Here is a 1,153,433-nt window from a genome sequence, read left to right on the forward strand (position 1 = left end):
CTGAGGTGGATGTGTGGTCTGTGAGCTCCCAGCCTGGCCCGCTTTATTTATATCTGCCCTGCAAAATATCCTGCTCCCATGGGCTTCTACGCCTGTATTGAGCCTCCCTGCACCCGGGACCCTACCGCGAGCCGCAGTTCCTGAGCCAAGGTACAACCCGTACGCTCCCGCGAGTCACAGCCTTGTCTCCGCTCCAGAGCCGGGGACTCAATTTACACCGCATCCGGCGCGCGACTCCGTGCACGGATGCGACGCGGCCTGGGGGGCTGCCTGAGACCCTGCTGCTTACCTGTGGCTGCCTTACCCTGAGGGGTGGAATCCTCTGCACCCGGAGACTCGTGCTGCAGCGGCCCGGAGCTGGCTGTGAGGTGAGCTGTTCTGACTTCCCTGCATGCAGTGGCCATCTTGAATGCCCATATATGGGAAGGCAGCCTGTAGTGGGGATTCAGAAAACACTGCTTGGACCCTATTGAACATATACCTCCCTGTGCATTTAAAGAGGTGCTGACATTGTGCTCTGCCTTAACCCCTCTGCTCCTGTGGACACAGTGGACTCTCATATTTCAATACCTCCATACATTGTGGGATTACTGGGCTCTGCTTAGCCCTCTGCTCTCTGGGAATAGGAGTCACTGCTGGTCAGGTCTCTGTTTTTTCCTGTGTTGCTCCTCTGTGATGTCCATGTGAGACACCCTTATTTCACTGCAAGGCACTGGGTACTTCTACCCCATCTTCTTCACAGTTTTTTCTATATATCTATACATTGCGGACATGTCTAATAATGAATCAGCACCCGGTTTCACCAGGGACTATGCAGGATGCGGGGTCCTATCTCCTGGGCCTGTTTCGTCAATTGCTTCCGGACCTTTCTGAAGATCAATTCCTGTTGGACAGAGCGCATAGGGCTCTCCGTGCAAAACCACCCTCGGATCAACCCCCGAGAGACATTGTCCTACGCATGCACTTCTTCCACATTAAAACGAAAGTGCTCAATGCTTGCCGTGGTGCCCCTGCTATCCCTTATAAAGGATCACACCTCCTCATCTTTCAGGACCTGGCCCCCTCCACTCTCAAAAAAAGGAGGGAGATGTTACCCGTCACCAAAGCCATACGCAAGCGCCAGATTCTATATAGATGGGGGTTTCCGTTTGCCCTCCATTTTTCCTTTAATGGTCGGAATCATTCTGTGAAGAATCCGGACGATGGCTTGTCGGCTCTCAGGCGACTGGGGCTCTTCTCGACTTCTCCTCCTGCATCATCTCCAGACTCTCACGAGGGCCCTAAGTAGAGATCGCCTCCACGTGCTGAATGGTCGACCGCCTGATGATTACACTACCTATTCTCAAAACGTTCAGGTTTATTGCAAGGACTTGTAGAATTTCTTTCTTAGGCTTAATGTTATAGAGATGGTTTTTGTTTTCTTGTCTCTATTGTACTTGTGCTTTTTGCCCCTTCTCTCTGCGCAGTGGCATGAGGCTCTCTCTTTTTACTATTTCACAGCCTGCTTGCCCGGCTCATTACTCATTGGCCTTGTGACACTATCGCGCAGGTGTTACGGAGTCGCCTCATGCCGCTGTTCAGCGATACTAAGATTGTTATTGTTGATATTGTTTGCCTATCTCTAATACTTGCTACATGTCTTTGTCCTCATATGTTTGTTTATTATGCTGTGATAGTTAATCCTGACACGCTAGGGTACAGTTTGTCCTTCTGCTATGGTTTTTCCGATACTGGAATGGACCCTCTTTAGTTTGAGTTCTTTAGTGCCCTATCTCCATGTAATTGGGGTTTCCCCCTTTGCCTTGCAGGCCTTCCCCTCCATGCCCATGTTAATGACCCACGTTCTATTGTTGTTTTGGTTAACAAACAGTTGGCATACCTCTGTTCTCCTTTCGGCCTCACCCCCACAACATCTGGATCCCCCCCATACGGTTGGGATCCTATGACGATGTTGTATGTCGTGTCCTTAGGACTGCAACCTTTTCTAGTTACTAGGTTGGCCACTCGGCCTCCGTTCCCCTCGTTTTTTACCCCTAACTTCACCTGTCCTACTCATATCCCCCCTACTCAGCTTTGCACTGTAATCTGGATAGTCAGATCTCCCTTGAGCCGGGTCCTCTACTGGAATTCTCCATGACTCTTAATATTTTAATGTTGAATGTCAACGGACTAAACTCCCCCCATAAGCGAACCATGGCTATCCAATTTTTTAAAAAGCAGAAAGCTGACATAATTATTTTACAAGAAACACATTTTAAAACTGTACATCCCTCCTTGGCTTCGAGAGCTTACCCTCAGGCCTTCTACTCTACAACTCCGAAAAAACGTAAGGGTACTGCCATTTTGCTACATGCTTCACTTCATTACGCTGTTGAGAACTCTTTTTCTGATCCCAAGGGCCGCTTTAATATTGTTGTCTTACAGCTGGGGAACTCTTTTTTAACTGACGCTTCAATTTACTCCCCTAATATGGAGCAGGGTGCCTTTCACTGCGATTTTCGCTCTCAACTTGATAAACTAATAAAAGGCCGGGTGATAATTGGTGGGGATTTCAATGCCGTACCTAATCTAATATGGGACTGTACTCAATCTCGTGTCCCTAGTCCTTCGACAGTTAGGGAATCCAGACGGTTAGCAGACTACATAACGTCCTCTGGTTATTACGATGCTTGGAGGGTATTGTACCCTTGTGAACGTACATACACTCACTACTCTATTCCCCATGACCTTCACTCTAGACTTGATCTTTTTTAGTGGACTCTTCCGCAGTACAGGGCTTGATTAAGGCTTCGGTCTCCCCAGTGGTGTGGTCAGATCATTTAGCAGTTTCTCTGATGGTTTCTTCTACTCCTACACCTCCCACAATTTTCCGTTGGAGATTGAACTCTACTCTCCTTCTGAAAAAGGACTATATTACTCAGACTGATGGGGTCCTGGAGGAATTTTTTTCCTTGAATTCCACGGACGATATATCACTGGCTACAGTTTGGGAGGCACATAAGGCCTCCATTCGGGGTAATTTTATTTCCTTAGCTAAAGCCCAAAAATTACAGGATCGGCGTTCAGTTGCGGACCTTGAGCATCAAATCAAAGAGCTGATGATTCGGCATCAGCAGACGCCCAGACGCTCCTTATATAGCAAACTTCTGGCTCTCAAAGGCCAATTATACCAAATCTTAGCTGCTAAAGCCGCTAAGACCATGCGGTGGTTACAACATAGGTTCTACTCTAAGGGTGACAAAGCTGACTCCCTCTTAGCTTACCGCTTGCGCGCTTGTAAACAGAGGAACAGGATCTTTTCGCTAAGGGACCAACATCACAAGCTGATTTATGACCCTCAGAAAATAGCACACTTTTTCAAGGAATATTACAACTCACTGTATAACCTGCCTACTCCGGATGATGCCATTAATCTGCAGGAGCGTATTGACAACTTCCTTTCTTCTTGCCCTCTCCCGGTTCTCTCCAAACAACAGATGAGTTCGCTCAATACAGAAATCACTGCTGAAGAAATTGATCTTACAATCAAATCATTGAGGAATGCCTCAGCTCCGGGCCCAGACGGTTTACCAGCTCTATATTATAAAAAATGTAGTAGAATTCTGATCCCAGCCCTGACAGTATTGTTCAATGCGATTTTAGCTGGCACACCCATGATGGCTCCACTACTAGAGCTGAAATAGTTGTCATACCTAAATCTGGACGCCACCTCATGGAGTGTGGTAGCTATCGCCCAATATCGTTGTTGAATTCTGATCTGAAACTGTTTGCGAAAATACTGGAAAACCGTCTATCTGGGATGATCTCCTCCCTGGTTCACCCGGACCAGGTCGGCTTTATCCCTGGCAGACAGGCCTTTGATAACATTAGACGGGCGATTGCTACTCTACACTTTGTTGACTCATCTAAAATCTCCTCCTTGGTGATGGGGTTGGACGCTGAAAAAGCGTTCAACCACATATCTGGGCTATATATGGATTGCACCCTTCGACGCTTTTGTCTTTCGGGTCGTTTTCTCACTGGAGTAAAATCTCTTTATGCTTCCCCGTCAGCTTGTGTTTTAGTGAATGGCCTACTGTCCCCTCCATTCTCGATTACAAATGGCACGAGACAGGGTTGTCCTTTGTCACCCTTAATTTTTGCCCTGATGATAGAACCCCTGGCCTCTAGTATCCGCAACTGCCCGGATATCTCGGGGATCAAAATAGGCTCTTCTCAGTTTAAGATCTCTCTATATGCTGATGATATTTTACTTACCCTTTCAAACCCTTTTATCTCTCTCCCAAATCTTTTTAAAATTATACAGGAGTTTGGTGTCATTTCTAATTTTAAGATCAACGCTGCTAAGACAGAGGTTTTGGACGTTCACCTGCAAGCCCCGTTAAAAGTTTCCTTAGCCAGTAACTTCAAATTTGACTAGAAAAAATCCCGCTTGAAATAATTAGGCATATATCTAACCAGACAATATTTTCAGCTGTATGTGGCTAATTATCCTGGGTTAATTCATAGTGTCACTAGTGATCTCCTAAAGTGATCTGGTCAATTCATTTCATGGTCGGGTCACGCCAACGCCCTGAAAATGAATGTCCTGCCTTGCCTATTGTACCTCTTTCAAGCGCTCCCAGTGTGGATCCCCTCACATGTGTTTTTAAATTTGCAGAAGATATTCTCACGCTTTTTATGGTCGGGCAAAAGACCTCGTGTTCGACTCAAAACTCTATATAATGGGACCAGAGAAGGTGGACTTGGGGTGCCCAATATTAAATTGTATTATTATGCGGCCCATCTTTCCCAGGCTGTTTTCTGGCATTCGTACATATCTTCCCATAAATGGGTTCAATTGGAATCCGAACTTGTTCATGTGCATTCCATCTCCACCCTTCTTTGGATCCCCCGCTCTCATAGGCCCCCTGAGTATACTGATTTCCCATCCATAGCATTCACCATCTCGCTCTGGGACAGGTTTACTAAGATCTTTTCTTTATTGTCCTCCCCTCCTGCTCTTTCTCCCCTATGGGATAATCCACTGTTCGCCGGAGGTAGGGATGCACATACCTTTCAGCATTGGTTAGCTCACGACCTTCTGTTTATCAATGATATAGCATTATTATGTTCTTTTCCGCCTTTTTCAGATTTGCAGAGTCGATATGGACTCCCACCACAATGTTTTCCAGTAGCTGCAATTACGTAGCTTTCACTTAGCTTTTCTTCAATCGCATAGTTCTTTGACCAGATCCCCTATGGAATCACTATGCTTCCTTCGTTCTCCCTCTAAGGGCCTTTTGTCAACAATATATTGCCTCATGATTACTCGTAATCTACCCACATTGGCCCCACACGAGACGGCTTGGGAAACTGACATGCAAGACCACATGGGTGTGGACACCTGGGAACAGATTAGGCAGAATTTAGTTTCCTCTGCGACCTCCAATAGACATAGGGAGAATTAATTTCAACTATATGTCCGATGGTACTTAGTTCCGACATGATTAAGTAGAATATTCCCTTCCGCTTCGGATATGTGTTGGAGGGGTTGCGGGCTGAGAGGTACCCTGCTCCATATATTTTGGGATTGTCCCAGGATGGTTTCGATTTGGAGGGCCATCCGGAGATTGGTTTTGCGAATCACTGGAGTGGATATGCCCTTTTCCCCTTCTTTCTTTCTTTTTCCTCGGCCCATCCCTGGGACATCTAAACCTTTACAAAAGCTCATCTGGCATATCACAACCGCACTGAAATATAAAATTGCTTTCCATTGGAAATCGCACTCAATTCCCTCCATCGCGGCTGTGGTTGCTGCCGTCTGGGATACTTACCATATGGAATTCCTCTCCAGTGTGGTTGAAAGCAATGCGTTAGCCTTTACTGATATCTGGTCTCCATGGTTGGCGTACTGTAAATGCCCCCCTCCTTTGACATACGGTTTCTGACGCAACTACTCTGATATTCTTTGCTCTGATATTTGGGATCCCTGATAATCCGCATGTTTGATAACATATGTATGCTTTGCTGTACTCCCTCCTCCCCCTTTTTACCTTCTGTCTTCCCTTGCCCCCATCCAACTGTTCATTGTCTATTGTACATTGACAAAAAAAATTCAATAAACCGTATTTACAAAAAAAAAAAAAAAACAGTGCACACACAGAGGCACTGTGGTGATTGAGATGCATTGTATCAGAAATGTCTTAGAAAGTGCTGGGAGGTTTCTAAGTAGACACACAGAGATTGTCCGTCTTATGGTTATTATGTAAGTGTTGCGGGCAACTCACTGAAGTGTTTGCATTTGCAGGCACGTAGTCGTTCACTTTGGAGGCCATCAGTAGCGGGTCCAGGTACAAAAATATAATTTGGGCCCCCTCTTCCACCCCAAACCAAGTTCACAATATGACACACAGCAGTGGGTGACGGAGAGATGCAGAGGTTGACAGCGTAAAGCAGGGGGATGCAGAGGTTGACAAAGAGAAGCAGAAAGTGACAATGGAAGGCAAGGGGAGGCAGAGGGTGACAGCAGAATGCAGGGGGAGCAGAGGTTGACAAAGAGAAGCAGAAAGGGACAATGGTAGGCAAGGGGAGGCAGAGGGTGACAGCGGAAGGCAGCGGGAGCAGAGGTTGACAAAGAGAAGCAGGTGACAATGGAAGGCAAGGGAAGGCAGAGGGTGATAGTTGAAGGTTGGGGGAAGCAGTCGGTGATGGGGAAGCACAATGTTCTGCGTGGTGCAGAGAACAGGGAGTATGTACCTTGTTGGGGACAGGAACAGTGAGACCTCTACTCTGTGACAGGGACCCCTGCCCTTTGTGCTTTCCTCAGTTTGGCACTCGGTCAGGCAGACTCATACAGTGCCAGGTACACCAGTTGTGAGCTGCCTTTAATTCACAGACAGCAGTGAATCTGAAAACAGTTGTCTGTTACTTAGAAGCAGGCTGTGATCAGCACTGATAGGTGGCAGGACTCCTCTATCAGTCCTCCACAAACAAGGTCAACCCTGCCCCCTCCCTAAGGTAAGGGTCCCTCATACAATGGGGCCCACCAAGCTCTATGCACTGGGCCATTCATTCAACAAATTGTCTTGGGGGTGCCAGGGGATAACTTATTGCTGGCTTAGTCCTCAGAGGCCCCAGTGCAATGCACCTTCTGCACCAATGATAGTCCCGCCCCTGGTAGCCATACTCAAATGGAAAAACTGAACCTGCCGTAGGGCTGGCACAAATTTAGATGGTGCGACCAATGGGGAGGCGTCTTAAGATGCACCAGGAAGAATTACAGCGTACAGACATTCATAATGGGCATATGCACATTCATATGCATAGATGTAAGCCAGGCATGTCAAACTCAAAATCCCAACTGGGCCGAATTATCAAGGTCTAACACTGATATTCAATTACCGCCAATGAAGCTTTCAGGGATTTCTCCTACGTCCTAGAGGATGCTGGGGACACTTCAAGAACCATGGGGTATAGACGGGATCCGCAGGAGACATGGGCACTTTAAGACTTTAAAAGGGGTGTGAACTGGCTCCCCCCTCTATGCCCCTCCTCCAGACTCCAGTTTAGAATCTGTGCCCAGTGAGACAGGATGCACACTGAGGAGCTCTCCTGAGTTTCTCTGAAAAAATACTTTTGTTAGGTTTATTATTTTCAGGGAGACCTGCTGGCAACAGGCTACCTGCTTCGTGGGACTGAGGGATTGAGGGGAGAGAAGCAGACCTACCTCTGTGAGTTTCAAGGCGCTGCTTCTTTGGCTACAGGACACCATTAGCTCCTGAGGGTCTGAACGCTAGATATGCCTAGATGCTCGTTCCCAGAGCCCGCCGGCCCCCCCCTTGCAGAGCCAGAAGTCAGAAGACATGTGAGTAGAAGAAGATCAGAAGACTTCAGTGACGGCTTTGCGGTACCGCACAGCGGCTGCGCTGCGCGCCATGCTCCCACACACAGCGGCAGTACAGGGTGCAGGGCGCGGGGGGGGCGCCCTGGGCAGCATTGAAAAACCTCATATAAGACTGACAAGGTGGTTTTTAAGCGCCAAGGCACTAAATCCGAACCCCTGCCAGTATAAATATTTTAAAAAATAGCGGGGCTGAAGTGCGCCATTAAGGGGGCGGGGCTTAGCCCTCACAGCTCTACTCAGCGCCATTTTCTCTTCACAGAGCTGCAGAGACGCTGGTCCTTCCTCTACACTGCTGTATCAAGTAACAGGGTGCAAAGCAAGGGGGGGCACAGTTATTTTGGTGCTATATATGTATTTATAAAAGCGCTAACAGGTCTGAAGCTTTGTATAAGAGTTTTTAGAACCGGGATAAGCGCTGGGTTGTGAGCTGGCAAACTCCCTATGTGTTTCCCTGACAGGCTTTACTGTGGGTCTATCCCCTATATGCCCAGTGTGTCTGTAAGTGTTGGTACACGTGTGTCGTCATGTCTGAGGCTGAGTGCTCTTCTCAGGATTAGGGACAGAAACGGCTGTGGGAGTGACCATGTCGGCACCGCCGACTCCTGATTGGGTAAATGTTTTGAGTGCTTTGAATGCAAATGTGGCTCTATTAAATAAGAGATTGGATAAATCTGAGTCTCAGAACCAGGCATGGAAAAAATCAGTGGAGGATGTTTTGTCACAGGTCCAGACCCCCTCGGGGTCACAAAAGCATTCATTTACCCAGATAGCAGATACAGATACCGACATGGACTCTGACTCCAGTGTCGACTATAGTGATGCCAGATTAAATCCTAAACTGGCTAAGAGCATTCAGTACATGATTGTGGCGATAAAAGATGTGTTACATGTCACGGAGGATCCTGCTGTTCCTGATACAAGAGTCTGTATGTTTAAAGGAAAGAAACCTGAGGTAACGTTTCCTCCCTCTCATGAACTGAACTCGCTTTTTGAAAAAGTTTGGGAAAATCCTGACAAGAAGTTTCAGATTCCCAAGAGAATTCCGGTGGCATATCCGTTCCCCTCTGGGGATAGGGAAAAGTGGGAGTCAACCCCCACTGTAGACAAGGCTCTGTCACGACTGTCCAAAAATGTGGCGCTTCCGTCCCCTGACACAGCAGCCCTAAAGGAACCTGCGGATAGTAAGCAGGAAAATACATTTAAATCCATTTATGTCACTACAGGTACGCTGCTCAGACCTGCCGTTGCTTCGGCGTGGGTGAATAGCGCTATTGAAAAGTGGGCAGATAACTTGTCATCTGAGACAGATACCCTGGACAGGGATAGCATTCTTTTGACACTGGGTTATATCAAGGACGCTGCAGCCTACTTAAAGGAAGCTGCGAGAGACATTGGCCTTTTGGGATAAAGGGCCAATACCATGGCAGTCTCAGCTAGGAGAGCATTGTGGATTCATCAATGGAATGCTGATGCTGACTCTAAGAAGGCGATGGAGTCTCTGCCGTATAAAGGTGGTGTCTTGTTTGGTGACTGCCTCGCTGACCTGGTATCTACGGCTACCGCGGGTAAGTCATAATTTTTACCTTATGTTCCTGCACAACAAAAGAAAACGCACCACTATCAGATGCAGTCCTTTCGGCCCAATAAATACAAAAAAGGATGAGGGTCTTCCTTCCTTGCTTCTAGAGGAAGAGGAAAGGGAAAAGGGTCACCGGCTGTGGCAGGTACCCAAGAGCAGAAGTCCTCTCCGGCTTCTGCCAAATCCACCGCATGACGCTGGGACTCCTCTGCGGGAGTCCGCACCGGTGGGGGCACGTCTCCAACTCTTCAGTCAGTTCTGGGTTCGTTTGGCCCTAGACCCATGGGTGTTAGAAATAGTGTCCCAAGGGTACAAACTGGAGTTTCAAGACGTTCCCCCTCGGCGATTTTTCAAATCAGCCTTACCAGCTTCTCTTCTGGACAGGGAGGTAGTATGCGATGCGATACAAAAGCTGTGTCAAAATCAAGTCATTATCAAGGTGCCCCCGTCACAACAGGGAGAAGGTTTTTATTCGAGCCTCTTCGTGGTCCCGAAGCCGGACGGCTCGGTCAGACCAATTCTGAACCTAAAATCCCTCAATTTCTATCTGAGAAAGTTCAAATTCAAAATGGAATCCCTCCGAGCTGTGATCTCCAGTCTGGAGGAAGGGGATTTTATGGTGTCGGTCGACATAGATGATGCCTACTTACACATCCCCATATATCCTCCGCATCAGGCTTACCTGAGGTTTGCGATTCAGGATTGTCATTACCAATTTCAGACGTTGATGTTTGGTCTATCCACGGCTCCGAGGGTTTTCACCAAAGTTATGGTGGAAATGATGGTTCTCCTGCGCAAGCAGGGAGTCACAATTATCCCGTACTTGGACGATCTCCTGATAAAGGCGAGATCCAGGGGCCGATTACTGCAGAGCATTACGATTTCCCTGACAGTCCTGCAACAACATGGTTGGCTCCTGAACTTGCCAAAGTCACAGTTGAGTCCGACGAAACGACTGTCGTTTTTGGGAATGATTCTGGACACAGAATTCAGAGAGTTTTTATTCCAGAAGACTAGGCTCTGGAAATTCAGAGTCTGGTCAAACAAATTCTGAAGCCAGCGAGAGTGTCAATCCACCTGTCTTCCAAGACCAGAATCTCACTCCTGTGGTGACTGCACAGTTCTCGCCTCCTAGAGGGACGCAAGTTCGGGATCCAGAACGGGATCCTGGTGACCACGAATGCAAGTCTCCGAGGCTGGGGTGCAGTCACACAGGGGGAAAATTTCCAGGGAAAATGGTCAAGCCAGGAAGCTTGTCTACACATAAACATTCTGGAATTAAGGGCCATTTACAATGGCCTTCTACAAGCAGAACATCTTCTTCGTGATCTGCCCGTCTTGATTCAGTTGGACAACATAACAGCAGTGGCGTACATGAACCGCCAGGGCGGAACGAAGAGCAGAGCGGCAATGGCAGAGGCCACAAAAGTTTTCAGCTGGGCGGAAAGACATGTAAGCGCTCTGTCAGCGGTCTTTATTACTGGTGTGGACAACTGGGAAGCAGACTTCCTCAGCAGACACGATCTCCATCCAGGAGAGTGGGGTCTTCATCAAGAGGTCTTTGCAGAAGTGACAAGTCATTGGGGAATTCCTCAAATAGACATGATGGCGTCTTGCATCAACAAGAAACTTCCGAGATATTGTTCCAGGTCGAGGGACCCTCAAGCAATATCGGTGGATGCCCTAGTAACACCGTGGGTGTTTCAGTCGGTATATGTGTTCCCTCCGATTCCACTCATTCCAAAAGTGATAAAGATCATAAGAAGAACAAGGGTTCATGCAATCCTCATTGTTCCAGACTGGCCAAGGAGGGCCTGGTATCCAGATCTCCAGGAATTGCTCATAGGAGATCCCTTGCCTCTTCCTCTGCGAGAGGATGTTACAGCAGGGGCCGTGCGTGTACCAAGACTTACCGCGGCTGTGTTTGACGGCTTGGAGGTTGAACGCCGGATCCTAGCCCGAAAGGGTATTCCCAGTAAAGTCATTCCCACACTTCTTCAGGCTAGAAAAGAAGTAACGGTGAAACATTATCACCGTATTTGGAGAAAATATGTGTCTTGGTGTGAATCCAAGAAGGCTTCTATGGAAGACTTTCAGCTGGGCCGTTTTCTCCATTTTCTGCAAGCAGGTGTGGATGCGGGCCTAATGTTAGGCTCAATTAAAGTACAAATTTCGGCCTTGTCAATTTTCTTTCAAAAAGAATTGGCCTCCCTTCCGGAAGTTCAGTGAAAGGCGTGCTGCACATCCAACCTCCCTTTGTGCCCCCGGTGGCACCATTGGATCTTAACATGGTGTTGCAGGTCCTGCAATCTCATTGGTTTGAACCTTTATGTAAGGTAGAGTTGAAATTCGTCACTTGGAAAGTGATCATGCTGTTGACCTTGGCCTCAGCAAGGCGGGTGTCTGAATTGGAGGCTTTGTCTCACAAGAGCCCCTATTTGATCTTCCATGAAGATAGAGCGGAGTTGAGAACTCGTCCGCAATTTCTGCCGAAAGTGGTGTCATCGTTTCACATGAACCAACCTATTGTGGTGCCAGTGGCTGCTGACGCCTTAGCGGGATCGAAGTCTCTAGATGTGGTCAGAGCTTTGAAAATTTATGTAGCCAGAATGGCTCAGATTAGGAAAACGGAGGCTCTGTTTGTCCTGTATGATCCCAACAAGACTGGGGCTCCTGCTTCCAAGCAGACTATTGCACGCTGGATCTGTAATACGATTAAGCAAGCTCATTCTACGGCTGGATTGCCGTTACTGAAATCAGTGAAGGCCCATTCTACCAGAAAGGTGGGGTCTCGGCATTACAGCTTTGCCGAGCAGCTACTTGGTCGGGTTCAAACACTTTTGCAAAGTTTTACAAGTTTGATACCCTGGCTAAGGAGGCCCTCTTGTTTGGTCAATCGGTGCTGCTGAGTCATCCGCACTCTCCCGCCCATTCTTGAGCTTTGGTATAAACCCCATGGTTCTTGAAGTGTCCCCAGCATCCTCTAGGACGTAGGAGAAAATAGGATTTTAATACCTACTGGTAAATCCTTTTCTCTTAGTCCGTAGAGGACTGTATCTGCAGTCATTGGTTATGGTTACACACGTGTTGTGTTGCGTTTATAGTCAGCCTGTTGCTGTCGTTATTCATGCCGTTGCATGCGTTGGGTTGAATGCCATGTTGTACGGCATGCTTGAGGTGTGAGCTGGTATGTATCTCACCTTAGTTTAAATCAAAATAAATCCTTCTTCCTCGAAATGTCCATCTCACTGGGCACAGTTCCTATAACTGGAGTCTGGAGGAGGGGCATAGAGGGAGGAGCCAGTTCACACCCCTTTTAAAGTCTTAAAGTGCCCATGTCTCCTGCGGATTCCGTCTATACCCCATGGTTCTTGAAGTGTCCCCAGCATCCTCTACGGACTAAGAGAAAAGGATTTACCGGTAGGTATTAAAATCCTACTATCGCTTCACCTGCCGGAGGCAGGTGAAACAAATCCCCGTAAAGCCGCGTTACGTGCCGACTTATCGGGGATAATTTAATATTTCCCCCCCCCCCCGGTGATACTTTACACCCGACAGTCAGTGCGGGTAATTGAATATCCCTGTAAGTCTTGTGTGGCCCGCAAGAGAAAAAAAAATTATATATATATATATATATATATAAAAACAAGTCCCAGTGTCCGGCTCTCTCCTAATGCAGATATACCGCGCCGGGTGCCCGCCTGTACAATCTAATCCACAGTATACACATATGCAGCACTCCTGGCGTCTTGAATAACCACTCTTACGGCACAGAGAAGGTACAACGTTTCAGTGCCATTTATTGTGGCACTTTCGTCAGGTATCAACAAGTAACAGAAATCACACTTACCTATATACCCCTCCATACACCCGTGACTACCATCAGCTCCGTTGGCGGGACGAGTTCCCGGCCGGGCGGCGCATGCGGCATGACGTCATCAATTGATGCGTCATCATCAATTGCATACATATCATCCTACAACAATACTACATTTAACTGAAGCAGATTTTAGCCTGTAGTCTTGCTTACCACAAAATGTCTGGCGACCGGTTGGTCGCTTTGCCCTGTATTGATCGCTGCCTTGATGGCCGACCTGTGGGCTGCCATCCGCTCCTTAAACATACGTTCGGTCTTACCTACGTATGACAGCCCACAGGGGCACATCAACTGGTAGATCACGTATTTAGATGAGCATGTTAATCGATGTTTGATAAATATGGGCCTACCCGTGAGGGGGTGCGGGAATTGATCCCCAGCTACCAGGTACTGGCAAGTGGTACAGGTGCACCTAATACACCCTTTCTTCGTGCTCAAAAAAGTGGTAGTATCTCTGGGGCTAGTGATGTCAGCTTTAACAAGTATATCTCGTAGATTCCGGTTTCTAGCATAGCAGCACATAATTCTCGTATCTCCTAGATTCAGGTCTACATCTGACTGCACTATAGGCCACAAGTTCTTTACTGTCTGCTGGATGCCATGGCTCTGTGGATGATATTGGTTAACCCATGGCAAAATTGTGCCAGTATCTTTCTTCCTACTGTCGACCAATAGCTTTTGTCGGTCAATTGACAGGGCTTTAGCTTTAGCAGCTTGTAAGTCACACATATGGTACCCTCTTGCAGCAAATTTCCCTACCATGGCATCCATTTGAGCCTCTGCCACTACTGGATCAGACGTGATCCGTCTGATACGCAGTAGCTGCGAGTAGGGGAGCCCCCGTTTTAGTGGTGCTGGGTGGCAACTTTGGTAGTGTAAAAGATTGTTCCTGTCTGTAGGTTTGGTATATAAAGAGGTAGTGATCTTACCCATGTCAAGTTTAATCTCTACATCTAGAAAATTGATAGATTTCTCACTGATAGTATATGTAAACTTGACTGGGTGCTGTTTGCTATTGTGATTATCAATCAATGCTATGAATGCCTCTTCAGTGCCTTTCCAGAAAATCAGCAGGTCATCGATGTAACGGAGGTATAATGCGATATTACCTCTGATCGCAGGGTCATTGAAGAAGACATCCTCTTCGACCTCAAACATATACATGTTGCTGTACGATGGGGCCACACTAGACCCCATCGCACAGCCCCTCAATTGCAGGAAGAATTTCCCGTCGTACAGAAAGAATTTTTTGGTTAATGTCATCTCCAATAAACCTATGCAAAAGTCCAGTTGAGGACCCTTGTATAGTGTGCTATTACTCAGGAAACGTTTGGCTGCTGCCAAACCCATACTATGCGGAATGATAGTGTACAAACTTTGTACATCCACACTGCATAATAAAAGAGATTCAGTAAATACTGGTAAATCATTAATTTTCATGAGCAAAGTACTGGTGTCTAATAGATATCTTGGATGATTCTGTATACTTGGCTGAAACAGTGAATCTAGGTATAATGAAACTGGCTGGAACAAGGACTGTCTGGCGGAAATTATAGGTCGGCCAGGTGGCCTAACGAGAGATTTATGAATTTTAGGCGTTGTGTAAAGAAGTGGCACCACAGGATGCCCAGGTACCAATGCCTTACACAATTTGTCATCAATTATACCACATTCCACCGCATGACCAAGATAATCTGTTAAATCTTGTGTATACACCTCAGTGGGGTCTCTAGAGAGATGACAATAGGTCTCTAAATCACTCAATTGATTGTAGATCTCCGCTTTATAGTCACTCAGGTTTTGTAGGACCAACGCCCCACCTTTGTCCGCCGGGCAAAATACCAAGTCACGGTTCTCTGCTAAGTGATCTAATGCTTGAGCCTCCGCTTTGGTTAAGTTGAAATGACGTTTAGCAGGTTTATTGACCAAATTGTCGGTATGTTGCTCAAGTAGTCGCATAAAGGTTCTAATCGATGCGTTTGTTGATTGAGGCTCAAACGTCGATCTAGGCTGTATCTTCTGCAGCTGTGCAGGGATAGACATACTAGCTGGTGTGGAGGTTGGCTGATTTTTGGCAAAGTATTCTTTAAGCTTTAATTGTCGGTATAGTTTAAACTTTTCAATTTTCCATCGTAGTGGATTGATCCTACCCGTTGGTACAAACGATAGTCCTTTTGCAAGAACTGCTTTCTCAACATCGTTTAGATCATAATCCGACAGATTTACTATTTGGTTTTCGGGTTCTTTGGTGGTCTGCCTACCCGCTTTTTGCCTTTGCCACTGGTGTCCGCGTCTGGTATAGGCTCTCCATCGTCGCGTAGATGGGCTCGTGTGGCTACCCCTAAAGGGCCGCGATTGCCTTGTAAATTTTGTGCCGTTTCCGAGTCGCTAGTGGTAGGTGTATGATCATTAGAAGACTCCATATCTCTAGTGCGCTGTGGTCTCCGCCTGAAGAAAGGTTTTCTACCATCACGTCTGGTGGTGTTCTCATTCCACCGGTAGACGTTATTGTGCTCATAGTCCATGTCCACCTTCTGTTTCTTTTCATTTTTAAATTTTATCAGGTCACGCTTTTAAGTCTGTATCTGGCCATTGAGCTTTTCGTACCAATTGGTGGCCTCGTCTGCCTCTTAACTGGATTTATGCACTGTTTCCACCGCTGCTATTTGTCTTTCAACAGATTCATCTCTTTTGTGGATTGTTCTATGATAAGCAGCATTAAGTCCAGTGAGCATCGATTCATAATGCCAACCCATTTACGGCAGAACGACGGGTCATTACGCCCTATTGTAGGTGAATTTCTCATGCGTAGGCCTCTCGGAATTTTTTTGGAGCGGTAATATTCACTTAGAGGTAAGCAGTGATAATAATAATCGGTTTCTTTCCGTTTCCATTTCAACAAGTTACGGTATATCTATTCACAGGATGAAGCTTCCTCTTGTTCATTAATGACTTCCTTGTACAGGATGCCTTCTGCACAAGTGTGTCGCTCTAGTCAAGGCTCCCCTGACATTTTGCATCTCTATACGTCAGTGTATATTTTCTGCTTCCAGGCGTTTGTCCAGGCAGCCATGTCTGCTGCTTGGTTGTAATGCTGTGTTTACAGCATTTGATATTTGAGTTTTAAGTTCCACTTTGGTGTCACCTAGTTGCTGGTATATTGAACTTCTATACAGAGTAATGGAGCATCAGACATATGAGGCAGCTACTGGCTATACGCACATGGTCTATCTAGTGGGTGATACCCATGGATATTCAGAAGTAGAGGCAGAAGGCATCCTGTACAAGGAAGTCATTAATGAACAAGAGGAAGCTTCATCCTGTGAACAGATATACCGTAACTTGTTGAAATGGAAACTGAAAGAAACCGATTATTATTATCACTGCTTATCTCTAAGTGAATATTACCGCTCCAAAAAAATTCCGAGAGGCCTACGCATGAGAAATTCACCTATAATAGGGCGTAATGACCTGTCGTTCTGCCGTAAATGGGTTGGCATTATGAATCGATGCTCACTGGACTTAATGCTGCTTATCATAGAACAATCCACAAAAGAGATGAATCTGCTGAAAGACAAAATAGCAGCGGTGGAAACAGTGCATAAATCCAGTTTAGAGGCAGACGAGGCCACCAATTGGTACGAAAAGCTCAATGCCCAGATACAGACTTATAAGCGTGACCTGATAAAATTTAAAAATGAAAAGAAACAGAAGGTGGACATGGACTATGAGCACAATAACGTCTACCGGTGGAATGAGAACACCACCAGATGTGATGGTAGAAAACCTTTCTTCAGGCGGAGACCACAGCGCACTAGAGATATGGAGTCTTCTAATGATCATACACCTACCACTAGCGACTCGGAAACGGCACAAAATTTAAAAGGCAATCGCGGCCCTTTAGGGGTAGCCACACAAGCCCATCTACGCGACGATGGAGAGCCTATACCAGACGCGGACACCAGTGGCAAAGGCAAAAAGCGGGTAGGCAGACAACCAAAGAACCCGAAAAACAAATAGTAAATCTGTCGGATTATGATCTAAACGATGTTGAGAAAGCAGTTCTTGCAAAAGGACTATCGTTTGTACCAACGGGTAGGATCAATCCACTACGATGGAAAATTGAAAAGTTTAAACTATACCGACAATTAAAGCTTAAAGAATACTTTGCCAAAAATCAGCCAACCTCCACACCAGCTAGTATGTCTATCCCTGCACAGCTGCAGAAGATACAGCCTAGATCGACGTTTGAGCCTCAATCAACAAACGCATCGATTAGAACCTTTATGCGACTACTCGAGCAAGATACCGACAATTTGGTCAATAAACCTGCTAAACGTCATTGGGGCTCAAGCATTAGATCACTTAGCAGAGAACCGTGACTTGGTATTTTGCCCGGCGGACAAAGGTGGGGCGTTGGTCCTACAAAACCTGAGTGACTATAAAGCGGAGATCTACAATCAATTGAGTGATTTAGAGACCTATTGTCATCTCTCTAGAGACCCCAATGAGGTGTATACACAAGATTTAACAGATTATCTTGGTCATGCGGTGGAATGTGGTATAATTGATGACAAATTGTGTAAGGCATTGGTACCTGGGCATCCTGTGGTGCCACTTCTTTACACAATGCCTAAAATTCATAAATCTCTCGTTAGGCCACCTGGCCGACCTATAATTTCCACCAGGCAGTCCTTGTTCCAGCCAGTTTCATTATACCTAGATTCACTGTTTCAGCCAAGTATACAGAATCATCCAAGATATCTATTAGACACCAGTACTTTGCTCATGAAAATTAATGATTTACCAGTATTTACTGAATCTCTTTTATTATGCAGTGTGGATGTACAAAGTTTGTACACTATCATTCCGCATAGTATGGGTTTGGCAGCAGCCAAACGTTTCTTGAGTAATAGCACACTATACAAGGGTCCTCAACTGGACTTTTGCATAGGTTTATTGGAGATGACATTAACCAAAAAATTCTTTCTGTACGACGGGAAATTCTTCCTGCAATTGAGGGGCTGTGCGATGGGGTCTAGTGTGGCCCCATCGTACAGCAACATGTATATGTTTGAGGTCGAAGAGGATGTCTTCTTCAATGACCCTGCGATCAGAGGTAATATCGCATTATACCTCCGTTACATCGATGACCTGCTGATTTTCTGGAAAGGCACTGAAGAGGCATTCATAGCATTGATTGATAATCACAATAGCAAACAGCACCCAGTCAAGTTTACATATACTATCAGTGAGAAATCTATCAATTTTCTAGATGTAGAGATTAAACTTGACATGGGTAAGATCACTACCTCTTTATATACCAAACCTACAGACAGGAACAATCTTTTACACTACCAAAGTTGCCACCCAGCACCACTAAAACGGGGGCTCCCCTACTCGCAGCTACTGCGTATCAGACGGATCACGTCTGATCCAGTAGTGGCAGAGGCTCAAATGGATGCCATGGTAGGGAAATTTGCTGCAAGAGGGTACCATATGTGTGACTTACAAGCTGCTAAAGCTAAAGCCCTGTCAATGGACCGACAAAAGCTATTGGTCGACAGTAGGAAGAAAGATACTGGCACAATTTTGCCATGGGTTAACCAATATCATCCACAGAGCCATGGCATCCAGCAGACAGTAAAGAACTTGTGGCCTATAGTGCAGTCAGATGTAGACCTGAATCTAGGAGATACGAGAATTATGTGCTGCTATGCTAGAAACCGGAATCTACGAGATATACTTGTTAAAGCTGACATCACTAGCCCCAGAGATACTACCACTTTTTTGAGCACGAAGAAAGGGTGTATTAGGTGCACCTGTACCACTTGCCAGTACCTGGTAGCTGGGGATCAATTCCCGCACCCCCTCACGGGTAGGCCCATATTTATCAAACATCGATTAACATGCTCATCTAAATACGTGATCTACCAGTTGATGTGCCCCTGTGGGCTGTCATACGTAGGTAAGACCGAACGTATGTTTAAGGAGCGGATGGCAGCCCACAGGTCGGCCATCAAGGCAGCGATCAATACAGGGCAAAGCGACCAACCGGTCGCCAGACATTTTGTGGCAGCTAGGCACCCGTTGGTGTCGGTGCGATACCGCATGATAGATCATGTACCTCACTCCATACGGGGCGGTAACCGTGGTCTACGGTTACTGCAACTGGAAACACGCTGGATACATATGCTAGGTACTCTACAGCCTAAGGAGCTTAATGAGCATTTGGGTTTGAACTGCTTTCTGTAGCCATGTCATTCTGTAGGCAGTTGCTTCTGAATATGCTTATCCTTCAGCTTTATGTTTTAGTGTTAATCTTTCTAAGAGATTTCTGTAAGCAAGACTACAGGCTAAAATCTGCTTCAGTTAAATGTAGTATTGTTGTAGGAGGATATGTATGCAGATACTAATTGCCATTGATGCTACTGTTCATTTTAGACATGATTAACGTCTCTATATGCCATGTTACGCTCTCTGTATTATTTGTTGCTTTCTGTAGCTATGGTGATGGGGAGCACGATGATGACGCATCAATTGATGATGTCATGCCGCATGCGCCGCCCGGTCGGGAACTCGTCCCGCCAACGGAGCTGATGGTAGTCACGGGTGTATGGAGGGGTATATTAGAGATGAGCGGATTCGGTTTTACTCGGATTTACTCGGTTCTCAAAACGGCATCTGATTGGCTCACGGATGTCGCATGTTTTGGATAGCCAATCAGATGCCGTTTTTAGAACCGAGTAAATCCGAGTAAAACCGAATCCGCTCATCTCTAGGGTATATAGGTAAGTGTGATTTCTGTTACTTGTTGATACCTGACGAAAGTGCCACAATAAAGGGCACTGAAACGTTGTACCTTCTCTGTGCCGTAAGAGTGGTTATTCAAGACGCCAGGAGTGCTGCATATGTGTATAGCTGTATATATATATATATATATATATATATATATACACTGCTCAAAAAAATAAAGGGAACACTTAAACAACACATCCTAGATCTGCATGAATGAAATATTCTTATTAAATACTTTGTTCTTTACATAGTTGAATGTGCTGACAACAAAATCACACAAAAATTATCAATGGAAATCAAATTTATTAACCCATGGAGGTTTGGATTTGGAGTCACACTCAAAATTAAAGTGGAAAAACACACTACAGGCTGATCCAACTTTGATGTAATGTCCTTAAAACAAGTCAAAATGAGGCTCAGTAGTGTGTGTGGCCTCCACGTGCCTGTATAACCTCCCTACAACGCCTGGGCATGCTCCTGATGAGGTGGCGGATGGTCTCCTGAGGGATCTCCTCCCAGACCTGGACTAAAGCATCCGCCAACTCCCGGACAGTCTGTGGTGCAACGTGGCGTTGGTGGATGGAGCGAGACATGATGTCCCAGATGTGCTCAATTGGATTCAGGTCTGGGGAACGGGCGGGCCAGTCCATAGGATCAATGCCTTCATCTTGCAGGAACTGCTGACACACTCCAGCCACATGAGGTCTAGCATTGTCTTGCATTAGGAGGAACCCAGGGCCAACCGCACCAGCATATGGTCTCACAAGGGGTCTGAGGATCTCATCTCGGTACCTAATGGCAGTCAGGCTACCACTGGCGAGCACATGGAGGGCTGTGCGGCCCCCCAAAGAAATGCCACCCCACACCATTACTGACCCACTGCCAAACCGGTCATGCTGGAGGATGTTGCAGGCAGCAGAACGTTCTCCTTGGTGTCTCCAGACTCTGTCACGTCTGTCACATGTGCTCAGTGAGAACCTGCTTTCATCTGTGAAGAGCACAGGGCGCCAGTGGCGAATTTGCCAATCTTGGTGTTCTCTGGCAAATGCCAAACGTCCTGCACGGTGTTGGGCTGTAAGCACAACCCCCACCTGTGGACGTCGGGCCCTCATACCACCCTCATGGAGTCTGTTTCTGAATGTTTGAGTAGACACATGCACATTTGTGGCTTGCTGGAGGTCATTTTGCAGGGCTCTGGCAGTGCTCCTCCTGTTCCTCCTTGCACAAAGGCGGAGGTAGCTGCTAGGTTGTTGCCTGCCTACGGCCTCCTCTACGTCTCCTGATGTACTTGCCTGTCTCCTGGTAGCGCCTCCATGCTCTGGACACTACGCTGACAGACACAGCAAACCTTCTTGCCACAGCTCGCATTGATGTGCCATCCTGGATGAGCTGCACTACCTGAGCCACTTGTGTGGGTTGTAGACTCTGTCTCATGCTACCACTAGAGTGAAAGCACCGCAAGCTTTCAAAAGTGACCAAAACATCAGCCAGAAAGCATAGGAGCTGAGAAGTGGTCTGTGGTCACCACCTGCAGAACAACTCCTTTATTGGGGGTGTCTTGCTAATTGCCTATAATTTCCACCTGTTGTCTATTCCATTTGCACAACAGCATGTGAAATTGATTGTCAATCAGTGTTGCTTCCTAAGTGGACAGTTTGATTTCACAGAAGTGTGATTGACTTGGAGTTACATTGTGTTGTTTAAGTGTTCCCTTTAGCAGTGTATATATATATATATATATATATTGCAAATTGATCTGGCACTCAGCGCAGGAAATATGATGGATCGGTGCCCTCAGTATATACAGACATATGCAGGAAGAAGACTGCGGCACCCAGGTATTAAAAATGAAGTTCTTTAGTGAAAAACAATCACCATGCCAAAATACACATGTTCACCATGCCATAATGTGCAACGTTTCGGTGCCGCACAGCACTGTTTTCAAGCCTTAGCATAAGTGACAAACAAACAGGAGAATGAACATTTACTCACCTAAATAGGCTAGATCCACCACGCTGTGCGGGAGCCGGGTCGGTTGTCACTTCCGCAAGCTGAAGGTTCACTGCGTCACTTCCGTTGACATCAGACTATCCCGGCCCCCGTAGGCATGACAATGATGACCGTGTTACCTAGTTACCGGGAAGCGGCCGTCCGTATGCCTCCCCGTCTCCCCCACAGCGCACTGTGGACATAAAGACATGAAAAACGGCAGGGTTAGGAGGCGATATACTCACATAGACTGTTCTCATAGAAATATTAAATACAACTAAATGCAACACTAAACGAATACTGTAGTAATCAGTCTAATCCTAAGAGTCCCCACCAACATCATGCTACACACATCAGAAACCATTGTCCGCTGTATAACATTATACTGCAAAGAGCCAGATGGTGTAATGTACTCTAACATTATAATAAATGTCCACAATAGTACACTCTATGGGAGCTATATAGACATTCTTTCCGGAGACATACATAAACATTAAACGTAAGTGTGCCTATCAGTTGGTTTAGAGAACACCTTAGTGTGTAATTTAAATTTTTCAATGGATACTTGAACTTCTACATTGTTAATGGTTTTGTCACTAAACTGGAATGATACTTTGATAGATGATTCTCTATTATTGATTTCATCAATCATTCTCAATAATGCAATCTCATCCCCTGTCCATATGATGAATAAATCATCTATGAATCTCATATAGCATCGAATATCTTGTGCATATTCCGCCTTATCAAAGAACAACCTCTGTTCTTCCTGGAACATAAAAATGTTCGCATAACTCAGAGCGACATTACTTCCCATCGCACAGCCCATAAGTTGTTTATAGAAATGTCCATCATAGATTAAATAGTTTCTGGTAAGTGTGAGCTCCAAAAGCTGCATGAATAAGTTGATGTTCATATCCCTAATTTCTTGTGTCTCATAAAAGGTTGTCATGGCACCAAGTCCTTGAGTATGCGGAATTGAGGTATAAAGACTATTGATATCCAAGGTACAGAGGATAGTTCCTGGAGGGACATGTGTGATGGACATTATTCGATTCAGAAAGTCGGTAGTATCTTTGACGTAAGTTGGCTGTTTCATTATGAAGGGTTCTAAAATATTGTCCAAATACATTGTAATAGGTTGATATAATGATTCCCGTGCTAGTATTATCGGTCGTCCAGGTGGACTAACTGCATTCTTATGAATTTTCGGGACCGTATAAAGTATTGGTGTTACCGGATATTGCTGGTATAAAGCTGTTGTTAATCTTTCATCCAGGAGTCCCCTTTCTTTCGCTTCTGTAAGAATGCTTTGCAATCAATCTTGATATTCGACCGTTGGATCTTTTGCCAATTTTTGATATACCTCTACCACTGCTTGTTGTTTCTCTATCTCACTCATATAGTCAGCGAGATCCTGAATCACTATGGCACCCCCCTTGTCAGCGGGGCGCATCACAATGTCTCTTTATCCAGATAAATCTTTCAGGGCTTGTCTTTCCTGACGACTCATATTGTAATGTTGACTCGATTAGGCTGCAACAAATTTATTTACAGAATCATCTATTAGACGGGTGTAGGTTTTAATAGAGGTGTTGTTGGAGCTTGGATCAAATGTTGACCTACTACGTTTAGATAGAAATTTCTGCATTGGAGTTGTGTCTCCGAGTTTTGAAAAAATTCCTGTAATCTCAGTTTTCTGGAAAAACGATGCAATTCAATGTTCCATTGGAGATCATTGTGGGAGTTTGTAGGGATAAATATGAGCTGAACCACGAAAGCTCCTGGCTGCTATAAATTTCCCAAATGCACAACGTGCTCGCATATGCTAACAGAACCAACCTTTAAACATCCGACATCATCACGGATTTTCCATCTTAAGCATGTTCTATCATGCCAGACGACATTTGTGATATACATAATCATGTGCCCTTGCAATCTCTACTACGTGGGTAAGACCATACAAACGGTACATGAACGTATGGCCCTTCATAGATCATCTATAAATAAAGCATTGGCGAATGGCTGTTCTGATCAACCGGTAGCTAGACATTTCCTACAAGCAAAACATCCCGTCATCTATGAAACACATGGTTATAGACCATGTACCAGCTCTGCTTAGAGGAGGGGATCGTCATGGACGCCTTTTACGTAGTGAAACAAAATGGATCCATATCTTAAATACAGTACATCCCTATGGTTTGAATGAGAGACAAAACTGGAACACTTATGTTTAATGTTTATGTATGTCTCCAGACAGAATGTCTATATAGCTCCCATAGAGTGTACTATTGTGGACATTTATTATAATGTTAGAGTACATTACACCATCTGGCTCTTTGCAGAGTAATGTTATACAGCGGACAATGGTTTCTGATGTGTTTAGCATGATGCTGGTGGGGACTCTTAGGGTTAGACTGATTACTACAGTGGGGGTGATTCCGAGTTGTTCGCTCGCTAACTGCTTTTAGCAGCATTGCACACTCTAAGCCGCCGCCTACTGGGAGTGTATCTTAGCATAGCAGAATTGCGAACGAAAGCTTCGCTAATTTTCTCGTAACGATTACCCCGCAGTTTCTGAGTAGCTCCAGACTTACTCAGCCATTGCGACCAGCTCAGTCCTTTTCGTTCTTGGTTTGACGTCACAAACACACCCAGCGTTTGCCCAGCCACTCCCCCGTTTCTCCAGCCACTCCTGCGTTTTGCAACTCGAATGCCTGCGTTTTTCCGCACACTCCCATAAAATGGCCAGTTTCCGCCCTGAAACACCCACTTCCTGTCAATCACACTACGATCAGCACAGCGATGAAAAAGCTTTGTTATGCCGTAAGTAAAATACCTAACTTTTGTGTAAAATAACTAAGCGCATGCGCTCTGCGAACCTTGCGCATGCGCAGTATAGCGAAAATCGGCAACGAGCGAACAACTCTGAATGACCCCCAGTATTCGTTTAGTGTTGCATTCAGTTGTATTTAATATTTCTATGAGAACAGTCTATGTGAGTATAGCTCCTCCTAACCCTGCCTTTTTTCATGTCTTTATGTCCACAGTGCGCTGTGGGGGAGCCGGGGAGGCATACGGACGGCCGCGTCCCGGTAACTAGGTAACGCGGTCAGCATTGCCATGCCTACGGGGGCTGGGATAGTCTGATGTCAACGGAAGTGATGCCGTGAACCTTCAGCTCGCGGAAGTGACGACCGGACCCGGCTCCCGCACAGCGTGGTGGATCCAGCCTATTTATGTGAGTAAATGTTCATTTTCCTGTCTGTTTGTCACTTATGCTAAGGCTTGAAAACAGTGCTGTAGCAGCACCAAAACGTTGCACATTATAGCATGGTGAACATGTGTATTTTGGCATGGTGATTGTTTTTCACTAAAGAACTTCATTTTCAATACCTGAGTGCCGCAGTCTTCTTCCTGCATATATATATTGGGACCAGAATTATTTTGGATAATAGATTATTCCGTATTTTGGAATATTTTTTATTTTTATGCCTGCACTATAGTGCCAGTTACACATAATGCCCCCAGTATTGTGCCAGTTACACATAATGAATCCCAGTATAGTGCCAGTTACACACAATGTCCCCCGGTATACTGCCAGTTACACATAGGGGGTCATTCCGAGTTGATCGCACGGTAGCAGTTTTTTGCAGCCATGCGATCAGATAGTCGCCGCCTATGGGGGAGTGTATTTTAGCATAGCAAGTGTGCGATTGCTTGTGCAGGGGAGCTGTGCAAAAAGTTTTTGTGCAGTTTCTGAGTAGCTATAAACTTACTCAGCCACTGCGATCACTTCAGCCTGTCAGGTCCCGGAATTGACGTCAGGCACCCGCCCTGCAAACGCCTGGACACGCCTATGTTTTCCACGGCACTCCCAGAAAACGGTCAGTTGCCACCCAGAAATGCCTTCTTGCTGTCAATCACCTTGCAATCGCCGCTGCAATCGTTTTCTTCGTAAGGACCCACGCTGCCCGGTGTTTCCCGTCGCTGGGCAGCGACGTGCCCATTGCGGTCATGGCGCATGCGCAGTTCAGACCCGATCGCACTGCTGCGAAAAACTGCAGCGTGCGATCGGGTCGGAATGACCCCCAATGTCCCCAAGTATAGTGCCAGTTACACATAATGTCTCCCAGTATAGTGCCAGTTACACATGTCTCCCAGTATAGTGTCCGTTACACATAATGTCCCCAGCATAGTGCCAGTTACACATAATGTCTTTCAATATAGTGCCAGTTACATATAATGTCCCCCAGTATAGTGGCAGTTACACATAATGTCTTCCACTATACTGCCAGTTACACATACTGTCTCCCTGTATAGTGCCTGATATACATAATTCCCTCATTGCACCCCCATCCCCTGTGCAGCATGCCCCAGAGACTTACAGATGGAGCCATCTTTATCTTGGCCTTAAATAGGATTAACTGAGACTGGGCAGTCGGACTTTATCACCTGCGGTAATGACTTAATCCCCTGCTGTATTGTTCTCTCTGTATTGTATTGCATCTGAGAACAATAGATGAAAGGCTTATGCTAATAAACCATGGTGTGCCTAGGCGCAGCAGAGAATTCAAGATAAATGTGGCTTCATCTGTACATTTGTAGGATGCTCCTTCGTGGGAATGCTGCTTCAGGGGTCTAGGCTCTGGCTGTAAGGGCTGCGGCTTTAAGGGCTGCGGCTGTCTGTGAGGGCTCAGCGGCTCCTTAATGGCTGCTTCACACCACCCCTGACCATGACCAATGGGTGCCCGTGGGCGGTGCAGATGCTGAGACAACGTCATCGTGGGTGGACAGAGGCGGAACGCCAGGGATGCAGCACCGCTCCAAGTTAACCCTTGCCAACGTGGTGGCAAAAGGTACCCTGCCCGCGGCCAGCGAGTTTGACACCCCTGATGTAAGCTAAGAAAAGGCTTTTTAGCAGCATCTGCATAACGGCCCTCATTCCAAGTTGGTCGCGGCACATGTGCAGTTCAGACCCGATCGCAATGCTACGAGCAACTGCAGCGTGCGATCGGGTCGGAATGACTCCCAAAGTCTCAGATGGGCGACCGCCAAGAGATGCAGATACAGCTGCATCTGCATCTACTTCTGAATCAGACCCATAATGTCACAAAGGTGAGTATAACCGAGAGATTACACATGCATAAATAACCCTTGCTACTTGATGTTAATCAATAGGAGAGAAGGATATATAGAATAATTATGTACTTTAAGTAAAAGCAGCATGGAAAATGAAGAACCAGCAAGCTTTTGCCATCTCTTCCACAGGAGGATTCTGTATATTGGACATGAGCATGCAGAGGCACACAACAGTACATCTATCAGTATGAGAAATATAAATATAGAGATGCTCACCAGTGTGCAGATTCACTTCTTGGAGGTAACAGGGTCAGGATTTGGCACACGGATCAACTACGTGCACAGACCGATATGTGGATATTCACTTGTATGCACCAGGGACGTGCGGTAAGGTAAATTTCTCAGGAGGCACTGGTTAGTACCAGAAACAGATTTACACACAATATATGAGCCAAATGGTACATGTGGGCATTATATACAGGTGCAGCAGTATAAACTCCTGGAAATGTGGTGAGTTTTGATCAGAGATGGGCGGAAAAGATAAGCACATGAGGCACTGCCTCAGATGTTATAGAATTTTTACTCCAGAGATTTGACTATAAAAATTATTAGAATAATACAAAGAAGATATTTTTAACATATTCTTTGTATTTTTCATTTACTTTATACAGTCAAAATTCTGGCACAAACGTTAGTATGACAGGAAAGGCTCTGCCTCACCTGCATCACCCCACTGCACGTCACTGGTATGCAGAGCCGGATTAAGGGGGGAGCCCAGGGGACACATTACCCTGGGCCCCCCATATTTAAGGGCACCCCGTGCCTGCCGTCAAACACTGGTAGTTTTTTTTTATTTTAGGAAGTTCATTCATTGGTGGCAGTGGTGCAAACTTTCCCCTCTGCAGACAAATTTTGTGTTTCAGAGACGGAGACAGCCTTGTCCCCGTCTCTGCACCCGGCGGGGCCACCCACAGGCACAGACGAGCTGCCGTGAATGAATTGTACGGCTGCTCCTCACTGAGCTCTGCCTCTGATCAGCTGAGCTCTCTAGCCTCCCTAACACCGTAGAGGGAGCTGCTGAGCATGTGCAGCAGCAGCAGCTCCTGTGTTTAACTCACATGGACTCCGGCAGAACCTCCTCCTCTTCTCCTCTCCTCTGTTCAGTTGGTTAGTGGTGTGTGTGTGTGTGTGTGTGTGTGTGTGTGTGTGTGTGTGTGTGTGTGTGTGTGTGTGCATATGTTGTTGGTGTGTAGTGTGTGTGTGTGTGTGTGTGTATATATATGTTGTTGGTGTGTAGTGTGTTTGTGTATATATATGTTGTTGGTGTGTAGTGTGTGTGTGTGTGTGTGTGTGTGTGTGTGTGTGTGTGTGTGTGTATATATATGGTGTTGGTGTGTAGTGTGTGTGTGTATATGTTGTTGGTGTGTAGTGTGTATGCTGTGTGGTATGCATGTATGCTGTTTGTGAGTGTTTATGTATGCTATGTGTGTGTTGTGTGTATGTATGCTAATTTTCTATTTAATAATAAGTGCTATCCTTTGTTGCTGCCTCCAACAGCTTTCTGCTCACACTTTTATCAATCTTAAGGCCCGTACACACTGGCCGATATATCGGCCGTTCTCTTGAGCCTCCTTCTATGCAGTGTTGTCGGACACTTTAGGTCATGATGTATGATAATCCTCGCCCAGAAATGGATGCTTCAGGAGGGAAGATACCAATCCCAGACCCTGCAAGGTAAAGCAGACACATTGGGCGGGATGTAATGATGTACGAGTTTGACAGACGCGCGGGATGATGTCCGAACTCAGGCTTTTTTTTAAGGGGCAATAATGTACAAAGCATGGGTTAGCCTAGTGCATGATTGCCCCCTGAAAAGTACCTGGCTTTATTAATGCAGGAAAAGGAACAGGCAGTGGGCTGAGATAGGAATCAGCAGGTAGTGGAGGGATTGAGGCAGAGATGGAGGTTACAGCAGCTGCCAAGACACAGAGAGTGAGGACAAGTGCACAACCCGCGATTTGAAGGTTTCTGAAAGAGGGCAGAGCCAAATGCTGGAGGCGCTGGACTTAAATCACGGCCCAGGTCAGCGGCTGCTTCTAAATTTAAAAAAATTGTTCTGTTGGGGAGGGGGGGGGGGGGGGGATTTCCGGGTACCTAGGGAGTTTGGAGTCGATACCGCACAGATATTGTCACGGGGACTGGGTTTTGTGAATCCGGAATTGTGGCTTGCGGTTTGGTATCGGTGACTTTAGGCAGGATTAGCCGAGCAGGCTGAATGAAAGTCTTTTTCATAGATCTTTTAAGGAGGTTCCACGGTGCCCTAGCTGTTTAATTGTTAGAGCGGTTGCGTCGGCAGGACCTGTACGTCTGTGGACGAACGTCTGGCGGAAACCCGGATAGGAAGACTGTAGACTGGGGTAACTGAGACTCGCTGAGAGGGATGGTGACTCAGAGAGGTCAGCATGCGAGGAGAAATAACCGGGTGTAGATCCAGCAATCCAGGTGAGAACTCAGGAAACAGGATGCTTTAGAAGCAATGCTGTGGAGCACAGGGAACTAGCACACACAAGGCTGTGTGAGAGACGTTGCACTGGCAATTTGCTTACCCAGAAATCCCTAGATTTATACCTGCAGACTGTTTCCCATTGGTTTTGCAAACCTTGCAGGTGACTAAGTGTTTTAGATTAGCTGACCCTTCCAAGGCGGCAACGCCCATCCCCGACCTTTGCAGCTGGAAGCTGTACAAATGTTTGCTGCTGCCTCTGAGACCTCTCCTCCCAGACATGCCTGCAAGTCGTGCCCCTCGCCAGCAACCCGCACCCCCACCAGATGGACCGCGCCAGAGCGTGCGGACAGGTAAGTACTGCTGGTCCCGGAACCCGATCCGCCGGCCCGTGACATTACCCCCCCTTTTAGGGATGGCCACTGGACAGCCACCAGGTTTGCTGGGATTTTCTTCATGGAACTTGTGAAGTAAAGCGGGAGCATGAACATCCAAATAATCCTCCCAGGAACGCTCCTCAGGACCGTAGCCCTTCCAATCCAGAAGATATTGTAGACGTCCATGTCTTACTCGGGAGTCAAGGATCTTCTTGATCTCGAATTCAACACCATGATCCATGACAACCTTTGGAGAGCGAGGAAGGATTTTACAAAAATTTTTAACACTAAAAGGCTTCAAAAAAGAAACATGAAAGGCTGGGAAGACTTTCAGGTACGGGGGTAACTTAAGCCTATAAGTTATGGAATTGATGATTTGTTCAACTGGGAAGGGCCCAATGTAGCGCGGAGCGAACTTCATAGACAGTACACGTAACCTTAAATTGCGCGTAGAAAGCCAGACCTGATCTCCAACTGCCAATTTAGGTACCACCCTTCTCTTCTTATCAGCCCAGAATTTATAGCGAGCGGAGGCTTTTTGTAGATTTTGGTGAACTTTTCGCCAAACTCCGGAAAGTCTCTTGAGAGATTCCTGAACCGCAGGAAGATCTTGAGCTGGTAAAGCCAGGAACTGAGGAACTCGAGGATGGAAGCCATATACGGTATAGAAAGGGGTATGACCTGTGGAAGAGTGGTAGAAGTTGTTGTGAGCAAACTCTGCCCATGGTAGTAGTTCTAGCCAGTCGTCTTGAGAAGAAGAGACATGAATTCTGAGGAACATCTCCAAGTCTTGATTGACTCTCTCTGTACTTCCATTGATTTGAGGATGATATGCCGTTGAGAATTTTAACTGTACCCGTAGGGCGGCACAGAGAGCCCTCCAGAATCTAGCCACGAACTGGACTCCCGGTCAGAAATAATTTTGGTCGGAAGACCGTGGGACTTGAAGATCTCTGCAATCAAAAGCCGAGCTAACTTGGGTGTGGTGGGAAGACCCTTAAGAGGTACAAAACGAGCCATCTTAGAGAAGCGGTCTATGATTACCCAAATAGTAGTAAATCCTTTACAAGAGGGTAAATCCATGATGAAGTCAATAGAAAGGTGGGTCCATGGCATCTTAGGAATAGTTAGGGGTATTAGCTCTCCCGCTGGCCGAAGACGAGGGATCTTATGTTGTGCACACTTGGTGCAGGAGGTGATGTAAGAGGAAACATCAGACTTCAGTGCAGGCCACCAATACGAGCGGTTGTCTTATGGACTCCAGCATGACCAGAAAACCGAGAGGTATGGGCCCAGGTCAGTAATTTCTTCCGAAGGTGAGGAGGTACGAACACTTTTCCCACTGGGGGCTGTAGTTTAGTGGAGGCGAAGTTCCAAGACTCCAATACAGGCTGAGGAGAAGGAGAGTCGTTGGAATCCTCAGAGGAGTAGGATCGGGAGAGAGCATCTGCCTTCTGGTTTTGAGAACCAGGTTGAAAGGTTAGGGAGGAATTAAATCTTGAGAAGAATATTGCCCATCGGGCTAGACGAGGATTCAAACACTGAATATTCCTGAGAAAGATTAAATTCTTGTGATCAGTGAAAATAGTGATAGGAAACTTAGCCCCCTCCAAGAGATACCGCCACTCTTCCAATGCTAACTTAACAGCCAGTAGCTCTTGCTCTCCTATCGTGTAGTTCCTTTCTACTGGTAAGAAATTCTTGGAAAAGAACCCGCAAGGATGAAGTTTGTTGTCATTCAGACGTTGGGACAGAACTGCTCCCACAGCATCGGCCGAAGCATCTACTGCTAAAACAAAGGCTTTATTGACATCGGGTTGCCTCAACACTGGAGCTGTAGTAAAAGCCTGTTTTAATCGTTGGAAAGCTTCGTCTGCAGATGTTGACCATTCTCTGGGATTAGCCTCCTTTCGAGTGAGAGCGGTGATAGGTGCCACTATAGAGGAGAATCCTTTGATAAATCTCCGGTAGAAATTTGCAAAACCCAAAAAGCATTGGATTGCTTTAAGGGTCGTGGGTTTGGACCAATTGAGAACCGCTTGTACCTTGGCTGGATCCATCTCTAATCCTGAACCAGATATTATGTAGCCCAGGAAGGGCATGGAGGATTGTTCGAAAATAAATTTTTCCAATTTGCAGTACAAATGATGTTGGCGAAGCCTCCGCAGCACCTCTTGGACTTGAGAACGGTGATCTTTCAGGTTGGTCGAGAAAATTAGTATGTCATCCAAATAGACTACTACAGAACTATAGATTAAATCACTGAAAATTGAATTTACAAAATTTTGGAAAACTGCTGGTGCGTTGCTAAGCCCGAAGGGCATGACTAAATACTCGAAGTGTCCATCACGAGTGTTGAACGCCGTTTTCCATTCGTCACCCGCTCTGATCCGGATCAGGTTGTATGCTCCCCTGAGGTCCAACTTGGTGAAGACCGAGGCACCCTTAACCCGGTCAAATAGCTCTGAGATCAAGGGCAACGGGTAACTATTTTTTATTATTATGTCGTTCAGACCCCGGTAGTTGATGCAGGGACGAAGACCACCATCCTTTTTTTGGACGAAAAAGAACCCCGCACCGGCTGGAGAGGTAGAAGGCTGAATAAATCCTCTAGCTAGATTTTCCTTGATGTATTGCAACATGGAGTCTGTCTCAGGGGCCGAGAGAGGATAGATTCGCCCTCTAGGAGGAATCTTTCCCGGAATCAGGTCAATAGGGCAGTCCCAGGGTCTGTGGGGTGGTAAGACTTCTGCTGTCTGTTTGCTGAAGACATCAGAAAAGGAGGAATACTGAGACGGAATTTGCGGTAGGATCTCCAGTTGGCTTTTATTCACATGTTTAACACAGTTAAGACAAGTTTGAGCACACGACTCTCCCCAGGCCAAAATTTGCATATTCACCCAATCGATTCTTGGGTTATGCTTCTGGAGCCAAGGAAGTCCCAAAACAATTTCATGAGTAGCTATTGGAATGACTAAGAAATGAAGTAACTCCTTATGGAGAGCTCCTATACATAGCTGAAGGGGAAGAGTCTGGTGGGTAACTACTCCACTGGAGATTCGACTTCCATCTACAGCGGAAAGGGCAATTGGTTGGGAAAGCTCAACTGTAGGAATCCGTAGTCGCTGTACCACATCTGCCGTGATAAAGTTTTCAGCAGCTTCCGAATCTAGGAGAGAGAAAAAACCTTTAGAACTCTGTGGCAGGCCCAAAGAAACCTCTAGGACAGGCTCAGAACGAGATGGAGACGATGTCACCACTCCTAACCTAATGTCTCCTCTTCTGGTTAGTAGCGCTAGTTTTCCGGACGCTGGGTGCAAGAGGCTACCAAATGCCCTGAACCTCCGCAGTATAGGCACAAGTTCTCCCTGCGCCTTCTCTGATGCTCCTCTGGCGAGAGACGAGCCCTATTGATCTGCATAGGCTCATCCTGGGACGCTTCAGTTGACACACTCGAGGAAGAAGGCGGAGGAGGATGGAACCTTGGGCGCTCCCCACGATTCTTCTCTAACTGGCTCTCTCTAAAACGAAGGTCAATCTTGGTACAAAGGGAAATCAAGTCGTCTAATTTGGGCGGAAGGTCCCGGGTAGCCAACTCGTCCTTGATTTTGTCAGACAGACCATTCCAGAAGGCCGATACTAGTACCTCCTCATTCCACCGTAATTCTGAAGCATAGGTCTGGAATTGTACTACATACTGTCACACAGACCGGTTTCCCTGCCGGAGGCACCTTATCTCGATTGATGCCGACGTAGTTCTTCCGGGCTCATCGGAAATTTTTCGGAAGGTAGCAATGAATTCATCATATTTGTCAAGTAGAGAATCAGCTCTCTCCCATAGGGGTGACACCCAATCCAGGGCTGGACCGGCCAGGAGGGAGACGATATATGCCACCTTTGCCTTCTCTTATGGGAAGTTAAAGGGCTGTAAAGAGAAATTAATCTCACACTGGTTTAAGAACCAGGGGCACATCTTCGGGTTCCCGTCGAATTTGGTGGGCGTCTGTAGTCGCAGGGATGAAGGGGAAGCTACCATAGGAACTGGGGCGGTCGGCACTTGCTGAGACTCCAGGTGTCGACCAGTGGCGACATGAGCAATGTCGGCTTGCATGGAATCCTGACGGGTAGCCATCCCTTGAATAAATTGAGCTAATTGGCGCTGGGATTCCTCTAGACTCTCCAGACGAGCTGCTATGCCCTGCAGAAGATCCGTACCGGAACCATGAGCACCCTCCGGATCCATATGGCCAGTGCAAACTGTCACGGGGACTGGATTTTGTGAATCCGGAATTGTGGCTTGCGGTTTGGTATCTGTGACTTTAGGCAGGATTAGCCGAGCAGGCTGATTGAAAGACTTTTTCATAGATCTTTTAAGGAGGTTCCACGGGTGCCCTAGCTGTTTACTTGTTAGAGCGGTTGCGTCGGCAGGACCTGTACGTCTGTGGACGAACGTCTGATGGAAACCCGGATAGGAAGACTGTACACTGGGGTAACTGAGACTCGCTGAGAGGGATGGTGACTCAGAGAGGTCAGCATGCGAGGAGAAATAACCGGGTGTAGATCCAGCAATCCAGGTGAGAACTCAGGAAACAGGATGCTTTAGAAGCAATGCTGTGGAGCACAGGGAACTAGCACACACAAGGCTGTGTGAGAGATGTTGCACTGGCAGTTTGCTTTCCCAGAAATCCCTAGATTTATACCTGCAGACTGTTTCCCATTGGTTTTGCAAAACTTGCAGGTGACTGAGTGTTTTAGTTTAGCTGACCCTTCCAAGGCGGCGACGCCCATCCCGGACCTCTGCATCTGGAAGCTGCACAAATGTTTGCTGCTGCCTCTGAGACCTCTCCTCCCAGACATGCCTGCAAGTCGTGCCCCTCGCCAGCAGCCCCCACACCCCCACTGGAGGGACCGCGCCAGAGCGTCCGGACAGGTAAGTACCGCTGGTCCCGGAACCCGATCCGCCGGACCGTGACAGATATGCTCTCAGAGTTAATCAGATTGTGTATTGTATGATATTATATGATATGGTTAACCAACATAACAATATTGATTTCTAGTCATATAGTCTACACAGATAACTCAGGTGGTGGTGCTCCCAAGAGTCAAAATATTACATGGGTAATTGTGGACATAAAGGAAGTTTCTTTGGTTTGGGGCACGCTTTGTTCAGTTATAAAATTAAATTTTTTATTTTTGTACATTAAGTAATACTGGGTACTCAGAACTCCCCCTCCCCCACGAGCGCTAGTGCCTACTGCCCCTCAATGCAGCAGGCCTAGTGCCCACCTGACCAAGGGCCTGCTTCAAGTGCCCTACTGTGGCTCATGCCTAGTGCCTGCCTAACAAAGGGGCAATGACAATAATGCTACAGGGCCTAGTGCCCTCAGTGGATCGGGCTTAGTCCTCAAGTTCTAGCACCCACAATGGCCACAGGCCTAGTGCCTGACAATGGAAACACAAAACAAGCACAATCAATAAAAGGTCCCAATTTGGCACTTACCTGTTCCTGCATCTTCGTGTGTACCAGTCTATGCTAAGCCACGGCTGCAGTGGTCTGTTTTAGTTAATTTTCAATGGCCACTGCTGCCCCAAGGCTTCCAGCATCTTCAATGGCAGATTAGCCACCTGTGTGAGAATTCCCCTGTGTGAGTATCTGCAGGAAACACAGTGGTAGCTGCTCAATCGCTCTAGAGATACTTATCAGGTGCTAGAAAAGGGGAGGTATCCCCCCAGAACATTGACTAATACCCGTAATAATACCTGAACTTATCTGGTAACAGAATTTCAGAGATATTTGTTACATGAATTTGCAAATACATGGTTAGATGCTGAGCTGCATCAAAGCTTCTCTGCTATAAGCAGTCCTAACACTACCTAATAGCAGTGCCGACATAGGGCCATGTGATTTGTCTACAGTAAGGCCTCATGATAAAGGCTTATGCAAAATTAAATCCAGATTGAGGGCTAGCTTACATGAGAGCCACCCCCAGATCTACCATTAGCACTACAAGAACCATCATGCCTTCCAAATGCTGCTCCCATTCAATGCCTTCTCACACATGCAAACAAACACAGTGGTAGCTGCTCAATCACTCTAGATATACTTATCAGGTGCTAGAAAAGGGGAGGGGTCACAACAAACAGAGAGGGGGAGGGTGCTCCCCCCTCCCCCCCCCCCGGTATCCCCCCAGCACACTGACTAATACCCGCAACAATACTTGAACCTGTCTGGTAATAGAATTTCAGAGATATTCTTTACATGAATTTGCAAATACATGGTTAACTGCTGAGCTGCGTCAAGGCTTCTCTGGTATCGGCAGTCATAACACTACCTAATAGCAGTGCCCACATACTGGCCATGTGAATTAGACATACAGGTTATTGCTCACACCTTCAGTAGCGCTCCATATATATACAATACATTAATGCAATTTGTTATAGCAATTAAGATCTTCACAAAGTCTCTTATTTCAGTCCTAGTTTCTTCTGGTGAAGCTGTACTTTATAGATCTCCGTGTATATGAATATGTAAAAAAGGAAAACCAGAAAAACGTCTCAGTTCCTATATACAGTAGATGAATCACAGGTGTTGATATTTAAAGGAGGTTCTATTCCTTTCCCAATATGGGTGGTGATTACTTCGTAATGGGAAGTTTTATGGGTTCACCTTCGTGTTAGGTATTCAATGGATGCTCACAATATTCTTACATAAAGTCTGATAATGATGTGCGTATCAAGGTTTCTTTTTATACTATCTCTTCCATTCCATCACCGATAAGAAATGATACACAATAGGTGCTCACATATATGCTTACATATTCTTACAAAACATTCTGCAAAGCTAAAATACACTCCCCGGTGGGCGGCGACAATGCATTTGCACGGCTGCTAAAAACTGCTAGCGAGCGAACAACTCGGAATGACCACCTGTGTGAAGATCTTAATTGGTATAACAAATTGCATTAATGTATTGTATATATGTGGAGCGCTACTGAAGGTTTGAGCAAAAACCTGTATGTCTAGTAACCCCTGTATGTGATTGGTGACACATTCTCGCTCATATTGACTATAGCTGCTTCAAGCGCGTAGGGGTCATCACTTACCCTATTGTTATTGGCCATGTGAATTGTCTACAGTAAGGCCTCATGATAAAGGCTCATACAAAATTACATCCAGATTGAAGGCTAGCTTGAGGAGGGGCGTGGCTTCACAGACATGGAGTAGCAGCTTTACATAGAAACATAGAATTTGACGGCAGATAAGAACCACTTGGCCCATCTAGTCTGCCCCTTTTTTATTTTATCCTTTAGGCAATCTCAACCCTTTTTTAACCTTAATTCTTTGTAAGGATATTCATATGCCTGTCCCAAGCATGTTTAAATTGCCCTACAGTCTTAGCCTCTACCACCTCTAATGGGAGGCTATTCCACTTATCCACTACCCTTTCTGTGAAGTAATTTTTCCTTAAATTTCCCCTGAACCTCCCCCCCTCCAGTCTCAATGTATGCCCTCGAGTTCTAATACTTCTTTTCCTTTGAAGAATGTTTCCCTCCTGAACTTTGTTAAGACCCTTGATATATTTGAAAGTTTCTATCATGTCCCCCCTTTCCCTTCTCTCCTCCAAACTATACATGTTAAGATCTTTTAGCCTTTCCGGGTAAGTCTTGTGATGTAGGCCATGCACCATTTTAGTTGCCCTTCTTTGTACACTCTCTAATGTATTTATATCCTTCTGGAGATAGGGTCTCCAGAACTGGACACAGTATTCCAGATGGGGCCGTACCAATGACCTATACAGTGGCATTATCACTTCTTTTTTCCTGCTACTGATTCCTCTCCCTATGCAACCAAGCATCTGACTTGCCTTTCTCATTGCTTTGTTGCGTTTGCTTTCCTGCCTTCAAGTCACTTGAAATAGTGACTCCTAAATCTCTTTCCTCCTCAGTAGTTTCCATTATAGTACCCTTGATACTATATTTAGCCTTTGGGTTTTTGAGACCCAAATGCATGATTTTGCATTTTTTAGCATTAAACTGTAGTTGCCACGTTCTTGACCATTTCTCAAGCCTACCTAGGTCATTTATCATTTGTTTTACCCCTCCCAGTGTGTCTACCCTGTTGCATATCTTTGTATCATCTGCAAAAAGGCATATCTTCCCTTCAATACCATCTGCAATGTCTCCAACAAAGATATTAAAGAGAACTGGACCAAGTACAGATCCCTGGAGTACTCCACTGGTAACATTTTCCTCCATAGATTGCACTCCATTAACTACGACTGTCTGTTTCCTATCCTGTAACCAGGTTCTTATCCATTTAACTGAATTATAATCCACCCCCAGGCTTTCAAGTTTATTTAGCAGTCTGCGATGTGGGACAGTGTCAAATGCCTTACTAAAGTCTAGATATGCTACATCTACAGCTCCCCCTTGATCTATAATTTTCATCACAGAGTCAAAAAAGTCAATAAGATTTGTTTGGCATGATCTCCCACCAGTAAATCCATGCTGTTTTGGATCCTGTAAGTTGTTTGATTTAAGATATTCCACTACTCTTTCTTTTAATAGTTTTTCCATTACTTTCCCTACTACTGATGTAAGGCTTACTGGTCTGTAGTAACTTGCTTCTTCCTTGCTTCCACTTTTGTGCAGTGGAACTACATTTGCTCTTTTCCAGTCCTCTGGAATAGCACCTGTATTTAGTGACTGGTTAAATAATTCTGTTAAAGGTGTAACCAGCACATCTTTTAGCTCTTTGAGTATCCTTGGGTGTATCCCATCTGGTCCCATTGATTTATCCACTTTTAGTTTTGAAAGTTCTGTTAGGACCTTCTCCTCTGTAAATGTTTTTTCATCTAATAATAATAATAATAATAATAATTTTATTTATATAGCGCTCTTTCTCCCATAGGACTCAAGGCGCTTAACAGATACATAGCATAATATAGTACAGAAAATAATGAAGTACATTTTCATAAAATACAGAAGCATGAAGATACTAAAAGGGACAATTATGGGAATGCTTGAGTAAACAGAAAAGTCTTGAGTCTACTTTTGAAGGATTCTATAGTTGGGGCCTCTCGCACTGTGCGGGGAAGTGAGTTCCATAGAGTCGGAGCCGCATGACTAAAAGCTCGACCCCCAGATGAATTACGGGAGATTCTAGGTACTGCTAAAAGTCCTTCATCTACAGATCGCAGTAATCGAGTGGGGCAGTATGGGGTCAGAAGCTGTTTGAGGTACCTTGGGCCTTGGTCATGTAATGCTTTGAAACTCAGTAAGCCAATCTTGAAGATGATTCGCCATCGTACAGGCAGCCAGTGAAGGGAGTAGAGGATGGGTGTTATGTGGCTAGAACGGGGCTGGTTGGTTAATAGCCTGGCAGCTGTGTTTTGCACCAGCTGTAAGCGTTGCAATTCTTTTGCTGGTAGACCAAGGTAGAGGGCATTACAGTAGTCTAAACGAGATGATACAAATGCATGTATGACTTTTGGCATATCATCTGAGGGAATTAAGTGCTTGATTCTGGCTATGTTCCTCAGGTGAAAGAATGAGGATTTGATTGTGGCTGATATCTGATGTTTAAGTGTCAAGCCACCATCCAGGACAACGCCAAGATTCCGCACACGATCACTGGTCTGTAATTCTGAATCCCCGAGTGTAAGTCCAGTTGGTTGGCTATGCTGCAGTCTTGTCCTTTGATGTTGCGGTCGTATCATAAGGACCTCTGTTTTATCCGGGTTCAGTCGCAGCCAGCTGGCGCTCATCCACTCCTGTAGTTCAGCTAGACAGCCATTAAGGGTTGCTATTGGGTTATCAGTGCCCGGAGCAAAGGACAAGTACAGTTGTGTATCATCTGCATAGCAGTGGTAGACCAGGCCATGGCGCCTGATTATTTCGCCCAATGGGAGCATGTATACTGCAAAAAGCATGGGGGATAGTATAGAACCTTGTGGGACACCACATGGCAATGACACTGGTGGTGATGAGTATAATCCAGATGATACTCTCTGTGACCTGCCTGTGAGAAATCTACCTTATTTTTATGAATGTCCTTGCAACTTAACTGTGGCCCCATCCTTTCTTCTGTAGTAAATACTGAGCAAAAAAATTATTTAGGTGATCTGCTATTGCCTTGTCTCCCTCCACCAAATGCTCACTCTCTGTCTTAAGTCTTATTATTCCTCCATTTGATTTTCTCCTTTCACTTATATACTTAAAAAAAAGTTTTGCCCCCTTTATCACTCTCCGTTACAAATCTCCTGTTTGCCTATCCTGGTAGCTCTCAAGTGCTCCGTTTGCAGTCTGAAGGGTGTGGGAAGGTTCACTGCTCACCCTGATCCTGTCCCTGATCATATACTGGTGCCGTGTAGCAGCTGGGTCAGTGTGTCGGTGGCCTTCGCTGTGGGGAGACGTCGGGGCTATTGTGGAACGGACAAGGCAAGATCCGCGCTACAACTTGATCACAGCCTGTGGCCGGCGGGAGACGGAGGTGGCGGTTATCGGAGCTCGTCCGGAGGGGTAGGTGCCGGTACCTGCCCATGACTCGTTACCCTGGTGACCACTGAGGAGTCCGGCCGTTCGGCATCCCGTGGCCTGGAGCCGCCGCTATCTATAGCTCCGTTACACAGCCTGTATATACCCTGGGGGGAGCCGGGGACCATAATACCGCTGCTTCACTGAAATCCCTGAGGAGTGCTGCTCCCTCTCAGTTAGTATTAGGCTGGGGTGTACCGTGGGAAACGCCACCATCTTGCCTGCAACACTTACTATCCTCCTGGACACAAACAGCTTGTGGGATATATTTCTGGTTCAGGTCCCTTCCTCCATTCATATTGGGGGGCTCCTGTCACTCATATCATAATTGGAGACTAATCTGTATATGGTCTGGAACTGTGGGGGGACGATTTAATGCACTGCCCATTTGCTCGGTGAAGTCAGATACCCATCTGTATATCCATTGGGCTTCTCTGTTTTACTACTTCCTACTGACTCTGTCCACCTTTTGCTCATCCTATTACTGGTGGCAAGTGGCAACCTGACCTGGACCCTGGTACACTCTATGTGCTCACATATGTACGCTCTGTGATTTTACGTGTTCTTGTGTTCTTTTGGAAGCTAAACTTGCCTGGATTCAGCTTTCCTTCAACTTCCATTTTTACTGTTTATATCACCTTTCTACGTTCATTCACCAGTAACTCTCCTTATACTATAGAGTAATGGTGAGACCACAGCAGGCGTCAGCTGCTGCTAAGCTGTAGAAGTTCTCCAGGACACCGAACCCTAATCGTAAAGAGGTGACTCCTTAGCGAAATCCATCCTCACCGCCACGTCTCCTCAGGGCTCTGCTGCGTCTGATATGCCTCCTGACGCAGCCCTTCAAAAAGTGTCTGCTTGTGAGGGTAGACTGGCGGAGAAAATCGGTCAGGTTCAATCTGACCTATATTATACATCATGAAATCCAGAAAGTTCAGGAACGCGTTGGTGAGGTGGAGACCCGCACATCTACCCTGGAAGATTCAGTGAACCCCTTGTGTACTAAGGTTTCCACTGTCACTGCCCAATTCAGTGGCGGAACTAGCGAGCGGTGGGCCCAGGTGCGACAAAATGCTTTGGGCCCCCCCCCTCCAAGTCCACCCCCTCACCCCTGGAGAGGATCTGGTGAGGGGGACCTGCTCAGGGCCAGAGAAATGGATATCTAGCAACAGTGCCGTAACTAGACATTTTTGCACTGTGTGCAAGAAACGGCATCGGAGCCCCACCCCTGCATGCAAAACAGGGGCAGTGCGCGCTGTAGGCGCGCGCAAAACTACATAGTGGCGTGGCTTCGTGGGGAAGGGGTGTGGCCACAAAATAATACCAATTCAGAAAACGGTGCACAGTAGTCTCCATTATTCAAATTACGCCGCACAGTAGAACCACTACACCAGGAAGAGACCCTTTTACACCTTACAGCGGACAGATTCCTCTTTTTACACATTACGGCAGACAGCGTCCTCTTTTTACACATTATGGCAGACAGCGCCCCCCTTTTTACACATTACGGCAGACAGCGTGCACTTTTTACACATAACGGCAGACAGCGTCCCCTTTTTACACATAACGGCAGACAGCGTGCCCTTGTTACACATAGCGGCAGACAGCGTACACTTTTTACACATAACGGCAGACAGCGTGCCTGTTATGCACACCAGTGCCAGCAGGAATGTACTGGTGTCTGAACGGAGAGGGATGCAAAACAAATGAACTCACAGACAGACTGGGGAATATGACATTACATACACAGAAGGTGATAGGGTAACAAAATAAACACAAAGTGAACAGAGAAGCCCAAAGGCTAAGAAACTGGGTGTCTCCCTAGTATTAGGAATGCTCAGATGGAAAGAAGCGAGATGTTGTGATTTAATACGTAGAGAACCCGAAATGCTGTTGCTAAGGGCAACAGCAAAACCCTAAAGGGTTACCAACGGGTGTGGCAGTAAACTCCTTGGTCAGAGATGGAATAATAGACACAAGGAGAATCTCCACAATCCTAGTCTTCACTTGCAGTGCACTGGTTCAGCTTACTGCCACTAAACTGACACCTGAACACCTTGCACAGTGAGAAAGGATTTTGGCAGGCAAGTCTGAGAATACAGCTGCAAACTTGCTAGGTTCACAGAGTAGCAAAAGAACCCCAGCAGGTTAAACGACTGACTCCAGTCTTACTGCTAGGTCTGGATTGGCAGAGTGTAATACCAAATCCCAAGGCCTATTTGCAGTAAGCAACAAACAAATACAAAGTTTACACAGTACTAGCTAGCTTTCAGGAACTGACTAACCAACAAAGATTCAGCAGCATCTGCCTAACCTGAGAAGAGGGTTTATATAGCAGGTGCTGTCCACGCCCCACTCAGACCTCACAGACTGTGAGCACAAAAACCAGCACCGGATCCCCTGCCGTGCACAGAGCCTTTAACCACTGCACAGCAAAAGACCCGAACCGGAGTATCAGCTACGCTCAGGTTACTCCGCTAGCACTTGTCTCCCGGTTGCCATGACGACGTGGCAGCACAGAGCAGGAGACCCTAACAGTACCCCCCCTCTGACGAGGGGTCAAAGAACCCCTACCACCGGGTTTATCGGGGAACTGCGAGAAGAAAGAGCGTAACAGTCTGGGGGCATGAAGATCACAACTGCGCACCCACGACAGCTCCTCCGGGCCATACCCCTTCCAGTGCACCAAAAATGACAGCCGACCCCGAACCATCTTGGAGTCAAGAATCCTTTCAACAACAAACTCCCTCTGGCCACGTATCAGAAGAGGGGAAGGTCTTCCACTGGAAGAAGGATTACTAATCGCCCGTTTTAAAAGGGAACAATGAAATGTTTTATTGATACCCAAAGAACGGGGTAGATCTAACTGAAATGCCACCGGATTGATAACCCTAGTGATCTTATAAGGACCGATGAACCGGGGGCCTAACTTATGAGATGGCTGTCTCAACTTCAAATTCTTGGTAGACAACCAGACGAAGTCTCCTAATTTGAAGCTGCAGGGTCTCTTCCGCTTATCAAAAACCCTTTTGGTCACTAATGACACAGACACAAGGGCTTTCTTCACTTTCCTCCAAATACCTCTAAGGACCGAAACCACAGAGGAACCACCAGGCGTGGAGTCCAGGGGGTCAAAAGAATTGGCCTTAGGATGATGCCCATACACACAAAGGAAGGGAGAGATCCCTGTAGCAGAGTGAGCCGCATTGTTATAGGCAAACTCCGCCATGGACAGATGAGCAACCCAGTCAGTCTGACACTTGGAGACATAACACCTGAGGAACTGCTCCAAGGACTGGTTCACCCTTTCAGTCTGCCCATTAGACTGCGGATGGTAGCCTGACGACAAGCTGACAGAAATCTGGAGATCGGAACAAAATGCCCTCCAGAATTTGGCCACAAACTGAGATCCGCGGTCAGAGACCACATCAAGTGGCAACCCGTGGAGGCGCACAACATGCAGCATAAATAATTCAGACAGGCGTCTGGCCAACGGCAGCCCAACCAATGGAACGAAGTGCGCCATCTTCGAAAACCTGTCAACGACAACCCAGATGGCTGTCATCCCCGAGGATTTGGGCAAGTCCACCACAAAATCCATTGAAATGTGGGTCCATGGCTTAGATGGAATAGAGAGTGGATGTAATGGGCCAACAGGAACCCCTCTAGGAGTCTTATTTCGGGCACAGATGTCACATGCCCGAACCCACTGATCCACATCCCTAGCCACCGAGGGCCACCACACCGCCCTAGATAGCAACTCCCGAGTTCTGGCAATACCCGGGTGACCTGCCGACTTCTTGGCATGGAATTCCAGGAACACTCGCTGTCTTAACCTAGAAGGCACAAACAAAAGACCTACCGGAAGGTCTGGAGGAGCCTGCTCCTGTGCTCTAAGGACTAATGACAAGAGGTCCTGGGTAATGCCCACTTTAATACATGATGGGGACACAATGGGCAATGGCTCCTCGGTGGTCTCCTGGATTGGAGCAAAACTCCGCGAGAGCGCATCAGCCTTGATGATTTTTGACCCAGGGCGATATGTTATCAAAAAATTAAAGCGAGTAAAAAACAAAGCCCATCGTGCCTGCCTGGCATTGAGGCGCTTCGCTGACTCTAAATATGCCAAATTCTTATGGTCGGTGAGAATTGAGACCACAAACTTAGCCCCCTCAAGCCAGTGTCTCCACTCCTCGAGTGCATCCTTAATAGCCAACAATTCCCGGTTACCCACGTCACAATTCATCTCGGCAGGCGAAAATTTACGGGAAAAGTAAGCACAGGGATGAAGGCGATTATCAGACACCCCCATCTGAGAGAGCACTGCCCCAATACCCATCTCAGAGGCATCCACCTCCACCACAAAAGGACGCTCTGGATCTGGATGTCGCAGCACCTTGGCCGAGACAAATGCCCTTTTGAGACGGGCAAAAGCCGCTTTGGCCTCACAAGACCAGTGAGCAACATCCGCCCCTTTCTTAGTGAGTGCCACCAAGGGCGCCACTATAGACGAAAATCCAGCGATAAATCGTCTATAAAAATTTGCAAAGCCCAGAAAACGCTGAAGCGCCTTCAAACTAGTGGGCTGCACCCAATCCAGGACTGCCTGTACCTTGGAAACCTCCATTTGGAAACCTTCTGGAGAGATAATATATCCTAGAAATGCGATTTGCTGAACTTCAAATTCGCACTTCTCCAGCTTCGCCCCAAGCCGGTGGTCTCTGAGTTTCTGGAGGACTAAGCGTACATGCTTCCGATGTTCCTCCAGGGAATGGGAGAAGATTAGGATGTCATCTAAGTATACAACTAAGAATCTATCCAAATATTCCCTGAGCACATCGTTCATGAAGTCCTGGAAGACTGCCGGGGCATTACAGAGCCCAAAAGGCATCACCAAATATTCATAGTGCCCTGAGTGGGTATTAAAGGCAGCCTTCCATTCATCCCCCTCTCTTATTCGGATTAAATTGTACGCACCGCGTAGGTCAATATTAGAAAAAATGGTGGCCGTACGAAGCTGGTCAAACAAGACCGAAATGAGAGGCAGTGGGTATGAGTTTTTAATCGTGATACGGTTCAATTCCCTGAAGTCGATGCAGGGTCGCAACGAACCGTCCTTTTTACCCACGAAGAAGAACCCCGACCCAACTGGAGACTGTGAAGGTCTGATAAATCCCTTAGCCAAGTTCTCCTGAATGTACTCTGCCATAGCCTGAGTCTCAGGACGTGACAGGGAGTACAACCTGCTCTTGGGAAGCTTAGCATTTGGCAACAAATTAATGGCACAGTCATAGGGGCGATGGGGAGGTAGTACCTCTGAAACTATTTTGGAGAACACGTCCGCAAAATCTGCATAACATCCTGGCAATCCTGGCAAACTTAGCTGCGAAAGCCTGACTGGAAGGCTCAAGCAACTCCTGAAACAATCAGTACCCCAACTAAGAATCTCCCCAGAGACCCAGTCAAATTGAGGATTGTGGGCCCTTAACCAGGGTAACCCCAACACCAATGGGGCAAAAGTACAGACAGTCACATAAAAGGACAATTTTTCAGAGTGTGTGACTCCAATAAACAAAGAAATCTGGCTAGTGCAAGAGGTAATTTTACCCTGGGATAATGGTTCCCCGTTTAACCCACAAATCTCAATTTCCGATGCCAAGGGTACTAATGGAACAGAGTGTTTCAGGGCGAATTGGCGGTCCATAAAAACCCCGTCGGCCCCACTGTCCACAAAGGCCTCAGTCTTGACAGTTTGACCGAGGATCTTCAAGGTCACCGGAATGATAAAAGTCTTCTTGGGAAATTCTGACATCTGGCCTGACAGGATATTTCCCATCACCCTCAGGCCCTGAAGTTTTCCGGCTTTTCTGGGCATGATACTACCACATGACCTTTATTTCCACAGTACAAACATAACCCCTGCTGTCTCCTCCGCGTCTTCTCACGCGAGGAGAGGCGGGTAGCCCCAATCTGCATAGGCTCCTCGGAAAATTCCTCAGAGTCTGAGGTTCCCTTGGGAAAGAAGGAAACCTCGGTCTCCCTTTCAAGCCTGCGCTCTCTCAGCCGTCTATCCACCCGAATGGATAACTGCATGAGCTGATCCAAGCTATCAGGCAAGGGATATTGTACCAGTTGGTCTTTTAACTGGTTAGAAAGACCTCTTCGGTACTGGTGTCTCAGGGCTGGGTCATTCCACTGGGTATCATGGGCCAACCTCCGAAACTCCGTACAATAAACCTCAACTGGCCTTCGCCCTTGCTTAAGGATCGAAATCTGAGCCTCGGCTGAGGCCGTCTTGTCAGGGTCATCATACAACATGCCCAGTGCCGTAAAAAAAAGCATCAACACTTTTAAGCGACGGACAGTCAGGCTGCAACCCATATGCCCAGACCTGTGGGTCTCCTTGTAGCAAGGAAATCACTATGCCCACCAGCTGAATCTCCGACCCAGAAGACTGAGGCCTAAGCTGGAAATATAGCTTGCAGCTCTCCTTGAAACAAAAGAACTGCGAGCGATCTCCAGAAATACGATCCGGGAGATTTACTTTCGGCTCCTTAACCCCTGAAGGTACTGCTGCTGCGGGAGCTCCGCCAGCGGCCTGCGAGGTGTGCATTTTAATGGACAAATCATTAAATTGTCGAGTCAGGACCTGCACCTGATCGACCACCTGTTGCAAAGTATTTTGAGGGGTATGCTCCATATTCCCACAAAAATTCAACAGGAGTATTAGGCTGCTGAATATGTTATGCACACCAGTGCCAGCAGGAATGTACTGGTGTCTGAACGGAGAGGGATGCAAAACAAATGAACTCACAGACAGACTGGGGAATATGACATTACATACACAGAAGGTGATAGGGTAACAAAATAAACACAAAGTGAACAGAGAAGCCCAAAGGCTAAGAAACTGGGTGTCTCCCTAGTATTAGGAATGCTCAGATGGAAAGAAGCGAGATGTTGTGATTTAATACGTAGAGAACCCGAAATGCTGTTGCTAAGGGCAACAGCAAAACCCTAAAGGGTTACCAACGGGTGTGGCAGTAAACTCCTTGGTCAGAGATGGAATAATAGACACAAGGAGAATCTCCACAATCCTAGTCTTCACTTGCAGTGCACTGGTTCAGCTTACTGCCGCTAAACTGACACCTGAACACCTTGCACAGTGAGAAAGGATTTTGGCAGGCAAGTCTGAGAATACAGCCGCAAACTTGCTAGGTTCACAGAGTAGCAAAAGAACCCCAGCAGGTTAAACGACTGACTCCAGTCTTACTGCTAGGTCTGGATTGGCAGAGTGTAATACCAAATCCCAAGGCCTATTTGCAGTAAGCAACAAACAAATACAAAGTTTACACAGTACTAGCTAGCTTTCAGGAACTGACTAACCAACAAAGATTCAGCAGCATCTGCCTAACCTGAGAAGAGGGTTTATATAGCAGGTGCTGTCCACGCCCCACTCAGACCTCACAGACTGTGAGCACAAAAACCAGCACCGGATCCCCTGCCGTGCACAGAGCCTGTAACCACTGCACAGCAAAAGACCCGAACCGGAGTATCAGCTACGCTCAGGTTACTCCGCTAGCACTTGTCTCCCGGTTGCCATGACGACGTGGCAGCACAGAGCAGGAGACCCTAACAGTGCCCTTGTTAAACATAGCGGCAGACAGCGTACACTTTTTACACATAACGGCAGACAGCGTCCCCCTTTTTACACATTACGGCAGACAGCGTCCCCTTTTTACACATTACGGCAGACAGTGTACACTTTTTACACATAACGGCAAACAGCGTCCCCTTTTTACACATTACGGCAGACAGCGTGCCCCTGTTACACATTACGGCAGACAGCGTCCCCCTATTTACACATTACGGCAGACAGCGTCCCCCTATTTACACATTACGGCAGGCAGATTCCCCCTTTTTACACATTGCGGCAGTCAGATTCCCCCTTTTTACACATTGCGGCAGGCAGATTCCCCCTTTTTACACATTGCGGCAGGCAGATTCCCCATTTTTACACATAGCGGCAGGCAGATTCCCCCTTTTTACACATAGCGGCAGGCAGTAGAAAGAAAGAAAGAAAGAGAGAAAGAAAGAAAGAAAGAAGAATTATACTTACCCTCTCCGCTGGCTCAGGCTCCTCGGTGCAGCTTGACGATTCCCGGGCAGTAGAGAAGGAGGAGGAGGGAGGTGGAGGAGGGAGCCGCAGCAGCGCTGTGTTATTGGTAGAGGCGCTGCTGCTGCTGCCCCTCTGCTTCACTATAGGCTGTTCTCGGAAGACAGCCTATAGTGAAGCAGAGGGGCAGCAGCAGCAGCGCCTCCACCAGTAACAAAGCGCTGCTGCGGCTCCCTCCACCTCCCTCCACCTCCTTCCCCGTACCGCTGCTCCTCTCCGGGCGGCTGTGCGCTGCGGGCAGCGGTTGCCCACAGCACACCGGCATGTAATGAGTCAGTTTGACTCATTACATGCTTTGGGCCCCTGGACAGAGGCGGGCCCCAGTGCAACGCACTGGTTGCACTGGCGGTAGTTCCGCCTCTGGCCCAATTAACGGATGTACAAAATAAGTTGCTGGACATGGAAGATCGCTTAAGGAGATGCAATATCCGTTTTGTGGGCCTGCCTGAACGGGAGGAGGGTATAGCTCCCGAGAAATTATTGGGCTTTGTGACACATATGGGGCTGATTCCTTCTCGCCTTTCTTTACCGTGTAAAGAGCTCACAGAGTCCCCCTTGACCTCTCCCACTGGAGGCGCCACCCCGCACCTTGATAGCCAAGCTTCTTAATTATCGAGACAGAGATGTTATCCTTCGGCTGAATCGTACTAAGGGCCCACTGCTATGGAATGGATCATGTGTGTCTGTATTCCTGGACTTTGCTGTGGAGGTTCAGAAAAACAGGGCCCAGTTAACTCCTGTTAAAAGACGTCTGCTCGAGCTGAACATCTCCTATGCAATGATATTCCCTCCAAGCTCAGAGTTGTCATTGATGGGGAAACAAAATTTTTCTCCACTCCACGGGAGGCTTCCATGTGGCTGAATACTGCTAGGCCAGCGAGGAGAGCTATGGCCACTGAATAATGTTTATCTGACTATACTCTCGCTATGATTACTATTGCCTTAATTTGTTGCTGAACTGTTTTTTTTATCCTTATTGCAGTTACAGATTGAGGGCTAGTTTACCTGAGAGCCACCCCTAAGATCCCCTGGATGTAATTTTGTATGAGTCTTTATCACTTTGAAGTTATACCAGTTGAAGCCCAGTCCCAGTGTGCTGTACCGGTATCAGCCCAGTCCCAGAGTGCTGTACCAGTTCCATCCTAGTTTTAGAGTGCCATACAAGTTCTAGCCCAGTCCCAGAGTGCTATACCCATTCCAGCCAGGTCCCAGAGTGCTGTACCAGTTCCATCCTAGTTCCAGAGTGCCATACCGGTTCCAGCCCAGTCCCAGAGTGCTATACCCATTCCAGCCCGGTTCCAGAGTGCTATAACAGTTACAGCCCGGTCCCAGAGTGATATATCGTTCCAGCCTGGTCCCAGGGGGCCACCTGCCAGTTCCAGTCACCTGTCCTTTCCTGTCACCTCTAGTCCGGTCACCTGCTGATTCCAATCACCATCTGGTTCCAGTCCAGTCACCATCTGGTTCCAGTCCAGTCACCATCCGGTTCCAGTCCAGTCACCATCCGGTTCCAGTCCAGTCACTATCTGGTTCCAGTCTAGTCACCATCCGGTTTCAGTCCAGTCACCATCTGGTTCCAGTCCAGTCACCATCCGGTTCCAGTCCAGCTCCAGTTACATACCAGTTCCAGTACAGTTCCACTCCAGTTCAGTTCCAGTTTCATTCCAGTTCCAGTTGCCTCTCTAGCATCTTTTCCTGTACATTAAAGTTTAACAATTCAGTGCCCGCCTTCAGGCAATCCACTTCCAAGTCCCAACATCTCTAGTGCCAACCTACTGTACCACTATCTCCATCTCCCCTTTCTCTGTCTCCCTCTCTTTATCTCTGCCCTTCTCTATGTCTCCCCCTGCCTCTCTCTATCTCCGATCCTCTCTCCGTCTTCACCCCTCTGTCTCCATCTCCCCCCTCTTTCTCTCTCCCTCCGTCTCCCATCAATCCCTCCCTGTTTTCTTGCACCTCTTTTCCTTCCTCTTCACTCCTCTTTCTCTCTCTCTCTCTCTCTCTGTCTCCTCCTCTCTCTCTCTCTCTCTGTCTGCCTCTGTCATTCTCTGTCTCCCCATCTCCCTCTTTCTCAATCTCCCCCTCTCGCTCTGTCTCCCCCTTCCTCTCTCCTTCCCCACCCTTCTCTCTCTCTCCATCCGTCTCCCATCTCTCTCTGTTTCCGTGCACCTATCTTCTTTACTCTTCACCCCTTCTCACTCTCTCTCTCTCTCTCTCTCTCTCTCCCTCACTCTCCTTTTCCTTAACATAATTTCTCTTCTATCCTTTTAGTACATTTTTCCACTAGTATTGTCTTTCCTCAGATCTCATGTTAAAGCTGCTTGGTTTTTTTTTGGCCTTTTTTCATCCTCCAATGCCTTTCTCTGGCACCCACTGCTTCTCCCTCCCACCCTCTCCTCCTCACCCTCTGTCTCAACCTTTCACCAACTCTCCATTTCCCTGTCACCCTCTGCCTCATCCCCGTCATCCTCTGCCTCATTTTCGTAACCCTGTACCTCGTCCTGACACCCTGGAGTGGAGGAGGGGGGGCCCAAAGCATATTTTTGCACCTGGGCCCACTACTCGCAAGTTCCGCCACTGCATTGTGGGTAGGGGCTTAATGACACAGATGATGAAAGAAAAGTGGGTGGGCTAATTACTGTATGTCATCAAGCTGTACAACATTAGTTCACACAGAGGGGCAAAACCAATTGTGTCATCAGGGATGGGCACAGTTTTCTGATACATTTGTACACACTTGCCAACATCCAGGTGGGGATGCTGCAGGTAAAAGCACCCCAATAATCTGGAGGCTCGCAGACATTTCAGAAGAATGGGCAATTATTATTATTGTTATTATTTAGCATCATGGCTCAGCCCACCTTGCAGCAGGTAAGCACAATCTTTGCTGTCTTAGAAGTCCAGGACTCTCCACTTTATTTTACTAGACAGCCTATGAGAGAGTAAGCAGCTCGACTTAAAAGTGGAACTTTACAAGGAAATGCATAAGCTGAAAGCTTTCACGGATGAATATATTCCTGAACCATTGCAGTGGATTCAAGGAAATTTTTTTATTGTACAGTAGCACATTTAAGCAAACAAGGAATATATAGCTCCCTCTAGTGGATAGCGAGGGTCATCATTTATTAAGCACTTTTATGCAGAAAATTATCTGAAAATTACTATTTGCTAAAGGATTCCATATTAAGGGCGTGAGTCACATGCAATGCCATTAAGGGCGTGATTCTGAGTCACATGCCAAGCTTCATGGAGTTGAGTGATTTTCTTGCTACTGCGGATGTGTGAAAAACCTTAAAAACTCACAGGGCGCATGCATTACAATGTGTGTCCACTAGAGATGAGCGGGTTCGGCTCCTCGGGATCCGAACCCCCCCGAACTTCACCCATTTTACATGGTTCCGAGGCAGCCTCGGATCCTCCCGCCTTGCTCGGTTAACCCGAGCGCGCCCGAACGTCATCCTGCTGTCGGATTCTCGCGAGATTCGTATTCTATATAAGGAGCCACGCGTCGCCGCTATTTTCGTGCGTTGGAGATGATAGCGAGAGGACATTGCTGCGTTCTCTCAGTTTCTGTGTTCAGTGTGCTGCAAATATCTGTGCTCAGTGTGCTGCAAATATCTGTTCTCAGTGTGCTGAAAATATCTACGTTCTCTGCCTGAAAAACGCTCCATATCTGTGCTGCATTGTAGTATATAGTAGGAGGACAGTGCAGAATTTTGCTGACCACCAGTATATATATATAGCAGTACGGTACAGTAGTCCATTGCTCTACATCTGTGTCGTCAAGTATACTATCCATCCATACCTGTGCTGCATTTTAGCTGTGCGCAGTATATAGTAGGAGGACAGTGCAGAATTTTGCTGACCACCAGTATATATATAGCAGTACGGTACAGTAGTCCATTGCTCTACCTCTGTATCGTCAAGTATACAATCCATATGTGTGCTGCATTGTAGTTGGGCGCAGTATATAGTAGGAGGACAGTGCAGAATTTTGCTGACCACCAGTATATATATAGCAGTACGGTACAGTAGTCCATTGCTCTACCTCTGTGTCGTCAAGTATACTATCCATCCATACCTGTGCTGCATTTTAGTTGTGCGCAGTATATGGTAGGAGGACAGTGCAGAATTTTGCTGACCACCAGTATATATATATATAGCAGTACGGTACAGTAGTCCATTGCTCTACCTCTGTGTCGTCAAGTATACTATCCATCCATACCTGTGCTGCATTTTAGTTGTGCGCAGTATATAGTAGGAGGACAGTGCAGAATTTTGCTGACCACCAGTATATATATATATAGCAGTACGGTACAGTAGTCCATTGCTCTACCTCTGTGTCTCAAGTATACTATCCATATGTGTGCTGCATGTGCTGTTTGGGGACTATTTTTTAAATCTGCCATCCTGTCTGACACTGCAGTGCCACTCCTAGATGGGCCAGGTGTTTGTGTTGGCCACTTAGGTCGCTTAGCTTAGCCATCCAGCGACCTTGGTGCACCTCTTTTTTTCTTTGCATCATGTGCTGTTTGGGGACTATTTTTTAAATCTGCCATCCTGTCTGACATTGTAGTGCCACTCCTAGATGGGCCAGGTGTTTGTGTCGGCCACTTGGGTCACTTAGCTTAGCCATCCAGCGACCTTGGTGCACCTCTTTTTTTCTTTGCATCATGTGCTGTTTGGGGACTATTTTTTGAAGTGCCATCCTGTCTGACACTGCAGTGCAACTCTTAGATGGGCCAGGTGTTTGTGTCGGCCACTTGGGTCGCTTAGCTTAGTCATACAGCGACCTCGGTGCAAATTTTAGGACTAAAAATAATATTGTGAGGTGTGAGGTGTTCAGAATAGACTGGAAATGAGTGGAAATTATGGTTATTGGGGTTAATAATACTATGGGATCAAAATGACCCCCAAATTCTATGATTTAAGCTGTTTTTGAGGGTTTTTTGTAAAAAAACACCTGAATCCAAAACACACCCGAATCCGACAAAAAAATTTCAGGGAGGTTTTGCCAGAACGCGTCCGAATCCAAAACACGGTCGCGGAACCGAATCCAAAACACGGTCGCGGAACCGAATCCAAAACCAAAACACAAAACCCGAAAAATTTCCGGTGCACATCACTAGTGTCCACACAGAGGTGTTGTAATTGAGATGCACCTTATCAGAAAAGTATTGGAAATGTGCATACATTCCTGTGCGGAGACTGGGATGGAGCTATTCAGATAAACAGATATGGTCCATCTTATGGGCGTGTTATGGAAGTGTGTGGTAGTGTCATTGAAGTGTTTGTATTAACAGGAGTTTCATCATTCAGATGAAAAATCTGCCCCTAACATAGGTGCAAGTGTTTATAGTGCGACTGACTGTGACATCTAAAGATGCACCAAGCGGGTTTAGAGCGTCTATAGGCATTTTGGATTTTTCCTTGAAGTCTAAAGGAGCTGCATAGACAAATTTGTGGTAAATACTGTTGAAGATTTAAAGCGCTAATGCGCAGACTCCATATTGCTCCTCCAGGGAAGTTTCATACAAAGACGGGCACTGAGTCTACTACTGCGCATGCGAGGTACCATCTTTTTCACTGTGTTACAGTGCCATATTAGGAGATGCAAATCTTCCACTTCTTGAGATCTGAGAGATTACCTGTCATATTCACGCTTTTAAGTGATGCTGCACTACTGCCCGGTGTTACGGAATAAGCAAGTCTGTGATCTATACCATGACCCTTGTGAGGAGGATGTAATACGGGCATGCTTATGTCGTGATAGTGAATGAGGCTCGATGTTACTTTGACTCATAGGTTTTACAGGAGATTAGGCACACTATTGACACATAGGAACCACAGACTGGTGATATGCAAGGATACTGAAATGGAACCAGAAGCCACCGGGTGACCTGGTGACCTCTCACCTAATGATCAGAGGGACCAGTCAGGCCAGAGGCCCACTCCAGCAACAAGACAACCACTGGAACTCAAAGCAGCATAGCACTGACAGCATGGACCCGGAATCCAAATCAGGAATCTGAGTCTTACGTATCTAGGAAAGAGCTTGAGAAAGATATATCCCTAGTACTGCTCTGACGCAAGACCTGGTCCCAGAATCAGGATGAGGAACTCAGACCAGAGGAACAATCCAAGTAAAACAATACTGGACACCGGAGTGCATAATTTGCAACCTAACCATGTACTCCAGCCCTGGAACCTGTACAATAAACAGCCAGCCCATGACAACAGCACACAGTACTTGGAAACCAATAATAGTCAATTAGAAAATGCCATAACCTGAGTAAACCACACAGTATAGGAAATACATGCAAACACAGTCCATGAAAGTATCCAGTGCAATGCAGAGTGGAATCCACAAGAGTGGTTAGTGGTGAGTACAGCAGCAGATGAGATGAACCGCAGCATGTCTGTGTGCAGTGTGGAAGCAATGATAGATAGAGGTAATGATGTTCACTGAAAGCTGGCAGATGCAGAATATACTGGAGATGTAGCAGATGCAGGATATGCAGATATACTGAAGATGATTGCTGGCACACCTCCCAACATCACCCTCTCCAGGAGGGACAGATTGCTCTGCTCCTGGACTTCCCTTTTAATGTATGATTGCCATCACCTGTATTGTAAAACCTTTCTTATGCATTAACCTGTTCAAAACAGGTTCCAGCAATCATAAATTAAGAGGGAAGTCCAGGAGCAGAGCATTCTGTCCCTCCTGGAGAGAGTCATGTTGGGAGGTATGATTGCAGGTACAGGATATGCAGATATACTGAAGACACCAGCTGAAGCAGGATATGTAGGGCCGGCAACAGAAATCTTGGGGCCCTGTACAGTGATATCTCAGGGGCCCCCTCAGATTATATATATGACTCTGTGCTACATTCCCATACCTCCCAACATGACCCTCTCCAGGAGGGACATAATGCTCTGCTCCTGGGCTTCCCGCTTATTATATGATTGCCATCACCTGTGGTGAAATACCTTTCTTATCCATTACCTATTCAACACAGGTGCCGGCAATCCTACAGTAAGAGGAAAGTCCAGAAGCCGAGCATTGTGTCCCTCCTGGAGAGGGTCATATTGGGAGGTATGCATTCCCAGCTCCCCCACCCTATCCTAAAGCCCTGTATCTGCTCACTAATTCACTCTTACCCAGTGGAGAGACTCACCTGTTCTGCATTACCCAGTATTAAGATCCGAACACCACACAGCAGGTACCATGTGGCCCTCACACCCCACCACAAGAGGCCAGCGCAGGGCACGGGAATCCTGGCCAGCAGGATTCCATTACTGCCTGCAACAGAGCTGACCTGGAAGAGCGGGCACCTACTCGTGCTGCACAGTCACTGTGTGTGAGAGGTTCATGTCACTCTGAGGCTGCGGCCACACCGCATACAGCTCGCTGTCCTATTTGGACAAGACGGCTCACATCCCTGCTGGGCACTAAGTGGCGTATCCTTGCTGCCCCTATTATCCTTGGGGTCCAGTACAGGTATCCTCTTTGACCGGCCTGTCGCCGGCCATGAGGATTGAAAGGATATCAGCCTCTTCTTGTACCCCTCGATTTGATGGCCACTGACGTCAGTGAGAGCAATCCTTAAAATTACAGATTATACACGACACCATGTAATTAAGAATCACTCTCCGTTTATTGTTCATAACAATGGTATATAAGGCATCATTGTCTAGGGAGGGATTGGAATGTCCAGGGAGGGGTAGGCAAAAGTAAATACTTTATTGGTTTAACTTTACTGCATAGGAGGGGTAAAACAGGCTACATGGGGGGAAGTAGGATACAGCCTAGTACTTCATCTAGGGGTGGTGATTTCACACAGTTCCCAACAAACTATGGGTGGAGCTATATTCATTTTATGCAATGCAAGCTAAATCCAAGGCAAAAGAAAAAGAAACAATATTTACACAATGCACAATGACAGAGGAGATTTAACCCTTCAATCCCCTCTTAGAATCATGATTGTTATACGACATGATTCTTCTGTAGAGCCCCCTTTTTGTTTCTCCAATTTTTTAGATATTGAACATAATCATCGGGGCCTTTGCTATCAGAGGAGGTGATGGGGCTAGTGGTAACATCATAATACATCAAGACTGTGTCAATACCTTTAGATGTGAGTTTCTTTCCACAGGGAATCACACAATAAACTATGAGACCTATAAAGATTAAAGTTATTATTATGAATATACTTATTTGCACAAGAGCCTGTTTCCAATTTTCAATCCACCCAAAATATTGGCTCCATGGGTTATCAACACCTGAATTTTTCTTAAGTTCTATGGATAAGGTTTCTAATTTGTTTATGGCTAAAGTAACCTTACCATTGGGACCAGTGTTGTCAGGAATATATGTACAACAGCCTTCCACCTTACTAATGTAAACACATGTACCGCCTTTTTCTGCTAGAATCATGTCAAGGGCCATTCTGTTTTGAAATGTCATTTGGGAAGTGGCTTCTAGCTGTTCAGCTATACCTTTAAGAGCATCTTTGGTATCATTAACAAATCTTTGTTGGTTATAATATATATAATTAATCCAGGCTACGTTTTTATTTACAGTTACTATAGGGAACAATGATTCAAAACCCGCAGCCACTTCATCTCTAGCTTTGAACTCATTTGGAACACCTCTTGGGACCCCTATAGCATCAATGTATACGTGGGGGTCAAAGCTACCTCCTGGGAGTGCTCTTTTCTTTCGATTAGCAGGAGTATTAGAGGGAGGAGTGGGGTCATCGGTGATCATTAGGAGTGGCATTATGACTTTGGCTAGGGCACACTCACCATACCATGGTGTGTCTAATTTAGTTCTAAGCTTCATATCCCCACATATATAATAAATGTCACCTAGTGATCTAGTTTGGTTAACTAAAACAGTTGTTCTTTTATTTGCACAGTACCCTGGTGGGAAGGTTTTTAAATTTCTACCTGTGGTAGTGTTAGATGTGTAACAGGTATAGTTTCCAGGATATATGGTTATGGTGCTTCCTGGGTTGGGATTTTTTGACAATATGGGATATTCCCTTTTCCACATTTCGCACTGACTGTCATTTGTTTTGGTGTCATTAAAAAGGCTGAAAAAACAATTTTCCTGTTCTAGGGGTATATTAAGGGGCACTGTACCTAGGTGGGGCCTAGATTTGCCACAGACATAACAGTTACTTTTATTATGTTTGCTAGCACTATACTTCATCCATTCTAACCAGAAATTGATGTCAGAGAAACCAGTTTCAATAGCTAGGGTGTCTTTAAAGGTGGGATTGTTAACGGCCATCATATCCTTGAAGGTGGTTATATGAGGTTTCAAGAGGTTGGGGCGTGGTTTAGGGGGCTTGAGCTGGGCATACTTTTCATTGTTAAGCATATCCTGTAACAAGAATGGTGTAAGGGATGGGTTTAAAAAAAAAGGATTCACCTAGGACATAGGTGCCTGCATCAGTAGACTGGGGATGTTTTATGCTTAATATGAATTTACTATCACATCTGTTTTGTCTATGAAGGGTAAGACGGGTAAGCAGGGACTCACCATATTTGTCTTTTCTTGAGAGAGCCTCTTTGGGCTGGTATCCATAACTATGGCCAGAATTCCATCCCACTGATCCCCAATACGCACATTTATTTCCCCAATATTTACTAGTAACACAAATATAGGCTTCAGTGGGGGTATTACGTGTACCATACTGATCACACTGCCAGGCATAATGTTTGTTAAGACAGGGAGCAATGGTACAGAAATCTATTTTATAGGCGGCAACCTCAGTATTGGAGGAGTTATACCAAAATGTGTAGGTGCCGGATTTTTGTGTAATGTCTACTTCAGCTGTAGCTTGGCAAGTGAGGACCATTAGGATTATCAACATAGTCCCCAGGATAGAGGTAGGGGACAGGTTCCTCATCCTCCTCTGTTCTTCTGTCTTCGCTAGGTGGGAGGTCAGGGCTGTCTGCCCCCGTTCGTACCTCGCTGGAATCACTTGCTTCCCTCTCTAGGTCTGGTCTAGGAACCTTTTTCACTCGGGATGCATGGATCCAGGTGGGGCTTTCCTCTGTCAGGACTGCTGTTCTGGTTACTGCTACGACCTCTGTCTCTGGACCGTAGGTAAAGTCTCCTGGGCTCTTGTTCCTGGGGAGCACCTTCACCACGACTCTGTCTCCGACTTTAAAGGGGTGTGTAGGTTCCTGTGGATTCAAAGGGTTTTTACAAACAACCTCATGTTCAATTTCATTCAGTTTTATTATCAGGGACCTGACATACTCTTCTCTGATAAGTTCTAGATCTCCCTCCTGTATTACTAATGGTTTCTTAGCCCAAGGTGTAGGGAAGGGCCTACCCATTAGTATTTCAAATGGGGAGTAACCCAAAGTCTTTTGTGGGGTCATTCTGATCTCTGCTAGGATAATAGGAAGGACCTTCTTCCATTTATGGAAGGTACCCCCTGTGGCCTTCCTAAGCTTGTCTTTGAGGGTCCTATTCATGCGTTCTACGACCCCTGAACTCTGCGGGTGATACGGGATGTGGAATTTCCATTCCACCTGCAGGGCCTTTACCAAGGCCTGTGTAATTTTTGCTGTAAAGGCGGAGCCTTTATCACTATTGATTTGCAATGGGCACCCCCATCTGGGGATGATTTCCTGAGTTAGGATCCTAGCAACTGTCTTTGCATCCTCAGATTTAGTGGGGAATACCTCTGGCCATCGAGAGAACATGTCTACAATGACCAGGGCATACTCCTGTTTACCAATACCTGGGATATGGGTGAAGTCAATTTGCAGGTGTGTAAAGGGTGTGGTGGGGTATTCAAGATGCTGATGTTTTGCCTTGTCAGGGTTGTTGGGGTTGTTTCGCAGACAAGTGATGCATGTGCACTGGACTGGGGTATACAAGGTTTCCCCTCTTTGCAGATTAATCCTGTTTTAGGATTCTTCTGCAAAACTGGGTAAGTCCAGTCAGCTAGGTCGGCATTGGAGGCTGAGGCCTGTAACTGGGTGATCAGGTAATGGTTGTCGAGAGCTGGGGGGGTCATGATGGTCATGTGGGCCTGAGTGATGGGCTGTGAGGCTGCATGTTTGGCAGCAGAGTCAGCAAGGGCATTTCCAAGGGAGACTGCATCCTTCCCCCCGGTGTGTGCCCTGCAATGGAGGATTGCAATGTCAGAGGGTAAGGTTATGGCATGCAGAAGGTCAGAGATGAGTTGGGCATGTGATATGCCTTTTCCATCAGCTCCAAGGAAACCACGGCGTTGCCAAATGACCCCATGGTCATGCACGACGCCGTACCCGTATTTGGAGTCAGTGTAGATGGTGACTGGTTTATTCCGGTAAAGGTGACAAGCCCTTGTGAGAGCAATGAGCTCTGCAGCCTGTGCTGACTGGTAAGGAATGGGCTGTGCTTCCAGAATAATGTCAGGGAGAGTGACAATAGCATAACCCGCTTGGTACGTGGTGTCATTGGGTCTGCTACAGGAACCATCTACAAAAATGACATCCGCGTCGGGGACAGGGACAGGGGACATGTCCAGTCTGGGGGATGTTTCTGACTCAATGGAAGCTGAGCAGTCATGGGGTTCAGGAGGGTGGTCTTCAGGACCTTTGAGCCCCAGGAGAGCGTTGAGAATGGGTGCAGGACCTGAAGAGTTGGTGGCATACTTAATGGTGAGGGAGGGGTTGTTCAAAAGGAGAACCTCATATCCACTGAGGCGCTGAGCTGACATGTGTTGTGTGTGTAACCCTTTTAAAATGGTTAGAACATCATGAGTGGTGTGAAGTATTGTTGTGTGGCCTAGGGTGAGTGTGGTGGCCATTTCAGTTACCATTGCACAGGCTGCAAGTGCCCTGAGGCAAGCAGGCATACCTTGCACAGTGACAGGCATTACTTTGGAAAAAAATGCCACTGGGCGCAACTTTCCTCCATGAAACTGTGTGAGCACCCCCGCCATGGTTTTACAATTGTCCCTTGCAAACAAATGAAAAGGTAGTACATAGTTGGGGAGGCCAAGTGCCGGACTTTTCATTAACATACACTTTAAGCTTTCATATGCAGTTAACATTTCTTGTGACCATTGTACAGTGTTAGGTTTGTCTTTCAGTGTGGCTTGTCTCAAGATGTTATCATAATAGGAACAATCAGATATCCACTGTCTGCAGTAATTTACCATACCCAGAAAAGACAGCAGTTCTCTCTGGGTAGTTGGGGTGACCAGGCCCAATACAGACTGAATGCGCTGTGGACTGACTTTCCTTTCCCCCTGAGTGAGCACAAAACCTAAGTAATCCACATGCTTCTTACACCATTGCATTTTTGTTTTGGACACCTTGTGTCCACATTCACAGAGCCAGTTTAACAGTGATATACCATCCTCCCGGCAGGCCTCCTCAGTTTGACTACAGAGCAGCAGATCATCTGCATACTGTAGCAGGACTGAACCATGGTGAGGTTGCCAGGGCCCCAATGTGGCCTGGAGTACAATGCTATAGACAACGGGTGCGTCAATATAGCCCTGGGGTAAACGACACCAGGTGAGTTGCTTGCCCTCAAAAGAAAAGGCAAAAAGTAACTGTGTCTGTGCATCCACTGGAATGCTAAAAAATGCATTTTTTAAATCAATTACCGAAAAAAATGCAGCATCTGCAGGGATAGCTGAAATGAGTGAGTTAATGTCAGGTACAATGGGTGCTATAGGCACAATGAGTTGGTTAATTGCCCTAAGGTCTTGTACAAACCTTACACTGCCATCTGACTTAGCAACTGGGTTGACTGGTGTGCAGTAAGGTGAAATTATGTGTCTGAGAATGCCTTGTTGGAGAAACTGTTGTATCATTGGTCTAAGACCTTCAACCTTCTCTTGTGACAAGGGGTATTGCTTTTGATAGACAGGTTGTGTGTCAGGTTTCAGGGTTGCTCTATATGGTGTGCAAGGAATGAGGCCAGTGTCATAGGGACCCTCCGACCATAGAGCAGGGTTTACTTTGTCAAAATCAGGTGTAATGTCTGTTGCTTCCCACACCGGTAGGTGTGGGGACTCGACCTCCAGGCCACTGCTAGTGGGTGAAGGGAGAATGGAGATTTCGAGTTTGCTAAGAAGATCCCTTCCCAGAAGATTAATTGGACATTCAGGTATTACAGTGAAATTGTGTTTACCCATATACGTGCCTCCCGTGGTTCTGACACTAAGGGCATCTGTCAGGTAAGCATCTGTGGGTATCCCATTGATTCCCATTGAAGGAGCAGTCTTTTCCAAATGACCATCGTACAGGTCGACACACAAAACACTAGTAGTTGCCCCGCTATCTACCAGGAAAGGGATTGCTCTCTTTCCTATAATCAAGGTTAGTAGCGGTGGGTCCTTCCAGTGTCTGGTGAGTTGGGCAAAGGCTGGGATACCCTCCTCCGGGCCCCGTCAGCGGGAGGGATCCTGCCAGTCAACCCGGAATCGGACATGATCCTGAAAGGGGTTGTTGTGTGACTGTCGGGGATGATCCCGGGAGGGAGCCGGAGCTTGGGGCTGTCGGTGGTTTTGTGGGGGACAAGGGCAATCCCTTGCCCAGTGATCGTCCCTTCCACAGTTGAAGCAGGAGGTTTGTTTCCTGCTGGCAGAGTCAGGGGGGTGGGGTGGCCTGGCTTGTGGGTTTTGATATCGGGCTGGATTGCGGGGTGGGCCAGTAAAGTGCTGCTGGCGTCTATCTCCCCGGTTTCTGTGATTTTGGTAATTATGAGTTGGGGCATTCTGCAAGGGTTTTTTAACATCAAAGCATCCTGCAGCTTCCTTTTCATATAAGTGCTTTTCAAATTCCTTAATATTATCAGAGGTCCAGGAAGAAACACCTTGCTTAACAGGGACCATAACAGATGGCAACAAGTTATTTACAAAGGTAGAAATTAGTAAATGGTCTGTATCTACAAGAGTAAGACCTGCATCTTCAGACCAACACTTTTTAAACCTCTTCCAAAACTCAGTGACAGTTTCAGTGGGCTTTTGTTTACATGCTACGGCAATGGGAAGAGAAGCCCGGGTTTTAAAAATCTCTTTCATATGGGTCTCAATTTCCTTCCACATCTCCGTTACACCGTCCCCAGTATTGAGAGGGTAGCGAACGGCATCGTTAAGGATGGTAGGAGTGTTTATGGTGGGAATCTTTTTCCAATCCCACCCGTTGTAATGGTCTATAACCCCATCTATGATCAGCTTCATATCTTCTTGAGTATAGCTGCGTCCTGTGCAAGCCTTTTTCAAGTAAGCTATGCAGCCGTCAGGTGCAACAGTGGGTTTGGGACAGTTCTTAACAATTCTGTCTAAATCCTCTATTTCAATGGGTTTCTTTAACAACTGATCCCCTACTGTCATGAAGGGCAGGTGCTGGGTGGCGACACTGCTGGCATCAGCACTGTTTTCAAGGAAACCAGTGCCGGATCGCGTTATGGAGGGGGTAAGAGGGTGGTGAATGATAACAGTTGAGTCAGCGTTACGGCGGGAGGTGATTTGTTTGTTAGGAGTAGGGGCACTAGGGGCGGGGGTGGTTACGTCTATGTGGAGGGTACTGTCAGGGGGGGCTATTCCTCCTGAGCCTCCTTCTCCTTCCCCTTCCCCTCCTCCCCCTCCCCTTTGCATCGGCATTCGTGACAAAGCAACTGAGCTTCCTTCTCCTTCCCCTTCCCCTCCTCCCCCTCCCCTTTGCATCGGAATTCGTGACAAAGCAACTGCAGCTAACAGATCTGTGTCTTTTAAGGAGGGGTATAGGGGATTGTAAGGCGGGGGAGAAGAATTTTTCAGAAACTTGTTGCTTCTAAATTCCTCAGCTTTATGCAGTCTGGAAGTTACAGATTTTATTCTACGCTGTTTCTGCTTGATATTCTTGTCATACCAATGAGGTGCTATCGTGAGCCATTGCTCTCCTCCAGCACGCATATATGTCATGTCCCATTGTGGGTCATGATCGTACCATGGCCAGGCTTCCTTGTCTTCCAGACAAAGACCTTTGACCATGTCCATATAAAAGGGATAATTAATACCGTCACGGGGGAATGGACTGGGGCTGCCAACTTTCTCTGTCCATCCTGCTAAGTTATCCACCCAAGGGTTAACTAAATAATAATCTGTGGTGGAGTTACGGGCAACATATTCCTTACATGTTTCTCCTGGTAAAGGTGGGGGGTAAATGACTGTCTTACTCTGACCCCCTCCCATAGTAAAGAATACAATCTACACCAGCTTTCTACGCAATTTCTACAACAACTTATAACAACTGTCTATGCAATATCACAACAAAAATGCAGTTTAAAAAAAAACCTTCTATACAACTTCACAACAAAAAGACTTTCTATGCAATTTACAAAAACTTTCTATGCATGCATTAGTTAACACCAGTTAATTAGTCATTGACAATATCACAATATTATCTGTATAATGAGAACATGAAATCTTTTGACGGGTACGCTTACCTTCGTACAAGATGTCAGAAAAAATACAGCGTTTTAAACAGGAAGCAAGAAAAGTGTTTTGAGTAAAGATATCTGGCAGACGAAAACTTACCAGCCGTCTGGACCAAACATAAGAACTTATCACACTACAAACATACAAGAATATAGGCGATCAAATCGGGGTATTTTCTACGTTACGTATAGACCCCAGGTCTATTTTTTAAGTATCCCAGATACTAACGTCTTTGGAGAATTGCGCTTTTCTCAGACGTATCTTTAAGTCCCAGACATTAAAGATTATATGGTATCCCTGATACCTGTTTTATGTTTTTACATAAAACTTCGTAATATTAAGTCCCGGACTTAAATATTACCTTGTCACGTGTTCCCGGAACACGGAGCGAGTTCAAATTCAGTGTTTGAACGCAATCCCTTACGGAAAAGACAGACAATGAATTCTCTATCTTACCGATTCGGGGGCGATCAACTGAATCCAGGACTGAGCCCCCACTTGAAAGGATATCAGCCTCTTCTTGTACCCCTCGATTTGATGGCCACTGACGTCAGTGAGAGCAATCCTTAAAATTACAGATTATACACGACACCATGTAATTAAGAATCACTCTCCGTTTATTGTTCATAACAATGGTATATAAGGCATCATTGTCTAGGGAGGGATTGGAATGTCCAGGGAGGGGTAGGCAAAAGTAAATACTTTATTGGTTTAACTTTACTGCATAGGAGGGGTAAAACAGGCTACATGGGGGGAAGTAGGATACAGCCTAGTACTTCATCTAGGGGTGGTGATTTCACACAGTTCCCAACAAACTATGGGTGGAGCTATATTCATTTTATGCAATGCAAGCTAAATCCAAGGCAAAAGAAAAAGAAACAATATTTACACAATGCACAATGACAGAGGAGATTTAACCCTTCAAGGATATGCAGATATACTGGAGATACTTGCAGGTGCAGGAAATCAGGATAACTGGAGATATAGAAGATGCAATGAATTCGGATATAAACAGGTACAGGAGATGCAGATAGCTTGGAGATGTAGGCAGATACAGGGAATATGGATATGCTGTAAATGTAGCAGATGCCAGGAATCCAGATATGCTGTATTGAGAAAAGCATTGATGAATACACACAGTAGTTAAATACAGCGCTGAGTAGGATACTAGGATTAGCTAATGGCAGCACTGAGCAGGGCACATGGAAGTGCTGGACAGAACACACGTATGAGCTGAAGGAAGAAATACGCTGACACTGGAGAGGGACAGCAATATATATTGCGACTTTGCTGTGATGCAGCATGCTGCAAGATGGCTTTCTGCGCGCTGGGCTTTGACTGTTGGCAGCCGGTAATTGCTCCATTAGCTCCTTTAATTCTATTAGGAATTAAAGGAGCAATCGCCAGCTACAAAAAATCACAGCCTGGCGCGCCATTCAGAAAGCTGTTTTGGAGCATGCTGCATCGCAGCAAAGATGAGAATGGCTACATTTGTAGCTCTAGCAGCATTCAGGAAACAAAGACCTGTCATCAGGAACTAGCCTCGGGGTAAGGCACTGCTTTGACCAGGAACAGTTGCCTGCCTCAGGTTTAAATAGGAACAGGACAAAGAACATTGGAGAATGAAGTCAGATGACCGCTGCAGTACAGAGGTTGTCCAAGATGGCTATAGAGAACATGCAGGATGTTTAGAGGTTAATAACAGATGAACCAGCAACTAGTGTATACACCAGCAACTAGTAACACTAGTAATGTCACGTCTAGCAAGGTTTGAGGATCCGGCAGCTGAGACTCGCCCAAGGAGGGAATAGACCGGGGATGAACAAGACGAGAGGGTTGGATATAGTTCCTTCTCATGGGGCAAGGGGTAATGAGGGACGAAGGCGGGGCTCAAAGTCTGTGGGTTGTAGTTCTTGTGGACGGGGCTGAGGTAGAGAACTGTGGCTGGTGAATGATGACTTAGGAACATAGTTGTAGACAAAGAACTGCGGGGTTGTGGCTTGAAAGACGAGGTTGTAAATAATGAACTGCGGAACTGTGAATGACGGTTAAAGACGTGGCTGAAGACAAAGAACCGTGGACAGTGATTTGTAAGACTAGACTGTAGATAAGGAGCCGAGGACTGTGGATGGTGGTTCAAGAACGTGGCTGGAGACTGACAACTGTAGACTGTGGCTTGAAAGACGAGGCTGGAGATAACGAGCTGAGGACTGTGAACAGTGGTTCAAGAACGTGGCTGGAGACCAGGATCTGTGGACTGTGGCTCGAAGGACAAGGCTGGTGACCCGGGGTCGTCCGTGCCCAGAAGCAGAGCCGGCCCTAGCCAATTTGATGCCCTAGGCAAAATTTTGTCTGGTGCCCCCTAGCTCCGCCGCTAGTTCTGCATCTGTACCTGCAACGCTCAGGTAATGAGGCCCACCGGGGGGTTACCCTGTGGGCCAGTTCAACTCTGCACAATGCCACACAGTAATGACCATAATACATATAATTCCACACAGTAAAGGAACCTAACACATATGCCCCACATTAGTAATGCCCATAATACACATAATGCCACACAGTAATGCACCTTACACATATGCCCCACATTAGTAATGCCCATAATACACATATACTGCCACAGATACTGCCACACTTGCTGGTTATACAAAAAGATCAGTATCAAACATGTAGAAACTGTCCATTCTCTTCACTATTCAGTGTGTTTGCTGGTGTCTGTTACTCCCGTTAACTGCATGCACTTTACTTTATACTGTGGGAGCTAAATGCTCTGCCCTCCAGTCTGATGTGTCCAAAAGTCACGCTGCACTGATGTTTCATATAGAAATAGCACAACGCAACTTACGGACCACGTTACAGTGCTAGATGGCAGGGGAATTTTACGGTATGGACTGACTAGGAAATAAAGTGTAGGGAGAACACTGCCCATGTTATGTCCCTGCAGACACCTGGGGTTTGCACAGGGATAAGGGACACACACAGGATGGCAGGGTCCCCCTCCCCCATGTGCACAAGCAGTATAGGTGATGTCAGGTTTCTGTGAAGCAATCTTCCAAAATACACATGTGTTATCATAAGAAGCCATCCAGTAATAACCTTATATAGTCAGTAAAAATGTCACAGGTCCAGGAATTGCATTTACTGGGCTTCTGCTGTCTGTCTGAGGTCTCACAAGTCAGGGGCATTCAAGCATGTCAGAGGAAGTTTAAGGCACAGTGTGCATTTTTTTTTTGACAAATGTAAACAGCAGTGTATACAAGTACTGATTGAATACATTTGGAAAGTAACAGTTAGTTTGTGGACTGTCCCTTTCAGCATGAGATGCTGCAGGGACATGCTTGGATGCCCCTAGACATGCTTGAATGCCCTAGGCAAATGCCTAGCCTGCCTATAGCTAAGGCCGGCTCTGCCCAGAGGGACTTACTGGCCCGGGTTTTCCAAAAGCGTCTCCACAGGCAGCAGCAGGCTAGGAACGGCAGGGCTGCAGCAGCAACTGAGAAGCGGCTAAGCAGGGTTAGAAGTAACCAGAATACAGCAGGAATCCTGGGAGCACAGGCTAAAGCACCTACAACAGGGTTGTAAATTGAAGCACTGGCGTCCCTGTCCTAAACCAGCCCCCTTTTATAGGAAGAAGTCTCCCTGGATAGGCTGGAAGAACCAGGAAACAAGAACTATGCCAGAAACTTGGTCTCCAACATGGCGGCGACCAGTAATGCAGACCTTTTCCATAACCATGCTGCTCACTGCCCCTGGTCTCCTAGGCAACGGTTTAGCGAGAGAGAGACGCTGCAGCGGCGTCCCGCCGCCACGAGCGGACCCCCTCACCGCCGCTACCGCTACCTTCCCCCCGGATCCAGCACAGCAGCCCTCCTCCGCCGCTGCCCAGCCGCTGCCTGTGAAGCCAGCCCCTCGGCCCCAGCGTTCCGGTAAGACCTTGTACTCTGACAAGTAATTAGTAACTGTATTCTGGAATTCATAGGTGCATAGAGGATTACTGAAACAGCACAGAGTCTGTACAGAGCAATGATGACATTGGAGACTTGTAGAGTATGCTGATGTGACTGTACTTGGTTTGGTAAGCAATGCTAAAGCTAGGTACACACTCTACAATTATTGGTCCGATTTGCCAATAATTGGGACATTGGCCCGATTTATCATATAGTGTGTACAAACGATCGCTACGGCAATATTTCTGTACAATTTGGCACACACACCCGTATGATTGATTTTCCGATCTATCGGCCCAGACCAAAAATATCTGCCACAAGCTCCTGATATCTAGCAGTGTGTGTGCGTTCTCAATAATCTGCCCATATTTCCTATGTATTCCTCTCACTACATCATCCTCCTTGTGGGTGGACATATGCAAATGTAGTGTGGTGTGGAAGACAATTGGTAACAAAAAAAAAAAATCTTTAAGTGTGTAGCTCAGATATTAATGCCTACAATTTCCTGAAAAATCGTCCGATTGTCGGGCAGACCAAAAAAAATCCGCCAGTGTTTACCTAGCTTTAGACTCTGATTTGTGACACTCAGTACCTGCATAGATTCACTAGCTAGTGAGCTGTATGACACCCCACTCGGCTCAAGATTTGCTTCTTCCAGCCAGTGTGTATAACAGTGAGTATGACTGTACCTCATGTAACCTCAATAAACTGCTCCACTGGTTAAGCAACTTGGCTGTCCGTTGTCCACATCTACTGGTGTGTACAGTACTTTGCCATTTCATATAACCTGTATTATGTATCTGAACCAGAAGCTACCAACATGGATCTTCAGCCACAGAAAGGTTCTTCTGCAAAATCAAATATCATCAAGCCACCTAAGGGATATGATGAGGAATTCACAAATATTGCATTGGGAGACACAAGTCTTTTACTTCGCTCCTTGAGACCTGAAAGATTACCCTGCGATATACATACTTTCAAGTGATACTGCATCCTTCATGTGATGTGCTGCTGTCAGTGTGAGGCAGGGATGCACTGATGCCAGTTAATTTTAATTATTTTTAATGAATAATAATGAACCTGGATAAAGGTGTAAGTGAATAAATAGTTGTAATTTTTCTGTCATAAATGTGTATGTCTGTCAGTGAGGTAGTGATGCACTGCTGTCACAATGGGACACAATGCTCTGCTCTTGGACTTCGATCTTAATTTATGATTGCCATCACCTTTGCTGAAGCACCTTTCTTATCCATGAATCTGTTCAAAACAGGTGCTGGTAATCATAAATTAAGAGGAAAGTACAGAAACAGAGCAATGTATCCCTCCTGGAGAGGGTCATGTTGGGAGGTATGCTCTACCATTATTTATTAATTAGTGCAGAGGTTCTCCAATGTGGTTCTCAAGGCACCCCACCAGTCCAGACTTTAACAGATAATTATAAAACAGTACCAGCGCTGGCTGTACGAAATAGCAGTAGGATGGTTTGTATACACATGAAAGAATTTATTAATACATAAAATAAATAATAATAGCAAAATTAGAGCCACATATGCTGAAGGCTCAATCAATAGTTGGAGTGCCACTAAATAGCCTGTACTTGATCAGTTTGCTTGGCTAGGGCACTTTCCAGAAAATAAGCAGTATCACTTGAATAAACAGCAATTACCAATGACAGTCCTCATAGGGTTTCCTTCCTTGTGCAGTAGTGTGGGAGGCCAGAGGCTCGTCCTGGCAGAAGATGCTGCAATGAAATCCATAGGAATAACAGTGTCCAATAAGATACCAAGGCTTGGGTAGACAGGCAAACGTGGCTTGATCAACAATGCCGGCTCCGAAATCCTGAAGAAGGTCAGGAGACTGATGCCGAAATCCCGCCAGCCAGCATCCCAACTTTTGTAAGTATAACGTCTGGGTTAGGTTTAGGGCCGGGGTAGGCAGATAGGCTGCGGGGAGGGAGGGTAGGACTAGGCTGCAGGGGAGGGAGGGTTAGGTTTAGGCTGAGGGGAGGGGAGGTAAGGTTTAGGCACCACCTCTGGGAGGTTATGGTTGGGCAATAAAGGGGGAAGTTATGGTTAGGCTGCGGGAAGGGAGGGTTAGGGGAGAGGGGAGAACAGCCCCAACTCCCCCACCCTGTCGGCATTGCAGTCATTGGGATCCCCGCGTCGGGATTATGACCACTGGGATACCAAGCACCGACAAATCATACTGAATGCCCTAGGTGACCTGGCTGTGAGTTTCTGACTAACATTCTTCCTGATGCTGCTGTAAGCCAGGCTCTGTTCCCAACAGCCCGGTGACCAGCGAATGACCAAACAACCCTCTCTGAATCACTATTCCTGGGATCTGGGGTACATACCCTGAATCCGATACAATTGTTAGGGTCTCCTGCTCTGTGCTGCCACGTCGTCATGGCAACCGGGAGACAAGTGCTAGCGGAGTAACCTGAGCGTAGCTGATACTCCGGTTCGGGTCTTTTGCTGTGCAGTGGTTACAGGCTCTGTGCACGGCAGGGGATCCGATGCTGGTTTTTGTGCTCACAGTCTGTGAGGTCTGAGTGGGGCGTGGACAGCACCTGCTATATAAACCCTCTTCTCAGGTTAGGCAGATGCTGCTGAATCTTTGTTGGTTAGTCAGTTCCTGAAAGCTAGCTAGTACTGTGTAAACTTTGTATTTGTTTGTTGCTTACTGCAAATAGGCCTTGGGATTTGGTATTACACTCTGCCAATCCAGACCTAGCAGTAAGACTGGAGTCAGTCGTTTAACCTGCTGGGGTTCTTTTGCTACTCTGTGAACCTAGCAAGTTTGCGGCTGTATTCTCAGACTTGCCTGCCAAAATCCTTTCTCACAGTGCAAGGTGTTCAGGTGTCAGTTTAGTGGCAGTAAACTGAACCAGTGCACTGCAAGTGAAGACTAGGATTGTGGAGACTCTCCTTGTGTCTATTATTCCATCTCTGACCAAGGAGTTTACTGCCACACCCGTTGGTAACCCTTGAGGGTTTTGCTGTTGCCCTTAGCAACAGCATTTCAGGTTCTCTACGTATTAAATCACAACATCTCGCTTCTTTCCATCTGAGCATTCCTAATACTAGGGAGACACCCAGTTTCTTAGCCTTTGGGCTTCTCTGTTCACTTTGTGTTTATTTTGTTACCCTATCACCTTCTGTGTATGTAATGTCATATTCCCATTCCCCGGTCTGTCTGTGAGTTCATTTGTTTTGCATCCCTCTCCGTTCAGACACCAGTACATTCCTGCTGGCACTGGTGTGCATAACAACAAAAGAGGTAAATCCAGGACATAGAGCATCCCCACCCTAGCCCCCACCCTTAATAGACTAAACTTCCCCCTATACCTTAACCTTATATCTGTCCCTAATATCCTAACAACGCTAACCCCTGGCCCTAACCAAATCCCAAACCCCTCCCTAACCATAACCCCATACCCTAATACCGCCTTAACCCAAATTTCTAAACCATCCCTAATATCCTATACCTAATACCCCAACCCAAAACCCCAAAATGAACCATAATACCCTAAACCAAACCACCCCAATACACTAACCCCTAACCCAATCCCCTAAACTAATCCTAATATTCTAACCCATTACCTTAATACCGTAACCCTAAAAGACAGACTGGATTGTTTTTATGTGCCGTCAAAGTCTATGTTACATTATAAATGCAAGATTGTTTCAAGCGCATGCCATATGCAAATTAGAATTTTACAATTAAAACTGTAATATTGTACTCATTCGGTGACTAATAATTGCTATATATCCCTAATATACATCTTCCTACATATTTTGATGCATGAGTACTTGGAACCGAGCAGGAGGGAACTTTCACTCCAGGGACGTGCGGTCAGGGGAGGCAGTGCCTCCCCTGTGATTAATTATTAAAATAATACAAAGAAGATACTTATGACTCATATTCTGTGTCATAAGTATCTTCTTTATTTTATTCTAATAATTTTAATTAATTAAAAAAGGTTTGGGAGGCACCGATAGCAGTGGGTTGTAAAAGCCCATTGAAAAAATGGAAGAAAGCAGCACCTATAGAAGTGCCTCTTTAACAGGGATGGGCTTTCAGTGCACATCAAAGCCAGCCCCTGTCAGTGGACAGATGTGATTGGACAGCAGATCCAGCGCTGGATCCGCTGGTCCCATCACCCATACGAGGCGGCGGGACAGTAAACTCCCCTCCCTTCATTCCCCCCTCCGCCCCCCTGACTCCTCACCTGCTGCTGGTGGTGGGAGCATCCAGTGACTGGCGATCATCCTTGCGTCCTCCCCGCAGCAGGTAGCACCTGGGAGGGGGCAGAGCCATGTGCAGCTGCAGCAGCGGGCCTGGAGCCGGCCCCTGGGAAACCCAGAGCTGGAAGTTAATAGTGCAGCATGCATCGGCGGCCGGTGCTCTCTTCTTCCTCCTCCAACCTCCCCGCAGCAGGTAGCACCTGGGAGGGGGCAGAGCCATGTACAGCGGCAGCAGTGGGCCTGGAACCGGACCCCGGGAAACCCAGAGCTGGAAGTTAATAGTGCCGCATCAGCGGCCGGTGCTCTCTTCTTCCTCCTCCAACCTCCCCGCAGCATCCTCAACAGCAACACCGACGCCTGCTGCACTCTCTCACCGGTGGCTCTACACAAGACCAAGGTGAGAGAGGCTGGAGAGGTGGGGGAGTGACTGGAAATAGTGTGGGCAGGGCCGTAGCTCACCCCGACATCAGGGCACTACAGGGGCATTTTGTGTAACTGGCACTACAGGGGCATTTTGTGCAATTGGCACTACAGGGTGTATTTTGTGTAACTGGCACTGCAGGAGGCATTTTGTATAACTGCACTACAGCCAGCATTTTGTGTAACTGGGCATTTTGTGTAACTTACACTACAGGAAGTATTACGTGTAACTGGCACTACAGGAGGCATTCCGTGTAACTGGCACTACACTGGGGGCCTTACGTGTACTTACATTACTTGTAAGGAGCACTACTGTGGGCATTATATTTAAGACTGACAATTGTGTTTGTCTGGGGTGATAATACGGTATATATATTTATAATTTTATAACATAATATATAGTTGCAAGGTCACACCCACTTTTCTAGGAGCGTACGCGCCTTTGGCGTGCACATTGTGGGGAGGGTGCTTCAAAAGATCTCGCTCAGAGTGCTAGTAGGCCTGTAGCCGGCTCTGGTTGCTGTCTGGGTACTTTGGGGTCTGTCCTGTAATCACAGTATATACATAATGGCTGCCGTACCAGCCCGCCCCCATGTACTCTAATGTATGTGCTGTTCCTAAAAAGTGAGCTGAGGTTTGTGTTCTTGTGTTGCTGGGGGTGTACTGAAGTAGCCAGTGCATCCCCAGCCATTGACCTCACCGCACGTCACTGTTTCACACCTAGTACTGTTGTACCCAGTACATGGAGTTTAGGGTTTTTCTTATGGAGTGAATTCTGGTTGTCCAATGAGAATGCATTAGGAGCGTGTTGGTAGGTGGAGTGTGGCATCAATTCAATGTGTGCTGAAGCAGGGATCTGCCTCTTTTGCATTTGTTCCCCTCCCTCTCCTTCTTTTCCTTTATGTTGATCCTTTTGTTGTGGTGGGAAAGAACTGCAGTCCAGTGTTTACTTTTAAAGTTCTGCTCATTTGGATGCTCACCCTAGCAATGCATTTCAACCCATCCGGGATAAGTGGCATTGGCTGTCTGTCCGTGCTCTGGTCAGCATTGTCTTGGGAGTTGGGGCCCGGTAAAGTACACTTGCTGTCAAAAGGCAATTGGCCCTGCAAGATTTAGCTTCGTGGAAAACTAGCTAAGTGGGTCGCTGGCCACTGGACATCTGCCCTTCTTTCTCCCTGCCACCATATCTGTTAAGGTTCATTGTTTTTTTGTCTTTTTTTGGTGGTTTCTAATAAAGGATTGACCAGTTTGAAATAACAAAATTCTTTGTTATTTATTTTAGATTAGTTTTAGTTAAATTATAGAAAAGGTTAAATTATATTGTACACCATTAAGGGGCGCAGTAGGTTATATGACGATAGGTAGTTTATTATATGTTTGTTGAGGGGTTGATGGAACAAATTCAATTCTACTCGAAACCTACCAAACAAGAGATATGGTTTGTAGTCTCAGACTTTTACGCCCAGAGCTATTCAATTACAAGCTTTTCCTCGTGCTGTAAAACTGTGGCTAATGCGCGTCAACACATAGATTCAAGGATAAGTGCCTGCCGGCTGTGATAAGGACAAAAAAGCCCTGCTTACTGCAGATGTCTGTTCAAGTCTCAGAACACTGCGGTCTCACCGCTTACTGCGGGCTTATTATTTGCTCCAATTGAGTAGCCCCCAGGGCACTGCTTTGATGCTAAATGAAGCTTCAATGCCAATTACATTTGGACTTATAGGGTGGGATCCCTAATGGGGCGGAGGCATTTGGTGATCTATGGACTGCATAGTTAGGACTCTGTATAAGTTTGTGTATATGCATCTGTGTTGTGCTACGTCTGTTCCATATTACATGAACACGCCCTTACTGTACTTGGCCTGTGTCACATACCGTCCAACTGTACCTTTTTACCAGGTACAGAACCTTTTTTTATGGTCTGTACTGATTTTTGGCTCTTCAAACTTCCATTGAAAGTAGAGATGAGCGGGTTCGGATTTAGGGGGTAATTCCAAGTTGATCGCAGCAGGAAATTTTTTAGCAGTTGGACAAAACCATGTGCACTGCAGGGGAGGCAGATATAACATGTGCAGAAAGAGTTAGATTTGGGTGGGTTATTTTGTTTCTGTTCAGGGTAAATACTGCCTGCTTTATTTTTACATTGCAATTTAGATTGCAGATTGAACTCACCACAAACAAATCTAACTCTGTCTGCACATGTTAAATCTGCCTCCCCTGCAGTGCACATGGTTTTGCCCAACTGCTAAAAAATTTCCTGCTGCGATCAACTTGGAATTACCCACTTACTCGGTTCTTTACGCCAGAATTATCGTCATTTCTTATTTTCTGGATTTTTCTTATTGGCTAACCAAAACACGTGACATCCGATAGCCAATAAGGAGATTCAGGTAAATCCAAGTAAAACCGAAACCGCTCATCTCTAATTGAAAGTATAGGAAAATGGGTGTGGTCACGCCCAATTTACCAGTGGCCACACCCCCTTTCCTAATTTGTACCGACTTTTCTGTGTAAAATGTTGGAGGGTATGATGTCAGTCCACTTATTCCCTCCCTTGTCTCGCATCTCCAGGTGTTATCAGCTGCTAGAAGGCCCAAGTGTCCGATTTATGCAACTATAGAATGTAAGCTCTCACGAGTAGGGCCCTCTTCCCTCATGTGCTTATCCTTTTCTTACTTTAATATAGTGATGAGCGGGTTCGGTTTCCGAGAAACCGAACCCCCCCGAGCTTTACCTTTTTTACATGGGTCCGAGCCATACTCGGATTCTCCCGTATGGCTCGGTTAACCCGAGCGCGCCCGAACGTCATCATCCCGCTGTCGGATTCTCGCGAGATTCGGATTCTATATAAGCAGCCGCGCGTCACCGCCATTTTCACACGTGCATTGGAGATGATAGGGAGAGGACGTGGCTGGCGTCCTCTCCGTTTAGTAGAAGACAGTTGATTTGATTGCTTGTTTATTACTATAATTGTGGGGAGGATTGGGGAGCAGCTGTTAGGAGGAGTACAGTGCAGAGTTTAGTTTTTATCCGTTCTCTGCCTGAAAAAAACGCTCCATACCATATCTGTGCTCAGTGTGCTGCATGATATATCTGTGCTGAGTGCTCACACTGCTTAATTGTGGGGACTGGGGAGCAGCTATAGCAGGAGTACAGTGCAGAGTTTTGCTGACAGTGACCACCAGTATACGTTTGTCTGCCTGAAAAACACTCCATATCTGTGCTCACAGTGTGCTGCTTTATTGTGGGGACTGGGGACCACCAGTATAATTAATATTATATAGGAGGAGTACAGTGCAGAGTGCACTGCTGTACCTACCTCTGTGTCGTCATCCATTAAGTATATTATCCATCTACATTCCTATACCTGTGGTGCATTTTAGTTTAGCAGTTTGCTGACAGTGTCCACCAGGTCCAGTATACTATATATAGCAGTACGGTAGGCCACTGCTGTACCTACCTCTGTGTCGTCACTCGTCATCCATTAAGTATACTATCCATCCATCTACATTGTATACCTGTGGTGCCTTTTTTTTAGACTAGTTTAGCAGTTTGCTGACAGTGTCCACCAGGTCCAGTATACTGTATATAGCAGTACGGTAGGCCACTGCTGTACCTACCTCTGTGTCGTCACTCGTCATCCATTCATTATACTATCCATCCATCTACATTGTATACCTGTGGTGCCTTTTTTTTAGACTAGTTTAGCAGTTTGCTGACAGTGTCCACCACGTCCAGTATACTGTATATAGCAGTACGGTAGGCCACTGCTGTACCTACCTCTGTGTTGTCACTCGTCATCCATTAAGTATACTATCCATCCATCTACATTGTATACCTGTGGTGCCTTTTTTTTAGACTAGTTTAGCAGTTTGCTGACAGTGTCCACCAGGTCCAGTATACTGTATATAGCAGTACGGTAGGCCACTGCTGTACCTACCTCTGTGTCGTCACTCGTCATCCATTAAGTATACTATCCATCCATCTACATTGTATACCTGTGGTGCCTTTTTTTTAGACTAGTTTAGCAGTTTGCTGACAGTGTCCACCAGGTCCAGTATACTGTATATAGCAGTACGGTAGGCCACTGCTGTACCTACCTCTGTGTCGTCACTCATCATCCATTAAGTATACTATCCATCCATCTACATTGTATACCTGTGGTGCTTTTTTTTTAGACTAGTTTAGCAGTTTGCTGACAGTGTCCACCAGGTCCAGTATACTGTATATAGCAGTAGGGTAGGCCACTGCTGTACCTACCTCTGTGTCGTCACTCGTCATCCATTAAGTATACTATCCATCCATCTACATTGTATACCTGTGGTGCCTTTTTTTTAGACTAGTTTAGCAGTTTGCTGACAGTGTCCACCAGGTCCAGTATACTGTATATAGCAGTACGGTAGGCCACTGCTGTACCTACCTCTGTGTCGTCACTCGTCATCCATTAAGTATACTATCCATCTACATTGTATACCTGTGGTGCATTTTTTTAGACTAGTTTAGCAGTTTGCTGACAGTGTCCACCAGTATACTATATATAGCAGTACGGTAGGCCACTGCTGTACCTACCTCTGTGTCGTCACTCGTCATCCATTAAGTATACTATCCATCTACATTGTATACCTGTGGTGCATTTTTTTAGACTAGTTTAGCAGTTTGCTGACAGTGTCCACCAGTATACTATATATAGCAGTACGGTAGGCCACTGCTGTGTACCTACCCCTGTGTCGTCACTCGTCATCCATTAAGTATACTATCCATCTACATTCTATACCTGTGGTGCATTTAGACTAGTTTAGCAGTTTGCTGACAGTGTCCACCAGTATACTATATATAGCAGTACGGTAGGCCACTGCTGTGTACCTACCTCTGTGTCGTCACTCGTCATCCATTAAGTATACTATCTATCTACAATCTATACCTGTGGTGCATTTTAGACTAGTTTAGCAGTTTGCTGACAGTGTCCACCAGTATACTATATATAGCAGTATGGTAGGCCACTGCTGTGTACCTACCTCTGTGTCGTCACTCGTCATCCATTAAGTATACTATCCATCTACATTCTATACCTGTGGTGCATTTTAGTTTTGCGCAGTAAATATAGTAGTAGGCCATTGCTATTGATACTGGCATATAATTCCACACATTAAAAAATGGAGAACAAAAATGTGGAGGTTAAAGGGAAAGATCAAGATCCACTTCCACCTCGTGCTGAAGCTGCTGCCACTAGTCATGGCCGAGACAATGAAATGCCATCAACGTCGTCTGCCAAGGCCGATGCCCAATGTCATAGTAGAGAGCATGTAAAATCCAAAACACAAAAGTTCAGTAAAATGACCCAAAAATAAAAATTAAAAGCGTCTGAGGAGAAGCGTAAACTTGCCAATATGCCATTTACGACACGGAGTGGCAAGGAACGGCTGAGGCCCTGGCCTATGTTCATGGCTAGTGGTTCAGCTTCAAATGAGGATGGAAGCACTCATCCTCTCGCTAGAAAAAAGAAAAGACTTGCGGCAAAAGCACAGCAAAGAACTGTGCGTTCTTCAAAATCACAAATCCCCAAGGAGAGTCCAATTGTGTCGGTTGCGATGCCTGACCTTCCCAACACTGGACGGGAAGAGCTTGCGCCTTCCACCATTTGCACGCCCCCTGCAAGTGCTGGAAGGAGCACCCGCAGTCCAGTTCCTGATAGTCAAATTGAAGATGTCACTGTTGAAGTACACCAGGATGAGGATATGGGTGTTGCTGGCGCTGGGGAGGAAATTGACAAGGAGGATTCTGATGGTGAGATGGTTTGTTTAAGTCAGGCACCCGGGGAGACACCTGTTGTCCGTGGGAGGAATAAGGCCATTGACATGCCTGGTCAAAATACTAAAAAAATCAGCTCTTCGGTGTGGAATTATTTCAACACAAATGCGGACAACAGGTGTCAAGCCGTGTGTTGCCTTTGTCAAGCTGTAATAAGTAGGGGTAAGGACGTTAACCACCTCGGAATATCCTCCCTTATACGTCACCTGCAGCGCATTCATCATAAGTCAGTGACAAGTTCAAAAACTTTGGGTGACAGCGGAAGCAGTCCACTGACCAGTAAATCCCTTCCTCTTGTAACCAAGCTCCCGCAAACCACACCACCAACTCCCTCAGTGTCAATTTCCTCCTTACCCAGGAAAGCCAATAGTCCTGCAGGCCATGTCACTGGCAAGTCTGACGAGTCCTCTCCTGCCTGGGATTCCTCCGATGCATCCTTGAGTGTAACGCCTACTGCTGCTGGCGCTGCTGTTGTTGCTGCTGGGAGTCGATCGTCATCCCAGAGGGGAAGTCGGAAGACCACTTGTACTACTTCCAGTAAGCAATTGACTGTCCAACAGTCCTTTGCGAGAAAGATGCAATATCACAGCAGTCATCCTGCTGCAAAGCGGATAACTGAGGCCTTGGCAGCCTGGGCGGTGAGAAACGTGGTTCCGGTATCCATTGTTAATTCAGAGCCAACTAGAGACTTGATTGAGGTACTGTGTCCCCGTTACCAAATACCATCTAGGTTCCATTTCTCTAGGCAGGCGATACCGAAAATGTACACAGACCTCAGAAAAAGACTCACCAGTGTCCTAAAAAATGCAGTTGTACCCAATGTCCACTTAACCACGGACATGTGGACAAGTGGAGCAGGGCAGACTCAGGACTATATGACTGTGACAGCCCACTGGGTAGATGTATTGCCTCCTGCAGCAAGAACAGCAGCGGCGGCACCAGTAGCAGCATCTCGCAAACGCCAACTCGTTCCTAGGCAGGCTACGCTTTGCATCACCGCTTTCCAGAATAGGCACACAGCTGAAAACCTCTTACGGCAACTGAGGAAGATCATCGCAGACTGGCTTACCCCAATTGGACTCTCCTGGGGATTTGTGACATCGGACAACGCCAGCAATATTGTGCGTGCATTACATCTAGGCAAATTGCATCACGTCCCATGTTTTGCACATACCTTGAATTTGGTGGTGCAGAATTAAAAAACGACAGGGGCGTGCAAGAGATGCTGTCGGTGGCCCGAAGAATTGCGGGCCACTTTCGGCATTCATGCACCGCGTACAGAAGACTGGAGCACCACCAAACATTCCTGAACCTGCCCTGCCATCATCTGAAGCAAGAGGTGGTAACGAGGTGGAATTCAACCCTCTATATGCTTCAGAGGATGGAGGAGCAGCAAAAGGCCATTCAAGCCTATACATCTGGCCACGATATAGGCAAAGGAGGTGGAATGCACCTGACTCAAGCGCAGTGGAGAATGATTTCAACGTTGTGCAAGGTTCTGCAACCCTTTGAATTTGCCACACGTGAAGTCAGTTCAGACACTGCCAGCCTGAGTCAGGTCATTCCCCTCATCAGGCTTTTGCAGAAGAAGCTGGAGACATTGAAGGAGGAGCTAAAACAGAGCGATTCCGCTAGGCATGTGGGACTTGTGGATGGAGCCCTTAATTCGCTTAACCAGGATTCACGGGTGGTCAATCTGTTGAAATCAGAACACTACATTTTGGCCACCGTGCTCGGTCCTAGATTTAAAACCTACGTTGTATCTCTCTTTCCGGCAGACACAAGTCTGCAGAGATTCAAAGACCTGCTGGTGAGAAAATTGTCAAGTCAAGCGGAACGTGACCCGTCACCATCTCCTCCTTCACATTCTCCCGCAACTGGGGGTGCGAGGAAAAGGCTAAGAATTCCGAGCCCACCCGCTGGCGGTGATGCAGGGCAGTCTGGAGCGAGTGCTGACATCTGGTCCGGACTGAAGGACCTGGCCAGTGCCAGATTAAGGTCCTCATGGGCCTGGAGCTGAAATTTCTGAAAGGCCTATTGTTTGCCGCCGCAGGGGGTGTGACCAACATGGAGGGGGTGTGACTACTGATATGGGGGTGTGCCCAGTGCTGTCTATATATTTATGTGTGTGTGTTTTCATGTAACCTCTCAATCAATGCGCAGAAATTTCCATCTCTTTTCCCAGACATTTCTGATACCATGCCTGTTAACCACCACATCACCTCTGTGCATACAGTGTAACACATGCGCTGTACCAGTTTTTAGTGATTTCCATCTTATTCAATTAAATCAGTGGTTCCCAAATGTGGTGCTCATGGCACCCTAACAGTCCAGGTTTTAAATCTATCCATGGCTCAGCACAGATGGTTAAATCAAAGTCACTGAAGTCCTAATGAACTCACCTGTGGCCAAGCATGGAGAAACGTAAAACCTGGACCAATAGGGGTACTTGAGTTCCAAGTTTGGGAACCCCTGTATTAGGTTGAGGAAAGGTACTGACTGGACATTATAAAATGTCAAATGTTCATAAAGTCAGAGTTGACATTTTGATTTCTCAGAACATTTGTAAATCGGGTAATAATACAGCACAAGTACAGCAGAATAGGCAGAGATTACAGCACTGTCTCATGGGGTGGTATTCATGTGACTGCCGGTCAGCTGACCGACAGTCACATGACCTCCTCCACCAGCCCGACGGGTCACTGTCCCGATAGTCGGCATGCCGACCAACAGGGACTATTTCCACTCGTGGGTGTCCACGACACCCATAGAGTGGGAATAGAACCTGTGGCGACCGCAGGTCGCCACCGAGCCCGCAAGGGGCTTGCTGCACTCGCCCCTCCCCGCCGGGATCCCGGCGTCGGTATGCAGGAGACCGCCGGTCAGCCGTACTACACCCATCTCATGGGCCTCTCCATTTATACCACCAGAACCATGTGCAAAAGGGGCCAAACTGTATTTGCCCCAACTTGGATCACAAGGCCATGGACATGTAATCGGTCTGGCAGAGATGTACTGCTCTGCTGGTAACAGGAGGGTAATTCGCTGAACAACAAGTGGTACAGGTCCACCCAAACTGAGCTTTTCCAATGGAATGCAAACTAGCCGTAACTAGGTGTGGGTGGATGGTGCTTCGCACACAGCACATCCACCCTGATTGACCACCGCCAGCTGCAGCGCTGCCAGCTATAACAGTAAGATTGCACTCAGCTCCTCTACCGGAAGCACAGCTGCTGCTCCCCGTATGCTCCACCCTGCTCCTTCCCTCTAGTGCAGCAGCATCTTTGCACCTGCCTGGGCCGGAGCCGCGCCTCTTCCCTGCAGGCAGCCTCCCAGGGAATGCTGGGAGCCGGGCAGGGGATGCTGGGAGCCACTCAGGAAATGCCAGGAGCTGCTGCCATCATCACATAGGTAGAGAGATGTGTGTGTTTTGTGGGTGTGTATGTGCGTGCATGTGTCCCATGTGCTCCACCCCTCTCTCTCTGTCTCCTTATCACCACTCTCTCTCAACCTGCCACCTTTCTGTTTCTCTCCCCCCAACCATATCTGTCTCTCCCTTCCCTCTCTCTGCCACCTCCCCTCTCTCTCTCTTGTGACTCAACCTGCCGTCATGTGTAAAAGGGGACTCTTCCTGCCGTAATGTGTAAAAGGGGACTCTTCCTGCTGAAATGTGTAAAAGTGGACTCTTCCTGCCGTAACGTGTAAAAGGGGGCTCTACCTTCCAAATGTGTAAAAGGGGACTCTTCCTGCTGAAATGTGTTTAAGTGGACTCTTCCTGCCGTAACGTGTAAAAGGGGGCTCTACCTTCCAAATGTGTAAAAGGGGGCTCTACCTGCAGTAATGTATGACAGAGGGTCTACCTGGCGTAATGTGTGTAAGTGGTGCTACTGTGCGGCGTAATTTGAATAATGGAGACTACTGTGTAGCGTAATAGGAATTTATATTATTTTGTGGCCATGCCCCTATATTTTTGTTGCGCGTCTACCGTGTGCACTGGCCCTATTTTAAATATTGGGGGGAGTGCTGTTTCTTGCACACAGTGCTAAAATGTCTAGTTACGCCACTGCCAGTAGGGATTATATCATAGCACTGATCAGAAGTTTTGATGACCAGCTAAACTACAGAAAAAATTACATTCCCAACAGCATTCCTCCAACGGGATCACATACCTATGGCATACAATGTAATATGTGCATAATACTGATACAAACATTATATATAATAAGAATTTACTTACCGATAATTCTATTTCTCGTAGTCCGTAGTGGATGCTGGGAACTCCGTAAGGACCAAGGGGATAGCGGCTCCGCAGGAGACTGGGCACATCTAAAGAAAGCTTTAGGATCACCTGGTGTGCACTGGCTCCTCCCCCTATGACCCTCCTCCAAGCCTCAGTTAGGATACTGTGCCCGGACGAGCGTACACAATAAGGAAGGATTTTGAATCCCGGGTAAGACTCATACCAGCCACACCAATCACACTGTACAACTTGTGATCTGAACCCAGTTAACAGCATGATAATAGAGGAGCCTCTAGAAAAGATGGCTCACTACAGCAATAACCCGAATTTTTTTTTTTTTTTGGTAACAATAATTATGTACCAGTATTGCAGACAATCCGCACTTGGGATGGGCGCCCAGCATCCACTACGGACTACGAGAAATAGAATTATCGGTAAGTAAATTCTTATTTTCTCTGACGTCCTAGTGGATGCTGGGAACTCCGTAAGGACCATGGGGATTATACCAAAGCTCCCAAACGGGCGGGAGAGTGCGGATGACTCTGCAGCACCCAATGAGAGAACTCCCGGTCCTCCTCAGCCAGGGTATCAAATTTGTAGAATTTTACAAACGTATTTGCTCCTGACCAAGTAACTGCTCGGCAAAGTTGTAAAGCCGAGACCCCTCGGACAGCTGCCCAAGATGAGCCCACCTTCCTTGTGGAGTGGGCATTTACAGATTTTTTGGCTGTGGCAGGCCTGCCACAGAATGTGCAAGCTGAATTGTACTACAAATCCAACGAGCAATAGTCTGCTTAGAAGCAGGAGCACCCAGCTAGTTGGGTGCATACAGGATAAACAGCGAGTCAGATCTCCTGACTCCAGCCGTCCTGGAAACATATATTTTCCGGGTCCTGACAACGTCTAGCAACTTGGAGTCCTCCAAGTCCCTAGTAGCCGTAGGCACCACAATAGGTTTGGTTCAGGTGAACACTGAAACCACCTTAGGGAGAACCTGAGGACGAGTCCTCAATTCCGCCCTGTCCGAATGGAAAATCAGATAAGGGCTTTTACAGGATAAAGCCACCAATTCTGACACGCGCCTGGCCCAGGCCAGAGCCAACAGCATGACCACTTTTTCTGTGAGATATTTTAACTCCACAGATTTAAGTGGGTCAAACCAATGTGACTTTTGGAACCCAAAAACCACCTTGAGATTCCAAAGCACCACTGAAGGCACAAAAGGAGGCTGTATATGCAGTACCCCTTTAACAAACGTCTGAACTTCAGGGACTGAAGCTAGTTCTTTTTTGGAAGAAAATCGACAGAGCCGAAATTTGAACCTTAATGGACCCCAATTTCAGGCCCATAGATACTCCTGTTTTCAGGAAATGTAGGAATCGACCCAGTTGAATTTCCTCCGTCGAGCCTTACTGGCCTCGCACCACGCAACAGATTTTCGCCAAATGCGGTGATAATATTTTGCGGTTACATCCTTCCCGGCCTTGATCAGGATAGGGATGACTTCATCCGGAATGCCTTTTTCCTTCAGGATCCGGCGTTCAACCGCCATGCCGTCAACGCAGCCGCGGCAAGTCTTGGAACAGACAAGGTCCCCGCTGAAGCAGGTCCCTTCTTAGAGGTAGAGGCCACGGATCCTCCGTGAGCATCTCTTGAAGTTCCGGTTACCAAGTCCTTCTTGGCCATTCCGGAGCCACTAATATAGTGCTTACTCCTCTCCATCTTATCAATCTCAGTACCTTGGGTATGAGAGGCAGAGGAGGGAACCCATACACTGATTGGTACACCCACGGTGTTACCAGAGCATCTACAGCTATTGCCTGAGGGTCCCTTGACCTGGCGCAATACCTGTCGAGTTTTTCCCAACGGTTTATAATCATGTGAAAGACTTCTGGGTGAAGTCCCTACTCTCCCGGGTGGAGGTCGTGCTGAGGAAATCTGCTTCCCAGTTGTCCACTCCCGGAATGAAAACTGCTGACAGTGCTATCACATGGTTTTTCGCCCAGCGAAGAATCCTTGCAGCTTCTGCCATTGCCCTCCTGCTTCTTGTGGCACCCTGCCTGTTTACGTGGGTGACTGCCGTAATGTTGTCCGACTGGATCAACACCAGCTGACCTTGAAGCAGAGGTCTTGCTAAGCTTAGAGCATTGTAAATGGCCCTTAGCTTCAGGATATTTATGTGAAGTGATGTCTCCAGGCTTGACTATAAGCCCTGGATATTCCTTCCCTGTGTGACTGCTCCCCAGCCTCGCAGGCTGGCATCCGTGGTCACCAGGACCCAGTCCTGAATGCCGAATCTGCGGCCCTCTAGAAGATGAGCACTCTGCAACCACCACAGGAGGGATACCCTTGTCCCTGGTGACAGGGTTATCCGCTGATGCATCTGAAGATGCGACCCGGACCATTTGTCCAGTAGGTTCCACTGGAAAGTCTTGCGTGGAATCTGCCGAATGGGATTGCTTCGTAGGAAGCCACCATTTTTACCCAGAACCCTTGTGCATTGATGCACTGAGACTTGGTTCGGTTTTAGGAGGTTCCTGACTAGCTCGGATAACTCCCTGGCTTTCTCCTCCGGGAGAAACACCTTCTTTCTGGACTGTGTCCAGGATCATCCCTAGGAACAGAAGACAAGTCGTTGGAACCAGCTGCGCTTTTGGAATATTGAGAATCCAATCGTGCTGCCGCAACACTACCTGAGATAGTGCTACACCGATCTCCAGCTGTTCCCTGGATCTTACCCTTATCAGGGAATCGTCCAAGTAAAGGATAACTAAAATTCCCTTCCTTCGAAGGAATATCATCATTTCGGTCATTACTTCAGTAAAGACCCGGGGTGCCGTGGCCCATCCCTACGGCAGCGTCTGAACTGATAGTGACAGTTCTGTACCATAACCTGAGATACCCTTGGTGAGAAGGGTAAATTTTGACATGAAGGTAAGCATCCTTGATGTCCCGAGACCTCATGTAGTCCCCTTCTTCCAGGTTTGCAATCACTGCTCTGAGTGACTCAATTTTGAATTTGAACCTCTGTATGTAAGTGTTCAAAGATTTTAGATTTTAGATTTTAAAATCGGTCTCACCGAGCCGTCTGGCTTCGGTACCACAATAGTGTGGAATAATACCCCGTTCCCTGTTGCAGGAGGGGTACCTTAATTATCACCAGCTGGGAATACAGCTTGTGAATGGCTTCCAAAACTGCCTCCCTGTCAGCGGGAGACGTCGGTAAAACAGACTTTTGGAAACGGCGAGGGGAATACGTCTCGAATTCCAATTTGTACCCCTGAAAATATTACCTGAAGGATCCAGGGGTCTACTTGCGAGTGAGCCCACTGCGCACTGAAATTCATTGAGAACGGGCCCCCACCGTGCCTGAACTTGTAAAGCCCTAGCGTCATACTGAGGGCTTGGCAGAGGCAGAAAAGGGTTTCTGTTCCTGGGAACTGGCTGATCTCTGCAGCCATTTTCCTCTCCCTCTGTCACGTGCAGAAAAGAGGAACCCTTTTGTCCGCTTGCCAACCAGGACTGCGCCTGATAATACAGCGTCTTATTTTGAGAGGCGACCAGGGGTACATCCCCTTTTTTTTGTAAGGCAATACTTCCAAATGCCGTTTGGAATCCGCATCACCTGACCATTTTACTGGTAGAATTGGACAACGCACTTATACTTGATGCCAGTCGGCAAATATTCCGCTGTGCATCATGCATATATAGAAATGCATCTTTTAATTGCTCTATAGGCAATAATATACTGTCCTTATCTAGGATATCAATATTTCCAGTCAGGGAATCCGACCACGCCAACCCAGCACTGCACATCCAGGCTGAGGCGATTGCTGGTCGCAGTATAACACCAGTATGTGTGTAAATACATATTAGGATACCCTCCTGCTTTCTATCAGCAGGATCCTTAAGGGCGGCCATCTCAGGAGAGGATAGAGCCCTTGTTCTTACAAGCGTGTGAGCGCCTTATCCCCCCTAGGGGGTGTTTCCCAACGCACCCTAACCTCTGGCGGGAAAAGGTATACTGCCAATAACTTTTTAGAAATTATCAATTGTTATCGGGGGGAAACCCACGCATCATCACACACCTCATTTTATTTCTCAGATTCAGGAAAACTACAGGAAGTTTTTCCACACCAAACATAATACCCCTTTTTTTTGGTGGTATTCATATTATCAGAAAAGTGTAAACATTTTCCATTGCCTCAATCATGCAATGTGTGGCCCTATTGGAAATCACGGTTGTCTCTTCACCGTCGACACAGGAGTCAGTATCCGTGTCGGCGTCTGTATCTGAGGTAACGGGCGCTTTAGAGCCCCTGTATGAGACGTCTGGACATGCACAAACTGAGTAGCCGGCTGTCTCATGTCAACCACTGTCTTTAATACAAAGTTGACACTGTCACGCAATTTCAACAGTACATCCACTCAGGTGTCGACCCCCTAGGGGGTGACAACACTATTACAGACACTCTACTCCGTCTCCACATCATTTTTCTCCTCATACATGTCGACACAAACGTACCGACACACAGCACACACACAGGGAATGCTCTGATAGAGGACAGGACCCCACTAGCCCTTTGGGGAGACAGAGGGAGAGTTTGCCAGCACACACCAGAGCGCTATATATATACAGGGATAACCTTATATAAGTGTTTTTCCCTTTATAGCTGCTGTATTGTTTATACTGCGCCTAATTTGTGCCCCCCTCTCTTTTTTTACCCCTTTCTGTAGTGTAGTGACTGCAGGGGAGAGCCAGGGAGCTTCCCTCCAACTGAGCTGTGAGGGAAAATGGCGCCAGTGTGCTGAGGAGATAGGCTCCGCCCCTTTCTCTGCGTCCTTATCATCCGTTTTTCTGTATGTTTTGGCAGGGGTTAAATGCATCCATATAGCCCAGTGACCGGAGTGTGAAGTGTGCTGAGAGCAATGGCGCACAGCTGCAGTGCTGTGCGCTACCTTATCTGAAGACAGGATCGTCTTCTGCCGCCGATTTTCCGGACCTCTTCGCTCTTCTGGCTCTGTAAGGGGGCCGGCGGCGCGGCTCCGGGACCCATCCAGGCTGAACCTGTGATCGTCCCTCTGGAGCTAATGTCCAGTAGCCAAGAAGCCCAATCCACTCTGCACGCAGGTGAGTTCGCTTCTTCTCCCCTTAGTCCCTCGATGCAGTGAGCCTGTTGCCAGCAGGTCTCACTGAAAATAATAAACCTAAACTAAAACTTTCACAAAGAGCTCAGGAGAGCCCCTAGTGTGCACCCTTCTCGTCGGGCACAGAAATCTAACTGAGGCTTGGAGGAGGGTCATAGGGGGAGGAGCCAGTGCACACCAGGTGATCCTAAAGCTTTCTTTAGATGTGCCCAGTCTCCTGCGGAGCCGCTATCCCCTTGGTCCTTACGGAGTTCCCAGCATCCACTAGGACGTCAGAGAAATATATATATATATATATATATATATATACACACACACACATATATATATATATATATATATATATATACACACACACACACACACACACACACACACACACACACACACACACACACACACACATATATAATGTGTATATATATACCCTAACCCTGGCGATCGCATGCTGGGGGCCGCCAAGCACATGGCAAGGGCGCTTTGCAGTGGCCTTGTGTGGCATCACGCAGCTGGCCCAAAAAACGACCCAGACCCGCCCCTGTTTTTGCCGCACTGCCCCCGCAAGCAGCGTCACCGCCCTGCGAACGCTTCTGCCTTTCAGTCAGGCAGAGGCGTTTGCATTACTATGATGAGATCGCATCTCCCTGCCTGTGTGTACGTACTGGCCCGATATTCAGGAAGAAGCGATCCATACTGAATAAGGACCATAATACACATTAACCAGCACTCCCAAGACTTGCAGACATAGGGGGTCATTCTGACCTGATCGCTCGCTGCAGTTCATCGCAGCGCAGCGATCAGGTCAGAACTGCTCTGGCGCCGCAGTGCGCCGGCGCATGGCTCTCAGCCAACGGCTGTCATTGCCTAGCGATCACCTCTGCCTGATTGACAGGCAGAAGCGGTCGATGGGCGGGAGGGGGCAGCACGGCAGAGTTTGGCCGCCGTTTTGTGGGCACGGTCCAGCCAACGCAGGAGTGGCTGGACAGTGCGGGGGCGAGCTGCAGTGGCTGCGTGACATCACATGTAGCCGCTGCGACCAGGGCAGCGACGAGTAACTCCCGGCCAGCCGCAGGAGCTGCGTTGGTCGGGAGCTACTCTTCAAGTACAAAAGCATCGCCGCTGTGATATGCTTTTGTACTTGTGCGGGGGGGGGGGGGAGGGGCGGACTGACGTGCGGGGCGGACTAGCCCTGTGCTGGGCGTCCCCCCGCATGTCTGTGTGACTGATCGTAGCTGTGCTAAATTTAGCACAGCTACGATCAGGTCGGATTGACCCCCTTATACTCAGCTGGTTGCCATCACAAGGGTAGTATACCAAGGACATGCTGTAGTTGTGACACTGGGTGTAGGTGCACTGTGCTTAAGAAAGCACTCTCAGACAGCTATATATTTCATAATGAAAATGACTTAATAAACGGGCATTGATACGATGACACACTATAGCTGTCTGAGAGTGCTTTCTTAAGCACAGTGCACCTACACCCACAGTGTCGCAACTACAGCATGTCCTATATTTTTTATTTATTATTTTACACTGCACACATACATATACATTATTGTACAGATGTAGATATTATACAGTACACACATATTGATTTACACACATATAATATATATATATATATATATATATATATATATATATATATGCTAGAGTCAGTGTCTTCTTGATTATTGCTTTTTATATCAGCTGTGACAGGCTGGCAGCCAACAGGAGTGACACCTTACCACATAAGGATCAGTCACCCTGCAGAGCTCAGGCCGCCTTCACGGAGCTGCTTGCTCCTCTGTCATTGTGCTACTGCTAGGCTCAGTGGTGGTGGAGTGGAGCGGCACCTCTTTGAAGTCTTGTGCTTCTTTCCCTGCGTTTGCGATGCAGGGCGGCTAGGGCTAGTGAAGCCGTTCGATCCGTCGCTGCTGTGAACGGTAGTCGCGTTCGCGGCAGGATCACAGCAGGGGGGGGGGGCTGAGGGGGCGTGGACAACATTGGTAGGCTGCGCTGCTGTAACAGGAAAGATGTTTTCCTGTGTACAGCAGCAGCACACAGCAGATGCAGTGGGCCTATTTTGCTGGGGTGGCCTGGAGCTGCAGCTCCATCCGCCCCATTGTTAATCCGGCCATGGACCTGGCAACGATTACTGACATGTCGTCTACTGTCACTGCATATGATTGTCTCACCATTGAAAGAATGGTGGAGGATTATATGAGTGACCGCATCCAAGTAGGCACGTCAGACAGTCCGTACGTATACTGGCAGGAAAAAGAGGCAATTTGGAGGCCCTTGCAGAAACTGGCTTTATTCTACCTAAGTTGCCCTCCCTCCAGTGTGTACTCCGAAAGAGTGTTTAGTGCAGCCGCTCACCTTGTCAGCATCGGCGTACGAGGTTACTTCCAGAAAATGTGGAGAAGATGATGTTCATTAAAATGAATTATAATCAATTCCTCCGTGGAGACATTCACCAGCAGCAATTGCCTCCAGAAAGTACACGGGGACCTGAGATGGTGGATTCCAGTGGGGACGAATTAATAATCTGTAAGGAGGGGGATGTACACAGTGAAAGGGGTGAGGAATCGGAGGATGATGATGAGGTGGACATCTTGCCTCTGTAGAGCCAGTTTGTGCAAGGAGAGATTGATTGCTTCTTTTTTGGTGGGGGCCCAAACAAACCAGTCATTTCAATCACAGTCGTGTGGCAGACCCTGTCGCTGAAATGATGGGTTCGTTAAAGTGTGCATGTCCTGTTTATACAACATAAGGGTGGGTGGGAGGGCCAAAGGACAATTCCATCTTGCACCTCTTTTTTCGTTCATTTTTCTTTGCATCATGTGCTGTTTGGGGACAATTTTTTTGAAGGGCCATCCTGCCTGACACTGCAGTGCCACTCCTAAATGGGCCAGGTGTTTGTGTCGGCCACTTGTGTCGCTTAGCTTAGTCACACAGCCACCTTGGTGCGCCTCTTTTTTTCTTTGCATCATGTGCTGCTTGGGGACAATTTTTTGGAAGGGCCATCCTGTCTTGATTGACACTGCAGTGCCACTCCTAGATGGGCCAGGTGTTTGTGTCGGCCACTTGTGTCGCTTAGCTTAGTCAAACAGCCACCTTGGTGCGCCTCTTTTTTTCTTTGCATCATGTGCTGTTTGGGGACAATTTTTTGGAAGGGCCATCCTGTCTTGATTGACACTGCAGTGCCACTCCTAGATGGGCCAGGTGTTTGTGTCGGCCACTTGTGTCGCTTAGCTTAGTCAAACAGCCACCTTGGGGCGCCTCTTTTTTTCTTTGCATCATGTGCTGTTTGGGGACAATTTTTTGGAAGTGCCATCCTGTCTTGATTGACACTGCAGTGCCACTCCTAGATGGGCCAGGTGTTTGTGTCGGCCACTTGTGTCGCTTAGCTTAGTCACACAGCCACCTTGGTGCGCCTCTTTTTTTCTTTGCATCATGTGCTGTTTGGGGACTATTTTTTTGAAGTGCCATCCTGCCTGACACTGCAGTGCCACTCCTAGATGGGCCAGGTGTTTGTGTCGGCCATTTGGGTCGCTTAGCTTAGTCACACAGCGACCTTGGTGCGCCTCTTTTTTTTCTTTGCATCATGTGCTGTTTGGGGACAATTTTTTTGAAGTGCCATCCTGCCTGACACTGCAGTGCCACTCCTAGATGGGCCAGGTGTTTGTGTCGGTCACTTGGGTCGCTTAGCTTAGCCATCCAGCGACCTCGGTGCAAATTTTAGGACTAAAAATAATATTGGTGTTCAGAATAGACTGAAAATGAGTGGAAATTATGGTTATTGAGGTTAATAATACTATGGGATCAAAATGACCCCCAAATTCTATGATTTAAGCTGTTTTTGAGGGTTTTTTGAAAAAAACACCCGAATCCAAAACACACCCGAATCCGACAAAAAAATTTCGGTAAGGTTTTGCCAAAACGCGTCCGAATCCAAAACACGGCCGCGGAACCGAACCCAAAACCAAAACACAAAACCCGAAAAATTTCTGGTGCACATCACTACTTTAATAATCTTCAACTGCCCAAATCTCGCAGTTTTTTGGCCACCTTGAAACTTATCTCTATGTCGTTTACTGGTGTAGTTATGCTTAGTTACCCTGTACTTGTCCTGTATTGTCTTCAACCGTAAGTCACTGTTTTCCTGTTTTGATTATGTGCATATGTACTCTGTAATTGGGCCTTGTGGAACCCATGTGGCGCCATATAAATAAAGGAGAATAATAATAATAATAATAAATATAGATAGGTACATATCTGAGGCCTTTCTGTGTATGCGCTGAACGATTTTGCGTCTTTTACATTATGTAAGCTGGTGTAAATTCAATTCATCACAGCATATTACTAATGTGTCTCCCAACTTTCTAATGAAGTGGAAAACTGAATCCCTGGAATGACAAGTTCATTTTAGAATTAAAGAGCGTTAACCCCTTCCTAGGGCAGTACGGATGGTGTAATGGTTAGCATTACTGCCTCACAGCCATGCGGTCATGGGTTCGATTGCCACCATGGCCCTAACTATGTGAAATTTGTATATTCTCCCCAACTTGCGTGGGTTTCCTCCGGGTACTCCAGTTTCCTCCCACAATCCAAAAATATACTAGTAGGTTTATTGGATCCCAACAAAATTAACCCTAGCATGAATGTGTGTACATGTGATAGGGAATATAGATTGTAAGCTCCACTGGGGCAGAGACTGATGTGAATGGCCAAATATTCTCTGTAATGCACTGCGGAATATGTGTGCGCTATATAAATAGCTGGTAGTAATAATAATAATAATAATAATGATATACGGTGCATCTGCATACCGCCCAACATTTGACTGAGGTAAAGAGGGACAACTTCATGCGCACTCGAAATGGGGGAGTGGCCTACTGGAAAGGGGGCGGGCTTCACGGGAGGACTAGCGATCGTGAGCCACTCCCCGTTTTCGTCACTGAGCATAGGCAAACGCAGGGGGGTTTCCAGTTGCCTGGAAACCCCTCTCCTCTTGGCCAGCGACTCAGATTATGACAATAGCAATAGAATATAATACGTTTATGAGAGCTGTCACCACAACCTGCAGTTTAAAGGGACAGAGCTGCTGCACATGCCCAGTGGTAATAGCTTATTCTACCATGTTTGCTGTGTGTGTGTGTGGATTTGAACCCTCAGTCACTGCAGTGGCCCAGAGAGTAGCTGCAGGAAGAAGAGACAGGAGCCTTACCATGAGGTGGGAGAATGTGTGCTTAGCAAGTACAGTTCTGTCTCCTACTGGTTCTCTAATGTTTGTGTATTTATTCATTATCAGATGTTTAACCTTTACCTGACCACTTATTTTATTTATATTAGTTAAATATGTTTGATACAGCCTAAGATATAGACCATCTATAGTGTTAAATATTAATACTGTGTTCAACACAGTATCCAGTGTATAAAAGGACCAATGTGTACATTAATGTCCAGGGTTGGTACTTGGGTGGTCATTCCGAGTTGATCGCAGCCAGCAACTTTTTGCTGCTGCTGCAATCAACTAGTCCACGCCTATTGGGGAGTGTATTTTAGCTTAGCAGGGCTGCGAACGCTTGTGCAGCCCTGCTAAGCCAAAAAAGTTTTGTGTAAAAGAAGACTAGCCCTAGACCTACTTACCCTGTGCGACGGCTCCAGTGATGCAGGTCCCGGCTTTGACGTCAGACATCCGCCCTCCGTTCTTCTGACCATGCCTGCGTTTTCTCCACCACTCCCCGAAAACAGCCGCCAACGGTCTGGTGATGCCCAGGAACGCCTTCTGTCAATCTTCTTGTGGCCGCCGCTGCGACCGCTTTCTTCGTAATCCGCGTCGTAACCCGGTGACCCCTGTCGCCGGGCAATGACGCGCGTGCGCAGTGCGCACGCTGCGCATTCCGGACCCGTTCGCACGGCAGCGACAAACCACTGCGTGCGAACGGGTCATAATGACCCCCTTGGTCCTTCTACTGCTTGCTCCAATGTTCCGCACAGCTGAACATTGTGGATTGTATTTGGAAACCCCCCTCCAGAAATTCTGCGTTTGCCACTGCTGAGGGGGCATGCCCAGTGCTCTGTGAGCTGCTGGCATGCCCCCTCTCCCTCTGTCTCCACTGAATAGACGCTGTGCGCATGTGCGTGCGGGTGGGACAGCGGGACAGGTCCAAAAAAATGGGACTGTCCTGCGAAAATCGGGACAGTTGGGAGGTATGCATCTGTGTCCAGGTTATAGAGTCTACAATACAATTTAGTTTTTTGTTTTTTTTTCGTTTTTTTTTAATAATTAAATTATCTATAAACAAGTTTACAGAATTTCCAGAGAATATGAATCCTATCAATTAAGAGCATATTACACTCTTGGGGGGAGATTCAAATGTTTGAAAAGTCAGTTGGGTGTCTGTTTTTTCCTATCTAATAGACAGCAAAAAACTGACACCCAACCGACTTTTCCAACATTTGAATTCCACCCTCGGAAACCCATTACTGCTCACTCGCAGCTCAGTACATAGCAGCGGCCTCTAGATGGCAGCAGAGTAATCGGACTGCTCTTTCGCTTAATGGGCTGCTCTCTCCGTCTCCATGGTGACTCGACCGGCAGTTGGCGGAAGTAGTCTCTGCGTCACCGTAGAGTGGGCACTTTAAAAGCCGCTGCTGTGGCACCTGTACTGGTATGTACCTGTAGGACTGTGCATGTCTTTCGTCTATGTCTTTACGTTGTCTTACCTGCACCTGGCAAGAACACCGCGCAATGTCCTGCAGAACCGCTATAAGGAACATACTGCTCCCTGCACTGTATGTGTTCCTTGCCATCACTGTGCATTGTCTCCGCTAATCTTTAGACACTGCGTACAGTGCACTACTGGGTTGCGGTGATATTGGTCACTATGAGGAGTTCTGTATGTCCCACACCTCTGTGGCTGTACACTGCCTCTCCTTTTCCCTGCCCATGTTATGTACAATACCCCGCAGATCTGCTATGATACTGGTTACTATGAGGAATACTGCATATATCATATCTCTGGCTACACTGCCTCCCTATTCCCCTGCCCAGAATAGGCTCCGCAGAGCTGCTAGAACACAGGTTCTCAAACTTGGTCCTCAGGAACCCAAACAGTTAACTTTTTCCAGGTAACACAACAGGTGCACAGGTGTATTAATTACTCCCTGACACATTTTAAAAAGTCCACAGGTGGAACTAATTTCACTTGTGATTCTGTGAAGAGACCTGCACAACATGCACTGTGTGGGGTCCTGTGGACTGAGTTTGAGAACCTGTGTGCTAGAATACTGGTTAATATGGAGTGCGTTCAGATCCGGTGGAACCCGCTCAACGAGGGCATGCATTGCAGGGAGGCGCTGGCCAGGAGAGGCGTTCTCCCCACTCTGCTGCTCAGTCCACCATTGCTGCCGGCTACCGCTGCACTTGTCAGACTGACCGGCAGCAGTGCCTCCTCCTTGCTGTGACACTGGCGTCTCACCTGCTGGCTAGGTTTCAGCGCTTGGGCCCTGCTCCTACACCTGCATGGCTTCCTCTCCTATTCACTCCCTGAGGGACTGCTGATAGTGAGCGGACCTTATCTCTTATACTGCTGGCGGGTGTGGAAGGAGCCGGACATGTGTTCAGCGGAGCCGCAGCTGGATGTAATGTAGGGCTCCATATATGCAGCCCACTGAGCCCAGGCGGTAGCTGTACTTTAATTAGTTGATAGGATGCTGCCAGTGCCACTGCATGGTTCCCTGTACTGTAGTGTACAGGAGGCGGATCTCTGAGCAGCATCAAAGGATGCAGTAAGGGGAGAAGAGACTACAGTTCTCCAGCTGCGGAAGCTCCATGGCAGGATGTCATTCATTGCCCTGGCCTAGACTCTGCTGGAACTGAGGCTGGAGGTGACCGATGATGCAGTGTGCAGAGTGGGCTCACCCTGCTGCTAAGCAGCTCACAGCCAGCCCGAGGAGAGTGAGCTGAAGTACCAGTACTTCAGGCAATGGAGGATTCCAGGACACCAACAGCCAGTAGGTACTGCAGTGTAACCCTAATCCTAACACCACAAATACACAAAGGATAGCAGCGCTAGATAGCAATAACAATAAATGGATGGATGAGTGAATGAACAGTTACAAATTATTTAATAAAACACTTTAAAAACATGAGATGAAAAAACGAAAGAAAGAAAGAAAGCTGCCACAATCACCATTTGTTAAATTCGGCACCCTCCCCTCCTGGGTTTAGCGGAAAACAGACAATGAAGGGACTTAAGGCACAATTTAGCCTGGACGGATCAAACCACACTCTTTATTTAGTTTTCTCTTATGTCCTAGAGGATGCTGGGAACTCCGTAAGGACCATGGGGAATAGACGGGCTCCACAGGAGACATGGGCACTAAAAAGAACTTTAGGTATGGGTGTGCACTGGCTCCTCCCTCTATGCCCCTCCTCCAGTTTAATACTGTGCCCAGAGGAGATTGGGTGCACTACAACGAGCTCTCCTGAGCTTCCTGAAAATAAAGTATTTTGTTAGTTTTTTTTTATTTTCAGGGTGCCTGCTGGCAACAGACTCCCTGCATCGTGGGACTGAGGAGAGAGAAGCAGACCTACTTAAATGCTAGGCTCTGCTTCTTAGGCTACTGGACACCATTAGCTCCAGAGGGAGTCAGAACGCAGGTCTCCCCTAGTGGTTCGTCCCGGAGCCGCGCCGCCGTCCTCCTCGCAGAGCCGGAAGATAGAAGCCGGGTGAGTATAGGAAGGCAGAAGACTTCAGATCTTCACTGAGGTAACGCGCAGCTGTAACGCTGCGCGCCATTGCTCCCACACAGAACACACACAGCGCACACTGTTGGGTGCGGGGGGGGGGGGGGGCGGGCTCCCTGGGCAGCAATGTATTCCTCTAGGACTGGCTGTAAGTAAATATACACTTATTTGTGTGTTCTGGTATCCCCACCAGTTTGTTCAAAGAGCGGGACCGAAGCCCACCACTGAGGGGCGGGGCTTCTCCCTCAGCACTCACCAGCGCCATTTTCTCCACAAGCACACGCTGAGAAGCTGGCTCCCCAGACTCTCCCCTGCTGATCACCGGTGACAGAGGGTTTTAAAGAAGGGGGGGCACATAATTTGGCGCAGTGAATATACAAATAGCGCTGTATCTGGGTAATTTTTTTGTCCAGGGTTATTGGCGCTGGGTGTGGGCTGGCATACTCTCTCTCTGTCTCTCCAAAGGGCCTTGTGGGGAAACTGTCTTCAGATAGAGTCTTCCCTGAGTGTGTGGTGTGTCAGTACGTGCGTGTCGGCATGTCTGAAGCGGAAGGCTCTCCTAGGGATGAGGTGGAGCGCATGTGTGGTGTCTCCGTCGGCAACGCCGACACATGACTGGATGGAAATGTGGAATATTTTAAATGCAAATGTGAATTTATTGCACAAACGTTTGGACAAAGCAGAGTCCAGGGACAGTACAGAGGGTCATACCCTGCCTTTCCCTATGTCACAGGGTCCTTCGGGGTCTCAAAAACGCCCACTTTCTCCAGTAGTTGACACTGATATCGACACAGATTCTGAATCCAGTATCGATTATGATGATGCGAGGTTGCAGCCAAAATTGGCAAAGAGTATTCATTATATGATAATTGCTATAAAGGATGTGCTGCATATTATAGATGACCCCGCGGTGTCTAATCCAAAAATCCACATGTTTAAAGAAAAGAAGCCTGAGGTTACTTTTCCACCTTCTTTTGGATTAAATGAGTTATTTGAAAGTGCTTGGGAAACTCCAGACAAGAAACTGCAGATTTCCAAAAGGATTCTTATGGCGTATCCTTTCCCGATCAAGGACAGGATATGGTGGGAATCCTCCCCAAGGGTGGACAAGGCATTGACGCGCCTTTCCAAAAAGGTGGCGCTGCCCTCTCAGGATACCGCCGCCCTCAGGGATCCTGCGGATCGCAAGCAGGAAACTACCTTGAAGTCAATTTACACTCATACCGGTACCTTGCTCAGACCGGCAATAGCGTCGGCCTGGGTTTGTAGCGCTGTTATAGCGTGGACCGATACCTTATCTACTGATATGGATACAATGGATAAGGAAACTATTTTATTGACCCTGGGCCATATTAAGGATGCGGTCCTTTATATGAGAGAGGCTCAGAGGGATGTAGGCATACTGGGGTCCAGAGCGAATGCTATGGCGATTTCTGCCAGGCGAGCACTGTGGACCCGACAGTGGACGGGTGATGCCGATACAAAACGGCATATGGAGGTTTTACCTTACAAGGGTGAGGAATTGTTTGGGGAAGGTCTCGCAGACCTGGTTTCCACGGCTACTGCAGGTAAATCAACTTTTTTACCTTATGTTTCCTCACAGCCTAAGAAAGCGCCACATTATCAGATGCAGTCCTTTCGGTCGCATAAATCCAAGAGAGCTCGGGGAACTTCCTTTCTTGCCAGAGGTAAGGGCAAGGGGAAAAAGCTGCCAACTACAGCCAGTTCCCAGGAACAAAGGTCCTCCCCGGCTTCTACTAAATCCACCGCATGACGCTGGGGCTCTGCGGGAGGAGTCCGCTCCTGTGGGGGCACGTCTTCGTCTTTTCAGCCAAGTCTGGGTTCATTCTCAGGTGGATCCCTGGGCAATAGACATTGTTTCCCAGGGGTACAAGCTGGAATTCGAGGAGGTGCCTCCTCGCAGTTTTTTAAAATCGGCACTGCCGACTTCTTCCCCAGAGAGGGAGGTAGTTCTGGCAGCAATTCAAAAGTTGTGCCTTCAACAAGTGGTGGTCAAAGTTCCCCCGCTTCAGCAGGGGATGGGCTATTACTCAACCCTGTTTGTGGTCCTGAAACCGGACGGTTCAGTCAGACCCATTCTGAATTTAAAATCCTTAAACCTATACTTGAAGAGGTTCAAGTTCAAGATGGAATCGCTAAGAGCAGTCATCGCAAGTCTGGAAGGGGGAGATTATATGGTGTCCCTGGACATAAAGGATGCATACCTTCATGTCCCCATTTATCAACCTCATCAGGCGTTCCTGAGATTTGTAGTGCAGGATTGTCATTACCAATTTCAGACGTTGCCGTTTGGGCTTTCCACGGCCCAAGGATTTTTACCAAATTAATGGCAGAGATGATGGTGCTCCTGCGCAAGCAGGGTGTCACAATTATCCCATACTTGGACGATCTCCTGATAAAAGCGAGATCGAGAGAACGATTGATGGACAGCGTATCACTCTCCCTGAGGGTGTTGCAACAACACGGTTGGATCCTAAACCTACCAAAGTCACAGTTAGTTCCAACGACCCGATTGCCTTTCTAAGGCATGATTCTGGACACGGAACAAAAGAGGGTTTTTCTTCCAAAAGAAAAGGCCCAGGAACTTCAGAGCTTGGCCAAGGACCTGTTGAAGCCAGACAGGGTGTCGGTACATCACTGCACTCGAGTGCTGGGAAAAATGGTGGCGTCTTACGAGGCCATTCCATTCGGCAGGTTCCATGCCAGGACTTTTCAGTGGGACCTTCTGGACAAGTGGTCTGGGTCACATCTACAGATTCATCAGATGATCCGCCTGTCCCCCAGGGCCAGGGTGTCTCTCCTGTGGTGGCTGCAGAGTACTCACCTTCTAGAGGGTCGCAGGTTCGGCATCCAGGACTGGGTTCTGGTGACCACGGACGCGAGCCTTCGAGGATGGTGAGCAGTCACAAAGGGAAGAAACTTCCAAGGTCTGTGGTCAAGCCAGGAGGCGTGTCTACACATCAACATTCTGGAATTAAGGGCCATATACAATGGCCTTCGTCAGGCGCAGACCTTACTTCAGGGTCTACCGGTTCTGACTCAGTCAGACAACATCACCGCAGTGGCTCATGTAAACCGCCAAGGCGGCACAAGGAGCAGAGTGGCAATGGCAGAAGCCTCAAAGATTCTTCGATGGGCGGAGAGTCATGTAAGCGCTCTAACAGCAGTCTTCATTCCGGGAGTGGACAACTGGGAAGCAGACTTCCTCAGCAGACACGATCTGCATCCAGGAGAGTGGGGGCTTCATCAGGAAGTCTTCGCAGAGATTGTAAGTCAGTGGGGACTGCCTCAAATAGACATGATGGCTTCACGTCTCAACAAGAAACTTCCGAGATATTGCGCCAGGTCAAGGGACCCTCAGGCGATCGCAGTGGACGCACTGGTGACACCGTGGGTGTTTCAGTCGATTTATGTGTTCCCTCCTCTTCCTCTCATCTTAAAAATACTGAGAATCATAAGACGAAGAGGGGTTCAGGCAATTCTCATTGTTCCAGATTGGCCTCGAAGGGCCTGGTATCCGGATCTGCAGGAACTGCTCACAGAAGATCCGTGACCTCTTCCTCTCAGGGAAGACCTGTTACATCAAGGGCCCTGTTTGTTCCAGGACTTACCGCGACTGCGTTTGACGGCATGGCGGTTGAACGCAGGATCCTAGCGTAGAAGGGCATTCCGGAGGAGGTCATTCCTACTCTGATTAAGGCTAGGAAGGAGGTGACATCGAAACATTATCACCGTATCTGGAGGAAGTATGTGTCTTGGTGTGAAGCCAAGACTGCTCCTTCGGAAGAATTCCATCTGGGCCGTTTTCTCCACTTCCTGCAAACTGGAGTGAATCTGGGCCTAAAGTTAGGCTCCATTAAGGTTCAGATTTCGGCCCTATCCATTTTCTTTCAAAAAGAATTGGCTTCTCTTCCGGAAGTCCAGACTTTCGTGAAGGGGGTGCTGCATATCCAGTCTCCTTTTGTGCCTCCGGTGGCACCATGGGACCTTAACGTGGTGTTACGGTTTCTTAAGTCTCACTGGTTTGAACCGCTTCAGACAGTTGAGTTGAAGTATCTCACTTGGAAAGTGGTCATGTTATTGGCCTTGGCTTCGGCGCGGCGAGTGTCGGAGTTGGCGGCTTTGTCTCACAAAAGCCCTTATCTGATTTTCCATGTGGATAGAGCTGAGTTGCGGACTCGTCCTCAATTTTTGCCTAAGGGGGTTTCTTCTTTTCATATGAACCAACCTATTGTGGTGCCTGTGGCTACAAGGGACCTGGAGGATTCCGAGTCCCTGGATGTGGTCAGGGCATTGAAAATTTATGTGGCCAGAACGGCTCGGGTTAGGAAAACAGAGGCTCTGTTTATCCTGTATGCAGCCAACAAGGTTGGCGCTCCTGCATCTAAGCAGACTATTGCTCGCTGGATCTGTAACACGATTCAGCAGGCTCATTCTACGGCTGGATTGCCATTACCGAATTCGGTTAAGGCCCATTCCACTAGGAAGGTGGGCTCTTCTTGGGTGGCTGCCCAGGGCATCTCGGCGTTACAACTTTGCCGAGCAGCAACTTGGTCGGGTTCAAACACTTTTGCAAAATTATACAAGTTTGATACCCGGGCTGATGAGGACCTAATGTTTGCTCATTCGGTGCTGCAGAGTCATCCGCACTCTCCCGCCCGTTTGGGAGCTTTGGTATAATCCCCATGGTCCTTACGGAGTCCCCAGCATCCTCTAGGACGTAAGAGAAAATAAGATTTTAAACCTACCGGTAAATCTATTTCTCGTAGTCCGTAGAGGATGCTGGGCGCCCGTCCCAGTGTGGACAACATCCTGCAAGACTTGTATATAGTTGTTGCTTACATAAGGGTTATATTTTTCAGTTGGATCAGTTTTGGACTGATACTGGTTTTGTTTCATACGGTTGACTGGTTCGTATCTCCCATGTTTTACGGTGTGAATGGTGTGGGCTGGTATGAATCTTGCCCTTGGATTTACAAAATCCTTTCCTCGTACTGTCCGTCTCCTCTGGGCACAGTTTATCTAACTGAGGTCTGGAGGAGGGTCATAGAGGGAGGAGCCAGTGCACACCCATACCTAAAGTTATTTTTAGTGCCCATGTCTCCTGTGGAGCCAGTCTATTCCCCATGGTCCTTACGGAGTCCCCAGCATCCTCTACGGACTACGAGAAAAAGATTTACCGGTAGGTTTAAAATCTTATTTCTCTGACGTCCTAGTGGATGCTGGGAACTCCGTAAGGACCATGGGGAATAGCGGCTCCGCAGGAGACTGGGCTCAAATAGAAAGCTTTAGTACTACCTGGTGTGCACTGGCTCCTCCCACTATTACCCTCCTCCAAGCCTCAGTTAGATTTTTGTGCCCGAACGAGAAGGGTGCACACTAGGGGCTCTCCTGAGCTTCTTAGTGAAAGTTTTAGTTTAGGTTTTTTATTTTCAGTGAGACCTGCTGGCAACAGGCTCACTGCATCGAGGGACTAAGGGGAGAAGAAGCGAACTCACCTGCGTGCAGAGTGGATTGGGCTTCTTGGCTACTGGACACCATTAGCTCCAGAGGGACAGCTCACAGGCCCAGCTCTGGAGCTCGGTCCCGGAGCCGCGCCGCCGGCCCCCTTACAGAGCCAGAAGCAAGAAGAGTCCGGCAAATCGGCGGCAGAAGACATCCTGTCTTCCACAAGGTAGCGCACAGCACTGCAGCTGTGCGCCATTGCTTCTCAGCACACTTCACACTCCGGTCACTGAGGGTGCAGGGCGCTAGGGGGGGGTGCCCTGAGCAGCAATAGAAACACCTTGGCTGGCTAAAAATACATCACATATAGCTCCTGGGCTATATGGATGAATTTTAACCCCTGCCAGATTTTCACAAAAAAGCGGGAGAAAGGCCGCCGAGAAGGGGGCGGAGCCTATCTCCTTAGCACACAGGCGCCATTTTCCCTCACAGCTCCGCTGGAAGGACGTCTCCCTGACTCTCCCCTGCAGTCCTGCACTACAGAAACAGGGTAAAAAAGAGAGGGGGGCACTAATTGGCGGGTGATAAACAATACAGCAGCTATAAGGGAGAAACACTTATATAAGGTTGTCCCTATATCTATATATAGCGCTCTGGTGTGTGCTGGCATACTCTCCCTCTGTCTCCCCAAAGGGCTAGTGGGGTCCTGTCCTCTATCAGAGCATTCCCTGTGCGTGTGCTGTGTGTCGGTACGTTTGTGTCGACATGTATGAGGAGGAAAGTGATGTGGAGGCGGGGCAATTGCCTATAATAGAGATGTCACCCCCTAAGGAGTCGACACCTGAGTGGATGGCTTTATGGAAGGATTTACGTGACAGTGTCAGCTCCTTACAAAAGACGGTTGATGACATGAGACAGCCGACTAATCAGCTGGTCCCTGTCCAGGCGTCTCAAAAACCATCAGGGTCTCTAAAAAGGCCGTTACCTCAGATGGTGGATACTGACGTGGGACACGGATACTGACTCCAGTGTCGACGGTGAGGAGACAAACGTGACTTCCAGTAGGGCCACACGTTACATGATCACGGCAATGAGAGAGGTGTTAAACATTTCTGATACTGCAAGTACCACTAAAAAGGGTATTATTGGGGTGTGAAAAAACTACCTGTAGTTTTTCCTGAATCAGACGAATTAAATGAGGTGTGTGATGAAGCGTGGGTTTCCCCCGATAAAAAACTGATAATTTCAAAAAAGTTATTGGCATTATACCCTTTCCCGCCAGAGGTTAGGGCGCGTTGGGAAACACCCCCTAGAGTGGATAAAGCGCTCACACGCTTATCAAAACAAGTGGCGTTACCGTCTCCTGATACGGCCGCCCTCAAGGAACCAGGTGACAGAAAACTGGAGAATATCCTTAAAAGTATATACACACATACTGGTGTTATACTGCGACCAGCAATCGCCTCAGCCTGGATGTGCAGCGCTGGGGTGGCTTGGTCGGATTCCCTGACTGAAAATATTGATACCCTGGATAGGGACAGTATATTGTTGACTATAGAGCATTTAAAAGATGCATTTCTATATATGCGAGATGCACAGAGGGATATTTCCACGCTGGCATCAAGAGTGAGTGCGCTGTCCATTTCTGCCAGAAGAGGATTATGGACGCGACAGTGGTCAGGTGATGCGGACTCTAAACGGCATATGGAAATATTGCCTTATAAAGGGGAGGAGTTATTTGGGGTCGGTCTATCGGACCTGGTGGCCACGGCAACTGCTGGGAAATCCACATTTTTACCCCAGGTAACCTCTCAACATAAGAAGCCGTCTTATCCGGCTCAGTCCTTTCGTCCCCATAAGGGCAAACGGGCAAAAGGTTCCTCCTTTCTGCCCCGGGGCAGAGGAAGGGGAAAAAGACTGCAACAAGCAGCCACTTCCCAGGAACAAAAGCCCTCCCCCGCTTCTGCCAAGTCCTCAGCATGACGCTGGGGCCTTACAAGCGGACTCAGGCACGGTGGGGGCCCGTCTCAAGAATTTCAGCGCGCAGTGGGCTCACTCGCAAGTGGACCCCTGGATCCTGCAAGTAGTATCCCAGGGGTACAAATTGGAGTTCGAGACGTCTCCCCCTCGCCGGTTCCTGAAGTCTGCTTTACCAACGTCTCCCTCCGACAGGGAGGCAGTATTGGAGGCAGTTCACAAGCTGTATTCCCAGCAGGTGATAATCAAAGTACCCCTCCTGCAACAAGGGAAGGGGTATTATTCCACGCTGTTTGTGGTACCGAAGCCGGACGGCTCGGTGAGACCAATTTTAAATCTGAAGTCTTTGAACACTTACATACAGAGGTTCAAATTCAAGATGGAGTCACTCAGAGCAGTGATCGCGAACCTGGAAGAGGGGGACTATATGGTGTCTCTGGACATCAGATGCCTACCTCCATGTCCCCATTTACCCTTCTCATCAAGGGTACCTCAGGTTTGTAATACAAAACTGTCACTATCAGTTTCAGACGCTGCCGTTTGGATTATCCACGGCACCTCGGGTCTTTACCAAGGTAATGGCCGAAATGATGATTCTTCTTCGAAGAAAAGGCGTTTTAATTATCCCTTACTTGGACGATCTCCTGATAAGAGCAAGATCCAGAGAACAGTTGGAAGTCGGTGTAGCCCTATCTCAGGTAGTGCTACGACAGCACGGCTGGATTCTAAATATCCCAAAATCGCAGCTGGTTCCGACAACACGTCTTCTGTTCCTAGGGATGATTCTGGACACAGTCCAGAAAAAGGTGTTCCTTCCGGAGGAGAAAGCCAGGGAGTTATCCGAACTGGTCAGAAACCTCCTGAAACCGGGGCAAGTCTCAGAGTTTTGGGAAAGATGGTAGCTTCCTACGAAGCGATTCCATTCGGCAGATTCCACGCAAGAACGTTCCAGTGGGATCTGCTGGACAAATGGTCCGGATCGCATCTTCAGATGCATCAGCGGATAACCCTGTCTCCAAGGACAAGGGTGTCTCTTCTGTGGTGGTTGCAGAGGGCTCATCTTCTAGAGGGCCGAAGATTCGGCATTCAGGACTGGGTCCTGGTGACCACGGATGCCAGCCTGAGAGGCTGGGGAGCAGTCACACAAGGAAGAAATTTCCAGGGCTTGTGGTCAAGCCTGGAGACATCACTTCACATAAATATCCTGGAGCTAAGGGCCATCTACAATGCTCTAAGCCTAGCACGACCTCTGCTTCAAGGTCAGCCGGTGCTGATTCAGTCAGACAACATCACGGCAGTCGCCCACGTAAACAGACAGGGCGGCACAAGAAGCAGAAGGGCAATGGCAGAAGTTGCAAGGATTCTTCGCTGGGCGGAAAATCATGTGATAGCACTGTCAGCAGTGTTCATTCCGGGAGTGGACAACTGGGAAGCAGACTTCCTCAGCAGGCACGACCTCCACCCGGGAGAGTGGGGACTTCACCCAGAAGTCTTCCACATGATTGTGAACCGTTGGGAAAAACCAAAGGTGGACATGATGGCGTCACGCCTCAACAAAAAACTAGACAGGTATTGCGCCAGGTCACGGGACCCTCAGGCAATAGCTGTGGACGCTCTGGTAACACCGTGGGTGTACCAGTCAGTGTATGTATTCCCTCCTCTGCCTCTCATAACCAAGGTACTGAGAATCATAAGAAGGAAAGGAGTAAGGACTATACTCGTGGCTCCGGATTGGCCAAGAAGGACTTGGTACCCGGAACTTCAAGAGATGCTCATGGAGGACCCGTGGCCTCTACCTCTACGAAGGGACCTGCTCCAGCAGGGACCCTGTCTGTTCCAAGACTTACCGCGGCTGCGTTTGACGGCATGGCGGTTGAACGCCGGATCCTGAAGGAAAAAGGCATTCCGGATGAAGTCATCCCTACCCTGATCAAAGCCAGGAAGAATGTAACCGTGCAGCATTATCACCAAATTTGGCGTAAATATGTTGCGTGGTGCGAGGCCAGGAAGGCCCCTACAGAGGAATTTCAACTGGGTCGTTTCCTGCATTTCCTGCAAACAGGACTGTCTATGGGCCTAAAATTAGGGTCCATTAAGGTTCAAATTTCGGCCCTGTCGATCTTCTTCCAAAAAGAACTGGCTTCAGTTCCTGAAGTTCAGACGTTTGTCAAAGGGGTACTGCATATACAGCCTCCTTTTGTGCCTCCAGTGGCACCTTGGGATCTCAATGTGGTTTTGGGGTTCCTAAAATCACATTGGTTTGAACCACTCACCACTGTGGACTTAAAGTATCTCACATGGAAAGTGGTAATGCTATTGGCCCTGGCTTCAGCCAGGCGCGTGTCAGAATTGGCGGCTTTATCCTATAAAAGCCCTTACCTAATTTTTCATACGGACAGGGCAGAATTGAGGACTCGTCCTCAATTTCTCCCTAAGGTGGTTTCAGCGTTTCACCTGAACCAGCCTATTGTGGTACCTGCGGCTACTAGGGACTTGGAGGACTCCAAGTTACTGGACGTAGTCAGGGCCCTGGAAATATACGTTTCCAGGACGGCTGGAGTCAGAAAATCTGACTCGCTGTTTATCCTGTATGCACCCAACAAGCTGGGTGCACCTGCTTCTAAGCAGACTATTGCTCGTTGGATTTGTAATACAATTCAGCTTGCACATTCTGTGGCAGGCCTGCCACAGCCTAAATCTGTAAAAGCCCATTCCACACGGAAAGTGGGCTCATCTTGGGCGGCCGCCCGAGGGGTCTCGGCTTTACAACTTTGCCGAGCAGCTACTTGGTCAGGGGCAAACACGTTTGCTAAATTCTACAAATTTGATTCCCTGGCTGAGGAGGACCCGGAGTTCTCTCATTCGGTGCTGCAGAGTCATCCGCACTCTCCCGCCCGTTTGGGAGCTTTGGTATAATCCCCATGGTCCTTATGGAGTTCCCAGCATCCACTAGGACGTCAGAGAAAATAAGAATTTACTTACCGATAATTCTATTTCTCATAGTCCGTAGTGGATGCTGGGCGCCCATCCCAAGTGCGGATTGTCTGCAATACTTGTACATAGTTATTGTTAACTAAATCGGGTTATTGTTGTAGTGAGCCATCTTTTCTAGAGGCTCCTCTGTTTATCATACTGTTAACTGGGTTCAGATCACAAGTTGTACGGTGTGATTGGTGTGGCTGGTATGAGTCTTACCCGGGATTCAAAATCCTTCCTTATTGTGTACGCTCGTCCGGGCACAGTATCCTAACTGAGGCTTGGAGGAGGGTCATAGGGGGAGGAGCCAGTGCACACCAGGTAGTACTAAAGCTTTTTATTTGTGCCCAGTCTCCTGCGGAGCCGCTATTCCCCATGGTCCTTACGGAGTTCCCAGCATCCACTACGGACTATGAGAAATAGAATTATCGGTAAGTAAATTCTTATTTTTTTCATCTCATGTACTTAGTGTTTTATTAAATAATTTTTAACTGTTCATTCACTCATCCATCCATTTATTGTTATTGCTGTCTAGCGCTGCTATCCTTTGTGTATTTGTTGTGGTTGGTAGGTTTGACTAATATCTACATTTTAGCAGCTGCATTTGAAAAACTCGCTCGTCAGCGCCTGAATCTACCCTTTGGGTATAACACAATTCTGCTAATCCTAACCCCTCCCCGCATCCTCACCCTAACCCTCCCCCCGCATACCAACTCATTCAACCCGCATCCTAACTCTCCCCCAGCAACCTAACCCCCTCCCCCGCTGCAAACCCCCCCTCCCCCGCAGCAAAACCTCCCACCCGCAACTTAACCCTCCCCTCCCTCAGCTTAACCCTCCTTTCCTGCAATTTAACTCTAACCCACGCCTCCCAGAGCCTAACCCTCCCCGCTGCAGCCTATCCTAATCCCTCCTGCAGCCTAACCCTCCCCTCCCTCAGCCTAGCCCTAACCATCCCTCCCCACAGCCTAACCCTTCCCCCTGCAGACTTACGCTAACCCTGCATACCCGCAGCCTATCCATAACCCTCCCCACAGTCTAACCCTAAGCCTTCCCCCCGCAGCCTTTCCCTTACCCTCCCCGGCATACTTACATTCAGGTTTCCGTTGCTAGCATCCTGACAGGTGTCCGTATTCTGGCGCTGGTCTCTTGACTGCCGACATCCTGTACATTGGGATGCCAACTACATGAGGGTAGAGGTTACTGCTTAGACCCTATATTAAAACATTAGGACTATATTAAAACATACAAACATTAAAAAGTCCACATTAACCAGTTGTATAAAGAAGAAAAAAGTAAAAATAAAAATTGTAAAATAAGTTTTTGTTTTTTTCCAGACAAGAATGTATCTGTCTGTGGTCCAAGTGATCCACCCCTATTAGGACGGCTTCCAGAAATGTATACAGGGTCAGTGCAACCCACTCAGTGGCCAACGCTACCCATGGGCATTATGTGTATAAGAGGTGCTACTACTGGGGGATTATGTGTATAAGGGGCACTACTACTGTGGGCATAACGTGTATAAGGGGCTCCACTACAGCAGGATTATGTGTATAAGTGGCACTACTACTGTGGGCATAACGTGTATAAGGGGCTCCACTACAGCAGGATTATGTGTATAAGTGGCACTACTACTGTGGGCATAACGTGTATAAGGGGCTACTATAGGAGGATTATGTGTATAAGTGGCACTACTACTGTGAGCATTATGTGTATAAGGGGCACTACTGTGTAGCGTAAAATGTATAAGGGGCACTACTGTGTGATGATATGTGAATAATGGCCACTACTGTGTGTCATAATGTGAATAAGGGACACTACGATGTGGTGTAATGTGAATAAGATTGTGCTACTGTGTGGCGTAATTTTAAATGTGGGTATTATTATGTAGCCATGCCCCTTGCTTGTGAGACCACACCCCTTTTCGCTGCACATCCCTTAGCAAAGAATGGTTGGGAAGGAAGGGCAAATTTATAGTTTGCAGGGGGGTGCCGAACACCCTAGCACCGGCCCTGAGTGCGTTGCTTCTTCTTTGATTATAAGTGGTGTCCCCTCTCCAGCCAGAGGCATGTCGCATTTTATGAAAAACTGAAAAATGAATTTAGCACCTAAGGGGGAATTAAATTGTATTTTGCATGCCCTTTTGCACTCTCTCTCCTGCACAAAATGACAGGGCAATGTTTTGCTGATCGGGTGCGAGTAACTGGGCTCACATTAAATTTTTGCTCATGTCGCACCCAAATGCACAGTGTGTAGAAGCATGAAGTGGCTAAACATGTCTAAACCATTGGGTGCGCTGCTGGAAATGCAGTTTGGGTACCCAAGAGATGGCCTTTTCCCTGTGGTATCCTCATCTGATCTTCACAACAATTGAATAGCTCCATCGTGCGTCCAAAAAAACAATTGAATTGCTCACTTAGAGTCCTATAAATGTATTGTCCAGCAATAATCAGCCAGCAGATTGGAGCTCTGCTATTCTTGGTAAAACTTTCCATGTTAGAAATGTCCTGACGAAAACTCTAAATGTGGAGTAGATGTATGGGGGAGAAGAGACAGTTTTGCTTCTCTTACATGTATGACTATGCCGGTGTACTCAATGACTGGAGCGCTCTCTTCTACAAGATAGGGCACCGATATGCCGGGCAGTATATGAACGGTCAATTGCACTGACTGCTCTGACACATGCAGCTATCGATTTCGACAGCTGCAGGTGTCATTGCCCATTCAACACAGTAGGGACAGTGCTGTGGCAGCTGCTTGGGAGGTCTTGCGACTGTAGCAAGATCTCGCGCATGCCCAATGAGCCGGTGGGGGGGCGGGGGGGGGGGATGGAGACACAATGCATCAACACTAGGTTGATGTTCTGTGGAGGTCTGACTGGGATTGTCAGAGGGGAAAGTTTTCACTCCGGCACTCTGGCAAACGAGATGGTGATACATCTTTTCGCTAGTGCTTCCTGCTTCACCTCGGTAAAGAAAATACTTTCACGAGCAGTGTCTGGGTAAATACAACTACTTCTGTGTTCGTCACTCATTGCGCCTATATTTTCCAGAAAAGAAGTCCAAGAAATGAGCATTCAGTGACCTATTGTGTCAGTGTGCTTTATAAGACTATTTCACCAATTATTCCAGAATAGTGTTTGAGCTTGTGATCCATAAACCTTTGGAATTCTGTCATATTCTTTCAAACCTTCATATCTCCCATCCATCACTTATCTCCTCTCAGGTCCTACAAAACTACCTTCTTTAATCTTGGCATCACTGATTTTCTCTAACGTCCTAGTGGATGCTGGGGACTCCGTAAGGACCATGGGGAATAGACGGGCTCCGCAGGAGACAGGGCACTTTAAGAAAGAATTTGGAGACTGGTGTGCTCTGGCTCCTCCCTCTATGTTCCTCCTCCAGACCTCAGTTTGAATCTGTGCCCGGACGAGCTGGGTGCTACTTAGTGAGCTCTCCTAAACTTGCTAAAAAGAAAGTATTTTGTTAGGTTTTTTTTATTTTCAGAGAGATCTACTGGCAACAGACTCTCTGCTACGTGGGACTGAGGGGAGAGAAGCAGCCCTACTCACTGAAGATAGGTCCTGCTTCTTAGGCTACTGGACACCATTAGCTCCAGAGGGATCGTACACAGGATCGCACCCTTGGTCGTCCGATCCCGGAGCCGCACCGCCGCCCCCCTCGCAGAGCCGGAAGACAGAAGCCGGTGACAGAAGCAAGAAGACTTCGAAATCGGCGGCAGAAGACTCCAGTCTTCATATGAGGTAGCGCACAGCACTGCAGCTGTGCGCCATTGCTCCCACACTAAACCCACATACTCCGGTCACTGTAGGGCGCAGGGTGGGGGGGCGCCCTGGGCAGCAATTAGAGACCTCTTGGCAAAAGTGGGCATATATACAGTTGGGCACTGTATATATGCATGGGCCCCCGCCATATTTTTACACAGAAACGCGGGACAGAAGCCCGCCGCTGAGGGGGCGGGGCTTCTTCCTCAGCACTCACCAGCGCCATTTTCTCTCCACAGCTCCGCTGAGAGGAAGCTCCCCAGGCTCTCCCCTGCAGAATCACGGTAGAAGAGGGTAAAAAGAAAGGGGGGGGGGGCACATAAATTTGGCGCAAAAACAGTATATACAGCAGCTACTGGGTTAACACTAAGTTACTGTGTGATTCCTGGGACATATAGCGCTGGGGTGTGTGCTGGCATACTCTCTCTCTGTCTCTCCAAAAGGCCTTGTGGGGGAACTGTCTTCAAATAGAGCATCCCCTGTGTGTGTGGTGTGTAGGTACGCTTGTGTCGGCATGTTTGACGAGGAAGGCTATGTGGAAACAGAGCGGGAACAAATGAATGTGGGGTCGCCGCCGACACCCGATTGGATGGATATGTAGAAGGTTTTAAATGATAATGTTACTTCCTTGCATAAAAGGTTGGATAAAGCTGAAGCCTTGGGACAGCCGGGGTCTCAGCCCATGCCTGATCCTATGTCGCAGAAGCCGTCAGGGTCTCAGAAGCGCCCACTATCCCAAATTGTTGACACAGATGTCGACACGGATTCTGACTCCAGTGTCGATGGCGATGATGCAAAGTTACAGCCTAAAATGGCTAAAGCCATCCGTTACATGATTATAGCAATGAAAGATGTGTTGCACATCACAGAGGAAACCCCAGTCCCTGACAAGAGGGTTTATATGTATGGGGAAAAAAGGCGCCACCCACAAAAGGCGCAGAAACGCGTCAGGTGATCTAAGGACGTCAGGTGGAACGCAGGTGGAGCGCATCAGAAGCCGGAAGCTCCGCCCAACCCGGAAGCCGCGGTACGCGGCCGAGCGCTCCCTGCTATACTACACGCCTTGAGCGTGCTACCGCTTAGCTGGACAAAGTTACATGCCTCCAGTGTGATATAGCCCAGCCGCAGACACGAGAACCGCTGCAGAGTGGGAGGGTAAGCATTGCCCATATGAGTGTCACGACGGGGGACTAACTGATTATTTAACCTATCAGCATCACACCCTTGACCAGTGCAAGCTGGTACTATACAATAATATCTGAGGAAAGCTGTTACACACTAACAGACTGTGCCATCAATATGTACTAAGGGATGTTTGGTTCTTCAGCATAATCAATCCTTAACCAAATACTAACACTATTAACAAAAACTCCCTGGAGGGAGAAAACAGTTCTATCAATTAAGACTGTGTTTAAGGACTATGTCTTGTTATAACTAATCATTAAATCTATTGGCATGCATGCAAAATACTAATTGCCTAAGTCCAATTGGCCATAGCGGGGATATATGCATATTTTCACTTTGTGATTTCCACTGTGATGTTCTTTTAATTTTGGTAATGTTTATTTAGTCTGTTTTTATGAAATAAAAGATTCTTTTTATTAAACCAGCAGCCTAATTAACCATATATTCTAATCATATGTGCGCTCACACGTATAACTATATTTCTTAGGTGCAGTGTCTCTTTATTTAGGAGGACATCCAGATCCTCCTTGTGTGAGCAGCCATCTAATATCTGAATTGTCTATATACCAAATTTTAGCGCCCATCTTGTACTGTATATAAGTTTGATACCCTGGCTGAGGAGGACCTTGTGTTTGCTCATTCGGTGCTGCAGAGTCATCCGCACTATCCCGCCCGTTTGGGAGCTTTGGTATAATCCCCATGGTCCTTACGGAGTCCCCAGCATCCACTAGGACGTTAGAGAAAATAAGATTTTACTTACCGGTAAATCTATTTCTCGTAGTCCGTAGTGGATGCTGGGCGCCCGTCCCAAGTGCGGACTTTTTCTGCAATGCTTGTATATAGTTATTGCTTACATAAGGGTTATGTTATAGTTGCATCAGGGTTGATCTGATGCTCTATTGTTGTTCATACTGTTAACTGGGTAAGTTTATCACAAGTTATACGGTGTGATTGGTGTGGCTGGTATGAGTTTTGCCCTGGATTCCAAAATCCTTTCCTTGTACTGTCCGCTCTTCCGGGCACAGTTTCTTTAACTGAGGTCTGGAGGAGGGACATAGAGGGAGGAGCCAGAGCACACCAGTATCCAAATTCTTTCTTAAAGTGCCCTGTCTCCTGCGGAGCCCGTCTATTCTCCATGGTCCTTACGGAGTCCCCAGCATCCACTACGGACTACGAGAAATAGATTTACCGGTAAGTAAAATCTTATTTTTTCATCGCTTTTACAAAGTCTTTCATAATTCAAATCTTGATAGGAATAGGAGGAAGGTACACATTATCAGGGTCAACAAACTTAAGTGTGCACAACATTTTTCTTGCATTTAACAAGTGAGGTAGGTTTAGGCGTATCCTTCTAAATCTAGTGATTTTGCTTGTCCGTGTTCCATAAAAAGCAACAGAACCCTAGCTAAAATACAGTCCTCTTTGGAGCTCCACAGATATTCCAAATATATGTCTGATACTGAACCTTTCCTAAAAGCAACTTCATGTTGTCATACTATTCCTTCATGTTTACAGAATATGCAATAGGTGAAGAAGTGGGAGTCATTGAATGAGCGCCACTCTCCCACGATGTGTCCATGACCAACTGCCCCATGACCGAACTTCTGTCAGCATTATCAATTCTACAAATTCAGCTGAATGTTAAAAAAAACATATTATTGTTTGATTTTGTTTTATCCCATGCTTATTCTAAGTGATTAAAATAAAGATGGCACCACAAGAAAACTAAGCCTGGCCAGAAAAATAGAATTGCTTATTTGGATTCAGCAATAAAAAGTATACTTAGAACATCCATCAAACCCCTCGGGATTAAATTGTTGTTGGGGATCTTAGACTGCACACCCTAATTACAAATATAGGACCTTATTCAGTAAGTATTGCAATTTCTGCTAAAAAGCAGTTACTGCGATCAAATAGTTACCGCCCAGAAATAGAGAAAAACGCCCATTGCAGAAATTGCGAATGCATTGCAATATGCAGGCTGATCGCAAAACCATACGCAGTCACCTAAACATCAAAGATTTTTCCTATCTGCACTAGGCAAGGTCATCCACGATTCTTGCGACACAAGAAGTTGGAAGTGGTCATCCTGACGTCAGATGCCCTCCTTAAAAACGCCTGGGCACGCCTGCGTTTTTTCAGACACAGCCAGAAAACAATGGGTTTGCCGGCTTCCTGTCAGTCAAACAGTGGCTGCATTGCTATCACGATCCATAATGCGAGGTGCTATCATGCTGAGATTTCTATTTCTGCACAGAAAGAGAAAAAAATAATGCAGATGCACACTCTATAGTACCAAGCACTACTAATCAGAATAATTATCATTATATTTTCTTTTCTGCAGCGAGGTACACTGGCTTCCACAGGGAATAACATCGGGGTGTAGAGTAGGATCTTGATCCGAGGCACCAACAGGCTAAAAGCTTTGACTGTTCCCAGGATGCATAGTGCCGCCTCCTCTATAACCCCGCCTCCGTGCACAGGAACTCAGTTTTGTAGTTGATGCCTGCATTGCAGGCAGACAACAGGCAGGGCTGGTCCAAGTATCCCTCAGAAGAGCTTTTTTAAGTGAAAATTGAAGACTTCAAGGGCTGCAGCAGAGACACTGTGAGTGTTAGATGTCAGTCAGACATCTGCTGCAGCTCCTTCACCTCCTCCAGCGGCGCTGTATACTCCTGCGCCCTGGTTGCCGGGTACTTACAGCAGAGACTCCGGTTTCAACATACAGGCACACAAACCACCGCAGTCTCCAGGATCGCGTGGCCGCACCTCAGGGAGGAGGTAAGAGAGTACCCCAGGCGGGACCCGCTGTAAATCGCGATCCAGGGCGGCCGGTGGGAGGCGGGCCAAGCGCACTGGCGTGGACACTGCAGTAGTACAGGGACCCCACTAGACCACCAGGGCAAGGGCACAGGTTGGCTTTGGCAAAAAACGTTTGTTATATGGCCCACAGTACCCGGTGGTGAAGTCCATCAAGGGGATATGGCTTTGACCTGTAGCCCCAGCCCCAGGGCGCCATTTAATGTTCCCGCCCTGGGCGCCATTTTCACATGCTGAGCTGATACTGGGACTGCTTGGGCAAATCCTCCTCTGTAAAGCCGCCTGCATGTCAGCGCTGTGCATTTTACAGGACACTTAAGTATTCTACATGTCTGCTGACAGTGTCAGTTAAGAAACAGTGCATTTATTCAGGGTAATGTAGTAAAAGTTCCCTGTGATATACATCGAGTGTTTTACTGTGCATTGATATATCTGTTAATCTGTATAGCTTTTCTTAGTGTTACTTAGTATTGCTAGTCCAGTGCAGTTTTATTGCCTGTCATAATTTCTGCATTGTACATGTGAGTGTGTGTGTGTGCATATACAGCTGCCGCGTGACTTCCATTCTGTGTATGTCACTCAGATTGCTATCCCTATATTCTGTACCCTGCAGGGGGCTAAGTGCGTCAGGATTAATAGTTAATATAGGTGTCTCACAGGATATACTCTTTGTGTATTTTTCTGTGATTATCAGTCACCATATACCTCTTGAATCCTCTGTCGTACTTTCACTGCACAGGGGATTCTTGGTCGGGTATTATTCTGCCGATATTGTACTGTGTTGCCCATGGTTCACTATGTGATATTATGTCAGCGTTTCAGGGCGATGGGTCTGCGGCTGATCCCACAACACGTGGTGGTGACGCTACAGACACATTTGAGGAACACATAGCAGCAGCGGGTTCTGGTTCTGGGGGTTCTTTGCGCCCCAGTAGGGCCGTAGCAACGGGGGTCCACAATGATCCACCTTGGACTACTTTCTCTACTTTACTGAATACGCTGGTATCTAGATTTATGCCCCCTATGGGACCTCACGTGTTGGTACAGCTACACATTGTCCCTGCGGTTAATCCACCACGGGCAGATCTCCTGTTCACTCAGTTACAGCAATTGAACCACTCACTGACTAAACAGAAATCTAACCCTCGCCCGCCTAAGACCAAGGGGTCCTCTAAGCGGGCCATTACTTCCTCACAATCCACCCACGTCCCAGACACTTCGTCTGATGAGGATGGCGTGTATACTGACTCCACAGACACTGATCCAGATACTTCTGATGGGGAATCTGTCTCACAGGTGGATGTTCCTGACTTATTGGAGGCTATCAGACTAATTCTTCAAATTACTGATGACCCAGAGCCTGATGCTACTTCTAAGAAACTGGACAGATTTAAACGTCAGAAGATTGTTAAACAGGTTTTACCTCACTCTGACCATTTAGTTAGGAATGCTGGGAAAATCCAGGAAAGAAATTCACACCTCACAAGAAAATACTGGCTCGCTATCCCCTCGCTGTGGCGCTAAGTAAAAATTGGGAATCACACCCGCCAGTGGATTCGCAAGTGGCGCAGCTGGTGGTATCCTCAGCTCTGCCTGTAACTACCGTCACTTCTCTGAAAGAACCGACAGATAAGTGTGTGGAGGGTTGCTTAAAGGCGATTTACACACTAGCTGGAGCTGTGTACAGCCCACTATTGCAGTAACTTGGGCTGTACAAGCTATTGAAGCGTGGGCTCAGGAGGTGATGCTAGACAATGTCTCTCATATATTGTCACTGCCTCTCATTACATTAAGGAGGTGGCTTCTTCTGCAGGTATTCTTGCGGCCAAGGCTTCTACTACGTCCATTTTGGCTTGCTGGATTCTATGGTTACGGTCCTGGTCTGTGGATCTGGACTCTAAGAAAACCCTGGAGGTGCTCCCTTTTAAGGGAGACATTCTTTTTGGAGAGGACCTCAACAAGATAGTGGCTGACTTAGCTTCTCCTAAAACAGCGTGTCTACCTAATACTGCTCCTTCGGTGCCGAAGGTTAAGAGTACTTCCTTTCGCTCCTTTCGTCCCTCAGGTAAAGCAAAGGATCAGGCGTATCCGAAACAGACTCACACTTCCAAAAGCACTAAGCCCAAACCTAAGCATGCCTGGGCTGCCCGTCAACCAGCTTCCAAAACTGACAAGCCTGCTGCATGACGGGGCGGGGATCCCAGGGTGGGAGGCCGACTTCTAGGGTTTACCCAGGAATGGTTGAAAACCACTTCTGACGCCTGGGTAACTCGCGGTTACGCAATATCCTTCAAGAATCGTCCCCTCATCGATTTTTGCCTGACAGACGTCCCTTCAGGTGAAGGCAAAAACTCTTCGTTCGGTGGTACAGTCATTCCTGGACACATGAGTGGTAGTACAGGTGCCTTTGGCACAGAGAGGCAAAGAGTAATATTCACCACTGTTCCTAGTTCCGAAATCGAATGGGTCCTCTCGGCCCATTCTCAACCTCAAGTCCTTAAACAAATCTGTGAGAGTCTCCAAGTTTCGTATGGAAACTCTTCGCTCTATTGTTCTGGCCTTGGAGCCCGGGGATTATATGGTCTCCCTGGACATACAGGATGCTTACCTGCATATTCCTATTGCAATGTTGCATCAGCAGTACAAGAGGTTTACTGTGGGAAATCTCCATTATCAATTTCGGGCTTTACCTTTTGGTTTGACCACGGCCCCGCGAGTCTACACGAAGGTCATGGCGGTAATGATGGCTGTACTCCGCCGTCAAGGAGTCAGGATCCTCCCGTATCTGGACGACTTGTTGATCCTGGCAAATTCCCCAGAAACTCTCCTAAGTCATCTGGATCTGACACTCCAGTTTCTGCACGCCCACGGGTTGCTCATCAACTGGAAGAAATCTTCCCTGGTCCCTTCTCAGAGTATGGTGCACCTGGGGGCGTTGTTGGACACTCGCAATCATCGGTTGTTCTTGTCTCAGGATAGGGTCCTGAAACTTCAGGACAGGATTCGATGCTTCCTATCTCGTCCGCAAGTGTCGATACAGTCGACAATGCAAATGCTAGGTCTCATGGTGTCTGCTTTCGACGTGGAGTATGCTAAATTCCATTCCCGCCCTCTGCAGAAACTGATTCTTGCCAAGTGGATTGGCCTGCCTCACCGGATCAGGTCTCACATGATCTTCTTGTCTCCGGAGGTCCGTCTGTCACTAAGTTGGTGGCTGCAGGACCAACGATTGAGCAGGGGTCGTTCCTTCTGGATCTCCAACTGGGTCCTTCTGACGACGGATGCCAGTCTGAGAGGTTAGGGCGCGGTGTTGGAGCAACACTCCCTTCAGGGTCGGAGGACCAAGGAGGAGTCTCTCCTCCCGATAAACATTCTGGAACTGCAGGCATTGTTCAATGCACTGAACTTGGCCCAGCATTTAATACAGAACAGACCTGTTCAAGTACAGTCGGACAAAGCCACCACAGTGGCATACATAAATCATCAAGGCGGTACTCAAAGCCACATGGCAATGAGGGAAGTATCAAGGATTCTTCAGTGGGGGGAACGCCATCTACCGGCCATATCGACAGTGTTCATTCCGGGGGTCCTCAACTGGGAAGCAGACTTCCTCAGTCATCAGGACGTACACGCCGTAGAGTGGAAACTCCATCCAGAAGTATTTAAACTCCTAGTGGACAAGTGGGGCCTCCCAGATGTGGACCTGATGGCGTCTCGACACAATCACAAGGTTCCGATCTTCGGAGCAAGGACAAGGAATCCTCAAGCAGCGTTCGTGGACGCACTGGCAATTCCATGGAACTTTCGGCTGCCCTATGTGTTCCCTCCGGTGTCACTTCTGCCCAGGGTAGTAAGGAAGTTCAAGCAAGAAGGAGGACTCCTGCTTCTGATTGCCCCAGCGTGGCCCAGACGGCATTGGTTCACAGACCTTCAGGGTCTCTCGATAGAGCATCCTCTTCTACTTCCGCAGCGCCCAGACCTCCTCGTTCAGGGCCCTTGTGTATATCAGGATTTGGCCCGGTTGGCTTTGACGGCATGGCTCTTGAAGCTTCGGTCCTGAGGGCCAAAGGTTTTTCTGAGGCGGTCTGTGGCTCCTTGGGATTTTCCGGTGGTTTTGGAGGCATTACAAGGGTCTCCGTTTGAGCCTCTTGAATCAGCAGACCTTAAGTGGCTTTCCCTTAAGATATTGTTTCTACTGGCTATTGCCTCTGCTAGACGGGTGTTGGATTTGGGTGCCTTGTCTTGTAGGTCCCCCTATCTGATTTTTCACCGTGACCGGGCGGTTCTTAGAACACGTCCCGGGTACCTACCTAAGGTGATGTCTTCTTTCCACCTTAATCAGGAGATTGTGGTTCCGGCCTTTGTCTCTCCTGAATTGTCTTCCAGAGAGTGGTCTTTGGATTGGATGTGGTACGGGCTCTCCATATCTATGCGAAGAGGACAGCTCCCATTAGGAAGTCTGATTCTCTCTTTGTACTGTTTGATTTTCACAAACGTGGCTGGCCTGCTCACAAGCAGACCCTGGCCAGATGGATTAGAATGGTGATTGCACATGCTTATGTACAGGCTGGTCGTCCAGCACCTGATACTGAGGCCCATTCTACTCGGTCTGTTGGACCTCCTTGGACGGCCTGCCGTGGTGCGACCCTTGAACAATTGTGCAGGGCGGCTATGTGGTCCTCAGTGAACATGTTCATAAGGTTCTATGCCTTTGATACATCCACCTCCCAGGATGCCTCCTTTGGACGCCGGGTTCTTGTGCCCGCTACAGTGTGTCCCCTCTCATGAGGAACTGCTTTAGGACATCCCTGATGATATATCCTGTGGAACCCAGTATACCCCGCTGCAGAAAACGAGATTTATGGTAAGAACTTACCGTTGTTAAATCTCTTTCTGTGAGGTACACTGGGTTCCACAGGGCGCCCACCCTGATGCACTTAGCTTCTTTGGGTTTGTATGGCATTAGCCGCTGATACCTTCTCTTGTTGTGAGAATGTGGTGTATGTGGCTACTAACGGTTGTCGTCTCTTTTACCTGCTACTGCATTGGACTGGTTAATAGAACTGACTTCCTGTGCACGGAGGCGGAGTTATAGAGGAGGCGGCGCTATGCATCCTGGAAACAGTCAAAGCTTTTAGCCTGTTGGTGCCTCTGATCAAGATCTTACTCTACACTGCAATGTTATTCCCTGTGGAACCCAGTGTACCTCGCAGAAAGAGATTTAACAACGGTAAGTTCTTTCTATAAATCTCGTTTTTCTAACGTCCTTGAGGATGCTGGGACTCCGTAAGGACCATGGGGGGAATAGACGGGCTCCGCAGGAGATAGGGCACTTTAAGAAAGCTTTGCACTCTGGGTGTGCACTGGCTCCTCCCTCTATGCCCCTCCTCCAGACCTCAGTTTTACACTGTGCCTAGAGCAAGATGGGTGCACTGCAGAGAGCTCTCCTGAGTTCTCTGCCTAAAAGCATTTTTGTTTGGATTTTTTCTCTACTTTTTCTACTTTTTCACAGGGAGCACTGCTGGCAACAGGCTCCCTGCATCGAGGGACTGAGGAGAGAGGAGCAGACCTTCTTGTCTAAGATAGGCTCTGCTTCCTCGGCTACTGGACACCATTAGCTCCAGAGGGGGTGAACGCAGGTTCTTACTGGGCGTCCACCCCCGGAGCCGCGCCGCCGTTCTCACAGAGCTAGAAGAACAGAAGACAGAAGTCGTCAGGCGGCAGAAGCCTTCAGCTTCATGGAGGTAACGCACAGCACTGCAGCTGTGCGTCATTGCTCCCATACACCTCACACACTCCGGTCACTGTAAGGGTGCAGGGCGCGGGGGGGGGGGGGGGGGGCGGCGCCCTGGGCAGCAATATAAACATCTCTTATGGCAAAAGACAATATACATGTACAGGTGGGCACTGTACATGTATATAAAAGAGCCCCCGCCATATTTTTGTAAGTTTGAGCGGGACAGAAGCCCGCCGCCGAGGGGGCGGGGCTTCTCCCTCAGCACTCACCAGCGCCATTTTCTCTCCACAGCACCGCTGAGAGGAAGCTCCCCGGACTCTCCCCTGCTTACACACGGTGAAGGGGTGTTTAAAAGAGAGGGTTGGGGGCACATAATTGGCGGATAACATATTATACAGCGCTGCTGGGGAAAAACATTTTGTGTTGGTCTCCAGGATCATTGCGCTGGGGTGTGTACTGGCATACTCTCTCTCTGTCTCTCCAAAGGGCCTTGATAGGGATACTGTCTTCAGAAAGGGGTTCCCTGTGTGTGTGAAGTGTGTCGGTACGCGTGTGTCGACATGTTTGACGAGGAAGGCTCGCTTAATGTGGAGGGGGAGTGCTTGAATGTCATGTCGCCGTCAGCAACGCCGACACCGGAATGGGTGGATATGCTGAATGTCTTGAATGCAAATGTTAATCTATTGCATAAAAGGTTAGACAAGGCAGAAGCTAGGGATCAGTCAGGTAGCCAGACCATGCCTGTCCCTGTGGCGCCAGGCCCTTCGGGGTCTCAGAAGCGCACCATATCGCAGATCAATGACACAGATACCTACACGGATACTGACTCTAGTGTCGACTATGAAGATGCAAAATTACAGCCGAAGGTGGCAAAAGGTATTCGGTACATGATTATTGCCATTAAAGAGGTTTTGCATATTACTGAAGAACCCCCGGTCCCTGACACGAGGGTACACATGTATAAAGGGAAAAAGCCTGAAGTCACCTTTCCATCCTCATTTGTACTAAGTGAATTGTGCGAAAAGGCTTGGGAATCTCCGGATAGGAGACCACAAGTTCCCAAAAGGATTCTTATGGCGTATCCTTTTCCACAAACTGATAGGATACGCTGGGAATCTTCGCCTAAAGTAGACAAGGCGCTGACACGCTTGTCCAAAAAGGTGGCACTGCCTTCTCAGGATACGGCTTCCCTCAAGGAACCTGCTGACCGCAGGCAGGAAATTACCTTGAAGCACATTTACACTCATTCAGGTACTATTGCTAGACCGGCTATGGCGTCGGCCTGGGTTTGTAGTGCGGTTGTGGCATGGGCAGATTCCTTATCTACGGAGATTGACACCTTAGATAGGGATGCTATTCAAATGACCATAGAGCATATCAGAGATGCTGCCTTGTATATGAGAGATGCTCAGAGAGACATTTGTTTATTAAGCTCCAGAATAAATGCTATGTCTATTTCTGCTAGGCGGCTCTTGTGGACCCGACAGTGGACGGGAGATGCCGAATCAAATCGGCATATGGAGTCCTTGCCTTACAAAGGGGAGGAGTTGTTTGGAGACGGCCTCTCGGACCTTGTCTCTACGGCTACGGCTGGTAAGTCGAATTTCTTACCTTATGTTCCCCCGCAGCATACAAAAAAGGCACCTCATTATCAAATGCAGTCCTTTCGTTCCAATAAAAATAAAAGGTACGGGGATCGTCCTTTGTTGCCAGAGGGAAAGGTAGGGGAAAGAAGCTGCACACAGCTAGTTCCCAAGAGCAAAAGTCCTCCCCTGCCTCTGCAAAGTCCACCGCATGACGCTGGGGCTTCCCAGGGGGACGCAGATCTAGTGGGGGCTCGTCTTCGGTTTTTCAGCCACGTCTGGGTTCACTCGCAGGTGGATCCCTGGGCATTAGAGATTGTTTCTCAGGGATACAGGCTGGAATTCGAAGACTTGCCTCCTCGCCGGTTTTTCAAATCGGCTCTGCCAGCTTCCCCGTCAGACAGGGAGCTAGTGTTGGCGGCAATCCAAAAATTGTATATTCAACAGGTGATTGTCACAGTTCCTCATCTCCAGCAAGGAGAGGGATATTACTCGACCCTGTTTGTGGTTCCGAAACCGGACGGTTCGGTCAGACCCATTTTAAACCTAAAATCTCTGAACCTGTACTTGAAGAGGTTCAAGTTCAAGATGGAATCACTCAGGGCGGTCATCGCCAGCCTGGAGGGGGGGGATTGGATGGTGTCTCTGGACATAAAGGATGCATACCTTCATGTTCCGATATTCCCCCCTCATCCGGCGTTCCTGAGATTTGCAGTGCAGGATTGTCACTACCAATTTCAGACGTTGCCGTTTGGGCTTTCCACGGCCCCGAGGATTTTCACCAAGGTAATGGCGGAAATGATGGTGCTCCTGCGCAGGCAGGGGATCACAATTATCCTATACTTGGACGATCTCCTCATAAAGGCGAGATCTCGGGAGAAGTTGCTGGACAGTGTGTCTCTGTCCATGAAGACGTTACAGATACACGGCTGGATTCTCAATATACCGAAGTCCCAGCTAGTCCCTACAACGCGTCTGACCTTTTTGGGCCTGATTCTAGACACAGACCAGAAAAAGTTTTTTCTTCCGATCGAAAAGGTTCAGGAGCTCATAGCCATGGTCAGGAACCTCTTAAAACCAAAAAAGGTTTCAGTGCATCATTGCACGCGGGTCCTGGGGAAGATGGCTTCATACGAGGCCATCCCTTTCGGCAGGTTCCATGCGAGGACCTTTCAATGGGACCTCTTGGACAAGTGGTCCGGGTCCCATTTACGAATGCATCAAAGGATCACCCTGTCTCCCAGGACCAGGGTATCTCTCCTGTGGTGGCTGAATAGTGCTCACCTGCTAGAGGGTCGCAGGTTCGGCATTCAGGACTGGGTCCTGGTGACCACGGACGCAAGCCTCCGAGGCTGGGGAGCAGTAACACTGGGAAGAAATTTCCAAGGTCTCTGGTCAAACCTAGAGACTTGTCTCCACATCAACGTCCTGGAGTTGAGGGCCATATACAACGCCCTGTGTCAAGCGGAGGAATTGCTTCGGAGAAAACCGGTTTTGATTCAGTCGGACAACGTCACGGCAGTGGCTCATATAAACCGGCAAGGCGGAACAAGGAGCAGAGTGGCCATGGCAGAAGCGACCAGGATTCTACGCTGGGCGGAAGGCCATGTAAGCGCACTATCAGCAGTGTTCATCCCGGGGGTGGACAACTGGGAGGCGGACTTCCTCAGCAGGCACGACCTGCATCCGGGAGAGTGGGGACTTCATCAAGAAGTCTTCGCACAGATCACGGATCGATGGGGACTGCCTCAAATCGACATGATGGCATCCCGTCTCAACAAAAAGCTAAAGCGGTATTGCGCCAGGTCAAGGGACCCTCAGGCGGTAGCGGTAGACGCTCTGGTGACACCTTGGGTGTTCAGATCGGTCTATGTGTTTCCTCCTCTTCCTCTCATACCCAAAGTGTTGAGAATAATAAGAATGAGCAGGGTCAGAACAATCCTCATTGTTCCAGATTGGCCACGGAGGACTTGGTATCCGGAGCTGTAAGAGTTGCTCACAGAAGATCCGTGGCCTCTTCCTCTAAGGCAGGACCTGCTGCGGCAGGGGCCCTGTCTGTTCCAAGACTTACCGGGGCTGCGTTTGACGGCATGGCGGTTGAACGCCGGATCCTAGCGGAAAAAGGAATTCCGGAGGAAGTCATTCCTACCCTGATCAAGGCTAGGAAAGACGTGACGTTAAAACATTATCACCGTATATGGCGGAAATATGTTTCTTGGTGTGAGGCCAGAGCTGCTCCTACGGAGGAGTTCCATTTGGGCCGTCTGCTTCACTTCCTTCAAACAGGAGTGACTTTGGGCCTAAAATTAGGGTCCATAAAGGTCCAAATTTCGGCCTTATCCATTTTCTTTCAAAGAGAATTAGCCTCTCTTCCTGAAGTACAGACTTTTGTGAAGGGGGTGCTGCATATTCAGCCTCCCTTTGTGCCTCCGGTGGCGCCTTGGGATCTTAACGTGGTGTTACGTTTCCTCAAGTCACCTTGGTTTGAACCACTCAAAACTGTGGAGTTGAAATACCGTACGTGGAAAGTGGTCATGTTGTTGGCATTAGCTTCGGCTAGACGTGTTTCAGAATTGGCGGCTTTATCACATAAAAGCCCATACTTGGTTTTTCACGTGGATAGGGCAGAGTTGGGGACTCGTCCTCAATTTCTGCCAAAGGTGGTCTCATCTTTTCATATGAACCAACCTATTGTCGTGCCTGTGGCTACACGGGACTTGGAGGATTCCGAGTCCCTGGATGTGGTCAGGGCTTTGAAGATTTATGTGACCAGAACGGCTAGAATCAGGAAGACTGAAGCTCTGTTTGTTCTGTATGCGGCCATCAAGGTTGGCGCTCCTGCTTCAAAGCAGACTATTGCTCGCTGGATCTGTAACATGATTCAGCAGGCGCATTCTACGGCAGGATTGCCGTTACCGAAATCGGTTAAGGCCCATTCCACTAGGAAAGTGGGCTCTTCTTGGGCGGCTGCCCGAGGGGTCTCGGCATTACAGTTGTGCCGAGCAGCTACTTGGTCGGGGTCTAACACCTTTGCAAAGTTCTATAAGTTTGATACCCTGGCTGAGGAGGACCTCCTGTTTGCTCAATCGGTGCTGCAGAGTCATCCGCACTCTCCCGCCCGTTTGGGAGCTTTGGTATAATCCCCATGGTCCTTACGGAGTCCAAGCATCCTCAAGGACGTTAGAGGAAATAAGATTTTACTTACCGGTAAATCTATTTCTCGTAGTCCGTAGAGGATGCTGGGCGCCCGTCCCAAGTGCGTACTTCTACTGCAAGACTTGTATATAGTTATTGCTTACATAAGGGTTATGTTATAGTTTATCGGTTGAACCGTGGCTATGTTGTTGTTCATACTGTTAACTGGGTAGTTTATCCCAAGTTATACGGTGTGGCTGGTATGGATCTCGCGCTTAGATTTACAAAAATCCTTCCTCGTACTGTCCATCTCCTCTGGGCACAGCTTCCCTAACTGAGGTCTGGAGGAGGGGCATAGAGGGAGGAGCCAGTGCACACCCAGAGTCCAAACCTTTCTTAAAGTGCCCTATCTCCTGCGGAGCCCGTCTATTCCCCATGGTCCTTACGGAGTCCCAGCATCCTCTACGTACTACGAGAAATAGATTTACCGGTAAGTAAAATCTTATTTTTTCTGTATAAAATTGTTGTTGACCAGTATTATTGTTAAGCCCTCTTACTGGATTTATAGTGAAGAGAAAGTGACCGGTCACATTAACTGTTATTCTAGGAGGACCATGAGCAATCAAGAGCAGACCTGGGAAAGCCTGGATGCAGAATTTGATCATTACCTGGTGGATATGAAACCGTATGTCCTCAAACTACCTCAAAAACAGGGTAAGACACAGGGGCACATGCAGTGTCCATGGCAGAGTGGTCTGAAGTAAATAGTCCTCATAAAAGGTGCAACTAGACGTTTGTGGGTTCCGGAAAGCAACATTTTGTATGCTACTCTCGTAGATATTAAGGTTATAAAAAGACACATGGGGGGGGGGGGGGGCTGCCTTTGAGACAGTGTGGCAGGAAAATGTGTGTTGAATTGCATACAATGATATGTGTCACTCAAATATTTCAGAGCACTGCGTCTTTCTGCTTTAATGAAATGTATTATTGAGATGCTGACATAGGACAGGAGTTCTCTACTTAGTCATTGGATATTGTCACAAGATTGTATCTCACTCTGATACATTTTCATTCACTCTTTCTAACAGCTAGATTATCTGCTACATTTTCCCCCCAACATTTATGTAAAATCTAATGTTTCCATATTTATTTATTTATTTTTTACTATAATGGCAATATATTTTGTAATTCTCTAGAGTAAATGAGGCAAAAGTGGAGGGACCCTGCTTTTGAGAGGTTACAATTTAATAGGAGGCAAGGTAATTGGTACAGGCGACACAAGTGACCCTGAAAATGTGTAATTTCAGGGAAGGCTGGAAACAAGGTAAAGGATAAAGCATAGGGGTATAGTTACCAAAGAGCAGGTTTGTACAAGTGGAGATGTTGTCCATAAAAAAACAATCCAATTCTACTTCTTTATCTAGCACCTTCTAGAAGACAATCGTTAGAATCTGGTTGTTGTGGTCAACATCTCCACTTCTATATACCGGTAACTGCACTTTAGCAAATATACCCCTTAGTGTACCAGAGGATAGGTTCACATGGGAGAAGCCTAAAGAGTGGGGTATGGAGTACTGAAAGGTGTGAGTCTGATAAAGTGATATAAGGAGGGGGACAGAGATGCATGCAGCATTATTGAGTGCTTTGAAGGCAATGACCAGGGTTTTGAATTATAACCTGCCAGAAACCAAAACCACTGCATCAACTGTCAGAGGGTAGTTCGATTGGTCGATAGACAGTATGTAAAGTTATAGACACTTATTATAATTTTTCTCGCAGCCTCAGGAACTGTAAGAAAAGGCACTATCAGGGCTTTGAAATGTGGGGAAAAACCATTGTTTCCGCAGTTTACACGGAATCAGTAGGTTAACGCGTGTAAACCCCTGATTTACTATGCAAGGAAAAGGCTATTTATTTTTACACTGCAATTTAGATTTTCAGTTTGAACACACCCCAGCCAATTCTAAGTCACTGTGCACATGTTATATCTGCCCCACCTGCAGTGCAACATAGTTTTGCCCATTAGTGTGCTTTTTTAGTTTGCTAGCCACTCTGAATAACCCCATATTACGTTGATTTTGTATGATTCCTGATGCCTTGCACACTCTGAAGGTTTCTTTCATTTTGTGATGGATATCGGACCATAGTTACCAAAGCAATCTTAACATTTATTGTATAAAACATCTCTTCATCTCTTTCTCCCTTTTGAAGGAAACGTATGGGGTCTCGGACCATTACAGGTTTCCTTATAACCAACTTGCGCACTATATCAAATCTCTCTCCCCCATAAAGTTACAACCGAGGTCTCCAGACCCTATAGCTCAAGTTGCAGATACACTTTTAAATGCTACCTACAAAACAAAATATATCTACCAGAAACTCATATCTCCTGGTAAATACACTGTATGAGAATCCACAGCTTAGCTGTGGAGGAAATATATTTTGTCCCCCATAACTGGAACCATGCTATTTAAATACTATCATAAAACGTTGAAAACGTTACACACATCCTCCCTTCAAGAAGCTCATATCAAAACATTGTACATATCACAGAAACAAAGGAACTTTTTTGTCCAGGAAGAGGATGGCTCGTGTCCTAAATGCCACCATTCCTCGGCCACATTCTTCCACAATATTTGGTCCTTTGGACAGATTAAACCTTTTTTGGCATAAAATAAGTTACTTTATTAACTCATCTTTCTGTTTAAATATCCTCCTAGACCCAATTTCGATGTTATTTGCCAATATTGATAGTGTCCCTGGCTGCCTGTGATAAGTATCTTATACCATTTTTAATGGTGCTGATCACTGTGGCCAAAAGATAATCTTCAATTCTTGGATTTCCAAAACTGCCCCTTCCGTTACGGAAGTTCACAACATGTTACGGAAACTATTGTATTTTGAACGATACTCGCTGTTACCGAACGTTCAGGGGGGATCTAAAAAGTTCTTTGATAAATGGAGACCCTATATTATTACAAGATCTCCTGAGGAATATTCCCAGATTACAATACTCTTTGGGGGTCATTCCGAGTTGATCGCTCGCTAGCTTTTTTTTTTTGCAGCGCTGCGAACAGATAGTCGGTGCCTATAGGGGAGTGTATTTATGCTTTGCAAGTGTGCGAACACGTGCAGCCGAGCACTACATAAAGTTTTGTGCACTTTCTGAGTAGCTAAGAACTTACTCAGCCACTGCAATCACTTCAGCCTGTTCTTGTCCGGAATTGACGTCAGACACCCGCCCTGCAAACGCTCGGACACGCCTGCGTTTTTCCAAACACTCCCAGAAAATGGTCAGTTGCCACCCACAAATGCCCTCTTTCTGTCAGCGTCCTTGCGATTGGCTGTGCGAATGGATTCGTTGTTAAATCCATCGTTCAGCAACGATCTGCTTTGTACCCATATGACGCGCCTGCGCATTGCGGTGCATACGCATGCGCAGTAGTGACCTGATCGCAGGGCAGCGAAAAATCTTAGTGTGCGATCAGGTCGGAATGACCCCCTTTGAACGAGTTGTTACATAGCTCACTCTCTTTCTCTGGTGATGGTCAGACTTGGCAAATGGCTTTGAAGAAAACACTGCATACTGTATTCTTCATTACCTATGTATTGATACTGGTTTGTTGAGGTCTCTTCGTCCACATGCCCCTCCCCTCTTCTCACCATTCCCCCCCCCTTTTTTTTTCTCCCCATCTTCTTCCTTCTCACTCCTTATTCCTCTTTCTTTTTCTTTGTGTTTTCTATAGTATTTGCAATATTATAGGCAGCCATTTGCATATTGTATGATGGTTTCTCTTTTTCTTTTTTCTCTTCTGTCCTTCTGCATTACGCTTGCTAGTTATAACAATGTACATTTTGATCACAGAAGACAATAAGAGAGACAACAGAATTCTTATGTAGATAAATTGCAAAGATCTCTTCATTCAACAAAACCTTTTTTCAGGTGCAGGGATGTTGCGGATGGGTGAAGGATTCCGGAGGTGCTGTGGGATGGGAAGGGGCGTGGGTGGGGTAGGGGGTCCGGAGGCGCCGTGGGTGGGGGAGGGGAAGGTGCAGGTGGTGCGGCGGATGGGGAAAGGGGTCCGGAGGCGCTGCAGGTGGTGGAGGGGCAGGTGCAGGGGTGCCATGGGTGGGGGAGGGGGGGACAGTGGATGGAGGAGGGTGTCTGCGGGTGGAGGGGGGGCAGGTGTGGGGGGAGACATATATGGGGGTAGATGGTGGAGGGGGTCTGGAGGTGCTGTGGGTGGTGGAGGGGCGGCGGAGTGGGAGCCGCCGGTGGTGTAGGGGGTCTGGAGACACAGCGTGTGGGGGAGGGGTGGAGTGCCGCATGTGGTGGTGGGGAAGGTGCGGAGGTGTGGTGCATTGGGGAGGGGTCTGGAGGCGCTGCGGGTACTATACCTGGCAAAAAGGTAGTTGGAGGGTATGCAGTAACAGGGCCAGGACAGGGGTGACGGGGCCAGGACCGGGGTGACGGGGCCAGGACCGGGGTGACGGGGCCAGGACCGGGGTGACGGGGCCAGAACAGGGGTGACGGGGCCAGGACAGGGGCGACGGGGCCAGGACAGAAATGACAGGGACAGGATAAGGGGTGACAGGGCTAGGGTAGGGGCGGCAGGACCAGGACAGGGGTGACAGGACCAGGATAAGGGTGACAGGGCCAGGATAAGGGTGAAAGGACCAAGATAAGGGTGACAGGGCAAGGCCAGGGGTGACAGGGACATGACAGAACACAGGGCATGGGAGGGATTGGTATCAGGGACAAAACAGTGGTGACAGACAGATGTGTCTTACCGGAGTCACTGCTGCTGGCTGCTGCTGTTCCACTCCAACCTGTTGGGATCTGCTGCTGGTGGAGACTTGGCATGGCTGACTCTCAGGCTGGAGTCCTGCTTCCTCTGCCCGTCCGCATCCCTCCCCCCTCCTCAGTCACACACCGCGGACCTCGCGCGGCTGCCGGGCACTGTGGTAAGGGGAGACTGGGAGTGACTGGTTAGCCCCCAGGAGACGCTGCGGCTGGAGGGAGGAGGGGGTCATAGCATGCACGCGGCGCGTACCTCGCAGCTGCCGGGTACTGTGGTAAGGGGAGACTGGGAGTGACTGGTTAGCCCCCAGTAGACACTGCGGCTGGAGGGAGGAGGGGGTCATAGCATGCACGCGGCGCAGACCTCGCGGCTGCCGGGCACTGTGGTAAGGGGAGACTGGGAGTGACTGGTTAGCCCCCAGGAGACGCTGCGGCTGGAGGGAGGAGGGGGTTGGAGCCTGCAAGCAGCGTGGACTTCTGCAGCGCTGCCCGCTGGCTAAAGTGTGAGGAGCTGGGTGCACCTCCCTGCAGGTAGCGGTGGGGTTGCTGGGGCTGGAGATAACAGAGGCGGTACGGAACCTGCACAGCGGCAGGTGCCCCACAAAACTGCAGCTAAGAAGCGTGGAGTGTGCCAGAAAGTGACGCTCCTCCGCGCCAGAGAGGGGGGGGGGGGGTCAAGCACACAGTGAGCCGGTGCCCGTCTGGCATACCCCCTCACACACACACCCCCTTACCTCCCAACTGTCCCGATTTTCGCGGGACAGTCCAATTTTTTGGGGTCTGTCCCGCTGTCCCACCCGCGGGCCGCAGTGTCCCACGTGGGGGTGGGGGCAGTTGGGAAGCTCCTGTACTCGCTGTTCTGCTAGTACAGCGAGTACAGGAGTCTATTTAGTGGAGACAGAGGGAGAGGGGGCATCAGGGGGTACGGATTAAGAGGGGGTTCCGGCAGCAGAGCCGTATTAAGGGGGGGGGGCCCAGGGGGTACGTACCGCGGGCCCCACAGTTTTAGGGGGCCCCCGGCTGGAGTAGCTCTGTCCCAGCTCTGAAGCTCCCCCGTCCTGCCAGTAACAGCAGCAGCATTGTCCTACAGTCAGCACACGCTGCTGCATGTTGGCAGGCCTGTGCGGGTGTGTGTGTGGGGGGGGGGGTCTGGATTTACCCCTAGCTGAGGGGCCAAAATCCCTTTAAAAAAAAAAATCCCGGAATTTGCATAAGGGGGGCGTGGCCACGTGGGCCGCGATTAGGCCACGCCCCCAACCCCACAGCAGGCACAGCGATGAGATGACTCAAGTGCCCTGGGCCCCCCAGACTCATAATCCGCCCCTGGGGGCATGCCAGCAGCTCACAGAGCGCTGGGCATGCCCCCTCACTGATGAAAACGGGGGCGTGGCTCGCAAGCGCGGGTCCTCCCGCGAAGCCACACCCCCTTTCGTTGACCACACCCCCTTTTCGCAGTGCGTGTGTCCCTCATTCTGCCTAAAGAAAGCTGGGAGGTATGCACCCCTTTCTGTGCCATGCCCATAGCATCTGCTTCTGCTCCTAGTCTCCTATACATTTGCCCAGATCTGTGACTCATTTGACTAACTCCGCCCAGTGTTGTGACTCCGCCCAGCATTAGCAAATGAAGCACAAAGTCACAGATCTGGGCTATTATATAGGAGATATGTATGTGTGTATGTTCTCTTCTCTGCAAAAATTCAATAAAAATATGTTTAAATAAAAAAAAAAAAAAAAAAAAAGTTGGATCAACCAACAGAATTACTTTTTAGTGGGACGGAAACTTGAAGAAGAGATGTGATCAGTGGTTTCACATGAGGCTATAGGTCTGTGAAAGCCTTGTAGCACTTTCTGTGTCTCTTGCCAAACACTGAACTTCAGTACAATTTCTCCCTCTCTTGTTTGTTCTCTCCAGCCCTCTTTTGTAGCTGTAGTCTTTAGAAACCCAGCTTGTATGTCAGTGAGGTGACTAGCATGCGGTTTCATAGCAGGATCATTGCCGGGAGTGGTCCCTGTCTTTTCGGTTTGTTCAGAGCGGTATTAGAACAGAATGTTACTCGTGGTAATCACTATTATTTATAGCAATAAGCGTATACAATCTTGTTCTAGGGAGAGAAGAACATGTATCCATCCAGTACTTGCATCATTAAGAGCATGCACTGATGTGGGCAGAAGAGACGAAGCAAATAAAGGTTCTGTTTAATGTTTTCAACTAGAGTGCAGTAAATTTTACCCCAGTACAATAATATGTAAAGCACAATTAGGTATAGAGCGTCTGTGCTCTCTGAACGATACTATCATATTATTGTACAAGGAGTACGATGTAAGTAACAGTCACCAGAGGGCAGACTCTGCTCACATAATGAGAGGACTGCTAATACTCATATCATAGCACTTCTTCTGGGCCGAGCACGGGATGATCACCCATATTCTAGTGTATTTATTACAGTATTGTCCTGTGCTCTGTTATTAATATGTAAATGTTAGAAATGACACCTGTCTCCACTTCTGAGTAAATCCTAGATCGCGCTCACAATGTAATGGGGGTTATTGTATTATACTGTGCTGCTATACAGTAACAATGTCACTGTGAGATCAGTCACGCACATTAGTAAGATACTTCTGCCACTGAAAGTGTGTTTTCTGTTAATCAGACCGCCAGCGATGTGCCTTGTGGATTAAAAAGCTATGTGATCCATCAGGAGCAGGGACTGGCGTTACTGGCAGGAAGAACCGGAACTTGTACGCCAAGCTTCTCCTTCATATGCTGAAGAGTGGGTTGCTAGGGGGACCATTCACCCACAAACCTGAAGAGGGCATGCTCAAACCCTTACCCACATATATGGTATGTAATAAGGTACTGCTCTGTCTGCCTTCAGGTTCTCGGGATTTATATTTGCATTTGTCTGTTTAGTGGTCAAGCAGGCTTATCCTTGTGTCTTAATACTGATTTAAGGCAAATTAAGTGGTTTTATATTTTAATTCTTGTTTCACAATCTGGTTAGATATGTCTACCTCACTCTCCTATCTGTTTATGACTGGTCTTTTCTTTTAGGTTAATGTAAAACTGTCTATCACGTGGGTCTGTGCTTTCCTCTACAGACCTTCTTTTGTGTCCAGCTTCTTCAGAAGCCCTTTATTACGACTGTGGGCCAGTGGACACAATTCCTGTGTTAGTGGATTTGTTTTTTCCCTTGTCTCCTAGAGGATACTGGGGTTCCATTTAGTACCATGGGGGTATAGATGGGTCCACTAGGAGCCATGGGCACTTTAAGAATTTGATAGTGTGAGCTGGCTCCTCCCCCTATGCCCCTCCTACCAGACTCAGTTTAGAAAATGTGCGCGGAGGACCCGGTCACGCTTATGGAAGCTTCTGAAGAGTTTTCTGCATTTATTTTATGTGTTTGTTATTTTCAGGCAGGGCTGGTTGGCACCAGCCTGTCTGCTTCGTGGGACTTGGCGGGATGGAACGGCCCAACCTCTTGAAGGGTTAGTGGTCCCGTTCCCCGCTGACAGGACACTGAGCTCCTGAGGGAACTATTCGCAAGCCCTACCACGGCTAGCGTACATTCCCGCAGCACGCCGCCACCCCTAACAGTGTCTGAAGAGTGGTGAGTACTACGCCGACGTTCCGACTAGTGGGCCGCCGGCCATTAGGGTGGCATGAGGGTACGGAGACGCACGGCTTCTAACCGGGGTGGAATGCGTCTCCAGACAGTACACAGCTGCGTCTCAGTACACTGTACACAGTACCCACACTGGCAAAAATAGTCTTAAACCGGTTTTCTCTCCATTTGAAGCAACAGATTACCTCAGTCAGTATAAAAAAAGCGAGAAGACCGTGCGCCATTGAAGGGGTGGGGCTTCACCATGAGAGGATCCAGCAGCTCACCGGCGCCATTTTCCCTCTGCAGTGGACACAGACGCTGACTGACAGGGACGCGCAGCTCCTCCAGTGTAACTCCATATTATATCAGCGGTACCAGGAGGTCATAGCAGGGGGGGTGGGGCGATTTATTAGTGTACTGCGACCCGGCTAAGCTTGGCATTAGCGATAAGGGCGCGGTGGGGGCTGGGTCCAATTAACTCTGTGGGGTAAATTTACTAAGGTCCCGATTTTGACCGAGATGCCGTTTTTTCATCAAAGTGTCATCTCGGTAATTTACTAAGCAATAATCACGGCAGTGATGAGGGCATTCGTAATTTTTTGGAAGTCCAACAAAAAAATTACGAATGAATACACCATCGGTCAAAACGCGGCTGTTTAACTATGAATCTCGGTAATTTACTAAGAAGTGCAAAGCAAAAAAAAACAAACACTGCCGTGAAAAATTACAACTCGTAAAAAAGTGCAAAAAAAACCCAGACCTGCTTTTTTAATCCGTGATTGTATAGGCATGCAGGGATCCATGAGATCCGTGCATGTATATCAGTGGGAAGGGGTGGAAAAGTGGTTATTTTCTTAAAAAAAATTGCGTGGGGTCCCCCCTCCTAAGCATAACCAGCCTCGGGCTCTTTGAGCCGATCCTGGTTGCAGAAATATGGGGAAAAAATTGACAGGGGTTCCCCCATATTTAAGCAACCAGCATCGGGCTCTGCGCCTGGTCCTGGTTCCAAAAATACGGGGGACAAAAAGAGTAGGGGTCCCCCGTATTTTTAAAACCAGCACCGGGCTCCACTAGCTGGACAGATAATGCCACAGCCGGGGGTCACTTTTATATAGTGCCCTGCGGCCGTGTCATCAAAAATCCAACTAGTCACCCCTGGCCGGGGTACCCTGGGGGAGTAGGGACCCCTTCAATAAAGGGGTCCCCCCCCCCAGCCACCCAAGGGCCAGGGGTGAAGCCCGAGGCTGTCCCCCCCATCCAATTGGCTGTGGATGGGGGGCTGATAGCCTTTTGTGAAAATGAAAAGATATTGTTTTTAGTAGCAGTACTACAAGGCCCAGCAAGCCTCCCCCGCATGCTGGTACTTGGAGAACCACAAGTACCAGCATGCGACGGAAAAACGGGCCCGCTGGTACCTGTAGTACTACTACTAAAAAAATACCCCAAAAAAGACAATACACACACACCTTGAAAGTAAAGTTTTATTACATGCATCCACACAAACATACATACATACTTACCTTATGTTCACACGAGGGTCTGTCCTCTTCTCCAGTAGAATCCATGGGTACCTGTTGAATAAATTCTACTCACCAGATCCAGGGTCCCAGGCTCCTCGTAGCATCCATTTGTAATCCACGTACTTGAATAAAATAAAAAAACGGAGAGCCGAGCCACGCACTGAAAGGGGACCCATGTTTGCACATGGGTCCCCTTTCCCCGAATGCCAGAAACCCACTCTGACTGATGTCTAAGTGGGTTTCTTCAGCCAATCAGGGAGCGCCACGTTGTAGCACCCTCCTGATCGGCTGTGTGCTCCTGTACTGTCTGACAGGCGGCACACGGCAGTGTTACAATGTAGCGCCTATGCGCTCCATTGTAACCAATGGTGGGAACTTTCTGCTCAGCGGTGAGGTCACTTTCGGTCAACCGCAGGGCAGAAAGTTCCCACCATTGGTTACAATGGAGCGCATAGGCGCTACATTGTAACACTGCCGTGTGCCGCCTGTCAGACAGTACAGGAGCACACAGCCGATCAGGAGGGTGCTACAACGTGGCGCTCCCTGATTGGCTGAAGAAACCCACTTAGACATCAGTCAGAGTGGGTTTCTGGCATTCGGGGAAAGGGGACCCATGTGCAAACATGGGTCCCCTTTCAGTGCGTGGCTCTCCGTTTTTTTATTTTATTCAAGTACGTGGATTACAAATGGATGCTACGAGGAGCCTGGGACCCTGGATCTGGTGAGTAGAATTTATTCAACAGGTACCCATGGATTCTACTGGAGAAGAGGACAGACCCTCGTGTGAACATAAGGTAAGTATGTATGTATGTTTGTGTGGATGCATGTAATAAAACTTTACTTTCAAGGTGTGTGTGTATTGTCTTTTTTTGGGTATTTTTTTAGTAGTAGTACTACAGGTACCAGCGGGCCCGTTTTTCCGTCGCATGCTGGTACTTGTGGTTCTCCAAGTACCAGCATGCGGGGGAGGCTTGCTGGGCCTTGTAGTACTGCTACTAAAAACAATATCTTTTCATTTTCACAAAAGGCTATCAGCCCCCCATCCGCAGCCAATTGGATGGGGGGGGACAGCCTCGGGCTTCACCCCTGGCCCTTGGGTGGCTGGGGGGGGGGACCCCTTGATTGAAGGGGTCCCCACTCCCCCAGGGTACCCCGGCCAGGGGTGACTAGTTGGATTTTTGATGCCACGGCCGCAGGGCACTATATAAAAGTGACCCCCGGCTGTGGCATTATCTGTCCAGCTAGTGGAGCCCGGTGCTGGTTTTAAAAATACGGGGGACCCCTACTCTTTTTGTCCCCCGTATTTTTGGAACCAGGACCAGGCGCAGAGCCCGATGCTGGTTGCTTAAATATGGGGGAACCCATGTCATTTTTTTCCCCATATTTCTGCAACCAGGATCGGCTCAAAGAGCCCGAGGCTGGTTATGCTTAGGAGGGGGGACCCCACGCAATTTTTTTTTAAGTTTTACAGTGTTTATTTAAAAAAAAAAAAAAAAATGAACCCCAGCACGGATCACACAGATCCGGCCGAGATTCATTGTGATAAAGTCGGCAGTGTTTTGCTAATCACTGCCGTACAAAACGGGAAAAAAACACGAATGACATCGACATCGGAACAAATGAAAAATCCGAATACGACAGCTTAGTAAATTAGGCGTAATAAATTCAAAAAGTTGCAGTTTTACACTTTCGATGTCATTCGTGATTGAACTTTGACCTTTTTCCGAAAATTACGAATGTTAGTAAATTTACCCCTGTGTCTCCTGAAGGGCTCTTTGTGGGTTAACTGTGCTTAACCTTTTCCTGTTTGTGTGTGTGCTGTCACATTTACATTATGTCAGGCAAAGAGTGTGTTTCTTTTACAGCGGAGTGTTCCTCTTCACCAGGGGGCTCACTACTAGGTACTCAGGGCAGTGCACCTTCCCAGAATAGCGGGGCTGAACTGGAATGGGTTAATTCCATTAAGGGAATGATCTCCAATATTTCTACAAAACTATCCCGCAATGAGAAAGAGACGCAATACTTAAGACAGACTGTGAATGAGTTTAGGAATAGAGACTCAGTCCACAAACCAGCGTCTCAATCCCCTCCCATTTGTCCGCAAAAATTATCTCTGGCACATATGCTGCAGTCTGACGCTGACGGGTCAGACATGGAGGAGGGTGAGATGGATTTGGAGGGGGGGGGATGCTACTCTGTCACAGGGAATAGAGGCTATCAGAGATGTTCTGCAAATTCCTGATGTCAGAGGAGTGTGAGGAATCTTATTTTAATGTACAAAATAAGTCCTCCGTCACTTTTTCTGCGTCAAAGGAATTGAATACCCTGTTTGAAGAACCATGGGTTAATCCTGATAAGAAATTTCAAATCCCTAAAAGGTTGATCTCCACAAAAATACATACACCTGGCGCCACTCTCCTCAAAGTAATTAGCAGCTAATCTCGGGGATTAAGTTCCAAATACCCCAAGTTTAAAAGCAAAAAAAGAAGAAAAGAATGAGACAGCGCTTCTTACTTTGAAAAAGATTTTTTATATATATATGAAACACAATAAATCTCAATATCACATATGAATACCGGCCAGTATTCTTTAAAAAACAATTCTATATTTATATTATACAATCTTAAAACAGCAAAAGCCACTTGATACTTTATGGAGCTGCCAATTTCAATACTCTATTAGCTACAATACAGCTGTAGTTTTAACTTGCATAAATATTCATCTATCCTCTATGGAGACAAATTAGCAGATATCATATCCAGGTTGGAATCCCACTGTAATTATTTTCAGCACAGTTCTTTTAGGTACAACATGCAAGTATGCCAATCAAATCAAACGATGTTAGGCAGTCCTGTAAGCATGCCAAAGAATTAACAGGGTATTATGACGTGTTAGTAGAAGGCAGATCTTCCAAGGCAGTAGCAAGATCGTGTTAGTGTTATAACATGTTAGTAGAAGGCAGATCTTTCCAGCACTTTTAAGCCATGCACCAATTTACTGGTAGTTAGTATGTAGCAGTTCTTTTAGGTGCACCATGCAAAGCACCAATTACCTCTCCCAGCAACTTCTCTCCCTTGGAGCCTTGCCTGTGCTCCAAGGCTGCTGTGTGGAGTCCGTTCTGTTCCCCCTTTAGCACTGGGGTGTTTGAAAGAAGTGTGAGCCGGCCGGCTTTCAAACAATGCTGCAGGAGTGCTTTTCTCTCCCAAGGTGTTCTGCTCGTGACAAACGCGTTTCTCCGCCTCATTAGCATCGGCGGCTTCCTCAGTGTCAGTAAGAAGCGGTCTCATTCTTTTCTTCTTTTTTTGCCCTAAAAGGTTGCTCTCATCTTTTCCTTTTCCTCTGGAGTATAGGAAAAAATGGGAAAATCCACCGATAGTGGACGCATCAGTCTCTAGACTGTCAAGAAAAACTGTATTGCCTGTCCCTGGTGCAGCCTCCCTAAAAGATATGGCTGATCGTAAAATTGAGACTACACTCAAATCATTGTACACAGCTGCTGGGGTGGCCCAGAGACCAACTATTGCATGTGCGTGGATCACAAAAGCCACTGCTAAATAGTCAGGTAACCTAATTGAGGGGTTAGATTCCTTGTCCAGGGGGGATGTTGTTTTACTCCTGCAGCATATACAGGACTCTGCGAACTCTATAGTGGAAGCCATAAAACATATTGGTTTGCTTAATGCACGCACCACTGCTATGGCAGTGTCAGCACGCAGGGGCTTGTGGCTACGCCAGTGGACTGATTGTGCGGACTCCAGGAAAGACGTGGAAGGCCTACCATTCACAGGAGAGGCCTTCTTTGGAGACGAACTAGACAAATGGATCTCCAAAGCTACTGCGGGTAAGTCTACATATCTTCCTTCCGCAGCTCCCCCAGCCAGGAAATCTTATTGAGCTTCAAATTTACAGTCCTTTCGGACAGCCAAGTTTAAGGGAAAATCCAGAGGTGCTTCTACGGCCTCCAGAGGCCCAAGAGGTAAACCACGCAAACCAGCAACTGCAGGTGTTCAGGAACAGAGCTCAGACAATTCTTCAGTCACATCTGGTCAAGTTCGTGCCGGGATCCCTGGGTAATAGATCTTATTTCCCAGGGCTACAGACTGGAGTTCCAGGAGCTCCCACCTCACAGATTCTTCAAATCAGGCTTACCAGTTTCACAAGAGGCAAGTATAACTTTACAGCAGGCCATTGACTCAGATCATTGTTCCAGTTCCACCTCATCTACACAACAAGGGGTACTATTCCAACTTGTTTCGGTACAACGAAATCTGAACCACAAGACCTTGAACCCATTCTTAAGAGTGTTCAAGTTCAAGATGGTGTCTCTGAGATTGATGATCTCAGGTCTGGAGGAATTCCTAGTACGTACCTTTACATTCCGCTCTGCCTGCCTCATCAGGCTTATCTACGGTTTGCACTGCAGGACTGTCGCTACCAGTTCCAGGCCCTGCCATTTGGTTTCTCCATGGCACCGATCTGGACGATCTTCTGATAAAGGCGCCGTCCAGGGAGAGGTTGCTGGACAGCATTGGCCTCTCAACCAAACTTCTCCAGGATCACAGGTGGATTCCGAACCTTCCGAAATCTCACCTAGAGCCAACACTAAGGCTCCTATTCCTGGGAATGATACTGGACACGGAGTCGCAGAAAGTGTTCCTTCTGTTGGAAAAGGCATTGGTAATCCAGCCGATGGTTCAGGATGTCCTGAAGCCAACCTGGATATCTGTGCATCAATGCATTCGCCTTCTGGGGAAAATGGTGGCCTCTTACGAGGCGCTTCAATATGGAAGGTTTCACGCAAGACCCTTCCGGCTCGATCTGTTGGACAAATGGTCCGGATCGCATCTTCACATGCACCTGTCGCCAAAAGCCATGATCTCCCTTCTGTGGTGGCTACAGACCTCTCACCTTGTCGAGGGTCGGAGGTTTGGAATTCAGTACTGGATCCTGTTAACCACAGACGCAAGCCTCCTAGGTTGGGGATCAGTCACCCAGGGGGTGCAGTTTCAATGAAGATGGTCAAGTCCGTAAGTCATCCTTCCGATCAACATCCTGGAACTCAGGGCCATATACAACGCACTTCTGCAGGCCTCGTATCTTCTTCAGGATTGGGCCATTCAAGTCCAGTCGGATAATGTGACGGCATTAACGTACATAAACCGTCAGGGCGGAACGAAAAGCAGAGCAGCAATGTCAGAGGTGTCAAGAATTCTCCTTTGGGCAGAAAAAAACGCTGTGACGTTGTCAGCAGTCTTCATTCCGGGAGTAAACAACTGGGAAGCAGACTTCCTCAGCAGACACGACCTACACCTGGGGGAGTGGGGCCTTTACCCGGAAGTGTTCAGGTGCTTGACACATCGGTGGGTGATATCCACAAATCGACATGATGGCTTCTCGTCTCAACAAGAAGCGCAAGCGGTATTGTTCCAGGTTGTGAGACCCACAGGCAGTGGCGGTAGATGCTCTGACGACTCCATGGGTCTGTCAGATGGTGTACGTGTTTCCTCCACTTCCTCTGATCCCAAGAATTCTCAAAAGAATAAAAAGGGAAAAGGTTCAAGCAATACTCATTGCTCCGGAATGGCCAAGAAGGGCCTGGTACGCGGACCTTCTAGAGATGCTCCTCGAAGATCCGTGACCTCTACCTCTTCGCAAGGATCTTCTACAACAGGGCCCATTCGTCTATCAGGACTTGCTGCAGCTACGTTTGACGGCATGGAAGTTGAACGGCTGATTCTAGCCAGGAGAGGGAGCCCTAATAAAGTTATCCCGATTATGATCCAAGCCAGGAAGGGGGTAACGTCTAAACTTTACCACCGTATTTGGAAGAAATTGTTAGGTGCCGCGGTCCGCGGCGCCGCTCGGTCTGCTTCCGAGCGACGCTCACGGCCGCCTCACCTCCCTCCCTCCCGGCGCCTAGCAACGCCAGGACGCCGTGCGTACTGTAGCCGCCGGGTCCCTGGCAACGCTAGGACGCCGGGCGTCCTCAGTCGCTGGGTCCATAGCAACGGGGACGCCATTGGCGGACCGCGTTCCCCGTTGCCAGATAGGATTGATTAGTTGCTCGTGCAGCAGGGCAGCTGCACGGCAACTAGTAATTAGGGTCTGGGGGCTGGTCTTGCTGGCCCTCCTGTCATTGGCCAGCAGGGTCTTTTTATGGGAGCCAGCACACTGCAGCCTCGCCGGTGATAGCTTCCTGTATGCTGTTCCTGCCTTGCAACGTCTGTTCCTGGTCAGCTGTATCTGGTCGATCCTGCTCCCTGTGCTCCTGAGTTCTGGAGTTCTGGAGCCGGTCCTGGGAATCCTTCCTGTCCAGGTGAACCTGTTGCGGTCATCTGGGGGTTCTCGCTTGTTGGGGTTCTCTCCCGGTTTCGTGAGTAGCGGCTCCTGCCGCGTGTTGCGGCCTAGGCCGCTTAGTCCCTGTTTTACTTTTGTATTGGTGGTTTTTGCGGAGGTTTCCGCTTTTCACTGTCCTCCCCGGAACTCGGCGGTGCCGTGTGGGGAAGTGGACAGTGGTATCTTTTGTTGTTCTTTTCCTTTGGCGGCATGCCGCACATATATTTAGTTTTAGGGTAGTTAGTAGCCCCTAGCTTCTGTTTGCTTTAGTTAGAGGTCCCCTTGTTATTATCCTGTCTCGGTTCACGCCTTGTCGCACTCTAAGACCTGGGGGCATCGGAGTAGGGCAGACCTAATCCGCCCTTCAAACGCGGCTGCCGTGGGCCCAAGAAACCATAGTCACTCAGGCGTGAACTGACCACACGGGTAAAACAACGGAGGTAGGGTGCTAGGGGCTATTCCCGTACCATCCCTTATTTCAGCGTCACGTCCTGGTGCTCTGGACTCTCTACACAACATCTCTCTAGTTCTGAGCATCAGGAACGTAACAGAAATACGTCTCTTGGTGTGAGAGCAGAACTTATTCTGTGGTGAAATTTCACCTGGGACGTTTCCTTCTTTTTCTGCAGTCAGGTGTGGATGTGACCTTCGTCTAAGCTCCATAAAAGTACGGATTTCGGCCTTTTCCATTTTCTTTCAAAAACAATTGGCTTCTCTCCCTGAGGTCCAGACATTTTTGAAAGGTGTTCTGCGCATTTAACCTCCCTTTGTGCCTCCCATGGCACCTTGGGATCTCAATCTGGTCATCCAATCGGACTGGTTTGAACCATTACAGGAAGTGGACGTAAAATATCTTACGTGGAAGACCGTCACACTGTTGGCCTTGGCTTCAGCAAGACGTGTGTCGGAGCTGGGGGCTTTGTCTCAGAAGAGCCACTATTTAATTTTCCATGAGGACAGAGCTGAACTTAGAACTCGTCAGCAATTTCTTCCGAAAGTGGTGTCTGCATTTAACATCAACCAACCTATTGTGGTTCCGGATATCACCAACACTTCCACTACTTCAAAGTCTTTGGACGTTGTGAGGACTTTGAAGGTATACGTAAAGAGGACAGCTCGTCACAGGAAATTCGACTCGCTGTTCGTCCTATATGATCCTAATAAAATTGGGTGTCCTGCTTCAAAGCAGACCATTTCACACTGGCTCAGGCTCCCTATCCAGCATGCTTATTCCACGGCAGGCTTGCAGGTTCCAAAATCTGTACAGGCCTACTCTGCTAGGTCAGTGGGTTCTTCCTGGTCGGCTGCCCGGGGTGTCTCGGCTTTACAGCTCTGCCGAGCAGCTACTTGGTCAGGTTCGAACACGTTTGCTAAGTTCTACAAGTTCGATACTTTGACCTCTGAGGACCTTCAGTTTGGTCAATCAGTTCTGCAAGAACCTCAGCACTTTCCCACCCGGTTTGGGAGCTTTGGTACATCGCCATGGTACTAAATGGAACCCCAGTATCCTCTAGGACGTAAGAGAAAATAGCATTTTAATTACCTACTGGTAAATCCTTTTCTCGTAGTCCGTAGAGGATACTGGGCACCCGCCCGGCACTTCGTTCTTCCTGCACTGTTACTTGGTTAAGTATTGTTGGTTCAGCAGTTGCTGTTCCTGTTTAAAGTTGGGTTAGCATAGCTTTCCTCTGTTTGTGTGTGCTGATTCGGAATCTCCCCACTATCTTTATCTATTCTTCTCTCAAAGTATGTCCGTCTCCTCGGGCACAGTTTCCTAGACTGAGTCTGGTGGGAGGGGCATAGAGGGAGGAGCCAGCCCACACTATCAAATTCTTAAAATGCCCATAGCTCCTAGAGGACCCGTCTATACCCCCATGGTACTAAATGGAACCCCAGTACCCTCTATGGACCACGAGAAAAGGATTTACCAGTAGTTAATTAAAATCCTATTTTTGTACTGCGCAGACGTCAGAGTTACACTGCACATGTGTTCCTATTGATTACCAAAGGTGGTCGCAGTGTGTGTGTACACAGGGTGATTGACAGTCAATGAGCGTTTATGTGAGGTAATGGGTGGTGGGGAGGCAAGTGAAACTCGGTCGTGACCATTTCAGGGGCGTGTTTCAGCCTTTGACTGTGTCTGTGTATACAGTTACTTCCGACGGACAACCATAAAGTTGCTCAGATGATCCATGGTGCGACCAGTGTGTGTTAGATTGTTCATCTTTGTATGCAAGCGCCATATTTGAGGTGCTGCTGGCGGATGTCTCAGTATGGGTATGGGACTCAGGGTTGACAGTGTCTAGGTCGACATGAACAAGGTTGACATGGAAACAGGTCGACATGAGTTTTTTATGTTTTTTTTTGGTGTTTTCTTCGTAAAGTGACCGGGAACCCCAATTAGTTCACCATGCCCCCTCACATGGTTTGTTTCGCTTGCCATGCTTCGGGCAAGGTGCCTCGCTCCGCTACTGCTGTGCTCGGCACAGGTTACTGTTCCCAATTGTAGTCCACGTACTGTATATCATAAAGTATGAAAAAGTAAAAAAAAATTAAATGTTAAAAACTCATGTCGACTGTTTTCCATGTCGACCTAAGTGCTGTCGACCCAGAGTCCGGCTATCTCTCAGTATACTCCCTACAGCTGCAACATTAGCATATTTTATCAGAACTGCTGTGTATGGAATCGCAGTTGCAAGGAGATTTGTGAACTCTGAATCAGGTCCTTTGTTCTAAAGGAATATTAAAAAAAAAAAAAAAAGTCTGTGGCTGGTCAAGGAGGGGACGCAGCCTGCCAATGTCACTATTGGGGGCGGGGCTCTCCTTGGTGTCACATCTTGAGTGCGTGTCTATCCGCGGCATCACATCTTGGGGATGGGCCCAACACTAACGGAGAGCCAAGCTTCCCCCATACTCTCCCAATAATGTGAATAGATGCCATGCACATAACATCTATTCACGTGGCAGCAGATCGGCACCGGGCAGGCTGTTTTTGCAGGGTGTTGGTAAAAGGGCAGGGTGCAGTTTGGCGTTTAAAAATCCGGAAGGTCGTGGTGGTCTGCTAAAACAGTCTAGTGTGTACACTAGATGTATAAATGCACCAATCCACACAGTTTATTTCTGCAGCGCAAGTCTTCTAATGTGCCGCTCACTCTGCTGACTGATAGATAAGCCATAGGAATGAATGCAGGTTTCTTAGGTTCTGCTTGTTGGGAAGAGATGTCCTGTAGTAAGTTGCCTCATATGTTCACAATAAATCATGTGGTACAAGTTGGAGACGCCTGCTTTTTGTGAAGACAGACATATTCTATGAATGCAACTGGATCTCCCTGTTTTTTGTAAACAGCCCTAAAAATTACAAGATTAGAGAACACTGTTATATACCTTATAAATGAAAACCACACATGTGACTCCTCCATGAGAACTTAAAGATCAGGAGTCTTTTGTGTTAATAAAGTTTTTTGTTTTTCCTTAAAAAATTTGATCTGCTGTACTGGCTCCTCAAGGGTCTTATCAGATAAGTACTCTAGCTACAGTGCATCTGGAAACAAAATTCTTTGGTCTGAGACAAAGATTGAACTCTTTGGCGTGAATGCCAGGCGTCATGTTTGGAGGAAACCAGACATCGCTCATCACCAGGCCAATACCTTCCCTACAGTGAAGCATGGTGGCAGCATCATGCTGTAGGGATGTTTTTCAGTGGCAGGAACTGGGAGACTAGTCAGGATAGAGGGAAAGATGAAAGCAGCAATGTACAGAAACCTCCTGGATGAAAACCTGCTCCAGAGTGCTCTTGACCTCAGACTCGGGCGACGGTTCATCTTTCAGCAGGACAACAACCCTAAGCACACAGCCAAGATATCAAAGGAGTGGCTTCAGGACAACTCTGAATGTCCATGAGTGGCCCATCCAGAGCCCAGACTTGAATCCGATTGAACATCTCTACAGAGATGTGAAAATGGTTGTGAAACCAACGCTTCCCATGCAACCTAATGGATTTTAAGAGGTGCTGCAAAGAGGAATGGGCGAAACTGCCCAAAGATAGGTGTTCCAAGCTTGTGGCATCATATTCAAAAAGACTTGAGGCTGTAATTGCTGCCAAAGGTGCATCACCAAAGTATTGATCAAAGGCTGTCAATACTTCTGTACATCTGATTTCTTAGTTTTTTTATTTTTAATAAATTTGCAAAAATCTATAAAAAAAAACAAAACTTTTTTTTTAACGTCATTATGGGGTATTGAGTGTAGAATTTGGAGGGAAAAAATTTATTTATTCCATTTTGGAATAAGGATGTAACATAACAAAATGTGGAAAAAGTGAAGCGCTGTGAATTATTTCCAGATGCACTATATATACTGTCTAACTGGTTTGTTGTTCATTTTTACAGTCAATCTATTTTGATGAGCCCAATTCTGGGAGATTTCAAAGCACAGGCACTGGAGGATTACCAGACTGGGTGATGGGAGAGCTGGAGTCCAGGGAATCAAATGCCAGTGAGACCTGGAAATTCACATTAAAGGATGATTCAGCGTTTGTCACTTCCCCAACCAGGTAAGAGGTGTAAAAAGTTGTTTAATCTCTTTTGTTAAAGTATAGCTCTACCCATGCTTCTGCTTATAGCTCTCAAATGGTTATAAGTAGGCCCAGAGTTTTTAGGATCTAAAGGACGTCTACTACATCTCCATTTCTGATAGGGTGCATCTTATTCTCAGCTGCATCTCTACGTACACACAGTGTAACACATGCACTGTAGTAGTTTGAAGGGACATTCTTGTACATGCAGTAGAAACAAAATTGCTCAACTCTGTGATCTTCGTCATTGCGTTACACCCATAACCGATTTTATTGCTTTGTTGCTTCTGGGAGCTGTAGAGACGGGGAAGGACAATGCATTGTGGGCAGAGGCTGATGAGATTGCTATTGAATCATTGTTACTCACTCTTCTGTACAATTGTGGCTGAAATACAACACTTCTAAGTGTAGAATAATTAAAAATTATTTTTGTAGCAGGAATTTCTGGCATATACTTTCTAGTGACGTCCTGCGTCACAAATAATAAAGTTCACTTGACATTTGGCATTTCATTACACAACACTCATAAGGGGAATATTTCTAAATGTGTTTATACCTTGTATACTCCCCCAACCTTCCCCCTCCCCTTATACCCAACAATTTTACTTTTCAATGAAAGTGTCTGCAGTTTGCTGTAAGTGTCTATTACGCTATGATGATCAGAAAGTTGTACGGCTAACCACTCAGGGCTGCAGGTGTAGATCTCAGGACCAGCTGCTTCTCCCATGGGCAGCTTTACATGGAATGCTCACGAGTTAGTAGCCCCAAGCATCTTTTTGTGTTAATCCCTGAAGAAAAAACTGCAAATATTGTTTACAAAGAAATTTTGTGATCAATGTGTACAATATAAAATCTAAATCACAATATTAGATGGCACTACTGTCTTTGTAAAGTCAGTACTGCTGTACAATAACAGACATCCACGCGAGCGAAGCCGCGGGCAAACGCTAGTGTAATAGACAAATATATGTTGCATATTGGTTCCATACACTGACATTCCTGTCCTGTATGTTAAAGGAGTCCTTGACTTGAGGTCCATTTTCACTGTTCTGTTATTATCCAGCTTAGAGTTGAATTTGGACCATGACTTCGTAAAACAGGTCTGTGTTGGAAACCAAAGAAAGGATGAGTAAGGACATTTTACTATAAACTATAACATACAGTAAATGCATTTATTATCCTCTCTGTCCATCTTACGGGCTTTTTGTTATGGGCTTCTTGGCTTGGACTTGGAATAATTATTATGATGGGGAAAAATCTTAGAAACATAGAAACATAGAATTTGTCGGCAGATAAGAACCACTTGGCCCATCTAGTCTGCCCCTTTTTTTTTTTTTATATATTATTTTTTTTTATCACTAACCTTATTTGATCCTTATTTCTTTGTAAGGATATCCTTATGTCTATCCCATGCATGTTTAAATTGCTCTACTGTCTTAGCCTCTACCACCTCTGATGGGAGGCTATTCCACTTGTCCACTACCCTTTCTGTGAAATAATTTTTCCGCAAATTTCCCCTGAACCTCCCCCCCTCCAATCTTCTGCAGGAAGAGTTCTCCTAGATGATGCATAGGCTGGAACTTATTGATGTCATTATGGAGATTATTATAGCCTTGCATTTTGTTTGTGTGGAAACCTACAATGACCACCATAGCATATATTGGTAGTTGGCATTAATGGTTGTCAATAACCACATTTATGGCCTGCAGTAAGCTGCAGGGGACACTGAAAGATTTCAGATCTCTTTCTGGTATCGTAAGGACGCTGCAATCTCTGCTAGATCACGTTGAACCATGTGGCTGAAGCAGCTTTAGTGTCTGTATGAAATCCCATTCATCACTAGGGTTTCTCTACAGAACAGAGAGTTTGGATCTCAGCAGACTACCAGGGATCTCTGCTACTTGTGTTAGAGAACATGTTGAGGCAAGGACTAGACAAGACCTCTAAAGGTTAACCAAGACGTTAACAGCAGATACTTTAAGTTCTGTAAGTTGTGAGGTGGGGCCTTCATGGCACTCTGTCTGGTCTGCAGCTATGCAGCCCCACACACAGCGAGCTGTGATGCACGGTGTGTTCTAATGCCTTTCAATCATAGCCAGCATTAAGTCATTAACCAATTTGTGCTACAGTAGCTCTTTTGTGGGATAGATCCAGACTAGCTAGCTTTCACTTCCCAAGTGCATCAGTGAGCCTTGGGCACCCTTGACCCTGTTGCCAGTTATCCTTCTTTGGACCGCTTTTGTTGGTACTACCCACTATATACTAAGAACACCCCACAAAACCTGCTGTTTTGAAGTCACACTGACTTATAGGCCCGACACATTAGGCGATATAACTGAACGATATGAGCGAGAACTCGTTCATATCGTTCAGTGCGTAGGCACCAAAGATGAACGATGCACGACCCCGGACGAAGGGGAGGGTGGAATCAAGGGTGACACAGAAACAGCGGATTTGGAGAGCAGGGGAGATGATGGTATTGTCAACAGTGATAGAGAGATTGGGGGGGATGGCATAAAGTTGGTATTATAGGCGAAGGAATTGATGAGTGCTCCCACCGTCCGATCTTGGAAGCTTAACAGTGTTGGACTTGGTCAGTACTTGCATGGGGGACCACCTGGGAATGCCAAGTTTAGTAGAACCATATTAGATACTGTGCCTAACACTGACAGCAGAATCACCACTTGTCTATCTTTCCATCTACTTTACCTAATATTGTCAATTCCAACAGTACCCCCTATCAGGTAGACATTCACTCAGTTATCATACATAGTGCAGTGTCCTATAGGTATAATACACTAGGATTACCTTAAGCAACAGGGCTGTTTGAGAGCCTATATTTTCATGATGGTCATCATCATCATAGAAAATACCGAAGAGTCCCCGTTAATTGACCTATTAGCAGGTTTCTTGTGAAGTTCCAAGGGATCACGGTATATAGATGGTACACGTTAAGGGTTGTCACATGCTCCCTAATTGACTTAAACTTTGGACCATATATTTTATTCCTATATTTTTTTATGTCTGTCTGTCTTGGATACACTCTGACAATTCTTTTTAATAAACAAATATTTAATAAAAGTGATATTTTAATGTCTTACTAATTGTACATTATCTTTGCTATAAGAGTGCACCCAAACAGGAGTCTTCTTTACTCTTACTATTGAGTTCTCCTAGGGTTCAGCTGTACAGGGAGAAGAGCAGGGGGCCAAGGACAGAACCCTGTGGGACACCAGCGGGAAAGATGGAAGGGGGTTAGGTGGAGCCGATTGCAGATAGAGAAGGAGCGGTTGGTAAGGTAGGAGGTGAACCAGGCATGGACAGTGCTAGACAGGCCAATGGTCTGAAGGGTGCAGAGGAGCTGAGGATGTTTTGGCCGCTGAGAGGGCCAGGAGGATGAGCAGAGAGAAGTGGCCCCTGAATTTGGCCGAAAGTAGGCCATTGGTGACTATGACCAGGGCAGTTTCAGTGGAGTCGAGTGGGCGAAAACCATATTGGAGAGGATCAAGGATGGAGTTGTTAGAGAGGTAGCTGGTGAGACCATTGTAGACAAGCTGCTCCAGTAGTTTGTAGGTGAAAGGGACAAGAGAAATTGTTCAGTAGTTAGTGAGTGGGGATGGGTCGAGGTGTTTTTTTTTTTTTTTTTTTTTTTTTTCAAATTCAATCATGTTTATTTGTTTTTTTCTGACATACAGTACAAACAAACAAATTGGAGAACATATGCAGTAATCACAGGGGATATCCAAACCATATCATGTATGCATAATCAAATAATAACATAAAAATACATTAACCCGGTGTGAGCACATCCTTAAGAAACAATACCGTTTCAACGAAGCACGGAAAACACTTAAACATTGCTTACAGATTATATCTGAACCCAAGAGTGCACTAAATATGCACGTAGTAGAGCATAATGCAATAAGTAGAAGTCCAAGCACGGAGAACGATTAGTATTACAGTGCAGATATAGATAGAGGCTGACTGTAAGGGGAAGAAAGCCATCTATCCCATATCTTATAAAACTTATCAGGGGCATTTCTAGATATTGTAACAGGAGTCTTGCTAGAATGTGCTCTGCTACAAAAATTCCACCAGTGACCAACTCCAGGCTTGTGAAAAAACAACAAATACCTTTTATTCACGTAGCTCAAAAACAAAGATATACATAAAACAAAGATCACTGTCTTTAGTATAAACTACCAGGGAGGTTAGGCCCTGCCTCACTCCCTCTTACTTAATAAGGAACCCTTCAGGTCCCGGCATCCTGACACTAGTGGCCCAGCCCTCCAGATCCCACTGTCCCTAGCAGGCCTATCACCTGGACACTAGCTGCCTTCAGGAGCCCTGGCTCATGGGAGAGACTCTGCTTTAAACCCAGCACCCAGGTGCTGGCTGATGAGGCAGCTTCTTCGGCTAAGAAGCCTATAAGACCTGGTCTGGGCCAAATGGATGGGAACCCGGTCCATCCACACTTCCCATCCACCCCCAGGACCCTGTGTGTAGCTTACAGGTGGCAAAGTACCTCTCCTGCCACATACCCTTTCCCTCAGCTTTTCCTGACTCAGAAAAGCGGCATGTGACATTGGCAAGATTTCACATTTGCCAATTATTTTGGGCTGACAAATCTTTGGGACATAACTTGGGCCCATACACCTGGGTCCCAAGTTCCTCTCCCAAGTACACGTCCGAGGCCCTTTTAACTGCCCTTGGAATCTATATCTATTAAAGGTTGGTGGCACCACCTCCACTGTGCCACCTTCCCTTTCCCTCCACTTTGGCATAGTGGCCAAAGTGGTCGTTTTATTGGACAACTTCCCATTGCCCACTAAACTTCCCCTCCTCTTCACCTTTCCACCTTTAGGGATGTTTCCCTTATCGGGCTCGGATTTACTGGCTACTGAGGAAGTCGCTTCATTCTTGTCTGGGTGTTTGTGACCCCTGACCTTAACCAACTCTAGACTGGGGAAGGTTTTTAAGTTCACTCTGGGCTTAGTAGTCACCCCGGCCCTCACTGGTCTTGACCTATATGGACAATTCCACCTTTTGTGGCCAAGCTCTTGGCACCGGTAACACCTAGTCTCTGCCCCGACATTAATTGTTCTGAGGTCATTGTCCAACTTCACCCTCACCCTTTCCCTCAGAGTGAGGCACTGGTCCCGAGTCTCAGAAAGTCCTTTAATTTGTTGAACTTTAAGTGCTTCCTTCAGTCTTTCCAGCTTTGATAACATTTCTTTCATTAACGTGACTGCTTCGTCCTCCGATCTCCCATCTTTGACCCTAGTCACCAACTCCTGCCGTTCTATGACTGGCACATAATTCATTTTGAGTCTCTTGTCCATGTCTCTTATTCACCTCTGTAGTTTAGGAATTTCCTTCACTGTTTCTTGTAGCTGGCCGTTACTTAGGGCCAGCTTTTGGAACTCTCCCCTCAAGTTTTCCAGCTCTCGTGTCTCAAATAGAGAACTCTCCCTGGGTAGAGCAACCTCAGAAATGGGACTCTGCACGATCCTTTGAGACAGGTTCTTGCTCCTTACATAGCGTGTCCTTTATGAACTGTCCCAGTTCAGCACTTGGATCTTGAGCCTCTCGTGGTGGATCCTGCCAGGGTGCAACAACCCCAAGATCGAAATCTTGCACCTTATCCTCCTCATACACGAGGGGAACCCCTTCAGAAGCAGATTCCTGGATGACTTCGGAAGTGGACTCCTGTATTGCAACTAGCTTAGCCATGACTAGCTCACGTAGGCAACACACCTCCAAAGGTACGGTCTTTGTCTGTGATTCGTCAGAGAAAGTCTCACATGTGTACTGGATATCCAGAACCGGGGGCTTCTGAACCTGTGATGTCCCATCAGGGATTAACTTCTGAACATACATCGCGTTAACAGGAGAAGGATCTTGGGTTTCCAAGACCTCAACAGAAGCAATCTCCAGCTCAGATAAGACTTCCTGTTCTAGGATGGACTCTTGAGTAGTCATCAGATTGCCATCTGTCCAGGTAGATTCCTGGGGTTCATCATTCTGCCACAGATCCAACAGATTAGAGCATTCTTGTTTTGGAGGTGGATGATCACTTGACATCAAGAAAACCTCTCCCAGCTCCATTATCACTTCCTCCTCACTCCCTGTCAATTGAGGAGCAGCCGGGAATCCCACATCCTCATCTCGTTCTCATGTCTCCATAAACACATCTTCTGTGAGCCCCTGTGGCTTCCATGCTCCATCTTGAACAGGTTCCACTGAACTCAGGGCTTTGTTCCAATCTTCACCCAAGCTATTACGACATTCTTTTTCCAGAGAATGAGGTTGTCCTGCTTCGGAGGAACTTCTCACTGCCGTCCCAGGGGTTAACAACAAAACACTGCCATCTGATGTGGTTCTCTTGCTGCTTGAAAAATTCCCGTGGATTTTCTGTGCGCTTCCCAATAATGGCTGCAGCTTTCTCCATGCTCTGGAATGGCAATACCAACTGAATGGACATTAGTTCCTGTAAATGCTCTACCTCTGAGGAAGGGCCCTCATTTCCACTTTCAAGGCAGATGGCCCTACTAGTGGCATAGCAGGGAGCCTTCCGGGCCTTAGGCACTGGCAGCTCTGGCTCAACTTTACCTACCTTCAGGCTGGAACAGGGAATCCAGTATAGCCGGGTTCCAATACAGTATGGTACCATTCTTCCGCAGCCTGCACCACCGTTGGCATCATTTCCCCCGGAGATGGCATCTCCACTACGGCTGATAATGTCTCTGACCCAACCTTCGGCATAACGTCTTCAGCAATTGGTGTAGCTACGCCTGTGTCTGAACTAAAACTAGGCATAGCCAATGGTTTTAGCTTTGAAACCTCCTCCTGAAGCTCCGCTAAGTCTTGCGACAGAGCCTTATTGGCCAGCACCAAACTCCCATATCGTGTCTGGTCACAGGAGATTTCCTCTAATTGTCCTTGGCTATGTACTACAAAGTTTTCAGATCTGGGTTTAGCCTTTGCCAAGGTTTTCTGCAACTCTGACACCTGGCCTGAGAGCTTGGCAATCTCTTCTCTACTCCTTCCCAATTTGGTCAGAGAGTCGGACAAAAGAGATTCCTTCTCCAGCTTTTGCGTTAAGGTGTTCACCTGCTCTTGAAGGAAATCACATTTTTCCTTAAGCTCTTCTAGCTCCTGGTCCTTTAATTGGACATTGCTTTCAAGGTCACTTATCGTGTGACACCAAGAAAAAGGTTCCATGCTAAAATCTTCCCCAAGATCTGGATTACTCCCCAATAATCTCTCCATTTCACTCTCCAACTGTGGGGCTTTAATAGGGTCACTTAAGTTCCTGAGCTGAGGGGTTAGAGCTGTCACCCCTTTTGGTTTTTTTTAGCATGAATTCTCTTTTTGTTACCTATTTGAAGAGACACTTCAGAATAGGCTGTATATCTGAAAATCTTTATTCACCATGTTACATTTGAAAACTGTAATTGAAAGGGAAAATAAAAAAATCCTTTTTTTTTGCACAGATTAAGCTTTTAGCAAAGCACTGAAAGGTAGCATGTACATAGTGATCACAAATACCTTACACTGGTAGTGCAAATAAACAACGTCTTCCTTCATGCTCTTAAAATTAGAACTCAGGGATTGCTGGGACACATAGTGCCACAAAATGTCTCTATTTAAATAGAACCGCATTTATAAAAGGTTTCAACTTTGCTTGATTGGTCTTGAGCTAATTAACAGGGACACCAGACTCCCATTACCAGATTTTGCAGGCACAGGTAAAAATAAGCTTGGAAAAGAAATTCAGTCATAAATTATCAGCTGCTTGCGACCCCTTAGAGCAAATCAGCACAGCTACTTTCAATGACTGGTGCAAAGCATATAAGACAGAATAGGCCAGGCAAACTGTTTAACCTCTTTGCTGCCAATGCAAACCTTTGCACCAAAATCAAACACATTCAGTTTAAACAAAACATATCATTATTTTTACCCCGTGGGGTTGGTTTTAACCACTACTCACAACACCTTTGGTCTGGTACTGATGCCCACGAGTTCAGCTTGGTCTGGAGTTTGCTTGTATGTGTGCCGCTACCTTGCAGCTGTTGGGTCCTCTGTCACGTGTGACACGACTAGCAGAAGGGCCCCACATTGGGCGCCATTTGTAACAGGAGTCTTGCTAGAATGTGCTCTGCTACAAAAATTCCACCAGCGACCGACTCCAGGCTTGTGCAAAAACAACAAATACCTTTTATTTAACGCCAGGAAGTCTCCCCACATCCGCTCCAACTCTGATCCAGTGCCCAGTTGTGTTAGCCAAAAAGGGTTGAATTTCCAGAACAACTGACCTCTGCTATCTCCCATATCCAAACATAATACCAATGGTGAGTGATCTGAGATACCCCTGGTGACGTATTGAACATTCACTACTTTTGGCAACAAACATTTAGTCGTTAAGGTTAGATCTATCCTGGAAAAGGACGTGTACGTGATAGAGAAGCATGAGTATTGATGTGTGTCTGGGTAACAAGCTGTCCAGACATCTATCAGGCCCAAGCTCTCCAATAACAATGCAAAATTACTGCAACGTGTAGTAGGACCGGAAGAGGGCAGTCTAAATCTATCTAGAGCAGGGTTAACAACATTATTAAAATCTCCAAGAAGACAATAGGAACATTAGGATATAAAGACATAAAATCAGCCGCTTTTTTCAGAACATCAGAAGAAAAAAGAGGTGGGATATAGATGGCAAACAATAGCAAAGAGATGGAATATACTTGGCATTTTAAAAAAACGTATCTGTCCCATTGATCTATTTGTACCTGATCAAGGATAAACGGGATTGAGCCCACCCCACCCCACCCATGGCTTCTTAATAGACCTAACCTTTGCTCCGACCAGATGAGTCTCCAAAAGACATACCATGTCCGCATTATATTGCTTGAAGTGTCTGAGCACTAGGGATCTTTTAACTTTATCATTTAACCCCCGGACATTCCAGGACAAAATCCTAAATTGATTAGAGGACATAGGTCAGTATAGTGTAGAAGATCAATCCCGGGCACCCTATACATATTGTCCATGCTAACTCCAAAAACTTTCAAACAGCTCCCACCATGGGTATCAATGTAAAAAGAAAAAGACAGAGAAAACAGCAACATACAAACATCCCACCCACCCCAACCCCACACCCCATATACCTGACCAAACTGTGGCATACCTATTCCCAAAAACATTTTCCCCAAACAAATTAGAAAAAACCTAACATGAAGAGGCAATGAATACTATGACCAAAAGACAAGGTGTAGGCCACCCACCATCTAACAAGAATAGTGAAAGGACACTACCCCGAGCCTTCCAGCACAATATTAATTGGAGGAAGTATCCATTAGCATCAGACACAGCATTCAAGCTGAGTGCCACGAAACTTCAATATTTAAGTTTACCAAAAATAAACATAACAGGACAAAGAGCAATCATCAAATATCAGCTGCAAGAGCCCGTCTAGCCGGGGCCCAGCGGTCCAGCCAAAGGGCAGCTTCTCGAGGTGTGGCAAAAATTTTTGTCTCTCCGTCAGCCACCACCCTAAGCCAGGAGGGAAAAAGCATTGCATACTGTAGATTAAGTTCTCTGAGTCGCCTCTTGATCGGGATAAATTGTGCACGGTGCTTTTGCACTTCCAGTGCAAACTCCGGAAACGTAGAGATTTTTTAACCGTTCCACAACAAGGGGCCTTTTGTGCGCACCAACGACAATACAGCATCTCGGTCACGATAATGTAGTTACTTTACAATGAGGGTGCGCGGTGGTGCACCAGGGGGGAGAGGTCGGAAAGGGATCCTGTGAGCCCATTGAACATTGAAAAAGGGAGTAAACGAATCGGCGCCAAAAGATTTTGTCAGCCAGGTTTCAAGGAATTTCTCCGGGTCATTACCTTCCTCCTTCTCTGGTAACCCCACAAAACGAATATTGTTTCTCCGAAGTCTCCCCTCCATATCCAGCATTTTGCCTTTAATATCAGATCAATGGAGGTGATGCGGGAACTCATCGGTGAGACTTTATCCTCCAGCGTTGAAGTACGGGTTTCAACCTCACCAACCCGCTCTCTGACTTTTTGAATATCATGATGTATTATGGTAAAGTCTGCTTGAACCTGTCTGATTTTGTCGGAGAGGCGAGACTCGCTAGCCGCCAGAGCCTCCAGCACCCGTTGTAGAACATCATCGGTAGCGTCAATCGAGGAAGAAGACTGGTTGGGGGAGGCTGGAGGGGGGGTATCTCCACCCCTATCCGGCGTCGCTGCATTTCTCCCCGGAGTATGAGTAAATTGTGCGAGCCGGGCCGCAGCAGATTTATGGTGGTTTCTCACCATAATTATAAGTAGTGAGGTTAAATAAATCGGGCAGTACAGAGGGACCACCGTAGGAGTGCAGTGGTAAACACGTCTAGGAGAAGATTGTCGTCCCTGAACTTCAATAATGGCCACCAGACACGGAAGGCCAGGTCACAATGCAAAGAAAATATGGTGCAATATCAGTCCAAAGCAAGCATACAGAGATGGAACATATGCTGTATATATTGTCAGTCAGACCCACTGCAGATGCAGCTAGTATAAAAGGCAGTAAGCAAGCAGGGCCACGGGTCATGAAACAGAGCTAGTACAGAGTTTAAAGCAGTGCCGTGCACACAAGAACTGCCCTCCACTCCCTGCTCGGACTCAGCAAGCGGCTCCATGGAGCTGGATCTCCCATGCCTCCCCAGGCTCCGGTGCTCAGTCAGCAAGGCGGGGGGGGAGAGCAGACTCAAACACCCTCTCTGTGGTGATGTCTGGCGCAGCACAGCAGCACGATACCGCGCCCCAGGATGTCCGCGGTCTGTGTCTTGGGGAATCGGCAGCTGGGAGGAGAGTGCCGCAGCCTCACACAGAGGGTAGAGACGCGCTGCAGGGCCGGGATCGGAAGTCACGGCACCATCTTAGGGAACACAGGAGGCAGGAGATGAAGTGCATAAAAGCCCTGGAGAGACCGCTCCAGAGGCAACCAGCATGAACTCCCGAAGTCCTGGTACCTTCCCCCACCAGATACATGAGTTTAGGCTCGGAGGGTACCTCAGGATATTGGAGCCGGATTTATGAGGTGGATAGCACCCGTTCAGAGCTGCTACTCCATGTCCCGCTTAGCCACGCCCCACCGAGGTTTGATTTTTTAAGAATAGGTGAGACAAGCATGTTTGAACAGCAAGGGAAAGATGCCGGTGGAGAGAGATAAGTTAAAGAGGTGAGCAAAGTAGGTGCAGGCAGTGGCGGAGGAGGAGCAGAGTAGGCAGGAAGGGAGGGGGCCTACGGGGCAGGTGTAAGGGGAAGAGGGCAAGATAAGGGAGTGGGCTTTGTCGCACAAGGCGGAGCGGAAGGAACACAATCTGGTGGTGGAGGGGTTGCAGCGGGAAGGGGGTTTGAAGAGGGTTGAAATAGGTAAACCCACTATTTCAAAGACCAGTATTGATAGTCATTGTTTCTGTACAATGCACAGTATCTGCCCAGTGCAGTACTTTCTACAGTAGGATGTGGTATGCCTGGCCGCTGGTTAGCATACCTCCGCCGGTATCCCAGCAGCGGAATGCCGGCGGGGGCGAATGCAACAAGCCCTTTGCGGGTCTTGTCGTGGACACCCACGAGTGGGAATAGTCCCTGTTGGTTGGCATGCCAACCGTCAGGATTGTGAGAGGGCGGGATGTATGAGGAGGTATTATGACCAGCGGTCACATAACTATATCCTCTACAGTTGTATGATATGAGTGATTTGTTACTGACTCCAACTTGAACAATGTATGATGTGATGTAATTTCATACTTGCCTACCTGACCCTCTCCATGAGGGAGAAAATACTCTGTTCCTGGACTTTCCTGGTAATGTATGATTGCCATCACCTGTGGTGAAACACCTTTCTTATCAATTAACTAGCTCACCACAGGTGATGGCAATCATACATTACCAGGAAAGTCCAGGAACAGAGCATTTTCTCCCTCATGGAGAGGGTCAGGTAGACAAGTATGTGTCATTTCTTTTCACTTAATTCATTAAGATAACATGTTTGTTATATTGTAATTAGGATTTCTGGCTTTGTCATTTTTTGTGTGTTTTTCTGTTGCGCTTAAAACAGTATTTTTTTATTTATTAATTTTGTGTTAATCTCTGAAATGTACCTAGTTTTTGTTTGGAGTATTGGGACTCCAAAGTGCAGTATGCCATAGAAGAGGGGATCAGACAACAAGATGTCTGGGGACAGGAAAAGGGGTCAAAAGTTACAGGGTCAGTTGAGAGGTAAAATAAATGTAGTGTCATTTAATTTCTACTATTGCATAGGTTCTCAATCTTTGTCCTCAGGACCCCAAACAGTCAACTTTTTCCAGGTAACCCTAGCAGGTGCACAGGTGTAGTCATTACTCACTGACACATTTTAAAAGATTCACAGGTGGAGCCAATTAGTTAACTTGTAATTCTGTGAGGAGACCTGGAAAACATGCACTGCATGGGGATCGAGTTTGAGAACCTGTGTATTATTGCAAATTTCCATCGTTTTGCCTTTCTTTTCTCCACTGAAACCTGGAATCCATTATTAGAAGGAACACCTAATACAAATTTCTGTCATAATTTACAAGTCGCTTCAGAATCTTGCGACCTATATAGAACTAGCCAGTTTATAACTGTTATATGGTTTTATTGTGGATTCTAATGTCCATCCCCATTATTGTCCATGCCATTCCTTCTACTCATGTGCACCAGGGGAGCCGATGTGGCAAGCATGTGGGGTTCCAGGGACAAATAGAAGCTAAAAAAAAACAGGGGCTGTTTCAAACTAGGGTACAAAGTGTAGTAATGCAATGATAGGGGTCATTGTGGCATTTATTACTAACAGTAAGAATAAATGTAAAATACATATGGATGGCCCCAGGCATGGCTGATTCAACCTTGCTGCCACAGGGGTACTTGCTCTAACTGCTCCACCTACGCTAACTCTGTTATTTTCAGCCACTAAAATGAAATAATGGTGACTAGAAAACTATATAACCAGGGGGCAGATGTATTAAGCCTGGAGAAGGCATAAAGAAGTGCTAAGTGCAAGGTGATAACACACCAGCCAATCAGCTGCAATATGTAAATTTACAGTTAGCAGCTGATTGGCTGGTGCGTTATCACCTTGCACTTATCACTGCTTTATCACTTCTCCAGGCCTCCTAGACTTTACAACTGGATCATAGTTTCTTTGTCACGGGGCCCGATTCTGATCTGATCACTGTGCTGCTAATTTTGTTACCCTGCGTTCAGATAGTCGCCGCCCAAGGGGAGTGTAAATTTGCCCCGTGCAAGTGTGCGATCACATGTGTACGCCGTGTGAAATTGTCCCTCAGTCAGCAGTCAGCTGCAAATCCGTTAGCAACTCACTCATCATCGAATGGTTTTTCCAGTGTGTGCAGTCTGTGCGCAGCCCAGGACTGATAGGATCCAGCTGATTGTGTCCGGAGCTGACGTCACACACACTTCCAGAAAACGGGCAGTTACCACCCACAAACGTCCACTTCCTGTCAACCAACTTGCGAATGGTTGTGCGATCCAAATTTTCACATCAGCTTGTCACTGTTTGGCGATGCCTGTTGTTTGGCGATGCACATGCGCATTGGGCAGTCAATCGATAATTGCCCGCTGTGCGAAAACACATAGCAGCGATCAGGTCTGAATCGGGCCCACTGTTTCAAAACCTTATTTTATATCACCAAGTTATCAAGGACACTTAAATTTATTGGAAAAAATGTGAACACACACTCATGCGCTGATAGCAGCCTATAATCTAGTGGTAAGAGTTTCACCGACACTCAAATACGTATAAACAGAAATGGTTACCACAACAGATCTCAGGCGCTTATCTATAGATGAGCCTTTGGAATAGTCCACATCAGTATTCTAGTGACGTGATGTGAATTCTAAAATCAAACAGAATACATAACATAGTGTAAAACTGTCATATAAACAGAGGGAAGTGAATTCTGCTCCCCAGTGTAGACCCGTACCAAATTTGATGGTCTGCTAAATAGGCAGACGATATCGCTTAGTGTGTCAGGAGAAACTCCAAATGGCATGGGATCTGGTTTTCCCTCAATCCTTGTGGAACGTTTTCTCCGGATAGCCCATACGCAATAATATGCAAATAAAGAGGAACTTAATAGTGCATTATTGTTGGACACCCTGGGTGAATTTGACAATACACAAGATAAAATTGGACTCTCACCGGGTGTATTGGTCTACAGGTAACCGTAGACACATAAGCATGAAGTGAGTGGCTTTAGTTCTCATAGACCCTCCTCTCCTGGTTATCAATATGCGATGATATGTAAAAAAGAGGGACTTGATGGTGCATTACCGTTTGATAATTTATTGAGTATAACCACACACAAACAAAATAAAATGAACAGGTGGACTCTCACCAGATGTGATGGTCTACAGATGTTAGTAGACAAAAAGCGCATTAACAATGAGCCCAGGCGTCCCCGGAGATCTTCATCAACCGCCAAGTGAGTCCTCCACGTGTCCAAGAGATACCTCGACCAACGCGTTTCAACAACAGAGTGTTGTCTTTTTCAAGGTGTAGAGGTATCTGCCTACACATGGTATTTATACATCACCATTGTACAACCTAAAAAAGCCTATTTCCAGACATGGAATTTCTACTTCTAAAAACCCCATAGACATGACGTGGTCCGTGTTCTTCCAGTTGTCCGGTCCAAGGTTTGGTTTTTGCTCGTGCTCCCGCCCGTATTTAACTTTCTCTAATGTCAATATGCGGCCGGTCACGTGGATGTTCCCTCCGGCGGAAGTGCTTCGTGTTATTGTGTCCCTGTTTCCTGCCGTGAACTCTTGGCGGAAGTGTAGTATACTTTCGGTCCACTTCACTGGCGGAAGTGTGTCACGCCTTGTGTCCCTTGAATGCAAGGTCCGTAACTAGGGAAGTGAAACTCGTGCATAGAATATTGCAGGACCGCAGTTACCGGGCGCCATTTTGTTGAGGACCATCAGCATTCCGTTATTTATAAAAATGAAACAAAAACCAGATTAATATGACGTTTGCATGTAAAAAGAAGAAAATTCCTACTCTAACTGCATTATTTACTGTCATTGTATGGACCAAAACAAAACTGACATAAAAAACATATATACGTAAATGATATAAAAGTTTAAAAAGATGTGTTTTTAAAGGGGGAAGAGGAAGACATTCCTATTTAAAACAGCATTCTTTACCATCATTATAAAAACCATTTGGTCTCAAAGTCCTTATTGAGACCCGATGGCTCCAATGTTTTGTATTTAAAAATGGTCTGCATTTCAATTTTGGCCAGTTTTTTAGTTGGATCTCCACCTCTTCTATCGGGCACCACCTTCTTTAAGGCATAAAAATTTATAATGTCACTGGGATTCGAAGCATGGATTTTTTTAAAATGTGCCGATAGGGCGTGGGTTTCCAGGCCCTTCCTTACGTTCCGGATGTGTTCCCCCATCCTCACTTTTAGAGCCCTACTGGTTCTACCGATGTAAAACTTGTTACAGCTGCATTCTATGCAGTATATAACATTTAATGTATGGCATGTAGTGAAATCCTTTAGTATGAATTTTCTATTGTTAATGTCAACCTCTTCCTTTTTATTACCAAATGTATTGGCAATGCATTTGCATGCAATACAAGAACCGCACCTATAAAAACCTTTAGATATAATATTGGGTTCGGAGAGTGTGGTATGAAAACTATGGACCAATTTTGACTGTATATTGGATGCTTTCCTGTATATGCACACAGGTTTATCGGGTAATTCCAGTCCAATTACAGGATCCTTTTTGAGGATCGACCAATGTTTCCTCAAGATGTTCCTCACTTTATTGTGTTGGGACGAATATCCAGTAATAAATGCCCATTTGTATCTTTCATTTTGTTCTGTCTTCTCTTTATTTGTTGGGTTCATGAGAGTATTTCTATCTAATTTGGAGACATCTTCCAATGTTTTCTTCAATGACTGTTTGTCATAGCCGGAATTTATGAAACGATTTTCCATCTCAGATGCTTGGATTGAAAAAGCCTGTTGATCAGTGCAATTCCTCCTCAGTCGTGTGAATTGACTACTGGGTATGCCCTCTAACCAATTGGCATGGTGGCAACTCGATCTGTCTATGTAGGATCTCGAGTCTGTGGGTTTGATGTGTGTTTTTGTTTTGAGACTTCCTCCCTCTACATATATATTGAGATCGAGAAAATTGACCTGCTCTCGACTAATGTCGAAAGTCAATTTGACATGTTGGTCATTGGTATTGAGATGGGCACAGAAGTGTTTAAAAGTCTCTTCATCCCCGTCCCAAATGAACAAAATATCATCTATATACCTATGCCAGGTCACCAGGTTCGCCCCATGTGTACCGTCAGTCCAAACATAATGGTCTTCCCAGGCACCCATGAAGATGTTCGCGTAACTAGGGGCGAACCTGGTGCCCATGGCAGTCCCACATTTTTGTAGCAAAAACTCCTCGTTGGAGATGAAATAGTTGTTATGCAGAATAAAACTGATGCTATCCATCAAGAATTCTTGCATATTATTGGATATGTCAGATTTTGAAAGTCTCTCCTTAACCGCATTTAGTCCCAATTGATGATCTATGCTGGTGTAGAGGGCACTCACATCTGCTGTTATCAGGAAATAATTTTCTTTCCATGTGATTTTATTTAGGAGACGTAGAACATCTCCTGTGTCCCTCAAGTGGGAGCGAATTGATGACACAAGGGGTTGAAGGTGATGATCAATCATTTGCGACAAATTTGCAGTCATTGAGTCTACCCCTGAGACTATTGGTCTCCCTGGGGGACTGATAAGACTCTTGTGCATTTTCGGTAAGACATAAATTGTAGGGATAATGGGGTGTTCTATAAATAGGAATTTACATTCACTATCCGTGATAACTCCTTTTTTATTGAACTTGTCAATTAACTCTTTCAGTTGAATCTGCATTTTCTTTGATGGATCACCCCGTAGTTTCTTATAAGTTGTTTTATCTCCCAGTTGGCGGAGATGTCGGAGATGTTCTACGTCTCCTAAATAAAATCACATGGAAAGAAAATTATTTCCTGATAACAGCAGATGTGAGTGCCCTCTACACCAGCATAGATCATCAATTGGGACTAAATGCGGTTAAGGAGAGACTTTCAAAATCTGACATATCCAATAATATGCAAGAATTCTTGATGGATAGCATCAGTTTTATTCTGCATAACAACTATTTCATCTTCAACGAGGAGTTTTTTCTACAAAAATGTGGGACTGCCATGGGCACCAGGTTCGCCCCTAGTTACGCGAACATCTTCATGGGTGCCTGGGAAGACCATTATGTTTGGACTGACGGTACACATGGGGCGAACCTGGTGACCTGGCATAGGTATATAGATGATATTTTGTTCATTTGAGACGGGGATGAAGAGACTCTTAAACACTTCTGTGCCCATCTCAATACCAATGACCAACATGTCAAATTGACTTTCGACATTAGTCGAGAGCAGGTCAATTTTCTCGATCTCAATATATATGTAGAGGGAGGAAGTCTCAAAACAAAAACACACATCAAACCCACAGACTCGAGATCCTACATAGACAGATCGAGTTGCCACCATGCCAATTGGTTAGAGGGCATACCCAGTAGTCAATTCACACGACTGAGGAGGAATTGCACTGATCAACAGGCTTTTTCAATCCAAGCATCTGAGATGGAAAATCGTTTCATAAATTCCGGCTATGACAAACAGTCATTGAAGAAAACATTGGAAGATGTCTCCAAATTAGATAGAAATACTCTCATGAACCCAACAAATAAAGAGAAGACAGAACAAAATGAAAGATACAAATGGGCATTTATTACTGGATATTCGTCCCAACACAATAAAGTGAGGAACATCTTGAGGAAACATTGGTCGATCCTCAAAAAGGATCCTGTAATTGGACTGGAATTACCCGATAAACCTGTGTGCATATACAGGAAAGCATCCAATATACAGTCAAAATTGGTCCATAGTTTTCATACCACACTCTCCGAACCCAATATTATATCTAAAGGTTTTTATAGGTGCGGTTCTTGTATTGCATGCAAATGCATTGCCAATACATTTGGTAATAAAAAGGAAGAGGTTGACATTAACAATAGAAAATTCATACTAAAGGATTTCACTACATGCCATACATTAAATGTTATACACTGCATAGAATGCAGCTGTAACAAGTTTTACATCGGTAGAACCAGTAGGGCTCTAAAAGTGAGGATGGGGGAACACATCCGGAACGTAAGGAAGGGCCTGGAAACCCACGCCCTATCGGCACATTTTAAAAAAATCCATGCTTCGAATCCCAGTGACATTATAAATTTTTATGCCTTAAAGAAGGTGGTGCCCGATAGAAGAGGTGGAGATCCAACTAAAAAACTGGCCAAAATTGAAATGCAGACCATTTTTAAATACAAAACATTGGAGCCATCGGGTCTCAATAAGGACTTTGAAACCAAATGGTTTTTATAATGATGGTAAAGAATGCTGTTTTAAATAGGAATGTCTTCCTCTTCCCCCTTTAAAAACACATCTTTTTAAACTTTTATATCATTTACGTATATATGTTTTTTATGTCAGTTTTGTTTTGGTCCATACAATGACAGTAAATAATGCAGTTAGAGTAGGAATTTTCTTCTTTTTACATGCAAACGTCATATTAATCTGGTTTTTGTTTCATTTTTATAAACAACGGAATGCTGATGGTCCTCAACAAAATGGCGCCCGGTAACTGCGGTCCTGCAATATTCTATGCACGAGTTTCACTTCCCTAGTTACGGACCTTGCATTCAAGGGACACAAGGCGTGACACACTTCCGCCAGTGAAGTGGACCGAAAGTATACTACACTTCCGCCAAGAGTTCACGGCAGGAAACAGGGACACAATAACACGAAGCACTTCCGCCGGAGGGAACATCCACGTGACCGGCCGCATATTGACATTAGAGAAAGTTAAATACGGGCGGGAGCACGAGCAAAAACCAAACCTTGGACCGGACAACTGGAAGAACACGGACCACGTCATGTCTATGGGGTTTTTAGAAGTAGAAATTCCATGTCTGGAAATAGGCTTTTTTAGGTTGTACAATGGTGATGTATAAATACCATGTGTAGGCAGATACCTCTACACCTTGAAAAAGACAACACTCTGTTGTTGAAACGCGTTGGTCGAGGTATCTCTTGGACACGTGGAGGACTCACTTGGCGGTTGATGAAGATCTCCGGGGACGCCTGGGCTCATTGTTAATGCGCTTTTTGTCTACTAACATCTGTAGACCATCACATCTGGTGAGAGTCCACCTGTTCATTTTATTTTGTTTGTGTGTGGTTATACTCAATAAATTATCAAACGGTAATGCACCATCAAGTCCCTCTTTTTTACATATCATCGCATATTGATAACCAGGAGAGGAGGGTCTATGAGAACTAAAGCCACTCACTTCATGCTTATGTGTCTACGGTTACCTGTAGACCAATACACCCGGTGAGAGTCCAATTTTATCTTGTGTATTGTCAAATTCACCCAGGGTGTCCAACAATAATGCACTATTAAGTTCCTCTTTATTTGCATATTATTGCGTATGGGCTATCCGGAGAAAACGTTCCACAAGGATTGAGGGAAAACCAGATCCCATGCCATTTGGAGTTTCTCCTGACACACTAAGCGATATCGTCTGCCTATTTAGCAGACCATCAAATTTGGTACGGGTCTACACTGGGGAGCAGAATTCACTTCCCTCTGTTTATATGACAGTTTTACACTATGTTATGTATTCTGTTTGATTTTAGAATTCACATCACGTCACTAGAATACTGATGTGGACTATTCCAAAGGCTCATCTATAGATAAGCGCCTGAGATCTGTTGTGGTAACCATTTCTGTTTATACTTAAATTTATTGTTTTACCTCTTCCTACTTGACTTAAGTTTTACTCAAATTTACCTTTTTCCATTTTCTCCTGTACATTTAAGACATGCCCTTATAACAATCAGAATGATTGTTTTCATCCAAGGCCTATTAAATGAATACTTAGGAAAGATTACAGCAGAGCTGTGTCATAGGAAAATAAATGTCTGCCTGGATGGTATAAGTATATGGCTGAAAAACGCATGCTAATTATGTTGAGAGAAGGGGATGGCCCCTTTCACATTTGTTCCCTATGTAAAGTATGCTGCCTCTGTTATATTTAGCTAGACCATCTGAAGTGTAAAATTAGCACCAGTTACACGAGGACATAATGTGTTCCTAATTTAGTAATATAGTGTAACATTTATCTCATATAGTGCTACAAACAGAATTATTACATACTAGTATTATGACAATTCTAAATCTCTGAAACACTCTTCTTAGCTAGCTGAATAGTTCTAGCACTAGCCTGTATAACTGCCTCCATTCGCAAAGGGTAGAGAGCTTAGTGACTTACTGCTCCCATCTTCCCTTGGACTTCCCGATCTCATTATATTACATTTTCAGCGCTGTATAAGCACTGTCTGGTCTTCATGACAACGGGAACGCTTTGAAGCTGTAGTGAAGAAAAAGTACCTACGTTTCTCAGTTATTGTTCAGATTAGTGGACAGGTCTGCTACTTTCTGTACTGTATTATGTTCACTCTCTGTTAAGTACTTTGAGTCCCATTGGAGAAAGAGTGCTATATAAATAAAATTATAATTATTATAACAAAGACTGTAAAGCTGTTGGGGAAAAGTTTGGTAGAAAAGTTAACTGCATTCAACTGTTATTTATCTGAATAGAAAATCAAGGGGATGCTTTCATTTAAAACTAATATGTCGCTGAGCTGATCAGTATTGTTCTGTAAATACTAAATATATTGGAATCCTTTGTCCTAGACCTGGAGACCCCAACCCTATTCAGTCATAAGACTACCCAATGTAACTGCTTCTATCACCATACCCTCCAACACTGCCGTGCCGAAAACTGGTACAAATTCAGAAAGGTGGCATGGCCCTGCGACGCTCCCATAGGAATGAATAGAATTGGGAGATGCCAAAACACGGTACAAAGCCCTTTTTGGTCAGTACAGACCTTAAAAAAATAAAAGTACTGTACTAGCCATCACTACAAGGATCACTACTACTTTTTTACGTTGTCCTCTGTATACAGACTCAGGCCCTCATTCCGAGTTGATCACTCGCTAGCTACTTTTTGCAGCCGTGCAAACGCATAGTCGCCGCCCACGGGGGGAGTGTATTTTCGCTTTGCAAGTGTGCAATCGCCTGTGCAGCCGAGCGGGACAAAAAAGTTTTTTGCAGTTTCAGAGTTGGTCTTGGTAGAAAAAAGGTTCCCCACCCCTGCCCTAAAGCATGTTCATTAGGGAAAAATACAGTAACTTAATAATTACTTACATCTTTTATACTTACAGCATATTATTTTTATTACTGTTTTAGTTTATTTTTCTTTGCTGATGAAGAAATGTTTGACGTACACATGCTGCTTCTCAGCCTCGCTGTACTTAAGGCCCATATAGACGGGCCGATGCGGGGAGAGAGGTGTGCTGAGCGAACCGCTCAGCACACATCTCTCCTGCCGCTCAGCACAGCGCGATGTGTGCTGAGCGTGCGGGGGGAGACGGGGGGGCCGCTCACTTCACCCAGCGACCATTCATACCGGAACCTCATGGACTGTGCCTCATCATTCCATTTCTCTACCTATTTTATGTGGGTATCCGGATGATAAATCGACAGTGTATTGGTTGACACCATATGGTCGACATACATCATGTCGACTGGTACAAAAGGTTGACACTGCTTAATGTCGACAGGTTCAGAAGGTCAACATGAAAATGGTTGACACACTAATGGTCAAAACGTATTTTTTAGGCTAGGTTTTTCCATCATTTGGTTGATTTACTATGTACATGGGCATGTATTGGTAACAGTCATCTGAGGCAAGCATCTGTACTGATGGTGGTCAGAAAACATGAAACACACGAGTCAAAAAAAATGTTGTCCTTTTGAACCTGTCGACCTTAACCACTGTCAACCTTTCGTGCCTGTCCACCTATTAACTGTCTAGCTCGACAATGTATATTATACCGCGCCCTTTTATTTGCTATTCAGAGACTTTACATGGCCTTAGACCTGAAATGTTATTGAATGCACTTCTTTGGCCTTGCAAATAAAATATATATCTCGGAGCAGGACAGATGGTATAATGGTTAGCATTACTGTCTCACAGCACTGAGGTCAATTCCCACCACGGCCCTAACTGTGTGGAGTTTGTATATTCTCCCTGTGCTTGCGTGGGTTTCCTTCAGGTACTCTGGTTTCCTACTACAATCCAAAAATATACTGGTAGGTTAATTGGCTCCCAACAAAAAAAATAAAATTTTTTTTTTAACCGTAGTGTAAATGTGTTTGTGTACATGTGGTAGGGAATATAGGGGTCTATCAGCTGAAGTCGGAATTGCCGTCAAGTCGGAAAGACGTCAGTTTCCTACTTTTTTGGTCGAATCAGGATTTGACCTATTCAATGGAGCTGCAGTTTTTCCAACTTGTCAAAAAACACGTGGATCGGCGGATTAGCCGCGGATCCACGTGTTTTGTCGAATTAGCTGAGGATTCCGACAGTGTTTTGGCCAGTTTTTGACAATGCTGATCTGACTTTAAAAAAAAAAAGTCGGAACAGCATTGTCGGAAACGGGCAAAACCTGTCGGAAATGCCCGCTAATTGAATACTGCACTGTCAGATCCTCTCTGTCGGAGAGGATCCGATGTGTTGAATAGACCCCATAGACTGTAAGCTCCATTGGGGCAGGGACTGATGTGAAAGTCCAAAAGATTCTCTGTAAAGCGCTGCAGAATATGTGTGTGCTACATAAAAACCTGGTAAAAATATATTTAATACAAGAAAAACAGTGACTTACACTATAAGACAATGTAGGACAAGTACATCAGCGGACATGACACTGAAATAAGCACCCGGGTGGCAGAAACCGAGGCGTAGGCATACTTGAAAGCTGTAAATGAGAACAGACAGATGTCAATGCTAGATCCATGCCTGATCAATGTGTATGTTGCTGGTTTCTGTGGGTTAAACTAAGGATGATCAAAGTCTTTTCAATGTAATTAGTATACTGTATTTTATTAGAAGGAATGACAGTGGTACATGTCTTACAGTTAGAGAGGATGGTCCAGAGTGTCAGCGACCAGCTCACATTCTGAGACTGCAGTTCATTTATCCTAAGAAAGTGTGATGGACTCTTTAAACAGGAGAACCCCCCACCCTTATTCCAAAGCTGGGAATAGTTTATAATATGTGACATATGTATGTTTTTCTAGTGAATAATTTATTGCTGCTTGGAAATGAAGTTTATCGCTGTCTCATAAATTGTACAGCCACTTTAAGTCATCCTTTGAAAAATCCCTTTGATGTTAAAATATTCCCCCCCCCCTTCCCCCTCTCTCTCGTTCCTTTCCTCTCTCTCTGTTTCATTTTTGATCACTGTGTAAAATTAGTTTATATTGATCGTATTATATAGTTTATTTGTGTACTAACTTGTTACATCTTTTAGAAAGCTCTCTTGCGTTCGCACAGTGTGTTTTTTGTATGCCGCAATGTTTCATTGTTGGCTCACCATATTTCATTGCATTTTGTTAGGAAGCGTTTGGCCTATTTTCGGGCCTGGGATCAGATATGTATATGGGGAGCAGGCATGGAGATATGACAGTTGGACACCATAAACACTCTGTCTTATTGTGCTGTATATCTGCTTTTGTGTACCATATTAGATATTTAATTTTCTGCTTCTTTGTAATTCTTCTGTTACTTATGTTGTAGCATTCAAGTACACATGCAGTGTCCATTCTAATATTGTTAATAGATGCAAATACGGTAAAAAAAAAGGCCCTCTCTTTGCTGTTAAAACAATATCTTGTGTATTTTCTCATTACACTGAGTGTCTCATAAAAGTACAGATGTGTCCGCATACGTCGAGCCTGAGTACGCCACGCAACATGTGATTCCTAGCGCAAATGAGTTGACAGGTCCCCTGAGATATTGCTTGTGCTGAGCATCTTTTTTGCAATGTGATGCGACTAAGATGCAACAGGAGACTGCACTGATTAATTTGTATATCTTTGTGCGGCTGGGTATATATATGAAGCACAACAGAACTTGGCACAGGAAAACCACGCCCTCTGCACCTTCAAATACAGACTCAGACGCAAGAGAGGTACTTTGTACGTGCGACATCAGACTGTCAGTGATTGACAGTCTGATGCTGCTGAGAGCAGGGAGGATGTGTGTCGCCGCCGTTGTGGGGGAGGGATTAGACCAGTATTGGACGACGGAGATTTCCAGGCGTCCTTGATACAGTACATCTGCGGTGGACGGCTTGAGTGACCCCATGGGTCACGCAGCCGTCTGATAGTGTTGCAGATTATGCGATGCTGCGTCCTAGGATGCAGCTCGGATCACCAATGCAAGCAACGAAACGTGAGGCCTCCTGCTACATTACCATATTAGTGGTGTTATTTCAATTTCCATGTAAGCAGCAGCGATAGCACTTCCGTCCACATACGAATCTGGTCCAGAGTGTTCCAATGAATGGTGTAAACTAGATGAGTGTCTGGTAATCTCAGAATACCTCCAGAGGCAGTCCTCTTGTAATTGTCCATTATTAGTGATGTTAAGGGCCCCATACACTAGGACGATAATGCCCGATTTCATCCGATTTCGGGCATTCGGCCCGATACATTGGATGAAATTGGGCATTTTGGAGGTGTTTCCGATCCGATGCGCGTTCCTGTGAGTTTCGGATCGGATCCTCCAGATTGAATGTGCTGCACATTCAGTCATGTCTGACCCCACAGGCATGGCTGGGATCGCCCAAGATACATTGTATGAAAAAGGACAGCATACAATGTATCTTGGGCGATCCTGCCCCCCGGATGGCTACCGGGGTGTTCGCCTGCGACATGTCAGACGGACATGTCGCGTAAGTGTATGGGGACTTTAGAATAAGGGAAGCTTTGTGTTTTTGCAGATAATATAGATTTGTGAGTTGGGGTCACAGAGCTGGTAAAACAAATGCACAGACAAAGCTATTTCTCTATCGTCCTTGTGGATGCTGGGGTTCCTGAAAGGACCATGGGGAATAGCGGCTCCGCAGGAGACAGGGCACAAAAAGTAAAGCTTTCCGATCAGGTGGTGTGCACTGGCTCCTCCCCCTATGACCCTCCTCCAGACTCCAGTTAGATTTTTGTGCCCGGCCGAGAAGGGTGCAATCTAGGTGGCTCTCCTAAAGAGCTGCTTAGAGAAAGTTTAGCTTAGGTTTTTTATTTTACAGTGAGTCCTGCTGGCAACAGGATCACTGCAACGAGGGACTTAGGGGAGAAGGAGTGAACTCACCTGCGTGCAGGATGGATTGGCTTCTTGGCTACTGGACATCAGCTCCAGAGGGACGATCACAGGTACAGCCTGGATGGTCACCGGAGCCGCGCCGCCGGCCCCCTTGCAGATGCTGAAGTAAGAAGAGGTCCAGAATCGGCGGCTGAAGACTCCTGCAGTCTTCTAAAGGTAGCGCACAGCACTGCAGCTGTGCGCCATTTTCCTCTCAGCACACTTCACACGGCAGTCACTGAGGGTGCAGGGCGCTGGGAGGGGGGCGCCCTGGGAGGCAAATGAAAACCTTTTTTGGCGAAAAATACCTCACATATAGCCCCCAGAGGCTATATGGAGATATTTAACCCCTGCCAAGATTCACTAAATAGCGGGAGACGAGCCCGCCGAAAAAGGGGCGGGGCCTATCTCCTCAGCACACAGCGCCATTTTCTCTCACAGAAAGCCTGGAGAGAAGGCTCCCAGGCTCTCCCCTGCACTGCACTACAGAAACAGGGTTAAAACAGAGAGGGGGGGCACTGATTTTGGCGATATTGAGATATATAAAGATGCTATAAGGGAAAACACTTATATAAGGTTGTCCCTATATAATTATAGCGTTTTGGTGTGTGCTGGCAAACTCTCCCTCTGTCTCCCCAAAGGGCTAGTGTGGGTCCTGTCCTCTGTCAGAGCATTCCCGGTGTGTGTGCTGTGTTTCGGTACGTGTGTGTCGACATGTTGAGGACGATGTTGGTGAGGAGGCGGAGAAATTGCCTGTAATGGTGATGTCACTCTCTAGGGAGTCGACACCGGAATGGATGGCTTATTTAGGGAATTACGTGAGAATGTCAACACGCTGCAAGGTCGGTTGACGACGTGAGACGGCCGACAAACTATTAGTACCGGTCCAGGCGTCTCAGAAACACCGTCAGGGGCGTTAAAAACGCCCATTTACCTCAGTCGGTCGACACAGACACAGACACGGACACTGAATCCAGTGTCGACGGTGAATAAACAAACGTATTTCTCATTAGGGCCACACGTTAAGGGCAATGAAGGAGGTGTTGCATATTTCTGATACTACAAGTACCACAAAAAAGGGTATTATGTGGGAGTGAAAAAACTACCTGTAGTTTTTCCTGAATCAGATAAAATAAAATGAAACCCTTTCCCGCCAGAAATTAGGGCGCGTTGGGAAACACCCCTTAGGGTGATAAGGCGCTCACACGCTTATCAAGTGGCGTTACCGTCTCCAGATACGGCCGCCCTCAAGGAGCCAGCTGATAGGAAGCTGGAAAGATATCCTAAAAAGTATATACACACATAAGATGTCATGGACACGACAGTGGTCAGGTGATACAGATCCCATACGGCACATGGAAGTATTGCCGTATAAAGGGAAGGAGTTAGTTGGGGTCGGTCCATCGGACCTGGGGACCACGGCAACAGCTGGGAAATCCAACCTTTTTACCCCAAGTTACATCTCAGCTGAAAAAGACACCATCTTTTCAGCCTCAATCCTTCCTTTCCCATGAGGGCATGCAGGCAAAAGGCCAGTCATATCTGCCCAGACATAGAGGTAAGGGAAGTAGACTGCAGCAGGCAGCCCCTTCCCAGGAAAAGAAGCCCTCCACCGCGTCTGCCAAGTCCTCAGCATGACGCTGGGGCCATGCAAGCGGACTCAAGGTGGGGGGGTAGTCTCAAGAGTCTCAGCGCGCAGTGGGATCACTCGCAGGTTGACCCCTAGATAGTACAAGTATTATCCCAGGGGTACAGATTGGAGAGTCGAGACATCTTCTCCTCGCAGGTTTCTGAAGTCTGCTTTACCAACGGCTCCCTCCGACAGGGAGGCAGCATTGGAAACAATTCACAAGCTGTATATCCAGCAGGTGATAATCAAAGTACCCCTCCTACAACAAGGAAAAGGGTATTATTTTTCCACACTATATTGTGGTACTGACGCCAGACGGCTTGGTGAGACATAGTCTAAACTGAAATCTTTGAACACTTACATAAAAGGTTCAAATCGAGATGGAGTCACTCAGAGCAGTGATAGCGAACCGGAAAAAAGGGGACTATATGGTGTCCCTGGACATCAAGGATTACCTCCATGTCCAAATTTGCCCTTCTCAACAAGGGTACCTCTGGTTCGTGGTACAGAACTGTCAATATCAGTTTCAGACGATGCCGTTTGAATTATCCACGGCACCCCGGGCCTTTTACCAAGGTAATGGCCGAAAAGATGTTTCTTCAAAGAAAAAAGGCATCTAAATTATCCCTTACTTGGACGATATCCTGAAAAGGGCAAGTTCCAGAGAACAGTTGGAGGTCGGAAGAGCACTATCTAAAGTAGTTCTACGACAGCACGACTGGATTCTAAATATTCTAAGAATCGCAGCTGTTTTCCGACGATACGTCTGCTGTTCCTAGGAATGATTCTGGGCATAGTCCAGAAAAAGGTGTTCCTCCGGGAGGAAAAAGCCAAGGAGTTATTCGACCTAGTCAGAAACCTCCTAAAACCAGGCCAAGTATCAGTGCATCAATGCACAGGAGTCCTGGGAAAAATGGTGGCTTCTTACGAAGCGATTCCATTCGGCAGATCTCAGGGGATTTGCTGGACGAATGGTCCGGATCGCATTTTCAGATGCATCAGCGGATAATCCTGTCTCCAAGGACAAGGGTGTCTCTTCTGTGGGGGCTGCAGAGTGCTCATCTTTTAGAGGGCAGCACACTCAGCATTCAGGACTGTGTTCTGGGGACCACGGATACCAGCCTGAGAGGCTGGGGAGTAGTCACACAGGGAAAAAATTTCCAAGGAAGTGTGGTCAAGTCTGGAGACTTCTCTCCACATGAATATACTGGAGCTAAGGGCAATTTACAATGCTCTGAGCCTAGGAAGACTCCTGCTTCAAAGTCAACCGGTGCTGATCCAGTAGGACATCATCATGGCGGTCGCCCACGTTATCAGACGGGGCGACACAAGAAGCAGGAGGGCAATGACAGATTCTTCGCTGGGCGGAAAATCATGTGATAACACTGTCAGCAGTGTTCATTCCGGGAGTGGGCAACTGGGAAGATTTCCTCAGCATAAATGAATTCCACCCGGAAAAGTGGAAACTTAATCTGGAAGTTTCCACATGATTGTAAACCGTTGGGAAAGACCAAAGGTGGTTATGATGGCGTCCCACCTGAAGCGCCAGGTCAAGAGACACTCAGGCAATAGCTGGGACGCTCTGGTAACACCGTCGGTGTACCAGTCGGTGTATGTGTTCCATCCTCTGCTTTTCATACCCAATGTATTGAAAATGATAGGAAGGAGAGGAGTAAGAACTATACTCGTGGCTCCGGTTTGGCCAAGAAGGACTTGGTTCCCGGAACTTCAAGAGATACTAAGAAGGGTCTTGATTCGGCAAGAACCGTGTCTGTTCCGGGACTTACCGCAACTGCGTTGACGCCAAGGCGGGTGAACGCCGGATCCTAAGGGAAAGAGGCATTCCGGAAGAGGTCATCCCTACCCTGGTCAGAGCCAGGAAGGAGGTGACCGCACAACATTATCACCACTTAGGTGAAAATATGTGCCAGGGTGTGAGTCCAGGAAGGCTCCACGGAAGAATTTCAACTAGGTTAATTTCTACATTTCCTGCAAACAGGAGTGTCTATGGGTCTCAAATTGGGTCCATTAAGGTTCAAATTTTGGCCTGTTGATTTTCTTCCAGAAAGAAATTGGCTTCAGTTCCTGAAGTCCAGAAGTTGTTAAGGGAGTACTGCATATACAGCCCCTTTGATGTCTCCAGTGGCACTGGGCGATCTCAACGTAGTTTTGGGATTCCTAAAAAATCACATTGGTTTAAACAACTCAAATCTGTGGATTTGATATATCTCACATGGAAAATGACCATGCTGTTGGTCCTGGCCTCGGCCAGGCGAGTGTCAGAATTGGCGGCTTTATCTCACAAAGCCATATCTGATTGTCCATTCGGACAGAGCAAAGCTGCGGACTCGTCCCCAGTTTCTCCTTAAGGTGGTGTCAGCGTTTCACCTGAACCAGCTTATTGTGGTACCTGCGGCTACTAGGGACTTGGAGGACTCCAAGTTGCTGGATGTTATCAGGGCCCTGAAAATATAGTTTCCAGGTTGGCTGGAGTCAGGAAATCTGACTTGCTGTTTATCCTGTATGCACCCAACAATGCTGGGTGCTTCTGCTTCTAAGCAGTCGATTGCTCGTGGGATTGGTAGCACAATTCAACTTGCACATTCTGTGGCAGGCCTGCCACAGTCTAAATCTGTTAAGGCCCATTCCACAAGGAAGGTGGGCTCATCTTGGGCGGCTGCCCGAGGGGTCTCGGCATTACAACTTTGCCGAGCAGCTACGTGGTCGGGGGAGAACACGTTTGTAAAATTCTACAAATTTGATACCCTGGCAAAAGAGGACCTGGAGTTCTCTCATTCGGTGCTGCAGAGTCATCCGCACTCTCCCGCCCGTTTGGGAGCTTTGGTATAATCCCCATGGTCCTTTCAGGAACCCCAGCATCCACAAGGACGATAGAGAAAATAAGAATTTACTTACCGATAATTCTATTTCTCGGAGTCCGTAGTGGATGCTGGGCGCCCATCCCAAGTGCGGATTATCTGCAATACTTGTACATAGTTATTGCTAACTAAATCGGGTTATTGTTGTTGTGAGCCATCTTTTCAGAGGCTCCGCTGTTATCATACTGTTAACTGGGTTCAGATCACAGGTTGTACAGTGTGATTGGTGTGGCTGGTATGAGTCTTACCCGGGATTCAAAATTCCTCCCTTATTGTGTACGCTCGTCCGGGCACAGTACCTAACTGGAGTCTGGAGGAGGGTCATAGGGGGAGGAGCCAGTGCACACCACCTGATCGGAAAGCTTTACTTTTTGTGCCCTGTCTCCTGCGGAGCCGCTATTCCCCATGGTCCTTTCAGGAACCCCAGCATCCACTACGGACTCCGAGAAATAGAATTATCGGTAAGTAAATTCTTATTTTTATTTCTCTAACGTCCTAGAGGATGCTGGGACTCCGTAAGGACCATGGGGATAGACAGGCTCCGCAGGAGACATGGGCACTTTAAGAAAGATTTTGACTCTGGGTGTGCACTGGCTCCTCCCTCTCTGCCCCTCCTCCAGACCTCAGTTTGATACTGTGCCCAGAGGAGCTGGGTGCATTTCAGGAGCTCTCCTGAGTTTCCTGTTAGAAAGCATTTTTGTTAGGTTTTTTATTTTCAGGGAGCCTGCTGGCAACAGACTCCCTGCATCGAGGGACTGAGGAGAGAGAAACAGACCTACTTCTGTGAGTTTCAGGGCTCTGTTTCTTAGGCTACTGGACACCATTAGCTCCAGAGGGAGTCAGAACACAGGTCTCACCCTGGAGTTCGTCCCGGAGCCGCGCCGCCGTCCTCCTCACAGAGCCGGAAGATAGAAGCCGGGTGAGTATGAGAGGAAAAGATCTCCAGAGGCGGCAGAAGACTTCATTGATCTTCACTGAGGTAACACACAGCACTGCAGCTGTGCGCCATTGCTCCCATACACCTCACAAACGGCAGTCACTGTCAGGGTGCAGGGCGCAGGGGGGGCGCCCTGGGCAGCATTATAAACCTCTTATTTGGCAAAAGAGAGCATATATACAGCTGGACACTGTATATATGCATGAGCCCCCGCCAATTTTACACTTTTAGCGGGACTGAAGCCCGCCACCGAGGGGGCGGGGCTTCTCCCTCAGCACTCACCAGCACCATGTTTTTCTCCACAGCACCGCTGAGAGGAAGCTCCCCGGACTCTCCCCTGCTTATACCACGGTAGAAGAGAGGGTTTTAAAGAAGAGGGGGGCACATAATTCGGCGCAGATAATAATAACAGCGCTACGGGGTAAACATTACATTGCTGTGTTTTTCCTGGGTCATATTGCGCTGGGGTGTGTGCTGGCATACTCTCTCTCTGTCTCTCCAAAGGTCCTTGTGGGGGAACTGTCTTTAGAAGAGCATTCCCTGAGTGTGGGGTGTGTCGGTACGTGTGTGTCGACATGTCTGAGGTAAAATGCTCTCCTAAGGAGGAGATGGAGCAAATGTGTGTGTGTGGTGTCTCCGTCGACAACGCCGACACCTGATTGGATATGTGAAATTAAGTGCTAAGATGAATTTATTACACACAAGATTAGAGAACAGACAGGGAATCTACCCATGTCTGTCCCTATGTCACAGAGACCTTCAGAGTATCACAACGCTCACTATCCAAATAATAGACACTGATATCGACACGGAGTCTGACTCCAGTGTCGACTACGATAATGCAAAGTACAGCCAAAACTGGCAGAAAAGTATTCAATATATGATTATTGTAATAAAAGATGTTTTGCATATCACTGATGACTCATCTGTCCCTGACACGAGGGTACACATGTTTAAGGGGAAGAAAGCTGAGGTAAATTTCCCTCCTCTCATGAAGAAAAAGAGCGGGAATCTCCAGACAAGAAGCTGTAGCTTCCCAAAATGAATTCTCAGGGAGTATGCTTTCCCTAATGGGGCCAGGATACGATGGGAATCTTCCCCTAGGGTGTACAAGGCATGGACACGTTTACCCAAAAAGGTAGCGCTGACTTTACAGCTATCCTCAGGGATCCTGCAGATAGCTTGCAGTAAAAGTACTTTGAAGTCCATTTACACACATTCTGGTATACTACTCTGACCGGCGATTGTGACGGCATGGGTTTATAGCGCTGTAGCAGCGTAGACAAATACCTTATCAGCGGAGATTGAAACCCTAGATAAGGATACCATCTTATTGTCCCTAGTATATATATATATATATATATATATATATATATTTATATATATATTTATATGTAAAAGACATGCCCAAAGAGACGTTAGTCTACTGGGTTCTAGAGTCAACGCTATGTCGATTTCTGCTAAACGTGTCCTGTGGATCATGCAATGGACAGGTGATGCCGACTAAAAGAGGCATATGGAGTTGTTGCCTTACAAGGGTGAGGAATTGTTCGGAGAGGGCCTCTCGGATCTCGCGTCCACGGCTACGGCAGGTAAATAATTTTTTTGCCATATATTCCCTCACAATCTAAGAAAGCGCCTCATTATCAAATGCAGTCCTTTCGTTCCAATAAAAGCAAGAGAGCACGTGGATCGTCCTTTCTTGCCAGAGGTAAGGGCAGAGGGAAAAAGCTGCACAACACAGCTAGTTCCCAGGAACAGAAGTCCTCCCCGGCCTCTGCTAAATCCACCGCATGATGTTGGGGCTCCCCTGAGGGAGTCAGCTCCTGTGGGGGCACGTCTTCGACTGTTCAGCCACGTCTGGGTCCACTCACAGGTGGATCCATGGGCAATAGAAATTGTTTCCCAGGATTACAAGCTGGAATTCGAAGAAGTGCCCCCTCGCCGGTTTTTCAAATCGGCCCTACTGAAACAACCCCTGGAAAGGGAGATAGTGTTACATGCGATTCACATATTGTGTCTGCAACAAGTGGTAGTAGAGGTTCCCCTTCTTCAAAGAGGGCAGGGGTACTACTCAACTCTGTTTGTGGTTCCGAAACCGGACGGTTCGGTCAGACCCATTTTAAATTTAAAATCCCTGAACCTTTACTTAAAACGGTTCAAGTTCAAGATGGAATCACTCAGGGCGGTCATCGCCAGCCTAGAAGGGGGAGATTTTTTTGGTATCTCTGGACATAAAGGATGCATACCTGCATGTCCCCATATATCCTCCTCATCAGGCGTACCTGAGATTTGCGGTACAGGATTGTCATTACCAATTTCAGACGTTGCCGTTTGGGCTTTCCACGGCCCCGAGAATTTTCACCAAGGTAATGGCGGAAATGATGGTGCTCCTGCGCGAACAGGGTGTCACAATTATCCCGTACTTGGACGATCTCATCATAAAAGCGAGATCACGGGAGAAGTTGCTGAGCAGCGTATCACTTTCACTGAATGTGTTACAGCGACACGGCTGGATTCTCAATATTCCAAAATCGCAGCTGAATCCTACAACTCGTCTGCCCTTCTTGGGCATGATTCTGGACACAGACCAGAAAAGGGTTTTTCTTCCGAAGGAAAAAGCGCAGGAACTCATGACTCTAATCATGAACTTGTTGAAACCAAAACAAGTGTCAGTACATCATTGCACTCAAGTTCTGGGAAAGATGGTGGCAACATACAAAGCCATTCCATACGGCAGGTTCCATGCAAGGACCTTCCAATGGGACCTATTGGACAAATGGTCCGGGTCGTATCTGCAATTGCATCAGCGGATTACCCTGTCCCCCAGGGCCAGAGTATCTCTCCTGTGGTGGCTAAACAGTGCTCACCTTCTAGATGGCCGCAGGTTCGGCATTCAGGACTGGATCCTGGTGACCACGGATGCGAGCCTCCGAGGTTGGGGAGCGGTCACACGGGGAAGAAATTTCCAAGGACTTTGGTCAAGTCAAGAGACTTGTCTTCACATCAACATCCTGGAACTAAGGGCCATATGCAACGCCCTACGTCAAGCGGAGATCTTACTTCGCAATCGACCAGTTCTGATCCAGTCAGACAACATCACCGCAGTAGCTCATGTAAACCGCCAAGGCGGCACAAGGAGCAGAGTGGCAATGGCGGAAGCCACCAGAGTTCTTCGCTGGGCGGAGAATCATGTAAGCGCTCTGTCAGCAGTGTTCATTCCGGGAGTGGACAACTGGGAAGCAGACTTCCTCAGCAGACACGATCTGCATCCGGGAGAGTGGGGACTTCATCAGGAAGTCTTCGCGCAGATTGCGCGGTGGTGAGGACTACCCCAAATAGACATGATAGCATCCCGTCTCAACTAAAAGCTACAAAGGTATTGCGCCAGGTCAAGAGACCCTCAGGCGGTAGCTGTGGACGCCCTAGTGACACCGTTGGTGTTCCAGTCGGTATATGTGTTTCCTCCTCTTCCTCTCATACCCAAGGTGTTGAGGATAATAAGAAAAAGAGGAGTGAGAACAATTCTCATTGTTCCAGATTGGCCACGAAGGACCTGGTATCCGGATCTGCAAGAAATGCTCACAGAAGATCCGTGGCCTCTTCCTCTAAGGCAGGACTTGTTACAACAAGGTCCCTGTCTGTTCCAAGACTTACCGCGGCTGCGTTTGACGGCATGGCGGTTGAACGCCGGATCCTAGCGGAAAAAGGTATTCCGGATGAGGTAATTCCTACGCTAATAAAGGCTAGGAAGGACATGACATCTAAACATTATCACAGAATATGGAGAAAATATGTTTCTTGGTGTGAGGCCAGGAATGCTCCTACTGAAGAATTCCACCTGGGCCGTTTTCTTCACCTCCTACAAACTGGCGTGAATTTGGGCCTAAAATTAGGCTCCATTAAAGTTCAGATTTCGGCCTTATCCATTTTCTTTCAAAAGGAATTGGCCTCATTACCTGAAGTACAGACTTTTGTGAAGGGAGTACTGCATATTCAGACTCCTTTTGTACCTACGGTGGCGCCTTGAAACCTTAACGTGGTGTTAAGTTTCCTTAAGTCACATTGGTTGAACCACTTAAGACAGTGGAGTTGAAATATCTCACCTTGAGGGTGGTCATGTTGTTAGCCTTGGCTTCGGCTAGGCGAGTTTTGGAATTGGCGGCTTTATCACATAAAAGCCCCTATCTGGTTTTCCATATGGATAGAGCGGAATTGCGGACCCGTCCTCAATTCCTGCCTAAGGTGGTCTCATCCTTTCATATGAACCAACCTAATGTCATGCCTGTGGCTACACGTGACTTGGAGGATTCCGAGTCCCTTGATGTGGTCAGGGCTCTGAAAATTTACGTGCCCAGAACGGCTAGGATCAGAAAAACAGAAGCACTGTTTGTCCTGTATGCAACCAACAAAGTTGGCGGCCCTGCTTCAAAGCAGACTATTGCTCGCTGGATCTGTAAGACGATTCAGCAGGCGCATTCTACGGTAGGATTGCCGTTACCAAAATCAGTTAAGGCCCATTCCACTAGGAAGGTGGGCTCTTCTTGGTCGGCTGCTGTGGGGTCTCGGCACTACAGCTGTGCCGAGCTGCTACTTGGTCGGGGTCAAACACCTTTGCAAAGTTCTATAAGTTTGATACCCTGGCTGAGGACGACCTCCTGTTTGCTCAATTGGTGCTGCAGAGTCATCCGCACTCTCCCGCCCGTTTGGGAGCTTTGGTATATTCCCCATGGTCCTTACGGAGTCCCAGCATCCTCTAGGACGTTAGAGAAAATAAGATTTTAATCCTATCGGTAAATCTTTTTCTCGTAGTCCGTAGAGAATACTGGGCGCCCGTCCCAAGTGCGGACTACTTCTGCAATACTTGTATATAGTTATTGCTTACATAAGGGTTTTGTTATAGTTTCATCGGTCTTGGACTGATGCTATGTTGTTTTTCATACTGTTAACTGGGTAGTATATCACAAGTTATACGGTGTGATTGGTGTGGCTGGTATGAATCTTGCCCTTGGATTAACAAAAATCCTTTCCTTGTACTGTCCGTCTCCTCTGGGCACAGTTTCTCTAACTGAGGTCTGGAGGAGGGGCATAGAGGGAGGAGCCAGTACACACCCAGAGTCAAAGTCTTCTTAAAGTGCCCATGTCTCCTGCGGAGCCCGTCTATCCCCATGGTCCTTACGGAGTCCCAGCATCCTCTACGGACTACGAGAAAAAGATTTACCGGTAGGTTTAAAATCTTATTTTTCATTTTATATTATGTCAGGGACAGCGTAATTCCACATGAAGTTAGTGGGGAATGTCCAGATATCCCTGGTTTAGCAAAGCAAAAGCAGCAGGACTAAAGGGCTCAGTCCAGGTGTTGCCTCAATCAGTTGTCACCCAGTAGCTAGGCTAATTAATTAAACTGCACCTGTGATCAGACTTAAGTATGTGTTCAGGTGGATTGGGATCGTGTGACCAGCGGCCAAGATCCTGGCCGCTAGAATGACGGCAGGGGGGCGGGCGCAATGAAGCCCCTTGTGGGCTCGGTGGCTCGCTGTGCTTGTCACAGGTTCTGTTCTCACTATACGGGTGTCGTGAAGGGTGTAGTATGGCTGACCGGCGGTCTCCTGACCGCCGGTCAGCTTACCAACGCCGAGATCCCGGCAGCATACCGACGCCGGGATCCCGGCGGGGAGGGGCGAGTGCAGTAAGCCCCTTGCGGGCTCGCTGCGCTCGCCACGCTGCGGGCTCGGTGGCGACCTGCGTTCGCCACGGGTTCTATTCCCACTCTATGGGTGTCGTGGACACCCCCGAGTGGAAATAGTCCCTGTTGGTCGGCATGCCGACCATCGGGATACTGAGCCGGCGGGATGGTGGAGGAGGTCATGTGACTGTCGGTCACTGGAGTACTGTCCAGTTACTCAGGTATATTACTTGTACAAGTATATGTAATAAGATGTGTCCAAAGAACAGAACACATGCAGCTAGAGCTGAACTTCAGGAAAGCTAGTAACAGTGGTAGGGAGACTCTCCACATCTACAAAACTTCAAGCAAGCTCTCGACCCACTTTATCATAGCCTGCCGTCTCTCATCCTAACCCACTGCTTCATACCTTTCTCATGGTCCCTCCCCTCTGACACCCCTGTCTGGTCTCCCACTCCCCTTTAGATTTTAAGCTGTCCTGAACAGGGCCCTCTTCCCTCTTGTGCTTCATCCCTCACTTATACCATCATCTCACTGCCAACAATGGCCCCAAACTTTTGGGTCCGGCTGTCCCGCTGCTGATATGGGTCTTATGAGTGCTGATGCAGCAATATGTAGAAACCTTGCCCCTACTCTGTAATGTTTCTGCAGCGGAGTACACTGTGTTCCACTATTCCCCTATGCTGGTCCTCACCACCGGGTACTATGGAGCCTTATTAAAGTGGATATTTTACTATACGACCTGTGCTCCCATGCCCTGATGGATATAGTGGGTCCCTGCTCTGTCACAGTGTCCATGCCAGCATCCTGGTTCGTCTCCTTAAACCGCGACCGAAATGCGATTAATGGCAGGTCCCGCCTGGGGGACCCTCTTACCTCCTCCCTTAGTAGCAGCCACGCGATCCAGGAGAGCGTCTGTGGTGGTATGCCTAGGAACCGGAGCGCCTCCGCCGCAAGTACTCGGGAACAGAGCCAGCGGGAGTATGCAACGCCGCTGGGGAGGTGATGATGCCCCAGCACAGTATGTCACACTGACATATGAAGTGGTGAAGTCCTTGAAGTCTTCTAAAAAGTTTTTTCAGGGCTGCCTAGCGCAGCTCCCTTGTTAAGCGACCTGCTTCATGCAAGCACCAACTCTAAAACTGAGCTCACAGTGCCTGGAGGCGGGGTTATAGAGGAGGCCCCGCAATGCATTCTGGGACAGTCTAAAGCTTTAGCCTGTTGGTGCCTCTGGATCAAGATCCATCTCTACACCCCGATGTATTCCCTGTGGAACCCAGTGTACCTCGCAGAAAGAGATTTAACCATGGTAAGTCTACCATAAATCTCCTTTTTGTACTGTAGGTCACTTTTTTTTTTGTGTTCTTGTTTATGTACATTGCTTTTGTTTTACTGGGGTAAAATATAGCCACAAGGTAGACTATAGATGGGTCTGTACAGTCAGTAGCGGATCTTGCCACGGGCAAGCAGGTCTTTTGCCCGGGGCGCCGCCTTCCGGAGGGCGCTGGGCGCCGCACCAGGGCAAGATCCGCTGCTGCTGTGTGCCCCCCTGCTGCCGCTGCCCGCTGCCGCTGGGAAGGGAAACTAGACGCGTACGCGTCTAATTTCCCTTTGTGGAGAGGCCCTTTACTGTGCGGTGCGCGATGACGTCATCGCGCACCGCACAGCAAAGGTCCTCTCCACGAAGGGAACTAGACGCTAGTTCCCTTCGTGGAGAGGACCTTTGCTGTGCGGTGCACGATGACGTCATCGCGCACCGCACATCATTTCAGTCTGTACAGGGGGCGTAAATGTCCACGCCCCCTGTGCGAAGCCACGCCCCCTAATGCCGCCCGGGGTGCCAGAAGCCCCGGAACTGGCCCTGTGTACAGTATATTCTTCCTGCTGTCATGTTTTACGTTTACTTCTAGACAAACCACAGAAGCTAGAAAAGTGACAAATTATTGGTACTGCTTCACTTTCAGCTGTCATTTATGTGGAGTTCCTTGGCATGCACGTCTCCCCTGATTCCTTACAAAAGTCTTACTGGCTCTTAGATTTCACTGCCTTTTTTAATTCTACATTATTTTGTCCATCTTTGGACTTCTGAAAATTTTAAAGGATGAATAATTGCAGGTATTCTTTTTATGTTACTTTATTATGATGATACCAGTACATCTGCTTGCAGAGCTAGACATGCAATAGCAATACCATCATTTGACTGTTTTCACATAATCCCGTTATGTACTATAAAATCTCCATGAACTCTTGATTAGATATAGGGGTCTATTTACTAAGCCGTGGACGGAGATAAGGTACCAGCCAATCAGCTCCTAACTGCCATGTCACAGGCTGGGTTTGAAAAATGACAGTTGTCTGTTTACTATGCCTTGGATGGAGATTATAGTGAATGGAGATAAAGTGCCAGCCAATCAGCTCCTGATTGTCATTTTTCAAACCCAGTCTGTGACATGGCAGTTTGGAGCTGATTGGCTGGTACTTTATTTCCATCCACTTTATCTCCATCTAAGGCTTAGTAAATAGACCCCACAGTTAGGAGCTGACTGGCTGGTACTTTATCTCCATCCAAGGCTTAGTAAATAAACCCCATAATCCTCTCACGGCACATTAATTTTGGGGCTTTATCCCAGGGAATACCGGTGATGTCAGTGGCTATGTGGTCACATTTTGAAAGTGCAAGGGAAGCTTATACTGACTGTTTGTCCTCACCATTGCCTTTTCTAACATTCACTTCCCCTGCATAGACCATACATTGTTTCTGTCATTTTCATTTTCCTCTTAAAGTGTGTGGAATATACCGATTCACCTGTTGATTCTACAATGTATTCAAGACCCAACACAACTTTTTTCAGCCTTGGACTGCCACGACGATAGTATTGAGCTCATAGTTTGTTCTACTTTCATATTGGTGTCATTTCCAGTGACTCTTGATGCTGCAAATCTTTGTATGAGAGCAACAATTGGTCTTTTTGATGTGTATATTTTAATTATTTGAAGGGAAATATGGTTGTAAATCACATAAGACAATGTGGAGTAACTAATTATCATTTCTCTTACGTCCTAGAGGATGCTGGGGACTCCAAAAGGACCATGGGAGTATAGACGGGATCCGCAGGAGACATGGGTACACTAAAAAGACTTTGACTGGGTGTGAACTGGCTCCTCCCTCTATGCCCCTCCTCCAGACCTCAGTTAGATTCTGTGCCCAGGAGTGACTGGACACACACTAGGGGAGCTCTACTGAGTTTCTCTGGAAGGACTTTTGTTAGGTTTTTTATTTTCAGGGAGACCTGCTGGCTACAGGCTCCCTGCATCGTGGGACTGAGGGGAGAGAAGTCAGACCTACTTCTTCTTAGTTAAAGGCTCTGCTTCTTAGGCTACTGGACACCATTTGCTCCAGAGGGTTCGATCACTTGGTGCGCCTAGCTGCTTGTTCCCGGAGCCGCGCCGTCACCCCCCTCACAGAAGCCAGAAGAAAGAAGCCGCGTGAGTATTAGAAGAACAGAAGACTTCAGTGACGGCAGAATACTTCAGTAACGGAGGTGCAGCGCAGAGGTCGCGCTGCGCTCCATGCTCCCACACACCAACGGCACTCACAGGGTGCAGGGCGCTGGGGGGAGGGGGGGGGGGGAAGGGGGGGGACAGCAGTTACTGAGGGGCTTTTTTGCTCCGGCCAGACACATATTTGGTGCCCGGGCACCTTATACGATACCCCCGCCACTATAAATATTTTCAAATTCGAGCGGGATTACAGCGCGCCGGGAAGGGGCGGGGCTTAGCCGCACAGCTCACCAGCGCCATTTTCTCTCCACAGCCGCAGCAGAGACGCTGGCCCGGACCTCCAAGCACCTTTCAAGTAACAAGGGAGCAATACAGGGGTGGGGTGGGGGGCACAGGCAATTTGGTGCTTTATATGTTATATTGTACAGCGCAAACAACATATATTATTTGTATAGTAGTATATGGGCCCTGGGGTGTGAGCTGGCATACTTCCTCTGTGTTCTGTCTGCAGGCTTCCCTGTGGGTCTGTCCCCTTTCTTTGGCCCATGTGAGTGTGGGTGTGTCGGTACTGCGTGTCGACATGTCTGAGGCTGAGTGTTCCTCCCCGGAGGAAGTAACTGGGGGTGCAGAAAAAGATTTGGGAATGACTCTGTCGGCACAGCCGACTGCTGATTGGGTGAATATGTTGAGTACACTGAATGCAAATGTGGCATTATTGTCTAAGAGGTTGGATAAATCTGATTCTCAGACTCAAGCATAGAGGAAGACTATGGAGGATGCTTTGTCTCAGGTGCAGTCCACTTCAGGGTCACATAAACGTTCATTTACCCAAATGGCAGATACAGATACCGACACAGACTCTGATTCCGATGTCGATTTCAATGAGGCTACTTTACATCCAAGGGTAGTTAAGAGTATTCAGTACATGATTGTGGCTATTAAAGATGTTTTACATATCTCTGAGGAACCTGCTGTTCCAGATACACGGGTTTGCTTATTTAAAGGGAAAAAGCCTGAGGTGAAGTTTCCCCCCTCTCATGAACTGAACGCTATTTGTGAAAAGGCTTGGGAGTCGCCTGACAAAAGGTGGCAGATTCCCAAGAGAATTTTTATGGCATATCCTTCCCCTTTCCCCTCTGACGACGGGGAAAAATGGGAGTCATCTCCCAATGTGGACAAGGATATATCCCGATTGTCCAAGAAGGTGGCGCTTCCGTCTCCTGACACGGCTGCTCTCAAGGATCCGGCGGATCGCAAGCTGGAGACGACATTGAAGCCATTTTTGTTAATACTGGTGCATTGCTCAGACCTGCTGTGGCATCGGTATGGGTGAGTAGTGCTATTGCTAAGTGGGCTGATAATTTGGCTTCTGATATGGATACCCTTGATAAGGATAACATTCTTTTGACTCTTGGTTATATCAAGGACGCTGCAGATTACCTAAAGGATGCGGCGAGGGATGTTGGCCTCTTGGGATCCAGAGCCAATGCCATGGCGGTCTCGGCCAGGAGGGCGCTGTGGATTCATCAATGGAATGCTGATGCCGACTCCAAGAAAGCTATGGAAGCGCTTCCTTCTTTTTTTTTTTAAATATGTTTATTGAAGAAATATAAACAATGTAAATGGTAAAGTTACATTTACAGACAAACATCAACATATATATATACACATCAGGTTGGCAAGTATACATCAATAATAAATAAATGACATAGCTCCACAAAAGGATATTTGTCACAGTGGATTACTTGAGATTCAAGGAAACAAAGATGGTGCATATCTTCTTAAAAAGGTGGGGAACCGTTATCTAATAGATAGAGATTATACCAAGAAGTAAGACGTACCATACCCCTTAGAAAATCTTTCTCCCCATCTGGCAGTGTAAGAACGTGGGGTAACCAGATATTAAAAAAGCTGTGGGCCCTAGCCTCCAAAGCACATTCTATCCATTCCATTTTATATACATAAAATAATCTTGGTAGCATAAGAGATATGGGGATAGGTGTGGAGTGGATCCACTGGGATAAGATCGTTTTTTTTGTTACCGCTGCTATTTTAGCTAGTAAAAGAGTCATGCCCGTGGAGTGTCGTGGTGATGGGGGTGAAGTGTGGAGATTCCATAATGCCCAAGGCATTGTCACAGTGAAGGAAATATGAAGCGTATTATTTATGTAATTTTGTACAACGTTCCAAAAGGTCTGAACCATAGAACAGGACCAGAGGCAGTGAAGGATATCAGCATCTGGCAGGTGGCATTTAAAACAGTTTGAGTCTACAGCAACCTCAGTCAGGAATCTTAGCTTTGGAGTGTAGTAGGCACGATGTAAAATCTTAAATTGCATCTCAGTAAATGAGGAGGAGAGTAATTGTTTATTTAATTTGGTCGGAGGCCGTAACAATAGATTGTAAGGAATTATTAGGGAGGGATTCCCTCCACCTCGCCATGCCAGTTGATAAGGTGTTAAAGTTAATGTTTTCCCTAACCTGTTCATACAATGGAGAGGTAGGAAATGGGGTACCTAAATGTGATTTTATGAGAACATCAAATCTCAAGGAGGAGTTCGTATGGGTCAGTTCAGATAACAGTCGTGCAACAAAGCTACGGGCCTGAAAGTATGCAAACATTGGGATCTGGGCATCAGGAAATAGCTCTTTTAATTTCTCTAGGGTATGGGTGGTGGAGAGACTATCATCCAACGAATGATATGTCAATCGGAGTCCATGGAGATGCCAACTCTCGAAAATCACTGGAGGATCACCCTGTTGAAAATCATTGTTATGCAAAAAGGGCGAAAATATTGTACGCTGAAAAGAGAGTCCCAAGCGTTTACGGGACCTACGCCATGCCACACATTGACTATACAGCAGTGGGTTGCTTTTAACCTCTATAGGTAAAGAGAGCTGGGAGGTATGTAGAATAGAAATCAAGGAGCCCCGAGCAAGAAAGTCTTGTTCTATATTCAAATTGACAAAGGCTGAGGTCTCATCTATCCAATCAAGCGCATATCTTAGATTGGAAGCTAGTGCATAGTCTTGCATGTTAGGTAAATTGATCCCTCCCAAAGAAATCGGTTGTTGTAATCTAAAGCTGGAAATGCGAGGGCGTTTTCCCGCCCAAATAAATTTTGATAAGGCTCTGTTAATAATAGTAACATCATTTTTGGTCAGTAAAAATGGTAACATCTGGATTAGATACAAAAACCTAGGAAAAGAGACCATCTTGAACAAGTGACATCTCCCAATATATGACAGCGGTAGATGTCTCCATCGTTCAAAATCCGCCAGCATTTGAGCAACCGAATGGGTGTAATTAATCGTATATAGGGTGGTGGGATCCCTTGGAAAACGGAGACCTAAATACAGTAGATGGTCCTGAGCCCAACGAAAGGGAAAGTAGTCCCCCCAACCAAATTTAGCCATATCATGTAACGCTAGAGCCTCTGTTTTTGCAAAATTAATCGTAAAACCAGATATCAACTGAAAGTCATTCAGGATATGCTTTAAGAAAGGGAGGACTTGTTTTGGATTACTGAAATATAAAAGTATGTCATCTGCAAAGGCAGACACCTTAATCTCTGAAGCACCTAATCCAATGCCCCTCCACGCTTTCTCTCTGCAAAATACTCTAAGTAATGGGTCAAGTGCCAAATTGAACAACAGTGGCGAAAGCGGGCATCCCTGACGAGTGCCCCTAGATAATTTAAAAGGGGATGAGTTCAGACCATTAATAGTCAAATAGGCTACCGGATTGGAGTATAACATATTAAAGACATTAATGAATTTCGCGCCAAATTGTTGGTTATGGAGTATGCGTGAAATATTTGACCAGGAAACCCTAACAAAAGCCTTGTCAGCATCACAGCTAACAATTATGGCTTCTCTATCGTTTAGTTGGTGACAACGATGTAACGCCGCCACCAGCATACGCACATTGTGAACCGAAGTTCTGCCTTTAATAAAGCCGTTTTGGGCAGGGTGCAATATCCTGGGAAGAAAGCTCTGCAGACGCTGCGCCAACAATTTAGTAAAAAGTTTTAGATCCTGGTTTAATAAAGAGATAGGTCGATACGATTGTACCTGTGCAGGCTCCTTGCCCGGTTTCGAGATTACTATAATTCTAGCCTCAGTGAAGTTCGAGGGGGGGTTTCCACCAGAAAGCAAAGAATTAAATAACTTAACTAGATGGGGCAACAACTTGTCTGAGAGGAGTTGGTAGTACTCAGCCCCAAAACCATCGGGGCCGGGGGACTTGCCTTTAACCAATGATTTATTAAAAAAGATAGTTCTACGTCTGTAACAGGTGCCGTCAATAAATCTCGTTCACACTCCGTAAGAGTCAGGTGGAGAGTCATATAACAGCCGGTAATAATCTCTGAAATGATTGGATATCTCCAATGGTTCAGTAATCACCGATCCGTGTGGAGAGTCCACTCGCAATATACGGGTAGGGGCATTATATGAGCGTATCAAGTTGGCAAGCAGTCTCCCTGATTTATTGCACCTGTGAAAATACTTACTGCGTTGAACGTAATGAGCGAATTGGGCTCGTTCAGTGCATAAAGTATCATACGCATGTTTAGCCCCCGAGTAGCGTTGACGAGAGGTCACTGAACTCGACAGTAACATGTCAGCGTAAGCCGCCGTCAACAATGTACTATGTTTTTCAATAATTTGTGATAGTCGTTTTCGTTTCCTGGCCACATATTCCATCACCTGACCTCTAACTACTGGCTTCGCTGCTGCCCAAAACAGCTGAATATTATCTAAATGACCCGCGTTATCTTGTGCATAGTTACTAAAGGCAGTCTCTAAATGACTACGAAACTCAGCCGACTTAGCTAGGTAGGCGGGGAATCTCCAATTATAGGAAGTGAGTAGCGGGTCTGTGAGTGACAAGGTCACCCAGACCGGAGCATGGTCTGAAAGAGCGATGGGGCCTATACCGGAGTCCACCACTCTATGATAGAGTGTATTGGAAAGCAGCCAAAAATCAATGCGTGAGGAAGTATGGTGGGGGTGGGAGTAAAAGGTATATTCCCGTGCAACTGGATGCTGGCATCTCCATGGATCACACAGCTGTAATGAATCTCTTAGAAAGGTTAGGGAGGAGACCTCCCCCTCCATCCCCTGACCAGAGGAGCGATCTAGGCCTCTCGCAAGGACACAGTTAAAATCGCCTCCTATCAGTATGTCCCCTTCCGCCCAGTCCTGTAACTTCGAATAAATATTTGCAAAAAAGGGGTTAGTCGCACCTGTTGGCGCGTAAAGCGCCGCCAATGTGTATATAGAGCCTAGAAGCGACAGTTTAACAAAAAGGAAATGCCCATCCGGATCCACCCATGTATCAGTAATTGTATAAGGTAAGTGTTTCCTAAATAAAATCAAAACCCCCCTACGTTTTGCAGTAAATGAGGCAGCTCTAACGTCTCCCACCCAGGGTCCCCTAACAGTATTAGGGTCTTTTATGTCCCAATGGGTCTCTTGTAGAAACACAATGGGGTATATTTACTAAGCTCCCGATTTTGACCGAGATGCCGTTTTTTCTTCAAAGTGTCATCTCGGTTAATCTCGGTCATTTACTAAACACTAATCACGGCAGTGATGAGGGCATTCGTAATTTTTTGCTAGTTCAGGTAAAAAATTACGAATGAATACACCATCGGTCAAATTACGCCTGTTTAGATATGAATCTCGGTCATTTACTAAGAAGTGCAAAGCAAAAAAACACAAAACACTGCCGTGAAAAATTACAACTCGTAAAAAAGTCCTAAAAAAAAACAGACCTGCTTTTTTTTTCCGTGATTTGAGATGCATGCAGGGATCCATGAGATCCGTGCATGTATATCAGTGGGAAGGGGTGGGAAAGTGCTTATTTTTGCCAAAAAAATTGCGTGGGGTCCCCCCTCCTAAGCATAACCAGCCTCGGGCTCTTTGAGCCGATCCTGGTTGCAGAAATATGGGGGAAAAAATGACAGGGGTTCCCCCATATTTAAGCAACCAGCATCGGGCTCTGCGCCTGGTCCTGGTCCCAAAAATACGGGGGACAAAAAGAGTAGGGGTCCCCCGTATTTTTAAAACCAGCACCGGGCTCCACTAGCTGGACAGATAATGCCACAGCCGGCGGTCACTTTTATACAGCGCCCTGCGGCCGTGGCATCAAAAATCCAACTAGTCACCCCTGGCCGGGGTACCCTGGGGGAGTGGGAACCCCTTCAATCAAGGGGTCCCCCCCCCCCAGCCACCCAAGGGCCAGGGGTGAAGCCCGAGGCTGTCCCCCCCCATCCAATGGGCTGCGGATGGGAGGGCTGATAGCCTTTGTTGTAAAATAAAAGATATTGTTTTTAGTAGCAGTACTACAAGTCCCAGCAAGCCTCCCCCGCATGCTGGTACTTGGAGAACCACAAGTACCAGCATGCGGCGGAAAAACGGGCCCGCTGGTACCTGTAGTACTACCACTAAAAAAATACCCAAAAAAACACAAGACACACACACCGTGAAAGTATAATTTTATTACATACATACACACATACATACATACTTACCTTATGTTCTCACGCAGGTCAGTCCTCTTCTCCAGTAGAATCCAAGGGCTACCTGTTGAAGAAATTCTACTCACCAGATCCATGGGTCCAGGCTCCTCGGCAAATCCAGGGTTAATCCACGTACTTGAATAAAAAAAAAAAACGGTGTCCCGACCACGAACTGAAAGGGGACCCATGTTTGCACATGGGTCACCTTCCCACGAATGCCAGAAACCCACTTTGACTTCTGTCTAAGTGGGTTTCTTCAGCCAATCAGGGAGTGCCACGTTGTAGCACTCTCCTGATCAGCTGTGTGCTGCTGTCCTCACTGACAGGCGGCACACGGCAGTGTTACAATGTAGCGCCTATGCGCTCCATTGTAACCAATGCTGGGAACTTTCTGCTCAGCGGTGACGTCACTTTAGGTCAACCGCAGGGCAGAAAGTTCCCATCATTGGTTACAATGTAGCGCATAGGCGCTACATTGTAACACTGCCGCGTGCTGCCTGTCAGTGAGGACAGCAGCACACAGCTGATCAGGAGAGTGCTACAACGTGGCACTCCCTGATTGGCTGAAGAAACCCACTTAGACAGAAGTCAAAGTGGGTTTCTGGCATTCGTGGGAAGGTGACCCATGTGCAAACATGGGTCCCCTTTCAGTTCGTGGTCGGGACACCGTTTTTTTTTATTTATTCAAGTACGTGGATTAACCCTGGATTTGCCGAGGAGCCTGGACCCATGGATCTGGTGAGTAGAATTTCTTCAACAGGTAGCCCTTGGATTCTACTGGAGAAGAGGACCGACCTGCGTGAGAACATAAGGTAAGTATGTATGTATGTGTGTATGTATGTAATAAAATTATACTTTCACGGTGTGTGTGTCTTGTGTTTTTTTGGGTATTTTTTTAGTGGTAGTACTACAGGTACCAGCGGGCCCGTTTTTCCGCCGCATGCTGGTACTTGTGGTTCTCCAAGTACCAGCATGCGGGGGAGGCTTGCTGGGACTTGTAGTACTGCTACTAAAAACAATATCTTTTCATTATCACAAATGGCTATCAGCCTCCCCATCCGCAGCCCATTGGATGGGGGGGGACAGCCTCGGGCTTCACCCCTGGCCCTTGGGTGGCTGGGGGGGGGGGACCCCTTGATTGAAGGGGTCCCCACTCCCCCAGGGTACCCCGGCCAGGGGTGACTAGTTGGATTTTTGATGCCACGGCCGCAGGGCACTGTATAAAAGTGACCCCCGGCTGTGGCATTATCTGTCCAGCTAGTGGAGCCCGGTGCTGGTTTTAAAAATACGGGGGACCCCTACTCTTTTTGTCCCCCGTATTTTTGGAACCAGGACCAGGCGCAGAGCCCGATGCTGGTTGCTTAAATATGGGGGAACCCCTGTCAATTTTTTCCCCATATTTCTGCAACCAGGATCGGCTCAAAGAGCCCGAGGCTGGTTATGCTTAGGAGGGGGGACCCCACGCATTTTTTTTTGTGATTTTACATTGTTTAATTAAAAAAAAAAAAAATAAGAACCCCAGCACGGATCACACAGATCCGGCCGAGATTGATTGTAAAAAAAAACGGCAGTGTTTTGCTAATCACTGCCGTAAAAATAGGTAAAAAAAAACGAATGACATCGACATCGGAAGCAAAGAAAAATACGAATACGACAGCTTAGTAAATCCATCGTAATCAATTCAAAAAGTTGCAGTTTTACACTGTCGATGTCATTCGTGATTGAACTTTGACCTATTTTCGGAAATTACGAATCTTAGTAAATATACCCCAATGTCTGGCTTAAGACGTTTTAAATGTGACAATACTTTTCGTCTCTTAACAGGAGAGTTCAAACCCTCAACATTCCACGTGACAAATTTTAAGGTGGACTGAGTCCTAGTGGAGCTGTCTAAATGTGCAGGCATACTATCCAATACCCACTCTAGGCCACAAAATAATAGTCATAAAAATAAAACATAGGCATGTCCAGCCCGTCCCAGCGAGCTGGCGGGAACAACCATGTGGGTACCCAGAGTGTCTTGCCAAACCTGTGTACAAATGTCTCATAACTGAACCATTAAACCAAATAATTAATCTCCAAAACATCTTATAACTTTTTTGAACCTAGGAGGGCAATCTATCCGATTGCCAAAGACAAAGACAATAGTTTAAAGACCAGAGGGGATAGGGGAGTAGAGAACCTGGCATGAAACAACACACCAACAGTAGTAATCCAACCGTGATAGTAATGAGACAACATAACATTGCAAAGCCACTGGAGTGGCAAAAACTGTTGTGATAAAAGGAAAAAAGAAAACAAGTATACATTATAACCACAATTCCTGGTCCGCCACTCTATATCAAACCCAGAGGTAGAGGCAGAGCGGGCAATAAGATCAGGAATAATACTGAAAGACCTGAATGTGAATTTAGTAGGATAATTGCAATATAAACAACATTACTCATCATCAATCCTCGTCTGATCTCCTTGGTGAGGATCTGAGGGACAAGGAGTCCACGAAGTTCTTGGCCGCCTGGGGTGAATCAAAGAAATGGGGTTTGCCATTATGAAAAACACGAAGTTTAGCAAGATACTATAATGAGAATCGGCATCCCAAATCAAATAATTTCTTGCAGGTCGGGGTGTATTCACGTCGCTTCATGGCTATCAAATATGAAAAGTCTTGGAGTAGGAGGAGTCTTACACCCTGATAGCGCAGGTCAGCATGTTTACGACAAGCCTCCAGCAGCTTCACTTTGTCGGCATAATTTAAAACTCGCATTATGACAGGGCGGGGACGATCTCTATTAGGCATTCTATCTGGACCGATCCGATGCACCCTTTCCACCAACAACGATGAGCCAGTTGGAACACATCCCAATTCCTGCGGTAGCCACTCAGAGACCAACAACATCAAATCCGCATACTTGACTGTTTCCGGCAGCCCTATGATACGGACATTATTTCTACGATTCCTGTTCTCTAATCTTCTAGCTTGTCCGCCATTGACGATACCGACTTGTCTTGATCAGCAAGAGTGGCTTTGGCCGTTGTGAGCTCGTCCTCCAAATCTGATTTGCGTTGTTCCGCTTCAGAGAGACGTTGATCATGTTTGGGGAGTTGCGTAAGCGCCGAGTCAATAGAATCTTTGATCGGTGCTAATTTTTGGTCAAAGAGTGATGCCAGGAGGGCAGTTAATTCTTGAGAGGTGAGCACGGTAGCTATCGCACCAGAAGCAACTTCAGGGATTAATCCACTTGCAGCGTCACTCCTTCGAACACCGGAGGAAGCGGGTGAAGCAGGGGGCGGTGTGTCAGTACCGCAACTCTTCCCCGTCTGGCCCCCCCTTGTGCCTTTGGCTTGTCTGGCCATGTATTTATCCATAGCTACCACGGTCGTGGATCTGAAAAAAAAAAAACTAAATAAAATAAAATAAAGAAAACAGCAGAAGAGTGTCACTTTCCAATAAGTAACGTTAGGCAGCCTGGCCAGCCAACAACTGCCGTGAGATAAGATGAAATGTAAGAGCCCCCCTCCACCTCTTTCTCCTTCTTGCAGTGTCCCAAGCATACAAGTGTAGCAGTGTCTGCAGCAGTGATGGGAGACTGCTGGTAGTCGGTGAGGGTCTTTTGAGGGGCCTCAGCCGAGCACCCCTCCCTCTTCTTGATATAGGCAGCGTCTGGGGGCTCCTCCAGGTTCTGGTGCACCACTGGACCTCTCCCTGCGCCGGCCGGCGTGTTTGCGGTGAGGCCCGATTTCGGGCTCCAGGCTGTAGAAATCGAGGACGCGGCCTCCGACAGCGGTGTAGGCCGCAGCCCGCGGGCGCTGACCACAGTGTTCTCCGGTCTCTCGCTACCGCCGCCGGACGCCTCAGACCTCACTGGCCCTGATGGAATGCGGGTATGGTGCCGGGGACCGCCGTTACTCCGCTCCCAGGATGGTAAAGGGAGATGGATTCCGGAGCACAGCGGCGGCACGTCTTCTCCACAAGCCCGCTAGGCCACGCCCCCTAAAGCGCTTCCTTTTAAAGGTGGTGTCTTGTTTGGTGATGGTCTTGCGGACCTGGTGTTTGCCGCGACTTCGGGTAAGTCATCTTTTCTTCCTTATGTTCCCGCACAACAGAAAAAGACGCCCCATTATCAGATGCAGTCCTTTCAGCCTAATAAATACAAAAAAGGAAAGGGCTCGTCCTTCCTCGCTTCAAAGGGTAGAGGAAGGGGAAAGAGGTCGCCTGCCGTGTCAGGCACCCAGGACCAAAAGTCCTCCCCCGCCTCTACCAAGTCCACCGCATGACGCTGGGGCTCCCCTGCGGGAGTCCGTGCCGGTGGGGCGCCGTCTCTGATTCTTCAGTCAGGTCTGGTTTCAATCGGCCCTGGATCCTAGTGTCTTAGACATAGTGTCCCAAGGGTACAAACTGGAGTTTCAGGAGATACCCCCCCGCCGCTTTTTCAAGTCGGCCCTTCCAGTTTCTCTTCCAGACAGAGTAGTAGTAAATGCTGCGATACAAAAGCTGTGTCAACAGAGGGTCATTGTGCTGGTTCCCCCGTCCCAACAGGGGGGAAGGGTTCTATTCGAGCCTCTTTGTCGTGCCAAAGCTGGACGGCTCGGTCAGACCGATTCTGAACCTAAAATCCCTCAATCCATACTTGAAAACTTTCAAGTTCAAGATGGAATCTCTTCGCGCTGTGATCTCCAGCCTAGAAGGGGGGCATTTTATGGCGTCAGTCGACATAAAGGATGCCTACTTACACGTCCCGATATATCCTCATCAGGCCTTCCTGAGATTTGCAGTGCAGGATTGTCATTACCAATTTCAGACGTTGCCGTTTGGGCTTCCACGGCCCCGAGGGTTTTCTCCAAGGTAATGGCGGAAATGATGATACTCCTTCGCAAGCAAGGAGTCACAATTATCCCGTACTTGGACGATCTCCTGATAAAGGCGAGATCAAAGGAACAGTTGCTAAGGAAGGTGGAACTCTCCCTGTCAGTTCTGCGACATCACGGTTGGATTCTAAATTTGCCATAGTCTCAGCTGATCCCGACAACTCGGCTGCCCTTCCTGGGCATGATCCTAGACACGGAGCTACAGAGAGTGTTTCTTTAGGCGGACAAAGCTCTGGAAATACAGACCATGGTCAGGGAGCTTCTGAGACCGACAAGTGTGTCGATTCATCAATGCACTCGAGTGCTAGGGAAGATGGTTGCGGCTTACGAAGCCATTCCGTTTGGCAGGTTTCATGCCCGGGTGTTTCAGTGGAATCTGCTGAACAAATGATCCGGGTCTCACCTGCACATGCACCGGAAAATAAGTCTATCTTCCAGGGCCAGGATTTCTCTCCTCTGGTAGCTGCAAGGTTCTCCCCTGCTAGAGGGACGCCGATTCGGAATCCAGGACTTGGTCCTGCTTACCATGGATGCAAGTCTCCGAGGCTGGGGCGCAGTCACGCAAGGAAGAAGTTTCCAGGAAAAATGGTCAAGCCAGGAATCTTGTCTCCACATAAATGTTCTCGAGTTAAGAGCCATTTACAACGGCCTCCTGCAAGCGAAGAACCTTCTTCAAGGTCTCCCTGTCCTGATCCAGTCGGACAACATAACAGAGGTGGCGTACGTAAACCGCCAAGGCGGAACAAGGAGCAGGGCGGCGATGGCGGAGGCCACAAGAATTCTCCGTTCGGCGGAACAGCACGTGAGCGCTCTGTCAGCAGTCTTCCTCCCGGGCGTGGACAACTGGGAAGCAGACTTCCTCAGCAGACACGATCTCCATCCAGGAGAGTGGGCTCTTCATCAAGAGGTATTTGCAGAAGTGACAAGGCATTGGGGAATTCCTCAGATAGAAATGATGGCATCTCGCCTCAACAAGAAGCTTCCGAAGTATTGTTCCAGGTCAAGGGACCCCCAAGCCAGTGCAGTGGACGCCCTGGTAACTCCGTGGGTATTTCAGTCGGTGTATGTGTTCCCTCCACTTCCTCTCATTCAAAAGGTGTTGAGGATCATAAGGCGAACAAGAGTTCAGGCAATACTCGTCGTTCCAGATTGGCCACGGAGGGCCTGGTATACAGATCTTCAGGAATTACTAGTAGAAGATCCCTTCGTGTTTCCTGACTTACCGCGGCTGCGTTTGACGGCGTGGAAGTTGAACGCCAAATCCTAGCTCTGAAAGGTATTCCCGGGGAGGTCATCCCCACTCTCCTTAAGGCTAGGAAGGAGGTCACGGCAAAACATTATCACCGTATTTGGAGAAAGTATGTGTCGTGGTGTGAAACCAAAGCATCTCCTGCGGAGGAGTTTCGCTTGGGTCGTTTCCTCCACTTTTTGCAGGCAGGCGTGGATGCAGGCCTGAAATTGGGTTCCATCAAAGTGCAGATTTCGGCTTTATCTATTTTCTTTCAAAAAGAATTGGCCGTCCTTCCTGAGGTTCAGACTTTCGTGAAGGGAGTGCTGCATATCCATCCTCCATTTGTGCCACCCGTGGCACCGTGGGATCTTGAAGTGGTGTTGCAGTTTCTTATGTCTCACTGGTTTGAACCTTTGCGTAAGGTTGAGCTAAAGTTTCTCACTTGGAAAGTGGTCATGCTTTTGGCTTTGGCGTCTGCCAGACGAGTGTCCGAATTGGCGGCTTTGTCTCACAAGAGCCCATATTTGATTTTTCATGTGGATAGAGCGGAATTGAGGACTCGTCAACAGTTTCTGCTGAAGGTGGTTTCTTCGTTTCACATAAATCAACCTATTGTGGTACCTGTGGCTACGGATGCTGTGGCTGTTCCAAAATCTCTTGATGTCGTAAGAGCTTTGAAAATTTATGTCACCAGAACGGCTCTTATTAGGAAAACGGCGGCTGTGTTTGTCCTGTATGTAACACTTTTGCTAAGTTCTATAAGTTTGATACCCTGGCTGAGGAGGACCTCATGTTTGCTCAATCGGTGCTGCAGAGTCGTCCGCACTCTCCCGCCCGGTCTGGAGGTTTGGTATAGACCCCATGGTCCTTTTGGAGTCCCCAGCATCCTCTAGGACGTAAGAGAAAATAAGATTTTAATACCTACCAGTAAATCCTTTTCTCCTAGTCCGTAGAGGATGCTGGGCGCCCATCCCAGTGCGCGGACTGTTCCTTGCAGTTGTATTGATACTGGTTCTTTTCTGTTACACGAGGTTTGTGTATCAGTTATATTCAGCTTGTTGCTGTTGGTAGTTCATACTGTTATCTGGTATTCATGCTGATCCAGTTGTACTGTGTGTTGTGGTGTGAGCTGGTATGTCTCTCGCCCTTAGTTTAACAAAAATCCTTTCCTCGAAATGTCCGTCTCTCCTGGGCACAGTTCCTATAACTGAGGTCTGGAGGAAGGGCATAGAGGGAGGAGCCAGTTCACACCCAGTCAAAGTCTTTTTAGTGTCCCCATGTCTCCTGCGGATCCCGTCTATACCCCCATTGTCCTTTTGGAGTCCCCAGCGTCCTCTACGGACTAGGAGAAAAGGATTTACCGGTAGGTATTAAAATCCTATTATCAATTGTCTGTGTGTGCTGTTGTTACTATTGCCAAGAGTGTATTATTATAATACTACAGTGTGTGTGTATATACTGTACTATATACATTGTAGTTCTGGTAGTGAAAGTTGGTAATTATCATTGCAAAATCACTTATCTATTTCAGTAGTTCTCAAACTGTGTGCCGTGGCTCCCTGGGGTACCTCAGGACACTTGCAGGGGTGCCTTGGGTTGGTGGTCCAGGACCAATTCAAATTATTTATGGTCAATGTAATAGGCAAAACCTATTACAATCATAAACTGCCTGTCATGGCTAACAATCATAAACTGTGTGGACAAACAAAAGCAAATCTTGACCCTCATCATACAATTGAACCCAAGGATGACATAAACACAGTCTACTTAATTTAATATTTCTTTCTACATTTCTCAATGAAAAACTTTTGGCCCAGGGGTGCCGTGAAAAGAATTCTGATACTCTAGGGTGCCGTGATTCAAGAAAGTTTGGGAACCACAGATCTATATATATATATATAAATGGATGTATGTGTTTATGTATGTTCCAGCATAACTCTGGAGTGCCTGGAGCAATTTACACCAAACTTGTAGGGGTAAGACACCCCACCCCTAGGGGTGCTAGGGAAGGAGGTGACATGTAAAAATCCATAGTTTTCGGGGTCGCTGAGATGAATAGTGACACTCCCGATGCCATTTTAGTCCAAGTTCAGCCCCCATCAGCATGGGGGGTGAGAAGGGGTGACAAATAGCATGTCTAAAATGTCCGACATTAATGTCAAATCCATAGTTTTCTGGGTTGCTAAGCTGATGTTAATTCTTTTAGGGGGTTAAGTAGTGAACTTAAACTTGAAGATGGACCCAATGAAAATAGTCTTATTGCGTTAAGCTTTCCATGCGGGTGAATCCGCGGGCAAAAAGCTAGTTCAAAATAAAATGTGCAATATTGTAGGGTCGTAGGTGCAAAGTACTGTAGATAAATGATTATGTATGCGGTAGGAAGCTTTGACAAATTGCATTAAGATACATTTATAAACACATTTATAGAAATGTAGAATAGTGCTGATTTTTTTTAAAAATTTTTTTATATGGTGCATTACCCTTTCTGCTTTCTCTGCCTTTGGGTTACTCGTATTTTCTGTGGTTTTTCTTTTTTTCTTTTTTCTGAAGTGTTTAAATCGGGCATGTCCAAACTGCGGCCCTCCAGCTGTTGTGAAACTACATATCCCAGCATGCCCTGACACAGTTTTGCTGTCAGGGAATGCTAAAGCTGTGTCAGGGCATCCTGGGATGTGTAGTATCACAACAGCTGAAGGGACGCAGTTTGGACATGCCTGGTTTAAATCCTTTTTGTGAAAAAATAAAGTAGTAATGTATTTATGTGTCCACTAGATGGAGCGCTTCTCCTACTGATGCACTTAATGCCTGAGGCTATCACTACAGTTTTATTGCCTATGGTTTAATGAGACTCAGCCCTCTAATGTTTATCAATCAGTGTGACCTACGCCTAACATATTCGCACTGTGACACATCTATTTGATTCTTTAATGTTTATACTTTACTCCTTACACATACACATGTGAGAAGATAGTTAAAGGACTAGAATGTATTGCAATCAAAACTGGTCACAGAGTTTTGACAGGGTGCCTATAGGGAACATTTCTTAAGGTAGAACAATAACTGAAGTTGCATCATATGTTGCTCCCAGTATGTCTGCAGAGAAAGCCAGTCACATAATATTCAGTCTCTGTCACATGTGTCATTTCCACACTGTCCTGGCACCACTGATATAAGACTTGGACACTGATGTGACATATTGAAGTAATAATGTAATTTCCATAAATGTCTAGACTGCTAGTGGATCACGGTCACACAACTGAACATTTGCACCACGTGGCAATTATTCAGGAAATAAAAATAATTTTTTTTGTGCCCCCCCTTCCTTCCCCATGGACCGAAGAAGCACTCTTATTAGTCATTGTCGAGCAAGCACAGGTAGGAAATTTGAAGTTCTGTCTTTTGTGGAATCGGAAGTCCCAGCATAAGACCATGTGGGTCTCACTTGTTTCTTATGCAAATAGAAAAACACACTCCAAGCTAAAGGGGGGTACTCACGGAGCGATATTCTAAGCAATCTGACTAGATTGCTTAGATTTTAAGCATGATCGCTCCGTGTGTAACCCCTACAGCGATAGCGATGCGCAGCCCTGCTCATCGCTATCGCTGGTGCTAGATTGGCCAAACTAGCAGGTCGCTCATTTCACCCCCCCCCCCCCCCGTCTCCCCCCGCACGCTCAGCACACATTGCGCTGTGCTGAGCGGTGGGAGAGATGTGTGCTGAACGATTCGCTCAGCACACATCTCTCCCACATCGGCCCGTGAATACATTAAGAGTCCATTATTGTTTCAGTGGCACTGAGGTATATAAAATGAAGATGGAGGTGTTAACTTTTGAGTGGTCGCACCCATCGTCCCGTAAAACTGTAGCGTGTTATTTAGACTTAAAAATGAGCATTGTTATATAACAGTAATACACTCCACTGTGCTTTACAATTTAAATCAAACAAAGTAGTAAAAGAAGATTGGATAGTAACAGATAAAATAGTAAACTTTCAGTGTATAGGAACATGGGCATTTACTATTGAGGCTGCATGATCCGGTCACACAGCAATGAGGGCAGCTTCTGTTGGCTGGTGGGAATATTGCATTGGATCAGTTTTTGAAAGGATGGAGCTTGTGGTGAAGGCGGACCTACAAAATGGTAGAAGGGTGTGCAGTAATGAGGGTCAGTACAGATCACGAGAGAGCTGGAGAGGGTACAGTAAATTAATCTGTTATCCACAAAGAGGGGATACTGAAATATATAAAGGAGATAATTTGCTTTTAGAAGAGAAGGGCATACTGTAGGGCCAAGGAAAAGCCTTCTAATACTCCAACTGAGTGAGAGAAAAAGTGGAGAGGAGGTGGATCCAAAGAAATGAACACTGGAGGAACACGGATTTTATAAGTAGGACAAGTATTAGGAAAGGACAGGATCTTGATGCCTTTTTACGAGTACTTCCAAAGAGACCATTTTCTGTTATAAATTGGGTCATAAGCGCTGTCACCAAATTATTGCTGAAAAATAACCTGGCTGCCCCATCTGTTATGCCCATCCTGTGCTGCCCTACTATAACATAGCCATTTAGGATAAACCCTAACCTTCCCTCCCACAGCCTAACCCTAACCCAGGGCCGGCTCCAGGCCTACTAGCACCCTGAGCGAGAAAATGTAAAAGTGCCCCCCCCCCCCCCCCCCCCATGCGCGCGCCGAAGGCGCGCCCGCTCTTGGAAAAGTGGGCGTGGCCTCCTGGAAAAGTGGGCGTGGTCCCGTCCCCCAGCAGTGCCAGCTACACATGACATGCCCTCCAGCAGTGCCAGCTACACGTGCTAGTGTTCACTTTTTAGGGCAGGTTGCTGATCACAGGGAGGGCACATTTTTAAGTTAGGTGGGCAAAATGATGTACATACTGTAATGCTTGTTGTTCCCATTTCCACACGCTAAAGCATGGACAGTGCGCGCCGAAGGCGCGCAGCAAAAATTTAGGGGAGTTACTTCGTGGGGAAGGTGCGTAGCCACATTATAGTGGCAATTCACATTACACCACACAGTAGTGCAGCTAATACACATTGCACCAGGTAGAACCTCCTATAAGAGCACGTTAGACACATTGCGCCAGGTAGAGCACTGAGACACACTGCCCAGCCACAGACGCCTAGCGGGAACACTACATGATATGCCCCCCAGCAGTGCCAGCTACACATGACATGCCCCCCAGCAGTGCCAGCTACACGTGACATGCCCCCCAGCAGTGCCAGCTACATAAATGGCCACACAGTTCCAGATGGATAAATGCCCCCACAGCGCAGATATGCCCCCACAGTGCCACATACATTAATGCCCTCACAGTGCAAGATATGCCCCCACAGTGCAAGAAATGTCCCCACAGTGCAAGAAATGCCCCCACGGTGCCAGATACATAAATGCCCCCACGGTGCCAGATACATAAATGCCCCCACGGTGCCAGATACATAAATGCCCCCACGGTGCCAGATACATAAATGCCCCCACGGTGCCAGATACATAAATGTCCCCACGGTGCCTGATACATAAATGCCCCCACGGTGCATGATACATAAATGCCCCCACGGTGCAGGATACATAAATGCCCCCACGATGCCAGATACATAAATGCCCCCACGATGCCAGATACATAAATGCCCCCACGGTGCCTGATACATAAATGCCCCCACGGTGCCTGATACATAAATGCCCCCACGGTGCCTGATACATAAATGCCCCCACGGTGCCTGATACATAAATGCCCCCACGGTGCCAGATAAATGCCCCCACAGAGCCAGATAAATGCCCCCACAGTGCCAGAAATGCCCCCACAGTGCCAGATATGTCCCCACAGTGCCAGATATGCCCCCACAGTGCCAGATATGCCCCCACAGTGCCTGATATGCCCCCACAGTGCCAGAAATGCCCCCACAGTGCCAGATAAATGCCCCCACAGAGCCAGATAAATGCCCCCACAGTGCCAGAAATGCCCCCACAGTGCCAGAAATGCCCCCACAGTGCCAGAAATGCCCCCCACAGTGCCAGAAATGCCCCCCACAGTGCCAGATATGCCCCCACAGTGCCAGATATGTCCCCACAGTGCCAGATATGCCCCCACAGTGCCAGATATGCCCCCACAGTGCCTGATATGCCCCAACAGTGCCAGAAATGCCCCCACAGTGCCAGAAATGCCCCCACAGAGCCAGATAAATGCCCCCACAGTGCCAGAAATGCCCCCACAGTGCCAGATATGTCCCCACAGTGCCAGATATGCCCCCACAGTGCCAGATATGCCCCCACAGTGCCAGATATGTCCCCACAGTGCCTGATATGTCCCCACAGTGCCTGATATGCCCCCACAGTGCCAGAAATGCCCCCACAGTGCCAGAAATGCCCCCACAGTGCCAGAAATGCCCCCACAGTGCCAGATAAATGCCCCCACAGTGCCAGAAATGCCCCCACAGTGCCAGATATGCCCCCACAGTGCCAGATATGCCCCCACAGTGCCTGATATGCCCCCACAGGGCCAGATATGTCCCCACAGTGCCTGATATGCCCCCACAGTGCCAAATATGCCCCCACAGAGCCAGATATGCAATGCCCCCACAGTGCCAGAAATGCCCCCACAGTGCCAGAAATGCCCCCCACAGAGCCAGAAATGCCCCCACAGTGCCAGAAATGCCCCCACATAACCAAAAATGCCCCCTGTGTGCCAGAAATGCCCCCACAGTGCGGTTCTCCCCCCCCCCCCAAAAAAAAAAATACCCGCGGCGCTGGGGAGGAGTACTGCTGTCCGCCTGTGTGGGAGCGCTGGCGGGCGGGCGGGAGGCCGGGCGAGTGAGCCTGAGCCTGGGTCCGGGCGGGCGGCCACTTATGCAGGCGGGCTATGCGCGGCGCCGGCGTCTGACGTTAGATACCGGCGCCGCGCAGCGCGCATACACAGCGCGACCGCCAAATGCTGCAGCAGCACACACACAGGGCCGGCTCCAGCATCGAATATGGCGGCGCCAGCGCGTGGCGCCCATTAAGGGTGGCGCCCTGCGCGGCCGCTCTATTCGAACATGCCTAGAGCCGGCCCTGCCCTAACCTACCCATGATACTTACGTTCAGGATGTTGGCTGTTGGTATTCCGGCATCTGTATTCTGACAGGTGTCAGTATTTCGGCGCCAGTCTTCTGTCTGACAGCATCCTGAGCGCTGGGATGCCAACTACATCCCATAAAAAGCCGTCTACAGTTCTGCCACACCTTGTGTAACCTCATTTTTGTGTGTATCAGGAACCTCTTGTTGTCTTCTCTCACAAACATCTACCAAGCTTATCTAGAGCTGCCCCTTTTCACTTTAACGCTTTACCTCACTCCATCATCCTCATAAACTCATCCATTGTCTCTGCCTTTGAGAGGTCACTGAAAGTGCAAGGGAAGAGGACTGTTTGTCCTCACCATTGCCTTTTCTAACATTCACTTCCCCTGCCCTGACCATACATTGTTTCTGTCATTTTCATTTTCCCGTTAAATTGTTCAAACACTACTATCAATATATGTGTTTCTCAGGCATATAAATAATCCATTATATTACTAATTGTATAGCTCTACTTTATAAGTGTGTAAAATAAAATGCTAGATCAACGAGACCATCTCTATTTATTATGTCTGCTGAATACGTTTCCGCCATCTCATTTGCATGTGTCAGGAGCCATCTTTAGTTTTACACTACTTTTAGGGGTATATTCAATTATGCTCAGGGTTTACTGGCCCAATTCAATTAGTGGGGATTAACCCGTGTGAAAAAGGCACGAGCAGGGGTTAATACGCATGGACAACCTATTGATTCCGCAGTTTACGTGAAATCGGTGAGTGCTTGCGGTAATCCCTTTTCTCTAACGTCCTAGTGGATGCTGGGAACTCCGTAAGGACCATGGGGAATAGCGGGCTCCGAAGGAGGCTGGGCACTCTAGAAAGATCTTAGACTACCTGGTGTGCACTGGCTCCTCCCACTATGACCCTCCTCCAAGCCTCAGTTAGATTTCGTGCCCGGCCGAGGTTGGATGCACACTAGGGGCTCTCCTGAGCTCTTAGAAAGTTATAGTCTTAGAATTTGTTATTTTCAGTGAGACCTGCTGGCAACAGGCTCACTGCAGCGAGGGACTAAGGGGAGAAGAAGCGAACTCGCCTGCTTGCAGCCGGATTGGGCTTCTTAGGCTACTGGACACCATTAGCTCCAGAGGGATCGACCGCAGGCCCAGCCTTGATGTTCGGTCCCGGAGCCGCGCCGCCGTCCCCCTTACAGAGCCAGAAGCAAGAAGATGGTCCGGAAAATCGGCGGCATGAAGACTCTGTCTTCACCAAGGTAGCGCACAGCACTGCAGCTGTGCGCCATTGCTCCTCTCACACACTTCACACTCCGGTCACTGAGGGTGCAGGGCGCTGGGGGGGGCGCCCTGAGGCAGCAATAAAAACACCTTGGCTGGCTAAAATACCTCAATATATGGCCCCAGGGGCTATATATGAGGTAAATACCCCTGCCAGAATTCCATAAAAAACGGGAGAATAGGCCGCGAAAAAGGGGCGGAGCCTATCTCCTCAGCACACTGGCGCCATTTTTCCCTCACAGCTCGGCTGGAGGGAAGCTCCCTGGCTCTTCCCTGCAATTCTACAGTACAGTAAGAGGGAAAAGAGAGGGGGGGCATTAAAATTGGCACTGTATACAGTATATTATATAAAAGCTATTAGGGACATAACTCAGTTAGTCCCTGTATATATATAGCGCTCTGGTGTGTGCTGGCATACTCTTACTCTGTCCCCCCAAAGGGCTTTTGTGGGTCCTGTCCTCGTTTAGAGCATTCCCTGTGTGTCTGCGGTGTGTCGGTACGGCTGTGTCGACATGTTGAATGAGAAGGCTTATATGGTGACAGAACAGAGGCCGATATATGTGATGTCGCCCCCTGTGGGGCCGACACCAGAGTGGATGGATAGGTGAAAGGTATTAACCGACAGTGTCAACTCCTTACATAAAAGGGTGGATGACGTAACAGCTGTGGGACAGCCGGCTTCGCAGCCCGCGCCTGCCCAGGCGTCTCAAAGGCCATCAGGGGCTCAAAAACGCCCGCTCTCTCAGATGGCAGACACAGATGTCGACACAGAGTCTGACTCCAGTGTCGACAAGGTGGAGACATATACACAATCCACTAGGAACATCCGTGACGTGATCCCGGCAATAAAAAATGTGTTATACATTTCTGACTTTAACCCAAGCACCTCTAAAAATGGGTTTTAGGTTTGGGGAGAAAAAACAGGCAGTGTTTTGTTCCCCCATCAGATGAATAAATGAAGTGTGTGAAAGCGTGGATTCCCCCGTTAAGAAACTGGTAATTTATAAAAAGTTACTGATGGCGTACCCTTTCCCGCCAGGTGGATAAGTTACGCTGGGAGATATCCCCTAGGGTGGATAAGGCGCTCACACGTTTGTCAAAAAAGGTGGCACTGCCGTCTTAGGATACGGCCACTTTAATAGGTACCTGTTGATAAAAAACAGGAGGCTATCCTGAAGTCTGTATTTACACACTCAGGTACTAGACTGAGACCTGCAGATAGTGCTGCTGCAGCGTGGTCGGTGACCCTGTCAAACAGGGATACTAGTTGGAAAACATAAAAACATATTAAAGACGTCGTCTTATATATGGGGGATGCACAGAGGGATATTTTGCCGGCTGGCATCCAAAATAAATGTAATGTCCATTCTGTCAGGAGGGTATTAGAGACCTGTCACTGGACAGGTGATGCTGACTTAAAAAGCGCATAGAGAGCCTTATAAGGGTGAGGAATTATTTGGGGATGGTCTCTGGGACCTCGTATCCACAGCAACTGCTGGGAAGAAATAATTTTACCTTAGGTTTCCTCACAGACAAAGGTACAGTCCTTTCGGCTTCAGAAAAGCAAGCGGGTCAAATGGCGCTTCCTTTCTGTACAGAGACAAGGGTAGAGGGAAAAAAGCTGCACCAGTCAGCCTGTTCCCAGAATCAAGATTCTTCCCCCGCCTCCTGTGAGGCCACACCATGACGCGGGTGCTCCACAGGTGTAGCCAGGTACGGTGGGGGGCCGTCTCAAAAATTTCAGCAATTAGTGGGCTCGCTCACAGGTGGATCCCTGTTTCTTTCAAGTAGTATTTCAGGGGTACAAGCTGGAATTCGAGATGTCTCCCCCCAGCCGTTTCCTAAAATATGCCTTGCTGACAACTCCCTCAGGCAGGGAGGCTGTGCTAGAGGCAATTAATAAGCGGTATTCCCAGCAGGTAATACTCAAGGTGCCCCTACTTCAACAAGGACGGGGTTACTATTCCACACGGGTTGGGGTACCGAAACCGCATGGTTCGGTGTGACCCATTTTATATTTAAAATCCTTGAACACAAAAATTCAAGTTCAAGATGGAATCGCTCAGGGCGGTTATTCCAAGCCTGGACGAGGGGGATTACATGGTATCCTGGGACATCAAGGATGCTTACCTGCATGTCCCCATTTACCATCCTCGCCAGGAGTACCTCAGATTTGTGGTACAGGATTACCATTACCAAGTCCAGACACTGCCGTTTGGACTGTACATGGCACCGAGGGTGTTTTATCAAGGTAATGGCCGAAATGTTGATACTCCTTCAAAAAAAGGGAGTTGTAATTATCCCGTACTTGGACAATCTCGTTATAAGGGCGAGGTCCAAGGAGCAGTTGGTAGTCGGGGTAGCACTGTTTTGGAAAGTGCTACAACAGCATGGTTGGATTCTAAACAGTCCAAAGTCACAGCTGGTTCCTATGACACGTCTACTGTTCCTGGGGATGGTTCTGGACATAAACCAGAAATAGTGTTTCTCCTGGAGGAGAAAGCCAAGGAGTTGTCATCTCTAGTCAGAGACCTCCTGAAGCCAAAATAGGTAGCGGTGCATCATTGCACGCGAGTCCTGGGAAAAATGGTAGCTTCCTACGAAGCAATCCCATTAGGCAGGTTCCATACAAGAACTTTTCAGAGGGACCTGTTGGACAAGTGGTCCGGATCGCATCTTCCGATGCATAGGCTGATAACCCTGTCTCCAAGGACCAGGGTATCTCTACTGTGGTGGCTGCAGAGTGCCCATCTTCAAGAGGGCCGCAGGTTCGGCATACAGGACTAGGTCCTAGTGACCATGGATTCCAGCCTTTGAGGCTGGGAGGCAGTCACACAGGGAAGAAATTTCCAGGGACTTTGGTCAAGTCAGGTTATTTCCCTACACATAAATATTCTGGACCTGAGGGCCATTTACAATGCCCTGAGGCCGGCAAGGCCTCTGCTTCAAAACCAGCCGGTTCTGATCCAATCAGACAACATCACGGCAGTCGCCCATGTAAACCAACAGGGCGGCACAAGAAGCAGGATGGCGATGGCAGAAGCCACAAGGATTCTCCGATAGGCGGAAAATCATGTGTTAGCACTGTCAGCAGTGTTCATTCCCGGAGTGGACAACTGGGAAGCAGATCTTCTCAACAGACACGACCTCCACCCGGGAGAATGGGGACTTCCTCCAGAAGTCTTCCAATAGTATTGTACACCATTGGGAAAGGCCACAGGTGGACATGATGGCGTCCCGCCTCAACAAAAAGCTATAAAAGATATTGCACCGGGTCAAGGGACCCTCAGGCGATAGCTATGGACGCTCTGGTAACACCGTGGGTGTACCAGTCGGTTTATGTGTTCTCCCCTCTGCCTCTCATACCAAAGGTACTGAGAATAATAAGAAGGCGAGGAGTAAGAACGATACTCGTGGATGGCCAAGAAGAGCTTGGTACCCAGAACTTCAAGAATTTATATCAGAGGACCCATGGCCTCTGCCACTCAGACAGGACCTGCGGCAGCAGGGGCCCTGTCTGTTCCAAGACTTACCGCGGCTGCGTTTGTCGGCATGGCGGTTGAACGCCGGATCCTGAAGGAAAAGGGCATTCCGGAGGAAGTCATTCCTACGCTTACTAAAGCCAGGAAAGAGGTTACAGCAACTCATTATCACCGCATATGGCGAAAATATGTTGCATGGTGTGAGGCCGAAAGGGCCCCAACAGAGGAATTTCAACTAGGTCGATTTCTGCATTTCCTGCAAGCAGGAGTGACTATGGGCCTTAAATTGGGTTCCATTAAGGTACAGATCTCGGCTCTGTCGATTTTCTTTCAAAAAGAACTAGCTTCAGTACCTGAAGTTCAGACATTTATAAAAGGAGTGCTGCAGAGTCAGCCCCCGTTTGTGCCTCCTGTGGCACCTTGGGATCTCAACGTGGTGTTGAGTTTCTTAAAATCACATTGGTTTGAACCACTAAAAACCGTGGATCTGAAATATCTCACGTGGAAGGTGGTTATGTTATTGGCCTTGGCTTCTGCCAGGCGAGTATCAAAGTTGGCGGCTTTGTCTTGTAAAAGCCCTTATTTGATTTTCCATATGGATAGGGCAGAATTGAGGACTCGTCCCCAGTTTCTCCCAAAGGTGGTGTCAGCGTTTCACCTGAACCAGCCTATTGTGGTGCCTAGGCTATTAGGGACTTGGAGGACTCCAAGTTGCTAGACGTTGTCAGGGCACTGAAAATATATGTTTCCAGAACGGCTAGAGTCAGAAAATCTGACTCGCTGTTTATCCTATATGCACCTAACAAGCTGGGTGCTCCTGCTTCTAAGCAGACTATTGCTCGTTGGATTTGTAGTACAATTCAGCTTGCACATACTGTGGCAGGCCTGCCACAGCCAAAATCTGTCAATGCCCATTCCACAAGGAAGGTGGGCTCATCTTGGGCGGCTGCCCGAGAGGTCTCGGCTTTACAATTTTGCCGAGCAGCTACTTGGTCAGGGGCAAACACGTTTGCAAAAATTCTACAAATTTGATACCCTGGCTGAGGAGGACCTGGAGTTCTCTCATTCAATGCTGCAGAGTCATCCGCACTCTCCCGCCCGTTTGGGAGCTTTGGTATAATCCCCATGGTCCTTACGGAGTTCCCAGCATCCACTAGGACGTTAGAGAAAATAAGAATTTACTCACCGGTAATTCTATTTCTCGTAGTCCGTAGTGGATGCTGGGCGCCCATCCCAAGTGCGGTTTATCTGCAATACTTGTACATAGTTATGGTTAACTAAATCGGGTTATTGTTGAGCCATCTGTTGAGAGGCTCTATTGTTTCATACTGTTAACTGTGTTTCATATCACGAGTTGTACGGTGTGATTGGTGTGGCTGGTATGAGTCTTACCCGGGATTCAAAATCCTTCCTTATTGTGTACGCTCGTCCGGGCACAGTACCTAACTGAGGCTTGGAGGAGGGTCATAGTGGGAGGAGCCAGTGCACACCAGGTAGTCTAAGATCTTTCTAGAGTGCCCAGCCTCCTTCGGAGCCCGCTATTCCCCATGGTCCTGACGGAGTTCCCAGCATCCACTACGGACTACGAGAAATAGAATTACCGGTGAGTAAATTCTTATTATTTTTTTGGAGTAGAGAAAAGGCTATTTAATTGAATTGCTTTTTCCTGCATTGCGCGCTAATTAGTTGTGGGGTTTAGGAATTTATTATGCTCCTTAGAGTTTTGCTGAATCGGTCTCCTCACAATCATTTGCATACATGTTGTTAGCATGCGGAGAGGGACAGATACATTTACCGAATGGTGAGATTGTATTTAATGCCAGTGCATTCTTAGTCACATGCTTATTAGGGGCCTGAATCAGAGTTGTATGCAACCCTTCACTGCGTATGGATGTTGCAATTTCTTGTTCATCCACTAGGGGTCACTGGAGTACTCTTGGGATATGGACGGCTTCCGCAGGAACAAGGCACTGAATAATTAAATTTAGAACTCTCCTCCCCTCCATATCCCAGAGTACCTCAGTGTTTTTTCTGTGCTCATAGTAGCAACAAGGCTTGTGTGGAGCTTATCCACACTACTTTTGAATATTTTTATTTTGTATTTTTTTACAACATTTTCCACATCCCTTCCCCCCTTCCAATAGGCGTGGGTTCGGGATAGTGGAAGCTGCTACAAGCAGCTGTGGCGTGTCGGGCCTCTCTAAAAAGAGCTCCCTCACAGCCACGTGCAGGACTACCTGCAGGAAAGGCTGGACGGAGCTTAGAGAAGAAGCCCCGTCATAGCCCCTCACCACAGGCGTCCAGGTATGTTGGGGACGAGGCGGTCAGCTCACGCTGTCGCCCCGCTGTGTGGGGACACTGTTGTGAAGCGCCAAGCCGCCCGCCGCCGCTTCCAGGACACCGCCACAGGTCACCGCCACCATGTGAGCGCCCGCCGCCGCTACCTGGTCACCACCGCTATGTGCTGCCTCCCGCCGCTCACTGAGCCGCGCCGGCCGCATTCACCACACATAGCCGCCGCTCCACGGCTCTATGCAGCGCGCTCCCCGGCTCCCTCTACCTCAGCTCCCCGCATGTAAGCCCCGGCTCCGTGTAATAGACAGCGGTACACGGAGCACGGGGGGGGGGGGGGGGGAAGCACACACACAAGGGGGGAGAAGTGTGCCCATAGCAGCAGCAGCAGAACGCTTCATAGGTTATTAGATAGATAGGTTATTAAGCCTTTTTTAACAGGATTATTCACTGGTTATATTTGTTTGCAAAAGTTATAACCTGCACTTTGTTTTATACTGTAAGCATGGGGGGGCCATTTTAACCATGCTTCCTGTTTCTTCCTGTTGTGATTCCAGAACGTTCCTGTACTACATCTCTACTCCACCGGAGGCGCAGGGGTGTTAGTGGGAATTTGGGATCAGATTTCATATAGACTGGCGTGTACTGCACTTGGCCAGATATATATATTTAGAGACACCTTAGTACTATTTTACTGAGTCGTGCAAGTTGTCTGTCTTTGTATTTTGTATTGTCTGTCTGCATAATGAGTAAGGCACCAGCAAAAACAAAAAAGCAGTTTCACTGCCATGTCTGTAAGAGTGTGTTAACGGATGGATCTACCACATGTACAGTATGTTTTGTGGATTCAGCTACGAATACAAGTTCGGCTCCGGTTTCAAAGCCGGTTTCATCCCCGGACCCTCCATGGGCTATGCTAGCAGATGTCCTGGCTGGATTGCAATCAGAAATTGGCCGCCGCTCGACAAGAGCGGGAAGCGGCAAGATCTGAGTCTAGGGTGAGACCGCTAGAACTACCGGAGGGGTCTCAGCCTTACCAAAAGTCCAAGTCCACTTTGGGTAGAAGGGATAAATTTCATTTGTCTTATGATTTACCAGTTTCTGCTATGTTGCATTCTGACGATTCTATGCCAGACCTCTTTGCGCAAGATGACGGTGAGGAGGGCGAAGTAGACCAGCAGTCAGATAGTGACGATTTGGACAGCCCGGGCATTGATAATCTCATCAGAGCGGTGTGTCAGTCTCTGAAGTTTACAGAAACTGAGGAGCCTCTGACAAATGATGAAGTCGTCTTTACTAAACGACAGAGAACTCCAATGTGTTTTCCTGTTTCGGAATCTCTTAATAAGATGTTACTAGAAACACGAAAGAATCCGGATAAACGGTTTTCTATACCTCGCAGATTTAAGTCTAGTTACCCGTTTCCAGAGCCTGTGACAGCTACATGGGAGAATCCGCCATTGGTGGATTCGTCTGTGTCTAAACTTACAAAGAAATTAACCATACCAGTACCAACTGCTACTACGCTTAAAGACCCTTCAGACCGTAAAATAGAAGCTATGCTAAAGTCCATGTATATAGCAGCAGGAGTGTTGCTTAGACCTGGGTTGGTTGGCATTTGGATAACTAAGGCGCTAATGGTGTGGATAACAGAACTCAAGTCTGCCCTACGTGACGATCACCTTATACTTCTCGCTGATCAAATCTGGGAAGCTGCTGATTATCTATGTATAGCTTCTACTGACGTCTGTCAGCTCACTTCTCGCCTTTCATCGTCGCTAGTTACAGCACGACGAGCACTTTGGCTGCATTCTTGGCAAGCGGAGGTCAAAAGAGGTATAGAGGCGTTACCTTACGGTGGCGAGAAGTTGTTTGGTCCTGAATTGGACCAATGGATTTCTGAGGCCACGGGAGGAAAGTCTGTTTTCTTACCATTGCCTCCAACGGTACCTAGACGGAGATACTCTGGACCTGCGATCAAATCCTTTAGACCTCAGTCCTTTTCGCGGGCGTGGCAGAGGAACAGCTACGCCTGGTAGACGAGGTCGAGGACGTGGTTTCCAACAAACAAACACCAGTCGTCAGGACGCTAAGGTCACCGACAAGCCAGTAACATGACGGGCTCCCAGCCCATCTCGGATCTCCAATTGTTGGAGCACGCCTTCAGACGTTCCAGTTGGCATGGCTCCAGACGTCCACAGATGGGTGGATCCGCAATTTAGTGTTAAAAGGTTACAAAATAGAGTTCAACTGTCTCCCGCCACTGCGGTTTTTCAAGACAGGACTGCCTGTGTCGGACGACAAGAGGGCGGTTCTGCAAATTGCCGTTCAGTCTCTGCTGGATATAGCAGTTTTGATTCCGGTCCCTGTACACCAACAAGGTCAGGGTTATTATTCCAGTCTGTTTGTGGTACCAAAGCCGGATGGCTCGGTCAGGCCAATATTGAACTTAAAGGGTCTCAATCAGTATGTCACTTACTACAGATTCAAGATGGAATCTCTGCGGTCAGTAATTGCAGGTTTAGAGCCACAGGAATTCATGATTGCACTGGATCTCAAGGATGCGTACTTACACATTCCGATTTGGCCACCTCATCAGAGGTTCTTGCGGTTTGCAATACGGCAGAACCATTACCAGTTTCAGGCTCTACCGTTTGGCCTCTCGTCAGCGCCTCGGGTATTCACCAAGGTGATGTCTGAGATGATAGCTCATCTCAGATCCATGGGAGTGATAATAGTTCCGTACTTGGACGATTTGCTCATCAAAGCTCCGTCTCAACAGATGCTCCTCCAACACGCGTTGCTAACGTACAATGTACTGGTTCAGCACGGTTGGATTGTCAACTTCAAGAAATCACATCTGATTCCGTCTCAACGACTTCAATTCCTAGGTATGATTCTCGATACGTTAAATCAAAGAATTTACCTACCAGAACAGAAAGTACAGGTCATTCGTCATCTGGTACAATTAGTGCTCAAGCCACGCACAGTCTCGGTACATTTGTGCATTCGCCTCTTAGGCACAATGGTGGCGGCTTTCGAAGCGCTTCAGTTCGGGAGATTTCACTCACGTCCTTTTCAACTGGATGTGCTCGCACAGTAGTCGGGCTCGCATCTGCAGATTCACCACAGGGGGAGGTTGTCGCCACGGGCCAGAGTGTCTCTACTCTGGTGGCTCAAAGTACACAATCTAACCGCAGGGAAACGGTTCGGCGCCTGGAATTGGATAATTCTAACGACGGACGCGAGTCTCAGAGGTTGGGGAGCTGTAGTTCAAAATTGTCAGCTCCAGGGTCTCTGGGCGGATCACGAAAGATTGCTGTCTATAAATGTCCTGGAACTCCGGGCAATTTACAATGCGCTACGACAAGCAGTGCACATGCTTCGGTCTCAGACTGTTCAGGTGCAGTCAGACAATGCGACGGCGGTCGCATACATCAAGAAACAAGGAGGAACGAGAAGCCGCATGGAAATGTGGGAAGTAGCTCGAATCCTCATTTGGGCCGAGCATCACCAAGTGATATTGTCAGCAGTGTTCATTCCGGGAGTGGACAACTGGGAGGCGGATTATCTCAGCCGTCGGGATTTTCATCCAGGAGAATGGGCATTAAATCCAGAAGTGTTTCACATGTTGGTCCAGAGGTGGGGTTACCCTCAAGTGGACCTGATGGCATCTTATCACAATCACCAAATGCCCCAGTATGTGTCCAGAACGCGAGATCCAAAGGCAGTGGCGGTGGATGCTCTCACCATCGCGTGGCCGTACAGCCTCGTGTATCTGTTTCCACCATGTCCCCTGCTCCCTCTGTTGCTAAAACGGATCAAAAGAGAGTCCGTCACAGTCATACTAGTGGCGCCTCATTGGCCTAGGAGAGCTTGGTTCTCGGATCTCCGCGGACTACTGGCAGACGATCTTTGGCCTCTCCCACTACGTCCGGACCTGTTACAACAGGGTCCGTTCCTTTACCCCGATTTAGTGCGGCTGCGTTTGACGGGGTGGCTGTTGAGACCGCCCTCTTAAGAAGAGGGCATTCCAGAATCGGTTATACCAACCATGTTACGAGCTAGGAAGCCGGTTACGGCAGCTCATTATTACAGAATTTGGCGTGCCTATATAGCTTGGTGTGAAGATCGGAAGTTTCCGACATCATCTTTCAAGTTATCCCGTCTTTTGTTATTTCTACAGACGGGGTTAGATGGAGGACTGCGTTTATCTACACTAAAGGTGCAGGTATCTGCGTTGTCAATTTACTTTCAAAGACGATTGGCTCTATTGCTGTCGGTACACACTTTTCTGCAAGGTGTCCTCAGAGTACAGCCTCCATTCATTCCACCTACAGCGCCATGGGACTTGAATCTGGTTTTAGATTTCTTACAGTCCTCATATTTTGAACCCTTACAACAAGTGGATATTAAGTTTCTCACTTGGAAAAAAATTTCTACTAGCCTTAGCTTCAGCAAAGCGTGTTTCAGATTTGGGTGCCTTGTCATGCAAGCCACCGTATTTGGTGTTTCATGATGACAGAGCGGAACTTCGGACGAATCCCGCTTTCTTACCAAAGGTAGTGTCATCTTTTCACATCAATCAACCAATAGTAGTTCCTGTGTTGACAGGAAATTCTGGAACCTTGGATTTGGTACGCGGATTACGCGTTTATGTATCCCAAACGTCTACAGTTCGTAAGATGGATACGTTGTTTGTTCTCTATGATGCTGCCAAGATGGGTTGGCCAGCTTCTATGCAGACCGTATCCAGATGGATTAAACTGACCATTTGTCAGGCTTACCTTCATGCTAGGTTACAGCCGCCTACATCAGTAACAGCTCATTCCACACGTTCTGTGGGAACTTCGTGGGCAGCTGGTCGTGGGGCTTCTACGACGCTTCTTTGCCGTGCGGCTACGTGGTCATCAGTGCACACGTTTGTGCGCTTTTACAAGTTTGATACGTTTGCGGCATCAGCATCTAGCTTTGGCCGCCTAGTGTTACAGGTGCCAAACTGCTCTCCCGCCCATGGGGGAAGCTTTGGTACGTCCCAATAGTACTCCAGTGACCCCTAGTGGATGAAAAAGAAAATAAGAATTTACTCACCGGTAATTCTATTTCTCGTAGTCCGTAGTGGATGCTGGGTACTCCGTAAGGACCATGGGGGATAGACGGGCTCCGCAGGAGACTGGGCACTCTTAAAAGAAAGATTAGGTACTATATCTGGTGTGCACTGGCTCCTCCCTCTATGCCCCTCCTCCAGACTTCAGTTAGGGAAACTGTGCCTGGAAGAGCTGACATTACTAGGAAAGGATTTGGAATCCAGGGTAAGACTCATACCAGCCACACCAATCACACTGTACAACTCGTGATAACCATACCCAGTTAACAGTATGAACAACAACTGAGCCTCAGTAACAGATGGCTCATAACAATAACCCTATAGTTAAGCAATAACTATATACAAGTATTGCAGAAGTCCGCACTTGGGACGGGCTCCCAGCATCCACTACGGACTACGAGAAATAGAATTACCGGTGAGTAAATTCTTATTTTCTCTGACGTCCTAGTGGATGCTGGGTACTCCGTAAGGACCATGGGGATTATACCAAAGCTCCCAAACGGGCGGGAGAGTGCGGATGACTCTGCAGCACCGAATGAGCAAACTCAAGGTCCTCCTCAGCCAGGGTATCAAACTTGTAGAATTTTGCAAACGTGTTTGACCCCGACCAGGTAGCAGCTCGGCAAAGTTGTAAAGCCGAGACCCCTCGGGCAGCCGCCCAAGAAGAGCCCACCTTCCTCGTGGAATGGGCTTTGACTGATTTAGGATGCGGCAGTCCAGCCGCAGAATGTGCAAGTTGAATCGTGCTACAGATCCAGCGAGCAATAGTCTGCTTTTAGAAGCAGGAGCACCCAGCTTGTTGGGTGCATGCAGGATAAACAGCGAGTCAGTTTTTCTGACTCTAGCCGTCCTGGAAACATAGATTTTCAGGGCCCGGACTACGTCCAGCAACTTGGAATCCTCCAAGTCCCGAGTAGCCGCAGGCACCACAATAGGTTGGTTCAAATGAAACGCTGATACCACCTTAGGGAGAAATTGGGTACGAGTCCTCAATTCTGCCCTGTCCATATGGAAGATCAGATAAGTGCTTTTACATGACAAAGCCGCCCATTCTGACACACGCCTAGCTGAAGCCAAGGCCAAAAGCATGACCACTTTCCACGTGAGATACTTCAACTCCACGGTCTGAAGTGGCTCAAAACAATGTGATTTTAGGAAATCCAACACTACGTTGAGATCCCAAGGTGCCACTGGAGGCACAAAAAGGGGGCTGAATATGCAGCACTCCCTTAACAACGTCTGAACTTCAGGCAGCGTCTTTCCTAGCCTTTAACAGCGTAGGAATCACTTCATCTGGAACGCCCTTTTCCGTTAGGATCCGGCGTTCAACCGCCAAGCCTTCAAATGCAGCCGCGGTAAGTCGTGGAACAGACAGGGCCCCTGCAGTAACAGGTCCTGTCTGAGAGACAGAGGCCATGGGTCCTCCGAGATCATTTCTTGTAGTTCTGGGTACCAAGTTCTTCTTGGCCAAGCCGGAACTACGAATATAGTGAGAGGAAGAGGAGGGAACACATAAACCGACTGGTACACCCACGGTGTCACTAGTGCGTCCACAGCTATCGCCTGAGGGTCTCTTGACCTGGCGCAATACTTTTTAGCTTTTTGTTGAGGCGGGACGCCATCATGTCCACCTGTGGCCGTTCCCAACGGTCTACAATCTGCGTGAAGACTTCTGGATGAAGTCCCCACTCTCCCGGGTGGAGGTCGTGCCTGCTGAGGAAGTCTGCTTCCCAGTTTTCCACACCCGGAATGAACACTGCTGACAGTGTTAGCACGTGATTCTCCGCCCATCGGAGAATCCTTGTGGCTTCTGCCAACACCATCCTGCTTCTTGTGCCGCCTTGTCGGTTTACATGGGCGACAGCCGTGATGTTGTCTGACTGAATCAGCACCGGCTGGTTTTGAAGCAGGGGTTCTGCTTGACTTAGGGCATTGTAAATGGCCCTTAGGTCCAGAATATTTGTGTGTAGGGAAGTCTCCTGACTCGACCATTGTCCTTGGAAGTTTCTTCCCTGAGTGACTGCTCCCCAACCTCGGAGGCTTGCATCCGTGGTCACCAGGACCCAGTCCTGAATGCCGAATCTGCGGCCCTCGAGAAGATGAGCGCTCTGCAGCCACCACAGCAGAGACACCCTGGCCCTCGGGGACAGGGTGATCAGCCGATGCATCTGAAGATGCGATCCTCACTTGACTAACAGGTCCCACTGAAAGTTCCTTGCATGGAACCTGCCGCAGGGAATTGCTTCATAAGAAGCTACCATCTTTCCCAGTACTTGCGTGCAATGATGCACCGACACCTGTTTTGGTTTCAGGAGGTCTCTGACCAGAGATGACAACTCCTTGGCCTTCTCCTCCGGGAGAAACACCTTCTTCTGTTCTGTGTCCAGAAACATGCCCAATATCAGCAGACGCGTCGTAGGAACCAGCTGCGACTTTGGGATATTCAGAATCCAGCCGTGCTGTTGTAACACTTCCTGAGATAGTGCTGTAACGAAACGAGATGGACTTGGACTGAGAACCTTTATATTCATCACTCGTTTCTCTCAGTATAATGTACTTTTTAATCCTTGGCCCAGTCTAGGTATATACACCAGAGCCTAGGTGTATCATGTATACTGTTATTTCATGTTATTAGGTATTTATTGTCCTTGCTATTACCTGCAATATGGTATGTATTGGAGATATAAAGACAATTGCCATACTGTGTGACTATAGCAGGACAGGCCATAGTGTGTGACATGAGGAGAGCCAGGCAGCTGTGCTAGTTCATTACCATTTGTATCACATATGTGAGGCCATTGTGTGAGGTGTGATAGGTGTTGCTGGTAATGTAATCAGAACAATGACTGAGTGACTGGTAAGATAGCTAGCTGCCAGCCCAAGTTATGTATCTAGGTCATCAGGTCATCTGGGAGGTAATTAGGTTAGAATCCCAGAGGATGTACAATGGCTCTCCACAGCACTATACTGGCTGAAATAGCCTTGGGATATCCTGACCCAACCTCCTGAGTAGACTGTTTGGCACCAGAGGGGATCTGCCAGTCAGGTATATAAGGAGAGCAGGTCTCAATGGAAGAGAGTCTATTGTGGTGGATCCTGTGAATCAGACATCAGCAGGAAACACTCTGAGCTGGGCATCGTTGTGCCACCAGAGGAAACCCTACCAAGACAGGGTCAGTGTGAGCCAGTACCCCAGGCTGGGGGACACAGGACTGTCTAGCAAGAGGTAGTGGTAAGGATACAGATTACTTCTATTGCTACTTATGGATGCTGACTGCAAGAGGCTGCTGGAGGATACGTGCTACCAATTACCCTGTAACATGTGACTATTTTATGGTGTTGTGCTGTCATAATAAAGACTTATTTTTTATATATTCTGATCTGCCCGAGTGAATTGAATCCCACAGAGGGTAACCACCATCCCAGTGAAGCGTGGTTTCCTCACAAGTGCTACACCGATCAACAACTGCTCCTTGGACCTCGCCTTTATAAGGAGATCGTCCAAGTACGGGATAATTATAACTCCCTTCTTTCGAAGGAGTATCATCATTTCGGCCATTACCTTGGTACACACCCTCGGTGCCGTGGACGGCAACGTCTGGAATTGGTAATGGCAGTTCTGTACCACAACCTTGAGGTACTCCTGGTGAGGCGGGTAAATGGGGACATTTAGGTAAGCCTCCATGATGTCCAGTGACACCATAAAATCCCCCTCTTCCAGGCTTGCAATAACCGCCCTGAGCGATTCTATTTTGAACTTGAACTTCCTTATATAAGTGTTCAAGGATTTCAAATTTAGAATGGGTCTCACCGAACCGTCTGGTTTCGGTATCACAAACATTGTGGAATAGTAACCTCGTCCCTGTGGAAGGAGAGGAACTTTGATTATCACCTGCTGGAGGTACAGCTTGTGAATTGCCGCCAGTACTACCTCCCTTTCCTTGGGAGTAGCAGGCAAGGCTGATTTGAGGTAACAGCGAGGGGGAGACGTCTCGAACTCCGGCTTGTATCCCTGAGATACCTGTAGAACCCAGAGATCCACCCGTGAGCGAACCCACTGGTCGCTGAAGTTCCGGAGACGGGCCCCCACCGCACCTGGCTCCACCTGTGGAGCCCCAGCGTCATGCGGTGGACTTAGTGGAAGCAGGGGAGGGTTTTTGTTCCTGGGAACTGGCTGTCTGGTGCAGCTTTTTCCCCTACCCCTGCCTCTGGGCAGAAAGGACGCGCCTCTGACCCGCTTGCCTTTCTGAGGCCGAAAGGACTGTACTAGATAATACGGTGCTTTCTTAGGCTGTGAGGGAACCTGAGGTAAAAAAGTCGACTTCCTAGCTGTTGCTGTGGACACGAGGTCCGAGAGACCGTCCCCAAACAGTTCCTCACCCTTATAAGGCAAAACTTCCATGTGCCTTTTAGAATCAGCATCACCTGTCCACTGCCGAGTCCATAATACTCTCCTGGCAGAAATGGACATTGCATTAATTCTAGATGCCAGCCGGCAAATGTCCCTCTGTGCATCTCTCATATATAAGACTACGTCTTTAATATGCTCTGTAGTTAGCAAAATAGTATCTCTGTCAAGGGAATCAATGTTATCTGACAGGGAATCAGACCATGCTGCTGCAGCACTACACATCCATGCTGAAGCAATAGCAGGTCTCAGTATAGTACCTGAGTGTGTATACACAGACTTCAGGATAGCCTCCTGCTTTCTATCTGCAGGCTCCTTTAAGGCGGCCGTATCCTGAGACGGCAGTACCACCTTTTTTGATAAGCGTGTGAGCGCCTTGTCCACCCTAGGGGATGTCTCCCAGCGTAACCTATCCGTTGGCGGGAAAGGGTACGCCATTAGTAACCGCTTAGAAATCACTAGTTTCTTATCTGGGGAACACCACGCTTCTTCACACAATTCATTTAACTCATCAGATGGGGGGAAAGACACTGGCTGCTTTTTCTCCCCAAACATAATACCCTTTTTTGTGGTAACCGGGTTAATGTCAGAAATGTGCAACACATTTTTAATTGCCGTAATCATACATCGGATGGCCCTTGTGGATTGTACATTTGTCTCATCCTCGTCGACACTGGAGTCAGACTCCGTGTCGACACCTGTGTCTGCCATCTGAGGTAGCGGGCGTTTTTGAGCCCCTGATGGCCTCTGAGACGTTTGGGCAGGCGCGGGCTGAGATGCCGGCTGTCCCAAAGCTGTTACATCATCGAACCTTTTATGCAAGGAGTTGACACTGTCGGTTAATACCTTCCACATATCCATCCACTCTGGTGTCGGCCCCGCAGGGGGCGACATCACACTTATCGGCTCCTGCTCCGCCTCCACGTAAGCGTCCTCATCAAACATGTCGACACAGCCGTACCGACACACCGCACACACACAGGGAATGCTCTGACTGAGGACAGGACCCCACAAAGTCCTTTGGGGAGACAGAGAGAGAGTATGCCAGCACACACCACAGCGCTATATAACCAGGGATTTACACTAAAGTGAGTGATTTTTCCCTATAGCAGCTTATTATACACAGTTTGCGCCTAAATTTAGTGCCCCCCCTCTCTTTTTTACCCTTGAAGCCTGGAAACTGCAGGGGAGAGCCTGGGGAGCTGCCTTCCAGCGGAGCTGTGAAGAGAAAATGGCGCCCGTGTGCTGAGGAAGATAGCCCCGCCCCTTTCTCGGCAGACTTCTCCCGCTTTTTTATATACTTTATGGCAGGGGATTATGCACATATACAGTTTATTAGCTGTATTATGTGCTATTTAGCCATGTAAGGTACTCTAATTGCTGCCCAGGGCGCCCCCCCCAGCGCCCTGCACCCATCAGTGACCGGAGTGTGTGGTGTGCAGAGGGAGCAATGGCGCACAGCTGCAGTGCTGTGCGCTACCTTAATGAAGACCGGAGTCTTCAGCCGCCGATTTTCAACTTCTCTTCGGTTCTTCTGGCTCTGCAAGGGGGACGGCGGCACGGCTCCGGGACCGGACGACCGAGGACTGGGCCTGTGTTCGATCCCTCTGGAGTGAATGGTGTCCAGTAGCCTAAGAAGCCCAAGCTAGCTGCAAGCAGGTAGGTTCGCTTCTCTACCCTCAGTCCCACGTAGCAGTGAGTCTGTTGCCAGCAGATCTCACTGAAAATAAAAAACCTAACAAATACTTTCTTTCTAGGAAGCTCAGGAGAGCCCCTAGAGTGCATCCAGCTCTGGCCGGGCACAGATTCTAACTGAGGTCTGGAGGAGGGGCATAGAGGGAGGAGCCAGTGCACACCAGATATAGTACCTAATCTTTCTTTTAAGAGTGCCCAGTCTCCTGGGGAGCCCCTCTATCCCCCATGGTCCTTACGGAGTACCCAGCATCCACTAGGACGTCAGAGAAAATAGGATTTTGGTACTTACCAGGTAAATTCTTTTCTTTGAATCCATCGGGGGCACTGGACGCCCACCCAGAGCAGTTTTACCTGGTTTGTGGTAAGTTCAGAGGATCTTATGGTAACACATTCTCACCGACTGGTTCAAAGTTTCAAGTTCTATCGGTTATAGTGCCAACTGTTTAGTTGTCAATCACGTTATGTGTCAACTTTATTGTTGTCCGTTATGTTTTATGTGCTTTTCCATTGTCAACCCCTCTATAGCTCCTGTTTGGCTCAGTAAAAAACACTGAGGTACTCTGGGATATGGAGGGGAGGAGAGTTCTAAATTTAATTATTCAGTGCCTTGTTCCTGCGGAAGCCGTCCATATCTCAAGAGTACTCCAGTGCCCCCTATGGATTCAAAGAAAAGGATTTACCTGGTAAGTACCAAAATCCTATTTTTTAGCATCTGCACTCTGTTGAAGCCTGCATCTCCACTTTTGGCTTATTGGGTGCAACTGGACGTTCACATGTAGGATGTGCACCTTGGCCAAATAGATGTAATTGCAGGCTATTCAGAATTGTGCCTATGCAGAGATCCATCTGATTTCTGGTGGAACTCATGAACCAAGGATAGAGCTAGTGCTAGTCAATCACTGATAGGCTGGGTACACATTAGGTCGATATGTGCACAATTTTCGGTATCAGAATGACAAATCATGCATATCGCCTAATGTGTATGCCCAAATGCTCACTCTCGCTGATCGTAGGTGACATCTTTTGGTCGGTCCTGCTGCATGGCCAACCAGAAGATTTCGCACATGACCCAGTGCAGTGTACTGAAGGCTGGAACAAGGTATCATTTAGACGTTCAATACATCGGGCTAGTGTGTACAGGCAATCGGGGATGGTCCGGGGTGAAGGGAAAATGCCCCGACCATCGTCCTGATTGTCCGTTGGCCTGATGTGTACCCACCCACAGTAATGATGGCTACTTCTGGATACAGACTGTATTTATTTCCACGAACGCAATGCTGCTGCAAATGCGCATGAGTTGCACGCAATTGCGAAACAGGTTCTAATAGAAAAGCATTGTATACAAGTGATTTATTGCAAAATAAACCGTTCAACTACAGCTATAGCTGTTTCTGACTTCTAACTGATGTAATAAACACAACAAGGACCTCGGTCACTAATAACAGTGCAGTCACCAACAAAAGTCTTTATTCAAGGTCATGCAGCTTGGCCGAATAACTTATTTCTTTAAGTCTTGTCTAGCTTGTCTGGGCCGCAGTAAATTACAGTACAGTGAATGTTTGAAGAAAGCCGTCTCTTTAGTGTAAGATAATCATAAAAGCTTTATTATCAATTTGGCACTGCGCTCTTGTACAAACATAGATGTGCAGGCCCCGTGTAGTGAATAGTCACATGATGTGCGGAGAGCTCGCTCCCACCACTCAGCTTGTGGCCAGGCCAAGAATATGCCTTATGTCTTGTTTATGTAAGAGATACTGGCCTTGTATCAGCATCTCTCTTCTTCCCTACTGGCTTTACATGAATCACAAGCGATATACTCTTCAGGAAACACGCTGAAAAATTAATGTCCTTTGCTAAAGAGTATTGAACGCATGGAATGGAATCTGTGGGGAGGTGCAAAGTGTTGTCTTACTACATAAATTGGAAAAACTTTTATGTTCTTTAAATACCGCTTGCAGAGATAATACAAATTTCTGAAAACATTATCCTCTGTCTAATATATTGAACTTGTTTCCTAGGCCCAAATACTCAAGCAGCCAGAAACTGGCATCACGTTCCCTGAGCCCCGCGCACAGGTCTGGTGAGGACGCCCTGACTCTTCTACACAATGTAAGACACACCCCCCCCCCCCCCCAGTGATTTTCTTCTATGTTACATATTAAAATGGTGCTTGTGTTTGTATTTTCAAATGAAACTGCTTTAAAAACCTGATTAGCAAACCCTGTTGCACGTGCATCTTGATTTAAGGCTCATGGGAGCAGATGTATTATTAAGCTTGGAGAAGTGATAAAGCAGTGATAAGCCAATCATTACAGGTTTGAAAAATGACAGTTAGGAGCTGATTGACTGGTGCGTTATCACCTTCCACTTATCACTGGTTTATCACAACTCCAGGCTTAATACATTTGCCCCATTGTTCCTATAGGGGTCTATTCAGTTACTTTTGGATTTTTTAAAAAGTCGGAAAATCTGTACTTTCCGACTTTTTTAGGTCAAATTTGAATTCGACCTATGTCAGAAAACACGTGGATGAGTGTATTAGCCGCTGATCCATGTGTTTTGTCGGATTAGCGGGCGAATCCGACAGCTTTTTGGACCGTTTTTGATAATGTCAATCTGACTTTAAAAAAAGTTGACTCGGCATTGTCGAAAACGGTCAAAAACGGGTTGGAATTGCCCACAAATTGAATACTGAACTGTCAGATCCTTAGAGTAGAAAATGACTGTCTAAATACATAAATGAACAGGGCTGTATTTGACTTGTAGTGATGTGCTCGCCAGCTGAATACTGTTTATCGATGTTAAAATTTTGGAACAGCCGAAAAACCATAGGGAGCTCCAGCTGGCAATCCTGAATTTCTGTATCCTGAATTTCTGTATTGATAGAGCACCTGTTGATTAAAAATAGTGGTTGCAGCAATTTTGTGAACTGAATCAATAGTCAGGGCTTCTGTTGTGGTCTTTTGTTCTAGTGACTTTGTAGGTTGCATCAGGATTAAGGGTCAGATATACTGAGCCTTTAAACAAAGCCTGCAACATGGCAGCTAGGAGACGATTAGTCGGTACTTTATCTCTCGTCATCACTCTCCAAGGCTTAGTACACCTACCTCCAAATGTGCAAAATGGCCATGTCCTTTGTGTATGTGACCTGCACACTTTCAACTCAAAATGCAAGTTGGTACCTTTAAACACCCCCCCCCCCCCTCCCAAAAGAGGAATTCGACTTGTCGAAAAGCACATGGATCGGCGGAATAGCTGTCGATCCACGTGCTTGTGTTGAAAACGGGCCGTTTTGGCCCCGTTTTCGACCATCTCAATTCAACTTTAAAAAAAGTCGAACTGGGATGGGGAGAGCCGAGGCGGGGACGGGGTGACCAGCGCTGGAGGATGTCACAGCCGCCACTCGCAGCAGCGTCCACCCAGCTCCAGCAAGCGAGACCTCGCTTGCTGGAGCCAGGTGGATGCTACCATCAGCGGCGGCTGTGATGCAGGGACTGGGAGAGGAGGGACGGGAGAGGCAGAGAGACAGGGTGGGAGACGGGGGAGAGCTGAGGGCAGACGGGGGAGAGCAGCGCTACAGCAGCGTAGCGCTGCTCTCCCACTTCTGCCCGCGGCTCCCCCCCCCATCCCCATCTCAATTCGACTTTCTTAAAAGCCGAATTGAGATGTCATTGAATAGCCCAGGTTGGATCCATTCCGACAAATGTATGTCCTTCAATTGAATATACCCCATAGACACAGATTTATGCTTGTATGACTAAAGAGAATTTAAACAAATATTATGGAGCATGCAATAGTCCTATACATTCTAGCTTTCCTGTCAGTATATCGTTTATGGCATTGCAGTTGGCTCTATATAAAGGGCTGTTAGCAGGAGCATCACATAAGTGTAAAAAGCTTTTCATGGGTTTTCTCTAGAGTAAGCCAGTTTATTAGTCCTGTAATCAGTCTTTGTTGACTACATAATGACATCAGTTTCTTTATGATGACATTGTTTGGATGTTTTCTAAATTGCGAATCTATGCATATAATAAAACTGTAAACGCCCCCATCCACTAGTGCGATATTGCCTGTTTCTCTGACGTCCTAGTGGATGCTGGGAACTCCGTAAGGACCATGGGGAATAGCGGCTCCGCAGGAGACTGGGCACATCTAAAGAAAGCTTTAGGATCACCTGGTGTGCACTGGCTCCTCCCCCTATGACCCTCCTCCAAGCCTCAGTTTAGATTTCTGTGCCCGACGAGAAGGGTGCACACTAGGGGCTCTCCTGAGCTCTTTGTGAAAGTTTTAGTTTAGGTTTATTATTTTCAGTGAGACCTGCTGGCAACAGGCTCACTGCATCGAGGGACTAAGGGGAGAAGAAGCGAACTCACCTGCGTGCAGAGTGGATTGGGCTTCTTAGGCTACTGGACATTAGCTCCAGAGGGACGATCACAGGTTCAGCCTGGATGGATCACCGGAGCCGCGCCGCCGTCCCCCTTACAGAGCCAGAAGAGCGAAGAGGTCCGGAAAAATCGGCGGCAGAAGACGATCCTGTCTTCAGATAAGGTAGCGCACAGCACCGCAGCTGTGCGCCATTGCTCTCAGCACACTTCACACTCCGGTCACTGAGGGTGCAGGGCGCTGGGGGGGGCAGCGCCCTGAGACGCAATAAATCGATAAAAAAACCTTATATGGCTAAAATAAATGCATCACATATAACTCCTGGGCTATATGGATGCATTTAACCCCTGCCAAAACATACAGAAAAAGGATGATAAGGACGCCGAGAAAGGGGCGGAGCCTATCTCCTCAGCACACTGGCGCCATTTTCCCTCACAGCTCAGTTGGAGGGAAGCTCCCTGGCTCTCCCCTGCAGTCACTACACTACAGAAAGGGGTTAAAAAAGAGAGGGGGGCACAAATTAGGCGCAGTATATAACAATACAGCAGCTATAAAGGGAAAAACACTTATATAAGGTTATCCCTGTATATATATAGCGCTCTGGTGTGTGCTGGCAAACTCTCCCTCTGTCTCCCCAAAGGGCTAGTGGGGTCCTGTCCTCTATCAGAGCATTCCCTGTGTGTGTGCTGTGTGTCGGTACGTTGGTGTCGACATGTATGAGGAGAAAAATGATGAGGAGACGGAGTAGAGTGTCTGAAATAGTGTTGTCACCCCCTAGGGGGTCGACACCTGAGTGGATGTACTGTTGAAATTGCGTGACAGTGTCAGCTTTGTATAAAAGACAGTGGTTGACATGAGACAGCCGGCTACTCAGCTTGTGCATGTCCAGACGTCTCATACAGGGGCCCTAAAGCGCCCGTTACCTCAGATACAGACGCCGACAGGGGTATTGACTCCTGTGTCGACGGTGAAGAGACAACCGTGATTTCCAATAGGGCCACACATTGCATGATTGAGGCAATGGAAAAAGTTTACACTTTTCTGATAATATGAATACCACCAAAAAAAAGGGGTATTATGTTTGGTGAGGAAAAACTTCCTGTAGTTTTCCTGAATCTGAGAAATAAAATGAGGTGTGTGATGATGCGTGGGTTTCCCCCCGATAACAATTGATATTTTCTAAAAAGTTATTGGCAGTATACCTTTTCCCGCCAGAGGTTAGGGTGCGTTGGGAAACACCCCCTAGGGTGGATAAAGCGCTCACACGCTTGTAAAAACAAGGGCTCTACCCTCTCCTGAGATGGCCGCCCTTAAGGATCCTGCTGATAGAAAGCAGGAGCGTATCCTAAAATGTATTTACACACATACTGGTGTTATACTGCGACCAGCAATCGCCTCAGCCTGGATGTGCAGTGCTGGGTTGGCGTGGTCGGATTCCCTGACTGGAAATATGATATCCTAGATAAGGACAGTATATTATTGCCTATAGAGCAATTAAAAGATGCATTTCTATATATGCAGGATGCACAGCGGAATATTTGCCGACTGGCATCAAGTATAAGTGCGTTGTCCAATTATTCCAGTAAAGTGGTCAGGTGATGCGGATTCCAAACGGCATTTGGAAGTATTGCCTTAAAAGAGGGGATGTACCCCAGGTCGCCTCTCAAAATAAGACGCCGTATTATCAGGCGCAGTCCTGGTTGGCAAGCGGACAAAAGGGTTCCTCTTTTCTGCTCGTGACAGAGGGAGAGGAAAATGGCTGCAGAGATCAGCCAGTTCCAAGGAACAGAAACCCTTTTCCGCCGCTGCCAAGCCCTCAGTATGACGCTAGGGCTTTACAAGTTCAGGCACGGTGGGGTCCCGTTCTCAATGAATTTCAGTGCGCAGTGGGCTCACTCGCAAGTAGACCCCTGGATCCTTCAGATAATATTTCAGGGGTACAAATTGGAATTCGAGACGTATTCCCCTCGCCGTTTCCAAAAGTCTGTTTTACCGACGTCTCCCGCTGACAGGGAGGCAGTTTTGGAAGCCATTCACAAGCTGTATTCCCAGCAGGTGATAATCAAGGTACCCCTCCTGCAACAGGGAACGGGGTATTATTCCACACTATTGTGGTACCGAAGCCAGACGGCTCGGTGAGACCGATTTTAAAATCTAAAATCTAAAATCTTTGAACACTTGCATACAGAGGTTCAAATTCAAAATTGAGTCACTCAGAGCAGTGATTGCAAACCTGGAAGAAGGGGACTACATGATGTCTCGGGACATCAAGGAGGCTTACCTTCATGTCAAAATGTACCCTTCTCACCAAGGGTATTTCAGGTTATGGTACAGAACTGTATCAGTTCGGACGCTGCCGTAGGGATGGTCCACGGCACCCCGGGTCTTTACTGAAGTAATGACCGAAATGATGATATTCCTTCGAAGGAAGGGAATTTTAGTTATCCTTTACTTGGACGATTCCCTGATAAGGGTAAGATCCAGGGAACAGTTGGAGATCGGTGTAGCACTATATCAGGTAGTGTTGCGGCAGCACGATTGGATTTTCAATATTCCAAAATCGCAGCTGGTTCCGACGACTTGTCTTCTGTTCCTAGGGATGATTCTGGACATAGTCCAGAAAGAAGGTGCTTCTCCCGGAGGAGAAAGCCAGGGAGTTATCCGAGCTAGTCAGGAACCTCCTAAAACCGAACCAAGTCTCAGTGCATCAATGCACAAGGGTTCTGGGTAAAAATGGTGGCTTCCTACGAAGCAATCCCATTCGGCAGATTCCACGCACAGTGGAACCTTCTGGACAAATGGTCCGGGTCGCATCTTCAGATGCTTCAGCGGATAACCCTGTCACCAGGGACAAGGGTATCCCTCCTGTGGTGGTTGCAGAGTGCTCATCTTCTAGAGGGCCGCAGATTCGGCATTCGGGACTGGGTCCTGGTGGCCACGGATGCCAGCCTGCGAGGCTGGGGAGCAGTCACACAGGGAAGAAATTTCCAGGGCTTATGGTCAAGCCTGGAGACATCTCTTCATATAAACATTCTGGAACTAAGGGCCATTTACAATGCCCTAAGTCAAGCGAAACCCCTGCTTCAGGGTCAGGCGGTATTGATCCAATCGGACAACATCACGTCAGTCGCCCACGTAAACAGACAGGGCGGCACGAGAAGCAGGAGGGCAATGGCAGAAGCTGCAAGGATTTTCGCTGGGCGGAAAATCATGTGATAGCACTGTCAGCAGTGTTCATTCCGGGAGTGGACAACTGGGAAGCAGACTTCCTCAGCAGACACGACCTTCACCCGGGAGAGTGGGGACTTCACCCAGAAGTCTTCCACCTGATTGAAAACCGTTGGGAAAAACAAAAGGTGGACATAATGGCGTCCCGTCTAAACAAAAAACTAGACAGATATTGCGCCAGGTCAAGGGACCCTCAGGCAATAGCGGTGGACGCTCTGGTAACACCGCGGGTGTACCAGTCAGTGTATGTGTTCCCTCCTCTGCCCCTCATACCAAAAGTACTGAGAATCATAAGAAGGAGAGGAGTAAGAACTATACTCGTGGTTCCGGATTGGCCAAGAAGGACTTGGTATCCGGAACTTCAAGAGATGCTCACGGACGAACCGTGGCCACTACCTCTAAGAAAGGACCTGCTCCAGCAAGGGCCTTGTCTGTTCCAAGACTTACCGCGGCTGCGTTTGACGGCATGGCGGTTGAACGCCGGATCCTGAAGATCCCTACCCTGGTCAAGGCCAGGAAAGACGTAACCGCAAAACATTATCTCCGCATTTGGCGAAAATATGTTGCGTGGGGTGAGGCCAAGAAGGCCCCTACAGAGGAATTTCAACTGGGTCGTTTCCTCCATTTCCTGCAAACAGGACTGTCTATGGGCCTAAAATTAGGGTCCATTAAGGTTCAAATTTCGGCCCTGTCGATTTTCTTCCAAAAAGAACTGGCTTCAGTGCCTGAAGTTCAGACATTTGTAAAAGGGGTACTGCATATACAGTCTCCTTTTGTGCCTCCAGTGGCACCTTGGGGATCTCAATGTTGTGTTGAGTTTCCTAAAGTCACATTGGTTTGAACCACTCACCACTGTGGACTTAAAATATCTCACATGGAAGTGACGAGTTAGCCCTGGTTTCAGCCAGGCGGGTGTCAGAATTGGCGGCTTTATCATATAAAAGCCCTTACTTAATATCTCATTCTGAAAGGGCAGAATTGAGGACTCGTCCTCAAATTTTCTACCTAAGGTGGTTTCTGCATTTCACATGAACCAACCTATTGTGGTACCTGCGGCTACTAAGGACTTGGAGGATTCCAAGTTGCTTGACGTGGTCAGGACACTGAAAATACATGTTTCCAGGACGGCTGGAGTCAGAAAATCTGACTCGCTGTTTATCCTGTATGCACCCAACAAACTGGGTGCTCCTGCTTCTAAGCAGACGATTGCTCGTTGGATTTGTAGTACAATTCAGCTTGCACATTCTGTGGCAGGCCTGCCACAGCCAAAAATCTTAAAATGCCCACTCCACAAGGAAGGTGGGCTCATCTTGGGCAGCTGCCCGAGGGGTCTCGGCTTTACAACTTTGCCGAGCAGTTACTTGGTCAGGAGCAAATACGTTTGTAAAATTCTACAAATTTGATATCTTGGCTGAGGAGGACCTGGAGTTCTCTCATTCGGTGCTGCAGAGTCATCCGCACTCACCCGCCCGTTTGGGAGCTTTGGTATAATCCCCATGGTCCTTACGGAGTTCCCAGCATCCACTAGGACGTCAGAGAAAATAAGAATTTACTTACCGATAATTCTATTTCTCGTAGTCCGTAGTGGATGCTGGGCGCCCATCCCAAGTGCGGATTGTCTGCAATACTGGTACATAATTATTGTTACCAAAATATTCGGGTTATTGTTGTAGTGAGCCATCTTTTCTAGAGGCTCCTCTGTTATCATGCTGTTAACTGGGTTCAGATCACAAGTTGTACAGTGTGATTGGTGTGGCTGGTATGAGTCTTACCCGGGATTCAAAATCCTTCCTTATTGTGTACGCTCGTCCGGGCACAGTATCCTAACTGAGGCTTGGAGGAGGGTCATAAGGGGAGGAGCCAGTGCACACCAGGTGATCCTAAAGCTTTCTTTAGATGTGCCCAGTCTCCTGCGGAGCCGCTATTCCCCATGGTCCTTACGGAGTTCCCAGCATCCACTACGGACTACGAGAAATAGAATTATCGGTAAGTAAATTCTTATTTTTTATGCGATAGAGACGGATTGCATGAAAAGTGACACATTGCATGTCCTTCTCGTGCGATTGCGATGCGCGTTCCCGTGTGTCTCCCATTGTAATCGCAGATCACACGTGCTGCACGTTATATTTATCTCAATCACACAGAAATAGGTACACATCACAGTGCATTGGTTAGAGTGCATGAGATAAATCACATGGAAAAAATACACTCAGGGTTGTGTCTGTACAAAGCAATGTTTTTGAGAAATATACTTCTAGGGATTTTTTGTCTGTCTGTTGGTTCCTGCATCACGCAAAAACTACTGGATGAATTTGGATTGTGTTTTCACTAATGGATAGCATTAGTGACCTAGACAGAAACTTAGGTATGTATGAGCCCGATGTAACATCAGGGAGGGGAGCAATAAAGACTTGACACTCAGCGTACTGAAGTTGGTGTTCCGATCTTGCTTCTGCAGAACTTGCCACCACCCAATTTAGGCAACGGAACCCAACTTAAAGTGACTGCCCTGCAGAGGAACCTAATTGAGGCAGAGATTATGGGAGATATTCATTTAGTGCCAAGTTTTCTGACAGTCTGAAAATCAGCACTAATGCGACCATTTGGTATTCAGCAGCGGGCATTTCCGACAGTTGTTTGCTATGTTTTCACCATGCCTTCTCAACTTTTTTTTTCTCATACGTCCTAGAGGATGCTGGGGTCACCATTAGAACCATGGGGTATAGACGGGATCCGCAGGAGACATGGGCCTTTAAGACTTTGAATGGGTGTGAACTGGCTCCTCCCTCTATGCCCCTCCTCCAGACTCCAGTTTTAGAATTGTGCCCAGGCCGACTGGATGCACACTGAGGAGCTCTACAGAGTTTCTCGGGAAAAGACTTTTGTTAGGTTTTTATTTTCAGGGAGACTGCTGGCAACAGTCTCCCTGCTTCGTGGGACTTAGGGGAGAGAAGTCAGACCTACTTCTGGTGAGTTTAAAGGATCTGCTTCTTGTCTACAGGACACCATTAGCTCCTGAGGTGAGTAGAAGAAGTAAAGAAGACTTCAGTGACGGCTTCTGAGGAACCGCACAGCGATCGCGCTGCACGCCATGCTCCCACACACAGGGGCATTGCAGGGCGCAGGGGGGGGGAGGGGCGCGCCCTGGGCAGCATATATATATATATATCTCAAAACAGACTGGCAAGAGGGGACATAGGTGCGGAGACACTGTCCTACCCCCGCCAGTATAAACATTTACTGAAAAACGCGGGTCTGAAGCGCGCCATTGCAGGGGCGGAGCTTAGTCCTCTCAGCTGACACAGCTCAGCGCCATTTTCTCTACACAGGCTGCAGAGACGCTGGTCCTTCCTCACACGGCTGTACAAGTAACAGGGTGCAAAACGGGTGGGGGGGGGGGGGCACAGTAATTTTGGTGCATATTGTTATTATTATAATAGCGCTGCAGTTCTGAGGCATTAATTTGGGTTTCAGAACCGATGGTGAAGCGCTGGGTTGTGAGCTGGCAAACTCCCTCTGTGTCTCTCTGACAGACTTTACTGTGGGTCTGTCCCCTATATGCCCAGTGTGTCTGTGAGTGTTGGGTACACGTGTGTCGGCATGTCTGAGGCGGAGTGCTCTTCCCAGGAGGAGACTGTGTTGGGGACACAAACGGCTGTGGGAGAGACCCTGTCGGCACCGCCAACTCCTGATTGGGCTAATGTGTTGAATGCCTTGAATGCAAATGTGGCTCTTATTAGTAAGAGATTGGATAAATCTGAGTCTCAGAACCAGGCATGGAAGAAGTCTGTGGAGGATGCGTTGTTGCAAGTCCAGACCCCTTCAGGGTCACAAAAAAGATCGTTTACCCAGTTGGCAGACACGGATACCGACACGGACTCTGACTCAAGTGTCGACTATAGTGATGCCAGATTAGATCCAAAATTGTCAGAGAGCATTCGGTACATGATTGTGGCGATAAAAGACGTATTACAGATCTCGGAGGACCCTGCTGTTCCTGACAAAAAAATCTGTATGTTTAAGGGAAAGAAGCCTGAGATAACGTTTCCTCCCTCTCATGAACTGAACGCTCTATTTGATAAGGTTTGGGAAAGTCCTGACAAAAAGTTTCAGATTCCCAAAAGGATTCAGATGGCGTATCCCTTTCCCTCTGGGGATAGGGTTAAGTGGGAGTCACCCCCTATTGTGGACAAGGCTCTATCCCGGCTGTCCAAAAAGGTGGCTCTTCCGTCCCCGGACACGGCAGCCCTTAAGGATCCTGCAGATCGTAGGCAGGAAAATACATTGAAATCCATTTATGTCACCACAGGTACGCTGCTCAGGCCAGCCATTGCATCTGCGTGGGTGAGCAGTGCAATTGAAAAATGGGCAGATAGCTTGTCATCTGATATAGATACCCTAGATAAGGATAGCTTTCTCTTGACTCTAGGTCATATCAGGGACGCCGCAGCATATCTAAAGGAAGCTGCAAGGGATATTGGCCTTTTGGGATCAAAGGCCAATGTCATGGCTGTCTCAGCTAGGCGTGCGTTGTGGATTCACCAATGGAATGCTGATGCTGACTCCAAGAAAAGTATGGAAGCTTTACCATATAAAGGTATGGCCTTATTTGGAGACGGCCTTGATGATTTGGTGTCTACGGCTACCGCGGGTAAGTCATCCTTTTTACCTTATGTTCCTCCACAACAAAAGAAAACGCACCATTATCAAATGCAGTCCTTTCGGCCCAATAAATTCAGAAAGGGCCGGTGTTCTTCCTTCCTTGCTACTAGAGGAAGGGGAAGAGGTAAAAGATCTCCAGCCTTGTCAGGCTCCAAAGAGCAGAAGTCCTCCCAGGCTTCTGCCGCCTCCACCGCATGACTTTGGGACTCCAATGCGGGAGTCCGCACCGGTGGGGGCCCGTCTGAAACTCTTCAGTCAGTTTTGGGTTCGTTTGAACCTAGACCCTTGGATATTGCAAATAGTATCCCAAGGGTACAAGCTGGAGTTTCAAGACGCCCCTCCTCGCCGTTTTTTCAAATCGTCCTTTCCAGTTTCTCTTCCCGACAAGGAGGTAGTTTGCGACGCAATACAAAAATTGTGTTTAAATCAGGTTATCATCAGGGTTCCCCAGTCACAACAGGGAGAAGGGTTTTATTCGAGCCTGTTTGTGGTCCCGAAGCCGGACGGCTCGGTCAGACCGATCCTAGACTTGAAATCCCTGAATTTCTACCTAAAGAGATTCAAATTCAAGATGGAGTCTCTTCGAGCAGTGATCTCCAGTCTGGAGGAAGGGGATTATATGGTGTCGATGGACATAAAAGATGCCTACTTACATGTTCCCATTTATCCTCCGCATCAGGCTTACCTGAGATTTGCTATTCAGGATTGTCATTACCAATTTCAAACATTGGCGTTTGGTCTTTCCACGGCTCCGAGGATTTTCACCAAAGTGATGACGGGGATGATGATGGTTCTCCTTCGCAAACAAGGAGTCACGATTATCCCATACTTGGACGATCTCCTGATAAAAACGAGATCCAGGGACCAGTTGGTCCAAAACGTTGCACTCTCCATGACGGTTCTCCAGCAACATGGTTGGCTCCTAAACTTGCCAAAATCACAGTTGATTCCAACGACGCGGTTGTTATTTTTGGGAATGATATTGGATACAGAACTACAGAGAGTCTTTCTTCCTGTGGAAAAGGCGCTGGAACTTCAGAGTCTGGTCAAACAAATTCTGAAACCAGCAAGAGTGTCAATCCATCAATGCTGCATTTGGTTGCTGGGGAAGATGGTTGCGGCCTACGAGGCCATTCAGGTTGGCAGGTTCCATGCCAGAGTGTTTCAGTGGGACCTGTTGGACAAGTGGTCCGGTCCCATCTACACATGCACCAGAGAATAATCCTGTTGTCCAAGGCCAGGATATCACTCCTGTGGTGGCTGCACAGCTCTCACCTACTAGAGGGGCGCAGGTTCGGGATACAGGATTGGATCCTGGTGACCACGGATGCAAGCCTCCGAGGTTGGGGGGCAGTCACACTGGGAGAAAGCTTCCAAGGAAGATGGTCAAGTCAGGAAACTTGTCTCCACATAAATGTTCTGGAGTTAAGGGCCATTTACAACGGCCTCCTACAAGCGGAACATCTTCTTCGAGATCTGCTGGTACTGATCCAGTCAGACAATGTAACAGCAGTAGCGTACATAAACCGTCAGGGCGGAACGAAAAGCAAAGCGGCAATGGCAGAAGCCACAAGGATTTTCCGCTAAGCGGAAAAACATACAAGCGCTCTGTCAGCGATTTTCATTCCAGGAATGGACAACTGGGAAGCAGACTTCCTCAGCAGACACGATCTCCATCCAGGAGAGTGGAACCTCCACCAAGAAGTCTTCGCAGAGATAACAAGTCGTTGGGGAGTTCCTCAAGTAGACATGATGGCATCTCGTCTCAAAAAGAAGCTTCAGAGATATTGTTCCAGGTCAAGGGACCCTCAAGCAATAGCAGTGGATGCACTGGTGACACCGTGGGTGTTTCAGTCGGTGTATGTATTCCCTCCACTTGCTCTCATTCAGAAAGTTCTAAAGATCATAAGAAGAACAAAGATCAGGGCGATCGTCATTGTTCCAGACTGGCCAAGGAGGGCTTGGTATCCAGATCTTTAGGAATTACTCATAGGAGATCCCTGGCCTCTTCCTCTGCGCGAGGACCTGTTACGACAGGGGCCGTGCGTGTATCAGGACTTACCGCGGCTGCGTTTGACGGCATGGCGGTTGAACGCAGAATCCTAACCCGTAAGGGTGTTCCCAGTGAAGTCATTCCCACACTTCTTCAGGCCAGAAAAGTGGTAACGGCTAAACATTACCACCATATTTGGAGAAAATATATCTCTTGGTGTGAAGCCAAAGGGGCTCCTACGAAAGAGTTTCGCCTGGGGCGTTTTCTCCATTTTCTACAAGCAGGTGTGGATGCGGGCCTAAAATTAGGCTCTATTAAGGTACAGATTTCAGCCTTATCGGTTTTCTTTCAGAAACAATTTGCCTCCCTTCCAGAAGTTCAGACTTTCGTGTAAGGAGTGTTGCACATCCAACCTCCATTTGTGCCTCCGGTGGCACCTTGGGACCTTAATGTGGTGTTGCAGTTCCTTCAATCATATTGGTTTGAACCTTTGCTGAAGGTGGAGTTGAAATTCCTCACTTGGAAAGTGGTCATCCTGTTGGCCTTGGCATCTGCAAGGCGGGTGTCTGAGTTAGCGGCATTGTCTCACAAGAGCCCTTATTTGATCTTCCATGAAGATAGAGCTGAGTTGAAGACACGTCAGCAATTTTTACCGAAGGTGGTTTCCTCTTTCCACGTAAACCAACCTATCGTGGTACCTGTGGCTACTGACGCCTTCGTTGAATCAAAATCTCTGGATGTCGTCAGAGCTTTGAAGATTTATGTCGCCAGAACGGCTCAGATTAGGAAAACAGAGGCTCTGTTTGTCCTGTATGCTCCCAGCAAGGTTGGGTGTCCTGCTTCCAAGCAGACCATTGCGCGCTGGATCTGTAACACGATTCAGCAGACCCATTCCACGGCTGGACTGCCGTTACCGGAATCAGTGATGGCCCATTCCACTAGGAAGGTGGGCTCGTCCTGGGCGGATGCCAGGGGGGTCTCGGCATTGCAACTTTGCCGAGCAGCTACTTGGTCGGGGTCAAACACTTTTGCAAAGTTCTACAAGTTTGACACCTTGGCCGATGAAGACCTTGAGTTCGGTCAATTGGTGCTGCAGAGTCATTCGCACTCTCCCGCCCGTTCTAGAGCTTTGGTATAACCCCATGGGTCTAATGGTGACCCCAGCATCCTCTAGGACGTATGAGAAAATAGGATTTTAATACCTACCGGTAAATCCTTTTCTCTTAGTCCGTAGAGGATGCTGGGTCGCCCGTCCCAGTGTGTACTGTATCTGCAGTTAATAGTTATGGTTACACATATGTTGTATTACGGTTATTGTCAGCCTGTTGCTGAAATTGTTCATGCTGTTGGCTTGTGTTCTGTTGAATGCCACGTTGTGAGGCATGCTTGAGGTGTGAGCTGGTATGAATCTCACCTTAGTTAACAATAAATCCTTTCCTCGAAATGTCCGTCTCCCTGGGCACAGTTCCTATAACTGGAGTCTGGAGGAGGGGCATAGAGGGAGGAGCCAGTTCACACTCATTCAAAGTCTTAAAGTGCCCATGTCTCCTGCGGATCCCGTCTATACCCTATGGTTCTAATGGTGACCCCAGCATCCTCTACGGACTAAGAGAAAAGGATTTACCGGTAGGTATTAAAATCCTATTTTTTGTCGAATCGGCATGGGCAAAAACCAAAAAACTGTCAATCGCCCGCAAATTAGACAAAACATGGATTGGTGGCAAATTAGCCGATCCACGTGGTTTACGCTCGGGCAGATTTTTTGACAAGTCAAAAACTCGGAACCGGCTTTGAATAAGTTGAATGTGAATTCACCCTACAAATGGGCGAAAAGTTATGTTTTTTCGACTTTCCGAAAACAAAAAAAGGCACTAATTGAATACCCCCCTATAATGGAATGTGGCACAGGTGAGACTGTGTTTATACCACACATACCCCTTATCCCCAACAATTCAAGCTCCTACAGTTTTTTGTAAGCGTCTGCTTCGCTATGATGGTCAACAAGTCACATGGGCAAACGCTCAGGACTGCAGGCATAGATCTCAAGAGCAGCTGCTTCTACCATTTCGTGCCTTGCTCACGATTTAGTAGCGCAAAGCATATTTTGTTTTAATCCCTGAAGGTAAAATTGCAAGTATTTACAAATTTAGTATCGATATGTACAATATAAAATATACATCATAATATTAGATGGCACTACTGCCTTTGTAATATTAGTTCCACTGAGCAATAACATACATCGAGCGAAACTGCTGGCAAATGCTAGTTGTTAATATAAATCGGTCTGCTCCTATATATATATAGAACATAACATTTATAGCATACTGAGGACAAGTCAGTGACTTTAGGGGGGTGAACTCCGGTTCATACACTTTGTTAATAAACTATTTCCTGAGAGAACAGAATTTCAGTGGCCACTGGAAGCCAAGGCCATGCAATTCCCAAAACAGTCGCATCCCTGTGAGACTTGGGTTTGCATGACACAGGTTATTGATTCCTGCAGCTCCATAAAAATTGCATAAAGCCGGAAATCACGGTACGTTCCTATTGTTATCCTGTCAGTTTCTGTAAGCAGAATGTAACAGGTTTATTGAAATGAATAGTTGCGATAATTACAGGGCAACAGAGCAATTTGCAGGTTCTTTTATTACCAAATCACGATATCGCTAGGAAAACGTTCAGTATTTCAGCTCTGGAAACCATTACAGAAAACATAAGAATGTGTGAACTTGCATCTGAAAAATTGTTGACGTAATACTACCCTTAAATATCTTTTAAGTGATGACTATTTCATAAGTCTTCTTTTAATTTGAAATATTTCATATAGAAGTCATATTTACTATTCTTTCTTCTGACCAGTCATGGATCTTCTGTTTTTCAAGGAAAAGTTGCTTACACTATCTGTCAATAGAATAATATCTTCAGGTCGTGGAAAAATTTGTGCTATATCTAGGCAATAGTTCTATGCAGAAGTTCAACATTTCTACAGTGTAATAAAATATTGATCATTGTTCAGTACTTCACAAACCGTCCCGCATTGAGAAGCAGCCTCTCATCACCCTTACGCTATCTTCCACATGTTCCATGTACCATGTTCCTGTAAGTGCTTTCAACACGATATAAAAACACCGCAATAACCACATGCAACAGGAGAGGACGAACAGCTGAGCGGGCCAGTTATCAGAGGCATAAAAATAATACTTTTCACAGCAGAATCCAAAATACCCCCCATGCCAGAGAATTCCTGGAAAAAGAAGATTAAAGAGGAGTTCTAGCAGAGGAATATTTTTCCTTTAAATAGATCAGACAAGCTCGCACATTAGCCTGACCCCTGGCCCTACTTTTATCAGTCTCTGGCAGCTTTTGTTTTCCCAAGTACGCCAGGAATTTAAGTCGGAACCACAAGCCAGCAACGGTTAACACTGTACAACAGGGAGATCATAAATCTGTTGAAATGAGAATACAAACACACAATACATATTCATAGTTCCAGTTATGTGGAGTTTAAGACAAAGGAGCATACTTATCACAATCTGCATTTTTAATGCGGCTGTAATAAATATTTTCCGCACAGATTCGCAACTACAAAATAAATATATGCATATTTACAATTAAGCTCTTTCCATGATACGGGCTCTGATAAGAGCCTTCCTGGCGGAGAGCTAGAAGCAGACTTCAGAGCTTACACGAATAGTAAGCTGCATTGCTTCCTGGTGCAGGTCACGTGCAGCCCGTGCGTTGCTATTGGCAGGTACATGCAGCAACTGGTGCTAACGGAAAGGTATCTGGAGGATCCCCCTCTGTCAAATCTTGCAGATGTTGGGTATCAGAGCCAAGCTTGGTAAATACGGCAGAACAGCAGCCCTCATAGAAATCCATAGGGGAATATGTTTCTACTACCGGGTTTCAGACTCAATAATAGTCATTTATTACCACCGCTATTCACGGCCTTTAGAAATTAAATACTGCCTACAGTGCACCCGAAAAGTATTCACAGCGCTTCACTTTTTCCACATTTTGTTATGTTACAGCCTTATTCCAAAATGGATTAAATTACTTTTTTCCCCTCAAAATTATACACACAATACCCCATATATATATATATATATATATATATATATATATATATATATAAAACCTTATTTTTTTTTTTAGATTTTTGCAAGTTTATTAAAAATAAAAAACTAAGAACTCACATGTACATAAATATTCACAGCCTTTGCCATGAAGCTCAAAATTGAGCTCAGGTGAATCCTGTTTCCACTGATCATCCTTGAGATGTTCCTACAGCTTAATTGGAGTCCACCTGTGGTAAATTCAGTTGATTGGACATGATTTGGAAAGGCACACATTTGTCTATATAAGGTCCCACACTTGACCGTGCATGTCTGAGCACAAACCAAGTATGAAGTCAAAGGAATTGTCTGTAAACCTCCGAGACAGGATTGACTCGTGGCACAGATCTGGGGAAGGGTACAGAAAAATATCTGCTGCTTTGAAGGTTCTGATGAGCACAGTGGCCTTCATCATCCATAAATGGAAGAAATTTGGAACCACCAGGAGTCTTCCTAGATTTGGCTGGCCTTCTAAACTGAGCGATCGGGGGAGAAAGGCCCTAGTCAGGGAGGTGACCATGAACCCAATGGTCACTCTATCAAAGCTACAGCATTCCTCTGTGGAGAGAAGAGAACCTTCCAGAAGGACAACCATCTCTGCAGCAATCCACCTGTATGGTAAAGGGGCCAGGCGGAAGCCACTCCTTATTAAAAAGCTCATGGCAGCCTGCCTGGAGTTAGCCAAAATGCACCTGAAGGACTCTCAGACCATGCAAAACAAAATTCTCTGGTCTGATGAGACAAAGATTGAACTCTTTGGCGTGAATGCCAGGCGTCATGTTTGGAGGAAATCAGGCACCGCTCATCACCAGGCCAATACCATCCCTACAGTAAAGCATGGTGGTGGCAGCATCATGCTGTGGGGAAGTTTTTCAGCAGCAGGAACTGGGAGACTAATCAGAATAGAGGGAAAGATGAATGCAGCAATGTACAGAGACATCCTGGATGAAAACCTGCTCCAGAGCGCTCTTGACTTCAGACTGGGGTGACGGTTCATCTTTCAGCAGGACAACAACCCTAAGCACACAGGCAAGATATCACAGGAGTGGCTTCAGGACAACCCTGTGAATGTCCTTGAGTGGCCCAGCTAGAGCCCATACTTGTATCTGATTGAACATCTCTGGAGAGATCTAAAAATGAGTATGCACCGACGCTTGCCATCCAGTCTGATGGAGCTTGAGAGGTGCTGTAAAGAGGATTGGGCAAAACTGCCCAAAGATAGGTGTGCCAAGCTTGTGGCATCATATTCAAAAAGACTTGAGGCTGTAATTGCTGCTAAAGGTGCATCAACAAAGTATTGATCAAAGGCTGTGAATACTTATGTACATGGGATTTCTTTGTTTTTTATTTTTAATAAATTTGCAAAAATCGCAAACTTTTTTCACGTCGTGATTATGGGGTATTGTGTGTATAAGTTTGAGGGGAAAAAATTAATTTACTCCATTTTGGAATAAGGCAGTAACATAACAAAGTGTGGAAAAAGTGAAGCGCTGTGAATACTTTCTGGATGCACTGTAAATGTATTAATGTTCACATGCAGGGAAAGGGTCGCCGAAAGCAACCCATCCCTGCAATGTGTTATTAGTGCAATATTCGCACCAGCGTTCTCTTCACTACTGTATTGGGACTACCGGAACACTAATGCGTAAGCGCGATTTGCTAACCTCACATGCTTGGCACCCATTGCCGAGGAAGATTTCAGAACAGTCCACTCTCAGTTCAATGTAGTCCAAAGGCTACAACGGCTAACACCATCTATAGGGGTTGCAGCTACTGTCGGGACCACAGTAGATATCGGATTTGGGTATGCCCCCAAAATGAGTGTTGTCGGGGGTATGCATTTGCGGTATGAAATGAATGAACCACGTCATATATCGGAGATATCTGCTGCAATCCCTTCATGGTATATCTGGGGAGCCTTATATTTTGAGGGTACCCACCTCCACTGAAAAACTGCTGTTTACAGGAGATATCCCGCAAATACTGAATGGTAAATATGCCCTAAAGTCCAAAATGGTTTTCATTCCAAAACATTCCAAGTCACATGAAGTACTAACTCATTGTAATTGGGCAGATCAAAGTGTATTATTTAACAAGTCTGAAAAATGTGCAAAGCATGGAAAGCCGGAACAATGGTATATATGTGCAGCGTGTCCCGGATAGGCTGGTGTAAATTCCTAACAGGGCATGCTGAAACATTCAGTTCTACAACAGCTGGAGTTAATATTTGTGATGCAGAAAAGATTGTGCTTATGGGTGGGATGTTATGAAGTCTGACGTGCAAGATCATTTATATCGCATTGTTTTGCCTTATAAGTGATTGTCTGAGTTCGGCTGGCATATCACACATCCGCCAAACTCGGACTTCATTACATTCCACCCCATGTTACTGAAAGTGTGAAAAATGTAATGAAACTAAATATATCTCTACGTAAATGAGGCTGAGGAGACAGATGCTACAGATGTTCTTGTGGTATAAAAAGAAAGATGGCCGTTGACACAGATTCAGCAGCATTCTAGTACTGTAAACTGAGAGGTTCCTTTATGTAAGTGAGTTTTAGTTATAAGTTTAGTAGACATTCTAGTTGTGTAGAAAGAAAGATGGCTTCTGACATTTAATGTACCGTATATACTCGAGTATAAGTCGACCCCGAATATAAGCCGAGGCACCTAATTTTACCACAAAAACCTGGGAAAACTTATTGACTCGAGTATAAGCCTAGGGTGGGAAATGCAGCTCTAGCCGTACACAGCCCTCATACTGCCAGATATTCCCCCACAGTGCCAGATATGCCCTCATAGTGCCAGATATGCCCCCACAGTGCCAGATATGCCCTCATACTGCCAGATATGCCCTCATAGTGCCAGATATGCCCTCATAGTGCCAAATATGCCCCCACAGTGCCAGATATGCTCCCATACTGCCAGATATTCCCCCACAGTGACAGATATGCCCTCATAGTGCCACATATGCCCCCCCCCAAGTGCCAAATATGATCCCCCCCAGTGCCAGGTATACGGTAACTTACCCTCCGACGCTCCCGCGCTGTCTTGTAAAGATGGGACACGGAGGGCACAGCGCGCGCCTCTCCTGTGTCCCTCCTGAGTCTCCGGCGTCCGTGGCGGGTCTGTTAAATGAAGTGCCGGTTCATGAGCCAATCAGAGCTCACGAACGGGTACTTCATTTAATAGACCCACCGGAGACGCAGGAGAGACACAGGAGAGGCGTGCGCTGTGCCCTCCGTGTCCCTCCTTCCCACTGCACTGACTGCCGTCCGTGTCCCCACTCCTTCCCACTGCACTGACTCGAGTATAAGCCGAGGGGGCTTTTTCAGCACAAAAAAAAGTGCTGAAAAAGTCGGCTTATACTCGAGTATATACGGTAAATGAGAGGAAGGAGACAGGTTAAGCAGCATCTAGTAGTGTAAAAAGAAAGATGGTTTCTTATACAATATATAAATGAGAGGGAGGAGTTATTTAGTCAGAAGATATTTTAGTAGAATAAAAAAAGAGTTACATTTTTACTAACTCCAGTCCTCTGGGAACTGCAACAGTGCATGTTTTCCATAGTCTGTGCTGGAGCACAGGTGTAATTGCTGATTGACATAGGTGGTACTCACTTGTGATTCTGTGATGGGACCTGGAGAACCTGCACAGCTATGATGTCCCGAGGAAATTGCATAAGAACACGGTTTACTCTGTAAATATTTAATTATTTTGAAAGGAGACGATCTATACATAACATTTAATTTAAGTTGGGTTACATATATTATAATGGAAGCGCCAGTGATTGCATGCATTTATAAATATGACAAGTCATGGCGTCCCTCTAATAATGTATTAATTTTGTACTTGTGTATCTGGTTTAGGGGGATCTCTCCAAAAGAACCTTAGCCAGCTTTGATGACAGCGACCTGGAAGCACGTCTGAACAGTTGGAATCTCGGGGTAATGTATAGGCACAATAATTTAGTTATCACTTTCTATGTACTCTATCCTGTATATCGCCATTTTCGTGTTCTTTTCCAGGCTTAATGGTGGCTGACAGCAGGATCACCATCCATAGCACTATCCATGCCAACTACTATGAATCTGCGTTGCCTGCATTTGTGTGTGTCCATTTGTGAAGCATGTGCCGTCAAGTTCATGCAAAATACACTCTGCACATGGGCATATGCTCAACTCTGCATCAGTCCCTTAATATTCGTAACAGTGCAACTGGGACCTGTCTCAGTGATGTCACTAGTTTCTTGTGAATTGATGTACGATATTCTTTTATGAGTTAAGTCCACAAAATGGCTGTCTCCACCACCCAGGGCACAGAGACCTCCAGGGTGAGTGACTGCCTCAGTAGACAATACATTTGGGTGGCTGGTGCAGCTTATAGCACTCTCTATCTGGATCTTTAAAGACTGCACAATGTTTACACAACATCACGTGCTGAATATATTTTCCTACTGTTAAATATATGCATAGAATGCTGATAAAGACTGTGTCACTCTACCATGCTCATTTCTTTCTATAAATATAAGGAAAATTTCTACAAGTGTGCTGCAATGGCACCACACAGCCCCTCTTAGCACGCCAGGTCTTCCAGACCCTTGTCGACAGATGGGGGTTGCCAGAGATAGATCTCATGGCGTCACGTCAGAACCACAAGGTGCCTGCATACGGATCAAGAACAATGGATCCCAAAGCGATCTTTGTGGATGCCCTGTCAGTGAAATGAGACTTTCATCTGGCCTATGTGTTTCCTCCCATCGCCCTGTTACCCAGGGTGGTGAGAAAGGTAAAACAAGGAAAAAGTGCTGTGATACTAATAGCTCCGGCTTGGCCCAGAAGACATTGGTACACAGATCTGCAGAGGATGTCGATGGATGCTCCATTTCTACTACCTCACTGTCCAGATCTACTGATTCAGGGGCCTTGTCATCACAGACATCTGGATCGACTGTCTGACGGCGTGGCTCATGAGACCTCTATCCTGAAGTCAAGAGGAATCTCACAACAGGTAATTCAGACAATGCTTAGAGCAAGGAAACCCTCCTCAGCTCGTATTTATCACAGAATATGGCAAGCCTATATTCAGTGGTGCAGTGAACGGAAAATTGACCCCAGGTCTTTCAGAGTTTCCAGAATGGATAATGGTTTAAGGGTGGCTTCCTTGAGAGTGCAGGTGTCATCACTAACTGTATGGTTCCAAAAGAAAATTGCCAACCTACAGGATGTGCGCACTTTTTTCCAGGGAATGCTGCGCATTCAATCTCCTTTTGTTCCTCCTGCAGTGCCTTGGGACCTAAGTTTTGTTGTAAAGACCCTTCAAGTTGCCCCATTTGAACCACTTAAAAGAGTGGATTTTAAATGGTTGACAGCTACTGGCAATGGCTTCAGCTAGAAGAGTCAGATTTAGGTGCATTGTTATGTCGTTTTCCATTTCTAAATTTTTATCCAGATAGAGCAGTTCTCAGAACTAAATCTGGGTATTTTCCTAAGGTGAGGTCTAAATTCCACCTTAACGAAGAAATTGTAGTCCCGGCTTTCCAGGGGCCGGACCTCTGCTGGAGATGCATTGTTGGACGTAGTTCGTGCCTTAAGGATCTATGTAGATCGTACCAGTGCTATCAGAAAGACAGATTCTCTCTTTGTTCTCTACGGATTTCACAAGAGCGGATGGCCTGCTGATAAGCAGACACTGGCGAGGTGGCTTCAGATGATAATTTCGGAAGCATATTCTCAGGCTGATCTCCCGTTTCCGGATAATGTCTTTGCTCACTCTACTCGTAAGGTAGGTCCATCATAGGCAGCACAACATGGTGCTTCAGCAGAACAGATATGTAAGGCAGCCACATGGTCTTCCGTTAACACATTCATTAGACATTATGCCGTGGATACCTTTGCCTCTCAGGACGCTGAATTTGGGCGAAAGATTCTCCTGTCTAATCAGGAGCGTCCCCACCCCTAAATTGCTTTGGGACATCCCAATGTATCCTGTGGATACCCTGTGGACCCTGCAGGAGAAATATACGCTATGTTAAGAACTTACCGTTGATAATGGTATTTCTCCTAAGTCCATAGGTTCCATAGGGATCCCATCCTGACGCACCTGATTTGAGGATCCTTTTACTCACTAACCTCTTCCCTCTTGTACAGAAGGGTGTGTATGTGTGTTCTTCTCGTCTGATTAGGGCTTTACATGATGCTCCTGCCTTTACATGATGCTCCTGTCTTAAGCTTTGGAAAACAACTGATTTGCCTGAGCCAGGAGGCGGGGATATATGGACAGGCCCAATGCATGCTGCGAGGCCAGAAATCTTGGCTCGCGAGCTTCAGGCAGGTTACCGTTCCCAATTGTAGTCCACGTGGATCTTAAAGTATGAAAAAGTCCAAAAAGTTTCTTTTTAACTCATGTCGACCTTTTGACCTGTCGACCTAGTAGACGTCGACCTAGAGTCCATGTCGTCCTAGTGTCCCCGTCGACCTTTGGTCGACCGAATGACTGTCGACCTAAGTTGTGTCGACCTAACGACCGAATCCCAGCTAAAATTATAGTTTTACATAAAGAGTGCAGTATCCCTTTTTAAATTATGTACTTCCGCTTCTCATATTGGACAACCATGTTGGTTTTATTACCGAGAGGCAGGCACGGGCCAACACAAGATGTGTGGTTAGCCTTATACACTATATTTAGTACCTCCAGGGTGCCTGCTCTATAGATTTCTCTGAATGCAGAGAAGGCATATGAAAAGATCACTGGCTTTTTATGCTAGTAACCTTTGCTCTATAGTCTAGTCCCTTAAGGGGGGTACTCACGGGAGAGATGTGTGCTGAACGATCTTAATACAGACCGCTCAGCACACATCTCTCACCCCGCTCAGCACAGCGCGATGTGCTGAGCGAGGGGGAAAGCCGACGGGGGGCCGCTCACTTCACACATCGGTGAAGTGAGCGACCCGCTAGATTGAGCCTGCATGCAGCTCAATCTAGCATCGGCGATAGCGATGTGCGGGGCCGGGCATCGCTATCGCTGGAGGGCATACACACGGCAGATCCGTGCTTAAAATCTAAGCAATCTAGCAAGATTGCTTAGATTTTAAGCACGGATCTCTCCGTGTGTACCCCCCTTTAGCTAGAGTATCAGTTATCGGTGTTGTCTTAGAGTCTTTCTTTCTAACAGCACTAGACAGAGGGGGGTGCCCATTGTGGCCCTTAATAATTGCTGTAGTTATAGAGCCCCTAGCTCTAGATCCCGCCTTTTCTGAGACATCGCTGGTGTCAAATAATACCCTGTGTAATTTTAAATTCCTATATTTAGGGGAAATGTTTTACTTACTCTTACGTCCCATATCCCTTTCCATATTTCCTCTCGCCATCTACACTAGCTTAAACTCAGTTTTAAGTTTTCTTGGAGAACCATACATAGGAATATGCCATACCCGTAGCTGTGATTCTCTTTATATGGAAAATTCAGCTGTTTCTTCCATAAAGATGAACCTATTTATATGGCGAGGTCATAAAATCTCATGGTTTGGTAGGATTGCTGTTCTCAAAATGAATCTCCTGACAAGACTCTTCTACTTGTTCCAGTCGTTACCGGTTAGTGTACCTGACAAACGGGCCTGATTCAGAGGTGCATGCAGTTTTATGCTCTCTCAGTCTAAGCATCTCGCCTAGGACGCCTGGCAATCTCCAATTGTATACAAATTTGCAGTGGCTTACTATGGCACGTTCAGGAATGTGGTCCCGACATGCCTGCGTTTTTCTATCCACCCATATTATCTTCCCCAAATGTTGACTACCTGTCACTCACTTTGCAAGTACCCCTTAATGGCTTTAGCACAGTAGCAAAAACATCGCTCCACTGCGTCCGCCATTGACATTGCGTCCATTTCTATATCGGGTCTGATGTCCTCGCTCAGATCCATACACGATTTAGGCAGTTTGTGTGGAGGGATAAAATTCCAAGAACTAGCTTTCATAGCATATGTGGTGGTACAAGAAATGGCGAATGTGGCCTCCCACCTCAGTCAAGCAGTGGCATGTTTGCTTCTGGTTGGAGGCCACGTTGGTTAGACCTGGAGACCTTAGTCTACACTCCCTAGTGGGCATCCCCTTTAGACTACGGTCTTTGTTATATTTGGCCCATTTGGGTTATTATTTTCACCTGACAAATTTGGGACTTTTGTATCAAAAGGTTTAAACGACTTTAGACTACCCACCCAATAATTTCTCACCTAACCTGTCTCCCTTGTTTGACACATTGGTTGTCTAAAGGTATCAGATTCGTGTTGGACGTAATGGATGGATGGAGATATGTCCATCTCTTTAGGTGATTTAGAGGCTAAATTCTCATTAATTTATATGCTATAAATTGCGTCACTTTACTGCTCACAATGTGGTTTTTCCCCTTAAATAGTTCTGAGTAGTTTTGCTGTCGCAGGCCCCTTACTTCTTCCTACTCCAGGTTGACTCCTATACAGTATATCTAGATGTGAGCTTCAATGGGAAACAGACCTGGGTGCCCCCCCCCCCCCCCCCCCCCCCCCCCCAGGGGCGGATACCCTGTCCTTTATTAGGGAAAGGATAGCTAAATCCTCTATCTCTAAGTTCATTTAAAATCTACTTTTGGTGGTAAATGGTTCCCACTAAATTACACAAGATGTATGGCTCTACCCCCATATTGGTGAAGTGGTTGTGTCCACATTATTTTTTGCAGAAATGAACATTTGTTTCCGAAACTCTTCTGTGATGCCTGTTTTTTTAGCCACTGTGTTGGCAATTGGCATGCACATTTGTTATGTTTTTTTTATTTTTTTTATAGCATTTAAAAAAAAAAGTGTTTCAAATCGTGAATGGATAGTTTGCATAAGTACTGTGTTTATAAAATGATGATGATTATAATTACCTACAATACCCTTTGCCACTTAACTTACAGAATGAGTCAGCCTCAAAGTCTCTGATTTCCAGTCATAACGGCAATGTCTGAAAAAGGACAATCTTCAAAATAAATTTGGGAACCCCTTAATCTGTCCCATAGATTAGGGATAAACCTTGAAGATTTAAGCCTATGGCAGGGTTGTGTGTAAAAAGCTACAGTAATGTGATCACAAAGTAAAGTCAGATAAGAGAGAGCAGTTCAGAGACCGATATCTCTGGGAAGAATTAATGAAGTCATAACACTTGTTCCCTGGCATTTGCTAATCCCACTCTTTGAACCAGGATGACTGTCTGCTTTTCTTGAGACTTTCTAATGACGGTACTTTGAATTGTGTCCATTGCTTAGTTTAACAGCAAAACAATTCCCTTGGTCTTCTTTGTGATGCTTTGAATCGTGTCTCTGTGATGTTTCTTTGTTTGCCAAATGTGCTGTTTATTGTCTGAAGGGGGAAAGGGGTTTGTCCAACGCAGAAAGTGAACTGTGGGTCCAATGGATGTCACACTACACACACTTTACATCGTTCACAAAGGGAATATTGTAGGGAGGTGCGTCTTAACTGTCACGCAGGCATAGTGCTATTTCCAGTGATAAGTGTGTGTTCTCAGCAGAAATAGGATGAAACTAATGTATTCAGATAAGTTATCAGATTTTGTTCTGCTAAATATCATGCAGTGACTGAATCCGCTTCTCCCTCTGCTAGAGATTGTACCGTGTAATAACACATACTGTACAGTATATTGGTTTCCCATCTGTGTTGGATATAGCAGGACATCCACTATAGCTTTGTCATGCTAATAGTATAATGTAAGTACAGTATAATTACTAAACGTGGCTCCCAGAAAGTATGCATGGCATGGTCCTTACAGACAGAAAACCTCATGACTTGGGGATATATTCTACTTTAAATAAATGAGAGCCATTGTGTTTTTAAGCAGTATAAAATGTTTTACCAGTGTAAATTTGTTAGGGGATTTTCTTTAGGCTGCTCTGTCTGTTGTGATCCTACACTGTTGCATTAGGGCTAACTACATAGATACAGTGAACTGAAAGCTGGAATGAAACAAATCTATTTAGTAAAAGTGGCATTAGGGCATGTCCAAGCCAGTAAATTTCAATGTGCATCATTCTTTTAAGAACTTGTATATCTACAAAGAATAATGAAAGTAGTTAATCCACTAAAGCGTCACTGTCCAGTCTAGCCAAATGTGGGATCAAACATCCTGGCTTGATGTGGGCCTTAATGAAGATGTTTGCACACACAATAGTGGTCCTTCATAAATATACTTAATAATGATCTCATCTGTGTGATCAGACTGTTTTCAGACTTTGCAGCGATATCACAGGATAGTTCCATTATGAGTGTGCAGTGACGACTTATAATATGTAGATGGTGCTATATGCTTGTCCTCACAGTTTGAAACTTTAAGCCAGCGCATAGTAATGGTTACTATGATAAACCATCAGCCTAGAGAACACTTCAAAGGACCAAGTAAGCAGTGAAACCCAGAGAGTAATAAATTGACATGAAACTGAGAGTAATGCAGTAAATTACGTATTCAACCCCACTCTTTCACTGTATTTGTGTTGTGCCGTAAGTGTGACATCAAGTTGTGTAAGCATTATATAATGACCCTTCAAAATAACTTATTGGTTTGATTGTAATTCTCTAATCTGCATGAAGCAGTTCTGTCATTTAGGAGACTGCAAGTGAGTTACTCAAATCTAAGGCTGTGTAGACACTAGTACGATGTGCGCCCATGCGGTATTGTATACAATTTCCCGACGTACGCTGTTGGACATACACACTATACGATGAAACAATAAGATAAGATGAAATTATATCTTAAGGGGCTGGAGTTGTTTTTAAGGGAGCACAAGCAGAAGAAGGTGAGGACGGTCCAGGCTGACGTCAACGCCCTAAAATTGTATGGTTGTATGTTCACACTATAAAAAAAGCTCATGATATTGCACCATCAAGACTGCATGCAGGTTAGATGTTGGATGTCCACGGGAGCGCACATCATAAGAAAAATTGTGTGTACATACAATATCCTCAGTATTGTATGCAATATCTCATAGTGTGCATGCAGCTTAAGGTTTAGCCTGATGTGCAGTTTCCCACTTCAACTACCTACTTTACAGATAGGCAGACCATAACCTCTGTCTAAAACATCTTGGCTTTACTGTGGCTATCTGTAAGCCTGTTGTGCTGCTGATGAAGCAACTGACATCGGGCTCAGTGTAAATTGCACTCCAGTTTTCACTAGTAGGCCCCAGAAAAGATGTTTGCTGCATGATACCTATGAGCTTGGCCGCATGACCACCTCATTATTACTTGTTTATTAGCAGTTAGTTATAAAGCGCACACATACTACACAGCATACCCTCCAACATGTCTGTGCCAAAAATTGGTACAAATTAGGGAAGGGGCGTGGCCATAGTAATCAATAGGATTGGGAGACACCGAAACCCGGTACAAAGCCCTTTATGGCCAGTACAGACCATTACAAAATGGTACTGTGCCGGCCAAAAAGGTACAGTTGAAGGGTATGACACAGTCTTTACAGAGAGTATTTCAGCCATTCACTCCAGTCCCTGCATCAGCGGAGAACAAGCTGTATTTTGTACTACATGGTTATGCACCATTTATTTGACAACTGCTTGGATGCAAGCTGCGTAAGCCTTGAGTGGGAAGACTAGGCACATATGGGAAATGTATAATGACTGTTGGACATGCAAAAGTGACATTGAAAACTAGGGATGTGTCTGAGAAGGTGTGCCGGGTGTAATAAAAAGGACAGAACAGATAAGATACTAGTCTTGCATATAGCTCAACACAGATTTATAAATAGGAGTCATTGTTAACGCGCGGGCAGAATGCAATTGTTTTTTAAGGTGCAATGATTAATGGGCGCTTAAAGCAGCTAAACACGAATAAACTAATGGGCGTGAATGGAAAAGTGCTGTTTGGGAGCCCCAACAGCAGAGTTTTTGTACATTTCACCTTGTCACTTCCAGGGAGTGTGAGCTGAAATGCGAGTGCTGCGGGTAATGGGCGTCTGATCGGAGCAACAAATGAATAGCTCCAATAGACGCCCATTAGTTTATAACCTTAAAAAGCAATTAAATTCCTTCTGCATGTTCTGCTTTGTTTGTGTCACCTGTATTAGTCTCCACTTCAGCTTATAACTGTCAATATTGGAGCATGTTGGTGTTTCTCTTTATTAGTTTCCATGTGCTGTTATTGAGCCATTTCCCCTATGTATTTGGCCTGTGGACAGGGAAAGGAAATCTTCAATTTGCAGTTAGGAAATGTTTTCACTGACACACAAGCCCCTGTATCCAGTCTCCTGCCAGGGGAGAGAGATTGAAGGATCTGCACAGACTGCTGGAGACAGGAGGTCTGGACTTTCCCAGCCCATGTGTCAGGAGCGTTCTGCAGGCCTGGGGGATTAAACTACTCCGCAGATCACCTTGCTACTGAGTGTACATCAGTCTGTAAGAAACTCAATAGCAGGCTCTTAATGTCTGCATAAATCACTGGCTTACACGTGTCAGTGACCTATGATGTCGCCCCTTTCGTGCCTGTGGACCCATCACAGTCATGCTATTCCCTCATGTGATGCAGCTGGTGATTTCAAGACTCAGTTCTGTCAATTATACAGTATAAGCACAATCTATGAAATTAGATGTACAGGTGCATACACACAGTGAGATTTTGACTATGCGATTTCCCTTGAACTCCCCCAGAGCCCAGAAGCACTGATTTTGACTAAGTGCCAATTTTGACTATACTACTGTATGTACTAGATAGTACACTATATAGTCAAGATTGACTTGCCTGCACAGTCTCTTTCCTTGCAATATCGACACCGCGGGAGTGTGCATCGGTATTGCAAGCTGCCTAACACCTTGCGATTTGCACTAACTTTCCTTGCGATTTTGGCTATATAGTCAAAATCGCAAGGATAAATCTCACCGTGCGTACGCACATTAAGTCTCCCCTCTGTAAACTCATTATAAAAACTGGTCACCTGTTTTGTCTTAATTGACTATCCCAGTGAAAACATAATGGATGCAAGAGGCTGTAATGGCCAGCAGATAATACTGTTTTGCACATATGTCATAAAATAGAAAATACATTTTCCATGAATGCACAGTAAAGCATATAAGTGAACAGACTGTTTCCTGTGTATTAGTAAATGTACACTGCTTAGCATGAAATTCCTGATACTTATTGACACAATATTACCATTGAATGTAATGTTATTATATTAGCAATAAGGCTTATAGTAGTACATTTGGTATCTTTGTAGCATGTTTGTACAGTTTGTTCATTTTCATGAATAAGAAATCATTTGTTTCTCTGGGATCCCTCCTACATCCCCTTTCTCCTCTGTTAGGCCATATGAGGTATATGAGTCACTTACTGACCCATATGGAAGAAGCAATTATGTGATGTCGTAGATCTGGTTGTTAAATGTTGCTCAACATTAAGCAAACCTTTTGCCACGTTTAAAAAAAAAAAAAAGAGAGAGAGAAGGTTGAACTATTTTCCAGTGGACAGTACTGTACAATAAATTGTACCTCTCCCGCATGATGACATTTTAATGATAATGACTTGTTTTCCTTTCCAAGATCTAATGCTTTGCTGTTAGGGCCTCCATTCTATCTGACAGTACAGGAAAAGTTGGTGTGTTGACAACGGATAATTACTCCCTGCCTTATTAATTTAGATCTTTTTATTTACTCATCTATTTATTTATTTGTTTTGTCGTGCCTCCCTATAAACTCTCGCTCCCTGGCTCCAGTCCTCATGATTTATGTCAATACATTGTTGGTGGGCCAGACTTTCCTGGGAAACGAAAGAATATTTTATATACCACAATGCCAAAAAAGAAGAGCCTCCTGGCCAGATTAAAAGAAGAAAGGCTTTAATAAAGTATGTCAAATTGTAGCTTGTTGTAATGGAATATTCTTTACCCAGCACAGTTCAGCGTTAGTTCAGCTTTGCGCGTTTTACATCCAACAGCCCCCTTAGTCATTTGATTCATGGCTGCTCTATTGGCACGCCCAGATACCATACATCTGGTTTTTGATTGCCTCCTCCTGTCACCGCTGTTAAATATTGCTAAATTTGCATGTTGCTCTCATCACATAGCTAAAGTAATTTCTCTGTTACTTTGTGTTTTTTGTTTCTTTTTAAAAAAAAAAAAAAATCTTTTCTGTTCTTTACTTTTTGAGGGGCGAATAGGGGATTGGCAGCGAACCACATATTTTTTTTTTTTTTTTTTATTCCCTACTTTTTATTTTTTCATGCGGTCATTCTGTAAGAGCAAACTGTTTCAAAATGACAATCTTGAAAGAAAAAATGTTAAGACAGTTTTAAATGTTTACAGACCAGAGGAGGGAAAAAGTGGATATTTTGTTATTGTGGATTACAAAGTGGGAACATCAGACTTCAAAGACCATCTGGGCGCTGTAAGCGAGCAGGCGAACACATGACTAAGTCCTTATAAAATATTGCACACATTCTCCAGCCCTTTCTCTCTCTCTCTTTTTATCCCATTTGCTTTGTTTTTAAGATGCAGATTCTATTTGGTCTTGAAATAGAGTTGATAATTAAATCCTTGCTTGTATTTTGTCTTTAGAAAAGTATTTCAGTTCATTTTGTGTAAACAGGGTTTTATTTTCCCAAAACACATATTGTTCTGCAGGGATGTGCTCTGCTTGACATCTGAAAAAGAAAAAGTGACGTTTACTTGGTATCTTGTTAATTGTAAGCTCTTCTGGTCAGCCTCAGTGTTATCAAATGCCATCTAGTTAAAGTAATAATGAAAATTGACTGCTTAAGATGACTTTTAATGTAATTCTTAGTAGCATAAGACACAGCATTCTATTGTACAGCAAGAAATAAGATCTCAGTTTAGACCAGTCTAAAACCTTGCATCTGATTGGCTGCATTAGTAGAAACTAATTTGATCTTGTTATAAATATGATAAGATGCACTAAACTCCATCAGTGGTGTAGTGAGTATATGAAGCGAGAGGGCAAAAGGTAAAAATAGGCACCAACTCTATAGCAATATGTGTCGGTGAATGGCAAAAGACAATTTAATGCACTCACACAGTCATGGCAGTGCTGTATAGTTTAATATGGGCAGGGCCCGCTGTATAGCCAGTCATAAATCATGGAGCTCAGATTCCAATGGACAGTAGATAAGTGCCCAAGGAAGCCCAAAGGTGGAAAGGACAGAGTTTGCAGTGTGGAACTGATAACATGTTACTGGTAAGCTGGGAGAGTTGTAGGTGAATCTGTGCCTTTAGATTGGCAGAAGATGAGGTTTGCATACTAGAGGATACTTAGGGGCAGATTTATTAAACCTGCTGAAGCGATAAAGTGGAAGGTGATAACGCACCAGCCAATCGGCTCCAAACTGTCATTTTTCAAACCCAGCCTGAAACATGGAAGTTTGGAGCTGATTGGCTGGTGCGTTATCACCTTCCACTTTATCACTTTACCAGGCTTAATAAATCTGCCCCTCAGTCCCCTATGAATGTGCTGATTGAGAAGCTGTATACTCGACTGTGGCGCTAAGTAAAATATCAGAAACGGAAGGTCGTCTATGCCGCAAAAACTAGCGCTTTCTTGGTTTGCCAGAAAAAGAAGAGAGTTTGCATCCTGAGGCTTTTCTGGGGAAGAGGTTGACTAATATATGCCAGAGATGCTTTCACTGAACACTTTGCAGTGGAACAAGATCACTGGGTGTCCACCAGGTCCCTATCAAGGAGGTGACTTTATTGTTGGTCCACTTGAGAGACCTAAACCAATGAATCACTGTGTTTCCTGATTTTGCCTTAGATGTACAAATAAGCCTTGTGCAGTTTCTTCTGATAAAGAGGTGCCTGAGGATTTGCAGCTGCCTTATGCGGTGATATTCCCTTCCAAACAATGTGTTGTAGCTGATGGTGAAACAAAGTTCTTTGCTACTTCCAGGAAGGCTGTATTCTGGCTGGATCGGCAACAGCTGGACATCTGATGGACTGCTCTTAGTTCCTGCACACCTATCTTTAGCTATGCATTGTTCAGCTGACTACTACTAATGTTTGTTCTGTCTATTTCATATTGCAGCTACCTGCTGAATATTTTGGTGGTTATGTTGTGTTTGCCATAGATGACACAGGGCCAATACATTTTGTTGAACACACATTTTCCTTTTTGGGCATCACTTTTGGGGGTTGGGGGCAGTCCATCGATATATCATGGTTCTTTATCAAATATAGAACCACAACAAACCCTTTTTTGTTCAGGCGCTAGTCTCCACTTAATGTCACTATGATATATTAATATAGCTTTTGCAATTAGCTGCAAGGTTAAATTATGCCTGTGATTGCATAAATTACTTTTTCTGTCTACACAAAGCAACTTAAACAATAGTTGAAAAATCTTGTGCTGTTGTACCTGAATGCACGCTGATTTGGGTGAACTCACAATTACAAACTCATGATTTTGTATTTTTATGTTTTTATATATTCAGTGAATATTCAAAATCATAACATTTTATCACACTCAAAACTATAAATAGGGTTGTTCTCAACAATCACTGTGCAAATTTGCCCTAGGAGGTGGATCAACCGTATTAGCCATGCAAAAATTAGGTTAATTGATGTAGGTTATAAAAAGTAATTAAAAACCATACTGACTGTCTCAGCCTGTATCAGAGTTCCAGGGAAATTGTTCAAGGTCAAGTACCTTCACTCCAGGCCAATGGTGCAATAAACACAGGGCCTAATTCAGCAACAGTGTTCGCATGCTGAATCCCCGTGAAGTGTGCGATGGCATCTCACATCTGTAAACACCTCTGATTTACAGGCAGAGGCGTTGGCGGGTAGGGGGCGTTGCTGGAGCATTTTTGGGGCGCAGTCTAGACAATGCAGACATGTCCGGACCGTTTGCGGGGTGGTCCGCAGTGGCTGCATGACATCACATGCAGCCGTTGTGACCCAAAACATGGCAGGTAAGCGTCTGCCTAAGCAGATAGGCTGCGTAGTCAGGGGGCTACCCTAAACATGCAAAAGCATTGCCGCCGTGCGATACTTTCGCATGTTTGAAGGGGGGCTGGATCCAGCATGCAGGGCGGACTTCCCCTGTGCTGGGCGTCCTCCCGCATGTCACAGTAATGGATTGTAGATGTGCATTTTTTCGCACATCTACGATCCATACTGAATTAGGCCCACAGTCTTTCAAAAATGAATAAAAGTTTTGTAGAGACCCACAATTATTCACTTACACCTGAGTGTTAGGAGCTTTGAGAGGCGGGGCTGGAACACTTGTCCTCCGCTTGTTGCCGGCTATTGTCTTTCAACTCTGCCGGAAGTGTCTCCGCCTCCCGTCTGTTCACCGCTATCTATTGTGCAAGAACAGGCATCTCCGTATCCCAGGTACTGTATGCTGCTCAACTTCCTCTGTAGCTGCTGTATGCAGGGTCTAATTTAAAGAACTATGATCCCCGGTATTCCCTAATGTGTTTTGCTTTATAAAGGAGCTTTATCAAAGATTGTCATCTGTCCATATGGATCCATTTTTATACCTGCTGGCTGGATCAATTATCACTAATGATTCCTTCATTGATTACATCTGTGTTGCTTTCTGTTAATCCATCTCCTCTGATCCACCTCCATAATAATCAGCCTTGCCACTAGTATATTTATATATTATTGTTGTCTTTAAGATTTATATATTAAAGACAACTGAATTAATGTGTAGCCTTGAGACTGTTGCCCTAGGAGCGTTTTTGACTGTTTTTGAAGTAGTTTTTACGTATTTGCCCGAGGTCCCCATTTTTATAGGGAATTTTTTCAACTTTTTTCTATTGGTTTTTTTCACTTTGCGGTTTTTGGAATTTTCATGTCGTTTCCTTTCTAGATTCACTTTTTGGTGTTGTATTGTTGTTACAATGTTCTGCATGCCTTTTGGCTGCTGGTTTTTAAGCCGGCCTTTTGTCTTAATTTTTGGTCTTTTTGGGTGATGCTTTGGCCTGTTGTATGGAACTGGAATGTCTGTTTGCTGGTGGAGTTTGGTGAAGCTCCGCCCCGCATTTGAGCCCTGTGGATGGTCGGCACTCTCTGTGGTGGGGGAGGCCTATTGATGCTCCGTTTCCATTTGGTGATATAGTTTGTGATGTGGGGCTTGGTTGTGTAGTGTGTTCATTCTTTGGTTTTATTTTCTGGTTGACTGTGCACTACCAGTCTGCTGGAGCGTGGGATGCTTCGAGTGGTGGCCGGTGGCCTGGTGTGGCATAGGGAATGGTGGCTGTTTATGAGCCAAAAGGTAGGATGATCACACAGAAAGATTAGAATAACTTAGGGGCTAAATTCAAACCTGATTGCTAGGGTGCGTTTTTTTGCATCCCTGCGATCAAGTAGTCGCCGCCTACAGAGGGAGGGTATTACCTTTGTGCTGGAGTTCGATCGCATTCATTGGAGACCTGCACAAACATCAGTTTGTGCAGTCTCTGCACTGCCAAGGACTTACTCAGCTGCTGCGATGATCGGGGCCGGAGCTGACGTCAGAAACCCTCCTTCAAAACACCTGGTCACTCCTGTGTTTTCCCGGACACTCCTACAAAATGGTCAGTTGCCACCCACAAACGCCCTCTTCCTGTCAATCTCCGTGCAAACGTTTTTTTCACACCATCCCGTCGCTATGCGCCGATGCCAAGTGCACTCGTCCGACGCGCCGGCGTATTGCGGTGCATGCGCAGTACAGACCTGATCGCTCGCTGTGCAAAAACGGAGCCTAGTGATCAGGCCTGAATTACTTCCTTAGTGCGCAACAGAGCAGCCACTAAATCCCACTCCCCTGGAAGGTTTCCTCCACCCTTCACCAAAAAGTGACAATATAGAATGTAGATGGAGAGCAAACTAAGTGGGCGCTCTTCAATATGTCCTCGATCTTGATGCACTGTACAGATGTGTCCCCAATTCACAGATATACCATCATAAACGAGATAGAGATGGAAATAATATAGTGAAGTACAGTTTTTAATTATAATCACATACACCTATAGTAAACAATATCAATATTAATAGGCAGTATTCAAATACAACAGGGATCCATAGTCAAAAAGAGCAGTGAATAATTACCAAATAGGTAAGAACTGTGGCCAAACAGTTCTCACAAGCACTTGTTTTTTGTCATGGAATCCACGGATATTCCCTCAAATCCCGGTTTAGATGGAACAGGTACCGCTCACTGCTGCTGTTATCTGGAACTCGTGCACCGACGCATTTCCGCCCCTATCTGGGGTCTTTTTCAAGGTGAATAAGGTGATACCTTGAAAAAGACCCCAGATAGAGGTGGAAACGCGTCAGTGCACCAGCAGGAGTACCAGATAGCAGCAGCAGTGAGCGGTAACCCCATCATTAACCATGGTATTAAGGGAAGGCTTAGTCCACTAAAGTTTCAGGAGCAGAAGCACTCTGATGAGCCTGTCCTAGCAGATTTATTTTGGAGAGCAAAGCCTCTCTGCATTGAGCAAGAAATGTTCCCTAGTGAATGCATCTGCCCCTGATAACACACTTATGAGTCTACCACACCAAAACCACTGCTTGCTTGTAAAACACTGCATGTGGATGAAAAGTGTACTAAGCCAAGGGCTGGAAGCAACTGGTAACAGGTCTGATATGAATTCTGTACTACTTGAAACTAACAGGCAAGAGACTCTGGGGAAATCAGATGATGCTCACAGGTGGTTGAGTAATCAGGAAGGAGTCACAGCAAACTAAGAAGCAGACGCTTGAACAAGGCTGAAGATTACTGCAGGCTGAGAACTTGAATGTACTGAGTAGTTCTGCAATTAGTCGGCTGCAGCTAAAGTCTGCTCTGAGCTGAGGGACAGGTAACAGATAATCTATTGTTTCAATTACATACATTTTACTTATTTAGTGCATAAGGAACTCTGGTGAAATCTGTGGCTTTGGAAGGCAGGGGACTCAGCAATGCAAGGAACTCTAGTAAACTAAGAACTGTAGTCTTCCTACTACCTGGAGCCAGGAAGAGCAATGTGAATTGCTGCAAACAGAAGCCAAGGATTAGCAATGTAACTAATTGCTCTGGCAGTGAGTTGGAGTACAAGAAGGAATGTATAGGAGTTGCAGTTCACAGACTGGCTGCCAATGTCAGCTGAGGCAAGGAGCGCTTTGATTGGAGGATATGCGGTTAGCTGACTAGATCCAACATGGCGATGTCCATGCATCAGCTTCTCAGCATAAGTGCAACAGGAAAAGCTGCCCTGCAGAACAGGCAGCAAAGAAAAATCACATGATGACGTTCCAAAGTGTGGCAGTGAGTGGTCGGAGCATGCGTAGCTGCTGCAGCATGTTCCAGGAAAGGTCTTGGAAGACTTGAACCGGATTTCCATTAAAGTCTATCTCCTTAGGCTGAAGTGTCTTTTTCTTGATCTCCTCCTTAATCGTATAATAATTAAGATGACATAATGTCCCAGGGTCGCTCTGAGGGTATACCTTTGGGGTGCAAAGCCTGTGCACTATCAAACTGAATCAAAGAGTTAGGGTCTGCTCCCAGCAGTTCATTAAAGTTCTTTGTTAAGACATCCACTAAACCTTGCTGCGAGACATCGTCCGGCACATCCCTAATACTCAAATAGTTTCAACGTCCCCTGTTATCCAGATCATAAATCCATGGTTTCATATCAATCAGTAAAAAAATGAAAGGAAAGATTCCTTTCACTTTGTTACTGTCTACCTCATTGTCTATGGCAGCACCCCGAATGCATGACCAAGAATAAATTATATTACATATGTAAAATGGGGAAATCATAATCTATAATCCAATGAAAAGCTAATCCATCTGTGACTAGTGCAGAAGACATCCATTCTCCCCTTCCCCCTATCTATTTTCATATCAATCGGCAAACAGGATTGTTGTTGAAATGCAGCATCAAGACCAGTAAGTTTGGAGTCGGTCACTACCTTATGTTGCTCCAATGGCACTACCTGATCCACCACTTGAGTAAGAACTGATTGGATGGACTCTATGTAAGTCTTAACTGTGTCTTGTATCGTCTGTTCCAGGAGCTGGTGGTCTTGTTGTATGTCCTGCCTAATTGGAAGAGACCGCAGGTTTAGAATCTCACCTCCGAGTTCCCAGTCTTGGACGCTAGGGGTATTATTTATTTATTTATTTATTTATTAACAGTTTCTTATATAGCGCAGCAAAATCCGTTGCGCTTTACAACTAGACACAATTAGGGTAGATGAGGGGAGCAGTGTTTAGGAGTAGAGCAGCCATCAGAGCTTACCGAGGCCATTGGTGGAGACCCAGAACCAGAAGGGACAAATGAGGAGGTGGCTCTAAAAAGAGTATGAAACTCAGCAGTCAGAGGAGGAATAGCTGCAGGTTTTTTAGAGGAACGTCCTCGCATAAGGCCAGCAACAAAGGAAATCCCACGTAGAATTTCTCAACACATATGTAGGTACAGTGTATAGGTTAGGTGTCACAACTCATGTTCCTCTCAGCACATCATAATCACGGCCTAGCAGCCATCATCCACTCTTGAGCTCCAGGGCAGAAGGATGCATTCTCAATGTGGTTAAGTGCTGCAGAACAGGAGGGCACCGGGCATGAACCAGCAAATCAGCCGACATGCAGAGAAGGCACGCAGCTGCCCCATAGCAGCCGCATCCCATGGTAGGCGTTTGCTGCATGCAGGGGTGGAGGAACAACTGGCCGAAGGAGACAGGCAGAGTTTGTGGCACCTCGTTATTCCAGCTCAGTGCATGTGACCCCTTGGGTTCCCACCAGTTGCCACCGTGCATTACCCCATCCGTACTGTGCTGTCACATGCAGTGCCCCCTAAGGTGCATCCTGATTGACATGCTTTGGCCATTTGGAAGCAGGGAGTGGGCAGAGCTGGACAGCTTTCCAGAGTGTTTATGGGAGTGACTAGGCCAGGGTCAACTTCCTGGACTCTGTTATGAAGCTGCTAGGGCCAATCTGAGTATGTGATGTGCTGTGCTGCATCTGTATGCTTATTGAGAAATTTGCAGCTTTTAGACAGAGTTTATTCTGTACTTCTGTGTCCATTGGGAAACATACAACCTGCTCACAAACCTTTTCATGTAGTTCCGGGTCTGGCTGATCTGTGGTATGGATATGGTAATAAACACTATTTATTTATTATTTGGGGAGGGGGGGGGGGCTTTACAATGTGCATACCCTTAAAATTTGTTATGAGACTGTGTGGGGATTGAAGTTTTATGATAAAGTGCCATTTTTTTAATTGTCAAAATAAATAAATAGCCAAAACAGATAAAAAAATGTGATTGGCATGCATGGGAGATTCACGGTCTCAGAAATGTTTAGAAAATGTCCTGGGCGATGACAGAGAGGTAGCTAAGGGGGTGGTTTTTATGGAGTTGCATAACTGACCATGTGAGGAATCTTGGAGGTGTTCTTCATTGTGGCTTGATACTTAATCAGTTGTCAGACAGTTTCAAGCTTTGGTTACATCAGAAAATCTTCTTGCACTAATACATCCATTTGTATCTTAATGTTTGGACTACTGCAATGCCCTCTACTTTTTAATCACAGTTTAGCTCTTGTCTGAGCAGCGGAGGTTCAGTAGCATGCAAAAAGTTTGGAATGACAGAAATTTCCTGGTTTTCCAAAAGATTTTGGTTTTTTATTGTTTCTCTAACATCCATAAGGGATATTGGGGACAGAATAAGTACGATGGGGGTATAGACGGGTCCAAAGGAGCCAGTGGACTTTAAATTTCTTCCACTGGGTGTGCTGGCTCCTCCCCTCTATGCCTCCTCCTACAGCTCAGTTCAGAAAAAAGTGCCCTCAGGAGAGGATGCACACTCTGCTAGCTCCAGAGTTTTCTTCAATTTCTTTTAAACTTTTATTTCTTTCGGTATGCTGTTTGGGCAACAGCATACCTACACCGTGGGATTTAGGGGAGGACGGCCACCGGCCTCTTGAGGTGCAGAGCCGCTTCCCCACTGCAGGACCACCGTCCTGAGGGGCTGTTTGTTCAGTGGGGCATGGCACCTTGGCTTTCGCAGCCGCAGCATGCCGCACACCCCTAACGCTGCCTGAAGGTGATCATCCGTGGTGAGTACACACCGAGGTCCCCTGGTTCCCTGTGCGACAAAAGCGTATGGGTCCCTCCTGGGGTGGACCCGCTTTGATCCCTTCGTGAGACTGGCTTATTACATGGTACCAAGCATTTATGTGAGGTTACTAACATAGTTAGGAGACCTGGCCAGTATAAAAAAAATACACAGTAGCTCTGGCGCCATTGCGGGGGGCGGAGCTACATCAGAGCGGGCTCATCTGCATTTTGGCGCCTTCCTCTGCATAAGCAGCAGCCTCACACAGCTCCTCCATAACGGTCACATGCTGGATCATTGGTACCGGGTGTAGAGGGGGAGAGATATTGTGCACAAATATCATCCCTCTGAGGGATTTTTCTTTAGACAGACTCCCTGTTTATATGTTTGTATAAAACGCTGACAGCCTCACTGGGGCTGTGCAGCGCTGGGTGCGCTGGTGTCCTCTCTCCCGTGTCTCCTCTGACGTGCAATGGGGCAGGTTTGTATTGTGTTTCAGGCTGTATTTTATGTGTATTGTACCTTTTTCTCTTACGTCCTAGTGGATGCTGGGGTCCACATTAGTACCATGGGGTATAGATGGGTCCACCAGGAGCCATTGGCACTTTAAGAGTTTGAGAGTGTGGGCTGGCTCCTCCCTCTATGCCCCTCCTACCAGACTCAGTTTAGAAAATGTGCCCGGAGGAGCCGGTCACAGCTAGGGGAGCTCCATAGGAGTTTCTCTAGTCTTATTATTTTAAATAGAGTTTAGGCACAGGGAGGCTGCTGGCAACAGCCTCCCTGCTTCGTGGGACTAAGCAAGCATGAAGCCGGTGTAAAAATGGCCGCAACAGGGTAGGGAGCTCAGTACGAATTGCGCTCCAGGGCTCAGCGGTACATGGTGCGGCGCTGTGAGGGGAACCCTGAGCCAGCGCCTACACCCTACACTGGTCGGCAAGCCTGTCAGGGACCCCGGATCACTGCCAGCACATACCTCAGGCAAGTATAATTCAAACAGAGAGCGGGAAGCAGCGCCATGAAAGGGGGCGGAGCTTCTCAGAGCGGACCCAGCAGCGTTCAGCTGCATTTTCCCTGCCTGCAGAGACGCTGAAAGGGAGAGCTGTACTTCCTCATCAACTCCAGCTATCTTGTACGGTACCAGGGGGTTGTAGATGGTGGGGAGGCTGTGCACATACTGTGTAACCTATTAATGTGCACAGTAAGCACTGGTTAGTTGCTGTTCTCTATCCAAAAAGCGCTGTGTGTGGGTTGGCTCCAATCTCTGTCTCTCTTGGCATTCTTGGGGGAAAACTCTGTCTGCCATCTACGTGTGTGTGTGTGTGTGTGTGTGTGTGTGTGTGTGTGTGTGTGTGTGTGTGTGGGGTGTCTGTTGTCCCCTAAAAGCCATATCTAGGGACTCTGTGTCATATGCTGCAGAGGATATGTCCTCTCAGGATGTTCCCATTCCATGTAATCAGGATTGCACTGTTTTAGCACAGATTCCGGTAAAAGAGCCTGAGTGGTTAACCTCTATTAGGGGTATGATCTCTCAGATTTCTACTAGGGTAGCACAGAATGAGACTGCATACCTTCAGGGCCCCCTGGCATTCAAGCGTGCTCTTGCCCAGATTATGCAAGATGTCACGGATACAGACTCTGACGTGCTGTGGGGAGGCGGCATCTCTTGCAAAAGGGGTGCAGTTGATGATTGAAGCCATTAGAGATGTGTTGAATATTGCTTACGCATTATCTGAGTAGGTTGAGGAGGCTTACTTCACGGATAATAAGAAAGCCTTGCTAACCTTCCCTGCGTCTAAGGAGTTAAACGCTATATTTGAGAGAGCCTGGGAAAACCCGGAGAAAAATTCCAGATTCCCAGAAAGGTTCTTTTTGCGTTCCCCTTCCCTGAGGAGGATAGAAAGAAATGGGAAAACCCACCCATAGTTGACGCATCTGTGTCCAGACTGGCAAAGAAGGTGGTTTTACCTGTCCCGGGATCTACCGTGTTGAAAGAACCGGCTGATCGCAAAATTGACACTACGCTCAAATCCATATACATGGCTTCAGGGGCGATACTAGGGCCTTCTATTGCCTGTGCATGGATCTCTAAAGCTATAGTAAATTCGTCTGGCACGTTACTTGAGGAATTGGAAACAATGGATAAAAGTGATGTTGAATTGTTCTTACGTAACATACAGGATTCTGCGGGATTTATGGTGGAATCCATGAAAGACCTGGGTTCGATGGCTGCAAGGATATCTTCCATGTCTGTCTCAGCTCGTAGAGGACTCTGGCTGCGCCAATGGTCTGCCGACACGGAATCCAGGGGAGGCGCAAAGAACCTACCCTACACAGGTCAGGTCCCTATTTGGGGAAGCGCTAGATGCGTGGATTTCCACGGCAACCGCGGGTAAGTCACCTTTTCTTCCGTCAGCTGTGCCTGCTACGAAGAAACCTTTTTCTTCAGCTGCGTCACAATCCTTTCGGACACCTAAAACAAGAAAGAACAAGCCGCCTAACACCTTCTTTAGAGGAGGTCGGGCAAAATCCAAAAGACCTGCTACTGCGGGCTCCCAGGACCAGAAGCCTGTTTCTGGTACATCAAAATCCTCAGCATGACGGTGGACCGCGCGGCCTGGAGGAAGGACCGGTGGGGGCGAGGCTCAGAAGGTTCAGCCACGTCTGGGTGGACCCAGGGGTCCAGCCTGGACCCCTGGGTACAGGATATTGTATCCCAGGGGTACAGGCTGGAATTTCAAGAACTCCCGCCTCACCGATTCTCAAATCAGGCTTTACCAGCTTTGCTGGCAGACAGGGCTATCCTACAGGAAGCCATCCAAAAATTGGAAGGGTCACAGGTCATTGTCCCAGTTCCACCTCATATGCAAAACAAGGGCTACTATTCGAACCTTTTCGTGGTACCGAAACCGGATGGTTCGGTCAGGCCAATTTTGAATTTGAAATCGTTAAACCCCTATCTGAGGGAGTTAAAATTCAAAATGGAATCTCTGAGAGCGGTGATCTCAGGTCTGGAGGAGGGGGAGTTTCTGGTATCCCTGGATATCAAGGATGCGTACCTCCACATTCCAATTTGGCAGCCACATCAGGCTTATCTCCGATTCACACTGTTAGACAATCACTTTCAGTTCCAGGCACTGCCATTCGGTCTCTCCGCGGCACCGAGGGTGTTCACCAAGGTGATGGCAGAGATGATGGTTCTCCTCCGCAGGCAAGGAGTGAACATAATTCCATTCCTGTACGATCTGCTGATAAAGGCAGTGTCCAGGGAGAGGTTGTTGCAGTCCATTGCTCTTACGACTCAACTGCTCAGGAATCACGGTTGGATCCTGAACCTTCCGAAATCACATTTGGAGCCGACAAGGATATTGTCTTTCCTGGGGATGATCCTCGACACGGAAGTGCAGAGGATGTTTCTTCCAATGGAGAAAGCGTTGGTGATACAATCTATGGTCCGGGATGTCTTGAAGCCTGCCCGGGTATCGGTTCATCAGTGGATCCGCCTTCTGGGGAAGATGGTTGCCTCCTTCGAGGCTCTACAGTACAGAAGATTCCATGCTCGACCCTTCCAGATGGATCTCCTAGACAAATGGTCGGGATCTCATCTGCACATGCACCAGAGGATACGTCTCTCACTGAAGGCAAGGATTTCGCTCCTCTGGTGGCTGCAAATTGCTCACCTTCTGGAGGGCCGCAGATTCGGAATTCAGAACTGGATCCTTCTGACCACGGATGCAAGTCTCAGAGGTTGGGGAGCGGTCACCCAGGGGGAACCTTCCAGGGAAGATGGTCAAATCAGGAAGCCATTCTTCCAACAAACATTCTGGAATTAAGAGCCGTGTACAACGGTCTTCTCCAAGCGGCTCATCTTCTACAAGATCGGGCCATTCAAGTACAGTCGTACAATGTAACGACGGTAGCCTACATAAACCGACAGGGAGGAACAATGAGCAGAGCTGCAATGTCATAGGTGACAAGAATCCTCCTCTGGACAGAAAGGCACGCGTTGGTGCTGTCAGCGATCTTCCTTCCATGAGTGAACAACTGGGAAGCAGACTTCCTCAGCAGACACGATCTCCATCCAGGAGAATGGGGCTTCCATCCTGAGGTGTTCACAGACGTGACCAGTCGTTGGGGCGTGCCTCAAATAGACATGATGGCCTCCCGTCTCAACAAGAAACTTCGTAGGTACTGTTCCAGGTCGAGAGACCCACAAGCAGTGGCGGTGGATGCCCTGGTAACTCCGTGGGTGTTCAAGTCAGTGTATGTGTTCCTTCCACTTCAACTCATTCCAAGAATTCTAAAGCTCATCAAGAGAACAAGTGTTCATGCAATTCTCATTGCTCCGGACTGGCCAAGGCGAGCTTGATATGCGGATCTTCTGGACCTTCTGCTGGAAGAACCATGGCCTCTTCCTCTTCGCGAGGACCCTCTGCTACAGGGGCCATTCGCTTTTTCAGGACTTACCGCGGCTACGTTTGACGGCATGGCGGTTGAATGCCAGATCTTAGTTCGAAAGGGTATTCCAAGCAAGGTTATTCCTATCCTGATACAGGCTAGGAAAGGGGTTTCGTCTAAACATTACCATCGCATTCGTCTAAACATTACCATCGACGAGGTGGGGTTTCAACTTGGACGGTTTCTCCTCTTCCTGCAAGCAGGGTGTGGATGTGGGTCTGCGTTTGGGATCCATAAAGGTCCAGATTTCGGCCTTATCCATTTTCTTCCAGAAACAATTGGCTGCCCTACCTGAGGTTCAGACCTTTTTGAAAGGGGTTCTGCACATCCAACCTCCCTTTGTGGTGCCGACGGCACCCTGGGATCTTAACGTGGTGTTGCAGTTCCTGCAATCAGATTGGTTTGAGCCTTTACAGGAGGCTGAGGTTAAGTTTCTCGCGTGGAAAGCTGTCACTTTGTTGGCCTTAACTTCTGCTCCACGTGTGTCTGAATTGGGGGCTTTGTCCTGTAAAAGCCCCTATTCTTCCATGAAGATAGAGCTGAGCTCAGGACGCGTCAGCAGTTCCTTCCAAAGGTTGTGTCTCTTTTTCATATCAACCAACCTATTATGGTGCCAGTGACTACTGACTCCTCAATTACATCAAAGTCCTTGGATTCTGTGAGGGCTTTGAGGATCTATGTGAAGAGGACTGCTCGTCACAGAAAATCGGACTCTCTGTTTGTCCTGTATGATCCCAAGAAAATTGGTTGTCCTGTTTCGAAGCAGATGATTTCTCGCTGGATCAGGTTCACTATCCAGCATGCATATTCTACGGCAGGATTGCCGTGTCCGAAATCGGTTAAGGCCCACTCTACTCGTAAGTTGGGGTCTTCCTGGGCGGCTGCCCGGGGTGTCTCGGCTTTACAACTTTGCCGAGCGGCTACTTGGTCAGGGTCGAACAGGTTTGCTAAGTTCTACAAGTTCGATACTTTGGCCTCTGAGGACCTAAAGTTTGGTCAATCAGTTCTGCAGGAGCCTCCGCGCTCTCCCTCCCGTTCTGGGAGCTTTGGTACATCCCCATGGTACTAATGTTGACCCCAGCATCCTCTAGGACGTAAATGAATATAGGATTTTAATTTACCTACTGGTAAATCCTTTTCTCGTAGTCCGTAGAGGATGCTGGGCGCCCGCCCAGCGCTTCGTTATCCTGCAGTGGTTATCTGGTTCAGTACAACTTTGTTCTTAGTTACGTACTGCCTTGTTTCTTGGTTAAGTACTGTTGCTGCGTTTCAAGCTACCACTATCTGTGTATAGTCCTTCTCTCAAAGATGTCCGTCTCCTCGGGCACAGTTTCTAGACTGAGTCTGGTAAAAGTGGCATAGAGGGAGGAGCCAGCCCACACTCTCAAACGGGTCCTGGTGGACCCGTCTATACCCCATGGTACTAATGTGGACCCCAGCATCCTCTACGGACTACGAGAAAAGGATTTACTGGTAGGTAATTAAAATCCTATTTTTTATTTTCACAATGGTAAAACAGAAGTTATACAGTGTGTGTAATGCTAGATTTTCGCCCAGCTCATCTGACTCAATATCATGTGAGCAATGTAGTCAGTCATCACAAAATGCTGATAACAATGTGGGGGAGAGTCCAGAGCCCTCCTGGCTGGGGACTATCAAAACTATGATGTCTGATATGGCATCTCAAGTCACTGCTGATGCCAATAAAACTCAGGAACTGCAACAAGCAGTGGCATATCTAGCTGCTAAACATCCCCCCCCTGTCCACTACAGGTGCACAAAAACGTGCTTTACCTGTACTTTTATCAGATACTGATGATGATATACAGGATGATTGGAATGATGTGGACCCCATAAGCGGGGACTCCACTCCTACACAGGGTATTGAAACCCTTATAATGGCTATTCAGGATGTGTTAAAGCTCCCCCTGGAGGACGCTACTAATCAGCAGTCATTTTTCCTCCCACAAGACAAACTGTCTGTCACCTTCCCTGATTCTAAAGAATTGGATGATTTATTTAAATTAGCCTGGAAAAATCCAGATAAAAAAATATCAGGTGTCCAAAAGGTTTTTAAATACCTTTCCATTTGCCCCTGAAGGCAGGAAATCCTGGGAAGAATGTCCAGCAGTAGTCGTCTCAGTCTCTCGGCTTTCTAAAAAGGCGGTCCTCCCTGCTACGGGCTTTTTTTTATGGTAAAGGACCCGAGGGATAGGAAAATAGAGACCTCTCTAAAATCTGTCTACACTGCTGCAGGTGTAGCTCAAAGGCCGGTCATTGCGGGTTGCTGGTTGATGCATGCCATTCATACATGGGCTACTCAGATTCAGGAGGGCCTTTCAGGGGATATGACCTTGGTTACTAATGTAACTTTCCTAAAACATATTCAGGACACGGCAAGAGTCCTCTGTGACTTAAAGAGATTGGCAATATTAATGCTAGGACCACTGCTATGGCTGTGTCTGCACGCAGAGCCATATGGTTGCGTCAGTGGATTGCAGACGCCGACTCCAAACACAATGTGGAATCTCTTCCCTTCACAGGTGAATGGCTCTTTGGAGGTGAATTGGACGCATGGATCTCCAAAGCTACTGCTGGGAAATCCACGTTTCTCCCTTCAGGAGTTCCGCCTGCTAGATGTACCTACCTGGGACCATCTACTCAGTCCTTTTGGTCCTCCAGATTTCGATCTAGAGGCTCCAGAGGTACGCCTAAGAAACCAGCCGATGCCAGCTTTCAGGACCAGATCACCAGTTCAGCTTGTAAGAGTCAGATATATTTCTAATAATTATTTAAAATGCCAGCGCTAATATATGTTGCGGACGCAAGGCGCATCTTATTACCATATACGATAAAAGTGCACTGTACGTCACAAACATTACATCCCTTAAGAGAAAACAAGTACACGCACACATTTGTATGAGTTCCAAAGCTCATTGATGTATATATTTGATATGAAAAGGATATGTAAACAATATATCACATGTACAGTATATATATGGTATATATTAACAATTACATAGGAAGCAAGAATCAATAGTTGCACAAATATTGGAAAGCTGCTCAATCAGATGTAATATCAGTCAGGTACTAAAAGGGAGGGGTAATTCTGTGTAAGAAAAAACAATTTGTGTTCCCTAATGAACACTGAGTGAGTAATAATACTACATAATAATCAGATAATACGGAGATCTTAGTTGCGTATATCTGCAGATATAGGGTTAAGCCCCCAGGCCGATCGACAAGGCTTCTCCGTCACTGGGGGTCCCTAATAGTAGGTATGGGTCTGGGGTGCAGGACCCCACCATGCCGGCACAGGTCGGCTACCCCAGGTCAGCACACAGGTGAAAATTAGTAAGGGTTAATAAGAAGCACAGAAGTGCTATATAAGTGAAGTGTGATTAAAAAACAAAAATATATATCACTTTGTATATATTTTTGTTTTTTAATCACAGTTTACTTATATAGCACTTCTGTGCTTCTTATTAACCCTTATTAATTTTCACCTGTGTGCTGACCTGGGGTAGCCGACCTGTGCCGGCATGGTGGGGTCCTGCACCCCGGACCCATACCTAGTATTAGGGACCCCCAGTGACGGAGAAGCCTTGTCGATCGGCCTGTGGGCTTAACCCTATATCTGCAGATATACGCAACTAAGATCTCCGTATTATCTGATTATTATCAAGAATCAATAGTTACAATCACAGCCACAGCCAGCATACGATACCATTTCCCTTAATGTCTCTACGCTCCATCTCCTCAATCTCTCCCTCTCTCTCAATGCTCACAGTAGCAGAGTAACAGCAAAACAGAGACTTCTTGAGAGTCTGCAATTAGCTATACACTGTGTATGTTGGGGGAGTACATGTCTTCTGTTATTGGTCCAGGAGTGGGAACTTTCTCATTCATGATGAGTCATTGGTCAGTTCATATGCAAGCAATGTCCAGCCTTAAAGAAGCAGGATGTCTTTTGTTCTAATAAGAGTGACTTTATATTCCTACATTTAATTATAACTACTCATTGCAATGTGCTACAACTTAACCACAGGCACCAAATTAATCTACACATTCCTCTGATCATTTTGATACTAAGCACGACATGTCCATCTTGCTCTGCTCCAACAATACACATACATGACATTATACTCCATTATATAATTTAAAACCTTATAATGTCTAGTGCTTGACATGTTTAATTTGTGTGTGGTATGAAGTATGAAATATCTGTTGAATATATCCTTGTGGCTTGTCTGTGTGAATGCGTAGGCTACCATATATCCTGTGCATGCTGCGTGTATTCGCACGCACAGCGACTCATAATGTGTGGAGTTTGTATGTTTTCTCTAAGTAATATTCTTGATTTCAAAAGCTTCTGCTAAGACTTCAGCATGACGGTGCCCACCCATCCTGAGGGGATCTTGTGGTAGGAGCTCGATTATGTCACTACATCTGGGACGGTTCCTGCTAAGGTGCTTGGGTAAGGGACCTTATCTCTCAGGGTTACAAGCTGGAGTTTGACAGGGCTTCTTCCTAACGATTTTTCAAATCAGGCTTTGGAAAATATGCGTGTTACACTACTACTGCCCATCGACAAGTTGGTCCAGTCCCAGGTCATTGTTCCAGTACCCCTGCTACAACAAGGACAAGGTTGCTACTCCAGTATGTTTGTAGTACCAAAACCAGACGGGTCTGTGAGACCCATTTTGAACCAGGGACCCTCAGACGAGTGCAGTGGATGCACTGACGTCACCTTGGCCTTACCGGCTGGTCTACCTATTTCCTCCGATCCTGTTGATCACAAGGGTGCTCCAACGGATCAGACATCACAGAGTCCAAGCACCGGATTGGCCCCGAAGGGCGTGGTACGCAACTCTTCTGGACATGTCCATAGAAGACCCTTGGCCTCTGCCGCTAAGAGGATCTTCTTCAGCAAGGACCATTCGTCTACCCGGACTTACGGTGGCTTTGTTTAACGGCATGGAAGTTGAGCGGAATATCCTAGCTCACAAAGGGTTTTCCAAAAAGGTCATTGCCACTATGTTGCAAGCCAGAAAACCTGTGACGTCAAAACATTATCATCATATCTGGAGGAGATACGTATCTTGGTGCGAGGAACGCACGTATCCGCCTGCGGAGTTTCACTTGGTAAAGGCTTATGTCTGGGTTCCGTTAAGGTCCAGATTTCAACTCTTTCATTTTTCTTTCAGAAGAAATTGGTTGTGTTGCCAGAAGTTCAGACCTTCTTACAAGGGGTGCTCCACGTACAACCTCCCTTTGTTCCGCCTACAGCACACTGGGCTTTGGATGTAGTGTTGCAATTTCTACAGTCCTCCTGGTGTGAGCCTCTGATGACAGTAGAAGACAAGTACCTCACATGGAAGACAGTGATGTTGTTGGCCCTGGCTTCTGCTAGACGTGTTTCAGAATTGGGGGCCTTATTGTGTAAAAGTCCCTACTTGGTCTTTTACGAGGACAGAGCGGAGCTCCGAACTAGACAACAGTTCCTCACGAAGGTTGTCTTCGCTTTCCTTCTGAATCAACCTATTGTGGTTACGTCTTGTTCTGACGCTTTGGCTCCTCCGGGGTCTTTGGATGTGGTGCGCGCTTTGAAGATCTATGTCAAACTCACAGCTCGGGTCAGGAAGACGGATTCCTTGTTCGTGCTGTATGATGCGCATAAGAAGGGTTGTCCTGCTTCAAAGCAGTCCATAGCTCGTTGGATTAGGCTTACTATCCAACAGGCCTATGTGTCGGCAGACTTACCTATTCCTAAGTCTCTGAAGGCCCACTCTACTAGATCGGTGGGGTCTTCCTGGGCGGCTGCCCGTGGAATCTCGATCTTGCAACTATGCCGAGCTGCTACCTGGTTGGGAAGAACACTTTTGTGAAATCATACAAATTTGATACCCTGGCCAAAGAGGATATTCAGTTTGGGCAGGCGGTACTGCAGCAGTCTCCGCACATTCCCGCCCGTTTTGGAAGCTTTGGGACATCACCATCGTACTAATTCTGTCCCCAATATCCCTTATGGATGCTAGAGAAAATAGGATTTTAAATACCTACTGGTAAATCCTTTTCTCGTAGTCCATAAGGGATATTGGGCGCCCGCCTCTGTGCGGTTACTTTCTGCAGGTTCTCTGTTCTGTGTTACTTGTTCAGCTGTTGCTGTTACTGTTGTCAGACATTGCTGGCCTAGTTATGTTATGGTATGCTGGTGTATAATTCTCACCACCATTATTGTTGTTATGTTCCTTCTCTCAAGTATGTAATTCTCCTTCGGGCACTGTTTTACCTATAACTAACCTGTAGGAGGAGGCCTAGAGGGGAGGAGCCAGCATACCCAGTTGAAAAAATTAAAAATGCACTGGCTCCTTTGGACCCGTCTATACCCCATCATACTAATTCTGTCCCCAATATCCCTTATGTACTACGAGAAAAGGATTTACCTGTAGGCATTTATAATCCGATTTTATTTATGAAGGTACAATTGAATTTACCCTTTACTTACTGTAAATACATTGACAATCTACAAACACTTATATACAGTATGTGTGTGTGTATGTATATATATATATATATATATACAGTGTATATATTTATAGGTATATATATATATTGTATTCATCAGACTGTCTGTTTTTGAAGATATTTGGGGACAATATGTACCCCTGACTACCATTAGTTATTCCTAGAGGTGCAACTGGTTTGTAGGGCAATTTTTATTTGCTCTACATCTTCCCTTTGAGCCAAATATCCCAAACTGACCTATCTGTCAATAATACTATTTTCCAGTCATCCACCCTCCATAGTCTTGTGTACTTTTGCCCATTTTTTCCCCTATTTGCCAGTTTTAAATATGGATTTTTTTCCCCCAACCCTGCATATGGGTGGTCTTCTGTATGCCGGCGGTCGGGCTCCCGGCACTCAGTATACCGGCGCCGGGAGCCCGACAGCCGGCATACCGACACTTATTTTCCCTCGTGGGGGTCCACGACCCCCATAGAGGGAGAATAAAATAGTGTGGCGCGCGTAGCGCGCCACCGTGCCCGTAGCGTGGCGAGCGCAGCGAGCCCGCAAGGGGCTCATTTGCGCTCGCCACGCTGTCGGTAAGCCGGCGGTCGGGCTCCCGGCGCCGGGATGCTGGTCGCCGGGAGCCCGACCGCCGGCCAGCCGTAGTGAACCCCCTGCATATAATGCCTCTAGTAATCTTTTTACTGTTGCAGATGACATTAGTATGAACCCTTTTACACTGCACAAATAACACGGGTCGGTGTGAAAGGGCCATGGTCGAATTCCTGGGTCGTCTGACCCGGTGATTCAACCCGAGAATAAAGCAGTGTCCCGGGTTGAATACAGGGTCAGTGGCAGCGTGAATGGATACCTGTTCACTACAATAGGGAGAGGCGGCGCGGAGATGAGCTCATCTCCCAGTTCCGCCCCCTGCCGCTGTGGCAACCGACTCGGCTTATTGCCCGGTCGGGAACCCAGCTGTTGGGGTCCAATGCCGAATCCCACCTGGGAAGGACCAGTTTCCAATTCCCAGGTGGGATCCGGCATTGGCAGTGTGAAAGGGGTATATGTGACAGACACTATTTAAGGTAGCCATCACCTCCAGTCTTGTAAAGCATCTGGTTCACAAACTGCAGACCTATCCTTTTACACAGTTATGCATTTGGCACTGCTTCTTTTTCTGCTCTGGTTACAGTATATACACTTTTCCCTCTTCTATCAAGGCAGTATGAAATCTTCCATTTCTTGGCAATCTGATGCTTGGAATAGCCTTTATTTCTCATACAGGTTGAATATCCCATATCCAAAATGCTTGGGACCAGAAGTATTTTAGATCTTAGATTTTTCCGTATTTTGGAATAAATGCATACCATAATGAGATATCATGGCTATAGGACCCAAGTCTGGCTATAGGACCCAAGTCTAAGCACAGAATGCATTTATGTTTCATATACACCTTATACACACAGTCTGAAGATCATTTGATACAATATTTTTTTATAACTTTGGGGGTCATTCCGAGTTGTTCGCTCGCAAGCTGCTTTTAGCAGCTTTGCACACGCTAAGCCGCCGCCTACTGGGAGTGAATCTTAGCTTATCAAAATTGCGAACGAAAGATTAGCAGAATTGCGAATAGACACTTCTTAGCAGTTTCTGAGTAGCTCCAGACTTACTCGGCATCTGCGATCAGTTCAGTCAGTTTCGTTCCTGGTTTGACGTCACAAACACACCCAGCGTTCGCCCAGACACTCCTCCGTTTCTCCAGCCACTTCCGCGTTTTTCCCAGAAACGGTAGCGTTTTTTCGCACACACCCATAAAACGGCCAGTTTCCGCCCAGAAACACCCACTTCCTGTCAATCACATTACGATCACCAGAACGAAGAAAAAACCTCGTAATGCCGTGAGTAAAATACCTAACTGCATAGCAAATTTACTTGGCGCAGTCGCACTGCGGACATTGCGGATGCGCATTAGCGACTAATCGCTCCGTTGCGAGAAAAAAATAACGAGCGAACAACTCGGAATGACCCCCTTTGTGTATTAAACAAAGTTTGTACATTGAGCCATCAGAAAACAAAGTTTTCACTATCTCAGTATCACTCAAAAATTCTGTATTTCGGAATATTTGGATTTGGGATACTCAACCTGTACAACAATGAAATGTTGTGTTTCTTGAGAGAGCTGTTTTCTTTTGGCCATCTTTGTAGTTTAAATCCATAATTACAAACAATAATAATTAATAAAAACCAGAGAAAGAGATAATAATTTTGAGAGATAAAATAGTAACCATTCAGCGCCTGCCATTTTTCAAACACAGCCTGTAATTTGTAAGGTAGAAGCTGATTGGCTAGTACTTTGTTTAGTGTGTTTTTTTTCTCCAGTTGACTGATAGGTCATTACTTTTGCACTACTGTAAAAGTGTTTGTAGTATTTGCATTACATCAGAGATTAGCAGGGTTAATATTTAGTACCTTTGTCAGTCATATCACCAGTGACTGTATGATGCTGCTGGTATGATGACTGACACTAACAAACTTATTGGGAACAGGTGTTGGCAGGCAATATAGAATAATATGCTTCTGGTTAATCTTTGCATCTGTGTTTTGTCAATAGATAGAAAAACCAAGGTATCTGAGGGAAAAGCCATTACCTCTATCTCCGGTATGTATCACCCTTCAGCATAGGGATTTTTTTTTAATCATGTTTGTGGAACAAAATTTTCAGAGATTATTTTTACATTTAGTACATAAATACACACACAGACATATGGGATAATTTGCGCGGTATTGTACATTATATGGCTATTATATGGAGGTATTTGATATGTGGGAAATGGGATGCATTATTCCTTAACTCAAATTTTCCATGCAAACACTGATAACACCAGAACTTAATATTTATTAAAATTATTGTTATAGACGTTTATTTATAGATTAGCTTATATTATATGTATTTAATACTCAAATGATAATATATGTATATACTTCTATACATTATATGTAAACAGTAAGTGCTTTTATCATCAATTCAGTGTTTATTATGTAAACTTGTGTGTTTTATGTTATAATGCATCTCCTACAGTGGTCATTATGGGTATTACAAGTCATTCATGATGTCCGTAAGAATATGGTTGCAAAAAAAAAAAAAAAAGCCGTCTTAACAGCAGTGTAGGCCCCGGGGCACAGCAATGCACTGGGCCCCCTACCCACGCACCAGCGGTAGGGGTGGGGGGTGCTATCAGCAGCAGCTTTGATGTCCCGTGGGCAGTAAGGGGTGTTCTATCTTTCGCTCAGCATGTAGGACCTGGAGAAATAATTTCTGCTAAGTACTCCTTTACTGCACAGATGGGGCAGGAAGGAGAACACTAAACTGTTAAAGGGGACATTGGGGTGAATGAAGGGGCCAGGGTACGTGACTTCCAGGGTGGTAGGAGGTGTTTAATACACAGGGGATGGTTCAATAGTGGAGTGGGCTTAATATTCATAATTGAATCGTGGGAGGGCAGCTTGCTTTACTGCAGATGTCTCCTGTTCCTGGAAATAGATTTCCTAGCTTTAATAGGATAAAAAAAAAACTAGAGTTCCACCTTTCAGGAGGTACTGGGCACTTGGGGATCAGAATTCAGGAGCCAGAGCAATCCACCACCGAAAATATAAAACTGCATATTAGGCATGTGTAGCTGGAGCAGGGACCAGCTGCTTGAAAGCTGTTATCTCTGGTTCTGGGCATAGTAGAAACAAGCTGCCAGTGTTCACCAAAAGAGGAGAATCCCAGCTTTTGGAGTATACCCTCAGAAAAACCTCTAAGTCAGACAGAACTCAAGATATCTGGCTGGGAAGTGCAATTAACAGGCTTGGATGGGGACCACTGCTTTGAAGTCAGATATCTCCGGTTCCTCAGGGCCAATTTTAAAAAATCTGGTACCCCTGGAAAGAGGGGACCCTCAGCTATCAGCCTAAGGCCCTTTTACTCCTGGGGCCCTTGGGCAAGAGCCCATTGAGCCCATACGAAAAGACGGCCCTGCCTACACACTGGGCATTTTCGCCAATACGGCTGACGGCGACCCGCGGGGAGGAATCCAGATGCTTTACAGAACCTGAGGTGATGGCTACCTTAAATAGTTTCTTCCCTCCCCCTGTCACCCGGCCCCATAGCCCTGCATGCTAATATGGACGATATTGTCCATATTGGCATTCTTGTATAAATGACCCAGCACCAATGATGAACGAGCGCGGGGCCGTGCATCGTTCATCGTTGGTGCATACACACTGAAAGATATGAACAAGATCGTTCATATCTTTCAGTGTAAACGCTAAGTGTGCAGGGCCCATCAGAACTTCTTATATCCATATTATATACCATAGGAAGAACATTATCCTATATTTATAATGTACATAGTTACATAGTCAGTGAGGTTGAAAAGAGGCAAAATGCCCATCGGGTTCAACCTGTATTCTGTGTTAATCTGTTTATATTATAATGCGCCTGCTGGAGTAATGGTCTAGTACCAATTGACACCTACAGTATGAATCTTACCACTCCCAGATAATTTAATGTCAGTATGTTAAATGCTATAGCCCTGGATACATTTTCCAGTTAGAAATTTGTCCAATCCGTTTTTAAATGCATTTACAGAGTCCGCCATTATTACCTACTCTGGCAGGGAGTTCTAAATCTTAATTGCCCTTACCGCGAAGAACCCTTTCCTACGTTGCGTACGGAATTTTCTCTCCTCTAGCCTCAGCGAGTGCCCACGCATCCTATACAGAGTTCATTTAATAAACAAATCCGCTGCTAGCTCTTTGTAATTACTCTTTACATATTTGAAGATATTAATAATGTCTCCTCTTAGTTGCCTCTTTTCTAGTGTATACATATTTAACCTAGTAAGCCTTTCCTCGTACTCCAGTGTTTCTAACCCTTTAATCAATTTAGTACAGATTAGTCCACTCTGAACTAGCCGCAAATTCTGAGCCAACTGTTTTGACATCCATACCATCGAGTGCCAAGTCAACTCCTAAACGTGAAATGGCCATAGGAGGGCTGTCAGTGCCTGTCAGTGCCTTCAAGCACAAAAAGGAAGAATTACAATACAGGACAGTATGATTCCCTTCCAAAAATCCGTAAGCAGCATTTCTCTAGCATCCATAAGGGATATTGGGGACACATTAGTACATCTGGGAAAGTTCCTGCCAGGACGCCGGGGTAAGGGACCTTATTTCTAAGGGTTACAAGCTGGAGTTCGACGGTGCTCCTCCCCAACGATTTTTCAAATCAAGCTTACCAGTTTTAGAAAATATCAGAATCAGCTTTATTGGCCAGGTGTACTCACGTACACTAGGAATTCTTTGTGGTACAATGCATCGCCAAGCAGCAACATGAAGGGGGAATACATAGCATACGAAGGGGGAAGAACATAGCATACATTACACACATTACACGTATGAGTTGATACTGCACATTGCAACTGTACAATAGACTCAACATATTAGACATATTATACATGTAGGACTAAACACAAAGGCTGCTTGGCAGAGCAGCACCGAGGCAGCCATCCGCGGCGCCAACTAGAACTCAAACAATGCACATAATACAGAAGATTTAAGTATTACATCAAAAGATAAACCACACAGACAATAAAAACAGAAAGCATAATGCAGGGTTGGTGTAAGCATTTTGGGTAATAACCTCCAGGGGTTGTGCATTCCACCCTCACAAGGTACCAGGTGCGGCAGCCATCTTAGGCGCTCTGCGTAGGATTACCCAGGGTGGAATAGTCCACCCCTAGAAGAGAACACAAAACGGGGAGATTGCAGAGTCCTTAGGTTCAGAGTAGGGTTCCAGTAAAACCATCAGGTCCATGTATTTTTCATCCCATCCACAAGTTTACCAGATAAGGCAGCCATGTTGGGCGCACTACGAAGGTTACACAGTGGGAGATGAGCCATAAAAGGGCCAAATGCATTCACGGGAAAGCTGACACGAGTGTAGGAGTATGCTATACCCTGCATGGAAAGATCCAAATGAAGCACACCCTGCCCATGGAGGAACCATCCGAGGCAGCCATGTGAGGCGCACTGTGTAGGTTACTGCTGGCAGGGTGTGCAACCAATGGAGGTACACATTACAGGAATAGCACACAGTGGGGGGAAAGTACCCTGTAAGAAGAAAGAAGAGAAAGACACATTTGCAGGAAAACATTAATTTGTGAAAATGATAAATGTCCTGGTCTCATGAGAGCAGTGCGGGTGTGTGTGAGAGTGTGGGGAGCAGTGCGGGTGGGTGTAAGAATGTGGAGTGCACACTAATGTCCAATGGAACTGACCCAGCAAAATCTGGTCCTGATGCGCACGCCCCTCAGTTCCCTGCTCAGCTTGAGGGGTAGTCTTGGGGGCAGTCATGATGTTCTTGGACAGAGAAGTAGCAGGCATTGGTCCTGGTGTTCTCAAGGCAGAGGTGAGGAGAGGCCACATGATGGTCCCGAGTTGCAGTGTTTGGGGAAATTGTATTATTCGAGATTTTAGCGTAGTCCAAATCCAGTTCAAACTCCGGTTCTAACTCCATTCTTAAATCATATTCTTAACAATTGCATTCTTCACAATTGCAAGCAGGCCAAGTCCTGACTGCTGGCCTTGATAATATTGCTCTTAAATGCTCCAACTATATCAGCTGGCAAAGGGGGAGGTATGCAATCAGAAGTTCAGCTAATTAACAGAGGGTATTTTGCATTGAAGAAGGATCACAGACATTTGCAGACAAACTTCCTTGGGGTGTGAAAAGTGTAGCCAGAGAGAGATGAGAGACTCAGATATACAAGCATGAAGATGGTGTTTTTACCTGTGAAGAGAGGAGAGAGGAGAAATGGTTTTCAGTTCCGGTTCTAACTCCATTCTTAAATCATATTCTTAACAATTGCATTCTTCACAATTGCAAGCAGGCCAAGTCCTGACTGCAGGCCTTGATAATATTGCTCTTAAATGCTCCAACTATATCAGCTGGCAAAGGGGGAGGTATGCAATCAGAAGTTCAGCTAATTAACAGAGGGTATTTTGCATTGAAGAAGGATCACAGACATTTGCAGACAAACTTCCTTGGGGTGTGAAAAGTGTAGCCAGAGAGAGATGAGAGACTCAGATATACAAGCATGAAGATGGTGTTTTTACCTGTGAAGAGAGGAGAGAGGAGAAATGGTTTTCAGTTCCGGTTCTAACTCCATTCTTAAATCATATTCTTAACAATTGCATTCTTCACAATTGCAAGCAGGCCAAGTCCTGACTGCAGGCCTTGGTAATATTGCTCTTAAATGCTCCAACTATATCAGCGTGTTATGCTACTACAGGCCATCACCAAGTTAGTCCAGTCCCAAGTCATTGTTCCAGTACCCCTACAACAGCAAGGACAAGGTTACTACTCCAGTCTGTTCGTTGTGTCAAAACCAGACGGGTCTGTGAGGCCAATTTTGAATCTGAAGTCTTTGAATCCTTACCTAAAGGTTTTCAAATTCAAGATGGAATCTTTGAGAGCAGGCCTGGAACGTCAGGAATTCCTCGTGTCCCTGGATATGAAGGACGACTACCTCCATATACCAATTTGGTCTCCTCATCAGGCCTATCTGAGGTTCACCCTGCTGAACGATCACTACCAGTTCCATGCGTTACCCTTTGGCCTATCTACAGCTCCGAAGTTGTTCGCGAAGGTGATGGCGGAAATGATGTTCCAGCTCAGGGTCCAGGGGGGTCAATGTGGTCCAAAAACGAGTTCCAGGGAGCTCCTACTGCTCCATATAGATCGCACTATACACCTTCTGTCACACCACGGGTGGATCCTCAATTTACAGAAGTCCCACCTGGTGCCATCTCAGCGGCTCTTGTTTCTGGGAATGCTACTGGATACTGTAGCTCAGAAAGTGTTCCTCCCCTACATCTTCAAGCGTTTCGCCCCCAGATCGACATGATGGCGTCTCACCTCAGCAAGAAACTTAGCTCCTATTGCTCGTGAACCAGAGACCCTCAGGCGTGCTCAGTGGATGCACTGACGTCGTCTTGGCCTTACCAGCTGTTCTATATATTTTCTCCGATTCCGTTGATCACAAAGGTGCTCAAGAGGATCCGGCATCAAGGAGTACAAGCAATTCTACTTGCCCCGGATTGGCCCCGGAGAGCGTGGTACGCGAATCTGTTGGACATATCCATTGAAGACCCTTGGCCTCTACCGCTTAGAATAGATCTTCTTCAACAAGGACCGTTCGTCTACCCGGACTTACGGCGGCTTCGTTTGACGGCATGGAAGTTGAGCGGAACATCCTAGCTCACAAGGGACTTTCCAAAAAGGTCATTGCCACTATGGTGTAAGCCAGAAAACCTGTGACATCAAAACACTATCATAATATCTAGCGGAGATACGTCTCCTGGTGCAAGGAACACACATATCCATCTGCCGATTTTCACTTGGGAAGATTTCTTAGTTTCCTGCAGGCTGGAGTGGATCAAGGCATACGTCTGGGATCCATTAAGGTAACATTTTTGTCTCTTTCAATCTTCTTCCAAAAGAAGTTGTCTATACTGCCTGAAGGTCAGACCTTCTTGCAAGGGGTGCTTCACATCCATCCTCCGTTTGTGCCGCCTACGGCCCCTTGGGATTTGGATGTGGTATTACGGTTTATATAGTCGTCCTGGTTTGAACCTCTGATGACGGTAGAAGACAAGTACCTCACATGGAAGACGTGTCTCAGAATTGGGGGCCTTATCATATAAAAATCGGTATTTGGTCTTTTACGAGGACAGAGCGAAGCTCCAGACTAGACAGCAGTTCCTGCCAAAGGTTTCCGCATTTCATCTGAATCAACCTATTGTGGTTCCGTCCTGTTCTGACGCTTCTGCTCCTCCGAAGGCATTGGATGTTGTGCGTGCCTTGAAGATCTATGTCAAGTGTACAGCTCGGATCAGAATGACTGATTCCTTGTTCGTGCTGTATGATGCGCAGAAGAAGGGTTGCCCTGCTTCAAAGCAGTCCATAGCTCGTTGGATTCGACTTACTATCCAACAGGCCTATGTGTTGGCAGCCTTACTTGTTCCTAAGTCTCTAAAGGCCCACTCTACTAGATCTGTGGGCTCTTCATGGGCGGCTGCCCGTGGAGTCTCGGCCTTGCAACTGTGCCGAGCGGCTACCTGGTCGGGGAAGAACACCTTTGTGAAGTTCTACAAGTTTGATGCCCTGGCCAAAGAGGATACCCAGTTTGGGCAGGCGGTGCTACAGATGTCTCCGCAAGTTCCTGCCCGTTCTGGAAGCTTTGGGACATCCCCATCGTACTAATTCTGTCCCCAATATCCCTTATGGATGCTAGAGAAAATAGAATTTTAAATACCTACTGGTAAATCCTTTTCTCATAGTCCATAAGGGATATTGGGTGCCTGCCTCTGTGTGGTGACTTTCTGCAGGTTCTCTGTTAGGATGTTACCTGTTCAGCCATTGCTGTTTATGGTGTCAGATGTTGCTGGCCCAGTTATGTTATGGTGTGCTGGTGTATAAATCTCACCACACTTCTCGTTATGTTCCTTCTTTCAAGTATGTCATTTCTCATTCGGGCACTGTTTTACCTATAACTGCCTGTGGGAGGGGGCATAGAGGGGAGGATCCAGCACACCCAATGGAAGAAATTTAAAGTGCACTGGCTCCTTTGGACCCCGTCTATAACCCATCGTACTAATCTGTCCCCAATGTCTCTTATGGACTACGAGAAAAGGATTTACTGGTAGGTATTTAAAATCCTATTTTTTTGCTAGACAGCTTGGGCTCCTTGCTGCTGGGACGATAGCGCACTGTTTTTTGATCACCCTGCTGATTGAGACAGCAGTCCTGCACTGATCACCTGTTTTGTAGTGTAGTAGATGGTCCTCACTCTTGTGCTCTACTTGTTATAGTACAAATCAGTCTGAGCTATTAGTCTATTGTATTTCATGTCATTTTTGATAATCCTATAGATTACGCCCTACTTGAGCGCACTGTTCTTGGCATACAGAAGACAATTGTGCTGTGCAGTTTTACTCAAGACACACATCCTGCATTCTAAATCCGTACTGCATACTGTACATGCTTATGGTAGTTTAATGCAATATTTATTTATTTATTTTTTTACTTCAAAAGAAAATTGTGAAAAAAATAGTTAAAGGAGGGCACATCTGTACAAATTAAAATTCATGCTAAGTTATGTATAAATACCAGATATGTGTGTCATACATGTCTATAAATGAATACAAATATATACTTAGAAATGTAAATGTTTACATTTTACATAGTTCACTTATATACTTAGAAGTATCTGTCTGTGGGTGTGGTATGGAAGGTAGATAGTAACTAGGTCGACAGGGTCTTTAGGTCGACATGGTCTAGGTCGACAGTTTAAAAGGTCGACATGAGGTTTTTTTTGGTGTCGTTTTCTTCGTACAGTGACTGGGAACCCTAATTATTGCACCGTGTCCCCTAGCATGGCTCGCTTCGCTCGCCATGCTTCCATGATTACCGTTCCAATCGTAGTGCGCGTGGATCGTTAAGTATGAAAAGGTTCAAAAAAAGAAAAAAATCGTGAAAAACTCATGTCGACCTTTTGACCTGTCGACCTAGAGCAGATCGACCTAGAGACCCTGTCGACCTAGAGCAGGTCGACCTAGTTACTGTCGACCTAGAGACCGGATCCTCAGTCTGTAGGGTGATGATCAGGCATCATTTGTAACTAAATGGAAACCCATTTGCAGATGCTCTAAAAATAAGATTTAGTTTGATTGCCTGTGGAATATAACTTGTGTTTCCACAGACTTCTCCACGCCTTGGAAGGAGCGCCGAGTATCGCGATGAACGAACTCTGTTTCGCTTACATAAGAAAGAGGTACAATTTCTGACTTCCCAGTTGTATTCTCCTATCCTCCTTCAGAAAGATAGGGTTTTTTTTTTTGGTTTTCTTCTTTTTTGGGGGTGGGGGTTGGGGGGGGGGGTGTAAAATACAGTAGTTGGATATTTAAATGTGGAAGTTATGGGTTATTTGGAAATAAGTCCAAAACTATTTCAGTGACGGCTTAAATGTGTTTTGTTACCATTATTATTAATAGTTTCTGTCACCTACACACAGGTGTAAATTAAATGCATTGCTGAACATACATACCATATATACATATCATATACTATCTGTTAGAGCTGTATACGTTTTCTCTGTATTCACCTTTTTACACATCTGTAGCTGTAGGAATTCAGCCTGCCTTCCCGATCCTACATAGGTATTAATGAGAGCGTGAACAGCCCATGTACTGTAAGAGCATGCTCACTGTGACGCTAACCTACAGCAGCCTGGCTGTATCCCAGAATCTGCTGAATTAACATCAGCTGAATGGTGGCGGTGAACCATTGTTCTATTTTCCTGGATACCAGATTGCAGTGATTAAAGGTAGTGCTATGTACAAACCCACTTGGAAGCCTGGGCTTATGCTGGGTACACACTAGTCGATATATCTGCAGATCAATTGATCTGCAGATAAATCTAAAGCCGGATCAGGCAGTGTGCTGTGCATACACGCTGCCCGATCCGCTGGGAACTGACGTCAGGAAATGGGCAGGCATTTACACACGCCCGCCCAGTTTAGCTGTCAATCACCGCCGCTGCTGCATCTTGTGTACGGGTGGTCGGCTGGCTGTCCGTTCACACACACCGACATGCCAATATATCTAACGATATATTGGCATTCGGCTGTGCTGCAGGGCCAATGCAATAGGTCTGTTCACAGACCCATCACTCGTACACACTGGCCGACAGACCCCTATTATGTAAGATTTGGTACTTAACCAAATACCCTCTTCCGTCCTCCTCAAAAAGATGATCTAAACAACAAGAAACAAGGCAACTGTATTTCAGCCAATCATATTTTACAGAACATTGGGGCAGATGTATTAAGCCTGGAGAAGTGATAAAGCAGTGATAAATGCAAGGTGATAACGCACCAGCCAATCAATATGTAATTTGACAGAAGCTGATTGGCTGGTGCGTTATCACCTTGCATTTATCACTTCTCCAGGCTTAATACATCTGCCCTGATCCATTACGCAACGTAATTCGTTTTAGATTTCTTCATACTGATCTTAGCATTTCAAAGTGGTATAAGACACAGAGCCCATCCCCACTACGACAATAAAGTAACTAGGTACACAGCATTCTTGCTACAGTTCAATACATATTTAAATCTAATATTGTTAATTATTACATTTATTTAGTTCACTTATTTTAAAGGACATATTGTATAATTTCACATGCGAATGGCACAAACTGTGTCAGCAGCAATCACTGACATGAGTCCAGTGTTGGCATTGCTTTTTTATTTGTTTTTGTTTTGTGTATTTTATAGATGGGTTATCTACAAAATATACAGATTAACGTCTGCATAAAATAAAATATCTGTGTTTGAGTTAGAAAGAAGCATTGTAGGTAGGATAAACATAGGGTAATAGAAAGAGTGGTATAGCTATGTTTCCTTAATATTATTAGAGGTTTATGGAGACAACCAAATAAAACATCTCCGCTATTTTCACCATACAGCTAATAGAAATCTTGTGCTTTCTGGAAGTTCTTTCTGAAACTTTCAATAAAGGGTCCCACATCCTGTCATGCTGTTAAGCTGGGTCCCTGGGTCTGCCATGCTCAGAATTACCATACTGTGTGTACTGGAAAGCTGACCTGACAGCTGAAATCGGGCCGCTCTGGCCAGTTGGTCAGATTATTTCCATCATCACTGGGGTCTGATCTAAACATGACTGTACACATAGGCCAATCACTTCTCGACTGCTTTTACCTATAATAAACTGATTTATTTCCACCCAGTTATTTGCATAGCAGACATTTTTGGGCCTCACCATTGTCATTCTAGTTCACATTACAAATGTCATCTTATCACATTAGGTATTTAAGGCAAAATCTGAAGTCATCCCAATCTCTCTTCCCTCAAATAATAGAACGCAAATGAAACACCCACTGTGGAATCATGTTGTACTGTAAGTGTGCACTATCGAGCCGCACTTGCTTGTTATACTCCGTTGTATACTAGGTACATTTGGTTTTGAATATAAGACATACCGTATGTTAAATTTGTGGGGGGGAAAAGTATATATATATTTTTTTTTTACTATTTGTTATGAGGAAGAATGCCTTTGGAGCTCACTTCACCCACACCTCCAGGCCTGGAAGCATACAAGGAGGAGACGTTTGACCCTCATTACCCTCACTGTATATTCACTGTTCTACCAACTGTTCCATCTTCCTAACATAAAATTTGATGGCAGATAAAGACCACTTGGGTTCATTTTTGTCAGGAGCCAATTGATCTACCAGTATGTTTTTGGATTGTGGGAGGAAACCGGAATACCTGTAGGAAACCCACGCAAGCACAGGGAGAATATACAAACTACACAGTTTGTATCGACTTTTCACTCATCATGATGGCAACTGCCTGATCTTGTTTTCAAGGCAGTGATCCTTGATACTGAACTGCTCTTTGTTCCTAACATCTAGGGCCAGATGTAATGACGTGTGATGCCGGCCGAACTCTGACTTTTTTTTTAAACGGGCAGTCACTAACCAGGCATGTTTCCAAATTACACATTTCAGATATAGTGCAGCAGAAACTTTAATACATCAGTCTTTATCTCACGCTTTTACTATTGCAGTTTACTTCTTATTGACATTCCCCTCAACAGACATTTACTCCTACACTCTATTTGAATGCAGTGGTTAGATTCATCTTCCTTCTGCTGCTGCTCCGCTTTGTCAGCACCTACATCGGTTGTTTGTATTTGGCATAACCAAATATAAAATGCTTCCACCAGCAAACAAAGGGTCTAATTCAGAATATACAGTATACAATCCCAATGGTTTACGTACATCTCCAATGTTTACCGTTCTGTGGCTGCTCATTATTCTTACTGCACGTGTGCAGATCTGTGATTGACATGTTGGGGCCATTTTGGGGGAGCAAAAGGGCAGCGACGGCCATTATTACAGATAATGGGGGCATGCCAAGGCCAATGTCTGCCTTGGACAAAGCTTCATTGTCCGCGGATGCGTGAAAACACCACCTGTCCTGAATAATCTGAGGGTTAATCAGATGACGGATGTTTACACAGATGATCCGATGCTGCGACTTCAGACACAGCAGCGAATCATGGGAACTTAACAGGAGGCGTTTTACACAAGACTCCTACTGCGTTATCAGCATATTTTTGCACATCAACTTAGGCCAAAGATGCACCTGCTGTATAAACTGTGTCCATCTCTGAATTAACCCCAAAGCTATTCAATTCCCGATCCATACTATTAAACACTCCCTTCTGTTCTACCCCATTACCACCACTCTGCATAGTTCACTCAAACTTGCATGTATTTTTCTTCCGTATTCAGAAACCCCCTGTTAATACCCAGTCCTATTTTATTACAGTTTGTCCTCCATTGTAAAGAGATATTTATTTAGCTAGAGCTATATAAATAAATGTTGGCTTTGTTTGTGTGTCTGCTTATTAATCTGTAGAAGTTGTATGATGCGGACGTGAAATCCGCTGTATGAAAATGGCACAACAGTTATTTGAAGACTTATTTATTTTTAACAACTGAGGTTGCCATTTAGGGATTTTCTACTAGCGAGTGTGTGAAGCCCTCACCCCTTTTTATCACAAAAAGCGAGCTACTGTTTAGGCTTTGGAGCATTAAAGCACATATTTCTAAATAGAACATCCTCCATGGCCATGAAATCCCCTACATCCTGCTCCTTGGTTCGCTGCTTGAAAAATGAGTGGGTTTGCGAAAAGGTGCCTTTGAAGTGGTTATCTGTGTCCCTGCAATGTATTGACTCAGGCATTCTAGAAATATTTAAACCGCTATGAATTTCACAAAGAAATCTGCACGTCAGCTGTTCTGTTCATTCTTCTTTAGACATGGGAGCTGTAGAGAGGACGCTTGGACCTGCACTCTTCTGCCTGAACCCTGTGACGTAATTGTCCTGAGTAATAAGAAATACATGTGTGTCTCTGTACTATAAAGGACTCATAACATGTTTGTTATACACAGACACAAAGTGGGCTCTTCATAATAACACAGCTCTGTCACACAATGGGGCAGATGTATTTAGCCTGGAGAAGGGATAAAGAAGTGATAAGTGGAAGGTGATAACGCACCAGCCAATCATTACGGGTTTGGAAAATGACAGGAGCTGACTGGCTGGTGCGTTATCACCTTGTACTTATCACTGCTTTATCACTTATTTATCCCTTCTCTAGGCTTCATACATCTGACCCAATGTTTCATTAACCCCTTCATGAACAGCAGTGCTTAGTACAGTATCTCAGTGACACGAATAATTGCCAGTAACTTATGATGTGTTGTGTTTACCCATATTGTTTTACTGTGGCCATGCCAATTTCACTCTTGTTTCAGATAGAACTTACAGTTCGTAACCTAGTAGAATAAATACGTTTTATTTATAATGCGATAAATAGGGTAAAATAAGATATATTAAGATTTTGTTTCCCTAAATTCTGCTAAAACATTCAAGAAATTAGTGTAAACCTATTAATTTATCCCAGACATTAATGTATTCATTTGTCTCTCCTTTTCAGTACTTGTATATTGAAATGTAGCTCTAAAGCTAAGTGTCCACCTGTCTAGCGCTGGAGGACCAGCCTGCCACCAGTGATCTGACAGTATGGGTGGGGCAGAAAGCCAGAGGCGCTATCCTGTAACTAGAAGTATAAGAGTAGAAGTCAGATAATAAAACACAATACAAGTCATTTAGTGCACTACTGTCTTGTACTTGCTGGTTTACATTTATTGGCTTCTGCTACAATTGATCTGTTGATTGTAACCGTTTTTTGTTTTTTTCCCCTATGCTTCTTACCTTGATAAATAAAGAGATTCAAGAAATTAAAACAAAAACACAATACTGGTAGAAATTAAAATAAAGAAGATGTTTTCAAATGACAAAAAGACACATCTCGGCTACACCTCCACTTCGTACACACCAACAATACGTGCTGGGTCATATTGCTATCACACCTTGTGCTGCCCTAGCCAAAAAATGGAAGGACATCCTACACCAGGCATGGCCAACCTGTGGCTCTCCAGCTGTTGTAAAGCTACAAGATTTCGGTTGCGGGTGGTGGTGAGGCGGGGGGTGTTAGGTTTAGGCTGCAGTAAGGGAGGGTTAAGGGGTGAGGCGTAGTATGCTTCCTGACCCCTGTCGGGATTCTTAACAGCAGGATGCCGCAGTCTGTATTCTGCCTACCGGCATTTAAGCCCCAACCCCTCTAAACAATATCTTTCAATAGACTATATATTCGATGATTTGTCGTTTTGAGACCAATTGGAACGATAAATGGTCTACATCGACTAGTGTGTACGCACTATTGCGCCCTCCTGTGCATTGTTTATCGCAACTTTTGATCTCGTTAATGATCAAACTACCAAAAAATGCAAGATATATTATTTGGTCGTTTGAAGGATTGCACAGTGTGTACGCACAGTATAATTTGTTCTGGGGATGAAGGGAAATGGGGACGAGCATCACACCATTTGCACATCATCTAGTGTACCCAGCTTAACCCATCACTACACTGCTGTGACTAGTGAGAACCTATGCTCTTATCTTTGCTGGGGCTGGATGTAATTAGTAGATTGAGTCCAGGGGCTAAAAGTAATAGCTTCTGAGTTGCTGGAGGTGCAGGGCTTTTTGCGAGTCAGCCTGTTTTTTTTTAAGCAGCAATCTTTTACAGGGCAAAGCCATGTTGGACATAGATTTGAGAGAATAATATAATGATGACACTGGTGAGACCTTAGCACTAATACAGTATTTGACCCTTTTTGTTACAAATTCACAGAAAACTTGTTGGAACTGGATAGCGTAGTGAAAGAAGGGCAATTAATTATTAAGGGGTATGAAAGATCTCTGTAATGTGCAAATACCATCCAAGCTTTATTTAAGTTGAGATGCTTAAGGGGTTTATGATCACTTTATATAAGTATTTGAATAACGTATGCTAAGTATTTTATTATAATAATAATAATAATAATAATAATAATTAGTGTTTTCTCTAACGTCCTAGTGGATGCTGGGAACTCCGAAAGGACCATGGGGAATAGCGGCTCCGCAGGAGACTGGGCACAACTAAAAGAAAGCTTTTAGACTACCTGGTGTGCACTGGCTCCTCCCACTATGACCCTCCTCCAAGCCTCAGTTAGATTTCTGTGCCCGGCCGAGCTGGATGCACACTAGGGGCTCTCCTGAGCTCCTAGAAAGAAAGTTTATTTTAGGTTTTTTATTTTACAGTGAGACCTGCTGGCAACAGGCTCACTGCATCGAGGGACTAAGGGGAGAAGAAGCGAACCTACCTGCTTGCAGCTAGCTTGGGCTTCTTAGGCTACTGGACACCATTAGCTCCAGAGGGATCGACCGCATGGAACTGGCCTTGGTGTTCGTTCCCGGAGCCGCGCCGCCGTCCCCCTTACAGAGCCAGAAGCAAGAAGAGGTCCGGAAAATCGGCGGCAGAAGACATCAGTCTCTTCACCAAGGTAGCGCACAGCACTGCAGCTGTACGCCATTGCTCCTCATACACACTTCACACTCCGGTCACTGAGGGTGCAGGGCGCTGGGGGGGGGGCGCCCTGAGCAGCAATAAAAACACCTTGGCTGGCAAATATATCACAATATATAGCCCCAGAGGCTATATATGTGATAAATACCCCTGCCAGAATCCATAAAAAAGCGGGAGAAAAGTCTGCGAAAAAGGGGCGGAGCTATCTCCCTCAGCGCACACGCGCCATTTTATCTTCACAGTGCAGCTGGAAGACAGCTCCCCAGGCTCTCCCCTGTAGTTTGCAGGCTCAAAGGGTTAAAAAGAGAGGGGGGGCACTAAATTTAGGCGCAATATTGTATATACAAGCAGCTATTGGGAAAACTTCACTCAATATAGTGTTAATCCCTAAATTATATAGCGCTCTGGTGTGTGCTGGCATACTCTCTGTCTCCCCAAAGGGCTGTGTGGGGTCCTGTCCTCAGTCAGAGCATTCCCTGTGTGTGTGCGGTGTGTCGGTACGGCTGTGTCGACACGTTTGATGAGGAGGCTTATGTGGTGGCAGAGCAGATGCCGATAAATGTGATGTCGCCCCCTGTGGGGCCGACACCAGAGTGGATGGATAGGTGGAAGGTATAAACCGACAGTGTCAACTCCTTACATAAAAGGCTGGATGACGTAACAGCTGTGGGACAGCCGGCTTCTCAGCCCGCGCCTGCCCAGGCACCTCAAAGGCCATCAGGGCTCAAAAACGCCCGCTCCCTCAGATGGCAGACACAGATGTCGACACGGAGTCTGACTCCAGTGTCGACGAGGTTGAGACATATACACAATCCACTAGGAACATCCGTTACATGATCCCGGCAATAAAAAATGTGTTACACATTTCTGACATTAACCCAAGTACCACTAAAAAAGGGTTTTATGTTTGGGGAGAAAAAGCAGCCAGTGTTTGGTTCCCCCATCAAATGAGTGAATGAAGTGTGAAAAAGCGTGGGTTCCCCCGATAAGAAACTGGTAATTTCTAAAAAGTTACTGATGGCGTACCCTTTCCCGCCAGAGGATAAGTTACGCTGGGAGATATCCCCTAGGGTGGATAAGGCGCTCACACGTTTGTCAAAAAAGGTGGCACTGCCGTCTTAGGATACGGCCACTTTGAAGGTACCTGCTGATAAAAAGCAGGAGGCTATCATGAAGTCTGTATTTACACACTCAGGTACTAGACTGAGACCTGCAGATAGTGCTGCTGCAGCGTGGTCTGTGACCCTGTCAAACAGGGATATTATTTTGCGAACATAAGAGCATATTAAAGACGTCGTCTTATATATGAGGGATGCACAGAGGGATATTTTGCCGGCTGGCATCCAGAATTAATGCAATGTTCATTCTGTCAGGAGGGTATTAGAGACCCGACACTGGACAGGTGATGCTGACTTTAAAAGGCACATAGAGCCTTATAAGGGTGAGGAATTGTTTGGGGATGGTCTCTGGGACCTCGTATCCACAGCAACAGCTGGGAAGAAAATTTTTTACCTCAGGTTTCCTCGCAGCCTAAGAAAGCACTGTATTATCAGGTACAGTCCTTTCGGCTTCAGAAAATCAAGCGGGTCAAAGGCGCTTCCTTTCTGCACAGAGACGAGGGAAGAGGGAAAAAGCTGCACCAGTCAGCCAGTTCCCAGAATCAAAATTCTTCCCCCGCTTCCTCTGAGTCCACCGCATGATGCGGGGGCTCCACAGGCGTAGCCAGGTACGGTGGGGGGCCGCCTCAAAAATTTCAGCAATCAGTGGGCTCGCTCACAGGTGGATCCCTGGATCCTTCAAGTAGTATCTCAGGGGTACAAGCTGGAATTTGAGGCGTCTCCCCCCCGCCGTTTCCTCAAATCTGCCTTGCCGACAACTCCCTCAGGCAGGGAGGCTGTGCTAGAGGCAATTCACAAGCTGTATTCCCAGCAGGTGATAGTCAAGGTGCCCCTACTTCAACAAGGACGGGGTTACTATTCGGTGAGACCCATTTTAAATTTGAAATCCTTGAACACATACATAAAAAAATTCAAGTTCAAGATGGAATCGCTCAGGGCGGTTATTGCGAGCCTGGAGGAGGGGGATTACATGGTATCCCTGGACATCAAGGATGCTTACCTACATGTCCCCATTTACCATCCTCACCAGGAGTACCTCAGATTTGTGGTACAGGATTGCCATTACCAATTCCAAACACTGCCGTTTGGACTGTCCACGGCACCGAGGGTCTTTACCAAGGTAATTGCAGAAATGATGATACTCCTTCGAAAAAAGGGAGTTTTAATTATCCCGTACTTGGACGATCTCCTTATAAAGGCGAGGTCCAAGGAGCAGTTGTTGGTCGGAGTAGCACTATCTCGGGAAGTGCTACAACAGCACGGATGGATTCTATACATTCCAAAGTCACAGCTGGTTCCTACCACACGCCTACTGTTCCTGGGGATGGTTCTGGACACAGAACAGAAAAAAGTGTTTCTCCCGCAGGAGAAAGCCAAGGAGCTGTCATCTCTAGTCAGAGACCTCCTGAAACCAAAACAGGTATCGGTGCATCACTGCACACGAGTCCTGGGAAAAATGGTAGCTTCTTACGAAGCAAAATTCCATTCGGCAGGTTCCATGCAAGAACCTTTCAGTGGGACCTCTTGGACAAGTGGTCGGGATCGCAGATGCATCGGCTGATAACCCTGTCTCCAAGGACCAGGGTATCTCTACTGTGGTGGCTGCAGAGTGCTCATCTTCAAGAGGGCCGCAGATTCGGCATACAGGACTGGGTCCTGGTGACCACGGATGCCAGCCTTCGAGGCTGGGGGGCAGTCACACAGGGAAGAAATTTCCAAGGACTTTGGTCAAGTCAGGAGTCGTCCCTACACATAAATATTCTGGAACTGAGGGCCATTTACAATGCCCTAAGTCTGGCAAGGCCTCTGCTTCAAAACCAGCCGGTACTGATTCAATCAGACAACATCACGGCAGTCGCCCATGTAAACCGACAGGGTGGCACAAGAAGCAGGATGGTGATGGCAGAAGCCACAAGGATTCTCCGATGGGCGGAAAATCACGTCTTAGCACTGTCAGCAGTGTTCATTCCGGGAGTGGACAACTGGGAAGCAGACTTCCTCAGCAGACACGACCTACACCCGGGAGAGTGGGGACTTCATCCAGAAGTCTTCCAACTGTTGGTAAACCGTTGGGAAAGGCCACAGGTGGACATGATGGCGTCCCGCCTAAACAAAAAAACTAGATATTGCGCCAGGTCAAGGGACCCTCAGGCAATAGCTGTGGACGCTCTAGTGACACCGTGGGTGTACCAGTCGGTTTATGTATTCCCTCCTCTGCCTCTCATACCAAAGGTACTGAGAATAATAAGAAAACGAGGAGTAAGAACGATACTCGTGTTTCCGGATGGGCCAAGAAGAGCTTGGTACCCAGAACTTCAAGAAATGATATCAGAGGACCCATGGCCTCTACCGCTCAGACAGGATCTGCTACAGCAGGGGCCCTGTCTGTTCCAAGACTTACCGCGGCTGCGTTTGACGGCATGGCGGTTGAATTCCGGATCCTAAAGGAAAAGGGCATTCCGGAGGAAGTCATTCCTACGCTGATAAAAGCCAGGAAAGAAGTAACCGCAAACCATTATCACCGTATTTGGCGAAAATATGTTGCGTGGTTTGAGGCCAGGAAGGCCCCAACAGAGGAATTTCAGCTGGGTCGTTTTCTGCACTTCCTACAGTCAGGAGTGACTATGGGCCTAAACTTGGGTTCCATTAAGGTCCAGATTTCGGCTCTGTCGATTTTCTTCCAGAAAGAACTGGCTTCACTGCCTGGAGTACAGACATTTGTTAAGGGAGTGCTACATATTCAGCCCCCTTTTGTGCCTCCTGTGGCACCTTGGGATCTCAACGTGGTGTTGAGTTTCCTAAAATCACATTGGTTTGAGCCACTTAAAACTGTGGATTTGAAGTATCTCACGTGGAAAGTGGTCATGTTATTGGCCTTGGCTTCGGCCAGGCGTGTGTCAGAATGGGCGGCTTTGTCATGTAAAAGCCCTTATCTGATTTTCCATATGGATAGGGCAGAATTGAGGACTCGTCCCCAGTTTCTACCTAAGGTGGTATCAGCTTTTCACTTGAACCAACCTATTGTAGTGCCTGCGGCTACTAGGGACTTGGAAGATTCCAAGTTACTGGACGTAGTCAGGGCCTTAAAAATGTATATTTCCAGGACGGCTGGAGTCAGGAAAACTGACTCGCTTTTTATCCTGTAGGCACCCAACAAAATAGGTGTTCCTGCTTCTAAGCAGACTATTGCTCGCTGAATTTGTAGCACAATTCAGCTGGAGCATTCTGCGGCTGGATTGCCGCATCCTAAATCAGTAAAAGCCCATTCCACGAGGAAAGTGGGCTCATCTTGGGCGGCTGCCCGAGGGGTCTCGGCTTTACAACTTTGCCGAGCTGCAACTTGGTCAGGGGCAAACACGTTTGCTAAATTCTACAAATTTGATACCCTGGCTGAGGAGGACCTTGAGTTCTCTCATTCGGTGCTGCAGAGTCATCCGCACTCTCCCGCCCGTTTGGGAGCTTTGGTATAATCCCCATGGTCCTTTCGGAGTTCCCAGCATCCACTAGGACGTTAGAGAAAATAAGATTTTACTCACCGGTAAATCTATTTCTCGTAGTCCGTAGTGGATGCTGGGCGCCCATCCCAAGTGCGGATTGTCTGCAATACTTGTACATAGTTATTGTTAACTAAAGGGTTATTGTTATGAGCCATCTGTTGAGAGGCTCAGTTATGTTTCATACTGTTAACTGGATATGGTATCACGAGTTATACGGTGTGATTGGTGTGGCTGGTATGAGTCTTACCCGGGATTCAAAATCCTTCCTTATTGTGTCAGCTCTTCCGGGCACAGTATCCTAACTGAGGCTTGGAGGAGGGTCATAGTGGGAGGAGCCAGTGCACACCAGGTAGTCTAAAAGCTTTCTTTTAGTTGTGCCCAGTCTCCTGCGGAGCCGCTATTCCCCATGGTCCTTTCGGAGTACCCAGCATCCACTACGGACTACGAGAAATAGTTTTACCGGTGAGTAAAATCTTATTATTTATATAGAACTATTCTCCCAGTAGGAAAGTGCTTTCAGTTATTTACATTTAAAAAATAGAAGTAGAATAAGATTAACAAAAAAGAGAACTATGCATTTGGAGGGGTTTTTTTTTTGGAAAGGACATTCGTGAATTATTGGGTGACGAGTTTGGCCTTTTGAACTGTGTGAGGAAGAGATTACCATAGAATTAGAGCCACAAATCTAAAAGGTTGACCCCTAAATGAATTAAGGGAGATTCTAGGTACTGCTAATAGTCCTTCATCTACAAATCTCAGTAAGTGGCGCTGCAATAAGGAATCAAAAGCTGTCGTGGATACCTTGGGCCCTTGTTATGTAGGGCTTTGAAAGTTGGTAAGCCAATCTTGAAATAGATTTGCCGTTTGTAGCCAGTGAAGGCAGTAGAGAATGGGTGTAATGTGGCTGGTACAGGGCTGGTTAATTAACAGCCTGGCAGCTAAATTTTGTACCAGTTGCAAATGACGCATTTATTTTGCTGGGAGATCCAGGTAGAGGTCATTGCAGTAGTCGAAGCGTGATGAGAGAAATGCATGTATGACTTTAGCCAGATCTTCTGAGGGACTTAAGTGCTTGATTCTGGTTATGTTCCTCAAATGAAGTAATGAGGATTTGATTATGGCTGATGCCTGATGTTTAAGGGTGTGTTTGGTGTGAGGCCCTCACAGGGGACATGTCACCACGCTTCGCAGCAAAACACAAGTTAGACTGTGCCTTGTTTTTTTTAATCTCTAGTTGTATATATGGGTTTGATGGACATATATACTTTTTCAACTTATACAACTGTAGCTTGTTAGAATTGGTCTACAGACTCTTATATGAAAATGCATCTGCCCTGAGCATGGCACATGTGACCTTATGTAATGTACATACAGTGTATTGTTTATATTTTATAACAGACTGTATTGGAAAATGTTTTCCCTCTTCAAGGACCTGTACCCAGCCTTTATAACCTTCTTTTCTGCCTCCCATTTCATAAACTCACATGCTGATAGGTCATTATTCATAATACGTGTGACTTTGGCATTGGCCAGCTCATTGTTGACATAATTGTAAAATAGCCACTGGTTGTTTTCCAGCATTGACTATATGTAACATGTTTCTGACTTGTCATACTTGTTTCAGCCTAAAACAGGTGTATTCGATTTGTAAGACTGAGGAATGATATAGGTGACATTCTCCATAGAAATAATGATCTGTGGGTTGCAAACCGGGTTATGTGACAGGTTGGAAAGATCTAGAAGGTTAATAACTGCATATCTAAGTTGTAGATATATAATACTGTATGTACTTGTTTTTACTGTACCATTACTGAAAAATGTAAAGATAGTAAAAGTTTCCATAGTTCTTTTCATGAGAAGAACTAAACTGCTTGGTAAATATTTACATGCAAGTTACAAGACTGCATTCATTTGGAAACTTCTGTTTAAAATGTTCCATTCACAACTGTAATTATCTTTTGTTTATAAAGAGTTGATATAATAATCAGCACTCGGCTGAGGAAATCATGACACATAACATACGATAGCGTGAACCAGACTGTGATAAAGGCCCTGCCCAAATGGGCTTCTATTCTTAGAGTGTTGGGAACACTTGATAGATAACAATTGTAGGTGCTGGTGGGGAAAATCAATTTGGGTACCGTACCTTGTTTTTGCACCTTCCACTGGTATGGTATGTTTATATTGGACATAGTGAATGGTGGAGACATGAACCAATCAGTTGCTGGAAACCATAACAATGCTTCACCATCTTAACTGAACATCTCTCTTCTGGTTCTAGAATACTAGATTGATGCTGGCGTACTGCACAGACTGTCTTGTGGTGATCTGTCACTTTGGAGTGATTCTGCATTGACTGGTGTTTTTCATTAGTGTCATGCTCAGTCCTGGAAAAAGAGCCAGGTCAGATCTCATGTTCTGTGGCAGCTTCTGTCACTAAGAAGGCAGAGGATCTCCAAATGAGCAATTGTGAAGGCCACAACAATTTATAGTTAATCTCATTGGGTCCAGCAGCTGAACTGAGGTGGTACTCCAGTAGATCTTTCCAAACAGTCTTGTCCTCAGTGTGATGACTCTGTGTTACCACCTTGTAACTGTTCTCTGCTTTTGTAGATGGACATGAAAATCAAGGGCATGGAGGCAAAATTTCACGAAGAAAAGCTCAAGATGCAGCAGAAACATGATGCTGATGTACAGAAGGTGGGAGAGGTGTATGTAAAGTTGGATTGTGACTGTAAAAGAGATGTACGCAATGTTATGGTATCAATAGGAGATATGTATACAGTGATGTAGTAGGACTGTAAGAAGTTTACATTGGGGTCGATTCAATTCACAGACAGTTGAATAGCGCCGGGAATTAGCTCCTGGCGCTATTCAATACAGCGCCAAGTGACACTTAATTGTCAGGAAGTTTTCTCTCACCCCCGGGGGATGAGAGAGGAAATCAGACAAAAGTGCTGCCGCGAGGCTGATTCTGTCGGGAATCAGCATCGCGGCGGGGAGTTAAGTCGAGAGAATGCCTGTTCCCCCGACAAATCAACCTGTTAAGTCCGCGAGAACGGGCATTCGCCGACTTAACTTGAGCTGAATTGAATAGCGCCAGGGGGTAATTCCCGGCACTATTCAACTGTCGGTGAATTGAATCGACCCCATTGTATTTTAGTAACTAAGAAAGACATGTACAGCTTTGTAATGCATATATGTACCCAGTGTTGTAGTGTGGCTGTAAGAGAGGTGTACACAGTGTTGTTGTGTGCTTACATAGTAACATAGTATCTGAGGTTGAAAAAAGACAATTGTCCATCAAGTTCAACCTATTTGTGGCCTTCTATGCACGATGATTTGTCTAAAATTATGACTGATGCTGATTTCAGCCGTTGCATTTTATCCCTTTTTATAGTAACTATAGTGCGTGACTATGCACCATAACCCTGGATATCCTTATCCATGAGGAATTTATCTAACCCATTCTTAAAGGTGTTGACAGAGTCCGTTATTACAACTCCCTCAGACAGGAAATTCCAAACACGTATTGTCCTTACCGTGAAAAAGCCTTTACGACGTATTGTGCGGAATCTACTCTCTTCTAACCTGAGCGAGTGTCCACGAGTCCTATGTGTTGATCTTGCCAAAAACAGGTCCCGCGCTAGCTCTGTGTATTGTCCCCTTATATATTTGTAGATGTTGATCATATCCCCTCTTAGTCTCCTCTTTTCCAATGTAAACATTCCTAGTCTATCAAGCCTTTCATTGTATTCCATCCTCTCCATGCCCTTAATCAGTTTGGTTGCCCGCCTCTGAACCTTCTCTAGCTCCAGGATATCCTTTTGTAGTACGGTGCCCAGAATTGTACACAGTATTCAAGATGTGGCCTCACTAGTGATTTATATAATGGGAGTATAATACTCACATCCCTTGCATCAATTCCCCGTTTTATGCATGCTAGTATCTTATTAGCCTTCTTTGCTGCCATCCTACTTTGGGAACTGCTGCTTAGTTTGTTATCTATGAGAACACCCAAGTCTTTTTCCAGTACAGTATCCCCTAATTTTACCCTATTCAGTATGTAAGGGTTATTTTTGTTCTTGCTACCACAGTGCATTACCTTACACTTGTCTGTGTTGAAGCGCATTCTCCATTTGGCTGCCCATGCTTCTAATTTAACTAAGTCGTTCTGAAGAGACTCAGCATCCTCCTCTGTATTTATAGCCTTACACAATTTGGTATCATCTGCAAAAATTGACACCATGCTCTCTAGACCTTCTGTTAGGTCGATAATGAAAATGTTGAACAATAGTGGTCCTAACATCGAGCCTTGTGGCACACCACTTAGCACTTCAGTACAATTTGAAAGAGATCCATTAACCACAACGCGCTGCTCTCTATCAACTAACCAATTCTTGACCCAAGTGCATATAGAGCTTCCTAGCCCTATTTCTTGTAGCTTGTAGATAAGTCGCATGTGTGGTACTGTGTCGAAAGCTTTGGCAAAATCTAAAAAGATTATATCCACCTCTTTGCCCTGATCGAGGTTTGCAGTTACTGTTTCATAAAAACCAAGTAAGTTGGTTTGACAGGATCTGTCCTTCACGAATCCATGTTGATTACTTTTGATGATTTAATTGGCTTCAAGGAACTTCTGAATACTATCCCTTAGAATACATTCCAGTACTTTCCCCACTATAGATGTAAGACTAACTGGTCTATAGTTTCCCGGTTCAGCTTTACTTCCCTTTTTGAATGTAAGTAAATGATGTATACATAGTGTTGTAATGTGACTGTAGCTGTGTAGTGTGACTGCATGAAAACTGTACACAGGGTTGTAATATGGCAGCAAGAAGCATGATCTTCTACTGGCTATAACTTTCCAAACCCACTATTATGTTTGACAAAACAAAGGGTAGATGGCCAACATTGGGGACACATGTCTCTCAGGGTATTTATGGCTAATATCAGTATTGTGTATAGTCACTGTGAACTGATAAACACACTGCTATCTGACAAACATAATCGGCATCATAGGATAATGCTATAAGAGTCCATAGGTTAAGGATGATAGTCTCTGGAAAGATATGCAGTTTAGTATATTTTAGTTTGAACCCAGCCCCCACATTTCCTGTATAAAACTTCCATTTATGTCTTTGTAAACTGTTAGAGTAGATATTAATACCGGTAGTATCTTGCAGTAACAGATGAGTGAGCTTAATATAGGCCTGGCTGCCTACACACAGTTGACACCACGTAGTGACACATCAAAGGCTCTGCTGGCGGATGTTAATATTTGGTCAGGTGGGAGAAGCCTCAGAGCTTGAAAGTGATTCTTCTGTAAACGCAGAGTCACGGGATGCTACCTGCAGAGAGTTATATGAGAACTTCTATCTTTTCCCAGGCAAGGGTCATAAAGACAAGAATATCTATATTCACGATTGTGTACATATATTTGTAGCCATATGGCTGTACAGTTTACTCTAATGGAAAAAAAATAGGTTGCTGCGGGTTGTGCCGTCTGTAAATCAGCCTTATGCAATTATATGGCTATAAATCTGCTATTCTATCTATTGCCGACTATACACCGTGGATAGTAGCAACATTTATTTGTGATACATCATGAGTATAATTAACATTTAACAATGTAGGCTGCATATTCCATTTACACTTAGGAACAAACACAGTGGTAAATAAGGGGTGGTCTTCAGGTTGCCGGCTGTCGGCATAACAACACTTTTTCTCTGACGTCCTAAGTGGATGCTGGGACTCCGTAAGGACCATGGGGAATAGCGGCTCCGCAGGAGACTGGGCACAACTAAAAGAAAGCTTTAGACTAACTGGTGTGCACTGGCTCCTCCCACTATGACCATCCTCCAGACTTCAGTTAGAATCTTGTGCCCGGCTGAGCTGGATGCACACTAGGGGCTCTCCTGAGCTCCTAGAAAGAAAGTATATTTTAGGTTTTTTATTTTACAGTGAGATCTGCTGGCAACAGACTCACTGCAGCGAGGGACTAAGGGGAGAAGAAGCGAACCTACCTGACTGGAGATAGTTTGGGCTTCTTAGGCTACTGGACACCATTAGCTCCAGAGGGATCGAACACAGGACCCGACCTCGATCGTTCGGTCCCGGAGCCGCGCCGCCGTCCCCCTTACAGAGCCAGAAGCAAGAAGTGGTCCGGAAAATCGGCGGCAGAAGACCTCGGTCTTCAACAAGGTAGCGCACAGCACTGCAGCTGTGCGCCATTGCTCCTCATGCACACCTCACACTCCGGTCACTGATGGGTGCAGGGCGCTGGGGGGGGCGCCCTGAGCAGCAATATAAACACCTTGGCTGGCAAATCATCACAATATATAGTCCCAGGGCTATATATGTGATAAATTACCCCTGCCAGAATTCCTGAAAAAAGCGGGAGAAAAGTCAGCCGAAAAAGGGGCGGGGCTAACTCCCTTAGCACACTGGCGCCATTTTTCCCTCACAGCTCCGTTGGAAGGATCGCTCCCTGACTCTCCCCTGTAGTATCAAGCTACAAAGGGTAAAAAAGAGAGGGGGGGGCACTAAATTTAGGCGCAGTATAACTTTTACAGCAGCTATAAGCGGAAATAATTCAGTTAATCCCTGTATTATTATAGCGCTCTGGTGTGTGCTGGCATACTCTCTCTCTGTCTCCCCAAAGGGCTTTGTGGGGTCCTTTCCTCTGTCAGAGCATTCCCGGTGTGTGTGCGGTGTGTCGGTACGGCTGTGTCGACATGTTTGATGAGGAGGCTTATGTGGAGGCGGAGCAGATGCCTATAAATGTGATGTCACCCCCTGCGGGGCCGACACCTGAGTGGATGGTTATGTGGAAGGAATTACGTGACAGTGTCGACTCCTTACATAAAAGGTTTGACGACATACCGAATATGGGACAGCCGGCTTCTCAGCCTGTGCCTGCCCAGGCGTCTCAAAAGCCATCAGGGGCTCTAAAACGCCCGCTACCTCAGATGGCAGACACAGATGTCGACCCGGATACTGACTCCAGTGTCGACGACGATGAGACTAATGTAACTTCCAATAGGGCCACACGTTACATGATTGAGGCAATGAAAAATGTGTTGCACATTTCTTATGTTACCCCAGGTACCACAAAAAAGGGTATTATATTTGGAGAGAAAAAACTACCAGTAGTTTTTCCTCCATCTGAGGAGTTAAATGAAGTGTGTGAAGAAGCGTGGGCTTCCCCCGATAAGAAACTAGTAATTTCTAAAAGGTTACTAATGACGTACCCTTTCCCGCCAGAGGATAGGTCACGTTGGGAAACATCCCCTAGGGTGGATAAAGCGCTCACACGCTTGTCAAAGAAGGTGGCACTACCGTCTCCGGATACGGCCGCCCTAAAGGAACCTGCTGATAGAAAGCAGGAGGCTATCCTGAAGTCTGTATATACACACACAGGTATTATACTGAGACCAGCTATTGATTCAGCATGGATGTGCAGTGCTGCAGCTGCGTGGTCAGATTCCCTGTCGGAAAATATTGATACCCTAGACAGGGACACTATATTGCTAACCGTAGAGCATATTAAAGACGCAGTCTTATACATGAGAGATGCACAGAGGGATATTTGCCGGCTGGCATCTAAAATAAGTGCAATGTCCATTTCTGCCAGGAGAGGGTTATGGACTCGGCAGTGGACAGGTGATGCAGACTCTAAAAGGCACATGGAAGTTTTGCCTTATAAAGGTGAGGAGTTGTTCGGAGATGGTCTCTCGGACCTAGTTTCCACAGCAACAGCTGGGAAGTCAGCATTTTTACCCCATGTTCCCTCACAGCCAAAGAAAGCACCGTATTATCAGGTACAGTCCTTTCGGCCCCATAAGGGCAAGCGGGTTAGAGGCGCGTCCTTTTTGCCCAGAGGCAGAGGTAGGGGGAAAAAGCTGCAGCATACAGCTAGTTCCCAGGAGCAAAAGTCCTCCCCCGCTTCCTTCAAGTCCACCGCATGATGCTGGGGCTCCACAGGCGGAGCCAGGTACGGTGGGGGCCCGTCTCAAAAATTTCAGCAATCAGTGGGCTCGCTCACGGGTGGATCCCTGGATCTTTCAAGTAGTATCTCAGGGGTACAAGCTGGAATTCGAGACGTCTCCCCCCCTCCGTTTCCTCAAATCTGCCTTGCCAACAACTCCCTCAGGCAGGGAGGCAGTGATAGAGGCAATTCACAAGCTGTATTCCCAGCAGGTGATAGTAAAGGTGCCCCTACTTCAACAAGGACGGGGTTACTATTCCACAATGTTTGTGGTACCGAAACCGGACGGTTCGGTGAGACCCATTTTAAATTTGAAATCCTTGAACACATATATAAAAAAATTCAAGTTCCAGATGGAATCGCTCAGGGCGGTTATTGCAAGCCTGGACGAGGGGGATTACATGGTATCACTGGACATCAAGGATGCTTACCTGCATGTCCCCATTTACCATCCTCACCAGGAGTACCTCAGATTTGTGGTACAGGATTGTCATTACCAATTCCAGTCGTTGCCGTTCGGTCTCTCCACGGCTCCGAGGGTCTTTACCAAGGTAATGGCCGAAATGATGATACTCCTTCGAAAGAAGGGAGTTTTAATTATCCCGTACTTGGACGATCTCCTGATAAAGGCGAGGTCCAGGGAGCAGTTGTTAGTCGGGGTAGCACTATCTCGGGAGGTGCTACAACAGCACGGCTGGATTCTAAATATTCCAAAGTCACAGCTGGTCCCTACGACACGTCTACTGTTCCTGGGGTTGGTTCTGGACACAGAACAGAAAAAAGTGTTTCTCCCGGAGGAGAAGGCCAAGGAGCTGTCATCTCTAGTCAGAGGCCTCCTAAAACCAAAACAGGTGTCGGTGCATCACTGCACGCGGATCCTTGGAAAGATGGTAGCTTCCTACGAAGCAATTCCATTCGGCAGGTTCCATGCAAGAACCTTTCAGTGGGACCTGTTGGACAAGTGGTCCGGATCGCATCTTCAGATGCATCGGCTGATAACCCTGTCTCCAAGGACCAGGGTGTCTCTGCTGTGGTGGCTGCAAAGTGCTCATCTTCAAGAGGGCCGCAGATTCGGCATACAGGACTGGGTCCTGGTGACCACGGATGCCAGCCTTCGAGGCTGGGGGGCAGTCACACAGGGAAGAAACTTCTAAGGACTATGGTCAAGTCAGGAGACTTCCCTACACATAAATATTCTGGAACTGAGGGCCATTTACAATGCCCTAAGTCAGGCAAAACCCCTGCTTCAAAACCAGCCGGTACTGATCCAGTCAGACAACATCACGGCGGCCGCCCATGTAAACCGACAGGGCGGCACGAGAAGCAGGACGGCGATGGCAGAAGCCACAAGGATTCTCCGATGGGCGGAAAATCACGTGTTAGCACTGTCAGCAGTGTTCATTCCGGGAGTGGACAACTGGGAAGCAGACTTCCTCAGCAGGCACGACCTCCACCCGGGAGAGTGGGGACTTCATCCAGAAGTCTTCCAACTGATTGTAAACCGTTGGGAAAGGCCACAGGTGGACATGATGGCGTCCCGCCTAAACAAAAAGCTAGAAAGATATTGCGCCAGGTCAAGAGACACGCAGGCGATAGCTGTGGACGCTCTAGTGACACCGTGGGTGTACCGGTCGGTTTATGTGTTCCCTCCTCTTCCTCTCATACCAAAGGTACTGAGGATAATAAGGAGAAGAGGAGTAAGAACTATACTCATTGTTCCGGATTGGCCAAGAAGAGCTTGGTACCCGGAACTTCAAGAAATGATCTCAGAGGACCCATGGCCTCTGCCGCTCAGACAGGACCTGCTGCAGCAGGGGCCCTGTCTGTTCCAAGACTTACCGCGGCTGCGTTTGACGGCATGGCGGTTGAACACCGGATCCTGAAGGAAAAGGGCATTCCGGAGGAAGTCATTCCTACGCTGATTAAAGCTAGGAAAGAAGTAACCGCAAACCATTATCACCGCATATGGCGAAAATATGTTGCGTGGTGTGAGGCCAGGAAGGCCCCAACGGAGGAATTTCAGCTGGGCCGTTTCCTGCACTTCCTACAGTCAGGGGTGACTATGGGCCTAAAATTGGGTTCCATTAAGGTCCAGATTTCGGCTCTATCGATTTTCTTCCAGAGAGAACTGGCTTCACTACCTGAAGTTCAGACTTTTGTTAAGGGAGTGCTGCATATTCAGCCTCCTTTTGTGCCTCCAGTGGCACCTTGGGATCTCAACGTGGTGTTGGATTTCCTAAAGTCACATTGGTTTGAGCCACTTAAAACCGTGGAATTGAAGTATCTCACGTGGAAAGTGGTCATGTTGTTGGCCTTGGCTTCGGCCAGGCGTGTATCAGAATTGGCGGCTTTGTCATGTAAAAGCCCTTATCTGATTTTCCATATGGATAGGGCAGAATTGAGGACTCGTTCCCAATTTCTCCCTAAGGTGGTATCAGCCTTTCATCTGAACCAACCTATCGTGGTGCCTGCGGCTACTAAAGACTTGGAGGCTTCCAAGTTATTGGATGCAGTCAGGGCCCTGAAAATTTATGTTTCCAGGACAGCTGGAGTCAGAAAGACTGACTCGCTGTTTATCCTGTATGCGCCCAACAAGTTGGGTGCACCTGCTTCAAAGCAGACTATTGCTCGCTGGATCTGTAGTACGATTCAGCTTGCACATTCTGCGGCTGGACTACCGCATCCTAAATCAGTGAAAGCCCATTCCACGAGGAAGGTGGGCTCTTCTTGGGCGGCTGCCCGAGGGGTCTCTGCTCTACAACTTTGCCGAGCAGCTACTTGGTCGGGGTCAAACACATTTGCTAAATTCTACAAGTTTGACACCCTGGCTGAGGAGGACCTAGAGTTTGCCCATTCGGTACTGCAGAGTCATCCGCACTCTCCCGCCCATTTGGGAGCTTTGGTATAATCCCCATGGTCCTTACGGAGTCCCTGCATCCACTTATGACGTCAGAGAAAATAAGAATTTACTCACCGGTAATTCTATTTCTCGTAGTCCGTAGTGGATGCTGGGCGCCCATCCCAAGTGCGGATTGTCTGCAATACTTGTATATAGTTATTGTTTAACTAAAGGGTTATTGTTGAGCCATCTGTTGAGAGGCTCAGTTGTTATCATACTGTTAACTGGGTATTGTATCACGAGTTATACGGTGTGATTGGTGTGGCTGGTATGAGTCTTACCCGGGATTCAAAATCCTTCCTTATTGTGTCAGCTCTTCCGGGCACAGTATCCTAACTGAAGTCTGGAGGAGGGTCATAGTGGGAGGAGCCAGTGCACACCAGTTAGTCTAAAGCTTTCTTTTAGTTGTGCCCAGTCTCCTGCGGAGCCGCTATTCCCCATGGTCCTTACGGAGTCCCAGCATCCACTACGGACTACGAGAAATAGAATTACCGGTGAGTAAATTCTTATTTTCTCCCTCTTGGGGGTCCACGACCCCCCTGGAGGGAGAATAGATAGCGTGGCGCACGTAGCGTGCCACCGTGCCCACAGCAAGGCAAGCGCAGTGAGCCCGCAAGGGGCTCATTTGCGCTCGCCAGCTGTCGCTATGCTTGCGGTCTGGCTTCCGGCGCCGGTATGCTGGTCGCCGGGAGCCCGGCCGCTGGCATACCCTACTACACCCGTGAATAAGACTGAGTATTAACAGACAGCAGTACAGGAGCCCTGCTTCAAGGTTACAGTCTATAGTAATATTCATTCAGCTCACAAATTAGTTGCCTCCAGAATGTGTAGCCAACCTGTAAAACTTGTGTTTTTAAAAGGTATGATTTGTACTTTTTATTGTTATTGTGACTCCTGCAATGGCTAGTGTTGTGATGCCTTACAAAGAAACAATGATGTTGATTGCATTGTGTGACTATAATTGTCAATACAAAGGACAGTTCTTGAACCCTCAGTTCTCATCACGAGGATGTAGCACCAGGGTTAAGGGGCCAAAGTTATTCGGTTGACTGCACCGTGCCCGGCACTTAACCAGTTATGCACCATACCACGAGTAATACCAGGGGCTTAGTCATGGTAAACACCATCTCCTGGGCTAAGTGGCAGGTGTAATGCTGTTGCCACACACGGTAACAGTGCAACTAGCCCCGAGGTACTAGTTAACACAGATTCCTGTGGTGCGAACAGAAATCCTCTAGTTGTGGGTTTATCACGTGAGCAATTGAATAGCTGCGGCCACTTAAACCAGGAGCTACATTTGATGGCTGAGAATTGAATTTCCCCCTTTGTTTGTAATGTTTTCATATTGATTGCTTTATCTCCATACATGTGCATTATTTAATTCATGTTTGTATGCAAATGCAATTGCGGTTTTATAGGCGACGGAACTGCTGCTGTTAGCAAGTGAAGCTGCCACCTTGAAATTAAAAGAGGCACCCACCGGAGCCATCACAAACTCATTCGCAATTGCGTATACACATTCACGATCTATATGCAAAAACAAGGAACATTGGGGCTAAGGGTTGGTCTATGGCTTTGCAGACTAGACACAGCAGTAGCGGCTCAGACACCATGTTTTGTACAGATGAGCTCACAGCCGTCAGCAGATACACACCCTGAAAACGGCCATGACACGTCTGCGTTTTCCTAATCACTCCCCATAAACTCCCTGTTACCACCTTCAAATGGTCATTTCCTGTCCATCAATTTTCCATGAAATTCTCATTGCGAGCGAGATTGTAGCGGCACCTTGGCATATGCGCATTGCGATGGCAGCACATCTGCAGTCTGACGATAATCGCACTGCTGCATGATAATTAGTCCCTGTATTCACATGCTTCCTTCTCTAGTGCTTTGTGTTAGTAATTCCCCTGCCATCACCTGAGCAGACAGCCTATGCATCCATGTTCCTATCTCTGGATGGAGTATATTAAACTATCTCCCTCTTGAATTTGGCATTTTTGCCAACTTGTTGGCATTTTATAGTACAAGAGTTAATGGCAATGCTTTTCCGCAGATTTTGGACCGAAAGAACAATGAAATAGAGGAATTGAAGACTCTGTACAGAACCAAACAGGTGGAATCTGAGGACACCATTAGGAAGCTTGAAAAAAAAGGTATGATTAGCACTATAGCTGATCTGAAAGGTGCCTCTGTGCTTCTCAACAAAAGAGCGAATATTTAAAGCAAAGGGTATGGGGAGAAGGACACTGGTGAAAGAAGAGGAGTGAGTATGAGTCAGTGACGATATGGGACACAAGAATGGTATGCTGTAATACAGAGGTGTATTTTCAGAAAAAGTTAAATTTTAGAGTTTTGGGAGTCTATTCATGAAGCAGTGAAAAGTGTCGACAAGTGAGTCAGTGAGGGTTGTAGTTCAATAATACCTTTATGTTCTAGATGATCATACTTACAAATCAAGGGGTCTATTCATGAAGCAGTGAAAAGAGGGACGTGGTGAGTCAGTGGAGAAGTTGCCCATGGCAACCAATCAGCATTGAAGCAACATTTATAATTTGCATACTATACAATTGTACAGAGCAGCTGGTTGGTTGCTATGGGCAACTTCTCCACAGGCTCACCACTTCACTCTTTTCACTGCTTCATGAATAGACCCCTTGATTTGTAAGTATGATAATCTAGAACATAAAGGTATTATTGAACTACAACCCTCACAATCAACAGCAAACCATGATTGAATGCTGTATGCCAAATGCCTTAATTATATGTATAGATACAACCTCGGACTGTGTAACATTAATGCTCATAGGTTGAATTAAGAATAAGTATTAAATACCTCCCAACATGACCCATTCAAGGAGGGACAAAATGCTCTGTTCCTGGACTTTCGTATTAATGTATGATTGCCATCACCTGTGATGAAACAGTTTTCTCATCTATTAACTAGTTCAACCCAGGTGAGGGCAATAATACATTAAGAGGGAAGTGCAGGAGCAGTACATTTTGTACCTCTTGGAATGGGTCCTGTTGGGAGGTATGGTATTATTGTGCACACATTTTAGTCCCAAGTGCCTGCTTTTACAGGTGTACTCGCTAAATTGACTGATCATCTGACCTATGGAGGGAATAAGGTCATCCATTGGTTGTGGCCAAATAGAGATATCCATTAACATGTGTAGGGATTACCTCTCCTAGTGATCATCTGACTTCAGTATATCTAGTCTTTCATTATTTTATTATCGTATATTTGTAAGGCACCACATTGCTCTGCAGCACAGCACCGTGGGGAAAACGGGACATTCAAGGCAGATTAATGAAAACAAAGTGCTGGGAGGGACCTGCTCATGAGACAGCTGGTATGCTAATAACGTGTTGGCACAGCTGAATCAAGAGAAGTAACTTGGCTAAGAGTAGAGATTGGGACAGTTGGTAGGGTGCACATTGTCAGTAGTATAGCTGGATGTAGGGTACGCTCTAATAAAGGGGGGAATTCAATTGTTTGAAAAGTCGGTTGGGTGTCTGTTTTTTCCTGTCTTTTAGATAGGAAAAAACAGATGCCCAACTGACTTTTCAAACATTTGAATACCCCCCAAAGAGTGTTAGTGATTTGGAGGTTGTAGGAGAGTATGCCTGGGAGTGATATTTGCATAAGTAGGTGCGAGAGTGAGAGGTGATTTCCCAAAGGTGTGGCATAAGTCAGTGGTTAAGTGGGCATGTATTTTGTTGTGGGATTTCAGTTGTATGAACGGGTGGTGTTGTGAGTAATTATAATTGGAGACTATGGGACATGGAGAGACAGTGTAGAAACTTGTGGAGTAATAACAGAGGAAGCGCCGTTTTGTAGATTCATTTAAGATGGCTTGAAGTGGAGATACAGTAGATGGGTGAGAGAAATGTCAGATACCAAGAGGTTGCAGTAATCAAGGTGGGACATGATGACAGACTGGATAGGACTTTTGGTAGCATCTTGCGAAAAAGCAGTATTTCTAATGTGGAAGTGACAGGACTGGGAGAGAGACTGGATGTGTGGAATAATGCAGATATTTGTGGGGCGGTGGTGAATCTGGGAGGAGGCAAAATGATGAGCTTTGTTTTATGACATGTTGAGCTTTTGAGATATTGTTAGGAAATGAATGTGAAGATAACCGAGATACAGCTGGTAACATACATTTGTACAGATTAGAGGAGGTTGTAAAGTTGGTACTGGAATATGAATGAATGAATTAGTTTCCTAAGAGCAGAAGTGTGCCATGATAAAAGCGAAGATCCAAAAACAGACCTTTGTGGGTCACCAGCAAACAGAGCTGTAACTACGTATGTGCCTGGTGTGCCTGGCACACAGCGCAGTTGCCCTGAAGGCGCAACTGCCAGCATTCCATGTCAGTGGCTTGTAATGAGTCAAATTGACTCATTACAAGCCGTCTGTGCTGTGTGCGCCAGAGGAGGAGAGGAGAGGAGCAGCTCCGGGGGCAGGGGAGGAGGAGGAGGAGGGAGGGGGACTCCGGAGTCTCAGCAGCTCTATGTAATTGGTAGTGGCGCCGCTGCAGCTGTCCCTCTTCTTACGCATTGGCTGCCCGCCGCTGCTGTGTATGCTGGTATGCGCTTCCCTCATCCCAGCATTCACAGCGGTGGAGGCCAGCCAATGCGGAAGGAGAGGGACAGCTGCATGTGGCGCCGCCAGCAAATACATTGCGCTGCTGCCAGCACCGAGGAGCCTGACTGCTTGAGCCAGCGGAGAGATAAGTATCAACTATTCTGTCTGTCTATCTATCTATTTATCTATCTATCCTGCCGTAATGGGTAAAAAGGGGACGCTGTCTGCCGTAATGTGTAAAAAGGGGGACGCTGTTTGCCGTAATGTGTAAAAATGGGACGCTGTCTGCCGTAATGTGTAAAAAGGGAAATCTGTAAGCCGTAATGTGTAAAAGGGGTTCTACCTGGTGTAGTGGCGCTACTGTGCGGCGTAATTTGAATAATGGAGACTACTGTGCTCCGTAATATGAATTGGCATTATTTTGTAGCTACACCCCTTCCCCATGAAGCCATGCCGCTATATTTTTTGTGCGCGCCTATGGTGCACACTGCCACTGTATTACATAAGGGGGCACGCCAATGCCGTTTCTAGCACACTGCGTTAAAATGTCTAGTTATGGCACTGCCAGCAGATAGTGAGAGTAGAGAAGAGGATGTGACCCAGGTAGAGACGGTAAAGGAGCAGTTTGATTGTGTAGTAGGGATTTCTATTCTTTGTGTTCAGGGTATTGTGTCTCCGCTATCCATTACTTACATGTTCCTCCCAATAGGTCTGTATAACTAAAGCTTTAAAACAGACAAAAAAGGACGTTCAGACAAATAGGTTAAATCCTTTTGATTTTACCAATTTATCTGAACGACCATTTTTGCCCATTTTCCGGCTTTTCGGAGCAAATGATTGATTGTCATTTGCTCCCATACATCACTAGATTTGTGTATTCAGCTTAAATGTTATTATTTCTCTTGTCTCATTTTACTGAATGTTGCTTTGTATCATGTAATCTGACAACAGTTCAAACCCTTCTGCGAGAGTCCCAACTTATCCGAGACACCAAGGAAGCCCAGATTCTGGAGCTAAAGAAGTTGTGTGACCAGAGTGCAGACACTCTGAAGAATGAGTGGGAGAAAAAGGTGACGTATCATAGCTAATATCTTATGTCATCTCATGATCTGTAAATGTCACATCTACAAGAGGTACCCTTTCATAACCTACCAAAATGCCCAGTCTGGTGTGTGTGTGTGTGTGTGTGTATAGTATATAGTTTATCTATCCATACTGATGCTGGGATCTCGGCTTTTAGATGGTGGGGAAGGCGTGTGTAACGAAGCCCCTTGCGGCTCGCTACGCTCGCCACAGATTCTATTTTATCAGATTCAGATTCTATCCATGACACACACATCTGTGTGTGTCATGGATACCCAGGAGTGGGAATAGTCCCTGTTGGTCGGCATGCCGACTGGCGGGCTGTTCAGTGTTCAGGATCCCGGCGTTGGTACTGTGAACGCCGGTCACATACCTGCATCCCATATAAAATATGTGTATATATTTATGTATATATATATATATATATAAATCCAGTAAATAGGAGCACTCACCAGTCTTCATGATATTCTTATCTTTATTAGCAGCAAGACATCAAACAGGGGGTACACCCCCTGTTTGATGTCTTGCTGCTAATAAAGATAAGAATATCATGAAGACTGGTGAGTGCTCCTATTTACTGGATTTACATTGGTACTGATGGATCATGACGATTTATCATTCTGTGGAAGTCACCCCAGCATTTGTGGATAAGGCCAGAGTGTGGACTGTTCTGGGAATATATATATATATATATATATATATATATATATGTCAAGCTTATATTTTTGGCAGAGAAGCTTCCTTAAAATCTACAGTCTTTAGAAACATAGGGGGACATTTACTAAGCAGTGATAAGAGCGGAGATGTGAGCCAGTGGAGAAGTTGCCCATGGCAACTAATCAGCACTGAAGTAGCAGCTATAATTTGCATACTATAAAATAATACAGAGCTGCTGATTGGTTGATGTGGCAACTTCTCCACTGGCTCACTTCTCCGCTCTTATCACTGCTTAGTAAATGTCCCCCTTAAGCTGTTAAAATGAATCCAGGTTTAGGACAGTTTTTGGTTTTCAAATATAAGAAATGCATACACAATGTTGGTGGAGAATTGTAAATGGAATATACTGGCACTGTATAATTAAATATTAATAGATATTAAATGCTCTTTTAAAATCTTTTAGCTCCACAATGCGGTGGCAGACATGGAACAGGAGAAGTTTGAGCTCCAGAAGAAACACACAGAGAACATCCAGGAGCTGCTCGATGATACAAATTCGCGACTCCTCAAAATGGAAGCTGATTACGTGTTACAGACAAATGTTACTGTGAGTGTTTACATGTTGATACAATAAAAAAAAAAGTCACCATAAATAAGTAGCGCTATATAACAAGTAATTCAAGTATGTTAAACCTTCTGTTGCTTCCAGGGGTACAAGAGCTTTCCAGTGTTAGATAAAATGTATAGAAAACATTCTATTTATGGGCATGTTTTTTGTTTTTTTTGCTTGGAGAGGTGCAGATGTGTCCTCTTGCATCTTTGCTGCAGTTACGCTAAACAGCCCGCAAAGTCGCGCCATGCCGTGGCGAGACTCTGTAGTGCTGAGCGTCTTTTTTTGTATTTTATTCCGCGAAAATGCATCTTCGACGCAAAGTAATGTAATAGCACGCACATTCTTCTTCTGCTGATTAAAATGATATGCAGCATGCCTATATTCTGAGTGTAATTGTGGCTCTATCTGCTTCTAAAATTACACGTGTTTTCCATGACAACACTGTAGCATAGCGGTCACACGTAACATGGGAATGCTGCATATCATTTTAATCAGCAGAAGCTGCTTGTGTGTCCTATTGCATTACTTTGCGAGTCACTCACGCATTGTGTAACGCGACTTGTAGAGCATGGAGCAAAGATGTAGGAGGACACATCTGTATACATTCAAACAGATAATACAAATTCATAGTAGGGGATATTAATTGGCTGCGAAAATGCTGTAATTTACTGTGTGTAAACTTTTCTCACCTATCGCGCGAAAAAAGTGCAGCTTTTCGCCAGTATGCGCGCTCCCATTTTTCGACCTATCTAATTGCAAATGTGTGAAATCGGATTTTGCGCAATAATTCTTGCCAGCAAAACCAGAGAAAAGTGTAAGTGAATATGGGGAAATCTGCCTGTACCCCCAAAAAAGTCATAATAAAATAGGATAACAGTACAGAAGTTTATTAGTGGACATAATAAAAGTATTTGGGGTACTTAAATTGTATGCATTTTTTTTAAAGAAGTTAAAGGATAGAAGGCAGGTGTTTTTCAGCAAAACAAGTACTCAAATTAAACTTTGGGTACATAAAAATGGGTATAAGTATATATTTAGGTAATTTTAAGCCACTTTATCTCCAGATTACTCCCACCAGCAAGCCTAAAAATACTTGTCCCACTCATAAAGCACCCCAATAAACCTGTCCCACACCTTGCACCCCAATTTCCATCCTTTTGCAATTTTTCACTCCAAAAATGACATGTCATTATTGACCAACTAAAAATAATTAAAAACTTGTAACTGCCTAATTAGTCAGTAAGGGAGGTGTCTCGGGTTCTCAACCAAATCCCAACCTTTTTACCTTAAAATAGGGATCAACCCCAACTTTTCTCCTACTCAGAAGTGGTGAAAAGAAATTTGTGATAAAACCTATGGAGCCTTATCGCTGGTGAATAATTGAACAGGTCCTTTTTTGCAAATCATGATAAAAGCCCATTTTTCATGCAAAAACGGGTTATCATGGTCAGTTGAATATCCCTGTATGTGTGCTTCCTTTAACATTTATATGTCCAGATTTGGCCCACACCACAGATTTAAGAGCAGCTTATAGACTTAAAGGTGTCGTCCTCTTTCCCTGTGCTGTTTAATCTGCAATTTTAGATTTATTGAGACATTTCTGGAACTACAGTACAGTGCTCTCTAGAAATAACAATGTCCTCTATTATCGTATTATGATGATGAGGATAATAATAATAATAATAAAAATAATAATAATGTTTATTTACACAGAGCTTTTTGCCAAGATGACTCAAATAAAATAGATTATGCCCAGCCATCTTGGGCGCACTAAAATTGTTTACAGTGGCTGAACACGAAATATGAAATACAAAGTACAAGACAAGATAGCCACAGAGTCATCAGTTCTGCTGAGTATTCCTACTTCCCACAAAAGTACCAGAAAGGCAGCCATATTGGATTTAGCAACTGGAGTTTACAGGAGGTGAAGTCCATCTCTATGGCATATTTAATTTGTGCAATTTTCTTAACCTCAGAAGTGATATGTATCTTTCTGCATTTCTGCAAATCTTCTATGTATTTTGGAGGTAAAGATACATCTGCAACCAGGGGAGAGATGTAATGGTGGCTGTGCGGTATGCCGGCCGAACTTGGATGTTTATTTAAAGGGGCAGTCACTTACAAGGTATGGCAAAACCATGCCTTGTAAGTAATTGCCCCTTTAAAAAAACGTCCGAGTTCTGCTGGCATCCCGCATGGCTGCCGAACTTGGGCGGCATTACATCCCGCCCAATATTGGATAGATCTGATTTTGTTTTTTTTTGAGTTGGTGTCTTCGGGCCTAGAGTGTGGTCACCTGATGGTTTCATAGTGTAAATATGGATTATGGTTACTAACGAACTGAAATTTCTTGCATAATTAACCTTTTAGTCGCCACACCATGAAACAATCATCAGATTGCTTTGAAAGTTTAATATGGTGAATTTAGATTGTATGGTTGTATGCAACATTTGGGCCTGATATGTAAAATAGAATGGAAGATAGACATATATTATACATGTAGAACATTGTCATTTAAAGTTACACAGATGGAATACTAAATAAGATAAAACAGTGTTTTATACATACGAATGCGTGGCAAACAATACACAATCTAAATGTTACAGGCATGTACATCTGCAACTAAAAGCTAATGCTACTATTTGCACGTTTTTTTATGACCTTTCAACAAACCGCAGATTGAACACTACAGAACATTATGCAACAGCACGTTACTATACGTTACAGCATGCTTTCTACACAATATATTTCAAATGTCCAGCAGCTTAACTAATATTTCAACAGTTACAGTTTTACAAAGCCAATGTTCCACTTGGGGAATGTTTGCGGGTAATAGGGTAAAATTGATGGTTCTCATCAGTTAACTGTTCTTATTTTAGAACTGTTATAGAATGATGTTCTCTATACACCGTTTTTGATCTTGCTTTTATTTTACTTAACATTTGTTTGATTTGCTTAACTGTTTTATTCCCACATTTCCAAGAACATTCTTTGGGCAGAATTCAAATCTTTTAGACGCCGGCAGCCACTAGATGGCGCCCAACTGAGATATTCAAATATAGCTCCGTTCGGATGCGATGGGCTGCCGGCGTCTACATTTCAGCTCGCACCCGCCGGGGGCTGGCCCTAACCAATATGATGCCCTAGGCAATATTTTGGCTGGTGCCCCCTGGCACCACCGCTAGTTCCGCAACTGACCCTGCGCCCCTTTCCCAGCACCATCACCCCTCACCCATAGCAGTGCTCATTTTGGTCTCAAAAAGGGGCGTGTTCTTGCTGGGAACGGGCATGACCACACAATAGTACCCCCAACAGTAGTACAACTTTATTCACATTATATCATGCGATAGTGTCCCTTATTCTCGTTACATCACACAGTAGTACCACTTTACCTTATCTACGTTACTCCTCACAGTAGTGCCCCTTATTCACATTACATCACACTGTATTGCTCCTTATTCACATTACATCAGACTGAATTGCTCCTTATTCACATTACACCACACCATATTGCTCTTTATTCACATTACACCACACAGTAGTGCCATTTCCATAAGTTACGCCACACAGTGGAGCACCTTATACACATAATGCCACACATTAGTAATGCATTTATACACATAATATCACACAGTAATGTCCCTTACACATATGACACACATTATGAATGTCCTTATAAACATAATGCGCCTTACACATTATGCCAACCTTTATTAATGCCTTTATACACATAATGTGCCTTACACACATGCCGCACATTATTAATGCACTTATACACATGACACACATAATGCCCCTTACACATATGCCGAACACTACTGCATAGCCAACCCACCTGCACACAGCACTCACATGGGCGCTAACACTGTGAACTCTGCATCTGCTCGGATACAGATGTGTCCTCGTACATCTTGCCTCAATACGCCATGCAGCAGGAGATGCCTGGCATGAGTCATCTAGCAGCTCTACTAACGTCGGGCGCCTGTTTTTATGTAAAATGCGTCTTATTTGTATTGCTATGTGGCTAGGATGCACAAGCAGCGTCTGCTGATAAAATGATATGGAGCATGCCTATATTCTGTGTGCGACTGTGGCTGTATCTGCATACGAAATGCTACATTACAGTGACTTCCAGGAATATACTGTAACATAGCATTTCGTATGCGATACTGCCCAAGCCACACATAGAATATAGGCATGCCGCATATCATTTTAATCAGAAAGAAGCATCTTGGCAGACTAAATACCCTAGGCATTTGCCTAGTTTGCCTATGCATAGGGCCGACTCTGGGCACGATCAGCGGGGCATCAAATTAATATTGCTGCCTGCAATATCCCGTCGCTTTAGACAGGAGATCGGGGGCCATAACATTTGAACTTGCCCCTTTATGTAGTAGTGGTATTGTTTATGATTGTTGTCTGGAAACAAGTCTCCATAATCCATCTTTACCTGGGGTTGCACTGTGGGTAGCATTACTGCCACACAGTTGAATTCTGACGATGACACTATCAAAGTGGAATTTGTTTGTTCTCCAGTGTTTGTGTGGGTGTCCTCCTACAGCCCATAATTTCCATTTAGTTTAATTGGCTTTTGAAAAAATATTATTTCTCTTACGTCCTAGAGGATGCTGGGGACTCCGTAAGGACCATGGGGTATAGGACGCTGGCAACAGGCTCCCTGCATCGTGGGACTGAGGGGAGAGAAGCAGACCTACTTAAATGATAGGCTCTGCTTCTTAGGCTACTGGACACCATTAGCTCCAGAGTGTCGGAACGCGGGTCTCACCCGCGCCGTTCGTCCCGGAGCCGCGCCGCCGTCCTCCTCACAGAGCCGGAAGATAGAAGCCGGGTGAGTATTAAGAAGAAAATAAGACTTCAAAGGCGGCAGAAGACTTCAGATCTTCACTGAGGTAACGCGCAGCGCCATTGCTCCCACACATACACACACAGCGGGCACTGTAAGGGTGCAGGGAGGCGCCCTGGGCAGCAATATAAACCTCAAGGGACACTGGCAAATGGATTAGATACTGCAGAGGCAGTATATTAAAAAAAACCCGCCAGTGTAAATAATTTGAGCGGAACCGAAGCCCGCCGGTGAGGGGGCGGAGCTTGATCCTCCAGCACTAACCAGCGCCATTTTCTCCACAGCACACTGCAGAGAAGCTGGTTCCCTGGACTTTCCCCTGCTGAACACGGTTACAGGGGGCAAAGAAGAGGGGGGGGGGGGCACATCTAATTGGCGCAGTGAGTGTGTATATATATATATATATATATATATATATATATATATTATATAAAGCGCTGTACTGACTGGGATTTTATTCCAGTGTCAGGTGGCGCTGGGTGTGTGCTGGCATACTCTCTCTCAGGGCCTTATTCGGGGACTGTCTCCATATAGATATATCCCTGAGTGTGTGGGGGTGTCGGTACGTGTGTCGGCATGTCTGAAGCGGAAGGCTCATCTAGGGAGGAGGTGGAGCAGATGATTGTGGTGTCTCCGTTGGCAACGCCGACACATGATTGGTTGGATATGTGGAATGTGGAATGTTTTAAATGCAAATGTGTCTTTATTACATAAGAGATTGGACAAAGCAGAGTCCAGGGATAAAGCAGGGAGTCAATCCATGGCTTTGACTGTGTCACAGGGCCCTTCAGGGTCTCAGAAACATCCCCTGTCCCAAGTAGCAGACACTGATACCGACACGGATTCTGACTCAAGTGTCGACTACGATGATGCGAGGTTACACCCAAGGGTGGCCAAAAGTATTCATTATATGATTATTGCGATAAAAGATGTTTTGCATATCACAGATGACCGCTCTGTCCCTGACACGAGGGTATGCATGTTTAAGGAAAAGAAAACTGGGGTAACCTTTCCCCCATCTCATGAGCTGAACGCGTTATTTGAAAAAGCTTGGGAAACTCCAGACAAAAAACTGCAGATTCCCAAGAGGATTCTTATGGCGTATCCTTTCCCTGCACAGGACAGGGTACGGTGGGAATCCTCGCCCAGGGTGGACAAGGCTTTAACGCGCTTGTCCAAAAAGGTGGCGCTACCGTCTCCAGACACGGCACCCCTCAAGGATCCTGCTGATCGCAGATAGGAAACTACCTTAAAATCAATTTATACACATACGGGTACTTTGCTCAGACCGGCAATAGCGTCGGTTTGGGTTTGTAGCGCTGTAGCAGCTTGGACAGATACCTTGTCAGCTGACATTGATACCCTAGATAGGGATACCATTTTATTGACCTTAGGTCACATTAAAGACGCAGTCTTATATATGAGAGACGCTCAGAGAGACGTTGGGCTGCTAGGTTCGAGAGCCAACGCCATGGCGATTTCTGCTAGGCGAGCCCTGTGGACCCGCCAATGGACGGGTGATGCCGACTCAAAGAGGCATATGGAAGTTTTGCCTTACAAGGGTGAGGTTTTATTTGGAAAAGGTCTCGCGGACCTGGTTTCCACAGCTACTGCGGGTAAATCTACTTTTTTACCTAATGTTCCCCCACAGCAGAAGAGAACACCACAGTATCAGATGCAGTCCTTTCGGCCGCATAAGTCCAGAAGAGTTCGGGGCTCTTCCTTCCTCGCCAGAGGTAAGGGTAGAGGGAAAAGAATGCCTGCTACGGCTATTTCCCAGGAGCAGAAGTCCTCCCCGGCTTCTACTAAATCCACCGCATGACGCTGGGGCTCCACTGAGGGAGTCCGCGCCGGTGGGGGCACGTCTTCGACTCTTCAGCCACGTCTGCGTTCAATCAGACGTGGATCCTTGGGCGATGGAAATTGTATCCCAAGGATACAAGCTGGAATTCGAAGAGGTGCCTCCACGCCGATTTTTCAAATCGGCTTTGCCAGCTTCTCCCCCAGAGAGGGAGATAGTTTTAGCTGCAATTCAAAAGCTGTATCAACAGCAAGTGATTGTCAAGGTTCCCCTAGTTCAACAGGGGAAGGGGTACTATTCAACCCTGTTTGTGGTTCCGAAACCGGATGGCTCAGTCAGGCCCATTCTAAATCTAAAATCCCTAAACCTGTACTTGAAAAAGTTCAAATTCAAGATGAAATCGCTCCAGGCGGTTATCTCCAGCCTGGAAGGGGGGATTTTATGGTGTCACTAGACATAAAGGATGCATACCTTCATGTCCCCATATATCCCCCTCATCAGGCGTACCTGAGATTCGCTGTACAGGACTGTCATTACCAGTTTCAGACGTTGCCGTTTGGGCTTTCCACGGCCCCAAGGATTTTCACCAAGGTAATGGCGGAAATGATGGTGCTCCTGCGCAGGCAGGGAGTCACAATTATCCCGTACTTGGACGATCTCCTCATAAAAGCGAGATCGAGAGATCAGTTGCTGAAAAGCGTGTCGCTCTCCCTGAGAGTGCTGCAGCAACATGGCTGGATTCTAAATCTACCAAAGTCACAGTTGGTTCCAACAACTCGGCTATCTTTCTTAGGCATAATTCTGGACACGGAAAAAAAAAGAGTGTTTTTCTCCCGATGGAAAAAGCCCAGGAACTCCAGAACATGGTCAGAGACCTGTTAAAACCGAAAAGAGTGTCAGTCCATCAATGCACTCGAGTACTGGGAAAAATGGTGGCGACCTACGAGGCCATCCCCTTCGGCAGGTTTCATGCGAGGACAATTCAGTGGGACCTTCTGGACAAGTGGTCATCAGAAAATAAGCCTGTCCCCCAGGGCCAGGGTGTCTCTCCTGTGGTGGCTGCAGAGTGCTCACCTAGAGGGTCACAGGTTCGGCATTCAAGACTTGGTTCTGGTGACCACGGACGCGAGCCTCCGAGGATGGGGAGCAGTCACACAAGGAAGACATTTTCAGGGAACATGGTCAAGCCTGGAGGCTTGTCTACACATCAACATCCTGGAATTAAGGGCCAAATACAACGGCCTATGACAAGCGGAGAATCTTCTTCGCGACCTACCGGTTCTGATTCAATCAGACAACGTCACAGCCGTGGCTCATGTAAACCGCCAAGGCGGGACAAGGAGCAGAGTGGCAATGGCGGAAGCCACAAGGATTCTGCGCTGGGCGTTAAATCACGTAAGCGCTCTGTCAGCAGTCTTCATTCCGGGAGTGGACAACTAGGAAGCAGACTTCCTCAGCAGACATGATCTCCATCCAGGAGAGTGGGAACTTCATCAAGAAGTTTTTGCAGAGATAACAAGTCTGTGGGGAATTCCACAAATAGACATGATGGCGTCACGCCTCAACAAGAAGCTTCGGAGGTATTGTGCCAGGTCAAGGGACCCTCAGGCAGTAGCGGTTGATGCCCTGGTGACACCATGGGTGTTTCAGTCGGTCTATGTATTCCCTCCTCTTACTCTCATCTCCAAAATATTGAGAATCATACGAAGAAAAAGAGTGCAGACAATACTCATTGTTCCAGATTGGCCTCGAAGGGCCTGGTATTCAGATCTCCAGGAGATGCTCACAAAAAATCCATGTCCTCTTCCTCTCAGGGAGGACTTGTTGCAGCAGGGGCGCTGCGTGTTCCAAGACTTACCGCGGTTACGTTTGACAGCATGGCGGTTGAACACCGAATCCTAGCTGGGAAAGGTATTCCGGAGGAAGTCATCCCTACTCTGATAAGGGCTAGGTAGGAGGTGACGGCGAAACATTATCACCGTATCTGGAGGAAGTATGTTTCTTGGTGTGAAGCCAAGAATGCTCCATTTTCTACAGACAGGAGTGGATATGGGCCTGAAGTTAGGCTCCATTAAGGTACAGATTTCGGCCCTATCTATATTCTTTCAGAAGGAATTCGCTTCTCTCCCAGAAGTCCAGACTTTTGTAAAGGGAGTGCTGCACATCCAGCCTCCTTTTGTGCCCCCAGTGGCACCATGGGACCTTAACGTGGTGTTACAGTTCCTAAAGTCACACTGGTTTGAACCTCTTCAAACAGTTGAGTTGAAATTTTTCACTTGGAAAGTGGTTATGTTGTTAGCCTTGGCATCTGCGAGGCGGGTGTCCGAATTGGCGGCTTTGTCTCACAAAAGCCCCTATCTGATTTTCCATGTGGATAGAGCAGAGTTGAGGACTCGTCCTCAATTTCTGCCTAAGGTGGTTTCATCGTTTCATATGAACCAACCTATTGTGGTGCCTGTGGCTACGGAGGACTTGGAAGATTCCAAGTCTCTTGATGTAGTCAGGGCCTTAAAAGTTTATGTAGCCGGGACGGCTCGGGTTAGGAAAACAGAGGCACTGTTTGTCCTGTATGCAGCCAACAAGGTTGGCGCCCCTGCTTCTAAGCAGACTATTGCCCGCTGGATCTGTAACACGATTCAGCAGGCTCATTCTACGGCTGGATTGCCGGTACCAGATTCGGTAAAGACCCATTCCACAAGGAAGGTGGGCTCTTCTTGGGCGGCTGCCCGAGGCGTCTCGGCATTACAGTTGTGCCGAGCAGCTACTTGGTCGGGTTCAAACATTTTTGCAAAATTCTACAAGTTTGATACCCTGGCTGATGAGGACCTCATGTTTGCTCAATCGGTGCTGCAGAGTCATCCGCACTCTCCCGCCCGGTCTGGAGCTTTGGTATAATCCCCATGGTCCTTACGGAGTCACCAGCATCCTCTAGGACGTACCGGTAAATCTTTTTCTCCTAGTCCGTAGAGGATGCTGGGCGCCCGTCCCAGTGCAGACATATTTCTGCAAGACTTGTATATAGTTGTTGCTTACATAAGGGTTATGTTACAGTTAAGTTCAGTCGTTGGCTGATGCTATTTTGTTCATACTGTTAACTGATTGCGTATATTCCATGTTATACGGTGTGGATGGTGTGGGCTGGTATGAATCTTGCCCTTAGATTAACAAAAATCCTTTCCTCGTACTGTCTGTCTCCTCTGGGCACAGTTTCTCTAACTGAGGTCTGGAGGAGGGGCATAGAGGGAGAAGCCAGTGCACACCCATTCTAAAGTCTTTAGAGTGCCCATGTCTCCTGCAGAGCCCGTCTATACCCCATGGTCCTTACGGAGTCCCCAGCATCCTCTACGGACTAGGATAAAAATATTTACTGGTAGGTTTAAAATCTTATTATTAGCTGTAGTCATAGTGCAAGTGTATATTTCTGTGGTAGAGAATTTAGGGGTAGATGTAAGAAACAGGGATATGGGGGAGAAGTGATATCAGCGCATGTTATGTGCACTGATACCGCTTCTCCCCCATGTACAGTGGCGGTGTGCACTAAATGACAGAGGCGCTATGTGTCTGTATCGGTGCTACTATCTAAAAGATAGCAATGTATGAACAGTCAGTTGCACTGAACGTTCCAACACCTGCAGCTGTTTATTTTGACAGCTGCAGTTGTCGTTGCCCATACACCACAGCCAGGGATGGCGCTTATGTTAACACATCTTGGCGCTAGTGCTTACCACTTTGCCTTGGTAAAGAGGCAAAGTGAGAAGAGTGATACCGGCATGATATGTGCCACTATCATACCTTTACCCTTTAATCTGTTTCCTCCGTTTGGGAAGGTACTGAGGTGAATGATTCAGTGTTTGGAAAGCGACACACAATATGGTTGCAATAAATAATCTGAAAAGCAATGCTGTGTTTGGTTCAGACTGTGCAGTTAAAGGCTGTTAACTCTTGATTATGGGCACAAACCGAATTAATTAGATGCAAGTGGCTGGATGTAAATTTGGCAACAAATAGAATGTGCACATCACAGATGAATGTAGAAATTGCTGGTCTTGCCATTTACAGATGTTGTACCTTATTATAATCCCTCTTGTATATTTACGTTTTCCAGTCCTATTGTGCCACCTCTCCTGCCCGTACTTATATCAATTATGTGATGTAGCAATGCCTGTCACGATCTAATCTTCCTATAGTAATCTAATATCCCTATAGTAACAGGTGCAGCGGAACAGCATGTGGATTTTAATAAAGAGCTGTTAAACGGGACACGTCTGTTGCCGAGGTAGCCAGGAAACACTTGGCACCTCTGCCTATGGTCTGTTTGTAAAGGAGGAATATGTTCTTTAAAAGAAATTACAGGCCAGCAGCCCAGCAATCCAGTTCCTTGGTTAATGAATGCAACATTGAGAAATTAGCATTCATACTGTGTCATTGGCAACGGCAAACAGAAGCAAAACTGGACACACACTGTCAACGGGATTGAATTTAGGAACCATCAGAGGCAGACAGGGCTTGCTGAGCAGCTCCTGATTTAATAATTAAACAAGGTAGAGTTCAAGGCATGGATGGAGATGAAAGCACAGCCTGTCACTGGAAATTACTTTCTGTCTTCTGTTGTTGTTTCAGACAATCCACCCCCTTCTCCTCCTGAAGCTGCTGCTGTGCTGTTTATATTGAGCACGGCAGACAAGGATTTGTCTTTCAGGTTCGCGTGTTGACAATAACTTTATTTTTATTCTCTGTGCGAGCCGTTATCTCTTCAGCGACTAGGAATCGTGTACTTCCAGATAGCTGTGATAATGCTTTTGCCTCAATGTATCTGCTGGCCTCACAAAGGAAGCACACAGCAGACAGATAGGAATGCCACAGGGGGGCTCTATGAAGATCACAGAGCTAAACAGCAATTACAAATCAGGTCCCCGAAAAAGCATTATTCCACAGTGCAGAGCATATACGCAGCGCAGAACTAGTGCTAATCATTCTATCCTAATATTTGTGGTCACACGATGCATTTTGCATTTTACTCTTCTGCCACTCATTAGAATGCTCAAGAATTAATATCTTTAATGATGTTTTTAAATAGTCCAGCGAAATATTATAAAATGCTTTTTTCTCAGTTGACTGTGTCAGTCTTGCAACTCTAGAAACATATCGTCTCTTTTTGACAACATTTGAATAAAGAGAAATGTAATCCTTTGCAAACTAAAGGGGGGTACTCACGGAGCGATATTCTAAGCAATCTGACTAGATTGCTTAGAATTTGAGCATTATCGCTCCGTGTGTAGCCCCCTCAGCGATAGCGATGCGCAGCCCCGCGCATCGCTATCGCTGCTGCTAGGTCTAGCGGGTCGCTCACTTCACCCGCTGGGTGAAGTGAGCGGCCTCTCCCCCCCCCCCCCATCTCTCCCCGCACGCTCAGCACACATCGCCCTGTGCTGAGCGCCGGGAGAGATGTGTGCTGAGCGGTTCGCTCAGCACTCATCTCTCCCGCATCGGCCCGTCTATATGGGCCTTAAGTGTACGGCTTTCACATCTGCCACCCTCCATACAGTGCGCTTCATCAGTAACTGTTGGAGGGCCTGATTCAGAGTTGTATGCAAACCCGATGGTTGGTGATTGGTGCATGTACAGGGTCTGTACTGCGTATGCACCTATCTGTGACTGTGAGATCACTCGCAGTGCCCCCTAAGCTGCAGCATGTTTGACATTCTATGGCCGTTTAGAAATGGGGCTCCACTGGGCAGCGCTCCCGAAAACAGGGCCGTGTCAAGCTCATTTTCATGAGATTGTGTCTGTGTGTTCCAATGCAATTTATTGGCCCCCGGAAGCCTGAACAAACCAGCTAACCCGAGGGATCCTCAGTTGGTCAATGTTGACGCAAGTGATCTGATGCTGCGTCTTCAGACACAGCACCGGACCAGAGAAGATGGGAAGGAGGCTTCTATTTACACAACACACCCCCTGTGGCATTAGCAGAATTTAGCAGTATTGGCTGCAACAACCGCCGCAGTCTACTGCTTAGTATACTATGTTGAATCAGGCCCTAAACCAGCTGCCTTTTTACACCTTTCCATCAAAGTTTTTGTAGCCTGGAATACTTGGGGATTTAACCAGAGTTGGTCACAATTTAAGGTGTAATTAATGCTCAGAAAAGCTATGTTATTTACGCCTATATTTTTAACTAGATTCGCTATTGGGCATCAGTAAAACTCTACCTTTCCAATAGTAGCAGAATGAGTTGGTCACACATTAGGACACTGCCACTGGTGATAACACTTGCACACTGGATTGTCTTTAAATGTGTGAGGATAAAAGTTATTTTTCTCATCACCAGCATTTCTCTAGTATCCATAAGGGATATTGGGGACAGATTAGTACGATGGGGTATAGACAGGTCCAAAGGAGCCAGTGCACTTTATATTTCTTCAACTGGGTGTGCTGGCTCCACCCCTCTGTGCCTCCTCCTTCAGGTCAGTTTAGAAAAAAATACCCTCAGGAGAGGATGCACACTCTGCTAGCTCCAGAGTTTTTCTTCAAATTCTTTAAACTTTTATTTATTTCGGTATGCTGTTTGGGCAACAGCATACCTGTGCCATGGGAGTTAGGGGATAGGGGGCGATCACCGGCCTCTTGAGGTGCAGAGCCACTTCCCCGCTGCAGGACCACCGTCCTGAGGGCCTGTTTGTTCAGCTGGGCATGTCGCCTTGGCTGTCGCATCCGCAGCATGCCGCACACCCCTAACGCTGCCTGAAGGTGATCATCGTGGTGACTACACACCGGGTACCCCGCTAGGGGGGTTCCCTGGTTCACTGTGCGGCAGAAGCGCGGGTGAGGCGTATGGGTCCCTCCTGGGGGGGACCCGCTGTAGACCCTGCGTGAAACTTGCTAAATATTCTTGTACCAAGCATTTACGTGAGGCTACAAACACATAGGGAGACATGGCCAGTATAAATATTACACAATAGCTCCGGGCGCCATTATGGGGGGCGAACTACATCAGAGTGGGCTCAGCGGCATTTTGGCGCCTTCCTCTGCATAAGCAGCAGCCTCATAGAGCTCCTCCATAACGGTCACATGCTGGATCACTGGTACCGGGTGTAGAGGGGGAGATCCGCTATATTGTGCACAAATATCATTCCTCTGAGGGAATTTTCATAAGACAGTCTCACTGTTGGTTATGTATATGTAAAACGCTGACAGCCTCACTAGGGCAATGCAGCGTTGGGTGCGCTGGTGTCTTCTCTCCTGTGTCTCCTCTCAGGGTGTGTTGTATGTGTATTGTACCTGTTTTCTTCTTCGCAATGGAAAACAGAAGTTATGCAGTGTATGTAATGCTAGATTCTCCCCTATCTCATCTGGCTCCATATCATGTGAGCAGTGTAGTCAGTCATCACAAAATGCTGATAACGATGTGGGGGAGAGTCAAGAGCCCTCCTGGCTTGGGGCTTAAAAAAACTATGATGTCTGATATGTCATCTCAAATCACTGCAAATGCCAATAAAACTCAGGAACTGCAACAATACCTGCACCACTGTCAGATACTGATGATGATATACAGGATGATGTGGATCCCATAAGTGGGGATGCCCAGAGGCGTAACTAGGGTTTTCGGAGCCCAGGGCAAGATGGAAAATGGCGCCCCCCCCAAAAAAAAGAAAGAAAACATACAAAAAGAAGCATGTGCGCGCAGCGAAATAATGGGCGTGGCCACACTCCAGAAGGGGTGTGGCCACTGAAAATGGCTCACAGTGCCAGTTACATTGCCCCACAGTGCCAGTTACATTGCCCCACAGTGCCAGATACATTGCCCCACAGTGCCGGATACATTGCCCCACAGTGCCGGATACATGCCCCACTCAGTGCCAGTTACATTGCCCCACAGTGCCAGTTACATTGCCCCACAGTGCCAAATACATTGCCCCACAGTGCCAGATACATGCCCCACTCGGTGCCAGTTACATTGCCCCACAGTGCCAGTTACATTGCCCCACAGTGCCAGTTACATTGCCCCACAGTTCCGGATACATGCCCCACAGTGCCAGATACATTGCCCCACAGTGCCAGATACATGCCCCACTCAGTGCCAGATACATGCCCCACTCAGTGCCAGATACATGCCCCACAGTGCCAGTTACATTGCCCCACAGTGCCGGATACATGCCCCACAGTGCCAGTTTCATGCCCCACAGTGCCAGTTACATGCCCCACAGTGCCAGATACATTGCCCCACAGTGCCAGTTACATGCCCCACAGTGCCAGTTACATGCCCCACGGTGCCAGTTACATGCCCCACAGTGCCAGATACATTGCCCCACAGTGCCAGTTACATGCCCCACAGTGCCAGTTACATGCCCCACAGTGCCAGTTACATTGCCCCACAGTGCCAGATACATTGCCCCACAGTGCCAGTTACATGCCCCACAGTGCCAGTTACATTGCCCCACAGTGCCAGTTACATTGCCCCACAGTGCCAGTTACATTGCCCCACAGTGCCAGTTACATGCCCCACAGTGCCAGATACATGCCCCACAGTGCCAGGCCCCACTTGGTGCCAGATACATGCCCTACTGTGCCGCTGGACCCCCCCCCCCCCGTCACTTACCGGCCGGCGGCCGCTTGTTGCTATGTGAGGGGAGGAGAGCGCAGCGCCTCTCCTTCCCCTCGCCGCTCCAGGTCTCCGGCGGCTGTCTGGCGCCGGTTCGCTAGCCAGTCAGAGCTCGCGGACCGGCAGCCAATCAGGAGCCGGTCCGCAAGCTCTGATTGGCTAACGCCGGAGACCGGACACAGCAGCGCTGCTGGCAGCGGCGGTGAGGGGAGGGAGAGACGCTGCGCTCTCCTCCCCTCACATTTAGGGTTGACGGGGGCGAGTGGGGCATGATGCCCTGGACGCCGGCGGCGCCCCCCTCTCCTGGGCCAGCCAAGGTGCCCAGGGCACGTGCCCCACTCGCCCTACCCTAGATACGCCTCTGGGGATGCCACACCTACACAGGGTATTGAACCCCTCATATTGGCTATTCGGGATGTGTTAAAGCTCCCCCTGGAGGATGCAAATAATCAGCAGTCATTTTTCCTCCCACAAGACAAAATGACACTCACATTTACTGACTCTAAGGAATTGGATGATTTATTTAAAATAGCCTGGAAAACTCCAGATAAAAAATATCAGGTGTCCAAGCGGTTTTTGCATACCTTCCCCATTGCACCTAAAGGCAGACAAATCTGGGAAGAATCTCCTGCAGTAGACTTCTCAGTCTCTAAAAAGGTGGTACTTCCTGCTTCGGGCTCCTTTATGGTAAAAGACCCGGCAGATAGGAAAATTGAGACCACTCTGAAATCTATCTACACTGCTGTAGGTGTAGCTCAGATTGCTGGATGACACATGCAATTCATTCCTGGGCAAATCAAATTCAGGAAGGTATCTCGGGTGATATGACCTTAGTTACTACTGTAACTTTCCTAAAACACATTCAGGACACGGCAAGAGTCCTCTGTGACTCCCTTAAAGAGATTGGCAATATTAATGCTATGACCACGGCTATGGCTGTGTCTGCGCGCAGAGCCATATAGTTGTGTCAGTGGATTGCTGATGCTGACTCCAAGCGTAATGTGGAATCTCTTCACAGGTGAATGGTTTTTTGGAGGTGAATTGGATGCATGGATTTCCAAAGCTACTGCAGGGAAATCCACGTTTCTCCCTTCGGGGTAGGGAGGCCAATCCCGGGATCGGGATCCCGGGATTCTGGCCCAAAAATACAGTGATTTGAATCCTGGGATTGGGAGCCTTCAATCCCGGGATTCACGGGATTTTATTGAGCATGCGCACTTTTGCCGGGCAGCGCTGAGCACTATAGCACAGCGCTGCCCGGCTGTACGGCCCGGGTGGCAGCAGGGTATTAAAGCTGAAGCGCACAGTATTAATACATAGACTGACCGCGCTGCCGGCATTTCAGATGTAGCACCGGCCGCCAGCCAATCAGAGCAGGCGGACCGGCAGCCAGTCAGGGAAGCGGCCGCAGCAGCGGCTCCTGATTGGCTACCGGACTGCCCGTTCTGACTGGCTGGCGGCTAGCGCTACATTTGAAATGCCGCCGGTGTGGTCAGTCAGTGTGTGTTCATGCCGCCCACGGCCCAGCTAATAGTAAGTTTTGCAGCGCTTCTCCGAGTCCCCACATCCTCCCTCCCGTGCTGCTCCCTACATCTTCCCTGCTATCTACACTCACCCTCCCGTGCTGCTCCCAACACCTTCCCTGCTATCTACACTAACCCTCCCGCGCTGCTCCCTACATGCTACCTACACCCACCCTCCCTTGCTGTTCCTACAACCTTCTTCTCTGCCTTCCACTCTCCCTGCTCCCTACACGGATCCCTACCGGAATCCCGGGATTCCTGGGATTGAGCATTTTTCAATCCCTGGATTAAAAAAATGCCCCGGGATTGGCCACCCTACTTCGGGGGCTCTGCCTGCTAGACGTACCTACCTGGGACCGTCTACTCAGTCCTTTCAGTCCTCCAGATTTCGATCTAGGGCCAGGGGGGCCTCCAACGCAGCTAGAAGCTCCAGAGGAAAACCTGAGAAACCAGCCGCTGCCGGATTTCAGGACCAGAGCACCAGTTCTGCTTCCGCAAAGACTTCAGCATGACGGTGCCCCCCCCCCCCCCCCCCACCGAGGGGATCTCGTGGTGGGATCTCGGTTACGTCACTACAGCCACATCTAGGACGGTTCCTGCCAAGATGCTTGGGTAAGGGACCTTATCTCAGGGTTACAAACTGGAGTTCGACGGTGCTCCTCCCCAACGATTTTTCAAATCGGGTTTACCAGCTTTGGAAAATATGCGTGGTACGCTACTACTGGCCATAAACAAGCTCGTCCAGTCCCAGGTCATTGTTCCAGTACCAACAACAACAACAAGGACAGGGTTACTACTCCAGTCTGTTCGTAGTTCAAACCAGACGGGTCTGTGAGACCCATTCTGAATCTGAAGTCCTTGAATCCTTACCTGAAGGTTTTCAAATTCAAGATGGAATCTTTGAGACCAGTGATCGCAGGCCTGGACCAACAGGAATTCCTAGTGTCTCTGGATATCAAGGACACTTACCTCCATATCCCAATTTGGCCTCCTCATCAGGCCTATCTGCGGTTCGCCCTACTGAACGATCACTACCAGTCTCAGGCATTACCCTGCGGCCTGTCTACAGCTCCGAGGATGTTCACAAAGGTGATTGCGGAAATGATGTTTCAGCTCAGGGTCCTGGGGGTCAACGTAATTTCATTCCTGGACATTCTCCTGATAAAAGCGAGTTCCAGGGAGCTTCTATTGCGCCATATAGATTGCACTATTCAACTTCTGTCTCACCACGGGTGGATCCTCCAATCTGCAGAAGTCCCACCTGGAACCATCTCAGCAGCTCCTCTTTCTGGGGATGCTCCTGGATATTTTAGCACAGAAAGTGTTCCCCTCAGAGGAAAAAGTGAGAACACTTCAAGAAATGGTTCGCATGGTGCTCTGACCTACTCGAGTATCCATTCATCTTTGCATAAAATTGTTTGGAATGATGATCGCCTCGTACGAGGCAATACAGATCGGAATGTTTTGTGCCAAACCGTTCCAATTGGATATCCTGAACAAGTGGTCCAGCTCCCATCTTCAGATGCACGGGATGATTTGGCTGTCACCCCAGGCCAGGATTTCACTCCTGTGGTGGCTACAGTCTTCCAACCTGCAGGAAGGTTGACGCTTTGGGATTCAGGATTGGATCCTCATCACGACGGATGCGAGTCTGGGAGGATGGGGAGCTGTCACCCAGGGGGCGCAGTTCCAGGGCAGGTGGTCTGCCCAAGAGACCCTCCTTCCGATCAACATCCTGGAACTTCGGGCCATCTACAATGCTCTGATTCAGGCCTCCCCTCGACTCAGGGATTGGACGATCCAGGTTCAGTCGGACAACGCCACGGCTGTGGCGTACATCACTCAACAAGGAGGGACAAAAAGCAGAGCCTGCAGGCGAGAAGTGTCAGGAATACTCTTCTGGGCGGAAAGAAATGCAAGAGCACTGTCCGCAATCTTCATTCCAGGGGTGGACAACGGGGAATTGGACTTCCTCAGTCGCCACACTCTCCACCCAGGGGAGTGGGGACTACTCCCTCAGGTGTTTCAACAGATCATCGACAGGTGGGACTGCCCACAGATCGATATGATGGCCTCTCGCCTCGACAAGAAGCTTCGTTGCTGTTGCTCGCGAACCACAGACCCTCAGGCGAGTGCAGTGTTTGCGCTGACAACGCCTTGGCCTTACCAGCTGGTCTATCTATTTCCTCCGATTCCGTTGATCCCCAGGGTACTCAAAAGGATCAGGCATCAAGGAGTGCAGGCAATCTTGATTGCCCCGGATTGGCCCCGAAGAGCGTGGTACGCGGCTCTTCTGGACATGTCTGTAGAGGACCATTGGCCTCTGCAGCTACGAAGAGATCTTCTTCAGCAAGGACCGTTAGTCTACCCGGACTTACGATGGCTTCGTTTGACGTCATGGAAGTTGAGCGGAATATCCTAGCTCCCAAAGGGCTTTCCAAAAAGGTAATTGCCACTATGGTGAAAAGCCAGAAAACCTGTGATGTAAAAACACTATCATCATATCTGGCGGAGTTCAGACCTTCTTGCAAGGGGTGTTTCACATACAACCTCCATTTGTGCCGCCTACGGCACCTTGGGATTTGGATGTGGTGTTACGCTTTCTACAGTCCTCCTGGTTTGAACCTCTGGTGACGGTAGAAGACAAGTACCTCACGTGGAAGATGGTGATGTTACTGGCCCTGGCTTCTGCTAGACGTGTCTCAGAATTAGGGCCTTATTGTGTAAAAGTCCCTACTTGGTCTTTTACGAGAACAGAGCGGAGCTCAGGACAAGACAGCAGTTCCTGCCGAAGGTAGTCTCCGCGTTTCACTTGAATCAACCTATTGTGATTCCGTCCAGTTCTGGCACTTCTGCCCCTCCGGAGACATTGGATGCAGTGCGAGCCTTAAAAATCTATGTCAAGAGGACGGCTCAGATCAGAAAGACGGATTCCTTGTTCGTGCTCTATGATGCTCAAAAGAAGGGTTGCCCCGCTTCAAAGCAGTCTATTGCTCGTTGGATTCGGCTTACTATCCAACAGGCCTGTGTGTCGGCAGCCTTACCTGTTCCACAGTCTCTGAAGGCCGACTCTACGAGATCAGTGGGGTCTTCCTAGGTGGCTGCCCGTGGAATCTCGGCCCTCCAACTGTGCCGAGCGGCTACCTGGTCGGGGAAGAACACCTTTGTGAAGTTCTACAAATTTGATACCCTGGCCAAAGAGGATATCCAGTTCTCTGTTAGGTGTTACCTGTTCAGCTGTTGCTGTTTATTTTGCCAGCCGTTGCTGGCCCGGTTATGTTTTGGTATGCTGGTGTGTAAATCTCACACTTATTGTTGTTATGTTCCTTCTCTCAAGTATGTCATTCTCCTTCGGGCACTGTTTTACCTATAACTGACCTTTAGGAGGAGGCATAGAGGGGAGGAGCCAGCACACCCAGTTGAAGAAATTTAAAGTGCACTGGCTCCTTTGGACCCGTCTATACCCCATCGTACTAATCTGTCCCTTATGGACTACGAGAAAAGAATTTACCGGTAGGTATTTAAAATCTTATTTTTACATCTTGACAAATAAATAATTGCATCCTATCATTTAAGCATTTCTGTTTGCTCTTCTAATTAATAGGAGACATCTAGTGCTGTGAAATAGATACTGTACATCAGGGGTGGCCAGACTTTTGGAGTTGGTGATCTACTTTGAAAGCTGAAAAGCTTTCATGATCTACTTAGGTGGGACAAAAGTATGCACCACATACGCATGCCCAAAAAGGGGGCAAAGCAAAACAAAAAGGGGGTGTGACCTCCTCACTGCACAGGGTGAAGGGACTGTCTCACCCGAAATCACAAATTGTCTCCCCACAAGTAAAAACCTCAGACACATTGGCCTCCACACAGTAGTAAAAACACACTGACACCCACACAGTAGTAAAAACACTCTGACCCCCACACAGGAGTAAAAATACATTGGCCCCAACACAGGAGTAAAATTACATTGGCCCACACACAGGAGTAAAAACTTTGCCTCCCACACAGTAGTAAAAACAAATTGGCCCACACACAGTAGTAAAAATTCATTGCCCCTACACAGTAGTAAAATTTCCCCATACTAGTAAAAAAATAATTGTCTCTCACAAAAAAATCTATATTTATTTGTCTCAGACCCCGCTCCTCCTCCCTCCCCCTACCCCATATAACACTTCAATAACTCCGCCAAACACTACCTACCGAGCAGGAAGCCATGCGGAACAGAAGCTCCCTATGACAGCGTGCCATGACAGGCAGGCAAGGCAGTCGAAGGAAGAGAAGCAACGACAGTAGGCTCCTCACAGCTTGCGGGTGACATCATGACATCACCGGCGTGCCGCATTACTGGGAGCTGGTTAAGTTTAGTAAAGTTGGTCGCGATCTACTGGCGGGTGTTCCGCGATCTACCTTTTGGCCACCCCTGCTGTACATGCTGTGATAGGCTGTTTGAAAGAAAAAGCACACCTACATGTTTAGTTGTGTTCTATTAGCGTTGGGGAGCATATGATGCGTCTGACAATCTGTGTGTAGACATGGAACAGGTAGACTTTTACCAAGGTAGGACACCAGAACAGTCACAACTATAGTATATTTTATATGTGACAACTACCACATTGCAGATAGTGAAGTTTTTGTAATTATAGTAGGACCCCATTTCCGTTATCAGCTTTGCTATTCACTGAGGTAATTGTATTCTGGAGTATTAGGGAAAATCCGACAGTATCATTCGGGAGATTGAAATCACGACACTGCCTAATAAAGTAAGGTACCTCTGATCCCTAATCCCCTAACCCACCTTTCCCACAGCCTAATCCTAACCCCACCACCCCTGCAGCCTAATCCTAACCCTTTCTGGTGGTGCCTAATTTTAACACCCCCCCCCCTTTCTTCATCTTAAACATAAACCTTCCCCGCAACCTAACCCTACCCAGGGGTGCTTAACCCTAACCCCCCTCCCCCAATAATCGTGATGATGCGCCCAATAAGTTTATTGCAAACAAATGAAATCACATAATTGTAGCTGTTCATATGAATATCAGTTCAACCAAAAAAGTCTGCCTCCACTATGTGTGTAACCAGTGCTCTTTATGCAGTGCAGCTCAACAAAGATGTAATAGCACCACAATTATCAAACATAATGAAAGCGAATATGGGCGGTGTTGCACTGCAGGTGGGGCAGATGAAACGTGCAGAGAGATTTAGATTTGGGTGGGTTATATTATTTCTGTGCAGGGTAAATACTGGCTGCTTTATTTTTACACTGCAATTTAGATTTCAGTTTGCACACACCCCACCCAAATCTAACTCTCTCTGCACATGTTACATCTGCCGCACCTGCAGTGCAACATGGTTTTGCCCCAGTTGTGTTCTTTATTTCTCTAACGTCCTAGTGGATGCTGGGGACTCCGTAAGGACCATGGGGAATAGCGGGCTCCGCAGGAGACTGGGCACTCTAAAGAAAGATTTAGTACTATCTGGTGTGCACTGGCTCCTCCCTCTATGCCCCTCCTCCAGACCTCAGTTAGAATCTGTGCCCGGACAGAGCTGGGTGCTTTTAGTGAGCTCTCCTGAGCTTGCTAATAAGAAAGTATTTTAGTTAGGTTTTTTTTTTATTTTCAGAGTGCTTCTGCTGGCAACAGACTCTCTGCTACGTGGGACTGAGGGGAGAGAAGCAAACCTACTAACTGCGGCTAGGTTGCGCTTCTTAGGCTACTGGACACCATTAGCTCCAGAGGGATCGAACACAGGACCTGACCTTGTCGTCCGTTCCCGGAGCCGCGCCGCCGTCCCCCTCGCAGAGCCAGAAGACAGAAGCCGGCAGAAACGGAGAAGACATCGAAATCGGTGGCAGAAGACTCCTGTCTTCACATGAGGTAGCGCACAGCACTGCAGCTGTGCGCCATTGCGCCCACACTAACCCACACACTCCGGTCACTGTAGGGTGCAGGGCGCAGGGGGGGCGCCCTGGGCAGCAATTGATACCTCCTGGCGAAAGCTGCATATAGACAGTGGGACACTGTTATATGTATGAGCCCCCGCCATTATTTAAAAAAAAAAAAATCGCGGGACAGAAGCCCGCCGCTGAGGGGGCGGGGCCTTCTTCCTCAGCACTCACCAGCGCCATTTTCCTTCCACAGCTCCGCTGAGAGGAAGCTCCCCAGGCTCTCCCCTGCAGAATCACGGTAGAGGGGTAAAAAAGAGAGGGGGGTCACATAAATTTAGGCGCATTAATAATATTACAGCAGCTACTGGGTAAACACTAAGTTACTGTGTAATCCCTGGGTTATATAGCGCTGGGGTGTGTGCTGGCATACTTTCTCTCTGTCGCTCCAAAAGGCCTTGTGGGGGTCCTGTCCTCATTTAGAGCTTCCCCTGTGTGTGTGGTGTGTCGGTACGTGTGTGTCGACATGTTTGACGAAGAGGGCTATGTGGAGGCAGAGCAAGTGCAGTTGACTGATGTGTCGCCGCCGACTGTGCCGACACCTGATTGGATGGATATGTGGAAGGAATTAAATGATAATGTAAACTCCTTACATAAAAGGTTGGATAAAGCTGATACCTCGGGCCAGTCAGGGTCTCAACCCATGCCTGATCCTACAGCGCAGAGGCCCTCAGGGTCTCAAAAGCGCCCACTATCCAAAATGGTTGACACAGATGTCGACACGGATTCTGACTCCAGTGTCGACGACGATGATGCAAAATTGCAACCAAAAATGACAAAAGCTATACGTTACATGATTATAGCGATGAAGGATGTTTTACACATATCAGAGGTAAACCCTGTCCCTGACAAGAGGGTTTATATGTATGGGGAGAAAAAGCAAGAGGTGACTTTTCCCCCTTCACATGAGTTAAATGAGTTATGTGAAAGAGCGTGGGATTCCCCAGATAAGAAAGTCCTGATTTCCAAAAGGTTGCTTATGGCGTACCCTTTCCCGCCAGAGGACAGGGTGCGCTGGGAATCCTACCCTAGGGTAGATAAAGCTCTCACACGCTTATCTAAGAAGGTGGCCCTGCCGTCGCAGGATACGGCCACCCTAAAGGATCCTGCAGATAGAAAGCAGGAAAGTATCCTGAAGTCTGTTTATACACATTCAGGGACTCTACTGAGGCCGGCAATTGCGTCGGCGTGGATGTGTAGTGCTGTAGCAGCGTGGACAGATAATCTGTCTGAGGAAATGGATACGTTGGACAGGGATACCATTATGCTGACCCTGGGGCATATAAAAGACACTGTCCTATATATGAGGGATGCCCAGAGGGACATTTGCCTACTGGGCTCTAGAATTAATGCAATGTCAATTTCTGCCAGGAGGGTCCTGTGGACTCGGCAGTGGACAGGTGATGCAGACTCCAAAAAACACATGGAGGTGTTACCTTACAAGGGTGAGGAATTGTTTGGGGACGGTCTCTCGGATCTGGTTTCCACAGCTATGGCTGGGAAGTCAAACTTTTTGCCATATATTCCCTCACAACCTAAGAAAGCACCGTATTACCAAATGCAGTCCTTTCGCGCACAAAGAAGCAAGAAGGTCAGAGGTGCTTCCTTTCTTGCTAGAGGCAGGGGTAGAGGAAAAAAGCTGCACCTTACAGCTAGTTCCCAAGAACAGAAGTCCTCCCCGGCTTCCACTAAATCCACCGCATGACGCTGGGGCTCCACGGGTGGAGCCAGGAGCGGTGGGGGCGCGTCTCCGACATTTCAGCCACCAGTGGGTTCGCTCACGGGTGGATCCCTGGGCTATACAGATTGTGTCTCAGGGATACAAGCTGGAATTCGAGGTGATGCCCCCTCAACGTTACCTAAAATCGGCCCTGCCAGCTTCCCCCACAGAAAGGGAAGTAGTGGTAGCGGCAATTCACAAGCTATTTCTCCAGCAGGTGGTGGTAAAGGTTCCCCTTCTTCAACAGGGAAAGGGATACTATTCCACAATGTTTGTGGTACCGAAACCGGACGTTTCGGTCAGACCTATATTAAATTTAAAGTCCCTGAACATTTATCTGAAAAGATTCAAGTTCAAAATGGAATCGCTCAGAGCGGTCATTGCAAGCCTGGAAGAGGGGGATTTTATGGTGTCTCTGGACATCAAGGATGCTTACTTGCATGTCCCCATTTATCCGCCCCATCAGGAGTACCTCAGATTTGTGGTACAGGACTGTCATTACCAATTCCAGACGTTGCCGTTTGGGCTCTCCACGGCACCGAGAATATTTACCAAGGTAATGACAGAAATGATGGTGATCCTGAGAAAGCAAGGAGTCACAGTTATCCCATACTTGGACGATCTCCTCATAAAGGCGAGGTCGAGGGAGCAGTTGCAGATCAGCGTAGCGCACTCTCAGGAAGTGTTGCAACAGCATGGCTGGATTCTGAATATCCCAAAGTCGCAGCTGATTCCTACGACGCGTCTGCCCTTTCTGGGCATGATTCTGGACACAGACCAGAAGAAGGTGTTTCTCCCGACGGAGAAGGCTCAAGAGCTTGTGACTCTAGTCAGAGACCTCTTAAAACCGAAACAGGTGTCGGTGCATCACTGCACGCGAGTCCTGGGAAAGATGGTGGCATCATACGAGGCCATTCCCTTCGGCAGGTTCCATGCGAGGATCTTTCAATGGGATCTGTTGGACAAATGGTCCGGATCGCATCTTCAGATGCATCGGCTGATCACCCTGTCCCCGAGGGCCAGGGTGTCTCTTCTGTGGTGGCTACAGAGTGCTCACCTTCTCGAGGGCCGCAGGTTCGGCATACAGGACTGGGTCCTGGTGACCACGGATGCGAGCCTCCGAGGGTGGGGGGCAGTCACTCAAGGAAGAAACTTCCAAGGGTTGTGGTCAAGTCAGGAGGCTTGTCTGCACATAAATATCCTGGAACTAAGGGCCATATTCAACGTCCTGAGTCAAGCGGAGCCCCTGCTTCGCAATCAACCGGTGCTGATTCAGTCAGACAACATCACCGCGGTGGCTCATGTAAACCGCCAGGGCGGCACAAGAAGCAGAGTCGCGATGGCGGAAGCCACTAGGATTCTTCGGTGGGCGGAGAATCACGTACAAGCACTGTCAGCAGTGTTCATCCCGGGGGTGGACAACTGGGAAGCAGACTTCCTCAGCAGGCACGACCTTCACCCGGGAGAGTGGGGACTTCATCACGAAGTTCTTTCATTCAGATTACAAATCGATGGGAACTGCCACAGGTACACATGATGGCGTCCCGTCTCAACAAAAAGCTACAACGGTATTGCGCCAGGTCAAGAGACCCTCGGGCGATAGCTGTGGACGCCCTGGTAACACTGTGGGTGTTCCAATCGGTCTATGTGTTTCCTCCTCTTCCTCTCATACCCAAGGTGCTGAGAATCGTAAGAAGAAAAGGAGTGAGAACAATACTCATTGTTCCAGATTGGCCACGAAGGCCTTGGTACCCGGAACTGCAAGAAATGCTCACAGAGGACCCATGGCCTCTGCCTCTCAGACTGGACCTGTTGCAACAGGGGCCCTGCCTGTTCCAAGACTTACCGTGGCTGCGTTTGACGGCATGGCGGTTGAACGCCGGATCCTAGCGGAAAAAGGCATTCCGGAAGAAGTTATTCCTACGCTGATAAAGGCTAGGAAGGACGTGACAGCAAAGCATTATCACCGCATATGGCGAAAATATGTTGCTTGGTGTGAGGCCAGGAAGGCCCCTACAGAGGAGTTCCAACTGGGCAGATTTCTGCACTTTCTACAGTCTGGAGTGACTATGGGCTTGAAGTTGGGATCCATAAAGGTCCAGATTTCGGCCCTATCCATTTTCTTACAAAAGGAATTGGCGTCTCTTCCTGAAGTTCAGACGTTTGTTAAGGGAGTGCTGCATATTCAGCCTCCTTTTGTGCCACCAGTGGCACCTTGGGATCTCAACGTGGTGTTGGGTTTCCTTAAATCCCACTGGTTTGAACCACTTAAGACCGTGGAGCTAAAGTATCTCACGTGGAAGGTGGTCATGCTATTGGCCTTAGCTTCGGCTAGGCGTGTGTCAGAATTGGCGGCTTTGTCATGCAAAAGCCCTTATCTGGTTTTTCATATGGACAGGGCAGAATTGCGGACTCATCCCCAATTTCTGCCAAAGGTGGTGTCATCTTTTCATTTGAACCAACCTATTGTAGTGCCTGCGGCTACTCGTGACTTGGAGGATTCCAGGTTACTAGATGTAGTCAGGGCTTTGAAGATTTATGTAGCCAGAACGGCTGGAGTCAGGAAAACTGACTCGCTGTTTATCCTATATGCCCCCAACAAGTTGGGGGCTCCTGCTTCAAAGCAAACCGTTGCCCGCTGGATCTGTAACACGATTCAGCAGGCTCATTCTGCGGCTGGATTGCCGCATCCAAAATCAGTGAAAGCCCATTCCACAAGGAAGGTGGGCTCTACTTGGGCGGCTGCCCGAGGGGTCTCGGCTTTACAGCTTTGCCGAGCTGCTACTTGGTCGGGTTCAAACACCTTTGCAAAATTCTACAAGTTTGATACCCTGGCTGAGGAGGACCTTGAGTTTGCCCATTCGGTGCTGCAGAGTCATCCGCACTATCCCGCCCGTTTGGGAGCTTTGGTATAATCCCCATGGTCCTTACGGAGTCCCCAGCATCCACTAGGACGTTAGAGAAAATAAGATTTTACTCACCGGTAAATCTATTTCTCATAGTCCGTAGTGGATGCTGGGCGCCCGTCCCTAGTGTGGACTTTCTGCAATACGTGTACATAGTTATTGCTTAATAATGGGTTATGTTATGTTATGTTGGCATCCATTGTTGATGCCCTGTTGTTGTTCATACTGTTGACTGGATAAGTGTATCACAAGTTATACGGTGTGATTGGTGTGGCTGGTATGAGTCTTACCCGGGATTCCAAAATCCTTTCCTTATAATGTCTGCTCTTCCGAGCACAGTTTCCTTAACTGAGGTCTGGAGGAGGGGCATAGAGGGAGGAGCCAGTGCACACCAGATAGTACTAAATCTTTCTTTAGAGTGCCCAGTCTCCTGCGGAGCCCGCTATTCCCCATGGTCCTTATGGAGTCCCCAGCATCCACTACAGACTATGAGAAATAGATTTACCGGTGAGTAAAATCTTATTTTTGCTGTGCTAACAAACATGAATCAGGCCCTATAGACATTTATTTCTCACTGGCGATGTTTTGCTTGGACTATTTGGTGAGTGACATGCATCATGCTGTTCTGTCCTACAGGCGCAAACTGTGAAGGAGCTGGAAGGCCGTGTTCAGCAACTGACTGTGGAGGCAGAAAGCAGCAATCTACAGCGTCAGAAGTTATCTCAGGAGAAGACCGAAGTGGAGGCATCCTACCATGCAGCTTGCAATGATCTACAGCAATTAAATTCCAGGTGTGTAAAATGGATCTGTAGGGAGAGACAGTGCTGCAATCCACCAGGTTTAACGTCCAATTGATGACAAAATTAAAAGTTTGTGCACTAAAGTATCTATGTAGGAAAAAGCTCCATCATGAACATGTTCACCCAGGAGCGAGCATGTGTTATAGCCTGTTGTCTATGCACTATTTCTCTTTCAACTGGGACATTGACCTCTAGAACGCTACACAGCAGAAGAGGAGAGGTATGAGGTACGGAAGAAGCTGGCCCAATAGTGCCCCATGTAATAAAGCATGGTCTTTATGGGCTGCACCCCTCCTATTCTATCTTTTTCCACACTTCACAGCAGGAGTGATTTGGGGTAAAGAGGAAGTCAGTGCAGGTGTGATCATGTACTATAGCTCTCTCTCTGCACTAGGTTCTCTCCTACACCCAAGGATGATTATTTAACGCAGCTGATTCACTATGCCCTGTGCTATCATAGAAACATAGGGGGTATCCTGTTAGCCCCATTCATTTATTTTCAGACGGAAAAAAAGAGTATGTTTTCCATGATTTTATCTCCATGGTGCGTATCGGGCTACCCTATTAAATTCTGTTTCTTTCGTCAAAAAACAAAATAAATACCGTTTGCGGGTGATAACACATGGGATCCGTGTTATGTTATCACGGTTCTGTACGGCTGCTTCTCAGGGATTATGCTTCACGTGCCTGAGGCACACGAAGCATTATCCCCGAGAAGTGGAGGCATCAGGGCTAATAGGATAGCACCCGGTGAATCTGTTTGCAGTGGTAAATTGCCACTGCTAATAGTATATCCCCCATAGAGGGCAATTCCAGCAGTAATGGAATCACCTTTTCTCTGACGTCCTAGTGGATGCTGGGACTCCGTAAGGACCATGGGGATATAGCGGCTCCGCAGGAGACAGGGCACAAAATAAAAGCTTAAGGATCAGGTGGTGTGCACTGGCTCCTCCCCCTATGACCCTCCTCCAAGCCTCAGTTAGATTTTTGTGCCCGGCCGAGAAGGGTGCAATCTAGGTGGCTCTCCTGAGCTGCTTAGAATAAAAGTTTAGTTAGGTTTTTTTATTTTCAGTGAGTCCTGCTGGCAACAGGCTCACTGCATCGTGGGACTAAGGGGAGAAGAAACGGACTCACCTGAGTGCAGAGTGGATCGGGTTTCTTAGGCTACTGGACACTAGCTCCAGAGGGACGATCACAGGTTCAGCCTGGATGGGTCACCGGAGCCGCGCCGCCGTCCCCCTTACAGAGCCAGAAGAGACGAAGAGGTCCGGTGAAATCGGCGGCAGAAGACATCCTGTCTTCAGACTAAGGTAGCGCACAGCACAGCAGCTGTGCGCCATTGCTCTCAGCACACTTCACACTCCGGTCACTGAGGGTGCAGGGCGCTGGGGGGGGAGCGCCCTGAGACGCAATATAACAGAATACCTTAGGTGGCAAAACAGAATACATCACATATAGCTCCTGGGCTATATGGATGTATTTTAATCCCCTGCCATTTTACACAAAAAAGCGGGAGATAAGGACGTCGTGAAGGGGCGGAGCCTATCTCCTCAGCACACAAGCGCCATTTTCCCTCACAGCTCCGCTGGAAGGACGGCTCCCTGACTCTCCCCTGCAGTCCTGCTTCAGAATCAGGGTAAAAAAGAGAAGGGGGGGCATTGTTGGCAGCAAATAACAATAATTAACAGCAGCTATAAGGGAATAACACTTATATAAGGTTATCCCTGTATATATATATATAGCGCTGGGTGTGTGCTGGCAGACTCTCCCTCTGTCTCTCCAAAGGGCTAAGTGGGGTCCTGTCCTCTATCAGAGCATTCCCGGTGTGTGTGTGCTGTGTGTCGGTACGCGTGTGTCGACATGTATGAGGAGGAAAATTATGTGGAGGCGGAGCAGTTGCCTGCGTTGGTGATGTCACCCCCTAGGGAGTCGACACCTGACTGGATGATTGTATTTAAACAATTAAGTGATAATGTCAGCAATTTGCAAAAAACTGTTGACGACATGAGACAGCCGGCAAATCAGTTAGTGCCTGTCCAGGCGTCTCAGACACCGTCAGGGGCGCTAAAACGCCCGTTACCTCAGTGGGTTGACACAGACCCTGACACAGATACTGAGTCTAGTGTCGACGGTGACGAGACAAACGTAATGTCCAGTAGGGCCACACGTTACATGATCACGGCAATGAAAGAGGCATTGAACCTTTCTGACACTACAAGTTCCACAAAGAAGGGTATTATGTGGGGTGAGAAAAAACTACCAATATTTTTTCCTGAGTCAGAGGAAATAAATGAGGTGTGTGAAAAAGCGTGGGTTTCTCCCGATAAAAAACAGCTAATTTCTAAAAAATTATTAGCATTATATCCTTTCCCGCCAGAGGTTAGGGCGCGTTGGGAAACACCCCCTAGGGTAGATAAGGCGCTCACACGTTTATCTAAACAAGTAGCGTTACCGTCTCCTGATACGGCTACCCTCAAAGAACCAGCTGATAGAAGGCTGGAAAATATCCTAAAAAGTATATACACATAATACTGGTGTTATACTGCGACCAGCAATCGCCTCAGCCTGGATGTGCAGTGCTGGAGTCGCATGGTCGGATTCCCTGACTGAGAATATTGATACCCTGGATAGGGACAATATTTTGTTAACTATAGAACATTTAAAGGATGCATTATTATATATGCGTGATGCACAGAGGGATATTTGCACCCTGGCATCAAGAGTAAGTGCTATGTCCATCTCTGCCAGAAGAGCGTTGTGGACGCGACAGTGGTCAGGGGATGCGGATTCCAAACGGCACATGGAAGTATTGCCGTATAAAGGGGAGGAGTTATTTGGGGCTGGTCTATCGGACCTGGTGGCCACGGCAACGGCTGGAAAATCCACCTTTTTACCCCAGGTCACTCCACATCAGCAGAAAAAGACACCGTCTTTTCAATCTCAGTCCTTTCGTTCCCATAAGTACAAGCGAGCAAAAGGCCACTCCTTTCTGCCCCGGGGCAGAGGAAGAGGAAAAAGACTGCACCATGCAGCCGCTTCCCAAGAGCAGAAGCCCTCCCCTGCTTCTGCCAAGTCTTCAGCATGACGCTGGGGCTTTACAAGCAGACTCAGATATGGTGGGGGCCCGTCTCAAAAATTTCAACGCGCAGTGGGCTCACTCGCAAGTGGATCCCTGGATTCTACAGGTAGTATCGCAGGGGTACAAACTGGAATTCGAGGCGTTTCCCCCTCATCGTTTCCTGAAGTCTGCTTTACCAAAGTCTCCCTCCGACAGGGAGGCAGTTCTAGAAGCCATTCACAAGCTGTATTCCCAGCAGGTGATAATCAAGGTACCCCTCCTGCAACAAGGAAAGGGGTATTATTCCACGCTGTTTGTGGTACCGAAGCCGGACGGCTCGGTGAGACCAATTTTAAATCTGAAATCCTTGAACACTTACATAAAAAGGTTCAAATTCAAGATGGAGTCACTCAGAGCAGTGATAGCGAACCTGGAAGAAGGGGACTATATGGTGTCTCTGGACATCAAAGATGCTTATCTCCACGTCCCGATATACCCTTCTCACCAAGGGTACCTCAGGTTTGTAGTACAAAACTGTCATTATCAGTTTCAGACGCTGCCGTTTGGATTGTCCACGGCACCTCGGGTCTTTACCAAGGTAATGGCCGAAATGATGATTCTTCTACGAAGAAAAGGCATTTCAATTATCCCTTACTTGGACGATCTCCTGATAAGGGCAAGATCCAGGGAACAGTTAGAAGTCGGAGTAGCACTATCTCAGGTAGTGTTACGTCAGCACGGGTGGATTCTAAATATTCCAAAATCGCAGCTGATTCCAACGACACGTCTACTGTTCCTAGGAATGATTCTGGACACAGTCCAGAAGAAGGTGTTTCTCCCGGAGGAGAAGGCCAGGGAGTTATCCGAGCTAGTCAGGAACCTCCTAAAACCAGGACAGGTCTCAGTGCATCAGTGCACGAGGGTCCTGGGGAAAATGGTGGCTTCTTACGAAGCGATTCCATTCGGAAGATTCCATGCAAGAACATTTCAGTGGGATCTACTGGACAAATGGTCCGGATCGCATCTGCAGATGCATCAGCGGATAACCCTGTCGCCAAGGACAAGGGTGTCTCTCCTGTGGTGGCTGCAGAGTGCTCATCTACTAGAGGGCCGCAGATTTGGCATTCAGGATTGGATCCTGGTAACCACGGATGCCAGCCTGAGAGGCTGGGGAGCAGTCACACAGGGAAGGAATTTCCAGGGCCTGTGGTCAAGCTTGGAAACGTCTCTTCATATAAACATTCTGGAACTAAGGGCCATTTACAATGCCCTAAGTCAAGCAAAACCTCTGCTTCTGGGTCAGGCGGTGTTGATCCAATCGGACAACATCACGTCAGCCGCCCACGTAAACAGACAGGGCGGCACGAGAAGCAGGAGGGCAATGGCAGAAGCTGCAAGGATTCTTCGCTGGGCGGAAAATCATGTGATAGCACTGTCAGCAGTATTCATTCCGGGAGTGGACAACTGGGAAGCAGACTTCCTCAGCAGACACGACCTTCACCCGGGAGAGTGGGGACTTCACCCAGAAGTCTTCCACCTGATTGTAAACCGTTGGGAAAAACCAAAGGTGGACATGATGGCGTCACGTCTAAACAAAAAACTGGACAGATATTGCGCCAGGTCAAGGGACCCTCAGGCAATAGCAGTGGACGCTCTGGTAACGCCGTGGGTGTACCAGTCAGTGTATGTGTTCCCTCCTCTGCCTCTCATACCAAAAGTACTGAGAATCATAAGAAGGAGAGGAGTAAGAACTATACTCGTGGTTCCGGATTGGCCAAGACGGACTTGGTACCCGGAACTTCAAGAGATGCTCACGGACGAACCGTGGCCTCTACCTCTAAGAAAGGACCTGCTACTGCAGGGGCCTTGTCTGTTCCAAGACTTACCGCGGCTGCGTTTGACGGCATGGCGGTTGAACGCCGGATCCTGAGGGAAAAAGGCATTCCAGAAGAAGTCATCCCTACTCTGGTCAAAGCCAGGAAGGACGTAACCGCAAAACATTATCACCGCATTTGGCGTAAATATGTTGCGTGGTGTGAGGCCAAGAAGGCCCCTACAGAGGAATTTCAACTGGGTCGTTTCCTTCATTTCCTGCAAACAGGACTGTCTATGGGCCTAAAATTAGGGTCCATTAAGGTTCAAATTTCGGCCCTGTCGATTTTCTTCCTGAAAGAACTGGCTTCAGTACCTGAAGTTCAGACATTTGTAAAAGGGGTGCTGCACATACAGCCTCCTTTTGTGCCTCCAGTGGCACCTTGGGATCTCAATGTGGTGTTGAGTTTTCTAAAGTCACATTGGTTTGAACCACTTTCCACTGTGGACTTAAAATATCTCACATGGAAGGTGTCGATGCTGTTAGCCTTGGCTTCAGCCAGGCGTGTGTCAGAATTGGCGGCTTTATCGTATAAAAGCCCTTACTTGATATTTCATTCTGACAGGGCGGAATTGAGGACTCGTCCTCAATTTCTACCTAAGGTGGTTTCTGCATTTCACATGAACCAACCTATTGTGGTACCTGCGGCTACCAGGGACTTAGAGGACTCTAAGTTGCTTGACGTTGTCAGGGCCTTGAAAATATATGTTTCCAGGACGGCTGGAGTCAGAAAATCTGACTCGCTGTTTATCCTGTATGCACCCAACAAGCTGGGTGCTCCTGCTTCTAAGCAGACGATTGCTCGTTGGATTTGTAGTACAATTCAGCTTGCACATTCTGTGGCAGGATTGCCACAGCCAAAATCAGTAAAAGCCCATTCCACAAGGAAGGTGGGCTCATCTTGGGCGGCTGCCCGAGGGGTCTCGGCTTTACAACTTTGCCGAGCAGCTACTTGGTCAGGGGCAAACACGTTTGCTAAATTCTACAAATTTGATACCCTGGCTGAGGAGGACCTGGAGTTCTCTCATTCGGTGCTGCAGAGTCATCCGCACTCTCCCGCCCGTTTGGGAGCTTTGGTATAATCCCCATGGTCCTTACGGAGTCCCAGCATCCACTAGGACGTCAGAGAAAATAAGATTTTACTTACCGATAAATCTATTTCTCGTAGTCCGTAGTGGATGCTGGGCGCCCATCCCTAGTGCGGATTGTCTGCAATACTTGTATATAGTTATTGTTACAAAAATTCGGGTTATTATTGTTGTGAGCCATCTTTTCAGAGGCTCCTTTGCGTTTATCATACTGTTAACTGGGTTCAGATCACAAGTTGTACGGTGTGATTGGTGTGGCTGGTATGAGTCTTACCCGGGATTCAATATCCTTCCTTATTATGTACGCTCGTCCGGGCACAGTATCCTAACTGAGGCTTGGAGGAGGGTCATAGGGGGAGGAGCCAGTGCACACCACCTGATCCTTAAGCTTTTATTTTGTGCCCTGTCTCCTGCGGAGCCGCTATATCCCCATGGTCCTTACGGAGTCCCAGCATCCACTACGGACTACGAGAAATAGATTTATCGGTAAGTAAAATCTTATTTTTACGGTGAAAGACTGAATTCATTATACAACTTCCACCACTAATGTGAACAAATCATCATAATCCAGCAGCCCACAATGGTAAACCCCCATATAAAATAATTTACGTGCTGTCTTCTGTAAGCTATTTTTGATAAATCCGCATACAGTACTTTCTAAGTCAGTTACAGAATCACCATTCATGAGACATGTTACTGTGTTTGTGTACACAATTGATAAATTCAGCTGGAGATACAGCTACATACATTTGGTAAACTTATGACAATTTGTGTAACCTGGGTACAATTTTAAATAAAGTACGGGAATCACCAAGTGGGTAATGAGCTTGGTAAATCCTTAATAAAAAAAATAATAATTTTGAGGTAATATCTTCAAATCTGAATAAATAAACTTTTAACCTTTTTCAGTAATGGAATTACAGTTGTACGTTTTTAATTTAATCATATCATGGAGAAATAATTATTTATTGCTGTAAATTGCCTTATTTACATTATATTAACCCTGATACTTAGATATTGGATCGGAAGTTAAGGCGTGCCAGACAGCCGGAGCTCCAGGATTCCGTCCGAACTCGTACGTTTTAAAACGGCAAACCTTTACAAGGGAAAGCCAACCTGGTTTTGTCTTTAAAATGTTTCTGCTGTAAAAAAACGAACAAGTTCGGCCAGAATCTAGGAGATTCAGCCGTCTTACACTGCATTACATCCGGCCCATGATGTGATAAGTTAATCAAACACACATCTTAATTGCTTTATAGGCAAATGAATGAAAGCCTGCACATAATATTGTTTTCATTCAGTGAACACTGACAGTTTAAAGAACCCTAATATGAAATACTAGATCACAAATCAAAATTATTTTCCTCTATTAGCAAAATAGAGCAGTCAACTGATTAATAATGCCAACATCTACTACATGTGATGACTTTTATGTTTTAGGCTCTATGGGTGAGATGTACTAAGCAGTGAAAAGAGTGGGGAAGTGAGCCAGTGGAGAGACGTTGCCCATGGCAACCAATCAGCATTAAAGTAACATAATTTGCATACTATAAAATGATCCAGAGCAGCTGATAGGTTGCCATTGGCAACTTCTACACTGGCTCACTTCTTCACTCTGCACTGCTTAGTACATGTTCCCATTAATCCATGACGGCGAATAAGAACCAGTTGGCCCATCTAGTCTGCCCCAAACACATTTACATGTACACACACTTACATGCTAGAGTTAATTTTTGTTGGTAGCCAGTTAACCTACCAGTATATTTTTGGATTGTGGGAGGAAACCGGAGTATCCAGAGGAAACCCACACAAGCACAAGGAGAATATACAAACTCTACACGGTTAGGGCCTCTTCTGGGTGCACAATATGGGAACCTGGACAAATGACAAAAAACATCCTTTCTGCACTACACTCCTGGGCCAGCGTGCCCTGTCTTCTGGGAGGCAGCGCAATTTTCTTTTGTCCTTGAAAAGTAATTCCATATCTTTGTTCCGTTTTAATACTGTTGTCTCTAATTGTGATTTCAGAAATAGCCATTTGTGTGCAAAATATGATCTAATATTGGTTCTTCCAGATTATCGTCTTTACAGAAGGATAGAGATCGCTTAACCCTGGACTATGAAAAGCATGTTCAGCAACTGCAGAGCAAGTATGAGTGTGACGTCAGCTTCATTACTCAGCAGAACGCTCTATCTGCAGCCAAGGTATATGCCCCAAGGAGAGGTTTGTGGGGTTTAAATCTGATTTACCTACTTTTTATATATATAAATATATAGATAGATAGATAGATAGATAGATAGATAGATAGATAGATAGATAGATATAGATATATATGTATATATATACACACACACAGATGGGTCCACGGTTATCTTGACTAGTTTTCTGCGCCTAGGTACAACATGATATATTAGCATAAACCCTTCATCTACTGTTCTCAGCTCCAATACAATACAGAGAACAATACAGCAGGGGATTAAGTCATTACAGCAGGGGATTAAGTCTGAGTTAATCCTATTAAAGGTCAAGATAAATGTGGACCCATCTGTATGTATATATATATATATATATATATATAGATAGATAGATAGATAGATAGATAGATAGATAGAGATATAGATAGATAGATAGATATATCTTCACCCCTGCCAGTAACACTGTACATGAGAGTGAGGAGATGGATGATTCAGCAAACAATCTTGTTTTGTGAAAAAGTATACAGTATGTAATCACTGACACTGCATGTAAAAGTAAAGGGGGGTACTCACGGGAGAGATGTGTGCTGAGCGATCTTAACACAGACCGCTCAGCACACATCTCTCACCCCGCTCAGCACAGCGCGATGTGCTGAGCGAGGGGGAAAGCCGACGGGGGGGCCGCTCACTTCACACAACGGTGAAGTGAGCGACCCGCTAGATTGAGCCTGCATGCAGCTCAATCTAGCATCGGCGATAGCGATGCGCGGGGCCGCGCATCGCTATCGCTGGAGGGCATACACACGGCAGATCCGTGCTTAAAATCTAAGCAATCTAGCAAGATTGCTTAGATTTTAAGTACGGATCTCTCCGTGTGTACCCCCCTTAACAGAGGAGAGAGATACAGCAGATCTACTGTACTGTAGATTCTGATTGTGCATTACTCTGGAGTATGTAAACAGCGTATAATTAAATTAATTTTGTATCTTCAGCTAGGCTTTTGCACATGTAAATTGAGGAAAAAGGGTTTGTGTGAGAACATGGATACAATTAGCACTTCTCTATCATTTAGGAACAGCAAATGTGTTAGTAATAAATTGGGGTTACTTAGCAAATTCCAGGTGAGAATTCTTACTATTGCTCTTAAATTAGGAATAAGCACGTACAGGGCAAAGCCTAGGGGGAGTCTGCAGAGTGATATATCAGCTGTCACAGAGGTGTTCTGGCTGTAGGGAGAGTTTTCCGGTAGCTGTCTTGCTTCCAGGGAGAGTTCTTCATAGATAAAATCTAGGTATAGAGAGCACCGTGGCAGCAGAATGATCATTCAGTCATTCTCAAAGGCTGTCTGGTGGCACCACTGGATTTCCTCATGCCAAGTTTCAGGGTTTTGCCTGTACCTGTTACTGGATTGTTCTGTGTCATGTTTAACTTAGTGATTAAATGTATGGAACGCAAATATTCACCTTCCGTGACCAGATTTAACCATTTAATCAAGCTACATAGTTAACTATTGCTCAGTCTTTCTCTTCCCAGTTACTTACGTAGCTTCAGGGACCACCTTTGTTTTCGTACTACAGCAACCTGTAATACAATGTTGTGTAGCCCGTCTTCTCCCAGTCATTTCACTACAATGTCAGGAGCCACCTTTATTTGTACTCCTGCTAGAATGTGTGCTGAGTCTTCCTTCTCCATCTCATTTACATACAATGGGCATGATTCAGAGGTGGGTGATGTGGAAATATATTCGTGCCACTGGAGAAGTCTGAAGAAACTCGCAGATCCGAGCGCTGCATCAGAAGATGCAGAATCAGATCACCATCATGACCTAAGCTAACTCAGAATGACCGCTGGAACTCCTCTGCCGGAAGAGTGAGAAGATGCAGACCATGGCCTTAACCTGTCTATAAATCGGGGACCTCACACCCCCGTTTTGTAAAACGGTACCTGTTGTCGCCCTTGTCCCATGTCCAAACGACTGCAGCATGTCATTTGGCATATAAATCATGCAGCAGCTTGGGGGCACACTGAGAGCTACCCATGCGCAGTGTAGCATCTGTGTATGTGCAGATCTCTCATCATTGGAGTAGTTCGCAAACCATCCGGTATATGTACAACTCTGAATCGGGCCCAATATTAAGAATCATCATTTCTTTTATACTAGAGGAAAGCTGAGTGTACTTTCTTATCCCTTTCATTTACATATAGTGGAAGAAACAATATTTCTTATTCACACTCTACTTTCATTTACTTTTACATAAAGTAGGATCATAAAATATTTCCTAGAGAAAAAAACTCTTCCTTTGTTGAGTATGACCCCAGAGAAACTTTATAAAAGGCAAAATGTAATGCGTGAGGTCAGTATTTAGAGCACATTATATACAGTGACCCCACCTCTCGTCTCTATACAGGCCTCTGCACTGATAGAAGAACTTGAAGATACCCTCTCCCGAGTTAAGCAACAAGGACAGGAGCGGGAGCATCGGTTCCAGCAGGATATGAGGGCAAGTGTATGCTCATTGATCTCTTTGAGGGCCAAGCTGGAGAGATTTATAACTACATCAGAAGGTTTTTCAGAACACGCAATGTTACTAACCATTCATAGCCAATGGAGAGCAAGCAGTAATTATTATTATTATTAATTAACAATTTCTTATATAGCGCAGCATATTCCGTTGCGTTTTACAATTGCAAACAACAAAGATAAAACAACACTGGGTAATAACATAGAGGTAGGAAGGCCCTGCTCGCAAGCTTTCAATCATAAAATATATAGCATACTGTATTTTTGCATTATCCAATCTGGGTGGAGGGACACTACTACCATTGGGTTGTGTTGAGGGTGGAAGAGTTGGAAAATTAAAAGGTTAATTTTCAATTAAGTTTCATAACGCTCCTTCTTTATCCAACCCTCCCCAAGTTTTAGTTCAGTGCCCAAAGGAGTTGGGCAGGTAAAGAGCTGCTCTATTTTATTTTTGCTTTTTTTGTTAACATTTTCTTTTCATAGACATGATCACAGATTTGTGGTGGCTAGGCTCCATTACTGCATCTCCTGTGGTTTTCAGACACACAGACTCTTTTCCCAACACTCACGTGATGGGGAAAGAGTGCAGCCTACATCCAGAACACCCATGCTGGGAGTTTTCAAGGCCACTGTTGGGCTTTTTGCGGGGGAGATAGCTATTGTGAGGCATCGATGTTCAACTGGAACCACTAGAGTATGGCAGCAGTGAAGGATGTTGCTCCATTTTATTTTGGGCTGCAGATAGCAGCAGTTGTTTGAAAGGTGAGGATGTTCATGGGTTGTGTGGGCTTGACCCTCTAGTTTGCTCAGTGGCTTCAGTGAGGCTGAGGCCATTTCAGCAGGTAGGTATGTGATTATCTCCCTGGAGTTCTGGAGGTAAGTACATTTTCCTCCTTCCACCACATGTGTGTATTAGTGGCAGGTGGCACTAGAAAGCAAAGCCCCTCAGAGACTGCTATATTAGAGGAAGAAAAGAGAGTTGGAACATTGACAAGGGAGCATCTACATTCTCTAAAAGATGTGAAGCTTGTTTCTTATGAGAGTCCTGAGGTTTCTAAGTACATTTGGCTTCCCTGTATTTCTATTATCAGGGGGGAAAAAAGTATTACTGTACCTGCTATTATGGCTTGCTATAGTTTTGGTGGTTTTGTATTATTATATGAATTTATAGGGTTGGAACCACTGTTTGTTTTTTTTTTTCTTTAGTATTATATTTGAAAAAGGGTTAAGGGTGGAGGCAGGATGTTGGTTACTTCACCTGCTGTACTTGGCAATCTGAATTATCTAGTGGACAGTCAAGCACCCATGCCATTTTGCAGCATACGTAGTGGCGGTTCATAATACAAGCCTGGCCTGTGAGAACCCAGTGTTGGTGGCTGAGGCGGCATACTTAGCTCAGCTTACTGCCCAGGCTATGAAGGAGAAGTTGACAAAAATGATTAATGCATATTCTTATGCTTCCAGGTTGTCTCCAACTGAGGTCTTTCATCTAGTGGACATGCTCTGTCTCTTAGTGTCAGGTTCTGATGTATTATCCTGAGCCAGAACGATGCAGTACACAGCACAGCCTTGGGAGTAAAGCAATATGTCTTCCTTTTTTTGAATGACTCATTAATACAAGAGACTGCAGGTCTACTTGACAAGCTTTTCCGATTCAAATTTCTCTTTGCAAGATGAATAAGAACTTCAGGATGATTCTGACCATGAGGACTCATTCTCGTATATAAATAAATTTGTTGGTAGCCAAAGTATGTGGTCAGTGAAAAAAAAAAACATGCACCACAGGTAAATGTTCATGTGGAGCTACTTTCTAAGGCTTATACTGTTTCACTTTCAGACACAGTCTGTCTACAAGATGGAAGACACAAATATGTGAGAGCATTTTCAAGTCCATACTTAACTTACAGTACCATCTGCATGGACCTCCAAGGCCACGGATAAATAGTCAGAACATCTCATACAAATCGTACCTTCTAGCTTAGCAGAGCAGATTAGATATATATATATAATATATATATTCTAATCCAGTGCAGCCTTATTGTTGAAGTAATTTCTGCATTGCCTGTGACTGTGTGGGCCTGTATCTGCTATGCGGTTTCACTTTCAGTGTTTCCCAGATATATCTGTCACTATATTCTGTACCTTGAGGGACTAGGTGTGTCTCGGTCATATATATAGTGTGACACAGTATTTATTCATATATGTATATTATACTGTGTACTCAGGTCCATAATATCGGACTTATTCGCAGGTGTTGTACTTTGTCTGGCTTTTTCATACTAAGTCGCTCTGTTTTGCATTCATATCATAATGTCTAACAGAAAGGGCAGTAAGTCAATGGAAGCTCCTGCATCATGCAGAGCATGCTCCAAGGATTTACCAGAGGGGGAAGTTTTGTATAATGGTCTGTGTACTGTGTGTCCTACACCTCCTTGCCTGTCTGCAGCTCCTGGGTCTACTCAGGGCCCACCCAGGGCTGCATTCGCAAACCTACTGGGTACTCTGGTAGAGCGTTTTACGCACCCTATGGGACCACCTGTGCCACTACAGCATGTCCCTGTGTTAAATCCGCATTGGGCGGAAAATTTATCTGACCAGCTGCAACAATTAAATCAGTCTTTGGTTAGATAGAAATCAACTCCAGGTCATACTTGTGTCTCTGGGTCATCTAAGCGGGCTACTTCCTCCTCACAGTCCACATACCTCTCTGATGTTTCATCTACAGAGGAGGGGGAGCATACGGTCCTGTCAGACACTGAATCTGGTGTTACTGATGAGGATTCTCCCTTGCTGACTGATGTCCCTGCCTTAGTGGTTGCTATTAAACAAATCCTTCAAGTCTCTGATGATGAGGATTCCACTACTGTCAAAACTGTATATGTTTAAACGGCAGAAAGTGGTTAAAACTCTGTTGCCCCATTCTGACTATTTAGTGAACATCAGAAGGGAACCCTGGTCTACTCCAGGGAAGAAATTCCCTCTGCATAAATGGGCCTTGGTTCGATATCCTCTCCCTGCAGAGTTCCAGTATGTAGCAAGTGGGATAATTCACCGCTGGTGGATTCTCACATCATCCGGCTTGTGGTGTCAACAACTAGGCCTGTCACCACTGTCACCTTACTGAAGGAACCGACAGATAAGCGTGTGGAGGGATGCCTGAAATCTATTTACTACCTTACAGTAGCTATACGTAGACCCACTATTGCTGCCTTCTGGGCTGCAAAAGGTATTGAAGCATGGATTCAGGCATTAGAGGAAAAGCTGCCCGAAGATATATCTTACAGTGTAAGACAATACCTGTCTCACATTACCACAGCCGCCTATTATATTCAGAAGGTGTCCTCTGAGGCAGGTGTGCTGGCAGCCAAGGCGTTGAATACATCTGTCTTGCTCGCCGTATTCTGCGGTTGAGGTCATGGAAGGTGGACCTAGACTCCAAAAAATCCTTGGAGGCATTCACCTTCACTGGGGACATTTTGTTTGGTGAAGACCTGAATAAAATTGTGTCTGAGTGAGCAGCTGCTAAGACTGCTTTCCTACCAAATACTAATCCTTCTGCACAGAAGGCAAAAGGTTCCACCTTTCGTTCCTTTCGGCCTCAAGGGAAGTAAAAAGTCAGGCATTCCCGAGACCAGCTCATGCTCCCAAAACCATAAAGCCCAGGGCCAAACAATCCTGGGCAGCCCGCCAGCCTGCCCCTAGACAAGACAAGCCTGCTGCATGAAGGGGCAGGCCTCCCCTTGGGGGACATCAGGGTGTGAGGCCGACTTCTATAGTTCACCCAAGTCTGGTTAAAGATCACTTCAGACGCATGGGTGCTGAAAGTTGTCTCTCAAGGTATGCTGTCTCTTTTATGAGACATCCGTCTCGCCAGTTTTGCACCATGGTTCTATCTTCAGATCCGTTAAAGGCGCAAGCTTTGCAAACAATTGTCAGTTCTCTCTTGAGCACAGGAGTGGTTGTGCCAGTACCTCAGTCCCAGAGAGGCAGAGGTTATTACTCGACCCTGTTTCTTGTCCCGAAACCAAATTGGTCATTCCAGCCTATACTCAAATCCCTGAACAAGTTTGTGAGAGTGTCCAGATTTCGTATGGAAACACAGCGCTCATTTATATTGGCTATGGAACCCGTAGACTATATGGTATCCCTGTATATACCTATTGCCATGTCACACCAGCAGTTTCTGCTGTTTGCTATGGGCAACCTACACTTTCAATTCCAGACTCTACCATTTGGACCGGCTATGGCTCCTCAGATCTTCACCAAGGTCATGGCCGTGATGACGGCACATCTTCGTTGCCAGGGGGTCAGAATCCTGCCGGATCTGGTGACCTGCTGATTCTGGCAAATTCACACGATGTCCTCCTCAGTCATCTGTAACTGAAGGTAAACTTCCTGTAAGCCCACGGGTGGCTTATCAATTGGAAGAAGTCCTCGCTGGTCCCAGCTCAGAGCATGGTGCACCTGGGGGCACTTCTGGACACACACAATCAACGGCTGTTTCGGTCTCCAGAAAAGGTCCTAAAGCTTTAGGACAGGATAAGATGCTTCCTATGTCGCCTAGGGTGTCAATACACTTGGCGATGCAAGTACTTGGCCTGATGGTGTCTGCATTCGACATGGTAGAGTACGCTCAATTTCATTCCCGCCCACTACAGAGGTTAATCCTTTCCAAATGGGACTACCAACCTCACTGGGTCAGATCTCAGATAATCTCTTTGAATCCTGAGGTTCGTCTGTCGCTGACCTGGTGGCTACAGGACCAGCGATTAAGCAAGGGCCGTCCCTTCTGGATCCCCGACTGGGTCCTGTTGACAACTGATGCCAGTCTGAGGAGAGGGGGTGCGGTGTTGGAGCAACACTCGTTTCAGGGTCGTTGGACCAAGGAGGAATCATTCCTCCCAATAAACATTCTGGAATTGAGAGCGGTTTTCAAGGCATTATCTCTCGCCCTGCCTCTGGTACAGAACAGGCCTGTTCAAGTACGATCAGACAACGCCATCACGGTGACACATATAAAACATCAAGGCGGCACTCGAAGCCGCATGGCGATGATGGAAGTGTTGGGCGGAACACCATCTGCCAGCCATATCGGCAGTGTTCATTACGGGTGTCCTAAACTGGGAAGCGGACTTCTTCAGTCGCCAGGACGTGCTTGCCGGAGAGTGTAGTCTTCATCCGGAAGTCTTTCAACTCCTAGTGGACAGATGGGGCCTACCGGATGTAGACCTAATGGCGTCTCAACACATTCACAAAGTTCCGGTCTTCGGATCAAGGACCAGGGATTCTCAAGCAGCATTCGTGGATGCACTGGCGGTTCCATGGAATTTTCGGCTGCCCTACGTGTTTCCTCCAGTGTCACTTCTGCCCAGGCTACTACGGAAGTTCAAACAAGAAGAAGGATTACTACTTCTAGTCACTCCAGCGTGCCCTTGAAGGCAATGGTTCTCAGACTTGCAGGGTCGGTTGACAGAGAATCCCCTTCTACTTCCTCAGTGCCCGAATCTCCTCGTACAGGGTCCTTGTCTCTACCCAGACCTGGCTAGACTGGCTTAAGACAGCGTGGCTCTTGAAGCATCACTCCTGAGGGCCAAAGATTTCTCTGGGGGGTTATCCAGACTATGTTGAAAGCCTGCAAACTGGCCTCTGCCCGGATTTACTACAGGGTTTTGAATTCTTCACATGGTGTGCTGATAAGAATTATGATGTCTCTACGTTCAGAACTTCCAGAATTCTGGCTTTTCTGCAACGAGGCCTTGACTCGGGTCGCCGTCTGTCCTCCCTCAAAGTTCACATATCTGCCTTTTCGGTATGGTTTCAGAGGAAAATTGCGACTATACCTGATGTTCATACTTTCACTCGGTATACTTAGGATTCAGCCTCCCTATGTACTAAAAGCCCTGCAAGAGTCTCCATTTGAACCTCTTGAGTCGGCGGACCTTAAATAGCTCACGGCCAAGGTCCTGTTTTTGCTGCCTATTGCCTCTGCAAGACGGGTGTCGGACTTAGGAGCTTTGTCCTGTCGTCCACTCTATTTGATTTTTCACTGTGACCGGCGGCTATACGAACTCGACTGGGTTATTTACCTAAGATGGTGTCGTCTTTTCTCCTTAACCAAGAGACTGTGGTTCTGGCCTTTGGGGGTAATTCAGAGTTGATCGCAGCAGCAAATTGTTAGCAGTTAGGCAAAACCATGTGCACTGCAGGTGTGGCATATATAACATTTGCAGAAAGCATTAGATTTGGGTGGGTTATTTTGTTTCTGTGCAGGGTAAATACTGACTGCTTTATTTTTACACTGCAATTTAGATTTCAGTTTGAACACACCCCACCCAAATCTAACTCTCTCTGCACATGTTATATCTGCCCCCCTGCAGTGCACATGGTTTTGCCCAACTGCTAACAATTTTGCTGCTGCGATCAACTCTGAATTAGGCACTTTATCTCTTCAGACTTGTCTTCCAAAGAGCTTTCTTTGGATGTGGTAAGGGCTCTTGTGTGGAGAGGACTGCCTCTATCAGGAGGTCAGGTTCCCTTTTTGTACTGTTTGGTTTCCACAAACGTGGCTGGCCTGCGAATAAGCAAACCTTGGCCAGATGGATTAGAATGGTGATTGCACAAGCTTATGTACAGGCTGGGCTCCCAGCTCCTGCTGCTATTACAGCCCATTCTACTCGGTCTGTTGGACCTTCTTGGGCGACCCGCCGTGGTGCGTCCGCAGAACGATTGTGCAAGGCGGCTACGTGGTGCTCAGTGAACACATTTATTAGGTTCTATGCCGTTGATACTTCTGCCTCCCAGGATGCTTCCTTTGGACGCAGGGTTCTCATACCCGCTAAGGCGCGTCCCCTCCCTTGAGGAAATGCTTTAGGACATCCCTGATGCTTTCCTGTGGAAACCAATGTACCCTGCTGCAGAAAAGGAGTGTTATGGTAGACTTACCATGGTTAACACTCTTTCAGCGAGGTACATTGGTACCACAGGGCGCCCACCGTTGGGTTTGTATTGCATTATCGCTGGTACCTTCTCCTGTCGTGAGAATGTGGTTCTATGTCTGACATCTGCCTTCTCTCTTGCCTGCTCCTGCATTGGACTGGTTAACAAAACTGAGCTCTCAATGCCTGGAGGCAAGGTTTATAGGGGAGGCTCCAATGCATCCTGGGACAACCTAAAGCTTTAGCCTGTTGGTGCCTCTGGATCAAGATCCACTCTACACCCCGATGTTTTCCTGTGGAACCAATGTACCTCACAGAGTGTTAACCATGGAAAGTCTACCATAACACTCCTTATCTCCAGATTAGACAAGGCAAAATACAGGATTTTTGATTCCTTGAAATCTGTTTACTCCTGTCCATCTGGGGTACCCTGCGACCCCTCCCATATGCTAGTAATTTATTGTGTTAGAGTGTATTTTGATGATTTATATTCTTATTTACAACCTATCTTTGTGGTCTTATAACTTGAAACTGATGGACTGTTGGTGCGAGATGAGCTTTATACTTAAAGAAATTAACCGTTTAAGTGCCCATAAAATGAGGGGCTATGGGATTGTCTTCAACGTAATTAGGATTTGTAATTGTGTTGTATTATCATAGTTATTAAATATTAGTTATTATTTATGGTACTAGTGGTTTAGCCAACAGCAACTGCTCTCTTTCAGGAAGAAGAAAACAAATTTCAGAAGGAGAAACTTAATCTGGAGCGATGCTGGGAGAGAAAGGTACATAGATATGTCTGTTTTTTTACTTTTGAGACATTCCTTTTCTAATTGCGCCCATCAGAGCGGTGACTCTCTTCTGTGAGGCAGAATTTTAGGCAAGTATTCCTTAAAAACTTCCTGAGATGGTACAATTAGAGTAGAAGACGTGGTGGCACCTGCTTTGATGTACCTTGTAATGTATTCCCACCACCTCTGGCAAGTCCCTAGCAGATGTGCTTGAAGAACAAGGAAGTTGACTCTACGATTTTAAGAGAGAGATGTGGACAGTATAGATCTAATAATTAGTGTAGGTGAAAATCCGCTTTAATATATCAAGATATAAGGTGCTTTGTGTACAATATTTTTTACTGAATGTGTATATAAGTATACACAGAGAATATAAAGTGTACAGTAATATATTATGAAAGGAGGAGATTTATTTAGACAATAATATTATATAACATTGTAGCATTATATCAATAATTTCTATAATACAGTGTGGAACTTTTATTTTCTAGATGAGAAATTATACTGTTCATATACATTAACGCTTATAGGTAATATGCCCCATTCCTTCTATGGGGTATACTGGATGCACTGGGGTATAGTGTACGGAGATATAAGCTTCTCCATTGTAAGTTTACCATAATTAAGTTTTGCTTTTCTAAAGGACTGCCGGAGCAGGGAGCTTGTTCTCTGGCTGAAATGTTATTTTATTTTACTTTTTTTTATTCCACTGTTTATTGGCATCCCACATCTGCATTTTCTTTCTGGGGAGGCTTCCCAGCTAGAAAGCCCAGCAGAAGGGATACAGCAGCTATCTTGGAATCTGGCAGCAGCAGCATCTTGGGTCTCTAAGGCAGTGTAGAAATGGTAAATACAAGTGACCGAGGGTCTGCAATCTAACAGCTCAAAAGAGAATCTAATTCTGATGGAGCATATCATTGAGACTTCTGAGTATCTGGGGGTATTGGGCATTGATATTGGGATCCTAGGGGGATCGCTCCGTGTGTACACACCTTAAGAGTACTCTGTAGTGTCTTACATGCTTTGAGGGGCCTTGTTCAAATGCATATTGTGTTATTCCTTGTCCGTTCAACCAGGTGTGTCTACCACCCATCTCAGATTTTATGAACATTTTTTAGTTAAGAGAGGATGTCAAAAAAACTATTTCTGCCAAATATCTTGACTGACAATTCGTTTATGAAATATTGATTTACCCACGGCTGTCTCTATCCGGTTATTGGAGCTACACTCTCTCCACTCGCCAGGACAGGTATTCTGCACCATCATAGTGCCAGTGGTCGATTGTGGGCTACACGCTCAGGTTGAGCACATACCTGAATCTCCAGATTGACTATCTCTGTTGCCATTGGATATTCCCGCTGGATTGGGTAATTATAATTCAGAGCTTTATCCCCTGCACTGGGATGCCGGTGGCAGGTGGATTGGAACTACACTAAATTATACCGCGGGACCATACTATTGCTATACCTATTGTGAACCTACTGCCAAGTATTTGGAAACATATTTGTGGTGCTACTGTTGCTATATAGCAGATGGAACTTGTTTGCTCTTTATTGAAAGAAACACATTGTTGCTGCTAATTAAACACTGTCTGGAGACTCCAGTATTATTCATCTGGCTGCAGTCTAACCTCTTCATTTTCTGGCCAGCTCTATTGTTTGATAAGTAATATTATATTTACCAATTATATGTCAATTGAGAAACTATTTGTTTCAAATAATTTTTAAAGAAATGTATAATTTTTAACTGAAATACAGGAAAAATTGTTGCTATTACCATAAGTAAATTTCTCCGTAAATTAATTGAGTGAAACTAAACACAATTATACTATTTCTATATTTATTACTATTAATATCAGTACATTAAGTGCAGTAATTTATTTTTGTTTTTTGTTGTCAAATCTTGGGGCCTTGCAAAGCCCAAATTATATGCAGCTGATGTTCATCTGACTTTGTTGTATATTGATTAGATTTGCGCCAGGAGTTTAGTTGGGTTTTCCACCTTAACAAAAGAACGATTTGTACAGGAAGGGTTTTCCCTCTATATTTTTCAGGTTCTGTCAGTATGCCATGGGTTTCTTTAAGTTTTCTTGATTGTTTTACTATGTATTCTGTGACATTAAATTAATTTGGAACTCAACTTATGTTTAAGTTTTAAAATGTCATGATTTCTTGTGTTAATTATGTATGCGATACAACAGTAATTGAACGTCAACTTTTATGATTTTTTTTTCCCTCCACTATGAAACAGTACCATGCTGACTTTTTGTGTGGTAGTAATGTATACCTTTGTTAGGCACATAAAAACAATTGGGTAATCTAATGTTGATTGAACCTAGCGTTTTTAAGTGTTTTAGAAAAACATGCGTTTTTACCGTTACTCAAAACATAAAGGAGATAAAGTAATTTGGTGTGGATTTTTGGATTTGGGAGGAAGAGTTACCTTAGTGGTCCAAATTTCTTGGTGATTCCTTAATAAACACACGTGGTACTTCAAATAAACTGGATAAAGAAGCCGCGATTAGTAAATATTTTAATAAATTGAAAAATCAATGTTTAATAAATGACTTGTCAGACAGTTGAGATATTTGGCAGAAATAGTTGTTTTGACATCCTCTCTTAACTAAAAAAAAAAATCGTAAAAATTTGAGATGGGTGGTGGACATCTCATATTTTTTGGGGTGATTTGATGTGGAATGACCCTATTGCTGTAAAGAAAGCCTTTCAGGCTCTGTCCTGATGTCATCTGGAACATCCAAAATTATTCATGTTTCTCTGACGTCCTAGTGGATGCTGGGAACTCCGAAAGGACCATGGGGAATAGCGGCTCCGCAGGAGACTGGGCACAACTAAGAAAGATTTAGGACTACCTGGTGTGCACTGGCTCCTCCCTCTATGCCCCTCCTCCAGACCTCAGTTAGAATTTTGTGCCCGGCCGAGCTGGATGCACACTAGGGGCTCTCCTGAGCTTCTAGAAAAGAAAGTATAAATTAGGTTTTTTATTTTCAGTGAGATCTGCTGGCAACAGACTCACTGCTACGATGGACCGAGGGGAGAGAAGCGAACCTACCTGCTTGCAGCTAGCTTGGGCTTCTAGGCTACTGGACACCATTAGCTCCAGAGGGATCGAACACAGGCCCAGCCTCGGTCGTCCGTTCCCGGAGCCGCGCCGCCGTCCCCCTTGCAGAGCCAGAAGCAAGAAGACGTTCCTGGAAATCGGCAGCAGAAGACTTCGGTCTTCATTAAGGTAGCGCACAGCACTGCAGCTGTGCGCCATTCCTCCCCATGCACACCACACACTCCGGTCACTGATCGGTACAGGGCGCTGGGGGGGGGGCGCCCTGGGCTGCAATATGAGTACCTTACTTGGCAAATTACCACATAATATAGTCATTAAGACTGTATATGTGTAAAATCCCCTGCCATAACTTTCCATAAAAAAGCGGGAGAAGTCAGCCGAAAAAGGGGCGGAGCTATCTCCCTCAGCACACTGGCGCCATTTTCCCTCACAGCTCCGCTGAAAGGAAGCTCCCCAGGCTCTCCCCTGCAGTTTCCAGACTCCATAGGGTAAAAAAGAGAGGGGGGGCACTAAATTTAGGCGCAATCTGTGTAATATTAGCAGCTATAGGGGAAAAATCACTGTGTGTAGTGTGAATCCCTGCATTATATAGCGCTCTGGTGTGTGCTGGCATACTCTCTCTCTGTCTCCCCAAAGGACTTTGTGGGGTCCTGTCCTCAGTCAGAGCATTCCCTGTGTGTGTGCGGTGTGTCGGTACGGCTGTGTCGACATGTTTGATGAGGAGGCTTATGTGGAGGCGGAGCAAGGGCCGATAAATGTGATGTCACCCCCTGCGGGTTCGACGCCTGAATGGATGGACATGTGGAAGGAATTACGTGACAGTGTCAACTCCTTACATAAAAGGTTTGACGACATAGCAGATGTGGGACAGCCGGCTTCTCAGCTCGTGCCTGCCCAGGCGTCTCAAAAGCCATCAGGGGCTCTAAAACGCCCGCTACCTCAGATGGCAGACACAGATGTCGACACGGATACTGACTCCAGTGTCGACGATGATGAGACTAGTGTACATTCCAATAGAGCCACCCGTTACATGATTACGGCAATGAAAAATGTGTTGCACATTTCTGATATTACCCCAGGTACCACAAAAAAGGGTATTATGTTTGGGGAGAAAAAACTACCAGTGGTTTTTCCCCCTTCTGATGAATTAAATGAAGTATGTGAAGAAGCGTGGGCTTCCCCCGATAAGAGAACCTGCTGATAGGAAGCAGGAGGCTATCCTGAAGTCTGTTTATACACACTCAGGTATTATACTGAGACCAGCTATTGCTTCAGCATGGATGTGCAGTGCTGCAGCTGCGGGTCAGATTCCCTGTCAGAAAATATTGATACCTTAGACAGGGACACTATATTGCTAACCGTAGAGCATATTAAAGACGCAGTCTTATACATGAGAGATACACAGAGGGATATTTGCCGGCTGGCATCTAAAATAAACGCAATGTCCATTTCTGCCAGGAGAGGATTGTGGACTCGGCAGTGGACAGGAGATGCAGATTCTAAAAGGCACATGGAAGTTTTGCCTTACAAGGATGAGGAGTTGTTTGGGGATGGTCTCTCGGACCTCGTTTCCACAGCGACAGCTGGGAAGTCAGCATTTTTACCCCATGTTCCCTCACAGCCTAAGAAAGCACCGTATTATCAGGTACAGTCCTTTCGGCCCCAGAAAGGCAAGCGGGTTAGAGGCGCGTCCTTTCTGCCCAGAGGCAGAGGTAGAGGGAAAAAGCTGCAACATACAGCCAGTTCCCAGGAACAAAAGTCCTCCCCCGCTTCCTCTAAGTCCACCGCATGACGCTGGGGCTCCACAGGCGGAGCCAGGTACGGTGGGGGCCCGTCTCAAGAACTTCAGCAACCAGTGGGCTCGTTCACGGGTGGATCCCTCGATTCTACAAGTAGTATCTCAGGGGTACAAGCTGGAATTCGAGACGTCTCCCCCTCGCCGTTTCCTAAAATCTGCCTTGCCGACAGCTCCCCCGGACAGGGAGGCAGTGCTGGAGGCGATTCACAAGCTGTATTCTCAGCAGGTGATAATCAAGGTACCCCTCCTTCAACAAGGACGGGGTTACTATTCCACAATGTTTGTGGTACCGAAACTGGACGGTTCGGTGAGACCCATTTTAAATTTAAAATCTTTAAACACTTATATAAGAAGGTTCAAGTTCAAGATGGAATCGCTCAGAGCAGTGATTGCAAGCCTGGTCGAGGGGGATTACATGGTATCACTGGACATCAAGGATGCTTACCTGCATGTCCCCATTTACCCTCCTCACCAGGAGTACCTCAGATTTGTGGTACAGGACTGTCATTACCAATTCCAGACGTTGCCGTTTGGTCTGTCCACGGCACCGAGGGTATTTACCAAGGTAATGGCCGAAGTGATGATACTCCTTCGGAAAAAGGGAGTTTTAATTATCCCGTACTTGGACGATCTCCTTACAAAGGCGAGGTCCAGGGAACAGTTGTTGATCGGAGTAGCACTAGCTCGGGAAGTGCTACAACAGCACGGCTGGATCCTGAATATTCCAAAGTCGCAGCTGGTTCCTACAACGTGTCTACTGTTCCTGGGGATGGTTCTGGACACACAACAGAAAAAAGTGTTTCTCCCGGAGGAGAAGGCCAAGGAGTTGTCGTCTCTAGTCAGAGACCTCCTAAAACCAAAACAGGTGTCGGTGCACCACTGCACGCGAGTCCTGGGAAAGATGGTGGCTTCTTACGAAGCAATTCCATTCGGAAGGTTCCATGCAAGGATCTTTCAGTGGGATCTGTTGGACAAGTGGTCCGGGTCGCATCTTCAGATGCATCGGCTGATAACCCTGTCTCCAAGGGCCAGGGTGTCGCTGCTGTGGTGGCTGCAGAGTGCTCATCTTCTAGAGGGCCGCAGATTCGGCATACAGACTGGATCCTGGTGACCACGGATGCCAGCCTTCGAGGTTGGGGGGCAGTCACACAGGGAAGAAACTTCCAAGGACTATGGACAAGTCAGGAGACTTCCCTACACATAAATATTCTGGAACTAAGGGCCATTTACAATGCCCTAAGTCAGGCAAGACCCCTGCTTCAACACCAGCCAGTGCTGATCCAGTCAGACAACATCACGGCGGTCGCCCATGTAAACCGTCTGGGCGGCACAAGAAGCAGGATGGCGATGGCAGAAGCCACAAGGATTCTCCGATGGGCGGAAAATCAGGTGGTAGCACTGTCAGCAGTGTTCATTCCGGGAGTGGACAACTGGGAAGCAGACTTCCTCAGCAGGCACGACCTCCACCCGGGAGAGTGGGGACTTCATCCAGAAGTCTTCCAAATGATTTTACACCGTTGGGAAAGGCCACAGGTGGACATGATGGCGTCCCGCCTCAACAAAAAGCTAAAAAGATATTGCGCCAGGTCAAGGGACCCTCAGGCGATAGCTGTGGACGCTCTAGTGACACTGTGGGTGTACCAGTCGGTTTATGTGTTCCCTCCTCTGCCTCTCATACCCAAGGTACTGAGAATAATAAGAAGGAGAGGAGTAAGAACTATACTTGTGGTTCCGGATTGGCCAAGAAGTGCTTGGTACCCAGAACTTCAAGAAATGATCTCAGAGGACCCATGGCCTCTGCCGCTCAGACAGGACCTGCTGCTGCAGGGACCCTGTCTATTCCAAGACTTACCGCGGCTACTTTTGACGGCATGGCGGTTGAACGCCGGATCCTGAAGGAAAAGGGCATTCTGGAGGAAGTCATCCCTACGCTGATTAAAGCTAGGAAGGAGGTGACCGCAAACCATTATCACCGCATATGGCGAAAATATGTTGCGTGGTGTGAGGCCAGAAGGGCCCCAACGGAGGAATTTCAGCTGGGTCGATTTCTGCACTTCCTACAGTCAGGAGTGTCTATGGGCCTAAAATTGGGTTCCATTAAGGTCCAGATTTCGGCTCTGTCGATTTTCTTCCAAAAAGAACTGGCTTCACTGCCTGAAGTTCAGACGTTTGTTAAAGGAGTACTACATATTCAGCCCCCTTTTTGTGCCTCCAGTGGCACCTTGGGATCTCAACGTGGTGTTGAATTTCCTTAAGTCACATTGGTTTGAGCCACTTAAAACCATGGAACTAAAATATCTCACGTGGAAAGTGGTCATGCTGTTGGCCTTGGCTTCGGCCAGGCGTGTGTCAGAATTGGCGGCTTTGTCATGTAAAAGCCCTTATCTGATTTTCCATATGGATAGGGCGGAATTGAGGACTCGTCCCTAATTTCTTCCTAAGGTGGTATCAGCTATTCATTTGAACCAACCTATTGTGGTGCCTGCGGCTACCAAGGACTTGGAGGATTCCAAGTTACTGGACATAGTCAGGGCCTTGAAAATCTATGTTTCCAGGACGGCTGGAGTCAGGAAAACTGACTCGCTATTTATCCTGTATGCGCCCAACAAGCTGGGTGCTCCTGCTTCAAAGCAGTCTATTGCTCGCTGGATCTGTGGTACGATTCAACTTGCACATTCTGCGGCTGGACTGCCGCATCCTAAATCTGTAAAAGCCCATTCCACGAGGAAAGTGGGCTCTTCTTGGGCGGCTGCCCAAGGGGTCTCGGCTTTACAACTTTGCCGAGCTGCTACTTGGTCGGGTTCAAACACGTTTGCTAAATTCTACAAGTTTGATACCCTGGCTGAGGAGGACCTTGAGTTTGCTCATTCGGTGCTGCAGAGTCATCCGCACTCTCCCGCCCGTTTGGGAGCTTTGGTATAATCCCCATGGTCCTTACGGAGTTCCCAGCATCCACTAGGACGTCAGAGAAAATAAGATTTTACTCACCGGTAAATCTATTTCTCGTAGTCCGTAGTGGATGCTGGGCGCCCATCCCAAGTGCGGATTGTCTGCAATACTTGTATATAGTTATTGCCTAACTAAAGGGTTATTGTTATGAGCCATCTGTTCGTGAGGCTCAGTTGTTATTCATACTGTTAACTGGGTATAGTATCACGAGTTGTACGGTGTGATTAGTGTGGCTGGTATGAGTCTTACCCGGGATTCCAAAATCCTTTCCTTATTGTGTCAGCTCTTCCGGGCACAGTTTCCTAACTGAGGTCTGGAGGAGGGGCATAGAGGGAGGAGCCAGTGCACACCAGGTAGTCCTAAATCTTTCTTAGTTGTGCCCAGTCTCCTGCGGAGCCGCTATTCCCCATGGTCCTTACGGAGTCCCAGCATCCACTACGGACTACGAGAAATAGATTTACCGGTGAGTAAAATCTTATTTTCTTTCTAGATCGATAGCTATTGGTTCTTTCAATCCTATTTTTCACCTGAAATCCCTAAGCATCTAGTTGCAATGGATGGGTTCAAGATAGATTTCATGCTTTTAGTTATGAACAGAATGGAACAGGATAAGTTTGTCATGTCCACGGACATCTAGTACGTGTAATTACATGTTACACATTGCAATGGACTCCATTGTCTCCTGAGGTTTGCTGTTCAGTTCCCTTCATTATCACATTTGCGCTCCTGCATCACGACTTGGCTTCCACGTTGAGAATGGTCAAACGTATGGTAGCTCCTGGGTGGTGACGAAGTCCCTGTTCAGTCGCAGACAAATGTCAATTTAGCATTCCATGAAGGTCTTGGGACAGATGACTTTAATATTCGGTTTGCCAGGTGTTCTAGATCAAACTGATTACTAAATGGAATAATTCTCACCTACACTTGACCAGCCAGCTCTTCACACTGTCTCATATAAGGGGAGTGGCTCTAGACTTCACTTCCTAGTGGCTAGTAATGGGAGGCACTATCTGCTGATATTAATAGTACTACACATAGAGGAAATGGGTGCAGATGCACTATACAATCATGGGTATGAGTCATTAGGTCGACCACACTTAGGTCGACAGTCATTAGGTTGAACACTATTGGTCGACATGCATTAGGTCAATGTGGTCACTAGGTCGGCATGTACTAGGTCGATATGGAAAAAGGTCGACATGATGGGTTTTTAAAAAAACTTTTTTTGGTGTCGTTTTCTTCGTAAAGTGACGGGGAACCCCAATTAGTGCACCGTGTTCCCTCGCATAGTTACTATTCCCAATCGTAGTCCACGTGAATCGTAAAGTATGAAAAAGTAAAAGAAATGTGAAAAACTCATGTCAACCTAGTGACCATGTCAATCTAATGCATGTCGACCTAATGACTGTCAACCTAAGTGTTGTTGACCTAATGACCATATCCCACAATCATTACCATACTTTGAAATATCTATTATAATTAAATATGCTAAGAGGTTTGTTTGCATATATTTGGCCAAAGATATGAGCCTGCCTACTGCATCCAGGTCACCTCTGTCGGGCAAGTCCCTAACACTCTGGGGTTCACATTCGGGGTGCAGGGCACCTCCAAACCAGCCCAGCCAAAAACCCTCCCAGGGCATCACACTAGTAAAAGTAGTGACGTGTAACATATTATCAGGTATGCAAATATAGTTACTCAGTGTAGAGAGTGTTATAAGAATAAAGAGTATGTGAAAAAAATACATAGATAAAAAACACACAAAGGTAGTGATACAAAAGTATGTAATAAGAGTATAACATAAGAATATAAGTGTTAAGGTGTGATGCCCTGGAGTTGCCTAGACAGAACAGCTCAGGGAGCCCCACGCTCCAATGTTCCCCCAAAAAATCTGACACTATATGAATACAAAAAGGTTGGCGCTATCTGCTGTGATTGCTTTAGTTCTCATTTCCTCTTTGTGCTTCACACCAGTGGCGGAACTAGCGAGCGGTGGGCCCAGGTGCAACAAAATGCTTTGCCCCCCCCCCCCCCCCCCAAATCCCATCCAAGTGCACTCCCTTGCCCCTGGAGAGGATCCGGTGAGGGGGACCTGCTCAGGGCCAGAGAAATGGATACCTAGCAACAGTGCCGTAACTAGACATTTTAGCACTGTGTGCAAGAAACAGCATCGGAGCCCCACCCCTGCATGCAAAACAGGGGCAGTGCGTGCCATAGGCACGCGCAAAAATACATAGGGGCGTGGCTTCGTGGGAAGGGGTGTGGCCACAAAATAATACCAATTCATAAAACGGTGCACAGTAGTCTCCATTATTCAAATTACGCCGCACAGTAGCACCACTACACCATGTAGAGACCCTTTTACACCTTACGACGGACAGATTCCCCTTTTTACACATTACGGCAGACAGCGTCCCCCTTTTTACACATAACGGCAGACAGCATGCCCTTTTTACACATAGCAGCAGACAGCGTGCACTTTTTACACATAACGGCAGACAGCGTGTCCTTGTTACACATAGCGGCAGACAGCGTGCCCTTGTTACACATAGCGGCAGACAGCGTACACTTTTTACACATAACGGCAGACAGCGTACACTTTTTACTCATAACGGCAGACAGCGTGCCCTTTTTACACATTACGGCAGACAGCGTGCCCTTTTTACACATTACGGCAGACAGCGTTCCCTTTTTACACATTACGGCAGACAGCGTCCCCTTTTTACACATTACGGCAGACAGCGTGCCCTTGTTACACATTACGGCAGACAGCGTGCCCTTGTTACACATTACGGCAGACCGCGTGCCCTTGTTACACATTACGGCAGACAGCGTGCCCTTGTTACACATTACGGCAGACAGCGTGCCCTTTTTACACATAGTGGCAGACAGCGTACACTTTTTACACATAACGGCAGACAGCGTCCCCTTTTTACACATAGCGGCAGACAGCGTGCTTGGGCTGTGCAGGAGAAGCGGGGCCAGCGGAGAGCACGCCCTGTTAGGTCACTGGTCTCACCCCCTTTCTGCCGGAGGCGGTGACTGCACTGCAGGGTGCTGGATGCTACGGTTTATGGGGAAGAGCAGTGCGATGATTTGGGGCAGAATAATAGTTTACTGTGGGCACATTACTACTACGGGCGGCTGTGTGCTGCGGGCGGTGGTTGCCCGCAGCACACAGCGGCATGTAATGAGTCAGTTTGACTCATTACATGCTTTGGGCCCCTGGACAGAGGCGGGCCCCAGTGCAACGTACTGGTTGCACTGGCGGTAGTTCCGCCTCTGCTTCACACTGTCTCCAAGGGTGCAAAACAAAAAGACAGTTGTCAACGCATATCCTCAGTTCTGCAAAACTGTATATATTCACCAAAAGGAAAGTTATTAGCTTTTTATTTTAAGCAAAACATTTAAGCTTACAATGGCGTTCACATCACAGGTCTCAAAACTCCTTTAAGTCCTACACGAATGTCATGATTAAAATAATAATGAGTCACCGTTAAAATCAAGTGCACTCACATCATTCGTAAAGGCTGGCTTATAAGCACACACATTACGCCTTTTTAGTGCTTCAGATACAGCAGCCAAGACAACATTAGGCAGTATTTTGAAGCAAACAAGGAAGAGAAATAAGACCACACTCCGTACATCCCATGTGATACATCATACCAGCTGCATGGCAATTTAGATAATAAACAAAAAGACAGTTCTGGTCATTGCTTGTCCTCATACTTTTATTTTGCTAGATATATACAGATTTGCAAAAGTGAGGACAAATGTTCATAACAACTGTCTCTTTCTGTAATGTCCATATAAGGCATTTAAATTGCAATGTAACTGTCTCAAAGGGAGCAACTATCGCTCAGCTGGTAGCTGAAAGGCAACAACCTCAACAAGAGTTGCCAATTCTCCATCTGGGATTGTTTGGTAGTGACAAAGGACTCTTTCATCTTCGAAGATAGGGGTTGTCGCTCTTCATTTGTGGTTACAGGGGCTCCTGGCTCTAGCTTAGTCAAAGCGCTCCTACTAAACATGCTGGAGCTCACAGTGGTTTTTAACGCTCTGGCCAGTGAATGAAAGTTCTTGCGAGAAAGGTTCATTTGAAATTCAGTCAGACAAGATTCAGTAAAATAATGCCTCATAAATAACCAAGGGGCACCAAGAATGGCATAGCCATAGGAGTACCAGCAGTGGGCAGGGTAAAATGTTCCAGCCATTATCCTATGGGATGAAAAGTGGGAAGCAGATTTTCTCATCAGACAGACCCTACATCAAGGTGAATCCTTGATCTGCATTTCTATCAGCTGATTTTGGAACAAGTGGTGCAACCTCATGTCGTCATAATGGCAGCTCAGGTAAATCACAAGTGTATAGTTTTTGCTCTGTAGCCGCAGCTACATCAGGACCTGCATCGAGCCCCTCATGCAACCACTAACAAGTGTGCTTTTACTGATGTTGCATTTTTTTACCCCTCAAGCCCTGGGATTTTAAGGAGGAATTCTGATCTGCAGATACTACATGCAGAACTAATTTCTTCTTCCTGCTCTGATCAGGGCTTTTATGTAGCGATCTTTGCCTGCCGATGTCACATGCCCCTGGAGCTTCCTAGAATGCCTTGCGGTTGGGATTGAAATGTGTTTAAATCTGGCATTCCCCTTAGCACTATGGGGGTAATTCCAAGTTGATCGCAGCAGGAATTTTTTTAGCAATTGGGCAAAACCATGTGCACTGCAGGGGAGGCAGTTATAACATGTGCAGAAAGAGTTAGATTTGGGTGGGTTATTTTATTTCTGTGCAGGGTAAATCCTGGCTGCTTTATTTTTACACTGCAAATTAGATTGCAGATTGAACACCCCCCACCCAAATCTAACTCTCTCTGCACATGTTAAATCTGCCTCCCCTGCAGTGCACATGGTTTTGCCCAATTGCTAAAAATGTTCCTGCTGCGATCAACTCAGAATTACCCCTATGTTTGCTGGGCTGTCTGATTATCACTACCTCTTGAGTACTGAGCTCAGCAGGGTTGCTGATCTGTTCCCTCTGAGAAACACCACAATGTCCTCTGATTATATGGGAAAAAGGATGGGGCATCTTGAGCCACTAGGTGGTTCTGCTATAGGGGAGATACTTTACCACTGGGGTGGGGGGTTTAATTCAACAAAACAGATCTATGGTCACTGGGGCGGCTATTAATAGTAACAGGGGTTTGCTAGAGACAGCCTCAAGGTGGTTCTACACACCACCTACTGTAGGTGTGTTTTGGGGGGGGTTTGTGCTAAAATGTTTTAGTTTTTAAATAGGTATTATTAACCAAATAAATTCATTTAATTTAAAAAAACAAAAACACTTTACTATATTGAAAAATTATTTGTCAGTTAAATGGTTATGCATCTTTCTCTAACGTCCTAAGTGGATGCTGGGGACTCCGTAAGGACCATGGGGAATAGCGGCTCCGCAGGAGACTGGGCACATCTAAAGAAAGCTTTAGGACTATCTGGTGTGCACTGGCTCCTCCCCCTATGACCCTCCTCCAAGCCTCAGTTAGATCTCTGTGCCCGAACGAGAAGGGTGCACACTAGGGGCTCTCCTGAGCTTCTTAGTGAAAGTTTTAGTTTAGGTTTTTTATTTTCAGTGAGACCTGCTGGCAACAGGCTCACTGCATCGAGGGACTAAGGGGAGAAGAAGCGAACTCACCTGCGTGCAGAGTGGATTGGGCTTCTTAGGCTACTGGACATTAGCTCCAGAGGGACGATCACAGGCCCAGCCATGGATGGGTCCCAGAGCCGCGCCGCCGGCCCCCTTACAGAGCCAGAAGACAGAAGAGGTCCGGAAATCGGCGGCAGAAGACATCCTGTCTTCACCAAGGTAGCGCACAGCACTGCAGCTGTGCGCCATTGCTCCTCAGCACACTTCACGCTTCGGTCACTGAGGGTGCAGGGCGCTAGGGGGGGGCGCCCTGAGCAGCAATAAAAACACCTTGGCTGGCGAAAATACATCACATATAGCCCCCAGGGCTATATGGATGAATTTTAACCCCTGCCAGAATCCATAAAAAAGCACGAGAAAAGTCCGCGAAAAAGGGGCGGAGCCTATCTCCTCAGCACACTGGCGCCATTTTCCCTCACAGCTCAGTTGGAGGGAAGCTCCCCTGGCTCTCCCCTGCAGTCACTACACTACAGAAAGGGTTAAAAAAGAGAGGGGGGCACTAATTAGGCGCAGTATTAACAATACAGCAGCTATAAGGGGAAAAACACTTATATAAGGTTATCCCTGTATATATATAGCGCTTTGGTGTGTGCTGGCAAACTCTCCCTCTGTCTCCCCAAAGGGCTAGTGGGGTCCTGTCCTCTATCAGAGCATTCCCTGTGTGTGTGCTGTATGTCGGTACGTTTGTGTCGACATGTATGAGGAGAAAAATGATGTGGAGACGGAGCAGATTGCCTGTAATAGTGATGTCACCCCCTAGGGGGTCGACACCTGAGTGGATGAACTGTTGGAAGGAATTACGTGACAGTGTCAGCTCTGTATAAAAGACAGTGGTTGACATGAGACAGCCGGCTACTCAGCTTGTGCCTGTCCAGACGTCTCATAGGCCGTCAGGGGCTCTAAAGCGCCCGTTACCTCAGATGGCAGATATAGACGCCGACACGGATACTGACTCCAGTGTCGACGGTGAATAGACAAATGTGACTTCCAGTAGGGCCACACGTTACATGATTGAGGCAATGAAAAATGTTTTACACATTTCTGATAATACGAGTACCACCAAAAAGGGGTATTATGTTCGGTGAGGAAAAACTACCTGTAGTTTTCCTGAATCTGAGAAATTAAATGAGGTGTGTGATGATGCGTGGTTTTCCCCCGATAACAACTGATAATTTCTAAAATGTTATTGGCATTATATCCTTTCCCGCCAGAGGTTAGGGTGCGTTGGGAAACACCCCCTAGGGTGGATAAAGCGCTCACACGCTTGTAAGGGCTCTACCCTCTCCTGAGATGGCCGCCCTTAAGGATCCTGCTGATAGAAAGCAGGAGGGTATCCTAAAATGTATTTACACACATACTGGTGTTATACTGCGACCAGCAATCGCCTCAGCCTGGATGTGCAGTGCTGGGTTGGCGTGGTCGGATTCCCTGACTGAAAATATTGATACCCTAGATAGGGACAGTATATTTTTGCCTATAGAGCATTTAAAAGATGCATTTCTATATATGCGTGATGCACAGCGGAATATTTGCCGACTGGCATCAAGTCTAAGTGCGTTGTCCATTTCTACCAGTAGAGGGTTATGGACACGTCAGTGGTCAGGTGATGCGTATTCCAAACGGCATTTGGAAGTATTGCCTTAATAAGGGGAGGAGTTATTTGGGGTCGGTCTTTCAGACCTGGTGGCCACGGCAACAGCTGGGAAATCCACGTTTGTACCCCAGGTCGCCTCTCAACATGAGAAGACGCCGTATTATCAGGCGCAGTCTTTTCGTGGACAAGCGGGCAAAATGTTCCTCATTTCTGCCCCGTGACAGAGGGAGAGGAAAAAGGCTGCAGAAATCAGCCAGTTCCCAGGAACAGAAACCCTCTCCCGCCTCTGCCAAGCCCTCAGTATGACGCTGGGGCTTTACAAGCAGAATCAGGCACGGTGGGGGGCCCATCTCAATGAATTTCAGCGCGCAGTGGGCTCACTCGCAAGTAGACCCCTGGATCCTTCAGGTGATATCTCAGGGGTACAAATTAGAATTCGAGACGTCTCCCCCTCGCCGTTTTCCTAAAGTCGGCTTTACCGATGTCTCCTTCTGACAGGGAGACAGTTTTGGAAGCCATTCACAAGCTGTATTCCCAGCAGGTGATAATCAAGGTACCCCTCCTGCAACAGGGAACGGGGTATTATTCCACACTGTTGTGGTACCGAAGCCGGACGGCTCGGTGAGACAGATTCTAAATCTAAAATCTTTGAACACTTACATACAGAGGTTCAAATTCAAGATTGAGTCACTCAGAGCAGTGATTGCGAACCTGGAAGAAGGGGACTACATGATGTCTCGGGACATCAAGGATGCTTACCTTCATGTCAAAATGTACCCTTCTCACCAAGGGTACCTCAGGTTTATGGTACAGAACTGTCACTATCAGTTCAGACGCTGCCGTATGGATGGTCCACGGCACCCCGGGTCTTTACCAAGGTAATGGCCGAAATGATGATATTCCTTCGAAGGAAGGGAATTTTAGTTATCCCTTACTTGGACGATTCCCTGATAAGGGTAAGATCCAGGGAACAGTTGGAGGTCGGTGTAGCACTATCTCAGGTAGTGTTGCGGCAGCACGATTGGATTCTCAATATTCCAAAATCGCAGCTGGTTCCGACGACTTGTCTTCGGTTCCTAGGGATGATCCTGGACACAGTCCAGAAAAAGGTGTTTCTCCCGGAGGGGAAAGACAGGGAGTTATCCGAGCTAGTCAGGAACCTCCTAAAACCGAGCCAAGTCTCAGTGCATCAATGCACAAGGGTTCTGGGTAAAATGGTGGCTTCCTACGAAGCAATCCCATTCGGCAGATTCCACGCAAGAACTTTCCAGTGGGACCTGCTGGACAAATGGTCCGGGTCGCATCTTCAGATGCATCAGCGGATAACCCTGTCACCAAGGACAAGGGTGTCCCTCCTGTGGTGGTTGCAGAGTGCTCATCTTCTAGAGGGCCGCAGATTCGGCATTCAGGACTGGGTCCTGGTGACCACGGATGCCAGCCTGCGAGGCTGGGGAGCAGTCACACAGGGAAGGAATATCCAGGGCTTATGGTCAAGCCTGGAGACATCACTTCACATAAATATCCTGAAGCTAAGGGCCATTTACAATGCTCTAAGCTTAGCAAGACCTCTGCTTCAAGGTCAGCCGGTGTTGATCCAGTCGGACAACATCACGGCAGTCACCCACGTAAACAGACAGGGTGGCACAAGAAGCAGGAGGGCAATGGCAGAAGCTGCAAGGATTCTTCGCTGGGCGGAAAATCATGTGATAGCACTGTCAGCAGTATTCATTCCGGGAGTGGACAACTGGGAAGCAGACTTCCTCAGCACGACCTCCACCCGGGAGAGTGGGGACTTCACCCAGAAGTCTTCCACATGATTATAAACCGTTGGGAAAAACTCGACAGGTATTGCGCCAGGTCAAGGGACCCTCAGGCAATAGCTGTAGACGCTCTGGTAACACCGTGGGTGTACCAGTCAGTGTATGTGTTCCCTCCTCTGCCTCTCATACCCAAGGTACTGAGATTGATAAGATGGAGAGGAGTAAGCACTATATTCGTGGCTCCGGATTGGCCAAGAAGGACTTGGTAACCGGAACTTCAAGAGATGCTCACGGAGGATCCGTGGCCTCTACCTCTAAGAAGGGACCTGCTCCAACAAGGACCCTGTCTGTTCCAAGACTTACCGCGGCTGCGTTTGACGGCATGGCGGTTGAACACCGGATCCTGAAGGAAAAAAGGCATTCCGGATGAAGTCATCCCTATCCTGATCAAAGCCAGGAAGGATGTAACCGCAAAACATTATCACCGCATTTGGCGAAAATATGTTGCGTGGTGCGAGGCCAGTAAGGCCCGACGGAGGAAATTCAACTGGGTCGATTCCTACATTTCCTGCAAACAGGAGTGTCTATGGGCCTGAAATTGGGGTCCATTAAGGTTCAAATTTCGGCCCTGTCAATTTTCTTCCAAAAAGAACTAGCTTCAGTCCCTGAAGTTCAGACGTTTGTAAAAGGGGTACTGCATATACAGCCTCCTTTTGTGCCTCCAGTGGCACTTTGGGATCTCAATGTAGTTTTTTGGGTTCCAAAAGTCACATTGGTTTGAACCACTTAAATCTGTGGAGTTAAAATATCTCACATGGAAAGTGGTCATGCTGTTGGCCCTGGCCTGGGCCAGGCGCGTGTCAGAATTGGCGGCTTTATCCTGTAAAAGCCCTTATCTGATTTTCCATTCGGACAGGGCGGAATTGAGGACTCGTCCTCAGTTTCTCCCTAAGGTGGTTTCAGCGTTTCACCTGAACCAACCTATTGTGGTGCCTGCGGCTACTAGGGACTTGGAGGACTCCAAGTTGCTAGACGTTGTCAGGGCCCTGAAAATATATGTTTCCAGGACGGCTGGAGTCAGAAAATCTGACTCGCTGTTTATCCTGTATGCACCCAACAAGCTGGGTGCTCCTGCTTCTAAGCAGACTATTGCTCGTTGGATTTGTAGTACAATTCAGCTTGCACATTCTGTGGCCGGCCTGCCACAGCCAAAAATCTGTAAATGCCCACTCCACAAGGAAGGTGGGCTCATCTTGGGCGGCTGCCCGAGGGGTCTCGGCTTTACAACTTTGCCGAGCAGCTACTTGGTCAGGAGCAAATACGTTTGTAAAATTCTACAAAATTGATACCCTGGCTGAGGAGGACCTGGAGTTCTCTCAATTGGTGCTGCAGAGTCATCCGCACTCTCCCGCCCGTTTGGGAGCTTTGGTATAATCCCCATGGTCCTTACGGAGTCCCCAGCATCCACTTAGGACGTTAGAGAAAATAAGAATTTACTTACCGATAATTCTATTTCTCGTAGTCCGTAGTGGATGCTGGGCGCCCATCCCAAGTGCGGATTGTCTGCAATACTGGTACATAGTTATTGTTACCAAAAAATCGGGTTATTGCTGTAGTGAGCCATCTTTTCTAGAGGCTCCTCTGTTATCATGCTGTTAACTGGGTTCAGATCACAAGTTGTACAGTGTGATTGGTGTGGCTGGTATGAGTCTTACCCGGGATTCAAAATCCTTCCTTATTGTGTACGCTCGTCCGGGCACAGTATCCTAACTGAGGCTTGGAGGAGGGTCATAGGGGGAGGAGCCAGTGCACACCAGATAGTCCTAAAGCTTTCTTTAGATGTGCCCAGTCTCCTGCGGAGCCGCTGTTCCCCATGGTCCTTACGGAGTCCCCAGCATCCACTACGGACTACGAGAAATAGAATTATCGGTAAGTAAATTCTTATTTTTTCTGTAAGACCAGGGAATTGTGCATACTTCCATTGTGGCAGAATTCCTATCCCTGAAAATGCAAGGGCCTATTCTACCAGGTCAGTGTGCTCGGAAAGTGTGGCAGAGGACCTTCGCTGAAAACCTGTGTCCGATCCAATGTCCCACATAGGATGAATGAGAAAATGGGATTTTTGGACTTCCATTAGATCGTTTTATCTGAGTCCTATGAGTCTTCTCTTTAGACTCTTTGTTCTTGGTACTGTCCTTGATTATTGTTTGTTTTTCATCACTGAAATCTCACTCTTAAGGTGTGTACACACGGTGAGATATAAAGTCAGAATCGCATCCAAAGTTAGTGCAGATCGCAGGGTGAAAGTCACCTTGCAATCCCAATGCGATACCCATACGCGGTCCCACGAGGTCGGTATCGCAAGCCTATCTAGTCTGTGCAGGCAAGTCAATTTTGACTAGTATAAAAATATAGTCAATATTGACAGTTAGCCAAAATCGCACATAGCCAGTATCACAAGCACAGTTATCTAGGCTTGCGATACTGACCTAGTCCCTATCGTATAGTGAGAATCAGGCATAGCCCGAATCTCACCGTGTGTACACACCTTTACTCATAGTCCTGTCCTGGAATTTTGTTAGAAACATACTAAAGTCCCCGGCAGCATGGTGGTATAGAAGGGAAGTAGCTTGAGCAATATTGTATACATTTAAAGTGTTAAAACACCTTCCTCTGCACTCTGTACCCCAGTGTTTCCAGCGTCCCCATAGGACGCAGAGAAAATGATCCCAGTTTGATATACACCATATATTGTTCTGATTGATGTCCGGATCTTAATCTTCTCCCGTTCCAATCTGGGGGACACACATTCTTTTATGTTGCTTAAATTTCAAAATCTTATTACACAAATTGGAATAAACCCAATGAATCAGTAGATTAGAACTTGAAATGCACAATATGACTCAAGTGGGTGGGACCACTTTCTTGAGTATATGATGGAGACAGAAATAGGTTTACGTTATACTGTTCATGTAATTATAATATGTATGCACCTTCCACGTGATGTGTATTTGTGACTGGCCGTATAGGGGTTAAAGCATTATAGCAATGGTTTAGAAATATTTGAAGCACCCTCCCTCCCGCCCCAGTTGATGTGTGTTTGTGACTTCTGGCCATAGAGGGGTTAAGGCATAATAGCAATATTTTAGAAATATTTGAAGCTCCTCCACACCCTCCCTTCTTTGCAGCTATTGTAACAGCTGTGGTGGAGAGGGTCAGTTCTTATAAACAACATTGTATATTTGGCCTGTGCACCCCTCACTCTGCCAGAAATCTATACAAGTTGGAATACAGCTCTTAACATGGACATCAAAGGCCCGCAGCAAGGAGAACTGTCTGAATGTATTGTCATAAAACATCAGAAAAGTTTATCCTTCAAACTTCATCCAGTTTACAATCCTTGAGCTGTGAGGTTCTTGTTCAGTGCCAGACTAATGGATTCTTACTGGGTGCAGGCGAATGAAAGATCTTGTGTCTGTCAACTCCCTCTCAACTTTCTTGCTTAGTACAGACTTGCTCCTTTAGGATGAGTGTACACTCAAAGCTTTCATTGGTCCCATTTAGCACTTTGGAACAAATTTAATTAGCTGCGACTTTGCAGCTTAGTGTGACTGCAACTTTTTCCTATTCAATTAGAAATTAAGTTAACGTGGCCTTCAATTCGTAGCTCCCCAGTTAATAATAATAATAATGCAAGTACAATTATAAATTAGCATAATTTGGCCAATAATGACATGTCACTTTTCAGGTGATTTTCTGTAAAATTCTCAAGGGTTGAATTATATGGGACATGTATTTTAGGATGATGTACAGATGGGAAATGAGTTGCAGATGGGAGTAACAAGTGTTTTCTTTCCTCAACCCCCCCCCCCCCAAGTATTTTTATAAATTGATTAAATACAATGCAAAATCACATTAATGATTTTTTTATGTAACCCTGGCGTGGGCATTAATTTGGTGAAAAACACTTGGCTATTTCTCTGTTAATAAAATAGGTAAAAATCAGCCATTTGACACCTTTTAAGAACCTCATATTCTTACCTTATGGCACGATTAGGATACTGGTATCCAATGCTATTTGCCACTAGTTACCAGTCCGTCAAAATGACAGAACAACATAACAGTAATGTCAGTGTTGGCGGCTGTGTGTGCCTGAATGAAGCAACACTTGAATTGCTCCGTCGGGCGCCATCTATTGGACGCAGACTCTCTAAAACACTTCAATTCCTCCCCCCCATAGGGGTGAATTCAAGAGGTGAATAAGCTTTTACAGTTGAATTGTGTGATATGCAATAGTGTGCTTGAGGAAACTAGTCCACGAAGTGCGTGGTAATGTAAGCTTCCAACTTCCATGGATGGACCGGTGGCTAAGGGAAGTTGACCCCTAGAGATACTGTAACAAACTCTAAACTAACCTGGTTGTAGTTAGAAAAAAACCTTAGTGCTCCTAAACACCTGCAATCTGATTGCTGAAACTATCTGTCCAGCAGTCGTGGCTCAGTACTTGCTGTTTCCTACATCTTCTGTTCTGGGCCTGTCCAAGCAGCTTAATGGCCTTTTACTGGAATTATGGCACAAGACTGATTAGCTGTTTTATTTTTTGTTTTGTTTTTGTGTGTGTGTGTGGGGGGGGGGGGGGGGGGGTTTACCAAGATGTTTGGCAATAACATAACTTATGTATGGATGATAAGATCTCCAAGTGATTATGAATATTTTACACAGTGGATGTAAACGTGGTGGCACAGCACAAATCTGTCTATTCACTTTGTGAGGTTAGTCACATCCGCCTAATGGTTCTCGGGGACAATATCACCCGTGCTGAGTCAGTGTGTTGTAAGGCAGATCAAAGGACAAGGAAGGAGCCTTTCATTTATATCTTTATTACCTAGTGACTTCCCATATTTGTGTCCTTTCCTTCCTCCCGGCACATCAAGGAGATACTGAGTGTGTATTGTGGTGCTCCTGAAGCTGTGTAGTGACATGAACACCCACAATTGACAGTATTTGTATCTGATTGTCTCATTTGCTTTTCATCTGCACTGCTCAGAAGATTGAGTTATCCCCTCTCTGTGCCTCTTTGTCATCTTATAATTATTATTAAGTTATTTCTCTAGCATCCATAAGGGATATTGGGGACAGATTAGTATGATGGGGTATAGACAGGTCCAAAGAAGCCAGTGCACTTTAAATTTCTTCAACTGGGTGTGCTGGCTCCTCCCCTCTATGCCTCTTCCTACAGGTCAGTTTAGAATAAAGTGCCCTCAGGAGAGGATGCACACTCTGCAAGCTCCAGAGTTTTTTTTCAAATTCTTTTAAACTTTTATTTCTTTCTGTATTCTGTTTGGGCAACAGCATACCTGCGCCGTGGGAGTTAGGGGGGTGACGGTCACCATCCTCTTGAGGTGCAGAGCCACTTCCCCGCTGCAGGACCACTGTCCAGAGGGCCTGTTTGTTCAGCGGGGCATGGCGCCTTAGCTGTCGCAGCCACAGCATGTCGCACACCCCTAACGTTGCCTGAAGGTGATCATCGGTGGTGAGTACACAACAGGGACCCCGCTAGGGGGGGTCCCCCGATTCACTGTGCGGCAGAAGCGCGGGTGAGGCGTACGGGTCCCTCCCCCTGCGTGAGACTGGCTAATATACCTTGTACCAAGCATTAATGTGAGGCTACAACCACTTAGGACACATGGCCAGTATAAAGATTGCACAGTAGCTTCGGCTCCATGGTGGGGGGCGGAGCTACATCAGAGCGGGCTACCTCTGCATAAGCAGCAGTAGCAGCCTCACACAGCTCCTCCATAACGGTCACACGTTGGATCACTGGTACCGGGTGTAGAGGGGGAGAGCAGCTATATTGTGCACAAATATCATCCCTCTGAGGGAATTTCAAAGACAGTCTCACTGTTTATATGTTTATGTGAAACGCTGACAGACTCACTGGGACTGTGCAGCATTGGGTGCGCTGATGTCCTCTCTCTCCTGTGTCTCCTCTCACATGCAATAGGGTAGGCTGGTATTGTATTTCAGGTGGTGTTGTATGTGTATTATATTATCACAATGGTAAAACAGAAGTTATGCAGTGTGTGTAATGCTAGATTTTACCCTAGCTCATCTGGCTCAATTTCATGCGAGCAGTGTAGTCAGTCATCACAAAATGCTGATAACAATGTGGGGGAGAGTCAAGAGCCCTCCTGGCTGGGGGCTATAAAAACTTTGATGTCTGATATGTCCTCTCTACTCACTGCAAATGCCAATAAGACTCAGGAACTACAACAAGCAGTGGCAAGTCTAGCTGCTAAACATCCCTCCTGTCCACTACAGGGGCACAAAAACATGCTCTACCTGCACTCCTATCAGATACTGATGATGATATACAGGATGATGGGGATGATGTGGACCCCATAAGCGGGGATTCCACCTCTTCACAGGGTATTGAACCCATCATATTGGCTATTCGGGATGTGTTAAAGCTCCCCCTGGAGGATGCTAATAATCAGCATTCCAAGGAATTGGATGATTTATTTAAAATAGCCTGGAAGAATCCAGATAAGAAATTTCAGGTGTCCAAACAGTTTTTGCATACATTCCCCTTTGCCCTTGAAGTCAGGAAATTCTGGGAAGAGTCTCCAGCAGTAGACATCTCAGTCTCTCGCTTTTCTAAAAAGGCGGTACTCCCTGCTCTGGGCTCCTTTACGGTAAAGGACCCGGCAGATAGGAAAATTGAGACCACTCAAATCTATCTACACTGCTGCAGGTGTAGCTCAAATACCGGTCATTGCAGGTTGCTGGATGACACATGTAATTCATTCCTGGGCTACTCAAATTCAGGAAGGTCTTTCGGGGGATATGACCTTAGTCACTACGGTACCTTTCCTAAAACACATTCAGGACACGGCTAGAGTCCTGTGTGACTCCCCTAAAGAGATTGGCAATATTAATGCTAGGACCACAGCTACGGCTGTGCCTGCGCACAGAGCCATATGGTTGCGTCAGTGGATTGCTGATGCTGACTCTAAACGTAATGTGGAATCTCTTCCTTTCACAGGTGAATGGCTTTTTGGAGGTGAATTGGACACACAGATTTCCAAAGCTACTGCTTGGAAATCCACGTTTCTCCCTTCGGGGGCTCTGCCTGCTAGGCGTACCTACTTGGGACTGTCTACTCAGTCCTTTCGGTCCTCCAGATTTTGATCTAGGGCCAGGGGGGCCTCCAACGCTGCTAGATGCTACAGAGGTAAACATGAGAAACCAGCCGTTGCCGGATCTCAGGACCAGAGCACCAGACTTCAGCATGACGTTGCCCATCCACCCGGAGGGGATCTCGTGGTGGGAGCTTGGTTACGTCACTACAGCCACATCTGGGACGGTTCCTGCCAAGATGCTTGGGTAAGGGACCTTATCTTTGGGTTACAAGCTGGAGTTCGACGGTGCTCCTCCCCAACGATTTTTCAAATCAGGATTACCAGCTTTGGAAAATATGCGTGGTACGCTACTACTGGCCGTAAACGAGCTCGTCCAGTCCCAGGTCATTATTCCAGTAGCCCTGCAACAATGAGGACAGGGTTACTACTCCAGTCTATTCGTAGTACCAAAACCAGACGGGTCTGTGAGACCCATTCTGAATCTGAAGTCCTTGAATCCTGCCTGAAGGTTTTCAAATTCAAGATGGAATCTTTGAGAGCATTGATCGCAGGCCTGGAACAACGGGAATTCCTAGTGTCCCTGGATATCAAGGACGCTTACCTCCATATCCCAATTTGGCCTCCTCATCAGGCCTATCTGCGGTTCGCCCTACTGATTGATCACTACCAGTTTCAGGTGTTACCCTTCGGCCTGTCTACAGCTCTGAGGGTGTTCATGATTGTGATGGCGGAAATGATGTTTCAGCTCAGGGTCCAGGGGGGTCAACGTAATTCCATACTTGGAAAATCTCCTGATAAAAGCGAGTTCCAGGGAGCTTCTGTTGCTCCATATAGATTGCACTATCCAACTTCTGTCTCACCACGGATGGATCCTCAATCTGCAGAAGTCCCACCTGGAACCGTCTCATCGGCTCCTGTTTGTCTAGTCCAGCTGGTCTATCTATTTCCTCCGATTCCGTTGGTCCCCAGGGTACTCAAGAGGATCAGGCATCAAGGAGTGCAGGCTATCTTGATTGCCCCAGATTGGCCACGAAGAGCATGGTACGCGGCTCTTCTGGACATGTCCGTAGAGGACCCTCGGCCTCTGCCACTAAGAAGAGATCTTCTTCAGCAAGGACCGTTCGTCTGCCCGGACATACGGCGGCTTCGTTTGACGGCATGGAAGTTGAGAGGAACATCCTAGCTCACAAAGGGCTTTCCAAAAGGTAATTGCCACTATGGTGCAAGCCAGAAAACCTATGATGTCAAAACACTATCATCATATTGGCAGAGATATGTCTCTTGGTGCGAGGAACGCACATATCCATCTGCGGAATTCCACTTAGGGAGATTCCTTGGTTTCCTGCAGGCTGGAGTGGATAAAAGCTTACGTCTTGGATCCATTAAGGTCAAGATTTCAGCTCTTTCTGTCTTTTCCAGAAGATGCTGGCTCTCCTGCCAGAAGTTCAGACCTTCTTGCGGGGGGTGCTTCACATACAACCTCCGTTTGTGCAGCCTATGGCACCTTGGGATTTGGATGTGGTGTTACGCTTTCTACAGTCCTCCTGGTTTAAATCTCTGATGACGGTAGAAGACAAGTACCTCACGTGGAAGATGGTGATGTTACTGGCCCTGGCTTCTGCTAGACGTGTCTCAGAATTAGGGGCCTTATCGTGTAAAAGTCCCTATTTGTTTTTTTATGAGACCAGAGCGGAGCTCAAGACTAGACAGCAGTTCCTGCCGAAGGTGGTCTCCGCGTTTCACTTGAATCAACCTATTGTGATTCCATCCAGTTCTGGCACTTCTGCCCCTCTGGAGGCATTGGATGCAGTGTGAGCCTTGAAAATCTATGTCAAGAGGACGACTCGGATCAGAAAGACGTATTCCTTGTTCGTGCTGTATGAAACGCAGAAAAAGGGTTGCCCTGCTTCAAAGCAGTCTATTGCTCGTTGGATTCGGCTTACTATCCAACAGGCCTATGTGTCAGCAGCCTCACCTGTTCCACAGTCTCTGAAGGCCCACTCTACGAGATTGGTGGGGTCTTCCTGGATGGCTGCCCGTGGAATCTCGGCCCTCCAACTATGCCGAGCTGCTACCTGGTCGGGGAAGAACACCTTTGTGAAGTTATACAAATTTAATACCCTGGCCAAAGAGGATACCCAGTTTGGGCAGGCAGTGCTGCAGACGTCTCTGCACGTTCCCTCCCGTTCTGGAAGCTTTGGGACATCCCCATCGTGCTAATGTGTCCCCAATATCCCTTATGGATGCTAGAGAATATAGGATTTTAAATACCTACCGGTAAATCCTTTTCTCTTAGTCCATAAGGGATATTGGGCGCCCGCCTCTGTGCGGTGACTTTCTGCAGGTTCTCTGTTATGTGTTCAGCTGTTGCTGTTAATGTTGACAGCCGTTGCTGGCCCAGTTATGTTATGGTATGCTGGTGTGTAAATCTCACCACACTTATTGTTGTTATGTTCCGTCTCTCAAGTATGTAATTCTCCTTCGGGAACTGTTTTACCTATAACTGACCTGTAGGAGGAGGCATAAAGGGAAGGAGCCAGCACACCCAGTTGAAGAAATTTGAAGTGCATTGGCTCCTTTGGACCAGTCTATACCGCCATCGTACTAATTTGTCCCCAATATCCCTTATGGACTACGAGAAAAGGATTTACCGGTAGGTATTTAAAATCCTATTTTACGTATATATGCCTACATACAGGGTGAGGCAAAATAAAACCTCCCAGATTTTAAAAGTTAACAAGAACGCTATTCAGAATTTTCGTACATAATCTAAAAGTGCATGGAATACTGTTTATTTTCAGTTGGTTTTGAATTTATGGTCCAGGTGGTGGCTTTATTCGTTACACATTTGTAGCTGATTTGTGACGTTTCAGATCACTCGGCAGCTTATTTCCAGCGTTGTCGCTGCAATTTCTTGACGAAACTCACTTATATTTGTCTGGCTACGTCAGGGCTGCCATTATAAATTGTAGGGCCCTGTACTGACATAGGACTGACATAGATTCTGTCTCCTATGAAATAATCCTTTAATATTATCTCTGCAATAGGGTTTTGCCCCCAATTCCCTTACTGCTATGTACAGGAGTTTGACATGTACTTATTGTGGACAATATTCTGTGAGTGTTCTGATCTCCTTCATAGACATTTCTGTTACTGAAGAACCATCTGCTTTGTGTTATCTTCTGATGTGATTTTAAGCCAAATATTTAGCAGGTGCGTGACATGTGAGACAGTATTTACTGCCTCTATATCAGGCACCTGATCCTTCATGTTTCATGTTCTTTCCCTTTATTATGCCAAATTCTGTGTTGGTACATTCCATCAACTATAAATCCTTATAAACTGAGAAGCTAGCAGGGAAAATGAAGCTTTAGCGCAATTCAGTATTTGTTAATCCTGAGTGTTACATCTGTCATGACTCATACACTAGTGTTTAACTGCACCAAGAAATTGCAAGGTTTTAAAGACTGTTCACCCTGAATTTATTAATTTGTACATTTACTAAATTCATTGCTTTATCTTTCTAGCTCCCTTCTGTGCTTTTGCTTAGGTGCTGCGCCTATGAATATATTATTATTGGGGCATTTGGCCCTCTGAGCCTTCACTTTGAAGCCTCCAGCTTTTTGCTTTGCTGACATTTGTTTTTTTACAGCTTGCAAAGCTAAGGTAAAATGTCAGCTAATATGCAATTACAGATTTCTGTTTTATTGGTTCATAAATTGCTACAACTTAAAACTGAGATAACAAGAATGTGCACCCTTCTGAAAGTTAGAACACAAGCCAGTGCAGCCCTCAAATTGCATCAGAATAAATACGGTTATATATGGTTGCACGTAATAACAATTACCTGCTTTGTGGCCTCTCTACTTTCTTGCTGTTTTGGGTTACCTGCTCTACAAGTGCTACCTCTATGCAAACAGGGTTCAATAACTAGCTGCAGCTTGTTTATGCTTGCAATGCGCTGTGGTAAATCTATACCCCTATCACACTGCTAAAGCATACCCGCACCCGGGATTTGTACATAGTACCTTCCCGGGTGCCACCCAGCCGAGACCCTTTTCACACTGGCGGCCTGACCCGGCTTATTGATGAGTTGGTGACGTCACCGCCGATGCCAACGGTGTTTGGCGGTGCTTGGACATGGGATAATCTCTATGTACAGCCTCTTCCTATTCAGTGAACGGGTGTCGGGTCACATCAACCTTGCTTGCCCGTTCACACTGCACCGCAAGCCAGGTTGAACCTGTGTTCAACCCTGCTTGCTACCCGGGTTGAAATACCGGGTTGCTCGACCTGTGTTATTTTAACTAGCCCCTTTCGGACTGCACCGAAACCCAGGTTGTTGCGCATTCACGTGCATTAACCAGGATTATTGCTGGCCGTCTGAAAGGGGCCAGTTAAAATAACACAAGTCGAGCAACATGGTATTCAAACCGCTCCACAGCGTTCTTGACCTCAGACTGGGGCGGCGATTCATCTTTCAGCAGGGCAACGACCCTAAGCACACAGCCAAGATATCAAAGGAGTGGCTTATTTATTATTTATTAACAGTTTCTTATATAGCGCAGCATTTTCCGTTGCACTTTACAATTAGACTTCAGGACAACTCTGTAAATGTCCACCTAGCAATAGGCGGGCGCTGAGAGCCGTCGGACTCCTAGCAACGGGGCCGCCGGAGGCAGACGGCATTCCCCGTTGCTTAGGAGGTAGTGTACGTGCAGCAGGGCAGCTGCATTGAATTCTGCAATTAGTATTCAGCATTCTGATTGGTGCAAGCACCATTTATATTCCCTTCCTGGTCTCAGTCATATGCTGGTGATAGTTCCTGCATTTGTGAGAACCTGTCAGTCTGTGTAACACCCGTGTTTCTGGGACCTAGCCTGATTGATTTCCTGATCTGATCCAGCTAACCGTGAACTCAGGTTTTGGTGTGGTGTTTCCACACAGGCACTGTCTTGCCAAATATTTATTTATTGTATCCACCTTGTGCATTGTTGCATTTACAAATCATTTGTATTTACAGTCTCATTGTTCATAACACCCTGTGCATTTGTTGCATGTATTTTGTGATTAGGTTTTGATTATATTCCAACCTGTGCAACAACATTCCATAGTCTGTGCCTAAGTACAGAAGTAAGGTTGTGTTGGGTGACATCTCACCATACTGCATTTACCTCTGCCCAGCCTTCGATAGTCACCTTGTGTTTACATAAAAGCTGGGGGCATCTGAGTACGGGGTGGACCTAATTCACCCTGGAAAGGCGGATTCTATAGGCGAATTCTTTGACTGCAGGAGACTGCTGGGCTGTGGGTAGTTGCGTGAGCGTCACAAGTAATCACCTAAAAACCTCCGGTACTGAGTGTAACCATAACAATGTGTGTGTGTGTGTGTGTGTATATATATATATATATATATATATATATATATATATACATATATATTGAAGTGTTAAGCATAAGTGAGCTTACTTTGGTGAGTGCTGGGTTTTCTGTTAGTATGTATTAGAGTGATGTGGTCATGGGCTACATGCACCCCACCCTATGAGTGGTAAGTACAGCTGTGTACCCCGCCTCTGGGGTGGCGAGTGCTGTGTTACATGCACCCCACCCTATGAGTGGTAAGTGCATTGCTGTACCCCGCTTCTGGGGTGGTGAGTGCTGTGGTTTTCCATTTGTGTGTGTGTGTGTGTATATATATATATATATATATATATATATATACACACACGTACGTACGTACGTACGTACTACAAGTGTGTGTGTATACACTCAGTGTCTCAATTTTCCAAATTTTTATGACTGCCAAGTTAGGACATTGTTTGTTTTAATGGATTTGTGGGGACTATTCACTCAAATGCGATCTTCCATTTCCTGTGTGTTCCATGATAGTAGATCCAAAATGATCCATTCTTTCATGCTGTTGTCTCCATATCCTCAACCTTCCATCTACATGGTGTAATTAACATCATGATTTGTCAGGTAACATGACCTTTTTCCGGTCATTTACCTTCCAATTCCTGTGTTCCTGAGCAAGCTGGAGGCATTTCACCCTGTTTGCAGCAGATGGCATTGGCGTAGAGGCAGGCCTTCTGCAGCACGTATGAATTAATTTATGGTGTACTGTTTGTTGATTAGCCATCTGAATTGGTCCCTATTCAGATTATCTGTAATTTGATGCATTGTTGCCAGTCTGTAGGACTGAACAAGTCTGCCCACTCTCCATTTTGCTCGGGCATCCAGCCACCGTTTGCGACCACAGGCCTTGAATTCAGTCTGCTGGTCCACCCTGTATACACTTTAACAACTGCTGCCCTTGAACAATCACCAGTAGAGCTGTTTTGCTAATGCTCACATGGCTGCTACGAGTGCCAACAATCGTTCTAGATTTGAGTCTGTTAGATTGCATTGTTTACCCTTCATTATTCGATACCTCCCAACTTCTGGAACTCCCGAGTAGGGTCATCTGTGTGCGCCTGAAATAAGGAACCCATTTTCCATCCGTTACGGAGGTAAAGAAGAAAACGATGTAGCTGTTGAGCCAGCTGACCTAGAATGTGCTACAGTATGGCTTTGACCATTGGAAAATAAGAATGCAGTGGTGTGTGGATGCATAAGGGGAGTACATAGAAGAAGAATAGACTTAAAATGTACTTCATATAATTAAATGTATATTATAGCATCAGTCTCGTTATTTAATAGCCACACCTCGTACAGGTAGATGCGCTTGAAATGCATGCAACCCTGTGCTGACCATATCTGGTTGTTCTCAGATCTAGAGCATGCACAGTATAAGTACATGCAGTGTATGCTCAGCAAAGAGGTGTTGGTTTAACTCTGCATCATCACCTATCGGGCATATTCAATTAAGCTTGGATTCTTCCCACCAGAAAATTCAGACCTTCCACCTAAGTTTGAATTACCGCAGTATGCCTGTTCCCAACACCCGCGGTATTCAATAAAAAACAAAACTGGTCACAAATATCTTTGTGGGCAAAATCCTGTGGGAGAGGATTTTTTTTTCTTGTTAAATCAGCCTACAAGTCCACCTGCCAGCTGCCCATGCTTGTAAAAAGACCTGGCTGCACCTCTAACACTGCACACAACTCGCTGCACAGTGAACCCTCACATAATGTACACACACATACAAGCAGCACATCACACACACACACACACACACACACACACACACACACACACACACACACACACACACTGCACAGGGGGCCTTATTCATGTTTGTAAGTTAAGCAAATAAAGTAAGCAACTGGGCAAAACTATGTTGCACTGCAGGAGGGTCAGATGTAACGTGTGCAGAGAGATTTAGATTTGGGTGGGTTATATTGTTTCTGTGCAGGGTAAATACTGGCTACTTTTGCATGTACTATAGTCCACTAATACTAGAAAGATTTATTTTTTACGCTGCAATTTAGATTTCAGTTTGAAAGCACCCAACCCAAATCTAAATACCTCTGCACATGTTACATCTTCCCTACCTGCAGTGCAAAATGGTTTTGCCTAGTTGCTTGCTTTTTGCTTTACTTACAAACATGAATAAGGCCCTTAGACACTGTCAGCACTCCACACATACACATCCACTAGCAACACACTAGAGTCCTGGAAGAATACGAAGGAAGAAGACTTCAGCATATCAAGGCTGCGGAGGAGGAGGAGGACGGCACTGCAGAAGGTGAGTAAATATATACTAGATAAGCTAATGGGAAACCCCTCCATTTACTTACTTAGTCATGGGGGGTGGGGGTGGTGTTAGGGGTTCAGAAGCAAGTTCCAACACTTTTTCCTAAACTTGATGAATTTTGGATAAATTGGACTTTCACTTTAGGTGCTCAAAAAAAAAAAAATAATAATAATCAAGCGCCCAAAAAGAAAAACCCAAACAACCTATTACCCAGTTGAATACCAAAAATCTTGCACCTGCAGAAAAGCCCCTGCGGCGCAAGATTTATTGAAAATTCTGACTCTGTAAGGAAATGCACATTCACAGGGAAGCGGCTGTGCAATTTCGTACTAATAAAAATTAAAATCTCTGTAGGAGATAAATGCTTTCTGCATGTACAGTACCTGCGAGATCGGATCACCATTACTACCATCGGTCGCGACTTGAGATGGTAGCAGCCCTCAGTTAGTCTGTTTAAGCCAGGGATGGGGAACCTTCGGCCCTCCAGCTGTTGTTGAACTACACATACCAACATGCCTTGCTACAGTTTTGCTATTTAGCCATGCAAAAACTGTTGCAAAGCATGCTGGAATGTGTAGTTCAGCAACAGCTGTAGGGCCGAAGGTTCCCCATCCCTGGTTTAAGCCAAAGATTAAGGGGGGTACACACGTAGAGGTGTGTGCCAATCTAGTACCGGCCCTATATCTCCCGTTTTTACTTTTTCATTTAACAGGACATGATAGATTTAAATGCATGTTGTTTGTCTGTACCAACCATCGTGAGAGATCCCACATGTTTACAGCTGTAAGGAAAGGTCCCCACACATTGTTTAGTCAGGAACAGACTGATTAGACAATCAGATGCATGTGTCCTATTATCTAATATACCTGATTGATTTACAGTGGCTCTTAGACATCAAAGAAATAATAGGCCATAAAAGCAGACATTGGCGTTTGATGAAGTGTTCTAATCTTTTTAATCAGGAAATGCTGAACTAAATGACTTTACAGGCACAGGAAGCACCTGTACAGAGCTGATAACTGTTATGCCCTAACTAGCAAACAGCCGGGCTGCAGCGAGCTGCACCAATTATTTTACATGCCAAGGTATAGCTGATGGAACTTTTAGTTATAATTTGTAATGCCTCTTTAGATATATGCCCTTTATTTTTCAATGTGTTCATTACTTGCTAACCCCCAAGATGTTTATTAGAGTTAGTTATCTCCCTATTTTAATATGTAACAGTGATGCCCAAAAATGTCTGTGTCAGCAATGTTGAAGTAAGGCAGCACTCATAACATCTGATCCAATGAGTGATTGTGCAGAATCTATAATATAGCAAATAAACACTAAAGCAATAAGGGAGGAATGGATTAGCATCTAAACAATGTTTTTTTTAATAAAGATTTAACTTTATAAAAGTTAATCACAAAATGTAATGGTCCCAACTTCAGTTTCAGCCCATATAATGGTGTGTAATTCACTCAGACCTCTCATACATCCATTTTGGTTGAGATTTTTGACTAGTTAGATGCAAAATAACCTAATTGTCTGCCACTGCCAAAATTAATTGTATGGGCTTCTTTTCTGACAGAAAGTATGAAGTGCATGGACAATTATAGCATTGTGATCTCTATCTGATCAGTGTTTTGGGGTTTTTTACTAGCAGTTCTAGAATTGTTTAAGTAAAAAACACTCCACCCTCTTACCATCACCCTGCGTTACCTCATACTTTACCTACGGTTTCCTTTTTGCTACGCAACTTCCTTTTCCAGATTTATGCCACTTCATGGGTTCCACCTGTACTCTTCCATTATTATATTGCACAGCATCCTCATTACCACTTGTTCAGCATCTATACCTGCACATTATGTTCAGACTACAGACATTCTGAAAATCAAGAGTAACAATTTTCTGTGCTCACCTTGGTGCACAAAACTTGTCCTCCTCCCACCCCCGCACCCCTCTTCATAACTAGCTCTTATTTCTAATATGTATTGATTAAGCTGAGTGCTCTCTTCTCTGATAATAACAGAAACACATCTGAATATTTATAAGGCTTTCTTCCATTCTCTTCGTCTTTCTCTGTAAAGAATTTCTCCCATCCAACCCAAACGAGGCGTTATTGAGGGACCTTGGAAGTTGCTGTGAGATGAATTCTCCAAAGAGCGCCTGTTGTTTGATGGCATCCTCTGTAACTTGTTGTCGATCCAGAACGATAACCATCCAAGCCGCTTTCATCCTTTCTCTTTCTGTAAATATTTCATGTGCAGCCTGCATTTCAGCATTGTTTTAACAGATTTTCTTCCGATTCGTGCCTAAGCTCATTATGAAGATCCATCGAAACATGACAAGATGTCCACATAAGGCTGAACTTTTCAGACCGTACAAAACCAAATGTCCTTTAGGGGTTTTGTGACTTTCCTGTGGTATACAGGAATCTTTCCAAGTACAAAAGGACTTGTTTATGTGATGTGTTGCTCATACCTACCAATGTTTCTCTAACGTCCTAGTGGATGCTGGGAACTCCGTAAGGACCATGGGGAATAGCGGGCTCCGAAGGAGGCTGGGCACTCTTGAAAGATCTTAGACTACCTGGTGTGCACTGGCTCCTCCCACTATGACCCTCCTCCAAGCCTCAGTTAGATTTCGTGCCCGGCCGAGGTTGGATGCACACTAGGGGCTCTCCTGAGCTCTTAGAAAGTTATAGTCTTAGAATTTGTTATTTTCAGTGAGACCTGCTGGCAACAGGCTCACTGCAGCGAGGGACTAAGGGGAGAAGAAGCGAACTCGCCTGCTTGCAGCCGGATTGGGCTTCTTAGGCTACTGGACACCATTAGCTCCAGAGGGATCGACCGCAGGCCCAGCCTTGATGTTCGGTCCCGGAGCCGCGCCGCCGTCCCCCTTACAGAGCCAGAAGCAAGAAGATGGTCCGGAAAATCGGCGGCATGAAGACATCCTGTCTTCACCAAGGTAGCGCACAGCACTGCAGCTGTGCGCCATTGCTCCTCATACACACTTCACACTCCGGTCACTGAGGGTGCAGGGCGCTGGGGGGGGCGCCCTGAGGCAGCAATAAAAACACCTTGGCTGGCTAAAATACCTCAATATATAGCCCCTGGGGCTATATATGAGGTAAATACCCCTGCCAGAATCCCATAAAAAGCGGGAGAATAGGCCGCGAAAAAGGGGCGGAGCCTATCTCCTCGGCACACTGGCGCCATTTTTCCCTCACAGCTCGGCTGGAAGGAAGCTCCCTGGCTCTTCCCTGCAATTCTACAGTACAGTAAGAGGGAAAAGAGAGGGGGGGGCATTAAAATTGGCACTGTATACAGTATATTATATAAAAAGCAGCTATTAGGGACATAACTCAGTTAGTCCCTGTATATATATATAGCGCTCTGGTGTGTGCTGGCATACTCTTACTCTGTCCCCCCAAAGGGCTTTTGTGGGTCCTGTCCTCTATTTGAGCATTCCCTGTGTGTGTGGAGTGTGTCGGTACGGCTGTGTCGACATGTTTGAGGAGGATAATGATGTGGAGGGGGAGCAGATGCCTTTAGCAGGGACGTCACCCCCTGGGGGTCAGACACCTGAGTGGATGGTATTATGGCAGGAAATGAGTGCACGTATAGACTCCTTACATAAAAAATTTCACGACATGCCGACTGTGGGACAGCCGAGTCTTCAGCTCGTGCCTGTCCAGGTGTCTCAAAAGTCATCAGGGGCTTTGAAACGCCCGTTATCTCAGGTGGCACAAGTAGATGTCGACACGGATACTGACACCAGTGTCGACGACGATGAGTCAAATTTAATGCCCGTTAAGGCCATTCACTGCATGATTGAGGCAATGAAAGAGGTGTTAAATATTTCTGATTTACATCCAGGTACCATCAAAAAGGGTATTATGTTTGGGGAGAAAAAACTACCTGTAGTTTTTCCCCCGTCAGATGAATTAAATGAAGTGTGTGAAGAAGCATGGGCTTCCCCTGATAAGAAATTGGTAATTCCTAAGAAGCTACTAATGGCGTTCCCTTTCCCGCCAGAGGATAGGTTACGTTGGGAAACACCCCCGAGGGTGGATAAAGCGCTCACACGTTTGTCTAAAAAGGTGGCACTACCGTCCCAGGATACGGCCGCCCTTAAGGAACCTGCTGATAGAAAGCAGGAGGCGATCCTGAAGTCTGTATATACACACTCAGGCATTATACTCAGACCAGCTATTGCGTCAGCATGGATGTGCAGTGCTGCCGCTGCGTGGTCAGATAAACTGTCAGAAAATATTGACACGTTAGACAGAGACACGATCCTGCTAACAATTGACCATATAAAAGACTCAGTCTTATACATGAGAGATGCACAGAGGGAAATCTGCCGGCTGGCATCTAAAATAAGTGCATTATCTATCTCTGCTAGGAGATGCTTATGGACTCGCCAGTGGACTGGAGATGCAGATTCCAAAAGGCACATGGAAGTCTTGCCTTATAAGGGGGAGGAATTATTTGGGGATGGTCTCTCCGACCTAGTTTCCACAGCAACGTCTGGGAAGTCAGCATTTTTACCCCATGTCCCCTCACAGCCTAAGAAGGCGCCATTTTATCAGGTTCAGTCCTTTCGGTCCCAGAAAAACAAGCGGGGAAAAGGAGGGTCTTTTCTGTCAAGAGGCAGAGGCAGGGGAAAAAGGCTGCAGCAAACAGCAGGTTCCCAGGAACAAAAGTCCTCCCCCGCTTCCTCTTCCAAGTCCGCCGCATGACGGTGGGGCTTCACAGGCGGAGCCAGGTACGGTGGGGGCCCGCCTCAGGAATTTTAGCGATCAGTGGGCCCGCTCACAGGTGGATCCCTGGATCCATCAAATAGTATCTCAGGGATACAGGCTGGAATTCGAGGCGACTCCACCCCGCCGTTTCCTAAAATCCACCTTGCCGATTGCTCCCTCAGACAGGGAGGCGGTGCTAGCAGCGATTCACAAGCTGTATTCCCAGCAGGTGATAATCAAGGTACCCCTACTTCAACAAGGCCGGGGTTACTATTCCACACTATTTGTGGTGCCGAAACCGGACGGTTCGGTGAGACCCATTTTAAATTTGAAATCCTTGAACACATACATAAAAAAATCAAAGTTCAAGATGGAATCGCTCAGGGCGGTTATTGCAAGCCTGGACGAGGGGGATTACATGGTATCCCTGGACATCAAGGATGCTTACCTGCATGTCCCCATTTACAATTCTCACCAGGAGTACCTCAGATTTGTGGTACAGGACTGCCATTACCAATTCCAGACGCTGCCGTTTGGACTCTCCACGGCACCAAGGGTATTTACCAAGGTTATGGCGGAAATGATGATACTCCTTCGAAAAAAGGGAGTTTTAATTATCGCATACTTGGACGATCTCCTAATAAAGGCACGATCCAAGGAACAGTTGTTAGTGGGAGTAGCACTATCTCAGGAAGTGCTGAGCCAGCACGGCTGGATTCTGAATATCCCAAAGTCACAGCTGGTCCCCACGACACGTCTAATGTTCCTGGGAATGATTCTGGACACGGCCCAGAAAAAAGTGTTTCTCCCGGAGGAGAAAGCCAGGGAGTTGTCTTCTCTAGTCAGAGACCTCCTAAAACCAAAACAGGTATCGGTGCATCACTGCACGCGGGTCCTGGGAAAGATGGTAGCTTCTTACGAAGCAATTCCATTCGGCAGGTTCCATGCCAGGATTTTTCAGTGGGACCTGTTGGACAAGTGGTCCGGATCGCATCTTCAGATGCATCGTTTAATAACCCTGTCTCCACGAACCAGGGTGTCTCTTCTGTGGTGGCTGCACAGTGCTCATCTTCTGGAGGGCCGCAGATTCGGCATACAGGACTGGGTCCTGGTGACCACGGATGCCAGCCTACGAGGCTGGGGGGCAGTCACAAAGGGAAGAAATTTCCAAGGACTATGGTCAAGTCAGGAGACTGCCCTTCACATAAATATTCTGGAACTAAGGGCCATTTACAATGCCCTAAGTCAAGCAAAATCCCTGCTCCTACACCAGCCGGTGCTGATCCAGTCAGACAACATCACGGCAGTCGCCCATGTGAATCGACAGGGCGGCACAAGAAGCAGGACGGCGATGGCAGAAGCCACAAAAATTCTCCGATGGGCGGAGAATCATGTACTAGCACTGTCAGCAGTGTTCATCCCGGGAGTGGACAACTGGGAAGCACGACCTCCACCCGGGAGAGTGGGGACTTCATCCAGAAGTCTTCCAAATGATTGTAAATCAATGGGGTCGTCCACAGGTGGACATGATGGCGTCCCGCCTAAACAAAAAACTAGAGAAGTATTGCCCCAGGTCAAGAGACCCTCAGGCGATAGCTGTGGACGCTCTAGTGACACCGTGGGTGTACCGGTCAGTTTATGTGTTCCCTCCTCTACCTCTCATACCAAAGGTATTGAGAATAATAAGAAAGCGAGGAGTAAACACAATTCTCGTGGTTCCGGATTGGCCGAGAAGAGCGTGGTACCCGGAACTTCAAGAGATGATCTCAGAGGACCCGTGGTCTCTGCCGCTCAGACAGGACCTGCTGCAGCAGGGCCCCTGTCTGTTCCAAGACTTACCACGGCTGCGTTTGACGGCATGGCGGTTGAACGCCGGATCCTGAAGGAAAAGGGCATTCCGGAGGAAGTCATTCCTACGCTTATTAAAGCCAGGAAAGATGTTACGGCAAAGCATTATCACCGCATATGGCGGAAATATGTTGCATGGTGCGAGGCCAAAAAGGCCCCAACAGAGGAATTTCAACTAGGTCGATTTCTGCATTTCCTGCAAGCAGGAGTGAATATGGGCCTAAAACTGGGCTCCATTAAGGTACAGATCTCGGCTCTGTCGATTTTCTTTCAAAAAGAACTAGCTTCAGTACCTGAAGTTCAGACATTTGTGAAAGGAGTGCTGCATATTCAGCCCCCATTTGTGCCTCCTGTGGCACCTTGGGATCTCAACGTGATGTTGAGTTTCTTAAAATCACATTGGTTTGAGCCACTAAAAACCGTGGATCTGAAATATCTCACGTGGAAAGTGGTCATGTTATTGGCCTTGGCTTCAGCCAGGCGAGTGTCAGAGTTGGCGGCTTTATCATGTAAAAGCCCTTATCTGATTTTCCATATGGATAGGGCAGAATTGAGGACTCGTCCCCAGTTTCTCCCTAAGGTGGTGTCAGCGTTTCACCTGAACCAGCCTATTGTGGTGCCTGCGGCTACTAAGGATTTGGAGGACTCCAAGTTGCTAGACGTTGTCAGGGCCCTGAAAATATATGTTTCCAGGACGGCTGGAGTCAGAAAATCTGACTCGCTGTTTATCCTGTATGCACCCAACAAGCTGGGTGCTCCTGCTTCTAAGCAGACTATTGCTCGTTGGATTTGTAGTACAATTCAGCTTGCACATACTGTGGCAGGCCTGCCACAGCCAAAATCTGTCAATGCCCATTCCACAAGGAAGGTGGGCTCATCTTGGGCGGCTGCCCGAGGGGTCTCGGCTTTACAACTTTGCCGAGCAGCTACTTGGTCAGGGGCAAACACGTTTGCAAAATTCTACAAATTTGATACCCTGGCTGAGGAGGACCTGGAGTTCTCTCATTCGGTGCTGCAGAGTCATCCGCACTCTCCCGCCCGTTTGGGAGCTTTGGTATAATCCCCATGGTCCTTACGGAGTTCCCAGCATCCACTAGGACGTTAGAGAAAATAAGAATTTACTCACCGGTAATTCTATTTCTCGTAGTCCGTAGTGGATGCTGGGCGCCCATCCCAAGTGCGGTTTATCTGCATTACTTGTACATAGTTATTGTTAACTAAATCGGGTTATTGTTGAGCCATCTGTTGAGAGGCTCTATTGTTTCATACTGTTAACTGTGTTTCATATCACGAGTTGTACGGTGTGATTGGTGTGGCTGGTATGAGTCTTACCCGGGATTCAAAATCCTTCCTTATTGTGTACGCTCGTCCGGGCACAGTACCTAACTGAGGCTTGGAGGAGGGTCATAGTGGGAGGAGCCAGTGCACACCAGGTAGTCTAAGATCTTTCTAGAGTGCCCAGCCTCCTTCGGAGCCCGCTATTCCCCATGGTCCTTACGGAGTTCCCAGCATCCACTACGGACTACGAGAAATAGAATTACCGGTGAGTAAATTCTTATTTCTCTATCGTCCTAGTGGATGCTGGGGTTCCTGAAAGGACCATGGGGAATAGCGGCTCCGCAGGAGACAGGGCACAAAAAGTAAAGCTTTTCCAGATCAGGTGGTGTGCACTGGCTCCTCCCCCTATGACCCTCCTCCAGACTCCAGTTAGATTTTTGTGCCCGGCCGAGAAGGGTGCAATTCTAGGTGGCTCTCATAAAGAGCTGCTTAGAGAAAGTTTAGCTTAGGTTTTTTATTTTACAGTGATTCCTGCTGGCAACAGGATCACTGCAACGAGGGACAGAGGGGAGAAGAAGTGAACTCACCTGCGTGCAGGATGGATTGGCTTCTTGGCTACTGGACATCAGCTCCAGAGGGACGATCACAGGTACAGCCTGGATGGTCACCGGAGCCGCGCCGCCGGCCCCCTTGCAGATGCTGAAGTAAGAAGAGGTCCAGAATCGGCGGCTGAAGACTCCTGCAGTCTTCTAAAGGTAGCGCACAGCACTGCAGCTGTGCGCCATTTTCCTCTCAGCACACTTCACACGCAGTCACTGAGGGTGCAGGGCGCTGGGGGGGGGCGCCCTGGGAGGCAAATGTAAACCTATATAAAGGCTAAAAATACCTCACATATAGCCCCCAGAGGCTATATGGAGATATTTAACCCCTGCCTGTATTCACAAAATAGCGGGAGACGAGCCCGCCGAAAAAGGGGCGGGGCCTATCTCCTTCAGCACACGGCGCCATTTCCTCTCACAGCTCCGCTGGTCAGGACGGCTCCCAGGTCTCTCCCCTGCACTGCACTACAGAAACAGGGTAAAACAGAGAGGGGGGGCAAATTTAATGGCAATATCTTGATATATATAAAGCAGCTATAAGGGAGCACTTATTATAAGGCTATCCCTGTCATATATAGCGCTTTTTGGTGTGTGCTGGCAGACTCTCCCTCTGTCTCCCCAAAGGGCTAGTGGGTCCTGTCTTCGTTTAGAGCATTCCCTGTGTGTCTGCTGTGTGTCGGTACGTGTGTGTCGACATGTATGAGGACGATATTGGTGTGGAGGCGGAGCAATTGCCAAATATGGGGATGTCACCTCCTAGGGGGTCGACACCAGAATGGATGCCTTTATTTGTGGAATTACGGGATAGTGTCAACACGCTAAAGCAGTCGTTTGACGACATGAGGCGGCCGGACAATCAATTAGTGCCTGTCCAGGCGCCTCAAACACCGTCAGGGGCTGTAAAACGCCCTTTGCCTCAGTCGGTCGACACAGACCCAGACACAGGCACTGATTCCAGTGGTGACGGTGACGAATCAACCGTATTTTCCAGTAGGGCCACACGTTATATGATTTTGGCAATGAAGGAGGCGTTACATTTAGCTGATACTACAGGTACCACTAAACAGGGTATTATGTGGGGTGTGAAAAAACTACCTATAGTTTTTCCTGAATCAGAAGAATTAAGTGTGTGATGAAGCGTGGGTTGCCCCTGATAAAAAGCTGATAATTTCAAAGAAATTATTGGCATTATACCCTTTCCCGCCAGAGGTTAGGGAGCGCTGGGAAACACCTCCTAGGGTGGACAAGGCGCTAACACGCTTATCAAAACAAGTGGCGTTACCTTCTCCTGAGACGGCCGCACTTAAAGATCCATCAGATAGGAGGATGGAAAATATCCAAAAAAGTATATACACACATGCAGGTGTTATACTACGACCAGCTATAGCGACTGCCTGGATGTGCAGTGCTGGGGTAGTTTGGTCAGAGTCCCTGATTGAAAATATTGATACCCTGGACAGGGACAATATTTTACTGTCGTTAGAACAAATAAAGGATGCATTTCTTTATATGCGTGATGCACAGAGGGATATCTGCACACTGGCATCACGGGTAAGTGCTATGTCCATTTCGGCCAGAAGAGCTTTATGGACGCGACAGTGGACAGGCGATGCGGATTCAAAACGGCATATGGAAGTTTTGCCGTATAAAGGGGAGGAGTTATTTGGAGTCGGTCTATCAGATTTGGTGGCCACGGCTACAGCCGGGAAATCCACCTTTCTACCTCAAGTCACTCCCCAACAGAAAAAGGCACCGACTTTTCAACCGCAGCCCTTTCGTTCCTTTAAAAATAAGAGAGCAAAGGGCTATTCATATCTGCCACGAGGCAGAGGTCGAGGGAAGAAACAGCAACAGGCAGCTCCTTCCCAGGAACAGAAGCCCTCCCCGGCTTCTACAAAAGCCTCAGCATGACGCGGGGGCTTCTCAAGCGGACTCGGGGACGGTGGGAGGTCGTCTCAAAAATTACAGCGCGCAGTGGGCTCACTCGCAGGTAGATCCCTGGATCCTGCAGATAATATCTCAGGGGTACAGGTTGGAATTAGAGACAGATCCACCTCGCCGTTTCCTGAAGTCTGCTTTACCAACGTCCCCTTCCGAAAGGGAGACGGTTTTGGAAGCCATTCACAAGCTGTACTCTCAGCAGGTGATAGTCAAGGTACCTCTTCTACAACAAGGGAAGGGGTATTATTCCACTCTATTTGTGGTACCGAAGCCGGATGGCTCGGTAAGGCCTATTCTAAATCTGAAGTCCTTGAACCTGTACATAAAGAAGTTCAAGTTCAAGATGGAGTCACTCAGAGCAGTGATAGCGAACCTGGAAGAAGGGGACTTTATGGTATCCTTGGACATCAAGGATGCGTATCTCCACGTTCCAATTTACCCCTCACACCAGGGGTACCTCAGGTTCGTTGTACAAAACTGTCACTATCAGTTTCAGACGCTGCCGTTTGGTTTGTCCACGGCACCTCGGGTCTTTACAAAGGTAATGGCCGAGATGATGATTCTTCTTCGAAGAAAAGGCGTATTAATTATCCCATACTTGGACGATCTCCTAATAAGGGCAAGGTCCAGAGAACAGCTAGAGATGGGATTAGAAATATCTCAAGAGGTGCTAAAGCAGCACGGATGGATTCTGAATATTCCAAAATCCCAATTAATGCCGACAACTCGTCTGCTGTTCCTAGGGATGATTCTGGACACGGTTCAGAAAAAGGTTTTTCTTTCCGAGGAAAAAGCCAAGGAGTTATCCGACCTGGTCAGGAATCTCCTAAAACCAGGAAAGGTGTCTGTACATCAATGCACGCATCTTCAGATGCACCTGCGGATAACCCTGTCTCCAAGGACAAGGGTATCTCTTCTGTGGTGGTTGCAGAGGGCTCATCTATTGGAGGGCCGCAGATTCGGCATACAGGATTGGATCCTGGTGACCACGGACGCCAGCCTGAGAGGCTGGGGAGCAGTCACACAAGGAAGAAACTTCCAGGGAGTGTGGTCGAGCCTGGAAAAGTCTCTTCACATAAACATTCTGGAACTAAGAGCAATCTACAATGCTCTAAGCCAGGCGGAACCTCTGCTTCAAGGAAGACCGGTGTTGATCCAGTCGGACAACATCACGGCAGTCGCCCATGTAAACAGACAGGGCGGCACAAGAAGCAGGAGTGCAATGGCAGAAGCTGCCAGGATCCTTCGCTGGGCGGAGAATCACGTGATAGCACTGTCAGCAGTGTTCATCCCGGGAGTGGACAACTGGGAAGCAGACTTCCTCAGCAGACACGATCTTCACCCGGGAGAGTGGGGACTTCATCCAGAAGTTTTCCACATGCTAATAAACCGTTGGGAAAGACCAATGGTGGACATGATGGCGTCTCGCCTCAACAAAAAACTGGACAGGTATTGCGCCAGGTCAAGAGATCCGCAGGCAATAGCTGTGGACGCGCTGGTAACACCTTGGGTGTACCAGTCGGTGTATGTGTTTCCTCCTCTGCCTCTCATACCAAAGGTATTGAGAATCATACGGCAAAGCGGAGTAAGAACGATACTAGTGGCTCCGGATTGGCCAAGAAGGTCTTGGTACCCGGAACTTCAAGAGATGGTCACGGACGATCCGTGGCCTCTACCTCTAAGACAGGACCTGCTTCAGCAGGGACCGTGTCTATTCCAAGACTTACCGCGGCTGCGTTTGACGGCATGGCGGTTGAACGCCAGATCCTAAAAGGAAAAGGCATTCCAGAAGAAGTCATTCCTACCTTGATTAAGGCAAGAAAGGAAGTCACCGCGAAGCATTATCACCGCATTTGGCGGAAATATGTTGCGTGGTGCGAGGATCGGAGTGCTCCGACGGAGGAATTTCAACTGGGTCGTTTCCTACATTTCCTGCAATCAGGATTGTCTATGGGTCTCAAATTGGGATCTATTAAGGTTCAAATTTCGGCCCTGTCAATATTCTTCCAAAAAGAATTGGCCTCAGTTCCTGAGGTCCAGACTTTTGTCAAAGGAGTACTGCATATACAGCCTCCTGTGGTGCCTCCGGTGGCACCGTGGGATCTAAATGTAGTTTTAGATTTCCTCAAATCCCATTGGTTTGAACCACTAAAAAATGTGGATTTGAAATATCTCACATGGAAAGTGACTATGTTACTGGCCCTGGCGTCCGCCAGGAGAGTATCTGAACTGGCGGCTTTATCTTATAAAAGCCCTTATTTAATTTTCCATTCGGATAGGGCAGAGCTGCGGACGCGTCCGCATTTTCTCCCTAAGGTGGTATCAGCGTTTCACCTGAACCAGCCTATTGTAGTGCCTGCGGCTACAAGCGACTTGGAGGACTCCAAGTTGTTGGACGTTGTCAGAGCTTTAAAAATATACATTTCAAGGACGGCTGGAGTCAGAAAATCTGACTCGCTGTTTATACTGTATGCACCCAACAAGTTGGGTGCGCCTGCTTCTAAGCAGTCGATTGCTCGTTGGATTTGTAACACAATTCAACTTGCACATTCTGTGGCAGGCCTGCCACAGCCTAAATCTGTTAAGGCCCATTCCACAAGGAAGGTGGGCTCATCTTGGGCGGCTGCCCGAGGGGTCTCGGCATTACAACTCTGCCGAGCAGCTACGTGGTCAGGGGAGAACACGTTTGTAAAATTCTACAAATTTGATACCCTGGAAAAGGAGGACCTGGAGTTCTCTCATTCGGTGCTGCAGAGTCATCCGCACTCTCCCGCCCGTTTGGGAGCTTTGGTATAATCCCCATGGTCCTTTCAGGAACCCCAGCATCCACTAGGACGATAGAGAAAATAAAAATTTACTTACCGATAATTCTATTTCTCGGAGTCCGTAGTGGATGCTGGGCGCCCATCCCAAGTGCGGATTATCTGCAATACTTGTACATAGTTATTGTTAACTAATTCGGGTTATTGTTTAGGGAGCCATCTTTCAGAGGCTCCTCTGTTATCATACTGTTAACTGGGTTTAGATCACAAGTTGTACGGTGTGATTGGTGTGGCTGGTATGAGTCTTACCCGGGATTCAAAATCCTCCCTTATTGTGTACGCTCGTCCGGGCACAGTACCTAACTGGAGTCTGGAGGAGGGTCATAGGGGGAGGAGCCAGTGCACACCACCTGATCTGGAAAAGCTTTACTTTTTGTGCCCTGTCTCCTGCGGAGCCGCTATTCCCCGTGGTCCTTTCAGGAACCCCAGCATCCACTACGGACTCCGAGAAATAGAATTATCGGTAAGTAAATTCTTATTTTTTTTCAGTACTAAATCTGTAGTACAAGTTGCTTTATAAAGAAGAACCAAAAATAATAATTTATTTAGTATATCATCATTTTGAATCTTGAGAGAAAGGCTTGATCTTGGGAAGTTTTGTTTTTTTCCTTATTCATGCCAGCCTTTCTGTCGGTAACCCTAATAAGGGTGTAGTACGCCGGTCAGCTTACCGACGCCGGGATCCCGGCGGGGAGGGGCGAGTGCAGCAAGCCCCTTGCGGGCTCGGTATGAGTCTTACCCGGGATTCAAAATCCTTCCTTATTGTGTACGCTCGTCCGGGCACAGTACCTAACTGAGGCTTGGAGGAGGGTCATAGTGGGAGGAGCCAGTGCACACCAGGTAGTCTAAGATCTTTCTAGAGTGCCCAGCCTCCTTCGGAGCCCGCTATTCCCCATGGTCCTTACGGAGTTCCCAGCATCCACTACGGACTACGAGAAATAGAATTACCGGTGAGTAAATTCTTATTTTTTTCAGTACTAAATCTGTAGTACAAGTTGCTTTATAAAGAAGAACCAAAAATAATAATTTATTTAGTATATCATCATTTTGAATCTTGAGAGAAAGGCTTGATCTTGGGAAGTTTTGTTTTTTTCCTTATTCATGCCAGCCTTTCTGTCGGTAACCCTAATAAGGGTGTAGTACGCCGGTCAGCTTACCGACGCCGGGATCCCGGCGGGGAGGGGCGAGTGCAGCAAGCCCCTTGCGGGCTCGGTGGCGACCTGCGGTCGCCACGGGTTCTATTCCCACTCTATGGGTGTCGTGGACACCCCCGAGTGGAAATAGTCCCTGTTGGTCGGCATGCCGACCTTCGGGATAGTGAGCCGTCGGACTGGTGGAGGAGGTCATGTGACTGTCGGTCAGCTGACCGGCGGTCACATGAATACCACCCCCCTAATAACCCTGTTAGCACCCGTTCTGAGCATGAGATTCCTGATTATATGCAGGGCCGGCGACAGGTGGGTTCAAAGGGGACACCTGTGTCGGGTCCCGAGGATCAGCGGGGCTCCAAGGATGCGCCACTTAGTGCCCATCGGTGATTTCAGCCAAATAGGGCAGCGAGTTGAAGGTGGTGTGGGCGCAGCCTCAGAGTGACAGGAGTCTCTCACACACAGTGACTGTGCGGCACGTATATGCACCCACTCTTCCGGGTCCAGCTCTGTTGCAGGCAGTTACGGGACATGGCAGCAGCTCAGCTGGCCAGGATTTCCATGCCCTGCACTTGCCTTTTCTGGTAGGGGGAGAGGGCCACATGGCACCTGCTGTGTGGTGTTCGGGTCTAGATACTGGGGAAGCTGGGAATGATGCATGGAGTCATTGGGGAAAGACACATTGTGGAGTATGTGGGGGAGGAAATATATATATATATATGTGTGTGTGTGTGTAGAGATAAGTGTGTGTGTGTGTGTGTGTATATATATATATATATATATATGTGTGTGTGTGTGTGTGTGTGTGTGTGTATATATATATATATATATATATATATATATATAATTTTCTCTATCGTCCTAAGTGGATGCTGGGGTTCCTGAAAGGACCATGGGGAATAGCGGCTCCGCAGGAGACAGGGCACAAAAAAGTAAAGCTTTTACCAGATCAGGTGGTGTGCACTGGCTCCTCCCCCTATGACCCTCCTCCAGACTCCAGTTAGATTTTGTGCCCGAACGAGAAGGGTGCAATCTAGGTGGCTCTCCTAAAGAGCTGCTTAGAGAAAGTTTAGCTTAGGTTTTTTACTTTACAGTGAGTCCTGCTGGCAACAGGATCACTGCAACGAGGGACTTAGGGGAGAAGTAGTGAACTCACCTGCGTGCAGAGTGGATTTGCTGCTTGGCTACTGGACACTAGCTCCAGAGGGACGATCACAGGTACAGCCTGGATGGTCACCGGAGCCGCGCCGCCGGCCCCCTTGCAGACGCTGAAGAGAGAAGAGGTCCAAAATCGGCGGCTGAAGACTCCTGAGTCTTCATAAAGGTAGCGCACAGCACTGCAGCTGTGCGCCATTTTCCTCTCAGCACACTTCACACAACAGTCACTGAGGGTGCAGAGCGCTGGGGGGGGCGCTCTGAGAGGCAAATAAAAACCTTATTAGAGGCAAAAAATACCTCACATATAGCCCACAGAGGCTATATGGAGATATTTAACCCCTGCCTAACTTCAAAAATAGCGGGAGACGAGCCCGCCGAAAAAGGGGCGGGGCCTATCTCCTCAGCACACAGCGCCATTTTCTCTCACAGAAAAGCTGGAGAGAAGGCTCCCAGGCTCTCCCCTGCACTGCACTACAGAAACAGGGTTAAAACAGAGAGGGGGGGCACTGATTTTGGCGATATTGTATATATATAAAAGATGCTATAAGGGAGAAACACTTATATAAGGTTGTCCCTATATAATTATAGCGTTTTTGGTGTGTGCTGGCAGACTCTCCCTCTGTCTCCCCAAAGGGCTAGTGGGTCCTGTCCTCTGTCAGAGCATTCCCGGTGTGTGTGCTGTGTGTCGGTACGTGTGTGTCGACATGTATGAGGACGATGTTGGTGAGGAGGCGGAGAAATTGCCTGTAATGGTGATGTCACTCTCTAGGGAGTCGACACCGGAATGGATGGCTTATTTAGAGAATTACGTGAGAATGTCAACACGCTGCAAGGTCGGTTGACGACATGAGACGGCCGACAATCTATTAGGACCGGTCCAGGCGTCTCAGAAACACCGTCAGGGGTTTTTAAAAAACGCCCATTTACCTCAGTCGGTCGACACAGACACAGACACGGACACTGAATACAGTGTCGACGGTGAATAAACAAACGTATTTCTCATTAGGGCCACACGTTAAGGGCAATGAAGGAGGTGTTACGTGTTTCTAATACTACAAGTACCACAAGAAAGGGTATTATGTGGGAGTGAAAAAACTACCTGTAGTTTTTCCTGAATCAGATAAAATAAAATGAAGTGTGTGATGATGCGTAGGGTTACCCCGATAGCAAATATTGGCGTTATACCCTTTCCCGCCAGAAATTAGGGTACGTTGGGAAACACCCCTTAGGGTGATAAGGCGCTCACACGCTTATCAAGTGGCGTTACCGTCTCCAGATACGGCCGCCCTCAAGGAGCCAGCTGATAGGAAGCTGGAAAAATATCCTAAAAAGTATATACACACATACGGTGGTTATACTGCGACCAGCGATCGCCATCAGCCTGGAGATGCAGTGCTGGGTTGGCTTGGTCGGATTCCCTGACTGAAAATATTTTATTCATGTACAGCATTTAATAGGATGCATTCTATATATATGTATGTGAGATGCACAGAGGGATATTTGCTCTCTGGCATCAAGATAAGTGCGTTGTCCATATCTCCCAGAAGATGTCAGGGACACGACAGTGGTCAGGTGATACAGATCCCATACGGCAGATGGAAGTATTGCTGTATAAAGGGAAGGAGTTATTTGGGGGTCGGTCCATCGGACCTGGGGACCACAGCAACAGCTGGGAAATCCAACCTTTTTTACCCCAAGTTACATCTCAGCTAAAAAAGACACCGTCTTTTCAGCCTCAATCTTTCCTTTCCCATGAGGGCATGCAGGCAAAAGGCCAGTCATATCTGCCCAGACATAGAGGTAAGGGAAGTAGACTGCAGCAGGCAGCCCTTTCCCAGGAAAAGAAGCCCTCCACCGCGTCTGCCAAGTCCTCAGCATGACGCTGGGGCCGTGCAAGCGGACTCAAGGTGGGGGGGTAGTCTCAAGAGTCTCAGGGCGCAGTGGGATCACTCGCAAGTTGACCCCTAGATCGTACGAGTATTATCCCAGGGGTAAAGATTGGAGAGTCGAGACATCTTCTCCTCGCAGGTTCCTGAAGTCTGCTTTACCAACGGCTCCCTCCGACAGGGAGGCAGCATTGGAAACAATTCACAAGCTGTATATCCAGCAGGTGATAATCAAAGTACCCCTCCTACGACAAGGAAAAGGGTATTATTTTTCCACACTATATTGTGGTACTGAAGCCAGACGGCTTGGTGACACATAGTCTAAATCTAAAATGTTTTGAACACTTACATAAAAGGTTCAAATCGAGATAAAGTCACTCAGAGCAGTGATAGCGAACCGGAAAAAAGGGGACTATATGGTGTCCCTGGACATCAAGGATTACCTCCATGTCCAAATTTTGTCCTTCTCATCAAGGGTACCTCTGGTTCGTGGTACAGAACTGTCAATATCAGTTTCAGACGATGCCGTTTGAATTATCCACGGCACCCCGGGCCTTTTTACCAAGGTAATGGCCGAAAAGATGTTTCTTCAAAGAAAAAAGGCATCTAAATTATCCCTTACTTGCACGACCTAAAAAGGGCAAGTTCCAGAGAACAGTTGGAGGTCGGAAGAGCACTATCTAAAGTAGTTCTTCGACGGCACGACTGGATTCTAAATATTCCAAGAATCGCAGCTGTTTTCCGACGATACGTCTGCTGTTCCTAGGGATGATTCTGGACACGGTTCAGAAAAAGGTTTTTCTTCCCGAGGAAAAAGCCAAGGAGTTATCCGACCTGTCAGGAACCTCCTAAAACCAGGAAAGGTGTCTGTACATCAATGCACAAGAGTCCTGGGAAAAATGGTGGCTTTTTACGAAGCAATTCCATTCGGCAGATTCCATGCAAGAATTTTCCAAAGGGATCTGTTGGACAAATGGTCAGGGTCGCATCCTCAGATGCACCTGCGAATAACCCTGTCGCCAAGGACAAGGGTATATCTTCTGTGGTGGTTGCAAAAGGCTCATCTATTGGAGGGCCGCAGATTCGGCATACAGGATTTGATCCTGGTGACCACGGACGCCAGCCTGAGAGGTTGGGGAGCAGTCACACAAGGAAGAAACTTCCAGGGGGTATGGACGAACCTGGAAAAGTCTCTTCACATAAACATTCTGGTACTAAGAGCAATCTAAAATGCTCTAAGCCAGGCGGAACCACTCCTGCAAGGAAAACCGGTGTTGATTCAGTCGGACAACATCACGGCGGTCGCCCATGTAAACAGACAGGGCGGCACAAGAAGCAGGAGTGCAATGGCAGAAGCTACCAAGATTCTTCGCTGGGCGGAGAATCACGTAATAGCACTGTCAGCAGTGTTCTTCCCGGGCGTGGACAACTGGGAAGCAGACTTCCTCAGCAGACACGATATTCACCCGGGAGAGGGGGGTCTTCATCCAGAAGTCTTCCACATGCTAGTAAACTGTTGGGAAAGACCAATGGTAGACATGATGGCGTCTCGCCTCAACAAGAAACTGGACAAGTATTGCGCCAGGTCAAGAGATCCACAGGCAATAGCTGTGGACGCACTGGTAACACCTTGGGTGTACAAATCAGTATATGTGTTTCCTCCTCTGCCTCTCATACCAAAGGTATTGAAGATTATACGGTGAGGAGGAGTAAGAACAATACTAGTGGCTCCGGATTGGCCAAGAAGGACTTGGTACCCGGAACTTCAAGAGTTGGTCACGGACGACCCGTGCCCTCTACTTCTGAGAAGGGACCTGCTACAACAGGGTCCCTGTCTCTTTCAAGACTTACCGCGGCTGCGTTTGACGGCATGGCGGTTGAACGCCAGATCCTAAAAGGGAAAGGCATTCCAGAAGAAGTCATTCCTACCTTGATTAAGGCAAGGAAGGAAGTCACCGCGAAACATTATCACCGCATTTGGCGAAAATATGTCGCGTGGTGCGAGGTCGGAGTGTTCCGACGGAGGAATTTCAACTGGGTCGTTTCCTACATTTCCTACAATCAGGATTGTCTATGGGTCTCAAATTGAGATCTATTAAGGTTCAAATTTCGGCCCTGTCAATATTCTTCCAAAAAGAATTGGCCTCAGTTCCTGAGGTACAGACTTTTGTTAAAGGAGTACTGCATATACAGCCTCCTGTGGTGCCTCCGGTGGCACCGTGGGATCTAAATGTAGTTTTAGATTTCCTCAAATCCCATTGGTTTGAACCATTGAAAAAGGTGGATTTTAAATATCTCACATGGAAAGTGACTATGTTACTGGCCCTGGCTTCCGCCAGGAGAGTATCTGAATTGGCGGCTTTATCTTATAAAAGCCCTTATCTAATCTTCCATTCGGATAGGGCAGAACTGAGGACTCGTCCGCATTTTCTCCCTAAGGTGGTATCAGCGTTTCACCTGAACCAACCTATTGTGGTGCCTGCGGCCACTGGCGACTTGGAGGACTCCAAGTTGTTGGACGTTGTCAGAGCCTTAAAAATATACATTTCAAGGACGGCTGAAGTCAGAAAATCTGACTCGCTGTTGATACTATATGCACCCAACAAGTTGGGTGCCCCTGCTTCTAAGCAGACGATTGCTCGTTGGATTTGTAACACAATTCAACTTGCTCATTCTGTGGCAGGCCTGCCACAGCCTAAATCTGTTAAGGCCCATTCCACAAGGAAGGTGGGCTCATCTTGGGCGGCTGCCCGAGGGGTCTCGGCATTACAATTCTGCCGAGCAGCTACGTTGTCGGGGGAAAACACGTTTGTAAAATTCTACAAATTTGATACCCTGGCAAAAGAGGACTTGGAATTCTCTCATTCGGTGCTGCAGAGTCATCCGCACTCTCCCGCCCGTTTGGGAGCTTTGGTATAATCCCCATGGTCCTTTCAGGAACCCCAGCATCCACTTAGGACGATAGAGAAAATAAGAATTTACTTACCGATAATTCTATTTCTCGGAGTCCGTAGTGGATGCTGGGCGCCCATCCCAAGTGCGGATTATCTGCAATACTGTACATAGTTATTGTTAACAAATTCGGGTTATATTGTTAAGGAGCCATCTTTAAGAGGCTCTTTCTGTTATCATACTGTTAACTGGGTTTAGATCACAAGTTGTACGGTGTGATTGGTGTGGCTGGTATGAGTCTTACCCGGGATTCAAATTGCCTCCCTTATTGTGTACGCTCGTCCGGGCACAGTACCTAACTGGAGTCTGGAGGAGGGTCATAGGGGGAGGAGCCAGTGCACACCACCTGATCTGGTAAAAGCTTTACTTTTTTGTGCCCTGTCTCCTGCGGAGCCGCTATTCCCCATGGTCCTTTCAGGAACCCCAGCATCCACTACGGACTCCGAGAAATAGAATTATCGGTAAGTAAATTCTTATTTATTAACAGTTTCTTATATAGTGCAGAAAATTCTGTTGCTCTTTAAGATTATATATATACTTACAAAGCCCTCACCCACTCCTCTTTCATTTACATCTCTGACCTTATCTCCCTTTACTCTCCCACCCGTCCTCTTCGCTCTGCTAATGCATGCCGACTCTCCAGGCTTCTGAATACTACCTCCCACTCCTATCTCCAAGAATTTTCACGTGCTGCTCCCTTTCTCTGGAATTCTTTACCTCTCCCCCTCAGACTCGCCTCCTCTCTACAAAACTTCAAACGGGTTCTTAAGACCCACTTCTTTACCAAACCCAGCCAAATCTTATCCTAATCCTCTGTTCCAGCTCTCTATGTATCCCATGTGTGTCTACCCCTCCCCTTAGAATGTAAGCTCTCACGAGCAGGGCCCTCTTCCCTCATGTGCTTATCCTTTTCTTACTTTAATAGTCCTCAACTGCCCAAATCCCGCATTTTTTGGCCACCTTGGAACTTATCTCTATGTCGTTTACTGGTGTAATTATGCTTAGCTACCCTGTACTTGTCCTATATTGTCTTCAACTGTAAGTCACTGTTTTCCTGTTTTGATTATGTGCATATGTACTCTGTAATTGGACGCTGCGGAACCCTTGTGGCACCCTATAAATAAAGGATAATAACAATATATATATGTATGTATATATAATGTCACAAGTACCGGCACTCTCTCCGTCAATCAATATATGCCCAGTTGCCATCCAACATCACAGCAACGGCGGCACTCACAGGACTGTAGGACTGTCTCAGATGGTAAATAAACAGACGCAAAGGCCTCTGATACGATCAACGTTTTGGTAAGTTTATACCTACGTCAGGATCTCAAAAAACATACATAACAGTGCATACTTAAATAATATCTTACCTCCCCCTGCACGGAGACACCATTGCGCTAGCACTTGGGGCCTCTGACATCACATCCTTGCGACGCGCACTTCCAGTGAGCCCATCCTGTTGGAGCGGTAGCTAGGCAACCGCACAAACACCCTCGTGCACAGTGAAACTGAAGACCTCAAATGTTGTGTGTAAGGCAGATACAGGAAATACTTCTGGGTACAAGATGTATAAGTGTGTGTATAAAAAGAAAGATAAAAAAAAAATATATATATATATATATATATATATATATGTATATATATATATATATATATATATATATATAATCCTAAGGGGCACCACAGATATCACTGTACCGTTCCCCAAGTTTTCTGTTGCTGACCCTGTTTATATGCATATTCAGTGTGTGTGGCAAGACTAATTTTACAGACCTGTGGTGTACTGAAAGATAATTTTGGCAGTAAAGTGCAAAGTCATGTGTGACCTACTGTACACCACACTGTAGTAGAGACAATACGTTTCTTATAGGATGAGGTTATTTTGATTGTATTCTAATTGGTGCACTTCCAGCTAACAATGAATAGGGGGGGTCATTCCGAGTTGTTCGCTCGTTATTTTTTTGTCGCAACGGAGCGATTAGTCGCTAATGCGCATGCGCAATGTCCGCAGTGCAACTGCGCCAAGTAAATTTGCTATGCAGTTAGGAATTTTACTCACGGCATTACGAGGTTTTTTCTTCGTTCTGGTGATCGTAATGTGATTGACAGGAAGTGGGTGTTTCTGGGCGGAAACTGGCCGTTTTATGGGAGTGTGTGAAAAAACGCCACCGTTTCTGGGAAAAACGCGGGAGTGGCTGGAGAAACGGAGGAGTGTCTGGGCGAACGCTGGGTGTGTTTGTGACGTCAAACCAGGAACGACAAGCACTGAACTGATCGCAGATGCCGAGTAAGTTTGGAGCTACTCAGAAACTGCTAAGAAGTGTCTATTCGCAATATTGCTAATCTTTCGTTCGCAATTTTGATAAGCTAAGATTCACTCCCAGTAGGCGGCGGCTTAGCGTGTGCAAAGCTGCTAAAAGCGGCTTGCGAGCGAACAACTCGGAATGACCCCCAGGGTGAGGTGACCTGTTATCATTGCGTCTCTTCCTCCTGTGAGTTTTGGTGCAGTTAAGTTAATAGTTATCAAGCCAGGATCTTAATGTGAACTCAAAACACAGTTGTATGACTTACAGTACCTCTTCACAGGTTTCATAGTAATGTTACTTGTCTTACCAGCATAAACATTGTGATACGTTTTAATCTAATATATGATACATATCTCCTGATTACAAGTTTTTTTTCTTTGGTTGTGGCCAGGTACACGATCTCCAGAAACAGGCAGAAGATCAAAGGCATGTTGCCCAAAAGAAAATCTCCAAAGTGAACGAGCTGTTAAAGTAAGTACTGGTGAGCAGTCTCCAGAACAGTGTGGTTGGTACTTTCACTGCTATTCAGTGGTGGTATGCAAAGGCAGGTAAGTGCCTCCTGTAAGAGGTAAAATATTGGAAATCATCCACATTGGATACACAGACGGCTAATGTCTCCGCCACTGTGTCTTTGTACGCAGCAGCTATGTGAAAGCTGCAGATCCACTCCGTGCATACGAAGATGCAGCATCAGATTACCAGAGCTAACATCGGCCTGCCCATTAGACACTTGAGTAACCTGCTGCTGGGTCAACTGCATCCTACTACTTAGACACTGGCTTCAACACACCCAGAAAACGGGGTTGGCGCACCTGTTTTCTAGAATGTTCCTCCTACCTGTCCCCAAGTGTCTGCAGACTGGCACTCGCCTGACATGGATCTTGTGCATGCACAGATCAAAAAACACCTCTGAATCAGCATCAGAGATATTTACAAAATTTACAAAAACTATGCACAGGCAGGATTCTACTGCATTCCTCCTCTGCGTGTGTAAAGGTTCTCCATTATTTGTATGAAGATGTTAATGTTTGTGTCTGGAAAACACCTCATCCCACCCCTTGTGAACTTATTGTGTTCCAGAGACAAGTTGTAATTATACAATTTCTCTTACGTCCTAGAGGATGCTGGGGTCCACATTAGTACCATGGGGTATAGACGGGTCCCTTGGGAGCCATGGGCACTTTAAGAGTTTAATAGTGTGGGCTGGCTCCTCCATCTATGCCCTTCCTACCAGACTCAGTTTACAAAATGTGCCCGTTGGAGCCGGACCCAGCTAGGGGAGCTCCTAGAGCTTTTCTGGTTTTATTATTTTATTTAAGATGTATTTTATTTTATGGATGTAGTGTCCAACCCTTGAGGTTAATGGCCACTATCTCCGCTGACAGGACACTGAGCTCCTGAGGGTGGTGATCACAAGCCCCCGAGGCGACCGCTCACTCCCGCAGCATGCCGCCACCCCCTAACAGAGCCAGAAGATCACGGTGGTGAGTATGACGCCGGCTCCCTGGTTAGCGGGGAGCCGGCGAGAATGGCGGTATAAGGGTGGGAGAGCAGCGCTGAAGCTGCGCTCCGTAGGGCTCAGAGGTACAGATGTGCAGCACTGTGAGGGGCGCCCTGTCCCAGTGCAGTACCCTCAAATCTGGTCAATTTAGCTATCAGGGCCTGTGTGCTGCTGCTAGCAAGTATTTTACCTCAGGCCAGAATAATCTCAACAGAGCGGGAAGACGCGCTATTATAGGGGGCGAAGCTTCTCTTTAGAGTGGACCTAGCACTCACCAGCGCCATTTTCTCCCTGCAAATCACACACAGAGACGCTGACAGGGAGCGCTGACCCTCCACAGAACTCCAGCTATCCTGTGCGGTACCAGGGGGTTTTAGAAGGGAGAGGGAGAGTGTTTTAATCACATTATAAACTGGGTAGTCTATTAAGGTTACTCAGCGCCAGGCTTTTATTATATAACTGCCTACTGGGGCGTTGTGTGTGCTGGCTCCTGAACTCTGTGTCTCTCTGAAGGTACTTGGGGGAAACTGTGTCTTACATTTTCCTGCGTGTTTGTGTGTATGTTATTTATCTCACATTACCATGTCTAGGGACTCTGTGTCTTGTGCTGCAGAGTATGTATCTTCCCCAGAGGAGTCTATTCCATGTACTCAGGAATGCAATATACTGTCTCACCCTTCTGAATCCGAACCCCAGTGGGTGGCTTCTATTAAGGGAATGATATCCCAGATTTCTCTAACGTCCTAGTGGATGCTGGGGACTCCGTAAGGACCATGGGGAATAGACGGGCTCCGCAGGAGACAGGACACTTTAAGAAAGAATTAGGATACTAGTGTGCACTGGCTCCTCCCTCTATGTCCCTCCTCTAGACCTCAGTTAGAATCTGTGCCCGGACGAGCTGGGTGCTACTTAGTGAGCTCTCCTGAGCTTGCTAAAAAGAAAGTATTTTGTTAGGTTTTTTATTTTCAGAGAGATCTGCTGGCAACAGACTCTCTGCTACGTGGGACTGAGGGGAGAGAAGCAGCCCTACTTACTGAAGATAGGTCCTGCTTCTTAGGCTACTGGACACCATTAGCTCCAGAGGGATCGTACACAGGAACGCACCCTTGGTCGTCCGATCCCGGAGCCGCACCGCCGTCCCCCTCGCAGAGCCAGAAGACAGAAGCCGGCGTGAGAAGCAAGAAGACTTCAAAATCGGCGGCAGAAGACTCCAGTCTTCATATGAGGTAGCGCACAGCACTGCAGCTGTGCGCCATTGCTCCCACACTAACCCACATACTCCGGTCACTGTAGGGTGCAGGGCGCAGGGGGGGGGCGCCCTGGGCAGCAATTGGGAACCTCTTGGCAAAAAGCAGCATATATACAGTTGGGCACTGTATATATGCATGAGCCCCCGCCATTATTTTACACACAAAACGCTGGACAGAAGCCCGCCGCTGAGGGGGCAGGGCTTCTTCCTCAGCACTCACCAGCGCCATTTTCTCTCCACAGCTCCGCTGAGAGGAAGCTCCCCAGGCTCTCCCCTGCAGAATCACGGTAGAAAGAGGGTAAAAAGAGAGGAGGGGGCACATAAATTTGGCGCAAAAACAGTATATACAGCAGCTACTGGGTTAACACTAAGTTACTGTGTGATTCCTGGGTCATATAGCGCTGGGGTGTGTGCTGGCATACTCTCTCTCTCTGTCTCTCTAAATGGCCTTGTGGGGGAACTGTCTTCAAATAGAGCATCCCCTGTGTGTATGGTGTGTCGGTACGCTTGTGTCGGCATGTTTGACGAGGAAGGCTGTGTGGAAACAGAGCGGGTACAAATGAATGTGGGGTCGCCGCCGACGGCGCCGACACCTGATTGGATGGATATGTGGAAGGTTTTAAATGATAATGTTAATTCCTTGCATAAAAGGTTGGATAAAGCTGAAGCCTTGGGACAGTCAGGGTCTCAACCCATGCCTGATCCTACATCGCAGAGGCCGTCAGGGTCTCAGAAGCGCCCACTATCCCAAATTGTTGACACAGATATCGACACGGATTCTGACTCCAGTGTCGATGGCGATGATGCAAAGTTGCAGCCTAAAATGGCTAAAGCCATCCGTTACATGATTATAGCGATGAAAGATGTGTTGCACATCACAGAGGAAACCCCAGTCCCTGACAAGAGGGTTTATATGTATGGGGAGAAAAGGCAAGAGGTGACCTTTCCCCCTTCACATGAGTTAAATGAGTTATGTAAAAAAGCTTGGGAATCTCCAGATAGAAAACTGCAGATTTCCAAACGGATGCTTATGGCGTATCCTTTCCCGCCAACGGACAGGTTGCGCTGGGAATCCTCCCCTAGGGTAGACAAAGCTTTAACACGCTTATCCAAGAGGGTAGCCCTGCCGTCACAGGATACGGCCACCCTTAAAGATGCTGCGGATAGAAAGCAGGAGGGTATCCTGAAGTCCATTTATACACATTCAGGTACCTTACTACGGCCGGCGATTGCGTCGGCCTGGATGTGTAGTGCTGCAGCAGCATGGACAGATACCTTATCTGAGGAACTTGATACCTTGGACAAGGATACTATATTACTAACCCTGGGGCATATAAAAGACGCTGTCCTATATATGAGAGATGCTCAAAGAGACATTAGCCTACTGGGCTCTAGAATAAATGCAATGTCGATTTCTGCCAGAAGTGTCCTGTGGACTCGGCAATGGACAGGCGATGCTGACTCGAAAAGGCACATGGAGGTTTCACCTTACAAGGGTGCGGAATTGTTTGGGGATGGTCTCTCGGACCTGGTCTCCACAGCTACGGCTGGAAAGTCAATTTTTTTGCCATATGTTCCCTCACAACCTAAGAAAGCACCGTATTACCAAATGCAGTCCTTTCAATCACAAAAAGGCAAGAAAGTCCGAGGTGCGTCCTTTCTTGCCAGAGGCAGGGGTAGAGGAAAGAAGCTGCACAATACAGCTAGTTCCCAGGAATAGAAGTCCTCCCCGGCTTCCACTAAATCCACCGCATGACGCTGGGGCTCCACAGGCGGAGCCAGGCCCGGTGGGGGCGCGTCTCCGAAATTTCAGCCACAAGTGGGTTCACTCACAGGTGGATCCCTGGGCTATACAGATTGTGTCTCAGGGATACAAGCTGGAATTGGAAGAGATGCCCCCTCACTGTTACCTCAAATCCGGCCCTGCCAGCTTCCCCCTTAGAGAGGGAAATAGTGTTAGCTGCAATTCACAAATTGTATCTTCAGCAGGTGGTGGTAAAGGTTCCCCTCCTTCAACAGGAAAGGGGTTACTATTCGACTATGTTTGTGGTACCGAAACCGGACGGTTCGGTCAGACCCATATTAAATTTAAAATCCCTGAACATATACCTGAAAAGGTTCAAGTTCAAGATGGAATCGCTCAGAGCGGTCATCGCAAGCCTGGAGGAGGGGGATTTTATGGTGTCTCTGGACATAAAGTATGCTTACCTTCATGTCCCCATTTCTCTAACGTCCTAGTGGATGCTGGGACTCCGTCAGGACCATGGGGAATAGCGGGCTCCGCAGGAGACAGGGCACATCTAAAAAAGCTTTTAGGTCACATGGTGCGTACTGGCTCCTCCCCCTATGACCCTCCTCCAAGCCTCAGTTAGGTTTTTGTGCCCGTCCGAGAGGGTGCAATCTAGGTGGCTCTCCTAAAGAGCTGTTTAGAAAAGTTTTTTTTTAGGTTTCAATCTCAGTGATTCCTGCTGGCAACAGGATCACTGCATCGAGGGACTTAGGGGAGAGATTTCCAACTCACCTGCGTGCAGGATGGATTGGAGTCTTAGGCTACTGGACACTTAGCTCCAGAGGGAGTCGGAACACAGGTCAGCCTGGGGTTCGTCCCGGAGCCGCGCCGCCGATCCCCCTTACAGACGCTGAAGAGACGGCAGAACGGAGGTCCGGAAAGCAGGCGGCAGAAGACTCCTCAGTCTTCTTGAAGGTAGCGCACAGCACGGCAGCTGTGCGCCATTGTTGTCACACGGCTCACTGACTCAGTCACGGAGGGTGCAGGGCGCTGCTGGGGGCGCCCTGGGCAGCAATATAATTACCTTTTTTTTTTAATTCAATACTTTTTTATTGATTTTCTGTTTTCCATTAAACAAAATTACAAAGAAAAAACAACACAAACCCACAACAGATCCCCAACCCAGGGAATGCGCAGATTCCCATGTCCAGTAGGGACCAGTTAACACAGTTATCACAGTAAACAGGTGCAGGCTTACAATCCGAGACATAAATGAAAAGTTATAAGCAATATCACATGTTAACATGAAGCTTACAGAACAATTTATGCTGTACATGGTCGTCTATGGCAACATCATAAATATTGAGCTGAACACAGAGCTATAGCACTGGCACGGGAATGGCTAACCGCGGGCGCCAGGGGACATGTAGCCCTCAGTAGCGGGTGCTCAGACGCCCCGGGTCCCAGAGAGCGGGGACTCAAGCCATCTACCCCACAGGTCCTGATATTTTTTCTCCGCTTTCCTAGCTAAGTATACATATTTCTCATGAGAGGCCGTATCATTTACAAGTGAGACCCAGGACCGTAGTATGGGCGCATCCTTGGCTAGCCAAAGCCTGGCAATACACACCTTAGCTAGGCCACACAGATTAATTACATATCGTTTGGCAGGGGGGTCCAGGGCATCCTCCTCCACAGCAGATAATACACATGTCGTCGGGGAGCATACAGACGAGGGAATACCCGTTGACATCAGGGCGTCAGCAACACCCGACCAGAATACGGCTACCTTAGGACATAGCCAGATAATGTGCCAAAAGTCTGCGTCCAGACTATCGCACTTAGGACATCTGGAGGAGTTGGTACCCCCTATGTGTCGCAAACGCACCGGCGTCATATATACTCTGTGTATTATAAACAGTTGGATTTGTTGATATCTAGTGGTGGTAGTGGATAATCGTGGAGAACATAACGCACCCTCCCAGATCTCATCAGATATGGCACCCAAGTCAGATTCCCACTTGTCCCTGAGAAGGGACAACGGGTCAGAGTAGTGAGACCGAAGCATGCTTGTATAAATATTGGACACCAAATGCCCGCCTCCCAGGGATTGTAGGAGAGACTTGACCGGGGAGTCAGCAATCATTGGAGGAGTATCGGGAAATTGTGCGTTAAGTGCATGTCGCAGCTGCAGGTATCGGTAGAAATGTGAAGAGGGTATACTGTAATCCTGTTGAAGCTGCAGGAAGGACCTCAGTATACCATCGTTATATAAGTGTCCCAGGGACGTCACTCCCCACCTCCCCCACACCGCCCCAGTCTGTAGTGAAGCCAATTCTGGGAAGCCAAGGGCATTGTCCAGAGGAGTATCAGGGTCAATACCCTGGCCTAGTAGGATGACATGTACCTGTTTCCATATGAGGACGGCTTGTCTTATTATAGGGATCTTGGACAAGTTAGGGTTCCCACAAAGAAGCATCTGTAATGGAGTGCCGGCAGGGTAGACCTGCAAAAGCATTTGTGAGTGTATAGTGAGAGCATCCGGGGCATTCACCCACTCCCATATATGTACCAACTGCGCAGCATAATAATAAAATCGAAATATAGGGAGAGCTAAGCCTCCCAGAACTTTCGGCCTGGAAAGGACGTCAAGTCTCAACCGTGCTCTCCTGCTGGCCCATATTAAAGAAGAGAGCAAACTGTCAATCTGTCTAAATGTCTTCAAGTTAATATATATAGGGGATTGCTGGAGAACATAAAGGAGTTTTGGCAAATATACCATTTTTACCAAATTGACCCTGCCAGTAACAGTCAGGGGCAAGGACCCCCAAACCCTGACCTTCGAGCGAAGATACCTCATCTGCGGCATGATATTAAGGGAAACATAGGTACAAGGGTCATTCGATACCCATATACCTAGGTATTTGAAAGACTCTACCCATTTAAGGGGGGTTTGGATCACTGAGGCTTCCGTGACCGGGCCTCTAAGTGGAGTAATGGTGGATTTATCCCAGTTAATTTTGAGCCCGGAGAATCGTCCATAGTCCGTTATTAAGTCAAGGAGTTTAGGTAAGGAGGAAACGTAGTCGTCCACAAAGAGCAACAGGTCATCAGCGTATAACGCTATCCTGTCCTCTCTTGCGCCAACCCTAATACCCACAACATCCCGAGTTGCCCTAATCAAACATGCTAGTGGCTCAATAGCAATGGCAAACAGAGTCGGGGACAGAGGGCAGCCCTGCCTCGTTCCCCTGGATAGGGGGAAGGAGTCCGAAACAAACCCGTTCACCGAGACTCTGGCCATGGGCTGAAAGTATAATAATTTAACATAATTGATAAAGTTGGGGCCCACACCAAATCTATTCATAGCCTCCCAGAGGAAGGCCCACTCCACCGAATCAAAGGCCTTTGCGGCATCTAAGGAGACTATAACGGCAGAGCAGTCCTCCTCCCGAGAAACTTGGAAATTAGTGAACAGGCGCCTCAAATTCACAGCAGTGGACTTGCCCGGCATGAAGCCCGTTTGGTCAGGGTGAATAATTTGAGAGATAACCCGGCCAAGTCTGGAAGCTAGAACCTTGGCCAGGATTTTAATATCCGTGGGCAGCAGGGAAATAGGACGGTAGGATTCAACCCTCCTGGGGTCCTTATCTGGCTTGGGAATCGCTATAATCAAAGCCTCCGCCATAGACGGGGGAAGCGCACTTTGGGCAAAAATTTCACTGAACAACTCAAGCAACCGAGGGGCAAAGAATTTTGTATGTTTCTTGTACAGTTCTGATGGGATGCCATCAAGGCCAGGGGCCTTACCATCGGGGGAGGCAGAGATCGCAAGCTCAATCTCCTCCACCGACAAAGGAGCGTCTAGAAGGGCCCTGGCCTCACTGGAGATATGGGGCAAGTGGACTCCATCCAAGTAGTCACACAGTTCTACTGGGGAACAGGTCAATTTAGAACTATATAGTGCCTGATAGTATGAGACAAATTCCGCCACGATCTGTGGGGTGCGGTCCAGCACCGACCCAGCTGAATCCAAAATCTCCACTACAGTATGAGAGGAACGGTCACCCCTTGCAAGATTGGCCAAATAAGAACCTGGTCTATCCCCAGTAGCATATTGGACATGCGAGGAGAAGAGAAGTCTATGCTGGGTTTTCCCCCACAGGTAATCCTTCCATTCACCCTGCGCATGGAGCCACACCAACTTAGAGGCGTCCAAGCCATCCCGCACATACGTCACCTCTGAAGCAACCACCCGGGCCTCCAAATCAGACTCATGTTTTTTGAAGGAGGATTTAAGACTCCCCACCCGTTTAATCAATGTTCCTCTCAAGAAAGCCTTGAAAGTGTCCCATAACAGAGTCACGTCCGAGGTGTCATCATGCATAACAAAGAATTCTAACCAGCTAGCCTCCAATTCGGATCCCTCACCCATATGCGTCAGCCAAAAGGGATTAAATTTCCACACTGCTTGGCCTCGCTGACAGTTTAAGTCAATATGTAACGATATAGGGGAGTGATCCGAGATACCCCTAGTCTCATATTTGACACTTTGAACTTTGGGCAAAAGCTCCCGGGACAGAAGAGCCAGATCTATCCTAGAGAAGGAAGAGTGAGAGCATGAAAAGCATGAGTATTGCCTCAAATCAGGATTCCTCAATCTCCAGGGGTCAATCAGACCCAACTCCGAAACAGTATCTGCAAATGGGGAATGCTTGGGCCGTGGATTGGAGGACGCCCCGGACAACCTATCCAACTCGTGATTTAAAACGTTGTTGAAGTCCCCCATACAGATAACAGTTATCCCAGGGGAAGCGGCCATAAAGGCAGACGCCTTTTTAAGAACGTCGTGCGAGTATGGAGGGGGCACATACACAGCCAGCAATAACAAGGGGACGGAGTTAATTCTGCACTTAAGAAATACATATCTACCCCATTGATCCGTTTGCACAGAATCAAGCGCAAAGGGGACAGACTTCCTAATTAGGATCGACACTCCCCGGGACGCTGCAGTATACATAGAATGGTAAGCCCAGCCCACCCATGGTTTTTTAAGGGACATAATCTTGGTACCCAGTAAGTGGGTTTCCATCAGGCAAATAATATCCGAAGCATAAAGCTTAATCTGTCGAAGGATCAAGGAGCGTTTAATTTTGTCATTGATCCCCCGCACGTTCCACGACAGTAACTTAACCAAAGCCATAGCAGAGCATAGTTGTAATATTGCAGAGCGCCCGCGGCCAGCCAACGCCAGTGAACATCAAAGAAGATATGCCCGCAATTAGTTGCAACATAGACCTAGCAGAAATAAGCACATTGCACAGCAAAAGATAAAAACACATCAATACTAACAGTCTAAAGTAACCCCCACCCCCACCCCGTATACCACCTACAACTAGCAGCATACCTGGTTCCCAAACAAGAAAACACCCTAAATACTAACAATAACAGCTAAGGCAGAGAGCACCGTAACATACTCCGCCAATACCGACCAAGATCAAATTTCTATATCTACTAAAGGGGCCAAGAATATAATGACCTTAAGACAGGAGAATCCCCCAGCTAAACTCAAAACAAAACCAATCCCCCCCCTGGGCCGTTACACCCACCCCAACTGAATAACCGTCTACCCCTTAAAGACTTTATGGCAGAGCAATCACCGAGAGCCTAAGGCCCAAGATCAGCGTAGAGGCAACGTCTAACAGTCGCCCGTCTCCACAGAGCCATCCACTCCCAGTGAAGGCCCATAAGGGCTGCAGAAAGCCCTAACATGAGCAACATAGCAGCACATGACAAACAGTAGCGTATGGACTAGCTGAGAAAACACATACAGGATTGCAACCAGCGGCCACCGCTCCCCAAGCCGGAAAGCGTCTAACCAGCCAAACTGACATCTCGCAGGGAGTCACAAATAACATATCTACAAACAACTATACATCCTTCCCAAGCCAATATAATCATAACATAGCAGGCATAAAAGAAACAGTATACTTGCAAATAGAGAGAACAAATGCATAAGTTCAATCAGCGGCTAATGCCCGCCGTGCCGGAAAGCGTCCATCCAGCCACACTGATGCTTCACGAGGGGTCATGAAGAATTTTGTTTCACCATCCGAGACCACCCGCAATTTAGACGGAAAGAGCATGGCATAGGGGATATTCAGTTCACGCAGCCTGCGCTTCACAGGGACAAACTGAGCTCTGTCCTTTTGGACGTCGACAGCAAAATCCGGAAAAACTGAAACCGGGGAACCGTTCCACTTAAGGGGACCCCTAGTACGGGCCAGTCTCAGAATCACATCTCTATCCCGATAGTGAAGGAGTTTGGCAATAAACGTACGAGGAGGCGCCCCTGGAGGTAACGGGCGCATCGGGACCCTATGGGCTCGTTCCACTGCAAAGTGTGAGGTGAACTCCTCCGGTCCAAACGCATCCAGCAGCCACCGTTCAAGAAATTTTTCTGGGGAGGCACCCTCCTCTTTTTCCGGGAGTCCGACGAAACGGACATTGTTTCGCCGCAATCTCCCCTCCATATCGGTCATCTTTTTATGTACCTCCATCATCTGAGACTCCAGAGCAGAGGTGCGTCTACCGAGAGGCGTAATTGTGTCTTCCAGCGTGGAGGTGCGCGTCTCAACTTCACCGACCCTCTCTCGCACCCGCTGAAGGTCTTGGTGTATAATGGATAAGTCCGCCTGGACCTGACCGATCCTGTCGGCCAAGCGGGCTTCACTGGCCGTAACCGCATCCAGCACCTTTTGCAAAGCAGCATCGGTGGCCTCCACAGATGAGGAGCTAGCTGACGGAGAAGGCGGTGCCGAGGTAGACCGCACCTCCCCCCCCTGTTGGGACCGTGTCGGCGGATTTCTGGCATACTTCTCCAACTTTGCCGCAGCCGCGGCAGACTGATGCGGTTTAACCATTATAGCCGAGCGGACGGCAGGGAGCAAGAAGTATAGAAAATAATATATCAAGAGCTGTCCAGGGGCGGCCAATGAAGAATTCAATGTAGTATATCAGGATTGTCCAGTCGCTGCCTGCGGGTAAGTGTAGTATATCAAAACTGACCAGTGAACATGTATGATATCGGAAGAATCAGCCTCTGTCAGCACAGAATGAACAAATGCAACAGGATATAGAAATATTTTTACTCCCCCCTCAGCATATGGGGCACATGCAGCATAGAACTGGATTAAATTAATTATGTCCTGTGGAGCTGAAACTGAGCAACACTGAGGCCCTCCAAGGGTTAATATCCCACTGTGCCCCGTCCCTGTTTGGAGCAGAGCTCAGCAGGGCAGCAGTTATATCATGGGGAGGGCACAGGCACTTATAACACTCAGCCGTGCCGTGCACCTCCTCCCCAGCAGTAGGACACAGGATGTGCAGGAGACGGAGGGTACAGGCTGGGGCCGCCGGAGAGAACAAGGAGAACGGCAGCGGGTCACGTGACGGCGACGCGGCCGTGGACCGCCCGCAGACGCTCCCAGGCAGAGACAGGAGCAAGGGAGGAGAGGCGCTCGCCACAGTCTCCACAACGGCGGCAGAGGGAAAGCCGCGGACCCGGGTGTGAGCAGCGCTCAAGACTGGAGCCGGATGCAGACACTCAGCGCAGGCACCAGGATGGCGGCGTCCCACGTGTTCCAGCAGGCCCGGGCCCCGGCACACCAGAATCACCCTGCTGGAGCGGATAGCGGGCAGACGGGTCCCAAAATGGCACAGGGGCACCTCCACACTGTACTGCAGGTATTGGGGTGCACTGCAGGCCCAGGGGGGGACACAGGATGGTAGATCAGGATTAGGTAGCTGGAGAGACACACAGCCTGTGTGCTACTCCATGTCCGCCGAAGCCACGCCCCTATAATTACCTTTAGTGGCAAAATAAATACATCACATATAGCCATTAAGGCTATATGTATGTATTTTAACCCAGGCCAGTTTCTTAAAAACCGGGGAAAAGCCCGCCGAAAAAGGGGCGGAGCTTATTCTCCTCAGCACTCAGCGTCATTTTCCTGCTCAGCTCCGCTGGTGAGGAAGGCTCCCAGGTCTCTCCCCTGCACTGCACTACAGAAACAGGGTAACAAAGAGAAGGGGGGCATAAATTGGCGATATTTATATATTAAGAGCGCATATATAGTAAACAACACCTTCTAGGGTTGTTTATATACATTTATAGCGCTTTTGGTGTGTGCTGGCAAACTCTCCCTCTGTCTCCCCAAAGGGCTAGGGGGTCCTGTCTTCGATTAGAGCATTCCCTGTGTGGCTGCTGTGTGTCGGTACGTGTGTGTCGACATGTATGAGGACGATGTTGGTGTGGAGGCAGAGCAATTGCCGATGATGGTAATGTCACCCCCTAGGGAGTCGACACCGGAATGGATGGCTTTAGTTATGGAATTACGTGATAATGTCAGCACATTACAAAAGTCAGTTGACGAAATAAGACGCCCGGCTAACCAGTTAGTACCGGTTCAGGCGTCTCAGACACCGTCAGGGGCTGTAAAACGTCCTTTACCTCAGTCAGTCGACACGGGTACCGACACAGATGAATCTAGTGTCGACGGTGAAGAAACAAACGTATTTTCCAATAGGGCCACACGTTATATGATCACGGCAATGAAGGAGGCTTTGCAGATCTCTGATACTGCTGGTACCTCAAAAAGGGGTATTATGTGGGGGGTGAAAAAACTACCTGTATTTTTTCCAGAATCAGAGGAATTGAATGACGTGTGTGATGAAGCGTGGGTTAACCCCGATAGAAAACTGCTAATTTCCAAGAAGTTATTGGCATTATACCCTTTCCCACCAGAGGTTAGGGCGCGCTGGGAAACACCCCCTAGGGTGGATAAGGCGCTCACACGTTTATCAAAGCAAGTGGCGTTGCCGTCTCCTGATACGGCCGCCCTCAAGGATCCAGCAGATAGGAGGCTGGAAACTACACTGAAGAGTATATACACACATACTGGTGTTATACTGCGACCGGCAATAGCCTCAGCCTGGATGTGCAGTGCTGGGGTAGTGTGGTTGGATTCTCTGACTGAAAATATTGATACCCTGGATAGGGACAGTATTTTATTGACTCTAGAGCAATTAAAGGATGCTTTCCTTTATATGCGAGATGCTCAGAGGGATGTTTGTACTCTAGCATCAAGAGTAAGCGCGATGTCCATATCTGCCAGAAGAAGTTTATGGACGCGACAGTGGTCAGGTGATGCGGATTCCAAGAGGCATATGGAAGTATTGCCATATAAAGGAGAGGAATTGTTTGGGGTCGGTCTTTCGGACCTGGTGGCCACGGCAACTGCCGGCAAATCCACTTTTTTACCTCAGACCCCCTCCCAACAGAAAAAGACACCGTCTTTTCAGCCGCAGTCCTTTCGCTCCTATAAAAAGCGACCAAAAGGACAGTCTTATCTGCCGCGAGGCAGAGGAAAGGGTAAGAAAGGGCAGCAAGCAGCCCCTGCCCAGGAACAGAAGCCCGCCCCGGCTTCTACAAAGCCATCAGCATGACGCTGGGGCTTTACAAGCGGACTCAGGAACGGTGGGGGTTCGACTCAAGATTTTCAGCAATCAATGGGTTCACTCACAAGTGGACCCGTGGGTCCTGCAGATAGTATCTCAGGGTTACATGCTGGAGTTCGAAAGGTCTCCCCCTCGCCGGTTCCTAAAGTCTGCTTTACCAACGTCTCCCTCAGAAAGGACGTCGGTTTTGGAAGCCATTCACAAGCTGTATTCTCAGCAGGTGATAGTCAAGGTACCCCTCCTACAACAGGGAAAGGGGTATTATTCCACACTATTTGTGGTACCGAAACCGGACGGTTCGGTAAGGCCTATTCTAAATCTGAAATCCTTGAACCTGTACATAAAGAAATTCAAGTTCAAGATGGAGTCACTCAGAGCAGTGATAGCGAATCTGGAAGAAGGAGACTTCATGGTGTCCTTGGACATAAAAGATGCTTATCTACATGTCCCGATTTACCCCTCACACCAAGGGTATCTCAGGTTCGTGATACAAGACTGTCATTATCAGTTTCAAACGCTGCCGTTTGGGTTGTCCACGGCCCCTCGGGTCTTTACCAAGGTAATGACCGAAATGATGGTTCTTCTACGAAGAAAAGGCGTATCAATTATCCCTTACTTGGACGATCTCCTGATAAGGGCAAAGTCCAGAGAACAGCTGGAAGTCGGTGTAGCGCTAACACAAGTAGTGCTTCAGCAACACGGGTGGATTCTAAATCTTCCAAAATCTCAATTGACCCCGACAACACATCTGCTGTTCCTGGGCATGATTCTGGACACGGTTCAGAAAAAGGTATTTCTCCCGGAAGAGAAAGCAAGGGAGTTATCCGAACTTGTCAAGAACCTCCTAAAACCAGGAACTGTGTCAGTACATCAATGCACAAGAGTCCTGGGAAAGATGGTGGCTTCGTACGAAGCGATTCCATTCGGCAGATTCCATGCACGAACATTTCAGTGGGATCTGCTGGACAAATGGTCCGGATCGCATCTGCACATGCATCAGCGGATAACACTGTCACCGAGAACAAGGTTGTCTCTCCTGTGGTGGTTGCAGACTGCCCATCTGTTAGTGGGCCGCAGATTCGGCATACAGGACTGGGTCCTGGTGACTACGGATGCCAGCCTACGAGGTTGGGGAGCAGTCACAAAGGGAAGAAACTTCCAGGGCGTGTGGTCAAACCTGGAGACGTCTCTTCACATAAATATACTGGAGCGAAGAGCGATCTACAATGCTCTAAGCCTGGCAAAATCGCTGCTTCAGGGTCAGCCGGTGTTGATCCAGTCCGACAACATCACGGCAGTCGCCCACGTAAACCGACAAGGCGGCACGAGAAGCAGGAGTGCAATGGCAGAAGCTGCAAGGATTCTGCGCTGGGCGGAGAATCATGTCGTAGCACTGTCAGCAGTGTTCATCCCGGGAGTGGACAACTGGGAAGCAGATTTCCTCAGCAGACACGACCTTCACCCGGGAGAGTGGGGACTTCATCCAGAAGTTTTCCACATGATTGTGAACCGTTGGGAAAAACCAAAGGTGGACATGATGGCGTCTCGCCTCAACAAAAAATTGGACAGGTATTGCGCCAGGTCAAGAGACCCTCAGGCAATAGCTGTGGACGCTCTGGTAACACCGTGGGTGTACCAGTCAGTGTATGTGTTCCCTCCTCTGCCTCTCATACCAAAGGTACTGAGAATTATACGGAAAAGAGGAGTAAGAACAATACTGGTAGCTCCGGACTGGCCAAGAAGAACTTGGTATCCGGAACTTCAAGAGATGCTCACGGAGGATCCGTGGCCTCTACCTCTAAGAAGGGATCTGCTTCAGCAGGGACCTTGTATGTTCCAAGACTTACCGCGGCTGCGTTTGACGGCATGGCGGTTGAACGCCGGATTCTAAAAGAGAAGGGCATTCCTGAGGAAGTTATTCCTACTTTAATTAAAGCCAGGAAAGAAGTGACCGCACAACATTATCACCGCATTTGGAGAAAATATGTTGCGTGGTGTGAGGCCAAGAAGGCTCCAACGGAAGAATTTCAATTGGGTCGATTCTTACATTTCCTGCAAGCAAGATTGTCTATGGGCCTCAAATTGGGGTCCATTAAAGTTCAAATTTCGGCCTTATCAATTTTCTTCCAGAAGGAATTGGCGTCAGTGCCTGAAGTACAAACTTTTGTCAAAGGTGTACTACATATACAACCCCCAATAGTGCCTCCAGTGGCACCGTGGGATTTGAACGTGGTTCTAAATTTTCTCAAATCTCATTGGTTTGAGCCTTTAAAATCGGTAGATTTAAAATACCTTACATGGAAGGTAACCATGCTGTTGGCCCTGGCTTCAGCCAGGAGAGTTTCGGAGTTGGCAGCTTTGTCATACAAAAGCCCATATCTGATATTCCATTCGGACAGGGCAGAATTGAGGACACGTCCTCAATTTCTCCCTAAGGTGGTTTCGGCATTTCACTTGAACCAGCCTATTGTGGTGCCTGCGGCTACTAGCGACTTGGAGGACTCCAAGTTACTGGACGTTGTCAGAGCATTAAAAATATATATTTCAAGGACAGCTGGAGTCAGAAAATCTGACTCGTTGTTTACATTGTATGCACCCAACAAGTTGGGTGCTCCTGCGTCTAAACAGACGATTGCACGTTGGATATGTAGTACAATCCAACTTGCACATTCTGTGGCAGGCCTGCCACAGCCTAAATCTGTAAAGGCCCATTCCACAAGGAAAGTGGGCTCATCCTGGGCGGCTGCCCGAGGAGTCTCGGCATTGCAACTTTGCCGAGCAGCTACGTGGTCAGGGGAGAACACGTTTGTAAAATTTTACAAATTTGATACTCTGGCTAAAGAGGACCTGGAGTTCTCTCATTCGGTGCTGCAGAGTCATCCGCACTCTCCCGCCCGTTTGGGAGCTTTGGTATAATCCCCATGGTCCTGACGGAGTCCCAGCATCCACTAGGACGTTAGAGAAAATAAGAATTTACTTACCGATAATTCTATTTCTCATAGTCCGTAGTGGATGCTGGGCGCCCATCCCAAGTGCGGATTGTCTGCAATGCTTGTACATAGTTATTGTTACAAAAATCGGGTTATTACTGTTGTTGTGAGCCATCTGTTCAGAGGCTACTTCGTTTGTGTTATCATACTGTTAACTGGGTTCAGATCACAAGTTGTACGGTGTGATTGGTGTGGCTGGTATGAGTCTTACCCGGGATTCAAGATCTTTCCTTATTGTGTACGCTCGTCCGGGCACAGTACCTAACTGAGGCTTGGAGGAGGGTCATAGGGGGAGGAGCCAGTACGCACCATGTGACCTAAAAGCTTTTTTAGATGTGCCCTGTCTCCTGCGGAGCCCGCTATTCCCCATGGTCCTGACGGAGTCCCAGCATCCACTACGGACTATGAGAAATAGAATTATCGGTAAGTAAATTCTTATTTTATCCACCTCATCAGGAGTACCTCAGATTTGTGGTACAGGAATGTCATTACCATTTCCAGACGTTGCCGTTTGGTCTCTCCACGGCACCGAGAATATTTACCAAGGTAATGGCGGAAATGATGGTGCTCCTGCGAAAGCAAGGAGTCACAATTATCCCATACTTGGACGATCTCCTCATAAAGGCGAGGTCCAGAGAGCAGTTGCTGATCAGCGTAGCACGCTCTCGGGAAGTGTTACAACAGCACGGCTGGATTCTGAATATTCCAAAGTCGCAGCTGATTCCTATGACGCGTCTGCCCTTCCTGGGCATGATTCTGGACACAGACCAGAAGAAGGTTTTCTCCCGACAGAGAAGGCTCAGGAACTCATGACACTGGTCAGAGACCTCTTAAAACCAAAACAGGTGTCGGTGCATCACTGCACGCGAGTCCTGGGAAAGATGGTGGCGTCATACGAGGCCATTCCCTTCGGCAGGTTCCATGCGAGGACCTTTCAATGGGATCTGTTGGACAAGTGGTCCGGATCGCATCTACAGATGCATCAACTGATCACCCTATCCCCCAGGGCCAGGGTGTCTCTTCTGTGGTGGCTGCAGAGTGCTCACCTTCTCGAGGGCCGCAGGTTCGGCATTCAGGACTGGGTCCTGGTGACCACGGATGCAAGCCTCCGAGGGTGGGGGGCAGTCACACAAGGAAGAAATTTCCAAGGGCTGTGGTCAAGTCAGGAGACTTGCCTTCACATCAATATCCTGGAACTAAGGGCCATATACAACGCCCTAAGTCAAGCGGAGACCCTGCTTCACAACCAATCGGTGCTGATTCAATCAGACAACATCACCGCAGTGGCTCATGTAAACCGCCAAGGCGGCACAAGGAGCAGGGTGGCGATGGCGGAAGCCACCAGAATTCTTCGATGGGCGGAGAATCACGTACGAGCACTGTCAGCAGTGTTCATTCCTGGAGTGGACAACTGGGAAGCAGACTTCCTCAGCAGGCACGACCTCCACCCGGGAGAGTGGGGACTTCATCAAGAAGTCTTCGCGCAGATTGCAGGTCGGTGGGAACTGCCACAGGTGGACATGATGGCATCCCGCCTCAACAAAAAGCTACAGAGGTATTGCGCCAGGTCAAGAAACCCTCAGGCGATAGCTGTAGACGCACTAGTGACACCGTGGGTGTTCCAGTCGGTTTATGTGTTTCCTCCTCTTCCTCTCATACCCAAGGTGCTGAGAATCATAAGAAAAAGAGGAGTGAGAACAATACTCATTGTTCCGGATTGGCCAAAAAGGACTTGGTATCCAGAGCTGCAAGAAATGCTCACAGAGGACTCATGGCCTCTGCCTCTAAGACAGGATCTGTTGCAACAGGGGCCCTGTCTGTTCCAAGACTTACCGCGGCTGCGTTTGACGGCATGGCGGTTGAACGCCGGATCCTTGCAGAAAAAGGCATTCCGGATGAGGTTATTCCTACGCTGATAATGGCTAGGAAGGTCGTGACAGCTAAACATTATCACCGTATATGGCGAAAATATGTTGCTTGGTGTGAGGCCAGGAATGCCCCTACAGAGGAATTCCAGCTGGGCCGTTTCCTTCACTTCCTACAGTCGGGAGTGACTTTGGGCCTAAAATTGGGTTCCATTAAGGTCCAGATTTCGGCCCTATCCATTTTCTTTCAAAAGGAACTGGCTTCTCTTCCTGAAGTTCAGACGTTTGTAAAGGGAGTGCTGCATATTCAGCCCCCGTTTGTGCCTCCAGTGGCACCTTGGGATCTTAACGTGGTGTTGAGTTTCCTGAAATCACACTGGTTTGAGCCACTTAAAACCGTGGAGTTAAAAATTTCTCACGTGGAAGGTGGTCATGCTGTTAGCCTTGGCTTCAGCTAGGCGTGTGTCAGAATTAGCGGCTTTGTCACATAAAAGCCCCTATCTGGTTTTCCATATGGACAGGGCGAAATTGCGGACCCGTCCGCAATTTCTGCCAAAAGTGGTGTCATCTTTTCATATGAACCAACCTATTGTGGTGCCTGTGGCTACTCGTGACTTGGAGGATTCCGAGTTGCTAGATGTGGTCAGGGCTTTGAAGGTTTATGTAGCCAGAACGGCGAGAGTCATGAAAACTGAGTCACTGTTTATCCTGTATGCACCCAACAAGCTGGGTGCTCCTGCTTCAAAGCAAACTATTGCTCGCTGGATCTGTAACACGATTCAGCAGGCTCATTCTGCGGCTGGATTGCCGCTACCAAGATCAGTAAAAGCCCATTCCACAAGGAAGGTGGGCTCTTCTTGGGCGGCTGCCCGAGGGGTCTCGGCATTACAGCTTTGCCGAGCAGCAACTTGGTCAGGTTCAAACACTTTTGCAAAGTTCTACAAGTTTGATACCCTGGCTGAGGAGGACCTTGTGTTTGCTCATTCGGTGCTGCAGAGTCATCCGCACTCTCCCGCCCGTTTGGGAGCTTTGGTATAATCCCCATGGTCCTTACGGAGTCCCCAGCATCCACTAGGACGTTAGAGAAAATAAGATTTTACTTACCGGTAAATCTATTTCTCGTAGTCCGTAGTGGATGCTAGGCACCCGTCCTAAGTGCGGACTTCTTCTGCAATACTTGTATATAGTTATTGCTTAAATAAGGGTTATGTTATGGTAGCATCAGGGTTTATCTGATGCTCTGTTGTTGTTCATGCTGTTAACTGGGTAAGTTTATCACGAGTTATACGGTGTGATTGGTGTGGCTGGTATGAGTCTTACCCTGGATTCCAAAATCCTTTCCTTGTACTGTCAGCTCTTCCGGGCACAGTTTCTTTAACTGAGGTCTGGAGGAGGGACATAGAGGGAGGAGCCAGTGCACACCAGTATCCTAATTCTTTCTTAAAGTGCCCTGTCTCCTGCGGAGCCCGTCTATTCCCCATGGTCCTTACGGAGTCCCCAGCATCCACTACGGACTACGAGAAATAGATTTACCGGTAAGTAAAATCTTATTTTCATCTAGGATAGCTCATTATGAAACTGAAACACAGGTTTTGAAAAAAATCTGTAGAGGTTATGTCGTGTTCTACTCCCACTACCTCATCAAAATCCCCTAGTATATGCCCACAAAAGCGGGCTCTTGCCCAGATTATGCAGGGGGACACGGATACCGTCTCTGACACGGGAGACGGTGATGGAGATATACTGAGGGGGGAGGCATTCCTTGCAAAGGGGGTGCAGCTCATGATTGAGGCCATTCGGGACGTTGTACACATTACTGAGAAAGTACCTGAGCAGGAAGAGGAGGCTTACTTTACAGACAATAAGAAAGCCTCCCTTACCTTCCCTGCGTCTAAGGAATTAAATGCATTATTTGAAAAATTCTGGGAAAACCCGGAGAAAAAATTCCAGATCCCAGAGAGAGTTCTTGTTGCTTTTCCTTTTCCTGAAGAGGATATGAAAAAGTGGGAAAACCCCCCTATTGTAGACGTCTCTGTATCTAGATTGTCTAAAAAGGTGGTGTTACCTGTCCCTGGGTCTACCGCTTTGAAAGAATCGGCAGACTGCAAGATTGAGACTACGCTCAAATCCATATACACTGCTTCAGGCGTGGCCACTATTGCTTTTGCATGGATTTCTAAAGCCATATTAAAGTGATCAGGCACATTACTAGAGGATTTAGATACTATGGATAGAAGTGACATTGAAATGTTTTTCTCTATCGTCCTAGTGGATGCTGGGGTTCCTGAAAGGACCATGGGGAATAGCGGCTCCGCAGGAGACAGGGCACAAAAAGTAAAGCTTTAGGATCAGGTGGTGTGCACTGGCTCCTCCCCCTATGACCCTCCTCCAAGCCTCAGTTAGGTTTTTGTGCCCGGCCGAGAAGGGTGCAATCTAGGTGGCTCTCCTAAAGAGCTGCTTAGAAAAGTTTAGCTTAGGTTTTTTATTTTACAGTGAGTCCTGCTGGCAACAGGATCACTGCATCGAGGGACTTAGGGGAGAAGAAGTGAACTCACCTGCGTGCAGGATGGATTGGCTTCTTTGGCTACTGGACATTAGCTCCAGAGGGACGATCACAGGTACAGCCTGGATGGTCACCGGAGCCTCGCCGCCGGCCCCCTTGCAGATGCTGAAAAGAGAAGAAGGTCCAGAATCGGCGGCAGAAGACTCCTCAGTCTTCTTAAGGTAGCGCACAGCACTGCAGCTGTGCGCCATTGCTCTCAGCACACTTCACACGGCAGTCACTGAGGGTGCAGGGCGCTGGGGGGGGGCGCCCTGGGAAGCAATGTAAACCTATTTTTTGGCATAAAATACCTCACATATAGCCTCCGGGGGCTATATGGAGATATTTAACCCCTGCCAGAATCCGTTAAAGAGCGGGAGACGAGCCCGCCGAAAAAGGGGCGGGGCCTATCTCCTCAGCACACAGCGCCATTTCCTCACACAGTTCCGCTGGTCAGGAAGGCTCCCAGGCTCTCCCCTGCACTGCACTACAGAAACAGGGTTAAATCAAGAGAGGGGGGGCAAAATTTGGCGAAATTGTGATTTTATAAAAGCAGCTATAAGGGAGCACTTATTATAAGGCTATCCCTGTAAAATATAGCGCTTTGGTGTGTGCTGGCAAACTCTCCCTCTGTCTCCCCAAGGGGCTAGTGGGGTCCTGTCCTCTATCGGAGCATTCCCTGTGTGTGTGTGCTATATGTCGGTACGTGTGTGTCGACATGTATGAGGACGATGTTGGTGAGGAGGCGGAGCAAATTGCCTGTAATGGTGATGTCACTCTCTAGGGAGTCGACACCGGAATGGATGGCTTATTTATGGAATTACGTGATAATGTCAACACGCTGCAAGGTCGGTTGGCGACATGAGACGGCTGGCAAACAAATTAGTACCTGTCCAGGCGTCTCAAACACCGTCAGGGGCGTTAAAACGTCCTTTTACCTCAGTCGGTCGACAGACACAGACACGGACACTGATTTCAGTGTCGACGGTGAAGAAACAAACGTATTTCCCTTTAGGGCCACACGTTACATGTTAAGGGCAATGAAGGAGGTGTTACATATTTCTGATACTACAAGTACCACAAAAGAGGGTATTATGTGGGATGTGAAAAAACTACCTGTAGTTTTTCCTGAATCAGATAAATTAAAGGAAGTGTGTGATGATGCGTGGGTTCCCCCCGATAGAAAATTATTGGCGGTATACCCTTTCCCGCCAGAAGTTAGGGCGCGTTGGGAAACACCCCTTAGGGTGGATAAGGCGCTCACACGCTTATCAAAACAAGTGGCGGTACCGTCTATAGATAGGGCCGTCCTCAAGGAGCCAGCTGACAGGAGGCTGGAAAATATCATAAAAAGTATATACACACATACTGGTGTTATACTGCGACCAGCGATCGCCTCAGCCTGGATGTGCAGAGCTGGGGTGGCTTGGTCGGATTCCCTGACTAAAAATATTGATACCCTTGACAGGGACAGTATTTTATTGACTATAGAGCATTTAAAGGATGCATTTCTATATATACGAGATGCACAGAGGGATATTTGCACTCTGGCATCAAGAGTAAGTGCGATGTCCATATCTGCCACAAGATGTTTATGGACACGACAGTGGTCAGGTGATGCAGATTCCAAACGGCACAAAGGTGTATTGCCGTATAAAGGAAGAGGAGTTATTTGGGGTCGGTCCATCGGACCTGGTGGCCACGGCAACTGCTGGAAAATCCACCGTTTTTACCCTAAGTCACATCTCTGCAGAAAAAGACACCGTCTTTTCAGCCTCAGTCCTTTCGTCCCTATAAGAGTCATATCTGCCCAGGGATAGAGGAAAGGGAAGAAGACTGCAGCAGGCAGCCCATTCCCAGGAACAGAAGCCTTCCACCGCTTCTGCCAAGCTCTCAGCATGACGCTGGGACCGTACAGGACCCCTGGATCCTACAAGTAGTATCCCAGGGGTACAGATTGGAATGTCGAGACGTTTCCCCCTCGCAGGCTCCTGAAGTCTGCTTTACCAAGGTCTCCCTCCGACAAGGAGGCAGTATGGGAAACAATTCACAAGCTGTATTCCCAGCAGGTGATAATCAAATTACCCCTCCTACAACAAGGAAAGGGGTATTATTCCACACTATATTGTGGTACTGAAGCCAGAAGGCTAGGTGAGACCTATTCTAAATCTAAAAAAATTTGAACACTTACAAAGGTTCAAATCAAGATGGAGTCACTCAGAGCAGTGATAACGAACCAGGAGGAAGGGGACTATATAGTGTCCCGGGACATCAGGGATGCTTACCTCCATGTCCCAAATTTGCCCTTCTCACTAAGGGTACTTCAGGTTCGTGGTACAGAACTGTCACTATCAGTTTCAGACGCTGCCGTTTGGATTGTCCACGGCACCCCGGGTCTTTACCAAGGTAATGGCCGAAATGATGATTCTTCTTCAAAGAAAAGGCGTCTTAATTATCCCTTACTTGGACGATCTCCTGATAAGGGCAAAGTCCAGGGAACAGTTGGAGGTCGGAGTAGCACTATCTCGGATACTGCTACAACAGCACGGGTGGATTCTAAATATTCCAAAATCGCAGCTGTTCCCGACGACACGTCTGCTGTGCCTAGGGATGATTCTGGACACAGTCCAGAAAAAGGTGTTTCTCCCGGAAGAGAAAGCCAGGGAGTTATCCGAGCTAGTTAGGAACCTCCTAAAACCAGGAAAAGAGGCTTCCTACGAAGCAATTCCATTCGGCAGATTTCACGCAAGAACTTTTCAGTGGGATCTGCTGGACAAATGGTCCGGATCGCATCTTCAGATGCATCAGCGGATAACCCTATATCCAAGGACAAGGGTGTCTCTCCTGTGGTGGTTACAGAGTGCTCATCTTCTAGAGGGCCGCAGATTCGGCATTCAGGATTGGATGCTGGTGACCACGGAGGCCAGCCCGAGAGGCTGGGGAGCAGTCACACAAGGAAAAGATTTCCAGGGAGTGTGATCAAGTCTGGAGATTTTTCTCCACATAAATATACTGGAGCTAAGGGTAATTTTATAATGCTCTAAGCTTAGCAAGACCTCTGCTTCAAGGTCAGCCGGTATTGATCCAGTGGGAAAAACATCACGGCAGTCGCCCACGTAAACAGACAGGGCGGCACAAGAAGCAGGAGGGCAATGGCAAAAACTGCAAGGACTTTTCGCTGGGCGGAAAATCATGTGATAGCACTGTCAGCAGTGTTTCATTCCGGGAATGGAAACTGGGAAGCAAACTTCCTCAGCAGGCACGACCTCCACCCGGGAGAGTGGAAACTTCATCGGGAAGTTTTCCACATGATTGTGAACCGTTGGGAAATACCAAAGGTGGACATGATGGCGTCCCGTCTGAACAAAAAACGGGACAGGTATTGCGCCAGGTCAAGAGACCCTCAGGCAATAGCTGTGGACGTTCTGGTAACACCGTGGGTGTACCAGTCGGTGTATGTGTTCCCTCCTCTGCTTCTCATACCTAAGGTACTGAGAATTATAAGACGTAGAGGAGTAAGAACTATACTCATGGCTCCGGATTGGCCAAGAAGGACTTGGTACCCGGAACTTCAAGAGATGCTCACAGAGGACTTATGGCCTCTGCCGCTAAGAAGGGACTTGCTTCAGCAAGTACCATGTCTGTTCCAAGATTTACCGCAGCTGCGTTTGACGGCATGGCGGTGGAACGCCGGATCCTAAGGGAAAAAGGCATTCCGGAAGAGGTCATTCCTACCCTGGTCAAAGCCAGGAAGGAGGTGACCGCACAACATTATCACCACATGGGGCGAAAATATGTTGCGTGGTGTGAGGCCAGGAAGGCCCCACGAAGAAATTTCAACTCGGTCGATTCCTGCATTTCCTGCAAACAGGAGTGTCTATGGGCCTCAAATTGGGGTCCATTAAGGTTCAAATTTCGGCCCTGTCGATTTTCTTCCAGAAAGAATTGGCTTCAGTTCCTGAAGTCCAGAAGTTTGTCAAGGGAGTATTGCATATACAACCCCCTTTTGTGCCTCCAGTGGCACTGTGGGATCTCAACGTAGTTCTGGGATTCCTCAAATCACATTGGTTTAAAACCAGTCAAATCTGTGGATTTGAAGCATCTCACATGAAAAGTGACCATGCTCTTGGCCCTGGCCTGGGCCAGGCGAGTGTCAAATTGGTGGTTTTTTTCTCAAAAAAGCCCATATCTGTTTGTCCATTCGGACAGGGCAGAGCTGCGGACTCGTCCCCAGTTCTCTCCCTAAGGTGGTGTCAGTGTTTCACCTGAACCAGCTTATTGTGGTGCCTTGCGCCTACTAAGGACTTGGAGGACTCCAAGTTGCTAGATGTGGTCAGGGCCCTGAAAATATAGGTTCCAGGACGGCTGGAATCAGGAAAACTGACTTGCTGTTATCCTGTATGCACCCAACAAACTGGGTGCTCTTGCTTCTAAGCAGACTATTGCTAGTTGGATGTGTAATACAATTCAGCTTGCACATTCTGTGGCAGGCCTGCCACAGCCAAAATATGTAAATGCCCATTCCACAAGGAAGGTGGGCTCATCTTGGGCGGCTGCCCGAGGGGTCTCGGCTTTACAACTTTGCCGAGCGGCTACTTAGTCAGGGGCAAACACGTTTGTAAAATCCTACAAATTTGATACCCTGGCTAAGGAGGACCTGGAGTTCTCTCATTCGGTGCTGCAGAGTCATCCGCACTCTCCCGCCCGTTTGGGAGCTTTGGTATAATCCCCATGGTCCTTTCAGGAACCCCAGCATCCACTAGGACGATAGAGAAAATAAGAATTTACTTACCGATAATTCTATTTCTCGGAGTCCGTAGTGGATGCTGGGCGCCCATCCCAAGTGCGGATTATCTGCAATACTTGTACATAGTTACAAAAATCGGGTTATTATTGTTGTGAGCCATCTTTTCAGAGGCTCCGCTGTTATCATACTGTTAACTGGGTTCAGATCACAGGTTGTACAGTGTGATTGGTGTGGCTGGTATGAGTCTTACCCGGGATTCAAAATCCTTCCTTATTGTGTACGCTCGTCCGGGCACAGTATCCTAACTGAGGCTTGGAGGAGGGTCATAGGGGGAGGAGCCAGTGCACACCACCTGATCCTAAAGCTTTACTTTTTGTGCCCTGTCTCCTGCGGAGCCGCTATTCCCCATGGTCCTTTCAGGAACCCCAGCATCCACTACGGACTCCGAGAAATAGAATTATCGGTAAGTAAATTCTTATTTTACGTCACATACAGGATTCCATGAAGGACCTTTGTCAACTGAGTGCACGGACGTCTTTCATGGCTGTTGCGGCACGCAGGGGACTTTGGCTGCGCCAATGGTCTGCGGACATGGAATCCAAGAGGAGTGTGGAGAACCTACCCTTCACAGGTCAGGCTCTATTTGGGGAGGCTTTGGATGCGTGGATTTCCACGGCAACTGCTTGTAAGTCAACTTTTCTTCCCTCAGCCACCCCGACGCAGAAGTCGTCTTTTTCTACGTCTAGAATGCAGTCCTTTTCGGACCGCAAAGGTTAAGAAGTCCAAAGCCTCTTCCACGTACTTCAGAGGTGGTTAGGGAAAATACAGAAAACCTGCACCGACAGGTTCCCAGGAACAGAAGCCAGGTTCTGTTTCCTCAAAATCCTCAGCATGACGATGGACCTCCCAGCCTGGTGATCGGGCAGGTGGGAGCTCGTCTACGGAATTTCAGTCAGGTCTGGGTGTCCTTAGGCCTTGACCCCTGGGTGCAAGATATTGTATCCCAGGAGTACAGACTGGAGTTTCAAGAACTTCCACCTCACAGATTCTTCAAATCAGGCTTACCAACTTTGCTGACAGAAAGGGCTATCCTGCAGGAAGCCATTCAACAATTGGAAAAGGCAAATGTCATTGTTCCAGTTCCACCTCATCTGGTAAAAAAGAGTTACTACTCAAAACTATTTGTAATGCCGAAACCGGACGGTTTGGTCAGACAAATATTGAACCTCAAATCGGTAAATCCATATTTGAAGGAATTTAAGCTCAAGATGGAATCTCTGAGAGCGGTGATCTCAGGTCTGGAAGAGGGGGGAATTCCTGGTATCTCTAGTATCAAGGATGCGTACCTTCACATTCCAATTTGGCCGCCGCAGCAGGCTTATCTCAGATTTGCACTGTTGGACTGTCACTATCAGTTCCAGGCGCTGCCATTCGTCCTATCCACGGCACCGAGGGTGTTCACCAAGGTAATGGTAGAGATGATGCTCCTGCTCCGCAAGCAGGGAGTGAACATAATTCCATATCTGGACGACCTGCTGATAAAAGCATCATCCAGGGAGAAGTTGTTGCAGTCCATTGTTTTCACAACTTGACTGCTCAGGGACCATGGATGGATCCTAAATCTTTCGAAGTCAGATTTGGAGCCGACAAGGAGATTGTCTTTCCTAGGGATGATCCTCGACACGGAAGTGCAGAGGGTTTTTCTACCCGTGAAGAAAAGCGTTGGTGATACAAAAAATGGTCCGGGATGCCTTGAAGCCTGCCCCAATATTGGTTCATCAGTGCATTCGCCTTCTGGGGAAGATGGTTACCTCCTACGAGGCTCTACAGTACGGAAGATTCATTCATGGTCCTTCCAACTGGATCTCCTGGGCAAGTGGTCAGGATCTCACCTACACATGCACCAGAGGGGTACGTCTGTTGCCGAAAGCCAGGATTTCACTCCTATGGTGGCTGCAAATGCCTCACTTTCTCAAGGGCTGCAGGTTCGGGATTCAGAATTGGATCCTTCTAACCACAGATGCAAGTCTCAGAGGTTGGGGATCAGTCACCCAGGGGGAAAACTTCCAAAGAAGGTGGTCAAGTCTGGAATCTATCCTTCCGATAAACATTCTGGAACTAAGAGCCGTGTACAACAGTCTTCTGCAAGCGGCGCATCTTCTAAAAGATCAGGCCATTCAGGTGCAGTCGGACAATGTAATGACGGTGGCCTACATAAACCGACAGGACGGAACGAAGAGCCGAGCTGCAGTGGGCAGAAAAGAACGCAATGGTGTTGTCAGCAATCTTCATTCCGGGAGTGGACAACTGGGAAGCGGACTTCCTCAGCAGACACGACCTCCATCCAGGAGAATGGGGACTCCACCCCGAGGTGTTTGCAGAGGTAATAAGTCTTTGGGGCCTACGTCAAATAGACATGATGGCCTCCCGCCTCAACAAGAAGATTCGCAGGTACTGTTCCAGGTCGAGAGACCCACAAGCAGTGGCGGTGGACGCACGTATGTGTTTCCTCCTCTTCCACTCATCCCAAGGATTCTAAAACTTAAATAAAGAACAAGAGTTCAGGCGATCCTCATTGCTCCGGACTGGCCAAGACGAGCTTGGTATGCGGATCTTCTGGAATTACTGCTGGAAGATCCGAGGCCTCTTCCTCTTCGAGAGGACCTTATGAAACAGGGGCCGTTCGCTTATCAAGACTTACCACGGCTACGTTTGACAGCATGGAGGGTGAACGCCAGATCTTAGCTCGGAAAGGCATTTCGACCAAAGTTATTTCTACCCTGATACAGGCTGGGAAAGGAGTAACGTCTAAACATTACCATCAGATTTGGAAATAGTATGTGTCTTGGTGTGAATCCAAGTAGTTTCCTACAGTGGAGTTTCAACTTGGGCGGTTTCTCCACTTCCTGCAAGCAGGTGTGGATGTGGGCCTACGTTTGGGCTCCATAAAAGTCCAGATTTCGGCCTTGTCCATTTTCTTCCAGAAACAGTTGGCTTCCCTCCCTGAGGTTCAGACTTTCTTGAAAGGGGTGTTGCACATGGGTGTATCTAGGGGTCCAAGCGCCCCTGGCAAAGTAAGGGGCTGCCCCCCCTACACACATTTGAAATAAGGTGTGAGTATTGGAAATGGGGCATGGTCTTGTGGGGGAAGGGCGTGGTCACAATAGTACTTCCAAATCAAATTATTCCACACAGTAGTGTCCCCTTTTCACATTACACTGCACAGTAGTGCCTCATATTCACGTTACATCATCCCTCCCCACTAACCCTAACCCACTCTTTCCAAAGCCTGACCCTAACCCGCCCCTCCTCCCCAGCCTCTTCAGTGGTGCTTAACCCTAACCCACCCTTCCTAATTTCCCTCCCTGCAGACTAACCCTAACCCTACCACCCTCGCAACCTAACCCTAACCCTCCCACGTGGCTTGCCAGTGGAGACTTTGGCACCACCTCAATCCGGATTTTGGCATTCTGCATCACTATCTATGTTGAGATGCCAGCATCAGCATTCCAAGCAGTTTCGGGATTCTGGCGTCAGCTTTCCGACCGCCGGGATGCCAAACGCCGGCATCTTGACTGCATCCCGAATGAAATGCTAATGAGATGCTGAGAGATGAGCCTCAAATGGACCCAGCCCTTAACCAAACAACATTAGTTGGATGGTAGAAGTGCTTCCTGTTAGAAAAAACATCAGGGTGCCATCACTTCCAAGATAAAATGATCAATTATACAATTAACTGATATACATTTCCTTGAACCTGGCCTTGAAATAGGTAAGATATGTATTTTCTTTATTACACGCAACAAGTTAAAGTTTTCGCTTACTTACTACTTACTTACATCTAACATGCATGAAAATCGTGTAGTTTTCCAGGTAATACAGTCCCTTCTCCCAAACACTGCCATTTTTTTGTTATCTTCAACAACAAATAGATCTATAACACTGTGCTATATAACAATTGCTGTGTACCTGGTGAGAGTCTGTTGGTGCCGATGTCCGTCAGCACCGCACTGCACTAGTGATCAGACTAGTGTCCGGCAGCACCGCACTGCACTAGTGATCAGACTACTGTCCAGCAGCATCGCACTTGTAATCAGACTCAAAATAAACTACAGTTCCCAGCAGCCCTTGCTGCCGGGAGCTCCCAGCAACAAGGGCTGCTGGGAGCTGTAGTTTATTTTGAATATGATTACAAGTGCTGTGCTGCCGGACAACGGCACCGCTCCAATAGTAACAGACTCTCACCAGGTACAGTCTGATAGTACTACTTTTCTACCCATTGGCCGCCCCTCCTTGCCTGGCGCCCCTGGCGAGTGCCATCCTGGCCAATGGGTAGATACACCCCTGGTTGCACATCCAGCCTCCCTTTGTGCCTACTACGGCACCTTGGGATCTTAACATGGTGTTGCAGTTCCTGCAATCGGATTAGTTCGAACCTCTACAGGAGGTTGAGGTCAAGTTTCTCACTTGGAAAGTGGTCACACTGTTGGCATTAGCTGCGGCTCGGCGTGTGTCTGAATTGGGGGCATTGTCTTGCAAGAGCCCCTACTTGATTTTCCATGAAGATAGAGCTGAGCTCAGGACACGTCAGCAGTTTCTTCCAAAGGTTGTGTCGGCTTTTCATATCAACCAAACTGTTGTGGTGCCAGTGGCGACTGACTCCTCGATTACCTCAAAGCCCTTGGATGTGGTGAGGGCTTTGAAGATTTATGTGAAGAGGACTTCACGTCACAGGAAGTCTGACTCTCTGTTTGTCCTTTATGATCCCAACAAGATTGGGTGTCCTGCTTTTAAGCAGACAATTTCTCGCTGGATCAGGTGTACTATTCAGCATGCTTATTCTACGGCAGGCTGGCCGTGTCCAAAATCTGTTAAGGCCTACTCTACTCGTAAAGTGGGTTCTTCCTGGGCGGCTGCCCGGGGTGTCTCGGTTTTACAACTTTGCCGAGTAGCAACTTGGTCAGGATCGAACACGTTTGCTAAGTTCTACAAGTTCGATACTTTGGCCTCTGAGGACCTAAAGTTTGGTCAATCTGTTCTGCAGGAGCCTCCGCGCTCTCCCTCCCATACTGGGAGCTTTGGTACATCCCCATGGTACTAATGTGGACCCCAGCATCCTCTAGGACGTAAGAGAAAATAGGATTTTAATTACCTACCGTTAAATCCTTTTCTCGTAGTCCGTAGAGGATGCTGGGCACCCGCCCAGCGCTTCGCTCTCCTGCAGTGGTTACTTGGTTCGGTACTACCTTGTTACTTGGTTAAGTACTGCATTGTTACTTGGTTAAGTACTGTTGTTCAGCTGTTGCTGAATTGTTCAAGCTAGTTAGCTTAGTTTGCCTTGTTATGTGTGAGCTGGTACTGTATGAATCTCCACTATCTGTGTATTTTCTTCTCCCAAAGTATGTCTGTCTCCTCGGGCACAGTTTCTAGACTGTCTGGTAGGAGGGGCATAGAGGGAGGAGCCAGCCCACACTATTAAACTCTTAAAGTGCCCATGGCTCCCAATGGACCTGTCTGTACCCCATGGTACTAATGTGGACCCCAGCATCCTCTACGGACTACCAGAAAAGGATTTACCGGTAGGTAATTAAAATCTTATTTTTGTAGTCTTTGTCAGACAAAAAACAAAAACTCAGGCCTTATTACATTTTACTACCAAAATCTAAAATGTATCTTTAAGTCAATGTGAAAACTATGAGATTACTGATGTATTTGAATATTTACATTTGATCGTTTTAGATTTTCACCTAGGGCCGTAATTATGGTGGTACGGAGTGTGCCACTGCACATAGCACTGCAGGGTAGGAGGTGCTGTTGGTGGCACTTGTCAGTTATCTGTTTAATTACTTTCACTTGTAGCATTACCCACTTTTGAAGCCCAGCATCTCCTGAATTTTTTACAAAGTACAAGTAGCTTCATATAGTAAGAAATTTTATAGTTTTTATGCAAGTTCAAATAGCTCTGTGAGGGCGGTATCCTATTGGTCCTGAAGCACTTTCAGCCGGTTTAAATGAGCGTATATCGTGATTAATGGCCGATGGTCATTATCGCTGTATCCAATTAGGAGGCCGTTTTTATCGGCCAAGATTGGACCCGCAATCGTGGGATAACACATGGTATCAGTGATAAGTGCCCGATCTCATGTGTTTTTGCGGCTCTGGTGCCCAATTATGCTGGCCGGGAGCTACTCCTCGCTTCCTGGCCCGCAGCGGCTGCGTATGACATCACGCAGCCGCTGCGGCCCGCCCCCTGTTTGGTCCGGCCACGCCTGCGTTGGCCGGACCGCGCCTACGAAACGGTGTCCAAACGCCACCGTTTCGCCCCCTCCCGACCATCGAACACCTCTGCCTGTCGATCAGGCAGAAGTGATCGCTGTCCTGCTACGGCCTTCGGCCGTCCCGCATGCGCAGGCGTACAAAGGCGCATGCGCAGCAGGGACCCGTTCGCTCTGCTGCGTTGAAACGCAGCGAGCGAATGGGTCGGAATGACCCCCTAAGTATTTATTTATTGCTGAAGCAAGTTACATAATCACTGAAAGTGGGTGAGGTGAGTTTGCGGGTGTAGGGCACCAATTCTCTTCCTGGCACAGGGCACCAAATAGTCTAGTTAAGGCTCTCCAGCTGTTGTGAGTCCCAGTCCCTGCTTGCTTTACTAGCTTGTCTGTGGGAGGGTATGATGGGAATTGTAATCTCACATTAGCTGGAGAGCCACAGGTTGGCCAGGCCTGCTCTATGGTCTTGTGGAAGGGAAGGGATGTAACAGGAATGGTGAGTACAAAGGTATGTGATGCTGACACTGTGGGTGAAGGGTTTGGACAGGAAGCAGGAGAATGTCAATCTGAAGCTGTGGGGCGAGATACAACATATAAAATAGTGTATCTTTCAGTAGGTACTATGAATACATAGCACTATCATGCATTCATCAAAAAATAAGCTAGTAATAGCCATTTTTTTATGAAAGATGAGCACTTTTTCTTTTTTCTATGATAAAATGATCAAACGGTGCACTTTTCAAATGATATCGTCACTGCGTGTTAAAAAATGTGAATGCATATTTATTTATTAGTAGTTTCTTATATAGCGTAGCAAATTCCATTGCGCTTTACAATTGGAAAAAACAGGGATATACCAAAACTGAGCAAAGACAGACAGACATAGAGGTAGGAAGGCCCCACTCACAAGCTTACAATCTATAGGGAAATAGACATTGATACACGGCGATAGATGTTGTCTATTGCATAATGGTCTACAAGATGCAAAGGTTCTTGGGGGGCTGTAAGATAGGGTCACCTAGCAATGATGGCCTGGGGTCAGGAGGGTTTGAAGTGAAGAAAGAGAAAATATGTCATGATTTGTGTGGACTGTACAGTGGGGATGTAGTTGGATAGGAAAGTTTATGAAGGCTATGGGAGATATTCAATTGTTTGAAAAGTCACTTGGGTGTCTGTTTTTTCCTATCTAATAGACAGGAAAAAAAGACACCCAGCCGACTTTTCAAACAATTGAATTCCACCCTATGTGTGCGGTTCCGGAATTTGATAAGTGTGCCTGAAGAGGTGAGTTTTCAGGGAAAGCTTGAAGGTTTGGAGACTCTTATTGTGCATGAGAGGGCATTCCACAGAGTCCTGCAATCGTTAATGGGAGCAATAAGGAGGGTGGAGGAGAGACATAGATCTTGTTAAGAGCGAAGAGGTCGGGTTGGGAGATATTTTGAGATAAGCAAAGATTACATTTGTGTACAGTAGTTTGGTTAGTGGTCTTGTGTGTGTGAGTAAAAATATTTTATATTGAATACGGTAGAATACAGGTTACCAATGGAGGGACTGACGGAGTGAATCCACAGACGATGAATGTTTAGCGAGGCAGATTAGCCTCTCCGCTGTAAGATCAAAATACATAGAAAATGTAGGTACTATACAGAATGACGTATATAGTAGGTATTGTATTGGCTTTATATAGAAAATAAACCTGACAGAATACAGATATTAATGCTGTTGTCCATCTGTTAATGGTTTACTCTCCAGTCGGAGTTGTATGTGTCCCAGAAATTCCAGTACTACTGCTCTTCATCAGCATCTGCTGGGAGTTTATTTCAGATCTAATACCGTTATTCCTAATTTTTTATTTATAAAGCACTGACATATCAGACAGCAGCTTACATTGAAATGAAAATCGTGCAATAGACTTTTTTTTATTGTTTGTCTCCAGTAATTTACTGTTGTTGTACCATGTATACCTATTATCTTGTATCCTTGTATATGGAAAATAAAACACACATTTCTCTGACGTCCTAAGTGGATGCTGGGGACTCCGTCAGGACCATGGGGAATTAGCGGCTCCGCAGGAGACAGGGCACAAAAGTAAAAGCTTTAGGATCAGGTGGTGTGCACTGGCTCCTCCCCCTATGACCCTCCTCCAAGCCTCAGTTAGATTTTTGTGCCCGGCCGAGAAGGGTGCAATCTAGGTGGCTCTCCTAAAGAGCTGCTTAGAGTAAAAGTTTGTTAGGTTTTTTATTTTCAGTGAGTCCTGCTGGCAACAGGCTCACTGCTACGAGGGACTTAGGGGAGAGAAGTGAACTCACCTGCGTGCAGGATGGATTGGCTTCTTAGGCTACTGGACACCATTAGCTCCAGAGGGAGTCGGAACACAGGTCTCACCCTGGGGTTCGTCCCGGAGCCGCGCCGCCGACCCCCCTTGCAGATGCCGAAAAGTGAAGGTCCAGAAACGGCGGCAGAAGACTCTTCAGTCTTCATAAGGTAGCGCACAGCACTGCAGCTGTGCGCCATTGTTGTCAGCACACTTCATAGCAGCGGTCACTGAGGGTGCAGGGCGCTGGGGGGGGGCGCCCTGGGCAGCAATGATAGTACCTTATTCTGGCTAAAAATACATCACATATAGCCCCTGGGGGTTATATGGATGTATTTAACCCCTGCCAGGTCTCAGAAAAACGGGAGAAGAAGCCCGCCGAAAAGGGGGCGGGGCCTATTCTCCTCAGCACACAGCGCCATTTTCCCTCACAGAAATGCTGGTGGGAAGGCTCCCAGGCTCTCCCCTGCACTGCACTACAGAAACAGGGTTAAAACAGAGAGGGGGGGCACTTATTTGGCGATATGTATATATATATTAAAATGCTATAAGGGAAAAACACTTATATAAAGGTTGTCCCTGTATAATTATAGCGTTTCTGGTGTGTGCTGGCAAACTCTCCCTCTGTCTCCCCAAAGGGCTAGTGGGGTCCTGTCCTCTATCAGAGCATTCCCTGTGTGTGTGCTGTGTGTCGGTACGTGTGTGTCGACATGTATGAGGACGATGTTGGTGAGGAGGCGGAGCAATTGCCTGAAATGGTGATGTCACTCTCTAGGGAGTCGACACCGGAATGGATGGCTTATTTAAGGAATTACGTGATAATGTCAACACGCTGCAAGGTCGGTTGACGACATGAGACGGCCGGCAAACAAATTAGTACCTGTCCAGGCGTCTCAAACACCGTCAGGGGCTGTAAAACGCTCATTTACCTCAGTCGGTCGACACAGACACGGACACTGACTCCAGTGTCGACGGTGAAGAAACAAACGTATTTTCCTTTAGGGCCACACGTTACATGTTAAGGGCAATGAAGGAGGTGTTACATATTTCTGATACTACAAGTACCACAAGAAGGGTATTATGTGGGGTGTGAAAAAACTACCTGTAGTTTTTCCTGAATCAGATAAATTAAATGAAGTGTGTGATGATGCGTGGAGTTCCCCCGATAGAAAATTATTGGCGGTATACCCTTTCCCGCCAGAAGTTAGGGCGCGTTGGGAAACACCCTTTAGGGTGGATAAGGCGCTCACACGCTTATCAAAACAAGTGGCGGTACCGTCTCCAGATAGGGCCGCCCTCAAGGAGCCAGCTGAGAGGCTGGAAAATATCCTAAAAAGGTATATACACACATACTGGTGTTATACTGCGACCAGCGATCGCCTCAGCCTGGATGTGCAGCGCTGGGGTGGCTTGGTCGGATTCCCTGACTGAAAATATTGATACCCTTGACAGGGACAGTATTTTATTGACTATAGAGCATTTAAAGGATGCATTTCTATATATGCGAGATGCACAGAGGGATATTTGCACTCTGGCATCAAGAGTAAGTGCGATGTCCATATCTGCCAGAAGATGTTTATGGACACGACAGTGGTCAGGTGATGCAGATTCCAAACGGCACATGGAAGTATTGCCGTATAAAGGGGAGGAGTTATTTGGGGTCGGTCCATCGGACCTGGTGGCCTCGGCAACAGCTGGAAAATCCACCTTTTTTACCCAAAATCACATCTCAGCAGAAAAAGACACCGTCTTTTCAGCCTCAGTCCTTTCGTCCCCATAAGGGCAAGCGGGCAAAAGGCCAGTCATATCTGCCCAGGGATAGAGGAAAGGGAAGAAGACTGCAGCAGGCAGCCCATTCCCAGGAACAGAAGCCCCCCACAGCTTCTGCCAAGTCCTCAGCATGACGCTGGGGCCGTACAAGCGGACTCAAGTGCGGTGGGGGGTCGTCTCAAGAGTTTCAGCGCGTAGTGGGCTCACTCGCAAGTGGACCCCTGGATCCTACAAGTAGTATCCCAGGGGTACAGACTGGAGATTCGAGACGTCTCCCCCTCGCAGGCTCCTGATGTCTGCTTTACCAACGTCTTCCTCCGACAGGGAGGCAGTATTGGAAACAATTCACAAGCTGTATTCCCAGCAGGTGATAATCAAAGTACCCCTCCTACAACAAGGAAAGGGGTATTATTCCACACTATATTGTGGTACTGAAGCCAGACGGCTCGGTGAGACCTATTCTAAATGGGAAATCTTTGAACACTTACATACAAAGGTTCAAATCAAGATGGAGTCACTCAGAGCAGTGATAGCGAACCAGGAAGAAGGGGACTATATGGTGTCCCTGGACATCAAGGATGCTTACCTCCATGTCCCAAATTGCCCTTCTCACCAAGGGTACCTCAGGTTCGTGGTACGGAACTGTCACTATCAGTTTCAGACGCTGCCGTTTGGATTGTCCACGGCACCCCGGGTCTTTACCAAAGTAATGGCCGAAATGATGATTCTTCTTCAAAGAAAAGGCGTCTTAATTATCCCTTACTTGGAAGATCTCCTGATAAGGGCAAGGTCCAGAGAACAGTTGGAAGTTGGAGTAGCACTATCTCAAGTAGTTCTACAACAGCACGGGTGGATTCTAAATATCCAAAATCGCAGCCGTTTCCGACGACACGTCTGCTGTTCCTAGGGATGGTTCTGGACACAGTCCAGAAAAAGGTGTTTCTCCCGGAGGAGAAAGCCAGGGAGTTATCCGAGCTAGTCAGGAACCTCCTAAAACCAGGAAAAGTGTCAGTGCATCATTGCACAAGAGTCCTGGGAAAAATGGTGGCTTATTACGAAGCGATTCCATTCGGCAGATTCCACGCAAGAACTTTTCAGTGGGATCTGCTGGACAAATGGTCCGGATCGCATTTTCAGATGCATCAGCGGATAACCCTATCTCCAAGGACAAGGGTGTCTCTCCTGTGGTGGTTACAGAGTGCTCATCTTCTAGAGGGCCGCAGATTCGGCATTCAGGATTGGATGCTGGTGACCACGGAGGCCAGCCTGAGAGGCTGGGGAACAGTCACACAGGGAAAAAATTTCCAGGGAGTGTGATCAAGTCTGGAGATTTTTCTCCACATAAATATACTGGAGCTAAGGGCAATTTACAATGCTCTAAGCTTAGCAAGACCTCTGCTTCAAGGTCAGCCGGTATTGATCCAGTGGGACAACATCACGGCAGTCGCCCACGTAAACAGACAGGGCGGCACAAGAAGCAGGAGGGCAATGGCAGAAACTGCAAGGATTTTTCGCTGGGCGGAAAATCATGTGATAGCACTGTCAGCAGTGTTCATTCCGGGAGTGGACAACTGGGAAGCAGACTTCCTCAGCAGGCACAACCTCCACCCGGGAGAGTGGGGACTTCATCGGGAAGTCTTCCACATGATTGTGAACCGTTGGAAAAGACCAAAGGTGGACATGATGGCGTCCCGCCTGAACAAAAAACTGGACAAGTATTGCGCCAGGTCAAAAGACCCTCAGGCAATAGCTGTGGACGTTCTGGTAACACCGTGGGTGTACCAGTCGGTGTATGTCTTCCCTCCTCTGCTTCTCATACCCAAGGTTTTGAGAATTATAAGACGTAGAGGAGTAAGAACTATACTCGTGGCTCCGGATTGGCCAAGAAGGACTTGGTACCCGGAACTTCAAGAGATGCTCACAGAGGACTCATGGCCTCTGCCGCTAAGAAGGGACTTGCTTCAGCAAGTACCATGTCTGTTCCAAGACTTACCGCGGCTGCGTTTGACGGCATGGCGGTTGAACGCCGGATCCTAAGGGAAAAAGGCATTCCGGAAGAGGTCATTCCTACCCTGGTCAAAGCCAGGAAGGAGGTGACCGCACAACATTATCACCACATGTGGCGAAAATATGTTGCGTGGTGTGAGGCCAGGAAGGCCCCATGAAGAAATTTCAACTTGGTCGTTTCCTGCATTTCCTGCAAACAGGAGTGTCTATGGGCCTCAAATTGGGGTCCATTAAGGTTCAAATTTCGGCCCTGTCGATTTTCTTCCAGAAAGAATTGGCTTCAGTTCCTGAAGTCCAGAAGTTTGTCAAGGGAGTACTGCATATACAACCCCCTTTTGTGCCTCCAGTGGCACTGTGGGATCTCAACGTAGTTCTGGGATTCCTAAAATCACATTGGTTTAAACCGCTCAAAATCTGTGGATTTGAAATATCTCACAGGGAAAGTGACCATGCTGTTGGCCCTGGCCTCGGCCAGGCGAGTGTCAGAATTGGCGGCGTTTGTCTCAAAAAAGCCCATATCTGATTGTCCATTCGGACAGGGCAGAGCTGCGGACTCATCCCCAGTTTCTCCCGAAGGTGGTGTCAGTGTTTCACCCGAACCAGCTTATTGTGGTACCTGCGGCTACTAGGGACTTGGAGGACTCCAAGTTGCTAGATGTTGTCAGGGCCCTGAAAATATAGTTTCCAGGACGGCTGGAGTCAGGAAAACTGACTTGCTGTTATCCTGTATGCACCCAACAAACTGGGTGCTCTTGCTTCTAAGCAGACGATTGCTAGTTGGATATGTAGTACAATTCAGCTTGCACATTCTGTGGCAGGCCTGCCACAGCCAAAATATGTAAATGCCCATTCCACAAGGAAGGTGGGTTCATCTTGGGCGGCTGCCCGAGGGGTCTCGGCTTTACAACTTTGCTGAGCTGATACTTGGTCAGGGGCACACCCTGACTGAGGAGGACCTGGAGTTCTCTCATTCGGTGCTGCAGAGTCATCCGCACTCTCCCGCCCGTTTGGGAGCTTTGGTATAATCCCCATGGTCCTGACGGAGTCCCCAGCATCCACTTAGGACGTCAGAGAAAATAAGAATTTACTTACCGATAATTCTATTTCTCGTAGTCCGTAGTGGATGCTGGGCGCCCATCCCAAGTGCGGATTGTCTGCAATACTTGTTCATAGTTATTGTTACAAAAATCGGGTTATTATTGTTGTGAGCCATCTTTTCAGAGGCTCCGCTGTTATCATGCTGTTAACTGGGTTCAGATCACAGGTTGTACAGTGTGATTGGTGTGGCTGGTATGAGTCTTACCCGGGATTCAAAATCCTTCCTTATTGTGTACGCTCGTCCGGGCACAGTATCCTAACTGAGGCTTGGAGGAGGGTCATAGGGGGAGGAGCCAGTGCACACCACCTGATCCTAAAGCTTTTACTTTTGTGCCCTGTCTCCTGCGGAGCCGCTAATTCCCCATGGTCCTGACGGAGTCCCCAGCATCCACTACGGACTACGAGAAATAGAATTATCGGTAAGTAAATTCTTATTTTTTATTTTATTTTTTTTTTCCAAATGTGCAATAGAAGGTAAAATGGCCCTAGCTATGAGCGTGCCATGTTATACAGTATATGTAATAGTCTATTACTGCCACGGTCAGCTAGGTGGTCCATGCTGGACGCAGGTCCCGGTCGTTGCTAGGCGGCCAGGAAGCTATGTCTCTTCCGGCCGCCCAGCCTGATGGCTCCCCCCCCCCCCTTTCCCCGGCACCTAGTAACACTGATGCGGTGGCCACAGTGCCCGCTGGGTGCTTGGCAACCGGGTAGCTGGACGAAGACGGTGTTTCCCGTTGCTAGGCAATCTACATTAGGGAGCTTCCGCCTGGCAGCTGGGATGTTCTGGACGTGCAGCAATGCAGCTACATGTCCTCAAGGAATAATCATTCTTTCTCCACTGCTCAGTTGCTGATTGGACAGATTACCCTTTATTTCTCTAACGTCCTAAGTGGATGCTGGGGACTCCGTAAGGACCATGGGGAATAGCGGCTCCGCAGGAGACTGGGCACAAAAGTAAAGCTTTAGAACTACCTGGTGTGCACTGGCTCCTCCCCCCATGACCCTCCTCCAAGCCTCAGTTAGATTTTTGTGCCCGAACGAGAAGGGTGCACACTAGGTGGCTCTCCTGAGCTGCTTAGTGAAAAGTTTAGTTTTAGGTTTTTTATTTTCAGTGAGACCTGCTGGCAACAGGCTCACTGCATCGAGGGACTAAGGGGAGAAGAAGCGAACTCACCTGCGTGCAGAGTGGATTGGGCTTCTTAGGCTACTGGACATTAGCTCCAGAGGGACGATCACAGGCCCAGCCATGGATGGGTCCCAGAGCCGCGCCGCCGGCCCCCTTACAGAGCCAGAAGACAGAAGAGGTCCGGAAAATCGGCGGCAGAAGACGTCCTGTCTTCACCAAGGTAGCGCACAGCACTGCAGCTGTGCGCCATTGCTCCTCAGCACACTTCACACTTCGGTCACTGAGGGTGCAGGGCGCTAGGGGGGGGGGCGCCCTGAGCAGCAATAAAAACACCTTGGCTGGGGAAAATACATCACATATAGCCCCCAGGGCTATATGGATGAATTTTAACCCCTGCCAGAATCCATAAAAAAGCAGGAGAAAAGTCTGCGAAAAAGGGGCGGAGCCTATCTCCTCAGCACACTGGCGCCATTTTCCCTCACAGCTCAGTTGGAGGGAAGCTCCCCTGGCTCTCCCCTGCAGTCACTACACTACAGAAAGGGTTAAAAAAGAGAGGGGGGCACTAATTAGGCGCAGTATTAACAATACAGCAGCTATAAGGGGAAAAACACTTATATAAGGTTATCCCTGTATATATATAGCGCTCTGGTGTGTGCTGGCAAACTCTCCCTCTGTCTCCCCAAAGGGCTAGTGGGGTCCTGTCCTCTATCAGAGCATTCCCTGTGTGTGTGCTGTGTGTCGGTACGTTTGTGTCGACATGTATGAGGAGAAAAATGATGTGGAGACGGAGCAGATTGCCTGTAATAGTGATGTCACCCCCTAGGGGGTCGACACCTGAGTGGATGAACTGTTGGAAGGAATTACGTGACAGTGTCAGCTCTGTATAAAAGACAGTGGTTGACATGAGACAGCCGGCTACTCAGCTTGTGCCTGTCCAGACGTCTCATAGGCCGTCAGGGGCTCTAAAGCGCCCGTTACCTCAGATGGCAGATATAGACGCCGACACGGATACTGACTCCAGTGTCGACGGTGAAGAGACAAATGTGACTTCCAGTAGGGCCACACGTTACATGATTGAGGCAATGAAAAATGTTTTACACATTTCTGATAATACGAGTACCACCAAAAAGGGGTATTATGTTCGGTGAGGAAAAACTACCTGTAGTTTTCCTGAATCTGAGAAATTAAATGAGGTGTGTGATGATGCGTGGGTTTCCCCCGATAACAACTGATAATTTCTAAAATGTTATTGGCATTATATCCTTTCCCACCAGAGGTTAGGGTGCGTTGGGAAACACCCCCTAGGGTGGATAAAGCGCTCACTCGCTTGTAAGAACAAGGGCTCTACCCTCTCCTGAGATGGCCGCCCTTAAGGATCCTGCTGATAGAAAGCAGGAGGGTATCCTAAAATGTATTTACACACATACTGGTGTTATACTGCGACCAGCAATCGCCTCAGCCTGGATGTGCAGTGCTGGGTTGGCGTGGTCGGATTCCCTGACTGAAAATATTGATACCCTAGATAGGGACAGTATATTATTGCCTATAGAGCATTTGAAAGATGCATTTCTATATATGCGTGATGCACAGCGGAATATTTGCCGACTGGCATCAAGTCTAAGTGCGTTGTCCATTTCTACCAGTAGAGGGTTATGGACACGACAGTGGTCAGGTGATGCGGATTCCAAACGGCATTTGGAAGTATTGCCTTATTAAGGGGAGGAGTTATTTGGGGTCGGTCTTTCAGACCTGGTGGCCACGGCAACAGCTGGGAAATCCACGTTTGTACCCCAGGTCGCCTCTCAACATGAGAAGACGCCGTATTATCAGGCGCAGTCTTTTCGTGGACAAGCGGGCTAAAGGTTCCTCATTTCTGCCCCGTGACAGAGGGAGAGGAAATAGGCTGCAGAAATCAGCCAGTTCCCAGGAACAGAAACCCTCTCCCGCCTCTGCCAAGCCCTCAGTATGACGCTGGGGCTTTACAAGCAGAATCAGGCACGGTGGGGGGCCCGTCTCAATTAATTTCAGCGCGCAGTGGGCTCACTCGCAAGTAGACCCCTGGATCCTTCAGGTGATATCTCAGGGGTACAAATTGGAATTCGAGACGTCTCCCCCTCGCCGTTTCCTAAAGTCGGCTTTACCGATGTCTCCTTCTGACAGGGAGACAGTTTTGGAAGCCATTCACAAGCTGTATTCCCAGCAGGTGATAATCAAGGTACCCCTCCTGCAACAGGGAACGGGGTATTATTCCACACTGTTGTGGTACCGAAGCCGGACGGCTCGGTGAGACCGATTCTAAATCTAAAATCTTTGAACACTTACATACAGAGGTTCAAATTCAAGATTGAGTCACTCAGAGCAGTGATTGCGAACCTGGAAGAAGGGGACTACATGATGTCTCGGGACATCAAGGATGCTTACCTTCATGTCCCAATTTACCCTTCTCACCAAGGGTACCTCAGGTTTATGGTACAGAACTGTCACTATCAGTTCAGACGCTGCCGTATGGATGGTCCACGGCACCCTGGGTCTTTACCAAGGTAATGGCCGAAATGATGATATTCCTTCGAAGGAAGGGAATTTTAGTTATCCCTTACTTGGACGATTCCCTGATAAGGGTAAGATCCAGGGAACAGTTGGAGGTCGGTGTAGCACTATCTCAGGTAGTGTTGCGGCAGCACGATTGGATTCTCAATATTCCAAAATCGCAGCTGGTTCCGACGACTCGTCTTCTGTTCCTAGGGATGATCCTGGACACAGTCCAGAAAAAGGGGTTTCTCCCGGAGGAGAAAGCCAGGGAGTTATCCGAGCTAGTCAGGAACCTCCTAAAACCGAGCCAACTCTCAGTGCATCAATGCACAAGGGTTCTGGGTAAAATGGTGGCTTCCTACGAAGCAATCCCATTCGGCAGATTCCACGCAAGAACTTTCCAGTGGGACCTGCTGGACAAATGGTCCGGGTCGCATCTTCAGATGCATCAGCGGATAACCCTGTCACCAAGGACAAGGGTGTCCCTCCTGTGGTGGTTGCAGAGTGCTCATCTTCTAGAGGGCCGCAGATTCGGCATTCAGGACTGGGTCCTGGTGACCACGGATGCCAGCCTGCGAGGCTGGGGAGCAGTCACACAGGGAAGGAATTTCCAGGGCTTATGGTCAAGCCTGGAGACATCAATTCACATAAATATCCTGAAGCTAAGGGCCATTTACAATGCTCTAAGCTTAGCAAGACCTCTGCTTCAAGGTCAGCCGGTGTTGATCCAGTCGGACAACATCACGGCAGTCACCCACGTAAACAGACAGGGTGGCACAAGAAGCAGGAGGGCAATGGCAGAAGCTGCAAGGATTCTTCGCTGGGCGGAAAATCATGTGATAGCACTGTCAGCAGTATTCATTCCGGGAGTGGACAACTGGGAAGCAGACTTCCTCAGCAGACACGACCTCCACCCGGGAGAGTGGGGACTTCACCCAGAAGTCTTCCACATGATTATAAACCGTTGGGAAAAACTCGACAGGTATTGCGCCAGGTCAAGGGACCCTCAGGCAATAGCTGTAGACGCTCTGGTAACACCGTGGGTGTACCAGTCAGTGTATGTGTTCCCTCCTCTGCCTCTCATAACCAAGGTACTGAGATTGATAAGATGGAGAGGAGTAAGCACTATATTCGTGGCTCCGGATTGGCCAAGAAGGACTTGGTAACCGGAACTTCAAGAGATGCTCACGGAGGATCCGTGGCCTCTACCTCTAAGAAGGGACCTGCTCCAGCAAGGACCCTGTCTGTTCCAAGACTTACCGCGGCTGCGTTTGACGGCATGGCGGTTGAACGCCGGATCCTGAAGGAAAAAAGGCATTCCGGATGAAGTCATCTTTATCCTGATCAAAGCCAGGAAGGATGTAACCGCAAAACATTATCACCGCATTTGGCGAAAATATGTTGCGTGGTGCGAGGCCAGTAAGGCCCGACGGAGGAAATTCAACTGGGTCGATTCCTACATTTCCTGCAAACAGGAGTGTCTATGGGCCTGAAATTGGGGTCCATTAAGGTTCAAATTTCGGCCCTGTCAATTTTCTTCCAAAAAGAACTAGCTTCAGTCCCTGAAGTTCAGACGTTTGTAAAAGGGGTACTGCATATACAGCCTCCTTTTGTGCCTCCAGTGGCACTTTGGGATCTCAATGTAGTTTTTGGGTTCCAAAAGTCACATTGGTTTGAACCACTTAAATCTGTGGAGTTAAAATATCTCACATGGAAAGTGGTCATGCTGTTGGCCCTGGCCTGGGCCAGGCGCGTGTCAGAATTGGCGGCTTTATCCTGTAAAAGCTCTTATCTGATTTTCCATTCGGACAGGGTGGAATTGAGGACTCGTCCTCAGTTTCTCCCTAAGGTGGTTTCAGCGTTTCACCTGAACCAACCTATTGTGGTGCCTGCGGCTACTAGGGACTTGGAGGACTCCAAGTAGCTAGACGTTGTCAGGGCCCTGAAAATATATGTTTCCAGGACGGCTGGAGTCAGAAAATCTGACTCGCTGTTTATCCTGTATGCACCCAACAAGCTGGGTGCCCCTGCTTCTAAGCAGACTATTGCTCGTTGGATTTGTAGTACAATTCAGCTTGCACATTCTGTGGCAGGCCTGCCACAGCCAAAAATCTGTAAATGCCCACTCCACAAGGAAGGTGGGCTCATCTTGGGCGGCTGCCCGAGGGGTCTCGGCTTTACAACTTTGCCGAGCAGCTACTTGGTCAGGAGCAAATACGTTTGTAAAATTCTACAAAATTGATACCCTGGCTGAGGAGGACCTGGAGTTCTCTCATTTGGTGCTGCAGAGTCATCCGCACTCTCCCGCCCGTTTGGGAGCTTTGGTATAATCCCCATGGTCCTTACGGAGTCCCCAGCATCCACTTAGGACGTTAGAGAAAATAAGAATTTACTTACCGATAATTCTATTTCTCGTAGTCCGTAGTGGATGCTGGGCGCCCATCCCAAGTGCGGATTGTCTGCAATACTGGTACATAGATATTGTTACCAAAAAATCGGGTTATTGCTGTAGTGAGCCATCTTTTCTAGAGGCTCCTCTGTTATCATGCTGTTAACTGGGTTTAGATCACGAGTTATACGGTGTGATTGGTGTGGCTGGTATGAGTCTTACCCGGGATTCAAAATCCTTCCTTATTGTGTACGCTCGTCCGGGCACAGTATCCTAACTGAGGCTTGGAGGAGGGTCATGGGGGGAGGAGCCAGTGCACACCAGGTAGTTCTAAAGCTTTACTTTTGTGCCCAGTCTCCTGCGGAGCCGCTATTCCCCATGGTCCTTACGGAGTCCCCAGCATCCACTACGGACTACGAGAAATAGAATTATCGGTAAGTAAATTCTTATTATTCCTTTTATATTCCTTGCTAGTCACTCCCTCTGTGCTGGTTATAGTTTATACCCTGCAGTGTAAACCGCTGGCTTCAGACACTTGTCCAGTTTATTTCCTGTGGATACTCTGTCTGACTCCTGGCCAGATTAGTGCCTGCTTTCACCTAAAGCCTAGTGAGGCACCTTTCGTCTGCCTACTCCAGTGCTTTGGCTAGCAGCCTACATACCACCTGCACAGTGTAACACCTGCTCAGGGGGAGATTCTAACCTGGTTCCTGCCTCACTTCCTGGGCTATTATGCTCAGTACTCTAATCCAGGGTCTTCAGCCTATTGGGTGAACTCCTACTGCTGGAGGTATTAAGTTTAGGGGGACCCCTAAGTACTGGTGTGCACTTCCAGCACTGAGGGAACAGCGGGGTGTTGCTATTGGCGGAAGACCCTCTTGAGGGCACTAGGGGTCTCACCCCAATAGTTCTGGAGAAACCCTCAATGGCAAGTACAAGAACCCTGACATTTATCAAGTCCAAGAACCCTCACGTTTTATCAAGTCAAAGAACCCTCACATTCATCAAGTTCAAAAACCACAACTCTCAGCAAATCCTAAAGGCTCAATATTCAGTAAGTCCACGATTCCTAACAATTACAGTGTAAGTGATATACAGAGCATGCATAATAATACTGTATACCATTATTCCTGAACTTCCACCAGTGTGAGAGAGGGGTGTATTTCCTTCCAACATGATCATACTATAGCTATTAAAACTAGTATGTTCTGTAGAGTGATGCTCAGAGTGACACATGTGAAGCCACATTTTGAAGTCTAAAACATAGAGATCTATTTGTACCCAAGGGGCTATTTGTTCATTCTTTTCCTCATGTTTTTTTGCTTGTTAACCATTTTATCATTAATAGTTAATTTCCCATTATTCCGCTAATGAGAGGTTGATGCAATGGAGGGGTGGTGCTCTGACTTATACAGACCCCCTGGTGGATTCCAACTGTTAAATGAATGTCTTTCAAGTAGTTGAATGTTATTACTGGGTTGACTGATTTATTAATTGGTCGTAGAAGCAGCTTCTCATATTCAGTGGGTCTTGGAGAAAAACACCCTCCGTGTTTCCAACACCAACTGGTGCGCACCCCCCTTCACTAAGGACCAGGGTTAGTGCAGCCAGAATGTGCTGATTCAGTTAAGAGATGCACTACAGCCACAAATAACGATTATTTCCACTAATCACACGCTATTTTGTTTTTCACATCCGATCCAATATCTCCATCTTTTTTCCCCCAGATTCTCAGCCGGCTTTATTTAGTCTGGAAGGTTGGAGACAGAATCTGCAACTCACAGCCTGTTTCATGCCAGCATTTGTTTCGTGCTACAGACGGCTCATTTATGCCTATAACTTTTTCAGATTTGGTGGTAGATAGCCTGAACAGTTTCTTACACTATTGGATCTAAGCATGTTCCTAGAGAACATTACACAGCATGGCAAAACATGGCTTTGCGATCAGTGTTTATCTTGTGGCAAGCTGATGTTTGAAATGCCGTCATTCCAGTATAATCATCAGCCGTCAGCAGTCCTGACCTGCTTATTTTCTAAGTGCAGTTTACTTTGGATTTGAGTGGTATAATCCCTTCTAGGGCTCTCTTGGGATTCAAATGTTCTAGTCGCCTACAGTGGACGCAGCCATTTTGTGGACTGGTCCAGTAGTCATGTGAATTGAGCTTGTCTTTCACAAACGCGCTAAAAAGCATTCTCCTAGAAAAATATAGCCTAATAATTCACCACTCAATCGTTTGATGTTTGCCTCATGTCTCAGTGATGTCACTTGACTAGTGAATTGCAAAGCTTTATTCTTAAGAATATTGAGTAGGCCTACAAAATTGCTGCTTTGACTGTGTGAACTAATAAATACAGTGTTAAATGTTAAATAACATGAAATCAACTCTAAATTATAGCCCAATTAAAATCGCATTGAGCAAGTACAATTTTCTGAAAATGTTATACTGTAAAAAGATTTTAAAATCTGAGCATACTTTTAATTCCCACCATGGCCCTAACTGTGTGGAATTTGTATATTCTCCCCGTACTTGCGTGGGTTTCCTCCGGGTACTCCGGTTTCCTCCCACAATCCAAAAATATACTGGTAGGTTAATTGGCTCTCAACAAAATTAACCCTAGCGTGAATGTGTGCGTGTACGTGTGGTAGGGAATATAGATTGTAAGCTCCACTGGGGCAGGGACTGATATGAATGGCCAAATATTCTCTGTAAAGCGCTGCGGAATATGTGTGCGCTATATAAATAACTGGTAATAAATAAATATATTATGAACATTTTGTATCCCCACTAGGTGGCAGTGTTTTATTGCTCTCTCTCTTTTTATAGATAGGTGTGATATGATTAATATTATATCTATCTATCTCCCTATAGAATTAAATAACTTTGCCTTATTACAAAGGGTGAGAGCCATCTTGGTATTGTTCGGTTGCCATTATATTCTAAGTGATAGTTTATATCCGTCCATTCCCTATTGTAGCTTAAGGTCCTAATTCACAACTACACACACACACACTACTCAAAGGGTTTCCATCTTTGTCAGAAGCCAATTAAATTACTGTATCTGTGTGTTGTTGAACGTTTATGATAGGAAGCCAGAGCACCTGGAAGAAACTGTTTCAGATTTATAGAACATACACAGTTCACAACGATAGAGCCTTGAGGGGAATTTAACCAAATATGCCAGTGCTATGTGTATGGGTGTCCGGACTCTAGCTGGACACCCATTGGTCGACAGTGGCTAGGTCGACATGGCCATTAGGTTGACATGAAAAAAAGATTGACGTGAGTTTTTCACATTTTATTTTTTGGGGACTTTTTCATAGTTTACGATCCACGTGGACTACGATTAGGAACGGTAACCTGTGGCAAGCGCAGCGAGGCACCTTGCCCGCAGCAGCCATGCAAGGGGACGCGGTGCACTAATTGGTGTTCCCGGTCACTTGACGGAGAAAACGACACAAAAAAACCCCACACAAACTCATGTCGACCTTTTTTCGTGTCGACCTATTTTTAGTGTCGACCTAGCTACGATCGACCAATGGGTGTCGACCCTGAGTCCCATACCCGTGTGTATGTATGTAGAGAGGTATGTATGTAGAGATTTTTGCATCCCCATACGGGGAAATCATATACCATCAAACATTTTTTGTCATGTGAATCGAAATTCGTGGTTTATCTATTGACATGCCCTTGTGGCCTATCATATGTAGGCAAGACGGACTGCGCTTTTAAGATCAGAATGGCGCAACACAGATATGCCATTCGTGAAGCCATAAAAATAGGGGATAGTGATCAACCAGTGGCCCGTCATTTTGCTAAAAAAACACATAATATGGCCACATTGCGGTACAAAATTATTGATCAGGTCCCCAAATCCCTAAGGGGTGGGGACAGATCTAAAAAACTGTTACAACTGGAGTCACGCTGGATCCATGTACTAAATACACTTGCCCCAAAAGGGCTAAATGAAGCTCTTAATCTAAGGTGCTTTTTATGATAATTAAAGCAAGCCATTAAGAGGGTGTGGTGCCAATTAATTTATGGGGTATAACAGATATAGTGTATGACAATAGTCAATTAAACCTTTTGGTATTAAATAGGACACCCTAACATTGATGGTAGTAATTGTCAACCAAAGGAATTCAATTTTATTTAGAGCACAGGCCAGATTGTTCTAATCACACAACAAACGGCAGCATTGTTTTAGTTTTTCTGTTTTCACTATTTTCGCTCTAATCAATTCTGATTGATATTAATGTATGTTTTTGAATATATCAGATCGTCGTATTTTATGGTTTTGTGCACTGTATTTGCTGCTTCAGATTTGTATTTTAATAATTGTATCTCAGTATAGTGATCTATGGAGGCAGACTTATTGTTTACATGTCTCCATGGTTTCTCTTCCTCAGCCACAACGCGTACGCTGGACGGGCCGGCGTGACGTCACTTCCGGCGGGACCGGGAGGACGCGACCGGAAACCGGGCGACGCGGTTGGAGGCGGCGGGTGGTATAGAATCCACAAAGGTATTTAAGCACTTTATGTTTATTGTTCACATGTATCCTGACGAAGGGGCTGTGTCCCCGAAACGTAGACACTACAATAAATTCACAAAAAAGTCTCCGGAGTGCCGCCTCATTGCATGCCATATATATATATATATATATATATATATATACACTGCTCGAAAAAATAAAGGGAACATTAAAATAACACATCCTAGATCTGAATGAATGAAATATTCTTATGAAATACTTTGTTCTTTACATAGTTGAATGTGCTGACAACAAAATCACACAGAAATTATCAATGGAAATCAAATTTATTAACCCATGGAGGTCTGGATTTGGAGTCACACTCAAAATTAAAGTGGAAAAACACACTACAGGCTGATCCAACTTTGATGTAATGTCCTTAAAACAAGACAAAATGAGGCTCAGTAGCGTGTGTGGCCTCCACGTGCCTGTATGACATCCCTACAACGCCTGGGCATGCTCCTGATGAGGTGGCGGATGGTCTCCTGAGGGATCTCTTCCCAGACCTAGACTAAAGCATCCGCCAACTCCTGGACAGTTGGTGGATGGAGCGAGACATGATGTCTCAGATGTGCTCAATTGGATTCAGGTCTGGGGAATGGGCGGGCCAGTCCATAGCATCAATGCCTTCGTCTTGCAGGAACTGCTGACACACTCCAGCCACATGAGGTCTAGCATTGTCTTGCATTAGGAGGAACCCAGGGCCAACCGCACCAGCATATGGTCTCACAAGGGGTCTGTGGATCTGATCTCGGCACCTAATGGCAGTCAGGCTACCTCTGGCGAGCACATGGAGGGCTGTGCGTCCCCCCAAAGAAATGCCACCCCACCCCATTACTGACCCACTGCCAAACCGGTCATGCTGGAGGATGTTGCAGGCAGCAGAACGTTCTCCTTGGCATCTCCAGACTCTGTCACGTCTGTCACATGTGCTCAGTGAGAACCTGCTTTCATCTGTGAAGAGCACAGGGCGCCAGTGGCGAATTTGCCAATCTTGGTGTTCTCTGGCAAATGCCAAACGTCCTGCACGGTGTTGGGCTGTAAGCACAACCCCCACCTGTGGACGTCGGGCCCTCATACCACCCTCATGGAGTCTGTTTCTGATCATTTGAGTAGACACATGCACATTTGTGGCTTGCTGGAGGTCATTTTGCAGGGCTCTGGCAGTGCTCCTCCTGTTCCTCCTTGCACAAAGGCGGAGGTAGCGGTCCTGCTGCTGGGTTGTTGCCCTCCTACGGCCTCCTCCACGTCTCCTGATGTACTGGCCTGTCTCCTGGTAGCGCCTCCATGCTCTGGACACTACGCTGACAGACATAGCAAACCTTCTTGCCACAGCTCGCATTGATGTGCCATCCTGGATGAGCTGCACTACCTGAGCCACTTGTGTGGGTTGTAGACTCCGTCTCATGCTACCACTAGAGTGAAAGCACCGCCAGCTTTCAAAAATGACCAAAACATCAGTCAGAAAGCATAGGAGCTGAGAAGTGGTCTGTGGGCACCACCTGAAGAACAACTCTTTTATTGGGGGTGTCTTGCTAATTGCCTATAATTTCCACCTGTTGTCTATTCCATTTGCACAACAGCATGTGAAATTGATTGTCAATCAGTGTTGATTCCTAAGTGGACAGTTTGATTTCACAGAAGTGTGATTGACTTGGAGTTACATTGTGTTGTTTAAGTGTTCCCTTTATTTTTTTGAGCAGTGTATATATATATATATATATATCTATAATCACTACATGACCAAACCTACAGATGTGTCGTCATACTTCATTGCTGCTGTTGCGTCACACAGTCCCTTGCAGCACGCCAGGGCCTGTGAGATTCACAAGCGTTGGGTGTGTCTTTTGCACATTTTTTGACGAAAATGCGTCTTAGTCACAATGCAATGCAGCTGGGATGCATCAGGAGACCGTGCTCATTTATTTTATATGCGACACTTGTATATATGTGTACAACTGAGTCTCTGCATCTGTATACCAAGTGCTATGATGCAGTGACCATGGCTTTTTTCGCCGGCAAGTACCATTGTGCATCGCATACATACTCAGTCACACACAGATACACATATTAAATTAATCAGCACAGTCTTGTGCCGTGTCCTAGATTCATCATGTTGCAAAGAAGATACCCGACATTAGCAGAGTTGCACAGGACCTGGCCACTCACTCACGCCAGACATCTCACGCTGCATGGCATATTGAGGCTAGATGTATATGTATATTCTGTCTTTTAGTGTGTTTGGCCATTTCATTTTATTACTAATTAGTGCATAATCCAAGTTTACAGCAATGCAAGTTCCATGGTCAAACATTAGTAGTAGAATGGGTTGGACTGAATAGCTCTATGATTTTCAGCACAGCATCTCATTGGAGGCCACCTCTCTGACAGAACGATTGTTTGTTGCAGGCTTCACGGATGGGCTTTTTATGGCAGAACAACACTATGCTCAATGCCAAACATTGGGGGTAATTCTGAGAATGCGTTTTCACTACTACAGTTCAACTGGGGTGTGCTTTACACCACTCTAGCCAATGGGGGGTAATTCTGAGTTGATCGCAGCAGGAACTTTGTTAGCATTTGGGCAAAACCATGTGCACTGCAGGGGAGGCAGATATAACATGTGCAGAGAGAGTTAGATTTGGGTGTGGTATGTTCAATCTGCAATCTAAATTGCAGTGTAAAAATAAAGCAGCCAGTATTTACCCTGCACAGAAACAAAATAACCCACCCAAATCTAACTCTCTCTGCACATGTTACATCTGCCTCTCCTGCAGTGCACATGGTTTTGCCCAACTGCTAACAAAGTTTCTGCTGCGATCAACTCAGAATTACCCCCCATTGGCTAGAGTGGTGTAAAGCACACCCCAGTTGAACTGTAGTAGTGAAAACGCATTCTCCAGAGTAATGATTCACTCTTCACCATTTGGCATTGTAACGAATGAATGTGGGTTTGGAAGATAGGAATGCTTCCTATCAATTTGCTTATTGCCAACCGCAAAGTTTAATGTAGCAGGAAAAGAGATCTAGGGGGCGATTCAGAGATGGGCGCAGCGGCCACGTCCATGTGGTCTGCTCACATGCACCGGCCACAGTGTGCATGTGCGACCCTTCTCTTTGCGGCCGCATACTGGAGGGATACAGCCGCAAGGTGATTGACCATAGCGGCACCACATGTGCTGAGTGGCCCCCAGCATGTGAGGAGGTGGACGCAGATCTTGCTGTGGATTCAACGATCTGCGACCATCTCTGAATAACCCCCATAGGACTGTATTCCATGGTTTGAGCAGGGCCCCTTTCTTTGTCTGAAGGGAAATATTAATGCTGCAGCATACAATGACATTCTAGAAAATTGTGTGCTTTCATTTTTGTGGCAACAGTTTGGCGCTTCCCTGTTTTCAGGCATGCACTAAGCAAGGTCTATCAATAATGGTTTGCTGTTTTTTATGTGGAAGAATTTGACTTCCCTACACATAGGGGTATATGCAATTGCGGTCGAATTCCGGCTGGAATTCGACCGTTTTTTAATTCGACACAATTCGACAGTCAGACACCCTTCCGCAGGGACCCGAATTCGACATATTCAATAAAAAAAAGGATTCGACAGTCCCGCTGTTGGAAAAACGGACCAATTGACGGATAGTGTGCGTCCTGGATTCGACTTTTTCGACGGCACAAAAATGATTAAAAAACCCAGAAAAAAATTGCGTGGGGTCCCCCCTCCTAAGCATAACCAGCTCCGGGCTCTTTGAGCTGGTCCTGGTTGTAAAAATACGGGGGAAAAATGACAGGGGATCCCCCGTATTTTCACAACCAGCACCGGGCTCTGCGTCCGGTCCTGGTGCAAAAAATACGGGGGACAAAAAGCGTAGGGGTCCCCCGTATTTTTAACACCAGCACCAGGCTCCACTAGTCAGAGAGATAATGCCACAGCCGGGGGACACTTTTATATCGGTCCCTGCGGCCGTGGCATTAAATCACTAACTAGTCACCCCTGGCCAGGGTACCCTGGAGGAGTGGGGACCCCTTAAATCAAGGGGTCCCCCCCTCCAGCCGCCCAAGGGCCAGGGGTGAAGCCCGAGGCTGTCCCCCCATCCAAGGGCTGCGGATGGGGGGCTGATAGCCAAGTGACAAAATAAAGAGTATTGTTTTTTTTGTAGCAGAACTACAAGTCCCAGCAAGCCTCCCCCGCAAGCTGGTACTTGGAGTACCACAAGTACCAGCATGCGGGGGGAAACGGGCCCGCTGGTAGCTGTAGTTCTACTACAAAAAAAATACCCAAATAAAAACAGTACACAGACACCATAAAAGTAAAACTTTATTACATACATGCCGACACACATATACTTACCTATGTTGACACGAGGTTCGGTCCATTTCTCCAAGTAGAATCCACGGTGTACCTGAAAATAAAATTATACTCCCCAAAATCCAGTGTAGATCGGTCCTCTTCAGTTTTGTAATCCACGTACTTGGCAAAAAAACAAACCGCATTTACCCGGACCACGCAGTGAAAGGGGTCCCATGTTTACACATGGGACCCCTTTCCCCGAATACCGGGACCCCCTGTGACTCCTGTCACAGAGGGTCCCTTCAGCCAATCAGGGAGCGCCACGTCGTGGCACTCTCCTGATTGCCTGTGCGCGTCTGAGCTGTCAGACGCGCATAGCACATACCGCTCCATTATCTTCAATGGTGGGAACTTTGCGGTCAGCGGTGAGGTTACCCGCGGTCAGCCGCTGACTGCGAGTAACCTCACCGCTGACCGCAAAGTTCAAACCATTGAAGATAATGGAGCTGCTGTGCGATGTGCCGTCTGACAGCTCAGACGCGCACAGCCAATCAGGAGAGTGCCACGACGCGGCGCTCCCTGATTGGCTGAAGGGACCCTCTGTGACAGGAGTCACGGGGGGTCTCAGCATTCGGGGAAAGGGGTCCCATGTGTAAACATGGGACCCCTTTCAGTGCATGGTCCGGGTAATGCGTTTTCTTTTTTTGCCAAGTACGTGGATTACAAAAAAGAAGACGAGAGATGCTACAGTGGATTTTGGTGAGTATAATTTTATTTTCAAGTACCCCATGGATTCTACTTGGAGAAGGGGACAGAGGTCGGCGTGTGAACATAGGTAAGTATGTGTGTGTCGGCATGTATGTAAAAAAGTTTTACTATCAGGGTGTGCGTGTACTGTTTTTATTTGTTTTGTTTTTTTGCAGTAGAACTACAGGTACCAGCGGGCCCGTTTCCCTCCCGCATGCTGGTACTTGTGGGTCTCCAAGTACCAGCTTGCGGGGGAGGCTTGCTGGGACTTGTAGTTCTGCTGCAAAAAACAATATTCTTTACTTTGACACAAGGCTATCACCCCCCCCCCCCCCATCCGCAGCCCTTGGATGGGGGGGACAGCCTCGGGCTTCACCCCTGGCCCTTGGGTGGCTGGTGGGGAGGGACCCCTTGATGTAAGGGGTCCCCACTCCTCCAGGGTACCCCGGCCAGGGGTGACTAGTTGGGGATTTAATGCCACGGCCGCAGGGACCGATATAAAAGTGTCCCCCGGCTGTGGCATTATCTCTCCAGCTAGTGGAGCCCGGTGATGGTGTTAAAAATACGGGGGACCCCTACGTCTTTTGTCCCCTGTATTTTTTGCACCAGGACCGGACGCAGAGCCCGGTGCTGGTTCTAAAAATACGGGGGATACCCTGTCAATTTTCCCCCCGTATTTTTACAACCAGGACCGGCTCAAAGAGCCCGAGGCTGGTTATGCTTAGGAGGGGGGACCCCACACATTTTTTTTTCTTAATTTTAACCCATTCCCACTGAAAACCATGCTCTCTCTATTTTAGTCAGTTAAAAAAAATATATTCTTTTAAAAAATTTATAAATAATACTTGTGTCTCCTAATAGACAAACCAAGTACATAATCCCTTCTAATATAAATAGATATGCTTTTAGCAATAAAAAAACACAAAACAAAACATGTTTTTAAATTTTTTTATTAGATTCCGCCAGCAAAGTGAGGTGGAATGAAATTGACGAAATAACCGTCGAAAAGCACTGTTGTCGAATCGACATTCTTCAATTGAATATACTTTTGTCGAAATGCCGCATTTTAGGGGTAATTCCAAGTTGATCGCAGCAGTACATTTTTTAGCAGTTGGGCAAAACCATGTGCACTGCAGGCGGAGGCAGATGTAACATGTGCAGAGAGAATTAGATTTGGGTGGGTTAGTCTGTTTCTGTGCAGGATAAATACTGGCTGCTTTATTTTTACACGGCAATTTAGATTGCAGATTGAACACACCACACCCAAATCTAACTCTCTCTGCACATGTTATATCTGCCTCCCCTGCAGTGCACATGGTTTTGCCCAACTGCTAACAAAAATCCTGCTGCGATCAACTCAGAATTACCCCCTTTGACCATTGCAGACATGTCGAATTTTGAAAATGTTGATTTGAACAAAGTCGAATCTGTAACGGCAGTTTTTTTGACGAAAAGTACTATATTGCATTGTCGAATCCAATTCGACAGGTTTTTTTTGTCGAAAATGCCCAACACCAGTTCTCACTTCACTAACGAATGTGGGTAAATGCATGGAAGTCTTAACATCCTTGTTCCAACAGCTATTGGAAGACTTTCCCAGAAGAGACCAGACTGTTATTTAAAGCAAAGAGGGTGCAAAATAAATATATATATATATATATATATATATATACACACACACACACACACACACACACACACACACACAGTCACACAGTACTGTGTGAACGTAATAGAACAATAGAAGTGTTGGTAGTTTATTTTTATTAGTTAACACAATGCAAAATGAATGAGCAGAAGAGAAATCTAAATCAAGTCAATATTTGGTGTGACCACCCTTTGCCTTAAAAACATCATCAATTCTTCCAGGTATACATGCCATAGTTTTTGAAGGATCTCAGCAGGAAGGTTGTTCCAAACATCTTGGTGAACTAACCACTGTTCTTCTGCGGCTGTAGGCTTGCTCAATCCTGTCTCTTCATGTAATCCCAGACAGACTCGATGATATTGAGATCATGGATCTGTAGGGGGCCGTATCATCACTTCCAGGATTTCTTGTTCTACTTTATGCTGAAGATAGTTCTTAATGACATTGACTGTATGTTTGGGGTGATTGTTCTTCTGCAGAATGAATTTGGAGCCAATCAGATGCCTCCCTGATGGTACTGCATGATAGATACCTGTCTGTATTTCTGTCTGTTTGCATTGGTTTACACACTTAATGGAAAAAGTTGCACGAAAAGACGCTCAGCTCTACTGAGTTACGCCATAGCATGGAGTGATTGGAAGGGTTGTTTAACGTGCCCGGAGGCTGGATGTAAGTGGACACATCTGTAGTTTATAGAGATGAATCAAAAGTAGCAGTGAGCCTTATACTGTGGGGTAAATTTACTAAGGTGGGAGATTTTTAGAACTGGTGATGTTGCCCATAGCAACCAATCAGATTATATCTATTATCTGCTAGAAGCAGCTAGATAAATGTTAAGTAGAATCTGATTGGATGCCATGGGCAACATCACCAGTTCTAAAAATCTCCCACCTTAGTAAATGTACCCCTGTATGTTAGTTTAGTCTTGGACTATAGGTATGGTATGGTTTTCCGTAGCACTCTTATGTCAAAATGTAGGGAGCAATGTATAAATGTGTTTTTCTGAATAAGTGGAACTGTCTTGATAAAGGGATTATACTGTTTATGCTACTATGCAAATTAGAAATTCTCGTTAGCTCTGTGTTTTTAATCTTGGTGTATTATCTGATAATAGTAGTGGACGTGAGAACAGTAATAAAGTGACCATAGAAATCTCACATTTAGAACTATATCCTGGGTTTTTATGTTACTAAATTTGAGAGGCATTTTAAATTAGAAACAGCAGTAACAACTGTGATAGAACACAATAAGAACAGCAACCCAGACAGTACATTGTACTTTCTATTGTAGTTCCAACATTTATCCTACACATCTCTGGATGTGATGCAAGAGACTTGTGTTATTAAATGGTGAAAATACCCCAATGTACACAACAGGTGTAAGATCTAAGCTCACACGTCTCACACCCACCCAATGGGCAATGTTTCAATCACATTTATTTGCAGTTACCTGTCTCTGCAGCCAAGCTGCGTGATTCCTGAGCGCTAAGTGATAAGGAACAAATGCTTCCCAGCTGCTGTTTAGAGAAGACGCCAGCAAAACCCCTCTCTCTGCTCCCTAACCCGTACTGCTCACGCCGACACACTACCTCACTAATATAAACCTCACTCTGTGAATACACTGGTTATCCATAGGCGGCCTGCAAAAGCTTGAGCCTCATTTAAAATATTCAGGGATAGATGTACAGATATAGCCAGGTACATCTTTGCCACAATGTGTGTGCACGGGATAGGCATCGCGCCATGCTGCATGGCACTCTGGGATGCGACTGCACTATTATAGTATATGGTGTGCACGTGTCATAGTCGCGGGCACACTAGTCACACCATCCATGCACGCATCGCGAGATGGATGAGCGTGGCTATATCTGTGTGAAGCAGTGAAAAGTGTGGAAAAGTGAGCCAGTGGAGAAGTTGCCCATGGCAACAAATCCACTGCTCCCTATAATTTTATAGAATGCACTTGATAAATGTTACTTTAAAGATGATTGGTTGCCATGGGTAACTTCTCCACTCTTTTCACTGCTTCATGCATCTCCCCCTATGTCCGGATCCCTCATTTGAGTTTTTAATAAAAGTGTTAAAATCACCAAACAACAAACACTTTTCAGCGGCTTTTCTAAATCCTATTTATGTTTATATTTAACTTAACAAAGACCCTTCCATCCGCATGTAAGTTAAAAAGCATGTTTTAGAAATAGGGATAGACATATACCTTTATTTAATGTTTCTTTACCACTCTTTGTTTCTGGAAACAGGGATTGCAGCTCTAAGGCGGAGTTCACACTACAATGATGTGTTCACGATTTGCCTTATCGGAACGACAAATTGTGAATATTGTGTATTTTGTACCTGTGATTGCACGCTCCCGTAGATCGCATGCAACATCTTCTGGTTGGCTATGCAGCACAGTCAACCAGACGATATCATATGCGGCACCGTGCAGTTTAATGAAGGACGGATCGAGGTATTGATCCATCATTCATTACATCATGTAGTGTGTACGGCCAATCAGGCATGGTCCGGTACAAAGGGAAATCATTCCAAATGGCAGTCTTTCTAGTGTGTACCCAGCATAAGTTTACGGAAAACTAGAACCAGAATCTGCTTGAGAACACAGTCTACTATTCCCAAACGTGTAGAAATCCTACTGTAGATCTTTATATACACAGACTGTTTCTCTCGTTTTATACTTGCGTTGGTTTTGCGTCATATTGGGGGTAATTCTGAGTTGATCGCAGCAGGAATTTTGTAAGCAGTTGGGCAAAACCATGTGCACTGCAGGGGAGGCAGATATAACGTGCAGAGAGAGTTAGATTTGGGTGGGTTATTTTGTTTCTGTGCAGGGTAAATACTGACTGCTTTATTTTTACACTGCAATTTAGATTGCAGATTGAACACAACACACCCAAATCTAACTCTCTCTGCACATGTTATATCTGCCCCCTCTGCAGTGCACATGGTTTTGGCCAACTGCTAACAAAATTCCTGCTGCGATCAACTCAGAATTACCCCCATTTTCTCCAACGTCCTAAGTGGATGCTGGGGACTCCGTAAGGACCATGGGGAACAGCGGCTCCGCAGGAGACTGGGCACATCTAAAGAAAGCTTTAGGACTATCTGGTGTGCACTGGCTCCTCCCCCTATGACCCTCCTCCAAGCCTCAGTTAGATCTCTGTGCCCGAACGAGAAGGGTGCACACTAGGGGCTCTCCTGAGCTTCTTAGTGAAAGTTTTAGATTAGGTTTTTTATTTTCAGTGAGACCTGCTGGCAACAGGCTCACTGCATCGAGGGACTAAGGGGAGAAGAAGCGAACTCACCTGCGTGCAGAGTGGATTGGGCTTCTTAGGCTACTGGACATTAGCTCCAGAGGGACGATCACAGGCCCAGCTTGGATGGGTCCCAGAGCCGCGCCGCCGGCCCCCTTACAGAGCCAGAAGGCAGAAGAGGTCCGGAAAATCGGCGGCAGAAGACGTCCTGGCTTCAACAAGGTAGCGCACAGCACTGCAGCTGTGCGCCATTGCTCTCAGCACACTTCACACTTCGGTCACTGAGGGTGCAGGGCGCTGGGGGGGGGCGCCCTGAGACGCAATAAAAACACCTTGGATGGCAAAAAAATGCATCACATATAGCTCCTGGGCTATATGGATGCATTTAACCCCTGCCAGAATCCATAAAAAAGCAGGAGAAAAGTCAGCGAAAAAGGGGCGGAGCCTATCTCCTCAGCACACTGGCGCCATTTTCCCTCACAGCTCCGTTGGAGGGAAGCTCCCTGTCTCTCCCTTGCAGTCACTACACTACAGAAAGGGTTAAAAAAAGAGAGGGGGGCACTTATTAGGTGCAGTATTAACTATACAGCAGCTATAAGGGGAAAAACACTTATATAAGGTTATCCCTGTATATATATAGCGCTCTGGTGTGTGCTGGCAAACTCTCCCTCTGTCTCCCCAAAGGGCTAGTGGGGTCCTGTCCTCTATCAGAGCATTCCCTGTGTGTGTGCTGTATGTCGGTACTTTTGTGTCGACATGTATGAGGAGAAAAATGATGTGGGGACGGAGCAGATTGCCTGTAATAGTGATGTCACCCCCTAGGGGGTCGACACCTGAGTGGATGAACTGTTGGAAGGAATTACGTGACAGTGTCAGCTCTGTATAAAAGACAGTGGTTGACATGAGACAGCCGGCTACTCAGCTTGTGCCTGTCCAGACGTCTCATAGGCCGTCAGGGGCTCTAAAGCGCCCGTTACCTCAGATGGCAGATATAGACGCCGACACGGATACTGACTCCAGTGTCGACGGTGAAGAGACGAATGTGACTTCCAGTAGGGCCACACGTTACATGATTGAGGCAATGAAAAATGTTTTACACATTTCTGATAATACGAGTACCACCAAAAAAGGGGTATTATGTTCGGTGAGGAAAAACTACCTGTAGTTTTCCTGAATCTGAGAAATTAAATGAGGTGTGTGATGATGCGTGGGTTTCCCCCGATAACAACGGATAATTTCTAAAATGTTATTGGCATTATATCCTTTCCCGCCAGAGGTTAGGGTGCGTTGGGAAACACCCCCTAGGGGGGATAAAGCGCTCACACGCTTGTAAGCGTGTCACCTTCGCCTGAGATGGCCGCCCTTAAGGATCCTGCTGATAGAAAGCAGGAGGGTATCCTAAAAGGTATTTACACACATACTGGTGTTATACTGCGACCAGCAATCGCCTCAGCCTGGATGTGCAGTGCTGGGTTGGCGTGGTCGGATTCCCTGACTGAAAATATTGATACCCTAGATAGGGACAGTATATTTTTGCCTATAGAGCATTTAAAAGATGCATTTTTATATATGCGTGATGCACAGCGGAATATTTGCCGACTGGCATCAAGTCTAAGCGCGTTGTCCATTTCTACCAGTAGAGGGTTATGGACACGTCAGTGGTCAGGTGATGCGTATTCCAAACGGCATTTGGAAGTATTGCTTTATTAAGGGAGGAGTTATTTGGGGTCGGTCTTTCAGACCTGGTGGCCACGGCAACAGCTGGGAATTCCACGTTTGTACCCCAGGTCGCCTCTCAACATGAGAAGACGCCGTATTATCAGGCGCAGTCTTTTCGTGGACAAGCGGGCTAAAGGTTCCTAATTTCTGCCCCGTGACAGAGGGAGAGGAAAAAGGCTGCAGAAATCAGCCAGTTCCCAGGAACAGAAACCCTCTCCCGCCTCTGCCAAGCCCTCAGTATACGCTGGGGCTTTACAAGCAGAATCAGGCATGGTGGGGGGCCCGTCTCAATGAATTTCAGCGCGCAGTGGGCTCACTCGCAAGTAGACCCCTGGATCCTTCAGGTGATATCTCAGGGGTACAAATTAGAATTCGAGACGTCTCCCCCTCGCCGTTTCCTAAAGTCGGCTTTACCGATGTCTCCTTCTGACAGGGAGACAGTTTTGGAAGCCATTCACAAGCTGTATTCCCAGCAGGTGATAATCAAGATACCCCTCCTGCAACAGGGAACGGGGTATTATTCCACACTGTTGTGGTACCGAAGCCGGACGGCTCGGTGAGACCGATTCTAAATCTAAAATCTTTGAACACTTACGTACAGAGGTTCAAATTCAAGATTGAGTCACTCAGAGCAGTGATTGCGAACCTGGAAGAAGGGGACTACATGATGTCTCGGGACATCAAGGATGCTTACCTTCATGTCAAAATTTACCCTTCTCACCAAGGGTACCTCAGGTTTATGGTACAGAACTGTCACTATCAGTTCAGACGCTGCCGTATGGATGGTACACGGCACCCCGGGTCTTTACCAAGGTAATGGCCGAAATGATGATATTCCTTCGAAGGAAGTGAATTTTAGTTATCCCTTCCTTGGACAATTCCCTGATAAGGGTAAGATCCAGGGAACAGTTGGAGGTCGGTGTAGCACTATCTCGGGTAGTGTTGCGGCAGCACGATTGGATTCTCAATATTCCAAAATCGCACCTGGTTCCGACGACGTGTCTTCTGTTCCTAGGGATGATCCTGGACACAGTCCAGAAAAAGGTGTTTCTCCCGGAGGAGAAAGCCAGGGAGTTATCCGAGCTAGTCAGGAACCTCCTAAAACCGAGCCAAGTCTCAGTGCATCAATGCACAAGGGTTCTGGGTAAAATGGTGGCTTCCTACGAAGCAATCCCATTCGGCAGATTCCACGCAAGAACTTTCCAGTGGGACCTGCTGGACAAATGGTCCGGATCGCATCTTCAGATGCATCAGCGGATAACCCTGTCACCAAGGACAAGGGTGTCCCTCCTGTGGTGGTTGCAGAGTGCTCATCTTCTAGAGGGCCGCAGATTAGGCATTCAGGACTGGGTCCTGGTGACCACGGATGCCAGCCTGCGAGGCTGGGGAGCAGTCACACAGGGAAGGAATATCCAGGGCTTATGGTCAAGCCTGGAGACATCACTTCACATAAATATCATGAAGCTAAGGGACATTTACAATGCTCTAAGCTTAGCAAGACCTCTGCTTCAAGGTCAGCCGGTGTTGATCCAGTCGGACAACATCACGGCAGTCACCCACGTAAACAGACAGGGTGGCACAAGAAGCAGGAGGGCAATGGCAGAAGCTGCAAGGATTCTTCGCTGGGCGGAAAATCATGTGATAGCACTGTCAGCAGTATTCATTCCGGGAGTGGACAACTGGGAAGCAGACTTCCTCAGCACGACCTCCACCCGGGAGAGTGGGGACTTCACCCAGAAGTCTTCCACATGATTAAAAACTCGACAGGTATTGCGCCAGGTCCAGTGACCCTCAGGCAATAAGCTGTAGACGCTCTGGTAACACCGTGGGTGTACCAGTCAGGGTATGTGTTCCCTCCTCTGCCTCTCATACCCAAGGTACTGAGATTGATAAGATGGAGAGGAGTAAGCACTATATTCGTGGTTCCGGATTGGCCAAGAAGGACTTGGTAACCGGAACTTCAAGAGATGCTCACGGAGGATCCGTGGCCTCTACCTCTAAGAAGGGACCTGCTCCAGCAAGGACCCTGTCTGTTCCAAGACTTACCGCGGCTGCGTTTGACGGCATGGCGGTTGAACGCCGGATCCTGAAGGAAAAAAGGCATTCCGGATGAAGTCATCCCTATCCTGATCAAAGCCAGGAAGGATGTAACCGCAAAAACATTATCACCGCAATTGGCGAAAATATGTTGCGTGGTGCGAGGCCAGTAAGGCCCGACGGAGGAAATTCAACTGGGTCGATTCCTACATTTCCTGCAAACAGGAGTGTCTATGGGCCTGAAATTGGGGTCCATTAAGGTTCAAATTTCGGCCCTGTCAATTTTCTTCCAAAAAGAACTAGCTTCAGTCCCTGAAGTTCAGACGTTTGTAAAAGGGGTACTGCATATACAGCCTCCTTTTGTGCCTCCAGTGGCACTTTGGGATCTCAATGTAGTTTTGGGTTCCAAAAGTCACATTGGTTTGAACCACTTAAATCTGTGGAGTTAAAATATCTCACATGGAAAGTGGTCATGCTGTTGGCCCTGGCCTGGGCCAGGCGCGTGTCAGAATTGGCGGCTTTATCCTGAAAAAGCCCTTATCTGATTTTCCATTCGGACAGGGCGGAATTGAGGACTCGTCCTCAGTTTCTCCCCAAGGTGGTTTCAGCGTCTCACCTGAACCAACCTATTGGTGGTGCCTGCGGCTACTAGGGACTTGGAGGCCTCCAAGTTGCTAGACGTTGTCAGTGCCCTGAAAATATATGTTTCCAGGACGGCTGGAGTCAGGAAATCTGACTCGCTGTTTATCCTGTGTGCACCCAACAAGCTGGGTGCTCCTGCTTCTAAGCAGACTATTGCTCGTTGGATTTGTAGTACAATTCAGCTTGCACATTCTGTGGCAGGCCTGCCACAGCCAAAAATCTGTAAATGCCCACTCCACAAGGAAGGTGGGCTCATCTTGGGCGGCTGCCCGAGGGGTCTCGGCTTTACAACTTTGCCGAGCAGCTACTTGGTCAGGAGCAAATACGTTTGTAAAATTCTACAAAATTGATATCCTGGCTGAGGAGGACCTGGAGTTCTCTCATTTGGTGCTGCAGAGTCATCCGCACTCTCCCGCCCGTTTGGGAGCTTTGGTATAATCCCCATGGTCCTTACGGAGTCCCCAGCATCCACTTAGGACGTTAGAGAAAATAAGAATTTACTTACCGATAATTCTATTTCTCATAGTCCGTAGTGGATGCTGGGCGCCCATCCCAAGTGCGGATTGTCTGCAATACTTGTACATAGTTATTGTTACAAAAATCGGGTTATTATTGTTGTGAGCCATCTTTCAGAGGCTCCTCTGTTATCATGCTGTTAACTGGGTTCAGATCACAGGTTATACGGTGTGATTGGTGTGGCTGGTATGAGTCTTACCCGGGATTCAAAATCCTTCCTTCTTGTGTACGCTCGTCCGGGCACAGTATCCTAACTGAGGCTTGGAGGAGGGTCATAGGGGGAGGAGCCAGTGCACACCAGATAGTCCTAAAGCTTTCTTTAGATGTGCCCAGTCTCCTGCGGAGCCGCTGTTCCCCATGGTCCTTACGGAGTCCCCAGCATCCACTACGGACTATGAGAAATAGAATTATCGGTAAGTAAATTCTTATTATCTGATAAAGGTGATAACCAGCACTTCATTGAACCCTCCAAGGAATGCACTAACAGTACACATGAATACAGGCTGAACACTGGACAGATCAGAAATGCCCAAATACAGGTTTGGTGAACAAAGCTCTGGTACAAAGTAGCAGGGAGCCTGTTTTATGGACAAAATGGCATGGAAAGTTATCAATCTCGTATAAGGGAAAGAGGAGCTTTTTTTTTTTATAATCAGACTCCTTTTTCTAGTACTGTACAATGTACATACAACAAACCGAAAGCATCTTTCACTATCAACTTACTGATAGTATCCCAAAATATTTAATTTTTACATGTTTTTGACAGTTGTGTGTTGGATTTAGAAATCAGCATTACACCCAGTGCACCACATTCTCATTTGTTCTATTGTTATTAATCTAGCCATAAAGAGCTGCTTTGTTCCTGAGTACCTCACTTGAGGCATATCATGCTGTGCTTACAGCTATCACAAGATCGCTCTAACAGTTTTCATTCATCTTGTATTAAAGATCTACTAAAAATGAAGATATTAGAGAGAAAGTTGTCACGTTGAGGAAAGATTTAGTTTCTTTCCTGTTTCCAATAGTCGTCTTGTTCATAACCTCACGTAAATAAATCCCAGTAATCCTCTGTTGTTGTCTAAAGTACTGTCCGGTACAAGATGGGATCATTTAAATATACATAATTGAGTATGTGTCAAGATTTGTGTTGTATGTTATTTTTAGTTAAAGAACCACACAACACAATCCTATGTTCAAGACGTTTGTACAAATGTCATCTCTTGACACACCTTTAGAAAATTCACATTGCAGTAATGTTTTGCTACGTAGCTGTGTTCTTGCTATTGTCCTCTGTTATCAGCCATTTCATGGTTATGAGAGGCTGACTGAGTGTCCCCCATAGTTGCAACTTTATTTCCAATATCTTCAACTCTAAATAGCTCTAATACTTACAGTGTGTGTATCCTAAGTGATAGCTTTTAAAAGGTTTTCATTGGCTATAACAATCATTCATCTAGTAAATTAGTAATGGGTTGTAGGAAAGTCATGCCTCTACCAGGCACCAGTGTTCTATTGTCTATTGAGCATATATCTCCGCTTTCTTTTACTATGGTGTCTGTGGTTGTCCCTATTCTGGGCAAGCTCAGTAATTTGGATTTAGTGGTGTGGTTTCAGCTATGGACATCCTGTGAACTTAGAGCAGCAGTCTTACTGATTAAAGTTGAAAATCACAGCTTCCAAATAAGACAAGTTATTGAATGCAGATCCATCCATAAAGACAGAAGTGGCTTATAGTACGGAGCTGTGTCCCTTTGGAGCCAACACAATAAATCTGTTTATTACTTGAGGGCAGGTGGACAGAGAATTCATGCATGGCCGCTACAGAACAAAGGTCTGCTTGTGGCTGGAACATCAAAGGCCAGATGATGTTAGCACGTGCCCTTGAGACTCAGAGCCAGCCACTCCTCTTCAATTTTACTTTGCCAAGGCTCCATTACATAGTGCATGAGTTCCAGATTAACAGTCACTGGACAAGTTGTATAACTACAGGTCCCAGGTAGTCCTGCAAGCTAGCACTGGAATACCTCCCACTGGATAAGCAGTTTACATTCCAGAATACCAGAATATGTGGAACTTAATGGATTTGTTTCGCATTCCAATTTCAATCATGTTGTAATTATGTAGAACTCGTATCTCTAATTTATTAATAAAGGAAAAATCTGTTTCTCTCTTTCCTTTTCACAGGGAAACTTGTATAAAAATATTTATTGTACACTATAATATGAGACCAATGCGATATTGTAAGTGGACCAGTAGGTCCAGCATGTGATTCTTCTCTTAGATGACTTTGAATTTACATAAATTATTTTATTTTGGCTGTTTTTACAAAGACGTCATCATCTATGAATCACATGTTGCTTTTTTCCTAACCTAACCATGTTGCGGTTTTGTCTTATTTAGTAACATAGTAACTAAGGTTGAAAAAAGACAATTGTCCATCGAGTTCAACCTATTTGTGGTCTCCAATGCAGTCTTATTATAGGACTAGTTATTTTTATATTAGGACTAGTTAAATTAACTATAATGCGTGCCTACGCACCATAACCCTGAATATCTTTATCCAATAGGAATTTATCTAACCCATTCTTAAAGGTGTTGACTGAGTCCGCAGTTACTACTGTCTCAGGCAGGGAATTCCAAACACCTATTGTCCTTACTGTGATAAAACCTTTTCGCCTCAATGTGCGGAAACTCCTCTCCTCTAACCTAAGTGAGTGACCACGTGTTCTCTGTGCTGATCTTATAGAAAACAGGTCCCTCCCAAGCTCTGTGTATTGACCCCTTATATATTTGTAGATGTTGATCATGTCTCCTCTTAGTCTCCTCTTTTCCAATGTAAACATGCCTAGCCTTGCAAGCCTTTCCTCGTATTCCAGCGTCTCCATGCCCTTGATTAGTTTGGTCGCCCACCTCTGAACCTTTTCTAGCTCCAGGATATCCTTTTTGTAATATGGTGCCCAAAATTGCACACAGTATTCAAGATGTGGCCTCACTAGTGATTTATATAATGGGAGTATAATACTCTCGTCCCTTGCATCAATTCCCCGTTTTATGCATGCTAATATCTTATTAGCCTTCTTTGCTGCACTCCTACTTTGGGTACTGCTGCTTAATTTGTTATCTATGTGAACCCCTAAGTCTTTTTCCAGTACAGAATCCCCTAATAATACCCCATTTAGTATGTAGGTGTAATTTTTGGTCTTGCCCCCACAGTGCATTACCTTACACTTGTCTGTGTTGAATCTCATTCTCCATTTTCCTGCCCATGCTTCCAGTTTAGTTAAGTCGTTCTGAAGAGACTCCGCATCCCCCTCCGTATTTATAACCTTACACAATTTGGTATCGTCTGCGAAAATTGACACCATGCTCTCTAGACCTACTGTTAGGTCGTTGATGAAAATGTTGAACAAAAGTGGCCCAAGTACAGACCCTTGCGGCACACCACTTAGTACTTTAGTCCAATTTGAAAATGATCCATTGACCACAACGCGCTGCTCCCTATTATCTAACCAGTTACTGACCCAAGTGCATATTGTGCTCCCTAGCCCAATTTCTTGTAGCTTATAGATAAGACGCATGTGTGGTACAGTGTCGAAAGCTTTGGCAAAGTCTAAAAAGATTATATCCACCTCCTTACCCTTATCCAGGTTCGCTCTTACTGTTTCATAAAAGCCAAGTAAGTTGATCTGACATGATCTGTCCTGGCCAATCTAGCAGCAGCGATAGCGATGTGCGGGGCCGCGCATCGCTATTGCTGAGGGGGCTACACACGGAGCGATCATGCTGATATTCTAAGCAATCTAGTCAGATTGCTTAGAATATCGCTCCGTGAGTACCCCCCTTTAGTCTCTTGCTGTTGATGTACTTAAAAAAAATTGGGATTCGCTTTGTTTTCCTTTGCTACTAGTCTTTCAGTTTCTACTTTAGCCGCTCTTATTCCTTTTTAGCATAATTTGTTACAGTCCTTATATTGTTGAAATGACTCCGCATCCCCCTCAGATTTGTATTTTTTAAATGCTCATCTTTTTTTTGTCCATTAATTCCTTTATATTTTTGTTAAACCACATTGGTTTGGGATTTTTATTCCTTTTTTTGCTGCTGGTGGGAATAAATTTACGATTACAGGTTGAGTATCCCTTATCCAAAATGCTTGGGACCAGAGGTATTTTGGATATCGGATTTTTCCGTATTTTGGAATAATTAGATACCATAATGAGATATCATGGTGATGGGACCTAAATCTAAGCACAGAATGTATTTATGTTACATATACACCTTGTACACACAGCCTGAAAGTAATTTTAGCCAATATTTTTTATAACTTTGTGCATTAAACAAAGTGTGTGTACATTCACACAATTCATTTATGTTTCATATACACCTTATATACACAGCCTGAAGGTCATTTAATACAATATTATTAATAACTGTGTGTATTAAACAAAGTTTGTGTACATTGAGCCATCAAAAAACAAAGGTTTCACTATCTCACTCAAAAAAGTCCGTATTTCGGAATATTCCGTATTTCGGAATATTTGGATATGGGATACTCAACCTGTATTATTAATTAGCAGTGATTTTAATACATCCCATTACTCTGTAGTATTTTTTCCTTGAAACAGTATTTCCCATTCAATGTCCCTTAACGCTTCCTTCATCATGTCAAAGTTGGCTTTGCTAAAGTTTAGAGTCCTAGTTGAGCCAGTATAGAGGGATGCGGTCAAGATGCCGCCGGCCGGAATCCCGGCGGTCGAAATACCGACGCCGGAATCCTGACCGCCACAATCCCGACATATTCTCCCTCCGTGGGTGTCCACGACACCCATAGAGGGAGAATATAATAGTGTGCCGAGCGTAGCGAGGCACCGCGCCCGCATCGTGGCGAGCGAAGCGAGCCCGCAAGGGGCTGCGTTCCGCTCGCCACCCCTGTCGGGATTGTGTGGTCGGGATTCCGGCGTCGGTATTTCGACCGTCGGGATTCCGGCCGGCGGCATTTAGTACTGATCCCAGTATAGGACTGCTTATGAAAACTGATATTGAATTTGAACATATTGTGGTCGCGGTTACCTATGGGCTCTCCACTTAAATATTTGATACCAATTCCCCATTGTTAGTTAATACCAGGTCTAAGATTGCATTGTACCTAGTTGGTTCCTCGATTAATTTAACTAATTATCATTTAGCATGTTTAAAAACATATTGCCCCTAGCAGTATCACATGAATTGATTTTCCAGTTTATCTCGGGATAGTTAAAGTCTCCCATCACTACTATGTCTACTACTCCTGCTGCTCTTTCAATTTGGTTCAGTAACAATTTCTCGTCAGACAAATTAATACCAGGCGGCCTGTAGCAAAACCCCAATAATAACTTCTTTATTCCTATACCCCCACATGCAATTTCTACCCATAACGTCTCAATAGTATTTACAGTCCCTTCTTAAATATCTTCCCGTATAACAGGTTTTCGAAATGGCTTTATGTAAAGACATACCCCTCCACCCCGTTTATTTAGTCTGTCTCTCCTGTACAGCGTGTAACCCTCTAGATTGACTGTCCAATCGTGAGATTCTTCCCACCACGTTTCAATAATGCCTATAATATCATATTCCCTGCTTGCTGCAAGGATTTCTAGTTCCCCCTTTTTACCTGTAAGGCTTCTAGCATTTACATACATACAATTGAGATATGTATATCCCCTTATGGTAGGGACACCGTAATTCTTATGCAGTAAAGATGACCCGTTATCGTCGTTGGATTCTGTTATTCTAAAACCCTTTTTAGTTCCCATATTACTACCCTTGCCGTCTGCTCTATTCCTCCCCCCTACTCCTCCCGCGTTTTGTTCACTAACGCCACCCCTGCTATTCTTACTGAATGACCCATAATTTCTTGCTAAACCCTCCCCCTAGGCACCTAGTTTAAAATCTCCTCCAACCTTCTAACCATCCTTCCCCCCAGCACTGCTGCCCCCTCCTCATTCAGGTGCAATCCATCACGACAAAAAAGATGGCGCCTGACTGAGAAGTCCGCCCAGTGTTCTAGGAACACAAACCCTTCTTTCCTGCACCAATCCCTAAGCCACACATTTACCTCCCTAATCTCCCTCTGTTTTCCTGGGCTATCGCGTGGCACGGGTAATAATTCGGCGAATATTACCTTGTCCTTGCCTTAAGTTTCTTGCCTAATTCCCTATAGTATTTCTTAAGGACATCCCACCTTCCACTAACTTTGTCGTTGGTGCCAACGTGCACCAAGACCGCCGGATCATGCCCAGCCCCTCCCAACAATCTGTCTACCCGGTCCGCGATGTGCCGAACACGAGCACCCGGGATACAACAGGCCTTACGGCGATCACGGTACTGGTAGAAGATTGCCCTATCTGTCTTCCTAATAATGGAATCCCCTACCACCACAATCTGACTAGGTAGCTTACTAACTTTTATCGCAACTGCGCCAGGGGGACCGCTCCTCTGGATGCTAGATGGAACAGTCTCCTCCGGCAGCGTCATTTCCTCACTATCATCCTCCGATTCCCCGTCCAGTCGTGCGAATTTATTCGGGGTTTGATAGTTCAGAGATGTCGAGCCTCCCCCTCTTTTTCTTCCTTCTAACTGTGACCCAGCTAACTGCCTGGTCATGCTCATCTACCAGTGACCCCTTCCTCAACTCCTCCACCATTATATCTAAACTATATTTAGTGGAATAATCAGTGGTTACGAGCCGTCTCACAATACTGGTGCTCTAGATCCTGTTCCTACCAGGAGATTCTGTATAGTTTCATGCCTCCCAGCTGACCTGATTGTGGTGGGACAGGCCCGTTTTCCAGTGTCCAGCGGTGGGAGGCAGTTGAGAGACCCTCCCTCACTTGCAAGCACACAGCGTCTATTCACCGTGGGAGAGGGACAGGGGGCATGCCAGTAGCTCAGCTCACAGAGTGCTGGCCGTGCCCCCACAGTGACGAAAATGGGGGGTGACTTGTGATTGCGGCACTTCCCGCAAATGTCCATACTCCGTCCACTGGAAATTTAGCTGTAATGTACTTTTTATGTCCTATCTGTGTTTATGATTGTTTCCTCCCTCTGTCCAAGAACAATACTTGTAGGTTCATTTTAGTGTGTACTGTATGGTATTGCATTTGGGCTTTTAGCTCTTGAGTTCTAATGGGCAATGTGAACAATTATATATCCTCCATAAAAGGCTGTAAAATACGTCTGTGCTATATAAAGTTTTTTAATGTTTTGTGTACATTAATTTCCAATGTGAGAGACACTTTGGCAGATCCTAATGCTAGGTACCAAGCCACAGATCATTGTCCAGGTCGGACACGCATAGATGCCTCCAAAGAATAAAAAATAAAGAAAAAATTGTGTCTCTACCTGTACATATGTATTAATTTTGCAGTGAAAATTCATTTTTAGGTACAAATCAATCTGGCCACACACCTGAAGGTGTGCCCACTCATTTTTGTCATCTTACAGTTATTGTCACATGTTATGATTTATTATTTTTTGTGTTTTTTGGTCCACAGATGCTATTTATCGGGTGACTTGTCTTATATGTGGTAAAACTTTGTGATGTGTTTCCAGTGGTATTCATGATGAGCTGCCTGACTTATTTTCAGCACTGTGTAGTGGATTGTCAAAACAAGCATTGATTAAAATATTAGCTTCATTTGAGACAAATGGAAAGAAGTTACTGCTAGAAAGAAGTTTCCAGTCTAATAAGAATCAAATTTATGTTCTCGGTGGTGGATTAGTCATTTATTAACATGTAGATTTTTGTCTTATACGGAAATTGGAATTGTTAATATACTGTACCTGCAAAACATGGAAAAAAAAGTAGACAAAAAAACCCACAACACATTCTTTTAAGTAAAAAAATACCACATTGGAGCTTGTAGTCCAAATTTTCTACCACACAAACATACTCACACACAGGAACACCCACAGTAGGATCTATTTTATCAGCCATGTAACCTAAATGTATATTGTTGTGCTCTGGGTGAAAACTGCAACACCCAGAGGAAACCTATTGAAACATGCAAAGAACATACAAAGTGCTCTGGTGTTTTCTGTATACATTTATTAACACCTAGAGGCTAAGGGGTATATGCAATTGTGGTCGAATTCCGTCTGGAATTCGACCGTTTTTTAATTCGACACAATTCGACAGTCAGACACCCTCCCGCCGGGACCCGAATTCGACATATTCAATAAAAAACGGATTCGACAGTCCCGCTGTCGAAAAACGGACCAATTGACGGATAGTGTGCGTCCTGGATTCAACTTCATGGACGGCACAAAATTGTTTCAAAAACCCTGAAAAAAATGCGTGGGGTCCCCCCTCCTAAGCATAACCAGCCTCGGGCTCTTTGAGCCGATCCTGGTTGTAAAAATACGGGGGGGGGGGGGGGGGGAAATAACAGGGGATCCCTCATATTTTCACAACCAGCACCGGGCTCTGCGTCCAGTCCTGGTGCCAAAAATACGGGGGACAAAAAACGTAGGGGTCCCCCGTATTTTTAACACCAGCACTGGGCTCCACTAGTCAGAGAGATAATGCCACAGCCGGGGGACACTTTAATGGTCCCTGCGGCCGTGGCATTAAATCACTAACTAGTCACCCCTGGCCGGGGTACCCTGGAGGAGTGGGGACCGCTTAAATCAAGGAGTCCCCCCCTCCAGCCACCCAAGGGCCAGGGGTGAAGTCCGAGGCTGTTCCCCCCATCCAAGTAGCAGAACTACAAGTCCCAGCAAGCCTCCCCCGCAAGCTGGTACTTGGAGAACCACAAGTACCAGCATGCGGGGGGAAACGGGCCACTTCAGCAGCTGACCGCGAGTAACCTCACCGCTGACCGCAAAGTTCCCACCATTGAAGATAATGGAGCGGCAGTGCTATGCGCCGTCTGACAGCTAAGACGCGCACAGCCAATCAGGAGAGTGCCACGACGTGGCGCTCCCTGATTGGCTCAAGGGACCCTCTGTGACAGGAGTCACGGGGGGTCTCAGCAGTCGGAGAAAGGGGTCCCATGTGTAAACATGGGACCCCTTTCAGTGTGTGGATCGTGTTTTCCGGTTTGTTTTTTTGCCAAGTACGTGGATTAAAAGATTAAAAGCAGAAGAGGACAGATGCTACACAGGATTTTGGTGAGTATAATTTTATTTTCAGGTACCCCGTGGATTCTACATGGAGAAGTGGACCGAGTCGGCGTGTAAACATAGGTAGGTATGTGTGTGTCGGCATGCATGTATGTAATAAAGTTTTACTTTCACGGTGTTTGTGTACTGTTTTTATTTGGGTATTTCTCTAACGTCCTAAGTGGATGCTGGGGACTCCGTCAGGACCATGGGGAATAGCGGCTCCGCAGGAGACAGGGCACAAAAATAAAGCTTTAGGATTAGGTGGTGTGTACTGGCTCCTCCCCCTATGACCCTCCTCCAAGCCTCAGTTAGGTTTTTGTGCCCGTCCGAGCAGGATGCAATCTAGGTGGCTCTCCTAAAGAGCTGCTTAGAAAAAGTTTTTAGGTTTTTTATTTTCAGTGAGTCCTGCTGGCAACAGGCTCACTGCATCGAGGGACTTAGGGGAGAGAATTTCAACTCACTTGCGTGCAGGATGGATTGGATTCTTAGGCTACTGGACACCATTAGCTCCAGAGGGAGTCGGAACACAGGTCTCACCCTGGGGTTCGTCCCGGAGCCGCGCCGCCGACCCCCCTTACAGATGCTGAAGATTGAAGGTCCGGAAACAGGCGGCAGAAGGCTCTTCAGTCTTCATGAAGGTAGCGCACAGCACTGCAGCTGTGCGCCATTGTTGTCACACACTTCACACCAAGCGGTCACGGAGGGTGCAGGGCGCTGCTGGGGGCGCCCTGGGCAGCAATATTTAATACCTTTATGGCAAAAGAATACATCACATATAGCCATTGAGGCTATATGTATGTATTTAACCCATGCCAGATATCTAAAACTCCGGGAGAAAAGCCCGCCGAAATAGGGGGCGGGGCTTATTCTCCTCAGCACACAGCGCCATTTTCCTGCTCAGCTCCGCTGTGAGGAAGGCTCCCAGGACTCTCCCCTGCACTGCACTACAGAAACAGGGTAAAACAGAGAGGGGGGGCATTTTTTGGCGATATTTTGATATATTTAAGCTGCTATAAGGAACAACACTTATATAAGGTTGTTCCCATATATATTATAGCGCTTGGGTGTGTGCTGGCAAACTCTCCCTCTGTCTCCCCAAAGGGCTAGTGGGGTCCTGTCTTCGATAAGAGCATTCCCTGTGTGTCTGCTGTGTGTCGGTACGTGTGTGTCGACATGTATGAGGACGATGTTGGTGTGGAGGCAGAGCAATTGCCGATAATGGTGATGTCACCCCCCAGGGAGTCGACACCGGAATGGATGGCTTTGTTTATGGAATTACGTGATAATGTCAGCACATTACAAAAATCAGTTGACGACATGAGACGGCCGGCAAACCAGTTAGTACCTGCCCAGGCGTCTCAGACACCGTCAGGGGCTGTAAAGCGCCCTTTACCTCAGTCGGTCGACACAGACCCAGACACAGACACTGAATCTAGTGTCGACGGTGATGAAACAAACGTATTTTCAAGTAGGGCCACACGTTATATGATCACGGCAATGAAGGAGGCTTTGCATATCTCTGATACTGCAAGTACCACAAAAAGGGGTATTATGTGGGGGGTGAAAAAACTACCTGTAGTTTTTCCTGAATCAGAGGAATTAAATGATGTATGTGATGAAGCGTGGGTTAACCCAGATAGAAAAGTGCTAATTTCAAAAAAGTTATTAGCATTATACCCCTTCCCGCCAGAGGTTAGGGCGCGCTGGGAAACACCCCCTAGGGTGGATAAGGCGCTCACACGCTTATCAAAACAAGTGGCGTTACCGTCTCCTGATACGGCCGCCCTCAGGGATCCAGCTGATAGGAGACTGGAAACTACCCTAAAAAGTATATACACACATACTGGTGTTATACTGCGACCAGCCATCGCCTCAGCCTGGATGTGCAGTGCTGGGGTCGTCTGGTTGGATTCCCTGACTGAAAATATTGATACCCTGGATAGGGACAGTATTTTATTGACTATAGAGCAATTAAAGGATGCTTTCCTTTATATGCGAGATGCTCAGAGAGATATTTGCACTCTGGCATCGAGAGTAAATGCGATGTCCATATCTGCCAGAAGGAGTTTATGGACGCGACAGTGGTCAGGTGATGCGGATTCCAAACGACATATGGAAGTATTGCCGTATAAAGGGGAGGAATTATTTGGCGTCGGTCTATCGGATCTGGTGGCCACGGCAACTGCCGGAAAATCCACCTTTTTACCTCAGACCCCCTCCCAACAGAAAAAGACACCGTCTTTTCAGCCGCAGTTCTTTCGGTCCTATAAGAACAAGCGGACAAAAGGACAGTCATATCTGCCTCGGGGCAGAGGAAGGGGTAAGAGAGGGCAGCAAGCAGCCCCTGCCCAGGAACAGAAGCCCTCTCAGGGTTCTGCAAAGCCCTCAGCATGACGCTGGGGCCTTACAAGCGGACTCAGGAGCGGTGGGGGGTCGACTCAAGAATTTCAGCGCACAGTGGGCTTGCTCACAGGTGGACCCCTGGATCCTGCAGGTAGTATCTCAGGGTTACAGGTTGGAATTCGACAAGTCTCCCCCTCGCAGGTTCCTAAAGTCTGCTTTGCCAACGTCTCCCTCAGACAGGGCGACGGTATTGGAAGCCATTCACAAGCTGTTTTCTCAGCAGGTGATAGTCAAGGTACCCCTCCTACAACAGGGAAAGGGGTATTACTCCACGCTATTTGTGGTACCGAAGCCGGACGGCTCGGTAAGACCTATTCTAAATCTGAAATCTTTGAACCTGTACATACAAAAATTCAAGTTCAAGATGGAGTCACTCAGAGCAGTGATAGCGAATCTGGAAGAAGGGGACTTTATGGTGTCCCTGGACATAAAGGATGCTTACCTGCATGTCCCAATTTGCCCTTCACATCAAGGGTACCTCAGGTTCGTGGTGCAAAACTGTCATCAGTTTCAGACGCTGCCGTTTGGATTGTCCACGGCACCTCGGGTCTTTACCAAGGTAATGGCCGAAATGATGATTCTTCTTCGAAGAAGAGGCGTATTAATTATCCCTTACTTGGACGATCTCCTGATAAGGGCAAGGTCCAGAGAACAGCTGGAGGACGGAGTAGCACTAACCCGACTAGTGCTGCAACAACACGGGTGGATTCTGAATTTTCCAAAATCTCAGTTGACCCCGACGACACGTCTGCTGTTCCTGGGAATGATTCTGGACACGGTTCAGAAAAAGGTGTTTCTTCCGGAGGAGAAAGCCAGGGAGTTATCCGAACTTGTCAGGAACCTCCTAAAACCAGGGAAAGTGTCTGTGCATCAATGCACAAGAGTCCTGGGAAAGATGGTGGCTTCTTACGAAGCGATTCCATTCGGCAGATTCCACGCACGAACTTTTCAGTGGGATCTGCTGGACAAATGGTCCGGATCACATCTGCAGATGCATCAGCGGATAACCTTATCGCCACGGACAAGGGTGTCTCTTCTGTGGTGGTTGCAGAGTGCTCATCTGTTAGAGGGCCGCAGATTCGGCATACAGGACTGGGTCCTGGTGACCACGGATGCCAGTCTGAGAGGCTGGGGAGCGGTCACACAGGGAAGAAACTTCCAGGGAGTATGGTCAAGCCTGGAGATGTCTCTTCACATAAATATACTGGAGCTAAGAGCGATTTACAATGCTCTAAGTCTGGCAAAACCCCTGCTTCAGGGTCAGCCGGTGTTGATCCAGTCGGACAACATCACGGCAGTCGCCCACGTAAACAGACAGGGCGGCACAAGAAGCAGGACAGCAATGGCAGAAGCTGCAAGGATTCTTCGCTGGGCGGAAGATCATGTGATAGCACTGTCAGCAGTATTCATTCCGGGAGTGGACAACTGGGAAGCAGACTTCCTCAGCAGACACGATCTACACCCGGGAGAGTGGGGACTTCATCCAGAAGTCTTCCACATGATTGTGAACCGTTGGGAAAAACCAATGGTGGATATGATGGCGTCCCGCCTCAACAAAAAACTGGACAGGTATTGCGCCAGGTCAAGAGACCCTCAGGCAATAGCTGTGGACGCTCTGGTAACACCGTGGGTGTTCCAGTCAGTGTATGTGTTCCCTCCTCTGCCTCTCATACCAAAAGTACTGAGAATTATACGGCAAAAGGGAGTAAGAACGATACTAGTGGCTCCGGATTGGCCAAGAAGAACTTGGTACCCGGAACTTCAAGAGATGCTCACGGAGGATCCGTGGCCTCTACCTCTAAGACGGGACCTGCTTCAGCAGGGACCGTGTCTATTCCAAGACTTACCGCGGCTGCGTTTGACGGCATGGCGGTTGAACGCCGAATTCTAAGGGAAAAAGGCATTCCGGAAGAGGTCATTCCTACACTGGTAAAAGCCAGGAAGGAGATGACTGCACAACATTATCACCGCATTTGGAGGAAATATGTTGCGTGGTGTGAGGCCAGGAAGGCCCCCACGGAGGAATTTCAACTGGGTCGATTCCTACATTTCCTGCAAACAGGATTGTCTATGGGCCTCAAATTGGGGTCCATTAAGGTTCAAATTTCGGCCCTGTCGATTTTCTTCCAGAAAGAATTGGCTTCAGTTCCTGAAGTCCAGACTTTTGTAAAAGGAGTACTACATATACAGCCCCCGGTTGTGCCCCCAGTGGCACCGTGGGATCTTAATGTAGTTTTGGATTTTCTCAAATCCCATTGGTTTGAGCCGCTCAAATCGGTGGAGTTGAAGTATCTTACATGGGAAGTAACCATGCTACTGGCCCTGGCTTCAGCCAGGAGAGTATCAGAATTGGCGGCTTTATCATATAAGAGCCCATATCTGATTTTCCATACGGACAGGGCAGAACTGCGGACGCGTCCTCATTTTCTGCCTAAGGTGGTGTCAGCGTTTCACCTGAACCAGCCTATTGTGGTGCCTGCGGCTACTAACGATTTGGAGGATTCCAAGTTGTTGGACGTGGTCCGGGCATTGAAAATATATATTTCAAGAACGGCGGGAGTCAGAAAGTCTGACTCACTGTTTATATTGTATGCACCCAACAAGATGGGTGCTCCTGCTTCTAAGCAGATGATTGCTCGTTGGATTTGTAGCACAATTCAACTTGCACATTCTGTGGCAGGCTTGCCACAACCTAAATCTGTCAAGGCCCATTCCACAAGGAAAGTGGGCTCATCCTGGGCGGCTGCCCGGGGGGTCTCGGCATTACAACTCTGCCGAGCTGCTACTTGGTCAGGGGCAAGCACGTTTGCAAAATTCTACAAATTTGATACCCTGGCTGAGGAGGACCTTGAGTTCTCTCATTCGGTGCTGCAGAGTCATCCGCACTCTCCCGCCCATTTGGGAGCTTTGGTATAATCCCCATGGTCCTGACGGAGTCCCCAGCATCCACTTAGGACGTTAGAGAAAATAAGAATTTACTTACCGATAATTCTATTTCTCGTAGTCCGTAGTGGATGCTGGGCGCCCATCCCAAGTGCGGATTGTCTGCAATACTTGTACATAGTTATTGTTACAAACAAATTCGGGTTGTTATTGTTGTGAGCCGTCTGTTCAGAGGCTCCTACGTTTGTCATACTGTTAACTGGGTTCAGATCACAAGTTATACGGTGTGATTGGTGTGGCTGGTATGAGTCTTACCCGGGATTCAATATCCTTCCTTATTGTGTACGCTCGTCCGGGCACAGTATCCTAACTGAGGCTTGGAGGAGGGTCATAGGGGGAGGAGCCAGTACACACCACCTAATCCTAAAGCTTTATTTTTGTGCCCTGTCTCCTGCGGAGCCGCTATTCCCCATGGTCCTGACGGAGTCCCCAGCATCCACTACGGACTACGAGAAATAGAATTATCGGTAAGTAAATTCTTATTTTTTTTGCAGTGGAACTACAGGTACCAGCGGGCCTGTTTTCCCCCTGCTTGCTTGTACTTGTGGTTCTCCAAGTACCAGCTTGCGGGGGAGGCTTGCTGGGACTTGTAGTTCTGCTACAAAAAAAAACAATATTCTTTATTTTTGTCACTTGGCTATCAGCCTCCCATCCGCAGCCCTTGGATGTGGGGACAGCCTCGGGCTTCACCCCTGGCCCTTGGGTGGCTGGAGGGGGGGGGACCCCTTGATTTAAGGGGTCTCCTCTCCTCCAGGGTACCCCGGCCAGGGGTGACTAGTTAGTGATTTAATGCCACGGCCGCAGGGACCGATATAAAAGTGTCCCCCGGCTGTGGCATTATCTCTCTGACTAGTGGAGACCGGTGCTGGTGTTAAAAATACGGGAGACCGCTACGCTTTTTGTCCCCCGTATTTTTTGCACCAGGACCTACGCAGAGCCCGGTGCTGGTTGTGAAAATACGGGGGTTCCCCTGTCATTTTCCCCACGTATTTTTACAACCAGGACCGGCTCAAAGAGCCCAAGGCTGGTTATACTTAGGAGGGGGGACCCCACGCATTTTTTTTCACGATTTTTAACCCATTCCCACTGAAAAACTTGCTCTGATCTCTCCATATTATTTTAGTCAGTAAAAAAAAAAAAAAATTTTTTTTTTTTTTCAAATATAGAAATAATTCTTGTGGCTCCTAATAGACAAACCAAGTACATAATCCCTTCTAATATAAATAGATATGCTATTAGCAATAAAAAAAAACACACAAAAAACATGTTTTTAAAAAAATTTATTAGATCCCGCCAGCAAAATGAGGCGGACTGAAATTGACGAAATGACTGTCGTAAAGCACTGTTGTCGAATCGACATTCTTCAATTGAATATACTTTTGTTGAAAAGTCGCATTTTTACCATTGCAGACATGTCAAATTTGAGTAAATGTCGAATTGCAAAAAGTCGAATCTGAAACAGCAGGTTTTTTGTCGAAAAGTACTGTATTGCATTGTCGAATCATTTTTTTGTGTAGAAAATGCCCCGTTTTTTTACATTTGCGGCAATACGACCGCAATTGCATATACCCCTAAATGTAATAGGGTGCGATTTCGGAAAATGTGCGATTTTTACCGCAAATTTGCACGTTTTCCGAAAATCGCAAATGTAATAGCTTGTGATTTTGTCAAAAAATGCAAGTTTTGAACATATGCCAAAATTCGCAAGTGAAAAATCGCATCCAGGTGTTTTCCCATGGAAAACAATGAAAATCGCAAATGTAATAGGATGCAATATTTTTCACAGGTACACGATTTTTTTAAAGGTACACGATTGGATTCTGCTGGAGATGGGGACGTGAATGACGGCGTGGGATGTAGGTAAGTATGTATGAGTGTGTAAATGTGCATGTATGTGTAGTAAAGTTGCACTTTCACAGTGTGTCTTGTGTTTTTATTTGGATGTTTTGTTTTGTTGTGGAATTACAGGTACCAGTGGGGCCGTTATTTCCTTACATGCTGTTACTTGTGGTTCTCCAAGTACCAGCAAGCGGGGGAGGCTTGCTGGGACATGTAGTTCCACGACAAAGGACAATATTCTTTATTTTTGCACACTTGTAAAGGCTATCAGCCCCCCATCCACCGCCCAGGGATGGGGGGGGGGACAGCCTCAGGCTTCACCCCTGGCCCTTGGGTGCCTGGCGGGAGGGGGGCGTACCCCTTGATCTAAGGGATCTCCACTCCACCAGGGAACCCCGACCATGGGTGACTAGTTGGGGGGTTTGTGATGCTTCGGCCGCAGGGACCTATATAAAAGTGTCCCCCGCCTGCGGCATCACCTCCCTGGCTAGTGAAGCCCGATGTTGGTTTTAAAAATGCGGGGGACCCCTACGTCTTTTGTCCACCGTATTTTTGGAACCAGGACCGGTCCAAGAGCCCGGTGCTCTTGGACTGTTCAATTTTCTCCCCCGTGTTTTTGGAACCAGGACCGGCTCTAAGCCCGAGGCTGGTTATGCTTTTGGGGGGGACCTGCACGTCGTTTTTCTTTTCATTTTTAACACTTTCTTTACTGTTCCATACAGAAGCATGCACGGATCTCACTGATCTGTGCATGCTTCTGACTAAGTAATAAAAACATGACCTAAAATCCGCATGTTTTTATTACTAAAATCATGTTTCCTTTACTAAAAACTGCAAATAAACGCATGCGAATTCCGTTTTAACCTTAAAATTTGCACCCTATTACATTTGCGATTTTTAGTAATAAATCGCAAATGACATACGTGCGATTTGGTGCGATTTTTTTAGACACCTAAAAAATCGCACCCGTTTAAATCTAGCCTTTGGTATCATGCTAGATGCACCAGTAATGCTACAGATTCCTAGTGGATAGTCTGCAATCTCATGACTATACTGGCACACAAAATGGCTGCCTCCACTGTGTCTACAATAGGTATATTTAATGGTTTTTAGGATGGTTTCACAAAGACCAAGGTCTCTCTTGTGCAGTATCTGTGTACATGGAGCTGATTATTCTGATTCATGGCCCTGAGCAAAATATCCGGCTAACATTTTTTGAACTGAGTAATTAGCACTCCAAAAATCTTAAAAACAGATTTTAAAATTAAAGCTTGTGTAAGTTTTTTTTCAGTGAATTTTGAGTTTTGTGGGTTGTGAGTAAAGGACCGTACACACTGGCCGATATATCGGCCATTCTCTTGAACGGCCGATATATCGCGGGTCAGTCGGCCAGTGTGTACGGCCGATACGTCTGTGAACTCCGTCGATCAGACGTATCGCATCGGCCCCGCAGCACAGCCTACGGCCAATATATCTACCGATATATTGGCGCGTTGCTGTGTGTGTACGGGCGGTCGGCCGACCGCCTGTACACATGCTGCTGCGGCGGCCGGCGGTGATTGACAGCTGAACTCGCCCAGTTCATGACATCAGTCCCCGACGGATCGGCTAGTGTGTATGCTCAACACACTGCCCAATCCGTCCATAGATATATCTGCCGATCAGTTGATCTGCAGATATATCTACTAGTGTGTACCCACCTTAAGATAAGGGTTGGAACCAGCACAAAGTTACAGATTGTAATAAATATTCTGCCTCTCTGGGGCTTTAAGAAAATGAAGCTGGGTACACATCCTATAGGATCGCAGTGCCTTCACTTGATATATTCTGTTCAGCCCAATGATTGTACAGTATAGATGTGTTTGCAGGAGCATCATCTGATAAATGGCTTACGCTTCTGCAGTGGTCTGGTCGGGAGGTTGCATCTTATGTGCAGTTCAATATTTAAACTCCCAGACGTGATGGATATGAGCTGGTCCAAGTATTGATTATCCAGATTGTGATTGCTCTTGCAGCATCTCTTGAATCCTGCACATAATACCCAGTTTATGGGGTTCTTCTCAGTCTCTCCTGAACCTCAGGTATCTGAGAGAGATTTCGTATTGGACTCCTGAGCTTTATGGGGCTTGGGGGAAGGTGGTAACTGGGCCAAGTATTCATTATGCAGCTTGCAGATGCACTGTGCTCTCAATTTTGCTTATGGCAAGCCCTCTGCCTGGAGTCAGTATAAAATGCTTTTAGTCAGTGGCATATTGCACCATTACACCAGTAAAGTGTTTCTTTCCATTCACTGTGCAGTTGGAATAAAAATTTGGGAAATTGCATTTGTATTATTGCTTTTGTTTTCTGCCTGCAGAATATTTTTCCATCAACTACACTTGATTTCTATTTATTATTTAATTTACTATTAAATAAATGCCAATTCTTTACCAAACCTCTCCCCCTTCCCTTCCCCATACCCGGACCTCTTCTGTCCCATTGCTGCAGGGTGTGCACATCCAAATGAGCGTGGCGTTTCGAATTGGAATCTGGGGTGCTCGCCTTGTACGCTAGGTATGACGTATGTGTGACGTAGCCACGATTGCACACATACATGTTGACCTAGTTTTGCTTTGGCTCTGATTATATAATATAATAACAGATTACAATACTCTCATTGATTACTTTCATGTTATTGTTTTTGCTTTTGCTTCTGTTCATATTGATTTTTTCACAAGCTATTTAATCCTTTTAACATGTTGGGTATAGTTTCTACATGTCCTAATAAAACTGACAATAACACTTAAGGGGGAATTCAGATGTTATCCCCCCCGATCTCCCATCTAAAGTGACGGAAGATTGAAGGAGGCGATATTCATTTGATGCCCCCTATTGCGCTGAAAGCGCCCATTAGTATCGGGTTTAGCCGAGTAAAGTGGCTCAAACCGACTAAACTAATGCCCGTAACTGGGAAAAGTGTAGTTTGGGCGCCCAAACGGATCACTCTTCACACATTTCAGCTCGCCACCCCCATCTGTTGCAAGGTGAAATGTAGACGCCGGCAGCCGAACGCGCCCGAACGTAGCTATATTTGAATGCCTCTGTTGGGCACCATCTAGTGGCTACCGACATCAAAAAGATTTCAGTCTCGCCCTTAAGTAGAGACTGATGTTAAGAAACAATATAATAGAAAATGGAATGTGAATGGAAAATTAATAATCTGCAGTAGATGTAGGGCATAATTCCCGCCTACAGGCAGATTCAGTAAGTGGTTACTTTAATATATTTGGTTTTACAAACATATTTTGAAGTATAAGTCCACATTTATTTCTTTTTGTGAATCAGTGATTACTTAACAGTTATCCCATCTGTAATGTACCAATTGCACGTGTCAGATATTGAATCACGTATTTCTCTGGCTGGATCCACAGGATTATCCACAGGATAACATTGGGATATGGTTGAGTGACAGCGGAAATGGCACCAACACGGTCACGAGCTTTCTGACCTCCCAGGATGCATCGGGGCTTCCCCATATAATCCCGCCCACTGACTCAGTCAGATCAGTTTTTTGCTTGGTACGGCAGGAAGCCGCATGGTCACAGGGCTGCTGTAGATAAAGCAGCCTGAAGCTTTTATTATTTTATTTTTATAGACTTACTTTTTTTGAGCGACTTTTCTTAACAGCGTCTTAAACGCATACTGGAAAGAACTCCCCACCGGGTCGCAACAACGCTTACCTTCGCGGTACAGTGCTGTCTCGACGGGCGTCTGTGTCGGATGTTCTAGCACAGAGGTTCTCAAACTCGGTCCTCGGGGGCCCACACAGTGCATGTTTTGCAGGTCTCCTCACAGAATCACAAGTGAAATAATTAGCTCCACCTGTGGACCTTTTAAAATGTGTCAGTGAGTAATTAATACACCTGTGCACCTGCTGGGTTACCTGCAAAACATGCACTGTGTGGGCCCCCGAGGACCGAGTTTGAGAACCTCTGTTCTAGCAGGTCCAGCAGACGTAACCAGTCTATGGATTTCCTCTTACTAGGGGGTTCCGGACACAGCTACACTGTATTGGTGGAGACTTCAAACAGTGTATTGATGCGCCGAACATCTCGAGTGCGACAGCGCTACGCTCCGGGGACCATAGGAGCCAGGACTAGGTAGAGGCCGCGATCCTTAGAGTTTAAGTCAACAGGGGGATTCAGACGCTCTCCTGGCCGCCCCTCCTCCGAGTTCATGACCAGTTTCCGCGCGTCTCCTGTCCATGAACTGAATGACCTCATTTCCGTCTCAGACGCTACCACGAGGGTACTCGGTCGCAGCTTAGACGCTGCGGTTGTGTATACTAGAGATCCCGCCTAGACCGAGTCGCAGGCCTTAGTGTCTGCATACACGTGGAAGTCGCTGAGCGTCCGTGTCCGTCAGTGAGCGACTGTGTCTGTTATCAGTTATCAGGAGCGGTGGTGTACATCAGTAGCGTCTGAATCCACTCAGCGTCTTACAAGCGCATTTGCTTGGATATGGAAGTGTGGTGAGTCTCCCTGTATCCCGCTCTACAGAGGAAGGGTATACAGTACTAAATATTCTCTCTACTTGTCAGTATGAATTGTTAATTTTTAGTACATATTGCATATGAGATCTGTATATTACTGTGTTTTCTGCATGTTATGTTGAAAAAGAACCAGTTGAAACAGAAGTGCAATTTTCCTACTTATTTATAAGTTGTTATGGGGGTTGTATTCTCATATGACAATGTCTAATGCTTTAACATGTGACTGCTAGTATGTGTGCTGACTTTTCTGTGTAACGTCAGTCCTGTTCTGACCCTCAATTCAGGTGCATTGTGGTCAGATTGATCTCACTTCTACATACTCATATATAGGTGATTTTCAGTCACAAATTGTGTAGTCATTAACAGATTATTACCATGTCTGTGAGCGGCAAAAGTGACGAGGAGAATTTATCAAGCACTCCTACATCTCTAACATGCTTATCTTGTAAGACAGGGTTAATTGGTATGGACCAATTGGTCACTTATGAGAGCTTTTGTGCGAACTGTTTTGCTTTTCAGCAAAGTAAAAAACAGGAGTTGGTTCAACCACCAGAGCCACCATGGAATATGTTCGCAAAGACTCTATCTTCAATAGCGGACAGGTTAACTCCGGTAGCACCACCTCAAGGGTTAGGTTACACTATTAACCCATACATGCAGTTCCCTTCCTACGGCTTGGTTCCAGTAGGCTCTACAAGCAACCAAGGGGCAGGTAAGACTAAGACGGATACGTCTATGTGGCAGACTACACAAGATGATACAACAGATGATGATACAGTTTACTCAAATACTCCGTATGATAAATCAGTCGCAGAGTTTTAGTTCCGAAGATGTAGCTGAACTTATTAATGCTGTGAAGGCTGTTCTCTCTTTGGAAGAGCCAGCCAAGACAGTGTTAAAATCGAAAGCACCTGTGTTTAAACGAACAAAATCTGTTAAAACTGAATTCCCAGCGTCAGATGAGCTGACGGAAATGATGGATGAGTCTTGGGCGACGCCCAGTAAGAAATATAAGATTCCGAAAAGATGGAATTCTTATTATCCATTTCCAGCTGCGGATTGTTCGAAAAGAGAAGTTCCTCCAAAAGTAGATGCACATGTTCTGCGACTTGTGTATAAATCTGCTTTACCACTGTCATCTACCTCGCTAAATGATGTCACAGACAGAAGGGTAGATAGCTTTTTGAAAAATATTTTTTCTCTAGTAGGAGCAGTGGTAAGACCTGCTATGGCTTCGGCCTGGGTAGCAAAGGCAATGGGCGAATGGATAGAGGAACTAGAGAGTGATATCTCTTCTCCTACTAGGGAGCAAGAGTATCATTTAAGCCGTTTAAGACAATCTGCCCAATACTTGGAAGAAGCAGCAATTGATATGGGTACAGTTGCTTCTAAAGTTTCAGCCTTGACAGTAGCCACTCGCAGAGCAGTTTGGCTACGTACCTGGAAGGCAGATGAGGAGTCCAAGAAAGAATTGGAAGCATTGCCTTTCATTGGTAATATATTGTTTGGGAAACCATTCTCTGATATCCTAAAATCAGAGGCTGAGTCAAAGAAGGTCAGATTTCTGGCTACTTATAACCCTAAGTCCAAGGGTTCAAAGTTTCGCTCATTTCGTTGGCAAAGCGAAAGCTAAAGAGGAGTCTAAGCAACACCAGTTCAAAACCAGGGGTAGGAAGCAGTGGGCTAGCAAAAAGCCAGCTTCCAAGCCTGAACAGAAACCATCAGCCTGAAGAGACAGGCCTCCGCCTGGAGGATTCCAGGGTTGGGGGCCGACTCCTTCATTTTGCACACATATGGCAATAGTCAACAACAGATGCTTGGGTGCAGAAGGTGGTATCTCAGGGGTATGGGTTCCCATTCAGGAGGCAGCGTCCTCAAAGATTTTTTTGCACCAGCCCGTCTCGTATAGAGTCGAAGGCCAATGCCCTGCAAGAAGCAGTCCAAAAATTACTGCAGTCAGGTGTGATTGTCCCAGTACCTCCATCACAGAGGGGACAGGGGTTTTACTCCAATCTATTTCTGATCCAGAAGCCAAATGGGTCATATCGACCAATTCTCAATCTGAAAATGTTAAACAAATACATTTGGATCCCGAAGTTCTACATGGAGACGTTGCGCTCCATAATGTTGGCTATGGAACTGGGAGATTACATGGTATCTCTGGATGTACGGGATGCTTACCTACATGTGCCTATAGCACTGTCTCATCAGTGTTACCTGAGGTTTGCCATCCTCCAGGAACATTTTCAGTTCCAAGCTTTGCCCTTCGGGCTAGCAACAGCACCCAGGGTGTTAACCAAGATCATAGTGGTTGCGCAGACAAGCTGCCATAAACAGGGGATAAGAATATTCCCATACCTCGACGACCTGTTAATCTTAGCACATTCGCAAGATTTACTTTTGAGCCATCTTCAACAGACAATAGTTTGTTTACAGAAACACGGGTGGCTCATAAATTGGGAAAAGTCGTCTCTGAATCCGTCACAGCGGATGGTTCATTTGGGGGCCATATTGGATTCAGACCTACAGAAAGTTTTCTTACCAGAGACAAAGATAGTCAAGGTGCAGGTCATGGCTCAGGAAGCGTTGCACGCCCAGACAATGTCAGTCCATGCAGCAATGCGACTGTTGGGTCTGATGGTATCAACCTTCGACATGGTGGAATATGCGCAATTCCACTCCAGACCATTGCAGCACCTTATTCTGACCAAATGGAACGGAAATCATCAGACAATAAAGAAGCAAATTATAAAGTTTCCAGTAAACGTAAAAAGGTCTCTAGCGTGGTGGCTACAGACAGACCATTTAAACAAGGGGAGACCCTTTTGGATAAAAGAATGGCAAGTCCTGACAACAGATGCCAGCCTGCAAGGCTGTGGTGTGGTACTCGGAAGCCTTTGGTTCCAGGGAAAATGGACCGCAAGGGAAAGTCGCCTGCCGATAAATCTGTTGGAGATAAGGGCCATTTACTTGGCTCTAGTTCAGGCAAAGGACAGTCTGCAAGGAAGACCGGTCCAGATTCGCTCAGACAATGCGACAGCAATAGCGTACCTCAGTCATCAAGGAGAGACTCACAGCAAAAGATTGAAGGAGGAGGTAATTCCCATTCTAAGATGGGCAGATCTCCATCTCCCAGCATTGTCAGCAGTGTTTGTCCCAGGTGTACTGAACTGGGAAGCGGATTTTCTCAGTCGACACACCATTCAGGAAACCGAATGGGCATTACACCCAGAAGCGTTTCAGACACTAGTGAACAGATGGGGTCTACCAGAGATAGACCTCATGGCGTCTCGTCTAAACAACAAAGTTCCAAGGTACGGATCGAGAACAAAGGATCCCGGAGTGGTCCTTGTAGACGCACTGTCAGTAGAATGGAAATTTCGTCTGGCATATCTGTTCCCTCCAATATCTCTGTTACCCAGAGTAGTGAGAAAAATGAAGCAAGCAAAAGGATCAATAATTCTAATAGCTCCAGCTTGGCCAAGAAGGTATTGGTACACAGATCTACTGAGGATGTCCGTGGAAGCACCAATACTGCTCCCTCAACGTCCAGATCTGCTAATGCAGAGTCCTTGTTGGCACAGCCATCTGGATCGTCTGTCTTTGACGGCGTGGCTATTGAAACCTCTATCTTAGAAGCTAGAGGATTTTTGAAACAAGTAATCCAAACTATGCTTAGAGCAAGAAAGCCTTCTTCAGCTCGTGTGTATCATAGAATATGGCAAGCCTATATTCATTGGTGTACTGGAAAAAAATTTGAATCCAAGATCTTTTAAAGTATCCAGGATTTTGGATTTTCTTCAAGCAGGATTGGATAAAGGTTTGAAAGTGGCTTCCTTGAGAGTTCAGGTATCAGCATTAACGGTATGGTTTCAGCGAAAGATTGCTGATTTACAGGATGTACGTACTTTCTTTCAGGGAGTTGTACATATGTAACCTCCATTTGTTGCTCCTGCAGCTCCCTGGGATTAGATTTTAGTTATTAAATTCCTCCAGAGTCCTCCGTTTGAACCGTTTAAGAGAGCAGATCTTAAATGGTTAACGGCTAAAGTACTTTTTCTACTGGCAATGGCGTCTGCCAGAAGAGTGTCAGATTTAGGAGCGTTATCATGTAAATCTCCTTTCCTAAGTTTTTTTCCAGACAGAGCAGTTCTCAGAACGAGATCTGGTTATCTTCCAAAGGTGGTTTCAAGGTTTCACCTTAATGAAGAGATTGTAGTCCCAGCTTTTCAGGTATTGGGACTATCTGCGGGAGAAGCGTCGCTGGACGTAGTCCGAGCTTTAAGAATCTACATAGATCGTACTAGTGCCATCAGGAAAACAGATTCTCTCTTCATCCTCTACGGATTTCATAGAAGAGGATGGCCTGCTAGTAAACAGACGCTGGCGAGATGGCTCCGAATAGTAATATCAGAAGCTTATTCTCATGCAGATCTCCCTACTCCGGCTAATGTCTCTGCACACTCTACACGTAAGGTAGGTCCTTCATGGGCAGCACAACAGGGTGCTTCAGCAGAACAGATATGTAGGGCAGCCACATGGTCTTCCATAAACACATTCATTAGACATTATGCCTTGGATACTTTTGCCTTTCATGACGCAGACTTCGGGCGAAAGGTCCTCCTGTGTAATCAGGAGCGTCCCCACCACTAAAATTGGCTTTGGGAATCCCAATGTTTTCCTGTGGATAATCCTGTGAACCCAGCCAGAGAAATAGACGTTATGGTAAGAATTTACCGTTGATAACGTGATTTCTTTTATGTCCACAGGTATCCACAGGGATCCCACCCTGACTCACCTGATTTGAGGATCTTGACAATCACTAAACCTCTTCCCTCTTGTATGGAAGGGTGTGCATGTGTGTTCTTATCGCCTAAATAGGTTTCTACCTGATGCTCCTGCCTAAATCGCTGTGGAAAGAACTGATCTGACTGAGTCAGTGGGCGGGATTATATGGGGAAGCCCCGATGCATCCTGGGAGGCCAGAAAGCTTGTGACCGTGTTGGTGCCATTTCCGCTGTCGCTCAACCATATCCCAATGTTATCCTGTGGATACCTGTGGACATAAGAGAAATCACGTTATCAACGATAAGTTCTTACCGTAACGTCTGTTTTGTATATATAGATGTTTCCTCATAAATATAGCCTCAATACGCCACACAGAGGGAGAATGTCTGCCGTGAGTGAGCTGACAGACCCCATAACACCGTTAGCAATTGGTGTTTGTATTTGCCGAAATTGCGCCTTAGGCTAAATACGATGAAACTGGGATGCACCAGCGGAATGTGACACCTGTATATCTGTGTGTGACTGAGTCTGTATACAAAGCACAACAGAACTTGGCATGGAAAAAAAACCACGGTGGCTGCATCATAGCACTTCGTATACAGATTCAGAGCGTAAGTCGCACACAGATATACAAGTGTCACATATCAAATTAATCAAGCACAGTCTTAGTCAGAATAAGGCCCCATTTTTAAGCAAAAAAGATGCCCAGTCTAGCAGAGCAAAGATGTATGAGGAGACATCTGCGTTATGGCAATTCCTTGGTTCCGGAGAGATTTTATTGTTGCAGCCATTGTAATATTAAAACAAAGCAACACAGCTCTGCCGAAAATCTGTACAAATTAGGGAAAGGGGCGTGGCCACGGGCAAAGGGGGCATGACCCTGTGGCGCTCCCATAGGAAGCAATAGGATTGGGAGATGTCGAAACCCGGTACAAAGCCCTTTTTGGCTGATACAGACCATAAAAAAGGGTACTGTACTGGCCAAAAAGGTACTGTTGGAGGCTATGAAATAGTAATTCACCCCATTTAAGGCATTTTTAAGTCAGTATAGTGGTCTGGTAAGTTAATTATTTTGGGGATATTCTTGGTGATAGCAATTCTTGGAGAAGATTAAAGTAAAAAAATGGTCATTATGTCTGCGACCCCTTATGTTCTGTGATAGGATGAGTAAGACACATGATGTTAACATTAGTAATATGTGTTAAATAGTAATACTTGAGCTACTAGAACCAAATTGCCCTAAGCGGATCGCATTATCTGAGCATAATTTAACAAAAATGTGCAGTATGAGCATCTAAAAGTTTCACAGGTTCCCTTCCTGACTCACCCTAAGCAAACAATATTCAAATTTACCTCTTTCCCTGTCTTCTTCCCTATAAGCCCCTTTCTCCTGTTACCAGCCCTATCGACCCCTCTCCATCTGCTGCTATATAATTCTCATTTATAACATATATAAATAGATTTCTTTAATGTTTCAGCAGTTTTGTATACCACTTATATATTATGCATGCACAGTCTTTGCCCCCTGTGGCGTTTATAGTCTATATTACCTGCCACATGGACACTCTTAATACTGGCAAAATCCATTTAACCTTCTATGACCTAAGCGCTGTGAGTCACCAATGCTAACCACTGGACAACTTTAATGCCTGTTTAGTGAACTTATTGTCTTATACCTGATATCTGGCTTTTTTATCTACAGTACCAAGGACTGTAGCAGAGAGTAAATACATGGTACAAAGTAGAGATACATTGGAAAGGTATGGGGAACTCAGTGTTCAGCTGGCAACTGAATAGTCTATGATAAGAGGTATGTCTCCAGGTAGAAATGACTACAGGTTATGATCTCATAGCCTTGTGTGGTGTGCAGACACTTCCAGTTTGTGGTCAGTAGCAGACACTACGGTCATTATAGACTGACCTCCCTCTGCCTCCTTATAAAGTGCAGCTGAGGCAATCACATGTGTTAGTATTTTTTTTTAACGATGGTGTAAAATGTTTTACAGCTTGAAACTGCCTTGGAATTTCCATTAGAGCTTCATTATTATCCTGTAATTGCAGAGACTTCCTGAGCTCCCAAGATCTCTTTGCAGACCGGGGGACATTTTTTTTAGCTGTGTTCCCATACAGTAGAGCCAGGCTGAGGACTATGCAAGCGGGTTACATTATAAAGTGTCCTCTACTCAGCTATGTCGCTGCCAGAGTCATTCATTCCTCACCAGTGTTTCATAAATGATGTTAGTCAGCCAACAGACCCATTTACATTGTCAGCCTCTTAAGTATTCTGTGGTGATCACTTGGTCACACAAACAAAGACCACCATGGTCCTTTTAATTCTGGATTGCTGTGGAAATGTTAGCAAAACAAATGATGTCGCACAATACAGAATCTGGGAAGTTCTGAAGAAAAACAGACACAGAACAGAAACTGAGAGTCACAGTTACTGAGCACTGTGTATATATAAATTATATAGATATACCGCGTTGCTGAATATCACTGGTTGCCTTTAAAGTACTCCCCTTGGGAAGCTATGCAACGATGCCAGTGCATAGTCCACCCTTCAAAACAATTTTGGAACTAGTTTTGTGGAATAGCCATCAGAGTTACCGTTTTATTACTCCTGATGTCTTTAATGTCCCCAAGATGCTTTCCTTTTACTATTTTCTTTATCTTCAGGAACAGAAAAGTCATTGGGCACTATATCTGAGGGTGTCCCAAGACAGTTATTTGTTTACTGGCCAAAATCTCCCTCACAGACAGTGCCGTGTGAGCAGGTGCAATGTCGTGATGCAAGATCCATGAGTTGTTGGCAAACAAGTTGTTTCTCATGTCAAGATCCTCATTTAAAAGTCTCCTAACTGTTTCTCTGTTTGATTTTTACTTGCTCTTCTGTGATCTTGATCAAGCACAATTCGCTGAACCTTTGTAATGTTTTTTTCCTGTTCTGCTCGTTGCTGTTTTCTTCGTAGCGTTATCCTGGGATCTACACCTGCAGCCCTGAGCATTTTCTCTTGCAACCTGATCGTCATAGCAAAGCAGACTCTTACCGGGAACTGCAGGCGCTTGAATTGAAAAGGGAAATTGCAGGGGATATGGTGTAGATGTGGTATAAACACAGTCTCACCTGTGCCACATCCCGTTAGAATCTCTGCCCCAATTAGATTCCCCTGCAGAGCAGTCACTTTAAGTATGGTTCCGTTGCATTACTTGGGCGGAGTAAAGTTCCACAGAAGCATGATCGGAACACCAACTTTCACTGCAATGCTGTGCGCTGAAAGTCAAGTGTCTGGATTTTCCTTTATTGCTTCTCTTCCTGGAGATCATACATACCCCAGTTTTTCTAGGCCACTAAGCTATACAATAGTAAAAATGTGATCCAAATTCATCCAGTAGTTTTTGCATGATGCCAGAACCGTACTTCATAAACAGTCCCTAGAAGTATATTTCTAAAAAAATAATTGCTATGTACAGACACAACCCTTACAGTTTTATTATATGTGTGTGTGTACATACAGGGTGGCCCAAATTTAGCTATAATTATTTATATATATATATATATATATATATACTAGGCGCAGCATGTAATGCCGTCCAAAGGTGCGGGTTGCCGGTCTTACTTGGACGTTTTTTTAGAGTGACAGTCATTTACAAGGCATGGTTTTGCCTTGAAAATTATTGCCGATTTATAAAAACTTACGAGTTCGGCTGGCAACCTGCACCTCCAGCCAACTTGAATGGCATTACATCCCGCCCATCTATTTATATTACTTTATTTATACTACATAGTGTATTTTTTGTTATTCACTCAGATTCCCTGTCGTCATTCCAATTCTGAAACATTAAAAGAAAGAATAATGAAAGCATATACCTACGTTTGCGCAACTATGTGTGTGTGTGTGTATATATATATGTATATATATATATATATACTGTGTGTGTATATATATATATATATATATATATATGTGTGTGTGTGTGTGTGTGTGTGTGTGTGTGTGTGTGTGTGTGTGTGTGTATATATGAATGATAACTCACAAACTTTTCTTTCACTCATGGTTAGTGGTTGGGTGAAGGCATTTATTGTCAAACAACTGTGTTTATTTTTTTTAAATCATAATGACATCAGAAACTACCCAAATGATCCTGATCAAAAGTTTACATACCCTGGAGATTTTGGCCTGATAACATGCACACAAGTTGACTCAAACGGGTTTGAATGGCTACTAAAGGTAACCATCCTCACCTGTGATCTGTTTGCTTGTAATTGGTGTGTGTGTATAAAAGGTCAGTGAGTTTCTGGACTCCTGAAAGACTCTTGCATCTTTCATCCAGTGCTGCACTGACGTGTCTGGATTCTGAGTCATGGGGAAAGCAAAAGAATTGTCAAAGGATCTGCAGGAAAAGGTAATTGAACTATATAAAACAGCAAAGGGATATAAAAAGATATCCAAGCAATTGAGAATGCCAATCAGCAGTGTTCAAACTCTAATTAAGAAGTGGAAAATGAGGGATTCTGTGGAAAACAAATCACGGTCAGGTAGACCAACAAAAATTTCAGCCACAACTGCCAGGAAAATTGTTCGGGATGCAAAGAAAAATCCACAAATAACTTCAGCTGAAATACAGGACTCTCTGAAAAAAAGTGGTGTGGTTGTTTCAAGATGCACAATAAGGAGGCATTTGAAGAAAAATGGGCTGCATGGTCGAGTCGCCAGAAGAAAGCCATTACTACGCAAATGCCACAAAGCATCCCGCTTACAATACTCCAAACAGCACAGAGACAAGCCTCAAAACTTCTGGAACAAAGTCATTTGGAGTGAGGAGACCAAAATTGAACTTTTTGGCCACAACCATAAACGTTACATGTGGAGAGGAGTAAACAAGGCCTATGATGAAAGGTAAACCATTCCTACTGTTAAACACCGAGGTGGATCGCTGATGTTTTGGGAATGTGTGAGCTACAAAGGCACTGGAAACTTGGTAAAAATTGATGGTTAGATGAATGCAGCATGTTATCAGAAAATAATGGAGGAAAATTTGCACTCATCAGCCCGGAAGCTGCGCATGGGACGTACTTGGACGTTCCAACATGACAATGATCCAAATCACAAGGCCAAGTCGACCTGTCATTAGCTACAGCAGAATAAAGTGAAGGTTCTGGAGTGGCCATCTCAGTCTCCTGACCTCAATATCATTGAGCCACTCTGGGGAGATCTCAAACGTGCAGTTCATGCAAGACAGCCCAAGAATTTACAGGAACTGGAGGCTTTTTGCCAAGAATGGGCAGCTTTACCATCTGAGAAAATAAAGAGCCTTATCCACAACTACCACAAAAGACTTCAAGCTGTCATTGATGTTAAAGGGGGCAATACACGTTATTAAGAACTGGGATATGTAAACTTTTGATCAGGGTCACTTGGGTAGTTTCTGTTGTCATTATGATTTAAAAAGAGTAAACACAATTGTTTGACAATAAATGGCTTCACCCAACCCCTAACCATGAGTGAAAGAAAAGTTTGTGAATTATCAGTCATATTCTCTGACAAATGGCCAGAAAATCACAAATTCTGCTAGGGTATGTAAACTTATGAGCACAACTGTATGTGTATGTGTATATATATATATATATATATATATATATAAAAACAGAAACATCCAACAAGAAGTGGCACTCGAAGTCGATAAACGTGAAAACTTGATTGCAATAAAGTGCTTTTTTAATCCATTAAGTGAACCAAAATTTCAGGGCGATGTCACCCCTTAGTCAAGGTGTGTCAAACGTTGGCTCACTTGATGGATTAAAAAAGCATTTTATTGCAAGTTTTTTCCGTTTATCGATTGAGTGTCACTGCTTATTGGATGCTTCTGTTTTATTGTTGATGGCACCGTAGCAGTTGAATCCAAGTAAGGGTGAGTGTCGATCCAACAAACGCATATATATACTTTGTTTCTCCTTAACCTGTGTTTCAGAATTCAACACGTCATCAGAGACTAGAAAACATACAAAATTTTACAAATATATACATAAAAGATAGTCTTCTGTGTGATTACCTGATGCGGTTCACCTAGACGTCACCACTGCCAGTCACACATGGACTTGCGTGTTGCAGGACTACATTGTCTCCCAGCCGGTGACATCATTCTGCTGCAATGTCCAGTATGGCCAATTAGATTAATTGTATCCAATCATCATGGTATCCTGCCATGCTGATCTGTTATGCAAAGATTCACCATACTTACAATAAAACCAAGGTTATCAAGCACTTTGTATAATGGTTCTATGTGTTATATGTGCTGCTATGTGTTTGGTGTGTTACCAAAGTCATGGGATAGATGCCTAGTATGGAGTAGTGCTCCAACTCGAGATGGTATCGATTCCACGAATGAACGACGACCTCTGGAGAGGTTTTGACCCATGCAGTCTGGATAACTTTCCACAGCTCCCTGATATTTGTACAGTAGGTGCAGGATCCTGAGTATGAATGGACCTTTCCACCACGTCCCATAAATGCTCAATGTCAGGCGAACGTGGTGACCACATTATTCGTCAGAACTCTCCAGAATACTCCTCGAAACTAGTTCTGGACAACTTGGGACTGATGACACTGTGCCTTATCATGCTGGAATATTCCATCGTTGTGGATGTACATGAAATCCACGAAGACCTGTAAATGGTCATCAAGCAATGCATTGTAGTGGTTACCGGTCAATGACGTGTTCAGGTGGACCAGCAGACCCAACCCATGTCACGTGAACACACCCCACAACATTATGGAACCACCATCAACCTCACGGTGCCTTTTATGATTCTTGGGGTGCATGGCCTCATGGAGTCTGTGCCACACCCAATCCCTACCATCATGATTCCAGTCCTCCAGGGTCCAATTAGTGACTTCACAAGCCCAAGTGAGGCGCTGTGTTAATAAGGGCAGTCTGGTGGATCTTCGGCCTCCGTGGAAGCTAAAGAATGCTGCACTGACCTGCTGCATATGCGTTTGGTACCCCCTGCAATAAATGTAGATGTGATTTGAGCCAGTGTCGCTTGTCTTATCACGAACAAATCTGGCCAGACACCGTTGGTCATGATCATTAGGTACTCGTGATCGGCAACTGCGCTGTCCACGATGGATGGTAATGCCTTCCATGAGGTATTCTTGGTACATACGTGACACCGTAGACTGAGGAATGTTGACTGTCTGCACATCTTCGGAAATTAAATGTCCCATGCATCGGGCACCCACCATCATGCCTTGTTCGAAGTCTGATAATTCACGCTGCCGAGCCATGAGCAGCCTAGCTGGTAGTCAGACTGGCTCACAAAATGACAACTTATGGAGGTCTGGCCATTTCCAAGACGTCACAGTACGGTGGCGCCACCTACTATTACCTTTACATACCGATGTCCCATGACTTTTGACACTTCAGTGTGTGTATATATATATATATATATATATATATATATATAGCAGATAAATGTACGGCATTCTGGACTCTGTAAATTAGGTAAGCAGGAGCCCCTTCAAGCTGACGACAGCTTGAAGAGGCTCCTGCTTACCTAATTTACAGAGTCCAGAGTGCCGTACATTTATCTGCTACAATCACGTGAAAACGCCAGTACGGGCACCGGACCAAGCTATCCCTCTCATCAGTGAGTGCCGGACCACAACATACTTATATATATATATATATATATATATATATATATGAGAAAAATGGTATAAGGGTATCGGCGACCACTGGTGTAAAAAATATATCAAACCATGTATATAATAAAATAAAATATACAAATTTATTTGGTACAGGTAAAATATAATATAATTAGTAAGAAGGTAAAATTGACTAAAAATATCTATCTATATATATGGGGGAGAGGTTATGTTCCGTTAAAAACACCCCCGCAGAGTTCTAAGACCAAAAACTTTAGCCTAAAACTAGTAAAAGCAATAATAACTAACAAAAATGCTGAAATTATAATAAATAAGTATCAAGGAGAGTCTTAACTTAGTGTGTAGAGGGTCACAGAGGGAGAGCCCAACGCGTTTCGTCCTGATGACTTCTTCAAGGGGTCAAAGAAGAAGTCATCAGGACGAAACGCGTTGGGCTCTCCCTCTGTGACCCTCTACACACTAAGTTAAGACTCTCCTTGATACTTATTTATTATAATTTCAGCATTTTTGTTAGTTATTATTGCTTTTACTAGTTTTAGGCTAAAGTTTTTGGTCTTAGAACTCTGCGGGGGTGTTTTTAACGGAACATAACCTCTCCCCCATATATATATAGATATTTTTAGTCAATTTTACCTTCTTACTAATTATATTATATTTTACCTGTACCAAATAAATTTGTATATTTTATTTTATTATATACATGGTTTGATATATTTTTTACACCAGTGGTCGCCGATACCCTTATACCATTTTTCTCATAAACAATCACAACAGTAACTCACCACTACTGTGTACTTAAGGGACGGCAGACGCCCAGAATTATTGGGAGTGTTTTTTAGTTGGTTGTATTTTATAACACTTGTGGCGCTTGCACATTCCCTATTCTACATATATATATATATATATATATATATATATATATATATATATATATATATATTTATTACATTGTGGCATCTAATATACAGGTGTTTATATGTTTATTTTAATCATATCTGTGGTAGCAAACGTTAGTCCCTTTCATACTTCGAGATCTCTTCTTTGTCGTTTCAGAAAATTAATTATTTTTGCTTCAGCCATATTACCAAGAAGAAGAAAAAATAGGAGAAAAGACTTGTACTAGATAGACAAGGACCAACCTAGCATAATGCAATTCCAAGTGATTTCAATTTCAGCAGAGTGGGTTTTGGAGTGATGTTCTATTTTATCTGAACCTTTGTAGAGTCTGTGTTTCTGTAAAAGCCTTAAAACTTAATGTACTAATGATCAGATTACGTGTTGATACTGATTTTCCCTAATATGATGTCAGATTGTATTTGATGACACACTAAGCATTCTTATTGATACTTTTTAGGGTAGCACACAATTTGCACAGGATGGTGCAAGGTGGACAGTGACTCTGAACCTGTTACAGCTATACCCTATTGTGTACCTAGTTATGTCTGAGCTTTTATGTCTGCTAGTTTGCTGCTGCCTCCCTAGTGTCCTGTGTGTGTTTGCAACAATTGATGAATTCAGTAGGGACCAGCCTGTAAAGTATGAAGTCGTGGCAGGCTCCCTGTAGACGACACAAGGCAGAGATGGTGTTTTGATGGCAATAAATATTGCAGCTTCCCATTCCAGGCTTTTTCATGATCCCTTTGATCTGCTTCTGTTTTCTTCTGCAGCTCCAGTGGTTTAACACAGCAAACACAAACTAGAGAAATCTAGGCCCAAATAAGCATCCTCTTTTATTAGGAATTATTTAATGCTGCTGGAAAATGAGCTTCAGTCTTCTCTTATGTAGGTATTTTAGTATTTTGTTTGGTACTTTTAACTTTGTTTTTGACAGCATTCCAAAAATAATTTTTTTGTTTTAAATGAAAATGCTGATTCTGCAGAATCTATTACCTTTGTATAACCGCAGATCAGTGTATTTAAATCTGCCGCCATTACTGCTTTTTATTCCAATCTACTGGGAATCAGAAGAGTTGATGCATGTGAACCTTTCAGAGTCAATGGATCACTAATACCGCTTTCACATCGCAAACCCTGCTTTTGAAACGGTTCTTTAAACGGTTCTTAAAACGGGTCTGAGCAGTTAAACCCCCTTCACATCGCATGTTGTAACTGGTATATTACCGTTTCATTACCGTTTTGGTGCCTTTCACACTGAACCCGTTTCTCCCATAGAAAACAGTGGTTGTCATTTTAAATGGACTTTTCTGGCCCACACATTACTAATAATTATTAATTAATTATTAATAATTTGGCTAGTCGTACGATGGAACCCAGCAGCTTCAAGCATCTTTACCATGTTTTTGTAGATTACTGCATCCTTCACTGTCCCAGTGATTTGTCTAGCAATTTCTTCATCCCCTCTCATCCTAAGCAGCTCCCTAACCTCCTCTTCACTCCAATTTGCCACTTTAAACTGTATTCAATTTCTGTATAATAAAATGCTTCTTCACTCTCATGTGTTTCCTCCAGTTTATTTCCTGCTTCTGCCTGGTGACATCACGCATGGAGACAGCCTATCACCTTCTGTTGTTTGGAAATACCGTTTCAGAGCCTTTCACATTGCACAGTGAAACGGGTCTGAACCGTGTAGGACCCTGCTTTTTAACCGTTTTAAAATACCAGTAATCTGTAACCAGTAAATTCAAAGTGGCCCTTTCACACCGCAGCTAGAACCGTTTTGGAAGGCTTAAAAAACGGCAATTTACCGGGTTATAGCTGCGGTGTGAAAGGGTATAATTGTACCTGATATTTGGTACACGTGAACTGTTGTTAGCAATTAATAATTCTACAGTACCTGGTCTTTAGATTAACACACCTGCCCTATTTGAACACAAGGTCAATAGGGACTGATATAACTCTGAAATGAATCCACATTAGTCTTTCATTGGATATATTTGAGCTCCCGTTAGGAAGTCTGGAAAGCATACATTTTTGTCAGTTTATGATGAATACACCATTTTTCTTGTAATTGTTCTCAATAATCTTACCGTCCATTTTATACTGGGGGAAAAAATATCCTATTGTCAGCTATGATCAGCACTTTCATGAATAGAGTGGTGGCATCTAACATGCATCCGCTCCATTGCAAGTGGAGGTCACGGCCCCCTGCTCTAGTTACGTGCAAGACTGGCAGCACCATGGTAGTAATTATATGCTGAAGCAATTTGTAGACTCAAGGAAGTGTCATGACTCATGACAAACCACGTTGGTAATCATCTGAAGGGTTTGGAAGTACATGAATGACAGACAAAACAGTGGTCAAAGATGCAAGGCAGCGATTACAGACTAAAAACAAGCCAGAGAACTGGTACACAGGAGCGTCTACAAGAGTAATCCAAGGGGAACTGGCACAAAGGAGACCAAATTCTCTGGAATCAAGCTGCATACAGCAATTTAAATAATGCAAGTCATTTTAAAAATGTAGACTTGTGACACTACCTGATGGCAGTTTTAAAAGACACTTAGTCAAGCGTTCCCATCATATGGCAGAGCTGTGCCACTGCAGAGGAGAGGCAGCCCAGTTACCAAACTGCAGAGACCTGACCATGGGGCAGAGGTATTAATCCTGGAGAAGTGAGAAAGTGAAAGGTGATACCGCATCAGCCAGTCAGCTCCTTACTGTCAGTTTTCAAACCCATAATGTAACTTGACAGGAGCTGATTGGCTGGTGCGTTATCACCTTCCATTTTATCACTTCTCCAGGCTTAGTACATCTACCCATGGAAAGACCCTGGATCTTGTGCATGCTATTTACTAGCTAAGACACCTTGGGCTAAATGTAAAAGCCTGCAAGAAGCCAGGGGTGCAGGACTTTATGCGAGAAGGCCCGTATTTTTTAAGCTGCAATCATTCACAAGTCAAAATCAACCTGGTTTTGCCTTGTAAATGATTGGCGCTTTAAAAATACGGGAATTCTCACACAAAGGCTATTACATTTAGCCCCTTCGCTTTATAGGAGATCTGGGAAACTTGCAGTTTTGTTGGTCATTAAGTAATATACTCCTGATCCAGAAAACACACTTGTTTTCTGCCTGAATTGCAGTAAGAATTAAATGTTACCTTTTTAATAAAGTACTACTTTAATTAATTTTTTTCCATAATGTATTCAATGAAAATATGTACAATATTTGCCGTTAATTGAAGGCTTACAGTTTAATGCATACAGTTACTTGCTGCGGGACATTTTCTAAATTTGTTTGTGTTTGAAAATGTTACAAAGATGCATGTTATTCTTGCGAAGTCTTGCAGATGTTCTATATGTGATTCTTGTGCCTAGCAGTAGGAAGGTTGTACAAGTCAAGTGAAGAACGAGTGTGAATCCAATTAGCACATACATGCTATACAAATATTTCCATAAGAGTTGTAGATAGCTAATGTGTGGATTCACTGAACCTTGAACTGGCCACATTTCCACTTTAGAGATACAGAATGTGAGTCAGGTCTGACTAGTAAAAGTGTGACAGAATAGTTTGGTTGCTTTCACATACTAAGTAACTCTGCTTTTCCATTTGGTAAATTACTGTGATAAATGCTCTCCGGTTTAAAGATGTATTTATTGCTTTACTTGTGTTTAATGTTAAGCTAAAGTGACCCAACACTTTACTATGTTGTGCAGTAGTTTCTTGTCGTCTGTAAGAAATATTGTTTTATTGTCTCTTTCTAGGGAGAAGGAAGAACAGCTAAGCCGGGTGACAGATACACAAAGATTGCGCGCACAGCAGGCTGACGCCGCTTTAGAGGAATTCAAGCGGCAAGTGGAGTTAAATACAGAGAAAGTGTACTCCGAAATGAAAGAGCAGGTAAGACAACATAAACTAGATATAACCGCACACATAGGGCCTAATTCAGACCTGATCGCTGTCTCAGCCCTGCGCTCGCCTCTGCCTGATTGACAGGCAGAGGCGGTCACTGAGCGGGATGGAGTGGGCCGGCGGCGTTTGGCCGCTGTTTAGGGAGCGTGACCTGGGCATGTCAGCACCGTTTGGGGGGCGGGCTGCAGCGACTGCATGATGTCACACACAACCGTTGCGACCCTCACAGTGACGAGTAGCTCCTGCCAGCGCTGTGTGATGGTTTTGTACTTGTGCGGGGGGGTCGGGCCCGACATGCAGGGCGGACTAGCCCTGTGCTGGGCATCCCCCCGCATGTCTGTGTGACTGATCAAAGATGTGCTAAATTTAGCGCATCTACGATCAGGTCTGAATTAGGCCCATAATACGTCATTTTAGTGGCCACAAACTAAAGTGCTCACACAGAAGTTATCAAGTGAATGTGTGGTCACGACGGAGCCCATATTGGGGGTAATTCCAAGTTGATCGCAGCAGGAATTCTGTTAGCAATTGGGCAAAACCATGCGCACTGCAGGGGAGGCAGATATAACATGTGCAGAGAGAGTTAGATTTGGGTGTGGTGTGTTCAATCTGCAATCTAGTAATTTGCAGTGTAAAAATAAAGCAGCCAGTATTTACCCTGCACAGAAATAAAATAACCCACCCAAATCTAACTCTCTCTGCACATGTTATATCTGCCTCCCCTGCAGTGCACATGGTTTTGCCCAACTGCTAAAAAATTTCCTGCTGCGGTCAACTTGGAATTACCCCCATTGATAGGAAATGGGAAACTGGTACGGTGGTTACTTTGTAAAGTTGAAAAAATTGAGTTGAGTTGAAAAAATTGAGTTCAGCTCTCCATGGATTTTAACTGTTGCTCCAGAAGAAAGCAAAACCAAGCATTTAGGGGTGTCCGTTGTCGTATAGCCTCATTGTCAATTATTTCCAGATTCCAAAAATTGGATGTTAGCTGTATAAATCGCCCCATAATGTCCTCTACTAATAATAGCTATATATACCATTTCCGATAACAATATGATCAAAACTCTGCTGTAAATTTCTCATCACCACCTTTACAGTAAAAATAATTGTGATGATAAACTCTTTCTTCCTTTTACAATTTATGACCCATTGTTCTTTGTATTATAATAATAATAATCATCATCATCATCATCATTTTAGTTATATAGCTTCTTTCTTCCAATAGGACTGAAAGCACTTTACATTTGCAAAATAAAAACTAAAAGTAAGCACATCAAAGACTTATGGGTCTATTTACTAAGCCTTTGGGGCGTATGTAATAGGGTCCGAGTTTGCCGGAGGTGCGGGATGCCGGACGATCTTGGACTGTTTTTTAAAGAGGCAGTCATTTACAAGGCAACACCATGCCGGCAAACTCGGGCCCTATTACTTATGCCCCTTGGAGAGAGATAAAGTGGAAAGAGATAAAGTACCAACCAGTTAGCTCTTAACTGCCATGTTACAGGCTGTGTTTGAACCTCAAGTGCCAGCATGCTCTGGTATCCATGATACACTGGTACGTGTAGTATGAAAAAGAGAAATTATGTAAAAAAGACCAAAAAGCAAAAACAAACCTGACATATTTAAAAGCATTTATCAGAAATTAAATCATCCCCAAAGAATTCCTTGTTATAACTCCTTTATCCAACTTTCAGTTTACAAATCCTGGAAACTAATGAGTTGGAAATAGAAACATGTATTTGATGGAACATAACCCTTTGGCCCATCTAGTCTGCCCATGTACACATTAGGGTTATTTTTTCTCTCTCTTACGTCCTAGAGGATGCTGGGGACTCCAAAAGGACCATGGGGTATAGACGGGATCCGCAGGAGACATGGGCACACAATAAGACTCTGAATGGGTGTGAACTGGCTCCTCCCTCTATGCCCCTACTCCAGACCTCAGTTAGATTCTGTGCCCAGAGAGACTGGACACACACTAGGGAAGCTCTCCTGAGTTTCTCTGAAAAGACTTTATTGCTAGGTTTTTTATTTTCAGAGAGACCTGCTGGCTACAGGCTCCCTGCTTCGTGGGAGTGAGGGGAGAGAAGCAGACCTACTTCTTCTGAGTTAAAAGCTCTGCTTCTTAGGCTACTGGACACCATTAGCTCCAGAGGGTTCGATCACTTGGTGCGCCTAGCTGCTTGTTCCCGGAGCCGCGCCGTCAACCCCCTCACAGAAGCCAGAAGAAAGAAGTCGGGTGAGTAGCATGTTACTGAGGTAAAGACTGGCTGAAAGAGATATATTATAAGTGCCTAGGCACTAAATACAGCCCTCGCCAATATAAAGATTGAATTTTGAGTGGGACTACAGCGCGCCGAGGTGGGGGCGTGGCTTAGCCCTCACAGCTTACCAGCGCCATTTTCTCTTCACAGACTGCAGAGACGCTGACCCAGACCTCCACTCTCCTGAACAAGTAACAGGGAGCAAAACGGGGGGGGGGCACAGTAATTTGGTGCTATTATAACTGCGCAGACATCTGATATTCTTTCTCAGTACGGAATAGGCGGTGGGGTGTGAGCTGGTAAACTCCCTCTGTGTTTCTCTAACAGGCTTCCCTGTGGGTCTGTCCCCTATAGCCAGTGTGTGTGTGCATGTCGGTACGGTGTGTCGAGATGTCTGAGGCTGAGTGCTCCTCCCCGGAGGAAGTTGCTGGGGGAGCAGAGAAGGATTTGGGAGTGACTCTGTCAGCACCGCCGACTGCTGATTGGGTGAATATGTTGAGTACATTGAATGCAAATGTGTCATTATTGACTAAAAGGCTGGATAAATCTGATTCTCAGACACAAACGTGGAGAAAATCCATGGAGGACGCCTTGTCTCAGGTACAGGTCCCCCCAGAGTCACAAAAGCGTTCATTTGCCCAAATAGCGGATACGGATACCGACACGGACTCTGATTCCAGTGTCGACTATAGTGAGGCCAGTTTACATCCAAAATTGGTTAAGAGTATTCAGTACATGATTGTGGCTATTAAAGATGTTTTACATATTTCTGAAGTACCTGCTGTTCCAGATACACGGGTTTGTTTGTATAAGTGAAAGAAGCCTGAGATGACGTTTCCCCCCTCTCATGAACTGAACGCTCTTTGTGAAAAGGCTTGGGAATCTCCTGATAAAAGGTGGCAAATTCCCAAGAGAATTTTTATGGCATATCCTTTCCCTTCTGACGACAGGGAAAAGTGGGAGTCATCTCCCAATGTGGACAAGGTTCTATCACGGCTGTCCAAGAAGGTGGCGATTCCGTCTCCCGACACTGCTGCCCTCAAGGACCCTGCGGATCGTAAGCAGGAAACATTGAAGGCCATTTATGTCACTATGGGTGCACTGCTCAGGCCTGCTGTGGCGTCGGCATGGGTGAGTAGTGCTATTGCTAAGTGGGCGGATAATTTGGCACCTGACATGGATACCCTGGATAGGGATAACATTCTTTTGACTCTCGGTTATATCAGGGACGCTGCAGCTTACCTAAAGGATGCGGCGAGGGATATTGGGATCAAGGGCCAATGCCATGGCAGTCTCAGCCCGGAGAGCGCTGTGGATTCATCAATGGAATGCTGATGCCGACTCCAAGAAAGCTATGGAAGCTCTCCCATATAGAGGTAGTGTCTTGTTTGGTGATGGCCTCGCTGACCTGGTGTCTACCGCTACAGCGGGTAAGTCACCCTTTCTTCCTTATGTTCCGGCCCGGCACAACAGAAAAAGACACCCCATTATCAGATGCAGTCCTTTCGGCCTAATAAATACAAAAAAGGAAGAGGGTCGTCCTTCCTTGCCTCTAAAGGTAGAGGTAGAGGAAAAAGGTTGCCTGCAGTGCCAGGCTCCCAGGGCCAGAAGTCCTCCCCGGCCTCTGCCAAGTCCACCGCATGATGCTGGGGCTCCCCTACGGGAGTCCGTACCGGTGGGGGCGCGTCTCCGACTCTTCAGTCAGGTCTGGTTCACTCGGGCCTAGATCCTTGGGTGTTAGACATAGTGTCCCAAGGGTACAAATTGGAGTTTCAGGAGGTGCCCCCCCACCGATTTTTCAAATCAGCCTTGCCAGTTTCTATCCCAGAAAGGGAAGTAGTGAGTGCTGCGATACAAAAGCTGTGTCAACAGAGTGTCATTGTCCCGGTACCCCCGTCTCAACGGGGAGACGGGTTTTATTTGAGCCTCTTTGTCGTACCAAAGCCGGACGGCTCAGTCAGACCGATCCTGAACCTAAAATCCCTCAATCTGTATTTGAAAACTTTCAAGTTCAAGATGGAATCTCTTCGAGCAGTGATCTCCAGTCTAGAAGGAGGGGATTTTATGGCGTCAGTCGACATAAAAGATGCCTACACACATGTCCCAATATATCCTCCACATCAAGCTTTCCTGAGGTTTGCGGTGCAGGATTGTCATTACCAATTTCAGACGTTGCCGTTTGGTTTTTCCACGGCCCCGAGGGTCTTCACCAAAGTAATGGCGGAGATGATGGTACTCCTACGCAAGCAGGGTGTCACAATTATACCGTACTAGGACGATCTCCTGATAAAGGCGAGATCAAAGGAACAGTTGCTAAGAAATGTGGAACTCTCCCTGATGGTTCTGCAACATCATGGTTGGATTCTAAATTTGCCAAAGTCACATTTGATTCCGACAACTCGGCTGCCTTTCTTGGATCCTGGACACTGAACTGCAGAGAGTGTTTCGTCCAGCGGAAAAAGCTCTGGAAATCCAATTCATGGTCAAGAAGATTCTGAAATCAGCAAGAGTGTCGATTCATCAATGCACTCGAGTACTGGGGAAGATGGTTGCAGCTTACGAAGCCATTCCGTTTGGCAGGTTTCATGCCCGGGTGTTTCAGTGGGACCTGTTGGACAAATGGTCCAGGTCTAACCTGCACATGCACCGGAAAATAAGTCTATCTTCCAGGGCCAGAATATCTCTCCTGTGGTGGCTTCAAAGTTCTCACCTCCTAGAGGGACGCAGGTTCGGGTTCCAGGATTGGGTCCTGCTGACCACGGATGCAAGTCTCCGAGGCTGGGGAGCAGTCACACAGGGAGGAAGTTTCCAGGGAAAATGGTCAAGCCAGGAAACTTGTCTCCACATAAACGTTCTGGAATTAAGAGCCATTTACAACGGCCTTCTACAAGCGGAACACTTTCTTCGAGGTCTACCTGTCCTGATTCAGTTGGACAACGTAACAGCGGTGGCGTATGTAAACCGCCAGGGCGGAACAAAGAGCAGAGCGGCGATGGCGGAGGCCACAAAAGTTCTCCGCTGGGCGGAAAAGCACGTGAGCACTCTGTCAGCGGTCTTCCTTCCGGGCGTGGACAACTGGGAAGCAGACTTCCTCAGCAGGCACGATCTCCATCCAGGAGAGTGGGGTCTTCATCAAGAGGTCTTTGCAGAAGTGACAAGTCGTTGGGAAATTCCTCAAATAGACATGATGGCGACTCGCCTCAACAATAAGCTTCCGAGGTATTGTTCCAGGTCAAGGGACCCTCAGGCCAGTGCAGTGGATGCCCTGGTAACTCCGTGGGTGTTTCAGTCGGTATATGTGTTCCCTCCACTTCTTCTCATTCCGAAAGTGTTGAGGATCATAAGACGAACAAGGGTTCCGGCAGTACTCGTCGTTCCAGATTGGCCACGGAGGGCCTGGTATCCGGATCTTCAGGAATTGCTCATAGAAGATTTTTGGCCTCTTCCTCTCAGAGAGGATCTGTTACTGCAGGGGCCATGCATATTTCAAGACTTACCGCGGCTGCGTTTGACGGCGTAGAGGTTGAACGCCAAATCCTAGCTCGAAAGGGTATTCCCGGGGATGTCATCCCCACTCTCCTTAAGGCTAGAAAGGAGGTCACGGCGAAGCATTATCACCGTATTTGGAGAAAATATGTGTCGTGGTGTGAAGCCAAGAAAGCTCCTACGGAGGAGTTTCAGCTGGGGCGTTTCCTCCACTTTTTGCAGGCAGGCGTGGATGCAGGCCTGAAGTTGGGTTCCATAAAAATGCAGATTTCGCCTTTATCTATTTTCTTTTAAAAAGAATTGGCCGCCCTTCCAGAGGTTCAAACCTTCGTGAAGGGAGTGCTGCACATCCATCCTCCGTTTGTGCCACCCGTGGCACCGTGGGATCTTGACGTGGTGTTGCAATTTCTTATGTCTCACTGGGGATATGAGGATAGAGTGGGATTGAGAACTCGTCAACAATTTCTGCCAAAGGTGGTTTCTTCGTTTCACATAAACCAACCCATTGTGGTGCCTGTGGCTACGGGTGCCTTGGCTATGTCAAAATCTCTCGATGTAGTTAGAGCTTTGAAAATTTATGTCGCCAGAACGGCTCAAATTAGGAAATCAGAGGCTCTGTTTGTCCTATATGCTCCCAACAAAATTGGGGCTCCTGCTTCCAAGCAGACTATTGCACGCTGGCTCTGTAATACGATTCGGCATGCTCATTCTACGGCTGGATTGCCGTTACCGAAGTCAGTGAAAGCCCATTCTACCAGAAAGGTGGGCTTATCTTGGGCAGCTGCCCGAGGAGTCTCGGCCCTTCAACGTGGTCGGGTTCAAACACTTTTGCTAAGTTCTACAAGTTTGATACCCTGGCTGATGAGAACCTAGGACGTAAGAAAAAATAGGATTTTAATACCTACTGGTAAATCCTTTTCTCCTAGTCCGTTGAGGATGCTGGGCGCCCATCCCAGTGCGGACTGTTACTTGCAGTTGTTTTGATAGTTATTGTTTTCGGTTACATGAAGGTTGTATATCGGTAATATTCAGCTTGTTGCTGTCTTTCGGTCATACTGTTATCTGGTATTCCTGGTGAACCAGTTTGTACGGTGTGTTGTGGTGTGAGCTGGTATGTATCTCACCCTTAGTTTAACAAAAATCCTTTTCCTCAAAATGTCCGTCTCCCTGGGCACAGTTCCTATAACTGAGGTCTGGAGGAGGGGCATAGAGGGAGGAGCCAGTTCACACCCATTCAGAGTCTTATAGTGTGCCCATGTCTCCTGCGGATCCCGTCTATACCCCATGGTTCTTTAGGCGTCCCCAGCATCCTCTACGGACTAGGAGAAAAGGATTTACCGGTAGGTATTAAAACCTATTTTTTTTGAGGGGCGGGGGGGGGGGACCAGTTAACCTACCAGCATATTGTTGGAGATACCGGAGTACCCGGAGGAAACCCATGCAAGCACGGGGAGAATATAAAAACTATGTACAGTTAGGGCCTTGGTGAGAATCTAACCTATGATCTCAGTGCTGTGAGGTAGTAATGCCCAAATCACTTCTATTTTTACAGTGGGTTGTTCCCATGGTCTGTGTACAGTCATGAGGAATCTCCACTATAATACGCTGAAGAGATACCCTGTTGTGTATTTAATACAAATTAAGTAATTTACACGATTTGCTTAAATAATAAAAAAGAGGCATTTATGTTGTATGCACAGACATAGGCAGCTTTATATACTTGCCAGTTAGCACATTACACAAATTGTGTATTTTTTTTTGCAATTTATGCCTACTTTTTTTGTCGCAAATTGTGTTCAGGTCTACATGAGCCCCTCTACACTGCTCCACAGTTGGAAGCATTGTTTCATCAGGCAGAAAACTTTATGGCTGCTGCTTTGGGTGGGTTATATTGTTTCTGTGCAGGGTAAATACTGGCTGCTTTATTTTTACACTGCAATTTAGAATTCAGTTTGAACACACCCCACCCGAATTTAACTCTCTCAGACATGTTATATCTGCCCCCCCTGCACTGCACATGGTTTTGCCTATTAGTGTGTTTTTGTGGTTTGCTAACAAACCTGGATAAGGCCCTAAATTCAGTTCAATAAAACGGGATACAGTCATGAAAAACTCATATCGACTTTTTGACCTGTCAACATTTTAAATGTCGGTGTTTTTACCTTGTCGGCATTTTAACTGTCAGTATTTTGCCCATCGGTCAAATGTTGTCTGTATTTTGACTGTCGAGATTTTTATTGTAGGTAAATCCCCAATAAAACAATGTCACAGTGTAAATGCCACGGAATACAGCTGTGTGTCAATGGTGATGTTTATTATTGCCTGTCCATGTGACATCATAGAGGACATGCTCTGCTTGTCATAGTAATGAGCACTGCTTCCATGTGTGTGACATCACAGAGGATGAGCTCAGGTTGTCATAGTAACTAGCACAGCTTGTGTGTGCCTGCAGTACAGTGAGCAGCAGAACTTTCTGTCATCTATATGAAAGGGGGATGGAGTGGACCGTATTCTTTCCAAAAGTTTGTACAGTACAGGTATGAGACATTGTATCACCGTATCATCCATCTGCACGCTAACATATGAAACTGCCCTGAAGTAATTGAGGGGTCTATTTACTAATCCTTAGATGGAGATAAAGTGGACGGAGATAAAGTACCAGCCAACCAGCTCCTAACTGTCATTTTTCAAACATTGCCTGTGACATGGCAGTTGGGAGCTGATTGGCTGGTACTTTATCTCCGTCCACTTTATCTCCATCTAAGGCTTAGTACATAGACCCGATGTCTGTTGGATGGATAGGATGCCTGTTAACTGTAATTCTTAGACACTCTCCCAAATAAGTGCTGGAGGAACTCAGTCTACTACATGTCTATTGAACCATCACTGTTTTTGTGTGTCTTAAATGTAATTTCTGATTAGAGACATCAGTTCCTCCTGAGGGTTAGCGGTCACCTGAGAACTGAGAATCAATTCTTTTCAATCTGTTACTCATTGCTGTGATTATGATATCTCATGGCATAAGTCTATTAAGCACTTGTAGTATGGTGCTGGTTCCCAAGGTAGGGTATATGAATGTATATGTATATGTATATATATATATATATATATATATATATAGTAGTGTTTTCCACTAAATGTGGAAATGATAGCACTCTCCAGATTGAATCAATATTGCAGAAAAATGTGTCTTTACTGAATAGACTCAACAGTTCCAGATACAAATTATATATCTCACCAGTGTTTCGGTCCACAACAGGGACCTTTTTCAAGGTATCACAAAGGTCCAACACAGGTCAGCAGAGTCATGTACATCAGGCAGCAAAGTGGAACTGAACAAGGATGTTATACAGTAGCTTTAAAAATGCATATATTTCTACAATATTAGATGTATACTATGAATAGGGAAGCAGTTAGTTTTTCGGCTGTCGGGATCCCGGTGCTCAGGATACAGACGCCAGAAACCCGACCGCGAAGGGAATCCTGGTGGTTAGAATCCCGACCTGGGTTCGGACCACCCCCTGAGGGGAAATAAATTTGCTCGCCACAGAGCCTGAAGCGTGGCAAGCGCAGCGAGGGGACATGCTGTGCTCGCCTTCGGGATTCCGGCATCTGTCTTATGACCGCTGGGATCCCGACTGTCAGGATCCCATACTAAATTCTGTGAATATATGACGAGATTTTGAGTCAGGAACCACCTGATATACCCCTTTTCCACTTGCTAGCACGGGTTACAGCCGGGAGCCTGACACAGCTGCGACCCGTGCTAGAGCCCCCTTCTACACTGAGCTCACCAACCCGGCATATTGCCAGGTTGGTGACGCTGCTGCTGACCGGCAGGGGCGGGCACCGCCCTTCCATACACTGTGAACGGGAGCCGCGTCGCATCGATGCGGCTTCCGTTTACACTACACAGCTTACCGGGTAGAAAGCGCGTTCAACCCAGCAAGCTACCCAGGTAGGATTCCCGGATCACTTGATCCGGGAATTTGCAGGGTGGGATGTTTCCACTAGAAAAAAACACGGGTAAATGCGTGCTCCGCGCATTTACCCGTGTTTTTAGAGCTAGTGGAAAAGGGGTAATACAGTCCTACTGCAAATGTCCGGTAGGAATGTCTCCACATTTGAAGTAAAACGGAGTGGTAAATGATATACTCACATCACAGAATTCACTCGAGTGCCTGATGTTTCATTTATATAACTGGTTCCTTTTTTGTCTGAGGGAGAATAAAGAATGAGCTTACCGCTGTGATACTGTGATGAGTGAGTAAACGCAAGTGAACAGATGATTTTGTCAGTGGTAAGCGCAGATGGTTCATACTGAGAGCAATCTCTGGTGGCTGCACAAATACTCATCCCATGTCTCACTGGCGTAGTGCTGCAGCGCTGGCTCAATCGATGTGACACTAGAGTCCGGCTGGTTTTCCGCACATGCGCACTGAGAGCCGACTTCCTTTGCTGCAATGAGATGACTATAAGCCGAGAGTTGGCAGCGGACAATGGTAGCTCATTCAAAGTGCTAGTTCTCCTGGATGCAACAGACTGGGTCCAATAGTGAATCCTTTTTGCAAATGAGTAACAGCAGGTTCTTGGTGTAACGCGTTTCGCACCACATGGGGCTTTTTTCAGAGAGTGAGAAAGCCCCATGTGGAGCCACAATTTTTAGAATAAAATTATATCTATTTATTATACATTGTTGCAATTTCTGTTTATTCAGCCATAGAGTATTATGGTGCATACAGAGTAGACGACGTCACTCTTTGAGCGACGTCGTCTAGTGTTTCCACTCGCGGCCACCCATACACACTGAGCGATATGACCATTCATATTGTTCAGTGATGTCACGCAGCAGCCGGGCCATGCAGGTAGCTCCTGGACGACAGTCCATATTGAGCATGCATGCACCGCCGACACAGAGGGTCGTTGACAACCCGCAGTGCCACGCATCAGTCATCGTCGCCGGCATACACACTTGCCGAGAAAGTGAACGACGTCTCTCAGGAAGGGAGAAAATTAGTAATGTCATTCATTTTATCGGCAAGTGTGTATGCATCTTTAGTCAATTAGCACATCACTCCATATGGTTTTTCATTTTTACACTGATATGCCAATGCAGCAGTGTAAAAAAGTGTAATTTAGTATTTTCCACTCTCTCCATGACAGCGATGAAAAAAGGGTATTTTAGGACCAAATGTCAGTTGGTTAATAACAGCTGTTGGTGATTTCCCTATCAGTTCCCTGCACTGTCGCAGGCCAGCCACACCCCTTATATGTGATTCACCAATCTGCACACACACGTCTGGTGTATAGGAGGCTGCAAACCAGTCATTAGACACCGGATGAGGCGCATGCTGGATAGGTGCAGTTCAGAATAAACACGGCAACAATGACAGAGGAGTTTGTATTATGTTTTATCACTCTGGAAGTGATATGTCAATATTTTTGCATCCTCACTTGGAAATAATGGAAAGAGAAGCATTACATAGTACTCACTGTACTTCATCTGAATACATTTTTAAAGAATGTTTTTGTACGAAGTGTGAGTCAGATAGGTTTGGTATACTATGTTTACATTCATCATGTTGCCATTTATCATGCCAACACTGCTGAAATATCGACATGATTGAATGTTGATAAGCCTTCCCTGGTGGACCAGCTGTCACTTACTTGGTCCCAGCAGCAATGCTGCCTTACGTGTCATTGCGGTCACATGAGGTGCCAGTGTTCTGGTAAGTACAATCGTAATCCTGTCTCTTAACCCTCCCCTAGTGCTTAACAGCCACGAAAATACATGGGATTGGACCCATGTTTTATTGCACGATCATGGGTCCAATTTTGGCCGATAAAAATGGCCTCTAATTGGATACTGTGATAATGACCATCGGTCATTAATTGCAATATCCACCCGTTTTTACTGCCCAAAAGTGCTTTGGGGCGAATAGGATACCGCCCTTAGAGTTTAAACAACATTGTCCAAATGCCTCTGTGGCGTCACGTGTTCTTGATTACTGGTAAGGCTGGATTCTCAGTGATGCCCTTGGTTCCTAGTAAATGGCAAGGTTATATTGGCAATTATGCCACTAGTTCTTAGTGAATGAAAAGATTGTATTGGTAATGATTCCACCAGTTCCTACTGAAATCATATGCTGTATTCTCATAAATTCAGCTCGCAATATAGCTGCACCTTCCCAATGTGTAGTTGATAAAATTACTCTGAGGATCATTATTTAATCTAAATCCTAATAGTTAAACGATTTTCTGCAGTATTTTCTCTAATTCCCCAACATTTCACTAATGTGTCCTGAATCATTCTTTGCATTGTTCCCCTGTAGATGGAGAAAGTTGAGGCTGACCTGAGCCAATCTAAAGCTCTCCGCGAGAAGCAAAGCATGGAGTTCAGCCGGCAGCTGGAGGAATTAAAACAGAGATATGAACAACAGGTAACGGATAACCGTCCAATTGGTACCCAAATATTCACCCTGGAGATGAGCGGGTTCGGTTTTACTCATATTTACTCGGTTCTCAAAACGGCATCTTATTGGCTCACGGATGTGTCTTGTATTGGATAGCCAATAAGATGCCGTTTTGAGAACCGAGGAAAACCCGAACACGCTCATCTCTAATTCACCCAAATAGTCATGAATGGAAATAATAGTTACACATCAGATCTTGTAGCTTTACACTAAAGTGCTGGAGAGTGACGTTAGAATGATGGGAAAGTGGTCATAGGGGTGTTAGTGATGATGGGTTAGAGAATGGTAGCAATAATAGGAGTCTTATTTTATGGCATATCCCCAACTTGATGATTCAGGTACAGAGATTCTTTTATCCAGAATTCACGCAGACAAACGTACCTTTCGTGTTGTACATCCTCATACAGACAAACAAAACAATACCTGCGCCAAACAATGAGAGTAATGCTTTTACCAGTGTCTCATGTAGATTCAAATGTTTTAGAAGTACTATAGTCCTTAGTGGTCAGGAAGTAGTGGAAGCTGCCAAGTCTAACTTCTATGGAAAATTGATTCTTCAGATAAACTGGATCAGATTGTGCCCCCCTTCCCCCAAAAAGAAAAATATAATAAAGTGTGTATCCTCTTTCTATGTCATCGTTCTGATTCGACTTCTTCTTCACCTTCACTGTGATAATGTCGATATTATCTTAAACCATAAAGCTATACCTTTATTCACACTTTTACCATGGAGCCGCTGCGGCCGCTAGACTTAATATGCACTCTACGTACTTTGTACGCTATTTGCGTACAGAGTCCCGTACCGTGTACGGACTTAGCGTACAAACGCTGCGCTGGGGGTACAAAGTACACACAGCGCGCACACAGCATTGATATACTTTAAACCTTATTAGTAATGCAGCGCAATGATATTTTCTCTTACGTCCTAGAGGATGCTGGGGACTCCAAAAGGACCATGGGGTATAGACGGGATCCGCAGAAGCTTGGGCACACTGAAAAGACTTTAGACTGGGTGTGAACTGGCTCCTCCCTCTATGCCCCTCCTCCAGACCTCAGTTAGACTTTGTGCCCAGGACTGACTGGACACTCACATGGGAGCTCTCCTGATTGTCTCTGGAAAAGACTTTATATTAGGTTTTTTATTTTCAGGGAGACCTGCTGGCTACAGGCTCCCTGCAGCGTGGGAGTGAGGGGGGAGAAGTCAGACCTACTTCTGTGAGTTTCAAGGCTCTGCTTCTCGGCTACTGGACACCATTAGCTCCAGAGGGTTCGATCACTTGGTGCACCTAGCTGCTTGTTCCCGGAGCCACGCCGTCACCCCCTCACAGAAGCCAGAAGTCGGGTGAGTATGTGAAGAACAGAAGACTTCAGGACGGCAGAAGACTTTGGTGACCAGGTACAGCGCAGCGGAGACACTGCGCTCCACGCTCCCACACACATCAGGCACTCGCAGGGTGCAGGGCGCTGGGGGGGGACGTCCTGGGCAGCAGGTCACTGGGGTCCGGAAAGAGCCGGCAGAGACATTTTCGGTGCCTCTGCACCGTTCATCGGCCCCCGCCGGCATTTTTAAATCAGGCGCGCTGAAGCCCGCCGGGAAGGGGCGGAGCTTAGCGCGCATCTCACGGCGCCATCTTCCTCTGCTCCACGCGGCAAGAAGGAGATGCTGGTCCGGACCTCCATCGCTCCGCGCAAGTAACGGGGAGATTTCTCAGGGGGGGGCGCAGTGTTTGGTGCATTAGTTACAAAATCTAGCAGCGCTGGAATTATATATCCCCTATAGGGATATATAGGCGCTGGGGTGTGAGCTGGCATACTCCCTCTGAGTCTCTCTCTCTGGGCTTCTCTGTAGGCCTGTCCCCTGGTGAGGCATTTTGTGTGTGTGTCGCAGTGTCGATCAAACGTGTCGACATGTCGGAGGCTGAATGTGATTCCCCGGAGGAGGTGGTAGGGGGTGAAGTTGTGGGTCTGGATTTGGGTCTGTTGGCGCAGCCGACACCTAATTTACTCACGTTATTAACTACAATCAATACGAATGTAGCTTAGTTGTCTAAGAGGTTAGATAAGTCTGAGTCACAGACGCAGGTGTGGAAAAAGTCCATAGAGGAGGCTTTATCTCAGGTACAGACCCCATCGGGCTCGCAGAAGCGGCCGTTTACTCAGGTGGCAGATACGGATACCGACTCGGACTCTGACTCTGAGGTCGATTTTTCTGAGGCGGCTTTGCATCCGCGGTTAGTAAAGAGTATTCAGTACATGATTGTGGCTATAAAGGATATTTTACACATTTCTGATGAACCTGCGGTGCAAGAAACAAGGATTTGTCTGTTCAAAGGGAAAAAACCTGAAGTCAAATTTCCCCCCTCTCATGAAATGAATACTCTTTGTGAAAAAGCTTGGGAGTCACCGGATAAGAAATGGCAGATTCCCAAGAGGATTTACATGGCGTATCCTTTCCCCTCTGATGATAGGGAAAAATGGGAGTCGTCTCCAAATGTTGACAAAGCTTTATCTCGTTTGTCTAAGAAGGTGGTGCTTCCGTCTCCGGACACGGCAGCTCTCAAGGATCCTGCGGATCGCAAGCTGGAGACGTCTCTGAAGTCCATTTTCGCTAATACAGGTGCATTGCTTAGGCCTGCAGTGGCGTCGGTGTGGGTGAGTAGTGCTATTGCTAAATGGGCCGAAAATTTAGCCACTTTTGTGATCAAGAGCCAATGCCATGTCAATATCGGCCAGGAGGGCGTTGTGGATCCATCAATGGAATGCTGATGCCGACTCCAAGAGAGCTATGGAAGCTTTACCCTTCAAAGGTAATGTCTTGTTTGGGGACGGCTTGGCAGACCTGGTCTCTACCGCGACAGCGGGTAAGTCCTCTTTTCTTCCCTATGTTCCCACGCAGCACAAAAAGGCACCACATCAGCAGATGCAGTCCTTTCGTCCTAACAAATACAGGCATGGAAAGGGTTCATCCTTCCTCGCTTCCAAGGGTAAAGGAAGGGGTAGGAAGTCGCCTGCCGTGTCAGGCGCCCAGGACCAAAAGTCCTCCCCTGTCTCTACCAAGTCCACCGCATGACGTTGGGGCTTCCCTGGGAGAGACCGGACCGGTGGGGGGCGTCTCCAAGTCTTCAGTCAGGTCTGGGTTCGTTCAGGCCTCGATACTTGGGTCCTGGAGATTGTATCTCAAGGTTACAAGCTGGAGTTTCGGGAGGTGCCCCCAACCCCCCCCCCCCCCCACCGGTTTTTCGTTTCGTCCTTACCAGCGTCTCTTCCGGACAGGGAGCTGGTGTTGGCAGCGATACAAAAATTGTGTCATCAGAGGGTAATTGTTCCAGATCCCCCGTAACAGCGGGGGGAGGGGTTCTACTCGAGCCTATTTGTAGTGCCGAAACCGGACGGTTCGGTCAGACCAATTCTGAATCTAAAATCCCTCAATCCATACTTGAAAGTTTTCAAATTCAAGATGGAATCTCTTCGAGCTGTGATTTCCAGCCTAGAAGGGGGGGATTGTATGGCGTCAGTAGACATAAAGGATGCCTACTTACACGTCCCGATATTTCCTTCGCATCAGGCCTTCCTCAGGTTTGCGATACAGGACTCTCATTACCAATTTCAAACATTGCCGTTTGGCCTTTCCACGCCCCCGAGAGTGTTCACCAAGGTTATGGCGGAAATGATGGTTCTCCTTCGCAGGCAAGGGGTTTCAATTATCCCGTACTTGGACGATCTCCTGATAAAGGCGAGGTCCAGGGAACGGTTGCTAAGGAGTGTGGACTTGGTGCTGTCGGTACTTCAACAGCACAGTTGGCTGCTAAATTTACCAAAATCTCAGTTGCTTCCGACCACTCGGCTGTCCTTTCTGGGCATGGTCCTCGACACGGAATTACAGAGAGTTTTTCTTCCTCAAGAAAAGGCTCTAGAACTGCAGTTGTTGGTCAGGGAACTTCTGAAGCCGAAGACTGTGTCCATCCATCAATGTACACGAGTGCTGGGGAAGATGGTGGCGACGTACGAAGCCATTCCGTTCGGCAGGTTTCATGCCCGGGTTTTCCAGTGGGACTTGCTGAGCAAATGGTCCGGGTCTCACCTGCACATGCACCGGAAGATAAGTCTATTTCCCAGGGCCAGGATTTCCCTCCTGTGGTGGCTACAAGGGCCTCACCTTCTAGGGGGCCGCCGTTTCGGTATCCTGGATTGGGTACTTCTGACAACAGATGCGAGTCTCCGGGGCTGGGGTGCAGTCACCCAAGGCAGGAACTTCCAAGGGAGATGGTCGTTCCAGGAAGCGGGTCTCCACATAAATGTTCTCGAGTTAAAAGCCATTTACAACGGCCTGCTACAGGCAAGAAGCCTTCTTCAGGGTCGACCTGTCCTGATACAGTCAGACAACGTCACAGCGGTGGGACATATCAACCGTCAAGGCGGCACAAGGAGCAGAGCGGCAATGGCGGAGGCCACAAGAATCCTTCGCTGGGCGGAACAACACCTGAGCGCCCTGTCAGCAGTCTTCCTTCCGGAAGTGGACAACTGGGAAGCAGACTTCCTCAGCAGACACGATCTCCATCCGGGAGAGTGGGCTCTTCATCAAGAGGTGTTTGCAGACGTGACAAAGCGTTGGGGACTCCCTCTGATAGACATGATGGCGTCTCGTCTCAACAAGAAGCTTCCGAGGTATTGTTCCAGGTCAAGAGACCCCCAAGCCAGTGCGGTGGACGCTCTGGTGTCTCCGTGGGTATTCAAGTCGGTGTATGTGTTCCCTCCACTTCCTTGTATTCCAAAGGTGCTGGGGATCATTCGGCGAACAAGGGTTCAGGCGATTCTCGTAGTTCCAGATTGGCCAAGAAGGGCCTGGTATCCGGACCTTCAGGAATTGTTAGTGGAAGATCCTTGGCCGCTTCCTCTAAGAGAGGACCTGTTGTTGCAGGGCCCATGTGTGTTTCCGGACTTACCGCGGCTGCGTGTGACGGCATGGAAGTTGAGCGCCAGATCTTAGCTCGTAAAGGTATTCCACGAGAGGTTATACCTACTATCCTCAGGGCTAGGAAGAAAGTTACGGCGAAGCATTATCACCGTATTTGGAAGAAGTATGTTTCCTGGTGTGAGTTTCGGAAGGCTCCTGCGGAAAAATTTAATTTGGGGCGGTTTCTCCACTTTTTGCAGGCTGGTGTGGATGCAGGCCTGAAGTTGGGCTCCATCAAGGTGCAGTTTTCGGCATTGTCTATTTTCTTTCAAAAGGAACTGGCTGCCCTCCCAGAGGTTCAGACGTTCGTGAAAGGAGTTTTGCATATCAATCCTCCGTTTGTGCCTCCTGTGGCTCCATGGGATCTGGACGTGGTCTTGCAGTTTCTCATGTCTGCCTGGTTTGAGCCTTTGCGTAAGGTTGAGTTGAAGTTTCTCACGTGGAAGGTTGTCATGTTGTTGGCACTGGCGTCTGCCAGGCGGGTGTCTGAGTTGGCGGCCTTATCTCATAAAAGTCCGTATTTGGTCTTTCATTCGGATAGGGCAGAATTGAGGGCTCGTCAACAATTTTTACCAAAGGTGGTCTCCTCGTTTCACATTAATCAACCTATTGTGGTACCGGTGGCCACGGATGCTGGGACTGTTCCAAGGTCTCTGGATGTGGTAAGGGCGTTGAAGATCTATGTCGCCCGTACGGCGGTAGCTAGGAAGACTGGCACTGTTTGTCCTGTACGCTTCCAACAAGATTGGTCATCCTGCTTCCAAACAGACTATTGCACGCTGGATTTGTAGTACGATTCAGCAGGCTCATTCTTCGGCCAGATTACCGGTGCCGAAGTCGGTGAAAGCCCATTCTACCAGGAAGGTGGGCTCGTCTTGGGCGGCTGCCCGGGGCGTCTCGGCTTTACAGCTCTGCCGAGCGGCTACTTGGTCGGGTTCAAACACGTTTGCCAAGTTCTACAAGTTTGATACCCTGGCTGATGAGGACCTTGAGTTTGCTCAGTCGGTGCTGCAGAGTCGTCCGCACTCTCCCGCCCGGTCTGGAGCTTTGGTATAAACCCCATGGTCCTTTTGGAGTCCCCAGCATCCTCTAGGACGTAAGAGAAAATAGGATTTTGGTACTTACCGGTAAATCCTTTTCTCCTAGTCCGTAGAGGATGCTGGGCGCCCATCCCAGCGCGGACTGTTCTTGCAGTGTTCTTTGTCGGTTCACTTGGTTTGTGTTTATGGTTTCAGCTTGTTGCTGTTGGTTTTGCATACTGTTCTCTGGTTTGCTGTTACTCCGGTTATACGGTATGGTTGTGGTGTGGGCTTGTATGTCTGTAGCCCTTAGTTTTCACAAAAATCCTTTCCTCGAAATGTCCGTCTCTCCTGGGCACAGTTCCTATAACTGAGGTCTGGAGGAGGGGCATAGAGGGAGGAGCCAGTTCACACCCAGTCTTAAGTCTTTTCAGTGTGCCCAAGCTCCTGCGGTTCCCGTCTATACCCCATGGTCCTTTTGGAGTCCCAGCATCCTCTACGGACTAGGAGAAAAGGATTTACCGGTAAGTACCAAAATCCTATTATTACACTCTAAACCTTATGCAGCACTGACGGTACAAAGTACCCGCAGAGCGTACACACCTTATCAATACACTTTTAAACCTTATACAGTTAGGTAATGTAATACGCTTTAAACCCTAGCAGGGAAAAGAGGACACAACACCGTTTTGTAGTAACACTGGGCTCCGACACCTCAGCGTATATATCTGGAAGGGGATAACAATACAATTTATACACTACAATACAACAGAGTAAATGGCTACAGTCAGTGTACATACGTGAGAATATTCGCATGCGCTTCCTGGTCCAGTCCTCCGCTAATCAGGTAGATAGCGTTAAGAGTCTTCTGACCGGCCAGGCAGCAACAGGCTTTTTATACACTACTTCCAAAAGCAATACAATGGATACTGTAATCTCTTTGTCCATTGGACACAGAGATGCATCTTTACATTACAGGAGTGGTCATAGTTTGATTTGAAAAGGTGGGCGATGTCTTTCTCAACTGCTCTTGTGGGTGGTCTCCTCTGGATTCCCGCCGCATACATAATATACAGTAAATACAGTTTATATCTATATTCTACTTCTGCACATAACTATATGCAGGAACATGCGATCTTCCTCTAACCATCACCGGAATGTTACCCTTAAAATACCCTACAGCTGGATACTAGACATCACCTTATAACCTTAGTCTGTCCCTTCCTATCATGCAAAGGCGAATCCCTTAGTCCTGGAATGATTTAAACTGTTGATACTTGCTGATGTGGTGCAGGGGGGGCTATGTGTACAATGTGCACTATTTGGATTAAATATGTAATGTTTTGATAACCCTCTATGCGCTCACAAACTCCGCCGTAAATACCCATACCACGCGCAGGACCGCGGGAGCGACCATACGCAAATTGCGGATATGTGCACGTACGGCGGAACAAGTGCACGCGCAGCAGGCATGTGTGTGTTAGTACGTGGTGTATGTACTGGAATATTTTTCGTCTTTGACAGTCCACCCTTTGGCAGTCAACAATAACTGCCACTATCAAAACATTAAACAGAAAAATATACAATACAATATCTACAGATGATTGGATGGTAGGAGGAGAGGTGTAGGCGGGAAATGTATGAGCTAGTGGGATAGTAAAAGCATGTATGTATGAATCCATGTCTGAGGGGCATGTATCATCGTGCCGTATATGTTCTAGATAAGCTTCAAGGTATTGCGAAGTATATATTAAATCCTTCTTATCCCGTATTAAGGGTCTGTAAGTGGGCCAACAAACACTACCGAGCTCTTTTCGGCTTCTTGTTCCAACAAATGGGGTGCACATTTAGTTGATGATACATGAGTGCTAATATATGTGGATATCACCTGTCGACTATGTGTGTCACTAACTGAAGGTTGTAAAGATTAAGATAAGACACATATCTAAAATACATTCAAATAACATGTTCGTAATCATTCTTGGGTGTAGTCGATGTCTTTTCCGGATTGGTGTATCTGGGCAAAGGGGGAGACAAAGGTAAAACGGGTGAAAGAAACGGGCCATGGAATTCATTTGCAATCCTTATCATAACATTGTCTCTATGGATGGGTCGTAAATTAAATCTGCTGCTGTGACAATGCCCCCGCTCCTTAAACTCATCAATTTTGTGCCGTGCTTGCGCCGCATCAGAATTCGAACACACCTAAATATCAAACCAAAAATGATGACGACTCCCAGGATGCAAAGGAGAAACTTCCCTGCACTCATAATAACATTTTGAGCCCACTCTCCTAAACCTGAGAACCAATTGCATGGGTTCAACCATGAGACCCAGCCGGTCAGTTCATTACAGCAGTCAGGTTAAGGTTTTGTCTCCTCTGGAACTCCCACTTCAACTGCAAGATATCGTCCATCTTTTGATCGATGATCTCGGTTGGGTCATCAGTGCTGTTTGTAATATACGTGCAGACATTCACACCATATTGAGTTGCCAAAGTGACACAGTACCCACCCGTCACGGCTGTGATATAATTGAGGACCATCCTATGCTGGATCAGTTCTGTCTTGTAAGCTTGCAACTCCCTACCCGTATACCTGAAGGTGTCGTCATACATCTCAGTGATATTATCTATCAAGTACGCTAGCACATGGATATGCCTATAATTTATAATTCCTCTGGCAGTACGGGTGATGTCTAATGCGAGAAGGAATTGAATCCCGGTGGATTCGTGGATCAAATCAGAGGCTACGTGCTCTGTCCTATCTATGAGGTGTCTCTTGATGATGTGTTCATAGTGAGTATGAGTATAAGGAGGCTGAGCACTGCGGTGAATGTCTTTCATCTTATGGGTTATGGTCATGACCTCTGGCAACATAACACAATCCCTCTGAGTTTGGGGCAAGCCACTTATACGCCTTCCTCCCACATATGAAATAGGCATCATCGGGGAGAATATATGGGACAGAATATGACATTACCATATTACAAACTTTCCAAGTGAAAAACCCAATCCCTAGTTCTCTCATCTGTTCAGTACAAGTATCAGGCTGTATAATATGAGCACAGTACCCTGGTGAGACTTCTCTAACCCACATGGTCTTGCTTCCTCGAGTATACCTATACCGAAAATACCTTCCACTGTTGGCTATTTGGCGTACAAGTTCAGAGTCTATGGGTATCCTATCAGCTCTATGCAAAAAGGCCATGGTCTGGTTATTCCATGTCACCTCCCAATTTCCTGGTTTTCGGAAATTGGAAATGTTGAAGCATAATAAGGATCTATCTACATGATACTGGTGGAGCTTCAAACTAGGGGGCCTAGAAATATTAAATTTCTTGTCCACCGGTCTCCCACCCCGTAATTCGAGTACCTCATCTATTGCTAAAGGGTACGGTACTAGTCCTGACTTGCTCTGACCTTGAGGTACTTGTGAGCACACCCAGCATTCTGTTTGGTTTAAAACCTTACCCACTAGTGAGTGGTAATCACTCAATGGATGATGGTCCATGTTGATATTAAGGCTGGACTGACATCTCTGGATGCACCCATCCTCAACTATGTTCTCACAATTCTTACAAATGCAATTTTCCTCAGCCAATAACCCTTCACAGTGCCTCCGAACTCCCTGACTACCAGATAGTTTTCTAATACTCGCCTTTGCTCGAGTGATGTGTTGCTCTTGGAATTCTACAAATCCATCCTCGCCATTAGAACCCATTCCAGATCCTTTCCATTTCCATTTCCAGACCCATTCCAGAACCTCTCTGGGACTCTCACCGGAACAGACTGTTCTGTTCAACAGGGTTAACAGGAAAACCCAGAACGCAGTCTCTTGGGGTAAGTCCATCTTGTTAAGGGAAGAGAAAGGAAACAAGAAGGGGGGGAAGGGAAGGGGAGAAGGAGGGTAGTGGGAGATGGAGAAAATAATAAAAAAGAAAAACTGGTGCGACAACTGCCTCTTGGTATTGTTGTTCTCCGCGCTCAGGTGCTGTGACAACAGTCCTGCCTCTCAGCCTTCCCGGAACAGACACTCCAGTGATACGATGTTCTCTACACCCTGCTCTTTGTCACGGGTTCTCTCTGGGTCTGCGACCTTCTTACAGTGGGACGAGTGGACCCAAGTCTCTCTTTCGGCAACCTTTAATGCTGTCGTGCTGGTTAGTAAGACTTGGTATGGTCCTTCCCACCTGTCAATGAGGCAACCTGAGTGTAGAAATTTTAGAATCATTACATAATCCCCAGGTTCAATGTCATGACAATTACTGTTCGGTAGGTCAGGAATCACCAGCTTTAGATTTTTGTTTTGATTCCTCAGATGCTGGCGCATCTTAACCAAATATTTTACAGTCAATTCGTTATTGCATTTCAAATCATCTTGGGGGTCTATCGTTAAATGGGGCTGTCGACCAAAAAGAATCTCAAAGGGTGATAGGTTAAGGGGGGACCTGGGAGTGGTTCTGATGCTGTACAATACTAGTGGCAAAGCTTCTGGCCACAACAATCCAGTTTCAGCCATCACTTTGCTCAGCTTGTTCTTAATAGTGCTGTTTACTCTCTCCACCTTCGCACTCGCCTGTGGGCGGTACGGAGTGTGCAGCTTGCTATTAATTCCCATCAGTTTGCACATAACCTGAAAGACTTCACCTGTAAAATGGGTACCCCTATCGCTTTCAATTATTCTAGGGATACCATATCTACACACAAATTCCTGCACAATTTTCTTTGCAGTGAACGTAGCAGTATTTGTGGCAGCAGGGAACGCTTCTACCCAATTGGAAAACACATCAATACAGACTAACACATATTTTAAATTCCTACAGGGTGGTAACTGTATGAAATCAATCTGTATTACCTGAAAAGGGCCATCTGTCGGCGGGATATGGGATGGTTCTGTTGGTATTGACTTTCCAATATTCTTCCTCAAGCAAATAAGACATGTCATTGCTCTCTTACCCGCATGAGAAGAGAATCCTGGCTCACACCAGTAGGCTCTCACCAGCTTACACATACCCTCTTTACCCAGATGAGTCAGACCGTGTGCTGCCTCAGCTAAGCTTGGAAGATATGCTCTGGGGGCCACTGGCTTACCCTGTCCACCTGTCCAGAGTCCTGAGGACTCCTGGCCATATCACTTTAACCTCCAGACCGCCTTTTCCTGTGGGGAACACAAATTTAGCATTTCACTTAATTTTTGTGTATTGATGGTGTTGAATATCATCAGTGATGTGATATCTGTTTGTATGGGGTTGCTGGCTGCTGATTTAGCAGCTTCGTCTGCCCGGCTGTTACCAAGTGAGATTGGATCTTGGTTGTAAGTGTGTGCTTTGCACTTGATAACAGCCACTCTGTCTGGTTCTTGTATCGCTGTTAGAAGCCTTTTTATGTGGGATGCATGCGCTACAGGTGTGCCAGCTGCCGTCATGAAATTTCTGAGGCGCCATAGGGCCCCGAAATCATGCACTACTCCAAAGGCATACCTAGAATCTCTATATATATTTGCTGACTTACCCTTGGCCAATTCACACGCTCTGGTTAGGGCGACCAGCTCAGCAACTTGTGCTGAGTGCGGTGGGCCCAGGGGTTCAGCTTCTATGACACCTCTGTCATCTACGACTGCGTATCCAGTACACAGGTCTCCCGAGTCCGTCTGTCTGTGGCAACTACCGTCAGTGTAAAAAGTAAAATCTACGCCTTCCAGTGGGTTGTCACTAATGTCGGGTCTTGCAGTGAAAGTCTGGTTTAAATATTCCATACAATCATGCGTGTCAGTATCTGCACTAAATACTCCTACACCATCATTCTCATCCTCCACCCTTTGTGCCTGTCCAGGCACACCCGGCAGATAAGTTGCAGGATTTAGTGCACTGCATCTCTTTATGGTGATGTTTACAGGGGCCATTAGTGCTAATTGCCACCTTGTAAACCGCGCTGATGAGACATGTCTGGTTTGAGCGGAGTTCAGTAAGGCTGACACTGCATGAGGCGTATGGACTGTCAGGTTGTGTCCTAACACTACGTCTTCGCTTTTACTCACTAACAAAGCTATCGCTGCAACACTTCGCAAGCATGTGGGGAGAGACCGCGCTACGGTGTCCAACTGTGCACTGTAGTAATCTACCGGCCTGCTGGCATCACCATATCTTTGGGTTAGGACACCTGCCGTACACCCAGCACTTTCCGTACCGTACAATTCAAAGGGTTTCCCATAATCTGGCATGCCTAATGCAGGTGCCTGTGATAGGCACTGTTTGAGTCTCTCAAATGCCAGTTCGGACTCATCTGTGTGCGAGATCCGATCTGGTTTGTTTGAAGAGACCATTTCTTGCAAAGGTAAAGCCAGTATGGAGAACCCTGGGATCCAGTTTCGGCAGTACCCACACATTCCAAGAAAAGTGCGGATCTGTTGCTGGGTTTGTGGCAGAGTCATGTCGCGAATCACCTGTATTCTATCAGCGGTAAGGTGTCTAATGCCTTGCGTCAAGCAATGTCCCAAGTATTTTACCCTGGTTTGGCACAACTGCACCTTATCCTTTGAAACCTTCTGTCCCGTATGAGAAAGGTGAAACAGAAGCTGTTTCGTGTCTTTCAGGACGATTCGAGTGAATCAGAACACAACAGTAAATCATCTACATACTGTATTAATACTCATCTGCTCTCAGGTTGAAAGGATTGTAAACAGTCATGCAAAGCCTGGGAGAAAATACTTGGGCTGTCAATGAAACCTTGGGGTAGGCGAGTCCAGGTGTACTGTACTTCCCTGTATGTGAATGCAAACAGGTATCGGCTGTCAGGGTGCAGAGGGACAGAAAAGAAAGCAGAACAGAGGTCAATGACAGTGAAAAATTTTGCAGTAGGGGGAATTTGCATGAGGATGACAGCTGGATTTGGCACTACTGGGAATTGGCTCTCAACTATCTTGTTTATCCCTCTTAGATCCTGCACTAGCCTGTAACCCCTCCCCCCACTCTTTTTCACAGGGAAGATGGGACTATTGGCAGTGCTGGACGTCCTAACTAGGATGCCCTGTTGTAGCAAGCGCTCTATGACTGGGTACACTCCTAATTCCACCTCTGGCTTCAGAGGATACTTTGGGATTTTTGGAGCTATCCTACCATCATTTATTTCCACTACTACGGGAGCTACATTCGCCATCAATCCAGTGTCTTGTCCATCTTTGGTCCAGAGGGATCCCGGTATTTGTGAGATCATTTCCTCTACCTTGGATGGACACCTGTCTATACCAGCAGACTGTGACATTAGCCTTTGTGGGGTGTCTAACATATCCTGCACTTCCTGAACGTGATTCTCGGGTATATCCAAGAAGACACCCTCAGGAGTACAATATATGACACACCCCATTTTACACAATAGATCTCTCCCCAGTAGATTAGTCGGAGCCGATGCAGCTAACAAAAAGGATTGCTTGGTCTGCAAAGGCCCTATCGTAATCTCCGCAGGTCTACTCAAAGGGTAGTGTTGTACTACTCCTGTTACTCCCATTGCCGAAATTGTTTTACCCGTGGTTTTTATACCTACCGTTGAATTTAACACTGACCTGGCCGCCCCTGTATCTACAAGAAAAGGTAGTGATCTACCAGCTACATCAACTGTGACCTCAGGTTCACTACCAAGGCTAGCAATCAACTTCACTGGCTGCAGACTACAGGTGTGGCCCAACCCTTATTGTATATTGTGACCCTCCCGCAGCGCGCTGGCAGCTACAATATGTGAGGGGGGTAGCTGAGAATTTTCAGAGGTCTGCCAGTCCCTCCTAGGTGGGTACCTCCTTGTTTCCCCTGCATGCGGCTCATAACTTCTCCTATGCGATCCCTGATCCCTATCATGTGTATTATAATGTGGTTCATATCCTGGTCTAGGGGGTCGATATACCTTATGTGTGCCTTTATAACTGCAGTTCCGTGCAAAATGTCCTTCCTTCCGGCAGTTATAGCATACTACTACATGCGACTTACCATCAGGGATCTGGGGTTTTGGCTGATGCGGTTTGGATGTAAGGGCATTTATACTTACTGTCATCAGCTTATCCCCCTGTGACTCCCTGTGCTTAATGACGTTCCGATCGTGCTCGATAGTGGACTCTCTTAATGCAGCCACCGAGATACCTCTCCAGTTAGGTAGAGAGGTTTGTACCCTTGTTCCTAATGTCTCTTTTAACCCGTCCATTAATACTGACACAGCAACCTCCCTGTGATGTACATTTTCCTTAATGTCCTCGACCCCAGTGTATCTAGCCATTTCCTGCAGTGCTCGATGGAAATATTCAGATGCCGTTTCACCTTCTTTTTGTCTTATGGAAAAGATTTTATTCCATTTGACAACAGTAGGGAAATATACTCCTAATTGCAGATTAATCTGTCGTACATTCTCCTGAGTGTACTCATCAGTGAGAGGTACTTCTGCGTCTAATTTTCAATCAGTAATGAATTTCGCGGGGTCAATATTGGAAGGTAAACATACTCGTAGCACTGTTCGCCAATCTTTGTTTGTGGGTTCGGTGGCGTTACCTAATTCTTTAATAAACCTCTGGCATGCGACTAAATCCTTTCTGGGATCGGGAAATTCAGACATAATTGTCCTCAATTCTGTCCGGGACCAAGGACAATGCATAGCAATGTTCCTGATGGGAGTGACTCCCTGAGCGTCAGTCTTCCCATTGGGGACTGCGATCACCCTGACAGGATTTAATTCAATTACATCATTCTGAGTTGACTCCACAATCTGAGGTACTATTGTCTCTGCATAATGTATGGTACCGTACTTACCTGTGGACACGACCTCACTTATCCCTCCGCTAGGGGGCCTTACAACTGATCTTACTGGTTGTGCCGTGCCCAACTGAGTGTTCTGTATTGTAGCTGCTAGAGAGAGTGCCGATATCGTGCTGGGCTCATCTTCTTGCTCACAGTCTTGAGGAAAGTTTAAAATGGGATACAACTTGCACGGGTTAGCATTAGTACATTTATCAACTATACTCTTATCAGGTACCAATATGCCATTGTCTGTAGCCACTTTCTCCCCTACAATATACGGTGGTGGTGGTGCGGTTGCCATAATTTTCCTGCTAGGTTTGGAACCTGCTGCGTAAGCTAGTTCCCTTTGCATATCGCCCTCTTGCTGCCATAAGTTTAAACAATCTGTATGTCTAATCCTTTGTTTTCTGGATTTTATTAGACATATCCTACTCCTTAAATTCTGCATTACCTCTGGTTCAAAACTACCTATCCCAGGAAATGATGCTTTATCCCCCACAGTCATTCGTGTCCATTCATCACAAAAGGTCTCAGTGTGGGGACCATACTTCCCCCACATTACCAACCGAGCTGACCCCCTGGGTCTCAATTCTGCTGTCTGAACCCTAACTGAGGAACGTCCCTGTGTTGTGCACTTTGCTCCCATTGTGGACCCTTTTAATTCAGGAAAATTTCTTAAAATGCTCCAAACACAGTAGTCTAACGGTGGAAGTCCTCAAAGTTCTTCCACTAACTTCTTCTGCTCCGAGTACCACGGATCCGCCCTGTTTAGCTGACACGTGTAGCCATTGCAGGCCCTACTTCGGCCTATATCCCCTGGGCCTTTAGGAGTAACTTACCGTACCCAGTGAATATCTGCCTAAAAGACAATGTTTACACAAATCACGCTTGCATGTGCTTTACACAACGCGTATGATGACGAGATTTACGCACAAATATGCAAAACTTCGTATCACATTGCGCCACGTATTGCTCACACAACCGTGCGGTCCAATCGTACCGCTTATAGACACTTGCTATCTATAAGATGTAGGATCACTGGAGTCTTCACACTGTGCTCCAAAACAGCCAGAGTGTAATACCAAGAAAACAACAACTTCACAAAGCTTTATCACACTCCGTTGCACGTGTTCACCTAGACCGTGCTCACCGAGTTTCATCGAGTTCACCAAGCGGGGTTCAATACATTCACACCTTTTTCAGCCCACACTAACACTCTATAGTTTTCTGATCAGAAAAATATCCTTTCCTGTTAACTGATAGCTTTCCCCAGAGGTAATACAGTAGAAAAGGTTTTATTTAAACTACATTTTGGAAACCGAGCAATTTGTGCTATTGTAGCGTGGCTACTGTTCTGCCCCTAAACTAAACAATGCTATTGTGTAATTTGTACTTAGCGGTCGTACCCTTACGCACGTTGCGTAAACACGCGACCATGCGTATGTCTTTACGTTGCGTACGCAGTCCCGTACTTTGTCCGAGACACGTGTACAAAAAGCGTACGCAATAGTACAAATCCCACACTTCTATAAATGTAAGCGATATTACCTATAATCGTTTACTTAACACAACACAGTTTCTTTCTGTATAAACCTGTTTAACTAGGCCAGTCTGTATTTGTGTTTTACGTTTACTTCCTTAATATTTATTCTATATTTTAACTAAATAGCAACAAATTTCTCCGTACAGGTCTAAATGAATCTAGTAATCAGTATTTATGGCAACAATATGAGCAGGTATACAAATACAAAGTACAGGTGTATGCTTGTGTTGTGTGCGCATTTGGCGCCACAATAGAAATTCACAGACCTTTAAAATAGCTTTGCGTATTTACTTCCCACCAGCATCCCTACAAACCATGCAGAGCAGACACCATCTAAGCAGCAATAACTTAGGGTTTCCAGTGTATTCTACGGCCAGGAAAAGGTTCACGTAGGATACCCTTCCGCCCTTTGCTGATAGATAAAGTCTGCTTTAACCTGCTAGGTTGCGGGTATGAGGAAAAACCGGACGATGCCCCCAATTGATAATGTCGATATTATCTTAAACCATAGAGCTATACCTTTAAACACACCTTTACCATGGGGCCGCTAGACTTAATATGCACTCTACGTACTTTGTACGCTATTTGCGTACAGAGTCCAGTACCGTGTACGGACTTAGCGTACAAACGCCGCTCTGGGGGTACAAGTACCCCCAGCGCGGCGTTTGTACGCTAAGTCCGTACACGGCGCGCACACACTCTTGATAGACTTTAAACCTTATTAGTAATGCAACGCAAATGATATTATTACACTCTAAACCTTATGCAGCACTGACTGTACAAAGTACCCGCAGAGCGTACACACCTTATCAATACACTTTTAAACCTTACACAGTTAGGTAATGTAATACGCTTTAAACCCTAGCAGGGAAAAGAGGACACAACATCGATTTGTAGTTAAACACTGGGCTCCGACACCTCAGCGTATATATCTGGAAGGGGATAACAATACAATTTATACACTACAATACAACAGAGTAAATGGCTACAGTCAGTGTACATACGTGAGAATATTCGCATGCGCTTCCTGGTCCAGTCCTCCGCTAATCAGGTAGATAGCGTTAAGAGTCTTCTGACCGGCCAGGCAGCAACAGGCTTTTTATACACTACTTCCAAAAGCAATACAATGGATACTGTAATCTCTTTGTCCATTGGACACAGAGATGCATCTTTACATTACAGGAGAGGTCATAGGTTGATTTGAAAAGGTGGGCGATGTCTTTCTCAACTGCTCTTGTGGGTGGTCTCCTCTGGATTCCCGCCGCATACATAATATACAGTAAATACAGTTTATATCTATATTCTACTTCTGCACATAACTATACGCAGGAACATGCGATCTTCCTCTAACCATCACCGGAATGTTACCCTTAAAATACCCTACAGCTGGATACTAGACATCACCTTATAACCTTAGTCTGTCCCTTCCTATCATGCAAAGGCGAATCCCTTAGTCCTGGAATCATTTAAACTGTTGATACTTGCTGATGTGGTGCAGGGGGGCTATGTGTACAATGTGCACTATTTGGATTAAATATGTAATGTTTTGATAACCCTCTATGCGCTCACAAACTCCGCCGTAAATACCCATACCACGTGCAGGACCGCGGGAGCGACCATACGCAAATTGCGGATATGTGCACTTACAGCGGAACAAGTGCACGCGCAGCGGGCATGTGTGTGTTGTTAGTACGTGGTGTATGTACTGGAATATTTTTCGACTTTGACAACTGGCACCACTTTCCTTATGGAATCCAGTTTAAGCTCCTCACCCTCACTTCCAAAGTACTTTATCACTTTCCCCTCCTACATCACAGAACTAATCTCAAACCACACTCCCTCTGACCGTCTCCGCTCTTCCTCTGATTGTCGCCTTGTCTTTTTGCTGATTAACTCCTCCCATTCACGTATTCAAGACTGCTCCTTTGCTGCTCCCCTAATCTGAAACTCGCTGCCCTACCCTATCAGTCTGTGTACCAGCCTGCATGGATTCAGACGTGCCATGAAGACACAACTGTTCATTAAAGCCTCCTAGCCCTCTTCACATTCTTAACTCACATCCTCTGCCCACCCTCCTCATCTTTTTTCCAGTTCACCTCCCAGTTAATACCCCCTTTTCTACTAAAATTCCAGTTCCGACTTGGGTTTTTGAACACTGTTCCAACCCGGGACACTTTGCAGCTGAGTTATTCCCAGGTCGGCCCCTTTTCACATGTGTTTTTCTGTTCTGTTGGCACTTGAAGATGACATAATCTTCAAGCGCTGGTGATCCGGCTCTCCATAGACTTTACACAGTACCTGGTTTGGGTGACCCAGGTCACCTGTTTACACTGCACCATTACCTCGGTCAGATTCCCTGGTAACTGGACCAGGGATATTTTTTGTGGAACCCTTTTCCACTGAGCCATGACCCTGGTTGACCGCCAATAACCTGGGTTATTGCGGCAGTGAAAAAGGAGTATAATACTCCCACTCCCTTAACCTCTAAAATCTCATGAGCAGGGCCCTACACCCTCTTCTTCTCTACATGCAGTATCCCTGCCTCCCACTCAGTTAGTGACTCTAACCTCTCTGTCTGAACTTCCCAGGACTTTGGTCCATTGAGTAATACTATTTTTATCAATAAGTTGATTTCTTGTCTTTTTTTACTGTTTGAATTTTTTTCCTGTTTACTGACTGTCTCTATTATTGAATTGTTTCATTGTCATTTTTACCTGTACGAGGCTGTGAACATTTGGCAGTGATGTACAACTTAGCATTATAATAATTTTAAGTGTACAAATACTAGAAGTTTGCAGAATGTGGTGAGAAAAAAAACAACACAATAGTGGTCTCTGCATATTCATGTGAACTTGTGAATATATACCCCTTTTAAATGTGACCGAATAACTTGACCCTGATCTGCCAATATCAGTGAAGCCTTCGGCTGTATACACACTTATCAGATGGAGCGGACGCCGATGATTCTGGCAGCAGATCCATTTGAATATTCCTGCCCACTTGTGATGTCATCCAGTGGCTGCTGCAGCCGACCTATTGCGTAGACTTGGCTCTGCTCTACCCACAGCCAGATTTACAGATGTATGCATAATATATATCGAGATTGTCTTTGCTGCAGGACCAACCTATGTCTGTGATCGGGATTCCGGCGATCCCGACACCACTCAGGAGACTGGCGCCATAAGACCGACAGCCGCCATCCCTAAGGATAGTATCCGGGTGAATTTTAGGATTAGGTACCATGGGGGGTTAGGGATAGACACTGGGGGGGGAAGGGGTTAGTCCTAGCCGCCACCCCCAGAGAGCTAGCCCTAGATGCCACCCCCAGGGGGTAAGCCCTAGCTGCCACCCCCAAAGGGGGAGGGGGGGGCAGTAAAAATACTTACCCCCTCTGACGCCTGGATCTTCAGGGTCGGGATGCCGGTGTCAGTCATGTGACCGTCGGTATCTCGACAACCGGATATCATACTGAATCCCTGGGAACAATGTAATTTACAGACATATCGAATGTACACACAGGCCGATGTGCTAGTGATATCATATGTTGCAATATATAAAAAATTGTTTACACAGCCTTTCTCTTTGAGCAAGCAATAAACTGGATTATTGGCAGAATAACAAATTTCATCCTGAAAGTTATGCTTTTATAATTCATATAGAATAAGGTATTTTTCAAGTATGATATAGGTGAGTGTAATTTCACAGCTAATGATTACATTTATGATTATACTTTATTTTTTTGCAAAACTTTTTCTTTATTTTCATGTTCATTGCAGATCATATTCTTTTTCACCTTTTAATATGAGTCAATTATATTCACAAGTAATGTTCATGTTAATTCACTGGAGTATTTTCATACAGACACAAAAATGGGTCATCAAAGCGTATCAGGGACTTGTGATTTTTATATGGTGGAGTTCTTAGGGGCCTATTTATCAGGAATCACATCTTTGGCTTAAGTGTTCTTTTTTTTTTTAATCACCCTGATGACTACAAAATCTCAATGTGTATAGTTTGTAGCAGAGAATGGGAAAGGGGGGACATGATAGAAACGTTCACATATACAGTAGCAAGAGTTTTAACAAAGTCCAGGAGGGAAACATTCTTCAAACGAAGAGAAGCAATGGAACACGAGGACTTGCACTGAGACTGGAGGGAGGTTCAGGGGAAATTTGAGGAAAGATTGCTTCACAGAAAGGGTAGTGGACAAGTGGAATAGCCTCCCATCAGAGGTGGTAGAGGCTAAGACAGTAGAACAATTTAAACGTGCATGGGATAGACATAAGGATATCCTTACAAAGAAATACGGATCAAATAAGGTTTGAGATAAAAATATGGTAAAAAAAATACGGGGTGGGGCAGACTAGATTTGCCAAGCGGTTCTTATCTGCCGTCAAATTCTATGTTTCTATGAGAAATGACTGTTTAGTATTCCATAAACTGCTGTCTAGGACAGCGGCTCCAATAAGAGACAGTGAGGAATTCACAGCTAAAGTTTTCACACGTTGTTAAATTTTATCGTCTCCATAGAGAACTATGCAGATAGTTGCCAGTCACTGTAAGGGGGCAGTTCAATTAGGCCCAGCGTAAGTTGGCTACACACCTGTACAATCCCCTGCTGATCAGGTTAACGCTCCCGATCAGCAGAGCAATGTGTCCCCGGCTTGACGTGCCGCTGACACCCGTACACACACATACAATGTGTATATGGGATCGGTAGGTCAGTCCGACAAATATTAGACTGCACATAAGATGCGACCTCCCGATCCCAGCCATTGCAGAAGCATTATAAGTCATTTATCGGCTAACACTCCTACATCGGCACTGCATGCACACCTAAATATTAACGGACCGATGATTGTATAGGTGTGAACCCAGCTTTAGTCATGGCCACAAGTAAGTGCAGCTATATGGGTCTGTCTAGTAGAATATGGTTCATAGGGCGTATTAGACTTATTTATTAACCTGATGCAGATAATTGTTTATCCAACAGCAGCCAAAATGGGTAATTGCCGCAAATGATCTCAGATGCATGGGCCCCTTTACTCACTGTTTTTTGGTGATGCCTCTGCAAATATAGTAGATGTGTACTGAGAAGTTGACAAATGTACAGTGCAAAAAAGTGTCAACTTTCTAACACTTTAGAATGACCCTGTCTAATAAAATAATTGTTTCCGTTTTTCTCTTAAAATATTGCTAAGTTTTGTGAACATTAAGCCTCTAATTGATCATGACAATGAGGTGACATCTGCATTTTTTACTTGTTGCAATTTAATGTGTTTTTTATTTATTTTTTTATTTTAAGCACAGTTCATCTAGAAATGTGCTTCTCCACCTAAGGGCCCGGGATGTGTAAGATGAGTCCCATTAAAAATATAGGACTACACTCAAGGGGTGATTCAGAGTTGATCGTAGATGTGCACATCTACGATCAGTCACACTGACATGCGGGCGGACGCCCAGCACAGGGCTAGTCAGTCCCTGCCCCGTTGCACAAGTACAAAAGCATCGCACGGCGGTGATGCTTTTGTACTGGAAGAGTAGCTCGCAGCCAGCGCAGCTCCTGCACACTGGCAGGGAGCTACACGTCGCTGCCCGGGTCGTAGCGGCTGCGCGTGACATCACGCAGCCGCGCCACCCCGCCCCCCAACAGTTCAGGCACGCCTGCGTTGCCCGGAGCACGCCGCCGGCCCGCCCCCTCCCGCCTACCGACCGCCTCTGCCTGTCAATCAGGCAGAGGTGTTTGCTAGCTAAAGACAGATGGTTATTCCAATGAATGTGTCCTATCAGCCATAAACTCATTCTTATCTCAGAAAAGTTTTGAGTCTCAGAGCCGACGTCACTTATTAGTCTCTCTTTTTATGTGAGTGGTATATAAACTTGTCTCTCACTCAGCATGCTGCTACAGACCACACACTACTCTACCTTGTAACGCATGTGTATGTCTTTCAGAAGTCTGCTGAAGATGTTACATACATAACCCTGCTCATACCCAACTTAGCAGCAGGAGAGTAGCTCACAATATATAAAGGATATCAACATTTATCTTCTAGAAACAAATAGTCCATCTTATTACGTGAATATCATAAATTTCATGAACTATTAACTGTTACTTTACTGGTGTCTCTAGAGATCTGCCGAACATTGCTCCACCCCACTCCTCCTGGCATACACAGTACATACAGTACATATGTGTGTTCTACAGACCATTCGATTACTGATATTTTCTAAAGATCTGTGGAAGTTTTCTTCTTTTCAATGTAATCCGTGACTGATACGTATTGATAATGTTCTGCAGTTTTGCTATTTACTGGCCTACAGGAGATGCATGCCAAACATGGGGCAGATGTATTAAGCTTGGAGAAGTGATAAAGCAGTGATAAGTGGAAGGTGATAACGCACCAGCCAATCACCTTCTAACTGTCATTTTTCAAACCTATAACGATTGGCTGGTGGGTTATCACCTTCCACTTATCACTGCTTCATCACTTCCCCAGGTTAATACATCTGCCCCATTGCTCTGGTTTGTTTTTCTGAACATCACCTGCCTCATACTGACACTTAAATCCTGCCCATTCATAACTGTTTGTAACTCAACTTGGAGACAAATTGACAAAATAGTGAGTTAGCTTAAAACCTGTTCTGAACAGAATTTGTTCGTTTCAATTGATTAAGGTTTACTTCAGGTTGAAAATATCCTAAATAATTTTAATAGTTTTAATACAGTGCGTTGCTTTAGAAATTGGCCAAAAACAAACGTGTTCACTAAAAACACAACTGTTCATCAGACTCACAAATGAAAACAAATATCTTGTTAATAAGTCTCAAGTTTTATGGTTGCGGATTATTCTTAAATGTTCATGTGAACATTCATCTGTTATGAAAATCTTCATGGTAAACAGATCAGTAATTTCTAAGTACTAGAAGCTGTTTAAAATTCTCATGTTGTTTTTTGGGGGTTTTTTTGCCAATGCCCGTTACTTAATGTCACTTTCAAAATTAGGTGGCAAAATATTGGAAAATATTTGTGTATTACACTTTTTTTATTCTGTGCCTCTTCCTTCAGTGATTTTATCCTGAGCTACAGTAATAGGCCGGATTCTCATGAATATAGGCTCAACCCACAAAATTCCTTTTCACTGATGAAATCATCATTGAATGACATCACAGAATGAAGTGAGCTCTGGGATATTTAAAAAAAAAACTTGGTTCTTGTTGTACATTAATGATTACAAACAATAAGGGTTAGAGAGTTTAGTGTCTGTGTTGGACAGTCACTTTTCAAATCATTAATATACATTTACACTGACAGAGTGTTCATTTATCTTAGGAGTCTGATGCTTACGTATAAATCCTTTGCATGTAAATATTTTCTCCATGATGGGACTTGCAAGTATAATATTTCATTTAATTGAATTTGAAGCAAACATGACATTTTACATTGCAGTTTTATGCAAAAGATAAATCACATACATGGGCACTTCACTAGACAGCATTTTACATATCGCTAGCATAAACAGTGCATGTAAAAGGATGGGGAACAGCTACTAAACAGCAGCATCAACCCTAAATAGAAGTCTTCAGAAGTTTTACATCCCAATCAATTCTTTTTCTGTCATTTCATTGTTCCAGCGATTATACAAATTGATAGTATGCATTGTTGTATCAGAAAGCATTGAGAATGTGATTCATGTAAATCTTAACTGGAGCATCACAGCATGTTCATGTAGGAGGCCCACACTGATACTTAGACATCCGTCTCGTATTATCTCCCCCATATCAACATAACATTAAATGCCAGAATAGTAAGACCGAGCGCCCGGTATCATTTCCATATCCTTTCCCGGTGAAAACGCCTCTTTTCCCCGTCCCTTTAAGCGCTTTAATATCCAGAGCTGCTGATAAACGTATCCCAATGCAAACATTGCACTCTTGGTTCCCGTCTCTTCACTCAAACCAAGACGTCCCCTGGCTCCATGAGATGCTCCACGGAATCTGCCTCCAGGAAGCGGCAGCACAGCTGTGGCGTACGGTCCAGGCTTTTTCGTCTCTTAAACAGGATCAAATTATGAACAGGCTTATGTGCAAGTCTTTTCTGTCCCTGGATTCTCACGCTAAAGATCGAGAAAAGATATGGTGTTGATAATTGGCCTCCCCTGTTCTCTCTTTTTTTTTTTTATATTCATCTCTTCCCAAAATCCACCAAAACTGAAGAGAAGTCTAAGTGACTGCTGCAAGCAGCTGTGTGGCCTAGAGATTGCTGGGGAGGCTGGCTTCCTGCCGTCTCTGCTTCAAAGACAGCCTGGATGCTTGTAGACTGCAGGCCAGGTAGGGTGTCTTTATACCCAGTCTGTGAGGATTAGTATCAAAGCAGGAGCAGCCTGGGCCACCGTCTCGTCTTGCCATTCACACCCGGCTGTGAGAGGCAGCGACTGGCTGAGGTCACAGTATCCATGGTAAGGAGGACTGGGAAAATATCCTGAGAATAGAAGGCTTTATGAGAATCCATGGCGCATCCATGAAAACAGCAGGTGTCCCCTGCAAACACATTCATCTCTTTATGTCGCTATACAGTAGTTGACAACAAGATAATAGGGCTTTGTTTTGTTAATTATCTTTGCAGAGAAAAAAATGACAACTGTACTTATTCCAAAAGAAGAGCATTGAGCTAAAGGTCTTCTTTACCTAAAACCCTGCACAAATGTAAATATAAAACCAACAGATTGATTCTTTTACCACCCATTTCATGTTCCGAAGAGCTAATTCCACATTGAAGTTGTTTATTATTCACAGAGCTTTATGGGTTAAGCAGCAGCACAAAAAATCTTTACATTCCACTGTGCGTCAACTTGTATTATTTAGCCACTGTTCCTCTTTCTGCCTTTGGTTTCTGCTAGTTTTATTTATTTATTTATTTATTTATTCATTTGTGTGTGTGGTTATTTTGCGGGTATGGAACTGCCAAAGGGGGAAGAACATATGGTAAGTTTGATGACTCATTTATTTAAGTGTATGTTTAGTACATATGGCATTATTTTTGTGGGGTATGCAGAAGTAGGTGGTGTTTGGAGGGTGGTAGTGGGGGGCAGAGATGAGGCACTGCATGAGTTGTCATGGTGACAAGGATGTTCCTGTGATGAACTGTACTCTCTATTGTCCAATCAGATTGTGGAGTTGAAGCTGGAGCATGAACAGAAGAAAACATACCTTATCCAGCAGCATAGCACCGAGAAAGACAACATCATCCAGGACCATGATCAGGAAATCAGTCGGTTGGAGAAACAATTCAAGAATAGCATGTTAGAGCACGAGAAAAATGCACAGGCGTGGAGAGAGCGAAACGCACAGGTAACCACATCTGCACTGCATGGTATGGCGCCGGTTTGCCTCTACATCTGTGGCTACTCTGTTAGAAATGATTGCTGCGCCTTGCTGGGTTCCCACAACAGGGTGCAGGTTAATAAATACATCCTAATTTTTTACATTTTAATTGGTAATGTCAGCCATATGCAGCCGCTTGCATGTCTGGCGTTTAAGATTTCCTATCTTCCTCATCCGCTTTTAGGTGGAGGCAGTTTTATCTTCTCACTCATACTGTGTGTGAAACCACAGGTAGCCAGATTAAGAGTCCCGTGGTGCCTTGATACTCAGCCTCATGTTCTTTTATAATGGATTGGCTTAGTGTTTGAGGGTGGTGTACTACAGTGCCTGCTTTCCTTAATAAACCATCTGCCTCAGCATCTCAGCCCTGGAATCAGCGTGGAATAGAACACTGTTTTCCATACACCTCTTATCACTTGGCAGGTAACCGAAACGTGCACAAAGGCAGCTCTGGCTCTTATTATGTTTGTCCATCTACTGTGTTTCTCCTATTATTCCTAGCTGACAGGCTGTCTTGCATGATACTAATATTAGATGTATAGTATCACTTACACCCGCTTCCCTAACAATATCGATCTGTGCGCTCCCTGTTGGAAGCCATATTTCAGAATAACCCCCGGCTGTGGTCTGATTTGATGCTTTGGATGTGCAGCAGTAACAAGAGCTGTCAGCTGGGACAATAACCTTTGCCTGTATTAAAACCTTCAGTATATTGCCCCCATTATGTGTTAGGCTCATTACGACATTTATTCTGAAGGCCTGTGGTAAATTTGTTTGATTCTAGGTTTCACTTGGCGATGTATACAACTATCTGGTTACAATGGCATAATCCATTAAACCTTCTTTATATACTGTAAGAGTTGGTCTGCAAAGTTAACTTTTAAACGTATTTATATATATATTATTATTATTCTGTAGTCAGTATGAGTAATAGTTATTGGATGTCCAAAAAAAACAAATATGGTTACGTACAATTTTATTTCCTCCCAAATTCTCTGGCTGTTCACAAATTGGCTAAAAAATAAAAAAATATATATGTGAACCGTACCCTATTTGAGACATCCTTTTAGATGTATATAGAAAATCCCACACAAATGTGTTGAAAATTAATGACAGATTTGCTTGGAGGTCTACGAGTGAATCCTCCCTTAATGGCTGACGTTTATATTCAGAATCTGTCCATCTTAACACTAATAATTCTGTGTTTACCTGTGATTGTCATTAACATACAAGACTAGTAATGCTTCTTCAGCAGCATATCCACTGTTTCATGGAAATTAAATCGCGGAACATCTCTTGTTTGAGTTTATTAGAATAGCTTTAAAATTGGATAACGATGTTGTGTCTTTACTCTAGAAATGTACCTTTTCTGAATATGGACCACTTTATCATAACCCTTCCCATAGTAATATTTGTATTGTGCCTGTAGACTCAAACACTTCAGGCTAGAATATTTTCACATTAATATATGTGTATTGGATCTTTAGACCCACCCGATCCAGGAAAAACTTGGTCTATAGACCTGATACTCCAAAAACATTTTCATAGTATTATTATTTCCATGAATCTATAGAATTGCCCACATCTGCAAAAACTTTCTTCTAGTAATATCTCTTTTGTCCATCTGCAGAACCACCCTCTCCCGCAAGAGCCTCCTCACATTGATATCTCTTTGCCGAACCTATTATAAGATAGGACCATTATAGACTCTCCAACTTCCATAAGAACCTTATATATTATTTGACATTAATATTCCTTTTTGGATCTATAGGCTTGCCTACTCCCACAAAAATGTTATATCATATTAATATTACCTCATTGTATCCATAGGTTTGCTCAGCCTTGCAAGAACATTATAAATATTAATCTTTTTCCACTGACTCACCAGCAGCTTGTTTTTCCTTCTCAAGTCTATAGAGAGACAGAGAATTGTAAGGAATGAGTCTCCTATTAGCCTATAGGTTTATACAATCATATATTTTTTTATTTAGTTCACCATCATGTAAGTACTCATAATCCATTGGCCATGTATCCCATAATTTGGGTTCATATCCTTTCTATTAAAAGCAACATCTTAGCTTATCTCTTTACTGGTATTCTAACCATGTCCAGCACCAAACTTTAGTGCTAGATCACTTCATTTGCTTAACTGATTTACAGTATTGATTCCTGCAAAAACATTCTATTAAGTTGATTTCTCTACACTGGGATCATCAGCATGTCGCCCCATTAATAAACTCAGATCTTAAATACTGTTCCATTGAAATTTTAAACCACTTGTTGAAGAAAATGTACTGGCATGTCTTCACTTGTATTTTCATTTCTATTATAGTATTAGTGTTGTTGATATACAGTATATAACCAATCACAGTACAGAGCATTGTACAGGTAATATGTATTCATTCACATAATCCTGACCCATTGGAGTTTATAGTCTCACCACTTTCATCTCCTCAACCCACTTCAATTTGGTTTACGCTCTCTCAACTCCACAGAAATTAACTTTTCCCAAGGATGATGATGTTCTCTTCCTCTCTAGCCTTTGTTGCACCTGCCTCCTTCCCCTTCAGTCTATCATTAACACAAATGGCCATCTCATTTTGCTCTTCTGCTGCTCTGTGTAAGCGTCCCTCCTCTGATTCACTGGCTCCCCATTCTACACAGAATACTGTTTAAACCACCCCCACCCCACCCCGTACTCATAGTATGGAGCTTTCAGTTTCTCTTCTCCCTTTTGCATCTCAAACCTAATTTTTGTCTACACTGCCTCTTGTCCTCCTCACTCCACCACCACCTGCCACCTCATTTCCACTCTGGTCACCTCCTCTCACAGCCACATCCAAGATTTCTCCCATTCTGCCCCACTAACTTGGAACCCTGCCCCACTAATGTGGAACCTGGATCTTACTCCCCTACTCTACCAGACATTTCCAATGTTATAATGTAACAGGTTCCAAGTTTAAGGAACCAGTGTGTTTTTGGCAGTTTTGCTTCTAAATTTAAAGCAGGAATTAGTTATAGGGCAAAACCATCCTTATAACCAAGTGGTGCTTTAAATTTATCAGCAAATTTGACGAAAACACACCAGTTCCTTAAATTCAGAACCTATTCTATAAGCCCCATCATCTTAAAAATACATATTAATATAAATTTAGCTACAATAACACAAGCCTGTTTAAGTGTAAGTTTTCACATCTGAAGAAATTGAACTCATCATTTCAGGAACAAAAATACTTCAATATACTTTTCAACTAGTACATTCTCTTACTTTATACCCATTCCAACTAGAACATGTCCTTACTTTATGTCCACTCCAACAGGAACATGTCCATATACTGTATTACAGATCCACTCCGAGAACACGTCCTTACGATGTCCTTACTTCATATACATTCCAACCAAGGACATGTCCTTGCTTCATATACAGGTTGAGTATCCCTTATCCAAAATTCTTGGGACCAGAGGTATTTTGGATATTGGATTTTTTCGTATTTTGGAATAATTGCATACCATAATGAGATATCATGGTGATGGGACCTAATGATAGCACAGAATACATTTATGTTACATATACACCTTATACACACAGCCTGAAGGTCATTTTAGCCAATATTTTTTATAACTTTGTGCATTAAACAAAGTGTGTGTACATTCACACAATTCATTTATGTTTCACATACACCTTATACACACAGCCTGAAGGTCATTTAATACAATATTTTTAATAACTTTGTGTATTAAACAAAGTTTGAGTACATTTAACCATCAAAAAACAAAGGTTTCACTATCTCACTCTCACTCAAAAAAGTCCGTATTTCGGAATATTCCGTATTTCGGAATAGTTGGATATGGGATACTCAACCTGTACACTACAACAAGAAAATGTCCATTCCAACAAGAATATGTCCTTATGATGTCCTTACTTCATATCCTTTCCAAATTAGGATGTGTCCTTGCTTTATATACACAAGAAAATGTCAATTCCAACAAGAGCATTCCTTTATGTCATTCCAACAATATAATTTTCTTACTTTGTTTCGACTTCAACAAGAACATGTCTCATGTTATGGTGACATCACCAACAACTAAATTATTGATCTGAAAAATGTGTGCTATGCCCAACGTCACTGGAAGCTGTCCTAAAATCACTTCATTATCTTCTTAGTCATGGCTATAATCATTAGATTATAACCCTGCATTTAAACCCGGTTTTCATGTTATCTGCTCATTGAAGGAAAACTTCTCCCACAAGAATACATTTTTATCTACTTTTGAGTTTATGAAGTCATTTACTCGAAGGAGAAGATAACCCTAAATGTATGGTGTGTCCTTAGCCTGATTTGTAGTCTCTGCATGAAACCATTTTCTCTCATTATCTGTATGAACTTGATGAGCATATCCATTAGAGCATGAAGCCAATCTTTATGCCGCCACAAAACTGTATGTACCAGTTCATTGTCATGTACTTTTGCATTGTATAAGAGTATACTTTCCCTTGTCTCTCTTCACTGGGCTTATATGCATATCTGCCCTCTGGGAAAAATCTACTCAGTTATCTGAATAATTATAAGGCCTATATTTGGTTTTGGAGGTGGGTATAAAGAAAAACATATCTGACAAAATGAATGAATATACAGGATTGAGCAGAGTTTATAGTATTCCCATTGGGTTTGAGCATAGCAGCAAGTATTGGCAGATTTCTGAATGAATGAGGAAAGAACAAGGAGGGGGTAGGTACAGCAAGCATCACTATTAATTTGTGCACTATGAAGACATTAAGGCATAGACAACTAGACAGAATAGTGCAGATAATCTTTTCGCTTATTGAAAACAGTGTTACCAGAATTGTAATCAACCAAAATATTCTTGACTGTGCCCCGAATATACTGTCAGTTATCATCTACAATTCTCTACTGGTCTTTGCCTGGCTCCTTGGTTATAAACCACCATTTTGTCTTTTGTGGCTCTACTCATGAATTTTAAAACTTGCAAAATGACACAAGAAAGCAAACGAAATGCATGTGTATGCTTACATCCAACTCTGTATGGCCTGCAGTTGCTTTGTCATGGTCTCTCTGAACTTTACCTATGTGAGAGATCCCTTTCATAATCCAGTTACGCATTTTTGCATAGATGTGCATCAAATGCAAACGACTGCCTCACCCATACTTATGTCTGCTTGATTCCGGAGCATACTCAGTGTGAAAGCACACACTATGTACTGTACTGTATGTTCTACCAAAAGGCATGCGTTCAACTCTGCATCAGCCCCAAGGAGCTAACAAGGCGAGTAGCACTCACAGAATGCATTAAAAAAATAAGAACAAGAAGAATAGCCTGCTCAGAGTAGGTGAGAATGGATGATTAAGAATTTAGTTAGTTGTGTGGTGCTCAGAGAGAGTGTAAATGGCTGAGGAAGGATGCAGCAAAGTGAGGAGCACCCAGATTTAGTAGGAAGGGAGGAAGAACACCGTAATGTGTGGTGAAAGGTGAGCGGAAGAAGAACAATTTTCAGGCACTCAGAGTGAGTGTGAGTGAAGGGAGAATGATTAGAGAAAGAAACTCTTGTATGGATTAATGTTAATGGACAAAACAAGGACTTAATGAGTCGAGGAAAACTAAGTGAGGATGGGGTATGAAAGACTTAGCTAGTTATAAATGAAGGATGAAAGACTGTGTAATCTGTGTAACTCTGAGTGGGTGTGACCTAAAAAAAATAATTCAAGCTAACATGTACAGTATGTTTGTGTGTGTGCATACCTACAAAAGTACATGCATTTATGTGTGTGTGATTTCTTTCTTTCTCAAAACCTATGAAAGGTGAATACAGACACTGAAACAGCCGTCGGACCTCAACATTGTAATGTCCAGGCTGTTAAGTGTATATATTGGTGCTTTTTGAAATGATAGCTGAAGATCCATTTTAAAACATTGTTTCACTTGTCTTAAGGGGGGTACACACGGAGAGATCCGTGCTTAAAATCTAAGCAATCTTGCTAGATTGCTTAGATTTTAAGCACGGATCTGCCGTGTGTATGCCCCCCAGCGATAGTGATGCGCGGCCCCGCACATCGCTATCGCCGGTGCTAGATTGAGCCTGCATGCAGGCTCAATCTAGCGGGTCGCTCACTTCACCGTTGTGTGAAGTGAGCGGCCCCCCGTCGGCTTTCCCCCTCGCTCAGCACATCGCGCTGTGCTGAGCGGGGTGAGAGATGTGTGCTGAGCGGTCTGTGTTAAGATCACTCAGCACACATCTCTCCCGTGAGTACCCCCCTTTACTGATGTGGAGGTGTTGGTTTGTTTGCGCCATGTGCCTGAAGACTGAGATTATATTTATGATTTATGACCTAGGAGCCAGCAAAAGTTAATTACACAAAGTGATTGTAGTCTATGAAGAAAAAAAAAAGTTTGTATGTATGTTGCAATAAACTCGAGAACTATTGAGCCAATTTTGATTTGGGTTTCACTGAAATGTTTCTTAGAGATCCTCCGGGTTACATAGGCTATAAATCATCTCGCTATAATTTTAATAGGCTAATTGGCAAACAAAATCGTCATCTATACTATTAATAAAATTGTTCACTTATATGTATGTTCCTGGTAAACTCGAACTACTGGACCGCTTTTGATCGGATTTTCACTGAAATGTTCCTTGAGATCTTCTGAGTAACATAGACTATGAATCATCTCACTATCATGTTAATTGGCTAACTAGCGAACACAATCAATGCTTTCGAATGGTCTCTTTCTTTCATCATGCCAGAGAGCAGATAATGCAGAAGTCAGAGTCACACATGTGGAGGGTCCTCATGGGCGATGGGGCACATAATAATATGGTTCCCCTGTCATTTAGCAAAATGATAATTTTGTTTTATTCAACTACAACCACAGAGGGTGCAAAGGCGCATGCCGGCATATGGGAGAGTGGGGGCAAGGGGGCACCAGTCAGTATCATGGGGTGCAGTGCACTGAGGTAAACTAATACAGTTTGCCTGTCGCCTGAATGTCCCTGACTGCAGTGCTGCTGACTCAGCCAGACAGCTCCCTCCTCCCCAGTACCGGCACACGTATTTGCACACTAAATGACAAATCCACCTGTGCATGCGTATGTTGTTGCTACATAGTTGTTGCTACGTTTGTAGCACTCCCAGTCACATGAACACTGTGCAAGTGGGCTCCTTTTGCATCGAAAGTGTCCATGCGATTTTTAAGAATTTTCATATTATGTACTTTTGCTAAGATATCTGTTTTTATTTATATAGATAGTTATCACTTAAATAAATAACTAGAGGATATTGAGACATTAAAAAAATGTCCAAGAAAAAAATGTATCATTGAATAAAATGACTAATCACTCGGCATAACTGAATAAAAGTAATAATCCTTCGACAACGACGGGTAGGCACTGCTGGTGTGTGTGTGTGTGTGTGTGTGTGTGTGTGTGTGTGTGTGTGTGTGTGTGTGTGTGTGTGTGTGTGTGTGTGTGTGTGTGTGTGTGTGTGTAAATAAATGATAAATAGTAAATAAATAGTAGAGATGAGCGGGTTCGGTTTTACTCGGATTTACTTGGTTCTCAAAACGGCATCTTATTGGCTCACAGATGTCAAGTGTTTTGGGTAGTCAATAAGAAAAATCTGGATTATACCGAACTGGCGTTAATTCTGGTGTTACATCTGAACCCGCTCATCTCTAATATATAGTATGTACAAATTCGCTTTCCATTTTCTTGCTCGTTAGTGATAAGCCTTGGAACCATCTTAGCACAAACTTTTATCATATTAAGATCTTGATGCATAACTTGCTAAGACTGTGTACACATTATGCGATATGGCTGATATCGTATGTTCGCATGCGATATCGTGTAATGTGTACACACGATAATGATATTGCATGCAATGCGTGCTCCCGCGGGTCGTATCCTGCATCGCACGTCGGACCTGCATGCAGGTCCAACATGCGATATTGCTTACGATGGGCATGCTGCCAAATGCAGCATGGCCCCGCTCCTCCCCTCCTCGCAGCCGACGTGTGTATGCACTTGCCGATGTCTGGTTCCCAACGCAGACAATGTCGCATCGTACGGACTTCGCACTGACAGTTTCATTGTCTGTGTTTATCATTTCTGCTATCATTCGGATGCTGGTCAATTAGAACAATTTTCAAAATTTGTTTCCACATTTTTGTTTGCTTTTGATGTGCAAGGCCTTCCAGGACGTTCATCACCTTCGACATCTTTACAACCGTCACTAAATCTTTTGTGCCTGCACATGATGTACAATCTACCCCAAAAGCCTTGGTCAGCATATGGAAAGATTCGGAGGGCATTTTGTTAAATTTTACTAAATCTTTGAAGTTAACACGTTGCTCTACTTTTGAACTAAGCATTTTTCCGACTTTTTTGAATGGCTGTGTGATAGCAAACTATCTGTGCGACAGGGGTGAAACTTGCAGAACTGTTTTGGAATAGTCCAAGGTCAATGTTCCCCCACTCCCTTTCAACCCGCGCAGTATGGTTTATTTTTTTGCAAGTACAGTCTCGTTATTTAATAGCCACATATTGTGCATTCCCAGATTGAATATTGTAGAGTATGCAGTCAATTACTTTGGATTGCTGTGTACTATCCTTTCCCACACATATAGGGATATTTAAAGATAAAAGGATCTCTGAAAATGTGTTTTTGGGTCTCTGCTGTAACTTTAGTGATGGATTCTCACTAATGAGCATCCGTCTCATATCATCCTTTGGTCCTGAAGACATGCTGATGCTATTTAATTATTTCTGGTTTTACCTATTAAACAAGGCCTGTTATTAAATGATAAAAAGGCAGTTCACTCTGCTCCATCACCAGGCTCTAATTTTCCTTGACTGAGCAAAATCAAACACGGATTTAGAAATATGCTAAGGTTGTAAAGTTGCTTAAAACTTAACTAAATTAGTCCCCCCAGTAATTGCAAGGTCATTATATCTTAATTGTTGAGATGGTGAAAAAAGTGCATTTCAAAAGTTGATAAAGTTTAGAGTCTGAAATTAGTAAATGATTTTCCACTATCACAACAGATGCCATCCAGGGACAGAAGGATGCTGAGACATGTGAGGAAACACCTAAATGAAATTCGTTCCTTGGCACTGTTTTTATATCATTGTTTTACAGTAGATTTTACTTTTTCTTTTATTATTGTAACTGAAATCTGAAAGCCAGCAAATGATCTCCTGCCATAAAGCAACAAACGGATTATTTCTGAACAATCAAGGGTATCTGTCAATAAGTTTAGCTATATCTTACATCAGTCGTACAGTCTGAATAAAACAATGAAGTCCAATGTACAGTTATTAACACACATACCATTATACAATTGTGCCCCTCCTTCTAGTGGAAGGCAGTCAATTTACCGCCTGTCCGGATCCCGGTGGTCATGATACTGACGCCAGAATGCCAACACCAGCTTGAGACACCGGCAGTCAGAGTCCCAACCGCCGGCTGGTTACCCCTCTTGGGTGGTGGTCCACGACACCATCCGGAGGGGAATTGAACCGTCGCCACTGGGCCCGAAGCGTGGCAAGCGGACACACTGCGCTCGCCGCCGGTATCCTGGCTGTCGGGCTCCAGACCGCAGGGATCTCGTACTGATCCCCTTGTAGTAAGCACTGTTTAAATGGTGTAATGAGCTCAGGGCCCTGTGACCACTTAGTGCCAATGTGCCATGAGTAAGCAGACTGCGCTGTCACAGGCTGTTTCTCAATTAGACACTGAGTATGTTCCTGTCAGCCAATGGGCTGGATGTCCTCTCATTAGTTCTCATCTAATAATTATCATAGCTTCCCAGAAAATTGCTCACATGCCACGCAGACATGTAAAAAGGTGAGTATGGCAGTGGTTCCCAAACTTTTTAGAATCACGGCGCCCTAGAGCAGGGGTTCTTAACCTCGGTCCTCAAGTGCCCCCAACAGTTCATGTTTTCCAGGTCACCTAGCTGGTGCACAGATATATTCATTACTCACTGACACATTTTAAAAGACCCACAGGTGGAGTTTATTATTTCACTTGCAATCCTGTGAGGAGACCTGGAAAACATGAACTGTTGGGGGTACTTGAGGACGGGTGTGGTATGGAAGGTAGATAGTAAATAGGTCGACAGTGTCTAGGTCGACCACTATTGGTCGACAGTAACTAGGTCGACAGAGTCTTTTGGTCGACATGGTCTAGGTTGACAGGTCAAAAGGTCGACATGAGGGTTTTTTAATGTTTTTTGGTGTCGTTTTCTTCGTAGAGTGACCGGGAACCCCAATTAATGCACCGTGTTCGCTCGCCATGCTTCGGGCAAGGTGCCTTGCTCCGCTACCGCTTCGCTCGGCACAGATTACCGTTCCAATCGTAGTCAACGTGGATCGTTAAGTATGAAAAGGTTCAAAAAAAGAAAAAAATTGTGACAAACTCATGTCAACCTTTTGACCTGTCGACCTAGACACTCTATCGACCTAGTTACTGTCGACCAATAGTGTTCGACCTAGACACTGTTGATCTAGTTACTGTCGACCTAGAGACCGGATCCCCTTGAGGACAGCGGTTGAGAACCACTGCCCAAGAGTGTCAGAATCTTTTTCATGGCACTCCTAGGCCAAATGTTTCTTATTGGGAAATTAAAAAAGAGAAAATGGTTAGTAAAATGTGTTTTATATGTCATACTTAGGTTTAATTATGCGGTCATGGACAGGATTCACTTTTGTTTGTTCACATATTTTATGACTGGCAGATTCCAGCGCTGGTTTTGCCTGTTAGATTGACCATAAATAATTTGAATTTGTTCTCTATCACCAACCTGAGGCACCTCTGCAAGTGTCCCGAGGCACCCCATGGTGCCACGGCACACAGTTTAAGAACCACTGGAGTATGGAGTAAAGTGTACAGCTGTGGGACATAGGTCATGTAACATATGTTGTTCAGAAGTTATTTTTTTAATAATCTGTTTAATGCAGTTGCGTGATCACCCGCCCCCCCCCCCCCCTCTTAATATGCAGCATGTCAACATCCATTTATCTTTCAATTTTATATATTAAAAGATAAAAAAGGATGAACATGTTATGATCTATATGTATACACACACACACACACACACACACACACACACACACACACACACACACACACACACACTGTTGTTAGCAATAGCTTAATGTTTAAGAGGAAATAATTTAGAGACTTAATGTATAGCTGCATGCTAAGTACTTATTCCATTGAACTTCATATGACTGGCACAGCTATGCCATTGTGAGCCTGAGGGTTTCCACTATGCTATGTTCTGAAAGATAAATAGGACCAGCACTTTGTAATGTACTTGTTTATAATTTATGTGTAGTTTTTACAAATTAAACAGTTCAGCATAAAATATTGGCCGTTCATAAATACTCTGTTAATAATGTGTCATTTCACCCAGCACCTGTGGCCTCTCAGTTCTGCCAGCAAAGGGGATTTATTCACTGATAGAGCTTCATAAGCTTATTGGTTGCGAATACTGTAGTTTAACATCAAAACTTAGCCTAACTTCAACCGTATAGTCATCTATCATCTTTATGTCTTATTACAAAGCACAGAGATGCTTTGATGTGCTATGAGAAGATAGAACAGCTTTGAGGATATAAGGAATCAACGTAAATCGCTCTTGTGTGAAATTTGTTTTCATCTCACTTACAGTACAAGTAAGTGTACTTTCCAGTGACAAAAACAATGCTATGTTCTAATTCATAATTATAGCAATGGTGCAGGATGAATAGTGGTAGGGACAGTGCTGTGTTTATCATTTGTTTTACCAGTAATACATGGCATATTACTGCTATAGTAACTAAATTTACATCTCTTTAGAACAACACAAAGCAATACATCAGCAAGCTAGGTACAGTAGGAAGTGGACAAAAGGCAGTAGTTGGGAAATTCACTGTATATTCACAGGAAAATGGAGGTGAGTCACTGGGAGAGGAAGGCAGTTCAGCATTCAGTGAGCCTGGACTTGGAAAAAAAACAGACAGTGAGCACTGGAAGCAAAAATTGTGTTAGGAATGGACATGAGGAAAAAGGGACCTGCCTGTAAGAACTTAAACACTAAGAGAAGGGGTGCAAGGTGAACTGGGGAGAAACAAAGGTTACGGGGTGTAGAGGAGAGTGGAGATTTATGAGGAATGATGGTAAATTTTAATGAAAATTAATTTGGAGATGTAGGAGGGAGCAGTACTCTAATACCCCTTTTCCACTAACTCCTTAAAACACGGGTAAATGCGCGGGGGCGCGCATTTACCCGTGTTTTTCCCTAGTGGAAACGGGTCCCCCGGCAAATTCCCGGATCAAGTGATCCGGGAATCCTACCCTGGTAGCTAGCCGGGTTGAACACGTGTTCAACCCGGCTAGCTGTCTAGTGTGAACGGGAGCCGTGTCGAGGTGACACGGCTCCCGTTCACAGTGCATAGGGAAGTCGGCGCTGGGAGATCATATGATCTCCCAGCGCCGCCCCTGCCGCGTCACTAGCGCGTCACCAACCCGGCAATTGCCGGGTTGGTGAGCGCTGTCTGCAGGGGGCTGTAGCACGGGTCGCAGCCGTGTCAGGCGACACGGCTGCGACCCGTGCTACTCTAGTGGAAAAGGGGTATTAGTGAGGGTCAGGAGTTTGACCTGGATTCTGAGAGGAATTAGAAGTCCGTGAAGCAGGTTGCAGAGGAGTAATGTCGATGCAGAGCAGTTAGAAAGTAAAATAAGACCGGAAGCAGTGTACATGATAACTTAAAATGGGGAAAGGCAAGTAAGGGGGAGGTTAGAGTACTCGAGGTGGGAGAGATGAGTTTATGGATAAGGGTTTTGGCATCAGGGATGATCTTACAGATGTTGCAGAGTTGAAAACGCCAAGAAAGAGACATATGGGTCTATTTGCTAAGCCTTGGAGAGAGATAAAGTAGCAGCCAATCAACTCTTAACTGCCATGTTACAGGCTATGTTTGAAAAATAACTGTTAGAATCTGGTCGGTTGGTACTTTCATCTTTCTCCACTTTATCTCTCTCCAAGGCTTAGTAAATAAACCCCATAGATTGAATGTATGGGGTGAAAGGTGGAGAGGAGTCATGAATACACCCATGAAGCATACATGTTGGATGGTCAGGTGGGATGACAGAAGTTAATTTGGTTTTGGAAATGTTTAATTTTAGAAAACCCCCAGGACATCTGGGTTTAGATGGTAGAGTAGCAGCAAGAGACCTAAGCAAGGACTGAAGGAGTCAGGTCAGGGGATGATAGGTAATTTTGGGACATACAGGTTGTGCTGAAGCTTGATGGAGCCAATGAGTTTTCTAAAGGAAGAGATGTAAAGGAAGAAGAGGATGGACAGATCCTGGGGGCATGCCTGCAGGTAGAGAAGCAGGATAGAGTTAGAGGCATAATAGGAGCTATTAGGGAAGTAACAGGTGACTCATGACAGGATGGATTCATCAAGACCAATAAAATGTAGAATTTGAAGGAGAAGTGGGTGATCAATAGTGTCAAAGGCAGCAGGTAGATTGAGAAGGTTAACAATAAAGAATTGACCATTGGCTTCTGCAGCGAGAAAATTATTGGTGATTATAGTAACTGTGGTTTCTGTAGAGTGTAAGGCTGTATAGTGGTAGAAACGGCTGAGAAGGATCTATAGTGGTAGAAACAGTGCTGAGCAGGATCTATAGTGATAGAAATAGGGCTGAGCAGGATCTATAGTGGTAGAAACGGCTGAGCAGGATCTATACTGGTAGAAACAGGGCTGAGAAGGATCTATAGTGATAGAAACAGGGCTGAGCAGGATCTATAGTGGTAGAAACAGTGCTGAGCAGGATCTATAGTGGTAGAAACAGTGCTGAGCAGGATCTATAGCCGTAGAAACAGTGCTGAGCAGGATCTATAGTTGTAAAAACAGTGCTGAGAAGGATCTATAGTGATAGAAACAGGGCTGAGCAGGATCTGTAGTGGTAGAAACAGTGCTAAGCAGAATCTATAGTGGTAGAAACAGTGCTGAGCAGGATCTATAGCCGTAGAAACAGTGCTGAGCAGGATCTATAGTTGTAGAAACAGTGCTGAGCAGGATCTATAGTGGTAGAAACAGGGCTGAGCAGGATCTATAGTGGCAGAAACATTGCTGAGAAGGATCTATAGTGATAGAAAGAGGGCTTAGCATTATCTATAGTGGTAGAAACAGGGCTGAGCAGGATCTATAGTGGTAGAAACAGTGCTGAGAAGGATCTATAGTGATAGAAACAGGGCTGTGCAGGATTTATAGTGATAAAAACTGGGCTGAGCAGGATCTATAGTGGTAGAAACAGGGCTGAGCAGGATCTATAGTGGTAGAAACAGGGCTGAGCAGGATCTATAGTGGTAGAAACAGTGCTGAGCAGGATCTATAGCGGTAGAACAGTACTGAGAAGTATCTATGGTGGTAGAAATAGTGCTGAGCAGGATCTCCAGTGGTAGAAACAGTGCTGAGCAGGATCTATAGTGGTAGAAACAGTGCTGAGAAGGATCTAAAGTGATAGAAACAAGGCTGAGCAGGATCTCTAGTGGTAGAAACAGTGCTGAGCAGGATCTATAGTGGTAGAAACAGTGCTGAGAAGGATCTATAGTGATAGAAACAGGACTGAGCAGGATCTATAGTGGTAGAAACAGGGCTGAGCAGGATCTATAGTGGTAGAAACAGTGCTGAGCAGGATCTATAGCTGTAGAAACAGTGCTGAGCAGGATCTATAGTGGTAGAAACAGGGCTGAGCAGGATCTATAGTGGTAGAAACAGGGCTGAGCAGGATCTATAGTGGTAGAAACAGTGCTGAGCAGGATCTATAGTGATAGAAACAGGACTGAGCAGGCTCTAGTGGTAGAAACATGGCTGAGCTGAATCAATAGTGGTACAAACAGTGCTGAGCAGGATCTATAGTGGTAGAAACAGGGCTGAGCGGGATCTATAGTGGTAGAAACAGGGCTGAGCAGGATCTAGAGTGGTAGAAACAGTGCTGAGAAGGATCTATAGTGGTAGAAACAGTGCTGAGCAGGATCTATAGTGATAGAAACAGGGCTGAGCAGGATCTATAGTTGTAGAAACAGGGCTGAGCAGGATCTATAGTTGTAGAAACAGTGCTGAGCAGGATCTATAGTGGTAGAAACAGGGCTGAGCAGGATCTATAGTGGTAGAAACAGGGCTGTGCAGGATCTATAGTGGTAGAAACAAGGCTGAGCAGGATCTATAGTGGTAGAAACAGGGCTGTGCAGGATCTATAGTGGTAGAAACAGGGCTGAGCAGGATCTATAGTGGTAGAAACAGGGCTGAGCAGGATCTATAGTGGTAGAAACAGGGCTGAGCAGGATCTATAGTGGTAGAAACAGGACTGAGCAGGATCTATAGTGGTAGAAACAGGGCTGTGCAGGATCTCCAGTGGTAGAAACAAGGCTGAGCAGGATCTATAGTGGTAGAAACAGGGCTGTGCGGGATCTATAGTGGTAGAAACAGGGCTGAGCAGGATTTATAGTGGTAGAAACAGGGCTGAGCAGGATCTATAGTGGTAGAAACAGGGCTGAGCAGGATCTATAGTGGTAGAAACAGGGCTGAGCAGGATCTATAGTGGTAGAAACAGGACTGAGCAGGATCTATAGTGGTAGAAACAGGGCTGTGCAGGATCTATAGTGGTAGAAACAAGGCTGAGCAGGATCTATAGTGGTAGAAACAGGGCTGTGCGGGATCTATAGTGGTAGAAACAGGGCTGAGCAGGATTTATAGTGGTAGAAACAGGGCTGAGCAGGATCTATAGTGGTAGAAACAGGGCTGAGCAGGATCTATAGTGGTAGAAACAGGGCTGAGCAGGATCTATAGTGGTAGAAACAGTGCTGAGCAGGATCTATAGCGGTAGAACAGTGCTGAGAAGTATCTATGGTGGTAGAAATAGTGCTGAGCAGGATCTCCAGTGGTAGAAACAGTGCTGAGCAGGATCTATAGTGGTAGAAACAGTGCTGAGAAGGATCTAAAGTGATAGAAACAAGGCTGAGCAGGATCTCTAGTGGTAGAAACAGTGCTGAGCAGGATCTATAGTGGTAGAAACAGTGCTGAGAAGGATCTATAGTGATAGAAACAGGACTGAGCAGGATCTATAGTGGTAGAAACAGGGCTGAGCAGGATCTATAGTGGTAGAAACAGTGCTGAGCAGGATCTATAGCTGTAGAAACAGTGCTGAGCAGGATCTATAGTGGTAGAAACAGGGCTGAGCAGGATCTAGAGTGGTAGAAACAGTGCTGAGAAGGATCTATAGTGGTAGAAACAGTGCTGAGCAGGATCTATAGTGATAGAAACAGGGCTGAGCAGGATCTATAGTTGTAGAAACAGGGCTGAGCAGGATCTATAGTTGTAGAAACAGTGCTGAGCAGGATCTATAGTGGTAGAAACAGGGCTGAGCAGGATCTATAGTGGTAGAAACAGGGCTGAGCAGGATCTATAGTGGTAGAAACAGGGCTGAGCAGGATCTATAGTTGTAGAAACAGGGCTGAGCAGGACCTATAGTTGTAGAAACAGTGCTGAGCAGGATCTATAGTGGTAGAAACAGTGCTGAGCAGGATCTATAGTGGTAGAAACAGGGCTGTGCAGGATCTATAGTGGTAGAAACAGGGCTGAGCAGGATCTATAGTTGTAGAAACAGGGCTGAGCAGGATCTATAGTTGTAGAAACAGTGCTGAGCATGATCTATAGTGGTAGAAACAGGGCTGTGCAGGATCTATAGTGGTAGAAACAAGGCTGAGCAGGATCTATAGTGGTAGAAACAGGGCTGTGCAGGATCTATAGTGGTAGAAACAGGGCTGAGCAGGATCTATAGTGGTAGAAACAGGGCTGAGCAGGATCTATAGTGGTAGAAACAGGGCTGAGCAGGATCTATAGTGGTAGAAACAGGACTGAGCAGGATCTATAGTGGTAGAAACAGGGCTGTGCAGGATCTATAGTGGTAGAAACAAGGCTGAGCAGGATCTATAGTGGTAGAAACAGGGCTGTGCGGGATCTATAGTGGTAGAAACAGGGCTGAGCAGGATTTATAGTGGTAGAAACAGGGCTGAGCAGGATCTATAGTGGTAGAAACAGGGCTGAGCAGGATCTATAGTGGTAGAAACAGGACTGAGCAGGATCTATAGTGGTAGAAACAGGGCTGTGCAGGATCTATAGTGGTAGAAACAGGGCTGTGCGGGATCTATAGTGGTAGAAACAGGGCTGAGCAGGATTTATAGTGGTAGAAACAGGGCTGAGCAGGATCTATAGTGGTAGAAACAGGGCTGAGCAGGATCTATAGTGGTAGAAACAGGGCTGAGCAGGATCTATAGTGGTAGAAACAGGACTGAGCAGGATCTATAGTGGTAGAAACAGGGCTGTGCAGGATCTATAGTGGTAGAAACAAGGCTGAGCAGGATCTATAGTGGTAGAAACAGGGCTGTGCGGGATCTATAGTGGTAGAAACAGGGCTGAGCAGGATTTATAGTGGTAGAAACAGGGCTGAGCAGGATCTATAGTGGTAGAAACAGGGCTGAGCAGGATCTATAGTGGTAGAAACAGGGCTGAGCAGGATGCGTAGTGATAGAAACAGGGCTGTGCAGGATGCGTAGTGATAGAAACAGTTCTTTGACAAGAGTTAAGGTAGCGGTATGCCGGATGTTTAGACAGTGGTCACTTTTGTTAGTTATACCTATACATCTGCTCATTTATGTAAATATTTAATCATCCAATGATGTGTCACCAACATAAAAGCATGCACAGATGGTCAAGAGGTATAGCTGTTGTTCAGGCCAAACACCATGTGTGGAAGAAATGCACCTTAAGGGACACTGGGCATGATTCTGATTTGTACACAAAAGCCTACACAGATGTGATTTTTCAGCCTGTGGACATGCGAAACAGCGAAGGTGAAGCAGCTATCCAGAAAAGAATAGAGATGCCCACCAGAGCCATTGCGAGGTCCTCGACAACTGCGCATACACATATGCAGCATCGACGCAGAAAAGAACATTGACTCCCTGAGTGAGTCTATGGTCACACAGACTGGCAGCAGGAGCAGTGATGCTGCTGCCATGTTTTCTGGATGTGTGATCACAGCTGACAGCAGAAACATGCCCAGAAAACATCCGATACGCACCTCATTTTGCTGCCACTCCTCATTATCTCCCCCAAATGATGCCTTCCTGTCAATTGCTTTGCGATTAAATCCTCACTGCGAATGGCTTATCGAAGGTACCTTGGTACACTCACAGTGTGATTGCTGCACAGTCGACCGATAATCGCTCACTTGAGTGAACATCGGAATTGCATACAAATCTGAATCAGGCCCTTTGATTGTAAAATAATTGTTGGTGCCAGATGGGTTAGTTTGAGTATGTCAAGAACTGCTGATCTGGAATTTTCATGCACAACAGTCTCTAGTGATTTCAGACAACGGTAAGTAAATCAAGAGAAATCCACTCCGCAGCAGCTCTGTGCCTTTTTAATGAGAGAGGTCAGATGAGAATGGCCAGTTTGGTTCAAGTTGACAGGAAGGAGACAGAGCGTCTCTGAACAACATAGTACTTTGAACCTTACAGTGGTTACAGGCAGCAGTAGAAAACCACAGCGGATCAACAGGAAACTGATGGTACAGTAGGCACAGACTGGACAGTTAAAGATAGGAAAAACATTGCTTGGTATGGTAAATATTATTGGTAGTGTCAACATCCTGAATCCATGAATCCATCCTGCCTTGTGTTAATAGTTCTGGCTGGTAGCGATGGTGCGTTGATCAGGTCATTATTAATTTTAATACAATTGGAGCATTGTTTAAAATGTGACTGACTACCTGAGTATTGTTGCTGTCCATTGCTGAAATGGTACTGTGTTAGGTGGTACCATTGCTGAAATGGTACTGTGTTAGGTGGTACCATTGCTGAAATGGAACTGTGTTAGGTGGTACCATTGCTGAAATGGTACTGTGTTAGGTGGTACCATTGCTGAAATGGTACTGTGTTAGGTGGTGCCATTGCTGAAATGGTACTGTGTTAGGTGGTACCATTGCTGAAATGGTACTGTGTTAGGTGGTACCATTGCTGAAATGGTACTGTGTTAGGTGGTACCATTGCTGAAATGGTACTGTGTTAGGTGGTATATTGAGAAAAAAAAGATGTTATGTTGTGATATACAGTACAGTGATATTTGGGATGAAAAAGTGCTATGTTGGGATGTACATTGATGCATTGGTTAAAAAAAAAACATTGCTGTGTTAGGATAAATAGTTATGGAAGAGGTGATATTTTAGAATCCATAGGGATTGAAGCAGTACTGGGCAGGATATTTAATGATGGAGACAGTAATAGAACTGGTGCTACTAAGCAGGGTGTATATAATGACATCAGCCAAACGTAGCAATGAGTTTCTGACTGAATGATCCTGTACTTATTAATAGATTTATACAGATTAAGCTTTTTAGACCTATTTAATAAGAGAGTCCAAGTTTATCAGAATGTCTGTGCTACACTCGGGAGCAGATGGTGTCTCCCAGAGGCTTGGGTGCATGGTACTGGTTCTTTGCTAGGTGTTCAGTGATAGAACAGGTGCTGGTTGTTCAGTGATGTGACTGATGCTGGGCTTTCAGTGATGGGATATATGCTGGGCTGGATTTTCAGGCATGAAATCAATGCCATGTTGGGTACTCGGATGGGGGCAATGTTTGCTTGTGTTTTTTGTGGTGGGACTGTTACTGTACTCTATGAGGAAGCTGGGTGTTCAGATATGGTGGCCGTTCTAGGATGGCTGTCACACAATTTGAGTGTTGTTTGGCTGGACTTTCGGTGATGAAACCACATCTGTAATTGGTGTCTAGATATAGATGTGCTGGTCTGGATTTTTAGCGATAGGAGCTGTGCTTGGCTGGGCATTAAGAGATGGGACTTAGCTTGGCTGGATTTTTTATTAGGAACAAGTTCTGGGCTGGCTTTTCAACAATGGAAGTGGTGCTTGGCAGGACATCTAAAAATAGGAGCTTACTTGGATTTTACTTTTACAGTGAATGGGAATGGTGGGACCAGTGCTGGCTTAGGATATTCATTGATGAGACTGGTTCGGCGCTGGATGTTCAGTAATGGGACCATTGCGGGGCTGGTTTTTCAGTGGTGTGACCAATGCTTTTTAATGACGGGTCTAAAGGAGGCACAGCCATGGGACAGGTGTTGAGCACCTATGTTGTGGATGTTGCTTGGCTTCTAGTGTTGGGCCTGATCCTGGGCTGGTGGGATCAATGCAGGGTGGTTACTCAATGGTGATGGGACCATTGTTGTGTTGGTTAATCAGCCCTGGGACTAATGCTGGGCTGGTTGTTCAATTAAGGGACCAATACTGGGCTTTTTCAGTCAAGGGAAGCTGGGTTTTCTGTGAAAGAACCATGTGTTTAGTGATGGGACCAGGTCTGACTTAGATGTTCAGTCATTGAACTGGTTCTGGGCTTGGTCTCCATATGTGGTACGTTTGCTGGTCTGGCCTTTTAGTGGTGAGACTGATGTCTTTATGGGTATTAAGAGATGGACCGGTGCCTTGCTTGATCTTTCTGGACAGAAAGTTTGGTGAAAGGATCAGTGCTAGCTTGATTATTTAATGATGGTACACAGTACGGTAGTTGCTCAAATCAATTTATACTGTAAGCCCATCATTAAGGAAGGGGTTAATATAGACAAGCAAAGATGAAAAAATCCCCCTAGAACACTGCAGTAGGGACAGCAAAAGAGATTTACAGATATGTCCTCATACACCTAGCCGCACACCATATGGTGCGATACGTCTGACGTAAGTGAGCACAACAGAGCTGTGTACATTATTTTTCGCCTGAATCTGCATTTTAGTCGCAACACAATGCAAAAAAAAATTTTTTATGAGACTGCATTGATTCATTTGAGTCGTACACGAAGCACAACAGAACTTGATGTGAGAAAAAGCTATGGCCTACATTGTGAGACTTTATATACAGATTCAGACACACACAGATATACAATTGTCACATCAAATTAATCAGTGATGGCATTTCATTGCCTCGTGTTGCGATTAAGACGCAAATTTGGGCAAAAAAGATACTCTGCACAAGCCATGTTGCTCATGACCTAGCACATTGAGAAGGGCTGTTTGGTGTGACTGCATTAACAGTGTCTATATATTCTACATAATAATAGAAATGCAGAGATCTCTGTAATATACATATGCAAGGCGTCTCTGCTTTGGCGGTCCTATGCTTTATGATAATAGCACCTACTTTGGGTCTTGTTTATGTATTTCTAAATTGAGAGTTACAGTAACTTACAGTATCTGGAGCCTCCCCCAATATGGCACTACAAGGATCAGCATTATTCAATGATGGACCAGCTCTGAGCTGGCTTTTCAAGAATGGTAGTAAGCAGGGCTTTCAGAAATAGAAACATACTGGGCATTCACAGATAGCAACACTGGCCTGGGTCATATTATACTATGCGACTGGTTGTGGGCTGGCTTTTACATAATGAGCGGAGTAATTGGCCAGGCATTCAGAGATCAGCGCTGTGCTTAGCTTTGTATTCAGAAAGGGGAGCAAAAGATTCATCATAAAACAGGTGTAACTACGTGTTTGTAGTTACACTTTTTCTATAGATTTAATGTATGTGCAAGCGCCCAGTTACCATCCGGTTGCGACCTTTCAGCTACGAGTGGAGATGTTATGACTTCAGTTGCATACACTTGGGTCCGGAACACGCACAGGGCCTAATTCAGACCTGATCATTCGCTAGGGTTTTTTTGCACTGCTACGAACAGATAGTCGCCGCCCATAGGGGAGTGTATTTGCGCTTTGCAAGTGTGCAACCGCATGTGTAGCAGAGCTGTACGAACAGATCTTGTGCAGTCTCTGAGTAGCCCAATACTTACTCAGCCGCTGCAATCAGTTCAGCCTGTCCGGGACCGGAATTGACGTCAGGAACCCTCTCTGCAAACGCTTGGACACGCCTGCGTTTTACCAAGCACTCCCAGAAAACGGTCAGTTGCCACCCACAAACAGCATCTTCCTGTCAATCTCCTTGCGATCACCCGTGCGAATGGATTCTTCACACAAACCCATTGCTGAGCGGCAGTCTGCTTTGTACCTGTGCAACAACGCGCCTGTGCATTGCAGCGCATACACATGCGCAATTCTGACCTGGTCGCAGCGCTGCACAACACGCTAGCGAGTGATCAGGTCTGAATTACCCCCACTGTCTGAAACATGCAAAATATGTCTGCAAATCCGACTTGGGGTCATCTCTGCAACGGACCCTTAATTAAAGTACTCAGATAAAATGTAATTGTTAAGCTTTGCATTCTCTGTGATGCCAGTGTGCCACTTTGTCTTCTGCAATGAAATAATGCAGCAAAGAAGTAACCATAAGAAAATTGCACCACTTTGCAGCTATTAGCCCAGTGTATCATCCTATCTGTGTTAGTTGTCCACTTTCAAATATTGTACTTCTTGCAGGAGTGATGGTTGTGTAACAAATACTCAGAGTATTACTCTCCGGGATACAGCTTTTCTTGCAGCCATGGAAATTAGCAATATAGTGGTGGTTTGGAAATTGCTACAAAAACAGTGCAGTGCTTGGACTGAACAGATTTAGTAACTAGATCTGTACCTTATAAACCTGAGACGTGTGCTCCTGTGCGAGCTACATCTCTGGCATGACATATTGCTATATAGACACCTCCTGTTGCAAACATTTGTAGTCACTGACCCCCATTTCACAGTAGTGTCTAGTAATCGGGCTCAAATGCAAAATATTTACCAAACCAAACAGACCATTTCTCATGTGTAAATGTGAAAAAAACAGGAACCTGTCACCGCGTTGCCTGAATATGTAGTTGCCATGGAAACTGCAACATCACAGCGGCTACCGTTAACTTTTAAGATCAAAACTTGCCTTTTTCAAAGATCCTCTGTCTCGCTGCCTGTCATGTGAACTGTCATCGAGATTAAAATCTGCATTTTTGCAGGAGTATTTTAATGGATGTTTTAATGGTGCTTTTTTTCCTAATTTTTTTATTTATTTGTTAGGGAAATATTTTTAACTGCCTCCGCATCAGTGCGTTACTTTGTGTGGGGTTGCAGTACCAATGTCCCTTCACCACACTGGTATGTTATTCTTACCGTCTGGCAGCCCGTGCTAATAGTTATGTATTAATAATTATGTGGACAGTGGACGCGAGATACAGTACATGTGATGATGAACCACGTTAACTGTGTATGCAGTCTGTTTTCTGCTATATCGCTTGTGGTTCCAAACTGAGTTCATTGTACATATTAGATTAATATGTTGTATTGTTTTCTGCGTATCTGTGACTTAATAGCAGAGGCATGGGGGAGATTTACTAAAGCTTCTAAAAGAGACAAGTGGTGGTGCTGCCCATCACATTTTGTCTACCATTTTCTGGGATGCAGTAGAGAAATGATAGCTAGAATCTTGGTTTCTGTGGGCAACACCACCACTTTTCATTTTGAGAAGCTTAGGTAAATATACCCCAAGGAAGTATCTTAAGCATAAACTATCTAGCAAATGTGGTTTCTTCCATAACACATACATAAAATTTGCTCCCAGCCTCCCCGAAGTAGAACACAATAGGGATTACTAAGGGTAGGATGCATATATGCCCCGAACATAAGTAGAAAAACCCATCTAAGAAAATCATGTACATACTGTGCATTCCGACTTGTAAAGATGTGCCAACCTGCAAAACAGCGATTTGTGTAAAAAAAAAAAAATATATATATATATATATATATATATATATATAATGTGGTATGCTGTTAACATACCGCCCATTGGAGGTACTATAGAGCCGCCGGAATGGTGATTCCCCCTCTATGGCTGTCCACAACACCCATAGAGGGAGAATAGAACCTGTGGCGAGCGAGCAAAGTGGCTAGCATAGCGGGCCTGCAAGGGTCTTCGTTAAGCTCACCCCCACTGCGGGCATTCTAGTGCGCGGGAAGCCAATGTCGGTATACTGACATTCGGCATCCTGGCCGGCGGGATCACATACCGATCCCATATATATATATATAGTACACATTTATCACAACTAGAAAATCTCCAATTTTGCGCAACATATGTATGTAAATCATAGTTGCCTACCCTCCCTCATTCTGCAGGAGACTCCCTGAAATAGTAGCAATCTCACTCACACCCTGAATAGACCAGCAATCTCCCTGATTACACCTTATCCCCATTTCTCTGACGTCCTAGTGGATGCTGGGAACTCCGTAAGGACCATGGGGAATAGCGGCTCCGCAGGAGACAGGGCACATCTAAAGAAAGCTTTAGGATCACCTGGTGTGCACTGGCTCCTCCCCCTATGACCCTCCTCCAGTTAGATTTTCTGTGCCCGACGAGAAGGGTGCACACTAGGGGCTCTCCTGAGCTCTTTGTGAAAGTTTTAGTTTAGGTTTATTATTTTCAGTGAGACCTGCTGGCAACAGGCTCACTGCATCGAGGGACTAAGGGGAGAAGAAGCGAACTCACCTGCGTGCAGAGTGGATTGGGCTTCTTAGGCTACTGGACATTAGCTCCAGAGGGACGATCACAGGTTCAGCCTGGATGGGTCACCGGAGCCGCGCCGCCGGCCCCCTTACAGAGCCAGAAGAGCGAAGAGGTCCGGAAAAATCGGCGGCAGAAGACTTTCCTGTCTTCAGATAAAGGTAGGCGCACAGCACCGCAGCTGTGCGCCATTGCTCTCAGCACACTTCACACTCCGGTCACTGAGGGTGCAGGGCGCTGGGGGGGCAGCGCCCTGAGACGCAATAAATCGATAGAAAACCTTTTATGGCTAAAATAAATGCATCACATATAACTCCTGGGCTATATGGATGCATTTAACCCCTGCCAAAACATACAAGAAAACGGATGATAAGGACGCCGAGAAAGGGGCGGAGCCTATCTCCTCAGCACACTGGCGCCATTTTCCCTCACAGCTCAGTTGGAGGGAAGCTCCCTGGCTCTCCCCTGCAGTCACTACACTACAGAAAGGGGTTAAAAAAGAGAGGGGGGCACAAATTAGGCGCAGTATAAACAATACAGCAGCTATAAAGGGAAAAACACTTATATAAGGTTATCCCTGTATATATATAGCGCTCTGGTGTGTGCTGGCAAACTCTCCCTCTGTCTCCCCAAAGGGCTAGTGGGGTCCTGTCCTCTATCAGAGCATTCCCTGTGTGTGTGCTGTGTGTCGGTACGTTTGTGTCGACATGTATGAGGAGAAAAATGATGAGGAGACGGAGTAGAGTGTCTGTAATAGTGTTGTCACCCCCTGGGGGGTCGACACCTGAGTGGATGTACTGTTGAAATTGCGTGACAGTGTCAGCTTTGTATAAAAGACAGTGGTTGACATGAGACAGCCGGCTACTCAGCTTGTGCATGTCCAGACGTCTCATACAGGGGCTCTAAAGCGCCCGTTACCTCAGATACAGACGCCGACACGGATACTGACTCCTGTGTCGACGGTGAAGAGACAACCGTGATTTCCAATAGGGCCACACATTGCATGATTGAGGCAATGGAAAAAGTTTACACTCTTCTGATAATATAAATACCACCAAAAAAAGGGGTATTATGTTTGGTGAGGAAAAACTTCCTGTAGTTTTCCTGAATCTGAGAAATAAAATGAGGTGTGTGATGATGCGTGGGTTTCCCCCCGATAACAATTGATAATTTCTAAAAAGTTATTGGCAGTATACCTTTTCCCGCCAGAGGTTAGGGTGCGTTGGGAAACACCCCCTAGGGGGGATAAGGCGCTCACACGCTTGTAAGAACAAGGGCTCTACCCTCTCTGGAGATGGCCGCCCTTAGGGATCCTGCTGATAGAAAGCAGGAGGGTATCCTAAAATGTATTTACACACATACTGGTGTTATACTGCGACCAGCAATCGCCTCAGCCTGGATGTGCAGTGCTGGGTTGGCGTGGTCGGATTCCCTGACTGGAAATTTGATATCCTAGATAAGGACAGTATATTATTGCCTATAGAGCAATTAAAAGATGCATTTCTATATATGCATGATGCACAGCGGAATATTTGCCGACTGGCATCAAGTATAAGTGCGTTGTCCAATTATACCAGTAAAGTGGTCAGGTGATGCGGATTCCAAACGGCATTTGGAAGTATTGCCTTAAAAAAAAAAGGGGATGTACCCCAGGTCGCCTCTCAAAATAAGACGCCGTATTATCAGGCGCAGTCCTGGTTGGCAAGCGGACAAAAGGGTTCCTCTTTTCTGCTCGTGACAGAGGGAGAGGAAAATGGCTGCAGAGATCAGCCAGTTCCCAGGAACAGAAACCCTTTTCCGCCTCTGCCAAGCTCTCAGTATGACGCTAGGGCTTTACAAGTTCAGGCACGGTGGGGGCCCGTTCTCAATGAATTTCAGTGCGCAGTGGGCTCACTCGCAAGTAGACCCCTGGATCCTTCAGGTAATATTTCAGGGGTACAAATTGGAATTCGAGACGTATTCCCCTCGCCGTTTCCAAAAGTCTGTTTTACCGACGTCTCCCGCTGACAGGGAGGCAGTTTTGGAAGCCATTCACAAGCTGTATTCCCAGCAGGTGATAATTAAGGTACCCCTCCTGCAACAGGGAACGGGGTATTATTCCACACTATTGTGGTACCGAAGCCAGACGGCTCGGTGAGACCGATTTTAAAATCTAAAATCTAAAATCTTTGAACACTTACATACAGAGGTTCAAATTCAAAATTGAGTCACTCAGAGCAGTGATTGCAAACCTGGAAGAAGGGGACTACATGATGTCTCGGGACATCAAGGATGCTTACCTTCATGTCAAAATTTACCCTTCTCACCAAGGGTATCTCAGGTTATGGTACAGAACTGTCGCTATCAGTTCAGACGCTGCCGTAGGGATGGTCCACGGCACCCCGGGTCTTTACTGAAGTAATGACCGTAATGATGATATTCCTTCGAAGGAAGGGAATTTTAGTTATCCTTTACTTGGACGATTCCCTGATAAGGGTGAGATCCAGGGAACAGTTGGAGATCGGTGTAGCACTACCTCAGGTAGTGTTGCGGCAGCACAATTGGATTCTCAATATTCCAAAATCGCAGCTGGTTCCGACGACTTGTCTTCTGTTCCTAGGGATGATCCTGGACACAGTCCAGAAAGAAGGTGTTTCTCCCGGAGGAGAAAGCCAGGGAGTTATCCGAGCTAGTCAGGAACCTCCTAAAACCGAACCAAGTCTCAGTGCATCAATGCACAAGGGTTCTGGGTAAAAATGGTGGCTTCCTACGAAGCAATCCCATTCGGCAGATTCCACGCAAGACTTTCCAGTGGAACCTACTGGACAAATGGTCCGGGTCGCATCTTCAGATGCTTCAGCGGATAACCCTGTCACCAGGGACAAGGGTATCCCTCCTGTGGTGGTTGCAGAGTGCTCATCTTCTAGAGGGCCGCAGATTCGGCATGCGGGACTGGGTCCTGGTGGCCACGGATGCCAGCCTGCGAGGCTGGGGAGCAGTCACACAGGGAAGGAATATCCAGGGCTTATGGTCAAGCCTGGAGACATCACTTCACATAAATGTCCTGAAGCTAAGGGCCATTTACAATGCTCTAAGCTTAGCAAGACCTCTGCTTCAAGGTCAGCCGGTGTTGATCCAGTCGGACAACATTACGGCAGTCACCCACGTAAACAGACAGGGTGCCACAAGAAGCAGGAGGGCAATGGCAGAAGCTGCAAGGATTCTTCGCGGGGCGAAAAACCATGTGATAGCACTGTCAGCAGTTTTCATTCCGGGAGTGGACAACTGGGAAGCAGTTTTCCTCAGCACGACCTCCACCCGGGAGAGTAAGGACTTCACCCAGAAGTCTTCCACATGATTATAAACCGTTGGGAAAAACTCGACAGGTATTGCGCCACGTCAAGGGACCCTCAGGCAATAGCTGTAGATGCTCTGGTAACACCGTGGGTGTACCAATCAGTGTATGGGTTCCCTCCTCTGCCTCTCATACCCAAGGTACTGAGATTGATAAGATGGAGAGGAGTAAGCACTATATTAGTGGCTCCGGATTGGCCAAGAAGGAATTGGTAACCGGAACTTCAAGAGATGCTCACGGAGGATCCGTAGCCTCTACCTCTAAGAAGGGACCTGCTCCAGCAAGGACCTTGTCTGTTCCAAGACTTACCGCGGCTGCGTTGACGGCATGGCGGTTGAACGCCGGATCCTGAAGGAAAAAGGCATTCCGGATGAAGTCATCCCTATCCTGATCAAAGCCAGGAAGGATGTAACCGCAAAACATTATCACCGCATTTGGCGAAAATATGTTGCGTGGTGCGAGGCCAGTAAGGCTCGACGGAGGAAATTCAACTGGGTCGATTCCTGCATTTCCTGCAAACAGGAGTATCTATGGGCCTGAAATTGGGGTCCATTAAGGTTCAAATTTCGGCTCTGTCAATTTTCTTCCAAAAAAGAACTAGCTTCAGTCCCTGAAGTTCAGACATTTGTTAAAGGGGTACTGCATATACAGCCTCCTTTTGTGCCTTTAGTGGCACTTTTGGGATCTCCAGGTGGTTTTTGGGTTCCAAAAGTCACATTGGTTTGACACACTTAAATCTGTGGAGTTAAAATATCTCACAGAAAAAGTGGTCATGCTGTTGGCTCTGGCCTGGGCCAGGCGCGTGTCAGAATTGGTGGCTTTATCCTGTAAAAGCCCTTATCTGATTTTCCATTCGGACAGGGCGGAATTGAGGACTCGTCCTCAGTTTCTCCCTAAGGTGGTTTCAGCGTTCACCTGAACCAAACCTATTGTGGTGCCTGCGGCTACTAGGGACTTGGAGGACTCCAAGTTGCTAGACGTTGTCAGGACCCGGAAAATATATGTTTCCAGGACGGCTGGAGTCAGGAAATCTGACTCGCTGTTTATCCTCTATGCACCCAACTAGCTGGGTGCTCCTGCTTCTAAGCAGACTATTGCTCGTTGGATTTGTAGTACAATTCAGCTTGCACATTCTGTGGCAGGCCTGCCACAGCCAAAAATCTGTAAATGCCCACTCCACAAGGAAGGTGGGCTCATCTTGGGCAGCTGCCCGAGGGGTCTCGGCTTTACAACTTTGCCGAGCAGTTACTTGGTCAGGAGCAAATACGTTTGTAAAATTCTACAAATTTGATACCCTGGCTGAGGAGGACCGGGAGTTCTCTCATTGGGGGCTGCAGAGTCATCCGCACTCTCCCGCCCGTTTGGGAGCTTTGGTATAATCCCCATGGTCCTTACGGAGTTCCCAGCATCCACTAGGACGTCAGAGAAAATAAGAATTTACTTACCGATAATTCTATTTCTCGTAGTCCGTAGTGGATGCTGGGCGCCCATCCCAAGTGCGGATTGTCTGCAATACTGGTACATAATTATTGTTACCAAAAAATTCGGGTTATTGTTGTAGTGAGCCATCTTTTCGAGAGGCTTCTCTATTATCATGCTGTTAACTGGGTTCAGATCACAAGTTGTACAGTGTGATTGGTGTGGCTGGTATGAGTCTTGCCCGGGATTCAAAATCCTTCCTTATTGTGTACGCTCGTCCGGGCACAGGATCCTAACTGAGGCTTGGAGGAGGGTCATAGGGGGAGGAGCCAGTGCACACCAGGTGATCCTAAAGCTTTCTTTAGATGTGCCCTGTCTCCTGCGGAGCCGCTATTCCCCATGGTCCTTACGGAGTGCCCAGCATCCACTACGGACTACGAGAAATAGAATTATCGGTAAGTAAATTCTTATTTATGCAGATATTACATTCTTGGGGGAAAAATAAATCAGAGATACATACATTCAAATGGGATCATCAGTGCCTTTTCCATGTATTGGTTATAAGGCACAATGATACTGTACCTAAGGCTACTTGCATTTTAAATAAGGTTTCTCATGACCACTTACAGTGGGTGTGGTATGGAAGGTAGATAGTAACTAGGTCGACAGTGTCTAGGTCGACCACTGTTGGTCGACAGTAACTAGGTCGACAGGGTCTTTATGTCGACATGGTATATGTCGACAGGTAAAAAGGTCGACATTAGTTTTTTATGGGGGGGGGGGGGGTTGTGTCATTTTCTTCGTAGAGTGCACCGTGTCCCCACGCATGTCTTCTGGCAAGGTGCCTCGCTACGCTCGGCACAGGTTACCGTTACCAATTGTAGTCCACATGGATGGTTAAGTATGAAAAGGTTAAAAACAAAAAGATTAAAAAAACAAAAACTCATGTCGACCTTTTGCCCTGTCGACCTAGTTACTATCGACCAATAGTGTTCTCCCTAGATAGTGTCGACCTAGTTACTGTCGACCTAGAGACCGGATCCCCTTACAGTATATGGAAGCTCTTGCAAAACACAATACACAAGCAATTCCTGAAAAATATGAGTGCCTTTTCTTCAACAAGTAGATCTTACAAACTTTGAGGCTCATTTACATTTGGATGTAAGTCATTTTCATGACACGCCTCTCAGATGTAGCCGTACACGTGTGCGCTGATAGGTGTTACTTTCACAATCTCCCTGAAATGCTTTTTCAAAAGTAGGCAAGTATGATGTAAATATGTAGTCCAGGTTATGTTCATTTGTGTGGTGCCACTCTCCTTAATGGCCCTTTCCCATAGGGCACATTTCTGTACTTAAAGAAGAAAGATTGGAGGAGCACAGATGGTGAAGTATGTTTTAAAATCCAAATTCTTTACTCAAAAGTACATAGAATCACCACATAAATGATATATAAAAATATCACAACCCGCACATGGACAAGCAGAAACCCCGGGCCTCACACAGTAACCGGTACCCCTGGCGTCTGTCTGCAGTCCATGCTTGCTTCCCGAACATGTGACGTTGGTGTGTTCACGTCCTCAGTAGTCCTGTCCAGAGGCGTTTTGTCCTATTGGACTTCCTCACTGGATGTCCAATATAACCTTGTCCTATTCTGAAAAAAAAGCTAATAATGTAGTTACCAACTTTTGTATCTGTGACATACAAATGTATATTCCATGACTTTTTCCTCAATTTTGTGTCTTAAGGGGGGTACTCACGGAGCGATTGCTTAGACTTTAAGCAGCGATCTGACTAGATTGCTTTGATTTTAAGCAGTGATCTCTCCGTGTGTACCCCTCACAGCGATAGCGATGCGCAGCCCCGCGCATCGCTATCACTGGTGCTAGATTGGCCTGCATGTGACTCGATACTTACCAAGTAACGACTCGATACTTACCAAGTAACACAGGTATGGAGGCACAGTACTCACCGGGTAATATAGCTAGGCATGGACGCGCTTAGTGCTCATATGGTAACACAGCTAAGTGTGGAGGCACTCTGTACTCACCAGATTACACAGCTTTGTGTGGTTACACCGCTAAGTATGAACACACACCATGTGGCACAACCAAAGCTGGGCACACACCTGATTACTGTGCCACCCGCACTTTCACACAACACACAGTAGGACAGTGTGATGTATCATTACATACTGCATGTAGCAACATGGGGTTTAATCACCCCATTGGACGTCCAGCACATCCAATTTGATGAGGTGACCACCCGATTAATCACACAATGAATTGGGTCGATTTAAGGGTACACACTATACGGTGGTTGCTGTGATCTGCTGTTGATCACAGCGTTGTCCCATATATCGTTTAGTGTCTACCCAGCTTAAGTCTGGAGTCACTCAACACTCACTTGAAACCGCAAGTATGGAGGCACTCAGTGCTTACAAGATGAAATAGCTGGGTATGGAGTTACTCAGCACTCACCACGTGACACAGGGATCTGGTCTCTAGGTCAACAGTAACTAGGTCGACCACTATTGGTCGACAGTAACTAGGTCGACAGGGTCTCTAGGTCGACAGGTCAAAAGGTCGACATGAGTTTTTCACAATTTTTTTCTTTTTTTTGAACCTTTTCATACTTAACGATCTACATGGACTATGATTGGAATGGTAATCTGCTCGAAGCATGGCGAGCGAAGCAAGCTATGCGAGGGAACACGGTGCACTAATTGGGGTTCCCTGTCACACTGCGAAGAAAACGACACCAAAATAACATAAAAAACTCATGTCGACCTTTTGACCTGTCGACCTAGACCCTGTCGACCTAGTTACTGTCGACCAATAGTGGTCGACCTAGTTACTATCTACCATCCATACCACACCCGTGACACAGATAGTTCTGAATGTCCTCCATACTCACCAGGTAAATTGGTTAAGTATGGAGGCAATCAGCGCTCACCTGATAACGCAGTCATACATGGAGGTACTTAGCTTTCACCAGATGAGCCGACAAGTATCCGGTCCACCACAGATAAGTTTGCAGACACCTCACACACACCAGGTAGCACATCTAAGTAGGTTACTGACTTAATGTGCTAATAAAACAGCTTACTGTATGTTTCTCATGTCCCAAAATGTCTGGGGGCTGCAAGTAAAAGTAGATATATACCCTTCCTTGCTATGCAAGCAATTAGTAAATATAACAGCTTTATTATGCTCACAAGTGACATAATTGATATTCTCAGAGCAGTATTTAAAACAATAATGGTGACAGTCAGTTTGCAGCACAGTAAGAAAGCCCATGCGGTACTTTAAATAGGTATGAATTGGTGATCTCACCAGATGTTCAAAGAGGGAGGGTATTGAAGTGTATTAGCCCAGTGTTCAGTCTGGTAATTGGAAGCCAGCTCAGTATTCTGACTGCAGCTTATCATGACAAAGTGACAGAAGCTCTTTTAATGGGATGATGAATCCCCACACTGTTTCCAGCTCTGTTTAATACATTACATGTCTAAAACAGTAGCTGAAACTTCTAAGAACGACTGTGTACATTATATATGCGTGTATGTTTCTCCCCTGGTGTGACCTAATACTTTTCTGACACGAGGCTAATTAACAGTAAGTGAGATTAACACTTAAATAGTCTTTTTCACCCCCCAAAATTAAATTTAAAAAAATCTTAAATGAATAAGCATAATGTAATTTGCTAGAGCAGCATTTTACACTGATAAATTAACTGATGATCCATTACATTTGCAAACTAACCCAAGTACCTCCCATAATAAATAAATATTAGATTGTAAGCTCTTTCAGCTAGGGTCTGATCATTGCACACCTAGATAAGTACGGTAAGCTTTTTCATAATGGATCTGATATTTTGCCTTTAAGATTCTTGAGATATCATCCAGTCAATACACAACTAAATCTAAAGTATCTTTTTACAAGCTGAGGCACCACACTATGTGTCAGCTGTTCTATACATGTTATATATAGAGATAGATATATAGATATGTGTTTGTGCATACATATGTATGAGATATGAGAGGCAGTGACACACACACAGGTTATTATTGTTGTTACCAGCTTTTTCTCAGTATATCGATCTATGTGTAATATTTATAAAGACAGACAGATATTAGATATAGAATAAACAGCTAATAGATAGAGATGAGAAAAGCTGGTAACAGCAACAATGATTTGTCTGTGTGCCACTCACTGTCTATCATAATTACTACTGATTACATTATAAAACACACTGAGCCGGCTGCAGTAAAGTAAATGACACAACGGCATAACCCAGGATTGCATACGCTGCACACCCAGGGATACGGAGAGGAAGAGGCTCAATGTCACCGCAAAGCTGCTGCTGCTAGGGATGGCTATTGATGATTCAAATCATCGATGGTTTATGGCCGATGTAGAATACTTTTGCCATTGATGGGGGAGAACCAGATGGTTTCCCTCCATCGATGGAAAGGTATAACCAAATTTTTTTTTTATTTTTTTTTTTATGTGGTGCCAGGACACGGAGAATAGCTCCGGCCCGAACACATGTGAAGAACCACCCCTGTATTCCCCCAGTCAGTGAAAAAAACAGGAATGACCATGGATAGTGTGAACCATTGATGGTTATCCACTGCATAGTTGGCAGCCATCGATGGTTACTTTCCATATTGCCATCGATGGTAACCATCAATATCAACCACACCGATGGCCATCCCTAGATGCTGCTTCACATGCGCGGTAGCTCCCCCGGCCACCTGTGTTTTTTACACTGCAGAGAGCTCTCCAGCCGGTGCGGAGAATGGAGACAAGGCTGTCTCCTTCTCTGAAAAACAAAGTTAGGGGTATAATTTACTAAGCCTTGGATGGAGATAAACTGGATACCGATAAAGTACCAGCCAATCAGCTCCAAACTGCCATGATACAGACTGTGTTTGAAAAATGACAGTTAGGAGTTGATTGTCACTTTATCTCCGTCCACTTTATCTCCATCCAAGATTTAGTAAATAGACCCCTGAGTCTGTCAGGGTCCCCCTGCGCGAGTCAGCCACCAGAGGTACACTTCTCCGCTAGGAAGAGCAGTTTGTTGGAGCCCCTAAAGTTTGGCTCCCCGTGACTACCGCCTTGGTTACCCCTACCTTAATCCGGCCCTGTATAACAGTCACTTATATAGTACTAGCATATTCTGTTGCCCTTTACATTTGGGACCAAAACAGTAATAAAACTGACAGCCAAAAACGTAAGCGAATATTCATGGTCATTGGGGATATAATTATACCACTTCATTGTAAGCTCTCTGGGTCTGACCACTGGATTGGAAACTATTTGGGATATAGTCTGGTCATTACACCACTAAATTGCAATTACCTTGGAATAGAGGGCCAAATTTAGAAATGTACAGTATGTAGTGCTGTAACAGGGCTCAAATGCGCCCCGTGATGCCCCGCCACTGAGCGCCCGACGGAACCCGTGCATGATGACATCACAATGAGGGTGCGGTGAGAACGCTCCGATCGGCTGTACTGGCTGCAGGGTGCCTGTCTTGGGCGTCTAAAGGATCCTGGCTGCAGGGTGCCATTCCTGGGACCCTAATACACAGAAGCAAGGGCTGTGGGGCAGTAACGGTGCTGCCCACAGAGCTCTGTGCGGTAGCACAGTTGCACACCCCTTGTTACGGCGCTGGATATATGCAAGCGCAGTGTTTTTGTACATCTAATAGAAATATACTGTTAAAACTGACGCCAGATAAGAACCACTTGGTTCCTCTAGTCTACCCTATTAATCCTTAGTACTTTATAAGGATATTCTTATGCCTATACTAAGCATGTTTAAATTGATCTATTGTCTAAGGGGTGTATTCAATACCTGTCGGATCCACAGGTCAGTATTTTATGCTGGGCCAATCCCGACAGGTTTGGCCCGTTCCCGACAGTGGCAGTCCAACTTTCTTTAAAGTCGGATTGACATTGTCGAAAACGGGGCTAAAACCTGTCGGGTTTGGCCACGCTTCTGACAGCCAACGTGGATTCTGACAATCAACGTGGTTTCCGACAAGTCGGGAATCTAAAATTGTCGGAAAAATCAGCTGGTATTGAATAAGTCGAAACCCCTTCCGACCTAAACCTGACGGAAACTGCCGTCTTTCTGACAAGACGGCATTTTCCAACAGGTATTGAATACACCCCTTAGCCTCTATCACCTCTGATGGAAGGCTGTTCCACTTCTCCACTACCCGCTCTGTGAAGTCCTTTTTCTTTACATTTCTCTGATGGTTTGAGATCTACATATGCCGCACTGCATGTGTGGAGAACTTGTTCTGCGACATCGCTCGCAGTGCTGTGGACATCACAGCTTGATTGATAGGCTGTGGTCATTTGACGGCGATGACCAGCAGCATTACAGATAATAGGGGCGTGTCGGCCTCTTTCTGGGTATGCTAAAGCCAGTGGCTGTGTACTTTTGATACAGCTTCACTTGCGCGTCATAGGGGTATATTCCCTAAAGCTTCTAAAAATAAAAAGTGGTGATGTTGGCCATAGCATCCTACTGCATCCTAGAAAATTAAAGACAGAATCTGATTGGTTGCTATGGACAACAACACCACTTTTATTTTTAGACGCTTACGTAAATTTACCCCATAGAGTTAGTACCACTGGCTCACATGGTTCTGTCCTTGTATATGATTCTGTTTGGAGTTTGTATGTTGTTCATGCAGTTGTGCGTATTTTCTCAGTGAACTGCATATTACTGTGAAGATGAAAACTCATGTTTGTAGATTTCTTACATTTTGGTACATCATTTATAAACTGCAATACCATGCCTTGTAAGTGATTGCCCCTTTAAAAAATATCAGAGATCGTTTGGCAGCTCACACCTCTGGCGATTTCGGGCGTCATTACATCCCCCCCCCCCCCCCCCCCCGTGTTTTGCTGGAAGATATATGTTGCTTTGTTGCTTTTGTATAAACCAAGGATCATGACAGTAATAATCCATTACAGATTTTTGTGTGGGTTTTATTTACTGACCTATTGCTGTATATTTAGTTTGTATACTTGCCAACTATTGCATCCTGTGTACAGTGCAGTAAAACTCTGGTATCATGCAGCCCCAGGAAACACAGGTGATCTGTGACCGCAGGTCCTTGCAGTAACTGTAGGCACCCTAGGCACACTTGTACTCAGCAGTCCTACTGAGCAGCTGTCTACTGCTCCCTGCGGCCCAGGCAGGACAATACTTAGCTAACACGTCACAAAAGTGCTTGGAGACTGAGATCTCATCCACTTCAAAGACTGTTTTGAGCCTGCAGCTTATTGTCCCTAATTCTGTATATCAAGAGCCCTGTTCAGGTGACTTTGGCCAGCCCAGGCAGGAAAGAGCTCTCCTCTACCTTGCAGCAAGGCTGAACATTCCACACAAAGAGAACTGGCGACTTGACACAAGGAAGATGGGAGCTTTGAAGCCTGACAGCGCTAACGCTTTGTACTGTTCCCTGTCAGCTGCCTGGGAAAAAGCAGAGAATATGCACAAATGTGTAGCTGAGAAAAGAGCAGAATGAGACTCCACTATACACCACTCCCCCCACCTTTCTTTGCATTCATTAGTAAGATGTTTGTGTTCCATGTGTACAGCATTCACTGCAAAATAAAGCCGGGATCTCCGTGTCTCAGAGAATGGAGTTTACAAACAGCCTGTCTGTTTACAGAGGGTACATGGCTCTGTGACTGAGGAACACAGCACCGTCTATATATATATATATACAGGTGTTATTGTGCACAACCTGTTCCCCTGAAAGTATTAGCGTGGCTACTACCAACAGATATGGGCTAATAACACTATAGATGCTTATGAATATTGTGTATTCTCTTGTAGTCGATTGTTAGCCACAATTGCACTGATTATGTGAAGAAAAATGCTCTTATTACAAAAAATATGCTTAAATTTAGGCAAACACTACTTGATTTACTTCATATGTACAGATGAGCTTTGATGTTTAGTCTGTGGTCTTCGATACTGACTGACTGAACAGATATTTAAATAATGTCCGGTTCATCCATAGCTTCCATACACTGCTGCCAGGCGCTGAATCTAACTAAGTACTGAGTGACATTGGAAACTCATGGATGGACCACGCTGGAGGCTATTGATATATAATATATAATAGCAGAGCATAGTTGCCTACCCTCCCTCATTCTGCAGGAGACTCCCTGAAATAGTAGCAATCTCCTTCACTCCCTGAATGGTCCCTCAATCTCCCTGAAAAAAAAAAAGAAATCATATATACATACATTTAAATGGTATCATCAGTGCCATTTCCCTGTACTGGATATGAGGCACAATGATCCCTATGGCTTCAAGCATTTCAAAGGTTTCTTGTGGCCACTTACAGTACATGGAACCTCTTGTAAAACACAATACACAAACAAATCCTGCAAAATATTAGTCTTTTTTTCAACAATTAGATCTTACTAATTTTGGGGCTCATTTACATTTGGATTTAAGTCATTTTTATGACATGCCTCTCAGATGTAGCAGTACACATCCGCGCTGATAGGTGTTACTTTCACAATCTCCCTGAAATGCTTTTTCAAAAGTAGGCAAGTATGTAGCAGAGCGTGTCAAAAAGTGTAATACCATTTATATGTCTTGCATGATTTCATATCAACACATCATTGAAAGCTAATTGTGTAGATTCCATATGTGATTATCTTAACTTGTGCATAGTGTTTTTGAGTTACATAGAAACATACATAGGATTTGACAGCAGACAAGAACCAATTGTCCCATCTATTTTGACCTAAACACCTATACACGCACACACTTACACACTAGGGTTAATTTTTGTCGGAATCCAATTAACCTACCAGTATATATTTGGATTGTGTGAGGAAACAGGAGTACCCAGAGGAAACCGAATGTACAAACACCACACAGTTAAGGCCATGGTGGGAATCAAACCCATAACCTCAGTGTTGTGAGGCAGTAATGCTAACCATTACACCATCCGTACTGCCCAAAGTTGGTCCCAGACTGGACACCACCTTACTGCAATTAAACTTATGGTTTTAAACAGGTCACATGTCCACTAACAAATGTGTTACAATACAAAAGACACATCTCCCTGCCAGTCCCAAGCTCCATTAATACTGCAAAAACGTGGGCAAATCGAAAACAGAGTGGAGTCTGCTGAATTTATTTATTTTTTTGGTCATCATTAAAACTGTTTCACCTCTCGAGCAAACTATTTAATGGTGCAGTCTTGCCCAGACTTCTAATTTCTTCAAAGTCACTGACATCTGTGGCCCTTTGAACGACCATTAAAAAATATTATCCCATTCTCATTCTTTTATGCCCATTTTTTTAATTATAGCCTTCCTTTCAAGTCGGAAACATGTTTGCTTTAAAAGATGCTGTCCTTTACTTCTCAGCCACCCAGCTGCGGTCTGCATAAATTGATGTTGGAATCAAAGACGAGACTTTAAAGAGAAAAGGTTTGATGGAGCCGGGCTCAAACCAGATGAGGTTTTATGATGAAAAGGGACTAATCTCTGCACAGACATCGCCTCTATCAGCCACACAGTACAAAGTACTTCACATTCGTACCTATAGGTTCTCCACAAAATGACTATTTCATATATATATATATATATATTTTTTTTTATTATTATTTTTTTCTCTGCCATAAGTCAGCTCTCTTCTCGACTTGCAAATGTGGCATTAGCTAATATTCCAAGAGCAGAGGAACCCTTTTATCCATCAGAAGCTTAGTTCTCAAATTAAAAATGAGATCCGCCACACAGCATGTAAGCACGCAGGCTCATTTGTATGCATTTTGAATGTCAACACATTGCAGATACAGCGTAGTGCAATAGAAAACGAAAAACGGAATGTGTTGTATTATAATAACCCTTATGCTAGCAGGGCAGATAAAAAAAAAAAAAAAAAAACATTTTAACACTAAAACTAAACAGGCCTGTATTTACTATGTGCCTTTGACTTGCTTTTGTGCACAGTTTTATTGCATTTTCAACCTACTCACACAGATATTTGTTCCTGGAGAGAAGTGACTATTATACTGATAGGCTACACGTATAAAAACATGGAGCCTGATTCAGATGTGGGTGGAGCTACTATTCCTGCTGCTTACACGGAAGTAGCAGCTATAGCTCTTACATGGTAAGGACACCTCATTGGATCATCTGTGATTCCATTGGCCGGTTGTGCGACCTATGAGATCATGCAAGCCGGCCTCGCAGATCCAACAAAGAGGCCTCATCACTCCCCCACAAAGACAGCGTCACACTTCTGTTTTGGAAAATGGAGGCTGTCACTGCCCCCTCTCTCCGTAGACCCATGTACAACACCTCCAACCACATCTGGATTATGCTCACTATGCTTCAGGAGATATGTTACCAGTTATATATAAAGTGATATCAATACCTCTATATAGCTTCCTAGACATGTGGTACGGTATATAGATCTGGGCACTACCCATTTACCTCCCAGAAATTGTCTCTTACTGTCAATGACTTTGTAAATAAATTCTCGCCGCAAACGCCATTGCAAGACTATTGCAGCACATGCACCGTGCGACTTATACAGATGCGCACAGTGGCAGAACATCACTCCATTGTCTACAAACTCAACACTGGGCATATCTCTGAAACAGACCCATAGATCTGTGTTTTATATTGTAGGTGATCTCTTACCAGGTATGTATCAAGTGATATTACTAGTATCTCTTTGTGTTCCTGGACATCTGTTACAATGCATAGATCTGGGCACTATGTTTCAGGTGATAGAGATGTGCAGCGGGCATTTTTCGTGTTTTACATTTTGGTTTTGGATTCGGTTCTGCGGTCGTGTTTTGGATTCGGACACATTTTGGCAAAACCACCCTTTCGGATTTTTGTCGGATTCGGATGCGTTTTGGATTCGGGTGTTTTTTTCAAAAAACCTCAAAAACAGCTTAAATCATTGAATTTGGGGGTAATTTTGATCCTATAGTATTTTCTCTATCGTCCTAAGTGGATGCTGGGGTTCCTGAAAGGACCATGGGGAATAGCGGCTCCGCAGGAGACAGGGCACAAAAGTAAAGCTTTTACAGGTCAGGTGGTGTGTACTGGCTCCTCCCCCTATGACCCTCCTCCAGACTCCAGTTAGATTTTTGTGCCCGGCCGAGAAGGGTGCAATTCTAGGTGGCTCTCATAAAGAGCTGCTTAGAGAGTTTAGCTTAGGTTTTTTATTTTACAGTGATTCCTGCTGGCAACAGGATCACTGCAACGAGGGACAGAGGGGAGAAGAAGTGAACTCACCTGCGTGCAGGATGGATTGGCTTCTTGGCTACTGGACATGAAGCTCCAGAGGGACGATCACAGGTACAGCCTGGATGGTCACCGGAGCCACGCCGCCGGCCCCCTCACAGATGCTGAAGCAAGAAGAGGTCCAGAATCGGCGGCTGAAGACTCCTGCAGTCTTCTTAAGGTAGCGCACAGCACTGCAGCTGTGCGCCATTTTCCTCTCAGCACACTTCACACGGCAGTCACTGAGGGTGCAGGGCGCTGGGGGGGGGCGCCCTGGGAGGCAAATGAAAACCTTTAAAAAGGCTAAAAATACCTCACATATAGCCCCAGAGGCTATATGGAGATATTTACCCCTGCCTAAATGTACTAAATAGCGGGAGACGAGCCCGCCGAAAAAGGGGCGGGGCCTATCTCCTCAGCACACGGCGCCATTTTCTGTCACAGCTCCGCTGGTCAGGAAGGCTCCCAGGTCTCTCCCCTGCACTGCACTACAGAAACAGGGTATAACAGAGAGGGGGGGCAGAATAAATGGCAATATATATTAATATAAAAGCAGCTATAAGGGAGCACTTAATCATAAGGCTATCCCTGTCATATATAGCGCTTTTTGGTGTGTGCTGGCAGACTCTCCCTCTGTCTCCCCAAAGGGCTAGTGGGTCCTGTCTTCGTATAGAGCATTCCCTGTGTGTCTGCTGTGTGTCGGTACGTGTGTGTCGACATGTATGAGGACGTTATTGGTGTGGAGGCGGAGCAATTGCCAAATATGAGGATGTCACCTCCTAGGGGGTCGACACCAGAATGGATGCCTTTATTTGTGGAATTACGGGATAGCGTCAACTCGCTTAAGCAGTCGTTTGCCGACATGAGGCGGCCGGACACTCAATTAGTGTCTGTCCAGACGCCTCAAACACCGTCAGGGGCTGTAAAACGTCCCTTGCCTCAGTCGGTCGACACAGACCCAGACACAGGCACTGATTCCGGTGGTGAAGGTGACGAATCAACCGTATTTTCCAGTAGGGCCACACGTTATATGATTTTGGCAATAAAGGAGATGTTACATTTAGCTGATACTACAGGTACCACTAAACAGGGTATTATGTGGGGTGTGAAAAAACTACCAGTAGTTTTTACCGAATCAGAAGAATTAAATGACGTGTGTGATGAAGCGTGGGGTGCCCCGATAAAAAACTGCTAATTTCAAAGAAGTTATTGGCTTTATACCCTTTCCCGCCAGAGGTTAGGGAGCGCTGGGAAACACCTCCTAGGGTGGACAAAGCGCTAACACGCTTATCAAAACAAGTGGCGTTACCCTCTCCTGAGACGGACGCACTTAAAGATCCATCAGATAGGAGGATGGAAAATATCCAAAAAGGTATATACACACATGCAGGTGTTATACTACGACCAGCTATTGCGACTGCCTGGATGTGCAGTGCTGGGGTAGTTTGGTCAGAGTCCCTGATCGAAAATATTGATACCCTGGACAGGGACAATATTTTACTGTCGTTAGAACAAATAAAGGATGCATTTCTTTATATGCGTGATGCACAGAGAGATATCTGCACACTGGCATCACGGGTAAGTGCTATGTCCATTTCGGCCAGAAGAGCTTTATGGACACGACAGTGGACAGGCGATGCGTAGAGGAGTTATTTGAGGTCGGTCTATCGGATTTGGTGGCCACGGCTACGGCCGGGAAATCCACCTTTCTACCTCAAGTCACTCCCCAACAGAAAAAGGCACCGACCTTTCAACCGCAGCCCTTTCGTTCCTTTAAAAATAAGAGAGCAAAGGGCTATTCATATCTGCCACGAGGCAGAGGACGAGGGAAGAGACAGCAACAGGCAGCTCCTTCCCAGGAACAGAAGCCCTCCCCGGCTTCTACAAAAGCCTCAGCATGACGCTGGGGCTTCGCAAGCGGACTCGGGGGCGGTAGGCGGTCGTCTCAAAAATTACAGCGCGCAGTGGGCTCACTCGCAGGTAAATCCCTGGATCCTGCAGATAATATCTCAGGGGTACAGGTTGAAATTAGAGACAGAGCCACCTCGCCGTTTCCTGAAGTCTGCTTTACCAACGTCCCCCTCAGAAAGGGAGACGGTTTTGGAAGCCATTCACAAGCTGTATTCTCAGCAGGTGATAGTCAAGGTACCTCTTCTACAACAAGGGAAGGGGTATTATTCCACTCTATTTGTGGTACCGAAGCCGGATGGCTCGGTAAGGCCTATTCTAAATCTGAAGTCCTTGAACCTATACATAAAGAAGTTCAAGTTCAAGATGGAGTCACTCAGAGCAGTGATAGCGAACCTGGAAGAAGGGGACTTTATGGTATCCTTGGACATCAAGGATGCGTATCTCCACGTTCCAATTACCCCTCACACCAGGGGTACCTCAGGTTCGTTGTACAAAACTGTCACTATCAGTTTCAGACGCTGCCGTTTGGTTTGTCCACGGCACCTCGGGTCTTTACAAAGGTAATGGCCGAGATAATATTTCTTCTTCGAAGAAAAGGCGTATTAATTATCCCATACTTGGACGATCTCCTAATAAGGGCAAGGTCCAGAGAACAGCTAGAGATGGGTTTAGCACTATCTCAAGAGGTGCTAAAGCAGCACGGATGGATTCTGAATATTCCAAAATCCCAATTAATGCCGACAACTCGTCTGCTGTTCCTGGGGATGATTCTGGACACAGTTCAGAAAAAGGTTTTTCTTCCCGAAGAAAAAGCCAAGGAGTTATCTGACCTGGTCAGGAACCTCCTAAAACCAGGAAAGGTGTCTGTACATCAATGCACAAGAGTCCTGGGAAAAAATGGTAGCTTCTTACGAAGCAATCCCTTTCGGCAGATTCCATGCAAAGGGATCTGTTGGACAAATGGTCAGGGTCGCATCTTCAGATGCACCTGCGGATAACCCTGTCGCCGAGGACAAGGGTATCCCTTCTGTGGTGGTTGCAGGAGGCTCATCTATTGGAGGGCCGCAGATTCGGCATGCAGGATTGGATCCTGGTGACCACGGATGCCAGCCTGAGAGGCTGGGGAGCAGTCACACAGGGAAGAAATTTCCAGGGAGTGTGGTCGAGCCTGAAAAAGTCTCTTCACATAAGCATTCTGGAACTAAGAGCAATCTACAATGCTCTAAGCCAGGCGGAACCTCTGCTTCAAGGAAGACCGGTGTTGATCCAGTCGGACAACATCACGGCAGTCGCCCATGTAAACAGACAGGGCGGCACAAGAAGCAGGAGGGCAATGGCAGAAGCTGCCAGGATCCTTCGCTGGGCGGAGAATCACGTGATAGCACTGTCAGCAGTATTCATCCCGGGCGTGGACAACTGGGAAGCAGACTTCCTCAGCAGACACGACCTTCACCCGGGAGAGTGGGGACTTCATCCAGAAGTTTTCCACATGCTATTAAACCGTTGGGTAAAACCAATGGTGGACATGATGGCGTCTCGCCTCAACAAAACACTGGACAGGTATTGCGCCAGGTCAAGAGATCCGCAGGCAATAGCTGTGGACGCGCTGGTAACACCTTGGGTGTACCAGTCGGTATATGTGTTTCCTCCTCTGCCTCTCATACCAAAGGTATTGAGGATTATACGGCAAAGAGGAGTAAGACTAGTGGCTCCGGATTGGCCAAGAAGGACTTGGTACCCGGAACTTCAAGAGATGGTCACGGACGATCCGTGGCCTCTACTTCTGAGAAGGGACCTGCTTCAGCAGGGTCCTTGTCTTTTTCAAGACTTACCGCGGCTGCGTTTGACGGCATGGCGTTGAATGCCAGATCCTAAAAGGAAAAGGCATTCCAGAAGAAGTCATTCCTACCTTGATAAAGGCAAGGAAGGAAGTCACCGCGAAGCATTATCGCCGTATTTGGCGAAAATATGTTGCGTGGTGCGAGCAGCGGAGTGCTCCGATGGAGGAATTTCAACTGGGTCGTTTTCCTACATTTCCTGCAATCAGGATTGTCTATGGGTCTCAAATTGGGATCTATTAAGGTTCAAATTTCGGCCCTATCAATATTCTTCCACAAAGAATTGGCCTCAGTCCCTGAGGTCCAGATTTTTATCAAAGGAGTACTGCATATACAGCCTCCTGTGGTGCCTAAGGTGGCACCGTGGGATCTAAATGTAGTTTTAGATTTCCTCAAATCCAATTGGTTTGAACCACTAAAGAATGTGGATTTGAAATATCTCACATGGAAAGTGACTATGTTACTGGCCCTGGCTTCGGCCGGGAGAGTATCTGAACTGGCGGCTTTGTCTTATAAAAGCCCTTATATAATTTTCCATTCGACATAGGGCAGAGCTGCGGACGCGTCCGCATTTTCTCCCTAAGGTGGTATCAGCGTTTCACCTGAACCAGCCTATTGTAGTGCCTGCGGCTACAGACGACTTGAAGGACTCCAAGTTGTTGGACGTTGTCAGAGCCTTAAAAATATACATTTAAAGGACGGCTGGAGTCAGAAAATCTGACTCGCTGTTTATACTGTATGCACCCAACAAGTTGGGTGCACCTGCTTCTAAGCAGTCGATTGCTCGTTGGTTTTGTAACAAAATTCAACTTGTACATTCTGTGGCAGGCCTGCCACAGCCTAAATCTGTTAAGGCCCATTCCGCAAGGAAGGTGGGCTCATCTTGGGCGGCTGCCCGAGGGGTCTCGGCATTACAACTCTGCCGAGCAGCTACGTGGTCAGGGGAGAACACGTTTGTAAATTTTTACAAATTTGATACCCTGGCAAAGGAGGACCTGGAGTTCTCTCATTCGGTGCTGCAGAGTCATCCGCACTCTCCCGCCCGTTTGGGAGCTTTGGTATAATCCCCATGGTCCTTTCAGGAACCCCAGCATCCACTTAGGACGATAGAGAAAATAAGAATTTACTTACCGATAATTCTATTTCTCGGAGTCCGTAGTGGATGCTGGGCGCCCATCCCAAGTGCGGATTATCTGCAATACTTGTACATAGTTATTGTTAACTAATTCGGGTTATTATTTAGGAAGCCATCTTTCAGAGGCTCCTCTGTTATCATACTGTTAACTGGGTTTAGATCACAAGTTGTACGGTGTGATTGGTGTGGCTGGTATGAGTCTTACCCGGGATTCAAAATCCTCCCTTATTGTGTACGCTCGTCCGGGCACAGTACCTAACTGGAGTCTGGAGGAGGGTCATAGGGGGAGGAGCCAGTACACACCACCTGACCTGTAAAAGCTTTACTTTTGTGCCCTGTCTCCTGCGGAGCCGCTATTCCCCATGGTCCTTTCAGGAACCCCAGCATCCACTACGGACTCCGAGAAATAGAATTATCGGTAAGTAAATTCTTATTATTAACCTCAATAACCATAATTTCCACTCATTTCCAGTCTATTCTGAACACTGAACACCTCACAGTATTATTTTTAGTCATAAAATTTGCACAGAGGTCGCTGGATGACTAAGCTAAGCGACCCAAGTGGGCGGCACAAACACCTGGACCATCTAGGGGTGGCACTGCAGTGTCAGACAGGATGGCACTTAAAAAAATAGTCCCCAAACAGCACACGATGCAAAGATAAATAAAAAAAGAGGTGCAAGATGGAATTGTCCTTGGGCCCTCCCACCCACTCTTATGTTGTATAAACAGGACATGCACACTTTAACAAACCCATCATTTCAGCGACAGGGTCTGCCACATGACTGTGGCTGAAATGACTGGTTGGTTTGGGCCCCCACCAAAAAAGAAGCAATCAATCTCTCCTTGCACAAACTGGCTCTACAGAGGCAAGATGTCCACCTCATCCTCATCGTCCGATTCCTCACCCCTTTCACTGTGTACATCCTCATCCTCACAGAGTATTAATTCGTCCCCAATGGAATCCACCATCACAGGTCCCTGTGTACTTTCTGGAGGCAATTGCTGGTAAATGTCTCCACGGAGGAATTTATAATTCATTTTGATGAACATCATCTTCTCCACATTTTCTGGAAGTAACCTCCTACGCCGATCGCTGACAAGGTGACCGGCTGCACTAAACACTCTTTCGGAGTACACACTGGAGGGGGGGCAACTTAGGTAAAATAAAGCCAGTTTGTGCAAGAGCCTCCAAATTGCCTCTTTTTCCTGCCAGTATACGTACGGACTGTCTGACATGCCTACAGTGATGCTGTCACTCATATAATCCTCCACCATTCTTTCAATGGTGACAGAATCATATGCAGTGACAGTAGACGACATGTCAATAATCGTTGGCAGGTCCTTCAGTCCGGACCAGATGTCAACACTTGCTCTTGACTGCCCTGCATCACCGCCAGCGGGTGGTTTTGGAAATGTTATCCTTTTCCTGGCAGCTCCAGTTGCGGTAGAAAATGAAGGAGGAGCTGTCGGCGGGTCACGTTCCGCTTGACTTGACAATTGTCTCACCAGCAGAACATCTGCAGACTTGTGTCTGCCGGAAAGAGAGATACAACGTAGGCTTTAAACCTTGGATCGAGCACGGTGGCCAAAATGTAGTGCTCTGATCTCAACAGATTGATCACCCGTGAATCCTGGTTAAGTGAATGAAGGGCTCCATCCACAAGTCCCACATGCCTAGCGGAATCGCTCCATTTTAGCGCCTTCTTCAATCTCTCCAGCTGCTTCTGCAAAAGCCTGACGAGAGGAATGACCTGGCTTAGGCTGGCAGTGTCTGAACTGACTTCACGTGTGGCAAGTTCAAAGGGTTGGAGAACCTTGCACAACATGGAAATCATTCTCCACTGCGCTTGAGTCAGGTGCATTCCCCCTCCTTTGCCTATATCGTATGCAGATGTATAGGCTTGAATGGCCTTTTGCTGCTCCTCCATCCTCTGAAGCATATAGAGGGTTGAATTCCACCTCGTTACCACCTCTTGCTTCAGCTGATAGCAGGGCATGTTCTTGAGTGTTTGCTGGCTCTCCAGTCTTCGGCACGCGGTGGCTGAATGCTGAAAGTGGCCCGCAATTTTTCGGGCCACCGATAGCATCTCCTGCACGACCCTGTCGTTTTAAAAAAAATTCTGCACCACCAAATTAATTGTATGTGCAAAACATGGGACGTGCTGGAATTTGCCCACATGTAATGCACGCACAATATTGGTGGCATTGTCCGATATCACAAATCCCCAGGAGAGTCCAATTGGGGTAAGCCAATCTGCGATGATGTTCCTCAGTTTCCATAAGAGGTTGTCAGCTGTGTGCCTCTTATGGAAAGCGGTGATACAAAACGTAGCCTGCCTAGGAACGACTTGGCATTTGCGAGATGCTGCTACTGGTGCCGCCGCTGTTGTTACTGCGGGAGGCAATACATCTACCCAGTGGGCTGTCACAGTCATATAGTCCTTAGTCTGCCCTGCTCCACTTGTCCACATGTCCGTGGTTAAGTGGACAGTGGGTACAACTGCATTTTTTAGGACACTGAGGACACTTTTTCTTACGTCTGTGTACATTCTCGGTATCGCCTGCCTAGAGAAGTGGAACCTAGATGGGATTTGGTACCGGGGACACACTACCTCAAGCAATTCTCTAAGTCCCTGTGAACTAACGGTGGATACCGGATGCACGTCTAACACCAACATAGTTGTCAAGGCCTGAGTTATCCGCTTTGCAACAGGATGACTGCTGTGATATTTCATCTTCCTCGCAAAGGACTGTTGGACAGTCAATTGCTTACTGGAAGTAGTACAAGTGGTCTTCCGACTTCCCCCCTGGGATGACGATTGACTCCCAGCAGCAACAACAGCAGCGCCAGCAGCAGTAGGCGTTCCACTCAAGGATCCATCGGAGGAATCCCAGTTAGGAGAGGACTCGTCAGACTTGCCAGTGACATGGCCTGCAGGACTATTGGCGTTCCTGTCTAAGGAGGAAATTGACATTGAGTGAGTTGGTGGTGTGGTTTGCAGGAGCTTGGGTACAGCAAGATGCAGCACAAGACACTGTACTAGTATTACTGAGCAGCACAAAAGCACTCTGGAATTGTCACCCCCCAGATACCACTGTGACTGGAATGATGATGAACGATACACAGTCACAGGACACTACTACCACAGCACCCTACAGCAGCAAGATGCAGCACAAGAGAGACACTGTACTAGTATTACTGAGCAGCAATAAGCACTGATACTGAGCACTGATATTGAGATTTGACACTGAGAGAACATAGCCACGTCCTCTCTGTACCCTCTACAATGCACGAGTGAAAATGGCGGCGACGCGCGGCTCTTTATATGGAATCTGAATCTCGCGAGAATCCGACTGCGGGATGATGAAGTTTTGCCTCATTTGGGTTTTCCGAGTCAGGCGGGAACAACAATTGTCTTGGTGATATCTTACAAGTTACATATAAATGATATCACTACCCCTTTGTGTTTCCCCGGGGATCCAGTATACTATATTGATCTGGGAATTACCACTGATGTAGAAAGTGATCTTACCACCACTCTTTGTGTCCTATTCATCAGTAGGCCCCTTTCTCCAGCAATTTGGATACTTACGGTAATACAAATGGCTCTAATTGCTACAACACACACACACACACACACACACACACACACACACACACACACACACACACACACACACACACACACTTATTGCCAAAAGTGGTTAGATGAGCTACTTACAGTATTTTCTCCTACAATTTTCCATTTGTGTTTTATTCTATATATATTTTTATTTGTTAAGATGTGTATCCCATTTTACTATTTATTACTTTCCAGCCTTTAATAAATAAATATCTGCTGGGGCAGCACAGTGATACTCAGCTGCTCCATCAATACTGACACAGAGTGGCAAGGAGTAACGGACCTCCTCATCAGCTCATTCTGTGCTTATATGCGATGCAACGTGCACATGGGCGGTGGAACTGAAAACCCAGATTTCACGTTCACTTCTAATAAATAAAATGTCAAAGCTAATGTAGTTTTTACATAAAAGTATAATGTGATATATGGACGTTGTCTGTCTTCTGCTAATATGTCCCAAATTGCTCTGTAAATCGAGTAACAAAAATATCTATCTCAGCATTTCTAGTGTTGCTGGTAATCTTTAAAGTGTGATGTACTAATAATCAAAACCTATCTGTATCAGTTATTATCCATGTCTTCTGGTAGATCCATGTAAATCTATGTGTCAGCCATCTATAATGTATCTTTGCACCTCAAGGTATGGATTTAAAAATAAAAATAATGGATTAACTTTGTCTGAGTGGCTGTAATTAGTGCAACATTAAGGCATTTGATGCCTTTTAATCATAATTGCAGTGAATAGTAATTAGTCCTTTTGTGGTTCTATAATTGTTGCCATTTTGCGACTCATAGACTTAATAGAGAGATGGCTTATTGAGCTACTTATAATGGACTGTTCTAGTCTGGCATATATTTCAGAGAAATTGTTAGGTTTCCTATTTAAATCAGTAGAAACTTTGTTTTCTGTTTGCATGCAGTGAAGAATGTTTTTGTTTATTTCCTAACAGGCAGCTTTTTTTCAGCAGAACCAATGCTCACAGACTATCATTTCACACCGAACTAATGATGTCACTGAGATGTTTCATGCTGAATATTTTTTCAGGCCTTGCCCATGTGTTGACAACAGCTAAACTCATATAAAATTGTTTTACAGTTTAACTTACCTATTCCATGAGGTTAGGATAATTTGTGCGTATACACATTTTAAATGTGTTATTATTAATATGCTGTCTAGGATGTGGCCTACAGAATGTCATGTTCAAATGTTTCAGCACAATCGTCTCTACTATTTATGTTTAAGTAAAATTTGAGGAAAACTGATAATCCTAGCCTGTTTGAAAGAAAATGTTTTGGTAGGGTGTACTATTAAATAACATCAGAAAAAAGCGCAGGTAGTTGTGTAATAAAGTAATTAAAATGAAACTGCTTTTTTTTTAAAATCGGGTATTTTTTTCTTCTTTTATCCATGGGTGTATTGTGTCCCGAATGGAAGAGGTTAACACTGGTGTGATTTGCAATAACACTGTCTTGTAATAAAAGCATGTTATTGTTTCTGGCTAGGTGTATTTTTCTCTCCAGCATTCTTGGGATAGTATTCCTGCAGCTATGAATTCTCTTTGATGATTACTATCTTAAGGAAGTTTTATGACTTTAAATGAGTAGCTAAGAAGCCTGTGGAGGATAGTGTGTGTTCTACATAAATGCCCGTTTCTTGCCCACATTCAGGCCATCATTACCACAGTACCCTTTACGGCTCGCTCCTGCTTACACTGGAGACAAGTATAGTAGGATCACTTCCTGACTTATGTCCTGTGTGAAGAAAAGATGCCATTTTCCTCACAATGATTTGGGCCTTCAAATTGACAGTACTCAGCGGAAGTCAAAGATTTTGGGTTGGCGTATCTGTTTTATTTATAGGTTATCAGCAGTGGAAGGAACCTATGCATTTCCACGTCATTACAGTAGCTGTCAGCTTTCAGCCTCAAGGGGTGTGTGTAGAAAATCAAAATGGTTTCTGCTTTTCACTGACTTCTTTCAGTAAAAATATAAAGGTAACAGACATTTCTGTTGAAGATGATGATTTTCTGTATCCTTTGCTGTAGTTCTTTTATATGGGGACCATAAAGCAGAGCTTTGTGACTTGAGTTGCATGAACCTTGGTGCTTACTGTCCAACACTTTTAAGTTACAGGTTTATTTTTCCTATCTTGGCACTAGGGCCCCTTGGAGTATATGCGGAATTATTTTGGGCACCAATTTGGGAATGCCAACCCTGCTAATATCACTCTGTAGCATTTACTTCAATTAGATGGGGGTGACACAAAGACACAGATGTGTGTGTTTGTCATTTCATGCTGATTATGATAGAACACGTCAACTGATCTTAGCTCACAGAGAATGTACCAGTGTTGTGCACAGATCACCCTCAGGCTGTTTATGTGAAGGTATTGATTGAGGCTCTCATTATGAATGCAGATGAGCTGTATGGACACTGGCTCTGAAGGGTTTGTGCCATGTAAAGCTGGCAGTGTGCATAAGAGACCGATCTGTACTGTACGTTCCACCTGTGCAGTCCTCTGAGGTGTCACGTATGTAGTATACACTGCAGTGAGAATGAGATCCACAGATGTCTTAAGTACAGTAAGTGATCTTTTTATCCCATTCACTACAAAAATCATACACTGAGTAAAGGCTTGTAATATCTTGTATATGAGTAAATAACGGGATGCATTCATGTGACCGGCGGTCAGGAGGCCGACGGTCATATAACCTCTCCCTACATCCCGATCTCACAATCCCAACGGTCGGCATGCTGACCAACATTGACTATTCCCACCCGTAGAGTGGGAATAAAACCCGCGGTGACACCGCAGCGAGCCCGCAAGGGGCTTGTTGCGTGCTCCCCCCCCCCCTCCTGTCGGGATTCTGCTTCCGGGATCCCCGCGTTGGTATGCTGAGCGCCGGTCAAGCATACCACACCCGTAAATAACAGGATCAATAACCACAACTATTTAGGTGCACCGCCTCCTGGTATTTCCCAGCTCTGGCATACAGCAAATGCCTGTCAACAGTGTAAAACATCATTTGAAAAAGTGTAACATTTCTGTCAAACAAGTGCGAGCAAAAACCCTATTTGATATTAATACATGTCATAATTGCCTACTCCTAACATTGGGGTGACATTCTGCTTTTGAGAGGTGGGACAAATTGGCAAGAAGGTCTTATTGCCTACATGCAATATGAGCAGGGACTGCAAATTGTATCATTAAGCAATTCTCACTCCAGCGAACAGTGGTGGAAAGAGTGTGATGCTGCATATAGGACCTCATTCAGGTCCGGGTGTTATTGCTATTCATATTGCAAAGCACAGATTATGGGTACTTTACACATGTGCAGGACCCATGTCGAACGGCAGCAGACTGTCAGTGATGGACCATCTTTGGGGGGTGTGAGGAGGTGGCGACGTCCTTCCATTCCTAAAACGGAGTCATGTGGGAAGTGGCCAGGAATCCCCATTGTTGGATAGAGATTTCCTGGCCTCTGCAACCTGCGGCTTGTGCGTCCTCATGGGTGCCGCAAGGCGCCCAATGGTAAGTCAGTGATCCGACTGAGGTCGGATCACAACTGCAGCAGGAGGCGCCTGCATGTAATAGACACCTCCTGCAGCATTAACATAACAGAGCTAAAACTAGTAGCAGTGATAATACCTCCAACCACATCTGAGAACCCCATAGTGTCATATGCAACTTTGCACTGTCCCCAATTGACACCAATGGAAATAAGACTTCTGTGTCAGCCAGCTTAATGACACATTATATCTTGAACTTTAGGCATAAGATGGTTTTTGTGTATGTATTTTTCTCTATCGTCCTAGTGGATGCTGGGGTTCCTGAAAGGACCATGCTGGGGTTCCTGAAAGGACCATGGGGAATAGCGGCTCCGCAGGAGACAGGGCATAAAAAGTAAAGCTTTAGGATCAGGTGGTGTGCACTGGCTCCTCCCCCTATGACCCTCCTCCAAGCCTCAGTTATTTTTGTGCCCGGCCGAGAAGGGTGCAATCTAGGTGGCTCTCCTAAAGAGCTGCTTAGAAAAGTTTAGCTTAGGTTTTTTATTTTACAGTGAGTCCTGCTGGCAACAGGATCACTGCAACGAGGGACTTAGGGGAGAAGAAGTGAACTCACCTGCGTGCAGGATGGATTGGCTTCTTGGCTACTGGACATTAGCTCCAGAGGGACGATCACAGGTACAGCCTGGATGGTCACCGGAGCCTCGCCGCCGGCCCCCTTGCAGATGCTGAAACGAGAAGAGGTCCAGAATCGGCGGCAGAAGACTCCTCAGTCTTCTTAAGGTAGCGCACAGCACTGCAGCTGTGCGCCATTTTCCTCTCAGCACACTTCACACGGCAGTCACTGAGGGTGCAGGGCGCTGGGAGGGGGGCGCCCTGGGAGGCAAATGAAAACCTTTAATGGCTAAAAATACCTCACATATAGCCTCCGGGGGCTATATGGAGATATTTAACCCCTGCCAGAATCCGTTAAGAGCGGGAGACGAGGCCGCCGAAAAAGGGGCGGGGCCTATCTCCTCAGCACACAGCGCCATTTTCCCTCACAGAAAGGCTGGAGGGAAGGCTCCCAGGCTCTCCCCTGCACTGCACTACAGAAACAGGGTTAAAACAGAGAGGGGGGGCACTAATTTGGCGTTAGAAATATATAAAAAAGATGCTATAAGGGAAAACACTTATATAAGGTTGTCCCTATATAATTATAGCGTTTTTGGTGTGTGCTGGCAAACTCTCCCTCTGTCTCTCCAAAGGGCTAGTGGGTCCTGTCCTCTATCAGAGCATTCCCTGTGTGTGTGCTGTGTGTCGGTACGTGTGTGTCGACATGTATGAGGACGATGTTGGTGAGGAGGCGGAGCAATTGCCTGTAATGGTGATGTCACTCTCTAGGGAGTCGACACCGGAATGGATGGCTTATTTAGGGAATTACGTGATAATGTCAACACGCGCCAAGGTCGGTTGACGACATGAGACGGCCGACAAACAATTAGTACCGGTCCAGACGTCTCAAAAACACCGTCAGGGGTTTTAAAACGCCCGTTTACTTTAGTCGGTCGACACAGACACAGACAGGGACACTGAATCCAGTGTCGACGGTGAATAAACAAACGTATTCCTTATTAGGGCCACACGTTAAGGGCAATGAAGGAGGTGTTACATATTTCTGATACTACAAGTACCACAAAAGAGGGTATTATGTGGGATGTGAAAAAACTACCGTAGTTTTTCCTGAATCAGATAAATTAAATGAAGTGTGTGATGATGCGTGGGTTCCCCCCGATAGAAAATATGGGCGGTATACCCTTTCCCGCCAGAAGTTAGGGCGCGTTGGAAAACACCCCTTAGGGTGGATAAGGCGCTCACACGCTTATCAGAACAAGTGGCGGTACCGTCTATAGATAGGGCCGTCCTCAAGGAGCCAGCTGACAGGAGGCTGGAAAAATATCATAAAAAGTATATACACACATACTGGTGTTATACTGCGACCAGCGATCGCCTCAGCCTGGATGTGCAGAGCTGGGGTGGCTTGGTCGGATTCCCTGACTAAAAATATTGATACCCTTGACAGGGACAGTATTTTATTGACTATAGAGCATTTAAAGGATGTATTTCTATATATGCGAGATGCACAGAGGGATATTTGCACTCTGGCATCAAGAGTAAGTGCGATGTCCATATCTGCCAGAAGATGTTTATGGACACGACAGTGGTCAGGTAATGCAGATTCCAAACGGCACAAAGGTGTATTGCCGTATAAAGGAAGAGGAGTTATTTGGGGTCGGTCCATCGGACCTGGTGGCCACGGCAACTGCTGGAAAATCCACCGTTTTTACCCTGAGTCACATCTCTGCAGAAAAAGACACCGTCTTTTCAGCTTCAGTCCTTTCGTCCCTATAAGAGTCATATCTGCCCAGGGATAGAGGAAAGGGAAGAAGACTGCAGCAGGCAGCCCATTCCCAGGACAACCCTTCTGACAAGCTCTCAGCATGACGCTGAGACCGTACAGGACCCCTGGATCCTACAAGTAGTATCCCAGGGGTACAGTTTGGAATGTCGAGACGTTTCCCCTGCGCAGGCTCCTGAAGGCTGCTTTACCAAGGTCTCCCTCCGACAAGGAGGCAGTATGGGAAAAAATTCACGAGCTGTATTCCCAGCAGGTGATAATTAAATTACCCCTCCTACAACACGAAAAGGGGTATTATTCCACACTATATTGTGGTACTGAAGCCAGAAGGCTAGGTGAGACCTATTCTAAATCTAAAAAAATTTGAACACTTACAAAGGTTCAAATCAAGATGGAGTCACTCAGAGCAGTGATAACGAACCGGGAAGAAGGGGATTATCTGGTGTCCCGAGACATCAGGGATGCTTACCTCCATGTCCCAAATTTGCCCTTATCACTAAGGGTACCTCAGGTTCGTGGTACAGAACTGTCACTTTCAGTTTCAGACGCTGCCGTTTGGATTGTCTACGGCACCCCGGGTCTTTACCAAGGTAATGGCCGAAATGATGGTTCTTCGAAGAAAAGGCGTCTTAATTATCCCTTACTTGGACGATCTCCTGATAAGGGCAAAGTCTAGGGAACAGTTGGAGGTCGGAGTAGCACTATCTCGGATACTGTTACAACAGCAGGGGTGGATTCTAAAGATTCCAAAATCGCAGCTGATCCCGACAACAAGTCTCCTGTGCTTAGGGATGATTCTGGACACAGTCCAGAAAAAGGTGTTTCTCCCGGAAGAGAAAGCCAGGGAGTTATCCGAGCTAGTCAGGAACCTCCTAAAATCAGTGCATCATTGCACAAGGGCCATGGTAAAAAAATGGTGACTTCCTTCGAAGCAATTCCAGTCGGCAGATTTCATGCAAGAACTTTTCAGTGGGATCTGCTGGACAAATGGTCCGGATCGCATCTTCAGATGCATCAGCGGATAACCCTATATCCAAGGACAAGGGTGTCTCTCCTGTGGTGGTTACAGAGTGCTCATCTTCTAGAGGGCCGCAGATTCGGCATTCAGTTTTGGATGTTGGTGACCACGGAGGCCAGCCCGAGAGGCTGGGGAGCAGTCACACAAGGAAAAAATTTCCAGGGAGTGTGATCAAGTCTGGAGATTTTTCTCCGCATAAATATAACTAAGGGTAAATTTATAATGCTCTAAGCTTAGCAAGACCTCTGCTTCAAGGTCAGCCGGTATTGATCCAGTGGGATAAAACATCACGGCAGTCGCCCACGTAAATAGACAGGGCGGCACAAGAAGCAGGAGGGCAGTGGCAAAAACTGCAAGGACTTTTCGCTGGGCGGAAAATCATGTGATAGCACTGTCAGCAGTGTTTCATTCCGGGAATGGAAACTGGGAAGCAGACTTCCTCAGTAGGCACGACCTCCACCCGGCAGAGTGGGAACTTCATGGGGAAGTTTTCCACATAATTGTAAACCGTTGGGAATTACAAAAGGTGGACATGATGGCGTCCCGTCTGAACAAAAAACGGGACAGGTATTGCGCCAGGTTAAGAGACCCTCAGGCAATAGCTGTGGACGTTCTGGTAACACCGTGGGTGTACCAGTCGGTGTATGTGTTCCATCCTCTGCTTTTCATACCTAAGGTACTGAGAATTATAAGACGTAGAGGAGTAAGAACTATACTCATGGCTCCGGATTGGCCAAGAAGGACTTGGTACCCGGAACTTCAAGAGATGCTCACAGAGGACTTATGGCCTCTGCCGCTAAGAAGGGACTTGTTTCAGCAAGTACCATGTCTGTTCCAAGACTTACCGCAGCTGCTTTTGACGGCATGGCGGTGGAACGCCGGATCCTAAGGGAAAAGGCATTCAGGAAGAGGTCATTCCTACCCTGGTCAAAGCCAGAAAGGAGGTGACCGCACAACATTATCACCACATGTGGCGAAAATATGTTGCGTGGTGTGAGGCCAGGAAGGCCCCACGAAGAAATTTCAACTCGGTCGATTCCTGCATTTCTTGCAAACAGGAGTGTCTATGGACCTCAAATTGGGGTCCATTAAGGTTCAAATTTCGGCCATGTCGATTTTTCTTCCAGAAAGAAGTGGCTTCAGTTCCTGAAGTCCAGAAGTTTGTCAAGGGAGTATTGCATATACAACCCCCTTTTGTGCCTCCAGTGGCACTGTGGGATCTCAACGTAGTTCTGGGATTCCTCAAAACACATTGGTTTAAAACCAGTCAAATCTGTGGATTTGAAGCATCTCACATGAAAAGTGAACATGCTCTTGGACCTGGCCTGGACCAGGCGAGTGTCAAATTGGTGTTTTTTTTCTCAAAAAAGCCCATATCTGTTTGTCCATTCGGACAGGGCAGAGCTGCGGACTCGTCCCCAGTTCTCTCCCTAAGGTGGTGTCAGTGTTTCACCTGAACCAGCTTATTGTGGTGTCTTGCGCCTACTAGGGACTTGGAGGACTCCAAGTTGCTAGATGTGGTCAGGGCCCTGAAAATATAGGTTCCAGGACGGCTGGAGTCAGGAAAACTGACTTGCTGTTATCCTGTATGCACCCAACAAACTGGGTGCTCTTGCTTTTAAGCAGACTTTTGCTAGTTGGATGTGTAATACAATTCAGCTTGCACATTCTGTGGCAGGCCTGCCACAGCCAAAATATGTAAATGCCCATTCCACAAGGAAGGTGGGCTCATCTTGGGCGGCTGCCCGAGGGGTCTCGGCTTTACAACTTTGCCGAGCGGCTATTTAGTCAGGGGCAAACACGTTTGTAAAATCCTACAAATTTGATACCCTGGCTAAGGAGGACCTGGAGTTCTCTCATTCGGTGCTGCAGAGTCATCCGCACTCTCCCGCCCGTTTGGGAGCTTTGGTATTATCCCCATGGTCCTTTCAGGAACCCCAGCATCCACTAGGACGATAGAGAAAATAAGAATTTACTTACCGATAATTCTATTTCTCGGAGTCCGTAGTGGATGCTGGGCGCCCATCCCAAGTGCGGATTATCTGCATTACTTGTACATAGTTACAAAAATCGGGTTATTATTGTTGTGAGCCATCTTTTCAGAGGCTCCGCTGTTATCATACTGTTAACTGGGTTCAGATCACAGGTTGTACAGTGTGATTGGTGTGGCTGGTATGAGTCTTACCCGGGATTCATAAATCCTTCCTTATTGTGTACGCTCGTCCGGGCACAGTACCTAACTGAGGCTTGGAGGAGGGTCATAGGGGGAGGAGCCAGTGCACACCACCTGATCCTAAAGCTTTACTTTTTGTGCCCTGTCTCCTGCGGAGCCGCTATTCCCCATGGTCCTTTCAGGAACCCCAGCATGGTCCTTTCAGGAACCCCAGCATCCACTACGGACTCCGAGAAATAGAATTATCGGTAAGTAAATTCTTATTTTTGTTAAATCATGCTTTTGAACTGCTTCATTTACTAAAGACTTAGACTGTACTGCCTTATCCCAAACTTTTGTTTTTATATATTTTAAAGTTAGACTGAATTGTCATTGTGGTGGGGTCTGAAGGGACGTGCACTAATAAGTTAGTTGCCTCTCTCTGTCATTTGTAAGTAGAGTAGGCCTATTTCAGATATTAACGGTATACCATTGCTTACTTTTACATATAGGAATCTACTGAATGATGCCCCTATTACAGTGTCCACTTGTCTGTATGTGTATATTCACTCACAACTGTATCCATCAAACTGATTTCATTCTTCCAAGGCAACAAAACATTACTTGTTTTTTAACCATATCAGTTGGTCCTAATTAATATATGGAAATATGCACAGAAGGGTTTCTGTGAAGGATAACTTGTACCAATCCATTATACTGAACATAACATAGCACAGTGATACATTGGGCCTGATTCAGATCCCGATGTCCGGTACTTTGCGCACGCGCTGGACCTGTACTGCACATGTGCAGTACGGGTCTGCAATGGCGGACACAGGACGGCATCAGACTGTCAGTGATTGTCTGATGTTGTGTGGGGGCAGAAAGGGGTGCCGTTGCGGGGGAGGGTCGAGGTCAGGATCTCCATCAGAACAGAGATTGCATGCCTCTTGCTTGGAACTGCCGGTGGCCGATGTTGTCGCAGTTAATCCCAAAACGCAGTTCAGATCAGTAATGCATGCAGGAGGTGTGTGGCCTCCTTCTACTTTACCATATTAGTTCTATTGTTGCTGCTTCCATGTAAATAGCAGCGATAGCACCTCTGTCCACATCAGAATCGGGATGCGGTCGTTAGGGCGACACAACTTAGGTCAACAGTCATTAGTTTGACCACTAAAGGTCGCCATGCATTAGGTTGGCAGGGACACTATGGCGACATGGTCATTAGGTCGACATGTTTTAAATATAAAATTTTTAACTTTTTCATACTTTGCGATCCACGTGGACTACAATTGGGAATGGTAACCTTGCCCGAAGCATGGCGAGCGGACATGGTGCACTAATTGGGGTTCTCCGTCACTTTACGAAGAAAACGACACCGAAAAAAAGTCCAAAAACCCATGTCGACCTTTTGTCCTGTAGACCTAATGACCATGTCGACCTAGTGTCCCTGTTGACCTACTGCATGTCGACCTAAGTTGGGTCGACCCAATGATCCATACCCTCAGAATCAGGTCCAGTGGTTGGAATTGCTGCCTTGCAGTACTGAAGACATGGTTTTATTCCAACCATGAGCTCTATATTTATTGTTTGTATGTCCTCCCTATGTTCGCTTGGATTTATTAACAGTCTGAAAACGTACTCATGGATTAATTGATCTCTGATCACAAATGAACACGAGTGTGTCTGTTTTTATGGAAGAGAATTTAAGTTTGGGGCAGGAAATGATGAAAAAATGTTTTCTGTAAGTTGCCGTGTCACATAATGGTGCTATATAATTATTGAAACATAGAATTTGACAGCAGATAAGAACCACTTTGCCCATCTAGTCTGTCCATGTATGCGTACAGGCTTATACACTAGGTTTAATCTTTGTCAAGAGGCAATTAACCTACCAGTATATTTTTGGAGTGTGGGAGGAAACCGGAGTATCCGGAAGAAACCCACACAAGTATGGGGAGAATATACAAACTCCACACAGTTAGGGCCTTGGTGGGAATCAAACCCATGACCTCAGTGCTGTGAGGCAGTAATGCTAACCATTACACCATCCGTACTGGCCAACTGCTAATAAAAAACTGCTAATAAAAAAATTGTTTGTAAATCTTAAACTTCCAATTTATTGTCCTAATTGAATGTCATTTCATCTTCTGAGCTTTGCAGTCAGTTGATTCCTTAAAAAAACTAACATTTGGGTAGGGATAGAAAGATGACTTTCAAGAGAGTGTAAGACACGTCTCCATTGCTGTCCATCTGGTAAATTGCTGATACTGATTTGAAATCGTTTTCTTCATACAGACCATCTCTGAACTGCAGACCCAGGTATATAGTTTGAAAGAAGAGCTGATTCAAGTCAACTCTCAGCGCAAGCAGCAGTTGGTGGAGCTGGGACATCTGAGGGATGAGGAGAAACAGAAAACTGCCCAAGAACATCACATGGCAATGAGCAAACTAAGAGCAGAGGCAGAAGCTATGCGATTAGAGCTGCAAAGGACACATGCTGCTGAAACCCAGCAAGCTCTAGAGAAGGTAAGACATCATCACACAATTTCCTTGTATATGGAACAGTGCACCCATCCATTGGAGACCACATATTCAGCTGTGTATATGGCTTGCCTCGCCAACAGCTCTCATCCTCATTCACCATTATTTAGGGCAGTCAGTGCTGGTGAAATATGTATTTTCAAAATGCATAAGTGCTGGTATTAGTCTGTGACATCACCAGGCTTCCTGGCAGCTGTAATTTTGAATGAAGCTTTGACCCACAAAGACTGGTACACTGGTACAGATTGGTCTCCCATATCCAAAATGCTTGGGACCAGAAGTATTTTGGATTTTTCTGTATTTTGGAGTATTTGCATACCATAATGAGATATCTTAGGATGGGACCCAAGTCTAAACACAAAATGTATTTATATTTCATACATACCTAGGGCGGAATTCAGTCAGCTGCGTTAAATTACCACGGGCTAGTTAATCCCCTGGGGCTATCAAATTCGCACCCAAGCCAGCAGTTATCAAGGATTTATTTTACGTGCCTCAGCGGCTTCTGTGTGTTAACTCCTGTTAACATGCTACTATAACGGGCGTTTAGCGAGGCGGGTGAAAAAGGGAACGCTATTGAGTAACCAAAGGCGTTAAAGTGCAGGGCTACCTTCCTTTTTCACCCATATACAACAGTTTTAAGAAATTTTGTACATGAAACAAGTTTGTGTACATTGTCACGATCTCAGTCGCGCTCCAAAAATTTTGGATTTCAGAATATTTTGGATATGGATTTTCGGATGTGAAAGACTCAACCCGTATTGTGCTGACATGCCTAGCTGGTACCAAATATGATTAATGCGCTTGGAAAGATTTAGAGACACGGTATTCATGTAAAGAACAATAGCGATTGTTATTGGGGAGGGTTCTGTTATAATGTCAACAATGTGGCTATAGAACCTCCTAAATGTTTAACAACATATGTCTAAATACTAAAAACATGATACTAAAAACAGTCGTAGCTGGATTGTCATACATATGCTGATGGTGGTGGGTGATTTACAGTGTGCAGAATGATTATTCACTTAATGCTGTGGTGACCGAAATAAGTTTTTTTCACATTTTGTTTTACTATGGCGAGTGGACTCAATTAGAATGTAAATGCAACTCTATTCTCTTGCCAAAGAAAGTGACTGACATTAGCAGAGTTTAAATATCATCCATTTCTTCCTAATATTGTTGGTCCGTTCCACGGATTTCGTAGTCCAGCATTCAGGGCATTTTGTAGCAGTTCCCCAGTTTATTACTTCCTCAAATCAGATTTCCATATAAAAGAGTCATAAAGTGTGTTCTCCACAGCTCTTATCAGTCAGCAGCCAGATGGAGCCATATTAACCTCTCTATGAAGCCAGAACTGGCCTCTCATTGTGTGGTCACCTGCAGGCAGCTTTATTAACCACTCTACGGATTGCTTTCACAGGTGCTTGATCTGAATATGAAAATGGCCTGATACACCTACACACAGCTATGTGTATTGCTGTATTAAGTGCACCTGCTGGAAAGTAGTGTCCAGTGGAGAAAATGTTCTTTGCCTCAAAAAGCCCCCCAAAATGTATGTCTTGTGCACAATACTCTTGCACAGTGTTTATCCACTACTATTACACACACATACACTGCAGCTTCACTACTCTTCTTCAGTTCCACATAACATATGTACACCACTGAACTCCACTTGTCGTACAGACATCCTCACCTAGGGGTCGATCCTATTATTTGGGCAGTACGGATGGTATAATGGTTAGCATTACTGCCTCACAGCACTGATGTCATGGGTTCCATTCCCACCATGGCCCTAACTGTGTGGGGTTTGTAGGTTCTCCAAGTACTTGCGTGGGTTTCCTCCGGGTGCTCTGGTTTCCTCCCACAATCCAAAAATATACTGATAGGTTAATTGGCTACGAACAAAAAAAAAATTAACCCTAGCGTGACTGTGTGTGTGTGTGTGTACATGTGGTAGGGAATATAGATTGTAAGCTCCACTGGGGTAGGGACTGATGTAAATGGCCAAAAATTCTCTGTAAAGCGATGCGGAATATGTGTGCGGGATATAAAGAACTGGTAATAATTACCTGCACAGGCTGCGATGTGCTGTTGCCACGGCGTTTAAATGCCGGCAATGGCATCTGATCTCGCACCCCTCGCAGGCTGATTTTGGTCTGGATTTGCACCAAAGTGCTCGGAGCCCTATGGAGCCGAGTAAAGCTGTAAAGAGCGGCCGCTACCATGATGATTTGCACCCGCAAAATCATTGCGGCTTATGGGATCGAACCCCATGACTCTACTACATCCACACACAGCATATGACCACCGCTCTTCGAGACACACATATACAGTGGTGGCCAAAATTGCGGTCACTTTTTGAAATTTTAATGTTTTTCAACTTTGAATGCTTATAAAATATTTGACCTCTGTTTATTGTGTTGAATTCAGCATTAAATTTCCTTTCATTTGATATATGAATCATTGCACTGCATGAAGTGTAACAATTTTTATAAGCATTCGAAATTGAAAAACATTCAAATTTCAAAAAGTGTCCTCAATTTTGGCCACCACTGTATAACTCTACTACTCTTAATCACACACAGAATATGTCCACCACTCTTATACATACAACCATGGGCCAAATGTAATAGCGAAACTACACAGTCTCCGGTTAGGACTCCCTCCTCATAATTTCTTGGTTCACTTGAGATATTAGTAGTTACCCAGTCCTTATGGATGTTGTCCCCAGGATCTCAGTTTAGCAGGTGAGAATCCAGTTGGCAGCAGGGGAGTATTTCCAGGTTGCAGCGGGCAAATGGTGTCCAAAGAGGGCTAGAGTCCAATTGTTACCGGAGATGCCAGGTGGATTCAATGCTGATGGTCCGTGTCCTTAGCTCAACGCGTTTCGCTGGTCTAATGGCTGCCAGCTTCCTCAGGAGCATATGTCAGACAGTACCAAGAAATTATGAGGAGGGAGTCCTAACCGGAGACTGTGTAGTTTCACTATTTACCAGGAGTGGGATCCAATTGATCCTTACTGACATCTTTTTAAACCATCTGTTTGTTATTTAAGAACAGATAGTGTGATTACACCTGATCTATCCTTTTAATTAATTTTGCATGTTTATTAAAATCTTGTGATTTTTTTTATAAAAAACTATCGTCCCTTATTGGTATTACAGCCGGCGCCAGTATATATATTTCTTTGTTGCATACTCCTTTAGGGGCTGACCCCCCCTTACTGGCTGCCGCTGACCGCGCACTCATAATCTTTCTTTTTTCTTCAAATGTAATAGCCCCCAGCACGATTCCGAAGCTATAGCCACTATATTTAAAGCAGCAATTACTTTTAAGTTAATGTAAACCCAAAGTAATTGCTACTGTAAATCTAGTGGTTATATCACTGGATTCATGCTGGCATGGCCGCAACTAGTGGGGGGCTAAGGGGTCATGTGCCCCGGGCACCAGATTTCAGGGGGGTGCCAACTCTGCCCAGCAATCCTCTGCACAAGCTGAGTGCAAGATCCGGGCAGATGGTGAGAGTAGTCACTGAGCTCCAGTGACATCAAAGGGAAGATTGCTCCACGCATGCCATGAGCTATTTCTCTCTTTAGAAGCAAGGCTCTATCTGCAGGGCCGTAACTAGGAAGGGGCTAAGGGGGCATGTCCCCCGGGTGCAGGATTTGAGGGAGCACCAAGGAGTTACAGAGGAGCAGGTTTTTGTTATTTTAAACCAGCAGTGATGTGCTGCTCCAGTGAGACAGCAGACAGCTCCCAGGGCAATGTATCTGACCCACCTGTCTACCTGCAGCTGGCGCCGACGCTCTGCGGGTGAGCTCCAGTACCTGGGATCTCTCTTATGTCGGCTACTATCTTAAACTCTCCTTTGCCATGCAATGCTGCGACTAGCATGCAGTGCACCGTACAAGCTATAGAAGCGCACTGTGCTCCCAGTTAGCAGTATCAACCTCTGCTTTGCCTTTCACATGGGGGGATTTGGTGTAGCTTATAGGAGGGTGTAGTGCAGTGATGTAGTGTACTATGGGGGTAATTCCGAGTTGTTCGCTCGCTAGCAGATTTTAGCAGCATTGCACACGCTAGGCGGCCGCCCTCTGGGAGTGTATCTTAGCTTAGCAGAATAGCGAACTAAAGATTAGCAGAATTGCGAATAGAAAATTCTTAGCAGTTTCTGAGTAGCTCCAGACCTACTCCTACACTGCGATCAGCTCAGCCCGTTTCGTTCCTGGTTTGACGTCACAAACATGCCCTGCGTTCGGCCAGACACTCCCCCGTTTCTCCAGACACTCCCGCGTTTTATCCTGGCACGCCTGCGTTTTTCCGCACACTCCCAGAAAACGGCAAGTTTCCGCCCAGAAACACCCACTTCCTGTCAATCACACTCCGATCACTTCAACGATGAAAATTCTTCGTTCGGACGTGAGTAAATCTACTAAGTTTTGTGTTAAAATACTTAGCGCATGCGCACTGCGTACCATGCGCATGCGCATTTTAGCCTTAATCGCTCCGTTGCGAAAATCGTCAATGAGCGATCAACTCGGAATGACCCCCTATATAGGGTATGTAGTGTAGTAATGTATAGCAGTATATATGGGCATGTAGTACACTGATATGGTGTAGCATGTAAGGGGATGTAGTGTAGTGATGTAGTGTAGCATATAGGGTATGTATTGCAGTGCATAGGGGCATGTAGTGTAGTGATGTAGTTCAGCGTGTAGGTAATGTAGTATTGTGATGTAGTGTAGTGGATAGGGGAATGTAGTGCAGTGATGAAGTGTTATGATATAGTGCAATGTATGGGGACACACAGAGAAGCATGTAGTTGAACACGCTGCTGGCGGGGCATTTGACGCATAGGTCATTTGAGGCACATAGGGGAATATTGTCCAGTAGTATCCCCTTTTTTCAAAATTTTTGATAATCTGCTTATTTTAGTCTGATAGGGTTTGTTTTTTGGTGGTGGGGGCGCCAAATTACTGCCTTGCCCCTGGAGACGAAAATCCTAGTTTCGGCACTGATGCTGGGACCAGCAAATTTAATCTGTTACGTTTTGGTCCATATATACACCACTCTTTCACACTCACTCACATTATATATATATATATATATATATATATATATATATATACTTATCTTAAAATATCTCCCAACCGACCTCTCCGCTCTTCACAAGATCTACATCTCTCATCCACACTCGTTATTCGCTCCTGTTTACGATTGCAGGTCTTTCTTCGGGCTGCACCCACTCAGTGGAATGCCCTACCATGCACAATAAGACTCTCCTCTAGTCTCCAAACCTTGCAGCGTTCCCTGAAAATTTACCTCTTCAGGCAAGCTTGTCAAATTCTGGATCTGCCCACATAACCTTCATAAATGTTCCTATCCAATTATATCCCCACTGTACAGTCCAAACATATCCTCACATATTTTCTCTTCCTTCACTTTCCCTTCCGACCTACCCTGGTTCATCATTGCTGTATGGCCATATCATGCAGCCCACCCAGAACCTTTGCAATCTGGTGGACAACTCTGCAATAGATAGCACCTATCCTTGTCTATCAATGCCTATTCCCCTATAGCAGGCATGTCCAAACTGCGGCCCTCCAGCTGTTGAGAAACTACACATCCCAGCATGCCCTGACACAGCTTTAGCATTCTCTGACAGCAAAACTGTGTCAGGGCATGCTGGGATATGTAGTTTCACAACAGCTGGAGGGCCGCAGTTTGGACATGCCTGCCCTATAGAGTGTAAGCTTGCGAGCATGGCTTTCCTATCTCTATGTCTGTTATTACCTAGTTTTGTTTTATCATTGTTGTTGTTTCCAGTTGTAAAGTGCAACGGTATTTGATGCGCTATGCAAGCAACTTTCAATAAATAAATATACACCACTCTTACACACTCACTCACACTACCCATATATAGCCACCACTCTTACACACGCACATCCACACACCCTATGTCCACCACTCTACATACCCACTGCAACTCTATTACGTTGTATGTCCACCAGTCTTGCACAAGCTTTAGCACCATTTCTCTTACACACCTACATACCATGTGTCCACCACTACTACACTTAGACTATAGCTTATATGGTACTCCCTAAACACAGTAATCAACAAATAATTTATCCACTTTTTAAATAACTATTGCTATTTACATGCTAATTCTCTAAAGACATTCACAAACATATTTGTAAACATGTTAGGAATATATTTGAATCAGAAATATGTCGGCTATGATTTTTCCTCTGTACTGCAGACTTCCTACCCTTGTCTGTTAACAAATAAGGGGCGAATGTAGGGGTGGGAACGCCCTTATGCACAACAGTAACAGCTGCCCCCCTACTTGAATTATTTTTATTGATTGGTTATAAGCCCTCATTTGATGATAGCCAATTTAATAGAATAATAAAAAAAACCACTGTTTCTCTAACGTCCTAGTGGATGCTGGGGACTCCGTCAGGACCAAGGGGAATAACGGCTCCGCAGGAGACAGGGCACAAAAGCAAGCTTTTAGGATCACATGGTGTGTACTGGCTCCTCCCCCTATGACCCTCCTCCAAGCCTCAGTTAGGTTTTTGTGCCCGTCCGAGCAGGGTGCAATCTAGGTGGCTCTCCTAAAGAGCTGCTTAGAAAAAGTTTTTAGGTTTATTATTTTCAGTGAGTCCTGCTGGCAACAGGCTCACTGCATCGAGGGACTTAGGGGAGAGATTTTCAACTCACCTGCGTGCAGGATGGATTGGAGTCTTAGGCTACTGGACATAGCTTCAGAGGGAGTCGGAACACAGGTCACCCTGGGGTTCGTCCCGGAGCCGCGCCGCCGATCCCCCTTACAGATGCTGAAGATCGAGGGTCCGGAAACAGGCGGCAGAAGGCTCTTCAGCCTTCATGAAGGTAGCGCACAGCACTGCAGCTGTGCGCCATTGTTGCTACACACTTCACACTGAACGGTCACGGAGGGTGCAGGGCGCTGCTGGGGGCGCCCTGGGCAGCAATATTTAATACCTTTGATGGCAAAGAATACATCACATATAGCCATTGAGGCTATATGTATGTATTTAACCCAGGCCAGATATCTCAAAACCCGGGAGAAAAGCCCGCCGGATAGGGGGCGGGGCTTATTCTCCTCAGCACACAGCGCCATTTTCCTGCTCAGCTCCGCTGTGAGGAAGGCTCCCAGGACTCTCCCCTGCACTGCACTACAGAAACAGGGTAACAAAGAGAAGGGGGGCATATTTTGGCGATATTTATATATTTAAAGCGCATATAACAAAAACAACACCTTTTAGGGTTGTTTATATACATTTTATAGCGTTTTTGGTGTGTGCTGGCAAACTCTCCCTCTGTCTCCCCAAAGGGCTAGTGGGGTCCTGTCTTCGATAAGAGCATTCCCTGTGTGTCTGCTGTGTGTCGGTACGTGTGTGTTGACATGTATGAGGACGATGTTGGTGTGGAGGCGGAGCAATTGCCGGTAATGGTGATGTCACCCCCTAGGGAGTCGACACCGGAATGGATGGCTTTAATTATGGAATTACGTGATAATGTTAGTACATTACAAAAGTCAGTTGACGAAATGAGACGGCCGGAAAACCAGTTAGTACCTGCTCAGGCGTCTCAGACACAGTCAGGGGCTGTAAAACGTCCCTTACCTCAGTCAGTCGACACAGGTACCGACACAGATGAATCTAGTGTTGACGGTGAAGAAACAAACGTATTTTCCAATAGGGCCACACGTTATATGATCACGGCAATGAAGGAGGCTTTGCAGATCTCTGATACTGCAGGTACCTCAAAAAGGGGTATTATGTGGGGGGTGAAAAAACTACCTGTAGCTTTTCCTGAATCAGAGGAATTGAATGACGTGTGTGATGAAGCGTGGGTTAACCCAGATAGAAAACTGCTAATTTCTAAGAAGTTATTGGCATTATACCCTTTCCCACCAGAGGTTAGGGCGCGCTGGGAAACACCCCCTAGGGTGGATAAAGCGCTCACACGTTTATCAAAACAAGTGGCGTTGCCGTCTCCAGATACGGCCGCCCTCAAGGATCCAGCAGATAGGAGGCTGGAAACTACCCTGAAGAGTATATACACGCATACTGGTGTTATACTCCGACCAGCAATAGCCTCAGCCTGGATGTGCAGTGCTGGGGTAGTGTGGTTGGATTCCCTGACTGAAAATATTGATACCCTGGATAGGGACAGTATTTTATTGACTCTAGAGCAATTAAAGGATGCGTTTCTTTATATGCGAGATGCTCAGAGGGATGTTTGCACTCTGGCATCGAGAGTAAGTGCGATGTCCATATCTGCCTGAAGAAGTTTATGGACGCGACAGTGGTCAGGTGATGCGGATTCCAAAAGGCATATGGAAGTATTGCCATATAAAGGAGAGGAATTATTTGGGGTTGGTCTATCGGATCTGGTGGCCACGGCAACTGCCGGCAAATCCACTTTTTTACCTCAGACCCCCTCCCAACAGAAAAAGACACCGTCTTTTCAGCCGCAGTCCTTTCGCTCCTATAAAAACAAGCGGGCAAAAGGACAGTCTTATCTGCCACGAGGCAGAGGAAAGGGTAAGAGAGGGCAGCAAGCAGCCCCTGCCCAGGACCAGAAGCCCGCCCCGGGTTCTACAAAGCCATCAGCATGACGCTGGGGCTTTACAAGCGGACTCAGGAGCGGTGGGGGGTCGACTAAAGATTTTCAGCAATCAGTGGGCTCGCTCACAGGTGGACCCGTGGATCCTGCAGATAGTATCTCAGGGTTACATGTTGGAATTCGAAAGATCTCCCCCTCGCCGTTTCCTAAAGTCTGCTTTACCAACGTCTCCCTCAGAAAGGGCGACGGTATTGGAAGCCATTCACAAGCTGTATTCTCAGCAGGTGATAGTCAAGGTACCCCTCCTACAACAGGGAAAGGGGTATTATTCCACACTATTTGTGGTACCGAAGCCGGACGGTTCGGTAAGACCTATTCTAAATCTGAAATCCTTGAACCTGTACATACAGAAATTCAAGTTCAAGATGGAGTCACTAAGAGCAGTGATAGCGAATCTGGAAGAAGGGGACTTCATGGTGTCCCTGGACATAAAAGATGCTTATCTGCATGTCCCAATTTACCCCTCACACCAAGGGTATCTCAGGTTCGTGATACAAGACTGTCATTATCAGTTTCAAACGCTGCCGTTTGGTTTGTCCACGGCACCTCGGGTCTTTACCAAGGTAATGACCGAAATGATGGTTCTTCTACGAAGAAAAGGCGTATTAATTATCCCTTACTTGGACGATCTCCTGATAAGGGCAAAGTCCAGAGAACAGCTGGAAGTCGGTGTAGCACTAACCCAAGTAGTGCTTCAACAACACGGGTGGATTCTGAATCTTCCAAAATCTCAATTGTCCCCGACAACACGTCTGCTGTTCCTGGGAATGATTCTGGACACGGTTCAGAAAAAGGTGTTTCTCCCGGAGGAGAAAGCAAGGGAGTTATCCGAACTTGTCAGGAACCTCCTAAAACCAGGAAATGTGTCAGTACATCAATGCACAAGAGTCCTGGGAAAGATGGTGGCTTCTTACGAAGCAATTCCATTCGGCAGATTCCATGCACGAATATTTCAGTGGGATCTGCTGGACAAATGGTCCGGATCGCATCTGCACATGCATCAGCGGATAACACTGTCACCAAGGACAAGGTTGTCTCTCCTGTGGTGGTTGCAGAGTGCCCATCTGTTAGAGGGCCGCAGGTTCGGCATACAGGACTGGGTCCTGGTGACTACGGATGCCAGCCTACGGGGCTGGGGAGCAGTCACACAGGGAAGAAACTTCCAGGGTGTATGGTCAAACCTGGAGACGTCTCTTCACATAAATATACTAGAGCTAAGAGCGATCTACAATGCTCTAAGCTTGGCGAAACCGCTGCTTCAGGGTCAGCCGGTGTTGATCCAGTCGGACAACATCACGGCAGTCGCCCACGTAAACAGACAAGGCGGCACGAGAAGCAGAAGAGCAATGACAGAAGCTGCAAGGATTCTTCGCTGGGCGGAAAATCATGTCATAGCACTGTCAGCAGTGTTCATCCCGGGAGTGGACAACTGGGAAGCAGACTTCCTCAGCAGACACGACCTTCACCCGGGAGAGTGGGGACTTCATCCGGAAGTTTTCCACATGATTGTGAACCATTGGGAAAAACCAAAGGTGGACATGATGGCGTCTCGCCTCAACAAAAAACTGGACAGATATTGCGCCAGGTCAAGAGACCCTCAGGCAATAGCTGTGGACGCTCTGGTAACACCGTGGGTGTACCAGTCAGTGTATGTGTTTCCTCCTCTGCCTCTCATACCAAAGGTACTGAGAATTATACGGAAAAGGGGAGTAAGAACAATACTAGTGGCTCCGGATTGGCCAAGAAGAACTTGGTATCCGGAACTTCAAGAGATGCTCACGGAAGATCCGTGGCCTCTACCTCTAAGAAGGGATCTGCTTCAGCAGGGACCTTGTATGTTCCAAGACTTACCGCGACTGCGTTTGACGGCATGGCGGTTGAACGCCGGATTCTAAAAGAAAAGGGCATTCCAGAGGAAGTTATTCCTACCTTGATTAAAGCTAGGAAGGAAGTGACCGCACAACATTATCACCGCATTTGGAGAAAATATGTTGCGTGGTGTGAGGCCAAGAAGGCCCCAACGGAAGAATTTCAATTGGGTCGATTCCTACATTTCCTGCAGGCAGGATTGTCTATGGGCCTCAAATTGGGGTCTATTAAAGTTCAAATTTCGGCCTTATCAATCTTCTTCCAGAAAGAATTGGCTTCAGTGCCTGAAGTACAAACTTTTGTCAAGGGTGTACTACATATACAACCCCCAATTGTGCCTCCAGTGGCACCGTGGGATCTAAACGTAGTTTTGGAATTTCTCAAATCTCATTGGTTTGAGCCTCTCAAATCGGTAGATTTGAAGTATCTTACATGGAAAGTAACCATGCTATTGGCCCTGGCTTCAGCCAGGAGAGTTTCAGAGTTGGCGGCTTTATCGTACAAAAGCCCATATCTGATTTTCCATTCGGACAGGGCAGAACTGCGGACACGTCCTCATTTTCTCCCTAAGGTGGTTTCGGCTTTTCACTTGAACCAGCCTATTGTGGTGCCTGCGGCTACTAGCGACTTGGAGGACTCCAAGTTACTGGACGTTGTCAGAGCATTGAAAATATATATTTCAAGGACAGCTGGAGTCAGAAAATCTGACTCGTTGTTTATCTTGTATGCACCCAACAAGATGGGTGCTCCTGCGTCTAAGCAGACGATTGCTCGTTGGATCTGTAGCACAATTCAACTTGCACATTCTGTGGCAGGCCTGCCACAGCCTAAAACTGTAAAAGCCCACTCCACAAGGAAGGTGGGCTCATCTTGGGCGGCTGCCCGAGGGGTCTCGGCATTACAACTTTGCCGAGCAGCTACGTGGTCAGGGGAGAACACGTTTGTAAAATTTTACAAATTTGATACTCTGGCTAAAGAGGACTTGGAGTTCTCTCATTCGGTGCTGCAGAGTCATCCGCACTCTCCCGCCCGTTTGGGAGCTTTGGTATAATCCCCATGGTCCTGACGGAGTCCCCAGCATCCACTAGGACGTTAGAGAAAATAAGAATTTACTTACCGATAATTCTATTTCTCGTAGTCCGTAGTGGATGCTGGGCACCCATCCCAAGTGCGGATTGTCTGCATTACTTGTACATAGTTATTGTTACAAAAATCGGGTTATTATTGTTGTGAGCCATCTTTTTTAAGAGGCTACTTCTTTGTTATCATACTGTTAACTGGGTTCAGATCACAAGTTGTACGGTGTGATTGGTGTGGCTGGTATGAGTCTTACCCGGGATTCAAGATCCTTCCTTATTGTGTACGCTCGTCCGGGCACAGTACCTAACTGAGGCTTGGAGGAGGGTCATAGGGGGAGGAGCCAGTGCACACCATGTGATCCTAAAAGCTTGCTTTTGTGCCCTGTCTCCTGCGGAGCCGCTATTCCCCTTGGTCCTGACGGAGTCCCCAGCATCCACTACGGACTACGAGAAATAGAATTATCGGTAAGTAAATTCTTATTTTTTTTGTTTTTTATGTATACATTTCTCTGACGTCCTAAGTGGATGCTGGGACTCCGTAAGGACCATGGGGAATAGCGGCTCCGCAGGAGACTGGGCACAACTATAAAGAAAGCTTTAGACTACTGGTGTGCACTGGCTCCTCCCACTATGACCCTCCTCCAGACTTCAGTTAGAATCTTGTGCCCGGCTGAGCTGGATGCACACTAGGGGCTCTCCTGAGCTCCTGGAAAGTATATTTTAGGTTTTTTATTTTACAGTGAGATCTGCTGGTAACAGACTCACTGCAGCGAGGGACTAAGGGGAGAAGAAGCGAACCTACCTAACTGGTGGTAGTTTGGGCTTCTTAGGCTACTGGACACCATTAGCTCCAGAGGGATCGACCGCAGGACCCGACCTTGGTGTTCGTTCCCGGAGCCGCGCCGCCGGCCCCCTTACAGAGCCAGAAGCAAGAAGTGTTCCGGAAAATCGGCGGCAGAAGACTTCAGTCTTCAACAAGATAGCGCACAGCACTGCAGCTGTGCGCCATTCCTCCTCATGCACACCTCACACTCCGGTCACTGATGGGTGCAGGGCTCTGGGGGGCAATATAAGACACCTTGGCTGGCAAATCTACACCATATATAGTCAGGAAGGCTATATAGGTGTAAAAATACCCCTGCCAGAATTCCAGAAAAAGCGGGAGAAGTCAGCCGGAAAAGGGGCGGGCCCATCTCCCTCAGCACACTGGCGCCATTTTTCCCTCACAGCTCCGCTGGAAGGAAGCTCCCTGGCTCTCCCCTGCAGTCTACAAGCTACAGAAGGGTAAAAAAGAGAGGGGGGGCACTAAATTTAGGCGCAGTGTATATATATATATAAAAAGCAGCTATAAGGGAAAACACTCATTTATAGTGGGATCCCTGTGTTATATAGCGCTCTGGTGTGTGCTGGCATACTCTCTCCCACAAAGGGCTTTGTGGGGTCCTGTCCTCTGTCAGAGCATTCCCTGTGTGTATGCGGTGTGTCGGTACGGCTGTGTCGACATGTTTGATGAGGAGGCTTATGTGGAGGCGGAGCAGATGCCTATAAATGTGATGTCACCCCCTGCGGGGTCGACACCTGAGTGGATGGTGCTGTGGAAGGAATTACGCGACAGTGTCAACTCCTTGCATAAAAGGTTTGACGACATACCAAATGTGGGACAGCCGGCTTCTCAGCCTGTGCCTGCCCAGGCGTCTCAAAAGCCATCAGGGGCTCTAAAACGCCCGCTACCTCAGATGGCAGACACAGATGTCGACACGAATACTGACTCCAGTGTCGACGACGATGAGACTAATGTAACTTCCAGTTACATGATTGAGGCAATGAAAAATGTGTTGCACATTTCTGATGTTACCCCCGGTACCACAAAAAAGGGTATTATGTTTGGAGAGAAAAAACTACCAGTAGCTTTTCCTCCATCTGAGGAGTTAAATGAAGTGTGTGAAGAAGCGTGGGCTTCCCCTGATAAGAAACTGGTAATTTCTAAGAGGTTACTAATGGCGTACCCTTTCCCGCCAGAGGATAGGTCACGTTGGGAAACATCCCCTAGGGTGGATAAAGCGCTCACACGCTTGTCAAAGAAGGTGGCACTACCGTCTCCGGATACGGCCGCCCTGAAGGAATCTGCTGATAGAAAGCAGGAGGCTATCCTGAAGTCTATATATACACACACAGGTGTTATACTGAGACCAGCTATTGCTTCAGCATGGATGTGCAGTGCTGCAGCTGCATGGTCAGATTCCCTGTCGGAAAATATTTATACCCTAGACAGGGACACTATATTGCTAACCGTAGAGCATATTAAAGACGCACTTTTATACATGAGGGATGCACAGAGGGATATTTGCCGGCTGGCATCTAAAATTAGTGCAATGTCCATTTCTGCCAGAAGAGGGTTATGGACTCGGCAGTGGACAGGAGATGCAGATTCCAAAAGGCACATGGAAGTTCTGCCTTATAAGGGTGAGGAGTTGTTCGGGGATGGTCTCTCGGACCTCGTTTCCACAGCAACAGCTGGGAAGTCTACATTTTTACCCCATGTTCCCTCACAGCCAAAGAAAGCACCGTATTATCAGGTACAGTCCTTTCGGCCCAATAGGGGCAAGCGGGTTAAGGTTGCTTCCTTTCTGCCCAGAGGCAGAGGTAGGGGGAAAAAGCTGCAGCATACAGCCAGTTCCCAGGAGCAAAAGTCCTCCCCCGCTTCCTCTAAGTCCACAGCATGACGCTGGGGCTCCACAGGTGGAGCCAGGTACGGTGGGGGCCCGTCTCAAATATTTCAGCAATCAGTGGGCTCGCTCACGGGTGGATCCCTGGATCTTTCAAGTAGTATCTCAGGGGTACAAGCTGGAATTCGAGACGTCTCCCCCCCGCCGTTTCCTCAAATCTGCCTTACCAACCACTCCCTCAGGCAGGGAGGCAGTGTTACAGGCAATTCACAAGCTGTATTCACAACAGGTGATCGTAAAGGTGCCCCTACTTCAACAAGGACGGGGTTACTATTCCACAATGTTTGTGGTACCGAAACCGGACGGTTCGGTGAGACCCATTTTAAATTTGAAATCCTTGAACACATATATAAAAAAATTCAAGTTCAAGATGGAATCGCTCAGGACGGTTATTGCAAGCCTGGACGAGGGGGATTACATGGTATCACTGGACATCAAGGATGCTTACCTGCATGTCCCCATTTACCATCCTCACCAGGAGTACCTCAGATTTGTGGTACGGGATTATCATTACCAATTCCAGACGTTGCCGTTCGGTCTATCCACGGCTCCGAGGGTCTTTACCAAGGTAATGGCAGAAATGATGATACTCCTTCGAAAGAAGGGAGTTTTAATTATCCCGTACTTGGACGATCTCCTGATAAAGGCGAGGTCCAGGGAGCAGTTGTTGGTCGGGGTAGCACTATCTCGGGAGGTGCTACAACAGCACGGCTGGATTCTAAATATTCCGAAGTCACAGCTGGTCCCTACGACACGTCTACTGTTCCTGGGGATGGTTCTGGACACAGAACAGAAAAAAGTGTTTCTCCCGGAGGAGAAGGCCAAGGAACTGTCATCTCTAGTCAGAGGCCTCCTAAAACCAAAACAGGTGTCGGTGCATCACTGCACGGGGATCCTGGGAAAGATGGTAGCTTCCAACGAAGCAATTCCATTCGGCAGGTTCCATGCAAGAACCTTTCAGTGGGACCTGTTGGACAAGTGGTCCGGATCGCATCTTCAGATGCATCGGCTGATAACCCTGTCTCCAAGGACAAGGGTGTCTCTGCTGTGGTGGCTGCAGAGTGCTCATCTTCAAGAGGGCCGCAGATTCGGCATACAGGACTGGGTCCTGGTGACCACGGATGCCAGCCTTCGAGGCTGGGGGGCAGTCACACAGGGAAGAAACTTCCAAGGACTATGGTCAAGTCAGGAGACTTCCCTGCACATAAATATTCTGGAACTAAGGGCCATTTACAATGCCCTAAGTCAGGCAAAACCCCTGCTTCAAAACCAGCCGGTACTGATCCAGTCAGACAACATCACGGCGGTCGCCCATGTAAACCGACAGGGCGGCACGAGAAGCAGGACGGCGATGGCAGAAGCCACAAGGATTCTCCGATGGGCGGAAAATCACGTGTTAGCACTGTCAGCAGTGTTCATCCTGGGAGTGGACAACTGGGAAGCAGACTTCCTCAGCAGGCACGACCTCCACCCGGGAGAGTGGGGACTTCATCCAGAAGTCTTCCAAATTATTGTAAACCGTTGGGAAAGGCCACAGGTGGACATGATGGCGTCCCGCCTCAACAAAAAGCTAGAAAAGTATTGCGCCAGGTCAAGAGACCCGCAGGCGATAGCTGTGGACGCTCTAGTGACACCGTGGGTGCACCGGTCGGTTTATGTGTTCCCTCCTCTTCCCCTCATACCAAAGGTACTGAGGATAATAAGGAGAAGAGGAGTAAGAACTATACTCATTGTTCCGGATTGGCCAAGAAGAGCTTGGTACCCGGAACTTCAAGAAATGATCTCAGAGGACCCATGGCCTCTGCCGCTCAGACAGGACCTGCTGCAGCAGGGGCCCTGTCTGTTCCAAGACTTACCGCGGCTGCGTTTGACGGCATGGCGGTTGAACACCGGATCCTGAAGGAAAAGGGCATTCCGGAGGAAGTCATTCCTACGCTGATTAAAGCTAGGAAAGAAGTAACCGCAAACCATTATCACCGCATATGGCGTAAATATGTTGCGTGGTGCGAGGCCAGGAAGGCTCCAACGGAAGAATTTCAGCTGGGCCGTTTCCTGCACTTTCAGCAGTCAGGGGTGACTATGGGCCTAAAATTGGGTTCCATTAAGGTCCAGATTTCGGCTCTATCGATTTTCTTCCAGAGAGAACTGGCTTCACTACCTGAAGTTCAAACTTTTGTTAAGGGAGTGCTGCATATTCAGCCCCCTTTTGTGCCTCCAGTGGCACCTTGGGATCTCAACGTGGTGTTGGATTTCCTAAAGTCACATTGGTTTGAGCCACTTAAGACCGTGGAATTTAAATATCTCACGTGGAAAGTGGTCATGTTGTTGGCCTTGGCTTCGGCCAGGCTTGTATCAGAATTGGCGGCTTTGTCGTGTAAAAGCCCTTATCTGATTTTCCATATGGATAGGGCAGAATTGAGGACTCGTCCCCAATTTCTCCCTAAGGTGGTTTCAGCTTTTCATCTGAACCAACCTATCGTGGTGCCTGCGGCTACTAAAGACTTGGAGGCTTCCAAGTTATTGGACGTAGTCAGGGCCCTGAAAATTTATGTTTCCAGGATAGCTGGAGTCAGGAAGACTGACTCGCTATTTATCCTGTACGCGCCCAACAAGTTGGGTGCACCTGCTTCTAAGCAGACTATTGCTCGCTGGATCTGTAGTACGATTCAGCTTGCACATTCTGCGGCTGGACTGCCGCATCCTAAATCAGTGAAAGCCCATTCCACGAGGAAGGTGGGCTCTTCTTGGGCGGCTGCCCGAGGGGTCTCGTCTCTACAACTTTGCCGAGCAGCTACTTGGTCGGGGTCAAACACGTTTGCTAAATTCTACAAGTTTGACACCCTGGCTGAGGAGGACCTAGAGTTTGCCCATTCGGTGCTGCAGAGTCATCCGCACTCTCCCGCCCGTTTGGGAGCTTTGGTATAATCCCCATGGTCCTTACGGAGTCCCAGCATCCACTTAGGACGTCAGAGAAAATAAGAATTTACTCACCGGTAATTCTATTTCTCGTAGTCCGTAGTGGATGCTGGGCGCCCATTCCAAGTGCGGATTGTCTGCAATACTTGTATATAGTTATTGTTTAACTAAAGGGTTATTGTTGAGCCATCTGTTGAGAGGCTCAGTTGTTATCATACTGTTAACTGGGTATTGTATCACGAGTTATACGGTGTGATTGGTGTGGCTGGTATGAGTCTTACCCGGGATTCAAAATCCTTCCTTATTGTGTCAGCTCTTCCGGGCACAGTATCCTAACTGAAGTCTGGAGGAGGGTCATAGTGGGAGGAGCCAGTGCACACCAGTAGTCTAAAGCTTTCTTTATAGTTGTGCCCAGTCTCCTGCGGAGCCGCTATTCCCCATGGTCCTTACGGAGTCCCAGCATCCACTACGGACTACGAGAAATAGAATTACCGGTGAGTAAATTCTTATTATTTACTAAGTAGGACAGCTACAGGCGCAGTATGTGCATGTCCTACCCATTTACACTCCATTCAAGATGGAATATGATACAGTACAATGGAAATATTTTGCAGTTACTAGTTCTTTTTGGGCTGATAGTACCAACAAAAGCATCCAAGTGCCGCCCATAATGGGAAATTCACCACCCTGGCTAAAAACAGTCACAGATGCCAATCCTGTTTCTTGACCAGAAGCAACATAATTACTGTCCAGTCTGGACGCGCGTATACTGCGACCAGCTCAGTCATGGTCCAGTAATCTGTTATTGAGGTTGGAAAATGACCGACACACATAGGTGTGCGCAGGGGGGGTGCCTGGTGCGCACAGGCACCCCCTAATGTCTGGCACCCCAATCTCACATGCCTGATGCAGCGATCGCCGAGCAGGCTGATTACTGTCCCCTCTGCGCTGCATCCTGTCAGGACTGCATTACTGACCGGATGCCTGGGTTAATCAAGGGTGCCACTGCCACCGGCTTTCAAATTCCCGTCTCCACCTCCATGTACAAAAACAGCGTGATGTGATGTGATTATGTCATGCTGCTCGCACGCCCACCTGCCACATGCCCACCTCTCTCCTTCTATGCTATGCCAACGCCAGCCACTGATGAGGATCAGCATGCAGCCAGCGTTCCTCTTAGGAAAACAAATTCAATACTGGCAGGCGGTCGGCAGCAACAATGACACGTCACTCGTTTATCCAGCAGCAGCTGTACTAGTCTGCTGTGACTGACTTGTAAGTAAGCTGCTGCAGCTTGCAAGGGAAAAGAGAGGGGGAGCCAGACCAGGCTGAGGAGGAGCAGTGTAATTGCAGTGAGTGCCATCAGGGGTGTTTGTTTGGTGCACACCACAACATCTGACAATGTATCTGCTTTATTAGGATTGGTACAAGTATGGATATTTTATTTTGCGTTGACCGTCAATAGATGGTGCTAGACACGCCCAAAAGGCGGTGCTAGACACACCCCTCCGATGGTGCACCCCATAATAATATGTGCTGCGCATGCCTATGCCGACACACAGACTTTGCTAACTTTTCTCGTGTCTTTTCTAGGGACCAGAGGCCATGCAATATCAGAGGAAATATAGCCCTGAGTGTTGCTGGCTTCACTCGCTGTGCATGCAGTGATGGTCATCTTTAGTTCTGACAGCAATTATGGATATGTAAACGGTATTAGCAATCACCTTGCAGTTTAATTAAGGCAACACTCTACTTGCTGCCTGTAGTTTTATATAGTATGTAGTCATTATGTCAACAGTGAGCATGTCAGCATTCACAAAGTCACAATGTCGACATTACAGGGTTAGGCTGCTGTTATGGTAGGGGGCATGGTATCGGGATCCCGGCGCTTCAGATGCTGGTGGTCAGAATACAGACAACGGCACCTCGACGCACAGGATCGTGACACCTGTTAGGTAAGTACTGTAACCCTAACCTCCTACCACCCTAAACATCCCCCCCCCCCTCCACAACTTAAGCCGAACCCTCCCCCCCCCGCAGCCTAAACCTAACCTTCCCCACACAAACCCCCCCATAGTCTGAACCTAACCTGCCACGGCATAATTAAGATCAGGATGCTGGTAGAGTATCGTCGGTTGCCCAGTGACATACATAATTGATTGCCAACAATTTTTCCATTAAGTCTTATCGAATTCAAAATACCTGTGACTTCATTAAACATGTGATTGGATTATGCCAGCATATACAGTATGTATCTTTCAGGATCTTGTCAGCACTTAAACTATACTAAATGATATGTTATATGAAGTACACACTATGCACGCTACTACAAACTTTGGTTGTGCCCAGAGTACCTCAAAATACACCTCTCCCCTCTGTACTCAGTAAAAGTCAATGTTGCTTTATGGAGAGACATACATTGCATTTACTCTTGTAGTGAAACATTCCCCATGCACAGCTTCAAATAATAATAAAAAAGAAAAGCAGGCATCAGCAGCCCCTTCCCACAGTGGTAGATCTGCACTGCTGTGCATCACAGGTGTAAAATAATGCACTCCAAGTACAATTCTTCTTGCGATCACAAACTCAAAAAGGGGTTGCCCCACTTTTGTCTACACCCACTCACTTGAATTGTGGGGGTCCAACTCTTCTGCATTGTCGAGGTCTCTGATTAAATGTTTTCCTCACTAAATGAGGCCTTATTTGGGGATGGTCACAGCTGCTTAGCAAAACCTAGGGTGACTAGGGCAGGACCCCACAGCTTAGGTTTGGCGGAGCAGTAGTCCTTTTTTTTTTTTTTTCTTAGATCAAAAGTTTAAATTCTCCTTAAAAGTTTTTCTTAATATTACTGTGCACCAGCTTCTGTAGCAACCAAATTGATGTACTGTGCTGCTTTATATGTTTCTATCAGTGTTATGAAGAGGCTCTAGAGTAGCTGTTTACCACCTTTTTCTCCCTCTATTTCAACCTGAATTCAGGCCATTTATTCTTTTCTTTGAGAGAAAGGGAATATTAGAATAATCCCTAGGTGGCGCAAATAGTAAAAAGTCCAAAGAAATTACCCGTGTGGGCTAAAGTCCGTTCCTTTTCATACAAGTGAGTTCATATATGAATCCGTCGTCCAAAGATGATGTATGAAAAAAAACACAATATAAACACAAATGTTCAGTACAGTCTCTGTGGGTATTAGAGGAACAAAATGTACACCCAGGTTCCTTCGACTATTCAGTACTTGGGATGTGCAGTTCTACTCGTAAGGTCCACCTCAGTGACTCGCATAAATGGACTGCTTACATGTGCTTACTTCTAAAACAATTGTATAAATCACATCAAGGTTTCTTTCACCCATACAAATGCAGTATCCAAAATAATCAAGCACCCACGAAGCTCCTCTGCTGCTGGGAAGACGATAGGCTGCTGGTAATAATTAAAATTGAAGGAATAGAGGAGAAAGACAGCGGAAAACATCGAAAGAAACCTTTGATGTGAAAGTACACCGCACCTTGAAGTAAGCATACACGTGAGCATCCTATATACCCAGAGACCTACTCGTGGGTGCTTGATTATTTTGGATACTGCATTTGTATGGGTGAAAGAAACCTTGATGTGATTTATACAATTGTTTTAGAAGTAAGCACATGTAAGCAGTCCATTTATGCGAGTCACTGAGGTGGACCTTACGAGTAGAACTGCACATCCCAAGTACTGAATAGTCGAAGGAACCTGGGTGTACATTTTGTTCCTCTAATACCCACAGAGACTGTACTGAACATTTGTGTTTATATTGTGTTTTTTTTCATACATCATCTTTGGACGACGGATTCATATATGAACTCACTTGTATGAAAAGGAACGGACTTTAGCCCACACGGGTAATTTCTTTGGACTTTTTACTATTTGCGCCACCTAGGGATTATTCTAATATTCCCTTTCTAGCATTATTTCAGTGTGTTAGGTGACACACTAGGATAGACCTTGGGTTGGCGGCATTTGTGCGCAGGGACATATCCTAACCCCTTTGTTACCAGTTACCTCTTTTCTTTGAGAAGTGGGGTAATACACTCTGCCTAAGTTGTACAAATTGAAGGGTCACAGTAGAGATGAGCGGGTTCGGTTCCTCGAGATCCGAACCCCCCCGTACCTCACCTATTTTACACGGTTCCGAGGCAGCCTCGGATCTTCCCGCCTTGCTCGGTTAACCCGAGCGCGCCCGAATGTCATCATCCCGCTGTCATATTCTCACAAGATTCATATTCTATATAAGGAGCCGCGCGTCGCCGCCATTTTCACTCGTGCTTTGGAGATGATAGCGAGAGGACGTGGCTGCGTTCTCTCAGTTTCTGTGTTCACTGTTCAGTGTGCTGCAAATATCTGTGCTCAGTGTGCTGCAAATATCTACGTTCTCTGCCTGAAAAGCTCCATATCTGTGCTGCGTTGCAGGAGGACAGTGCAGAATTTTGCTGACCACCAGTATATATATATATATAGCAGTACGGTACAGTAGGCCATTGCTCTACCTCTGTGTCGTCAAGTATACTATCCATAGCTGTGCTGCATTGCAGTTGTGCGCAGTATATAGTAGGACAGTGCAGAATTTTGCTGACCACCAGTGTATATATATATATATATATATATATAGCAGTACGGTACAGTAGTCCATTGCTCTACCTCTGTGTCGTCAAGTATACTATCCATATCTGTGCTGCATTGTAGTTGTGCGCAGTATATAGTAGGAGGACAGTGCAGAATTTTGCTGACCACCAGTATATATATATATATATATAGCATTACAGTACAGTAGTCCATTGCTCTACCTCTGTGTCGTCAAGTATACTTTCCATATCTGTGCTGCATTGTAGTTGTGCGCAGTATATAGTAGGAGGACAGTGCAGAATTTTGCTGACCACCAGTATATATATATATATATAGCATTACAGTACAGTAGTCCATTGCTCTACCTCTGTGTCGTCAAGTATACTTTCCATATCTGTGCTGCATTGTAGTTGTGCGCAGTATATAGTAGGAGGACAGTGCAGAATTTTTCTGACCACCAGTATATATATATATATATATATATATATATATATATATATATATAGCAGTACGGAGTCCATTGCTCTACCTCTGTGGCGTCATGTATACTATCCATATCTGTGCTGCATTGTAGTTGTACGCAGTATATAGTAGGAGGACAGTGCAGAATTTTGCTGACCACCAGTATATATATATATATATATAGCATTACAGTACAGTAGTCCATTGCTCTACCTCTGTGTCGTCAAGTATACTATCCATATCTGTGCTGCATTGTAGTTGTGCGCAGTATATAGTAGGAGGACAGTGCAGAATTTTGCTGACCACCAGTATATATATATATATATATATATTTATATATAGCAGTACGGTACAGTAGGCCATTGCTCTACCTCTGTGTCGTCAAGTATACTATCCATATCTGTGCTGCATTGTAGTTGTGTGCAGTATATAGTAGGAGGACAGTGCAGAATTTTGCTGACCACCAGTATATATATATATATATATATATATATATATATAGCAGTACGGTACAGTAGTCCATTGCTCTACTTCTGTGTCGTCAAGTATACTATCCATATCTGTGCTGCATTGTAGTTGTGCGCAGTATATAGTAGGAGGACAGTGCAGAATTTTGCTGACCACCAGTATATATATATATATATATATATATATCAGTACGGTACAGTAGTCCATTGCTCTACCTCTGTGTCGTCAAGTATACTATCCATATCTGTGCTGCATTGTAGTTGTGCGCAGTATATAGTAGGAGGACAGTGCAGAATTTTGCTGACCACCAGTATATATATATATATATATATAGCAGTACGGTACAGTAGTCCATTGCTCTACCTCTGTGTCGTCAACAGTGGCATCTGGTGAGGACAGTGGCTGGTGAGGCACTGAAGGCATAATGTTCGCTGATGACCCCTACCGCCGCCGAGCTCATGCCTGCCGATGCCAGTTACCGATGTCCCTGATGTGGTAGCTTGTGCAGGTGAGGGATCTTTTCACCGTTTCACAGCTCTACAGGACAGAGGATGCAGGGAGAGACCAGAGGAGTCAGGAGACAGGAGTGACAGGGACAGATCAGAGGTAATGGCAGGACAGAACAGGGAGGTCGGAAGACAGAAGTGACAGGGACAGGACAGTGGGAACAGGGACAGCACAGTGAAGACAGCACAGAGGTAATAGCACCAGAACAGTGGGGACAGGGACAGGACAGAGGTAATAGAACCAGAACAGTGGGGACAGGGACAGGACAGAGGTGATAGTGCCAGGACAGAGAGGACAGGACAGAACAGAGGAGTCAGTACACAGGAGTGACAGGAAAGTACAAAGGTGATAGCACTATTACAGAGGGGACAGGGACAGGACAGAGGTCATAGGACCAGGAAATAGGTGACAGGACCGAATGGAGGAGTCAGTAGACAGGAGTGACAGGAAAAATACAAAGGAGATGTGGTCACGACAGTGAGGACAGGACAGAGGAGTCAGGACACGGGACATGACTGAGATATATATATAGCAACTGTGGAGAGATAAAGCTGTGTGCAATCACTTGAAGGTGGAATACCCTTTTTAAATATTTAACTACTGTAATTTAGAATGTCCGCTAGTAATTATGTCTATCCTCCTCACAATATGAACTGTTGGGTAGACAAGGCGATATGGTTGACTAATGGTGTGTACACACGGTGAGATTTTTTTCTTAAGATTTTGACTATATAGTCAAAATCGTAAGAAAAGTTAGTGCAGATCGCAAGGTGAAAGTCATCTTGCGATCCCGATTCGATGCCGATGCGCGGTCCCGTGCGGTTGGCATCGTAAGAATAGATAGACTGTGCAGGGAAGTCAATTTTGCCTATCTCTATAGAAGAGATAGTCAAAGCTGACACTTAGCCAAAATCACACATAGCCAGTATCGCACGCACATAATGGATGTGCTTGCGATACTGACTATGTGTCGACCTAGCCCCTGTCGCACAGTGAGAATCGGGCATAGACCGAATCTCACCGTGTGTATGGGCCATTACTTGTGAAAGACAGACAGAAGATGGCAGGGGACGGCAGAAAAGAGACATATAGAAAAGAGACAGACAGGCAAACAGAGGATGTGAGATGATGGTGGAAAGAGACAGACCAGCAGATAGAGGATGTGAGAGGACAGAGGAAAGAGACAGACTGGCAGACAGAGTATGTGAGACGATGCTGGAAAGACACACAGAGGAAAGAGACAGACAGACAGACAGAGTATGTGAGAGGATGGTGGAAAGAGACACACAGAGGAAAGTGGTAGACAGAGGATGTGAGAGGATGGCGAAAGAGAGACACAAAGAAAAGAGACAGAAAGGCAGAGGATGTGAGAGGATGGTGGAAAGAGACACACAGAGGAAAGTGACAGACAGGCAGAGGATGTGAGAGGATGGTGGAAAGAGACACACAGAGGAAAGTGACAGACAGGCAGACAGTGGATGTGAGAGGATGGTGGGAAGTCAGACACAGAGGAAAGAGACAGGTAGAATGAAGAGGCAGGTGGCAGAGAGTAACAGAGAGATAGATAGCAGAGAGACACACAGAATGAGGGGACAGTCAGATAGAAGAACGATACAGAGGGAGGAAATCACATAGCCTCTCTCCCCTGAAGCCATTACCTTGCTATGTCTGCCCATATACGATGACACATCAGCCTGCTCCTCACTGGCACACCTCTACACCTGCCTCATGGGAGCTATTGCACAGCCAGGAAGGATCAGGAAGTGGAACACAGCATCCTGCTCTGCAGAGGCACAGGGGCAGGTGCTGTAACTCTGCTGCACAGGGGGAGGGGAGGACCCCCGGAGACAGACCAAAAACACAGTATCACTCTCACAGCACATGGGAGGGTAGGGGGCTGCAATTGGCCTCACAGCACCTAGTTAAAATTAGTGATGAGCGGGTTCGGTTTCTCGGAAACCGAACCCCCCCGAACTTCACCTTGTTTACACGGGTCCGAGGCAGGTTCGAACCTTCCCGCCTTGCTCGGCTAACCCGAGCGCGCCCGAACGTCATCATCCCGCTGTCGGATTCTCGCGAGATTCGGATTCTATATAAGCAGCCGCGCGTCGCCACCATTTTCACTCGTGCATTGGAGATGATAGGGAGAGGACGTGGCTGGCGTCCTCTCCGTTTATTGTAGAAGACCGTTGATTGGTTGTTTATTGCTTAATTGTGGGGAGGATTGGGGAGCAGCTGTTAGGAGTACAGTGCAGAGTTTTGCTGATAAGTGACCACCAGTTTTTATCCGTTCTCTGCCTGAAAAAAACGCTCCATACCATATCTGTGCTCAGTGTGCTGCATAATATATCTGTGCTGAGTGCTCACACTGCTTAATTGTGGGGACTGGGGAGCAGCTATAGCAGGAGTACAGTGCAGAGTTTTGCTGACAGTGACCACCAGTATACGTTGTCTGCCTGAAAAACACTCCATATCTGTGCTCAGTGTGCTGCTTTATTGTGGGGACTGGGGACCACCAGTATAATTAATATTATATAGGAGGAGTACAGTGCAGAGTGCACTGCTGTACCTACCTCTGCGTCGTCATCCATTAAGTATACTATACATCTACATTCTATACCTGTGGTGCATTTTAGTTTTGCAGTTTGCTGACAGTGTCCACCAGTATACTATATATAGCAGTACGGTAGGCCACTGCTGTGTACCTACCTCTGTGTCGTCACTCGTCATCCATTAAGTATACTATCCATCTACATTCTATACCTGTGGTGCATTTTAGTTTTGCAGTTTGCTGACCGTGTCCACCAGTATACTATATATAGCAGTACGGTAGGCCACTGCTGTACCTACCTCTGTGTCGTCACTCGTCATCCATTAAGTATACTATCCATCTACATTCTATACCTGTGGTGCATTTTAGTTTTGCAGTTTGCTGACAGTGTCCACCAGTATACTATATATAGCAGTACGGTAGGCCACTGCTGTACCTACCTCTGTGTCGTCACTCGTCATCCATTAAGTATACTATCCATCTACATTCTATACCTGTGGTGCATTTTAGTTTTGCAGTTTGCTGACAGTGTCCACCAGTATACTATATATAGCAGTACGGTAGGCCACTGCTGTACCTACCTCTGTGTCGTCACTCGTCATCCATTAAGTATACTATCCATCTACATTCTATACCTGTGGTGCATTTTAGTTTTGCAGTTTGCTGACAGTGTCCACCAGTATACTATATATAGCAGTACGGTAGGCCACTGCTGTACCTACCTCTGTGTCGTCACTCGTCATCCATTAAGTATACTATCCATCTACATTCTATACCTGTGGTGCATTTTAGTTTTGCAGTTTGCTGACAGTGTCCACCAGTATACTATATATAGCAGTACGGTAGACCACTGCTGTGTACCTACCTCTGTGTCGTCACTCGTCATCCATTAAGTATACTATCCATCTACATTCTATACCTGTGGTGCATTTTAGTTTTGCGCAGTAAATATAGTAGTAGGCCATTGCTATTGATACTGGCATATAATTCCACACATTAAAAAATGGAGAACAAAAATGTGGAGGTTAAAATAGGGAAAGATCAAGATCCACTTCCACCTCGTGCTGAAGCTGCTGCCACTAGTCATGGCCGAGACAATGAAATGCCATCAACGTCGTCTGCCAAGGCCGATGCCCAATGTCATAGTAGAGAGCATGTAAAATCCAAAACACAAAAGTTCAGTAAAATGACCCAAAAATCTAAATTAAAAGCGTCTGAGGAGAAGCGTAAACTTGCCAATATGCCATTTACGACAAGGAGTGGCAAGGAACGGCTGAGGCCCTGGCCTATGTTCATGGCTAGTGGTTCAGCTTCACATGAGGATGGAAGCACTCATCCTCTCGCTAGAAAAAAGAAAAGACTTAAGCTGGCAAAAGCACAGCAAAGAACTGTGCGTTCTTCTAAATCACAAATCCCCAAGGAGAGTCCAATTGTGTCGGTTGCGATGCCTGACCTTCCCAACACTGGACGGGAAGAGCTTGCGCCTTCCACCATTTGCACGCCCCCTGCAAGTGCTGGAAGGAGCACCCGCAGTCCAGTTCCTGATAGTCAAATTGAAGATGTCACTGTTGAAGTACACCAGGTTGAGGATATGGGTGTTGCTGGTGCTGGGGAGGAAATTGACAAGGAGGATTCTGATGGTGAGGTGGTTTGTTTAAGTCAGGCACCCAGGGAGACACCTGTTGTCCGTGGGAGAAATATGGCCATTGACATGCCTGGTCAAAATACAAAAAGAATCAGCTCTTCGGTGTGGAATTATCTCAACACAAATGCGGACAACAGGTGTCAAGCCGTGTGTTGCCTTTGTCAAGCCGTAATAAGTAGGGGTAAGGACGTTAACCACCTCGGAACATCCTCCCTTATACGTCACCTGCAGCGCATTCATCATAAGTCAGTGACAAGTTCAAAAACTTTGGGTGACAGCGGAAGCAGTCCACTGACCACTAAATCCGTTCCTCTTGTAACCAAGCTCCTGCAAACCACACCACCAACTCCCTCAGTGTCAATTTCCTCCTTACCCAGGAAAGCCAATAGTCCTGCAGGCCATGTCACTGTCAAGTCTGACGAGTCCTCTCCTGCCTGGGATTCCTCCGATGCATCCTTGAGTGTAACGCCTACTGCTGCTGGCGCTGCTGTTGTTGCTGCTGGGAGTCAATCGTCATCCCAGAGGGAAAGTCGGAAGACCACTTGTACTACTTCCAGTAAGCAATTGACTGTCCAACAGTCCTTTGCGAGGAAGATGAAATATCACAGCAGTCATCCTGCTGCAAAGCAGATAACTCAGGCCTTGGCAGCCTGGGCGGTGAGAAACGTGGTTCCGGTATCCATCGTTAATTCAGAGGCAACTATAGACTTGATTGAGGTACTGTGTCCCCGGTACCAAATACCATCTAGGTTCCATTTCTCTAGGCAGGCGATACCGAAAATGTACACAGACCTCAGAAAAAGACTCACCGGTGTCCTAAAAAATGCAGTTGTACTCAATGTCCACTTAACCACGGACATGTGGACAAGTGGAGCAGGGCAGACTCAGGACTATATGACTGTGACAGCCCACTGGGTAGATGTATTGCCTCCCGCAGCAAGAACAGCAGCGGCGGCACCAGTAGCAGCATCTCGCAAACGCCAACTCGTTCCTAGGCAGGCTACGCTTTGTATCACCGCTTTCCACAATAGGCACACAGCTGAAAACCTCTTACGGCAACTGAGGAAGATCATCGCAGAATGGCTTACCCCAATTGGACTCTCCTGGGGATTTGTGACATCGGACAACGCCAGCAATATTGTGCGTGCATTACATCTGGGCAAATTCCATCACGTCCCATGTTTTGCACATACCTTGAATTTGGTGGTGCAGAATTATTTAAAAACGACAGGGGCGTGCAAGAGATGCTGTCGGTGGCCCGAAGAATTGCGGGCCACTTTCGGCATTCAGGCACCGCGTACAGAAGACTGGAGCACCACCAAACATTCCTGAACCTGCCCTGCCATCATCTGAAGCAAGAGGTGGTAACGAGGTGGAATTCAACCCTCTATATGCTTCAGAGGATGGAGCAGCAGCAAAAGGCCATTCAAGCCTATACATCTGGCCACGATATAGGCAAAGGAGGTGGAATGCACCAGTCTCAAGCGCAGTGGAGAATGATTTCAACGTTGTGCAAGGTTCTGCAACCCTTTGAACTTGCCAAACGTGAAGTCAGTTCAGACACTGCCAGCCTGAGTCAGGTCATTCCCCTCATCAGGCTTTTGCAGAAGAAGCTGGAGACATTGAAGGAGGAGCTAAAACTGAGCGATTCCGCTAGGCATGTGGGACTTGTGGATGGAGCCCTTAATTTGCTTAACCAGGATTCACGGGTGGTCAATCTGTTGAAATCAGAGCACTACATTTTGGCCACCGTGCTCGATCCTAGATTTAAAACCTACGTTGTATCTCTCTTTCCGGCAGACACAAGTCTGCAGAGGTTCAAAGACCTGCTGGTGAGAAAATTGTCAAGTTTTGCGGAACGTGACCCGTCACCATCTCCTCCTTCACATTCTCCCGCAACTGGGGGTGCGAGGAAAAGGCTAAGAATTCCGAGCCCACCCGCTGGCGGTGATGCAGGGCAGTCTGGAGCGAGTGCTGACATCTGGTCGGGACTGAAAGACCTGCCAACGATTACTGACATGTCGTCTACTGTCACTGCATATGATTCTGTCACCATTGAAAGAATGGTGGAGGATTATATGAGTGATTGCATCCAAGTAGGCACGTCAGACAATCCGTACGTATACTGGCAGGAAAAAGAGACAATTTGGAGGCCCTTGCACAAACTGGCTTTATTCTACCTAAGTTGCCCTCCCTCCAGTGTGTACTCCGAAAGAGTGTTTAGTGCAACCGCTCACCTTGTCAGCAATCGGCGTACGAGGTTTTTCCAGAAAATGTGGAGAAGATGATGTTCATTAAAATGAATTATAATCAATTCCTCCGTGGAGACATTCACCAGCAGCAATTGCCTCCAGAAAGTACACGGGGACCTGAGATGGTGGATTCCAGTGGGGACGAATTAATAATCTGTGAGGAGGGGGGTGTACACAGTGAAAGGGGTGAGGAATCAGAGGATGATGATGAGGTGGACATCTTGCCTCTGTAGAGCCAGTTTGTGCAAGGAGAGATTGATTGCTTCTTTTTTGGTGGGGGCCCAAACCAACCAGTCATTTCAGTCACAGTCGTGTGGCAGACCCTGTCACTGAAATGATGGGTTCGTTAAAGTGTGCATGTCCTGTTTATACAACATAAGGGTGGGTGGGAGGGCCCAAGGACAATTCCATCTTGCACCTCTTTTTTCTTTCATTTTTCTTTGCATCATGTGCTGTTTGGGGACAATTTTTTTGAAGGGCCATCCTGCCTGACACTGCAGTGCCACTCCTAGATGGGCCAGGTGTTTGTGTCGGCCACTTGTGTCGCTTAGCTTAGTCACACAGCGACCTTGGTGCGCCTCTTTTTTTCTTTGCATCATGTGCTGTTTGGGGACAATTTTTTTGAAGGGCCATCCTGCCTGACACTGCAGTGCCACTCCTAGATGGGCCAGGTGTTTGTGTCGGCCACTTGTGTCGCTTAGCTTAGTCACACAGCGACCTTGGTGCGCCTCTTTTTTTCTTTGCATCATGTGCTGTTTGGGGACAATTTTTTTGAAGGGCCATCCTGCCTGACACTGCAGTGCCACTCCTAGATGGGCCAGGTGTTTGTGTCGGCCACTTGTGTCGCTTAGCTTAGTCACACAGCGACCTTGGTGCGCCTCTTTTTTTCTTTGCATCATGTGCTGTTTGGGGACAATTTTTTTGAAGGGCCATCCTGCCTGACACTGCAGTGCCACTCCTAGATGGGCCAGGTGTTTGTGTCGGCCACTTGTGTTGCTTAGCTTAGCCATCCAGCGACCTCTGTGCAAATTTTAGGACTAAAAATAATATTGTGAGGTGTGAGGTGTTCAGAATAGACTGGAAATGAGTGGAAATTATGGTTATTGAGGTTAATAATACTATGGGATCAAAATCACCCCCAAATTCTATGCTTTAAGCTGTTTTTTAGGGTTTTTTGAAAAAAACACCCAAATCCAAAACACACCCGAATCCGACAAAAAAATTTCGGTGAGGTTTTGCCAAAACGCGTCCGAATCCAAAACACGGCCGCGGAACCGAACCCAAAACCAAAACATAAAACCCGAAAAATTTCCGGTGCACATCACTAGTTAAAATATAAAACGTATGGGGAGAGACTTATGAGCACCTGCGCAGCCTTCCCCTGTATGTGAGTCACTTACACGGCTTCCTGTTACAGGCTGTTGCTGCTTGAGTTCCGTGGGGGAGCTGCTGGACAGCTCTCCTGCAGCCATTTTACTGTGGTCAGTGACTAAAGAAGGACCAGTAACCACTACCCAATCAGAGCATCGATCGCGGTAGTGGCCATCTGGTCCTGCACACAGTGTGAACCGGACCAGCAGAAGGGCATGCAGACATACGGGGGAGTGTAGGGGCTGCATGCAGACATGACCCTTCCTCACAGAGAGAACCTTCCTTTCTCATGCTGCCACAGCGATCCCTCTCCTTGTAAGAGCGTCCTCTCACCCCGCGAGGCTCCCAGCAGCTGTAGAGATCCCCCCCCATCACACTGTCCGAACATGGATTTATGATCCTCCCCTCCACTCCCGGCTCACCTGGACCCCCCACGGGGATGTGCAAAGCCTCATACCACTTCCAGGAGTAATGATGGGGCCGGCCCTGCCCACTGTCCAATCGCAGCGGCCTCAGGGACAGGGGTGTGCTTTCATATGAGCTGAAAGCACGCCCCTGTCAAAGCGGCACTTCTGTGAGGTGCCGCTTCTGCTGCTTTTTTTAACGGGGTTTCACTGCCCAATGCTAGGCCCCGCCCCCCTCTTCCAGCCCTTTCAAACTGGCAGCGGGAGGCACCGAGAGCGGTGCCTCCAAAACACATTTAGAACAGTGATTTACCAGGTAAAAATTATTAAAATAATATCAAGGCTAAAGCAGATACTTATGACACAGAATATGTGTCATAAGTATCTTCTATGTATTATTTTAATAATGACAGGGGAGGCACTGCCTCTCTTGCCTCCCCTGACTGCACGTCCCTGGTCGTCAAGTATACTATCCATATCTGTGCTGCATTGTAGTTGTGCGCAGTATATAGTAGGAGGAGAGTGCATAATTTTGCTGACCACCAGTATATATATAGCAGTACGGTACAGTAGGCCATTGCTATTGATATATTACTGGCATATAATTCCACACATTAAAAGATGGAGAACAAAAATGTGGAGGGAGGCCGGCCACTTGGGTCGCTTAGCTTAGCCATCCAGCGACCTTGGTGCACCTCTTTTTTTCTTTGCATCATGTGCTGTTTGGGGACTATTTTTTGAAGTGCCATCCTGTCTGACACTGCAGTGCCACTCCTAGATGGACCAGGTGTTTGTCTCGGCCACTTGGGTCGCTTAGCTTAGCTTAGCCATCCAGCGACCTTGGTGCACCTCTTTTTTTCTTTGCATCATGTGCTGTTTGGGGACTATTTTTTTGAAGGGCCATCCTGCCTGACACTGCAGTGCCACTCCTAGATGGGCCAGGTTTTTGTGTCGGCCACTTGTGTCGCATAGCTTAGTCACACAGCGACCTTGGTGCGCCTCTTTTTTTCTTTGCATCATGTGCTGTTTGGGGACAATTTTTTTGAAGTGCCATCCTGTCTGACACTGCAGTGCCACTCCTAGATGGACCAGGTGTTTGTGTCGGCCACTTGTGTCGCTTAGCTTAGTCACACAGCGACCTTGGTGCGCCTCTTTTTTTCTTTGCATCATGTGATGTTTGGGGACAATTTTTTTGAAGGGCCATCCTGCCTGACACTGCAGTGCCACTCCTAGATGGGCCAGGTGTTTGTGTCGGCCACTTGTGTCGCTTAGCTTAGTCACACAGCGACCTTGGTGCGCCTCTTTTTTTCTTTGCATCATGTGCTGTTTGGGGACAATTTTTTTGAAGGGCCATCCTGCCTGACACTGCAGTGCCACTCCTAGATGGGCCAGGTGTTTGTGTCGCCCACTTGTGTCGCTTAGCTTAGTCACACAGCGACCTTGGTGCGCCTCTTTTTTTCTTTGCATCATGTGCTGTTTGGGGACAATTTTTTTGAAGGGCCATCCTGCCTGACTCTGCAGTGCCACTCCTAGATGGGCCAGGTGTTTGTGTCGGCCACTTGTGTCGCTTAGCTTAGCCATCCAGCGACCTCTGTGCAAATTTTAGGACTAAAAATAATATTGTGAGGTGTTCAGAATAGACTGGAAATGAGTGGAAATTATGGTTATTGAGGTTAATAATACTATGGGATCAAAATGACCCCCAAATTCTATGCTTTAAGCTGTTTTTTAGGGTTTTTTGAAAAAAACACCCAAATCCAAAACACACCCGAATCCGACAAAAAAATTTCGGTGAGGTTTTGCCAAAACGCGTCCGAATCCAAAACACGGCCGCGGAACCGAACCCAAAACCAAAACATAAAACCCGAAAAATTTCCGGTGCACATCACTAGTTAAAATATAAAACGTATGGGGAGAGACTTATGAGCACCTGCGCAGCCTTCCCCTGTATGTGAGTCACTTACACGGCTTCCTGTTACAGGCTGTTGCTGCTTGAGTTCCGTGGGGGAGCTGCTGGACAGCTCTCCTGCAGCCATTTTACTGTGGTCAGTGACTAAAGAAGGACCAGTAACCACTACCCAATCAGAGCATCGATCGCGGTAGTGGCCATCTGGTCCTGCACACAGTGTGAACCGGACCAGCAGAAGGGCATGCAGACATACGGGGGAGTGTAGGGGCTGCATGCAGACATGACCCTTCCTCACAGAGAGAACCTTCCTTTCTCATGCTGCCACAGCGATCCCTCTCCTTGTAAGAGCGTCCTCTCACCCCGCGAGGCTCCCAGCAGCTGTAGAGATCCCCCCCCCCATCACACTGTCCGAACATGGATTTATGATCCTCCCCTCCACTCCCGGCTCACCTGGACCCCCCACGGGGATGTGCAAAGCCTCATACCACTTCCAGGAGTAATGATGGGGCCGGCCCTGCCCACTGTCCAATCGCAGCGGCCTCAGGGACAGGGGTGTGCTTTCATATGAGCTGAAAGCACGCCCCTGTCAAAGCGGCACTTCTGTGAGGTGCCGCTTCTGCTGCTTTTTTTAACGGGGTTTCACTGCCCAATGCTTGGCCCCGCCCCCCTCTTCCAGCCCTTTCAAACTGGCAGCGGGAGGCACCGAGAGCGGTGCCTCCAAAACACATTTAGAACAGTGATTTACCAGGTAAAAATTATTAAAATAATATCAAGGCTAAAGCAGATACTTATGACACAGAATATGTGTCATAAGTATCTTCTATGTATTATTTTAATAATGACAGGGGAGGCACTGCCTCTCTTGCCTCCCCTGACTGCACGTCCCTGGTCGTCAAGTATACTATCCATATCTGTGCTGCATTGTAGTTGTGCGCAGTATATAGTAGGAGGAGAGTGCATAATTTTGCTGACCACCAGTATATATATAGCAGTACGGTACAGTAGGCCATTGCTATTGATATATTACTGGCATATAATTCCACACATTAAAAGATGGAGAACAAAAATGTGGAGGGAGGCCGGCCACTTGGGTCGCTTAGCTTAGCCATCCAGCGACCTTGGTGCACCTCTTTTTTTTCTTTGCATCATGTGCTGTTTGGGGACTATTTTTTGAAGTGCCATCCTGTCTGACACTGCAGTGCCACTCCTAGATGGACCAGGTGTTTGTCTCGGCCACTTGGGTCGCTTAGCTTAGCCATCCAGCGACCTTGGTGCACCTCTTTTTTTCTTTGCATCATGTGCTGTTTGGGGACAATTTTTTTTAAGTGCCATCCTGTCTGACACTGCAGCGCCACTCCTAGATGGGCCAGGTGTTTGTGTCGGCCACTTGGGTCGCTTAGCTTAGCCATCCAGCGACCTTGGAGCACCTCTTTTTTTCTTTGCATCATGTGCTGTTTGGGGACAATTTTTTTAAGTGCCATCCTGTCTGACACTGCAGCGCCACTCCTAGATGGGCCAGGTGTTTGTGCCGGCCACTTGGGTCGCTTAGCTTAGCCATCCAGCGACCTTGGTGCACCTCTTTTTTTCTTTGCATCATGTGCTGTTTGGGGACAATTTTTTTAAGTGCCATCCTGTCTGACACTGCAGTGCCACTCCTAGATGGGTCAGGTGTTTGTGTCAACCACTTGGGTCGCTTAGCTTAGCCATCCAGCGACCTTGGTGCACCTCTTTTTTTCTTTGCATCATGTGCTGTTTGGGGACTATTTTTTTAAGTGCCATTTTGTCTGACACTGCAGTGCCACTCCTAGATGGGCCAGGTGTTTGTGCCGGCCACTTGGGTCGCTTAGCTTAGCCATCCAGCGACCTTGGTGCACCTCTTTTTTTTCTTTGCCTCATGTGCTGTTTGGGGACTATTTTTTGAAGTGCCATCCTGTCTGACACTGCAGTGCCACTCCTAGATGGGCCAGGTGTTTGTGTCAGCCACTTGGGTCGCTTAGCTTAACCATCCAGCGACCTTGGTGCACCTTTTTTTTTTCTTTGCATCATGTGCTGTTTGGGGACTATTTTTTGAAGGGCCATCCTGTCTGACACTGCAGTGCCACTCCTAGCTGGGCCAGGTGTTTGTGCCGGCCACTTTGGTCGCTTAGCCATCCAGCGACCTTGGTGCACCTCTTTTTTTCTTTGCATCATGTGCTGTTTGGGGACTATTTTTTTAAGTGCCATCCTGTCTGACACTGCAGTGCCACTCCTAGATGGGCCAGGTGTTTGTGCCGGCCACTTGGGTCGCTTAGCTTAGTCATCCAGCGACCTCAGTGCAAATTTTAGGACTAAAAATAATATTGTGAGGTGTTCAGAATAGACTGGAAATGAGTGGAAATTATGGTTATTGAGGTTAATAATAATATGGGATCAAAATGACCCCCAAATTCTATGATTTAAGCTGTTTTTGAGGGGTTTTTGAAAAAAAACACCCGAATCCAAAACACACCCGAATCCGACAAAAAATTTTCAGGGAGGAATTGCCAAAACGCGTCCGAATCCAAAACACGGCCGCGGAACCGAATCCAAAACCAAAACACAAAACCCGAAAAATCTACGGTGCACATCTCTAGGTCACAGTCTATAAGTTCAAGTCAAAAATTCTCCTGCTTTTATTCCCTCAATCTGAGCTGTACTGGCACATTCCAGCTTTCCAAGAGTTAAGGCTGGAGAGGGTCCGGCTTCCAGGAATGGATACATGGCATCTAGAGAACAGTGTCCTGCCAAGTCCTTACGTCCCCCTCCTCACATGCAGGATGAGATCAGATTCCTCCATACAATTGTAACTCAATCGTCAGATCTCACAATGTCCCAGTCAGGGAAATCTTTACTTCCAACAACATTGTCTGCCCTGAGCTCTTCAGCAGCTGAGATGCAAACAGGACGTACAACATTAACCTCTTTTATACTCTTCTGCGTGCTGCTGTGCAAGAGGTAATGACAGCCCTAATCACTGCACAGTAATAGGTGCGTTGAGGCACAACAAGTGAGCATTCAGTGCTAAGGTGACCACACACAAGCTAATATAATGGTCAAACTGGTTAGATTCAGCTGTTGAGAGCGCGGAACGACTGACCAATTTCCCCCGGGGCCCACGTGTGGCCTATATGTTGGAAGGTGACTGCACACATACAGTAGGCCAACAACTGAATTGCGCAGCTTCCCCAGTAACACTACTTTTGATTTCAATCTGATTTATTTTTCTGTTCTTGGCAAACTCGCTTATTTCTGGAAAGAAAAGAGATTCAGAAGACATTCCAGTGTAAAATAAAAAATTGCTATATGTAAAGGAAAGGGAGGAGACAGTTTTAACAGAAATAGCTATGTAGTTTATGTCAAAGCTTTTATAATAAATCTCTATATACGTTTGTAGCTAGAAAAGGCTCTATGAGACGGGATGCGGTTATGTGACCGGCGGTCAGGAGGCTGCCGATCACGATACCGACGCCGGGATCCCTAAACTTGAATATCCCACCGGTCGGCATGCCGAACAACAGGGACTATTTCCACTCGTGGGTGTCCACGACACCCATAGAGTGGGAATAGAACCTGTGGCGGGCATAGTGAGCCTGCAAGGGGCTTCCTTGCGCTCGCCCCCCCGGCCACCTAACAGCCGGGATCCCAACATCTGTATTGTGACCGGCGGTCTCCTTAGATAAATTCCTAACTGTTAGAAATATCCAAGGCTATGGCATCTAAGTGATTTATAATTTAAAATACAGGTTGAACTCAATGGACAGCTTGTCTTTTTTCAACCTCACCAACTATGTAACTATGGGGCAGATGTATTAACCTGGAGAAGGCATAAGGAAGTGATAAACCAGTGATATGTGCAAGGTGATAAAGGCAGCAGCCAATTAGATCCTAACTGTTAATTTACATAATGGAGCTGATTGGCTGGTGCCTTTATCACCTTGCACATATCACTGGTTTATCACTTCCTTATGCCTTCTCCAGGTTAATACATTTGCCCCTATGTAACCCGATGGGATGGATACAGTTTGTCTATAGTATGAATGATGACACAAGAGATGGATGTAATCGCTCTGTATATTGCTAGGTTATATATGCAATCCCTGAGTACTATGCTTTTAGGAAGCGTATTCTGCAATGTTGTAAATGTGTCCTGCGAGTCTATGTGCGAGTAGTGATATGCCGAGGGTTTTGTGGTGACTACCATCTTCCTGAGTTGTGTGCACAGCGTGTTCTTTGCAGTGATCGGACCCAGATGGTAAATCTCACTGACTGGGAGCAGTAACACATGTTGTATGTTGCAGCGCCAGGTGTAACGTGTTGTGTGAGTATACATTCCTTGCTCGGGCCCAGCACTGGAGAGAAGAGCAGGGATATAAGTGTGTACAGATGTGGATTCTGGCTCACACAGCCTCTTCTCAAAGTCATTTCTGGTATTTTCTTGGCACGGATTTCTCATATTCAGATACATAAGCCGAAGTGATCAGAAGACAGGCAAACAATACTCTGAGGAATCCACCCTCAAACGCTGCAAATTCCACGCAAACCATAATTACCTTTCAACCTCACTGAAGTGTACACAAATACTACATCGCTGCCTAATCCTTTAAACAGACAACCACCAGCCTGCAACATAGTGGGTGTCTCTGCTTGTGTGTACGTATACGGCCGTATACTTAATAGTAACCCCTTCAGCACTGCACACACATGCTCACACCAGCAATCCCTTCCAGGCAGTTCAGTCATAAATAGCCAGCTCATTTTTAGGCCTGTGCTTCAAAGTGTGATAAATATTGAGGTAGAAAAGAACTGTTTGGTATGTAGTTGATTCAGCGGGCACTTGGTTTACATCACTGCATCGGGAATAACTGCACAGCTGTCAGCACTGCATGTTCAGAGACATAGACTGGGAATACCTGTACAAAGTGCGTTCATTTTCAGCTGTACTAAGTAGCATCAGGCTTCTGATTTAACGCATTCCATATCTTAGAAAAGATGCCCTCCTCAGTCTGTGAGTAGTTGTGTACAGTATGTGCATGTGTGTGTATCAGTGATGTACAGTATATGCACATATGTGGGTATCAGTAATGTATAGTATGGACACACGTGTGTCTCTGTGATGTACACACAAGTGTGTCCCAGTTCTAGCAACGTGTTTTTATCAGTGATGTACGCAAAGATTGTGTGCATTACTGATTTGGCAATAGTAATGTATGTGTGAGTGTGACATGTCTTTCAGATTGTAAATGAGCTTATTTAGCTTTAAATTGATAATACATTTGAAATACAAATCATGGCCTTTTATTTTTCACACACAGATTTGTTACATAGAACTTATCTTTTATCCTCCCAGAGTCAGCACGTCCCCTTACATCTTCACTGTCAGCACCATCATTTCCTCAGTGTCACCCCTGACCCCGCCCTTTGCTGTGCTCTTCTCATTCTGTCTTTCTCACAGTCCTGCCGACTCCAACTTAGAAATATTGTCAGAATATTTTTTTCTTACCCAAGAATCTACCAAAACTTTTATCCATTCTCTCATCATGTGCTGCCTTGGCTGCTGCACTGCAGCTTCCTTTTATCTACTGTTCCTCCCACCCATGCGTCCCAGTTCATTCGGCTCCACTCTGCACTAACTCCTGGATATAATCCAGGATCCAACTCAAATTACTCACCCTCAACAACATCCCTGCATACCTCTGTGAGTGTGAACACTATTCCTCACGCCCGCTTAGTGATACATATGATCTGGCTCTCATTCTCTCCCATGTCCGTTCATACTTAAATGGACAAGACTACTTCTATGCCACTACCTACCTACCTATGGAACGCCCTCTCATGCTTGATTAAACTCTCTCACAGTCTCCCAACATTTAAACACTCTTTGAAAACCCACCTCTTTATTAGATCCTGCCTTTCTTCTACCCCTATACTACTTATACTAGTATAGCCTAACAACTGGCCCAGTCCACCTTGAGATATACGTGCTCCTCTTGTCTCAGATGTGACCACTTTCCACTAGATGAGCGTGGACCCTTTAGGTCCATGCCTGCATTTATTTTCTCTAACCTGTATGATCCTGTTTATGTATGTCCTGTTATAAACACCTTTCAGCACTGTGGAGCACTCTGGTACCTTACAAATCAATGACAGTAACATATAGCTAAGTATAGCAGCTGTAGCCATGAAAGAATACTACAGATGGTACTCTCCAAGCTGCAAATAGCTACTCACAGTCACTTCTTGCTTATTACTACAGTGTAAGCTTTTTTTCAAGTTTATATTCAAAGTCTGATGTCTCTGTAACCTTTATGTATGCATAGCTACTGTTTTGGACCCATTATTCGCCGAGTTGCAAGCTGTTGTGGGCACCGTTGAAGAGGGTAGACTGTGTCCTTGCAGGCAGCCTGTGAGAGCTGGCAGAGTAGGGAGAGGTTTGGTATCTCTCCAGCTCTCACTCATCATTCCCTTTCTCTGTCACCACGGGGGAGGTAAGGGGGTTGTAGTATAGTTCAACACATCTGCAGTAGGTTGACACTACATTATTATACAATATAATAGACTTATGATGGCCGCAAATTTACTTTTCTCTTGCGTCCTAGAGGATGCCTGGGACTCCAAAAGGACCATGGGGTATAGACGGGATCCGCAGGAGCTTGGGCACACTGAAAAGACTTAAAACTGGGGGGGAACTGGCTCCTCCTTCTATGCCCCTCCTCCAGACCTCAGTTAGACTTTGTGCCCAGGACTGACTGGACACTCACTAGGGGAGCTCTCATGAGTTTCTCTGGAAAATACTTTTGTTAGGTTTTTTATTTTCAGGGAGACCTGCTGGCTACAGGCTCCCTGCAGCGTGGGGGAGAGACCTACTTCTTCTTAGTTTAAGGGCTCTGCTTCTCGGCTACTGGACACCATTAGCTCCAGAGGGTTCGATCACTTGGTGCGCCTAGCTGCTTGTTCCCGGAGCCACGCCGTCACCCCCCTCACTGAAGCCAGAGGACAGAAGTTGGGTGAGTGTGAGAAGATCAGAAGACTTCAGGACGGCAGAAGACTTCGGTAACCAGGTACAGCGCAGCGGTAATGCTGCGCTCCATGCTCCCACACACGATCACTGACGGCACTCACAGGGTGCAAGGCGCTGGGGGGGGCGGGCGCCGTGGGCAGCAGGTTACTGGGGTCCGGGAGCCGGCAAAAGCCTTTTCGGTGCCTCGGCACCGTTTCTCAGACCCCCGCCGGCATTTTAAATTTACCGGGAAGGGGCGGAGCTTAGCCGCGCAGTTCACATCGCCATTTTTTCTCCTCCACGTGGCTGAAGGAGACGCTGGCCCGGGACCTCCACGACTCCTCGCAAGTAACGGGGAGATATCCGAAGGGGGGGGGGCGCAGTTGTGGCGCATTGGTTATTATTATTTAAAGCAGCGCTGGTCATATATATCCCTTATAGGGATATTGGGGCGCTGGGGTGTGAGCTGGCATACTCCCTCTGTGTCCTCTATCTGGGCTTCACTGTGGGCCTGTCCCCTAGCTGAGACATTCTGTGTGTGTGTCGGTGTGTCGATTAAACGTGTCGGCATGTCTGAGGCTGAATGTGATTCACCGGAGGAGGTTGTTGGGGGAGCGGATGCGGGTCTGGATTTGGGCCTGTCGGCGCAGCCGACACCTGATTTACTCACATTACTAAGTACAATCAATACAAATGTAGCTTCTTTATCAAAGAGGTTGGATAAGTCTGAGTCACAGACGCAGGTGTGGAAAAAGTCCATAGAAAGCTTTGTCTCAGGTGCAGACCCCAACGGGTTCGCAAAAGCGGCCGTTTACTCAGGTGGTAGATACTGATACCGACACGGACTCTGATTCTGAGGTCGATTTTTCTGAGGCTGCTTTGCATCCACGTTTAGTGAAGAGTATTCAGTACATGATTGTGGCTATAAAAGATGTTTTACACATTTCTGATGAGCCGGCGGTGCAGGAAACAAGGATTTGCTTGTTCAAAGGAAAAAAACCTTAGGTGACGTTTCCCCCCTCTCATGAAATGAATACTCTTTGTGAAGGCTTGGGAGTCGCCGAATAAGAGGTGGCAGATTCCCAAGAGGATTTACATGGCGTATTCTTTCCCCTCTGATGACAGGGAAAAATGGGAGTCGTCTCCAAATGTTGACAAAGCTCTATCTCGCTTGTCTAAGAAAGTGGCGCTTCCGTCTCCTGACACGGCAGCTCTCAAGAATCCGGCAGGTCGCAAGCTGGAGACGTCTCTGAAGTCGATTTTCGCTAATACGGGTGCATTGCTCAGACCTGCAGTGGCGTCGGTGTGGGTGAGTAGTGCTAAATGGGCTGAGAATTTAGCTAATGATATGGATACCCTTGATAAAGATAATGTTCTTTTGACTCTTGGTTATATTAAGAACGCTGCAGATTACCTGAAGGATGCGGCAAGGGATGTTTGTCTCTTGGGATCAAGAGCCAATGCCATGTCAATATCGGCAAGGAGGGCGTTGTGGATCCATCAATGGAATGCGGATGCCGACTCCAAGAGAGCTATGGAAGCTTTACCCTTTAAAGGTAATGTCTTGTTTGGGGACGGCTTGGCGGACCTGGTCTCTACCGCGACGGCGGGTAAGTCCTCTTTTCTTCCCTATGTTCCCACACAATACAAAAAGGCACCACATCAGCAGATGCAGTCCTTTCGTCCCAATAAGTATAGGCGTGGAAAAGGTTTGTCCTTCCTAACTTCTAAAGGTAAAGGAAGGGGTAGGAAGTCGCCTGCCATGTCGGGCGCCCAGGACCAAAAGTCCTCCCCTGCCTCTACCAAGTCCACCGCATGACTCTGGGGCTTCCCTGGGGGAGTCCGGACCGGTGGGGGGCCGTCTCCGAGCCTTCAGTCAGGTCTGGATTCAATTAGACCTGGATCCTTGGGTCCTAGAGATTGTGTCTCAGGGATACAAACTGGAGTTTCGGGAGGTGCCCCCTCACCGGTTTTTCATTTCGCCCTTACCAGTGTCTCTTCCGGACAGGGAGCTAGTGCTGGCAGCGATACAAAAATTGTGTCAACAGAGGGTCATTGTTCCCGTTCCCCCGTCACAACAAGGGGAGGGGTTCTACTCGAGCCTATTTGTTGTGCCGAAACCGGACGGTTCGGTCAGACCGATTCTGAATCTAAAATCCCTCAATCCATACTTGAAAGTTTTCAAGTTCAAGATGGTAATTTCCAGCCTAGAAGGGGGGGATTGTATGGCGTCAGTCGACATAAAGGATGCCTACTTACACGTCCCGATATTTCCTTCGCATCAGGCCTTCCTCAGGTTTGCAATACAGGATTCTCATTACCAATTTCAGACGTTGCCGTTTGGCCTTTCCACGGCCCCGAGGATTTTCAACAAGCTCATGGCAGAAATGATGGTTCTCCTTAGCAAGCAAGAGGTTACAATTATCCCGTACTTGGACGATCTCCTGATAAAGGCGAGGTCCAAGGAAAGGTTGCTAAGGAGTGTAGATTTGGTGCTGTCGGTGCTGCGACAGCACGGCTGGGTGGTAAATTTGCCAAAATCTCAGTTGATTCCGACCACTCGGCTGTCTTTTCTGGGCATGATTCTGGACACGGAGTTACAGAGAGTATTTCTTCCAGAAGAAAAAGCTCTAGAACTGCAGTCGATGGTCAGGGAACTTCTGAGGCCGAAGACTGTGTCCATCCATCACTGTACTCGGGTTCTGGGGAAGATGGTTGCGGCGTACGAAGCCATTCCGTTTGGCAGGTTTCATGCCCAGGTGTTTCAGTGGGACTTGCTGAGCAAATGGTCCGGGTCTCACCTGCACATGCACCGGAAGATAAGTCTATCTCCCAGAGACAGAATTTCTCTCCTGTGGTGGCTACAGAGGTCTCACCTCCTAGAGGGACATCGGTTCGGTATCCTGGACTGGGTACTTCTGACAACAGATGCAAGTCTCCGGGGCTGGGGTGCAGTCACCCAAGGCAGAAACTTCCAGGGGAGATGGTCGCCCCAGGAAGCGGGTCTCCACATAAATGTTCTCGAGTTAAAAGCCATTTACAGACTTCCGGTGGGCGGGGCATCTAGTATGGCCGCTTCTTAACAATCCTCCCGACTGAGGCAGCTACAAACCTCCCTTGTCACCTCCTGAAAGTTCCGTTAGACGGGAAACTTTTACTGCATCAGGTGGCTGATATAGAGTGGACCCCGAAGATGTCATTTTGGAGTCGTGAAATTACCTCTGCATCGGAGTCTAGCCTCTTTCAGTAAAGGCGTGTATGACCGCCATTGTTTTGGCGCGAAACCCAGAGTGGGTCGACGGACGCCTGTACCGGAGTTGCTGGCAACCTCGAACTGCCGATACCTGCTGGTGCCCCCGTTTAACAACTTTTACCCCTGCGGGGAGAGACCCTCTTCTCAAAGTCTGACGGTTTGTCCGTCTCGGTTCCTCGCGCTGCACACTGATTAGCAGGGGGAAAGGCGCGGAAGACTGCCTGCGGGCTCTTACCTACTGCGTGAGTGGGACCGAACTTCGAGCTGATATTGGAGATACTAAAGTGGGCTCTCATTCCTTAAGAGAGAGGCTCGTCTGAGGTCCCGCTGCTTTGTCCGGTGCGATTGCGGTGTCGGCGGCGAGTACGCCTCCTCTATCTGCTCGACGGTGTGCGTGCGCTTACGCCGGGACCTGCTGCAAACCCTTGGGGATGGTGCTGGAGCCGTGGTGTACTGTCGACGGCCGGATATCCCCAGTCCCTATCGACGAGACTGGCATAGGCTATCGGCGGTGGAAGCTGAGTTGTGCTACCCGACACCCTGGTCCGGACGATAGTGTCGGATGCACGCCCCTGCCCATCTATTCACGGACATTTGCCCCTGAACTTGCTACTTACCAGTGGTGAAGTGGGATCTACGTGGAGGTCACTGGCTGGTATCGAGGAGCCATGTCATCCTCTGGAGTTGGGAGATACGGGGTCTCCCTGCCTGAGCTACCCGGACGTTTCACTCCCAGCCTGTGTGCGCTCCCCGGGTCCCTATCCCTGCCGGAGGGGCCTGGTTGGGATGCTGGAGGTGGGCGCCCTGCCTGGTACCTCTGCCTGTACGGCAGCAACTTGGGAATCCTTCTCTACACCTGTCGGGGGACATATACCCTTAGGCCTGCCGCCCTCACCCGGAGTGGGGTCTACCTGGACGGCGACTCGCAACGGTTTGCTAACAGCTGCTCTGTGTACCACCCTCCGTGACCCTGCTGGATACTGACAGAGCACTACTTCGACGGTTGTACTTGCCTGAGGGTCTGACCCTGGTGGGCCCATCTCACGACACACAAGATTTGTTGCCTGCTGTACAGTTTGGCCTATACTGCCTCCTACACGGTGAGTCCGTTTTGACTTGGAGAGGTGTGGATCGCACTTGTGTTTTAGGTTGGCTCGGGGCTGAGGTCAATATCTCGGATGGGATATACAGTATGAACATTGACTCTGACTGTACACCACTTGGAGCCTGCATACCTGGGAGCTGTGTGTTTTGCTTGCATACGGGGACAGCTCGCTCTCTGCTGACTGAGTCACACACAGTGTGGGACATATGAAGGCTGCGGGGACTCTGGGCTTTGCATTTCTGTCATGTGCACCAGTAATGCCCCATAGACCTGTTTTACCTCGCACATTAGTGCTTATCGTGTGATAATTTACTATACTCTTTGTTGCAGGTGGTTATTTTTGTAATATCTTATATGTTTTTGTTGTTACCCCTCTGCTAATGCCTTAAATCCCTTTTGTATAATTAGTGCTTCCCTGTGACAAATCCCATGTAGGCTCACTACAGGCTTTCAAAAATCTGCTGGATAGTTGTACTAGATTTTGAAGGTTGATCTTGTGGTTTCCTAGCCCTAAAATCCCCCTACTGGACATACTTTGGAACACAGTTGAGTCAAAGGGTTTTACTTATAATATTGCACTGACACCTAGTGGTTACCTTGCCTGAAGCGTCAGATTTCATAAAATAACACTATTTCAAATCTGTACGTTTGCATTGGAGGGCTCTTCAATACTATATTCATCTGTGTTTCACAGGCTGGTTTACGGGTGGAATACCCTCAAAACAACTGGCAGATTTTTTCTGCTTCAATTATGTATAAACGAATATTGTAAGCCATTGAAGCTTAGTTATATTGGTGTCACAGTAACCAACGGTACTCTAAAGGTTAGCTATCCAGTGCTATGATAGTCTATGTACATTTTCTTGTTAACAATATTGTATACACCTTCACTCATTGACCTGCTGAGAGAGTACCACTCAGCCGTGATTTCCAATTAGGTTAGTCCACCTCACTGAACTTAGGATATTACCGCCTTGTATCAACGACTTCTACTACATAACAGCTCGAACGGCACAGGTTTATAGCTTGGTGTCACAGATTTTTGTATCACCGCAAGTTGAGGTTTTATGTAATTTTTTTTTTTTTATCTTTCCTCTTCTTTGTATCTGCATACTTCCATTGTGTATATTGGATAAGAATTTCTTGTGTTAGATCATCTCTACTATGCATTCTTAACAAAATGTGATAAAAATTTTCTATGGTGAGCCTTTAGCCTTTCCTTAGTGCAAACTATTTCAGAATTACAATTATCTTGTCTTTTGGGGAGCTTGCTCAGACAATTTGGCGTGGTTGTCCGGTTAGGCCGGTTATGGACAGGTTTGTGTCCAGAACAGCTACTCCAAACTCATCAATATACCCCACTGATACAAACATGGTTAGAAACAAGAAACACTCTGCTCAATCTCAGAATCCCCCATCCCCATCGGGTTCAGCCTCCTCCTCCAATGGAGGTGTCTCAGCCCATGCCCCAATTCATACTGGCATTGCTATTCCATCTTCTGCGGAGAATGCCAAGGAGGTAATCTCAATGCTAATGCCTTTAATGGATAAACGCTTTGAAGATTTACATGCTCGTCTAGATGCCTCTTTAGCTAAAATTGAGGCCAATACGGCAAGAATAGAGGAGGTACCATACACTCATTGCAAGTAACCGTTGCCTCTCAATCCCAGACCATTGACTCCTTATCAGTAAAGCTTGATGACCTAGAAAATAGAAATAGGAGAAGCAATTTACGTTTCATAGGTATCCCTGAATCGGTCAAGGACGCCCAACTTGATGAATATATTAGCGTTAGAATCCCTCAGGCTTTGGGCTCCCCAGATGCCTCTAATGTTCCACAACTGGAGAGGGTACATAGAATAGGCCCCCAGCGCCAACGTGAAGATTCTAGGCCTCGCCCAGTCATAGCCAAGTTCTTGGACTACCGGGCCAAAGAACGGATGCTATCGGCTTATAGGGCCAAACAAAATCTACTTTTAGATGGCAACCGTGTTCTAATATTCCAGGATTTTTCCACGTTGGCGACTCAAAGGAGGAAAGCCTTCTCTGAGGTGTGTAAAATGTTAATTGACCAAAACCAGCGCTTTACGCTTCTTTATCCGGCTAAACTAAGAGTGATGATTAATGGTCGACCTGTGATCTTTACTGACCCGCAGAGGGCCAGAGATCATTTTCAAAAGCATTGTTCACCCTCCCCATCTAGTTCTGTGGCTGGATCTGCAGGGGGGTAATGACTGTCTGTAACAAATGAAGTTTGCACATTTAATGTACTTTGACAGATTACGTCTTATAAAGTTTAGGCTATAGGCCCTAGATTTCTCACTTAAATTTGTTATATTGTAGTAATGACTTTTTTGTTTGTTTGTATGGAATTGTATATTTTTGTGGATTATCGGGAGCACTCCTTCTTTGACAGGATGGGATCCTCCAGTTTCTCTGGTGGAACAGGTAGTCCTCCACCATATTGTTTGTTCTTTTGTTTGGAAAATGTATGCACTGCATTTTGTAACTGTTTTTGTTTTTTTTCTGTTTACATGTATTGCCAATGCACTGTGGATAATATTTCTGACGTCTCTTCTTAGGGGGGTGGATGGGGAGCCTCATGGGGGAGCTTTGGGCCCATTTTCCGGGGCAGATCATTTTTTTTAACAAGTTTGATGACAACGCAGGCTAATAATGTTTCCACTGTCCGGGCTCCTTCCAGTATCTCTTTGTTGTCATGGAATGTAGGGGGACTCAATTCCCCCATAAAACGCAAAAAGGTACTCACACATATTCGTAGGTTACGCCCTCAATTAATTTTTCTACAGGAGACTCATTGGGTGGCGGGGGATGGCTCCGCTCTTCGGGCTTCTTGGGTGGGGGAGTGCGTATCTGCATCTTATCGATCAAAGTCACGTGGGGTAGCTATACTCTTTCATAGAGACTTACGATATTCTATATTAGACTCAATGATTGACCCTAATGGTCGTTTTGTGGTGGTGGATGTGGAGCTGGAAGGCGCCAAGTACACATTAGTTAATGTATATGCTCCCAACGTAAACCAGATTGTGTTTTTCCGTGATCTGAGTCAAAAATTAGCCAATCGTACGTTGTACCCATTGGTTATTGGCGGTGACTTTAATACGGTAGACGACCCAACAATTGATAAATCTCCACCTGCTGCTAGAGCGACTTCCCACTGCTGGCATTGTATACAGGAATTGAAGAATACGTTTCATCTAGGGGACCCCTGGCGTTTACTGAACTTAACAGATAAGACGTATACACACCACGCTAGAGCGCACAATTCTCTATCACGCATTGATTATTTTCTGGTAGCCTCTTCACTTTTAACCCAGGTTAAATCTACTGATATAGGAGATATAGTAATATCCGATCATGCCCCGATTCATTTATCCCTCTATTTGCAAAATGCTCACCCTCTGGACCGCTTTTGGAGATTCCCGGACTATTTGGCGCAATCGGAAGACTTTAAACGGTTTCTAGTTTACAATTGGACTAATTTCGTAGATGACAATATTGAACACTGGGACAACCCGGTGCTCTTCTGGGAATCTTCGAAGGCGGTAATGCGGGGTCACATTATAGGTTATGTTACAAAATTGAAAAAGGACGCAGCTAGAAAGTATCACACATTACAGACAGCGGTCTCCCATAGTTTTCAGGACTATGTCAGCTGCTCCTCTGACTTAGGTTTGGAGGTTTATTTACAGCACAAAAAATTGTTAGAGTCTTTTTTGACCGTACAGGCAACCCAACGTTTGGATTATACCAAACATTCTTTTTACCGTTGGGGTAACAAACCTGGAAGGTTGCTATCGATGATGTCGAAGCCTTGGAAGAAACGTACATTTATGTCTTCTGTTAAGGATTCGACATCAGGTAAACGTCTCCTTAAAACGTCAGAGATACTGTCTAAGTTTACTCAATTTTATACTGAACTCTATGCTGCAAAACCTTTTGACTCCGATTTACATTCCAAATTGTTGAATGAAGCTAATCTTCCTACACTTACACAGGCTCAGAAGGACTTAATGTCGGCAGACATAACGGAAGGGGAGCTTGAAAGGTGATTAGTAACCTCTTGCCACACAAGTCACCGGGCCCGGATGGATACACTGGGATATATTTTAAACTCCTCCAAAATGAGATTACCCCTACCCTTCTTGAGCTTTATGGTACACTTTTTCAGAACACTCCGTCATACCCCTCATTTTCTCATGCATATACAACTTTAATCCCCAAACCGGGCAAAGACCCTACCGAAGTGGATGCTTATAGGCCCATTTCTTTGTTAAACATTGACTTTAAAATTTTTGCAAAGATCATGGCTAATAGACTCCAGAGCATTCTCCCTGAGCTACTCACACCTCATCAGGTTGGCTTTGTTAGGGGCCGCCACTCAGTGAAGGCAATATGAACTGCCCTTTGCGTCAGTAATTGCCGCTTCTCATTCCACAAATCCTGATTGTATGCTACTTAGCTTAGATACCCATAAAGCCTTTGATACAGTAATGTGGCCTCATCTGTTTAAAGTACTTGAGAAACGTGAATTTACCCCATCATTTATACAACTAATTCAGTATTTCTACTCCTCGCCCACTACATCCTTGATTGTCAACGGAGTACGTGGCCCCTTAATAAATATGCAAAGAGGTACGCGCCAGGGCTGCCCCCTCTCGCCCCTATTCTTCAACTTGGGAATTGACCCGCTCTTTCGAATCCTTCAAACTTCCACCTCTTCTCAGGGAATCCAAATCGGCACAGCGGAGATCCGCCTCATGGCCTTTGCAGATGATGTACTATTACACATATCTAACCCTCAGGACTCCTTATCTGCAATCTTAAATATTTTGACTGATTTCGGACGGGTCTCAGGCTTTGAGGTGAACATGTCTAAGTCTATGGGCTTATTTTTGAGGCCAGGGGTAATCCGGCCTGCATGGAGTAGTCATTTACCGCTGTCATGGGCCAAATCCCACATCACCTATTTGGGAATTCAATTACCAAAATTGCCATCGGCTCTCTACCGGCTGAACATTACCAGAGCAATCTCTTCCGTCGCGGCGGAGCTTGAGGGGTGGAGCCATCTCCTGTTATCTTATTTAGGAAGGGCGAGTCTAATAAAGATGGTTACTTTTCCACGTTTACTTTATTTGTTTCAATCTCTGCCACTCCTTTTGACGCAAAGAGACACTCTAAAGATTAATGCTTTATTCAGAAAGTTTCTATGGAGAGGCAAACGTCCCAGGATCGCCCTGGTGAAGTTGCAACAGACCAGAGACAATGGAGGTATTAACTTTCCGCATATAACACACTATAATCATGCATCTCTTTTACGACATTTGCGCGACTGGTTACACAATAGTGAAATTTACACAGATTCGTTTTTAGACAAACAATTTCTGTCGGAGGGTGATTTAATTACCTTCCTACATCAGCATGACGCAGAAATTGATCAGGAACTACGAGAGAATCCATTATTATGGTCCACGAGAAGAGTGTGGCATATACTACGCCATCAAAATAATTTAAATGCGCATAAATCTTTGTTTCTACCATTTTTGTCTGACCCGGATTTTCAAAACGGATTAGCATCCTTCCCTTTTACATTATGGAGGAGGGAGGGGGTACAAGATGTAGGCAGTATAGTCGATATTTCCTCTAAACGTCTGTTGACGTTTGAACAGGCTAGGGTAAAATACCCAGTTCTTCAGAGATTCCCTTTGGCATTTTTCCAGGCACAACACTACGCAAGCTCAATTATCAGAGCTCTCTCAGAGCAGGATTGGCAGAGTGCTACTGATAATATGCTTCGATCATCTCCACCGGGTAAAAAAGCTATTTCTTGGCACTACTCTATTTTACGAAAACATATGGACCATGAGCGGGTTACTTCAGGGGTTAGTCAATGGATATCTTCCTTCCCCTCCTTGTCATATGACGATTTACTTAAGAATCTTCGCAGTTGCTGTAAATTATTGCCCGCTGCGCAATATCGAGAGATGTTCTTGAACATTTTTCACCGCTCCTATTTCACGCCCCGTAGGCAATATTTGGCTGGTATGACTACCTCTCATAACTGTTTAAGATGCATTTCCCCTCAAGCGGACTTCCTCCATTGCTTCTGGTCTTGTCCTTTGCTTCGGATATTCTGGTTGGCGGTAAGGAAATTTTCCTTGGATCACCTAGTCAATTACATTCCATTTAGCGCTGAATGGGCAATATTCGGGATAATACCTACTACACAAAGAATTGCTAGGGGATGTAGGAAGTTACTGCTAGCTATAAGCCCTGCTGCCCGAAAGACTATATTGCAAAGTTGGATTTCTACCTCTCCACCTTCCCTACAGATGTTTAAAAATAAGCTATTCCATGTTTTTAACATGGATTGGATTGAAGCATCATTGAATAAGGAACGTTTGGTTCCGCCTTTCTTTGAAACATGGGAAAGTTATATCCCCACTCTACCCAGGGAGTTTCAGAATAGAATAGTAGAATCTCTTGCAAACACAACGTGGTTTCTGCAGCGAAGAATAGAGGGTGATCTCCCCTTCGACATATGAGGAGATATTGTTGCTTGCTTTCCCCCTTTTGCTTACAAATGACACTTTGGGGTTCGGATCTTGTGGTCCTGTGCGGCTCCTCATTCCCCCCCCCCCCCCCTCCCCTTTTTCCATCTTCTCAATTGGTAACGTGTACGGTGAATGGCAGTGTTATAATCACTTTATAACACAGTAATGCGTCCTGGCAGACAATTTACATATAATTTCATTGGTAAATGGATAACCTTCCAATATTGATTACTCTATTTTATTGTGATATAGCTACCGTATCTGATTCTATGTACTGCTTGGATGCACACTTTTGGCCATGTTAATATATTTTATGTACAGATTGTAAAGAAATGTCGACAATTGCGGTGCTTAATAAAGTTTATTCTGAAAAAAAAAAAGCCATTTACAACGGCCTGCTACAAGCGAGAAGCCTTCTTCAGGGTCGATCTGTCCTGGTACAGTCTGACAACATCACAGCGGTGGCACATATCAACCGTCAAGGTGGAACAAGGAGCAGAGCGGCAATGGCGGAGGCCACAAGAATCCTTCGCTGGGCGGAACAACACGTGAGGGCTCTGGCAGCAGTCTTCCTTCCGGGAGTGGACAACTGGGAAGCGGATTTCCCCAGCAGACACGATCTCCATCCGGGAGAATGGGCTCTTCACCAAGAGGTTTTTGCGGAGGTGACGAACCGTTGGGGAATTCCGTTGATCGACATGATGGCGTCTCGTCTCAACAAGAAGCTCCCGAGGTATTGTACCAGGTCAAGGGACCCCCAAGCCAGTGCGATGGACGCCCTGGTGTCTCCGTGGGTGTTCAAGTCGGTGTATGTGTTCCCTCCACTTCCTCTCATTCCAAAGGTACTGGGGATCATTCGTCGAGCAAGGGTTCAGGCGATTCTCGTCGTTCCAGATTGGCCAAGAAGGGCCTGGTATCCGGATCTTCAGGAATTACTTGTGGAAGATCCTTGGCCGCTTCCACTAAGAGAAGACCTGTTGTTGCAGGGTCCATGCGTGTTTCCACACTTACCGCAGCTGTGTTTGACGGCATGGAAGTTGAGCGCCAGATCTTAGCTCGTAAGGGTATTCCCGGGGAGGTCATTCCTACTCTCATCAAGGCTAGGAAGGAGGTTATGGCAAAACATTATCACCGTATTTGGAAGAAGTATGTTTCCTGGTGTGAGACTAAAAGGGCACCTGCGGAAGAATTTAATTTGGGGCGTTTTCTCCACTTTTTGCAGGCAGGTGTAGATGCAGGCCTGAAATTGGGCTCCATCAAGGTGCAGATTTCGGCATTGTCTATTTTCTTTCAAAGGAATTAGCTGCCCTCCCAGAGGTTCAGACGTTTGTGAAAGGAGTTTTGCATATCAATCCTCCGTTTGTGCCTCCTGTGGCCCCATGGGATCTTGACGTGGTCTTACAGTTTTTCATGTCTTCCTGGTTTGAGCCGTTGCGTAAGGTTGAGTTGAAGTTTCTCACCTGGAAGGTAGTCATGCTGTTGGCGCTGGCATCTGCCAGGCGAGTGTCTAAGTTGGCGGCCTTATCTCATAAGAGCCCGTACTTGATTTTTCATTCAGATAGGGCAGAATTGAGGACTCGTCAACAATTTTTACCGAAGGTGGTGTCTTTGTTTCACATTAACCAACCTATTGTGGTACCGGTGGCTAAGGATGCTGTGGCAGTTCCAAGGTCTCTGGATGTGGTGAGGGCTTTGAAGATCTACGTAGCCCGAACGGCTGTTGCCAGGAAAACTGAGGCGCTGTTTGTCCTGTATGCTTCTAACAAGATTGGTCATCCTGCTTCAAAACAGACTATTGCACGCTGGATTTGTAGTACGATTCAGCAGGCTCATTCTTTGGCCGGGTTACCGGTGCCGAAGTCAGTCAAAGCCCATTCTACCAGGAAAGTGGGCTCGTCTTGGGCGGCTGCCCGGGGCGTCTCGGCTTTACAGCTTTGCCGAGCGGCCACCTGGTCAGGTTCAAACACGTTTGCAAAGTTCTATAAGTTTGATACCCTGGCTGATGAGGACCTTGAGTTTGCTCAGTCGGTGCTGCAGAGTCGTCCGCACTCTCCCGCCCGGTCTGGAGCTTTGGTATAAACCCCATGGTCCTTTTGGAGTCCCCAGCATCCTCTAGGACGTTAGAGAAAATAGGATTTTGGTACTTACCGGTAAATCCTTTTCTCCTAGTCCGTAGAGGATGCTGGGCGCCCATCCCAGTGCGGACTGTTACTTGCAGTGTTCTCTTGTCGGTTCACTTAGTTTATACACGGGTTTTGTATTTCTGGTTTCAGCTTGTTGCTATTGTTTATTCATACTGTTATCTGGTTTACTGTTACTCCGGGTGTACGGTATGGTTGTGGTGTGGGCTGCTATGTTTGTAGCCCTTAGTTTACACAAAAATCCTTTCCTCGAAATGTCCGTCTCTCCTGGGCACAGTTCCTATAACTGAGGTCTGGAGGAGGGGCATAGAGGGAGGAGCCAGTTCACACCCAGTTTTAAGTCTTTTCAGTGTGCCCAAGCTCCTGCGGATCCCGTCTATACCCCATAATCCTTTTGGAGTCCCCAGCATCCTCTACGGACTAGGAGAAAAGGATTTACCGGTAAGTACCAAAATCCTATTTTTTCATGTTATATTGCCTTACATTTTAAATCTAGATACTCCGTGACCATTATATGTAGGTGTGAGGAAACAGAGCTCAAGTTTAGAATGGCTCTGTAGATATAATGGGAATTAAAAGACAACTTAAACGAGTTCTTCCTTTACTTAACTCTGTCACTGTGACTTCTGGCATTTGCTCCATTTACAATCGATAACACCATCAGCGGTCAGTTTATTCTGATAAGTGCCTATACCAGCATTCTTGGGGACCACTCATGGTCAACCTCTCAAATGACCCCTGATTCCATTAACTATTCAAACAGTAGCCAACTGTTACCTTGCAGACTCTTATATGAGGTGTCTCATTGTTGAGTCCATCCAGCAGAGTTGCCCATTAATAGTAAGTACATATGCGACCATTCTGTATTGAGCAAATAGCGGTGGTGCTCCCCTGTCATAAATAATATATTATTACTACGGTATGTGCGGATTCGAATTTACACTGTTAATGACAAATTAGTGTCAAGTTTTGATTTATCCGGATTTTTCTTTTTGGCTATCTAAAACGTGACAGCCAGATAACCAATAAGATGCCGTTTTGAGATCTGAGTAAATCCGAACCCGCATATCTCTTATTACTAACCTGTAGGTGTCTCTGTTTACATCGCTGTTTAACTAGAGATCTAACCACATCCATCATATATGTAAATGTTTTGAGGTGAAGTCTCCTTCCATATTTTTGTGCATAGCAACAGGAGAACATTTCAGAGATCTATATTTATCTTCAATGTGCTTTTCAGAATTTCATGTACCATTTTTGACCCATATTCGTGGATCTCCTGTCTTCAATTCTGCACTCTTTCTACCATTTCTGTCAGGGACTAGCTAGCCATGATTTCTCATACGTCCTAGAGGATGCTGGGGATGACATCAAGACCATGGGGTATAGACGGGATCCGCAGGAGACATGGGCACTGTAAAGACTTTTCATTGGGTGTGAACTGGCTCCTCCCTCTATGCCCCTCATCCAGACCTCCGTTTTAGAAATGTGCCCAGGTCGACTGGATGCACTCTGAGGAGCTCTACTGAGTTTCTCTGAAAAGACTTATGTTAGGTTTTTTATTTTCAGGGAGATCTGCTGGCATCAGACTCCCTGCTTCGTGGGACTGAGGGGGCAGAAGCAGAACCAACTTCCTCAGAGTTTCATGGCTCTGTTTCTGGTTGACAGGACACTATTAGCTCCTGAAGGGAACTGAATGCTAGCCGTGTCTAGATGCTCCCTCTCACAGCACGCCGTCACCCCCCTCACAGAGCCAGAAGTCAGAAGACAGGTGAGAATGAGAAGAATGATCTTCAATCAAGTAAGTGATGGCTGAGGTGCGGCGTGGCTGGCGGTAGCGCAGCGCGCCATTGCTGCCCACACACACAGGCACTGCAGGATGCAGGGCGCGCTGGGGGGGGGGACGCCCTGGGCAGCAAGAAAAATACCTCAAACTGGCTAAAAGGGGCATAAGATGCCGCTGGCACAGCCCTACCCCCGCCAGTATAAATATTGTCATGGATACTGAGGGGCGGAGCTTCTTCCTCAGGCAGCCAGCACACTACTCAGCACCATTTTCTCTCTCTCCTCAGAGCTGCAGAGAACACGCTGGTCCTCTCCTCCACTTCTGACAAGTACAGGGTGCTATAAAGGGGGGGCACAAAGCGATTGTGGTGAATTTGATAGTGTATATTACTATTTAAAAGCGCTTTTGGGCTGTGGACATACTGTGTTCACAGGCTATAGTGGCGCTGGGTTTGTGAACTGGCTGCTCCTATCCTGTGTCCCTCTGACAGATTTTACTGTGGGTCTGTCCCCAAAATAAGTCCCAGTGTGTCTGTGAGTGTGGTGTACACGTGTGAGGCATGTCTGAGGCAGGGAGTTCCTCCCCGGAGGAAGCCATTTTAGGGACACAGAGTTGTATTGTGGTGGTGCTACTGGCACACCAAGAGCCTGCATGGGTGAAAGAGCTACGTGACAGTATGCATCTGATTAACCGTAGATTAGATAAGTCTGAATCTAAGGCTGCATACTGGAGAAAATCTGTGGAAGATGTGATTTTTCAGGATGCTGATATTCCTTATGCGGGCGGCCCCTCTGGGTCACATAAGAGACCATTTGCAAATGTTGTAAACACTGATACCGACACGGATTCAATCTGGTGTCGATAATAGTGAATCCAGAGAGATAGATCATAAATTGGCAAAAAGTATACAATATATGATTGTGGCTATAAGGGACGTGTTGGAGGTTATTCCTGTACCTCAGGAGAAAGCTTATTTATATAAGGAAAAGAAATCCAAAGTCACGTTCCCTCCTTCACACGAACCAAATGCTCTGTTTGAAGGGATGTGGGTGAATCCTGATAAAAAAAAATTGTATTCCCAAAAGGATTCACATAGCTTATCCTTTCCCGGTTGAAGACAGGAAAAAATGGGAGTCACCCCCTGTGTTAGACAGTGCACTTTCCAGGTTGACAAAGAAGGTAATTCTCCCTGCTCCTGGCACGGCTTCTCTTAAAGAGCCGGCAGAGCGCAAAATGGAAACGACATTGAAATCCATTTATGTTACCAATGGTACACTGCTCAGGCCCACTATTGCCTGCGCATGGGTGAGTCGCGCTATTGAAAAATGGTCAGAAAGCGTGTCATCAGAAATTGACACGATTGATAAAGATACTCCTTAAGTTAGGGAATATCAAGGACGCTGCCACCTACATGCTGGAAGCAATGAAGGATATTGGACTCTTGAATTCACAAGCCACTACCATGGCAGTATCGGCTAGGCGGGCGTTATGGATTCGCCAATGGAACGCGGATGTAGATTCCAAAAGAAACATGGAGGCTCTCCCATATAAAGGTGAGGCCTTATTTGGCGATGGCCTGGATGCGTTAGTCTCGGCGGCTACCGCAGGTAAGTCAACATTTTTGCCCTCTGCGCCTGCACCGGCAAAAAAGACCTATCACCCGCAAATGCAGTCCTTTCGGCCCAATAAATACAAAAAGGCGAGAGGTTCCCCCTTCTTTGCAGGCAGGGGAAGGGGAAAGAAGCCCACACCGGCTCCAGGTTCCCAAGAGCAGAAGTCTACCCCTAATTCTGCCAAATCCCCAGCATGATGCTGGAACTCCCTTGCGGGAGGCCGCTCGGGTGGGAGCACGTCTCAAACTCTTCAGCCAGGATTGGATTCTGTCTGGTCTGGATCCCTGGGTGTTGCAAATAGTATCCCAGGGATACAAACTAGAGTTTCAAGACGTTCCCCCATGCCGATTTTTCAAATCGACCTTGCCAGCTTCTCCGCCAGTAACAGCAGCAATCCAAAAATGATGTCAAGACCAGGTCATAGTCCTGGTACCGTTGTCACAACAAGGGCGGGGTTTTTATTCAAGCCTCTTTGTTGTTCCAAAGCCGAACGGCTCGGTCAGACCGATCCTAAATCTAAAAGATCTGAATTTCTTCCTGAAAAGGTTCAAGTTCAAGATGGAATCACTTCGGGCGGTGATTGCCAGTCTGGAGGAGGGGGACTACTTAGTGTCGGTGGACATAAAGGATGCTTACCTGCATGTTCCCATTTATCCTCCTCCCCAGGCTTATCTGAGATTCGCGATTCAGGATTGCCATTACCAATTCCAGACGTTACCTTTCGGTCTCTCCACGGCGCCGAGGGTATTCACCAAGGTGATGGCGGAGATGATGGTCCTCCTTCGTCAGAAAGGAGTCAATATAAATCCTTATCTGGACAACCTCCTGATAAAGGCAAGATCCAGGGAGCAGTTATTACAAAACATATCCCTTTCCCTGTCAATACTCCAACAACACGGGTGGATCATAAATTACCCAAAGTCACAGTTGGAACCGACGACAAGGTTGTCTTTCCTCGGGATGATTCTGGACACAGAAGTTCAGAGAGTATTTCTTCCGCTGGAAAAGGCTCTGGAAATCCAGAAAATGGTAAAACAGATATTGAAACCATCAAGTGTGTGGATCCATCAGTGCATTCAGTTGTTGGGGAAGATGGTGGCGGCCTACGAGGCCATACAGTTTTGCAGGTTCCATGCCAGAGTATTCCAGTGGGACCTGTTGGACAAGTGGTCGGGGTCACACCTACACATGCACAGAAAGATAATCCTGTCATCAGAAACCAGGATTTCACTCTTGTGGTGGTTGCACAGCTCTCACCTGCTAGAGGGACACAGGTTCGGGATTCAGGACTGGGTCCTAGTAACCACGGATGCAAGTCTCCGAGGCTGGGGAGCAGTCTCTCAGGGAGAAAACGTCCAGGGACGTTGGTCACAACAGGAAGCCTGCCTTCACATAAACGTTCTGGAGCTAAGAGCCATTTACAACGGCCTTCAACAAGCGGTACATCTTCTTCAAGACCGTCCCGTGCAGATCCAGGCGGACAATGTAACAGCAGTCGCATACATAAACAGGCAGGGCGGAACGAAAAGCAGAGCGGCAATGGCAGAGGCGACAAAAATCCTCCGCTGGGCAGAAAAACATCTACAAGCTCTGTCTGCAATATTCATTCCGGGAGTAGACAACTGGGAAGCAGACTTCCTCAGCAGACACGTTCTCCTTCCAGGAGAGTGGGGCCTCCACCAAGAAGTCTTCGCAAAGGTGACAAGTCTTTGGGGACTTCCTCAAATAGACATGATGGTGTCTCGTCTCAACAAGAAGCTTCAGAGATACTGTTCCAAGTCGAGAGACCCTCAAGCAGTAGCAGTGGATGCACTGGTGACCCAGTGGGTGTTTCCGTCAGTGTATGTTTTCCTTCCGCTGATCCCAAAAGTACTCAGGATCATAAGAAAGACAAGGGTTCGAGCAATCTTCATTGCCCCAGACTGGCCAAGAAGGGCTTCGTACCCAGATCTTCAGCAGTTATTCATAGGAGATCCTCAACCTCTTCCTCCTCGGGAGGACCTGCTGCAGCAGGGGCCATGTGTGTACCAAGACTTACCGCGGCTACATTTCACGGCATGGCTGTTGAGCGCCGTATCCTAGCCAGGAAGGGTATTCCTAAGGAGGTCATCCCCACCCTTATTTAGGCCAGAAAGGGAGTAACGTCAAAACATTACCACCGTATTTGGAGAAAATATGTGTCTTGGTGTGAATCCAAGAAAGCTCCTACGGAAGAGTTTCACTTAGGATGTTTTCTCCATTTGTTGCAGGATGGTGTGGAGACGGGCCTACAATTGGGATCAATCAAGGTCCAGATTTCGGCCTTGTCAGTGTTCTTCCAAAAACAATTGGCCTCTCTTCCAGAGGTTCAGACCTTCGTGAAAGGGGTTCTGCACATCCAGCCTCCATTCGTGCCTCCACTTGGAAAGTAGTGATGCTTTTGGCATTGGCATCCGTAAGGCGGGTGTCGGAATTGGGGGCCTTGTCTCACAAGAGCCCTTACCTGATTTTCCATGAAGATAGGGCAGAGTTGCGAACTCGCCAACATTTTCTTCCAAAGGTGGTTTCTGCTTTTCACATAAACCAACCTATTGTGGTGCCAGTAGTTACTGACACATTCACTGATTCAAAGTCTCTAGATGTGGTTAGAGCTTTGAAAATCTATATTGCTAGAACAGCTCGTATACGGAAAACAGAGGCTCTGTTTGTCCTGTATGATCTCAACAAGATTGGCTGTCCTGCTTCCAAGCAGACTATTACACGTTGGTTTAGAAATACGATTCAGCAAGCTCATACTACGGCTGGATTGCCGTTACCGACGTCGGTAAAGGCCCACTCCACTAGGAAGGTGGACTCGTCCTGGGCGGCTGCCCGGGGGGCCTTGGCATTACAACTTTGCCGAGCAGCTAGTTGGTCAGGGTCAAACACATTTGCTAAGTTCTACAAGTTTGACACCTTGGCCGATGAGGACCTAAAGTTTGGTCAATCGGTGCTGCAGGGTCATCCGCACTCTCCCGCCCGTACTGGAGCTTTGGTATAGACCCCATGGTCTTGATGTCGTCCCCAGCATCCTCTAGGACGTATGAGAAAATAGGATTTTGATAACCTACCAGTAAATCCTTTTCTCCTAGTCCGTAAAGTATGCTGGGCACCCGTCCCAGTGCGTACTTTACCTGCAGTTTAGTTATTACAGTTACACAAGTTGTTTTTTCTTGGTTTCAGCATGTTCCTGCAGTTAGTTCATGCCTGTTTTCGTGTGTTATGTTGAATGCCATGTGTGCGGCATGGTTGAGGGTGTGAGTTGGTAAATATCTCACCACTAGTTAAGTAAATCCTTTCCTCGAAATGTCCGTCTCCCTGGGCACAGTTCCTACAACTGGGGTCTGGAGGAGGGGCATAGAGGGAGGAGCCAGTTCACACCCAATGAAAAGTCTTTAGAGTGCTCATGTCTCCTGCGGATCCCGTCTATACCCCATGGTCTTGATGTCGTCCCCAGCATCCTCTACTGACTAGGAGAAAAGGATTTACCGGTAGGTTATCAAAATCCTATTTTAAACACTTTTATATTGACAGAACAGAAGGGCAGCTGTTGGCAATGCTATAACTAACTCTACAAATCTGTGTATAACTAACAAATAAAAGCATGGTGTTTTTGTTCATATTTTGATCAAAACATTACAGCTTGTAGCCCATCAAGGGACTGCAAGTCCCTATACTACCATATATGCACTGCAAGTCCCTATACTACCATATATGCACTGCAAGTCCCTATACTACCATATATGCACTGCAAGTCCCTATACTACCATATATGCTTAACCCATCATTACTCTGCAGATAGATGCACTCACCTCTCAGGTACAGAGGGCAACATCCAGACAAGGGCTGACTTGTGAGCCACACCCAACTAAGGGGGTGATTCAGACCTGCTCGCTAGGGTGCTAAAATTGTTGTCCTGCGATCAGATAGCCGCCGTCCAATGGGAGTGTATATTTGCCGTGCAGGTGTGCGATCCCGTGTGTATGTCGAGCTGCTAAAAATAAACTCAGTCAGCAGACAGCTGCAAATCCGTTTGCAGCTCACTCACCAGTAAATGATTTGTACTGTGTGGGCAGTCTCTGCACAGCACAGGACTTACTCCCACAGTGCGGTCAAAACGGGCTGATCGGAGCCGGAGCTGAAGTCACATACCCTCCCTGAAAACACTTGGGTACGCCTGCGTTTTCCCTGACACCCCCATAAAATGGTCAGTTACCACCCACAAACAGCCTCCTCCTGTCAATCAGCATGCAAATGGCTGTGCGATTAGAATTTTCGCAACAGCCTGTCACTGACCGGCAATGTCTGTCATTATTTGCCAATGCCGGTGCGCATTGCAGTGCATACACATGGGCAGTTAATAACTGTTCGCCCGCCGTGTGAAAATGCACAGCAGCGATCAGGTCTAAATCGGGCCCTAAGCCTAATATAAACCAACACCAATGTGAAAAAAATGATAGTGTGAAACCAAATGGTCAAATGGTCCCGTACCTAAAAAAAATTATATATATATATATATATATATATATATATATATATATACGCTTATCTGAATCAGAATACTCATGGACAGCATACCCTCTCAAGTTGTTCCAAGTGAGTTCTCCTGTCACTCAAAGACAAAAATGAGAAGGAAACATCATAGCGTCACAGGCTTTGTGGCTTGTGTTCCCTCAGCTAGTCCTCTTTGGTGAGACCATACGATTACTACTTTGGAGTTGATGATGACTGTGTTACACCATTAGAGTCTCCCCTTATTATCTTTCGCACAACCAAAGAGCATGCAGAGAAACCTAGTTTCTCCTCGTGCCCTTAACATATCAGAAATTAAATGGTATAGAAGACACTATTTCTACAGCTATGGCTCAGATACAAACTAACGTAAAGGGAATTACCTCTTCTACTGTATGTGCGTATAAAATATTACTCTTTTAGGATTTCTCTTCAGCTGTCTCTCTTAGACACAGGGTTTGTTTGCTTTGTAAGTGAATTTTCAAAAGCCATATCCATTTTGTCCTGTTACACCCATCAAGATTTGGAATCATTGACAACGGTCTTGCCCATTTTATCCGGTGGGCCTTTAGAAGATTATGTAATTATGCTTTTTAAGTTTACTGTTTCTGCTCCTACCTTGTTTTGTTAAGTGCAGATTTGTTATTCAGGAGGAAAATGTGAAAATAAGTGCGTTGTATATGCAGGATTACTTTAAATGTTTTCTTTTTATTGTATCTATTCATTTGTAAACCATTTGCTGATAAACACAGTGTTTTACTTTTTTACACATCCCATACGGACAGTTATCAGCTTTTGGTTAGAAAAATTATGCTATTGTTGTAGGCCACACTACCACACCAACCATTCTTTCTTAACTTTGTCCTATTGTGGGGTCTCCATACTAGCACAAGACATCCTATCCTCCGTTTAAAAAATCCTAAACTTGTCTCCTCATATAGACCCATTACTCTTTTAAATCATGATTTAAAATCCTGGGTAGTCTGTTTGCCAATAGGGAACCTATTGGCAACCAGACTACCCAGGATTTTAAATCATGATTTAAAAGAGTAATTGGTCTTCTCACCTTACACCTCAAAAACTGGGTTTTACACATGGTTAAGGGAGTGTGTGCTTAAGTGTCTGCTATTGCTAAATAATTCTATTTAAAAAAAAAAAAAAAGTATCCCAGATGTCCTACTTAGTTTGGAGGCAGAAAATGTATTTGGCAAAGTGTCTTGATGCATTTGAACAATATTTTTTATATATGTGATTATGGTAGGCAGTTTTTCCATTTTAATTAAATATGACATCCCACTTACTAATCGGTCTATTAATGGAGAGTATAGCTCACCATCGTCTCTTGCTTTTGCTTTTAATTTAGCAATAGATACGCTGCTGAGGTTCCTATTCACCAGGCGCTTGGTTTTTGTATAGCCATATTTACAGCGTAGAAGTTAAGATGGCTGCCTTTGTTGATGACCTATTGCTGTTTCTCTAGACTTTACCAAGAAGTCAATAAGAAAAGTCAATAGCCATGTCAATAGGTGTGGGCGCCTAGTTCTTTTATTTATTTAGGTGTTCAATTACTGAAAAATATTCATAGTCTGTATTCTTTAAACATGCTGTATCGGAGTTGCAATTGGCCACTTCTCCCTCTTATTTAGGCTGGGCCTCTCATCAAGATAATTCTCATTCCCAAACTCCAATAATCCATGCCAATACTATCTATTGTCTTTATGGCTCTGATTGAGAAGTTGATTAATGGGGAATTTCATAGATTTATTTGGCAGATCAAGAACACTCATTTGTAAAACATTGATCTTGGGCCCTGCAATGCATTGGATATAACAGGCTGCATCAAATCTCAGTACAGGACTATGCATACATCACCCTCTCACCTGGGGTTCAATGATCCGCAGGCCTCAGACAGCAGAGGTGATGAAGCATACCTCTACAGCCCTGGCTCTGTTCTATCCCTAAACATGATGGTAAAATATCCAATGTGTAAAAATGTGAAAGTATGTATTATATGTTGATATGGTTTACTAATGACCGGTTACCGCTTCTAATGCAGCTTAATGTACTCCTAACTACATTGACAGACATGTATATCTCACGTGACCATCAATGTTTATTTGCTCTATTGATCTAGAAAGAGAGAGATGTATGTATAGATGTGTAGATTTAGATGTGTGCTGCCTGAATGATATGTTGTTGTATTGACAGATTCAGATCTCACGTACCCATTTATGTTGTTGCTGCTTACTGTACCTACATGGAGACAATTTATATGATGACTCACGTATATGGGCCAGACTATTTAGTAGTTTGTTATTGAAGCAGCTGAGCTTATCTCCAGCGGTAGTCTGCGTGATTTCCCCAATGTATACGGGATTATGACCCAGAAAGTACAGCCCCAGTGTAAATTTTAAAGGCTATATTTATGTTAAAAGAAAGAGTTTTTTTGCCTTGAGGTGCATACACACTAAACGACGCCGCTCTATGAGCGACGACGTGTAGTGATTCCCCTCCCGGGCCGGCCGTACACACTGAGCGATATGACCATTCATATCACTCAGTGACGTCACACAGCGGGCAGGCCATGCAGGCAGCTTCTGGATAAAAGATTGAGCATGCATACACCACCGATACGAGGGTCGTTAACGATCCGCGGTGCTGCGGATCGGTCGTCGTCGTCGCCGGCATTCACACTTGCCGAGAAAGTGAATGAGGGCGCTCAGGAAGGGTGAAAATGAGCGACGTTGTTCATTTTATCGGCAAGTGTGTATGCTCCTTTAGTCAAACATATATTGTCTGTATCTACAAAATTTCCAGGGACAGTCCAGTACTGTCTAACATTAATTGTATATGGCAGTCTCTACATTGGTTCATACACTATTGTTAACCTTATTGCACTTACTAGTGCAGACTCATTCTTGATTTTTTGAATATGAAGCTCAGGATGACCCATTTAAATGACGACTGATTAATAGTTACCGTTCATTAATCTGCCTTTTCTATTTGACATGAGCATTGTATCACATCAATTACTGTAGATCTTTTGTGGATATACAGTACACCTTGGAAACCTCTTGCCATGCTTTAGGTCACGGCCAAACATACACTTCCTTCCACACGTGTTTCTAGTTTTTCAGGTGTGACATTGTATTATCACAGTTGTTACACATTTTTGTCCCTTAAATTGGTCAAAGGATTTGGATTCCATGCTTGCAAGAGCTTTGGTGGGTAGAGGAGCGTTTACCACGTATTACAAGATACTGGTCTGTCCTATTGTGCAAAATCTGGTTCTGTCTCTGGTTCAAACTAAACTGTTCTTTGAGTTCCAAATGTAACCGGTAGAGTCATCCCTGCATAAGCTAAAGCAAGTCCATGGTTGTTAGAGGTGTGGGAAGTTACCTCATAGCCCTCCCACATTCTCTCAAATCTAGTATTTAATGTTGCTTCAAATATACCATGGGGTATGACAATAGAGTGCTGTTAGTGGATCTGCCTTTTCTATCAATCTAGACACCCCTGCAGGGAATGGTTTACCTTAACTCTTGGCTGATACTGTGCATGTCTGTGGCTTTGTGATATATTGTTTTGACCTCAGACCCAGATCAGAGTCATTCTAGTGTTTGTACCCATATTATTAGGGACTCACAGAGCCTTGCATTCTCCATTTTGTACCTTTTTTCTTCAGTTCTGCTGGGTCCAAGCCTGGGACTGATGCCATTATCACCCCCACCCTCTCACCTTTATTTGTTTTATTTATTTATTTATATTTTTCATTCTTAGCCAATATAGTACTGTTGAATGCTATTCATTAAATTGTGGGACGTTTTCATGCATCCGATCTCATGTTTTTCTTTATATTGTATCTGTGCATTTGCCCTGAGCTCCTCTTTATTGTATTATATGGTTTGGACAGATGGTTTAGAGTTTTTCTCTTGATTTCTGTGAATAAGAATATATTTTTACAAATATATATGTGTAATTAATACCAACCCCGTAAATGTTGAGCTACATATACCACATTGCTTACTCCTAAACAAATATTTAGTAATGTGTAGCTTCCTGGATGTGTTTCATTGTGTCATGCCTGGAACCTCCCTACGCCAGCCGGCATGACCCCACAACAGCAGTAGTATGTAATATGATTTCCAGCCACAACATGCATTATGATGGATGGAACAAGACATCTGCCCATGCCCAGTGGCAACAGTTTATCCTACCAAGTCTGCTGTGTTTGTGGATCTGAGCGCTCAGTCAGTGCACCGAACCTCAGAGCAGCTGCCAGCAAGAAGAGACAGGCGTCTTAACATGAGCTGGGAGAATGTGTTCCTAGAAAGCCCAGTTCTGTCTCCTACTGGTTGTATTATGTGTGTATATTTATTAAGGTTAGTTAACCTTTTCCTGACCACTTATGTTATTTATACTGTATACACTATATTAATACTGGGTTACATACATTATATAGTGTATAAGGAAACCAATGTGTACATATTACAGTATGTACGATGTTAAGTTATTTTGCTGCTCCCCTACACTCCAGAACTTGCTCCAATGCTCCTCAGAGTGGGGGACTTGGATCATGGAATTGGTGCCCACATCTTAAAAAAAATAAACATACAGCTCACACAAGCCTGGTCCTTGTGTCATATCTAACAACTTACTGTGATTGGTGGCCATCTATATGTCTGACATATTACATACACACTCTATAGCTCAGTGGTTTACAACCACGGTCCTCAAGGCACCCCAACAGTCCAGGTTTTAAGGCTATCCATGCTTAGGCACAGGTGACTTAATTAGTACCTTAGTCAATTTGATTATACCATTTGTGCACAAGCAGAGATATACCTAAAACTTGGACTGTTGCGGTGCCCTGCGGACAACGTCTGTGAACCACTACTACTGTATAACTTTATTATGTGAGCCACTCTCATTACATTGGAGACCCTTCTCTCTACATGCATCGGGTCTCCTAAACCACTTGTCTTGGTAATTGTACAGGGGTGGAATTTTGTGGGCCCTGTCCATGTTCCTATCGCCTCCACGCTCTAAATGTAATGGTTAACAGTATCCATTATCTCGGATAGTTAACGGCTTGTATATGTAAGCTACTGAGATATCTCTTTCTCTCTGTTCCTCAGAAACCTAACTAGTAATCTATACTATCTAGTATTGATGAAACCCATCCTAAAAATCTTAAAATCAAGCGTGGTAGTGCTCAGACCCTGTCCAAAGAAGCTTGCAATCTAGTCGTGTAATCATCACATCTTGTTCTAAGAAGCTTACAGTCTAGTTTAATGGAAAAAAAGTGTAAACTGAATTTCAAATATTTGTTTTAAAGTCTGGTGCATTATATAACAAATAAACAGCTTTTCTCCAGCTGTTCTACTCCGAGCAGCCTGCGGTTAGCATACAAGGAAGCTCACTCTCTTACACTCGTTACCACATATGTTTTTTTAATAGATCTTGATTTTAATGGATTAGTTGCATTTTCTCACTCCCTTGTTCTCATTCCAAATCGCAGTGTCATAAATGAAGCCCATATTTACTCCATGCAAACCAGTCTTCCAGAAGTGAATATGTGCTTTAATAAAAATGTGTTGCCGGTTATTCGGCTTTAGAAGTTTCCAGTATTTTTTAATTTTGTTCAAATTCGCTTTTGTATTGTTGTATACACAATACACTTACATTTGTATATTATTATATACATTTGTCCCCATCCCTCCCCACAATCTACAATAAAGGGAAAACTAATACACTTATGTGAAATACTGCTAAATACTCTTTCCCCTGCCCCATTCAAAATAGAAGGAGAAAAATGGAAAAAAAAATATATTTATTGACATGCATCAGCAAGGGTTGCTGACATTTAGGATTAAAGAAAGTAAATCTTACCTATGACATACATACCACAGTGGTTCTCAAACTCGGTCCTCAGGACCCCGCACAGTTCACGTTATCCAAGTAACAGCACGTGCACTGTGTATCACCAACTGTCACATTTTAAAAATCTACAGGTGACCTGGAAAACATGAACCGTGTGGGGTCCTGAGGACCGAGTTTGAGAACCTGTGACCATACCATTTTACCTTTTACTGAGGGCTAGTTCAAAACTGTGACCAAGGCCCATGAGTAACTGTCAGGGCTTGTCGTTCTGAGGTCATTAATCAGAATAGCTGCAGCTACTGCGGGGACTATACAGTGGCTGCATTGGGGCTGCTGTTGACATAAGGTTTGTAGATGGGTGATCAGAATTTTGGCTCAAGTGGTATTTTGTGATTTTATTTTGCTGCTTATATAATTCACTCCATAAAATGATGAAGATGAAAATTATCCCACCAGCGAGCAGAGCTGTCCGGTTGGTAAATCATGTAAGGGCAGTAGCCTGTATGGTTATATACTCAGAGGATTTCAGATTGAATTTCTAATACCCTTATATTATAACCTACTTTAAGGCGTAATCTGTTTCTTACCATATATACTATAAATTATAAACACTCATAAACATGTCTGCTAGTATTTTATATCTCATGCCTGATCCTTCTCTGTCTGTCCCACTTGTACCTATGATGATTTATGCTGCAATTTTATTTAATTCCATGTTATCCTGCTGCGTAACTTATGTGCTAGTTCATATTGTACCTGTACACCACCGTTATGCTTGTGTTTGTATTACACATCTTAAGCTTAATTTATATTTTTCAATTTCTTTGTTGACTCTTCACTGTGGAATTTGTGGCGCCATACAAATATGATCATGAACTATAACTAGACATTCTCACGTACTGCCGAGCAACAGTTGAGGAAATCATGCTCTAAGACAGACTTCCTCCATTTCAAACTTATGCTTTCATTCTTCAGTACAGCCCTTTCCCTCGCTAAACAGTCATATTTCAAGATTCTCATCTCCTCCCAGTCTTCCAACCCCCTGCGCCTCTTTGACACTGTCAATTCCCTCCTCTGCCCATTTCCACCTCGTCTCCCATCCTCATTCTCTGCTCTTGAATTTGCCACGTCACATCCAAAATTGACTCCATACATCAGGTCATTGTATCCCACCAGACCATCAGCAACCAGCTACCTCCTTTCCCTTTCCACCCCTCCCTATTCCTCTTACTAACTCTGAGATCTTTCTCCCATGTATCTGGTGAGAAAGTCATGGCCCTCACCCATTCCTGCCCCCCACCACCTCCTCACTTGAACCTATCCCCTCCTGCCTCATTCGCTACCTCTCTCCTTCTGCCTTTTCATCTCATGCCCACCATCTCAATCTCTCCCTCTCATCAGGCACTGTCCACCTTGCCTTCAAGCATGCACTTGTCTCCCCTATTCTTAAAACCTACCCTTGATCCAAACACCCTCTCCAACTACCGACCCATCTCTCTTCCTTTTGCCCCCAAACTCCTTGAGCGTATTGTCTGCAACCGCCTTGCTGCCTTCCTTTGCGCCCACACATTGCTTGACCCATTCCAGTCTGGCTCCTGTCCTCTCCATTCCACTGAAACTGCCCTCACAAAAGTCTGCAATAACTCCATGCTGCAAATCTAAGTGCCACTACTCTCTGCTTATTCTTCTTGACCTCTCTGCTGCTTTTGACCCTGTGGAGCACCCTCTCATTCTGCAAATCCTTCACACTCTTGGTCTGTGTGATACTGCCATCTCCTGGCTGTCCTACCTCTATGACCATTCCTTCTCTGTCTCCTCTCATGACTCCACCTCCCCTCCACTTTCACTAACTGTAGGTGTCCCCCAAGGTTCTTTTCTTGGTCCTCTCCTTTTCTCTTTCTATATGTCCCCTTTAGGCGAACTCATTAGCTCTTTTGACTTCCAATATCATCTCTATGCTGGTGATACTCAAATCTACCTTTCCTCCCCTGACCTCTCCTTCTCTTGCTGCTCCCTTTCTTTGGAATTCTCTACCTCTCCCCCTCAGATTCTCCACCTCTCTACAAAATTTCTCTACACTTCTTCAGCAAACCCAGTAAAATCTTATCCTAACCCTCTGTTCCATTCTGTCTACCCCATCTGTGTCTCCTCTGTTTGTCTGCCCTCTTCCATTTAGAAGGGTGTAGTATGGTTGACAGGGGGTCAGGAGACCACCGGTCAGCATACCAACACTGGGAACCCGGCGTGGAGGGGCGAGTGCAGCAAGCCCCTTGCGGGCTCCCCAGGCTGTGATTCTATTCCCACTCTATGGGTGTCGTGAACACCTGCGAGTGGAAATAGTCCCTGTTGGTCGGCATGCCGAACATCGGGATAGTGAGGGGGCGGGATTTTGGTGGAGGTCATTTGACCATTGGTCTCCCGACTGCTGGTCACATGAATACCACCACATTTAGAATGTAAGCTCTCACGATCAGGGCCCTCTTCCCTCATGTGCTTTTCTTCTCTTACTTAAACCATCTTCGATGTCACCAAATCCTGTGGTTTTCTGCCACCCTGATACGTATTTCAGTGATGCAGCTATGTTTATTTTATTGTCCTTTATTGTCCTCAACTGTAAGTCACTGTTTCCTGTTTTGCTTATTCGTTTTTGTACTCTGTAATTGGGCGCTGTAGATCCCTTGTGACTCCATATAAATAAAGGATGATAATAATAATAATAATAATAATAATATACACAAGTATATAAATAGACGTGTATACATATGTGGAAATAAAAGCCTAATACTCAATTGCGTGGTACGTGTAGAATGGTTTTCATTAGGATGCACTAGCCAAGTGGTACGTCCTGTTCATATAACAGGAACAGAGGCGGAACTCCTGGAGACAATGGAGTCGGCTGCCGCCGGGCTCCTGTCCTGCAGGGGGCACCTCTCCTCCACTGTCTCAAGACATGTATTTGCTGGCTGCTGTACTGCTACATGGGGTCCGGACCTGGACTTGTGGTGGTGTAGTAACAGGTCACACACAGTCGGTTGGGGGGGGGCAAAGGGATGTGGCCCCCTGTCATTTACTTTTAGCATTCTGTTAAATGCCTACCCGACCCCTAGCAGGAAAGGCTTCTGGCTGTCTGTCAGCGTATCAGTCCTCCCCTGGACAGCTACAATACGTATGCAGCCCAGCTCCACCCGCTCTACTGAATTAAAAATCATTGGCTTCCTGCACACGCGTGACGCTGTGCGGCGCAGAAGAGCCAAGCAGCCAGTATGCCGCAGGAACCGAGACACACATCAGTCATGCGCTGGCGCTAGTCCGTGAGGCGGACACCCTGCACCGACGAGGGACAACACGGAGCAGCCGCACAGCAGCCGCTGCTCATAGGAAGCTGCAGTCACTGGACTGGACTCCCCGCCAGCCACCACCATGAGGACGCCAGTGTCGTGATGGCCTAGGCTCCCAGTAGGCCACGCCGCACCAGGCAGGACAGGCACACCCCACCTTTTCTCAATGAGGTGAGTATTTACAATTGGTCCTTTCACTTTAGTTCAGCAGCAGCTGCATTCAGTGACAACTCCACAGACTCCCCCTGTAACCCTGGCCTGTTACTTTGCATACTGAGACTGAAAGGGGCCATGAGGGTGAGAGGAGTGGAGTTAGTGACTGGGCTGCTGAGGGGAGTGAATGACTACTGACTGGACTAAAAGGAGGACAGCTGGCAAACTTTGGCATGAGGGGGTAGGATGCTGGCTTAAGGGGAGTGGGTGAGGGGTGAGGCTGATACGAGGGGTGCATGAAAGGTGAGAAGCAGGCTGGAATGAAAGGCGAGGATGCGGATGGCATGAGGGGAATAGGAGAGGAGGTTGAATGCTGATGAATGAGTGGAGAGGGTGAGGAGGCTCAGGCTGGCTTAAGGGGAGTGGGTGAGGAGGTTGATTTCAGGGTTGGGGGAGATGGAAGCTGGCATGAGGTGAGAGGAGGAGGCTGCTGGTTTAAGTGGAATGGGTGAGGAGGCTGATACGAGTTGCATGAAGGGAGAGGAAGCTGACGGGAGCAGGTTGAATGCTGCTGGCATCAGGAGTATGAGAGGAGACTTACATGAAGGCAGAGGAGGTTGCGTGCTGTTAGAATTGGGGAATGAGTCAAGAGATGGCTATGAGATGCAGGCGGGAGATGGTGTGGCTGAGAGACAGGAGGTGACACAAGTCTGGTTGAACCTCTGTTGTATGATGATGACATTGGTTCAGGTATCTTCAAGACTATGCGATATCCTACATGAATAGTGAATACCAACTGAAGACGCCATCTGCCCAGGGAGGACATTTCTTCAGAGGTTCCCCATTGTAAGAAACCACCATACAGGTAAGGTGCATATGGAGTAGAAAGGAATGCCAAAAGGCGGTGCTAGGCACACCTCTTCAATGGTGCACCCCCTTAAAAAATGTGTTGCGCACACCTATGGTGATGCATTATCCGTCCGTGACCCTGAGGAGTCACAGAGCAGGGGGTGCCTGCTAGTTTGAGACAGAGGAGCTGTGTCGGGATGTAGTTATGTGACCCGCTGTGAGGAGACTGGCGGTAACAATACCGGCACCGACATCCCGAACCCTCACTATCCCGACGGTCGGCATGCCGACCAACAGGGACTATTCTCACTCGTGGGTGTCCACGAAACCCAGAGTGGGAATAGAACCTGTGGCGAGTGCCGCTCTTCACTGAGCCCGCAAGGGGCTTCGTTGTGTTCGCCCCACCATCTAAATGGCGGGATCCCGACGTCGGTATTGATACCACGGCAGCTATCTGCCGTGGTATCCACAGAGACAGTTTGCAGGAAGCTGAATCTAGGGGGAGCTGCAGCACGCAGGTACTTTCCAGGCTTTTTGAGAGCTAGTCGGGTGAAGCCCAGGGAGGGCACCAACATTCATCTTGCCTCCGGGCGACTCGGGCGAACTTACGCCACTGAACAGGAAGTGAGATATTTATGTAATAATGCAGACTGCTTGGTGCTTAACAGTATTTATGAATATAACGCTAAATTATTCTAGAAAAAGTTTAACAAAATTCCCCTATATATCCCCTCCTCATGAAATAAGCAGCTCTCCTCTCTTATTTCTGTTTCTGCAAACACTAGGGGCAAAATGTATAAAGTGTCACTTTTCAGAGTCACCTCATGTTCAGCAGTTTCAGCCACTTGATTTAAAGGGGTAAATATCTGGTTTTCCATATGCATAGAGCGGAATTGCGGACCCGTCCTCAATTCTTGCCTAAGGTGGTGTCATCTTTTCATATGAACCAACCTATTGTGCTGCCTATGGCTACGCGAGACTTGGAGGATTCAGAGTCCCTTGAGGTAGTCAGGGCTTTGAAAATTTAAGTGGCCAGAACGGCTAGAGTCAGAAAATCAGAAGCACTGTTTGTCCTATATGCAGCCAACAAGGTTGGCGCCCCTGCTTCGAAGCAGACTATTGCTCGCTGGATCTATAACACGATTCAGCAGGCGCATTCTACGGCTGGATTGCCGTTACCAAAATCGGTCAAGGCCCATTCCACTAGGAAGGTGGGCTCGTCTTGGGCGGCTGCAACTGTGCCGAGCTGCTACTTGGTCGGGTTCAAACACCTTTGCAAAGTTCTATAAGTTTGATACCCTATAGGACGTAAGAGAAAATAAGATTTTAAACCTACCGGTAAATCTATTTCTCGTAGGCCGTAGAGGATGCTGGGGACTCCGTAAGGACCATGGGTATAGACGGGCTCCGCAGGAGAAATGGGCACTTTTAGAAAGACTTTAGGTATGGGTGTGCACTGGCTCCTCCCTCTAAGCCCCTCCTCCAGACCTCAGTTAGAGAAACTGTGCCCAGAGGAGACAGACAGTACGAGGAAAGGATTTTTGTTAATCCAAGGGCAAGATTCATACCAGCCACACCAATCACACCGTATAACTTGTGATATACTAACCAGTTAACAGTATGAAAACAACATAGCATCAGTCCAAGACCGATGAAAACTATAACATAACCCTTATGTAAGCAAAACTATATACAAGTCTTGCAGAAGTAGTCCGCACTTGGGACGGGCGCCCAGCATCCTCTACGGACTACGAGAAATAGATTTACCGGTAGGTTTAAAATCTTATTTTCTCTTACGTCCTAGAGGATTCTGGGGACTCCGTAAGGACCATGGGGATTATCCCAAAGCTCCCAAACGGGCGGGAGAGTGCGGATGACTCTGCAGCACCGATTGAGCAAACAGGAGGTCCTGCTCAGCCAGGGTCTCAAACTTATAGAACTTTGCAAAGGTGTTTGAACCCGACCAAGTAGCAGCTCGGCATAGTTGTAGTGCCGAGACCCCTCGGGCAGCCGCCCAAGACGAGCCCACCTTCCTAGTGGAATGGGCCTTGACCGATTTTGGTAACGGCAATCCAGCCGTAGAATGCGCCTGCTGAATCGTGTTATAGATCCAGCGAGCAATAGTCTGCTTCGAAGCAGGGGCGCCAACCTTGTTGGCTGCATATAGGACAAACAGTGCTTCTGTTTTTCAGACTCTAGCCGTTCTGGCCACTTAAATTTTCAAAGCCCTGACTACCTCAAGGGACTCGGAATCCTCCAAGTCTCGCGTAGCCACAGGCACCACAATAGGTTGGTTCATATGAAAAAATGACACCACCTTAGGCAAGAATTGAGGACGGGTCCGCAATTCCGCTCTATGCATATGGAAAACCAGATAGGGGCTTTTATGAGACAAAGCCGCCAATTCTGACACTCGCCTAGCCGAAGCCAAGGCTAATAACATGACCACCTTTCAAGTGAGATATTTTAACTCCACCGTTTGAAGTGGTTCAAACCAGTGTGACTTAAGGAAACTCAACACCACGTTAAGGTCCCAAGGCGCCACTGGAGGTATAAAAGGAGGCTGAATATGCAGCACTCCCTTCATAAAAGTCTGTACTTCTGGGAGAGAAGCCAATTCTTTTTGAAAGAAAATGGATAAGGCCGAAATCTGAACCTTAATGGAGCCTAATTTTAGGCCCAAATTCACTCCAGTCTGTAGTAAGTGAAGGAAACGGCCCAGATGGAATTCTTCCGTAGGAGCATTCCTGGCCTCACACCAAGAAACATATTTTCGCCATATACGGTGATAATGTTTAGCTGTCACGTCCTTCCTAGCCTTTATCAGCGTAGGAATGACCTCATCCGGAATGCCTTTTCCGCTAGGATCCTGCGTTCAACTGCCATGCCGTCAAACGCAGCCGCGGTAATTCTTGGAACAGACAGGGCCCCTGTTGCAACAGGTCCTGTCGTAGAGGAAGAGGCCACGGATCTTCTGTGAGCATTTCCAGCAGATCCGGATACCAGGTCCTTCGTGGCCAATCTGGAACAATGAGAATTGTTCTCAGTCCTCTTTTTCTTATTACTCTCAACACCTTGGGTATGAAAGGAAGAGGAGGAAACACATAGACCGACTGGAACACCCACGGTGTCACTAGGGCGTCTACAGCTATCGCCTGAGGGTCTTTTGATCTGGCGCAATACCTCTGTAGCTTTTTGTTGAGGCGGGACGCCATCATGTCTATCTGGGGCAGTCCCCACTGACTTGCAATCTGTGCGAAGACTTCCTGATGAAGTCCCCACTCTCCTGGATGCAGGTCATGTCTGCTGAGGATGTCTGCTTCCCAGTTGTGCACTCCCGGAATGAACACTGCTGACAGTGCGCTTACATGATTTTCCGCCCAGCGAAGAATCCTGGTGGCTTCCGCCATTGCCACTCTGCTCCTTGTGCCGCCTTGGCGGTTTACATGAGCCACTGCGGTGATGTTGTCTGACTGGATCAGAACTGGTTGGTCGCGAAGTAAGGTCTCCGCTTGACGTAGGGCGTTGTATATGGCCCTTAGTTCCAGGATGTTGATGTGAAGACAAGTCTCTTGACTTGACCAAAGACCTTGGAAGTTTCTTCCCTGTGTGACTGCTCCCCAACCTCGGAGGCTCGCGTCCGTGGTCACCAGGATCCAGTCCTGAATGCCGAACCTGCGGCCTTCTAGAAGGTGAGCACTCTGCAGCCACCACAGGAGAGACACCCTTGCTCTGGGGAACAGGGTGATCAACTGATGAATTTGTAGATGTGACCCTGACCACTTGTCCAGTAGGTCCCATTGGAAAGTCCTCACATGGAACCTGCCGAAGGGAATGGCTTCGTATGATGCCACCATCTTTCCCAGGACTCGAGTGCAGTGATGCACTGACACCTGTTTTGGCTTCAATAGGTTCCTGACCAGATTCATGAGTTCCTGAGCTTTTTCTATCAGAAGATAAACCCTTTTCTGGTCTGTATCCAGAATCATGCCCAAGAAGGTCAGACGAGTCGTAGGAACCAACTGCGACTTCGGGATATTGAGAATCCAGCCATGTTGCTGTAACACTTTCAGTGAAAGTGAGACGCTGTTCAGCAACTGCTCTCTTGATCTCGCTTTTATGAGGAGATCGTCCAAGTACGGGATGATTGTGACACCTTGCTTGCGCAGGAGCACCATCATTTCCGCCATTACCTTGGTGAAAATCCTCGGGGCCGTGGAAAGACCAAACGGTAACGTCTGAAATTGGTGATGACAATCCTGTACCGCAAATCTCAGGTACGCCTGATGAGGTGGATAAATGGGAACATGAAGGTATGCATCCTTTATGTCCAGAGATACCATAAAATCCCCCCCTTCCAGGCTGGCGATGACCGCTCTTAGCGATTCCATCTTTGACTTGAACCTTTTCAAGTATAGGTTCAGGGATTTTAAATTTAAAATGGGTCTGACCGAACCGTCCGGTTTCAGGACTACAAACAGGGTTGAGTAATATCCCCTCCCTTGTTGAAGCAGGGGAACCTTGACCACCACCTGTTGAAGATACAATTTGTGAATTGCATTTAACACTATCTCCCTTCCCGGGGGAGAAGCTGGTAGGGCCGATTTGAAAAACAGGCGAGTAGGCACCTCTTCGAATTCCAGCTTGTAACCCTGAGAAACAATTTCTATTGCCCTGGGATCAACCTGTGAGTGAACCCAGATGTGGCTGAAAACTCGAAGACATGCCCCCACTGGGGCGGACTCCTTTAGCGGAGCCCCAGCGTCATGCGGTGGATTTTGTAGAGGCCGGGGAGGACTTCTGTTCCTGGGAACTAGCTGTGTTGTGCAGCTTTTTTTTTTTTTTCCTCTGCCCTTACCTCTGGCAAGAAAGGACGCACCTCGTACTTTCTTGTTTCTTTGTGATCGAAAGGACTGCATTTGATAATGTGGCGCTTTCTTAGGCTGTGAGGGAATATAAGGCAAAAAATTTGATTTACCAGCTGTAGCTGTGGAGACCAGGTCCGAGAGACCTTCCCCAAACAATTCCTCACCCTTGTAAGGTAAAACCTCTATATGCCTCTTTGAGTCGGCATCACCTGTCCATTGCCGGGTCCATAGGACTCGTCTAGCAGAAATCGACATAGCGTTGATTCTAGAACCCAGTAGACTAATGTCTCTTTGAGCATCTCTCATATATAAGACAGCATCTTTTATATGCCCTAGGGTCAATAAAATGGTATCCTTATCTAGTGTCTCAATTTCCGCTGATAAGGTATCTGTCCATGCTGCTGCAGCACTACAAACCCAGGCCGACGCAATCGCCGGTTTGAGCAAGGTACCAGAATGTGTGTAAATGGACTTCAAGGTAACCTCCTGCTTGCGGTCAGCAGGATCCCTGAGGGTAGCCGTATCTTGGGATGGCAGCGCTACCTTTTTGGATAAGCGTGTCAATGCTTTGTCCACCGTAGGGGAGGATTCCCACCGTATCCTGTCCGTTGGCGGGAAAGGATACGCCATAAGAATCCTTTTGGGAATCTGCAGTTTTTTGTCTGGAGATTCCCAAGCTTTTTCACATAATTCGTTCAACTCATGTGAGAGGGGAAAGGTTACCTCAGGTTTCTTTCCCTTATACATGTGCACCCTCATGTCAGGGATATGCAAAACATCTTTTATTGCAATAATCATATATTGAATACATTTAGCCAATTTTGGCTGTAACTTTGCATCATCGTTTTCGACACTGGAGTCAGAATCCGTGTCGGTATCTGTGTCTACTATTTGGGATAGTGGGCGCTTTTGAGACCTCGAAGGTCCCTGCGACATAGGGACAGACATGGGTTGACTCCCTGGCTGTTCCCTAGCTTCCGCTTTGTCTAATCTTTTGTGCAATAACTTTACATTAGCACTTAAAACATTCCACATATCCATCCAGTCAGGTGTCGGCGTTGTCGACGGAGACACCACATTCATTTGCTCCTCCTCCTCCTCCCTAGGAGAGCCTTCTATCTCAGACATGTCGACACACGCGTACCGACACACCACACACTCAGGGAATCCTCTTATCTGAAGACAGTTCCCCCACAAGGCCCTTTGGAGAGGCAGAGAGAGAGAGAGTATGCCAGCACACACCCAGCGCTATATGACCCAGGAAAAAACACACACAATATGTTTACCCAGATAGCGCTGTAATCTTTATTTTTGCGCCAAATTATGTGCCCCCCTTCTTTAAAACCCTCTTTCACTGTGGATAAGCAGGGGAGAGTCTGGGGAGCTTCCTCTCAGCGCTGTGCTGTGGAGAAAATGGCGCTGGTGAGTGCTGAGGAAGAAGCCCCGCCCCCTCAGCGGCGGGCTTCTGTTCCACTAAAATATATAGAAAACTGGCGGGGGCTCTTTATATATACAGCGCCTAGCTGTTTATATCTACTTTTGCCAGAAAAAAAGTTTTTTTTGCTGCCCACGGCGCCCCCCCTGCGCCCTGCACCCTGCACCCTTACAGTGACTGCCGTTTGTGTGTGCTGTGTGGGAGCAATGGCGCACAGCTTTACTGCTGTGCGTTACCTCAGTGAAGATCTGGAGTCTTCTGCCGCCTCTGAAGTCTTCTTTCTTCTCATACTCACCCGGCTTCTATCTTCCGGCTCAGTGAGGAGGACGGCGGCGCGGCTCCGGGACGAACTCCAGAGTGGGACCTGTGTTCCGACTCCCTCTGGAGCTAATGGTGACCAGTAGCCTAAGAAGCAGAGCCTTGAAACTCACAGAAGTAGGCCTGCTTCTCTCTCCTCAGTCCCACGATGCAGGGAGTCTGTTGCCAGCAGGCTCCCTGAAAATAAAAAACCTAACAAAATACTTTCTTTCAGGAAACTCAGGAGAGCTCCCTGTAATGCACCCAATCTCCTCTGGGCACAGTAGTAAACTGAGGTCTGGAGGAGGGGCATAGAGGGAGGAGCCAGTGCACACCCATACCTAAAGTCTTTCTTAAAGTGCCCATGTCTCCTGCGGAGCCCGTCTATCCCCATGGTCCTTACGGAGTCACCAGCATCCTCTAGGACGTAAGAGAAATATTCAATACTAGCTGTTTTACCCATTCTTCGCGTGGGAGGTTCTGATTTTCACAGGTTGCTAAATCTATAGAGATGTAAATTTGAGATGTCTTAATGTAAGTAAATATTAATCCATGGTTCTTGCCGTTACCCGAGGAGCACCTGTAGCAGATACCTTAAAAAGTGACAGGATAATTTTTGTAGTTTATTACATTCTACACACTGGAGGTGTAATCCAAATTTTGATCCGATCTTGTCCGTTTACGCATTAGCGTTCACGCAACCAAAGACACGCACATACATTACGCATCAGTAATGACATCATTATGTCAACCCCTTTTCATCCCCATAGGGGAGATTTATTAAAATTCTTATTATGTAGTTTTCCTGTTTCCCACCTGAAGAATACCTATGTTACATTTCAGCTTCCTAACATATCGGGAATTAAGAGAATTAGTGATGAGTGAGTGAGGTCATTGCGCCCATCTTCAAGTATAAGTTCACTACCCAACCCCTAAAAGAATTAGCGTGAAGATCCATAGCCTTTATGTTGACGGACAGTCTAAGAAACATATCAATTTTCAAAATGTGATCAGCGACCTCGAAAACTATTGATTTGACACTAATTGCGGTCGTTTTGGACATTTTATTTTTCACCCCTTTTCCCCCAAGTTCAGCCGATGGGGGCTGAACTTGGACTTAAACGGCATTGGGAGTGTCACTATTCATCTCAGAGTGTGCTAAAAAACGCAGGCGTGTCAGGGAAAAACGTGTCTGGAGAAACGGGGGAGTGGCTGGCCGAACGCAGGGCGTGTTTGTGACTTCAAACCAGGAACTAAACGGACTGAGCTGATCGCAATCTAGGAGTAGGTCTGGAGCGACTCAGAAACTGCAAAGAATTATTTAGTAGCAGTTCTGCTCATTTTTCGTTCGCTATTCTGCTAAGCTAAGATACACTCCCAGAGGGCGACGGCCTAGCGTTTGCAATGCTGCTAAAAGCAGCTAGCGAGCGAACAACTCGGAATGAGGGCCATTATCTTATACTGCATACTCCCTTTGACGGCACCTAACCCCGGGTTTTCTATACCTGTCCTATTTTGTCATGTACTTTAAGTGCGGTTTTCTTGTTTGCTCATTTTATTATGTACTGTGTAATGGGCGCTGCGGATCCCTTGTGGCGCCATATAAATAAAGGATAATAATAATAACATGCATAGATCCTTATATATATATATAGAGAGAGAGAGAGAGAAAAACATAACTGGCTTTGGATTGAATACAATTGCTCCTTTAAAATCAGTATCTGAAATTGCTGAAGATGTAATAGTATAGAAAAGCTATACCTAGTAAATGTAGCCCCTGGTTATTATTGTGGGGTATCCGATAAGCCGCGGTAATTTGCTGCACAAAAAAGGTCAGTTTGGGCTATTCAATTATAGCCTGTTTGTTTTGTATGGCAAGTTACCTCTATTCGTGCAAAAACACATAGGGCCCAAAAAAGCCACGGACATGTGTTTTTTTGCGGCACCTATCACAGAAAAATGGTTACTTATCCCAGATTTAAAATTCCCCAATAATCACCGGCATCGGGGCTAATAGGATACAGCCCCATGTCTGTGTGTAGCAGTCGTTGTTACTTACAGATGGCGAATAAAAAAATATAAATACCAATACAAGTGCACTTACTGTAATAGGGCTTTGGGGCAACACTTGTGGCCAGGACGATCGGTATGTTCTGTGGTATTGAGTCTTTGGGGTATGTTTACTAAACTGTTGGTTTTCAGAAGTGGAGATGTTGCCCATAGCAACCAATCAGACTCTAGCTATTATCTTCTAGAAGTTGTTAAATAACTGATAAGTAGAATCTGATTGGTTGCTATGAGCAACATCTATATTTCTGAAAACCTGCACTTTAGTAAATATACCCCTTTGTCTGGAATTGCCAAGGAAGGATGCAACACCACAAGAATGTCCCTGAACATGGAATTTTTTTGTTGTGTTATTCCATAATTTCATGTTAATGCTTAATTGGGTCCAGATCTGGTGACTGAGAAGGCCGTAACATAAGGATAATATCAGTGTGATGCTCCTCAAATTATGGCTTGAACATACAGTACATGTTCTGTTAATTGTGGCATTTTCTTCCTGCCTGGATAACACCTTTCTTGTCATGAAAGTAATGCTGCAACCTGGGTAGTAGAGAAGTTCTCGGTACCATTCATTCCTAATTAGCATTGATCTTACCCTCAAGGGAATGACTGCACTCAGACCATGCAAGGAAACTGTGCCTCACTACATTATGGAGCAACCTCCTGCATACAGAGTTGGAAACCAGCACTATAGACCTCTATACTTAGGTTGCCTCTACACATGCACATGTCCATTTGTTGAGAAAAAGGTGAAGGTCAGTTCAGCTGACCAGGACACCTTGATTCCCTGCTTGGTCATACATTTGTGCTCTGAGCACTAGTGAGCTTTCAAATGTGCATTAGCAGGTGTGATAAACAGTCTGTTCACTGCAACCCTAGAATGATGTCCTGCTCTGTGGAGGTGATGTTGTACCATTTTGCACTTACTGTACTAGTCTGCTTTACCTCGCACTTCAAATGAAGACATGGCCAACATGTTCTTGGAATGTGCACTTGCGCCCACTATTGCCTTTCTTGACGCTATCCTCTCCTTGAAGTTCCATGTTAAAATATCAGTATATTATGCAATCTTGGGTTTTGGTTTTGAAGCTCCTGTCAAATGTGTCCCAACAAACACTGCTTTTTAAAAGTCAATTAAGTCTCCATTTGCTGACATTCTATCATCAGATATAGTCTTCCAGTGCAGTCCTTCTATTTTATACTTAAAACTAACTATGCTTTCATGTTATAAACTAAATGCACAAGCCGCACCTGTGTGGAAGACTTCTATTTTGCTTTTTTTAAATTGTATAGACGAGTATCATTCTACAAAATGTATCTACGGGTCAGTGCTAGATGGTCGCCTAGTGTTTTGTGATTTAGGGAACACCTCAAAACAGTGGTTCACAAACTTTTTTGAATTATGGCGCTCTAGAGTATCAGAATTTTTTTCACGGCACCCCTAGGCCAAAAGTTTTTTATTGAACATTTTAGAAAGAAATATTAAAGTAAGTAAATAGTGTTTATATGTCATCCTTAGGTTCAGTTATGTGGCGAGGAACAAGATTTGCTTCTGTTTGTCCACATAGTTTATGATTGACAGCCACCAGCATTGGTTTTGCATATTACTAAAATAAATAATTTGAGTTGGTCCTGGACCACCATTCCAAGGCACCCCTGCAAGTGTCCTAAGGCACCCCCAGGGAGCCACGGTACACAGTTTGAGAACCACTGCCTTGAACTCTCATTTAGGGAGTCATTCTAACCCGATCTAACCCAGTTTATCGCAGCAGTGCGATCGGGTCAGTACTGCGCCGACGCCGCAGTGTGCCGGCACATGCCAGACGGCCGAAGTCCGTCGTTGCCTAGTGATCGCCCCTGCCTGATTGACAGGCAGAGGCTGTCGCTGGGCGGGAGGGGGCTGGACGGCAGCATTAAGCCGCCGTTTAGGGGGCGCGGTCCGGCCAACGCAGGGGTGTAGTACAGGTGACCGGCGGTCTCCTGACCGCCGGTCACCTTACCGACGCCGGGATCCCGGCAGCATACCGACGCCGGGATCCCGGCGGGGAGGGGCGAGTGCAGCAAGCCCCTTGCGGGCTCGCCACGCTGCGGGCTCGGTGGCGACCTGCGGTCGCCACGGGTTCTATTCCCACTCTATGGGTGTCGTGGACACCCACGAGTGGAAATAGTCCCTGTTGGTCGGCATGCCGACCATCGGGATAGTGAGCCGTCGGGCTCACGGTGGAGGTCATGTGACTGTCGGTCAGCCGACCGGCGGTCACATGACTACCACCCATCTGAGTTACCCTCCAGTTACTCAGGATGTCCATTGAAATCACGCTGCTGAGGATGCAGCCACTGGCTTCTGCATGCACAGAAAACAGAGACAACGCGCAGCTATTTTCTGGAATGCTGCACATGTACAGCGCGGCTTCGGTACATGCACAGATTTATGTACAGCTCTGAGTTAGGCACATAGTACATAACATAGTATGTAAACAGAAGAGGGTTCCGCGATAAAGATATAGAGAGAGAGAGGGAGATTTCAAATGCGTATTTATTTCATCATGCAGTGTCACAGTACAGCAAACATACCTGTAGCCAACGTTTTGATCCACCCATGGACCTCAATCGTGGCACAACATTACATGTAGTAGGTTTTTTAAATTGTATCTTTAAAAACTAGATTTTCCGTCTTTGAGATCCCCTTTCTAAAATCCTGCATTTGTCAATTGAGATCACCTGATACTTTTTCTTTTATTTAATCTGAGCTATTAAATAATGTAGTGGTAGAAAGGTAAGATTCTGAGGCAAACGCATAGGTCATTGCTTATTCTATCTTCACTTCAAGGAGCAGTATTTCTCCCATCCAGCGGAGGTCCTGCAGCACATCTGCTGAATTCCTGATATCTGTCAGCTGCCGGGCTCCTAAATCACATTAGATTTTGTCATGCATTACACACCGCACTAAACATGAGCAAACACATCAAAGGCATTTCACAATCACAGCTGAATGTGGGAGGAATCTTTTTTGCTGAGAGAAAATCTGATTTAGGTGAAACTGTCTCATTCTTCATGCACTTTGCCAGTTCATGCAGAAAACTGAACCAGAGTGCATATCACATAAATAGTAATAAAACTTCCCATACACATGGGATTGTAGATGTGATTACTTACATTACTGTGTATGACACTGTGCTAATGATTGACAAATTACTGGAGAGAAAGTGTTTTCTTTCTTAATGTATTTATCTCGTTATTTGATCCCGTAGGTTAATTATACCCCTATCACACTGCACAAATAAACCGGTATATTGTGAAAGAAAGAGATATGTTCCAATTTCCCTGGTCGCCTGACCCGGTATTTTAACCCGTGAATTAAGCAGGGTTATTCCCGGGTTGTTACAGTGTCAGGTGCAGTGAGAATGGGTTGCCGGTCGATGCGACCCCGGGTCCCATTCACACTATAGGGAGAGGCGGCGCTAAAGGGACAGACAGCGTTTGGATATGATCTGATCTCCAGGCTCTGCCTCCGCTCATGTCACTGCGCACCTCACCAACCCGCCAATTTGCAGGTTCGCACCTGGGAAGGATCCGTGTACAAGTCACGGGTGCAGCCAATTTTAGCGATGTGATAGTGGTATTAGTGGTTATGTGTGTACGCTGCCGAAGGGGTGTGTATAACAACAGCTCCCTGTTTTAATTGCATAGATTTAAAACCATAGGTTTAACCTCGGCGGATATATGTCATAATAATGTGTGTGGACTCAGGTTTGAGGTTTAGTCATGAATAAGCATCTTAAAACTAGTATAAAATCTATGCACAATATGAAAATGAGACAGTAGAAACAGCCAGGTCTGATTGATTGTCCCGGTATTAGTGAGCTGATCTGTGCTAACAAAATCTGAATCATGTTGGCTGCTAAACTTCATTTAGTTTCCCAGGCCATTGCTGCCGCCTTCTCTTTGAAATATTTTCACACAGTGACCACATATAATGCCCTATTACGATTATAATTAATGCGTGCCGCTAGTCCGTTGTATGCTTGCTCCACCCTGCTACACTTTCCTGTGCTGGGATTGTAGGGGTCTCCTCTGCTGCTCTGTCCCTTTTCCTGTACTGTATATAATTGCCCCACCCTCGGCTCTGATTGCTGCTAATCCCATCCCTCCAGCACCTTCAACGCTCTGTCTCAACCCTTCCTTTCTGTTTTGTTCCCACTTTCTGCTCCAACCCATCCCTCACTCCTATACTGCGTCCCTGATCCTCATCTGCAGCACTAGGTCTATCCCGTCTTCTTCACAGTGGGAGCACATAAACACTGCATCCTCCAAGCACCATGCACATTGTCAAAATCGTGTTGGTACGTGTGACCGGAGTTCAGGAAACCGCCAGTCGCAATATCGACAACGTGAGATGGCTGGCGGGGGGGGGAGTGCAAGGAAGCCTCTCGCCACAGAGTGGTCCCTTTTGGTCGGCATGCCGACTGGCGGGATTTTGAGCGGGTAGGATGTAGTGGTTGGCACGTACCTACATCCCTAAAAGTCCCACCTCTTTTTCTCCAGTAATAGGTAGCGCAGATATTGCATACTAAAAATGTGACATAATATAGCCATACAGGCCTACCTTTCAAGTCTCCTTTCCAGGAGAAGCCCGGAGAGGAGACGCAGCAGGCAACTTCGGGGGGGGTGGCCAAACTGAGATCATTAGGCCCCGCCCCCAAGAGGAGGAAATGACAGCTATTGGATGGGCTGCGGGTAGAGGGCAGGGCTAAATGCCGCGATTAGCCCCACCCTCTCAGACGGTTGGCTTAGAGTGTATTGTTTTATCCTTATCCTGCCCGCTTCACTAGGAAGCGGGCATGATTGTGCGGGATGCGGGAGAATCACTTACCCTTCCGGGGCTGCTGGGGACAAGCCGAAGAATCGGGAGCCTCCCGCAGCTTCCGGGAGGGTAGGCAAGTATGAATATAGCACAGTATAGAAAAGCAATATAATAACAGCCCACATTGAAAATAAGCATTCATCCTTGAACACGGGGATTGTTAATAGCTCACATAATAATAATAGTCAACATATTTTAAAGGTATGCGGTTTACCGCTCATTGGGATCCTGGCAGTCACAATACCGCCGCCGGGATCCTGACGGGGGCACCATACCGCCGCCACTATACCAGCGAGGTAAGTGATTCCTTCTCTATGGGTGTCCATGACACCCATAGAGGGAGAATAGAACCTGTGGCGAGCCCCCCTGCTGCCTTTTTATCGCTCAGGATGCCGATGTCGGAATATTAACATTCGGCATCCCGGCCAGCGGGATATCATACCGAACCCATTTTAACAACACTAGTCTTATATTGGTTGGAGGAGACTGGAAGGTACAGTAAATACAAGGGGAATAGATTAATGGCCTGGTATCCCAGCAGAGGTGCTGGGGGCCTCATATGAAAGCTTCACAGGTCCTCGGTGGTGGTGAGTTGTGATATCTCACTTCCTTGTGTCACTTCCTTGTGTCATTTCTGAGACATTTGTAAAGAACTGTCAGCTACATTTGCTCCTCTCTCCTTTTCCTGCTCATTTTTTTTAGTTAGTTATTCAACATGTCCTAAATTGAAGCAGAATACACTTCAGATTATTGATGGTCGCTGGCATTGCTGTGATTAGCAGCAAAATATACCCTGTGTGAAGAGTGGGGTTTACTGTCACTATATTTTCCTAATCATGCTGATAAGTGGAAGCAGCCAGCCCATACGTTTTCCTTCTCAAAGATTAAATAAATTATGTCAGCCTTGAAACGGAGCCTCTGCCTGCCAAACTATTATTTAAAAAAAAAGAAATGTTTTACCAGGTCATTATGTAGCTGCAAAATGTTTCTCAGAACTAGGGTTTCCCTTGTTTTACTCAGTATGAAAAGATTTACAAAGCATGATTAGTTAATGTGTCAGTATAATGCCCCTTTCACAGATGGCGCTGTTGCAGCAGATGAAGTCATCCTGAGCTCTTCTCGCCCAGCCAGTTTCCCCTTCTCTCGGCATAGCTCTTTGTTTTTTCTAATAATTGGCACCAGACCCAGATTTTTTTTCCCTCTCTCTCCCCTCCTTTCAAGTAATGAATAGTTGTAAGCAGATCAAAGACGAACCGTTCTGCTTTTCTGGCTGCTATAAAAGGGCGTTGGAATTGGCTCCATGCCCGGTGACTTCGGCATGCAGATGAGGTGCCAAACACAGAGGTCAGTTGCAAAGTGTCTCTCCCTGTTCTTCATCTCCACTAATCTATTTTTTTCTCCCCTTGCCATGCAGGCCGGCAGCAGGTTGATGCAGATTGAGAAGGATTATGGAGAGAAACTTGCAAAATCAAAACAGGTACAGTAGAGAGGGTTAGTACTTTCTGATTACCAAACACAGACCCAACATGCATTTATGCAGAGGCAATAAAGCATTAACCATTTAAGCGACAATTTTTTTCCCCTCAAAACCAGTCAGAATTTATGTATATACTGTCTGTAAATATATATATATATATATATATATATATATAATGTGTGTGTGTGTGTGTGTGTGTGTGTGTGTGTGTGTATATATATATATATAATTATAAAGTGTAGCCCTAGTATCCATAGGCCCCAATTTTCTGGTTTACTTTAAAATTATTTTACTCCACCCCCTCAGTGTCAAACTACTTTAATGGGCATTACCACACATCCCCACCCCAAGTTAAAATAGAGCCCACCAGGGATCTAATCCCCACCGACTCGTACCTCTTGGGGTATTAACCCCCCCCTTCCCTCTTGGGGCATTACCCCTCCCCCTCCACACATGCAGTGGAGAGCAGAGTGCAGTGTGTGTCAGGGAGGACTGATCAGTCATATGTACTGTAGCTTATCTTTACACTTGCAGAGATCAAGCAAATAGTGCCCAGTGGGGAACAGAGTTCCCCTCACACTTTTGTCCCCAGTTCATGCACTCCGGAATGCCTTTCACATAGCATTCTGGGGCACAGTTCCTGCAATGAGTTTGCTGCATCAGTGCTTGGAGGGCAGAGGAGTCAGGCAATCTCCTCTTTCAAAGCTGTGGGACGCATCAGGACGGCACGGGCGCATGGGATGCGTCCATGTCAGCTAAAGCCCAGCTGACTTCGGTCGAATGTGACCGTACCAGCTAAGTGGACAAAAGTATTTGGTCACTTCTGTTAATTATTGAATTCCGGTGTTTCAGTCAGAACTGTTGCCACAGGTATAGAAAATCAAGCACCTGGCCATGCAGTCTCTATTTGCAAACATTTGTGATAAAAAATGGGTCGTTCTGAAGAGCTCATTGATTTCAAGTGTAGTATTGTGATAGGATGCCACCATTGTAATAAGACGGTTCATGAAATTTCATCCCTGCTGGATATTCCACACTCAACTGTGATATTAGAAAGTGGAAGCGTTTAGGAAAAACAGCAACTCAGCCACGAAGCGTAAGACCACGTAAAATCACAGAGCGGGGTCAACATTGTGCATAAAAATCGCCAATGTTCTGCTGATTCCATAGCTGAAGAGTTCCAAACTTCCACTGGCAATAATGTAAGCACAAAAACTGTGTGGTGGGAGCTTAATGGAATGACTTTCCATAGCCAAGCAGCTGCATGCAAGCCTCACAGCACCAAGTCCAATGCCAAGCGTCGGATGGAGTGGTATAAAGCACACTGACACTAAACTGGATCGGTTGGAATGAAAAATTGGTAATTTATGGAAGCGAATGACATTCACCTATTTGCTCCCAAACCAGGGAAAATGAATAAATACATTTAGCTTACTTATCTGAACAACAGTTTCCGTATGTTTTCCAGCATTTGGGCACAAATTACTGATTTTCATTTGCTCCCATAAATTTCAAGATTTTCATTCCAACCAACCAACTAGTTGGACAGTTGAAGATCGGCCTATAGTGTATGGCCAGCTTAAGGAGAGAAAATAAAAATGATCTGTTCCAGTCTCTAATAATCCAGAGTATAAAATCCCATTTCCTGTATGGTACAAACCTTTAATCAGTTGCTGTTAGCGACCGTGATAATGCAGCAATATACTTGGAAAAAGTCTGCCAACCCGCAACCCAGCTAATAGTTCCAACCAAAAACAAATGTTTAGTCTTGGTTGTAGTTTTCCTTTTAAGCAAAAACTTAATAAATTGGGGGGGGAAACAGAGCAAAAAAACTTAATTGTGCTTGATATTTATGTATAAGACATGCAGTATAGCATTGTTAGATGCAGAGAACTTTAATAAACATTGTTATATTGAAGTACAATTATCTATGCATTTCAATAGAACTGTGCCCCAAACGTCCAATTATCAGGATAACCTGCAGATTTGTCTAGAATTATGATACATAAGGCAGTAAGGGTGGTATCCTATTAGTTGCGGTGAGTTCCCACAGCTAGAGGATTACCCCAGGGCTATCCAATTAGTCCTGTAAGCCGGCACTTATCGGGGAATGTGCTTCATGTGCCTCATGCACGCAAAGCAGAATCCCCGATAAGCAGCCCCAGGAGACCCGTTATTGGACGAGAACACGTGGGTCCACAATGTTTTCACGGATCCCATGTGTTATCGGCTGATAGCAGGTGATTTAGCGAACAGTAAAAACTGGCTGTAATTGGATAGCATGATAGTTTTATCGGGCTAAAAAGCCTGTTATTACCATGCGGTAAATCATCGCACCTAATATAATACTGCTCTGTCTCATACATGTCAGTAATATATATTTACAATGTCATAATATTTTTCTGAAACAACCCAAAAAAATGCATTTCATTTTTTAGTTAAAGATTTTCTTTAAAGTACCCATTAACTACACTCAGTGGAAGCAGATGGGCGGAACCAGTATTTATGGGTCTGTGGCCTATAAATTCAGTAGAAACAGTCAGAACATTAATGGTTGAGCATGGAAATGATATCTAAGGATCATTGCCTAAAACTGCACATGTTCATGCCACTTATTGTCAGGAAAAAACATTGACGGTTTCAAAATGATATTTTGCTCTTTGAGACCCATCACTAATTTGTTTTAAGGGGGCATACTAAAATATACATAGCAACCAATTGGTCTATTTCAATGAATGAAGACGTCTTTTATCTTGTTATCATTAGGAGAAACTAAATCCAGAAGAGCAAGATACCTTGAAGGTCTCTGGAACCATTTCATCCTGATCTCAGGGCCTGGTTAATTCCTGATCGCTGCTGTGTGTTTTCGCACTACGGGTGATCATGTCCTAACTGTGCATGCGTTTGCTCTGCAATGCGCATGCGCGTCGGACAATAACAAAGGGCATCGCCGGTCAGCGACAGGATGGTGTGAAAAATCCAATTGCACGGGCGTTTGCAAGGTGATTGACAGGAGGAGGCCATTTGTGGGTGGCAACTGACCATTTATTGGGAGTGTCCGGAAAAACTCAGGTGTGCCCAAGCGTTTTCAGGGAGGATTCCTGACGTCAGCTCCTTCCCCAATCAGCCTGTTGTCATCGCACTGTAGATGTAAGTCCTGGACTGTGCACACACTGTACACAGTGGATTTTTGCGGCTCGGCGTACACATGGGATCGCACACTTGCACGGCACATTTACACTCACTCTGTAGGCGGTGACTATCTAAACGCAGGACAGCAGAGTTAGCAGCCCAGCAATCAGGTCTGAATCACCCCCTCAGTCTGTATATATTGGGTATTACAAAACTCAGTGCTATATAGAATGGAAACTGCTTAATCAATCTTGAAATACCCCCTAAGTGCTGAAAGGGAGGGGTTATTCTAGATAAGAAACAACCGGGGGGTCCCCCCCCCCCCCCCCCCCCTCCACGCTGATGTGTATCAGTAACCAGGCTTGAACTCTTTTTTTTTTTTTTTTTTTTAACACTTTCAAATAATTTTTCCACTAATACTACTTTTTTTTTAGTGTTTTTAATTAACACCTCTTCACCCATGTATCACCTTTTAATATATAGCTTTTGATTTTTCTTATTAACACTATTAACACCATAGCTTTTCACTGGTGTGCTGGCCTTCGCCGATTTATGTGGGGTTCTGCGCCCCGGACTTAAACTTATTATAGGGACCTCCGGTATCAGAGATGCCTTGAAGTTGGTCTGGAGGCTTAATCATATCTTTGCAAATATATATGCACTAACATCTCTGAATTTTGTTTTGCCATGCAGAGTTCAAGTCTGGTTACTGATACCCATAGGTGTGCTGGGGAAACCCCCCAAACCCCCCGTTTGTTTCATAACTCAGTGTTACTGGGACACCGTTATCAAGGAAGCTTGTGTGGATGGCTACTGAGAGCAGAGATCATGCAATTAAGTCAACTAGCTGGTGTGCTTGGTTTCAACCTGGCAAAGGTTTGCTGGGTGGAACATTTTAACCCATTTCACCCCCTTAGGAGATTAATTTTGAAAAATTCCTGCTTAGTAGGTGGCTGCAAATAACTCTCACTGACTCTGGGACAGCGCTAGGGTCCCCTAGTGCCCAGAGTTTACAGCGCTGCCGGCTAGAGATGAGGAGGAGGCCCAGACGCGTCTTGCACAAGGGCCTCCTCCTCTCTTGATATGCACCTGTCAGTAGGGTTAAGATCAGGGATCTGTGCACACCAGTCAGGTTCCACCACCCCAAATATGGAAAAACATTTTTAATGGGCCTCATTTTTTGCATGGAGGCATTGCCTTTGTGAATTAGGAAAGTGCCTTCTCCAAACTGTTGTCACAAGCTTGGAAGCACAAAAGTTTTTCAAATGTCATTGTATGCTGTAGCATTAAGATTTCCTTTCACTTGAACTAATGGGACTATTTGAAACCATGAAAACCATGCCATTTTTCCTTCTCTACCAAATGTTACAATTGGGCAGGCAGTTTGTTTCCTGTCAAATGCCAAAGATCATCCAGCAAAGTGCCATCCCAGAGTACCTGTGTCTTCTGCTCCATGATCCAATGGTGGTGTGTTTTACTTTGCACCAGCCAACATTTGGTATTGCGTATGGTGGCATGAGGGTTGTGTATGGCTGCTTGGCTTTGGACTCCCAATTCATGAAGCTCCCAACAAACCATTTTTGTACTGACTTTGCTGCCAAATCAGTTTAAAACTGAATAGTTAGTTTTACAAAGACAGATGATTTTTATGTGCTATCCACTTCATTACTCAATGGTCCTGTTCTGTGAGTTTCTGTGGCCAGGGAGGCGATTCAATTGTTTTCCCTGGCGGCTGTTACGCCCGACAGAGCAATTCAGTTGTTGCAACGTTCGGGTGCATATGCCACAAGGGGGGTGAGGTGGCAAGCAGAAAGTGTGAAAAGTGCATGGTTTGGGCACCCTAACCAGGGCATTAGACGTGGCTAAACCTGGTCTATTTGGGCGCAAAAAGTAAAATAATTAATTGGCGCCCAGAAACAATTGATTTGCACTGTTTGGTGCCTATCAATTATCGCGCTGCTCAAACAATTGAATCCCCCCATTAGACATTTCCACTTCACAATTACAGCTCTAACAGTGGACGGAGGCAGCTCTAGCGTGGCAGAAATCTGACAAACTGGTATGTTGGAAAGAGGGCCTCTTATGGCACTGCCATATTGCAGGGCGCAGTGCTCCTCAAAACAACCCACTGTTGTACTAATGATTGAATATGTAGATTGCATGGCTACACATACTATATCATGTACATGGCAGGGCACTCTCTCCTCCTGTCTTCATGTCTGTACCCACCTTGACCACATGTGCATTCTTTTATCATGCCTTTTGCACATTTGTCTGTTACATAACTACTTATGTTTTGTTGTGCAGAACGTCTATTCTTGCATTTATACTTCTTATGTGTATGGTTTTGTATTCTGACTGTTTATACTGTACGTCCTTGTACTAATCTCTGTTGTGCCACTGAACAGCACTGTATTAATTTATAGCATCATATACAGTAAATAGGTGTCTAGGTGAGGTGTCTCTGCTGTCGGGAAAAGCAGCCTGACTGCTACTTTCCCAATGAAAGGAGAGTCCTGACGGCTCTTCTCATACCCAATGTGGAGAGGGGTAATGAACAAAGACACATAATGCCCTTGTCCATTATACCAAGAACCTTCACAATTGTTAATAAGCTTTAATCAAATACATTATAAGACTTCCCAAACTGTTGTTCACTTTTTTAAATAGAAAAAAAAAATCTTGATTCTCCAAAATCCAAATGCTAAAAAATAAAAACAGCCCAAAATATCCATATTAAACTGCTCCTAACTGTAGACTGCCTTTGACAGATTATGGAATGAATGATGATGTATTGTCAGCAAGGAAAGGGCTTTAGAGTAAGGGGGGTCATTCCGAGTTGTTCGCTCGGTAAATTTCTTCGCATCGCAGCGTTTTTCCGCTTAGTGCGCATGCGCAATGTTCGCACTGCGACTGCGCCAAGTAAATTTGCTATGCAGTTAGGAATTTTACTCACGGCTTTTTCATCGTTCTGGTGATCGTAATGTGATTGACAGGAAGTGGGTGTTTCTGGGCGGAAACTGACCGTTTTATGGGAGTGTGTGAAAAAACGCTACAGTTTCTGGGAAAAACGCGGGAGTGGCCGGAGAAACGGAGGAGTGTCTGGGCGAACGCTGGGTGTGTTTGTGACGTCAAACCAGGAACGACAAGCACTGAACTGATCGCAGATGCCGAGTAAGTCTCGAGTTACTCAGAAACTGCACAGAGATGTCTTATCGCAATATTGCAAATCTTTCGTTCGCAATTTTAAGATGCTAAGATTCACTCCCAGTAGGCGGCGGCTTAGCGTGTGCAAAGCTGCTAAAAGCAGCTTGCGAGCGAACAACTCGGAATGAGGGCCATGGAGTTCTAGTTTCAAATGATAGCAATAATAATGAAAGACGCTAGTAGAATCCTTGGCTCTATAACAGGAGGTATTAGTAGAGGGAGGTTATAATGCCACTTTGAGACAATGATAAGGCTTCATATTGAGTACTATGTACAGTTCCAGTAACAGAAAATGTATAAAATATATCAGAGAAGGACTACTAAAATGGCCCATGAGCTACATGACAAAATTTATCAGGGAATGATTGAGGAGCATTATGTGTTCATGATGTTGAAGAGGGAAAAGCAAAGTTCAGAGCTAAGGACCCAAGGATTTGAGTGAGAGTAATACAGAGTTGAGTGGTATTGTAAGAAAACGCTTAGAGGGAGCTAAATGTCATCTATGTCAGGGAGAACTCCTGTCTCCAATAACATGACATACAAAGGTGTTCTCATACATCATTGCTCAGTCGCGTCCAACAGCCCATCTTGCCGTACTAGGTCCCATGAGACTCTTCTAGCATTGGGCATCTGTTGGCACAATGCAATGCACAGTCAACTTAGTCAGTCTTCTGGTGTGTCCTAGGCGCATTATATTGTTACTAAGAAGCATTTCTGGGAAAAACGAAACGCCCAGTGCTAGCAGAGTACCACTGGACCTGGCAGCTCACTTGCACCAGGCATCTCACACTGCATGGTGTATTGTCGCTAGATCTATGAGGACACATATGTAGTATCTCATGTGAATGTAGATACATATTTACTGGGAATTCAAGGAAGATCACAAGAGAAGTGCAACATCTTAGGAAAGGAATTGCTTGATGATAAGAGATAAAACTCTGCAAATTATTTTTCTCTGGTCATTTCTTGGTTTCAAAAACTGCGTATAGCTACCTAGTAGATAAAAGTAAACTTATTCACAAGTTGGCCTGGCACCCATAATTTGGATACTCTGAGTCTGTGCATCACTTATTCAGACATGTATAACTTTATTACACCATATACTGAGCTACAGTCGGTCATGGATGGCCCACTACCAAAATATCTACATGCAAATGGGTTACATAAAACTAAGAGGATTTTCAGAACATGGAGACTTTAAAACTGGAATTATGGAGATTGAAAAGTAACATAAGGAAGAACTTATATAAGACGGATGATAGATCCAGACACTAGGCTCCCAGCAGTTGTGGTGGTGACTCATACTGTACAATATAAAAAAAAAAAAAATCAAGAATGCATGAAACAAACATATGTCTATTGTTAAAACAGCTTGAAAATGTAAATGCTTCTGTGGGTATGGCCATGCATGGTCAGGAACGCCCCCCCATAATTAGTTCATAAGTGTAGTAATTATAAAGCATGGCCAATTGGCAAGTTACAGTGCAATGCATTGTCACATAGGGGTATATTTACTAAAGTGCGGGTTTATAGAAGTGGAGATGTTGCCTATAGCATCTAGTCAGATTCTACAGATGATATAACTAGATAGCAACATCCGCACTTTAGTAAATATACCCAGTACAGAGCAATCTCATGACAATTCTTCATCACCTTTTTATAGTACCTTAGAGAAACATTACGTACAGGACTACATTTGCTGCCCTCTGTTATTCTCGGGGGAAAGAAGAGCTGGCAAATCTATCCCTACGTAGGTCTATATGGTCACATTTCAGAAAGACCTCATGTGAGCTATATGGATATAGGTGTGGATAAGTTGTACTCCTTGTACAAGCTTCCTGTAAACCAGTAGCCATTTTGCTTATGGGACACCCTATGCGTCTTTGAATTTAATGGTGCACTCTTAAGTATTTGTAGTAAAAAGCTTCAAGCATACAAAAATCTTACATGGATAGAAGTGCAGTCCCAATGTCTTCTGACATCGAGAAGACATTGGGACTGCACTTCTGACATCGAGTGCTATTTTACTAGAGTATACACATGTTTAAGATAATGGAAGAATTAGTTCTAAAGTGATAGTAGGCTGTACCCACAATCTTGCAATATTAGTTGCAGATGTAGATCCTCTCACTCACCTACATATATCTGCCTTTCACCTACAGTATGCCTCATCTCCTCTCAGATAACTATCTCTCACTCATGCCTCCAAGATTTCTAATGGAACTACCTACTACGCCTGACTACACTGTCCCCCAACCATAAATTATTCAACTGGTCTCTTAAAACATGTTTCCACACTATAGCCAATCTTACCCCCCACCAGTACCAATGTCAACTCCAAGTCCCATTGGCTATTATCTCAGGATTGCCCACTCCCTGTAGTCTATACACTCCTATGAGCAGAGCCCACACTACCTTCTGTCTCATGTCTCCACCGCTTTCATCAACCTCATGTGCACTTGTAGTTTGTATGATTTGTCATGTTGAATGTCCGGCACAGTATAATTTTGTGGGCTTTAGCAAATAATGATATTGTTTCCAGGTGCACTTTAAAACATTAGAGGGTGGACATGCTGTTATAAGTATGCTCAGTAGACAATTATATCAGACATTATCTTTATTGCTAGGTTATTAATCATAGCTTTTTATGTTACATAGTAACATAATTATTGAGGTTGAAAAAAGACAAAATGTCCTTCGAGTTCAACCTTTTTTATAATTCTTACACTAATCTGTATGTAACATTAGTTTAACTATAATGACCCAGATGAAGTTAAGTTATTAAGTCTAACTAACAACTATAATTCATGCTTTTTCTAAAATACACTATTTAAATGCTTTCAGTTAGGAATTTATCTAATCCATTTTTAAACCTATTGACTGAGTCCACAATCACTGCCTTCTCAGGCAGAGAATTCCAAATCCTTAATGCCCTTACTGTGAAGAACCCTTTTCTTCGTTTTGTATGAAATTTTCTATTCTCTTACCTCAGATGGTGTCCACGTGTCCTGTGTAGAGATTTTTCAATAAACAAATCTGATTGATCCTGTAAATATTAATGTCTTCTCTTAGCCGCCTCTTTTCGCGTGTAAACATATCTAACCTAGTAAGCCTTTCCTCATAATCCAGTGCCTCTAACCCCTTAATCAATTTGGTGGCTCGCCTCTGTACCCTTTCAAGTTCTAAGATGTCTTTTTTATAGAGCAGTGCCCAGAATTGAACACAATATTCAAGGTGTGGCCGTACCAATGATTTATACAATGGCAGGATTACACTATCAGCCCTTGTCTCAATAACTCGTTTTATACATGTTAACACCCTGTTTGCCTTTGATGGTGCACTATGACATTGGGTACTGCTACTAACCGGGATATCCAATTAGCCCCAGTAAAACATCAGGCGCGAAAAACGTATGTTTTTTGCGATTTTTCCCGATGTTTCCCCGATTTTTTTTTTCTTTACAGGCTATCCTAATAGATCGCCTGTAAAAATAAATACCCTTTCTCCCGAAAAGACACAGGTTCAGTGAAAGCTATGTGTTTTCGGTAGAAACAGCACAGTTTTTGCACGAAAACGGGCTGTTTCCGGGGATTTGGTTTCATCTGCCTAAGGCAGGTGAAACAAAATCCCAGATAAACCGTGTCTCGTGCCAGTTTATTGGGGCTAATTAGATAACCACCAGCGGGACAATATTACCGGGGATAATTGGATATCCCCCTAAGTCTATTATTAATGAACACCCCCAAATATTTTTCAACTGTTGTTTCCCCTACACTTTCCCCATTTAGTTTATAGGTTGCATGATTGTTTTTAGTCCCAAAGTGCATAACTTTACATTTGTCTATATTGAACCTCATCCCCATTTATCTGCCCCAACTTCCAATTTAAATAGATCGTACTGTAGAGACTCAGCATCCTTGTCTGAATGAATTATTCTACACAGTTTAGTATCATATTAAAAAATTGACACTCTGCTTTCCAGACCTTCTCCAAGGTCATTAATAAATATGTTAAACAGTAGTAGCCCAAGTACGGACACTTGCGGTATTCCACTGAGTACTGGGGTCCATTCGGAAAACATCCCATTAACCACCACTCGCTGTTCCGTTATCCAGCCAATTACTTACTTAAGCCCTTTACTTACTTAAGTACAAATAATGTTTCCTAAACCAAGCTCTCTTAATATGAAAATCAGTCTCGTGTGGCACTGTGACAGAGTTGTTTGTTCAGGCCCATGTTTACCAAGTAGTGTTATCAGAATTTAGGTCAGTACATAATGTAATAATTGAACCAAAAACATACAGTATATTCCTTTTTATTTTGTATCCTCCCAGCCACATACTCGCATTCCACCATTATCACACCGTTGGCACTAAACATTTCAAGGGTGCAGTGATTGAAAGGAGTCCTGCAGGCTGGAGATGTCATGTCAAAAGTACTGATTCATTTAATTTAATCAGACAAGTCACGTTTCATCAATATAGCATACAATGTGGATACTAGCTCATTGCTCAATCCCAAAGGCTATTTCTCTTACGTCCTAGGGGATACTGGAATGACATTAGTACCATGGGGTATAGATCGGGTCCAATGGAGCCTGGAACTTTAAGAAATCATTAGTGTGTGCTGGCTCCTCCTCTCTATGCCCCTCCACCAGACTCAGTATAGAAAAATGTGCCCAAGGAGCCGGATGCATTCCTCTGGAGCTCCAGAGAGTTTTCTTCAAAATTTTATTTTGTTTGCTATTTTCAGACAGCACTGGCTGGCAACCAGTGTGCCTGTGTCGTGGGACTTAGGGGGGACACCGAACCAACCTCCTATAGGGTTAATGGTTCGTATCCCCGCTGACACTAAGCACCTGAGGCGCTGTTTCACATACCCCCAGGGTGTGCGCACATGCCGGCAGCATGCCGCCACCCCTAAAAGATGCGGAAATGGACGCGGTGCGGTGAGTGATTACACTGGGGTCCCGGTTAGCGGGTCCCCAGTGACAAGTGGCGGCATTAGGGCGCGGCGGTCACCTGGCTGCCAGCTGCGGACCCCAGACCGGTGCTGAGGCGAAGGGGGTTATTAAACTCCTTTTCTCTGACGTCCTAGTGGATGCTGGGTACTCCGTAAGGACCATGGGGAATAGACGGGCTCCGCAGGAGACTGGGCACTCTTTAAAGAAAAGATTAGGTACTATATCTGGTGTGCACTGGCTCCTCCCTCTATGCCCCTCCTCCAGGCCTCAGTTAGAATCTGTGCCCGGCCTGAGCTGGATGCACTTAGTGGGCTCTCCTGAGTTCACTATAAAGAAAAGTATTTGTTAGGTTTTTTATTTTCAGTGAAATCTGCTGGCAACAGACTCACTGCTACGTGGGACTTAGGGGAGAGAAGCAAACCTACCTGCTTGCAGCTAGCTTGTGCTTCTAGGCTACTGGACACCATTAGCTCCAGAGGGATCGAACACAGGGCCCGACCTCGATCGTCCGTTCCCAGAGCCGCGCCGCCGTCCCCCTTGCAGAGCCAGAAGACGGAAGAAACCGGAGAAAATCGGCGGCTGAAGACTCCGGTCTTCAATAAGGTAGCGCACAGCACTGCAGCTGTGCGCCATTGCGCCCACAGCACACCACACGCTCCGGTCACTGGTGGGTGCAGGGCGCTGGGGGGGGGGGGGGGGGCGCCCTGGGCTGCAATTAGTATACCTTTTGGCACAAAAAGCACATAATACAGTGTATAACACGGTATATGTGCAAAAAACCCCGCCATTAACATTATAAAAAGCGGGAGAAGCCCGCCGCTGAAGGGGCGGGGCTATCTTCCTCAGCACAGCCAGCGCCAGGCTCTCCCCTGCAGTATACACTACAGAAAGGGTAAAAAAGAGAGGGGGGGCACAAATGTAGGCGCAAATTGTGATATAAGCAGCTATAGGGGGAAAATCACTTTGTGTATAGTGTATATCCCTCTGTTATATAGCGCTCTGGTGTGTGCTGGCATACTCTCTCTCTGTCTCCCCAAAGGACTTTGTGGAGTCCTGTCCTCAGTCAGAGCATTCCCTGTGTGTGTGTGCGGTGTGTCGGTACGGCTGTGTCGACATGTTTGATGAGGACGCTTACGTGGAGGCGGAGCGGGGCCGACACCTGAGTGGATGGATATGTGGAAGGTATTAACCGACAGTGTCAACTCCTTGCATAAAAGGTTCGATGACGCAGCTTTGGGACAGCCGGCATCTCAGCCCGCGCCTGCCCAGGCATCTCAGAGGCCGTCAGGGGCTCAAAATGCCCGCTACCTCAGATGGCAGACACAGATGTCGACACGGAGTCTGACTCCAGTGTCGACGAGGATGAGACAAAAGTACAATCCACTAGGGCCATCCGATGCATGATTACGGCAATGAAAAATGTGTTGCACATTTCTGACATTAACCCGGTTACCACAAAAAAGGGTATTATGTTTGGGGAGAAAAAGCAGCCAGTGACTTTTCCCCCATCTGATGAGTTAAATGAATTGTGTGAAGAAGCGTGGGGTTCCCCAGATAATAAACTAGTAATTTCTAAGCGGTTACTAATGGCGTACCCTTTCCCGCCAACGGATAGGTTACGCTGGGAGACATCCCCTAAGGTGGACAAGGCGCTCACACGCTTATGAAAAAAGGTGGCACTGTCTTCTCAGGATACGGCCGCCTTAAAGTAGCCTGCAGATAGAAAGCAGGAGGCTATCCTGAAGTCTGTGTATACACACTCAGGTACTATACTGAGACCTGCTATTGCTTCAGCATAGATGTGTAGTGCTGCAGCAGCGTGGTCTGATTCCCTGTCTGATAACATTGATTCCCTTGACAGGGACATTATATTGCTAACCATAGAGCATATTAAAGACGTAGTCTTACATATGAGAGATGCACAGAGGGACATTTGCCGGCTGGCATCTAGAATTAATGCAATGTCCATTTCTGCCCGGAGAGTATTATGGACTCGGCAGTGGACAGGTGATGCTGATTCTAAAAGGCACATGGAAATTTTGCCTTATAAGGGTGAGGAATTGTTTGGGGACGGTCTTTCGGACCTCGTATCCACAGCAACAGCTGGGAAGTCGACTTTTTTACCTCAGGTTCCCTCACAGCCTAAGAAAGCACCGTATTATCAAGTACAGTCCTTTCGGCCTCAGAAAGGCAAGCGGGTTAGAGGCGCGTCCTTTCTGCCCAGAGGCAGGGGTAGAGGGAAAAAGCTGCACCATACAGCCAGTTCCCAGGAACAAAAATCCTCCCCTGCTTCCACTAAGTCCACCGCATGATGCTGGGGCTCCACATGTGGAGCCAGGTGCGGTGGGGGCCCGTCTCCGGAACTTCAGCGACCAGTGGGTTCGCTCACAGGTGGATCTCTGGGTTCTACAAGTGGTATCTCAGGGATACAAGCTGGAGTTCGAGACGTCTCCCCCTCGCCGTTACCTCAAATCAGCCTTGCCAGCTACTCCCCAGGACAGGGAGGTAGTACTGGCGGCAATTCACAAGCTGTACCTCCGGCAGGTGATAATCAAAGTTCCCCTCCTTCAACAGGGACGGGGTTACTATTCCACAATGTTTGTGGTACCGAAACCAGATGGTTCGGTGAGACCCATTCTAAATTTGAAATCCTTGAACACTTATATAAGGAAGTTCAAGTTCAAAATGGAATCGCTCAGGGCGGTTATTGCAAGCCTGGAAGAGGGGGATTACATGGTATCACTGGACATCAAGGATGCTTACCTACATGTCCCCATTTACCCACCTCACCAGGTGTACCTCCGTTTTGTGGTACAGGACTGCCATTACCAATTCCAGACGTTGCCGTTTGGTCTGTCCACGGCATCGAGGGTATTTACCAAAGTAATGGCCGAAATGATGATACTCCTTCGAAAGAAGGGAGTTATAATTATCCCATACTTGGACGATCTCCTTATAAAGGCGAGGTCCATGGAGCAGTTGTTGGTCGGAGTAGCACTATCTCAGGAAGTGCTACAACAGCACGGCTGGATTCTGAATATCCCGAAGTCGCAGCTGGTTCCTACGACGCATCTGCTGTTCCTGGGTATGATTCTGGACACAGAACAGAAGAAGGTGTTTCTCCCGGAGGAGAAGGCCAAGGAGTTGTCATCTCTGGTCAGGGACCTCCTGAAACCAAAACAGGTGTCGGTGCATCACTGCACGCGAGTCCTGGTAAAGATGGTAGCTTCTTACGAAGCAATTCCCTTCGGCAGGTTCCATGCAAGCATCTTTCAGTGGGATTTGTTAGACAAGTGGTCCGGATCGCATCTTCAGATGCATCGGCTGATCGCCCTGTCCCCGAGGGCCAGGGTGTCTCTGCTGTGGTGGCTGCAGAGTGCTCATCTTCTCGAGGGCCGCAGATTCGGCATACAGGACTGGGTCCTGGTGACCACGGATGCAAGCCTCCGAGGTTGGGGGGCAGTCACTCAGGGAAGAAACTTCCAAGGACAATGGTCGAGTCAGGAGGCTTCCCTACACATAAATATTCTGGAACTAAGGGCCATTTACAATGCCCTAAGTCAGGCAAAACCCCTGCTTAAAAACCAGCCGGTGCTGATTCAGTCAGACAACATCACGGCGGTCGCCCATGTAAACCGACAGGGCGGCACAAGAAGCAGGATGGCGATGGCAGAAGCCACAAGGATTCTCCGATAGGCGGAAAATCATGTGATAGCACTGTCAGCAGTGTTCATTCCGGGAGTGGACAACTGGGAAGCAGACTTCCTCAGCAGGCACGACCTCCACCCGGGAGAGTGGGGACTTCATCCAGAAGTCTTCCAGCTGATTGTAAATCGTTGGGAAAGGCCACAGGTGGACATGATGGCGTCCCGCCTCAACAAAAAGCTAAAAAGATATTGCGCCAGGTCAAGGGACCCTCAGACGATAGCTGTGGACGCTCTAGTGACACAGTGACACCGTGGGTGTACCAGTCGGTTTATGTGTTCCCTCCTCTTCCTCTCATACCAAAGGTTCTGAGGATAATAAGAAAGAGAGGAGTAAGAACTATACTCATCGTTCCGGATTGGCCAAGAAGGACTTGGTACCCGGAACTACAAGAAATGATCTCAGAGGACCCTTGGCCTCTGCTGCTCAGACAGGACCTGCTACAGCAGGGGCCCTGTCTGTTCCAAGACTTACCGCGGCTGCGTTTGACGGCATGGCGGTTGAACGCCGGATCCTGATGGAAAAGGGCATTCCGGTTGAAGTCATTCCTACGCTGATAAAAGCTAGGAAGGATGTGACAGCAAAACATTATCACCGCATATGGCGAAAATATGTTGCTTGGTGTGAGGCTATGAAGGCCCCAACAGAAGAATTTCAGCTGGGTCGATTTCTGCACTTCCTACAGTCAGGAGTGACTATGGGCCTAAAATTGGGATCCATTAAAGTCCAGATTTCGGCCCTGTCTATTTTCTTTCAAAAATAACTGGCTTCACTGCCTGAGGTTCAGACGTTTGTTAAAGGAGTGCTGCATATTCAGCCCCCTTTTGTGCCTCCAGTGGCACCTTGGGATCTCAACGTTGTGTTGGATTTCCTAAAATCACATTGGTTTGAGCCACTTCAGACCGTGGAGTTGAAATATCTCACGTGGAAAGTGGTCATGCTTTTGGCCTTGGCTTTGGCTAGGCGTGTGTCAGAATTGGCGGCTTTGTCATGTTAAAAGCCCCTATCTGATCTTCCATATGGACAGGGCAGAATTGAGGACTCGTCCCCAATTTCTCCCTAAGGTGGTATCAGCGTTTCATTTGAACCAACCTATTGTGGTGCCTGCGGCTACTCTGGACTTGGAGGCTTCCAAGTTGCTGGATGTAGTCCGGGCCCTGAAAATCTATGTTTCCAGGACGGCTAGAGTCAGAAAAACTGACTCGCTGTTTATCCTGCATGCACCCAACAAGCTGGGTGCTCCTGCTTCTAAGCAGACTATTGTTTGCTGGATCTGTAGCACGATTCAACTTGCACATTCTGCGGCTGGACTGCCGCATCCTAAATCAGTCAAAGCCCATTCCACGAGGAAGGTGGGCTCTTCTTGGGCGGCTGCCCGAGGGGTCTCGGCTTTACAACTTTGCCGAGCTGCTACCTGGTCGGGATCAAACACGTTTGCAAAATTCTACAAGTTTGATACCCTGGCTGAGGAGGACCTTGAGTTTGCTCATTCGGTGCTGCAGAGTCATCTCATCCGCACTCTCCCGCCCGTTTGGGAGCTTTGGTATAATCCCCATGGTCCTTACGGAGTACCCAGCATCCACTAGGACGTCAGAGAAAATAAGATTTTACTCACCGGTAAATCTATTTCTCGTAGTTCGTAGTGGATGCTGGGAGCCCGTCTCAAGTGCGGAATTCTGCAATACTTGTATATAGTTATTGCTTAACTATAGGGTTTTTTGTTCTGAGCCATCTGTTTAATGAGGCTCAGTTGTTGTTCATACTGTTAACTGGGTATAGTTATCACGAGTTGTACGGTGTTATTGGTGTGGCTGGTATGAGTCTTACCCTGGATTCCAAATCCTTTCCTTGTAATGTCAGCTCTTCCGGGCACAGTTTCCCTAACTGAGGTCTGGAGGAGGGGCATAGAGGGAGGAGCCAGTGCACACCAGATATAATACCTAATCTTTTCTTTAAAGAGTGCCCAGTCTCCTGCGGAGCCCGTCTATTCCCCATGGTCCTTACGGAGTACCCAGCATCCACTACGGACTACGAGAAATAGATTTACCGGTGAGTAAAATCTTATTTTTTAAACTAAATTCATGTTTACAGCCAGTATAAACTCTGAGGGACTGAGCACCATTGAAGGGGCGGGGCTTCCTGGAGAGCGGGACCAGAGGCTGAAAGGCGCCTTTTCCTGCTGCTGCTGACTGCCAGCCTGCAAGCTAAAGCTCCACCACAGACCCCGCTGAATCACCAATTGTACTGATACCAGGGGGCTTTATATAGAGGGGGGAGCATATAAGCTGTTATAACACGGCTGCCTTACTAAATAAATATATATATATATATATATATATATATATATATATCAGAAATGTTTGATGGAACCCCTGCTAGTAGGCACCTGGAATAACAATACAGATATAAACAAAATCTCTGTGCACCAGTTTACACAGGACTGTAGATTCAGTTCAGTGATGCCTCAATAGGCCAATCAGTGTTCAGACCATCAAGGGTTAGTTGTTCAAAGGGTCCGAAGCAGTGTCTTCTGCAATAAACCCTCTCAACAGAATCACCCAAATAAAAAAGGATAAGACATACATATTTGTAAAAACAAATAATTCTTTACTCATTAAAACAAATTATTTTTTAGAAGACAAATATTTAACAGACACCAATAAATTCATATACATGTCTAGGTACAAAGTTGGAATGAATACCACCCTCACCTTAGCAAAGGTGTGAGCTCTGGGTGGAAATCAAATACACAAAGACATGTTCAATGTTGATTTGTGAACCCTATGCGTTTCATCTTAGCGACTTCATCGGGGGTTAACAAAAAATTCAAGTGTGATAAAAAAAAGGGGAAAGGAAGGGGTTGGAGTAACGTTTTGTTTGGCATTCAAAATAATAAATATAATAAAAATGTGAAAATCACATGTTCCTTAAATTGGTCCAATTTAATCCAATTTAATCTATACTATTAGAGAAGTCCTCAACATACCGTATAAGGAGACAGAACCAGAGGAGGAATTGTTTTTAATGTGAAACCAAAATCCTCGGCCACCTTTCCTATCTCAAAGGAATTAAACTCCCTCTCTAAAGAAGCGTGGGTCAATCCTGACAAGAAATTCTAAACTTCTAAACGGTTACTAAATTCCTTTCCCACCTGAGGATAGGAAAGTATGGGAAAATCTCCCGTCCATTTGTGCTCTCTGTTCCTGGGGCTATCTCTTTCAAAGACCCAGCTGACCGCAAAATTGAGACTACTCTCAAATCAATTTATACAGGGGTGGGCGTAGCTCAAAGGCCCACTATAGCTTGTGGCTGGATTTCAAGGGCAATATAATATAATAATGGGGTTTGACTCCCTACCTCAGGATGAGATCATTACACTACTGCATCATAACCAAGATGTTGCACATTTTATGAGTGAGGCCATTAATTAATTATGTCTCATCAATGGCCGTGCCACAGCTATGGCGGTCTCGGTTCCCAGGTCTCTGTGGCTGCGAAACTGGTCAGCGGATGCTGATTCCAGGAAAGGTGTGGAGAATCTTCCCTTTACAGGAGAGGCCTTATTTGGGAAAGAGCTGAACAAGTGAATTTCTCAGGCAATGGTGGGTAAGTCCACATATCTGCCATCTGCTGCACCTCCTGCTAGACGTTCCTATCTGGGCCCTCTCTGCAGTCCTTTTGTGTGGCCATACTCAGAGGCAGAGCCAGAGGTGCCTCAAATGCTGCTAGAGGAAATCGAGGTAAGTCCCGTAAACCAGCAGCTGCTGGATCTCTGGACCAGGCCTCCGGATCCTCATCTACTAAGCCCTCCGTGTGACGGACAGTTGGCCCCAGCAGCGAGGTGACTTTCAGGTAGGCTCTCGCCGCCAACACTTCACCCATGTGTGGGCAAAGTCCTGCCGGGATCCTTGGGTGAAGGACCTCATATCCCAAGGATACCGGTTGGAATTTCAAGTACTGCCTCCTCCCAGATACTTCAAGTCAGGCTTACCAGCTTCACCTGTAGCAAGAGTTACCTTGCTAGATGCCATTCACAAACTGCTTCTAACTGGAGTTATTGTTCCAGTTCCTCCTCTACTGCACAACAAGGGATTTTACTCAAGTCTCTTTGTCTTCGAAGCCCGACGGCTCGGTACGGCCAATCTTGAACCTCAGATCTCTGAACCCGTATCTTTGTGTGTTCAAATTGAAGATGGAATACCTAAGGGCTGTGATCTTCAGTCTGGAGGAGGGGGAGTTCCTGGTATCCCTGGATATCAAGGATGCATATCTACATGTCCTGATATGGCCTCTTCATCAGGCTTACCTGTGGTTCCCTATACTGGACCACCACTACCATTTCAGGCCTTACTCTTTGGTCTCTCCACAGCTCCAAAAGTGTTCACAAAGGTCATGGCAGAGATGATGCTACAGTTGTGCATGATGGGAGTTAACATAGTCCCCTACTTGGACGATCTCCTGATAAAGGCGGCGTCCAGGGAGCATTTGCTACACAGCATCGATTTGGCTACTCGCCTTCTTACAGAACACCGGTGGATCCTGAATTTCCAAAAGTCTCACCTGGAACCGTCACAGAGAATTCAGTTCCTGGGGATGACACTGGACACAGTAGCTCAGAAGGTATTCCTCCCCACGGACAAGGCCTTGACAATCCACTTGGTGCTCAGACCTCACAAGGTCTCGATTCATCTTAGCATCCGTCTGCTGGGCAAGATGGTGGCCTACAAGGCGATCCAGTACGGCAGATTCCATGCCCGCCCGTTTCGGATGCACCAATGTATAACCCTGTCACCAAAGGCACAGATCTCCCTGTTATGGTGGCTCCAGATCTCTCACCTGGTGGGGGTTAGAGCTTCAGTACCCAATCTTGGGTCTTGCTGACAACGGATTACAGCCTTTGGGGTTGGCGGGCTGTGACCCAGGGAGCTCAGTTTCTGGGAAGGTGGTCGATTCTGGAATCTTCACTACCAATCAACGTCCTGGAGCTCGTGGGCAATTTACAATGCTCTCCTACAGGCCTCCTATCTTCTCCGAAATCAGGCCATACAAGTGCAGTCGGACAATGCCACGGCGGTGGTGTACATAAACCAACAGGGAGGAACAAGACGCAGGGACGTGATGCGAGAGGTTTCAAGGATACTCCTCTGGGCGGAAGCCAGCGCATGGACCATCTCAGCCATATTCATTCCAGGAGTGGACAACTAGGAAGCAGACTTCCTAAGCAGGTACGACCTCCATCTGGGGGAATGAGGCCTTCACCCTCAGGTGTTTCAACAGCTGGTTCACCTGTGGGGCTGTCCGCAGATAGACCTGATGGCTTCTCCTCTCAACAAGAAACTCCGTTGTTACTGTTCCAGAATGAGGGATCTGCAGGCGGCAGCTGTGGACGCTCTGACGGCACCGTGGACTTACCAGTTCGTGTATCTGTTTCCTCCAATCCCCCTCATTCCAAGAGTTCTATAAAGACTCGAAAGGGAATGCACAAACGGTTGTGACTGCAGATGCGGATGCAAAGTCGGTGATTCCTTATTCTCCACTTCAAGAAGACTGGTCCGGTCTGGTTTCACAGCAATTGTTTTATGCATCTTTTTTATGAACTTTTAAGAGTATTACATGTTCGTGGACTGTTGTGTGGATATTAAAGAAGTTTTTATTGACGGAACTGAAAGTGGAAAGATACCTTTATATGCACGCGGGGAAGAATTAGAATGTAAGTTATATTACCTTGAAGTAAAGTGAAGTAGCTGGTGTGGTGCAGTCCAAAAAAAGATACCTTTCAATGCATGCGAGAGTGAAACAATATGTAAGTAGAGTTTCACTTAAACACTCCTTGAAAAGTGCATGCAATTAAGGAAACTGCTCCACGAGGGTCATTCAGTGACAAGGTAAACTGGATGTTTACCGGATTGTAGACAGCTGTGAATATATCGCAGTGTCCCATTGAGAAAGACATCTACAGTTGATTTATGTATTTTATCTCTTAGCGCAGGTGTCTATACCCCTTTGTTTGTCAAAAGGGAATGCGTTCAGGCAATTCTGAATGCCCCGGATTGGCTCGACGGGCCTGGCATGCAGACATCCTGACCATGTCTCTGGAGGAACCCTGGCCTCTGCCCCTACTCAAGGACCTTCTTCAACAGGGGCCGTTCGTTTATCCAGACTTACTGCGGCTACGTTTGACGGCTTGGAGGTTGAGAGGGAGATTTTAGCCATAAAATGTCCTCCCTCCAAGGGTATTTCAAATATGGTCCAGGCCCGTAAGGCGGTCACATCAAAACATTACCACCGTATCTGGAGGAAATATATTTCTTGGTATGAGGGCAGAAGATACTCTCCCGTGGAATTTCAACTTGGCTGTTTTCTGCTCTTCCAACAAGCAGGAGTGGATATGGACCTACGGTTAGGCTCCATCTAAGTTCAGATTTCGTCTCTCTCCATCTTCTTCCTGAAACAGCTGGTGGTGCTTCTGGAAGTACAGACGTTCCTGAAGGGTGTTCTCCATATTTAACCATCTTTTTTCCCTCCCACGGCTCCGTGGGATCTCAGTGTGGTCTTGAATTTTCTCCAGTTTTGGGGGCCTTATCCTGTAGGAGCATGTGCTTGATTTTTCATGAGGATAGGGCGGAGCTCAGAACTCATTCGTAGTTTTTGCCGACGGTGGTATCGGCTTTCCACATTAATCCAAGACATCGGTCGCTCCGAAGTCCTTGGACATTGTGAGAGCTTTGAGGCTTTACGTCAAGAGGTCCGCTTGTCACAGGAAGTCTGACTTGCTTTTTGTCCTTTACGACACTGCAAAGATTGGATGTCCTGCTTCTAAGCAATCCATTGCTCGTTGGCTCAGGTTGACCATTCAACAGGCTTATTCATTGGCAGCATTGCCGCTGCCGAATTCTATTCAGGCCCACTCCACAAGGTCGGTGGGTTCTTCCTGCGCGGCTGCCCAGGGTGTCTCGCCCTTACAGTTGTGCCGTGCAGCTACTTGGTCTGGTTTGAACACGTTTGTGAAGTTTTATAGGTTCGATACCTTGGCCAGAGATGACCTTCAGTTTGTTCAGGCGGTTTTGCAGGGGTCTCAGCACTCTCCCACCCGTTCTGGGAGCTTTGGGACTTCCCCATGGTACTAATGTCATCCCAGAAACCCCTAGGACGTAAGAGAAAATAGGAATTTAATGCCTACCGGTAATTCCTTTTTTCGCAGTCCGTAGGGGATTCTGGGCTCAGTGCTTCGTGTTCCTGCTTACCTGGTTGTAAGTGTTCTTGTTTGGGTCTGCTGTTGCTGTCCCTGTTCCTGTTAGTTAGCGTTGCTATCTTTTGTTGTAGTTAGCGTTGCTTTCCTCTGTTCTAGTTAGCACTACTATCCTTTTTTGTTGCTGTGTGTTGGTTCGTTACCTCACCGCATTTGTATTTTCCTCTTGCAAAGTATGTCCGTCTCCTCGGGCACAGTTTTCCTAGACTGAGTCTGGTGGAGGGGCAGAGAGGGCAGGAGCCAGCACGCACTAATGACTTCTTAAAGTGCCAGGCTCCATTGGACCCGATCTATACCCCATGGTACTAATGTCATCCCAGTATCCCCTACGGACTAGGAGAAAAGGAATTACCAGTAGGTATTACATTCCTATTTTCTTCTGAGAGCTGTGTCAGATCATTAACTATCCTCTCATTTATTCATTTCTTTTTTGTTTGAAATGTCACTTTTGGGCTTCGTTCCAGGAAATCTGTAATGATTACGTATTTTCCCATCCAAATGGTATGGATGCTGTGGAAAAATACTTTCTAAAAGGGAATAATTGCCGTTTAGGAGTACAGTATGGTCTAATAACATGTTTTTGTTTTTTTTCTATAACGTTTTCTTGTGCTTGGAAACGGGGGTCATTATACTGTATCCTCCTTACATAAGCCCTTTTTTGAATTCTGAGTTTCTCAATCTGTGGTGCCCAGTATAGTTTCAAGAGGTACATCTCCCTGTTAAATATAGCTGAAAATAGAAAAATAATGTATAGTGTAGCTTGCGGCTGGCAGAATCGCAGTCAGGTGACTGCGAACAACATGGCGGCACCCAGCTCCAAGAGATGGTGGAAGGGTCGCAGGGTACACAAGGGAAAACCGAGTGCACTGTGGGCAACAGCAGGCTCTAGGGCAGTGGTTCCCAACCTCGGTCCTCAATTACCCCCAACAGTTTGTGTTTTCCAGGTCACCTAGCAGGTGCACAGCTGTATTTATTACTCACTGACATATTTTAAAAGACCCACAGGTGGAGCTAATTATTTCAATTGCAATCCTGTGAGGAGACCTGGAAAATATGAACTGTTGGGAGTACTTGAGGACTGCGGTTGGGAACCACTGCTCTAGGGGAATGAGAGCAAATCCATTCACATGATCTCTCCAGGTCAGATCCAGCACTACTACCATACTTGCCTACCTGACCCTCTCCATGAGGGAGAAAATGCTCTGTTCCTGGACTTTCCTGGTAATGTATGATTGCCATCACCTGTGGTGAAACACCTTTCTTATCAATTAACTAGCTCACCACAGTTGATGGCAATCATACATTACCAGGAAAGTCCAGGGACAGAGCATTTTCTCCCTCATGGAGAGGGTCAGGTAGGCAAGTATGACTACTACTGTAGTTGGTCTGTGAACACTGCTGCAATCAAGTATTTGCACAGCATACTTGCCTACCTGACCCTCTACATGAGGGAGAAAATGCTCTGTTCCTAGACTTTCCTGGTAATGTATGATTGTCATCACCTGTGGTGAGCTAGTTAATTGATAAGAAAGGTGTTTCACCACAGGTGATGGCAATAATACATTACCAGGAAAGTCCAGGAACAGATCATTTTCTCCCTCATGGAGAGGGTCAGGTAGGCAAGTATGTTGCACAGACGATCTCACAAGTGAATAATCAGCCTGGAAGGAGACTCCGCAATTAGTAACACAGTCTCTTGCTCAGTCTGAAGGTGTTGCAGCTTGGAAACTTATATGCTCAGCAGTTTAGTGAAACCAGAGTACGAAAGCAAAAATCTGTATGAAAGTGCTGGAGCAAGACTGAGTGAAACTCTGAGGACACTGCAGGATGCCCTCAGAGTAAGTCACAAGACAAGTTACTTGAACATGAGAGAATTAAGTCAGGATCATGACACCCCAGCTGGCTGATGGTGGATTTTCAGTCCTTTTGTTTTTAAGTGAATGTTTATATTCACCCACCTGTATCTGATTAAACGGTATTTCACTGTTGCATATCCTCTTTGTTTCACCCTTGGGTTGTATGTATGGAGGTGTTGCCAGAAATTGGAGTCAGAGGAGACCAGATAAACCATATAAAGGTGGTGTGTAGATGGACCTTACCTTTTTAGATTTATATGTAGTCAAAGACTGGATACACATTGAATTCAGCATGAATTTAGGAAAGATGTCTGTGTCCTACAAGATAAGTGTTTGATATCTAATCTGAAGAGTTGCTCTAGGTTTCAGGGTCCAGTAAGACATAAAAAAACTGGGCTCATAGGGTTGCAAAACAGAGAGACTTCCTGAGACAGGACATTGAAGCTGAAGGGGAAAAGTAAGACAACAAAGGGTGTGAAGGGCAGACTTCCACGTTGATTTAACAGTCACAAGTGAAATGAGAGACTTTGAATAATCTCTTGAAATTGTATACTATAAACATCCTTTTCATTATACTTCTACATTTCTCTTCATACTAGTGGAACATAATAGAGCTGTACACTTTAATCCAGACTTTTCAGCACCCAGTCACTGTTGCAAAAACACACTAATCATTTGCACCGTGAATTCCCCCCACCCACCCACCCACTGTGGGCAAAGTTATACAGTATGATGCATCTCCTTTAGCTGGCACAAAAAAAAAATTGACTCCAAAATTGTATTGCATATCAAAGCAAAGTTATATTGCTAGCTTTTAAGACTAACTAGAAGTCTATACCACGAATACCCAAGTAGCCTCCACAAAATCTGCTCCATTAGTCAATACATTTTATAAACAATCAAGGCTGATGTGCCACACCTATGCCTGCAAGCCATTGTTAGAGCAGTATCTATAATCTGAGAAAAAGGAGAAAGTGGAAGATCTCTGCCTCACTGGCGCCTAATTTAAGCAGCCCTAGATAGTGTTCCCTCTGAAATGTCACCACATTCCCAGAAACACAACATACAAAAATAATTTGAAGTTACACCTTCCTGGGCGCTAGTATATACAGAACATATGTTTTATATAATACGTTCCTTCAGGTGAAGTTCCAATGAGTTTCCTTCTCTCAAATTTCTCTTGGTGTTTGATTCCCAATTCCAGTATTGTTGTGAAAAAAACCAAAACAAAATATACACATGTGTAGAACAGTCTTAAGATTTCCAATATAGATGTTCTAATAAATCCTTCTTGTTTAAATGTTTTGTGGAAAATTTATTTTGTGTAAATAAATTCCCATTATCCGTAAAAATAAGCTTACCCCACTCACTATAGCCGTGGGGTAAATGAAGTCTATAAAGGTAGTTGGGTACGCCCTCTTTTTTCACCTCGAGAGGCCAAAGATACCTTTATAGGCTTGGCTTACCCCACAGCTATAGTGAGTTGGGTACGCTTATTTTCACGGATATTGGGATTTATTTACACACAAATAAGAAGGAAGTCACAGATTTAAAGAAACCTTATTTGACACATTATCACTTATTATCGAGTGAGTTGGGGTACGCACTCACTTATATCGACCGCCACATTTGGCTATTCATTTTCCACAAAACATTTAGACAAGAAGGATTTATTAGAACATCTATATTGGAAATCTTAAGACTGTTCTACACATGTACAACAAAAGAAGGGAAGAAAAAATTGCTGCGCCTATGTCTATCAATTATACATTAAACAGGACTGGTGTCCTCAATCTGGAGTTAGCAGTGTCAAATGTACGTACGCCTCTATAAGGAGTTGTGTGTTACTCCCACAGCTATTGGATCAGAAAAAGAAAATTAAATAGAGGCGCTCATTTCATTCTGACACTGTGAAGTCCTAGTTCATTACAACCAGAGTCAGATAAAAATAAATTGAATATTTATTATCAAAATAAACCAATATAAAATACACTTTGTTAAGCACAAGCTCATATATAAAACATAATTCGTAATCCCTATTCTCACGGAAATGCCACATATATTAAATTAAGAGCTCACATTGATTGCCTGTGATGTTTCAGCAGACGTTTAAGAACAATGATGCAGACTGAACAGCTGACAGCAGTCCAAATGTAACGACTATTGCAACACTGTTTCCAAGACTGTTATATGAAGCTGTTTGAGTGAAACACAGTTACTGGATATGAATAAGATTGCTGAAAGCAATTATAAGCTCTATAAATGTTGGGCTGTGTTGTAAATCGCCTCAAAGTTCCAGAAGCCAATGCATAAATAGAAATAGAGTGTTGAGTTACCTCTCCAATAGGGCTACAAGACCCGAGCGTCCTCGGGTAAGTTCAGATTGCCCAATGAATTGTAGAGTTGGAGGGTCTGTCCGTGCAGGCCGGGATCCCACTGTTGTATTGTTGTTCCCCTGGGCGTGCACCGCCCGCTGCAGTATGTGGGGAAAGGCAGGTGCGCGGCTGATTAGATGAAAGCCGCTACAGGGATCCAGCACTTCGTGACTCCCCCTTTCTCACCAACCGACCACACGCTCTGAGATACCTCTTACAGCCTCATTCCACCGGCTATAGGAGCAAGCGGTCCGCGTCTCAACATAGGACGAAGCCGAAGTGTTAGCTCCGTGCGACGGTAGTGGCCGGACATCAGCCTCCCTCCCTCTCATCACCAACGGACGGCGCACGTCCAGGGAGCATTGGAGAAGCTTCACGAAGTGCTGGATCCCTGTAGCGGCTTTCATCTAATCAGCCGCGCACCTGCCTTTCCCCACATACTGCAGCGGGCGGTGCACGCCCAGGGGAACAACAATACAACAGTGGGATCCCGGCCTGCACGGGCAGACCCTCCAACTCTACAATTCATTGGGCAATCTGCACTTACCCGAGGACGCTCGGGTCTTGTAGCCCTATTGGAGAGGTAACTCAACACTCTATTTCTATTTATGCATTGGCTTCTGGAACTTTGAGGCGATTTACAACACAGCCCAACATTTATGGAGTTTATAATTGCTTTCAGCAATCTTATTCATATCCAGTAACTGTGTTTCACTCAAACAGCTTCATATAACAGTCTTGGAAACAGTGTTGCAATAGTCGTTACATTTGGACTACTGTCAGCTGTTCAGTCTGCATCATTGTTCTTAAACGTCTGCTGAAACATCACAGGCAATCTATGTGAGCTCTTAATTTAATAAATGTGGCATTTCCGTGAGAATAGGGATTACGAATTATGTTTTATATATGAACTTGTGCTTAACAAAGTGTATTTTATATTGGTTTATTTTGATAATAAATATTCAATTTATTTTTATCTGACTCTTTGGTTGTAATGAACTAGGACTTCACAGTGTCAGAATGAAATGAGCGCCTCTATTTAATTTTCTTGTTCTACACATGTGTCTATTTTTTGTTTCTTATGTTCACAACGGAATTGGGTATCAAGCACCAAAAGAAATTTGAGAGAAGGAATCTCATTGGAACGTTACCTGAAGGAACGTATTGTATAAAATCATATTTTGTGTATATACTAGCGCCCAGGAAGGTGTCACTTCAAATTGTTTTTGTATGCAGTATCGATAATCTGTCCATTTATACTGTATAAACACTCCGTGGCTACTTTATTTGTTACACCTTTCTAGTATTGGGTAGGAGCCTCCTTTGACTACAAAACAGCTTATTTCTTTGAGGTATGAATTCAGCAAGGTGCTGGAAATATTACTTAGAGATGCTGGTCCATGTTGATATGATAGCAATCCATACCTCCCATCATGACCTGTTCCAGGAGGTACAAAATGCTCTGTTCATGGATTTTCCTCTTAATTTATTACCTGTGATGAAACACCTTTCTTATCAATTAACTAGTCCAACACAGGTAAGAGCAAGAATAAATTAAGAGGGAAGTTCAGGAACAGAGCATTGTATCCCTCCTGGAATGTGTCATGTTGGGAGGTATGCATTACACAGTTGTTGCAGATGTATTAATAATAATAATAATAATAATAATTTTATTTATATAGCACTCTTTCTCCAATAGGAATCAAGGCGCTTAATAGATAGAATAGACATAATATAGTACAGAAAAGCTTTTCATAAAATACAGAGAGCATGGAGATACTAAAGGGACATTACGGAAATGCTTGAGTAAACAGAAAAGTCTTGAGTCTGTTTTTGAAGGATTCTAGAGTGGGGCTCTCTCGCACTGTGCGGGAAAGTGAGTTTCATAGAGTTGGAGCCACATGGCTGAAAGCTCGACCCCCAGATGAATTACAGGAGATTCTAGGCACTGCTAAAAGTCCTTCATCAGCAAATCACAGTAATCGAGTGGGAAAGTATGGAATCAGAAGCTGCTTCAGGTACCTTGGGCACTGGTCATGTAGGGCTTTGAAAGTGATTAAGCCAATCTTGAAGATTATTCGCCATTTTACAGGCAACAGTGGAGGGAGTAGAGCAGGTATGGGGAAACTTCGGCCCTCCAGCTGTTGTTGAGCTACACATACCAGCATGCCTTGCTACAGTTTTGCAATTTGGCCATGCTAAAACTGTTGCAAGGCATGCTGCAATGTATAGTTTAACAACAGCTGGAGGGCCGAAGGTTCCCCATCCCTGGAGTAGAGATTGGGTGTTATGTGGCTAGATGGTTAACAGCCTGGCAGCTGTGTTTTATACCAGCTGTAAGCAGTGCAATTCTATTGCTGGGAGCCAAGGTAGAGGGTATTGCTGTATGCATGTATGACTTTTGCCAGATCTTCCTAGGGAATTAAGTGCTTGATTTTGGCTATGTTCTTCAGATGAAGGAATGAGCATTTTATTGTGACTGATGTTCAAGTGTCAAGCCACCATCCAGGACAAAACCGCAATTCAGCACATGATCAGTGTTTTGTTATACTGTAACCCCAAGTGTCAGTCCAGCTGGTTGGTTATGCTGCAGTCTTGTCCTTTGATGTTGACATCCTATCATAAGAACCTCTGTTTTATTAGTCAGTCTCAACCAACTGCCACTCATCCACTCCTGGAGCTCAGCTAGACAGCCATTATTGGGTTCTCAGTGCCCGGAGCAAATGACAGGTACAGTTGTGTGTCATCTGCATAGCAGTTGTAGACCAGGCCCTGGCACCTGATTATTTCACCCAGTGGTAGCATGTATACTGCAAAAAGCATGGGGTATAGTATAGAACCTTGTGAGACACCACATGGTAGTGACACTGATGATGATGAATATACTCCAGACAAAACTCTCTGTGACCTGCCGGTGAGAAATGATTTGGACCAATTTAGGACTGTGCTATCCAGTCCACAGAAATGTTTCAGTTTCTTAATCAGAAGCCCATGGTCTACTGTATCAAATGCTGCAGAGAGATCCAGAAGGATTGAGATTGAACACTCACCTCTTTCTCTTGCCATCAGAAGATCATTAAACACACACACCAGTGCTGTGTATTCTCCTGAATTCTGATTGGTATGAATCATAAATATCATGGGTTGTCAGGTGGGTTTCCAGATGATTTGCAACCACTTCCTCAATAACCTTTGCTAGAAAAGGAAGATTTGATACGAGTCTGTAGTTGGTCATGCAGTCGGGATCTAACTTAGTTTTTTTTTTTAAGAAGAGGTCTAACAAAGAAAGGGCCAATTATATCCATGCACCCTATTAGAAGCTTGGTTGAGGTAGGATCCAGATCACAGGTAAAATGATGGCAATTTCAGCAATGTCCTTTACATCCATTGGGTCAAAGCTGGTCCATATAGATAGGTGGCTTGCATTGGCAGGCTTGGTAGTTTGGAACTCCTTTGATGGCACTGTGGAGATTCCAGCCCAGATTGCAGATATTTTATCTCCAAAGAAGTTTGCAAACTCGTTGCATCTTGCCTGGGAGAGTGTTTCAGAAGGCTGCAGGCATGCTGGCTTACAAAGCATCACCACTGTGCGAAAAAAGTTGAGCTGGCCTATTGTTTGCTGCCGTTATCTCATTTGACAGGAACTCTGATTTTTTTATGGCTGATTGTTGATTGATATTTCTCTGACGTCCTAGTGGATGCTGGGAACTCCGTAAGGACCATGGGGAATAGACGGGCTCCGCAGGAGACTGGGCACTCTAAAGAAAAGATTAGGTACTATCTGGTGTGCACTGGCTCCTCCCTCTATGCCCCTCCTCCAGACCTCAGTTAGAATCTGTGCCCGGCCAGAGCTGGGTGCTCCTAGTGGGCTCTCCTGAGCTTACTAGTAAAGAAAGTATTTATTAGGTTTTTTATTTTCAGTGAGCTTCTGCTGGCAACAGACTCACTGCTACGTGGGACTAAGGGGAGAGAAGCAAACCTACCTGCTTGCAGCTAGCTTGTGCTTCTTAGGCTACTGGACACCATTAGCACCAGAGGGTTCGAACACAGGCACCAGTCCTCGATCGTCCGTTCCCGGAGCCGCGCCGCCGTCCCCCTCGCAGAGCCAGAAGAACAGAAGCTTGAAGACGACGAAATCGGCGCCAGAAGACTCCTGTCTTCATTTAACGTAGCGCACAGCACCGCAGCTGTGCGCCATTGCTCCCAGCACACTTACACACTCCGGTCACTGTAGGGTGCAGGGCGCTGGGGGGCGCCCTGGGCAGCAATTGAAGTACCTTTTGGCAATAAAAATACATATATACAGTCTGGCACTGTATATATGTTAAAAAAAAACGCCATTTTTTCACACAGAAAGCGGGACAGAAGCCCGCCGCTGAGGGGGCGGGGCCTTCTTCCTCAGCACACCAGCGCCATTTTCTATTCACAGCTCCGCTGGAAAGAAGCTCCCCAGGCTCTCCCCTGCAGTATCCAGATACACAAAGGGTGAAAAGAGGGGGGGGGGGCACATAAATTTAGGCGCAAATTTGTATATACAGCAGCTACTGGGTAAACACTGAGTTGTAGTGTAATCCCTGGGTCATATAGCGCTGGGGTGTGTGCTGGCATACTCTCTCTCTGTCTATCCAAAGGGCCTTGTGGGGGAACTGTCTTCAAATAGAGCATCCCCTGTGTGTGTGGTGTGTCGGTACGCGTGTGTCGACATGTCTGAGGTAAAAGGCTCCCCTAAGGAGGAGATAGAGAAAATATGTGTGTGAGAGGGTGTCTCCGTCGACAACGCCGACACCTGTTTGGATATGTGTAAGTGCTGAGGTGAATTTATTGCACAAAAGATTAGAGAACAGACAGGAAATCTACCCATGTCTGTCCCTATGTCGCAGAGACCTTCAGAGTCTCACAATGATCACTATCCAAAATAATACACACTGATATCGACACGGAGTTTGACTCCAGTGTCGACTACGATAATGCAAAGTTACAGCCAAAATGGCTGAAAGGTATTCAATATATGATTATTGTAATAAAAGATGATTTGCATATCACTGATGACTCATTTGCCCCTGACACAAGGGTACACATGTTTAAGGGGAAGAAAGCTGAGGTAAATTTCCCTCCTCTCATGAGGAAAAAGGGCGGGAATCTCCAGACAAGAAACTGCAGCTTCCCACAAGGAATTCTCAGGCAGTATCCTTTCCCCACTAGGGCCAGGGTGTGATGGGAATCTTCCCCTAGGGTGTCATGTTTGCACAGAAGGTAGCACTAGCTATTCTCAGGTATCCTGCAGATAGCGTGCACATTCTAGTACGCTACTCAGACCGGCGATTGTGTCGGCATGGGTTTATAGCGCGGTGGCAGCGTGGACAGGTACCTTATCAGCAGAGATTGAGACCCTAGTATGTATATAGATATATATATGTATATATAGAGATATATATATTAAAGATGCTGTCTTAAGAGATATGTGTATATAAAACATGCCCAAAGAGACATGAGTATACTGGGTCCTGGAGTCAAAGCTATGTCGATTTCTGCTTGACGTGTCCTGTAGAATATGCACTGGACAGATGATGCCGACTTAAGAGGCATATGGAAGGCTGAGGATTGTGTGGAGAAGGGTTCTCGGACCTGGTCTCCGCAGCTTTAACTGGTAAATTCTAATATTTTGCCTTATATTCCTGCACAGCCTAGGAAAGCACAACATTATCAAATGCAGCCTTTCGAATAAAGAAACAAGAAAGTCCGAGGTGCGTCCTTTCTTGCCAGAAGCGGCGGCAGAGGAAAGAAGCTGCACAACACAGCTAGTTCCCAGGGACAGAAGTCCTCCCCGGCCTCTACAAAAATTCACCGCATGTCGCTGGGGCTCCACAGGCGGAGCTAGGCCCGGTGGGGGCACGCCTTCGTAAGTTCAGCCACAAGTGGGTTCACTCCCTGTTAGATCCCTGGGCGATCGATATTGTGTCTCAGGGATATAAGCTGGACTTTAAGAAGATGCCCCCTCACCGACGGCCTTGCCGGCTTCCCCCCACGAGAGGGAAACAGTGTTAACTGCAATTCACAAATTGTATCTTCAACAGGCGGTGGTCAAGGTTCCCCTCCTTCAACAAGGAGGGGGTTATTATTCGATCATGTTGTAGTCCCGTAACCTGACGGTTCGGTGGGACCCATAGTGAATTTAAAATCCCTGAACATATACCTGAAAAGGTTCAAGTTCACGTTGAAATCGCTAAGAGCGGTTATTGCAAGCCTGAAAGGTGACTCGGGACATAAAGGATGCATACCTTCAGATCCCCATTTATCCACCTCATCAGGCGTACCTCAGAATTACGGTACGGGATTGTCATTACCAATTTCAGAGGTTGCCGAATGTTCACCAAGGTAATGGCGGAAATGATGGTGCTCCTGCGGAAGCAAGGTGTCACTATTATCACGTACTTGGACGATCTCCTCATAAAAGCGAGATCAAGAGAGCAGTTGCTGAACAGCGTATCACTTTCTCTGGAAGTGTAACGGCAACACGGCTGGATTCTATATATTCCAAAGTCGCAGTGGGTTCTTACAGCTCATCTGCTTCTCCTAGGCATGATCCTAGACACAGACCAGAAAAGGGTTATCTCCCGATAGAGAGAGCTCAGGAGCTCGTGACACTGGTCAGGAATCTATTAAAACCAAAACAGGGGTCAGTGCATCACTGCACTCGAGTCCTGGGAAGGAGGGTGGCCTCATACGAGGCCATTCCCTTCGGCAGGTTCCATATGAGGTCCTTCCAATAGGACTTACTGGACAAATGGTCCGGATCACATCTTCAGATGCATCTTCAGGGCCAGGGTGTCTCTTCTGTGGTGGCTGCAGAGTGCTCATCTTCTCGAGGGCCGCAGGTTCGGCATACAGGACTGGGTCCTGGTGACCACGGATGCAAGCCTCCGCGGATGGGGGGCAGTCACTAAGGGAAGAAACTTCCAAGGGCTGTGGTCAAGTCAGGAGACTTGTCTGCACATAAATATACTGGAACTAAGAGCCATATACAACGCCCTGAGTCAAGCGGAGCCCCTGCTTCGAAACCAACCAGTGCTGATTCAGTCAGACAACATCACGGCGGTCGCCCATGTAAACCGCCAGGGCGGCACAAGAAGCAGGGTGGCAATGGCGGAAGCCACAAAGATTCTTCGTTGGGCGGAGAATCACGTGCAAGCACTGTCTGCAGTTTTCATTCCGGGAGTGGACAACTGGGAAGCAGATTTCCTCAGCAGACACGACCTCCACCCGGGAGAGTGGGGACTTCATCAAGAAGTCTTCACACACATTGCAAAACGATGGGAACTGCCACAGGTGAACATGATGGCGTCCCGCCTCAACAAAAAGCTAAAAAGATATTGCGCCAGGTCAAGGGACCCTCAGGCGATAGCTGTGGACGCGCTAGTGACACCGTGGGTGTTCCAGTCGGTATATGTGTTTCCTCCTCTTCCTCTCATACCAAAGGTGCTGAGAATTGTAAGAAAAAGAGGAGTGAGAACAATACTCATTGTTCCGGATTGGCCAAGAAGGACTTGGTACCCGGAACTGCAAGAAATGCGCACAGAGGACCCATAGCCTCTGCCTCTCAGACAGGACCTGCTGCAACAAGGGCCCTGTCTGTTCCAAGACTTACCGCGGCTGCGTTTGACGGCATGGCGGTTGAACGCCGGATCCTAGCGGTAAAAGGCATTCCGGATGAAGTTATTCCTACGCTGATAAAGGCTAGGAAGGACGTGACAGCAAAGCATTATCACCGTATATGGCGAAAATATGTTGCTTGGTGTGAGGCCAGGACGGCCCCTACAAAGGAATTCCAGCTGGGTCGATTCCTGCACTTTCTACAGTCAGGAGTGTCTATGGGCCTAAAATTAGGGTCCATAAGGGTCCAGATTTCGGGCCTATCCATTTTCTTTCAAAAAGAACTGGCTTCACTGCCTGAGGTTCAGACGTTTGTTAAGGGAGTGCTGCATATTCAGCCCCCTTTTGTGCCACCAGTGGCACCTTGGGATCTTAACGTTGTGTTGGATTTCCTGAAATCCCACTGGTTTGAGCCACTTAAGACCGTGGAACTAAAGTATCTCACGTGGAAAGTGGTCATGCTGTTGGCCTTAGCATCGGCTAGGCGTGTGTCAGAATTGGCGGCTTTTTCATGTAAAAGCCCCTATCTGGTTTTCCATATGGACAGGGCAGAATTGCGGACTCGTCCCCAATTTCTCCCAAAGGTGGTATCATCGTTTCATTTGAACCAACCTATTGTGGTGCCTGCGGCTACTCGGGACTTGGAGGACTCCAAGTTGCTGGACGTAGTCAGGGCTTTGACAATATATGTTTCGAGAACGGCTGGAGTCAGGAAGACTGACTCGCTGTTTATCCTGCATGCACCCAACAAGCTGGGTGCTCCTGCTTCAAAGCAAACTATTGCTCGCTGGATCTGTAGCACGATTCAGCTGGCTCATTCTGCGGCTGGATGGCCGCATCCAAAATCAGTAAAAGCCCATTCCACAAGGAAGGTGGGCTCTTCTTGGGCGGCTGCCCGAGGGGTCTCGGCTTTACAGCTTTGCCAAGCGGCTACTTGGTCGGGTTCAAACACCTTTGCTAAGTTCTACAAGTTTGATACCCTGGCTGAGGAGGACCTTGTGTTTGCTCATTCGGTGCTGCAGAGTCATCCGCACTCTCCCGCCCATTTGGGAGCTTTGGTATAATCCCCATGGTCCTTACGGAGTTCCCAGCATCCACTAGGACGTCAGAGAAATAAGAATTTACTCACCGGTAATTCTATTTCTCGTAGTCCGTAGTGGATGCTGGGCGCCCGTCCCAAGTGCGGACTTTCTGCAATACGTGTATATAGTTATTGCTTAAATAAGGGTTATTGTTATGAGCCATCCGTTGAGTGAGGCTCAGTTGTTGTTCATACTGTTAATTGGGTAAGGTTATCACAAGTTGTACGGTGTGATTGGTGTGGATGGTATGAGTCTTACCCTGGATTCCAAAAATCCTTTCCTTGTAATGTCAGCTCTTCCGGGCACAGTTTCCCTAACTGAGGTCTGGAGGAGGGGCATAGAGGGAGGAGCCAGTGCACACCAGATAGTACCTAATCTTTTCTTTAGAGTGCCCAGTCTCCTGCGGAGTCCGTCTATTCCCCATGGTCCTTACGGAGTTCCTAGCATCCACTACGGACTACGAGAAATAGAATTACCGGTGAGTAAATTCTTATTTTTTCATTATACTTTTTTAGTTTTAGCTTGTTCTCCACCAGGTTAGTCTTCCTCCGTCGTCTTTCCAGTCTACGCCCCCTTTTCTTGAGCTCATTAACACTGTTGTCAAACCAGGAAGCTTGACGGTGTGGTTTACAAGGTTGTATACGCACAGGGGCGATAATATCAATTGCAGCCGTCACATTCCTAATAACTGCACATTCTTGCTGCGACTCTCTCGTTCCATCACATTTAAAAGGTGCTCCATCGGATTGAAATTTGATGACTGTGGAGTTCAATAAAGTATACCGAACTTATTGTTTTGGTGTTTTTATGCTCAGCATTCTCTTTTAAACTCTAGATTAATATTTGTGACAATACTAGATAACCAGCAGTTTCTTATATATTCAAGTTAGTCAGTCTGGCACCAACAATCATTACACGTTTAAAGTCACATTTCAAGTATTGTCCTGAAGAAGGGATACTTGACCCTGAAACATTGATGACCTTTTGAATACATGTTTGTTCACTTTATTGCAAGTCTCTGAGTGCCGCCTATCTATCTATCTACCTATCTATATATATATATATATATATATATACCTATAGAAATCCAATTCAATTACCCCCTTTTTTTTCGTGGACGTTTTTGTGTAAAAACACAGGGATCCTGGAACTTATACCAGATCCATGTGTTTATTGCGATCGCAGCTGCGAAAAAAAACGTGAGTTATCAGGGATTTTGTTTCTCCTACCTTCAGCAGGTGAAACAATATCCCCAATAGTGCCGGCTATCGGGGGTAATTGAGTTCCCCATTGGGGATCAATTAACTGCGGCAAATTGAATTCCCCCTCTAGTGTACCCTCAGCCTACTGTATGAGCCTATTGTGATTTATTTTAGTATTGCTACTCTTCCCTGCTCTGGAGGCTCCACTTTATCTATCCCTTGTGCTGTTTGTTTCCCCAGTAACGAGGAATCGTGTTGTAATGAGAGTTTACACATTTTTGTTTTCCACATAAAAGGGGGAACATTCCTTTTCCAGAGCAATTCATTTGTTGGCAGCCTGTTCTCGCATCCCATAATCCCCTACTTCGTACAGCTGGAAGAATTAGTGATGGCTTCCCTAACCAGGCCCATATGGTCTCCTGGTTATTCTGTGTGCCCTTAACTCTTTCCCCAAGCAGAGGGAATAAAATGTTACGCTTAACTGCCTAATATTGCATTGCGTGGGCGGCTGTTCTTCAAGTCTCATCACTGCAATCTGTCCAGCTCCCATCTAACCTTTTTCCTAAAGAAAATAACAAATGTTCCACAGCAGAATATCAAATGCAGCATAATCGTTATGTTATTTGAAAAATCCAACTCTGTTCCCGCAGCCGGAAGCTTGAAAGCCTAGAAAAAGTCTTTTAGAAGAGTCAGCCCCACCTGGACTCGCTGAAAGGTCCAGAGAAAGTGCAGCTCTGGGAGACACAATACCTTCAAAGCCTCTCAGTAAATTGAACTTCTAAGAAGAGTGTCAGGTCACGAGGTTGTTTCATTCATAGGCAGCTTATCTCTGATCACCATTAAATCATTTTACTAAATATTGCCTTTTTCTCAGCTTGTACATTCAGGATCACCCATTTTCATTTCCAGACTTTACATGTCTTTCAAAAATTGTCAGCTGCATATTGATAGGAGAGCAGTAGGTACAGCCATTTATCTGAAAATTATTTTCCAGCACCAGTATTATGTGGCTTACATTTGCCTTAGTTTTTGTCTTTAGAAATCTGTAACGTCAACAAATAGACCAATCTTGTCACTCAAGCCAAGTGCAGAATAACAGAATACATTTCCAATATGATTATGCACGTGGGTGGCTATATTGTACAGATCCATATTCTCCAGCATCATGTTCACTATAGGTAAAAGATAGGTAGCTGTTTGAAATCTTCCAGTCACAACTCTTTATGTGGATAAGAGAGCGTCCTGCGTTGTTTTTATTAAATGATTTTCAGAAACTATTATTATTGACAAATTTTCATGTAACCTAAGCTGTATTACGAGAAAAACATTTTATTAACTTTTTACTCTCCTTCACTAAAGTAAATACTATCCATGAGTATGAAGTGTTTTTTGTTTGTTTGTTTTTTTTGTTTTGTTTTGGGGGGGGGTATTTTTTACATTAGCTTCTAAAAATAAAAATATTTTGAAGATTTTTTTTCTTTATTGCCTGTAATCACAGTGCACCTCTTAAAAAAGAGATTCCGGGAAGGTTTAACAAGAGCGGATAATGGACTAAATGTAATAGGCTGCAAGAAGCAGGAAGTGCTAGATTTCGTGAGAGTCTGGCTTGATTTTTAAAGCGGCAATCATTTTACTTGGCAAAACTAGTTGGTTTTGCCATGTACATAATTGCCAATTTAAAGATCGGGTCAGACTCGCACGGATTCCTGCACTTCCTACTTCTCGCAGGCTATTACATTTAGCGCCGGGTATTTGAGAGATTAATATGTGCCTATAGCTAGAGGAATGTTGCAGTAATCATTGTGGTAATGGACAAGGTCATACATAAATGCATGACAATGGGAGGACAGGTTGTGTTACAGCAATGTCTTCAGGCAAAAGTCCCAGTTCCTGTTGTGTCCAGGCTGCAGAGCCTTCCACCAGAAGCTGGCTTTTTCCACTGCACAGCTATCGTCACTGTCACACTATAGCTCTTTTATAAGCATTTATTCCAGACATAGCCATGTTTACAGAGCATTGTATTGAGGACATCCCTGGCAGGAATATGGTTTGCTGCTGGCACCCGAATGCTGACATATACCATAAGGCGCACACAGGGTACATATCCCATGCCAGACCACTGGAATGTATGCAAACAGTACATGGGTAAGATGCCAGCTGAATCGGCTTGCTGCCACATGTGCATGGAAAGTCTGAGGCATCTTCACAAATAAACTTTTATGTCTTTCAGAAGAGCAATGACAACGTCAGGTGCTCTCATACAACAATACAAGAGCTTCAGTCCACATAGTAATGGTGGAAATGTAGAAACCCTGCTTATTATTTTATACCCTGTAGACTGAATTTGAGACACGTTACGCAATGTTACAGCCACAATAATCTTAATGTGTATATGATGATAATATGGTCTTTCTCTTGGAACACCTTCCAGTCTAGTCTTGGTTGTCTTCTCTATTGCTTGCTGGCTATGTTATTTATACGCTAAAAAAGAGGCGGCTAAGAGGAGATATTATAAATATTATTAATATCTTCAAATATGTAAAGGGACATCACAAAGAGTTATCAGAGGAATTATTTATTAAAAGAACACAGTTTAGGACACGTGGGCAGTCGCTGTGACTGGAGGAGAGAAAGTTCAGAACGCAACGGAGGAAAGGGTTCTTCACTGTTAGGGCAATCAGGATGTGGAATTCCCTGCCAGGGAAAGTGGTAATGGCGGACTCTGTAAATGGATTTAAAAAAGGAATGGATACATTTCTGAATGAAAAAGCTATCCAAGGTTATAATACTTAAAATATCAACGTGGTTAATCCGGGGGTAACATGAGTTATAGTAGCTATCTAGTCATAAAACATTATTTAGCAAGTATGTAGAATCATCACAACTTAAAACAGGTTGAACACGATGGGCAATTTGCCTCTATTCAACCTCAAATACTATGTTACTATATGGCATACCTGTTAGTAAAATAAACTTAGTTCTCTGCTATTGGTGGGTGTAGTACGGTATGCCGGCGCTCGGGCTCCCGGCGACCAACATACCGGCTCCGGGAGCCTGACCGCCGGCATACCAACAGGGTGGCGAGCGCAAAGGAGCCCCTTGCGGGCACGGTGGCGCGCTACGCGTGCCACACTATTTTATTCTCCCTATAGGGGAGTCGTGGACCCCCATGAGGGAGAATAGTTGTCGATATGCCGGGTGTCGGGATTCCGGCGCCGGTATACTGTGCGCCGGGATCCCGACATTCGGCATACAGAAGACCACCCCTATTGGTAAATGCCAGAATTTCCCAAAAGTCTGACATGTCCAAATTCTTGTTCTTTTAGGTGGTGTGTGAGCTCCAGGCAACTGTAGCTGCCATACGAGAAGAAAGCAACAGTCAGCAGCTTATAATGGAGAAGAGACTACAGGATGCAGCTCAGAACTATGATCATGACAAGCGACAACTAATTAAAGAAAACGAGAAGGTACTAAAGGTAATAACACATGAGACCCTTAATTAAGAAGTGGGCATCTGTATAACAAACATAGCTGGTTATTTGCCAACAGTTTAAAAGTAACTGTGAAAAAAAATGAATGCTTTCCAAAATGTGTTTATATGACGTTACATGGTGCCAGGCATGGCTGTGGTCTATTGTGAAACCCCCTGGAATTCCCTGATATGTTCACTTTACATAAGCACAGAAGTTGTACATGGTCTGGGAGTATTGGTACTCCAACCTTGGTATGAAACTGGGTTTTAAGAAGCGGTTGCCAACAAACAAAATGAGCTGAACTGGTTTATTAACTGCAAAATATAGGGGGAAATATGAATCCAGGGGCATTAACAAATCCTCTACCGACGTTTTACTGCCCAGCAATAACCTGACCACAGAACAAGCTGATATTTACACTTACTGGTGCTACAAGTGTAAGCATACACAACCGTTCGAACATGGAAATCAATTTTATTAACGGGGAGCGAAGAATTAAACGTAAATGGAAAACATTTACCAAAGTATAAAGATGTATTAATTATACACACAGTAAGAGATGTGACCTAATTAGCTGGTTCAGAATGAGTAGGCAGGTGAAATTGGGTATGAATGTTTACAGTAAATAAAGTATGTCTGTAGCTTGTGGAATGGAAACTAATACTATTTCTACATTATGTTGCACATTCCTTGCTACATGTTCTTCCCGTTTTGCTTGTAATTGTAATACTGTTGGTCTTAGATGCAGAGTGTAAGGTCTTTTAGAAGTGATTCTTTGTCCAGTACCCCACTAAACTGTCAAATGAATAGACTGTAGCAGTAGAATCATGTATTACAAAGGACATGGACTGCACGTAGCATGTCCTGCACAACATTACATTGCAAGCTATACAGTGTTGGTGAATTCTGTGTGTTGGTTCTAAATCGTTTTTTGCTGTATCAATTTGTGTTAGTAAATGAAGGTGATAAATTGTCACTGAACTCTCCAGCTCAGTCATATCATGCACACATTGCTGGGCGTGTGCTACTCTTTGTATATAATGGCTGTACACTGTGTGTTGTTTTGTTAAATTAATGGATCGGGTGCCAACTTCAACATGACTGTAAAGATCTGTGGAAATATCCATTCCATCTTGCAAATCCCATTCAGTGCGTCCGTCTGCAGGGAAATATTTTAAAGGCCGGCAAATGTCTTTCAACTTGTTTATAAGAGAAAGCATTTGTGAAATGTACCTCCAGGGTTTTCCGGGAAACAAATCTGTGCAATTAAATACAGGCATCTGCAGTCATCTATCGTAACCTCCACAGAGCATAGAAGAGGGTATCTGTGACACAGCAAGATTCTTCCAACATGACATGCCACATTTCTACAGACCGACTCAACACATCCGTCGTGATGGCTAGCAGATAACTTCCACTGACATGTCCTATAGTCTTGTCCCTGACATTGTGTTTGTTCATCAGACTGAAAGGTTCTGTGCTCATTTCCTGACAAGATGGCTTGAGGATGCAACATTGGGGCTTTAATGTCAGTCCCTAAAAACTGCACTTTTCATGCCACAAATTAAATCCTAAATATTTAATACTTAATACCTCCAACGGTTAACTGAAAACTGATTGGTTACTACAACCTAAAAGATTTCTAAAAATAAAAACCTTTCTTTGGTAACAAAGGGGCAATACAATGTTTTAGAGGGTAATATATTTTGCGCAAAGACATGATAGAACGAGTGACATGTACTAAGGCACTGAGGGATAAACAATGGTAGTGGATGCCTGGAACTTTATTCCAGCAGCGATAATTTGGTTTAAAGCTAGTGTGTTATATGGGAGGTGTAGTGTAGTGAATTGTCCTCTGCTTTACTTATTGTCATACTGGTCGTTGAGTCATCCTAGGAAGCGGAAACCGTTGGCTATAACTGAGAGTAACCATTGTGAAAATGTGTGATATCTTCTGAAACAATTTCATGAAGCAAACCTCCCAGGTATCCCAATCCCACCATGTGTCCCCTATCCATTGCACCGTGATAACAGTTTGCCATGTAAGCGTATTTTTTAAAAACCTGGCGTATGTCAGAAGCCAGTCAACCTGTCAGTATGATTTTGGCCACGAGACTGGAGCAGAAAGAGAAAAATACATACAGACTCCACACATAAAGTGGCGATGGTCAAACTAGCACCCATGGTCCCAGCCCTGCCAGGTGATATGTACTACAAATTGTGTTTCCCTTGGCTGTTTCTTGCATACTGCTGGATGACTTGAACTGGTGTACATGATAGAGATACAGTGTGTATATATATATATATATATATATATATATGTACACTGCTCAAAAAAATAAAGGGAACACTAAAATAACACATCCTAGATCAATGGAAATCAAATTTATTAACCCATGGAGGTCTGGATTTGGAGTCACTCAAAATTAAAGTGGAAAAACACACTACAGGCTGATCCATCTTTGATATAATGTCCTTAAAACAAGTCAAAATGAGGCTCAGTAGTGTGTGTGGCCTCCACGTGCCTGTATGACTTCCCTACAATGCCTGGGCATGCTCCTGATGAGGTGGCGGATGGTCTCCTGAGGGATCTCCTCCCAGACCTGGACTAAAGCATCTGCCAACTCCTGGACAGTCTGTGGTGCAACGTGGCGTTGGTGGATGGAGCGAGACATGATGTCCCAGATGTGCTCAATTCGATTCAGGTCTGGGGAACGGGCGGGCCAGTCCATACCGTCAATGCCTTCGTCTTGCAGGAACTGCTGACACACTCCAGCCACATGAGGTCTAGCATTGTCTTGCATTAGGAGGAACCCAGGGCCAACCGCACCAGCATATGGTCTCACAAGGGGTCTGAGGATCTCATTTCGGTACCTAATGGCAGTCAGGCTACCTCTGGCGAGCACATGGAGGGCTGTGCAGCCCCCCAAAGAAATGCCACCCCACACCATTACTGACCCACTGCCAAACCGGTCATGCTGGAGGATGTTGCAGGCAGCAGAACGTTCTCCTTGGCGTCTCCAGACTCTGTCACGTCTGTCACATGTGCTCAGTGAGAACCTGCTTTCATCTGTGAAGAGCACAGGGCGCCAGTGGCGAATTTGCCAATCTTGGTGTTCTCTGGCAAATGCCAAACGTCCTGCACGGTGTTGGGCTGTAAGCACAACCCCCACCTGTGTACGTCGGGCCCTCATACCACCCTCATGGAGTCTGTTTCTGATCGTTTTAGTAGACACATGCACATTTGTGGCTTGCTGGAGGACATTTTGCAGGGCTCTGGCAGTGCTCCTCCTGTTCCTCCTTGCACAAAGGCAGAGATAGCGGTCCTGCTGCTGGGTTGTTGCCCTCCTACGGCCTCCTCCACGTCTCCTGATGTACTGGCCTGTCTCCTGGTAGCGCCTCCATGCTCTGGACACTACGCTGACAGACACAGCAAACCTTCTTGCCACAGCTCGCATTGATGTGCCCTCCTGGATGAGCTGCACTACCTGAGCCACTTGTGTGGGTTGTAGACTCCGTCTCATGCTACCACTAGAGTGAAAGCACCGCCAGCTTTCAAAAGTGACCAAAACATCAGCCAGAAAGCATAGGAGCTGAGAAGTGGTCTGTGGTCACCACCTGCAGAACAACTCCTTTATTGGGGGTGTCTTGCTAATTGCCTATAATTCTCACCTGCTGTCTATTCCATTTGCACAACAGCATGTGAAATTGATTGTCAATCAGTGTTGCTTCCTAAGTGGACAGTTTGATTTCACAGAAGTATGATTGACTTGGAGTTACATCGTGTTGTTTAAGTGTTCCCTTTATTTTTTTGAGCAGTGTATATATATATATATATATATATATATATATATATATATATATACATAATGAGGACATGCTCAATGGTTTTTAGATCCGGTAATATTTGTCTGTTTAATTGTAGATGTCTGTGCAGCTCCTTCCAATACTGTGAAAAATCTAACAATACATATAATATGCCTTATGTGATAAAATATGTATATACTACTAAAAGGATCGGGAAAGAGATCCTATTAACTATTCTCCATATATCTTATTGCTAAACAACTACAGCCTGTACCTTACAACCATATACCTCATAATTCAGGCAATACATTATTATTATTATTATTATTATTATTATTATTATTATTATTATTATAAAAAAACATGTGTAAATATATAAAAAAAATCTCATCACCAACCTATAAACTTAATTAGAAATGCAACCTGTCCAGCACAAATATATATATACGTATATATATGTCTCCATCAGCGTCAGCACTCCCATCTCATATGAACACATGCTATGGTGCCTGCAAATAACCATACAGTAAATACCAGAATGGCGGCATTCTCCGGATTTTTTAAAGAAAGACTTCACATATGATCCATGCTTTCAGCGTTTCAGGTTTATTTCAACCCGTCATCAGGATATAAAGTTCAAACAGAACTTAAATAAGCCCTCTGTGATCAAGACACTGGTCATCCACATGCTTCGTCAGCGACACCAACATGCCTTTTGGTCACTTTATGTGTACATATATACACACACACACACACACACACACACACACACACACACACACACGAGGACTGATTGAAAAGTATTGACTGTTATTTTTATTCAGAATCAGATGACTCCACAGGACCTGAACTTTTTTTCTTTTTCAAAGTAACATCATTCACATTCAATAATTGTTTTGCTGCGTTTCAACAATAATTCAAAGACGTGCAGTAGACTATTTTGTGACATCACTCTTGAGGTATGTATATATGGTGAGATATTGACTATCTTCGATTTTTACTTTGCGATTTCCCAATTTTGACTATACTATGTACTATATTGTACACTATATAGTCAAGATTGACTGCACAGTCTATCTTTCCTTGCGATATCGACCCCGCGGAAATGCGTATCGGTATCGCAGCTGGCTAAACACAGTGCGATTTGCATTATCTTTCCCTGTGATTTTGACTAAATAGTCAAAATCGAAAGGATAAATCTCACTGTGTGTATTATTATTATTATTATTATTATTATCCTTTATTTATATGGCGCCACAAGGGTTCCGCAGCGCCCAATTACAGAGTACATATGCACATAATCAAAACAGGAAAACAGTGACTTACAGTTGAAGACAATATAGGACAAGTACAGGGCAACTAAGCATAACTACACCAGTAAACGACATAGAGATAAGTTCCAGGTGGCCAAAAACTGCGGGATCTGGGCAGTTGAGGATTATTAAAGTAAGAAAAGTATAAGCACATGAGGGAAGAGGGCCCTACTCGTGAGAGCTTACATTCTAAGGTGTACACACCTTTATGCTGGGTACACGCTAGTAGATATATCTGCAGATCAGTTGAACTGTAGATATATCTATGGATGGACCAGGCAGTGTATTGAGCATACACACTGCCCGATCCGTCGGTACTGACATCATGAACTGGGCGGGCATTTACATGCGCCCGCCTAGTTCAGCTGTCAATCACTGCAGGCTGGTGCAGCGTGTGTATGGGCGGTCGGCTGCAATGCACCAATATATCGGTAGATATATTGGTCATCGGCTGTGCTGCAGGGCCGTCTCGATATGTCTGTGAACTACGGCATTCACAGATCTATCATTCGTACACACTAGCCGAAGGATCCGCGATATATCGGCCGTTCAATAGAATCGGCCAGTGTGTACGCACCATTAGTGTTGCAGCTGTGGCATTTTTCACTTCATCATCTGTTGAGAATTTTTTCCGGGCAGTTGTTTTTCTCAGGGTTGGGAATAGCCAGAAATCACAGGGCGCTAAGGCCTGGCAATATAGAGGGGGTTCTAGTGCTGTCCAATTCCGGTCAGTGATGCCAATGCAACAGCAGCAACAAGAAATCGGGTATCCTCTCTGACAATTAAACCGTGTTCTTGCACGATTCATCTCGTCGTCGCATCTGCTCTTCTGTGAGATTTCTGGGTACCCACCAGGCACACATGTGATGCATTTTCAGTTCCTTTGTCACAATATGCTGAACCTGTTCGAATGAGATGCCAAGTGAAGCTGAAAGTTTGCGTAAAGTTAACCTGTCATCCGCAGCTTTGACAATGTTGACATCTGTAACTGCAGTGGATAGTCTCCCAGAACATTCTTCGTCAGTCACCCGCATATTACCATCTTTGAAGTGCTTCCACCACCGAAATACTGCAGCACGGCTAATTGTTTCTCCACCATATACTTGCCGTAACATTTTATGAGTTTCATTTCCGCTTTTTCCAAGTTTAACACAGAATACAATCACACATCTCTGACGTAATCTCACAGACATGTCTTCCTTATTTGCCATGACGAAACATACAAAGATTTTCCACTTGCTGTGACTAAACAAAGAAGATTATGGCAGTCCAACCGTATGTTAAGACACATCGATGTATGAGCTTCACAATAACCAGCACAGCATTGCTACGTCTCCTCTTTTTGGCGGTGGACAGCATGGGCACTCTAACCAGTCTGCAGGTACACAGCCCCCATACACAGCTCTTCTGTGGGATTGGAAAAAAGGTATACCAAGATATGATCGGGCGCTGAATGTATGGGAACCTTTGCTAAGCTGCAGCCAAAAGTAGAGGGCAGTCACTCCCACAATAACAAAGAATAAAACACATAGGAGGCTGCGCTCTTGATTAGATTAAACAATAATAGCTGATTTACAAATTAATACAGTTAAAAAAAAAATTAAAATAAAAATCACACATATATATATATATATATATATATATATATATATACACAACATCATATAACATGAATTTATGTACAATTTTTAAGAATGTGTATATTACCCTGATAATTTGAGTCAGGACGCGTATATGTGATGCGATACAAGGAATCCGTTCTGATATTGCCCTTTGTAGTGGAAAGAGTCCAATACAGCAAGAGTCCCTTGTATGTACTGTAGGAGAGTCCAAACGGTATTAGAATAGCGAGTGCACCGTTAGAGGGAATAGCAAATGTCCCATAATTGTTGGTGGGTTCCTATGCATTATGGTGTCTGTGGTGTATCGGGAGTCTCTCTGGGTCACTTCTGTTAGATAGGCAGATGACAAGGGCTGGTCCATCCCCAATAGGTAGATGGTCCTGATTCAGTGTCATCTGACGCATTTCGCTGCATATAACTTGCAGCTAAAATAAACAAAGAAGAAAACAAACAAACAAACTCTATCGGACTAAAATTATCAGATTATCAAAAATGTTGAAAAAAAGGGGACAATATTCTCCTATGTGCCCCAAATGCCCTAAGCGTCATATGCCCCCACAGCAGCGTGTTCCTCTACATGCCCCCCTGTGTGTCCCCATATACAACATTGCACTATATCACTGCACTATATCAATTCACTTCATCACTGCACTACATCACTATACTACATCCCCCTACACGCTGAACTACATCACTACACGCCCCTATACACTGCACTACATACCATATATGTTACACTGCATCACTACTCTACATCCCCTTATATGCTACACCACATCAGTGCACTACATGCCGGGATCATAGCCTGCTGAAAAAGACAGCACCAGCAGCTCGCTTCTGTAGCTTGCACGGTGCACCGCGCGCTAGTCGCATCACTGCATGGCAAAGAAGAGATTTTAAGACAGTAACCGGCATAGGAGAGATCCCAGGTGCTGGAGCTCACCCGCACAGCATTGGAGCCAGCTGCGGGCAGACAGGTGGGTCAGAGAAAAGGGTAAAAAAAACCCTGCTCCTCTGGTAACTCCTTGGCGACCCCACAAATCCTGCACCCGGGGCGCATGCCCCCCTAGTTGCGGCCCTGGTCAAGTTCGCAAACCAGCTCGATGAGGTTTCATTCGGGAGACTGTGCTTGGCTATTCCATGATTTGAAGCCTACCTTCTTGATCTTTTCCTCTATGGTAGTTCTGGCATAGCCTGGAGGTATGTTTTAAGTCATTTTGCTGTAGACTTAATTCATGACAAAACAGCCATAGTTCAGAGGGTACTGCATGCACTGCAAAATGCTGTGGTAGCCCTTTAGTTCAGGGTTCCAGCCATTCTGTGCAGGGTACTTACTTTGGATCCAGCAAAAGAGCCCCAGACCATCACACTTCCTCCTCCACATTTGACAGCGTCACAAAATTTCACCTACTTGATGGCATACAAAAACCCTGCCTGATGAACCAAAGATTTTACATTTTTATTCATCAGTTTATAAGACCTACAGTAGTCCATTGGTGTTGCTACATGGCTCAGAAAAAAATATTTTGTCATCTATTTGGCTTCTTACTGCCACTCAACCTGTCAAACATGCAGTTGAACTTGCCTGCATGCCATCTATCACGCAAGCTACTGACTCCCTGAAACTTATCTTCTGATTCTATTTTGGCTTTGGGTCTGTCAGACTTCTTCTGTCAGAGTTTCTTCCAGTTCCCAAGAGCCTTTTGACTCTACTGAATGGCACTTTAGCTTTCTTTGGAATTTCTTCAAGGGTTAGACCTATAGACACTTTCAATGGTTGTAATGGTCTGTCTTTCTTGGGTGGTATTCATGTGACCGCCGGTCAGCTGACCGACAGTCACATGACCTCCTCCACCAGCCTGATGGGTTACTATCCCGATGGTCGGCATGCCGACCAACAGGGACTATTTCCACTCGTGGGTGTCCACGACACCCATAGAGTGGGAATAGAACCCGTGGCGACCGCAGGTCGCCACCGGGCCCGCAGCGCGGCGAGCGCAGCGAGCCCGCAAGGGGCTTGCTGCACTCGCCCCTCCCCGCCGGGATCCCGACGTCGGTATGCTGCCGGGATCCCGGCGTCGGTAAGCTGACCGGCGGTCTCCTGACCGCCGGTCAGCAGTACTACACCCGTCTTTCTTATGCTTTTTTCTTGGCTTTTTAATATATAGCAATATACAGTACTACTTCCAACAGTGCAATATCGTCCAAATAATGCTTCAGGTGGTGTAATAACAGTCAGTTCCAATACTGCTTTTATACAGACAGAGGGTTTCTAATTAGCAGATTTTAGTGCTGGCAGGGACACTGTTTGGCTTTTTGTAGATGCAGTAGACAGATATCATTAATACGTGGACATGCTTTCATGTGATTCATAGTGGAGGTCTGTCCATTTTCAGCCACCTATACTGAACTTCAATCAACTTCCATTCAGTAATATGATTAATTTGTCCATTTAGTGGCTATCATGTGTTCCTTTACTACAACCAGCCTTAATGGCAGAGAACGCACTCTGTGACTGGTGCTAGAATATGTGGCGGAGTGTGTGCACATGTCTATGTATATAAATGGAATTTTCTTTATTAATAGAAAAAAGGCAGTATTATGTAGAAGGAAGCTTGAACGGCACGGTTTTATAAGGTTGATATGGTTAAATACTTTATTCTAAAGTGGGCAGTGCATTAATATAGAATCTAATATAAATAACTTCATTAGTTGAACTTCCGGTTTCGGGTAGATGGTGTGAGGCAGCAGATCCCGGAGCTCCGCCACAACCCTCTGACGGCCTCCATTTGTCCTACACGGCACCCCCCGCGCACCCGCGATGCTGATGGATCGCTTTGTGACACCCGTGGCCGTGGCCGGCGCGCAGCCGCAGCGCCAAGAAAAACGCAGCGCGGCGGGGACTATGGCCCCAGAGGTTGGCCCTGACCCAGTCTCCCCAGCACCAAAGAAGGTGGCAGCAGTGACGGTGCCTTCGTCGGAACGTACTGCCGACGCTCCGGTCTCATATGCCGACGTGGTGGACGCCATCCGGTCCACCATGACCCCCCTCCTCACCCAGGCAGTGTCTGACATTACACTGCAGCTGCAACTGCTGCAAAATCGAGTGTCCCACACTGAAAACCAATTGGGAGCTGCCATGCATAATGTGGAGGAATTACAGCAGGCTGTGAAGTCACTCTTTGGACTCGATATATAGGACTGTCATGTTATGTCTTTTGTTTGTCTTCCCCCCTCCTTTCCTCCCCCTCTTTCCTCACAACCCTCCCGAAACATTATCCTATGCCCTATTGCATTATTTAGGTGTTGAAAGCTATGGTACCACTTTGGCCCCATACCCCGTGCCATGCCCACGTTGACGCTTGGCTCGTGGAATGTAGGCGGGTTCAACTCACCAGCGAAACGTAGGAAGATTCTCATTTACCTCTACAAACAAAACGTTGACATAGCATTCCTACAAGAGTCCCATCTAGTTCCCGCTGAAGTAGCAAAATTAAACACGTTAGGCTCGACTGTCCTAGGGTCTAGTTCCTATAATTCTAAGGCCAGAGGTGTAATCATCCTAATCAAAAAGCATATTCCCTATGAAGATTTGACGACTCGTTCGGATACATCAGGTAGGACAGTGCTGCTGACCCTTAAGATTTACGGACAGCACCTGACACTTTGTAATGTATATGCACCATCAACCTATACCAAAAGATTTCTTCAATCACTTTTTGCCTTACTGACCCCACACCTTTCCTCCTCTGTCATACTGTGCGGAGACTTTAATCTGGTAACGTCCCTTTTATTAGATAGATCTTCCACCCCTTCTAAAGGCCTGACCCTCCCTAAACTGGGCATGCCTTTACTCGCAGATAGACTCTCATTGGTGGATGTTTGGGGGGGCCTCCATCCCACTGATAGGGAGTATACCTGCCTATCCTCAGCTCACCACACCCTGTCCCGAATTGATTACATATTCACATCCCACACCCTCTTTCCTAGCATAGTAGATGCTCTCATTGCTCCAATATCCCTCTCCGATCATGCCCTTGTGACGACCTCTATCCAAATCTCAGAGTGGCAGGATTCCCCCAGGCTGTGGAAATTCCCCTCCTACTTATCCAAGTGGTTGAAATTTCGAAATAGACTTGAAGCTGCCTGGGAAACATATGCCTCGGATAATGCATTACATGCAGATTCTGACCCCATGCTCTTCTGGTTATCTGCCAAATCGGTTCTGCGGGGGGAGATAATATCTTATGTGGCCAGTTCACTCAGAAAACACACTGAACACTACTTGGAGTTCCAGACAGCCCTGACCTCAGCCTTTCAGCAGTTCAAATCCACGCCAAATGATGTCACTAAACATAATTATCTCTTGGCAAAAACACACTTTGACGAATTCTTGTTGACACTTGGAGATAAATATATGTTCAATGTCAGTTATCGGTTTCACAAATTTGGAAACAAAACGGGTAAGTTGCTTTCTAACCTCCTGCGTGGCTCTCACCCTCCCCTAACCACACGACCACTGATAACAGACTCGGGCAGATTGACTGCCACTAATGCAGAAATCTCTGCAGTCATGCGCTCCTTTTACACAGATCTCTATTCCCCTACGGCTCCCCGTCCTGTCCCCCCCCCGGACTCCCTTGGAGATCCTGCTTCTCCTGATACTTGGGACTCCTTGCCGACACCTAAATTGTCTTCGGAGCTTAGTCTATCTTTGACATCCCCGATTACCCTGGAGGAGATCCGCCAGACTATTGGTCATTTCAAGCGAGACAAAGCTCCGGGTCCCGATGGTTTCTCTGCCGATTTTTACAAGCTGCTCTTACCAAAAATTGAGACTCCATTGATGCATGCGCTTAATTCTATGCTTACATCACAAACTCTCCCTCTACATTCTAACTCTGCCATCCTTAAGGTTTTACCGAAACCGGGTAGGGACCTCACCCTCCCGGGATCCTACCGTCCCATCTCCCTACTAAACCTAGATTATAAATTGCTGACCAAAATTCTGGCTGATCGTTTAAAATTGCTCCTTCCCCATATCATTCACCCAGATCAAACGGGCTTTATATGGGGCAGACATTCGGAAGTCAATGTCAGACGTGTGTTGTCAGCGGTATTGGCGTCCTCCACCTCCTCTGACCCCGCTTATATCCTTTCCCTCGACACGGAGAAGGCGTTTGATCTGGTTGAATGGCCCCATCTATATCACTCCCTAGCACGCTTTGGTTTCTCGTCGGCGTTTATAGAATGGATTAAACTCCTATACACACGTCCCCAAACCCAGGTATCCTGCAACGGCGTCTTGTCTGCTCCCTTCTCAATTGGCAGGGGTACACGGCAGGGATGCTCACTGTCTCCATTATTGTTCGATATAGCTCTGGAACCGCTGGCGATAGCCTTGCGAGCATCCAGGAGTTTCCAGGGAGTCCGGATTGGAGACGTGGAGCTCAAGGTGGCATTATTCGCAGACGATATGCTTCTTTTCATTTCTAACCCTGACGTCTCAATCCCAGAGATTCTCCACTTAATATCGTCCTTTGGGAAAACATCGGGCTATCGTATCAATGTTTCCAAATCTGAGCTGCTACCCCTGAGAACCCCCCATGCACCCACCACCCAACCCGCCTCTACCCTGACGCTGACGTTTAAGACTGTTCTGGATAAAATCACTTACTTAGGTATACAAATCCCCTCAGACTTATCCACCTTATACGAGACCAACTTCACACCCATGCTACATAAACTTACTACTACCCTTGACTCTTGGAAACTTTTGCCCCTCTCACTTTTGGGTCGAGTGGCTGTTCTTCAAAGTGTGTTTTTCCCACGCCTATATTATCTCATGCACATGTTACCCATCCGCCTTTCCACGAAAGACCTGGCCTACATTCGCAAGATGCTTACCAAATTTCTCTGGAAAGGCAAGAGACCCCTCATCGCCTTCAAAAAACTGACTGCTCCCCGAACTGCGGGGGGAGTCGGCTTGCCTGACTTCCTCTCATACTCCTTGTCTGCCCTTTTTCGTTGGGCTGCTGTTTGGCTGACGGAAGACTGCGCTTTCATGGACCCCACTCTAGATGAGGCTATGTTCTCTCCCTATTCTCCCAGTGCACTCTTTCATTCTACCCCGAAATCCATCCCTCCTCACATTCTTAGCTCCCCACTATTCCATGATATCTACTATGCATGGCTTAAAATAAACAAATTGCTTCACAGGAATCACAGGTTCACAATGCAAATTCCTCTCTGGGGTAATCCTGCGTTCCCTCCATCTCTCACAAACTCTACCTTTAAACTCTGGAGGGCTAAGGGACTGTCATGTTCCTCCAAGGTCTATGACCCGGGAAGACATTTTGTCTTATTTTCTCACCTCCAGGATAAGTACGACATCCCACAATCACATTTCTACATGTATTTACAAGCTCGACACTACCTTACCTCCATTCTCCATTCTATGGGCCACTCCTCACCCCCATCCAGCCCCCCAGATCCATTACAATCAGTGATATCCTTGTGTGAACGTGTACCTTTTCGCACTAGGATGCTGTACAACCTCCTCACTGACACAACCTCGTCCTCTAGATGGTCCATGTTACTGTCGCCATGGCAGAAAGATATTCCCTCCCTGACTGACTCCACAGCTCTAAGCACATATTATTGCTCTACTATGAAAGCTCTGTCCTCTGCTTATTTACAGGAAGTCCATCTCCGGACCCTACAAAGGGCCTATGTCCCTCAAATCCACCATGCCCGATACAACCCCGATAACAGGGGAATGCCCTAAATGCGGTTATCACTCAGCAACTTTCTACCACAATTTCTGGGAATGTGGGCACATTATGAAAGTCTGGGGTAAGGTACTCTCCTGTATCAACACTCTGCTCCACACCCGAGTCACACCCGACCCTTTAGCGTGTTTATGTGCGAATTTCTCTCAGTGGGACTTGGGTACTCAAGGAAAAAGACACATACCTTTGCTGACCATATTGGTGACAGTGTCCAAAAATATCATTCTCACCCACTGGGTCTCCAAATCTAAACCTTCACTATCGGAAGTACACAGGAAAATGTAACAGATATTATACTTTGATCGTAGATCTGCATTGGTTAATATAGAAACTGATGTTAAATTCTATGCTAGATGGGAAAAATATATTGACTCACTCCCTCTTTCCACGCAAGCTCACATATACACGGTTTTTGAATCGACTGAATGGTACCCGCTCCGACAGCTCTCGCTACAGTCTCCATCATCATAGTTGAACACCTGAACTAGCAATATCCCCACCCTCCCCTCCCCTTTCTACCCCTTATGTGTGTCCCTCCCCCAGGTTTAGTTTAGTTTAGTTAAATTGATGTAACAGGTTTTTTATTATACTGAAATGCATTATCTGTTTTTCCAAGGCATCTATGGAAGGCCTCACCCTCGGAGTCTTACAATATGACCGTTTGTCTCTGTTATTTTGACTTGGGGCCTGTCTTAACCGCCTCTATACTGTATGCAATCTTATTACTTGTCACTACTGTTCCTGCTACTTATTTTGTTCGCATGTAGCCTGCCTTACATGCCTGTTGTACCTTTTATTCCTCATGCCTTATTGCTTTGTTAATCTGCAAAATCTCAATAAAACAGATTTATAAAAATAAAAAAAAATAACTTTATTAGTAACTTCTATAATGAACAAGCATTGTTTAACACTTCAAGTGTTTCTGTCCTGGACCAGTCTATCTCCCAAGTACAGGCCGCCCTCGTCCCTGAGCTACGGATGCTTTTCTGCAGATATCCCAGCACTAAGAGAAGTATTTTAATGGTTCATTCAGCTCTTATTAAGAACTTCGGGTTTACTAGGACTGTCACTGGCAGCTGACAATTCCCTCTCATTCTCACGGACACTCGGCCTGTTTCCGCCTGCAGAGGAAGCGTCTTATAATTTGAGCGAGCAGCTGTCAGATGTTTTTACCTTGTGAGCTCCAGTGACATCACCAGAAGCTGCATTCCTGTGTTACTAAATCTACAGCTTCCAACCACAGGCAAACCCTGCTGTCTCCGGATTCTCAGAAACCCCATATGTTTTTTCTAGGTTGAGCCTAATGTTAAAGACAAATTAATGATCATAGAACATTAATTACTTTCTTGATTGTTTAGCCTTTTTGTAGATTAATAAGAATGGTTCTCCCACAAATGGGACATTATTGTATAGGTAAACAGACCTCAAGTAACACAAGGTGGTTGTTTATAGGGAGGCCAATCCTGGGATCGTCGGGATCTTGGGATTTAGGCCAAAAAACGGGTGGGATTCAATCTCAGGATTGGAAGCTCTAATCCCAGGGATTGCGAGATTTACCTGCCCCATTGTTTTTAATGCCAAGCAGCGTTGAGCGTCCTCAGGAAGCTCAGAGGCTGCCCTGCTCCCTCCTACCGTCTCCCCTTGCCCCGAGTGCATAATTGCACAGCGTGACATGTCAGAGGTCACGCTGCGCAGTCTGACGCTTGTCGCCCGGACTGCACCTCACTGCCCGCGCCGCGTAGTCTAGAAGCCCTCCGACCCATAATGGTGAGTCTGACGCCAGCCACCAGGACCGCACTTCACCACCCGTGAGCCCAGCTTCCACCCACGATGGGGAGTATTTGTGTGTGCTGGGCAGGTCTTCAACACAATCCCGGGAATCCTGCGATTGACCTTTTTTTTCAATCCCGATACCCGGGATTGGCTTCCCTAGTTGTTCATCTGGATTTCCTATCATTCATTCCTGTGAGCAATTTAGCCTTACATCTGGGTGATCAAATGACATCATTATTTGTTAAGATATCAATTGTCATTTGTTCAACAGTTACCTTACCTGGCTAACAGCACGGGTGTACACTAAGGGATCTTATTCATTGGTATATGCCTTAGAATTTAATATAGATGGCAAATAAATAAAAAAAAAATGGGTTACTCACACTGCACATAATTCAAGTCAATGTGATATTCTAATAGACAGTTCTAGAAAAAAAAATCACTCAAGTATAATATCCTTTTGATAATCTTTGCCGAAAACCTTACAACAGATGTGTATAAACCCAGAAAGGGGCTCACTACCACTATAAACATCATAGTGTTATCTCCCTTGCATCGTTCATAAAGCTGAAGATTCTAAAACCCAGCCTATACATAGGAGTGCCCTACTGTATGTCTGTTTTATGCAATGTTTAGGCTGTGCTGCTACGACTCCTGAAGACAGCCATTATCCTGACCATAGGAAGAGATGATGACACTTCTGCTGGACATAAACAAGTATGTCTAGGACTGGCAGGAAGATGTTCCATAAATACTTTGGATTCGTCCTCAGCTGACCCATCCCTGAGGTTTCTTCTGTTTATGTTTTCAGAAGTCAAAGAAACAAGCTTTGCCAATCAAACTCTACAATTATAGTGAGCTCTCTATCAATTTGATGTGTATCAGCAGGTTGTAATTGCTGTCTTACCTTAAAAGAACCATTGTAACCACTGTGAGGGCACCAAGCCTCCATTCACAAGTGTCCTGGGTCTGCAGCCTCTCCCCTCAATGTGCCAGCTACTTGCTTGGCTGCATACTGTAGATTCTAGTATAGAGATGGGAAAAGCAGTGGAGATTAAAGACTAGCAATGTCTGTGGTATGAGCTGTAGACTACAAATGTTGTGTCTACGTTCTGCTGTGTGCACATACACTTCTGTTCCATCTCGACAGCCGGATCTTGACCGCATCCCCTACTAAGTATCTGCCTTTTTTAACCTATATGGTCCTGTTACTTAATTATGAGTGTTGTCTGATATGCTGAAATATTAGTAACGGCATGTCAAAATGAGACTGTTTATACTCTCACCCACTTAGCATTTCAGTTTCTTTGACCTTTCTGTATACAATTTGTAAATACGGAAGTACTCATTGTTTCTAGGTTTACTGCTTACTCCATCTTCAGTCCTGTTATACCATCGATTGCACTTTATAAGGTTGCTTAAATGTTTAACCTGTCAAAATTTCGAAGAAGCAGTTATACGCTGTTTCCGCAATACTTTGTGGTATGAAACTAGAGTCTACTTACAAGACCCCCTGGTGGTGGTGTAGGCCATTGTTCCGTGGGTATTGGTCACGGCTCTGGACCTTGTTCACTTTATGCTCACTTCATGTTTATTTAACACTAAAGATATAATTTGTATCTATTCTCATTGACCGGACTGCCTTATCATTTATACCAAATGATATTTTACTGTATTCCACTATCTGTGTTACTTATCTTACCAGCGGACATGTTAATTGTGATCTATTTGTCTGCTTCAATAAAAGAAATGTTAAAAAAAAACAACCTGTCATAATTTCAGTAATAGAAAATACAGGTTCCTGACCGCAGACTCAACAGTATTGCTTAGTGTACACTTTAGACTGAAATATACTTAATTGGTGGTCAAATGCAATTAGCTAATGTCAGATTCTCCCAATCTGACATTAGCTATTTCCTTTCAACCAGCAGCCATTTAATCTGCACGCCTAGGAACAAGCATCACTGAGAACCCAACACACAAAGCTACATCATATATTTTACCTGCAATCCTAGGGGTAAGCAACACTCATTCCCAACATATACTTCTGTGCATTCATACATTTGTCCACACTCTAACAGAGCATCGGTTAATTTTCCACTTTTTAGTACGTATGTTTTTTGAGGATGGATACCTCACATCATCTTAGCTGCTGTGACACGGGTTTTGGTACACACGTTCTTATCATAGTCTTATCAGATTAGATGGCAGATTCTGAATGAAAATGGTGAATCAAAAACATTAAAGAGTGACATCCTCAGCCACAAATTCATTGGAGTAATTCTTGTGTACAAGGGTAAATTGTTTTTTGTTTTTGTTTTTTAGAAAAAAATAATTCTATCCTCATTTTTTCAGAGCACCATCCTGACAAGGGACCACAGTGTCAGCTATCATTTCCCTCCTCTTTTCATAATTGTACCTTTGGAAAAGTGCCTGTCTGCTGACAAAAGGGGAAACATCTAACTTGACAAGCTAGTAAAAGGGGTCATTCTACACTTGCATTGTGAAAGATATTTACCCCTAGGGCGCTACAAGGAATAGGTGTCAAACTCTCTTCAATATTAAGTTCATCAGTTTAAGCATACTAAATAGCTTGCTCTGTAATACGTAGGGATTTTGCAGTAGTGCTGTACATGTGTTGAAAATGTATATTCATGCCTAGATTTACTACATTACAGCTCCCACATTGTCTTTCTGTCTCCGGTCCAGGTGATGAGGGTTTGAGGCACACTATAATATATTACATTCAACATAGTCTACTTGCTGCGGACTGTGGAATTCTGATTGAGCGCCTGAAAAATTTCTGTGAACTAGACGGCACAGTCCTTAGCTTATTCAAAAAATTTCTCACCTGCAGGTCACAGGAGAGTTGTGTCTGGAGTATATTCATCATCACCAGTGCCACTGCCATGTGGTATTCCACAAGGTTCTGTACTATCCCCCATGCTTTTTGCAGTATACATTATATCATGGGTGAAATAATCAGGCGCCAGATGACACACCTGTACCTGTCCTTTGCTCCAGGTACTGAGAACCCAATAACAACCCTAAATGGCTGTCTAGCTGAGCTCCAGGAATGGAGGGCCAGTTGGCTGAGCCTGAATCCTGATAAAACAAGGGTCCTTATTATAGGACCTCTATGTCAAAGGACAAGACTGCAGCATAGTCAACCAACTGGACTTACAGTACACTTGGGGATTCAGAATTACAAAACACAGATCATGTGCAGAATCTTGCCGTTGTTCTGGATAGTGGCCTATCACTTAAACATCAGATATCAGCCACAATCATATGAGGAACATATCCAGAATCAAGCACTTAATTCCCTGTCAAAAATCATACATGCATTTGTATCATCTCAATTAGATTACTACAATGCCCTCTGTCTCCCAGCAATAGAATTGCACCGCTTACAGCTGGTAAAAAAAAATGCAGCTGCCAAGCTCTTAACCAACTAGCCCTGTTCCAGCCACATAACACCCATTCTCTACATACCCCACTGGCTGCCTGTAAGATGGCAAATTGTTTTTAAGATTGGCTTACTGACTTTCAAAGCCTACATGACCAGTGCCCAAGGTACTTGATGCAGCTTCTGATTCCATACTGCCCCACTCGATTACTGCGATCTGTAGGACATTTAGCAGTACCTAGAATCTCCCAGAATTCAACTGGGGGTCGAGCTTTTAGCCATGCAGCTCCGACTCTATGGAACTCACTTCCCCGCACATTTCCAGAGGCGCCCACTCTAGAATCCTTCAAAAACAGACTCAAGGCTTTCCTATTTACTCCAGCATTTCCTTAATGTTCCTTTATTTTCTCCATGCTCTCCGTATTTTTTTACAAGCTTTTCTGTACTTCATTGTTTCTGTACTGTATTATGTTCATTCTATCTGTTAAGCTCCTTGAGACCATTTGGAGAATGAGCACTATATAAATAAATGTATTACTATCATTTTATCTCACTATTAATGTGCCACACTGGCAGCTTTTCTAAACATTAGGAATGCTACTGCATCTATACAACATTAGGTAGCCTTCTACATTACATTAACATGATGGTCATCATCAGTACCTTAAGCTGGGGTGATCTGTACCCAGACGATCCTTCGTTCCAGCCTTAATTACACTGCACTGTGCTGCATACAACATTGTCCAGTTGGCCGTTCAGTACAGCCAACCAGACGATGTCACATGTGACTGCGGAAGCGTGCAGATTGGCCGTACAATCTAAACAATCCGGCCGATATGTCGTTCTGCTTCAGCTAGAAACAACATATTGAACTGATATCGCTCCAATATGTACCCAACTTTAGAATGACGTTTATGCAACTGCTTCACAAAGGAAGTGACTCAAACCACATTTCATGACAGAGTGAAGCTCGACCTCACACGCCATGGGAACCCAACTAGCTGTTACGGATTGTAGCCGGTCAGTGAAGTTCACACCCATTCTATGAGGTAACCAAGCTCTTCCTCACTGCATGAGGGAGGCAGGTTCACACTCACTCCATGAGGTAGCTTAGGACAATCTGACTAAGAAGGGAGAGAAGGTTTTCCCTACTATTCAGCTCCATTTTTTTTTTGTTCATAAAAAATCAACATTAATGTGTTATTAGAAAGTTTAATCGATATTGCTCATTGTCTTCATATGTTAACAAAAGGTGAAAATAACCAGGATGGTACATTGTCAATGATATCTCACTCTTCTTTACCAATCAGAAATGTAATATCCGAAAGACATGAAACACCCTTTTTTCTTTAATTCAGCAAGGAAATCTTGACATATTTGCTTATTTTTTGTATAGCACAGATCAGTTATTTAATCCATAGCTATCTGGACACTTCTCCATTTTGCTGACATCAAAGCCTGATTTCTTGAATATATATGGTGTGTTGCAACAACAAGTTTAGAAGAAACAGAAAATTCCCACCAGAAAGGAATGTTGCCATATGTGAAGAGCTGGCATATGGATCAGTTTAAAACCAGAAGACTGACCCCTTTCACATTGCAGCATAATGACGAGTAGGAATCTAGAGTCATTGCAACCAACCACCGTACTGTAGCTCATCCTCCACTGCAATTGCTTAGCTAATGCAAGCAAGTACACTGTATAATCCTCACTACCATGTAATATAACAAGGGAATATGGCAAACGTTAAGCTGCCTTGTGATTTGAAGATATACTTTTTGTATGGTGTCCATAAAATGAGAGTTAATTTATTGGAGTTTAAAAAAAAAAAAAAAAGACAAGACTATTTGGCTTGGGAGGTATGTTTGTGGAGAGGGGGCTGGTTAATCCACAGCATACAATATAATAGTTATAGTAGAATGAGAATGAGTTCTGAAATAGCACAGCCTAAAACAGGTATGCAACCCGTGGCACTTCAGCTGATGTGGGACTACAAATCCCAGCATGCGCTATCACAGTTTAGCATGACCTAACAGCAAAATTGGCAGGGATTGCTTGCATGTGTAGTTTCACAGCAACTGGAGTTCCACAGACTGCCTTCCCCTGCCCTAAAATATACATTGTATAATAAACATACCGTTCTCAGCAGGTTATTAACATATAGTTTAATCCGTGTCTGCAGTTATGGCTTACTCTTTTGGTTTAATCTTTTTTGTGTATGTTTCACATGGTGATTGGGGTGTGATGGAGGGACTTTACCACAGTGAGCCGTTCTAAGCCAAGCAAGTAAATGTTATGTATGCAAGCGCTCTCTTCTCAAGTTCCACTTTCATGTAGCCCTATAGATTGAAGTGGAAACTTTAGTTTACTTTACATTTTTATGAAGAAGATTAAAAGGATCATTAAGATGTAGTAATTACAGCTCTTTCTATGGCTTCATCATAATTAGTCTTGTTATTTTACTTCTGATTTTAAAGATTAATTATGGTTCTGGCCAGCTCTGTGGGTTCAGTGTGGCAATCTGGAATTATTGATGCAGCACAAACAGGAGGGTGCTGGTGGATAACAACCTACTACACACACCTCCCAGTCACTAGAGTAGGCTTTCATTAAGCACATAACATGGACAGGACCATATCACCTTAAAGCATTGTTTCCCAAACTTTTTTGAGTCACTGCACCATAGAGTATCAGAATTTTTTCACACCACCCCTAGGCCAAAAGTTTCTTATTGAAAAATTCAGAAAAAAAATTAAAGTTGAGTAAATTGTGTTTAGATTTCATCCTTAGGTTCAGTTATGTAATGAGGGACTGGATTCATTAATACATGTAACTGGTGTTTTATACTGAGTTCTATACTTAGTTTTACTGACTAGGAACGACCTTGATGACATTTCTGAAACATTGGATTACATTCTGTAGAAAATTAATGCAAAGAAACTTCTCTATATATAAATTCTCAGCTCTGACAGAGTGCTCATTAGCTTTTTCAGCCTCCAGTGCCACCTATAGGCTGATGCCACCAAAATTTGTACCTCTCACCCTTTGTTTTCTCCTGCACCTCCAACTGTCTATCAGCCATCTATTCTTGGATGTTACAAAAGTATCTGAACTTTTGTGTGTGTGTGTGTGTGTGTGTGTGTGTGTGTGTGTGTGTGTGTGTGTGTCCTCCAGAAACACCACAAAAGTCCTCTCTTTTCCACCTATATCCCTCTCTATTAACTACCACTTCCACTTCTCTGTATCCCTAGTCCGATATCTAAGTTTCAGCCTTGTCTTCGCTTTCTCTTTTACACCCCACATTCAGTCCCTCACTCATTCGTGCCATTTGTTTATTCCGTAACATTTTTAGAACATAGTCGCAATAAAAATTCCTGCCTTGATTACTGTAACACTCCCCTGTACGGCGTATCCCTGTCTCCTCACCTCTTCTCAACTCACTGCCCACCTCATTTTTCTCACTTTCTGCTCTACCTCTGATGCCTCTGTCAGACGTTCCACTGGCTCACTATACTACACTGAATAATTTTCAAACACGTCTCACTCACTTACAAAGCCCTCAACCACTTTCCCACCCCCTACATCTCCAACTTTAGAGGTCAGATGTAAATGGGACAGGATTAGGTGAGGGATTTGTAATGTGTAAGGAGGGCCAATGTAGGGCTCATAAGAGGGTGAAGGAGACAGTATGTTTGGAGAGGAAGATGAGCCAGGCAGCAGCATGGAGGACAGATTGAAGTGGAGAGAGATTGAAGTGGAGAGAGGTGGACTTAAGGAAGGCCGGATAGGAAGAGGTTACAGTAGTCCAGTCTGGAGATGACCAATGAGTGGATGAGGATCTTAGTAGCATCTTGAGTGAGAAAGGGTCTGATCCTGGAGATATTTTTGAGATGGAAACAGCAGGACTGCGACAGGTACTGACTGTGTGGTTTGAAGGCGAGGGAGGAGTTAAAGATTACTTCAAGACAGCGCACTTGGGTGCTAGACGAGATGATACTGCCATCAATAGATACTGAAACTGTGGGAAGTGAGGTTATGTGGGAAGGTGGTAAGATAATTAGCTCAGTCTTAGACATGTTTAGTTTAAGAAAGTGCTAGGATATCCAGGAAAATTAGAGATACAAGTGAGAAGAGAGGGGAAGAGGTCAGGGGAGGAAAGGTAAATGTGAGTATCATCAACATAGAGATTTTATTGGAGGTCAAAAGAGCTGATGAACTCACCTAAAGAGAATGTAGAGAGAGAGGAAAGGAGAGGTCCAAGAACAGAACCGTTTGGAAACATCAACTGTTAGTAGAAGTGGGGGACTAAGTGGAGTCATTAGAGGAGACAGAAGGAACGGTCAGAGAGGTAAGAAGACAGCCAGGAGAGGACAGTATCACATAGACCAAGTAAGTGAAGGATTTGCAGGAATAGAGGGTGGTCCAGAGTGTTAAAAGCAGCAGAGAAGTCTCCACCATCATAGTTGAATACCTGAACTATCAATATCCCCTTCCTCCCTTCCCCTTCTTATCCCTTATGTGTGCCCCCCCCCCCCCCCCAGGTTTAATATAACAGGTTTGTTTTTGTACTGAAATGTAATATCTGTCTTTCAAGCCAACTATGAAAGGCTTCACCATCGGTGTCTTAAATTATGACCTTTCGTTTGTCTCTGTTTCTTGACCTCGGATCTAATTTGGTTGCCTCCACACTGTATGCAGTTTTACCGCTTGTTATTACTGCTACTCATTTCATTTGTATATCACCTGCCTTTCGTGCCTGTTGTACCTTTTGCACCTGATATCTTGTTATTCTGTTAAACTGTAAAATCTCAATAAAACAGATTTATAAAAAAAAAGCTGAGAATTCAAGTACAATGAGTAGAGAAAAGTGGTCCTTAGTAAGGAGTTACAATCCTTCGCAATCTGTGTTTGTTATTTCAGTGTCCGGGGGCAGCTGATTTTTTTACTAACCTACTTTTTTTTTCCTGTCTTACTTGTGGTTAAAAGTATGGCTTTATTTAAAAAAAAAATGCTCACAGTAGGTAACCCTGGTAGCTCTATTTTAATCCTTCAAAGACAATTAGGTTATTCTTTTATATGAGAGAATTTTTAAATGTTCTGCATCATTGTGTGCGGAATAGTCCCACAGCACTGAAAGACTGCAGTATAAACCAGGATTGATCTAACTGCTGGATCTGAGCACATGATATTGTGCAATGTGTGGTCATGTTGGACAGTCAACCAATGTGAACTTTCTGGCTTTCAGTGCAATTAGTACATGACCTGGGGTTGATAGCTCATCCCTCCTTGCCCAGTATTCCTGGAATATGCATCAGTGATTGCTCAGACCTGCACTACAGGGTCTAACATTGAATGGGGCATGCAATACTCATTTCTGTTGATAGAAGTTGAATGTATTCTAAATTGTGTATGGAAACCACCAATGTACTAGTAATATCTAGAGATGAGCGGATTCGGTTTTACTCGGTTTTACTCGGTTCTCAAAACGGCATCTTATTGGCTCACGGATGTCACGTGTTTTGGATAGCCAATAAGATGCCGTTTTGAGAACCGAGTAAAACCGAGTAAAACCGAATCCGCTCATCTCTAGTAATATCATGTCTGTTTCTGCAAAAGGAAAAAACATATCAGCCTGATATAAACTATTGTACAGAATACAAAACATACCTGTGTCTTATCACATTTCACTTTGTGTGTAAAACGGATTATGTATTATTTCACATGTACATGATTCATCCTATTAACGTCACAATTTGATGATTTGTTTGTCAGTCAAATGTTTACAAGACAGTGAGCGACATTTACGAAGCCTGCACTGGCAGAAAATAAAGCAAAAAATCGTTTTAATCTGACTCTAATTTCTAATTTATCACACATGAGTGTAATGTAACGGTTTCTTTTTTCAAATTGATTTGAACTGCTCAGAAGGGCGCCAATAATTGTGTCATGGCAAGCTTTCCGTTTTTATAGCTTTTCGTCTTATTGCTTTTTAAAATTGTTTTTGTTTTATTCTTAGCTGTTCTGTGCCAAACATGAGTGTCTATAGACCAAAGCTGTTTCACTACCATCCTTATTTTTCAGGAGATAATTGTACGTGATGTCTTTAAAATTCAAGGGTGCCAATGATGTTGTCCATAACTGTATATGCCGAGACTGAAGGTACAGAGTATTACTTTGTGCCAAAACTATTGTACAGAGCCTTGGTGCCAAGACTCATTTACAGATCATGGGGGGTATTTATCAAAGCTTCTAGAGAGAGAAAATTGTGAAAGATAAAGTACTGTCATTTTTCAAACACCATCTGTAAAATGTAAGGCAGAAGCTGACTGGCTACTATTTTATAGCTCACAATTTTACCTCAGAGCCAGTCCTAGAAGCCAGACTAATGTTTAGAGCCATATTTGATACCAAGACTACTGTGTCGTCAGTGATATAGCCAGAATTGAGCTGCAGGGACAGACGACAGACTATCTAGGTTCCGACTTGCGGGAGCGTGCATCGTTCATCGTTCGCACCGGCCACACTGGGCGATATATTAAACAATGTCACTCAGAAGGGTGAAAATGAGCGATATCGTTTACAATATCGTCCAGTGCGGCTCTGCCTTACATGCAGAGCTAATCCTATAGCTTATTTAGATATATCATCATACGGCTCTACTGCAGTCATGCCAAACAGCCCCTCTTGACACGCCAGGTCACGTGAGAATGTTCTAGCATCAGGCATCCTTTTGCTTCTTTCTTTTGCCGAAGATGCAACTAGGACACACGAGAAGACTGTGCTGATTAAGTTGATGTATGACACTTATCTGTGTGAGACTTAGGAATAGATTTCTGAAAATTTGTTATGGGGGTGATGTGCTATCCGCGCATGTCATGTGCCACAGATAGTGCATCCCCTGATGTATGAACACCGCGAAGCAGGCACAAAGCCTGGTACGATATGCGGCTTTGGCTTTATCGGTACTTCTTTCTTTTAGATAGAATACTGATAAGCTCCTTGATGTATGAAACTTCGTTGTGACATTCTGTTCCGCTTCATACCTTGTTGCAGATCTCCAGCTTGATATGGCGCCGTGGGACTCCTGTCAGCTTTTTTTTTTGTTCTTTGTCAATTAACTTTATTGTTTTTTTCTTCAGTGTACTCTTGCTGAGGTGTCCGCAGTGACTGAACGCGCATGTGTCGGCTCACAGCCAGGCGAAGTGCATGCTGGGAGTTAGTGATTGCTCTGTCACTTACTACCAGTGTGTCATTCACTTGTGAGCCAGCGCATGCACAGTACTCAGTACAGCAGCCGAGATAGAAAGCCAATGTGGGAGATTGCGTATCACCAGAAGGATGATGGGGGGACCCGCTTCACCACAATAATGCGGTGAAGCGGGTCCACATGCTTAAAGAACGATATTTACGTTTTGATAAATCTACGCCACAATTTCTGAATCTGTAAATAAAGTGCTACAATGTAGCAGCCGTAGCTTTTTTACAATACAATTTCTGTTCTGCTCCATATGCAGACTCAGTCACATACAATATACAAGTGTATATCACATTAGTCAGCACAGTCTTCTTGCATGTCCTAATCATATTGTGTTGCGATTAAATGTCTTTATTGATGGCACTACTATCTCCTCTACCCCGCAAGTGCACTGTCTTGGAGTAATCCATTACTATTCCCTCTCCTTCAAACCACACATTCAGCACCGATCACCGCAGCTCCTCCGGAAAACCTCCAGTTTACCTCAGCGGTACCAGAGGGTCATAGCATGGGGGAGCGATTACTAGTGTTCTTAGTCCCTAATGTAGGTACTTAGTCTGTGACCCGGCTAAGCTTGGCATTAGCGATAAGGGCGCTGTGTGCTGGTTCCATACTCTATCTGTGTCTCTCTGAAAGGGCTCTTTGTGGGTTAATTGTGCTTTTAACCTTTTCCTGTGTGTGTGCTGTCACTACTGCAGTATGTCAGGCAAAGAATGTGTTTCATGTAAGGCACAGTGTTCCTCTTCTCCGGGGGATTTACTAGTGTGTACTCAGTGTAGTATCCCTTCCCAGGCTAGTGGGGCAGAACCAGCATGGCTGGACTCCATTATGGGAATGATTTCCACCATTTCTACAAAATTGTCTCGTAATGAGAAAGAGATGCAATACTTAAGACAGTCTATGGATGAGTTTATAAAAAAAGGACTCAGTACCCAGACCAGCATCTCAGTCCTCTACCATTTCTCCACAAAAACGTACCTTGACCCATATACTGCATTCTGACTCTGATGATGAAGGGTCAGAAATGGAGGAAGGTGAGGTGGACACAGAGGTAGGGGAGGGTACTCTGTCACAGGGTGCCGAGGCTCTCATAGATGCTATCAGAGAAGTTCTAAATATCCCTGATAAGGTGACAGAGGAGAGTGAGGAATCGTACTTTAATATTAAGAAAAAATACTCAGACACTTTTCCTGTGTCAAAGGAACTAAATACCCTGTTTGAAGAACCGTGGGTTAATCCAGATAAGAAACTTAAAATTCCCAGGCGGTTGTTATCATCTTTTCCTTTTCCTCCTGAGGATAGAAAAAAATGGGAAAATCCACTGATAGTGGATGAATCAATCTCCAGGCTCTCACGTAAAAAAAAACTTGCTACTTGTGCAGCCTCCCTAAAAGATACGGCTGATCGCAAGATTGAGACTACACTCAAATCTTTGTATACTGCTGCCAGGGTGGCCCAGAGACCCACTATGCATGTGCATGGATTACAAGAGCTATTGCTAACTGGTCAGGTAATTTACTTGAGGGGCTAGACACCTTACCTCAAGAGGAAATTATTTTGCTCCTGCAATATATACAGACTCTATGAATTATATGGTGGAAGCCATAAAAGAAATAGGTTTGCTTAATGCACACACTACAGCTATGGCAGTGTCGGCACGCAGCTATATAGGATTATAGCTGCGTCAGTGGACTGCTGACACGGACTCCAAGAAAGGAGTGGAAGGCCTACCTTTCACAGCAGAAGACTTATTTGGAGATGAACTCGACAAATGGATCTCCCAAGCTACTGCTGGTAAGTCCATGTAACTACCTTCTGCAGCTCCGCCAGCAAGGAAAGCCTACTCAGGACCTAATCTACAGTCCTTTCGGACTGCCAAATTTAGGGGCAAGTCCAGAGGTGGTTCTACCGCCGCCAGAGGTGCTAAAGGTAAACCACGAAAACCTGCGACTGCTGGTTCACAGGAACAGGGCTCAGGCTCTGCTTCCTCAAAACCTTCCGAATGACGATGGACCGCGATGCCTGGAAGACAGGAGGGTGGGAGCCCGGCTAAAATTCTTCAGTCACGTCTGGACATGTTCGTGCCAGGATCCCTGGGTCATAGACCTTATATCCCAGGGCTGCAGACTGGAGTTCCAGGAGCTCCCACCTCACAGATTCTTTAAATCAGGCTTACCAGTTTCACAAGAGGCGAAAGTGAACTTACACGACGCCATTCACAAACTGTTACAGACCCAGGTCATTATTCCAGTTCCACCTCATCTACACAACAAGGGTTACTATTCCAGCTTGTTTGTGGTACCAAAACCGGACGGTTCGGTAAGACCGATTCTGAACCTCTAGTCATTGAACCTGTACTTACGTGTGTTCAAATTCAAGATGGAGTCGTTGAGAGCGGTAATCTCAGGTCTGGAGGAGGGGGAATTCCTAGCGTCTCTGGATGTCAAGGATGCGTACCTTCACATTCTGATCCGGCCGCCTCATCAGGCTTATCTACGGTTTGCACTGCAGGACTGCCATTACGAGTTTCAGGCTCTCTCATTCACTCTTTCATTTGGTCTCTCCATGGCACCGAGGGTGTTCACCAAAGTGATGGCGGAAATGATGAGGTTGCTCCGCAGACAGGGAGTGAACATAGTTTCGTACTTGGACGATCTTCTGATAAAGGCACCGCCCAGGAAACGGCTGTGGGAGAACATTGCCCTCTCAACCAGGCTACTCCTGGATCATGGGTGGATTCTGAACCTGCCAAAATCTCACCTAGAACCAACGCAGAGGCTTCCTTTCCTGGGAATGATACTGGACACAGGGTCTCAGAAAGTATTCATTCCCTTGGAAAAGGCCATGGAAATCCAGTTGATGGTTCGCCGTCTTGAAGCCGACCCGAATCTCAGTGCATCTCTACATACGCCTTCTGGGGAAAATGATGGCTTCTTACGAAGCAATTCAGTACGGAAGGTTTCATGCGAGTCCCTTCCAGCTGGATCTGTTGGACAAATGGTCAGGATCGCATCTTCACATACACCAAAGGATTCGTCTGTCACCAAAAGCCAGGATCTACCTCCTGTGGTGGCTACAGACTTCTCACCTTGTTGAGGGTCGGAGGTTCGGGATTCAAAATTGGATTCTGCTAACCATAGACACAAGCCTCAGAGGTGGGGAGCAGTCACCCCGGGGGTGCAGTTTCAAGGAAGATGGTCAAGTCAGGAAGTCGTCCTTCCAGTAAACATCCTGGAACTCAGGGCTATATACAATGAACACGTTTGCAAAGTTTTACAAGTTCAATACTTTGGCCTCTGAGGACCTTCATTTGGTCAATCAGTTCTGCAGGAACCTCAGCACTCTCCCATCCGGTTTGGGAGCTTTGGTACTTCCCCATGGTACTAAATGGATTCCCAGTATCCACTAGGATTTAAGAGAAAATAGGATTTTAATTACCTACCTGTAAATTATTTTCTCGTCGTCCATAGGGGATACTGGGTGCCCGCCTGGTGCTTCGTTCTTCCTGTGCTGTTACTTGGTTAAGTAATGTTGTTTGGTTCAGCTGTTGCTATCCCTGTTTGCAAGTTTGGTTAGCATGGCTTTCCTCTTGTTCTGGTTGTGCTGGTTCAAAATCTCACCACTTTCCTTATCTGTTTCCTTCTCTCAAAGTATGTCCGTCTCCTCGGGCACAGTTTCCTAGACTGAGTCTGGTAGAAGGGGCATAGAGGGAGGAACCAGCACACACAATCAAACTTCTATAGTGCCCATGGCTCCTAGTGTCCTATCTATACCCCATGGTACTAAATGGATTCCCAGTATCCCCTATGGACTACGAGAAAAGGATTTACCAGTAGGTAATTAAAATCCTATTATATTATAAATAACAGAAAAGTGCCCCGGCGCCTAAATAGATATGCTGCAAACAGTCTGGTCTGAAGGTATCCCCAATACCATAGATTAAACACGTGTATATAGAAAATTAGACCAGATGTGGTGCGCTTATCAGCTAACAGATATGCAAATGGTACTTCCCTTATTAGTAAATCTTCTGTCGTAGGGTGTATAAGTACTTCAGAGAAATGGAATCCACTTGTGGGCATAAAAAGAGATAATACCGCATATAGTGTAATAGGTTAAAATTATAAAAAATTTAATATAATCAAGCGATAAAATTTGCCAACAAGGCTGATTTAACATGCACAATTTCAAATGGTATCAGGTGGAGGTTTACCAAAAATCTGGTATAATGGAAGCCTTTTAACGGTGTCTTTAAGATGTTAATTGCTGATGTAAAACTTGCAAAACAGACATCTCAGTGCATAAGAAATAGATGGAGGTTTACCAGATTATCATGCGGTATGTGCCTTTAAGATGTAAAGATGAGGAGATGCCGGCTCCGGAACCTGTCTCCAAAAGTCCACACAACTCCGTCTGTCTAGGTAAATCTCCTTCCAACGATTGTTCTCCTGTCATACAGTGCCGACGCGTTTCGGGATCTCTCCCTTCCTCAAGGATGTATGATGTCTGTTTCCCTAGGACTCCTCTCACCTGGCTCCTCTCACAATCGTTGGAAGGAGATTTACCTAGACGGACGGAGTTGTGTGGACTTTTGGACAATAAATCTTTAGGTGTATGATCAGTTTAATGCGCCCTACACATTCTTCACTCCCCCCGTCACCCGGCTCTGTAGACATGCAGGCAAATATGGACGATCTCGTCCATATTGGCCTGCATGCACAGCCGACATGTCACCAGCGATGAACGAGCGCGGGGCCGTGCATCGTTCATCGCTGGTGACTCCACACTGCACGATATGAACGTTATCTCGTTCATTAATGAACGAGATCGTTCATATCGTGCAGTAATATCGGCATGTGTGTAGGGCCTATAACATGCAGAACCAAAACTAATGTTCAGAGCCATATCTGATGCCCATACTACTGCACTGTACCACAGCCAGTGCCAAGACTAAAGTACAGACCATGGGGGTCATTCCGAGTAGCTACGATCATCTTCCCTGACATGCGGGGGGGTGCCCAGCACAGGGCTAGTCCGCCCCGCATGTCAGTCCGCCCTCCCCGCACAAATACAAAAGCATCACACAGCGTCTATGCCTTTGTATTTGAGGAGTAACTCCCGGCCAGCGCAGCTCCTGCGGCTGGCCGGGAGTTAATTGTCGCTGCGTGAGACGTCACGCAGCCGCCGCGGCCCACCTCCCCAAATGGTCCGACCACGCCTGCGTTGGCCGGACCGCTCCCCCTAAACGGCGGCTTAACGCCACCGTTCAGCCCCCTCCCGCCCGGCGACCGCCTCTGTCTCAGAGGCGATCGCTAGGCAACGAAAGCTGCCATGCATCGGCACATACGCAGTTCCGACCCGATCGCTGCGCTGCGACATACTGCAGCGAGCGATCGGGTCAGAATGACCCCCCATATGTGGTGCTGTATGAACGTACCTGCTACACTCACCACACGCACTTTCTTCTTCTAGCGATGACTCTATCTGCCCCCAGGGGCTCCCACTTAGAGCAGCTGTATCAGCCGATAAGCCTGGTCCTGTCCTGCACAACTCTCACAGGCATTGCTGATAGCGGTTCAGATTGGAGGAGAGGATCAATGGGGTATTAAATAAGCAGTCAATTTGTTTTTCATGTGAATCATCCACAGCTGTATATTTGGGGGATTTACAGGTGTATTGTTGGAATTTAAAGATCCTCTATAAATGGTGTGAGTAAAGAGAGCAACAATAATTGTTTTAAATAAGTGGTTAATGCAGGGATTGTGGAGGGGCAATGCGGATATATCTTCTGTTATTAATGTTTTGGGGTTCTGTATATATTGTTGACTTTCTTCATGTCAGTGAACTTGTTGACATTCAATATTTCACTGTCAGAATGTCGAAAGTGCAGCTTTCAGGTTAGTCCAACCCTAATTTTATCCCCTAAACATAGCCCGAATGCTAATTTCATATGTCAACATTTTCCAGGTGTTAATATTTATTATGTCAACATGATAATTTACAAAATGTTGATGTTTACATTACGAGTGTCGGCACTGTCAGCCATCTGACACGTTTTAGTGTCATTCTTCTTTGAGTTGTGCAGAGCGTTAGCCTCCAGCCGTTCTATATGTGTGTCAGTCAGTAGTCACCCTCCGCTTTTTCCCAGCTGCCAAAGTTCAGGGCACATTGGCTTCCATCTATAAGCTGTTTACTCACTGTGAAGTGTTAATATAAGTGGCAGTCATTTCCCCGAGCATTGTCAGAGTTGATCTCATTTACATGTTTAAGACCTTTTCAAAGTGTTTGGTATCTGTAAAATTTCCACTGCTATTTCTACAGCCAAAAGCAGCGCTGCCAAGGTCAGATGTTCTCTAGAATTTCAACAGCACAATCATATCCTTTAGCCAGATAAACTCCCAGTAAGTCACAACTACAGCACTGCCTATTGCTCCACTCTACTTGGGTGCTGGCTTCACAATAGGAAGTGGCATGTATTCCAGTTAGATTGTTAGTTTTTAAGGTAGGACAGTCCGTCAGGTATTGTGTGTAATCATGTTTGTATGTACCATTTCACGTGTGGCAATTATATATATATATCTGTAAACTGTTTACATATGAATGTGGTCTCCCCTAGTGACTGAACAAAGGAGTGTTTGCTACGATGAACAACATTATCAATACTTATGTCATATAAGACCATTTATCATGTTACAATTATATATTTATATTCAAGCAACAGCTATATATAATTGATCTATTGTAGATTATACAGTACAATGGATAAGTGATCCCCATTCTGTATATAGTGCTAGGTCTAATGTATCTTGTTACTGAAGACTATACAAAATATATGATGATGTTTGTCCCCCCTGTATATTATGGCCAGAATTCAATTATCCACGTGCAACAACCGCAGGTGAAAAAGGGATGTAGGCTCGGGCTTTAACGCCCAGGGCTATTCAGTTTTACTCCCTTTTTCACCCAATAGTCTTGTTAAAGTAGCGTGTTAACACGCAGAATCCATGAAAAAATTAATGGATTCTGGTGTTAACAGGGTCGCGACACCCGTTAACTCACTAGTTAATCAGGGACTTTTTTCGACTTACTGATAACTCCTGGCTTTGGTGCTAAATGGATAGCTTCGGGGATCAATCAGCCCTTGGTAAACTACCATGGCTAACTGAATTCTGGCCTTTATATACAATACTATATCACTGTTCTGTGGTTTATACAAGGCATAATATATTGCAATATGTATAAACTGTAAGCTTGCAAGCAGGGCCCTCTTACCTCACTGTCCAGCTCTGTTATTACCCAGTCTGGTTTTAGTACTGTATTCCAAATTGTAAAGTCCAACAGTATATGCTGGTGATATACAGTATAAATAAATGCAATTAAGTATATAAAGAACACTCATTTACTACTGTAAATCATATAATTTAAAGTAGTATAGATTATATTTGATAAAAAAATAAATCCATCTACTGTGGATTATATATAGAATCATATACCCCACTGCTTGGGCTTATACAGGTTGAGTATCCTTTATCCAAAATGCTTGGGACCAGAGGAATTTTGGATATCGGATTTTTCCGTATTTTGGAATAATTGCATACCATAATGAGATATTATGGTGATGGGACCTAAGTCTAAGCACAGAATTCATTTATGTTTCATATACACCTTATACACACAGCCTGAAGGTCATTTTAGCCAATATTTTTTATAACTTTGTGCGTTAAACAAAGTGTGTGTACATTCACACAATTCATTTATGTTTCACATACACCTTACACACACAGCCTGAAGGTCATTTAATACAATATTTTTAATAACTTTGAGTATTAAACAAAGTTTGTGTACATTGAGCCATCAAAAAACAAAGGTTTCACTATCTCAGTCTCACTCAAAAAAGTTCGTATTTCGGAATATTCCGTATTTCGGAATATTTGGATATGGGATACTCAACCTGTACAAGCAAAACAGAAATTCTCAGTGTATATTATTAAAATGTTCGTAATTATGTTTTCTTTAATAATGTCTGGTACAATGTGACCAGGTCTTATTAGCTACAGCCAGGTATCTGCTACATCCTGTAAAGCAGCGATAGCCAACCAGTGGCTCTTGAGCCGCATGAGGCTCTTTCTTTATTTAAATGTGGCTCCCAACACTCTATATCATGTGACCACAACAGATACAGAAACTGCTACACTCCAGCCAGACATGCAGCAGCACTACAGGGACTGAAAATTGAAGGAGCCAGATACTAGAGGCGAGACACCCACTGGCAAACAGAGGACACATTTATGGGCTGCAGCAATGGCACGACTTGGTGGGGGAACTTTAGTGACACATGAGGGTGGGCTAGAGTGACACAAGGCGGAGCTGGCTGGAGTGACACAGAAGGGTCCTGGCAGGGGTGACACATGGAGGAGCTGACTGGAGTGATGAAGGAGGGTGCTGGAAGTAGTGACACATGGGAAAGCTGGTTGGAGTGACATTGAAGGGTGAAGCAGGAGTGACACATGGGAGAGCTGGCTGGAGTGACATGGGGGGTGCTGGCAGGAGTGACATAGGAGGGCGCTAGCAGGAGTGTCACATGGAGGGCTGGCTGGAGTGACATAGGAGGGTGCTAGCAGGAGTGTCACATGGGGAGCTGGCTGGAGTGACATAGGAGGGCGCTAGCAGGAGTGTCACATGGGGAGTTGGCTGGAGTGACATAGGAGGGTGCTAGCAGGAGTGTCACATGGAGGGCTGGCTGGAGTGACATAGGAGGGTGCTAGCAGGAGTGTCACATGGGGAGCTGGCTGGAGTGACATAGGAGGGCGCTAGCAGGAGTGTCACATGGAGGGCTGGCTGGAGTGACATAGGAGGGTGCTAGCAGGAGTGTCACATGGGGAGCTGGCTGGAGTGACATAGGAGGGCGCTAGCAGGAGTGTCACATGGGGGGTGCTGGCAGGAGTGACATAGGAGGGCGCTAGCAGGAGTGTCACATGGAGGGCTGGCTGGAGTGACATAGGAGGGTGCTAGCAGGAGTGTCACATGGGGAGCTGGCTGGAGTGACATAGGAGGGCGCTAGCAGGAGTGTCACATGGGGAGCTGGCTGGAGTGACATAGGAGGGTGCTAGCAGGAGTGTCACATGGGGAGCTGGCTGGAGTGACATAGGAGGGTGGTAGCAGGAGTGACACATTGGAGAGCTGGCTGGAGTGATATGGGGAGCTGGCTGGAGTGACATAAGAGGGTGCTAGCAGGAGTGTCAATTGGGGAGCTGGCTGGAGTGACACATGGTTGGAACATAAGTTTATTATGTGAATCTGGATTTTTCAATTATTTTATATGAAAGTGGCTTTTTTAATGGATCTGACTTTAAAAAAATTTATTTTATGACATTCTGGCTTTTTCAATGTATTTTATACCAGGGGCGTGGTCTAGCAGGCACAAGGCCACATTCCATTTTTGCATGCGCGCCTTTGGCTCGATGTCGGCTCTTTGACGTACCTAACAAGGTTTTTTGGCTCTTTGTCACTGACTGGTTGGCCGCCCCTGCTGTAAAGGGCCGTACTGACGGGGAGATTTCCCCAGAGATGTGTGCTGAGCGATCTAGCACAGAATGCTCAGCACACATCTCTCCCCCCTGCTCAGCACAGCGCGATGTGCTGAGTGAGGGGGGATGGACAGGGGGGTGAAATGAGCTGCCTGCTAGATTGTGCCTGCATGCAGGCCAATCTAGCACCGGCGATAGCGAGGCGCGGGACCGCGAATCGCTGTCGCCAACACCCCTACACACGGAGCGATGTTCTAAGCAATCTAGTCAGATTTCTTAGAAATGAGCTGAACATCGCTCCGTGTGTAACCCCCTTAACACACTGTTCAAAGTACTGATGCGATGTGATAACCGTGCAACTGTAATTTGTGACGTCACTATTCTAGAATAAAAATAAATTGCAGTTTTATTGTTAGGCATCTTTAATATAGTCTTTGGACTAGGATACAATAGTTTGTCAACTGGCTGGATTCAGATCCAGAATCTTATCAACAGAGCTTACGCTATGTTTATACTCTCAGACCACGGGCCTCGGCACAGATTGATGGACTATGGTACTAAGAGCCTGCACATAATAAACCTGAGTCTGAGTTTATTTACCTACTGTACGTCCACCTTGACTGGCATACTGGGTTAAGATTCATCGCATGGAGATCCAAAATGGCAATCCATTTGGTGGAGAATGCTCGTACACTGTACAAGGAGATCGGTCCACAGCTAGTGGCGGGAGAATACTCTGTTTGAGCCTGGATAGGTGCAACGCAGAGGTTGTTACCTGCAACTAGGAAGCAGTAGCCTGTCTTTGAGCCTCTGGATCGGATGCATTGCATTTGTCTGTTCTTGGGTTTTCTCCACACCAGGATTTCTGTTGATCATGTTCCAGGTTAGTCAAGGGAGGTTCTGCCCCGCGTCGTTTGGAGTCAAACCTGATTCTGGTGTCGGCTGTTGCTGAGCTGTCCTAGTCTGTTTGTGTGTCCACTGGGAGAGGTGGCAGCATACTGAGGCTGCTATGTATTGCTCTGTTTTTGGAATTCTCTACTACTATGACTCTACTATTACTATTCAGGTACTGGTTTATATTGAACATAAGGTAGTTAAGGGCACGATGGGTTCAGACTCTTACAGTATTTTAATTATGAAGGATCTGCTCCCAGATGAGAGCGTTTCTTATGATTAACCTATTTGAAATTGGCTGTATACATTGGGATGTGCAAACGTATCCAACTTTCCTAGTCCCTGATAAAGGGGAAGCTGCCACAGCAAAGGGTACGGGGTTGCTGTATTTGCTGGCCTCTGTGGCCTCTTCAATGGACAGTCCATTGAAATTGCATTCTGAAACCCTTGGAGTGACATTTCCCCTTTCTCACCATCTGTTTGCTAACATTGTAAAGACTGCAAAGAGCTGGAAACAGAAAAATGTTCATAAGGATTGGGTCTCTGGGGACGTGTTATTGGGAGAGAACATTGATATGAACAAATCTGAAGATATTGTTAATTTACATGAATTGACCTTGATGTGCAGGAATATACCAATGTTGTTATCAATGAACTATACTGACATACTGATGTTGTCACTGATCTGGCGGAATCTGCTGATATTGATCTGCATAGTGAGGTAAGATTGAGTGGGCGTGAAATTGATGTTAGGGGGAATTTGCATAATGCTAATGTAACCTTTCTAGTAGCTATGGTGTTAGAAATTTTAATGAAGAATTACTGACCATTGCGTCATTCTCTAACTTCTGCAACTAGAAGATCCAGCACACAGTAGATCTTTTGAAAATATACGGCGGGATGTAATGCCGCCCGACTCCAGCGGCCGCACGGGTTGCCGCCGGATTTTTTTTTAAGGGGGCAATCACTTACACAGCAAAACCATGCCTTGTAAGTGATTGCCCCTTTCCGAGTTCGGCCAGCAACCCGCATGCACCGGACTCAGGCGGCATTACATCCGTTGTCTAGTACTAGTTTGCTACATTTCATTGATTGTCACAAATGTTTTGGACGTTAGGGTAAACTCATGTTATACGAGAGAATCCAACAGAGTGTGTGCTGCCCGATACAAGTCTTATCTCTAAGAATTGGATTAAGTCAGTGGTTCCTAAACGGGATACCACAGAATACTCATAGGGGTTGCCACAGGTTGGTGGTCCAGGACCAAATCAAATTATGTGTGGTCCATATGACAGACAAAACCAGAGCTGGTGGCTGCCAATCATAAAATATGTGGTCCAAAAGAATAACAGCCCTGTCCACTGCCACAGGATGACAGGTAAGCACAATTTACCTAATTGAATCATTTTTACAGAATTTCTCAATAAGAAACTTTTGGCCATGGGGTGCCGTGAATAAAATGTTGATTTACAAAAGTTTGGGAACCAGAATAGATCTGAGAGCTAGAAAAGAATAGTGGCATTTGGGTTTAGCAATGATCTGACCCCTGTTTGGAATAAAACAGTATAGCGGTCCCACACCTGCCCCATCCAACCATATTACGTACATGCAGAAACTTTTTGTGTCAGAACAAGAAATCCTATTAAAGTATGAGGTGACTTTTAGAAAAACAAATTTCAGACCACACAGTATTTGAGACATGCTGATACCACAGTGGTTCCCAAACTTTTTTTTATCACGGCGGCCTGGAATATCGGCATGTGTTTCACAGCACCCCTAAAATAAGTGTTTTATTGATAAATTTGTAAAAAATAAAAATATATATATTAAATTAAATTAATTGTGCCTACCTGTCATCCTTAGGTTCAGTTATGTGGTGGTATACAGAGTTGTGCTTCCGATTGTCCACATGTTTTATGATTGGCAGCCACTAGCACTGGTTGTGCCTAGCACTTTGACAATAAATAATTTGATTTGGTCCTGGACCACCAACCCGCAGCAACCCAGATTGCCTCGGCACCCAGTTTGGGAACTGCATTGAATACAAGTGCTGGAATTGGGTTTTTGTTCATATAAGACATGGGGATATTTTTTTAAAAATTTTTTTTATATAGCGTAATACTGATGTCTGAGATTTATATTCTGTAATAAATGTTTGTATAATTCTTATTTACTGTGTTTGGCACATAGCTCAGTTGTTTTATAATAACATCTCGTTTTCATTGTATCTACAGTATATAATACCATTTTTGATGTGTCATACTGTTTGTGAGAGAGTAAATCTGCAGTCTGCACATACCTAATACTGTATGTCTGTCAGTGTAATGCAGTAAGGGGGGCAATTTACATACTGCAAAATATGCAGGTGGATTTCGTTGCTTCCAAATTTACCCACCTCACGCATAACAATGTCGCCCTCCCACAGTGGCACCTGGGAATATTTTCTGCACCTAGTTTTGTTGGATTGTGGTTCCAGCTGAAAGTGTAGTGGAAAGAGTTACTATTTCAGATCCGATTCTATCCTTTCTGCTGGGGCCTCCTTCACCACCTATGAAAGCATGTAATATGCTCTGCAGGTTGCAGCGTCCCTCCCAAAACGCATCTGCTCAACTCATTGAATCTAATTTAAATAATCCTTCCAACACAGCAGAATCTTGCAGGTACAAAATGAGGCCCAAATGCCTGACCTTTTGATGAGCGAATCTATGTCTTTCCATAAAATATCACATTTCATCTGACACACCTAATGGCACAGTTCATGTTCCTACCAGTATTGCACATCTGGACTCTGCAATTTTCACTCATCGCACTGGCTATGGACTTTTGGGGAATAGCAGCTTTAAAATTATTACATAGATTATTGATGGGATTGAGGTCTGGGGTTTTATTGCACCACACAGTATATTGTTTATAAAAATTTTATTTAAGCCACTGCAAATTATCTCTTTTTCGACTTGGGGCAGTATTTTGGTGTTCCACATGCTTTCTGGCAAACTAGGCTAGATTGTATGCGAGTTTTGTTAACTATGAATGTTTTTGTAACTGTCAGAGCATCATAGCGGGGCCATTTCTAGATAACAGATAGTGCTCTAGGAGGTCAAAAGTATTAGAGATTTTCTCCTGATTAGTGCTTTACGATAACCTCGGATTTGTAGTGAATGTTCTTTTGAAGTTCATGATGAAACTTTACTTTAGCAATGCAGTAAGCAGCTATGGCATGAAGATAATAATTTCTAACAAATATATTTTTTTCACGAATAGGTGTATTTATTTTGAACTCAAATAATCACATTCATTGTACACAAGTGGACTTAATTACATGTATTACATGACTAATGAAGATGTGATTCCTTATGTAATGAATTATTGTCTGTTTTCTATTTGTAATTACTTAAGAAAATGTTTTTGAGAGAGTTATTCCTATTTGCCTTTCCTTGAGTATGTTTTGTTGACTAGTGGTAAGATAATATTTTCCTGATTTATATCCATTTTGATTCTATTATGCAACAAAATAACATGTAACTTTTCCCCCAAAAAAATTGCCTGTTTATTTTCTTTTACTTGTTTAATTTCATTCTGTAATGTGTGCGCATTTTACCAAAGTGTACACGTACAGACTAAAATTAAATAAAAGGAAAATAGAGGCCGTGCACAGTGATCTTTTTTCTTTACAATTTCTTCATCTATCATGTTAAATATTTATCTTAACTTCAGAAGACGCTATTGGTAATTTCATAGCATTGAATTAACTACAGGTTGGGTCTCCCATATCCAAAAAGCATGGGACCAGAATCTATAGTGGAAACACTTGAACAAAAAAAGCTAGACTTTGTTAGTTTGTCACGGTCACCATATGATATGTAAGAGATATATGCCTGAGAACTTTAGTCTTTTTTTAAAGCATACCAATAAAAGTGTTTTTAATTTATTGTTATAGTATTCAGAGATCTGAGTGTACCTTCAAAAATGACTCCCTTTTGTCCTTAATTCCCAAGTATGCGTTTTTGAGTCGGGTGGTCTTCTGTTTGCCGGCGGTCGGGCTCCCGGCGCTCAGTATACCGGCGCCGGGAGCCCGACAGCCGGAATACCGACAATTATTTTCCCTCGTGGGGGTCCACGACCCTCATAGATGGAGAATAAAATAGTGTGGCGCGCCACCGTGCCCGTAGCGTGGCGAGCGCAGCGAGCCCGCAAGGGGCTCATTTGCGCTCGCCAAGCTGTCGGTAAGCCGGCGGTCGGGCTCCCGGCGCCGGGATGCTGGTCGCCGGGAGCCCGACCGCCGGCCAGCCGTAGTGAACCCTTTGAGTCCATAGGTAGCACCACCAGTGGGATCCTTTATGAGAAAACAATGAAACAAATGATAAGTTTTCATTTGTCTGGTTGATTTCACGTGTAGAAGCTGTTTTCTTCCTTCTCACTGATCCTGTCTTGATTCCAGGTGTCAGGAAAACAGGATCAAACTTAATCACACGTATCCATAAACCAATGCGCCGCTTAGTCCCTTGTGTCAGTAAACAGAGATCTTATTTTTGCTCAGGTGTTAGTATGATGAGTCCAAGGACTGTTTAGTTATATGTGTCAATAAATTGTGGCCTTAGTCCCAGATTTCAGTAATTTGAGGTTTTCCTTCATACCAGGTGTCTATAAACAAAGGCATGTTATTTTAACCATAGGTGTAAATAAAATAATTTCTGTCTTAAGCAGAGTACACACCTGAAGGCGGTGCAATGCGGCCATCCTCCAGGGGGGGTGCTATCAGCGGCAGCTTTTATGTTCCCGCGGGCGGTAGGGGGTGTACTTTCTTCTGCTCAGCATATAGGACCTGCAGTAATTTCTGCTAATTACTCCTTTACTGCACAGATGGGGTGGGAGGGAGAACACTAAACTGTAGAAGGTGGCATTGTGATGAATGAAAGGGCCCCAGTACATGACTTCCAGGGTGGTATGGGGTGTTTAATATGCAGGGGAGGGGTGGATAGTGGAGTGGGGTTAATATTCAAAAAATTTTGGTGAGAGGGCAGCTTGCTTGACTGCAGATATCTCAAGTTCCTGGAAAAAGACTTCTTAGCTCTGAATGGGATAAAAAATTAGAGTGTCTCACCTGTCAGGAGGTATGGGGACTTGGGGATCAGAGTGCAGGAGCCAGAGCAATCCACCAACGAATATATAAAACTGCATATTAGGCGTGTGGAGTATACCCTCAGAAAAAACTCTAAGTCATACAGAACCTGAGATATCTGGCTGGGAAGAGCAATTAACAGGCTTGGATGGGGACCACTGCTTTGAAGTCGGATATCTCTGGTTTCCTATGGCCGATTTTCAAAAATCTGGTACCTCTGGAACGAGGGGACCCTCAGCTATCAGCCTAGGGCCCTTAAACTCCTGGGGCCCTTGGGCAAGAGCCCATTGAGCCTATACGAAAAGACAGCCCTGATCACACTGCCTTACACACTACACCATCTGCTGTATGATATTCCAGTGTATCATTACATGCTGCATGTAACAACACTGCATTGGCTATGGAGTCATCCATTTGGATGTGCAGTACACCAGTGGGACGATTTGATGAACGACGTCTGTTAACTGTGGATTGGACATACACACTATACAATGCTTGTGCAGATAATTCAAAGTACCCATCTTAAGTCTCTGGTGTCAGGAAACAAGGGCTCTGCACCTATGAATTGTAGTAGCTTTTAGTCCCAGTTTCCAGTAAACAAGTGCTGGATTAAGGGCCACATGGGCCTGGTGCTGAAAATGTTCAAGGTCCTATAGTGAGAAGGGGAGGAGCTGGGATGAGTGCTCTGTTGGTGTGGCCAGAGCCATGTGGGCGTGTAGAAGCCCCACACTATCAACCCCACTATCTCCCTAAATACGTAGGGCCAGAATCAATTACATGGAGCAATTTACTGCGCCCACAAAAAGGGTGGAACCCTCTGGCCTTAACACCCGGGCCATTGAGTTACAGACACTTTTCCTGAATTCAGCTCATGGATATAGGAAGATTCCAGAACTGTGTAAGAAAAACAGAATTACAATTATAATACTTGATTTATGGCAGACTCTGGACAGGTAAGCAGCAGGTCATCATCATGATGCCATGATGATGGGTCTATTTGTATGTGGAGGCCTGGAGCTGGAGCTCCATTGTTAATCTGGCCCTGAAAATAAGTACCTCCGTAGTTGTGCTTATTTTCAGGTGTCACTTAATTGAAGCAGGAAACACTTTTCTTGCTATTGTACTACACCTTGTGCACATTACTCATCTACTGAGGGATGTTCTGAGCCTCAGTCCTCACAGAGTGTATAGTTATACTGTAGCTGTCAGTGTGTTGTCCACCAGAACCAAAAATCATAAATATCATCTTATCTAGAACTGCAACGGAAACCAATAACTGTAAAGTGATAGCCCTTCTCTTTTTACTTTTCTTAGCTACTCAAAAACGAAGCTGAGAACTATTGCAATCAACTACGTTTGTCAGAGAGGAAAATTCAGGAGAAGCAACTAGAAATGCAGGAACAGGTAACGTCTTCATCTCCCTTTTGGGTCATATCAAACTCAATATTAATATCACAATGAAAGGCCCAGCTTTTAGAAATACAATCCTCTAAACCCCTTTATGTTCACTTAATAAAAAGGATTTAAAATGTCTGCACCCCACAGGCATCTTTATCTGTCCACTGTCCTTGATGTCAGGAAGGTATTTCAGTTATTTGCAGTTAGACGGTGATGGGACCGTCTGTGGGGACGTACTGGATTTCATGAACTATTAGTGATCATTCTTCTCTGAGTTCACATTTGGTCAACAAAAACTTTTCTTAAAGTTACACAGTCATGTACACTATCAGATGTCACCAAAATGATCGGCAAACACTTGACAGCAAATTGCTCAATAGAGGCACCTTGTTTCTTTGTACCAAATAGTCCCTATACTGCGATTATCATTCACTGGGTGAGATTCAAATGATATATCATGCCCAATTTCTTTTCTAAAATGATCTCCGTTATCGCGCATATTGCGCCCATAGTAATCAGGTTTATCTGTGTAAAGGGTTGGGTGCCTCGCTACTCCTGGGGTAGCGAGCTGAAATAATGATACAACGTCCCTGAGGGCAGAAACAGAACAGGTGTGTAAAGGAGTGACAATTATTGAATCCCGCCCACTGTATGACATTGAAAAATAACTGTCCTGTTTTTAAATTACTGTCAAAGACCAGAACGAAGGTTTACTGTCTTGTTAAGAACCAGTGACAGAATCATAGTTTAGTGACCATAATCAGAAATTAGGTAAACTTTACTAAAATCACTTGTGCTTCGTGGTTCTGGTGACTGATAACTCCTTTTACACCAACTTATAACCTTGCATATTGACAGGGCAACCCGGGTGTAGGCTTGGTGTGAAAGGGCCTACCTGGGTTGTGTTAACCAGGAATCCAAACCTGGTAGCTACCAGGGTCGAACCCGGCACCGACCCGGGTCCAGCCTGCAGTGTGAAGGGGGTTTCAAGCCACTGTGACACAGCTTGAAGTTGAAACAGTGTTCAGTAACCCAGGTTGGACCCGGTTGTTTTGATGTGAAAGGAGTATCCGTGTAACCTCCCATGCTTTTCATGGTTCAAGATGCAGATCTCTCCTGCACCATTGACTACATTAGGGAACCAGCAAATTACTGGGTTAATTAAGCCTTTGTATTCTAATTAGGTCACGTAATTAAATTCTGTTTTTGATGGCTAGCCTTTATGGAGTCGTGTTGGTCATAACGTTATTTATTATTTAAGCCTCAAAATACATTCTCTCTGCAAAGCAATGGAATGTTTTCTGTATATTGGTGAGTTTTACAACATGCACTGTATTTAGGTTGGATTGTTGACAGATAGATTTGATTGTTGCTGGTCTGTTTCAGTGTAGGGTTAATGTGTCACGTAATTTTCCCTCATCTCTCTGGGTGGGGCTCTACCACAAACATCTCTCATTTCTGTTTTACATTTTTACAACATTTGTTTAAGACGAAGGAAGACAGTTATGTTTTTGTGTCAACAAATGAGACAAAGGCTGAATGTCATCAAGACTTGGGTGGTACGACGTTGGCTCCCCCTCCGACATCGTCATCCTCTGAGACACATCTTGTAAACTCTGTAAAGTACATTTATGTGCAGCATGACATCTAATCTGGGTACCAAAGCATCCAGATGTGTGAAATGAATACCATATGTTTCTCCCACCAAATATAAGCAGCCCTTGCTGAGTGTCACTGCACCGTAGCCATGTCACCACAGTTGTCCTAGAGGTGGTATTGTACAGTGGCTTTGTAGGAATTTCCATCCTTCTCTAGCTTCAGGGAGAGGATGCAGCACACTGAGCCCCCCTCGTGCATGTCACAAAGTCATCATGTTTGAACTAAGTGGTATGTTTGTTTGTTTGTTTGTTTGTTTGTTTTTAGCGCTTCTCAGCTTAAAGCCATTTTACGTGGAATGACATTATCCAACCACAGCACCTCATATTATAGTACATGATATTCTGTAACCATAGCACCTCATATTAGAGGGAATGATCTCATGTAATCGCAGCAACCCATATTACAGGGAATGATCTCATGTAATCGCAGCACCCCGTATTACAGGAATGATCTCATGTAATTGCAGCACCCCATATTACAGGGAATGAGCTCATGTAATCGCAGCACCCCATATTACAGGGAATGATCTCATGTAATCGCAGCACCCCATATAACAGAGAATGATTTCATGTAATTGCAGCACCCAAATTTACAGGGAATGATCTTATGTAATTGCAGCACCCAAATTTACAGGGAATGATCTTATGTAATTGCAGCACCCCATATTACAGGGAATGATCTCATGTAACCACAGCACCCCATATTACAGGGAATGATCTCATGTAATCGCAGCACCCTATATTACAGGGGATGATATAACGTAATCACACTGCCCCATATTACAGGGAATGATATCATGTAACCACAGCACCCCATATTACAGGGAATGATCTCATGTAATCGCAGCAGCCTATATTACAGGCAAGGGCATCATGTCACTACAGCACCCCATATTACAGGGAATGTTATCATATAACCACAGCACCCCATATTACAGATAATGAGATCATGTAACCACAGTGGCTCATGTAACAGGTGTATCGGGATGACTGCAATACGGGATCCCAGCGGTCAGCATCCCGATCGCAGAATGTCGGCGCTCACCACGCTGTGGACTCGTGGCAACCGCATGTCGCCACGGGCTCTGTTCCCACTCTATGGGTGTCGTGGACACCCACGAGTGGGAATAGTCTCTGCTGATGGGCATGCCGACCGGGATTGTGAGGGGGGCGGGATGTAAGGGGAGGTAATGTGACCGGATGCCTCCTGACTTCCGGTCACATAACTACATCCACATGTAACCACAGCACCCAATATTACAGGGAATGCTCTCTCATTATCACAGCACCCCATATTAAACCTCTCTCCCTCTATGGGTGTCCATAGGGCAGCGGGATCCCGGCACACCGGTGGCCGGGATCCCACTGTTGGTATATTGACGGATCCCGGCCACCGGTTTTTCATACCGATCCCAATATTACAGGCAATGACATCATGTAACCACAGCACCCCATATTACAGGAGATGATATAACGCAACCACACTGCCCCATATTGCAGGGAATTATATCATGTAACCACTGTACCCCATATTACAGGTAATGCCATCGTGTAACAACTGCACCCCATATTACAGGAGATGATATAACGCAACCACACTGCCCCATATTGCAGGGAATTATATCATGTAACCACTGTACCCCATATTACAGGTAATGTCATTGTGTAACAACTGCACCCCATATTACAAGGAATGGCATTAAGAAACCACAGAACCCCATATTACAAGAGAAGATATATCATGACTACAGTGCCCCATATTACAGTAGATGATATAATGTAACGACAGCACCCCATATTACAGGGAATTATATCATGTAACCACAGTGCCCCATATTACAGGAGATGATATAACGTAGCCACAGAACCCCATATGACAGGGAATGTTATCATGTAACCACAGTGCCCCATATTACAGGGAAAATCATGTAACCACAGTGCCCCATATTACAGGGAATATCATGTAACCACAGTACCCCATATTACAGGGACTATCTTGTAACCACAGTACCCCATTTAACATGGAATTATATCATTTAACCATAGTGCCCTGTAGTACAGGAGACAATATAATGTAACCACAGCACCCCATAATACAGGGCATTATATCATGTAACCACAGTGCTCCATATGAATGTTGTATAGGTATTAGTGACAATAGGGGTCAGGTTAGGAGACAGGGGTGGTCAGAAGATGCTGGGCTTCAAAAAGGGGGGAAGCTGCAAGTGAAAGTAATTAAAACTAGAGATGAGCGCCTGAAATTTTTCGGGTTTTGTGTTTTGGTTTTGGGTTCGGTTCCGCGGCCGTGTTTTGGGTTCGACCGCGTTTTGGCAAAACCTCACCGAATTTTTTTTGTCGGATTCGGGTGTGTTTTGGATTCGGGTGTTTTTTAAAAAAAAAACACTAAAAAACAGCTTAAATCATAGAATTTGGGGGTCATTTTGATCCCATATTATTATTAACCTCAAAAACCATAATTTCCACTCATTTTCAGTCTATTCTGAATACCTCACACCTCACAATATTATTTTTAGTCCTAAAATTTGCACCAAGGTCGCTGGATGACTAAGCTAAGCGACACTAGTGGCCGACACAAACACCTGGCCCATCTAGGAGTGGCACTGCAGTGTCACGCAGGATGTCCCTTCCAAAAAACCCTCCCCAATCAGCACATGACGCAAAGAAAAAAAGAGGCGCAATGAGGTAGCTGACTGTGTGAGTAAGATAAGCGACCCTAGTGGCCGACACAAACACCGGGCCCATTTAGGAGTGGCACTGCAGTGTCACGCAGGATGTCCCTTCCAAAAAACCCTCCCCAATCAGCACATGACGCAAAGAAAAAAAGAGGCGCAATGAGGTAGCTGACTGTGTGAGTAAGATTAGCGACCCTAGTGGCCGACACAAACACCGGGCCCATTTAGGAGTGGCACTGCAGTGTCACGCAGGATGTCCCTTCCAAAAAACCCTCCCCAATCAGCACATGACGCAAAGAAAAAAAGAGGCGCAATGAGGTAGCTGACTGTGTGAGTAAGATTAGCGACCCTAGTGGCCGACACAAACACCGGCCCCATTTAGGAGTGGCACTGCAGTGTCACGCAGGATGTCCCTTCCAAAAAACCCTCCCCAATCAGCACATGACGCAAAGAAAAAAAGAGGCGCAATGAGGTAGCTGACTGTGTGAGTAAGATTAGCGACCCTAGTGGCCGACACAAACACCGGGCCCATTTAGGAGTGGCACTGCAGTGTCACGCAGGATGTCCCTTCCAAAAAACCCTCCCCAATCAGCACATGACGCAAAGAAAAAAAGAGGCGCAATGAGGTAGCTGACTGTGTGAGTAAGATTAGCGACCCTAGTGGCCGACACAAACACCGGGCCCATTTAGGAGTGGCACTGCAGTGTCACGCAGGATGTCCCTTCCAAAAAACCCTCCCCAATCAGCACATGACGCAAAGAAAAAAAGAGGCGCAATGAGGTAGCTGACTGTGTGAGTAAGATTAGCGACCCTAGTGGCCGACACAAACACCGGGCCCATTTAGGAGTGGCACTGCAGTGTCACGCAGGATGTCCCTTCCAAAAAACCCTCCCCAATCAGCACATGACGCAAAGAAAAAAAGAGGCGCAATGAGGTAGCTGACTGTGTGAGTAAGATTAGCGACCCTAGTGGCCGACACAAACACCGGGCCCATTTAGGAGTGGCACTGCAGTGTCACGCAGGATGTCCCTTCCAAAAAACCCTCCCCAAACAGCACATGACGCAAAGAAAAATAAAAGAAAAAAGAGGTGCAAGATGGAATTGTCCTTGGGCCCTCCCACCCACCCTTATGTTGTATAAACAAAACAGGACATGCACACTTTAACCAACCCATCATTTCAGTGACAGGGTCTGCCACACGACTGTGACTGATATGACGGGTTGGTTTGGACCCCCCCCAAAAAAGAAGCAATTAATCTCTCCTTGCACAAACTGGCTCTACAGAGGCAAGATGTCCACCTCATCATCACCCTCCGATATATCACCGTGTACATCCCCCTCCTCACAGATTATCAATTCGTCCCCACTGGAATCCACCATCTCAGCTCCCTGTGTACTTTGTGGAGGCAATTGCTGCTGGTCAATGTCTCCGCGGAGGAATTGATTATAATTCATTTTAATGAACATCATCTTCTCCACATTTTCTGGATGTAACCTCGTACGCCGATTGCTGACAAGGTGAGCGGCGGCACTAAACACTCTTTCGGAGTACACACTTGTGGGAGGGCAACTTAGGTAGAATAAAGCCAGTTTGTGCAATGGCCTCCAAATTGCCTCTTTTTCCTGCCAGTATAAGTATGGACTGTGTGACGTGCCTACTTGGATGCGGTCACTCATATAATCCTCCACCATTCTTTCAATGGTGAGAGAATCATATGCAGTGACAGTAGACGACATGTCCGTAATCGTTGTCAGGTCCTTCAGTCCGGACCAGATGTCAGCATCAGCAGTCGCTCCAGACTGCCCTGCATCACCGCCAGCGGGTGGGCTCGGAATTCTGAGCCTTTTCCTCGCACCCCCAGTTGCGGGAGAATGTGAAGGAGGAGATGTTGACAGGTCGCGTTCCGCTTGACTTGACAATTTTCTCACCAGCAGGTCTTTCAACCCCAGCAGACTTGTGTCTGCCGGAAAGAGAGATCCAAGGTAGGCTTTAAATCTAGGATCGAGCACGGTGGCCAAAATGTAGTGCTCTGATTTCAACAGATTGACCACCCGTGAATCCTTGTTAAGCGAATTAAGGGCTCCATCCACAAGTCCCACATGCCTAGCGGAATCGCTCCGTGTTAGCTCCTCCTTCAATGTCTCCAGCTTCTTCTGCAAAAGCCTGATGAGGGGAATGACCTGACTCAGGCTGGCAGTGTCTGAACTGACTTCACGTGTGGCAAGTTCAAAGGGCATCAGAACCTTGCACAACGTTGAAATCATTCTCCACTGCGCTTGAGACAGGTGCATTCCACCTCCTATATCGTGCTCAATTGTATAGGCTTGAATGGCCTTTTGCTGCTCCTCCAACCTCTGAAGCATATAGAGGGTTGAATTCCACCTCGTTACCACTTCTTGCTTCAGATGATGGCAGGGCAGGTTCAGTAGTTTTTGGTGGTGCTCCAGTCTTCTGTACGTGGTGCCTGTACGCCGAAAGTGTCCCGCAATTTTTCTGGCCACCGACAGCATCTCTTGCACGCCCCTGTCGTTTTTTAAATAATTCTGCACCACCAAATTCAAGGTATGTGCAAAACATGGGACGTGCTGGAATTTGCCCATATTTAATGCACACACAATATTGCTGGCGTTGTCCGATGCCACAAATCCACAGGAGAGTCCAATTGGGGTAAGCCATTCCGCGATGATCTTCCTCAGTTGCCGTAAGAGGTTTTCAGCTGTGTGCGTATTCTGGAAACCGGTGATACAAAGCGTAGCCTGCCTAGGAAAGAGTTGGCGTTTGCGAGATGCTGCTACTGGTGCCGCCGCTGCTGTTCTTGCGGCGGGAGTCCATACATCTACCCAGTGGGCTGTCACAGTCATATAGTCCTGACCCTGCCCTGCTCCACTTGTCCACATGTCCGTGGTTAAGTGGACATTGGGTACAGCTGCATTTTTTAGGACACTGGTGACTCTTTTTCTGAGGTCTGTGTAAATTTTCGGTATCGCCTGCCTAGAGAAATGGAACCTAGATGGTATTTGGTACCGGGGACACAGTACCTCCAACAAGTCTCTAGTTGGCTCTGCAGTAATGATGGATACCGGAACCACGGTTCTCACCACCCAGGATGCCAAGGCCTCAGTTATCCGCTTTGCAGTAGGATGACTGCTGTGATATTTCATCTTCCTCGCAAAGGACTGTTGGACAGTCAATTGCTTGGTGGAAGTAGTAAAAGTGGTCTTACGACTTCCCCTCTGGGATGACCATCGACTCCCAGCAGCAACAACAGCAGCGCCAGCAGCAGTAGGCGTTACACGCAAGGATGCATCGGAGGAATCCCAGGCAGGAGAGGACTCGTCAGAATTGCCAGTGACATTGCCTGCAGGACTATTGGCATTCCTGGGGAAGGAGGAAATTGACACTGAGGGAGTTGGTGGGGTGGTTTGCGTGAGCTTGGTTACAAGAGGAAGGGATTTACTGGTAAGTATGAAAAGGTTCAAAAAAGAAAAAAATTGTGAAAAACTCATGTCGACCTTTTGACCTGTCGACCTAGAACATGTCGACCTAAAGACCCTGTCGACCTAGACACCCTGTCGACCTAGTTACTGTCGACCAATAGTGGTCGACCTAGTTACTGTCGACTTTCAGTCCGGATTCCATGTGCGGTGTCCCCTTCGCACACACCTAGTTATGCTCCTGACTTCTAGTGCATGGTAATGTACCAGAATAATAACATCTGTAGAAAATACACCATAGTCATGTGCAGTATTGTGTAACATATGTATAATTCAGACGTCAAGTGCAGAATCTGGAACCTAATCCTTAGAGGAGGGGTGGGCTCTCAGGCAGTGGGGCCTACTGGTGGTTTCCCCTGTATCCTGGTGGGCCAGTCCAAACCTGCAGGAGATGATATAATGTAACCACAGCACCCGCTATTACAGGGAATGAATTCGTGTAACAACAGCACCCCATAGTACAGGGAATAATTTGTTACCACACAACTCCATATTACATGAAATAATATCATGGACTTCTATAGTTTTTTTATTTTTTATGTTTCTCTAACGTCCTAGTGGATGCTGGGGACTCCGTCAGGACCATGGGGAATAGTGGGCTCCGCAGGAGACAAGGCACATCTAAAAAAGCTTTTAGGTCACATGGTGCGTACTGGCTCCTCCCCCTATGACCCTCCTCCAAGCCTCAGTTAGGTTTTTGTGCCCGTCCGAGAGGGTGCAATCTAGGTGGCTCTCTTAAAGAGCTGTTTAGAAAAGTTTTTTTTTAGGTTTCAATCTCAGTGATTCCTGCTGGCAACAGGATCACTGCATCGAGGGACTTAGGGGAGAGATTTCCAACTCACCTGCGTGCAGGATGGATTGGAGTCTTAGGCTACTGGACACTTAGCTCCAGAGGGAGTCGGAACACAGGTCAGCCTGGGGTTCGTCCCGGAGCCGCGCCGCCGATCCCCCTTACAGACGCTGAAGAGACGGCAGAACGGAGGTCCGGAAAACAGGCGGCAGAAGACTCCACAGTCTTCATGAAGGTAGCGCACAGCACTGCAGCTCAGTCACGGAGGGTGCAGGGCGCTGCTGGGGGCGCCCTGGGCAGCAATATAATTACCTTTAGTGGCAAAAGAAATACATCACATATACCCATTAAGGCTATATGTATGTATTTTGACCCAGGCCAGTTTCTTAAAAACCGGGAGGAAAATCCCGCCGAAAAAGGGGCGGAGCTTATTCTCCTCAGCACTCAGCGCCATTTTCCTGCTCAGCTCCGCTGGTGAGGAAGGCTCCCAGGACTCTCCCCTGCACTGCACTACAGAAACAGGGTAACAAAGAGAAGGGGGGCATAAATTGGCGATATTTATATATTAAGAGCGCATATATAGTAAACAACACCTTTTAGGGTTGTTTATATACATTTATAGCGCTTTTGGTGTGTGCTGGCAAACTCTCCCTCTGTCTCCCCAAAGGGCTAAGGGGTCCTGTCTTCGATTAGAGCATTCCCTGTGTGGCTGCTGTGTGTCGGTACGGGTGTGTCGACATGTATGAGGACGATGTTGGTGTGGAGGCAGAGCAATTGCCGATGATGGTAATGTCACCCCCTAGGGAGTCGACACCGGAATGGATGGCTTTAGTTATGGAATTACGTGATAATGTCAGCACACTACAAAAGTCAGTTGACGAAATGAGACGCCCGGCAAACCAGTTAGTACCGGTTCAGACGTCTCAGACACCGTCAGGGGCTGTAAAACGTCCTTTACCTCAGTCAGTCGACACGGGTACCGACACAGATGAATCTAGTGTCGACGGTGAAGAAACAAACGTATTTTCCAATAGGGCCACACGTTATATGATCACGGCAATGAAGGAGGCGTTACAGATCTCTGATACTGCTGGTACCTCAAAAAGGGGTATTATGTGGGGGGTGAAAAAACTACCTGTATTTTTCCCAGAATCAGAGGAATTGAATGATGTGTGTGATGAAGCGTGGGTTACCCCCGATAGAAAATTGCTAATTTCAAAGAAGTTGTTGGCATTATACCCTTTCCCACCAGAGGTTAGGGCGCGCTGGGAAACACCCCCTAAGGTGGATAAGGCGCTCACACGTTTATCAAAGCAAGTGGCGTTGCCGTCTCCTGATACGGCCGCCCTCAAGGATCCAGCAGATAGGAGGCTGGAAACTACACTGAAGAGTATATACACACATACTGGTGTTATACTGCGACCGGCAATAGCCTCAGCCTGGATGTGCAGTGCTGGGGTAGTGTGGTTGGATTCTCTGACTGAAAATATTGAGACCCTGGATAGGGACAGTATTTTATTGACTCTAGAGCAATTAAAGGATGCTTTTCTTTATATGCGAGATGCTCAGAGGGATGTTTGTACTCTAGCATCAAGAGTAAGCGCGATGTCCATATCTGCCAGAAGAAGTTTATGGACGCGACAGTGGTCAGGTGATGCGGATTCCAAGAGGCATATGGAAGTATTGCCATATAAAGGAGAGGAATTGTTTGGGGTCGGTCTTTCGGACCTGGTGACCACGGCAACTGCCGGCAAGTCCACCTTTTTACCTCAGACCCCTTCACAACAGAAAAGGACACCGTCTTTTCAGCCGCAGTCCTTTCGCTCCTATAAAAAGCGACCAAAAGGACAGTCTTATCTGCCGAGAGGCAGAGGAAAGGGTAAGAAAGGGCAGCACGCAGCCCCTGCCCAGGAACAGAAGCCCGCCCCGGCTTCTACAAAGCCATCAGCATGACGCTGGGGCTTTACAAGCGGACCCAGGAACGGTGGGGGGTCGACTCAAGATTTTCAGCAATCAATGGGCTCACTCACAAGTGGACCCGTGGGTCCTGCAGATAATATCTCAGGGTTACATGCTGGAGTTCGAAAGGTTTCCCCCTCGCCGGTTCCTAAAGTCTGCTTTACCAACGTCTCCCTCAGAAAGGACGTCGGTTTTGGAAGCCATTCACAAGCTGTATTCTCAGCAGGTGATAGTCAAGGTACCCCTCCTACAACAGGGAAAGGGGTATTATTCCACACTATTTGTGGTACCGAAGCCGGACGGTTCGGTAAGACCTATTCTAAACCTGAAATCCTTGAATCTGTACATACAGAAATTCAAGTTCAAGATGGAGTCACTCAGAGCAGTGATAGCGAATCTGGAAGAAGGGGACTTCATGGTGTCCCTGGACATAAAAGATGCTTATCTGCATGTCCCAATTTACCCCTCACACCAAGGGTATCTCAGGTTCGTGATACAAGACTGTCATTATCAGTTTCAAACGCTGCCGTTTGGTTTGTCCACGGCCCCTCGGGTCTTTACCAAGGTAATGACCGAAATGATGGTTCTTCTACGAAGAAAAGGCGTATTAATTATCCCTTACTTGGACGATCTCCTGATAAGGGCAAAGTCCAGAGAACAGCTGGAAGTCGGTGTAGCACTAACCCAGGTAGTGCTTCAGCAACACGGGTGGATTCTGAATCTTCCAAAATCTCAATTGTCCCCGACAACTCGTCTGCTGTTCCTAGGAATGATTCTGGACACGGTTCAGAAAAAGGTGTTTCTCCCGGAGGAGAAAGCAAGGGAGTTATCCGAACTTGTCAGGAACCTCCTAAAACCAGGAACTGTGTCAGTACATCAATGCACAAGAGTCATGGGAAAGATGGTGGCTTCGTACGAAGCGATTCCATTCGGCAGATTCCATGCACGGACATTTCAGTGGGATCTGCTGGACAAATGGTCCGGATCGCATCTGCACATGCATCAGCGGATAACACTGTCACCGAGAACAAGGTTGTCTCTCCTGTGGTGGTTGCAGACTGCCCATCTGTTAGTGGGCCGCAGATTCGGCATACAGGACTGGGTCCTGGTGACTACGGATGCCAGCCTACGAGGTTGGGGAGCAGTCACAAAGGGAAGAAACTTCCAGGGCGTGTGGTCAAACCTGGAGACGTCTCTTCACATAAATATACTGGAGCTAAGAGCGATCTACAATGCTCTAAGTCTGGCAAAACCGCTGCTTCAGGGTCAGCCGGTGTTGATCCAGTCCGACAACATCACGGCAGTCGCCCACGTAAACCGACAAGGCGGCACGAGAAGCAGGAGTGCAATGGCAGAAGCTGCAAGGATTCTGCGCTGGGCGGAGAATCATGTCATAGCACTGTCAGCAGTGTTCATCCCGGGAGTGGACAACTGGGAAGCAGATTTCCTCAGCAGACACGACCTTCACCCGGGAGAGTGGGGACTTCATCCAGAAGTTTTCCACATGATTGTGAACCGTTGGGAAAAACCAAAGGTGGACATGATGGCGTCTCGCCTCAACAAAAAATTGGACAGGTATTGCGCCAGGTCAAGAGACCCTCAGGCAATAGCTGTGGACGCTCTGGTAACACCGTGGGTGTACCAGTCAGTGTATGTGTTCCCTCCTCTGCCTCTCATACCAAAGGTACTGAGAATTATACGGAAAAGAGGAGTAAGAACGATACTGGTGGCTCCGGACTGGCCAAGAAGAACTTGGTATCCGGAACTTCAAGAGATGCTCACGGAGGATCCGTGGCCTCTACCTCTAAGAAGGGATCTGCTTCAGCAGGGACCTTGTATGTTCCAAGACTTACCGCGTCTGCGTTTGACGGCATGGCGGTTGAACGCCGGATTCTAAAAGAAAAGGGCATTCCAGAGGAAGTTATTCCTACCTTGATTAAGGCTAGAAAGGAAGTGACTGTACAACATTATCACCGCATTTGGCGAAAATATGTTGCGTGGTGTGAGGCCAAGAAGGCTCCAACGGAAGAATTTCAGTTGGGTCGATTCTTACATTTCCTGCAAGCAGGATTGTCTATGGGCCTAAAATTGGGGTCCATTAAAGTTCAAATTTCGGCCTTATCAATTTTCTTCCAGAAGGAATTGGCGTCAGTGCCTGAAGTACAAACTTTTGTCAAAGGTGTACTACATATACAACCCCCAATAGTGCCTCCAGTGGCACCGTGGGATTTGAACGTGGTTCTAAATTTTCTCAAATCTCATTGGTTTGAGCCGTTAAAATCGGTAGAATTAAAATACCTTACATGGAAGGTAACCATGCTGTTGGCCCTGGCTTCTGCCAGGAGAGTTTCAGAGTTGGCAGCTTTGTCATACAAGAGCCCATATCTGATATTCCATTCGGACAGGGCAGAATTGAGGACACGTCCTCAATTTCTCCCTAAGGTGGTTTCGGCATTTCACTTAAACCAGCCTATTGTGGTGCCTGCGGCTACTAGCGACTTGGAGGACTCCAAGTTACTGGACGTTGTCAGAGCATTAAAAATATATATTTCAAGGACAGCTGGAGTCAGAAAAACTGACTCGTTGTTTACATTGTATGCACCCAACAAGATGGGTGCTCCTGCGTCTAAACAGACGATTGCACGTTGGATCTGTAGCACAATCCAACTTGCACATTCTGTGGCAGGCGTGCCACAGCCTAAATCTGTAAAGGCCCACTCCACAAGGAAGGTGGGCTCATCTTGGGCGGCTGCCCGAGGGGTCTCGGCATTACAACTTTGCCGAGCAGCTACGTGGTCAGGGGAGAACACGTTTGTAAAATTTTACAAATTTGATACTCTGGCTACAGAGGACCTGGAGTTTTCTCATTCGGTGCTGCAGAGTCATCCGCACTCTCCCGCCCGTTTAGGAGCTTTGGTATAATCCCCATGGTCCTGACGGAGTCCCCAGCATCCACTAGGACGTTAGAGAAAATAAGAATTTACTTACCGATAATTCTATTTCTCATAGTCCGTAGTGGATGCTGGGCGCCCATCCCAAGTGCGGATTGTCTGCAATGCTTGTACATAGTTATTGTTACAAAATCGGGTTATTACTGTTGTTGTGAGCCATCTTTTCAGAGGCTACTTCGTTTTGTTATCATACTGTTAACTGGGTTCAGATCACAAGTTGTACGGTGTGATTGGTGTGGCTGGTATGAGTCTTACCCGGGATTCAAGATCCTTCCTTATTGTGTACGCTCGTCCGGGCACAGTACCTAACTGAGGCTTGGAGGAGGGTCATAGGGGGAGGAGCCAGTACGCACCATGTGACCTAAAAGCTTTTTTAGATGTGCCTTGTCTCCTGCGGAGCCCGCTATTCCCCATGGTCCTGACGGAGTCCCCAGCATCCACTACGGACTATGAGAAATAGAATTATCGGTAAGTAAATTCTTATTTTTCCATGAGCAAAAATGCACTTTTAGTATAAAAGAGTAGACATTTCATTCAAAACACACCCCGGTTTTTCCTTCAAAGTCTAATTGGCCCTGTGCCTCATCTATGGAGACATAAACATATCACTTTATAATGACATCTATTGACATATCGGTGCCATAAATGAGCTGTTTCCTCTAACAAGCTGTATATTCTTTAGAAAACTGTAATTTTGCTGCGCCAGATAAGGCAGCAGACAAAGGTCACGTTTTTAGAGACAGACTGTCTGAGTCATATTCCTGTATATTAGCCCCAAATTGCCCTTTGTCTGCGCAGGTCGTTCATGTACGTAAGACTTGGTACCTGGCAGAATCACTGCTTTTTTCTGATAAAATAAATGGAAATTGTGTCTGGATCAATGATGTATCTGGAGGCAGTTGTTCTTGTCTGCTTTCTTTCTGTTCCTGGGACTTGACTGGCATAAAGCAGGAATTGCTCAATTATTTATTTTTATTAACATTTATATAGCACCAGCATGTATTGTTGCGCCTTACAATTGAGAAAACAGTTCTAAAACAAGACTGGCTATTAGCTGATAGATAGTGAGGTAACAGGGTCCTTCTCTCATGCTTACAATATAGGGAAGTAGGAATTTGATACATGAGGATAATTGCTACATATGCATATTGAGAAGAAATGTTTGTTGGTGCATTGTTGTTTATGGCCATGTATGTTAGAATGTATTTTATACTAAGGGGCAGATTTAACAACAAGTGATATTCTTGCTATCACTCTTTCCAAATGATAAATGGTGATCCAGCCAATCAGCTCCTGTCATTTTTCAGACACATGACAGTTATGCTGAGCATACACGCTACAATTATCTGCTCAATCAGCCTGATATCAGTGGGTTGGCCAAATAATTGCAGTGTGTATGTGGGCGACCAATCCGAAAATATTGATTGGTCGGCCATACCGGATCGTCCCGTGTATACCCAGCATTAGGAGCTGATAAGTTGGAGCACCATTTATCATTTGTAATACCGCCAGTCTGTAAGGAGTGACTTAGCGGAGCTCAGTTGAAAGGAATGACCCTCTAATTAGTTGAGCAAATTTTCATATCATTTTTTTCAAGTGCTCAGTAACAGATGAAAGTCAGTAATTTTACAGACAAAGCTGCATTTATCAGTAATATATTTTCATTACATTAGTAGGAGCAGCCATCCTGCTTAATGTACAGCAATACACTGAACTCTCAGCCATACATTCCATTGGAAAAGCACCCCCTAGTGGCCATATAAAATAAAATAGCAGAGCAGACAGCTATTCTTTTATTGTCATTGTAAAAACGCAACGAAATTACAGTCCAGGTCACACAAATACATACCTCCCACCATCTGCCAGCCATAAAGAGGGACACCTAAGGGGCACGGCCTCGCTGCAAGTTCCGCAATTGCAAGTCACACACCCATTTTTTATCATTGTGGAGTCATGCACAGCACTCTGTGAGCTCCAGGACATGCTCCCTGTCCCTCTCTGATGGTGAATAGACTCTGCGCCCAAGCGCACAGCGTCTATTGACCACAGCGAGTGACGGGGGTCTCCCAATCCCCCCCCCCCCCCCTTCCCGCAGGACACTGCTGCCTGTGAGTGGGACAGAACTACAGTGCCTGAAAAAGGTTACTATTTGCAAATAGTTAAAGATTCACCTATTCTGATTAATGGGGATATCCAATTAAAAGCTATTTTCCTGATGTTTTTACCAATTTATTTTTTACGAGTTATCCAATAAAATCTCTCGTAAAAAAAGTAAAACTAAAATTTGTGCTGCAGAACCAAAAGGCTAGCACTTATCAGGGATGAGGCAGGGAAACAAAATCCCGATAAGCCGCGGCGACCCGTCCAGTCAGTGCTGCAGTTGCCGGGGACTGCAGGTAGGGCGCCTGGGAGCTGGCACTCAGCCACCCCTCCCCATGTGACAGGGGAGCCAGAGTTGTCAGGAGCCAGAGCCCAGTGTTGCAACAGGTAACACAATCCCTGATAAACGGGATCCGGTCTGAAGATCGACAGTGTCTAGGTCGACAATGTTTTGGTCGACGACTATAGGTCGACAGTCACTAGGTCGACATGGATGGAAGGTCGACAGGGTTTCTAGGTCGACATGTGCTAGGTCTAAAGGTCGACATGAGTTTAAAAAAAAAAAAATTCATACTTAACGATCCACGTGGACTACGATTGGAACGGTAAAGTGTGCCGAGCGAAGCTGTAGCGGAGCGAAGGCACCATGCCCGAAGCATGGCGAGCGAACGCGGTGCAATAATTTGGGATCCCGGTCACTCTACGAAGAAAACGACACCAACATTTTTTTTTCTCCTCATGTCGACCTTTAGACCTGTCGACCTAGCACATGTCGACCTAGAAACCCTGTCGACCTTCCATCCATGTCGACCTAGTGACTGTCGACCTATAGTGGTCGACCTAAACATTGTCGACCTAGATACTGTCGATAAAACGAACCACACCCTGATAAACTGCAGCTCGTGCTGGCTTTTTGGAGCTAATAGGATAGCCCTGGGTGATGGGCAGTAATGTACCACAGGTCCATAGGTAATTGGATATCCCCCTAAAACTGACGAACCTTCCCTCACCATAGCTGCTATATTTGAGGTCCATGTCAGGTCATCTGAGATAATGGTGCCCAATCATTTAAAATCTGTAAAGGGGGGTACACACGGAGAGATCCGTGCTTAAAATCTAAGCAATCTTGCTAGATTGCTTAGATTTTAAGCACGGATCTGCCGTGTGTATGCCCTCCAGCGATAGCGATGCGCGGCCCCGCGCATCGCTATCGCCGATGCTAGATTGAGCTGCATGCAGGCTCAATCTAGCGGGTCGCTCACTTCACCGTTGTGTGAAGTGAGCGGCCCCCCGTCGGCTTTCCCCCTCGCTCAGCACATCGCGCTGTGCTGAGCGGGGTGAGAGATGTGTGCTGAGCGGTCTGTGTTAAGATCGCTCAGCACACATCTCTCCCGTGAGTACCCCCCTTAACTCTACTTCCAGATTATCAGTGGTTAGAGGTAACAAGTCAGTATTACCAGACAGAAACTTTTAAACAAACAGACCATGTCAGACACTGACATACTCTTGTATTATAGGCCTCTATTTAATGCACAGCTCATAGGTAGTACATTCTGCCTTCTTTACAATGAGTTGGTGTCACACTCCTCCCACCTTGGGGACCCGATGAGATACGTGTGTCTTAGTTCTCTGCATTCCCACCACCACCCCCCTTTGATCCGACGCATTTCTTAGTCTCGTGGCACCACAGATTATGTGTCATCAGCACTTTTAACTGCTTTGAAATTATATCCTCTTTAAGGTCATCTGTGTTTAAAGGAAACAAAACTTGACCTGGGTTTGACCCTGCAAGCCTAACTGGAGGCAGCCTTTCCCTTCTTACTTCAAATGTAGATTATTAGCTGCCAAGTGACAAAGACTACCAGCACGAACCTCCAGTCCTGTCTCTAGACAGACATTGTTGTTATATTACAATGATAGAAACATATTTTCTGCTGTGTCAAAATCATATGGTTGTGTTACCCTTTAAAGATCAGATATATCCATGTTCTAACTACCCTCACCTACAGACGGTGGATTGCAATCAATCTTCATGAGACTGCAGTTTACCAGTTTACTACAAACCAGTGACATCTCTGAAAAGGCAGTCTGTAAATGCACTACTAGTGTCATAAGTGAGGCATGAGGCCCAACTTGATGTCACTTCAGTACTTCCTAATGCTTAGATATGCCATTCCTTTATTCATCTGTTGTCTTGCTGGGAATTTTACTTTCCCTTTTCTACTAACTTCACAATAGTATTCGGGTGTGGTTCATCAAATCGACAGTATCTAGGTCGACAATGTTTAGGTCGACCACTATAGGTCGACAGTCACTAGGTCGACATGGATGGAAGGTCGACAGGGTTGCTAGGTCGACAGGTCTAAAGGTCGACATGAGGATTTTATTTTATTTTGGTGTCGTTTTCTTCGTAGAGTGACCGGGATCCCAAATTAGTGCACCGCGTCCCCTCGCATGGCTCGCTTCGCTCGCCATGCTTCGGGCATGGTGCCTTCGCTTCGCTCGGCACAGATTACCGTTCCAATCGTAGTCCACATGGATCGTTAAGTATGAAAAAATTCAAAAAATAAATTTTTTTTGACAAACTCATGTCGACCTTTAGACCTGTCGACCTAGCACATGTCGACCTAGAAACCCTGTCGACCTTCCATCCATGTCGACCTAGTGACTGTCAACCTATAGTGGTCGACCTAAACATTGTCGACCTAGATACTGTCGATCTTCAGACCGGATCCCTAGTATTTAATGGTATATCTTTTTATAAATGTTTTACACATTTGATGTTCTTCTTTGATGACATAGATGAGTAGATGAAATGTATGTCTGTGCTTATCATTCACACTTTCACCACTCCTACACTAGTCACATGTAAAATATATATGCAGCCCCCCATACAATAAATAGCTCAGGGGAACGCACTGTTTGTCTCTTTATCACTGTTTCTGAAAGCAACAGAACTTGTTTTCCGTTCTATTTTCTCTGGTTTGGTAATTATTTTGCCTGTGACTGCCCAGGGGCAGCTGACACATAATCGTTCTAGCAGAAAAGCAATTTAACAAAGTTCTGAGTTTCCTCTTTCGATTTAATTCTGGGTTCCAGAGATAAGCTGGTACAATAACACACCTGTCATTAGACATCAAAAATCTTCTTTACAGAGACTATTTTCAGTGCACAGTACATGTAATTACGGGAGAGTGACCGATGAGGATGCTTTGCACAATCTCTGTAAATGAAGAGAGACCCTCGGTCTCCAGAGGTCAGACACTCTGTGGCCAGCATTATTGTGCATCACAACGCTGATTACAGACCACCACTTCCATGGGAAGGACTGCTTATTTGTTGTAAATGTTAACAGGACATGTAAGTAAAGTTCTTAGAGAATTGGGGCCACAATAATTCCTTGTAGGACCATTGTTTAAACACTTACATAATCCAGATAAGATGTTAAAACAAAGGTTCTCCTAAAAGGAACCAACAACTGGTCATTCGCTTGGGGGTTTGAAGCTGCAAAACAGTGAACGTGTGCGAAATCTTGGTACGGTTCTGAACTGTAGCCTGACACTTAGGGACATATTCAATTGGCTGCTGTGCTTACCATGGGCTAATTGAAGTGTCCGGAGCTAATCAGTTGCAGCCTTTATCCTTCACTTACCATGGGTTTCTGCTCGCATCTTCCTGAGGTGTGAGAGAGTGCGATCAAGAAATCTGTGGTAAGTCAGTCTTTTTTGCCCTTACTGCAGCCCTTGTGAGCACATTAACCCATAGCTCCAGGCACTTAACCCCGGACTCTGTGGGTTAACGCGCCTTAGCCTTGGATTTGCAGTGGGAGGAAATGGCGTTTCAATTGAACAGCTCCAAGCGCTAAAGCTCAAGACTATCCTCCCGCAGTAAGCCCCGCTGCTAATTGAATATGCCGTTTAAGTGGTCTGATTCTGAAATGGAAACATCCTCGGTCACTCTTCTGTCTGACGCTGCTGCCTGCTTACTACATCATGGTATTTTGAGGATCCGCCTTTATACAGTATAGTAAGAATCTGTGCTACTGCATGTGGAAACCTATTCCATCCACTGTTCTTACATTTGCTGCCATATTTATTAGTATCTGGCTTACGCCAGCCCCATGCCTGGTACAGTAGGTCCAACTGACACAGGCATCCCATCTCCACTTGCCCATTGCAAATAAGCACGGAGGTCTGTCCGGTGTGCTCCTGCCACTCCCACAAGACAGTAGAGTTCTGTGCAATCACCCATTTCATGGATGGTGAGTCATCCTTGCTGAATGGGTCAATCAATACGCACTAACAACCTCCTGATCGGCACATGCGCAGAAGCCGACTGCTGAAGTCCAAGAGATCCGTGCGCGTTGTCACTTGTGTTTGACCCTAGGTGTCAGTCATAATCAAATCCTCATTCTTTCATCTGGGGAACATAGCTAGAATCAAGTATTTAATGTCCTCAAGTCAGTTGTGGTATGTCATGTCAGCAATAGTAATGCCTACATCATGTCGACATGGACGTTGACCATGTCAACATTCATCATATAGACAGTGGTGATAGGTTGACATTTGAAAATATTGACATATCATCCCTGGTGGCCCAGTGGTGACTTACCTGCTACAGTTGGCTGCAGTGGCTCCAGCGGGGTCTTCCCATTCCCAGCGGTCATGTGATTGTCATTTATGTGTGAGACCTACAATCCTCCGGCGTTCCAGTAAGTATTTTTCCCCTAACCATAATCCCTACCCCCACACTATTTTCCCCACCGCCTAACCCTAACCTCCTCCTGCTGGCTAGCCCCCCCCCCATCTCTGATTCCCTGGAACTCGTCTCCTCCCACAGTTTAAGGAGCCTCCACTGTAGCAACTTTTAGCATGGACAGTGTAGTGGTTAGCATTACTGCCTCATAGCACTGAGGTCATGGGTTCAATTCCCACCATGGCCCTATCTGTGTGGAGTTTGTATATTTTCCCTGTGCTTGCATCTGTTTTCTCAGGGTATTCCGGTTTCCTTCCACATTCCAAAAATATAGTGGTAGGTTAATTGGCTCCCAATAAAATTAACCCAACACCAGGTATGCCAGATGGTCGTCCGCATGGAATACTGTTAAAAATATCCTTCCCAAAATGGCAAGAGGAGACAACGGCCATTTTGGGAGCAACATTTACTAGAAGCAGGCGTCCCTGGAAGTGCCAGGACCGCTGAACGTGGGAGGTACGAATCACAGCTGCAGCTAGAGGAAGGCGGCTGCGGCATGAAACCCCTGACAACGAGCAGACGTAGTGGGGCATTATTATATGAGGCATATAGTATGGTTTTAGGATATAGCATAACTGTGAGGCATAATATGGGGCAAGGAGCATTATTGTGTGGGGCATATTGTGCATGGGGCATTACTGTGTGTGGCATATTATGGTGCAAGGGGCATTGCTGTGTGGGGCATAAAACGGTGCAAGGGGCATAATTGTTTTGGCCATAATATGGTGCAAGGGGCATTACTGTGTGAGGCATATTACAGTGCAAGGGGCAGCACAGATGATGTAATGGTTAGCATTACTGCCTCACAGCACTGAGGTCATGGGTTCGATTCCTACCATGGCCCTAACTGTGTGGAGTTTGTATATTCTCCCCATACTTGCGTGGGTCTCCTCCGGGTTCTCCGGTTTCCTCCCACAATCCAAAAATATACTGGTAGGTCAATTGGCTCCCAAAAAAAAGTAACCCTAGTGTGTGTGTGTGTGTGTGTGTGTGTGTGTACATGTGATATGGAATATAGATTGTAAGTTCCACTGGGGCAGGGACTGATGCAAATGGGTAAATATTCTCTGTAAAGCGCTGCGGAATATGTGTGCGCTATATAAATAACAGGTAATAATAATAATTACAGTGTGTGGTATAATATGGTGCAGGTGGCATTTCTGTATGGGGCATAATATTGTGCAAGAGGTATTACTGTCTGGGACATAATATGGTGCAAGGAGCAATACTGTGTTGGGCATAATACACTTTAGAATGCCTATGGGGGGGCACATTTTTTACTGTTTGCACTGGGAGCCAAATTGTTTACAAATGGCCCCAGTTAGCATAATTATGTGCAGAAGATAAAGGGGAAAGGGCTTTGTTCATATGAAAGTTTAATCTATAGAGAATAGGGTGTTGCACAGTGAAAGTTGAAGAGGGCAGAGACTCCTGATTTGGGGAGGGGGGGGGGGTTGGAAAGCTAGAATGAAAGAAAATCTACTTTCGGTACACTATTGGCTACTGATATCTAGATTCCAGAAGAAGTTGTAATCTGCCACCGCAAAGACATGAAGACATGTATAGGTAAATATATTCACGGAGGTAATGTCCCATGCTGTGTTTCACATCTGTACATCATATTACCTGGGGTGTAGCAAATATAACTAGCTTGTAGTGGAATAAAGTAAAAAATTTCCACAGCAGCTGAAGCTGTTTCTGCATGAGAATTAGTCTTAGTTTATTCTGGATTAGAAGGTTAAGTTAATTTCCAAACACACAGCCAGGTTCATATAGACATCAATGAAAAATAAGCACATAAATAGCCGCTGTATAGATTACCTTGCAGGCAGCCAGTGCTTCTCAGTGGGGAATCTTATCTGGCCTACATACAAAAGCATCATTTGCCAAGCTGCCTGCCAATGTACCTTTGCGGTATCCCAAAGACCTCTCAGGTTTGTATTTCCAGACCCCTGCATGCTATTTTGGGATGCCATTATCCCAGCGATGCAGAATTTCCCTTCAGCTAGAATTCTGGCTCTTCTCCCAGCTTGCAGCCCTATGCTCCAGGGGTATGTTTACAAGTATATGGGCAATTCATTTTCCGCAGACATTTAATCCTCAGCTACTTCAGGGGGTGCGCTCTTATCCTCCCGCCTGGTCTTATTTTAGGAACAGTCCCACTAAGAGAGAACGCTCACCTTTCCACCAATGTCAATAAAAAGTAGCTTCCGTCTCAGACATTTGTCTACTACTACATCACAAGTCTCTAAATGTTGATTCAGATATTTTTATTAAGATATTGTTAAAGACAGAAGGCATAGCACTGAGGAACAGTAGGGATTGTGCACCAGGTGAGTGAGAATAAAAAGTATAATCTTTATCACGTGCTGCAAATGGGTCTGTTTTCTTTGTGATGGGTTTAATAGGTAGGTCATTTGGTTTGGATCCTGCTGGGATATGTACAGTACTCTGCAGGCAGTGTTGACAGTGGCGCACACACATTATACATAACTGCTGGTTTTTACTGACAAAATGCCATGTTTCTGTACAAAGACCATTTGTATGACTGGCTTGGGTTAAATAACGTGCCCTGTCAGCAGCACCACAGTCTGACACATTGTTGAAGATGTATTACTCCGCCACTTATCGTGCCTCTAAAGCTCTACTCGAGGCGAAGTAGGAAGAAATAACGTGCAGATGCATATAACATCTTTCCCGCCAGAAACGAGAGGAAAAACCCCTCTAACCGTCCCTGCAAGTACCATAGCGCATCAACCAAGTGCTGATGCTGCGTCTTGCTTCCTGGCCGATCCCAGTGCACATGCACGAGATCTTGTAAAAAACAACAACGATGAGATCTTATTCAGAAATGAATGCTTGCTGCTGTTTCCTGTCAGGAACTGCTGGACTCCCTACACATACCTGCAGGTAATCCTACCGATATGAAAAACAACGATAAGCCACAGAAGTGTGCTTATTGTTTTTTGTTAACAGCTGCCAAATATGTGTCGCCATACAACAGTATGGTGATGGCAAAAATGTTACAGTTTGCAGATCCTGTAGAGAAAAGTGATTTTTCTCTACAGTAACTGCTTTAATACATGTGGATGTTCGCTATAAGTGGCAAGTTGCACTGGATCACTTATCTACTGATAATATATGTCCCCCAAGGTATCCTAATTCTGCTGTTTCATGTAGTGAATATAATAATGTATACTCATCAGAACAGACCTGAGCGTATTTACATTCCTTTACTGTTATTTTTCCAAGTACATTTAGTTGAGATCGCATTAGAACAAAATGAACAGATTATCTGAGCAAACAAAGAGTTTGACGGCAGATAAGAACCACATGGCCCGTCTAGTCTGCCCCTTTAGTGTTAGGGTATTAGGAGGGTTAAGATGTTCCTTGCTCCTGAAGCTCTGCATACAGTATAAGCACACCCATCACAGGGGACCTGGAACATTGCAATGCTCATAATGTCTTGTTTACAGAACTCCTAAATAATATTCAAGAACTATGTACTCAAAGCCCCAAAATAAGAATAGATTGGAAGAATTGCATTTAAGAAATAAAGAAATAAAAATAAAAACATTGATTGTGTAGGCGGTCAATATTTAAAAGAAAATAGTGTCATTAACAGTGACAAACATGTCTATGGGTAAATCTGTAATCTTGCACTAGAGGCTTAGACAGTTGGCCTATAGGCAGGTGGCCCTCAGTATTTTCATACTGCAGTGGCAGTTGTTACCAAAGACCTGGGAGCACGCCATTGTATATATGCCCCTTATGTGGCAACAAGGCTTCAGTGACCTGTGTCTGGCTCGCCCAAACCTGTCACTGTGCGAAAAGTAATCTTTGAAGGTGTTTTTGGCTCTATACATAGGAAGTGTGCCTACAGGCCACACATTTCTCACTTTTCCTGTAAGCAGAGACAGAGCTGGCATCACACAGATCACTCGGACGTACGACATCCACAAACCCCACCTTAACCAAACATCTTGGCACTGGAGATATTTGTCCTGGCACAGCCAGCTCTTCGATGCTCTAAGTAGTTGTAGAAGCAATAACTGCAATTTGCTTATGTCATGTTTGAAATAAATATCTACTGTATGCCAAGCACTACATTGCTGAGGACCATCTTATTCTGGCCAGTAGTCACTGGACTACAAGTACCAGTATGCTTTGCCAACTGTGAGAGCTGCAGTTGGCCAAAGGTGAGAACTAAAAGAAGGTAACTATAGTACTAGACTGCCCCCCAAATGTATCTTATATATAGTATATATTTCTCTGACGTCCTAAGTGGATGCTGGGGACTCCGTCAGGACCATGGGGAATAGCGGCTCCGCAGGAGACAGGGCACAAAAATAAAGCTTTAGGATCAGGTGGTGTGCACTGGCTCCTCCCCCTATGACCCTCCTCCAAGCCTCAGTTAGGTTTTTGTGCCCGTCCGAGCAGGGTGCAATCTAGGTGGCTCTCTTAAGGAGCTGCTTAGAAAAAGTTTTTAGTTTTTTTATGTTCAGTGAGTCCTGCTGGCAACAGGCTCACTGCATCGAGGGACTTAGGGGAGAGAAGTTCAACTCACCTGCGTGCAGGATGGATTGGCTTCTTAGGCTACTGGACACCATTAGCTCCAGAGGGAGTCGGAACACAGGTCTCACCCTGGGGTTCGTCCCGGAGCCGCGCCGCCGACCCCCCTTGCAGATGCTGAAGATTGAAGGTCCAGAAACCGGCGGCAGAAGGCTTTTCAGTCTTCATGAAGGTAGCGCACAGCACTGCAGCTGTGCGCCATTGTTGTCACACACTTCACACCATAGGTCACGGAGGGTGCAGGGCGCTGCTGGGGGCGCCCTGGGCAGCAATGTATAATACCTTTTATGGCTAAAAAATACATCACATATAGCCCTTGAGGCTATATGGATGTATTAAACCCATGCCAGATATCTCAAACTCCGGGAGAAAAGCCCGCCGGAATAGGGGGCGGGGCTTATTCTCCTCAGCACACAGCGCCATTTTCCTGCTCAGCTCCGCTGTGAGGAAGGCTCCCAGGACTCTCCCCTGCACTGCACTACAGAAACAGAGTAAAACAGAGAGGGGGGGCACTTTTTTTGGCGATATTTGATATATTTAAGCTGCTATAAGGATACAACACTTATATAAGGTTGTTCCCATGTATATTATAGCGCTTGGGTGTGTGCTGGCAAACTCTCCCTCTGTCTCCCCAAAGGGCTAGTGGGGTCCTGTCTTCGATAAGAGCATTCCCGGTGTGTCTGCTGTGTGTCGGTACGTGTGTGTCGACATGTATGAGGACGATGTTGGTGTGGAGGCAGAGCAATTGCCGATAATGGTGATGTCACCCCCCAGGGAGTCGACACCGGAGTGGATGGCTTTGTTTATGGAATTACGTGATAATGTCAGCACATTACAAAAATCAGTTGACGTCATGAGACGGCCGGAAAACCAGTTGGTACCTGCCCAGGCGTCTCAGACACCGTCAGGGGCTGTAAAACGCCCTTTACCTCAGTCGGTCGACACAGACCCAGACACGGACACTGAATCTAGTGTCGACGGTGAAGAAACAAACGTATTTTCAAGTAGGGCCACACGTTATATGATCACGGCAATGAAGGAGGCTTTGCATATCTCTGATACTGCAAGTACCACAAAAAGGGGTATTATGTGGGGGGTGAAAAACTACCTGTAGTTTTTCCTGAATCAGAGGAATTGAATGATGTATGTGATGAAGCGTGGGTTAACCCAGATAGAAAAGTGCTAATTTCAAAAAAGTTATTGGCTTTATACCCTTTCCCGCCAGAGGTTAGGGCGCGCTGGGAAACACCCCCTAGGGTGGATAAGGCGCTCACACGCTTATCAAAACAAGTGGCGTTACCGTCTCCTGATACGGCCGCCCTCAAGGATCCAGCTGATAGGAGGCTGGAAACTACCCTAAAAAGTATATACACACATACTGGTGTTATACTGCGACCAGCCATCGCCTCAGCCTGGATGTGCAGTGCTGGGGTAGTCTGGTCGGATTCCCTGACTGAAAATATTGATACCCTGGATAGGGACAGTATTTTATTGACTATAGAGCAATTAAAGGATGCTTTTCTTTATATGCGAGATGCTCAGAGGGATATTTGCACTCTGGCATCGAGAGTAAATGGGATGTCCATATCTGCCAGAAGAAGTTTATGGACGCGACAGTGGTTAGGTGATGCGGATTCTAAACGACATATGGAAGTATTGCCGTATAAAGGGGAGGAATTATTTGGCGTCGGTCTATCGGATCTGGTGGCCACGGCAACTGCCGGAAAATCCACCTTTTTACCTCAGACCCCCTCCCAACAGAAAAAGACACCGTCTTTTCAGCCGCAGTCCTTTCGGTCCTATAAGAACAAGCGGGCAAAAGGACACTCATATCTGCCCCGGGGCAGAGGAAGGGGTAAGAGAGGACAGCAAGCTGCCCCTGCCCAGGAACAGAAGCCCTCCCAGGGTTCTGCAAAGCCCTCAGCATGACGCTGGGGCTTTACAAGCGGACTCAGGAGCAGTGGGGGGTCGACTCAAGAATTTCAGCGCACAGTGGGCTTGCTCACAGGTGGACCCCTGGATCCTGCAGGTAGTATCTCAGGGTTACAGGTTGGAATTCGAGAAGTCTCCCCCTCGCCGGTTCCTAAAGTCTGCTTTGCCAACGTCTCCCTCAGACAGGGCGACGGTATTGGAAGCCATTCACAAGCTGTTTTCTCAGCAGGTGATAGTCAAGGTACCCCTCCTACAACAAGGAAAAGGGTATTACTCCACGCTATTTGTGGTACCGAAGCCGGACGGCTCGGTAAGACCTATTCTAAATCTGAAATCTTTGAATCTGTACATACAGAAATTCAAATTCAAGATGGAGTCACTCAGAGCAGTGATAGCGAATCTGGAAGAAGGGGACTTTATGGTGTCCCTGGACATAAAGGATGCTTACCTGCATGTCCCAATTTGCCCTTCACATCAAGGGTACCTCAGGTTCGTGGTGCAAAACTGTCATTATCAGTTTCAGACGCTGCCGTTTGGATTGTCCACGGCACCTCGGGTCTTTACCAAGGTAATGGCCGAAATGATGATTCTTCTTCGAAGAAGAGGCGTATTAATTATCCCTTACTTGGACGATCTCCTGATAAGGGCAAGGTCCAGAGAACAGCTGGAGGACGGAGTAGCACTAACCCAATTAGTGCTGCAACAACACGGGTGGATTCTGAATTTTCCAAAATCTCAGTTGACACCGACAACACGTCTGCTGTTCCTGGGAATGATTCTGGACACGGTTCAGAAAAAGGTGTTTCTTCCGGAGGAGAAAGCCAAAGAGTTATCCAAACTTGTCAGGAACCTCCTAAAACCAGGAAAAGTGTCTGTGCATCAATGCACAAGAGTCCTGGGAAAGATGGTGGCTTCTTACGAAGCGATTCCATTCGGCAGATTCCACGCACGAACTTTTCAGTGGGATCTGTTGGACAAATGGTCCGGATCGCATCTGCAGATGCACCAGCGGATAACCTTATCACCACGGACAAGGGTGTCTCTTCTGTGGTGGTTGCAGAGTGCTCATCTGTTAGAGGGCCGCAGATTCGGCATACAGGACTGGGTCCTGGTGACCACGGATGCCAGTCTGAGAGGCTGGGGAGCGGTCACACAGGGAAGAAACTTCCAGGGAGTATGGTCAAGCCTGGAGATGTCTTTTCACATAAACATACTGGAGCTAAGAGCGATTTACAATGCTCTAAGTCTGGCAAAACCCCTGCTTCAGGGTCAGCCGGTGTTGATCCAGTCGGACAACATAACGGCAGTCGCCCACGTAAACAGACAGGGCGGCACAAGAAGCAGGACAGCAATGGCAGAAGCTGCAAGGATTCTTCGCTGGGCGGAAGATCATGTGATAGCACTGTCAGCAGTGTTCATTCCGGGAGTGGACAACTGGGAAGCAGACTTCCTCAGCAGACACGATCTACACCCGGGAGAGTGGGGACTTCATCCAGAAGTCTTCCACATGATTGTGAACCGTTGGGAAAAACCAAAGGTGGATATGATGGCGTCCCGCCTCAACAAAAAACTGGACAGGTATTGCGCCAGGTCAAGAGACCCTCAGGCAATAGCTGTGGACGCTCTGGTAACACCGTGGGTGTTCCAGTCAGTGTATGTGTTCCCTCCTCTGCCTCTCATACCAAAAGTACTGAGAATTATACGGCAAAGGGGAGTAAGAACGATACTCGTGGCTCCGGATTGGCCAAGAAGAACTTGGTACCCGGAACTTCAAGAGATGCTCACGGAGGATCCGTGGCCTCTACCTCTAAGACGGGACCTGCTTCAGCAGGGACCGTGTCTATTCCAAGACTTACCGCGGCTGCGTTTGACGGCGTGGCGGTTGAACGCCGAATTCTAAGGGAAAAAGGCATTCCGGAAGAGGTCATTCCTACACTGGTAAAAGCCAGGAAGGAGGTGACTGCACAACATTATCACCGCATTTGGAGAAAATATGTTGCGTGGTGTGAGGCCAGGAAGGCCCCCACGGAGGAATTTCAATTGGGTCGATTCCTACATTTCCTGCAAACAGGATTGTCTATGGGCCTCAAATTGGGGTCCATTAAGGTTCAAATTTCGGCCCTGTCGATTTTCTTCCAGAAAGAATTGGCTTCAGTTCCTGAAGTCCAGACTTTTGTAAAAGGAGTACTACATATACAGCCCCCGGTTGTGCCCCCAGTGGCTCCGTGGGACCTTAAGGTAGTTTTGGATTTTCTCAAATCCCATTGGTTTGAGCCACTCAAATCGGCGGATTTGAAATATCTTACATGGAAAGTAACCATGCTACTGGCCCTGGCTTCAGCCAGGAGAGTGTCAGAATTGGCGGCTTTATCCTATAAAAGCCCATATCTGATTTTCCATTCGGACAGGGCAGAACTGCGGACGCGTCCTCATTTTCTGCCTAAGGTGGTGTCAGCGTTTCACCTGAACCAGCCTATTGTGGTGCCTGCGGCTACTAGCGATTTGGAGGATTCCAAGTTGTTGGACGTGGTCCGGGCATTGAAAATATATATTTCAAGAACTGCTGGAGTCAGAAAGTCTGACTCGCTGTTTATATTGTATGCACCCAACAAGCTGGGTGCTCCTGCTTCTAAGCAGACGATTGCTCGTTGGATTTGTAGCACAATTCAACTTGCACATTCTGTGGCAGGCCTGCCACAGCCTAAATCTGTCAAGGCCCATTCCACAAGGAAAGTGGGCTCATCCTGGGCGGCTGCCCGGGGGGTCTCGGCATTACAACTCTGCCGAGCAGCTACGTGGTCGGGGGAGAACACGTTTGTAAAATTCTACAAATTTGATACCCTGGCTAAAGAGGACCTGGAGTTCTCTCATTCGGTGCTGCAGAGTCATCCGCACTCTCCCGCCCGTTTGGGAGCTTTGGTATAATCCCCATGGTCCTGACGGAGTCCCCAGCATCCACTTAGGACGTCAGAGAAAATAAGATTTTACTTACCGATAAATCTATTTCTCGTAGTCCGTAGTGGATGCTGGGCGCCCATCCCAAGTGCGGATTGTCTGCAATACTTGTACATAGTTATTGTTACAAAAAAATCGGGTTGTTATTGTTGTGAGCCGTCTGTTCAGAGGCTCCTACGTTTGTCATACTGTTAACTGGGTTCAGATCACAAGTTGTACGGTGTGATTGGTGTGGCTGGTATGAGTCTTACCCGGGATTCATTATCCTTCCTTATTGTGTATGCTCGTCCGGGCACAGTATCCTAACTGAGGCTTGGAGGAGGGTCATAGGGGGAGGAGCCAGTGCACACCACCTGATCCTAAAGCTTTATTTTTGTGCCCTGTCTCCTGCGGAGCCGCTATTCCCCATGGTCCTGACGGAGTCCCCAGCATCCACTACGGACTACGAGAAATAGATTTATCGGTAAGTAAAATCTTATTTTCCATTTTATGTATGTTCATTAAAATAGAAAGTTATGCTGATGTGGTATCATTAGTGAAATAAATTATTACATAGTTTTGTTTTACAAAGCCAAATGTAACACTACCTACAATTAGAGGCAAGATGTGTAAATATGGTATATTTCTAAAACCCAGACCATTATTGATGTTGCAGCTAGTGTAGTGCTATTAACAGGGCTGTTGCAAGGTTTCTCTGCGTCCTAGGTAGAACTTCGGTCTACTGTCCCTCTTACACCCATTGGTGGTCATTCCGAGTTGTTGGCTCGCTAGCTGCTTTTAGCAGTCGTGCAAATGCTAAGCCGCCGCCCTCTGGGAGTGTATCTTAGCTTAGCAGAAGTGCGAACAAAAGGATCGCAGTGCGGCTACAAAATAATTTTGTGTAGTTTCAGAGTAGCTCCAGACCTACTCCTAGCTTGTGATCACTTCAGACTATTCAGTTCCTGTTTTGACGTCACGAACACGCCCTGCGTTTGGCCAGCCACTCCTGCGTTTTTATCTGGCACGCCTGCGTTTTTCCGCACACTCCCTGAAAACGGTCAGTTGACACCCAGAAACACCCACTTCCTGTCAATAACTCTGCGGCCAGCAGTGCGACTGAAAAGCTTAGCTAGACCTTGTGTGAAACTACATCGTTCATTGTAATAGTACGATGTGCGTGCGCATTGCGCCGCATGTGCAGAAGTGCCGATTTTTTGCCTGATCGCTGCGCTGCTACCGAAAGCAGCTAGCGAACAACTCGGAATGATCCCCATTACCAAGACACTGGCCTGGCTGGCGAGCAGATGCTTTCATGTCCAGGTGCACTCATTTCTGATGCAGAACTCTGCCTAGGGGCAAACAAAGGATTTTAAGAGGGGATGGCTTGCAAATGTTAGTTTCCAGAATAAAGCAACAAAACAATTCTAAGCAGGCAACGGGCACTTTTTTTGTGATTATTTGTTTGAGTCCTTGTCTATGGGGGTGATTCAGAGATGGACACAATTTGCATCCCTGCAGCATCATTAGACACAGCAGCAGTGTGAAAATATGCTAAGCTGCAGGAGGCATTGGAAGAGATGCCTCCTGCCAGCATCGTAGATCTGAGTGCTGCTTCCAAAGCTGTCCCATCGGATCACCTGATCATAGCCATCGGCCATCTGAATAAAGTCTAAGCTTACTCAGAATGACCGTCGGAATTCCCCCATTTTGAAAAACGATCCCTGCTGCCAAACGGATGCAGCATATCAACCCCTAATCTGCTAGGGGAAAATGCCTTCCAAGTTCGAAAGACACTCTCCCTGGGAGTGCAGAAAAGTGGCTGCTTCTGGTGAGAGGTACAGTACAAACCTGTCTATCAGTATAAAGATAGCGTGCGGGCCTGCTCACATTGCTTTACGAAACCTAAACAGCAACATCATCAATGTTCAGCATATATAACAGACGGCAGGGCATCTGTCCATCGTCTACATTATAAGTGGCACAGATCAGAATGTTCTCCATTTACTCTCCGGATAATAAACTACTGTATAGTCCTGACCTTCCATACTCTGACGGTAATCACACAGCATTCAAGGGAGTTACAGGTGGAGGTGAAAATTCTCTGAGTGCTTTACTGGAAGGGATGGGAGACCGCAGGGGATGTGTGCTCCTGGCTGCATCACACTCACATGTCAGGTATATTGGAAGTGCTACTGTGGCAAGAGGAAAAGTGCAAAGGTAGCAGCGACTGCGACTTACAGGCCGACGCCAAGAATGTTTTTTTAGAGACGTGCATCATTTTTGTGGTTGGCAACCTCAGTGACTTCCCAAAGTTCTGGCTCCCTAAGCAGCTGCCTTAAGGTAGAGCCAGGCCGGGCCATAAGCAGGATGATTTTGAATGCATGTATTGATTTTTGTAAAGTATTACATTTTGATGCACGTTTATGGTGAGAACGTACCTATTGGTAAGATATGCTGCTGTTATAAAGATCTTTCAGAGGGATGCAGTTAAAATGCTGGCTGTCGGGATCCCGGCGTTCAGGAGACCGACGCCGGAATCCCGACAGCCAGCATTTTACTGACGGCCAGAAGATCAACACCTGCCCATTATTCCCACTCTGTTGGTAGGTCCAAGCCATCAACCAAGTGGGAATAGAACGTTCGCCACCGGGCCCAAAGCATGGTGAGGCCGCGAGGGGATGCCGCTGATCCTGTCTGCCTGTATATCATACCGAATCCCTTTCAGATATAAACTTCTAATAGATATGCTCTGAGGTAGACTTTGATGACATTGGTATTTGATATGGTCATGAAGTGTTGACTTTACCGCTATCTTTCCTCCCAGATCATGCACATCCGTCAGGAATACGAACTAAAGATCAAAGGATTGATGCCGGCCACCGTGAAACATGAACTTGAAAACACGATAACATCACTAAAATCCCAGGTAATTGATGCCATAATCGTCGCAATAGTCTTATTTCATGGTGCCATCACTGTGCTATGGCAAATCTCCTTGTAGGCGCAATTTAACAAACACAATATGATGCAATCTTAAAAAAATATAAAAACATTTTATTGTCAGTAACTATTTAGACATATTCAAATATATGTGTGTGTGCAAAACATTGTTCTCACTTGATGTCATAATTGACATTAATATTTACTAATGATTATTAATATTATAATTCTTTTTAATTGAGTTTTATTTATAATATTATAGATCACAAACATAATAATATTATACATCACAAACATACCTAACAAGTAACAACCCTTGCAGACTGACAGAACCGGGTCACACCCGGGAATGTGTTCCTGGACGCATCCCGGGAATGACCACTTTCACACTGCACTTAGACCTGGGATCGACCCGGGACAGCCCCATTTACACTGATCCCGGGAAATCCCTGCATATACATATGTATGTCATTACAAATGGACATTTTTCTGGCTCACATAGCACCTTCAAGAACTGCTTTTTCAGAATCTTCATTTTATTAACAACTTGCTGTTGTGTCCGGATAATTCCTCTGGCTTCAAGCAGCTTTGCAATGTTCTTATAAACAATAGCATCCTTCACTGTGCCTGTTATCTATCTCTTTATTTCCTCCTCCCCCCTTATGCTGAGTAGCTCTCTGATCTCTTGATCTGTCCAGGTCGCCATATTGCCTGTCTCCTCCGCTTCCAGGGCTTCTCCTCCGGTTCCCGGGCTCTGGATGATGACATCATCTTTTCTGAGCCCAAGATAGCTCCAATGAGAGGCCTTTTAACAGTCCCGTGTACTGAATACCGGGTAGGGCCCATTCACACTGCACTGCATCTCGGGTCGATTCCGGATTCAACCCAGGTCAAGACCTGGGATGAAATGCCGGGACGCTCGACCCGGGATATTCTATCAGGACCCTTCCACACTAAGCAAATTCCCGGTGGATGCGCGTTCATGTGCAATGACGCGGGAAATATTTGTCAGTCTGAATGGGGTATTAGAGGACATCAGACTCCCCACATGCCCTTGAGATCCACTTCATCACACCGTCTTACCCTCTGTCATCCCCGCCCTCTGTTCCATGCTCACTTCTACCTCACCTGGGTCACCCCTGCCTGTCTGAACCTCCCTTTTAGAATGCAAGTTCTCACTAGCAGGGCCCTCTCCCCCATGTGCTTTTCCTTCTCTTACTTAGGCTATCTTCTACTCCATACTCTCTGCAACGGCACCTAATCCTCTGTTTCTGCCACCCTGATGTTTATTCTAGTGTCATATCGACTGATGCAGAAATGTTTATATACTATGTACTTAACTTACATTGGGGCAGATGTATTAAGCCTAGAGAATCTACCACATTGTTTTGTACTGTAAGTCGCTGTTTTGTACTGTAAGTCGCTTTTTTTTTTTTTTTTTCGCTCATTTGTTTATGTACTTTGGGGGTAATTCAGAGTTGATCGCAGCAGCAAATTTGTTAGCAGTTGGGCAAAACCATGTGCATTGCAGGTGTGGCAGATATAACTTTTGCAGAGAGAGTTATATTTGGGTGGGTTATTTTGTTTCTGTGTAGGGTAAGTACTGGCTGCTTTATTTTTACACTGCAATTAAGATTTCAGTTTGAACACACCCCACCCAAATCTAAAGGGGGGTATACACAGGAGAGATGTGTGCTGAGCGCCGCTCAGCACACATCTCTCCCGCCGCTCAGCACAGCGCGATGTGTGCTGAGCGATGCGGGTGGAGGACGGGGGCCGCTCATTTCACGCAGCGGGTGAAATGAGCGACCTGCTAGATTGGCCTGCATGCAGGCTCAATCTAGCAGCGCCGATAGCGATGTGCGGGGCCGCGCATTGCTATCGCTGAGGGGGCTACACACGATTAATCTGTGCTTAAAATCTAAGCAATCTAGTCAGATTGCTTAGATTTTAAGCATGGATCTCTCCGTGAGTACCCCCCTTAACTCTCTCTGCACATGTTATATCTGCCCCCCCTGCAGTGCACATGGTTTTGCCCAACTGCTAACAAATTTTCTGCTGCAATTAACTCTGAATTACCCCCTTTGTTAGGCTCTGCAGAACACTTGTGGTGCCATATAAATAATGGATAATAATAATACTTATTAAACAGAATATATGTATGTAAGTTAAGCGGATAAAGAAAGCTCAGCACTAAGATATTACATAGACCAGGCATGTCCAAACTGCGGCCCTCCAGCTATTGTGAAACTACATATCCCAGCATGCCCTGACACAGCTTTAGCATTCTCTGACAACAAAACTGTGTCAGGGCATGCTGGGATATGTAGTTTCACAACAGCTGGAGGGCCGCAGTTTGGACATGCCTGACATAGACAGTATAGAAATCAGGAGAATAATAAGAAACAGTTTCAGCGTAAAAAAAACAAACCCAAAAAACAAGCATATAATACCCTATGTGGGACAAACACCAGGTAAGCACCTGAAGCAGCAGGCACCTTTCCGAGAAGACTCTCAGGATATAATTCAAGGATAGCATTCAATAATCATTTGCTTTAATATAGCACTTTTCTCCCATTAGGACTCAAGGGGCCTGATTCAGACTCATACGCAATGTTGAAGAGTTGGGTGATTTTTTTGCTACTGTACATGGTGCATACGTTACACAGTGTTTATGCACAAAGGTGCTGTAGTGTTCAAGATGGGCGGTGTCAGTAATATCTTGAAAAAGTGCTGGGTGCTCCTGGGCAGTGACTGGGAGCTAACATAACAGACGCATGGCAATGGTCCGTGTTATAGGAGTGTTGCTGATGCCTGCCATAGGGCTGGTGCTACCGTTGGTGGCGTGTAAAAATGCACCAAGCGGTATAACAGCAACTACAGATACAGTGGGCATATCAGTCCTTGGGCATTCATGCGCATGGATGTACACCAGGGAGGGAATTGTGGCAGCATTTGCATAAAGGCGTAGAAGAACAGCCATGTCTGCATCCACCTCTGAATTAGGCCCAAAGTGCTTTACAATTTCAGATTAAAAACGCTCATTATACAGAACAATCAATTAAGACTACAGAAAAGAGAGTTTAATATGTTCATGTATTTGTTGGTCAAAGTTAACTAGTTTTAAATATATATATATATATATATATTACTATGCACATATGGAGCAACACCATATTATGCCCCTTGCACCATATAATGCCCTACACAGTAATGCCCCTCATACCATATTATGCCCCACATTAATGCTACCAGTACCTGCTGATCTTCAGGGGTTCTGCTCGTCAGGGGATTTAACCACTCGGCAGCTGGTGCGGGTCCAGCCTCTGTTCACGCCTGCATGCTTCTATTGAAAATGTCTCTCCCAAAATGGCTGCCGCCTGAGGGGAGCCAGTTATTAAAGATACTAGAGGAGTCTCTTCTAGTATCTTTAATTATCCTCTCCTCTGTGGCGGCAGCCTTTTTTTGGGAGGGATATTTTCAATAGAGGGTGGCAGACGGGAAAAAATGGGGACACGCGGCGGTGGGCAGGCGACGGCCGGCAAATGGCAGCATGAGCAGCCCAGGCCCTTCCTTCTCTGTCAGAGAGGCCGGGCCCGGGACAGCTGTGCACCCAGTACCCCCCTGATGGCGGCCCTGCTACTTACTATATAATTCCATATTATGACTGACTACATATTTTGCTAATTATCTGAAATGGTTTGGCTTCCTGTGGATTTACTAGGTGAGCAGCTGCAGGATATGACTAGATAGTATCTATGCCAGTGATGGCTAACCTTGACACTCCTGCTGTTGTTGAACTACACATCCCAGCATGCCCTGCATCAGTTTTAGCATGGCCAAATAGCAAAACTGATGCAGGGCATGCTGGGATGTGTAGTTCAACAACAGCTGGAGTGTCAAGGTTAGCCATCACTGATCTATGCTAACAAACTACTGCATACATAAATGTACTTTAGCTCAATCCTGTATTCTTACCTCTTTACCAAGCAATACTCCTCTCTCATCAGTACTAAGGTAGTTGCATTTTATGTTGTCCGCTTTAGAGGCTCATAAACTGTGTGTTTTGCTGACAGGTGAACTCTCTACAGAAGAGAGCTCAGGTGCTGCAGGAAGACCTCACTTTTTATCAAAGGTAAGGTGGGAGTCGTGACAAGTCTTTTTATGCCCTGTATATGTCTTATTTCCCCAGGGGAGGGTTGAAGGATTAAATTAGCTTTTTCAAAGTTGGTTTCACTTGTGAGAAAAAGCACCTTGTATTGTGTGAACAGGACTTTTTTTGGGAGCCTGCCCGCCTGTCTCTCAACCACATTGCTTAGTCAGGCTTTTCAAGAAGAGGACAAGTGCTTCACAAGTCCAGACCTTCTTTCATGATGAGACACAAACTCCACAACACAGCTGGGAGGTCGAACGAGTGACTCACAATTACTAGCGTGATTATGAAATTATTGCTCACTTCAAAGTGGAAAAAAAATAGTCATTTTGTCACAGAGGGGGTGGGTCACAGGCTTGTGGCTAAAGTAAAGTAGCTCCCTGTTGGATTTTCCCATCCAGGCCACCACCAAACCCTTTGTTCTGGACTTAATTTTAACAAAATGAATCTATGACCACATTTGAACAAGGTCAGTCTATGGCCACAGTAAGCAGCTTTACCAAATATACATGAGAAAGTAAGTTGTGGGACAGTATGAATGAATGTGTAAAGTACAGTATAACAGGTGGGGATGCATTCAATATCCTAGCCGTCTGGGTCCCGGCACTTAGCATATCGGCGCCGGGATCCCGACCCTCCGAGATACAGACACCTATTCTCCCTTTTGGGGTGTCCACGACACCCATGGAGGGAGAATAAATAGTGTGGCACACGTAGCTTGCCGTGCCCGCAGCGAGCCCGCAAGGGGCTCTTTTGCACTTGCCCCGCTGCCGGCATTCCGGCATCCTGCGGTCGGGATTCTGACCGCCGGGATGACGGGCGGTAGTGTATAGATACCAACCCTAACAGCACACCCCCCACATCCCCTTATTATAAGATTGTACTAACATTGCTCATGGGACTGCATTCCTTTACTCAGTCAAGTCAGATGTCCAGATGTGCTGACAGAATAGAGGTTGTGAACCTTTTGTACATTTTGTTGCTTTGTTTTGTTCGGATTGTTTATGTTTGAAATTAGTTTTAGACTTGGCTTGATTGGCATAAGGGAAGTGGTCATGTGCTACCCATATGTAACAATTAGACTCACTTGGTATAATGATTAATGCATCACTTAATGTTGGAATAACAATATTCTGACTTACGTTGTTTTACCGCTTTATTCCTTTGCCACTTTCCTTTACAGATAACATGTATTTACTAAATGAAACCTAGATGCCTTACGGGTCATTTTATCTAAAACAGTTAGTTCATTTTTTGTTGTTGTTGTTAGATATCCAGTCTATTATAGTATACCTAACGGCTCCTCCCTACTCAGTATTTGTAATATGAATGCTGTAGTCAGACTGTACAGGTTTCGCTCTACAAAATTGGGAACAAAGCAAAAAAAAAAAAAAATAGAGCAACTTTGCATTTAGATAAAGCATTTGCTCCCCCCAGTGTAATACCCACCGTCATTTGGTATAATACCTGTATCCTTGTCCCAAGGAAAAAGTGCAATGCTCAGTGGTGTAGGTGTGAGACACTCTCATAATAATTATTGCATGTTGATTCCAGGTTATGATTTCCGTATGTGCGAAGGATGACCAAAAAAGAACAGGATCCCACCACAGTGAGCGCTATTTAGAAATTTGAAATAAAATCTATCTACAAGCCCAGATATTATAATATTCACATTTCTTGCAACAATGTATTTTTATTTATTTAGTGTATGAATATTTAATGTACCCTTTCTGCAAGAAGGGGTTAATGTACTACCTTTACAGACCTATTTAACCATATTTTATATTAATCCATTTTTACCAATCTTTGTGTACATCATGTGTATTTTTTTGTTTGTTTTTTCCCCCAAAGTTTACATAACATTAAAGATTTATTTTGTAACATTTCTGTTTCTCATTTCCTGATTACAAATCCCATGTGTAGTTTTATATATACAGAAGTAATGCGTATTGGGCAGGTGAGCATGCACTCTTCATCATACACATAGGGGTTGATTCAGACCTGATCGTAGATGTGCTAAATTTAGCACATCTACGATCAGCTTCCCTGACATGCGGGGGGACGCCCAGCACAATCCTAGTCCGCCCCACATGTCAGGGCCGACACCCCCTGCACAAGTACAAAAGCATCGCACAGCGGCAATGCTTTTGTACTGGAAGAGTAGCTCCCAGCCAGCGCAGCTCCTGCGCGCTGGCAGGGAGCTACTCACATCGCTGCCTGGGTCAAAGCGGCTGCATGTGGCTTCACGCAGCCGCCGCGGGCCGCCCGCCCCCCCCCCCCCCCCCCCCCCCCACGGTCCGGTCACGCCTGCATTGCCCGGACCGTGCCCCCATAAACGGCGGACCGCCTCCTCCTGCCCAGCGACCGCCTCTGCCTGTCAATCAGGCAGAGGCGATTGCAGGGCTAAGACAGCCATCGGCTGTCTGCCATGCGCCTGCGCATGTGCAGTTCAGGCCTGATCGCTGCTGTGCGAACACGCACAGCACCGATCAGGTCTGAATTAGCCCCATAGTTAGCTGGGGGAATTTGTTAATAATTTCCTGTTGTACATATTTGATACATATATGATGAAATAGTGCAGGTATATCATTAGGTGTAACTCATCACAACTAAACATCTTTCAGTATTCTGATTAAAATAAGATGATATTTGATTGGTTGCTATGGGTTACGGTGCCATATTATTGGCTTGTCTACACTACAGTCACTTTCTTGACAGTGACTCTGTAGGCAAAAGAAATCTGGCACCGGGATACCAACATGATCTTAATGCTACATACAGCATTTTATATATAATTTTATCATTATAAACATACAGTACTCCTAAAGCGCATAACAAAATCCCAGGGAGCGCTTTGATATAATTAATGTCCAATGGTGAAAGCCACCTTAATAATAGTCCAATACTAATACAGAGTTCTTATCTTTTTGTTGGTTTGAAGAAATAAGGACCTGTATCATTCTTTATGCCTCTGAAAAGAAACTCTCATACCAAAGACATCTGATAAAAGAATTCAGCCTCTCAGTCTTACATTGTCAATTTTTACATTTATTAATTAAAAAAAACTTACAAAGGTTAAAAATATCCATTCTTATATTACACATATACAGTAGTCAAAATGGTGCAACCTCGTTTTGGGGTAGTTGTTATCCCTTCAGCTACCATAACCCAATAATGGGTAGGTGCTCCTTTGGCAACAAAGAACCTTCCGATTAGAGGTCGCTCCAGTATTGATGTCCAACGCGATTGACTTCTTCAGGGGTGTATATTTTTCTCAAGTGTCTGCTTCTTAAAATGTGTCCCCCTAGAGGACTTCCAGGTTTTGAAACAGCAAATGTGTCTAATCTAATGCTGTGTTTATGGCCTGTATCCTGTACTTTGCAGTTTCAAAGCCTAGAAGCCATAAAGGTGATACCTTAATTAGTAGCCAATGTAACACCTGGTAGTCTATACGGGACAGACTAAAAGCAGATAAAGGAATTAATATCTGCCACTTTAACTTTGAGAAAAACCCCTGAAATAGTCAATCTTTGACGAAACGCGTATAGTATCAATATTGGAGTGACCTCTACTAGGAAGGTACCAAAGGAGCTCCTATCCATTATTGGGGGTATGGTAGCTGAAGAAGTAACTACTCCAAAGTGAGGTTGCACCATTTTTTTTATATGTGTCACGTAAGAATGGATATCTTTAACCTTTGAAAGTTTTTTTATAGATAAATGTACCAAGTGATCATATAAGACCAAGGGGTTTAGTATGATTTACCAGCGGCTGGGATGCTTGCCGGCAGCGGGGCAAGCGCAGAGAGTACCCTTGCAGGCTTGCTGCGCTTGCCACGCTGCTGGCTCGGTGGCTCGCTGCACTAGCCACAGGTTCTATTCCCACTCTATGGGTGTCGTGGACACCCACGAGTGGGAATAGTCCTGAATGCTGGAATCCCGACTGCCACCAACTTAAATGTATACCAGACCTGATTGCTTTTATCAGGAGTCTTTGGTATAAGGGGGCTTTTTTTTTTGAGTAAAGGCCGGTAAACACTGGCAGAGATGTGTGCTGAGCGAGGAGGGGGGGGGGGGGGTGACGGGGGGCCGCTCATTTCACCCAGCGGATGAAATGAGCGATGTACTAGACTGAGCCTGCATGCAGGCCAATCTAGCACCGATGATAGCGACGCGCGGGGCCACGCACCGCTATCACTGGGGGGCATACACACGAGAGATTTGTGTTTAAAATCTAAGCAATCTAGTCTAGTCTTAAGAATGAGGATACAAGTCCCTATGTCTTCAAACCAACAGAAAGATACAAATGGTGTATTAGTATTGTACTGTTATCAAGGTGCCTTTCACCATTGGACAGTAATTATAGCAAAGCGCTCCCAGGGATTTTGTTATGTGATTGTGGAGTTGGGTCTTTTAGCCAACAGAAGACTAACCCTGGGAAAGCAGCAGAATTGTTATCAAATGTTATTTCATTTGTCTATATTACAAAACTATAGTATTATATCATATTAAGCACATACATACGATATTTTTACATACTACTAAAGCAGCCTGTTTAGGTTTCCCTACAGTAAAAATGATATAATTAGCATTTAAACATGTCAGACTCCTGGCGTTGGCTTTCTCTTGCCTGCAGAGTCACTGTCGACATAGTAATAATCATTTTATTTATATAGCGCTCTTTCTCTAATAGGACTCAAGGCATAGTGACTGTAGACATCCAGACTTCATCCCATTGAATAAGCGGGATACGGTCATTAGGTCGACCACTATTGGTCGACGGGCATTAGGTCGCCAGGGTTTCTAGGTCGACGTGGAAAACGGTCAACATACCTCAGCTAAGGGACTGGGGCTAAATAATGAAGTTCACTGTACTGTTGGTCATAATGGGGTGTATGTAGTTTGTTATCATGGAATGTACATGAAACTGGGAGGGGAAGCTATATGTGACGTAACATCAGTTGTGATACTGTCCACCAATCATATGTTGCCACAATTCCTGCAATGTCACGCTTATATGTTTTCATGGTTATAGTAGTGTTTGTAACAGACACAAATTCTTACTGATCTTTAATACTGTACACTCCACTATAATTTCTGCTATATATTATCTTTTGAACGTACTATAGACTGCTGTGCAATATTAATTATTGCACTGTGCATATCTATTATAGCTATCCATTGAAAAACAGACACTCTCCAAAATAAATGTCAGATAAGGTGCCAGTCCAGGGTAGTGTAGTGGGAAGCATTCATGACACTCGAAAGATGCCATAACCCTGTTTGTCTGTTGTGCAGACTCTAGCAACAGTGTGTGTTTGTGATGTATTCCCTGAGATAGTAATGCCACTACAGTATATGCTGCTTGCAATATGTTCCTTATGATAGCAGTGCCACTGTATGCCTATTGTGATATATTCCCTGTGTCAGCAGTGCCATGTACTGATTGTGATATGTTCCCTATGACAGCAGTGCCACGTACTGATTGTGATATGTTACCTTCCCTATGACAGCAGTGCCACTGTATGCTGATTGTGATGTATTCCCCATGATCGCAATGCCACTATATGCTGCTTGTGATGCATTCCATTATAGCAGTGCACTATTTTCTTCTTGTGATATGTTCCCTATGATAGCAGTGCCACTGTATGCTGCTTGTGATATATTCCCTGTATCGGCAGTGCCACTGTATGCTGCTTGTGATATATTCCCTGTGTCAGCAGTGCCACTGTATGCTGCTTGTGATATATTCCCTGTATCAGCAGTGCCACTGTATGCTGCTTGTGATATATTCCCTGTGTCAGCAGTGCCACTGCGTGCTGCATGTGATATGTTCCCTGTGTCAGCAGTGCCACTGCGTGCTGCATGTGATATGTTCCCTATGATACCAATGCCACTATATGCTGACTGTGATTTATTCCCTGCTATAGCAGTGAAACTATATGCTGCTTGTGATGTCTTTTTGCCCATCAGATATGCAGTGCCACAATATTGAGCCAGTTATTTTGTCTGCAATAGCAGCTCTACAACAGGGCTGGTTCTAGACCTTGTGTAGCTCAGGGCTAAAAACTTCCTGTGGCACCAGGACAGGACGTCGCCTCTCAGCCCGACCCCCCATTTTTGTCAACCCAGTCACTGAGCAGGAGCAGTCATTTTAGTGTCACCCCTCGGCGATGATATCCAGGTGCGGGCTGCACCCCCCTTGTGACGCCACTGCAGTAGAGCCCCTTATACACTTTATGCCTCACAGTAGAGCCCCTTTTACGCATTATGCCATTATGCCATCGTAGAGCCCTTTATACACATTACACCACGGTAGAACCTCTTCAGTACGTTACACCACAGTAGAACCGCTTATACATGTTACACCACAGTAGAGCCACTTACACATATTACACCATAGTAGAGCCCCTTATACATGTTACACCACAGTAGATCCGCTTATACACATTACACCACATTAGAGCTGCTAGTACATGTTACACCACAATAGTGCCGCTTATACATGCACACAGATTGCACAGGGACCAGGAGCACACTGAAACACACAGATTGCCAAGTGATGAAACTATCCCTAACTGACACTACTTGTTGTTCTGTCCTCCCTAGTGTTATGGAGGTGTTCCACTCTGTTTTCCTGCGGTATGGATGGGCACGTCAAACACTTCAGATGTGGTAGAGGCAGTGGGTCCATGACTCCGGTCCATCTCTCATATGGTAGCGTCTAGTTACCCTTCGTGGAGAGGACCTTTCCCATAAGCCCCTGGGTCCATGTAACCAACTATTTGGAATAGTAACCTGTGGCAATCGGTGCCAGACACCGAAGCGTGGTGAGCAGTGAGTCCGCAAGGGTCCACTGGTGCATAGATAGCACAAAATATCCTCAAACAAACAGATAATGAATAAAACATTAAGATGCTGTAAGGGCGGAAGTTCGCTTCTGCCCTCTCAGGCTTTCACTTCCTGGTCCTGATCATGAAGGGAACATAGACACAACCTCTCTCACCTGAACAGAGCGGGTACTTCCAGCCGCAGCAGTTCCCGATACGTCACTTCCACCTGGCGTGCAGATGTAGTAACTGGCAGTGCGGCACCCAATAGTAGCGACTGTTAGCAGTGGCGAGAGTGGGTGGGCACCATCAAATTAGATGGTGCCAGCAGGGTGACTGTTGCCATGCCTACAGACAGCAGTGCCCCGGGCAAGCCCCTTGTTTGCCCGCCCCTAGAACCGCCACTGCTCTACAATATGCTGCTTGTAATATCTTGTGAAACTCAGTGCGATCACGTGCGGTTTGTCATTTTTTTGTGTTCCTTCTGATATACAGCATTACCATATAGTATACTGCTTCTAATATCTTTCTTAAATTATCTATTCCACTATCTGCTGCTTCTGAAGGCACCTGTGATACGTAATGCCACCAGTGGCAGAACTAATGCCACTGCAGGGAATGCAGCAGTTATAGGACCCAGAGAATAGGCTGAATACCCGCGCGTATACATTCACAGAAGATGACTTGGCTGTGCTCTTGTGGCCCAGGTTCGAGTGGCATCACCAGGCACTCACACAAATTTTGCTTTGGTGCCTGGCTAAACAGTGCTCCCTTCTTTGTAATACTGTATGCCACCATATGCTTCTTGTGATGTCTTGTACTCCTGTGACATGCAGAACTGCCAAATGTTGCTTGCAGTTCCACATTTGCTACTTGTGCTGTCCTTGTATTCCCTGTTATATGTTGTGCCATAATACATTGCTTGTGGTGTCCTGTTTTTCTGGGATAGATATTTCCACTGCATACGGCACTGTAAAGCTACAGCCCATTATAGTAACTGACTTTTTTGTTACAATAACCTTGACATGGGGGGTCATTCCGAGTTGTTCGCTCATTGCCGATTTTCGCAACGGGCCGATTAAGGCGAAAATGCGCATGTGCATGGTACGCAGTGCGCATGCGCTAAGTATTTTAGCACAAAACTTAGTAGATTTACTCACGTCCGAACGAAGAATTTCCATCGTTGAAGTGATCGGAGTGTGATTGACAGGAAGTGGGTGTTTCTGGGCGGAAACTGACCGTTTTCTGGGAATGTGCGGAAAAACGCAGGCGTACCAGGATAAAATGCGGGAGTGTCTGGAGAAACGGGGGAGTGGCTGGCCGAACGCAGGGCGTGTTTGTGACGTCAAACCAGGAACGAAACGGGCTGAGCTGATCGCAGTGTAGGAGTAAGTCTCGAGCTACTCAGAAACTGATAAGAATTTTCTATTCGCAAATCTGCTAATCTTTCGCAATTCTGCTAGGCTAAGATACACTCCCAGAGGGCGGCGGCCTAGCGTGTGCAATGCTGCTAAAATCTGCTAGTGAGCGAACAACTCAGAATGACCCCCATGGACCATAGTGACAGAAGTGGCAAATTATATATACAGTTTATCATCAGTATAGGAAGAATGTGTGATATAAAAGGTCTAGTGCTGGCACTTTCATCACGTAGCTGAGAACATGCTTTGTGGCCAGGAAAGCTTCAGAGTACAAGTCCATTGTTATTGGCTCCCTACACACGCAGCCACTAGGTCATTACCTGCTCTCCTGCTGAATGTCTGTATTTCTCCTGTGTATACCAGACCCATGAAAGCACTACATATATATATATCTACATATATATCCTAGAGATACTGTCATTGGTTATTTTATCAGTCACCTGCTGTGTTGTCTGTCCTGCTGAGACTAAAGTGTTAATGTCAATGACCATTCTACAGCTGTGGCACTTGAATGGAAGGTTTTGTGGAAGGCTGGGAGAATAGAAGCCACCCACCCGTACTATGATCTTATCAGAATAATGTTATCCCAATTTTCCTTCTGCCACTGGTTACCTACAATTGTCCCCCCCCCCCCTTTTTTTTTCTCTCTTCCACCCCACCGTGTGCTTTTCCTGTAATGTTCACTGATTGCACACCCTGCCAATGCGCCCTACATACAGGGTACATCATACTACTACACAAGTGTCAGTTTTCCCACATATGCACTGGGCCCTTGTATGGCTTACCTCCCACAGTGTAACCTTCAAAGTGCGCCCAACATGGCTGCCTCATCTGGTACGCTTGTAGATGAGATGAAATATACATGGACCTGGTGGTCTTGTTGGAACGCTACGCTGAACTTTAGGACTCTGAACTCACTCCCATTTTGTGTCATCTCTTCTAGGGGTGGACTGTTCCACCGTGGGTAATCCTACGATGTGCGCCCAAGATGGCTGCCGCACCTGGTACCTTGTGAGGGTGGAATACACAACCCTTGGAAGTTATTATCCAAAATGCCTACACCAATCATGCATTATGCTTTCTGTGTGCTTAGGGTTTTCTTTTATGTCTGTGTGGCTTATTTATTGCTGTATTACTTAGATCCTCTGTATTATGTGCATTGTTTTTGATGTCTGTAAAGTGCCTTGAGTCCTGTTGGAGAAAGAGCGCTATATAAATACAATTATTATTATCATTATTATTATTATTATTTTCTCTAACGTCCTAGTGGATGCTGGGGACTCCGTAAGGACCATGGGGAATAGCGGGCTCCGCAGGAGACTGGGCACTCTAAAGAAAGATTTAGTACTATCTGGTGTGCACTGGCTCCTCCCTCTATGCCCCTCCTCCAGACCTCAGTTAGAATCTGTGCCCGGCCAGAGCTGGGTGCTCCTAGTGGGCTCTCCTGAGCTTGCTAGAAAATAAAGTATTTTGTTAGGTTTTTTATTTTCAGAGAGCTTCTGCTGGCAACAGACTCTCTGCTACGAGGGACTGAGGGGAGAGAAGCAAACCTACTCACGGCAGCTAGGTAGCGCTTCTTAGGCTACTGGACACCATTAGCTCCAGAGGGATCGAACTCAGGTACCTAACCTTGATCGTCCGTTCCCGGAGCCGCGCCGCCGTCCCCCTCGCAGAGCCAGAAGAAAAGAAGCAGCAGAAGCATGAAGACATCGAAATCGGCGGCTGAAGACTCCTGTCTTCACTTAAGGTAGCGCACAGCACTGCAGCTGTGCGCCATTGCTCCCACAGCACACCGCACACTCCGGTCACTGTAGGGCGCAGGGGGGGGGGGGGCGCCCTGGGCAGCAATTAAGATACCTTTTGGCAAAATTATACATATATACAGTCAGGCACTGTATATATGTACGAGCCCCCGCCATTATTTTTACACAGAAACGGGACAGAAGCCCGCCGCTGAGGGGGCGGGGCCTTCTTCCTCAGCACTCACCAGCGCCATTTTCTCTCCACAGATCCGCTGAGAGAAGCTCCCCAGGCTCTCCCCTGCAATAGAAGAGGGTAAAAAGAAAGGGGGGTCATATAAATTTGGTGCAGAAATAATATATACAGCAGCTACTGGGTTAACACTAAGTTACTGTGTGATTCCTGGGTCATATAGCGCTGGGGTGTGTGCTGGCATACTCTCTCTCTGTCTCTCCAAAGGGCCTTGTGGGGGAACTGTCTTCAAATAGAGCATCCCCTGTGTGTGTGGTGTGTCGGTACGTGTGTGTCGACATGTCTGAGGTAAAAGGCTCCCCTAAGGAGGAGATAGGGCAAATATGTGTGTGAGAGGGTGTCTCCGTCGACAACGCCGACACCTGTTTGGATATGTGTAAGTGCTGAGGTGAATTTATTGCACAAAAGATTAGAGAACAGACAGGAAATCTACCCATGTCTGTCCCTATGTCACAGAGACCTTCAGAGTCTCACAATGCTCACTATCCAAAATAATAAACACTAATATCGACACGGAGTTTGACTCCAGTGTCGACTACGATAATGTAAAGTTACAGCCAAAATGGCTGAAAGGTATTCAATATATGATTATTGTAATAAAAGAGGATTTGCATATCACTGATGACTCATTTGTCCCTGACACAAGGGAACACATGTTAAGGGGAAGAAAGCTGAGGTGAATTTCCCTCCTCTCATGGGGAAAAAGAGCGGGAAACTCCAGACAAGAGACTGCAGCTTCCCACAAAGAATTCTCAAGCAGTATCCTTTCCCCACTAGGGCCAGGATGTGATGGGAATCTTCCCCTAGGGTGTCCCGTTTGCCCAGAAGGTAGCACTAGCTATTCTCAGGGATCCTGCAGATAGCGTGCACATTCTAGTATACTACTCAGACCGGCGATTGTGTCGACATGGGTTTATAGCGCTGTGGCAGCGTGGACAGGTACCTTATCAGCAGAGATTGAGACCCTAGTATGCATATAGATATATATATGTATATATAGAAATATGTATATATTAAAGATGCTGTCTTAAGTGATAGGTATATATATATATTAAACATGCCCAAAGAGACATGAGTATACTGGGTCCTAGAGTCAAAGCTATGTCGATTTCTGCTTGACGTGTCCTGTAGAATATGCAATGGACGGATGATGCCGACTTAAGAGGCATGTGGAAGGCTGAGGATTGTGTGGAGAAGGGTTCTCGGACCTGGTCTCCACAGCTATAGCTGGTAATTCTGATATTTTGCCTTATATTCCTGCACAGCCTAGGAAAGCACGACATTATCAAATGCAGCCTTTCGAATAAAGAAACAAGAAAGTCCGAGGTGCGTCCTTTCTTGCCAGAGGCAGGGGCAGAGGAAAGAAGCTGCACAACACAGCTAGTTCCCAGGAACAGAAGTCCTCCCCGGCCTCTACAAAAATCCACCGCATGTCGCTGGGGCTCCACAGGCGGAGCTAGGCCCGGTGGGGGCACGACTTCGTAAGTTCAGCCACAAGTGGGTTCACTCCCTGTTAGATCCTGGGCAATAGATATTGTGTCTCAGGGATACAAGCTGGACTTTGAGAAGATGCCCCCTCACCGATGGCCCTGCCGGCTTCCCCCCAAGAGGAAAACAGTGTTAACTGCAATTCATAGATTGTATCTTCAACAGGTGGTGGTCAAGGTTCCCCTCCTTCAACAAGGAGGGGGTTATTATTCGACCATGTTGTAGTCCCGAAACCAGACGGTTCGGTCGGACCCATATTGAATTTAAAATCCCTGAACATATACCTGAAAGGGTTCAAGTTCAAGTTGGAATCGCTAAGAGCGGTGATTGCAAGCCTGAAAGGGGGAGATTTTATGGTGACTCGGGACATAAAGGATGCATTCCTTCATGTCCCCATTTATCCACCTCATCAGGCGTACCTCAGAATTGCGGTACGGGATGGTCATTACCAATTTCAAACGTTGCCGTTTGGTCTCTCCACGGCCTTGAGAATATTCACCAAGGTAATGGCGGAAATGACGGTGCTCCTGCGGAAGCAAGGTGTCACTATTATCACGTACTTGGACGATCTCCTCATAAAAGCGAGATCAAGAGAGCAGTTGCTGAACAGCGTATCGCTTTATCCGGAAGTGAAACGGCAACACGGCTGGATTCTATATATTCCAAAGTCGCAGTTGGTTCTTACAGCTCATCTGCCTCTCTTAGGCATGATCCTAGACACAGACCAGAAAAAGGTTTATCTCCCGATAGAGAGAGCTCAGGAGCTCGTGACACTGGTCAGGAATCTATTAAAACTAAAACAGGTGTCAGTGCATCACTGCACTCGAGTCCTGGGAAGGAGGGTGGCATCATACGAGGCCATTCCCTTCGGCAGGTTCCATACCTTCCAATGGGACTTACTGGACAAGTGGTCCGGATCACATCTTCGGATGCATCGGTTAATCACCCTATCCCCCAGAGCAAGGGTGTCTCTCCTGTGGTGACTGCAGAGTGCTCACCTTCTCGAAGGTCGCAGATTTGGCATTCAGGACTGGGTCCTGGTGACCACGGATGCAAGCCTCCGAGGGTGGGGGGCAGTCACACAGGGAAGGAATTTCCAAGGGCTGTGGTCAAGGCAGGAGACTTGCCTTCACATCAATATCCTGGAACTAAGGGCCATATACAACGCCCTAAGTCAAGCGGAGACCCTGCTTCGCGACCAACCGGTTCTGATCCAGTCAGACAATATCACCGCAGTGGCTCATGTAAACCGCCAAGGCGGCACAAGGAGCAGGGTGGCGATGGTAGAAGCCACCAGAATTCTTCGCTGGGCGGAGAATCACGTAAGCACACTGTCAGCGGTGTTCATTCCGGGAGTGGTCAACTGGGAAGCAGACTTCCTCAGCAGGCACGACCTCCACCCGGGAGAGTGGGGACTTCACCAAGAAGTCTTCACGCAGATTGCAAATCGACGGGAACTGCCACAGGTGGGCATGATGGCGTCCCGCCTCGACAAAAAGCTAAAATGGTATTGCGCCAGGTCAAGGGACCCTCAGGCGATAGCTGTGGACGCACTAGTAACACCGTGGGTGTTCCAGTCGGACTATGTGTTTCCTCCTCTTCCTCTCATACCAAAGGTGCTGAGAATTGTAAGAAAAAGAGGAGTGAGAACAATACTCATTGTTCCGGATTGGCCATGAAGGACTTGGTACCCGGAACTGCAAGAAAGGCTCACAGAGGACCCATGGCCTCTGCCTCTCAGACAGGAACTGTTGCAACAAGGGCCCTGTCTATTCCAAGACTTACCGCGGCTGCGTTTGACGGCATGGCGGTTGAACACCGGATCCTAGCGGAAAAAGGCATTCCGGATGTAGTTATTCCTACGCTGATAAAGGCTAGGAAGGACGTGACAGCAAAGCATTATCACCGTATATGGCGAAAATATGTGCTTGGTGTGAGGCCAGGAAGGCCCTACAGAAGAATTCCAGCTGGGTCGATTCCTGCACTTCCTACAGTCAGGAGTGACTATGGGCCTAAAATTAGGGTCCATACAGGTCCAGATTTAGGCCCTATCCATTTTCTTTCAAAGAGAACTGGCTTCACTGCCTGAGGTTCAGACGTTTGTTAAGGGAGTGCTGCATATTCAGCGCCCTTTTGTATCACCAGTGGCACTTTGGGATCTTAACGTGGTGTTGGGTTTCCTGAAATCCCACTGGTTTGAGCCAGTTAAGACTTTGGAGCTAAAGTATCTCATGTGGAAAGTGGTCATGCTGTTGGCCTTAGCTTCGGCTAGGCGTGTGTCAGAATTGACGGCTTTGTCATGTAAAAGCCCCTATCTGGTTTTCCAGATGGACAGGGAAGAATTGCGGTCTCGTCCGCAATTTCTGCAAAAGGTGGTGTCATCTTTTCATTTGAACCAACCTATTAAGTTGCCTGCGGCTACTTGTGGCTTGGAAGATTCCAAGTTGCTTGACGTAGTCCGGGCTTTGAAGAATTATGTAACCAGAACGGCTGGGGTCAGGAAGACTGACTCGCTGTTTATCCTGTATGCATCCAACAAAGTGGGTGCTCCTGCTTCAAAGCAAGCTATTGCTCGCTGGATCTGTAACACGATTCAGCAGGCTCTTTCTGCGGCTGGATTGCCGCATCCAAAATCAGTGAAAGCCCATTCCACAAGGAAGGTGGGCTCTTCTTGGGCGGCTGCCCGAGGGGTCTCGGCATTACAGCTTTGCCGAGCTGCTACTTGGTCGGGTTCAAACACATTTGCAAAGTTCTACAAGTTTGATACCCTGGCTGAGGAGGACCTTGTGTTTGCCCATTCGGTGCTGCAGAGTCATCCGCACTCTCCCGCCCGTTTGGGAGCTTTGGTATAATCCCCATGGTCCTTACGGAGTCCCCAGCATCCACTAGGACGTTAGAGAAAATAAGATTTTACTCACCGGTAAATCTATTTCTCGTAGTCCGTAGTGGATGCTGGGCGCCCGTCCCAAGTGCGGACTTCTTCTGCAATACTGGTATATAGTTTTTGCTTAACAAAGGGTTATGGTTATGTAGCATCGGTTGAGTGATGCTCAGTTGTTGTTCATACTGTTAACTGGGTAAGTTTATCACAAGTTGTACAGTGTGATTGGTGTGGCTGGTATGAGTCTTACCCTGGATTCCAAAATCCTTTCCTTGTAATGTCAGCTCTTCCGGGCACAGTTTCCTTAACTGAGGTCTGAAGGAGGGGCATAGAGGGAGGAGCCAGTGCACACCAGATAGTACTAAATCTTTCTTTAGAGTGCCCAGTCTCCTGCGGAGCCCGCTATTCCCCATGGTCCTTACGGAGTCCCCAGCATCCACTACGGACTACGAGAAATAGATTTACCGGTGAGTAAAATCTTATTATTATTATTATTATTATTATTATTATTATTATTATTATTATTATTTTGGAGGTACTCAATATTGCCCCATGATTGAAAAAAATATCTACTTAATCACAGGAATTGGGTGTGCCAAGTGCCTACAGCTGGCTCCCATGGTTGCGACGGTCTTCAGTGGACACCTGGAGAGAACATCATCTCTCTGTATGCCGTTGTCTGTTAGCAGGAATGGCGACTGTACAGTAATACTCCAGCTATAACACCCCTTGTGCATAAGACACAGAAGACAACATAATGGAGGACATTTCTGAAATCTGATGTTTTACCCAATGCAAACCATCTCCCACTCATTCCAGATGTCCTTATAGGCCCTACACACATGCCGATTTTCTGAAAGATATGAACGATCTCGTTCATAAATGAACGAGAACTCGTTCATATCTTTCAGTGTGGAGACTCCAGCGATGAACGATGCGCGGCCCCGCGCTCGTTCATCGCTGGTCTCCCGTCGGCTGTGCATGCAGGCCAATATGGACGATCTCGTCCATATTTGCCTGCACTTCAATGCAGCCGCGTGACGGGGGGAGTGAAGAAACTTCACCCCCCGTCACTGCCCCCCCCCCCCCCCCCCGCCGCCGGGCACCTCGGCGGCGCATCGTGAAATGTGTAGGGCCCCTTAGTTTGGCTATTAGTGGGGATAGAACAGCCTGTAGTCAATCTAATAGAATGTAACTGGAAGCACAGAGTATTTCAGCAGATAATGAGCTGATAGGCTGTGACTTGTCCACTCCCACTCATATAATTTGTAGTGCGGACACGACAAGTCTGCATGTAACAGGAGCAGATGTAAAGATGTGGGGAAGGTAATGGAGTCAGGACATCAGAGACTGAGAGTAGTGATGTGAGGCCCTTGTCACACTGATGAGGGGGATAAGTGGCATACAGTATGTAGTGATACCTCTGTAGCAGTGTTTCCCAACCTCGGTCCTCAAGACACACTAACAGTCCAGGTTTTAGTGATATCCATGCTTGAGCACAGATGGTTAAATTAAAATAACTGAGGTGTGAATTAAGTCGCCTGCTCTCAAGTATGGCTATCCTTAAAACCTTAACTGTTAGTGTGCCTTGAGGATCAAGGATGGGAAACATTGCTCTATAGTAAATTATATTTATACATTCTATTCCCAGGAGAGATTAATACCCCTTTCACACCGCACACATAACCCGGTATCGACACAGTATATTGCCGGGTTGACTCAGGTCGCTGTGCGGTGTGAAAGGGTCACTCCCAAATTACCAAGGCATCTGACTCGGTAACTCAACGTGGGAATAAAGAAGGAATATTCTCTGGTTTAATCCCGGGTCAGGTGCATGGTGAACGGGTTGCCAGGTCGATGGGACCCATTCACAGTATAGGCAAAGGTGGCATGAAGATGATCTCATCTCCCCGCCGCTGATGGCAACGCGACCCGGCATATTGCCAGGTCAGGAAGCCAGTTGAAAGGGTCCAACATTGGCTCGCACCCGGGAAGGACGCTTTTCAATTCCCAGGTGCGACCCGGCATTTGCGATGAGAAAGCGGTATAAGTAACAGATGTGGATTGAAGCTCTGCCTTGATTTAGGATTGTCTGTCTTTTCTATACTTTATGGTTTGTCACCACCGTGGAAGAAAGAGGAAAGCACTTACCATAGGGCATGTGCTGGACCTATGCCATAGTTGCCAGCTTTAAAATTCACTGAGAGGAGATGTGGGTGATCACTCTGTTGAGCGGGGCTGGGTGCTTCTTGCCATGGCACAATGCACTGAATGGTGTGTCTGTGAAGAAGGGGTGTGGCCAAAATAATTTTGGGGAGTCCGTGACATTTAGGGAAAGGAGACAATATGATCTACACATGCTCTGCTCGTCTGGGGTGTCTGGGTCTTACTGACATTTTCTATCAAGCTAGGAAATTCAGTGTTCCGCCTCTATTTGTATTGCCATTTCTCAACCTCTTCTTATGCCAGTCAGTACGCAGTGGCAGTGGTGAAGAATATGTATAATGTCATTTATTATTGTGGGGGTAGGGAGTCAAATCACCTTGACAATAATTAAGTTTAAAAAAATGTATGTCTTTCTTAGGAAAACAAGAGAAAATACTTATTTGTGTAATAAAAATAAGGACACAAAAGGACATTTTTACATTCAAGACATTTTGATAGGATAGTTTGCAAAATTATATACCTTAACTGTTCCCTTAGCGATACTGATAAAACTTTCAGAGATTCCTCTTATCAAAATCCCCATTAGAAACGGCTTGGTAGCTGCTGACTTCTCCTTTGCACCTGCTTTCATTTATGACCCTCTGAGTATTTACTTATTATTCCTTAGAGAACAGCTGTGGGTTTAGATTACCTGTAAGCATTCTGGGAGTTGTGGTCCTTTTACAGCAGTACAGCTACACTCTTATGTCGGTATCCGGATAATTGAAGTGTAAATGCTGACAGTAGAATAGATTTGACAAGTGGAGGAATTATCAATCACAAAGGTTCTGAGGGGATTTTGCCTATTACTGACTTGAAACATGCATGGCAATATCCAGGTAAGGGCTTCAATTGTGCAGACAGCAACAGAAAGCTCTCTAATTCAGAATGGGGAAAAAACATCAAATATTGCATTCGGAGGAAAAGTTTCAACCGACAAGGTCAGCAACGCTTAAAAAGAAGACTCTTTTCTGTACTTTGATATTTTCCACAAAAAGGTCACTTCTTTTAAATCTTGCCATTAGGGAAAGGCTGCTCTTTAAAGCTCCCTATCAAAGGAATTTCTTTTTTTTTTTTAAGCAAAATTGCAAGTTGCAGAAACCTGAATGAGTAGATCAATTTTAAGTCCGCTTGCAAGAACTTACTTAAAATTAGACATGCTTTTGTGCCTGCAGAACTAAAGATGTACAGTCCTGCTATTCAGGCCAAGGTAAAAAGAGGCCTAATGAGAGAACTTGGTTCTTGCTGTTGAATTATTATTTTTTTAACAAAGTATTAAGGGTGAGGTTTTTTTTTCTTATTTTACAATCCAGAACATTAGCAATATCATTTACACAATATATTTTTTCGCAAAGATTTAGTGGTTATATCTTGATAAAGGGTTGTGGGGATGGGTGATCAGTGCATCAGTCTATCACTGAACCATCCATAGGGAGTCATGTACACAGGACTGCCTAAGTTACATTGTATTTCACCGAAACATTACTGCAACAACAGAACATAATGTGTGTGTTCTATCAGAATACAGCCCAAGACAGGTAATGTTATATTGAATTTTTATTGATCAGGTCCATTACCTATTCATGCTGGGAGCAGCCATTTTGTTGTCTGAACCAGAATTCATTCTGTCAATTCACTGGGAACTCCAGACATCACTGAAGTATATGTAATATTGGCATCTTACCCTTATGTTTTGTTCAGGTTTTTTTTAACCTTTTGATGGATGTTTATTGAAATAGTACCCAATTTTCACACTTTTTATGTAAACACAAGTGTGTCTTCAGCACCCTTGTTGACACCAGGGTGCACCCTGGCCTAGCAACACGATTGTACATTGTGTGGTAAGCATAAGATAAATAAGAGTACATTTGTCTCTGCCCTATTCAAGAATGTGTTTTGTCGAAAAAAAACAAAACAAATCTCAACACCTCATGCTCATGTTACGCAGATTCTGGAGACTAACAATGTCATTGTTATTCATCTTTAGAGGCATATTTATTTATTAAAGCTATTTTTTGGGAGGATCTCTATTTCCAACCACAAAAGTAGTCCCTATAGGTTTATGTTGGGGCTGCTATGTAAGTCAGATTTACCGAGCACCGGAATGCTTCTGCAGCTAATACCATCTGATTATGGCAATAGCCCATAGTAACCAATGGTCTACCATTTTGGATCCCTCTTTGTCAGTCTCATTGATGCATGTGCCACCGATGGCTGCACATGCACCGTATGTCATCTTACACTTGTAGCTACTTACAACTATAGGGGCCATACTGGGGAGGCTAGTCAGAGTTGAACGTTGCCCAAGTAAGAGCATGTTTGCGTAATTGTGTCTCAGGAAGACCCACAAGTATACATCGATATGCTTATCAATAGCGCACACAGGGAGTACCTAGAAACTCCTCCTGACTGATCACAATCGTTGCCTCGCTCGCTCATAATGCTATGATCCTCAGGTGTCATTTTGCCTCCGTCCCCATACACCCATGAACCATGACATTATGTCATGAGGAGTGAAGCCTACTGGCACAATTTACCTTATCCCACCCCCATCTTAGAGGCTGAGGTGAAAAGTTTTCCAGAATTGCTCATAAAACAGACCTAATAAAGTTACAGATATAGATAAGTTTACTATTTGTATAACTCTGGCCACTTCATTTTACAATTGATTAGCATGGCATAAGCACTTTGGGGTCTATGTACGAAGCCTTGGGGAGAGATAAAGTGGATGGAGATAAAGTAACAACCAACCAGCTCCAGGAAAACTGTGGAGATGACTGTGTCCCCCTCTACAGAGGCTATATCTGTCAAAAAAATATATATATATATCTTTCCACCCCATTTTTCCTTTTCTATAATCTTGCTTTGCACAATCACATGCATTTGTGCTGCAGATAAAACTGGACACACCTGTTACTTCATGAGGAACGTCTTCACTCAGCTCCAAGGAGGTGCAAACATCAGCTCCTCCACAAACAAGTGCCCTGTTGTGGATATCTCGGCACTCCAGATCAAAACAAAGCATGTTATGTTTTCAGAAGTGTACAGGAACTGATATAGATAACTGAATTAAATATTTTGGGGAAATCTATCATATAATAATGTCTAATTGTTATCCATTATAGCAACGTTTTTACTGGGGACCAGTTTTCTGAAATGTCACCTACTGAATGATATAAATACAGCTTGGAACAGATTACAAGTTTTATAGAAACCAAAAAAAGAACCTCTTGACGCCAGAGTTTATCATATACAGTACTAACACATTTTCTACAAATTCTCTTAGTTATAAATATTTTAAAGTCACACTAGCTATGGCTTACCAGCTGTTATCTGTTTTTACCAAGCTTTGAGTCGGTGACTAAACCTCTTTGTTGATCTCATAAAGAACAGCGCCACCTGCAGGCTGTAAAGCAAAGGCATCTTAACTAAAGATCAGATGTAATCAAAACTATAATTTATTTTGTCACACTAATTTTATCCAGTGCTGTATATCTAAACATAATTTTTTTTCCCAGAAGGTTTTTAAGCCCCAGATTTTCCATGGTAAGTCAGGGAATGGTGGTGGCTGACGGGACAAGACGATGCTCTGATCTCATGAAAGGCTGTTGGGAGGGCACTAGCCTGCTGCTCGGAGCGTGGGATACAGTGGTCTCCGTCAGATCGAGCAGCAGCAGGGTACAAGAAATCCCTTTAACGTTTCTCCTTTTTCTACTTTTGAAATCTATATCTGAAGTCTGCATGGTGTTAGCTCTGTCCTATCCAAGTTCACAAGCTTTGTGTGGGTACCCTAGTAACTGATGGACCACTGTACTCACACCTTATGTCCTGGGATTAAATCCCACAGTTGGTGTCCTCCGTGAATCAGGTTCTATTGGCATATAATCCAAAAAGAAAAAGCGTTCCTCAAACAATTGGTGTCATTGCAAGTATTTCACTGGTTTATAAGCATTTAACCCTTAAACAAACCGAACAGGAAATCTCTCGACATTCTGTTTGGTTTTTAATGCTGCATTTTGAGGAATAGCCTTTCATTGATGGCTGCTCAAGCCAAGTTGCGAAAAGATTAAATAATAATTGAAACAAAACCACAGCATTGGGTATCCTTGTGTTGGAACCAAACATGATCAAACTAGGTATTTAATCCTAGAAGTCACTAAATATTGTAGAAACTGCTGTGTTATTTATGGTATTTTGCATGTAATATATGGAATATGAATAAATATTATTTGGTTGTACAGCGCTGCGTAAATGTTGGTGCTACATAAATAAATGATAGTGGTACTAGCTTCAGTTTGTAATTGCAATTAGCCCCATCAGTTGATTTCCTGATAGTCAGATCCAAAATTGTACAAAAACATTGTTTGGCATAAATTAAATAAAAATCCACATTTCTAATTATACAGTCTTAATTAAAACACTCTGTGGTACTCACGGGCCGATCAAGGAGAGATGCGTGCTGAGCGAACCGCTCAGCACACATCTCTCCTGCCGCTCAGCACAGCGCGATCTGTGCTGAGCGTGCGGGGGGAGACGGGGGGGCCGCTCACTTCACCCAGCGGGTGAAGTGAGCGACCCGCTAGATTGGCCTGCATGCAGGCCAATCTAGCAGCGGCGATAGCGATGTGCGGGGCCGCGCATCGCTATCGCCGAGGGGGCTACACACGGAGCGATCCTGCCGATATTCTAAGCAATCTAGTCAGATTGCTTAGAATATCGCTCCGTGAGTACCCCCCTGTACTCACGGAGCGATCGCTGCTTAAAATCTAAGCAATCTGACTAGATTGCTTAGATTTTAAGCACGATCGCTCCGTGTGTAGTCCCCTCAGCGATAGCGATGCGCAGCCCCGCGCATCGCTATCGCTGCTGCTAGATTGGCCTGCATGCAGGCCAATCTAGCGGGTCGCTCACTTCACCCGCTGGGTGAAGTGAGCGGCCCCCCCCGTCTCCCCCCGCGCGCTCAGCACAGATCGCGCTGTGCTGAGCGCCGGGAGAGATGTGTGCTGAGCGGTTCGCTCAGCACACATCTCTCTGCCATCGGCCAGTGAGTACTGGCCTTACCCCCCTTAAAATGCCCAATTTGTTTTTTGTATCTATCTCTTGTGTGTTTGGTGGATTACACACTTGTGTATTTGTGTAGCTGCACTTCAGTCTAGTGCGCACTGAATCTGAAATTTCTTCTTTCTGCTTGTCTTTATTGTCTCCTACATTGATAAAAAGTTAATTTAAAACTATATGTTACAATGTTTAAACCCTGTTGTGCACTGGACCCTCCAGGGGATGACTTCAGTAAATCACAGCACCCTGACAAAAGTAACACAATAACACAAACTAACAATTTAGGTGTTAGGTTGCGGATAATTGCAGCAGTCCATATGTCACTCGTGCAATGGCCTGGCCTATTGGGGGTCACAGTGAGTGACCTTGGGCTCGACCTCTCTTGATAACATGAAAGGCTTTAATAGGTGGGGCTGTTTGGCTCTCAATCACTGTTAAACCGAGAACCTGAAAACATTTGAAGTTGTGTTTACATTATTCTATTTGATTGCTACTGTTATGCAGATACAGCCTAGTCCTTGGGGCTGTTTGTTAAGTGCATAGTGTCCAACACCGCTGTCTATCTCTAGCTTCAACAGAAAAAAAACAAATACACATTTATGTTGACAGGAATATAATTAAGTATAACAATAATTATTATTAATAGTAATAAGGACATTCATCAAATAATAAATTAGATGCCATCACATTTATATCATATTACAGGTTTGTTAATAAGATAACCTGACATATTGTATTTATTTATTTTAAACAAAACCACTTTTATATTTCTCAGCCTCTCTGCAGCGCTAAAAGCATTACAAATGCTATTAACAGCATGTAAACACGTATGGGGGACCTATTAGTTCCTAAGTCACTACATGCTTGCGCTTGTACCTCTGGTCAGACAGTGGCGCTTTTTGAGTGCTGTCTGCTTTATTCTTCTATGTCTCCATTGATCCCCATCTCCTGACTTTAAGTACTAGCGCAGGTTATCCCCACATGTTAAATGCAATCACATTTTCCTAACGGCACTGGGCAACCAGCTTAAAGGGGTACACACACCTTTTTTACCCCCATTGAAATGTCGGGATCCGGTCTCTAGGTCGACAGTAACTAGGTCAACAGTGTCTAGGTCGAAAGTAACTAGGTCAACAGGGTTTCTAGGTCGACAGGATCTGTAGGTCGACATGATCTAGGTCAAAAGGTCAACATGAGTTTTTCATGATTTTTTCTTTTTTTGAACCTTTTCATACTTAACGATCCACGTGGACTACGATTGGAATGGTAATCTGTGCCGAGCGAAGCGGTAGCGGAGCGAGGCACCTTGCCCGAAGCATGGCGAACGAAGCGAGCCATGTGAGGGGACACGGTGCACTAATTGGGGTTCCCGGGCACTCTACGATGAAAACGACACCAAAAAAACTCATGTCGACCTTTTGACCTGTCGACCTAAAGAACCTGTCGACCTAGTTACTATCTACCTTCCATACCACACCTGTAATGTCATAGTCTGACAGTTTTCTCATGCAGGCGCTAGAATAGTCAAACTAAGAATTGTTGGCAGCAGAAAATGTAAAACCTATTCCCCCTTTGCATCAGGCTAAACTTTTATGTCAGCGCAATCAATCTTAGCATTAAATAAACTCTACAGAGAGACAGAGAAAGTAGACAGAGGTACTCGGAGCATTATAGCATACAGTTGAGATTTCGGACCTCACTTGACTCTTTGTCATTCACCTTGTCTGTTTTATCTCCATATCCATCGATATCCAGAGGGCATAGGAGCACATAATGTTATAAGTGAAGTGCTGGGCTACTGGAACACTATACTGCAATATATAGATGTGTATATATAATACTGAAATATTGTAGTCTGGTGTATATATATATATATATATATATATATATATATATATATATAGATAGATATAGATAGATATAGATATAAATTATTTCAGTAATTCAATGTGAGGCATTTCATGAAACGAGGCTACGACATATATTTGTAATTCCATCTTAGACACCAGTGTCATTAACCAATTCAAATCATTAGCGGCTGTGGTTCCACATCCACCCCACAATATTACCCAGTTACCAGAATACCTACAGTAAGTGAAATTTAACCATAATGTGAAAACAAGGGCTCAGGAAATTAGTATTTTGTAGTCCATATTTTTTTTTTTCATCAATAGTTTTTAGTGAAAACAAGTTTTCTTTTTGCAAGGGGAAGGGGTACTTCAAGAAAGAAGGAAGGGGGGGGGGGGGGGTACAAAGAACCAAGGGAACGGGATGTAAACATGCAAATATCAAAATTGTCAGAAGTTAAATATAGCAATCCAATATAGATACAATAGGAAAAATACAAAGTCATCTTGGAAAAAGATACAGATAAAGATAAACACGGGTCAAACATGAAAACATATCAATAAACAGATAATCAATAATAGACACAGGGCTAGTAAGGCACAGCCGATGCACAGAGCGGAAGTATAAGCTGAGTCAGTTAGGGGGAAGGCGAAACACCCCCTCCAGCAGTGACGTAGTCATGCCATGCTCTCCATTTCACCATTGGGGAGGAGGCCGCAGAAGAGTAAGGCATGAACTCAGTTTCCATAGTAAAATGGAATTGAATTTTGTTGGTGACTAGTGATAGAGGAGGGGAAGAAGCTTGTTTCCAACTTTGGGCCAATGCAGCCCTGGCAGCTATACAAATCTCTGATGAGGTGGTATCTCAGCAGGAAAAATGTGGAGCAGGGCCATAGCCGGAGAGGGGGTGAGGGACAGGTGTAAGACCGAATTAATCAAAGCAAATATCTCGCTCCAGAAATGTCGAAGGGAAGGACAGGACCAGAAAATATGGAAAATATGGCCTATTTCCCCACAGTTACGCCAGCAATATTTGGATCAAGACTGCCAGAATGAGTGTAGCCTATCCGGTGTTAAATATAGTCTATTAAGGAGTTTGATATGCATCTCCGTGTGATTCAAGCACTTGGACATTCGGTAAGAAGAAAAAAAAAATTGTTCCCATTGGGCTTCAGATAGGGGAAGATCCAAGTCTTGTTCCCATTTCAGCTGCGCATTAGACTTAGTAGAAGTAAGCATGCTGATAAGCGTCCTGTACCAAAATGAGATGTCCCCTCTAGAGTCACACAGAGATACACGTGTTAAGACAACCTGGGATAACGGGTTCGAGGGAGCCACCTGTCTAGGCAAACCTTTGTGCCAGTGGTGAATTTGGAAATAATGCAATAATTCTCCACTGGGGAGATTATATCGAGACTGGAGTTGAGAAAACGATAGCATAACATTACCATCCATAAGGTCCCCCAAGACAGTCAAACCACAAACAAACCAGGTAGAGAGATTTAAATTAGGGATTCATTTAGCTATGGCTCGTAGTGAGATAGTAGAATATGGAAATTGATGTCCAGGCAGGCGAGTCACCAATTTATCCCATATTTGTAAAGATGTTTTAGTGGCGGGGAGGAGGGACAATAAGCGGGGTCTAGAGTTTGGCTGTATCTTAAAAAGGTCTTCTAAGGGAAGGTCCAAACTCCCAGTACGTTCAAGAGATACCCATCCCACTACAGGCGCCCCACTCAACCAGTATTTAAACTGGGCCAGCACACATGCCTCCTGGTAAAGGACCAGGTCAGGCATATCTAGCCCTCCCTTTCTACGAGGGAGAATCATTTTGGACCGAGCCAATCGGGGTGGCCGTGCCTTCCAGACATAGCGTAGCATTATAGCATGACATCTATCAAGGTACGTTTTAGGGAAAAGAAAAGGTATGGTTCTGTATAAGTACATGAGTTTAGGTAAGAGAGTCATTTTGAAGGCTGCTAGGCGGCCAATCCACGAAATATCATAAGATAGCCAGGACTTAGTCAGGTCTAACAAACTATTAATGAGTGGAGGTAAGTTAACATCAAAAACAGAGGCCGTAGAAGGTGGAATTTGGATCCCCAAATACTGAATTGAAGCCGAACGCCAGTTATATGGATATTGTGATTGAAGGGTGGACACTATGGGAGCTGGGATATTAATGGGGAGAGCATCTATCTTTGTTGTATTAATTTTATAAAAGGAAGCTTCACTATACTGTCCCAAGATAGCATGCAAACAAGGAAGGGAGGTTAGCGGGTCCGTGGCAAACAGAAGGACGTCGTCCGCAAAGAGGCACAACTTGTGATTAGTAGTGCCAATAGTCACCCCCGGGAAGCCCCCTGACATCCTAATCTTCTCAGCAAGGGGTTCTATGCCCAACGTAAATATTAAGGGTGATAGAGGGCAACCCTGTCGGGTTCCATTCGTAATAGGAAATGCATCGGAGAGGAAACCGTTACTAAATACCCGTGCAGAGGGGGAGCTATATAGAGATAAAACCGAAGAAAGAATATGGCCACTAAAACCAAACTTGTCTAGAACCGAGGACATATATTGTCAGTTCAGTCTATCAAATGCCTTCTCTGCATCTAAAGAGAGCAGGAGAAGGCCAGTGTTAGAGGGAACAATATCAATCAAGTCAAAAACCCTACGGGTATTGTCAGATGCCTGTCTACCAGGCACAAACCCAACTTGGTCGTAGGCAATGAGAGATGGCAGAAAGACATTTAAACGGAAAGCGACAAGTTTGGCAAAAATGTTAATATAACGCCGTTCAATAGTGCAATGGGCCTATAATTTTGACAATGCGCTGGGTTTTTACCTGGCTTGGGTATAGTGATAATCTGAGCCTCCAGCATTTCTGTAGGGAAAGCACCAAGAGAGGAGATTGAATTATACAAGGAGGTCAGGGTGGGTGATAGTTGATCACAGAGAGAAACATAACATTCATTTATGAAGCCATCTGGACCGGGGGCTTTATTATGCGGGAGTGATTTCATTACTTGAATTACCTCGGAGGGGGTCCATGGGGCATTTAGTGTCTCGAGCTGTTCCGCAGAAAGGAAGGGGAGTTTGACGTCAGCTAGGAAGGATTGTATAGAATCAGGGGTGGGTTGAAAAGTAAGGGGATCAGAAGAAAGGTTGTACAGCTTGTTATAATATCTAGCAAATTTATTTGCTATGTCATATGGATTGGACACTTTACCACCCTGAGGAGAAATCATATGTCTAATCCTATTACGAGCCTGGAGAGCACGGAGCTTGCGAGTCAGCATTTTCCCCGGTCTATTACCAGTCAGGTAAAATTTCTGTCTCAACCTATTTAAAGCAAACTGGGTCCGTCTCATAAGGAGTTTCTGAAGTTGGCCTCGGATATCCTTTAATTCCCTACGTAGGGCCCTAGAGGGGTGGAGCTTATTCCTATCTTCAACCTCCTTAAGTTTAGATTCCAAGTCTTGTTGTTGTTGGATAGCTTGTCGTTTGAGTCTAGCACCGGCTTGGATCGCAGTGCCTCGCACAACTGCCTTAAGGGCACACCAGAAAGTCGTGTCAGAAGTATCTGAGGGGGGAATTAGTTTCCATATAGAGGGAGATGTAATCATCAATCGCTTTTTTAGATATAGGGTCCGACAGCAGGTGGGCAGATAGGCGCCATGGTCGAGGGGGGGGGGGGGGGTAAACTGGTGGCAAATATTCCAAGACCATAGGAGAGGAGCATGAACGGACCAGGAAATAGGCAGAACATCCACCTGTGCTGAGTGCTGCAAAGTCCACTTATCGCAAAGAATAAGATCTATGCGAGAGTAGGAATTGTGCACTGGAGAGAAATACGTATAATCTCTCGAAGTTGGGTTCTGAACTCTCCACAAGTCATACAGGTCATATTCTGCCAGCAAATTACGGAAGGCTATGTAGTCAATATTTTAACTGGACTGTCGGCTACTGTATTGCAGAGAGCAATGCAGAGAGTGCACAGGAGACAGCTGATACAATAGATGGTGTACCAGGAGTGTGGGGTCAGACAGACAAGTTAATACTATCAGACTTGCTCAGGTATCACCATGAGACTGAAGGAAACTGATAAAACAGGAAACTTACAGACTGTGGTGGGGAGCCTATAGAAAGAAGGCATGAAACCAGTCAGTAAGAGAAGATAAATCTTTGAACATTGGCCCTCATTCCGAGTTGTTCGCTCGCAAGGCGATTATAGCAGAGTTACACACGCTAAGCCGCCGCCTACTGGGAGTGAATCTAAACATCTTAAATGTGCGACCGATGTATTCGCAATATTGCGATCAAAACCGAGTTAGCAGTTTCTGAGTAACTCCAGACTTACTCTGCCTGTGCGATCAATTCAGTGCTTTTCGGTCCCGGCTGACGTCATAAACACACCCAGCGTTCGCCCAAGCACTCCCACCGTTTCTCCAGACACGCCTGCGTTTTTTCCGGAAACGGTAGCGTTTCCTGCCACACGCCCCTAAAACGCCGTACATCCGCCCAGTAACACCCATTTCCTGTCAATCACAATGCGTTCTCCGGAGCGACGAAAAAGCCGTGAGTAAAATTACTTTCTTCTTAGTAAAGTTACTTGACGCATGCGCAGTGCGAACATTACGCATGCGCACTAAGAGAATTCTCACTGCGATGCGATGAAAAATACCGAGCGAACAACTCGGAATGAGGGCCAGAGAGCAGTGTCCTTTCTCTTGATCTAACAGAACACATCCCAAGCATGGCTCTTTTAACATTAATACCATATGTAACGTTTTATGTTTTATTTGGATATATTTTATATGTTTTACTATTCAAGCATATGGACACACTTATTATTTAAAAGCAGTCATATGGTCAGTGTGCCTAAATTAACAGACCATAGGGCTCCACCACTGAGAGCTCTATTTAATTAATTATTTATGTAAAATAGAGCCTTTTTGGGTACGGAGCCACAGATGGCACGTGTCCTGTGATGTGAAGTCACACACACAGGGAAGGCAAACTCTGGTCAGGAAGTTTTATATGTAGAAATTTATAACCAGGAAAAAAGTTTTTGCTGACACTTAGCCCACTGTATGGATGGCAGGAGTTACCTCAGCAGCCCTGTCTGCCATCTGAAGTGATGGCCTATAAGAGGACAGATCCTGGGCTATTATTTGTTTCTACCTAAGTGGATTAGTATGTAGGACAAACAGCTTGTTGAAGGGGAGGAACATTTTCAACAACACCTGGCAAAACAGTGCCTTTAATCCCGGTGAAAAGGGCCTTCTCTCCATACAAAAAGCTCTCTGATCAAAGCTGTGCAAATGGGGTCATTCTATCAAAATGAGCAGAGCAAACATACAGTGACAAGTGTAGTGTCCCAGACACCTGCTGTTGCGTGATCCCAACTAGCCAGCACAGAAACGTGCTTCAGTCTTTCCAATTTATTGTACATTTCTCACATTGTTTCTCATAAACAGATACAAACTCTTGAGTAGTATTTTAGATTTTTGGAACCCGTGAACAGTAGACCATAATATTGGAGAGTAGTGATCTTGCATTGTAAATAAACTGTTACATGTCACATTCAATAGTGAGCTCTGTGTCCTGTACAGATGCAAACGGGCCTTGAATTTAGGATTAGGACTATTGGTCGACATACATTAGGTCAACATATGAAACGTCGGCAATGTTGACAGGTCCTAAAAGGTTGACCAGTTCATATGGTCAACACACATATGGTTAACACATGGGGTTTTTTTTTGGGGGGGGGGTCATGTTTTTTACTTTTTCCTTCATGACTATCCATGTCACAAAACATAACCTTTAGTAACCTTGTGGCGAGGGGAGCAGCGAGAGACACCTTGCCCGAAGTGTGGCAGGCAAAGCGTTCCAACAACTGGTGGTCCCAGATGCCAAAACTATCACACTTACCCCAAAAATACAAAAAAAAGGTTTGTTGGCCATTTTTTGTGTCAATAATTGTAATGTCAACCTTTCGAACCTGGCAACCATCTGTACCTGTCGACATTTTCCACTGTTGACCTTTCATATGTCGAACTTTTGTCCATGTCAACCTAGTGCCTGACGACCGAATGACTGTAGACCTAATGCATGTAGATCTTCTATACCACACCCCTTGGACTTGCAAGATGATCTCTATTCCAGTATGCAGATACAAACTGCAAACAGCGCGTATGCAATTTACTCATTTTTGCTAGCTCCGTCCTATTCTGAGTTGGAAGGTACTTGGCCGGATCTATCTTTCTATGAAATCAGATGTTTTGGGGCCACAACACTGCAAGCACTTGAACCACCGTACCAAATGGCAGTGTCAGTGGCCTGTGCGATGCTGAGTTGTGGATTTGGGGAAGGGAAGCCTGTTTCTGACAGATCTTAAGGCCCGTATTCACGGGCAGATGTGGGAGAGATGTGTGCTGAGCGTGCGGGGGGAGACGGGGGGGGGGGGCTCTCATTTCACCCAGCGGGTGAAATGTGTGACCTGCTAGATTGGCCTGCATGGCAGGCCAATCTAGCACCAGCGATAGCGATGTGCGGGGCTGCGCATCGCTATCGCTGTAGGGGCTACACACGGAGCGATCATGCTTAAAATCTAAGCAATCTAATCAGATTGCTTAGATTATCGCTCCGTGAGTACCCCCCTTTACACCTAGCATGGGGCTGGTACAACTTAGTGCTGATACTAATGGTGGTTGCTGCAGCTGGCATAAAATCAGAGGGTGGTGCGACTTTCAGCTTGCAGACTCACAAACTCCTGAATTGTCCATACAAATTCTCAAATTAGCATAAGGTCGTAAATCAGGCTTCTGCAGCTACAGCCACTGGGGGTCATTCAGGTGTGGTCAGGTTTGCTATTACTGCTGCTTCCTTGGATAGCGCTGTATGTAAATGCAGCAGAAGGCTTCTATTACATGCAGACGCCTCCTGCTGCACTAGTGATCCGAGCATTGGATCAGGGCACCGACCATCGGGCAGCATGTGGCTCCCCTGGTGCCGTGCAAGCCGCCCATCACAGAGGCCAGGAAATCTTTGTCCTGCGACGGAGATCCCTGGCTTCTTCCCAGCCCCTAAACGAAGGCAACACACCTCCATTTTTCCAAACGGAGCCTGTCGCCGCCCCCAAAAAGGGCATCAGACTGTCAGTCACCGACAGTCTCAAGACCCGTTTGCGCAGGACTGGTCCTGCGCATGCGCAAAGTACAGGAAATAACACCTGAATGACCTCCACTGTGCGTGCGACTCAGAATCAGCCTCATATACTCTAGAACAGGAAGGAAGTTTGACATATGACATTTGTTCCTGGAGGAAAATAAAACACGGATTTTTTAGCTTAAAATAAGTATTGCTTTGCACATAGTTTAGCTTCAGTGGGGTTTGTTGTATTGTTATTTACCTCCTGTACCATCTATCTGAGTAGCTAATGTCTATATAGACGGCTTCTATGGTCACTCACCAAAAACATGGCTGACAGATGCCTCTGAAGAGCTAATGACCTACGTAACGTGACAAAGTAATCAGGGGAGAATGGTGGACCTTGCTGACCTCCTGGCCATACTCCTCTTACAACAACTGTGGACAATTAAAAGTCCATTTTGTCTGCACTCTGGGGTTCTTTAGCCCTAAGCTGAGGAAACAACTTCACTTAAGCTTCACCACTTCTTTTGAAGTAATAGAAAAGAAACATTCTTGGGGGCATTTGGCACTTTAAGAAGGTCAATTGAAGTCAGTGACATCAAATAATGTTCAACCTTTTGCTTCTGCTGCTCAGTTTCACACTGACGTTTATCCTGCCCAATATGTAAGCCCTAAAGACAATGGGCTCAATGTTTTAATTCTAAACATGCGTCCCGATGGTTACCAGATTGGGGACACATCAGAATTACATGGAGATCCATGCAATTTTAATATGCATTCCTGGGCGCTGATTGGGAAGGTAGCCAACGGCGCCGAGCAGGTTGGTGTCAGGGATTGTGTTGTCCTGCTGGCACAAGTGGCCATGTTCTGACAGACATTTTGAGCAACCAATGCTCAAATGTCCAATGGTGCAGCCAGTGTCCTATCGATGGTGCATCTTTGTGCACACATCAGTAGATTTGCACCGCAGTGGGTGGACGTCTCAGTAGGACCCCTATTGGCCGCAGCTTTGGCATAAATTAGCAAATCACAGCTTCTACTGCAAATGTGTCCAAATCTAAATAACCCCCAATATGTTCTATTTCTGTGGTAAAATATATTAGATTTAACTCTCCCTCAGCAAATGTATTGCTGGCAATAAATGAACTGTTCAGAGTTTTAAAGATTCTTATTTCCAAATACTGTACAGTATATATATATATATATCTTGTAACATCAATGTAAAATGTTTACTGTCGCGGAATGTGGAACTGTAGGACTAAATATCCTTTTGATGTCGTGAGAACATTTGAACCTCCAGTCCCAGAACTCCTAGAAAGCAATTACAGGGCGCAGATATTGAGTACATTTCACTTCTGACACAGGATCTCCATGGAGGTTTCTCATGTATTCCCATCAAGGATTCTGCCCACTGTGCTATTCAGACATTTATATGAGAAAGGGAGGGGGCTAGAGTGCCCTGGTCGGAGGAGGTGTGTGTGTGTGGGGGAGGGGGAGGGGGGGGTTTAAGTGGTGATACTTGTCTGGGGAAAAATAAAGGTATACAATACGGCATTATAACTCCCAATGAAAGGTTAAAAAGCAAACGTTATAAAGGCGATACTTTATTCCATAAATTGTTTGTAGAGATGGGATCAATGTACTAAAGATGTGTACACATGGTGAGATTCATCCTTTTGATTTTGACTATACAGTCAAAATCGCAGGGAAAGTTAGTGCAAATCGCACTGTGTTTAGCCAGCTGCGATACCGATGCACATTCCTGCGGGTTCGGTATCGCAAGGAAAGATACACTGTGCAGACAAGTCAATCCTGACTATATTGTGTACAATCTAGTACAAAGCATAGTCATAATGGTCACTTAGTCAAAATATCACATCTCAAGTAAAGATAGTCAATATCGGTGGTTCAGGGCTCCGGGGAGTTCAGGGGAAATCGCAAAGTAACAATCGAAGATAGTCCAAATCTCACCGTGTGTATGCACCTTAAGCCTTGGAGAGAGATAAAGTACCAGCCAACCAGCTCCTGTCCTGTTACAAACACAGCCTGTAACATGGCACTTAGAATCTCCTTCCATTTTCTCTCCAAAGCTTAGTACATAGACCCCTTGTCATTTACATGAGTGGTCAGTTACCCATTTATATCCCCATTTACTTATTTCAGTGAGTGATTCTTTGTGTGAAATCTTGTTTTATTCAGCTGTGCATAGTACTGTAGCTGGAGATCTGTCTTCAGTTACTGACGGGGATTGGGTTGCCATATCAATTATTTACATGTTTAGGATGTTGAAGGTCAGAAAAAAATTAAAGTTGCAATATTATTTTTGGTTTTAAATAATTCCATAGCTAATACTCAATATCAACATTTATTTGTTACAGGATAGTTAGAGTCGTTCAGATAACCAAATAAATAATTTGCATATTATTAGTAATGTTAATAAAATATACACCAGGGGAAAGGGATATTAGGGTGCAGATACCACAAGTCTATAGGATGATTCATTCATGGTGTATATCAGCAATCTGATTGGTCCTGAGTTTACTTCACTGGGTGTGTCTGCAGCAACCACTCATACCAGCTAATCGGAGAACGGTTTCCTAGGCAGCATCACCAACAGCCTTAAAGACCAGATATACAGCCACCATATTATATGTAGTCTAAACATGAACCTTATTAAACACAAGTGATGGCCAAACTGGTAGATTATACTGTCAGAAGAGAGTAATGATATCACTTTAACTTGATAGATATATAACTGTGTTGTTTGTATCAATATTCATGAGAATTCTGCCAATTAATTCATGAGGAATTAGTGACTTCACTGAGATAGGAGGCACTAAGTGCCTCATAGAAACATAGAATTTGATGATAGATAAGGAACACTGGGCCCATCTAGTCACACTAGGGTTATTTTTTGTCGGGAGCCAATTAACCTGTCAATATATTTCTAAAGTGTGGAAGGAAACCCACACAAGTACAGGAAGACTATATAAACTCCACACAGTTAGGACCATGGTAGGAATTGAACCATCCGTACAGCCTAATGCTTCTATGATGTCACTAGTTATTTTATCAAATGTATAGGCTGAATATTGGGTCAGTTTACAATACAAGAACAACACGGGTACTCTTTGGGTGAGATTCAAATGATATATCACGTTTAATTTCCTTTCTAAAATGATCAGTACGGACGGTGTAATGGTTAGCATTACTGCCTCACAGCACTGAGGTCATGGGTTCAATACCCACCATGGCCCTAACTGTGTGGAGTTTGTATATTCTCCCCGCACTTGCGTGGGTTTCCTCCGGGTACTCCGGTTTCCTCCCACAATCCAAAAAATATACTGGTAGGTTAATTGGATCCCAACACAAAAAAAATTAACCCTAGTGTGAATGTGTGTGCGTGTACATGTGATAGGGAATATAGATTGTAAGCTCCATTGGAGCAGGGACTGATGTGAATGGCCAAATATTCTTTGTAAAGCGCTGCGGAATATGTGTGTGCTATATAAATAACTGGTAATCAATAATAATAAATAATCTCAGTTATTGCGCTTATTGAGCCAATAGTAATCAGGTTTAGCTGTGTAAAGGGTTGGGTGCCTCGCTACTCCGGGGGTAGCGAGCTGAAATAATGATACAACGTCCCTGAGGGCAGAAACAGAATGGGTGTGGAAAGGGGTGAAAAGAATTGAATCCCGCCCTATGTGTATTCATTTGGGGGTACACCCATTTGGGTAGCATATCTGGTGTGAATTGGTACTGTGTGCATTCTGAGCATTGGGCATGCTCGGAACATGAGCAAATACATAAGAAAGAATGCCCGGTCCTTCGATTCTTATAACCAAACAAGCATAACTACAGTAGATGGGAAGAGTTCTCACTTAGCCAAAGCTCAGTGAGGGACTGTTCATGCAAGTGCTGCACGTGCAGATCTGCAAATAGCTGCATGTGTGCCTGCTGAGAGGCAAATCTTAATACACCTGCTGTTGGGAGGTTCAACGACAAACTGCTGATGGTGAACTGTCAGAAAATAACCACCTATGAATATACACTTTTTCTACGGCAATGTTTCTTTTGAGTAATTTACACGCATTTTTCTTCCCGCTCTTCATCAGTCTCTTTGAGTATATTCATCCATGAGTCTTTATGGTAGCGGTCACTTAATCACAGTTAGAATTTTAAATATTTTGTTGCCCAATCTACAATCCAGCTGCCTCCTGCATTGATAATAAAGCAGAGCACATATTAATGATCAATTATATATCATTTTAGACCACATTTAATAACAGAAAGTCTTCTCTAACAGTCTGTACCTCACCTACCAGCATCCAGCTCCCTGTTTTCACCCGTGATTGGGGGAATTTTCATAATGTCCCCACTATTATTTCATGTGTGCAGTATCTCCCCCTCAGTCCTTTCTTTTCATCTCAGGGCACCGCTTTCCAGAATTCATTGTCTAGAATTCCTCAGGCCACTAACAGATAAAAGGATAATCACTTCAAAGGGACGCGTGACGAGTTTAACCCCCCAGCTAAAACGAGTGGACATTGAGGTAATTGGCAACAATAAGTGATCACAGGTTGTCTTTCAAAGCAGTACCATTTGCACACAACTTTTATTTTATTATCCCAATTTCTGAAACCACTAAATCTTCAAAGACAGGTAGAGAAGTGAGGTATTGATAACACACTATTGCAGGCACTTCGTACTTATCATACTAAGTGGACTATTGGTGACCACGGTTTTTATTTATACAGAATATATTCAAACATTTAAAGGTATAAATCAGCAAAGCAAATTGGTCAGGAATTCTTTAGACAAATTGCTCTTCAGTTAGATTTAACTGTAAATATGGCTAACACTTGCTGTTTCTTTATTTATAATATTCTGCCAAATTCAAGAACACTTGATTTCCGTCCAGATAACAATGCTTGCTTAAATAAACCAACATGTCTTGTGCTGAGACACATTGCTTTACAGCAACAAAACATCTCCGGAACTTCAGTTAAAGAAATAAGTGAATTGATTCTGCGAATTTAATAGGTCTGAAGTAAATTATCCATAAAAAGACCATAGTTACTGTTTTACATTTTTGGGTTTTCCGACACCGTATTCATAAAATATTTGTTTCTACTGCAATGAAACAATGATGTTTGTAGAAACATTTTGCTTTTATCTATTAAACACTGTGGAACTATTGGGATGTGGGGTCACCTGAATATGTCCATCTTGTTTTTCTGTTTATACAGAAAGCGCTGAAATAATTTCTTAGAACATTTTGATGTTCACTATCTAATCAGCTCAAGATGAAATGGCCATAATAAACAAACGAAATTAGCATACACGTAGAAAGAAACAAAAAATATCAATATAGAACCTAAAATGGTGTATGGTCTATAAGAGCTACATAAAGGCGCAAAAGATGTTGGCTGTTATATTTGTGAAGTGCCTGAAAGGACATTACTCACAAAGATGACCGTGACAACCGAACAATGAGGAATCTCTTTTCCACCCTCAATCTACCTATCTGTACACTCGCCGGCTTGGGTATGGGTGACCGGCGTTTGGAATCCCGGACACTATACAGAAGCCGGGATCCCAGGGTTTAGAATGCCGGCGGGGTGGCGAGCGGAATGAAGACCCTTGCGGCCTTGCTGCGCTCGCCACGCTGCGGGCTCGGTGGCGAGCTGCTCTCACGACAGGTTCTATTCCCACTATTCCCAAAAGTGGGATTAGTCCCTGTAAATCGGCATTTTGAGGGGTGAGTATGCAGGCGTCGGTATTGTGAGACGCCGGTCACATAAGTACATCCCCATTCCCCTCTCACTCTCTTCTGTGTCTCTCGTTCCTCCACTCCATTGATCTCATTTTTTTTTTCTTCATCTATATCACCCCCTCTTACTGACCCTATATCTTTTTCAATCTCAAGCTCTTTTCCTCTCTCTGTTCTACCTAATGCTTTTCTACAAGAAAAGTTACCAGTGCTTACCTAACTTTCTGAAGGTCCTGTGGCCAGGTAAGTGTCACCCTGGTCTATAAAGTAGTGATTGAACAGAGAAGTCTGGTGATATAAGTTCCAGTGAATGATGATGGAAGAAAACTTCCTGTTTCTGGAATAAAAAGGTACAGATACTCAGTACAGTTGAGTACATCATAAAAAAGCACTGGCTCTTTCTCTCTAACTGTCTTTTCCATTAATCTCAATTCCTAGGTTATATTGGGGAACTGGGAAAATCCCCTGTGGAGGTAAATGGCCTTAGGTCCCCATCTCCTACTCATTAAGTTTAGATGGAAGTTGCCATCTTCCACATCAAATGATCTCCTCTGCACAACACAGGAGATCATTCAGCGTACCAGAGGAGGCACTCACTTTCTTTTCACTCCAGGTGCCAACTGAAAAGTCTGATGGCATGTGGTCATAGGGTGGTCTGAGAGGCATGCGGGGAGGTCTGAGGGGTCTATTCATGAAGCAGTGAAAAGTGTGGAGAAGTGAGCCAGTGGAGAGTCAACCAATCAGCATTGACGTAACATTTACAATTTTCATACTACAAAATTATACAGAGCAGCTGATTGGTTGCCATGGGCGACTTCTCCACTGGCTCACTTCTCCACTCTTCTCACTGCTTCATGAATAGACCCCTGAGTATCATGTTGAGTGCTTGTGTCTTCTGTCTCACCCATCTCTATCCCACTTTCTCCTCCTATTAATCTCCCCCACCTCCACACTTTTTCCACACTCCCATTCTCTGTTCTTACGCTGTACCTCACTTTTGCCCTCTGCCTCTTAACATCTCATTTGTTTGTCTCTTTCACTATTTAGGGGATATCCAATTATCCCCGTTAAAACATTGGGTCCGAAAAACTTCCGTTTTCGGACGTTTTTTCTGATGTTTCACTGTTTTTTTTACAGGCTATCCAGATGGATCGTCTGTAAAAGAAAAACCCTTTGTCCCGAAAACACACAGGCTCAGTGAAACCTGTGTGTTTTCGTGTGAAACAGCCCCGTTTTCGGACGAAAACGGGGCTGTTTCCGGGGATTCTGCTTCGCCTGCCGGAGGCCGCGCGCCGGCTTATCGGGGCTAAGTAAATAGCCCCTGACGAGACAATTAGCCCCGGTAAATTACCGGGGCAAATTGGATATCCCCCTTTGTCCCCATATCTCCCCAGCCTTATCTTTCTGTTGTCTGTTCTGGCTCTCCACATTTCTATTCATCCTTCTCTCTGGCACTCTCTGTCCCTCACTCACACAGTAGTGTCCACCAACCCAAACCCCTCCTCCCGTCACTCTTACGCCTCTCCATCTCTTTCTTGAATTTATTTAATGTTTTGGTTGTGCTTTACAATTGGAACAACAGTAATATAACAACTGGGTAATAACAAACAGACATAAAGTAAGTTACTAATTTGAAGTATAATCAAGAAAAACACAGAACACTAAGGTCCTCGTTTAGAGTCAAGTAAATCATACTAGATGGTGCAACTCTAAATCACACCGTTGAAATAAAGCTACCCAGTAGCTGGATTTGCCCAATTTATGTTTCATGTTGGTTTATTCAGGTAAAAATCGGCACTCTCTATACTCCTAACTCTGGATTAGCCCCTTAATATGCAAAACTTTCCACACAATTTTAAAGAGTAGAAGTAATGAGAAAATGAACAAAATCAGATTATGTGAGTGAGATTAAACCAGAGACTGGCACAGATAATGAAGCAGCAAGATACCGAGACTGGCACAGATAATGAAGCAGCGAGATACTGGATGCTCAATGATATTGGGTACTTGCCATTTCTGCAGAAAGAATTTGTTTCTGAACCAGTCACTCATCTCCCCCTGGTAGACCAGAAGTTATTTGTGATATATTTATCACTAGGTTGCCGTGAAATGTCTGTTCATTACTCAGCAGGCATTACCACCTCTCATCTAGGTGGATAAGGTGGATTGTTTAAATCTGTAAAGTATTAACAGCTAATGCAGCCATAGGGGGGTACACACGTGGAAGATGCGTGCTGAGCGATGTAGCACAGAACGCTCAGCACACATCTCTTCCCCTGCTCAGCACTCAGCGTTATGTGTGCTGAGCGAGGGGGGTGGCGGTGAAATGAGCGATCTACTAGATTTGGCATGAATACTGCCAAATCTAGAGCCGGCGATAGCGACGCGCAGGGCCGCGCATCGCTGTCGCCGGCACCCCTACACATGGAGTGATGTGTTCTTAATTTCTAAGCAATCTAGTCAGATTGCTTAGAAATTCAGTGAACATCGCTCCGTGTGTACCGCCCTGTCTGTATATCAGCCCCAGGCTGATCAAAGATACAATTTGCTGATTGGTAGACTTTGATGATAAGCGATGTTAAAAATCCCTGATTTGCTGATTCCGATAATTTTAGGGTCGGATTTGACAAATGGAGGATTTCAAATATGTTTCATTTTGCCAAACCCCGACACAGGCATCTGGAGAACGGCAAATTGTCCCTATACATGCTTGATGTATGGGTCCCTTGGAGTTGACCATGTGCTAAGATATTGGCAGCAATATCTAGCTGTGTGCCCCAAAACAACCTTAATGTGCAATAATTAGAACAAAATTGACTTGATCATTATTGAGTATGCTTGGAAATGAAGTCTCTGAGTGTGCAACTTTCAAGAGACCCCAACAACGGGCCCCAGTGACACCAGAAGAACTCTGGCGCAGGATCGGGTTGTGTCTGGGTAATAAACAATGTAGGTTATTCTATGTTAGTGGTGTACAGTTGATTCAATCAGAAAAAATATACATAAAAATGTCTAAATGATGTTTATTCTGCAAACGTAATGTTTCATTGTGGAGATCATAAAACCACACCCATTTTATACTAATGAACTTAAAAAGTGACAGAAGTAGAAGAAAAATGTAGATATGAATAATACGGAATAGAAAGATGGATAATCATAAAGACAAGACCGAGATCCCATTATTTTTCTTTTGTAGAATATCCCCATTAGTAAGGTTGTTAATCACATAGATGGTCTTATCTGATATTCCCAGTGAGATGTTGACGGTAGATAAGAACCACTTGGCCCATCTAGTCTGCCCATGTACATGCACACACTTACACATTAGGGTTATTCTTGTTGGAAGCCAATTAACCTAACATTATGTTTTTGGATTGTGGTAGGAAACTGGAGTACCCAGAGGAAACCCATTCAAGCACGGGGAGAACATACAAACTCCACACAATTGGGGCTATGGTAGGAATGAAACCCATAGCCTCAACTAACCATTACACCATTCGTACTGCCCATTGTATTCAGATGTTAATCGTGTCAGCTGGTATTTTGGGCTGCTATATGTGGCTTTTTGTGTCCCGTTAGGTCACATGTATGTACAGTAGACTAAGCTGCTCACAAACAGTGCTATTATGATTGGCCAATTCAATCAATAACAAATCACTGTACAATTTTTGGCTCATTATACACAAGAAAAAGCTGAGTAATGCACATGATCAGGATGTAGTTGGCATCCCGACGAACACAGCTTCCATTTTATTGTACAAATATGCAAACATAATTCTATTTCTCAGTATTATAATAATATAATAATATTTATAAAGTGTGTGAAATGTTTTGCAAAAACTTTAAAAGCTTATGACATGATATATGCAATTTTGTCTCCTGTCAGTGATAATTTGCCTCCTTTAATGTACTATGCATATGGAACCTCTGAGCTCCTTTTATAGCAACCTGCCAGCCTAGCCCACATTTTAATAGATATACCTTGTGACCTTTAGCCCTATCTTCTGATAGATATTAAGATATTCCTGTGTGCCCAGGAGCAAAACTGATCAATTTTACGTCATGACTGAGAGCTATTGAAAGTACTGAATGACTCCGGAAGGAAAGACTTGTAATTCTGGCAACAACAGCTGAGGCAGCGATTTGGCAAATAATAAAATAATGCATTCATACAGTGATTAGATAATTGCTGTGATGGATTATGATCGTGACAACTGAAGCCAGAACCTGGGGCCAATAATAGCGGGTACTTTGTGTCATGCTCAAAGGACCGCCACGCCAAAACTCATTTATTCAGATATAGATTTTTTTTTCAAAATCAGACGAAATGTCACACCCGTGATCATCATCTCCAAATGCATAGTGCCTAAGTTACAGGAGACTTCCCACTGAGTTCCCATCCCATCATTTAAGATACAGGATCTTAATTTCCACATTTTGTCATTTCCCAGCAACTATGGAAACTGTCAGGGGGTGGATTAATGGGGAAGGGTGGGGTGGGGAGTATGTCCTTGTATGTACACACGTATGGAATGTAGAACCCAGGGACGTGTGGTGAGCTAAATAGCTCAGGAGGCACTGGCTAGAACCAGAGCCAGATTTACATGCAATATATGAGCCAAAGCGTACATCTGGGCATTATACACAGGCAGAGGCGGATTGGCCATAGGGTTCACAGGCAAGATTCCCGGTGGGCCGACGCACCCGTGGGGCCTGTGTTGTTTTGAGGACATGTGGTCCTTTTTATAGACATAATGAATAAGATGCAAAATAATTTGCATATATGAAAATTACTTTGCCACTTAGCCTGTGATTGCAGATGATCTAGTGTTTGCTCTGTCTGCCTGCTTGGCTGACATATAAGATTGAGTGAATAGTGATTGGAATACGGTTGGTGTAATAAGCAAGAAAATATATCTTTCTAAAGAATGATATTGTTTCCTAAATTCTGAAGGTGTATCATATAATGTGCTCATAATATTTAATTTTATTTCTTTTTAACTTCCCCCTTGGTGCTGGACATGCCCACTATCTGGAAAGTCTTGGGGGGAGGGTGCTGCTGCCATGGCCCATGGCTAGACCTTACACCTCTGGTGCTGCCCATGTGGGGCCACTAGTACAAATTTTTCCAGGGCCGCTTTTTGTTCCCAATCCGCCCCTGTACACAGGTACAGCAGTATAAACTCCTGGAAATTTGGTGAGATATGATTAGAGATGTGCGGAAAAGTTAGCCAGGTGAGGCACTGCCTCACCTGCCATACACTTTTTACTCCAGAGTTTTGGCTATAAAAATTATTAGAATAATGCAAAGAAGATATTTCAAACATATTCTTTGTATTTTTCATATACTTTATACAGGCAAAACTCTGGTACAAACGTAAGTATGACAGGAAAGGCTCTGCCTCACCCCACTGCACGTCACTGACAGAACCCATATTATTATTATTAATATCCTTTATTTGTATGGCACCACAAGGGTTCCGCAATGCCTTACAAAGTACATAAACAAATGAGAAAAACAAGAAAACAATGATTTACAGTACAAGACAATGTAGGACAAGTACATGGTATATAAACATTTCTGCATCAGGGGATGACACTAAAATAAGTATCAGGGTGGCAGAAACCGAGGGTTAAATATGTGTCTTCATACATCTTGCCTCAATACACCAAACAGCGGGAGATGTTACCCGTTAACGCCGGGTGTCTTTTTTGACGACAATCTATCACTATTCAAATAAGATGCACAAGCAGAACCTGTTGATTTAAATGAAATGCGGCATGCCTATATTCTGTGTGCGTCTGCAGCTGTATCCTCTTATGAAATGGTACTTTTTAGGACGACACTGTAGCATAGCATTTCGTATGCAGATACAGCTGCGGTCGCACATAGAATATACGTATGTCGTATAGAATTTTAATCAGCATAGGCGCGCACTGTTTTGCGAATAAGATCAGTGGCAGCTCCAGAGGTGGCACCAAAATTCAAATATGGGAGCCACATCAACTGCCAGTGAGTCCCGGCCGGCGATGTATGGCAGTGTTTAGGGTGGCAGCTGCTGTGGCTCCCCTATTTGAATTTTGGAATTTGCTGCAGTCCCACCTTTGGAGCCATCACTGAATAAAATGCCTTTTTATGGAAAATGTTACATGAAAAGACGCTCAGCATACTGAGTCAAGCCACGACTAGAAGGGCTGTATAACGTGCCAGGAGGCTAGATGTATGTGGATGCATCTGTAGGTGCTGTTGTAGCGAGTATCGAATAGATACACATACATCCACACTTACTTTAGGAGCCTGAGATGCTGCAGGCGTTTGTTGGGTTGTGTGAGCATCTATAAGTAGTAGGCAGGACTATAATGATGCCCTTCTCATCGAATTGCATCAAATTGGCTCAGCCCCCTCCCCACAGACCCATGAATTACATCATAATGCTGGCGCTATAATCAGGGGCTAAAAAACGCAGTGAGCTAAAAAAAAATATTTGGTACTCAGAACCCCCCCCCTGTGAGTGCCACTGACTGTATTATATTGTTGGGCCAGGGGAGCATGGTTTTATAACTTTGAGCTGCTGCAGAACTATATGTAGAGTAAAATGGGAGTTTGTTTTTATTTGGACAGCACAGATGGTGTAGTGGTTAGCACTACTGCCTCACAGCACTGAGGTCATTGGTTTGATTCCCACCATGGCCCTAACTTTGTGGAGTTAGTATATTCTCCCCATGCTTGCGTGGGTTTCCTCCCATAATCCAAAAATAAACTGGTAGGTTTTCTTGGCTCCCAACAAAATAACCTTGTGTGAATGTGAGTGTGATAGGGAATATGGATTGTAAGATCTGCTGGAGCAGGGACTGATGTGAATGGCCAAATATTCACTATAAAGCGCTGCGGAATATGTGTGCACTATATAAATAACTGGTAATAATAATACTTGTTTCATTTGCCATTAAAAAAGTTATTTGTGTTCTACAGAGTTATAGGAAGCAGAAGATGGAGGTAACAGTTAATAACATTGTAATACATTATTCTCATATTCAATAAACAACATTTTTACCTACACAACTTATATATCATTTTCTGTCAGTTTCACTACATATGCTCCTTAAATGTTTTATTGTAAGTCCCACACTTTGCCCATCCCCAACACTAGTCCGCCTCAAATTTCCTGGGGGTTATCACCATTAAATTATGTTCAGAGATTATTTGGTGACTTTGGGGGTAATTCTGAGTTGATCGCAGCCTCAAGTTTGTTAGCAATTGGGCAAAACCATGTGCACTGCAGGGGAGGCAGATATAACACGTGCAGAGAGAGTTAGATTTGGGTGGGTTATTTTGTTTCTGTGCAGGGTAAATACTGGCTGCTTTATTTTTACAATGCAGTTTAGATTTCAGTTTTAATACACCGCACCCAAATCTAACTCTCTCTGCACATGTTATATCTGTCCCCCCTGCAGTGCACATGGTTTTGCCCAATTGCTAACAAACTTGAGGCTGCGATCAACTCAGAATTACCCCCTTTATCCTTCACATTATGAGCCTGATTCAGAGAAGGACACAGTTGCATTCGCAACAGAATTTCCGCACACAGCGGATGTGTGAAAATATGCTAATGGAACAGCCGCAGGGATTTGTGCAGATACATTCACTGATGGCATCTCTGACCCAGCGTTTGCGTACCAAGACACACCGTTGGCCACACCATTGAACTTCTGAGCAGGGACGGATCTAGATGTTTCTTATATAGGGGATGGTTTCAGAATTAACCCTGACTCCTCCCCCTTCCAGTAGTGTCATGGAGAAGGCTGCTAATGCTGCTAGCGGTGATGATCGCGGGCTGAGCCTGGCAGTGTGGACGGTGTGCCCAGTGGTGCTGCCGGTGCTGATAATGCTGTGGTGTAGTGTGCACTGCTCCCGGCGGAGGTACTTGTCCCCGGCCGGGAAGCACTACTGGCAGGACACAGATTTATTCTGGCAGCCCACGTACTGCTCGGCCTGCGGATGTATGCAGAGGAGCTGTGCGTGTGGGCGGCCAACAGACGCGTCTCCTGCTGGCCTGAGTCATAATCACAGGGCAGTGGGGGCCCATGGTGAGATTATGACGGGGGGCTGCTTAATACTTTTACAGATTGGCTGTCATGACATGTAAGCAGTGGATACATCAACTCCTTCTATACTAATGCTGTTGCTGGCATAGATCAATCACTCAAGAAAAGAACAAAACCACAGATTCCACCAGCACACTGCAAATCAGCAAGCAAAAGTGACATACATCCAACATGAGTAATAATGCAGGATCGCAGTTATATATGTTTACAAATATATGGTAAGCCACCAATCACAAGAAGCCTCTGTTTAGTACCTACATTACAAGATAATAGCGCCATTATTGGGTCACATATTTTTATGGATTTCTACATTGAAAGCTAACTTACCTGGAGGCACCCCATGATCTTCCAAAATGACTATAATGATCCCACGCATGCCTCACTGAATAGTGCTAAACAGAATTATTTTTTCCTGTTTAAAGTAGCCCCTCCCTTATATGCACCTGTGGGTGCTAATACATTTAATTGAGCAATTTCCATACTATGTAACATAGGTCCTAATTCAGATCTGATCGCAGCAAATTTGTTAGCAGTTGGGTAAAACCATGGCCCTCATTCCGAGTTGTTCGCTCGGAGATTTTCATCGCATCGCAGTGAGAATTCTCTTAGTGCGCATGCGCAATGTTCGCACTGCGACTGCGCCAAGTAACTTTACTATGAAGAAAGTAAGTTTACTCACGGCATTTTCTTCGCTCCGACGTTCGCATTGTGATTGACAGGAAATGGGTGTTACTGGGCGGATGCACGGCGTTTCAGGGGCGTGTGGCTGAAAACGCTACCGTTTCCGGGAAAAACGCAGGAGTGGCCGGAGAAACGGTGGGAGTGCCTGGGCGAACGCTGGGTGTGTTTATGACGTCAGCCAGGAACGAAAAGCACTGAACTGATCGCACAGGCAGAGTAAGTCTGAAGCTACTCAGAAACTGCTAACTCGTTTGTAATCGCAATATTGCGCGTACGTCGGTCGCAATTGTAAGAAGCTAAGATTCACTCCCAGTAGGCGGCGGCTTAGCGTGTGTAACTCTGCTAAATTCGCCTTGCGACCGATCAACTCGGAATGAGGGCCCATGTGCACTGCAGGGGGAGGCAGATATAACATGTGCAGAGAGAGTTAGATTTGGATGGGGTGTGTTCAAACTGAAATCTAATTTGCAGTGTAAAAAAAAAGCAGCCAGTATTTACCCTGCACAGAAACAATATAACCCACCCAAATCTAACTCTCTCTGCACATGTTATATCTGCCCCACCTGCAGTGCACATGGGGGGTCATTCTGACCTGATCGCATGCTGCCATTCATCGCAGCGTTCAGGTCAGAAGTGAACATGCGCCGACGCCGCAGTGCGCCAGCGCGTGGCTGACAGCCAACGGCTGTCATTGCCTAGCGATCGTATCTGCCTGATTGACAGGCAGAGGCTGTCGCTGGGCGGTGGGGGTGGCACAACAGCGTTTGGCATCCATTTTGTGGGCGTGGTCCGGCCAACGCAGGTGTGGCCGGGCGGCCACACGCAGGCTCTGCAACCTGGTCAGTGATGAGTAGCTCCCAGCCAGCACGCAAAAGCTGCGCTGGCTGGGAGTTACTCCTGAAGTGCATAAGCATCGCCGCTGTGCGTCCCCCCGCATGTCAGTGTGCCTGATCATGGCCCTGCTACGATCAGGTCTGACTTAGGCACATGGTTTTACCCAACTGCTAACAAATTTGCTGCCGTAATCAGATCTGAATTACCCCCGTAGTTCTATTGCTAATTACTAACAATAAAACATTAGGTGTGTTACTAACAAAAATGGGGCAATTTGGAAGCTTGGAATGAAAATGTTAGTAAAATTAAATGTATATGTGACAGTGAACTTTCATGGTGTGCGCAAGGGCCTGATGACAATTTGAATAGTTTCAAATATAAGTGGCAGCAAACATGTCACCCATGCAGAGCTATGTGATTCTGCACATGTGCCTAGAGCTATGTGATTCTGCACATGTGCCTAGAGCTATGTGATTTTGCACATGTGCCTAGACAGGTAGAAGCGGTGCATTTTAGCATAAGCTAAAAACTGTAAGACTTGCAGACCAGGACAAATACGCTTATGTGTCTGTGTAAACCGTATAACGTAAGGATGGCCACAGGCAGGTATATGCTGTATGGCGGCTAATAGTGACAGTTGCCAGCTTTGTGGTTATGTGTGAATACTTTACTGGCAATGGCTGGCAAATGTGTTTGTGGCAGATAAAGTAAATGGTTAAACACATAGATGCAAGTGCTATCTAACTGTATGTGACTTTTGCCTTGGGTAAACGAGGCGCACTCCGACCATAAAATACTTGCTGCTTTGTCATGTTTGTAGTCTCAGGTTTTTCTATGATTGTAAATTGTTTCTGTGACTGGTTGTTACAATTGCACCCATCTCTGCATTAGGCCTTACATGTGTTTACAGCATGAGGCTCCTTGATTTTCTACCGGTGCGCCTAGTTGGTGCTTCAAGATGCACGCCTACTCACTGCTCCAGGGGAATGCTTATGCAGACTTAAAGTGGGACTTAAGGTGCACATACAATTAATGCAAGGTATTCATGTGAACCTCGCATGCGATACCCCACCAACTCCCACAGCAGCTTCCAGGTGGCCGGACCGCATACGATACATTGTATGCAGTCCTTTTGCATACAATGTATCATATTCGATCCCAATCATTCGGGATTTATTGGTCCGATGGGTTGAAATCATGTTAAAAAGGACCATGTTGCACTAGTGAATGGGTACCTTTAGGTTAATTGGAGGCAGAAACATATTCAGAACTACGCTAGGCCTGATTCAGATGTGGCTGGAGGTGAAAGCGCTGCTGCTTACATGGAAGCTGCAGTGATGCACTTGTATGTTAATGCAGCAGGAGGCGTCTGATATAATGCAGCATGCATTAGCAATCTGTGATGCATCCTAGAACGCAGCATCGGATCACCTGCGACACCATCGGCTGGCTGTGTGATCCATGGTGTTGTGTAAGCTGATCGCCGTAGTTTCCACAAAAAGGCCAGGAAATCTAAATTTTCTGGTTTTGGTAAACGCACCCGTTGCCGCCCCCTCCCTGCCCCCAAAATGCAGTACTATGTGCCGCACCTCCAATCACATCTGAATCAGGCCCACTGTGCAAAAGTTCTGGAGCACCAAGATGGAAGTACCCATGGCCAGACCTGTCTGAGAAGCCAGACCTGCCAGGAGGGCATAACCATGCCCCAAAGACGTTATAGCATTGCCACCCAGTGGTGTAACTACTGCCCCTGCAGCCCTCGCGGTGGCTTGGGGGCGCAGGGCTGTGGGGGCGCCGCCACTGATTTAGCGCAGATTGACATGCGGACAAGCGTCCGCATGTCAATCTGCGGTCTCCTCTCACTAACCCTCCGCTGCTGTGATGGAGGGACACGGAGGGCACAGCTCGCGCCTCTCCTGTGTCCCTCCTGGGTCTCTGGCGGGTCTAATAAATGAAGTGCCGTTCGTGAGCTCTGATTGGCTCACGAACCGGCACTTCCTTTAACAGACCCGCCTGAGACCCAGGAGGGACACAGGAGAGGCGCGCGCTGTGCCCTCCGTGTCCCTCCATCACAAAACAGCACGGGGGGGGGGGGGGAAATTTAACTGGCACTGGGGGAGCATATTCGGGGGAGGGGGAGCTTATGTGGCACTGAGGGGGCATATGTGGCACTGGGGGGGTATATGTGTACCTGGCACATGGAGGGGGAGGGCTATATTTGGCACTGGGTGCATGTGAGTACCTGGCACTGTGGGGGAATATTTGGCACTGGGGGCATATGTGGCACTGGGGGGGGGGTATATGTGTACCAGGCACATGGGGGAGGGGGGGGGGCTATATTTGGCACAGGGGGCATGTGAGTACCTGGCACTGTGGGGATATATGTGTACCTGGCACATGGGGGGGGGGCTATATTTGGCACTGGGGGCATGTGAGTACCTGGCACTGTGGGGGAATATCTGGCACTATGGGCATATGTGGCACTGGGGGGGTATATGTGTACCTGGCACATGGGGGGGGGCTATATTTGGCACTCGGGGCATGTGAGTACCTGGCACTGTGGGGGAATATCTGGCACTGGGGGCATATGTGGCACTGGGAGCACAGCCCTAGCAACAAACACTACCCCCTAGCAACGAGCATGACACCCAGTGCATGAAACCCCTGGCAACGAGCATGACATCCAGTGCATGAAACCCCTGGCAACGAGCATGACACCCTGAGCATGAAAACCCCTGGCACCGTGCATGGAACCAAGAGTATGAAACCCCTGGCAACGAGCAGGTAATTTAAAAGTAATGTGTAATGGGCATTACGGTGTGTGGCATAATGTATCACGGACACTGCGGTGTGTGTCATAATGTGTCACAGGCATTACGGTGTGTGGCATACTATATCACGGGCATTGTGGTATGTGGTATAATATCTCAGGGGCATTGCAGTGTGGCATAATGTATAACGGGCATTGCGGTGTGTGGCATAGGGTATAACGGGCATTGCGGTATGTGCCACAGGCATTACGGTGTATGGTATACTATATCACGGGCATTGTGATATGTGGTATAATGTCTCAGGGTCATTGCAGTGTGTGGCATAATGTATCACGAACATTGCGGTGTGTGTCATAATGTGTCAGGCATTACGGTGTGTTGTATACTATATCACGGGCATTGTGGTATGTGGTATAATGTCTCAGGGTCATTGCAGTGTGTGTCATAATGTGTCACAGGCATTGTATGTGCTATAATGTATCAGGGGCATTGCAGTGTGGGGCATAATGACATTATGCCCCACACTGCAATGCCCCTGATACATTATAGCACATACAATGCCTGTGACACATTATGACACACACCGCAATGTCCGTAATACATTATGATAATGTATCATGGACATTGCGGTGTGTGTCATAATGTGTCACAGACATTGTATGTGCTATAATGTATCAGGGGCATTGCAGTGTGTAGCATAATGTATAACGGGCATTGTGATTCCTGTCATAATGTGTCACAGGCATTACGGTGTGTGGCATAATGTGTCGGGGGCATTACAGTGTGTGCATATTGTGTCATGTGCATTATTGTGTGTGGCATAATGTCTAAGGGCCATTGCAGTATGTGGCATAATGTATACTGGGCATTACTATAAGGAGGAAAAATGACAAATAATGTAAAGGGCATGAATCAGGATTATTTTTCTTTCCTGTGGTGGCTAACGTCTGGGCGTGCAGGTAGTCTTTTCCTGCAATACCATGCCCCTTTATGTGAAACCACGCCCATTTCAACGAAACCACGCCCACTTTTCTGCAACGCACGCACCTGCGGCGCGTGCATGTTTGTCCCTTTACTAGTGCCAATTATGGGGGATGGGGGTTGTGGGGGGGGGGGGGGGGGGGGGCAAAACATTTTTTGGCTTGGGGGAGAAACATTTCTAGTTACGCCACTGTTGCCACCTTATTGCACCAATGCTTCACGGTGGACATGCAACTTCTTTTGAGGTCCCCAGAATTCACAATGGGGTGGGAGCCAATCGCCAATCTCTTGGCAGCCCTGTAAAAATCAAATCTCATGAGCCCTCATTCAATAATATTTTTTCTTTTTTTTTTTAAGTATTTCTCCTGAAATACTACTCCATTTAGTGTCACTTATGTATTTAAATTACTCTACCGTTTGGGCGACATAAATTGCATACTCAAGCCAAACACCCCCACACTAAGGGAGATGCAAGAGGTTTGCCTATAATTTGTGAGCCTCCCAAACATTCTTTGTGTAGGTAAGTAGGCTGCTCGTTATTCCAACGCTCCATCGTCAGTCTCACAGTCCTGGCTGAGAGTGTGGGCGGACATGATGGTTGGGGACGATTCAGTAAAGATAGCAAATGCTGCTAATTTTGATCGCATGCTGGGGGTCGCCCATCGCAGGGCAAGGCCGCCCAGAGTGCTATCCGCCCCCCCCCCCCCCATGAGACCACGCAAAAAAAAAAAATAGGGCAGCCTCCTGACAGCGCAGCCTGGCTGCGACTGCTGGAGCCCCGCCACCATCTCTGTCATTGCAGCAGCTGCGCGTGACGTCACGCAGCCACACCGATCATGCCCACAACATGCCCACCCCCGTTTTTAAGATGCCGCCCCTGCAATACTCCATTTCCGCCTAGGAAATGCAGTGTTGCCGCCCCCACCCACAGGAGATGCGGACGCATGCGCAGGACGGGCCCTGCACATGCGCCCGCATCCTCTTTGCAATTTTTGTGGTTGGATTGCGTTTTGCGATCCAACCTGAGTAAGTGCCTTAGTTCCCTGACCTCCACCAAGGGGAAGAATCCGCCTCCCTGACAATGGGCCTAATTCAGACCTGATTGCAGCAGAACAATTTTTCTCTAATGGGCAAAACCATGTGCACTGCAGGGGGGCAGATATATCGTGCAGAGAGAGTTAGATTTGGGTGGGTTATTTTGTTTCTGTGCAGAGTAAATACTGGCTGTTTTTACACTGCAATTTAGAGTACAGTTTGAACACATCACACCCAAATCTAACTCTCTCTGCACATATTATATCTGCCCCACCTGCACTGTACATCAGGGACGTGCAGTCAGGGGAGGCAGGGGAGGCAGTGCCTCCCCTGTCATAATAATTAAAATAATAAAAAGAAGATATTTATAACAGAGTCTGTGATAAATATCTTCTTTTATTATTTTAATAATCTCTCCCCCCTGTGAAAATGTTGGGCTGGGAGGCAGCGGGAGAGGTGCCTCCCGCACCTAACATTAAAGTCCGGGCAGCGGGGGGCGGGCAGGGGGCGAGGCGCTGCAATGGGCTGTGAAAGCCCATTGAGAAAGTACAGGGAAGCGGCACCTATACTGGTGCCGCAATGACAGGGGCGTGCATTCAGCCCCGACGAATGCACGCCCCTGTCACTGCCCCAGATGTGATTGGCCCAGCGGATCCAGAGCTGGATCCGCTGTCCAATCACTAGCGATCCCCCTTCCCGGGTGCAGCAGGCGCCGTGGGCTGTGTGGGTGCCCGCTGCAGCCGGCGCCGCTGACTGACAACAGGGGTCATAATTGACCCCTAGTGTCTGAGCGGCGCTACAGTGGGAGAGACATCATGAGTCATGACGTCTCTCCCATAGTACAGCAGAGACGAGCCGGCGGCCGAAGACGGAGGACGTCACTGCAGGAGCGGTAAGTATGTTTTTTTTTTTTTATATGTATGTGTGTGTTTGAGGCGCAGCTACGGGGGCACAACTACAAGGGGCGCAGCTACGGGGGCACAACTACCAGGGGCGCAGCTACGGGGGCACAACTACCAGGGGCGCAGCTACGGGGGCACAACTACCAGGGGCGCAGCTACGGGGGCACAACTACCAGGGTCGCAGCTACGGGGGCACAACTACAAGGGGCGCATCTACGGGGGCACAACTACAAGGGGCGCCGCTACGGGGGCACAGCTACAAGGGGCGCAGCTACGGGGGCACAACTACCAGGGGCGCAGCTACGGGGGCACAACTACCAGAGGCGCAGCTACGGGGGCACAACTACAAGGGGCGCACAACTACAAGGGGCACAGCTACGGGGGCACAACTACAAGGGGCGCAGCTACGGGGGCCCAACTACAAGGGGCGCACAACTACAAGGGGCACAGCTACGGGGGCACAACTACAAGGGGCGCAGCTACGGGGGCATAACTACAAGGGGTGCAGCTACGGGGGCACAACTACCAGAGGCGCAGCTACGGGGGCACAGCAACTGGGGGCACAGCTACAAGGGGCACAGCTACTGGGGGCAAAGCTACAGGCCAGCCGGCAGCAGCACTCTCCCGTCTGTGCTAACGTCTTCCCGCGTCAGCGAGTGCATAATATTCATTAATTTCTCTCTCTCTCTCTCTCTCTCTCTCCTCCTGTGGATTACTTCGTTTGTAAGTATAATTTTCATTTTTACAGGTACCTCTATTGGATTCTACTGGACAAGTGGACGTGACCGGCGTGGAATGTAGGTAAGTAATCTCTCTCTCATTTTTACAGGAACCACCTATTGGATTCTACTGGACAAGTGGACGTGACCGGCGTGGGATGTAGGTAAGTATGTGTGAGTGTGTAAGTGTGTTTTAATAAATTTTTACTTTCACGGTGTGTGTGTTGTGTTTTTATTTGGTTATTTTTTTTGTTGTAGAACTACAGGTACCAGCGGGCCCGTTATTTCCCCACATGCTGGTACTTGAGGTTCTCCAAGTACCAGCAAGCGGGGGAGGCTTGCTGGGCCTTGTAGCTCCACAACAAAAAACAATATTCTTTTTTTTACACACTTATGGCTATCAGCCCGGCACCCACCGCCCAGGGGTGCTGGGGACAGCCTCGGGCTTCACCCCTAGCCCTTGGGTGCCTGGAGGGGGGGAGACCCCTTAATTTAAGGGGTCCCCACTCCTCCAGGGAACCCCGGCCAGGGGTGACTAGTTGGGGGGGTAATGCCACGGCCGCAGAGATCTACATAAATGTGTCCCCCGGCTGTGGCATTATGTCCCTGGCTAGTGGAGCCCGGTGCTGGTTTTAAAAATACGGGGGACCCCTACATCTTTTGTCCCCCGTATTTTTGGAACCAGGACCGGTCTAAGAGCCCGGTGCTGGTTGTCTAAATACGGGAAACCCCTGTCCAATTTTTTCCCAGTATTTAAACAACCAGGACCGGCTCAAAGAGCCCGAGGCTGGTTATGCTTAGGAGGGGGGACCTCACACATTTTTTTTTAATTTTTTTTTAACCCATTCAGACCCTTCTCCATTAAGTTAATGGAAGCCCTGGACAACAAAATTGCATTCATGTCCTCCTCCCACTCCCTTCCCAAACACTAATTTTTATTTATTTTTCTATAAAAATGTACAATATATCACAAGTATGATGAGCAGGCAGGCAGCGGGCATTGGCGGCATCGGACTGAGATGCAAATTAGTGGCGGAGGGCTGGGTCAGTTGATGGTAGGCAAGTTTGTAAGCCATTGGCGGTGGCAGCAGACAGTGGCTCAGAGGCAGTAGTGGGCATTGGCTCGGCGGCGGTAGGGGTCATCGGCAGGATCTGGCGGACATTATTGCTGTAGTGCCTCACCAGCCACTGACCTCACCGCACGCCACTGCTGTACATAGGGGGTGATTCAGACCTGATCGCACGCAGGCATTTTTTTTGCAGTGCTGCGATCAGGTAGTTGCCACCTACAGGGGGACGGGGTAATCGCTGTGCAGGGGTGTGAATATATGTGCAGAAAGCTGCACAAACAAAAGTTTGTGCAGTCTCTTCACAGCACAGGACTTACTCAGCCGCTGCGACGATCCGGCCTGGAGCTGAAGTCCCTTAAAACAGCTGGACACGCCTGCGTTCTCCCGGACACTCCTTAAAAACGGTCAGTTGACATCCACAAACGGCCTCTTCCTGTCAATCTTCTTGCGATCGTCGGTGCGATAGCTTTCTTTGTTAAATCCGTCGCTGTCAGGCGATCCCTGTCGCCGGTGGCCGACGTGCCTGCGCATTGCGGAGCATATGGAGCAGTTCAGAGTGAATATGTTTCCTATAGCGACCAATTTATAGCTATAATTGTTTACACTGTACTAAATAAATTACTACACTTTTAATTTTTAAATGTTTTAGTAAGTCTGCCCCCAGCCTACAGATTATGTCATTCTGGGTGTTCCCTAAGCAGCAAGACACTTCAGGTCAAAGCAATTTATTCACTGTTCTGTAAGCAGTGTTGTCTAATTCGTCTTCGGATGCCTGCATGGTACATAGGGGATAATTTAGAGTTGATCGCAGCAGCAAATTTGTTAGCAGTTGGGCAAAACCATGGGGGTCATTCCAAGTTGATTGTAGCTGTGCTAAATTTAGCACAGCTACGATCATTCACACTGACATGCGGGGGGACGCCCAGCACAGGGCTAGTCCACCCTGCATGTCAGTCCGGCCCCTATCCCCCGCAGAAGTGCAAAGGCATCGCACAGCGGCGATGCCTTTGCACTTCAAGAGTAGCTCCCGACCAGCGCAGCTTTAGCGTGCTGGCCGGGAGCTACTCATCGCTCCCCGGCCCGCAGCGGCTGCGTGTGACGTCATGCAGCTAGCGCGGCCCGCCCCCCCCCAACGGTCCGGCCATGCCTGCGTTGACCAGACCGTGCCCCTATACGGTGGCTTAGCGCTGCCGTCCGGCCCCCTCCCACCCAGCGACCGCCTCTGCCTCAGAGGCGATCGCTAGGCAACGACGGCTGGCATGCGCCGGCGCACTGCGGCGCTGGTGCATGCTCAGTTCTGACCCGATCGCTGCGCTGCGAGAAACTGCAGCGAGTGATCGGGTCGGAATGACCCCCTATGTGTACTACGGGGGGGGGCAGATATAACATGTGCAGAGAGAGAGTTAGATTTGGGTGGGGTGTATTCAAACTGAAATCTAAATTGCAGTGTAACAATGAAGCAGCCAGTATTTACCCTGCACAGAAACAATATAACCCACCCAAATCTAACTCTCTCTGCACATGTTATATCTGCCCCACCTGCAATGCACATGGGCCCTCATTCCGAGTTGTTTGCTCGGTAAATTTCATCGCATCGCAGCGTTTTTCTGCTTAGTACGCATGCGCAATGTTCGCACTGCGACTGCGCCAAGTAATTTTGCTATGAAGTTAGTTTTTTTACTCACGGCTTTTTCTTCGCTCCGGCGAACGTAATGTGATTGACAGGAAATGGGTGTTACTGGGCGGAAACACAGCGTTTTATGGGCGTGTGGATGAAAACGCTACCGTTTCCGGAAAAAACGCAGGAGTGGCTGGAGAAACGGGGGAGTGTCTGGGCGAACGCTGGGTGTGTTTGTGACGTCAAACCAGGAACGACAAGCACTGAACTGATCGCAGATGCCGAGTAAGTCTGAAGCTACTCTGAAACTGCTAAGTAGTTTGTAATCGCAATATTGCGAATACATCGTTCGCAATTTTAAGAAGCTAAGATTCACTCCCAGTAGGCGGCGGCTTAGCGTGTGTAACTCTGCTAAAATCGCCTTGCGAGCGAACAACTCGGAATGAGGGCCATTGTGTACTGAGATATATGGATTAATTAGATATTCTCTTCAGGTGAGAGAACACACATTGCACAGAGAAGACCTGAGGAATGTTTCCTGCAAGCCCCCAAATGAAAACCTGCTGCGGGGGAACTGAGCAGCATTCCTGCAGCCGTTTAATCATTCACATGTGGATTAAACACCCCGCTTTGAAGCTGCTCACAAATGGAAGACCTGGCGTTTGAATAATGTTTTAAAGATGAGTAGGAGGATTCTTTACAGGTTGTGGGAAATCAGCAGACGTGGGGGATGTTATGGAAACATGGATTAAAACTGCTTAATTTCTGGGTGACAATTTAGTTTTAGAGGACCTATGCCTCATTAAAATTAGCTGACTGTAGTTAGCTTTATATTATGTGAAATGTCTCACTGGCATAGGAAGACCTCTAATTTAAGGGACTCGTATAGCATACTTGTACAGGTAATGTATGATTGCCATCACCTGTGGTGAAACACCTTTCTTATCAGTTAACTAGTTCACCACAGGTGATGGCAATCATACATTACCAGGAAAGTCCAGGACCAGAGCATTTTCTCCCTCATGGAGAGGGTCAGGTAGGCAAGTATGTTATGTAGATGTGGACATATCTGCAGTGCTGCACCCCAAAACTAAGCAAGAACTGCAGTGTAATTGCAGATGCAAGTGCAGAGAACCGGGTGCCTCTAAACACTATCCTGACATAAATGGGTCGGAAGCAGTTCCCCAGTCAGACACCGCTTACAAATACTGCAAGCAGTCCCACTGGGAGGTGTTACCTGCCTCTGGGACTGCCAGACCTGGCTGCGATCAGCAGAGAACTGGTTTTCTGTAGGAATCCACTCCCTAGCCGGCTTTTACCACCGTCGGGTAGAAGACGTCGCTGGCAAGCAGCATGCATGATAAAGCAAATTTATGTGCATGTACTCAGTCGGATGCATTCACATCTACACCAGTGGTGTGCGGTGAAGTGAGGCAGAGCCTTTCCTGTCACACTAACATTAAAACCAGAGTATTAACTATGGCTCATAAATTGTGTGTAAATCTGGCTCTGGTACTAGCAACTAGTGATGTGCACCGGAAATTTTTCGGGTTTTGTGTTTTAGTTTTGGATTCGGTTCCGCTGCCGTGTTTTGGATTCGGATGCGTTTTGGCAAAACCTCCCTGAAAATTTTTTGTCGGATTCGGGTGTGTTTTGGATTCGGGTGTTTTTTTACAAAAAAAACTCAAAAACAGCTTAAATAATCGAATTTGGGGGTCATTTTGATCCCATAGTATTATTAACCTCAATAACCATAATTTCCACTCATTTACAGTCTATTCTGAACACCTCACACCTCACAATATTATTTTTAGTCCTAAAATTTGCACCGAGGTCGCTGGATGACTAAGCTAAGCGACCCAAGTGGCCGACACAAACACCTGGCCCATCTAGAGAGTGGCACTGCAGTGTCAGACAGGATGGCAGATTTAAAAAATAGTCCCCAAACAGCACATGATGCAAAGAAAAAAAGAGGTGCAATGAGGTAGCTGTGTGACTAAGCTAAGCGACCCAAGTGGCCGACATAAACACCTGGCCCATCTAGGAGTGGCACTGCAGTGTCAGACAGGATGGCACTTCAAAAAATAGTCCCCAAACAGCACATGATGCAAAGAAAAAAAGAGGTGCACCAAGGTCGCTGGATGGCTAAGCTAAGCGACCCAAGTGGCCGACACAAACACCTGGCCCATCTAGGAGTGGCAGTGCAGTGTCAGACAGGATGGCACTTCGAAAAATAGTCCCAAAACAGCACATGATGCAAAGAAAAAAAGAGGTGCAATGAGGTAGCTGTGTGGCTAAGCTAAGCGACCCAAGTGGCCGACACAAACTCCTGGCCCATCTAGGAGTGGCACTGCAGTGTCGGACAGGATGGCACTTCAAAAAATAGTCCCCAAACAGCACATGATGCAAAGAAAAAAAGAGGTGCACCAAGGCCGCTGGATGGCTAAGCTAAGCGACCCAAGTGGCCGACACAAACACCTGGCCCATCTAGGAGTGGCACTGCAGTGTCAGACAAGATGGCACTTCAAAAAATAGTCCCCAAACAGCACATGATGCAAAGAAAAAAAGAGGTGCAATGAGGTAGCTGTGTGGCTAAGCTAAGCGACCCAAGTGGCAGACACAAACACCTGGCCCATCTAGGAGTGGCACTGCAGTTTTCTAACGAGAGGATGAGTGCTTCCATCCTCATGTGAATCTGAACCACTAGCCATGAACATAGGCCAGGGCCTCAGCCGTTCCTTGCCACTCCGTGTCGTAAATGGCATATTGGCACGTTTACGCTTCTCATCAGACGCTTTTAATTTTGATTTTTGGGTCATTTTACTGAACTTTTGTTTTTTGGATTTTACATGCTCTCTACTATGACATTGGGCATCGGTCTTGGCAGACAACGTTGATGGCATTTCAACGTCTCGGCCATGACTAGTGGCAGCAGCTTCAGCACGAGGTGGAAGTGGATCTTGATCTTTCCCTAGTTTACCCTCCACATTTTTGTTCTCCATTTTTTAATGTGTGGAATTATATGCCAGTAATATATCAATAGCAATGGCCTACTGTACTATATATTATATACTGGTGGTCAGCAAAAATTATGCACTGTCCTCCTACTATATATACTGCGCACAACAACTAAAATGCACCACAGGTATGGATGGATAGTATACTTGACGACACAGAGGTAGGTAGAGCAGTGGACTACTGTACCGTATTGCTATATATTATATACTGGTGGTCAGCAAAATTATGCACTGTCCTCCTACTATATATACTGCGCACAACAACTAAAATGCACCACAGGTATGGATGGATAGTATACTTGATGACACAGAGGTAGGTAGAGCAGTGGACTACTGTACTGTACTGATATAAAACTGGTGGTCACTGGTCAGCAAAATTCTGCACTGTCCTCCTACTATATACTACAATGCAGCACAGATATGGAGCGTTTTTCAGGCAGAGAACGTATAATACTGGTGGTCACTGGTCAGCAAAACTCTGCACTGTCCTCCTACTATATAATACTGGTGGTCCCCAGTCCCCACAATAAAGCACACTGAGCACAGATATTTGCAGCACACTGAGCACAGATATGGAGCGTTTTTCAGGCAGAGAATGTAGATATTTTCAGCACACTGAGCACAGATATTTGCAAGCACACTGAGCACAGATATTTGCAGCACACTGAACACAACTGAGAGAACACTGCACACGTCCTCTCCCTATCATCTCCAATGCACGAGTGAAAATGGCGGCGACGCGCGGCTCCTTATATAGAATACGAATCTCGCGAGAATCCGACAGCGGGATGATGACGTTCGGGCGCTTAACCGAGCAAGGTGGGAAGATTCGAGTCCGCCTCGGAACCGTGTAAAATGGGTGAATTTTGGGGGTTCGGATTCCGAGGAACCGAACCCGCTCATCACTACTGGTAACATACAGTGACGGAACTAGCGACTGGTGGGACCAGGTGCAACAATATGCTTTGGGCCCCCAGCAAACATGGCTCCCTCCCAACACACACAGACATGCTCAAAAATAAATATATATAGATAAACACAGGAGGACAACATCTTGCCCGCATCATTGGAGCTGATGTATACAGTTATATACACATCAGTACACATATAATGTAACATTAATATCAGTGTTACATTATACACAGTCAAGTCACATTATTTCTGACCACCAGCTAATAGCCAGAGTAATTGCCGTGTGCAGTTCGGACAGCAGCTAGACGGGCTGAACTGTCATTTTAGACACACGTCTGGTAGTCCCCAGATTCATTTTGATGGTGAGCTGCTCTACTGTAGCGTGTTGGTTGTCCCTCACGCACCTATGTAGTCGACATTCACCTCTCTCATCAATGGCATGTGGTGCTCCTCAGTTTTCATTTCAGTTATTTGCAATGCTGCCATTTGTCCAGTCACAATACACCTTCACCACAGCAGCACGTGAACTGTTCACAAACTGTGCTGTTTCAGAAATCCTGCCACCTTTGGCCCGAAAGCCAGTAATCCTTTTTGCAACTCGGATAAATCACCCCCTTTACCCATGACAGCAACTAGTGATGTCTGTGCAGACGGCCTATCGCACACCTTACATACCTACCCAGCCAGCGCATGACATGTGACGTACTCCATGGCTACGCACTGCCAACGTCAAATGTAGGAGGTGGTCATAATAATGTGACTCGACTGTGTATGTACTGTAATATAATGCTCACAATTCACATTATGCCACACATAGTGCCCAAAATTTACATACCATTCAATAGTGTCCTTAATTAACATTACTTCACATAGTAGTGCTCCTTATTCACATTACACCGCCACACTTTAGTGCCCCTTATTCACATTATACCCACAATAGTGCTCACAATTCACGTTATGCCACATAGTAGTTCCAGTTATTCACATTTTGCCATAGTAGTGCCCACATTCACCATATGCCACACAGTAGTGCCACTTACGTACATTATGCTACAGTAGTGCCTATTATTCACAGTAAGTCACACAATAATGCCCCTTATTCACATTATACCACAATGTAGTGCCACAGTTCATGTTATGTCACACTGGAGTGCCCACAACTCACTTATGCCTCACAGTAATGGCAACAATTCACATTATTGTTACATAGTACTGCCCCTTATTCACATTATGCCATACAGTAGTTCCCAGTACTGTACTGATGGATACTGTACAACGAAAAAGACATATAAGCCTGAACAGATGTTATGAAACAGACAGTGGGTGGTGTGAAGGTGGGGGAGGGGAGTGATGTTGGTTGTATTGGTCACTGTTAGGAAAAAGTCTTGAACTGATTATAAAGATTCCTGGGTACATACCCTTGATGTTGGTCTGGGTATAATAGGTTGTTGCGGAATCGGTCTCTTGAAAGGTTCTGTAGTAACCAACAGAGATCCTTCTATCCTGATTTCAGCCATGACAGGCTGCATTGCCGGCTCTCACTGTTACAGCGGTCTCGCAATGGACTCAGCAGGACAGGCGCGCGGTTTCAAAATTACCTATCAGAATCAGCTTTATTGGCCAGGTGTACTCATGTACACTACTAATTTTTTGTGGTACTATGCATCGCCAAGCAGCAACATGAAGGGGGAATACATGGCATATGAAGGGGGAAAAACGTGGCATAAATTACAAACATTACACGTATGAGTTCATACTGCACATTGCAACTGTACGATAGACTCGACATATTAGACATATTATACATGTAAAACTAAAAAACGAAGGCTGCTTGGTAGAGCAGCACCGAGGCAACCATCCGCGGCGCCAACTAGAACTCAAACAATGCACATAATATAGAAGATTTAAGTAATACATCAAAAGATAAACCACACAGACATTAAAAAAAAATTTGAGCACACACGAAAGCATAATGGATGATTGGTGTAGGCATTTTGGGTAATAACCTCCAAGGGTTGTGTATTCCACCCCCACAAGGTACCAGGTGCGGCAGCCATCTTGGGCTCACTGCGTAGGATTACCCAGGGTGGAATAGCCACCCCTAGAAGAGATAACACAAAATGGGGAGATTGCAGAGTCCTAAAGTTCAGAGTAGGGTTCCAACAAGACCACCAGATCCATGTATATTTCATCCCATCCACAAGAGCACCAGATAAGGCAGCCATGTTGGGCTCACTACGAAGGTTACACATGCCAAATGCATGTATGGAAAACTGACACACGTGTAGGAGTATGCTATACCCTGCATGGAAAGATCAAAATGAAGCACACCCTGCCCACGGAGGAACCATCCGAGGCAGCCATGTGGGGCGCACTGCATAGGTTACTGCTGGCAGTGTATGCAATCAGTGGAGGTAAACATTACAGGAATAGCACACAGTGGTTTGGAACTTGAAGTACCGTGTAAGAAGAAAGAGAAGAGAAAAACACATTTGCAGGAAAACTGTACTAACATTATTTTGTGAAAATGATAAATGTCCTGGTCTCATGAGAGCAGTGCGGGTGGGTGTGAGAATATCAGGGTGCTCTATAGCCACAAATGTTGCTGTCAGTCTGTAGTATATCTGCAGGTGTATAATTAGTCCACCATTGCGTGCACATGTGCTAAAGGCGCTGCGATTTCTGGTTTGTGGTGCGGCTAATGATGGAGGTAACCAACATACTATAAAGTAAAAAAAAAAAAAACAGCGCTTTCTATGTATATGTTATGTCTTAATAGGAGATATAATGTTATTTATTGATATATATCTTGGTTGTATTTACAATTGTAGTTAGAAAGAAAAACAACAAAATTGTAATAGTTGAAATCAGGTGCAGAAATATAAATGACAAGGTATACTAATGCATAATATTGACAGTGGGAGAGCAGAAGTAATAGGATATACACAGTGACATGACTGACTTTCCCATGCAGGCAGACACCTACAGTACCTTCCCCAACAGCAGCCTGATGATCTGCTCATGATTGCGCCAGGCTTCCCTTCCCTGACAGATGGATGCTGGGAACATGACCCGCTACATTGCCCTGAAGTTGTTTATGGCAGGGAGAGAAGATGGATGAATACCAACTGTGCCTAGCCCTGTAGGCGCACAGTGTGACATAGCCACTCCAAACACAATGTAGACGCCAGCCAATCAGCAAGCATTGGGTCAGCATAATTTGCCCACACCACCAGCAGTGCTCCATCCCGCTGCTCAGAGTTCCCAAACATGGTCCTCATTGCACCCTACAGGTCCAGGTTTTAAGGATAAACAAGTTTGGGCACAGTTGACTTAATTAGTATCTCAATTTGATTTAACCATCTGTGCTCTGCCGGGATCAGTACGAGATCCCGGCGGTCAAGAGACCGACACCGGGAGCCTGTCAGCCGGGATCCCGGCGGCGAGCGCAGTGTGTCCCCTCATGGGCTCGCTGCACTTGCCACGCCCAGTGACGGTTTCTATTCCCCTCCAGGTGGTGGCGTGGACAACCAACCAAGAGGAGTAACCAGCCGGCGGTCAGGACTCCGACCACCGGTATTTCATATGGTGTCGGGATTCCGGAGTCGGTATCCGACGGGATCCCGACAGGCGGTCAATTGACTGCCCCCCGCTCAGCCATGGATATCCTTGTCCCATTAGGGTGCTTTGAGGACGGCTTTTGAGAACCTCTGGTTTATACTTATGCACCACCACAATAACATAGAGATGTGGCTTGACAGTGTTGTTAGTAAATTCATAACTTGCATTACCCTATTTGTACACAATAAAATACTGTAAATGAAATGTCATACACATAATACAGAATACTGTCTCCACGGTCTTATTAATAAATGTTTAAGTCACGTTTATCATGGAAAATCTAATTAAATACAGACACAAATTAAGTGACAGTAACAAATAAAATTAAATGCAAACGTTATTTAATTAAGAATAAACTGGAAATCTTCCTGTCGCAGGAAATATCAATTAAGTAAATGAATAGCTGGCTGAGTATTATGTGAAGTACTATCATGGTCAAGGTGATAGTGCTGCCAATCATCAACAGTGATTCTTGTGGCAAACTGGTGCTGTACCCACCTGAGCTCACAATCAAGAGCAGCTATGTAAAGAAAGTAGAACCTCATATACGATAATAATCAATGAGGGACCCAGGCCATCTATGCAGCTCCTTTGGCCAGGGTCTAAGTAGACAGCTTTCTGTCAGAACCTTTTGACATTCATAACAATAGCAGGCAGTGGTGCTCTGTGTCACCCCTGCCCTTTGTGTTGGTTATTAGCCCATAGCTGAGCAGACATACTGTAACATGCCCTGGATATCCAGGATGTCCTAATCAGTGTGGAGGAATACAACATATACCTCTTCACGATGTAAGGGCAATGACATGGTGAGATTATGTCAAGGAGGGTCCGGTGGGAGTAGGCACACTGACAAATGAGGACAAGAAGGAAACATTGTGGGAGTTGGCCTCCAGAGTAATCCATCATGGGCCTGCAGACTGCAAACTATGCTACAGCTTGACTTAGGTGAGCAGCCAAATAATGGTGACGGACGGGTAGGAGTTAATTTACTGACGGACACAATACCGACAGCCACTGACCGACAGTCAAAATACCGACATGAGTTTTCTGTTTTTAGGTGTAAATGTCAATATAGGTCGACATGGACACTGTGTAAGTGTACTGAATCCGCTCGCCATGCTTCAGGCACGGTGCCTCGCTGCGCTCGGCACACTATTATATTCCCCCTCCAGGTCCACTGGGATGGTAAAGTATGAACAATCTGTTTTTGGCCAAAAAAAATCCTTAAAAAAGCATGTTGGCATTTCAAATGTCGGTATTCTGACTATGTCGGCATTTTAATCATGTCAGCATAATGAATGTTGGTATTTTGACTGTTGGTCAATGGCTGTCGGGATTATGACTGTCGATATTGTGTCCATCGGTAAATCATACTGAACTCTGACAGACACCCGAAAACCCTCTCCATTAGGCACTACTGTAAAACACACTATGAGACTCCTCTTTCCTTACCATATCACCACATATCACCCCTTTCCAGCAAAACCTGGATTTACCACCGGAACATTGCTCCTCCAGCGTTCATTCCTGGATTTTAAACAGTGAAGGTCATTCAGATCTAATCGCTGGGCTGCGTTTTTGCTGTCCTGTGTTCAGATAGTCGCCGACTACAGTGGGAGTGTATTTTCGCCATGCAAGTGTGCGATGCTATGTGTACGCCGAGCTGCTAAAATGCAGTGTGTGCAGTCTCTGCGCAGCCCAGGACTTACTCCTACAGTGCAATCACATCAGGCTGATCGGGGCTGGAGCTGATGTCACACACACTTCCTGAAAACGCTTGGGCACACCTGCGTTTTCCTGACACTCAGAAGTAAACGGTCAGTTACCACCCGCAAACAGCCTCCTCCTGTCAATCACCTTGCAAACGCCCGTGCAAACTGAATTTTCGCACCATCCCAGCACTGACTGGCGATACCTGTTGTTGTTGTTGTCCAACGCGCGTGTGCATTGCATTGCATAAGCATGCGCTGTGCAAAAACGCACAGCAGCGATCAGATCTGAATCACCCCCAGTGTTAGGAGGTTTTCAATTGGATGTAGCTATTGTGCTGCTTGCTAGGGGACACTGAATGTGTATAGGGGCCTGCTTGAGAACGAAGGTAAACAACCTCCTATGGTGAAATTAAGGAATTATGGACCAGATTCTGGGGTGGATGCAGACGCGGCTATGTTTTGCCACAGTCTATGCTAATGTTGCATCTAATTTTCAAACACTTGCAGCGTCTTAACACAGTGAATTTCGATTATTGCGTATTTAGATACACCATCAGTTGCACCAGCTCTATGGCCGATGCAGTTTCTGTATGGCCTCCTGTGTGTGTGGGCAGCTGTGCATCTGTGAACGCAACTGCTTTCAGCAACACACGCACATCGGCTTTGGCACAAAGGGGTCATTCCGATCTGATCACACGCTGCCATTTTTCACAGCGCAGCGATCAGGTCACTACTGCGCATGCGTATGCAATGTGCAGGCGCGTTGTATGGGTACAAAGCGGATCGTTGCTGTGCGATGGATTTAACGAAGAATCCATTCGCACAGCCGATCGAAGAGGAGATTGACAGGAAGAAGGCGTTTGTGGGTGTCAACTGACCGTTTTCTGGGAGTGGTAGGAAAACCGCAGGTGTGCCCAAGCGTTTGCAGGGCGGGTGTCTGACGTCAATTCCGGGAACGGACAGGCTGAAGTGATCACAAGAGCTGAGTAAGTTCTGAGCTACTCAGAAACTGCACAAACTATTTTTGTGTCGCTCAGCTGCACAGGCGATCGCACCCTTGCAAAGCAAATATACACTCCCCAGTGGGCGACGACTATGTGTTTTGCACGGCTGCAAAAAAGTAGCTAGCGAGTGATCAACTCGGAATGACCCCCAATGTTACAGTCTGCACAGGTGTTTGTAGTGCTCATTCTCCAGGACAGGATCCAGTGACAGCTGTACCTCAAATGAAGAGTATGTTGAGGGTATAGGCTAAAACAAATTTAATATATAACGGCCTTTCTCATGAATATGGTGTTAGGGTGATATTTGATGTTCTTCTCGTCCATCCAGAGCGCTCCTTTGGCTACTTTACTGGATAGATTTGACATTCCGTCTATCAGACAATTTGTATATCTTCAGGTGAGACACTACGCAGAATTCCTTCCTAGTCACTTGGTCTCCATAGTCCCCTTCTGAAGGGTATTATTTCCATTCTCTAAAACCTTTAGCTCACCACTAAATAAACCACCATGTAAAACCATAAGATGCAGTAGGTGTAGGATTTCGGGTGCCTACCAGATGAGGACAATGTCCACGATAAGAGAAAGGGTCTCAAAGTTTTCTATCACCCGCTCAATGAAAAAGAAAAGGCTATCAAATGTACTACAGGTGGTACCTTGTGCCTATTAGTTTGAAAAAAATAAAATAAAAACATGTATGGCATTACATACTGCTGGACGGGTTGTGGTCATGTAGACCATCACGTCTGGTGGTATTGGCCCATTCGCTTGGACTGCACACCCTAATCTTAAACATAATAAGAGATGCTACCATGCTTATACTTGTAGAGCAATGCAGGATGAAGAAGAATATAAAATTGTATATGTACACTGATAAAGCTAAATATTTATCTTATATAATACCCTTTATGAGGTCTAAGAACACTGTACGCTATTTACGTATGGAGTACCGTAAGGGTACGCACGTTGCGTAACAATCGCTTAGCCGTAGTCGAGACGCTCAAGCGTCACGTTCGCTCACGGCCAAGAGATCACAGGCAGGCACGCTATTGGCTGCCGACTAACGTAATGATTCGCTATAGCGTAGCGGACGCTCGGGGCCACGAGGAGATCACCAGCGGCGCTGACGCTCACAATGTTAAACCTTTATATCTAAACCATAAACAGTGTATTATGCAGTAAGACCTTAGTGTAGTGATAGAGTGTAAATGCAGCACAGTATAACCTTATTAACTTAAAAGCTGTTCGAGCGTCACCGACGCTCTGAGAATACTTAACACTATAAGAAATACACAGATACCGTGCTTAGGGTCCAACGCCTTATATATATATTATGAATGTTATACTTGCAAAAGAATTAATACAATACAAGTCATACACTACAATATAACATAGACTAACTAACCAGATAACTACACGGGAAATACAATACAATACAATTACGTTTTAAGGGAAAATAAGAGAAAGAGGAGAAGAGAGAGAGAGAGAGATATGGCCCATAATAACAAGAAAGACAATATGATTGCGGAGAAAACTTACGCACAAGGGGAACGATCGCATGCGCCTCTGGACATCCAGCTCCCGATTTTCAGCAATGAGAACCGTTGAAGAGTGAGCTGGATGTGATCGGCTTGTCTATTTATGCCCCTCACACAATACAATTCAATGGTCCCTACAATCTCATTGTTCATTGGACACAGGAATTCCTCCTCGCATCATAACAAAAGGTCATAGGTTGATTCATACAGGTGGGCTGTGACAATTTCCAACTGCTCAGGTGGGTGGGAAACTGGGTTTCCCGCCGCATGAATAAGTAAGTGCAAATAATAGTAAATGGACATAAACTTCTTATGTCCATAACTATTCGCACGAGCGATTAATCCGCTTCAAACCAACACCGGAATATTGCTAATTAAATACTCTTCCGATGGATACTAAACATCACTGTATGACCCCTGTTGGACCCTTCGTACAATACAAAGAGGGATCTCTCTGTCCAGGAACATGCTACATTAACTAAACTTTCAGAATCTATCAAAGGGACCATGATCTACAAAATACATTATATAGTGAAAATATGTAACGATTGAGTCGCACGCTACGATCACATAAACTCTACCGTAAATGCGCACATCGTGCGCCTGCGAGTATGCGCACGCACGGGAGAGTGTACGCATGCGCAGCACGGACCTGTATGAGGTGCAAATATGGTAGTGTGCATAGAGATATTTTTCTGACTTTGACAGTCCACCCTTTGGTAGTCAACAATAACTGCCACCTTCTAAAACATTTCAAAAAGAGAAAAATATATGTCAGGGGTTAATACATTTCCATGGTTGGGTAAGGGAGGAGAGGAGAAGGTAGGAAAAGGGTATGACCTAGTGAGATAGCAGAAGCATGTGTGTATGAATCCGTGTTTGGGGGTCATGTATCATCGTGCCGTACGTGTTTTAAATCAAGCTTCGAGGCATTGCGAAGTATACATTTGAATTCCTTCTTATCCCGTGGTACGGGTCTGTGGATGGGCTGTCAAACTTTACCGAGCTCTTTTCGGCTGTGGTTGTAACAAATGGGGAGCACATTTTAGTTGATGATACATGAATGGGGGAATATGTGATTGCTGATATCTGTGCCTGTATTCCCTATCGACTATGTGTGTAATTACCTGAAGGTTGTAGAGATGAAGAAAAGACATAATTACGGTAAATGCAGTGGTATTCTATGTCAGGTAAATGAACATTTGTCGGTTGAAGTCTTGTTCGGTGTCTGTTGAATGCTGTCTTCTTTGTGCTTTTGCCAAAAGGCGTGTGGGCAAAAAGCTTTGTCAATGTCCATAGGCTTACAAAAGTGTTGGGCTAGCGTAATTTTAAAATTTCTAGGGAAACTGGGGGTCTATGGCATTGTTCATCAAAATCTGTGTATAAGGTTGTCAAAACTTCTTCTTTAATCCATCAGTTGTCTGTATACCGGATCATCAAATTCCTCGTTAAAAGTGGGTCTTTTTACCTTGGAAAAACCAGAAAAACAGGTGAAAGAAACGGACCGTAGAAATCGCATTTTCATCACATCATTGTTTCTACATTTGGGTCATAAATCAAATCCATTGGAATTACAATTTCCTCACTCCTTAAACTCATCACCCTGGTACTTCGTTTACACTTCGTTAAAGCCTGACCGCATCTAAATATCAAGCCAATCGTTATGATAACACCTAAGATACATAGGAGAAACTTCCCAACATCCATTATGACTCCTTGAGCCCATTCTCCTAAACCAGAGAACCAATTTCGCGGATTCAACCATGACACCCAACCAGTCAGCTCATTACCTACAGCAGCAAGAGTGAGATTGTGTCTCCTGCGAAATTCCCACTTCAGTTGGAGAATATCGTCCATCTTTTGGTCTATGACCTCGACCGGGTCCTCTGTACTATTTGTAATATATGTGCAACATTTCACGCCGTACTGCGTTGCCAGTGTGACACAATATCCACCTGTCACTGCCGTGAGATAATTGAGAATCATTCTATGCTGAACCAGTTCTGTTTTATAAGCTTGAAGTTCTCTTCCAGTATACCTAAACGTGTCATCATACATTTCTGTGATATTGTCTAACAAATTTGCGAGCGCAGATATGTATTTATAATTCAACACTCCTCTGGCGGTGCGAGTGATGTCTAACGCGATTAGAAACTGAATCCCGGTGGATTCATGGATCATGTCAGAGGCCGGATGCTCTGTTCTTTCTATCAGGTGCCGTTTAACTACGTGCTCGTAATGGGTGTGAGTATAAGGAGCTTGGGCAACACGGTGTATATCTTTCATTTTGGCATGTGATACAGTCATTACTTCAGGCAGTACTTTTCCAATATAACACAATCCTTCAGAGTTTGGGGCAAGCCACTTATACGCCTTCCTCCCGCATATGAAATATGCATCATCGGGGAGAACATATGGGACGGAGTAGGACATAACCATATTACACATCTTCCATGTGAAATCTCCTAACCCTAATTCTCCCATTTGTTTAGTACACGTATCAGTTTGTACGATATGTGCGCAGTATCCTGGTGATACCTCTCCAACTCTCGTAATCCTACTTCCTAGGGTATACCTATATCGGAAAGATTTTTCTCTACTGGCTATGTGGCGTATAAGTTCTGTATCTGTAGGCATTCTATCTGCTCTATATGAAAAGGTCATGGTTTGGTTGCTCCATGACACTTCCCAACTTCCTGGCTTTCGGGGATTGGTAATGTTAAAACATATTAGGGATCTATCCACATGATATTGGTGGAGCTTCAAACTAGGAGGACTGGAGATATTAAACCTCCTGTCCACCGGTCTCCCACCCTTTAGCTCAAGTACCTCCCCTACCATTAAAGGAAATGGTACTAGTCCTGATTTGCTATGACCTTGAGGTACTTGAGAGCATACCCAACAATCTGTTTGATTTAACACTCACTACCCACTAAGGAGTGATAGTCACTCAATGGATGCCGGTCCATGTGGATATTAAAACTGGATTGGCATTTCTTAATGCACCCATCCTCAACTACGTTATCACAGAGCCTACAGATACAGTTTTCTTCAGCTAACAATCCAAAAAATAAATGTTTACAAATAACATGGCTGTTAGATTGTTTCCGGTACTCGCCTTTGTTCGGTGCTTGTGTTGCTATTGGAAATTTACACCTCCGTCTTAGTCATTGGAACCTTTCTGGTGTCAAAACTTCTTTCTCGACCTCACTGGTACTCTCACCGAAACAGACTGCTCTGGTCAACATCAGGGTCAACATGAAAACACGGATCACAGTCTCTTGAGGCGAGTCCATCTTACAGGAGGAGAAAAGGAGAAATTTGTAATGGGGGTACAGGAAAACCAGTTTGAGGGGGAGAGAAACTTGTTACGATAATTAAGTTCTCTAGTCTTTGTCGTTCTTCCTGTTCTGTCGTCATCTCAAAGGTGCTGTCTCTCAGTCTTCCAACCGAACATTCCGGTGATGCAATATTCCTTCCAAACCAGCGATCTCTCTGTAAGGAGCAAAAATCTTGCATTACCATTTGTCTAACTGATGTGTGACATACCATCTTTAAAACATAAAAACATGAGAAAGAAGAGAGGAAACAAAAAAACAAAAGAGAGAGAGAACAATTCATATATGTATATATCACATAAATCAACAGTGAACAACAACAGGGGAAAAACATTTTTCAAACATTTTAAAACATTGTCAGATCATCAGGCTGTCATATTTACATGTCCAATGGTTTCCTTGCGCAGTCCCTCCCACCAGCACCTTCATATTCCACTGTCTGTATCTGGCCAGAATACATTGATGCGGATAGGTCATGCTGGGGTTTGGTAGACTTCTGCAAAGACCAAGTAGATATGCAATGTTTGAGTCCTACCAATAATCGTCAGAGATGGGGAGAGAGAAAAAGAAACATTTCACAGATACATTTACAACGTTTCACCCGGTCATTCCTGTGTCTTCAGGGAATGACCTCCCAATTTATTAACTGTTACCTCAGGCTTACCATCGGTCCTAATGATCACCTTTCCTGACTACATGTTACAGGTGCGGCCTCTGTGATCCCTGATTATAATTTGGGGTTTTATAACTTTGCTCGTATTCATGTCTAGGGGGTCTGACTTTATGTGGGCTGTTGCAGTTGCTGGCATAATGCCCTTCTCTTTTACAATGATAACAAACCCTGGGCTTCCTCCAAGTGTCAGTGAAATGGGGCCTTGGTTGATTTGATGCCTCCTCAAACGCTTGGATGCTCATCACCATCAACCGTTTTCCCTGTACTTCCCTGATTCCTTGGATACCATGATTATGTCGTTGTCTAGGGGACTGGTGTGACTTTTGTCTACTTCCTGATCTACAATCTCTTGCAAAGTGACCTTCCTTCTGACAATTGTAACACCTTATCACCTTGGACTTACCCACAGAGATCTGAGGCTCCTTTGTTTCCCTTTGCTTGATGCTGGTTTGCTCATGCCCAACAGCAGAGTCCCTTAATGCAATTACTGATTTATCTCTCCAGTATGGATTGGTGATCTGTATCCTTGTTCTCAACACTTCCTTTAAACCATCCATTAGCACAGATACTGCTACTTCTCTGTGCGGTGCACTTGTTTCAATGTTTTCTATACCCGTATACCTAGTCATGTCCTGTAATGCCCGATGGAAATAATTAGAAGTACTTTCCCCTTTGTTTTGTCTTATGGAGAAGATTTTGTTCCACTCGACAATGGCTGGGAAATATACTTCCAACTGTCGGTTGATCTGCTTAATACATTCCTGATTGTGTTCCTCCGTACAAGGTACCTCCGTGTCTAATTTACAATCAGCAATAAATTTCGCAGGGTCAACACTGGAGGGCAAACATGCCCTCAGCACTGTACGCCACTCTTTGTTGGTGGGTTCTGTGGAGTTTCCTAGTTCTTTAACAAACCTTTGACATGCGACTAGATTTTTCCTAGGATCAGGAAATTCAGACATAATTGATCTCAATTCGGTCCGGGACCAGGGACAGCGCATTGCACTGTCCTGGACGGGAATGGTTCCCTGATCGTCAGTCTTCCCATTGGGGACTGTGATCACCCTGACAGGACTAAACTCAATTACATCACCTTGTTTTGGTCTTACAATATTGGGTGCATTTGTTTGTGCGTGATATAAAACATTGTACGTACCTGTGGACACGACCTCACCTGACCCTCCGTTAGGGGGTTTGATTATTGCCTTTACCGATTTGGTCGCGTCCACCTGGATGTCTTGTGTGATGGCTGCTGGAAGAGGTGCCGACATCGTGTTGGGTTCACTTTCTTGTTTGTATTCCTGAGGGAAGTTTGACATGGGGTGCAACTTGCATAGGTTAATAGTTGTACATTTAACAGTATTACAATCATCATCGTTATGTTTATTACACTTATTCTTATCATCTATACTACAGTTGCTAAGTGCGTTTTTATTGTTCAACATTGTGCCTTTCTCCGCAACCATAATCCTCTCCATTGCCATGTCTCTCCTCCCAAGATGAGAGTCAGATATGTCAGTTAACTCTCTTTGCAATTCACTTTCCTGTTGCCATAACTGCAAATAATCATAATGTTTGATCCGTCTCTTTGCTGGTTTAATAAGACCTATCCTTCTCCTTAGATTTAGTAACACTTCTGGGCTAAAGCTACCTATTCTTGGGAATTTCTCCCCGTCATGTACAGTCATTTTCTCCCATTCATTACATAAAATTTCTGTGTGTCTTCCGTATTTTTCACACATTACGTACCTTGCCGACCCGACTGGTCGGTTTACAGAATCAACCCGAACCGAGGTTGATCGCCCCCTTCCTGAACAACTGGCCCCCATAATTTGCAGGTGTTGCTTGCTCTACCTCTGACCTTTATATCAGGGTGTTCAGCGAACCCTTACAAAAAACCAAAATATTCAAAGATAGGTTGACGGTGAAGTTTACCGAGCACCTCACTCACTCGCCCACGCCGACCAATATGCCCACACACTGATATAGTGCTGGCGTACTCGACCCAGGGCCCCTATTAACCTTAGTTTACTGGAACATGTAGGTATGATCCGAAGAGCATTAACCCTTTCCAGTAAAGGTGGGGTTGTCGGATAGTTCTAGAGTGACCAGCGAACTTCCCTTTTTGAAAAAATAAAAAATTACACAAATCACGTTTGCATGTGCTCCCTACAACACGTATGAGGGCAAGATTTACGCATGGATATACTACCTCATATCACGTTGCGTTATTGGTCACACATACAACCGTGCGGTCCAATCGTACCACTTATAGACACTTGTTGCCCATAAATGGTAGGATCATTGGAGTCTCCCTACTGTGTTTCAAAACAGCCAGAGCGTAATACAACGAAAACTTTATCACACTCTGTTGCACGTTTTCACTCAGACCGTGCTCATCACGTTCCACCAAAGATCACCCAGATCACTCAGTTCACAAAGCGGGATTCAATACACTCATACCGTTTTCAACCCACTATCATTCTTATAGTTTTCTGATCAGAAAAATCATTTCCCGTAGTCTGATAGCTGTCCCCAGAGGCATTACAGTAAAGTAAGGTATTTAAACTAAGTTTTAGAAAAACTGAAATCAATTTGTGCTATTATCACGTGGCTATGCTATACCGCCCCCACTAAAACAATGCTATTGTGCGATTTGAGTTTCGGTGGGCGTACCCAGACGCTCCGTTGCGTAATATACGCTGCGTGCGTCGGCCTTTGTGTTGCGTTCGCGAGTCTCAGCCTTTTGTTAGAGACACGTGTACGCTGGCCATACAAAAATACAATTAGCACGTTTATCAATGTAGATGATCTTTAACTGTAATCATCTACCAAGCACCACACAGGTCTTTCCTTGTATCTCAGGCGAAGCTGTGCGTGTGTTTTACAAATTACCCCTTAATGTATCATTTTTACTCTTTAACTACCAATAGCAACAAATCTTTCTCAGCACGTTTATCAATTATACAATGGCAAACAGGAGAGTGATATGAATATACACGAAAAAGGAATGCAGATATATGCGTGTGTATACAAAACAGAAATAAACAGTTTTAAAAGACACTAGTGTGTTGTTCTTACCTCCGGTTCCCGGATTCCTTCAGCACCCTTTACTAAGCGAAGCAGACGCTTATCCCGTCAGCACTGCGAAGAATATGATCTCCCGCCCTTTGCTGATGGATAATGTCTGCTGAAATTACCTAGCAGAGATATGTGAAGGACTGGATGAGCAGCCAATTGATAAAGCTAAATATTTATCTTATATAATACCCTTTATGAGGTCTAAGAACACTGTACGCTATTTACGTATGGAGTACCGTAAGGGTACGCACGTTGCGTAACAATCGCTTAGCCGTAGTCGAGACGCTCAAGCGTCACGTTCGCTCACGGCCAAGAGATCACAGGCAGGCACGCTATTGGCTGCCGACTAACGTAATGATTCGCTATAGCGCAGCGGACGCTCGGGACCACGAGGAGATCACCAGCGGCGCTGATGCTCACAATGTTAAACCTTTATATCTAAACCATAAACAGTGTATTATGCAGTAAGACCTTAGTGTAGTGATAGAGTGTAAATGCAGCACAGTATAACCTTATTAACTTAAAAGCTGTTCGAGCGTCACCGACGCTCTGAGAATACTTAACACTATAAGAAATACATAGATACCGTGCTTAGGGTCCAACGCCTTATATATATATTATGAATGTTATACTTGCAAAAGAATTAATACAATACAAGTCATACACTACAATATAACATAGACTAACTAACCAGATAACTACACGGGAAATACAATACAATACAATTACGTTTTAAGGGAAAATAAGAGAAAGAGGAGAAGAGAGAGAGAGAGAGATATGGCCCATAATAACAAGAAAGACAATATGATTGCGGAGAAAACTTACGCACAAGGGGAACGATCGCATGCGCCTCTGGACATCCAGCTCCCGATTTTCAGCAATGAGAACCGTTGAAGAGTGAGCTGGATGTGATCGGCTTGTCTATTTATGCCCCTCACACAATACAATTCAATGGTCCCTACAATCTCATTGTTCATTGGACACAGGAATTCCTCCTCGCATCATAACAAAAGGTCATAGGTTGATTCATACAGGTGGGCTGTGACAATTTCCAACTGCTCAGGTGGGTGGGAAACTGGGTTTCCCGCCGCATGAATAAGTAAGTGCAAATAATAGTAAATGGACATAAACTTCTTATGTCCATAACTATTCGCACGAGCGATTAATCCGCTTCAAACCAACACCGGAATATTGCTAATTAAATACTCTTCCGATGGATACTAAACATCACTGTATGACCCCTGTTGGACCCTTCGTACAATACAAAGAGGGATCTCTCTGTCCAGGAACATGCTACATTAACTAAACTTTCAGAATCTATCAAAGGGACCATGATCTACAAAATACATTATATAGTGAAAATATGTAACGATTGAGTCGCACGCTACGATCACATAAACTCTACCGTAAATGCGCACACCGTGCGCCTGCGGGTGCACGCGACAGCGAGTATGCGCACGCACGGGAGAGTGTACGCATGCGCAGCACGGACCTGTATGAGGTGCAAATATGGTAGTGTGCATAGAGATATTTTTCTGACTTTGACAACACTCTTAGCACTAAGTGCCTAATTCATGTTTGTACTCACCTCCCTATGCAGCTGCAAATATTAAGCTACTGAATTTCTAATCATCACAAGTGAAGCTGCCGCCCAGAAAAGAAGATAGACTTCCGGGAGCAATCACAAACTCATTCGGAACTGCGTACACATACGCAGACTATACACAATTGTCGACTGCTAGGGCTACCCTATTGCTATGCAGACTGGACACGGTAGTAGCGAAGCAGGCGCTATGTTTTTGTACGCATATGACGGCAGCTGACGGCATATACACACTCTGAAAACAGCCATGACACGCCTGCATTTTTGCTGCCACTCCCCATTATCTCCCTTAAACAGTCACTTCCTGTCCATTACTCTGCTAAAAAATGTTAGTGTAAGCGTGATTGCAACTGCATTTTGGGCCGTGTGCAGTGCATAGTACATGCGCATGGTACACGTGCCGCCTGCTTATAATTGCTCCATTGCATGCATGAATCAGGCCCTAAGAATACCGATAGTCAAAATAATTTTGATGAACTCTTACAATTATAGGCACCCATACAGCTAAGCGCCAATTCCCCCAACCCAACTGGGAAATCGGGGAAATTAAATGTTAAAAATGCCCTATTTGCTGGTCCCGACCGAAAATGAAATAGAATTTTGTAACTTATGCTGTCAAAGAGCCGCAACGTTCACTAATGGCTGAGTCACTGAGCAGCCACAGGAAATATTGTAAGTCTCTCCCTCCCTCCCTCTTGCCTTACATGGACACTACATCCTAAGGGAGGTGGGGGGGAGGGTGTAATGGGCTCTACCAGGCATAATGTATAGAGGCTCTACCAGGAATAATGTATAGAGGCTGTACCTGGCATAATGTATAGAGGCTCTACATGGCATAATGTATAGGTGCTCTACCTGGCATAATGTGTATAAGGGGCTCTACCTGGTGCCACATGTATAAAGGAATCTACTTGGTGCAATGTGTATAAGAGACTCTACCTGGCTTAATGTGCATAAGGGACTCTATCTTGCATAATGTGTATACAGGACTCTACCTGGCGTAATGTGTATAAGGGGTACTGCCTGGTGTAATGTGTATAAGGGGCTCTACCTGGTGTAATGTGTATGAATGGCCAAATGTTAACTGTAAAGTGCTGCGGAATATATGTGCGCTATATAAATAACTGGTAATAAATAATAATAATAATAATAATAATAATAATAATAATAAGGGGCACTGCCTGGCATAATGTGTATAAGGGACTCTACCTGACATAATATGTATAAGGGGCTCTACCTGGTGTAATGTGTATAAGGGATGCTACCTGTCATACTGTGTATAAGGCGCACTGCCTGGTGTAATGTGTATAAGGGGATCTACCTGGTGTAATGTGTATAAGTGGCACTGCCTGGCGTAATGTGCATAAGGGACTCTACCTTGCATAATGTGTATAAAGGACTCTACCTTGCATAATGTGTATAAGGCGTACTGCCTGGTGTAATGTGTATAAGGGGCTCTACCTGGTGTAATGTGCATGAATGGCCACATGTTAACTGTAAAGCACTGCGGAATATATGTGCGCTATATAAATAACTGGTAATAAATAAATAATAATAATAAGGGGCACTGCCTGGCATAATGTGTATAATGGACTCTACCTTGCGCAATATGTATAAGAGACTCTACCTAGCGTAATGTGTATAAGGGGCTCTACCTGGTGTAATGTGTACAAGTGGCACTGCCTGGTGTAATGTGTATAAGGGACTTTACCTGACATATGTATAAGAGGCTCTACCTGGTGTAATGTGTATAAGGGACTCTACCTGTCATACTGTGTATAAGGGGCACTGCCTGGTGTAATGTGTATAAGGGGCTCTACCTGGTGTAATGTGTATGAATTGACAAATGTTCTTTGTAAAGTGCTACGGAATATGTGTGCGTTATATAAATAACTAGCAATAAATAAATAATGGTAATAAATAAATAATAAGGGGCACTGCCTGGCATAATGTGTATAAGGGACTCTACCTGGCATAATGTGTATAAGGGGCTCTACTTGGCATAATGTGTATAAGGGACTCTACATGGCATAATGTGCATAAGGCACTCTACCTGGGGTAATGTGTATAAGGGGCTCTACCTGGCATAACGTGTATAATGGGTACTACTGTGTGGTGTAATGCGAATAATGGACACTACTGTGCATTCGGCGTGAACTGACCATGTTTTAAATATGAAGGGGGGGACTAGTTCTCTTTCTGGCGCAGAGCACCAAAATGTCTAGTTAGGGCACTGGACTTATCCATTCGAATGTGTCCATTCTAATATATAGACAGCAATGTAGGAACCCGTGCTGATTAGACTGTACATCTGCAGTTTCCTTTTTCCTGCATGGTCATTGGAAGTGCCAGAAGCCCTCATCCCATTAAATTTGGAACTTCGCAGCAATGGAGAAAATGTCTGCCTACCTACATAATTACCATAAATTAATCCAGGTTATGTGTAATTGGTCCATGACTCCAGGAAGCCTCCTCCTACCCCAGGGTTTCTCCTTCTCTGACCATTGACTTTAGATCTCGGGACATGTATTCTGTGCCTACACACAACTGTTTTTTCCTGTGCGTATTGCTGCAAGTGCCGGGACCCAGTGTCGGCCTCTACCTCTGCCACCCATCTTTCCCTCTCCACTTGAGCATCTCTGTATTGGCTGTTTAATCTGCTTTTAATCTTGGCCACACCATTTATTTTCCAAGCCAGTTTATAACCAACTTTGATTCTTGTATATTGATTTCTACTGTTGTACTGAATCATTCACATATTTGGTCATATACAAGGTGTGTGGCCTTCTGTTACTTGATGTTATTCTGTATTTAAAAGTGTACCAATGAGTTAATCAACAAAAATTGCTGTATTTATTGAAATGTAGAAACTTGGTTGATTTAATCTGTCAAAACTGAAAGTTGTGATGGGATCATGTAGCATTGTGATTTATTGCACAGTACTACTGTCTTCCAGTGACACAGCACCTACTAGTGTATTTCTGGTGCTAATGTATCTGGGGGAGGCTGGAAACTGCTCTACATGGAATCATGTGTGTGTCTAAAACTTGTTTCACATTAATTCATTTCTATATAGTGTATAGACCCAAAGCAATCAGTACAATGATGTTTACATGTGAGTGCCTGGAAAATAAAGCTAAATAATATAGTGCAAAGACTGTCAGCTCCTTGTATCCACTGTAAAATGATTTGTTAGTATAACTTTACAAATAGGAGCTAATGTAGCACCTGATCCATAAATTAATAAAGTGCTTACTACAAAACTAGATTGCAAACTCCTTCCTCAGGATATAAGCACTAAACGACTAGACTGTAAGCTCCTTGGGACAGGGAATGATCATTACACATTGTAGGTCCTGCAATAGGGTAGATGACTGTACCCGTAGATAGATAGTATACTGTGAATTGATACACTAGGCCGGCACACTGTTTCACTCTATATGTCGTGTATTGTTATTCATAGTAAATGTGTCTCTCCTTGTAAGATGTGTGGATGATAATAATAGAACTATACATTTTAATCTATAGGCTATAATTATAGATTTGTAATATATGATTATTTACACTAACGTCTTGTACCCTCCTGCAGACAGGTTCTCATGCTCGGCTGCATCAGAAGCAGCTCATCCGCAGCAGGCTCTGCCTCTTTAAGGCCAGCCAGGGAGGGGGAGGCACGGGGCGGCAGATCAGTGGATTCTGAAGTCCCGGAGCCTCGGGGAGTTGGCTGAGATTGCCAGGCTTTGATAAGGTCCTTGCCACTGAGAACAAGTCTCAGGCACTGAGCGCCTCTCACCTCAGCTGTGCATGCACCATTACCGGGAGGGGAGCACCCGTGAGTGCTGGCTGGTGTAGCTCGTGCACTGGGCGTGGGGGAGGGGGGCAGCAATGCACATTTGGGATGGATCATACACACTGCCCTGCCAGGACAGACACCCTTTGATGTTCAGTTTGTGTTGGAAAGAACCCACAGGAAATTTGCTGCAAGAGCTGATGACTGCTGGAAGCAGGAGGAGAGAGGAGGAGGTGGAGGAGGAGGAATTCCAGTTTGTACACAGCACAAGAGGAGTCACCTCATTCTCTAGCTGCCGCTGTTCCTGTGTGTGTGTGTGTGTGTGCCTGCCTTCTAATGCTGGGGAGCAAGGGCACCCCAAAACCCTCCTGGATGAGTGGTAAGCTGGACAATTCCTTCCTCACCCAGTCTTTCATGTTGCTGGTCTTTGAAGTTGTGCAGTGTGATCCAGTGCTTGCACTATAGCAAGGTGGGGGAATGGATAGTGTGACAGATCTGTTTCATTGCATACCCCCTCCTCTGTACCCACCCTCCCTGTTCTTCAATCAACTCCTGCCTACTCCTCCTGAGCCCTCCCATCCCCATCAACACTCCTGTGATGTCTAAAGAAGCTTTGCATGCTTCCTAGGGGTCAGTAGTTACGCAGGACTGTGAGAGGCAGCAAGTGACACGCAGGATTTCTGCTCTGTCTTGCTGAAAGGATGTTGGAATGATAGGGTAACTTTTGTGCTGCCCATGAGCGGGATGGGTGTCCCTGCGAGCAGGTAATGCACAGCCAGGTCACTCCAAAGAGCTGGATTTCATATCTATTGCTGTATCTTCTACCTGCCCAGCTTAGCGCTTAACTTCTACTCTCTGCGCTTTTGGTGCTGCTGGGAGCGGGGTACCCGCGCTGCTGCTGATGATGCTGTGAGTGGGTTCCTTGCGCTTCTGGTGCTGCTGGGAGTGGGGTCCCTGCGCTTCTGGTGCAGTTGAGAGTGGGGTCCCTGCCCTGCTGGTGCTGTTGGGAGTGGGGTACCTGCGCTTCTGTTGCTGCTGGGAGCCGGGTGTTGTAGTTTTAGCAGATTTGGCAGTTGACGGTGGAAATATTTTATTCAGTATTTTGCTTTATGGTTGCTGGCTGAAGTTCTGAAGATCATGAGTGATGAGACATATATTTGATGTTGCTCATTCTTATGTGTATCTTGGTTTAATTTGATATATTTGCCTCTTTCTGTTTTTGGGAATCATCAGTTTTACAAAAGTGTTTTTAAATAATTACTTGTTTATTATTATTATTTTTTTTATAAACCTTATCATTATTAGAAGTTCCTGCTTTTAAGGGTGTAATCTTTATTTGATGAGGATGGGCTATATGAGAAATCATTTTAATTCCTGTGCATTGAGTCTTGTTGCTGCTCCATCACTTTACTGGACCATTAGTAGGGTAAAGCACATTTGCTGCAAGCTGATATTCTACAGTGTGATGGATTTTATGTGCGCTTCAGCTATCAATAGGATTCTCCACTCACTGAAAAACAAGACTCTGATGTCCCATTTACAATGAATATTTAGCAATTTGCTGGGGAGTGCAGTCTATATTCTGCTGGAGGGGGTTTCCTTCTGATATTAATCTAAGAATGGGAACCAGATGCCTTGGAGAGAGGCACGTTGCCTCTTTGGGGAGGAGATTGCTGTAAAATGAGTATCACCTGCAGGATTCCCAGTACATCCAAAAACCAACTAAATTCTAGTACTTTTATATTCCAGCCAATTCCGGTCTGACATGTGTTTTATCAAAACAATATGGGCACAATTCTAGCATAGGCAGTTTAACTCTATGGGAGACTTCTGCCTATACTTTACTAGTGATGGCTGGGAGGTAGAATCAAATTGTTTTATATTTTTAAAACATTATGGGGAGTTTACATTTCTTATAGTAATGTGTGTCAATGACATATAAAATGTTATCGCCTATGCATCTGTCTCATATCTATTTCGGTCCAATTGCTCCTTCCACCGTTGGTAAAAGAGAGCCCCCAGCGCTCGCTCTGTACAAGTTATCAGCGAGGGCTTTGCCTTTCCATTCACATGGCCTCTTTTGATTTGTATTGTATATATCTCTGCTTTCCGTGGTTGAAGGAGTTGAAAAGCCTGTTTACTTTTTCTTTTGATGTTGGGCGGATCTGGTTTTGATTAGATCAATACTTTCTTTCATTTACAGAGAGAAGAAGACTCGCAGGATCCCCTGCTGACTTGAGAGGGAGAGCAGATTACAGTGGAATTTAAAACATACAATACGTATTAAAGAGCCATGAGCAGTGCCTTGCTGATGACTCACCTTTCGGATGAGAACAGTAGCTTCAGGGAAGACGCCCCACGTCCACCGGTGCCAGGAGAGGAAGGGCAGACATCATGCCAATTTCCGACAAAAAGCCAAAGATCAAAGTCTATGTCACTTTCAGACAATCTTAGGAGAAACGAAGATGGTTTGGGGGAGCCGGAAGGCAGTGCCTCCCCAGATTCACCCCTGGTCAGATGGACTAAGTCCTTGCATTCCTTACTGGGCGATCAGGATGGTGCCCATCTTTTTAGGACCTTCTTGGAGAGGGAAAAATGTGTGGATACTTTAGACTTCTGGTTTGCCTGCAATGGGTTCAGGCAGATGGACCTCAAGGATACCAAAACACTGAGGGTAGCCAAGGCTATCCATAAACGATACATTGAGAACTACAGCATTGTCTCAAAACAGCTGAAACCCCCAACCAAAGTTTTTGTAAGGGATTGCATTAAGAAGCAGCTGATTGACTCAACCATGTTTGACCAAGCTCAGGCTGAGATACAAGCAGTAATGGAGGACAATGCTTACCAGATGTTTTTGACTTCAGACATATACCTCGAATACGTAAGGACTGGTGGAGAGAACACCATTTATTTCAACAATATAGGACCAGGGAGCTTAAAACTGGTCAGTGGCTATTTACCGACTTTGAATGAGGAAGAGGAATTGAACTGTATGGACCTAAAACACAAAAGCTTACCCTCTGTGGTGGGTCTCTCTAGCAAATCCCTGAGGGCTACTGCAAATTCAAGAGCCAAGGAAACTGTGGATAACTGCTACAGGTAGGACTCTACTTCAGTCTGTGTGTTGTTGTTTCCACCACCTGTATCTACTGCTGTTTTATGGGACTTCTGGAGATGGCTTGAAATTATGTAGCTGACAGAGAGTGATTGGAATTGTACAGTAGGCTTTGATTCCCTTTCCTGAACCGAGCTTTTATGTTATGAAATGTACATGAACTTTTAAAAAGTCACAGAATTAGTATTAATCTAAAGTTAATATATGTATGGAACTTCATATTGAGGAAGGAGTCCTGTGCAGTAGCCTTGGTGATCGGACCTGGACATTGATTCTCTACCTGTCAAGGTGTTTTCCCATCAAATGTCATTAGAAAAAAAATGTGTTTAGTGTTTACTGGAATGAATTAGTTCTGTGGCTTACGGGACTGTAGAGTTCTGAGGTCATAGTCATGCTTAATACCACTATGTAAGTAGACAGGAGACAAGGGCGATAAACACTAGTGGGTAGATGACCAGAATTGTTTACTTTGGTGGTGACAAGAAGTTATTAATGTTGTTAATCACTGTATAGTTACTGACTTTGCATTAGGATCAGACCATACTTATGACATACATTGAGACCAGTGTCCATTGCTCAGCACTGCAGTATTAGGGTAACCTGAAAACTCCAGCCTCATCAGGGCCACACAGATGATACCCTGATGACCCCAGTTGAACCTTTACTGCATGTGTTTAAGTGTAGGAGGTCGCCCTCTACTGGGTACACAAAACTATCACTGACAGCGCCGGGTACGACAGCGCTTCACTATACTCACTGGTACACAGAGCTTCACCCTGTATGTTGTCTAAAAAGCTTACATTCTATTAGACCATTAACTGACTTCATTGCTTTGTGAGTGACTTAATTTCATTTCCTCAACCTCCCACTTTGTATTTCTATACTTAACTTGCTAATAAATGAATGAGTGAAATATAGTGTATTCACGGATACTAAGCAGTCACATACTGGGATTACATGTTTACTTCTTTATACTGTGGATTCTGTACATACCTGATCATTATACACTTGGCATCCTTTCAGATCTGTACTTTCCATGTTTTCTCTTTATGATCTAAGTGTAAATCCACATTAACCCCTTGTGAGGGAGCGGGTGTGTTCTAAGCACATGGTGGACTAGTAATTGGAGAACTGGATCACATGTTGCCTTCCGCTATGTAGTCTGGTGGGACTTTGACTTCAGCAGACTTGTAAGGGCTGTAAATAGAATGCTTCCTATATTGTAGGTATTCTCAACAGATTTGCCACATCTTTAACATTATATTGTCCACCTTGAATGAGGTTTCGGGCATAAAAACGGTATTTTTACCCCTCACTCACTCAAATCCTACAGATTTTAAGGGGGATTTATCTGTAAACAACTTGACTCTTTTCCCACTTGCCTAAAGGATAACATCCCATATCACCATCATAGTGTCAAATATTTACCTAGAATCAACAAATGACTTCATGTGATGAAAGTGACTTCTACAACGTATGACTTCATGTGATAAAAGTGACTTGTATGGCTATGAATGGGTTAATGCATCAAAGCAAGAGGTTAATTCAAAGGAATGTCTTGTCTTTGAAGTGGGATGACTTGGAAGCCTATCATCCCACTGATCTACATTTTAGAAGCAACCATATAATAGATACAGTATGTAGTTCTGCTCTATTATGCATCTGAGGGCGAGAGCATAGATTTCAATGTCTAATTCTAACATCAAAGCTGTGCTTTCAGTCAGATCAAGTGTAAAGTCCAGTTTCTGTTTATAATATAATGCAATATATCCCGACAATATTATAGTGTGTCCCTGTCACAAGCAGGGAAGGGAGTGTCCACTAGTGTTTACAGACCCTATTCCCTATAGTGATGTAAAGTGTCTCAATGCTTTGTCTGTCCTTATGCTGTATTACACTAAGGGGGACATTTACTAAGCAGTGATAAGAGCGGAAAAGTGAGCCAGTGGAGAAATTGCCCCATCAACCAATCAGCAGCTCTGTATCATATTATAGTAGGCAAATTATAGATGTTACTTTAGCGCTGATTGGTTACCATGGGCAACTTCTCCACTGGCTCACTTCTCCGATCTTATCACTGCTTAGTAAATGTCCCCCTTAGTACCTGAATCACATTAACAATGGCTCTCTGTGGAGGTGAAGGCAGGGATGAGGCCTGATACGCTGAAGTTGGTCTTGTTTTTCCAGCTGCAATAAGCTGGTTCCGACAGAGGAAAAAGCTTATATTAGGCCAAATATTATGTAATTGACCTCGTCAATAAGTGGAAGCACATCATAGAGTCTGTACATTGAAATTAGTAACTCAATATTATATTTGCTGTCTATGGCAGGGGTTCCCAAACGCGGTCCTCAGGGCACCCCAACAGTCCAGGTTTTCAGTTCTATCTATGCACAGGCACAGGTGACTTAAGTCGTACCTCAGCCAGTTTGATTATACCATCTGTACGCAAGCAGGGATATTCCAACTGGCATCTCGAGGACCGCATTTGGAAACTACTGCTCTATGGGATTATATGTAATAACATTTCTGCCAAAAGCTACAGAAGGATTATATCCTCACTACTTCCTTATGATAACGACTGATTCTAGAATAAGCTGGAAATTGTTCTCCTCTGTTTCTTGGGGGAGACGTGTCAAGCCTTGGAGAGAAATAAAGTGGAGAAGTTGGCCAGGCTGCGCTAGGTAAATGACAGTTATAAGCTGATTGTTTGCTTTGAGCAACTTTTCCAGTTGATCTCTCTCCGAGGCTTGATACATCTCCCCCTTGGTCACTAGGACTAACCCATTATTGTGTGAGGGCAACATAAATAGTACCTTATGGATTAATACAAAGTAACTTTCTGAAAGCTTGTTTCTCTCAATGTGGTAATAAGATGCTATACCCTATAAGACAGCCATTTACACTTTGTGTCTCAGCTTAGTTCTTTGTGATCTGCTTTCTTATGTATTAAATTTAATTTGTTGCAAGAAAAAGGGCAAAGTGTTAAGGGAAATGTAGCAGAAATACACCCGTTATACATATGTGTTTGTCAGAGGCCAAACTATAGATGGACCTGGCATCATCTGTGAACGATCTTCTTTATGGTTTCCATACTCCAGTCCACAAGTTCCCTCAATGGAACTGTGCACATCTTAGGGACATCCCACTAAGAGATCTGGTGAGAATATTGCTAAACCAGTCACATAGGTTATGACGGGAATCCTGAAACCATGAGGGTGCAGGAGAAATGATGTGTTGCTGATGTCTTGTTACTATGGGTTACAGCACAGCCATGAGACCTGTAACACCCTCTGTAATGATAGGTAATAGATAGATAGATGATCTTTTCTTATATTATAATGATTTAATGAAATATGTGTAAATTATGCACTTGGTGCGTTTCATAGAATATTCTTTTTGGAAACATGGGACATTTGGAAAGATTTAGTTATGGCTTATAAGGTGACCCTGAAATATGGGCTTAGTAGTAAGTGTTACCTGATGGCTATGACTGTGTGGGGTTATCTAACATTAATAGAAGTTTCTATTTATTTGTATCATCAGATATGAAATACACTGCTGATCATTTCCTAGTACTTGGATCTCCACCATATAAAACACTGACATGTGAAGCGCTAACCTGGGAAAGTATTCAGTGATGTAGACTATTCCCTTTTTTTCAGGTCGTACAAGAGGAACAATCCCATTAATCCTTACCATGTGAATTCTGGATATGTGTTTGCACCAGCCACCAGCGCCAATGAGAGCGAGATATCCAGCGATGCTATGACGGATGACTCAATGTCTATGACAGATAGCAGTGTGTAAGTAGTCGATGGCCTCTTCTATGTTAGTAAAAGCAAGTGTCAGATTTATTAAATATGGTAGATACATGGCTCGGCAGCCCAGTTGCCGTGGTTACGAATATTACAAATAGCTGAAAGTTTATCTCCGATCTTTTCTTTTATGTTGTTGCTCAGCTAGGCGCAGTTCCCAGTTTAATCCTCCCAAACATGACCCTTTCCACCACATGTCATACTCAAAAGGGATCTCTATGAGGTGAAAACTCAGATCTGGCCTTTCTGTGTTTAAAACTATAAGTTACAGCAAATATAGCGATGAACACTGCACTAGGCTATTGAGTAGAAAATAGAAATGTTTTATTGTACACAGACTGACTCTAGAGATGGATTTTAGGGTCCATGTTTTAAGTTAGTTTACTCTAGCTTTAAAATCTACAGATGGGAAAGGATCTTCAATAATTGTTGTTTAATACGCTTCAGACTTCCCCCTCTATGATATTAACCACTAATCTGCATTTCAAAAGACTGTCTGTAGGTTACAGTAGCCTGATTAAACCAGCAGGGGGCGATACAAGGGATTCTCTACAAATCTGTGAATTTTGCATGAATTGCATCTTAAAGTAAAGTTGTTATTATTATAGGCACCTTGCAACACTGTACTATGCTAGAGCTGAGTAATAAGAGGTTAAAGGAAACCTTGGTCTGGCCGAGATTTACTGTATGAAGTTACAGTCGTTTATTCAAGTCAGTTCTAAGGGTATCTAGTCCATCTGTGTCCACTGCTCTTGCAGTAAAGTACAGTAGCCAGTCGCCATTCTGTAGTATTTTCTGGTTTTTATGCCCTATGTGCCCTGGTGGAAAGGTGAGAAATGGGTGTATTATGCTGTCCTCTCTCCCTTAACGCCGATCCTTTATTTATGGGCGAACACTGGACACCAAGGAAACAGCACAGTGACATCAAACATTACCTTATCTTACAAACCAGGCTTTTGATGTTAACAAGATCACAGAGTAGTTATGAGGCGCTTGCCAAATGAAGATGGGACTGAATACATATGCAACTGAATCTGATTTCAAAGCTGCTGCAAAACTATTTTCGGTTTGGGTCACGGACTTGTGAGCTTCTGCTAATTGGCTTCCTCTCACCCTTCTGCAGCCAAAGCGTCCTGCAAAGGCATTTTGTAATCCTTTGTAACTGGAAAAGGGTTACATATGTAGTTATAGCCTTTTACCTAAATAACCAATCTAATTAAATATTTCTATGGTAATGTGCTACAGCCTGGAGAGAACATACTTTTTTTGTTTTTGTGCCATTCTTATTAACTATAAGGTAGACATAGGGGGAATTCAAATGTTTGAAAAGTCGGTTGGGTGTCTGTTTTTTTCCTGTCTATTAGATAGAAAAAACAGACACCCAACTGACTTTTCAAACAATTGAATATCCCCCTTAATGTTGAAAAGAGTTGTTACTGAAAATGGCTTGCTCTTGAAGGTCTGACCAAGCAGCGTTCGGCCATACTGATTGTAAAAATGTGGATGTTTTCTAATTGTATTATATTATAGATGCTGCTTAAGACTTAAAAGTATAGCAATTGCGCCCTCTAGTGGTGGCAGCTATGCACACTTTGCACATCTGTTGTGACACAGCTCTGCAGTAGAATTCCTATTTATCTAGTAAGTTTATAAGCAAACACAGGGACATAACCTTAATGGATGCACATTCTATTATTCAAGTAAATATTGTATAATGATTTCATATATTATGTACTGCAGTATGTCATCATTGGAAACAACTGTATCTATTATTATTTTCATTACTATACTGGTATTGAGATATACTGCTGCTTGTCTTTGAATTGTTTTTGAATGGTCTCTCTGTCTGGCAGGGATGGCATTCCTCCTTATCGGACTGGCAACAAGAAACAACAGCAGAGAGAGATGCATCGGAGTGTTAAAGCCAATGGGCAGGTCTCTTTACCTCATTTTCCAGTAAGTTCTGTTTCACTGCACTTTGCGGATTTTGGGTTGTATCATTCAGATAATAAGGGGTGCCAGCATTATAGTCCATGCCGCTTTGTTACAGAGACGTTATCCAGAAATACATGTCGTACATTTGCAGCTGCGGCACCCATATTGTGACAAAATATATGCTTCCACTTTAAAGTAAGAGTCAGCAGTCCACTATTTTCTATGGTATCCTGACCACTAGGTGGCACTGTTATGTTGTGATCATGGCACATCTTAGATTGGCGTAACACAAATCTCCCCATAATGGGAATATGTTCTACTAAATATGTAGACTAAGCAGCATTCTTAGTATAGTACTATATAATGGTAGATTCATCTGCTCTCTGGATTGTATTAACATTGAAACATATATTGCCAGTCACAGTAGCAATTAGCCCGGCCATTGCCTCACTTCCTGATGTATTTAGCTGGCACATACTTGCCAGTCTCTTTTGCCAAATGATTCATTGTCTATAGATGTAAGATTGCAAGCAGCATCCTCGTTTCCTCTCTGTTAATACCTTGTTTGATTACTGTGCTCTCAGTTGTATATGCATATGCCGACGCTATATTAATAAATAATAAGTGTGAACATTGTGGGGTATTGCAGTGTTTGGTTGAGAAAGCGGTTTCTGTTCTATTTAATGAACCTACCAGTTTGCAGCCATGTTCTTCCTCCAGTGACATTGTCGGGTCGTTATGTAATTATTTGAGATGGATTGTTATAAATGAATTTTCCTCAGTGGAAGTTCAATATTTCTTCAAATGGTGTTTTATACACTGGTAGTAACCCTGCAGCCATATTACCTGCAAATGCTGCAAACTAACAGCTTGCTTCCCAGTGTAGTTGGGAAAAGCTGCATTATATACAAATCCTGTAGAGGACACACATATGCTCTCTGCTGTCTTATGTCTTGTGTCTTGAGTTTTTTGCAGCACAACCCTTTTGTAGAATATAGCTCCACTCATTCTCACTCAAAACGCACAATTGGCTCACCGGAGTGCTCTGCTCAAAACCCTGTCTTGTAAATTGAGTGCGTTTTATAGAGACTCATACTGTAGCAGCACTAGCTGCAGAGGGTTCTGGGTAAGTGCTAAAGAGGGGACATTGTAGAGAGTGCAAGATTCTTCCCTCTGTGCATGGATGAGTGATTTGTTAATGCTGTATTTAAAATGCTGTAAGTGAAGCATCTATGAGATTTATATGGTTTATGGGTATTAGTACCAGAAACATCTTATTTCATTGACCTACTGTAGGTCATACATTATTATGACGCCTTTTCTGTCTCTGGCACTAATTATTTGCCAACCCTTTCCCAGTTTACCTTTGGTCTATTTTTGGCCTCTGATAATTAACCAAGCATTTACTGGCCTTCTTCCTTGCCTCAGTCTGACTCTGTACCTGGAGTCCATTTACGGCCTATTTTTTTGTCCACTTCATTCTGTTTTGTTATATGTATGCAGGTACCTCACGTTGCCTGCATATTTGCCCCTTTTTGAAATGTCTCTATTCTTTTTTATGTGTGCCTTTAGCTTTTGAAGCTCCTCTCCCTTTTTTCTTTTTTTACATCTTTCTCTTTACGCTCATTTGCCTCCCTGGCTGTAGCTGTCTCACTTTCTTTCCTCTTCATTATCATTTGGCCTTACTGTAGTCCTGTCTCCCCGCCTGTCTCTTCCTTTTGCTGTCTCTAGCTCAGTCTCATCCGCCTCTCTTTTCTCAGCCGTCCCCTCCCCTCTCCCGGATTTTTTTTGATGTTTGACAAGTGTCTTTGAAGATTTGCAACTACAGAGCAGCTCCTGATAGGCTGGTTGTAGTACAGAGGGAACAAGCGGGGTTCCTCAGAGTGTAACCAACTGCTAGTGCCGTAGGCAAGGGCTGCCGGGCAGGATGCCTCTCCGTGAAGCCACCGCTTCGGCTGATAAATATCCAGAGCAGTCACAGAACTGCTATGCTTTTCTCTACCTCTCTTGGAGATGCAACGGAACGGACACAGCTCCTGCTAAAACATGGCTTTCTCTTCTTCCTCCTGGTCTCCATAGAGGACGCACCGGCTGCCCAGAGAGATGACCCCCATAGAACCGTCAGTGTTCGCGGCTGAGCTCATTGCCCGGCTAGAAAAGGTTAAACAGGAACAAGAGACTATGCATACATTGGAAGCAAGACTGCAGCAGATCAAAGAGGTATGAGACGCCAGTACGACCCTCCTGCTCCGCAGGTTCTCTCTGCTTGCAGGGACTTGTGTTCTCTTCCAGAACCTGTGTTAGCTAAACATTCCCAGTACTTGCCACACTGTTTGCCAAATATACAGATTAAATGCTTCCTTTCCTCTGCAGAATAGTAAACGCCATATTCCATTAACTGCAAGCTTGGATTGTACACTAGATATGTAGTTTATCCACCCCAGTCTATAGCTTTATGTAGCCATTAACCACCCACTTCGTCATACACCTGAGTGTTTTCAATATTGTTATTGTAAAGTGTTGTGGTACATGTTAATATTATCATTTCTCTTTGTATCAAATATGAAGAGAATATTATATAACGATATAACATGTGGATAGAATGGGTGTATTTTAGTGTCATTTTCTATAAGTAGTCGTATAACAAATGCAGGTATGAAGTGTTTATTTTCTGGTCGTAGAGAATGAAAGAGAAGGCGTTTAATGGTCACCTTGGCCACATTAAGAAAGAAGTTGGTGTCTTTATAGCTCTGTGTTCTGCCTCTCACGCCTCGTCATGAGTCCAAAAACCGATTTTGAGATGTTATTTTGTGTACTTTTAGGAAGAAGAGAAAGAGGCACGTGAGATCCCAGCATGTTATCAGCCAACCCATGATCTCTCAGCCTCCCCGCATCAACCGCCTGTTCAAGCATCATCAGTCTCTTGTGAAGATGACCCTCAAGCCATCTTAGATGACCATTTATCCAGAGTTCTGAAGACGCCTGGCTGCCAGTCTCCCGGTGTAGGAAGAGCTCGTTCCCCTGACCGCTCTCGTGTTCTGAGGCCTGCATTGCTGCCAGTGGCACCTACAGCCTGCCCTATGTTCACCAAGAGTTTTGTCACAAAACAGACCACCAAACACGTCCACCACCATTACATTCATCACCATACTGTGCCAAAGACTAAAGAGGAGATTGAGGCAGAGGCTGCTCGCAGGGTGCAGTGTCTATGTACTGGTTCTGCAGACTATTGCTGCTATCTGAAAACCAGGACACATTGCAAGGGCATGGACCTGTCACTACTACATATGGACAATTCAGGGTAAGGAGTCTTATGTCCATTGCTTGTGATATGTACTAGACTTAGGGGGAGAGGTATCAAACCTTGGAGAGAGTCAGCTTCTAATGGTCATGTTTCAGGCTGTGTTTGAAATATGACAGTTCAGAGATGATTTGTTGGTTCTTTATTTCTCTCCAAAATTTGATACACCTCTTATTGTGTAATGGTCAGTTGGTTTTCTCCAATCAGCATACGCTTGGCTTCACCATGAACTTTTACCTTACAGTGCTTTCTGTATCTCTTTAAGGGGTACATTTACTAAGCAGTGATAAGAGCAGAGAAGTGAGCCAGTGGAGAAGTTGCCCATGGCAACCAATCAGCACTGAAGTAACATCTATAATTTGCATACTATAAAATGATACAAAGCTGCTGATTGGTTGATGGGGAAATATCTCCACTGTCTCACTTCTCCACTCTTATCACTGCTTAGTAAATGTACCCCTTAGTTAGAATTCACATTTATCAACGTACTGACTTTTTGGTTTTCTTTTAATGAAGCAGTGGGGCAGGAACCATTGTATACCAGCTCCCGGCGGAAGAACACTTACAGACGACCTGGCAGAGGGTGGTAGAGAGTGAGAGTGAAAGGCAGAGCAAGCACAGATCTCACAGGTATAACATGCATTTATTATGTGCTGGTGGTTGTAGTGATTGTATTGTAGAAGTTTCAGTTCCAGTATGAAGGACAGAACTATTGTCACATGATCAGGCCCGAAGCCTGGCCTAAAGTATCCAGATATTTGGCTTTGCCCACTGTATAAGTGTCATCTACATGTTGGTTATTGAAGGATACTAATTTGTGACTCCTTTAAAAAAAAAATAAAAAAAAATGGGGTTTCGATTTAAGTTCACTGTATGAGGTTTAATAAATGCCATCATAAAGCTCTAACTTTATACACATACAGTATAAAGAACTGTACCACTTAAAGTAACAAACAACGGTCTGCTGAAAGTCACATGACAGAGACCTTTCCACCTAACCCTGACGTGCTATTAATTTGTTGTTGTATGTGTGTGTGTGTATATGTATGTGTGTGTGTGTATATGTGTGTGTGTGTGTATATATATATATATATATATATATGTGTATGTATATATATATATATATATAGAGAGAGAGAGAAGGAACAGAAGACTGCGGCATTCAGGGACTGGTGTAATATCAATATATTATTCAAAAATTACACAGATGGGTGTAATTTTTGAATAACATATTGATATTACACCAGTCCCTGAGTGCCGCAGTCTTCTGTTCCTTCTCTATCCATGCCTTACTGAGGGCACTGGGGCACACTGTCTTTCAAGGGAGTGCCGGGCTATAGGCTATATATATATACAGTCTATCCGGACCGGCACTCCCCCTCCTCAACTTTACTGCTTTGGTGCCATCTCAGGAATTGGTGGGTAGATGAAGCATGAAAAAAGCGGCACTCAAAGTCTGGTGAAGAAGTTAAATATATTTCACACGTGTGAAATATATTTAACTTCTTCACCAGACTTTGAGTGCCGCTTTTTTCATGCTTCATGAATATATATATATATATATATATATATATATATATATGAAACAAGGGTGTCCGGCACTCCAACAGGTGTCTCAACTGACGAAGTTTTTTCTTCACCACTATATATATATATATATATATATATATATATATATATAATAATTGCATATGCCATCTAACCCTTGTGGAACTATGTTTTTAGTGCACAGAACACAAAGAGGACTGCGGCTTGTGAGACCACTCGAGCCTCATCGGCAGAGCGCCCTGTTCGTCATCATCAATGGAATGTCCCCAACGGTCACCTTCGGAACCAGCAGCTCTCCCACCCACTTGCCCAGGACGCACCAGTGGCCACAATGGCACCCCCCAACACTCTCGCACAACTAGAAGAAGCCTGCAGAAGGCTGGCAGAGGTGTCTAGACCTCCAAAGCAAAGGTAAATAGCTCCCTTAATCTGTCAGGTTGCACCACAAATTGTTTCTCTGCCTGCAATTGTTTATTTTAAATATGGCTGCCTCAACTTTGTAAGTTGCACAGTATCACAGTTCTGCGGCCTCCAAACAGGGCACTCTCCGGAGTTTGTATGTTCTCTCTTTATTTGCGTTTGTCCCATCCTTATGCTTGCATCCTCCCACTGTCCAAGAACATACTGGCAGATTGATAGACTTTATCACTTCAACTAAATAAATATTGTTCCTTGTTGGTGTGTGTCTGTCTGTGGTAGGCAATTAGAATGTAAGCTTGTATGGAAACAAAATGTGTCGGGGTGGTCCTAACTGGCGCTAAGCTGCTCAGATGTAACAGATTTCGGAATAAATGTCACCACATTTAGATCAAGAAACAAAAACCAGCAATTTGAAACACTGTCATACACCACAAGCGCTAAATTAAGATATCACCATAACGTCCCTTTTAGGCTGAATGACGGATCCTTTCCTCTCAGATGTATCTCCAATTCAGGTCAATAAAATATCGGCTTCCCAGGTATGGATACCATAAAAAAGACAAAATAACAAGGACAAACCAATGTGTAGAAAATAATATCAACTCTTATTAAAGTTTGTATGGTGCCTTTAAATAATTGAAGTGGATTCAACGCGTACCCCACTCACACTGAAAAAGGAAGTATAAAGCACATCAGGGTTTCTTTGTGGGGGTCACCTTCATTAGTTCATATAACACCCAGCGTGTCAGAGATAGGATCACACTCAGACTCAAGGGTGACTTATGGTAGTTTCCTAAAAAAGGCAGGAGATGCGTACCCCAACACTCACACTCGATAGACTGGTTGTAAACACGTAAAGGTATCTTTCTCTCCTTCAAGGAAAAAAGGACAATCCAAAGATCGCGTACCACAACTCACAATCAGAAGAACTGTGTAACTCCTATCAAGGTATCTTTAGATTTTCATATAAGGATCACAGCTGTAAAGTTTCTGGTATGATCTCCAGGTGTAGGTCATGAATAAAGATAAAAAAAGACAGCCAATATGTAATGGGTCCTACTGAATGTGATATACACAATATCTCCAACAAATATAGATGGATTTAGGGCGTACCCCACTCACACATGCATCAAGCACTCAAAGCATATAGCGGTTTCTTTATAATAGAACGTATACGGGGCTCAAACAGACTTCAAGAGGTAGACAGTAGATGCGTACCCCAACACTCACACTCTGGAGGCTGGTGGCAAACTCATAAAGGTATCTTTACTTTTCCCAGAGTGATAGATGGTAATTCAATATGGCGTACCCCAACTCACAGTTTGATGTGTTAAAAGACTCCTATCAAGGTATCTTTGGGCTTCAAGTAGCAAATGCGGCTTGTATTTTTAAATCGTGTATTATTCCAGGTCAGGGACTCAGCCCTCGTCCCCACACGTACAGCTCCCGGCAATTTCCTTCTTGTGTTAGGAATCTCTGCGGAAGCTTCTGTATGGTAAATGGGTGACAGTGTTTCAAATTGCTGGTTTTTGTTTTTTGTAGAATGTAAGCTTCACTGGAGTAGGGACTGATGTGAATAGACATTCTTGGGTTATAAAGCAATGTATTTTATGTTGGTGCTGCATAAATAGAGATAATGAGTGTCATGAAATAAACATATGTTTATTTAAAGTCCACTTTCCCTCATCTCCCAGCCACCCCCATGTAGACAGGAGTCCTGCAGTCCTGATCCACCTCTTCTGTAAGCCATGCATCCACGTGTGCAAGGGGATTTGAGGGTAAAAAGGAACAATTTAAGATATTTGAATAAAAAAGGTTTCAGTGTATGATTACCTGTTCTTTAAGATATGTATTAAAGTGCCAATACTAAAGTGCAGCCGCCTACATAGCACCTGTTATACGGTCAGCATACCACTCGTCGGGATCCCGGCTGTCACAATACCGATGCCAGGATCCCAACAGGGGCACCAGACCGTCGCTGGTATACCAGCGAGGTAGGTGATTCCCCCTCTGTGGGTGTCCACGACACCCATAGAGGGAGAGTAGAACCTGTAGCCCGCAAGGGGCTTCGTTGCGCTCGCCCCCCTGCTGGCATTCTACTGCTTGGGATGCCGATGTCGGGATACTGACGTTGGGCATCCCAACAGGCGTTAAATCATACGGAACCCATAGCACCCACCTTCTTCACTACCATTACATTTAAATTCATGTCCTTTAACAAATGAATGATTTGAGTTAGGAATTGAGCTAAGGGTTAGGGCTCATCCACAGAAGCATAAAGAATTTGTCAGTGATATAGGGGGATAATGCTATCTTTCCTGCCCAAACATTCATGGCAATGATCCACAGTGTCACCCAGCAACATCCATGCTACATAGATGTTCTGTGTGGACAGCATAAGCAGGATAGCGATGTGCTCTGTATACTTAGACAAGCTTGAAGCGTGCAGAGGCAGCATCCCTAGAAAGAGGTAATAGTATAACTTGGCTAGCTGTAGTGGTGGGCGTATGAAATCTTACAGGGTCCTTAGGCAGATGTCTTCTCCTTAGAAGGTGAGAAAATGCAGGTAATGCTGGCGTCCACTTCACAGGCTCATCTCCCCCCTCCCCCCACCCCCATCTATTTGCCCACTATAGTGTTCTGCCCCCCCATGGCTCTTTCCCCTGCTCCTGTCTACACCAGGCCTTAGCTAGAGAGGTATCCAGCTGTCCGCACTACCTGCTGCTAGAAAAATTCAAGACATGAAACACACAGCTTGAGGTTCTTTTTTCACTTTGTGTGTTTTCCCATCTGCTCAGCAACTTTTTATTTGTTTAATTAATTACTATTTTGCAGAGACTGCTTACACGAAAACAGTGTTTGATAGATCATTTCTTAGCAGTAAAACAGAATGTTAACCCTTTCCATGCTGCACCTTATAACACATCCTCACATGTTCACTGGAGCTGATTAGCCTATCCTACCCCTACTCTTATTTGCCAGCCTGGCACTTTGGTACTGAAACTGGATACATGTCCAATTCCTGCTGTCATGTTTGCCCATCCTGGTACTATGTTTATGGTTCCAACTTGTGTTAAAATGGTTGTTGCATCCACCTTTTGTATTTCAGGTGTCCATCATCCAGCCACCAGCGGAGTCACTCTGTGCCCTGCCAGTCTGGATCTGCCACCCCCATGTCTGAAGAGTAAGTACCACTGTATGACCGATAACAGCGAGCAATCTTTAACAACAGTACATGAACTGTCCAATACCTTGGGACAAATAGCATAATGCAGGCCCCAGTCCTTACAGGAGTTCTGTTCCTGTTACTTGCACCAATGACTATGAAGCCTAACTATGAAGCAACTATAGTAGAATGACAAGCACCAGCATATGCTGCCAGCCTGCTATAGCATGTCAGAGTCCACTTTCCATTATGTGTTTATATCTTATGTGAGGCACTATAAGCAGGCTCTAGTGTTGGGAGGACCCAGGAAGACTTATGCATGCCGAGAAAGAGTTAAACCCTGGCTCCCGGATGAGTCTAATTACAGGGCCCCGGTTTCTTTTTAACAAGGATTTCAGCTACAGAGGGGCCTAAAAGTGACCTGAATAATTAAAGCCGGCTCTTCACTGCCCTCTTCATCTTAAGGAAGCCGTTAGCTTTGAAGTCCAGCCATCAGGCACCTGTCTACAGCCTTTCATTTTTAATTGGCTGACCCCTGGACCCCCAGCTGTCTTTCTAAAGCAGACTTTTTTTTATTTTTAATTCTCTCTTCGTAGAGCTGAAATTAGGGTGTACTGTAGCCCCTCCATTGATAACCAGAATAAGATTCTATAGTGGGAATCTTGACATGATAAAATACAAAATTTTCTTACTGCCAACAAGAGCCATTATTACCATATATAAGTAGTTTCAGTCATCGTGCTACGTGTAATTCACATATTCATATATTTATGTTTTCATTTCCTGAGAGGAGTTTAGATGTTAACTATTGTATTCAACAATGTTATATATCCTGCAACAAATAAATATCCAGAGTTGTTAGTCAGGGGCTCACAAAGACTCTCTGCATTGTCCTTCAACAGCTTTACAACATGGGAACAACACTACTTGCTGTCCATCCTTGAAGTGCATTTGGTGTTGTAGTGTAAACATGGTATAGACAAGGGCTATATGTTTTTATTTGTACCCAGAATGTTAAAATGATGCATTTTTTTTATTTTGGTCCAGCCTTAAGGAACCAAAGAGGCTGCAAAGTGGCGACCTGACAGTCACATACTTCTTCTGTGGTGAGGAAATCCCGTACAGGAGAATACTGAAATCCCACAGCCTGACACTGGGGCACTTCAAAGAGCAGCTGAGCAAAAAAGGCAATTATAGGTACGAGGCCAGAACTATACCGGTGTAAGGATTTCTCCCTGACAGTGTGAGTCCAATATTCCCAACGGTGCTGTATGTGAATCACCCACCCACCATTAACGGGTTCCACCTCCATATCCATCACCAGGTTTTTACTGGGGAGAGTGAGGAAATGCCATCTCCTGTGTGTTTATAGAGTGGATAACTATTTTAGATCTGAAAGCACGCGCATAAAAACTTGTTTCACGTTTGTCTTTTCAAATGTCTTTTCCATCCTTTATACAGTATTTCTATCAGTTTGGGGTACCCCCCCCATCCACTTGTCTAAGTCTTTGTATTTCTTGCTATTTCTTCCTGCCTTTCTCCCATTTAACCTTTCTTATGTTTGGTCCACTGTTAGCCTCTTACATGTAGTTTCTGCTTATTTGCTCTTCAGCCTGTATGGGGTAAATGTAATAGCCTGCGAGTTAGGCACTCGGGCATGTGAGTTTTCGCCGATTTCATAGCTAGATTTAAAAAGGCAGTAATTCGAAAGGAAAACCAGGTTGGATTTGCCATTTTAATGATTGCTGCTCTCAATCTAGTGGTTTAATGACCAACAGCTCACAGGTGTCTGCAACTTGTAGGCTATTGCATTCCCGTATATCTCATTTTCTCCAGATCCCCTCTCCTTGATCTTTCTATTCATCTTCAGTCGGCTTCAGTCTGCAAAGGGAATTCTGCTTTGGGAAAGGAAAGTAACCTCACTACTGTTAGTACATGACATTCAGCTGTCCTTGGTAGCATTAGGTGCCCCATCTGGCCACATCTGGAATTCCGCTCATATTGCTTTTTAATACTCCACACAGTAGAAATGTCTCTTCTCATTCTACACATTTTTCTTATCTTTGCTAATTGGTTATTTTTAAAAAGGGAAAGATACCTGGTGCAGCATAAGAGGAGCTTAGCACCATGCTGCTGATAGTCTTATCACAGATTGTGGCTACCAACCCCAGGGTTGGCCGATGTGTCGCTGCATGAACCTAATATGCTGCACCGGGTCTCACTCCGAGACATTCCGCAGAGGCCACAGTGGCATACTAAGTTTGCATCTTGTAACTGGTCCCTGTGGAAAACCAGAAGAACCCAGAACATTTCATGTCCAAGATCTGCTTTTGACGCTGTTTTTATTTCTCACTCAAATTCTCCACGTACAAAGATTTGCGAATGGCTATAATTGTACTGTGAAACATGATAACGTTTGCTGATTATTTTAATTTAAAATGAATGACTTAATTTCCCCTCAATATAGTTTTGCTTTTTATTATAGATATTACTTCAAGAAAGCCAGCCACGAATTTGATTGTGGTGCAGTATTTGAGGAGATCTGTGATGATGAAACAGTTCTGCCTACGTATGAGGGGAGAGTCCTTGGTAAAGTGGAGCGTATTGACTGAACCATAACCAGGGACCCAGATACTGTTTCTTAAACTGTGTCAATATGCAGAATCTGTGGCCAGTCATAAGCTTCACCTCCCAGCCTCATGAAGAAAACAGGCATGGCCTGGCTATCTGCCGTGTGATAGGATGAAACTATGGCACCATTGATTTAAAACCTTACAAACGATTTGCACTCTACTCGTGTCCCAGCATGAGGAAGCCAAGCCTACTAAATCACCAATTCAGGCCCGTCCTATAAGAAAAGACTTTTTGAATAAAGGAAGTGAGTGGAGACTGTGGAGAAAAGCTATTCCGCCAATGTACGAGATAATTATGTACTTTCGGGCTATTTATTGTAAAGGAAGTGAGTACCACTATTGACTGCAGATTGTATCAGCCTTCAATACATAATATATGACCTCCCGGAGAACCAACACATCTAGACTCAGAAGACTAGCATAATGTACCTTTTGATATTTATTGAACTGTAGGTGCTTGCTCTGGTCTGTGCTGCTTTATTGATTAGGGGAAGAGACTGATGTGTTTGTATGTTCTGAATTAAGCTAACCAGTGTACTCTGCTACTTTATATTGATCGGCAAAGTGATTGGACTTTTGCAGGACTCAGAAGTGAAAAATGGTCCATCCGCACACAAGCATACTGCGGGGATCTCCATGCTGCTTGTACAACTTTGGCAAATTGTTTTCTGCACTTGCCATGGTGTTGTGGTGCCTTTTTGTTTGTTTGTTGTACGGATGTTTTCACTATTTATTTTCATAGAGTTACTACCCCCCCCCCCCCCCCTCTTCCTGCCCTATTATCTTAATTGTGTTTGAATATTAAAATATTCTAATTTATTCATATGCCATTTCATTATACTATGCGGAAAGCATTAGGTCATATCACTAATTAGATAAAATTCTATTTATTTTTATCTAATGGAGAGAATTTTTTGCAGAACCATTTGCTAACTACTGTGATCCCGAAAATTCTAAATATTGATTTGTAATGTGGTACTGGATGTTGTAGTCTGTTAGCCATGCAGTCTGGCCATAGGCCAGTTTTCTGGAATAATCTGTTTAATCACTGTATTTGAGCTGGTGATAATGCTGTCATGCTGATATCCAGAAACCCTGACCTGACGTGACATGTCATGGCTGGCTGCAGACTCCTAACATCAGAGAACTGTGCCTAAATGTAACAGCCTATGAGCTGCCGGACTTTGCGTGAGTCTAACCGTATTTTTAAGGCACCAATGGTTTACAAGACTAAATCAACCTGGTTTTGCCTTTGTAAGTGATTGCTGCTTTAAAAAACACTCACACGAAGTCCCGCACCTCCGGCAGGCTATTACATTTCGCCCCAGGTGTTCGTTCGTCATAACGGGCAAGCTTATAAAACCAAGTCTATAAAGTAAAGCACCTGCATATATTTTATTTAGAATTATTCCATTTTATAGGATTGTAGTATAGAATACAATATCCACTGGCAAAGCTCTGTATTCTGCTATACTTCCAAAATTTGATATGTCCGGGTACGTGTAATTATGACCTGAAAGTATTTGTGGTATTCCTATAAAATGGGATGACTGCTTTTAAGAAATGTCAATTCAGATATTATGCATCGCTTTCTGAAGGAATGAAAACAAATCACGTTTTACTGCACATACCATAATGATCTGATTGCTGTTCAAATGTTTAAGTTTTAACCCCGGTCCCAGTGTGATAATGACCACAAAGTGCATTATTACATATATGCCTCAAATATCCTCCTTGTAACTTCTACGGTAGTATAGGAGCTACTGTATGTGCATCTTCCAGAATAGACGTTTTATAGCAACGTGGCGCTAACAGGCCGATCGGTAACGCTGGCATATAGAACACAGCACTTCATTGAGAAGGAAACAATGTCTGTTTATTGTCACATGTCTGACCCTGTCTAAATATTAGCATTTTTTGGATTGTATGTTAATCCATTGTTAGGTTATGTCTTGTAATTACTCTGTAAGATATTGATGTAAATATTGTAAGTAATGTATGGTAAAATTACACTATATATAGTGTTAAATTAAGTACAGTACCTGTGCCTATATGGTGAGAAATCACCTATATCACCCTAATATATAGGGTCCAAGCCTTCCCTTGTGTTTAAGGGGTCAGTGTATATCTTTATGCCTTTTTAATATGTAATTGTACTTATGACCTTTTGGCATCTTGATCAACTTATACTTCTGTAAATTATGCATTATAAAGAGTTTCATTTAAAGAAAAGATTACATGGTACAATAATTATTGTAATTAAGAGATGTAGCATTTATTAAAATTTTTATATTTTTCAAATTAATCTGTGTGACAGCTGCTTGACTTGTATTTCATTTGTATATGTTTTTTTATTTGGTGTAAAGAAATGTGATTTACAGGTTTATTTGGGATTTTTCCGTATTTTGGAATATTTACATAATATAATAAGATATTTTGGGGATGGGACCCAAGTCTAAACACAGAATGCATTTTTATTTCTTATGACTTAAACACACACTTCCTGAAGGTCATTTTATACAATATTTTTAATAATTTTCTGCAGTAAACAAAGTTTGTGTACAGGGGCGTAGCCAGCACTTTGTGGGCCCCATAGGAACATTTTGAAGGGCCCCCCCCCCCATCCCAATGCTTCTAGAGAGACACTTCTCTGCAGCAGTTGTTAATTTTATGCCCTGTAATAGTGCTGTAGTTCATTTTCTGAACCATAGTAGAGCCTTATTTAATGTTATGCCCCATAGTAGTGCCCTAGTTTCTTTTATGAATTGCAGTAGTGCTTAAGTTCACCCTATGTCACATTTCAGAGCTGCCAGTACACATTATGCCGCACAGTACCCCCAATTCACATTATGATATATAGTGCTCCTCGTTCATATTGTGCCTCATTACAATGCCCCTATTCAATATTATATAACATTAAAATGCCCTATGGTCCATTTTATACCACAGTACAATGAGCAGGTCCAGGGGCATACCTAGATAATATTGCAGGCCCCAAGGAAAAAGTTTGAAAGGACCCCTACGTATCACCCAATGGCGAAAAATGTATATAACACATGTAACATTGACAGGGAAGGTAGGCCCCTCTCAGCTCAGGGCCCCATAGCAGCTGCATTGCCTGCATCTATGGTAGCTACGCCCTTGTTTGTGTACATTGAACCATCAGAAAGCAAAGGTGTCACTATCTCAGCTGTGCTCAAAAAATGTTGGATCTCGGATTATTTTGGATATCAGATTGGGAGACTCAGCCTATAATATAAATAGCAATGCCATATCCCACTTCTCTCATATAGGGTCATATTTATCAACCTTTTTTTTTAACTAAAATAATGTGAAAAGGGGTGTTTTCACCCACTTTTCATGTTATTTTAGCTTCACTCAAATGTATTAAAGGGCTTTTGGGTCAGTTTTCGTGATTTTGTGATTTTCGTGCACTTCTTTCGTAATCAGATCGCATTCCCCATACTAAAAATGGGAAATGTGATCTGGGCAAACTTATTTAACAAATAAATATATATATATATATATATATATAAATACTGCAGTGTGCCCTGAGATAATTACGCCAGCCTCAGCTGGGCATCACTACAATATGACTACCTCTGCACAGCTTTCTCTGCCCCCCCCCCCCCCCCCCAGGAGGGAAAGCTGTGCAGGGAGCCGGCAGTGTGATCAGCTATGTGTGTCATAATGAGATGTGTATAGACGCTATAACAAAATGAATATTCCAGAGCTACAAATGCTCCTAATTATAGCCCTTTTTTTCTCAGTCTCCTACATCCTGTGCTTGTCTGACTGCCCTTTTCTGATGACACTAAACTTATATTCAAATAAGCAGAAGAGCTAGATTCTGCTGCATTCTAGAGGGCTCATATACAACATAGGGCCTAATTCAGACCTTATCGCATCAGCAAATTTGTTCGCTAATGGGTAAAAAACCATGTGCACTGCAGGGGGGGCAGATGTAACGTGCAGAGAGAGTTAGATTTGGGTGGGTTATATTGTTTCTCTGCAGGTTAAATACTGGCTGATTTATTTTTACACTGCAATTTAGATTTCAGTTTGAACACACCCCACCCAAATCTAACTCTCTCTCAGGGCCGGTTCCGGGGCTTCTGGCGCCCCGGGAGGCATTAGGAGGCGTGGCTTCATACAGGGGGCGTGGTCAGTTACGCCCCCTGTACTGTTGTAGGATGCGTCTAGTTCCCTTCGTGGAGAGGACCTTTGCTGTGCAGTGCGCGATGACGTCAACGCGCACCGCACATCATTACAGTGAAGATCCTCTCCAGGAAGCGTCTAGTTTCCCTTCACAGCGGGCCGCGGCAGTGGGGGGCACCACAGCAGCAGCGGATCTTGCCATGGTGCGGCGCCCTCCGGAAGGCGGCGCCCCGGGCAAAAGTCCTGCTTGCCCGTGGCAAGATCCGCTACTGCTCTCTCTGTACATGTTATATCCGCGCCCCCCCCGCCCCCCATCACCCCTGCAGTGCACATGGTTTTGTCCATTAGCTAACAAATATGCTGCTGCGATCAGGTCTGCATTAGGCCCATAAACAGGAAAAGTGGATGCATCTACATGAATAAGTTTTGTCCTGTTGCACGTTACTAACATTTTCCTGGGTTTACATCGGGACTTGCAATTGCATTTACTTACGCAACCACTCCACGACAGCATAGAGATATGACTTGACTGTGTAAATAGCAAATGCTAAAGTTGCATTACCCTATTTCTGCACAATGAAATACTATAATGAAGTGTTTCATACACAAGAATATAGCGTCATCCCCCTCCTTGGCTGCATACTCCGCTGCTGCTGGTAGTAACGGGCTGTTGTGTCATGCGCATGAGTGACAGCCAGTTGCTTTCAGAAATGTGGAGTCGGCAATGCCTGGAAGGCTTAGCTGAGGCCAGGATGGATGGTGTAAGCAGTACGATGACAAACCGCTCTGTTAAATACTAAAATGAGGCTTTAGAGAGTGCTAAAGAGGTCATGTCTCCTAGTGAAATGGGGACCATAGTGTCTTGCACAATTTGCATGTCCCATCTAAAATATAATTAAATACAAGCACAACATTTAAACTAAAATCTGTTGTATTTCCCCATTAAAAATCAAATGGGAATCTTTTTTGCTACAGTCTTCCATTCTAAAGGAGATCAGCAGCAACACTATAAGTCTGCGCTCTCTCCGTTTAATAGAGCTGGCGGCACTAGGACCCCGCTGCCAGACGCAAAACTAGTGGGGCCCGCAGCCATAGGCTCTCATTCTAGTATGTCACCCCTGTGCTATGGCCCCACGCCGCGGGCTGTAGCACAGAAAGGAGGTGGTTGCCTGGAGAGAGGCCCTCCCATGTCCTCCTCATCTCTCCCGCAGTCATATGTGCTTCCTTCCTCTCTGCCAGTGACTCCTCCAGCTGAGGTCTCCTCCGTTGCACTTCTGGCTGCCTGTTGCTGAGATCATCCAGCAGCTGCAGTGTGCGGTTATTATGGTGCTGAGACTTTCTCCGCTGGTGGCCTCCTCTGCAGACACTGGATCTCCCTGTGCAGTGCTCTTCTAGCTTCCTCATTGAGGAACTGTTACTGCTGACCCGGACATCCTTAGGCTGCCTCAGGTACTGACACTTATTGCTCTGCTGCCCCTGCAGACTTTAACAGCTTCTGGCCAGTTTGTAGCTGAGTTTATTTCCTGCACCTGCTCCCTGACTGACCCTGTTGCCAATGGCCTGTGCCCAACTCAATTAGCCCTTACTGTGGGACTGATTTAGGTGCCCTCCTGCTTGCTGACTGCCCACAGGTTCTGTGTCTAGCAATGGAGCCTCTATTACTACTCTAACTCAAGGCTCTCCTCTGTTTACAGCCTCTCCCTATCATCCACAGACTCTTCCAGACAATCTCGGCCTCTCCCTTTCGTCCTTTCTCAGTCACCCACTGCCTCTTCCCTTCCCTTCACCCACATCCTCTTACTGGCATGTCTGCCTCTCCCTGTTATCATCTTCTTGACACCCACAGCCTCTCCCCCCGTTGCCCTGTCACCCACTGTCTTACCTCGTTGCAGTCTGTCTCTCCCTGTCACTCATTGTGGGGATGGCGTATCTTATGAGGTCATGCCCATTTCCCAGCAGTGTGCACATGTGATGGCGGTAGATACCAGGGTCAAGTTGGTACAATGTTCATTTTCTTATTCATTTCCAATCTACAATGAAAGTAGCTCAGCAGAAATCAGAGATACCCTCTCAAATACAAATCTCTGATACATAATAATCAATGTGCCACTTCTCTGAAAATGGCTGTTATGGAGGATTATGGAGAAAACTAGTGCAATATATCTGCCCCAGAACTTATACCCAGTATACAGAACTAGACGTTGCTCTGTATATTTGTCTAAAGCTGTCCTGACTTTTGGTGTTCCAGCAGAGTAGGCCCCTGGCCAAAGGTTGGGGTGTGCTATCAGTGGTAGCTTTGATGTCCCATGGGAGGTAGGGGGTGTTCCATACTTGTAGAGACAAGCTTCTAGTGTCCACCAAAAGGGGAGAGTCCCAAATTTTGGTGTATACTCTCAGAAAAACTCTAAGTCGACAGAACCCGAGATATCTGGCTGGGAAGAGCAATTAACAGGCTCGGATGGGGACCACTGCTATGAAGTCGGATTTTCAAAAATCTGATACCCCTGGAAAAAGGTGACCCTCAGCTATCAACCTAGGGCGCCTATACACCTGGGACCTTCGGGAAACTGCCCATTGAGTCCATACGAAAAGAGGGCCCTGCATACTGTAGCTCTAGCTAGGGGGAGGAGTAGGAGGCAGATCAGATTGCTGTAGCATACACCCCACAGTGAAGCAACTATTTTGTGGTATCTAACCCAATTAGCCCAAAAATTCCCACCCATCACCCTACAGAGAGGCCTATTTATTATTATTATTATTATTATTATTATTATAATTATTATTATTATTGTTTATTATTATTATTTTTATTTATTTATTTATTTTAAGTGTGGTCAGTACTTTGAAACTGTATTTCAGCCTTTTAACAAAGGAAATTTTCTGAGAAGAGGTTTGTTGTGGCTCCACTAGCTTCCTTTGGGAACTGCAAAAATGCCCCATTTACCACAATAATAATAATATTAATAATAATTTTATTTATTTAGCGCTCTTTCTCCAATAGGACTCTTGGTACTTAACAAAATTAACATAATACAGTACAGAAACAATGAAGTACAGAAAAGCTTTTCATAAAATACATAGAGTATACAGAGAGGGACATGCTGAGTAAACAGGAAAGTCCTGAGTCTGTTTTTGAAGGATTCCATAGTTGGGGCCTCTTGAAATGTGCGGGATAGTGAGTTCCATAGAGTTGGAGCCCCAGATGAATTACAAAGGACTATGTACTGCTTAAAGTCCTTAATCTATACATCGCAGTAGCTGTTTCAGGTAACTTGGGCCCTGGTCATGTAGTGCTTTTAAAGACAGTAAGCCACTCTTGAAGACGATTTGCCATTTTACAGGTAGTCAGTGGAGGGAGTATAGAATGGGTGTTATGTGGCTAGAACGGGGCTGGTTGGTTAACAAGCCTGGCAGCTGCGTTTTGTACCACCTGTAAACGGAGCAATTATTTTTGCTGGGAGACCAAGGTAGAGGGCATTGCAGTAGTCTAATCGAGATGATACAAATGCATTTATGACTTTTGGCAGATCTTCAGAGGGAATTAAGTGCTTAATTCTGGCTATGTTCCTCAGATGAAAGAATGAGGATTTGATTGTGGCTGATATCTGATGTTTAAGTGTCAAGCCACCATCCAGGACAACGCCAAGATTTCGCACGTGATCAGTGGTTTGTAATTCTGTACCCCCAAGTGTCAGTCCAGTTGGTTGGCTATGCTGCAGTCTTGTCCTTTGATGTTGAGGTCTTATCAAATGAACATTTGTTTTATCAGGATTCAGTCGCAGCCAATTGCACAAAATATTAGCTTTTCATAGTTTGGCATTAGCCATTGTAGCCTATGGGTTACATTTCTGAATTTTTATTCAGAGAAGTATCAGAAACTTGCACGTGTACTGTACATACTTGACCCAATGGGCACACATGCGCTTTACAGAACTCAGAAGTAAAATACTTGCATAAGATATCACTTTACTTCTTAGGGGGATATCCAATTATCCCTGGTAAAACATTGTGTCCGAAAAACAGCTGTTTTTCGGACTTGTTTTCCGATGTGTCACCAATTTTTTTTTACAGGCCATCCAGATGGATCGCCTGTAAAAAAAAAACTCCTTCTCCTGAAAACACACAGGTTCAGTGAAATTCATGTGAAAACAGCCCCATTTTCGGACGAAAACGGGTCTGTTTTCGGGGATCTTGCTTCGCCTGCCGGAGGCAGGTGAAACAAAATCCCAGATAAGCCCTTAGCCTTTGGCGGCATATGCTTTTTAAGAGCTCTTGTCCTGTCGTCTGTCCAATCATAAATAGCCCCCAAAACACATTCAAGTCACTGTTATGCAGCAATGCAGGATGGTATTTTTTGTGGGCTTGGCCGCAAAATTTTATAAACAAGCCTGTGAGACTTTACACCATGACCACCTGAATCTCATTCTGTCAAACCCCGTTTGTATTAAAATGCTTCCTGCACAGTAAAGCATTATTTTTTTTATCTTTACACCATTATATGTGCGGCATATACCACAGATGATCAGCCACTAAACATAAAGGTATAATATAGACCAAAGCGAGTACAAAATAGTCATCATACAGATCAGTGCCACAAATATGGTAAGGGTCGACAGTGTCTAGGTCAACACCCATTAGATCGACACCTATTGGTCGACAGTGGCTAGGTCGACACTAGACATAGGTCGACACGGCCATTAGGTCAACATGAACGAGGTCGACATTAGTTTTTCGTGTTGTTTTGGTGTTTTCTTCATAAAGTGACCGGGAACCCCAATTAGTGCATCGTGTTCGCTTGCCATGCTTCGGGCAAGGTGCCTCGTTCCACTACTGCTGCCCTCGGCACAGGTTACCATTCCCAATCGTAGTCCACGTGGATTGTAAAGTATGAAAAAGTTCAAAAAAATTAAAAAAATTTGAAAAACGAATTTCAACCTTTTTGCATGTCAGCCTTGTTCATGTCGACCTAATGGTTGTGTCAGCCTATTTCTAGTGTTGACCTATTCACTGTCAACCAATGGGTGTCGACCTAAGTGGTGTTGACCCAGAGTCCGGATAACGGTATGGGTAAAGTGCAACTTAGGTTCAATTTTCAAAATAGACTTATCTACTCTCATAAAAAACAGCAGTGCCACCAATATGGTATGGGACAAGGGGCATCTCATATTCAATATTCAAAACAGACAATAAGATGCATCATCGCTTGGAAAGTGATAAAATGGAGAGTGAAAAAGTACCAGCCAATCAGCTCCTAACTGACATTTTTCAAACACAGCCTGTGACATAGAAGTTAGGACCTGATTGGCTGGTACTTTTTCACTCTCCATTTTATCACTCTCCAAGCGATGATGCATCTAGACATCTGTATGGGCAAATATGCTCTCATTAGATCAGTGCCACAAATATGGTATGGGGCACGGTGTAGCTCTGATTAAATTTTCCCATTATCATTATTTACATAATATCTTTGAATACCTTTCAGCTCTTTATAGGGGCTAATTGGGACCCCATAGAGGGCCTAATTCATGCACGCCCAAAAAGGATGTGTATGAATTAGGGGGAATAGGGGGCATGGCATTATGCATGGAATGCCGCAATCACAAGCCACGCCTTTGTTTTTTACACTATGGGGACATGGCCAGCGCACTGTGAGCTGCGGGGCATGCCCCCAGCCCCTCTCTTCCAGTGAAAAGATGCTGCATGTGCACAGCAGAGCGGCGAGTGACAGGGGGCCTCCCAACTCACCCACCACCACCACGGGACACTGGGTAAAAGATTCATTTTCACAAAACTAAATCGTCCCAACTAAGATAAAGTTTTTGTACTCCAGTAAGGGCCTAAAATTATCCGCAGATTGAAGAGATCCTTATTAGCAGGGACGTGCGGTGAGGAAAATGGCTCAGGAGGCACTGGCTAGTACCAGAGCCAGATTTACACACAATATATGAGCCAAAGGGTGCATGTGGGCATTATACACAGGTGCAGCCAGGGGCGGATTGGGAAATGAAAGTGACCCTGGAAAAATTTCTAGAAGTGGCCTTGTGTGGGCAACACCAAATCAATTGTAGGCGGAACCAATACCAAAGTAGGCGGATTACCACTTTAAAATGTAATGTAGGCGGAGTTACACCAACAAAAGGCAGAGCATGTCATATTAGCTGGACCTAACTCATTAAAAAACTTTTAGATTGTGATGTAGCAGAAGTATTTAAGCAATTGAAACTGGTTTGCCATTTAATTCTCTGCACACACACTAAATACATTTTAAAGCAATTATAGCTATACTCTATTACAGTGGCTCCAAGCTCAGTCCTCAGGACCCCAAACAGCTCACGTCATCCAGGTCATCCAACATGTGCACAGGTATATTCATTACTCACTAAGGCTTGGGCCACGCATTGCGTTTTAGAGAGTCCCGTTCAGTGGAACTCGCTTGGTAGGAAGGAGTCTGTACATTCACATTATACCCCACAGTATAAGCTGAAATTCACATTATACCATACGGTATGAGACGGAATTCACATTATAGCACACAGAATGAGCCGAAATTCACATTATACTACACAGTATGAGCCAAAATTCCCATTATAGCCCAAGGAATGACCCGAAATTCACAATATAGCACACAAAATGAGCCGAAATTCACATTATAGCACACAAAATGAGCCGAAATTCACATTAATAGCACACGGTATGAGCCGAAATTCACATTATAGCACACGGTATGAGCCGAAATTCACATTAAAGCACACGGTATGAGCCGAAATTCACTTTATAGCACATGGTATGAGCCAAAATCCACATTATGCCAATTGGAATGAAACAAAATTCAGGGAGAGCGACAGCAGGGACATAGGGACAGGGAGAGTGACAGCAGGGACAGGGAAAATGACAGCAGAGACATAGGGACAGGGAGAGAGAAAGGCAGCAGGGTAAGATTACCTATTTAGCAGTGGCGGTGCTGAGGATGCTGCGGTCTGTGGTGCGCTGGATGAGGAGGCTGTGGTCGGCGCGGGGTGGAGGAGGCTGTGGGCCTCAGAGGTGGTGCAGCGGAGGAGGCTGTGGTAGTTGGCGGAGATGCAGAGAAGGACTGAGGGTGGCGATGAGGTGGCAGAGGAGGCTGAGGGTGGCAGCAGTGCAGCGGAGTCAGAGGGCGGCGGCCTTTGGTGCAGCACTGTGGCTCCTATGACCGCGGCGCTACTATTTCAAATCTGCCACGACCGGCGGCCACTCCTGATTGGCTGTAGGTCCACAGCAGATTTGAAATAGTAGCGCTGCGGTCATAGGAGATAAAGCTCAATGCGGCGGCGGGGTTCTTCAGACTCAGTGCTCAAAGACGTGCCGGTATACCGGCCCACTTCAAGCACTGACCATATCCCTTGGCAAAAGCCACCTCAGACAGATCATCTCAGCACCCCCCCAGATAGATCACCATATCCCTTAGCACAGAATAGCCCCCTCAGACAGATCATCTGTCCCTAGCACAGAATAGCAACCCCATCCCTCTGCAGATCATCTCTCCCTAGCACAGAATATCCCCCGAATATCTACCCCCCCCCGGGCAGTACTCCATGTCCCCCTATCTGTCTTTTGGAGAAAAAAAATGTCCTGTAAACTGCAGGACATTTTTTTTTTTTTTTAAAGACTGACTGCAGCAGATGCCTACAACAGTGCAACCAGACTCACTGTGTCTCTGACCAGCCCGATGTTTCACTCTGTCTCCACTCACCACAGGCTGGCAGGGCAGGCAGCAGCTGACGGCCGCCCAGGGAGCGGAGAGCAGGCTGCTGGACTCACCATCCTCTCTTCCTTTGAGGTGCGTGACATCACTGGTGCTTGCGGCGTGCGTACCTCCTTTCAGCTGGGTAGCGCAGACCTCTACTTGCTGCCTGTCATGTACAAAACCTGTGACCAGTGATGTGCTGTGGGGCCGGAGCCACAGGTGGCAGGCGGCCCCGCATATCATCTGGCCCACCGGGGATCTCCCCTGTGAATGTAATGGCCAATCCGGCCCTGGGTGCAGCAGTATATAGTGCTGGAAATTGGGTGAGTTTTGATCAGAGATGTGCAGAAAAGATAAGCACTGCCTCACCTGTCATAGGCCCTCATTCCGAGTTGATCGCTAGCTGCCGTTGTTCGCATCACAGCGATCAGGCTAAAATTAGACATTTCTGCGCATGCGTACGGGCCGCAGTACGCATGCGCGAAGTACTTTCACAGAAAACTATGCACTTTTACACAAGGGCGAGCGACGCTTTTCTGTCGCTCTGTTGATCGGTGAGTGATTGACAGGAAGTGGGTGTTTCTGGGTGGTAGCTGGCCGTTTTCCGGGAGTGTGCTAAAAAAGGCAGGCGTGTCAGGTAAAAACAGGCGTGCCTGGGGAAACGGGGGAGTGGCTGGCCGAACGCAGGGCGTGTTTGTGACGTCAAAGCAGGAACTAAAAAGACTGAAGTGATCGCAAAAGTAGGAGTAGGTCTGGAGCAGCTCAGAAACTGCATGAAAATTTTCACGCGCAGTTCTGCTAACCTTTCGTTCGCACTTCTACTAAGCTAAGATTCACTCCCAGAGGGCGGCGGCTTAGCGTTTGCAATGCTGCTAAAAGCAGCTAGCGAGCGATCAACTCGGAATGAGGGCCTTAGACTTTTTAACTATAGAAATTATTTGAATAATACGAAGAAGATATTTATATAATATTTTTCAAATACTTTATATTGGCCCTCATTCTGAGTTGTTCGCTCGCTAGCTGCTTTTAGCAGCATTGCACACTCTAGGCCGCCGCCCTCTGGGAGTGTATCTTAGCTTAGCAGAATTGCGAAAGAAAGATTAGCAGAATTGCGAATAGAAAATTCTTAGCAGTTTCTGAGTAACTCGAGACTTACTCCTACACTGCGATCAGCTCAGCCCGTTTCGTTCCTGGTTTGACGTCACAAACACGCCCTGCCTTCGGCCAGCCACTCATTTCATTTCTCCAGACACTCCCGCGTTTTATCCTGGCACGCCTGCGTTTTTCCGCACACTCCCAGGAAACGGTCAGTTCCGCCCAGAAACACCCACTTCCTGTCAATCACACTCCGATCACTTCAACGATGAAAATTCTTTGTTCGGACGTGAGTAAATCTACTAAGTTTTGTGCTAAAATACTTAGCGCATGCGCACTGCATACCATGCGCATGCGCATTTTTGCCTTAATCGCTCCGTTGCGAAAATCAGCAACGAGCGAACAACTCGGAATGACCCCCATGGTTCAAACTCTGGTATATACTGGAGTCTGACAGGAAAGGCTCTGTCTCACCTCACCGCACATCACTGCTTATTAAGAATAACTACAAGATATTTAATACTAGAGGCATGCCATGCGAATGCAAACGATTGTTTCAGCCTGTCCACAGAATGTAATTACCTGTCAATTTTACAGCAATAGATTTAAAATAACTGACTTAGATAAAGTTCCAAATCTCTGGAATTCTGCTATTGGATTAGGGACACAGATGACCGAGTTACAGAAAACTGCCAAAAGGTCAAATAATGCTAATCTATAATTTACCCCCTTAACATGGAGACCCATGACATTAGAGATAGAGCGAATAGCAAGAGCAAGAGCCTCCATGCAGAGGATGAAGGCTAGGGAGGAAAGGGGACAGCCTTGCCTAGTACCATTTCTAATCTCCACCGGATCTGATAAAATAATGTTAATCCTGATCCAAGCCAAAGGGAAGTGATAACGCAATATACCTGTAATTCTATGGAGGCATTCAGGACCCAAGCCCAGGTGCGACAAGATCCCCTGCATAATCAGCCAGTCAACTCTGTCAAAAGCCTTTTCCGCATCAGTGAAAAGAGGGATTACTGGGACGGGTGTAGTACGGCTGACCGGCGGTCTCCTCACCGCCGGTCAGCTTACCGACGCCGGGATCCCGGCAGCATACAGACTCCGGGATCCCGGCGGGGAGGGGCGAGTGCAGCAAGCCCCTTGCGGGCTCGCGGGTTCTATTCCCACTCTATGGGTGTCGTGGACACCCACGAGTGGAAATAGTCCCTGTTGGTCGGCATGCTGACCATCGGGACAGTGACCCGTCGGGCTGGTGGAGGAGGTCATGTGACACATGAATACCACCCACTGGGACAGAGCTACCAGTAGCCAAATGTATAAGATCTATCACTGTAATGGTATTTGACTGGGTTTCCCTCCCCAGGACAAAACCCCCCTGGCTGGAATGTAAAACAATAGTGAGTAAACACTTGAGCCGATTGGCTGTAAGTTTTAGCATATAATTTAATGTCCACGTTAAGCAACGAAATTGAACAGTAGCTGAAACACTGAGCTGGATCCTTACCTGCCTTATGAATAACTGTAATGTGGGCCTCTTGGCAGGGCTGTCTTTTTGTATGGGCTCACTGGGCTCTTCTCCAAGGGCCCCAAGAATATAAAGGCCCTAGGCTGATAGTTGAGAGTCCCCTTTTTACAGGGATACCAGATTTTTTTAATTCAGCCCTGGGAAACTGGAGATATATGACTTCAAAGCAGTGGTCCCCATCAAAGCCTGTCAATTGCTCTTCCCAGGCAGATATATCAGGTTCTTTCAGACTTAGAGTTTTTCTGTGGGTATACTCCAAAAATGGGGACTCTCTCCTTTCGGTGGACACTGACAGCTTGTTTCTACTATGCCCAGAACCAGAGATATCAGCCTGCTCCAGCTCCACACACCTTGTATGCAGTTTTACATTTTCGGCGGCAGATTGCTTTGGCTCCTGAGGTCTGATCCCCAAGTTCCCATGAACTCCTGAAAGGTGGAACTGTCTAGTTGTTTACCTATTAAAAGCTAAGAAATCTATTTTCAGAAACTGGAGATATCTGCAGTCAAGTAAGCTGCTCTCCCACCCGAAAATTATGACTATTAAGCTCACTCCACTATCAACCCCTCCCCTATGTATTAAACACCCCCTACCATACTGGAAGTCATATACCGGGTCCCCATCATTCAGCCCAATGCCTCCTTCTACAGATTAGTGTTCTGCCTCCCGCCCTATCTCCCACCATCTGTGCAGTAAAGGAGTAAATCAGAAATTACTGCTCCAGGTCCTACATGCTGAGTGGAAGATAGAACATCCCCTACCGCCCACAGGACATTAAAGCTGCCACTGATATCACCCCCACCCCTACCGCTGGAGGATAGGTAGGGGCCTCAGTGCATTGCTTTGCCCAGGAGCCTACACTGCTCTTAAGATGGCCCTGCCTCTTGGGAGTGTGGAACCGGAGAAGTCCGACTTCAAAGCAGTAGTCCCCATCTAAAATATATACCTGTTTTCCATCTCTAGCGGTTATTCAGACCTGATCCCTCCTCAGCGAATTTGCAGAGGTTTGCGATCAGATAGCCGCCACCCAGTCAGAATGAAAACACGCCCCGTGCAAGTCAGTGCACGGCTTGCGAAAATCTTGGCGATCACTGGTCATCTGCAAATCCGATCCTGACTCACTCACCACTGAATGATTTTTCCAGTCTGTGCATAGCCTAGGACCTACTCCTACAGTGAGATGGAAACAGGCTGATGGGGCCGGTGCTGACGTCATACACCCTCCCTGAAAACGCTTGGCCACACCTGCGTTTTTCCTGACACTCCCGGAAAACGTCCAGTTACCACCCCCAAACACCGGCTCCCTGTCAATCAACTTGCGTACGGCTAACGATCAAAAAAGTTGCTGGATTTATTTTTGCTGTTTGTCCTCGCGCATGCGTACTACAATCCATACGCATGCGCAGTCGATCGATAATCAGCCAGCTTGCAAATTCACACAACAGCGATCAGGTCTGAGTAACCCCCTCTGTCATCAGGTAGGTGGTGTGGTGGGTAGGTCCAGCTGCCTTTGAGGGGGCGACATTCAGCGATTTAGGAGCCCCAAAATTAAACTCTATCTTGACCCCCCCACAACCGAAAAGGTTGTAGCGCCCCTGCATATATGTATAACAGTGTAGATAAATAGAAGTGGGAGTGCTTTTGCATTTCATACGTTTATATTTTATTACATTTAAAACGTATTATCTATTAACTAAATGCACCATTGGAATTGATTATAAATTGTTGCAGACATGTCTGGTAAGGAAAGTCTTCCACAGCCCAGGATGCTCACTAGAAGTGGATGCGTGTAAAGTTTCATTGTAAGCTAGCAATATTTAAAACAAAGTTACACTCTTCAGTCTCACAGACAGCCATGGCGTCAGGAGCCCGTTCTTCAGTCTCTGCTTCCATTTTTTTCCTCCTGTGCTTCATGTCCATTGATTTTGAGTAAAGTAGCTGCTTTCTGTGCAGATTTCATAAGTAGATCAGTAAAACTTTCACTTTCCACCAAAGGGAGTCAACGTCACGCAGAGTTCACAAAAACCAGAGCTGAATTTTTGAGTCAGGGAAGCCGCAGGCGACTCGTGCTTCTCAAGAGAAGTTTTAAAATCGATAGATTCATTTAGATTTTTTTCTTCTTCTTCTTGTAAATCGGTTCGTCTGATATTGTGATTTTAGTTTTTAATTGAGTTTGATTAGGTCAGATTGTAATAGGTCAGTAAATGGACATCAACCGTTAGGCGGAATAAAAGACTGTTTTGAAGTTTCCCCATCAAAGGATTTAAACCTAACGTGATATTGCATATTATTTTCCAGCTATTAAAATGAATCACACTGTGCTTAGTATCTCTTCCTGGCAAGATTAATGTTTCAGAGGCAGCTTGAGTCCGTTCCCTGTTCCACAATTCTTTGCATCGTTATGAGGCAAGAGTACCCACCCACCTATGTTTGCCCGTCTGTTACAGACAAGAAAGTAGCTTCAAGTGTATGACAGCCTGTTGTTTAACTTGAGATGAAAGAGTGTTTGGATCTTCTGTTAAAAGTGAACGAGAAGCAAATATTTCCACTTCATTTATAACAAGCTTGACAGTGTGATCATTAACCAACACCCAGAAAGGATGAGTTTTAAATGGATTAAGAAAAATAGGGGGTTTTGGAGAAGTCAAATTTGCCATTTGGCTCCTTGGCATTTCCTGGTTATACCTAGATGTTCATTGCATTGCTGAACATTAATGTTCACCGCTTTGAAATGCCTGCAGATCAGGGGGTGTGAGTGGGAGTGCCAATCAAAAACCAGAATGTCACGCTTGTGTATTTTCATTGGTCTTGGTGGCACATTGCTCAAGAATATCCCCAAAACCCTGGTTTCCAACAAGTCCAAGGAAAAACGGCTGTACATAGCTGGGATTTTATTTTGTAATTTAGATTTTTGTTACCAATGATAGATTGGCTAACAATGGGAAACTATATATTTCTCAGCAAAGCCCCAAATGCACGAGACATCGTGGACACAGCTGTGATCTGGTATTACAATTATTACTGCATTACAATTATTATATTACAATTATTATTTGCTCATTAGGGCCCCATCCCTTCACGCCAAAATGCTGTGAATCGTGCATATATGAATAGGGGATGGGGACAAAATGCACAATAAGTCAGAGTTGTGTCACTAGGCCTTACTCCCCTTTTCACGGACCACAAGTCCTGGAATTCTCCCCATCCTGCTCACTTCACTAGGAAGTAGGCGGGATGCGGCAGGAGTGCCCACTCTTCCAGGGGTGTGGAGGACTAACCTAAAAATTGTAAATCGAGAGAGTAGGTAAGAATGCCATACATACAGAGTGGTCGTCCTACGTCTTCCTACGTGATCATACACAAGGGACGTAACAAGAACTTTGTAGGGCCCAAAGCAAGACACTCAGCTAGGATAGGAGTTATCTGCATACAGGAAGGATCCACTGTAACAGTTCATCCATCACTGTAACCCCAACACTGCCATCACCTTAGCTATGGAGACAATATCTCCAATATCTCCATAGCTAAGGAGAGGGTTATTAACCATCTCACTGCCAAATCACCCAGAAAGGCTCAAGCCAATCCTCGTTACCAAGTCACTAATAGAAGGGGCACACCTGGGAGTAGCGGTCTACACCCCATATAATAGGACCAGGCACAATGAGTGGAGTCCCTGCAGTCCTATCACAGTATAATATGTGACTCTGGGACTATGCCCTTCTCCACTGTATCAGACCATTAATGATGAAGCACTATGTTCTGAGATCATTGCTTGGCCTCCCTGTACTCAACAGAGATACACTAACAATAAGAGTTCTCATTGGGTCAGCTGTAGCCAAGCCTTTATACAGATGGAGCCTCGCTCATCTAGGCTTCTCTGCTGCGCCTAGGTGCACCAAGGCTTATTAGCATAAGCATTTCATCTATTGTTCTCAGCTGCAATACAATACAGAGAACATTACAGCAGGGGATTAAGTCCGACTGCCCTGGCTCAGTTAATCCTATTAAAGGGATAGATGAGCAGGGCTCCATCTGTACCAGTAAGGCATGCATGCAGAAACTAGCCCTGCTCCCTCTGCAAGCTGTCCCCCCCTTGATCCCAGCTTACATCCACACACATAGCGGAATTAGGCCAGGGGGGGAGGAATGGCATGTGTCTATAGCTATACATTACAATATTCCTGTCCAGGGAAAAGTCCAGATTATTTGTTTTATGTTCATGCGTCTGTCGCACTGCACATGCATCCATAAGTTGGAGGTGCGATTGAGGAGCAGAGGAGACATGCGGCCTTAGAAATGTCTTGACGATGCAGTGAGCGTTGCTGTGCGGTGACAGGGAGGTGGCTTTGCGCACACACGGAGATGGTTCATTTTATGGGGCTGCTATGGTAGTGTTGCGGATGTCTCAGACCTTGCACATATATTATGTGAACGGCAAAAGATGCAAACAAGGGCGTGGCTGCGCTAGACTCAGAATCAGCAGCTTTGCAGAGGTGAACCAACCATTAAAATAAAACCCCATCAATGTGACCGCTCCCCCAATCAGTCAGAGGCGATTATAGCTCAGCAACAGCCTTCAGCCATCTGGCATGCGCCGGCGCACTGCGGCGCCAACACATGCTTAACGCCACCGTTCAGCCCCCTCCCGCCCAGCGACCGCCTCTGTGTCAGAGGCAATCGCTAGGCACCGACGGCTGCCATGCATCGGCGCACTGCGGCACTGGTGCATGCGCAGTTCCGACCCGATCGCTGCGACAAACTGCAGCGAGCGAGCGGGTCGGAATAACCCCCATGGTTTTGCCCAACTGCTAACAAATTTGCTGCTGCGATCAACTCTGAATTACTCCCTAAGTCCGAATCTCTCTACTCCCTGCTCTGATCATATTATCATACTGCAGCCCCATGGGAGAAGACACAGTGGTGAGCACACCATCAATAGGGAGAAGCTAGGGCCAGCTGTAGAACCTGCCTTATTCCCCTAAAAGGGGCTATATACATTATACACATTTTATATTCATGATTATTTATATTTTTCATTGATTTACTATTTAGTTATTATTATTATTTTCCCCCCCATTTTATTTATATATTTATTTTAACTTTTTTACATTTTATTTAATTGCTTTTGTATGCGATTTATTGTGTGTATATGCTTGTGTGCCTACATTAATTGCTGCTGCTCGGCATACGTTGGTTTTAATTGATGTCTCACTATGGGGGTTATTCTGACCCGATCGCATGCTGCAGTTTATCGCAGCGCAGCGATCGGGTCAGAACTGCGCATGAGTTGGCGCCGCAGTGCGCCGGCGCATGCCAGATGGCCAAAGGCCGTTGCTGAGCTACAATAGCCTCTGCCCGTTTCGTGGGCGCGGTCCGGCCAATGCAGGCGTGGCCGGACTGTGCGGGGGGAGGGCCGCAGCGGCTGCGTGACGTCACACGCAATCGCTGCGGGCCGGGGAGCGACGAGTAGCTCCCGGCCAGCACGCTAAAGCTGCGCTGGCACCGGAGCTACTCCTAAAGTACAAAAGCATTGCCGCTGTGCGATGCTTTTGCACTTCTGCGGGGGGGAGGGGGGGCGGCACTGACATGCGGGGCAGGATAGCCCTGTGCTGGGCATCCCCCCGCATGTCTATTGTCATGATCGTAGACCTGCAAAATGTTGCAGGGCTACGATCAACTTGGAATAACCCCCTATATACAGTAGTACTACAGTGCTTAACTTATGATGTTGGCGGCAGCTGCTGGTCTTACCAGCCACAGCTGCCTCTATTCTCACACTTTGCCCCTGAAGATCTGCTCTCTAAGGTCCAGGGCAGACTCGCCACACATTGCTGACAGTCACATGATTGGTGCTATGATGCAGGGCTGTTTCTAGACAATTTGGCTCCCAATGCGAGCAGTAAAAAAATATGCCCCCCATAGACATTAAAAAATGTGCCCCCCCCCCATAGACATAAAACCTCACAATTTTGCGGTGAAGGGGTGTGACCTCGCAGGTAAAGACTACCTTACATCCCAATTTTTGCACCGACAGACCTCAGCCACCACAGGGAAAAAATAAACATTCCACCATATTAAGCCCCACACAGTAATACCCCTTGCACCATATTATGCCTCCCAGTGCCGTAACTAGACATTTTAGCGCTGTGTGCAAGAAACAGCAGCGGCGCCCTCCCCCCCCCCCCCCCATATACAAGACAGGGCCAGTGTGCGCTCTAGGCGTGCACAAAAAAATGTAGGGGCGTGGCTTCATAGGGAAGGGGCGTAGCCACAGAGCTCCCTTTTAGACATTATGGCAGCAGAGCCCCCCTTTTACACATCACGGCAGGCAGAGTCCCCTTAGACACAGTACAGCAGGTAGAGTCCACTTTTTACACATTACGGCACCAGAGTTTTTTATATATATATATATATATATATATACACTGCTCAAAAAAATAAAGGGAACACTAAAATAACACATCCTAGATCTGAATGAATTAAATATTCTTATTAAATACTTTGTTCTTTACATAGTTGAATGTGCTGACAACAAAATCACACAAAAATTATCAATGGAAATCAAATTTATTAACCCATGGAGGTCTGGATTTGGAGTCACACTCAAAATTAAAGTGGAAAAACACACTACAGGCTGATCCAACTTTGATGTAATGTCCTTAAAACAAGTCAAAATGAGGCTCAGTAGTGTGTGTGGCCTCCACGTGCCTGTATGACCTCCCTACAACGCCTGGGCATGCTCCTGATGAGGTGGCGGATGGTCTCCTGAGGGATCTCCTCCCAGACCTGGACTAAAGCATCCGCCAACTCCTGAACAGTCTGTTGGTGGATGGAGCGAGACATGATGTCCCAGATGAGCTCAATTTGATTCAGGTCTGGGGAACAGGCGGGCCAGTCCATAGCATCAATGCCTTCGTCTTGCAGGAACTGCTGACACACTCCAGCCACATGAGGTCTAGCATTGTCTTGCATTAGGAGGAACCCAGGGCCAACCGCACCAGCATATGGTCTCACAAGGGGTCTGAGGATCTCATCTCGGTACCTAATGGCAATCAGGCTACCTCTGGCGAGCACATGGAGGGCTGTGCGGCCCCCCAAAGAAATGCCACCCCACACCATTACTGACCCACTGCCAAACCGGTCATTCTGGGGGATGTTGCAGGCAGCAGAATGTTCTCCTTGTTGTCTCCAGACTCTGTCACGTCTGTCACATGTGCTCAGTGAGTCCCTGCTTTCATCTGTGAAGAGCACAGGGCACCAGTGGCGAATTTGCCAATCTTGGTGTTTTCTGGCAAATGCTAAACGTCCTGCACGGTGTTGGGCTGTAAGCACAACCCCCACCTGTGGATGTAGGGCCCTCATACCACTCTCATGGAGTCTGTTTCTGATCGTTTGAGTTGACACATGCACATTGTGGCTTGCTGGAGGTCATTTTGCAGGGCTCTGGCAGTGCTCCTCCTGTTCCTCCTTGCACAAAGGCGGAGGTAGCGGTCCTGCTGCTGGGTTGTTGCCCTCCTACGGCCTCCTCCACGTCTCCTGATGTACTGGGCTGTCTCCTGGTAGCGCCTCCATGCTCTGGACACTATGCTGACAGACACAGCAAACCTTCTTGCCACAACTCGCTTTGATGTGCTATCCTGGATGAGCTGCACTACCTGAGCTACTTGTGTGGGTTGTAGACTCCGTCTCATGCTACCACTAGAGTGAAAGCACCGCCAGCTTTCAAAAATGACCAAAACATCAGCCAGAAAGCATAGGAGCTGAGAAGTGGTCTGTGGTCACCACCTGCAGAACAACTCCTTTATTGGGGGTGTCTTGCTAATTGCCTATAATTTCCACTTGTTGTCTATTCCATTTGCACAACAGCATGTGAAATTGATTGTCAATCAGTGTTGCTTCCTAAGTGGACAGTTTGATTACACAGAAGTGTGATTGACTTGGAGTTACATTGTGTTGTTTAAGTGTTCCCTTTATTTTTTTGAGCAGTGTATATATATATATATATATATATATATATATATATATATATCTCTACATATATATATATATATATATATATATATATATTTAAAACTGTGGGCCAGACATAAGTTATGATGGAGGAGGGACTCACCACACCCAGTCCCTGTGTCGAAACGGATGGCAGGGGATGGGGGCTGCGGGTTGTTGCTGCGCTTTGTATGTCCCCCACAGACTCATGTCTGGCGCCGGCGGGAGGCTGGGCAATAGCATTGCTGGGCTCCATAGAGTGCGCTGAGGTGGGGGACAGGGAGAAGTGCCCAGCGCAGCACAGTTTCCTCGTTATGCCCAGCACCACAGGGAAGGACCGGACCAAGTGACTGGGTAAGTTAGGGGGAGCCGGGTAAGTGGTGGGAAAGGTTGGTGCAGCCAGACTTTTTTTTTGTTGACAGGCAACTTTAAAAAATATTAAAAGTCACTGTCCCTAATCCACGGGGCCCAATGTCCTCGGGGACCTATACGATTATCCCCGTTGACACCCCCACACCCTGTCGCCGGGCCTGCTCCTCGCAGGTCTCGGGAATCCGGACAGAGGGGGCGGAGCGTTCAGGCATTCAGCTGCAGTGCGCCGCTGCCCAGCTACACGTTATCAATGAGAGTCGGAGGGAGCTGGGGCTTGGGTGCTCTCCTCCTCGGGCAGCCGCAGAGCTGCAGATAACTGGCGGAGATGGCTGGCTGGCGGGCGGTAGTGTGGCGAGGCCCGTCTGGTGTGTGCGGAGATTTTTCTGCCTCACAACGCATTGCGCTGTGTGCAAAGCCCCACTCGCCCATAGCTAGTCACGACAGTGATGCCCCCTGCATCATATTATGCCACACACTGCAATGCCAGTGATACATTATGCCATACAGGAAAGCTTCTAATTACTTTTAAATTACCTGCTCATTGCCAGGGGTTTCATGAACTGGGTGTTATGCTCGTTGCCAAGGGTTTCATGCGCTGGCTGTCATGCTCATTGCCAGGGGTTTCATGCTCGTTGCCTGGGGTTTCATGCTCTTTGTGTCATCCTCTTTGCCAGGGGTGTGTAATGCTTATTGCCAGGGGTTTCATGCTCTTTGTGTCATACTCTTTGCCAGGGGTGTGTAATGCTTGTTGCCAGAGGTTTCATGCTCTTTGTGTCATCCTCTTTGCCAGGGGTGTGTAATGCTTGTTGCCAGGGGTTTCATGCTCTGGCTCTGTGTGTCATGCTCGTTCCCAGGGGAGTGTAATTCTCATTGCTAGGGGTAATGCTCATTGCCTGGCATGTAGCAGTGCTGGCGCCAGCGTACCAGCTAATATACTCTCAGTATTGTTTGACGGTCATAAAAATGCACTCCGTATTATCTGACAGTCATTAAAATGCTCTTAGTATTACATGGTTGTCCTCTAGACAGTGTTAATGTTATTGTTATTTTTTATAGTATTGTTATTTTTATATTTATGTTGTTCATAAATCTAAAAATGAATATAATATTTAATTAAGTCAATTATGTATGTAAGTGGCAGTATGGAAGGTATTGGGGGGAGCAGGGACGGTATTGTGTAGCTTTGTCTAGGGTGTCTAGAAACCTTGCACCGGCCCTGCTCACAGTAAAGCAGGTGTTGTATTTTTAATATTTTCCCCAATTGGTGTTGAGATGTTTTACAAATATTTTTCCTTCTACGGCTGAAATATCCATATTTAAACTGACCAGCTAAGTCTGGCACTAAGTTTACCAGGTTCTGCCACTGTGAAGGGCTGGACTGTCTATCTGGCACTTCTGGCAAATGCCAGAAGCGCTGATGGCTTGATGGGCCAGTCCGCTCTAAAAGATTAGCTGAGCAGTGCTGCTCAGCTGCACAGCAAACAGAGAGCCAGGGGCTGGCCGAGCAGCCCCGCCTCCTGGTGCTTTGCTTGGCCGCATGGCATATAGAGACACAGGGCCAATGGCCACGTGAGGTCAAGTGATTCTTTTATTGTCTTTGCCATTACAACTTATTTTATTATTTTGCAACTGGTGAGGGACGGGGTGTGATGGTCAGTAAATTGTTGAGGTGTAGGGGGGGGGGGGGGTTGTCATGGCTTTGGCAGTCGGGAAGCCCTAACATGAAGGAGCAGTGATGTGATGGGGGCGACCAATAATGTTGTGAATAGGGGTGCCCTGACCACCAAAGTTTGCCTTAAAAAAATTATCTTAAACGAGAGAGTGACGGACTTCTGGACGTATATATACATTGTTTGTGAAAATTTAGGGGTCTATCCATGAAGCAGTGAAAAGTGTGGAGAAGTGAGTCTGTGGAGAAGTTGCCCATGGCAACCAATCAGCCGTTCCGTACAATTGTATAGTATGCAAATTATAAATGTTACTTCAATGCTGATTGGTTGCCATGGGAAACTTCTCTACTGGCTCACTTCTCCACACTTTTCACTGCTTCATGAATAGACCCCTTAAACACTTACCAGCCTTTAGCCCAAGACCATCTCTGCCCACACCTCTACTACATAACCCAGATCTCCCTCCGAGCACAATTTCCCAAACTCAACTGTCTAAATGGGCTACGGTTGGTATTTCCAAGCTATCCCACTTAGTTAACCCCACTGGCTTTCGGTCGTTTTCTGAACTGACACAGGCATGCAGTTTACCCTCCAGCAATTTTTGGGTTTACCTACAAATCCGACACTATGTGACATCTTTACCAGCTTGTACTGGAGGATGGCATCCAACCTCTTTTGAGACCTTATGTCTAAATCACAGGTTCTCAAACTCGGTCCTCAGGACCCCACACAGTGCACGTTTTGCAGGTCTCCTCACAGAATCACAAGTGAAATAATGAGCTCCACCTGTGGACCTCTTAAAATGTGTCAGTGAGTAATTAATACACCTGTGCACCTGCTGGGTTACCTGCAAAACATGCAATGTGTGGGGTCCTGAGGACAGAGTTTGAGAACCTATGGTCTAAATCAGAGGTTCTCAAACTCGGTCCTCAGGACCCCACACAGTGCATGTTTTGCAGGTCTCCTCACAGAATCACAAGTGAAATAATTAGCTCCACCTGTGGACCTCTTAAAATGTGTCAGTGAGTAATTAATACACCTGTGCACCTGCTGGGTTACCTGCAAAACATGCACTGTGTGGGCTCCCGAGGACCGAGTTTGAGAACCTCTGGTCTAAATAATCCTCCTCATAGACGTTTGATATCCCAGTTATATAAAAAATGTTTACCAAGTCTCTCGCTCCCAACCCCCTCAAAGGGAGCTCACTGAAGATCAGTGGTCTCATATATTCGGTTACATGTTTACCAGCTCTCCTTCCATTCAGGTTTCAGAAACATAATACAGTATTATATCTAGATGGTACCACTGCCCTGAGCGCATTCATCAGATGTTCCCATCTGTGTCCACCTTCTGTTGGCGCTTTGGACAGTCGCTTGGTACCCTCATGCATATATGGTGGCATTGTCATATGCTGACTGGCTTCTGGTGACACTTGCCATTTTACTGGATATCCGGTCCCAGAGACCCCCGAATTTTGGCTTCTTAGCCTGATGGACATTCCTCTATCCCAATACAAAAGCTCTTTGCTGCGACATCTGGTGAATGCAGCTACCGCCACTATACTATGCTATTGAAGAGCCTTCCTGCAACCTCCTATTTCTAGCTGGTTCCAAAGAGTTCATTTTTACATGGCCATGGAGGAACTCAACCCCCCCACACACAAATGAGCGCCTCTAGATTTATTGCTACTTGGTCAGAATGCCTCAACTTCAAAGACTCTCAGGTTTACAAAACCTATATGACAGCAGTTTCTCCTAAGGCACCTTAAAACCACAATGGCAATCCTTCCCTCTTTCTTTTCCCTCTCTCCCCCCCCCCCTTTCTCCTCCCTACTTATTGTTCCTTTTTTCTTCATACTTTCTTTCTCATACATTCAAATATTCAACTACCTCTACAATATTATAGAGATTTAATGATGATTCCCAAGATGCATCGACAATTGTAGATATGTGCTAAACATTGTATTCTATGTTTGTTGTAACCCTATATCCACAATGCAGTTACCGGTTTTCATGCATCTCTGTGATTACTACTACATGTTTTTATGTATGTCTTTCTTTTATGATCAATAAAATTGAGATTGCGGACCCCCCCCAACAACACACAAACAGGCCTTTGTTAATCAAAATGCAGTTTTTAGGTAAATTATTGGTACATATGAAAGTAATGTGTGCAAATTGAAGATTTGCTTTGCAATTTAACAACTATGTAAAAAAAATAATAATAATACTTGTTTACAAAATACCGTTTGTTTCCTCTAATCATTAAGGCAGGTTGACTGTGACTTTGGTTTAGTACATATCAGTTCAGCACTGCTGTTACTTCGTTCTTCCTCCTAGGGTGTTACATCTAGTGGAGTGTCAGACAGTGGAAAGTACAGGAGTACATTCCGCTCTGGTAGAAAATCATTTTATGCGTATTTCACAGATGTTATGTCCAATACAACAGGCAGCAAGTAAATCATGTATATGTTTAATGTCCATGTAATTTCTCTTTTCCAATTCCAACGTCCTTTCAGTCATCCAAAGGCATTTTCACCGATAATCTTGGCAGAAATAAGGGTGTGGGTAAAGCAGATTTGTTTTCTGCTGAAAGCTGATGATGCTGGGTGTAGCTTATCAACCATTGCCTCAATGGCTAAGCCGAATCACCCCATAATGTGTACAGGGATCTCCAGCCCTTCTTGGATTTCTATAAAGAAATGCAACAGTACCACCATATAGTAGAGGTGGTACATGTATGGCAACAGTACCACCATATAGTAGAGGTGGTACATGTATGGCAACAGTACCACCATATAGTAGAGGTGGTACATGTATGTTCATTTGGTTAGCTGAAATAGTCAGTGTCATTCACTGCTGAATATACAGCATTTGTGCTCAATTATAATATTAAGTGTTCTTTCTATAGTGCAGACATATCCCGCAGAGCTTTACAGATAATATTTTGGACATTCACATTGTGACACCAGTGGAGCTTACGATCTATATTTCCTGTCACATGAACACACAATGGCCCTCATTCCGAGTTGATCGCTCGTTAGCTGCTTTTAGCAGCAATGCACACGCTAGGCCGCCGCTCTCTGGGAGTGTATCTTAGCTTCGCAGAATTGCTAACGAAAGGTTAGCAGCTCTGCTATTAAATATTTCCCTGCAGTTTCTGAGTAGCTCCAGACCTACTCCTAGATTGCGATCACTGCAGACTGTTTGGTTCCCGGTTTGACGTCACAAACACGTCCTGCGTTCGGCCAGCCACTCCCCCGTTTCTCCCGGCATGCCTGCGTTTTTACCTGACACACCTGCGTTTTTTAGCACACTCCCGGAAAACGCTAATTTGCCTCCCAGAAACGCCCCTTTCTTGTCAATCACTCACCGATCAGCAGTGCGACTGAAAAGCGCCGCTCTGCCTTGTGTAAAAATGCATAGTTTTGAGTAATAGTACTTTGCGCGTGCGCACTGCGGACCATGCGCATGCGCATAAATGACGATTTTTGCCTGATCGCTGTATAGCGAAAATCTGCAATGAGCGAACAACTCGGAATGACCACCAATATACAAACTAGGGATATCTTGGGATTAGGACACAATTTCCCTGTGGTAGCAAATCTGAACATCTACATTTGGTGGTGTGATGGTAAATGTAACCCTAGACATTAGTGGTAAGTGGCATTAATGGTAACCATTACACCAACCATGCAACTACAAACCATCTCTGCAGTTAAATCTGATGACTACTAGTAAATAGGATTTTAATTACCTACTGGTAAATCCTTTTCTCGTAGTCCATAGAGGATGCTGGGGTCCACGGCAGTACCATGGGGTATATACGGGTCCACTAGGAACCATTGGCACTTTAAGAGTTTGAGAGTATGGGCTGGCTCCTCCCTCTATGCCCCTCCTACCAGACTCAGTCTAGAAACTGTGCCTGAGGAGACGGACATCTTTGAGAGAAGGATTTTACACAGATAGTGGCGAGGTTCACACCAGCTCACACACAAGGCAAACCAAGCTAACTAGCTTGAAACATCAGCAACAGCTGAACAATATTACTTACCAAGTAACAAAACAGTACTTACCAAGAACTAAGCAGTACTGAACTAAGTAACCACTGCAGGATCACGAAGCGCTGGGTGGGCGCCCAGCATTCTCTACAGACTACGAGAAAAGGATTTACCGGTAGGTAATTAAATCCTATTCTGTCTTACGTCCTAGAGGATGCTGGGGTCCACATTAGTACCATGGGGATGTACCTAAGCTCGCAGAACGGGAGGGAGAGCGCGGAGGCTCCTGCAGAACTGATTGATTGACCAAACTTCAGGTCCTCAGAGGCCAAAGTATCAAACTTGTAGAACTTTGCAAACGTGACCCAGACCAAGTAGCCGCTCGGCAAAGCTGTAAAGCCGAGACAGCCCGGGCAGCCGCCCAGGAAGAACCCACCTTATGAGTAGAGCGGGCCTTAACAGATGTAGGACACGGCAATCCTGCCGTAGAATACGCATGCTGGATAGTGAACCTGATCCAGCGAGAGATCGTCTGCTTAGAAGCAGGACACCCAAGTTTCTTGGGATCATACAGGACAAACAAGAAGTCAGATTTTCTGTGACGAACAGTCCTCTTCACATAGATTTTCAGAGCCCTTACAACTAGAGATGAACGGGTTCGGTTTTACTCGGATTTACCCGAACCACCTTATTGGCTCATGGACGTCACGTGTTTTGGTTAGCCAATAAGAAAAATCCAGAAAAAAAAAACTTGCGATAATTCTGGCGTTAAGAACGGAGTAAATCCGAACCCGCTCATCTCTACTTACAACATCCAAGGACTTTGATGAAATCAGTAGCAACTGGCACCACAATAGGTTGGTTAATATGAAATGCCGACACAACCTTCGTAAGGAACTGCGGACGTGTCTGGAGCTCAGCTCTATCTTCATGGAAGATCAAGTATGGGCTTTTAAATGACAAAGCCCCCAACTCCGACACACGTCTAGCAGAAGCCAAGGCCAACAAAGTGACAGCCTTCCACGTGAGAAACTTGACCTCAACCTCCTGTAGAGGCTCAAACCAGTCCGACTGGAGGACCAGCAACACCACGTTAAGATACCAGGGCGCCATAGGCGGCACGAAGGGAGGCTGGATGTGCAGAACTCCCTTCAAAAAAGTCTGAACCTCAGGGAGGGCAGCCAACTGTGTCTGGAAGAAAATGGATAGGGCTGAAATCTGAACCTTTACGGATCCCAACCTCAGGCCCATATCCACACCTGCTTGCTGGAAGAAGAGAAAACGTCCCAGTTGAAACTCCACCGTAGGAAATTTATTGGATTCACACCAAGATACATACTTTTTCCAAATGCGATGATAGTGTTTAGACATTACTCCTTTCCTAGCCTGTATCAGGGTAGGAATGATTTTGAGCTAGTTTCTGGCATTTAACCTCCATGCCGTCAAACGTAGCTGCGGTAAGTCTTGATAAGCGAACGGCCCCTGCTGCAGCAGGTCCTCCCGAAGAGGAAGAGGCCTCTACTCTTCTAGCAGTAGATCCAGAAGAACCACGCACAAAGCCCTTCTTGGCCAGTCCGGAGCAATGAGGATTGCCTGAACTTTTGTTCTCCTTATGATTTTTAGAACTCTTGGAATGAGTGGAGGTAGAGGAAACATGTACACCGACTGGAACACTCACGGAGTCACTAGGGCGTCCACCGCCACGACTTGCGGGTCCCTCGACCTGGAACAATACAGCCGAAGATGAGAGGCCATCATGTCTATTTTAGGTACACCCCAAAAACTTGTCACCTCTGTGAACACCTCCGGATGGAGGATCCACTCTCCTGGATGGAGATCGTGTCTGCTGAGGAAGTCCACTTCCCAGTTGTCTACTCCCAGAATGAAGATTGCTGACACCGCCAATGCGTGTTTTTCCACCCAGAGGATGATCCTTGTTACCTCTGACATTCCAGCTCTGCTCTTCGTTCCGCCCTGTCGGTTTATGTAAGCCGCTGTCGTTACATTGTCCGACTGCACTTGAATCCAGTCCTGAATCCCGAACCTGCGGCCCTCCAGAAGGTGAGGTAATTGCAGCCACCAGAGGAGTGAGATCCTGGCCTTTGGCGACAGACGAATTCTCTGGTGCATGTGCAGATGAGATCCCGACCATTTGTCCAGGAGATCCAGTTGGAAGGACAGAGCCTGAAATCTCCCATACTGCTGAGCCTCGTAAGAAGCCACCATCTTTGCCAGAAGGCGAATGCACTGATGAACTGACACCCGGGCTGGCTTCAGGACATCCCGGACCATTGTTTGTATCACCAACGCTTTTTCCTCTGGATGAAACACCCTCTGCACCTCCGTGTCGAGGATCATTCCCAGAAATGACAACCTCCTGGTTGGTTCCAAATGTGATTTTGGAAGATTCAGGATCCAACCATGTTCCTTGAGAAGTTGGGTCGTGAGAGCTATAGACTGTAATAGCTTCTCCTTGGACGATGCCTTTATCAGCAGATCGTCCAGATATGGAATTATGTTCACCCCCTGTCTGCGGAGGAGAACCATCATTTCCGCCATCACCTTGGTGAATACCCTCGGTGCTGTGGAGAGGCCGAATGGCAGGGCCTGGAATTGAAAATGACAGTCCAACAGTGCGAATCGGAGATAAGCTTGATGTGGCTGCCAAATCAGAATGTGGAGGTATGCATCCTTGATATCCAGGGATACCAGGTATTCCCCCTCCTCCAGACCTGATATCACCGCCCTTAGAGACTCCATTTTGAACTTGAACTCCCTCAGAAAGGGGTTTAGTGATTTTAAGTTCAGAATGGGCCTGACCGAACCATCCGGTTTCGGTACCACGAAAAGGTTCGAATAGTAACCTTTGTTTTGCATCTGGGGAGGAACTGGTACAAAAACCTGTGCCTCCACCAACTTCTGGATGGCTCCCAGTAGGGTAGCCCTGTCTGCCGGCAAAGCTGGCAAGCCTGATTTGAAGAACTGGTGAGGAGGGAGATCCTGAAATTTCAGTCGGTACCCCTGGGACACAATATCTTGTACCCAGGGATCCATGCCGGACGACACCCAGACGTGACTGAAATGTCTGAGTCTCGCCCCCACCGGCCCTACCTCGGGGCCGCGCGGTCCACCGTCATGCTGAGGACTTTAGCGTACCTGAAGCAGGCTTCTGTTCCTGGGAACCCGCAGCAGCAGGTTTCTTGGATTTTGGTCGGCCTCCTCTAAAGAAGGTGTTGGACGGTTTGGCCTTTCTTGTTTTAGTAACCCGAAAGGACTGTGATGCAGCTGAAGAAAATGGGTTCTTCATAGTAGGTGCAGCTGAGGGGAAAAAAAGATGACTTACCTGCTGTAGCTGTAGGGTAGGGTCTCCACACATCTCCTGGATTCCGCGTCGGCAGACCACTGGCGCAGCCAGAGTCCTCGACGAGCTGAGCCCGACATGGAAGATATTCATGCATCCATTGAACCCAGGTCTTTCATGGATTTCACCATAAATCCTGCAGAATCCTGAACGTTACGTAAAAACAATTCCACGTCACATTTGTCCATTGTATCCAAATTCTCATGTAACATGCCTGACCACTTTACTATGGCTTTGGAAATCCATGCACAGGCAATAGTAGGACGTAGCATCGCCCCTGAAGCCGTGTATATGGATTTGAGAGTAGTATAAATTTTGCGGTCAGCCGGCTCCTTTAAGGCGGTAGATCCTGGGACAGGTAAAACCACCTTTTTCGAGAGTCTGGATACAGACGCGTCCACTATGGGTGGGTTTTCCCATTTTTTTCTATCCTCCTCCGGGAAGTGGAAAGCAACAGAACCCTTCTAGGGATCTGGAATTTTTTCTCCGGGTTTTCCCACGCTTTCTCAAAAATAGCATTTAATTCTTTGGACGCAGGAAAGGTTAGCAAGGCTTTCTTATTGTCAGTGAAGTAAGCCTCCTCAACCTGCTCAGGTGTTGTATCAGCAATATTCAACACATCCCTGATAGCCTCTATCATCAACTGCACCCCCTTTGCAAGAGATGCGGCCCCCCTGAGCACATCCCCATCACCGTCTGCCGTGTCAGAATTGGTATCCGTGTCATCTTGCATAATGTGGGCAAGAGCACGTTTGTGGGAACCAACAGAGGGGGGCCCTGAAGAAACAGAACCGGACCAAACTGCCACAGAGTTCTGTAAAACCTGAGTTGCAGAATCATTCTGTGCAACCCTAGTAGAAATCTGAGTTATCATAGATTTATTATAGGATAACCATTCAGGCTCCCCTACTGGTATCTGCGCTAAAACAGTGCAATCCTGATTACATGGAATGAGATCATCCTGAGAGGACATATCCTCTGCAGCATATGACACAGAGTCCCTGGACATAGCTAAATGGAGACCACAGACACTCCACACACACACACACACACACACACACACACACACACACACACACACACACACACACACACACACACACACACACACACACACACACACACACACGGGAGGCTAGACAGAGTTTCACCACCAAGAATGGCAAGAGAGACACAGAGATTGGAGCCAACCCACACACAGTGCTTTCAATGGCATAGGGTCCCCCAACCAGCGCTGACTGTGCACCTTAATAGGTTACACAGTCTTTACACAGCCTCCCCCCATTCTACAACCCCCTGGAACCATAAGAGATAGTTGGAGTTTCTCTGGAGGGACTGCTCTTCACTGACAGCGTTTCTGCAGGCAGGAAAATGGCGCTGAACGCTGCTGGGTCCACTCTGAGGAGAAGCTCCGCCCCCTTAATGGCGCTGTCTTCCCGCTCTTCTGGAGATTATACTGGCCTGAGGAATTGTGCTGGCAGCGATTCCGGGACCCTGACAGGCTTGAGAGGTCAGTGTAGGGTGTAGGCGCTGGCTCAGGGCGCCCCTCACAGCGCCGCACTATGTACCGCTGAGCCCCGGAGCGCAGTTAGTACTGCGCTCCATACCCTGTTGCCGCCATCTTCACACCAGCTTTCCGTTTGCTAGGGGGGCCAGTGACTCACTCACCACTGATCTTCTGGCTCTATAAGGGGGTGGCGGCGGCATGCTGCCGGGGTGAGCTATCCCCTGTGGCGGGGAAAGTTCTATCCCCTCAGGAGCTCAGTGTCCTGTCAGCGGAGATAGTGGCTCAGACCCCGCAGGGCGGACACTACTTCCCCCCTTAGTCCCACGATGCAGCGAGGCTGTTGCCAGCAGCCTCCCTGTAAAATAATAAACTCTAAAATAAACTTTACCAAAGAAGCTCTGTAGAGCTCCCCTAGCTGTAACCGGTTCCTCCGGGCACATTTTCTAAACTGAGTCTGGTAGGAGGGGTATAGAGGGAGGAGCCAGCCCATACTCTCAAACTCTTAAAGTACCAATGGCTCCTAGTGGACCCGTCTATACCCATGGTACTAATGTGGACCCCAGCATCCTCTAGGACGTAAGAGAAAATAGGATTTTAATACCTACCGGTAAATCCTTTTCTCCTAGTCCGTAGAGGATGCTAGGACTTCCAAAAGGATTATAGGGTATAGATGGGATCCGCAGGAGACATGGGCAGTTGGGCACACTATAAGACTTTGAATGGGTGTGAACTGGCTCCTCCCTCTATGCCCCTCCTCCAGACCTCAGTTATAGGAACTGTGCCCAGGGAGACGGACATTTCGAGGAAAAGGATTTTTGTTAACCAAGGGTGAGAAATACACCAGCTCACACCACAACACACCGTATAACATGGCTTGTAAGCAATACCAGTTAACAGCATGAACTAAAACAGCAACAAGCTGAAGATAACCGATACACAACCTTCATGTAACAGAAGCAATAACTCTTTGGACGAGGCCGTGTTTTCTCCCTTTTCTCCCAGTGCACTCCTTCATGCTACCCTGAAATCTATCCCTTCTCGCATACTTAACTCCCCACTATTTCATGATATCTATTATGCATGGGTCAAAATAAACAAATTGTTTCACAGGAATCACATGCTCACACGGCGAGTTCCTCTCTGGGGCAATCCTGCGTTCCCTCCATCTCTCACAAATTCTAACTTTAAACTCTGGAGGGCAAAGGGACTATCATGTTCCTCAAAGGTCTATGACCCGGGGGGAAATTTTGTTTTATTCTCTCACCTCCAAGATACATACGACATCCCACAATCACATTTTTATTAGTGATGAGCGGGTTCGGTTTCTCGGAAACCGAACCCCCCCGAACTTCAACCTTTTTACACGGGTCCGAGGCATACTCGGATTGTCCCTTATGGCTCGGTTAACCCGAGCGCGCCCGAACGTCATCATCCCGCTGTCGGATTCTCGCGAGATTCGGATTCTATATAAGCAGCTGCGCGTCGCCGCCATTTTCACTCGTGCATTGGAAATGTTAGGGAGAGGACGTGGCTGGCGTCCTCTCCGTGTATTGTTGATGCAAATATTTGTGCTTGCTTTACTTATTGCTTAATTGTGAGGACTGGGGAGCAGCTGTATATTAATATAGGAGGAGTACAGTGCAGAGTTTTGCTGATCAGTGACCACCAGTTTTATCCGTTCTCTGCATGAAAAAAACGCTCCTTATCTGTGCTCACTGTGCTGCATATATCTGTGCTCACACTGCTTAATTGTGGGGACTGGGGAGCAGCTATATTATATAGCAGGAGTACAGTGCAGAGTTTTGCTGACAGTGACCACCAGTATACGTTGTCTGCCTGAAAAACACTCCATATCTGTGCTCAGTGTGCTGCTTTATTGTGGGGACTGGGGACCACCAGTATAATATTATATAGGAGGAGTACAGTGCAGAGTTTTGCTGACCAGTGACCACCAGTATACGTTGTCTGCCTGAAAAACACTCCATATCTGTGCTGCATTGTAGACAGTATATAGTAGGAGTACAGTGCATAATTTTGCTGACCACCAGTATATAATATATAGGAGTACGGTACAGAAGGCCACTGCTGTACCTACCTCTGTGTCGTCAAGTATACTATCCATCCATACCTGTGGTGCATTTCCGTTTTGCACAGTTTGCTGACCACCAGTATATAATATATAGCATTACGGTACAGTAGGCCACTGCTGTACCTACCTCTGTGTCGTCAAGTATACTATCCATCCATACCTGTGGTGCATTTCAGTTTTGCACAGTTTGCTGACCACCAGTATATAATATATAGCAGTACGGTACGGAAGGCCACTGCTGTACCTACCTCTGTGTCGTCAAGTATACTATCCATCTACATTCTATACCTGTGGTGCATTTTAGTTTTGCAGTTTGCTGACACAGTGACCACCAGTATATATAGCAGTACGGTACGGAAGGCCACTGCTGTACCTACCTCTGTGTCGTCAAGTATACTATCCATCTACATTCTATACCTGTGGTGCATTTTAGTTTTGCAGTTTGCTGACACAGTGACCACCAGTATATATAGCAGTACGGTACGGAAGGCCACTGCTGTACCTACCTCTGTGTCGTCAAGTATACTATCCATCTACATTCTATACCTGTGGTGCATTTTAGTTTTGCAGTTTGCTGACACAGTGACCACCAGTATATATAGCAGTATGGTACGGAAGGCCACTGCTGTACCTACCTCTGTGTCGTCAAGTATACTATCCATCTACATTCTATACCTGTGGTGCATTTTAGTTGTGCGCAGTATATATAGTAGTAGGCCATTGCTATTGATACTGGCATATAATTCCACACATTAAAAAATGGAGAACAAAAATGTGGAGGTTAAAATGGGGAAAGATCAAGATCCACTTCCACTTCGTGCTGAAGCTGCTGCCACTAGTCATGGCCGAGACGATGAAATGCCATCAACGTCGTCTGCCAAGGCCGATGCCCAATGTCATAGTAGACGTAGAGAGCATGTAAAATCCAAAAAACAAAAGTTCAGTAAAATGACCCAAAAATCAAAATTGAAAGCGTCTGATGAGAAGCGTAAACTTGCCAATATGCCATTTACGACACGGAGTGGCAAGGAACGGCTGAGGCCCTGGCCTATGTTCATGGCTAGTGGTTCAGATTCACATGAGGATGGAAGCACTCATCCTCTCGCTAGAAAAATGAAAAGACTTAAGCTGGCAAAAGCACAGCAAAGAACTGTGCGTTCTTCTAAATCACAAATCCCCAAGGAGAGTCCAATTGTGTCGGTTGCGATACCTGACCTTCCCAACACTGGACGGGAAGAGCTTGCACCTTCCACCATTTGCACGCCCCCTGCAAGTGCTGGAAGGAGCACCCGCAGTCCAGTTCCTGATAGTCAAATTGAAGATGTCACTGTTGAAGTACACCAGGATGAGGATATGGGTGTTGCTGCCGCTGGGGAGGAAATTGACAAGGAGTATTCTGATGGTGAGGTGGTTTGTTTAAGTCAGGCACCCGGGGAGACACCTGTTGTCCGTGGGACGAATATGGCCATTGACATGCCTGGTCAAAATACAAAAAAAATCAGCTCTTCGGTGTGGAATTATTTCAACACAAATGCGGACAACAGGTGTCAAGCCGTGTGTTGCCTTTGTCAAGCTGTAATAAGTAGGGGTAAGGACGTTAACCACCTCGGAACATCCTCCCTTATTCGTCACCTGCAGCGCATTCATCATAAGTCAGTGAAAGGTTCAAAAACTTTGGATGACAGCGGAAGCAGTCCACTGACCACTAAATCCCTTCCTCTTGTAACCAAGCTCCTGCAAACCACACCACCAACTCCCTCAGTGTCAATTTCCTCCTTACCCAGGAAAGCCAATAGTCCTGCAGGCCATGTCACTGGCAAGTCTGACGAGTCCTCTCCTGCCTGGGATTCCTCCGATGCATCCTTGAGTGTAACGCCTACTGCTGCTGGCGCTGCTGTTGTTGCTGCTGGGAGTCGATCGTCATCCCAGAGGGGAAGTCGGAAGACCACTTGTACTAATTCCAGTAAGCAATTGACTGTCCAACAGTCCTTTGCGAGGAAGATGAAATATCACAGCAGTCATCCTGCTGCAAAGCAGATAACTCAGGCCTTGGCAGCCTGGGTGGTGAGAAACGTGGTTCCGGTATCCACCGTTAATTCAGAGGCAACTAGAGACTTGATTGAGGTACTGTGTCCCCGGTACCAAATACCATCTAGGTTCCATTTCTCTAGGCAGGCGATACCGAAAATGTACACAGACGTCAGAAAAAGAGTCACCAGTGTCCTAAAAAATGCAGTTGTACCCAATGTCCACTTAACCACGGACATGTGGACAAGTGGAGCAGGGCAGACTCAGGACTATATGACTGTGACAGCCCACTGGGTAGATGTATTGCCTCCCGCAGCAAGAACAGCAGCGGCGGCACCAGTAGCAGCATCTCGCAAACGCCAACTCGTTCCTAGGCAGGCTACGCTTTGTACCACCGCTTTCCAGAAGAGGCACACAGCTGACAACCTCTTACGGAAACTGAGGAAGATCATCGCAGAATGGCTTACCCCAATTGGACTCTCCTGGGGATTTGTGACATCGGACAACGCCAGCAATATTGTGCGTGCATTACATCTGGGCAAATTCCAGCACGTCCCATGTTTTGCACATACATTGAATTTGGTGGTGCAGAATTATTTAAAAAACGATAGGGGCGTGCAAGAGATGCTGTCGGTGGCCCGAAGAATTGCAGGCCACTTTCGGCATTCAGCCACCGCGTGCCGAAGACTGGAGCACCACCAAACATTCCTGAACCTGCCCTGCCATCATCTGAAGCAAGAGGTGGTAACGAGGTGGAATTCAACCCTCTATATGCTTCAGAGGATGGAGGAGCAGCAAAAGGCCATTCAAGCCTATACATCTGCCCACGATATAGGCAAAGGAGGGGGAATGCACCTGACTCAAGCGCAGTGGAGAATGATTTCAACGTTGTGCAAGGTTCTGCAACCCTTTGAACTTGCCACACGTGAAGTCAGTTCAGACACTGCCAGCCTGAGTCAGGTCATTCCCCTCATCAGGCTTTTGCAGAAGAAGCTGGAGACATTGAAGGAGGAGCTAAAACAGAGCGATTCCGCTAGGCATGTGGGACTTGTGGATGGAGCCCTTAATTCGCTTAACCAGGATTCACGGGTGGTCAATCTGTTGAAATCAGAGCACTACATTTTGGCCACCGTGCTCGATCCTAGATTTAAAACCTACGTTGTATCTCTCTTTCCGGCAGACACAAGTCTGCAGAGGTTCAAAGACCTGCTGGTGAGAAAATTGTCAAGTCAAGCGGAACGTGACCTGTCAACATCTCCTCCTTCACATTCTCCCGCTACTGGGGGTGCGAGGAAAAGGCTAAGAATTCCGAGCCCACCCGCCGGCGGTGATGCAGGGCAGTCTGGAGCGAGTGCTGACATCTGGTCCGGACTGAAGGACCTGCCAACGATTACTGACATGTCGTCTACTGTCACTGCATATGATTCTTTCACCATTGAAAGAATGGTGGAGGATTATATGAGTGACCGCATCCAAGTAGGCACGTCAGACAGTCCGTACGTATACTGGCAGGAAAAAGAGGCAATTTGGAGGCCCTTGCACAAACTGGCTTTATTCTACCTAAGTTGCCCTCCCTCCAGTGTGTACTCCGAAAGAGTGTTTAGTGCAGCCGCTCACCTTGTCAGCAATCGGCGTACGAGGTTACTTCCAGAAAATGTGGAGAAGATGATGTTCATCAAAATGAATTATAATCAATTCCTCCGTGGAGACATTCACCAGCAGCAATTGCCTCCAGAAAGTACACAGGGACCTGAGATGGTGGATTCCAGTGGGGACGAATTAATAATCTGTGAGGAGGGGGATGTACACAGTGAAAGGGGTGAGGAATCGGAGGATGATGATGAGGTGGACATCTTGCCTCTGTAGAGCCAGTTTGTGCAAGGAGAGATTGATTGCTTCTTTTTTTGGTGGGGGCCCAAACCAACCAGTCATTTCAGTCACAGTCGTGTGGCAAACCCTGTCGCTGAAATGATGGGTTTGTTAAAGTGTGCATGTCCTGTTTATACAACATAAGGGTGGGTGGGAGGGCCCAAGGACAATTCCATCTTGCACCTCTTTTTTTCTTTCATTTTTATTTGCATCATGTGCTGTTTGGGGGCAATTTTTTTGAAGTGCCATCCTGCCTGACACTGCAGTGCCACTCCTAGATGGGCCAGGTGTTTGTGTCGGCCACTTGTGTCGCTTAGCTTAGTCACACAGCGAGCTTGGTGCGCCTCTTTTTTTCTTTGCATTGTGTGCTGTTTGGGGACAATTTTTTTGAAGTGCCATCCTGTCTGACACTGCAATGTATTGATTTATGGAATCTTATTTATGAATATTAATATTCAATATAACATATATGGTTATTAATATATGGATATATTTAAATTAATATGCGTTATCATATATATCTGCAAATATATTATGTCAGGCTTACAAATTAATTGGCTGATAAATATATGCAGTCCTTATATATATATGACTTATGAAATTATGAAGTTAAGATTCCTTAAAGAGAGTTCAAGCTTGAATATTACCGCTCTTTTTATATGATTCTTTATTTACAGGCAGATCAAATCGTACAGAATAAGATATACACAGTAGTGATATATATACTAATTATAATTATATTAAGCTATGCTATGTTTCCTTCGTTACATAACATAAAACAACATGACATAAGTTTCACAAACAGTTTCAATTATTATCATATTTATACTTGCAAGTTAAAGATTGCCATCCCAAGAATCATTCCTTCTGCATGTTCTCCATGACTTCTCCTCCTGACTGACTTCCTTCCTTCTCCTTCTTCTTCTCCCTCTCCCTCTTCCTTCCTAACTCCTAACTACAAGTCTGGTCCTTTTATCTCATATTTTACCAATTCAAACTATCATATTCTCATAGTTTCCAATGGAATAGGTAATTATAGGTTTGTCAGATTCCAAGGTGTAATAAAACAAACATTGAACTGGGCTGTCGTGTCCTGTTCACGGAGGCATGGTGTCATAAAAGTGTGGTGTCCACACTGCCTTAAGCAAGTATAGTATTGTAAAATCTGGAATGTCTTTTCATCCAAAGTTCTGTTGTATTGACAAGTTTTCCTGGGGTCGGTTACACAATGTTTTATCAATGGATGTGATCTCTTTTCATAGTAGTTAATTTATGCTCCCTAGCTTTTAACATTCACTGGACAATAGACAAACCAGTAGATTCTGATCTACTGTAAGCACACCTGTGAATTCCAATGACCAACAGAGCTCTGTCACATACCTATTATCATTTATGGCCTAATACCTTTTCTCTACAATGACTCTTGATCTTACTGTAACCTCTCTGGCCTTATTTATGACTAGAGCAGAATAAACCTGTTCCCTACACTATTTTATTACCATCTTGCAGTAAAACACAAATATACAGTATATCTATATAAACACATACACAAACCTAATCTCTTAAATCAGCTAAACATTACCTCATACATTCAAACTTATTTCATATCTATTCCTTACTATATATATCCACTATACTGTCCACTATGGTAACATCGCCTATTTATAATGAATTATATTTTGATTCAGACAACATCTATTGCCCTAATATTAGACGAAGTGCAGACAATTACCTATAAGGCAACAGTCGCCCCCTTGTGGCCATGAGAAATTATTTTGATTGGCCACACATTAAACTAGCGTAATTGCTTCCAAATACATTTCAAAATATTTCTTCAAAACATAACTTTTGTTGTAACCCTAATATATACCATAAGTGTAATAATAATAACCATTGTGATTTTAAAAATCTATAAAAATTCTTAGCTTACCTAACCTTATTCTACTTTTTAACTAAAGCAGACAAGACTGAGGTTTTTATTCAGTATTCATGAGGAAAACTAATTTCTACAGACATTTGGAATACCATAGCCCAATTGTAGACCTTTTTTTCTGTATCTGGATCAGTACGTTTGGACATTTTTGCTGTTCTTGGCTGTAGCAATTTACTGGGAGAGTAATGTCATCTGCGTGGTTTGCTTGCCATTGGAGACGTATTACGTTTGCATCATGAAGGCAGTTGAAGTAGAATTCTTCATAGCAGCTGCTCCTTTGCTTGCCATTTCGCTGTTTGAGGCAGAGGGCTGTGTACGTCGAGTGCTGTGTCTTGAACATTCAGTACTTGTGACGACCCTCAGTAATGGTCTTTAGCCTTGTGCGTCCTTTAAATGTTTTTCCAATGCCGCAGTTGTGACAAGTGTCCATATTGCTTTTGCACAAACAGGTTGTGATTTTGAATAGAACAGGCATATATGAAACAGTCCTTTTTTTTTTTTTTCTCTTTCTTTCTTTCTTTCTTTCTTTCTTTCTTTGCTTGTTAATAGTAGGTCTTAATTGTCTTCGGGCAATAGTACCACAAATGGCTGTGAGTAGTACACCTACTCTGTTCTGTATTTCCTCACTGAATAAATTACCATGCAGTCTTAAGTCTCCTTATTCTACCTTGAACCTATTTATACATCTCAATCTTAAATAACCCTATACCAGTTTAACCCATATAAAGGCGTTTTCTATCCTACCTATATTTTGACTAATAATTATTTAAAATGCTTTTGATGTGTATATAGTAACATGCTATCAATACAATAAATGAATACAATTTTGCTTCAAATAGATATTAAATATCATTTAGGAATGGCTTTGACTAAATCTAATTCCATCCAGTATTAGATATTTAATTACTTTTGAAGCTTTTACGAAGGAAGCATAGGTAGTATCTACTGTGTAATATAAAAAAAAACATAAAATATTTACAAGGTATATAATACAATGATATAAAATATATATCAGACAAATGTTTACATATATGTGATTAAGGTATATGAAGGGATGAGACAGTTCTGTATAATCACAGTGATGAGATGTGCTGTACACTGTTGTGGGGGTGTACATGTAGTTTGAAAGACAAGTAATGATTACTTGTGATGAAAGGGTTAATGAAAACCTTCCCCTTGTGAAACTGGAAAACTCCTTGAGGATTTGTCCATATATCAGTCTTTAGGGATGCTATGTAGATTTTGCTGGATAGCAGCGATGAAAGGGTTAATGAAGACCTTTTCCCTTGTAAATTGGAGTCTTTTTGGAGTCTTGCACCATTCTGTATACAGGTTGCCAGGATTACTATGAATTAAACAAAAAGACATACAATGAATATCACAGATATTTATACAGTGATTTAACATTACGTGCTATGCATTCTGTCCTATCTGCTGCATGTTATCAGGTACAGAATTTACAAATGTGTCTTTAAAGATTGAATAACAAACAAACAATTGTTTCTGGCCTGTGCCAATCTTTCCTGTCACATTGTGTGTCAATGACAGCACAATTGTCGCTGCAGATATGATGCAGGTTTAATTTGGAAACTGTGGCTGTTTGAACATCAAAGCAAACAATGGCTACATTGGATCTAACAAGTAAAGGAATGATACTACCGTATTCACTTGTGACCATACTCCCTTGTGACGCAGCCTGGTCCCAGACTGTCTTCAACCATAGCGTTTGCTGCTTGGCATGGCTCCTTAGTCTGGAAGAATCTTGGAGCTTCTGAAAAAACCTACTTTTGTGGGGAGAGAAACTTGTTAGACTTTGCCAAATATGTATTGCAGGTCCCAGGGCTTTCTGTCTTTCCACACCTGTAATAAAATGGTTATGGCACCAGGGCATAAAAACATTTTCATCCTGGTGATCCTTTTTGTCATTGTTAATTGGTGTGTGGTTTGCAGAATGACACTCTGCATGTGGTCTCTCTGACAGCATGCAAACATTTGCACCATCACTAGATGTCTCTGAGTGTTGTGTGGGGGTTACAAAAGTTTGGGAACCTTGTTTGTAAACATGCATTCCTGAATTAATTTAATGGATTTCCCCTTTAAACATGTTTCCAGGTGAATACATTTCAAGGTTTGCAACTCTGGTTGCCATGGGCGTTTTCACCATGGGGAACTTCTCCACCCCTGTGTGCACTGTACTGCTGCTATCAGTGTTTAAATCTGCTGACAATTCACCTTTGCCTAAGGGCATACCAAATTCTTCATTTACATTGGGAACTCTGAGAGTGTATTCAGCAGAATACTCATAATCTGAATTACACTGATCTTCCCCCTTACTAGACACAGTATAGGGGACATCTCCTATTGCTGCTACCTCCTTTACATTAATGTGCTGTCTGATGATAGACACATCCTGCACATTGCTACTTTCTTCATTTACCAAAGAGGCTGTTCTGCTGGTGGTCTGTGTGACCATAGCAGACTCTGTGTGCTGCACATGGACAATGCTGTCCTGAGTCTCACCTACATCTACAATATTCTCCCTTGTACTTTCTTTTATCCCCTCCTGAGAGGTCATGACAGTTTGCTTACAATCTGCCAGGCTTTTTGCTTCTGCCCCAAACTTTTTCTGTTTATTTTTCTGTTTAAGGGACTTAAATAATGAATGCATTTTTGCATTAATGGTCAGGCACGCCTTACGAAGACGTGAACCTGATCCTTCTTTACATTTCTGTTTGGCTTCTAAAGCCGCAGTTCTGCGCATTTTTCCTAATGCTGCTGCAACTTTTTGCATATTTAACATTACAATGCTAAATTTATATATTCTTTGTTTTTAGTACTGAAGGTATCCTCTCCTTAAGATTGACCGGTGTCTTAAGGTTAAACTCTAATACCTGGTACATTTATACATTTATTTGGAAATACTAATTTCCACTGTGCACATTTTCTATTCTAGGCCTTTAAATTCTTTATTCTCATTTGTAACCTATTCCACTGTGATCTTGTACTTTGCCAGCAGGCTTATAGCCATTGGTGCTGCTTCCTAATAGATATTATGTTAGTTAAAATAACGTATATTGCACTAACACATTTATCCTAGGTTATACAGAATACAAAATTGACATTACACAATGGTAATAAATTTTCATAGATACATCCCCACCGTGATTCTGCAGATTTGGTAGCCAGCTTATAGCATTTGCTACTCCTCATAAATATTATAAATCAGATAATCAGATTCAGTAATAACAAGTCCAATTCGTGGTCGCCAATATTGATTTATGGAATCTTATTTATGAATATTAATATTCAATATAACATATATGGTTATTAATATATGGATATATTTAAATTAATATGCGTTATCATATATATCTGCAAATATATTATGTCAGGCTTACAAATTAATTGGCTGATAAATATATGCAGTCCTTATATATATATGACTTATGAAATTATGAAGTTAAGATTCCTTAAAGAGAGTTCAAGCTTGAATATTACCGCTCTTTTTATATGATTCTTTATTTACAGGCAGATCAAATCGTACAGAATAAGATATACACAGTAGTGATATATATACTAATTATAATTATATTAAGCTATGCTATGTTTCCTTCGTTACATAACATAAAACAACATGACATAAGTTTCACAAACAGTTTCAATTATTATCATATTTATACTTGCAAGTTAAAGATTGCCATCCCAAGAATCATTCCTTCTGCATGTTCTCCATGACTTCTCCTCCTGACTGACTTCCTTCCTTCTCCTTCTTCTTCTCCCTCTCCCTCTTCCTTCCTAACTCCTAACTACAAGTCTGGTCCTTTTATCTCATATTTTACCAATTCAAACTATCATATTCTCATAGTTTCCAATGGAATAGGTAATTATAGGTTTGTCAGATTCCAAGGTGTAATAAAACAAACATTGAACTGGGCTGTCGTGTCCTGTTCACGGAGGCATGGTGTCATAAAAGTGTGGTGTCCACACTGCCTTAAGCAAGTATAGTATTGTAAAATCTGGAATGTCTTTTCATCCAAAGTTCTGTTGTATTGACAAGTTTTCCTGGGGTCGGTTACACAATGTTTTATCAATGGATGTGATCTCTTTTCATAGTAGTTAATTTATGCTCCCTAGCTTTTAACATTCACTGGACAATAGACAAACCAGTAGATTCTGATCTACTGTAAGCACACCTGTGAATTCCAATGACCAACAGAGCTCTGTCACATACCTATTATCATTTATGGCCTAATACCTTTTCTCTACAATGACTCTTGATCTTACTGTAACCTCTCTGGCCTTATTTATGACTAGAGCAGAATAAACCTGTTCCCTACACTATTTTATTACCATCTTGCAGTAAAACACAAATATACAGTATATCTATATAAACACATACACAAACCTAATCTCTTAAATCAGCTAAACATTACCTCATACATTCAAACTTATTTCATATCTATTCCTTACTATATATATCCACTATACTGTCCACTATGGTAACATCGCCTATTTATAATGAATTATATTTTGATTCAGACAACATCTATTGCCCTAATATTAGACGAAGTGCAGACAATTACCTATAAGGCAACAAATGCCACTCCTAGATGGGCCAGGTGTTTGTGTCGGCCACTTGGGTCGCTTAGCTTAGTCACACAGCTACCTCATTGCGCCTCTTTTTTTCTTTGCATCATGTGCTGTTTGGGGACAATTTTTTTAATCTGCCATCCTGTCTGACACTGCAGTGCCACTGCTAGATGGGCCAGGTGTTTGTGTCGGCCACTTGGGTCGCTTAGCTTAGTCACACAGCGACCTTGGTGCGCCTCTTTTTTTCTTTGCATCATGTGCTGTTTGGGGACAATTTTTTTAATCTGCCATCCTGCCTGACACTGCAGTGCCACTCCTAGATGGGCCAGGTGTTTGTGTCGGCCACTTGTGTCGCTTAGCTTAGCCATCCAGCGACCTCGGTGCAAATTTTAGGACTAAAAATAATATTGTGAGGTGTGAGGTGTTCAGAATAGACTGAAAATGAGTGTAAATTATGGTCATTGAGGTTAATAATACTATGGGATCAAAATGACCCCCAAATTCTATGATTTAAGCTGTTTTTTAGGGTTTTTTGTAAAAAAAAAACGAATCCAAAACACACCCGAATCCGACAAAAAAATTTCAGGGAGGTTTTGCCAAAACGCGTCCGAATCCAAAACACGGCAGCGGAACCGAATCCAAAACCAAAACACAAAACCCGAAAAATGTCCGGTGCACATCACTAATTTTTATATGTACTTACAAGCTCGACACTATCTCACCTCCATTCTTCATCCCATGGGGCACTCCTTACTCCCCTCTAGTCCCGCAGACCCAATACAATCAGTGCTATCCTTGTGTGAAAGGCTTCCATTCCGAACTAGGATGCTGTACAACCTCCTCACTGACATAACCTCGTCCTCCAGATGGGCCATGCTACTGTCACAATGGCAGAAGGATATTCCTTCCCTTACTGACTATACAGCTCTCAGCACTTTTTATTGCTCCACTATGAAAACTCTGTCCTCTGCTTACCTACAGGAAGTCCATTTCCGAACCTTACAGAGGGCCTATGTCCCTCAAACCCACGGTTCCGGTATGAATGGTCGACCATGTTATGGTCGACAGTCATTAGGTCGACCACTATTGGTCGACATTGACATGGTCGACATGGACACATGGTCGACACATGGAAATGGTCGACACATGAAAGGTTGTCAAAGTCAAAAATATTACATAGAGAGAACATACAAACTACACACATTTAAGTCGCTATACTTGCAAATATGTGCAGCGAGCACAGCAATATATGGTAACACACGCATTTGCTCGGACATGGCACGTAGATGGATTCGGCGCTTGTTTCATACAGTACATGGTTATAATAATGTCGGGCACCAGACATCATGGAGATTTAGAATTGGCTGATGAATTGATGTCATGAATGTGTATTATTTGAACAGAACCAGATGCGCCCGTCATGTTTGGTATTGAAGCAAACAGATTGATGTGTGGGTTAGTTTGAGGCTTGTTGTGAAGTTGTGGGACATTGCAGCGGATAGATATGATTATATGTATAAAAGCTAAGATCATTTTGTTAGAACAATGAATGATCAAGCCAACCCTTTACTAAGATTTCAGGGTTGAACCTGATTAGCATATACAAAGCAAGAGCGACCCCTCCCCCAGGAACTAGGAAAACAGGCATGGCTAGAAAAGAAGTCAGTTTCAGTTTGCTTGGGGCCTCTGAGGACAGATATACTGTAGCTACTCACACAGCTACCTGGCACCCAGCAGCATGGCGGCTACATCCCCAGGACTGACCTCCAAACTAAAGGCTAAGTATTGAATTCACATGGCTAGATAAGGAAATATAGACAGATTGCTTTAAGGTCAATGGTGCTGGTTTAAATAGGATATTGTAACTTGTTTGTGTGATAGATCTGGGAATATGTGCTGGTAGCAATGGCAGGCTGATATGTGTGGTTACATTGTGATCTGGTCTTGTGATGAATATGCTCTGGTTATTGAGATACTGAAGTTGTTTGGAATGTGAAATTGAATAAGATGGTTCTAGGAAGTTGGATTGAAATTGTGAAAGGTGATTTAGATGGTTTGGAATTGTAAAATCAGAACATATGCATTGTTTTGAGGCTTGGACATTTTGGAATAAAATGGAGTATTGTGTCTTCTGCTATGTGATTGTGGTGTAGCAGAGAGTGCCATGTGTTTGGACCTGCAAATCTAAAATGGCTGCTGCCGGGTATTTTCCCCTCCCCCTTTCAACCATGTGGTGCAGTCTTTGGAATCATGGGAGTTTTCCCAAAATGGAGTCTAGCTTCTGTCCCATGCGGTATTGTAGGGTTGTGTATATAGGGACAGCCAGTATGGGTAAGGTCAAGTATTTTCTCCACAAAGATTCTCAGCATTGACTAACTGCGCAGCGATTGTTCCTCACATGTGTAGTTTTATCTGCAACCATATTGTCTCTTATTTAATGTTATAAGCCATTCTCTCTCTCCTTCCCCTTTTAAAAGTAATTGTGTCTTTATTGTATTTTATGTGTAGTAACTTGGTTAGATATTCTATGTTATTTTGGTAGTGCATAGCTTGTATTGTATTATTCTTTTTGAACGTTCATTCTCTCACTAAAGGCGTTAGAACCTTAGACCGGTATTTGATTGGTTATTATAAATGCATAAAGGTTTCTCAGAGCGTCATAGTCGCACATACAGCTTTTAAGCTAACAAGGTTACACTGCATTACATCTACACATTGTCACTGCACAAATGTTTACAGTATAAGTACATTCCTTAAGGTATAGTTAAGGGAGTACCCTTGCGGTACTTTTTGCGCCAATGGCGTACTGTGTTCTTTAACCTTTAACGTGTTTTTAATAGGACAAATATTATAGACATTGACAATTGGCGGCTCGTCGGTCCTTCACATATCTATACTAGGTAATCCCAGCAGACATTATCCATCAGCAAAGGGCGGGAGGTTATATTCCTCGTAGTGCTGTCTGGATAAGCGTCTGTTTCGCTTAGTAAAGGGTGCTGAAGTAATCCGGAACTGGAAGGTAAGAACAGTACGTTATTGTCTTTGTAAATCTGGTTTTTATTTCTATTTGGTGCCAACTACACACGCAGATTGGATGGTTTGTCTGTTTAAATAGGTTTAAAATTATTTTTAATCGCTCTGCATAGCATGATAACTTTAGGAGTTTGAATGATGACTTTCTTTGTGACAAGAAGCAGCATGGTCTGTCCACCATTTTGTGTGACCCTCATGGAGGTGAAAGGGGGAGGAGCAGCGGCCATTTTGGGAAGGTCAAATTTTTATTTTTTTTCTTTCTCTCCCCTAAGCGGCTGATTTTCAGTTGACTCAGGAAATAATCAGCCATCCACTGTCAAAAAAAATCATCATTTAATTAGTTTTTTTATGCATTTATTTAATCTATATCATAGTCAATCATATGTAATAGTGATTGGTACTTATATGTAAAATCTATATGCGTGTGCTTACATCAATGTATGTTATTAGATTAAATTTAGAATTGCATGTTCATTTGTGTAAGTTTCACATCTCACCTTCCTGTTTGCCATTTGCATTGATAACGTGCTAAGAAAGATTTGTTGCTATTAGTAGTTAAAAAGATAAAAAGTAATATTTAAGGTTATAATTGTAAAAAGCACACACGCAGCTCTACCTAAAGGTACAAGGAGAGATTAGTGTGGTGCTCGGTAGACGATCGAGGATCATCTACATTGATAAACGTGTTAGTTGTGTTACGGTGGATAAAAGACTGGTGTACACGTGTCTCTAACAAAGGGTGAGACTCGCGTGCGCAAAGGCCGACGCACGCAGCGTAAATTACGCAACGGAGCGTCTGGGTACGCCCACGTAACTCAAGTCACGCGATAGTGTTGATTTTACAGGCGATAAATAGCTCAACAGGCGATAAATAGCGCAACAGGCGATAAATAGCGCAATAGGCGATAAATAGCGCAAGTTTATTTTAGTATTCGAAATTTAAATTAACAGATCCTTCTCCAAATTTACAACACATCTGGTCTAAAGAAAATTTCTGCGCAGAAATAGAAACAAAAGTGTATATGTGGTGAGTGAGTGTTTGTTTTTACAATTTTGGGGATTGAACCACAGAAATCATCGAGTTCTCGTGAAGGTACATACGTATAAGTGACATACGTGGTGGCTAGGGAGGCATCTCTGGTTAAACATAAAAATTTGAGCATTAGAGTGTAGCGGACCAGGAGGTATAGCAGACCAGGAGGTCATACCAGGAGGTCATATAACAGACCAGGAGGTCTAGGTACAAAGAAGTCCGCTATAGAGACAAGGCACAACACCAAGAAGGGTTGGTGCAACACCCATATAGGACAATAAAGCTCAGGCTGAAGGAATTCGCAGCTGCCGAATGTCGATTCCACTGGTCGCTCCGTACATAAGATTAGTTGCTTATGTGCTGAACGACTGTACCGCACGTAATTGTGTGCATTAGTTAGTCTGACCAGTACCATTTGTGTACGAACCCGGTCATAAACACTATTTGTACATTCTAACGTGATTTGTGTAATTTTTTATTTTTTCAAAAAGGGAAGTTCGCTGGTCACTCAGGAATTATCCGACAACCCCACCTTTACTGGAAAGGGTTAATGCTCTTCGGATCATACCTACATGTTCCAGTAAACTAAGGTTAATAGGGGCCCTTGGTCGAGTACGCCAGCACTATATCAGTGTGTGGGCATATTGGTCGGCGTGGGCGAGTGAGTAAGGTGCTCGGTAAACCTTACCGTCAACCTATCTTTGAATATTTTGGTTTTTTGTACGGGTTCGCTGAAGACCCTGATATAAAGGTCAGAGGTAGAGCAAGCAACACCTGCAAATTATGGGGGCCAGTTGTTCAGGAAGGGGGCGATCAACCTCGGTTCGGGTTGATTCAGTGAACCGACCAGTCGGGTCGGCAAGGTACATAATGTGTGAAAAATACGGGTCACACACAGAAGTTTTATGTGATGAATGGGAGAGAATGACTGTACATGACGGGGAGAAATCCCCAAGAGTAGGCAGCTTTAGCCCAGAAGTGTTACAGAACCTAAGGAGAAGGATAGGTCTCATTAAATCAGTAAAGAGACGGATCAAACATTATGATTGTTTAAAATTGTGGCAACAGGAAAGTGAAATGCAAAGAGAGTTAACTGACATATCTGACCCTCATCTTGGGAGGAGAGACATGGCAATGGAGAGGATTATGGTTGCAGAGAAATGGCACAATGTTGAACAATAAAAATGCACTTAGCAACTGTATTATAGATGATAAGAATAATTGTAATAAACATAACAATGATAACTGTAATACTGTTAAATGTACAACTATTAACCTATGCAAGTTGCACCCCATGTTAAACTTCCCTCAGGAATACAAGCAAGAAAGTGAGCTCAGCATGATGTCGGCACCTCTTCCAGCAGCCATCACACAAGACATCCAGGTGGACGCGACCAAATCGGTAAAGGCAATAATCAAACCCCCTAACGGAGGGTCAGGTGAGGTCGTGTCCACAGGTACGTACGGTGTTATATATCACGCGCAAACAAATGTACCCTATATTGTAAGACCAACACAAGGTGATGTAATTGAATTTAGTCCTGTCAGGGTGATCACAGCCCCCAATGGGAAGACTGACGATCAGGGAATCATTCCCGTCAAGGACAGTGCAATGCGCTGTCCCTGGTCCCGGACCGAATTGAGATCAATCATGTCTGATTTCCCAGATCCTAGGAAAGACCTAAGTGTATGATCAAAGATTCACAGAAGGTATATCAACTCCCTAGACAACGACATAATCATGGTATCCAAGGAATCAGGGAGGTACAGGGAAAGCGGTTGATGGTGATGAGCATCCAAGCGTTTGAGGAGGCATCAAATCAACCAAGACCCCATTTCACTGACACTTGGAGGAAGCCCAGGGTTTGTGATCTTTGCAAAAGAGAAGGGCATTATGCCAGTAACTGCAACAGCCCACATAAAGTCAGACCCCCTAGACATGAATATGAGCATGAATATGACACACCAAATTATAATCAGGGATCATATAGGAAGAATTTTGGGCCACACCCATAATATGTAGTCAAGAAAGGTGATCACTAGGACGGATGGTAAGCCTGAGGTAACAGTTAATAAATTGGGAGGTCATTCCCTGAAGACACAGGAATGACCGGGTGAAACGTTGTAAATGTATCTGTGAAATGTTTCTTTTCTCTCCCCATCTCTGACGATTATTGCTAGGACTCAAACATTGCATATCTACTTGGTCTTTGCAGAAGTCTACCAAACCCCAGCATGACCTATCGCATCAATGTATCCTGGCCAGATACAGACAGTGGAGTAATGCAGGTGCTGGTGGGGAGGGACTGCGCAAGGAAACCATTGGACATGTAGATATGACAGCCTGATGATGACAATGTTTTAAAAAAATGTTCGAAAAATGTTTTTTTCTCTTTTCCTATTGCTGGTTATTGTTGATTTATGTAATATATATATGCATATGAATTGTTCTCTCTCTCTCTTGTTTTTTTTATTTTCCTCTCTTCTCACTCATGTTTTTATGTTTTAAAGATGGTATGTCACACCTCAGTTAGACAAATGGTAATGCAAGATTTTTGCTCCTTACAGAAAGATCGCTGGTTTGGAAGAAATAGTGCATCACCGGAATGTTCGTTTGGAAGACTGAGAGACAGCACCTTTGAGATGACAGCAGAAAAAGAAGAACAACAAGACTAGAGAACTTAATTATCGTAACAAGTTTCTCTCCCCCTCAAATTGATTTTCTGTACCCCCATTACAAATTTCTCCTTTTCTCCTCCTGTAAGATGGACTTGCCCCAAGAGACTGTGATATGGATTTTTCATGTTGACCCTGATGTTGACCAGAGCAGTCTGTTTCGGTGGGAGTACCAGTGAGGTCGAGAAAGGATCCAGAAAGGTTCTGATGACTGAGACGGAGGTGTAAATTTCCAATAGCAACACAACCACCAAGCAAAGGTGAGTACCGGAAACGATCTAGCAGCCATGTTATTTGTAAACATTGTTAGCTGAAAAGAGAACTGTATCTGTAGACTCTGTGACAGTGTAGTAGAGGATGGGTGCATCAAGGAATGTCAGTCCAGTTTTAACATTAACATGAACCGGCATCCATTGAGTGACTATCACTCCTTAGTGGGTAATGTGTTAAATCAGACAGATTGTTGGGTATGCTCTCAAGTACCTCAAGGCCATAGCAAATCAGGATTAGTACCATTCCCTTTAACGGTAGGGGAGGTACTTGAGCTAAAGGGCGGGAGACCGGTGGACAGGAGGTTTAATATCTCCAGCCCTCCTAGTTTGAAGCTCCACCAATATCATGTGGATAGGTCCCTAATATGTTTTAACATTTCCAATCCCCGAAGGCCGGGAAATTGGGAAGTGTCATGGAATAACCAAACCATGACCTTTTCATATAGAGCAGATAGAATGCCCACAGATACAGAACTTATACGCCACATAGCCAGTAGAGGAAAATCTTTCCGGTATATGTATACCCTAGGAAGTAGGATTACGAGAGTTGGAGAGGTATCACCAGGATACTGTGCACATATCGTACAAACTGATACGTGTACTAAACAGATGGGAGAATTAGGGTTAGGAGATTTCACATGGAAGATGTGTAATATGGTAATGTCCTACTCCGTCCCATATGTTCTCCCCGATGATGCATATTTCATATGCGGGAGGAAGGCGTATAAAGTGGCTTGCCCCAAACTCTGAAGGATTGTGTTATATTGGAAAAGTACTACCTGAGGTAATGAGTCTAAGGAGTGAGGAAATTGTAATTCCAATAGATTTGATTTATGACCCAACGGTAGAAACAATGATGTGATGAAAATGCGATTATACGGTCCGTTTCTTTCACCTGTTTTTCTGGTTTTTCCAAGGTAAAAAGACCCACTTTTGACGAGGAATTTGATGATCCGGTATACAGACAACTGATGGATTAAAGAAGAAGTTTGACAACCTTATACACAGATATTTGATGAACAATGCCATAGACCCCCAGTTTCCCTAGAAATTTTAAAATTACGCTAGCCCAACACTTTTGTAAGCCTATGGACATTGACAAAGCTTTTTGCCCACACGCCTTTTGGCAAAAGCACAAAGAAGACTGCATTCAACAGACACCGAACAAGACTTCAACCGACAAATGTTCATTAACCTGACATAGAATACCACTGCATTTACCGTAATTATGTCTTTTCTTCATCTCTACAACCTTCAGGTAATTACACACATAGTCGATAGGGAATACAGGCACAGATATCAGCAATCACATATTCCCCCATTCATGTATCATCAACTAAAATGTGCTCCCCCATTTTGTTGCAACCACAGCCGAAAAGAGCTCGGTAAAGTTTGACAGCCCATCCACAGACCCGTACCACGGGATAAGAAGGAATTCAAATGTATACTTCGCAATACCTCGAAGCTTGATTTAAAACACGTACAGCACGATGATACATGACCCCCCAAACATGGATTCATACACACATGCTTCTGCTATCTCACTAGGTCATACCTTTTTCCCACCTTCTTCTCTCCTCCCTTACCCAATCATAGAAATGTATTTACATATGACATATATTCTCTTTTTGAAATGTTTTAGGAAGTGGCAGTTATTGGTGACTGCCAAAGGGTGGACTGTCAAAGTCAAAAATATTACATAGAGAGAACATACAAACTACACACATTTAAGTCGCTATACTTGCAAATATGCGCAGCGAGCACAGCAATATATGGTAACACACGCATTTGCTCGGACATGGCACGTAGATGGATTCGGCGCTTGTTTCATACAGTACATGGTTATAATAATGTCGGGCACCAGACATCATGGAGATTTAGAATTGGCTGATGAATTGATGTCATGAATGTGTATTATTTGAACAGAACCAGATGCGCCCGTCATGTTTGGTATTGAAGCAAACAGATTGATGTGTGGGTTAGTTTGAGGCTTGTTGTGAAGTTGTGGGACATTGCAGCGGATAGATATGATTATATGTATAAAAGCTAAGATCATTTTGTTAGAACAATGAATGATCAAGCCAACCCTTTACTAAGATTTCAGGGCTGAACCTGATTAGCATATACAAAGCAAGAGCGACCCCTCCCCCAGGAACTAGGAAAACAGGCATGGCTAGAAAAGAAGTCAGTTTCAGTTTGCTTGGGGCCTCTGAGGACAGATATACTGTAGCTACTCACACAGCTACCTGGCACCCAGCAGCATGGCGGCTACATCCCCAGGACTGACCTCCAAACTAAAGGCTAAGTATTGAATTCACATGGCTAGATAAGGAAATATAGACAGATTGCTTTAAGGTCAATGGTGCTGGTTTAAATAGGATATTGTAACTTGTTTGTGTGATAGATCTGGGAATATGTGCTGGTAGCAATGGCAGGCTGATATGTGTGGTTACATTGTGATCTGGTCTTGTGATGAATATGCTCTGGTTATTGAGATACTGAAGTTGTTTGGAATGTGAAATTGAATAAGATGGTTCTAGGAAGTTGGATTGAAATTGTGAAAGGTGATTTAGATGGTTTGGAATTGTAAAATCAGAACATATGCATTGTTTTGAGGCTTGGACATTTTGGAATAAAATGGAGTCTTGTGTCTTCTGCTATGTGATTGTGGTGTAGCAGAGAGTGCCATGTGTTTGGACCTGCAAATCTAAAATGGCTGCTGCCGGGTATTTTCCCCTCCCCCTTTCAACCATGTGGTGCAGTCTTTGGAATCATGGGAGTTTTCCCAAAATGGAGTCTAGCTTCTGTCCCATGCGGTATTGTAGGGTTGTGTATATAGGGACAGCCAGTATGGGTAAGGTCAAGTATTTTCTCCACAAAGATTCTCAGCATTGACTAACTGCGCAGCGATTGTTCCTCACATGTGTAGTTTTATCTGCAACCATATTGTCTCTTATTTAATGTTATAAGCCATTCTCTCCTTCCCCTTTTAAAAGTAATTGTGTCTTTATTGTATTTTATGTGTAGTAACTTGGTTAGATATTCTATGTTATTTTGGTAGTGCATAGCTTGTATTGTATTATTCTTTTTGAACGTTCATTCTCTCACTAAAGGCGTTAGAACCTTAGACCGGTATTTGATTGGTTATTATAAATGCATAAAGGTTTCTCAGAGCGTCATAGTCGCACATACAGCTTTTAAGCTAACAAGGTTACACTGCATTACATCTACACATTGTCACTGCACAAATGTTTACAGTATAAGTACATTCCTTAAGGTATAGTTAAGGGAGTACCCTTGCGGTACTTTTTGCGCCAATGGCGTACTGTGTTCTTTAACCTTTAACGTGTTTTTAATAGGACAAATATTATAGACATTGACAAGGTCGACACATGAAAAGGTCGACATGGGTTTTTTAACCTTTTTTTGTGTCGTTTTTTTGCGTAAAGTGACTGGGAACCCCAATTAGTGCACCGCGTCCCCTCGCATGGCTCACTTCGCTCGCCATGCTTCGGGCATGGTGCCTTCGCTCCGCTATCGCTTCGCTCAGCACAGATTACCGTTCCAATCGTAGTCCACGTGGATCGTAAAGTATGGAAAAGTTCCCCAAAAGAAAAAAAAGGAAAAAAAAAACCATGTCGACCTTTTCATGTGTCGACCATTTTCACGTGTCGACCATGTGTCCATGTCGACCATGTCAATGTCGACCAATAGTGGTCGACCTAATGACTGTCGACCATAACATGGTCGACCATGTGAACGGATACCAAACCCACCATGCCCGATACAACCCCCTGATATCAGGGGAATGCCCTAAATGCGGCTACTACTCAGCAACTTTCTATCACAACTTCTGGGAATGTGGTCACATTAGGAAATTTTGGGGTAAAGTACTCTCTTATATCAATAATCTGCTCCACATTCGAGTTACACCTGATCCTCTAGCTTGTTTATGTGCTAATTTCTCTCACTGGGACTTGGGTACTCCAGAAAAAAGACATATACCGTTGCTGACCATACTGGTCACAGTGTCTAAAAAGATCATTCTCACCCACTGGGTCTCCAGGTCTAAACCTTCATTATCGGAAGTACACAGGAAAATGTTACAAATATTATATTTTGACCGCAGATCTGCACTGGTAAACATAGAAACTGATGTTGTTAAATTTTATGCTAGATGGGAAAAATATATTGACTCACTCCCTCCTTCCACGCAAGCTCACATATCTACGGTTTTTGAGTCGACAGAATGGTACCTGCTCCGTCAGATCTCGTTACAGTCATCATCGTCATAGCTGAACATCTACACTAGCAATACCCCCCCCTCACCCCCCTCCGTACCCCTTGTATGTGAACCTTCCCCCCAGGTTTTGTTTGATTTATTTGATATGTCGGGCTTATTATTAAACAGAATTGTACTATCTGTATTGTCAAAGGCAAATATGGCAGACCTCATCCTCGGAGTTTTAAAATATGACTGGTTGCTTAGCTATACTTTCTGACCCGAAACCTGTTATGGTCGCCACGATACCGTATGCCACTTTATAGCTTGCCATCACTATTTCTGTTACGCATTTCGTTTGCATGTAACCTGTATTTCATAACAATTACTCTGTGTGCCTACTGTACTCTTTACACCTGATATCTTATTGTTTTGTTAATCTGAAAAAATTTCAATAAAACAGATTTATAAAAAAAAAAAAAAACAGGAGCAATAACTATCAATACAACTGCAAAACAGTCCGCACTGGGATGGGCGTCCAGCATCCTCTACGGACTAGGTGAAAAGGATTTACCAGTAGGTATTAAAATCCTATTTTCTCTTACGTCCTAGAGGATGCTGGGGACTCCAAAAGGACCATGGGGTCTATACCAAAGCTCCAGACCGGGCGGGAGAGTGCAGACGACCCTGCAGCACCGATTGAGCAAACGTGAGGTCCTCATCAGCCAGGGTATCAAACTTGTAGAACTTAGCAAAAGTGTTCGAACCCGACCACGTAGCTGCTCGGCAACGTTGATGCGCCGAGACTCCTCGGGCAGCCGCCCAAGATGAGCCCACCTTCCTGGTAGAATGGGCTTTCACTGACAATCCAGCCGTAGAATGAGCATGCCGAATCGTATTACAGATCCAGCGTGCAATAGTTTGCTTGGAAGCAGGAGCCCCAATTTTGTTGGGAGCATATAAGACAAACAGAGCCTCTGATTTCCTAATTTGAGCCGTTCTGGCGACATAAATTTTCAAAGCTCTAACCACATCGAGAGATTTTGACACAGCCAAGGCATCCGTAGCCACCGGCACCACAATAGGTTGGTTTATGTGAAACAAAGAAACCACCTTCGGCAGAAATTGTTAACGAGTTCTCAATTCCGCTCTATCCACATGGAAAATCAAATAGGGGCTCTTGTGAGACAAAGCCGCCAATTCCGACACCCGTCTTGCGGACGCCAAGGCCAAAAGCATGACCACTTTCCAAGTGAGAAATTTCAACTCAATCTTTCGCAAAGGTTCAAACCAGTGAGACATAAGAAATTGCAACACCACGTCAAGATCCCACGGTGCCACGGGTGGCACAAACGGAGGATGGATGTGCAGCACTCCCTTCATGAAAGTCTGAACCTCTGGAAGGGCGGCCAATTCTTTTTGAAAGAAAATAGATAAAGCCGAAATCTGCACTTTAATGGAACCTAATTTCAGGCCAGCATCCACGCCTGCCTGCAAAAAATGGAGGAAACGACCCAGCTGAAACTCCTCCGTAGGAGCCTTCTTGGCTTCACACCAAGACACATACTTTCTCCAAATACGGTGAAATGCTTCGCCGTGACCTCCTTTCTAGCCTTAAGGAGAGTGGGCATGACTTCCCCGGGAATACCCTTTCGAGCTAGGATTTGGCATTCAACATCCACGCCGTCAAACGCAACCGTGGTAAGTCCTGGAAGACGCACGGCCCCTGCAGTAACAGATCCTCTCTGAGAGGAAGAGGCCAGGGATCTTCTATGAGCAATTCCTGAAGATCCGGATACCAGGCCCTCCGTGGCCAATCTGGAACAACGAGTACTGCCTGAACCCTTGTTCTTCTTATGATCCTCAACACTTTTGGAATGAGTGGAAGTGGAGGGAACACATATACCGACTGAAACACCCACGGAGTGACCAGGGCGTCCACTGCACTGACTTGAGGGTCCCTCGACCTGGAACAATATCTCTGAAGCTTCTTGTTGAGGCGAGACGCCGTCATGTTTATTTGAGGAATTCCCCAATGACTTGTCACTTCTGCAAAGACCTCTTGATGAAGACCCCACTCTCCTGGATGGAGATCGTGTCTGCTGAGGAAGTCTGCTTCCCAGTTGTCCACGCCCGGAAGGAAGACCGCTGACAGAGAGACAGAGAGTTTACATGCTTTTCCGCTCAGCGGAGAACCTTTGTGGCCTCCGCCATCGCCGCTCTGCTCTTTGTTCCGCCCTGGCGGTTTATGTACGTCACCACTGTTACGTTGTCCGACTGAATCAGGACAGGTGGACCTCGAAGAAAATGTTCCGCTTGCAGAAGGCTATTGTAGATGGCTTTTAATTCCAGAACGTTTATGTGCAGACAAGCTTCCTGGCTTGACCATTTTCCCTGTAAATTTTTTCCCTGTGTGACTGCTCCCCAGCCTCGGAGACTTGCATTCGTGGTCACTAGGACCCAATCCTGGATCCCGACCCTGCGTCCCTCTAGGAGGTGAGAACTTTGAAGCCACCACAGGAGAGATATTCTGGTCCTGGAAGATAGACTTATTTTCCGGTGCACGTGCAGGTGAGACCCGGACCACTTGTCCAACAGGTCCCATTGAAATACCCGGGCATGAAACCTGCCAAACGGAATGGCTTCGTAAGCTGCAACCATCTTCCCCAGCACCCGAGTGCATTGATGAATCGATACTCTTGCCTGTTTCAGGATCTCCTTGACCATGGTCTGGATTTCCAGAGCTTTTTCCGCTGGGAGAAACACTCTCTGCAGTTCCGTATCCAGGATCATGCCCAAGAAAGAGAGCCGAGTTGTCGGAATCAACGGTGACTTTGGCAAATTTAGAATCCAACCATGTTGTTGCAGAACTGTCAGGGAGAGTGCCACGTTTCTTAGCAACTGCGCCTTTGATCTCGCCTTTATCAGGAGATCGTCCAAGTACGGGATAATTGTGACACCCTGCTTGAGTAGGAGTACCATCATTTCCACCATTACTTTGGTGAAGACCCTCGGGGCCGTGGAAAGATCAAACGGCAACGTCTGAAATTGGTAATGACAATCCTGAACCGCAAACCTCAGGAAAGCTTGATGTGGAGGATATATTGGGACATGTAAGTAGGCATCTTTTATGTCGACTGACGCCATAAAATCCCCCCCTTCCAGACTGGAGATCACTGCTCGAAGAGATTCCATCTTGAACTTGAAAGTTTTCAAAAACAGATTGAGGGATTTTAGGTTCAGGATCGGTCTGACCGAGCCATCCGGCTTTGGTACGACAAAGAGGCTCGAATAAAACCCTTCTCCCCGTTGAGACGGGGGTACCGTGACAATGACACGCTGTTGACACAGCTTTTGTATCGCAGCACTCACTACTTCCCTGTCTGGGATAGAAACTGGCAAGGCTGATTTGAAAAATCGGTGCGGGGGCACCTCCTGAAACTCCAGTTTGTACCCTTGGGACACTATGTCTAACACCCAAGGATCCAGGCCCGAGTGAAACCAGACCTGACTGAAGATTCGGAGACGCGCCCCCACCGGTACGGACTCCCATAGAGGAGCCCCAGCGTCATGCGGTGGACTTTGCAGAAGCCGGGGAGGACTTCTGGTCCTGGGAGCCTGGCACAGCAGGCAACCTTTTTCCCCTTCCTCTACCTTTAGAGGCAAGGAAGGACGACCCTCGTCCTTTTTTATATTTATTAGGCCGAAAGGACTGCATCTGATAATGGGGCGTTTTTTTCTGTTGTGCAGGAACATAAGGAAGAAAGGATGACTTACCCGCTGTAGCCGTAGACACCAGGCCAGCGAGGCCGTCACCAGACAAGACACTACCTTTATATGGGAGAGCTTCCATAGCTTTCTTAGAGTCGGCATCAGCATTCCATTGATGAATCCACAGCGCTCTCCTGGCCGAGACTGCCATGGCATTGGCCCTTGATCCCAAGAGGCCAATATCCCTCGCTGCATCCTTTAGGTAAGCTGCAGCGTCCCTGATATAACCGAGGGTCAAAATAATGTTATCCCTATCCGGGGTATCCATGTCAGATGCCAAATTATCTGCCCACTTACCAATAGCACTACTCACCCATGCCGATGCCACGGCAGGTCTGAGCAGTGCACCCGTAGTGACATAAATGGCTTTTAAGGTCGTTCCCTGCTTACGATCCGCAGGGTCCTTAAGGGCAGCAGTGTCAGGAGACAGAAGCGCCACCTTCTTGGACAGCCGTGATAGAGCCTTGTCCACATTGGGAGATGACTCCCACTTTTCCCTGTCGTCAGAGGGGAAAGGACATGCCATTAGAATTCTCTTGGGAATCTGCCACCTTTTGTCAGGAGATTCCCAAGCTTTTTCACAAAGAGCGTTCAGCTCATGAGAGGGGGGAAACGTCACCTCAGGCTTTTTCCCCTTATACAAACAAACCCTTGTATCTGGAACAGCAGGTACTTCAGAAATATGTAAAACATATTTAATTGCCACAATCATGTACTGAATACTCTTAACCAATTTTGGATGTAAACTGGCCTCACTATAGTCGACACTGGAATCAGAGTCCGTGTCGGTATCAGTATCCGCCATCTGGGTAAATGAACGCTTTTGTGACCCTGAGGAGGCCTGTACCTGAGACAAGGCGTCCTCTATGGATTTTCTCCACGTTTGCGTTTGAGAGTCAGATTTATCCAGTCTTTTAGTCAATAACGCCACATTTGCATTCAATGTACCCAACATATTCACCCAATCAGCAGTTGGCGGTGCCGACAGAGTCACTCCCAGCTCCTTATCTGCGCCCACGGCAATTTCCTCCGGGGAGGAACACTCAGCCTCCGACATGTCGACACACACGTACCGACACGCACAAACACACTGGCTATAGAGGACAGACCTACAGGAAAGCCTGTTAGAGAAACACAGAGGGAGTTTACCAGCTCACACCCCAGCGCCTATCCCAGTATTGAGAGCAAAAATACACTGCCTCAGATGTCTGCGCTGTTATATTAAAGGGTTAATAGCACCAAATTACTGTGCCCCCCCCATTTTGCTCCCTGTCACTTGTGCAGGAGAGTGGAGGTCCCGGGCCAGCGTCTCTGCAGCCTGTGAAGAGAAAATGGCGCTGGTAAGCTGTGAGGGCTAAGCCACGCCCCCTCACCGGCGCGCTGTAGTCTCTCTCAAAATTTTAATATTTATACTGGCGGGGGCTATACTTAGTGCCTAGGCACTTATAATATATATATTTTGGGCAGTTTTTTGACTCCAGTAATCATGCTGCCCAGGGCGCCCCCCCTGCGCCCTGCACCCTGCAGGTGCCGTTTGAAGTGTGTGTGGGAGCATGGCGAGCAGCGCGACCGCTGCGCGGTACCTCATTACTGAAGTCTTCTGCCGTCACTGAAGTCTTCTGATCTTCTTTGTACTCCCCCGGCTTCTTTCTTCTGGCTTCTGTGAGGGGGTTGATGGCGCGGCTCCGGGAACAAGCAGCTAGGCGCACCAAGTGATCGAACTCTCTGGAGCTAATGATGTCCAGCAGCCTAAGAAGCAGAGCCTTTGAACTTTGAAGAAGTAGGTCTGACTTCTCCCCCCTCACTCCCACGAAGCAGGGAGCCTGTAGCCAGCAGGTCTCTCTGAAAATAATAAACCTAACATAAAGTCTTTTCAGAGAAACTCAGGAGAGCTCCCCTAGTGTGTGTCCAGTCTCTCTGGGCACAGAATCTAACTGAGGTCTGGAGGAGGGGCATAGAGGAGGAGCCAGTTCACACCCGTTCAAAGTCTTATAGTGTGCCCATGTCTCCTTGCGGATCCCGTCTATACTCCATAGTCCTTTTGGAGTCCTCAGCATCCTCTAGGACGTAAGAGAAATAATATTAATATCTGAAAAACTCCTTGACAGGGACTATACACACATTGCTATCTAATACATGAATATATTGGCGTTCTGAACAAAAACACAAATTGACAATATATTTTTACCTAAGAGGTGTCAGCTGCCTGTATATGGCCACAATAAGCTGCCAAAACATTAATGTGAATATATATATATATATATATATATATACATACAGTGCCAGATTAATGTCCACATGGGCCTGGAGCTGAAATTTATGAAGGGCCTATTGTGTGATGCTGCAGGGGGTGTGACAAGCCCTGAGCCGGTGTGGCTAGTGATATAGGGGCGTTGCAAGTGTAGTGTGGGTGTGGTCTACATAGGAGGAGTGGCCTGTTCCATGGGTGTGACTATCTCCATGGAGGGCATAGCTAGCATCTACCTTCAAACACTCCATAGTAGAGCCATAACAAAGAAAATTAAGCAGCGCAGTGGCACCATATAATACAGAGAGCATCACAGTGATTGTCATATAATAGAAAACATTGCAGTGACTGCCATAACATACAAAGAGCATCAATGATCGCCATACAATACCATCATATATTATAACAACATCAGTGCTTGTCAAATAATACATGCATCCAAGTGACCTCCATACATTGCAAGGAACATTGTATTATAGAGAACTCCAACGATCACCGTAAAATACAGAGGACAACACGGCAACACACCATGGCCCCTGGAATGGGATAAACCGGACAGCAAGTATCTATCTATCTATCTATCTATCTATCTATCTATCTATCTATCTATCTATCTATCTATCTATCTATCTATCTATCTATCTATCTATCTATCTATCATCAGTACTCAACAGAACATACACTTTTTAGTACTGGGCATTGGCAGTGGCTCTGGTCAGGCACCTCACTGGAAGAATGCCTGGGTAAACACAGCACACCAAGCACCGTACTTTGGGGGTCATTCCGAGTTGTTCGCTCGTTCTTTTTCATCGCATCGCAGCGATTTTCCGCAAACTGCGCATGCGCAATGTTCGCACTGCGACTGCACCAAGTAAATTTGCTAAGAAGTTTGGTTATTTACTCACGGCATTACAAGGTTTTTTCTTCGTTCTGGTGATCGTAATGCGATTGGCAGGAAGTGGGTGTTTGTGGGCGGAAATTGGCCGTTTTATGGGTGTGTGTGAAAAAACGCTGCTGTTTCTGGGAAAAACGCGGGAGTGGCTGGAGAAACGGAGGAGTGTCTGGGCGAACGCTGGGTGTGTTTGTGACGTCAAACCAGGAACGAAACTGACTGAACTGATCGCACTGGAAGAGTAAGTCTCGAGCTACTCAGAAACTGCTAAAAAAATTCTATTCGCAATTTTGAGAATCTCTCGTTCGCAATTTTGCTAAGCTAAGATTCACTCCCAGTAGGCGGCGGCTTAGCGTGTGCAATGCTGCTAAAAGCAGCTAGCGAGCGAACAACTCGGAATGAGGGCCCATGTGCACTGCAGGAGGGGCAGATATAACATGTGCAGAGAGAGTTAAATTTGGGTGGGGTGTATTCAAACTGAAATCTAAATTGCAGTGTAAAAATAAAGTAGCCAGTATTTACCCTGCACAGAAACAAAATAACCCACCCAAATCTAACTCGCTCTGCAAATGTTATATCTGCCCACCCTCCAGTACACATGGTTTTGCCCAATTGCTAACAAAATTCCTGCTGCGATCAACTTGGAATTACCCCCTTTACTCCCTCCACTGTTCACTCGGTTCCCTTTATATTGTGTGCACAGCAGCCAGTGTGCCAACACGGACACACTGGGGCAAATTTACTAAGATGGGAGTTCTATTTAAGATGGGATGTTGCCCATAGCAGATTCCAGGTATTATCTTTTAGAAGGTGCTAGATAAATGAGAAGTAGAATCTGATTGGTTGCTATGGGCAACATCCCCTCTTAAATAGAACGCCCATATTAGTACATTTAGCTCTTTGAGTCTGCAGTTGCGCTATAGTGAGGCAAAGCCAAGGCAGGAGGCAGACGAAGCCGCGGCCCACAGTGCCGCTGAAGGGCGATGATGCTTGATCATCATCACCCTTCATTGATCACACTGCTGCAGCTCCCTCCTGGCCGGTGCGGGGAGTCCCCATCTGTCACCCGAGGCACATGTATATGTATATACACACATACATATAAATACATAAATATCCCTTCCAGACCCCACATATTATAATGATAAAAACCTGACTAGATTTCAGATTACTCAATCTCAACTCTCCCAGGTGATGGGTCTTTCAGTCAATCAAGGAGCTGCTCTGCCCCTGTGTGCTGACATTGTCCCTTTGGGTGTGGGGCGTGAAACAGTCCAGAGGAAGTGCTGAGGTACCCTACTCAGGGAGGGATTGTAAAGCCTTCCTTATCACTATAAGGTCTGGTCCCCTCTGTGACAAGCTTCAGTCAGGAAGTAGTCATTAGGGTGACATTGACAATATCGACATTAATAATGTTGACATTGTTAAAGTGTCGGAAGGCAATGTCTGTTAAATTGGGGAGTTTAAGCACACTTAAAGGGATCAAAGTGGTATATATTGACATTGTTAGAATGTCAACAATAGGGTTAGGCTGTGGGTGGGAGGATAGGGATAGGCTGCGGGGAAGGGGGAATTAGGGTTAGTCTGTGGGTGGGAGGATAGGGATAGGCTGTGGGGAACGGGGAATTAGGGTTAGGCTGTGGGTGGGAGGATAGGTTTAGGCTGCAGGCAAGGGGGAATTAGGGTTAGGCTGTGGGTGGGAGGATAGGGATAGGCTGCGGGGAAGGGGGAATTAGGGTTAGGCTGTGGGTGGGAGGATAGGGTTAGGCTGCGGGGAAGGGGGAATTAGGGTTAGGATGTGGGTGGGAGAATAGGAATAGGCTGTGGGGAAGGGGGAATTAGGGTTAAACTGTAGGTGGGAGGATAGGGATAGGCTGCGGGGAAGGGGGAATTAGGGTTAGGCTGTGGGTTGGAGGATAAGGATAGGCTGCGGGGAGGGGGGAATTAGGGTTAGGCTGTGGGTGGGCGGATAGGGTTAGGCTGCGGGGAAGGGGGAATTAGGGTTAGGCTGTGGGTGGGAGGATAGGGTTAGGCTGCGGGAAGGGGGGAATTAGGGTAAAACTGTGGGTGGGAGGATAGGGATAGGCTGCGGGGAAGGGGGAATTAGGGTTAGGCTGTGGGTTGGAGGATAAGGATAGGCTGCGGGGAGGGGGGAATTAGGGTTAGGCTGTGGGTGGGAGAATAGGGATAGGCTGCAGGAAGGGGGGAATTAGGCTTAGGCTGTGGGTGGGAGTATAGTCTTAGGCTGCGGGGAAGAGGGAATTAGGGTTAGGCTGTGGGTGGGAGGATAGGGATAGGCTGCAGGGAACGGGGAATTAGGGTTAGGCTGTGGGTGGGAGGATAGGGATAGGCTGTGGGAAAGGGGTTATTAGGGTTAGGCTGTGGGTGGGAGTATAGTCTTAGGCTGCGGGGAAGAGGGAATTAGGGATAGGCTGTGGGTGGGAGGATAGGGATAGGCTGCAGGGAAGGGGGAATTAGGGTTAGGCTGTGGGTGGGAGGATAGGGATAGGCTGTGGGGAAGGGGGAATTAGGGTTAGGCTGTGGGTGGGCGGATAGGGTTAGGCTGCGGGGGAGGGGGAATTAGGGTTAGGCTGTGGGTGGGAGGATAGGGATAGGCTGCGGGGAAGGGGGAATTAGGGTTAGACTGTGGGTGGGAGTATAGGGATAGGCTGTGGGGAAGGGGGAATTAGGGTTAGGCTGTGGGTGGGAGGATAGGGTTAGGCTGCAGGCAAGGGGGAATTAGGGTTAGGCTGTGGGTGGGAGGATAGGGATAGGCTGCGGGGAAGGGGGAATTAGGGTTAGGCTGTGGGTGGGAGGATAGGGTTAGGCTGCGGGGAAGGGGGAATTAGGGTTAGGATGTGGGTGGGAGAATAGGATTAGGCTGTGGGGAAGGGGGAATTAGGGTTAAACTGTGGGTGGGAGGATAGGGATAGGCTGCGGGGAAGGGGGAATTAGGGTTAGGCTGTGGGTTGGAGGATAAGGATAGGCTGCGGGGAGGGGGGAATTAGGGTTAGGCTGTGGGTGGGCGGATAGGGTTAGGGTGCGGGGAAGGGGGAATTAGGGTTAGGCTGCGGGGAAGGGGGGAATTAGGGTAAAACTGTGGGTGGGAGGATAGGGATAGGCTGCGGGGAAGGGGGAATTAGGGTTAGGCTGTGGGTTGGAGGATAAGGATAGGCTGCGGGGAGGGGGGAATTAGGGTTAGGCTGTGGGTGGGAGAATAGGGATAGGCTGCAGGAAGGGGGGAATTAGGCTTAGGCTGTGGGTGGGAGTATAGTCTTAGGCTGCGGGGAAGAGGGAATTAGGGTTAGGCTGTGGGTGGGAGGATAGGGATAGGCTGCAGGGAACGGGGAATTAGGGTTAGGCTGTGGGTGGGAGGATAGGGATAGGCTGTGGGAAAGGGGTTATTAGGGTTAGGCTGTGGGTGGGAGTATAGTCTTAGGCTGCGGGGAAGAGGGAATTAGGGATAGGCTGTGGGTGGGAGGATAGGGATAGGCTGCAGGGAAGGGGGAATTAGGGTTAGGCTGTGGGTGGGAGGATAGGGATAGGCTGTGGGGAAGGGGGAATTAGGGTTAGGCTGTGGGTGGACGGATAGGGTTAGGCTGCGGGGAAGGGGGAATTAGGGTTAGGCTGTGGGTGGGAGGATAGGGATAGGCTGCGGGGAAGGGGGAATTAGGGTTAGGCTGTGGGTGGGAGTATAGGGATAGGCTGTGGGGAAGGGGGAATTAGGGTTAGGCTGTGGGTGGGAGGATAGGGTTAGGCTGCGGGGAAGGGGGAATTAGGGTTAGGCTGTGGGTGGGAGGATAGGGATAGGCTGCAGGGAAGGGGGAGTTAGGGTTAGGCTGTGGGTGGGCGGATAGGGTTAGGCTGCGGGAAAGGGGGAATTAGGGTTAGGATGTGGGTGGGAGGATAGGGATAGGCTGTGGGGAAGGGGGAATTAGGGTTAGGCTGTGGGTGGGAGGATAGGGTTAGGCTGCGGGGAAGGGGGAATTAGAGTTAGGCTGTGGGTGGGAGGATAGGGATAGGCTGCGGGGAGGGGGGAATTAGGGTTAGGCTGTGGGTGGGAGAATAGGGATAGGCAGCAGGAAGGGGGGAACTAGGTTTAGGCTGTGGGTGGGAGTATAGGCTTAGGCTGCGGGGAAGGGGGATTTAGGGTTAGGCTGTGGGTGGGAGGATAGGGATAGGCTGTGGGGAAGGGGGAATTAGGGTTAGGCTGTGGGAGGGTAGGGTTAGGCTGCAGGGAAGGGGTAATTAGGGTTAGGCTGTGGGTGGGAGGATAGGGATAGGATGCGGGGAAGGGGGAATTAGGGTTAGTCTGTGGGTGGGAGGATAGGGTTAATCTGCGGGGAAGGGGGAATTAGGGCTAGGCTGTGGGTGGGAGGAAAGGGATAGGCTGCGGGGAAGGGGGAATTAGGGTTAGGCTGTGGGTGGGAGGATAGGGTTAGGCTGCGGGGAAGGGGGAATTAGGGTTAGGCTGTGGGTGAGAGGATAGGGATAGGCTGCAGGGAGGGGGGAATTAGGGTTAGGCTGTGGGTGGAAGGATAGGGATAGACTGCGGGGAGGGAGGGATTAGGGTTAGGCTGTCGGTGGAAGGATAGGGATAGGCTGTGGGGAGGGGGGAATTAGGGTTAGGCTGTGGGTGGGAGGATAGGCTTAGGCTGTGGGGAGGGGGGAATTAGGGTTAGGCTGTGGGTGGGAGGATAGGGATTGGCTGTGGGGAAGGGGGAATTAGGCTGTGGGTGGGAGGATAGTCTTAGGCTGCGGGGAAGGGGGAATTGGGGTTAGGCTGTGGGTGGAAGGATAGGGATAGACTGTGGGGAGGGGGGAATTAGGGTTAGGCTGTGGGTGGGAGGATATGAATAGGCTGTGGGGAAGGGGGAATTAGGCAGTGGGTGGGAGGATAGGGATAGGCTGGGGGAGGGGGGAATTAGGGTTAGGCTGTGGGTGGGAGGATAGGCTTAGGCGGCGGGGAGGGGGGAATTAGGGTTAGGCTGTGGGTGGGAGGATAGGGATAGGCTACGGGAAGGGGGAATTAGGGTTAGGCACTAGAGAGAGAGTAAAGCTGAGTACGCACTTAACAATGTACCCAGCCGATCCAACAAGCTATGGGAACCGGCATCGGCAAGTGCGTACTCACTTGCTGATTTTGGCAGCGATGGGAGCGGTCATGCTGCAGCATGGCCCTTGTTAGCAATGTCTTCTGTCACCCCTGCAACAGGGATGACCAGAAGACGTCACTAACGACCACGGCGGCGCACATATGGTGGCCAGTATATATATTGTTCTGTTCTACTGCAGAACGATATATCAGCCAATACATTGCGTAGTGTGTACCCAGCTTTAGGGTTAGAGATAGGTTAGGAATACTTATCGGAATGCTGGAGCAGCAGAAGTCATGACCGCTGGGTCAGAAGACGTGACCGCTGGGGGGATGTTCAGGAGACTGACACCGGAATCCTGACAGCTGGCATCCTGCCGGGTTAGGGCCAGGGTGGTTTTAGGTTTAGGCACCACCCATGGGGGTTTGGGTTAGTCACCACCGGTGGGGGGGGGGGGGGGGGGGGTAGGTTTAGGCACCACTGGGGGGGGGGAGGTTGGGGTCAGGCACTAAGGTTGTGGGTTAGGGTTAGGCTGCAGAAAGGGAGGGTTAGGGGAGAGGAGGGAACAGTCTTACCTCCTCCCTGTCTGGATTTACACAATCAGGATGCCGGCGTCAGCCAGGATATTATACTGAATCCCCTCTGAGACCTGGAAGCCGCATGTATGTTTGTACAGTATATAAGTTAATGACCAACGCTGCATCTAAAAAATCAAATACCTGGGTGCAATCGCTGACTGTACATACTGTATATACACACGCACATATTTACACACACACACACACACACACACACACACACACACACACACACACACACACATACATTTAAACACACACATTTATATAAACACACACATACACATTTACACACACACATTTACATACATATAAACACACATTTACACACACACACACACACACACACACACACACACACACACACACACACACGCACACACTCACTATATATATATATATATATATATATATATATATTAAAAAAACACAGAAATACATACATGTACACACATGTACATATGTATATACACACACATGGACATATATATATAGATATATACACAAACACATTTACATACACAAATACACAGGGGTCAGACATTACACAGAACTGTGGGAAGGTACTCCTGGCATGTTGGTTTTTCCTCACAGCCAGTGCCAGCTGCCTTCCCTCCTGTGCTAGGCAGATCAGCCTGTGTGATGACTTTTCTCCTTATTTCAATACCTAGCTGCCAGATTAGTCCTATCTCTTAGTTGCTGTGGGAAGGTTAGGACTGAGGGGGTTGTTCGCTCGTTATTTTTTTCTCGCAACGGAGCGATTAGTCGCTAATGCGCATGCGCAATGTCCGCAGTGCGACTGCGCCAAGTAAATTTGCTATGCAGTTAGGTTTTTTACTAACGGCATTACGAGGTTTTTTCTTCGTTCTGGTGATCGTAATGTGATTGACAGGAAGTGGGTGTTTCTGGGCGGAAACTGGCTGTTTTATGGGTGTGTGCGAAAAAACGCTACCGTTTCTGGGAAAAACGCGGGAGCGGCTGGAGAAACGGAGGAGTGTCTGGGCGAACGCTGGGTGTGTTTGTGACGTCAAACCAGGAACGAAACTGACTGAACTGATCGCAGATGCCGAGTAAGTGTGGAGCTACTCAGAAACTGCTAAGAAGTGTCTATTCGCAATTTTGCTAATCTTTCGTTCGCAATTTTGATAAGCTAAGATTCACTCCCAGTAGGCGGCGGCTTAGCGTGTGCAAAGCTGCTAAAAGCTAGCGAGCGAACAACTTGGAATGAGGGCCTGAGTGTGTGGGGCTTCAGGCAACTCGGTGGGCGGAGCTTCGATTATTACATTCCCTCGCTGTACAGGGGGTGGAGCCTCTTCTGATGTGGGGGTGGGGCTTCAGATGGCCCTGGGAGTAGGTGGGGCTTAGGAGCGATCTGGGACCCACTGAAGGCATGAATTGGCAATGTATCAGGCATCTCGGGGGAGGTGAGTGAGCTGGTCTGTTGGTGGTGAGAGGAAAAAAAAATGTCTTCATGTCAACACTGCAATGAAGCCTGTGGGCCTATTTCCATGGGGTGGCCTGGAGCTGCAGCTCCACCCACCCTATTGTTAATCCGGCCCTGCATAAATTGTGTCCTTCTCCTCCTGAAATAACACTATGCAATGTAACAAAACGTAAGCAGCTACATCATGCTCTCACTTGCTGTTTGAAACAGCAATAAATCAGGAACTCCCGGCTTAACAGTACAATGGTCAGCCATGATTAATGCATTGCAATGAGCAATCACCACCAAGTTTTCATGACCTAATCTTTGTGAGCTTGAAAAACATCCATATCTAATGACACACACAACTTTTTCAGAACTGACATGGATTCAGTGTGAAGTAAGACGACTCGGGAATAAGCCAGATCCAATGTGCAGTGTGATGGGGTCTGAGCACCTGTGACATGAGTTGAAACCATGGGGGTCATTCCGAGTTGTTCGCTCGCAAGCCGTTTTTAGCAGCTTTGCACACGCTAAGCCTACGCCTACTGGGAGTGAATCTTAGCATCATAAAATTGCGAACGATGTATTCGCAATATTGCGATTACACACCTCGTAGCAGTTTCTGAGTAACTTCAACCTTACTCGGCATCTGCGATCAGTTCAGTGCTTGTCGTTCCTGGTTTGACGTCACAAACACACCCAGCGTTCGCCCAGACACTCCCCCGTTTCTCCGGCCACTCCTGCGTTTTTTCCGGAAACGGTAGCGTTTCTTCCCACACGCCCATAAAACGGCCTGTTTCCGCCCAGTAACACCCATTTCCTGTCAATCACACTACGATCGCCAGAACAATGAAAAAGCCGTGAGTAAAAATCCTAACAGCATAGCAAATTTACTTGGCGCAGTCGCAGTGCGGACATTGCGCATGCGCATTAAGCGGAAAATCGCTGCGATGCGATAAAACTTACCGAGCGAACAACTCGGAATTACCCCCCATGTTCAATAACCGAGTTGGAACCACGATTTTTGTGTGAAAGGTTTATTACTGATGTTCTTGAGGAACAGCCTTGGACCCTACAACCACTCACATTATTATTGTTGTTAGTCTGAAGCCAAGTAGAGATACCATTCTCTGTGTCAACTACAGACCTCTCTCTCCCTTCTTATTTTTACTTTGTCCATTGAGTCCCTGGTGTCGAATATCTGCTGGAATTCTGACATTTTAGGTGTTATAGCAAGCAAACATATGCACAAAATCACCCTATATGCCAGTGATTTTCAACCTTTTTTTACTTGTGGCACACTGAACAATGTTTTAAAATTGCCAAGGCACACCATCCGTTCCCCACAGAAAAAAACAAAAAAACACACATTGGCCCTCACAGTAATAAAAAATCCACACATACATTGGCCTTCACAGAAAAAAACAATCACATTGCTCCCCACATAAATCATGTTGCTCACACATAAATCAATTACATTTCTCCCCACATAGATCCTATTGCTCCCCACATGAATTAGTCACATTGTTCCCCCCATAAATCCTATTGCTCCCCACAGGAGAAATAACATAACAAATATTAGCCCCTACCGGTCAGCTGTCCTCCCTATCCCTAAGTGGCGGGGGTTGTTCATAGTGGAGTGCTGCGAATACTGAGCAGTGGGTGGTCGGGCAGGTGTGGATGTGGGTGGGCAAGGAAAGCTGTGGATGCAGGCGGAAATTGGAAGATGTGTATGCAGGCGGGTGGGCTGGCTGGGTGGTGAGATGTGGCGGCCGTGACCTATGATATCACACCGCCGCGTCATCAAGGCACAGGTCACAGCCGGAGCATGAATGATCCTCTAAGTAGAGCCCGGGACAACAGTTCACTCTGAGGGTGTAGGAAGCTGCTCTGGCTCAGTGGCACACCTTGCACTGGTTGAAAAAGCCTGCTATATGCTGATGACATTCACCTTATTCTCAACACTCTTCAAATTTCTCTCCTACCACAGTTTTAAAGTGAAGGCCTACTGCTCCCTCTCTGCTTTAAAATGAGCAACCAGAAAACTAAGGTTCTCCATTCACCCCTAATGTCAAATCTATCTTGAAATCTCAATTTCACTTCAATTGTCACCTCCAAAAATTAGGATAACTGGGTGCAACTATTACAAAACATTACCATCAGTTCGAACAGGTAAACTCTCTTTTGTCTCATATTAAACATGATCTATTGTCTTGAAATATTTAATTCATTACATGTATCACACAACTACATTCCATCACAATGAACATACTTCCAAGACTTCTCTATTTTTTTCAGGCTCTTCCCATTCAGACCTTTAAGTGTATTCAACATATCACCTGCATCTTCATTTGGGCCAACAAGTGTCCTAGAGTCCCTTATTCCCACCCTCTATATCAGGGCTGGCCAACCAGTCAGAGACAAAAGCCAGAAAAGATCTGAAGTCAAGGGTAAGAGCCACTATCATGCACGCAAAAAAAGGGTGTGTGGCCTAGTTGTCACAAAGCCACACCCCATTTTTGTGCGCACACTTTTCGGTATGACGTTTGTAGGAGTATGACCTTGTGTCATAACCCCGTTTTTAGTCATGTTGTACAGTGCCACATACCAGGGGTGTATCTACCTATTGGCCAGGATGGCACTTGCCAGGGGAGCCAGCTGATCAGGGTGCGCCACCCAACGGTGCCACCCTCGGCCATTGTGTGGAATCCCTTAAGCCGCAGTGTCTGGCAATTCCTTGCCGAGCTGCCTGCGCATTGCCTGGGATGGAGGGCGGAGGTTCACTCAGCAGGCAGGAGCTGGCGCCAGTGTCCGGCACCGCAATGCACTACAGGGAAGAAACTGAAAATAAACTACAACTCCCAGCAACCTTTGCTGTCGGGAGCTCCCGGCGGCAAGGGCTGCTGGGAGCTCTAGTTATTTTCAGTTTCTTCACGTAGTTTGGTGTGGTACCGGACACCGGCGCCAGCTCCTGCCTGCAGAGCGATCCTCCGCCCTCCATTCCAGGCAGCTTGGCACAGCAGGTATTGCTAGACACTACGGCTATCTGTTGGGATGTTTTGGGGTGGGGACTAGGGCTATGTGCTGTGTGGGGAGGCTATGTATGTGCTGGGAGTGGGGGAGACTACTACAATGTGCTAAGGGCGGACTACAGCCATGTGCTGGGAGAAGGATGGGGACTATGGCTATGTGCTTGGGAAGGTGAGGGGCTATGTGCAGGGAGGGGGACTATGGCTATCTATGCTGGCAGGGAACTATTGTTATGTGATGGGAGGGGGGTGGGGACTACTGTATGACTGTCTTGGGAGAGGTGGAGACTACGGCTATGTGCTGGGGAGACTATTGCTATTGCTTGGGGAGGTGGGGGCTATGGCTATTTACTGGGAGGAGACTGTGGCTATGTGCTGGGGACTATGACTATATGACTGTGGGTGTATATCTGGCACCGTGAGGGCTTATCTGGCACTGTGGGGGAATATGTGTATCTGGTACTGTGGGGGCATATCTAGCACTGTGTGGGCACATCTGGCACTGTGGGGGCATGTGTATCTGGCAACATGGGGGCATATCTGGCAACGTGGGAACATATCTGGCAATGTGGGGGAATATGTGTATCTGGCACTGTGGGGGCACCGAGGGGGCATATCTAGCACCGTGGGGGCATATCTGGCACTGCGGGGGCATGTGTGTATCTGGCACTGTGAGGGCATATGTGTATCTGGCACTGTGGGGGCATATGTGTATCTGGCACTATTGGGGGCATATGTGTATCTGGCACTGCAGTATTGGGATCATATGTGTATCACGCCCCCATTTTAATTGGCCATGCCCCATGTGGCCACACACATTTTTTGGGCGGTGTGCGCCTTTGGCACACACACAGTACCGCTAACATTTTTTTTCTTCTTGCACCACTGGGTAGTGCTCTGCACTGCACCTCTTTGCACTACTATTTGATTATACTACCTGGCCTTGGGTGGCATTGCGTACTCAGCCAGGCCAGGCACTGCTGATGTCTCCTCAGTGTTATAAGAATTACTGTGTGGGCATAATGTGTAAATGGAACTGCTACTGTGTGGGCATGATGTGTATACTGTGTAGCGTAATTTGAATTGGGGGAACTATTGTATGGTCATTCCCCTTTCCCACAAGATCATGTCCCTTTTTTGCACATGCACCTTCCCTATTACAAATATGGGGGTGCCAGTCCCTTACTTTGCCAGGGGCGCTCAGACCCCTAGATACACCCCTGCCACATACATACAATGCCTCAGTACAGTGCCACACACATATTAAAATGGCAAAAAATGGGTGCCTCCACAGTGCCAGATACACATGTCCCCACAGTGCCAGATACCGAGCCGCATGCAGACGGAGAAAGAGCCGCATGCAGCTCGAGAACCGCGGGTTGGCCACTGCTGCTCTATATCATAGGTTCTTTAACTCATTACTGAGGCTAACAGGAAGAGACATCGACAAGATGTAAGGACATCTTGTCTGCCAAAGCCAAAGCTCCCCCCTCCGGCGATGTCCCCCTGAGCACACAGCGCATCAGCTCAGTGCTGACGCGCTGTGTCTCCTTCCCAGCCAGCTCTTCTGTGCATGCGTGGGATCTCTCGCTACTGGCATGAGATCCCCAGCACAGATCGGAGCCGCCACCCACCACAGCCAGGGACAGCTCTGTCTACTATCTTCCTTCAGTCTACATTGTACTTTCTTTGCTTCAGATTTTGTACCACACATATCTTTTTAGCATTATTTTCCCCTTCTTCAGCACTTTTATGCCCCTTCTTGATGGGATGTAATCACGTTACCGGCAGTCGGGATCTCGGCGGTCAGGATACCAACGCTGGAATCCCGACTGCTAGAAATACTGACAGTCGGCATGCCGACTTACAGGACTATTCCCACTCGTGGGTGTCCATGGCACCCATAGAGTGGGAATAGAACCACCGAGTCCGCTGCGTGGTGAGCGCAGTCAGCCCACAAGAGACTTCGTCCTGCTCGCCCCTTCCGCCAGCTGGGATCCCGTTGTCGGTATGCTGACCGCCAGGATCCTGGCCACCGACATCACATACCCAACCCTTCTTGATAGCCCTTAATATTCTCCTTTATGTGACAGGATGGGTTTACTCTGCGGGCGGGATTGGAACGCATACCTGCATTTTTTAACACCAGTATGCACAAAAACTTACCTGCCAAAAATGGTCTTCCGATATAGAGCTGTTCCAGCGAAGAAGTGCAGACTAGATGGACAAGTGGTTCTGACCTGCCATCCAATTCTATGTTTCTATATAAGTGACTTCCGTAAATCCTAATCTAAGGCCAGCACATGAACAATCTGTGGGAACTGCAGAGGGATCTTTTGGCTGCTATAGGCAATGCCAGCTACAGATGGCGTTACTTATTGGGCAGAAGCTACAGAAAGAAATTGAATTCTATGGGGCTGAGATCTGCCTGTATACAGAAAGCTCTGGAAAGTGTAACTTTACCGCTGTGACGCGGCCCGCAGCAAAACTTTTTTGTTTATATCAGTTTATTTTTATTAAGTGTTAACATTTCAAACAACAAATTTAAATATGAACATAAACACAAATACAAAATCCCCAAAATGGGCGGTAGCAGACTTTGTTAATAAAAAGTGGGGTCAATATGGATTGTGGTAAACCTTGCAACAGAGCCCTTTTTACACAGATTTATACTCAGTCGCAACAGATCTACCTGATGTTCCAGTCATTTTATTTATGGCACCAGCATATTCTGTTGTGCTTTACAACTGGGAATAAAACAGTAATAAAACAAGACTGGGCAATGACAGACAGACGAAGAGGTAAGAGGGCCCTGCCTGCCAGCTTGCATGTTTTCAGGACAGTTACTTTTCTAGAGAACATTACATAGAGAATGTACCCATTGTCCTGCAAAACGGCAGCCCTGGAGTCATACCACCCATCTGTCTGCTCCTATGTACCGACTGTCTACAGAGCTGGGGAAACATTCTCACCTCCCGCTGGTTGGCATTTACACTTTGAAAGAAACTCTAAAAGTCTGCTATGTGCAACTTGCTTATGCAAAGGATGCTTCAAGGAGAAAGGGCTTGGGATGATCTTAGACTCAAGCTGGGATACAGAATGAGAGAAAGCAATGCTTTTTATTTTCCCATAGATTAAACATTGAATATATTAAGATTTAGATGTAGAATAGTTCCCGTCTGCTATTTTTTTGGCAGTTCAATGTGTCTACGCAGTGATGACAGGACAGCGGTGTGGGAGAATAGGGAGCTGAGCAAATATTCCAGAAAGAAGATCCCACATTTACAGTAAGTATGTATGGCTAATTGTCTCTATATCTTACTGTAAATATAAATGATGGCAGAAACTTACAGAACCTCACTCCTCTGTTTTGTGATTTGGTTTTCCATTTATTAAATGATGTGGATGCCGCACTCCCCCCATCCCCACATCATTACTTTCATATGAAGCTGCATACATATATATTTTTTTATTTTCTGCAATTGCATGTTTACATATACTGTATACTGTTGTTAAAAATCTACATACCAATGGAGGGAGTAATATAGACCGGGGGGACATGCTGTGACTTATAGTTCCACACCACCTAATCACTGTCGGATTGCATAAACTGATAACTGCAGAGAAATTGCAGCTGACACCGTTATCAGTCTAAAAGATGCCCTGCCAGTCATCATGATTATGAGAATGTAATGATTGACAATTATAATGGAGTCACCATCGTTATTGGTGGATAATGGTAAATAAGACCTCTTTCAGACATGCATCAAAATCACGGGTTTAGGCATGTGAACAGTACACGCATCAACCCCGGATTTTGGTATGTCTGAATGCTAATGACCTGGAACTAAGCGCCTAATTCAGAGTTGATGGCAGCAGCAATTTGTTAGCTAATGGGCAAAACCATGGCCCTCATTCCGAGTTGTTCGCTCGTTATTTTTCATCGCATCGCAGCGATTTTCTGCAAACTGCGCATGCGCAATGTTCGCACTGCGACTGCGCCAAGTAAATTTGCTAAGAAGTTTGGTATTTTACTCACGGCATTACAAGGTTTTTTCTTCGTTCTGGTGATCGTATGGTGATTGACAGGAAGTGGGTGTTTCTGGGCGGAAACTGGCCGTTTTATGGGTGTGTGTGAAAAAACGCTGCAGTTTCTGGGAAGTGGCTGGAGAAACGGGGGAGTGTCTGGGCGAACGCTGGGTGTGTTTGTGACGTCAAACCAGGAACGACAAGCACTGAACTGATCGCACTGGAAGAGTAAGTCTCGAGCTACTCAGAAACTGCACAGATAAATCTTTTCGCAATATTGCGAATACTTCGTTCGCAATTTTGCTAAGCTAAGATTCACTCCCAGTAGGCGGCGGCTTAGCGTATGCAATGCTGCTAAAAGCAGCTTGCGAGCGAACAACTCGGAATGAGGGCCCATGTGCACTGCAGGGGGGGCAGATATAACATGTGCAGAGAGAGTTAGATTTGGTGGGTTATTTTGTTTCTGTGCAGGGTAAAAAATACTGGCTGTTTTATTTTTACACTGCAATTTAGATTCCAGTTTGAACACACCCACCCAAATCAAACTCTCTCTGCACATGTTATATATGCCCCCTCCCTGCAGTGCACATGGTTTTGCCCATTAGCTAACAAATGTGCTGCTGCGATCAGGTCTGAATTAGGCCCTAAGGGCCTAGGGCATACTTGCCTACTTTTGAAAAATAAGATTTTAAAACCTACCGGTAAATCTATTTCTCTGACGTCCTAAGTGGATGCTGGGACTCCGTGAGGACCATGGGGAATAGCGGCTTTGCAGGAGACTGGGCACAACTAAAAGAAAGCTTTAGACTACTGGTGTGCACTGGCTCCTCCCACTATGACCCTCCTCCAGACTTCAGTTAGAATCTTGTGCCCGGCTGAGCTGGATGCACACTAGGGGCTCTCCTGAGCTCCTAGAAAGAAAGTATATTTTAGGTTTTTTATTTTACAGTGAGTTCTGCTGGCAACAGACTCACTGCAGCAAGGGACTAAGGGGAGAAGAAGCGAACCTACCTAACTGGTGGTAGCTTGGGCTTCTTAGGCTACTGGACACCATTAGCTCCAGAGGGATCGACCACAGGACCCGACCTCGATGTTCGGTCCCGGAGCCGCGCCGCCGGCCCCCTTACAGAGCCAGAAGCAAGAAGCAAGAAGCAAGAAGTTTTCCTGAAAATCGGCGGCAGAAGACTTCTGTCTTCAACAAGGTAGCACACAGCACTGCAGCTGTGCGCCATTGCTCCTCATGCACACCTCACACTCCAGTCACTGATGGGTGCAGGGCGCTGGGGGGGGGGGGGGGCGCCCTGAGGGCAATATAAGACACCTTGGCTGGCAAATCTACGCCATATATAGTCAGGAAGGCTATATAGGTGTAAAAATACCCCTGCCAGAATTCCAGAAAAAGCGGGAGAAGTCTGCCGGAAAAGGGGCGGGGCCATCTCCCTCAGCACACTGGCGCCATTTTTCCCTCACAGCTCCGCTGGAAGGACGCTCCCTGGCTCTCCCCTGCAGTGTCAAGCTACATAAGGGTAAAAAAGAGAGGGGGGGCACTAAATTTAGGTGCAATATATATATAATATAAGCAGCTATAAGGGAAAAACACTCATTTATAGTGGGATCCCTGTGTTATATAGCGCTCTGGTGTGTGCTGGCATACTCTCTCTCTGTCTCCCCAAAGGACTTTGTGGGGTCCTGTCCTCTGTCAGAGCATTCCCTGTGTGTATGCGGTGTGTCGGTACGGCTGTGTCGACATGTTTGATGAGGAGGCTTATGTGGAGGTGGAACAGATGCCGATAAATGTGATGTCACCCCCTGCGGGGTCGACACCTGAGTGGATGGTTCTGTGGAAGGAATTACGCAACAGTGTCGACTCCTTGCATAAAAGGTTTGACGACACACCAAATGTGGGACAGCCGGCTTCTCAGCCTGTGCCTGCCCAGGCGTCTCAAAAGCCATCAGGGGCTTTAAAACGCCCGCTACCTCAGATGGCAGACACAGATGTCGACACGGATACTGACTCCAGTGTCGACGACGATGAGACTAATGTAACTTCCAATAGGGCCACACGTTACATGATTGAGGCAATGAAAAATGTGTTGCACATTTCTGATGTTACCCCCGGTACCACAAAAAAGGATATTATGTTTGGAGAGAAAAAACTACCAGTAGTTTTTCCCCCATCTGAGGAATTAAATGAAGTGTGTGAAGAGGCTTCCCCTGATAAGAAACTGGTAATTTCTAAGAGGTTACTAATGGCGTACCCTTTCCCGCCAGAGGATAGGTCACGTTGGGAAACATCCCCTAGGGTGGATAAAGCGCTCACACGCTTGTCAAAGAAGGTGGCACTACCGTCTACGGATACGGCCGCCCTGAAGGAATCTGCTGATAGAAAGCAGGAGGCTATCCTGAAGTCTATATATACACACACAGGTGTTATACTGAGACCAGCTACTGCTTCAGCATGGATGTGCAGTGCTGCAGCTGCGTGGTCAGATTCCCTGTCGGAAAATATTGATACCCTAGACAGGGACACTATATTGCTAACCGTAGAGCATATTAAAGACGCACTCTTCTACATGAGGGATGCACAGAGGGATATTTGCCGGCTGGCATCTAAAATAAGTGCAATGTCCATTTCTGCCAGGAGAGGGTTATGGACTCGGCAGTGGACAGGAGATGCAGATTCTAAAAGGCACATGGAAGTTCTGCCTTATAAGGGTGAGGAGTTGTTCGGGGATGGTCTCTCGGACCTCGTTTCCACAGCAACAGCTGGGAAGTCTACATTTTTACCCCATGTTCCCTCACAGCCAAAGAAAGCACCGTATTATCAGGTACAGTCCTTTCGGCCCAATAGGGGCAAGCGGGTTAAGGGCGCGTCCTTTCTGCCCAGAGGCAGAGGTAGAGGGAAAAAGCTGCAGCATACAGCCAGTTCCCAGGAGCAAAAGTCCTCCCCCGCTTCCTCTAAGTCCACAGCATGATGCTGGGGCTCCACAGGCGGAGCCAGGTACGGTGGGGACCCGTCTCAAAAATTTCAGCAATCAGTGGGCTCGCTCACGGGTGGATCCCTGGATCTTTCAAGTAGTATCTCAGGGGTACAAGCTGGAATTCGAGACGTCTCCCCCCCGCCGTTTCCTCAAATCTGCCTTACCAACCACTCCCTCAGGCAGGGAGGCAGTGTTACAGGCAATTCACAAGCTGTATTCACAACAGGTGATAGTAAAGGTGCCCCTACTTCAACAAGGACGGGGTTACTATTCCACAATGTTTGTGGTACCGAAACCGGACGGTTCGGTGAGACCCATTTTAAATTTGAAATCCTTGAACACATATATAAAAAAATTCAAGTTCAAGATGGAATCGCTCAGGGCGGTTATTGCAAGCCTGGACGAGGGGGATTACATGGTATCGCTGGACATCAAGGATGCTTACCTGCATGTCCCCATTTACCATCCTCACCAGGAGTACCTCAGATTTGTGGTACAGGATTGTCATTACCAATTCCAGACGTTGCCGTTCGGTCTATCCACGGCTCCGAGGGTCTTTACCAAGGTAATGGCCGAAATGATGATACTCCTTCGAAAGAAGGGAGTTTTAATTATCCCGTACTTGGACGATCTCCTGATAAAGGCGAGGTCCAGGGAGCAGTTGTTGGTCGGGGTAGCACTATCTCGGGAGGTGCTACAACAGCACGGCTGGATTCTAAATATTCCAAAGTCACAGCTGGACCCTACGACACGTCTACTGTTCCTGGGGATGGTTCTGGACACAGAACGAAAAAAGTGTTTCTCCCGGAGGAGAAGGCCAAGGAGCTGTCATCTCTAGTCAGAGGCCTCCTAAAACCAAAACAGGTGTCGGTGCATCACTGCACGCGAATCCTGGGAAAGATGGTAGCTTCCTACGAAGCAATTCCATTCGGCAGGTTCCATGCAAGAACCTTTCAGTGGGACCTGTTGGACAAGTGGTCCGGATCGCATCTTCAGATGCATCGGCTGATAACCCTGTCTCCAAGGACCAGGGTGTCTCTGCTGTGGTGGCTGCAGAGTGCTCATCTTCAAGAGGGCAGCAGATTCGGCATACAGGACTGGGTCCTGGTGACCACGGATGCCAGCCTTCGAGGCTGGGGGGCAGTCACACAGGGAAGAAACTTCCAAGGACTATGGTCAAGTCAGGAGACTTCCCTGCACATAAATATTCTGGAACTGAGGGCCATTTACAATGCCCTAAGTCAGGCAAAACCCCTGCTTCAAAACCAGCCGGTACTAATCCAGTCAGACAACATCACGGCGGTCGCCCATGTAAACCGACAGGGCGGCACGAGAAGCAGGACGGCGATGGTAGAAGCCACAAGGATTCTCCGATGGGCGGAAAATCACGTGTTAGCACTGTCAGCAGTGTTCATTCCGGGAGTGGACAACTGGGAAGCAGACTTCCTCAGCAGGCACGACCTCCACCCGGGAGAGTGGGGACTTCATCCAGAAGTCTTCCAACTGATTGTAAACCGTTGAGAAAGGCCACAGGTGGACATGATGGCGTCCCGCCTAAACAAAAAGCTAGAAAAGTATTGCGCCAGGTCAAGAGACCAGCAGGCGATAGCTGTGGACGCTCTAGTGACACCGTGGGTGTACCGGTCGGTTTATGTGTTCCCTCCGCTTCCTCTCATACCAAAGGTACTGAGGATAATAAGGAGAAGAGGAGTAAGAACTATACTCATTGTTCCGGATTGGCCAAGAAGAGCTTGGTACCCGGAACTTCAAGAAATTATCTCAGAGGACCCATGGCCTCTGCCGCTCAGACAGGACCTGCTGCAGCAGGGGCCCTGTCTGTTCCAAGACTTACCGCGGCTGCGTTTGACGGCATGGCGGTTGAACACCGGATCCTGAAGGAAAAGGGCATTCCGGAGGAAGTCATTCCTACGCTGATTAAAGCTAGGAAAGAAGTAACGGCAAATCATTATCACCGCATATGGCGTAAATATGTTGCGTGGTGTGAGGCTAGGAAGGCCCCAACGGAAGAATTTCAGCTGGGCCGTTTCCTGCACTTTCTACAGTCAGGGGTGACTATGGGCCTAAAATTGGGTTCCATTAAGGTCCAGATTTCGGCTCTATCGATTTTCTTCCAGAGAGAGCTGGCTTCACTACCTGAAGTTCAAACTTTTGTTAAGGGAGTGCTGCATATTCAGCCCCCGTTTGTGCCTCCAGTGGCACCTTGGGATCTCAACGTGGTGTTTGATTTCCTAAAGTCACATTGGTTTGAGCCACTTAAGACCGTGGAATTGAAATATCTCACGTGGAAAGTGGTCATGTTGTTGGCCTTGGCTTCGGCCAGGCGTGTATCAGAATTGGCGGCTTTGTCATGTAAAAGCCCTTATCTGATTTTCCATATGGATAGGGCAGAATTGAGGACTCGTCCCCAATTTCTCCCTAAGGTGGTATCAGCTTTTCATCTGAACCAACCTATCGTGGTGCCTGCGGCTACTAAAGACTTGGAGGCTTCCAAGTCGTTGGATGTAGTCAGGGCCCTGAAAATTTATGTTTCCAGGACAGCTGGAGTCAGAAAAACTGACTCGCTATTTATCCTGTATGCGCCCAACAAGTTGGGTGCACCTGCTTCAAAGCAGACTATTGCTCGCTGGATCTCTAGTACGATTCAGCTTGCACATTCTGTGGCTGGACTGCCGCATCCTAAATCAGTGAAAGCTCATTCCACGAGGAAGGTGGGCTCTTCTTGGGCGGCTGCCCGAGGGGTCTCGGCTCTTCAACTTTGCCGAGCAGCTACTTGGTCGGGGTCAAACACGTTTGCTAAATTCTATAAGTTTGACACCCTGGCTGAGGAGGACCTAGAGTTTGCCCATTCGGTGCTGCAGAGTCATCCGCACTCTCCCGCCCGTTTGGGAGCTTTGGTATAATCCCCATGGTCCTTACGGAGTCCCAGCATCCACTTAGGACGTCAGAGAAAATAAGAATTTACTCACCGGTAATTCTATTTCTCGTAGTCCGTAGTGGATGCTGGGCGCCCATCCCAAGTGCGGATTGTCTGCAATACTTGTATATAGTTATTGTTTAACTAAAGGGTTATTGTTGAGCCATCTGTTGAGAGGCTCAGTTGTTATCATACTGTTAACTGGGTATTGTATCACGAGTTATACGGTGTGATTGGTGTGGCTGGTATGAGTCTTACCCGGGATTCAAAATCCTTCCTAATTGTGTCAGCTCTTCCGGGCACAGTATCCTAACTGAAGTCTGGAGGAGGGTCATAGTGGGAGGAGCCAGTGCACACCAGTAGTCTAAAGCTTTCTTTTAGTTGTGCCCAGTCTCCTGCGGAGCCGCTATTCCCCATGGTCCTTACGAAGTCCCAGCATCCACTACGGACTACGAGAAATAGAATTACCGGTGAGTAAATTCTTATTTTCTCGTAGTCCGTAGAGGATGCTGGGGACTCCGTAAGGACCATGGGGAATAGACGGGCTCTGCAGGAGACAAGGGCACTTTAAGAAAGAACTTGACTCTGGGTGTGCACTGGCTCCTCCCTCTATGCCCCTCCTCCAGACCTCAGTTAGAGAAACTGTGCCCAGAGGAGATGGACAGCACGAGGAAAGGATATTTGTTAATACAAGGGCAAGATTCATACCAGCCACACCAATCACACCGTATAACTCGTGACAAACTACCCAGTTAACAGTATGAAAACAACAACATAGCATCAGTCCAAGACCGGTGAAACTATAACATAACCCTTATGTAAGCAAGTCTTGCAGAAGTAGTCCGCACTTGGGACGGGCGCCCAGCATCCTCTACGGACTACGAGAAATAGATTTACCGGTAGGTTTAAAATCTTATTTTCTCTAATGTCCTAGAGGATGCTGGGGACTCCGTAAGGACCATGGGGATTATACCAAAGCTCCCAAGCGGATGACTCTGCAGCACCGATTGAGCAAACAGGAGGTCCTCCTCAGCCAGGGTATCAAACTTATAGAACTTTGCAAAGGTGTTTGACCAGATAGGGGCTGTTATGTGATAAAGCCGCCAACTTCGGAACTCGCCTAGCCGAAACCAAGGCTAACAACATGACCACCATCCAGGTGAGATATTTCAACTCCACTGTCTTAAGTGGTTCAAACCAATGTGACTTAAGGAAACTTAACACCACGTTAAGGTCCCAAGGCGCCACCGGAGGTACAAGAAAATGGATAAGGCCGAAGTCTGAACTTTTAATGGAGCCTAATTTTAGGCCCAAATTCACTCCAGTTTGTAGGAAACGAAGAAAACGGCCCAGGTGGAATTCTTCCGTAGGAGCATTCCTGGCCTCACACCAAGAAACATATTTTCTCCTTATTCGGTGATAATGTTTAGATGTCACGTCCTTCCTAGCCTTTATTTGCGTAGGAATGACCTCATCCGGAATACCTTTTTCCTCTAGGATCCGGCGTTCAACCGCCATGCCGTCAAATGCAGCCGCGGTAAGTCTTGGAACAGACAGGGACCTTGTTGTAACAAGTCCAGCCTTAGAGGAAGAGGCCACGGATGTGAGCATTTCTTGCAGATCCGGATACCAGGTCCTTCGTGGCCAATCTGGAACAATGAGAATTGTTCTCACTCCTCTTTTTCTTATTATCCTCAACACCTTGGGTATGAGAGGAAGAGGAGGAAACACATATACCGACTGGAACACCCACGGTGTCACTAGGGCGTCCACAGCTACCGCCTGAGGGTCTCTTGACCTGGCGCAATACCTTTGTAGCTTTTTGTTGAGACGGGATGCCATCATATCTATTTGGGGTAGTCCCCACCGACTTGCAATCTGCGCGAAGACTTCCTGATAAAGTCCCCACTCTCCCGGATGCAGATCGTGTGTGCTGAGGAAGTCTGCTTCCCAGTTGTCCACTACCGGAATGAACACTGCTGACAAAGCGCTTACATGATTCCCCGCCCAGCGAAGAACTCTGGTGGCTTCCGCCATTGCCACTCTGCTCCTTGTGCCGCCTTGGCGGTTTACATGAGCCACTGCGGTGATGTTGTCTGACTGGATCAGAACTGGTCGATTGCAAAGTAAGATCTCCGCTTGACGTAGGGCGTTGTATATGGCCCTTAGTTCCAGGATGTTGATGTGAAGACAAGTCTCTTGACTTGACCAAAGTCCTTGGAAATTTCTTCCCTGTGCGACCGCTCCCCAACCTCGGAGGCTCGCGTCCGTGGTCACCAGGATCCAGTCCTGAATGCCGAACCTGCGGCCCTCTAGAAGGTGAGCACTGTTTAGCCACCACAGGAGAGATACTCTGGCCCTGGGGGACAGGGTAATCCGCTGATGCAATTGCAGATACGACCCGGACCATTTGTCCAATAGGTCCCATTGGAAGGCCCTTGCATGGAATCTGCCGTATGGAATGGCTTCGTATGTTGCCACCATCTTTCCCAGAACTTGAGTGCAATGATGTACTGACACTTGTTTTGGTTTCAACAAGTTCATGACTAGAGTCATGAGTTCCTGCGCTTTTTCCTTCGGAAGAAAAACCCTTTTCTGGTCTGTGTCCAGAATCATGCCCAAGAAGGGCAGACGAGTTGTAGGATTCAGCTGCGACTTTGGAATATTGAGAATCCAGCCGTGTCGCTGTAACACATTCAGTGAAAGTGATACGCTGCTCAGCAACTTCTCCCGTGATCTCGCTTTTATGAGGAGATCGTCCAAGTACTGGATAATTGTGACACCCTGCTTGCGCAGGAGCACCATCATTTCCGCCATTACCTTGGTGAAAATTCTCGGGGCCGTGGAAAGCCCAAACGGCCACGTCTGAAATTGGTAATGACAATCCTGTACCGCAAATCTCAGGTACACCTGATGAGGAGGATATATGGGGACATGCAGGTATGCATCCTTTATGTCAAGAAATACCAAAAAATCTCCCCCTTCTAGGCTGGCGATGACTGCCCTGAGTGATTCCATCTTGAACTTGAACCGTTTAAAGTAAAGGTTCAGGGATTTTAAATTTAAAATGGGTCTGACCGAACCGTCCGGTTTTGGAACCACAAACAGAGTTGAGTAGCACCCCTGCCCTCTTTGAAGCAGGGGAACCTCTACCACCACTTGTTGCAGACACAATTTGTGAATCGCATGTAACACTATCTCCCTTTCCAGGGGTTGTTTCGTAGGGCCGATTTGAAAAACCGGCGAGGAGGCACTTCTTCGAATTCCAGCTTGTAACCCTGGGAAACAATTTCTATTGCCCATGGATCCACCTGTGAGTGGACCCAGACGTGGCTGAACAGTCGAAGACGTGCCCCCACAGGAGCTGACTCCCTCAGGGGGGCCCCAGCGTCATGCGGTGGATTTAGCATAGGCCGGGGAGGACTTCTGTTCCTGGGAACTAGCTGTGTTGTGCAGCTTTTTCCCTCTGCCCTTACCTATGGCAAGAAAGGACGATCCACGTGCTCTCCTGCTTTTATTGGAACGAAAGGACTGCATTTGATAATGAGGCGCTTTCTTAGATTGTGAGGGAATATATGGCAAAACATTTTTTATTTACCTGCCGTAGCCGTGGAGACGAGATCCGAGAGGCCCTCTCCGAACAATTCCTCACCCTTGTAAGGCAACAACTCCATATGCCTCTTTTAGTCGGCATCACCTGTCCATTGCATGTTCCACAGGACACGTCTAGCAGAAATCGACATAGCGTTGACTCTAGAACCCAGTAGACTAACGTCTCTTTGGGCCTGTCTTATATATATATATATATATATATATATATATATAAAAAACAACATCTTTTACATATAAATATATATATATATATATATATACTAGGGACAATAACATGGTATCCTTATCTAGGGTTTCAATCTCCGCTGATAAGGTATCTGTCGCGCTATAAACCCATGCCGACACCATCGCCGGTCTGAGTAGTGTACCAGAATGTGTGTAAATGGACTTCAAAGTACTCTTACTGCATGCTATCTGCAGGATCCCTGAGGATAGCTGTAAAGTCAGCGCTACCTTTTTGGGTAAACGTGTCAATGCCTTGTACACCCTAGGGGAAGATTCCCATCGTATCCTGGCCCCATTAGGGAAAGGATACTGCCTGAGAATTCTCTTTGGGAAGCTGCAGCTTCTTGTCTGGAGATACCCGCTCTTTTTCTTCATGAGAGGAGGGAAATTTACCTCAGCTTTCTTCCCCTTAAACATGTGTACCCTCGTGTCAGGGACAGATCAGTGATATGCAAAACATCTTTTATTACAATAAACATATATTGAATACTTTTCTGCCAGGTTTGGCTGTACTTTGCATTATCGTAGTCGACACTGGAGTCAGACTCCATGTCGATATCAGTGTCTATTATTTTGGATAGTGAGCGTTGTGAGACTCTGAAGGTCTCTGTGACATAGGGACAGACATGGGTAGATTCCCTGTCTGTTCTCTAATCTTTTGTGTAATAAATTCATCTTAGCACTTAAGTTCACATATCCAATCATTTGCTCCATCTCCTCCTTAGGAGAGCCTTTTACCTCAGACATGTCGACACACACGTACCGACACACCACACACTCAGGGAATGCTCTTCTGAAGACAGTTCCCCCACAAGGCCCTTTGGAGAGACAGAGAGAGAGTATGCCAGCACACACCCCAGCACAATATGACCCAGGAAAAACACAGCAATTTAATGTTTACCCCGTAGCGCTGTTATTATTATCTGCGCCGAATTATGTGCCCCCCCTCTTCTTTAAAACCCTCTCTTCTACCATGGTATAAGCAGGGGAGAGTCCGGGGAGCTTCCTCTCAGTGGTGCTGTGGATAAAAACATGGCGCTGGTGAGTGCTGAGGGAGAAGCCCCGCCCCCTCGGCGGCGGGCTTCAGTCCCGCTAAAAGTGTAAAATTGGCGGGGGCTCATGCATATATACAGTGTCCAGCTGTATATATGCTCTCTTTTGCCAAATAAGAGGTTTATATTGCTGCCCAGGGCGCCCCCCCCTGCGCCCTGCACCCTTACAGTGACCGGAGTATGTGAGGTGTATGGGAGCAATGGCGCACAGCTGCCGTGCTGTGCGTTACCTCAGTGAAGCTCACGAAGTCTTCTGCCGCCTTTTGAAGCCTTCTTTCTTCTCATACTCACCCGGCTTCTTTCTTCTGGCTCTGTGAGGAGGACGGCGGCGCAGCTTTGGGACGAACGTCCAGGGCGAACCTGTGTTCCGACTCCCTCTGGAGCTAATGGTGTCCAGTAGCCTAAGAAGCAGAGCCTATCATTTAAGTAGGTCTGCTCCCCTCTCCTCAGTCCCTCGATGCAGGGAGTCTGTTGCCAGCAGTGCTCCCTGAAAATAAAAAACCTAACAAATATACTTTCTTAGCAGGAAACTCAGGAGAGCTCCCTGCAGTGCACCCATCTGCCTCTGGGCACAGTCTCAAACTGAGGTCTGGAGGAGGGGCATAGAGGGAGGAGCCAGTGCACACCCAGAGTCAAGTTCTTTCTTAAAGTGCCCATGTCTCCTGCGGAGCCCGTCTATTCCCTATGGTCCTTACGGAGTCCCCAGCATCCTCTAGGACGTTAGAGAAAAGCATTTCAGGGAGATGTGAAAGTAACACCTATCAGCGCAGACGTGTACAGCTACATCTGAGGGGCATGTCATAAAAATGACTTACATCCAAATGTGAATGAGCACCAAAGTTATTAAGATCTACTTGATGAAGAAAATACACTGTTATTTTTCAGGATTTGTTTGTGTATTGTGTTTTACAAGTGGTTCCATATACTGTAAGTGGCCACGATAAACCTTATTTAAAATGCATGTAGATATAGGGATCATTGTGCTTCATAATCAGGGAAATGGCACTGATGAGCCCATTTGAATGTATGTATCACTGATTTATTTTTCCCCCCAAGAATGTAACAGCTGCATAATGAGGATAAGGTGCAATCAGGGAATTTGAAGGATTATACAGGGAGTCTGGGAGATTGCTGCTATTTCAGGGAGTCTCCTGTAGAATGCGGGAGGGTAGGCAACTATGGCCTAGGGGGTGATTCAGACCTGATCGTAGCAGCAAATTTGTTAGCAGTTGGGCTAAACGATGTGCACTGCAGGGGATGGAGCAGATATAACATGTGCAGAGAGAGTTAGATTTGGGTGGGGTGTGTTCAAAACTTCAAACTAAAATCTAAATTGCAGTGTAAAAATAAAGCAGCCAGTATTTACCCTGCACAGAAACAAAATAACCCACCCAAATCTAACTTTCTCAGTCACTGTTATATCTGACCCCCCCTCCCTGCCTGCAGTGCACATGGGCCCTCATTACGAGTTGTTCGCTCGCTAGCTGCTTTTAGCAGCTTTGCACACGCTAAGCCGCCGCCTACTTGGAGTGTATTTTAGCATAGCAGAATTGCGAACGAAAGATTAGCAGAATTGCGAGTAGAAATTTCTTAGCAGTTTCTGAGTAGCTCGAGACTTACTCTGCCACTGCGATCAGTTCAGTCAGTTTCGTTCCTGGTTTGACGTCACAAACACACCCAGCGTTCGCCCAGACACTCCCCCGTTTCTCCAGACACTCCCGCGTTTTTCCCAGAAGCGGCTGCGTTTTTTCGCACACACCCATAAAACGGCTAGTTTCCGCCCCCAAACACCCACTTCCTGTCAATCACACTCCGATCACCAGAACGAAGAGATTTCTTCGTTAAGCCGTGAGTAAAATACCAAACTTTTTAGCAAATTTACTTGGCGCAGGCGCACTGCGAACATTGCGCATGCGCAGTTTGCGACTAATTGCACTGATGCAAAGAAAAATAACGAGCGAACAACTCGGAATGAGGGCCATGGTTTTGCCCATCTGCTAACAAATTTGCTGCCACGATCAGGTCTGAATTAGGCACTAAGTCTCGGGTCCGCGACCTCATGTCCAGGGTTATGGAGCTGAGACCCGGTAATTTGCCGGCATGCTAGACCCGGCAATTTCCCGGGTCTGACGTCTGAAAGGGGTCTTAGTAATTATTGGCCAGCATTGTTGGTTGCTCCGATTACTGCAATTACAAAGTATCTAATATTATTTGAAGCTCACACACCATTTATTTATAGCAATTAAAGAATTAAAGTTGGTAATGCAATCTTTATGAGATTTCCATCCTAAAATGTCAGTTAAATAAATCATTCCTTAACTGTATTGAATACAGGATGTGCGAAATCACAGTGGCAAACTAAGGGCCTAATCCAGACCTGATCGCTCCTCTGCGTTTTCGCAGAGGTCTGCGATCAGATAGTCGCCAGACCGTGCAAGTGTGCGAATGCATCCGTACACCGTGCGAAAACTTCGCAACTCACTCACCATCAAATGATTTTTCCAGTGTGTGCAGTCTGTGCGTAGCCCAGGACTTACTCCTACAGTGTGATACAAAGAGGCGGATCGGGGCCGGAGCTGATGTCACACACCCTCCCTGAAAACGCTTGGGCAATGGGCACGTCTGCGTTTTACCTGACACTCCCTGAAAACGCCCAGTTACCACCCACAAACGTCCACTTCCTGTCAATCACCTTGCGTATGCCCAACGATCTAAATTTTCACACCATTCTGTCGCTGTTTGGGCTCGCACCTGCGCATTGTGGTGCATACCCATGTGCAGCCATTCCATAATCGGCCGCTGTGCAATTTCGCACATCAGCGATCAGGTCTGAATTAGGCCCTAAGGCTGCCCCTCTCTTTCACCATGAAGACACATCATGGAGAGGATTCCAGTCAGGTAACAGAACTTGTTAAGCTTTTCTCCAAGTCTGCAAAACAAATTGCTAAAGTAAAAGAACAAAGAGGAAAGAGATGCTGTTTAAAACACTTCGAAAGGGCAGTTCCTTATCGTTTACCAGTCATATTAAGTCTGTAATCTGTGCCATGAACTCCTCCATCCTACTTTATTGATCCATCATTTCTGAAGCAGCGTCATGTTGGCTCTTAACCCCGTGGCCCCGGCCTCACCACAAACACCCAAGGTCTGTTGACCGGCCTCTTTCATTACCTTGTCATGCTAATAACCAGACAATGCATTCAGCTGCTCATTACTCACAAATGCCTGTCAAGCTCGGCTCCTCCTTATTGATGTTCTGACATGGCTAGAAATTCCTGAATCGTTACACTTGTTCTACCACACAAAAGGGCCTATTTCATGTGAGTAGACTAAAAATAACAGTCTTGTGCAAGCAATGGGGAATCCTCAAATGGTGGCATCAGTTTAACTTTTCACCATTGCAAAACCACACAAACTGGGCAGTTCATTAGGAAACAACATGCTGCACACCCAGCACCAATAGACTTAGATTACCTCTTAGCCTGTGGGCGCAGAAATCACTGCAAAAATGTCTCTGCCAGCTACTCTGTGTATGCACTGGCGAGAGAGACTGCACATGGGCCCTCTTTTCTCTTAATCCAATCCTGCACTCTACATTATGGAGGTCATTCCGAGTTGTTCGCTCTGTAAATTTTTTCGCATCACAGCGATTTTCCGCTTAGTGCGCATGCGCAATGTCCGCACTGCGACTGCGCCAAGTAAATTTGCTATGCAGTTAGGAATTTTACTCACGGTTTTTTCTTCGTTCTGGTGATTGTAAAGTGATTGACAGGAAGTGGGTGTTTCTGGGCGGAAACAGGCCGTTTTATGGGTGTGTGGGAAAAAACGCTACCGTTTCTGGGAAAAACGCGGGAGTGGCTGGAGAAACGGAGGAGTGTCTGAGCGAACGCTGGGTGTGTTTGTGACGTCAAACCAGGAACGACAAGCACTGAACTGATCGCAGATGCCGAGTAAGTCTCGAGCTACTCAGAAACTGCACAGAGATGTATTTTCGCAATAATGCGAATCTTTCGTTCGCAATTTTAAGAAGCTAAGATTCACTCCCAGTAGGCGGCGGCTTAGCGTGTGCAATGCTGCTAAAAGCAGCTTGCGAGCGAACAACTCGGAATGACCCCCAATATCGGGTTACTTGTCCATGAAAACAGTGGCAAATTTCTGCATATAACTAGAGCTTGCATGTTCCAAGTTCTAAAGGGCCTGATTCAGAGATGGCCGCACATCACACAGCCACTGCTAATGCAGTGGGAGGTGTCTTGTGTAAAGAGACAATTCCTAACGGCTTCTCTGATGCTCAGGTTACTCAGGAGGACCAAGACGCAGCCACTGGCTTCTGCATGGCCAGAAAATGGGTCTGACAAGCCCTCATTCTCTGCAGCGCTGGTTGCTGCCACCAAGTTGCAGCCCCAAACTCAAGCATCACGTAAATCAGGCTTCAGCATTTGGAGCACCATGAGCAGGGCCATCAACAGACATCTTGGGGCCCGGTATACTCATATTTTTCGGGCTCCCTGTCCATCCGAGGTAGGTACAGACTAACCACCATTAGCTTATCCCCCCTCCCCGATCGTTTTCCAGCCTCACCGTCTCTCCAGCCTCATTCCTCATCTGTATCGCTCTAGCCCCATCCTCCCCTGCGGCTCTCCAGCACCATCATTCCAGTCCAGTTGTGTCTCAGTCCCCCTACATCTCCCTGTACATTATGTCTCAGACACCCAATTCCTGTGTCTCTCAGCTTCTCCCATTCTCTCAGCACCCTGTGTGTCTCAGCCTCCCCGGTGTCTATCAGCCTCCCCATTTCCCTGTGTCTCTCAGCCACCCCATTCACATGTGTCTCTCACCCTCCATCCCATGTGTCTTTCAGTCTCCTCCTCCTCCTGTGGCTCAGCTTTCCTGTGTCTCACAGTCTTCCCCTGTGTCTCCACCACCCGAACCATGTCTCCCTAACCCAAACCTACCTCCTGCTGCATGAGTTGCTGAATCTGGTGCTACATCTTTGCAGGCAGCTCGGCTCCTCTGCTGTCCAGCGGTGCAACGTCATGACGTCACACGCACTGCATCTGACTCGGCACAAATAAACGTTATTATGCTAGCCCGGGGCCCCTCAGAATGTAGGGTCTGTCACAAGTGCCCCCCGTCGTTGCTGGGCCTGACTATGAGCAGGATTGCAGTCCAGGTTCTGCACATGCACAGCGGGGCTTCTGTCATGCTTCGATCCAAAAACATTGGAGATCTACATACGTCTCTGAATTAGACCCTATATCTGCAACACCATGCCCTCAGCCTTCAATTTATATTCCCATAGCCTCTGCTCTCAATTTATGTTTGCCATCTATCTCCTAGTTGCATTTTTCTCTTCACCCATCACTTACTACTAGGAGCTCTATGCCTAACTATTTCTTGGCCACGATCCACATTTTAGGCCCCTCATATTAGCATAATCTTTTCCAGTATTTATTGGTACTCTTTCTAACTCATTGCCTGGCATTGTATTACAGTATGTGTGATATACAATGCAATTAAATCATTGCTACTAGAGATAAGCAGCATTTTCAAAACTAGTCTGCAAAGTTTCTATATGTAGTACCCCAAAACTAGGGAGTACCACTAGAACCATAGTGCCCTGGTGTGGGTATTAAATTATACAGATGGGTCCACGGTTATCTTGGCTAGTTTGCTGCACCTAGGCACAACATGATTTATTAGCATAAACCTGTCATCTATTGTTCTCAGCTGCAATACAATACAGAGAACAATACAGCAGGGGATTAAGTCATTACAGCAGGGGATTAAGTCCGACTGGCCAGTCTCAGTTAATCCTATTAAAGGTCAAGATAAATGTGGACCCATCTATATGTGAAATGGGGAATTCTGTCTGTCAGAGTAAATGGGGTATAGACTAAGCTAGGACAGAGCCAGCTGCAGGAGGGTCAGCGGGAGGAAGACTTGACACGTGCTGACATAGAGACTGTTGGTGGATAGAGGGGCTGAGAAATGACAGTTGAACTGTAGCCCTGAGGTAGTTATGAGGAGAGACGCCATGGTGTGGCACCTGCTGCAGAGCACCAGGGAGAGGTAGCTGAGCCCCGACAGTCCCAGTAAACTGAGTGGCAGGGTGGCTGAGTGATCTAGCACTGCAGTCCCATAGCTGGAGGCTGGTGTTATAGTGAAGAGGGCAGATCTTTCTCCCCGGATTGGACTGGCTGAGAGGCAGCCTAAGAGGCAGGCGGGAGGAGGGAGCAGCATATAGTGACTGGGCTGCCAAAGGAGGGAGGCGGCTACCCCTCTGGACACTCCCCACCTGCTACACAGAAGCAGCACAGTGACAGGACAGGTGTGTAATTACCTCATTCAGCCCTACAGTGAAGCACACACATTCAAGGCATGCGCGTCCAAAAAATGTGTGTGGCCAAATGCCACATGGGGCATTGCCAATGAAAATGGGGGCATGACACACATGGGGGAGCCAGATACACATATGACCCCAGTAGTGCCAGATGCACACATGACCCCACAGTGCCAGATACGCCCTCACCGTGTCAGATATGCTCCTACAGTGCCTGATGTGCCCCCACAGTGCCAGATGCACAAATGCCCCACATTGACAGATGCACAAATGCCCCACGGTGACATGCACAAATGCCCCATGGTGTCAGATACACAAATGCCCCAGACTGCCATGCCCCAGAGTGTCAGATACACATTGCCCCAGAGCGTCAGATACACATTGCCCCAGAGCGTCAGATACACATTGCCCCAGAGCGCCAGATACACATTGCCCCAGAGTGCCAGATACACATTGCCCCAGAGTGCCAGATACACATTGCCCCAGAGTGCCAGATACACATTGCCCCAGAGTGCCAGATACACATTGCCCCAAAGGGCTAGATACACATTGCCCCTGAGTGCCCCCCTCCCCCTCTCTGCTGCCTCTGCTTCTGCTGTGTGAGGGGAAGGAGAGCGCAGCATGCGCCTCTCCTGCCCCTCAATGCTTGTGAAGTCCGGTCTCTGGCGGCGGGTATCTCAAATGAGGCGCAGTTCGTTAGCCAATCAGAGCTCGCGGACTGGCAGCCAATCAGGAGCCGCTGCTGCCGGTCTGCGAGCTCTGATTGCCTAACAAATCGGTGCCTTATTGAGATTCACCGCGCCGCCGGAGACAAGACACATCACAGAGCATTGAGAGGCAGGAGAAGCGCTGCGCTCTCCTCCCATCACACAGCAATGGGCTGCAGGTATGATGGACAGCCTGGTGGTACGGCGTACTGGCTGGGAATTTCTTACTGGTACACCATACCGCCATACTTGCAGCACTGACTGTAAGGCTACCAGAGCTTCAGCAAAGAGTTACAATTATTTACCAGGATAACTAAAGCTCATACTGTATCTGTCCTTTTGCCTTAAGGGATATAAGGGGTAAATATATGATCAGTCGATATTGGGGAGAAGCAGTATCAGTACACGTTATGTGCAACGATGCAGTTTTTCCCCCATGTATCACTGTGGTGGTGCGGGAACAGAGGTAAATGTATTATAGCGGCACGGATCGTGCCACTATAACACTTCCTGCTTCGCCTCATTACCGAGGCGAAGCAAGAAGGGACACCTTGTCTGCTGAAGCAGAGCAGGGAAAAGTCTCCCCTCTGGTGATGCCCTCCTGAGCAGACAGTGCATCAGCTCAGTGCTGATGCACTGTGTCTCCCTTCCCGGCCGGCTCTTCTGCGTATGCGCAGGATCTCAGCACTCACGCGAGATCCCCTGTGCAGTCCGGAGCTGGTATCCGCCACACTCAGGGAAAGCTGTGTCCCTGCTGTGGTATATGGGCACCACCTGCAGCTGTCGAAATCGACTGATCATACAGTACAGTTGATTTCGACAGCTGATCATACCCGCTATGTGTCCCTGTTCATATCGGCGCTGCTATCTAAAAGATGAGGGACCAATGTATGCGGACTGCGTACAGTCTCGTGTGAGTGCTCAGATCCTGCACATGCGCAGAGGAGTCGGTTGAGCAAGGAGCTCAGGGGGGGCATCACCGGAGGGGGAGTGCTTCTGCAGACAAGATGTTTGTACATCTTGTCAATGTCCCTTCCTGCTTTGCCTCGGTAATGAAGAGAAGCAGGAAGTGTTAGTGCCACTATGATATATTTACCCCTAAGGCCCAAATGTATTAAGCCTTAACAAGAGACAAAATAGAGACGGATAAAGAGTGATAAAGTACCAGCCAACCAGCTTTCTATCTGCCATGTCACAGGATGTGTTTGAAAAATGACAGTTCGGATCTGGTTGGTTACTAGTTTATTTCTCTTTATCACTCTCCACTTTATCACTTTTTAAACGCTTAATAAATTTCGGCTGTAAATACCAAACTGATTTCTAACAAATATTTAAAATGGCCGCTATAATTTATACTGCGGAAGCCAGGCGCATCTTAGTACCGTATACGATAAAAGTGCGCTGTACGTCGCAAAACACTACATCCCTTAAGAGAAAACAATACACCCACACATTATCTGAGTTCCAAAGCTCATTGATGTATATATATGTTATTAAAAGGATATGTATTCAATATATCACAATGTACAGTATACATATAGTTACATGGTTACAATTTATACAGTAAGCAGTTAATACAAACTAAATCAAATACATACAGTTACAGGCCAGCAAATACATCACCATATCTTTCTCATGTAAAGTCTTCCCTCCATATCACTCTTTCTCTCTCTGTACTAAATACAGGAACTGGTCTGGCAACATCTCCACCATCGTCTGGGACAAAACAGCAACTCCTGTGTGTCTGATCAGCAATGTGCTATCTAGTTTGGGGTAGTGCACACATCTAGTCTAAGGTAGGGAACTTTCTTATTCATGATGAGTCACTGGTCAATTCATATGCAAACCAGGTTCAGCCTTGAAGACATCAAAAGGGCTGGCCTGAGTTTCCTGTCCACCACCTGCTTGGAATGTCCATTGTTCTAATAAGAGTGACTTTAGCTTTCATATATTTAATCATAACTACTCATAGCAATGTCCTACAACTTAATTACAAGCATCAAATGAATCTACACATTAAATCTGGTTACTGTAATACCAAGCACGACATGTCTATCTTGCTCTGCTCCAATAATACACATACATGACGTTACTCCATTATATAATTTGAAATCATTATGATGTCTGGAGCTTGATATTATTATAATTATGTGCTGTATGAAATATGTGTCGAATCTATCTCTGTGGCATGTCTGTGTAAATGCGTATGTTACCATATATTGCTGTGCTCACTGCGCGTATTTGCAAGCATAGCGACTCATAATGTGTGGAGTCTGTATGTTCTCTCTATGTAATATTTTTACTTCAACAGTCCACCCTTTGGCAGTAAACAATAACTGCCATCAATTATTAACATAAGAAAAAAAATATTTCAGACAACAATCGGTGACCTAGACACAAGTATGTATTCATTTCGCAAATCAGATGTTTGACCATATTTGGGGAAGACAGGGAGGAGAACGAGACATCCTCTATATGCACTCGGCGGTCACGGGACCACTGGTTGGGTGTGGGACAACATTCAACCTATAGAGTATGCTGGGACTGTGCTTTGGCCTATAACGTCTGATTTGGATGAACATTTCACACATACATGTACCTACGTCTTTGTACACTGATGTTCGGATTCGATTGGGGTTCTGCTGGGTAGATGAAGAAGACACAAACAAATCGTGAAAGTGACATATGAAAATTTTCATGATCTACATATTGCTATCATTTTCTGAACATTGTTTCCATTTCTGGAACGTATTCTAGGTCTGTTTAATCATTGAACAAGGGTTATAAGTAGTGTCCTTCCTAAATAACATAAACCTTTGGAGTTCGGGGAGAGTCACTCATAAACCTTTCTTCCACATATATTAATTTGCTCTTTATCTGCAATGTGTGAATAGCCATTGTCTGATTGTTGCTGATTACCTCCCAATTTCCTGAAATTGGTGGGATTTAAACATACCAAGGATTTATCTATGGTACTGGTGGATCTTAAGGCTAGGGGGTCTAGTTATATTATATTCTTTGTCCACCGGTCCCCTCCCCCTTCCGTGTAATTCAAGTACCTCAGCTAACTGTAAAAAAAATATGGCACTAATCCTGCATCTTTTCGTCTTAGAGGTACCTATGAGCACATCCAACATTCCGTTTGGTTTAAGACCTTTACCCACTAGTGAGTGGTAATCACTTAAGGGATGTCTGTCACCTTATTGCTAGACTGACATCTCTGGATGCTCTTATCTTCAAATATGGGGTCACAATAACTACAAAATACAGTATTCCTCAGACAATAGCCTATCACGTTACCTCCGAACTCCGTAACTACTAGACCTTTGATATTTCTCTGGCTTTAACAAACTGATCGGCTAATCCTGGGATCCTATAAGGAAATCACTCCTTCCTCCAGAACCATTTCCAGTCCCACACTTGACTCCTCATGAAAAAACCTCGCAAAAATAGAATGACCTGAAAAAAAATGTTTGTCAGCGGGAAAGAGAGAAAAGAGAAATAGAACAAAACAACTCTTGTTCATAGCAAATCAATTACAACGACTGGTCTTTCTGCAATCCTTTAGCATGCTCAGGTAGTCTTCAACAGTGCCGCCTCTCAGTCTTCACGGAACAGACTCTCTGGTGATACTTTTGCGATCTCACTCCATTTACGAGTTCCTTCCGGACTACCGACTTTCCTGCAATGGGAATCGTGGACCCAAGTCTCTCTCTCAGCTACTTTCACTGGGGTAGTGCTGTCAACAAAACTTGGTACGGTCCTTCCCACCTGTCTATTAGGCAACCTGAGCGTAAGAACAATCACACAGTCTCTTGGTTCACAATCAAGACAGTTAGTATTTGGCAAACCAGCAATCAACAGTTTCAAGTTCTTTTGTCAAGTTCTCAAATGCTGGCTCATCTCAATAAGGTACTGTACTGTCACCTCATTGGTGTATTTCTGATCATTGTGTGGATCAATCATGACAGGAGGTTGTCTTCCAAAAAAACCCAAAAAGACACAAATACCAAAACAAAAACAAATTTCGAAGAGGGTGATTCATTAAGTGAAGATCTAGGAGTGGTTCCGATGCTACATAATACTAGTGGCAGTATCTATGATCACAATAGTCCAATTTCAAGCTTTGCTCCTACTTCTAGGGGTACCATTATCTACACACAAATTTCTGCGCAATTTTTCTTTGCGGTAAACACAGCAGCATCCGTGGCGGCAGGAAATGCCTCTACCCAGTTTGAGAAAACATCAGTGCACACCAATACATAACAATAATTCCTAAAGGGTGTTAACTGTACGAAGTCGATTTGTATTTCCTGAAAAGATCCGTCTGCAGGAGGGATATGGGATGGCTCTGTTGGTATTGCCTTACCAGTATTCTTCCTCAAGCAAGTAAGACAGGCCATTGCTTTCTCACCTGCATGAGAAGAAAACCCTGGTGCACTCCAGTAGGCTCTTACCAATTTGCACATTTCTTCCTTACCCGAGCTGAGTCAGACCATATGCCGTGTCAGCTAGGCTTGGGAGATATGCTCTGGGGGCCACTGGCTTACAGTGTCCACCTGTCCAAAGTCCTGAGAACTCCTAACCATACCTCTTCGACTTCCAGACCTCCTTTTCCTGTAGGGAACACAAATTTGTATCTTAATTTAACTGTTGTGTGTTTGCAATGTAGAGTACCATGAGCATAACTCAAAAAAAAAACCCATCTCTAGAAGAGAGAAAGAAGGAGAAAATGAAAAAGAAAAACGTCAGGTTTGCCATTCACCAACAGGCATATCAGTGTCTATACAAAATTTCCCCTCACCGGTATTCTCATCCTTCCTCCACCCTTTGTGCATGACAAAGCACACTACAGTAATACTGGTGTTATCATGCTGGTGAGATATACTGGGTTCGGGCAGAACTCTGAAGGACCAATTAGGCATGTAGTGTTTGAACTGTAATCGGATACATGTATTGTACCACCCTGTGTGAACGCAAAACGCAAAAGATGAAGAGGAAACTGTGGAGAAACAGAATAGAGGTTGGTGACAGATGAGTTTGTAGAGGTGGAGAAGATTTTACTAAAATGACAACTGGATTGGGCACTACGGGGAAGTGATTCTCTACTTGGTCTACTCCCCTTAAAAAAAATTCTGTGTTTGTTGTATCGCTATTGGGACTATCCCAGCCATCAATCCAGTGTCCTGTCCATCCTAAGTTCATAGGGAACCCGGTATCAGTGAGATAATTTCCTCTACCTGTGATGGACATGCATCTAGAACAGTGAAATGTAACATTAGTCTTTGTGGGTGTCTAACATACTTTGTACTTCCTGAGCGGGAGCACATTATATGTATATCATATCTAACAAAGCTCCTGTTAAGTTAATCAGGGGCCATTTCTGCTAGGAAAAAGAAGCAAAAGTTTAGAGGCCCCATCTTAACCCCAGCAAGTTTTGTCAAAGGGTAATGTTGCATTTATTTTGTTCTTCCCATTAGCCGAATCTGTGTTTTCTATATGGCTTATGATTCTTTACTATATGTCCCTTGGTCCTGTCTATGTGTTTAATAATGTGGCTTGTGTTTTCTGTCTAGGGGATCTATATTGACTATGTGTCCTACTACTCCTACAATCTCTGGCAAAATGCCCTTCCTTCCTACAAGTGTAACATATTATTGACCTTGACTTACCATTAGGGATCTGGGGTTTGGACTGATGGGTCTTTCCTGTATGTGCCTGTATACTTACCGTCCTCAACCTCTCCACCTGTTGTTCTCTGCGCCTAGCAATATTCTTGTGATGTTCAATAGCACACTATCTAATATTAGCTACTGTGACCCCTTTCCAATTTGGCAAAGAAGTCTGCACCCTGACCCTCAATGCTTTATTGAGCCCGTCCATTAGCACAGAGACAGCCTCCTCCCATTTGCCGAATTAGTGTTTACAAGTGATCTTATCCAGATGGAGAGTTTTCTATTACTGCAAAAGACAAACAATAAAAAATAAAAAATTTAACAAGCTTCTAGGTCATGCGAAGTATTCATTCAATCCTTCTCATCCCGTATTAAGGGTCTGTACATGGTCCAACAAACATTTCCAAGCTCATCTTGACTAGGGGCATTACTAGGAATGAATACTTCTTATATGGTAATTAAAAGAAATACCCGGGGGTTACCCTGTCTCTGTACACTTTCCTACTTGCAAATACTAATGTGCGGACAGGTTTTTCTCCATTTCTGACGTTACTTTCTTGATTTTTATTTTATTTTTGGATTTTACTATATATGTATACGAATGATACCATACTTACCAGTTCCACTGGTCTCAGCCTCTTCCCCCACAGGCTACTGCTCTTTTACCAGTTGGATACTCCTCTGAGTGCATGAGAAATGGCTGGAACCAATCAGGTCTCCTTCTCCTCCTAAATAAAACTTCAACATTCATTTGTACATATATAGGTTACAGTCATATTTTTATATTTATATTATTTCCTATAGTTTGTATGCTGTCCGTAACTGCTTCCACATCTACATATGGCAGTGTACTTGCTTTCTCTTTTTCTTCCTACTTGTTTATTGTTGCTACAAGTTCAAACAGTTCTTATATTTCCATTCTTGTCTTATATGACTATGGTTAGACATACCACCTGCAATACCTTAGGATCAAACTCACCAACCCCTCTTGCTGCCACAGGTTTAAACAATTTGTATGTCTGACCCTTTGTTTTCTGGATTTAATCAGACATATTTTAATCCTTATGTTCTGTAATATCTCTGGCTCAAAGCTACCCACTTTTGGGAATGGGGCCCTATCTTCCGCAGTCATACGTACCCACTCATTGCAAAAAGCCTCCGTGTGTGAACCATATTTTTCACACATAATAAACCTTGCTGACCCTTTCGGCCGCAATTCTGACCTTCTCGGTCCCAACTCTTCTGCCTGAACCCTAGCTACCAAACACCCACTGCTTGTGCCATTGGAACCCATCGCGGACTTTTTGCTTATAAACGCAATCCCCAAATGCACAATACAATAGACAGTGAAAGACACCTAACGCTTTCACTCGCTCCTTCTCCGCTGACCTACCACGACTCACTCCAATAGTGAACACCGCGTACCCAGTGAGGCCCTAACTGGCTTCTATTCACTGGAAGTTTTAGGAGTAACTTACCTTTTCCAGCAAAAATCCGCCGCTGAAAATTTTCCTGAGAGAGACCAGCGAAAACTTCCCTTTTTGACTTACACAAATCACGCTTGCGTATGCTCTACACAGCAATAATGATACAGCGATTTTACACAAAAACTCGTAAAGGGGTATCAAGTTGTGCTATGTATCGCACCCACAAACATGCGGTCCAATTGCACAGCGTATAGGTACTTGTTACCTATCCGCTCTACGACCACTGGAATCGAATCACAAGCTGCGAAACCTCAGCCGGAGCGTAATACAAAACCTTTAAACTTCAATTCAAAATTTCTATACTTCTGCACAATGCACAATTCTATACTACGCATCTCTACAAATCACCTCACGATTTGCGTATTATCTCTACCTTTATTAACGTGAGTCAGCCGCCTCACCCCACCAAGTCTCCACTCACTTGGTGTACCCACGGGACCCGAATTTCCGGGGTTCAAATCCTCTCACTCTGCTTTCACTCACTCAAATACACCTTGTTTTTCTGTACAGAAAATTGTTTTACTCCCTTAAGTCAGCAGCTTTATTCCAGAGGTGCTTACAGTTTTTAAACTAAATTTAGAGTAACCTGCTTTTGAAATCGGATAGTTATGTGCTATTGTATTAAATGTCTACTATCCCACGTTAATTGAACAACTATCGTGTGGTTTTATTATGCGCACACAACCCTACGCAAGCTTGCGTAATTACGCAACCGTGTGTACCTCTATGCCACGTGTGCGCCCTTGCACGGTTCTTTAACGCTGTCCTCATGTTCCGTACCACGTGTACCGATGTGCGTACGCAATAAAACAAATCACACAACTTCGATAAATGTGAGCAATAAAAACTACTATTGCCCACTAAACACAACCCACACTTGTTCTGTGTAACCCTTTATGACTGGGCCAGAACTGCGTTTTGTGTCTTTATAATTACTCCCTTAAAACACAATTCAAATTTATCTATATAGCAACAAATATATCCGATTTCACACAGATCTATAATGACTGCAATAATCTATAATTTAAATGATATGATTCCGATTGGATAGCCATCTTGCAGAACATACACTGATATAAATATACACATAATTACAATAATAATATATATATATGTACCATTCACTGGCCTTCTATGAGACACCTTACCTCTTCACTGCCTCTAATTTGCATATCAAAGATATTTGCTGTTCACTACTAAAAAAAAAGTAGTTACACAGGTTAATTTGCATTTCAATGGCTATCCTCCACAAGTCTTGGAAGAAAAGAAAGTAAAAAAAAAAAACAACTCTTTTTTTTCACAGACAAGAAGGAAAAAAAAACACTTATTTTACCATTTACTCTCACTAGGCCCAATTGAAACTATTTGTAATTGACTATGGCATGGGTTAAATAAAGTCATTGGTAACTCATAAATGGTTCTGGATGTGACAAAGGAAACTGATTGTTCTGAGTACACTGAAAATCAGCTATTTAGAAAGTGACCTTCCTAAAATGGCCACTGCTCCTCCCCCTTCTACATCCACAAGGTTTACACAAGATGGTGGACACACCATGTGGCTAGGCCAAAATGGAGGACAAACCATGCGGCTTCCTTTGTCACAAAGAAATCACACTCCACACTGGCACCAAAGTTACTTTAAGCCTGAGTTTAAAAATATACAACATTTCTCAGCATGCTAACACAGCCATATCATGGATATGCAGCAGCTTTTAAATGTACTTTAAATCCTACTTAACAGATAAACAATCCAATCTGAATCAAACACAATATGACTTATTTGAACTTTGTTTTGCAACAATAAAAATACGCTTTAGCATCTTAAATATTATGAGACACATTGTCCCTTGAATTTCATATCAGCGGCTTACTGATAACACAACAGAACACACGGATATGATTTGTCAGCGTCACGATGCATCCACCATTAGCTGATCGACCACAGCGTCGCGTTTGTAATGTACAGTGCACCATTAAGACCGTGATATCCCGGACGAGCATCCATCTGTAAATACCAAATTGCTTTCTAACAAATATATAAAATGCCCGCTCTAATTTATACTGCGGACGCCAGGCGCATCTTAGTACCATATACGATAAAAGTGCGCTGTACGTCGCAAAACACTACATCCCTTAAGAGAAAACAATACACCCACACATTATCTGAGTTCCAAAGCTCATTGATGTATATGCTAGAAAAGAGGTGTGGGTGTAGGGAGTTGGCGCTGGAATGAGGACAGGGAGTGAAGCTGATGGTTCAGCTGGGAAATTATGTTTTTTTGGTGATGAAAAAATGATATATTTTCAGTGGATTTCTGGTTTCTGAGGGAAGGATGTTTTTCCTCCAGGAATGATAAGATCATACGGCGTAGTGGTATGAAAAACACAAAATGACAAATTTTGGGGTTTTGGGAAGCCTCAATTAAATAAAATTAAAAAAATTTTGATAGCAGGTAGGAAAGGGTCTCAGGTAAGATAATCGTACCTCACTTACAATAAGTGAGTGAGGTTATAAGCATGTAAAGGTTTCTTTTAAAAACTGATGCTGGGATTTTCAGCGTACCAAACTTACAATGAAAGATATAGGTATAAACACATCAAGGTATCTTTGCAAGCTGTGCTGCGTACCGGTACTCACTGGAAGAAGCGTGTTCAGTCTGCACATCAAGGTATCTTTTATCCAATCAGCATTCTTATTAGGCCACCCATATTAAAAAAAGGGATTTATTGAATAAAAACAGGTAGAGAATTTACACACAGAGGGAGTATTGACCACGAGGAAGGAACTGCCAGACAGGGGAACCTGTAGGACCATCTATAATCCAGTTCACATGGCCCGGTACCAAAAGAACTTGAAAAAAGAATTTAGAATTTAAGAAGGTCGTACCTTTCCCCAGCCGTGCAGGTAGCTGTCCAAGTGGGCCAAGATCCTCCTCCCAACCAACGCGTTTCGAGAAAACTCTCTTTGTCAAGGCTGGTGGTCTATTCCTAAGGATACATATTTATAGTAAATGCCCAGGTATCCTCCCATTGCATCACTTCCGGTTTCCGGAGCTGACCGGAAGTGCGGGTCCGCCACGACGAGGCACCATTTGGCTAGGTTGCAATGTGCTAAACTTGAATGTCTAAGTCTCTTAGACTATGCTGTCCTTTTGTATCTGAGTGGTGATGAAAAGAGATTAAAAAACACACTATTTCGATATTTGCAGCCGCGACCGGAAGTGGCCGCCAAGTATCGTGGGTAATGTAGTTCCAAAGAGAGCATTAGGGTTCCGTCGGCGGAAGTGGCCGCCGGGCGTAGTGGGTAATGTAGTTCCCAAGGGTGTATTGAGGTTCCGTCGGCGGGAATAACCGCCGAGCATCATGGGGAGTGTAGTTCCAGAGAGTCCATCGAGGTTCCGTCGGCAGCTAAAGTTGTGCTGCTGCCGGAAGTTGTCCCCCAGTTTAGTTGCAGGAACAGCTATGATTGAAAAAAAGACTTTGACCGGAAGTAACATTTAGGACTTATGGGAGATGTAGTTTCTAGGGTCTTTGTAGAGCGCTGTTTATGATTAAATAAGTTCCTAAAAATCTTGAAAAATAAAGAACTTGAAAAATGGAGAGACTTCTCTGTGGCTTTTCTTAACAATTCTTCAGGAGTAACAATGAAAGGTTTTAAATGTGGGGATATTTTCGGCCGTGTCCGGAAGTGGCCACCGGGCATGCTGGGGAATGTAGTTCCAAAACTTGAAAAACCCAGGAAATTTTCTATAATCTTTATTCAGGGGAACTTCATAATAAAAATGAATGGGGTTTAAACTGAAAAAAAGAAAGGCATACTTTAGAAGAAGAAATGGAGTATGAAAAACTAACAATAAAATAGTGACAAATAATAAAGGAAAGCTATCTTGAAGAAATATGAACATTTTTATGAAATGAATAAATTAGGTTTAAAGAAACCATTTGAGTTCGAAATCATGGTTAAGTCCTTGTGGACTTAATGTCTTTAATTCAAAGATGGTGCGCATTTCTGTTTGTGCCAGCTTCTTTTCTATATTTTTATCTTTCCATGTTGTTTTGACGTGTTTTAAGCCTATAAATCTCTTTATATGGTTAGTGGAACAGCTGTGAACATTTTTGAAGTGATTAGAGAGATGATGCGTGGTTAGTCCTTTTTTTATATTTCTTAGATGTTCCGATATTCGTGTTTTTAACGGTCTTGAAGTTCTTCCCACATATGTGATACCACAGGTGCATTCCACTGCACATTGCAACCTAGCCAAATGGTGCCTCGTCGTGGCGGACCCGCACTTCCGGTCAGCTCCGGAAACGGAAGTGACGCAATGGGAGGATACCTGGGCATTTACTATAAATATGTATCCTTAGGAATAGACCACCAGCCTTGACAAAGAGAGTTTTCTCGAAACGCGTTGGTTGGGAGGAGGATCTTGGCCCACTTGGACAGCTACCTGCACGGCTGAGGAAAGGTACGACCTTCTTAAATTCTAAATTCTTTTTTCAAGTTCTTTTGGTACCGGGCCATGTGAACTGGATTATAGATGGTCCTACAGGGTCCCCTGTCTGGCAGTTCCTTCCTCGTGGTCAATACTCCCTCTGTGTGTAAATTCTCTACCTGTTTTTATTCAATAAATCCCTTTTTTTAATATGGGTGGCCTAATAAGAATGCTGATTGGATAAAAGATACCTTGATGTGCCGACTGAACACGCTTCTTCCAGTGAGTACCGGTACGCAGCACAGCTTGCAAAGATACCTTGATGTGTTTATACCTATATCTTTCATTGTAAGTTTGGTACGCTGAAAATCCCAGCATCAGTTTTTAAAAGAAACCTTTACATGCTTATAACCTCACTCACTTATTTTAAGTGAGGTACGATTATCTTACCTGAGACCCTTTCCTACCTGCTATCAAAAAAATGTTAATTTTATTTAATTGAGGCTTCCCAAAACCCCAAAATTTGTCATTTTGTGTTTTTCATACCACTACGCCGTATGATCTTATCATTCCTGGAGGAAAAACATCCTTCCCTCAGAAACCAGAAATCCACTGAAAATATATCAGATAAGTATCCATTTTTTCATCACCAAAAAACCATAATTTCCCAGCTGAACCATCAGCTTCACTCCCTGTCCTCATTCCAGCGCCAACTCCCTACACCCACACCTTTTTTCTAGCTTTTACCCCTTTGGATTATACTTGGGATTAATCCAGTGGTGCAAGGGAGAGGCAGCAGGTCATTTCACTTATCAGGAGCGCCTTCGCCATTCTACCAAATTTTTGTTCCTCATCGATGTATATATTTGTTACTAAAAGCATATGTATTTAATATATCACAATGTACAGTATACATATAGTTACATGGTTACAATTTATACAGTAAGCAGTTAATACAAACTAAATCAAATACATACAGTTACAGGCCAGCAAATACATCACCATATCTTTCTCATATAAAGTCTTCCCTCCATATCACTCTTTCTCTCTCTGTAAATAAATACAGGAACTGGTCTAGCAACATCTCCACCATCGTCTGGGACAAAACAGCAACTCCTGTGTGTCTGATCAGCAATGTGCTATCTAGTTTGGGGGAGTGCACACATCTAGTCTAAGGGAGGGAACTTTCTCATTCATGATGAGTCACTGGTCAATTCATATGCAAACCAGGTTCAGCCTTGAAGACATCAAAAGGGCTGGCCTGAGTTTCCTGTTCACCTCCTGCTTGGAATGTCCATTGTTCTAATAAGAGTGACTTTAGCTTTCATACATTTAATCATAACTACTCATAGCAATGTCCTACAGCTTAATTACAAGCATCAAATGAATCTACACATTAATCTGGTTACTGTAATACCAAACACGACATGTCTATGTTGCTCTGCTCCAATAATACACATACACGACGTTACTACATTATATAATTTGAAATCATTATGATGTCTGGAGCTTGATATTATTATAATTATGTGCTGTATGAAATATGTGTCGAATCTATCTCTGTGGCAATTCTGTGTAAATGCGTATGTTACCATATATTGCTGTGCTCGCTGCGCGTATTTGCAAGCATAGCAACTCATAATCTGTGGAGTCTGTATGTTCTCTCTATGTAATATTTTTGACTTCGACAGGGCCTTAGGGGTCTATTTACTAAGCCTTGGAGAGAGATAAAGTGGATGGAGATTAAGTACTGGCCAACCAGATCCTACAGTAACTGTCCTTTTTCAAACACAGCCTGTGGCATGACAGTTAGGAGTTGATTGGCTCGGACTTTATCGCCGCCCACTTTGTCTCCATCCAAGGCTTATTAAATAGACCCCTGAGTGCACTAACAGCATGCTTGCCTACTTTTGAAAATGCATTTCAGGGAGATTGTGAAGTAACACCTGTCAGTGCGGACGTGTACTGCTACATCTGAGAGGCATGTCATAAAAATGACTTACATCCAAATGTAAATGAGCCTCAAAGTTAGTAAGATCTAATTGTTAAAGAAAAGACAGTGATATTTTGCAATTTTTTTTGTGTATTGTGTTTTACAAGAGCTTCCATGTACTGTTAGTGGCCACAAGAAACCTCATTTACAATGCATGTAGTCAGGGATCATTGTGCTTTATAACTAATGCAGGGAAATGGCACTGATGATCCCATTTGAATGTATGTATCTCTGATTTCTTTTTCCCCAAGAAAGTAACAGCTGAATAATGGGGATAAGGTGTAATCAGGGAGATTGCTGGACTATTCAGGGAGTCAGGGAGATTGCTGGTCCTTTCAGGAAGTCAGGGAGATTGCTACTATTTCAGGAATGAGGCATGGTATGCAACTACAGTATGACTTAAGGTGTGTACACACGGTGAGATCCTTGCTATGGCCGATTTTGACTATGCTATTTCCCTTGAACTCCCCGGAGCCCAGCACCACCGATTTTGACTAACTTTTCTTGAGATATGGACTATGTGTGCTTACGATTTTGGCTTATGTGAGATTTTGGCTTATGTAAGATGTAATTGACACCGATCTAGCAAGGATTGACTTGCCTGCACAGTCTATCTTTTCTTGCGATGCCGACCTGGCGGGACCGCGCATCGGGATCGAATCGGGATTGCAAGGTGACTTTCACCTTGCGATCTGCACTAACTTTTCTTGAGAATTTGACTATATAGTCAAAATCGAAAGAAAATATCTCACCGTGTGTACACACCTTAACAGTAATATAAAATATATATGCATACAGTGTCGGACTGGGGCATGGAGGGCCCACCGGGGAAATGCAGTGGTAGGGGCCCATGCTTAGAGGCTTGGCTAACCAGTAGTGCAGGTTCTGGGCCCCTTGATACATATATATAGCAAATACCGCTAGTGCATGCATGATGATGTACCAGATTAATATCACCGAAGAAAGTACACCATAGTCCTGTGCAGTATAATGTAACACATGCATAATGTGTAATTCAAGTGCAAAATCTTATCACTAGAGGAGCGGGTGGGGCCTCCAGGCAGTGGGGCCCACCAGTGGTTTCCCCTGTACCCCTGTGGGCCAGTCCGACACTGCATGCATATACTGTATATAAGTTATAGACTATTATATTAGACTCAGAGAGGAATAAAGTACTGAACACTTGCAGCTACCATTAGGACCCTTAATGGATATAAGAAAATAAGAATGTGTCACTTTAATAGACTTCAAATGTTACCCTCCAAACATATGGGAACTGTTACACTGAACTGAAAATAACTTGTGCTTTGTATTGTGTGGTAGTAAAAGGGTTAAATTAACGTTTATATTGAGCCAGGGTCAAACTGTAGGAAACGTTTGGTAATGATTTTGTAACAAATGCATTTGTTCTGTTAAGACAAAACTGCTTATTTCGTGCTTTACAAAATAATCGTTTGGTTTCAATATACTATTTTCTGACATACAGTAGAGTGTTTTGTTGAACGGTACTGAGCTAATCAATATGCCTTAAGCAGCTTGTATTCCAATGTTCCTGCATAATAAAATTCAATGGTTTATTGCCTCATTAATAAATAGGACCAGTAGCGGAACTAGTGAGTGGAGGGCCCAGGTGCAACAGTTTGCTTTGGGCCCGCACCACGCCAGTCCCATCCCTGAAAATTAAATTAGACTGTACAGTATGCACGTGCTGAAATGGGAAGGGTGTGTGGCCTCACTGCATACAGGGGGGCAGATGTATTAAGCCTGGAGAAGTGATAAAGCAGTGATAAGTGCAAGGCGATAACGCACCAGCCAGTCAGCTCCAATATGTAAATCGACAGGAGCTGATTGCCTGGTGCGTTATCACCTTGCACTTATCACTGCTTTATCACTTCTCCAGGCTTAATACATCTGCCCCAGGGTATCACTTTTATTCATGTAAAGTGCAAAATAGTCTTCAATCAAATCAGGATAAGACTATTTTACGTGGGTGTGGTATGCATAACCGGCGGTCAGGAGACCACCGGTCAGCATACCGACGCCGGGATCCTGATAGGTGAATCCCGGCGGGGGTTGGCGAGTGCAGCAAGCCCCTTGCGGGCTCGGTGGCGAATGGGTGTCGTGGACACCCACAAGTGGGAATAGTCCCTGTTGGTCAGCATGCCGACGGTTGGGATTGTGAGGGGGCGGGAGGTAGGACGAGGTTATGTGACCGTAGGTCTCCTGACCGCTGGTCACATAACTACATCCCTTTACATTGTACATGTATGATACTGATACTCTGTGTGGAGTGAGTGCTGCATACGTAGGGAATGGGTCGGATGGCACAGCAGAAGTGCAAATGGGGTGGGCTGAGTTTCCAAACGGTCTTTACTAACCTTCATCCAAGCCAGAACTGCAGGATGTGAAGGGCAGCTCCTCCTCTCCTCCCTTCATTTCTGTGCAGTCACGATATTGTGACATCACATTCCCCACAAATGAGGGGCGGGGACTCTTTTTTTGCAAAGACTCATGGCGACCCCTGTCCCAGTGGGTAGCGTCACCCTTTACCTATATGATCACCGTATACTACAGACAGCATTAGTGATCGCCATATACTACAGACAGCATTAGTGATCGCCATATACTACACACAGCATCATACTCCTAATTACAACCCCCAGGTACATATAACATAGATTGTAATCTCCACTGGGGCAGGGTCTGATGTGAATGGGCAAAACTTCTCTGTAAAGCCCTGCAGAATATGTGTGTGCTATATAAATAACTGGTAATAAATAAATAATAAGAACCAGGGTACCCTCCTTCAATTTAGTATTCACTAGGTCCCAGCAATATGGAGCATAGTAACCCTCGTTTAAAAGAATAAGTAGCACTCCACGTACTTTCCCAGGATTCTCTGCTTCAGGATACTGGTGTCGGTCATATGACCGCCGGTATCCCATCTGCCGGGATACCATATGTATCTCCTTTCCATAAGGGTGTGCAAAAAAACACTAACTTCTGCACAATCTACTGATTTCATCCAAACCATGGAGTGCCACCTATTCCTTTCAACAGGGCTATTATTGAACATATTGTGACAAGAACACTGGGATAGTGTTTGAGGGCAGGTATATTTGTCCCAGGTTCTTGTCTTACATGTTTTAGAAAATGTTAACTTCTAGGAAAAATGCTTTTTGTTTTGTCTGAACCTTTTCAGTTTGCTGTAAAAGCTGGGTAAAGGCTCTGAGAGAGAGATAAGGCGAGTTCTAGACATTGGGCCCAGTTCGGGTCTTTGGCCTCACAGAGGGCTAATCAGGGTTTCAGCTGTGTAAGAGTGATATAGTGCTTCTAACCTGATTAGTATGGGCAGACTGCCTGGGAAGGCTGCAGGATCTGTGTGTGAGAGACACGCTTTCTGATGCAAGTAAGCTATACAGTATGTACTGAAGAACTCTGTGTTTTGTTTAGTGACAGTTAGGAACATCTTATGTTTAGTTAGTGCCGGACAGGCAAGGTATTTTTATTTTGGGGTTTGTTTTATTTTCTGTTTCAATAAAACTGGCCGGGGTCAGTTGTACCAGAAACTGGACTTGTGTTGTTCCTCAGCTGCTGCGTGCTGCCATATTCCCCAGGAAAAGGCACCTTGCACCCCTACAGTGTTACAACTTGGTGGAGAATGCGAGCAGGCCGTTCTACGCATAAGTGAAAGCAGCAGCTTTGTGAGGCCTGCAGAAAACGGTGGTTTATGCAGATACAGCCCAGTGTGAAGTTACTGAGACTCACCCCTGAGGGTTTGATATATGTCCTGGGTGAAAGCAGCTGCAAAGCCGCCTGAAAAATCTGTTGACATGGAGGATCTGCTTAAAGCCTTGCTGCAAGCTACAGCGGCTCAGCAGGAGGCCAACCGACAGCAGCAGGTGGCAATGGAGGAAAATTGGAGACTACAGCAGGAGGCCAACAGACAGCAGCAGGTGGCAATGGAGGAAAATAAGAGACAACAGCAGGCAGTTGTTGATGAACTTTACAGGCAACAGCGTCAGGATAGAGAGGCCTTAGCAGAAGTGGTGCAGAGACTTGCAGCTCGGGTTGGAGATGTGGCCGTCAGTGCTCCAACCAGCTCTAGTTCTATACGAGCCAGTCACTTCCTGCAGAAAATGACAGAGGCTGATGATGTGGAGGCCTATCTGACCACGTTTGAAAGGACTGCCGAGCGTGAGAACTGGCCGAAAGCACAGTGGGCCAGTCTGCTGGCACCTTTCCTGTCAGGTGAGCCCCAAAAAGCTTACTTTGATTTAAGCCCTGCTGAGGCTCGGGACTATGATAAACTAAAGACTGAGATCCTGACCCGCCTGGGAGTCACGCTGTCAGTACGAGCACAACGGGTGCACCGTTGGCTGTACGCCATGGAGAAGCCTCCGCGCTCCCAGATGCACGACCTTATTCAGCTAACAAAAAAATGGCTACAGCCAGAGACATTAACTGGTCCCCAGATGGTGGAAAGAGTCGTCATGGACCGCTACTTGAGATCTTTGCCCATGGTCCTGCGCAAGTGGGTGAGCCATGGAAACCCGGGTACTGCTGACCAATTAGTGGACATGGTAGAGAGGTATTTGGCAGCAGAGGAACTACTGATGACCACCCAGCAACCCATAGATCCTCGACAGCGCCCTTCAGTAAAGACTGGTAAGACTGTTCCGTGGGAAAACGTTGCTGGGCGGTTAAGAGAACGCAAGGCTGGAGAGACTGTAAACACTGGCCCTGGAAACAGGCCAATGGGGCTAGAACGGTCTATGCTGCCCAAATGGGTTGATAATCGTGTGGTTAAATGTTTTAGGTGTGGTATGCCAGGTCATGTTATTGCCAATTGCCCAGTCACGCAAGAACCCATGCAATGTGATGCTGCCTTTGAATGTCGCAGAATGTCTTTCTTTGCTAGGTTAGCCTGTACTGTGGTACCTTCACCTGAGCTGGAAAAACAAATGTGTGATGTGTTCTTAGAAGGTAACCGGGTAGAGGCCTTGCTAGATTCAGGAAGTTTAGTTACCCTCGTGAAAGCTGGGTTAGTGAACCCCTTAAAGGTCCAGCAAATACCTATTGGGGTAACTTGCATACATGGGGATACCCAACATTATGCCACTGCTGAGGTGAATATAGAAATTTGTTGTGGGTCAGCAATGGTTAAAGTGGGACTGGTCCCTACCTTGGTGCATGAGGCCATAATAGGGAGGGATTTTCCTCATTTTTGGAAACTGTGGGAATCACGGTTATCAACAGATGTGAGAAGTAAAAAGCCAGTTGATAATACCGGTGATTTTATGGATGTACGTGGGTCTTCGGAACTTTCTGGCCCTTTGCCTTTTGCTAGTTTGGCTGGGGAAGTGACAGATGGGGAGTCCAGTGAGGACCCTCTTGCCGGGAACAGAGACATAGTAGTTAGAACTGAAAGCGTGCCTGACCTGGAGGTAAAGAAGGATCTGTTTGCGTCTGAACAGTTAAAGGATCCTACCTTAATAAAGGCTAGAGAGAATGTTAAGATTGTTAATGGGGAACCTGTGGTACCAGGTGACAGGGTTACGTATCCCCACATGGCCATCTGTAATGAGCTCTTGTACCACATTGTCAAAAGGGGTGAGGATGTGGTGGAACAGCTGGTAGTTCCCCAGCCTTATCGGAGAACGGTACTAGATTTAGCTCATAGTCACGTTACCGCAGGGCATTTAGGGGCAGAAAAAACCACTGAAAGAGTTTTACAAAGGTTCTTTTGGCCAGGGGTTTATAAAGAAGTGTCTGAATATTGTTCTTCCTGTCCTGAATGCCAGTATCATGCCCCTAGACCCCATTTCAGGAGCCCACTAGTTCCCATGCCTATTATAGAGGTCCCGTTTGACAGAATAGCCATGGATCTCGTGGGGCCCTTGTTAAAGTCTGCTCGGGGCCATCAGTATATCCTGGTAATTATGGACTATGCCACTCGATATCCTGAGGCTGTCCCTTTACGCACTATCACAACCAAGGCGATAGCTAGGGAGCTGGTGCAGGTATTTAGTAGAGTGGGAATACCAAAAGAAATTTTGACTGACCAAGGTACTCCATTTATGTCAAGGATCATGAAAGAATTGTGCAAGTTATTTAAGGTCACTCACCTCAGGACGTCCATCTACCATCCCCAAACTGACGGGTTGGTGGAAAGGTTTAATAAAACATTAAAAAGTATGTTAAAAAAGGTTGTTGAGAGAGATGGGAAAAACTGGGATTGTTTGTTGCCCTACTTGTTAATGGCCATCAGAGAAGTTCCTCAGTCCTCTACGGGGTTTTCTCCATTTGATTTGTTGTATGGTAGACACCCCAGAGGGCTGTTGGATATTGCCAAAGAGACGTGGGAAGGACAGCCCACTCCTTATAGAAGCGTTATTGAGCATGTAACACAAATGCAGGATAGGATTGCAGCCGTGGTACCTGTTGTCAGAGAGCACATGGAACAGGCCCAAAGTGCTCAACAGAGGGTCTATAACCGGAGTGCCAAGATACGGGAATTTGCTCCTGGAGATAGAGTTCTTGTTTTGGTACCCACTGTGGAAAGCAAATTCCTAGCTAAATGGCAGGGTCCATTTGAGATTAGGGAAAAAGTGAATGAGGTTAATTACAAAGTATACCAGCCGGGAAAGAGAAAACCCGAACAGATCTACCATGTTAACTTAATCAAACCCTGGAAAGATAGGTTGTCTCTGTCAGCGGAGCCTTGCCCTTCGGTGTCTTCACCCCGGTTGCTTCCCGCAGTGAAGGTGTCAGAGACATTATCAGCTGATCAGAACAATCAGGTTAAAGAATTTCTCATCCAAAATAGGGAGGTATTTTCAGAGCTGCCTGGCCGAACGACCATAATAAAACATGACATTGTCACAGAACCAGGGGTCAGGGTTCATTTAAAGCCATATAGGATTCCTGAAGCTCAGCGAGAAGCTATTTCTAAGGAAGTTAAAACCATGTTAGAACTTGGAGTCATAGAGGAGTCTAACAGTGAGTGGTCCAGTCCCATAGTGCTCATCCCGAAGCCCGACGGTAGCATACGCTTCTGTAATGACTTTCGTAAGTTAAATGAGGTGTCCAAGTTTGACGCATACCCCATGCCCCGTGTGGATGAGCTTGTAGAAAGGCTGGGAACAGCCAGGTTTCTCACCACATTGGACCTGACCAAAGGTTACTGGCAAATACCTTTATCTGATAGCGCCAAAGAAAAAACAGCCTTTTCGGTTCCGGAGGGGCTGTACCAGTATAAGATGTTACCCTTTGGGTTGCATGGGGCTCCAGCAACCTTTCAACGGGCGATGGATAAAATTTTGAGGCCCCATAGAAAATATGCAGCTGCCTATTTGGATGATGTGGTAATTCACAGTACAGACTGGGGGTCCCATTTGGTTAAAGTACAAGCAGTACTGGACTCAATCAGAGAGGCAGGGTTAACTGCTAACCCAAAGAAGTGCTGCCTCGCAATGGAGGAGGTCAAATACTTGGGCTTCACCATAGGCAGAGGTCTGATTAGGCCCCAATTGAATAAAGTTGATGCTATTCAAAACTGGCCTCGTCCAGTGAATAAAAAACAGGTAAGGGCTTTTTTGGGAATTACTGGGTACTATAGACGGTTTATTCCTAATTTTGCGACCACAGCGGTGCCGTTGTCAGACCTTACCAAAGGGAAGCAGTCAAATGTGGTGAAATGGAACCCTGATGCAGAAAAGGCGTTCCAAGCGTTAAAAGTGGCTTTGTGTTCACAACCGGTGTTGATAACACCAGATTTTTCAAAAGAATTTGTGGTACAGACAGATGCCTCAGAGGTAGGGATAGGTGCTGTGCTGTCCCAAACCAGAGATGGGGACGAACACCCTATCATTTATTTGAGTAGGAAACTCAATGAGCATGAAAAAAGGTATGCCATTGTGGAAAAGGAGGCTTTGGCCATTAAGTGGGCACTAGATACCTTGAGATATTACCTCTTGGGTAGACAATTCAGACTAGTGACAGACCATGCCCCTTTAAAATGGATGTATGTAAATAGAGGCAAGAATGCTCGTGTAACTAGATGGTTTCTAGCGTTGCAGGACTTTAAGTTTACTGTCGAACATAGACCGGGAACACAATTGGCCAACGCAGATGCATTGTCTCGCATCTTCTGTTTGGGGGCTACAAGTGTTCCGGCCCCTAGGTCGAAACAGGGGAGGGGGATATGTGACAAGAACACTGGGATAGTGTTTGAGGGCAGGTATATTTGTCCCAGGTTCTTGTCTTATATGTTTTAGAAAATGTTAACTTCTAGGAAAAATGCTTTTTGTTTTGTCTGAACCTTTTCAGTTTGCTGTAAAAGCTGGGTAAAGGCTCTGAGAGAGAGATAAGGCGAGTTCTAGACATTGGGCCCAGTTCGGGTCTTTGGCCTCACAGAGGGCTAATCAGGGTTTCAGCTGTGTAAGAGTGATATAGTGCTTCTAACCTGATTAGTATGGGCAGACTGCCTGGGAAGGCTGCAGGATCTGTGTGTGAGAGACACGCTTTCTGATGCAAGTAAGCTATACAGTATGTACTGAAGAACTCTGTGTTTTGTTTAGTGACAGTTAGGAACATCTTATGTTTAGTTAGTGCCGGACAGGCAAGGTATTTTTATTTTGGGGTTTGTTTTATTTTCTGTTTCAATAAAACTGGCCGGGGTCAGTTGTACCAGAAACTGGACTTGTGTTGTTCCTCAGCTGCTGCGTGCTGCCATATTCCCCAGGAAAAGGCACCTTGCACCCCTACAGTGTTACAATATATATATATATATATATATATAAAAAAAAAAAAAATATATATATATATATATATATATATATATATATACATACAATCAATCAGTGGGGCAGCACTACCCCCCATTTTTAAAGTACAGATATTAGGCACATGCCAACATACCGCTATACACCAGCCCCATTCTCTGTCCACATAATGCCATACACCTGCACCATCTGCTGTCCACATAATGCCATACACCTGCACCATCTGCTGTCCACATAACGCCATACACCTGCACCATCTGCTGTCCACATAACGCCATACACCTGCCCCATCCCCTGTCCACATAATGCCATAGGGCTAAAACACACTACCCGGCTTTTGCCGGCCGGGAAAAAGCCGGACGGCTTTTTCCCGTGCCGGAATTGTAGTTAACAGTGTGAGGGGTAGGGTCCCTTCACACTGCACGCCCCCGGCCCGGCTGCCGGGTTGCAGCCGGGTCTCACCACTGGAAGGTCCGGCTGCCGGGCGGCCGCCGAGCCGTCTTTGCAGCCAGTAAACCGTGTGTGTGAAGGGGAGCTTTCACACACAACGGTTTTTTCTGAAGCAGTGTCTGATGCTGCGCATGCGCACAGCATCACACACGGCTCAAAGCCGTCCTGTGTGACAGACACTGCCGGTTTCTCCCGGATGGCAAAAAAACGGACAACGTTTGTCCGGCTTTTTGCCATCCGGGAAAAACCGGAGTGTGTGTTACAGCCCATACACCTGCCCCATCTCCTGTATACATAGCTCCAAATACCTGTCCCGTCCCCTGTCGACATAACTCCATATGCCTGCCCCATCTCTTGTCCACATAACATACGGTAACTCCATACACCTGCCCCATCTCCTGAGCACATAACTTCATACACCTGCCCCATCTCCTGTCCACATAATTCTATAAGCCTACACCCTTCCCCTGTCCACATAACTTCATACATCTACCCCATCCCCTGTCCACATAACTCCATTCACCTGCTCCATCACCTGTCCACATAACTTCATACATCTACCCCATCCACTGTCCACATAACTTCATACATCTACCCCATCCACTGTCCACATAACTTCATACATCTACCCCATCCCCTGTCCACATAACTCCATTCACCTGCTCCATCACCTGACCACATAACTCCATATACCTGCCCCATCTCCTGTACACATAACCCCATACACCAATCCTATCACCTGTCCTCATAACTACATACACCAGCCCCATCCCCTGTTCACATAACTCCATATATCAGCCCCATCCCCTGTTCACATAACGCTACATGCCTGCCCCTTCCCCTGCCCACTAAAAGATACACACCTTCCGCCCCCTGTACACATAAAGCTACACACAAGCCCCCCCATACATGTAACACTACACATCTGGCCCCCTGTATATGTAACACTACACAGCTGCCACCCCCTGCACATATAACACTTCTCAGCTGCCCCCCTGCACATATAATGGGGTTCACTACGATATGCCGGCGGTCGGGCTCCCGGTGACCAGCATACCGGCGCCGGGAGCCCGACCGCCGGCTTACCGACAGTGTGGCGAGCGCAAATGAGCCCCTTGCGGGCTCGCTGCGCTCGCCGCGCTACGGGCACGGTGGCGCGCTACGCGCGCCACACTATTTTATTCTCCCTCCAGGGGGGTCGTGGACCCCACGAGGGAGAATAAGTGTCGGTATGCCGGCTGTCGGTCTCCCGGCGGCAGTATGCTGGTCACCGGGAGCCCGACCGCCGGCATACTGAAGACCACCCCATATAATGCTACACATCTGCCTCTCTATACATGTAACATTACACAGCTGCTCCCCCCTGCACACTGCACGCTACTCAGCTGGCCCCCTGCACATCATTACACACTGCTTAGCTGGCCTCTGCCCCTGCACATTACACGCTACTCAGCTGCCCCCCTCCCCCCTGCACACTAATCAGCTGACCCCCCCATGCCCCCCGCTGCCCCTGCTAACTAACCACAGCCAAGGTCTAACTGAATGCTGCCGGCATCCAGCGATGTGGTGTAGAAATCGTCACCCGCCGGGCTGCAGTGCAATCTGTCAAGTAACCACGTATGGCTGACATGGATCCCGGATGGAGCTCTCCCTACACCTGCCTGTTAGCAGAGTGATGTAGATGGGCGCTGCATGCTCTTCCCATCTGCTTCCTGATTGCCACCCTAGTTGATTTGATACAACTGCATACGCAGTGGCGCCAAGAAGGGTGATGATTGAGCTAATTGCCCCTATTCATCTGATGATGCCGCTTGCCGCAGCTATGGGTGTCCCCCCTCCGTCAACTGGAGTCAGTCGGACTAATTTTAATGCCGCTAGCTGTAGGCCCCCTCATAGTGGTGGGTCCAGGTGCATTGCACCGGCTGTACCGACGCTAGTTCCGCCACTGAATAGAACTTCTTTGAAGATTACCAGAGTTATTCCTATCATCCAAAGAGAATCACATCCATCTCGCACCCATACTTACCTGGGTGTCACATACACATCGCAGTGTATCACGGACAGGAGACCTGTATGGAATCCAATTCCATGTGGACTGGATCTGTGGTGTGTGATCCCTGTGTACTACTTGCTCAGTGCTGGAACCACCCACTGGGGAACTGCAAGGGGATAATGGGAGAGTGGCAGGACAAATGTGACAGTGGGAAAAAGAGTAGGGGTTAAACATGTAATAGAGATTGAAAATTTCAGGACTGAAGTTGGGGTAGGGATTGGTACTACTAGTACTACATCAGTGGCGGAACTAGCAAGCGGTGGGCCCAGGTGCGACAAAATGCTTTCCCCCCCCCCCCCCCCATCCCATCCAAGTCCACCCCCTCACCCCTTGAGAGGATCTGGTGAGGGGGACCTGCTCAGGGCCAGAGAAATGGATACCTAGCAACAGTGCCGTAACTAGACATTTTAGCACTGTGTGCAAGAAACGGCTTCGGAGCCCCACCCCTGCATGCAAAACAGGGGCAGTGCGCGCCGTAGGCGCGCACAAAAATACATAGTGGCGTGGCTTCGCGGGGAAGGGGTGTGGCCACAAAATAATACCAATTCATAAAACGGTGCACAGTAGTCTCCATTCTTCAAATTACGCCGCACAGTAGCACCACTACACCAGGTAGAGACCCTTTTACACCTTACAGCGAACAGATTCCTCTTTTTACACATTACGGCAGACAGCGTCCCCTTTTTACACATTACGGCAGACAGCGTCCCCCTTTTTACACATTACGGCAGACAGCGTCCCCTTTTTACACATAACGGCAGACAGTGTGCACTTGTTACACATAGCGGCAGACAGCGTCCCCTTTTTACACATTACGGCAGACAGCGTCCCCCTTTTCACACATTACGGCAGACAGCGTCCCCTTTTTACACATAACGGCAGATAGCGTGCCCTTGTTACACATAGCGGCAGACAGCGTGCACTTTTTACACATTACGGCAGACAGCGTACACTTTTTACACATAACGGCAGACAGCGTGCCCTTGTTAAACATAGCGGCAGACAGCGTACACTTTTTACACATAACGGCAGACAGCGTCCCCCTTTTTACACATTACGCCAGACAGCGTCCCCTTTTTACACATTACGGCAGACAGCGTACACTTTTTACACATTACGGCAGACAACGTACACTTTTTACACATAGCGGCAGACAGCGTGCCCTTGTTACACATTACGGCAGACAGCGTGCCCTTGTTACACATGACGGCAGACAGCGTGCCCTTGTTACACATTACGGCAGACAGCGTGCCCTTGTTACACATTACGGCAGACAGCGTGCCCTTGTTACACATTACGGCAGACAGCGTGCCCTTGTTACACATTACGGCAGACAGCGTGCCCTTGTTACACATTACGGCAGACAGCGTGCCCTTGTTACACATTACGGCAGGCAGATTCCCCCTTTTTACACGTTGCGGCAAGCAGTCCCCTGTTTTTACACATTGCGGCAGGCAGATTCCCCATTTTTACACATTACGGCAGGCAGATTCTCCCTTTTTACACATAGCGGCAGGCAGATTCCCCATTTTTACACATTGCGGCAGGCAGTCCCCTTTTTACACATTGCGGCAGGCAGTCCCCCATTTTTACACATTGCGGCAGGCAGTCCCCCATTTTTACACATAGCGGCAGGCAGTCCCCCCTTTTTACACATTGCGGTAGGCAGTCCCCCATTTTTACACATAGCGGCAGGCAGTCCCAACAAATAAAGAAAGAAAGAGACAGAAAGAAAGAAAGAAAGAGAGACAGAAAGAAAGTAGAATCATACTTACCCTCTCCGCTGGCTCAGGCTCCTCGTGCAGCTTGACGATTCCCGGGCAGTAGACGAGGTGGAGGAGGGAGCCGCAGCAGCGCTGTGTTATTGGTGGAGGCGCTGCTGCCCCTCTGCTTCACTATAGGCTGTTCTCGGAAGACAGCCTATAGTGAAGCAGAGGGGCAGCAGCAGCAGCGCCTCCACCAGTAACAAAGCGCTGCTGCGGCTCCCTCCTTCACCTCCCTCCTCCTCCTTCCCCCGTCCGTGCCGCTGCTCTTCTCCTCTGTGGGCAGCTGTGCGCTGCGGGCAGCGGTTGCCCGCAGCGCACAGCGGCATGTAATGAGTCAGTTTAACTCATTACATGCTTGGGCCCCTGGACAGAGGCGGGCCCCAGTGCAACGCACTGCTTGCCCTGCCGGTAGTTCCGCCTCTGTACTACATGATAATTATTCAGTGGTGGCTCTGGCCAGGGAAATATGAGAAAAAAAATACTACTGCATTTACTGCTGCAAAGAGGGAAATTCTGTATGCTGCGATATGTGAAGTGTAAGGTATCAGGTTTTACATAACCCTGCTGACACAGAGCTAGCTAATTGCACAAACTATTCAAGTGTAGGGATAGTGTTTAGAAGCAGCATTTATTGCAGTATTGCTACGGCTCCCCCTTCAGATACAGAAATATCTCACATTTCATTTTGAAGAACAATGTAGCCTAATCCTAATGTAATATTCATGTAGCCTACTGTTTGCCTGGCGGGTTATGGTGTATATCTCTATGACATGACACCTGTAACATTGTTGGGTCAGTCACTAGGCTGTAGCCCATTCTCTTTATCCTTAGGCTTCTGTGTATGAGCAGCAAACATGTGTCCCTGGTGTAGTAACAGCAAAGATCAGGCGGATGCAGCAGGTGTAGAGCAGTGTACAAGTTGCCAGTGTTACAATAAATGGGAACAAGACAGTCTATGTTGATAAAAAGGGTGTGGTATGCGTGACCGGCGGTTAGGTGACCGCTGGTCAGCATACCGACGCCGGGATGCCGGCAGCGGAATCCCGGCGGGGGATGGCGAGTGCAGCAAGCCCCTTGCGGGCTCACTGTACTCGCCACGCTACGGTTTGCCGTGGACACCCACAAGTGGGAATAGTCCCTGCTAGTCGGCATGCCGACCGTCGGGATTGTGAGGGGGCGGGATGTAGGGGGAGGTTATGTGACCGTCGGTCTCCTGACACATAACTACATCCCAATAAAACAAATGAGTTAGTACTTCATTTACATATTTACTGCTTTACAGTCCAGCAACACTGAATATGGCAACTCAGTTCATTACAAAGGAGCTGACATTCTTGCCACTGTAACCCCTCTGCTTATGCACGGTTGTGGTCATCTCAGCTTGTTCCCTCAGACTGACTGGGCTACAGATTACTAGGCTTTGAACACCAAATGTACAGTCTTGGACATCACTGTTGCCTATGGAGGCGAAAACCCTAGCTCGTACTACCACAGCCTTCTGCCCTGGTGGTATGCCCAAGCTCTCATTCCTCATTCTCCCCAGTATCTCCGGCCACATTGCTGGCCTCTCCCTTTCTTATGGTGCTTATTTCTGTGATCTGAAACATACATTTGAATAGAACCAAGATTGTAATAGCCCAATCTGGACCATGCACTGCATTCATGTTCACTCGACATCAGTCAAACAAGTCAGAGTTGAGAGTACTCAGGGCTGGATGTACTAAGGTCAGAAATGTGGTGAAAACTCTAAAAATCCTGTTTTCTGAGTTTTGCTCTCATTTCCATATGTAACAAGCACCGGAATGCAATACATTCCAGAGCTTGGACCCAGTGGGTAGTGCCACTCTTAGATGGCATACGTGACTCCCCCCTTTATCAAGGCATCTGTGTAGGTCCGATTGACCTTCAAATTTGCCTATTTGCAGACGACATGCTTTTATTTTTATCACATCCAGAACACTCCCTTTCAGTGGTAATGGATATCATTGCCCAATTCAGCATTTTTTTCTGGCTACAAAATAAACATCGACAAATCAGAAATAATGTCCATCTCAGGATCCCTAGATTCTATACACTCCGACCCATCTTTACATACCATACTTAGGTATCCAAGTTCCAGCTAAACTTTCTGATCTATATGACCTAAACTTTACTCCTTTAATATTGCGCATCTCTAATACTTTGGAAGGATGGAAATCTCTTCCTTTATCATTACTGGGCAGAGTGGCGGTCATAAAACATATAATCTTCCCCAAATTACTTTATCTGATGCAGATGCTCCCTGTACGTATATCCAATAAAGACATCTCTTTTTTAAATACCATCTTCCAAAAATTTCTTTGGAAAGGGGGGAAATCCTGCATCGCACGGAAAAAACTACAGATATCACGCAAACACGGTGGTCTAGGCCTCCCTGACCTACTGCTGTATACCCATTCGATTCTCTTCAGATATGCCTCTGATTGGCTCTTAGAAAAAAGCGTGTTCACCGACTATAGGTTAGACTCTGCGATACTACACCCATTGTTACCCAATGCCCTCCTACATACCCCAAGAACAAAACTACCCTCCAAATTGTTCCTCAATCCACTCTCTAAGGACACGTATATATCATGGTTGTCTATTAATAAAAAATGTAAGCGTGACCATCAATACACCAAACACATTTCCTTATGGGGGAACCCACTTTTTGAGCCGGGGAGGGACTCTTCTGTTTTTCACAGACTTTTCTTGAAGGGAATCCGAGCTACCTCAGATGTATTTGACCCAGGAGGCAAATTATACACCTTTCCCGCTATCCGGGAAAAGTTTGGACTCGCGTCGCAACACATTTACCCCGACATGCAAATTTAACACTTTGTTTCCTCCTTATCCCACGTTGCACCATCCGGATCCACCCCCGATGACATAGATTCACTGCTACACTTCCTAAATCAGCATACTTATAGATTTAAATTCCTCTACCTTCCTTTACTGACACTATTTAAAGATAAGATTTGTACCTCAATAGTATCCCAATGGTCTGCAGACCTCCCTTTGATAGAATCATCTGCAACTATATTTCAACATTATGACCGATCTATGAAACTGCTGAGATCCTCCTTACTACAAGAGGTTCATACCAAGATGTAACATAGGGCTTACATTACACAAGCGCAACGCCAGCACTATATACCTTCTGAACTCAAATGTTGTTTGAAATGTTCTATTGCATCTGCGACATTTATACACTATGTATGGCATTGTCACAAAATCCGAAAATTTTGGAACAAGACTATATATTTTATTAATACTACTTTAAAATTACACCTTCAACTAGACCCAATCCCTTGTCTTTTTGCTAACTTTCAACCTTGGATACAACAGGGTATGTTACCAAACATGATCCCTTTCCTCACAATCCTGGTATTCGTAGCTAAAAAGGTTATTATGAGACATTGGATCTCGTCAACCTCCCCCTCGCTGTGTGAATTGAAAACCCTACTCCTCAGGATCCTCTATTTCGATAAAGGAAAAGGGGGTAGTCCGCTTTTATAGAAAATGGGGCATATACTGTACATTAACACACTTGATGAGATGACGCGATCCAAGATATTCAAGCTCTATGAAAACTAGTGATGTGCACCGGAAATTTTTCGGGTTTTGTGCTTTGGTTTTGGATTCGGTTCCGCGGCCGTGTTTTGGTTTCGGACGCGTTTTGGCAAAACCTCCCTGAAATTTTTTTGTCGGATTCGGGTGTTTTTTTACAAAAAACCCTCAAAAACAGCTTAAATCATAGAATTTGGGGGTCATTTTGATCCCATAGTATTATTAACCTCAATAACCATAATTTCCACTCATTTCCAGTCTATTCTGAACACCTCACACCTCACAATATTATTTTTAGTCCTAAAATTTGCACCGAGGTCGCTGGATGGCTAAGCTAAGCGACCCAAGTGGCCGACACAAATACCTGGCCCATCTAGGAGTGGCACTGCATTGTCAGACAGGATGGCAGATTTAAAAAATAGTCCCCAAACCGCACATGATGCAAAGAAAAAAAGAGGTGCACCAAGGTCGCTGGATGGCTAAGCTAAGCGATCCAAGTGGCCGACACAAACACCTGGCCCATCTAGGAGTGGCACTGCAGTGTCAGACAGGATGGCAGATTTAAAAAATAGTCCCCAAACAGCACATGATGCAAAGAAAAAAAGAGGTGCAATGAGGTAGCTGTGTGACTAAGCTAAGCGACCCAAGTGGCCGACACAAACACCTGGCCCATCTAGGAGTGGCACTGCAGTGTCAGACAGGATGGCACTTCAAAAAATAGTCCCCAAACAGCACATGATGCAAAGATAAATGAAAGAAAAAAGAGGTGCAAGATGGAATTGTCCTTGAGTCCTCCCACCCACCCTTATGTTGTATAAACAGGACATGCACACTTTAACAAACCCATCATTTCAGCGACAGGATCTGCCACACGACTGTGACTGTAATGACTGGTTGGTTTGGGCCCCCACCAAAAAAGAAGCAATCTATCTCTCCTTGCACAAACTGGCTCTACAGAGGCAAGATGTCCACCTCCTCCTCATCGTCCGATTCCTCACCCCTTTCACTGTGTACATCCCCCTCCTCACAGAGTATTAATTCGTCCCCACTGGAATCCACCATCTCAGGTCCCTGTGTACTTTCTGGAGGCAATTGCTGGTGAAAGTCTCCACGGAGGAATTGATTATCATTCATTTTGATGAACATCATCTTCTCCACATTTTCTGGAAGTAACCGCGTATGCCGATTGCTGACAAGGTGAGCGGCTGCACTAAACACTCTTTTGGAGTACACACTGGAGGGGTGCAACTTAGGTAAAATAAAGCCAGTTTGTGCAAGGGCCTCCAAATTGCCTCTTTTTCCTACCAGTATACGTTAGAGATGAGCAGGTTCGGTTCCTCGGAATCCGAAGCCCCCCGAACTTCACCCATTTTACACGGGTCCGAGGCAGACTCGGATCCTCCGGCCTTGCTCGGTTAACCCGAGCGCGCCCGAAACATCATCATCCCGCTGTCGTATTCTCGCGAGATTCGTATTCTATATAAGGAGCCGCGCGTCGCAGCCATTTTCACTCGTGCATTGGAGATGATAGGGAGAGGATGTGTGCAGCGTTCTCTCAGTTGTGTTCAGTGTGCTGCAAATATCTGTGCTCAGTGTGCTGCAAATATCTGTGCTCAGTGTGCTTGCAAATATCTGTGCTCAGTGTGCTGAAAATATCTACGTTCTCTGCCTGAAAAACGCTCCATATCTGTGCTCAGTGTGCTGCAAATATCTGTGCTCAGTGTGCTTTATTGTGGGGACTTGGGACCACCAGTATTATATAGTAGGAGGACAGTGCAGAGTTTTGCTGACCAGTGACCACCAGTATTATACGTTCTCTGCCTGAAAAACGCTCCATACCTGTGCTGCATTGTAGTATATAGTAGGAGGACAGTGCAGAATTTTGCTGACCAGTGACCACCAGTATTATAGCAGTACGGTACAGTAGTCCACTGCTCTACCTACCTCTGTGTCATCAAGTATACTATCCATCCATACCTGTGGTGCATTTTAGTTGTGCGCAGTAGTAGGAGGACAGTGCATAATTTTGCTGACCACCAGTATATAATATATAGCAGTACAGTACAGTAGTCCACTGATCTTCCTACCTCTGTGTCGTCAAGTATACTATCCATCCATACCTGTGGTGCATTTTGGTTGTTGTGCGCAGTAGTAGGAGGACAGTGCATAATTTTGCTGACCACCAGTATATAATATATAGCAGTACGGTACAGTAGTCCACTGCTCTACCTACCTCTGTGTCAAGTATACTATCCATCCATACCTGTGGTGCATTTTAGTTGTTGTGCGCAGTAGTAGGAGGACAGTGCAGAATTTTGCTGACCACCAGTATATAATATATAGCAGTACGGTACAGTAGTCCACTGCTCTACCTACCTCTGTGTCGTCAAGTATACTATCCATCCATCATCAGAGATAAAAAGCAGCCCCGCAATGCAATCGACCATCTCGACCATCCTGACGAGCCGTAAGGCGAAACGCGTAGATTGTAGAGAACACTGATCGCCGCCGAGCCCGCAGATCCCCGCCTGACGCCGGACACCGAAAACAGGGAGCCCAGGACCAAGGAGGAGGACGCGGTAAGCGGAAGAAAAGTCTGCCGGCAGACTAAGATAATTTGCATTGCGGAATGACATTTGAGACTTTAAACTGACACTAGCATCATCACGGGACGTCTTCCCGAACTTGGTCTTTAAATAGACTACAAATAAAATATATTAACATCAAATCAAAGAAACCAGCAATAATAGTCCTAACTAATTGACAACTGGAAGCTGGAAACACCCTTAATAAGATAGAGGAGAAGAGTAAATCGCTACAAAGTGTGTCAACTCCCTCAGAATCAGAAACAATTACCAAGAATAGATACATGTGTCTAAATGTTTGTGTGTGTATATGTATTGTCTATGTGAATTAAATAGATGTACCGGTATTTTTACAAATTAATACTTTCTTGTGATCACAAACATAGAGTTAAATTGTTTTATCTGTTAAAGTGTTTATAATTATGATAATAAAAGAAATATATTTACAAATCTGGTTATAACAAAATTGTTTATTGGGCTCATACAAAGAAAAGCGCTGGAAATTCTCTTCTTTTTATAGTGCACAATTTTTATAGTGCACAAACTGTTTAGGGGAAGGAGTACCCCTGACAACCCTACATTTCCAATAGCAGCTACTTTGTATCAAACATCTAGGAAGAGTTGAGCGCAGCTTGCCACCATCCTAACTTTGCTATTCTATCCATCCATACCTGTGGTGCATTTTAGTTGTTGTGCGCAGTAGTAGGAGGACAGTGCATAATTTTGCTGACCACCAGTATATAATATATAGCAGTACGGTACAGTAGGCCATTGCTATTGATATATTACTGGCATATAATTCCACACATTAAAAAATGGAGAACAAAAATGTGGAGGGTAAAATAGGGAAAGTTCAAGATCCACTTCCACCTCGTGCTGAAGCTGCTGCCACTAGTCATGGCCGAGACGATGAAATGCCATCAACGTCGTCTGCCAAGGCCGATGCCCAATGTCATAGTAGAGAGCATGTAAAATCCAAAAAACAAAAGTTCAGTAAAATGACCCAAAAATCAAAATTAAAAGCGTCTGAGGAGAAGCGTAAACTTGCCAATATGCCATTTACGACACGGAGCGGCAAGGAACGGCTGAGGCCCTCTCCTATGTTCCTCATGACTAGTGGGTCAGCTTCACATGAGGATGGAAGCACTCATCCTCCCACTAGAAAAATGAAAAAACTTAAGCTGGCAAAAGCACAGCAAAGAACTGTGCGTTCTTCTAAATCACAAATCCCCAAGGAGAGTCCAATTGTGTCGGTTGCGATGACTGACCTTCCCAACACTGGACGGGAAGAGGTGGCGCCTTCCACCATTTGCACGCCCCCTGCAAGTGCTGGAAGGAGCACACGCAGGCCGGTTCCTGATAGTCAAATTGAAGATGTCACTGTTGAAGTACACCAGGATGAGGATATGGGTGTTGCTGGCGCTGAGGAGGAAATTGACAAGGAGGATTCTGATGGTGAGGTGGTTTGTTTAAGTCAGGCACCCGGGGAGACACCTGTTGTCCGTGGGACGAATATGGCCATTGACATGCCTGGTCAAATTACAAAAAAAATCACCTCTTCGGTGTGGAATTATTTTAACACAAATGCGGACTACATTTGTCAAGCCGTGTGTTGCCTTTGTCAAGCTGTAATAAGTAGGGGTAAGGACGTTAACCTCCTAGGAACATCCTCCCTTATACGTCACCTGGAGCCAGTAGCAGATCTTGCCACGGGCAAGCAGGACTTTTGCCCGGGGTGCCGCCTTCTGGAGGGCGCAGGGCGCCGTCCGGAGGGCGCCGCACCAGGGCAAGATCCGCTGCTGCTGTGTGCCCCCCGCTGCCCCCTGCTGCCGCTGGCCGCTGGCGCTGTGAAGGGAAACTAGACGCGTACGCGTCTAGTTTTCCTTCGTGGAGAGGACCTTTGCTGTGCGGTGCGCGATGACGTCATTGCGCACCGCACATCATTTCAGTCTGTACAGGGGGCGTAAATGACCACGCCCCCTGTATGAAGCCACGCCTCCTATTGCCGCCCGGGGCGCACAAAGCGCCAGAACCGGCCCTGCCTGGAGCGCATTCATCAGAAGTCATTGACAAGTTCAAAAACTTTGGGTGACAGCGGAAGCAGTCCACTGAGAACTAAATCCTTTCCTCTTGTAACCAAGCTCCTGCAAACCACACCACCAACTCCCTCAGTGTCAATTTCCTCCTTAGACAGGAAAGCCAAAAGTCCTGCAGGCCATCTCACTGTCAAGTCTGACGAGTCCTCTCCTGCCTGGGATTCCTCCGATGCATCCTTGAGTGTAACGCCTACTGCTGCTGGCGCTGCTGTTGTTGCTGCTGGGAGTCGATCGTCATCCCAGAGGGGAAGTCGGAAGACCACATGTACTACTTCCAGTAAGCAATTGACTGTCCAACAGTCCTTTGCGAGGAAGATGAAATATCACAGCAGTCATCCTGCTGCAAAGCGGATAACTCAGGCCTTGGCAGCCTGGGCGGTGTTAAACGTGTTTCCGGTATCCACCATTAATTCACAGGAAACTAGAGATTTGCTTGAGGTACTGTGTCCCCGGTACCAAATACCATCTAGGTTCCATTTCTCTAGGCAGGCGATACCGAGAATGTACACAGACCTCAGAAAAAGAGTCACCAGTGTCCTAAAAAATGCAGTTCGGCACCAGTAGCAGCATCTCGCAAAGGCCAACTCATTCCTAGGCAGGCTACGCTTTGTATCACCGCTTTCCATAAGAGGCACACAGCTGACAACCTCTTACGGAAACTGAGGAACATCATCGCAGAATGGCTTACCCCAATTGGACTCTCCTGGGGATTTGTGACATCGGACAACGCCACCAATATTGTGCGTGCATTACATGTGGGCAAATTCCAGCACGTCCCATGTTTTGCACATACATTGAATTTGGTGGTGCAGAATTATTTAAAAAAACGACAGGGGCGTGCAAGAGATGCTGTCGGTGGCCCGAAGAATTGCGGGCCACTTTCGGCATTCAGCCACCGCGTGCCGAAGACTGGAGCACCAGCAAACACTCCTGAACCTGCCCCGCCATCATCTGAAGCAAGAGGTGGTAACGAGGTGGAATTCGACCCTCTATATGCTTCAGAGGATGAGGGAGCAGCAAAAGGCCATTCAAGCCTATACAGCTACCTACGATATAGGCAAAGGAGGGTGAATGCACCTGACTCAAGCGCAGTGGAGAATGATTTCAACGTTGTGCAAGGTTCTGCAACCCTTTGAACTTGCCACACATGAAGTCAGTTCAGACACTGCCACCCTGAGTCAGGTCATTCCCCTCATCAGGCTTTTGCAGAAGAAGCTGGAGAGATTGAAGGAGGAGCTAAAACAGAGTGATTCCGCTAGGCATGTGGGACTTGTGGATGGAGCCCTTAATTCGCTTAACCAGGATTCACGGGTGGTCAATCTGTTGAAATCAGAGCACTACAATTTGGCCACCGTACTCGATCCTAGATTTAAAACCTACGTTGGATCTCTCTTTCCGGCAGACACAAGTCTGCAGAGGCTCAAAGACCTGCTGGTGAGAAAATTGTCAAGTCAAGCGGAATGTGACCCGTCAACAGCTCCTCCTTCACATTCTCCCGCAACTGGGGCTGCGAGGAAAAGGCTAAGAATTCCGAGCCCACCCGCTGGCGGTGATGCAGGGCAGTCTGGAGCGAGTGCTGACATCTGGTCGGGACTGAAGGACTTGCCAACGATTACTGACATGTCGTCTACTGTCACTGCATATGATTCTGTCACCATTGAAAGAATGGTGGAGGATTATATGAGTGACCGCATCCAAGTAGGCACGTCAGACAGTCCGTACGTATACTGGCAGGAAAAAGAGGCAATTTGGAGGCCCTTGCACAAACTGGCTTTATTTTACCTAAGTTGCCCCCCCTCCAGTGTGTGCTCCGAAAGAGTGTTTAGTGCAGCCGCTCACCTTGTCAGCAATCGGCGTACGAGGTTACTTCCAGAAAATGTGGAGAAGATGATGTTCATCAAAATGAATTATAATCAATTCCTCCGTGGAGACATTCACCAGCAATTGACTCCAGAAAGTATACAGGGACCTGACATGGTGGATTCCAGTGGGGACGAATTAATACTCTGTGAGGAGGGGGATGTACACAGTGAAATAGGTGAGGAATCGGACGATGAGGAGGAGGCGGACATCTTGCCTCTGTAGAGCCAGTTTGTGCAAGGAGAGATTGATTGCTTCTTTTTTGGTGGGGGCCCAAACCAACCAGTCATTTCAGTCACAGTCGTGTGGCAGACCCTGTCGCTGAAATCATGGGTTTGTTAAAGTGTGCATGTCCTGTTTATACAACATAAGGGTGGGTGGGAGGGCCCAAGGACAATTCCATCTTGCACCTCTTTTTTTCTTTCATTTATCTTTGCATCATGTGCTGTTTGGGGACTATTTTTTAAATCTGCCATCCTGTCTGACACTGCAGTGCCACTCCTAGATGGGCCAGGTGTTTGTGTCGGCCACTTGGGTCGCTTAGCTTAGTCACACAGCTACCTCATTGCACCTCTTTTTTTCTTTGCATCATGTGCTGTTTGGGGACTATTTTTTAAATCTGCCATCCTGTCTGACACTGCAGTGACACTCCTAGATGGGCCAGGTGTTTGTGTCGGCCACTTGGGTCGCTTAGATTAGTCACACAGCGACCTTGGTGCACCTCTTGTTTTCTTTGCATCATGTGTTGTTTGGGGACTATTTTTTAAATCTGCCATCCTGTATGACACTGCAGTGCCACTCCTAGATGGGCCAGGTGTTTGTGTCGGCCACTTGGGTCGCTTAGCTTAGTCATTCAGCGACCTTGGTGCAAATTTTAGGACTAATAATAATATTGTGAGGTGTGAGGTGTTCAGAATAGACTGGAAATGAGTGGAAATTATGGTTATTGAGGTTAATAATACTATGGGATCAAAATTACCCCCAAATTCTATGATTTAAGCTGTTTTTGAGTTTTTTTTGTAAAAACAACAACTGAATCCAAAACACACCCGAATCCGACAAAAAATTTTCAGGGAGGTTTTGCCAAAACGCGTCCAAATCCAAAACACGCCCGCGGAACTGAATACAAAACCAAAACATAAAACCCGCAAAATGTCCGGTGCGCATCACTAGTATACGTACGGACTGTCTGACATGCCTACTTGGATGCGGTCACTCATATAATCCTCCACCATTCTTTCAATGGGGACAGAATCATATGCAGTGACAGTAGACGACATGTCAGTAATCGTTGGCAGGTCCTTCAGTCCGGACCAGATGTCAGCACTCGCTCCAGACTGCCCTGCATCACCGCCAGCGGGTGGGCTCGGAATTCTTAGCCTTTTCCTCGCAGCCCCAGTTGCGGGAGAATGTGGAGGAGCTGTTGACGAGTCACGTTCCGCTTGACTTGACAATTTTATCACCAGCAGGCCTTTGAACCTCTGCAGACTTGTGTCTGCCGGAAAGAGAGATCCAACGTAGGTTTTAAATCTAGGATCGTGCACGGTGGCCAAAATGTAGTGCTCTGATTTCAACAGATTGACCACCCGTGAATCCTGGTTAAGCAAATTAAGGGCTCCATCCACAAGTCCCACATGCCTAGCGGAATCACTCTGTTTTAGCTCCTCCTTCAATCTCTCCAGCTTCTTCTGCAAAAGCCTGATGAGGGGAATGACCTGACTCAGGCTGGCAGTGTCTGAACTGACTTCACGTGTGGCAAGTTCAAAGGGTTGCAGAACCTTGCACAACGTTGAAATCATTCTCCACTGCGCTTGAGTCAGTTGCATTCCCCCTCCTTTGCCTATATCGTAGGGCGCTGTATAGGCTCGAATGGCCTTTTGCTGCTCCTCCATCCTCTGAAGCATATAGAGGGTTGAATTCCACCTCGTTACCACCTCTTGCTTCAGATGATGGCGGGGCAGGTTCAGGAGTGTTTGCTGGTGCTCCAGTCTTCGGCACGCGGTGGCTGAATGCCGAAAGTGGCCTGCAATTCTTCGGGCCACCGACAGCATCTCTTGCACGCCCCTGTCGTTTTTTAAATAATTCTGCACAACCAAATTCAATGTATGTGCAAAACATGGGACGTGGTGGAATTTGCCCACATGTAATGCACGCACAATATTGGTGGCGTTGTCCGATGTCACAAATCCCCAGGAGAGTCCAATTGGGGTAAGCCATTCTGCGATGATGTTCCTCAGTTTCCGTAAGAGGTTGTCAGCTGTGTGCCTCTTATGGAAAGCGGTGATACAAAGCGTAGCCTGCCTAGGAACGAGTTGGCGTTTGCGAGATGCTGCTACTGGTGCCGCCGCCGCTGTTCTTGCTGCGGGAGGCAATACATCTACCCAGTGGGCTGTCACAGTCATATAGTCCTTAGTCTGCCCTGCTCCACTTGTGCACATGTCCGTGGTTAAGTGGACATTGGGTACAACTGCATTTTTTAGGACACTGGTGACTCTTTTTCTGAGGTCTGTGTACATTCTCGGTATCGCCTGCCTAGAGAAGTGGAACCTAGATGGTATTTGGTACCGGGGCACACTAACTCAATAAATTCTCTAATTCCCTGTGAGTTAACGGTGGATACCGGACAGACGTTTAACACCACCCAGGCTGCCAAGGCCTGAGTTATCTGCTTTGCAGGATGACTGCTGTGATATTTCATCTTCTTCGCAAAGGACTGTTGGACAGTCAATTGCTTACTGGAAGTAGTACAAGTGGTCTTCCGACTTCCCCTCTGGGATGACGATCGACTCCCAGCAGCAACAACAGCAGCGCCAGCAGCAGTAGGCGTTACACTCAAGGATGCATCAGAGGAATCCCAGGCAGGAGAGGACTCGTCAGACTTGCCAGTGACATGGCCTGCAGGACTATTGGCTTTCCTGTCTAAGGAGGAAATTGACACTGAGGGAGTTGGTGGTGTGGTTTGCAGGAGCTTGGTTACAAGAGGAAGGGATTTAGTTGTCAGTTGACTGCCTCCGCTGTCATCCAAAGTTTTTTAACTTGTCAATGACTTCTGATGAATGCGCTCCAGGTGACGTATAAGGGAGGATGTTCCTAGGTGGTTAATGTCCTTACCCTTACTTATTACAGCTTGACAAAGGCAACACACGGCTTGACACCTGTTGTCCGCATTTCTGTTAAAATAATTCCACACCGAAGAGGTGATTTTTTTTTGTAATTTGACCAGGCATGTCAATGGCTATATTCATCCCACGGACAACAGGTGTCTCCCCGGGTGCCTGACTTAAACAAACCACCTCACCATCAGAATCCTCCTTGTCAATTTCCTCCTCAGCGCCAGCAACACCCATATCCTCATCCTGGTGTACTTCAACAGTGACATCTTCAATTTGACTAACAGGAACTGGATTGCGGTTGCTCCTTCCAGCACTTGCAGGGGGTGTGCAAATGGTGGAAGGCGCCACCTCTTCCCGTCCAGTGTTGGGAAGGTCAGGCATCGCAACCGACACAATTGGACTCTCCTTGGGGATTTGTGATTTAGAAGAACGCACAGTTCTTTGCTGTGCTTTTGCCGGCTTAAGTCTTTTCATTTTTCTAGCGAGAGGATGAGTGCTTCCATCCTCATGTGAATCTGAACCACTAGCCATGAACATAGGCCAGGGCCTCAGCCGTTCCTTGCCACTCCGTGTCGTAAATGGCATATTGGCAAGTTTACGCTTCTCCTCAGACGATTTTAATTTAGATTTTTGGGTCATTTTACTGAACTTTTGTTTTTTTGGATTTTACATGCTCTCTACTATGACATTGGGCATTGGCCTTGGCAGACGACGTTGATGGCATTTCATCGTCTCGGCCATGACTAGTGGCAGCAGCTTCAGCACGAGGTGGAAGTGGATCTTGATCTTTCCCTATTTTACCCTCCACATTTTTGTTCTCCATTTTTTAATGTGTGGAATTATATGCCAGTAATATATCAATAGCAATGGCCTACTGTACCGTACTGCTATATATATACTGGTGGTCAGCAAAATTCTGCACTGTCCTCCTACTATATATACTGCGCACAACTAAAATGCAGCACAGGTATGGATGGATAGTATACTTGACGACACAGAGGTAGGTAGAGCAGTGGACTACTGTACCGTACTGCTATATATATACTGGTGGTCAGCAAAATTCTGCACTCTCCTCCTACTATATACTACAATGCAACACAGATATGGAGCGTTTTTCAGGCAGAGAACTTAGATATTTTCAGCACACTGAGCACAGATATTTGCAAGCACACTGAGCACAGATATTTGCAGCACACTGAGCACAGATATTTGCAGCACACTGAACACAGAAACTGAGAGAACGCTGCACGTCCTCTCGCTATCATCTCCAATGCACAAGTGAAAATGGCGGCGACGCGTGGCTCCTTATATAGAATACGAATCTCGCGAGAATCCGACAGCGGGATGATGACGTTCGGGCGCGCTCAGGTTAACCGATCAAGGCGGGAAGATCCGAGTCTGCCTCGGAACCGTGTATAATGGGTGAAGTTCGGGGGGGTTCGGATCCCGAGGAACCGAACCCGCTCATCACTAGTGAAAACACTGATTGGTGGCATTATAAGCGATCGGAAGACCTGTCTTAATTAGTGTACCCCCCTGGGTCAAACTACAGGATACTTTGTTTCTCTATTTTCCTGAACTAAGCCTCCTCCTTTCTCCCCCCTTTTATTTGGTCTTAAAGTATCTATACTGATTATGACATCCTATTCTTACCGTTAAATATCACCTCGATGCAGAGCCCCTCTTTAGCTGAATAACGCCCCCCCCTCTCCCTTGATTAGTTTGTATGCTAAGTTCCTACGAGAGAGAGAATTATGGGGGTCATTCCGAGTTGTTCGCTTGTTGCCGATTTTCGCAACGGAGCGATTAAGGCAAAAATGCGCATGAGCATGGTTCGCAGTGCGCATGCGGTTAGTATTTTACCACAAAACTTAGTAGATTTACTCACGCCCGAACGAAGATTTTTCATCGTTGAAGTGATCGTAGTGTGATTGACAGGAAGTGGGTGTTTCTGGGCGAAAACTCTCCGTTTTCTGGGAGTGTGCGGAAAAACGCAGGCGTGCCAGGGAAAACCGCGGGAGTGTCTGGAGAAATGGGGGAGTGGCTGGCCGGATGCTGGGCGTGTGTGTGACGTCAAACCAGGAACGAAACGGGCTGAGCTGATCGCTATTTGTAAGTAGGTCTGGAGCTACTCAGAAACTGCTAAGAAATTTCTTTTCGCTATTCTGCGAATCTTTCATTCGCAATTCTGCTAAGCTAAGATACACTCCCAGAGGGCGGTGGCTTAGCGTGTGCAATGCTGCTAAAAGCAGCTAGCGAGCGAACAACTCGGAATCACCCCCCATATTTGATATTGTAGTCCTATAGATATGCTAAAGAAGACAGACGTAATTACCATCAGTTTAAATTTTATTATCGTTATACATAATATGTATAAAAAAGTTACATTCTGCTATGTGATTCATTCAATTTTATACCATGTTCATATATAATGTCGTCTCTTGTTACTCAATGATAAATCGGTACATCCGATGTCTGGACTAATTTTAGTGATGATTGTACAGGATACATTTCGCTGACTTTTCATTAGTTTTGACCTTCTCTCTCTTTTTTTGTCATGATTATTATTGTTGTTATCCTGAAAGAAAACCCAATAAAAATATGTTTTAAAAAAAGCGCTGCATGTCAGTGGGCATTTTGTGTTCACAGACATTGTGTTACTGGCGCTGGGTTCTGAACTGGCAAATCCTATCTGTGTCCCTCTGACAGATTTTACTGTGGGTCTGTCCCCTATAAGTCCCGGAGTGTCTGTGGTGTGGTTGTGCACGTGTGTGACATGTCTGTGGCAGGGAATTCTTCCTCTGTGGGAGACATGTTAGGGACACAGAGGTGTAATATGACACCAAGAGCCTGACTGGGTGAAATGTTACATGATAGTGTGAATCATATCAGTAAGAGGTTGGACTGAATCTCATACAGAAAACTGAATATAATCTGTTGAAGATGTGATTTTTAATAGTTCTGCCTTTCATCCACAGGGACCCCTCTGGGTCACATACAAATTTGCACAAGTAGTACAAACTGATAGCGACACGGACTTTGATTCCTGTGTCGACACTAGTGATTCCAGGGGAATAGGTCCTAAGTTATCAAAAAAGCATTCAAAACATGTTTTAGCTATAAAGGTGGTGTTAGAAGTTACGAAGCCCCCTCTTTTACCACAAGGAGAGGGTTTACTTTAGTAAAGAAGTAATGTAATTTTCCCTCCACCTCAGGAGTTGAACAGTCTCTTGGAGGGAGTCTGATTTAACCTGAAAACAAATTTCAGATTCCCATAAGGAATTCAGGCAGCTTATCTTTTTCCAAAAGGTGGGAGTCACCCCGCATTTTAGACAGGGCCCTGTCATAAAAGAGAAAAGGTGTTTCTTCCTGCACCTGGAATGGCTTCACTTAAGGAGCCGACAGACCGCAAGTGAGTGAGTTGATCTATTGATGTGGCCAATGGGACACTACTCAGGCCTACCATTGTCTGTGCGTGGGTAAGTATTAGACATTGACACAATAGATGGAGATGAGATACTCGTAACGGAAGGTCATATCAAAGACGCTGCTGCGTACGTACTAGAAACCATTAAATATATTGGTCTCTTGGGATCAAGAACCGCTACCATGGCAGTATCAGCTCGGAGGGCGTTGTGGATTCACCAGTGGAATGCTGATGCACATTCCAAAAGAAATATGGAGGCTCTCCCATATAAGGGTGAGGCCTTGTTTGGTGATGGGCTGGATGCGTTAGTCTCGGCGGCTACCGCAGGTAAGTCGACATTCTTGCCTTATGCTCCTACACCGGCGAAAAAGACACATCACTCTCACATGCAGTCCTTTCGGCCCAACAAATACAAAAAGGCCAAAGGTTTCCCCTTTTTTGCAGGTAGGGGATGGGGAAAAGGAAAGAAAACCGTAGTGTCTCCTGGATCGCAGGAGCAGAAGTCCACCCCTGCTTCTGCCAAATCTGAAGCATGACGCTGGGGCTCCCTTGCGGGAGTCCGTTTATGTGGGAGCACGTCTGAAATTTTTCAGTCAAATCTAGATTCAATCTGGCCTGGACCCATGGGCAGGGCCGGTTCTAGGAATTTTTGCGCCCCGTGTGGGCAATAGGGGCATGGCTTCATACAGGGGGCATGGTCAGTTACGCCCCCTGTACAGTAGCAGCACCGCTGAAATGATGTGCGGTGCACGATGGCGTCATCGCGCACCGCACAGCAAAGGTCCTCTCCACGAAGGGAAACTAGACGCTATGCATCTAGTTCCCTTAACAGCGGGCAGCGGCAGCGGGACAGAGCGGGCAGCAGGGGCACAGCAGCAGTGGATCTTGCCATGGTGCGGCGCCTTCCGGAAGGCGGTGCCCCGGGCAAAAGTCCTGCTTGCCCGTGGCAAGATCCGCTACTGCCCATGGGTCTTACAAATAGTGTCCCATGGGTACAAACTAGAGTTTCAAGACGTCCCCCCATGCCGATTTTGCTCGACCTTGCCAGCTTCTCTTCCAGAAAGAGAGGCAGTAACAACGGCAATTCAAAAATTATGTCAGGATCAGGTCATTGTCCTGGTACCCTTGTCACAGCAAGGAGAAGGTTTTTATTCAAGCCTCTTCGTAGTTCCGAAGCCGGATGGCTCGGTCAGACCGATTTTAAACCTGAAAAATCTGAATCTCTATCTAAAAAGGTTAAAGTTCAAGATGGAATCCCTGAGGGTAGTGATTTCCAGTCTGGAAGAGGGGGACTTCATGGTGTCAGTAGACATAAAGAATGCTTACTTGCATGTTCCCATTTATCCTCCTCACCAAGCTTATCTGAGATTCGCAGTACAGGATTGCCATTACCAGTTTCAGACGATGCCGTTTGGACTCTCCACGGCACCGAGGGTATTCACCAAGGTGATGGCGGAGATGATGGTCCTCCTTCGTCAAAAAGGAGTCAATATAATTCCTTATCTGGACGATCTCCTGATAAAAGCGAGATCCAGGGAACAGTTGGTGCAGAACATCGCACTCTCCCTGTCAATACTCCAACAACACGGTTGGAACATGAATTTTCCAAAGTCACAGTTGGAACCGACAACAAGATTGTCCTTTTTAGGGTTGATTCTGGACACAGAAGTATGGAGAGTATTTCTACCAGTGGAAAAGGAAATCCAGAAAATGGTCAAACAAATATTGAAACCAACAAGCGTGTCGATCCATCAATGCATTCGGTTGTTGGGGAAAATGATAGCGGCCTATGAGGCCATACAGTTTGGCCGATTTCATGCCAGAGTATTCTAGTGGGACCTGTTGGACAAGTGGTCCGGATCCCACCTACACATGCACCGGAAAATAATCCTGTCCCCCAAAGTTAGGATTTCACTCCTGTGGTGGCTACACAGTTCTCACCTACTAGAGGGACGCAGGTTTTGGATTCACGACTGGGTCCTAATAACCACGGATGCAAGTCTCCGAGGCTGAAAAGCTGTCACACAGGGGGAAAGCTTCCAAGGAAAATAGTCAAGTCAGGAAGCCTGCCTTCACATAAACGTTCTGAAATTGAGAGCCATTTACAACGGCCTTCTACAAGTGGTACATCTTCTTCAAGATCATTGTGTGCAGATCCAGTCGGACAATGTAACAGCAGTCGCGTACATAAACAGGCAAGGCGGAACGAAAAGCAGAGCGGCAATGGCAGAGGTGACAAGAATTCTCCTCTGGGCAGAAAGACATGTAAGAGCTCTGTCAGCAATTTTCATTCCGGGAGTGGACAACTGGGAAGCAGACTTCCTCAGCAGACACGATCTCCATCCAGGAGAGTGGGGCCTCCACCAAGAAGTCTTCACAGAGGTGACAAGTCTTTGGGGAGTTCCTCAAGTAGACATGATGGCATCTTGTCTAAACAAGAAGCTTCAGAGATATTGTTCCAGGTCGAGAGACCCTCAAGCGAAAGCAGTGGATGCACTGGTGACCCAGTGGGTGTTTCAGTCGGTATATGTTTTCCCTCCACTTCCACTGATTCCAAAAGTTCTCAAAATAATAAGAAGAACAAGAGTTTGAGCAATCTTCATTGCCCCAGACTGGCCAAGGAGGGCTTGGTATCCAGATCTTCAGGAGTTGCTCATAGAAGCTCCTCGGCCTCTTCCTCCTCGAGAGGACCTACTACAACAGGGGCCGTGTGTGTATCAAGACTTACTGTGGCTACGTTGGACGGCATGGCTGTTGATCATCGGATCCTAGCCCGAAAGGGTATTCCCAAGGAAGTCATCCCCACTCTTATTCAGGCCAGGAAAGGAGTAACGTCTAAACATTCCACCGTATTTGGAGAAAATATGTGTCTTGGTGTGAATACAAGAAGGCTCCTACAGAAGAGTTTGAGTTGGGACGTTTTTCTCCATTTTCTGCAGGCTGGTGTGGATGCGGGCCTTAGATTGGGGTCAATCAAGGTCCAGATTTCGGCCTTATCAGATTTCTTTAAAAAACAATTGGCCTCCTTTCCAGACCTTCGTGAAAGGGGTTCTGCACATCCAGCTTCCATTTGTGCCTCCGGTGGCACCATGGGATCTTAATGTGGTGTTGCAGTTCCTTCAATCGGATTGGTTTGAACCTCTGCAGGAGATAGAATTGAAGTTTCTCACTTGGAAAGTGGTGACGCTTTTGGCCTTGGCATCTGCAAGGCGGGTGTCTGAGTTGGGGGCCTTGTCTCACAAGAGCCCTTACCTGATCTTCCATGAAGATAAGGCAGAGTTGAGAACTTGCTAACATTTTCTTCCAAAGGTGGTTTCATCTTTCCACATTAACCAACCTATTGTGGTGCCAGTGGCTACTGACACTTTCACTGAGTCAAAGTCTCTTGATGCGGTCAGAGCTTTGAAAATGTATGTCGCTAGAACAGCTCAGATTCGGAAAACAGAGGCTGTTTGTCCTGTATGCTCCCAACAAGATTGGGTGTCCTGCTTCTAAGCAGACCATTGCACGCTGGATCAGAAGTACGTTTCAGCATGCTCATTCCACGGCAGGATTGCCGATACTGAAGTCGGTAAAGGCTCATTCTACTAGAAAGGTGGGCTCATCCTGGGCGGCTGCCCGGGGAGTCTCGGCATTACAACTTTGCTGAGCAGCTACTTGGTCAGGGTCAAACACTTTTGCTAAATTTTATAAGTTTGACACTTTGGCCGATGAGGACCTCAAGTTTGGTCAATCGGTGCTGCAGGGTCATCCGCACTCTCCCGCCCGTACTGGAGCTTTGGTATAACCCCATGGTACTGAAGTGGACCCCAGGACCTCTAGGACGTATGAGAAAACAGGATTTCAATACCTACCGGTAAATCCTTTTCTCCTAGTCCGTAGAGGATGCTGGGCACCCCGACCCAGTGCGTAATTTACCTGCAGTTTGTTCATTAGAGTTACACACGTTGTGTTATCTTTGTTTTCAGCATGTTGTGTAAATGGTTCATGCCTGTTGGCGTGTGTTATGTTGAATGCCATGTTGTGCGGCATGGTTGAGGTGTGAGCTGGTATGAATCTCACCATTAGTATAAAAGTAAATCCTTTCCTCGAAATGTCCGTCTCTCTGGGCACAGTACCTATAACTGAGGTCTGGAGGAGGGGCATAGAGGGAGGAGCCAGTTCACACCCTTGAAAAGTCTTAAAGTGCCCATGGCTCCTGCAGAACCGTCTATACCCGATGGTACTGAAGTGGACCCCAGCATACTCTACGGACTAGGAGAAAAGGATTTACCGGTAGGTATTAAAATCCTGTTTTTACAGCAACAAAGTGGGAACATCCTGGATGTGCCATTTAACTCTGCACAGTACTGTCTATTCACTGGGCCTCATCTGCATGACTAAACCCAGCCTATAAGGCAACTATGGCTGAAAGAAGCACCCAGCATGCTGTATTGTTAAACTAGATGAAAGTGACAACAGGTAAAACTGTAATTTGCATGTCTCTCTGCCTTGGACATGTGGCTGTTAGGAGATTAGCACAATAGTTTAGACATTTCATGACAGTTGGGATTAGCACTGGAACATGCCGTTTTGCAGCAGAGGTGTGACATTGTAGGGGTGCAATATTCATATTGTGCTTTTGCGTTGCCATTCCTCACCGTTTTGCAAATTTGCAATTTTAATTTCTAGGTTATGAGAAGAGCTGGGATAGTGATGTGGTTGTGGTTAGTGTAGGATTGAGAACACTTAAAACACAATAATTCTGCCAGTGACATATGCGCAAAGTTGTGTTAAAATGCAGTCAGGCAAATATTGTGTGGAAAGGCACACCGTATTTATCAGGAAATGTAAAAGGAATAAGGGCGTGATGTATCTAGCAGTTAAAGTGGAGATGTGGACCAATGGAGAAATTGCCCATAGCAACCAAGGTTTTATTATGTGCATTCTATAAAATGATAGGGAGATTCTGAGTGGCTGCTATGGGCAACTTTTCCAGTGGTCCACTTCTCCACTCTTTTCACTGCTTGATACATCAGCCCTAAAGGGATGGTTCACAGATTGGATGTTTTGCTGTTTTGAAAATTAAAGGGGACACCTGTATCAGAGGGAACCATTAAACCACGGTTCAGAAGGAATCACTAAATGCCCGGCAGGGATGTGAGCCATCTTGTCCAACTAGGGCAGCGAGCTGTAGGTGGTGTGGGCGCAGTCTCAGTGATAGAAGCTACTCACACACAATGACTGTGCTGCGCGAGTGTTCGGGTCCAGCTCTGTTGTGGGCAGTGACGGGACATGGCAGCAGCTCTGCTGGCCAGGATTCCTGTGCCCTGCGCAGGCCTTTTCTGGTGGGGTGTGAGGGCCGCATAGTACCTCCTGCATTGCGGTGTTCGGGTCTAGATACTGGGGAGTGCAGTGCAGGTGAGTCTCTCCCCGGGGTAAGAGTGGATTGGTGAGGGGATACACGGATAGAGTGAAGGAGCTGGAAATGCAGCATGGAGTCACAGACTGTGGTTTGTGTGGGAGGAAGGAGAGAGGGAGATAAAGACTGTGGTGTGTGGGGGGGGAGGGGGGGGGGGAGGAGAGATATACATATTTATATATGTGTACGTTCAGCAAGGACAGCAAAATCCTGACAGCCATTTCATTCACAGTCAGTTGGTTTTCTTCAGGGGCCCCAGAGATATATTATTGTAACGGCAACAAGATTTCTGTTGCCCGTCCTGCATATACTAGGCAGAGGAGTAGCTGCTAGGGGGGTCACTCCCAGGCCTTTATTTCAATCCCAGAAATCGAGATTGAAAAATGATCAAACCTGGGATTCCCGGGATATCCGGGATTGGATTGTTGTAATTTACATTTTTCAATGCTCAGTCCATCCCAGAAAACTTACCATTCTCTAGCTGGACGGAGGCAGCGCAGTGTGACCTCTGACAACACGTTACGCTGTGCAGTGCACACAGCGGGGGCAGTGGTAGCTGGGCAGGAGGAGCCGGACAGCATCTGAGCCTGGCATTGAAAAAAAAAGGGGGGCTGGCTAATCCCGAAATCACCAGGATTGGTAGCTCAAATCCCGGGATTGAATCCCGGCTAATTTTAGGCCTAAATCCCGGGATTGGCCAGCATAGTAGCTGCACATACACAAAGGAGCATGGCAGCTCTGCAGTTTGCTATTTGTAATATACTCTGTCTGTATGCACTTTGGGGGTCATTCCGAGTTGATCGCTTGCTAGCTATTTTTTGCAGTGCTGCCATCAGATAGTCGCCGCCTATGTGGGGGTACAAAAAAGTTTTGTTCAGTTTCTGAGTAGGTCTGAACTTACTCAACCGCAGCGATCACTTCAGCCTGTCCGGTCCCGGAATTGACGTCAGACACCCGCCCTGCAAACGCTTGGACACGCCTGCGTTTTTCCAACCACTCCCTGAAAACGGTCAGTTGACACCTATAAACGCCTTCTTCCTGTCAATCTTCTTGCGATCGGCTGTGCAAATGGATTCTTCGTTAAATCCATCGCCCAGCACCGATCCACTTTGTACCCGCACGACGCGCCTGCGCACTGCGGTGCATCCGCATCCGCAGTTTTGCCGAGTTTTGACCTGATTGCAGTGCTGCAATAATAGCTAGCATGCGATCAAGTCGGAATGACCCCCTTTGTAAGGGAAACAGAAGCCTTACAGGAGCAGAATCTTCACACATGTCACTTTGGAGTTTATATTCACAAAGTACTTTACTGTCTAATGTATTAAGGCTAACACAGTAGCTCTACTAAAATTCCTTGTACACCCCACCTATGGACATCAGCAGATTATCCTTTCAATCAGTGGTGGTCTCTTTGTGCATATCAAACACTCTAAAATACAAAGCTGTCAGACTGGCCCAGCAGCCCACCAGACCACAGCCAGAGCTCCTTATCAGCTGTCAAAAAGGAACTCCATTGATGTAATTGTCTCCTCTGCCTTCTGTGGCCACAGTCTCTCAGCAACCAGCTGTGCTGGGCACAACCTGCTGTACGCAGGGAGCTGATTTAGTGGAGAGAAGTGGCCAACCAGCTATGTCATGCATGTAAGGTATGTCACATGACTGGGAATTATGTCGTATACCTGCCAGGACACATTGGCGTGACTATATGAATAATAATAATAATAATTATATATGATTTGCAAATATAGAATCTTCATTTCATTGCCAGAACTCAAGATGTGAGTGTCTATGTACTTTTGTCAACTAACAAGCTAGTTACAGTTTGAATGCAAAATATATCATTAAGATAATACTGCAAAAATGGAAATCTAGTGCTCACAACTTTTTTCTTGCACATTTTGGGCCTAATTCAGTAAGTATCGCCAGGGGTGGACTGGCCATAGGGCTCCCCAGGAAGATTCCTGGTAGGCCGACATGTCTGTGGGGCCTGTTTGTCTGTTGTCATGTGGCCCCACCCCCCACATGACAGGCAGCCCACTGCACTCAGTACACTGCATTGTACTCAGTACACTGCGTACGCCCAGTCTAACGATAATTGGACGATTTGCGTCTTTGCAATTTAGCGATCCTTATTGAATTAGGCCCTTATACTAAATGTCTTCTGCTCTGTGCAGCCTAAAGTACCTATCTGTTATGACTTGTAACAATCAGTACACATGGAATATTTTCCATATGCCAGCAGAACATAAGATATGTGACGCAGTATTTATGCTTGCTAAGGTTCAAACAGCAAGCTGTGATTTGACCATACATACAGAAGGCACAGGTATCACAGCTGAAGCTGACCCAGGCATGAGCATCATTCCAACATATTTATCTGGATGATGTTTGTGGACCCACGAGCAACACAATTTGTGACCAGTTAAGCCTAAAAAAATGGCAAAAATAACACTAAAGCTAAAGCTTCTCCTTACCCATGATCAGAACCGCACAAAGACATATAAGTTATTGAAGTAAACCTGTTCTATTTGAACACTTTCTACTAGATTGTAAAACCAAAAGCTCCTGTAGTTGCTGGAAAATGTGGTTATTGGATGAACATGAACATTGGGCCTAATTCAGACCTGATCGCTAGCAGGCTGTTTTTGCACGGCTGAAAATCAGATAGTCACCGCCTACAGGGGGAGTGTATTTTAGCTGTGTAAGTGTGCGATCGCATGTGTCACAGAGGTGTACAAACAGATTTTGTGCAGTCTCTGAGTAGCCCAGAACTTACTCAGCCGCTGCGATCACATCAGCCTGTCTGGGACCGGAATTGACATCAGGATCTCTCCCTGCAAACACATGGACAAGCCTGCATTTTTCCAGACCCTCCCTGAAAACGGTCAGTTGACACCCAGAAATGCCGTCTTCCTGTCAATCTCCTTGCGATTGCTGGTGCGAACGGATCCATCGCACAAACATATCGCTGATCAGCGAACCGCTTTGTGCCCGTGTGATGCGCCTGTGCATTGTGGTGCATATGCATGCGCAGTTTGGACCTGATTGCCCGTTCTGCGAAAACGTACAGCAGCGATCAGTCTGAATTACCCCCATTGAGGAGCTGAAGCAGAGGGAGTACTATGCCAGTGTCTTGTGTGGGTAGTGGGTACTGCACATTACACGTTCCCAGAACGAATGTGCACCTATGCAGATTTGCATGATTCTGCCATTTACATCTGCCTGAGGCCCTGAGCCTATATGGGCAGAATGGGGAAAAAGGGAGTGATCTAACAAAGGCCAAGTATAGGGGGTAATTCAGACCTGATCGCTGGGCTAATAACTTTGCTGTCCTGTGTTCAGATAGTTGCCGCCCAAGGGGAAGTGTAAATTCGCTGTGCAAGTGTGAGATCAGATGTGTACGCAGAGCTGCAAAAATCCAGTGTGTGCAGTCTCTGCGCAGCCCAGGACTTACTCCTACAGTGCGATGAGAACGGGCTGATCGGTGCTGGAGCTGACGTTAGACACCCTCCCTGAAAACGCTTGGGAACGCCTGCATTTTTCTGGACACTCCCAGTAGATGCTCAGTTACCACCCACAAATGACCTCTTCCATCACCTTGTACACGCCTGTGCGAATGAAATTTTCACACCATCCTGTTGCTGAGCGGTGATGCCCATTGTTGTTGGCCGATGCGCGCATTGCGGCGCATACGCATGCGCAGTTAATGCCTGCTTGCCCGCTGTGCGAAAATGCACAGCAGCGATCCGGTCTGAATCAGGCCCTTAGTAAGGACATGTTCAAGCGGTAGCAAGCAGATGCAAAAAGAGGTGTATATGCCTGGGAAAGCAGTATTAAATACAAATGATGATGATAACGGTCACTGGCATTACTTAACGCTTGTAATTTGATTATTTGGTGCTTTCTTCATTGCTCGCTCATAGATTATATATTTGTGAGCGTATGTCATTTTTTTTCATATCTAAGATGATAGTTATTTCTGCATTTTTATAGAGTTTTGTGTATCTTAAATTAGGCCTTTTAGCATGTCTGTAACTAAGAGCAGTGCCACCACCCAAGGCGAAACACCTATGGGGCTGCACCGTCACTGTCCTGTGGCACCTGTGTTTGGCTTTTAGGATTCCCAAAAGAGCAGGGCCCCTTGGAATGTCCTTAGACAGTCTGGGAACATAGCTTCTCAATGGTCCTGTAGCACAATGACCATGTTTAGGCGCCTATTTATCAGTTAGTATTTGCAGGATATCCCTTGAAAACACTCATTTTTGAAGGAGTACCTGCAAATATTAAGTATCCCCTGAATCTACATAGACCAAGTATGTATTTTCAACATAACACACATGTCCAGTGTCACACGCCATAGGTGGCGTTCACCGCGCTTACCCCTGCGTGCTTGCTGGTCTGTGTTGCGGCCTCCGCCTTCGTTGGTCCACGGGCTCCGGCGCCTGGCTGGCGCGGCTCCTGGCGGTTCTCCGGGGCAGGGGCGCCGCCATGACACCCGCATCACGTGGGCGGGGAGCAGGTGACGTCATCAGACTGTTCCGCCAATCCAGCGGAGGCGGGAGATTCAAAGGCAGACGCCGGGCAGCGCCTCTGCGCCTGAGTATCGTCTTTTCCCCTGAAGTGGATGCCAGTGCTTCTGTCCTCGGCAAATCTCTCTGCAGCATACCCCAGTGTCTCCGGCATTTCCAGGTGTCAGTTGTTGCACAGCTTCCAGCGTTCCCAGCCGCTGCTGGGTTCCACTGCGCTCTAGTCACCAGTGCTTCTTGGAGTCAGCGTGGGCTGCAGGTCAAACGTCGCTCTCAAGTTATACAAGTCCTCAGTGTCTTTAACCCTCGCTCTCAAGTTATACAAGTCCTCAGTGTCTTTAACCCTCGCTCTCAAGGTATACAAGTCTTCAGTGTCTTTAACCCTCGCTCTCAAGTTCTTCAAATCATCAGTGTCTTTAACCACCGCTCTCAAGTTCTTCAAATCATCAGTGTCTTTCACCACCGCTCTCAAGTTCTTCAAATCATCAGTGTCTTTAACCACCGCTCTCAAGTTCTTCAAATCATCAGTGTCTTTCACCACCGCTCTCAAGTTCTTCAAATCATCAGTGTCTTTAACCACCGCTCTCAAGTTCTTCAAATCATCAGTGTCTCTAACCACCGCTCTCAAGTTCTTCAAATTATCAGAGTCTTAACCACCGCTCTCAAGTTCTTCAACTCATCAGTGTCTTTTAACCACCGCTCTCAAGTTATTCAGTCACCAGTATCTTTTACCGTCACTCACAAGTACTTCCTGGACATTTCTCCATACACTCCTTCTCTATTATGTGACATTGTGTTGCTCTCTTCCTGCAATAAAGTCCTTTAATATTTTCACCAAGCTTTTCTGTCAGAGTCCTGTATGAGGAAGACCTATATCAAGCCATCCCTGTTCCGACCCAACTGTGGTTCCTCTCCCCTACCATCGGGAGAACACCCGAGTTCACAACACCCCCAACCTAGGTCAGTGACATCCAGTATGATACAGGTATATCACTTGATGTCAGCGCTCATTTTTTTTTTAATATGTGAACAGCATATTTTTTTGGCCAAGGGGGAACCCACAGTGTTTAATGGAACATTTTTTGTATTACTTAGATACACTTCTGAAATCTAGCCAACAAACGCATAACTGAGACATTGTTCTCAGCCTCGCGTGCTGGAAGACTCTCCCATACTGTACCTCCACTATACTTCTCATGAAATATAACATGTACCATGGGAATCTGAGGGGGAGACAGTAGAAAACTCTTGCAAACCTAACATAGATTATACTGGTATAAGATATGCCACATCAGTGGTCCCCACCGAAAGACTAACGGAAAAGTATGATCAGGCGGGCATTGGACACACAAGAGGCTGCCATTTTGTGGGCTAAAGTAATATCAGATGTCACTAATCTCTCTCATTCCCTGATTAAATGGATGCCTACTGCCACCACAGTAGGTTGATAATGTACATATTCACAAAATTGCCTAATTTTCCACAATTTCCATATGTTATAAACCAATTCATTCCCTGTACTAGCAGCATTGCAAGTGTTGCCCTATGGAAACTTGCACTAAACCCATTTTCCATCTCTTCAAATAACAGTCTCCCCCCTCTCTCCCTCTCTACCATCAAGTTCTAAAAGGCTTCCAATTACAGTGTAGCTCCCCTGTTAGGGCAGATATCATTGTCCGCGGCTAATTTCTAAACGGTAACGCTGTACGAATTGTAACGCGCTGTCGTAATGAATATGAGAGATTTGTGTCGTCTCTTATTGATATTTTAGTGCGAGAATAACCATCCTTTTCATGTTTTGCCTCATAATGTTATTAGTTACAGTACAGGCTAATCCTTGAGAATTCAAGGCATTTTCATTCAGTAAACCCCTCTGCCTAACAAAGAGAAAAAAAAGAGAAAAAAAAGTTCAACTCGGATTTGCCTCACAGTGTTTGCAAATGAGCCGGTCACCCCAGCCTAGCTCTGCTGTCATTTTATCGCAATGAAAACCATTCGCTTTGATCAGAGATGCCTCTTAAAGCCGCCAGTTGTATAGTCTAACATCAATGAGATGCGCTTTTTAAGCTTTTTCCTCTTTCATTATCTTAAAGATAAAAAAAAGCAAGAAAGGGACAGGGGAAAAACGGTTCTAAGCTTCAGAGCGGAGATGATATTTAACAGTAATTTTTATTATTAGATTCCATCCTGTTTACAGAAGCAGCATGTACACGGGTGGTGGGGGTGATATTTGTGTAGGCTAGAGGGGAAGGGGGGGGGGGGGTTCCGGAATATGTTTGTTTGTTATGCCCTCTGGCTTTTTAACCTTTTAACTGCTGGAAAAGACAGCAGGGTGTCCCTTCTTAGCTAGGTGATGTGTGCCAGCTTCAAAGCGTGGCGACTGGCCAGGAAAGAATCATACATCCCTTGCTTTGAAGTATGTGGTGTGAGCACAACAAGATATTATCTGTCGGAGATATTGCTTTTTTTTAATACCTGCCATCCTCCTTTCAACAATTATTCTAAATCTGACATGGTCTTGCAGAACAGTAAATGGTGGCATGGCAGGGAATGGCAGCATAGGACATAGCAGGACTATAATGAATTGTGCTAGATATACATGAACAGCGCACCTCTGATGACAATAACACTGAATCTAACCATCCACTGCAGTACATACACTGAAGCATCAGGTAATCTACCTCGTGGATGACTGCACTGAATGAGTGTTAGTAATTCAAGCCTTCTTTACAGGATGGGTGGATCTTATTGCAGCAGACTCGGGGGTCTGAGGCAGCTTAGGCAAAAAAAAGTTTCCCTAGCCCTGGTACGGTAGCATACTCTGGTCCTCCACTGTTACACCCTGCCACACTATGCCAAATCTAGGTGTATGGTCATGGCCTCCTATTGATGTAGGTTCCCATGAGGAACCCGCCGTGTCATTTTTTCCAAAATGCTGGACATTCAAGCTGTGTTGAAAGTTACTGGTGGTGACATTATACATTAAATAAGTTAATGTGGAAGCAATTATACAGTGAATAATATAACATTTACCATGAAGGGACAGTTCTGACAAAATAAGAGGCAGAAGAATAAGGGTCAGAGATATTGTTTTGCATTTTTTTACTGTTTAGAAAGTTCTCATCTCTGCGTCTAGGCCTGTACCTACCCCGTGGTGCTCTGTGGGTCCTGCCACCAACATCAGTTACTGACCAATCACTGCACATATTAAGGTGCATACTGATGACATGACTCAGGAAATGGTAGGAAAGTACTGGGTAAAGCCCACAGTGACCAATCAACAACATGAATACAGTTTCACTTATTGCTACATAAATTAATTCAAAGTGAACTATAGTGTCACAGAGGGTTGGGGCTGTGTTACTGACGCAGGGATCTCGGCCGCAGAATGCCAGCGTGGGGGGCGAGCGCATCGAAGCCCCTTGCGGGCTCGGTGGCAAGCTGTGCTCGCAACAGGTTCTCTTCCCACTCTATGGGTGTCGTGGACACCCACGAGTGGGAATAGTCCCTTTTAGTTGGCATGCCGACTGTGGGGATTTTGAGGGTTCAGGATGCAGGCGGAGGTATTGTGATCGGCGGTCTCATAACTACATCCCAACACAGAACCAGGGCAGGGTAAATTCAGGGGGAACCTCGGAAGCTGTGCACATGGGAATTCTGTGTTTATGCACATTGAGGCTAAGGTAGAAATAATTGTTACTATTTAAAAATAAAGATCTTCAATAGTTTTCTGTTCCTGCAAATAAATATTAACATAGCATACTCAGCACACTTTCCTATATCTCCTGAACTTCTTGCATGAATGCTACAACATGGCATCCACTTAATTACACACCTCCCTGAACCCACATTGGCCCTCATTCCGAGTTGATCGCTATCTGCTTTCATTCGCAGCGCAGCGATCAGGGCAAAAAACGGCAACTCTGAGCATGCGTATGGGGCACACTGCGCACGCGCGTCGTACTTTCACAAAAGCTGATGCAGTTTTACACAAGCTCTAGCGACGCTTTTCAGTCGCACTGCTGGCCGCAGAGTGATTGACAGGAAGTGGGTATTTCTGGGTGGTAACTGACTGTTTTCGGGGAGTGTGTGAAAAAACGCAGGCGTGCCAGATAAAAACGCAGGAGTGGCTGGAAAAATGTAGGCGTGGCTGGGCGAACGCAGGGCGTGTTTGTGACGTCAAAAGAGGAACTAAATAGTCTGAAGTGATCGCAAGGTAGGAGTAGGTCTCGAGCTACTCAGAAACTGCACAATCTTTTTGTGTAGCAGCGCTGCGATCCTTTCGTTCGCACTTCTGCTAAGCTAAGATACACTCCCAGAGGGTGGCGGCTTAGCGTTTGCACTGCTGCTAAAAGCAGCTAGCGAGCGAACATCTCGGAATGAGGGCCATTGATTCATACGTTTAATGCATGCAAACAAGCACATAAATATTGAGCAACCTGTTTTTGACAAAAATAACGAACACAATTCAAAATTGGGGGCTGTAGGGGTTAACCATGCCACGCATGAAGAATTAATGAGGTTGTGCCATGTGAAACATCTGCTCTCTCCTTTGCACTCCTAGCCCCCTTCAGCCTCTGATCCGATTTTATGCCGTCCTTAATTTAAAGCAAAGAAATCCCCTTTAGATTTTTTTTCTGATCTCTCATCCAACCTCAAATATTTCCGAAACATCAAAAACAAGTTTGCAACCAATAAACCCAGTGACTTTGAAAACAGAGGAAAAAGGGACAGAGCCTTCACTCGGCGAGACTGTATTACAACCTCTTTGATCAGCTGTGCGCTCTTAATGAAAAGCACTTAATGAAAACGATCAGATGGCTATTTAAAAAAATAATAATACTTTTTTTGGATTGTTTTGTATGTGATTAGTCTTTATGGTGATAACCTTTATAAAACGTGATCTAAAATTACACCCTAGCTTTGGTGCCCCTTTGATGCCCCCTGCCTGGCTCTTTTAGTTGGGCTTCTCACTAAAGACATACGCTGCACCCAGATAAAGCACTTCACAGCAATATCAAGGCTTGAAAATCCCGTGGCTATTTTCTGCCTTTTGTTTTGATGTCTTCAAGTTCCTTTGAAATTAGCATATCCTTTTCATAGGCTGCTTCTGATGAGAGTAACCCTTTTGGCATAATGTATTTACTGAAAGTCCTAAATACTGGGATATAGTATACGGGAAGATTTCAAAACAATAAAATACAGCCTTGTCCTCTTTTTGTTTTCTAAATCTCAGAGCTTCTACATTTATTAAGGAAGAATAAAACATGTTGTGCAGAGTTGTGTGACTTGATCATCCTCAAACAGTTTTACAGACAGTAAAATGCACCTGCCTCTTGTTGTATGGTTTGCAGCCATTTGTGATTGGTCATTTGCTAAATACTACATTATATAACCTTTCCTGATTGGTCAGTGAGAGTCTAGGGCAATCTGTATGTTCAAATAAGTCTCTAGTTGCAGTTTGTGTAGATTAAAACAGGGGAAAAGCTGCCACACATGTTCTAATTTTATTGCCAAATATTGTAGCTTTTTATTCCTGTGGCTTAATATGTACAAAGTATTTCTTTGTTGTTGGATCCTACCCACTTGAGTGTTGAATATTTAAGTTGTAAAAAAAACCTAGTAGTCTGGTCTCCAAAATCTCTTTACTAATCAGTGCTTCTAGATTTTTAGATTCTTACTTTTCATGCTCAAAATGTTTTTGGTTTGTAGTTTATGCAAGGTGGGAGCATAAAGATAAAGGTGGCTGGCCACAAATGGTAATATTTTTTAAACGATATTGACGTTTTTGACGGATTAGTACGACATATCATTTAAAAAGTGTCCGTGTGTGGGCATGATAACGATGCAATGCGCGCACCAGTTGGTCTTGGTTGCTGATACCTTCTACATGTAGAGAGATCACGACCTGTCTTTCATGATTTGGGGCACATCAATCCGTGTGTAGGCACGATGAACGATGTCATGGACGACGATCGATTTTGTGGCACTTTGCATGGCCACTACCCTTCTCCATTTTGTGTCAGATGATGGGGGCTTGAGGAGAAAAAAAACAGCAGCATTCATCTTCCTGGGTGATTTGGCTGAAGTTGTTGTGAGTGTACAGCGTTGTAGCACAAATGTATTCCCCTGCACCACCCATGCCACTGCCCCACCAATGTTAATGATGCCACTGCCCCACCAATGTTATTCTCTAAAAACACACTAATGCCTTCCGGGGAAAGGTGAACACTGTCTTCCCTATAAAAATGGCTGTTACGAAGAACCAGCAGGGGATGCCGAACTACCAAACCACCCATGACCTTAACATACACAGACACCACAGAATTAACCTTCTTATGAGCCTTTCCTATGGCAGATAAGCGAACAGCACCCCGCCAGTGAAAGCGGGGTACAATATCTGACCACACCACTCTCACTTGAGGCCAAGAGGCTCGCAAAGCCACCAAATCCATCACCAAATCCGTCTTGACGCTTAGGATGAGGTTGATGCCCTTAACTCGACCCAAGTCATTCCCGCCAAGGTGAATGACGATCCAGTCGGGCCGGCCCCACCTTCATTCTTGACGGAAAAGAAGCCAAAGCAAACCATCCCAACGCAAATCTCTCAGTACTCAGGAGGGAGACTCCCGAGGAAGACCCAGTATAGTAGAGTACAGGGGTTAAAGTGAGCCGGAACATTCCGTCAGTTCCACTTTGAGACGGAATGCAGTTCTGCCTCCCCCGGCTCACCTAACCCGATGTCCCGGCTCTGCAGGGAGATGCCAGGCTATCGCTGAGATTGCGTTACCAGCGGGCACCCGTCTCCCTCTCCACAGCGGCAGCTGGAGGCAGGAGCTCACTACTGAGCTCCTGCTTCTGGCTCTGTCAGTGCGCACTATGGGAGAGACGTCATGACGTCTCTCCCATAGTACCGAGGAGCGGACGCCCAGAGAGGACTGTGGTGGGAGCGGGGCTTGGTGAGTATGGTGCCTCTCCCCCCCCCCCCCCCCACTATCCCTCCCATATGTGTACTAGTAGCAGCGCTTCTACTGGGGACAAGTTACTGGGGGGCTTTACTACTGGGGAAAACTACGGAGAGGCAAACTACTGGGGGGCTTTAGTACGGGGGGCAAACTCCTGGGGGGCTTTACTGCTGGGGGCAAACTACAAGGGGGCAAGCTACAAAGGGGCAAACTACTGGGGGGCTAAACTACTGGCAGCATTACTACTGGGGGCTAAACTACAAGGGGGCATAACTACAGGAGCTAAACTACTGGGGGTATAACTACAAGGAGGAAAACTACTGGGGGCATTACTAACGGGGGTAAACTACATGGGGGCTAAACTACAGGGGCTAAACAACTGGGGGCACAACTGCAGGGGGCATTACCACTGGGGGCTAAACTACATGGGTCAAACTAAAGGAGGGCAAAACTACTGGGGGCATTACCACTGGGAGGCTAAACTAAAGGGGGGGGAGTAAATTACTGGGGTCATAACTGCAGGGGCATTACCAGTGGGGGCATGACTACTGGGGCTAAACGACTGGGGGCATTACTACAGGCAACATTACTACTGGGGGCAATACTAGACAGGAGCATTACCATTATGGGCATTACTGATGGGGTGCACTGCTAATGAGGGCATTGTAAAGGGGGCACTTCATAAGAGGCACCACTCCTCGGGACATAAGGGGCACTACTATTGCGGGCATTGCATAAGGGGCACTAATGTGGGCATTGTATAAGGGGTGCTACTGCTGTGGGCATTACTGTATGGGCCGACAAAGAAGCTGAGCTCCCCCCCGCCCTCCGTCGCTCTGCCCCTACCATCGCCACCGCACTGGAAGCCCTGGTTCCAGACTCCCAGCTGCAGCGGATCTGGGACCAGGCCGGCTTTATTATCCCTGCCGCCGCATCGAGCTCCTGTGACCGCGGCGCTACTAGTTCAAATCTGTCGCTGATTGGCTGCCGGTCCGACACAGTTTTGAAATATTAGCGCCGTGGTCACATGAGCTCGATGCGGGTGCAGGGATAATAAAGCCAGCCTGGTTCCAGATCCACTGCAGCCACCCTCAGCCTCCTCTGCCGCCCCGCCCTCGGACCTCTGCATGCCCACAGCCTCCTCCTCTGCACTATCTCCGAGGCCCACAGCCTCCTCCACTCCACACCTACCACAGCCTACTCATCCACCGCACCGCAGACCACTGCAGCTGCTAAACAGGTAATCTTACCCTGCTGCCTTTCTCTCTCCCTAGTCCTTACTGTATGCCCTTGCTGTCACTCTCCATGTCCCTGCTGTCACATTCCATGTCCCTGCTGTCATTTTCCATGCCCCTGCTGTCACTCTCCCTGTCACTCTGTCACTCTATAATGTGAATTTCGGCTCATACCGTGTGCTATAATGTGAATTTCGGCTCATACCGTGTGGTATAATGTGAATTTCGGCTCATACTGTGTGGTATAATGTGAATTTCGGCTCATACTGTGGGGTATAATGTGAATTTCGGCACATTCTGTATGCTATAATGTGAATTTCGGCTCATACCATGTGCTATAATATGAATTTCTGCTCATACTGTGTGCTATAATGTGAATTTCGGCTCATTCTGTGTGCTATAATGTGAATTTCGACTCATATCGTGTGCTATAATGTGAATTTCTGCTCATACTGTGTGCTATAATGTGAATTTCGGCTCATTCTGTGTGCTATAATGTGAATTTCGACTCATATCGTGTGCTATAATGTGAATTTCGGCTCATACTGTGTGCTATAATGTGAATTTCTGCTCATTCTGTGTGCTATAATGTGAATTTCGGCTTATTCTGTGTGCTATAATGTGAATTTCGGCTAATACCGTGTGCTATAATGTGAATTTGGCTCATACTGTGTGGTGTAATGTGAATTTGGCCCATACTGTGTGGTGTAATATGAATGTGGCTCATACTGTGTGGTATAATGTGAATTTCGGCTCATACTGTGTGGTATAATGTGAAAGGGGTCCTACTATTGTGGTGCATAATGTGTATAAGGGGTATATGGTGTTGTAAACTACACTGAAGGGCACGCCTCCTTGTGCATGGTCACACCCTTTTTTCAGGAACGTGAGCGCCTTCGGCGCGCACATAATTACAACCTTCACTTTTCCATACCCCCACTTCAAAATTTCCACTTGGGTGCTACTACTGTGGGCATTATTACTATTGTGTGACCACGCCCCTTTCTTTTTGAGACCACACCCTTTTTGCCGCGTGCGCCTACGGCACGTGCAATACCTTTATTACATGGGCACCGTGGGGAGGGGGGTGAGTTCCACCACCTCTCTAGGACCACTTTAAGCACTGGTAGAGTAGTGATGATTGTTATGCTCAGTGCCTAACACTGACAGCAGATTCACCTCTTCTTCATCTGGTTCCATTCTGTTCTTTACCCTCTATCTGTGGCGGTTAATGATATTTTGTCTCAACAAGTATACATTTACAATTGATGCTCTAACACACAGACAAATTTTTTTTTTTTAACATCAATATTTTTTATTGAGAAAAGAATAACAGTTTTATGGGGTACAAAAAGAAAAACGGGGGCGAGTGGTACATCATACAGCATATCAAGGAGGTAAAAAAAGGGGGGTACAGGAGGGGAGGAGGGGGTGGGGAGTATCCAGTAAGTTCAAAATGCATATACTTCCATAATCTAGATAGGAGTCAAGAGAAACATCCAAAGGGAAAAGGGACATGATACACCCTGCAAATGTACACACAATATTAGAGATCGTAAAAGTTTGGGGTGAGAAGTACAGAGATGTACCAATAATAACACAAAGGGAAACATACATTTCGGCACAATAAGAGGAGGTTGTTAAGGAGGAAAACAGAGGGGACAGGTACGAATATAAAACCTAGTGGAAACCTGGGTGGAGAAAGGAGTGGTAAGATCTATGATATTTTGGGAAGGAATTCCGGGAAGTAGATATACAAACTCATTACTCACTGTCCGGTTGCTCAATTAAACTACAGTGAGAATGATCACTTGAGGATGGGTTGCGAAAGTAAATGGATCCCTCGCCATCAGCAACATACTGCTGCCATGAGGACCAGTTCTTCCTGGGAGAAGTGGTGTTGTTGGGGGGTGGGGGGTAAATCACCATAAGGTAGTGGTGATTTGTTTTGTGGATAACTTTTAGTAAAGTGGGGGACGTAGGGTGCTTCCAAAGCTGGGCCAGATTAGTGTGAGCAGCAATTAAAATGTGGCCTAAGACGTACCTGCTGGAGGGGGGACAGAAGGGGGAACAATGTGAAGTTACGCCAAAGGTTGGGTCTGGGGTAAGGTGAGTTTTAAGGACTCTATTGATCAAGCCAAAGACATCAGACCAATACTTAGTAATTTGTGGACAGGACCAAAATATATGGAAAATGTGTCCTACCGATCCGCAGAGCCTCCAACAGTTATTGCTACAGGAGGGCCAAAACCTGTGTAGTCGGTCGGGGGTCAGATATAATATGTGGATTAGTTTTATGTGCATCTCGGTGTGGTTCAAGCATCGAGACATGGAATGGGAGGCTAAGAAAATATTTTGCCATTCAGTCGGAGACAGCGCTTTACTTAAATCTGATTCCCATTTTAATTGTGCATTAGATTTGGAGGGGGAAACAGGAATAACCAATAGTCTATACCAGAACGTGATGTCACCTCTAGATTTATTTAAGGAAAGACGAGAGAAAAACAGATGTGAGGTCGTGTCTGGTGTTAGCAAGGTATTGGGAACCGATCTCCACCAATGTGCGACTTGCAAGTAGTGAAAGTGTTCGGAAGTGGGTAGGGAGAATTTTAGTTGGAGGGTTGGGAAGGGCAGCAGAATGAGTCCGTCAAGCACATAACCTAGGCATGATATACCTGCTTGTTTCCATTTAGAGAGATTCAGATGGGGTATCATCTTCGTGAGTGTAGTAACGGAGATCTGAGTAATGCAACAGGATGGGGACTTAAGAGTGGCGAATAGTTTGTCACAGGTGGTTAGTGTAGCTTGTGTGGATGGGAGCAGGCGCGGGAGGGCAGGTCAGAGCATCTTGGGGATACGGAATAGATCTGCAAGAGGGAGTGAGTGAGCTCTAGCTTGTTCAAGTGCTACCCAACCTATCTGAGTATTGACATTAAAATAGTATTTAAGGGAGGCCAGAAGAGACGCTTCCTGATATAGAGAGATGTCGGGCAGACATAGACCTCCCAACGCTCTTGGTAGAACCATCCTAGAATGTGCTAACGAGGGAGGTTTTGAAGACCAGACATATCTAGACATTATAGAGGAACAGGTTCGGAGAGCCTTCTGTGGAAAGTTATATGGGATCGGTGGGACAAGTACATTTGCTTGGGTAATAGAGACATTTTAAACGCGGCCATACGGCCAAGCCAGGAGACCTCGTATGGCACCCAGGAGCTCGTTAGGGCTTCTAGTGTCTCTATTAGAGGGGAAATATTGGAGGCGAAGACATCAGGAGTATGAGTTGGGATGTTAATACCCAGGTATTTTATCATGTGTTTCTGCCAATTATATGGGTAAGAAGATTGGAGGGCTGGCAAGGAGTGAGATAGGTTGATGGGCAAGGCATCTGTCTTTGTGGTGTTGAGCTTGTAGTAGGAAGCCAAGCCATATGCATCTAAAGTAGAATGTAAGAGAGGAAGAGTATTGATGGGGTCAGAAATAAAGAGAACATCGTCCGCAAATAGACTTAATGTATGTCGTGAGGAACCAAATTGCAATGCTGGAAATTGGGGATTGTCCCGGATCGCAATGGCTAGGGGTTCAATTGATAAGACAAATATTAGAGGGGAGTGGGGGCAGCCTTGTCTGGTACCATTTGTGATTAAAGAGGAGTCGGAAATGAATCCATTGCTGAACACCCGGGCCATGGGGGAGCTATACAGCGCTAAGATAGAGGTCAAGATACGACCTTTAAAGCCAAAGCGAAGAAGAACTTCACGTATATACTCCCAATTCAGCCTATCGAAGGCCTTCTCAGCATCCAGGGATAGCAAGAGAAGGCCCTGATCATTCGAGAGTGAGTCAATCAAGTAAAAGACTCTGCGTGTATTATCCAACGCCTGTCTTCCTGACACAAAGCCAGTTTGGTCCGGGTGTATCAGCAATGGAAGAATTTGGTTGATATGTGATGCTATCAGTTTGGCGTAGAGTTTGATGTCGCAATTAAGCAGTGCAATAGGGCGATAGTTATGGACGTAGGCTGGATCCTTGCCGGGCTTGGGAATAGTGACTATACGTGCTTCCAATAATTCTGATGGGAGGGTGCCTAGACCTGAGAATGCATTAAACAGGACAGTCAAATGGGGGGAAAGAATATCATGAAATGTAGTATAAAAATCAGTAATAAACCCATCTGGGCAAGGGGCCTTGTTACGAGGAGATGTCTTAATGGTTGCGGAGATTTCAGCAGTAGACCATGGGGCATTAAGTGCGGATAATTGTTCCAGGGTGAGAGTGGGAAAAGAAAGGCTATCTAAGAAAGAAGAAATAGAGAGCGGGGTAGGTTGAGAAGTTGAAGGGTCAGCCTGCAAGTTGTAAAGTTTGGCGGAATATTGTGCAAATTGGTTTATGTCCTTGGGATTTAAAATCTTTTGCTTTGAAGGAGAGTAGAGGAATTTGATTTTATTTCTAGCCTGTTGGGCTCGCAATTTACGGGTCAACATTCTATCAGATATATTGCCTAGGAGATAAAACTTCTGCCTCATCCTATTCAATGCCGCTTAGGTACGAGCAAGAAGTAGTTTTTGGAGTTGACAACGAACAGCAGAAATTTCTTTTTTAAGAGTTCTAGAGGGATTGGCTATATTCCTTGATTCGAGATCGGACAATTCATCCTCTAGTTTTGACTGTAATTGAAGGGCTTGTTTTTTGAGGGTGGTGCCAGCTTGGATGGCCGCGCCACGGGTGACAGCTTTAAAGGCACACCAGTGGTTTATAGTGGAAGTGTCCTGGGTGGAATTAGTAGCTAAATAAGAGTTTATAGAGTCAAGGATAAGTTTCTTGGACAAAGGATTATTCAAGAGATAGGGTTAGAGGCGCCACTGTCTCAAAGGGTAACGAGTGTCGTGGTGATTCCATTTCCAGAGAACGGGGGCGTGGTCAGACCAAGTGATCGGAAGAATATCAACATCCCCAGTTCTCTGGAGAGACCATTTATCACACAGAATCAAATCTATCCTGGAATAGGAGTTGTGAACTGGGGAGTGGAACGTGTATTCCTGACCCGAGGGGTTTCGGGTTCTCCAGCTATCGTATAGATCAAACTCTGTGAGCAGATTGCGGAAGGCTAAGGAGAGGCCGGATTGAGCAGATGGGATGGGGTGGGAGGGGTAACGGGATTTGTCTAGCTTCGGATCTAAAACTAAGGGGTATATTTACAAAGATTCGTGTTTTGGCCGTTTTGAAAAGTGTTTGAACTCGAATGGTATCGGGTGCATTTTACTGCAACTTTTTGAATCCTGATACGATCATTCACTAAGCTGCCGAGTTTTGCACAATCGTTTTTTCCGATGTCAATGTGATTCGTAATATCAGGCAGTGTTTTACGGGAGTGATGAGTAAAACACTGCCTGACAAAACACAAGGAATCCCGGCCGGATCTGTGAGATCTGTGCAGGGCTTCATTGTGTACCTTAAAAAGTTGATTAAAGTCTTAAAAATTCTGAAAAAAATTGCGTGGGGTCCCCCCTCCTAAGCATAACCAGCCTCGGGCTCTTTGAGCCGGTCCTGGTTGAAAAAATATGGGGGGAAAAATGACAGGGGTTCCCCCATATTTAATCAACCAGCACCGGGCTCTGCGCCTGATCCTGGTTCCAAAAATACGGGGGACAAAAAGCGTAGGGGTCCCCCGTATGTTTTAAACCAGCACCGGGCTCCACTAGCCAGGAACATAATGCCACAGCCGGGGGACACTTTTATACTGGTCCCTGCGGCCCTGGCATTACATACCCGACTAGTCACCCCTGGCCGGGGTACCCTGAAGGAGTGGGAACCCCTTAAATCAAGGGGTCCCCCCTCCAGCCACCCAAGGGCCAGGGGTGAAGCCCGAGGCTGTCCCCCCATCCAAGGGCGGCGGATGGGGGGCTGATAGCCTTGTGAAAAAATGTGAATATCGTTTTTAGTAGCAGTACTACAAGTCCCAGCAAGCCTCCCCCGCAAGCTGGTACTTGGAGAACCACAAGTACCAGCATGCGGTGGATAACCGGGCCCGCTGGTACCTGTAGTACTACTACTAAAAAAATACCCCCCAAAAAACAGAACACACACACCGTGAAAGTACAAGTTTATTACATACATGCACACCTCCATACACACATACTTACCTATGTTCCCACGAGGCTCGGTCCTCTTCTCCATGTAGAATCCTCGGGGTACCTGTGAAAAAAATTATACTCACATAATCCAGTGTAGAATCAGACCTTTGTATAATCCACGTACTTGGCAAAATAATAAAACGGAAACCCGACCACGCACTGAAAGGGGTCTCATGTTTACACATGGGACCCCTTTCCCCGACTGCCAGGACCCCCCCCCCCTGACTCCTGTCAAAGAGGGTCCCTTTAGCCAATCAGGGAGCGCCACGTCGTGGCACTCTCCTGATTGGCTGTGTGCTCCTGTAGTGTCTGTCAGGCAGCACACGGCACAGATACAATGTAGCGCCTATGCGCTCCATTGTAGCCAATGGTGGGAACTTTGCGGTCAGCGGTTGACCGAAAGAAACCTCACCGCTGACCGCAAAGTTCCCACCATTGGCTACAATGGAGCGCATAGGCGCTACATTGTATCTGTGCCGTGTGCTGCCTGACAGACAGGCAGGTGGGGGGTGGCCGTTACTATTGTGCCTAGGGGCCGCCTCACCCCTATAGCCACCTCTGACCATCAGAACTATACTAAAAAAAAACTTATATTTGTAGTCATCAGTGATCGTGCCAAGTCCAAAAAAAAGTTTAAAAACTCTCACGTTTAAAAATTGGGGTCCTACCTGTCCTTTTCTGGGTCCCATTGGAATGAAGGCTTTTATTAATCTTATTATAAAAATATAAAAACACAGACTTGATTTGGACACTACAAAGTGTTGAAAGGGGGATGATGGGGTGACAATGCTGCTGGGCTGTGTAGCATACAGGACACTGAACCAGAGCTGTAACTATACATTTTGGCACCCTAAAGCAGAAAGCGAATTGGTGCTCCCGTTTGTATACAGGAAAGCATTGATAGTGCGCGCCGAAGGCGCGCTTCAAAAATGTAGGGCCGTTGCTTCGTGGGGAAGGGGCGTGGCCACATAATAGTGGCAATTCACATTACACCACACAGTAGTGCAGCTTATACACATTGCACCAGGTAGAGCACGTTATACAAATTGTGCCAGGTAGAGCACTTATATACATTGCGCCAGGTAGAGCTCCTTATACACATTGCGCCAGGTAGAGCTCCTTAAACTCTTTGCACCAGGCAGAGCACGTTATACACTTTGCGTCAGGCAGAGCACGTTATACACTTTGCGCCAGGCAGAGCACGTTGTACACTTTGCACCAGGCAGTGCACATTATACACATTGTGCCAGGCAGAGCACTGAGACACATTGCACAAGGAGGAGCACTGAGACACATTGCACCAGGTAGAGAACTGAGACACATTGCACCAGGTAGAGCACTGAGACACATTGCAGTAACCTCCTCAGACCCCCCCCCCCCAGACAGCGTCGCAGGAACCCCCTCTAGCAAGCCCATCCACCACCCCACACACAGCCTGCTGCAGCCTGGGCACACATGCCGCTGGGGGGAGGAGGGACGGACACCAGGCTGGGGGCACAGGGCAGATGCGGAGCGGCACTCACCGTTGTAGAGGAGGATGCTGTGCCGGGCAAGTGGGGCCAGTCTCTTGGTGCTGGCGGCGGAGACAGGATCAGCGAGCAGCGGGGAGGAGGTGGAGCAGTGCCGGGTGAACCAAGCCATTCTGCCAGCGCTGCAGTACAGATTCATGGTGCTGGCGGCGGAGCCCAGCCCAGGTCAGCGCGCAGCGCCGTGGTGAGGGGGATTCAAACCGTGTCGGACTGGCGGGAGACACCGCAGGCAGATGCTGCTCCTCCCTGCTCCACGCTGACCCTGCCGCACACAGATCCAGATGAGCGCATCTAAACGGTAGTCCCAGGAAGCCGTTTCTGGGTAAAATACGCACCATAGCGCCTTTTTGCAATCACCGGTCATATGATCCGCTGTGGGCAGATCCAGATCTGGGTTATGTGGATATGCTTCCCATAAATAGCACCCCCACAGTTTGGGAACTGCCTGTCGAATTAATCAGGGATGGCTTGCAACTCCTCCATGGTTGACGGAAATTAGAATAAAAACATGATATCTCCCCTCCAATAGTGCTCTACAACAGACCTGGACCTCTAACTCACCCCACAAATGGCTGCCAGGAGTGAATGCGAGGATGAATCCAGTCAACCACCAAGCAAGAGGAGATATCGGTGCAAAACAACAACCTATCACTCAACATCATCTCTACTAAAGCAGGTGGAACAGGCACTACAAAAACTACCTGATGTTTTTGACAACCTAGGCACCCATATAGTCTGTTCTATATGTTTTATGGATCCAGATCAGCAAATCCACTTTGAGCGGCTCCTGTACGACATGGTGATATAGGGGAAAAACAAGCAGTTGTCCGGTACCACATGCCTTACTAAAGAAATTCTGCCCCAGCCATCTGTGCAGCCCGTTCAGGCTATTGGTCCCTCCCCATCACAGTATAACCTCCCAGCCACCTACCAGCCTACTATAGTGATGGGCCCAACCCCATCCCATCCTACTCTGCAACCAACTTACCCTACTCCACAACCCACTTACCCTACCCCCAAACCACCTACCCAACACCCCTACTCACCCTACCACCCAACCCACTTACTCTACTCCCCAATACACTTACCCTACCATCCAACCCACCTACCCTACCACCCAACCCACTTACCCTACTCTCCAACCCACGTGCTGTACTCCCCAACCCACTTGCCCTACTTTCCAACCAACTTGCCCTACTCCACAACCCACTTGCCCTACTCCACAACACTCAGAGGCAATCTACAGAGCAATGCTGGAGGCAGATAAGGAGTCACCTCAGTTTTCTAAATTTAAATTTTAATCCAAAAATGTGATTTTATTAACCAAGTATCAAAAAGTTTTATCTCTCCTAATGGCTACTCTATAATATATGGGGGAAATGATGCTGATTGAACACACGTTCACTAAACACATGGTGTAAGGACAGATTGTTGGAACCTGGGGCCTCAATCTAGACTTGCGACATGTGTTTCTTGACCTATTCAAAACGGACCTACCATATATCATAGAGCTGCATACAGTAGCTATAGGGATAGATAACACTTGTTGATAATGCAGCTTTAACAAAATGCAGCAATGTTGGTTGCCATAGTTTATGCAATGGAACCATGTTGGTTGCCATAGTTTACACAATGTAACCATGGGGGTCATTCCGAGTTGATCGCTAGCTGTCGTTGTACGCAGCGCAGCGATCCGGCTAAAAATCGGCATTTCTGCGCATGCGTATGCACCGTAATGTAAACGCGCGACGTACAGGTACAATGTCCTTTGTGGTTTTGCACAGGTTCTAGCGAAGCTTTCAGTCGCACTGGAGGACGCAAGAAGATTGACAGGAAGGGGGCGTTTCTGGGCGACAACTGACCATTTTCAGGGAGTGTTTGGAAAAACGTAGGCGTGCCAGGAAAAATGCAGGCGTGGCTGGGCGGGTGTGTGACGTCAAAAGCCATCCCTCCATCGTTAGAATCAACGCACACGAAGAGTAAGTCCAGGGCTGGTCTTGTTTTGCACAAAATGTTTTTGCAGGCGCTCTGCTGCACATGCGTTCGTACTTCTGCAAAGCAAATATACACTTCCCGGTGGGCGGCGACAATGCGTTTGCACGGCTGCTAAAAACTGCTAGCGAGCGATCAACTCGGAATGACCCCCCATGTTGCTTGCCATAGTTTAAAAAATGCAGCCATGGTGGTTGTGGATTTTTTTACATTCTTTGTGAAAAAATAAAAAACTATTTCCTGCACGAGAAAAACATGTGTAGCGTTTTTACTTACCTTACATTACATTCACAGTGGCTTTGCAGGTCTCTGGGATGATGACGCCCAAAGCTTGTGGGAAGATTAGGGTCCCAAATTTCAGGTCTTCCAGTGACCTTCCTGTAGCCAGGAAGTGCAGGGTACCCACCAGCCTCTCCTCAGCAGGGATGGCCTTCCCCATATTAGTATTCTGCCTCCGGTTGTAGGGAGTCATCAGACTAAGCAACTCCTGGAAGGTGGCATCATCCATACGCAGGAAGTTGCAGTAGTCATCTGGATTGTTTTCCCTAATTTCCATCAGCAACGGCATGTGGGAGTGAGTGTCCTTCCTCATCAGCCATTCCTTTGTCCAGTAGGACCTGAACCTCCTCCTTTCCTGATCCCTCTTACATACCTCCCAACATGACCCTCTCCAGGAGGGACACAATGTTCTGCTCCTGGACTTCCCTCCTAATGTATGATTGCCCTCACCTGAGCTAAAACACCTTTCTTATCCATTACCCTATTCAGCACAGGTGCCGGCAATCATACATTAGGAGAAAAGCCCAGGAACAGAGCATTCTCTCCCTCCTGGAGAGGGTCATGTTGGGAGGTATGCTCTTACCTCTCTACTTTATATAGCCATAGGCCAGCAGAAGTTGATAGTGATAAGAATCCATCACCACACAATGCAGGATATAGTTCAGGACATAATGCAAGAAAAATACACTTTGTTAAATTAGGCCAAACACAGCAGAGAGTTACGCAATTTGCAGTGTTCAGCAGGTGTACACCAAGCCTCACTAGTTAAGAGAAGTGCACAGAGCTAAAATGGCACCTGCTTTATATACCCTCTAGATCAGGGGTGGGGAACCTTTTTTCTACCGAGGGCCATTTGGATATTTATAAAATCCTTCGGGGGCCATACAAGTCTGCCCCCGCGCGCGCCAAAAAAATGGGTGTGGCCAGTTAAAATAGGAAGTGATACACATATGCCCCCAATAGTGCAGTGCCAGATCCACAATTGCCCCCACAGTGCCACGTATACAAATGCCCCTCGCAGTGCCAGGTATACAGATGCCCACACAGTGCCAGGCATACAAATGCCCCTCACAGTGCCAGGCATACAGATGCCCCCACAGTGCCAGGTATACAAATGCCCCCACAGTGCCAGGTATACAAATGCCCTTCACAGTGCCAGGTATACAGATGCCCCCACAGTGCCAGGTATACAAATGCCCCCACAGTGCCAGGTATACAAATGCCCCCACAGTGCCAGGTATACAAATGCCCCTCACAGTGCCAGGTATACAGATGCCCCCACAGTTCCAGGTATACAAATGCCCCTCACAGTGCCAGGTATACAGATGTCCCCACAGTGCCAGGTATACAGATGCCCCCACAGTGCCAGGTATACAAATGCCCCTCACAGTGCCAGGTATACAGATGCCCCCACAGTGCCAGGTATACAGATGTCCCCACAGTGCCAGGTATACAGATGCCCCCACAGTGCCAGGTATACAAATGCCCCTCAGTGCCAGGTATACAGATGTCCCCACAGTGCCAGGTATACAAATGTCCCTCACAGTGCCAGGTATACAGATGCCCCCACAGTGCCATGTATACAAATGCCCCTCACAGTGCCAGGTATACAGATGTCCCCACAGTGCCAGGTATACAGATGCCCCCACAGTGCCAGGTATACAAATGCCCCTCACAGTGCCAGGTATACAGATGTCCCCACAGTGCCAGGTATACAAATGCCCCTCACAGTGCCAGGTATACAGATACCCCCACAGTGCCAGGTATACAGATGTCCCCACAGTGCCAGCTATACAGATGTCCCCACTGTGCCAGGTATACAGATGTCCCCACAGTGCCAGATATGCAGATGTCCCCACAGTGCCAGGTATACAGATGCCCCCACAGTGCCAGGTATACAGATGACCCCCACAGTGCCAGGTATACAGATGACCCCCACAGTGCCAGGTATACAGATGCCCCCCCGTCTCCCCCCCCCATCCCGCTTACCGCTCCTTTCGGCGGGTACATGGAGGAGAGCGCGGCTATATTGGGCGGCGGCGTGTAAGACTTGAAACCAGCCGCCGGTTCGAGAGCCAATCAGAGCTCGCGGACCGGCAGCCGCGGCTCCTGATTGGCTGCCGGTCTGCGAGCTCTGATTGGCTCACGAACCGGCGGCTGGTTTCAAGTCCTACACGCCGCCGCCGCCCGACAATAGCCGCGCTCTCCTCCGTGTGGTGACAGCTGAGACACGCTGCTGCCGGACTGTGCGGCGGCGTGTCTCACTGAGAGGAGCGGGTGGGCCGGACCAAACGGCTATAAGGCCCGCGGGCCGGAGGTTCCCCACCCCTGCTCTAGATAGTACCACCCTTTATTTAAATTTACAAGTAGTCTTTAAGATGAATCTTGAGGATTTTGGCTACTACAGATATATTGTTAACGATTTGCAGTCGTTATTGACCCATCTATAGCCTTGGTTCATGTGTACAATCGTTCTGTGTGTTTGCACAATATTGTTTATCCGGGAGTGTTCAGGAGTCCAAGGGAAATCACTCTGTGTTTGGGGGCCTTAGCAGTAAGTGGGCGGGATGCATCACACATTGCATTCTAAATGCGATGCATCCATCCACTTATCGCATGCATTGCCACACTTATTAACATGTATGTAGATTTAACTGTAGGACAGCTCTCCCAATACTAGCTGCCTTTTGCAGTATAGGGACTTTTTGATTTCTAACATTTTGGTGGGATACCTTTAAAGCAAAAGAAAGGTAAGTGTATATTTTTTTAATCATAGGTGGGGTCTATGTTGTTTATCTGAGGAATATTGTTTGAGAGAGACTTCTTTGGATGGCTGGAAAATTGCACAACAGATGGCGAATTCTATGTGTGGCTATGTAGATGTATCAGAGTTATTAGTGATTATGGGTTCTGAATAAGATTGTATGCCAATATCTTAGAGGTCCCCTGCGCTTAATAAAAGCCCCAATAGCTCTGTACAATCAGAGCTTGGTGTTATGAACAAAAATATGAAGGAAGCGGATTTATTGCCAACCAAAATTTGCGCTGGCAAACTAGAATCATTCCCTTATGGGGTAAATTTACTAAGATGGGAGGTCTATTTAAGATGGGATGTTAGCAACCCATAGCAACAAATCAGATTCCAGGTATTATCTTCTAGAAGGTGCTAGGTAACATCGCATCTTAAATAGAACTCCAATCTTAGCAAATTTACCCCATGGAGTCTAACAGACCTGTTAATCAGGGGTGCCACAGTATTTTTAACTCTGTCTATTGGGGGGGAGGGGGTGTTGTGAAGGGAGAGAAAGGATGAAGGGGGAGCTGAGGGGGAAGGGGATGGACATATGAAGTCGGAAGTAGGAAGGGCACGAGGCTGGTCGCAGAGTAAAAAGCCACACACTGTGGGGGCTGGAGCTGGGTGCAGAGGGGAGGAGGGCCCTGGAGGTTAGCAGAGAAGGGCTGTAGTAAGCCTAGATGACTGCACTGCACCCCACAACCCAGTAAATTGACTGGTACCTCTCAATCGGGGGATCACCCCCTTGACCCCCCACAATTCCAACACCTATGTTGGTATTCACCAATGACCCATGCAAAGAATTTTAGGCTTTGCTGTACAATGCCCACAGGGAGCGGCCTAAGATCTAATTGGATGGTGGATAGAGAAAACAGTCAGACCAAAGGAGTAACCAGATGAACAGTCGGCAAACAGGCCGAGGTCAGAAACACTGGAAATTTCAATACAGGCAGACAGGAACAGGATTTAGCGCCTATAAAGTCAGGGGTCACCTGACTGCAAGATAGAATCAAAGAAGAGAGCAACAGACCAACCCCGATATGGCAAGCAAAGAGTAGCCAGGACGGGAGAACGTTGTACTCCTACGGTGGGATATAATGGAGTCCGAGATTGGAGGTGCGGTATGCCGGACGATTAAGGACTTAATAAAGGGGTAAACACACGGGAAAACCATGCCTTGTGAGTCTTGCCCCTTTTTTTAATTCAACATGTTTTTATCGGTTTTCAAGACAAACAAACAGATAACATATGCAATAATGTTACAGAGTATGTATTGCAAATTATGTATGCATAAACAATCAATAAAGAAAAATTGCAAACAAAAAGGAAGTATATATTGGAGTGGTGTGATCTCTCTTTAGCAACCAGCAAGTTATGACCAGAAAAAAATATGAGCATTCATTAGAACATTGCAGAGATACGGGTACATTGATTAAATGATGAAGATAGCCATCTATCTTCTTAGATTAATAGAGCAACTAGTACCTGCTGTCACTTAACAGCCAATTATCCACTCAGGAATTTGTATTTGTATTATTCCTTCGGAAATTGTATTCTATTTCAGACATTTTTGGAAATGTTATCTTTGATATTATTTATTCCTGATAGCTTTACTTGGAAATTGTAATGTGACTTTTTTTTTAAATATATATCCTTTAGGGGGATTATACCCTACTTCTGAAAATGTACATGGTATACTAACAATATTCTGCTGGGGAGCCCCATTTGCATCTCACAGGCTTATATTATCTGACCCTACTAATTGATGGCGAAATTCCTGACCTCTCCTTCTCACTCTAGGTTTATACACATCAGTACTCTAGATACAATGGTTATGACAAAATCTCAAAAACAAGGTAGTTCGTCCTCCCAAGACTCACACCACACAGACCCAATGGCTGCGGATTCTGAACCAGTCTTGCAATTAGACCCGATAGCTCCAATTTCTCAAACTGCCAGGGAAATTCTATCTGTACTGTCGAAGTCGAAAATATTTCAGCCATACACATCACGGACAAACTCCACACAGATGGCCTCCGTGCACGTGCTGCCGTGCTTGCGCATGCTCGCAAGCTGCGTATAGCCGCTCACGCGGTAGTGCGTATTAGCGCGTGGTATGAGTAATTACGGTAGCATTTGTAATCGCATGGAAAAGCCACAAAGACACATTTCATATTTAATACACATAGCGCACAATTTACACATAGTCTAAATGCACCACACCAGCGAGTTACACTTGCTTAAAGGGTATAATAACAAAGGGATTCACCTTTACAGGATATGAGGGGACAGAATTAGGTTAGGAGGTGGTGTTTGGTATCCAGCTGTAAGGTATTTTAAGAGCAATATTCCGGTATCAGTTTGCGGAAGATATGCGCAGGAGCAGACTATTAATATCAACTGTATTTACTGTACTCCTGATATTCGGCGGGAACCCAGTGGAGACCAACTGCAAGTGCACCTGGACCAGACATCGCCCACCTATTCAAACCGACCTATGACCTCTCCTGTACTGTAAATGACCATCCCATTGACCTATAGGTGAAGAGATTACAGTTTCCATTGTATTAGGTTTTGGACAAATGTATAAAAGGCCAGCTGCAGGCCCGGTCATACACATTCTCTGAAGGTCATCTACCTAAATCAACTGAGGACCGGACCGGGTTGCGCAGGTGAACAAACGTATGTACCATTGACCGTAGCCTTTTCTCTTATTGTATTGTATTATTATTGTAACCCCCTGCTAGTAAATTACTGTTGGTGGGTTGGACCCCAACATACTTTTAAATACAATTTGGTGTCGTGTCTCTTTTTCCTGCTAAGGTTTAAAGTGTATTTACAGCCACTCGGGCTGCTGCATTGTGCTATCTGTGTATAGGCCTGTGTACGCAAACTGTGTACTTACTACGTCCGTTCGGCGTAGGTACGCAGAGTGTGCACATGGTACGATCATGTGTACGTAAGGTGTGTTAACAGTACAGAGGTTAAGGATTAAATACAGCGGCCGCAGCGGCTTGAACTTTGGTGAAATAAGGTATTGCTTTTTGTCCTATAAAATAATCAGCATTCACAATTGGGGGCTCCTCCGGTTCACTACATACTCACAGATTTGCAGCTAATAGAACAGACTTTGATCTATCAACAAAGGGTGGAGACGCATCTTAAGATAAACCTTTTTCTGGTTGCTTGGGTGTTCTTAAACCCTATTATTTTGTGTTGTTAGATCAAGTCTGTAACTGCAGTCTTAAGAGATGCTGGAGTGAAACCCGGAGACAGGAAGAAAGCTGTTTATTATCTCAGTGTAATTTTTGGTGCGAAAAAAGCGTACACAGGGCGTACCGATACTTTGCATACCCTCTCACATATTGTTGCCACAGGTATAGATTATTAGGTCATTTTAGATCTGTGTGAAATCGGATACAGTGGTTTGCTATATAGATAAATTTGATATAGTATATTAAGGACGTAATTGTAAAAACACAAAACACAGTTCTGGCCTAGTCATTATGGTTTACACAGAACCAGTGTGGGTTGTGTTTAGAGGGCGATAGTAGTTTTATTTCTCACATTTATAGAAGTAGTGTGGTTTTTATTACGTACGCACGCTGCTACATGTGGTACGGAACGTGAGGACAGCGTACAAAAATGTTCACGTGGCGCAAGGTCGCACACGTGGCATAGAGGTACGTACGGTTGCGTGATTACGCAAGCTTGCGTGGTGTTGCGTGCGCATAATAGAATCACACGATAGTTGTCCAAATAAGGTGGGATAGTACACTTTTAATACAAATAGCACATAACTATCCGATTTCAAAAGCAGATTAGTGTAAGACTTTTGTCTAAACTGTACTGCCTCTGGGGTAAAGCTGCCAATCAGAAAGAGTGGAATTTTTTTCTGTACAGAAAAACACTGTGTATTTGTGTGAGCTGAAAGTCGGAGTGAGTGTATTGAACCCCGGGAATTCGGGATCCCGTCGGTGACACCAAGTAAGTGGAGGCTTGGCGGCGTGAGGCGGCTGACTCACGTTAACAGATAGTGAAATACGCAAATCGTGAGGAGATTTGCAGAGGAGCGTAATAGGGAATTGTGCATTGTGTAGTAAAGGATTGTGGACTGAAGTAAAGGTTTTTTTGTTACGCTCCGGCTGAGGAGCGCAGCTTGTATATTCGACTCCAGTGGTCGTAGAACGGATAGGTAACAAGTACCTATATGCTGTGCGATTGGACCGCGCATTTGTGGGTGCGATACGTGGCGCAACTTGATACCCTTGTGCAAACTTTTTGCGCAAAACTACTGTATCATTAGCGCCGTGTAGAGCATATGCAAGCGTGATTTGTGTATAAGTGTATAGGGAGTTTTCGCTGGTCTTTCTCAGGAAAATCTCCAATGGTAGATATTCACTGGAAAAGGTAAGTCACTCCTAAAACTTCCAGTGAATAGAAGCCAGGTAGGGTCCTCACTGGGTACGTGGTGGTCACTATTGGAGTGAGTCGTGGTACATCAGCGGAGAAGGAGTGGGAGAAAGCGCTCTGAGAACTTTCACCGTCTATTCATGTCGTGCATTGGGGATTGCGTTAAAGGAAAAAGTCCGCGATGGGATCCAATTGCACAAGCGGTGGGCGTTTGGTAGCCAGGGTTCAGGCTGAAGATCCGCGGCCCAGGGGGTCAGTGAGGTTTATTATGTGTGGGAAATATGGTCCACACGCAGAGACTTTTTGTTCTGAATGGGTACGTATGACTGCTGACGATAGGGCATCATTCCCTAGGATGGGCAGCTTTAAGCCAGAGGTATTACAGAACATAAGGATTAGGATATGTCTGATAAAATCTAGAAAACAAAGGATCAGACATACAGATTGTTTAAACTTGTGGCAGCAAGAGGGGGATGTGCAGAGTGAATTGGCTTGCACAGCAGGTTCCAAAACTAGCGGGAAAGCGATGACGATCGCACCACCACCACCACCATATGTTGATGGGGAGAAATTGGCTACAAGCAATGGTGCATTGGTAAAGGATAGGAAAGTAATTGATCAATGTGCTAACCATAAACCTTTGCCAGCTTTATCCCGTTTTAAATTTTTCCCAGGACTGTGAGCAGGAAGATGAGCCCAGCACGATATCGGCACTCTCTCTAGCAGCCACCATACAGAATACTCAGGTGGTATGCAGAGACGATTACTCCCCGCATTATAGAGCCAAGCCAAAATGATGTAGTTGAATTAAATCCTGTCAGGGTGATTGCAGTTCCCAACGGTAGAACTGACAATCAGGGAGTAACTCCCATCAGGAACATTGCCATGCATTGTCCTTGGTCCCGAGCAGAGTTAAGGTCAATTATGTCAGAATTCCCCGATCCCAGAAAAGATCTAGTCGGATGCCAGAAATTCGTTAAAGAGTTAGGTAACGCCCATGAACCAACAAACAAAGACTGGCGAACAGTGCTACGGGTGTGTTTACCCTCAAATATTGTTATCACGAAATTCATAACGGACTGTAAGTTAGATGCAGAAGTACCTCTCACTGATGAGTACAATCAGGATAACGTAAAGCAAATCAATCTGCAATTAAGAGTGTATTTCCCTACTGTTGTTAAATGGAATAAAATCTTCTCCATAAGACAAAAGGAAGGTGAAACGGCATCTGAAAATTTCCATAGAGCACTGCAGGAAATAGCTAGATACACTGGGATCGAGGATATTAAGGATAATGCACATCACAGGGAGGTAGCTGTCTCGGTGTTAATGGATGGTTTAAAGGAAACACTGAGGACAAGGGTGCAAACCTCTCTACCTAACTGGAGAAGTATATCGGTGGCTGCATTGAGAGAGTCCGCTATCGAGCATGATCGGAATATCACTAAACACAGGGAGTCACAAGGGGATAAGCTGATGATGGTAAGTATACAGGCACTCACAGGAAAGTCCCATCAGCCAAAACCCCAGACCCCTGATGGTAAGTCACAGGTAATAGTATGCTACAATTGCCAGAAGGAAGGGCATTACTCAAGGGAATGTAGGAGTAAAGGGACACATAATGTATACAGACCCCCTAGACCTGGATACGAACCACGCTATAACACACATAGTTGGGAACAGGGACCACATAGAGGGGAAACACGGATGTACCCTCCTAGGAGGGACTGCCAGACCTCCGAAAACTCAGTTATCCCCCTCACATATCGTAGCTGCCAATGCGCTGCGGGAAGGTCCCACTACACAATAGAGGTCAGGCCACACCTGTAGTCTACAGCCAGTGAAGTTGATTGCTAGCCTTGGAAAGGAACCTGAGGTCATGGTTGATGTAGCTGGTGTACCATTACCTTTTCTTGTAGATACAGGGGTGGCCAGGTCAGTGTTGAATTCCACAAAAGGTGTGAAAGCACGGGAAAAACGATTTCGGCAATGGGAGTAACAGAAACGGTGCAACAATACCCTTTGAGTAGACCTGCAGAGATTACGATAGGGCCTTTGCAAACCAAACATTCTTTTCTGTTGGCTGCATCGGCTCTGACTAATCTACTCGGCAGAGACTTATTGTGTAAAATGAGGTGTGTCATATATTGTACTCCTGAGGGTGTCTTCTTGGATATACCTGAGAACCACGCACAAGAAGTTCAAGATATACTAGACAACCCTCAAAGGCTAATGTCGCATTCTACTGTTATAGACACGTGTCCATCAAGGGTAGAGGAAATGATCTCACAAATACCGGGTTCCCTTTGGACCATAGATGGACAGGACACTGGATTGATAGCGAATGTAGCTCCAGTAGCAGTACAAGTAAAAGATGGTAGGATAGCTCCAAAAATCCCTCAATATCCTCTGAAGCCAGAGGTAGAGTTAGGAGTGTACCCTGTCATAGAGTGGCTACAGCACGGCATCCGAGTCAGGACGTCCAGCACAGCCAATAGCCCCATCTTCCCTGTGAAAAAGAGTGGGGGGAGTGGTTACAGGTTAGTGCAGGATTTAAGAGGGATAAACAAAATAGTTGAGAGCCAATTTCCTGTAGTGCCCAATCCCGCTGTTATCCTCATGCAAATTCCCCGTACCGCAAAATTCTTCACTGTCATTGATCTCTGCTCTGCTTTCTTTTCTGTCCCTCTTCACCCTGACAGCCAATACCTCTTTGCCTTCACGTACAGGGGAGTACAGTACACCTGGACTCATCTTCTTCAAGGTTTCATTGACAGCCCAAGTATTTTCTCCCAGGCCTTGCATGACTGCTTACAATCCTTTCAACCTGAGAGTGGATCAGTGCTAATACAATATGTTGATGACTTGTTGTTGTGTTCTGACTCACTCGAGTCGTCCTTGAAAGATACTAAACAGCTTCTGTTTCATCTTTCCCAGACAGGACACAAGGTTTCAAAGGATAAGTTGCAGTTGTGCCAGACTAGGGTTAAATACTTGGGACACTGCTTGACGCAAGGACCTAGGCACCTCACCGCTGATAGAATACAGGCATTCGCGACATGACTCTGCCACAAACTCAGCAACAGATCCGCACTTTCCTCGGAATGTGTGGGTACTGTCGGAACTGGATTCCAGGGTTCTCCATACTGGCATTACCTTTGCAAGAAATGGTCTCTTCAAACAAACCGGAACGGATGTCTCACACAGATGAGTCCGAACTGGCGTTTGAGAGACTAAAACAGTGTTTATCACAAGTACCTGCGTTGGGTATGCCAGATTATGAGAAGCCCTTTGAATTGTACGGTACCGAAAGTGCTGGGTGTGCGGCTGGAGTCTTAACACAGAGACATGGTGATGCCAGCAGACCGGTAGCCTACTAAAGTGCACAGTTGGACACTCTAGCACGGTCTCTCCCCACTTGCTTGCGAAGTGTTGCAGAGATAGCTTTGCTGGTAAGTAAAAGCGAGGACGTAGTGTTAGGACACGACTTGACAATCCATACACCTCATGCAGTATCAGCCTTGCTGAACTCCGCCCAAACCAGACACGTCTCATCAGCACGGTTTACAAAGTGGGAATTATCACTGATGGCCCCTGTAAACATCACCATTAAGAGATGCAGCTCACTAAATCCTGCAACTTACTTGCCAAGTGTGCCTGGTCATGCACAAAGGGTGGAGGATGAGAACGACGGTGAAGGAGGATTTAGTGCAGATACTGATACGCATGACATCCGTGACAACCCACTGGAAGAAGTAGACTTTACCTTCTATACTGATGGTAGTTGCCACAGACAGACGGAATCGGGAGACCTGTGCACCGGATATGCAGTTGTAGATGACGAAGGTATCATAGAAGCTGAACCTCTTGGCCCACCCCACTCAGCACAAGTCGCACTGACCAGAGCATGTGAGTTGGCCAAATGTAAGTCAGCTAATATATACACGGATTCTAGGTATGCCTTTGGAATGGTGCATGATTTTGGGGCCCTGTGGCGCCTCAGAAATTTCATGACGGCAGCTGGCACACCTGTAGCGCATGCGTCCCACATCAAAAGGCTTCTGACGGCAATACAGGAACCAGACAGAGTGGCTGTTATCAAGTGTAAAGCACACACTTACAACCAAGACCCAGTCTCACTTGGTAACAGCCGGGCAGACGAAGCTGCTAAATCAGCAGCAAGCACAACCTTACAAACGAATATCATACTACTGATTACATTTAACATGGTCAACACACAACAGTTAATTGAAATGCTAAATTTGTGTTCCCTACAGGAAAAGGCAGTCTGGAAGGTGAAGGGATATGGTCAGTAGTCCTCGGGACTTTGGACAGATGGACACGGTGAGCCAGTGGCCCCCAGAGCATATCTTCCAAGCCTAGCTGAGGCGGCACACTGTCTGACTCATCTGGGTAAAGAAGGTATGTGCAAGCTGGTAAGAGCCTACTGGAGTGCGCCAGGATTCTCTTCTCATGCAGGTAAGAAAGCAATGACATGTCTTTCTTGCTTGAGGAAGAATATTGGTAAGGCAATACCAACGGAGCCATCCCATATCCCTCCTACAGACGGACCTTTTCAGGTAATACAAATTGACTTCATACAGTTACCACCCTGTAGGAATTTGAAATATGTGTTAGTATGTACTTATGAGTTTTCCAACTGGGTAGAAGCATTCCCTGCTGCCACAAATACTTCTACGTTCACTGCAAAGATAATCGTGCAGGAATTTGTGTGCAGATATGGTATCCCTAGAATGATTGAAAGTGATAGGGGTACCCATTTTACAGGTGAAGTCTTTCAGGTCATGTGCAAACTGATGGGAATTAATAGCAAGCTACATACTCTGTACCGGCCACAGGCGAGTGCAAAGGTGGAGAGAATGAACAGCACTATTAAGAACAAGCTGAGCAAAGTGATGGCTGAAATGGGATTGCTGTGGCCAGAAGCTTTGCCACTAGTGTTGTACAGCATCAGAACCACTACCAGGTCACCGCTTAACTTATCACCCTTTGAAGTTCTTTTTGGTCGACAACCACATGTAATGATAGACCCCCAGGATGATTTGAAGTGCCATAATGAAATAACTGTGAAATATGTGGTTAGGATGAACCAGCAGCTGAGAAATCAACAAAGAAATCTAAAGCTGGTCATTCCTGACCTAACGAACAGTAATTGTCATGACATTGAGCCTGGGGATTATGTGATGATTCGAAATTTCTTACGCTCAGGTTGCCTCATAGACAGGTGGGAAGGACCGTACCAAGTCTTGTTAACCAGAACAACAGCACTAAAGGTCGCCAAAAGAGAGACTTGGGTCCACTCGTCCCACTGCAAGAAGGTCGCTGACCCGGAGAAAACTCGTGACAAAGAGCAAGGTGAAGAGAACCTCGTATCACTAGAGTGTTTGTTCCGGGAAAGCTGAGAGGCAGGACTGTTGAAATGGCACCTGAGCGCGGAGAGCAACAAGATCAAGGACGGTTGTCGCACCATTTTCTCCCCCCCCCCCCCCCCACTGCATTTTCCTTTCTTTTCTCCTCCTTATTTTCCTTCTTTCCCCTAACGAAATGGATCTATCACAAGATACTGCGTTTCGGGTTCTGCTAGTAATTCTGTTTTTGCTCAGGACAATTTGTTTTGGTGAGGGTCTCAGAGAAGTCAAGCAAGGATCTGGAATGGGTTCTGATGGCAAGTACGGATTTGTAGGATCTCAGGAGCAGCACATCACTCGAGTAAAGGCTGGTATCAGTAAGTGCTCTGGTAGTCATGGAGCTTGGAGGCAATGTTAGGGGTTATTGTCTGATGATTATTGTATTTGTAGATATTGCGAGAACATAGTCGAAGATGGGTGCATCCAGAGATGTCAGTCCAACAGTAATATCGATATGGACCGACATCCGTTGAGTGATTACCACTCATTAGTGGGTAAGGTCTTAAACCAGACAGTATGCTGGGTACTCACAAGTACCTCAAGGACAGAGTAAGTCGGGATTAGTACCATAACCTTTAACGTTAGATGAGGTACTCGAATTACGGAGTGGGAGACCGGTGGACAAGAAATTCAATATATCTAGGCACCCTAGCTTGAAGCTCCACCAGTATCATGTAGATAGATCTCTAGTATGCTTTAATGTCTCCAGTTTCCGAAAACCCGGAAATTGGGAAGTAACCTGGAATAATGAGACAATGACCTTTTCACACAGAACCGATAGGATTCCTATTGACTCTGAACTTGTACGCAAGATAGCCAACAGTGGGAGGTATTTTTGGTATAGGTATACACGTGGGAGCAAGACTATGTGGGTTGGAAAAGTGTCATCGGGGTATTGTGCCCACATCATCCAGCCTGATACGTGTACTGAGCAGATGAGAGAACTGGGGGTTAATTTCTTTACCTGGAAGATTTGTAATATAGTGTTGTTACATTTTGTCCCCTATGTTCTCCCAGATGATGCCTATTTCATATGTGGGAGGAAAGCGTACAAGTGGCTCACTCTGAGTTCTGAGGGATTGTGTTACATTGGAAGGGTACTACCAGAGGTCATGACCTTAGAGCACGATAAAATGAAAGACATTCACCGCAGCGCTCAGACTCCTTATACTCATACCCACTATGAACACATCATCAAGAGACACCTCATAGATAGGGCAGCGCACGCAGCCTCTGATTTGATCCACGAATCCACCGGGATTCAGTTCCTACTCGCATTAGATATCACCCGTACTGCCAGAGGAACTATAAATTATAGGTACATCCATGCGCTAGCGAACTTGATAGATAATATCACTGAGATGTATGATGACACCTTTAGGTATACGGGCAGGGAGTTACAAGCTTACAAGACAGAGCTGGTCCAGCACAGGATGGTCCTGAATTATGTCACGGCCGTGACGGGTGGGTACTGTGTCACTTTGGCAACTCAATATGGCGTGAAGTGCTGTATGTATATTACGAATGACACTGACGACCCCACGGAGATCATCGATCAAAAGATGGATGAGATCTTACAGTTGAAGTGGGCGTTCCAGAGTAGACACAATCTTACCCTGACAGCTGTGGGTAATGAAATGAACGGATGGGTCTCATGGTAAAACCCACTCAAATGGTTTTCTGGATTGGGAGAGTGGGTGCAAAATGTAATTGCAAGTGTAGGAAAGTTTCTTCTGTGTATCCTAGGTGTCGTCATAATTATTGGTCTGATATTTAGGTGTGTTCGAATTCTGACGCGGCGCAAGCACAACACAAATTTGACGAGTCTAAGGAGCGAGGGTGTTGTTACAGCAGCAGATTTGGTTTATGATCCATCCATAGAGACAGTGTTATGATAAGGATTGCAAATTAATTTCATGGCCTGTTTTCTTTCACCATTTTTCTCTGTCTCCCCTTTACCCAGAAAACATCCAACCGGAAAAGACGTCAGCCCTACCCAATGTTTATGTGAATATATTTTTATATACGTGTCTTATCTTCATCTCTGCAACCTCCAGTTAATGGCACACATAGTCGACAGGTGTTATCCACATATACAAGCACTCACATATGTTCCCCCTCCATGTATCATCAACTAAATGTGCTCCCCATTTGTTGGTATTAGAAGCCGAAGAGGTGAGGGATTAAAAGCCCTTGCCCGAACGAAGCTCAGTAGTGTTTGTTTGCCCAAGTACAGACCCTTAATACGGGATAAGAAGGATTTAATGTATACTTCGCAATACCTCGAAGCTTATTTAGAATATATACGGCACGATGATACATGCCCCTCAGACATTGATTCATACATACATACTTTTTACTATCCTACTAGGCTATGCATTTCCCACCTACAACTCTCCTCCGATCATCCAAACTTGTATATATTGTGTAGATAATATTTTCTGTTTAGTAGTCAAGTGTGGCAGTTATTTATGACTGCCAAAGGGTGGACTGTCGAAGTCGAAGATATTTCAGCCATATACATCATGGACAAACTCCACACAGATGGCCTCCGTGCGCGTGCTGCCGTGCATGCGCATGCTCGCTAGCTGCGTATAGCCGCTCACGCGGTAGTGCGTATTAGCACGTGGTATGAGTAATTACGGTAGCATTTGTAATCGCATGGAAAAGCCACAAAGACACATTGCATATTTAATACACATAGCGCACAATTTACACATAGTCTAAATGCACCACACCAGCGAGTTACACTTGCTTAAAGGGTATAATAACAAAGGGATTCACCTTTACAGGATATGAGGGGACAGAATTAGGTTAGGAGGTGGTGTTTGGTATCCAGCTGTAAGGTATTTTAAGAGCAATATTCCGGTATCAGTTTGCGGAAGATTGCACGCTCCTGCACATAGATATGCGCAGGAGCAGAATATTAATATCAACTGTATTTACTGTACTCCTGATATTCGGCGGGAACCCAGTGGAGACCAACTGCAAGTGCACCTGGACCAGACATCGCCCACCTATTCAAACCGACCTATGACCTCTCCTGTACTGTAAATGACCATCCCAGTGACCTATAGGTGAAGAGATTACAGTTTCCATTGTATTAGGTTTTGGACAAATGTATAAAAGGCCAGCTGCAGGCCCGGTCATATACATTCTCTGAAGGTCATCTACCTAGATCGACTGAGGACCGGACCGGGTTGCGCAGGCGAACAAACGTATGTACCATTGACCGTAGCCTTTTCTCTTATTGTATTGTATTATTGTTGTAACCCCCTGCTAGTAAATTACTGTTGGTGGGTTGGACCCCAACATACTTTTAAATACAATTTGGTGTCGTGTCTCTTTTTCCTGCTAAGGTTTAAAGTGTATTTACAGCCACTCGGGCTGCTGCATTGTGCTATCTGTGTATAGGCCTGTGTACAAAAACTGTACTTACTATGTCCGTTCGGCATAGGTACGCAGAGTACGCACACGGTACGATCATGTGTACGTAAGGTGTGTTAACAGTACAGAGGTTAAGGATTAAATACAGCGGCCGCAGCGGCTTGAACTTTGGTGAAATAAGGTATTGCTTTTTGTCCTATAAAATAATCAGCATTCACAGTACTTATGCCACACATTGATAAAAAAAACTGGATGAATTTAAAGATTCATTTCAATCCACTCTAAGGGAAGTGGCTTCTTATACTTCAAGAATCTCAGAATTGGAACAAAGGGTGAGTGACGTTGAGGATTCGACTCTGGCCGTATAATCCTCAGCTGACTCTTCCATTAATATGATCAGGGAGCTCCAAGAAAAATTAGATGACCTTGAATACAGAAATCGCAGAAACAACTTGCGCTTTATTGGCATTCCCGAACAAGTGAAACCATCAGCCTTGGGTTAATTTTTTACATCTAAATTGACACAAGCCTTACACATTTCTGATGCAGTTGAGTTCCCTCAAACTGAACGTGCACATAGAGTAGGGATAGAAAGAGAAGGCACTATCACCCACCCCAGACCAGTGGTAGCCCGCTATTTTGAATTTAGGACCAAAGAATTGATCTTAAGAGCATATAAAAAGCAGGGCCAACTGGTCATTGATGAACACTGTACCTTAGTCTTCTAAAAATTTTCACTGGAGGTAACTCAGAAGCGCAAAGCTTTTTCACCACTTTGTAAGTTCTTGGTGGAATCACAAAAACGATTTGCACTTCTCTACCCTGCCAAATTAAGGGTTACAGATAATGGGCGCACCATAACATTTGATGACCCAGATGATGCTCGCAAACACTTTCTGGCTTCTCCTTCTTCATCGAGCTCACCAGCTCCCTCTTCCACGAAATCACCTAATCGCTAAGGAGAATTATTACAGTCCCATCATGTATTCTTTGAGTAACCTTCTCTAACTTCTAAATATTATGTTCTACTATCCAGCAATGTTCCCAGAGGTGTTAGTTGTAACACTACTTCTGTCCCTAAAAATGTACCTCTTACTGTATGTTCACTATAAGGATTATGAAGAAGTGCCTGGTCGGCTTTAGAGACCTCACTGAAGTCCACCAAGTTAATTTTTTATTTGGGAACACCTCAAAAAAGTTAGAATATATTTGATGGTCTCACAATGATTTTTTTTGGGTGCTTTTTCGCAATATGCCGATACTAAACCTTATTTTGCAGTATATTTTCCCCCTATGGTGTTTTTGGAAACACAGTTTATGTCTCTACGACTATGTTTATTTTTTATGTTCATTCTATGTTTTATAAGGAAATGCCAGGTCAGCTACGGTGATCCCACTGCAGCCTACCAAGTTTTTAATGGTTCGGAAAAAAATTAAAAATAATATTGAAGCATGTTATTATTAATTTCTTTTAAGTTTTTACACTGTACATTCAGTATTATAACTTTACACATATTGATCCTACCTTTGTATGTTACTATGTGTGTGGTTTAAGGTCAGGACGTCATGGCAAAATCCAAGGGTTGCTCCCCACTCGCTGGGATGGGGGGGGGGTCCTCTTATTATTTTTTGAAACCCACTATTAGATCTTGGAACAAAATTGGGATTGGATAATGTCACATAGCACACAATCTTTACCCTATTAATCTCCCTGTGACTCACTTCATTGCGTCTCGTGGAATACTGGAGGCCTTAACTCTCCTAATAAACACAAAAAAGTGATTACACACTGACACCGACTCAACCCGGATATTATGTTGTTGCAGGAGACACACTGGAGGATCGGAGATGGCTCATCCCGTAGGGCTAATTGGATTAGTGACTACTTTTCAGCCTCCTATACCAATAAAACTAGAGGTCTTGCTGTTCTTTTCGCACGTCACCTTTCATAAACGGTCTTAGATATGGTATTAGATCCTAATGGGAGATATATTTTGATAGATGTTAAGATTGGTGACACTGCATACACAATTTTGAATGTGTATGCCCCAAATACCCAGGTGTCGGACTTTTTAAGACAAATTGTTCTTTTATTGCAGCAATGTGAAACGTTATCTCTAATAATTGGTGGAGATTTCAACACAGTTAAAGATCCAGTGTTAGATAAGTCTCCCATACCTTCTACCTTGCACTCCCCTTCTTGGACAGCTCTTAATACATTTAGGTTGAGGTTACAATTAACTGATATCTGGAGACTATTCCACCCATCAGATAAGACTTTCACTTTCCATTCTGGCGTTCACCACTCAGTTTCTCAGATATATTATTTCTAGATCGCCAATAGTTTGGTAACGTAGGTATGTTCTGCCAACATAGTGGATATAGTAATTTCCGATCATGCCCCTATTGAATTTTCCTTTAAATTACCAGTCATGGTCCCCCTACATCATTCGTGGAAATTTCCAGCATATCTCTTTCATTCGGAAACAAATCCATGATCATTTAAAACGACACTGGCTAGATTATGTAGATAATAATATAGCCCATTGGGACAACCCTGTTTTATTTTGGGAGGCATCTAAATTGGTAATGCAAGGTCATATTATCTCATACATGTCCCACCGTAATAAAACACAGAAAAAAACAATATGACACTCTTTATACGATATTACAAAATACTTTCTCCCTATATGTCAATGATCCTTCGGAGGAAAGATTCACTGCATACACTCAAGCTAAATCTGTACTGGACAACTTTATGCTGACCCAAGCACAGTTACGAATAGACTTTACAAAAAAATAGATATTATAGATGGGGTGCACGACAGAGACGCTTATTGGCCTCTTTGACCAAAACATATAAACGTAAAAACCATATAGTTTCTATAACAAAAGATAATACCTCCTCCCCCCCCCCCCCCCCCAGGACAAACCTCTGACATCTCGGAGGCTTTTCATGAATATTACAGTACATTGGATTCTGCTTATCCACTGGTCTCGGAATCACTAGGTGCTATTATAAGGGAAGCTAATCTACCAACTCTGACATCTGATCAAATGGAATTTTTGGATTCAGACATAAGTGAAAAGGAAATTAGTTTGGCAATATCCTCTCTACACACATGTAAAACACCTGAACCAGACAGTTTTTCCGGTGAATACTTTAAACTCTTAAAACTGGACATCGCTACTACCTTGTTAGAACTTTATCGTTACATACATAAATCTTGTGCAGTTTACCCTTCTTTTAATAATGCATTCATCACCCTAATCCCGAGACCAGATAAGGATCCGACATTGCTTGGATCTTATCGCCCCATTACCTTACTAAACGTAGATTTTAAAATTCTTTCTAAAATATTTTCAACCAGATTACAATCTTTCTCCTCTTCCCTCTTTACGTCACATCAATTGGGATTCACTCATGGAAGACAATCTGTTAAGGATATCCGCACAGCCATAGCCTCGATTGTAGCAGCTAATAATAATTCTGCTAGTCCTAATATGGTCTTTAGCCTTGATGCTCAAAAGGCATTTGATACAGTGTCTTGCCCATTCCTATTTCGGATAATCTCAACTAGAGAATTTGGCCCTCACTTTATAAATTTAATAACTTTCTTTTATATCTCTCCTACTACCTCCCTTCTGATAAATGGTACAAGGACCGATCCAATCATAATGACCCGAGGTACACGTCAGGAATGCACTCTTTCTCCAATATTATTTAACCAATCTCTAGATCCCCTGCTCAGAATTATAGACTCTTGGCCTGTATTAAAGGGCATATGTATTGGGACTAACAAAATAAAAATCACAGCCTGTGCTGATAACGCCCTAATTCATCTATCGAATCCTAAACGCTCTCTACTACCTCTCTTAGATTTGATAGATAGAATGGGATCAGTCTCTGGATTTCATGTTAATTTAAAAAATCGTAAGCTTTTTATTTAAAACGTGGATTTTACCGTCCACAATCGGCTGGACAGCTATCTTTGAAGTGGACAAAAACGAAACTCCCATATCTGGGTATTTTTTTTAATTTTTGTTTGGTCAAACATAGTTGTTAAACAAACACTGAGAAAAAGGACAAACGGCCAAAGAACCATCGTCTAGCAAAGACTAAACATTTTTTTAGAGTAAATAACAAGAACAATCAAAAAGAAACATTGGTAACAAATTATCAAATGCAGGGGGGAGAGGGAAGAGGGAAAAAGAAGGGAGGGTGGGGAGAAGGGGGGGACCACGGTGCTATCAGATATCAGTAGGTATTTCGAGAACTAGTAGACAAGAAAAGAAGGAAAGGAGAAGAGATGGAGAAGAAGTAGTAGCTGTCGCCCACGGGCCTATGGACGGAGTCAAGAACAAGAGGGCGGGGATGGTGATCTACGCTCTGCAAGGAGCCAGGGAGCCCAGACCTGCTCAAAAGCGTGACCCCGATCATGGAGGTAATATGTAATCCTCTCCATTGATGCAATATGTCAGATTTTGGCTTTAAGGGAAGGGAGAGAAGGGGGTGAAGGATTTTTCCAACTGAGAGTAATCAGCGATTTTGCCGCAGTTAAAATGTGCGTAGCCAATTTTTTGGAGAATTTATCAAGGGTCGGGGGAGGATAACACAGCAAAAAGATGCAGGGATCTTTCAACACGGGATATTCCAGAAGGGAGGTCAGGAGGGAATGGACTAGGTTCCAGAAGGGAACAATGATTGGGCAGGTCCACCATATATGAAGCATAGTGCCTCTACAACCGCAATTCCTCCAACAGTTTGGGGAGGAAGATGGGAAGAGTTTATTGAGTCTATCAGGGGTATAGTACCAACGATAGTAAATTTTGTATGCCGTCTCTTTGAAAGCAGTTGCAATAGAGCTCCTAGCTATCCCCAGTCTCATGTCGTCCCAGTCCTCACTCTCCGGGGGGGTCCAAGATCACGTTCCCAAGTGAGTTCGTGGGACCTGGAAGAGGGGAGGGTAGAATCTAGTAGAAGAGAATAAAAGTGGGAAGTCAAGCCTTTGGAGAGGTGGGAGTTTTTACACAAATTTTCAAAGGGGGTGAGGTCGAGGAGTAAAGCAGAAGAGGGTAAGGAACATAAAAAGTGACGAATTTGTAGGAATTGGAAGGGATTAAGTGTGTGTGAAGGGGTCTTCTGTTGAAGATCAGATAGGGACAAGCATTGGCCTCGATCAGCAAAATCAGCCAGGAATTTAAAGCCCAGCTGTGTCCATGCATGGAACCTCTTAATCGAGAGCCCAGGAGGAAACAGAGGGTTCTGCCAAATAGAGGTCAAGGGTGAAGGAGTGGAGGTAAGGTTCATCTTCAGAGAGTGAAAGTCCCAAAGTTTAAGATTAAATTTAATAGTTCCGAGTAGTTTGGATGTTGGGGGTCGGAAAGCGGAGGATAAACCCCACAAGGGGGTCAGGTCTGGAAGGTTAACATAGGCCGACTCAATATCTAACCAGGAGACAGAACCAGGAGGACCGTAGGAGGTGACAATATGAGAGAAATGGGAGGCCAGGTAGTAGAGTTTGATATCGGGGAGACCCCTACCGCCGGCGGAGGGCGGTCTTTTCAGAGTGTTGGCAGCGATGCGGGGGGGCCTATGATTCTAAATAAAACGAACGAGGGCTTTCTGAATGTTACGAAGGAAGGAAGCAGGGACAGCTACAGGGAGGGTCTGAAAAAGATAGAGCCATTTGGGGATTATATTCATTTTAACCGCTATAATCCTACTCAGCCATGAAATGAACAGACTGTTCCAGGACGTTAAATCAGTTTGAGTTTTAGTAAGGAGAGGTGGAAAATTTTCACGATAGAGAGAGTCGTAGCGGGAGGTCAAATAGATCCCTAGATATTTGATTTTTGTAGGCTGCCATTTAAAGTTGAAGTTGGCGCGAAAGGATTCAGCTTCCCGTGGGGAGACATGGAGCAGCATAGCCTCCGATTTAGAGTAGTTGATTTTGTAGCCCGAAATAATACTGTAAGATTGGAGGACCGAGAATAAATTTGGGAGTGAAATAAGCGGCTGAGTCAGGGAAAGTAGTATGTCATCTGCGAAGAGAGAGATTTAAGGATTGGTATGGCCCACGTGTATTCCATGTATACCCTGAGGAGATCTAATTTGGGAGGTGAGCGGCTCAATAATAAGGGCAAATATTAATGGGGACAGAGGGCACCCCTGACGTGTACCATTAGAGATGTGGACTGGGGCAGACGGGACGCTGCTGATCAAGACCGTAGCGGAGGGGGTGGAGTATAGTGCAAGGACACCAGTGAGAAAGACACCAGATAGGCCATAGGCCTCCAGGGTGGCTCTCAGGAACCTCCAAGAGATCCGATCGAAAGCTTTTTCAGCGTCTAAGGAGAGCATGATAGTAGGGGACCCTCTGGAGTTCGAAATATGGATAAGATCGATAGCACGTCTGGTGTTGTCCCTCGCCTGGCGACCCGAAATAAACCGCACTTGGTCATAGTGAGCGAGAGAAGGGAGATATGGGTTCAGGCGGTTGGCCAAGATTTTAGCAAATATTTTTAAGTCCAAGTTCAGGAGGGAGATAGGTCGGTAGCTAGCACAGTTAAGAGCATCCTTGCCTTCCTTAGGGATCACCACAATTCTAGCCTCTAACATCTCAGGAGGGAAAGAGTCGCCATGGATAATCCTATTAAATAGGGAATGAAGGTGGGGGGAGAGAAGGTCAGAAATTTTTTTATAGTACAAAGCCGTAAACCCATCCGGGCCAGGAGACTTGCCAATTTTTTGTGCGAATATAGTCTGTGCAATTTCTTCCACCGAGATCTCACTGTTAAGATGATCCATAGCATCCGGAGGAAGTTTAGGCAGACTCGAAGCAGAGAGAAAGTGAGAGATCAGATTAGAGTGGGATGGGGAAGAAGAAGCAGTCGAAGGGGATGGTAGATTGTACAAGCCCTCATAGTAGGATTGGAAGGCGGCCCTAACGGCAACAGGATCATGGACTAAATTATTGTGGGGGTCTCTAATAGAGATAATATTTGTTTTGGCCCTAGCGGATCGGAGTCGTGCCGCCAGGATTTTGTCTGCTTTATCCCCTTTCTCATAGAAAGACTGGCAAAGCCATTTATGGCGTTTGGCTACTCGTCTGGAGAGAAGGAGATCAAGTTCCGCTTTAACTTTACGGAGTTCAGACAAAACAGCCTGGTCAGAAGACGCCTTGTGCTGAGCTTCAAGGGTATGGAGTTTAATGGAAAGCTTGTTAAACTGGGTAAGAGACAGTTTTTTGGTCTTAGAGGCCAGACTAATGATGTGTCCCCGAAGAACCGCCTTATGTGCTAACCAAAGAGTGGCTCTGGAAATATCTGGGGAGTCATTCAAGACAAAGTAATCGGAAAGCTTTTCTTGAAGATGGGACTGAAATTCCGGGTTGTGAAGCAGGGAGTCGTTAAGATGCCATGTCATGGGATGAGACCTGGGTATTTTTCTTCCTAAAAACATATCTAATTTGTACGATATCAACATCAAAAGTATAATCTCGCGGATCAAAGAGGGGATTGAAGAACTGAGCCATCTTCAACTTTCCTTTTTGGTTAGAGCTAATATACTTCGTATGATCTATTTTCCAAAACTTTTATACTCACTGCAGGTTCTACCTACATTATTATCCCGAACTGATTTACTACAGATAACTTCCCTTTTTCGAAAATTCATCTGGAATGGCAAATGAGCACGGATTGGATTGATTAACTCTGTCAATCCGAGTCTAATGGAGGAATTAATTTTACTGATATCTCAATATATAGTTATGCTGCCCATGTCCGTTATATTAAGGACTGGCTACATAATGAACAAACATATACCGATACACTCTTGGAACAACATCTCATACCTACATTATTACTAGTAGCTTTTTTACACATAACGAATGCGGAAGTACCTTTAGATTTGACTAACAATCCTCTTCTTACCAATACTAGGAAGGTATGGTTGTTGTTATGACATAAATATAAAATTCACCAAACTTTCTCCATACATCCACCGTTTTTTACAAAATCCGAATTTCCAAAACGGTGAAGCTGCTCATCCATTTTCTTTGTGGAGATCGGAGGGACTTTGTAGAATTGGCCAATTCATTTATCCGGATTCACACAAACCACTCACATACTTAGATGCTGTGACCAAATTCATATTTCTTGGTCCTCACAACCTTGCTTTTCTCCAGGCTCAACATTATGCCAGTCAGATTTCTAAACTAATCCCAGCGAGTGATTGGGGCAACCCTCTGGATACCATGTTGCTAAATCCGCCCCTATCTAAGGGGGCTATCTCCTCTTATTGTAATTGTCTCAGAACCTCAATGGAACACTACCTTCAAAACTGGTATTGTTAAGTGGTTGGAGCATTTCACATCCGTAGCGGTGAAGGATTTGTTAAAAATGTTACAGACCTTGATTGCCACATTTCCGGCAGCTAAATATACAGAGATGTACCTTAATATTTTTCATCGTTCATATATATCGCCACATAGGGGTTATATGATGGGCCTCTTGGATAATCCCTTCTGTCCTAAATATGGACAACAGCCTACTGACCTTTATAATTGTTTTTGGGCATATCCTTCCCTTAGACAGTTTTGGCTAGTAGTGTGGCGTTTTGCTTCTCAGCACTTGGTGAACTATATTCCCCATACGCCGGAGTGGGCAATCTTTGGCCTATTACCACCAAACACCCGAGCTCTGAAAGAGGTTAAGCGATTTCTCCTGGCAATATCCTCCGCAGCCCGTAAATACATTTTACATATGTGGATACAAAGCTTGGTGATAACTCTAGATATGTTTAAATACAAACTGTTTTATATTTATCACATGGATTGGTTGGAGGCCTCCCTCCAAAAATAATCCCACACTGAAAAATGTTTTGCTACGTGGGAAAGTTTTATTGAGGTTCTACCTATACCTACTAAAGAGGCCATTCTTAATTGCTTCCATAATACCATATGGTATGAAACTCAAATTATTCTTCAAAATCCTCCTATTTCCATTTGATGGGGGTTACTTAAATGGCTATTGCTTCCGACACTTTCTTAGCCATCCATATGTGTATGTATTATCTTATATTTTATATACAGTATTTGTGTAACTCAGTGTATTACACCATAAATTCTGATGTAACCTACCATTTCTTATGGAATTATACACGTACGATTGTATTTGTTGTAATATGCCTTTATTGCTTCAATAAAGAAAAATGTATTAAAAAGAATCCAGAGATGGAGATTCCAAATAAAAAGGCAAACCTTATCCCCAGAAACCAACTTAGAAACTTCTCAGTGGCAGTGACCTTGTAATGTGAAGAAGATTCCATTAGAGATGATGGAAGATGGAGTAGCCGGCAGAGCAGGGAGTTGAGGATGACACCCATTTGAAGGAGTGATGGAACTAGAGAGTGGTATGCTCAGGTGCAAATATATGCTTTGCCCCCCCCCCCCACACACACACACACACACTATCCTCTGCCCCACCAGGAGAGGCATCTGGTTGACAGGGAGAGGTAGTGGGTGACTGATGAGGCAGTGGGTGACAGAGGGAACAGTGGATGATAGCAGGAGACTGGAGAGGCGGTGGGTGACATAGAGAGGCAGTGGGAAACAGAAGGGGGAGAAGCAGTAGCTAACAGCAAGATACTGAGGAGGCAGTGGGTGACGGAGAATCATTGAGTGACAAGGGAGGGCTGTGGGTGACAGCATGAGGCAGAGGGTGACAAAAAGGCAGTGGGTAACAGCAGGGGCAGTCTGATGGCAGGGTGAGACAGTGGGTGTCTGGGGAGGAAGAGGGAGACTGGAGAGGCAGTGTGTAGCAGAGGGAGGTCATAGGTGAAGGTGGAAAGCAGTGGGTGACAGAGAGAGGCAGTTGGTGGCAGCACACAGTGGGAGACAGAGAGGTAGAAGCAGAATGTGACAGTGGGAAGCAGAGGGTGTTAGAGAGAGGCGGTGGGTGACAGTGGGAGGCATTGGGTGACAAGCATACTATTCAGTGAGGCTGCCATATCTGTTGAAAGGAGTGGACCTGGACTGCAATAGTTATTCTCCAGGAGTACAGCAGTTGGTTTTCAATTGCAGGGGTGGGAATCTGGCCCGGTGTCTGTTTGCTCTGTCCTTGTCTTGACTGCCTGTGGCACCAGAAATAGCAGCCTAGGCCCCTACCTCTCCAGCTTGTGATGCTGATGGACCTGCTCTTCTCACACTAACTTATCTGTAAATTTCCACTCTGCTAGCAAGTCGCCAAAACATGAACCAGCCCTGACTGCCCTTGATCAGCACTATCCCACCCTTGGCAGCAGCAGCAGCAGCTAAGGGCCCGAAAGTCTGAGGCCTACTAGCACAAAGCATACTGCAATAGTCCCACCCAACCAATCCACATCACCACACACATAACCACCCCCCAGTCACGTCCACACCCATGCCTGCCGCTTACAGAGAGCGTGTGCGGTAACCCAGTGACAGCCAGTGGCAGTGTGACTCCCTCCTAGCAGCAGCACTGTCTCCCTGATCCAGTGCCCAGAGGAGCAGTGTAACATGGCCACTGAGCCCCCTCTGCTGCTGTGGCGTCAGCTCTAGCACAGTATATGTGCCAATGAATGGGGGGAGAGAAATACAGGAGCAGTCTCCAGGCCTGGGTCCAGTACACAGCTGGGTTAATGAATGGCTGCTAATCTCTGCAGAACTTCTATCACATTGTACAGGCGTGAGGCGGCCTGTGTGATCTGGGTATTTGGCTAAGGTGGAGCTAGAGATGGATGGGATGCTGGTAACACCATTAACAGAATTATTCAACCAGTCGCTAGCTACAGGTCTAATTCCCGAGGACTGGAAGAAAGCAAATGTAATTCCACTACACAAAAGTAGAAGCAAGGTAGAGACAAACAACTAATGACCAGTGAACCTTACATCAGTAGTAGGGAAAATGATAGAAAGACTCTCAAAAGATAAAGTTGTAGAATATCTTAAATCCAGCAATTTACAGGATACCAAACAGCATTCGGGGAGATCATGTCAAACAAATCTTAATGACTTTTTTAGATTATGTGACTAAAGTAATAGATAAAGGGGAAGCAGTGGATGTATGTACAGTATATAGGGAATGGGTCAGATGGTAGAGCAGAAATATGAATGGGATGGGCTGAGATTCTGAAGGGTCTTTACTTACCTGGGCTCACACCAGGGGGTAAATTTACTAAGATGGGAGTTCTATTTAAGATGGGAAGTTGCCCATAGCAACCAATCAGATTACACTTCTCATTTATCTAGCACCTTCTAGAATATAATACCTGGACTGTGATTGGTTGCTATGGGCAACATCCCATCTTAAATAGAACTCACATCTTAGTAAATTTACCCCCAGAACTGTAGCGCATGGAGGAGTCTCCTCCTCTCCCCCCCCAGTGGCAAGAGCAGGACTGCCTTTTAGGAAGAGCTGGAGATTCATAAAAATGAGGGGAGGAAAGGTGTCCCTCATCCTCCTCCTCTCCTGGGGTGAAACTAGCCTTTCTGGCTAAGTCTCATTACAGCGACCCCATCCTAGTGGATAGCAGTCACCGTTTACCACATACTACAGACAGTATCAGTGACTGCAATGTACTACAGACAGTGGGCCTAATTTAGAGTTGATCGCAGCAGTATGTGAGCCCAAGGGTTCATGTGGGCATTGGGGGTCATTCCGAGTTGATTGCTAGCGCAGCGATCAGGCTAAAACTCTGCATTTCTGCGCATGCGTATGGGCCACAGTGTGCACGTGCGTCGTACGGGTACGACCTTTGTGGTTGTGTACAGGTTGTAGCGAAGTTTTCAGTCGCACTGACAGGCAAAAGAAGATTGACAGGAAGGGGGCGTTTCTGGGTGTCAACTGACCGTTTTCAGGGAGTGTTTGCAAAAACGCAGGCGTGTCTGAAAAATGCAGGTGTTGCTGGGCGTTCACTGGGCGGGTGTATGACGTCAAATCAATGAATAGGCTGAAGTGACCGCAAGCGCTGAGTAGGCTCAGAGCTACTCTGAAACTGCACAAACTTTTTTTGCAGAGCTCGGCTGCACATGTGTTCGCACTTCTGCTAAGCTAAAATACACTCCCCAGTGGGCGGCGGCATAGCGTTTGCACGGCTGCTAAAACTAGCCAGCGAGCGATCAACTTGGAATGACCCCCATTATACACAGGTGCAGCAGTATATACTGCTGGAAATTTGGTGAGTTTTGATCAGAGATGTGTGGATAAGGGCCCTCATTCCGAGTTGTTCGCTCGTTGCCGATTTTCTCTATATTGCGATTAGTCGCTTACTGCGCATGCGCATGGTTCGCAGAGCGCATGCGCTGAGTTATTTTACTCAAAAGTTAGGTATTTTACTCACGGCATTACGAGGATTTTTCTTCGTTCTGGTGATCGGAGTGTGATTGAAGTGGGTGTTTCTGGGTGGAAACTGGCCGTTTTATGGGTGTGTGTGAAAAAACGCTGCTGTTTCTGGGAAAAACACGGGAGTGGCTGGAGAAACGGGGGAGTGCCTGGGCGAACGCTGGGTGTGTTTGTGACGTCAAACCAGGAACGAAACTGACTGAACTGATCGCAGTGGCAGAGTAAGTGTCGAGCTACTCAGAAACTGCTAAGAAATTTCTATTCGCAATTTTGCGAATCTTTCGTTCACAATTCTGCTATGCTAAGATTCACTCCCAGAGGGCGGCGGCTTAGCGTGTGCAATGCTGCTAAAAGCAGCTAGCGAGCGAACAACTCGGAATGAGGGCCAAGGTTGGCAGAGGAGGCGCTGTCTCACCTGCCATAGGGCCTAATTCAGAGTTGATTGCAGCAGCAAATTTGTTAGCAGTTGGGCAAAACCATGGCCCTCATTCCGAGTTGATCGCTCGCAAGGCGAATTTAGCAGAGTTGCTCACGCTAAGCCTCCGCCTACTGGGAGTGTATCTTAGCTTCTTAAAATTGCGAACGAAGTATTCGCAATTTTGCGATTAGCACACGTCTTAGCAGTTTCAGAGTAGCTTCATACTTACTCGGCATCTGCGATCAGTTCTGTGCTTGTCGTTCCTGGTTTGACGTCACAAACACACCCAGCGTTCGCCCAGACACTCCTCCGTTTCTCCAGCCACTCCTGCGTTTTTTCCGGAAACGGCAGCGTTTTCATCCACACGCCCATAAAACGCTGTGTTTCCGCCCAGTAACACCCATTTCCTGTCAATCACACTACGATCGCCGGAGCGAAGAAAAAGCCGTGAGTAAAAATACTATCTTCATAGCAAATTTACTTGGCGCAGTCGCAGTGCGAACATTGCGCATGCGTACTAAGCAGAAAAACGCTGCGATGCGAAGAAATTTACCGAGCGAACAACTCGGAATGAGGGCCCATGTCCACTGCGGGGGGGAGATATGATATGTGCAGAGAGAGTTAGATTTGGGTGGGGTGTGTTCACACTGAAATCTAAATTGCAGTGTAAAAAATAAAGCAGCCAGTATTTACCCTGCACAGAAACAAAATAACCCACCCAAATCTAACTCTCTCTGCAAATGTTATATCTGCCACACCTGCAGTGCACATGGGCCCTCATTCCGAGTTCATTGCTCGCTAGCCAGTTTTAGAAGCCGTGCAAACGCTATGCCGCCGACTGGGGAGTGTATTTTGGCTTAGCAGAAGTGCGAACGCATGTGCAGCCGAGCTCTGCAAAAACAGTTTGTGCAGTTTCTGAGTAGCTCTAGACTTACTCAGCGCTTGCGATCACTTCAGCCTATTCGTGTCCGGATTTGACGTCACACACCCGCCCAGCGAACGCCCAGCCACGCCTGCGTTTTTCCTGGCACGCCTGCATTTTTGCAAACGCTCCCTGAAAACGGTCAGTTGCCACCCAGAAACGCCACCTTTCTGTCAATCTTCTTGCGGCCACCAGTGCGAATGAAAATGTCGCTAGAACCTGTGCAAAACCACAAAGGGCTTTGTACCCGTACGTTGCGCGTGCACATTGCGGAGCATACGCATTCGCAGAAATGCCAATTTTTAGCCTGATTGCTGCGCTGCGAACAACGGCAGCTAACGATCAACTCGGAATGACCCCCATGGTTTTGCCCAACTGCTAACAAATTTGCTGCTGCGATTAACTCTGAATTACCCCCAGTATCAGGAACCGCAGTGTACTACAGACAGCATTAGTGACCGCAGTGTACTAGTACAGACAGCATTAGTGACCTACGTATACAGAGTACAGACAGCACAATATACTACAGACAGTGGGGGTCATTCCGAGTTGTTCGCTCGCAAGCTGCTTTTAGCAGCTTTGCACACGCTAAGCCGCCGCCTACTGGAAGTGAATCTTAGCTTATTAAAATTGCGAACGAAAGATTCGCAATATTGCGATAAGACATCTCTGTGCAGTTTCTGAGTAACTCGAGACTTACTCAGCATCTGCGATCAGTTCAGTGCTTGTCGTTCCTGGTTTGATGTCACAAACACACCCAGCGTTCGCCCAGACACTCCTCCGTTTCTCCAGGCACTCCCGCGTTTTTCCCAGAAACGGTAGCGTTTTTTCACACACACCCATAAAACGGCCAGTTTCCGCCCAGAAACACCCACTTCCTGTCAATCACATTACGATCACCAGAACGAGGAAAAAACCGTGAGTAAAATTCCTAACTACATAGCAAATTTACTTGGCGCAGTCGCAGTGCGAACATTGCGCATGCGCACTAAGCGGAAAATCGCTGCGATGCGAAGAAATTTACCGAGCGAACAGCTCGGAATGACCCCTCGTATCAGTGACCACAATTTACTACAGACAGCATAAGTAACCCACATATACAGAAAAAAGTGATGGTAGAATTTTGTACTTTTTCCAGAAAGATATTTTTACCCAAATAAATATCCACACTTTCAAACCATTTGAAGGTACAAGTAGGATATTACATTTATTGTGACAAGTAAAATAAAGTGCACAGTTTACAGGGCAAGATGAAGTGTCACAGTGCACCGCCTGATTGTAAACATTACACTTTAACAATACAATAAGACAAATGCATTAAAATACAAATATTAAAGTGCAAAAGACAATAAAGTGCATTAAAATGTATACTCCTTTTTCATACCCTATAGGGCTGGTGGTGTATACCTAATAGTGGTGAAATGGAATCCATAGAATAGGCCATTCAGCAACACGCCACCCACCTTTGCCCAGATGACTGGAGAGTATCTCTAGGAGTTCAGAAGTTCAGCAACACATATACTACAGACAGCATTAGTGACCTCTATATACTGCAGACAGCATTATTGACCTCATATACTGCAGACAGCATTAATGACCATATACGTCAGACAGCATTAGTGACCCCATATACTACAGACAGCATTAGTGACCATATACTACAGACAGCATTAGTGACCATCATAGACAGCACTAGTGACTACCATATAGTGCAGATGGCATTAGTGATCACCATATACTACAGACAACATTAGTGACCCTTAAGTACTACAGGTATTGCCCCTTTAAAAAAATATCAGAGTTCAGCTGGCATCCCGCACGTCTGGCGAACTGAGGCTCCATTACATTCCGCCCTTTGATTTGTAAATAGAGAAAATGTTTGTGGTCATAATTATAGGGAAAAGAGATCACTCACACAAAAGTCTCCACTACTCCAGAGCTCATATGATAGCAATGAGTTTTCTGTCCCTATACAGTATTTCCTTTTCACAGGTTGTAGTTACAGGCAAAAAATAATCCACAAGGGTGGAGGATGGAACTTCTCAGAGGAAGATACCTGTGAAAAAAACAGCACTCATGCCAAGTAAAGTGGCATCCAATTCAAGGCAGAAGTGGCGGGAGATGTCTGGTTATTTTAAGGTAGGTTTGGAAACAGTGCTTCCTATGATTGATGGTAGGCTTGAGATGCTTCAGGGGACCACTAACATATGATAATCTTCTGGCTAAGAAAATTATATGCACCACTAGGAATGAATAGCCTTTAATGAACTTGAGGTAGTAACTGGAAAATCCCAGACTGTATCGAGTCGCTATGCTGTGTGCTTGTCTGGATCCACTGAAAGACCAATCCCAAAAAATAATGTACAGTAGGTAACAAAGGAAAGGAAGCTGGATTTACTTAAATCAACATTTTTCCAAATTACAGTAGAGATTAAGACTTCTAAACTGATTAAAGATCTCCTTGACATGGTCTCAACAAATTTCAATATCCTGGGAGAAAATTAGGTTGTTATCTAATGACAAATAGAGTGTGTAGACCATGTTTTATTTTAGACAATACAGAAGTCTGTTTCTACCTTAGAAGATGACCTTAGAATATTCTCTAGAGCAGGGTTTCCCAGCCATGGTCCTTGAGGCACACTAACAGTCTAGGTTTTAAGGATTGTCATACTTGAGCACAAGTGACTTAACTAGTACTTCAGTTATTTTTATTTTATCATCTGTGCTCAAGCATGGATATCACTAAAACCTGGACTGTTAGTGTGCCTTGAGGACCAAGGTTGGGAATCACTACTCTAGAGCCATGGGCGGGAGTGTTCCTTTTTTAACACCCACTCCATGAAGCTGATATCAGCCTTGTTGCACATAGTAATTACATTATGCAAAGAAGATGTAAGTTTGTGGGACACCAATTCATCCTTTATCCTGACAGAGAAACCTTGCCAGAAGGTAGACACTAAAGCTTCATTGTTCAGTTTAAGCTCAGAAACGAGGGCATAGAATTAAACTATACAGTCCGTCATCCTAGCCAAAGATGCAACATGTTGAAACTGCAGAGCATAACCAACTGTGCTCATCAAGGCTCTTCTGGAATGCATCATAAAATATAGAACAATTATGTGGAAAAGGATCACTACATTCTCATAAAGTAGAGATGAGCGGGTTCGGTTTCTCTGAATCCGAACCCGCCAGAACTTCATGTTTTTTTTCACGGGTCCGAGCGACTCGGATCTTCCCGCCTTGCTCGGTTAACCCGAGCGCGCCCGAACGTCATCATGACGCTGTCGGATTCTCGCGAGGCTCGGATTCTATCGCGAGACTCGGATTCTATATAAGGAGCCGCGCGTCGCCGCCATTTTCACACGTGCATTGAGATTGATAGGGAGAGGACGTGGCTGGCGTCCTCTCCGTTTAGAATAGATTAGAGAGACACTTGATTTACTAATTTTGGGGAGCATTAGGAGTACTCAGTACAGTGCAGAGTTTTGCTGATAGTGACCAGTGACCACCAGTTTTATTTATAATCCGTTCTCTGCCTGAAAAAAGCGATACACAGCACACAGTGACTCAGTCACATACCATATCTGTGTGCACTGCTCAGGCTCAGGCCAGTGTGCTGCATCATCTATTATCTATATATAAATAATATTATATATATCTGTCTGACTGCTCAGCTCACACAGCTTATAATTGTGGGGGAGACTGGGGAGCACTACTGCAGTGCCAGTTATAGGTTATAGCAGGAGCCAGGAGTACATAATATTATATTAAAATTAAACAGTGCTCACTTTTGCTGCAGGAGTGCCACTGCCAGTGTGACTAGTGACCAGTGACCTGACCACCAGTATATATAATATTAGTAGTATACTATCTCTTTATCAACCAGTCTATATTAGCAGCAGACACAGTACAGTGCGGTAGTTCACGGCTGTGGCTACCTCTGTGTCGGCACTCGGCAGCCCGTCCATAATTGTATATACCACCTAACCGTGGTTTTTTTTTCTTTCTTTATACATACATACTAGTTACGAGTATACTATCTCTTTATCAACCAGTCTATATATTAGCAGCAGACACAGTACAGTGCGGTAGTTCACGGCTGTGGCTACCTCTGTGTCGGCACTCGGCAGCCCGTCCATAATTGTATATACCACCTAACCGTGGTTTTTTTTTCTTTCTTTATACATACATACTAGTTACGAGTATACTATCTCTTTATCAACCAGTCTATATATTAGCAGCAGACACAGTACAGTGCGGTAGTTCACGGCTGTGGCTACCTCTGTGTCGGCACTCGGCAGCCCGTCCATAATTGTATATACCACCTAACCGTGGTTTTTTTTTCTTTCTTTATACATACATACTAGTTACGAGTATACTATCTCTTTATCAACCAGTCTATATATTAGCAGCAGACACAGTACAGTGCGGTAGTTCACGGCTGTGGCTACCTCTGTGTCGGCACTCGGCAGCCCGTCCATAATTGTATATACCACCTAACCGTGTTTTTTTTTTCTTTCTTTATACATACATACTAGTTACGAGTATACTATCTCTTTATCAACCAGTCTATATTAGCAGCAGACACAGTACAGTGCGGTAGTTCACGGCTGTGGCTACCTCTGTGTCGGCACTCGGCAGCCCGTCCATAATTGTATATACCACCTAACCGTGGTTTTTTTTTCTTTCTTTATACATACATACTAGTTACGAGTATACTATCTCTTTATCAACCAGTCTATATATTAGCAGCAGACACAGTACAGTGCGGTAGTTCACGGCTGTGGCTACCTCTGTGTCGGCACTCGGCAGCCCGTCCATAATTGTATATACCACCTAACCGTGGTTTTTTTTTCTTTCTTTATACATACATACTAGTTACGAGTATACTATCTCTTTATCAACCAGTCTATATTAGCAGCAGACACAGTACAGTGCGGTAGTTCACGGCTGTGGCTACCTCTGTGTCGGCACTCGGCAGCCCGTCCATAATTGTATATACCACCTAACCGTGGTTTTTTTTTCTTTCTTTATACATACATACTAGTTACGAGTATACTATCTCTTTATCAACCAGTCTATATATTAGCAGCAGACACAGTACAGTGCGGTAGTTCACGGCTGTGGCTACCTCTGTGTCGGCACTCGGCAGCCCGTCCATAATTGTATATACCACCTAACCGTGGTTTTTTTTTCTTTCTTTATACATACATACTAGTTACGAGTATACTATCTCTTTATCAACCAGTCTATATATTAGCAGCAGACACAGTACAGTGCGGTAGTTCACGGCTGTGGCTACCTCTGTGTCGGCACTCGGCAGCCCGTCCATAATTGTATATACCACCTAACCGTGGTTTTTTTTTCTTTCTTTATACATACATACTAGTTACGAGTATACTATCTCTTTATCAACCAGTCTATATATTAGCAGCAGACACAGTACAGTGCGGTAGTTCACGGCTGTGGCTACCTCTGTGTCGGCACTCGGCAGCCCGTCCATAATTGTATATACCACCTAACCGTGGTTTTTTTTTCTTTCTTTATACATACATACTAGTTACGAGTATACTATCTCTTTATCAACCAGTCTATATTAGCAGCAGACACAGTACAGTGTGGTAGTTCACGGCTGTGGCTACCTCTGTGTCGGCACTCGGCAGCCCGTCCATAATTGTATATACCACCTAACCGTGGTTTTTTTTTCTTTCTTTATACATACATACTAGTTACGAGTATACTATCTCTTTATCAACCAGTCTATATATTAGCAGCAGACACAGTACAGTGCGGTAGTTCACGGCTGTGGCTACCTCTGTGTCGGCACTCGGCAGCCCGTCCATAATTGTATATACCACCTAACCGTGGTTTTTTTTTCTTTCTTTATACATACATACTAGTTACGAGTATACTATCTCTTTATCAACCAGTCTATATTAGCAGCAGACACAGTACAGTGCGGTAGTTCACGGCTGTGGCTACCTCTGTGTCGGCACTCGGCAGCCCGTCCATAATTGTATATACCACCTAACCGTGGTTTTTTTTCCTTTCTTTATACATACATACTAGTTACGAGTATACTATCTCTTTATCAACCAGTCTATATATTAGCAGCAGACACAGTACAGTGCGGTAGTTCACGGCTGTGGCTACCTCTGTGTCGGCACTCGGCAGCCCGTCCATAATTGTATATACCACCTAACCGTGGTTTTTTTTTCTTTCTTTATACATACATACTAGTTACGAGTATACTATCTCTTTATCAACCAGTCTATATATTAGCAGCAGACACAGTACAGTGCGGTAGTTCACGGCTGTGGCTACCTCTGTGTCGGCACTCGGCAGCCCGTCCATAATTGTATATACCACCTAACCGTGGTTTTTTTTTCTTTCTTTATACATACATACTAGTTACGAGTATACTATCTCTTTATCAACCAGTCTATATTAGCAGCAGACACAGTACAGTGCGGTAGTTCACGGCTGTGGCTACCTCTGTGTCGGCACTCGGCAGCCCGTCCATAATTGTATATACCACCTAACCGTGGTTTTTTTTTCTTTCTTTATACATACATACTAGTTACGAGTATACTATCTCTTTATCAACCAGTCTATATATTAGCAGCAGACACAGTACAGTGCGGTAGTTCACGGCTGTGGCTACCTCTGTGTCGGCACTCGGCAGCCCGTCCATAATTGTATATACCACCTAACCGTGGTTTTTTTTTCTTTCTTTATACATACATACTAGTTACGAGTATACTATCTCTTTATCAACCAGTCTATATATTAGCAGCAGACACAGTACAGTGCGGTAGTTCACGGCTGTGGCTACCTCTGTGTCGGCACTCGGCAGCCCGTCCATAATTGTATACTAGTATCCAATCCATCCATCTCCATTGTTTACCTGAGGTGCCTTTTAGTTGTGCCTATTAAAATATGGAGAACAAAAATGTTGAGGTTCCAAAATTAGGGAAAGATCAAGATCCACTTCCACCTCGTGCTGAAGCTGCTGCCACTAGTCATGGCCGAGACGATGAAATGCCAGCAACGTCGTCTGCCAAGGCCGATGCCCAATGTCATAGTACAGAGCATGTCAAATCCAAAACACCAAATATCAGTAAAAAAAGGACTCCAAAACCTAAAATAAAATTGTCGGAGGAGAAGCGTAAACTTGCCAATATGCCATTTACCACACGGAGTGGCAAGGAACGGCTGAGGCCCTGGCCTATGTTCATGGCTAGTGGTTCAGCTTCACATGAGGATGGAAGCACTCAGCCTCTCGCTAGAAAAATGAAAAGACTCAAGCTGGCAAAAGCAGCACAGCAAAGAACTGTGCATTCTTCGAAATCCCAGATCCACAAGGAGAGTCCAATTGTGTCGGTTGCGATGCCTGACCTTCCCAACACTGGACGTGAAGAGCATGCGCCTTCCACCATTTGCACGCCCCCTGCAAGTGCTGGAAGGAGCACCCGCAGTCCAGTTCCTGATAGTCAGATTGAAGATGTCAGTGTTGAAGTACACCAGGATGAGGAGGATATGGGTGTTGCTGGCGCTGGGGAGGAAATTGACCAGGAGGATTCTGATGGTGAGGTGGTTTGTTTAAGTCAGGCACCCGGGGAGACACCTGTTGTCCGTGGGAGGAATATGGCCGTTGACATGCCAGGTGAAAATACCAAAAAAATCAGCTCTTCGGTGTGGAGGTATTTCACCAGAAATGCGGACAACAGGTGTCAAGCCGTGTGTTCCCTTTGTCAAGCTGTAATAAGTAGGGGTAAGGACGTTAACCACCTCGGAACATCCTCCCTTATACGTCACCTGCAGCGCATTCATAATAAGTCAGTGACAAGTTCAAAAACTTTGGGTGACAGCGGAAGCAGTCCACTGACCAGTAAATCCCTTCCTCTTGTAACCAAGCTCACGCAAACCACCCCACCAACTCCCTCAGTGTCAATTTCCTCCTTCCCCAGGAATGCCAATAGTCCTGCAGGCCATGTCACTGGCAATTCTGACGAGTCCTCTCCTGCCTGGGATTCCTCCGATGCATCCTTGCGTGTAACGCCTACTGCTGCTGGCGCTGCTGTTGTTGCCGCTGGGAGTCGATGGTCATCCCAGAGGGGAAGTCGTAAGCCCACTTGTACTACTTCCAGTAAGCAATTGACTGTTCAACAGTCCTTTGCGAGGAAGATGAAATATCACAGCAGTCATCCTACTGCAAAGCGGATAACTGAGTCCTTGACAACTATGTTGGTGTTAGACGTGCGTCCGGTATCCGCCGTTAGTTCACAGGGAACTAGACAATTTATTGAGGCAGTGTGCCCCCGTTACCAAATACCATCTAGGTTCCACTTCTCTAGGCAGGCGATACCGAGAATGTACACGGACGTCAGAAAAAGACTCACCAGTGTCCTAAAAAATGCAGTTGTACCCAATGTCCACTTAACCACGGACATGTGGACAAGTGGAGCAGGGCAGGGTCAGGACTATATGACTGTGACAGCCCACTGGGTAGATGTATGGACTCCCGCCGCAAGAACAGCAGCGGCGGCACCAGTAGCAGCATCTCGCAAACGCCAACTCTTTCCTAGGCAGGCTACGCTTTGTATCACCGCTTTCCAGAATACGCACACAGCTGAAAACCTCTTACGGCAACTGAGGAAGATCATCGCGGAATGGCTTACCCCAATTGGACTCTCCTGTGGATTTGTGGCATCGGACAACGCCAGCAATATTGTGTGTGCATTAAATATGGGCAAATTCCAGCACGTCCCATGTTTTGCACATACCTTGAATTTGGTGGTGCAGAATTTTTTTAAAAACGACAGGGGTGTGCAAGAGATGCTGTCGGTGGCCAGAAGAATTGCGGGACACTTTCGGCGTACAGGCACCACGTACAGAAGACTGGAGCACCACCAAAAACTACTGAACCTGCCCTGCCATCATCTGAAGCAAGAAGTGGTAACGAGGTGGAATTCAACCCTCTATATGCTTCAGAGGTTGGAGGAGCAGCAAAAGGCCATTCAAGCCTATACAATTGAGCACGATATAGTAGGTGGAATGCACCTGTCTCAAGCGCAGTGGAGAATGATTTCAACGTTGTGCAAGGTTCTGATGCCCTTTGAACTTGCCACACGTGAAGTCAGTTCAGACACTGCCAGCCTGAGTCAGGTCATTCCCCTCATCAGGCTTTTGCAGAAGAAGCTGGAGGCATTGAAGAAGGAGCTAAAAGGGAGCGATTCCGCTAGGCATGTGGGACTTGTGGATGCAGCCCTTAATTCGCTTAACAAGGATTCACGGGTGGTCAATCTGTTGAAATCAGAGCACTACATTTTGGCCACCGTGCTCGATCCTAGATTTAAAGCCTACCTTGGATCTCTCTTTCCGGCAGACACAGGTCTGCTGGGGTTGAAAGACCTGCTGGTGACAAAATTGTCAAGTCAAGCGGAACGCGACCTGTCAACATCTCCTCCTTCACATTCTCCCGCAACTGGGGGTGCGAGGAAAAGGCTCAGAATTCCGAGCCCACCCGCTGGCGGTGATGCAGGGCAGTCTGGAGCGACTGCTGATGCTGACATCTGGTCCGGACTGAAGGACCTGACAACGATTACGGACATGTCGTCTACTGTCACTGCATATGATTCTCTCAACATTGATAGAATGGTGGAGGATTATATGAGTGACCGCATCCAAGTAGGCACGTCACACAGTCCGTACTTATACTGGCAGGAAAAAGAGGCAATTTGGAGGCCCTTGCACAAACTGGCTTTATTCTACCTAAGTTGCCCTCCCACAAGTGTGTACTCCGAAAGAGTGTTTAGTGCCGCCGCTCACCTTGTCAGCAATCGGCGTACGAGGTTACATCCAGAAAATGTGGAGAAGATGATGTTCATTAAAATGAATTATAATCAATTCCTCCGCGGAGACATTGACCAGCAGCAATTGCCTCCACAAAGTACACAGGGAGCTGAGATGGTGGATTCCAGTGGGGACGAATTGATAATCTGTGAGGAGGGGGATGTACACGGTGATATATCGGAGGGTGAAGATGAGGTGGACATCTTGCCTCTGTAGAGCCAGTTTGTGCAAGGAGAGATTAATTGCTTCTTTTTTGGGGGGGGTCCAAACCAACCCGTCATATCAGTCACAGTCGTGTGGCAGACCCTGTCACTGAAATGATGGGTTGGTTAAAGTGTGCATGTCCTGTTTTGTTTATACAACATAAGGGTGGGTGGGAGGGCCCAAGGACAATTCCATCTTGCACCTCTTTTTTCTTTTCTTTTTCTTTGCATCATGTGCTGATTGGGGAGGGTTTTTTGGAAGGGACATCCTGCGTGACACTGCAGTGCCACTCCTAGATGGGCCCGGTGTTTGTGTCGGCCACTAGGGTCGCTAATCTTACTCACACAGTCAGCTACCTCATTGCGCCTCTTTTTTTCTTTGCGTCATGTGCTGTTTGGGGAGGGCTTTTTGGAAGGGACATCCTGCGTGACACTGCAGTGCCACTCCTAGATGGGCCCGGTGTTTGTGTCGGCCACTAGGGTCGCTAATCTTACTCACACAGCTACCTCATTGCGCCTCTTTTTTTCTTTGCGTCATGTGCTGTTTGGGGAGGGTTTTTTGGAAGGGACATCCTGCGTGACACTGCAGTGCCACTCCTAGATGGGCCCGGTGTTTGTGTCGGCCACTAGGGTCGCTAATCTTACTCACACAGCTACCTCATTGCGCCTCTTTTTTTCTTTGCGTCATGTGCTGTTTGGGGAGGGTTTTTTGGAAGGGCCATCCTGCGTGACACTGCAGTGCCACTCCTAGATGGGCCCGGTGTTTGTGTCGGCCACTAGGGTCGCTAATCTTACTCACACAGCTACCTCATTGCGCCTCTTTTTTTCTTTGCGTCATGTGCTGTTTGGGGAGGGTTTTTTGGAAGGGACATCCTGCGTGACACTGCAGTGCCACTCCTAGATGGGCCCGGTGTTTGTGTCGGCCACTAGGGTCGCTTATCTTACTCACACAGCGACCTCGGTGCAAATTTTAGGACTAAAAATAATATTGTGAGGTGTGAGGTATTCAGAATAGACTGAAAATGAGTGTAAATTATGGTTTTTGAGGTTAATAATACTTTGGGATCAAAATGACCCCCAAATTCTATGATTTAAGCTGTTTTTTTAGTGTTTTTTGAAAAAAACACCCGAATCCAAAACACACCCGAATCCGACAAAAAAAATTCGGTGAGGTTTTGCCAAAACGCGTTCGAACCCAAAACACGGCCGCGGAACCGAACCCAAAACCAAAACACAAAACCCGAAAAATTTCAGGCGCTCATCTCTATCATAAAGGTGAGGCCCAAGCCAGGGCTTGTCTGGATAATAATGAAATTACAAATGCTTCCTTCACTATTTCAGAGTAGCAATTTCCAGGCAACAGCTTCAAGCTTTAGGATCTCAATCACATTTGGGTGGATTAGGAATGCTGGTACCTCTGGAAACACGAAGAAAGGAGCCTGACCCCCTAAAATATGCTTAATAGTGTCCAGGCAATGGGGTATAAACCTGACTGAAGCTTCTGCAGCAGATCCCTTGGAGCTCTGATGCTTCCACCCTTATATATGTCTGCTCTACAGTTTGACATGCCTGTTGACAGAGAGAATCAAAGTACAACAGACCAAAAATCAGTCATTACCAAAAATACTGGACACACTGCTTGGTAAGAAATCAGCAAATACGGAGAATCTCAATACAGGAAGACACTGGAGGAACAGGACACTGGAGAAAGGTACTTAGAGTATTGATTAAATAGGCATGCTGGTCTGTATTTAGCAGGCCAATGTAGTTAGCTGTAACCTGATTGCAAGCTGGAAAGGAAGGAGAGAGCTGTGTAGCCCATCCCTATATGGCAAAGCGAGGAGCAGCCTAGACAGGAGAACATCCAACTTTAGGAGTATACTCATAATGTAGCATGGAATCTGACTTTAAGTTTGACCTTTTTCAGTCTGGGAAACATAATTATCACAGAATACAATCAGAGTTATAGAAATAATGTAGCACAAGGAGTATGCTCTAAAAAAGGGGGAACAAAAAATAAGCACATTTTTAACAAGTAATGATAGTGAATTCAGTGGGAGATTTTACCTATGGGCTGCAGGACTGTAGCTCACCCAGTAAAATCTGCCACTGCAGTGAGCTTGTTACAGTCCGTGACTGCAATGGCTACTCTGTGACTAGCAGTGACTTCCTGTTAGACGTCTTACCTGCCAGTCTTACCTGCCAGTCACCCGCAGGACAGGCAGACCCATTGGGAGGTGTTTCCGGGCTGCGATTAGCTGAGAGCTTGCTTCCTGTAAGAAACCACTCCCTATCTGATCATCAACTATACAAAGGTAGTAGTTGCCGCTGATAGTGCCATATATCACTCATCCCATACTCACCCCATGCTCTTATCTTGGTGATGCATTCAGAAAGGGAGTGATCTATCAATTGTGAGGCATGGCCACAACAAATTGGGGACATTACTGGTTCTATATGATGTAAATGTATGATTGTATGATTGTCTATCTACTGGAAAAGCTAATAACAGTTGTACCTGTAATGTCATTATTTTGTTAGTGCAAGGCAAATGAGACAGCACATCGCTACTCCTGGAGAGTCACCCTTGCACCCTTTTCTACCTTGTAAGTTGCCTGGTGCTCCACATCTACTTGCTTAGTGATGTCATGACTCTACTTGGTCTGGGGACAATGGAAGATTTAGTATCTACATGTACATACTCCATATTTATATAGAGTATAAATATAGGCTCCCATTTATCAAGCTTTGGAGAGTGATAAATAGGCACAAAGGAAGAGAAAAGTTGCCTTGAAATGGTGCACAATATTTTATAAATAAAATTTAACTTTTAATAGTAATATTAAAAAGAACTTGCGAAATATTAAAATAAAGACACACAAATGAAAGGATAGAAAAAGAAAATGTTTTTTAAAAAAAAGTGTATAACTCACTGTGCACAGGTTGTCCACCCAAAATGTGCCATAAAGGTTAGTTATTAATAACTCATCAAAATTATTGTTATTATTAATAATTAAATTTGTTTTGACAAATAAGGTCCATGCAATCAAGCCCAATAAGTATAAGTTAGTACTTATTGTTCATTATTATCTGGATTAATATTCCAAAAGTATGTTTCCATTCATAATTCTACTCCTCTTGTTTGGAGAGTGATAAATAGTATGGTGATAAAGTACCAAACAACCAGCTCCTAACTGACATGTTACAGGCTGTGGGATCCATTCAGTAAAAAGTATGGAGAAGTGAGCCATTGGAGAAGTTGCCCATGGCAACCAATCAGCATTGAAGTAACATTTAAAATTTGCATACTATACAATTATACAGAGCAGCTGATTGGGTCTTATCCACTGGCTCACTTCTCCACTCTTGTCACTGCTTCATGAATAGACCCCTACGTTTGAAAAATGACAGTTAGGAGCTGGTTGGCTGGCATTTTATCACCGTGCTATTTATCACTCTCCAAGGCTTTAGAAATCTGGGCCATAGTGCTCAAAGTGGTTAAACTTCATAACTACCAACCTAGTGAATAAGATGGACCAATTTATCTGCAAATATGTCTCCTGGGTGACGCGGAAAGCATTTTAAATGGCATTGTACAAAGTACTAGCGTTTGTCTGCGGCTTCGCTCGCGTGGGTGTCTGTTACTGCTCAGTGGAACTAATTTTATAAAGACAGTAGTGCCATCTAATATTGTGATGTACTGTATATTTTATATTGTACACATTGATCACACAATTTCGTAGTAAACAATATTTGCAGTTTGTCTTTCAGGGATTAACACAAAAAGATGCTTAGGGTTACTAACCTGTGAGCATTCCATGTAAAGCTGCCCATGGTAGAAGCAGCTGGTTGTGAGATCTATGCCTGCAGCCCTGAGCGTTTGCCCACTTGTTGATCATCATAGCGAAGCAGATGCTTACAGGAAACTTCAGGTGCTTGAATTGATAAGGAAAACTGTTGGGGATAAGGGGTATATGTGGTATAAACACAGTCTCACCTGCGCCACATCACATTAGAATCTCTGTCTTAATTGGGTTCCTCTGCAGAGCAGTCACTTTAAGTTGGGTGCATTTGTATAACTTGGGCAAAGTCAAATTCCACAGAAGCATGATCAACGCACCAACTTTCTGTGCAGTGCTGTGCACTGGAAGTCCAACTGCAGTGAGTTCAGAAATTTCACACATATAGGCAGGGCCGGATTAACAATGGGGCGGGTGGAGCTACAGCTCCAGGCCTCCCATGAAAATAGGCCCAGAAGATCCCCTGCAGTGCAGTGTTGACAGGAAAAAATGTTTTTCCTGTAAACACTGTGACGACTAGCCCAGCACATTATCCTCCTGGCTGCCCCAAGCATTGTACACACATACCCCCAGTTCCTGGCCGCTGATCAGCGGAGCTGACCAAAGCTCCGCCCCTGGCTGTGCTAAGCTCTGCCCCCGGCCAACCAAGGATTTGCCACCAGTGTGTGATTCGAGTCCTGACTGCGCTAGGCCCCGCCCCCTGTCCGCAATAAGCCCCGCCCCCGGCCATCCGATGCTTTGCCACTAGAGTGTGACAATCCTGGCTGCTTAAGGCCCCGCCCCCTGTCTGCGATATGTCCCGCCCTCGGCAATCCAATGCTTTTCCAACATTGTCAGACAGTCCTGGCCGTGCAAGGCCCCGCCCCCTGTGTGCAATAAGTCCCGCCCCCAGCAATCCGATGCTTTTCCAACAGTGTGAGACAGTCCTGGCCACGCTAGGCCCCGCCCCTGTGTGCGATAAGCCCCGCCCCTGGCATGAGATGCTGCGCCATCAGTGTATGAGCCTACTGGTCGTGCTAGGCCCCGCCCCCTGTGCGCGATAAGCCCCGCCCCCGGCCATGCAATTCTTTGCCAAACTTGGTGTGGGAGGCTCGGAGCCTCCTGGCTGCACTTTTTTTTTTTTAAATTACAAAATTTTATTGACAAGAGAAGTACAATGACAGATGAAAATAATTGACATGCTCGGAGCACAACAGAACTAGTATACATAAAGTAGAAAATTAAGTGCAAGAGTCTGTCCCTATGTTATCTGTTATTTTATATTTACTTTTCTTTTTTTCTTTTTTTTTATTTAGTATATTCTTTATTTTAAACAAATCCAAAGACAGTCAGGAGTTAGGAACAAAATTAGGAAACGGTATAGGACATTCCAAAGGGTCAAGTATTGGGATCCCTGGAAGGGCCTGTACCGTGAGAGTCAAAGCGAAAAAGAAGGAAGAGTGGAGTAAAAAATTGAAGAGGGAAGAGAGTGAAGAGAGAGAAAAAAAAAAAAAAAGGGAGTATAAAAAGCAGAAACAAGTCACGGACGGGAGGAGAGCGAGTCGGGGGAAAAGTTGTGTGGGGGAAAAGGGTAGAGCGATCTAGGAGAGACCTGGGAGAGCTACTTGAAATTTAGTGTACCAAGGTGTCCAGACGCCGTGGAATTTTATCCACTGTGTTGTTCATCAAGGAGGAAAGATATTCCATCTTTGCTACAAACCAAACGCGGTTCATGAGTTCAGAATGGGTTGGAGGGGTAGGGAGTTTCCATGATTTAGCAATCTGGAGTTTAGCTGCACAGGCTATATGCATAGCCAGTTTGTTTTCCGGCTTGGATAGGTGACAGGCTGGGGCACACAGGAGCAGCGTCTCTGGGGGCAGGAGGGGGCTGTCCGGAATAAGCGACTGGACAAGGATACGGACCATTAACCAAAAAGAGGCTATCCTCGGGCAGCTCCACCAGATGTGAAAATACGAGCCTACTTGACCACATTGACGCCAACAGAGGTTAGAAGTGTTCGGGTATATTTGGTGTAAGCGTTCGGGAACCAAATACCATCGCGTGTAAACTTTGTAGGAGTTCTCCTTGATGGAGACGCTAATAGAACATTTAGAGATATTCAGTCGGATAGATTCCCACACGTCGTCTTCCAGCGTCATCCCCAAGTCGGTTTCCCAGGCAAGTTCATGTGCTGTGCGGGAGGGCGCAACTGGAGACAAAATGGTGTGATATAGATTAGAAATAGTGCCTCGGTCCGTGGGTCGATACATGCAAAGGCGCTCCATCGGAGTCGGGATATTAGGAATAGGCGTTGTCCTAGTTGAGGACATAACGAAACTTCGAATTTGAAGGTATTGATAAAAATATGAAGTCGGGAGAGAGTGCTTTGTCTGGAGGTCTGCGAATGAGTACGGTACATTGTTATGAAGTAGATGATGAAAGTGGGAGACGCCTGCTCTGGTCCAGTTGGAGGCAAATTGATGGGATCGGCCCGGTGAGAAGGAGGGGTTGTTCCAGATGGGGGTTAGGGGAGAGGGAATTGTGTGGAGTGAAAGTTTAGATTTTAGCAAGTCCCACACCGATAAAGTTAGGGATATTGTTGGCACTGGCTGAATGGTTTTAGGTCTGTGCGGACGGGGGAGCCATGGGAGATGAGAGACCGAATCGACCTGAGCCAAGTCACTCTCCAAGTCCACCCATCTCCTTGTGTGCCGTGGAGAATGCCAGGCGACAAGTTGACTGAGTGCCGTGGCGTAGTAGTATCTTGACAGTGAGGGAAGGCCTAGACCACCACACGGAGAGCTCTGCTGGAGAGTCTCCCTACGCAATCGCGGCTTCTTGTCATTCCATATGAATTTACCATATTGGGTTTGGAGGGAGGATAGAATCCGGAGAGGGACCGGGACAGGGAGAGTCTGGAAGAGCTATAGTATCTTGGGGATGACGTTCATCTTAATGGCATTAATCCTGCCGATCCAAGAAATGAAATGTTTTTTCCATCCTAAGATGTTTTGAGATATTTCCTTGAATAAGGGAGGAAAGTTAGCGTCATAGAGAGAATGGTAAGATTTGGTGATTTGCACCCCCAAATATTTAATAGAGGTATGACGCCATGCAAAAGGGAAGTTGGATTTCAGAAGATTCAGCGTATTGAGAGGGATGTGTAGTGGGAGAGCCTCTGACTTGTCGTTGTTCACCCTATATCCAGAAAGGTTCCCGTAGAGCGTTAATTCTTTGAAAAGGTTGGGTAGGGAAATTAACGGGCTAGTGAGGGTGAGAAGGACGTCATCCGCAAAAAGGGAAAGTTTGTAGTGTGAGTCTTTGATAGAAAAGCCCGTAATGTCCGGATTAAGACGGATGCGGCATGCGAGAGGTTCAATTATCAGAGCGAAGATGAGAGGCGACAGGGGGCATCCCTGTCGCGTGCCATTGGTGATGGCGAAGGTGTCTGAAAGAATTCTGTTTGTTAGAACAGAAGTGGAGGGGTTGTGATAGAGTGCCGAAATTGCTTGGAGAATTTCCCCGTGGACACCAAAGCTGCGGAGCGTTTGGTCGAGGAAGGCCCACGAAACCCGATCGAAGGCTTTTTCCGCGTCTAATGCCAATAAAAGAGAGGGGAGCTTGACTGAGTTAGCATGATGAATCAGGTTGATGGTACGTCTGGTATTATCTAGAGGTTGACGGGTAGGGACAAATCCGACTTGGTCGGGGTGTATAAGAGACGGAAGAAGAGGATAGGCAAGGATTTTTGCAAAGAGTTTCAAGTCGGTGTTGAGAAGGGATATAGGGCGGTAATTAGAGACCTGCTGGAGATCCTTACTAGGTTTGGGAATAACGGTGATTAGTGCTCTAGTAGTTTCGCTGTGAAAGAGTTCCCCATTAAGGATTTTATTAAAAGTAGACGTCAAGTGGGGGACTAGAGAAGACTCGAATGTTTTATAGTACGCGAAGGGTAGGCCGTCCGGTCCCGGAGCCTTAGAGGGTTTCTGAAGTCTAAGAGCAGCCGATACTTCCTCGTCAGAGATAGGCTTACATAATGCAGTGGCTGAGGAAGCATCCAACTGCGGGAGAGAGCATGAGGTCAGGAAGTCGGAAATTTGCATGTTTGAGTCAGGTAGGGATGACGGACTACCTGGGGAGTTATACAAATGGGTGTAGTAGTCCTTAAAGATAGAATTGATGTCTGAAGGTTTATAGTGTGTATTACCGTTAGAGTCCTTGAGTGAGACTATGGAAGAGAGGTCTTTTCGTGCTTTTAATCTATTTGCCAAGAGGGCATCAGCCTTGTTGCTTTTCTCATAAAATCGCTGGTTCAGCCAACGTAGGGATTTATCTATCTTTTCTGTGATTAGTGCGTTGAGGGCTGCCCTAGCTGACATAAGCTGTTTGTAGTTCGAGTCCGTGGGACTACGTTTATGAAGAGAGTCTAGGTCTTGGACCTGATCAGTGAGATTCTTGAGTATTGCTTTGTGTTTCCTATTGCGATGAGATGCATAGCTAATTACATGGCCTCTGAGGACAGCTTTGTGGGCTTCCCAGACTAATGGGGAACATCCTGATTCAGGATTGTTAAGAGAAAAGTATTCCGTGAGCAGTTCGGCTATCTTGGATTTGAAGGAGGGAATTTTAAGAAGTGTCTCGTTCATGCGCCAAGATTGGCGGGAAGTTGGGGCATCCAACAGGTCAAATGCGGACGCGACAGAGGAGTGGTCCGACCAGACATTGGGGATAATCGAAGAGGACAGAATGTGATTAGAGGCCGGGGGGCTGCAGAAGAGATAGTCAAGTCTGGAATAGGACTGATGGGGGCAGGAAAAAAAAAGTATAGTCCTTGGAGGATGGGTTAAGAGCACGCCAAGTATCGAAGAGAGATGCTTCTTTAATAAGTTTAGAGAAGGTATCAGATATATGACGGGTGTGGGGGTGCGTCTGGGGAGCGGATTTATCTAGTAAAGGGTCTAGAACTGCGTTGAAGTCCCCTCCCAGGAATACATAACCCGCTCTGTGTTTCTGGAGAGCTTTGAAAAAGGATTTCAGAAACCGTTGTTGGCCCGTGTTGGGTGCGTATAGGTTGGCTATAGTTATGTCCAGGTGCCCCAGCCTGCCAACCAGAATGATATACCTCCCCTCTGTGTCAACATGAACCGAGCTTTGAGTGAAGGGGAGTTTGTTGCTTATCAGGATAGCGACTCCGTTGTGCTTAGATTCACTTGAGGAGTACAACACAGTGGAAAATCTTCTGGAAGATAAAGTGGGGTGGCCATTTCGCTTAAAATGTGTTTCTTGAAGTAGAACTATGTCTGCGCGTAGGGTGCGGATTGTACGGAACAAATGAGAGCGTTTATGGGGCGTGTTAAGGCCCCGGACATTCATTGAGGCAATGGTGAAGGGCATGGTGCCGAGAGCAGGGGGAGTATGGGTGAGGTATTGAAAAGGGAGATCAGTGGAAGGGGGCCGACTCGCTCGGGAGGGAGAGTTTAGAAAAAAGGGAGAGAAAGAAAAAGAGGAGAGAGGAAGAAAAAGAGAGAGAAAAAAAAAAAAATTAAAGGCGGGTAGGAAAAAGAGAAAGAGCAGGTTACTCAATACAAAGGAGATTGGTACTCCTGAAGGTAGGACTTAGTGGTCCAGAGAGGCGAGGGAACCAAAGTTCCGTGTCGCCAAAAGGGAGTAAAAAAAAAGTAAGTAAATAAAATTGGGGGGTGGTGGAGATCTAAATGAGTAGAGAAATATCACATGCAGGGAGGAGAAAAGAGAGTATACGCACAACCCGAGAAGAGAGGGGGTAAGGTGTCAAACTAAACGTGTACTAGTGTGTAAGAGACAAGAGGTGAAACGGTTTCCCCTGGGTGAGGGGGGGTAGAGGGAGAGAGACAAGGGGGGGGGAGGGAAAAAAAGAGAGGAGAAAAAAAAATAGAAATAAAAAATAAAAATAGAAAAAAGGGGGGGTGGGGGGAGGGGGAAACAATCATCAATAGAAAATACATTGAGTACATATCGTCTGGGGATACCAGAAACTTTACGGAATACGAAGATACACACTTGTTAAAACCTGCGGGGGCGACCAGCACAGGGGGCCCACAGTGTAGCCTTTGAGGACTAGGAGGGAGCCAGCTGAGAAGCTGGCTAAATATGTGAGACCCCTGTGCCCGTGGACCACGCCACTAACCAAAACGGATAAAACATGTAAACGTTAGGACAGCAGGAGAGAAGAGACCTAATAGTGCATGGTATTGTCATTATTACCGTGAGCATCTAAGAGAAACATTAAGTCCCTGAACTGGGAATAAACTAACAGTGGAAGGCTAAATGCAACGTAGGGGAACGGTAGAATCAAACCACGGTTGGAAGTAGCATGAAAGGCTAGGGGCGAATTCTAGAAACCGAGATTTGGTCACCCAGGCTGCTGTAAACATATGGAGTTTAGTTAGTTTGGACTGCTACAGAGAGAGACCTCGTGATAATTCCAGAAAAAGAACAAAAGGCATCATGGGGTAGGGGGGGGGGGAAGGGTTGAGAAAGGGAAAGGGGGAGAAAAAAAAGGGGGAGAAAAAAAAAAGGGGGGGATATATGGGGGGAGGGGTGAACATATGTATTACGTGAAAATAACATTGAAATCCTTCCAGACGTATAGTCGTATAACAAGGGGTGATCCCCCGACAACAAACAGTAAATGAAAAGTTATACAGACGTCTGAGGGGGTAAGTGTGCACAATGATGCAGATTATTCAAGGGCTGATGTAATTATCGACGGGTAGGAAAAAGGGCTCGTTGGAGAACATCCATCCCAACACATCATCCAATTTTAAATTGAGTGGTCTGCTCCAACGGGGGGTCCAGCCTCCTCTATATGCGAGAGCAGGTCCTTGCCCTCACGGGGATCTCTGATGATGACCGTCTTTCCTTGGAGGTCAACGATTAGCTTGAAGGGGAATCCCCATCGGTATCGGATGTTCCTGTCTCGTAGTGCCTTTGTTAGATCACAAAGTTCTCTTCGTTTAGCTATGGTTAGAGGGGCCAGATCTTGGAAGAACTGTAGTTTAGATGAATTGTAGAGTACATAAGGCTTCCCACGGGTGGAATTGAGGACCCTTTCTTTATCCTTAAACTTAAGGAAGCGGAGGACCACATCGCGAGGAGGTTCACCATCCCTAGGCTTAGGACGGAGGGCACGATGAGCCCTTTCTAGAGGAAACTGTACAGCCCCCAGGTCCGGGATCAGGAAGGAGAAGAGGTCGTGAAGATAGGGTTCGAGGTTGTCCATACTGACGGATTCCGGGATGTTGCGAATGCGCAGATTGAATCTGCGTTCGCGGTTCTCAAGATCCTCGTTTTTAGTGCGGAGTTCTGACAGTTCTGAGACAATGTGGTCCAAGTCACGACCCGTATCGTTTAGAGCCTTCTGGAAATGGTCCTGACGGGATTCCATTTTCGAGGCCCTGGAAGCAAGGGAAGAGATGTCCGTCTTAATGGAGGCCACCGCCTTGTCCAGTTTGGACTCCAGGGAGTCCTTAAAGTCCGAAATAAGGCAGCAGAGAGCTAAGATATCATCCTTAGTGGACGGAGCAGAAGGCGGGGAGGCGGAGCTATCCATAGAATCGTGAGGAGGGGAGGGGAGACCTCTATGTTGAGTATTCTTGGTGCCCCTGGTAAAGTGTTGAGAGATATCAGCACCTCCTTGTTTAGGAGTCTTGGACGAAGATTTCTGCATGTGGACCGGACCAGTGTAGGGTATTATACTATGAAATCTGATCCGACAGGGTAGGCAGGAGGCCAAAAAAAAAAAAAGCAAACAAAAAAAAAAAGAAGAAAAAAAAAGGGGGGGGGGGGACACCCAGGGGGGGGACCACGCTCCTCGTTGTCAGGTGGTCATGGTGCCGGAGGCTTGTACTGCGGAAATGCCGGTAGTGAGGACTCCGCGTCAGAGGTAAGAGGGGGTCCTTTGATCCAGGGTACCTCCGCCTTTGTGGGTAGAGGAGTAAAAGTCCCGGGTATTAAAGCAGGCCAGGCAACGGGACCGTCAGGGCGAGTCAGGTGTGAGTAAAGACCCGCCGGGGACAAGAGCCGGCGTCACCGTGGTCAGGGCGAAGCCGGACGGAGTGACCAGCAACCTGCGAATGGTGATAGGAGCTAGTGGCAACTCCGCAATCCCCTAATAGACCGGCGTGCAGAGGTAGGGAGCAGCAATGGTGTCCCGGCTCGGGAGAGAGCAGAGGCTGGTTCGCAGTGTAAGGGGGAGCCCCTGGTGTCTTCTGGCGGCAGCTTGCTTACCCTCCGCTGCAGACCCGTCGTGCGTCCTCGGGTCCCGGCGCCGGCTGAGGGCCCCCTCCAAGATGGTCTCCGGGCACCTCCTAGCTCCACAGATCCCAGGCGGCCCCAGCGATCCTGGGCGCCCGCAGAAGCCGGCAGCGATAGGAGATGTACCCCCAGCTGGTCCCTTGGGAAGTAGAGCACCAGAGGGCTGGGGAGCAGTGTGCTATTCCCCTCTGTGTCCCCGGAAGTGCGCGCCGGCACGGGAGTGTAATATAGGCCCCTGTTTGGAGGATGTCAGTGGGCCTCTTGAAACTGCAGCATGGGGAGCTGGAGAAGAGCTGGGCCCAGCGTAGCCACCCGTGGAGCCTAAGCGGCCAGCCACACAGCTCTCCGTGACCCGAGGACGTGAGTGACAGGGGAGGGGAGGTGAGGCGCGTCCGGCGGCCCGAGCAGGGACGGAGGACGGCGGGCGCGGCGGCTGGCGGGAAGCTCCGTGCACGGAGCGCACTCACCCGCACGTTGTGGCCCGATACTTCATCCACCGGGGGGGACACAGGGGATCCGAGCCGGGCAGCAGTGTGTTGAGGTGGACCCTCCAGAGGCCAGTCCGCGGCGAGGCTCCAGCGGCCGGTCCGGGTCGCCTCCCAACTCGAGGCCCCGGCTTCACTCCGGGGGAAGGCCGCAATCCGCGGGAGCACTTAAAAGTGCTCCCCGACTCCGCGGGTCCCCCCAGACATCAGCAGCAGGGTAGTTTAGGTCACTGAGGGGTGCCTGGGACAGTCAGGCAACAGGTGGGAGGGTATATTAGGTTGAGTTTTAGTAGTGCTTGTAGGAGCTGGGGAGAAACACAGCTACCCTCCACAGCAGCCAGGCCACACCTCGTCTCCTGGCTGCACTTTATCTCCGCTCCCAGTCATTTGAAGCTGTGTTATTTGTGTGGGAGCCCCCTGGTTGCACTTAGCTTCACCCACAGCCATCAGAAGCTGTGTCACCAGAGTGGACCACCCTGGTCTCACTTAGTCGTGAAAACCCCCACTCCTGGTCACCTGAAAATGTCACACCAGTGTCACACCTGGTTGCTCTAAGCTCCCCCCCTCCCCCAGCCATCCGAAGAACCTATGGTACGGTGTGCCTCATTAACTGTACTGGACCAACTACAGCATTGTATCTCAGAAACCCAGGATTGGTGAGTGGGACAGCTGATTTTTCCCTACTTGGTTGTACTCCCTGAAGTTGACTTTTTCTCTTTTTGTCCTTGCTGTAATGTGTATGCGTTGCAGCAAGCACAGCGTGGCATAGCTGGGCGCGTGCAATCGCACACTTCCGCTATTCCATAGACATGATTGAGAGCTGGCGTGTGCATGCACCCGCCTCCCATTCACTTCTGTGGGACCCAGCAGCGATGCGAACAAGCGTGACATGACGCACTGCGTTCGCATTGTGGTCCCGCTACAGCACGCTGCTAAAAGCAGCAAGGCTGTAGCAGGACACATCTTTATGGTGATTTAAGAACATCAGGGCCTGATTCAGAGATGTACGTAATACCTGATTATTTGCGATTGTGGGTCTGCGCTCACAAGACCGGATTAAGCCTTGGAGGTGGCTAGGGCACTTAAGACTGGGGGGCCCCAGTGGAAGGTGGTCGGTGTATACTAGATTGTGCATACCTCCCAATATGTCCCATTCCAAGAGGGACAAAATGCTGTCTACCTGGACTTCTCACCTAATATATGATTGGTGTCAACTGAACAAAGGTATTTCAACACAGGTGATTGCAATCATAAATTAAGATGGAAGTCCGGGTAGAGAGCATGTTGTCCTTCCTGGAATGAGTCATGGTAGTAGGTATAAATTGTGTATATTAAATTTAAACCAATGGTGTATATTAGTTTTAAACTAATAGTTTAGTAATGGCTATTAGTTGTTAATGGCTGTTTATAGCTCCACCTAATTGAAAGTCAACTATTTTGTAATATTTTCTTGTAGTGTAACAAAAACAACTTAACCTTAAAATACACATAGAAAAATAAAATAATTTATCTTGTCACATGCAAGAATAGCAGCAGTCTCTGTACTACTTAAACACTGGGACAGGACTCAGGGGGACTCTATGTGTGTGTCTGTATCTCTAGACTCAAATGGTTTAGTTGCATAACAGGTTACACTGGACTCAGACACCAAGGCAGGGAGGAGGAGAAGCTGGGATCCCTGTGTCACTTACAGCTCTCTCCACCCTCCTATCTTTCCTAAAGCTCCCGGTAGCTCATGAAACATGATACTCCTGTGTCTCTGCCTGCACTGTATACTGTCCTGCTCACATTCTGGCTGCTGGTTCTGCTGCTGCCTAAGCGGGAAAGCTAGTGATGACAGTGTGCTCTGGCCGGGGTGCCCCCTGACACAGGGGGGCCCGGGGTACAGTATGCCCTGCTTCCCCCCCTTAATCTGGCTATGTGCGCACATGCTGTGTGTGTGTTGCCACTGTACAGATTGACCCTGTGTGTGCTGGTGCAGTGCGGTGTAACCCAGTGTGTGCTTCCACTCAATGGATTTGCCCTATGTGTGCTGTCACTGTATGTTGTAACCCTTTGTGTGCTGGAGCACTGCGGTGTAACCCTTTGTACTGCCACTGTATGGTGTGTTCAGTGCAGTGTAACTCTGTGTGTGCTGCCCATATGGTGTAACCCTGTGTGCTAGTGCAGCCTTGTGTGTGCTGGTGCAGTGGCCATAGTATATTGCATTTATGTGTATACACAGGAGAGTGTGTGTATGTGTGTATATATATATATACATACAGTGCTCGATGTGGGCCAGTATATACCGCTGTGGCATACTGACACTTCGCGCACTGACTGCTGAAGACTCTCGCTGCTGCCATCATTTCAAATTTGGCGCTATTCAAGCACCAATTGGAGCTCTCAAGCCAGCAGCTAATGAGGAGCAGCCGCTCGGCCGCTCCTGATTGGCTGCTGGTCCGTGGCAGATTTGAAATGATAGGCGGACTGGACGTGGGGGGGCGTCACAACCAGAGCCACACTGAAGGCCACAGAAGCCGCTGCTTCCTCCGCACCGCCAACCACAGCCTCCTCCTTCTCACCGCTGCCGCCGACCACAGCCTCCACCTCCTCTGCACTGCCGCCGACTGCAGCCTCCTCCGCACCACCACTGACCACAGCCTCCTTACTGCTGTCCATTAGGTAATCTTACCCTGCTGCTTTTCTCTCTACCTACTGTATGTCCTTGCTGTCCCTCTCTCTATCCCTGCTGTCACTCTCCCTGTCCCTATGTCCCTCTGTCCCTCTCCCTGTCCTTATGTTCCTCTGTCACTCTTCCTGTCCCTCTGTCACTCTCTATGTCCCTGCTGTTACTCTCTCTGTCCCTATGTACCTCTATCACTCTCTCTGTCCCTCTGTCACTCTCCCTGTCCCTCTGTCACTCTCCCTATCCCTCTGTCACTCTCCCTGTCCATATAACCCTACTGTCACTCTCCCTTGTCACCCTCCCTGTCCCTCTCTATGTCCCTGCTGTCACTCCCCCAGGGAGTATTTTGGCTCATTCCGTGTGGCATAATGTGAATCTTGTCTCATCCTGTGTGGCATAATGTGAATTTTGGTTAATTTTGTGTGGCATAATATGAATTTTGGCTCATTCCGTGTGGCATATAATGTGAATTTTCGCTCATTCCGTGTGGCATAATGTGAATTTTGGCTCATTCTGCATGGCATAATGTGAATTTTGGCTTATTCCGCATGGCATAATGTGAATTTTGGCTCATTCCGTGTGGTATAATGTGAATTTTGGCTCATTCTGTGTGGCATAAGGTGAATTTTGGTTCATTCCATATGGCATAATGTGAATTTTGGCTCATTCTGTGGGTATTTTGTCTCATACTGTGTCACATAATGTGAATTTTGGCTCATTGTGTGTGGCATAATGTGAATTTTGGCTCATTCTGTGGGAATTTTGGCTCATTCCATGTGGCATAATGTGTAAGGGGCACCAGTACTAGATATTATAGCTCCAGGCACTTAAAGTGGGAGCTACATGCATGCAATGCTAATTGAATTAACTTCAATGTGTATCCAATTCCTGGGCAGTGACTGGGAGGTGGCTATTAATGCGCACAAAAATGGTCCGTCTCATGGGCGTGTTGCGTACATGATGCTAAAGTGTTTGCGTACACAGACGATTCATTGTTAACATTGGAGGCCACACTCAAATTGGAAAATCTGCACTTACCCAAGGGCTGGTGCAAGTTTCAACGGTGCGACCAATAATAGTGTCTAAAGAAGCACCAAGCAGTGTTAGAGCTGCGGCACAAACAATAGGCCCTTCATAAATCTCAGCTCCAGGCCCATGTGGACCTTAATCTGGCACTGCATATAGGCCCTCATTCCGAGTTGTTCGCTCGCAAGCTGCTTTTTGCAGCTTTGCACAGGCTAAGCCGCCGCCTACTGGGAGTGAATCTTAGCTTATCAAAATTGCGAACGAAAGAGTCGCAATATTGCGAAAAGACTTCTCTGTGCAGTTTCTGAGTAGCTCGAGACTTACTCTGCCAGTGCGATCAGTTCAGTGCTTGTCGTTCCTGGTTTGACGTCACAAACACACCCAGCGTTCGCCCAGACACTCCTCCGTTTCTCCAGCCACTCCCGCGTTTTTCCCAGAAACGGCAGCGTTTATTCAAACACTCCCATAAAACGGCCTGTTTCCGCCCAGAAACACCCACTTCCTGTCAATCACATTACGATCACCAGAACGAAGAAAAAACCTCGTAATGCCGTGAGTAAAATACCAATCTTCATAGCAAATTTACTTGGCGCAGTCGCAGTGCGAACATTGCGCATGCGCAATAAGCGGAAAGTCGCTGCGATGCGAAGAAAATTACCGAGCGAACAACTCAGAATGACCACCATAGTTATTTTGGACTTGAGGAACCTGCACACAGCAGGCGTCTGGTTTTTCATGCTCCCCTCCCTGATGTCACATCGAGATCATACATACCTCAATATCTTTCTAGGTCACTAAGCCATACAACAGGGAAAATGTGATCCAAATTCATCTAGTAGTTTTTACATGATGCCGATACAAACAGATAGACAGACAAACAAATAGATAAAAATGACGTACATTTTTTTTCCGTCTCCATAAACACTCCCTAGAAGTGTATTTCTAAAAAAAATTAAAAATGTAAAGACACAACCGTTCTATTATACAGTATGTACAGTAAAATGATGAGTCGTCCCACTGTTGTACAGTATGGTCATATGCTATGATTAAAGTATTCCCGGTGCCATTCCACTGGACTGGGTGGCTACTTAGTTGCTGCGGTGGTGTGGTCTCCTGAACAGCTGTGCTGGCGTGCAGTGGTGGGGCTGTGGAGGCCATTGGAGGGCCCCTCTGGTACTGCTCTGCTACAGTGCATCTATTTTTGGTCTGTTGCCAACTTCCTCCTTTTCATAACAGCTGTGGCTGGTCCAGATGTCATCCTCCGTGTGGATAGTGTGGTATGCTGTTTGTTGGAGTTCAGTGTGTTGAACTGCATCCTTTGTATGCCCTTTATATCAGATAACCTGTGTTGTCTGTTTGGCTGCCTATTTGTACTCTTTCCGTGCACCATACGGGTGGCAGAATGTCAGGTCTCCTGCTGGTGTTCCAGTGTTACTTTTATGCTATTGTGAATTAAACTTGTGTACCAACCCGGTTTGTACAGTATCTCCATTCCACACCGCTGCCTGTGACCCCTGCCCCCCCCCCCCCCCTTCCTGACTTGTCTGCTGGTCCTACAGCTCTGCCAGTGACCCCGACCTCAGTCTGTACTCTTGCTCTGCACCTTTGCTTGATACCCTGACCACAGCTTGCCTGTCTGCTGAGCCTGCACCATGCATGCACCCCTACACAGTCAGCTCTGGAGGGCAGAAGAGGATTGTGATCTGCAGATCCCTCACAGCAAAGCCCACCCTACCTTGCACCTCGACTGCATCCCATACTTGGCCACTTCGCTTATCTCCTCTCCAAGAGAAGCCTAGGGTGCTGCACTGTCTTTGCCCCATGCACCAGCAGCCTACCCCCTTCATGGCATTTTGCAGGGATGTGCATGCAGGGGAGGCAGTGCCTCCCCTGTCATACTACTCCAGCGTTTTTGACTATAATATTTAATAGAATTATACAAACAAGATATTTAAAACGTACATATTTTCTTTGTAGTATTCTACTAATTTTCATAGTTTCTGCAGGGAGAGGAGGCAGGGAGAAGCCAGGCAGAGGAGCAGATCTGCCTCCTCTCCGCATGTCAGACTGTGCAAGGAGCTGTGGGTGGGGCCGTGCTGCAGCCAATAATGCTGCATAGAAAACGGAGCTTGTGAGGCTCCATCAGATCTGCCACAGAAGGTGGGCGTGGCCTGTGCTCACACTGCCCTGCCTGGCTGCACAGTCTCAGCAGCCTCTCTCCCCCCCGTGCTCCCCACCCCCTTCCCATACTGCCACTGGAAGAGCCAGCCCTGTGGAAAGTCTAGCACCATTGGCAGTGGCGGAGGACCCAGCAGCAGCAGAGGACCCAGGGGCAGCAGCAGCCGAGGACCCAGGAGCAGCAGCTGACGAGAACCCAGGAGAAGTAGCAGCAGCTGAGGATCCGCTACCAGCATGTGACAGGAGGCAGCAGTATGTGCTCCCAGTACTCCTGCAGTGCATGGTGTAACTCAGCAGCCTTCCCCTCCTCCTCTCACTTCATACAGTGCCCCCCCCCCCCGTACCATGTGCTATCCTATTCCCGCTGTGCCATGTCTTACCCTGTGTCCCCTAGGCCATGTGTTAATTTGTGCCCCCTAGGCCATGTGTTAACCTGTGCCCCCATGTGCTCCCCTTGCCATGTGTTACCCTATGTTACCCTGGGCCATATGTTACCCTGTGCCCCCATGCTATGTGTTAATCTCTGCCCCCTGTGTCATGTTTTACCCTATGCCCCCCTTGCCATGTATTACCCTATGTTACCCTGTGCCAAAGAAAAACTGCTACTGCTTACACTCACATGCCAGGGGCCACCCAGCACAGGGCAAGGCAGTAAGCATGCTAATCGCCACCCAGTGATGTGATTGCATCACAGAAATCGTCATTTTGTGGAAGCCCTCTGCGCGTATGCAGGAGCACTGCCGCCATGTTTCTTATCGTAGGAAATGCAGGCGACATCATTGGGTTGCCCCGAAAACGGCCATGACACGCCTTCATTTCCTTCTCTCCTCCCTCCCAATGCTGTGTCACCACCCACCAAACACCCACCACCTGTCACTTCCAGGATGCGATCGCAATATGAAAGTCCACGCGCGCTGTGGACTTTGAGCATGCACAGATGGACAAAAAGCGCTCGGCTGCGATATTAGCAGTTTTACAACTGCTACTGTAATAAGCCCTGTGATTGCTGCCCATTGCTGTGCTGCTTGCAGATGGGACTATTATTTTTATTATTATTATTATCCTTTATTTATATTGCGCCACAAAGGATCCGCAGCGCCCATTACACAGTACATAATAAAATGAGCAAACAAGAAAACAGCACTTACAGTACAGGACAAAATAGGACAGGTATAGAAAACTCGGGGTTAGGTGACATCAAAGGGAGTATGCAGTATAAGATAGTGTAAGTAAGAAAAGGAAAGGCACATGAGGAAAGAAGTCCCTGCTCTTGCGAGCTTACAATCTAAAAGGTGACTGGCTAACAGACCGGAGTGACACAGAAGGGGTAGACAGTGAGCATAGACAAGAGGGTTAGGAGGAGAGTTGGCTGGGTTTGGTAAAGAAGTGGGTCTTGAGAGACCGTTTTAAGTTTTGTAGAGAGGTGGAGAGTCAGATGGGGAGAGGTAGAGCATTCCAGAGATAGGGAGCAGCACATGCAAAATCTTGTAGGTAGGAGTGGGAGGAGGTACTCAGTTGGCAGGAGAGACGGCGTGCATTAGCAGAGCGAAGAGGATGGGTGGGAATGTAAAGAGCGATAAGGTCAGAGATGTAAGAGGGAGAAGAGTGTGTGAGGGCTTTGTAGGTGAGTGTGAGAAGCTTGAATTGGATTCTGAATTGGAAGGGTAGCCAGTGGAGGTCCTGCAAGAGAGGGGATGTGGATGTAGTACGTTTGGTGAGGAAGATGAGACGGGCAGCAGCATTGAGGATATATTGAAGTGGAGAGAGGCATTTTTGAGGGAGGCCAGATAGGAGGAGATTGCAGTTGTCCAATCTGGAGATGACCAGTGAGTGGATGAGGGTCTTAGTAGCATCCTGGGTGAGAAAGGGTCTGATCCTTAAGATGGAAATGGCAGGTTTTTGAGAGGTACTGAATGTGTGGTTTGAAGGAGAGGGAGGAGTCAAGGATTACTCCAAGACATCACACTTGGGGGCTAGAGGAGATAGTTGTGCCATCAATGGATAATTAAATTGTGGGAGGTGAGGTTATGCGGGAGGGAAGATGATCAGCTCAGTCTTAGACATGTTAAGTTTAAGAAAGCGCTGGGACATCCAGGAGGAGATAGCAGAGAGACAGTTGGAGAT

At 45.9% G+C, this 1,153,433-nt stretch overlaps 2 protein-coding genes and 1 long non-coding RNA gene across 6 annotated transcripts; all 3 read left to right on the plus strand.

Moving 5' to 3' along the window:
• The first annotated feature begins 94,611 nt into the window (after positions 1–94,611).
• CEP112 (centrosomal protein 112) lies at positions 94,612–827,931 on the plus strand. Its single transcript, XM_063960841.1, has 28 exons — positions 94,612–94,719; positions 108,557–108,626; positions 126,071–126,177; positions 132,916–133,106; positions 146,114–146,277; positions 226,361–226,451; positions 246,593–246,670; positions 279,375–279,422; positions 287,572–287,643; positions 301,603–301,689; positions 311,935–312,034; positions 315,424–315,542; positions 316,676–316,819; positions 344,819–344,973; positions 353,077–353,206; positions 355,606–355,702; positions 363,383–363,438; positions 418,232–418,311; positions 520,864–520,999; positions 533,094–533,201; positions 558,691–558,873; positions 619,405–619,635; positions 706,251–706,313; positions 746,061–746,210; positions 789,033–789,122; positions 821,780–821,881; positions 825,972–826,030; positions 827,603–827,931. Exons 2-28 carry the CDS (start codon positions 108,616–108,618, stop codon positions 827,607–827,609), a joined length of 2,859 nt encoding a protein of 952 aa, XP_063816911.1. The 5' UTR covers positions 94,612–94,719; positions 108,557–108,615; the 3' UTR covers positions 827,610–827,931.
• Positions 827,932–905,623: 77,692 nt separating this feature from the next.
• On the plus strand, positions 905,624–927,946 carry AXIN2 (axin 2). 4 transcript variants are annotated; one of them, XM_063960838.1, is made up of 11 exons: positions 905,624–906,083; positions 907,908–908,806; positions 912,486–912,626; positions 914,492–914,594; positions 916,653–916,793; positions 917,396–917,874; positions 918,391–918,504; positions 919,600–919,833; positions 922,952–923,026; positions 924,056–924,205; positions 925,494–927,946. In XM_063960838.1, the coding sequence occupies exons 2-11, from the start codon at positions 907,998–908,000 to the stop codon at positions 925,618–925,620; spliced, it is 2,373 nt and encodes a 790-aa protein (XP_063816908.1). In that variant the 5' UTR covers positions 905,624–906,083; positions 907,908–907,997; the 3' UTR covers positions 925,621–927,946. The 4 variants fall into 4 exon arrangements, with proteins under 4 accessions (XP_063816908.1, XP_063816909.1, XP_063816910.1 ...); XM_063960839.1 differs by lacking the exon at positions 905,624–906,083 and adding an exon at positions 906,297–906,468 and having other exon boundaries at positions 918,394–918,504; XM_063960840.1 differs by lacking the exon at positions 905,624–906,083 and adding an exon at positions 906,298–906,468 and having other exon boundaries at positions 924,056–924,251; positions 925,494–925,576.
• A 92,748-nt stretch (positions 927,947–1,020,694) lies between these two features.
• On the plus strand, positions 1,020,695–1,093,049 carry LOC135057921 (uncharacterized). Its single transcript, XR_010244464.1, has 3 exons — positions 1,020,695–1,020,998; positions 1,023,404–1,023,513; positions 1,091,349–1,093,049. It is a non-coding gene; the product is annotated as an uncharacterized LOC135057921 (long non-coding RNA).
• Positions 1,093,050–1,153,433: the final 60,384 nt, after the last annotated feature.

This window comes from Pseudophryne corroboree, chromosome 3, assembly GCF_028390025.1.
Source record: "Pseudophryne corroboree isolate aPseCor3 chromosome 3, aPseCor3.hap2, whole genome shotgun sequence".
In the NCBI taxonomy this organism is placed as follows: domain Eukaryota; kingdom Metazoa; phylum Chordata; class Amphibia; order Anura; family Myobatrachidae; genus Pseudophryne; species Pseudophryne corroboree.

Coding starts and splice junctions, on each gene's coding strand:
- CEP112 (XM_063960841.1), top strand. Junction 301,690..311,934: donor ATGATGCTGATGTACAGAAG/GTGGGAGAGGTG, acceptor GCTTTTCCGCAG/ATTTTGGACCGAAAGAACAA. Junction 821,882..825,971: donor TAACATCACTAAAATCCCAG/GTAATTGATGCC, acceptor TTTTGCTGACAG/GTGAACTCTCTACAGAAGAG.
- AXIN2 (XM_063960838.1), top strand. CDS start 907,998: ATGAGCAGTGCCTTGCTGATGACTCACCTTTCGGATGAGAACAGTAGC. Junction 916,794..917,395: donor GACTGCAGCAGATCAAAGAG/GTATGAGACGCC, acceptor GTGTACTTTTAG/GAAGAAGAGAAAGAGGCACG. Junction 923,027..924,055: donor GCCACCCCCATGTCTGAAGA/GTAAGTACCACT, acceptor ATTTTGGTCCAG/CCTTAAGGAACCAAAGAGGC.